At 42.1% G+C, this 1134993-nt stretch overlaps 5 protein-coding genes and 2 long non-coding RNA genes across 13 annotated transcripts in view; 3 read left to right on the top strand and 4 right to left on the bottom strand.

Moving 5' to 3' along the window:
• The first annotated feature begins 55917 nt into the window (after window positions 1-55917).
• On the top strand, window positions 55918-63804 carry ZBTB14 (zinc finger and BTB domain containing 14). Of its 4 annotated transcripts, XM_043508048.1 has the most exons (4): window positions 55982-56034; window positions 56153-56155; window positions 59091-59176; window positions 59747-63804. In XM_043508048.1, exons 3-4 carry the CDS (start codon window positions 59174-59176, stop codon window positions 61085-61087), a joined length of 1344 nt encoding a protein of 447 aa, XP_043363983.1. In that variant the 5' UTR covers window positions 55982-56034; window positions 56153-56155; window positions 59091-59173; the 3' UTR covers window positions 61088-63804. The 4 variants fall into 4 exon arrangements, with proteins under 4 accessions (XP_038248962.1, XP_043363983.1, XP_043363984.1 ...); XM_038393034.2 differs by lacking the exon at window positions 56153-56155 and having other exon boundaries at window positions 55918-56034; window positions 59094-59176; XM_043508049.1 differs by lacking the exons at window positions 55982-56034; window positions 56153-56155 and adding an exon at window positions 56520-56659 and having other exon boundaries at window positions 59094-59176.
• Window positions 63805-73795: 9991 nt separating this feature from the next.
• Window positions 73796-104034, top strand: AKAIN1 (A-kinase anchor inhibitor 1). Its single transcript, XM_038391305.2, has 3 exons — window positions 73796-73845; window positions 93629-93889; window positions 101547-104034. Exons 2-3 carry the CDS (start codon window positions 93856-93858, stop codon window positions 101735-101737), a joined length of 225 nt encoding a protein of 74 aa, XP_038247233.1. The 5' UTR covers window positions 73796-73845; window positions 93629-93855; the 3' UTR covers window positions 101738-104034.
• Window positions 104035-166737: 62703 nt separating this feature from the next.
• On the bottom strand, window positions 166738-172919 carry LOC119851975. The gene is made up of 3 exons (XR_005291482.2): window positions 172364-172919; window positions 168325-168455; window positions 166738-167163 (listed from the first exon to the last, which is right to left on the bottom strand). It is a non-coding gene; the product is annotated as an uncharacterized LOC119851975 (long non-coding RNA).
• A 192126-nt stretch (window positions 172920-365045) lies between these two features.
• On the top strand, window positions 365046-1005777 carry DLGAP1 (DLG associated protein 1). Of its 2 annotated transcripts, XM_038393157.2 has the most exons (13): window positions 365046-365305; window positions 480666-480814; window positions 584521-584630; window positions 780285-781310; window positions 800497-800711; window positions 844885-845062; window positions 847698-847938; window positions 962291-962664; window positions 975226-975317; window positions 986278-986699; window positions 995727-995818; window positions 998718-998870; window positions 1001874-1005766. In XM_038393157.2, the coding sequence occupies exons 4-13, from the start codon at window positions 780357-780359 to the stop codon at window positions 1002081-1002083; spliced, it is 2931 nt and encodes a 976-aa protein (XP_038249085.1). In that variant the 5' UTR covers window positions 365046-365305; window positions 480666-480814; window positions 584521-584630; window positions 780285-780356; the 3' UTR covers window positions 1002084-1005766. The 2 variants fall into 2 exon arrangements, with proteins under 2 accessions (XP_038249085.1, XP_038249086.1); XM_038393158.2 differs by lacking the exon at window positions 480666-480814 and having other exon boundaries at window positions 1001874-1005777.
• A 30299-nt stretch (window positions 1005778-1036076) lies between these two features.
• Window positions 1036077-1048492, bottom strand: TGIF1 (TGFB induced factor homeobox 1). Its single transcript, XM_038388177.2, has 3 exons — window positions 1046461-1048492; window positions 1038707-1038933; window positions 1036077-1037117 (listed from the first exon to the last, which is right to left on the bottom strand). Exons 1-3 carry the CDS (start codon window positions 1046474-1046476, stop codon window positions 1036554-1036556), a joined length of 807 nt encoding a protein of 268 aa, XP_038244105.1. The 5' UTR covers window positions 1046477-1048492; the 3' UTR covers window positions 1036077-1036553.
• A 71726-nt stretch (window positions 1048493-1120218) lies between these two features.
• Window positions 1120219-1123826, bottom strand: LOC122458719. The gene is made up of 2 exons (XR_006278905.1): window positions 1123719-1123826; window positions 1120219-1120475 (listed from the first exon to the last, which is right to left on the bottom strand). It is a non-coding gene; the product is annotated as an uncharacterized LOC122458719 (long non-coding RNA).
• A 1976-nt stretch (window positions 1123827-1125802) lies between these two features.
• The window catches only part of LOC119851519 (myosin regulatory light chain 12B-like), a 10745-nt gene continuing 1554 nt past the window's right edge, over window positions 1125803-1134993 (bottom strand). For 2 of the 3 annotated variants that reach the window (XM_038391475.2, XM_043508046.1), the window contains exons 2-4: window positions 1131431-1131629; window positions 1131103-1131264; window positions 1125803-1127094 (exon numbers count right to left, since the gene is read on the bottom strand). In XM_038391475.2, the coding sequence (XP_038247403.1) occupies window positions 1126922-1127094; window positions 1131103-1131264; window positions 1131431-1131614 (519 nt within the window). In that variant the 5' untranslated portion in view covers window positions 1131615-1131629 and the 3' untranslated portion in view covers window positions 1125803-1126921. Of the gene's footprint in view, window positions 1127095-1131102; window positions 1131265-1131430; window positions 1131630-1131746; window positions 1131780-1134993 lie in introns of those variants that run through there. The other variant, XM_043508045.1, reaches the window with a different exon arrangement.

Here is a 1134993-nt window from a genome sequence, read left to right as displayed (position 1 = left end):
ATATTACTTAAGGTGCAGTAGACATAGATCTGGTAAGTGCCAAAGGGACATACAAGTGCCCACAGTCACACAATAGCCAGTGCCACCCGCAGTATGACGCAGTGGTCACCCATCACACAATAGCCCTTCTGGCCCCCTGGGCTTACCATCAGGCCTAGGGTACCCCTTTGAGGGCTTCTAGGTCAGTGGCCTCTGGACATCACCCTTCCCAGTCACCAATGGATAGACCTGCCCCTCAGGTTATAGATGCAACTCTCTCCAGACCACCCCCTCATACTACAGAGGAATCAGCGGAACCAGTTTCAGAACCACCCATAGCCCAGGGCACATCCGAGCGGGTCGGACCAATGGAAAAGTCCAGTGCAACCCAGGAACAACCCAGGCAGCTAGAGGGCCATGAGGACCCTGTACCCCCACTTGCTTCATCATCCTTGCCTGATGAGGTGGTGGCTGGAGTGTCAGCTTCAGGTCCTCCACCCATTGACCACAGGGCACACAGGACCTGCTCTGACACATTGCCCATAACATGGCCTACAGGCGGAGGATTCAATGGTGGACATTCTTGCCCCAGAGGGCTCTTCCAGAGTGGCGTTACCTATAATAAAAACTATTCAAAATAGTAAGACCCTGTGGCAGACTCCAGACTCCATTCTGCCCGCCAGGGGAATGGAAAGGAAGTACTTTGTCCCCTCCAAGGGATATGAGTTTTTATTCTCCCACCCACACCCTTGCCCCCAATGGGTCTCGGCCGTGAATGAAAAGGCACGCCGGGGCAACAGTTGCTGGCACCCAAGGCTAAGGAGGCCAAACGTTTGGACCCCTTTGGCAGGAAAGTATGTACTGCGGGGGGCCTACAGCTGAGGATAGCCAACCAGCAGGCTATCCTCAGCAGGTATAACTTTAACTCTTGGGACTCTATGTCCAACCAAAGCATTGCTCCCCCCAGAATCAAGAGCGGAGTTCTCAGCTCTGGTCAAGGAGGGGGAAGGCAGTGGCCAGGACATCCCGACAGGCCTCCCATGACTCATCAGACTTGGCCGCACATACCATCTCCTCTGGGGTGATCATTAGGAGAATCGCATGGCTCCAAGCTTCCAGTCTTCCCCGTAAGTTCAACAGACCCTGCAGGGCCTTCCCTTCGAGGGCGCAGGGCTGTTTTCGGACCAGACAGAATTGAAGCTCCATAACCTCAAAGACTTGAGGGCAATGATGAAATCTCTGGGGATGCACTCGCCTGCTACCCAGAGAAAGCCCTTCAAGCCTCAACCCCAGCAGCAGCAGAGGCAATATCAGCCTTGCCAAGGCAGGACACACATCGCCGTAGGGGCAGGAACCTTCTAACCCACCGGGCCCAACTAAGCCGTCGTCAGGATCCAGACAAGGGTTTTGAAGGGTCGCCCAAAGACGGCGTACCCACCACTATCCTGGATCCTTCCCCCAGCTTTCTGAACCATGTATCCCACTTATACCATGTGTGGTCCCATATAACATCAGACTGCTGGGTTCTTCGCATGGTAGAAGTGGGATATTCTCTCCAATTGTGCCTCTTCCCTCCCACCCCCCTTCCCAGTCCCTCTTCAGGGACTCTTTTCGTGAGCAACTCCTTATCCAGGAGGTGCAATCACTCCTCACCAGGGGCAGTGGAGGAGGTTCCTTAGGAGCTATGGGGCAAGGGTTTCTACTCCCGATACTTTCTTGTCCCCATCTTAGACCGGCGAAGACTATCAGTTCATGGTAAAGTTGAAGTTCCGCATGGTCTTCCTGAGCACGATTATCCCTTCCCTAGATCTGGGGGACTGGTATGCCGCCCTTGACATGAAAGACATGTACTTTCATATAGCCATTTGGCCAGCCCACAGACATTTCCTGAGGTTTGTTACCGACCATAAACACTATAAGTTCACAGTGCTCCCATTCGGTTTATTGACGGCCCCCCGGGTGTTCACCAAAGGCATGTCAGTGGTTGCGGCCTTTCTCCGCAAGAGGCAGGTACAGATGTATCCCTGTCTCGATGACTGGCTGCTGCGGGGGCAGTCCAGGGAGCAGGCAGAGTCCCAGGCCTGGTTAGTCAGAGATATCTTCCAGAGAGTAGGACAACTCCTCAACATGGACAAGTCGACGCTGTCACCGACCCAACAAATAGAATTCACTGGGACGGTGCTTTACTTGGTGCAGGCAAGAGCCATACTACCAGAATCCAGATTTCAAGCACTGACAGGCATCATTAAGACTCTCAGGCAATACCCTACCACAACCACAAGGATATGCCTCAGTCTCCTTGGACACATGGCGGCATGCACCTATGTGGTCAGCCGTGCCAGGCTGAGGCATAGACCACTCCAGGCATGGCTTGCCTCAGCTTATCACCCAGGTCGAGACAATTTGGACTTGGTAGTAACAGTGCCGAGGTGAGTCTTAGATGCCTTATGCTGGTGGCTTGACCCTCGCCTGGTCCGTGAAGGAGTCCCATTTAGCACCCCTCAACCGTCCTTGACCTTCATCACGGACGTGTCAGACTTGTGTTGGGGGGCCGACCTAGGAGACCTACAGACACAGGTCCAGTGATCACAGTCTGAGATCCCCACTCATATGAATATAAAGGATCTCAGAGCGGTGAGACTAGCCTGCCAGATCTTCCAGAGCAGAATACAAGGTCAATGCGTGGTGGTGCTGACCGACAACACCACAGCCATGTTTTACATAAACAAGCAGGGCGGAGCCCGCTCCTCCCCTCTCTATCGGGAAGCTCTCTAACTGTGGGATTTTTGTATAGTCCACTCCATTCACCTGGTGGCGTCCTATCTCTCCAGAGTATGGAACGAGCTTTCAGACTACCTCGTCAGGTCGTTTCGCAACCACAACTGGTCCATCCGTCCAGATGTTGGAATCCCTGTTGAGGTTACAGGGACAAACCATCCCGATGAGTCGAAAGAATAGTAAATATGGCAGGCGACCAGCTTGGCTTAATGGTGAAATCCTAGCGGATCTTAAACATAAAAAAGAAGCTTACAAGAAGTGGAAGGTTGGACATATGACCAGGGAAGAGTATAAAAATATTGCTCGGGCATGTAGGAAAGATATCAGGAGGGCCAAATCGCACCTGGAGCTGCAGCTAGCAAGAGATGTCAAGAGTAACAAGAAGGGTTTCTTCAGGTATGTTGGCAACAAGAAGAAAGCCAAGGAAAGTGTGGGCCCCTTACTGAATGAGGGAGGCAAGCTAGTGACAGAGGATGTGGAAAAAGCTAATGTACTCAATGCTTTTTTTGCCTCTGTTTTCACTAACAAGGTCAGCTCCCAGACTGCTGTGCTGGGCAACACAAAACGGGGAAGAGATGGCCAGCCCTCTGTAGAGATAGAGGTGGTTAGGGACTATTTAGAAAAGCTGGACGTGCACAAGTCCATGGGGCCGGACGAATTGCATCCGAGAGTGCTGAAGGAATTGGCGGCTGTGATTGCAGAGCCCTTGGCCATTATCTTTGAAAACTCGTGGCGAACGGGGGAAGTCCCGGATGACTGGAAAAAGGCTAATGTAGTGCCCATCTTTAAAAAAGGGAAGAAGGAGGATCCTGGGAACTACAGGCCAGTCAGCCTCACCTCAGTCCCTGGAAAAATCATGGAGCAGGTCCTCAAAGAATCAATCCTGAAGCACTTAGAGGAGAGGAAAGTGATCAGGAACAGTCAGCATGGATTCACCAAGGGAAGGTCATGCCTGACTAATCTAATCGCCTTTTATGATGAGATTACTGGTTCTGTGGATGAAGGGAAAGCAGTGGATGTATTGTTTCTTGACTTTAGCAAAGCTTTTGACACGGTCTCCCACAGCATTCTTGTCAGCAAGTTAAGGAAGTATGGGCTGGATGAATGCACTATAAGGTGGGTAGAAAGCTGGCTAGATTGTCGGGCTCAACGGGTAGTGATCAATGGCTCCATGTCTAGTTGGCAGCCAGTGTCAAGTGGAGTGCCCCAGGGGTCGGTCCTGGGGCCCGTTTTGTTCAATATCTTCATAAATGATCTGGAGGATGGTGTGGATTGCACTCTCAGCAAATTTGCGGATGATACTAAACTGGGAGGAGTGGTAGATACGCTGGAGGGGAGGGATAGGATACAGAAGGACCTAGACAAATTGGAGGATTGGGCCAAAAGAAATCTAATGAGGTTCAATAAGGATAAATGCAGGGTCCTGCACTTAGGATGGAAGAATCCAATGCACCGCTACAGACTAGGGACCGAATGGCTCGGCAGCAGTTCTGCGGAAAAGGACCTAGGGGTGACAGTGGACGAGAAGCTGGATATGAGTCAGCAGTGTGCCCTTGTTGCCAAGAAGGCCAATGGCATTTTGGGTTGTATAAGTAGGGGCATAGCGAGCAGATCGAGGGACGTGATCGTTCCCCTCTATTCGACACTGGTGAGGCCTCATCTGGAGTACTGTGTCCAGTTTTGGGCCCCACACTACAGGAAGGATGTGGATAAATTGGAAAGAGTACAACGAAGGGCAACAAAAATGATTAGGGGTCTAGAGCACATGACTTATGAGGAGAGGCTGAGGGAGCTGGGATTGTTTAGTCTGCAGAAGAGAAGAATGAGGGGGGATTTGATAGCTGCTTTCAACTACCTGAAAGGGGGTTTCAAAGAGGATGGCTCTAGACTGTTCTCAATGGTAGCAGATGACAGAACGAGGAGTAATGGTCTCAAGTTGCAATGGGGAGGTTTAGATTGGATATTAGGAAAAACTTTTTCACTAAGAGGGTGGTGAAACACTGGAATGCGTTACCTAGGGAGGTGGTAGAATCTCCTTCCTTAGAGGTTTTTAAGGTCAGGCTTGACAAAGCCCTGGCTGGGATGATTTAACTGGGACTTGGTCCTGCTTTTGAGCAGGGGGTTGGACTAGATGACCTTCTGGGGTCCCTTCCAACCCTGATATTCTATGATTCTATGATTCTATGTCATGCATTCCATCTTCCAAAGGTGGGGGTTTCCCTGGATAGACCTATTTGCCATCACGAGCAACAGGAAGTGTCCAACATTTTGCTCTTTCCAAAAACACAGTCCGGGCTCTATCTCGGACATGTTCATGCTACCCTGGGGAGACAGTCTAATGTATGTCTTCCTGCAGATACCATTCATCCACAAGGTGATGACTAATCTAATTGCCTTCTATGATGAGATAACTGGCTCTGTGGATGGGGGGAAAGCAGAGGACGTGTTATCATAGAATATCAGGGTTGGAAGGGACCCCAGAAGGTCATCTAGTCCAACCCCCTGCTCAAAAGCAGGACCAAGTCCCAGTTAAATCATCCTAGCCAGGGCTTTGTCAAGCCTGTCCTTAAAAACCTCTAAGGAAGGAGATTCTACCACCTCCCTAGGTAACGCATTCCAGTGTTTCACCACCCTCTTAGTGAAAAAGTTTTTCCTAATATCCAATCTAAACCTCCCCCATTGCAACTTGAGACCATTACTCCTCGTTCTGTCATCTGCTACCATTGAGAACAGTCTAGAGCCATCCTCTTTGAAACCCCCTTTCAGGTAGTTGAAAGCAGCTATCAAATCCCCCCTCATTCTTCTCTTCTGCAGACTAAACAATCCCAGCTCCCTCAGCCTCTCCTCATAAGTCATGTGCTCTAGACCCCTAATCATTTTTGTTGCCCTTCGCTGTACTCTTTCCAATTTATCCACATCCTTCCTGTAGTGTGGGGCCCAAAACTGGACACAGTACTCCAGATGAGGCCTCACCAGTGTCGAATAGAGGGGAACGATCACGTCCCTCGATCTGCTCGCTATGCCCCTACTTATACATCCCAAAATGCCATTGGCCTTCTTGGCAACAAGGGCACACTGCTGACTCATATCCAGCTTCTCGTCCACTGTCACCCTAGGTCCTTTTCCGCAGAACTGCTGCCGAGCCATTCGGTCCCTAGTCTGTAGCGGTGCATTGGATTCTTCCATCCTAAGTGCAGGACCCTGCACTTATCCTTATTGAACCTCATTAGATTTCTTTTGGCCCAATCCTCCAATTTGTCTAGGTCCTTCTGTATCCTATCCCTCCCCTCCAGCGTATCTACCACTCCTCCCAGTTTAGTATCATCCGCAAATTTGCTGAGAGTGCAATCCACACCATCCTCCAGATCATTTATGAAGATATTGAACAAAACGGGCCCCAGGACCGACCCCTGGGGCACTCCACTTGACACCGGCTGCCAACTAGACATGGAGCCATTGATCACTACCCGTTGAGCCCGACAATCTAGCCAGCTTTCTACCCACCTTATAGTGCATTCATCCAGCCCATACTTCCTTAACTTGCTGACAAGAATGCTGTGGGAGACCGTGTCAAAAGCTTTGCTAAAGTCAAGAAACAATACATCCACTGCTTTCCCTTCATCCACAGAACCAGTAATCTCATCATAAAAGGCGATTAGATTAGTCAGGCATGACCTTCCCTTGGTGAATCCATGCTGACTGTTCCTGATCACTTTCCTCTCCTCTAAGTGCTTCAGGATTGATTCTTTGAGGACCTGCTCCATGATTTTTCCAGGGACTGAGGTGAGGCTGACTGGCCTGTAGTTCCCAGGATCCTCCTTCTTCCCTTTTTTAAAGATGGGCACTACATTAGCCTTTTTCCAGTCATCCGGGACTTCCCCCGTTCGCCACGAGTTTTCAAAGATAATGGCCAAGGGCTCTGCAATCACAGCCGCCAATTCCTTCAGCACTCTCGGATGCAATTCGTCCGGCCCCATGGACTTGTGCACATCCAGCTTTTCTAAATAGTCCCTAACCACCTCTATCTCTACAGAGGGCTGGCCATCTCTTCCCCATTTTGTGATGCCCAGCACAGCAGTCTGGGAGCTGACCTTGTTAGTGAAAACAGAGGCAAAAAAAGCATTGAGTACATTAGCTTTTTCCACATCCTCTGTCACTAGCTTGCCTCCCTCATTCAGTAAGGGGCCCACACTTTCCTTGGCTTTCTTCTTGTTGCCAACATACCTGAAGAAACCCTTCTTGTTACTCTTGACATCTCTTGCTAGCTGCAGCTCCAGGTGCGATTTGGCCCTCCTGATATCTTTCCTACATGCCCGAGCAATATTTTTATACTCTTCATATGTCATATGTCCAACCTTCCACTTCTTGTAAGCTTCTTTTTTATGTTTAAGATCCGCTAGGATTTCACCATTAAGCCAAGCTGGTCGCCTGCCATATTTACTATTCTTTCGACTCATCGGGATGGTTTGTCCCTGTAACCTCAACAGGGATTCCTTGAAATACAGCCAGCTCTCCTGGACTCCCTTCCTTTTCATGTTAGTCCCCCAGGGGATCCTGGCCATCTGTTCCCTGAGGGAGTCAAAGTCTGCTTTCCTGTTATTATTATCCTGTGTTATTCCTTGACTTTAGCAAAGCTTTTGACACAGTCTTTCACAGTATTCTTGCCAGCAAGTTAAGGAAGTATGAGCTGGATGAATGGACTATAAGGTGGATAGAAAGCTGGCTAGATCGTCTGGCTCAACTGGTAGTGATCAATGTCTAGTTGGTAGCTGGTATCAAGCGGAGTGTCCCAAGGGTCAGTCCTGGGGCCAGTTTTGTTCAATATCTTCTTTAATGATCTGAAGGATGGCTGGGAGAGTAGGGATAGGATACAGAGGGACCTAGACAAAGTAGAGGATTGGGCCAAAAGAAATCTGATGAGGTTCAACAAGGACAAATGCAGAGTCCTGCACTTAGGACAGAAGAATCCCATGCCCTGCTACAGACTAGGGACCAAATGGCTAGGCAGCAGTTCTGCAGAAAAGGACCTAGGGGTTACAGTGGACGAGAAGCTGGATATGAGTCAACAGTGTGCCCTTGTTGCCAAGAAGGCTAACAGCATTTTGGGTTGTATAAGTAGGGCATTGCCAGCAGATCGAGGGAATGATTGTTTCCCTCTTTTCAACATTGGTGAGGACTCATCTGGAGTACTGTATCCACTTTTGGGCCCCACACTAGAGAAGGATGTGAAAAAATTGGAAAGCGTCCAGCAGAGGGCAAAAAAAAATGATTAGGGGACTGGAACACATGACTTATGAGGAGAGGCTGAAGGAAGTGGGATTGTTTAGTCTGCAGAAGAGAAGACTGAGGAGGGATTTGATAGCTGCTTTTAACTACCTGAAAGGGGGTTCCAAAGAGGATGGATCTAGATGACGGAACAAGGAGCAATGGTCTCAAGTTGCAGTGGGGGAGGTTTAGGTTGGATGTTAGGAAAAACTTTTTATCTAGGAGGGTATTAAAGCACTGGAATGCGTTTCCTAGGGAAGTGGTGGAATTTCCTTCCTTTGAGGTTTTTAAGGTTAGGCTTGACAAAGCACTGACTGGGATGATTTAGTTGGCGATTGGTCCTGCTTTGAGCAGGGTGTTGGACTAGATGACCTCCTGAGGTCCCTTCCAACCCTGATATTCAATGAGGATTCTCAGGTGCTGCTCAAGATCCACAGAGTCAAGGCAGAGGTAATTCTGCTAGCCTCTTCGTGGCCGCACCAACATTGGTACACCACGCTTCTGGAGCTGTCCGTGGGCACCCTGATCACACTGCTGCTCTACCCTGATCTGATCACACAGGACCACAGTCAACTCCTTCACCCAGACCTCCAGTCCCTCTATCTCATGGCTTGGAAGCTTCATGGTTAAACCCAGTGGAGCTCCAATGCACGGAATCAGTGAGAGAGGTGCTGCTTGGTAGCAGAAACCTTCCACCGGGGCCACTTACCTTGCTAAGTGGAAAGGGTTCTCATGCTGGTGTGAGCAGAGTCGTGTACCTCCACTTCAGGTATTTATACCATCCATCCTGGAGTATTTATTGCATCTGAAGCAGCAAGGTTTGGCTGGATTATTCATCAAAGTACACGTCGCAGCCATCTTGACGTTCCATCCAGGGGAGTTGGAGCACTCGGTATGCACCAACCCTGTGGTGGGCTGTTTCCTGAAAGGTATGGAAAGTCTGTATCCACAGTCCTGGCCGCCAGTATCTGCTTGGGATCTCAGTCTGGTCCTCTCTAGGCTAATGGGGGCCCCATTTGAGCCACTGGCTACACGCTCCCTTCTGTATCTCTCATGGAAGGTGATATTTCTGGTTGCCATCACATCAGCTAGAAGGATGTCAGATTTAAAAGCATTAACCTCTGACCCCACTCCCCCCCACACACATACACAGTCTTCCATAAGGACAACGTACAACTCAAGTCACACCCAGCCTTCCTGCCCAACGTGGTATCCTAATTCCACATTGGCCAAGACATTTTTCTACCAGTCTTCTATTCCAAGTCAAATGCTAATGCACAGGAGCAGAGGCTTCACTCACCAGATGTCCAGAGAGCACTAGCATTCTACATTGAGTGCATGAAGCCTTTCAGAAAGTCAAAAGAAGTGTAGCGGTGGCAGACCTGATGAGGGGGCTTCCAGTCTCCTCACAACGCATTTCTTCCTGGATCATGGACTGCATCCATACTTGATCTCGGCAAGGTCCCAGCCCCGGCTATTACAGCCCACTCAACATGAGCTCAAGTCTTGTCCACCACTTTCCTGGCCCAGGTGCCCATCCAGGAGATTGGCAGAGCAGCAATCTGGTCTTCGGTGCACATGTTTACCACCCACTATGCCATCACCCAGCATGCTAGAGAGGACGCAGCTTTCGGCAGGGTAGTTCTCTAATCAGTAATTCCTTAACTCTGACCCCACCTCCAGGGAAGAGCTTGGGAATCACCTGATTGGAATCGACACGAACAAGCACTCGAAGAAGAAAAGACAGTCACCTTCTTGTAACTGTTGTTCTTTGAGATGTGTTGTTCACATCCATTCCAATACCCACCCTACTTCCCTTCTGTCAGAGTAGCCAGCAAGAAGGAACTGAAGGGGGAGTTGCATCAGCGAGTTCATATATTGAACGCCATGAGGGTGCCACTCCAGGGGGCTCCCTAGCCGACCCGACAGGAGCTGCTAAGGGAAAAAGTTTCTGATAACCATGCACACGGCACACGCACACCTGATTGGAATAGACATGAACACCACATCTCGAAGAACAACAGTTACAAGAAGGTGAATAACAGTTTTTTGTGGCTGGCTTGCTCAAGGTTCCTTCCAGTAACCCAGTGGTGGTTGATTAGATGATGATTAGATGATTAGACTTCCACATCTAGGAATATGTAGCTTTATTGGACAGCTAGAAAGACCATTACCACCTATGCATCTTGTAGTTCCATCTCAAAGTAGAGATTTAAGGGGAGGTAAGCAATAGGTGTGACGCTGCTTAGTCTTGCCGAACAGCCACAAAATACTGTATTCATTATCTTGAAGACTAAATAGTACCTTTTATTGGAAGTAATAGTAGCCACTTAGTAAATTTTGTTAAATATTCTTGTGCTTCTTCATATCTGATTAGTTTCCCTTTCCTTGCTCGTATTTGAGTGCAGTCATGCTTCTCAGACTGTTAGCTCCAGGATTGAAAAATACTAGTTTGAAAGAAGACTGATCTGCTTATATGTAATCCACAGTACCCCCTCTCCTTTCATCTCATGTTCCAGAGTTCAGATCTCACCATTATAGTCTGATGGCCTCATTCTAGTCTGTAACATAATCACCATTCCACATAATTAGGATTAATGGCTATACTGGAGAGAGAACCTTAAAGGAAAGTAATGAAGATGCCAGCAATAATATTAGCCTCATTACTATTTTACTTTTATCCTTAAAAGGCTCTATCAGGTCTGTTTTCTCCAGTACAATAGCTTAGCCAACAGCCACTTTATGTTCAGAGATGTCCTGCCTCTCAAGATGTACCAGGATTTTTTTTTTATTTTCTTTTAAGAAATCACTCTGCTATTTAGCAGGAAATGTTACAGAGATACACGAGCTCCTCCATTCACTTACACAAACATACCCTAACAGTGGTGCCAGCCTCAGTACTATTCTGCTTTGCAAAATTCTGTCTGGATTCTAGAACATTTTACTGGTTCTAAGAAGAAAAGGAGTACTTGTGGCACCTTGGAGACTAACATGCTAAAATAAATTTAAGCTTTCGTGAGCTGCAGCTCACTTCATCAGTAATGCATCCGATGAAGTGAGCTGTAGCTCACGAAAGCTTATGCTCAAATAAATGTTAGTCTCTAAGGTGCACAAATACTCCTTGTCTTTTTGTGAATATAGACTAAAATGGCTGCCACTCTGAAACTGGTTCTAAGGTTGCTTAAGAATCACAAATTATTCTGTACTTTTCAAAATGGATGGATTAAAATTTACCTTGTATTCTAAGCCAGTCTTTATTATTATTATTAAGCACTGACAGAGTGTTTTTTTTCCTGGATAAGGCCCAGTCTTATTTCTCAGGGTGGTGATAATCCCAAAGATAAAGCTTAGATAAAACGTATATCCAAGGGATGGATATACAGAGTATCCAAATTCTTCCTGTAGAATGGGGTCAAGGGAAGTGACTTGATACTGAAGGGAAGAAAAAATGTGAAGGTACAAAATCAAAATATTCATGAGTCTACAAAACCTCTTCCAGTAGGAGGAGTCAGGCCAAACGCTATGCTCATCCTTGGCACAAGGAGTGGAAATAGCACAAGTAGTTCATCTTAGCTAAGTGCCCTTCTCACAGGGACTTCTAAGGCAGTAGGGGCATAGGCATTTATTCCATTGATCTAGACCACAACCTGCACATAATTCACACAAGTGAACATCTTGCTACACAGCAGGAGGGGGTGTTGTTAATCTACCCACTAGTACCTTGCACTTCCTGGTTTCCTAGCTACTGATGAAACACATACATGTGCACGATGGTCATAGCTCTAATGATGGTCAAAGCCCGTCAGTGATACTAACTTGCAGCGCAGTACTGAGATTGACTGTGGTGCAGCCTCTGGCAAAGCAGTGCTTCCTTTATGTCAACCTTGGAATAGACATTAGACAAACACTTGTCATAATAACATCTGCTACATATGAAAAACGTAAATGGTTAATGCTAAGCACATCCCTCCGGCATTACTGTTACAAGGCAGTTGTAATGTGCTGATGTACAGTGTTTTTAGTATTCTCCTGTATAAGTGTATACCTGACATAGGAGGACTGGGGGGGAGGGGAGGACAGAAGCACTCTCCTTCCATTTCATAAATTAATCTGGACTTTGCATGTGCCTCCGTGCTAGGAACATGCATTCATGGAAAGGTTGCTTGAATCCCTTTGTGGGGAAATAAGAGGGGAGGAGTAACTTTCATTTGAAACCATTGTCAAGTTGCCAATACATAAAATTTTCAGAATTTATGCCTGTCCTAAAGATTTGGTAACTTGTAGTTCCAATCAGACTTCTGAGCAAACCTAGGAGCTTATTTTTGGAGGATTACCCTTACAAAATTGCTGCAATTTGCATGAAGTCATGTTGCTTCATATTTTGCTAATAACCAACTACATACATGTCTGCAAAGACATGTCTGATTAGTCATGATTTCATGATGCTTCCCCTTAATGGACAAATAAGTTGCCCTTTCTTCATGCCAGAATTATCCTTGGCAATTTCTTAACCATACATGAAGACAATATGCAATGACTACTATGTAATAAGCTACCTACTAGTGTAATGGAATAAATTAATTACATCAATTAATTGACACCTACTTGTTCTGAAGTCCTACAGCCTGTGTCACATGCATTAGAGATCAATCCCTTCAGAAACAAAAGCTAGTTAGTGCCCAAATGATGGTAGCAAACCCCAGGGAAGTTGGCTCCTTGCTCAAATTGCATAGAATTACATACTCAATTTTGACGAGGAAGACAAGTCAGTCATTGAGGGCTGACACTGTCCTCTCTGGTATGGAATGGGCTTTTCATCATTGTGGATAGCTGACTACTACACTAACTACATCTAACACTACAGAGTAAGAGAAACCAGCTAGTGCCTCAGCAGGACAAAGTTCACAGCTCCATTGAGTTGGAAAAGATCTCACTCTCTTGAAACATCAGGTAATGTTATCAGCTTGTTACACTCAACTTGATTAATGACAATGTGTCTCATGGGATACACAATTTGGGGGGGAAATTATCTCAGCAGCCTTTACAATAGCAGCCATCATCTGTATCTCTGGGCATCCAAAGCAGAAACTGCGCTCCAGAACCAGTCCTCAGATGACCTCAGCCCAGTACCTTTGAGAAGCTAAGGTTGGAAGTCTACCAGATGACAGACAGCAGAAGATGCTGCAGAGTCTACAGAGCTACTTTGAGAGTAGAAGTGAGAGCCTACACCTGGTAGAGAAATACAGAGAAGACTTTATTTGAAGCATAACATCTCTTCAGGTGGGCTGGAGAGCTATTTGCTAGTCTGAAGAAGCCATTGATACCCAGAAAGGCTAGCACAAGTTAGACCATCTGCAGGCTGGGTACATGAAAGCCATTGAAGGGAAGGCTCATAAGCAGGCTCATGTGGGACAGGATAGAGAGGAAGAGGGCACTGAAACCCAAGGAGGTAGAATGGGAGTTTGCAAAAATGTGGAAGGAAACCTTAACAGAGCTGCCACTGGGGAGCTTACCCCAGCTCCAAATCCACAAAGATGTCCACTACCAGCCATATAGGGGACTTGGAGAACAGACGCAGTCTGGTCAAGTCAATGCTTCATACAGCCTAGGGCTAGCTGAGCTACAAAAGAAAACCCTTTCACACGAAGGAGGAGTATCTGGACCTGGCACGGTACAATATGGTCATAGAGTTTCTAATGCAGGAATGTTGGTGTGAAGTGAGTTTGCTATGTCTCTAGAGGAATAGGTAACTTGGGCTGAAGGTCCACTTATGTGGGGATTACTGCAGGGAATTGCTGCAGATAATCAGTGAGAGGCTCCAGCAGGAGAATCATGGGAAACTTCACACCAGTGCTTCCTTCCAAGTCTACCTGAAGCTTCACAATCCAGAGGAGGTGGCCAGCGCCTTCCAAAAGATGCATGAAGACTTTTGCAAGAACAAAAGTCCTTGGCATCACCTGGAGGAGCTGAGACCTCAGTATTACTCCACCTTCAGGGACATTTACTACAAGAAGGATGCCTGCCAGAAGAGGGCCTTTGATTTCTGCAACCAATGTCCGCAACCTACCCTGTGGGACTGTATGACAAGACTCAGGATAGAAAAACCTGGATGATTTTTTTTTCTGCTGCAGAGAGTGCATCAAGTACAGCAGCCAGAGTGTCATCAAATTCACCATGCAGAAGAAGCTGCTGGAGGAGATGGACTTCAATGTCTGTGTGAAATACATTGACAACAATGAAGAGTTTGTCAAGGTCTGGATCCAAACGTGTCTGATAGATTGCTACAGAGAGACCTGGATCTTTGGGGAATCTGGAGAGAGGGATTATAGCCATAATAATGAAGAGCACAAAGATACCTTCACAGTTTTGAGTTCTGGGACACATTGTCCAAAAAGCTGGTCATGTCCAAGTCCAAAACCTCTTCAGAAATATGGCTGGCATCAGGCAGTTCTCAGCCGCCATCCAGACCTTCCTCCCCCAGGCATAAGAAGGAGCTGAGTGTGGAGATGATCTTCACACAGCTCCAGTTCAAGTTCCAGGATGAGCTCTTCGAACGAGTGTTGGGTTGTAGGAAGCAGTATCCATTCTAATTGACCCCTGTGAAGCCAGAAGCAGGAACCACAAGGAACGAGGGGCTGTCATCTTCAAAAAGGTTATTGTCCTCCTTTCTGAAGATGACAACCCCCTGTTCCTTGTCAAAGCTATCTGCAGCAACCGTATCATCCTCATTCAAGGGAAGAGTTCTCGGCCCCTCAACGTTGTGCAAAGTGGCTGTTCAACTACGTAGCCAGCCAGTAAGCCTTCCTGGGTTCTATCACTCTATCACAGAGTGGTGAAAGTACATCTTCATTATCCAAAACAGACTCTCTCATTCCTATCACTCATCATGTTTTGCAATAGGAAATATTATAAGCTGTTTCTGCCAGAGTTGACTGGCACCGGTACAGTGTAAGTAAACACAGAGGTACTTTCTCTTCCACTATCTCTTGCCATGACAGAACATTAAGGTGCTGATCATTTTCTGTCATGTTGAAACCATATCATAAATAGCACAGTACCACTTCAGTGCACTACATTTATTTATTCATCTGCCATAGTTAATGCATTGGATACCACACCCATTGATATCATTTAGTTCATATCACACAAACACACAATTACCAACCACACACAGCAGCCACATGTCATTGATTATGATGTGCAGTCTGTAAGCTCTTTGGACCAGAGGTGATCTTTTTGTTCTGTGTTTGGAGAGAACCTAGCACAGTGGTGCCCTGATTCATGTCCATAGCCCCAGGTTCTACCACCACACAATTGACTATCTTAGGAACTTACACAGCTGCTATTACAAGAGTATCTGAGTGCCTCAGAATCTTTAATGTATTTATCCTCACAAAACCTCTGTGAGGTAAGGAAATGCTATTATCCCCATTTTACAGAAGGGGATCAGAGACAGAGAGAGACTTAACTGACTTGCCTAAGGGCACTCAAAAATCTGTGCAGAACAGGAAGTTGAACTGGAAACAGGTCTGCAAAGTCTGAGATTAGCACCTCTCTATAATAAGTAATAGTTAATGCACAAATTGCCATGCTATCCCATTTGGCAATTTGTATACTACTCCTGTTTTTATAACCTGGCTTATCACAAACAATTCTTAAAGCATCCACTGACTGCAAAGTGACTTAACACTGGGCTTTGGGTTCTAAGGTAAGAGAAATCATTAGCTGAAAATTAAAATAAAATAGAATTCAGATTGAAGAATCCTGCATCAATCTGGTATGGGCAGGAGCATAGGATCACATTTGCCAGAAAGAAAAATCCTATGTATCATAACATTCTATGTAGCTTGCTTATTCACCATTACCACCTCATTCACAAGGTTCTGTCACGCTCAGCCTGGCATACACATCATACTGTCTACAAATAGATGCAGAGTGTTCAGGAGAATTTAGACAGATTATAACTAAACATGGTCACTGTGCTATTGAAAAAAATACCATCTTGTGTTTCCTAAGATAAAGGATGCATCTGCTGCACATAGGTCTGATGCACAACTAGTTATCTTAATTTTTACAAGCAGCTCTGTAAGGATGAAATTCACTTCTCAGCAGAAGGCCAGCACAAGACTAGCTCTGCATGTCTTAAATCATATACAAGCCCTCAAAGTAGCTGTCAAGGTTTCTTCCCCACTCTGAACTCTAGGGTACAGATGTGGGGACCTGCATGAAAGACCCCCTAAGCTTATTCTTACCATCTTAGGTTAAAAACTTCCTCAAGGTACAAACTTTGCCTTGTCCTTGAACCCTATGCTGCCACCACCAAGCGTGTTAAACAAAGAACAGAGAAAGAGCCCACTCGGAGATGTCTTCCCCCAAAATATCCCCCCAAGCCCTACACCCCCTTTCCTGGGGAAGGCTAGATAAAAATCCTCACCAATTTGTACAGGTGAACACAGACCCAAACCCTTGGATCTTAAGAACAATCAGGTTCTTAAAAGAAGAATTTTAATTAAAGAAAAGGTAAACGACTCACCTCTGTAAAATCAGGATGGTAAATACCTTACAGGGTAATCAGATTCAAAACATAGAGAATCCCTCTAGGCAAAACCTTAAGTCACAAAAAGACACAAAAACAGGAATCTACATTCCATTCAGCACAGCCTATTTTACCAGCCATTAAACAAAAGGAAATCTAACACATTTCTAGCTAGATTACTTATTAACCTTTTACAGGAGTTCTGAGCTGCATTCCTGATCTGTTCCCAGCAAAAGCATCACACAGACAGACCGACCCTGTGTTCCCTCCCCCTCCAGCTTTGAAAGTGTCTTGTCTCCTCATTAGTCATTTTGGTCAGGTGCCAGCAAGGTTATCTTAGCTTCTTAACCCTTTACAGGTGAAAGAGTTTTGCCTCTGGCCAGGAGGGATTTTATAGCGCTGTATACAGAAAGGTGGTTACCCTTCCCTTTATATTTATGACAATAGCTATTAAGTATTTCTTGGGGCTACTGGTGGCCTGCAGCATGGAGGTGAACTTCAACCCCTTGGCCTGATTCAATCCCAGTACTAGAATCAGCACAAGGACTGAAAGGAGGTTGCTTGCATTTCCTTTCTGCTGTTGCTGTGGCCAAGGCACAAGCTAGGGCTGTCATGGGGCTGTTCTATCTTAATTTTCTTGGTGCCATAAATTTATGGTGTATGCCCATGGGGAATTGTAAACTATGACCACACTCTGTCTTGTCCCACTGCCTCCTCTGCACCCCCAGCTTTGCTTCAAAATATCCCCTGCTCTGGGGTTTTTGTGCTGGCTGCCCCAACGTAGGTGCCAACTTTTCATGGCGCTGGTGGGTGTTCGTGCCACTTCCCCCAAAGTCCCTGCCCAACAGCTGTTTCGCGGCAACAAGCCCTGGAAGGGAGGGGGGGAAAAGCAGGCATGAGGTACGCTTGCGGCAAAGGTGAGCTGGGGCAGGGAGCTGCCAGTGGGTGCAGAGCACCCACCAATTTTTCCCCGTGCATGCTCCAACCCTATGTGCCCCAAGTCTAAGTGGCTGAAGTGCACAACCCCTTTCTCACCTATTAGTCGCCCTATCCCTGCAGAGCACACAGCACAGGCTCGTTGCATAGAGCTCCCATCAGAGACATAAAGGGAAGCCTAATTAATTAGCATGAATAGTTATAATGATGTTATGCAGACTGCACATACACCCAAAACCTTCTAGCCCTGGAAATTTTTCCCACTGATATATGTCTTGGTTACTGGGCGGACTGCACTCTGGGTTGTGCCATCCACCTATAGCACCGAGTACATTGGGGAAATGAGCTGTAACCTAAAGAAGCATCTTTTATCACTGGTATGGCTGCAGGTGTACATAGAAAAATGATAAAACCAGCAATATTGATAACTAATACATTGATAAGGGCTGCCAGGCAATGTAAAATTAATGACTGAGGCCAGCTACCCCAGCTATTACATGCTGAAATGTTACAGCTACTAGAACTGCCATAGTACTGCTTGATCGTTGCTCAGGGTAAGTGCAAAATGCCAGTAATAGAAAACTTGTCTAGGTAAACTCTCCTAATAGTCTCATATTTAGTCATGTTTAGAGTCCTGTTCTGGGGCTTTCCAAGGCAGCCCTCTACTTCCAAGTCTCTCTTTCAAAGTGTGCTATTCAAAGTGTAGCCATAGATACAAATTGTATGCATATTTATAGCCTCCATCACTAGTGACTTTCTGTACTACCATTGAATTGCTGCTTGGCACTTGCACAGCTATTAATAATGCAATGCATTTCAGCATTATTGAAAACACTGCATTGGTGGGTAGGTGGCAGTTTTGCTGGCTAACTGAGCTCCTTATTTAATGGTGTCACTGTTGCAGGGTGAGCTGTGCTTTAGACCCCTTCTTGTCCCTTTTGCGGGCACTCTTCAGGTAGCAGGCCTGGTTTTCTTCATCTCTCAAGGGTGGAACCAAGCAGTTCAAGGGTCTCTAGGCTGTTTTCCAACCATGTTAATACAACAGACAACTGGTTTTTGGCACTCGTAAACCGTTTCACTCCAAGGAACTGTGACAAGATCATTAAAGTGACTGAATGACAGCATCTTCTGAATAAAGCATTATTTATTTGTTTACCCAAAGATACATAGCAATTCGAGACAAGGGTTAAAACTATAAAGGTCTCTATTACTAGGTCATACCTACACTATATTCATGCCTTGCCAGCGTTGGCTAAATTCTACTGAGCCCAGCCCTCCATACACCTGGGCTGGGAGTGATAGAGAATGCCCTGCAGCATCCTCTTGCTCTCTTTGTCAAAGACTTCTCCCTAGCTGCTGCTGAATAGATGCACCCTTTGTCCTTAGGCCAGGATCTTTAGATGATCACAAAGGTCCCTTACAGCCTTGGAATCTATGAAATTTTATAATGTATCCCCTAAGTTTGTGGAGATGAAACCATGCTATCCTGGATGGAGCCAGACAGGGACATTCCCAATTAATTGTACCCCATTGTTTCCTTAAGGACCCTGGGTATTCTCTCTAGCTATATTTTATTTTATTATTCATAGTTTCGTTTCCTGTTTGTGCCCACATCCCCAACCCAACATCCCCCTCTGATTCAATTCCTTATAGTCAAGCAGGATAACAACAAGCAGATAAACTGAAGTGCATTTGCTTTTCATACAAAATACAGATAACACCTTCATTCTGCACAATGTACAACTAACAATATAAAACAAATAGTGGCAATAAATAAAAAAATGGCAATAAATGAATGCTAAACTAGCTACACTTTGCTGATACCTACAAGTCACTAAGTGTATGAGTCTATGGATTAAACCTTAATGTGGTGTAAAATTCATGTTTGAGGGACATTAAGAAGTAGGAAAGACTATTTCTACATTTCCTGTCTTTCATTTTGTCAAAGCAAACAAATCTAACAAGCAACATTAGTGGTTAGTAGTTTGACATAAAGTCTTGCATCACAGCAGCTACACCAATCCACAATTGTTGCTCTCACATGGCCTGCCAATCAAGACTTAATAAGTAATTAATTTTTATTTCACCCACAAATAAATAGGGATGTGAATCCCCCTTTGTTGGGAACAACAATGTACAGCCACACTTGCTTCTACATCCAATGAAGTGAGCTGTAGCTCACGAAAGCTTATGCTCAATTAAATTTGTTAGTCTCTCAGGTGCCACAAGTACTCCTTTTCTTTTTGTAATCACAGCATATTTCTTATGACTAAAACATATTTAAGTGCATTCAATTCCAGCAGCAGCTGTTGCCTTTGCAGCAAAAATCCTCTGGTCATGGCTCTGAAAAAACAGATTTCAGTCAGTGAGACTGATTTGAGAGTTAAATGGTGTATAGATCATAGCAGAGAAGCCCACCATGTGGACACAACTGCTCTACAAGCCATGGACCCGATATATCATTGCCTTATGCAGTATGTAGTCAAACCTGTGCCAAATAAGTGGAAAAACTCAACCATTTTGATTTGGTATCAGTTCACATCCTCTTTACACAGCTGTAAATAACTACACAAGGGACAAGACACTAGAGAACTGAAGAAAACATGGTGAGTTTTAGCTACTTGGGATAGCAGTGCTGAGAAACGCATGTGTGATGGAATGCATTTACCCTTGCTAACTTACAGGTGTACAGTGGAGGTAGAACTGGAGGAAAATAAAGCCCCTGCCTCAATTAGAGGGGTAAGATTAAAAAGACTTCTCATAGAAAAGGTATGATTTAGTTTGGAGAAAGATGGTTCCACTGATGAGCTGGAACTGAAGGGCCCAAATCAGTACCATCAAAAGGAAAAAGTTTTGGACCAAAAAAAAGCCATAAGATACAGTTAAGGGAGGGGTCCTCACTTAGGGATCAAAGTAAATGCAGTAAAGATCTGATTGTTATGGTTTATTTGGCCTGGAAGGAGCCAAGGATTTTATTTTGACTTTTGAATAAAACTTTTTGGGAAGCAGTAAAATTGGTTAGTAAACAACATAATAGGAACATAACTTGAAAATCCTGACAGACAAGACAAAACAGAAGTCTATTTTGGAAGCATTTTGGCCCCAAAATGCCCAGTTTAACCTCTTAAATATATTTCTAGTAAGTCACTTTAATTATTACATATGTTGTTTTGGATTGTCATCGTTTCAGGCATCTGATAACAGTGATGTGTACACACTTTTGTAACAACTATTCCATTAGTTACAACTTGGAAAAGTCTGCTTTGCTCTTACAACCTGTGGTCTCCAAAGTCCTCTTAAAATTGCTCAATTTATGGCATTCTTTGAGAATGATCTTGTGTCACCAATATAGATTATGGGACCAATATTTTTAATGACAGGCTGATTTTTTTCTGCCCAAGACCTGGAAGAAAGCCCAAAGTAAATTATTAGAATTACAATATTATAGCTGCCTCATAAATAAAGTATAGACACCAAACATAAACAAAGCAAGTGCAACCATAAAACAGCAGATGTTTTGGGATGAGGGGTTGTTTCCAGCATGTGACGGTAATTCATATGGCAAATATGCACGTGCTTTGAACTGCAGTGCCTTTTTTTCCCCCTACAGGAGAAACAAAAAAAAACAAACTGTCCAGCAAGTCCTGGGATCAGGTTCAGGAAAATCAGGAACATTTATTGTAATAGATGTTGTACATCATGTGTGCTATGTCAATATCCTGTGGAAATAACTATGCTGGAAACATGTCAGCAAATGTGCAGGAGAGGAGAGAAACTAATACACAATTAACTGAAACACATGATGCTGTTCCAGAATTCCTGGCACACCCCAGCAGAGTGTTGCTAACACTCACTGCAACCCAAACCTACAAGTGAAGCAGGGACTGCCTGACCCAAGCTGGAAAGGATGATGGGCCAAATGTATTTGTTGAGGCATTGGAGGTTCTATGATAAACAGCATCATTATTATTTATTTGTATTACTATAGTGCTTAGGAGCCCTGGCCCATGACCAATTGTGCTAAGTGCTGCTAAACACAGAACAAAAAGATGGTTCCTGCCCCAAAGAATTTATAATCTAAGTATGAAATGAGACAACAGGTGGACACAGACAGCAAGACCAGGGCATACAAGAAAACAATGAGACAATATTAAATAGCATGACAGACAGTGGTACTAGCACACTAGCAGCCTAACTGCTGTCAAGGCATCCCAGAAAAGAGGACTTTTTATAGGCATCACAGAAAAGAGGAGTTTTCAGGAGGGTTTGAAGGATGATAATGAGGTAGCTTTGCAGACATTTACAAGGAGCTCCTTCTAAATGTGACGGGCTGCCTGGATAAAAGCATGAAGGTGTTTGAAAATTTAACAAATGGGCACTGGAGGCTGGCACAATGGTCCGCTCAGAAGCGGTGGGTGACATCTTGATAATGAATGAGAGATGATGGGGATATGCTGTGAAGGGCCTTGAAAGTGAAGACAAGTAGTTTATGTTTGATGTGATAGAGAAGGGGAGCTAGTGAGGGGATGCAGAGTACGGATCACATGGTCACAGTGACAGGCTAGAAAGATAATGTTTGCAGCAGCACTCAGCAAGACTGCATTTGTCAAGGCCAGAGAGAAGGATGTTGCAGTAATTGAGACATGACCTGATGAGCGCCTGGATGAGAGTTTTAGCTGTGTGGCTGCATAAGAGAGGCCATATCTAAGAGATGTTATGCAGAAAATATCTGCAAGATTTAGACATAGTCTGGATATAAGCACCTAGAGACAAATCTGAGTCAAAGATGAAACTCAGGTTATGGGCCTGCATAACTCCAGGATGCTGTTCTCCACAATGATCAAGAAAGGAGGTAGTAGGGAATACTTTAGGAGGAGGGAGAGATTAAGAGCCCTCTTTTAGCTATGTTGATCTTGAGCCAACAATTAGATGTCCACAAGGAGATGTCAGGGAAAGAGGCTGAGATTTTTGGTTCCAACAAAAGACAGATCTGGAGTAGAGGGTAGATCTGTAAATTGCCAACACAGAAATGGTAGTTGAATATGTGTTTATGGATGAGATTACTCAGAAATAAGGAAGAGAAGGGAACCAGGAAAACAGCCCTGTGGAACCCATTGCAGAAAGTTGGAGGGCGCATGAGGATCCTTCAAAGGACACTTTGAAGAAGTGATGAGAGGTCGGAGGAAAACCAGAAGAGGTTGAGAAGAAATATACCCACTCTGTGAAATTGAAGCAAAATCTCAAAATGCAGTATTAGAAAGGATGGCAGGCTAACAAAGTCTGCTTAACCAAAATGATTTTTAAACAAAACAAATTACAAATAATAATAAATCCTTGAACAAATTTACAGAGGTGGAGCTCTGAATCCTCATCTGTGCTACCGGCTTGAAACACTGTTAAAATGAAGAAACAGCTACCAGATCATCCACAGGTGAGAATGTCCAAGAAAATGGGAGTAAACTCTACATTATGGTAGCTGCAGAAATAAAGAACTTCCCAAGGGATTTGATGGAAAAGATACAGCTGCTGTCATCATTGGACACATACAGTAGGAAACACACCAAGCAAAAAGGGAGAACAAAAAATGCCAAGACTCAATCGGGGTGACTGAGAAATTGTAAAAGAAATAAACAGTGTGCTTGATTCTCATTTGTGCTTGGGTCCCGTAGCACCACTCTGGAAGTGTAATAGGGCCTTAAAGTGGGCATGAATTACACTTATGAGCACTTTAAGGCCTCCCTACTCCATCAGCGTAAATGAGAACAGGCCTGATGTTTCTATATGCTAACCGTAGCCGACCATTGCTAATTACAATGTATAATAGGGGTACAATGTGTGTTTGTGGTTCTTCAATTCTGTAATTTTTCATAAAACCATTGTTAAATAATTCAGCATCTGCTATGAGTGTCCAAGAAAAAGCAGAAAGCCTACTAGGAGTGGAAGATAGGAGAGATTAGCAAGGAAAGCTACCTTATTGAGGTCAGAACATATAGGGATAAAGTGTGAGAGGCCAAAAGCCATGTAGAGTTGGACCTTGTAAAGGAAATTAAAACCAATAGTAAAAGGTTCTATAGCTATATAAATAAGAAGAAAACAAAGAAGGAAGAAGTGGGACCGCTAAACACTGAGGATGGAGTGGGGGTTAAGGATAATCTAGGCATGGCCCATTATCTAAACCAGGGGTCGGCAACCTTTCAGAAGTGGTGTGCCGAGTCTTCATTTATTCACTTTAAGGTTTTGCGTGCCAGTAATACATTTTAATGGTTTTTAGAAGGTGTCTCTCTATAAGCCTATATATTATATAACTAAACTATTGCCGTATGTAAAGTAAACAAAGTTTTCAAAATGTTTAAGAAGCTTCATTTAAAATTAAATTAAAATGCTGATCTTACCCTGCCGGCCGGCTCAGCCCGCTGCCAGCCTGGGGTTCTGTTCACCTAGGCCAGCAGCGGGCTGAGTGGGGCCTGTGGCCAAGACCCTGGCTGGCAAGGGGCCAGCAGCCAGAACCCCAGACTGGCAGCGGGCTGAGCGGGGCTGGCAGCCGGGACCCCAGACCAGCAGTAGGCTGAGTGGCTCAGCCCGCTGCCACTCAACCTGCTGCCGGTCTAGGGTTCCGTCCACCAGCTCCTGCCACCAGGTTCTGGCTGCTGGCCCCACTCAGCCCACTGCTGGTCTGGGATCCCGGCCCTGTCCACATAGAGTGAGTACCTACCTTCTCCCTGGTTCTAGCCCATTCTCTTCTTCTCTCTCTCTGCACTGAGCTGAGGGTGGGAGTGCACTGAGCACAGGGCTGGGGGTGAAGGAGCAGGCTGGGGGTTGGGGTGCAGGGTCTGGCCAGGAGCTAGAGGAGGGAGGGGGATCAGGGTTGGGCAGGAGGTTTGGGTGTGGAGTGCTTACCTGGGCAGCTCCCATTTGGTGCGAGGGGTGCAGGTGGGAATGTGGGAGGGTGCAGGACCTCCTGTTTGGTGCTTAGGGTGGGGGTGGGAATGTGGGGGGTGCAGGAGTCAGGGCATAGGGTGTGGGGGGCTGGGTATGTGTGGGGGTTACTGAATCAGAGCTGGGGTTGTGGGGCATACAGGTGTCAGGGTAGGAGGCACGGGGGTTCAGGGGTCAGGGCAGAGATTCATAGATACTAAGGTCAGAAGGGACCACTCTGATCATCTAGTCCGACCTCCTGCACAGCGCAGGCCACAGAATGTCACCCACCACTCCTATGAAAAACCTCACCCATGTCTGAGCTATTGAAGTCCTCAAATCATGGTTCAAAACTTCAAGGAGCAGAGAAGCCTCCCTCCAGTCAACCATGCCCCATGCTACAGAGGAAGGCAAAAAAACCTCCAGGGCCTCTCCAATCTGCCCTGGAGGAAAACTCCCTCCCGACCCCAAACATGGCAATCAGCCAAACCCTGAGCACATGGGCAAGATTCACCAGCCAGATACCCAGGAAAGAATTTTCTATAGTAAATCAGATCCCATCCATCTAATATCCCATCTCAGGGGATTTGGCCTATTTACCCTGAATATTTAAAGATCAATTACTTACCAAAATCCCATTATCCCATCTCCTCCATAAACTTATCGAGTAGAATCTTAAAACCAGATAGATCTTTTGCCCCCACTGCTTCCCTTGGAAGGCTATTCCAAAACTTCACTCCTCTGATGGTTAGAAACCTTCGTCTGATTTCAAGTCTAAACTTCCTGGTGGCCAGGTTATACCCATTTGTTCTTGTGTCCACATTGGTGCTGAGCTGAAATAATTCCTCTCCCTCTCCTATATTTATCCCTCTGATATATTTATAGAGAGCAATCATATCTCCCCTCAACCTTCTTTTAGTTAGGCTAAACAAGCCAAGCTCCTGAAGTCTCCTTTCATAAGACAAGTTTTCCATTCCTTGGATCATCCTAGTAGCCCTTCTCTGTACCTGCTCCAGTTTGAATTCATCCTTTTTAAACATGGGAGACCAGAACTGCACACAGTATTCTAGGTGAGGTCTCACCAGTGCCTTGTATAACGGTACTAAAACCTCCTTATCCCTACTGGAAATGCCTCTCCTGATGCATCCCAAAACCGCATTAGCTTTTTTCACAGCCATATCACATTGGCAGCTCATAGTCATCCTATGATCAACCAATACTCCGAGGTCCTTCTCCTCTTCCGTTACTTCTAATTGATGCATCCCCAACTTATAACTAAAATTCCTGTTATTAATCCCTAAATGCATAACCTTACACTTCTCACTATTAAATTTCATCCTATTACTATTACTCCAGTTTACAAGGTCATCCAGATCCTCCTGTATAATATCCCGATCCTTCTCCGAATTGGCAATACCTCCCAGCTTTGTATCATCTGCAAACTTTATTAGCACACTCCCACTTTTTGTGCCAAGGTCAGTAATAAAAAGATTAAATAAGATTGGTCCCAAAACCGATCCCTGAGGAACTCCACTGGTAACCTCCCTCCAACCTGACAGTTCGCCTTTCAGTAGGACCCATTGCAGTCTCCCCTTTAACCAATTCCTTATCCACCTTTTGATGTTCATATTGATCCCCATCTTCTCCAATTTAACTAATAATTCCCCATGTGGCACGGTATCAAATGCCTTACTGAAATCTAGGTAAATTAGATCCACTGCATTTCCTTTATCTAAAAAAATCTGTTACCTTTTCAAAAAAGGAGATTAGGTTGGTTTGGCACGATCTACCTTTTGTAAAACCATGTTGTATTTTGTCACATTTACCATTGACTTCAATGTCCTTAACTAATTTCTCCTTCAAAATTTTTTCCAGGACCTTGCATACTACAGATGTCAAACTGGCCTGTAGTTACCCGGATCACTTTTTTTTCCTTTCTTAAAAATAGGAACTATATTAGCAATTCTCCAACCATTCGGTACTATTCCTGAGTTAACAGATTCATTAAATATTTTTGCTAATGGGCTTGCAATTTCAGGTGCCAATTCCTTTAATATTCTTGGATGAAGATTTTCTGGGCCCCCCCGATTTAGTCCCATTAAGCTGTTTCAGTTTCGCTTCTACCTCTGATATGGTAATATCTACCTCTATATCCTCCTTCCCATTTGTCATGCTACCATTATCCCCAAGATCCTCTTTAGCCTTATTAAAGACTGAGGCAAAGTATTTGTTTAGATATTGGGCCATGCCTAGATTATCTTTAACCTCCGCTCCATCCTCCGTGTTAAGCGGCCCCACTTCTTCCTTCTTAGTTTTCTTCTTATTTATATGGCTATAGAACCTTTTACTATTGGTTTTAATTCCCTTTGCAAGGTCCAACTCTACTCGACTTTTAGCCTCTCTGACTTTATCCCTACATCTTCTGACCTCAATTAGGTAGCTTTCCTTGCTGATCCCTCCCATCTTCCACTCCCTGTATGCTTTCTGCTTCTTCATAATCACCTCTAAGATGCTTGCTCATCCAGCTTGGTCTACAACTCCTTCCTATGAATTTTTTCCCTTTTCTTGGGATACAGGCTTCCGATAGCTTCTGCAGTTTTGATTTAAAGTAATCCCAGGCCTCAACTACCTTTAGATCCATAAGTTCTTCAGTCCAATCCACTTCCCTAACTAATTTCCTTAATTTTTGAAAGTCAGCCCTTTTGAAATCAAAAACCCTAGTTGCAGATTTATTTTTGTTAATCCTTCCATTTAGTTTGAACTGAATTAGCTCATGATCACTTGAGCCAAGATTGTCCCCTACAACCATTTCTTCTATGAGGTCCTCGCTACTCACCAAAATTAAATCTAAAATGACATCCCCTCTAGCCGGTTCAGCAACTACTTGATGAAGGAATCCATCAGCTATCGCATCTAGGAAAATCTGAGCCCTATTATTATTACTAGCACTGGTCCTCCAGTCTATATCTGGGAAGTTAAAGTCTCCCATGATCATGCAGTTTCCATTAGTATTTACTTGATTAAAGACATTAAAAAGGGCTCTATCCATATCCAAATTAGATCCCGGAGGTCTATAGCACACCCCAAGCACTATCGTAGGAGAGGCTTTACTAGTTATCTTCCCCAATGTAATTTTTGCCCAGACAGACTCTGTCTTATCCATTGCATCGCTTCTTATTTCTTTACATTCTACCTCATCATTGATATACAATGCTACTCCACCACCTTTACCTTTGTTTCTGTCTTTCCTAAACAGCACATACCCTTCAATACCTGTAGTCCAGTCATGACTACTATTCCACCATGTTTCTGTTATCCCTATAATATCTGGTTTCACTTCCTGCACCAGTAGCTCTAGTTCCTCCATTTTGTTACCTAGACTCCTCGCATTGGTGTACAAACATCTTAATTTTTGCTGTTTGGCCTCGCTCACATTTTGTACCCTATTAGACACAGTCATTCTACAGCCAGTATAACTTATTAGACTAGTATCCACACCGCCCTCGCTCCTTATATACATTCTCCTACCCATGGCTGTATCCTTTCTTACTTCATCTTCTTCCCTCTCAATGCTAAAATCTGGCATGGAGATTTTCTGGACATCTCCCATCCATCTCCCCCCAGTTCCTAGTTTAAAGCTCTCTTTATCAGTTGTGCCAGCCTCGATCCTAGAAGTCTATTTCCTTCCCTACTCAGATGAAGTCCATCCCGAGAGAACTGACCTCTGTCCTTGAATGCCTCCCAGTGGCCATACATCCCACAGCCCTCCTTATAGCACCACTGCCTAAGCCATCTGTTGACAGTCATAATCTTGTCACACCTTTGTTGCCCTTCTCTAGGAAGAGGAAGGATCCCGCTAAAGATCACCTGAGCCTCAATTTCCTTAAGCGTCTTCCCCAGCCTAGCATAGTCTCCCTTGATACTTTCCAGCGAGAATCTAGCTGTATCATTTGTTCCCACATGAAGGATAATTAGGGGATTCTTTCCCGCTCCCTTGAGGATCCTTTTCAACCTCAGGTCTACATCCCGTATCTTAGCACCCGGAAGACAGCACACCCTTCTATTCTCAGGATCAGCTCTAGTTACAGGCCTGTCTATTCTTCTCAATAAAGAGTCCCCGATCACATAGACCTGCCTTTTCCTGGTGACGGTGCTCTTCTCCAGTCTCTCCCCGTTCCCTCTGGTTGCAAGTTCTTTCCATTCCTATTTTCCCTTTCAATTCTCTTCAACCCATCCTGTATCCTCCTGGGGCTCATATTTGGTGTAGTCTCCCTTGACTCTTCCCCTTTTTCTATAGGGCTAGCCTCTCTTCTCTTCTTCCTTATCCTTCCACCTTCAACAAGTACCTGCTGAGCCCCTTCTTCATTTTCCAACTCTGCAAACCTGTTCCTAAGCTCTATTTCTCCTGCACTAGCCCGTCTTTTTCTCTGCCTGGTTCTTTGAGTCACATGTTTCCACTGACCACTTTCCTCATCCAGTCTCCCCTCAAAATTCCCCAGCCCTGCTTCCATCTGCGAGTCTGAGCTTTTCCCTTCAGATACCTCACATCTTTGCTCCATCATCTGCTCAAACCCCTTCCTAAACTCAACCAGACTTTCCACCTGCATCTCTAAACCTTGGATCCTTTCCTCCATCAGCTCTATCAGACAGCATTTCATGCAGACAAAACTCTTACCGGTTCCCCCCTCCAGGATCATGTACATACCACAGCTTCCACATCCAGTCATCCTCAATGTGTCTTTCACTGCAGGAGTCACTCCCACAGCTTCCTCTGTATCTGTCATCTCCTTCCCACCTAAATCCTGTTAATCTGGGAAACACAAGCCACACCAAAAAGACCACCCCCCCCAGCAAAAGCAAACCCCAAACAAGCACCACAATCCAAACTCCCCTGTTTAGAGCTCTGTTTGCTAGCTCCTGTGCTGCTGCAGCTGTCTATGCTGCTGCCTGACTGGCTGGCTACCTTTATAGGGCCCCTTGTCAGAAGCCCCACCCCCTAGGCAGGGCTCAGCTGCTCTCTCAGCACAAAGCCCCACCCCCTAATCAGGCTCAGCTGCTCTCCCAGCACAAAACCCCTACACACACACAAATACAAATACAAATACTAAAAATACAAAACCAAGTACAACTACCTTCTCCTCCAACAGAACTCCCACTCAAACTCCCCTGTTTAGAGCTCTGTTTGCTAGCTCCTGTGCCGCTGCAGCTGTCTGTGAGAGGGCTGGCTGTGTGTGCATGGGGTGCAGGGATCAGGGCAGGGGGCTGGAGTTTGGGGGGGATGTAAGGTGCAGGGATCAAGGCAGAAGTTTGGGGTGTGTGGGGAGTGCAGGGATCAGGGCAGATGGCTGGGTGTGTGGGGGGGATGTAAGGTGCAGGGATCAAGGCAGAAGTTTGGGGTGTGTGGGGAGTGCAGGGATCAGGGCAGATGGCTGTGTGTGTGTGAGGGTTCTGTTCACCTAGGCCGGCAGCGGGCTGAGCGGGGCCTGTGGCCAAGACCCTGGCTGGCAAGGGGCCAGCAGCCAGAACCCCAGACTGGCAGCGGGCTGAGCGGTGCCGGCAGCCAATACCCCAGACTGTCAGTGGGCAGGGTTCAGGGCAGGGGGCTGGGGTGTGATGGGGGGATGTAACGGTCAGGGCAGAGGGCTGGGGGTGTGGGCTGGGGTTGTGGGGGTGCTCCCAGCCCAGAGCGGCTCACAACAGGGGGCAGGAGGGGATATGCCCTGATTCCACCTCCCTTCCCCAAGGCCTCGTCCCCACCTCTTCTCCGCCTCCTCCCTGGAGCAGTGAGTGCGCTGCGGCTTGGCTTCTCTAGCTCCCTCGCAAGGGCCATCAGCTGATCGGCGGCAGGGAGGGAGAGGAGGAGGGGCAGGAACCCAGCACGCTGGGGGAAGAGGCGGGGGAGGGGAAAGAAGAGCGGGCCGGGGCGGGCAAGATTTTTAATGACACACTGCTGCCTGCCGGGGTCCCAGCCTGGGTTCGGGGCTGAGCGGGGCCAGCGGGTGGGACCCGGCAGGCAACAGCATGCCATTAAAAATCGGCTCGCGTGCTGTCTTTGGCACGCATGCCATAGGTTGCTGACCCCTGATCTAAACAAATACTTTGCCTCAGTCTTTAATGAGACTAATGAGGAGTTTAGGGATAATGGTAGGATGACAAATGGGAAGGAGGATATGGAGGTATATATTACCACATCTGAGGTAGAAGCCAAACTTGAACAGCTTAATGGGACTAAATCAGGGGGCTCAGATAATCTTCATCCAAGAATATTAAAGGAACTGGCACATGAAATTGCAAGCCCATTAGCAAAAATATTTAATGAATCTGTGAACTCAGGGGTTGTACCGTATGATTGGAGAATTGCTAACATATTTCCTATTTTTAAGAAAGGAAAAAAAATGATCCGGGTAAATTACAGGCGTGTTAGTTTGACACCTGTAGTATGCAAGGTCTTGGAAAAAATTTTGAAGGAGAAATTAGTTAAGGACATTGAGGTCAATGGTAATTGTGACAAAATACAACATGTTTTTACAACATGCTGTCATACCAACCTGATCTCCTTCTTTGAGAAGGTAACAAATTTTTTAGACAAAGGAAATGCAATAGATCTAATTTACCTTGATTTCAGTAAGGTATTTGATATGGTTCCACATGGGGAATTATTAGCTAAACTGGAAAAGATGGGGATCAATAGGAAAATTGAAAGGTGGATAAGGAACTGGTTAAAGGGGAGACTACAATGGGTCACACTGAAAGGTGAACTGTCAGGCTGGAGGAGTTCCTCAGGGATTGGTTTTGGGACCAATCTTATTTAATCTTTTTATTACTGACCTTGGCACAAAAAGCGGGAATGTGCTAATAAAGTTTGCAGATGACACAAAGCTGGAAGGTATTGCCAATACAGAGAAGGACTGGGATATCATACAGGAAGATCTGGATGACCTTGTAAACTGGAGTAATAGTAATAGGATGAAATTTAATAGTGAAAAGTGCAAGGTCATGCATTTAGGGATTAATAACAAGAATTTTTGTTATAAACTGGCTGACTTAGAACAACGCTTCCTCGGGTCTCGTCCCCTAGCGCCCCTCCTGTACTTGTGCTACACTGATGACATCTTCATCATACGGACCCACGGGAAGGAGGTCCTTGAAGAATTCCACCTGGATTTCAACAACTTCCACCCCATCATCAACCTCAGCCTGGACCAGTCCACACAAGAGATCCACTTCCTGAACACTACATGCAAATAAGTAATGGTCACTTAAACACCACCCTATACTGGAAACCTACTGACTGCTATACTTACCTACATGCCTCCAGCTTCCATCCAGGACACATCACACAATCCATTGTCTTCAGCCAAGCCCTAAAATATAACCGAATTTGCTCCAATCCCTCAGACAGAGACAAACACCTACAAGATCTTTATCAAGCATTCTTAAAACTACAATACCCACATTTCAGAACACCTGTTTGAAATATGATCTGGTGATCTGTTTATAAAGCTGCTCTTTTACGTTCTAAGTTTCATGACTATGCCATGAAAAATTTTAATGTACAACTATCTATTTGAAAAATTGGAATAAATTGTACACCAGTAACCAGTGCAAAGGGAGTACCGTTCATGATATTGCTACGGTGGGTGAATTTGTGCATATTGTAAACTATTTTTTCTAAAACTCCATTTAAATTTTAAAATTATAATTATCTGTATCTCTGACATTAACAAAGCAAATAATAAATTGATGGGGCCAGATTCTCAGCTCATGGAAGCCAGTGTAGCTACCTTGGGATCTAGCCAATGTTATTTTTAGATGCTTTCAGGTAGCCCACATTAATGTATAATAGCTGCACATATTTGATATAGAAATTATATCATAAGCATCACTCTCAGATCATCACTGTATCAAATTTCCTTAATGTTAGGATATTTAATGTTGTATTCCTGGGGGGAGGGATAGCTCAGTGGTTTGAGCATTGGCCTGCTAAACCCAGGATTGTGAGTTCAATTCTTCAGGGGGCCATTTAGGGATCTGGGGCAAAACTTGGGGATTGGTCCTGCTTTGAGCAGGGGGTTGGACTAGATGACCTCTTGAGGTCTCCTCCAACCCTGATATTCTATGAAGCCAACTTCTTTAGTATATCCAACCACATGTAACAGCCTTTAATACAATGCACTACAGTAGAACCTCAGAGTTACGGACACCTGGGGAATGGAGGTTGTCCGTAAACTCTGAAATGTTTGTAACTCTGAACAAAACACAGTTTGGGCTCCAGATCCAGCAGCTGACACTCCAGGCCAGATTTCAGCAGCAGCTGAGCTCCCTACTCAGTGCCCGCATGAGTTTGCAAGCTTATCCCCGGCCTGGGGTGGGTGGGTGGATGTGTGTGAGTGAAAACAGTGTGTCCCTCTCCCAGAAGAGGGAGGGTAAAAAAGAGCAAGAGGGGATGGGTGAAAGTGGTGCAGACTTCAGCGTTGCTCCTCCTCTGCTGACAATGGCTCCGGCTCCCTTGGGCTGACAGCCCCAGTGTCTTCCTCTAAGTGGCTGCCCTGCACGTGGAGGTGGGGACAGGCAAATGAGATGTGCCTACCTTTAAGATGCAATACTGGCACAGTACAAAGAGGAGTACTTGTGACATCTTAGAGACCAATACATTTATTTGGTATTAAGCTTTCGTGGGCTACACAGCTACCACTCTGAAACCAGGCACAGTACAGTATTTGCTTTTTTTTCTCTCTCTCTGTGTCTCTGTTACTGCCTGATTGGTTACTTCCAGTTTCACATGGTGTCCGATTGACCAGTCAGTCCACAACGCTGGTGTTCATATCTTTGAAGTTCTACTGTACTAAAAACAAGCAAGCGTTGGCTATCTTGATACAAGCTTGTGCTCCACATAAGATAAAAATTAAATGGCCTTGCTTGATGAAATATATGATAGATTTGCAAGGAAATACTTTTGATAGTGAAATGATAGCAACATAAATTCACTAGACACCAGTTTCTTTATAAACTGAGACGTTTACAGCTGATGAGATTAATAATGCTGCTACCTCATCCTTAATTCTCACAATTTTTTGTCCATTAGAGACTTACTGGAAACAGGCTGTTTAGACACTCCATCATGTGACCTAAATTGCTGTTTTCAGAATATGTTAGCACTATTCCTCAGGCATCAATGAGCAGAAAATTAAATAGCTAGCAGAAACATCAACAACAAGCTGTTGAATATATTTGAGACAAAAAATCTTAGCGTTGTGGGCTGTTTTAATATGCTTTTATTTTATCAGTTATGGCAGTCTGCAGTTACATGTGCATTACATAGAACTTCTAAACTTTGGTTGATTTTATGACCAAAGAGGTTCCTTCCTGACATAGATAGCAAATTTAATGTATATTTCAGTAAGGCTGATGACCAAAAATGTACCCTGAGCCATCCCTTAGGTATGGCAAATTGAGGTGACCACTCTGGGCCCCGTGCTGTGGGGGCCCCCCGTGTTTCAGTGTGCATGTGTCATGTGGGGAGCTAGGCCAGCCCAGGGTGGGTGGGTTAGAGGTGCCTGGGGGGGCCCGGCTGGCCCAGGAGGGTTAACGAAAGGCCTGGTTCTGGCAGCAGGGTTCAGCGGGAAGCACATGTTGTATTTTTTTTTTTTGCTTGCCTGCCACCACATCAGTCACCAGCATCCTAGTGCCACTGGAACACGCCCGCGCCAGGCTGATCCCATCCATTGCCCTTCCATCCTGGAACCCTCCCTTTTCCGGGACCCCTCAGCACAGGGGGCCCCCTTGCACAGGTGCCACCCTGTGACTCTCCATCTTTCCTTGCCCCCCAGCACTGGTATCCCCTCCCCACACCAGATTTCACCTGTTAGGGGGGTCCATACAGGCTGATTTGTCCCGGATTATGCACCCCCCTGAATGTACCCCTTCCTGATTATGACACAAGGCTGAGGAAGGGTCATGAAGTTCTCAAAAGTACAGTACTAGGTATCCATAGTAATCTGTGCATTTGTAAAAAGAGATGGTGGTCTACAACATATTTATGGATATTGCAGTGTTTGTATGGTAAGGATGAAAGGCCTCCATAAAGGGAACGAAATATGAGCAATGGCACCTTCTCTTTTACAGACTGGTTATTTCTTTATTTTTTGGGTTTTTTTATGCAATTTCACATTCTGTAGCTGCCAATATTTGAATGATGCTTGCTTTGTCTTTTGGCACAATATACCTAATGAATGAACTTTCTACAAGTTAAAATGATTAACTGTAGGTGTTCTCCATATCTGCACTTGCTCTGGACACCCGAGACATTCATAGGTTGATTTAATACACATCAGCAGTACGTTCTGTACACAAAACATTTTTTACTCAAATATGTGGTGAGTCGTGATCATACTGCAATGGCAGTGCTGCATGCATATGATTTCTTTACACACCTGGAATTTCTACACCAGATTGATGTGGACATCAATAGTAATAAGACATTGTTGGTTTAGGGACGGATGAAACTTGAACAGGAAATGCTTATGTGGAGGTAGAAAGTCATCCAAATTCCACTGTAATGAATGGGAGACTTTCCATTGACTTCAATGGGATTTATGTCAGTCCCGTAATCCATACACATATTTAGCAAGACTGGAAGAGCTTCTTTTCAAACATGGAATTAGTTGGCACATCGTAGCTTGAACCACTGTACAGATATTGTGAAAAATTGTGCCCCCTTGGCATATGACTCCTTATAATATGTACAACATACATATAGTCAGGGAGAAAGTGCTATGGATACTCAATCCTGAGCAGTACATATCTATTTGTCTTCAGATGCAAGGCTCTCAGTAGTCTGGAGAAGTAGCTATGTTTTAGGGCTTGTCTACACTTACTGGGGGATTGATGAGCAGTGATAGATGCATTGGTGGTCGATTTAGTGGGTCTAGTGAAGACCCGCTAAATCGACCGCAGATCGCTCTCCCATCAACTCCTGTACTCCACTGGATTCAGAAGAGTAGAGGGAGTCGACAGGAGAGCATCTCCTGTTGATATCATGTAGTGTGGACCACACGGTAAGTAGATCTAAGCTATATTGATTTGAGTTATGCTATTCACGTAACTCGTATTGCATAACTTAGATTGAATTTTCCCACTAGTGTAGACAAGACCTTAATCTGTGTCACAATCATACTTGTACTTGGGTTGTAGAATTACTCAAAGGTTTTCCAAAATGGAGTTTTCGGGGGTAGATGTTTTCTTCTTCCCAAAGTTCCTCAGAATCTAGCTCGGCATCAGTGTCAAAATAATAATTATAGGAGAATTGTGGAGAAAAGAACACCTGGAATACTGTATGCAGTTCTGGTCTCCCATGTTTAAAAAGGATGAATTCAAACTGGAACAGGTACAGAGAAGGGCTACTAGGATGATCCGAGGAATGGAAAACCTGTCTTATGAAAGGAGACTTCAGGAGCTTGGCTTGTTTAGCCTAACTAAAAGAAGGTTGAGGGGAGATATGATTGCTCTCTATAAATATATCAGATGAATAAATATCAGAGAGGGAGAGGAATTATTTAAACTCAGTACCAATGTGGACACAAAAACAAATGGATATAAACTGGTCATTGGGAAGTTTAGACTTGAAATTAGACGAAGGTTTCTAACCATCAGAGGAGTGAATTTTTGGAATAGCCTTCCAAGGGAAGCAGTGGGGGCAAAAGACCTATCTGGCTTTAAGATTAAACTCAATAAGTTTATGGAGGAGATGGTATGATGGGATAACATGATTTTGGCAATTAATTGATCTTTAAAAATTCATGGTAAATAGGCCCAATGCCTGTGATGGGATGTTAGATGGGGTGGGATCTGAGTTACTACAGAGAATTCTTTCCTGGGTAGCTGGCTGGTGAATCTTGCTCATATGCTCAGGGTTTAGCTGATCACCATATTGGGGTCGGGAAGGAATTTTCCTCCAGAGCAGATTGGAAGAGGCCCTGGAGGTTTTTCGCCTTCCTCTGTAGCATGGGGCACGGGTCACTTGCTGGAGGATTCTCTGCTCCTTGAAGTCTTTAAACAACGATTTGAGGACTTCAATAGCTCTGACATAGGTGAGAGGTTTATTGCAGGAGTGGGTGGGTGAGATTCTGTGGCCTGCGTTGTGCAGGAGGTCGGACTGGATGATCATGGTGGTCCCTTCTGACCTTAATATCTATGAATCTATGAACACAAGGGGCAATGCTGAGTCATAGCTTCCAAGGGATTGAACAATAAATGTGGTTCAGTTGTAAGCCACTAATAGTTGTGATAATACAACTTCTGCAGCCTTATAAATGGCATTTGTCTGTATAATTGTCACAGGTGATTGATGCAATGTTCTACAACCCTACCTGATTTTGAAGTATTTAGTTACAGCAAGCAAAGAATCTGGAAGATACAATTAGCAGAGACTGTAGCTATATCAATAATGGCTTTGGCTGAAAAGCTAGTGGGTGTTCAGGGCCAAAGTATCCATTAGGAAAAGCAGACTGTGAGTAATGTGGAGATGATAAGAGAGCTTGATGGTTATTCAGTCTATTCTTACTTATAATGACTGAGTAATGTTAACTTGCTCCACACAGGTTGGAAGTCATGACTGTTGGAAATGTTCCATTTTGTTTGAGTACATTCTGTAGTTTTGAAAAGACTCAGTGGTCAGTGAAGAATAGTCACAAAGTGTAACCAGAGCCAAGCAAGCACACATGATGCATAGCTATTTCAGTGGCTACTTATTTACACAACTTTCAAATAGTAAATTTTATATTCACTGTAATATGTGATTTCACTGGTAGTCAAACACAGTATCTGTGCCCACATTCTTACTGTGGATTTCCACCCACATATTCAACTGATCTAGCCTACTGCACATGTATGTGTCAAAGAAAGTGAATGTTGCACAGTTCTTTCATTGTTAGCCCTGTTAAAAATACATATTGGTAATTACAGCATGGCACATTTTTTCAGCTTCTTTTTTGACTACTGTTCAATGAGCTAGTAGTTAAGCATCCCAAGCTGTTTTTTAAACACAAAATACAACTGTGTCACTTTTTATTAGGAAAGGTATCTACCAGCAGCCAGCACTGTTAATGGGGTGGCAAGAGGGAAGGGGGTGTACAGCAGCATTACCTTACGATTGTTTTCCAACATTAATTTTATAATGCAAGCACTTCAGATGTCAAGTGTTTATGAATATCTTGCAGCAGCATGTGGTATTCAGCAATACTATGCCCCACTTGCTATGGGAGACTATTTAATGGTTGAACTCCTTGATGTGCATAGAGGGGCTGTGAAGCTATTTCTGTTGGTATGTGTGACTTTATCCTTAATAGTAGGTTTTCTACATAACTCACCATGTTTTATCTTAATGGTAGTAAGTGAAGATATATACCTAAAATTGTTCGAAACCATCTAGACTGCTGTACAATTCTATAAAGGATCCAGTTCAGTTCTACCTCTGCTCTAATGTACCATTTTTCTCAACTAAACACAGTGTTTGAGACATTTTCAAGCCTCACTAGCAATATCATAACCAGGCTGGTGGGCTTAGGGTGCATCCAGACACTGAGGTTGACCTGAGCAGCAGAACCATCCAAGTCACTTGTGCTCAAAAGGAGAGCCAGATATATTCTGCAGCTGTAATTCCCTCCTCAATAAAAGTATTGAACGCCAGCTCATAGATATATTAGTCCTCTTATTTCCCTAGGCACTTTATCTTTCTCTCTTGGGATCCAGGGGGTCATGAGTGAACCTCATGGTTGTAGAAAAGGCAATGCTGTAGCTCTCAGGTCTTTGGGCACTGGACTCCAACTGGTTGCATGTGAGAAAAGAGAAAGTATGTCTTGGGTGTCGTTCTGGTGAGGGTAGATACATAAAAGCCTGCCAATGCTTGCCTGAAATACTCTACCTTGTTAGCAGGTGATGATCCTGTAGGGAAATGGATTGCTGGTTCACTGAGACACTTCATAACGCCTCACATATCTAAGGGAGTCAGGAGCTGTTCTCCAAGAAGAAAGTAGGATCGACAGTATGTGCAGATTTTAGAGTAGCAGCCGTGTTAGCCTGTATCTGCAAAAAGAAAAGGAGTACTTGTGGCATCTTAGAGACTAACAAATTTATCTGAGCATAAGTGAGCTACAGCTCACTTCATCGGATGCATTCAGTGGAAAATACGGTGGGGAGATTTATATACACAGAGAACATGAAACAATGGGTGTTATCATACACACTGTAAGGAGAGTGATCATTTAAGATGAGCTATTACCAGCAGGAAAGGGGGGGGATCTTTTGCAGTGATAATCAAGGTGGACCATTTCCAGCAGTTGACAAGAATGTCTGAGTAACAGTGGGGACCGGGGGAAGGAGGGGAATAAACATGGGGAAATAGTTTTACTTTGTGTAATGACCCATCCACTCCCAGTCTTTATTCAAGCCTAAATTAATTGTATCCAGTTTGCAAATTAATTCCAATTCAGCAGTCTCTCATTGGAGTCTGGTTTTGAAGTTTTTTTGTTAAAGAATTGCCACTTTTAGGTCTGTAATTGAGTGACCATGTTCTCTGTGTATATAAATCTCCCCACTGTATTTTCCACTGAATGCATCCGATGAAGTGAGCTGTAGCTCATGAAAGCTTATGCTCAAATAAATTTGTTAGTCTCTAAGATGCCACAAGTACTCCTTTTCAGTATGTGCAGAGCAGTACTGAGGTTGGACCTCTAGGAGCAGCTGAGACTAGGGAAGGTTTGAACTGAATGCTGTCATCTAAGGTTGACATTTTAAAAGAAGGGTTAAGGGAGTTTGGGCACTTAATTCCCTTAAAATCTTTTAAAAATCCCAGCCTAATTGTTTTTTTCTTTGTTAATGAAGCCAATCCCCTGGAAGGAGGTGGCTTTTTACTCTATGCAGTGTATGAACTTTGTTTTAGAGCAGATTGGAAAAGGCACCTTCCCACAGACTCTTCAATGTAAGTATTATTATGTCCTTTAACAGTTTGGGAAACAGGGGCAAAGAGATATTGAAGTAGTGTGTTCAAGATCACATGGTAAGGGAGATGCAGAGCCTGCTTCAAAACCCAGATACCTCAAAGGAATATCCTAACAATTTGACTATGCTTTCAAATACCATGCTGGTACCTACCAGATGTTGTTGTTATTGTACATGCTTATGGTCTGAGTACATTTAGGGGATTGACCAGAGCTAAAAAATAAGGAAGTGGCAATCTCAGAATCAGAAACATACATACAGAGAATATGACTATTGAACGCTCAGTCTGCTTAGCTTGGTCTTTACCTACAGTTACTCTTTCTGTGGAACTCAGTTTCAGTCTTATACTATTTTCTCTGGGTGTTCTTGAGCAGATGACAATCATTTCAAACAACAGTATATCTGGTTGTGTTTCCGTACGGGTTTTGCTGTGTTCACATAATCAAATATTTGGGCCTTGAGGCCCCAAATGAGATCAAGATCCCACAGTGCTAGGCACTGTACAAACATATAGCCAGAGTCAGTCTCTTAGCTTAGTCAGTCCCAGAGCTTAGACCCTAAACTGGCAAAATAGACAAACAGTAGAAGGAGCAATAGAGGCAGAAAGAGGTGAAGTGTCCCCAGTCGCACAGCAACCCAATGGCAGAGCTGGCAACAGCTCACTGGTCTTCTGAATCTTAGTCCATTGCCCAATCCTCTGGAGCACAAAGGGATCTACCTTCATATTACTGTCTGGTGGTCTTGCATTTCATTATTTTAAATTTATGTAAGGTAGGCGCTGATTTTGTGCCTTTATATAAGTCTAAAGAAATACAATATGGATAAGCTTTCTGAGCTGATACTTCCAAAAATAACTCATATTTCATTATTCTGACATCAGACTGATGACATGATTTTTCAGTCTTCAGAAAAACCTGATATTTCCTGATTATTATAAAAAAGAAAAGTTAGTATATAATGCACTTATATTTAAGGAAGAACCATACAGCTACCAACCAATGAACCTGATGTCTCTTCTGGGCAAAGTATTTGAGCATAGTAAAGGAGTAAAGCACATATGAATATCTGGAACGGACCTTAGGTCTCATAACCAGCTAATGTAAATTTCTTTGGTCATGCCAAGTATATCTAATAGCGTTCTTCCGCATAGTCATGGAGGTCTGGACTCTACAACCTTTATTCACATTGAGTAGTACTAAATAATGGGAGTAGCCTCATTGAAGTCAATAGGATTATTCACATGATTCAGTACTGTTCTTGCAGAATCTCGCCCTGAGTTAGTAGGGACGAAGAAGGCAGTATGTTCGATTTCAGCAAGTTGTCTAATGCTTCATAATTTTTAATGCATAATCAAATCAGACTATGATATGTAATTGTTCTTCACCTTACAAGAAATAGGGCTCAGGTAGTTAATTAGCACTAATTGTTTTTGATTTATCACTTGACAGAGAGAACAAGGATAGTGGTTCATGCATTAAGTCATCCCCCTCTTCTGCAGGGCCTGATCTAATTCCTACTGAAGTCAATGGAAGTTTTTTCCATTGACTTCAATGGGGGCTGGATCAGGCCCCATGTGCGAAGGCTGCTGTGGAATGTTGGAGGGCTGAGTGGGGGGGGGTAATGAAAATAGACAAATCCACTTAAATTTTGTTTACATGTAATTCTAATCTCTCTCTCTTTCTCTCAGACTCTATTGCAATGTTGTAATGTCTGAAATGTAGAAGATGCAGGAGAATGTTTATACCCAAAACAAAACAAAAAAAATTATTTATAATGTCATTTTCCCCCAAAATGACCTAAATTTGCGGTCTAAATAAACTTGTAGGCACTTGAAAATTATTTGTATATATGTCTATAGTCTTAGAGAGGAGTATCTTTAAAAATAATTTAAAAAGTTAAATATAATTCTCTTCACTCCATGAATTCATCTCTAAAAATATACAGTTAGTTGTCCAATAATTGTTAATGTAGTTGATATGTCAGTTTCCCCATAGCGCAAGTTAGAAATTAAGGTCCCAGGGCTGCTTCTCTTGTAATCAATGGCAAAACTCCCACTGACTTCAAGGGGAGCAGGATCTGGTCCTAAATGCAAATATCACCCAGTTATCCCTGCATTGAGTCCAATAACTTGTGTTTGACTAACCTACGTCTTCCAGAAAGGCATCCAGGTCATTATCTGAAGAATTTTAGAGATACAGAATCTACCACTTCCCTTCATAGTTTGCTCCGATGTTTAATCACTCACACTGTTAAAATTAATGCTTTATTTCTAATTTGAATTTGTCTGGCTTCAGCTTTTAGCCATTGGATCTTGTTATGCCTTTCTCTGCTAGACTACGGAGTCTTTTAGTACCCCATATTTTCTACCTGTGAAGGTGTTTAAAAACCTTTCAATCTTCTTTGTGATAAGCTAAACAGATTGAGCTCTTTAAGTCTCTCATGGTAAGTCCCCAACCTTTTAAACATTTTTGTGGCTCTTTTCTGAACCCTGTCCAGGTTTTCAACATCCTTTTTAAAACATGGGAACCAGAACTGTATGCAATATAGCAGTATCAGCCTCAACAATACCATATGTAGGGATAAAATCACCTCCCTACTCCTTCTCACTATTCCCCTGTTTATACATCCAATAATAGTATTAGCCCCTTTTGCCACAGCATCACACTTGGAACTCATATTGAGCTGTTTGTCCACTATGACCCCATAATCCATTATCAGTCTCGCTACTTTCCAGGATATAGTTCTCCATTCTGTAGATATGGCCTACATTTATTATTCCTAGATATAGAACTTTGCATCTGGTCGTATTAAAATGCAGTTTGTTTGAATAGACCCAGCTTATCCTACAATCTAAATTGCTCTGTATGACTGCCCTGTCCTCACCATTATTTATTTCTCTACCAACACATTTTATCAGCAGTGATTTTATATTCCCTTCTAGATCATTGATGAAAATGTTGAATAGTGTCAGGCCTAGTACTGATCCCTGCAGAACCTCACTAGAAACCCCCATTCAAAGATGATTCCCAATTGACCACAACCTTCTGAGATCTATCAGTTAGCCAGTTATTAATGACTTTAGTGGGTGCTTTACTGATATTGGACAGAATTATTTTTAATCAGAATGGTTCATGATACTAAATCAAAAATCTAAGCCTATTACATTTATGCAGTTATCTTTATCAGCGGTAACCTCATCAAAGAATGAAATCAGACTTGTTTGACAACATCTATTTTCCATTAAGACATGTTGACTGGCTTTAATTATATTCCTATCTTTTAATTCTTTATCAGATGAATTCCATATAAGATTTTCCATTAATTTTCCTGGGATTGATGTTTGGCTAACTGGCCTACAGTTCCTCAGATCACCCCACTTGCCCATTATGAATATTGACACAACATTAGCATGCTTTCAATCTTCTGTAATTTCCCTGGTATTCCAAGATTTATTAAAAATTAACGTTAGTGGGCCACTAACTCCTGATCCAACTCTTTTAGGACTTTTGAGTTCAAATTATTTATGTCTGCTGATTTTAAAATGTTTATCTCTAGTAGATGTTGCTCAACATACTCATTGGTTACTAATGGACTGGAAGGTATTTCATCATCCTCATATGATATGAGTACATCATCCTGCTTCTTTCCAAATACAGAACAGAAGTATTTATTTAATATGTCTGCCTTTTCTGTAGCATTATTAAAATTTTTACCATCTCCATCTAGTAACAGACCTATACTTGTGGTAGGATATTTTTTGTTCATTTGAAAAAAAAAACTTCTTATTTTCCTTAGTCCTACCAGTCATTGATTTTTTCATGATGTTTTTAGCTTTCCTCATCAATTTTCTACACTTCATAACTTCCAATCTATATCAATAGCTATTTCCCATTTTTTCCATTTGTGATATATTGTTGGGTTTTTTAAATTCTAATTGCTGCCTCCAGTTCACCACTGAATTAGGGTGAGCTTTTAGATTAAAAGTTGTCCTCTTTCTTGATTGTGGAATCATGACTTTTTGGCCATCTAACAAATTCTTCTTAAAGAACTTCCAATTTTTATTAATTTTTTTTCTGTCTAAATTTTTCCTGACAATCAATTTTCCTCCGCTTTGGGAAATTAAATCTTTTGAATCACTAATTATGTATATTACCAGTTGGGACTGTCCTCTGGTTGCCAACACTAAATGTAAATAGGTCACAATCACTGGTCCTTAGGCAACCAGCAAGTTCCAGTTCAGTAATTAATTCATTTCCATCCATCATAATTCAGGTACAAAGTAATTACCACGTCTTGTGTGCAATAGCTTTTTGTGTTGCAAAATTCTCTCTATATTTTTAGAATGTCTGATAATGTTTTGCTACTGGCTGCGTGAGTCCTCCAGCATATATCTCCTAAACTGAAGTCCCCCAGAATAATAGAAGTTTTCTTTCCATACATTACAGACAGATGCTTAAGGAGTGACTCATCCTGTTCTCTGATTTAATTCAGTGGTCTGTAACAGACACCCACTTTATTAGTTAGCACATTGAACTATATCTATTTAAAATTCTGTGGTTCTGAGTTATCAATAACTCTAAAACAGGAAACAGTGTCTTTAAAGTAGTGTGCCACCATCCCACCTCTTAACCAATTCCATCCTCAGTACTGGGTTTACAATGGCTGCAATGCTGCCTTGGTGCCGGGCCCACACTCAGTAGGGGCCCCACCCCACTTGATCTCTTCCGCCTGAGGCCCTGCCCGCCACTTGCTCCTCTCTGCCCCCTCCCTCCCATTGCTCACTCCTCTCTGTCCCTCCCACCTGCCCACCACTCGCTCCTCTCTATCCCCTCCCCCATGCCTGCACGCTGGCCACTGGCTCCTCTCCCCCCCCAGCTACTCCCCCATAAGCAGTGGGCGGAGCCCCAAGGGGAGAGGCTGAGCAGGGGTGGGGCTTCAGGCAGAGCAGGGGTGGTGCCTCGGGGCAGAGCCTGGGCAAAGTGGAGCCACAGTCCAGGCGCTGGGGCTCACAAAAGGTTAATCTGGCCTTGTCTATCCTTCCTAAACAGGTGATAACCAGTGATTTTAACATTGCTGATGGGCTATGGAACTTTTTGCCTATAGTTAGAATCTAGCCCAGTTCATTAAGGGCTGAAAGTTTTTTTATCTGTGACATTATCTGATTAAACTATGACCATGTAGATCATTGTTGCTACCACTGTTATATAATTGTAACAAATCTTGTACAAAATGTGCCATGTAAGATGTCTATGGAAAGGTTATGAATTGCTGAATATAATTATGCTATTTATATGCATGTATCATTTTTGTATTTGAAGTTATGAGTATTGGCTCTATACCTGAATTTCAAATGTTTGCTCTTGAGGTAACACCCACAATGTATTTAGCCTGCACATCTTGAAGGAACTATTCAAATTAAATGGCTCATCAAGGAACACTTAACTCACAATGGACCATGGGAGATACCTATCTACAGGTAACAGACTTTCCTGCTATGACTAAGGGCTAGTCTACACTGGCAATGCTAAAGCACTGCCACGGCATCACTTTAACGTGGCTTGTGTGGTCACAGCAGAGCGCTGGGAGAGAGCTCTCTCAGCACTCTAAAAAACCCACCTCCACGAGGGGCGTAGCTACCAGCTCCGGGGGCGCAGCTCCCAGCGCTGGTATACTGTCTACACTGGGGCTTTAAGGCGCTGAAACTTGCTGCACTCGGGGGTTTTTCACATCCCGAGTGAGAAAGTTGCAACGCTGTAAATTGCCAGTGTAAACAAGCCCTAAGCGAAATTATGCATGGACATGTGACTTACCCATGTGACTCCAAACTCCATCTTATACCTGTAATTTTGCAAAGTGAGAACAATGGCATTCCCTTCACTTGAGATGAGCTATAAAAGGTGCTGTAAACATCTCCATTTTGCCTCTTTCCTGCTCAAACCTCTAGACAATGGACTTATACTAATAGGAGCATTCTAACCAATGGACTGAGGGCCTTCCAATGATTTGGAAGCAACCAGAGACTTAACAAGCCAGCAGTTTATTCCATCACTGCTAGAAGCCTGAACCAAGAACTTTACAATTACTGTATGTATTTGATTCCTTTAGCCAATTTAACTCTCACCTTTCTTTCTTTTTATAAATAAACTTTTAGATTTTAGATACTAAAGGACTGGCAACAGCATGATTATTGGGTAATATCTGAGCTATATATTGACCTGGGTGTGTGGCTGGTCCTTTGGGATCAGAAGAACCTTTTGTTTGATTAAATTGGTTTTAAATAACCACTCATCATTAAGTTCCGTGCTTTTGGTGGAGATACAAGGACTGGAATGCCTAAGGAAACTGCTGTTCTGACTTCTTGTTAGCCAGTGTGGTGAAACAGAAGTTTACTTTTGTTGCTGGTTTGGTATATCTTATGGGAGAATAACCACCAGTTTTGGGGTGTGTCTGCCCTATTTCTCAGCAGTTTATCCTGAATTTGTTGTTCTCAGTTCTGACCCACTGAGGCACAGTTACACCATCTAATGGATGTTTGGTGCCCGCTATATGAAAGGAGTTTGGTCGATCTCAATTCCAGCTCTGACATCATAAAATTACCACCACACTTTGCATGGACTGTCAGACTCAGCAGTGAGACTTAAAAATAGCATTGTCATGAATTACTCCTATTACCCCGGAAGGAAGTTCCCCATCAGAGCAGGACTGTGTCCCACTGGCATGGCAGGGTGTATGGGAAGCATGCCTTTCATGAGCACTAAATCATGCTTTTTTCCCCCAAGCTGAAGTTCATAGTTATTTGTAAATAGGCAAACTCGTTCATTAAACATTCATCAATGTCACACATAGAGCTGCACAAAACTTGGCAGCTATGTGAAGTGCTCCATCTGTCTTTAACATATGCTTCTCCAAACACTCTCCTCAACTAGTTGGAGAAACCTCCTTAAATATATTGACATTAGGAAAAAAATCTCCAGAGGAATTCCTGTAATCTCTGTAAATTCATGCCGCTCTCTGAACTGCTGTCGACTTTATATTGATGAGGAAGTGAAGCGGGGGAAGGGAGAAAAGTGATTTCCTACTTTATTCTACTTTTTGTTTATTTGTTTGGAATCATTGTCATGTACAAACAGTGGCTGAAACTAATGCTTTCTAAATATGGAAATTTAAATGTATATACAAAGTTGCTATTGTTAGGCACTTGGTTTCAGATTTTCTTTAGCCAGTGGTTCCCTGGTTATTAAACCATATACCAGGGGTGGTGAACCTGAGCCTGAGAAGGAGCCAGACTTTACCAATGTACATTGCCAAAGAGCCACAGTAACACGTCAGCAATCCCCCATCAGCTTCCCCAGCCCCTGCTCCCAGCGCCTCCCACCACTGCCAATCAGTGCCTCCTCCTCCCTCCCCGCACCTCCCAATCAGCTGTTTTGTGGAGTGGATGAGGCTCTAGGAGGGATGGGGGAGGAGCGAGGGCCCAACAGGCTCAGGGAAGGGGGTGGGAAGGGGTGGAGTGGGGCGGGGCCTGTGGCAGAGTCAGGGGTTGAGCAGTGAGCACCCCCCAGGACATTGGAAAGTTGGTGCCTGTAGCTCCAGCCCCAGAGTCGGTGCCTATACAAGGAGCCGCATATTAACTTCTGAAGAGCCGCATGTGGCTCTGAAGCCACAGGTTGGCCACACCTGCTATATACCTTCAGAGAGCGGAAATCATGCTTTGCATCAGTTGTTGCAGGAAACAACTGTAGCACCCAAAAGTATGCTAGGTGCTTCATAGAACAAATAAAAAAGACACAGAGCCTTATTCTGTGCGGACTTTTGTAGCACACCTTAACCCGGTATGGTTCTTGATTCCTCACTAATTTTTGGTTTCAGAGTAGCAACCGTGTTAGTCTGTATTCGCACAAAAAAAAAGGAGTACTTGTGGCACCTTAGAGACTAACAAATTTATTTGAGCATAATCACTTCGATGAAGTGAGCTGTAACTCACGAAAGCTTATGCTCAAATAAATTTGTTAGTCTCTAAGGTGCCACAAGTACTCCTTTTCTTTTCAGTAATTTTTGAGGTTCAAGAGTCTGCTATTGGATCTTGATTCCTAGCTAAGGGCCCTTGTCCTTTAGTGTAAACCATGTGGATTCAAGTGTTTAGATTCAGTGGTCTTGGGTTCAGTACCTGCAGGTGACTCCACCAGGGGTATTGACATCCTTACACCTTGGTTAGCCATTTATACCTGTGCGTATGAAACTATCCAATAAGAATTAAAGCACTTTGTATTTGCCTGCACAGGTGTAAATGAGAGTATACTGTTCCTGCCATAAAGACCTTACAGTTTAATTTCCGACATGGGCTACTGTGCAGTTAACAAAGAATTGGGAAAAGAGGATGAGGGCTGTAGCAATATAATAACATGATTTCTCAGTCATGGAATGTGCTCACTTTGGAAGCAATATCTTCTGCATGAATGTCACAGACCAGAAGCTGCTTTCACTTGTTTTTTAAACAAAATAATTAGCATATGGTAAATGGCACTTGTTTACATTTTGGCATGTTCAGTTAGATTCAGTCCATGGGAAAAACATTGTGCAATGTCAAAAGTGCACACATTTGGTAACTAAAAATAAGTATTTCACACATTGACATTGCAAGATTCCTCATTATGGTTTGCTAGCCACAAATCTACCTTGAAGCAGAACTAAACTGGCTCACCCTCCTTACTCCTACCCCTAACACATATAATATCCAAGAAATCTGCCCTAAACCTAATCAAACTACTCGATTAAGAAGGCATCAAGTAAATGTTTGACCAAGGAGTAATTAAACTCTTCCATTAACTATGTACTGAAAAATCTGTCTTGAAACTGAATTGCAAATGGACTAAAACTTGACAACTGGTATCATAGGATATATGGTATGTGTGCTGTGTAAATCAAAAATATATCTGACCCTGTGCATCAAGGATATATCTGACCCTGTGTTCATAGTGATAAACCAGCCATAAAAAAGGGCCAGCCTCTTTATACAGTGCGTTCACTTCATGATTTGCACAACCTGCAAATACAAAAGGGAACTCAGCATAGAAATAATAATTCTTAATACTTTATATTTTCAGAGTGTTAAAAAATATTAACTAATTTATCAAATGCAAAAGTACCCCTCCAATAAAGCAATCGGAACTGCTCAAGAGTCAAGAAATACCAAAGTTAAGGCTGAATGTGTAATCTGTAATGTGTATGTTGTAATATCCTCTTTAGTTTAGGACAGAGTCCCAGCATGTGGAGCACCAAACCTCACTTTTATCCTGGGAATTGCTGCTCCTACTCATTGCCATCCCTTCCTCTCTTCCCATGGGTGATGCTATATAGTGCTGCTTCCTACAGTCTCTATGACAACAGGCAGGGAGCACATTGCTTAGCATGGAGTGAAGGAAGAGCATGAGGGAATGTGCAGCTGGAATGGGCAAGGAGGCAATGGGGAGCCCAGAACCGGGGTGCAGGGAAACAGCACTGAAACAGTGAAGAAAGAGCAGAGGGATGCCAACTCTGGAGGTGGGGAGACACAGAAGAGAGAAGATCACTGGGGAAAGAGGTATTTAGGATTGAAAGGGAGGCAAGGACTGGATGTAGACAAAGAGAACTGAGAGTGAAAAAGCAAGAAAGAAGGAGACAAACAATGGGTGTGCAAGAGAAGAGTAAAAATGGAAAGCAAACCCAAAATCAACGAGTTTAAGAAAAACCCCAGAACAGGGCAAAGAACAAACAGAGAAAAAAGACACAAGAATATGCAAACAACAGCTAGATATGGCAACTTTGCTAGGAAATGTTCCAAAGGGGTGAGCTGGTAATCAAAAATGAACTGCTGGAAATGGAACCAATGGGAACCATTAAGAATACAGAATACAATATAATATATACTATCCCACAATCTTAGATACATGTACAACCTTGTGTATCTGTGGCACAAAGAGTACATGAACCTCTGCTAAGAAAACTACTTAAAGTAAAAACTACTTAAGCAATGTTAGTGCAGTATAGCAATTTAGGACTAGAGTGAACAAGGTCTCTGGGACAAAGAATTTTGGCTACACTGTAGACACAGTAGGGTACACGGTCCTTTAATAATGCACAGCTTAAGGATCCTCCAATCCTGTTGAATTTTGGGAATCCACAGAAGCATTTTCACTCTGCTCTGCTCTTAAGCCTCCCCCTTCTTCCTGGTAGAACAGCTCAACCAAGGGCTGTGCCCATATTGCAGCCCAGCCTTCCCAGTGTGTCCTCACGCTATCCTCTTCTCTGAGGATTCTAGAAACTACAGAGGAGAGCTAATGCTGCAAGAAACATCATTAACTCCCACGCAGATTTCAACTGGGAAGTCTGCCAGGTTGCTAGGGGAGCATGCTACACAAAGCATCTGCTCCCTGACTCCATCCCCCTCTGCCCTAGTAAATTCACTTTCCTCCCATGGTGGTCCAAATGCAGTTTGCCAAGGGAGAGCATGCTGAACAAGTTCTGCTACCCCCGCCCCCTTAATTAACTTTGGGCCCCTTGTGTTTATTTTCTTATTCTTTTGCTTATTCATCACAATAGAGAAAAGCATCTGATCCAAGAAAACTGCTGTAAATGCAAAAACCTACAGTATGTTTCTGCAACACTAAACATGCACATTTAAATGCACACAGGTCAGACTATGAAAAGATTAAGATTTGCATAATTAAATTAACTTACAGTGACATTGTTATAGTACACTTTTATTAGGTTGACTATTAAATTTTTTTTAACATAGAGTGGGCTAAATTCTGCCCTCAGATATGCAGCTGCAACTTCTATTAATTTTTAATAGGATATGCAAGTACAATTTACATTAATTTCTATGGGAGTTGTGTGCGCATACAGAATGAGTCACTATATGCTCCTATTACTGTTTCACTCCTCTGCTCTATTACATATGAGGAAACACACACATACACAAAGGTACAGAGAAAACAACCAAATTGTTAACATTTTATATATGTAAAACAGGCTCTTTTACTTAGGTTTAAAATAATTAACAATTGCTTTAAAATTTAGTGCTTTTATTTTATTATTTATTATAGCAAGGTAGACTTCTCTGACCTTGTGAACAAATTCAGATTATTAGGTCCTGTAGGTGTAGATATGTTTTTAACTGGATTAACTGTTCATGTCCATTTGGGTAGGAGATTTATGAGTACAGATTGGGTGATGTCTCAGAGGCTTTGTGGATTCATGTCTTATTTCAGTTTGTGGTATGTAGTCTGAATTTCCAAGTACATTTTTTCAGAGGTAACGGTACTACTATCCATTGCAGAGTGCTATTGGTATACACTGCCTAAACACTTCTCTTCCTGTTGGTTGGGACCTACTGTTTCCTTGACAGTTGGAATCACTTCTAAAAATTCTGAGGGGCCTGATTCTTCTCTCACACTGGTGTAAATTATGAGTGAGTCCTTTGAAATCAATGGAATTATGTCAGCGTAAATCAGGAGTGAATGAAAATCAGACCCTGAAAGTCCACTAGAAGGGAGTTGATCCTTTGGATGGAGAGTTTCTACAGATTTAGGTTTCCTGTCACATAGGCCTTATGCCCTTGTACATACAGGTCAGATACTTCCATGGTGATTGACACCAGTTGGGTCAGAAATTTCATTGCCATGACACTGATTTACACCAATTGAGGATTTTGTCTGGTATCTTAATCTAGTCCTGGTCACCAGAAATAAATCTTACTATGTACAGTTGAAAAGCCTCCTTAAGCCAAAAAACTAAGCCAGTCATTCATTAAACTTGGGATAGAACGTCTTCTCAAATCCCTTCACCAATATCTTTTGAAGGATGGAGATCTTTACATGGTGATATTGATAAGCTATCATCATTTCCAAGGTTTAATGATTTCCATTATTCAATATTATAAATATAAGTAAGATCAATGCCCAGTGTTGCATCCTTAGTGGGGTGAGTGCAGATACTGCTGACAAAGAACCTTCAATGACCATCAAGGTGTTGTGGTCAGTAACTAAGGTACATTTTCAGCTATATAGTTATGAAATTTTCATACACCAAAAATTATGGACAGTGACTTTTTCTCTATACATGATCCTTCTAGTTCGAGTCAAAGCCAAGTAGTCTCTGCTTGTTATCTTCCTCATAAGCGATACCACAATGCCTTTTCCATATGCATTGCAAGCTACATTAAGATTGTGTATCTTAATGCACAAATACATTTCTATTGAATAGCTGCTGTTTTCACTTATTAAAAGTAGTACTATTTGATCATCCCCAAAATTTGTAGGAATATTTTATACATTAGGGTTTCTGCAAAAACATTTGGTTTTGCTGTGCCACACTACATTTGCCCTATTTGTTGGCCATCTCTACAGCTTAATCATATTTCACAAGTTAACTGGAAATTAAAATCCTTGAGTCCTAAGCTCACAATTTGCAAATCATTAAACACCGAATACAGTCGGACACTTTTTCTTCCAGTTTCAACAGGGAAATAAGTAAGCCTCCCACCAACAATTTAAGCTAAGCTGTTTATTAATTCCCATGTAATTTGTTTCATTACATGGTGCTGCTAAATTTAAGTAACCAAAAACCTTAGGTCCTGTTACTCGTAGGCACATACTTGTTTTTATTCAGCCACACCACTAACAATCACACAGTGCTCTAGCATCACCAGATACAAATCAGCAAGTCTACCCCTCCTTGTTTGCTCTGTCATGGGGTTGGGAGTGCATTCCAGACCAGTAAGAGCTTGTGTCACATACTCTGTAACCCTGAGTAGCTCACGCTGCAGAGAGCTACAGTAGCAAAGCATTGGTTTCAGAGTAGCAGCCGTGTTAGTCTGTATTCGCAAAAAGAAAAGGAGTACTTGTGGCACCTTAGAGACTAACAAATTTATTTGAGCATAAGTTTTCGTGAGCTACAGCTCACTTCATCGGATGCAGTCGGCGGAAAATACAGTGGGGAGATTTATATACACACACAGAGAACATGAAACAGTGGGTTCTATCATACACATTGAAAGGAGAGTGATCACTTAAGATGAGCCATCACCAGCAGCGGGGGGGGGGGGGGGGGGGAAGAGGAGGAAAACCTTTAATAGTGACAAGCAAGGTGGGCCATTTCCAGCAGTTAACAAGAACGCCTGAGAAACGGGGGGGGGGGGAGAAATAACATGGGGAAATAGTTTTACTTTGTGTAATGACTCATCCACTCCCAGTCTCTATTCAAGCCTAAGTTAATTGTATCCAGTTTGCAAATTAATTCCAATTCAGCAATCTCTCACTGGAGTGAGAGAATGATATTAATCATTAGTGTGACATTAGTTTTCAGAAAAGACCTCACTCTATACACTTTTATAATACAGCAATATTATACAGAATCAGTTGATTCTATTGCTTATCACTTGAGGTTCAGCACCCCGTCTTTATAGACCGGTAAACCTTTGAAATGTAGTCTTTGGAAAGTAAAACCCAGATCAAGATCTCTCTCCTGCTGGGTGTAGATGCCAGTTTGTCTCACCCCCTACTTGTTAGCTTTGCTTACCTACTATGTAAAAATGGACCTTGATTGTCTTTGCCTGATGAGCTGATCAGAGAAGCAAACACATTCCTTTGTCTAGGGCAGACCTGTTCACTAACTTCCTGACATGTCTGGTTTAAATACACTTTAATCATTTTTCAGCAGAAATCCATAACTTTTAATACACACCACGTACATATATCCTGCGAGGATATTAATGAACAATGAATTATTAGTTTTCAAATGATACCTCATAACAAATATTTTGTACAGATTATTACAACAGTGTGTATGGATAGGGTATGAATATGAGGTGCTCAGGGTCACACCCACAACATTGCCAACTTTTGTATCACATTGTACAGTCAGAATTTTGTGTATAAGAAAACATTAAGCTTAAGATTTTATATTAACAATGAACCATACTTTATTTTTCATTCCTCAAACACACAAATGGTACATCTACCCAGCAAAAAGCCCAACAAAAACTACAGGAAGTAGTCCCAGAGCCTGTGTCAACTAACATGGACTTGTGCTGTAGGGTAAAACTAACAGTGCAGACATTTGGGCTTGGGGTGGAGCCTGGCTCAGAGATTCGGTGAGGAAGGGGTCTCCAAGGACCAGCTCTGTCTGGAATGTTTACCCTGCTATTTTTAGCCACTAGTAGTGTGAACCTGAGTCAGCTGACACAGCCTCTGTGGGGTTGTTTTTTCTTCTTCTTTTTGCTGTGTAGATGTACCCACAGTTTCTGCAAACTATTCTGCGTAGTATGCATGTATTTCCTGTATTAAGTAGTACTACAAGAGTTACTGCTAGAGGGACATTCAAACATGGAGTACACATTCAACACCCCTATAACACAAAGGTGGAGAAAAAACAAATTGCAACACCTGCTGTGTCACTGAGTGGTGCAATTGTTTTTCTCCAATGAGAAGTTCTTTAAAGGACTCAAATTATTTGTATTGCAGTAGCAGTATCCAGGAGCCCGCAATGGACAGGTCCCCATTATTCTATCCACTTTACAAACCCATCAAAGCTTGCTCCTGCAGTAAAGCATTTAAAATATAAATATAAAACAAAACAACAGGTGGATATAGCAGCTGGAAGGAGCACTAAGAAACAGTGAGACAATATGGGTCAGCAAAATAAGCAGGGGTTTCAGCATACCAACTGCTTATCTGTTGTCAAGGTTGTTCTAGGTATGATAGCAAATAAGTTTTAAGGGGAAATTTGAAGAAAGAAAATGAGATGTCTTTGTAGATGTTTAGGAGATGCTCCCTTCATGCATGAGGAAACTCAGAATTTGTGTTTTCCAGAAAATCAGCTCATAACAGTATTATTTTAATGTCATCAAAGTACTACTTCTTGGCTATAATCCACCCATATTACTGTCAAATCTTAAGGTTGGCAACCTTCAATATCCAATGGCACAATGAGTTATTTCTATTGTATCTGCAAGTGATGGACAAGTGTAACAGATCTTTCCTTTAACAGTTAAAATCTGTGGCTCCCGTAGAAAGAAAATTAACAGAAATATATATATCATTACATAAAAATATCATGGAGGAGTGAGACACCAGGATAAGGGCCAGCAATTATGAAGGTTGTGAATCAAGTCACTTTCTCCCACAGTTTTGAGCTGATTTTTCTAATAAGTTTTTATTGCAATATTCCCTGGCATTCTTTGTCAAAAACGGTTCCTGAGTCAGTGGATACGTAGCCATCAAGATTCTGCATTAATCTTTTCCAAATCAATTTCTGCATTTTGTGCTATTCGAAAAGCTTTAGACATTATTTTGTAACTTTTTAAATTTGTATTTACCTGCAAATTATTTCACTGAACACCTTGCCATCTGGCTGGCCGTTTAAGAATTCATTTTTCATTTGGAAATAGAAGAGAACACAAGATTGATCATGAAATAAATGTTTTCCCCTGCTGTTTACTGGACATAATAGTCTTGCAAAAACTGAAACCCTAGCAGAGGTGCTGGCACTAGGAGTACTGGCTTGAAGTGGTTTCCATCATCTACAGGGGTTTACAGTTTGGCTCAATGGCTCTCAGCACCGCCGCTATACAAATTGTTCCAGCGCCCCACACGTGTGAAGCAATTGGAAGCGATGTTCTCCGGGGTGATGCGATTCCTTGGCCAAGCCCCTTCCTCTGCTGTGGCTGAGAGATGGGTGACAGGGCAGCTGTTGTACTGAGACAAATATATCCACAGGGCCACCGCTCATGCGCCTCTTCTGTGCCAGGCAGGTGGCAGGCGGGCGCTGGTCCAGTTTTGCCCTTGTCGCTGCTGCACGGCAAAGGGGCACTTTGCTCGTGATCAGCCTCCCCGGCGAGTTCTGTGACGGCTCCGCAGGTTGCCTTCACCCCCCCCCCCGCCCCCGCCCCGGGGCTGCTCCCCCGCTGCCGTCAGGCCCCGCCGCTCCGCCGTCCCCCCCACGCACACCGCTGTTACAGCAGCTGCGGGCCCCGCTACACCTGCCCCCGCCGGACGACGCACGCGACGCTCAACCGCCTCCGCCAGCCGGGCCCGCGGCATCACCTCAGCCCGGCGCTGCGGATAGGGGCGCGGGGCGGCCCCGCGGCAACCGTCGCCCCGCATCCCCAGCAGCTAGAGCAGGGCGCCGGGGCCCCTCCCCGGCTGGGCCTGGACCAGGGCACCCCGCCCGGGTCGCTGCCGCGCTGCGGGACGGCTGCGCGAGGCGGGCGCTAAGCTCGCGCACGCAAGGGCGGCTGGGCGGGTTCCCGAGAAAGCGGCTCCTTCCTTTTGGCGCCCGCTTCGGGATGACGTCAGCGCCGCGCGGCCGCGCGGCGCGCGAGCGCCCCCCCTCGCCTCCCGCAGCGCGGCCCGCGGGGGGGAAGGGGGACCCGCCCGCGCGAATGAGCGAGTCCCCCTGCCCCCACTCGGCAGGCGCGCCCTGCCCGCACCGCGCATGCACGTACCCCCGGCGCGCGCGCGCACTGGGTGCTCGTGCAGGAGACGGCGGCGACGGCCAGAGAGACGCGCGCAGACCCCCCCCCCCCAGCCCCCCGATCCCACCAGCAGCAGCATCCCCGCGAACTGCGGCACTGAGCGCGGCGGCAGCAGGTAAGCGCGGCTCCCCCGCATGCACACGGCGGGGCCGCTGCGCGCGCTCTCGCCGCTGAGGCTGCTGCTCGTCAGCCCGGCCGGGGACACGGAGCCACCTCAGACGCGCCCGCCGCAGCAGCCGACGCGCGCCGCTGCCTCCCCCTCCGTCCTTCCTGACGCGCGCGAGGAGGAGACGCCGCCGCCGCCGCCGCCCGCCGCCGCCGCGCGCCAGCCCCGAGCCCCCACTGCAACAAAGGGGAGCGGGGCCGCCGCCTGCGCGCCCCGGCCCGGCCCCGCGGGGCAGTAGCCGCCGCTCTGCGGGCGGGCGCTGCGCGGGCACCGTGTAGGGGGATCCCGCCTCCGCCTGTCCCCGGCGCCGCCCAGAGAGGCGGCGCGGACGGGCCCGGGCTGGCGCTGCGAGGCTCGCTCTGGAGAAGGAGCCGGGCTCCGGCCCCGAACAACCCGCAGCGAGGAGCAGAGCCCGGCCGCGCCCGCCTGGCGCCGCGCACCGCCATGGCCCGCGCGCTTGGACTCGTGCCGCGGCCCCGGGGACGCTCGCACAGCTGGCTACGGGTGCACGCACGGGGCCAGGGACACCCAGGCCCGTGGGCGCACGCCTGGCTCGCGTGTTCGCCGCAATTAGGTGCGCGCCGCTGCCTAAACCCAGGTGATTTGAGGAGCAAGAAACACCACGTGGCTTCGTGCAGCTTTGTTGTTGTTTCACGTTAGGCTCCGTGGCCGGGACGCCTTAGCGCTGGGTGCTGTGTGTACACCACAGAACAAAAACACGGGGAACTGTTTAAAAAGGAAAAACAAAACATTATTTTCCTTGGGCTGTTTTAAAAAAAAAGTGACCCTTCTTTCAGTGGAATTTTACACAGTTGCCTTACACTGCACACTAGCTCTATAGTAGGCAGCACAGTGCATGCTGTAAGATTACAAGGATTGAAAGAAGCTAGCAAATTTTCTATTTTCAGTTTTTATACACCTGTGCATTTATACAGATTAAATTTTCCAAGGCCAAAAGGGACCATTTTGATTATTTAGTTTGATCTCCAGTATAACATAGGCTAGAGGACTTCCCCCAAAATAATTCTTAGAGTGTGAAATTCTGTAGCTTCAACTTCCAGCCACTGGCTCAGGTGATACCTTTCTCTGCTAGATTGAAAAGCCCCCTCAGTATTTGTTCCCTGGGTAGGTACTTAGAGATTTGATAATGTGTTACCGTATACACTATTTCAGTTTCCCCATAACAATCTGTTAGGTTGAAAAGATGCTTATCAATGGGACAACAGAAAAACTCTTAAATTTTAAATCAATGTTTTGTTTATACAAAAAAGCAAAAGGACATGCTATTGATCATTAATAGTCACTCTTTACTATTTGTAAAAAAGTTAGTCCCTAGTCCCATCGTTTTTAAATTTGTTCTTGTTTTCTTTTATACATTGAAATCGTTCTGCACACCTCTCATACCTGATTATTTTAGAATATCATTAATTGGGGGGGAATCCTGATCCATAAAAGGACTTAGGCGCCTGAGGCCAACATTGAGGTGCCACTGAGAGCCTCAGAAATGCCACTTAGCTGCCACCTAACTCTCTGTATGTGCCTAAGCTCCCTAGGCATCTAAATATATATTGTTCAAGTCCCATGCGTGCCTAAGTTTCTGCCAGTGAGCATGCCTCAGTCTAGGCTCTCAGGAGTCCATCTCATGCCTAAGCCTGCAGGTCCCAATCCAGTAGGAGTAGATGTTGTCAAAGCATGCTTAACCCTACACAAAACTGCCAGAGGAGGTGGAGGTGATGCCACTGTCTCCATTATAATTTTAGTCCAGACGTTTGGCACCTAACTCCTCATGAATCCTCAGGCAAACAGTATGGTGTTTGTTTTTTAATACGATTAAATGTAAATGTATACATTTAGAAACAAAGAATGTAGGTCATACTTTCAGGATGGGGGACTTTATCCTGGGAAACAGTGACTGAAAAAGATTTGGGGATCATGGTGGATAATGAGATGAACATGAGCTCCCAGTGTGATGCTGTGGCCAAAAGGAGGGCTATTGCGATCCTTGGATGCACAAATGGGAACCCTGAGTAGGAATAGATAGGTTATTTTACCTCTGTATTTGACACTGGTGCGACTGCTGCTGGTGTCCACAATTCAAGAAGGATGTTGATAAATTGGAAAGGGTTTACTGAAGAGCCACGAGAATTATTAAAGAAATAGAAAACTTGCTTTCTAATGATAGGAGCTTAATCTATTCAATTTAACAAAGAGAAAGTTAAGGGGTGACTTGATTACAGTCTGTAAACCAGAGGTGCTGGAGTGGGTGCCAGCATTCCCTGGCTTGAAGTGGTTTCCATCATATACAGGGTTTAAAGTTTTGTTCAGAGGCTTTCAGCACCCCCACTATAAAAGTTATTCCAATGCTACTGTATGTAAGAACCTACATTGAGGACAAGTATATAATAAATCTATTCAATCTAGCAGAAAAGGGTACAACACAATCCAATGGCTGGAAGTTGAAGCTAGACAAATTAAGACTGGAAATAAAGTGTAAATTTTTGACAGTGAGGGTAATTAACCATAAAAGCAATGTACCAAGGGTTGTGGTGGATTCTCCATCACTGGTAATTTTTAAATCAAGATTAGATGTTTTCCTAAAAGATACACTCTAGGAATTATTTTGGGGACATTCTATGGCCTGTGTTATACTTGAGGTCAGACTAGATGATCACAATGATTCCTTCTGGCTTTGGAATCTTTGAATTGTATGGGGAGCCTAGTCCCCTAACTTGGGGCTGTGGATTCCATTGTGCCTTTAGCACACAATTCTGCAGCTGTGATGTATTTGTACAGCTATTTCCTAATCACCTATACAATTCATAGATCAAAAACTTCATTTCATTTGCATTTTACTTTAACAAAACAAGTTGTATAGTTTTTAACTGCTTGAAAATGTGAGAATAGCTGAGTAACTTTTAATATTGCTGAAAATGTTATTTAATTTGAGAAACAAATTAAGACAGTGTATAATTCTCTGTTCTTACCTTCCCCAATGTTCTTTCTTTCAGTTTCAAAGTGCGCATAATAAGGATTAGTCTTCTGTCAAAAGTTAAGTGATCGATTATTAAGAAAATTTCCTGCATTGTTCATGGTACGGCTTAACCTTTTATATTTTGTATTTAGTTTGGGTTACAGTGGTAAATGGTTATTTTATGTACGTTTCTAGACAACATTATGTAATGTTTTAAATGTGTAAATACTTATTGACATTTCTTTTTGTTATAAGAAATACTAGTGTTGCAACAGTTTCAGGAATTTACTTCACAAAGTTTCTAAGTAAGTCAAATTGAAATGCAAATTTTAATATGCTAGTTAGAATTACAAAAGCAGATTTAATATAAATAGGTGGGTAAATTTATATTTCTTTCAAAATAAAATTGGTCATTGAAAAAATAGCATTTTTTTCTTCAAAGTATGTACATGGTACTAGGTGAAAAACCTTTGCATATGTAATAGTTTTAAATGAGACTTAACATTAATCTTTTTTACAGTCTGGAGGACATGTTCTGATCAAATTAAGCTAAAGTTTTCATTTGATAATTCTGATTTTTTGATTTTGTAGATGACACTTAGAATCATGTCTTATGAGTTAGTGTTTTAGAGTAACTTGTAAAAAGTCAAGACTTTTTTTTTCTCTCTCTCTCTCTCTCTCTCTCTCCAGGAGTTTTTCATCAGTATGTCTGAAAGCATTAAATATAATGATGATGATCACAAAACTGTGTTTCTGAAAACATTAAATGAACAACGTCTGGAAGGAGAATTTTGTGACATAGCTATTGTGGTAGAAGATGTGAAATTCAGAGCGCACCGGTGTGTGCTTGCTGCATGCAGTACCTACTTCAAAAAGCTTTTCAAGAAATTGGAGGTTGATAGCTCATCAGTAATAGAGATAGATTTCCTTCGTTCTGATATATTTGAAGAGGTTCTAAATTATATGTATACTGCAAAGATTTCAGTTAAGAAGGAAGATGTAAATTTGATGATGTCATCAGGTCAGATTCTTGGTATTAGGTTTTTGGATAAACTCTGTTCTCAGAAACGTGATGTATCTAGTCCCGAAGAAAACGCCCAATCCAAGAGTAAGTATTGTCTGAAAATAAATCGTTCTATTGGAGAATCTAATGATAACCAAGATGATGAGGTTGAGGAAATTGGAGATCATGATGATACCCCATCAGATGTAACAGTAGAAGGAACTCCTCCAAGTCAGGAAGATGGTAAATCCCCTACTAATACACTAAGAGTTCAAGAAGCAATTCTAAAAGAGTTGGGGAGTGAAGAGGTTCGAAAAGTAAACTGCTATGGTCAAGAAGTGGAGCCCATGGAAACAACCGAATCAAAAGACTTAGGCTCTCAAACCCCTCAAGCTCTAACATTTAATGATGGCATAAGTGAAGTGAAAGATGAACAGACACCAGGATGGACAGCAGCTACGGACATGAAGTTTGAGTATTTGCTTTATGGTCACAGGGAACAGATTGCATGTCAAGCATGTGGTAAGACATTTACTGATGAAGCACGATTGAGAAAACATGAAAAGCTTCATACTGCTGATAGACCATTTGTTTGTGAAATGTGCACTAAAGGGTTTACCACACAGGCTCACTTGAAAGAGCACCTGAAAATCCATACAGGTTACAAGCCTTATAGCTGTGAGGTGTGCGGAAAGTCTTTTATTCGAGCTCCAGATCTGAAAAAGCATGAAAGAGTCCATAGTAATGAAAGGCCATTTGCATGCCATATGTGTGATAAAGCTTTCAAGCACAAGTCCCATCTAAAAGATCATGAAAGAAGACACCGAGGGGAAAAACCTTTTGTCTGCAGCTCTTGCACTAAAGCATTTGCTAAAGCATCTGATTTAAAAAGGCATGAGAACAATATGCACAGTGAAAGGAAACAAATTACTACAGCCAATGCCATCCAGAGTGAAACAGAACAGTTACAGGCAGCAGCCATGGCAGCTGAAGCAGAGCAGCAACTTGAAACTATAGCTTGTAGTTAAAAACAAAAGCAGAAAACTTTATCCAGAAGGTAACTTAAGAAATTAAATTGAACAAAAATTAAATGTTGAAACATGTTTAGACTGATCATTATCTTTTCAGATAAAATATTTTTAGAGGGATTGAACACTGCATAGGAGCGTATAGCAGTGCTTGGTTAGGTATTTTAAAATACTTCAAAGATATGTATTAGAGTATAAAAATAATTTTGTTATTAGCACTAACATGTTTTAATTTCAGAAAATGACTGAGTCCTTTTTAAACAAAATGAGAAATCTCTATTTGATGTTTTAGTACAACCTCTGCATACTTGTCCTTTGTACACCTTAGTACCAATGAGGTAAATTATGTCTAACAAAACTGAAATTTGTAGAAAAAGTTATAAGTGTGGGAACAAATTTTTTTTTTTTTTTAAGATTTTTGGGTGTAGTTTCGTAAGGACCATATAGTACATCTAGAACCCATAAAAATTCATCTGCTGGAATCCTGACATTTTTATTTCCTCGTTTTTTCTCATTCACTGTACTTATTAGCTATTAGTGCAGCAGGTTGGCTATTTTGAGTAGTTGGTCAAGTGGAGTTATCCTGGTTTTTGTCCACCCCCTTAAATTCCTGTCTTTAATCTAGCTGGTGAGTTGATGCATACAATACTTGCTCTTCTAAAGGTTAGACTTTTCGTATTCATAATAGCCTCGATGTGTCCCCTGGATCAACAAATGGAGAGGACACAGCACTCATCTACCCTCTCTGTGTAGAAAGGAGTAGTATCCATGTACCCTTCAGAGGCTTTTTCATGCACTGTATGGGGGTTGGAATGGAGGTGGGAGGGGGGACAAGTGGGCAGAATGTGTAGAGAGATATATTGTTCCAAATCTGGCCCCATGAAAATTAATCAAAGATAATACATTCTGAGGCTGTATTGTCTTTGTCATGTAGCTTCCCCCTCACTCTCCCCAGAACAGCTGAGGCAAAGGGATGCATAGGTGCAGACTCCATGGGTGCTCTGGGGCTGGAGCACCCACAGGAAAAAAAGGGTGAGTGCTGAGCACACATCAGCAGCCCCCTGCCAGAGGGCCCCACCGATCAGTGCCTCCCCTTTCCTCCTAGCGCCTGCTGCAGATCAGCTGTTTCACAGCATCAGGAAGTGTTGGGGATAAGCGGGGAGGAGCAAAGGTGCAGTGCTCTTTGTGGAGGGGGAAGAACTGGGCGGGGAAGAGACAGGGTGGGAAGAAGCAGGACGGGGGTGGGGCATTGGAGTGAGGGGTGAGGTGGTGGCAGGGCCTGGGCAGAGCCAGGGGTCGAGCACTCCCCAGCAGATTAGAAACTTGGCACCTCTATGAAGGGATGTTTCTAGAAATACACCTCAGTGGAACTAGCTGTGTTGTTAAGGGGAGGGATTTGGTACCAGGCGCCCTGCAGATCGCTGCCTGCAACTTTAAGGGTAGGTTCCATGGCGTTTTAGGGGGCACCTCCCAATAGGATTGTGTGTAGAAAGATCTCCACAGGGGAATCTGTGTGAAAATGTTTATCCTCTGAGAAATCGCCCATGGGAAGGGATTATCTTGGCCAGCGTTTCCAACTATCATTGCCTAAGAATCTGTGAAATTATTTTTGAAATCATTCAGGCAAAGTTTTATTTTGCTTTGTTTGTTTTAGTTTGGGGTGGGAGGGGTGGGAAGGGGTTGTTAATTGTTCCTTAATTTACCACAACCTCAACAAAACGTTTAAAATACTACAGACTGAGCTGTCTCCTGTATATGGAAATAGGGAGTTACAACTTCACAATATTAATTGTTAAAATGATCCTAAGGAACATGAACACTTCTTTATTTTAAGTGTAAATAATATAATTATTATCAATGTTATATTTCAACTATAAATGGGCAAAAATGCACTCTTTTGCACATCAGGTTGGAATAAATTGGTCACTTAAGAGACCCATGACATATAAAAGTTGTCAGACAAGTATTTATAAATTATAGTGTGGTAAATCACCTCTTGCATTTCTAAATAGAAATTGAAAATAACATTTTTGTAACTGATCATTTTTGTTACAACTTCATTGTGTATCTTTCATGTAATCAACAGTTTTCGCAATTATATTAAAATACCAACAATAGTTTGAACATTGTTCTGTAAATAAAACATGAATTGAATATTTTAGAATATGTAAATTTTGGACTTTGTCCGATATATTTTTTTAAATGTTTCTTTGTTTTACATTTAGCACTTTTAGTTTGTAAACCAACTATCCATTTTATATTTTTGCAACGTCAAATAATAAGTACTCATTTCATTTTATAGCTTCCCACAAAGGAAGGAACTAAATTAGTAGCGTAAAAGTATTTTGCGGTTTGTTGTATATAAGCATAGATAAAGGTGATAGATTCAGAATTTGAGCTGCACCTTTCTTCCCTGGTGCTTGCAAAGTTTTAATCTTGTTTGTTTTTTTAAAACACAGTTCACCACATATTAAATGCCGTAAAATAATTAACTAATGCATACACCATTAAGGAATGATGAACAGATTTGTTTCAAGTTTTCAAAAATTTAATAGCTATAATGAGATAAAAATGTTTTAAACTTTATTTTCAGTCTTTTTTAAAAATAGCTGCAATATTTCCCCCCGTATATTCTTTGTTTTGGTATAATTTCAAAATATGATAAGGTATTGCAGTGGAAAAAACAACAATAAACATACCATAATAATTACAATTTACATAGGACAAAACCTTTTTGTTCCCAATGATTTGCACAGCTGCATAAATACATAATTTGGGGTTCAATCCTGCAGTCCCTTAGTCACAGCAGTACATCCGTTGAAAGCAATGGGACTACTGCTAGGACTGCAGAATTGAGTACTAGGCTTTCTGCTAAATTTTAGTTACCTACACTCCACAATTTCTAGAATCACTATTTATTCCAGAGAGTAATAGTGATGAGGTTCTTCAGGGAAGCTAGTATTTAGAAACAGATTTTGCCTTAAGAGCTTTGCTGGATTGTGATCTCAGTGCACAAATTCACTACACTTTTCTTTAAACAAGTAATTTACCCATGCTTGATTTTCTTTAGGATGTTGGGAGATAAAAGTGCAATCTCTTACCACAACAAAAAACCTGTGCATGTTCTTCAAACTTGATAACTTGGCAAAATCAAAGCAAAGATATTACCTCACCCACCTTGTCTCTGTAATATCCTGGGGACCAACACGGCTACAACAACACTATGTACTAGAACACTGAGGCATTTATCTTCCCTGAGGACTATTTTCTCTGCCAAATGTCAGCTTTCTGTCCCCAACAGTTTCTGTTCTATACCTGTTCAAATACATAGTAGGGTGGTTCTTTTTCTTCGGAATTGTATACGTTCTCCTCTCTTTTCTAAAAAACACCTGAACAACTTCTGCTCACTTTCCAAAATATCTCAATCTCAGACAATGACTAGGCTTGGAAAATTTCTGCCCAAAAGTGAAAATTCTAGAAGGAGTCTTAGAATGGAAATGTATAGGTGATGTTAGCTATAAGATGTAGTTAATAGTCCAAATAAATTAAAAGTTTGTATACTTACTCATTTCCAAAGACAGCTGGCACTGTGTCAGATTCACAGAGTGAATTCTGGTTCCACTGAAATAAAAGACTTTTGCCATTGACTTCAGTGGGACCAGGATTTCAGTCAATATATGCAACAAGTTGTACAAAAAAACGGTATAATGTACAAAAAATAGGACTGTCAAGCGATTGACAAAATGTATTGCGATTAATCATGTGATTACAAAAATTAATCGTGATTAATTGTACAATTATGCTGTTAATAATAGAATACCATTTATTTAAATATTGTGGGTGTTTTTACATTTTCAAATATACTGATTACAATTACAACACAGAATACAAAATGTACAGTGCTCACTTTATATTTATTTTTGATTACAAATATTTGCACTGTAAAAAATGAAATTGTATTTTTCAATTCACCCATTATAAGTACTGTAGTGCAATCTCTTTATCATGAAAGTTGAAGTTACAAATGTTGAATTATGTACAAAAAAACCTGCATTCAAAAATAAAATACCGTAAAACTTCAGAGCCTACAAGTCCACTCAGTCCTACTTCTTGGTCAGCCAATCGCTCAGACAAACAAGTTTGTTTACCTTTGCAGGACATAATGCTGCCCCCTTCTTGTTTACAATGTCACCTGAAAGTGAGAACTGGCATTCACATGGCACTGTCGTAGCTGGCGTTGCAAGATATTTACGTGCCAGATGCACTGAAGATTCATATGTCCCTTCATGCTTCACCCACCATTCCAGAGGACTTGCGTCCATGCTGATGACGGGTTCTGCTCGATAATGATTCAAAACAGTGCGGATCGACACGTTCATTTTCATCATCTGAGTCAGATGCCACCAACAAAAAATTGATTTTCTTTTTTAATGGTTCGGGTTCTGTAGTTTCCACATTGGAGTGTTGCTCTTTTAAGACATCTGAAAGTATGCTCCACACCTCATCCCTCTCAGATTTTGGAAGGCACTTCAGATTCTTAAACCTTGGTTTGAGTGCTTTGTCTATCCTTAGAAATCTCATATTTTGTTACCTTCTTTGTGTTTTGTCAAATCTGCAGTGAGAGTGTTCTTAAAATGAACAATGTGCTGGGTCATCATCAGAGACTGCTACCTCTAGACAGGACAAGTTGTATTGAAAAACTGGTTAGCTGGTTGTGGGTAACCTTAGGGGATGCTTAATGCTGAGGAGCTATAGTTTACCACAATCAGTTGACATGTTTTTACTACCTGTAAACCAGTGGTTTTCAAACTGCGGGTCGAGACCCAGTACTGGGTAACGGAATGTAAGGCACTGGGTTGTGGCGGCACTGGTCAGCACCGCCAGCCGGGCTGTTAAAAGGCCCATCGCGGGTGCTGCCCAACTAAGGCAGGCTAGTCCCTAGCTCTTCTGACACCGTGCTGCGCCCCGGAAGCAGCCAGCTGCAAGTCCGACTCCTAGGTGGGGGAGCAATGGGGCTCTGCCCACTGCCCCCACCCTGACTACTGGCTTCCCGGCCAATGGGAGTGCAGGAGGGGGCGGTGTCTGCGGGTGAGAGCTGTGAGGAGCTGCTTGTGTGCCTCTACCTAGGAGCCAGACCTGATGCTGACTGTTTCCGGGGCGCAGGACGGTCCGCAGTGACAGGAGAGGCAGGAAGCCTGCCTTAGCACCCCTGCTGCGCCGCTGATGGGGAGCTGCCCAATATAATCCCATGCCTCAATCCCCTGCCCCAGCCCTGAGCCCCCCAAACCTGGAGCCCCTTACTGCACTCTGAACCCCTCATCCCTGGCCCCACCCCAGAGCCTAAACCCCAAACCCAGAACTCTGTCCCCCTCCCGTATCCCAAACCCTGCTCCAGTCCAGAGCCCCCTCCCACACCCTAAACTCCTCATTCCTGACCCCACCCTGCAGCCCTCACCCTTGCATCCCAACCCTCTGCCCCAGCCCTGAGCCCCTCCCAAACCCCTCTGCCCCAGCTCTCTTGGGTTGCGGGCATCAAGAATTTTCTTCAACTGGGTTGCTAGAAAAAAAGTTTGAAAATCACTGCTGTAAACTATATCCTAAATCTAAATGCTAAATTTAATCTAATCTGTATTTTAAATCTACATCCAGTCTATATTTGTGTATTTCGACTGCATCATAGAAACATATGACTGTTTCCCATCAACAACTTCTGGTCTGGGCAGTACAGGACCTTTGGGTCCCAAAAGATGTTCCTTATGATTCTCCCTTTTCCAGTTTCTCTTATGAAACAGCTAATCTCTGGCCCTGGGACCCAGAGGAATATTTTACTTGTGCTCTGGGGAGCGGAGGCTGGGGAAACTGGATCCAATTAATAGGTGCAAATATAATGCAGCAGACTTGTTGGGTGAGTGCTGCTGTAGCACTTAAAGTGCACCAGGTGGAAATGGATCACAGACCTGGGAAATAAAATTTCTAAGCAGTGAGCTGGATCACTGAGTGGTGCACAACTTTAGTATCATATAGGGGAGACCTTCTCTGATTGGCTGCTTTCCCCACTTGCCTACCCCCTGGGGAAGAGAGGTCAATAAGGGTTTCTGCAGAGCTCTCCCCTCACCCTCCCTTCTTACAGGAGGGAGTGGGGGGTAAGAAGATAAAGAGCCCAATGCTCAGTATAACTCCACTCCTTCCCTGTCTCTTGCAACACCCAGCCTGAGAAGGGAGAGAGGGGACTCCTCTGCAGCCCGCAGGCCTGGGGGAGAGGACTGAAGAACCCCAGGAGGAGCAGAGGTGAGGCTAGGGAGAAGGGCAGAACTGACAAGGTGGAAGAATTGGGGGTTGGGGAGTATAATTAATTGCTGGGCAGGAGGAAGGGCAGATGTGGGGGTGATGATAGACACCCACTCTCTCTCACTCACACACACACTCTTTTTTCAGACCACTGGAAACAGCTCTTCAGACTAGTGGGTCTCAAAATCTAGGTGTTCTGTTTCATTTGTTTTCTGTTATGAACCTTGTCTTTTGGATAAGTAGCCTAAAAGGACTGAGGACACCCTTGAAGAGAGTTTTCCAGGAGCAGTCTCTTACAAATTCCATTTTGATCCTTTTCCATCTGTCATGGAATAGTATTGTCCACTGTGTTGCATTTCTTCTTTTCTTGCTGTTAAATGGCCTGGATTCTGTAGTCTTCTTTCAAGGGGAATCCAACTGAAGCCAAAGGGGTGTCTTGTTTACTGTTTTTATAGCCAAAAAGAAAAGTTACAACTCAATATGTACCTCATTATATTTATATGACCATTCTTTATAGGGTGGGGGAATTTTGTGTTTAGATGGGTACAAATGGCTATCATTGGCAGGATGTGTGTCTTGGATCCAAAGACAATCAAGAGACCTCATTAATGCCAATGGATGTGTCAAGTGCTCCTTTATAGGCTCAACAGAAGGAACAATTAAGACTCTTTATGTAGTAAAAATAACTATAGACACATGGCTCATTGCCAGGGCAGAGCTAAATCAGAAGAGGTTCCCCTGTTTGCAAACCAAGAGCTAAGATATTGGTTACAGGTTGTGCGTTAGAAGGAGCAAGCCAGAAGAGAGAGTTGCGAGTGTGACCCTGAAAGGAAGCAAAGAGACCCAACTTCTTAGACAAAGAACTCACTGCAGTGACACATTTGGGGATTTCTGAGCAAGGAAACTAACTGCTGTTATTCATTTTCCATGGTGTTCATGGAAACAGGACTTTGTGTTTTTTGTTTTTTTGTTTTTGTTTTTTTTTGCAAATAAACAAGGTTACATCAAGAATGTACCTAGTTCTCTGAAAACAGCTGCTCAAGGTGCAGTAGCAGTCAAAAAAGCTAACATTGTTAGGAACCATAAGGACAGGAATAGATAATAAGACAGAAAATAGCATATTGCCAGTTTATAAAACCATGCTACAGCACATCTTGAATACTGCATGCAGTTCTGGTCTCCCCATCTCAAAAAAGATATACTAGAGTTGGAAAAAATACAGAGAAGGGCAACAAAAATGGTTAGGGGTGTGGAACAACTTCCATATGAGGAGAGATTAAAAAGACTGGGATTGTTCAGCTCAGAAAAGAGACAGCTAAAGAGGGATAAGATAGAATCATGTCTATAAAATCATGACTGGTGTGGAGAAAATGACTAAAAAAGCGTTACTTACCCTTTCACATAACACAAGAACTAGGGATCACCCAATGAAATTAATAGGCAGTAAGTTTAAAACAAATATAAGGAAGTACTTATTCCCACAATGCTCAGTCAACCCGTGGAACTGGTTGCCTGGGGATGTAGTGAAGACAAAGAGTAAAACTGGATTTAAAAAAAGAATTAGATAAGTTCATGGAAAATAGGTCAATCAAAGGTTCTTAGCCAAGATGGTCAGGGACATAACCCTATACTCTGGGTGACCCTAAACTTCTGACTGCCAGAAGTTGAGCCTGATGACAGGGAATGGGTCACTCAATAAACTGCCCTGTTCTATTCATTCCCGCTGAAGCATCTGATACCAGCCACTGTTGGAAGATAGGATACTGGACTAGATGGACTCTTGGTCTCACCAGTATGGCCATTCTTCTGTTATTTTCTTTTCAAGTTGTTTCTAGATTTCATTTTCTCCTTTGTTCTTTCCCCCCATCTCTGTATATTTCAGTGCTTATTGTTAATTACTGAGGCATTAATCTAGGCCAGTACTAAAATGACTACTTATACCAATTGTTACTTACTGCTTTTCACATTCATGTAAATCACTTTAACAACAAGTTGTTAATTGATCCAATCTTTCAAACCTACACTGAGTTCCAATGACATCTTCACAACAGCCTCCTTTTAGTTTCACATGCTATGAACTATGTGTTGATTGGTTAGGACTTTCATTCTGTCAGTCATTCACTAAATTCCAAAAAGAGGGTGAAGTGTATTATAACAATAATACCCAGCACTATAAAGTATCTAAAATAGTTCAACCAATTTACTGATTAGATAGCAATCTGATTATGCTTTGGGTTTTTGGTGGGTTGGGGTAAAAAGGGGAATTTGCTTACACAAGACAATGTCTACCAGTCTGCTTCATTCTCAGGGTTGGGATGGAAGCTTTTATAAAATAATTTAAAATATCTGGTCTACCTTTCTGATTCCATAAAATGTTTTCATTTGCTGTTTGACTGATTCCATAAACCTCTTACATATGGTTTGCTGTGCTTGGTATCACACAAGCAACTCAGGAGGGCACTTAATAATACAGAAGGAGAAAGGAATGGAAACTCTTTAAAAAGCAGAAGTATGTTTGAACATCTTTGCTAGATCATGCTAACTGGAATTTAGAGATAGTAGCAATTCAGATGCAACAATACGAAAGTTTCTGGAGGGACTGATAGGAAAGAGTTTTATCATTCCCAAAAGCTGGGAATCAAAATTTCAAATGGAAAAAATAACATTTAAAGAGCTATCAAGCATGACTTCATTTTATCTTGAGGTTCTTAATCTAAAATAGTTTTCTTGATCAAAACTGTATTAATAATAAACTTGTGTCTATTTGTGCTGGGGGGGATCATATTTTTATTGTTAAGCTTATGAATTTGTATGATCAAATAATGGCATTTATCAGGGTTAAAATGAAGGGATTAGAAGTAAAACCATAGCATTACAATGTACAGACAAGAAGATTAAATAACAGGAGATCTAATGAAATATTTATGTGATTTAAAGGGACACTATCAACTTAATTTTTTTTTTACTGACTCATTTTACAAAAATACAGTTCCTGATGGAGCACCCTTTAAATAGGTTAAAACTTTTAAAACAATCTTTTAAAATATTTGATAAGGGATTTTCAGCTCTTTTATTGATGCTTATACGGGTCTCTTCAGCTAGGGAGAACCTGACTGATATACAAGGGAAACACTGAAACTGACTAAACAAAAATTCACTAATTTATTAGTCAGTTTTAGTAATCTTAGGTGTTGTAACAGTAGCAGGTACAAAAATTTCACACAGATATATGATTTCTTCCCCTATATCCCCCTTCCCCCCCCCATTGATAGTACCCTTTAAATGAGCAAATACAAATTTCTTGCTACATAACAGTGTATCTGGCATAATATGTGGTCCTAAAATGTTAAGGTCCTTTTTCAGTAACCTGACTATGCATGGTATTTTTTTTTACTGACTTGCAGTTGAATGAGCGATCAATCATTATTACTGTATTTTCTCTGGATAAGCGTGTGCTGTATTAATTATAATTCTTGCCTACTGTGTCTATCAGCAGCTGAAAAGCTGCCTACATGGAAGGAAAATCTTCTCTCCATTAATACTTCAGTTCTTGAGTATGCCCATTCAGTACAGAACTAGGCCCTTTGCAATTATTTCAGTAAGTACTTATTGATTCCACTTCTCTTATGCTGTGTCCTGAATTGTATTCCATCTCATTTTTTAAAAATATATTCAAGGCTGTGACACAATCTTTTATTTAAATTTTTTTCCATTAGATAGAAAAAAACCCATAAGATGCCTTTTATATTTATCTTAGTCTAGAAAGCATTGATTTGTATTGGCATTAAATAAGAGCCAGAAATGCTAAGATTCTGAAATAAAATGTCCACTGTGCCTTACTTATTGGATAATTTGAGTTTAAATATAGAATTCCAATAATCAAATAAATGATTAAACAACTTCATATATAAACAGTGGATAGCAATCATCTGCCCTTCAACAACAACAACAACAACAACAACAACAACAAAACCCTTCAGTTTCTTAACAAATCCAACACATCTACCCAGAGTTACAATGGGGAACTATGGAAGTTCATGTCACAAGATAATACACAATTTTTTGAAAATCTTTTTTGGAAACAGACTTCATTAAGCAAGAGATATTTGTCTTCCCTCCCTCCCCCCACCTCTCGCTCTCCTCGCAGGAACCCATTATCTTATGACACACCAGTAATCCCATCAATAGTCTAGTTAATAGCAATGGAAATGAATAGGTTTTATTTTAGAATAAGCAGATTTTGAATTCATTTCTTTCTGCTGAGGTCAAATCTCCACTAAATACTTGAAACTGAAAGAAAAAGTCCACATAAGTGTACATCATAAACTAAAGCAGTTTCGCCAATTTTCCTAGGCTATCCTAAAACTGTGCCTTAGCCTTGACCTAGACCACTGAACTTCTTAGAAATGATTGCATGCTTAATCAATCCCTGACCTTCCTACTGAGACTACCAATACAGGTGCTAACTTGTGCTAATATCATGCTTTCTATGTATGACAAAGCCACTTTAGGTCCAGGTCCACAAAGAAATTTAGGCATTATGACACTGAGCATCTAGCGTCTCCTGACTAATGGATTTCTTTGGGTCCAGACACCTAGAGTGAGGCAGCAGTGCCCATGCCCAGAGACACCTATGTTTCTGCCTACAGAACTTCTATTGCTGAATGCTTAGGTGCTGAGTGAGTTTAGGTGCCTATATGGTTAGGCACCAGCCAAGTGGGAGTTTTGTGGATCAGCGTGCTTAACCCTGATACTTAGGCACTTAAGTACCTTTGTGGATCCAGGCCCTATCTACTAGGAATTGGACTAAGACTAACTTATTTCACATAGGCCTCCATAACAATTTTCAGAACTGGGGTGAATTTGAACTGATGGAAGGTTGGTTATGCTGGTTATGCTGAAGGTGAAGAGGTTGTGGACAAAGAGAGAGAGAGCTCAGCTATGGAGAGATCAAATGGGACAGGGTTTAGAGAAGACTGTGTCAAGTGAGTGGCTCTTTGGGAGTGGTAATCCAGAGCTGAAGTGCAGGCAAAGATGTGAGATCAAGGAGTCAGATGGCTAATGGGATGAACAGGATAGCCATAGGGAAACTGAAGTTGCTGAGGATGAGGACAGCCAGGAGGCAAAATATGAGAAGATGGTGGATGAAAAGGAGCCTGGAGGGCAGTAATGATAGCTCTATAAACAGGAAAAATGTAGTTTCCTGAAAAAGAGCAGTAAGAAGTAGTGGGAGGTATCACTAAAAGATCAGTAAAAGAGTGTGGTGATTCCACATTTGAGTTAATTTACTATTAGGTGTGAATGACCTCTTTTTTTAAAAAGTGTATGTTAAGAACTAGAAGTTGATTTGATTTCCATAACTCACAGGCAGAGTCCTGAATTTCACTTTTGAGAAAGGAGGGGGGCGGGTTAGAGAGAAAGCTGGCTGAGTAGAAAAGGAAGAAGTTGAAGGTGGGGTTGTAGGAGCCTGTGTGAATTATGAAGACTAAGTGCAAAAATGTATTGCACAATGCAGAAATGCACTTTTGCCACCTGCTTTCTACTTGGCTTAATTTGTATTGCTTGAACAGCCTGCATGGGAACATGCCAAGCAGGGCCAGGTGTCCCTGTACAAGCGGCTCCCCTACATTTGTGTTCGATCTCTGTCTGCCCAGGGTTGTTCTAAATCCCACTGTGGAGATGAAGAAATGGCTCTGCCAGAAACCTGGGTGCAAAATTGTATCCCTCACAACAACCACAGAGATTGGGGTTCAGAAAAGTTAGTGAACTGCTTTCTCCTCCACCACCGTGTCTCCTTCTACCCTTTATTTTCTCTCTGGGGCATCAGCAACCTCTTCTTTATTTCCCCCATCCTCTTTCCACCGTTCACATTTCTTCTCTCCTTATTCGCCTGGCCTAAACGCCTCAGCGCCTGGGTAGACGGCGGCCAGCCCAGGAGATCAACTTGTGAAGTCTTTCAAATCTTAACCCTGGGGAACTAAACCCACGAAGCCTGAGCCCATTAGCCAGGGTTGCAGACGACGGTTGAAAGGCAAACCCCTAAAGGTCAGGCAGCTTCCAGCGGGGCCGCTGACAGGAGTTAATGAGGAGCAATTAGCTTGACCCCCGCTGGGAAGCGCTGCTAGTCCCTCGCCCGCCTTCCCCTGCCTCCCGCTGCGGCGCCAGGCTGAGGGGGTGCTGGCGCTGGCTCCTCGCGCAGGACCGGCGCGTGCAGCAGGCGAAGGACCGAGGAGTGCGCCGAGTCCCGGTCCCCCTCCTCCCCTTGCCGCCGGAGCGGTGCATTGTGGAGGGAGCCCGCGTCCCGCCGCCGCTGAGGAAGCCTCCTGCCAGCGGGAAGCGCCGAGGCTGGGAGCTGTCCAAGGTGCCGGGGGCCCTGCGACACCCCCGCCGGCTCCTGCGCTCCGGCCCTCTCGCCTCCTCCCGCCCTGCCCGCGGCGCCCGGCCGGACACGAGCATGGTGTTTGCTCCAGGTAAGGCGCTGCCCTTCGGCTGGCGAGTGAGGGGGTGCGGGCGGGCCGGGCCCCGCTCTCCTGGGGAGGGGGCTGAGCATCCGCTCGCTACTCACCTGGGAGCGCCACACGCCCGCCGGCGGCTCCCCGCGCCCGGCCCCTGCAGACCCGGGGAGGGTCCCAGGGCGCGCCTGGCTCCGCGGAGGCTGCGGTCCCCTTGGGCAAGCGCCGGGCGGAGCCCCCGGCCCTCCGCCCCCCTGGAGCCGCTCTCGGGGCCAGCGGGCACCCCCCGCGCAGGCTCCGGCCGCCGCGGCGGCCGGGCTAAGTTTGGCGGGGGCCCGGGATGCTCTGCGGGCGGTGGGGCTCGGGCTCGGGCTCAGGCTCTGAGTGCCGCTGAGTGCGCCTGGCTGCAGCTGCTTGTGTGGCAGCGCCACAGACCAGCCTCCAGCCCGGGGGCTGAGGGAGGGAGGCTGGAAAGGCTCGGGGGAGGGGGAAGAGAAGAAAATCCCCCGTCTTGCTAGCGGGGGCGGTGGAGGAGGAGGAGGGGAGGCTGCCTAGGGCCCAACTTGGATAAGTTAGAAACAAAAGGTCACCTAGGTGGCTGCTGTCAGGAGACAGCTCCTTGCGGGCAGGCCAGGGAGCCGCTGTACCAGAGAGCGGGCACAGCATGGGGCCCAAGTGCGGGGGCAGCCTACCTCTCCTCTTCAAAAGGCAAGTTCCAGAGGCTTTCCCTCGGGGCCAGGCGTCTAAGTCACTCCGGTCCTTTTGAAAACGTTGCTTGCCGACTAAAGAGATCTCGAGTATCCGAATGGGAGAGTGCCCTCGGGCCCCTCCTGCGAGCCTCACTCAAACCAACTCCACTGGGCGTCTTGTAGGATCCGGCCCTAGAGGCTTAAGATGCAGAATCACTGCTGAAACGATCATCCCCGGAGTTGCATTGGACTCCGTGTATTTTGGTGGGGTGGGGAGAGACTGAAGAAAATCAGGCTGGTGTGGGTCAAGTAACTCGTATAAAATGGCATTTGTCAGGGGGAGCTTATTGCTTTTCACTTCTTCCCTAAAACTTAGGGTACTAGTATACTGGTCCTGACCAGTGTAGCAGAAGTGAGATAAGAGGGATGTAATTTGAGAGGGTTTAATTTTTAAAGTTTTCATGTTCCTAGTCTCAAGTTTCTTTTGCTTTGGGAGTCTATATCCTGTCAGTTAAAGGGATATGAGTCTGAAATGCTGGAAGGCTATAATACCCTCAAAAAGCCTCTTTGGGTTGAACCGGTCAGCCTGACAACTGAAAGACACAGCATTTTGAGAAATTATCTGTTTTCAAAATATTAGTCCTGTATTTCAAGTTGCCCAATTGCTTGCTAATTAGATACAGCCCCTCCTCCCCCACCACTGTTTTGGATTGGAAAGAAAACCAAGGAAACAAGTTGTTTGTCTTAACTGAACCAGACTCTCTTTATTGTAGCATCCCTTCACACTCCTTTTATCTGACAGCCCAGATGTCTCTCACCATTAAACATAGCATTGTAAAAAAGCACCATGGGACTGGAGTACTGCAGCAAGAGATAAAATAATGAAAACAATTCCCCCCGCAAAGGATGGCAATAAACTGACAACAAATCTTCCATTGATATCTTGTGCTACACAGAACTTTCTTTTCACATGCCTAATCCATAAATAGGAAATTGTTTTATGCAACAATTCTGTTTCAAACAGTCAATAAGAAAAGTCAATAATTCCCTTGCTCATGTTCCCTTACGACAATTGGTACCATATCATAGATAAGGTAACGAATAGGGATATCTAGGAGGTTAGAAATCAATCATGGGAGTTTGACATTATCCTAAAATGAGAAAGGAAAAAGCTTGAGTGGACTGCATTTTTAATCAGTTTTCTTATTACAAATCAGTCTGAGTATTATTTCTACTTTAGATACAAAAAGTATACAATTCTATAAGAAGATTGGGGAAATATTTTGTCAACCTTTACCTTTCTTATAGTAGCTGTGCTACAAAACACTTTCCACGTTTGCTTTGGAATAAGAGTTTCATTCTGTCTTAAATTTTCTGCTCTTATCTTATTATGTATGAGCTGGTACTCTGTTTCATTTATGTGCTTTTCACAGCACATAAAGATGGTTTGTATAACTGGAAATGGTTATACAGTTATTTCCTTAAGTTTAATGTCTACAATGATAAACATCTAGTAGCCATTGGTTCCAGAAAATAATAGGATTTAGGATAATGCATCTTATTTAGCTGTAGCCCGCTATAGCTTCATTTTGTTTATATTCAAAAAAATCTATCAACTCCTGAAATAATGATGAATAAGTTACTCCACAGCACAAACTTGTACTAGATTATAAATTGTGAAATAGAAGTCAATCTTCTGACTTAAATAGAACTTTTAAAAGGCTACCCAACTGACTCTTGACAAAGAGATATTTTTCTTTAAATTCCTGCTACCTATATCTATTACCTTAAATTCTCACATCCACTGCTACCAATATACAGGTACCTATAAATCATTGGACCTGATGAACCAAAGCCAGAAAATGATGGGCATCTTTCAGTGTTCAAAAGAAAATGGGCCTAGTTCTTCACTGACTTCCACCATGTGTCTCGTTTATACCTGGGCAAAATGGGCATAAGATGCTATCACTTTGATGTGATCATGTTTTACACCCACTTTTAATTCACAGAAGATAGGTATAAATGACTATACAAGGTGCCAGGGAGTGGAGAAGCTAATCCAAAGAGCAGAGGTTTTTTTGTTTGTTTGTTTTACTATGGTTCACTGCATTGGTTGATTTGCTAATCACTTAGACGCTATGGGCTAGGCTCTTTGCCAGTGTACAGGGACTGTAAAGCCATTTCATACAGGTACCTAGAGATCCTACATTGTAGGAGACATCCTTTGGTGGTGTAGCTCCTCTATGCCATTCTCTTTACAGTGGAAGGTGTATGGTCCATGAAAAGGTGGCATGGACAAAGGACCCTTGTGTTCTGGCTAACCCCAGTTGTTACTGCTTTAACTCATGCCAATGAGTGAATTAGCCTTTTGTTGGCCCAAATTAGAAGGCTGTAAAAGAGGTGTGAAATCCTTCCCCACCCCAAGTCATGGCTGTAGTACAATACAGCCAGGACCAAACCGTGGGGTCTATGTCTTGAAGTTTTGTCTGCTTGCTGAATTCAGCAAAAGTACTTCAGGCAGCCTACAGAGTGGACTAGTTTTCTCTCCCCTCCCCCCACCCCTTCTTTGTGTCATTGGGTGGATGGGAGACTGCAATGGACCAGGGTCAGGTCAAAAGAAAATGAACGCTGCACTGCCCAAACTGCAGTCTGTCTTAAAAATGAATTCCAGATATAAAAAAAAAAATCTTGCAAAACTATATGCCATATAAAACCAATTATTATAAATAATTCCACTACCTACCACTTTGTTTTCATAGTGTATTGAATACCAAATTATTAAAGCATTCAATAGTTGGCACAAACTAGGAAAAGATGATTCCATAAAGTGACAATACAATGTTATTAACTAGCTGTTACAAACTCTTGTCCATCATCAACCTAAGATATTCATATATAAACATTAATTTTATATAGGCCTATTTCAAAATAAAGGTAACATTTAATTACATCTCTTACAAATGTTTCTAACACATTCTATAACAATTTAAAAAATACATTATAGTACCACTAAGAATTACTTTCCAATATTGTATTTTCAGTAATTTATCATAATTTATTTTTCAAGTTGTAGCCGTTCATGCTTATTTTCAACCCAAATGTGAATTTTTTCCCCCCATGTGGAAATATTGAATCACAACCAGTCATTTTGATTTGTCTGGGCATGAGCAAAAAGAAAGTGTCTTTCATACTTTAAGGCAATTGTCTAACATTGTTTTGCACTCAGATCTATTTTGTTTTGATCCTTCAAACTGTGTATGTGTATATTCCTGCATAAGGAATGCTTTTGTTTTCAGAAGTGAGTCTGAAAATGTTAAATATACAAAAATGTGTTTATTTTGCTAATGATCTAATGTTGGGATAATTGTAAATTTGCATAAAACTTATTGCATCTTTATTAGTTGTCAAGAATGGTACTTTCCTAGAGTTTAAAGCAAGAAGGAACCATTAGATCATCTAGTCTAACCTCCTGTAATCCCAGGTCATTAAATTTTACCCAGTTACCCTTGTATTGAGCCCAATAATTTATGTGAGTAAACCAGAAATTGTGTTTGGCTAAAGCATGTATTCCAGAAAGGCATCCAATCTTGATCTGAAGACCTCAAGAGATAGAAAATCCACCACTCCTCTTGGTAGCTTGTTCCAGTGGTTAATCATCCTCACCGTTAAAAAGAATTGTGCCTGATTTCTAATTTGAATTTATTTGGCCTCGGCTTCCAGCCATTGGTTCTTGTTACACCTTTCTCTGCTAGATTATAGCCCTTTTATACCTAGTATTTTCTACCTGTAAAGGTGCTTACAGTCATGAAAGAGGGAAGGAAAGGTTGAGTTTAGTTAAACCTGGCAGTATTTCTATATGAAGATCATTGAGCAAGCACATTTCTATAACTTCTGACTAGCTTGGACTTTTACTTCACGGTATTCACTGCTCAACACCATTTTGCTGCAACAATAATTCTGTCACTAGCACAGCTGTTCGTAAAATGTTTAAAGCTATTAGTATTGCTAACTTGCATGCTGACACTGCAGATTGTGAATGCATCCTGTACCAAAGGAATTTTAGAAGTCACATTAAAATGGAATGGTGTCCCTAGCCTCTGTTTTTCAGAGGGTGGAGATAGATGGCCGCAGAGAGATCACTTGATCATTACCTGTTAGGTTCACTTCCTCTGGGGCACCTGACATTGGCCACTGTCGGCAGACAGGATACTGCGCTGGATGGACCTTTGGTCTGACCGAGTATGGCCATTCTTATGTTCTAAAATGCAATGGAAGAGATAGCAGCTGCATACTTAAACAGATGTTTTTACTGGTCTGAATAGTCATAATCCTGTCTAATTTAAAAGCTGCAGAGGTTGGGGTCTGGTGTGTAGTCTGATGTGACTACATGATACTACATGGTGTTTTTTGCTTGTTACTTATGATTGCAGTGGCTGCTCTCAATCCTAAACTCTGTCTCCAGTTAACTGCCCAAGCCCTTAGGGGAGTAAGAAACAAAGAGAGAATTACATACCTGTAATTTTGCTTCTCTGAAGATACCCTATTGTAAGATTCTCAGTCCTAGGTCTTAGTTCCTTATCATGACACAGCTAGAACTGCCCTACCTCCAAAGGAAGTTTGACCCTTGAAAATAGCAGTAGCAGGGTAGGGCATGGACTAGGTGCCTAGTGGTTATCATACAAAATCCTTTATGGCTGTAAATGTTGCCCTCCAGTATTCTAGTCAGTTCTTACAAAGGTAAAAAGAGAAGCCAATTCACGAAGATCAATGTAAGATTTAAAAGCATGCCCAGTGTAGGATTATTGCTCCTTAGCTCAGGATTGAAGAACTCATTATATAGCAGGTTTCAGAGTAGCAGCCGTGTTAGTCTGTTTTGGCAAAAAAGAAAAGGAGTACTTGTGGCAGCCTAGAAACTAACAAATTTATTTGAGCATAAGCTTTCATGAGCTACAGCTCAATAGCAACATTTCTACTCGTCATAAGATAAGGTTTTGCAAACCCTACAAGCTTGGCACAGTATGATATAAAGGTTGCAATGAGTTTGGTGTGGCTGAGTGGTTAAGCTATGGGTGAATTATGCAGGCAATCCCAAACAAGTACCTGAAATATACAACAAAATCAAGAAGATTAAGGGGTGGTCAGAATTAGTTCAAGTATTAATTTGAGATCTGAATTTAATTTGTCAAGAAAAAAAATCTTAAACGTGTTAATATAGTGAGAGTTGAAATGCAATTTATTTTCTTAAATTATCCTGATCATACATTAAGAAAAATTCAGATAAATAGTTGAAAGCACCTTTCACTTCCAGGTAAATGGGCTGAATCCAAAGTAGGTCATTAGCGACCATCAGAAATAATGGAAATTAGGTTTCTATGCAGTGGTCATGTTAAATGAGATGGTCTTAGTGTTGTTTTGGTGGGGTTTTTTGTTCCAGACATATCCACTACTGGCCATGGGAATAATCTGCATCTACTAAGCAGAGAAGTAAAGCAGTGAATGGGAAAAAGAGAATGAGTTACTCTTACCTCTACAGTTTTTCCCTCCAGGGCAGAATGGGAATTGTTCTTCTAGAGAAAATTAATGGGAAATAAATTCACCTAAATGTACTATCAACTATAGTGAAAGCTGGATTTATTCATATAATCTTGTTAACCTGGGCTCCCTTGTATTAAGGGTACAAATAAGGAGTTAAATAAAAATTATTTTCAAATTAAAAATTAATCTATATATTGACTGGCTGAAATAAATTGCCTCAAAGTGGCCAGTCTATGATCAGGATACATACTCTGTGATAAATTAAGTGGGGGATAGCTCCCTTTTATGGACACCCAGTTAGCTATAAAATCCCTGTTAGTAGCTATTCTCTACTTGCTTTACCTGTAAACGGTTTTAAAAAAAAAAGCCCATAGGTAAAAAGATGGGAGTGGGCACCTGACCAAAAGAGATAATAGGAGGGCTAGAACTTTTTAAAATTGGTAAAAAAAAACCTTCCCCTTTGTCGGCTGTTGTTGTTCTCCAGAGAGAGGAGATGCAGAGGAGGAACAGGACTGAGCTATGCTGTAGGAAGCTTTAAGCCAAGTATGAAAAACCATCAGATTATACCTAGAGACTACTTATTTGAAACCCACAAATATGTAAGTAGATCAGGGAATGTCTAGAAAGATGTGATTAGGTTTATCTTTTTTTTTTCTTATTGGCTTGTGGACTCCTCTGTGCTAACCCCCAAATGCTTTTGTTATGCTTGTGACCTTTAAGCTGAACCTCAAGAGAGCTATCTTGATGCTTCATTTTTGTAATGGTTTTTAAGACCTAGCAAAAAGCCTAAGTTCCAGATGTATTTTTTTCTTTTTGTTTTTAATAAAATTCACTTTTTTTAAGAACGGGATTGGATTTTTGTGTCCTAAGAGGTTTGTGCACATGTTGTTTTATTAGCTGGTGGCAACAGCTAATTTCCTTTGTTTTCTTTCTCAGCTCTTCCCCTGGGTGGGGGGTGAAATGGCTTGAGGGTACTCCACAGGAAGGAATTCCTAAGTGTGCCTTCCCGGGTTCCAAAAAGGGGGGTTTTGCACTCGGGTGGTGGCAGCATCTACCCATTCAAGGTCAGAGAAAAGCTGTAACCTTGGGAGTTTAATACAAGCCAGTATTAATTTTTAGAATCTTTGCGGGCCCCCACCTTCTGCACTTGAAGTGCCAAAGTGAGGAATCAGCCTTGACACACACTCTCTAGTAGTCTGTACATTTGTACAGAATAGCATGCAATACATTTTAAAAGATTGTCATTGAAGCAGTAGCTGTGTCAGTGCTGGCAGAAATGAATAGTTTGACCTTAACAGTACACTGCTTCAGGTTTCTTCAGTCTATGAAGTCCAGGCAGGTGAGCTCTGTATTGCTCTCATTCAGCCTCATTAATCTCTGAAGTAGCATTATCAGAAGATTCTTTCTACCTCTGTTTATAAGAGATCTTGGAATCTTCTGCCAGAAGGAATAAGATGAGCCCATATTTCTTTCTTAGGGATGCACAAATGTGTGAGGCAGAAAGTGACGCACCGTATGCTACTTACAATGGTGCTCTTTGTGACATGCATCTTTTACATAGTAATACAGCAAACTCTAGCTTGCTTTTCTAATTAGAGCAGCTGCTGAAAACATGAAATGGTCACTATTGATTATTGCATCCATTCATAACTTGTCAGTGTGAAGGGGGTGCACATCTGTTAGCCCAAAAAAAGCCTTCCTGGTTATGATTTCCTCCTCCAATCCCCTGCAGACTGAGGTTTCCTGCCTTTGTCTGGAGAGTGACAAGTAGGACCTAAAGGAGTTCACGGAAAGGAAGCAGGTCAGCTGCACCCAATTTCTGATAGCACTTGTAAAGAGGAAAGTCTCCTAAGAGGGGAGCTGCTGTTGTTCAGAGAACTACTCTTCACTGATTGAAGGAGTACTCCACATGTACATAATCTTGTTTGCTTTATTGTCAGTTGTGACCTTGCTTGTAAATAATCAGTCTGAATTCCCGAGAGACCTCATGAAGAGGCTTAATTTTCTGCTGGCTTTCTAAAATAACCAGGCCTCTTTCCCAAAAGTGTGCAGTGGTTTGTTATTTTTTTCCTTGTGTTCCAAAAAGGGTCATCTCCTTTTACTGGTTAGAGTGAGAAAAGGGAAGAACTCTCCTGTAGTCAGGATTCAACTGTGCAATTTTCAATATTAGACTATGTATATATCATCTGAAAGTGACCCAGCTTGAAAGACCCCTAAAGGGAATAATGGATAATAAATCAGATGCGAATTTACGTTGTTATACAATAAGGAAAAATGACCTCAGGTAAATCCACACTAGGAAAAATGTGTTTTTAGCATGTGTTAGTTAACAAGTGGTAACTAACACAAAGTAAAATGAGACAATTTGTAGTTTTAATGTGTGTTAGTGGGTCAGAGTAAATGTTAGTAAGGCGCCTAAGGGTCCAGCTTGCAGTGTGGGCAGCTAAGAAAAAAAAAGTCTTAACTTTTAGACTGAGCACATCTCGTACACAAATTGACAGACACACATGCCATTTTCAGAGTAGAACTGCCCCTTAACGATTAGGGATATTGAGCAGTTATATAAAATTCAAAGAGCATTTCCATTCACACTTAGAAAAAGCTCATGTTTGTGTTCACTAAGCAAGCAAGATAACCATCGGGGTTGTAGGCCAGTCAAGAATATTTTCACATTAATTCACCCATCTCTCTGTATTCAAATGAGAAACAATGCTGTTTGCAACAATCATGTTGGTAATTTGGATGCCAGGTATCTTTAACTGCATATATAGTTTGTAAGAGATTGGGGAGTGGGAACTAGGAGATCTTAGTTCTATTCCTGTTCTGTCACTGGCTTTGGTTAAGTCACTTAACCTCACTGATTCTTTTTCCATCTAAAGAAAGATAGGATAATTCCTACCCCACACAGATGTTGTTATAAATCTTAATTAGTGTTTGTAAAGTTCTTTGAGATCTTCAGATGCAAATCACTATAAAAGCACAAAGCATTACCTCAAATGGCAAAATCTAATATTATCCACTATGCTCTCTTTGTTGGACACCTTCCATTCATTTATAATTTAAATTTACAATGGTGCATATAAGACCTGATCCAATCACAGTGAAGTCAGCAGTCTCTTTATTTCAGTAGGAATTGGATTGGGCCCACAATTGGGTTTTCCACTCTAGAGAAGCTGTATACCCTGCTAAGGTCTTCCCTTCAGCAGATTCCTGAACTTGCTGCAGAGATTGTGCTCTTTAAGAGAGAGGTTCACCTGCAGTTAATTTATCCATTAAAGGAAATAATTGTAAAAATGGAAATTAAATTAATCCCTTTAGCTTTGGAAAAACTGGGCTCAGATGTTCTGTAAGAATCAGCTTTTTTGTTTGCTGAACTCTGGCTACAAAAAACCTTTGTTTAGACTAGCCTTCAAATTTAATTCCATAAAGCTTTCTCTTGCAGCTGAGTCTGCTTACCAGATTTGTGTATCAGTCATATTCTGAAGTCGCAACAAAATATTTTATCCTGATGTATTATCTCCAATAAACTGTATAGCTCAAATATGAATAGTAGTCTGGGTACTGCAACATTTCTAATGGCTAAAATTGCTTAAAGTAAAGAACTAAAACTGCATCCAGCCCCTGCACGTGAAGAATAAATATAGCTCCTTGCAGAACATCTTTATTATAGATGATTAATTTGAATAGTCCATAATGACAGAGTTCTGAATCTTTATTTTTGGTAAATTGTATAGTTGGCCTATTTAGAACTTGAATGTTCTTCTAGAATGTATTAAATTGAGAAACTTAATTTGCTTCTAGTTAATCTTATTGAAATAGTTATGGGAACAAGTTTAAGAATAGCAACAAAAATATACTGGTTTAAAAAAATTGTTTGAACTTGTGAATCCCTAATGCAAGTTTGATGCTTCATTTATAGTGAGAATATTTCAAACATAACAAGAAAATTCACAGAAGTCTTTTTAAAAATATAATGTTGATACAACTAACATATTCACTGAAATTCCTGGGGATTTTTTCCTCTGCTTCTTGTAAAGTAGCAAAAAAACCACCAAACAGAAGTCATGAAAGCTCTGCTTTATGAGATTCTTGCTTGGATGCTATAGCTAGATACTTCTTAAAGATGTGAATGATGAATTAAGCATTAAATCAGAGCTTATGGGACAGTTTATACTCATCTCCCTGTTCTTTCAGAATTGGATCACACCGAGTAACAATCTATCAGCCCTTGACTGTTGCTGGTAAAGTGATCTGTCCTAGCTCAGTGCTGGCTCCAGGGACTGGAGGTTGTGCTAGGAGCTATGCTGGGTTCATAGATTATTATACAGCCAGAAAGGAGCACTGGTCTAGTCTGATCTCCTGTATAATACAAGCCATAGGACTTCCATAAATTACATTTGTTTGAACTAGAGCATATCTTTTAAAAAAAGATGACTGAGCCCTATATGTTCTAGTAAGAGTGAATTCTAAAATATCCCCTAAAACTAAGTTAGGAAAATATGGAATTACTCCTGAGGGCATTCTGTGCCAAAAAATAAAAAATTCTGCACCCAAAAAATTAAAATTCTGCACACAATATTTTAAAATTCTGCAAATTGTATTTGTCAAATAAATGTGGAGACTCCAGTATGGTATTGGGGAGCACAGGCCACTGGCTGCACTGAGGTGGGAGATCACTGTGCAGCTTCCCACCCCCCCAGGACACAGACTCAGTGGTGAGGCTGCACCAAACCCTAACACAGTGCAAGGACCCATGCCAGGTACAAGATGCAAGTGTGGAGGGGCTTAGTGTGAGGGGATCCAGGTGTGGGTTGAGAAGGTTCTGTGTGGGACAATCTGGGTCCAGGCAGCTCAGTGGGGGATCTGGGTGCAGAGGGGATCTGGATGCACAGGGGCTTTTGGGATTTCTGGGTGCAATGGTAATTGGTAAGAGGATCCCAGTGAAGGTGGTTTGGGCTCAGCAGGAGGGGTCTAGGTGTGGGGGGGACAGAGTTTGGCAGGGGGGTCTGGATGGCTCGTTGGGGTGGTCCAGGTGCAGGGGGAGTGGGGCTCGTTATGGGGGGGTTCTGGGTGCAGGGGGTGTGTGGCCTGGTGGGAGGGTCTGAAGGGTTCGGGAGGCACGGGGTTGGGCGGGATGTGGGAGCAGCTCCCTGTACAGGGATCCCTTCCCCTGCAGCTGAGGAGCAATGGGTGAAGGAAGCAGGGGCAGGGGGAGGAGTTTGCAGAGCTTCCTGTAGCCAGGGGAGAAATCTGGGGATGGGTCTGACCCAGCCCTGGATGCCGTGCAAGGGAAAAGGAAGTCCCGTCCTCCTCAGCCTAGCCCGGACTAGCAGCTGAGCCCAGCACAGGGTAGCCCACCAGCCGGGTCTTCCCCAGCTCCACCTCCTGCCCCCACAGTGATTTACCTCTCTGCTGGCTACCCTGGGCGAAATGTACTGCTGGGGAGGATCGCATGTCCGCTCTTGTGACTTCCCTTTGCTTCCCCAACAGAAAGTCATTTTTCTGCTGGGAAGCAAAGAAATTTGAGGAGGACATTGTGACAGGTTGCCCGCCCCCCCTTCCAGGGTGCCACCTGATGTACTGGGGTACCACTGAGCCTGCCTGTTGCAGCAGCCTGGGCTCCCTCACCCTGTCCTGCCAAGCCAGGCCCTCAAGCCTCCTCTAGCACACATACAGGTAGGGACATACCCAACTGCAGAAAGACAGACACAGACACTGAAATCAGTATTGCATGGGAAGGGTTTCATCTAAGGAATTGCCCAGGACTCAAGGGCACTCCCCCTCTGGAGAGTAAACCCAAAATTGTATTGTCTTGCACTGCATTGACAACTGTACAGCATAAGCTAATTGAAATTTGCCCTCTTCTTCACTGTGGACAGAGATAATCATAGCTTTTTGACCCCCAGTTATGAATTATGTAAACTGGGTTAAAAACAAAAACAAGATTATTAAGTAAGTAAGAGGTAGATTTAAATGATTATAAGGGATAGCCAACAGATCAAAGCAGATTACCTTAGTAAATAAACAAAAACCACAAATTGAGCTTAATACACTAGATAGGTGGGATATAAATTAGCAAATTCTCACCCTAAGTGATAAACTGGCTGGCTGACTCTTAAGGCACAAGTTGCCTTAGCTTTCCCAGGTTTTCATACACAGGCTAATGATCCTTCTAGCATGGGACCATCACTTCCCACAGTTCAGTCCTTGCCCCTCGGGTGTTTCCAGGTGTGTTGTTGCAGGGAGAGTGAGGTCCCCCCAACGATGTATTGTCCCCCTTTTATATCTTCTTCCCACTTGCTGGAAAGCTCTTTTGCTGTGATCTTGGTCAAACAGTTCCCCTTGTGTAGTGCTATCTCTGGCAGGTTTCTATTGTAAAGAGTTCCTGAGGTAATCCTTGTGTTTGTGTACATTTCCTCAATAAGCCATTAACAATGTTTGGCCTTTTTACACTTGCACCTAAAAGGCTGCTTGTGGGTGCTTTCAACCTCACATGTTTCAGTAACACATACATAGCCAAACTTAATAACTTCACAAACAATCCAATGAGATATTAATGTCTAGCAGATCTAGACTTTTAGAATACCACCTCACAAAACATACTCTGTACAAAGCATATTCTAATTACATGACAGTGGTGAATATTGGGGTGTCAGAGTGTCACGGACATAAATTCTGCACATGCGCAGTGGAGCAGAATTCCCCCAGGAGTATATGGAACCAATGAATGAATCTTATTCATTCACAGCTTAGAGACTGAAATACACATAAGAATCTGATTGTGCAACTGTTTTTAGGCATTTTTAATTCCCTTCTCTTTCTGCTGTAGAAGCAGCTGGGTATTGCCCTCAGACTTTCCATGCTAGTCAGTCATGCCTCCATATAACTCCAGAATAAAGAATAAGAGGCAATATTAGACACACCTAACTCTAATACAATGAAAGAGAAATTTCAGTCTCTTAAACATATACTTTTGTTAAGGTTACAACTTAATCCTATAATGTACACCCAGGGTTTATTGTCACACATCTAGATTCAGATGTGTCCAAAGCAGGCCCCTACTCCAGCAAACAGTTCAACTGGAACTATTCATGCATAAAGTTAAGCATTTGCATAACTGTTTTCAGGGTTGGGGTCCTGGTAACTGCCTCATTCCATCTTACTATACAACAACAGGTTTCAGAGTAGCAGCCGTGTTAGTCTGTATTCACAAAAAGAAAAGGAGTACTTGTGGCACCTTAGAGACTAACAAATTTATTTGAGCATAAGCTTTCGTGAGCTACAGCTCACTTCATCGAATGCATCTGATGAAGTGAGCTGTAGCTCATGAAAGCTTATGCTCAAATAAATTTGTTAGTCTCCAAGGTGCCACAAGTACTCCTTTTCTTTATACAACAACGTGACCAATTAGCTCCCTGATCTTGGACATCAAGCAGCCTCACCCTTTAAATCTCTCCTTGAAATCCTCCTTATTTTGGTTGGGCTTCCAGTGCTGAAACTCTTCAACCAGTTTATAAAAATAATTAGAAAATAAGCTTTTCATCAACTTATATTAAATTGTATGTTAAAAACAAATCATGCTACACACATTACATATGCAAAATATGTAACCATAGAAGAATCATCAGATGGAAGAAGATCTCACTCTCCCAACTCCTACTGCCAACCTAAGCATAAGGAACTGACCTCAGCTTCCCACTTTGTGGTACACTATAATGCCACATACCACCCACCCTAATTATTATTTGTATTATTATAGTGCTCAGAAACCCTGTCCCTGGGTGCCATTGCTGCTGCCCCCCATCTCCAAGCATGCACTGCCACTCCCAGTCAAGGAGGTTTATTCTTTATAACAAAGGTTAAACAAACAGAACACAGTCTTAAGTCAAGAAATTTTTCAAAAAGAATGTGATTTTTAGTTTTAAATATGGGTAACTTGAAAGCTGTTTACACAAAAAAGAACCTTGAATAAAGAACAGTTTCTAGTGTATATTTCTGCTAAATGAAATTACACGCATTGCTACTATGAAGCAAAACCTAAACTTTTACCTCCAATTTCCTTTCTTCTTTGAATGCTTGGGATTTATGCAACCTGCTATATGTGCTCAGCCATTCTCCTCACATGCATACGTGTCCATGCATAATATGTGTTATTAAAGATGAAACTCCTGGCTCCACTTATTACAGCTGCTTTTAGGGATCCTCAATGCTAGTGAGCAGTCACAACTTTGTCAGTGAAAAGGAAAAAGTGCCATTCATTTCATGAGTCTTCAGTGAAGCTGTGACGTTGCACTCCATATGATGTAACTGGAATATGCTTTATGCAAAAGGTCTCTTGTAAGGTATCATTACAAAGGTTATAACCTACTGAATATGTTCATCCTATTTGTATGAATGTATCATTCTTGTATCTGAAACTAGAAATATGAAATATAATTCTGAGGTCCTATTGTAATTATACAAAGTGTGGACCATTAATGGTGGTTTAGAATCTTGATGGCGCCCATTGACTAGGACAATTGACTGTAAATGGCTCTGTTTACCTGCAAGCCTGCCTGTGTACCTGTAGGCCAGCCCCTGGGTAATGAAAAATGAAAGATGGATTCCATGTCACCTGACACTGGAATCCATCTTAAACCTGGTGCTTTTCCATTTAGAAGGAGGGGTGAAGACCCGGACAGACAAAGGATTCCTGCCTTGTGCAAAAGCTATAAAAGGGATAGAACAGGACAAGGAGGGTCCCGTTCATGAGAAAGTCCCTGCTTTTTACTTAAGATGCCGGCTGGGAATTAACAAGAACTCTACCAGGGAGAGGATTGGGCCCAGACTAGGAAAGAATCTAGTCTGTGAAAGAAGCTTATTGGAACATCCTACTTGTTATATTTAATAAAATCACTTTTGTTTATTAGTAAATCCAGAGTAAGTGATTAATACCTGGGTGTGCAAACAGCTGCTCATATCTCTCTATCAGTGTTATAGAGGGCGGACAATTTACCAGTTTACCCTGTATAAGCTTTATACAGGGTAAAACGGACTTATTTGGGGTTTGGATCCCATTGTGAGCTGGATGTCTGGGTGCTGGAGATAGGTGACCTGCTGAGCAGTTTTTGGTTAAAGTCTGCAGCTTTGGGGGTGTGGTCCAGAACTGGTTCTGTGATGCATCAGGATAGCGTGTCTGGCTCAACAAGGCAGGGTTCTGGAGTCCCAAGCTGTCAGGGAAAATGGGCTCAGAGGTAATCTCAGTACATCAGGTGACAGTCCCAAGGGGGTCTCTGTGACTGAATCTGTCACAGCAGCCCTTTGCTGTAGGAAGATATGATGGGGTGCATAAACACCACATTGCTTGGCAGTGAGGAGTGATGTCTACTCAATTTTTCCTAGTCTAAGTTCCCTCACGATCACTCCTCATTTATCATCTTGCCACTGCTCTCCTTCAATTCACCAGAAATGCTGCTTGTTTCCTGCTAAATACCTGATTCAGCTGCCACTTAAACCAATTTTATACCTTTGAAACTTCATTGATCTTAATGGAGCTATTTCTAATTTATCCCTGTGTAATAGCAGGCTCGTGTCTTTAGCGTGTTAACTTCACAATAATATCTCACAACTTTGTGCATGGATATGTGGAGAGAAGCGAGTGATTCAGAGACTTACTGTAGCATGAATCTCTGTTGCAAACTCACTTCCTGGGGCATTCACACATTATTAAAGCTGGTCTGTAGCAAGCTGAAGGCTGCAAGTCTGAATGAAGGCCTGCATTATAGGGGGTGAGAGTGGGATTTGATTTCAAGGTCATGCAAGAAGACTCATGATGTTTGTGAGGGGGTGGAGCAAGTGCAGGGGTGTGTGTGTGTGCATGTGTGTGTGAAGGTGACTATATGCACACTGGGTTGACACCTTTCTGCAAATCTTAATCTGTTCTTGTAGTCCTAGTTTATAACTCAGTTTCCCTGAAAGCATTTCCTATACTCCCGTACTTTAAAGCCAGGAAACACCACAGAGCATGTGAGATCTTCCACACAAGAGGTTCTTGATTTTAAGTAACAATAATTCCACTGATTTATGAAAAAAAACCTTGACATCTATTTATAATACTATATTTTCCCAAAATTATTAATCATTTTTCTTTCATGGAGAGCAGCTTTGATCCCAGCCAAGAGTACTTAAAAAGCTTAGCTGCTGATGTACAGTGCCAGTTTTCCGTGAAACTGGAACTTGAAGTTTGAGCCTGGTGACTCTTTGGGTACATTTGCACTGCAGCTGGAAACATGCTTTGCAGCTTGTGTAGCAAGACGGGCTAGGTCTGCTTGAGTTAGTGTGCTAAAAATAGCAGTGCAGCAGGGATAGAACAGCTGGCAGTTTGGCCAGCTGTCTGACTACAAATCCATCCAGACCCCCTGCGTCTGTACTCGGGTGGCTAGCCTGAGCCACACTACTCAAAAAGAGCAAGCATATATCTGTCTACTTCAGATGGGAAGCACAGTCCCAGCAGCAGTGTAGATGTATCATTACAGTTTGAGGTTTTGGAAACCTCTCAAATTATTTTGGGGGGGTGGGGTACAAAACTACTGAATGTGCAAACCATTTTCCATGTATTGTGTCAGCCGGAGTAGCAGTTAAATGCAGTATCAGGAATTGAACAACTAGCTAAAAGCGGTGCTGTTTATTAGTGATAATATAACCACTCCCTGCTCTGCAAGCACTAAGTTGTTTTTTTTACTTAATAGTCAGATAACTTAGAAATTTCTATTATATAGATAGAGGAACTATAGTGATGGATGCCAGTATAAAAACCTAGATTAAAATGTATGGATGCCAAATCATTCCTTCCTACTCTTTGATACCCAGAACAGGATCTTAGTCATTAAACAAGGCTAGTTTCTGGACACAATACTGTTACCTTACTACAGACCCTCTGCTGAAACATGCATTATAGTTAGAGTTTTTTGGAAGTGGACCTACTGCAAAACAAAACTCCTGAGCACCAGCCACAGCCTTTTAATGTCCTCAAAGCACCCTGCCTGGTGCCATGGACCAAGCCCTTCTGAGCGCCACTATGGGAATGGAGGTCCCCCCCACACACACATGTACGTGGCAGGGGATAGAATTTTCCCTTTGTAAAATAATTAGGTCAAACATTCTTGCAAATACTCATACAGCAATATTGTGTGGGGTTTTAGTAAATTGGTTACTGTTACACATTTCCAAATGTCATAAGCTGATCCATTATATAATGTCAGCAAAATAAATCAGTGATTTGCTGGACACTCTCAAAACACTAAACAACAAATTAATCGTGTTGCATTATGCATGCTGCAGTCCAGAGTTCTGCAAAAATTCTATCACCACAGGCAAAAAAAAAAGTGACATTTTCATGGATTTGGGAAACATACTACACTTAATTGTTTGCCCATTTTTCATGGCGGTGGGGAGAACAAACTTCACAGGAAGAAAATTTATTCACATGTGGCTATTCAGTGTGAAAAATGTCTGTGAAGCTCTGTGGACAAGACGCCTGCTGCATCATCTTCAGAAATAAATTCATGTTTAGATTTATATAATATAACCTAAATGCAAAAAATCAGAAAGAACTTGTGAAATAAACACAGAAGTACCTCTAGATAAAGGGGGGGAAAGGAACAACATTCAACAGCATCATGCATGGTACAGTATGTTTTTATTAAGAATAAAAATTGATTTGGTGTATGAAGTGAAGTTTTTGGACACACATCAAGCTTCTAGAAATTTATATGAGACTGCATAAACCCTACTTTAATACATTTTGCTTTGTTTTCAATCTTATATTTATCCATTCTTCTTGATAAAATATCACTTTTAGGACACTAGCTGAAGTTGGCTGATCTCTGACTGCCTTACAAGAGGACAAATTGGCTCTGTGATACATTTAGTTCTTGTATAATAGAGAAATATTGTGTAGTTTATTGTTAAATGACATTGAACTACATCCAGAAAACACTTACTGTTTCAAATGCTTTGGAATGGAAGAAACTGAATAGAAGGGAGCGGATAGTGCCAAGAATTCAAGTGGTTCCATTGTGTCAATGTTTTCATCTAAAATCTGGCTTTCTAGGAGTTTGATTTAGCTTCTTTAACATGGGACCAAATTTTGTCAGCTCAGATACTAAGTGTAAATTCTTTCAAAATTTTAAACCACATTCCTATTTTATATTTTGGGCAAAATCTATCTTAAGGTATGGTAATTTAAACATAAAATTACATTAAGTTAATCATTACATTTTAAAATGACCTTGCTAAAACTAAATAACATCTCTCCTTACAAAGTAGTGGAGCTCACAAATTCCCTTTCTCATACGGCTAGGAGTTTGAGTGGTGTTGTGCTTTTGATTTGGACATATAACACCAAGACTTTGTATTGCTTTCCACCAGGTGAGAACAACATAACCCTGTCAAAGAATCTTAAATTTTATCTTGAAAGATTTGTAAAGTAAAGACTTGGAATTTCTCACAGCTCAGAATGCACGGGCTTCACTCAGAGCTTAATCTTCAGTGGACTCTGATTTACCCCAGTTCTTATGTAAAGAGCTCCTCTCATGTGGCTTCAGAACAGAGAGCAAATTACATATCCTGATACCTAGGCACAACAGGGCCAATTAAGAATGAAATGAGCTCACTCATTATGCAGAGTAAGGCTACGTTTTAGTCACGGGTATTTTTAGTAAAGGTCACGGGCAGTAAACAAAAATTCATAGACCTGTCCATGACTTGTACTATATAAACCTGACTAAATCTTGGGGAGGAGGGTTGCCCGGAGGAGGTGTGTGCTGCAGGTGCTGGATGGGGGGGCTAGGACCCCCACTGGTGCTGGGGCGGAGGGAGCAGGCAGTGCCACACGGCCTGGGACCCGTGCTGGTGCTTGTGGGGTGGGTGTTGGTGGGGCTGCCAGGCTCCCTACCCAGCTCCGTGCCTCCCCGGAAGTGGTGACATTCCTAAGCGGAGATATGGCCATGCAGCTCTGTGCGCTGCTTCCTCCCTGAGCGCTGGCTCCACAGCTTCCATTGGTCGGGAACTGTGGCCAATGGGGAGGTGTGGGGGCAGTGCCTGCAGGCAGAGGCAGTGTGCAAGGCTCCCTGGCTGCACATTCCCCTAGGAGCTGAGGGATCTTGCTGCTTCTGGGGAAGCCCCCTGAGAAGAGCTGCCCAGAGCCCTCACCCCCTCCTGCACCCTAGCCCCCAGCGCTCCATCCAAACTCCTGCTGCTGCTGGGGGGGAGGGGCAGTGGCCACTGCAGAATTCACGGAGGTCACGGAATCTGTGACTTCCGTGGCAAACTCGCAGCCTTGTGAGCACGCTCAAACAGATTTTCAAAGGCATTTATGTGCCTAAAGATGCAGATAGGTGGCTAGTTGGATTTTCAAAATCACTTAGGGCCCCAGTCCTCAAAAGGTATTTAGGAACCTAACTCCCATTGAAATCAAGTATCTGGGCCCAAGCATCTATCTCTTGCATTTTGAAAACCCCATTAGGTGCCTATCTGCATTCCTACATGTCTAAAAATATCTGGCCCTGTGTCCTTAACTCTGAAATTTCTTTTCTTAGATCAAGACAAATCCTTAACACGATACAATGTTTTTCCTGTTGAATGATTATTCCTGACTGTAGCCCACCCACATTTACTTCACTGCAAACTTTTGGCCAGCTTCTCTGCTCATGTAAATCCTTGTAGTTCCATTGACTTCAGTGGAGCTGCACCAAGTTTACACCAGTTGAGGATCCTGACCTTCTGTTGCTACATCACTCCAATTCTTCTCTTGATTGTAACATTGATGAAACAAGAATCAATAAGACAACTTTTCTTGAGTAAGTAATATGCACCTCTAGTTGTTTTTTCAGTAATCTGGGTAGTTCAAGTGGTATTCCACTCAGATGTGTTCACACCTAGTGCACTGACAGCCAGAGACTTTTTCCCCACCGCAGTAACCATTGGGGCAGTGTGCACATCCTGCTCCTCTCCATGGACCTTCCCAAGGCCACATAAGGGCAGGGTCCTCAGTCAACAGCTGCCACTCTCCGGCCACCCAGCTCTGCAGGCAGCTGTGCAGAAATAAGTGTGGCATGGTCTGGTATTCCCACCCTTACTTCTGCGCTGCTGCTGGTGGGGTGCTGCCTTCAGAGCTGGGTGCCCGGCCAACAGCCGCCACTCTCCGGCCACCCAGCTCCCAAGTCAGTGCAGAAGTAAGGGTCGCAATACTGTGATCTAAGTTCCTGTAAGCTGCAGAGCTGGGGGAAGTATGGCCCGAACGCAGCCATGGCCAGACCTGCCGTGGCCGGGGTGCTCCTCCCCCATCCCCAACTCAGCCATGGACCTGCTGTGGCCAGGGTGCCCCGCCCCGGCCTGATCCTGCCACAGCCTATCCCATGGCCCCAGCCCCGGAGCTGCCACAGCAGGAAGAGGTGCCTCTTCCCTCCAGTCCAGGTGCTGTTGTGGGGGGAAAGAGCTGGAGGGAGTCCTCTCTCCCCACTGTAGCCCCAGAGCACCCTCCTGCACCCCAAACCCCTCATCCCTGGGCCCACCTCAGAGCCCGCACTTCCAGCTGGAGCCCTCACCCTTGCACCCCCAACCCTCTGTCCCAGCCCTGAGCCCTTCATCCCCAGCCCCATCCCAGAACCTGCATCCCCAACTGGAGCCTTCATCCCCCCCCCGCTCCCAACCCTCTGCCCCAGCCCTGAGCCCCCTCCCACACTCCAAACCCCTCAGCCCCACCACCGCCACATGAGTTTTGTTGTGTACACCAATATGGAGGTGATATGTGACACATCACCTCCATATTGGTGCACATAACAAAATTCATTCTGCACATATGTGGGAAAAATTAGAGGGAACACTGACCATGACTGTCCCCCTAAAATAACCTTGTGACCCCCTCTTGCAACTCCCTTTTGACACAGGACCCCCAGTTTGAGAAATGCTGGTCTCCCCCCATGAAATCTGTATAGTATGGCATAAAAGCACAGAAAAGACCAGATTTCACAGTGGGAGACCAGATTTCACAGGTCCATGACACATTTTTCATAGCTGTGAATTTGGTAGGCACCTAACTATGAGGCCTGCCTCAGCACCAGGGCCATCTTCAGATCATTTGGCCAGCCATCCTCTACCTCTGCAGTAATTCTGGACAGACCCCTAGACTCTGATTCTCCCCTGAGAAGGGAAAGGAGTGGTTCACCTTCTCCTGGGGTTCCGAATAAGAGGACCCATAAAATAGATCAGAGTCAGCAGACCGTGAAGAGAGATTCATCATCCTCTTCATCTATAACAGACACTAAGTGACATCAAGACCCAGATACCCAGGGTAGAGCTGGGCCATCAACTTGTGTCTGCCCGGTAGTGAAGCGGGAGGATCCTGGTACTATGCTGTTGACTCCAGAACCATCCAAGAGACAGTTGTTGAGTTCGGTACCTAGGAACACTGTGGCAGTGCCATCCCTTTCAGGACCTTTTATCCTGCAATCCTTTATGGCAGGAGCAGATCTGCTATGTCTCTCTGTGCCTGCATCTCTGTTTATACAAGTCAACCCTACATTGGTACCCACCGTGATTCTATGTCCATCACATCCTTTGATTTCAGGACCTAGTTTATAAATGCTTATGGCCCAAATACTGATCAAGAAACAGGCACCGTCCATGGTCTTTATGCCTGTGGGACTGGTACAATTGCACCCTCTGTCCTCAGTGCCTGCTATACTTCTGACCTTATTATGCATTTGCTTACTTGTTTGGTACCTCATTGCTTTTTGGAGTGGGGGCTGGCTACATCAGGCTCATCAGTACCAGCAGTATGCTCCTTTCTGGTCCTGGACCCATTCAGATAGCCATCTCAGGACACCCTTCCAGTAACAACTCAGGTTCCACCACAGTTACTGATGGTACCTCCCTTTCATTGGTCAGTATACAAATTGGGATATCCAGTGGTCACACCAGGGTCGGCTCCACCAATGCCCTGAGGACTCATCAAATTTTGAGTCAGAGTCCAGCTTTCGTTCATCTCAATCTCAATGAAAGGGTCAGGCAAAGCATCCAAGCATCAGGTAGGGGACAAAAATTGGTACTGACAGCACAGCCACTCTTATAGCAAGGGCAGACCATCCTGGCCCAATATGTACTGGCCTACTGTACCATAGCTCTTCCCACAAGGTCCTTCAGGGGACTGATGGGGTGAATCTCTCTCCCTCAGGTCAGGACCTCAGCACTTGTCCAAGGATAGATTCCCCCTCCTGTCCAGTTGTGAGGCAGACCAGCCTCCAGAGCCACCTTTGATGCAGATACAGGAGGATACCCATCCTCCTGAACAGCTTCTTGTGGGAGAGCCCTTGCCAGATGATCAATCTTTGCCTCAAGAGGCAACAATGACCCCCGCAATTCTGGCTTTGCCCTCTCTGAATGACTCAGTGGTACTGATTTCCTCCTCTCCAGTCCCAGAGGATTTAAAATTCTACCAAGACTTACTTAAGAGAATGGCTACTGCCCTGGGCTGAACCTGAACTGGTATAGGAAAATACCCACAAGTTATTGGACATCCTCCAAGCATCTACACTGGAAAAGATAGTTCTCCTGATTAATGATGCCCTTCTGCAGCTGGAGAAAACCTTGTGACTCACATCAGCATCTCTAACTCTGACAGCAACGTCCCTTCTCAGGGGTTCTAGTGTTTTTACTCCCAAATTCCTTAGTTGTCACAGTTGTTAATGAGATATCACTGCAGGGGAATTAGCAATTGACCCCTCTCCCCAAATAAAGCATCTATGAGACTAGATGCATTAGGAGGAGAGATTTATACTACTGCCTCACTCCAGATGAGGATAGTAAACCAGCAAGCCCTTCTTAATTAGGAGGTGATGTCAAAGTTCCCAGACAAATTGCTGGACAATACAAGGAAGAGTTCAGGGCCTTCTTAATAATGGCAAAGACTTCACTCTAGTCTCCTCTAGACATTGCAGATGCTTCCTCCAGGTTTGTGGCCTCTGCAATTATAACAAGAAAGGTTATGTAAATTCTGGATAGTGCTGGACATTCAGCAGTCTGTTGAGGACTTATGTTTTGACTGTCAATATTTGTTTTCAGACAACACAAATGAGGTATTGCACTCTTTTAAGACTCATACATTCTGAGGGTGGGAGGCGGAGTATGTCCTATACCTAGCCACCAAGAAATGCCAATATAAGCTTCCTCAATAATATTCTCAATAATATCAGAGGCAACCCTTTTATCCCCCAAGGCAATAGGACTCTCCTAGGAAGAGACAGAATTCTCAGAAGAGGAGAACATCCGTTCCAGTCTAACCAATCGTATTGCCCTCAACCTGCTGTAGGGAAACAACTTTTTTCACGAATTCTTCAAGACCAGAAATGCAACCACTAGTTAACTACCCATCCCTTCCTCCCGCACCCCCCCCAATTTGGGACAGATTTTCCTCACTTTCTCACTTGGAAGACAATAATCTTGGACACGTGGATCTAAGTACAGTGGGACTGGGATATTTGATCCAGTTCTTATTTGTCCCCCTTTCCCCGTCCCCTTGCAGGGACCAATCTCACAAGTCTGTGCTCCTTCAAGAAGTTCAGTCTCCACTCATCCTAAGGGCTAAAGAGACAGTTCCCCTGTAGTTTCAAGGACAGGGCTTCTATTTCCATTATTTCCTTATCCCCAAGTTCAAGGGAGGACTGAGACCTATTTTGGACTGTAAGGTTCTCAACAAATTCATCAAGCAACTCAGATACCACGTGATTACCCTAGCTTTTATACTCCCCTCCCTAGATATCAACAATTGGTTTGCTGCTTTTGATCTTTTAAATACATATTTTCCCAGTGGTGGTATTGCCCAATCACTGGAGATTCCTCAGCTTTCTGGTGAGGGTTGGGGGGAACCGCCATTGCCAGGCCATGGTAATTCCATTTGGCCTGTCTTCGGTTTCTCATGTATTCACCAAATATTCAGTGGTAATGGTGGTTTTCTTAAGGAAGAACAATATCCACATCTTCCCTTAACTGGATGATTGGCTGGTACAAGGTGCTTCACAGGATCAGGCTTTGGGCCACATCAGGTTAATCATCTGCTTTTTCAGTCATCTGGGACTCCTTCTGAACAAGGAAAAAGTCACTATTTATTCCAGCTCAGAAGCTCAAGTTCATTGGGGCCCTACTCAGTTCTGTGAATTTGACTTCTTTTCTTCCTCACAGGTTTTAAATGACTCACAAATTGTGCAAGTTCTTCAGATCTCTTCTGTCCACCACAGCTCGGACTTGCCTGAGATTTCTGGGACACATAGCCTCATGGTTGAACTCTGTCTATCACCCAGTCACAACCTGAACAGGTTGGTGTCATAGGCTGGGATGTAAGTGGTCAGACCAGTGGTGGTCAGGCCTAATGGTCACTGTAGGAGTCAGGAGCCAGGAATCAGAGGTGTGGGTCAGAGCCAGAGGTCAAACCAAGGGTCAGAGCTGGCGTCAGGAATCAAGCCAAGGGTCAGAGCCAAAGTCAGTAGCAGGGGTGAGGCAGAGAAGTAGGGATCTGGAATAAGGCAGGAACCAGGAATAGGACAGAGAGGCAGAAATCAGGAACAAGGTAGGGCTCAGGAGTGAAATGAGAGTCCACCATAGCAGTCATCCATGGATTTACCTAGTTGCTCAGACTACTTTCTGTGCTGCCTTCTGGCTTAAATAGCTCCCGTCTGTGGTAATATGTTCCCTGGAGTGGTGAATGACCCCAGACAATGCATGTGTAGTTATTCCCTTTTCTCACCCAACCTTGGGTGTGACAACTGTAATCAGTGCCTCTCTAATAGGCTGGGGTTCTCACAAACTCAAGTGCTTTGGTTGGAGGAAGAGTCCAATCTGCGTATCAGTGTCCTTGAGCTCTGGGTGATTCGCAGAGCTTCTTGAGTCTGCCTTTCTCATATCAGGGGGCTTGATGGTCTGAATTTGGACCAACAATACCTTTGCATTGTACTATCTGAACAACAGGGGATGGGGCTTGCTCCACTCAGCTCTATCAAGAAGCAATGAGCTTTTGGGAGTTTTGCATCACAGAGGACATCACTCCTGTAGTGGCACATTTACCTGGCACTCAGAAGCAGTTGGCTGATTTCCTTCACAGGAGATTCTCCCACAGTCACAAGTGATCTCTCAAGAACAGCATGCTGAAGTCCATCTTCTGAACATGTCGTGTTCCCTTAGTCAATCTGTTCACTACAAAAGACAATAGGAAGAATCATCCATTTTGTTCTCAAGTGGGCCATAGTTCAGACTTTCTCACCAATGCCTTCTTGTTGGAGTGGAGACTGGATCTAATGTATGCTTTCCCCTGATCCTCCAGTCATTCACAAACAAACAAGTTCAAGTCAAGTTAATCCTTATAGACTTGGCATGGCTCAGGCCGTGCTGGTTCTCAGACTTCGGTCTCTCAGTTTACTTTCCTCAGCCTCTGCCTCTCCTCCAGGATCTACTGCCACAGCAGTACGGTCACAAACTGCATCCAGACCTCAAGAGCCTTCTCCTCATTGCACGGCTTGTGAGTGGCTAGACAAAGAGGAGAAGTCATGTTCCTTGGCAGTTCAAGAGGTTCTGCTTAACAGTAGAAAGCGGTCAACAAGGACAACTTACATGGCTAAGGAGAAAAGGTCTTCCGTATGGCCCTCTGATTATGAGCTACAACCTTCGGAGGCAAGGATCCAGAACATTCTAGAGTACCATTTTAATTTGAAATCCTCAGCCCTTTACATGAGTTCCCTAGAGAGTTCACCTTGCAGCAATCTCAGCTATCTATCCCCCAGTCCCAGGGGCTTGGTATTCTCCAAGTTCCAGGGACTATATTTCACAAGGGAGTGATGTGCCTTTTTCCACCTCTTAAGGATGTGGTGCTGACCTGGACCTTAACTTTGCGTTGGCAGCTCTTAGGAGCCTGCTGTTTGAGCATTTGCTTACTTTTGGCCCACGACAGAAGACCATCTTCCTCATAGCCATTACATCAGCCAAGCAAGTGTCTGAACTGCAAGCTTTGATAATGGGCTGTGCTTACACAATATTTTTCAAGGACAAGATAGTCCTGAGGCCACATCCAAGTTTTTAACCAAAGTAGTGTCCGTTTTTGATTTAAATCAGAGATTATAACTTCTGGTTTTCTTTCCTAAGCCACGTTCTAATAAGGATGAGGATTTTCCACATATCTTAGATGTTAGGTGAGTGTTTGCCTTCTAGCTGGACAGGACTAAAACTTTCAGACAATCACCTTGTCTTTTTGTGTCCTATCCAAATTGTATGAAAGGGCAAGCAGTCTCAATGCAGACGATTTCAAGATAGATCACCTCCTGGATCACAACAGCATATTGGATAGCTGACACTCCTCTTCCAAGACTCTCAGCCCATTCCACAGGGGCTCCACCTTCATCAGTTGCTTTCCTGAAGGATGTTCCTATATTGGACATTTGTAGGACTACCATGTGGTCCTCACTATATACATTCATGCATCACTATGCCATCATAACTGCATCCAGACCAGATGAAAATTTTGGCAAATTAATATTATAGTCATTGTTTAACAAGATCTAAGCGTATACTGGGGGAGAGTCACCTAAGTGGAATGAATATCTGCAAACATTTGAAGAAAAAATAATTACTTGCCTGTTCTGTAACTGTTGTTCTTTTAGATGTGGGTGCAGATGTGTATTCCATGATCCACTCTCCACCCCCTGTTCCCTGGAATCTTTGTCTATATCTCTATCTCTATATCCAAAGGAACTGAGGTGGGGGGATTAGGGTAGCACCACCCTTACACAGCCTCGGAAGGACCACGAGGAGACCCAGGGTGTATACACTGTCCCGACAGTGACAGGTACTGCTGCAGGGAAAAAAAGTCTCCAACTCTTGGGGAACTAGGCACAAATGCACCAAAGTGGAATACACATCTGTGCCCTCACGAGCAACACTTATAAGGTAAGTAACTTTTTATGCAAATATATTTGCAGGTGTAGTTTGTTAAAGATTAATCAGTTTACACCTTAAAATAATTTAATTTCTGAAGCCAATGGAAATGTTGACACTGATGTCAGCGGGAGTTGGGTTTGGTGGGGGTTCTTTTTATTAAAGGTAAATAAACTGTTAGAAGCATAGTCTTTCTTTATATAGCAGTAAAGGAAAAGGTGTCAGACATGCTAAGTCTAAATCCTCATCCAAGTGCATAGCCCAAGTAAATTGTTGCCCAAGAGGGTTGGTGGAATGCTCCTCCGCTCTCAACCTACCAAGTGAACATGTGGCCATTCCACATTTAAGTAGCACTTCTATCTGACGCACACCCCCTCCTCCATTCAGGTGGTGGATCTATGCAGGAACAAGCCATCCCTCTTCATTCTTGCTGAAGGCTGTGTTGACTCTGATAATGTTGTAGATAGATCCACCTTTCTTGATCACCTCCTGTTATAGCAGGTGTCTTAAATTCCTTTTTTTCAAACTTTTTTTTTGTAGGTGAGAAATCTGGAAATGAAGAAGAAGAAGTTGCATTACAGAATGCCAGCAAACAGATTGTGCAAACTGCCATCCTGCAGGCAGTTCAGCAAGTCTCTCAGGAAAGCCAACAACAGGAGAAGAAAGTAAACAGCAGTGTGCGTCTGCAGTTAGAGAGAGGGGAATTAACGAAGAAGCATGAAAAGAAGTAAAAGAGTGAACTATTTGTTTCGATCCTCCAGTTGGCAGTATCTCCAGCTTTCCTCTTAGTATCACCTGTGTTGCCAGTGCAATGTTACTACTGTAAAGCAAACCAAAGTATAATCAGCACCTAGACATAGAGTAAAGCTGCAAAAGTCCTCAATTGAGAAATATTAAGTGCATTAGGTGACTAACTTAGTATTTATGCAGTGCCTCTTAAACATAACAAACAAAAATACTGTAGCTATAAAATAGTTTCAAGCACAATCTCTTCTTAAGGGATGGTTTTATATGCAAAAGCTTATTGTTAGTGCACTTTTGTATGAATCTTATGTGCATCATCTGTGTCTGTTCAATTGGCAGATATCTCCACTGAGTTACAGATTTCACTAGGGGTTGTCTATGTCAACTAAACAACTGTAGAGTGTAGGAGATGTGTTTTCAGGCTCCTTGAAATACAAGTTTGTGTTTTATTTTGATAGAATGTGGGCTGTGCAAAATAGCAGCTGTAAAATGGATTTGGAAAATTTCATGCACAAATCTCTTTTCAATCTTTTTACAAAGTACATTATCTATGACTATATAGTTCACTCCTTATGCTGCAGATGATGCAAATGTCCGGCACATTTCTAATCTTTTGCACAAAAATTATTTGTGAGCCTCAAAGATTCTTTTAATTTTGCCAATAATAAAATAAAAGAACCCACGGTATTATACAGCTGCTTAATTCTTCCTCCAGTTTTGCAAATTCATGTATGCTTAGATTTATAATAACTAATAGAATTAAAATAGCTAAAATATGTAAAGCTTTTGAATTTATGAAAATTCAGGAAATTGAAAATACACTGAGAATAAATTTTGTGATTGAAGACATTTGTTTCCCAATTGCTGGGTCTAAAATGACTTCAGCTATTTGCAATTTTAATATAGATTCACATTATATACATGTACACTGAAGTAACACTTTAAAAATGCCCTTAAATGCTAATACCAAATTGGTATAGAAGTGCATGAAGTCTACATGAAAGCCAAATTAATTCAACGTGACTTTTTCACTTTATGTTCAGCTGTTGAATTGTAGGTTGCATTCCGATTCCAGTGGAGTGAAGATGAATTTTACACCAGGCAAGAAATGGTCTTGCCTTTGCCTCAAATTAATTTCTATAATACTGGCCACAATGAGCACAAGCTGTAGCACATCTATAAATATTTCACTTGGGGAAAGCAGATGCAGCATCAGGAATCTGTGAAGAGGGAGAAAAACTTTCCTAAATGCATTTGCTACTCAATGAGACATTTCTCAGAGTATTCTTTTGGTTTATAGATTACCTGGCTATTACTTGGTGCACCCTATTGCTAGTACTAAACTACTGCCAGTGCTAAACTTCAAGGTTCTTTCTCATGGGCTGAGGTTTAACTCCGTAATAACCACCCATCCTCTAATGTTCTGCTTTGTTCTATTGACTTCTATTGATTGATGCTAATTTAAACCAGATAATGATCTGGCCCAGTCCAAATCCAAATAATCCAGTTTTTCTTAACCCTTAAATGATGGAAAGCTGAACTGAACTGCAATGAAACATCCTCAGCTTACTCACATAGTTTTTAGTTTTTATTTAGTGAATTTCACTAATCAAAAACAGAGAAAAACTAAGAGAAGGAAGAAGCTGTTGTGTTGTTGTTTTTTATGGTCAGATGACAGATGGCTGATGGGAGGCTTCAACCTTGAGCTGAGAGATGGCTCCTATCTAAACAACCAGCATATCGCTAGTTTCTCTGGAAAAGTAGATCAAGAGCAAGGTCCAATTCTGAGTTTGGCGGGCAGGAAAGGGCAATTTAGAACATGATGTTAGTTTGGAGTGACTCCATAGTTGGAGGCTGAGGATGCTTTTCAGCCACTGAAATTCTCACTTGGAGTGCAAAGGAAAGGAGATGCCCATCATTCCTTTAAGGATATTTTTTCTGTTCACAGAAAATATCCCAGGTTATCCTTTTCCTTCCGAAAGTTGCTGCTAAATTCTCTTTTTCGACAATCTTTAGACAAACAATCTTGGCTTATATACATAAAAACCTTCAGTGCAGTTTCAAAACCCCTTTGAAATTCTGGTTCTCAAAACTAAAGTGCAGTGTGTGTGTGTCATGTTCCTCCTTAGCTTAGTAGCAATATGGCCTCTCAGAATTCTAGATCACTTTTCATTATGTTCAGTGCCTTAGCTATTCTTAGGTTTCAGAGTAGCAGCCGTGTTAGTCTGTATTCGCAAAAAGAAAAGGAGTACTTGTGGCACCTTAAAGACTAACAAATTTATTTGAGCATAAGGTTTCGTGAGCTACAGCTCACGCATCTGATGAAGTGAGCTGTAGCTCACGAAAGCTTATGCTCAAATAAATTTGTTAGTCTCTAAGGTACCACACGTACTCCTTTTCCTTTAGCTATTCTTAACACTCTTTTCCACAGGTAAGTCATGTCCACCAATTCCATTGTTAAGACAGAAATCTGAGTTCTGGGGAAAAGGGGAAATAATTCATTCTTTGATCTAGCTGCTTAATTTTCAGATTGAAACTATTCAAGCCTAGGTCACATTAGATTAACACTACAGATGGGGGCATGGAGGAAGCATTGAAAACAATAGTTATCTAAATAGTATAGTTTCTCTCAGAAGTACAGGTGGGGTCTCATATCTGTCATATGTATCTGTAATACATATTGTACACTTAGGTCTCTTCTGTTGACAATGGGAGTTCCCATACATGGGTTGCACTCAGAATATGTAGCTATGATCTGCCCTGTGTGTAAGTGAGCAGCAGTGTAGCTCACAGAAGAAAATTTTACCCTATCATAATGTATATTCAGTATGGTAAAGAAGCATAATCTGCTTCTTGGTATTTGGTAGGAAGATTATGTTTTTGAACAAAAATAACTGACTAGAAATTATTTCAGATAAATGGAGGCCTGTTACCAATACTCAAAAATGGTGGGTGGTGCATATCGCTAATGGGTGGGTGAATATCAGCAGCTGCAGCAGAAAAGCTATCTTCACTAGACGCTCTCTCATAGTGCACAGATAGCAGATCCTGGGAGAAGATGAATGCAGTGTTCAACCCAAATGCTCGTCTTTTAACAGAGTTTGAGACAATCAAAATATTTAAAGTAAGATATAGAATAATTTCTCACCCACTTGCAGAAGAAATAAGAGGAGATATGAATAGATATACATATTCATGCTCAGCCAAAAACAAAAATGCTAAGTAAGGACTGGTTCTTCTGTGACTATCTCCAGCCATGCTTATTGACATCCTTCTTGCTAGGTTAACTTCTGTAACTTATTTCCAGGTAACTGAGCTGCACTATATTTGTGATCAAACATTTCCTCTAAAGATTTGGGAAAAATAGAAACAAAGTGTTGTGTCTAATTGCCTGTGCAATGTATGTCCATACTTTTCATCTATAATTTGGAAACACACTTGTTTTAATTTTAGTGCATATGCATTTATTTATGACTTAAATTAACATGTCACTAGAGTTCAAACATCTTGTATATCTGTTTGTAATATCACAAAAAGTGCATGCACCATTTTAATTATAGTTACAGTTCACCCATTGTGGTCTAACTGATTTTCTACTATCATTACAGCACCTGAGGAATGGAAATTGTCAATAAGAATAAACATACAAAGCAGTTAAGAGAGCCTCTTACTGAAGGAACTTAATTGAAATATATAGGTTGTCCTTTTTATATGTGACATGAAATACAAATGCTATTAAGTTGCTAGGTTTATATTAACAGAAGAAGGGGAAAAAATCTTTGATTCACTAGATAGTCTCTCATACTGTACAAATAGGAGATGATGGGGGAAGATGAATGCAGCATTCAACCCAAACACAATAAGAATAAAGCTTGTCTGTGCAGGAGAGAGAACCTTCTCTGGGGCTGGTCCAAGCCTATGGAATGAAATCACCCAAAAAATAACTATCACAAACTTCACTGCTTTTGACTTCCAGTGCAAGTTGCATTTCTTTCACCTAGTCTTATCAAAGTACATAGCAACAGATATATCTATTGAAAAACAACAACAAAACCTTACCAAAACAAGGCGCTTTACTGCACGTGCTTCTTTAGCTGGGTGTGGGGGAGGAGGCGGGAACAAACAACAAATGTTAAGTCACTGTGACTGGGGTCCCAGGGAGCCACGCTGAAGTCACTCAGTTAAGGTGAACTGCAAAGAATAGGGCAATCCCCAGAGCTGGTGAATAGTCCAATACTTAGATTTACCAAACCAGCACAAAACAGCTTCTATAATACCTTACTGGTAACCCAGAAGTCAGCAACACAATTCCCTTAAAGCAACCCAGTCTTAGGCCTCCACTGGACACCCAAGTCAAATATGAGAATGATTAATGAAAATCTTATTCATCATATAAGAAAGTTCTATAAATCCCAAAGGATTAGACACATTACCTTCCAGGTTAATGAATATTCCAGATTTTACCAATATACATGTTTACAACCAATTGTTATTAACTAAAAACTAAGATTTATTAAAAAAGAAAAGAGATAGAATATTGGTTAAGAGATCAATATACATAGAGACATGAGTACAGTTCTGAGATCAGATTCATAGTAGAGATGGTGAGCTTTGTAGTTGAAAAGAGTTCTCTCAGAATTAGTCCATAGACTATATTCCAATGTTCATATTCAGGGTGATCCAGACAGGACTCTGGAGATCTCAGCCTTATGGCTTAAGCTTCCCCTGCATGAAGCATCAAGCAGATCTGACATAACAGGATCAGGACCCAAGGGGTTTTTATACAGTTCCAGGCCTTCTCTCAACAGCTCGGAGTTCTTAGGCGAACAATAGGCAATCATGGACACTTTGAGGTAGACCTATTTCCTAAGCATCACTGGTACTTAGCTACACAGATTAACATAAGGCAATTTATCCATTGGGCAGTTTATCGCAAACTTTAAAGAGACAGATAAACAATGACATTATTTCACCCAAGATTCATCTAAATGTTAATATTCCCTTTTGATCTCTGAATCAATAGCTATAGTGACAGACAGGAACTGTCTGTTTACATGGCTAACATATAACAAGATACAAGTAAACACATATAATTAGTATCATTAATTCTCTAACAATACAGGTTTGCACTTCAGAGTTCTAGCCTATCTAACATGGACTGGCCCTAATTACCATTCGTATACTTTTCTAATGTGTCCCTCAAGGTTGACTCTGGGTCATTTATCCTGCAGGATGCTTAACCCTTTCTGGCCATGCATCACACTTTGTATAAGTTTCATTGCAATTATATAACTGTGATAGAAACAATGATTTGCATGGTCATATTTTAATCAGATAATGTTATAGTCACGTTGGTTAATGTGTAAGCAAAAGCCTAATGGGAAGAAATTGTCTCAAGTAAAATTATACTCCATTTTGCTTAGTTTCTTTATACTCCATTTTGCTAGCTACTTGAATAGTAAGAAGAAATTGTTCTGAGTTTATTCTTTACTGATTGTGTTAATAAGTGTTCTTAAAAGGATAGATGTTTTATGGCTGTAATTGCCTTATTTACTGTTTGGTGTGAGTAAAAAATGAACTGACAAAGGACAGCTGGGCCAGATGGTCAAGAAGGGAGTGGAGGAGTCGAGAGGCGCCATCTTTCACCCGGATGGCAGATTGATGACCCTAAAGCAAAGGCACACAGCCCAAGGACAAGATAAAGAGTGGAGCTAGAGGGACGAAATAAGAAACAGCTGCAGATAACTCCCAGTAACAATCCAAATAATGCTAACTGGAGCAATCTTGAACAGCTCCGATGTAACACAGCAAGGTCCAGAGACTTGTATGGGAACTTATTACTATAAAAAAAAAGGTGCAGTGTCACGGGACTTTGGGTTCATTCTGGAAGACGATGTGATACTACAGTGATGAGTGTGGTATAAAAACCTATATAGAATAGCTCTGCTAAAGGCATATCTTTAAGGAGACTGACCTAGTTGATTTGGAACCATTGGGGATAAAAAAGCTATTTGAAAGGATATGGGACAGACCACATTCCATTGGTTACCCACTCGGTACCCATGACGGGAAACCCCTTGGCCTTTGCACAGCCTCATGATCTCAATGGGGCCCTACAAGACTGCAGGGGTCCACATGTGCACAACAGCTTGCAAGATCCTGTACTTAGTGGGTTCAGGAGTGAGCCTATGGTAATATATTCTTCCTCACAGTAGTATGGGATTATCAAAAGCAGAGGTTTTACTCTTGTTGTACTCATTAATCAGGTAGAGGTTCTATTTTGCTTACTTAAAAAAATGTAAGGACATTATTCTCCTAGATCCTGCTTATTTTAGAATATTTCTCCCAGTGATTTATTTATTGGGGTTTGTGTATGGACCTGCTAGTCTTAAGACTTAAGAAACAGTAATTCACTTATTTTTGCTTATTTTACTGACTAGTACTTCAGTAGAATATGCTATGATGTTGTGGGGATTTTTTTCCCCCATTCATCAAGTGTTTATTCAAGTGTAGCAACAGCAATAAATAATATTATAGAGGAAAGGAAGCATTTTTCAACTGTCTTTAGCAGGTCATCTCTTAAAATACACTACACACTTCAGGACTTTCTAACTCTTTGTGTTTGTTTTGTAACTATAGCTAAGTTTAGAAATATAATGAGAACATGTCCTGTTTACATACCGAAAGAGAGACATTTAAATTTTGTGTGAACATTAACCTAAAAAGCCTCTGTCAGACAGTGATGGATGCTCAAAGAGGAGATAGATCTAGTCCCACCTGTGACTAATCAGTGCAGTGGTGCTAGGGAGAAAGTGATAGCTTGAAGAGCAGCTGGTTCTCATAAAAGCCAGAAAGAACTCAGCTGAAAAGCTGTAAGAAGCAGATAGGCTTCTCTAGTATGTCTAGGGAAAATAAACTGTTAGGTGATTCCAAGGCATTTGGTTTGGGGGATAAGAGCCATAGGGGCATAGAGTTAGGAGAGAGGTACCTGGAATAGCAACCAGAGCCTGGATGATGGTGTATTAAGGATGCATTCACTGAATTACAGTGTAGTCCCAGAACGAGGGGAAGTATTTTGTGAGTCTAGGCTCACTGGAGTGAGAACACAACCTGGATGTTGGTTATGGTTATGGGGAAGCCTACCTGAATGGCAACACAGCTCCAGGAAGGAGCCCTGGAATCAAGGGGAAAATGTTTGTGAGCTCAGGACTTTGAGGGGATATAGTGAAAAGATTTCCCAGAGAGGCCAGGGACTGGCAGAGTGACCTGGATTGGAGGGCACTGGGGACAGCTGGAATCTGAAGCCATGGAATAAGGATGAGTTGGAGCCCAAAAAAGGAAGGGCTTGGGGGCGAAGGGGCAGAAGGTATTCTTTAAGAGCTTAATAAACTATCCCCCCAAGAGTGTGAAATGGCATAATACTCTGGTTGATGAATGAATTATTGGAAGAAGCAGGAGGGAATTGAGTGCAAGGGGATCTACCATGACAGATGTACTTTGTGGCTAAAGCGTCATGGTCCGCGTCCCTGAGAAACAGTCTGTTTTTCCAACTGTCATAACAGCAGTTGAGATCACCTGATGTAATTGAACTAATACTGACTAGACTTAAAAAATGGGGGGCTGGTGGCAGGATTTTGTTAGTTGCAGGACTTTAGCTCTGAAATGCCATTCCCACACCCATTCACAAAAGTCTGACACTCAGTCCCATAGGTTTTTGCCTGAAAGGTGATTATATAGATTGGGTTTCGCTCAGTGGTGGATGAGAGGCTTCTAGCACTGAAGCTGAGTGAGCGAATGTAGCTTATCTGGTAGTATTGTTCAATAGCCCCAGACTACCTGATGGGAGGTTTTTTTTATTATATTTTAAAAATCAGGAGTGTTTTAAAGTCCAGTTTGGATATGTTCAGCTCAGATCTATGGGCCTATGCTACTACCTAAACAAAGGTTTCAGAGTAGCAGCCGTGTTAGTCTGTATTCGCAAAAAGAAAAGGAGTACTTGTGGCACCTTAGAGACTAACAAATTTATTAGAGCATAAGCTTTCATGAGCTACAGCTCACTTAGGGAGAAATCAGGAATGGAATTGTCTGTCATTTACAGATCTGTAGGTATTACAATATTGAAACATAAAAAGATAGCTTCTGCTGTCTCACATTTTCTCTGAAATAGACATGGGAATTTATTTTTCTTATTGCATGTCCCTGTCACCTCCCACTTTTGCCAAAAACCCTTTAATTAAAAATATATATTTAGGGTAAAGCAGGTATGTCATAACCAATATAAATTCTCTGTGAGGAATCATTCACTTCTTACGTGAAGAGAAATTGCTGTAACTGAGGCTTGGAAGTACAGAAAGGGCTCTTGTGAAGAGGCAGTTGAAGAAATAAGGCAGGATTGCAAAAAACCCTGGTATAATCTAGCAATAGGCCACAGAAAGCCAAATGGCCTCAAGCAGCATAATAGGAACACTGAAAAGTCCTGATTAATTAAACACACTACCATCAACAGGAAATAAAAAAGCCATGGGTTGACTCTTAGAATCCTTATTCAGGCCAAACTTTCATCAAAGTCTCCAAGAGTTTTGAGAGAATAAGGACTGTACGTTCTGATTCAATACTTCTTTAAACAGAGCTTCACATTTCAGGACCAAGTCAAGCTTTTATTCATAGAGAAGATCTTTGAAAACAATTATCCAATTAATATTAATGTATTTTTCTAGAAAATGTGCATAATTTTTTTTGAGGCACAAAGATCATGAAAATACAATAAACTAGGGCATTCTAAAATTGTTATTCATTCATTAATAGTCCCAGGTCCAAATTGTGCTCTTGCTTCCATAAGGTTCAGGGAAGGAAAAAGAATAATTGGTGCAACCTCATTCAAAGGAACAGAAGTCTGAGTGGAGAGTGTCTTCTACATCCTACCTCCTTTTCCAGATAGTGCATGCAGACTCTCCATTATCACTCTAAAGTGAGACACTACATGTGAATGATATCGGGGCATGGATGAAGCTAGCTAGCTGAGACTCAATCCAGAGAAGACTGAGGTGATGTAAACTGGTTTGGAGAAAAGGCTGAAAGAAATGGCAGAGAACATCACAATCTATCATTGATAAGGTTTGCTCTACATATGTGGGGGAGGTGGAAAATCTTGGAGGCTAGTCGGACTGTAAGAGCAGGCAGCAGCTATGGCAACATCCATTTTTTTCTATTTGTACACAGCCAGAAGGTTGCATTAGTTTCTTTTGGATACAGACTTTGCGACTATTATGCACGTCTTTGTCACCTCTGGAGTATACTGCTGCAGTGTACTCAATGGGACTACATCTCAAGGGGCTATCTGAAATTGAAGCAGTTGCAGAATTAAGAGGTTTGTTTGTTATACAATACCTCTTGCTGGGAGCACATGACACCAGTGCTGCGCTAACTGCCCATTAAGTAGCTGGTAGACTTTAAAGGATTGGTTTTGGCCTTTAGAGCCCTAAATGGCCTAGGGACTACTGTCTGAAAGACTACAACTTTCCAGACCATAATGCCCCAGATGATATCAGTGAGGGTGCCTGTATTAGCAAGTATGAGTAAGCATACAAATCAGATTTCTGTTTGATTGCACATAGCTGCCTGCCAGTGAACTGTGCTGTACAATAACCCACTCTCATCACTATCTGATGAGGTGAAAGGACCATACTGCTGAAAGTGCCCTTCACAGTGTAATTATCTAGTAAAGAAGGTTGGGTAGGCTATATAATGTAATGAATCAATTGCTTCATTCCTTTATAGCTCTAAGAAGAGTGATATTACTATCTAAAGCCAATCCAGCACAGAAAAGGACCTAAACACTCTGTATGTCCGTGCCTTGGTTGTGGATCTTGGTATATAAAGTCTGCTGAGCCAGCTTTCCCACAGAACCCTTAGAATCAGCTCCTCACTTATCATGGTTGCTTTCCAGATTATCCTCTGTGCAAATTTCCCCTGTCTGCCATTCCCCCAGCATCAATATGAACATTAACAGAGAGTTGTAATTAATGTACACTAGGCTCTTAACACAGCCTTTCCTGCACACCCACTGTGAGAGTCATGTATAAAACTATGACTAGGGAAAGAGTCTCTCAGTAGTAATTCCAGTGACTCTCAGGGAGTGGAGGTTCCTTCATATGCTATGAGTGTAATCCTGGCCTCCTTGAAGTCATACCAGTGACTTTTGGGGAGCCAGGATTTCACTTAATGACTATATCCATTATCTGGCCAGCAACTCTAGCTCTATTGATCTGTTAAGGATTGGGTTAATATCAGGGCCGACTCCAGGCACCAGCGTTCCAAGCAGGTGCCTGGGGTGGCAATCTTTAAGGGGAGGCACTCTGTGTATCGTTAGGGCAGCATGAGTTTTTTTGCCGCGGTGGCAATTCGGCGTCAGCTTGTATCTTCACAGTCCCATGGCGGCAATTCAATTGCAGCCCCCTTCTTCGGCTGACCACAGCGGCAATTCAGTGGCAGCTTCCTTCTTCAGGCAAAAAAGAAAAGGAGTACTTGAGGCAGCTTAGAGACTAACAAATTTATTTGAGCATAAGCTTTTGTGAGCTGCAGCTCACTTCATCGGATGCATTCGGTGGAAAATACAGTGGGGGGATTTATATACACACACAGAGAACATGAAACAATGGGTTTTATCATACACACTGTAAGGAGAGTGATCACTTAAGATGAGCTATTACCAGCAGGAAGGAGGGGGTGAAGGAGGAAAACCTTTTGTGGTGATAATCAAGGTGGGCCATTTCCAGCAGTTAACAAGAACGTCTGAGCAACAGTGGGGGGTGCGGTGGGGGGAGAAATAACATGGGGAAATAGTTTTACTTTATGTAAAGACTCATCCACTCCCAGTCTCTATTCAAGTTAATTGTATCCAGTTTGCAAATTAATTCCAATTCAGCAGTCTCTCGCTGGAGTCTGTTTTTGAAGTTGAAGGATAGCCACTCTCAGGTCTGTAATCGTGTGACCGGAGAGATTGAAGTGTTCTCTGACTGGTTTTTGAATGTTATAATTCTTGATGTCTGATTTGTGTCCATTTATTCTTTTACGTAGAGACTGTCCAGTTTGACCAATGTACATGGCAGAGGGGCATTGCTGGCACATGATGGCATATATCACATTGGTAGATGCGCAGGTGAACGAGCCTCTGATAGTGTGGCTGATGTGATTAGGCGCTATGATGGTGTCCCCTGAATAGATATGTGGACAGAGTTGCAGGCTTTGTTGCAAGGATAGGTTCCTGGGTTAGTGGTTCTGTTGTGTGGTGTGTGGTTGCTGGTGAGCATTTGCTTCAGGTTGGGGGGCTGTCTGTAAACCAGGACTGGCCTGTCTCCCAAGATCTGTGAGAGTGATGGGTCATCCTTCAGGATAGGTTGTAGATCCTTGATGATGCGTTGGAGAGGTTTTAGTTAGGGGCTGAAGGTGATGGCTAGTGGCATTCTATTATTTTCTGTGTTGGGCCTGTCCTGTAGTAGGTGACTTCTGGGTACTCTTCTGGCTCTGTCAATCTGTTTCTTCACTTCAGCAGGTGGGTATTGTAGTTGTAAGAATGCATGATAGAGATCTTGTAGGTGTTTGTCTCTGTCTGAGGAGTTGGAGCAAATGCGGTTATATCGTAGAGCTTGGCTGTAGACAATGGATCATGTGGTGTGATCTTCCTCAGCTCTCGTCCCCTAATGCCCCTACTCTACTTGCGCTACATTGATGACATCTTCATCATCTGGACCCATGGAAAAGGAGCCCTTGAGGAATTCCACCGTGATTTCAACAATTTCCATCCCACCATCAACCTCAGCCTGGACCAGTCCATACAAGAGATCCACTTCCTGGACACTACGGTGCTAATAAGCGATGGTCACATAAACACCACCCTATATCGGAAACCTACTGACCGCTATTCCTACCTACATGCCTCTAGCTTTCATCCAGATCACACCACACAATCCATTGTCTACAGCCAAGCTCTACAATATAATCACATTTGCTCCAATCCCTCAGACAGAGACAAACACCTACAAGATCTCTATCATGCATTCTTACAACTACAATACAGATTACTTGACACGGGACAGTGATCACCTGCGGGGTGGGTGGTGGACTGTGAGGCTGACCAGATAAATCACATGGCAGAGGGGACTGGCCATAATAAAGGACCGGGTCTTCTCTTAGCTGGCACATCAACCAGAACAGAAGTCAAGACTGACCAAGAGAAGGAAGAATGGGGTCCAGGAGAGAGAATTTGGGACCCTGAAAGCACTCCTGGAAACCCAAATAACTCTTAAGAGTGGTGAGGACTCAGATGGAGGGAATTCAGTACAAATGTATGTTATTTTGTCTAGATTTATGTATCTCGTGTGATTGTCTATGACTAAGGCTAAGATTTTGTCATGGTTATTTTTAGTAAACGAAATGGATAGGTCATGAGGAATAAACAAAAATTCACAGAAGCCGCAACCTGTCTGTGACTTTTGCTGCTGCAACTCCAGGGTTTCCCCCACCACTATGGTGGCAGGGAGCTGTGGGGTTCCCCCTCTGCCCACAGCAGCTGGAAGCTGCAGGGTGACTATATTTCCCATGTGAGGCTGTTGTGTGTCACTGGAACCCTGAGGAAGGCCCTCTCCGGAGTCTGTCATCTGTGGCTGGAACCTTGAAGAGGGGGCCCCCCTGAGGATGCTGTCGCCTGTCCCTGCTGTGACCTGTCACTGGAACCCTGCCGGGCCCCGCTGGCTGCAAGTTTCAGTCCCGCAGTCCCTGGAGCTGAAACAGAAAATGTCATAGAGGTCTCTGGAAGTCATGGATTCCGTGACCTCCATGACATAAATGTAGCCTTACCTATGTGAAAAGTGTGTTTGGTTTAGAAGTTGCTCTGCAAAGTCTGTGCATTACTTGTATCAACTGGTCCTGAAGGGTTAAAAACTCGAGTACCTGTGAGGGTGGAGCCCTCAGGTAGGTGTGTTTGAAGGACTGGCTTTTCTTGGGGGATTAGTGCTGGTCCTGTGCCCTACGGCACCTGGGCTGCTGCAATTCATTTCCTAGAAATGGCATCAGACAGAGAGAGCATGCCTAAAAGGCCAGAGTCAGCCATTGCAGATGGAACCTACCCAGACTCAGAGGAGCTTAAAAGCACCTGGATTCACAGCATAGGTCCAAACACAGCTACCTGGTGAGTATCCATAAGGGGAGCTGTGATAAATGAAAGGGGAGGAGGGGTAGATCCCTTTTATAGGCACCCAGCCAGTTAGCTATAAAATCCCTGTTAGTAGCTGTTCTTCTACTTGCTTTACCTGTAAAGGGTTAAAAAAGAGTCCACAGGTAAAGGAAGGGAGTGGGCACCAAAAGAGCCAGTGGGAAGGCTAGAACTTTTTAAAATTGTGGGGGAAAAACTTTCCCTTTGTGTCTGTTGTTGTTCTCCAGGGAAGAGGGGAACAGGGCAGCAGTTATGCTGTGAGAAGCTGAAGGCCAGCTTTGGAAATCATTAGAATCATACCTAGAAATTGCTTATTTGGCAACTCAGATATGTAAGTAGATCAGAAATGTCTAGAAAGATGCAATTAGGTTTATTTCTTTTATTCTGTAAGGCTTGTGGACTCTTCTGTGCTAACCCCAAATGCTTTTGTTTTGTTTGTAACCTTTAAGCTGGACCTCAAAAAGGTTATTCTTGATGTTTAATTTTTGTAAGTGGGATTTTTAAATCTAGTAAAAGCCTAAAATCCAGATGTATTTTTTTTCTTCTTTGTTTTTAATAAATTTACCCTTTAAGAACAAGGTTTGGAGTGTCTTAAGAAGTTTGTGCACATGTTTTTTTTAATTATCTGGTGGCAACAGCTGATTTCTTTGTTTTCCTTTCTCAGCTCTTCCCCGGATGGGGGAGTTGAGGGGTGTGTGTGTGAAAGGGCTTGAGGGTACCCCACAGGAAGGAATTCACAAGTGCGCCTTCTTGTGTTCCAAGGGGTTTGCATTTGGGGTTGAGGTGTGGCAGCATTACCCAACCAAGGTCAGAGAAAAAACTGTAACCTTGGGAGTTTAATACTGGCCACTCCAGGCTTGTGTTAATTTTTAGAATCCATGCAGGCACCTACCTTCTGCACTCAAAGTACCAGAGTGGAGAATCAACCTTGACAGGAGCTCAGCGAGGACTGTGAACACCTTGCTTGCAGAAAGTTTTGGTTTGTGGATCAGACTAAGTTGCTCATTCAGTATTGCCTGGTCATTTATATTAAACCCCGAGGTATGTAAGGACAGTCAATTTTTTTTGTGAACACGCTGCAGTAGATAAAATCTGCTGTCTTTGAAGGGTAGTCGACCATATATGACATAACTGACTACGATGGGATATACCAACCACACACGGGATCTGAGAGAGTTAAAAGGCAATATTGGGCCTAGGAAGCCCTGCCCTTCCAGAACTGCCAAGCATGCTCTGACTGGAGGAGTGGGTTAAAAGCTTTTGACACTGTTTCCCACAGTATTCTTGCCAGCAAGTTAAAGAAATATGGGCTGGATGAATGGACTATAAGGTGGATAGAAAGCTGGCTGGATCATCAGGCTCAGCGGGTAGTGATCAATGGCTCCATGTCTAGTTGGCAGCCAGTATCAAGCGGAGTGCCCCAAGGGTCAGTCCTGGGACCGGTTTTGTTCAATATCTTCATTTAATGATCTGGAGGATGGTGTGGACTGCACCCTCAGCAAGTTTGCAGATGACACTAAACTGGAAGGAGAGGTAGATACGCTGGAGGGTAGGGATAGGCTACAGAGGGACCAAGACAAAGGACTGGGCCAAAAGAAATCTGATGAGGTTCAACAAGGACAAGTGCAGAGTCTTGCACTTAGGAGGGAAGAATCCCATGCACCGCTACAGACTAGGGACCGAATGGCTAGGCAGCAGTTCTGCAGAAAAGGACCTAGGGGTTACAGTGGTGAGAAGCTGGATATGAGTCAACAGTGTGCCCTTGTTGCCAAGAAGGCCAATGGCATTTTGGGCTGTATAAGTAGGAGCATTGCCAACAGATCTAGGGACGTGATCATTCGCCTCTATTTGACATTGGTGAGGTTTTGTCTGGAGTACTGTGTCCAGTTTTGGGCCCTACACTACAAGAAGGATGTGGAAAAAATTGGAACGTGTCCAGCGGAGGGCAACAAAAATGATTAGGGGACTGGAACACATAACTTATGAGGAGAGGCTGAGGGAACTGGGATCGTTTATTCTGCAGAAGAGAAGACTGAGGGGGAATTTGATAGCTGCTTTCAACTACATGAAAGGGGGTTCCAAAGAGGATGGATCTAGACTGTTCTCAGTGGTACCAGATGACAGAACAAGAAGTAATGGTCTCAAGTTGCAGCGGGGGAGGTTTAGGTTGGATATTAGGAAAAAACTTTTTCACTAGGAGGGTGGTGAAACTCTAGAATGCGTTACCTAGGGAGGTGGTGGAATCTCCTTCCTTAGAAGTTTTCATGGTCAGGCTTGACAAAGCCCTGGCTGGGATGATTTAGTTGGGGATTGGTCCTGCTTTGAGCAAGGGGTTGGATTAGATGACCTCCTGAGGTCCCTTCCAACCCTGATATTCTATAAAAAGGAGTTCAGTAGACCAGGCAAAGGGTGGTGGACTAGCTGCAGTAGAGAAAAAGTGTTCTCCAAGAAGCCAGACAGAAGGCTGAGCCTGAGAGGAGACCACTAGCTATGGCAACTTCCATTTTTTTCTGTTCGTACACAGCCAGAAGATTGCATTAGTTTTTTTTTTTTATGCAGACTTTGCAACTGTTATGCATGTCTTTGTCACCTCTGGATTATATTGCTGCAGTGTTTTCATCCTTTGAGAGCCAGTTGGTCCTGCAGGACCCTGCTCCTTTTGACTCTTTTTTTATGTGATTGATGGTTTGGACTATAGGGGCCATGCCCCACACTGAAGGGACAAATAGGTAGGAAGTAGCATCAGGCAGCAAACTTCGACCCTAACCCTAGTCAAGGCTTAGATGTGGTTGGAGAGCTGAAGATTCCTAGTTTAGGGAGAAGAACAGGCACCTGTACTAGCCTGACAGAGAGGCAAGGGACCAGAAGTCATATATGCTATCCACTATGTCTGCTAGACCACCCAGCCCTCTGAGCACTCTATCACACTGACTCACAAATCCCAAGATGCTTTGTGATTCAGTAACAGATATCACTTGCCATTGTGGACATACATGGTAGAATGTCAAGACTGTTTCCACAATCTGTAACGGTTCATGGTATAAAGGTCTTATAGAATGTTCTCCTTGGAGGTAGGTGTTATACCTACCTGTTCTGCTGATGGGGCTTTTGCTGGTAGGGCTATTAAAAAATAAAGGCAGCTTTTCTTGTTTTGTGGTTAGAGGAAAACCATTATGCTATGCAGAAATGAAGAATACCAAATTTTGATTGAAATTGCTAGAGAATTGTGGGAGGCAGAATGTATTTGATCTGAGTTTGGTACATTAGTAGGTCTAGTAATTGTTTTAGAAAAGCAAACATTTATTTGAGAACTGTAAAACTGAGTCTGTTTTGTTAACACATACTAAAAAACCTTGATTCACAAGAAGTGCACTTCAGAACTAAATGTCCTACTTACAGTCTTGCTATCTGTCATCCACAATGACCGTAAAAGCTCATCCAAGCAGCTTTTGATTTCACATTCATCTTCATGAATACCTTCCAGAAACAATACAATGCTATGTAGCTGTCACTTTCTATCAAAGGGACTAAAGGGTTATAATAAATTGTCTCTTTTTGGAGGCAAGTTGTACCTGTCCTTTTGCAAAAGGACAGTCTGTTCAGCCATCCATGATGCAGTAGCCTGTATCAATCTAGACATACCAAAAAAGCCACAGGCATTGGCTGATGTTTAGATATCTGACACGTTTAGGTTTTAAGTGTATTAGAAGTATCTGATGTCGCTGTTGGAAAGGCAACTGGCTGAGTACTGTCTCCAGTCCACTTCCCTTATGAAACACACACTATGTCCATTTTTATTCCAGAAGATTTAATTAAATTGATTAATATTTCAAATGTGTTTTTTCCACATGAAGAAGATCTTAGTCTAATATAGGACCTAGACAAAGTTAACGAATGAAATCCTAACCCCACTGAAGTCACTGGCAAAATTTCCAATAACTTAAGTGGGGCCTGGATTTCACCCAATAAAACTTTTATAACTGACTTCAATGAAAGCACAAATAACCCCTTAACCTAATAAAGCTGCTGCCTGCACACAATGCAAATCCTACTCTATATCTTGGCTGCAGAGGTATGCAGCAACACAGAAAGAGCTCAGATAAATCTATGGGGGGCACATATGGACCTTGCTAAATTTATGTGGCATGACTAAGGTCAATAGTGAATGTTGTGTGCTTTTAAGATTTTAAATCAGTATTTTAATCCCCAATTTCAAACAACCTATGACATTTATCTGTACTGAATATTTCTTAACATCCTTATCCAGAAGTGACTCATTTGATACTCCAGAACTGTGTTGCTCTCTTTTGCTGAAGTAGAACAGAACCTTTAAAATAAATTGATTTTAAAAAGAGTATTTTTCCTATGCCCCCTAATAAGAAAATGTACTGTAACTCCAGTGTAAATGGAATAAAACTATTACAAAGAGATTCCCTGCTGCAACCACAGCCACCCAGGTTTCAATCAATTTCTAGGTATGGTGTAATATTTTGTTACAAAATATATGCCACTGATTATTTTTGTGCCAGGAAATTCATATACTCAGAATTACAGACAAGGGATGAATACGAATAACTAAATGGTCCAGAGCCAGTCTCCCTGTCTGTCCAGGTGTGTTGAGCACAGCACCTTCTCTATAGTATAATGTTTAATCTAGTTTTCTAAGTTCCAAACAAAGCAGTGGAGTTTCAACCACTACCCTTGGGAGACTAATCAGAGCCAAACATAGCTCACTGTCAAGAAGGTTTTTTTCATATATATTTGGGGCAATAAGGCCTCCTGTACAATAGATGCCTGGGGTCTGAATGCTAGGGCCTGGCATGGGATTTATGGAGGAAGCGTGAATGACTAGAGAGGCATGTAGGAGCCCAGTACACAAGCAAGACAAAGCCATGCAGTTGAAGATGCAGGCTTGCAGAGAGAAGATATAGCCGATCCCAACTGGGAATGCAACCAGGGATCCAAATGATCCCTTCTTTAACCTCCCTTAAAAGGACTCACTGGGGTTCCACACACATCTAATGTCCACTGGCAAACTGAAAGGAGCAATGGCTGATTTGTGTGGATTGCTCAAAAGATATAATTTTAATTAAACAAACAAACATGGTGTATTCACTTTTATTGTATTAATTTAATTCCTTTATTTACTGAAGACGAGTCTGTGATGATGCTGGTAAACCAAGTGCCAGCTCTGGACAAGGCCATAGGCTTTAGCTAAGAACTGACAAACTCATAGCTGGAACCAAACCAGCTCACCTGTATGTTAGTTTTGTTCAAATAGGTATTAGTCTTACAGAATGTATTTATTGTTGAGATTCTATGAAATGCTTGTAAGTTGCTGCATGCATTAATCTCACTTGCAGTGTCTATATTTCATGCTATAAGGAAATATGTAGTATAGTTGTGCCAGTCCCAGTATATTACAGAGGCAAGATAGATGAGGTAAGATCTTTTATTGGACCAACTTCTGCTGGTGAGAGACACAAGTTTTTGAGCCAAACAGAGGAAGAGCTCTGTGTCACTCAAAAATTTGTCTCTCATCAACAGAAGTTGGTCCATTAAAAGATCTTACCTCCCCTACCTTGTCATTCTAACAATGAAATATATAAGTTTTGCTTTGTAACTTTGAAAAATGTTTGCTCTGAACTTGTGAACCCAAGCACAGGAATCTCCCACCCCTGCATCCAAGAGGATTATCAAAAATTAAGTTGGCCAAACAAAAACTTTAACTGCCCCAGACACCCATGGAGAAATACGTGCAGAAGGCCTCATTCCATTGGTTTGAATGCTGAAAGTGGTAAATAAAAATAGTTGACATGAAGATTTTTCATCTCTTTGCTGTTTGAACTCTTATAGGGCCAATGACATCAAACTAAGGCAGAGAGGCCCAGGGGTTACCCCTAGACTGCCTGGAAGACATTTTGAATTGACCAATTATCAAATCGCTGTCATCTTTAGGACTCACAGATGGTAACTCATTTGTGTGTATGTGTTTGCTTGCTTTAATCTGCAAATAACTCTCATTTATTTTTCCCAGTTATCAAACTTTTAGATAGTTTATTGGACTGGCTAAAGGCATTGTCTTTGGTGTAAGGTCTAGGTTACCAATTGATCTGGGGTAAGTGACTGGTCTCTTGGGACTGGAAGCAACCTGAATATTTTGTGATTTTTGGTGTAAGTGACCAGTTATCACTAAGTGCAACTTACCTGGTTGGTAAGATAGACTGGAGAGTCTGAGTGGACTGTCTGACTCCCAAAAGACTGTTACAGTGATGTAGGAGTTCACATTTGTTACTAGGTTGGTGAAATCTAATTATAGAACATACCACCAGTTTGGGGTGTCTGCCCTGCTTTTGACATTCTGCCCTGAGGTTGGCACTCATGGTTATGAACCACTCCAGATAGCATGACAGAGTCCACAGTCTATAAGGAGAGTTTGAACTGCTACTGATCATTTATTTGTGAAACGGTAGAACCTAAAGGACCCTACTGAGATTGGGGCCCTATTGTGCTAGGCAAAGTTGTAAAAAATGTTCCTGCCAAGATCTCACAACCTAAACAGATGAGACAGGTGGGTAAGAGGGGAGAACAGAGGTGAAGTGAGTTGTACAAGGTCACACAACGGGCAGATAGCAGAGCCAGAGATGGAACAACCTGACTCGCACACCAGTGTCCTGGTGACTATGAGACCACGGCTGCTGCTCAACTATATAGATAATGGAGAAAATACATGAAAGTACATCCAGTTATTGAGCCAAACTTAGTGGAAGAATGAATATTGCTGGGGGAAAACTTGATTAGATTGAGCATTCTATCAACTGGTATTCAGCCCCCAAAAACTTGGAAAGGAACAGAGATTAGTGGATGGTGTGCTACAGATTGCTACTGCTATAGAAAGAAGTTTACTGGAAAAGCTCTTATGCAAGTGTAGTAAACTACCCATGCTTGAAATAAAGTTTCTGAATTAAATTCTCATTAGGTTATGGAGGACTGAACGCTTTTCACACGCAGTGTAGTGTAAAAAAAGTAGATGAAAATGCTAATTAAATGCCTGGTTTATGCAAAACATTTGGTATTCAATGGCAAACATTACACTGATCAGAGTTAAGATTGTTTGGTGATGTCAACCCCTTGCTGAATGCTGACCTGAGTAAACTCAAACTTCTGAAACCAGGTAACGCTCTCTGCCCTCTTTCAGCAATGATCCAATGCACCCTATTAACACACCATTCTTCTGTATCAACCCCACAGTTGCTGAAATGTGGCAAGCTCTTCATCTCTTTTTTCTACCCACAGGATTCCATCTACACTATTACAGGACACAGACACACACAAAGGTTGCCCATTCCACCCTGACTCTGTTCCCCCTTGCGCATGGCAGTAGCCAATGGGAATTATCTGCATACAATCCAGGTGCAGTGAATGTATTAGGTGTACCTACACTAAATGATGAAAGGCAAATGGTGCTTTGTAATGGTGGTTTTGACATAAAACATATGTGGATTACTTTGAGGTGAATAAACAGAGTTGTGGATTACGATATGAGGGAGATCTATGTTTTGTACCCTCTCGTGTGAGCAAAGGGAAAAGCTGCATGTACCCCTTTAGGACCAGTGTGCATCATGTCAGTGCAGAACTGTGTGAGTTATGTCAGAAGTAGGGAACAGGGCTATTATTAATTATTAGCAGTGAGATGGAACATGATATGAAGGGATTCTAAGGCTTAACAATGGTTAAGTGAATGTGTAGATTGAGATGTTTTTTAAGGGAGTTTTAAAGGCTGTGAAGTAGTTTCTAAGTTGTACACATGTACTATTCTTTCTGGAGCTGGCTCAGGTATGAAAGTGTATGCTGGAATCTGGAACCTCCTGAATCATATAGTGCCCAAGGGACAATTGAGTATGTGCATATTGAGGCATTGCTCAAAGAGGGCAGAGGGGAAGGTGATATGGGCAAACTTTTTTTTTTTCCTTTTTGTCCTTTAATAGTGTTAGATGGAGTCCCTGTAGTGAGAGTGAAATGGGTTTAAAGGAATCATGGAAACATAGGGCTAAAAGGGACCTCAAGAAATCATTACGATCCATCCACTTGCGCTGGGGCAGGACCAGTCAACCAAGACTATTCCTGACAGGTGTTGTTTAACCTGATATTAAAAACCTTCAGTGATGGGATCCACAACCTCCCTTAGAAGCCTATCCCAGAGCTTAATTACCCTTTATAGTTAGAAAGTTTTGCCTAATATCTAATCTAACTCTCCCTTGCTGCAGATTAAGTCCATTACTACTTGCCTCCAGTGGACATGGAAACGATCACAGTCCTCTTTATAGCAGCCATTCACGTATGTGAAGACTGTTATCAGGTCTGCCCTCATCCTTCTTGTCTCAAGATTAAAAATGCTTGGTTTTTTTAGGTCAGGTTATCATTTGTTTGGTCTCCTCTGAACTCAATCCAGCTTGTCCACATCTTTCTTAAAGTGTCCAGAACTGGACACATTACTCCAGCAGAAGCCTCACCAGTGCTGAGTAGAGCAGGACAACTAGCTCCCCGCTTACATATGACACTTCTATTAATACACCCCAGAATGATGATAGCCTTTTCACAACTGCACCACATTGTTGACTCATATTCAATCTGTGATCCACTAGAACTTCCCTTTTCTACACCTAGCCAGTTCTTCCCCATTTTGTAGTTCTGCATTTGGTTTTTTCCTTCTTACACGTATTACTTTGCATTTGTCTTTAATGAATTTCACCCCAAGTCTCCAATTTGTCATGGTCGTTTGAATTCTAGTCCTGCCCTTCAAAGTGCTTGCAGCCCCTCCCAGCTTCGCGTTAACTGCAAATTTTGTAAGCATCCCCTCGCTCTGTTATCCAAGTTATTAATGAGGATATTGAATAGGACTGGACTTAGGACTGACTCCTGTGGGACCCCACTAGATATATCCTGCCAGTTTGACAGCGAACCATTGATAACTTCTCTTCACTTTGAGTATGGTCTTTCAACAACTTGTGGACCCACTTTAGAACAATTTCATCTGGAGCAAGACTTTCTTAAATGAGACCAACCAGGGGGTTTTCTTGGGGGCCACAGCCTCGTGGCCAGTGATGGGGGGGGAGGGCAAACAGCCTCCTCTCCCCCTCCCTGTTTCTCCTGGATGTGCCACTTGTGTTGGTTGCTAGGGGTTGGCAGCAGGGGTTGTGTTGCGTCCCTGCCCCCCTGTGGAGACACCTGGGCACAATGCTGGAGAGCAGGCAGCTGGTGGGTTCCCCACCTTCCAGAGGGTGGTGGTGCTCGGGCTTCAGCCCGGGGTGGCAGGGTGGCAGGCTCCGCCATGGGGCTTCAGGCTTTGGGCTCTGTCCATGGGCCCTGGCCGTGGAGCTTTAGGACTCTGACCTCTGTCCTCTGGCCACAGGGCTCCATCCTCCCAGCCATCAGGCTTCATGCTATGGCCCCAGGACTTCAGCTCCTCCTGGGTCCCTGTCCCCTGGGCTTCGGGATCCAGCTCTGCTCCCGACTGCCTCCCCATCCTTCATGTCCCTGGCCCCTTGCGCCTATCCAGTCACCTCCCCACCCAGTGCTTAATTTGTCACCCGGGCTTACTGGGGCTGAGTAAGCTCTGCTGTGAAAAGTGATACCTGTATTTTGTTATATCACTTTTCACAGCAGACTTAGTACCTAGCTGGGAAGCTGTGAAAAATATAAACAAACATACAAATATCACTTTTCACAGCAGCAGACTTACTAGCTTAGCAATAAATAAAATTTAAATGATTTTGATGTGCATAGGTGCATATTTATTGTTGTTTTCCTAAAGCTAATTAAATATTTTAGGAAAAAGTATTCAGAGTGGCCATCAGCAAGAGTTGGTGATTGTACTCTGAGACCACCAAAAATTTGTCGTAAGACCCCTGATCTAGACCATATATTCCTAGTTTTCTTATGAGAATATCATGTGGGACTGTGCCAAAAGCCTGACTGAAATCAAGATTATAGTGTGTCTACTGCTTCCCCCCATCCACCTGGGCCAATATCCCTGGGAAAGAAAGAATTAGGTTGGTTTGGCATGATTTGTTCTTGACAAATCCATGCTGGCTATGCCTTATAACCCTATTATCCTCTAGGTGCTTACAAATTGATTATTAATAATTTGTTCCACTAAGTTAGGTTGACTGGTCTATTGTTCCAGGTCCTCTTTGTTCCTCTTTTTAAAGATAGGTCTATGTTTGCTCTTCTCCAGCCCTGTGGAACCTCACCCATCCTCCATGAGTCCTTGAAGATAAGTGCCAACATAAATGGTTACATATATTAAATAGACATCAATATCCCAAACAAACCTTGTGGAATTAAGTTAAACCTTTACTGAATTAAATTAAACATTATTGAATTAGGGATAGCTCTTGGAGTTCATTATATTACCAATGCAAATGTTTATGTACTATTGTGAGACCTGTATGGAATTTCTTTAGTAGAAAGACTAGAATTAATGCCATCTCTGGAAGGTATGAGGAAGGTTCAAAGGTCTTTTTGGAACAATATGGGTACAGTGTATTTACTTAGGAAATACCTTGAAGTGAGGGAAATGCAAATTCTCTCCTTCTGAATCCCATCTGTTGAAGATATGCCCTGGGGAGAGAGACCCTTTGAATATTGACTGCCTGCTGTTTGGAAACTCCCTTTCAAAGACCCCTGAACCAGGGGCGCTGTAACAATTTTTATAGTGGGGGTGCTGAGAGGCCTTGCACCAAACGTAAACTGTATATGATGGAAACCATTTCAAGCCAGGGTGTGCAGCAGCATCCCTAGTTCCAGCACCTATGCTCTGATGATATAAAAAGAGAGAAACTGAACATGTTTATGAGTGTGATTGTTCTGAGTTGAATGTCTAATGACTTGTAACCACAATGAGGCCCCCAGGGTGGGGTATTAAAAGACTGCCCTTGCCAGAGCCCGTCTGACAGTTGGGATTGAATTCTGGTAACTTATTAGCATGCATGTAGGTTCTGTTTATTGTTTTTAATATGTTTTTCTGTAATGTTTTTACCTTAAGAAGAAAATAGGCTTACTAAAAAGAGCTGTGTGGTAGCTTATACCTTAGCAACGACACTGTTATCCTTGTCTGAAGAGACAGCAAACATGTGTCCTAGGGGAAACCTGTCTGAGCTGGGAATGACACAATGAAGGCAGGGAACTGTCCAGCCTGGGAATATCCAGGTCAGAAGGGAGAGATGCACAGCTCCACCCAAGAGAGGTAATAGCTAAGGAGCTGAAAGACAAGAGTGTGTGCCCTTGCTGAACTACTGAGGGAATACAGGTGCCATCGCCCTGAACTGTAACATATACGCAGCCAAAATTGAAACTAAAACTAGTCTCTCTGAGTCACACAGTGTCTCCACAGAGGAGATCAGCGCCCCTGTCTCATTATTGGCCCAGAAAACTGCTTGACCAATTATCCTATGCAGAAGCCTCCTTATTGGTGCCAGCAGAAGTTTCTAGATCATTCTGTCCCCAGTCCTGACTCCAAGCATGCTGGAAATGGTGTTAGAGGGGGTCTGGTAGCCATTACAGTTGTAGTACTTTGTAAGTCCTCGTCTGGCACTCCACAAGCTAGCAGGTCCAAGTGGTGGTTTACCACTTTGGTTAGTATTTGTTAGCATGGATGTATCAGCTGGGGTATTCCTGTGGTAATTGTTCAATGGTACAAACTTGCATTAGAATTTCAAATCCCAAGACTTTTGGGGCTCCAGGAGTAGTCATTAGTTTCTGTATTAAGATATGTTACTTGGTAGAGATGTAGAAAAATCAATATGGTGCAGGGTTATGGTTATCCCTTTAGGTGTAAATGATTAGTAAGGAGAGTAAATTCCAGTTTTAATTATGGGATGAAAATAATCAACAGCTAAAGCCATTTTGAGGACCTGCAACTACCAATTTTTTATTTGGATGATTGTCAACACCATGCCTCTTATAATTTTACTCACTGGTAGTGTGGTCTCCAATATAAAAATATTTGCTTTATAAGGGAGGGAGTAGTCATGCTTCCCATTGGCTAGTGCTTATTCTCTATTCCGTCTCTTTTCATGTGATAATTTATCTCAATTTCACCTTCATCTGCTTGATGAAGTTAGCTGAGCTCTTTTCAGTATCAAATTACGCAGAGCACATAGACTGATGATTTGGAGCCCTAAGCTCTCCTTCTCTTTAATAAAGATTTATTTCATGTTGCCCATTGAAGCTAGTGAATTACTTTCCATTTGGAAAATTTTGCTAAGGTTTTTCCCTGGCAAAAAAAGGGAAGCAAATCAATCTAAGCCACTGAAAAAAAATTCTTATTTGGCTGTAGCATGTAACATTTAAAGAAATTTGATTGCAGTCAGGTTTCAGATTATTATAATTTTAACACTGCTGCAGTTTGGTTTATTTAGAGCTTGATGGTTCCTCTGATTCTGCCCTTTTGAAAGCTGAAAAATGATTCTCCCGAGTTTAAACATCTTGCTAGGATCTTTATGGATCCAGGCAAGATTTTAAATGGAAGTTAGGCTTTGATGTTGTGAATCATCTTCATATGGTCATACTAATGGAAAACTTGATTTCAGTGTTGTTAGCAATATTGCACTGCAGTTGGTTATGGGCTGCAGTACTGTTCAAGTATCCACAGAAAATGACCATTGCAACCAATATCCTGATATAGACATCTTTTTCCACCCTCAGACCACTGTTGTTCATTTATATGAATAACATTGTCTGGGAGGTAGGTTGTGGCAAAGTAATGTTCCTCCATGGAGACAGACCCCTCCGCGAAGCCTCATTGACTTGTCCTTTAGGGGTCTCTCTCTCTCTCTTCTCCCCGCACTCACCTCCCACCCTTTCATGGACTTAGTTCCAGGAATCTGACCCCTGTTTTTTCAGTTTTGAGGAAATTTGTTCACATCTTTCTAGTTCAAAAGTAATAATGAATCTCGTTCCCACTCCTAGCACTTACAATCACAAGCCACCCCACAGAAACAGCTTTTGCTCATGACAGGGAATAGTGTTGCATGCCATTATGGATGTGAAATAGCAGAGCTATGTGGGCAAGAATTTCTCAGCAGAATCTGCATTATGTCCGCCTCCATCCAGTGCCATTACTTTGTACCATAAGTGCCATACAAAATTCATCCAATTTTATTTTAGAAAAAAGTTTATCTTTGCAAGGCTTGGACCTGATTCTCCATTTCCTTGACTTATAAAGGTTTTCTGGACATTCTGATTTGGCTGTGTTTTATGCACACATTGCACAGATGTAAATGACTGCACTGATGCAATGCAGTGGAGAACCAGACCCCGTGTCTGTATCCATGTATGTTGAACTTAGTGTGAACTTCATTTTTGCCAAGATGCATATAATCTCCAGTCTGCCTCTAACAAAACCCAGTCTGGATTAACAAAACCCACTCAGACAGATAGTATTTTATGTTATTATCTATCTATCTGTAGTGGGGTCGTATTGGAAACCCGGAAGTGCTGCTGAAGGCCCGTCCCCCAGCCTAGCGGAAGGGACCACTGGACCCAGGGACCAACTGATTACGGGGGACAACTAATGAAAAACAGGGATCAGAGTGAGGGTCAAAGGTTCAAAATGATGAGACTGGATGAGGACACTGAGCAGAGAACCCTGGACAGCGCCCACTGCTCCTCAAAGCTGTCGAGGGAGCCAGCGGACACTGCCCAGTGGAACTCTGCCCGGATACGTGACACTAGGGAGGAACTGAAATAGGCCCCCGCAGTCGCAGAGCACCCCCTCATCCAACATCCTCCTCCTGGTATTATAGATGGAAACTTTGGCCAGAGCCAGGAGGAGGTTGACGAGGGGTCTCATGACTTCGTGGGGCCACGGATAGGGTGTGCGAAGAGGAACAAGTGTGGGGAGAAGTGCAGCCAGAACCTCAATAAGAGGTTCTGGAGGGGCCGGAATAGGGGCTGCAACCTGGCGCATTCAAAATAGGCGTGCGCCAGTTCTCCCTCACGCCGCAAAAGGGGCAGGCCTCAGGTGTAGGGGTGACTGCACCAGGTGCACGCCCGTGAGCTCACGGCTCCATGAAGGAGCCACCAACTAATGTCCCCGGTGGGCTGTGGGACCAAGGTGGAATAAAGGCTGGCCCACCGGGGTGCCTCACCCTCTCTAGGTGGAAGATAGTCCCGCCATTTGGTGTCAGGGTGGGACACGAGGGTGAGGAAATGCAATGTATGGAGCACGAGCATGTACACATGGTTTCTGGGCGCGATTCGAAACCAGAACCAGCTGCAGGGGAGGCAGCCGGCTCGGAGTGTGGGGAGCGGGGAGGCTGGGGGGGCTCGTGGACAGGGGCCTGAGAAGAATGTCCGGAGGGCCAAGGGTGAGGGGTAGCGGGGAACCGCCCGCTCGCACAGCTTGGCCACAGGAAAGCGAGAGAATCGGGTGACAAAGGCGGCCTTCACCTCCTGGAGTACGCGCCTAGGGGTCGGAAGGGTGATACACTGCTGATACACTGCAGTCTGCCCTGGGAGTGGGGCTAAGCATGACTGCAGTAGCCAAGACTGAGGTGAGGTGGGGGTAGTGGGTGGGGTCCCCGGGGAGGGGAGACCCTCAGGATTGTTGGGGTTTACTCCAGGTGGCAGCACCCCATTGGGAGGAGGCACTGGGTCCTAGGAGGGACTGGGGCCGGTGGTAAGACGATCACCAGACAGCAGAGGGCGCTCCAGAGGCTTACGAGCTAATTCCCAAGGACAACCAGCAGGAGGTGCTGCCGGGTGAGTCCGGCTCTATTACAAGGGGTGGAGAATGCGGCATGTGTGGTCTCCCCCTGAGACAAGGAGCCAGGGCAAGGACAGTGGGATGATTGCCTAGAGATAGTGGAGTGACACGGGATGATGGATCCCGGGTACATGGGGGTCTACTATGCAGAGGTCCCATGGGCCATCCCTGGATGGGACCCAAAGGCAGCACCCCGACAAAAGGGAGCCAAAGAGCTGCAGGGGTTCTGGAGACCCATCAGGGACTGTGGGAGGTGCTATTGGGCCCTCCAAGGACAGATGCTCCAGCTAGCGAAGGAGCAGCGAGCCTAATGTGATTACTTCGGTGGGAGTTCGGGAGGAACCGCAGCGAGCCGGAGGAGAAGCTCGGGGCCAGGGGCCAGGAGGCCCACGGTGGGAACACTGGAAGTGTTATACCTGCTGAGGCAGAGACATTTAAAAGCGGGACTGTCCCTACTAGGCCAGGTGCATCACCAGGGGGAGAGACAGGCAAGCCCTGAGGACAGTTTGCCAGGTGAGAAAGCCCGGGCAGCTTCCCACGTTGTTAGGCCTGGGGGGCGGAAGGGCCACAGGAGGTAGACGTGCCTAGTCTGACATGGAGGGTCCAGGATAGCCCCAGAAAGGGGACAGGACAGTAAGGGACTGCGGAAGACTTTGTTACGGCCTAAGCAAGGAACTTCCGCTTTCTCGAGCCGAGAGGTTACTGTGGGACATAGATAGCTGCTTCGTTATTGTGGGATACAGAGAGTTCTTGAAGGACACAGCTGCTTTGGCCTGGCCCTTCACCATGTAGTGGAGAAGTACCTTTGAGAAGTGCCTAATTCTATATTCATAGCTGTTTTTGTGCAGTGCTTATTAACACTGACTGTCTGCCCCTCCATTGGACTCCGTCCCAGGCAAAGCTCCGGTGTGCTGGGTTCCCCGCCTCCATGACTGCAACGCTTGGAGTCCCCGTTGCGGGTGGGTCACTAACCTTCAGTAAAGCCAATAACTCACAGCTATGTGTAAGCCTCGTTTTTCTCAGAGTACTCCTGCCAGGCCTGTGGTGCTTCGAGCACCTTGGCTCAGAACATTTGTCGCAGCGAGCAGGGTACTCTGAGAATCGAGTGCCGTTTTGGCCGAAGGTAGGGGAAGTGGGGAAGCCGTCGCTGTCCCTACAGCGCATACCAGGATGGCCCTCGACGGCGCGCTGGGGGCCGGTAGCGTGGATTATGGCTGTGTGGGCTGCCCTGGCGGATTGGCCGGAGTTTCAACAGGCTGCAGGGGTTACGCCCGTGCAGCTGGTAGAGGGGTTACAATGGTTACAAGCGAACCGGCGCTCTGGGACAGAGCGCGGGTGATGGGGGAGCTAGGATGGCTCCTCCTGGCCGCCGTCCAGGCCCAGGACGAGGAGGTGCTCCGCTTACAGCGAGCACTGGAAGGGAAGACTCAGGAATACATGGCGCAGGCGGAGGCCCATGCCGTGGCTCAAGAAGTTGTCACCTCCCAGGCGGAGCGCACCCAGGAGCTGACACGACCTGCAAAGTGTTGGTTGCCCAGGTAGCAAATAAAAGGTGCCTCTGGATAACCATTGCCCAGGTGCGCGTGGTGACCACTGCCCCCTCCTGGGACCCCGAGACTTGGGATGGGAACATTTGGGACTCCTTATCCTCGGACGAGGGGGAGGAGGAGTCCCCTGCCGTGGCTCTGGCGCGCCCGGTCCAGGAGTTGCAGGTGCAAGGAGGTGCCCTACAACCAGAAGTTGTCCGCACGTTTAAAACATGTGAGTTGCAGGAAATTGTGAAGACGTTCCAACAGGAGCCCGGGGAGAGCATCCTGCAGTGGGTCGTGAGGGTCTGGGACAATACAGGTAACACGGTTTTGTTGCTTTCTTATGAATTTCAACAGTTGGGGGTCCTATCGCAAGACTCTCAGGTATGTGCACAATTGGCAAACCTGCTGCATCCGCAGGCCAGGGGACAAGAAATCGAAAGCCCCTCTTTGTACTGCTGGCTGGCGGTTGCAGTGGGGGGCGGCCTACCCCTTGGTGGGGGAGTTGGAGGCACAGGCGTGCCCCTGGAAGACCGTTCTGAAAGGGGTGCAAGCCCTCCATCAATTTGGAATGGCCTGGGCTGTCTCCACGGGCAGGGAGATGGGGCCAGACAATGTACCGGTGACAAAATCGATTAAAGCCACAGTGTTACGCCTGGCCCCTGATGAGTTAAAACCTTCCCCCCTCACAGTCATCATGGCAGAGAATGGGCGCATGGGAGATTTGGCAGCCACCCTTATACAATTGGAGGCTGCCTTGGTGGGTGCAAGGCCAAGAGCCATATGGGCTGCGAAGGGGCAGCAAGGTGGGGGACAAGAGAAAGGGGAGTTGTGGGTGCCCCGGAAGACCTTGTGACTAGATCTCTTGCAGGCTGGTGTCTCTCACGAGGGAATCAATGGAAAGCCAACGGCAGATTTATATAAGCGGTAGATGCAGCTGTCCCCTACCAAATGTAGTGCCGGAGGAAAAGGGTGTGGATCGAACCAGCCAGTGGAGCCCTCTGCTCTGCCAGCTGAGTGGAAACTGTCATGCCCATATTGAGGGCGTGGCAGGTCCTCTGTTCCATGTGTTGCCGCAGCCACACACGAGAGGGAGGCGGGGGACCGACGCCCCTATGTACCCCTAGCAATTTGCTGGCGGGGGGAGGAGTCCAATACACATTGGCGTTGATAGATACGGACAGCTAGGTATTATACAAGGGTCTCCGGATCTGGATAACTGCGTGGGAGGCAAAGGGTTGGGAACTCGCAGGCCGGCCCCTGTGGTGAACAGCGCTCTGGCAGCAACTCCTGCGCTATGCCTGACGAGCCCCTCTAGCCATGCAACATGTAGACACCCACACAAAGGCTAAAACCTCCGAGGCCCACCGGAATGCAGCAGCCGATGCAATGGGAGCAAGGGGAGGCCCTGTTTAATCTGTTCCCTTTACCTCCTGTAGGTCTAGAAACCAGCGCCCCGAGCGAGACCGAGTGGCACGTATTGGCTAACGTATGGTGGACAGTACTGCAGCGGGAATCGCAGGCCGCCATAGTCCTCACCACTGTGGAAGGATGGGCATACATACTCCCGGAAGGGGAAGACTATCCCCGCATGGTCTTGCTCTCCTGTTCGTTGTGGCGCTCTTTATGAGAATCACCGCTGCAAAAGCTACCACCTCCTCCGTGAATACTGGTTGGTGTTGGCCCAAAGCGCTGTTAATGCGACATCGTTTTGCTTACCGCGTACGTATGCCGTGGGTGCCGTGATGGAGACCTGTTTCATCGGCATCTGCACAGACCTGACCCTCGTCCAGCACTATTCCTTACTGAAGACAATTGATAAGACTATTACATATACAGATTTGTATATTGTATGCTTTGGGTCCCGCCCAATACAATGTAGACGCGTCTATGTATTCATTCCGTCTTCTTGGCTTGTATTTTTTTGCTGCCTTTGCGGCCGTGGCCTAGTGTCCCAGTGCTGTGTGCGGTTTCCCCTCTGCACTGTATCCTCATGGTCCTTGACATCGCTCAAGAAAGCGAGGGGAGGAGTGTAAGGGACCGCGGAGGACTTTGTTACGGCCTAGACAGGGAACTGTCGCTTTCTCGAGCCGAGAGGTTACTGTGGGACATAGATAGCTGCTTCGTTATTGTGGGATAGAAAGAGTTCTTGAAGGACACAGCTGCTTTGTTATTGCAGGATATAGATAGTTCTTGAAGGACACAGCTGCTTTGCTTGGCCCTTCACCAGGTAGTGGAAAGCCCCCTTTGAGAAGTACCTAATTTTATATTCATGAGCTGTTTTGTATAGTGCTTACTAATACTGACTGTCTGCCCCTCCATTGGACTCCGTCCCGGCAGAGCTCCAGTGTGCTGGGTTCCCCGCCTTCATGACTGCAACACTTGGAGTCCCCGTTGCGGGTGGGTCACTAACCTTCAATAAAGCCAATAACTCACAGCTGTGTGTAAGCCTCGTTTTCTCAGAGTACTCCTGCCAGGCCTGTGGTGCTTTGAGCACCTTGGCCCAGAACAAGACACCATGTGGATCATGAGATGCCCCAGGCAGCAAGGAGATAGGGAGCCTGCTTTGGCTGCCAGGAGAGGAGCCGCCTAAAGAAGGACCCAATGCAGAGGGAGATGCCTGCAAGCCCGGGCGGGACAAAAGTGGCGGCGACACCCGGGGCAGAGGGAACCCCACAAGGAGCCAGACCCAGACCGTCACCGGGCCGGTCGTCCACCAGAAGACCCAGACGGACTGGGCCCAGCAGGAGGCCAGGACCCAGGTGGGGGCGGAGAAGGTGCTGTGGGAACCAAGACCCTAAGGGTAGAGGGCCTGGGGGACCCAGACTTGCAGGCTGAGCTAGAGGCTGCAGAGTAGAAACCGCAGACAGGCGAAGGCCCAAACCTTGGAGATGGCCCATAGCTGGGAGGCCTCAGAGGCAAGATGGGCAGCCCTGGAGGGGGCCCGAAGATACGAGTTCCCCTTCCCCCAAGCAGTGGGATCTTGGGGGGGGGGGATGTAGCGGGGTGGTTACCCACTCCTGCCCTGGGAGAGAGCCAGGGCTGAGGGCAAGAAAAGTTAGGCTGATTGGGGAAATGGCCACAGCTGGACCATGCCCCAATCAGGCTGCAGCTGGGCCTATAAAGGGGCTGCTAGGGAAGGGCCTGGCTGCAGAGATCTGAGGGAGTACCTAGATTGGGGCTGGGCTGGGGGAAGGCCAGGGGAGCGCTGGCCTGGAAACCCCCAGGCTGCAAGGCCTAGATTAGGGCCTATTAGGTACTGGGGTTGCAAAGGGGCAGCTCACGGGTAGCCAGAGGCAGTAGGTCCAAACCCCTATGCCTGTGATGAGTGGCTGATGCACTGCCGTCTGCCCCGGGGAGCAGGGCTAAGCAATGACTGGCAGTAGCCAAGACTGAGGCAAGTTGGGGGTAGTAGGTGGGGGTTCCCTGGGGAGGGGAGATGAGACCCTCAGGGATTGTTGGGGTTTACTGCCAGGGACAGCACCCCAGTGAGAGGAGGCATCGGGTCCTGGGAGGGACTGGGGCTGGCGGTAAGGCAGATCATCAGACGGCAGAGGGCGCTCCAGAGGCTGACGAGCTAATTCTCAAGGACAACCAGCAGGAGGTGCCACCGGATGACTCTGGCTCTATTACACTATCTATTGCTCCCTGATAGGCCCACTCACTGAGCTTGTACAGACAGCAGAAGGCAGCAGCAGATCTCAAGAGGCTGGTGGGGGATTTGGTTGCTGCTCAGGATTATTATTATAACCAGTTTATTGCATCAAATGGTGAGTTTTGGCAGGAAGAGAGAATTACACCCTGATTCTGCAGCTGCCTTTGTGCAGATATTCGCATAGTTCAGTGGGGCACCACATAGGTGCAGAGGTCTGCAGTTGCAGGACTGGGCCTTTATTTGGGCAGGACAAATTGTCCCTGTATGTTTTAACCATCCCTGAGAAATCAATGAGCTGCTTAGGGACCACATGGGAGTTCACTGGGGGATAGAGAGACAGTGGGAGGGAGGGAGTACCTCAAACTTCCCTAGCTCACAGGAGAGAGACAATGAGGGAAGAATCCTGGAGGCCCAACTGATAGACAGCATGGAGAAGATCCTGCAAACCTCCCATCTCCTAATAGAGAATTTGCTAGACCCTCCGGAATATGCCAGAGGGGGAAACAAGCCTGCTACTCCTTCCTGAACAGGCTGGGAATTGCAGGTCATTTAACTTGACAGAAGACAAAAGAACATATGGGGATGGGGACTTTTGAAGAAGAGGCGATCACCTGGAGAGGGGACTCCATTGGTTCTGGCCGTTTAGTTGAATGCCTAACAGCCTTGAATTGTTCATATCAAAAGAATCTAAAATTCCACATGTGATCCCCTCCCACACTGGTCAGCCCTCAAAGTCTCAACTTCTTTTCAGAATCATTTCAGGAATTTAAAATGTTGACAACTATATGAATATTATATTATCTATAGGTTCTGTCTGTAAGCCTGCACATGGTTTCAATGCATAGTTAAGAGAAGATCCCACTTGTTAACATTAGATTTATTTTGACACTATTAAAATGATGATAAATGAGATTAGGGTCATAGATGACTAATATCAACTCTTTTCACTAAGATACACTCTAATTTCAGACAAAGATTAGAGCATATGGGTCAAACTAAAAATATTTTATAGTTTTACGTAAAAAAGAAGTGAACAAAATAAAATACTTCCTCAATATGGAAAAAATGCTAGTACATAGCATCCTAATCCCACTTCTTCTCTTAATTAATCATGATTTAATGTAAATTGAAGCTGCCAGCAGGAATAGTCCAGCAGCTACTCTGGTCAACCTTGCTTTAGGGTCCATAATCAGTAAGAGTTTGCATGTTTTAGGCATACAAAATCAAAGCAGAAGGGTCCTAATACATGCATTTAACATTTGCAATATCAATACATGTTGTCAGACATCACCAGTGTGGTGCTCCACTCTAGCCAATGTTAATGACAGTCAGCTGCGTGCATATGTTGCCTCAGTGTGCTGCCCCGGCTCTGCAAATCGCTGATACAGCAGACCCTGAGAGAACCTCCAATGACTGCAGACTCCAATAAGGTATGAAGGCACCCGGCCAGGTTTATTGTCAAACAAAGCACAGTAATAGTTTCCCACAGACACTATCGGTTATACTACCAATATGTGCCCCCGACAATGGACGCAGCTCAGTCAGTGGCGGGACTCTACACTGCCCCATAGGCTGGACAAATACTCCCACGCAGGGATGTGTTCTTATACACCGGTACAAACAAGTTACACATCAAGGTACAACCCCCCTGCGTGTTGGGGTGGTGCTTCTCTCCTGGTATACGTTAGTTCAAAGAAACAAGTCTCTCCATCATATTATCCTTTTGACCCTGTCTTTTAGGATGGGTCAGCCTGTTCCTCATCTCTGTGGAATGTATTCATACTGGAATGTTCTGGTGCCATCCTGGCACTTATTTATCCTATTAGTACTTGATACCCTTTAGATATGTATAAACATCCAGTTAGCCTTCTTCTTGCCAACTTTTATGAGCAGGGCCTGCATCTGGCTCACAGCTTAACTTTGCTTTATGTTAGCAAAGTCTTGACCATTACTTTTCCTCAGGCCTCATACCGGGCCTCTGATACCAAGGGTTTATGTTTCAGGGCCTCATCTTACTACAATACATATTTGAATAATGGGAGGGAGGAAGGGGATTGAGGGAGCTCCATTTTCATTTGATACAGTTACCAATTTTTAAGGTGAAAAATATTTAACACATTTGGAATATATGTGCATATGTTCAACAGTTTATAATAACTTTTATCAAATACTGCATTTTGGAATCACTATAAATGATTACTAATGTTCTGTCTCATTCAAACTACAGCACACTGTCCAAATATGAGAGATACAGACACTGCTTGTCATAGCTGTTTTCATCCGCAAATGTTAACGCTGATTTTGTTAGATCATTGCAACACGCCACATCTTCTGGGGATGCACAGAATATGGAACATGGTAGTTTGGCACTGTTAGAGCTACATCTCATAGATTTATAACATGCATCACTCTCACAAGACCACTTGATTAACTTCAAAGCACCTGCAGGCGCAAGCATATCACTGGTTGGTACAGTTTTTTGGAAACGGACTTGGCACTGTCGTCACACTTCTATCAATGCTGAAATGGATCAAAGGGTGGTGCGACTGGATCCAAATCACTTTTCCACATGTATGCCTGAAGACATGCTCGCTGTACGTTTTCTATAAATGCTTCAATTGTTAGTGATAAGGAGTTGAGCTTTGATGTTGACAGGGTACCTTTGCCAATTTTCACTGCCATGATTCTGCCATGCTGCTGACACAGTAGCACAATATGATTATCTGTAGCATAGTCATTGACTAGGCAACCAAATTCATGACATCAGGCACTGCTGCCTTGATCTCACTCAGCAGAGCAGGAGTATCCAGCCCACAAAATCTTCAATGCAGTGTTTTTGCAGAGGTTAAAATAGGAAGTTACTGTATCACAGCCTGAGAGTACATGGACGCCTAATAATCCTGGTACAAAGTTCTGGTGTTTTTCTGCAGTTGCACAAATGTCTATTACAGTTCTCTTGCACTGTGAATTCTCTAATCACTAAAGATGTTTAGGCCCTATTCAAGGTAATGGTGCATTGGTAAGACAAGTATGTCAGTGTCAAATGATGATACTGCTATTCCCACCTGTTTCTCTTGTTCAACCATCATTTGTTGAACAAGGATATTGTCAGCTTCCTTATTCAAGGTGGCCATATTTTCTCTGTTGATCCACACCCTCTGGTTGATTTCAAGGGGTTTTGTCTCTGCCTGTGATGATAGCTTGTGTTTTAGTATGTCATTGGTGAAACTTCTTGTCTTGAATAAGTTCTGGACAAATGATGTCAGTCAACAGTTTCTTGTTTTCAGTAACCATCAAGACTGTTCTGTCGAGGTAGCTGGATATTTGTACTCATCGGATGCTTGCTTCTGTAGCTCTTCTGGCTCTTGTGACGGTTTGTGCTGAAGTCTTTGTACATGTCAAAGACAAGGCATACACTACCTGCTGCTAGCTTGTGTTCAATGTAGATTCTGAAATTGACCACAAGCCCTTGACAATACCACTTGCTAGTGTACTACCTGAAGAACCGCAGAACAGTCAATGACTGCAGGTGATGTCTTCTGACGTATATCCAGTTTGACACCTCTGTAGCTGTATCCTTAGGGAAGACTTAGCCTTGGCAAGCCTCATGTCACCAGAATCAGTTTACATTGCAGGAGTTGACTCATGATGATCTTCTTGATATCAACCTCTCATTAACATCCTTGGAGGTTTATCAATCACTCTTGAATAGATAAGGTTAGTTAGATAAGAACTATGCTAGACCAACTTATATATGCTTTTTTGTCACTGCCAGTGTCTCCAATATCTGTGGTACTGTGCCATAGAACCCTGGGGGCCAGCTGTGATCAAATTCTTACTTTTGATCATTTTCAATTGTATGGGTGTCAGTCTACCACTGACAATGTTTACTCTTCTCTATGGGTGGTTTAGTGGGGTCTAAAGACCTATGCACTGCTCTAGCTTATTAGTGTCTTTTCTGGCCATTGCATCTGCAGCAATCCTTGAATTCAGACATGACACAAGAGAGCCACGAAGAATAAATGGTGTGTGGTGTGTTTGGTTTATAATCTATTAATGTCTATAATTGTCCAATATTTGAAAATTAATTTTCATAAGTTAGTATGTAAGAATTTAAGTGACCATGCTCTGAGACTACAAGAAGAATGTCTTGGGTATGGCTCGGGGGTGGAAGGGAAAAGATGAACTAGCAAGGTATACTACTGATACAGATATATATATATACACCTCCTAACTAATTATGTTCCATAACAAAATATTAGTGTGAAATTTTCATTGAAAAGTAACTGGAATTCAGTGTAAGTGGCTTCACTGTCTCCAGACTTTCATGAATCAGGAGGCGGTGGTAATTGTTCATATTTCAAAATGCTCAACAGTGACAAGGTGCCATTTGGCAGTTTCCTTGAATGTAGGGACTTGAAATTCAGAAACCACAAAACAAATTGTATGGATACTGCCAAAAAACATGCATTTGACTACTGGACAAGAAGAGCTCTCTAAGGAAATGTGGCTTAGGAAGGATATTGCTCATTGGGATGGGCAGAGCAGATGCTAGGGGCCCCTCACACTCCTGGATCCATACACCCTGTCCTATTTTTCACTTAAGATTACTGCAGGATAGCTCCAGAGAAAGTTAGGTCCCAGGGGAGGACTCCTTTGAGCCTGATTTACTTAAGATGTCTGCAATGCATTCCTAAGAGAGGGGCACATAAGGAGTGGGCAGGCTCTAAAAAGGGAGCTGCTAGAAGGAACGGTTTCCATTTTCCCAGAGGTGGTGCTAGCCCATAGGGGGCCTTAAACAGGATTATTTTTGCCTCCTTCCCCCTCCCTCCAACACGCATAACAGAAAGTAAATAGGGGGCCCTCTTGACCTGCTCAGGACCCCTAAGCAATTGCTTAGTCCTGCTTATGCCTAGTGCTGGCTTTGCATTTTCCCCAGGAAGCTTGTGGAGTCTGTTTGGATAGCCCTCCATGGTATGTTGCCTGTTTGTAGCTGTTCAAACAAAAGCAGAATATCTAACCAAAAAACACTGCACAGAAAGTTTAAATCTGACTTCCTTTTTTCTGGTGACATTAAAAAATAATGAATGAGGCTTCTGAGAAAGCATGCTTCTCTTGTTGTTGCAAAAGTGGGAGTTCTGTTGGAGGAGAAGGAAGGTGTACTTGGTTTTGTATTTTAGTAGTTGTGTTTTGTATAGGGGCTTTGTGCTGGGAGAGCAGCTGAGCCCTGCTTAGGGGGTGGAGCTTTGTGCTGGAGAGCAGCTGAGCCCTGCTTAGGGGTGGGGCTTCTGACTAGAGGTCCTATAAAGGTAGCCAGCCAGTCAAGCAGTGGCATAGACAGCTGCAGTGGCACAGGAGCTAACAAACAGAGCTGTAAACAGGGGAGTTTGAAAGGGGAGTTTGTATTGTGGTGCTTGTTTGGGGTTTGCTTTTGCTGGTGGGGGGGTGGTCTTTTTGGTGTGGCTTGTGTTTCCCAGATTAACAGGATTTAGGTGGGAAGGCGATGACAGATACAGAGGCAGCTGTGGGAGTGACTCCTGTAGTGAAAGACACATTGAGGATGACTGGATGTGGAAGCTGTGGTATGTACATGATCCTGGAGGGGGGACCTGGTAAGAGTTTTTTCTGCATGAAATGCCGTCTGATAGAGCTGATGGAGGAAAAGATCCGAGGTTTGAGATGCAGGTGGAAAGTCTCGTTGAGTTTAGGAAGGGGTTTGAGCAGATGATGGAGCAAAGATGTGAGGTATCTGAAGGGAAAAGCTCAGACTCACGAATGGAAGCAGGGCTGGGGAATTTGAGGGGAGACTGGGTGAGGAAAGTGGTCAGTGGAAACATGTGACTAAAAGAACCAGGCAGAGGAAAAGACAGGTTAGTGAAGGAGAAATAGAGCTTAGGAATAGGTTTGCAGAGTTGGAAAATGAAGAAGGGGCTCAGCAGGTACTTGTTGAAGGTGGAAGGGTAAGGAAGAAGAGAAGAGAGGCTAGTCCTATAGGAAAAAGCGGAAGAGTCAAGGGAGACTACACCAAATATGAGCCCCAGGAGGATACAAGATGGGTTGAAGAAGATTATAAGTGAAAATAGGAATGGAAAGAACTTGCAGCCAGAGGGAACGGGGAGAGACTGGAGAAGAGCACCGTCACCAGGAAAAGGCAGGTCTATGTGATCGGGGACTCTTTATTGAGAAGAATAGACAGGCCTGTAACTAGAGCTGATCCAGAGAATAGAAGGGTTTGCTGTCTTCTGGGTGCTAAGATACAGGATGTAGACCTGAGGTTGAAAAGGATCCTAAAGGGAGCAGGAAAGAATCCCCTAATTATCCTTCATATGGGAACAAATGATGCGGCTAGATTCTCACTGTAAAGTATTAAGGGACACTATGCTAGGCTGGGGAAGACGCTTAAGGAAATTGAGGCTCAGGTGATCTTTAGCGGGATCCTTCCTGTTCCTAGAGAAGGGCAACAAAGGTGTGACAAGATTATGACTGTCAACAGATGGCTTAGGCAGTGGTGCTATAAGGAGGGCTTTGGGATGTATGGCCACTGGGAGGCATTCACGGACAGAGGACAGTTCTCTCGGGATGGACTTCATCTGAGTAGGGAAGGAAATAGACTTCGAGGATGGAGGCTGGCACAACTGATAAAGAGAGCTTTAAACTAGGAATTAGGGGGAGATGGATGGGAGATGTCCAGGAAATCTCCACGCCAGATTTTAGCATTGAGAGGGAAGAAGACGAAGTAAGAAAGTATACAGCTGTTGGTAGGAGAATGTATATAAGGAGCGAGGGCAGTGTGGATACTAGTCTAATAGGTTACTCTGCTGTAGAGTGACTGTGCCTAATAGGGTACAAAATGTGAGCGAGGCCAAAGAGCAAAAATTAAGATGTTTATACACCAATGCAAGGAGCCTAGGTAACAAATGGAGGAACTAGAGCTACTGGTGCAGAAGTGAAACCAGATATTATAGGGATAACAGAAGCATGGTGGAATAGTAGTCATGACTGGACTACAGGTATTGAAGGGTATGTGCTCTTTAGGAAAGACAGAAACAAAGGTAAAGGTGGTGGAGTAGCATTGTACATCAATGATGAGGTAGAATGTAAAGAAATAAGAAGCGATGCAATGGATAAGACAGAGTCCGTCTGGGCAAAATTACATTGGGGAAGATAACTAGTAAGCCTCTCCTACGATAGTGCTTGGGGTGTGCTATAGACCTCCGGGATCTAATTTGGATATGGATAGAGCCCTTTTTAATGTTTTAGTAAAGTAAATACTAATGGAAACTGCGTGATCATGGGAGACTTTAACTTCCCAGATATAGACTGGAGGACCAGTGCTAGTAATAATAATAGGGCTCAGCTTTTCTTAGATGCGATAGCTGATGGATTCCTTCATCAAGTAGTTGCTGAACCGACTAGAGGGATGCCATTTTAGATTTAATTTTGGTGAGTAGCGAGGACCTCATAGAAGAAATGGTTGTAGGGGACAATCTTGGCTCAAGTGATCATGAGCTAATTCAGTTCTGACTAAATGGAAGGATTAACAAAAATAAATCTGCAACTAGGGTTTTTGATTTCAAAAGGGCTGACTTTCAAAAATTAAGGAAATTAATTAGGGAAGTGGATTGGACTGAAGAACTTCTGGATCTAAAGGTAGAGGAGGCCTGGGATTACTTTAAATCAAAACTGCAGAAGCTATCGGAAGCCTGTATCCCAAGAAAGGGGAAAAAAATTCATAGGAAGGAGTTGTAGACCAAGCTGGATGAGCAAGCCTCTTAGAGAGGTGATTAAGAAGAAGCAGAAAGCATACAGGGAGTGGAAGATGGGAGGGATCAGCAAGGAAAGCTACCTATTGAGGTCAGAACATGTAGGGATAAAGTGAGACAGGCTAAAAGTCGAGTAGAGTTGGACCTTGCAAAGGGAATTAAAAACCAATAGTAAAAGGTTCTGTAGCCATATAAATAAGAAGAAAACTAAGAAAGAAGTGGGACCGCTTAACACTGAGGATGGAGTGGAGGTTAAGATAATCTAGGCATGGCCCAATATCTAAACAAATACTTTGCCTCAGTCTTTAATAAGGCTAAGAGGATCTTAGGGATAATGGTAGCATGACAAATGGGAATGAGGATATGGAGGTAGATATTACCATATCTGAGGTAGAAGCGAAACTGAAACAGCTTAATGGGACTAAATCAGGGGGCCCAGATAATCTTCATCCAAGAATATTAAAGGAATTGGCACCTGAAAATTGCAAGCCCATTAGCAAGAATTTTTAATGAATCTGTAAACTCAGGAGTAGTACCGAATGATTGGAGAATTGCTAATATAGTTCCTATTTTAAGAAAGGAGAAAAAAAAATGATCCGGGTAACTACAGGCCAGTTTGACATCTGTAGTATGCAAGGTCCTGGAAAAAATTTTGAAGGAGAAATTTGTTAAGGACATTGAAGTCAACGATAAATGGACAAAATACAACATGGTTTTACAAAAGGTAGATCGTGCCAAACCAACCTGATCTCCTTTTTTGAAAAAGTAACAGATTTTTTAGATAAAGGAAATGCAGTGGATCTAATTTACCTAGATTTCAGTAAGGCATTTGATACCGTGCCACATGGGGAATTATTAGTTAATTTGGAGAAGATGGGGATCAATATGAACATCAAAAGGTGGATAAGGAATTGGTTAAAGGGGAGACTGCAACGGGTCCTACTGAAAGGCGAACTGTCCAGGTTGGAGGGAGGTTACCATAGGAGTTCCTCAGGGATCGGTTTGGGACCAATCTTTTTATTACTGACCTTGGCACAAAAAGTGGGAGTGTGCTAATAAAGTTTGCAGATGATACAAAGCTGGGAGGGATTGCCAATTCGGAGAAGGATCGGGATATATACAGGAGGATCTGGATGACCTTGTAAACTGGAGTAATAGTAATAAGATGAAAATTTAATAGTGAGAAGTGTAAGGTTATGCATTTAGGGATTAATAACAAGAATTTTAGTTATAAGTTGGGGACGCATCAATTAGAAGTAACGGAAGAGGAGAAGGACCTTGGAGTATTGGTTGATCATAGGATGACTATGAGCTGCCAATGTGATATGGCTGTGAAAAAAAGCTAATGCGGTTTTGGGATGCATCAGGAGAGGCATTTCCAGTAGGGATAAGGAGGTTTTAGTACCGTTATACAAGGCACTGGTGAGACCTCACCTAGAATACTGTGTGCAGTTCTGGTCTCCCATGTTTAAAAAGGATGAATTCAAACTGGAGCAGGTACAGAGAAGGGCTACTAGGATGATCCAGGGAATGGAAAACTTGTCTTATGAAAGGAGACTTCAGGAGCTTGGCTTGTTTAGCCTAACCAGAAGAAGGTTGAGGGGAGATATGATTGCTCTCTATAAATATATCAGAGGGATAAATACAGGAGAGGGAGAGGAATTATTTAAGCTCAGCACCAATGTGGACACAAGAAGAAATGGGTATAAACTGGCCACCAGGAAGTTTAGACTTGAAATTAGACGAAGGTTTCTAACCATCAGAGGAGTGAAGTTTTGGAATAACCTTCCAAGGGAAGCAGTGGGGGCAAAAGATCTATCTGGTTTTAAGATTCTACTTGATAAGTTTATGGAGGAGATGGTATGATGGATAATGGGATTTTGGTAAGTAATTGATCTTTAAATATTCATGGTAAATAGGCCAAATCCCCTGAGATGGGATATTAGATGGATGGGATCTGAGTTACCCAGGAAAGAATTTTCTGAAGTATCTGGCTGGTGAATCTTGCCCATATGATCAGGGTTTAGCTGATTGCCATATTTGGGGTCGGGAAGGAATTTTCCTCCAGGGCAGATTGGAGAGGCCCTGTAGGTTTTTCGCCTTCCTCTGTAGCATGGGGCATGGTTGACTTGAGGGAGGCTTCTCTGCTCCTTGAAGTCTTTGAACCATGATTTAAGGACTTCAATAGCTCAGACATAGGTGAGGTTTTTCATAGGAGTGGTTGGGTGAGATTCTGTGGCCTGTGCTGTGCAGGAGGTCGGACTAGATGATCAGAATGGTCCCTTCTGACCTTAGTATCTATGAATCTAAAAGAGGCACTGGTGGTGGCAGGGTTGGGCTCCAGACATATGATCTCAGCCAGCTTTGTAAGAAGATCTGACTGCATATGCAAGGGGCCAAATTGTAGCTGTTAATTTCAGTCCTCTGCTGGAAAATCGCTAGTGCTACAGGCTGCAGAAGGGCAAAGGTAGTGGGGACTTGGTACTGAGCTGCTTGCTGAAGAAGAAAGGAGATCTTGTCCAAGGCATCAAAAATTAGGGAGTGGTGAAGTAGGAGGGATCAGAAATATGCAGAATAGGAGAGACAGTAGGGGTAATATTTTTAAAAAGACAAGGTACTTGAACTCAAATTAAATGTTGCTCTGGTATATTTACAATTTAATCAGATCTGAGCGTGCAGACTTTTTGATAGCCATAATCATAATATAGAAAAAATGCTCTTCTAATATTACTTGTCTGTTAGAGTACTGTATTTGTCAGTGATGTTGCAGGATCTGGAGCTTGGGAAGAGAGGTCACCCATGAAAGGGAACCTCTTAACTCCTACTCTGCTTTCGGAAAAAGTTAAAGACCTATAATATGCTCCCCATATGTGGGATTTGAACTTGCCTTCACCTAGCTGTCACGCATGTTTTGCAGTACAACTTTTGGATTTTGAGATCCTAAAAAATTTAACTCGTAAAACAGGTGTTCTAAAAAAGCCACTTTGGGTAGCTTCATCTTGCATATGGTCTATAACACAGCGGGTGATGCTGGGTTTCACACATTTGGCAGCATTACAAGACAGTCTTCATATGAGCAAAAACTGTTCCAAAAAACTCATCAGTGTGTTAGACCTGAACAAGCTGCTTCTCAAAATCGAGAATGCAGTGCTGCTTAAGTCTTTATTTTTTTTCTTCATTGAATGCACATTTACTTTGGACACAGTAATGAAAATGCCACTCAATCTATTTTCAAGTTCCTTCATTGTATACCTACTAAGCCAGTATAGTGATACTGTAGGTCTTGTTCCAAACTCATGCCTTAAAAAACAAATTGCTTTTTAAGTCATAACTGTCAGACAAGCAAGGCTTGGATAGTGAACTGTCCACTCTGTGATATAGCAGATAGGCAGGCTATCAAGGTAAAATCCATTTCTTTTTTACATCCTGTAGTGAGGCAGATTGGCCTCCCTCTAATACAGAGGGGTTAATTCCCACTGTTGGGTGCAACCAACCACACCCTTCCCCCTCCCAGGAAGTGCAGGGTTGGGGCAGGAAGTATAAGAATGGGGCTCTGCAGTTCATTTGCAGCCAGACCAGGGAAGGAGGCAAATGTTTCACCCAGGAAGCTGAGCCCTCAGCAGAGCCTGCAACTGGCCGTGGGGAGAAAAGGCAACCCAGGGCCCTGGGAAATGGAAGATTCCAGGAAGAGATTGGAGGAAGGGCCACCTGACCGTGAGACTGAGAGCTGGGTCCCAGAGGCAATGGAACAGTGCCAGAAAGGAGCCAGTAGGAAGTAGCCCAGGGAAACAAGACTTTTGTCCAGTAGTGCTGCTAGGACGTGAGGCATTGACTGCACATTTCTCCACTGACCAAGAGGCAGGATCACCCGCCCTACTGGGGCTCTGGACTGGGACCTAGTGGAGCAGGATGAGCCTGGGTCCTCCTATACCTTAACCTCAACCCCAGACATGCGGCTGACAGCATGCTAACCCTTAGGCCAGAAAGCCAGCAACATAGACTGTTTAACTGCTCTGTCCACACCAGAGGGCCAGAGCCCTAGTCTGTTGCTGTTGCCCCAGCTGGGAGGTGGAGGGCTACAGACTGTTGAAGTGCTTCTCCCATGCCCAGAGGGCTGGAGCCCTGGACTCTGCTGTGCACCCCAGCCAGGAAGCCAAGGCTACCAGCTGATTGGTGCTGTGTTGAATTCTCCTTTTGGAAACTTGAACTAATACTGGGTGATGTTGTAGCCATAAGGTGGACTACCCAAACAGCTGAGGGACATATTGACTCCCCGACACCACCGTCCCTGACCTCAAGAGGGAGGATGGATTTGATACATTTTATTTAGTAGTTTTCAATCTGGTAATGTGTATAACAGAAGTTTAACAATTCTATACTTGCAGATATCAACAGGGAAGGCTCTTAGCACTGATTCAGACTTCCTGACAACACTTAGGCAGAGTCAGGGTGGCCAAGCAGTGATCAGCATCGTGGGGGCAATACTGGCATTGGAAAGGTAACCCTGACAACACAGGTTGTCGGTGCCGCAGTCAGGAAGGGTTGGGGCTCAGGGTGATGTGGTCATATGTAGTGACATAATGCAAGGCATGACACTGGAGTCAAATTAGGGACATGAAGTACTGAACATCTCTCCTGATTAGAATCATAAATTCCAAGCTGGGGACACGATAGTGCTGGTAACAATAAGTACAACAGACAACCCAACCCACATTGGGTTGTTAGGAGCATTTTGCCTGGGAAGCTGCTTGGAAAAACTAGACACACATGGTGAATTCTTTTCCACTCTGTTATCTGCTATTTCATTTGACCTTATCAAAACAGTTTTCTTGTGTATTGAATATCTTGCAATCTAAAAGGGTCATGTTGACTAGTTTTTGAGGTAGCCTCCTGTCCCTACTCGTGGCTGACAGTGCTTCCGACAATAGCTGCTGCAGCAAAATCTTGAAGATTAGGGATTGAGAATGCATAGTGTACACTACACAGGAAAAAAAAAGTAGCTGCCAATAATCCAGTCATTAAAAAGTTCATTTAATACATTTTTTACAATTATAATAAATTAAAAACACATGAGGTACTAGATGTCTCAGTCTGGTACAGATTTATTTGTCATAATTCATATTTATCTAGGGTGAAAATCCTGGCAGGAGGGAGTTTATAGTGAGGAGAATGTATACAGTGTCCTTTATTAGCAGACAGTGGGTTGGTTTCAAGGTCAACAGTAGTTTTACTTCCTGTCTACCTCCAAAGGGCTTACCAATTCAAATTTTCACACCAAGTTAGCATGACAGAATATTTGAGTAATGCCCCCACAGCAGACACCTAGATGTGAACAGACCCCGACCTCTGGAGGATTATAATATCTTAATCCAGCTCCAATTTTCTCAGCCCCTGGTTCTGTAATTGGTGAAATTCAAAAACCCTGACCCCCACACTTCAGAACTTTTGGGGTGGGAAATGTAAAATCAGGTCTGGATTTTGCATCTTTGGCCCTCTTTCTAATCTATCAGAGCCTGGTCTATGAAAAGCAAGCTGTTGTCTTGGCTTAGTGTAGATGTCCATACTGCAAATGGCACTAATTAAACTCCCTTCTTTGCAGTTTCAGCTGACAAGTGCTAATGCAAATTCTATCTGTCCGCCTCTTCCAAAAATAGAAGCAAACCACAGGTTTTACTCTCCTATCAGACAGATATATAATCACTGGCAGAGAAATTATTTGACTCTAACAGAGTGAATACATGATGCAAGACTTGCCAACAAGTGAGAAGAAAAGACCAGCCCCGTGTCTCCTTCTTGCTATCACTGCTGTAGTTTGATACCCTCTACCTTTGCCAATGTGTGGTATTAGCCCTTTGAGTGATAGCTTGCTGTCTATGATGAAATAACTAGCTTTTCTACTCGGGTGTCTGAAACCACCTCTCATTCAGATACAAATGGGGAATGCCAGGTTGAAAGATTGTTTTAAATGAGGCACAGCAATAGGGAGCAATTCCAAACAACAAAAGAGGTGGATTTATTTAAAATATAAACAAAAACCAAGATGTGTGCCTAATATCTCTCCTACTGTTGTATATCTTTCTTCTAGTCTAGTCTAAGACTACAACTGCTGGGCCTGTCTCTCTCTTGTGTATATATCACTTAAAGTGTTAGATGCTCTGTAAACAATAACAGCCAATGGGATCAGATTTTCAGAAATGTTCAATGCCCAGTGGCATCTATTCGCAACAGAATTTAGTGTAGCGGTTTCTTCTTATCACTGTAAAAAAGAATTAAAAATAATAAATCTCTGCACCATTTGATGTACAGAGAACATGCTCACATGTTCTCTCAAAAATGCTCCTGTCAGGTGTGTTTCATATAAAATTTCAGCAGAATGAGAATTATGCTCCATTACCTTAAAAAAAATTGGCCCATTGAAGAAAGAATGGGTTCTGCTATCTTTGAATTCTGCATTTGATGACAGACTATTACCATACTCCGTTGCTGAGACTCGGACATGCTGCTGTTCCTCTGCAGAGAAAAATGGTTTAATTAAACTTCATTTTAACAATCTAGAATGAACATCGTATTGACAGTGGATCAATGTTGCCAGTCACATTTGGTAACAAGAAATGGGTTGATCATAGATAAGCAGAAATCCTGAGGATTTAAAACAACTTTGAGAGAACAAGGAAGTGTATTAAAGTCTCACATAGAGACCTAGGGACAAAGTCAGTAGAGAATACTGAATCAAATATTTATTAGACAATTCAGCATCAACACAGTCTTTCTATTCCTTAGTATTGCATATATTTATCTTAGAATATTTCAAATCAACATTTTTCCTTTGGTCATATATTGATCACAGACTCTTAGTGCAGAATGGGATGTCTTTATTTTTAACATGTTTTATAGATGAAGTGCGTTTAAATCTCTTAATATTGAATGTTTCCCAAATGGAACATGAAAACTCTGGGATAGATTTAACACAAAAAGCCATTGCAGCAAGGGACTGATGTTGGCTTTGGCCTAACATTTTTTTAATTATGGTAGTTTGTCTCTCTACTGAACGTGATTGATGACTCATTTTGGAGATCAGATCAAAATGTTTCAGTCTTTTCTTCAAAGGAAATCTGAGTAGTCAGCTTGCTAGAAAGGGGGGGGTAGGGGGAACCCATTAATGTTAAGAGCCAAAGGGACTCTTCTGTAATCAATGTAGATGTGCCCCTGCCAATATCAAGAAAGAAAATTACAGCCCATTTGGAATCAACCAAACCACTAAGAGTCCATTCTACACAGGGACCAGAAAGAAGCTGGCATTTCTAGCAGACATACGTCCATCTATGTGACCAAAGAGACATCTGATCTGAGGAACCCACATTGTTCAACTAGAACATGTATTGAGTCTACACCAGAGTTGATGCAAGTCAGTCAGTGAGACCGTATCAGAGAAGTGACAGTGGAACTAGAGTCTATGGCAAGACCAGAGCACAGTGAGCTGTGCCAAACCACAGTGCAGTGTCATGCAGCGTCTAGACCCCCATGCTGGCCTGACAAACAAAGGCTATGCAGCAACCACCAGTCTGTGCTGATTGGCAGGGAGTATAAAAGAGCTGAGAAATGGAGGGACAGGGTCACAACTGCCAGAGGAGCAAGCAGGCTTCAGAAGGAAAGTCCTGCCAGCAAGCTGGTGATAAGACACCCCAGGGAAGGGATGACTGGACCTACAAGCTAGAGAAGCATACAGACCCAAGGGAGGTAGGAGGCAGTCAGGGCAAAGTAGGAGTTGTTGTTGAGGCTTGATTCAGCCTGCCTGGTTTAAGGACCTTGAATTGGAACCCAGTGAATTGCGTGGACCCAAGTTCCCCTAACCGATCCCTCGGCAGAGACCTAAGAACCAAGTGGTTTCCAGACCCCTTGAGGACTGCACTGCTTATACATTTATCTTGCCTAATTTTAATTCTATGCTCATTAACTTACTACTCAGGAGTTAGCACGGTTTGTCACTTCAAATGTTTCTATTAAATAAGGCTGCATCTTCCCACTCTACTTGGTTCTGTTCAGATGTCTGTAGTTCTATGCCTTACATTCAAGGAAATACTTATTTCTTTCATACTCATTATCTCCTAATATTGTTGGTGATTTCCTTAATTCCAGTTAGGGCTCTTCAGGTCATGGCACTTACAAAAGGAGTATTTTTGGAGCTTGTAACTAGCCTTTTATAATTTTTTTTTCAAAATCTAACCTGAGATACCTTAAAGCAACCTGATTTTTCACAAAGCATTAAGCCTGGTCTGTTGAAAATCAAGCCCCTCTAGGGCATCTCCAGTAGAGTACCCATAATCACTAGCCACTTTTGAAAATCTTGGCCTAAATTTACACCACCCAAAAAAAAAAAACCCACAAACCCCTAAACAAACAGGGCAAGAGATACTAATGAAAAATAAATGCAGCCTATACACCAGCCTTGTTTCTTGTGAAAATTCTTCCATCCTTATTGTGCAGCACTGGCTGTCCTTTGGCTGCACAGTCTTCAGCCTAAACAGAATCACCACGGAAAAACCATAGTGAAGGTTTCAAACAGGGATGCTTAAAGGTGGGTGCCTAATAAAAGTAAGATTGTTTGCAGAGAAGGTGAATATCTTCAGCTCCTTTGGAAGTCCAAGGAAGCTGTGAAAATCAGGTCAGCTTTAGGTATCTGACTTTGAAAGTTGGGCTCATAGATTTAAATTATAAAGGTGTTGCGGGGAGTCATGTTCTTGCAATCAGACTTGACTAACCTGTATAAACCCTGAAACTATATCAAGGGGTTTCCAAATATCTTGAATTCATCAAGGTTCCTTTTACCTTAATATACTTATTAACCTGAACCTCTTTTATTATAATTCATTAAAAGAAGATTCATGAAGTGGGGGAGGTGCTTTTGAAACATTTGATTCATACTTAAGATGGGAGATCTGAGGCAGTCATATATGAAGGAAAAACTATATATATCATTACACAAAAGATCAAGGCAAAGTGCAAGGGCCATATTGTATGAACAACATAAATGTGAATGCAGTTTGTGTACCGTAAATCCTTGCAGGGTTTGGGTGGAAGGTATGCTTCAGATAGGAAATGGGAGAACAGTTCAAGTCACAATGCATCTGCATGTTGCTTAGTGTTGGGGAAAATAGCCTGTATAAAACAGTCCATTGTTGAGTAGGACAGCATGACTGAACTGCCTTTTGTGAGGCCCCTAAGCCAGGCTGCCAAGTAAGTTGGTCTGATATCCCATTTTAAGGTAATACTGGTGAATGACTTCATTCCAGTTAAAGATTACATTGGAAAAAAGTTGAGCAGTTATAGTAGCTTCATGAAATAGGATCAGATAACTTGATGCGTCACAGGACTCCCCATTCACCTGCATTCCCTCAGTTGACTAGCAATTCTCAAAACCCTTCCTATAATCTTCCAGCCAACAGTTTACCCTTTAGCACCCTCAAGTGGTTAGCACACAGAAAACCTTTGTAAAATCCTCAGAAGAGAACTATATTGGGGTCTTCTGTTTTGACCCACATAAAATTAAGGTCATCCTGGCAATACTTATTCATAGTAAAAAAGGGAGCAGCATCAATAACATTTCTCAATGGAGCATCCATAAATAGCTTCAAATGATTCTTTGTCCACCTGTTGTCCTATACGATAAACTGAACCCTATCTGGAAACAAATTATAGTTTTTTCTTCGTAGTAGATTAAATACTATTAATGCAACAGATAACTGTTTGTTGCACTGTGGAACCTGAATCGTCAAGGGTTATCTTTGGTAAAATGCTAGTCTGTGGAACAACTTTGCTTTTCAGCCTATGCTAAGAGAGAGGTGATGGGGAAGAAGAGGGAATAGAGGGTTCAACCTAAAAAACAATAAGGTTGTCATTTAAGTTACTTAGAATAATTGGAAAGGGCACGGGTAGGGAGGTGGAAGGAAAGAAGGAATAGTCATTCAGGCCTGATGTGGAGGCAAATGTTGCACCTTAAAACATTGGAGACATTTTAGAGTAGTTAATGAGTAAATAAATATTCCCCCATAATGCAGCCAAGGGGACCTTTGGTTATTCACTTTTAAGTGCTATGACAGACCAGGTTAAAGCTGTTGCCTTTGTCCTAAGTAGTATTCAAATGAATATGTCCACTGGAAGCAACTTTCCATCAAATTTTTCAGGACAGCTATGCCACTAAGCAGTAGTGATGGTGTTTAGCCATAACAGGCAGACTTTGAGGCAAGGGAAATGTGGTAAGGAAGTTACATTCGAGTCAAGTGATTTGCCCCAACTTATATAGAAAGAGACTATGGTAGAGATAATAAGTTAAACCCATGTCCTCTGAATAGCAGTCCAATGAGTCACGTGAAAAACAATCCTTCCACTTTCCTTTGTTTTTCCTCTATAATGGAATCACCCGATTATTTTTTTCCCAGCCAGAAGGAGAAAAAGAGACGTCAGACCTCAGTTCCCTCTAAGCTGTGTGGGCCACATGATTGTGCAGCAGCCTATTAACACCGGGCAGGCACTCAGTGCTATCAGCAGGAAAAGAGGCGTCTCCCTCAGCCCAGACCTGCCCCAGCAGGGAGAGCTGCTTCTCCCCGCTGGCCCCAGCCCGCCCAGCCCAGACCTGCCATAGCCAGGGAAGAGCGCCCCTCCCCTAGCCCCAACCCAGCCCCGGCCTGGACCTGCCATGGCCGGAGAGAGGCACCTCTGCCCACTAGCCCAGGTGCTGCTGTGGGGAGAGAGCTTGGGGGAGTTTTTCCCCCGTGTTAGCCCCAGGGCAGCCTGAATCGCAAACCTCTAATCCCTGGCCCACTCCAAGCCCACACCACAGCCGGAGTCCTCACCCCACACACCCTAACCCTCTGCCTCAGCCCTGAGCCCCTTCCTGCACGCCAAACCTCTCAGCCCCTGCCACATGCATTTTATTTGGCACCAATATGGTGTGGTCACCTCACCTCCATATTGGTGCACATAACAAAATTCATTCTGCACATGCATGGGAAAAATTAGAGGGAACACTGCTTCAGAATAGCTTTGACCAAATCTAGCTGTGGCTAAATTTCCTAGCAAAGTGATATGGGTGGGGGGTCTGCTCTCAGTATTTAATTGCCAGTCAGGTCTATACATGTGACACACAAATAAGATCTTAATACCTTAAAATGTTGTTTTGTTTGTACGGTTTTTTTGTTTTATTTAATGAAAACAGCGTATTTCTCTCTTGGTCCAAACATTTTAAAGAAATGATTGGTTGGTAAAGTGCATAATAGCTTTAGATTACGATTCCCAGTGAAATCACTGGGCATGTTCGTATTCACTTCAATAGGAGCAGGAGTGAGTCCTGGGATAAAAATTCCTTTCAAATTTTATGATTGTCTGCCAATTACAGAAATGCCAAGGCTATTACATTATACTTAGAACAAGTATCAAATGTAAATCTTTGTTGATATATTAGTGCCAGGCTGGTGTGCATGTATAATTTTCATTATCTTTATGGGAGCTATATGGGTATTAACAGAGATAAATTGCTTACTTAACATATAATGTGGGCAATACATTTTTATTTAAATTATTAAATTATTTGGAATATGGGCCTTAATGCAAAGATTTAACTTTTTTTAAAACCAGGTGATGTGCACAGTTTTAGACATGAGAAGGGCTCTGAAAGAGTCAGCTGTGGAAAAGAATGAGGATGTTATTTATTGTATGACAAACTATGCTCACAGTCCCCAATGCGGTTCACTATCTCCATTGTGCCAAGTGCAGTGCAAACACAGAGTCTTGGCTGCTCTGTGGGTTTTTGTTTTTTTTTTGTTTTTTCCGATGACCAGCCTGAAAAGGCTTACTGTTGTGTTTGGGAGATGTAGAAAGGACTGAAGTTTTCAGCATATCTCTGGGAAATAGCTGCTTAAGACTTCATTAAATATGATATTGGGCCCATCCCTGGAAACTATTTTGACCTCAAATCTCCTGACTTCAATGGGAAATTGAGGGAGACCAACACATCCTAGATACCGGAAACTGCTGAGTACTGTTAGGCCTTGGCAAAGGGCCACTAATGTAAGCAGGAGTTTTGTAGGTAGAGCTGGCAAACATTTCAGCCTTAAGTTTTTTTTTTTCCCCCACACAAAAAAATAGATTTGGGTTGACCAAACACTTCGCAATTCATGTTGAATTTACTAAATTGTTTCAGTCGGGGGGAGGGACCAAAAACCAAAAATGTTTTGTTTTGAAAGTGTCATTAAAACAACTTTTTGGTTTTGAAATATATTTCAGTTTTGTTTTATACAATAAATACAAAGCTTTTTGGGTTGAATATATCTTTATTTTTTCCATTCACAGCAAAATTTTCATTTTGGTTAACCCAAAACCAATTTCTTGTGGAGGTAGGGCCAGCATACCGAACAATCAGTTATTCACATAGCTCTAGTTTGTAGGACTCAGTTCCTAGTATGGCACATGGAAATTGTCACAACTGGCAATTCCCCTAGCTCATTGGCAGAATTCTTTAATTCTCAGAGTATATGAAAAGCAGAGTGATTTTGTGCTGTGATTACAAGAGGCACCATATAAAGCTTGCAGCCTAGAGGGAAGATGGTGGGGGCTTTAAATTCTTTTTTACATAGAGCAGCTGGGGAAAAATAAGTATAGTTTGTGGAGGGGGGGAATAAAAGCACATTTTAATTTGGGTTCAAAGTTTTCATGAAATGTTTCTATGTGTTTTGACAAAATTCATTTAGGTGGGGGTAGGGAACTGCTTTCTCTTTCTCTCATTTTTAAAAGTAGAATGAGTTCCCCCCACCCCCAAATGAAATGAAAAATGCAACCATTTTTGTATCAAGAAGGAAAAAATCTTCATCCAGAATAAGAACAGAAAATTTGGGTAAAAAAAACCTGTCTCCCTCTTCCCTCCACCAACTTTGAGATGGAAAAATATTTGACCAGCTTCCCCTTTGTGCCCTCCCGATTCTGGGCTGCTCTCAAGGCTGAGACAATTCAAGTGTAACTTAAGGAGCCCAAACTAAACTTCCTGTGGTGGCAGCCCTGCCCAGAATCACCAGAGTGGCATCTGCAATGGCCCACTTCTGGCATACAGTGGGGCTTGCAGAATGGGACCCATAAAACTGTTAAGTGTCCTACTCTTATTCTGTTCCAGAGGATTTCTCTCCCAGTTTCACAGCCACTTTAGCTGTGGCCACAGAAAAGGAAGAATCCCTCCAGAGCTAGGTAAAAAACCTCTGTATTCTGCAAATATCCATTCACATAGAACCTGTACATGTTCTGCACATTTTGATTTCTGTGAATACTCTAGCAATGTACAGCAGGAATGTTTGGAAAAAGTGAATTTTGTATTTAACGATGCTTTAAACATAAATGATTTGCGTTATAAAACATGTCAAGCTTCTCACCTCCACTGAGGAAACAAATGCTGGCGTGTCATGTGAAGAACTGCCTATTAATACAGCATGAATTTGAATATACAATGCTTACAATGTATAGACACACTTGTGGAAATGTGCAAAATTTCCAATAACAAAGCTAAGAATCATAAGATGCTCATGGGTGGCCTATGAATAAAAATAGAGGCCAAATCATCTGAATAAACTATTCACTATGAATTATTTAGTCATCTATAATTTAAAAATGGAATGTAATGTACACTATTTAACAAATTGTTTACACTAATTAGAAAAGTCTTTTTTCTGTGACTCGTATGCGTTTAAAGTTTATTTTATATAAAGAACATTGGGAGGTAGACTATATAACATAAAAACAGAACAATTGTGCCACCTAATGCCCATCAACAGAAATGTCATCTGATTTTTCTTTTCCAAGGATCCTACGCATCTTACAGCTATTACATAAAATATCGCATCACTATATTTAATGCTATCACTCAATGCAAGATTATTGCCTGTCGTTGTGATTACAGTAAATGACCAACGTTAACAGCAAGCTCTTCGTTATAATCAGTTGCATTTTTATTTTTAATAGAAAATTACAAATAAGAACAGTTTTACAGTAGCAGTGGTTATGGTGACCATAAGAGGAGGACAAAAGCAAAACACAAATGAACAAGACAGAGCTCTGTATCTCATTCAGCGTCCAGGAGTTATCACACCATTTGTTTACTGTAGTAAAAGACATTTTGAGACCATAAAAGTTTAGACTATAATATCCTACTAATAAACTTTAGTTATCTAGTCTCATCAAGTAGCCTACTCTTTTTAAGAATTAGGCCCTTAGTTTTTGAAAATCTTTCAACGTTCTTTCTAGGCTTGATGTCCTGGGTGGGTGATTCAGTTTTACTGATCGTTGGATCAGTGTGAAAGTGCCCCATTAGGAGTAAAGGATTATTTGTTTTGCTATTTGTGCTTTTCGTACACCACACTCTTCTGGGTAGTTAATATTCACAATGGGTGGGAAGCTTGGAACTGTGTGCCAGGTGTCTGCCCCCTGTCCCAGAATTGCTTCCTGGAATGTATGCACTTATTTATAGTGCAAAAATATATCAAATAAAGTTATCTAGTTCACTTGTACTTTTTCAGTGTATTTGTTGATCTTCATGGCAACTTCTGCATTTCTGAAAGAGTAAGTGTAGTCTAGGAAGCATCTTAAACATTCCAGTGCAGTTAGCCATTATGTATCTCCTTTTAGTATTAAATAGCTGTACTACAGTAGTATCTGACTCCAAAATGAGAGCCAGACACCCCATCGCGCTAGGCGCTGTGCAGACACAGTACGAGAGAGTACCTGCCTGAAGAATTTAGTCTAAATAGACAAAGACACAGGGTGGAAGATTATCTTAATATTACAGATAAGGAACAGAGGCTGCAGAGATCAAGTGACTTGCCCAAGGTCAAAAAAAGAAGTCTGTGGCAGAGCTGGAATTGAGCTCAGTTTGTCTCCTGAGTCCCAATCCAGTGCATTAACCCAAAAACAGTCTCCTTTCGTTTGCCTTCTATTTATGTTAATTCCAGTTGCTCAGGTGGTTTTGTCCCATTTTAGTTCTAGCAATCTATTTAATAGTCTATTGCTTCTCAATTGTTCCACAATCTTCTATTAAGTTTCTGCGTGTTGCCTAAAACTGTTCTCCATAAGTTGTTCAAATATTTGAATATTTGTGTAGTATAACCAGAGGGTAGAACCATTCACGTGGGATTTCTCTGCACATCAAGAACCGAGTTCTTGGTGGTAGAAGAAAATCCCTTTTCTGTTGTATCTTATACTATGTGTTCAGGAGTAAGGGTAATTAATTCATATTCTAAAATGTAAACAGTACAATCCAATAATGTATACTAAATGTCTTTTTTCCTCAGAAATTGCATCACCATTGTTTTGTGACCATTTTTGATTCAACACTGCATGGTTGGGTTGAAGATACCAGAATACTAAATATGTATGTTTCATTCTGAATAACTTCTATTTCTGTCTTTTCTCTTCATACAAGGTGTTCATTCTTGTACTTCAAGAAGGCAGTGCAGATGTGCTGTCTGAATATAGGGATTCTTCTCCATTAGGAAACTTTAGATAAAGCTGAGTAGTAGTTCTAACCTTCTTTCTCCAAATAGCTAGACAAAACAAGCCCCTTTGGTATTGAAACTTCCCATGCCGGGTATAAGTATGAGGTAAACTAGGGGAAAAATAGTTCCATTGTAACATATGAGGGATGAAAATAAACCTCTCGACTATTCTGTTTGCATGTTTAGGTCAAATATTTGGGAAGAGCCGTTCATGTGCCACATCTTCCATCTCATTCTTGCCCTCCATTTCAGTCAAGCTCCTTTCACATCTAGAATGCCTGATATCACTGCCTGAGGACAAATAACTCTACAAAGCAGCTGAAGTGTTAGATTCAGAAATATCACACATACCATAATCTACATCTGGATTCTCCTATGCAATTACAGGGTTAAGGTACTGATGTAAACAGAACACTAAGCCATCAGCCTAGCACTAATGAGTTTAATTATGCATAAAATGACAACATTCTTTAAGCTCTCTTGCAGTTTGCATATTTCTGTGATTATATAAATTACATAAGTAGGGAAAATCTCATCTACCCATCCATGTTTGACATGCCTAACATTCTGTACTGTACTATACTGATTAGAATGGTATTTGAGAAAACAAGCTATTCTGACAATCTATTTTCCATTTATCATGGTTAAGGTTAAATTTTTGTCAGGGACAGGTCACAGGAAATAAACAAATTCATGGAAGCCCATGACCTGTCCCTGACTTTCACTAAATATCCCTGACAAAAGGGGTAGGTGGGTTGGAGCTCCAGGGGCTGGGTTGCTGCAGGGTCCCTTAGCCCTCAGGCAGCTGGTAGCTGCAGGGCCCCCCAGCCATTAGCTACGACTGCAACTGGGCAGGGCTGCCAGCTGCCTGCTGCGGCTGGGCAGATGTGGGGTTTGCAGCCCTGGTCCAGCAGCTCTCACTCCAGCAGCCTGTCAGCAACACACCACCCACACTGACTTCCACCACCCTACTACTTGCAGGGTGACCCCAACCAACTCCCAGGCCTGAACTTTTCCCCAAAATGTGTGTGCTGCACTGTCCAGCCCTCTCCTGGACAGATTCGATGTTATAGGTCCATTGCCGCTGTAAGGTGTCAATATCCAACAGCCTTTAAATGGAGTTACCAAACAGCTCAGTTTAAAAATTTGATTAAAATATAAAACTAAAAAGAGGGATTTTAAGTGAGTCCAAGTATAACATATTAAAGTCTCAAATATTACAAGAGAAAAGAGAAAATGCCTGGTGGGAGAAATTTAAATTAGACTTGGTTCAAGGTAAAATCCTTACCACAGGTTCCCAGCAACATGGCTGACCAAATTTTCAGGTCAGGAATTCTCCCAAAGTCAAAGAGCTGGTTCCTTTGTCGTCTTGGGTAAAAGAGAGAACCTGGGGTATTTTTTTGCTGCTCACTTTTTCAGTCCAGTCAGCCTTTGAAATGTATTTTCCTGAGGGTTACCCCTGGATAAAGTTCCTTCCTCCTGTGAGGATGGAGACATGGAGTCTCCTCGTGGAAGAGGTTCCATGTTGTGGATTTGCATTTTAGCAAGCAACCTGTTCCTGACCCCCTTCATTGCCAAAGAATGGCCACTTGACTGGGGTGATTAACACCTGGCTAAGACAGCACCTTGTCCTTTGTCTAAGGCTATCGCTACACCGGCCTATTATAGCCCTGCAAGTTTCTCACTCAGCGGTGTGGAAAAAACACCACCCTGACCGCAGCAAGTTACAGTGCTGTAAAGCACCAGTGTAAACAGTGCCCCAGCACTCTAAGCTAATCCCCTCATGGAGGTGGAGTACCAGGAGCACTGGGAGAGCTGTCCCAACACTGGCACGTGACCACACTCACACTTCAAAGCAGATGTGGGGTCTGCAGCCCTGTCCAGCAGCACGTCGAAGTTTTGAGTGTAGCCATGCCCTTTGTGAAACTGATTTGTCCTTGCTGTCTCAAGGACCCTGTTTACTACTTATATGTAAATTAAGGTAAAACACACACTTCTCTTAAAAAAAAAAAAGAAAAGGAGTACTTGTGGCACCTTAGAAACTAACAAATTTATTTTTAGCCTCTAAGGTGCCACAAGTACTCCTTTTCTTTTTGCGAATACAGACTAACACGGCTGCTACTCTGAAACCTCTCATTACACATTTCTTTGTTTAAGACAGACCTATTTAACAACTTCAGCCTAGTCAGGGCTATGTGGGTTTGAACACATGCTAACATTATACAGGGGCAATTAATAACTTTACATATAGTGTTGGTACATACATTTCACCATGATATTACTGACCAGTAAGTAATTAGTTTTCAAATGATACCTCACATGGCATAATTTGTACAAAGTATTACAATAGTGTTTAGGGCATTATTACAGGGTGCATTTGATCACAGGAATTAACAAACAGCTGGATTGAGTAAAGAGGAGGATAGTAATGGGTTAAAAAATAAAGAGGTTCCAATTAGAGTTCTAGCAGGATAAGTAAAAATATCAGTTAAAAGGATGTGGGGTTAGTGTGTATGAAAATATACTTAAAACTACCTCATCTAGAAAGTCTGTTCTAATCATCTGCACCTGTGATAGTACAAGCCAAGGTATAAAGAAGTGTTTAACAACTGAGGGTGGGGGAAATGCAGGACTTGCATCAGATCAGACTGACATGGATCTGATGATGATCAAAACAATCTGTCTGTACCCCAGGACTGTGTAATTGAACTTTACACTATCCTGGTCTATCGGCTTTATTTACACTTTATGCTCATGTATAGCAGATTGTGCTTTTCACCCAACAGGTCTGTGGAAGAAAACATACCTGTGAGGTGAAGATACGGCCCTATGTCTGCAGAATAAGAAAATGTTTGATTAGGGACGAGTCAGTCACTACAAATGCTGATACATACTGTCTCTCAAAACAAATCTGAACTAAGCCTTTGAGGGTCACAGGAACTTGGTTTGCTTTCCTTCCACCTCATTTACTTGCTCATTTGCACTTGCAGGTGCAAGGTTGTGCTGAAAGCAACACTGCACCAATCACATGAGAGAGGCTGTTCTGGGGGGGGGTTGACAAGAATGTGGATTGTGGGGAAAATGTATTTCTATAAATAAGAGGTAAAGGACATGAAAATCCCACTATTGAAAAATAGTTATTTACAAGATTGCATCATGTGTTGGCTGCTACAGGAGATTTTTAGGTGACAGATTTCACAATGCAGTGTGCCACCTTTTAGCCAGGAAACAGCCAGGAATTCCTTAGGTTGTGGTTAGAGCAAAAGCCAGTCCCAGTTATATAAATGGACATCCTGCAGATGCAGGGCCCAACAGGCATTAAAGCTCAAAAATAAATTATTGAGGCAAACATAGCCAGGAAAAGTAATTTAGCACACAGCTCCAAATGCCCTGTTGAATGCTTATTAATGGTCAGATTGTGACTGGCTGTAACAAAGTGCATATCGGGGGGGCTCATTGCTTCTACTGCCTATGTAAGGGCCTGTAAAAATAGCAATCTATACACTCAGGGCAACAAAGGGCTGCTCCTTCTGTGCACTTCTTAGGAAACAGCACCCCAAGAGGCGAAGGATAGAGCACAGCCTGTTAAACTCTGATTCAGAATATCAGGTGGTTTGGAAAGGGGTTGTCTGCCTCAGGCAAAATACCTCCCTAAGCTCTGGGCCAAGGGCCAGCAAATAAGGCCATAAGAGAGGAGCCAGAGTGCATCATACAGTGTACATGTAAATTCAGTGATCACAAAATGCCCCTCTGCTCTGTGTTTGGGCCAGCTTGTCAGATTTCCGTGCCACCTGCTATAGACCAGTGAAACGGCTTTTGGCTTTCACAGAGCTGCAGTGATTTACAGCAACTGAGGATCTGACCCATTGTAAACAATGGAGTTCTGTAGGGTTACAGATCCACTGGAAGAAAAGCCTAAGTGATTTATGTAAAGACCTGAACTCCCTCAATAGAACAACAGCTACATAAAGCACAATCACCCTTTTTATATGTAACACAGGTATCTGCATTCTATAGTCACACCTTCTCAGCCACGCTCCTTCCTTGCTGCTACTGCTGCCTCTCCATACTACTTCTCCATCCTCTTCCTAACCCTTACTCTGTTCACCTTCATAATGTTGCTCATTATTTCTTTGACTCTTTCCAAATCCTATCCCACCCTGGCCCCCCCTTCTGTTACACACCCCATACCTTTTCCATGTCAAGTCTAGCAAGTCTCAAAACCAGGCCTGTAGAGCTGCCAGGCAGCAAACAGCACCATATTGCCATCCAGCAGCAGCTGTAACCAACTCACACTCCACTATCCATGACTCACTGCTCAAAGGGTCCAACAGACAGCAGTCTCATGGCTCCTGGTTGCCTCCCCCCCTACATAAACCTAAGGGGCATTCCAGGAAGTGTCCAGGCAACAGTGTGGATTTAGGGAGCTGTCATGACTGTCTGCTCTTGCACGCCTGGCTTTGACCCATGCTTGATGGGGATCTTGCCTCCTGACCTGGGTCCTGGAGTTAGACTCTGGTACTGACCCCAGCCTGGAACTTGACTGTGAGCTTCTCCGCTATTTTTCTCAGGATTTGACCCTGCTCTGACCCTTGTTCCTGACTGCTTTGTCTGAATCCTAGTGCTGTGTCTCTCCCACCTTTCTTTCCCCATCTCACTGTTACACTGGCTCACTGTGACTGCTGTTACTCCAACCCCATCTTTTCCAGCAGAGTAGCCATCATCTACCACTCCCAACTTTCTGCCCAAGGGTTTAGTCTTGTAAAACAGGCTTAGCACTGTCAGGAACTGAGGATTCTTTTGCAAAGTTAAAACATTGCAATACAGCAGTTGCTATGTCCCTCTTTGTCTCTGTATAGAGAGTAGTCCCGATAGTTCCACTCACTCCCCCATTTTTTTTCATGTGGAGAAGATGGGAAAGGAGAGAAGGAGAAGGAAAAGTGAAGAGTGAGGAAGGGATTTTTTTTTTTGCTTGGTTGGTTGTGGCTTCTTTTTTTAACCATCTGGTTATAATTTAGCCATATTAATGTTTGTTAGGAAGTTGACTTCTTTGAAAACAAGGGAATAGCGAATTCAGATTTTCTGTCACATTTGTACAGCAAACTCTGTACCTGCAACTGAGTTCACAAGTACATCATGTAAGTACAGTGAGAACTGCAATATTTAGTTGGGAGAAAGATGGACTGTCCAGGAGAAAGATGGGTGTAGCTGTAACGAACCCTTTTCCTAGCACTCCCCAGGCCATGAACTGTGGAGGGGTGACCTACTTTATGAGCATTAGGACTCAGGTTGTACCCTGCTGTCCTGTGTCATGGACTTTTGAAACAAATTTAAATCCCAAGGACAAGCCAGCCCTGGGGGCCAAAGAAACTGAAGATGGCAGAGCATACACAGGATCAGAATCAACCGATCCTATTGCAGGGACCATCTGGCACTGATGTCTGCAGTGTTTTTTTACACCTGACTGGACAGTGTCTGCCTGGTGCTGTTTCCTCCAAGCTCCTCTTACCCCCCTGCCATCTTTTCACCTGCTCTCTGTACACCCCTCCTGCTTCCTTCCCTCTTCTCTCTCCCCCCTCCCATGATCTCTCTCTTCTTTTGTCTTTTTGCTTAGCTAACCTCCTAACTAAACCCCATACCAAAATTTTTAAAAAATCCTTGACCTACCATGACATTTGCTGGCCCCCACTCTGTTCAGTCCCCCTCTGTGTTCTACCCTTTGTCTGATCTATCTCAATTGTAAAGCTTTGAGGCAAGGACTGTACTACTTTCAATGGTGCCTAGCACAATGGGGCTCTTCTGAATCTGTTTCTAGGCACTCCTGTAATAAAAAGAATGATGCTATTTTATTTATTTTCTAATTCATCACCATTTCTTCTCCTTAGTAATAGTGTGGTTAATCAAGGTGCAGTCTGCAGTAAAATATACACAAGTACTCCTTGATTATGCTTTTAAATTACCTAAATACATGCTTTGAATTTCTCCTAATCTGTAAGAAGAGCTTGTATCAAACTTGAGGAGTTTCTCCTTCCTCCAGTTTAAGTATTTATGAAGTTAATTTAATAAGGAAAATCACAAAGGAAGCTTCCACCTAAATGTTTGCTATTTGTGTTCTGGAAACATGTAATTAGCACACTTGGCATGTAAGTGTAGAGTACTGATGTCCTTTTATTACAGGATGCAATATATGGGTGAAATTCCCATTGAAGCCAATGGTGGCTGCTGATGTATATTAGAGGGCAAAAATTCTGGTATGTCAGTATTTTCATATTGTGCTCCTAGAAAGACATTGAAACACACTGTTGTAGTTTTAATCATATACAATTATTTAATTATTTGATACCATTAGCCACATATTAAGTTGAACCATCAGAATGAAAATAGTAGATAGGATTTATATTGATTTTTTCCAAGCTGAAAAATCAGCCCAATATAAAAAATGAAAGTACAAATTTTCTCTGTCTGGTTGAAAACATTCTCTATCTTACCCTCCCAAAGAATAAGCATTTTCTATTTTGTCTTCCAAAAATCACCTCCTATATTTTAAAGGGTTTTTGGTGTCTGCTGTTAATTTGCTTTGGAATTTGGGATGTTTAGTCACCCAAACATTGTTTCATTTTAAGAAAAAGTTGATGCCTTGCATCTTTCAGATAGAGCAGTCTTCTCAAATGTTAACATCCATGAACTTGTTAGTTCAAACTGTCTCCTCCAATACACCTGTGAAATCAGTGGGATTGAAAAGGAATGTAACTGAGGGGAAAAAAATCTGGCTATTGCGGCATGCTACAGGCTTTGGAAGATCATATGATGTCTCACTATTAATATATGTTTGGGAACAACATTGCTCCTATTATGTATTGTATGGATGATTCTTCTCTGATTTGCATACAACTCCCATTGATTTTCACAGGAATTGTGTGCAAACATGTCAGGGCATAATCTTGCACAGGCTTTCTAGTTTTTATTTTTATTGCTAGGGTCCTTTCTGTGACAATGTCCTCTTTGTCTCTTGCTGTTCGTTCAGCACCAGACATTCTAATCCACTTTAAACACCAGTGTCTCCACGTTACAATCAGTGACATCAGAAACAGGATTCTGACTTCAGACATGGAATAAGCAGCAAGAGCAGATGAAGCCCTAGATGTTGAAATGCTTTCTTTATGTAAATATTTTTACAGTAAAAACGAGGGAAAAATACTTCCAATGACACAGAAACAGAACTGCCCCTGAATAGGATGATGATCTGTCATTGTTCTGGAGATCCTCTACCTTGGAGAGTGTAAAGTCCTGTTTAATAAACAATGGTACAAATATGACTTTTGGAGCTCATGGGTGCAGTGAAGGATCACAAAATCTTTCAGAGAAGGATTGGGATTAGGCTGTGGGCCAAATTCTGAGAGGAATTTTAGTGAGTAATTTATGCCTTCTTCTGGACTCAACATTTACATTACATATGAGGAAGAGTAAAGGGAGTTTGAGTGTAATTTAAATCTATTCTCCTCTGGAACTTGTCTGTGAAGTCTGTTTGCTTAATTCATAGGCCAGAGAGCAGGATGCAGTGAGAAAAGCAGTTAAACCAAGAGTGTAAATGACAGTAGGCTACCCAGACCTTGCAGCTTCACAGCATGTAAATTACAGATTTTTTTTTTTATACACAGTGAATTGGTGTAAGCAAGTCAAACTTGCCAATTCATTCTTTGGCCCTGTGAATGCAAGGAGGGAAAAAGATTTTCCTCCCTTCCCCTCATCCCAAAGCTGTCCAGGACCTCAATGTGTGGATGAAGCTTCTAAATTTAGTAGCAAAAACCAATACATGCATTGTGAACATTTGTGACAACAAAAGATGAATATAATATGGGCACAACCTCTGCTCTGCAAGTTATTAATTCACATTTCCTCAGAGGGAAGATGCAGCTTTTGGCCAAACGTAAGTTAGTTGGAGCCCCACGTACATATGAGGCAAGAAGTTAGCCCTTTTCACTTTTTTAAAAGTGACTTGCTAGTTCTGAATAAATTCCAAGTGAAAACGAGTCAGTTGTGATTTATACTTTGTGGGCTTTGCTCAAAAGGCAATTATTTAAATTATACTGACCTGAAATGGTCTTTTTTTTGTTTTTACTTCTATCACTTAATGATGTACTTTATTCTTAATGGATTTCTCAGTTGCTTTAGTCATTTGACTTATCTCAGCAAATCAGTAATATACAAATGTGCTGGCCAGATTCAAAGTCCATTGAATTCAGTAACTTCACTGGGCTTTCAATCTGGCCTGTAATGCACAAGAGATAGTTGAATATGTATTACTTAATTTTGAATCCACTTGAACACTGTGCAAAACTATGGAATACTATTGCTATTACATGTCTAATTGTTAAGGGCCCTGTTCTGATTCTGCCACCCTTACTCAGGGAATAGTAATTTACTCTGTGGGTATTTTCACTGAAATCAGTAAGCTCTCATTGAATAGTAAGGTACCTCTCAACATTGCAGTAGCAATGATTGCAGAATTGGATCCTAAATTATTCTACATAATTTTTATTAAGCCATTTTGAAATATAACATTTAACAAAACAAAGGATTGAAGTAATAAGGTAACTTGGCACATAAATACATTGTAATTTTACCTTTACCTCAAAATGCTTCGGTGTGGTTTGTAGAATTTGCTCTCTCTGTTCTTACAGGGGCTAGAAGGACTTTCATTAGCCCCAAAATGTTGAAATTAATGATGGTGGCTAGAAGGACTTGGAAGAATTTGTAGACTTGGACATAATGGGTCAGATCCTCAGCTGGTATAAATTTGGCATAACTCCATTTACAGTACCTAAGGATCTGGTGCAATGGCATCAAGGTTTATGGGTTTCCAACAGAGACTGTTACATTTGTCCATGTCATGCATATGTTGAGGCTTATCTTAAACGTACGTCTTGAAGTCCCCATTTCTTAAACATTGTGCCATTATCTGCAATATGACAGCGAGGGGAGAGATTAACTGGGATTATAAAAAGTATATCTGAGAATCGAATAGGAGAAAATAAGGGGAAAGAAAATGGAGATTGGAGGGGTTACAGTAGCCAGATATCCATGTATGTGGTCTTTTCATTCTATTATAGCCATAAGAATTAGAATAGTGCAGATAGCCAGCAGAGAAGGTTGGGTAGGGCTTTAGAAAATAAGGCACAATTTAAAATAATTGTAATGAAGTGTGCTTAAATAGTACGGACTGGATTGTGATATTCTTGCTCACACTGAGTAGCACTTTCTTCCACAAGCAGCCTGACTGAAGTGTATGGGACTATTTGTAGCGATTAGATTCTACTCCACATGAATAAAGGTATGAGAGCCTGATCCTAAATGGATCAGATCAAAAATCTTGAGGTTTTTATTAAAGTGTAATTACATTTTACAAATTTTGGGTTATTTTAATAACTGCTTCTTTGGTCCTTGGAAGAGAGAAAATGAATGTCACGCCTGACAGGACAGACACCAGTGTGAGGAAGGAGAGATCACTTAGCTTAGTCAATTATTATGAAAACTGGAGGAGCAGGCAGATGACGAGAAATTAAACAAATACCATGTAATTCTCACGATGCTGGCTAATGCTCCATGGCATGCCTTTCACTAACATTGTTAGAAACTATAACTGAAGCAGGGCTGGAATTATTTTCAGGCAACATTAGTACCACTGCATGGTGGAAGAATGCTATTCTAAAATGGTTGGCTCTGATCTTATACACAGCTCAGTATTTGTGAAGACATAGAATTTTAACAAGCTTAAGTTCTATATTGATTTTCCTTTTTAAAATCACATTTTCTTTCCATCTAATATTTGTATTCCAGTTGACAAATTTTTTCTATATTACTTCCCTTGAGGACACGCTGAAATTACAGGTTTCAATATATGCTTTTGGTGACTTATTTTTACAACATTATGCTTCCTTCTATTCTAAGGGATTTATTCTCCCATTAATGCACATGAGATTGATGTAGGCAATTATACAAATTGATAGAATAAATCCTACATTTTTCAATTCATTAAGCACAGTAGAATGCCCACCTCCCATCTTATCATACCTCCCAGGCAGATGTATATACATAAAAAATTAAAAATTAATGTGCATACCTTCCTCCTTTGTTCTGCCATATCTTTTGGATCTAGCGACGACAAACTTCTTTTGGGGAGGCAGTGCTGATTGAAATTATAGGTGGGCACTGGTAGCATCACCGATAGTTAAGGTTGCATGACATTTTCCACTGCAAGCAAATGAAAACAGGTTCTTACAGCTTTGCCCAACTTTAAATGTTCTCACTGAAATTTTCCATGCCAGATGAGTGCTTCAGGCTGAATTATTTTGGAAACCTTCAGCTAAAATTGGTTCAGCCACTTCCAAGAAAAAGTGGAGTGAAACATGCATTTTGTCCACATTAAAACAACTGACAACTTTAAGTTCTAGTGTTTCTATGCTTTGGAGCAAGAACTTAAAATTTGGCAAGGGGGCAGCCTTTGTGCCAGGGATGTGCCTTTTGCCACCCCAATGAAAATTTAGTCCAAATTTGGTCAAGTTATAAGCCTTTGAAAAATTTTACACAAGGTCAGTAGACTTGTAAGAGTTTGGCCGCTCTGGAGATTCTATCTATGCTGGGCATACTCTGTTCCCTCACAGCTCCTCCCTACCAATCAAACTGTGCATGCAGTAGCCTCCCAGAGTGACTGAGCATTCTTCAGCCCAGGGGTGCATGGACTGAGCGCAAGTTTTCCTGCAATTGCTCATCACAGCTGCCAGGGTGATGGAGGACAGAAACTGAAAGCAGGTGATTCTCTCTCCTGTGCTGCTGCTACCTAGTCAACATGGAGAGGGTGGAAATGGCCTGAATTGAATACAGAGGGTCTGAAGGGGAAGCAAAAAAAAGACTGGCCATGGTGGGAGGAAGCAGAGGAAGCCTAATCTGATGACAGTTTGTGAACAAAAACCGGTGAAAAAAAATAGATGGCACTGTCACAGCCAAAGTCAACATTGGGCTGAAGAGACTTGTTGAACACATGCTGAGTACCCTGAAAGCCTATTTCTGTAGCCTTGAACAAAATGCAGGGAAATAGCTGTTTTATTGCTGACGCTGTTGACATTTGGAAGGAACTGAGCGAGATCTTAAAAAGAAATATGCAACGACAGAGTTAAATTACAAGCATTAAAAATGAATGGGACAAGCACTAGCTCCAGCTCATTTTCTTGAGAATATTCTCAGTACTTGGTACCAGGATCAAACCTTAACTGCTGAAGAAGAGTTGGCTATGACTTGGACATCCAGCAATCATCCCTCTGTAACGCCAACTATAGTAAACTTCAGAGCTAAGGGTGAGCCATTCAAGAAATATGTTTGCTTATGTTTAAAGAAAGTCAACCAGTGAACTGGTGAAAGTCATTTAAGCACTTGGATTCAGAGACCTGTTTGAAGTGGTGATTTCCACTTTTAACAGCAGTAGTTTCTTCTACCTATGTAGAAAGAAATTTCTTCCTTTGGACTAATTCATTCCAAATTGAGAAATTGTTTGGGACCTGAAAAAGCAGGAAAGCTTGTTTTCATTTCTGTTTGTTCATAATCTGGAAAAGAAAGGTGAAGACAACTGAGTTAGCTGCAGAAGACAATATTTTAATTTTTTCATGTTGACCTGGCTGACTAATTTTTGTTTTTGTTTTTTTTTAAAAATCTCATTTAACATTTTTAGTTAAACAAAATCAAACCTAAATTCAAAAATTCTATATGCTTGTTTTGTTAAATTATTATGTTTGCTGTTGAAGAAAAAATCCAGAATTGATAACGTTATTTCAGTTAAATAAAACAACGCTCATCCTAATACAGCATGGCTAGAAAAATTTCTCCAAATATTAACCTATTGAACTAACTTGTTCCCCTCCCAATGACTTCAAAAATATCTGCTTCAATTACCTTTGGTAAATGAAATTATCATTTTCTGATATAGCTGTAAAACTAATCAGAAGTTTTCAAAATAAATCACTTTAAAAATGGATAGTGTGTACCTTCTAAAAAATGAAACCTATATCTATCAGTTATGAAGAATATGTATTAAGGTTATAACAACCAACAAGAATGCACTTTTATGTAAAATCCATGATTAGTCTTCCTAACTTGTGATTTAAATCAAATTCACTCTGAAAATCCATAGCATATTTTCAACCTGGTCAGTATTTGTTTAACACTCATGCATCTGTTTTTATTAATAGACGGTCATGAAGATGACCTGTAGAAAGCATCCTGTATTAGCAGGAGAATGCACTACAGTACATTTTCTACTGCTTTATCTACTCTGGGCCTTTTTTAATCATTGGCTCAAATTCTTTGCTGGTGTAAATTGGTTCTGCTCCAATGATGGACCTCATAGTCAATTTACACCAGTTGAGAATTTGGCCATTTAGCTTAAAGTTAGCCCTGCTTAAAACTGGTTTAACAGACTGGAGAATCAGACTCGTTCCACAATTTATTGTTGCTGCCATTTTTTGTTCCTGTACTTCATTCTATTACATATCATGCACAACACTAAAATACTAAACACTACATAACACTAAAATATACTAAAATATACACTTTATAGATCTAGAAAAGTTTGTTTCAACACAATCATCCCAGTGCTATCAGCTTGTAAATATCTCTAGCTCTTTTTGTCAAATATTTTAAATGAGTATTTTCCAAAAGTGTTATACATTCCTCCAGGCTCAGATCCCATGATAAAGGTTCCATTCACTAATTTTATCATCAAAACAATGTTATGATTGATTATAAAAAAGTCTAGGCTTTGTATTTTACATTTTAAGATACATTTATATAGCCTTGTAAAATTTACATAGTGAGCAATTTCTGATCTCTCAACTGATTCCACTATTCTCTGACTCAATATACAGCTCAAATATCCAGTAGACTCAATTGTCACATAGATCTGGACACTGACCCTTTTGAAGATTTGTTACGCTTATGTCAAAGGAGTCAAACAAATGATATACAAATGTTTTCCTTATGAACGACTATCACTGAAAAGCAAATAGAGCCAGCCATCGTGTTGGCATTTGCCAGTCATGGAGCAGGCACTGGATTGATAGCGATTTTTTAAGCTACAGTAAATCAGCTTAGCAGATGCAAGTCTCTTCAGCCAATGTAATATCACTTTTTTCTCAGAAACAGTTAAACCAGTTTCTAATAGCTGAGAATTCAGTACATTGCCTTAAATACTGCTACTCTAGCTACTGGGACAACAGTAGAGGTATTCAGTTCTATTGCTGATAATGACCGATATCCTATGGGGGGGAAATTAATTAAATGCATCCTTTTTTAAAAAAGTCTATATAGAATTTTAAAAAGTGCTTTGACTCTAAAGAAGAAATTGTCTAAGCATCATTACACAAAAGAGGTACACATTTATTAGTCATTTTATGCATTCATACCTTCAACTCAACCGAGGTGTGTATAGTCAGTGGATGACTGACAAATGCTCAGCCATGAAGATCAATTTTTAATTTACAATATGTAATTGCTTTCTGGAAGTTTAGCATAGGGTCAAAAATTCCAATTCTGTGTTGAATTCCATAAAAGTGAATTAAAAGACTTTACCTGCCAAGACCTGAATTCAAGCTTCTAGGCCAAATTCCAATCTCACATAAACAGTGGGATTTAATGATCAAATGAGAGCAAAAATTAGCACAGATTGTGAATCTCCAGCAATGGTATACACTTTGTGCAGGGAGCTGCCTTCCTTGGACTGCTTTGGCAGTTAGAGAGATTATGAACAGAGAAGGAAAATCTTTCTAATGAGCAGTGCGGTTTCAAAATAAACACTATACTATGAACAGGAACCATGTACAGATAACAAAACTTTCTATCACTCTGTGTTGCTGTAGCCTGTGACTACCATTTCCTGGGCTTCTTTGTTGCTGCCCCACAGCAAGTGTTGCCAACCTCAAAGCTTGAGGTTTTTGCCAATCTGCAAAAAAAATACCCTCAAAATTGCAGAGATTGGCAATATTGCTCCTTCCACACCTCCCCGCCAGCAGTAACCTTCTTCCCCTGCTGCCCCTCAGAGAAGCAATATGCTATTCCCCCACTTCCCCAACAGTAATACTCTCCCTGACTCAGAAAGCAAGAGGTTCATTCACCACTGCAGCACCTCCTGCTGGCTGTCCTGGAGATTAGCTCTGCTAGCCAGGGCACCTTCTTCTGGACCCATGTCACTCAAAGGACTGTTCAGGAAGCAGCCCTCCAGCTGTCTCTCACTCTGTGCTCCCCTCTTCTGGGGGAATGTACTGCAGTCCAATAGTCCAGCCAGTTCCCTTAGCAGCAAAGTGCGGGTCAGGGGAGGAGACCCAAGCTCATCCACTACTCTGGGTCTTGGCCCAGGGACACTGTAGATGGCTGCCACTTGCTGCTTCTCCTCCAATGCCTCTGTAGATCTCCCTGGGCCACTTCCGCATGGCCCCAGCACCCTCTTTGCCCTTGCCTCAGGGCCTCAGCCTGCAAATCCCTACAGACTGCCAAGAGTTGCATTTAGCTCCCCGCATCTCTGCCTATAGCACTGAACTATCTAGGGTGCTTATCACCTTCAGCCTGCAAGGCAGCCAGTCCACCTCCCTCCTCAAGCTTCAGAGAGTGACTGAAGTTGCTCTGTGCTGCAGCTCTTCTTATATGGGCCAGCCCGGCCCTGATTGGCTGCTCCTCACAGCCCCTCTCTGATTGACTGCCTCCTGCACAGCCTCCCAAGGGCTCTGTTAAGCCCTTAGAGCCCCGTGTGAGGCAGATGCCCTGTCAGCTCCCGCCCCCTCCCGAAGTTAGGTTAGGCTACTGCTGCCTCCTATTCATCCCCATACATGTGGCTGCAGCATCTGCATCCCCCTGCCACCCTCTCTCCGTTGCCTGCCTGGCTCTTTGTTTCCAGCCACGGGCCAGACAAGAGAGAGTGCCTGATATCACAGAACAGGAGAGTCCAATGAGGTTGGGGGCTTCGGCCTGTTCAGCCTATTGCCCTCACTCACCATTGCTGTGCTGCCCAGGGGGCAGGGAGGGCACAGAGTGGGGGCAGCAATAGTTCAGGGAGGAATGGGCAAAAAGTGCTGCCGGCAACAGATGCTGGGAGCTGCTACATCAGCACATTCCTGGAGGTGCCACAGCAGCAGCCACCTCTCATGCATGTGGGTCGCTTGCAGATTTATACCCTGCCCAGCTGCGTATGCCTCTTGGTGGCTGCTCATTCTGAAAGTGAATCAGTGAGACAGGCAGTGTCTGAATTGCCCAGATTTCATCACAAGTCATAATGCATAGCTGAAAAAGCCATGTGTCACAGATTGAAGATTTTTTTTTTGTCTGAGTCCTTTCAGAAATAGCTCAATTGGTGAAAATCACCAATGCTGGCAAGAGTACACCGGGACATGTTTCAGAAAACAAAGACAGCATCCAAAATGTATAGGAAGTGTGGCAGCTCTATACCTTGTGAAGGCCTTATTCTGTTACACAGTTTCTCTTTTTTAGAATTTCCTGACTGAACTGAAGTACTATTAAATTAAACCATTGCACTAGTACAACTACAATAACTGACTTAACTCTTCACGTTACTTAAACACAACCCTAACATGTCTCGCTCACTCTCCGAGGGTGTTTCAGCACACAGGTCCCACCTCCACCTGACCCCTTCCTACTCCTGCCCCGCCTCTTCCCACCCAGTTCCGCCCCCTCCCCCAAGTGTGCCTGGCACTGCTCCTCCCTCTCAGTGCCTCCTGCATGCCACGAAACAGCTGGTCACGGTGAGCGGGGGGGCGCTGGAAGGGAGGGGGAGGAGTTGAGTGGCAGGGCCACCAGCGGAAGGGAGGCACTGCGGGGAGAGGGGGAAGCACACACTATGTTTTTCCTGTGGGTGCTCCAGCCCTGGAGCACTCACGGAGTCAGCGCCTATGTTTCAGCAATTTTCCCGATTTGCAGGATTGCAGACTCCCTTTAGGCAAATCCTTGTCTGTAACAGTCTGTTCGGCCTCATAGTCAATAACAGGGTCAGTTCGTGAACTGCCTTTTCACTTGTCTCAGCCAAGTTGTCAGGTACCTTGAGCAGATGCTTCCAATTCCTTTGTACAGTTTTGCCTTCATCTGTGATCACGAAGTATGATCACCAGCTGGCCACTACAACAAGTGCAGATCGTGGACTGCTGATAACACCAATAGAGATGTCCATTCCACCCCCATCAACTCCTGTCCCACTCTTCCTCTGCATCTCTAGTCCATGATGAGACATTTATAGCTCAAAGATGTATCTTTATCTTTAGATAGGGTTTTTTTCCTCAAAAAGCATTTTATCAAAAAAAATCTGATTTAAATTAAAAAATCTGATTTTTTTTTATCCACCCTGATGGATTTCCTCCCTAATCCTCTGCCATTGACTCCCTGCTGCTGTACTAGAGAAGGGGGAAGAGACCAGCCTTTAGTGATTCACCATTCCTCCCTCTATCTCTTGAGACTGCCACTGCTCCAAAGAGAAGATGAACATAAAGGCCTGATTCTGTGAATTGCTGAACACCTTGTGGAAAGTGCTGACCACCCTCCTCTCCCACTGCAGCAGTGATAGTAAGGGTGCTTAGCACCTCACAAGATTTGGCTCTAAGAGCATAGAGAGCTGCACTCCCCTCCAACATTACCTGTGCTACCTAGTTGCCAAATAGCTGCCATCCAGACCCCTGATCCAGCTGCTGCTGTTATGAGAGAACAGAAAGGTGGAGGGAGTCAAGCCGTAAGCATTCCAGTAACGTGCCTTTTTGTTTGTTTGTTCTGGCATTATTTATTATTATTCTTAAATCTAGTAAAATATTCTTTCTCTTCTGATGACTCCAGAAAACCAAGAAAAATCACTATGGATATTTTTCAAGCAAAGAAAAGGCCACATGTGGAAAATATATTTATCAGAAATGTTTCTGATTGAAACCCTCTTTAATGAAGGAACGTAGGGCATTTTACTGGCTTCTGTGTTAAAGAAGTTGCTGTGATTCAGACTACGAGTTTCTAAAGAAACAATTCTTTCCTCTATCAAGTCTGAGGAAGTCCCATTAGGGGGTTCTAGTTAAAGCACTGGTCTGCTCAGACCACAACTCAGACATGATACAATCTTCAGTAAACTGGCTAGGTGTTCAAGATAATCTACAATAAACCATAGCTCTTATCTCAGAAAACAAATGAGTTTTCAAAAAACAACCTTTCTTTTTATACACACAAACTAATTTCCAGTTTCTAGGTAGATTGGCTTGAGAAGGAAACTTGAGAGTTTTGAAAATATTCAGAGGAACCTTACATTTTGTTAATTTTCCTCTTATTAGGCCAGAGGAGTCCATTTTGGATATTAAGTCCTATTTATGGTAAATTATTAAACTGTACAGCAAAATAGTTCCCACTGTTTATGTAGGATTTAATTTCTTCTTTCCACATAAGAACTTTTCTGAGTAGCAAATCAGGATAAACTTTCTGTTATGAAGCATGGCAAAGATCTTGAATGAAATACAGCTCCATAGAAGTCAATGAAAAAATTTTGATTGATTTAAACAGAGCCAGGATGTCACTCCTAGATTTGGTGGATGATGTTTCTATTTTTAGTTCTGAGTGTTCAACAAAATCTACCTTGGAATATGTAGTGCAATTCAGGTATCAGTTGCAAATAGCCATTTATTACTATATTTGCAGTGTTGCCAACTCATAGTTTTATGACAAGTGATATTTGGTGTTTTCATTAAAGCCATGATCCTGATTATGTGAGAATCTTAGCTTTCATTTAAAATGCTATGCTATGAATATCATTTCTGGAGATGAGTTTTGCCTGTTTTTCTGTCACTGGAATACCTATAAAGAGGTCACAGTTTTCTCTAACATGTCAACTTTTTAAAAATTATTTCACAAAGATTTTTAATTATCTCTGTGAATTCCAGATTGCTTCCTGAACTTGATAACTTTGCTCCTGACTTGGTCACTAGACCTGGCTACCTCCATTCCAACCATTAAGACAGCCTCTCACTGTGACCATTTGGAAAGGTTGCCCATGGCCTGGTTATTACTGTATTAATATTAAAAGGAGTACTTGTGGCACCTTAGAGACTAACAAATTTATTAGAGCATAAGCTTTCGTGAGCTACAGCTCACTTCATCGGATGCATTTGGTGGAAAAAACAGAGGAGAGATTTATATACACACACACAGAGAACATGAAACAATGGGTTTATCATACACACTGTAAGGAGAGTGATCACTTAAGATAAGCCATCACCAACAGCAGGGGGGGGAAGGAGGAAAACCTTTCATGGTGACAAGCAGGTAGGCTAATTCCAGCAGTTAACAAGAATATCAGAGGAACAGTGGGGGGTGGGGTGGGAGGGAGAAATACCATGGGGAAATAGGTTTCAGAGTAGCAGCCGTGTTAGTCTGTATTCTCAAAAAGAAAAGGAGTACTTGTGGCACCTTAGAGACTAACAAATTTATTAGAGCATAAGCTTTCGTGAGCTACAGCTCACTTCATCGGATGCATCCGATGAAGTGAGCTGTAGCTCACGAAAGCTTATGCTCTAATAAATTTGTTAGTCTCTAAGGTGCCACAAGTACTCCTTTTCTTCATGGGGAAATAGTTTTACTTTGTGTAATGACTCATCCATTCCCAGTCTCTATTCAAGCCTAAGTTAATTGTATCCAGTTTGCAAATTAATTCCAATTCAGCAGTCTCTCGTTGGAGTCTGTTTTTGAAGCTTTTTTGTTGAAGTATAGCCACTCTTAGGTCTGTGATCGAGTGACCAGAGAGATTGAAGTGTTCTCCAACTGGTTTTTGAATGTTATAATTCTTGACGTCTGATTTGTGTCCATTCATTCTTTTACGTAGAGACTGTCCAGTTTGGCCAATGTACATGGCAGAGGGGCATTGCTGGCACATGATGGCATATATCACATTGGTAGATGCGCAGGTGAACGAGCCTCTGATAGTGTGGCTGATGTGATTAGGCCCTATGATAGTATCCCCTGAATAGATGTGTGGACAGAGTTGGCAACGGGCTTTGTTGCAAGGATAGGTTCCTGGGTTAGTGGTTCTGTTGTGTGGTGTGTGGTTGCTGGTGAGTATTTGCTTCAGATTGGGGGGCTGTCTGTAAGCAAGGACTGGTCTGTCTCCCAAGATCTGAGAGAGCGATGGCTCGTCCTTCAGGATAGGTTGTAGATCCTTGATGATGCGTTGGAGGGGTTTTAGTTGGGGGCTGAAGGTGATGGCTAGTGGCGTTCTGTTGTTTTCTTTGTTGGGCCTGTCCTGTAGTAGGTGACTTCTGGGTACTCTTCTGGCTCTGTCAATCTGTTTCTTCACTTCAGCAGGTGGGTACTGTAGTTGTAGGAATGCATGATAGAGATCTTGTAGGTGTTTGTCTCTGTCTGAGGGGTTGGAGCAAATGCGGTTATATCGTAGCGCTTGGCTGTAGACAATGTAGCTACTAGGCAGCTCTCCAACACCACTTTCTACAAGCCATTACCCTCTGATCCCACTGAGAGTTACCAAAAGAAACTACAGCATTTGCTCAAGAAACTCCCTGAAAAAGCACAAGAACAAATCCGCACAGACACATCCCTGGAGCCAGGACCTGGGGTATTCTATCTGCTACCCAAGATCCATAAACCTGGAAATCCTGGACGCCCCATCATCTCAGGCATTGGCACCCTGACAGCAGGATTGTCTGGCTATGTAGACTCCCTCCTCAGGCCCTTCGTTACCAGCACTCCCAGCTATCTTCGAGACACCACCGATTTCCTGAGGAAACTACAGTCCATTGGTGATCTTCCTAAAAACACCATCCTAGCCACTATGGATGTAGAAGCCCTCTACACCAACATTCCACACAAAGATGGACTACAAGCCGTCAGGAACAGTATCCCCGATACTGTCACGGCTAACCTGGTGGCAGAACTTTGTGACTTTGTCCTGACCCATAACTATTTCACATTTGGTGACAATGTATACCTTCAAATCAGCGGCACTGCGATGGGTACCCGCATGGCCCCACAGTATGCCAACATTTTTATGGCTGACTTAGAACAACGCTTCCTCAGCTCTCGTTCCCTAATGCCCCTACTCTACTTGCGCTACATTGATGACATCTTCATCATCTGGACCCATGGAAAAGAAGCTCTTGAGGAATTCCACCATGATTTCAACAATTTCCATCCCACCATCAACCTCAGCCTGGACCAGTCCACACAAGAGATCCACTTCCTGGACACTACGGTGCTAATAAGCGATGGTCACATAAACACCACCCTATATCGGAAACCTACTGACCGCTATTCCTACCTACATGCCTCTAGCTTTCATCCAGATCATACCACTCGATCCATTGTCTACAGCCAAGCGCTACGATATAACCGCATTTGCTCCAACCCCTCAGACAGAGACAAACACCTACAAGATCTCTATCATGCATTCCTACAACTACAGTACCCACCTGCTGAAGTGAAGAAACAGATTGACAGAGCCAGAAGAGTACCCAGAAGTCACCTACTACAGGACAGGCCCAACAAAGAAAACAACAGAACGCCACTAGCCATCACCTTCAGCCCCCAACTAAAACCCCTCCAACGCATCATCAAGGATCTACAACCTATCCTGAAGGACGAGCCATCGCTCTCTCAGATCTTGGGAGACAGACCAGTCCTTGCTTACAGACAGCCCCCCAATCTGAAGCAAATACTCACCAGCAACCACACACCACACAACAGAACCACTAACCCAGGAACCTATCCTTGCAACAAAGCCCGTTGCCAACTCTGTCCACACATCTATTCAGGGGATACTATCATAGGGCCTAATCAAATCAGCCACACTATCAGAGGCTCATTCACCTGCGCATCTACCAATGTGATATATGCCATCATGTGCCAGCAATGCCCCTCTGCCATGTACATTGGCCAAACTGGACAGTCTCTACGTAAAAGAATGAATGGACACAAATCAGACGTCAAGAATTATAACATTCAAAAACCAGTTGGAGAACACTTCAATCTCTCTGGTCACTCGATCACAGACCTAAGAGTGGCTATACTTCAACAAAAAAGCTTCAAAAACAGACTCCAACGAGAGACTGCTGAATTGGAATTAATTTGAAAACTGGATACAATTAACTTAGGCTTGAATAGAGACTGGGAATGGATGAGTCATTACACAAAGTAAAACTATTTCCCCATGGTATTTCTCCCTCCCACCCCACCCCCCACTGTTCCTCTGCTATTCTTGTTAACTGCTGGAATTAGCCTACCTGCTTGTCACCATGAAAGGTTTTCTTCCTTCCCCCCCCTGCTGTTGGTGATGGCTTATCTTAAGTGATCACTCTCCTTACAGTGTGTATGATAAACCCATTGTTTCATGTTCTCTGTGTGTGTGTATATAAATCTCTCCTCTGTTTTTTCCACCAAATGCATCCGATGAAGTGAGCTGTAGCTCACGAAAGCTTATGCTCTAATAAATTTGTTAGTCTCTAAGGTGCCACAAGTACTCCTTTTCTTTTTGCGAATACAGACTAACACGGCTGCTACTCTGAAACCTGTATTAATATTGAAGCCATTAACCTCTATCAGGTGTACTGTATATAATGCATCCAGTATCTCCCCTGACTTGAGAAAGCAACAGTAAACTGTCAAAATGTTAAGAGGCAGATCTCTCTCTTTTGGAAAACAGACCAAACTGCTTGGGATCCTCCCTGGAAGAAAAAAATTGAGACTGGTGTGACGGGATCCCTGGGCTACAAACTGAAACTGGGGAACTGCTGTGCCCCCTTATATCTCTCCAGCCTGGGCTGTCTCTCACAGTTCTTTGCTAGTGACAAGCAGCAAATCGCTCCAGGTGCTGTTATCATTCAGTACAACAGCATGTGAAGTCCCACAACCAGACAGACTGCATGAATGCTCTCTGAGCCAGTCATGAATCACCAGCCAGAAAGATACCAGCCAATTCCATCCCCAGTTTCCCAGCCTTGCATCCCAGAACTGTACCGTCTTGCCTTGGTATGGTGTCTGCACGGAAAAAAGGTGCGGAACAATTGTTCTCTATTGCTCTGATGGAGGGAGGGGCAACTGATGACATGGCTTACAGGAAATTAAAATCAACAAAGGGGGTGGCTTTACATCAGAAGTTTATTACCCAGTCCACTCCTCCCTTGTTATGGGAGGACATACAAAAACCATTGTAATCTGAGCTGAGATTTCCCAAGCACTTCAATCAAAACACACTGTTTTAGGTAAAATATAAACAGCTTTAACAATAAAAAGATATATTATAAGTGATAGGCACAAAAGGTCAGAAATAGTTACCAAAGAAAATAAAAGATAAGTGCACAGTCTAAGGGTATGTCTACACTATGAAATTAGGTCAAATTTATAGAAGTCAGTTTTTTAGAAATTGTTTTTATATAGTTGATTGTGTGTGTCCCCACACAAAATCCTCTAAGTGCATTAACTCGGCGGAGTGCTTCCACAGTACCGAGGCTAGCATCGACTTCTGGAGCATTGCACTGTGGGTAGCTATCCCACAGTTCCTGCAGTCTCCGCCGCCCATTGGAATTCTGGGTTGAGATCCCAATGCCTAATGGGGCAAAAACATCGTCGCGGGTGGTTCTGAATACATGTCCTCAGGCCCTCCCTCCCTTCCTTCATGAAAACAACAGCAGACAATCGTTTCATGCCTTTTTTCCTGAGTTACCTATGCAGATGCCATACAACGGCAAGCATAGAGCCCACTCAGCTCACTGTCACCGTAAGTCTCCTGGGTGCTGGCAGACGTAGTACTGCATTGCTACACAGCAGCAGCAACCCATTGCCTTTTGGCAGCAGACGGTACAATAGGCCTGATAACCATCGTCATCATGTCCGAGGTGCTCTTGGCTGCCTCGGTAAGGTCGGTCAGGAGCGCCTGGGCAGACATGGGTGCAGGGACTAAAATAGGAGTGACTCGACCAGGTCATTCTCTTTAGTCCTGCCACCAGTCCTATTGCACCATCTTCTGGCGAGTGGCCAGGAGATGAGGATGGCTAGCAGTCCTATTGCACCGCCTGCTGCCAGCCAAAGATGTAAAAGATAGATGGAATGGATCAAAACAAGAAATAGACCAGATTTGTTTTGTATTCATTTGCTCCCCCCTTCCTCCCTCCATGAAATCAACAGCCAACAGTCATTTCAGTGGGGTCTGTCAGGGGCACCTTGAAAAGTTTAATGGAGATTCAGTCCTGCCTGGAATACTGGGGGGAGGGATAGCTCAGTGGGTTGAGCATGGGCCTGCTAAACCCAGGGTTTTGAGTTCAATCCTTGAGGGGGCCATTCTGTGTGACAGTTGTTCTTGTTTCTCTTTGATGTAAAGCCACCCCCTTTGTTGATTTTAATTCCATGTAAGCCATGTCGTCAGTCGCCCCTCCCTCCATCAGAGCAATAGCAGACAATCATTCCGCACCTTTATTCCGTGCAGACACGGCAAGCATGGAGCCCGCTCAGATCACTTTGGCAATTAGGAGCACATTAAACACCACACACATTATCCAGCAATATATGCAGCACCAGAACCTGCCAAAGTGAAACTGGGCGAGTAGACGACATTAGCGCGGTGACAAGAGTGATGAGGACATGGACACAGACTTCTCTCAAAGCACAGGCCCTGGCAATGTGGGCATCATGGTGCTAATGGGGCCAGTTAATGCCGTGGAACGCCGATTCTGGGCCTGGGAAACAAGCACAGACTGGTGGGACCTCATAGTGTTGTAGGTTTGGAACAATTCCCAGTGGCCGTGAAACTTTCGCATGTGTAAGGGCACTTTCATGGAACTTTGTGACTTGCTTTCCCCTGCCCTGAAGCGCTAGAATACCAAGATGAGAGCAGCCCTCACAGTTGAGAAGCGAGTGGCAATAGCCCTGTGGAAGCTTGCAACGCCGAACAGGTATCGGTCAGTCGGGAATCAATTTGGAGTGGGCAAATCTACTGTGGGGGCTGCTGTGATACAAGTAGCCAATGCAATCAAAGATCTGCTGATATCAAGGGTAGTGACTCTGGGAAATGTGCAAGTCATAGTGGATGGCTTTGCAATGGGATTCCCTAACTGTGGTGGGGCTAAAGATGGAACCCATATCCCTATCTTGGCACCAGAGCACCAAGCCAGTAAGGACATAAACCGCAAGGGGTACTTTTCAATAGTGCTGCAAGCACTGGTGGATCACAAGGGACGTTTCACCAACATCAACGTGGGATGGTCGGGAAAGGTACATGATGCTCGCATCTTCAGGAACTCTGATCTGTTTCAAAAGCTGCAGGAAGGGTCTTTCTTTCCACACCAGAAAATAACCATTGGGGATGTTGAAGTGCTTATGGTTATCCTTGGGGACCCAGCCTACCCCTTAATGCCATGGCTCATTAAGCCATACACAGGCAGCCATATACAGTAGTCAGGAGCTGTTTAACTACAGGCTGAGCAAGTGCAGAATGGTGGTAGAATGTGCATTTGGATGTTTAAAAGTGCGCTGGTGCAGTTTACTGACTCGCTTAGACCTCAGCAAAACCAATATTCCCATTGTTATTACTGCTTGCTGTGCACTCCACAATATCTGTGAAAGTAAGGGGGAGACGTTTATGGTGGGGTGGGAGGTTGAGACAAATCGCCTGGCCACTGGTTATGCACATCCAGACACCAGGGCGTTTAGAAGAGCACAGGAGGGCTCAATGTGCATCAGGAAGCTTTAAAAAACAGTTTCATGACTGGCCAGGCTACGGTGTGAAAGTTCTGTTTGTTTCTCCTTGATGAAACCCCCCGCGCCCCTTGGTTCACTCTACTTCCCTGTAAACAAACCACCCTCCCCTCCTCCCTTTGATCACCGCTTGCAGAGGCAATAAAGGCATTGTTGCTTCACATTCATGCATTCTTTATTAATTCAATCACACAAATAGGGGAATAACTGCCAACGTAGCCAGGGAGGGGTGGTGGAGGAGAGAAGCACCGGGAGGGGTGGTGGAGGAGGGAAGGAGAAGGCCACACAGCACTTTAAAACTTATTGAATGCCAGCCTTCTGTTGCTTGGGCAATCCTCTGGGGTGGAGTTGCTGGGTGGCTGGAGGCCCCCACACCGCATTCTTGGGCGTTTGGGTGAGGAGGCTATGGAACCTGGGAGGAGGGCGCTTGGTTACACAGGGGCTGTAGCAGCTGTCTGTGCTCCTGCCTTTCCTGTAGCTCAACCATACACTGGAGCATATTAGTTTGATCCTTCAGCAGCCTCATCATTGAATCCTGCCTCCTCTCATCATGCTGCCACCACCTATCAGCTTCAGCCCTCTCTTCAGCCCGCCACCTCTCCTCCCGGTTATTTTGTGCTTTCCTGCACTCCGACATTGTCTGCCTCCAAGCATTCATCTGTGCTCTGTCAGTGTGGGAGGACAGCATGAGGTCAGAGAATATTTCATTATGAATGTGTTTTTTTCACCTTCTAATTTTTGCTAGCCTCTGGGAAGGAGAAGATCCTGTGATTCTTGAAACACATACAGCTGGTGGAGAAAAAAAAAGGAACAATGGTATTTAAAAAGACACATTTTATAGAAGAATGGGTACACTCTTTCATGGTAAACCTTGCTGTTAACATTACACGTAGCACACGTGCTTTCGTTCCAAGGTCACATTTTGCCTCCCCCCACCGCGTGGCTAACCCCTCCCCATGGCTAACAGCAGGGAACATTTCTGTTCAGCCATAGGCAAACAGCCCAGCAGGAACGGGCATCTCTGAATGTCCCCTTAAGAAAAGCACCCTATTTCAACCAGGTGACCATGAATGATATCACTCTCCTGAGGATAACACAGCGAGATAAAGAACGGATGTTGTTTGAACGCCAGCAAACATATGCTGCAATGCTTTGTTCTGCAATGATTCCTGACTATGTGCTACTGGCCTGGTGTGCTAAAGTGTCCTACCACGGTGGATGGAAAAAGGCTGCCCTCCCCAGAAACCTTTTGATAAGGCTTTGGGAGTACATCCAGGAGAGCTTTATGGAGATGTCCCTGGAGGATTTCCGCTCCATCCCCAGACACGTTAACAGACTTTTCCAGTAGCTGTACTGGCCGCGAATGCCAGGGCAAATTAATCATTAAACATGCTTGCTTTTAAACCATGTATACTATTTAAGAAGGTACACTCACTAGAGGTACCTTCTCTGCCTGACGGGTCCGGGAGGCAGCCTTGGGTGGGTTCAGGGGTACTGGCTCCAGGTCCAGGGTGAGAAACCATTCTTTGTTGTCAGAAAAACCGGTTTCTCTGCTTGCTTGCTGTAAGGTATCTACAACATCATCATCATCATCTTCCTTGTCCCCAAAACTTGCTTCCGTGTTGCCTCCCTCTCCATTGAAGGAGTCAAAGCACATGGTTGGGGTAGTGGTGGCTGAATCCCCTAAAATGGCATGCAGCTCATCATAGAAGTGGCATGTTTGGGGCTCTGACCCAGAGCGGCCGTTTGCCTCTCTGGTTTTCTGGTAGGCTTGCCTCAGCTCCTTAAGTTTCATGCGGCACTGCTTCAGGTCCCTGTTATGGCTTCTGTCCTTCATGCCCTGGGAGATTTTCACAAATGTTTTGGCATTTCAAAAACTGGAATGGAGTTCTGAAAGCACGGATTCCTCTCCCCATACAACGATCAGATCTCATACCTCCAGTTCGGTCCATGCTGGAGCTCTTTTGCGATTCTGGGACTCCATCATGGTCACCTCTGCTGATGAGTTCTGTATGGTCACCTCTGCTGATGAACTCTGCACTCACCTGCAGCTTGCCATGCTGGCCAAACAGGAAATGAGATTCAAAAGTTCGCGGGCCTTTTCCTGTCTACCTGGCCAGTGCATCTGAGTTGAGAGTGCTGTCCAGAGCGGTCACAATGGAGCACTCTGGGATAGCTCCCGGAGGCCAATACTGTCGAATTGCGTCCACACTACCCCACATTCGACCCGGCAAGGCCAATTTAAGTGCTAATCCCCTTGTTGAGGGTGGAGTAAAAAAAACTATTTTAAGAGCCCTTTCAGTTGAAAAAAAGGGCTTCGTTGTGTGGACAGGTGCAGGGTTAAATCAATTTAATGCTGCTAAATTCGACCTCAACTCCTATTGTAGACCAGGACTTAATCTTAAACCTTAACACACTAGGCAGTATTTGGACCAAGCAATTTTCTGGATGTTACTGATCTTAACACACAGGCTTCCCTTTTTAAGCCTGGGACCAGTCTCCTCAGTTGAACTCTGTCTTCCCAGCATTCTTGTTGCTTCTAGCATAGGTGGGGGAGGAGAAAGGCAAAGACATAATGCCACTGTCCCTTATTATATACCCTCAGCCAATGTGCTTGGAAAATACTAGCCCAGACATGTCCTGGTGGGCGTTGCTGAGGCACAGAGTTGAGCAATCCCAGGAGTGTGGTCTTGGGCAACTGAGTTATAGAGTTGAGCAGTCCCCATTATGTGGTGCTTGTGCAACCATCATTGAATTGTTTATCACTTGTTTACAACTCCCTTACTGATTAATGGTCACTTAACACACTCCTGGGAATGGATCACTGCCTTTGTACTAGAGACTCTCAAACTTACAATATATATCACTAATAACCATAGAGTAAAATCTCATAACTTCATACACACTAACAATACATATTTGGACAGCACAATGGGCTTCAGCAGATCATGACCTTTCATATGATAGCTTACATGTCATGCTGTGTATGAAATATAGCATAATTATATGACAGGTGGTTCCAGAGTGCTGTTTTAAGGTACAGCATGCTGGTCTGCCAGAGAAGGATATCACAAATGAACAACAGTATCAAAAGAATGCAGTTGATCAGTTTTTGTCCCTCCGAAGGACAGATGAAGAACTGGTTGCTTTAAGCCTCAGAGATAGGTTTCTGATGGCATGACAAATGCCATTTCCAAATCCCAAGGTCCACAGCAAGGTTTGACATTTTCCATTCATGTTCTAATCTTTGACCTACTACTTCCAATTTACTGAGTTCATTGTTTAGCCAGAGTGCTCTAATGGAGGTTAGGCTGAAATGACTGCACAACGGTGTCACTATGGCAATGACAGCAGAAAAAGAAGAATTAAAACAATTTACCAGGTTGTGAACACCCAGCAGATCACACTGCTACAATTCAGAACTCATTTAAAGGAGTAAATGATATTACCTGCTCCAGAGGCAGCACATGTGGCGGGCAATTCTCACCTTTCGAGGATGGATAAAGATCAATAAAATCATTGTATGATGTGACCGTAGTATCACATTAAGAGTAATCTTGTTGATAAAGATTAAATTTAAACTTTATCTAATTTTGGCCCTAAAATTTAACAAATTACTAAATTAGAAGCCAAAGATAACTTTAAAGTCATCCAGTATCAAAACTTCAATAGCCAGAATTCTCAAATAGAAATCATTTCTGTTTTATGGGGGAAGGAAAATTTGTATCATTTAAAAATGAAGGACAAGCAGAAAATACTAGGATAATGCCATACTGTAAGGAAAGACAAATTAAAGAAAGTAACCAGTTCCCTCCCTCTGTGCTCCTTTTTAAAAAGAATGGGAACTATAGATTTCTCACAGGAACAACATACTCTAAAAATTGCCTGACCTGGCTATTCTTACTATAAGTTCTCTTAAAGTCAAGAACAATATTTAACCAGGGGTTCATGTAACTTCTGCCACCAAAATCCTATGCACAGGGCATCAGTGGTAAAAAGTTTTACCACTGGAGGCTGGAAAATAGCCAGAACTCCCCATCTATCCCTTAGGAGGCTGAGAGTCAGCAAAAATATGGTGGAGGATAGCGAAGGTAAGTGACCGGTTTCAGAGTAGCAGCCGTGTTAGTCTGTATTTGCAAAAAGAAAAGGAGTACTTGTGGCACCTTAGAAACTAACAAATTTATTTGAGCATAAGCTTTCGTGAGCTACAACTCACTTCATCGGAAGCATTTGGTGGAAAATACAGTGGGGAGATTTATATACACACACAGAGAACATGAAACAATGGGTTTTATCATACACACTGTAAGGAGAATGATCACTTAAGATGAGCCATCACCAGCAGCAGGGGGGGGGGAAAGGAGGAAAACCTTTCATGGTGACAAGCAAGGTAGGCTATTTTCAGCAGTTAACAAGAACATCTGAGAAACAGTGGGGGGTGGGGTGGGGGGGAGAAATAACAACATGGGGAAATAGTTTTACTTTGTGTAATGACTCATCCATTCCCAGTCTCTATTCAAGCCTAAGTTAATTGTATCCAATTTGCAAATTAATTCCAATTCAGCAGTCTCTCATTGGAGTCTGTTTTTGAAATTTTTTTGTTGAAGGATAGCCACCCTCAGGTCTGTAATCGAAGGTAAGTGGTAAGCCAATGCGTCCCCTCAGCAGCGCTGAGCCATGACTGTCTCTCCTGCGAGTGCCCTGCCCGTAATGTAAAGTTACACTGCACTGCCACTGATCTCCTACTTCCCTGGGTTAAGCCATGCTGGGGTGCAGAATGCCAGGCAGACACAGAAAGGTGTAAAATATAGGTTCAGTGAATCTGTCCAACATCATCATATTCAGGTTCTTATCTTGTGCCCATAACTATGGTATCTGAGTAGCATCCAGTGGTCCATTAAGTGACATGTCTTTCACTTGTGGCTCTTTCAATCTTTATTTTCTTCCCCAACCCAGGAGGAAAAATTACATGTGGATTTTTAAAACAAATTATTATTATTATTTATTATTATTTTTGTGCAGTGTGTGTTATTGACGGTAAGGTCTTGCACTTGAAATGGTAACTGATAAGGTTTGTGGTGATCTGTTTAATCTTGATAAATGTTTCACTTTTTGAAATGTTTTAATGTTGAACAGAGCCATATAAATAGAGCAGCACAGGGCAGGCTGGCCCTTCAAGGGAGTTGGGCTCAGCCCCCAGGGCATTGAGGCTTCCTACTTGAAGTCTGCTGTGGTTGGACTGGAGGGTGATATTTGCAGGAAATTGAGAGAGAAGAAGACACACATACACAGACTTCTAGAGGAGTAGGAAGGCACTTGTGCAGTAAAGTAATATGGATGTTAGAAAGTGCTCTTAGGCAGTCTGTAGTGGGAAGAAACTGAGTGAGTGAAAGGCAAACATGCAGAAAGCCCTGAAAGGAAATGTGAAAAAGGCCTATAGACAGGCTGGGTTAGGAAGTGGTCCAGAGAGATGAAGCAAGTTGGACCTTTGTTTTCTACAGGACTGGAACCAGAGTAAAGGAAAGGTTATAGGCCCACCAAGGCTGGTGGTGTGAAAATCTGACATGGAGGGTGGCAGATCTGGTGAGCTTGGAGTTGGGCTGCAAGATTGTCTTTCATTGGACTTTTATCTGCAGAAAGGGTGGGCTTTGGTGAGTGATTCAGCAACACTGGGACCTGGAGGAATATTGTGGTAAGACAGCAAATTGACCGGAGTAGGGAAACTGAGGCAGGTGTCTGCCTGGATGCCAAAAGAGCTAAGGTGATTGTGACACAAAGACTTCTATGAAGTTTGTTGTGTATATATAATTGCTTTTTGCATTATTTAATGCAAGAGAAATCTCTTAAACTGATCCAACTTTTGAAAAATGCTTCCCATTAATTTTACAGAAACATTTTGCTTATAGAGATTGTAATCTGAATCCTGATACTAAGACTAATAATTTGTCATAGTTATGCAAGGAGTTTTGCAAGAGGCAAAAAGTCCCTATAATGAAAAAAATACACTCTGAAATAAAACTAGAATAGAAAGAGATAATGGTAATGAAAGAGACTTCTACCCCCATCCAGGCCTAAGTGCAAAATCTGGCCCTTAGCATGTGACTTCTCTAACTAAATAAGAGAATAAAAAATAAAATGTAAAAAAATAGGCCAACAGTTGTGCAAGAAGCACAGTTTCCCTGCCGTATGTATTTGTTAGCAGCAAAAAGCATGCTGCTGAGAGACATGAATAGCATGTTACATTCTTAAAGAATAGTGTGCAGCAGGTAATGTGTGGTGGGGGGTTTTGAGTTCTATCATGTAGAACTATGCTACAGGAGGACGTGGATGGCTTACAACATGTTATTTACTTATTTAAGTGCTTGAGAGAACTTGATAAGAGACAGGTTTCAGAGTAGCAGCCCTGTTAGTCTGTATTTGCAAAAAGAAAAGGAGTATTTGTGGCACCTTAGAGACTAACAAATTTATTTGAGCATAAGCTTTCATGAGCTACAGCTCACTTCATCGGATGCATTCAGTGGAAAATACAGTGGGGAGATTGATATACATAGAGAACATGAAACAATGGGTGTTACCAGACACACTGTAAAGAGAGTGATCACTTAAGGTGAGCTATTACCAGGAGGAGAGTGGGGGAGAGGGGAGGGGAACCTTTTGTAGTGATAATCAACCTTAAAAACTTTGTTTTCATGATCTGCCCTGGTTTCTGGGGGCTTTTCTTAAAATTTTAGGTGGCAACAAAAGCATCTGAAAAACTGATTGTTCAGTTGGGCTCTGTAGCCTTCATTGATTATGGTATTGAATAACACTGATAACCCCTTTCAAACTCTAGTATTAGACAAAAGTCCAATCTCCATAACTGCTCCAGTATTTAAAACATCACGTGAGCCAGCATCATTGTTGGAGACTTGCAGCGCATGTGAGAAACAATGATCAGATTTAATCAGGTGTACCTTTACTAAAAGTCTTATCCCCTAGAAAATCCCCCTTAAAACTGCCACGTAAATTGCAATGGTGAGAAAAAAACGGTGTCCAGTATCAGTATTTCTAATTCTTTCATATTCAAACATATACCCACATGGAATATTGAAGAAGGGTGGAGGTGACCAGCTCCTGCTGAGGGTCAGGAAATGATGAACTCCAAGAAGCAGGCAAGCTCCAGTCATCTGCCAGGTCCTATTTATAATAGGTTATGCGTACACCCACCAAAGCTCATTAAGGTAAGGGTGGGGTAAGCACCTAACATCCATCTTTGGGACTGTCACCCCAATACTATCTGGGCTTTTCACCTGATAAGCCACTTGTATAGTTCTTCTTTTAAAGTCTGTCTCCCTATCACCATCGTAACATGCAGTTAAGGAGGTCTTTAACATTTGCCCTTGCTACCGATGACAGCCCCCACACAGGAGGAGGCAGGGTTCGAGCAGGGGGCAGGCAGAGCTCCAGCGAGCAGTGACGCCAGCCCTGTGTGAGGAAGGAGGCTCCAGTGAGCAGCCACACAAGCCCCGCGTGGGGGGGGGGTCAAGCTAGGCCCACATGGTGTTCCATTTTTCCCTTCTGGGAATATGGTCACCGTGGTTATTAGTCTCTTATATCCAGCTCTTATAATAGATTGATTTATTTTTCCTTTTTACAGCCTCCTACCAACCACACAGTAGTTTGTGCTATTATTCCTGATCTAATGTATGTTTTTAAAAGTAGGAGGGAGGGGAATTATTATAGACTTATAGACACAAAGGATGGATCCTGGTCCCATTGATTTCAATGAGAATTTTGGCACCGATTTCAGTGAATATTTATAGAGTAACAGACACTTAATCTACTTCTCCACTGCTTTCTAACAACCTTTTAATTCTTTTAAATATAATGTAAGCTCTCACAGAAGATGGTCCCTGCTCTTTTCCTTTCAAACACATTTCTTCTAAACTCCCTTAATGTCTCTCACTCTCCACTGAGCCGCCTCTTGCCTCTTCCTGTCTCCCACTCAAGAATGAAAGTTCAATCAGGATCAAATTCATTAGAATTGTACTTGGGCTGGTGCTTAGTGGTGACCCACAGTGGACAGCTAAAATGTGTCACACAGTGGCAGAAACGAGTGCCATGAAATGAACGATTTCTTTTCACAGAAATCAAACCTGACTGGAGTAAATGCATAAACTGAAGTTCTGCTGTTTAAGGGGGGAACCCTCTAATCCAGTGTTTCTCAAACTGGAATCCCAACCCAAAAGGGGGTTGCATGGCGATTGTGGGGAGATCATGAGATTAAAAAAAATATTGCCGGAGTGAGGAGGAGCTGGAGGGGTATAGCAGCAATGGCTTGCCAGCTGCCCTGCTCTGAAGGCAGTGCCCCCAACAGCAGCACGGAAGTAAGGTTGGCAATACCATGAGTATGTTTCTGTGAGTATGTACAGTAACTTGCTATCACTTTTCTTGTGGGGGGGGGAGAAGGTATCATAACAGCCTGAACTATTTTCGCAGCAAAACAGAGTTTGAGAACCCCTGATCTAATGTGTTTAAAGGGGAAGCATAAGGAAAATAAACAGAAAAGTCTACTGAGAAGAGGCCTGACTTTTAGACATGTTAATCCCTTGCAACTTCTGTTGACTTTATTTGGAGTCGTGGATGTTCAGCACTTGATAATTAGCCAGCTGTCATTTTAATTGATTTCCAAACAGAGAAAGAAGGTGGCACAGGAAGGAAAAGTAACATTTTAACTCTGTTCGTTGTTTGGCAGTGTATATAGAATTAAAACGACTCTAGATTGTTTGTTTGTTTTTTATGTAGCTCTGTCATTTGTTTTATCAGATTTTAGTATTCAATACAAATAACCATTGATTTCTTGTTCAGAAGGGAGCACAATGCACACTTTTGTGCAGACTCTTTTTTTTATTTAATGCAACCCAGGATGTTTTTAAAGCCTGAAATCCATTTGCTCCAGTGTATCTCTACGGACCTTGATTCCCCATTAATATGAGAGAGGAGAACATTTTAAAGCTTTTTGCTGCCATCCTATTATTTCCTTTTGTTTTCACTTTTTGAAAAGTCCTTTTGTCTTCACCAAAGAGCTGCACTGCCTAACTGATTCATGCCAATGTCCACAGTGAATACTTAGGTTTCAAATTAAAGGAGTTCAGAACAGACTTACCAGCACATACATACATCAATAGTCTTGCTACCTGCAATGAACTGAAAGAAAAAAAAATTAAAATTGTTCTTACTAGTGTGACAACGCTCTGTCCTTGCCTCCATGGGTCCCGCGTTTCCTGGTGGATTTCACTAGCCTCAGAGGCTCACTGTGACCCTCCACGCAACCCTTCTTTCTCTAGAGACAAGGTCACAGTCTACTGAGCCATTTTCACCATAAGCCAGCAAGAGAGGTGAGGAGAAGTTATCCTTCCTTGCACAGTCTCTGTTGTCTCCCTGTCTCAGTGATTAATCAGGGGGCAAAGGTGCGGGGGAGCGGGGAGCCTGGGCCCACTGTCTACTCTGGGCTCCAGCCCAGGGACCCTAATAGTATCAGCTATGGTAGCTGACCTTTTAGAAATATGACGTACAATTTCCTGGGCTACTTCCCCCACAGCAGCCCTCACTTCCTCAAGCTCCACTTCACCTTTACCTCAGGGCCTCCTTCCTTGTGCCTGATATGGTGAGTACAACTCAGTCTCTCCAACAGCACAACTTCTTCCCTCAGCTCCTGACACACACACCCACCTGACTGACTGGGAGGCTTTTAACTAGTTTCAGCCAGCCCCTGATTGGCTTCAGGTGTCCCAATCAACCTAGCCTTCTCCCTGCCTTCTGGAAAGTTCTTAATTGGCCCCAGGTGTCTTAATTGACCTGGAGCAGCTTCTATTTCACTTAACCTGGTACCAGGGATTTGTTTAGCCTGGAGCTAATATATCTATCTCCCACTACTTTTTCTATAGGCTCCTTCACGGAGCCGTGAGCACGGGCGTGTACTTGGCGCGGTTCACCACAATCCCAGACACCTGCCCCTTTTGCGGCGTGAGGGATACCCTGGCACATGTCTACCTGGAGTGTGCCAGGCTGCAGCCCCTATTCCGGCTCCTCACCAATATCTTATTACGTTTTTGGTTGCACTTCTCCCCTCACCTTCTCATTTATGCACTCCCTATCCGTGGCCCCACAAAGTCCCGGGATCTCCTGGTCAACCTCCTCCTGGCCCTAGCTAAAATGGCCATCTACAAAACCAGAGTGAGGAGGTTGGCCGATGGAGTCTCCTGTGACTGTGGGGCCTATTTCCGATCCTCGGTCCGTTCACGTATCCGGGCAGAGTTCCTCTGGGCGGCGTCCTCTGACTCCCTTGACGCCTTTGAGGAGCAGTGGGCTCTGTCCGGGGTTCTCTGCTCGGTGTCCCCGTCCGGTTCCCTTCTTTTGACCCTTTGACCGCACTCCTGTCCCTGTTCTTTTATTAGTTGTCCCCCGGAATTTTTTGGGTATCTAGGTCCTGTGGATCCCCCTTTTAGGCTGGGGGGGACCCTTTAGCAGTGGACGGGCTTCGCCCGCCCACTTCCCGGATCCCAATAAGACTACTTTTTCTATAGGCTCCTTCACGGAGCCGTGAGCACGGGCGTGTACTTGGCGCGGTTCACCACAATCCCAGACACCTGCCCCTTTTGCGGCGTGAGGGATACCCTGGCACATGTCTACTTGGAGTGTGCCAGGCTGCAGCCCCTATTCCGGCTCCTCACCAATATCTTATTACGTTTTTGGTTGCACTTCTCCCCTCACCTTCTCATTTATGCACTCCCTATCCGTGGCCCCACAAAGTCCCGGGATCTCCTGGTCAACCTCCTCCTGGCCTTAGCTAAAATGGCCATCTACAAAACCAGAGTGAGGAGGTTGGCCGATGGAGTCTCCTGTGACTGTAGGGCCTATTTCCGATCCTCGGTCCGTTCACGTATCCGGGCAGAGTTCCTCTGGGCGGCGTCCTCTGACTCCCTTGACGCCTTTGAGGAGAAGTGGGCTCTGTCCGGGGTTCTCTGCTCGGTGTCCCCGTCCGGTTCCCTTCTTTTGACCCTTTGACCGCACTCCTGTCCCTGTTATTTTATTAGTTGTCCCCCGGAATTTTTTGGGTATCTAGGTCCTGTGGATCCCCCTTTTAGGCTGGGGGGGATCCTTTAGCAGTGGACGGGCTTCGCCCGCCCACTTCCCGGATCCCAATAAGACTACTTTTCTATAGCCATCTGGCCTTGCCCCGTCACATATCCCCCACCTCTGCTCAACACCATAGAGTTGGGCAACTTGGGATGCCAGGCAGTATGCTAGTGACAGACCATCAGCGTTGCCATGGTGGCATCCAGCCCTGTGCCATATGCGGAACTGGAATGGTTGGAGGGATAAGAACCACCTAGTGACCCTTGCATTCTTTTCCTTATTCCACTGCATCCACTGGAGGGGTGCATGGTCCGTCACAAGAGTAAATCGCCGACCTAAGAGGTAATAACGCAGTGTCTCCATAGCCCGTTTGACAGCAAGGCATTCTCTCTCGACTACTGCATATTTCTGTTCTCTTGGGAGCAGCTTTCTGCTTAGGTGGAGGATTGGGTGTTCCTCTTCTCCCACCATTTGTGACAGAACTGCTCCCAAACCCACCTTGGAAGCGTCTGTTTGTAAAACAAATTCCCTGTTAAAGTCTGGGGCTATGAGTACGGGGTCATTACAGAGGGCCATCTGAAGGTCTGTAAATGCCCCCTCTGCTGCGTCGGTCCATTTTACCATGTCTGGACCTCAGACCTTCTCCAGGTCCGTTTAGGGGACTTGCCCTAGTGGCGAAGTGGAGAATAAACCGTCGATAGTAGCCTACCATGCCTCGGAACGCACGGACCTGCTTCTTTCGAGTCAGCCGGGGCCAATTTTGAATTTCCTCTAGCTTATTCATTTGGGGCTTCACTATGCCCCTTCCCACAATATATCCCAGGTACCTAGCCTCTGCTAGCCCTATGGCGTATTTAGCGGGATTAGCAGTGAGGCCAGCCCAGCTTAAGGTGCGCAGTACTGCCTCAATTTTCTCCAAGTGGGTTCCCCAGTCTGGCGTATGGATGATGACATCATTTAGGTATGCAGCTTCATAACTAGTATGGGGGCACAGCAGCTTATCCATGAGGCGCTGGAATGTGGCTGGGGCCTCATGTAGCCCAAAAGGGAGGACGGTGTACTGGAATAGCCCATCCGGGGTGGAGAATGCTGTCTTTTCTTTAGCTTCTTGGTCAGAGGACTCTACCAGTACCCTTTTGTCAGATCCAGTGTAGTCAAGAATCGGGCACTACCCAGTCGGTCAACCGGTTCGTCGATGCGTGGTATGGGGTATGCATCAAACTGGGATATTTCATTCAGTCGGCGAAAATCATTACAGAATCTCATGGTACCGTCAGCTTTAGGCACTAGAACAATTGGACTGGACCACTGACTGTAAGATTCTTCAATAACCCCTAATTCTAACATTTTCTTTACTTCGGCCTTGATTTCCTCTCTTTTGGCTGCTGGGATTTGGTAGGGTCTCAATGTTACCTTGGCTCCGGGGATCATGCAGATATGGTGGTAGGTCTCAGTCGTCTGCCCTGGTTTTGTAGAGAACACATCTCTGTTGCAATTAATCATGTCGTCTGCCTTGATCTTTTGGATCGGCATCAAGTCGGATGATATCCTCACTTGCTCATGTAAGTTATCCTCCTGGGGAAGGGTCTCCTGCATGACTAAGCATGTCTCTCGATCGTGCCAAGGTTTTAGAAGATTGATGTGGTAAATTTGCTCCGATTTCTGGCAGCCTGGCTGCCGCACCTTATAGTTCACCTCTCCCACAGCTTCGATTATTTTGTAGGGTCCCTGCCACTGGGCCAACAGTTTACTTTGTGCTGTGGGCACCAGTACCATCACCCGATCCCCTGGTTGGAACCGTTGAAGCTTCGCTTGGTGGTTATAATGGGTTTGTTGGGTCTCCTGTGCTCTCTCCAAGTGTTCCCGTACAATGGGCGTAACTTGGGCTATCCGATCTCTCATCTGCAGTACATGCTCAACTATGTTCCTTCTGGGATTTGGCTCCTCTTCCCAGGCTTCTCTGGCTATATGCAACATGCCCCAAGGGTGGCGCCCATATAGTAGTTCGAATGGAGAGAAACCCATTGAGGCTTGCGGAACCTCCCAGATGGCGAACATGAGGTAAGGCAATAGGGTGTCCCAGTCTTTCCCAGCCTGGCTCACCACTTTCCTGATCATGGCCTTGAGGGTCCTATTGAACTTTTCCACAAGGCCATCTGTTTGCGGGTGGTATACAGAGGTCCGTAGGGCTTGTACATGGAGCAGTGAACAGAGATCTTTCATCAACTTGGACATGAAAGGTGTCCCTTGATCAGTCAATATCTCCTTGGGTAGCCCAAGCCGGGCAAAGATCTGTACTAGCTCCTTAGCTATTGTCTTGGAAGCTGTGTTGCGCAGGGGAACAGCTTCCAGGTACCGGGTTGCATAGTCCAGTACAACAAGCACATGTTGGTGGACCCGAGCTGTCTTCTCTAGGGGCCCTACCAGATCCATGGCTATCCGTTCAAAAGGAACCTCTATTATTGGAAGAGGTATCAAAGGAGCCTGCAAGTGCGGGCGAGGGCTATGTAACTGACACTCTGGACAAGATGTGCAGTATCGCCGGACATCTTCATGTACTCCTGGCCAGAAGAACCTCCGCAGGATCCGTGCCTGAGTTTTCTTTCTAGGTGTCCTCCAAACAGGTGACCGTGGGCAAGACTCAATATGGCTTTTTGACGTTTTTGTGGCACCAGAAGTTGTTGTATCTCTTGCTCCTGCATTTGCACCACGCAGTACAGGAGATCTTTCTTCACTATAAAGTAAGGTCCGGGACCCCGGACCTTCCCATCCACGGGTATCCCATCAATCTCGGCCACCTCTTTCCTGGAGTTATCATATCTGGGGTCCTCTGCCTGGTCCCACCCAAAAGTCTCTCTCCTGGGACTAACCTGCCCAAGCTTCCAGGGGCCGGCTTCTGCTTCTTCCAACAGCTCGCCGCTGTCATGGCTTGGGGCAGCTTCTGGCTCACCTTCTGTGGTGGAAGTTTCTCTGTTGGCTGCTCGCGTCCATCTGCCTACTAGGGAGGTCTTCTGGCCCTGGGTCAGGATCCGGGTTCCCAAGGCTTTGGCGGCCTTCCTCTCCTTTTTTGTCTTCCGGGTCTTTCGGGGGGCTGAGAACAGATCCTGAGAAATCTCAGCGGACATCGGGGGTTGACATTTTCCCAGTGACAAGTCGCTGTCCTCAATGTCCCCACCTCCCTCCAGCCTCTCCGGGGGGGAGTAAATTATCAAGCCCTGGATAGTCCTTCCCAATGACTACAGGATATGGGAGTTTAGGAACTACGCCCACGGTCACCTCAATGGGGTTTCCCTGAACCTCTATCTCCACTGGGATGGTGGGGTAATGGCTCATGGCCCCATGCACACACGTCACTGCTTCACGTTTGGCTTGTAGCAGCTGACTGTTTTTTACCAGCTTACCCGATATGAGGGTGATAGCACTCCCAGAATCCACAAGCGCTGTAGTCTCTGCTCCATTTATCCTCACTGGCCTGGTATAATTATGTAGGGTTAATGCAACCCCCGCGAGGTGGATAAGGGAGCATGGGACCTCCCAATCCCCCAAGTTACATTGCTTAGGCTCCTTGGTGCTGGGACACTGTGCTGCTATGTGTCCCCACTCTCCACATGCATAACATCTATAATTGCTTTTAATCACTCCCTCATCCCGGGGGTTAGGGGGTTTAGTCCTGGGGCTCCCCCCACTCAGGCCAATCCCTTCCTTCTGGGATCCCCACTGGTTTTTCACCCCCCACTTCTTTCACCTAGGACTCCCCAGGGGTTTGGCTGCCCAAACTTCCAGGGTTGGGGTCAGGTACTTGCTTCAAAAGGGGCCTTCCTTGGGTAGTCGGGTCAGTCCCCTGGCTGTCATCTGTCTTTCTACCAGTGTTATCAACTCGTCGTACGTGGACGGATCATTCTGGCCTACCCATTTGTGGAGATCTGGTGGCAGTCCCCACATGTAATGGTCTATGACCAGGGTTTCCAAAATCTCCTCCGGCCTGCACACCTCGGGCTGTAACCACTTCCATGCGAGGTGTACGAGGTCGAATAGCTGGGACCTCGGGGGTTTGTTCTCCTGGTATTTCTACTCATGGAACCTCTGGGCCCTTACTGCTGCCATTACCCCTGCTCGTGCTAGGATCTCTGCATTCAGATGGGTATAGTCAGTGGCATCTGTGGCAGGCAAATCAAAGTAGGCCTTCTGGGCCTCTCCACACAAAAAAGAGGCGAGGATGCTGGGCCACTGCTCCTGGGGCTACGCCTCACACTAAGCAGTCCTTTCGAATGAGAGGAGATATGCCTCTACGTCATCTCAACGGCCCCCTCCCCCGTTCTCTGCTACCTGTTCTTTGGCAGACAACCAGTGGCCCTCAGAATTTGTGTCCCGTCAGACCTCCGGGCCTGGATGGTGAGGATCTTCAGCTGGTCCACCACCTCTCTCAAGAGAGCACGATCTTGGGTCGCCTGGCTCATCAATAATTGATTGGTTTCCTGCTGTAGCCGCATAGACTCCAGTTGTGCCATTGTCTGAACTGTTGTGCCATTGCCCGGGTGGCCTCCTGCTGGGCTGCCATGGCTTGTACGAGAGCTCTTATCACCTTCTCCATTGTGGTACAAAGCAAACAAACAAAAACAAAAACAAAAAAAATCCAAATCCCCAGTGCACTTTTTTTTTTTTTTTACAAAAACCTTTCTTCTGCCACGCTGTGAACAAAATCCCACTTTTGACACCAGTTGTGACAAAGCTCTGTCCTTGCCTCCGTTGGTCCCGCGTTTTCTGGTGGATTTTGCTAGCCTCAGAGGCTCACTGTGACCCTCCACGTAACCCTTCTTTCTCTAGAGACAAGGGTCACAGTCTACTGAGCCATTTTCATCATAAGCCAGCGAGGGAGGTGAGGAGAAGTTATCCTTCCTTGCACAGTCTCTGTTGTCTCCCTGTCTCAGTGATTAATCAGGGGGCAAAGGTGCGGGGGGGGAACCAAGGCCCACCCTCTACTCCGGGCTCTAGCCCAGGGACCCTAATAGTATCAGCTATGGTAGCTGACTTTTAGAAACGTGACATGTACAATTCCGTGGGCTACTTCCCCCACAGCAGCCCTCACTTCCTCAAGCTCCACTTCACCCTTACCTCAGGGCCTCCTTCCTTGTGCCTGATATGGTGTGTACTACTCAGCCTCTCCAACCGCACAACTTCTTCCCACAGCTCCTGACATACATTCCCACCTGACTGACTGGGAGGCTTTTAATTAGTTTCAGCCAGCCCCTGATTGGCTTCAGGTGTCCCAATCAAGCTAGCCTTCTCCCTGCCTTCTGGAAAGTTCTTAATTGGCCTCAGGTGTCTTAATTGACCTGGAGCAGCTGCCATTTCACTTACCTTAGTACCAGAGATTTGTTTAGCCTGGAGCTAATCTATCTCTCCCACTACTCTTCCATAGCCTTCTAGCTTGGAGGGAGGTGGGAAGCTGCTACTCCTGCTGCTAGGCCCTAAGCTCTCCCTGCTGCTCCAGCTGCTCCCCTGGCTAGGCCAGATACCCCCCCCATTCTTTGCTACCTGGTTGCTGGACCCCCCAGTCTCGGGTGCTGCTACTCCTCCAACTGCAGCCCCGGGGGGGGGGGGAGGCTGCTAGCCCACTCCCCAGAGAGGAGTGAGGGACTCCAGCCACTGCTATTGTGGACACGACCACCACCACCACCTGAGAGGAGTCTTTTCTGCCTGTCTGGACCACCACCTGGAGTTCCTGGAGCTGCTGCTGCTGCGGAGTCTGCTGCTTGGAGCTGCTGAAGCTCCAAGGAGGAGGAGAAAAAGGGGACCATCTACCAGTGGGGGAGCACCTAGAGACTCTGCAGACCACTGTGGAGGGGGCCTAAAGACTGAGTAACTTTTAAACTGTGCTCTTGTAGTGGGGGTCTTGAGTGTGTTTCCAGGGACACAGGGGGTGTGGCGTGGAGCTGCCCCCCGATCCATCTGTGTGTCCCCGCCAACGTCCACCACTACTACCACCACCGCTGCCCCCTCCACCACCCCCACTGGCTGTATACCATCTGCCTCAGCTCCTGCCTCTGGACTCAGCTGCTTGTTTGGCTTGCCACGCCCTGATTCCACCCGAGGGCCAGAAACAGTAACCAGCCCAAATTGACTTGTGCAAGCGTACGTGGGCACACGTGCCCGCCCCCCGGACTGCCTACCTTACAGCTTTGCCCTTGCAACCTGCCCCATTTGCCACTTGCAGCTTTTCCCCCCTTATGCCCTGGCCCATGCTTACTAGCTTCAGTTTGTTTGCCTGCCCCACCCATTTCCCTCTACAGCCTTTGTTTGTTTGCCCTGCCCCAGCCTCTGAAGCTATCCCCTTGGTTTCCCTGCCCTAACTCCAGCCCACTTAGCCCCTTGCTCCGTGTGCCCATGCCCCCTCCCATGTGCTTGTGCCACTCCCCATATTAGTTTCAGCCCTCTTCACTGCACCCCCAATGTTGTTGTATCCCCCCCTCCCCTAGGGCAGCTAGTGGAGCCGGAATTCCACCCTGTGTCGGCGACTGACCCCAGCCCCTGATTGCCCCCCGTCCAGCCCACCCCTTTTGGCGCCCTCCTCCCCTGCCTACATCCTAGCGGGGAGGAGTGGTTGACCTGCTTCCGCTTTCCCCTCCTTCTTCTGGTATCTCCCCTTCCCTCCCTGCTCACGATGCTGGGGAACGAGACGGGTGGGAGCCCCCCAGCAGCCCCAGCTACCCCTCCCCTGCCTGCCCCTCCGTCACCCCCCCAAGCCTCTACCTCTGCTGCCGAACCATCTGCCACTGCCCCCACTGGGGCCCCAGCAGCGACGGGCATCAGGGTGACCTCCACTGCTGCCACGTCTATCACCCCCTCAGATTCTGGGAGAGCCCCCCCAGCCGGCGGGAAGGGCCAGGGTAAGAAGAAGGGGAAGGCCCCCCTAAAAAGACCAGGCCCTCCATGTCAGGGGCTGCCCCCAATGCCCCGGCCCCACCACCAGCTGGGGCATCCCTCCCCGCTGTTCCCTCCACCTGTTCTGCGGGTGTCCCTCCCCTGGCCCCCAGGGCGTACCCCCAGGTGGCGGCAGCCCCTCTGCCTGCTGCTATGTCATCTCTCCCGCCCACCGCCTCTGCTACCATCTATAGCGGCCAGGGCCCCTTCCCACCATGATCAGGAAGCACGGCGTCCATTGCCTCCTGGTGCCTGCCTTGCCCCACGTGGAGACCTATGTGCGGGCGTTGGCGAGGATGGTGGGGCCTACGGCCATTGTGGGCGCCTCCAAAATGGATGGCAAGGTTGTCTTTTTCTTAGCATCGGAGGCCGCTGCCCAGGAGGTGGTGGAGAAGGGCCTGGCAGTAGGGGGCGTGTTTGTCCCCTTAGAGCTGCTAGAGGACCTGGGCCTCTTCCTGGTCCTAACCTCCGTCCCTCCCTTTCTTCCCAATGCCGCCCTGTTACCTGCCCTCTCTACCCTGGGGAAACCCATCTCTGTCATCAGCCCTCTCCCACTGGGCTGCAAAGACCCGCCCTGCCTTGACGCCATCTGAAACCTCAGCATGCCCTGAGGCGACCAGCGCATCAGGTGCCGAGGGGGGAGAATTCCGGGGTGGCTGAAAATCATTTTCCGTCCGTATATGAGGAGATCGAGGCCCTGGGTCTGACCCCGGTCACCCAGGGGGAGGACAACCCTATGCCAGCGGGCCTTGATCTGGACAACTTCACTCCAGCCCCCCTTTCCCCATGCTCCCTCCCCCTAACCGTTGCTTCCGCTCCCACCTCCGAGGAACCCCTGGACTCCTCCATCAACCCAGCTGCAGATGGCACCCCACTGAGAGCTGCCAAGCCTTTTGATGTGACGGCCAGTGCCACGCGCCCGGACCTGAGCCACCAGGGGCACCCCTCCAGGGTGAGGAGCATTCGACCTCCTTCCCGGGAGAGGGTCCTACAGACGAGAGTCCACCTCCTAATGCCGTGACTGCCAAATCCACCATAGAGCCTGCGCCCGGCATCACTGAGAGCCCTCTCCCCGCCCAGAATCTCACCTCTAATCTTGCCCCTGCCCCTATCCCTATCCCGTCTAATCCCGAGATGTTATTGCCGCCCCTGCGGCTGTCTCCTTCCCTTTTCTAATAGATGACCCCCAGGGAGCGGCCTTTGTGTTTACCCATCCCGACTCACCAGGGGCTGCTATCTTCCCTCCACCGCCCCCTATCGCCCCAGCGTTTGAGGGGGCCTAGTGGCATCAACCCATCAGGAGCTCCGTCGGGAGTCCTCACCCTGTCTGCCCGTCTTGGTGGGCCACGGGGCTGTACCAAGGGCCCCTTCGGAGAGTAACCAGAAGACCGTAAACCCACCCCCCCATGCGCTGCGAGAGGAGTTGCGGGAGTTTTTAGAAGATGTCCGTGGCTCCCACAACAAAGCACAACTTGCTCTCCAGCGATGGGGGGATTTTAATCAAATCCTCCGGGCTGCAAGGGCCCTCTTGGGGGAGGGTAAAAGGACCGGGAGGCAGGGCGCCGCTGGCTACCAGCGGGTCTGCCTCTTCCGTGACTCCTTACTCACCTATGGGGTAGGTCATGGACTGCTGCGTGGCCCGTCGGGAGCTGCGAGCGTCCATGCCAGCGAGGATCCCCCCCAGCCCTCCTCATGGCACCTCTTACCATCGCAACATTGAACACCCGTAGCTGTAGGATGGGTCTCTGCAGGTCCCAGGTGCTCTCCTTCCTTTGGGATGTGGGGTAATCTGTGGTTTTCCTGCAAGAGACCCATTCGGATCCAACCGCTGAAGACAGCTGGCGGCTGGATTTGGGGGACAGGGTCTACTTTAGCCATCTCACAGTTCGTACGGCTGGAGTGGTGACCCTGTTCTCCCCCGACCTATGGACCAAGGTGCTGGGGGTCGCTGAGGCTGTGCCGAGCCGCCTGCTGCACCTCCGGGTTCACATGGAGGGGCTTGTAGTCAACCTCGTTAACATCTATGCCCCTGCAGCGAGCCCGGAGCGGCTGCAATTCTATCAGCAGGCATCCGCCTTCCTTGGCATCTTGGATCCTCATGAGTGCCTGTTCCTGGGAGGGGACTTTAACATCACCCTCGAGGAGCGGGACTGCTCGGGGACCGAGCAGAGCCCGGTCGCCACCGCCATCCTCCAGGAGATAGTCAAACACCTGGCGTGACCACCACCCGGATGACACTTCTACGTTCACCTTTGTCCGGGTGGAGGCCCATTGGTCGAGCCACTCCCGGTTGGACCACATTTACTTATCACGCTTCCATCTTTCACGAGCCCACTCCTCCAGCATCCAGCCGGCCCCATTTTCTGACCATCATTTAGCCACCGTGACAGCCTCCCTCTGCGCGGAGAGGCCGGGGCCGGCCTATTGGCATTTCAACAACAGCTTGCTGGAGGACGCGGGCTTCGTGGCGTCCTTCCGGGAGTTCTGGCTGGCCTGGCGAGGGCAACGGCGTGCCTTTCCCTCGGCGCGGCGGTGGTGGGACCTAGGGAAGGTGCGCGCCCGGCTCTTCTGCCATGACTACACCCGGGGCGCCAGCCGACGGAGGGATGCGGCAATAGAATAGATGGAACAGGAGGTCTTAGAGCTGGAGAGGTGTCTGGCCGCCAGCCCCAAGGATCTGCCCTTCTGCGGATCGTGCTTGGAGAAGCGGGAGGAGCTCCAGGCCCATCGAGCCCGGGGTGCCTTTGTTCGATCCCGCATCCATCTCCTTCAGGAGATGGATCGCAGCTCCCGCTTCTTCTACGCCCTTGAGAAAAAGAGGGGGGCCAAGAAACATGTCATCTGCCTTCTGGCAGAAGATGGCACCCACCTCATGGATCCGGTGGAGATGTGCGGGAGGGCGAGAGCCTTCTACGCAAGCCTTTTCTCCCCGGTCCCGGTAGATCCTAACACTTGCAGAGTGCTCTGGGACAGACTCCCAACAGTCAGCGTGGGTGACCGAGACCGGCTAGAGCTGCCTCTCACTCTGGCCGAGTTCTCGGAAGCCCTCCATCGCATGCCCACCAATAAATCTCCAGGCATGGACGGGCTGACCGTGGAGTTCTACCGCGTGTTCTGGGACATCCTCGGCCCAGACCTAGTCACCGTCTGGGCCGAGTCTTTGCAGAGCGGAGTCCTTCCTCTTTCGTGCAGGTGAGCCGTGCTCGTCTTATTGCCAAAAAAGGGGGACCTCCGCGATTTACGAAATTGGCATCCCGTCTCGCTCCTCAGCACAGACCACAAAGTCGTGGCAAAAGCAATCTCGCTGCGGCTCGGGTCCGTGCTGGTGGATGTGGTCCACCCAGACCCAGACCTACACCATCCCGAGCCGCAGCATCTTCGACAACCTATATCTTGTCCGGGACCTTTTGGAACTCGGGTGTAGGGATGGTCTGTCATTTGCCCTCCTGTCCTTAGATCAGGAGAAGGCGTTCGACAGGGTGGATCACGGGTATCTCCTGAGTACTCTGCAAGCGTTTGGCTTCGGACCCCAGTTTGTGGGTTTTCTCCAGGCACTGTACACCTCTGCAGAGTGTCTGGTCAGGTTCAACTGGACCCTGACCAAACTGGTCAGCTTCGGGCGAGGAGTACAGCAGGGGTGCCCCCTATCGGGCCAGCTGTACGCTCTGGCGATAGAGTCCTTCCTCTGTCTCCTCCGAAGGAGGTTGACAGGGTTGGTGCTGCGGGAGCCGGAGCTGCGACTGGTCCTGTCGGCGTATGCTGATGACGTGCTCCTCATGGTCCAGGACCCGGGCGACTTGGCGCGGGTGGAGGCTTGCCAGGCCATCTATTCGGCAGCCTCCTCCGTGTGGGTCAACTGGGTCAAGAGCTCTGGCTTGGTGATAGGGGACTGGTGTCAGGCGAGCTCCCTCCCACCCACGCTTCAGTCATCCATCCAGTGGAGCACGGTTCCGCTGCTCTATCTGGGCTTTTACCTTTCTGCCATACATCCCTCTCCACCAGAGAACTGGCAGAATTTAGAGGGAGGGGTGACAGAGCGGCTCCAGAAATGGACAGAACTACTCCGGTGCCTCTCCCTTCGAGGGAGAGCGCTGGTGCTTAATCAACTAGTCCTGTCCATGCTCTGGTACCCGCTCAACACCCTGTCCTGACCCCGGGTTTCCTGGCCAACCTCCGGACATCGATTCTGGAGTTCTTTTGGTCAGGACTGCACTGGGTCCCTGCAGGGGTTCTCCACCTACCCCTGGAGGAGGGAGGGCAGGGCCTGAAATGTCCGCTTACTCAGGTCCATGTCTTCCGCCTCCAGGCCCTGCAGCGGCTCCTTTATGGTGCACGTAGTCCAGCATGGAGCATACTGGCGCACGCCTTTCTGCACCACTTCTGAGGGCTCCGATGCGACCAGCAGCTCCTTTATCTCCATCCAAGAGGTCTTCCACGAGACCTCTCCGGGCTGCCGGTCTTCTACCAGGACCTCCTCCGGACCTGGAAACTCTTTTCAATGACCAGGTCCGTGGTGGCCACCGAGGGGGCAGATCTCCTCGCGGTGTCCCTGCTACACAACCCCCAGCTCCGTGTGCAGGTGGCGGAGTCCCGCTCGGTGCACCAAAGGTTGGTCCTGGCAGAAGTTACAAGAGTCGGAGATCTCCTGGACTATGACCGGGGAGACTGGCTGGATCCCCTGACGCTCGCTCAGCGCATGGGGCTCTCCAGACCTTGTACTCCCCGGCGCATATTTCAGGAGGTGAAGGCCGCTTTGCCACCCGCTGCTCGGGTTTATCTCGACCGGGTCCTGCACGAGGGCACGCCCCGCCCACCCCCTACCCCAGCCCGCCGCACCTTTTAATTGGACCCCTGTCCTGTGGACCCAACTGACCCCCTCACCCCTTCACTGTAAGCCGGCTACATGAGATGCAGCCGGTCTGCTTTCAAACCACGCCAAGAAAACATCTACACATGCTCGTGCTCCACACCCTTCACGCCCTCACCCTCATGTCCCGCCCCGATACAAAATGGCGGGACCTCCTGCCACCTTTGGAGAGTGAGGAGCACCAGTGGGCCAGCCTATATTCCACCTTAGTCCCGAGGCCCGCCGGGGATGTCAGTTGGCGGCTCCTTCACGGAGCCATCAGCACGGGCGTGTACTTGGCACGGTTCACCTCAATCCCAGACACCTGTCCTTTCTGCGGCGTGAGGGAAACCCTGGCACACATATACCTGGAGTGTGCCAGGCTGCAGCCCCTATTCCGGCTCCTCACTAATATTTTATTACACTTTTGGTTGCACTTTTCCCCTCACCTTATTATCTATGCACTCCCTATCCGTGACCCCACAAAGTCACGGGATCTCCTGGTCAGCCTCCTCCTGGCCCTTGCTAAAATGGCCATCTATAAAACCAGAGTGAGGAGGTTGGCCGATGGAGTCTCCTGTGACTGTGGGGCCTATTTCTGATCCTCGGTCCGTTCACGTATCTGGGCAGAGTTCCTCTGGGCGGCCTCCTCTGACTCCCTTGACGCTTTTGAGGAGCAGTGGGTGCTGTCCGGGGTTCTCTGCTCGGTGTCCCTGTCCGGTTCCCTTCGTTTGACCCTTTGACCGCACTCCTGTCCCTGTTATTTCATTAGTTGTCCCCTGGAATTATTTGGAATCTAGGTCCTGTGGATCCCCCTTCTAGGCTGGGGGGATTCTTTAGCAGTGGACGGGCTTCGCCCGCCCACTTCCCGGATCCCAGTAAGACTACTCTTCCATAGCCATCTGGCCTTGCCCCATCACACTAGCTAAATTACTTAGAGAAAACCCATGTTTGTAGTTAGATCCATCCTGGAATAAAAAACTAAACAGAAAATGATCTAAAGTAACCTGAACATAATTTGAAATCAATCAAATATTTTAATTCCCTTTCATTTGTTTACAATTAGATAGGCCTAAACTGCAGAATTTCAATCCAGATCTCGATTTCCAAACCGCTCTTCCCACCCAAAGTTAGATCCAGGGTTTTGGTTTTCCTCCATTTTTAGAAAGGGAGGGTCAGAGAGGTCAACCACAAAATTTTGATCTAGATTGAAAATACCACCAACTTTGTAAGAGGGTTACATACAGAGGTTTTGTTGTAGGACAGTCTCACTTTCAAATATAAGGGAGTGGCAGTAGTACCACATGCAGTAAGGCAAAATGTAATGGCTTTAGCACATATGTGTTACTTAACAGAAATGAAGGTAAATTCTTTCCTTTCAGATATCAACTGGTTTATTTGACAATCTGTAATTATAATCCAGATTTGCCCATAGGATTTGATATTGTCATATTGCAAGCATCATTGCTATAGTGGGGGGTGGGGCAGGGGGGAGAAGGGGTTTCAGATAACACAACTCTTCTGCTAAGAGTTCATAGTGTACAGAAGCTTTAACTACATTATGAAGAGGTAACTGGTAGAATAGTTTTCTAGTTTGTGCCTGTGCAGAACGAAAGTATTGAAACTCACTTTTCAAAACTCTTGTCAATTTCATCAGTTTTTCCTTAGTTTTACCACTATTATCACTTATGCAATTGGGCTCCCTGCTGACTTGCGAAAGTCTTGCTAAGTCTGAGCATCTCATACTTCCTTTCTTAGGCACTTCTGAAAACCATACCCACAATCTAAGGGTATGTCTATACAACAGCTGGCAAGTGTGATTCCCAGTTTGGGTAGACGTCCGTGTGCTAGCTCTGCTTAAGCTAGTGCCTTAAAAATAGTAGTGTGGCCACAGTGGCACAGATGGTGGCTTGAGCTAGCAACCCAAGTACAATCCTGCCTGACCTTCTGGGTACATACCTGGGTAGCTAGCCCAAGCTGCTGGCCGGGCCACCATAGCCACACTGCTGGGTTTTTTTAGGAACTATCTCAGGCAAAGCTAGTAAATGTATGTCTACCCAAGCTGGGAATCACACCTTCCAGCTCAAGACTGATGGACCCTAAATCGAAGCTTCAGACGTCACTTAGGCACTAGGTCTTTCCATTATGATGTTCCTCTTCTCTCAAAGTGCTGGGGGAACCTAGAACCTTGGCCACCCTAGCATGGAAAGTATATCAAAGCCTACTTCTCTTTCCTGTCAGTAATGATAAACTCTGCAACACCATTTTTATGCCAGTGTAATTCCATACAAATTCGTGGGAGTATCCCAGTATAAATAGATGTAAAAGAATGGAGAATCTGGTTCACTATATAAACATTATGTAAAAAGAATGTTAAGGCTGCAGAGTTAAGCACTAAAAAGATAAGAAATGAGGCTTCTAACTTGGCCAAGTTTGGGCGTATTTTCACAAAAGGGCGTCCCTGACACTAGGAAGACCCTATTGCTAAATTTTCCCTGCTGTATTGCAAGTCCCTGCTCCAAACCATGTAGATGCTTGAGCTTCTCAACAAAACAGTTTTAACATGGGCAAAACAACATATATTTTATTCTTGGAAATGAACTGAAACACTTTAGGTGAAACTTCCTACAAATAAACTCAGCCTCAGACAGACACCCAGCATGGGACTTTCATAGGGTTCTCCCCCAGCCAAATAAGAACAGAGTAAACGTTTCTGAATTTGGCCCTCTTTTTTGTTTTTTTTTGTCCTCTCTCTTTATCCTGACCCTCTAAGTGCTTCATCCAATACTATGTTTGCTACCTTACTTCTGTCTGCTTTTTCTGTATCTGTTACACTCCTTCCTTTTCTAGTTGCCTCTTTTCTTTTCCTCTGTTTCTCAGATATGCACTCTTAGGACTACATTCTGCTCCCAAAGGCACATATAATGGTCCCAGACGACACTGGAAATATTGTAACAGCTTATTCCAGTATCTTCTAACTGAAAACAGAGAGAATAGAAGCTATTGCAATATTTTCAACAGAAAACGTATCAGTAATAAGGGCCTGATGTAAAACTCATGGAAATCAGTGGAGGGAGTGGAGATTCCATATTGGGCTCTTTCAGTGGATTTTGTAAAATCTGGTACATTCGCCGATATGTAACAGACTATACACACATACATAAAACACAGAGTGGCCTGATCCTTTAGCCCTTATTCATACAACTTCATTCCTAATGTGAATGCTCCCCTGGCTTCAAATGACTCCTCCATGAGTGGGGTTTGCAGGATCCAGCTCCAAAAGATATATGTGCAAATAAATGAGTTTTGTCAGTGAAAAGACTCCTGTATCCCTTGCATACATATACACAACTTTGGAAGTGAAAGACTTTGCTTAAAATTTTATAAGTAGAGAGCAGTCTTTATTTCCTGGTTACTAAATATATAACCCTGAATGTCAAGATGCCAGTCAGAAACATCTAATGCAGTAGCATCTGATTTACAGTGAAGAATTGTTACCTTCTAGTTACATTAAGGTAAACTGCAATTAATTAACTGTAACGGCCGTGCACTCAAACAAATATTTGCACCATAAAAAAAAGGGCAATCTACAAGTCAAAGCATGAGGGAGCATACGCATGTTTAGCATGTCTGGCACATAAACACTTTGCAGCACAGTCTACAACAATGTCAAGTGAATACCTGTTCTCACTTTCCGATAACACTGTAAATAAGAAGGGGGCAGCATTATTTTCCATAAATGTAAACAAACTTGTTTGTTTTTTAGCGATTGGCTGAACAAGAAGTAGGACTGTGTGGACTTGTAGGCTCAAGTTTTACATTCTTTTGGTTTTGGGTGCAGTTATGTGGAAAAAAAATTCTACATTTGTAAGTTGCCCTTGCACGATAAAGAGATTGCACTACAGTACTTGTATGAGGTGAATTGAAAAATACTATTTTTTTCTTTTTTACAGTGCAAATATTTATAATAAAAATAATATAAAGTGAGCACTGTACACTTTATAATCTGTTGTAATTGAAATCAACATATTTGAAAATGCAGAAAAATATCCAAAAATATTTATAATTTAAATTGATATTCTCTTATTAACAGTGTGATTAAAACTGTGACTAATCGTGACTATTTTTTAATCTAGTTAATTTGTTGTGTGTTATGCTTGAGTTAACTGATTAATTGACAGCCCTAGTTTCAAACCTTATTATTTAGGTTTTGAAGTCAAACACTTGAACGTTAGGACATGTAAAATTTAAGGTTGTCCATATAATCTTAATTCCATCCTGTGATGGGGTGGAGTCCCCACAGTAGCCCTGCAAGAGCTGAATTAAGACAGGTGGGCCCAATCGGCTAATTAGGCTGCAAGCAGGGGAGATTTAGGCTGGAGATAGCTAATTAAGGACAGGCTCACCTGTGCAGAAACAGGCAGAGCCTGTACAAAGCCACGTAGCTGGGTTGGTTGTAGAGAGGGGGGCTGCTTATAGGAAAGGTTGCAGGGAAGTAGGCTGCAGTCAGTCCCTGAGTAGCGGGAGTTGGAGGCTGGCTAAACCCAGAGCTGGGGGGGGCAGATGTATAGGAAGAAGCCCAGGGAAACAAAACAACAACAGGTAGGACTGTGGCTGCTTGTTATAAGGTGCCTGGGTTAGAACCCAGTGTAGAGGGCAGGCCTGAGTTCCCCTATCCAGCCATTGGGGAGTGGCAAGGGTGTTGGAGGTGCTATCCAGACAGCAGGTCTGGACTTTGAATTCCCCAGAAGGGGAATACTTTAGTGACCTGGCTGGAGGACTATGCCACAGAGAGGAAGCTGCAGACCCAGGAGTGAGTGGGGTAGCAGAGTGAGACAGGAGAAGACAATATTGGAGGGAGAGTGAAAACTGGCAGAACTAGTCCCCAGGATTGCCAGCAGGTGGCACTGCTCACAGTGAGTGGATCCTATGACAATTCCTTTTGTGCTTATGTATTCTGAAACTGTTTTAATTATAAAAAGAAAAGGAGTACTTGTGGCACCTTAGAGACTAACAAATTTATTAGAGCATAAGCTTTCGTGAGCTACAGCTCACTTCATCGGATGCATGTTTTAATTATATGATTGCATGCTATATTTTTTCCATGGATCCCTTCTTCATTCAATGCACAGGATGAACATACAAAGGGGCAAATTTAAGGTTGCACTGGCAATATTATACCTGGAATTTCCTAAACTTTGAATATTTGAACTTGCAACCTACATAGCATTGCTTTAACCTACTTTTAAAAAGAATCAGAATGGCTGGATGATAGTACAGCACAAGCTAATGTGAGTCTTCCACAAGGGTGTGGCGCTGATTTGGGGGAAAAAAATAAAAGAATCAAATCTAGAAAGGCCTTTTCCTGTCACTCATGTACATGAAGTGTTGGCTCTCGGCTTCGGAGAGTGAAATCAAATCATGGGTGGTTGAAAAGTCTTAATCTTTCGCTTCATTCATGTTTTTGAAAAACGTAAATAGATCTACTAGGTTTTTATTGATGCTTGCTAAAAATAGCAGTGAAGCTGTGGCAGCACAGTGGTGGCATGTGTAGCTACCTGAGTACATACCAGGGTTCCCAGTGGGCTTGTTCTCAGGTGGGTAACCTGTGCTGCTGTGACTTAACTGCTGTTTTTAGCTCCAACAAAGCTAGCTAAGGTATGTCTCCATATGCTGCACTCTGACTTCCCAGTTGCCAGGTAGATGTCACCTTGGGAGGCATGTTCTTGCCTGTGTTCTAGGGGTGGTGGTAGTTAAAGATGTGACTTATTGCAGCCTCTTAAAAAAAGAGGCACTGAGGGAGGGGACCTTCTTTGAGGGCACTAGTAGAGCTAAGTTGAGCGCTGCACTACAGTGCTCTTACCAACCAAACCCTTGATCCTGCAGACCCTTATGCACAGCTGTAGGCCAATGAGTTGTCTGCCTCACTGAAGTCAGTGGGGCTTGTGCTCCTGTGTCACAGAGGTGCTTTGGAAAATCCCACACTTAAAGATGGTCTTAGAAACCTACTTTTGGCGAGAAGTTTCAAAACCAGTAGTGACTACTGTCACTTTGCATCAGTGGTTGTAGGCGAGGGGCCAAGGGAGCTCAATAACAGGTGTAGATAACAGCAGACTCGGACTAGCATATTTGCAGACTTTGATTTGATTATCTTTGTTTTGGAGAGGAAGGCAGAATTTAAAAAAAAAATTAAAAGCATCCCTCCACCCCCAGGACTTTGTGCCACGTTTTAGGCAAGAGGTAGTAGCATGGTGTACTTGTGGGTTATTTAACATTGAAGTTATAAAACACTTGAGGGTTTATAATAGGATTGTCTCCTTCCTTCCAACAGAAGTACTGCTTCCAACTGGTGCTCTAAAGATTTAAAAACAATGAATTGGTCCCAGAATATAATTTTAGGATTGATGTTAGATTCTCTGGGCACGTAGATCTAGACTATACACCCCAATCTACCAAAGAGTATATATTTGCATAGTTTCTGCATTAATTTTTAATTGGGTGCTAGTCAACACTGCAAATCGAATGGCAGTTGTTCAGCAGCCCTGTGATTGTGCTGTCCACCCTAATTAATGAACAGCTTCCTCCTTGAGTAGATTAAAGGAGGTAGTCCCATTACCCAAAGCTATTTCAGTCACAGTTATAGTGCACCTCATCAGAGAAGTGTAAAGTGAGGCAGCATTTCAATTAGCTATTATACAGTATCTGCTTTTTAGTTTCTCAGCAATTTTTTAAAATGACTCTCAAGTCTCCTGACCGCTCTCCCCATCATCCCAATGGACACAACAGAGAACGTCTCTCTCAAATGTCATTTCACCATTAAAAGCAAAACTAAATGTGATCAGTCTCACTGTTACCACAGAAAACTCTGAAGTGAAATTCAGTGCTATCCTGCTTAATGTACAGAAGAGGGGCCTCTGAGCTTGACTTTCCATCTAGCATCACCTGCACAAAGTGGGTGTAAATGCTACTACCTGATTAAAATGGTAGCTTCAATCATAGAATCATAGAATCATAGAATATCAGGGTTGGAAGGGACCCCAGAAGGTCATCTAGTCCAACCCCCTGCTCAAAGCAGGACCAAGTCCCAGTTAAATCATCCTAGCCAGGGCTTTGTCAAGCCTGACCTTAAAAACCTCTAAGGAAGGAGATTCTACCACCTCCCTAGGTAACGCATTCCAGTGTTTCACCACCCTCTTAGTGAAAAAGTTTTTCCTAATATCCAATCTAAACCTAATCACATTACACTGGTGTAAATGACTATACAAGGGGCAAGGCCATAGCAAATTGAGCCTCTTGTTTGTTCAGTTGCATATCGCTTTGGCACATGAAAGCCTGACAAAGATGGCGAACAGGTTATCACCCTCTGTGGTTCTAGGGCCTGATCCTATGAATGGGTAAGAGCCTTCCACATGGACCTGAGTACCCTCACCTGACATGAATTTTGTCTTAAGCATGGCATTAAGTCCCAGTAGTAGTTTAATTTAATACATGTTTAGCTTAAGCAGCAGCTTAAGTGGTTTGCTGAACTGTTTTCTAAACCAGTGGCTCTCAATCTTTCCAGACAACTGTACCCCTTTCAGGAGTCTGATTTGTCTTGCATACCCCTAAGTTTCACCTCATTTAAAATCTACTTGCTTACAAAATCAGACATAAATACAAGTGTCACAGTATGTTCCTGAAAAATTGCTTACTTTCTCATTTTAACATATAATTATAGGATAAATGTATTGGAATATAAATATTGTACTTACATTTCAGTGTATAGTATATAGAGCAGTATAAACAGTCATTGTATGAAATTTTAGTTTGTACTGATTTCACTAGGGCTTTTTATGTAGCCTGTTGTAAAACTAAGCAAATATCTAGATGTGTTGATATACCTCCTTGAAGACTACTGCATACTCCCAGGGAACACATACCCCTGGCTGAGAACTACTGATCTCTGATTTCTCTGTGTTTAGATTTTTCCAAAGCCTGCTTCTGTAAAAGAAATTTAACTCCCATTTCAGCAAGTTGCTTCCAGCTGCAGCTTGCCACTGACAGAATCATACTTATCAGAATGCATATGGCTCTGTATGTCCCCTACCCTATGGTTATAAGCCCAGGTCTGTCTTAAAAAGAAGCCATTTCGGTTCAGGTCATTCAATAATCTTAAAGAATATACTCAACACACAAAAAGGACTTGTAGTGCTTGTGGACCTGAAAAGGAAAAGGGCTTAAGGACTCAAGGGTGGGGGAGAGTGGATCTAGTGGAACAAATGCCAGAATTGTATTCTGTTCTATTCTATTAAAGTTCTTCTCCTCTACCTTATCCATCACCATAAGATCTGTACCCGTTGCCAACTTGGCAATAGGTATACTTATGCAAAGGTGTGACTTCTTCATGGGGAAACTGCAAACAGACTTTAGTTCTTGGTTTTTGGATGGGAAGCAGTTTGAGGATGGGGAGAAATTGATAGCTGATATGGCACTTCCTCCACAGTCAACCAATTATGAAGGTAAAGTAGATAGTTAAGTAGTCCTATCAAAAGTCAGAACCTCTGTCTGTTAGCAAAGTTTAGATGTACCTGAGGAAGAAATATATTGTGGATCTCCAAATCACATTTCACTTTTTGTAGAAGTTGGAGTGTTAACTTGATGTTTTGGACACATTCAAATGGCACAGTTTCATTCTGCCTATAGCATTAATTGTGTACAATACTCCTTTTTCTGCTCTGCAACATTGAGTGGTGTGGCTGTTAGGCAGCTGCCACATTAATCTTCGTGGTGGCTGAATTTCTGTGATGGGTAAAGTGAGTACATTCACTATAGATTAATGACTTCCAAACTTGCTTTGGTTAAAGCACCACTTTTTTTTTTTTAATGCCTTGGCTTTCATTAACACCTACCGTCTCCATTCCTCTGACTTTTCCTTTTTTTCTCAGACCCTGGCATGGGTGCATGTATTGCACAGAGTCCATCTAAAATACCCACCTTTCATGAGATTCAGAATTTTAAATAGGGATGGTCAGAGCCCATAGTTTCCTTTCCATGGGAAATACTAAATGGAAAAAAAATTCTTTCCACATCAGAACAAACCTCATTTAGAAATATCCCATCAAACAGGAATTCTGAAAGGTAAATTTTGAAGTAAAAAGAAAATGTCATGTTGATATTTTCAAAATCCAATTTATGAGGCTCTGTCGGCCGCCTGGAGATCTGACAGTCCTGCATCCAGACTCCCAGCTGTAGACTGGGGAGGCTAGAAGCCCTGAGAATCCTGCTTCTAGCTGTTGTTTCCAGGGCTGCCAGGCTATTGGCTCAGGAGCAACCTACCAGGTGGGCTACCAGGCAGGAAGGAGACCTAGTAGGAAACCAGGCAGGTTTCCCTAGGCGATCTGCTTAGCTTTCATTGGAAGATGATTCATTGAAAGTGACATGCTCCCACAGAACATTCTGACTTAATCAAATTGGCATTTTCCAACAAAAAAATGTTCCATTAGAAAATTTTCTGATTAGCTGAGTTTAAACAGACCCAGCAGATTCTGATGTGTTCCTTCCCACAGAGTGTAGAATGTCAATACATACATTTCACACAGATTTTAATGACCAGTTTGTCACCAGCTTTTTTCTAATACTTTACAAGACACTTTCTGGTTAAGTACTATGAAAATGATGTTAGGCCTGACAAACTCACTAAACCTGCTAAGAGTTACTGACACAGAGTAGTGAACTGCTGATGGGCCTCTGTCACAAAGGAAATTCTATCCAAGTTGGCTCACTTATCTCAAATAGAAAATCCTGTTTGGGGGAGGGGGTGTCTCAAACTGTGGGTCAAGACCCTAAAGTGTGTCACAACCCCTTTTTAATGTGGGTCACCAAGGCTGGCTTAGACTTGCTGGGGCCCAGGGCCAAAGCCCAAACCCAAAGCCTGAGGGCTTCTGCCCTGGACGGCAGGGCTCAGGTTACAGGCCACCTGCCTGGGGCTGAAGCCCTTGGGCTTTGGCTTTGGGCTTCCCCATCTCCCCCCTCCTGAGGTTGTGTAGTAATTTTTGTTGTTAGAAGAGGGTTGCAGTGCAATAAAGTTTGAGAACTCCTGCTGTACTTAACAGGGATTTATGTGCTACACATTTGCCTTTTTTATACTAGCAAACACTGTTTATAGTTGGAAGAAATGTCTTCCACAGCACTCTGAACAGCAATCATTTGGGGTTCACAAGAAAATGATCAAACTGAACTAGGAACCGTATAAATAGATTCTAAAGTGAATTCTAATGCTCACTGAAGCATTTCAATTTCTGTCATCACTTATAGGTTAAGCAAAACATAAAGTAATTCTACAAATTGTATTCACTACTTCTAATCAGTTCATTTTATGGTTGAAAGGCCTATCTAAGGATGTAAAGCATAAAAATTCAAAAGTATGAAACAAGCAAGAAATCTCCTCACCAATTTCTTATTTTATCCTTAGAAGGTAGCTTATGTAAATTACAACTAATGGAGATTAGGTATACTCAGTGTGTTTGAGAACTACTGATTGAGATTAACTTTGTTACACTCTCTAGAATGTTGTTTAATTTATAAAGTAAGTTTTCCTGAATGAATATATGGAGATTAGGTTCAAAGAGAAGATTATTTTTTACTTGGGTTCTGAGGGCTGTAGAAGACGATATGGTATCTGTCCCAAGGCATGTAAATCTAATTACACAGTAATGTAAAAATACACTGGGAGACCTAATCTGAGTGTTTGTCTTTAGTTTTAGACTGAAAAGCGGCTTCCTATCATAGTTGTTGGATCAGGATTCATGCTGATTCAAATTTGACCTATGAACTTGAGACTTAATAAATAAGGGGATATTACCTTTCCGGAGATTATACAATTCAACATTATTTCCTATAATCTAGGGAAAACTCTGGCTATCTGTATAGTCTGCTCAACAGACATCTTCATTTTCATATGTGTTTAGTTTTTACTATTGTATAATTTTCCTATCAGCCAAATAGGGAGAGGCACCCAGGTCCCCTTACAGTTCAATGGAGTTGAATGCCCCGAGTCTCCTTTGACAATCCCAGATTTAAAACATTATCACCTGGCTTTTAACTAGTCCTTCCACATTTTATGGAGGATGTGAAGAGTTGCCTAAGGGGTGTCTCTGCCTAGAGCTCAAGAAAGATAATCTATCTCTTGTTTCCCACAAGCTGAGGCTCTTTCATTTTCCCCCTTACCCACAGGCCCAATCCAGCTGCCATCTATAAGAATTGTTCCAAAAGTGGAAGGATTCTTACTGACTTCCAACAGGGTTGGATTGGACACCAAATAAGGATAATATAAACTTTCCTTTTTAAAAACAACGAATGATGATTGGTCTCTGAATCAGCCATAACTTCATTAGTGAATATCATTCAAGTGCTGTTTACACCCTTTTCCACAGCCCTACTGATCTTAAAGAAGTCTGAACTGAACACAGTTACCTCCAGACCACAGTGGACACCTCACTTAACTCAATAATTTTCCACTCATTAGAGTGAAATGAGTGCAAGACATTTCATGGATTCCTGGAACTTTCTTACATCTGCAGTCAATAGAGAGTTCTCTATCCCCTTGTAATTTCACATATCTTGGCACTTACTCTAAAGAAAGCAATATAAAATCTATTACTCAAGGAATAAGGATTTTGATACTTTCTAGGGGACAATATAAAATATGACCTGACATAAAATAATGAAAAGATTACATTAAACTCTACATTTTTTTACATCTGTAATAGTTACAATATTGATCTTCATTTAACAAGCCATCCATATATAACTTAAGTTACTAACATAAGCTCTATTTTTAACTTCATTTCACTGTTGGTATGTTTATGGAAACATCTTTGGATTTCTTTATTTAAAAAAAAACAAACTACAGCTTTTGCATTTTTCTAGGAAACACTTCTTTTAGGTTTCTGCAAAATTACTCAGTTAAGGTGAATACTTTCCCATAGTCTCCATTGGGCACATCTTTATTTGCCTGTTTGCAACCATGCACCGGTGTGGAGAGCAGGTTACAGGAAAATATAGTATATTTAATTACAGCATTAAGATTTAGGATTAACATGACTGATTAGTTTTAGTGAACATAGCTACGCTACCTGGACATGTACACAGCAGTGACTAAAACTCCTGAATCCTGTCTCAGCATGTACTGTGTCCAGTTTAAAACCTGTGAACTACTTGAGTGTTGTCCCTCTTTCTGTTCTGCAGGCCCAGCTTGTAATTTGGAAGGATCTGTTGTGGCAGAGGCCTTGGATCAAAGTTGTCCAAAGTAACAAAGGTCCAACTCGGAATGTTTATTTTATATAAAATTATTTAGGAAAAGACGCAAAAGGGAAGTGGACCAAATTAGTTCAAACAGAAAGATCTACTGATACTGTCCAAAGAGTCTGTTGCTCATGTCTGGTAAACAGGAGGAGAATGGGACCAGAAATTAATGGGCCAAAATTGGAGTGGTGGAAGTTAGGGTTAATTGGTGGTCAAACTAATGAGGGATTATTCCACCTATTATCCCCCTTTTGGGGCCTTCAAAAAAGGCTTCAGATGGGGATCAAAATGGCTGGGAGAGGGGTGGACTGAAAGGAGAGAACCTCATGGCTGCTACTGTTTCCTGGGATCCCAGGATCCACCATGACACTGGTGGTTTCATCATCCTGATCCTGAGAGAGATCTCTTGACCAGGCAAGGGATCCTGATGATATCGCCACATCCACCAGCTTTGGCTAAATCCTGAACGCCAGCTGGAATGTGGGACTTTGATTCCTGCTGTCACTTCCTTCCTTGGGCATTCTCTTTCTCCACCCCCACCTTATTTCTTCTTTCTCCAAGCAGCAAGGTTGCAAGTAAAAATCGGCACCAGGGATAGACACTGCACTTGCTATCTTTGCTGTTATTGTCCCTCATTTTGTCTCCAAGGAAGCAGTTAAAACTTCAGCTCCAGTCCCAGATCACTTTCTACTAATTTATTTTCACTTCCCTAAAAAGTACAATTACTACCATTTTTAATACCATCTAAATGACTGTCAAACAGGGAGATTCCTTACAAAAACTCTACAGGGAATAAGATATTGTTAAAATAAAAGCCTTATTTAATACTTCACATTATAAATGTTTCAACTGTTTTTCCTTTTTCTATATCTTTAATAAAAGCTTATTTAAAAATTAATGGTTATTGCCATAGGACTGAACAGGCAAAGGTCTCTGTATTTGAAACCCTGAACCACATTTAACTCAAAGTGCTGAACAGGAACACAATGTTAACACCTGGAACACTCTGGGCCACTTCTTGCATTGAATGTAATGGTATAGGAAGATCTGTTGTGTTAAAAGATAATGCTTTGCAGAGGAAATGCCTAATGTTCCACTGAAATGAACTAGACATTATTTGCATGGGGATATTTTAAATGGAAGTATAGGAGTGCCCTTATTTTGATCAGTTTACAATGAGGACCAATCTGTGTTTTCAGGGTTTGTATAATCATTTGTGGATCTCGCTGCCATAGCTGGATGCTGAGCACATGCAGCTATGGGCAGAATTTTGTTTTTCTTTGAACTGCCATTCTCTGAGAGCTGCTACTATTTTGGATCTTTAAAACTCCTTCTGTCCTGCAGGGGATTTGATACAAATGAAATTCAGTGAGTTACTGACTTAAGGAAAATACAGTAACTCCTCACTTAAAGTCGTTCCATTAATGTTGTTTCGTTGAGTTGCTGATCAATTAGGGAACATGCTCTTTTAAAGTTGCGCAATGCTCCCTTATAATGTTTGGCAGCTGCCTGCTTTGTCCACTGCTTGCAAGAAGAGCAGCCTGTTGCAGCTAGCTGGCGGGGGCTTGGAACCAGGGTGGACCGGCAGCCCCTCATCAGGTCTGCACTCCCCTAAGCTCCCTGTGCAGCAGCTGCTCAGCAGGCTACCAATTGCCGCGGTTCAGCTGTTCCTCCCCCATGTGCTGCTCCTGCCCCCTGCCTTGGAACTACTCCCAGGAGCCTCCTGCTTGCTGTGCAGGGGAAGGGGGGAAGAGGTGGACTAATGTCAGGATGTCCCCCTCCCCCTTACTCCTGCCCCCCGTTTACCCCTTCTCCATATAGAGCAGGGGGGAGACACAACAGGGCTCAGGACGGAGAGAGCTGGCTGCAGCTGCTCTCTCAGCTTCCTGATCTTTTTAAAGGCAATATACTTAGAATGTGGTGTTGTGCATTGCCCCTTTAAGTATGCCATCTCTTCCCACCCCCCCCCCAGGGTGTGTGTCTCTGTCTCTGTCTGCCATGTTGTCTCCCTTCTGTCCATTCGTGCTGCCTTGTGGAGTGTGAGGCTACATTAACAACAATGTGTTAGTCCTTGAGGGCTCAGCAGAATGCTAGTTCATCATTTAGCAGTAAGGCATTCGCTGGGAAATATCCCACCCTCTAACTTCACCACCTCAACCAAGCTTCACAATCATCATTGCTGTGTACAGTATTGAATTGTTTAAAACTTATACTGTGTGCGTGTGTGCATATGTGTGTGTTTTGTCTGGTGGGGGGGGGGAAATTCCCTGGAACCTAACCCCACATTTACATTAATTCTTATAGGAAAATTGGATTTGCTTAACATTGTTTCACTTAGTCACATTTTTCAGGAACATAGCTACAACATTAAGCGAGGAGTTACTGTACACTTTTTTCCTGTAAGATGGTGCAATTTGAGGGCTTGAGGACTGTAACTGTAGGAGAAACTCAGAATACAAGTGACATGGCCTGAATGGAACTGGGGGGACTCTTATAAATGAATGGAGGTTTGATTTATTGAAGACCTCTTTCCTGCCATGCTTTGAAATGCAGAGATGACTGCTTGGAGATACCCTATCTTCTCCTTTATGCAGGCCTACATCAGACATGCCAGACCTGTAGGGGAGGAACACAGAAATTGGGCTTGTTTTTTGGCTTGTAGCTTGTTGCTGCTTTTTTTATTGGCTCCTGGCAAGGGGGGGAGAGTCAGGGGTGCACAGCAGGCCCACCACAGACCCCGGGAATGCAGTCTGGGAATCTAAAGTCACATAGAGTGTTGGGGTTCTTAGGGAATGGCTTGTTTTGGCCTTGTTTTGAAATGGGATTAGCTTGGGGGTTTTGTTTGTTTGTTTGCTTATTTACCACTTGAAAGGTGGCAACTGTGGCTTACATCCTGTTTTCTTTCCCTGTGTGAAGGAAATGGTGTGTGTTGATTGGGAAGAAACCCCAACAGTGAGCAAGTTAGTCCATAATTAACCATCTTGAGATTTATGAATGTTCCTATGAATTAGAGAGAGGATGCTGGAGTAGATGGACCAGTGGTCCAATACAAAATGGTAATTCTCATGTGCCTGCTCTTCCTTCTTATTAGCAACTTCATCAATGCTGGTCACCTATAAAGTCCCATTTCACTACCACTAAAGACTGGAAATGAGGTGTACATTTTTAACAATGAGAATAATCAAACAATCATTACCAAAAGTCATGGTGGAGTCTCCAGCTCTGGTGGCTTTTAAATCAAGATATGTTCAAGTTCAAAGAGGAATTTTTTTTTCAGGAATGTTCTATGGTGAGTATCATGCAAGAGTTCAGACTAGATCATAGAGGTCACTTATGGTATTAGAATCAATGAATCAGAATAAAAAATTAATGAGAGCAACAATTCATCCTTCTGAATATGCTTGGACAGTAAAAGTAGTGTACTGGTACAAAACTCAGCAGGCGGTCTTATGAAGTCAAAAAATGACCTGTGACATAAGGCTCACATAGCTGCAGTCAAGTTCTTAGTGACTTTTCAAACTGAAAACCGAAGAATATATTCCTATTTATCTTAGTGCTATAGAAAGGAAATCCATGGCCTGTGTGTATGTGGTGGTCCAGTCTTTCATGACAACCCAACATCTTTTTTTTTTTTTCTTCTTGACCATGCACTGCTATTGATGTGCACACTACTCTCAGCTGACCTCTGAGGCTGGTCTAGTACTTAGTCATTTCACTGGGAGAGCAGGAAACCAGCTCTGAGATATCAATGGGACATCTGTGTGGACTGAAGACACTATTTGATCCTCTTCTAGATAAGAATTTATGATTATATTGAATCAGGACAGGTAGCAAAGAGTGATGTATGGTATGAAATGCAAAAGACCTATCCAGCAGACACAAACTGGCACTGCAATTTGTGTGGTGCTGCACCATTTGTCAATAGTGTGTGCTTAGTCAGAAACAGTGAGCCAAGCCTACTACACCCAGAAGTCTCATGAAAGACACACAAGTCCTTTTTAATGCCTGTCACAGTAAAGCTTTTAAACCACATAAAGCTCTTCTGAAAAAGTTAACAGGTTCTCAAGTAGGAAGTAGCAGAATGTTCCTCACAGGGGAGATCCTATATGACGAGTGATTAGAGAAACTGAACTGACTCCTAGAAGAGCTGGAGAGGCAGGAGTAGTGGGGGTTTTTTTGTTTGTTTGTTTGTTTTTGTTTTTTGTGTTTTTTTTTAAGTTGTGGAAACTGTTACAAAAGTTCCTTCTTACCATTCTCCATCTAAGTACTGATATGGCTCCCATCCTGGTAGGATCTGAGCATCTCACAATCTCCCAACAATTTTATCCTTGCATCTCTCCTCTGAGGTGGGAAAGCACTACTATCTGTCTTGCAGAAAGGAAACTAAGGTGCATAAAAATTGTTACCTGCCCTAGCTCACATGGAGTCTGGGGCAGAGCTGGGAACTGGATCCAGTTCTCCAGAGCCCCAATCCACTGTTAATCGCAGGGCCGCCTCCTACTCCAAGAATGATTTGGACAAGTGTACTTGGTTTCTCTGGCTGTCTGCAGCACAGAAGTGGTACTTAAACTACTATACCCCAAGTTAGACTGAGACCCATGTACAGACTTACCCAGTTTCCATAACCATTTAGGCCCATCTCTAACTAGCTTTGAGTCATTAATGCTAGCCTGTGCTCAGGAAGACTAAACAAACCTGAACAAATTATCTCACAATAGGGGAAATTCTAGGTCTTATAATTCATGGATGTAGCAAATGAGCACTTCATATTTACAATGGAGCTACAGTTGAACAGTGACTAAAATCTGAAATATGAAGCAGAAAGAATAAGCTTCATTAATCAGTTTTGACCTCGACAGGCAGTTAACTTCAGTGTTAAAGTGACTGAGAAGCACCTATATTTCATGCCTGTATACCACAGAAATAACCAATTAGACACAATGTGCAAAGGTTAATTATAGAAATGATGATGGCTGAGTATGAAAGGCTGAACAGAATAACAGCTGGTATAATGGAATTCTTTACTCCTGAGATCTTGCTGATAGCTGTATCTTTCTTTTGACAAACACATACATATTTTTTCAGTATTACATAATAAATTGTTTCAGGGCAGGACCTAATCAAGTGTTCCCTAGTAAACACGGTGTGTGGTATTTACACAAATTAGGTTCCACAACTTATTAAACTGGGGCTGGGTTTCTTTTATTGCCTCTGAATAATTTTTTCTTTCCAATTTCCTAAAGGAATAAATGATCTGTGAATTTTAAAATGGAATAAAAGACCTATTACAACCATATCTGCCACCAGCCTATCAGAGGGAAGTTAGTAAACCACTCAATTAGAACTGAGCTGTAGCAATCTTGCAGCGGGAATGCCATTATGTTGTATTTATAAAGCACTCTTCATCCTGGGATTCCAAAGCACATTGTATAAACTGAATTGCTATGTAATCACTGAAGTACAGTACTTCAGAAGTGCTACATGTATGGGGATTGCCATTGTGTGCTGTCACCTTATTAATGATTTAAAAGTTCTTGGAAGATGTAAAATGTTAATTCCCAGCACTCACTTAGCTGGGTGCTGGGCATGACCTGCTATAATTAAAGTCGCATAACAGTTTTTATTCAAACTCCCTATTTTTCAGTCAGTCGTAATGCTCTCATATTTTTTCATCTTTTGGACCAATGTTTTCCAACAGCATGGCCTCAGACTGAAGGCAATTTTCCCCCAAAAAAGTTTGAAGATAAACTATTCAACCACTTTTGACTGAGAAGAGAACAAAAAGGGAATACTTTTCCCATCTTTTTTGAAGACACCCCACCACACACACAACTGATGTTTTGAAACCAGAATTTTGGCATAGCAATGACTTTGGGGAACTGTACATGAGCTTGTTCTGAAAGAAACTGGCTTTGATTTCTCAGTTATGAGTATCTGGAAAAATTGCACTTTGAGCCAGTGTGCTAGACTGTCCCCACTGCACTCATTAAATGCTCGTGTGAGGGAAAGCTGCACTGCCTGTGCACTCAGATTCACAGTAAATTAGCTTTACCATCAAATGGCTTGTCACCTATTGCTGAATTCAGTAGGGAGAACTGAGGAAGAGAAGATGTTGTTGGGCAGACCTTGTAATTTGTACAGGACTTGAGGAACTTGGATGCAGCAGTGATCGGAGTTAAGCATTTACAGAGCAACAGGACAGACAAGGGCTCCTAAAGCATCCTTGATTATGCCCAAAGAAGCCCTTCCTATCCGCCTAATACCAGCTTTATCATGTATTTTACTATTTGACACAGTAAATGATGTAATTAAGCTCTATCAGATTGCACATGCAACCTCAGAGTTTGTTTCCTGAATTTCTAATGTTTAAGTGTGCAATATTGATCTGTTAATGTTTTTATTGGTGTAGTGTTTTTTGGTCATATGTCCAGTACAGCTATGCAAATCAAATTGGGTGGAACACTGTCGGAGATGCTATCAGAAATTACACGAGTACATTCTACTGCCTTTCACTGAGTGATAAGTCAGCATTTACCATGCAAGTGTGAAATTAAATATGCTCTAAAAAAATGAAGTACACACTCACTGCAGGTCAGCAACAAAATATTACTGGTATTATATGTAGTTAATTAGAGAGACAGACTTAAAAATGACAGTGTGGCATCTTAAGTACATTTTTTTAAAAGGATCATTTATTTAATGCTATGGATTGTGGGACTGGCTCAATAGAGCACCAGTTGGGAGAGGGTGTTCTCAACCTAAGAAGACCTGAAAAGTTACTGTTTGGGCTGCAGGGGAGAGTGGCCACCCAGATCCCTCTGAAAACAATGAGAAGGAACAGAATGGGCTCCCCTATTCCTGGAATGGAGCAGTTATTGTAGTCCTTGACAAAATCTGAAGTTCAGGAGTCCCAGAAGCTGACTGGAAGGGGTGGCTACAGAGAGATGGGTCAAAGTTGCTTGTGTAGACCTAAGTTTATGAACATTCCTGGAGCTAAGTCATCTTTGCCAATTGCATAAGAACCAGAACTCGCCCAAATTTAGTCCTGTGATAACCAGGCACAGAGCTCTCCTGTGCACCCACCTTTGGTAAAATCTGGAGCCAGACCTTCTGGAGTGGAACTCTGAATTTGTTGAATTCATCCTTCTAAATGCCATTGAGTAGGGTTACAGTTTAGAGCTATCTGCACCTCTGACCCCTTTTCAGGCCTTTGAGTGCACCTCTTCCCCCACTACCACTAGTAGAAGACCTCATGCTTGACCTACCTGGGGTAGAATCCCATGACTACCCTATTCTTAAAGGGGGGTGCGACAGTTCCAATAGAACTACAACAGGTCCTACTGGTCTCAATACATGTGATTCTTCCCTTAGGGAGCCACAAAGCAGCAGTGAATGCAGTGACCCAGAACAGCCTTCCTAAAACAAAGATTTGCCTTCCTCCTACTGTTAAGAACAAAGCATAAGAGGCTTTTTAAGCACACAGTCTAGACACAAACAGGTCTTGCCTAAAGTCTTAGGCAGACCTATTTTACTCTAAGCTTCTCTCTTGAAGTCCCCTGTCCTTCAGGGACTGCCTTCTTAAATCCAGCTCAAGGTCTTTGTTCCCCGCTGTGTTTCCCTGAGCCTGGTTAACCTAGTCTGGGCAGCACAGCAGGGGTCAGTGGTGGACTTCATCCGATGAAGTGAGCTGTAGCCCACGAAAGCTTATGCTCAAATAAATTTGTTAGCCTCTAACGTGCCACAAGTACTCCTTTTCTTTTTTTTGCGAATACAGACTAACATGGCTGCTACTCTGAAACCTGTTCAAAGTAGATAGTTCTGCTTTATCCCTGAAGTGTTTGCCAGGAGCTGGTTTTCATGTGGAGCAATTATCTCGCCTTCCTGCTTATGTGTAGTCAACCCCCTGCTTGAAATAACTCCCTACAACAGTTGGCTGAATAGATAGCATTCCTAAATTATTACAGAGACTCCAAATCTGTCATAAGTATCATAACATTTGTGTTTTATTGGGGAAGAGCCAGGCTGGAAAACATAAATATGAACCTGACAAGAACCGAAAGAAGGAAAATGACCAGGAGCAGGGGAAAAAAACCAAAAGCTGAAAGCAGTCTACACTATAAACGTACAGCAGTATAACTACATCTCTCGGGGTGTGAAATCCACACCCCTCTGTGATGTAATTATACTGAGCCTAACCCTACTGTGTAAACAGGGCTCTGTCAATGGGCGGGCTTCTCCCCCCTCCATAGCCACCACCTCTCGGGAGGTAGAGTACCAACATGGATGAGAGATGCTCTCCTGTCAGCACAGGTAGCATCTATACTGAAGCCTTACAGATGCACAGCAGCACCAGTGCCGCTTCAGTGTTAAATGTAGACCTGCTCTGAGTTTCCTTTCTACCATTACCCCCTGCTCTGTCCTATCCCCTCAGTTCCCTCCCCATACACAAGCACGCCCATGTCCATCTACAGCCAAAAAGATTACACGCTGTAAAAGTGGAAAAGCAAACAGCAGAGCTAGATGGTTCAGCTATAGCAGAAGCTAAAGATGAAGCTGTGAAACTGCAGTAACTTGTGAGAGGCAGAAACTAGCACCGCAGATCATCCTACTTCAGTCACAAGAGTCTCATTTCAGAAAAGTCTGCTGTGTAAATGACTGGAGTAAAAGAAGTAGGGAATGAAACCCCATTAAGATACGCATCAATGCTGGGCTGTCCCTTTTTCTTCTATGAATCTGCTGTGTAAATGACTGGAGTAAAAGAAGTAGGGAATTAAACCCCATTAAGATACCTTACATTAGCAGTTTCTGCTGGAGGATGCACTCCACATTTAGTAATCTGCTTTATGCCTCCTGACTGTCTCAGCCCTTCTTTTTAACTTGCCGTATTGATGTATTGGATAATACTGGAACTCCATGGGGCAGTGCTGATGCTGCATCAGTGGAAAGATGCTTAAAATATAACTCGAGTGCTGAGTCAACAGTGATTCACTTATGGCTCCAGTGGTGTGGTTTCAGTTTTTGGGGATATGGAGCGTGTCAGACCATAGTTTTGATCCACTGGTCACAGAAAAGATGTTTCCTAACTTAGATACAGGGCGCCTAGGTGCTACTATGATAAGAGCATTAGAAATGCATAGGTATTTCAGATAGTTGGACTGAAACTTCAGTCCATGCAAGGGCATTATAAGAGAACATTTGAGTGGGGGAAGGGGGGTGTTTTAAGGGACACTTGCTTATTGCAATTCCCCCTGCTCCGTTATAAGAGAAGCCTATTTAACATGACAAAAGGCCATCTTTTCCTGGGATTTTTGTGCAATTGACTGGTGGTAACACTTCAGTCAGTAGGCCAGATTCAGCTCTGATCAAAGCAGGCTTGATTCCACCTGAAGTCAGGGGAGTTATACCCAAGAGGAGTAAGGGAGAAGACCCAGCTTTGCAAGAGACCCATTACTGTAAGTCAACTAGTCAGTCTGTCAGGGCTGAATAGTTCATAATGAAGAACAAAACTAAAACTTTTGAGTAAAAGACCCAGTATTTTAGAAAAAAATCAGCATTTTAGGGCTTGTCTGGGTCATTAAAGTCAATGGAGAACAGGATCTGACCCTTAATCACACTAAGATTTTGGTTAAATACCCTCCACCCCAAGTTTCTTACAAATCCACACAATCCTATCTACCTCACTTGTCTGTTTTATTTTCTTTCCATTTCTACATAACATCTATCAGGGTCATAGCTAAGTGCTGCACAAAATTAAAGAATGCAATTGCTTAGGAGGGACACTAGGTAAGACCGAAATAATAATAACTTAAACCCTGCAGCCCTAGAGTAGTCATCCCTCGTGTGTAGAAGATCTTTGCAGATAGATCATTAAAGTGTGAAGTCAATGAGGTTGCACAGGTGTAACAGAGCAGAAGATGGCCCAATGTGGCTTCAGTTCACAGCTCCATAGTGACAATTATATATACTTTAAAAAGTTATGCAACAGTGTGCTTGAGAAATGATGCATACTATTCATCTACCTATCTCAGGTTAACAACCTGATATAATGGACCCTAACCACAGCTTTATGTTTAAGCACCAAGATATCACAAGCAATGCTTAGTACCACAGATTCTGAATAAAAATGTTTTTTCCAAAATGAGGGCAACAATAATATTAACCTGCAGAATTAGCTCTTTTCTCTGAATATAAATGGATACAAAAGTGGGTATGCTCACAACTCCTCCCTGAAACTTCCAGCATAAGCATGTATGCTGAATGCATTTGGACAAATATTTCAACCTTCAAATGCTAATCCACCAACTACTCATTTGTGCTTCTGTTTTTTATAAGCATTGTAGCCATTTGACATTTATTTGTTATGTTTCACCAGCCACCCTTCCCAATGGTGACAATTGCTTATACATAATCATATACTTTCAATTCCACCATAATGAGCCTACTTTCATAGTATGGCATATCCTCAAAACTCTATTTCAATTGACTACCAAAGGACTGTTTGGCTTTATCTCTGCCTTATCTTCCTCTAAAAGAAAAGGAGTACTTGTGGCACCTTAGAGACTAACAAATTTATTAGAGCATAAGCTTTCGTGAGCTACAGCTCATACAGACTAACACGGCTGCTACTCTGAAACTTATCTTCCTCTAGTAATTTTCCAGTCCACATAAGTGGAGATGGGCTATGATTGGGGCTTGCCAAACATAGTTGTTTTTGGTTTTGTAGGCACGTACTCCACTTGTTTGTGGGCTGTGTTTTTTGTTTGTGGGTATTTGAAGTTGACTTACTACTGAGGGAAATTTTTTTTTAAAAAACAAACAAACAAACAAACACAACCCTCTACTTTTCAAGTTCCCCTTGTCATTCATGAGTACCTGAAGCTAAATACTTATGATCTAGTGTTACAAGGGGAATAAACTAAAAATATACACACCCCAGGTTCAGCATGGCAGATCTAGATACTATATAAGAGCATTCAGTAAAACAATGTCCAGCATCCCCTGGTATTTTCAACATTCATATTAGAGAATACAGTAAACCAATGCCAATTCTTGACCACATGTGCACAGACGCATTCACAAAACTAGCGTCCATCATTAGCAAACTTAAACCGAGGTTCACGCAGCAAATCAGTCTATTAACAAAAATCCAACTTAGTAGTAGCAAATGTACCTTGGAGCATGGGATCAACCAGCCCCCACCTATGCACTTTTGCTTTGTGAATCCGAAATACTATGTTTCAGTGTGATGCTCCAGACTGGGTGGCTTCTGCATAGCAAAATGCATATGTATGGAGTAGTTCATTTTGTGCTCTTGTGTGCATTTTTGTTGAAGTTGCTTTCCTGCCTGCTGTTCTGTGCCCTTTTATTAGGACATAGGGGGAGACCGCCTGGACATAGTCAAAATACATGAGTTCAAAAGTACACTGGCTCCCGTGTGTGAGCCTAGGAGTGGAAATGTACTGGTGTTCATGTTTTCTTTAATTGGATCCAAATCCTACAAACCCATTTCTGGCTTTTTAGTTTGTAAAGTCTAGTTCCTGATTATATCCTCCAAAATGTACGTTAGGATTCATTGTATTGCGTAGAATCCTTTTTAATAGGGAAGAAATCAAGTTTGCATGCTTTAAAAGTGTATCCGCTGATGATTAGCCAAGTAAAGGAAGTTTCTTAGCAACACTTTCTTCTGTGGTATGAATTATGCAAATTGTTTAGTCAGTAGATTGGCTAATGATACCCTGACTTGCCCCATCTATATAACAAAATGTATGAAATGGTACATTTGAAATTCCCTGTAGAAGATTATAAATAATCCATGTAATTCAGAATAAATGAATATGGGGAAGGCGGGAGAAAGTGTTATACTAATAAAAATGATACCAACAGGATCTTGTAAGAGGGACAAGGCAAATTGCCACGTTTATTGTAAATGCAACAAAATATTCTTATATGCAATTTCTATATAGATCCATTCTAACACACACAGACATTCACACACAGATTCTACATAAAGGTTGTTATAGTTACGAGCCTAGATGTTGCTCGTGCCAAGTCACTGGCCAGGTGGCCTGGATACTAGAGTGGAGCCGAGTCGTCAGATGCGCATCTGATGCTCCTGGAGGGTGGTCGTAGAACCATACTCAAAGAACACAGTCCCTGGACCCAATTTTTATAGGTCTCTGGTTCAATACAAATCTATGGAAGTTGCTTCATCATGCTGAATTTACAATTGAGATGACCATCAATCAACTCAATCAGCAGGTGGTTCATCCATGACGGCTCCATGATGGCTAGGTGTTATCTTCTTGTTCTTCCTTGATGCGTTTTGGGTGGATTCCGGTTCGCCCTCCGGGGATCATCTGGTTATCTCCACTTTGCATATTCTTCGGCCCATCGATATCAAGGTTGAAATTCTTAAGATTAGGCTGGCACCATTTACTAACCAATTATTTCCCTGCTTCAGGCTCTCAATTCCATGCACTCATCATTCATTCTTTTACTTAACAACACAATCTATGACTCTTGATTCATTTAACAAGTTTTATCCCACTATCTATTTTTCCCTCTTTGGATACCAAGATTTACATAGGCATGACAAGGGGCCCCCATGGGGGAAGAGAATCACCGTGTTTTAAAGAACAGCATTGTTTCCTCAAAGTTCTTATCACTTTCCAGCACAGACTCTTTATCCTGTACCGGCCTGAAATAATTAGCACTTTGGCCTTGCATTTGTTACAGAGTGAAATTCAACAGCATGGAACTGATGTTCATACCTTTTTACAATACCTATATACTCTTTTGTCTATCTATCTATTTCTACTACTAATTAGAATTCTATCATACTTTGAGGGTGACCCAACAAAAGGAATGAGAAGGCCAAAGAAATCCAATGTAGGATGGAAGATTTTGTTTGAGCTGCTGCCAACCACAGCTGAACAGAAAAACCATGGGACTTCTTCCTTCCATGTATGTATTTGTTCCTCCTCTCTCTCTTTCCCTTTTAGGGTTGATTGTGTACTAGAAGGGAGGTGCCATATTTTTCAGTGTGTGAAATATTCATATTCATAGGAGGAAAATAAATGCTTATGCAAGAACAGTGCATACACTGCATGCTTCACCTATGCCCAAGTGACAAGTGTGTTATTGCATAACTGTCATCTGCTAACTGATTTTTCAAAAAGATGTGGTTACCACAGCAACTGCTCTATAGTTGTTGTTTACAGTATGCCACCATTTGAATATTGTACTGAGAAGATTCTTTTTGCACCAAAGGTTAATTTACATACTTTGTTCCACTTAAACTGTGGTTTTCAGAACTCACCAAAAAATAAACTGACCCTCAAATCTGACAGAAGATTTGCAGAAGAGAAGCAATTTGTACACTTCAGTTGAATTCTGTCCAGGTCAGGGTGTTCAGAGATTAACATTCAAAAACCAGTCGGAGAACACTTAAATCACTCTGGTCACTCGATTACAGACCTGAGAGTGGCTATCCTTCAACAAAAAAACTTCAAAAACAGACTCCAACGAGAGACTGCTGAATTGGAATTAATTTGCAAACTAGATACAATTAACTTAGGCTTGAATAGAGACTGGGAATGGATGAGTCATTGCACAAAGTAAAACTATTTCCCCATGTTATTTCTCGCCCCCACCTCACCTCCCACTGTTTCTCAGATGTTCTTGTTAACTGCTGGAAATGGCCTACCTTGCTCGTCACCATGAAAGGTTTCCTCCTCCCTCCCCCCCGCTGCTGGTGATGGCTCATCTTAAGTGATCACTCTCCTTACAGTGTGTATGATAAAACCCATTGTTTCATGTTCTCTGTGTGTGTGTGTGTGTGTGTGTGTGTATAAATCTCCCCATTGTATTTTCCACAAATGCATCTGATGAAGAGAGCTGTAGCTCACGAAAGCTTATGCTCAAATAAATTTGTTAGTCTCTAAGATGCCACAAGTACTCCTTTTTCTTTTTGCAAATACAGACTAACACGGCTGCTACTCTGAAACCTTTCAATTTAATGTCTTGACTTAAAGGTTCTGCAGTTGTACTGGAAAACCAGTACAAAAACCAGCTACTCCATAGCTGTAACTAACTGAAGAACTGTAGCTGGTAGAGACCAATACAGCTAGCGCACTCCAGTATTTTGCTTCCAGATGCAGGAGCAGGCTGATCAGATCAACAGTATACAGGATTCAAAGGAAAACTGTACTACCATGAGCAAGCTGGTCTGCTCCAGATGAACTGCAAAGGATAGTCTCATTACAGCATTCTCTGCCTTTTCTTTTTTTAACATTCTCACAAGAAAGCATTGCATCACTGCTGATGAATCTATATCAACCTTCTACCTGTCGGGGGGTGGTATGAACATGTTTTCATTAATGAATGTCTGCCTACGTTATGTACTGTCTGCCTACGTTATGTACTTATATAGCCCTGTCATTGTGGTATCTTGATATCTAGCTATGTTGGAGTAGTAAGTCCCTGTAATATAGGTAAAAGGTCAGGCTTGACAAAGGCCTGGCTGGGATGATTTAGTTGGGGATTGGTCCTGCTTTGAGAAGGGGGTTGGACTAGATGACCTCCTGAGGTCCCTTCCAACCCTGATATTCTATGATTCTAAAAGTAATTAATGGTGGTTGCCCATTTTTCTTCAAACAAACGAGAATCTTGCATGCTGCGTGTCCTGACCTACTTCACTGTCAAGCTTTCCTTAATTAAACAGAGTCTCGGCTTCTGGTTTGGTCCCACAGATTCTACTGACTTTGTCCAGAGCATTTATTTGCTGAGAAGCAATGTAGCATATTCTGTTAGTTTTAGAAAGTTGCATTTTGCATGAAGACCTAAGATACCTAGAAGCAGTGAAATTATGGACTAGATTCTTCTCCATTGAGCCTTAGCAGAACTTGTGGGGGGAGGCAGGGACTGAGGAAAATAATCAAGAAGCCAGTTCTGAGTCTCCTGTCCTGCACTGGTCAGACCAGCTCAGACCAGTGGAAATTAGAGCTGCTAAGGAGTATACTAATGCAAGCTAAGCGGATTGAAGCAAACTACTGCATTATGCTCCATCAAAAAGGGCTAAACCAGTTTGAGTGGTTTAAAATCAATTTGTCTGTCTACACTACAAGCACTCCACTATAGACACTTACTACAAAGATGGAAGGAGAATTTCCACCCTTTCAAGAGGTATAGCTAGAACAACAAAAATTCTTCCATTGCCCTAGCAGTGTCTATAGCTGATCTTAAAACAGCTTAGCTGCATCTTTCAGGGGTATGGATTGGTTGGCTGGTGGTGGTTCTGTTTTGCGCAGAATTAGCCACCAGTACTAAACATCTAGGAAGTACTCAAGTACAGCACCAATGTAATATTGTTACTATAGCATACATCTCCCATGCTTACTTGTCTCATTACTGGTTTAGATTTCACATAAAATACTAATAATATGACAAGCTGCAGAGAAACCAGAGAACTTTTATATAACTCATATCTGCCAAGATATAAGAATCCAGGGAGAAATAACACTAATTTTGTGTGTCATAAAGTTTAATAAATTCTGGCAGCTTTTCCAAGTCTGCTTTGAAAACCCTTAAGTCTTAAAGATAATAGTGATGAAATGGATGGAGAAAATTCCCACAAATTTAAGGGACGGGAGAAAGCAATTGGCATTTTTCATTCTATAAATGCACACTGCCATGTACGAATATTACAAGATATTTATGTAATATTAATGCTTATGCAGCAGTTACTTACCATGAGCTCAAGGCAGATAATATAAGATAAAGCCATGCTTATATACCATAGATGGAAAATAGGTGGGCTTTTTTGTCTTACTCCAAATCAATAGCTTCTTAAATATATTTCCCAGTGCAGTAGGACAGTCTCTAGGAATGAGGTAAAAAGACAAGAGGAGAAAAAAATAAGTTACAAGCAAAATTAAATGAATGAGCATTTTGTTTTATTTTTTATTGCTCTGCCCTAGCTTCTGGCTTGTGCAGCTGACGTGTAGTATGTATAACCCTCATAACGCCTGTTGTCTTCAATGGAGTTGTGCTGGATTTAAACTGGTGCAAGTGAGATCAGCATATGTCTGACTGATTTTGCTGGCATTATGGGATCCTTTCTTTGCACAAGAGTAGATCGGCTTCTCCAATGTATTCAATATAAATAGGCTCAGGTCTTTTTTTCACTTATTCTTTTAAAATGATGCTCTCAATTAGTTCAAGCCCAGTATTTTGCTTTAAGAAAAAGACATTACAAAATCTGAAGTAAATGGGGAAATATTTTCAGTATTTGTATTTATTTTTATTCTCTTTATTTTTAAAAAGAGCTGTCTCTACAGATTTTTGTAGTAAGTGGTCCCTGGCTACATTAACAGCCCACATACAACACCATTGTGCTAGGTATGGAAAACCAGAAGTTGAGTAGAAACAAAAATGAAACTGATCTATTGTCACTGACATTTGTGGAGAAAAATAAATGAATTCAATAAATTTGTGCAAAATAACTTATGTAAATTTAAGCAGCGTGTGTGTGTATATATAAGACTTGTCCTGGTCTCCGGGGTTGGATAAGTTTTCACACAAGGCTCTTAAAATAGTGTTGAGAGTTTTATATGGGATCTCTGCTCGAAGGAGAAATTTACACATTTTTGAAACACTCCACTGAGCAAAAACTTGTATCTTTATTATATGAAAAAGTAAGCCATAAAGTATTCTACATGTTCTTCTGATTTAAAAATCATCTTTTGATCAAAATAACTTTTTTATTGGAGTGGAGACTACCACCATTTTTCTCCACCAAAAAGACTAAATTTTGTAAATTCAAAATAATACCTTGGACTGTCTCTAGTGTAGTGCTTCAATATAGGTGTTTCTCTGTGTAAATGTTTTAGACTGGGAAAATACAGACATGGTGTTTAGATTTGTTGCTAGTTCACTTGACCTTGATGCATGGGGACTATGGTTTTTCCTGAACCTCTTTAATGTCCTAATTCTGCCAACAGTAGATGGTTTTTCTTCAAGCATTAATGTACTTTAAGCTAAATCTCACTCATCAGGGTCCTGTGAAAATGTTTGAAACTGTTAAATTTGATTAACATTGCATAACTTCTTTTTCAGGTTGTCTGAAATGAATGTACAATATGATGAGCCAAAGTCTGCCTTTACATAGGTACATACATTTATATTGCTAGGTACAGAGTGAATCTGAGGGCAGAATCTAGACCAAAGATTGTAGAAACTACTTTTTTAGTAGTTCATTTTTAGTAGTTCATAAATAAAATTGTTAGGCCCAGATTCAGCAAGATATTTAAGCCTGTGCATAATTTGCAGACCCATAGCAGTCTATGGGCTTACTCACATGCTTAAATTTATGAACATGCTTAAGTAACTTGATGAATTGGGGCCTTCATTAGTAGTCGAGGTGCAACTAATGTTAGCAATACCTGGAAAAGCAAGCTGTGTGTTTGTGTTTTTTACATCCTAAAGCTAGATGCATTATTGTGCTTTTTATAATTATAAATTCTTCTTATAGGGAGATACTTGGGGCTCTCTGATTGTACTAGCCTTTTATTCTTAGATTTAATCTAGGTGTCAGTTTTAGATTTTGCCACAGCTGGTCTGTTTTCTTCCCGCTATCTTGTATCAGTTGAGGATCTGGTCTGATTTAGTATCTTATTAATTAAGCTCTGTTGAAGTCAATGTTACTCTAGCTGTGGATCTGGTTTATCCTATGCACTTCAAAATACCTGCCAGATGTTTGACACACAGTGTGTGGCAAGTCAATCTTTTTGTGCTGCAATTTATCCCTCTACAAAATGTCTATAATAACACTTACCTGCCTCAAGGCATGTTGAATGAATTTTAATTCATTTTGTTAAGAATTTTAAAGAATCTCTGATGAAAAATACTGTGTAGTACACATGCACTTCATACTTCTGCAAGGTCCTGGGCCCCAGGCTCCAGCAGTGAAACAGCCTTTCAACCCAACCCCCATGAGCCCGGGTCAGCATGCACAGTCTAGCCACAGATTTTTCTTGTCTGTGTAGACATAGAGTTGAAAAACAGTAAGTGCACAAATGCTGCAATACCAAGTGTCCAGTGGAGGCTGTGGTGAGTCAATCCTTGCAATCCTGGATTTGCTTTTCTGCCTTCATTCAGTTTGGGGGTCAGTGAGGAAATTCTGATATGTGCTTTCAAACTGTGAGCAGTCTCATATCCTCAGTCTTGGTGCATCATGTGTACTTATGTCTTCAACATACCTGATAGACAATGTGTGGCCTGAAGAAGAGCTCTGTGTAACTCTAACACTTGTCTCTTTCACTGAGAGAATTGGTCTAATAAAAGATCTATTATCTCATCTATCTTATCTGTCTAATATCCTGGGACTAGCACAGCTACACCACCACTGCATTCAGCATACCCGGTAGATGTTTGACACAAATCAAAGTTCTTGATTTTTTTGTTGTTGATTATTTATCCAACACAGAGAAATTGGGTCATATTCATATCTGGCTTAACTGCCTTGAAATCAGTGGAGCTACACCAGGAATAAATATCTCCTATACTATTTTTATACACGCTTCTTCATTTGCTATTTTACACTTCAGGGGAGTTGCTTAATTTTCCTCCTCAGGGTTGTTTTGCCAAAATGCTTGCTTGCAGCCCATGCTTGCTGCTTGGCAACAGAATGTGTCAGGTTAGCATGTCTTTGATGTGTCAATTATTCCTTTCCCAGCTGCTACAAAAACATCTGTTAACCCACCAAACATAGTGAAACTATTGGGTAACTATCTTTCTTTCTTGCTGCTGAAGATTGTGCTAATGCACCTGCAATTTTCCAACTCCTAAAGAGTCTCTCTGGATTTGGCAGCACAGCAAGGTTAAAGGCAAAGTACTTTAGGTGGGCACGGAAACTACATTTTTCTCAAAGATGCTGAACCATTGCTTTTGTTGTTTTTTTTATTATGCAATGAGCATTATAAAAACAAGAAATAAGTGTAGTTTATATGATACCCAGTCAATACAATACATTGGATTTCATGTACTATTAAATATAATACTTTGGGAAGGGATAAAGGAAAACACCACTCTCAGATAAATAGGAGGTAAAATACTCTTAGTGATATCTGGAAGCTACAGAGGCTACCATTATGTTTGACTGCTGTGTAGGGCAAAGAGGCTTCTTGCGCACCCTGGCTGTGGCCAAGGTCATCTCTGACAGCATGACTCCAGTGTATCCAGAACTAATGGGAAGGCATGGGGCAAAATATGGAGGTAGGTCCCATGGCTAATTCTGGGGTAGGTGTGTGGCCAGTCCTTATGCACTGATGGAGTGAGCTGGGAAACTGTGCGAGGATTGTGACCCAAGGACCTCTTAATGCCAACTGGCAGAGTGTACATGGGGTGCAAAAGGGTTACAGGGATCCACGGGTCTGATATTTATACTCCAGTTCACCAAAGAGCGCCGTTTAAAGTTTCTACTGAAACCATGTGTGTCACTGGTCATCAGAATTTCTGTAAAATGTGTCTGCAGATACTATGTAAGGAGAGCGGTGTGGGTGTAAGTGTGTATAATCTGTTTTTAAGGCCTTGTAGTTAAAGGCAAGTCACCCAGAGGTAGCATGCCTTGAGATGGATTTCACCAGACAGGAGGTGGGAGACATTTATCTACCTAGCTGACCATTGTGCATCTTACAATCATATGCCCCATGCCCCCCAGTAGTGGGGGGGACGTAAAGTGAGGGAAGCTGCTTTCTTCAGCATTACTGAGTATGCTTCGTACAAGCTAAGCAGCAGACCCGGAGGGGCACATGACCCTACATGTCCCCCTCCCACATGTTGCCTATGCTTACAATAAGTAATGAGTCATGCTAATTAAGAGATTGCAGGGAATTCAGAAGGAAAAATTAACAGAGAAGGTAAACAACTGGGAGGAGAGGACCCTCTTTTACAGGTAAAGACAGAAGAGCGGATCTAATATATGAGTGGCACAAAGTTGCCCTGGCATCCTTCATCATAGGGAGACAAGCTACTAGTGGGCTTGGGTTCATGAGAAGAAGGTTTCAGACTTTGGGGTATGCGGTATCTTATTAGACAATAAGGCACCTTGTGAGCTGAGTTTAGGCTCTAGAATGCATGGGTTTTTTTATATGTAACCATTTGTTTCCAATATTTGTTTGCTATCATTTGAATCTGTTCTTCAATAAATGAACATACACTTGCTTTCACTATAAACATATCCAAGTGTTCATTAACCAGAGCTGTGGTCTATGGTGTAACTAGTAAGCTGTGGAGTACTGTTCCTCTAGGAGCAGAGGATCTGGGAATCCTATGAGCCTCCAGTGGGCGAGGGGCTGGACACTACAGGGAGACACTAGGAGGTTGGAATGTGCCTATCTCTAACCTGTGTGAGGGACTGCAGAGTCCACATGGGCTGAGAGGGGAGTCCCTGTGTTGCCTGTGGCTGGGACCGTCAGGGAGCTGATCCCTGAGTGTTACCCAGAGTTCTGATGAACCTAGCTATCTCCCATGAAACATCACAGGGTTTCTCACTTAGATTGCCTACCTCCGGGTGCCCTTGGTTCACCATTCCCTTGACTCTCCTTCTATTTCAGTTCTGATCAGCTGCTCCCACTGGCACTGAATTGTACCAAATGCTATAGTGTTTTTACGATGCATGTTAGAAATTTCTATCCTAAAAACAGAATGAGACCATGAATCTTGCTCATAAGTGAGCTGTGTTGAATTGAACCAAGGTCTAATATAGGTGAAATTTCTTATGTAATGGCGTATCTCTTTAAAGCTGCCATCTGGCCATAACTTAAAGATCCCACCATCAGGGATTAGTACGTGAACGGAGGTAGAGTGGGAAGCAGGCTGCTGGATCTCTGCTAATAAAATAACATTGGATCTGTTTCTGTGTGTGAATTGATTTTCCCCACTCCCTTCAACAAACTGTTTTTAATCGAAGAAGTTTCCTTCTGTCATTCACACTTCCTCTGAGTCACTGCATTGCAAGATATTTAAAAATTAAAAGGCTCCACCATACTGTACACCATAATGTGAGCATTTGCAGTTTAGTTAGACATTTCAATTCCAACATTAAACCTAACGATCAAGAAGATGAGGGAAATGATCTTAGATAAAATAAAATGCAGCGACTCTACCCATCACTGGAAAAACACAGGGACAAATTCTGCCCATGGGATTTGTGCATATTTTGCCATTGGCTCAACAGGAGGGAAGATCTATTCATCTCAAACATCCATCAGTGCCTTCTTGGTTAAGATATTTTGAAGGTGCTTTAGAAAATGCTTCCTATGTCCCTGATGGATGTGTATGTACCCAAGATTTCCAAAACTAAGAGACCTTATTTAAAATGAAGCTGCATGTGGCCAATGTACTGAATCATGGGAAGGGAACCCCTGTGCTATCAAAACTAATCACTCTACAACCACACACCTGAGAGAGCTAAGTGTCATAGTTTCTCTCAGGTGCTTATAGTCAGCACTCTGTTATTAGGATGCATTCAACTTGAGAAACCTGGGTAATGGACTGGGGGAGGTAACAGTACTTTCTGTGCATGGGAAAACTTTGCATAACCCAATTTTAGGAAAGATTATTTGGTTCCTTTTGAACTTTGTTTTGTGAGAGTTGTGACTTAGGCCCAGATCCTCAAAGGTAATTAGGTGTCTAAATACTTTTGAGGATCTGGACCTTAGTGTTGATCATACAGATGCTGTATGCCCTGGGAGGGTGTGACAGAGTGCTGAGAGCCAGAAGCTGACCCAGCACTCTGGTCACTTCAAACTAAATAGTTTCCCCAGAGAAGCCCTGAATGAGGGGTGGAAGACTTAATTGGTCTGATTAGGTAATGAGCTAAGGGGCTAATTATCCCATTGGCTGAGAAGGTAGATAAGGCACTGGAAGGATGCACAAAAGGAGTGAGGGACTAGCAGAACTCTGTGGAAGCGAGAGCTTTGGTGAATGATAGTACAGCCTCTTCCTGGTGAAAGGACTGAGCATTGAAGGACACTGTAGGTAGAAGTGTTGCATGGGGATTTTGATGATGATTTCTGTTTTTTTTGTTTTTGTTTTCCCCCTGTTATTTCTATAAAAGTCCACAGCACAAAATGTCTTCTCCAGCCTTTTTTTATTTCTGTGTGGCTAGATAAACTATATTTCTGTGATACTACCTATTTGAGGCCAGTGGGGAGCTGCAGGTGTCTCTGGTTGGGCAGCCATCAACTGAAACACACACGTTCTTGGAAAACTTTTGCTGAACTTTATGAAAGTAGACTAAATATGTAACTGCATCCTAGAGCTTTTAGTAGAGCTCTCAAGCACTATTCCACTTTGGTTACCTGGGGGAATTAGAGTTTTCAAATAGCAGCCTTGTCTGGAAGCTCTTTCTAACAACATGACCATAATGAGATCAATAAGTGCTTGACCTAACTTTGTGTTTCTGAGCATGGGTGCTGTTGTCAGTAAAGTCCATTGTAATGGCAAACATTGCCCTGTCACCTATTGGTTAACAATATGCACAACTTTTTTGTTGGATTTAATATTCCTTTGCAAACTGCACAGTGAATCCCCTTTTGTAGGGGAAATTTCTATGTGGTGTCTGTTTGTTACTGTATTGTTGGTCTGCTCATCTTGTAGATGTTTTGCCAATGAGTATTTGCCTATCACCTTGCATTCCAGCAGCATTCTCCTGAGCTCCTTGAGCTATTATACATTGAGCAATGTGAGTCTTGCACTCAAGCCAATGGCAGGTCTGTCTTTTGCATGTGTCACCTAGAACCTTCCCTGAAGCTGATCAGCTATCAGTGGGCATAACATTATTGACTGGTGAAAATTGGGAGGGACCTAGCCCCCCCCACCTTGTCTCTCCCTCCCCGCAGGAGCCTAGTGTGGCCACAGTGCCCCCAGCCCCGGTATGCCTGGCAGGCAGTACAGCACTGGCACCAGCCGCCTCAAGACCCAGCGGGAGGCAGGTTGGCCAGCCAGCCCCCGGTAGCCTGGGCCAGGACAGAGCACTGGGAACTTCAGGAGCGGGCCTGGCCTGGGGGTGGAGCATGGGCAGGGCCATGCTAGGCTGTTTGGGAAGGCACAGCCTCCCCCTGCTTATGATACCTGCCACTCATGTGGGGGGAGGAACAAAAGGGGCACATGAGAGATGTGCAACTCCTGCCAAATGGTTAGCAGAGCCAGTAGCTTCACCAATGTCAGTCAGTCAAGCTCAAAAAAATGATTGAGGGCAGCCCCCTTCTCTCCCAGTCCCAGAAAATAAGAAATGGGAATGCGGGCACAAGAAACCCCTGCTGGGGGTTGTGGGGGCAATATGAGGAGAAGAATGCATGAGGCATACAGTTCCTGAAAGAGGTAAAGAAAGAATGGTGGGGGGAGCCCACAGAGCCCTTGGTATATGGAGAAAATGAGGGACAATCCCAAGGCATGAGAGAGGGGTGAGGGAGTTGCAGGGAGTCCCTGAACCATAGAGAGATGGGAGGGTGGAGCACAAGGAGCTTGTTGTGAGCAACTTGAGAGCTCCTGTTGTGTGTAATGTGCTTGGCCTACAGCCAGAAGTGAAACATGGGAGGCGGGCATGCAGTTTCACGGGGCCCCTTGATTTGCTGCTTGGCTTATACTGAGCATGCTCAGTAACACTCCTGAAGCCAGATGTCCTCACTCAGCCCTCCCATATCTCCAGGTATGAGTTGTCTCTACCTACAGAAGCAGCTGGAGGCCCTGATTGCAATCAGGGCCCATTATGCTTGGTACTCCACAAAGTGGGCAAGAGTCCCTGAAGAACTAACAATTAAAGCAGACAACAGGCAAAAGGGGAAACAGTCAATTAGAGACTATTTTCACTGTTCCTCCTATGTTGAGTCCTATCCACACCCACAACCCCTTCATGGGAGTGTGGAGATGCTTTTAACATGAGTTGGCTGGCCCATCAGGAAGTATTGGTTACAGCTTGAGGTAGCAACTGACAAGTTGTGCTAACACAATCCCTCTGAGCAATAAAACAATTATTCTATGCAGCTCAAGAGTTATTTTGCAGTATGACTGCTAGGTGAACTTTGAGAGGAGCTAACTCTGAAATAATTTGCCAGACATCACACACAAGCTCAGAGGTAGAGCCAGGAATAGAACCCACATGTCCTGACTCCCAGTCTAGTGTCCTACCTGGTATATGCTGCATTTAGTTCATTGGATCTAGCTGAATTGGTCAGTTTTTCTAGAACACATTTTCTTCATGTAAGATACTATCACTGATTCTGGGAGAATTTGTATTGCAGGGTTAGTGAGTTTTCACTATTTTACCGTGCTCTGTAAAGTCAGACAACTCTTCCTCCTCTTAAATGCTTGAAAGCCCAGTCACTTCAAAGAGCTTATACACATAATTGACATGCTGTGACTTTCATAAATCTGTAAATTCTGCTATGTTTGTTTCTGACTCCTCCTGGAACTCTCAAAGCTTTGGCTTTGCTTTTGGCATAATGTGGTGGTTTTTGTTTTACACCATTAGCATCCTTTTCACTAAAATTCCACACAAACTTGCTTGATTTCTTTTGATTTTTGGTCTATTTCTGAGAAGTTGTCAAATTTATCAGAATTTCTGTCAAAAGACGGTATCCATAGAGGGCATCAGTTTCATTTTGTTCTGACATGCATCAGTGTATGCAGGAAGAAAACAGTTGTTACTCTATTTCACTTCCATCTGCTCATTATGACTCCAAATGGAAGATTTCCTCTGTATAAAAGAAGTCATTCCCTCCAAAAGAGGCTGTAGTGCAAAGAAACAGAGATTAATGCAAATGACACAGCACATTCTGTTACAGGCTACAACTCTAGTTTAATTTAGACGTGAATGTTAGAAAACAGTCCTCCAGCAAACCCTTCAAACTACCAAGTTTTTCATAAAGGGAGGCAAAAACTCTTATATCCAAAATAGTTACAGATTCTCAGATTTTTTTTGTTCAACTTTCTTGCATTGGGAACCTAAGATGACACTGTCTGTTGTTGACACCATATGAGTTGCTCTGGTGAAGATTATTAGAGGATGGTCAGAATTCTTCATAGAGGGTTGGTCTGAGTGTGAGCATCTGCTACTGCAAGGATTTACTAACTACAGGATAGTTTGGGGTGTTTGTCACTGGGACCCTTTGAGGTAGGATAGCAGTGTGTGGGGCTAACTCTCCTCTTCCCCCCCCCCCAAAAGAAATCACATCTTAGCATAACTAAAGCTGTTGGAAACACGATATCAACTGTCTGAGGTGGCTGTGGGCACATTGTGGTGTAGGTCAGTGCTACTCAAAGTGGTGGTCTGCGGACCAGGGCTGGTCCATGAGCCATCGGCTGCTGGTTTGCGCGCACATTGGGGGGGGGAAATTGCCGGTCCCCCACATCAAATAGCTTGAGATGTGTAGGTAACTGTGAAGGGTAAGAGAACTAGGGAATTCCTATCAAATCATTCTTTTAGTGTTCCTTTTCCTCCCATCTCTTCCCCCCCACCACCTCCTGCCCTACGGAAGGGCTTTTCTCTCCCTCTGTTACTCAGGCCATCTTTTCCCCTTGCAGAAGATGCACTGCCATTACCAAACCTTCTCTTTCGGTTGTGTAGTTGTATTAATAGAGGGGACCCTGTGGTAACAAATACTACCCTGAATGCCATTAACACCTGCACAGATTCTTAATAAATCTGAGGCATCAGCAAGGAACAATTCCTTAGAGCACTGACTTAAGCTAGTCCCTTTGCTACTCCCCTCTAGTCCTACCTGCAAAGTACTGTAGATCCCCAAACATTTGTGGAGCTTTCAGAGCCCTAGAAAGGTGGCTAGTGTGGCTAGTGTCCCAGAAAGGTGGCTAGGTTGTCAGACCAGTGCATCTCAGTGCTCTCTACCCTGAATGTATATTGCTGACTTTTTTTTCACATCCTTTCACCTGCAAAGCAAGTGCTTTGTTCCCTTACCACTAACCCAAGTGTACATGGTTCAAAATGAGGGTATAAGTTGTAACTAATTTTTAGAAACTTCTGTACATCACCCAAAAATAGCTCTTCCATCCATGGTACATCTTAGAATGGCAATATCTCTGGATAGAGAAGCTATAGCAGAGAAGCTAGAGTTATGTATTGCTCTGTAAACGGAGAAAAGGTTTATCAAATGTTACAACTTAACTGGGTTTTTTTAAACTACAATTTGAGATTGTCTGTTGCCAGCAACATCTTGGTTCTCTTTCATTTATCCTATTTAAAAAAGGTAGAGTGGAACTTTTAAAAAAGTTCTCAACTTCCATATACTGTGTTTTTTCTCTTCTGTAAAATCGTCTAATGGAGAGAGGGAAGGAAAAGGAAAGTCTCTCAAATGGCATCCAATGTTCTTGTTTGGGGAGTGGAAGGGAGAGCTTTTAGAGACAGGCTCCTATTTTTGTGACACCTGTTTTGACAAATGCATAAAAGGCAAAGAGAAAAGAACATAAGAGGAAAACAGAGCTGCATTTTTCTGGGTTACTGGAAGACAGCAGGAATAGTACACAACCCTATCAGCAACTTCTGGAATCTGGCTACAAAAACTGACTGACTTGCTCCTGCTGAGTTGCTCTGACTTTTGTGTCTCACCAGGTTGAGGAAGGCAAGACACTTTTTATCAGGGTCAGGTGTCTAAAGCATAGTCTTCAATCCACCAAACTGATCACAGGAAAATGCTAAAGTTAAACTTGTCCTGCAGTAACTCACAATATTGGCCATTTATTAGACTGGGCCAGAGAGAGGAGAGGAATGAAAATGAGAAAGTACTGAGTAAGAGAGTAGGAAGCTTAGTTTCATATTGCAAGAGGCTCAGAACAGTGGAAATAGCAACTCTTCTCATCGTCGGGCCTGCTCAGAACAGATCCAATCCACTGTCCTCCAGGAACAGGAAATATCATGATAGTAAATGCTGGTTCTTAGTATGGGATGGTAATGAGTGGTGCTGAAAATGGCAAATATAGTGGTGTTGCCCCTGAAATTGCCAAGTCTTTCCAGAAGGATGTGCAAAAGTGGTGGCAACCATAAACAAAGGGTAGCATCAAAGTAAGCTTCTGCTAGTACTTTACTGTTGATTAACAGCCTCACATTTCAGGCCTTTCATGTTGGTGATCACTTACACAAGGAATCATACTAACATGAATGGTGCTACTCAGGAGGAAGTGCCTGAACCACGTGTAAAGTCTCCATAAGCTGGCTCCGTTTGAACAGGAACTTGGCTTGTTACCATAATCACTTTTTTCTAATGAGAATATAGCAGTCTTGAAAACTCCTAATAAGGAATTCTTCTAGTCCAGACAAACACATTTCATTCCATTTCTCTGACCACCTACTGTTTCAGCCATTTTACATAAGGTCATTTGAAACCTCTGAATATTCCATCTACTTCAGCTCACATTTTTTAACACCTAGCCTAACACAAGTGTTCACCGGAAAACGAAACGTCCCATTCGTAATGTTCTCAAGTGCCTAGTCCTAATGTTTTGCAGGATGTCTCACACTGAACCTGTCACTGTGTAGGACTGAGAGCTGGCTCTCCAGCAGCTCAGATTTGTGCATTGCTGGGGAAGGGAATTCTGCTGTGTGTGTGTTTTTTGTTTGATGGAGGCAGGGGAAGAAAAACAACTGTCTATAACCACACAAAAGGCAGCTTTTGAAGCTGCTTGGGGAGTTGGTGTGTTAAAAGTAGCCTCAGTAGAGACAAGTTAGGGTTTAGGACACAGTTAGGGACGATGGCGGGAGGATAGAAGGTACATGGCTAATGCAACTTGTCACATGACTTTGCAATATCAACGCCACATATGTGGGATTTGTGTATGTAGGTTCCCCCCTTGGAGCAGGAAGAGGCTATTGCTTGTAGGAAAAAATATCATGTCTTAACTAGTAGGGTAATAATCCATTGTGTCTCTTTTTGTGTTTTTTAATTTCCTCAAACAGTGAATTCGTAAGTAAGATAGCACTAAAATATCAGGGGCTGGCTGTTGATGAATCTAGCCAACTGTTATCACCATAGCAACAATACATTCTGGATCCACACTGGAGATGTCTGACTCTTCTTGGATGTTAGAATATGATTAATTTTTAAAACAATTTATAGCAGATTAGGTACATTTCTCTTCTTGCATATGAAGGAAAGATTTCTTTAAATCCTGTTGCAAAAAAAAGAGTGGATGTACTGTATATTGCAGTATAGTATGTATACCTTGGCTTAATTCCTAGATGGTCATATGTGAATTGCAACAAGACTATAAAATCTATCAAGATCAGGAAAACTGTACAGAAAAAATATTAATGCCAGACATGAGTTATTGCTTTCACAGGAAGAAATTATAACCCTAATCCAAAGATCACTAAAGTCAATGGGACTCTTTTTCTGTTGTCTTCAATAGTATTTGCATCAGGTCCTAAAGCTGAAACTATAAAACTGTTTTTACCACTGCTGTAAAATAGAATAAATATCTTGTTAAATTTCACAATGTGCACAGTGTTTGGTACATCTGTGGTCCTCTCCAACAATTGAAAAATGAAAACAAGCCAAAGTCTTAAATGACCTCTGGTTTTCCATTGAGGAAATTGTCCAAAAATCTGTGTGGAAAATGTTTGGACTAGATCAGCTTGGGGCAATTCAGCATTCCTGTTTATCAGCTGCTCTTGTTTGACACTATGTTCCCATCTATGAAAACGGCCAAACTGAATTTTTTTTCTTACTGTATTTTAGTAGCAGGCTAAATTACCAGGATTAAAAATTTCTTTTTTATACATTGTAAATCCAGGCCTTAAATTGCATGCTGTTTGTCACTCTTAATCTGTTGCTTTTGTCTTGCAGAAAACACCATTTTGCAAGATGACTTTCTTAAAAAAATTGGAGTTGGAACCCTTTATAGCAGTTGGGTGCACTTGTATTGTATACATGCACTGTGGCCACAGGAATAATGTCCCCTCTTTCCCTTCTAAACAGAATTGGCACTTAAAATTTCCCAGGGGAGTTTATGAAGAAAGAGAATAACTTTGATTAAGGCACAAGACTGCTTTTGTGACCTAACTGCATGCAATTTGTCCAAGCTTTTCAAAGTGGTTACTAATTTTTTGAGTGCACAACTCTGATACCTTGGACCTGATTTTCAGGGTTCTGTAACTTGTATTGATTGTTACAGTGCTCTATGCTTCTGAAAACTAGGCAAATCTTGAGATGCCTAGGGCCCCTAAAGCCCCTAGTCAGTCTTGAAAATGTTGGTCTTAATCTTTCCCTCACTTCCTTGTTAATAAGGTAGGTAGCTATTATCCTTATCTAATCAGAAGAAGTGACCACAATAACTGATGTTCTGATGGAAACATTATTTTGGTTTTCATATTGAAACATTAACAGACAGATATCTCTGCAGAGAGGAAAGAGAACCTACTAATCTATTATACACCTTTTTCACAACTGACTCGGGGTTTACAATGACTGGCTAATTAATCACGCGTCCTAAATTGTAGAGTATGAAATAGCACTCTGATATCACTTCTTTGTAAGCTGTTTTTTTCCTTTTTTGGAGTCGCTGACAGCAAGAGGGGATATCTGGCTAGACAGATTCAATCCTGGTGCAAGTGAGCACGACTCTGCTATAGTCAGTAGAGTTATGGCAAAGCTGTCTTTCACCAACTCCTGCTAATGCACCTGCATAGTCAGTGTGTGTGTGTGGTGGGGGGGGAAGGTTACATGTAAAATATATTAGAGATGTTATACCCAGGCAGTTCACTTCACTTCCTGCCATGTTTTAGTGTGATTAAACAGGCAAGTTGTTGAATGTCATACCACTGCCTAATGTTTCTACTGACTCCACACTTGTTCTAGAGCTTTCCATGTGTAAATCTTTTAGATAACATTTAGAGAATGGTGAATCTGGAGATGGGATTTTCAGAGGGTGGGAGAAAGAGGAGGGGATATAATCCTTGACTACAACACATTCATTATTTGAACCTATTCAATGAAAAATGGCAAACTTAATATACCTTTTTTTTAATGTGATCAGCTGTACTGATTACCCTCGAAAAAATTGTTGTCTCCTTCCATGAATGGATTAGAAGTGGCTCCTCCTGCAGGAGGCTCACTCTCATGGGACAGTGAGGAGGGGCAGCCATGGACTATGAGAGGCTATCCAGGGAGGTGTGAGTACAGCCTGGGGAGGAGTGGGCAGGGTGGGGGGGAACTGCATCACAGAAAAGGAAGTGTCCCCAACCTTCAATGATTTTGGCCCCTATTGCAGGCAATCTTGCAATGATGCAAAAAGCGCTTGCTGCCCCATAATTTTGGGAAAGCTAACTCACATAGTTTGAGGAGCGCCCTTGCACATGACGACCTGTTTCCCCGATGAAGATGCACTAAACTGCAAGCCTTCAAATCATGAGGTCTAATCCAAGCTCTTCTGCTGACTTATTAATATTTCTGTGCACTTCACAAACCTCATTATGAGCCAAGGTTTCATACTGCAATTTTCTTGGGGTACACCCATCACTCACTTGTCTCAGATAAGATAAGGAAGAGCTCACAGAAGGCACTTCAAACAGGGCTGTTAATATCACAGAGCCAACACTCATTTACTTTGTTACAATCTTTCAGAAGAAACATTACAAATCAGATCCTTCTGTAACCCATTGTGATAATGTGGATGTCTATTAGCAAGAAAAAAAGAGCAGTGAGTCTGAGCCTGGGACTACAGCCTCAATTTCACACTACTGCACTAAAAACAGCACTGTAGACGTTTCCCCTTCAGGCTCTGAAACCTGCCCCCGTCACTGTATTTCAGAACCCAAGCTCAGCCTGAGCGGGAACAGCTACACCACTATTTTTAATGCAGTGCCACTATTTTTAATGACAGGTTTCAGAGTAGCAGCCGTGTTAGTCTGTATCCGCAAAAAGAAAAGGAGTACTTGTGGCACCTTAGAGACTAACAAATTTATTTGAGCATAAGCTTTCATGAGCTACAGCTCACTTCATCAGATGCATCCGATGAAGTGAGCTGTAGCTCGCAAAAGCTTATGCTCAAATAAATTTGTTAGTCTCTGAGGTGCCACAAGTACTCCTTACTATTTTTAATGTAGACCTGGGCTCTGAGACTTGCTGATACAGATGGGTGTCTTTGGTTTGGGATTGTTTTGGCTACATAGCTGTACCTAGCGTGGCTCTGTCACCTTTTACTAGTGCACATAGAGAGGTTTGTGACTCTGTTGCTGCATCCAAGCTAAGAGACCTGCTTCCGTAGTTCAGTGCTTTTACATCCAATTCAGTCCTCATAGCTGACCCAAACATGGGAATTGTTTCATTTGGCAACGTCTGTAACCACTAGACCACAATCTGCTCCCAGAACCAGTAAGAGAAACCAACAATTCTGATGCCCAGTGTCCCACTGCCATCTCACAATACTTAACCCACTGACGATGTGTTTTGTGTGAGCTGGCTTGCACCGAGAAGAACAGCATGTCCTGCTCTCTCCCAAATCAGTTATTGCAAGAGCTCTAGTAGAAGAGGTCTGCTATGAATCTGAAGGTGTGGATGGAACACATGTAAGTTCCCTAGTGTAATTGTTGGGATGTTTTATATGGCAAAACATTGCATTTGGCAACAACAACAAAAGTTGTCAATATATGTGTTTTACTGATAGTCATTGGAGGTAGCACAATCTGATGCTGAATCCTTGTGGGTTTTGCTGTGCAATGTTGGCAGTCTGCTTCTTTTTAAAACAAATAACCAACTAAAAGGAGAATTTAATAAAATTTATGTAGGATGTGTGGAAAGGTTAGAAAATATCTTTGAAAATGGAGTATAGTTTATAAATGGAAAGAAATGTGTCTATTGCTTATAATTCCTGAGGACATTCTGCACCAAAATATTTAAAAATTCTGCACGCTATTTTAAAAATTTAAAAACAGAGGTGGGAGGGTCTGAGTATGAGGGAGTCTGGATGCATGGGAGTTGGGAGGATGGGGGAGTAGCTCCCTGTACAGTGATCCTTCCCCCTGTAGCTGAGCAGTGATGGGTGCAGGAAGCCTGCGGGGTGGAGAGGGAGTTTGCAGAGCTTCCTACAGCCAGGGAGAAGTCTGGGGGTGACCCCAGGGGTGACTTGCATAGGAAGAGGAAGTCCTGTCCTTTCCAGCCCAGCCAGGACTAGCAGCTGAGCCCAGTGCAGGGTAGGAGCTGCCAGCCAGGTCTTTTTCCCATCCCCCCTCATGCCCCATATTGATTTACCTCTCTGCCAGCTGCCCTGGGTACCTAAAACATACTGCTTGAGAGGGTTGCATGACTACTCTTGTGGCTTCCCTTTACTTCCCTGTCAAAGTTATTTTTCTGTGGGGAAGCAAAGAAATCTGCAGGGGACATAAATTCTGCACATTCGCAGTGGCACAGAATTCCCCCTGGAATCTTAGACTAGCCCCCCTCATATTTCCACTCTTTCAAAATCTTCAGACTATATTATGTAGTCTTGGCAGGGAAGGATTAATCATCAACTGTTAATACTATTAAACAGATCGAGAAGAAATTAGATCCTTTTAGGTATGCCTTCATGCCATCCAACATCTTGTAGTCAACTGTAATGCAAGACAACAAATTGGGTTGTAGGTAGAATCACTTGTCCAAACAGATCCAGCTGATGCACGTCACATTTGGTTGAACATAACTAATCTTAGCTTCCTGAACATCCCTAAATAAATCTCGATTGTCAGACAATAGTTCTTGTTGTTTGGTGCCTATAGTGTTAACAGCCTTTGGTGTTCTATGCACTACACAGATACATGAAGTCGTGTTCAGCATCCACAAAGAATTTATAATCTAAATAGACAATTAGGAGAAGGGGATAAAACCTACATTGATCCAGGTGGGAATTGTCACAGTGCTGTTGCATGTTTTTTCACTTTTTGGGAAAGTGCCTCAGCCACCCCTCCAATTTACCCTCTGTCCCTAATCTGCCCATTCCCCATTGTTAACTCATGTTAACAATACTCTTTCTCCACCTCTTGATTTCATGCTCCAGTAGTCTTTTTGCTCCCAATCCAGATATAGAGATGTTAGCCCAGGACATGAGTAGGTTTATTGCCCTCATATTTTCTAGACAATATTTTTCATTACCGCTACCAAGTGAAAGCTACCTAATCCTGTTACACTAATATGTGAACCATAGGAACACTCTGATGCATTACGGTACAGTGGAATATCTTAAAGGCAAGGCCTGTGAATCTTTCCTGAATCTCCAGAAGACTTTAATCATGTAGGCCAAGAATAAGTATTACTGGGTAAAAAGAAAAGGAGTACTTGTGGCACCTTAGAGACTAACAAATTTATTAGAGCATAAGCTTTCGTGAGCTACAGCTCACTTCATCGGATGCTGTAGCTCACGAAAGCTTATGCTCTAATAAATTTGTTAGTCTCTAAGGTGCCACAAGTACTCCTTTTCTTTTTGCGAATACAGACTAACACGGCTGCTACTCTGAAACCTGTATTACTGGGTAGTAGGTAATATCCTTTTTGTAGTGCTTTTTTTCAATCTGAAGCATTCTACATGTGGACAAAGATTCTGACTTTTTTTTAAATAAACCTTTAATAGTGTATGTATGTGTAGGCTTAGTTTCAAGAATGTGACAATAATGCTCTTGTTCAATTCTGAATTTAGATTTCAAATGCTATGTGTTGGTCACTAAACACATACTTTGGATTAAATGAGCCCTAGCAAACTGGTTCAAGACATTAGCGGTGCATGCATTAGTGCTGATGGAGCCTCAAAAGGCCTAATGGTTTGTCTTTTGGATAGATATTTGGATTAGAAAAAATGAAACCTCTTTGGTTGGAAAAATATTGTCAGAATAGACATTTTTTTGATTGGGCCTGGTTCCCTGCAGCCTTACACCTGAACAGTCACTTTAAACTCATGGAAAGTGGATCTGAAATGCTCTAAGGACAGAATAGGAGTTTATACTTTTGGAAAAGTTTGGTTATTTTATCTGAACCGGTTACCATTATTCCCTGTACTGACTGAAGTCCCATGCTACAAGATGTCTTAATGTTTGTTTAAAGAGAGAAGCTGCTGTTCGTTGTATGCTCTCTCGCAGTTCTTTTCATAGTCTTCAGAAGAGAAGATTTAAGTCAGACTTATTTTGGTATAACTACAGAAAAGGCACTTACTCCAGCGCTTGTCACCATAACTAAAACAGCAACCACCCACCTAACATAATTAAGCAGTCGACAAGTACATAATAAAACATCCCCACTTAGGTCAAATCAATAGACCTTTAGAGTATTTGTCCAAATGGGAGAAATCCCAAAGGCCAAACACTCATGAGGAGAGTCCTGGAAGCACCCATGTCCCCTTATATTTTTTTTTAAAAGGGGGGTGGGGGGACTCCTCCTGCTGGAGTGCCTCTGTTGATCACCACAGTAACAGTCTCCCACAAAGGGCAAAGGAGTCTCTCTTCCTAGTTTTTCTGTGGAACAACGTTCTTAGAAATGCTGCGGCTGATGTTATGTTATTCTTCACTGTACTGGCTTTCTCCAAAGCTCGCAAGTTCTTTCGGGCTGATTAGAGCCTAACTCTGTGGTCGTTGCTGAAACGCCTCTGCCTGCAGCAGGCGCAGTTTTATCCAGGAGAATCCAAGGTGGTCTCTCTCCAATGTGCTTGTTGTTAGTGGTTTGACTGAGTCTAGCCCTTTCTCCATTTTTAGATATCCTCTGACATTCCCCAGCTCGTTCAAGAGCTGTTGGACACAGCAGGCACCTGTGTCTTGCTGGGGCAATTTCCTCTTCAAAGGGCTATTCCTTTGCTGTAGCTATTCAATTCTGTGAAGAGAGCAGAAGCCATAGGCACTGTTGAGGTTTCATTATGTAGGTGGCCAAATGTGAATCCTTCCCACACTGACCAATGTCCCTTAGGGCATGAATGAGGCTGTGCCATCCCTGTCTATCATGCTGCTTGCTGGCATGGCTACCTGGTTATTTCTATAACTAACTTGCTTGTTAATACTGGTTGTTGGCCTATCTCTCAGCCCCCAGTCTGGAGGGCCAGTGGACAGCTCTGCATCTGCATCCTACCTGATTAGAATGCCCCTACAAGGAGTTAAAACTGCAACCAGCATAGCTCTCAAGGTTGTTGGAACACACAAGCCTTCCTACTGAATCAAAGATTAGTCACCAGGAACGAGGTGACCATAATTAGAAACCATTATAAGAGAGCAACTGGAGTTGCTGAAGATTCTCTCTACCCTCTCGGTCCTCATAATTTAGAACAATTATATAGGAACAAGGATTTTTAAAAATCTAATCTAATCTTTAAATCTATTTAAATCTTACTGTGTTGCAGAGTTGCATCAGTTAAAAAGGCTCCTATTCCCTACATAGAACCAAGCAGCCATGGCAACAATCTTTGTGAGGAGGTAGCTTTGTCAGTAATGGCAAGTCTCAACTAAAAAATTTAAATCGACCTAAGTTACATCAACATACAGCCACCACAGTAATGGAGGAGGAATCTGGAGGAGGAATCCACAGGAATCTGTTTTACACGTCCACACTAAACTCACCGTGTTGGCAGTATGCATCCTCACCAGGAGCGCTTGAACCGCTTTAACTTCCAGTGTAGGGCATTGTGGGACTGTTTTTGAAAGGCAGCAACAGTCAATGACAGCAATGCAGTGTCTACATGGACACTGCATCAACCTAACTACATCAATTGAAGCACTACACCTTTCGCAGAATTAGAATTAAGTCGGTGTAGTGGGCAAATTATGTCAGTGGGAACATCATTGTAGTGTAGACACTTAGAGTTAAATTGACATAAGCGGACCTCACTCTGTAGTGTAGACCGGGCCTTAGTAAGTCCAAAACAGCATTTTATTTATTTATGTTGCTGACTCGTACTGTCCTAGAAGTGCCACAGAACAATAGAGAATCTCTCAAGGGAGGGTCCAGACTTAAAACAGCCTGAGGAATTAACTAAAATGAGACTCCTGCCCTCAGACAAAAGACATCCCCTCAGACAAAAGCAGCCACAACTGGAGCTGTTTTTGAGCTTTTTTTTCCCCCAAAATTCCTGGGAAGTAGTGAATGACTACAGAGGGAAGAACACCTGTGTGGTGAGGGGCACTGTCTCTTTTTATTTTTCCTCCTGTTCTTTGAGGAATTTTAACTTCAAGACCTTTCTCCTTAGCGTCCTGTATTTCCTCATCCACTCTTTCCCTGCCCTAAAGTGATTAAAAAATAGCTGGAATGAGAATACAGAAGAAAAATATTTCATAATAGTGTGTTCTGCTTGCTGAAGAATCTGTATAATCCTGGCATTAACATCCATTGGGAAATATGATATCGCTTGAAACTTCACACCAACCACATCAGTTGTCATTCACAGCCATTTCATAACTGTCCTAAGATTAACACTGACAGATTTACCAGGCTGGCTAGTCTCTGCTACAGCTAGTTCAGACTGCATAGCATACTTGATGTATAATATCTTTACGGCCCTTCATGTTTTGTTTCTGTGATTTAATTTTAGGGGGGAATTTATCAGTGTTTATTACTACAACAAAAACTGCTGAAAATTGGTGCAAAAAACTATTACTAATTTTTCCTGTTAAACATTGGGGTTTATTTTGGTGTGTGAAAGGACGGGGGGAAAATATTCAGTAGATTAATGCTTTGATGAACAGAATTCAATGTGGCTTGCTGCAGAGCTGCAACAGAACTCAAAACAATATGTCACCTCTGAGTTTATGAAAACAATATATTTAATACCCAAATAAAACTTTTCATTTGAATAAACAAATATTGTTATAGACTTATAACTATTAGCCTATAAATATTTACATTTAATAATTGGGGCCCAATATTTTAAAATATTTATAAACACTCAGTCTTATGTGAAGTCCTTCAGTGTAATTTCCAAAAATCCTTCATAGCATAGGCTCACAGCAATCTTTTAAAGGAGTCTTTTCGAAGGCCCGTTCTCTGTTAACAGCTTGAAATGTGTGCATGGTGGGAGGAAGATTCATCAGTACATTCAGATGTACGTGCACTACAGACCTTGTGTCCATGCCTATTTGCTGTGTGTATCTTAAACTAATAGATAGCCTTACTTCAACAGATAGCTTTGCATATATGCACATGACTAATGTATCCTCATAATACATGTATCTCATGCAATGTATTATATTTTCCTAATACATTATTTTTTAATATATTTGAATGATAGAAAAGTAGAGGGGGAATCGGGGTGGGGGGAAGGGAGGAAGGAATAATACTACTTGTAAAACCTGGGATTTTTTTAAAGTAAATCCATTTTAAACTGAAAATGAAGGGGCTTAAATATCTCTTATATAGCAGTTGCTTCCTATTCTAAATATTGGGGGTGGGGGGAATACTGCAGTGTCCCAATACCAAGGCTTGGTAAATGTTGGTGTTTTAATGGCCACTGTACTTTCTATTTTTGTCTTCAGCAGGTTTTTTTAATTGTATCTGTACTGATATTTTTTAAAAATTGGAGCAAAAAGCAGTGTGATGCAATGCATAGCAACATTGGTGCACTAATTATAATTTTGCCATGAGGAATTGTCAAAATCATAAACTGCCAATCTGTCTGGTTGTGAGCAGCATTCTATATCATAGACATCTGGCAGAATCAGCAGAGGATGATTGGCTTGCCAGACTACTGGCAGTGTGCAGGAACAAAAAAATTCACTAAGTTTGGGAAAACTAGTTGTACTCTGCAGCTGAAATGGTGTCCCCCACCCCCCTCATCACCACCTCATGAAGTGTCAATTGGCACTAGGCAAATGAATCTGACTGCCACCCCCACAGTGGCTGTTACAAATACTCTTGCTGCTCTCAAACTTCTCCACCACTCTTTACAGAGACTTGGAGTATTACTGTATTTGTCTAATAATGCTTGGCACCTTTTTGTAATATACAAGGGCCAAAGAGCTTTGCTGCAAGACCAATGTATGTGGCACTGCCCTAGGAGAAGAGTGAGGAGCTGTTGCATGTGGCCCATTGCATTGTCTTTTTTGCATTATTTCTATGGAATATCAAATTAACCATTACAAAAATCATCAACCAGTTTAAATTGCTAAACCGCTTCTAATTGACTTTAGTAGATAAGGTCTTTGGGGGCAAGGATCATTTTGTTTAGGCCCTGTCTACACTGGCAAGCTTCTGCACAGCAAAGCTTCTGATTTCTGCGCTGTAACTTCCAAGGTGTACACACTGCCAAGCCACTTAGGGCGCAGAAACTGTGCAGTTGTAGTGCTCTTAAAAAGAAAAAAAAACACCCACCCCAAAGAGAGGCATAGAGCTTTCTGCGCCCGGGCTACAGCACTGCAGTGCTAGTGTAGACACCCTGGCCATTGCACCACTGCAATTGGCCTTCGGGAGGTGTCCCACAATCCTGTTTTGCCCCTCTGGTCATCAGTTTGAACTCTTCTGCCCTGCCCTCAGGTGACCAACTGGCATCCCCACCCCATACATTCCTTTGCAAATTTGAAAGTCCCCTTCCTGTTTGCTCGGTGATGCATGCAGTGGTCTCAGCACATCTTTCCAGGTGGCCATGCCTGTTCCATGCACCAGGCGATCCCCTGCTTGGAGCAATGCGGAGCTGCTGGAACTCATCAGCATTTGGGGAGAGGAGGCTGTCCAGTCCCCATTGTGCTCCAGCCGTGGAAATTATGATATCTATGGACAGATTTCACGATCCATGACGGAAAGGGGCCATGACTGGGACACATTGCAGTGTAGGCTCAAAATGAAGGAGCTGTGGAATGCCTACCACAAGGTGCGGGATTTTGGAGAAGGGGCGGAATGGGGGTGGGGTGATGGCAGTGCAGGGGCAGGAAGAGGCAGGGCCAGGGGCGGGTGGAGTCAAGCACCCACCGGGCAGAGGGAAAGTCAGCGCCTATGAGCGCAACGGTCGACTTTCCACTTTAAACTGGTTAGCGACTGATTGGTAGCAGTCTGGAGTAGCCAGCTTCCACAGTGCAATCACCACGCACTTCTCCAGTGACAGGGCAGCTCTCATTCTCATGTACTTGCACCACAGGGCTGGGGCAAGCTCATCACAGTCCCATGAATGTGGCTTTCCTCATGCAAAAGTTCTGCAGTCACTGCTCGTCATCCCAGACGTGCATCACTATGTGATCCCATTACTCACTGCTTATTTCCCAAGCCCAAAAGCAGTGTTCCACTGTGGTCAGCACCTCTGTGAATGCCACAAGCAATCTCGTGTCAAATCTCGCCATGCGTGGTAGGTACATGTCACACTCCTGTTGCCTTAGTAGTTTAGGGAATAACTCCACTGCCACTTGTGATGTGTTGGTCAGAGCGAGCAGCATATTGGTCAGCAGTTTGGGATCCATTCCTAAAGCCCAAAATAGGCAAGGTGCGCAGTAAACAAACTGTTGAAAGATGGCGCCAAATGCGGATGGAAGCACTGGGATTGCTGGGATGTGAAGCAATACATCACGGGGCGTTGGGACTGGACCCCGGATGCCCCGTGACCCTCTCCGCCTTCCCACAAGTATTAACAGCAAAAGAGAAAGAGGTGCTCTGTGGGATAGCTGCCCAGAGTGCACCGCTCCAAATACTGCTGCAAGTGCCGCAAGTGTGAACATGCTATTGCGCAGGTAGCTGTCAGTGTGAACACACAACAGCGGTTTTCCTTCTGCACTCTCTGAGCAGTGCTGTAACTTTGCCAGGGTCGACGTGCCCTTATTCTGTATAGCTCCTATCCTATGTTGCCCTCATCCTGTTTAAGGGCTCGTCTACACTGGCAGCACTTTAACATGGCTTGTGTGGTCATGGCAGAGCACTGGGAGAGCGCTCTTCCAGCGCTTTCAAAAAAACCCACCTCCATGAGGGGCGTAGCACAGCTCCCAGCGCTGGTGCACTGTCTATACTGGCACGTTACAGCTCTGAAATTTGCAGCGCTCGGGGGTGTTTTTCACACCCGAGTGAGAAAGTGGTAGCACTGTAAAGTGCCAGTGTGTAGATAAGCCCTGAGCCACACTGGTGCTATTAATTAATTTTATTGGATTAATGCAATTTGCTAGTTGAAATGAATCCTTTAGTGCCCTCAAAGCTGTTCCCATTGCCATATGCTAAGTGTTGCACAACTCTGCATCGAGTGGGTTAAACTTTGTTTTTCCTCACAACTAAAAGTGGATGAGTTGCAGACAGCTGCAGCGGCACAGGAGAGCAAACAGAGCTCTAAACAGGGGAGTTTGAGTGGGAGTTCTGTTGGAGGAGAAGGTAGTTGTACTTGGTTTTGTATTTTTAGTATTTGTGTGTGTGTAGGGGCTTTGTGCTGGGAGAGCAGCTGAGCCCTGATTAGGGGGTGGGGCTTTGTGCTGGGAGAGCAGCTGAGCCCTGATTAGGGGGTGGGGCTTCTGACTAGAGGTCCTATAAAGGTAGCCAGCCAGCCAGTCAGGCAGTGGCAAGACAGCTGCAGTGGCACAGGAGGTAGCAAACAGAGCTGTAAACAGGGGAGTTTGAAAGGGGAGTTTGTATTGTGGTGCTTGTTTAGGGTTTGCTTTTGCTGGGGGGGGTGGTCTTTTTGGTGTGACTTCTGTTTCCCAGATTAACAGGATTTAGGTGGGAAAGCGATGACAGATACAGAGGCAGCTGTGGGAGTGACTCCTGTAGTGGAAGACACATTGAGGATGACTGGATGTGGAAGCTGTGGTATGTACATGATCCTGGAGGGGGGAACCGGTAAGAGTTTTTTCTGCATGAAATGCTGTCTGATAGAGCTGATGGAGGAAAAGATGCAGGTGGAAAGTCTCGTTGAGTTTAGGAAGGGGTTTGAGCAGATGATGGAGCAAAGATGTGAGGTATCTGAAGGGAAAAGCTCAGACTCATAGATGGAAGCAGGGCTGGGGAATTTTGAGGGGAGACTGGGTGAGGAAAGTGGTCAGTGGAAACATGTGACTAAAGGAACCAGGCAGAGGAAAAGAAGGGCTAGTGAAGGAGAAATAGAGCTTAGGAATAGGTTTGCAGAGTTGGAAAATGAAGAAGGGGCTCAGCAGGCACTTGTTGAAGGTGGAAGGGTAAGGAAGAAGAGAAGAGAGGCTAGTCCTATAGGAAAAGGGGAAGAGTCAAGGGAGACTACACCAAATATGAGCCCCAGAAGGATACAGGATGGGTTGAAGAAGATTATAAGGGAAAATAGGAATGGAAAGAACTTGCAGCCAGAGGGAACGGGGAGAGACTGGAGAATAGCACTGTCACCAGGAAAAGGCAGGTCTATGTGATCGGGGACTCTTTATTGAGAAGAATAGACAGGCCTGTAACTAGAGCTGATCCTGAGAATAGAAGGGTGTGCTGTCTTCTGGGTGCTAAGATACGGGATGTAGACCTGAGGTTGAAAAGGATCCTAAAGGGAGTGGGAAAGAATCCCCTAATTATCCTTCATGTGGGAGCAAATGATACAGCTAGATTCTCACTGGAAAATATTAAGGGAGACTATGCTAGGCTGGGGAAGACTCTTAAGGAAATTGAGGCTCAGGTGATGTCTAGCGGGATCCTTCCTGTTCCTAGAGAAGGGCAACAAAGGTGTGACAAGATTATGACTGTCAACAGATGGCTTAGGCAGTGGTGCTATAAGGAGGGCTTTGGGATGTATGGCCACTGGGAGGCATTCACGGACAGAGGTCAGTTCTCTCGGGATGGACTTCATCTGAGTAGGGAAGGAAATAGACTTCTAGGATGGAGGCTGGCACAACTGATAAAGAGAGCTTTAAACTAGGAATTAGGGGGAGATGGATGGGAGATGTCCAGGAAATCTCCACGCCAGATTTTAGCACTGAGAGGGAAGAAGATGAAGTAAGAAAGGATACAGCCATGGGTAGGAGAATGTATATAAGGAGCGAGGGCGGTGTGGATACTAGTCTAATAGGTTATACTGGCTGTAGAATGACTGTGCCTAATAGGGTACAAAATGTGAGCAAGGCCAAAGAGCAAAAATTAAGATGTTCATACACCAATGCGAGGAGCCTAGGTAACAAAATGGAGGAACTAGAGCTACTGGTGCAGGAAGTGAAACCAGATATTCTAGGGATAACAGAAACATGGTGAAATAGGAGTCATGACTGGACTACAGGTATTGAAGGGTATGTGCTGTTTAGGAAAGACAGAAACAAAGGTAAAGGGGGTGGAGTAGCATTGTATATCAACGATGAGTTAGAATGTAAAGAAATAAGAAGCGATGCAATGGATAAGACAGAGTCCGTGTGGGCAAAAATTACATTGGGGAAGAAAACTAGTAAAGCCTCTCCTACGAAAGTGCTTGGGGTGTGCTATAGACCTCCGGGATCTAATTTGGATATGGATAGAGCCCTTTTTAATGTCTTTAATAAAATAAATACTAATGGAAACTGCGTGATCATGGGAGACTTTAACTTCCCAGATATAGACTGGAGGACCAGTGCTAGTAATAATAATAGGGCTCAGATTTTCGTAGATGCGATAGCTGATGGATTCCTTCATCAAGTAGTTGCTGAACCGACTAGAGGGGATGCCATTTTAGATTTAATTTTGGTGAGTAGCGAGGACCTCATAGAAGAAATGGTTGTAGGGGACAATCTTGGCTCAAGTGATCATGAGCTAATTCAGTTCAAACTAAATGGAAGGATTAACAAAAATAAATCTGCAACTAGGGTTTTTGATTTCAAAAGGGCTGACTTTCAAAAATTAAGGAAATTAGTTAGGGAAGTGGATTGGACTGAAGAACTTATGGATCTAAAGGTAGAGGAGGCCTGGGATTACTTTAAATCAAAGCTGCAGAAGCTATCAGAAGCCTGTATCCCAAGAAAAGGGAAAAAATTCATAGGAAGGAGTTGTAGACCAAGCTGGATGAGCAAGCATCTTAGAGAGGTGATTAAGAAGAAGCAGAAAGCATACAGGGAGTGGAAGATGGGAGGGATCAGCAAGGAAAGCTACCTAATTGAGGTCAGAACATGTAGGGATAAAGTGAGACAGGCTAAAAGTCGAGTAGAGTTGGACCTTGCAAAGGGAATTAAAACCAATAGTAAAGGGTTCTATAGCCATATAAATAAGAAGAAAACTAAGAAGGAAGAAGTGGGGCCGCTTAACACTGAGGATGGAGTGGAGGTTAAAGATAATCTAGGCATGGCCCAATATCTAAACAAATACTTTGCCTCAGTCTTTAATAAGGCTAAAGAGGATCTTAGGGATAATGGTAGCATGACAAATGGGAATGAGGATATAGAGGTAGATATTACCATATCTGAGGTAGAAGCGAAACTGAAATGGCTTAATGGGACTAAATCGGGGGGCCCAGATAATCTTCATCCAAGAATATTAAAGGAATTGGCACCTGAAATTGCAAGCCCATTAGCAAGAATTTTTAATGAATCTGTAAACTCAGGAATAGTACCGAACGATTGGAGAATTGCTAATATAGTTTCTATTTTTAAGAAAGGAGAAAAAAAAGTGATCCAGGTAACTACAGGCCAGTTAGTTTGACATCTGTAGTATGCAAGGTCCTGGAAAAGATTTTGAAGGAGAAATTAGTTAAGGACATTGAAATCAATGGTAAATGGGACAAAATACAACATGGTTTTACAAAAGGTAGATCATGCCAAACCAACCTAATCTCCTTTTTTGAAAAGGTAACAGATTTTTTAGATAAAGGAAATGCAGTGGATCTAATTTACCTAGATTTCAGTAAGGCATTTGATACCGTGCCACATGGGGAATTATTAGTTAAATTGGAGAAGATGGGGATCAATATGAACATCAAAAGGTGGATAAGGAATTGGTTAAAGGGGAGACTGCAACGGGTCCTACTGAAAGGCGAACTGTCAGGTTGGAGGGAGGTTACCAGTGGAGTTCCTCAGGGATCGGTTTTGGGACCAATCTTTTTATTACTGACCTTGGCACAAAAAGTGGGAGTGTGCTAATAAAGTTTGCAGATGATACAAAGCTGGGAGGGATTGCCAATTCGGAGAAGGATCGGGATATTATACAGGAGGATCTGGATGACCTTGTAAACTGGAGTAATAGTAATAGGATGAAATTTAATAGTGAGAAGTGTAAGGTTATGCATTTAGGGATTAATAACAAGAATTTTAGCTATAAGTTGGGGACGCATCAATTAGAAGTAACGGAAGAGGAGAAGGACCTTGGAGTATTGATTGATCATAGGATGACTATGAGCTGCCAATGTGATATGGCTGTGAAAAAAGCTAATGCGGTTTTGGGATGCATCAGGAGAGGCATTTCCAGTAGGGATAAGGAGGTTTTAGTACCGTTATACAAGGCACTGGTGAGACCTCACCTAGAATACTGTGTGCAGTTCTGGTCTCCCATGTTTAAAAAGGATGAATTCAAACTGGAGCAGGTACAGAGAAGGGCTACTAGGATGATCCAGGGAATGGAAAACTTGTCTTATGAAAGGAGACTTCAGGAGCTTGGCTTGTTTAGCCTAACTAAAAGAAGGTTGAGGGGAGATATGATTGCTCTCTATAAATATATCAGAGGGATAAATACAGGAGAGGGAGAGGAATTATTTAAGCTCAGCACCAATGTGGACACAAGAACAAATGGGTATAACCTGGCCACCAGGAAGTTTAGACTTGAAATCAGACTAAGGTTTTTAACCATCAGAGGAGTGACGTTTTGGAACAACCTTCCAAGGGAAGCAGTGGGGGCAAAAGATCTATCTGGTTTTAAGATTCTACTTGATAAGTTTATGGAGGAGATGGTATGATGGGATAATGGGATTTTGGTAAGTAATTGATCTTTAAATATTCAGGGTAAATAGGCCAAATCCCCTGAGATGGGATATTAGATGGATGGGATCTGAGTTACCCAGGAAAGAATTTTCTGTAGTATCTGGCTGGTGAATCTTGCCCATATGCTCAGGGTTTAGCTGATTGCCATATTTGGGGTCGGGAAGGAATTTTCCTCCAGGGCAGATTGGAGAGGCCCTGGAGGTTTTTCGCCTTCCTTTGTAGCATGGGGCGTGGTTGACTTGAGGGAGGCTTCTCTGCTCCTTGAAGTCTTTAAACCATGATTTAAAGACTTCAATAGCTCAGACATGGGTGAGGTTTTTCATAGGAGTGGGTGGGTGAGATTCTGTGGACTGCGCTGTGCAGGAAGTCAGACTAGATTAGAATGGTCCCTTCTGACCTTAGTATCTATGGATCTTATGAAGTTTACTCACCTGAACATCTATGCTAGCAATAAGTCAATTTTGTTCTTTCCTGGAGAGGTGCCGAGGCAACAATATCTACTGCTATCAATGCTTAGTTGTGAGTAGATGTAAAGACCTTTTCTCTTAAAAATTTATTTTGCAGATAATTAACACTCGATCAGTGTGTGTGTAAGTAATATAGAATATGTTATGCTAGAGATGTGTTTTCATAGCCCTGGTCTACAATATGAGTTTAGGTCGAATTTAGTAGCGTTAGATTGATTTAACCCTGCACCCATCCACACGAAGAAGCCATTTTTGTCTACTTAAAGGGCTCTTAAAATAGATTTCTGTACTCCTCCCCGACGAGGGGATTAGCGCTGAAATCTAAATCACCGGGTAGAATTTGGAGTAGTGTGGACGCAATTTGACGGTATAGGCCTCCGGGAGCTATCCCAGGGTGCTCCATTGTGACTGCCCCTGACAGCACTTTCAACTCAGATGCACTAGCCAGGTACACAGGAAAAGCACTGGGAACTTCTGAATTTCATTTCCTGTTTGGCAAGCTGATCAGCAGAGGTGACCATGCCAAGCTCATCAGCACAGGTAACCATGCAGTCCCAGAATCACAAAAGAGTTCCAGCATGGACCGAACAGGAGGTACTGGATCTGATTGCTGCATGGGGAGATGAATCCATGCTATCAGAACTCCATTCCAAAAGACAAAATGCTAAAATATTTGAGAAAATCTCCAAGGGCATGATGGACAGCAGGATGCAATGCTAAGGCTACTGGAGGAGCAAACTGATATGCACAGGCATCTGGTGGAGCTGCAGAAAAGGCAACAGGAGCACAGACCGCCGCTGCAGCCCTGCCCGCCCTCCTATCCAAGTTCCATAGCCTCCTCACCCAGATGCCCAAGAACACGGTGGCGGGGGGAGGGCTCCAGGCACCCAACCACTCCACCCCAGAGGACTGCCCTCATCCCCCACCCCTCCCAGGCTACCTTGGCAGTTATCCCCCTATTTGTGCGATAAATTTAATAAAGAATCTTTAATTTTGAAACAACGACTTTATTGTCTTTGCAAGCAGTGATCAAAACGGGGGAGGGCAGTTGGCTTACAGGGAAGCAGAGTAACCAGGTGGGCAGATTTTCATCAAGGAGAAACAAACTGAACTGTCACACCATAGCCTGGCCAATCATGAAACTGGTTTTCAAAGCTTCTTTGAAGCAGAGTGCACCCTGCTGTGCTCTTCTACACGCAGCCAGACACCAGGGCAATTAATTAGCAGCCAGGCAATTTGCCTCAACTGCTCATCCCACCATAAACATCTCCCCCTTACACTCACAGATATTGTGGAGCAAGCAGTAATAACAATGGGAATATTGTTTTCACTGAAGTCTACCCGAGTCAGTAAACTGCACCAGCGTGTTTTTAAATGTCCAAATGCACATTCTACCACCATTCTGCACTTGCTCAGCCTACAGTTGAACATCTCCTTACTACTGTCCAGGGTGCCTGTGTATGGCTTCATGAGCCATGGCATTAAGGGGTTGGCTGGGTCCCCAAGGATAACTATAGGTATTTCAACATCCCCAACAGTTATTTTCTGGTCTGGGAAGAAAGTTCCTTCCCGCAGCTGTTCAAACAGAGCAGAGTTCCTGAAGATGTGAGCATCATATACCTTTCCTGGCCTCCCACGTTGATGTCAGTGAAACGTCCCTTGTGATCCACCAGTGCTTGCAGCACCATCGAGAAGTACCCCTTGCGGTTTATGTACTTGCTGCCAAGGTGGTCCAGTGCCAAGATAGGGATATGCATTCCATCTATCATCCCACCACCGTTAGGGAGCCCCATTTCAGCAAAGCCATCCACAATGACCTGCACATTTCCCAGAGTCACTACCCTTGATAGCAGCAGCTCAGTGATTGTGTTGGCTACTTGGATCACAGCAGCCCCCACAGTAGATTTGCCCACTCCAAATTGATTCCCAACTGACCGGTAGCTGACTGGCGTTGCAAGCTTCCACAGGGCTATTGCCACTCGCTTCTCAACTGTGAGGGCTGCTCTCATCTTGGTATTCTTGCGCTTCAGAGCAGGAGAAAGCAAGTCACAAAGTTCCATGAAAGTGCCCTTATGCATTTGAAAGTTTTCAGCCACTGGGAATCATCCCAGACCCGCAACACTATGCGGTTCCACTAGTCTGTGCTTGTTTCACAGGCCCAGAATTGGCATTCCATGGCATGAGCCTGCCCCATTGCCACCAAGATGTCCAAATTACCGGGGCCTATACTTTGAGAGAAGTCTGTGTCCATGTCCCCATCACTCTAGTCACCACGCTGCCGTCGCCTCCTCGCCTGCTTTTGCAGGTTCTGCACATACTGCAGGATAATGGATGAGGTGTTTACAGTGCTCACAACAGCAGCAGTGAGCTGAGCAGGCTTCATGCTTGCCGGGGTATGGTGTCTGCAGGAGAGCAGAGTTGCAGCAAAAGCGGTGGCTGGCTATGGATGCTACGAGAATAGATATTTATAGAGAATGACGAGGGGACCTGTGAGGTGGATTCATGGCACCAGGAGAGCAGAGTTGCGGTGGATGAGGACAACATGGAGAAATTTGCTATTGAGACTGAGCTCACTTACAAGAGCAGGAGAGCAGAGTTGCAGCGGATGACGACGGTTAGCAGTCATACTGCACCATCTACTGACAGCAGCACCCAGGACACAATCGCAGTGGTGATGCTGAGCTGAACGGGCTCCATGCTTGCTGTGCTATGGTGTCTGCGCAGAAAAAAAGGGGCGAAACGATTGTCTGCCGTTGCTTTCACAGAGGGAGAGGCAACTGATGACGTACCCAAAACCACCCGCGCCAATGTTTTTGCCCCATCAGGCATTGGGAGCTTAACCCAGAGTTCCAATGGCCGGTGGAGACTGCGGGAACTGTGGGATAGCTACCCTCAGTGCACCTCTCTGTAAGTCTCTGCTAGCCACGGTAGTGAGGACGCACTCCGCCGACTTAATGCGCTTAGTGTGGACATACGCAATTGACTATATAAAATCAATTTCTTAAAATCAACCTAATTTCATAGTGTAGACATACCCTTAGGCTATGGCTACCCTAGAGCGCTTACAGCAGCTCAGTTGCACCAATGCAACTGTGCCACTGTAAGCTCTCTAGTGTAGTGGCTCTAAGCCGGGGCGGGCAAAGTTAGTGGCCAGAGAGCTACATCGGATTTCCAAAATTGTATGGAGGGCCGGTTAGGGGAGACTGTGCCTCTCTAAACAGCCAGGCATGGCCCAGCCCCCGACCCCATCCGCCTTCCCCCCCGGGCTCCTGCCCCATCTACCACCTCCTGCTCCCTGTCCCCTGACCATCCCTGGACCTCCCACCCCTGACTGCCCCTGCTGCCCCATCCAACCCCCCACTCCTTCCTGACTGCCCTCCCGGGACCCCTGCCCTCATTCAACCCCCCATTTCCCGCCCTATGACTGCCCTGACCCCTATCCACACTTGAACTCCCCTGCCCTCTATCCAACCCCTCCCCCGCTCCCAACCCCTTATTGCACTGCCTGGAGCACCGGTGGCTGGCGGTGCTACAGCCGCGCCGCGCAGTCAGTTCAAAGCAATTGTTGCACAAAGTATCACGCCCAATAAAAATGGTCGTATTGCCTCTTCTGTAATGTTACCAATTATATGCGATTAATTTCTTTAACATTCCAAAGCCCATCTAGATGATGATGCTAATGCTAGGGCATGCTATAAATGTGGTGGGGAGAGGCGGGGAGCAGAGTTAGTGGTGGGTTTTGCTGTATTTTCTATTTTTTCTGGCATTGGGTGGCATAAAGAAATGCAATGAGACTTTGTGTCAGTCTGGTAATCTTCAGTGCAATGCCAGAGAATGCTTTGCCTGCAGTTGAGCACTGTGAATAGCAGGTAGAACAGGGTTGGCTTTAGACTACAGACAGACTAGGCTGTAAAGCAAGGCAGAAAAAAATGGAGGGTGTAGATATTCCACTTTGCTGAGAGCTCGGATTATTTTGTAACCTGAATAAAAGGAGATAAAACATCCTGATGATTTTCTGCTGCTTTTACCTGCTGTAATAGAACAGATTTTTTTAAGGGCTTGTCTACTGCTAAAATGCTACAGCAGAACAGCTGCGCCACTGTACCACTTCAATGTAGCCGCTACTTGTGCTGATGGGAAGGATTGTCCCATTGGTATAGGCAGTCTACGTCCCTGAGAGGCAGTAGCTGGGTGGATGGAAGAATTCTTCCATCAGCCTACTACTGCGTACGCGGGTGCTTAGGTTGGCTTAACTGTGCTGCTCAGGGGTGTTCATTTTTCACACCCTTGACTGACATTGTTAACCCAACCTAATTTTCTAGTGTAGATCAGCCTGAAGTATAAGACAATGGAGAGAGAAGCTCTTTGTGGTGCAGGACTGATTCCACTGTTGCCCTATCTGGGTTGCAGCAGTGGGGAAAGGGAAGCTTTGCAGGGCCAGGGAGAATCTTCATAAGAACTTCACCAGAGTGAGATTCTGAGAAGAGCTGCTGGAGCTGAATTGGTACATTCTGAATGAGTGGATTTTTTTTAACTGTGTTAGTAGTAGTGGTCTGGTCCCTTATAATAAGCCTCCTTCCCCCATACCAGGTAAATGGATTGCAGACTTTCTGCCACTGCAGCTTGATCCTCGTGGATACCTGCCAGGAGTTACGCTGAACTTGGCCCTTTGTCTGTGATCTCTCTTTAAAGCAGCATACTGAAAAGTGCATTATAGAGAGAGAGAGAGAGCTGAATTTAATTTGGAAATTCGAGTAAACATTGCCTTCCTGGAATGAAGTATTGCTTGGCATATCAAGTTCCAGCCTGAATAGAATTGTTATCCTGGAATGGTACAATGCTGTTAGCAAATTCTAGATGGGTGTAAGCTATTATTTATAATGAAAAACATTGTATATTCATTCCTTCTCTCTCTCTCTCTCTCTATTTTGGTTTCTGTCTAGTTAGAGGAAGCTTTAAAAGTACCAAATTTGTTGCATTGATCAAACTGGCTTAAAAGCTAGTGACTGTGCATTTTGATAGTCTCGTAAGCTCACTTTTTTCTAGTCCTTTATTCTTTTAACTTCCTCTCTGATATTTTCAATCAGATTTGTTTTCTGACATTATTCTTGCTCAGATTTGAGAGTCAGATGTATGGGTAGAAATGTTTCAAGAGAACACATTGAGCACATATTGTATATTTGCCTTTAAAGTAATACACTTAATTCTAAGTAAGCTATTTTCCTTACATTCTTTGTATGTTTAAAGATTAATGCTATTAACTTGCCTTCACAGGACCTCTGACTAAGAATTCAGAGTTATTTCAGTCAGGAACTAACTTTTTGCATCTTACTGCTACACAATCACAAAAGTTTCCCAGGGAGAAAAAAATCTCCTAAATGCCTTTCCCATTTAGTGTAGGGGGAAAAACTCTTACGGCCTAGTGCATATTGACAAGGAGGATGTGAAGGAGACTTTAAGCATGCAACTTCAGAGTCCGTCAATCTAGAAATTAAGCTAACCACTAAAATAGTCTAACTGCCATCAGGGAGGTTAGGGATTCTCATGATCCCGATACCCCAAGGGGAGAATAGGCATTGAATCTCAAAGAATGAGTCAAATCAAGTGATTATATACAATGTTATTGGGCTGTTAAAATATGTTGAAGTTTTAATATTGCTCTAAACTTAATCATTGAGACGTATCCAGGCTATGGTTAAGAATTTGTATAGTGGAGAATTGCGCTCTCAAACTTCAGCATTCCCTCACAGCAGGACAGTGAGTGATCAGCCAGGCAGAGGCACTTCCCACACCCAGTGTTTACACAAAACCAGACTCAAGTTCCATTGTACAACCCAGGAAAAGATATATGATGGGACATGAGAGTTAATGGAAAGACATTAAGGGCAGGTCTACCCTACGGGGCTAAGTCGACCCAAGTTATGCAACTCCAGGTACGTGAATGTGGCTGTAGTCGATGTACCTTAGGTCAACGTATTGCGGTGTCTACACCGCGCTGGGTCGATGGGCGAAACTCTCCTGTCGACTTACCTTATGCATCTTGTTCCGGTGGAGTACCGGAGTCAACAGGAGAGCAATCGGCAGTCAATTTAGTGAGTTTTCACTAGACCCACTAAATTGATCCCCTGTGGATCTATCACCACGCATGGATCCCCCAGTAAGTGGAGACAAGCCCTAAGACAACTGGGAATTTTCACCATTCTGAATAACCATGAGTCACCATGCCAGGAAAGGGGAGACAAAGTCTTTTAAAAGGAAGGCTGGAAATTGAAATTTTCATCCAGAAACTGAGGGACAGCACAGCCTCTAAGCAGGAACCTGGATTCCTCCCTCCACACTGGATTCCCCCCTACAGTTTGGGGGTACAATGGTCAACTGTTCAGTGGCAATAGGTAACTTGTATTAGAAAAGGGATTTTTTCTAACATAGAAGTGTCAAGACTGAATATTTACTGTATAACTTGTAGGTTTGCTCTCCTCACTATTTCATCTCTGAATCTGTGGTTTTTCTATTAAATAAACCTCTGTTTTTACCCCAAACTGGTTTCTGTTGTGTGGAGAGTGTGTGCATCAAAGTAACCTGAGGTCTAGAGAGCTGGTTTCACACCTTCAAGGGTGAAGAACCAGAAAAAGAGAAAAGTCAGAGTGCCTGGTAATTCAGAACTCCGAAAACAGATTTGGGGACACTCAGGACTGAAAGGGCTGTTGGTATCACACTGCCAGGAGTAACTAGGCTGCTGAGGCTTTGTGCCTGTGGACAGGCTACCGGTGTCAGGCATCTGAGCCATAGCAGCACAGTATAAGATGCCTGAAGGCTACAGGGCAGGCAGTGAAAGCCTCTTACTGGTCTAGGTGATCCTCAAAACATCAGAGGTGTCTGTATGGAATTATTTTGGTTAGCTGACACTAGAGAGGATTGTGAGAGACTTCAGAGGAGTTTAACAAAACTAGTTGACTGGGCAACACAATGTAGATGAAAGTCAATGTAGACTAATGCAAGGAAGGCACATTTGAAGGCACAATTGGAACAGCTCAGACACCTTGACAGGTTTTAAGTTAACAGGGAGAAGCGGGGGGGGGGGGGGAAATTAGGCATTGTTGAGGACAACAATGAGAACATCTCAATGTGCAAAAGCTATATGGATTTTTAGACTGTATTATGAACTGCGTGAAACCTTGTTATGGATTAAGTTAAAACTGATGTGTGAGCACACCCTTTGCTTGAGAGAGTTGTTGGCCTGTGTATAGTAACACTGACACACAAACTGAACATTTTTGTACAATATCTCCTTAATAGGTCTTAACCCTAAATTATCTGGACCTGTTTCCAGTATAGGACATTTTAATCTTTTTATTTACAAAACTCTACCATATAGTTGGTGGCGGGGGGGTTAGTTTTTTTTTTTACTTCTTTAGTAAGCAGAACTTTTGGACAGAATTCTAATGGTTGGAGGTTTTGTAATGTTTTTCAATGGCTGCTTCACCATTCAAAGTAGCTTTAATTAATAATCTGTTAAAAGAAAACAATTTGGATGGTATTTTTGAACAGGATTTTGGTGTTTGGGCTTTACTGTTATTTACTGGTTTTGTTTGGATTTTTCCTTGATTCTGGGTTGGTTTTTGCTTTCAAAGCACACAACTATCTGAAAAAGAGAACACAACATATTGACTTCTTTTTTCGAGCCCTTATAGGATTTTAATTAAGTAGCATGGCTTGTTTACTTTTTTACTGTATACATTGCATGTTGCATGGGAATGCACACTTTTGTATGTTTTACTGTTTATTTGCTATACAATATTATCTATATGAATTTAATTTATATAATACCTTTTTCAGCTATTGCTTTGTTACTGAAAAAGAGATCCAGGTATTTCCCACTATCCTGGTTTTGGTAACCCTTTTACTTCCTATTTTTATTTACTAATTTGTGTTTAATGTTTAAATTAATTTAAAAAGTTAAACTTTGTAAAAGCATTGAGACATCCAAAAGGTTAACTAACAAAGTTAAGACTGTATGCAGTATTGTGTAGCCATGCCAGTCCCAAAGTATTAGAGAGAAAAGGTGGGTGAGGTAATATTTTTTATTGGACCTGTGATGTTGCACCCCATAATGCTTGATGATAATATGCTTATGAATGTAAATGTGACATAACTGGAATATGTTTTATGCTACATATGCCATGTAATATCTCTGGAAAGGTTATGATCTACTGAATATATTCATCCTACTTGTATGCATGTATCATTTTTGTATTCAAAGTTATGAATATTGGCTATGCCCTCGTTTAATTTTAAGTAGCCCCAGACTATTCTCAGTAAGTGCCCAATCAAGAAACACTTAAGCCAACGATGAACTTGGAGATGCCAGTCCACATCTGAACTTTCCCAGGAATGTGGCCTGGCTGGTAAAGAACTTGGTCATTCATGGACATGTGACTTGCCCAGGTGACTCCAAAACTCCATCTTGGAGCTGATTTCTGGATAGGAGAGAGGAAGGCACCAGCCACGAGAGAGTCTATTTAAGCCCCTGGGAACCCCTCCATTTTGTCTTCAGCTGGCTCAAGAGAGAGCCTCTCTACCCCCAAAGGTTACCTGAAAGAGACTGGAACGAAGGACAGTAACCACAGGGGTAGGAGTGATTGCTGGACCCAGACTAGAAGGAGGCTAGTCTGTAAAAGATGCTTACTGGAACATCTCTGCAGGTGAGATTTCATCTGTAATCACTTTCTTACTGTATCAGGTATAGACTTACGTGTTTTATTTTATTTTGTTTGGTAATTTACTTTGTTCTGTCTGTTACTACTTGGAACCACTTAAATCCTACTTTTTGTATTTAATAAAATTATTTTTTACTTATTCATTAACCCAGAGTATGTATTAATACCTGTGGGGCAAACAGCTGTGCATATCTCTCTATCAGTGTTATAGAGGGTGAACAATTTATGAATTTATCCTGTATAAGCTTTACAAAATGGATTTATTTGGGGTTTGGACCCCATTGGGAGTTGGGCATCTGAGTGTTAGACAGGAACACTACTTAAGCCATTTTCAGTTAAGCCTGCAGCGGTTGGATGTTAAAAGGGGGCTGTGTTTGCAGCAGGCAAGTGTGTCTGGCTCAAACCAGGCAGGGCACTGAAGTCCTAAGCTGGCAGGGAAAACAGACTCAGAGGTAGTCAAAGAACATCAGGTGGCCAAGGTGGTTTCTGTGATCCAGCCTGTCACAGGACCAATTTTTGTTGGTGAGAGACAAGCTTTCAAGCTTACTCAGAGCTGCTCTTCATGTCTATGTTCAAAAGCTTGTCTCTCTCAAAAACAGAAATTGGTGCAATAAAAGATATTACCTCACTCACCTTGTCTCTCTAAACTTAATATAAGATTGCTAAGAGATGTTAGCAGCGGCCCAAGGTGTGTGTGTGTGTCAGCTTTGCAACACTGATTGAAAGATTTGGGTAGATTTTTAGTGGAATCTTTTAAAGGCCAATTCATTTTACTCAGACATTTCTTTGTAAATAGGTGTTTTCTTAAATTCTGTGGTCCTTTGCTATGTTGTAAACAGTTTATAATGAGGGACCAAATAAACATTTTAAACTTGCTCGGCTTAGCCTTGCCAGCAAAGCCCATGAACCACCTTCTTTCCTAAAATGGTTTTACCTCCTGAAGTTTTCCTTTTGTAGATTGTAAGTTATGAATAAGTAACACATTTAAGTTGCCTACATTTCTAGATTGCAAACTCTCTTTTTATATTTAAGCCTTTGAATAAGGTCTTCAGAGGTGAGAACTTTTTGGCCTGGGCTCTGATAATTGCTGTATTCTAGCAACATATTATACTGCCTTTTTTGCTCCCTTATTTTTCTTCTGTATCTCAGCTGTCTGAGATTTTCGTAAGCTCACTGTTGTACTTAACTGTTTCTGACAGGCAGTTTCAACTGCTGTTTCATTTATTTTTTGCTTTAACTTAGCACTAAAATTTATTACCTTCCTTTTCTGTGCCCAGGTTACATCCCTGCTTGTACATTTGGAAGCAGTTAAACCATATAGGGATTTCTATTTCCTTTAATGATTTTAACTAAATTGTCCATAGTCAAACAATTTAAATCAGATTGTCTCTGTGCATGCAGCAGCCAGCACAATTGATTTATGGATACATTCATTGGTAAGGTCCCAGTTTCCTTTCAGAATGGCTGTAAAAACTTCTTGGGGGGGCAGAGGAAAGCATGCCACTTGACCTCTTATTTGCATAATTTGTTCAATTACTCAGGATTTTCACCAAGCATGATTGTACCAAGTTACACTTCAGTAACTGGGTTTCATTATCAAACCAAGCATTCACTTCTTAAATGGTGAAAGTGTTAAACATTTCCACAACCTCCAACTGCTTAATTCCCTCTGAACTCTGAAGTGTTCCTTTGTGCAAAAGGAAAAGGAGTACTTGTGGCACCTTAGAGACTAACAAATTTATTAGAGCATAAGCTTTCGTGAGCTACAGCTCACTTCATCGGATGCAAAAGCTCCTTTTAACTTCTAATTCTGTTTCCTTAAATCACTTATCTCCCAAAATAACACATTTTCTCCGCCAAGTTTTTTTGGTAGCTCTTAGTTTATGATTTTTTTTCACTTATTTCTTAACTTAGTACACTGTGCCAGCAAAGCTGTACTCACTAAATACAGTCCTTGAAGGATGGCCACTTTTTTTCTTTAGATTTATGCAAATAGATAACGGACACTGTTTTGGGTTTTTTTCCCTGACCTTTCAGGATTCTTTTCCATTTAGTTTGTTTCATATTCTACAACTTTGACTTATTCTTTATGCTTTTTGCATTCATCCCCCAAAGTGGCACATTTCATTTGTAAAGTTTTAGTCACCAGACATAATCCTCATGAAACTGATGCCTTGATTTGGGCTTTCTTTGCCAGAGGATTAATAATAATAATAATTAATAAAAAACTAGATACTAAATTTTCCATGGCTGTCAGTGGGTCTCATCTATAAAAAATTTCAGTGGCATTTAACAGACCTCTACTGTACTCTGCCAAGCATTCCTTTACACAGGTATTTAAAATGCCTCTCTAATTTTGTAACAAATTTTGTTTCAAAAATGCCTGAGACAGTACCTTTTATATCTCTTTGCTCTTCCATATCACTCTTTTTTTCTTTTTCAATATTTCCCACATAACTGGCTAACTCTCCTACTTCTCTACACAGAGGTCCTGTTCCCAGGATTAGTCCTGCAATCAGAAGTGCTGGAGTTTATATAAGGGGGGTGCTGAGCCATTGAACGAAACTGTAAACCCTGAATATGATGCAAAACACTTCATGCCAGGGGATGCAGCAGCACCCCAGCACGCATAGTTCCAGCACCTATGCCTGCAATAACTGGATTTTGGTTTGGGGTTTTTTTATTATCTTTTTTGCATTTTGTTTAAATCCAGCACTATTCACTGGAGTTCCTTTTTCACCCAGTCCCAAGGTCACCCGAATACCTCTCTTGGGAATCCAAAACCCTTAAATTTAACCTACTTCTCCAGTGCCCTGGAAACCACCTCAGAGTTAAGCCTTCCTAATGCCACTGCTACCTTGCTAGACTGCGAATCTTGACAGATTCTAAGAGCAATATTCTAAAATTCATGTGCCAACTTTGATTTTTCTTTAGGAATATTGACAGAGAAAATACCATCAATTAAATAGAGGGAAGATGAAAGGTTTTAGTATGCAGGTAAAATAATCTAGGCATGACTCACTCTTTCCCCTTTCCCTGAACAAGGGGACTGAGTGTGACCAAAGGAAAATAAGGTCACAAGCCATTTGGTCAAAGTGTTCCTGATACATAGCCCCCAACATAAATTGCTGATAACATTTTCAGATTCTTATTCACTACCTCTTCACCAAAAAATTATATGCATGGGAATTTCAGAGCAATAAGGGGGAAATATTTGTGGTGGCAAGCAATGTGGGGGTTGGAAGACTGTCGATGGAGGAAGCAATGAAGGGAGTGTGGGGACCGGAAGGCCGTAGTGTCGGGCTTCTATCTATAACCATTTTTATTTAAAATGAATTTAGTAATTTTTTATTAAATTACCATGGGTTCAGCTCTTGTTACTACAATTTCCAGCTCCACAGAAGGAAAATTACCTCTGTTGCCTTTCTCAAATGTGGAGACACATTTGAGAAAACACACAAGTCCAAAGATAATGCCCACAGACAATTCGTAGTCATGCATTACTGAACCATTCCCAGTGGCTATTACCAGCTACAGAGTTCAGTTGCCTTATGGGGGTGACAAGTACCTTAATTTTTGTATTTCCTGGTTTTCAGAGGCTTGAGCACAGCTGAACTCATTGTTCTGGAAAGGCACAGTGAACCACTGAACAACCTTAACTTTGTGTTAAGTTTGGGGCAGATAAGAATTGATCTATGGAATTTACTGCCACAAGATATTGAGACAAAGACCTTACTTAGCTGGATTTAAGGAATTATTAGATGTTTATGAAATTTTGTCCTATGGTGATGCTAAACATAGGTCTTATTTACCACCTGAATCCTCAAAAATAATGCTGGCTCCTGGGCAATATTGAATTTCACTTTTCTATGAATAATAGTAACTGCTGTTACACTAGCTAGTATAAAAACTTAATAAAATATATTTGTCCTCATGATTCAGGCTATATACCAATCACTAACTGCCTTAGACCAGGAAGAGCGGCCGAAATCCACAAAAGCTATTTAGGCTCCTAACATCCATTGATTTCAATGGAAGTGAGGAGATTAAAAACCTGCATACACCTGGGCCAAATGTCCTATTCCCCATCTCCCTCCTCCCTTGCATTTTGTTGCATATTTGTCCACTTCAGGATTCTGTCCTGGTCCTGGTCCTGGTCCCGTCACAGACGAGATACGTTACTTGTGTGCGCCAGCCTGGCCAGTTATACAGCCAATAGTACGTTGGTTTTTTTTAATTATAGAGTAAATTCCTGAACGAGGATCTACTTTCAATAAAACAAACACTGTTTAGAGACAGACACGCTAATCAGAGAGTGATCTGTTCTCCTTCTAGTATGAATAGACTATAGAACTCTTGTTAGTGAAAATGAGAGTGAATAGACCCCACAGAGAATAACAAATTTAATCCCCTCTCACTTCATAAATTTGATTAACAAAGGGTTGGTTTTTGTGGAGGGTATTAAAAAGTCCTGCTTTCAAATTACTGTTCAAATCAAAACCTAGATAAATTTTTCAAGAGTTTCAGGGGGAATCTATTTCCTAAAGTTTTTGAAAGCGAGGGCAGAACTGAATTTAGTTTCTCCACTAGATGGTCCCAAACTCCCCTGATCCCTGGACCAAAGTGTACTAAACTGACCCCTGAAAAATCCTTAGAAATAGCCATTTTTAAAAGATAAAATATATCTACTATTTCTCTTCTACATTTTTAGTCACCAGCATTATGTAAAAGGAAATTTTAGCTGTTAAATCTTAGCATTGTTTTGGGGAGATTTTTTTAATGCAAAAGATGGAGCTGATGACTTATAGTCTATAAATCCAGACTGAAGCACAAAAACTCCCTGAAAGCAGTTTTGACCCCTATTGGTCTTGACTCAGCCTCTCATGCTTCTGGGGTAAATGAAATGAGCTTCAGTGAAGATTGTGCCTTTCTCAGGGGACTTGAAACAAAAAATTCTTGTTTGCTTTCTGCAGACAGAAAAGATCCAATGACCGCTATCAAAAAGTTTGGGGTATGTCCTGGTTCTCTTTGCCAAGCTCCTCCTGTTGTCTTCCCTAAAAATCCTACCACAGAGGATTACAACCATCTGACTGACATAGTAATGACTGTGTTTTAGCTCCGCAATTTTTTTTAGCTTTTTTCTGTTTGTGAATTGTCCTAAACACTCTGATTGTTATGAATATTAAAAATTACTCATATTTTGTGAACATATTTTAATCTCATGAATTGTTCATGCACTATTCATTTTGGCCCTACCTTCAGCTATTTGTTGTTTGTTCATGATAGAGGATTATTGCTCAGGTCACATGGTATAATTTTTGGTCCTGATTGGAAAACTGAAATATTTATAAATAGTCAGAGGGAAACTGGAGACTTCAAGATGTCTACAAGCACTTTGGTGGAAATCTTAACTTGAATGCATTTGTGAAACCTTGTTTTCCTCAAAGATTCCTGTGAACAAAAGCAAATCATTCATATAAATGTGATTTAAAAGGACCATAAATACCATCACAGAAGATTTCAGTTATTACTTGAACAAATATTTAAATGCTTTTGTAGATTTTTGCCACAATCCATTATTTCATGAACTCTCTAACCCTCTATATTAAGTATTATGTGTTTAAAGAATCTGTCTTTTTTAAATGACTGGGGTTTTTTTCATTTTAAAATGAGAGATAGTCAAAAACACTTTACTAAGTACTGTGTAAATGTCTTACCAAATTATATGAATGCATGTTGAGTAATATCTTTATTGCAGTATAGCAGAGGTTCTCAAACTTTGGTCCATGGACCACTAGTGGTCCGAGAGTGCCATTCAGGTGGTCTGCGGATAGTTCCCTCTAAGGTGAGCACCTGGGCGGCCATACATGAGAGAATGAAGGGCCACCCACCTAATTAGTGGAGCCGTGCAGGTGTGGCTCCACTAATTAGGTACCTGGACCCTAGAGAAGACGCACATGTAAGGTGAGGTGGTGTCCTTGGGGGGAATAGAGGGAGAGGTGGGAGGGGACAGTGGGATGAGAAGAGAGGGTGGGGGAGAATTTGGGACATGTAGGACTGTGGCGGCCAGAGAAAGAGGCGACCTTCCCCAGCTCCAGGGCTGTAGCTGCCAGGGAGAGACAGCCCTCCTTCCCAGCCTCAGCTCTGTGGCTGCTGTGATGGGGGAGAGACACCCCCCCTCCTTCCCAGCCCCAGCTCAGGGGCTGTCGCAGCAAGGGAGAGAAGGCACATCCATCGCATTAGAAAGGTAAGACTACTGATATTAAAATATGAGTTGTGTGCTTTTATTTGTAGAACAAAAAAAGTTGAGTATTTTTTTTATATAGCGCTTTATCCACAGTGCTTTACAAACAACATTTGGAAAGAACATTAAGTGGTCTGCCGAGACTCTCAGCAATTTTCAAGTGGTCCATGAAAAAAAGTTTGAGAACCACTGCAGTATGGGATACACGTAAATAGTTAGCATGTGTAAATAATGTGAGGATTCTTTTAAAACATTGCATGTCAGCAGAATCAACTAGTAGTGAAGTGACTAAAAGGTATGAGTGAAAACAGTTGCCAAAAAAGTGTTCTTAACAATGGTCTCTATAAACATAGCCTGTCTGTTATCATGAAGTCCAGTCCTATGGCACATGTGATTATCAAGCCTTTGTGTAAATTTACAATATAATCCTCTTTCGTACAGTAACATGTGGATTCTTTATAAGAGCTTAGATAGTAATTAGCTGAGGATTTTGGATTTATTGACTGCATACAATTAGAGCAGGGGGAGGGAAACTCTTGGGCAATTTTCTGTCCCATACTTTAGATCTAGTTTTCTCTAGCACATAGTAGCTCTAAATGTAATTCCATCAGGTTCTGATACTCAAATTGACTCTGTCAGTGATTCCTCTAATTCATCCTCTGCTTTTTAAGCATTAGTCCTATTATGGCTGTTGATTCTACTTACTATTAAGTTAGTGTCTAATGATGTGTCCACTGAGAATATTTCCTGTGTTTGTGTATGGTAGGTGAGACAGAGGGGAGGGGATGATGCTCTGTGAAAACATGGTAAATAATCTGTGATTTTTTTTTATTATCTTAGTCTCACTTCTTATAGAGACCTTACTATGGCAGTTAAAACCTTCTCCCATTTTGCATTTAGTTATCACCTCTAATCCCCTTCTGATTAGTGGAGATGAATTCACTGAGTGAGCATTAACATGTACTACTGTATTAGCTCTTACTGCTTGTAAGATTTCCACATGCTTACCTGTTTAACTGACAGTGATAAGATTCTGCATCACCCCACTGGCCTCTTAATACAATGTGATTCATTTTTAAAAAATTATTACCAGTGTTTGAAATGCCCTACACACTCCTCATTGGCATCAGTGATCTCTTCTAAAAGCTTTACATTACTTTGTTCTACTTAAAGATTAATGCTATGTACTCTATTGTACTGTATTTTACTCTATCCACTGCACACAGCATCTGTGTAAGTTCTTGGGTGATGATTATTTCACTCAGAAATAGCCTTCAATAGCAGACAGATTTTTGTGGGGAGGGTCTCCCTGGGGATGCATTACAAAGTGTAAGATGAGATGGAGTTCCAAGACAGCTGATATCTATGCCATTTACAATGATCCCGATTCCTGCTTTGCTAAAAAGATAAAATTTGCTGGCAACATTAGAAGCTTGGGCTCTTTCCCTTTGCCCTTTTAATCAGTTTCAACTTATTCCTGCCTGTAGTGCAGCAAGAAAAAAGCCTTTTGGTTGGGGCTGGCCTTTTGGTGGAAATGAGGTTAATGTTTGAAATCTCCCATCAGGTTTTTTTCTTTCTTTGAACTGTAGCAGGGTAAGAAAAAAAAATCATATGAGACAAAGTCAACATAACATTTGAAAAAATAGAAGCAAAAAGCATGGGATTTTCATTGTCCTGTCCCACAGCCTGCCATTTTGGATCAATGGGTTAAAAACATTAGATTGAATGGAAGTCAGGGAAGAGAGAGAAGGAACAGAATGTGATGGGGAGATTGGGGTCAAGTAAAGAACGTGATCTCAGGAAAAACTGAGATTTTTGGTGGAAATCTGTGGGTTTAGGTAACCTAGGGAGGTTTATGAGGAAACATTTTGGCAGCTAAGGTAAATAAGGTGTTAATTATATTGGGTGTTAGTCAATACTAGAACATATTGCTAATATGTGTGGATGTACTAATACCAAGGTTCCATCCTTCAATCTGATCCATGGGACTCAAGCTGGTCACGTTTTTATAGAAGTCAATGGGGCTGTACACAGGTACAGGGGTCACTTATGTGGATCAGGCTGCAGAGGATCTAATGGAGAAGATACCGAGCTGATAGGTGATTTGGATAGATGAAGTATTGCTGTTGAGCAGGAACAACGAAACTTCTACCGGTACATTGCTACTCTTTCTAGCTGACAGTATGCAGCAAGTATGACAAGGTTTGCATAGTATGACAAAATGAAGGAAGCTTGTTAGTATCTAAGACTGTCTTTGTTTGCTCGTTTTAAATTGGATGGGGTCATCTCTTTGATTCTCAAACCACCAATTTATCTAACACAGAGATTTCTTGGCATGCTTTTTCAGTCACTCAACTGAAACACAGGGTAGCTTTTGGTGGGGTAAGGAAGATGCTGTCATAAAACAGCTGTAGAGACCCAGAGGTCAGCAAGAAGTAGGCTCCGGCAGGAAGTTTCTTTATTGAAGACTTTTTGAATAAAAGGACAAATTCAGGCAATGATGCACAATCAAATGTGTCACATCCTTTTATAGATCTTACAAAACGAGCACAATAAATAGTTTTGCAAAGTTTTGAATTTGTTTTCATTTGAAATGATCAAAAGAAGACTCACTATTTAGTTTTGGGGGGGAACTGTGGGAGGCTTATATTTTTAATTTTATTTTATCACATTGTTGAAATTATCATTTACATTTTATTTACCAAAACCTGTTTTTGGTTTTAAAAAATCAATTTTTTTTATAAAAATTGAAGGAAGGTTTTTAAAAGCTTAGGGTTTGCAAAAAATGAAAATTATGATGTAGACAACTTTTCAGTTTTTAAAAGGCCCCTTTTCCCTCCAACAATTTGTTCATTTTTTTCAACTTCTTCAAATAAAGTGGAATGGCTCTACTCCCAGTTTACTTCTCGGTATCCTTCACTTAAGGCCCTGATCCTGCAAAGACTTAAATTTGTGTAGTTTTATGTGTGTGACTAATCTTATTGACTCCAGCTCATATATAAATTTGTACACACGCTTAAATCAGTTTGGTGCCAATTTCAATCTTTCTCTATATCAGACCCCACAATTCCTCCAAAGAATTAAGAGAACTGAAGTGATTTTTCACTACTTCCTTGTACCGAAATCCTGCAACCACTACTGCACTTACTTAACTTCACTCAAATGAGTACTAATTCCATTAAGGCAATTAGACTATTTATTTAAAGTTAAGCATGTGTTGAAGTGTTTGCAGGATTGGGGCCTTAGAGGGCTATGGACTCTCACTCCACATGGCGATATATCAAAGAAACTGCTATCTAAAATATCTCAAGATGTTTGCCTAATTCATATCAATGAATATCTGAATGGTGTATTCCCTGGGGGCTGTCATTTTAATTATTCCAAGAGAAATCACAGTCTGATTACTCTTATCAAGATAAAAAGATCAAAGATGCTAGGAATAGTGGGAGATTCCACAGCTTTCTAGATTAGACATGTAAGTATGGTATGCATATGCATTCTCTCACTTTCGCTCACCTGAAAAGAACTGTTCAAATCTCCTGTTATTCCTGTGGCAACAGCACAAGGTCTCAAGTTACCCTAGAAGTGGGATTTGAATGGTGCATCGGTCTTTGGTCATTTGCAGAGGGTCCCATGTCTCTAGCTGCAGCTCCTCATGTTCATATGCTCATGCTGACAATACAGTTGATTTCTGCTTGATATGCAAGGCATTGTAAAACAATAGTTATTAACAAATTAGGATCAGCAAACACTTGTATGCATGAGTAATTTTGAAAAGAACTACTCTCATGCATAAATTTACTTACCTACATAAGTATGTGGTAACTGTGGTATGTAACCTGTCACTTAAATCAGCCTCTGCTAGATGACTGGAGGAGAGCTAGAGTAACACCAATTTTTAAAAAAGGCTCCAGAGCCGATCCTGGCAATTACAGGCCAGTAGGCCTGTAACTAACTAACTTCAATACCAAGTAATTTGGATGAAACTATAGTAAAGAATAGATTTACTAGACACATAGATGAACACGATATATTGGCGAACAGCCAGCACAGCTTTTGTAAAGGGAAAGCATGCCTCGCCAGTCCATTAGATCTCTTTGAGGGGATCAACAAACGTGTGGACAAGGGTGATAGAGTTGATATGGTGCACTTGGACTTTCAGAAAGCCTTTGATAAGGTTCCACACCAAAGAGTCTTAAGCAAAGTAAGCAGTCAAAGTATAAGAAGGAAGGTCCTCTCATGGATAGTAACAGGTTAAAAGATAAAACAAAGGGTAGGGTTAAATAGTCAGTTTTCACAGTTGAGAGCAGTAAATAGAAGGGTACTCCAAAGTGCTGTTCAACATATTCAGAAGTGATCTGAAAAAGGAAATGCATAGTGAAGTGGCAGAGTTTGCAGATGATACAAAATTGCTCAAGATATTTAAGTCCAAAGCTGAATGCAAAGAGTTACAAAAGGATCGCACAAAACTAGGTGACAGGGCAACAAAATGGCAGATGAAATTCAATGTTGGTAAGTACAGTGGAAACACTGGAAAATATAATCCTAACTATCCATAAAAATGATTGGATTTAAAGTAGCTGTTTTCATTCAAGAAGGAGAATCTTGGAATTACTGTGGATAGTTCCCTGAAAACATCTGCTCAATGTGCATCAGCTGTCAAAAAAAGCTAACAATGTTAGGAACCATTAAGAAGAGGATAGATAATAAGACAAAAAATATAATAATGTCACTATATAAAGCCATGATACACCCACACCTTGAATACTGCGTACACTTCTAGTCGCCCCATCTCAAAAAAGGAGATTTCAGAACTGGAAAAAGTACAAAGAAGAGCAATAAAAATGACTATGGGTATGGAACAACTTCCGTATGAAACTAAATTAAAAAGAGTGGTACTGCTCATCTTAGAAAAGAGAGGACTAAGGGGAGCTATGAAAGAGGTCTATAAAATCATGAATGGCATTGAGAAAGTGAATAAGGAAGTGTTATTTACCTCTGCACATAACACAAGAGTCCGGACTCACCCAATTAAATGAATAGGTAGAATATATATAAAATAAACATAAGAAAGTAATACTTCATACAATGCACAGTCAACGTGAAGAACTCATTGGGAGAAGATGCTGTGAAGACCAAAATATAAGGGGGTTCAAAAGAGAATTGGGTAAAGCTATGTTTTACTCACTAGTATTTTTAGTAAAAGTCATGGACAGGTCACCGGCAGTAAACAAAAATTCACAGCCCGTGACCTGTCTATGACTTTTACTATATACCCCGACTAAAACTTTGTGGGGGGGGGCTTGGGAAGGTGGCCTGGGGGGGCATGGCTGGGGGGGTATGCCGCGGGTGCCGGAGAGTGTGGGTTTGGGGGGGCTGGGACAGGCTCCCTACCCAGCTCTTGGGAAGTGGCGACCCCAGCTCCTACTGCCACGTGCTGCCTCCGCTCCACCCCAAGCCCCAGTTCTGCAGCTCCCATTGGCTGAGAACCACAGCCAATGGGAGCTGTGGGGGCAGTGCTTGCGGGTGGAGGCAGCATTTGGAGCTAGGAGCTGAGGGAGGGGAGTTGCTATCACAGGGAGTCCCTCCTGCATCTCAACCCCCGGCCCTGAACCTCCCCTGCCCAAACTCCTGCTAGTGGGAGGTAGGGGGCCCAAGACTGCCCCAGCAATAGCCAGGGGCACCGTCTGGCCCAGGGGCTGCCCAAGCTGCTCAAGTGGCCCCTGGGCCAGGTATACTGGCCACTGCAGAAGTCAGGGCGGTCACAGAATCAGTTACTTCCATGACCTACACAGAGCATTATTCATGGAGGATAAGTTCATTTATGGCTATTAGGCAAGATGTTCAGAGATGCAACCCATGCTCTCACCATCCCTAAACTTCTGACTGCCAGAAGATGGGACTGGATGACAGAGGATGGATTACTTGATAATTGCCCTGTTCATTCCCTCTGAAGCATCTAGCACTGGCCCCTGTCAGAAGACAGGATACTGTGCTAGATGGATCATTAGTCTGATCTGCATGGACATTCTTGTGTTCTTATCCTTTATTTAAGTGCTGATACATTACTTCTCATTTCCAGTACTCTGTATATTACAGCAACTTAACACAAACATTTATCCAACATATAACAAGCCTGATTCACTACTGCATTACTCCAACTTTGTGCCAGTGAAACTTAAATTGGGATAATGCAGGCCCAATATAACTACAGTGACCCCAACTATTGTTGTTTTTTTTCCTCATGAAGCTCGTGATTGTTTTTCATTAAATTGCAAGCTCCTGGAGTCAGCTTTCAGAGATCGGAATCTCAGCTTTCAATTCTTTTTAGAAAAGTAAGCTTTTAGCCCTATTTGTTTCAGATAAAAGTTTGAAGACATAAAGTGAGTGCACCCTAAAGGCTCAAAAACCAGAAAGCAAATAAATATAACCACAATTTTATTATTTTTTTTAATTTCATGATTGTGAGGGGCCTTATTTGAGTATTTTGAATACTTGATGTTGGCATAAATTTTCATTTGAACATCTTAACTGTTACTGTTCTGATTTTTCTTTAATTATTTCTTGTTATCTCATCATACTCTTACATGGTATTATGAAAATTAGCAAGGCTTATTTTTAATTTTTCTAGGAATAAGAGTCACTGATGTTATAAAATTGGTGATGCTTTGTAAAAATAACTATAACACGTAATTTTGGTCACAAATATTTGAGAAAAAAATTTAAATAAAATTGCATCACACTGCAGGCAGGAAGTCTAGCTACTGCAGAATCCTTGGGAGGGAATGATCAATAATGGCTAATTAACTTTGGAGTGAATGTGGGTGGAATAATTATTGTGTGGGAGGAATAATTATTGTAAAACATTGATGGGAGAGCAGATAGGGTTGACAGCTGAGCTCTGAAGATAGGATGGTGGAATAATTGCCTTGTGATAAGGAAATATGAATAAGCCTGGTATCCTGTGGACATTGTCTCTTAAAAAGACTATGATCCACCCATACTTTATTGTTGAGATAAGGGAAGCTTGATACTGAAGTTCCAGTGGTTCTCTTCCGCTCTTCCCCCCATCCCCAGCCCAGGAATCAATAATGAGGTGAAATTTCTTGAGAAGTGGTTTTGTTTTATGCAATATTAATTTCAACTTTTAATTAGGAAATACATTATCTTTATGCTTGTTTTTAATCTCCTCCCCCACTCCAAAATACCTCTGCAAGTATTTCCCATGTACTTAATACCTTTTGTGTTTGTGAAGAGAATTTGTGGGTTGCCTAAAATAACTTAAATCTGACTGAGACAAATGAAGTGTAACCACAAAGTGGCAGCTGCCAACTTGCAATTAAATCCTGGCTCTGACCAGCCATTCTACCCAATTTCAGATTGAAAATGAAAACTGGCTTCTTGCCTCTAGTTCCTTGTAAATGGCTCTGAATAGCAGAGGATATCAGTGGTTTCCACAGCCTGCTATAGTGGGACGGGAGCAGATGACTATGTATGTGCTCTCTCCAGAGAACACCATGAAGAGCTGGTGATGCAACAGAGCGTGATGTACATGTAGCATGTGATTGATGCCAAGCCTCAGTGCAGTACGCTACAGTGGAAAAGCAGTACACCATCTCCAATATTCGCAGGACAGATGTCACAAGGTTCACTCCCATGTGGCCGCAGCAGTACTAGCAAAACTCACCTCAATTTCCCCTTGCTGTCCCCACATGTCAACTGAGTTGCCCATCTTCCACACAATAGACCAAAAGGATGGTTCGATCCCCCTCCAGGGAAAAGAATGATGTCCTTTTCCAATTCAAGTCCATTTTCTGGGTATAATTTATTAGTACATTTCCAAGCCTCAGCAGATCCCTACAAGTAAATCAAATCACCACCCCGCAAAAGTAGAACAGCTAGAAAGGCAGTAGTGTTTCATCCCCACCCCAAGGACACTATCTTCAGGTCCCCCACCTGAGAATCTATAACCAGTCCACTTCCCATTTCCTCTATCCTTATTCCAGCACCCATTCTCCAGACCATCTACCTGGGATGGAACCAACCCCATTCTGTAATTCCTGTGATTCTATTTCAGGCCTCTATTCTACAGCACTGGCCATTCTTCATATTACTTATTACTGTTCCACCAAATCCTCAAGTCAGGGCTTCTACAATAGGGCTCTCCACAGCATTCCGCTCCTCTGACACCATCACTGGTGAGTCCCACCACTGATGAGCTCCTCTAGACACTCTCTCTTGTTTTGGGGGGGCCTCCACATGAGACTTTTACCCAGCAGCATTTCCCACCTCTGGCCAGTCCTGTACTACCAACTCTCTTCAATTATTTCTCTATATCAGGTCTTCACTACTTTTCACTCTCTTTCCATCCATGCAGGTGTCATCATTGCCCCTCATCCCTGAGAATTCCAGTTAGTATTGCCACTACTTCCCATTACTCTTTAGCGAGGCCCTTTGCCCTTTATCAGGAGGCACCTAACTAGTCACAGATGAAAGGGACCTTTTAAAGAGGCCAAACACCCTGGATGGGATCCACAAAGGTACTTAAGTGCATAAGTCTGGGGTTTAAGAACCTAAGTCCCAGTTTGAGGCTCCACTGTGATTCACAAAACTCCTGCCAAAGCCATAGGTGCCTAAATTCACTTGGTGCCTAAGTTTTCAGGATAGATGTTCTTTTGGTGTCTAAGTTTCTGCTTCTGGGCACGCATGCTGCTGCCTGCCTCCGTCCACACAAATATACAGAGGTCAAACAAGGATTTTTTTAATCCCTTCAGAATCGTTTTAATTTTTGTAAATGAGTGAGATCAAATCTATCTGCAATGGCAGTAGGAGAAAATACATTTATAGTAGTTGGAAACAAACTCCCTTCAGCAGCTATGCAAGTAAAGTGAAATCAAATGACTGTAACAGGCATGATCTAACCAGAAGAAATACTGTAGGCAAAAGAAACCTCAAAGATTTCTCCCCACCCTCGCAGATCAGGAAATGCCCCCAAAAGCTTTTTTTTTTCTCAACAAAACTTTTCCTGACAGCATTGATCAGATAGAGGACCATCTGCTTGTTGGTATGTATTGTGACAGGGTCAGGCCAGATGGCTACAGGAGAGTGATCCTATTGGGATCCAGGAAGTACTAAAGGGTCCCATCCCCCCCCCCCAGCCTAGGGGGGGGATCCACAGGACCTGGAAGTCAAGTGATTTCAGGGGACAACTAATAAAATAACAGGAACAGGAGTGCGGTCAAAGGGTCAAACAAAGGGTACCTGATGGGGACATCTAGCAGAGAACCCCGGACAGCGCCCACTGCTCCTTGAAGGTGTCAAGGGAGTCAGCGGATGCTGCCCAGAGGAACTCTGCCCGGAGGCATGAACAGACGGAGGATCGGAAATAGGCCCCACAGGAGACTCCATTGGCCAACCTCCTCACCCTGCTTTTATAGATGGCCACTTTAGCCAGGGCCAGGAGGAGGCTGACCAGGAGGTCCCGTGACTTGGTGGGGCCATGGACAGGGAGTGCACAGATAAGAAGGTGAGGGGAAAAGTGCAACCAAAATCTTAACAAAATATTCATGAGGAGCCGGAATAGGGGCTGCAGCCTGGCGCACTCTAGGTAGACGTGCGCCAGGGTTTCCCTCACGCCACAAAAGGGACAGGTGTCCGGGATTGGGGTGAACCGCGCCAAGTACATGCCTGTGCTCACAGCCCCATGAAGGAGCCGCCAACTGGTATCCACGGCGGGTCTCGGGACCAAGGTGGAATAGAGGCTGGTCCACCGGGGCTCCTCACCCTCTAGGGGTGGCAGGAGGTTCCGCCACTTTGTGTCAGGGCGGGACGCGAGGGTGAGGATGTGAAGTGTGTGGAGCACAAGCGTGTATAGATGTTTCCTTGGCGCAGTCTGGAAACGGACCGGCTGCAGCTCGTTTAGCCGGCTCACAGTGAAGGGGCGGGGGGGGGGGTCGGGTCACAGAGCAGAGGCCCGATGAAAAGGTCCAGAGGGCCTGGCATGGAGGGTGGGCGGGGCACGCCCTCCCTTAGGACCCGGTCGAGATAAACCCAAGCAGCAGGCGGCAAAGCGGCCCTCACCTCCTGAAGTACGCACCAGGGAGCTACAGGAGAGTGATAGAAGGTAAATATATTAGACCCAGATTAAGCAGGTCCCTTTTCCCTGAGTAAGATAATGGGCTGGTCCAGAACAATCAGGAAGTTGCTGAAACCAATTAAGGCAGAGAGGCTAATTAGGACACCTGGAGCCAATTAAGAAGCTACTAGAATCAATTAGGACAGGCAGGCTAATCAGGGTACCTAGTTTAACAAGGACCTCACTTCAGTTAGTAAGGAGCATGTGAGGAGCTGGGAGCAAGAGGCGTAAGAAGCTGAGGGTGAGCAGGCATACTGCTGGAGGACTGCGAAGTACAAGCGTTACCAGACATCAGCAGGAAGGTCCTGAGGGGAGGATAAAGAAGGTGTTGGGAGGAGGCTATGGGGAAGTAGCCCAGGGAGTTGTAGCTGTCGCACAGCTGTTCCAAGAAACACTGTAGACAGCTGCAATCCACAGGGCCCTGGGCTGGAACCCGGAGTTCCCCCCATCCCCCTCAACTCCCTATTTGAGACAAGAGGAGGTGACTTGGACTGTGGGTCCAACCAGAGGGGAAGGTCCCTGGCCTATCCCCCGACCCACTAGGTGGGTCAGCAGAGACTGCAGGGATTGTTCTCCTCCTTTTCCCCATGCTGGCCAGTGATGCGGTTAGCTGAGTGAACGGCAGGTTTGAGCCAGTAGCAAAAGTGGCCAAACTGAGGGCTGCCGTGAATCTCTGAGGCGAGCAAATCCGCCAATAAGCACAGGACCCACCAAGGCAGAGGAGGAACTTTGTCACAGTATGTAATAGTAATGAGTGTTATGCATTGAAGAGGTACTAGGCCTCACATATTAACTTTTTCCCATCCCCTCAGAAATGCACAGTGAGCTTAGAAAACCAGGGTCTTGTTGTAACAATAGCTTTTTCTTAAACCCAGCATCTTAGTCAATAAGATGGAGAGATTTCAAAACTGTAGGGCTGCAGTCTCATATTAATATGTAGAGATTTATACTTGTCTCTCCCATTAGGACCCTATCCTGTAAATCCTTATGCATGTTCTAATTAAAATTTTGTATCCAGGAAATAACAAAGCCAATTACGATCACCCAAGTGTCAAACACTGTTATCAGTGTACAAGCACTATCCAGCTGATGCATTTATCTATTGCACTACTGGGATGTGGTGAATTACCACCTTGGCCGCTTTATTTATGTTCTCCCCTTTGTCCATCTGTTTTTAGGCCCTACTGAGAATACACTGCATTTATTGATTAGATCGAGTTACTAGATATCTTACCAGTTTATTAAACATAAATAAATCAACACAAACAGAGAGGTTTGTACTTTACCAATCTGGAGAACAGGCTTGCAGCAGTTAAATCTTCACTCTTTTCCAAACTGAGCTCAGTTCTGCTCATATTTATATTTCCCTTGTTCACAACAGATAGAAGATTCCACTGTATTACTACAGACCTTGCATATTACTTCTTATCCAGCACAAAGCCATTTGTACCATTTATCCCAAGCATCCATTCCCACAGTACTTAGCACACTGCTCATATTTGGCAATACTCAACAGAACATACATCTTGTTTCTGACTGATTCTACACATACAGAAGAAACAGATGTTACAATTGTTTAAATCCTAGTAAATTTCCACAAGAAACTTAGCATGAATACAAAGCATTATGGGAGTACAGTTCACAGTTCTACAAGTTAGCATGACTTTAAACCATTCTGGAAATATATGATATTGGCTAACAGCCCCAATTCTGCAACATGTAAACCATGTGTGATGGGGTGTACAAACCCCACACTGGGCAAAAAGGGATTAATAACAATCTGTGGGCTCAATCAGCCCCACCCAGCTACATCTGCAGTAGGTGTCAAACCTGAAGTAAGGAGCTAAAAGGGTTGAAGCTGGGTCAGTAGGGAGAAGTAGAGCAGATCTTTGGCTCTTGCTCAGTGAGAGAAGCCTGGCTAGAGCTTGGTAGCTCAGTTGGATTCTGCTAGACGGAGACTCCCTGAGAGAAGGTAGGTCTGAACAAGGACTATTGTTTAAGTTCCTTTCTAGTGTCTTGCCTGTTGGCCATGGGAAGGGTGGCTGCCTGGCAAATCCTTCCTGAGGGAATGTTGGCCTGTAGCAAGGAGCCCATGGTAGTTGTGGTGGAAAGCTGGGAGAAACTGAGTTCACTCAGGTTTCTTTGCTCTGGTGGAGAGGGCATCAAGGTCAGGGAGTGATCAGCGAAAATAGTAGAGAAAATGCTACTGCAGCAGAACCAAATGAGTGGCAGAAAGCACTAGATAGCTGATGCAGTGGACCTAGAGAGCCTCACAGGTACACCGTGAGCCCTGGAAGAGCTGTGGGAAAGGCCTAAAGACAGGCCAAGGTAGGAAGTGGCCCAGGGAGGAAGCATGGGGTCAGAGTAGAGCAGCAGTTCTCAAACTGTGGCTTGGGACCCCAAAGTGGGTCACAACCCCATTTTAATGGGGTCACCAGGGCTGGTGTTAGACTTTCTGGGGCCCAAGGCCAAAGGCCAATCCCCATTGCCCAGGTATGAAGCTGAAGCTCATGCCCCACTGCACAGAATGAAAGCCGAAGAACTTCAGCCCAAAGTGACAAGGCTCAGGCTACATTCCCCCACCCCAGGGCTGAAGCGCTTTGGATTTAGCCCACCCTGCCCAGAACGGGTTTTCAAAGTTGTATCACGCAGTAGCAGCTGTCTACTCAGCATAAACTTTTGGGATTGTTCTACCTGCCTCTCTCTCTATCCAACTCACTGACTCTTTGGCTATATATATATAATATGCATTTAAAAGCACTCAACATACTCTTTCCACTGACAAAAATCATTGAGCTCTTAACCACGTGAGACCTGATTATTCAGTAATCGAAGTGTGTACTGATGTGAGCATATAAATTCTGATTCACGTGGGTATGGTTAGATGGATGCCTATCTGTGTGTGCATGCACAATAAATGCAAATATGTATCAATTAGTGTATGTGAAAAAGTCTTCATTTGCCTAGTGCAATGCACAGAAAATCAAGCCCCTTATCTGGGAAGCAGTGTGGTCTAGCGGAAGATGTGAATGCAAGAAAGGAGGTCTAGTTACTCTTCTCCACTCTGCTCCTGGCTTACTTGGATTTACCTCACATGTTTAAGTTTCCCATCTTTGTATACTGCTTTGAGAACTGTAGATGAAAAGCCAAATAAATGCAGATAATTATGACTAGAGATGACTATTATTAAGTCAGTGGTTCTTAACCACGGGTATATGTATTTCTGAGGGTATGCAGCGGCCTTCCAGGGGATATGTCAACTTATCTAGATATTTGCCTAGTTTTACAACAAGCTACATGAAAAGTACTAGCAAAGTCAGTACAAACTAAAATTTCATACAATGACTCCTTTATACTGCTCTATATACTACATCAGTGTTTCTCAACCTGGGGACTGCGATTTATTTTATAATTGTATGGTAAAAATGAGAAAGTAAGCAATTTTTCAGTAATAGTGGGCTGTGACACTTTGTTTTTATGTCTGATTTTGTAAGTAAGTAGTTTTTAAATGAGATGAAACTTGGGGTATGCAAGACAAATCAGCCTCCTGAAAGGGATACAATAGACTGGAAAGGTTGAGAACCACTGACTTAAGGTAAAATGTTAAAAGCACTTGTATCAAATAGAAAAGGAGAAATTATGCAAATCATGGTGACTGTCTTAAATATTACACATATGCAGAAGAAAATAGTGTTTAAAATGTGAGAGTGACTGACAGTGGCTGCAAGGCATGAATTCACAACACTTTTTTTTCCCTCTGTAAACAAAGCCCTTCTGTTCCATGATGTCCATTGCTTTGTACAGGGGATTACTAAGCCTTTTGTGAGTAATAAGCCACTTTTGTACAGTAACACATGTGGATTCTTCCTAAGAGCTTACATTGTAATTAGTGAGGCTTTTAGATTCATTGACTGGACACAATTGTAGCATGGAGAGAGAAACCCTGGCTGTCTTCTTTTTTTTTTTCCCTGACCTTTACCTTAGATTGTCCCATTATAAAGCATCAGCTACATTAAACATCAAGAAGAAATGTGGTTTAGTGAGTAGAGCCTGGACTGGGACTCAGGAAACCTAGAATCTATTCAGGACTCTGTCACTGGCCTGCTGGGTGACCTTGGGCAAGTCACAGCACCTTTCTGTGCCCCAATTTCCCAATCTGTAAAATGTGGACAATGATATATTAAGCATCATTAAAATTACCACTGACACCACATTCTATCTGGTGGGGTATTTGGGAGATTTCTCAAGGGAATTCTACAAATCCTGTTTTTTATAAAAGATAAATACAGTGTAGTATTTCTAATGCCGCCCACTATTTCTCCAGGACAGTGCCACATGGATCTAAAGCCAGAAAAGATTGATTAGCTCTCTAGGTTCTTCATAAATCAGCATACACTTGTCTGGTACCACTCTTCCCTTATGGCTGTTTTAAATTGGTCTTCAATTCACTTTGTTCTTCACTCTGCTCCATTTTAAAAAACAAAACAAAACTCCTTCCATTTGGCATTATTATCTCTAGGTCTCAGCAGAGTCTGCTGATCTATGATGCTGAGTCCAGCCAATGTTTTACCTCTCCGAATTTTTCAGGTTTCCACATGTCCTTAACTGTGATAAGATTTCTCACTGTTATTGATTCCTTGGTCCCTATGTTATTTCTCTTGGAATCTTTGAGGTAGTGAAACTCTGCTTGTGGTTCCTATTATTCTTCAACTGCATCTAGGAGGAGTAAGGTAATGGAATAAAGGTACAATGAACATTTCTATAGGAAAAATCTGGTAAATGTCTAACTCTGATTAACCTTGTTCAGGTGAAGGCAACTTTCTTGAACTGTTAATGATTCATTAACAGAGTGATATTGCTCAGGGGGAGCAGGGCTAGTACACACATGACTCATGAGTTTATCTTAAAAGAGGGCACCTGGACCTTAGAGGTGAGAGAAACCTGGTGAATCAGAACTGCTTGGTTCAGTGAGGAAAAGCCAGATGAGAGCTACCTGGGAGTCCAGAGACTGTAGGAAGACTTGGGGAAAGCTACAGAGAGCAAAAAGGTGGAAAGAGGGAGGCATTGTCAGGAAGGCAGTGGAGGGGCTGGCTTGCTGATCTTCCTGAGCCAGAGAGCTGTGGCCAGAGAAGGCTAGAAAGGGTTGAAAGCTCAGAGCAGCAGAGGGAGATGTGGTCAGAGAGGGCTGAAATCTGGAAGTGAGGAGTGGTGAGATATGGCGGAGCAATACGCGTGTGGTGAGAGATGCCGAGAGCCTGAGTGTGGTCAGAGACATCAGGACTGTCTGGTGGTGGATTGTTGGAGTATGTTTACATAGCAAAAAAAAAAAAAAAAAAAAAACCCATCATGGTAGCAAGTTTCAGCACGTAGGTCAACTGACTCAGGCTGGTACTGTGAGCTAAAAATAACAGTGTAGATACTGGGGCTCGGGCTAGAGCCTGGGCTCTGAAAGCTGGAGAAGGGGAGGACCTCAGAGCCTTACCTCTGGTCTAAGCCCAAACATCTACACTGCTATTTTTAGCCCCATTCGCACAAGCCTGGGTCAGTTGACCTGGGCTCTGAGACTTGCCGCTGCATGCTTTTTTGCTATGTACCTGTACCCTTGAGGACTTGGTTATAATTTACTACATATGGCTTTGGGGGAGAAAAGTAATCCGAACACTGAGGTGCCCTGCAATCTGTCCTTGTGGCAGCGAGCTTAGTTAGAAAGGGCCAAGATCGTGTCACTTAGGCAGAGCTGTGCACTAGAGATAGATCGACTCATGCAGTATTTAAGGAGGCAACTGTAGCGCCCCGTCTCCACCTGGTTACCGTCTTTAATGCCAATCCACTTACAGGTTTTGATGGACACGTCTGGGTTCTTTTGGATCCTGCTGCCCACTCAGCGGGGTGTATCTTTTTTCTTTTTTTTCCTATGAAATTATTTGGTGGTGCCTCCACCCTCCTCGCTCCTTCCTGGCAGGGTCACCAGGGAAGCTTGGGAGGAAAATTTTAACTACAGAGTAATCCCCCTTACTTGCCAGATAGTTGGAGACTTCCAAGAAATAACACAAACACAATAATTATATTAAACAGGAGACAAATACAATATAACAGGGTAAAACACCATTTTTAGGGTCACCAGTGCCCCCACTGCAAATACCCGTGACTTGATATAGCAAATGTAAAATTAGTGTCCTTTTGGTATGTATACTTTGCTGGGGCCCTTGATGACCTATAACCACAAAATTCTTCTCTGCAGTGGTTTAGCAGCGTGGCTGACTGGGTTCAGTACAGCCCAAAGGACTCACAAGTGGGAGAAGGTGGTAAATCCATCCACAGGTGTAATATGCTGCAGGTTATAAAATCCTCAAACCCTTACTCCCTGGCTTGAGGACACAGCTCAGGGAGTAGGGGGTCCCCAGAACAAATTCCCTGACTAACTAAACGAAGGTGCACTCACAAACTCCATGAATGATCCTCAGGTTCGAAGACGACTTTGGATTCCTCAGTCACTGCAGAGGGGCTGCTCTCTGCTGGCAGGGATCCTCCTCAGGCAGGAATCAGGCTGCGTCGGTCCCAGGATTTCCCCTCACCGCAAAGGGATGCAGGGCTCAAGGTGTAGGTCGCACACAACTACACTAACATCCAAACGGTAGCCTCCTAGCCCAGCCTCCAGTCACACACTCAGCAGGCAGCTTCCCTGAACTAGCAGACAGAGCAGAGCTGACCATGTGGTGACTGGTCTCCCCTAGGGAGCTGGAGGGCAAACTCAGCCTGGCTAGGAAGTTTCCCAGCAAACTCTACAAATTGGGAATCATCAATGGGGAAGGAAAAAACCCAGCTGAGGGATCGGCTGTCAGGTCCCTAGAGGCCTGTTCTCAGGGGGAACCGTGCATGCAGGCCTAGGACTCACCAGCTCCCCACACAGCCAGTCCTGCCCTTTTCCTAGCTGGCTCCAGACTGACTACAAAACCGCTTCTCCCTGGGAGGGCTTCTCACTCCCTATTGGTTGCTGGGTGGACTCCAAATCTGCCTTGGCTCCCCCTCCCTACCAGGGACAGTGCACCTCTCCCGAGCTGCCAGCAGACAGTGTCCCAGGAATCTATGAAATCTCCTTGGGGGTTACACAAGGATCTGTCTTCTTTACGGGAGAGTGGGGAGGCGGAACAGTCCTTCCACTTTCCCGAGAACAGGGAGTGTGATTGTGCTAGGCCCTTCTTGCATGGGGGACTGAAGAAGGTTCCTTGCATACTCTCCCCAATCAGGCTGGTCCTAGTTTGTCCCAAAAATACTACATATTTCATTATATTTCCTCTGAAGCTTTAAGACTGATAATGGATCTGTCAATGGTGCTTTTAAAAATTACTATTTAAGATGTAAAAAGAAAAGGAGTCCTTGTGGCACCTTAGAGACTAACAAATTTATTAGAGCATAAGCTTTCGTGAGCTACAGCTCACTTCATCAGATGCATTTAAGATGTGGCTTTTCTTCCCCTTCAGAAATAATGCTGGGGGAGAACAACTTAGCTTTGTGTGTGGTTTGTTTGGGTTTTTTTGTTTTTTGTTTTTTAAAGAAATGTTACTTTAGCACCCTCGTGGCCAATATGGAGTCTGCTCTGCAGGCAGCTCTGGCCAAGAGAAGGCACGCACAGGAATGCAGCAGGAAAAATTCCTTCCACCCCAGGGGCACCTGTTCTAAACCCCCCAGAGTGAACACACCCACCCACAGGAAAATACAATGGATATAACAAAGCAAGATATTTATTTACAGAGGGATGAGAGAAGAAAAAGAACAAGGAGAAATGTAGGGGGAGCAGTAGAACCGGGTTGTATCCAAACCAAGGTCCCATGGGCCCCGTGGTAGCACAGTCTGAAAGAGCAGAACACTGAGCAATGTGTCTGCACACAGAGTTCAGGAGTCCTGAGCAAAGTTCCGGTCCAGTGCTGAGTCTTGGGTGTTCCTGGTCATCTTCAGTGCCAGTGAACTTTCCCCAACAGCCCCTCCGGTGCCCCCTTCTGCCGCTCTCTGCAAAGCCACACAGAGCGACCACCTCCCCACTTAACTAACTAGCAGCCTCCCTCCTTATTCCCAGTGCAGAGTCCCAAACCACAGTACTCCGAGCCCCATGCAGCTCTGGTCAGCAGAGATACTGGGTCCAGCTCTGGCCTGTCCTTCTCGGGCAATTCCTCCCTGGCACAGTGCTCCTTGTGCCTCCCATCCTGGGTGTCCCCGATCGGCCGCCCTCTGCTTCCCAGACTTCAGGCAGGTTCTCTCTCCCTCACTTTGTCCAGGGCCTCCCAGCTGCAGCCCTTCCCTCCAGAGCTCCAGAGCCACACCCCCAAGTTTCCCTCCTTTCTCTCACTGCTCCCTCTCCCCAATAGGAAAAAGATTTAAAGGGGCCATGCTCTCTAAACCCCAAGGGTTTACAGAAAGGGGAAAAAAAAGTAGCATTCCGGTGGCATTTCCAAACTTCAGGGAACAATAATGAATGTAACCCGATGTATAGAAAACTACCCTTCATATTTTTTAACCTTTAAGGTGGGGATTCATAGATTCATAGATACTAAGGTCAGAAGGGACCATTCTGATCATCTAGTCTGACCTCCTGCACAGCGCAGGCCACAGAATCTCACCCACCCACTCCTACGAAAAACCTCACCTATGTAGGCTGTACCTTGGCAAATAACCAGAGACTGGTTAAACTACTGCCATTACTGGTGTATTTAATATTCAATACGGTATGCAGCTGATAAAATTGGAGGCAGAGATTAAAGAATAAAGGCACCAATTGTGCAGATTCGGAAGTATGTCCTTAAACTTCCAAATCTGAATAATCCCAATGAAATCAATGTGACTACTCGTGTCAGTAAAGTTTTGCATAAGTGTTTGCAGACTCAAGGCCCAAAATACTTATAATCCAATCTCTAATGAAGTAATGGAAAATGAATTTCCTGTCTGAGGGCTCGTCTCCACTTACCAGGAGATTGATGCATGGTGATTGATCCACCGGGGGTCAATCTAGTGAAGACCCGCTAAATCGACCGCCAATTGCTCTCAGTCGACTCCAGTACTCCACTGGAACAAGAAGCATAAGGTAAATCAATGGGAGATTTTTCTCCCGTTGACCCAATGCGATGTAGACACCGCAATAAGTCGACCTAAGGTACGTCGACTCCAGCTATGTTATTCATGGAGTTGCGTAACTTAGGTCGACTTAGCCCTGTAGTGTAGACCTGTCCTGAGAATTTGAAAGGGAATTCTTTAATGAGATGAACTCTAAGTCCTTGTCTAGTAGGATATTTTAAATCAGGTCAGTGTTAGAGACCCTCTGTGTGCTTGCAACACAGTTGATCCAAAGTGTAATTATTTATAAAACTAAAGCAGGCTAAATGCAAATGTGTACAAAACTCCAAACTTTGAATTATTCACCATGAGCACATAGACAACTTCCTGTAGGAGAGGGTAAACATTTTGCTGTCTGAAGGATCAGTTCACTCAGTTAATACAAGCTTTTAGTGACATCTGAAGGAAAATAAATCTGGTGACAAGCCTGAAGACATTTCTCTAGCTTCAAACTGCAAGAAATGAGACACATCTATTTACAAAAGGGATTGTTGAAGAAACAGATGAACTAATGCTTAGTCTTCAGTATCTCTCAGCTTTGAAGTATAGTGAAGAATGGAATATCCCTGAAGCTAATCGGATCTCTTCATGAACACTGGTGACATACTGAATCCTTTAAGAAAAGGAACGGCAGTCATTAGGCTCTTCAAAATAGTATAGCTGTTAGGTGAGTGTCCTAACACTATCTGAAATATTAAAAAGTACACTTTCAACCTGCTGTCCTGATTAGCTTCTGAAGTGTACCTTTTGTCAAAGAAGGTAGCCTTCTAGGACTCTTCCATTGGGTCCACATGTACATAGCCTAGGAGGAATCTTGAAATGTGAAATTAATTCCTTTCTAATAGGCATGCTATAAGATCTCTGTATATATTAAGCAGAAGTCTGATGAGGAAGGCTGTAGTTTCTTTGCTGGGAACTTTGAGTTCTCTCTTAGTGTATTATACATCTTATGTGGGGCGTATTTTTGGTCTTACTAATGTGCATGTGCCTAGAGAAACTATAAACTACAAGAAATGTTTTTAAACTTTTTTTTTTTACGACCTTCACTTCAAATCAATGTATCTGTCTGTTTGCAGTACAGTAGCCATGTTGGTCCCAGGAGAGTAGAGAGAGAAGGTGGGTGAAGACTTCTGTTGGTGAAAGAGACAAGCTTTTGAGCATACACAGGTCTGAATTGAAAAGCTCTGTGTCAGCTCCAAAGCTTGTCTCTTTCACCAATGGAAGCTGGTCCAATAAAAACTTGGGGAGACCAGATGGATGAGCTAATGTCTGTTGGAGACCCAGTAAAAATTGAGCTAATGCTACGATTGTGTGAGACACTGAAACTTAAATCTAAAATGAGTGAAAGACCTTGTAGCAATGAATTACAGTTGAGGGATATGCAGGCCATAGCTGAGAGATCCTCTATATAATATGTAGATATATTTTATTTAAAAATAGATTTTTTTTGTGTGACTCGGATACTTCAGATGTCTTTTTGATATGCATTAACTTTGAAAAATTCCTTTGATATAAACTAGAACTCTTTTCTATGCATCATCAGCATGACTTATTTGCATGTTGTATTGTAAGATGTGAGGAAGGGGAAGATGACTGTTCTTTGACAAGCTGGAGCATTCTTTAAGTGTCTGTCTACAAACAACATCTGCACTGCAGTAGAATGAAAAACTGGTAAATTTTCCATAAGAAATGGGATCACCTTTCTCTCTCCTCCTGCAACTTGACTCCAATCCTCTGCATAAGAGAACTAGGTAAATTACCAATCTTTAAAACAAGTGTTGCCCTTGCACAAAAAGAACTTGAAGCATTTGCTCTATTCTTCTTCACTAAGAGCAACTGCCAACTCTACCTACTAAAAAGATTGGGGAGCTATATTTTTTAAAATCAGATTCTCTGATACCAAAGGCCAAGGAAACAGGGTGTGTGTGTGTGTGTGTGTGTGTGTGTGTGTGTGTGTGTGTGTGTGCGCGTACACACACACACACACACACACATATATAAATACATTCCTGTGCTCCCCTCAGGTGGCTGTCCACTTCTCCCCTCTCCCCTGGGAAATAGTGCAGGTGGACAGCTCTCTCCTAAAATGGAAGCTCTGTTTGGAGGTGCAGTGAACAGGGATCTACCATCCCCTCCCTTTGTAGCCAGCATCAGCCAGCTTTAGATCCCTTGCAGGGGTTATGGGTATCTGACACTACTGTGTTCCTATTTCTTGTTGGAGAGCGAGTAATAATTTCTACCAGTGAGAGACTTAAAGCCTGGGTTGCACTGCCTGGAAGTAAACTGGTCGCCTCATCTTAAGGAGTTAACCCATTTCGTATTAATTTAATGATGGAGCCTCTGAGACATCTGAACATCTGCTTTGGCAGATTCCATGTGTAGGTCAACTTGTTCGAGGGGGCTCAGAGTCACCGTCTCTGTTTAAAGCTGGAAGCTTTCACTGACAGGGAAATTACACATCTTTATGCCAACACATTAAGAAAAATCTACTTGCTTATTTAAGAAAGCCTTTCAGCAGAGGTAGAAGAAACCCAAACAAATAAAGCTTTTACTACAGAGGATTCAGCTTTTCAGTCAGTACCAAGCATTGCTGCACCTGCATGTGAATGATTTGCTGTTTTACATATCTGACTGATTACTTTTCATGCCACCTTGGTTGCTCAGTGAACAAACTGACAATTGATCTATGGTTTGGTGTATTAGAAGTCACACACTTTCTCCTTCAGTAGGATTTAGTACTCACGTTTCAGACGTGAACGTGATTAATAAAATAATTGTAGCAAACTGACCTGCTGTCCACACAGCACCACCAGATGTTCTACCATTGAGCTCTACCATCTTGTTTACCTTCTATCCAAATTGTGTGTTTTAAAAACAGAAGAAATTACTTTGCTTACCATCTTGGTGCAGAGAGGACAAAGTGCATGCACCTCTGACCCTTCCTCCCTCCTTGATAGGCCCTGAGATCAAAGATCCTCGGGTTTGGAAGTGAAGGCACTTCTACCATGGTACTGCAAAAACTGAAAAGTAAATGGAAGTGTGCAAAATTGCTGTAGCTAGACCTATTTTGTTACGAAAGCAAAACTCTTGTAGGTTCCCAGACCTCAAAGAAGATTCTGCTGAGCAGTCCTCAAACAGGCTCTGGGATTCTACCTTTTGTTATGCAGTCCTCCGCTGGAGGAGTGTCACAGTGGCTTTGTCCTTCAGAGTGACAACCAGCTGGCCTCTGAATTTTCCCTCCACCCTTGAAGATTCAAGAGCAGTGGTTCTCAACCCTCAGCCCCTAGGCCTCTTGCAGCCCAATCAGCACAGAGCTGAGGCCCATGTGCCATCTTCAGGGGCCATACAGGTAGTGTGTGTGTGTGTGTGTGTGTGTGTGTGTGTGTGTATACACATTATATATTGTGTGTGGATTCAGCGCACACAACCCAGAGAGAAATGCATATGTGGGCCACAATGGTAAGTAGGTTCAAGAGTGACTAGGTGAACTGGCCCATTGCTTTTACCCTCATTTCCCATGTTGCTTTTATATGGATTCTAACCTTCTATTTCCAAGAGGCAAGCAAGATGTGCCTGCTCCATTGCTTCTGTTCCTTGCTGGAATGCCATTTGGAGTCATGTATTTTAGCCTCAGAAAGGAGTGAGAATAAAGCATGATGGCAGCTTGGAGACTGCCTCCAGCTGTGTTTGTACTTTCAAACATAACGTATAAGACTTTTTTCCTCTCCCTTAGTCAGTAGCTTTAACAGAGAACAGATCCAGATCATGACCAGCTAGGAAGAAGCTTTTTATTAAAAGGCCATGAGAGGTGGGGTTTTCCAGTTGTGTTAAAAGTTATAAATATTTGTCTGAGCATGGATTTGGGTGGAATCAAATTCTGCAATTCCTTGAGCTGTATGCCCACAGGAGGTGCATTAAGATATCTTTTTTTTTTTCTTTTTGAAAATTTGATAGGTCCCAGACTGTGGATGTTTATCCATTTCTCTGCTCATGACATACTCCCTTCTTTGTCATTCTCCCACTCTAGAGATAAGCTCATCTAGTGCAAGGTTTTTCTTGGCCAGCTGATTGCCAATGGGGCCATTCCTCTGTTACTATAACATAGGGATGAGTCCCTGGATTTCAGATTATTTTACTGCAACGATAAGAAACCAAATGGGCTCCTCTCTCTTTGGGAATGTGCTCCCAGAGATCTGAGAAACATCTCTTCTCCTTCTCTTATTGGTGGTCTTCTGATATTGACTGGCCACTCTGAAGCATGGCATAACTTCTTCGTGATGCAAAATGTCACCTTGGAGGACCAAATCCCAAAGGTAGTTCGTCTACTGCCAATCTGTGTCTGCAACACTTGGATTCACTCTGCAAAATTATGCTGTAGCCTGTTTGGGCAGGCTTGGATTTCTGCTCGAACTGTTTACTTAACAATAGTCAAAATGCTATCGCTACCAGAGTTTAAAGGGATGCTGGGCAGAACAGAATTTTGATATATCAAAGTTATTTCACTGAACACTCTTGATGAGAATAAGTCACTTGTTCATTGAGATGCAAAATCAAGGTCTGTAATCTCTCTGCCTGGCCAATCATGTTTGAATGACAATACAAAGACAAATGCTATTTATAAAGATGACTAGAAAGAGTTAGCAGGCTGATTGAATAGCACAGATTTCAAAGGTGTAGATTAATCTCTGAATTACACAGCTCAGAAGAAATGCCCTTCAGTTAATGAAGTTGAATGTAATGTATTAGTAGTAGGATATATATGTATATTAGGCCCGATATGATTTCTTTTTTTCTTCCCCCACTGCCTGGAACCTTGTGGATTCATTAACACTTATGAAAGATGTTAAAATGCTGCTGAATTGGGTGTAAAGCATCATTCCACTTTCCACAGAGGTAAATAACTCCACAAGGGGCAAGGCATATGGAAATTCCCCACACAGAAATGTTAAATGACAATAATGCAACCCTAAATACCCTGAAATGAAATTGCCTCCACCAACTGGAGTGCAGGGATGCTGAATTGACCCACAGTTCTGTAGTTAGTTCTCCGTTACAGAAGCCTGTGCTCTGAGGCCATGTCTACACTATAGTACCATTTAAGTTTTGCCAATATACGTCACTCAGGATTGGGGAAAAACACACTCCTGAGAGCCATAAATTTCCCCGGCATAAGTGGCAGTGTGCATAGCACTATGTCAGCGGGAGAACTTCTCCCGCTGACATTGCTACCGCCGCTTGTGGAGGTGGTTTTATTATGTCGATGGGAGATGTAATAAATCCCTTTTGGTGACTGAAGTCTCTCTCTCCCACTTCATCTTGATGTTACTGATTCCATACAGGAAGATACACAATGCTTGCTATACAGGATAATTTACCAACAAGAGTACCAGAGACAATAAACAGGCTAGTTCTGCCAGGAAGGACTCATTAAACAGCTGTTTAAATTGCCAGACGACTTCACACAAGTCTGACAGGTTTGGGAGCACATCTATCATTCATAGGGACAGGATTCAGTCATAAAGCACAACCAGCAAAGTGAGAATGACATGTCCTGACAGTAGAAATGTCATGTCTTCTTTATAATTTGACCGTATTACTCTGAGTGATGATTCAATCACAATCTTTTTTTTTTTTTTCAGTTTGAAATATGACTCATCAAAACTAAGGATCAATATCAGTGATGTACTTTCTTTCAGGCTTGTATTTCCTAAGGGGGTGAGACAATAAGATCTCATGCTAGGCAATGGCTAGAATTTTTATGAGAGGGAACCTGTAATTATTAAAGCTGAAGATGTCAGAGTGCCCTGTGTCTGCTATAGCTGAGCATTTCAAGTTAAAATGGGGCATTTTTTTTTATCCACCCCATACCCCTGAACCTGAGGAGGAACATTGTATCCAATCACCAATCCTGTGCTCCTTTTTCCTCAAGCGGAGTATTTTGCTTCTATGTGGCCAGTTCGAAACCAGCTCAGATCTATAGTGATCAAAAGCTAACACCATCTGATACTGGTCAGCAGTCTGTGACACGAGTTAATAGAAGAACTGGGCGTAGAGTAGTGAACAAGTGCTCTTATCTTGATACAAAAGTGTTTGTCCTCAAAAGCATGTTCAAGGATTGAATGGATATGAGGACTGAATTACCTTTGGTATAGTTCTATTTAAATGTGGGGACACATCATTTTCTGCTGTGAAAAGGTTTACATTGCTAACTGTTCTGTGGATGGAAAAGTATGATCTTGAGAGCTAAGTCAGTAGCATCAGTGTGCTACCCACCCATGTTTGATCACATTTTTCTGGTTGTCTGGATATTCGTGATGCAGAGCATCACGAGGCACATCTTGGGTAGAAGGTGTTGGAGGCACTTGTTGCTGAATAGCACTCACTGGAACAATAGTGGTATCAAGCTGTCTGGCCAGACTTTGGTTATTCAGGAATGTTTGAACCAGAACTTGACATTCCTTCACCTTCCCCCTCCCCCAAAAAGACATTTGGGGATAATTCATCTACAGTCCAGTAGCAGTGAGCCCTAGTTCTTAGTACCTGGGGAACATTATCATTCCCCTCCCCTCCTCCTCAGGCCATCTTGTATACTGTGCATCTGTCAGGGGTAAAATTATCATGATAGACATTGAAGGCAGCAGCCTAGGAAATGTGGTCCTAGGATGACTGCTATCACCTGACAGGAGCAGTCAGTCTCCTATAACAGCTGTTAGGGAATTCTCCTTGATTCTGATCCTGAAACCAGTGGGAGTTACAATAAAATCCTAGCATTTGACCCCCAGTTCATGCATACAGCTCTTGGGAATTGAGGAATTATCAGACAGAGATTTAATCACTATGTAATGGGCTAGACTAGGCCCAGAGGTCCCTTGCTCGGGCTTCAGGGTCCTGTCACACCCATCCCCGGAAATGTGTAGTGGAGTGGCCCTCCAAATGGGCCAGAGTGATTGCAGGGATGCAGCCCATCAGAGAGACTTCAGGGAAGCAGCCAATGAGGGCCCAGCAGATTCATATAAAAGGGTCTGCAGGGACAGACAAAATGAGTTCAGTCTGCTTGCAGGGACTGAGGAAGCAAGAGGTGCTCCTGGCTGGCTGTAGGGGCTAAGGCAGGTAGTTGCTGGCAGGGACTAGGGAAATGAGGGAATAGCTTCTGGTGGGCTGCCATGACTCAATTCAGACAGGCTACAGTGAAGTGTCCCAGGGAAAAGCAGTTAGTTAAAGGGATGTGGCTGCTACTTAGAGGGTTCCTGGGCTGGGACCCAGAGTAGTGGCAGGCCTGGGTTCTCCCTCCCCGCACCCCAACAGTCATTGGGGAAGTGGCAGTGACCTGAGACAAAGGAGTTTAGACAGACCCAGGGAAAGGACTGTATGTGGACTTGTTCCCAAGAAGGGGGCTGAACTGAGATGGCCCAGCTGGAGAGCTGGGATTAGAGGTCAAAAGGGCAGGCAAAGAGTCTCCAGGGAGGAAGCCCTGGGGGGGTGCTGCTCCATCCCAGAGCAAGAACCTTTGCACATTAGATGGCCAACTAGGTTACTGAGATTGGTCCTTCATCTGACCAACTGGGCCTGAGCTCAGGGAAAGCTACAGAGACATTGCCAACGGAGGAGTACCATGATGGGCCCTGTTGGACTGTGAAGCGACTGAGCCCGGAGCGGGCTACAGGACATAGGCCTAGTTGAACAGTGTGCCCCAGAAGGGGTTTGTTTTGTTTAGTTTTTACACATGGACAGAGTCTGACTCAACTGGAGGGCTGAGTCACCAAAGACTGCCTGACAAGTGCAGCGGCTGATGGGGCACGATGAGCTGAGAAAACTACAGGCATGCACATTGTTAACCAGGGGCCGCTCGTGAGGGATGGGTTCCACCCTATTACACATGACTTCTACCACTGCAGGGTATAGTGGGGCATCTTTCAAAGAGGGCAGAGTTAAAATGACATGGATGTTGTTGTTTACCTTAACTCGGCCCTCTTTGAAAGATGTCCATAACATTCATACTCACTCTGCCTTTTCATTATAAAGGACAGTCACTATCTGCACTTGCCTTACACTCAAACAAGGAGCCTACAGCCCTGACAAAATACTATGCTTGTGTAAGCAGAGTCAGGATGAGCTCTACCCCGACATCTAGTGAGGAGTCATGGTGGGTTGTGGAAAAGAACTTCAGGGGCTGATCTCATTAGCATAGGCACATCCACCCTGCCTAGAGGTCACTTTGGCTGCTGTAGGAGCCCCAGTTTCTCTGTTATTGGGGCAGGAATAAACTGTTGTTATCCTGATTATGTGAATCAAGGACAGTGGAACTATACTCAGCCTTTTGTTATGATAGAGGGACTCACCATCAACTAAGCAGCACTTGCTAGGCAAGGGTCATGAGTTCCAAAACCCAGTGAGGGGAGAGAGGCTGGGGATAGGTATTAATACTTGGTGGTATGGTTCCCCTGGTGAGGGCCTTACATGCTAATTGCACTTCCTCCTCTTTCCACTGTGGAATATCAGAGCTAATTTTGATTATATTAGGAGTCTGGTTACAGGCTGTTGAGCTGAATTCACTTTGGGCTAATGGTGCACCAGCACTGAGGTTCCCTTACTACAGGCAGAAATCACAAAAGAGCAGAGTGGCTGGTGGAGCAGAGCCGTTTGTGGGATGGCTGGCAGAGCAGAGCATTGCAGTTTACAGGACGGCGAGCAGAGCAGAGTGGCTGGTGGAGCAGAGCAGTTTGTCGGATGCCTGGAGCAGCTCATGGGGGTGGCTGGCAGAGTGGAACCCCATGGAGAGGTAGGGCAATCAGCTTTGGACCACGTAAGGTGCCCCTTAACCACTTCCCCCCCCATCGCCACCCAGGTTGAGAGGTAAAACTCTGCAGATAAACTTTCTAACTCTGGGGCTGCCCTGACCAGGGAGAGAGACTTTGGGTCGTTGGACTTTTGGGACTTTGGGTGATTTTGGGTTGCTGGACTCAAGAACTAAAGGGAAATGACATGCCCCAATTTGCTTGGGGTGGGTTTTTTTTTTTTTTTTGCTCATGGGTTATGAATCCTGCTGGTGGTGTTTCCCCAACATAATGCTACATTGTTTCCCTCTGTTATTAAAAGGCTTTCTGCTACACTCAGACTATGTGCTTATGAGAGGGGAAGTATTGCCTCTTGGAGGCGCCCAGCAGGGATGGTATATATTTGTCCCAGGTCACTGGGTGGGGGCTCGAGCCGGTTTAGCATTGTGTTATTGGAATGGAACCCCTAGATACTGAACCCGGCCCTTGTTGCTGCCAACTCTGATTGGCAGAAGGGTTACACTTGTACAATTTAACAACCACTTCATACCCTCTTACAATCCCCTTACACAGGATACCACCTAAACCCTGTACTTCCTCTACCCATGATTGGATCCTGACTGCTCTCATGTCCCCCCTCACTATTGACAATACCCATGGCACGAGGAGCCCTAAACAGTTATGTACTGAAATGATGCAGGCTGGAACCTCAAGGTACAAATACCTCTTTCGAGAACACGCATAGGGGATCAGACCCAGATCTCCAATGCGACTCCAACTTGTTCCTCCACCATTCAATACAGCAGCACCTAACACAGTGATTGCAGCTGGAGTGCATGTGACTAACTCCCAATGGTTAGAGCCAGCTCCCGGCAGGCAAAGTTAATATTGCACGGGCATCTACCTTAACTCTGTAGTTCCTCATTGTCAGAAGTATGAGTGTTGCTGAACTTGATGTTCTGGAAGGCCACAAGCTGTTACTGAGCAATCTTAACTCTGTGTTAAAGGTTTTGCCATTTAACTTCCTAGATTTTTTTTTTAAAAGAGAAATGTTTGTTGGTAGCGCTAATGCTCATTTAGACAAGTGTCCTCACCTAGGTTTGCAGCTGATGGGCAGCTGCGGTAGGTGGTTAATCCAAAAAAAAAATCTACTTTTTTTTTTTAGCGCTTTTTATCAGATCTTAAACTCTATAGCATCCATATTTTACAGATGGGGAAAATGAGACACAGAAGTGAAGTGACTTGCCCAAGGTCACCTAGCAGACTGGCAGCCAAGCTAGCAATAGTCCGAGTCTAGCGGGTATGTGATTCCTCAGTGTTCTTCCCCACCCCCTGCTCTCTTGCACACTTTATTATAGTGGAATGGGGATAATGGTTGTGCTTTGAAACATTTGCAATGCATAGCTGTTAACAGGATTGGTGGGAGAAATGTTATCCATGGTCTATGCCCCACAACCTTGGCAGTTGTATTACATAGTTGTTACAGTAACTTTAAGCATAATAGAGAAGACTGGTGTGTGTCTCCTTCTTTACCTTCTGCCCCACCTTTTCCTGCAACATGTAGCCCACCTAGGGTGACCATATTTCCCAAAGGGAAAATGGGACACTGAGTGGGGCTCACCCGCGTCCTCCCCCCCCACACCCCGTGCGGGGCTGGCCTGAATCGCCCATCTGAGCTCTGCCTCCCCCTTGCAGGGGGCTGGCATCACCACTTGCCCCCTCACACATTCTTCTGCGTCAACTGATCAAGTTGGCAAGAGCAAATGGGACAAATGCTCACTTTTGCCAAAAAAGTTGAGATGGCTGGGACAGAGCTTAAAAAAGGGCTGTCCTGGCCAAAACAGGACATAGGTCACCCTAACCCCACCCCGCCTTCAACTTTTCCAGCTCCCCTCTTCTTCCTGTCCCCTTAAGCTGGTGGTTGGCACTGTAGAAGACCCTAACTTGTAGGAAACTGCTCCTTTGCCGTCTCCTGCCCTGTGCTGCTGCATCCATGTCACAGATGGGACTACTGGAAGACTGCATGCTATCTTTGTTACATAGCCTGAGCTGTGCACCGAACTGGGTCCCTCGTCCACCACCCACCCTTAGCTGGATTCCTGCCCCTGCCTCAGCTAGGCTGCCCACGCAGTCCACCCCTCCTTCAAACCAGCCCCTTCCCCACACACTCTGGCCAGCCCCCCTTCTTCCCCACATGGGTGACATCTTAAATATTCACATTTCTGGATTTCAGATGTTTAAATTCAGATGGTTACCTTCAATACCTCCCGTCCCCAAACGCAAATCCCAGCTCACATGGAGACAGGCTCAGACACCCTATGAAAGGCAAGCTGCTTCAGAACCTAGCGGGTCAGAGATCAGAGAATCATAGAATTTCAGGGTTGGAAGGGACCTCAGGAGGTCATCTAGTCCACCCCCCTGCTCAAAGCAGGACCAATCCCCAACTAAATCATCCCAGCCAGGCCTCTGTCAAGCCTGACCTTGAAAACTTCAAAAGAAGGAGATTCCACCACCTCCCTAGGTAACCCATTCCAGTGCTTCACCACCCTCCTAGTGAAAAAGTTTTTCCTAATATCCAACCTAAACCTCCCCCACTGCAACTTGAAACCATTACTCCTTGTTCTGTCATCTGGTACCACTGAGAACAGTCTAGATCCATCCTCTTTGGAACCCCCTTTCAGGGAGTTGAAAGCAGCTATCAAATCCCCCCTCATTCTTCTCACTCACAGACTAAACAATCCCAGTTCCGTCAGCCTCTTCTCATAAGTCATGTGCTCCAGCTCCCTAATGATTTTTGTTGCCCTCCGCTGGACGCTTTCCAATTTTTCCACATCCTTCTTGTAGTGTGGGGCCAAAACTGGACACAGTACTCCAGATGAGGCCTCACCAATGTCGAATCGAGGGGAATGATCACATCCCTCGATCTGCTGGCAATGCCCCTACTTATGCAGCCCAAAATGCTGTTAGCCTTCTTGGCAACAAGGGTACACTGTTGACTCATATACAGCTTCTCGTCCACTGTAACCCCTAGGTCCTTTTCTGCAGAATTGCTGCCTAGCCATTCGGTCCCTAGTCTGTAGCAGTGCATGGGATTCTTCCGTCCTAAGTGTAGGACTCTGCACTTGTCCTTGTTGAACCTCATCAGATTTCTTTTGGCCCAGTCCTTTGTCTGGGTCCCTCTGTAGCCTATCCCTACCCTCCAGTGTATCTACCAGTCCTCCCAGTTTAGTGTCATCTGCAAACTTGCTGAGGGTGCAATCCACGCCATCCTCCAGATCATTAATGAAGTTATTGAACAAATGGGGCAGTCAGAAACCCTTACGTGGGTAGAGGCCCTCCAGCTCCTGGCCCACGCATGGGAGGCAAGGCATGGGGCTCTGACACTTGCCAAGGGTAGTAATCCCAGCTCACAAAGAGGTGTAGGGAGAGGGGCTCAGACCTTCAGATAGGCAAGCTCCCTCCAGAAATTAGCTCACATGAAGGGCAGTCAGACCTCTGTAGATGGGGGAGCCTCTGTACTCTGGCTCCCACAGGGGAGGAATGTGGCCTTGACAGGTCCACCTGCCCCTATTTTTTCCCCCCAGTCCCTTTGTCGCTCACCTCCATATCCCCCTTTCCAGAGTCTCACCACTCTCCCCTTATTCTCATCTACTCTTCCACTTCTAATCACCCTCCGCTCCTAGCAAGCATTTGCTGTGTAGCTTCATTCCAAAAAAATAGTTTCAGCCCCTTTGAATATTCTGCTGCACTTGGGTTGCATTTCCCCAAAATTCATTCTGCATTAAACTGAAATCCACTTTACAAATATCAAAATGTCCCACAAACCAGAAATTCCACATTACGGCCAGCATTAATCCTAACATGCTGGGAGCTGTTTTGATTGCAGCTGCACGTTAAATAGATCTTAACTGAGATGACGTGCAGGTCCCTTTTCTGATTTGATACACTTAATTTAGAACCTAGCAAGATGTTGGAGTGACATCCACCCACCCACAGACACACACCTGACCCTGAAAAGCTAAGGGACCACTTTAAAAGCCACTGGGGGAGGCTGATCCACTATCGCTGAGATCTCACTGCACCCTAGGAGTCCTGCTGATGGTGACTGTAGGAGAAATATTCTCAATCAGGGCATTTTCCAGCTACTCTGTCCTGCTCTCTCCCAAGCCATCACCACCCAATGTTTGAGCTCTGCTAGCTTCCACTTGAATCACTAAAACAGGGAGACTATTCCGATGGAAGATGGCTACAATCCTACCCCTCTGTCTCTCACATGCACTCAACTTTCTGATCCCGGGGGTCTTTCTGAGGGTCTGCCATGATTAGGGTGACCAGATGACTTGATTTTATAGGGACAGTCCCAATATTTGGGGCTTTTTCTTATATAGGCTCCTATTACCTCCCACCCCCTGTCCCGATTTTTCACACTTGCTATCTGGTCACCCTAGCTATGATAGAAGCAGGCATAGTATCTGAATGAACTTACTCCTGTGTGGTTATGCTGTTGAATTAAAATTCTTGTGCTGCAAAGGACATCTGTTCTTAAGGGTTCCATCGCTAAGAACTCACCTCTTTGGGGGGGGAGAGAAGGAGATATAGTGAGAAACAGAGCCCTGATTCATCCCTAAGTTTTAAGGTGTGGAGTGTATTTTGTTCTCTAACCATTAAACTAGTTCATGCTGTGCTGCCAGGTAAATGCTTTTCCTTATGACTCAGTTTGCACCTGATGAAACTCATGTGGCTTTTTCAAGAGGTTTGGGCAAAAAATTGATTATTACAAAATTGGCTGTGTCACTTGCAAAGTGGAATATTCTACCATCTTAAACATTCAGTTTTGGCATTAGTGTAGCCATAAAAGATTGAAAAGTAAAGGCTGTCTCAGCATGTGTGTCCAGATCACGGCAGGCAAAAAAGCAGATCTCTTGTTTTAGTAGCACCCCCTAGGACAGAGCAAATAAAATAAACCAGACTCATTTAAAAACTTTCTTACTTAAGATAGCATTTCTTCTAGCCAAAAACTGTCTGGATCAGCAGAGCTATTTGAGTAACTTTAAAAATAAGCAGCTTAGTACTACCTGTTTTGACAAGGTTTATACATTTTGTTGCAACCAGTACAGACTTCTGGGGTGGGAGGATAGCCACCACCAAGCTGCCATGGACTCGGTTTCTTCTTTTTTTAAAGGGGAAAATACACTGTGCATACAGGTGCACCCAATTTCCAACTGGTTTTATGGGGCATTGGTTATACAAGAGCCCTCATTACAAGGCCTACTAAAAAAAATTACTATCACCTTTGTTCTAGCTTGTGATGGCTGTGACTACCTTGACAGACTTAACAGATACTAAGTGGTGTTTAAGCAGGTGACATTCTTCCCTCAGAGTTCATACTGAATTAATGTTCCAGCAAAGTGGAGCAAGTCAGAGCCCTAAATTTGCAAGTGGAGGAATTTCTCTGCCTGTAAATCTGTACCTGGCCTGTACTGTACATATGCAAGTTGGGGGGTATCAAACACTTCCATAATGCCATTTCCATAACTCTGCTTCTCTTCTATAACTTACCAGACCTCAGACTCTTCTCCAGTCTAGGGAATGTATGAAGAGAAATGTCACAGTGAACATGGGGAAAGGAAAGAGCATCCACTCTCCCAAATCCTGTGGGACCTCTGCTTGCTCAGCAGTTAATAATAAGCAATGAGGAAGCTCTTTGCACTCTGGGGGTTTCTTCACTTGAAAGGGGGCAGGGCAAAGGACATCTGCTAGCAGGGGAATGCCCTGTTGATGTGGCTAGGAGCTATGCTGATAGTGATACTCCTGGAGGAATTCTGCACCACAGCACATGCACAGAATTCATGTACCCTGCAGATTTCTTTGCTTCCTCTGCAGAAAATATGGGGTAAGCAAAGGGAAGCTGCAAGAGCAATCATGCGCCTCTCCTCAGCAGTGCAGGCATGTTGTTTTGGGTGCCTGGAGCATCCAGCAGAGAGACAAATCACTGTGGGGGGTGGGGGCAAAGCTGGGGATGCCACAGGCAGTGGCTCCTAACCTGTGCCGGGCTTCGCTGCTAGTACTGACTGGACTGTGGGTGGGGGCCAATGGGAACTTCATCTTTCCCTTCAAGGAGCAGCCAAGGCCAGGTCAGACCCATCCCCATGCCCAGAAACCTCCCTGGCTGCAGAAAGCTCTACAGTGTGCCTCCCCCACTTCCTGCCCCCACCACTCCTCAGCCACAGAAGCAGGGGTCACTGTACAGGGAGCTGCTTTCCCATCTGCCCAACCCCCATGCATCCAGACACCCCTGATAAGTCTCACCCTCCACTAAGTCCCCTCACACCTGAACCCCCACTCCACTGAACCACACCCCCTGTATCCAGACTCCCACCCCTGCACACAGACCAGCCCCCACTGAGCTCCCTGCACTTGACCCTCCACCCCAATGAATTCTACCCCACCCTACATCTGGATCACCCTTATGAGCTCCCACCCCACTCTACTGAGCTCCAACCAGCTGCACCCAGACCACTGCTAATCTCCCCACACCTAAAAAACTCCTGCCAGGTCCCAACCACCTTCACCTGGACCCCCCTGCAGAGAAACCCACCAATAAGCCCCTGTGCATCCAGATCCCCCGGACTCTCATCCAGATTGCCCCACACAGAACTCTCTCATGACACAACAAGCCCCTTCACATTGGGATCCTGCCAGGCTGAGCCTGCTTGCCCTACACCTGGATCAGGGGTCAGGGCTAGGCACAAGTGCAAAACACCGTCACTTTTGCTTAGTATCTTGGTGTACCTGGCATGGAGGGGCAGGGCCCTGTGGTGTTTCTGGGCAGGCCTGGCCCTTGCACTGTGTCAGGGTTGAATGCCGTCTCACCACCATGTCCATGTCTGGGGACGGGGCGGGGGAGGGCTGCAGGATGATCTCCCACCTTCATGCAGCCAGTGGCCTGTGCTCCTCACTGCTATGCTGGAGCCTCCACATTTATTTATTAACAAATAAAGTGTGCAGAATTTTTTTTTGGGTGCAGAATTCCCTCAGGAGCATAGTGATCCAGGGTAGAGCAGCAAGGGCCTAAAAGCACAGACATAGAGCACAAGACAACTAAGGGAATGTCTACTTGGCAAATAAAAACCTGTGGCTGGCCCATACCAGCTGGCTCAGACTGCGGGATTGTTTCATTGCTGTGTAGACTTCTGGGCTTGGGCTGGAGCCTCATTTTAGGATCCTGTGGGATGGGAGGGTCCCAGAGATCAGGCTCCAGCCCAAGTCTGGAGCGCTACACGGCAATGAAACAGCTCTTCAGCCTGAGTCTCACGAGGCCAAGTCAGCTGACTTGGGCCAGCTGCAGGTTTTTCTTTGCTGTGTAGACATACCCTAAGCCTCCAGCAATCTCCCTAAGGTTTCTATAGGTCTTTGGGCTATTACAGGGTTGAAGGCCAGATTTACTGCATGTAGGAGAACCTCGGAGACCCCTGAACACAACAGAAGAATGTGGAAGAAACTTCTGTCTCTTTAGACCACCAGAGTACTGCACAAACACTTGAGTTACGCACACAAGGAACAGTTACTCATTAATTTTCCCCTTTGGGGAGGGGGTGTTTTATAGATGGTGTTAGCAGTTCTGCCTATTACTGTTGAGGATGTCTGATGATTCCCCTTATAAAACCCTTTTTTCAGTTGCTGATAACTTTGACAAACTTTAACTATTTGGTCTGAAATCTTTCATACAAGATGTCTGCCTCAGGGTGGATTTTTTTTTGGGGGGGGGGGGGGAGCAGGCAGTGGCATGCAGAGGGCCTAAGCTCCAAGAAATGGTTCAGCGGTTTCCAAGAACAAGATTAGGGAAAAAGACACAGTTTTGTCAATTGTTAAAAATTCTTACAACTTTTTGCTGAGAAGCTCTAGTGCCTCCTTGCTTTGGAGCAAAGGCCTGAAATTTGGTGTTAGGAGAGAGGGAGTCACCTTGGTATGAGTGAGGTGCCTTTTTCTGTTCCTGTCAAAAACCACTCAAAGGTCAAAAGCATTTGAAAACGATCTCAGTTCACACATGCTCAATATTATTATTGCCAATTCATTAGAATTTGACAGTTAAACTCTCTGATTCCATATACACTGAGCATGCTTCTATTTAAGGATGCAGGGCTGAGCAGGGCTTTCCTGGCAAATGTTGCTTTGTGCTGCTATGGCACCAGGCACCAGAAATGAGGCAGGAAAAAGTGTGGGGGGGGAATTGTATGTCTTAATGCATCCAGATAAAGGGACTGAAATAAAGTTGTTTGTGTAACATTAATTTGGGCATTTCCTAACTTCTGAGTGGCTGACTTTGCAACCTTAATGTTCTTTTCATGTAGTTCTTTTAATGTAAAGTGTATATAATGTATAATTAGTATTGTGGGAAAGTTAAGTAGAAGTGAAATTTAATATTTTGTTCACTTTCTGATACTTCATGGAAGCAAGGTCTCCAGTGAGCTCTTTTGCTCTCATGAGTTTTCCCACTGGTTCACAGTACAATCTATCCAGTGGAGTATGACTGTCCTATGAGAGCTTGCCCTTCAAGGCAGCTGGCATCAATCCTTTGAAAATTAGGACAGACTTTCAACTTAGAGGAGGTTTTGAAACAATTTGATAAAGTAAACAGTAATAAGTCACCAGGACCAGAGGGTATTCACCCAAGAGTTCTGAAGGAACTCAAATGTGAAATTGCAGAACTACTAACTGTAGTTTGTAAACTATCATTTAAATCAGATTCTGTACCAAATGACTGGAGGATAGCTAATCTGACACCAATTTTTAAAAAGGGCTACAGAGATGATCTGGCAATTACAGGCGGGTAGGCCTGACTTCATTACTGGGCAAACTGGTTGAAACTATAGTAACAAATAAAATTATCAGACACAAAGATGAACATAACTTGTTGGGGAAATGTCAAAATGGTTTTCATAAAGGTAAATCATGCCTCACCGATCTTTTAGAATGCTTTGAGGGGGACAACAAGCATGTGGACCAAGGGGATCCAGCGGATATAGTGTACTTAGATTTTCAGAAAGCCTTTGACAAGGTCCCTCACCAAAGGCTCTTAAGCAAAGTAAGCTGTCATGGGATAAGAGGGAAGGTCCTCTTATGGATTAGTAACTGGTTAAAAGATAGGAAACAAAGGGTAGGAATAAATTGTCAGTTTTCACAGTGGAGAGCAGTAAACAGTGGGGTCCCCCAGGATCTGTAATGGGACCAGTGCTGTTCAACATATTCATAAATGATCTGGAAAAAAGGGTAAAAGGAAAAAAAAGGGTAAATACTGAGGTGGCAAAATTTGCAGAAGATACAAAACTACTCAAGATAGTTAAGTCCTAAGCAGACTGCTAAGAGCTACAAAAGGATCTCACAAAACTGGGTGATTAGGCAACAAAAGGACAGATAAAATTCAGTGTTCATAAATGCAAAGTAATGCACTTTGGAAAACGGAATCCCAACTATACATATAAAATGACAGGGTCTAAATTAGCTGTTACTACTCAAGAAAGAGATCTTGGAGTCATTGTGGATAGTTCTCTGAAAACATCCACTTAATGTACAGCAGCAGTCAAAAAAGCAAACAGAATGTTAGGAATCTTTTAAGAAAGGGATAGATAATAAGACAGAAAATATCATATTGCCTCTATATAAATCCATGGCACTCCCACATCTTGAATACTGCATGCAGATCTGGTCACCCCATCTCAAAAAAGATGTATTGGGATTGGAAAAGGTTCAGAAAAGGGCAACAAAAATTATTAGGGGAACGGCTTCTGTATGAGCAGAGATTAATAAAACGGGGACTTTTCAGCTTGGAAAAAAGATGACTAAGGGGGGACATGATTGAGGTTTATAAATCATGACTGGTGTGGAGAATGTAAAAACAGGGAAGTGTTATTTACTCTCTCTCATACACAAGAACTAGAGGTCACCAAATGAAATTAATAGGCTGCAGGTTTAAAACAAACAAAAGGAAGTATTTTTTCACACAATGTACAGTCAACATGTGGAACTCCTTGCCAGAGGATGTTGTGAAGGCCAAGACTATAACAGGGTTCAAAAAGAACTAGATAAGTTTAAGGAGGATAGGTCCATCGATGGCCAAGATGGGCAGGGATGGTGTCCCTAGCCTCTGTTTGCCAGAAGCTGGGAATGGGCGACAAGAGATGGATCACATGACGATTATCTGTTCTGTTCATTGAGTCTGGGGCACCTGGCATTGGCCACTGTCGGAAGACCGGATACTGGGCTAGATGGACTTTTGGTCTGACCCAGTATGGTGATTCTTATGTTCTGACTTGATAGGCAATAAGAAGCCAGGGAACTGAGAGCTGTTATCCTAGTTGCTACTCTGTAAGTCAGTGGGAGAGCTCTCTCGATGTGAATGGCTTCATTCTTTGGTATAATGCATTGCAATGACCAAGCCTGGAAGAAATAAACACATGAGTCTCCTTGTGTCTTTTTATTCTTGCTTTTCTGTCAGGGACTCAAATTTGACTCAAGTCTATAGAATATAGTTGCTTTCAGCACTCTAAAACCTAAGAATCTGATCTCCACATACCTCAAGAAATTCATTAATCTCCATACCAGCTCCAGGAATTCCCTTTAAATCCTTGACAATGGATCCAGTAAATCTTTATTATGCAGCCAACTTCTCCTCAAAGTAGATTGTGAGTGTCCTCCTCACTGGGGATTATATTACCTGCCACGTTTCAACATTCAGTTTTGGGTTGTGTTTGGGGGAAAGTGTAACGTTTATAAATTGGGACGGGGGGAGTGTGGGATGGGATTACACTAGCAGGATACTCCAGAATATTGAAAGGTAGCAACAAAGAAGCACTAGCAATTCTAAAATAGCAACCATATTCAGAACCTTTCCTAATATTACTTACAACAGCTTCCCTTTTCCTCCCTTTTCTGAAGTTTTCAATCTGATTCTGCTCTCATATGCTGGTGAAGGTCAGTGGTGTAACATGGATAAGTGGAATAGTAATCAACCCATTTGTGTACATATAAGGCAAAATGATTTCCCATTTTTTGTGGTAAAACAAGTCAAATTGATGTATTTACGTAACTTAGCAAAATTTATCCTATTTTGCAAGGACACAATTCTAATTTTAAAAGATTTTAGTCTGGGCCACTTCAAATTTGAGACCAGCAGGCAAACTATAAATTAGGTATCAAGGGTCCAGTCTCTACTCCACTTGTTTGCTTTCAAACTGGCAGATGCAGCACACTGAGGCTATGTCTATGTTACCGTGGTAAATTGACCTAAATTACACTACTCCAGCTATGTGAATAACTTACTGTGGTGTCTACACCATGCTGGGTCGACGGAAGAGGCTCTCCCATCAACTTACCTTCTCACATCCTGGTGGAGTACCAGAGTCAACTAGAGAGTGCTCTGCCATTGATATCAGGAGTATTCACTAGACCAGCTAAATCAACGCCGTGTGCATTGATTGCAGCAACGTCGAGATAGTGTAGACATAGCCTGAGCCCTGGAGGAAGAACTGGGAAGGAATTTCCTCATATTGCTCCTTAGGGTGTCCTCTGCCTGACTCAGGAATAGCACTAATAGTCTAGGAAAATGTTATCCCTGGTTGAATACCCTAGCACTAATTTAAAATTATGTTAAATCAGACCTGAAATGCGCTTCTAGTTTTAGGGGGTTTGCCCTTCAGAGTTTTAACATTCAATTATATGTTGCCTAGAAGAACTTGTAAAATTTTACAATCCTGCTTCTGGTCTGTATACAAATAAGAGTTGGGTTGAGCATGGGAAGGATTGAGCCAAGTGAATTGTGGACTATAAGGTGGGTAGAAAGCTAGATAGATCATCTGGCTCAATGGGTAGTGATCAATGTCTCCATGTCTAGTTGGTAGCCGATAACAAGCGGAGTGCCCCAAGGGTCGGTCTTGGGGCCGGTTTTGTTCAATATCTTCATTAATGATCTGGAGGATGGAGTGGATTGCACCCTCAGCAAGTTTGCAGATGCTAAACTGGAAGGCGTGGTAGATATGCTGGAGGGTAGGGATAGGATACAGAGGGACCTAGACAAATTAGAGGATTGGGCCAAAAGAAATCTGATGAGGTTCAACAAGGACAAGTACAGAGTCCTGCATTTAGGATGGAAGAATCCCATGCATGCTGCAGACTAGGGACCAAGTGGCTAGGCAGCAGTCTGCAGAAAAGGACCTAAGGGTTACAGTGGACAAGAAGCTGAATATGAGTCAACAGTGTGCCCTTGTTGCCAAGAAAGCTAACGGCATTTTTGGCTGTATAAGTAGGAGCATTGCCAGCAGATGGAGGGATGTGATCATTCCCCTCAATTCCACATTGGTGAGGCCTCATCTGGAGTACTGTGTCCAGTTTTGGGCCCCACACTACAAGAAGAATGTGGAAAAATTGGAAAGAGTCCAGCGGAGGGCAACAAAAATTATTAGGGGGCTGGAGCACATGATTTATAAGGAGAGGCTGATGGAACTGGGATTATTTAGTCTGCAGAAGAGAAGAATGAGGAGGGAGTTGATAGCTGCTTTTAACTATCTGAAAGGGGGCTCCAAAGAGGATGGATCTAGGCTGTTCTCAGTAGTAGCAGATGACAGAACAAGGAGTAGTGGTCTCAAGTTGCAGTGGGGGAGGTTTAGGTTGGATATTAGGAAAATCTTTTTCACTAGGAGGGTGGTAAAGTCCTGGAATGGGTTACCTAAGGAGGTGGTGGAATCTCCTTCCTTAGAGGTTTTTAAGGTCAGGCTTGACAGAGGCCTGGCTGGGATGATTTAGTTGGGGGTTGGTCCTGCTTTGAGCAGAGGGTTGGACTATATGAACTCCTGAGGTCCCTTCCAACCCTAATATTCTATGATTCTATGAATTGCAAAGACTTTTCAAAAGATTTGATTGTTTGGAGCCCTAATCCAAAAAGTGGTCAAAGAGCATGAGGCACATCTTCAAATCATGAGACTTCTACATGAGTAAATAACTGTTGACTCTTTATTTGCCTTCTGTTGTTGCTTCTTTATCCTTTAGGATGCTCTCAAGGTTTTCATATTTTCTCACTTTTCTCTGCGCCATAAGGCCTAGAAACATACTGTAAAGAATAAATAAAAGCTGAGATTCTCACGTAATCATTTTAGAAATCTGGGTCTTATTTAATAAATAAATAAAGTACTGTGAGGCTTGCAATAAAATTCTGAGTTGACAACAGTGCATCAGTAACTATGTAGGTTGAGATTAACAAAATTCTGCTTAAGTAGGTAATTGATATTCTTGAGGTTCCGAATAAGTTTCATAACAGGTAGCATTCACACACTAGATTTATTTACACATCCTGTGTTTCACAGTTATGCTCCACATCTGCATAGCTCTTCCACATGAGCAAAAGAGAGCTCACTTCTCTGCTTGTGTGATTATCACCAGTAATGATGAGACAATTACTGGAAGAGGCTGTTTAAAATAACACCTGTTTATTGACCTGTACATAATAGCCCAGGGACAAATACTGCTCCCTCTTTAGTGCAGAGAGCTTCATACTCAGTGGAAGGGGCAGTTTCATTGTGCAAGAGGCTAGGATTTAGGAGAGATGGGTAAAGGTGCATGACAAGGGATGGGATGGAATAGTTGATCTGTGGAGCTGTGGCTCCACCAACACTAAGATTGCAGTAATGGCCAGGCTGCCTGCATTTCTAGCATACAGGCACAATGGCTGAAATAGCAGTTCCTCATCCTGGGCAGGGGCACAAAAGGATCCCTCCCTCTGGGCTTCACAGAGATCACAAGCACACAGCCTTGTGCTTGACAGAAAATAGATAGAAATGCATACCTCTTGTAGACTTGCACCTCCATTTTTAGTCTGACACCTTTGCCCCCACTGGTATTGCAGTCATTACATTTAAGATTTCTATCGTATATGCTGAATCTAACCTATTCTTTCACCAGACCTTGTTCAAAGTCTTAGTGTAAGGTAACTTTAAAGTTTAGATGTCCAATGGAAAACTCTGCCCCTTAAGAAACAGCCTTTAAAATAGTAATGGATGCTATTTTTCCTTTTTAAAAAAGGAATTGTTAGCATATTATCTAATAGTGTCTAATTGGATTTAACTGTCAATCAGTTATAACGCTTTAATTTAAGCTAATAACACTCTTTAAAATAACGCAGAAGTAATAAACATATTTGGTGTTAATAGATTTCAAATAAGTTTACACTGTGCTTGTATAAATGTTTATGCTTTGGGAGGACTTAAATGTAAAGCAGATTGAAGATGAACTTACTAATGAGAATCTTTGAAGACACCATTTGCTTGGGGGAGAATGCTTACATGCTAATATATTCTGATTAATATTCATATAGTTATCACTCACTTGGTTTTACAGTTAATGCTTGGATTAGAAGTAGGAAATGGTAAACCATGAACTGATTGGAAGTCAAAACTAAGTTCTTGTACCTGTAGAGATCTCAGTTGTGTATCTGTGTTCACCCATTTAATGCTTCATATAGATATACAGTATTTTCCAGAAAAGACTGAATTACCTTAAATTATAGAATTCCAAACTGAATTAGGTTCACGGTCAAATTAACAAGAACAGTACAAAGCTGACATGTTTAATTTATAATTTCTGACATAGCTGACTGAATTTGTGTGTGTGTGTGTGTGTGTGTGTAACCTGTTTTGATCATTTGTTTCCACTTCCTGGGTTAAAATGACCAAATGTGTTGGAGATATCACTTTATTTTGGCTTAGTTTCCTGTGATAGTAAATTTATCAAATCCTAATGTATGTTGGCCATGCAAACATATTGGCATAAAGAGGACAGATGTGTTGCTGTAATAAAAATAAAGGGAAGGGTAACCACCTTCTCTATACAGTGCTATAAAATCACTCCTGGCCAGAGGCAAGACCCTTTCACCTGTAAAGGATTAAGTAGCTAAAATAACCCCCCTCTGAACTCTAGGATACAGACGTGGGGACCTGCATGAAAGACCCCCTAAGCTTATTCTTACCAGCTTAGGTTAAAAACTTCCCCAAGGTACAAACTTTGCCTTGTTCTTGAACCCTATGCTGCCACCACCAAGCGTCTAACAAATATAACAGGGAAAAAGCCCACTTGTAAATGTCTTTCCCTCCCAAATCCCCCCCAAGTCTACACCCCCTTTCCTGGGGAAGGCTTGATAAAAATCCTCACCAATTTGCATAGGTGAACACAGACCCAAACCCTTGGATCTTAAGAACAAAGAAAAAGCAATCAGGTTCTTAAAAGAAGAATTTTAATTCAAGAAAAGGAAAAAGAATCACCTCTGTAAAATCAGGATGGTAAATACCTTGCACTGCTGACTTTTTTCAAAAGGATTAAACAACGTTAATTCAAAGACAAAGAATGCAAGAGCCTACAGAAACTAGGATTTAAGAAGTCTAAAGATAGAGTAGTGTTCAAGAACTGAATGTAATGTAAGTGACATCACAGGATTCTAAACATCAACAAAATAGTAGATTCCAGTGAATCCTCAAACAAGAAATTTATTGTACAGAGATGTATAGATAAGAAAATGAGAAACTTTAATATAATCTTGCTGTTCATGTTTACCAGCTGATTATCAAGGCAAATGAAGTGATCTGTGTGTATCGTCTAAATACTGTATCATTATGTGAGGTGCACTGAGATATTTTGGAGAGGAAGATACTATAGAAATACAAGATAACCTTCTGGATGATCAAAAACTATTAACTAGCAATGCTAGGAACATGATAACCATCTTCTCGAGTAAGCAGTGGAGTGATGCATACCCCACGTGTCGAATGGTGCATGAATATTGGGACTGTACTTGCAATATCTAGTTTGCCAAGGATTTAAAAGAAAACACTGTACCACCAATGTATAACAGGGTAGTTGAACCCTTAAATGAAATTGGGACTAGCTCTCCTTTTCTGGACCTAGTTTAGTGTAATGAGAGGGAGGGACTGTCCCTGGGAGCGATAAATGGGAGACAGTCCATAGGCAAGAGGATTCAGAACCCAGAGTCCCGTTAGGGAGAGAGTCCAGAGTCCTGAGAGGGGAGAGATCAAAAAAGAGGAGCTGGGCTGAGAGAGTTAGGGAGGGCGGTGCCCCTGAAGGAGGGAGAAGTGGGAGTTCCCAAGGGAGCAGTGGTGCCAAATCAAGTGATGAAAGCAGAAGGCAGTTGGGGTGAGGAATGTCACCTATGAACTGCCATGTCCAGAGGGCTGGAGAGAGCTGAAGGCTGAGAGCAGCAGAGGGAGATGCTTGATGTCTCGAGCTAGACCACTGAGGCCAGAGGGCCAAAGAGGGCTCAGCGCTGAGGAATGATGGAGTGAGCTCACTGATGTCTCCAGGCACTATTTGGAGCCAGACCTGGAAAGGAAATAGGGTGGAGAAGTACCCTAAAGAGGCTTGGGTGAGGTGTGATCAGATGGTGGAGCCCTGCTTGAGAGCTAGGGTATGGTGCAGTACTTGCTGTTTTGATGAATGGTGGGACTTGAAGGATTGAACGTACTGTTCAGACTGTACTTGGGAATGCTGGATTATGGTTGTGAGACCATTTGTAATAAACTAACACCCATAAAAAGCTATTGATACTCTGAAAGTATGCAGAGTATTACTGAGGTCTCCAAAAGAAAGGGGAAACTCAGGCAAGAGCACCAGTCATGTGACAGCCTGAATGAGGTGGGTGCCCAAGGTGGAGCTGCCTTTTCACAAGATGTTTAATGACTAAAGATCTTGTAAGACTGAGGGAGTGGAGTGGCTAGATTGGGCTTCAGCAGGCCAGAGAGGCTGTATGGGTGGTCGGCCAATCAGAAAAGGCCTGCTAGGGAGCCAATCAGAGGCTGAGTAAGAGGCAGCCAATCAGGACCAGGTTCAGCCCTATATAAAGGCTGCCCAGGAAGGGAGCAGGCAATCTTTCCCAGGCCTTTAAAGGGTGAAGGTCTGTTCCCTGTGTGAGGGGACTAGCATCAGGGACAGTGCAGTGTGGGGAACAGAAGGAATCTTCAGCCTGGTATCTGCCAGACTGTAGGCCCTGAGGGAAGGGCTGGGCCGGTACAAAGGGGCCGAAGGGGAAGCAACCCAGGGAGAGAGGCAGACAAGGGGAGAGAAGGAGGGCAGGAAGGCTGCTGCCAAAGGGTCCCTGGGTTGGGATCCAGAGTAGAGGGCGGGCCTGAGTCCCCCCTTTCCCTCTTGCACATACACCTAGCCTTTGGATGTGGCGATAGTGGACTGCACCAGACCCCTGGCACAAGGGGTTAGACTTTGGAGTGTGGTTGGCTACTGTGGCTGGGTGAAGTGAAAGACTGCTGACAACCCTCCCTCCCAGAAGGGGGTGAGCGAGGACTAAGAGGCACTGCTGGAGGGCAGTATCTTGAAGAGGACGCCGCAAGAAGGGAGCAACACAGGTCCAAGCGCCAAGAGAGGGTGAGAGATGGATGGGACACCACCAGTGGAGGGTGCTCCACACTGGACTGAGCTAATTCCCTAATGAGTCAGCAGGAGGCGCTGCAGTGGGAGTCCCAACCCTGTCACACTGACTGTATAAAATGGACTTTAAAAAAAATCCTGCCTTTCTCTTATTTCCCAATTTGTCACAAATGCATACTTGTGCCATTACTGACATCCAGTCTCTTGGTGGTGGCAACATTCAGCTAGCAAAATGAGAAGCTATTATTCAAGTTGTTTTAAAAATTTGTGCCCATAAAATCAAAAATTTGGGTTAAAGCCTGGCTTTAGAGCCAGGTCCTCAAATGATTGTTAAATGGCATTTATTGTACGTGCTTGTGAATTATTTGAAAAAAATAAAAGCATATTGGTCACACACAATAGTCCTAGTATCCTTAAATGTAGCATATGGTGGCCAGTAATCTAGTTTAAAATAGCAGGGCTATTTATGTGGGTTTCTCCAAGATGGATACCAAATCTACAGAGTGAATTATTTTTTAGTAGTTTCTAAGGCTATGGATACTGTTTCATACCTACAAGACTAGATAAAATTCAACATGCATTAATATGACTTCAGAAATAACTACATGCCACTAATTTGGCTAAAAGTAGTTGGGTTGCATTATTCAAACAAAACAAAGTTGTGTTGAAGTAGCAACATTATGGTAGGACTTTAAAGAATCAAATTCTCAGTTTCCTTTTTCACTGTGTTAATTACAATGACTCCTGACATCTGTTGAAATGAACTAATTAAGTGTTTAAACACCTTTACTTCTGTATGTCAATATTAAGGTCTTGCCCTTGCATTTGCTATTTATCTAATGCATTTTTTCTAGTATTCCCTTTTCTACTTCTCAAATTACAAATGACGGTGCTTTTTCCCCCCCAGCCTTGGCGATGTTACTATCAATTATCTGCACCAGCTTAGCAAAATATGTTAGCAACAATTAAATCTTGTTTATTTTGCAATTAAAATTCTCAGCCAGGCATGCATCATTCGCCAGCAGGTTGGCATTTGGTGTTGGTCATAACTTGGCCTGCTACCTATTTCTTCTTATTATTTTACTCACTATTTTACTGTTTTTCTCCAAGTGTTCAGCTGCATATAGATCACTTAAAAATACCAAAACTGGTTGACATATGGCTAGGTTTTTTTCCAGGTTATCCAATGAGACAGATGTTAGCCTCTTCCATTCCATGTATTTGGGGAAGGGAAGAGTGTTTTCATTATGTATCCATGAACTCGCAGGGTCAGGGTTTTGGACAGATCTCAAATATCTTCATAGCATGGGCTACAACACACTAGTTTCATGGACCCCTTTTTTCCCCCATTCACAATTGCATATAATCTCTGCAGCAACTACAGCAGTTGCTTACATGGGGAAGGTAACATTAGAGAAGAATTTCTGTACTGAAGTCTTTAACCCTTCCACCTGTCCTCTCAACCCAATCCCCTGTTGGCTACTAACCTTCTGCACTCCCAATCCTCCTCCTTTTTTCTCTTCAGTTCTGTTCTATTACAAATATAAAACATGCTCCAGTATCACCTTTCCCCCACGCTCCATTTTTATTGTTAACATACTGCCATCTCCCTATGTTTAGAATTGCTTTTGACTGCTTTCTCTTGTTCAACACCTACACATTGTGTTCAAGTCTTGCCACATCTTCCTCAATGACACTTCTAAAATTGACCCCTTCTTTCTGGCTTTCTCTCTCATACAGGCTCTCAAAACCATATTGAGTATTGTAATTGCCTCCCTTCCTGTGCAAGGGGAAATATACTCACCAAATGGGGAGAGGAAAGGAAGCGCAGTACCCTAGTAAGGGATGTCTATTCCTTCTGCTACTTTGATATGCTTGATTTTGCTGATTTCTCTCCCATTCTCCTTTAATTTGGTTCCTTTCTTTTACCAGTACTGGGTCATTCCACTATGTGGGCATTATTAATCAATCAGATGAGAGATCAGGAAGTCAGAGCTGTATCTGGGAGTCTTCCTCTGGTTTACCTACTGGTATACCTGGGAACTAAATTCTAAAGTCAATATGTAAATTACTGAAGTCTTCTATTACAACTGGATTTTTTTACACCTCATAACTGCTGATTATCTTCAAAAGATAAGCCTCATTTAGCTACACTGATATCAAGTATATTTTCCTATTTCTGTACTGCATTGGTACCTTGCTTGTTCTGTTCTGATGGCTCCCTCCCCTCTTCCTTGGGACAGGTACTGTATTATGTTGCTTTAGTTAACTGTTTTGAATTAGGATCCTGATATGGAGAAATCCCATTCCACCATTTTTCTTTATCTTCCTGCACATCAGATGCATACCAACAGTTTCTGCCATTTATTTGAGTCTTGTGCCAGACTGTTCAGGCCTCTGAGTATCATGTTGATGGATCTGGCTTCTTTCTCTATTGTTCTGAGTAATGTTTCTCTAAGTCACCTTCTTTCTCTCTCCAGGTGGAGTCCATATCATCATTTGACATGGAAATCATGCTAATGGCATCCTTAAAGCATGTCCTAAATATGGCAATCGTCATCTTACCATGTGGGATACTTGAGGTTGGTTTGTTGTACTTAGAATTTCTGATGCTCCAAAAAACCCTCTAATGGATGCTGAAGATTTTCTGTAGGCATTTATTCTTTCCATCTACTCAGAAAATATTGATTCTGACTCCATAAGAAGCGGATATCTACTAACATGGGGCCAAGTCCTAAAGTCAAAGGTCAATGTCCTCCTACACTTATGCAGGCCAAAAACTGTGCTCTAACTATGGGCAGACTAGGCACCTGCCTAGGGCAGCAGATTTCTGTAGACTTGCCCCCCATTCCCTCTATGGGTGGTGGCAGCAGATGAAGTGGAGGGGCTGCCTGGGGAGGGGAGCAGCCCCCAGTCGGGACTCTGAGAAGCAGGAAGCAGTCCCTGACTAGGCTACCACAGAGGTGCTCCCACCATTCTCCCCAGTTGCTCCCTGCCTCCAGTCCAGGTAAGATTGCAACCCTGGCTGTGGCTTTGGGCTGTTCTTGGTGGCACAGTGAGCACTATTGGGGCTTTGGCCACAGCCACAAGTGCAATGACTTTCCTGGCTCCTTGTCAGCATCCAGCCTGCACCTGCTGTTTCTCATCCAGCCCCTTTGGGTACCTCTGCTGCCCAGGCAGCCCTCGCTTCCACTGCTCTGGACTCACACTGCAGTTGCTGCTTCAACTCCACTGAGCCTGGGCTATGAAGGCACTGCCAGGTAATGAGCCTGACAGCAAGGAACTCATCCAGAAAGGTGCCAGGCAGACTGGGATGGGTTGGGGGGACAGAGTGCAGGGACTGAGGTGTGGGGTTGGGGAGGCACTTTCTGTCCCCTTGTGGGGGGGAATCAGTGCCCCCTGCTTGGATGGCTTAGCATGGGGTGGTGGGAGGATCTATGTTGTCGACTGGGTCCTACAGGCTGGGAGCTGCCCCCTGCTGGTGTCCAGGTCCTGTTGCGATGGAGTTGAGTTCCCTTTCAAGTCCTGGGTAACTGGTGCCAACCCACACAGAAAGGGCCACTAGGAGGAGCTGCCCAAGCTGCGGGGGCAGGGAGAGGAGGCATTTTCTATGCAGAGAGTGGGTTTGGGCCACTTGTAGGGCTTCAGGGAGAGGTCAGAGGGATTTTCTGCCTGGCCTGGCCTACTTCAGCTTGCTTTGGTGTCACACTGTTCCCATCCCACAGGGTCTGTTACTGGGGCCCAGTGGTCTCTGCAGCCCCATCAGTCTCTGACACAGCTGCATGAGTTTTGGGGGTGGTAGCAGAGTGGGAGGGTCTACCATAAAATTCAAAGGAGGTAGGATGCAGGGGAGGGAAAATGAAGTTTTGAAGTATGGGGCAGCAGGTGGTCTTAAGCAGCCTGTGATGCAGGTAGAACTCTCTGGGTTGAGGGGCACAGATGTGGGGGGAAGCTTCTGAAGAAGTTCTGAGTGTGCTTTCCCTGCTTGGGAGGCAACAGAATTTTCCTCAGGCTTACCAAGCATTTAGAATTTCTAATTATTGGGAGAGAGCTGATGTTTTACATGGCATGTTTTGCTAGAGAGGTGATGGACTTCCAGTTAGAAGTTTGCATGAGAATTAATGGAAGTAATAGTGCTCCAAGCAGCTGTAACTCCCTCCCCATCCTGGCTTCCTGCAGTTGGCTCTCTTCTATTTAGAGTACCTAGTATATAGTGGGGACTACCAGAAATAAATTATAAGAACTACAGGATTTGACCCACAATGAAGATACTCCTGTTTTTTCAGTGTGAAATTCTGGCTGTGATAGTCTGTACACAGGATGCTTTCTCTTTCTTTATTGTATTATACAGTGATTTTACAGCTGGCTGTAATATCATTTATTTTAAAGATGTCTGGTTACTGTATCTCATTCCTTTATTATGCAATCCAGTAACACTTTAATGTAGAAAAAATCTTGTTAGAATACTTAATGAAAATGTTTTATGTACCATAATTGTATTGCCATTGAGAGCTCTTTACTCTCACTAGAGAGCTTATTTCAATACAAATGTCATCTTTTTCCCCTTTGAATGTTCCATTCATCACTTAAGTTTGCAGTAGTTAAGTGCCCACACTTCTCAAAACACTAGTTCTAAAGTCTGATTTCACAATCAAATATGACCAAACTTTGCACAGTGAAGGCCTCAGCTAAGCTGATTTGATTGTCCAGTCATGACACCAAGTCTTATCCATAGCTCTACATAAGCAGAATAAAAGATGACATGTACATACATGACAAGTACTATAACAAATAAGTACCAGGGTTAGATTGCTGTTTTGATTAGGGTAATTCCACTTTGAACCTCAAAGCTACTTTGTAAATTGACTACAATTCTCTTCCTGCCCTGACATACGATACCAGTATATTAGATAGTATGGGAGAATCTCAGATGAATCCAATCAAGTCAAAAAATGGACAAAACAAACTTCTAGTCTTTTGTTACTGATATAACATGCTAAAATATTTATTTATGCTGCTTCATATCTCATCTTTTCAAAAGAATTTTTCTTCAGAAAACTCAGTCTCTATTTTCACTCTTGTGCAAAGGCTTGTATTGCACCTAATGGTGGAATTAGAGGGATGTACCAGGAAGGAAGAATGGCATCAAAAATGAGGCATTCTGGTTAAAAATATGCATTATGCACACAGCAAGAGAATTGCTATAGTGACTAGGAGAGGGGTCATTTAAATAGGATTTGAGCTGGATGCATGCTGTAATAAATATTGGACAATGTCAAGTGTGCAAGGGAAAACATTTGAGTACATGCAATAATTTGAAAGTAATTTTAATTAGGCTGTAATTTGTATTCAAAGCTAAGATTCCACTCACATGATTGTAATCTCTACCCTACAATAAGTCTTGAGACGCTGTGGGGGGAGACAGGGTGGTATCTCAGAGCCCAGGCTCCGGCTTCAGCCCCAGTCCAAGCCCAAATCTCTATATTGCAACTTCACAGCCCTTCGGCCTGAGCCCCACACGCTTGAGTCAACTGACCCAGCCTCTGAGACACTCTGCTGCAGGTTTATCACAGAGTAGATATGCCCGAAGGACCTAAAACAGCTCCCATTTGAAGTATGCGGAATTTACACCATTGATTTCATTAAGAGCAGGTTGAGTGCCAAAAGAAATCCCAAATGGCACTACAGAAGATTTACAAATAATCTCCAAAAATCTACAGTAGACATCCACAAATTATGTGGTTTGGAATTTAAAGACATTAAGCACCATACTGAAGTATGGCAAACATGCTTTCATTTTACAATGGACAATCCTGTTCTAATATGGGTGAATCTTAGCAGCTTATATTCAAACTGAGCAAATTAGAAACTAGAATCATTGGGCAAGATCCAAACTTTAGAGGTGCCTGAAATCTGAGATATGGGAGTTCTATACAATATTTAGATTTTGAGAATTTTTAATAGACACACTCATGAACCCTGGGGTATTAGGAAATCTAGATTTTTACAACTTGAGCCCATTTCTTCTAGTAAGAGCTGTCACAGTTTCAGGTTCAACTGCACCTTTGACCCTCCCCTGGTCTTTCTGGAGGGCACCATCTTAAGGCTTCAAGTGTCCAGCAGTCACCTCTCTGGCATCTAATCGGGGATCCAAAACTGAACCAATTAACTGGTTTCAAATGAAAACAGTGACTGGAAGAAAGGTACCTGTTGGAAAATTGGACCTCTGGAATTTGAGCAAGAAGTCTGGGTAGCTGAAATAGTGGATTAATTAATATTTGGTTTGGATTTTATTATGGCTAATAACAGTGTAATCAATGTCAGGAAAGATGTCTTACAAATTCAGCTTCTGGAAATTTTCTTTAAAGATATGGCCCAGGTGAGAAAAATGGTTTGTAGGCAATTGGTTTTCCATGAACAAATTGTCCTGCCCCCAAGCAAGGGAGTGGTTGAAATCTATTTTGAAACTGAGGGTACTGCGGGGGGGGGAGGGGATATCTTAGCTGCTAAAGCTCTTATGGATCTAAAACAACCTATTCACTTGTTGAATGCTGCTGACAAGCAGCAAATAGTAAAAAAGGAAACCTGCAGTTTCAAAATGGATTTGGTGAATACTAGTATAGAGGAAAACTACAAGGGGAAAGGAGTGAAGTGAACTCCTTGAGTTTCTATTACACTTGTTCTAATGCAGTGTTGTACACTTAAAGGAAGAAAAGCAGAACACTCCAAGACTTTCTGGTTGGGAAGCAGGAGTTGTTCTCCTGATGCAGCAAATACACAGGTTATATTGCACTAATCTGGGAGAGGTTTGATAGTGGGGGAAACTAACTCATTAAATAGCCACCTCAGTAGATGCTAGAAGGAAGAAGCATTTATAGGCTATTAAGGAAATGTATCTGAAAGGCATAACTGAGCCTCCAGCTAGTTTTTGGGACTCACCCATAGTTCTGGTTAAGAAAAAGATGGCACCACCAGATTCTGTGGACTACAGAAAATTAAGTGAAGTTGCAAAGGATTCTTATCCGTTACCATGGATGGAAGATACATAATATGGGTAACAGGTTCATCCTGTTTTTTCACAGTGGACCTTAAAAGTGGGTATTGTCTTTTGGATCCTATGACAGGCTGGACTAGGCCCAGAGCCCTTCTGCTGGAGGCCTCAGGGTCCTGCCACACCCATCCCAGGAAAGGAAACATAGAGCTAGATCTTCCAAGTGACCTAGAAGGATTGTGCAGGAAAGCAGCCAATCAAGAGTAGGGTGGAAGGGGCTAGCCAATTAGAGGGTTGCAGGATAGCATAAAAGAAGCTACAGCAGAGCCGCAGATTAGAGTTCAGGTTTCTGCCCAGAGGAATGCAGAAAGTGCTCCTGGCTGAAGGGAAATGCAGCACCATGGACAGCTCACTGCTGTCAAAGACATGGGGAGCAAGGAATGGCTCCCAGCTGGCTGCTGGGCCTGAACATAAGAGTCCCCAGGTAAGGGTGAAGCATCAGTGAAGGCTGGGGCTGTGGGGAAGTGGCCCAGAGAACTAAAAGCAGTTTTGTTAAAGGGACACAGTAGCACATTCCTAGGCTCCCTGGGCTGAGGAAGGAATTTCCACTCATAGAAACTTAAGGCTATACAGCTCTACTCCCCAGACACTTTCAGATTTGCAGTTTTATAGGGCTCTGCTCCTATTACAGAAGGTTCATTTGTGGGTTGGCTAATATTGCAAAACCACTGCATAGGCTAGATGAGAAAGGGAAACCATTTCAGTGGTCAGCAGAGCATGATATAGCATTTTCACAGTTGAAAAGGGTTCTTATAACTGCTCCTGTCTTGGCCTATGCATATTTCAAAACCAATTTCACACTGGATATAGATGCTAGTGCTTATGGTTTGGTGGCAGTATTGACTCAAGAACACAGAGTTGAGAGAGTGGTAGCTTATTACAGCAAAAGTCTATGTTTTCCTGAGAGAAATCATGGACCCACCCAAAAGGGGCTCCTAGCAGTGGTTAAATCTAGATAACATTTTCATCACTATTTGTATAGGAGGAAATTTATGGTCAGTCCAGGCCATGCTTCCCTGAAATGTCTCTCTAGATTCAGGAATCCTGAGGAGCAATTTGCCTGGAAAAGTACAATTCTGGAAAAACTACAATGTTATGATGTCACAATTACACACTTGTGGTCATAAACATGGTAATGCTAATGCCTTGCTCAGATGGCCTGGTTGGGAGGCCAATTTCAAATACTGCCCTAAGCAGGAGAGCAAGGAATTAATTTCTCAAGGAATGGATGTGCTGCTTTTCCTTAAATTTGCTGAAGTTCCCATGTTCCTAATTCATCCCTGGAACAATGAGGGTAGGATTGCAGGAACAGGCTCCCACACAACTAAAACCTTCTTGAAAGAGAGGATCCTGATGTCAGGCTAGTGTGTGTGATTGGAAAATAAACAGGCAAACCCAGTCACCTTGGAATGTAGTGTCCCTTCACAATATCCCAGTAAAAGCTTTTTGACACAGGGGGAAAGCTTGGTGTTTAAAAATGAAATATGGTATAGCAGATGGGAGACACCGGCAGGTGATTGGTACAGGTACCAGATGCCTGTACCTGATGCATTAAAAAAGAAGGTTCAGAGGTTGTCATGATCTTAAAACTGCTGGACGTTTTCGGGTTGCAAAGCCCTTAGTTAAGCTAAAAGAGAAGTCCTACTGGGTAAAATACAGGCAGGATGTAGAAAATCGGTGCAGGAAATGTGGAGCTTGCATTGCAAAGAAGGCTCACCCTAAAACTGACAGCCCCTTTGCAGCAGTATCTCACCGGTGGAACATTTTGCCATTAACTTTCTTGGGCCCTTGTTGGTCTCAAGCAAGGGTAGCTATGGACTACTTCACAAAACAGCCTGAGGCTTAATCAGTAAGAAATCAAGAGGCTTAATGGTAGCAGGGGTCCTTGCAAATGAATTCATCACCAGATTTGGGGTCCTGGATGAGCTACATACATAAAAAGGAGACATTTTTAATCTAAAGTGTTGTAATATGCTTGTGAGGTTCTAGAGATGCACAAAACTCAGCACTTCTGCACCTCTACGATCTGATGGGATGGTGGAAAGGTTCAACAGGACTTTGGTGCTATCCTACAAAGGTAGCCAGCTGAATCCCCAAAGGGAGTGGGAGCAGCATATCCCATTTCTTTTGATGGTTTATAGGACCGCATTCAAGGAGTACGAAGTGTACCCCCAGCACTCCTAATTTTGGGGCATGAGTTAAGGACCTCAGTGATCTTCTTGTATGGATTTCCTAAAGAGGAACAAAGGATTTTGACCCATGTGAATTATACAAAACTGAAAAAGTTCACACCTTTGAGGATCGCCTCTGATAAAATAAAGACTCGAGAAAGAAGGGTAGAAGCACTAAGATGGACCCTATACAGTACTGACACAAATAAACCTGGGTAAAGTTATGTCACAGGATTAAGCCCAAAATCACCCATAATCATCCATCTAAGGAGATATCGGGGACAGCATTTCATCATAGCTTCCCCCCCGAAACTGAGAATGTAGCTGTGAAAGTTTGACAGTGAATTCTATGTTTTAACTGAATGGGTGGGGACTGTCACCACCACAGAAACAACAGACACAGCTCAGGAGCACACTGAAAGGAAATCCAGAGAGATAAAAAGCCCCAAAGAGATGTAGGTGGAAATAAAATTATGTTGGCTGGTGCTATGAAACTATCTTGACAGACACTGTATATATCTAGATTGCTATATTTGTATCACCTATTTATTATATTATTGTTTTTCTTTCAGTTTGGGATTGGTTATTAGATGTCATCATTTTAGCCTCATTGGAATGATGAGCAAAGCTGAGTTGGTGTTACAAACTGGGTGAAACGTTGTTATAAATTGAGTGAAAACCTCATTGAGATTAATAGGTGTGAACGTACCCTTTAATTAAAATAAGTGGAAGGATAAATTGATCACAGTCCTTTTGTCTTGGGGAGGAGGGGTTATGTGAACTTGCCCAGGAGTTTTGAACTGTGTGAGCAGAGGGGCTTTTGCTGAATGTTTTGGGTAAGAGAGTATATTATGTGTGTCTGGGAAGGCTGAACACAACATCAGATAGTGGCAGAGAATTTGGAGAAATCCAAACAGAAGCCTCTAAGCATGATGTGACCCCAGAAGAAGAGAAGGAGAATGCTTTTGGGCATGGTCTGGCTAACAAAGCTTTGGGCTGTAAGCTAAGAAACTTCTCGTTTTGCCTTTAGTTCCTTCTGCTTTCACAGAACATTATTTTTAAACAAACAAGATTCCATAAAAAAATTTCCAGACTCCCATCATCAATTTCTACTCCAGACTGGAACATTAACAGGACCTATAACTTTTGCCTAGCCGTTCAGGTCAAAATATTAACTCTCCAAAATTTAACAAGACTATATAGCCTTTTTTTTTCCAGCTACATCACATTACTGACTCATTCAATTTGTGATCCACTATAGGACCCAGATCCTTTTCAGCAGCACTACTGCCTGTCCAGTTATTCCCCACTTTGTATTTGTGCATTTGACTTTTCCTTAAGTTCAGTATTTTGCACTTCTCTTTAGTGAATTTCATCTGGTTGATTTCAGACCAACTCTCCAATTTGTCAAGGTCCTTTTGAATTCTAATCCTATTCTTCAAAGTGCTTGCAACTTCTTCCAGTGTGGTTTTCAAGATCATCTAACCTCGGGGAAACTTCAGCCATATTTTTCATGGACTGGGCCTTCCCAGACTTGGCATTGGCTTCACTGCCTTCCACCTCCCCATGGACAGCTCTGGGCTCATAACATTTTTGCTAATTTAATTCTTCCCAGCAGAACAGAGGGGATGGAGTGAGTGGTCCAGTTGGGTGTTACCTGTATCACTTGGCCATCACAATAGATTTGTAAAGATTGCGTTTGTGATAAGTCTCATTGAAATAAATTGTGAATTAATGTTATATTAATATAAAAATCCTGAATAATTTCAAATATTACTTATGAAGACAACTTTTCAATTGAAACCTCTTTTAAATTTAATCTGTGTATGGAGGTTGGCAAAAAACATAAAAATCAGGTACCTATAAACCCAAAAAATCAGGTAAATTTATTTTTTTTTAATTTTTGCTAATCTACAGTCTTAACTAATTTAAACCTTTCTTAAAGTTTAAGGTTTCATCTGAGCTGAAAACTTGTCTTTCAGAGTTACAGGTCTTTGAAACAACCAATCTATTAAGTCTTGATTTATTTTTCCATCATAAACCTTAAACCCGGTAGTTAACATAACATCATAAGAGAGGTAGGAGTGATCCTGGGAACCACACAGAGCTGTTTCTCTCCTTTTTCTACTTGCTTTAAGTAAATACATTAGATATAAGGACAGGCTCTCACAATTTTTCTGTTCTTCCCCTTATATAGTATTGCTCTTCACTAATAGCTGTGGTAGCATTCATTGTTAAGAAGTAAGTACCACAAAAACCCTTGCCAAAGATAGAAGATGCTTTAATTTTGTGTCTGGATAGCAGGATCCAAAGTTCAATGATAATTGTTATGGATATGAACTGCTGACATGGTGAGTGTCTAAAACTTGCATAGTAATAATGATCATCCAACTTAAATTTGCTCCTAAACATGGTGACTCACCTGGTTCCTGTATGAAGTCCTAAAATCAGGCTTGCCACTGGGATTTCCATGGCAGTTGGATGGAGGCAAGTAAGGGAAATGCACTCTCTCCTCCCATATAGTGGCAATGGATTTGATCTACAGTTGCTGTGGTACTGTGAATCCACCCATGCCTTTCCTCTTCTCACTCTCTCTCATCTGCCTCCAAAATCTGCCTTTGTATTGAGTCAGATGAAGTTGCACTCTGGCACCTGAAAGGACAAAGCATCCTTGCTGTCTCCCACAACACAGCAGAAGTGTGTTCATTTCTCTGTATGCAGATCTATCTCTAGCTATGGAATGACGATGGTGACATAGGAAAGTATTGCTGTTACATTTACATTATGAATTCTGTCAGTGATGCCTGATTGTGACATTGACTTTTAAATTTGGACTGATGAGAAACCTTGTCATTCTTGGATTATTACAAGAAAGACCCCTGACTCTGCAAACAGGTCATCATTTTAAAATGTATTTTTACTAACTGTGTTTATAGGCCGTAACTACTCAAAATAATGGATGTCCCAGCCACAAAAATTGGTAAATTCTCTTTCTTGAACTTTGGCATCATCAACTATGTAGGTGCCTGGAAGAAATAAGGACATGGAGCAGAAGACAACTGGTTCAAACAGCTCCCAAGGAAGGCAGAGATGGTGCTGGTAGGAAAGAGGGTGGGAATGCACTTTGAAGAACTAGCAGGAACTATATCCTCTTACTCCTGCTAGGAGCATGACTGCCAAAGTGGTGTGCGATCTGAGTTCTGTTACACTAATCACTACTTCTAGTGATCCAAATGCCAATGATGATCAAAGATGCACTTTTCCCCATCTTTATTTTGCCAGAAGATTTCCTCCTAGAGGTGGAGCTAGCCCGACTTATTCTTACTTAACCTTCTTCAGACTAGACTGCTTCAATGCACTGTACCTGTAGCTGACTATAAAGGCTACATGGAAACTTCATTTGGTTCACCATGCAGTGGCCTACCTCCTAGTTAGGACAGACTGACTGAGAGCACATCACACTAATGTCCTATCAAAATCAGCTTCCTCTTCCAGATGCTAATTCTTTTAACACATTTATGTTCATGGTACACAAACAGAAGTTAGATTTAAAAGCATAAAATATCTTTGCTGGGAGATTCTGATGTGTGATAGGGCCTTCAGTGGCTGGGCAGTTTGGCAGCTAGATCATTGGTTAGGGGCTGGAGGGGGGAACCTGCCCTCCTTTCCCTCAGGTCCTGGATCAGAGTCCTGGGCCACTCACAGCCCAAGACAGGGGAGATGGATCTTGCTCCCAGCTTTGAGGGGTGGGGGCACTCAGGGCCTGTTGTCTGAGCTGCTCCATATGTAAATCTTTTAGTTTGGGGTGTGGCACTACTCATCCAGTTTCCCCACAGTTGGGGCTTAGTGGTAGATTCCCCTTGGCAGGGGAAGACTTACTTGCTTCCAGTGGCTGCGTTGGCAGGCAGATACACAAAGAGCTCCTGCCTCTTTGCCAATCTGCCCCTGACTGAGCGAGGCTCCCTTCTTTTCTCCCCCTTTAGGCCTGGCATCGCCTGCAGGTATAACAGGGTGGGGCTAACTGAACCCACAGGTTTTCTTTAACCCCTGCTGTGCCTGGCAGCTGTCTCTCTGCTCCTACGCACGATGTAACACTACTTTATTTCTTAAAATTCAGAATGATAACCCAAGAACACAAAACCAGACAAACCAGACACCTAAAACAGAGGCACAACTTACCTCATCTTACACTAGGCTGGCTTCTTGCAGAGCTGACTCTGATCACATGCTCTCCTATAGAGCCCTTTAGGTTGCAAAAAGAACTAGGAAACCCCTTGTACTTTACATGATAGCTTGTAATTTTTAACAGTTTCAATACATCAGAACCTTCTCCTATCCACAATCCACATTGACAGCTACAATCAGCTTCAGTGCTGCAGCTGAGAGTCTTGATGGTGCAAACTTGAAATCCCTGGGCAGGGTAGCAGTTCCAAAGGTGGGGATTCCCTATCTTCCAGTGGAGCTGGACTCCTTTCAGTAACTCCTGTTTTTATAGATTGAATTTATTTTACACTTTCTGTTTTCAGTATGCTGTATATTTTCATCTTTGGGTTGTTAACTCTGAAACTTAGTTAGATGACTGGAGTAGTTCATACCTCTCAGTTATTGTTACAAATTGTATGCAAATGCCTGAAGATATCTTGGTCTCAGTTTGCACTTTCCAAGTTTTGCTCACAACTGAGGGCTAGAAACACACGTGTGTTATTTAAATGGACATTGAAATATACTGGAAAACAATTCTGTGCCTGCAGTGAATTTTGCAGTGGCAAATCCATGACATACAAGGAGACTTGTCTGTCATTCCTAAGATTCAGTTTCATTCTCTTTGTAAAATGCTTTTTTTTCATACACAAACTTTTATTTTCTGCCATTGTTGGGACTTTTTTTTTCTATTAGGCACTGTTAAATATTTTGGTGACAAATTGAAATAACCTCATATTTGGCTGCAGTGGAAAATACACACTGGGTAGAGCAAATTGTACATTTCCACTCTTCTGCAAAGAAGTATTGGCCAAATTTATTTCAGTTTGTTCCAGTTTAGCACAAATGCTAATGATATTTTTAATGGTATCTTGTGTATTATAAATACTAAGTTTGGGGAGTCTTGCAAGATATCAAGAGTTGAGATACATCTGCAAAGCCATAAAGCTCATTCGCTTCTGATGTCTTATAAATAACAGAGGAAATTAGTTTTAGGCAATTTCATACCTATTTTGCAGTTCTTCAGAGAAGCAGAGTATACCACTATCCTATGGATATTTACATTTTATGTGTTTCCTCTTTATGTATTGCAAACATACATCTCCTATGTTTCTTGGGTAGTAAGATCCCAATAAACTACCTAAATCATACTTTAATTCTTTTAAATCATATGATAATTCTTTCTCATCTCCTCATTCACCTACTCTATTTACTATAGTACATGAACAGATTGCTGTGACATGTATTATTGCTTGAATAGCAAAACTGGAAAATTCTGCTTTCTGGTAAACAAAAAGTCAAATATTCTAACTATAAGGTGGCAGTAAGGCTATTTTTTAATACATAAACACAAATCATACTTAATATACTGTCACAGCCTCTCTGTCAGCAGTTTAAAGAGTGCCATTTACGTACATCATTGAACAAACTCCTGGTCACTTTATTCTCACAGGTTTCAGAGTAGCAGCCATGTTAGTCTGTATCCGCAAAAAGAAAAGGAGGACTTGTGGCACCTTAGAGACTAACAAATTTATTTGAGCATAACCTTTCATGAGCTACAGCATTCAATACATCTAATGAAGTGAGCTGTAGCTCACGAAAGCTTATGCTCAAATAAATTTGTTAGTCTCTAAAGTGACACAAGTCCTCCTTTTCTTTTTATTCTCACAGGTCACTAGGACCACCACTGACACTTGGTGATTAGTGGAACAAAGAGCAACAGAAGGACCAGGCGATATTATAAAGTTAGCAAATCATAAGACATCCACACGCATACCCATATCAAAGTTTATCGAATTTCTATGAAGGGTCATCGACGTCATCAACCATCTCAATCACAGGAACTGAAAAATAACACATTCTATTCTGTCTTTGCATGGAACTGTACTCACTGTTTGTGTGTCTTCTTAATTTCAGTTGCTTTACATAATTTTTGTCTAGAGTTTTGCATAATAATGTATACATGTATATGTATAATGTATAATAATACATGTACAGCATTTGCATTTAATTAGATTATTAATGTATGTATGCTAATGATACACAACTCTACATCTCCATTTCTGATTCACGTGTGTAGCGGAATGAATGATTCAGTGTTTGAGATTGGAGGTCGATGGAAGTTATCTGGATTTAGCTTCAGCCAGCTAAGATTGAAATAACACCAATAATTGGAGCAAGCAATTGAAAGAACTTCTGCAGATTATTATAAGTCCCCTGACTGAGGGAGGTAACCCACCATTTGTTAAAATAGCTACATAATTAGGTGTATGTTAAGAGCTCAGAATCCTGCTTTGTAAACAATAGCCAGGGATTGGTAGTTTGAGTTTTGGTATTCTTGCTTTAGCTTTCTTCCAGTGAAATTTGGTGATTCATACAATTGCCCCCTTTTCACCATCTGTAGGGTCTAGCCCTGCAAACTTATACACCTGTAACACCAGTTGAAGTCAGTGGAAGTTATATGAACACAGAAATGAAGGGTTTAATACTTCAGTGGCTTGAAACTTCTGGACTAGAGAGTAGGTTTTCTGCTTTTTTTTCTCTCTCAGTGCATGGCAATGTCACTCAAAAACTTTGATGACCTAAGTGACTTATTGCAGCTTGTTGAAGTAGATTTTTGGTTGGGGGGTTTTGTTTTTTGGTTCTCTTAATGAGTTTTTGGAGATAATTTTTAAAATTCCTTAACAAATTTCTGTAAATTGTTATCAACAATTTTACCACTAAAAACAGGGATGAAAATAAGTGATTTTCACAGTGGAGATTATCTTGAGACAGAATAGCAGAGACAGTAATGAAAAGCATGGATATCTGGAATTCTATCACCAAAAGGGGTGGAAATGACAACTGTCGCAGGAATAACTTGATGCAGAGACTCCAAAGAGTGTACAAAGCATGGCTGAGTTTTCAAAATTGAGCGTTTGTATTGTTACCTCCTTGGAACCCCCATCATGGACCAGGCCCTCATTGTACTAGGCACTGTACAAACACAGAACAAAAATGACATTGTATCTTCTAAATGCAAAATGTGTAAGTGTGTTTATGTAATGAAATAAAATGTCTTGGTCACTGTTTTCATCTGGCTGCTTATTCTTTACCTGGAACTGTATCAGTCCTGAGACAAACAGTGACTGTTTGTGTGGTGTCAAAGATTAAGGCTGTCATTTCAGGGTGGGAACATGTCGGACCTAAGGGACTCCCATGCAAAACTCCTTTTCTTTCATACATATTCTTAACAAAGAGAAAATAAAGGCAAGAAATACTAAGTAGAAAAGTTGATGTAGAAAAATTAATATCAGGGGGTAGCCTTGTTAGTCTGTATCAACAAAAACAATAAGAAGTCCGGTGGCACCTTAAAGACTAACAGATTTATTTGAGCATAAGCTTTTGTGGGTAAAAACCTCACTTCTTCAGATGCATGGAGTGAAAGTTAACTCCCAGGTAACTTCCTTCTCTTCATGTGTCAGTATATTTATGTCTGCATCTGTAACTTTTACTCCATGCATCTGAAGAAGTGAGGTTTTTACCCATGAAAGCTTATGCTCTAATAAATCTGTTAGTCTTTAAGGTGCCACCGGACTCCTAAAAATTAATGTATCTTTCATAATTCTCAGTGATGTGCCTGGTGAATTGTGTGTGAATAAAGGGGGACTTACATTTGAACATGGTAACATTAAAATAACCTGAAGAGGGTGTTGGATATCTAAGTGGACTGAGACTAAGACCCCAATCATGTAAATATTTAAGCCCGTAAATATCTTTACTCTCATGACTTCCACTAAACTGAGGCTGAACTTGTGAGATTACAAAGTTACTTGTGCTTGGAGCCCAAAACACCTACTGAAGTCAATGGGAGTTGAAAGCTCCAGTTTGGCTGTTACGCTTTCAGGTGGAGGATTTGATTCTGCTAGTTACTCCTGTATTTACAGCTATATGAAAGTGGAATTTGGCTGAAAGGCTCCAAATAGAGATAAAATTCTCTCAAAGCTAGGAAATGCCAGAATTAAGGTTACTAGTGCCACCTTAATGTGGCCCCCTTGCACATATGCATTACTGTACAATCTTTAATTACATGATCACTAGGGATCCTAGATAGCCATTTGCCATGGAAAAATGTGGAATTTGTGGGGGGGGGGGGGTATTTTTTTTATTTTTTTATTTTTTTTTTTTTTTTTTTACAGAGAATCTTTAGTTTTTACATTTTCTGAAAAAATAAAAACATTAGGGTTGTTGATTAATCACAATTAGCTCACGTGCTTAACTAAAAAAAATTAATCACGATATATCACACTGTTAAACAATAGAATACCAATTGAAATGTATTAAATATTTTGGATGTTTTTCTACATTTTCAAATATATCTATTTTAATTACAACACAGAATACAAAGTGTACAATGCTCACTTTATAATTTTATTAGAAATATTTGCATTGTAAAAAACAAAAGAAATAGTATTTTTTAATTCACCTCATACAAGTACTGTAGTGCAATTTCTTTTTCATGAGAGTGCAACTTACAAATGTAGGGAGGGGGTTTGTTACATAACTGCACTCAAAAACAAAACAGTATAAAACTTTAGAGCAAGTCCACTCAGTCCTACTTTTTCTTGTTCAGCCAATCACTAAGAGAAATAAGTTTGTTTACATTTACACTTCTTAATTACAATGTCATCTGAAAGTGAGAACAGGCATTCCCATGGCACGGTTGTAGCTGGCATCGCAATATATTTATGTGCCAGATGCGCTAAAGATTCATATGCCTCTTCATGCTTCGGACATCGTTCCAGAGGACATGCTTCCATGCTGATGACGCTTGTTAAAAAAATAATGCATTAATTAAATTTGTGACAGAACTCCTGGGGGGAGAATTGTATGTCTTCTGCTCTGTTTTACCTGTATTCTGCCATATAGTTCATGTTATAGTAGTCTCGGGTGATGACTCAGCACGTTGTTCATTTTAAGAACACTTTCATTGCAAATTTGACAAAATGCTGTAGCTATCTTTAGAAATTTCACATTGGTATCTTTTTTGCACTCGACCCAAGATTTAAGAATCTGAAGTGCCTTCCAAAGTCTGAGAGGGATGAGGTGTGGAGCATGCTTTCAGAAGTCTTAAAAAAGCAACACTCTTATGCAGAAACTACAGAACCCAAATCACCAAAAAAGAAAATCAACCTTCTGCTGGTGGCATCTGACTCATGATGATGAAAATGAACGTGCATCAGTCTACATTGTTTTGGATGGTTATCAAGCAGAACCAGTCATCAGCATGGACGCATGTCCCCTGGAATCGTGGTTGAAGCATTAAGAGACATATGAATCTTTAGTGAATCTGGCATGTAAATATCTTGCGACACTATTTACAACAGTGCCATGCAAATGACTGTTCTCACTTTCAGGTGACATTGTAAACAAGAAGCAGGCAGCATTATCTCCTGCAAATGTAAACTAACTTGTTTGTCTGAGCGATTAGCTGAACAAGAAGTAGGACTGATTGGACTTATAGGCTCTAAAGTTTTACATTGTTTTATTTTTGAATGCATAATTTTTGTGTTTTGTACATAATTCTACATTTGTAAGTTCAGCTTTCATGATAAAGAGATTGTGCTATAATACTTGTATTATGTGAATTGAAAAATACCATTTATCTTATTTTTACAGTGCAAATATTTGTAATCAAAAATAAAGTGAGCATTGTACACTTTGTATTTTGTGTTGTCATTCAAATCAATATTTGAAAATGTAGAAACCGTCCAAAAATATTTAAGTAAATGGTATTCTATTATTGTTTAACAGTGCCATTAATCGCAATTTTTTTAATCGCTTGACAGCCCTAAAAAACATATAAACTAAATTTTACTGAAAGTGACAGTGTCACTTTTTCAATGTGTGTAACTTTTTTGATGGGGCAAGGCCAGATGGCTATAGTAAAGTAGTAAGGAACAGGTATGTTAGCCCCAAGCTAAACAAATCCATGGTACCATGGTAACCAAATGACAGTTGCTCCAGGTTAATCAAGGCACCTGGGGCCAATTAAGATCCTTCTAGAAAGCAGTGGAGATAGCTAGGTTGATTAGGACACCTGAAGCCAATCAAGGGCTGGCTGGAACTAGTTAAAAGCCTCCCAGTTAGTCAGTGAGGCATGCATGTCAGGAAATGTAGGAGGAAGCCACGCTATTGGAGGAACTAAGCAGTACAAATCCATATCAGGTGCAAGGAAGGAGGCCCTGAGGTAATGGTGAAGGAGATATTGAGTGGGGGCTGCTGTGGGGAAGTGGCCCAGGGAATTGTACACATCCTATTTCCAAAAAATCAGCTACCATAGCTGCTACTAGTAGGGTCCCTGGGCTGGAGCCCGGAATAGAGGGCAGGTCCAGGCTCCCTCCTCCCTTCCCTGATTAATCACTGAGACTGGGAGACAACAGAGTCTGTGCGAGGGAGGGTTGCCTCTGCTCACCTCCCTTGCTGGCTTATGATGAAAATGGCTCAGTAAACTGCGACCATTGCCTCTAGAGAAAGAAGAGCTAAGTGGAGGGTAACAGTGAGCCTCTAAGGCTAGCAAAATCCTCCAGGAAACATGGGACCCACAGAGACAAGGACAGAGCTTTGTCACACTTTCCACTCTTGTGGTTGATTTTTTTGAATGCCTTTTAAATTTACAGCTAAACATACTCCAGTAAACTGCTTCCAACATGTAATGGTTCCTCAATGGAGCATAGGGGTTTGTCTTTTACATGCACATCAAATTTCACTTCAGCCTCCAGAAGTGAGTGAGTAAAGTTATGAAAAGATGCCAAAAACTTTAAAAATCACCCCGAAAGACTGTCACAAGTTTGGCAAGGACAAATTTCACGTTGATGCTAATGTTCCGTACTGGACACAGCAAGACTGTAGATCACATTCGAAGGCAGACAAGTGTAGAACACAGGGAAAGCGCTAAACAAACTGAATGAAAAGAAATGAAAACAAGAGGCTGAAACAGCAGGGCCATCGACAACAGTAAAGAAATAATGCACTGTGACTGGATCATTCCAGTCAACTGCCAAACAACTGCATGAACCTGTCATTTCAGATTTTGTTCGAATGTGTGTAAAAGCAGAAATTCCTCTGCATAAAATGCATTATCTATTGTCAGATTTTTTTTTTCAGCAAGCACTTAAAGGGAGTTGGTGTAATTCCCAAGTCAGATCAATTGTATTCCCATTACTTACCAACTCTTTTTGAAGAGGAAAAACAGCACCTTCTTCTGAAAGGAAACTCCAGTGCCATGATTGCTGATGAAACAACTGACTTGCAAAATAGACCAGTTTTCAGCATTTTATGTCAGGTCCTCAAGATAGATCCTCCTAAGCATGCTGACACTACTGCACCACAGCTTGTAAAGAGAGTGTACCTTGGAAAAGTTAATCATGCCACCATTTCACAAGCCTTGATTTCCTGCCTGGTGGAATTCAGCATCCCACTTGATCGAATATTAGCATTTGTAACAGACAGTGCGAGCTACATGGCAAAGGCTTGGAATGATGTGCTTTGCAACCTGTGGTCAAACTGTGCCCACATTTATTGCCAGGCACATATAGTTGCTCCGGCAGGAAATACTTGGCGAGATAACTCTAAGCAAGCGGATCGCTTTCTTGCTTTGATGAAGTCACTTTTAGTAAAAGCTCCAGCTCATTGTGCATGGTTCTTGAGATACCTGAATAAACAGCGTGTTGATTTGCCAGTGCTTCTACCCGAATCAATTGTTACTAGGTAGAATACATGGTTCAATCGTGTAATGATTGTGGCACTGGTAAGCATCAAACATGCATAAAATTGTAACTATATCAATAACACATTGTGTTCAACTGATATCTATCTATATATTGTGACTAGGGAAACTAAAGTTCAGCATTTCATTTTAATTGCAGAAAAATGCTGGGGTTTTTTAATTAGAGAATTTTGGGTTTTTTTATCATGGAAACTTACCTTTTTTTCCACAGGATCCCCATCTTATTGTGCTGAGGTTCTGGCATAATTACATGACTGCAGGAGCTGAGGTTTTAAGAAGAACACCAAATATCATGAGACTTAATTTAAATAGAATGATTACAACACTCACTCAAACACATCTACCCCTCTACTGATAGTGTTTCTTAGTAGCAGGGGGAACAAGAGAATGACATGGCCAGGGCTGGGAGGAGTTAGAGCAATTGATCCATGCAACATGTTTCTCTTGAAATCTATTAGAATTGAAGATGCATTAAGAGTAAATTACTGCTACTTTCTGACCTGTGAACAACAATCTCTGAGGGACTAAACATGAGCATCCAGGAGAAGGAGCTGTAGGGGTTGATCCTATCCCATTGAGAGCAAGCCACTCACATTGATAAGGGCTGGCTTTGAGATAAAACAGAAATCTGCAATCCCTGCTAATCCCAGTTTCTATAAATATTTAACAGAAAATTCCCCATCCCAAATTTTCATCCCTACAGGTCTCCCCTTGCAGCAAGAATGATACTTCAGAGGAGCAACCATCTGAGACATGGATCTCTTCTCACCGCCTCTGCTTTTTTTTTTTAACCTAAAAAGGGAGAGATTTGGCCATATATACCACTCCCTGTTTACTTTACACTTTGATTAATGTGATATCTATAAGACCATGTGTGGATGTTAATTCTGATTAACTTTAATTGCACTGCTTGCACACCCTTAATTTTGTAAACTAATTGACCTTGTTCTTTATTATTCCTTTTCTAAAGGGTAACTGTCCAAGATTGTGGTGTGTAGTAGCTCTTTTCAGAGCCATGGCTGCTGTACTGTTTTCAATAAAACTGACTGGTTGAGCCTTTCTTTCCCCACCAACACTGCCTCTAGTTAATCTAAGGAAGTTCTCAGAGCCAAAAGTGTGGCAGATTTACACAATTGAACTTTTAATGTTTTGATTTAAATTAGAAGTTGAAAAGGCCATTCTCAAGCACGCTAAGCATAACAATCTTATGGGCAACACATAGCCTGTGTTCTAGTCATGAAGACAATAGAAAGTGAACACAAAGAACAAAGGAAGAAATATTAGCACACTTTTCTGGACCCTTGTTATGTCTCTTAGTGGAGATAGGAATCTTATGGTCAAGTGTGTTAATAAGAATTCTATATTATGAGGTCCAGGATGATAAGAATGTCTGACCATCATCCAATGACAGTAGGAGATCATCCATCAGTGTCACTAAAGCTCTTTCCATCCTGTGTCCTGGCTTGAATACAGATTATCCAAGGCCTAGGATTGGCTTTAGCTAGATCAGCTTGTTGTTGGCCTTTGGCTAGCTTCTCTGTGATCCTTCTGAGGAATTTAAGGTTTGATATTGGGAGGTAATTGGCTAGATCCAATGTATCCAGGGTAAGTTTTGTCAGTGTTTGGTTGGATTAGTGTGTTTTCAAGGAGATAAGATTCATCCCTGAATGACCTATTGGCTACTTCAGTCACAGGATGACCAATTGCTCCAGACTTTCACCCATCAGTAGGGGTACTGGTAGGGGTCAGAATTGCAGGTGCTGGGATGAGACTCCTTCAGGTATTTATAGTACCTCTTCCAAACTGAATGGACTAATCTCAGGGAATGATGGTGGGCTGTTTGGCTGGTGTAGTCTGTTCCCTTCTCAGAACAAAGTAAGATGATAACTACAGGAAGAAAAGCAAACTGCTACATGTTCTGGGATGGAGTAACATCAAATCTCCTTTTCACACAATCGCAGATTATAAATTATTACCACCTTCTAAGGCTTCCTCCTTTATTTTAGGGTTATGGATTTATCATATAAATATTCATGCAAATCAATACAAAGTCTCTCTCTTTTTGAATAGACCTATTAAGCTATTTAACTTACCACTTTGGCAGTGCAGGAATGTAGTCTCAATTGCTTTGTCCAAACAAATTTTTAATAATGAAGATATGAGGCTTTTACTACTTCCCTCTGGAGTCTTCCACAGACTAATATCAAACATATATAGGCTAAATCTCAAGAAAAATGTTGCAACAGTCTGTTTCATCCCTCCCTCTCACACACACACTCTCTCTGTCTCTCTCTCTCCCCCCTAGAACCACATTGCACTGCAGTTATGGTCAGAAAACTTGCTATTTGATTTTAAAAGCACCACTTTCTTATTTGATGGTTTTTTTCTCTTTGTGTATATGTTAAATCACATCTGCTTTTCTGAAACACATCAGTTTTCTGAAAAATATTAAGTTTTTACTATTTATACTCGTGTTAGCCCTACAGAACCAATGCAGCAAAAATGAATTTGATCTGTTTCTGGCGCAGACAACAGAATTATTAACCAAATTCTAATGGCAAAATCTTAATTATTAGTAATGTTCCCTGAGCCAGAAAGAATACAACATAACCTTCAGACTCCAGTTTGAATTGCAAGGATGGGAGTTTTTAAAGCCATCTTTCAACTTGCTATCTGAAAAATATGTGGTGAGACAAACATGGGACCTTACTGTGCAATTCTTAGTGACTTTTGAGAGTTTAACTACACTTTAAATGATTTGTCTCCTTCACTGTTTACATGCTTGTAATTGGTTATCCTATTCCCCCTTGATTGTTTGTTGAAGCTTTATATATATATATATATACTTTACTTTTCTCACAAATCCAACCCTCCCTAGCCCATGAAACTATTCCTCTGTATGTGCAGCCTAAAACTGCATTTGCTTTTTTGCTTCTATTTTCCCTCCATGGTAGTCAGTTAAGTCACTTTATGGACCCTTTGTCACTGAAGTATTGTGAAAGAGTGGTAATGTTGCAGAGAATCTGGCTGCTGGGCATATGGCATCATAGAATTACGGACTAACCTACATTGCAGTATTTTTCATATGTGGGCAGTTTCACCTGGTAACACTGGCCAAACTCTTTTTCTTTCCCCTCAGTGTTGTCTAATAAGCTACATACTAATTTTCTATCTGATGCCCCCAAAGATGGCTGTGGTGAAGTGATTTATGTTAATTTGTTCCCCTTTACTGAATGCCTTTTTATATTAAAATAGATTTTAAATGTGTTTTTAAAAGACTAAAGACTATACACACCTGCTTGTATCACTGAAATGTTTTAATATGTATTATGGTTTTGGGTTAAAACCAAATCTTTTGTGATTCTCTGTTATACCAGGAATGGCATTTGGAATAGTGATTCATATGAAAATGCTGTCAATCTATTTTGTTTCAGAGTAGCAGCCGTGTTAGTCTGTATTCGCAAAAAGAAAAGGAGTACTTGTGGCACCTTAGAGACTAACAAATTTATTAGAGCATAAGCTTTCGTGAGCTACAGCTCACTTCATCGGATGCATTTTATTTTTATTTATTTAAATTTTTATTTATTTATTTTGTGTCTGCCTTCTGAAAATTGAATAAAGTATACTGAGGACTTTTTTCATGTATCCGCAGTTTTCCAAGGCTGTACAAACTATGAAAGGTCATGGAAACTGGAAACTAGTTGCCTGATACTGGGGGAAATCGGTTTGCTGCTGCTTGCAAAACACATGCACTCTGAATATCAGATTGTTGTCAAGAAATTTAGAGGGAAGAAGCTCGTATAACCAAGGTCCTTATTTTCCTTCTTACAGGAGGTATAAAAGTTGTGTGTTCCTAACATCTTACAAATCCACCCCAGCTGTTTGGAATCAATAGTGACAGCATAATATCTGAAGTACACTATATGGCTGCTACCAAGGGGAGAGGAGGCTATCAGAATCCGAGTAATGTCTGTGGCTCTGCAGACAGGGGAACTGCTATGGGCAAATAGCAGCTGCTAATTTGCTGCTGGTAAGACAAATATATTGAATCAATTGTCCCCTCTGCCTCCATGTGTTGAAAAAATGAATACCTGCAGATACCTCCCCTGGGGGCTACAGCAAAGTCAGCTGCCTTTTTGGCCTCACACACCTTATCTCCATGTTTTCCATGGGAGTATGATCCATGTGTCAGAAGGGAGAGGGTATAAAGGGGTGAATATGTAATTTCCTCTCCTCAGGTAACCAGCAAGATAGTCACTGAAAAAAGAATAGACTGTATTAACTTTACGTGGCATGTTTCTCTGTGTTAGGGGGCTGCTAAGGGCAAAGGAAGCCCTGTCAACTTGATTCCATAGTGGAAGGGAGAGAGCCACTGGAGGATTAGGGAGCAGGGTGGAGATCAGAGGTTCCTGAATGGATGTTCTTGGCCTCTGGTGGATCACGAAGATCTGGAAATATTTGGAAGTTGGAACACTTTGTCCTTACACTGCGTGGAGCTAAAATAAACTAGAGGTGGTTGAAAATTTTCAAATCTCAAAGTTTTTCAACAAAACAGTGGGACATATTTTTCAAAAATTTATATGAAAAATTCATCCTCTTATTTCCAACTAGCTCTAGGAACAATCTTTTGGAACTCCACGAGGGGGTCCTTCGTGGAGTCTTTTGTCCCTATCCCCTATATATTTTTTACTGTTTGTAGGAAAAATCTAGACCTTAATTGTTGCTACCGAATTAATCCTGCACTATTTATATTGTTTTTTAATAACATACTTTACACTCTCTCTTTCTCTCTGCAGCATTAAGGAAGTATAAAATAAGCAATAGTTCATATTTTTAATAAGCAAGAGGTTGGGGGAGGGGCAGTCAACTTGCATAGCTCATTAAGCGATAGATTTTTGAAAGTGATGTGCAAGAATTCTCCATCTCACTCCAGCTAACATCAACAGGAGTATCATAGTCCCTAGGTGTCACTTAAAGTTTTTTACCCATAGACTTTTTTTAAAAGGTTTTTTTGTTTGTTTGTTAAGAGAAAGAAAGGACTTCTGTGGGAGGGCAGTAAGGGCAGAATTTGGCTCATGGAATTTAGATGCCTAGTAAGTTTAGGAGGGATCTAAGAAATGCTCACTTCTTAAATTCCTAACATGACTATTTATTATTTAACATTTACAATCTAAGTATTAGAGACTCCATTCAGTACCAGGGCCTTGTTGTCCTAGGAGGTGCTATATAAACATATATGAAGACATGCTTACACTCTAAAGTATTTAGTATATTTTCTTTTGCCCAGTTTCAAGTTTGCTTTATCGTAGAAGTACTAAATTGCTGTATGTTCTCATACATTTTTCTTTAATAGCTCAAATAAATTGTTCCTGTGCCTCTTTTGGTTTAACTACAGGTTCTGTAAGGAAGACTAGCCTTAATTTTAGTGTTATTTTATTGAGGCATTTTATTTTTTTGTGAATGCTCACATAAATTAGGGCTGAAAAAGTAATGTTTTTATTTCCAAATTGCCTGATCATGCTGCCATTAAAATTGATTTCAAAACTCTCATTGACTTCCATAGGAACAGGAAGAGATCTGAAATGTTATCTTATGTCAGTTACCAGTCTTTATTGCACCTTGAGGTAATCCCTTTCCCATGCTTGACTGACAACTTTACTGATGTAAGTCTTAATTATCGATTGGATTTGTAATTTAATTGTATTACAAGTTCCTGTTAAAAGCTTTCCTCAAAACTATCCTAAATGTGAGAGATCACCATGTCTTCCTGCTGAGAAGCAGAGAGCAATTGGCCATGTTATAAAAATGTATTTTAATTTTGGATATGCGGCATCTTGATTGATTGGAAGCAATGTTCTTAGGCAAGTGCTTGCCACTTGACTTATCAGGAATCATCTGTCCAGGCAGCAAGGACAAAGACTCACAGAAAGGTTCTTTCTTTTAACACTGGAGAAGGAACTTCAACAGAATAAAGACAACAGTTGTATCTCTACAGTATGTCTCTCTCTGCTTCATTGCAAAGCAGATATCTACTCCCCTCTTGCCTGACTCCCTGCTATTGGTTTAAAGATAAGGCAGACTTCACATTTTTGCCCACTCTCCTTCTCTTTTCTATATAAACAATCGTTAACAGGAATTAATATACAATCTGGATTAGGCATTGGTTCCACCACTTTTTCAAATCTAGTTACCTTCTGGACCTTAAGGAGAGTTTTGTCTGGTTGATTCATTTGGATAATCATCACGAAGTTGTCAACTCCTATTGAATAATTTTAGGACGCCTCACAACACAGTTATCTCCTTTCCGTAAGGTTGTAGCATGAGCACCTTTGCTATGAGGTTCACTCAATAATTCAACTGATTTAGAACAGCTGAAAAGGACAATCTTGTGGTTATGGCACTGGCATGGGCCACTGAAAATCTGAGTTCAATTCCTAGCTCTTCCACAAACATCTTTTGTGAGAACTATCTCCCATTCTTCTGTTTGACTTGTCTGTTTAGATTGTAAACTATTTAGGGCAAGGACTGCCTCTTATTATATTTGTAACAGCAACTAGCACAATGATGGCCCAGTCTCATTCAAGGGTCTCTAAATGTTGCTTTAATACAAGTAATAATGAAAATGCTATCTTTTTCTTCTGTATCTCAATTGTATAGTATCTCTGGTGCAGCTATGTCCACTGACAATGGGGACACTTAGGACAAATATTTATTTCTAAGGTTTGCAAAATTGTTCTGATCTGTCAGGGGAGATTTTGACAGCCCAGCTAAATGCCGAGGCCACTGCCGGTACTGGAATATTGATTATTATGCTTATTGCCAAAAGCAGCTGTAAAGCCTTTGTAGCAACCTTATTATAACGAGGCAGGCCAGGAGGGGAGGGAGAGTGACCATGAGAATAGAGCATGATCCTGCACCATCTTGCTTCTTTCAAGCTGCTCAAGTATGTGGTTTTGGAAAGACTGGAAGTCTATCTATTTTTGACTTCTGGTATGTGTGTGTTGGGGCCCAGGAGACTGTAGACTCTGCAAAACACATCGGTATAACTAACTGCTTGAAACTTCTTGCTTAACAAATTGCTTGCTCAGCGGTTATTGGTGATTGACAAGCTATGTGACATTTTGAGCATAAAAAGGGAAAGAGGTCCGAGTGATTTGTATTTGACCTTCTGGACATCTCTTGGAATCCCCAGCAACAGGCAGAGGGCTGGCCACCTGAACCTTGTCGTTTGACCACTCGAGACCTCTCCAGATTGTGGTTAACTATAGATTTGGAGAGCTCTAACCTTTTGCATATCTATGTGTGCTGGAGCTCAAATACAACAGTAATTTTGGATAAAAGCACTTTGGGTTTGTGCCAATCTTTAATCAGACCGATGGGTTGTGTCCCTATTGATTTATTTCCTGAAACTGCCTCGCAAAGGGTAACATTACCAAGAGCTTTGGGTTGAGAGAACCCTGGATAACATGTCAACCCTATAAGCAGCTGAACTGGGTCTCTGTAACTTGCTGGCTGTGTCTTGTTCCCCAATAGTTGCTGGTCTACATACAGGAGAAGTACAAGTACTACAACTGTTACCTGTTAAGAGTACTACTTAGCAATAATGGCAGAGGGCAGTGTTTTTTTGAAGATCCCCACTGATGCCCAACAGCAGTGATGGCTCTAACCTAGCTCTGACTACTCCGTCATTTGCATGAGTTGTTCTAGAGTTAGATCAGACACTAACTGTAATTGAAAAAACTCGTACAGATACAGACAGACATCATCTTCCTCTCCAAACGCAAACAGATGGACATCATACCGAAAGGACTGAAGGTAAAAAATCCATTACAATTGACATACCACACAGACTATGCTGACAGCTTGTGCCACACACTCTCAAAGAAACTGCGGAACCACCTGATCAACATCCTCTACAGCAAACAGGGAAAGATTAAGAATGAGCTCTCAAAACTGGATACTCTCATAAAGAACCAACCTTCCACACAAACTTCCTCGTGGCTGGACTTTACAAAAACTAGACAAGCCATTTACAACACACACTTAGCTTCTCTACAAAAGAAAAAGGACACTAAGCTATCTAAACTACTACATGCCACAAGGGGCCACAACAATGGTTCCCATAACCCACCCAGCAATATTGTTAATCTATCCAACTATACTCTTAGCCCAGCAGAAGAATCTGTCCTATCTCAGGGCCTCTCCTTTTGCCCCTCCACCTCCACAACCATGATACAGTTCTGTGGTGACCTAGAATCCTATTTTCGACATCTCCGACTCAAGGAATATTTCCAACACACCTCTGACCAACATATTAACGCACAGAGACCTTCCTACCAACACTACAAAAAGAAGGATTCTGGGTGGACTCCTCATGAAGGTCGAAACAGCAGCCTGGACTTCTACATAGAGTGCTTCCACCGACGTGCATGAGCTGAAATTGTGGAAAAGCAGCATCGCTTACCCCATAACTTCAGCCATGCAGAACACAGTGCCATCCACAGCCTCAGAAACAACTCTGACATTATAATCAAAAAAGGCTGACAAAGGAGGTGCTGTCATCATCATGAATAGGTCGGAGTATGAACAAGAGGCTACTAGGCAGCTCTCCAACACCACTTTCTACAAGCCATTACCCTCTGATCCCACTGAGAGTTACCAAAAGAAACTACAGCATTTGCTCAAGAAACTCCCTGAAAAAGCACAAGAACAAATCCGCACAGACACACCCCTAGAACCCCGATCTGGGGTATTCTATCTGCTACCCAAGATCCATAATCCACAAGACCTGGAAATCCTGGACGCCCCATCATCTCAGGCATTGGCACCCTGACAGCAGGATTGTCTGGCTATGTAGACTCCCTCCTCAGGCCCTACGTTACCAGCACTCCCAGCTATCTTCGAGACACCACTGACTTCCTGAGGAAACTACAGTCCATTGGTGATCTTCCTAAAAACACCATCCTAGCCACTATGGATGTAGAAGCCCTCTACATCAACATTCCACACAAAGATGGACTACAAGCCGTCAGGAACAGTATCCCCGATAATGTCACGGATAACCTGGTGGCTGAACTTTGTGACTTTGTCCTCACCCATAACTATTTCACATTTGGGGACAATGTATACCTTCAAATCAGCGGCACTGCGATGGGTACCCGCATGGCCCCACAGTATGCCAACATTTTTATGGCTGACTTAGAACAACGCTTCCTCAGCTCTCGTCCCCTAATGCCCGTACTCTACTTGCGCTACATTGATGACATCATCATCATCTGGACCCATGGAAAAGAAGCCCTTGAGGAATTCCACCAGGATTTCAACAATTTCCATCCCACCATCAACCTCAGCATGGACCAGTCCACACAAGAGATCCACTTCCTGGACACTACGGTGCTAATAAGCAATGGTCACATAAACACCACCCTATATCGGAAACCTACTGACCGCTATTCCTACCTACATGCCTCTAGCTTTCATCCAGATCATACCACACGATCCATTGTCTACAGCCAAGCTCTACGATATAATCGCATTTGCTCCAACTCCTCAGACAGAGACAAACACCTACAAGATCTCTATCATGCATTCCTACAACTACAATGCCCACCTGCTGAAGTGAAGAAACAGATTGACAGAGCCAGAAGAGTACCAGAAGTCACCTACTACAGGACAGGCCCAACAAAGAAAATAACAGAACGCCACTAGCCATCACCTTCAGTCCCCAACTAAAACCTCTGCAACGCATCATCAAGGATCTACAACCTATCCTGAAGGACGACCCATCACTCTCACAGATCTTGCTTACAGACAGCCCCCCAATCTGAAGCAAATACTCACCAGCAACCACACATCACACAACAGAACCACTAACCCAGGAACCTATCCTTGCAACAAAGCCCGTTGCCAACTCTGTCCACATATCTATTCAGGGGATACCATCATAGGGCCTAATCACATCAGCCACACTATCAGAGGCTCGTTCACCTGCGCATCTACCAATGTGATATATGCCATCATGTGCCAGCAATGCCCCTCTGCTATGTACATTGGTCAAACTGGACAGTCTGTACGTAAAAGAATGAATGGACACAAATCAGACGTCAAGAATTATAACATTCAAAAACCAGTTGGAGAACACTTCAATCTCTCTGGTCACTCGATTACAGACCTAAGAGTGGCTATCCTTCAACAAAAAAGCTTCAAAAACAGACTCCAACAAGAGACTGCTGAATTGGAATTAATTTGCAAACTGGATACAATTAACTTAGCTTGAATAGAGACTGGGAATGGATGAGTCATTACACAAAGTAAAACTATTTCCCCATGTTATTTCTCCTCCCCACCCCACCCCCCACTGTTCCTCAGATATTCTTGTTAACTGCTGGAAATAGCCTACCTTGCTTGTCACCATGAAAGGTTTTCCTCCTTTCCCCCCCCTGCTGCTGGTGATGGCTTATCTTAAGTGATCACTCTCCTTACAGTGTGTATGATAAAACCCATTGTTTCATGTTCTCTGTGTGTGTATATAAATCTCCCCTGTTTTTTCCACCAAATGCATCCGATAAAGTGAGCTGTAGCTCACGAAAGCTTATGCTCTAATAAATTTTAGTCTCTAAGGTGCCACAAGTACTCCTTTTCTTTTTGTAATCTTTCTGAAAGCTCCCTGTTTAAAACTCCAACTACTAGGCAATCTTTTGTGTTCTTTCTTACTGATTCCCATGTGATGCTGCTCTGTTTGCTTGTATGAGTCCTAGTAAAACTTCCATGCTTTCTCCTGGCCTCTGCACCCTTTGGTAAAAGCCTATCTGTTCTTGTGTAGCATTCTGGCTTTGGAATTAAATTATGCAGTTATTTGCTCCTTTCTCAGTAAAGGTAAATGATTTATACAACTTGAACTTCATTCCCCACTGCATACATCTATGAGATGACTTATACTTCATCACTCTCTCGGTTAAGTTTTGTTGTGGTTCAGACTCAGTAAAGGACTCTTTTTCCACTCGGACCATTCCCTAGGTTTATCAGTGTGAAAGTCTCATAGAAGGCTGAATTTCAGCATTTTCTTTTCCTCCTTATTTATGCTTATTTTAAATTGCTCTACTTCTGACACCATTGTCACGTGATACTGGTAAAGATTCATGAAGAGTTGCTAACTTTGTATACTGAACAAGGAACTTTTATTAGAATAAGGAAAATAGTGTCATTCATAAAGCTGCTCTGGCTATGTCTTGCTCTTTCTGTGCTTCGCTGTGGAGATTCTGCCTAGAACTCTCCCTAACCCACTTCTGCCAGGCTTCCTGTTACAGATCTCTGGCACTCAATAAGATATGTCTCTAGTAGTAAATTAAAATTGGGGAAGGGAGTTATAAATAGAGAATGCTTTTGAGATTTCTGCTACTACTCCTTGTCCAAGTAAGTTTGTGAGCAACACACATAAAACTGCAAGTCTGCAACTGGATAACTCTTTAATAAACTAAAGGAAAAATAGATTGACCAAAGCAATTAATAAAGTCAGAGGCCAGTATAACAATGGAAAATGGCAGAGATCGGTTACCCTTCCGTATCCTGCCATTTAATTTCTTTAGTATATTGTTTTAGATATTTGTTTCAGTTCACAGGCAGATTTCAATATAGGAAATACTGAAAAATTCATAGATATGGCATTTTTCCCCTCCGTGATTTACGTCTGACTAATAATCCAATCTCATCTCCCAGTCAGAGTTTCCTGGCCCTTCAAATCGTTGATAATACTTTTGCATTTTCTGTGCTCAAGTATTTCCTGGAGATTTGAGGATGGAAACAAGCCCTCGCCAGAGTGATAGATTCATTGGACTTGAACGTTCGTTTTATAGCCTACAGGGTCATAAGAATGACAAAATATTCTTTGACAAAATACTTAATTCTATTTGTGAATCAGAAAAGGAAGAAATGAGACAAGTGTGAGTAATCAAGTGCAGAACAAGGCTAAGCTTTTTCTAATGTGTCTGTATTTGGCAGTTGTGCTGAACTGGCATTGTATTTGAATTACTCTACACCATATTTCAGCAATTCTTCTTCCTTACACAGTGGGGGATAAGGAGGCAATGTATTACAGGTTTCAGAGTAGCAACCATGTTAGTCTGTATTCACAAAAAAGAAAAGGAGTACTTGTGGCACCTTAGAGACTAACAAATTTATTTGAGCATAAGCTTTCGCGAGCTACAGCTCACTTCATCGGATGCATCTGATGAAGTGAGCTGTAGCTCGCGAAAGCTTATGCTCAAATAAATTTGTTAGTCTCTAAGGTGCCACAAGTACTCCTTTTCTTTTTTTTTAATGTATTACAGTGTGTTTGTCAGATAACCAGGCACCATGACGTGATCCAGTCTGAGAAGAGCAATATATGTAACTTTCTATGATGTGATCTGCTATAGAAGCTCCATGTGATGCAGTAAGAAGCAACAAGTAGCCTTATGATAGGCACAACTCTGTATTATGAGTCCTTTAGATTGCTAATTATAGGCAGAACTGGTAGTGCTGCCTGTAGCCCAACACTTCCTTTTATCAGACATTTTTTCCAGGAGTTTATGGCTCTTATAACTGTCAAACTTTAACCATTTGGGCAAAAATTTCCTATTCCAGATGTCCTCGTTACGCTGTATTTTTTTAAAGTGACAGCTAAAATGATTCGGCCATTTCTAACAACCCAATTAGGGAGAAGAAAAGTTCTTTTGCCCATTTTTAAAAAGAAAAATAAATAGACAGCCAGTTACATAAGAAGCTGTAGCACCACTATGCCTTGGACCAAAGGCTTGAAATTTGGCAGGAGGCGCGTCACACTGATGTCAGGGATATGCCTTATTGCTCTTCCCTGGAAAATTTGCCTAAATTTGGCCACCTTATTTAAAATAAAAAATCTCAACACATGCTCAGTAGAGACTTATTAGAGTTTGGTAGCTAAATTATCTGAAGATTGTTTGTCTATGCTGGGCATGCTCGATCCCTTCACATGTCCTATCTATAATCAGATTGTGCATGGACCATCCTGCCGAGCAACTGAGCATGCTTCAGCCCAGGAAGGCAGGAGCTGAGCTGAGCAGGACTTTTCCTGAAATTGTTCCTTCTGGCAGCCAGCGATTGTACTGGTGCCAGGAAGACAGGAACTGAGAGCAGGTGACTGTCTCTCCTGTGCTCTCAGTGCTTCTGTTGCTGGCATTCAAGTAGCAGGGAGGAGAAGGAAGAAAGAGTCTGGACAAAATGCAGAAGGGTGAGAAATGTGGTTGGGGGAAGGATCTGAAAGGAGGTGGGGAGTTGGATAGCAGCAGAGACGGAGGGTCTTCAGGCACACACCCAACATGGAAAGTATCAACCCAAAAGGTTAAAATTTGGCAAAGTTATAAACAACTGAAAACAGGGCCTTATACTAGGAAAGGTTGAGTGACCTTAATAGGCAGCCCTACCATTTCTACCTATAACTAATTATGCCAAAGAATTGGTAACAGACAGCTGTAAAATGTGCATCAGACATATATAGTCTAAACTAACTTTAAACAAAATTCCTCCTTTCACTGAATTTTAATAATTGTGCATTGTAGATGGGTTTAACAGTAAAAATCCAATCTCTCTGGAGCAGAAACAAGGCTGATTCAGAGGAACAAGATCTAGTTTTTGAAAGCAAGACGGGTATACAAAGAATTCATGCCAGTGGAGTAATACTGGTGCCAGGGAGTGAATTTAGAAACATCTTTAGTTGAAATTAATGGAAGAGATGTGTTTTGGGGCTTGTTTGGACAAACAGACTGTGGCAAACTGGGGCGTGAATTTACCTTGCATTAGGCTGCCTCACTCTAACTATTTGTGTGCACCTTACAGATCGCCTTAACGGTTCATTAGACCGCTTTGAGGTAGGCCCGTTTAAAAGAGGACTAGATAAGAGCACTGTAATGAACTTCTAACATATGTAACGAGTGTGCACATGAACAGTTAGATTGTGGAAGGCTAATGGGGGGGTATATTTACACCCCAGCTTGCCGTGGTCCAAGTGTTGGTGTAAACAAGCTCTAAATCTTCTCGATGGCTTTGAAAATGTCAAGTATTCCTTAATAAAAGTCTTTGTGCAAACAGCCTTCTTAAAAGTATACTCATCCACTTGTTAGGAGCCATTACAGAAAGTAAGATTTACGAACAGCCAGTTGAATTCATATTGCAAAGAAAAACAAACTTGTTACTACAGATACAGGCTAGCCCTAACTTCATGGTTGTAACCTGGGTTGAAGTCAGCTACACAAGAGAATCTTTAATAGCTATAGCAGTATTAAGGCTTATTATGACATATCATTAAACAGTTCTAACTTTCTACCCAGTAGAAGGCAATGGTAAACAAAAACTGATTGTGTATTACGAAGTCTTGGTGCCTGCAGCTTGAATTGGTAAATGCTAGCATTTGGAAGGGCAGCATATGAGCATTATTGCAATCATTTTAATTTGCCTGTACTGAAAACCTGTATTAGGATCTTTCTGTGCATCAGTCATGAGAGAGAACACTGCTTCCTAGAAGTAAGAGGGTGAGGTAAATTATAAAAAAAAATAGTCAAAATTGCAATTTAAAAATTGGGATTATTTAAAGAGATTAATAATTAAAATATCTCACCTACTCAGGCTCTTGTCAAGTCTGAGTCACCTTCCCATTTTCACTGTTCTTGAGCTATACATGATCTTCAGCATTCTGTCTTCTCCTTTTGCTCCTGACACCTATATTCTTCCCCTTGGGGTCTACTGCCAGTGCTGTTTCCATGCCTTCTTGAAATTCCCTCTTCACCCCAGTGAAGTATCTGAGCTCTCCTCTTTCACATTCCTCCTCACGATAAACTTCTTTCAAGATAAGTATTACTCTGCCATTAAGCCGGGCGCTATTGTTTAATTTAAAAAACAATCACACATGCACAAAAAAACCTGCATGGTTATGAGATGAATGTACCTCTTGGAGGAACAGAAAGCTCAAGCTTTCCTCCAGCCTAGCCCAGGAAACTGTATCAGGAAACTCCTGTTCCCACACCAAAATCCAGGAAGCAAGGAGGAACTGAAAAATTGACCATTTTGCTGACAGATATGGACTATATTATTTACAAAAAACAGTGTAGTTCGGAGGTGCTGATAAGAAAAGACCATCACACAAGAATGGATGTTTTCTCCTTTCAGATCTCTCTAATCTTCAAAGTAAAGTGGAGCTACCTCTTTTCCTGGACCCTTCATAAACTCAGCCTCTGCTGCCACATCATTCATGTCTTAAGGTGTTACGTGTTCCCTTTTACTAGTGTCCAATTCCATAGACTAGGCAAAATGTTAACCCTTAACCTAGTTAACCCTTCTACTATATTTTTTTCAGGCTGACACAGGTAACTGCTAAACCATGAGTTACAACTTCATAGACCTATTTCTGGCAGGAGAAATCTTTACATAACTACATATGGAGGATTACATAAATTCTAGTATGAGGTCTTCACACTTTTTTCCTCAAAGTTTCAACAACAGAATATGACAGGTTTAAAGCCAGCATTAAAATACAGTTCATTATGACAGGTCAAATAATTCTTACTAAGACACAGACCAATCAATTGAATACTGAAAGTACTAAACTGCTCTCTGTATAAGCAGAAAATAAAACAACAGATCCTTTACTATTTTTTAACCTATTTATCCAAATTAGCTCAGATCAGATTCAACATCTGGTTTTCAGTTAAAGGAGACTTGAAAGAGTTTTTATAACTTTTTGTGTGTGTGTATGTGTGCTCAGCTCTATGCTGTATAAAGGCCTGAAAGGATGTGGATTTTTGTTTTGCTTTAATTCTGTTTTGTTTATTACCTAAGCAATATAAGGAATGTCATGTCTAGTCTTCCCTGGTTTTGCTAGAGGTCTCAAAGACATTTTATTCTGATCGCTAAACCTTAATTGAAGGGCTGAATCTCATCAAAACTTCCTTATTTAAAGGAAAAGGAGTACTTGTGGCACCTTACAGACTAACAAATTTATTTGAGCATAAGCTTTCGTGAGCTACAGCTCACTTCATCGGATGCATTTGGTGGAAAATACAGTGCTGAGATTTATATATACACACAGAGAACATGAAACAATGAGTTTTATCATACACACTGTAAGGAGAGTGATCACTTAAGATGAGCCATCACCAGCAGTGGGTGGGGGGAGGAGGAAAACCTTTCATGGTGACAAGCAAGGTAGGCTATTTCCAGCAGTTAACAAGAACATCTGAGGAACAGTGGGGGGTGGGGTGGGGGGAGAAATAACATGGGGAAATAGTTTTACTTTGTGTAATGACTCATCCATTCCCAGTCTCTATTCAAGCCTAAGTTAATTGTATCCAGTTTGCAAATTAATTCCAGTTCAGCAGTCTCTCGTTGGAGTCTGTTTTTGAAGTTTTTTTGTTGAAGGATAGCCACCCTCAAGTCTGTAATCGAGTGACCGGAGAGATTGAAGTGTTCTCCGACTGGTTTTTGAATGTTATAATTCTTGACGTCTGATTTGTGTCCATTTATTCTTTTACATAGAGACTGTCCAGTTTGACCAATGTACATGGCAGAGGGGCATTGCTGGCACATGATGGCATATATCACATTGGTAGATGCGCAGGTGAACGAGCCTCTGATAGTGTGGCTGATGTAATTAGGCCCTTTGATGGTGTCCCCTGAATAGATATGTGGACAGAGTTGGCAACGGGCTTTGTTGCAAGGATAGGTTCCTGGGTTAGTGGTTCTGTTGTGTGGTGTGTGGTTGCTGGTGAGTATTTGCTTCAGGTTGGGGGGCTGTCTGTAAGCAAGGACTGGCTTGTCTCCCAAGATCTGTGAGAGTGATGGGTCGTCCTTCAGGATAGGTTGTAGATCCTTGATGATGCGTTGGAGAGGTTTTAGTTGGGGGCTGAAGGTGATGGCTAGTGGCGTTCTGTTATTTTCTTTGTTGGGCCTGTCCTGTAGTAGGTGACTTCTGGGTACTCTTCTGACTCTGTCAATCTGTTTCTTCACTTCAGCAGGTGGGTATTATAGTTGTAAGAATGCATGATAGAGATCTTGTAGGTGTTTGTCTCTGTCTGAGGAGTTGGAGCAAATGCGATTATATCGTAGAGCTTGGCTGTAGACAATGGATCGTGTGGTATGATCTGGATGAAAGCTAGAGGCATGTAGGTAGGAATAGCGGTCAGTAGGTTTCCGATATAGGGTGGTGTTTATGTGACCATCGTGTATTAGCACAGTAGTGTCCAGGAAGTGGATCTCTTGTGTGGACTGGTCGAGGCTGAGGTTGATGGTGGGATAGAAATTGTTGAAATCCTGGTGGAATTCCTCAAGGGCTTCTTTTCCATGGGTCCAGATGATGAAGATGTCATCAATGTAGCGCAAGTAGAGTAGGGGCATTAGGGGACGAGAGCTGAGGAAGCGTTGTTCTAAGTCAGCCATAAAAATTTTGGCATACTGTGGGGCCATGCGGGTACCCATCGCAGTGCCGCTGATTTGAAGGTATACATTGTCCCCAAATGTGAAATAGTTATGGGTGAGTACAAAGTATTTAAAGGATGACACAAGTGTTAAAAACAAACATAAGTTTTAAACAGTCTGATTAAAAACTCCTTTCATGTTCTTGGCTTTTGTGACATTACTATTCCACTAATTCACCAGTCATCTAGTTTTCTAGCCTAAATGTGACCTTATTTTCTAATACTAAAAACCAAAAGGAAACAAAAAAAGAAATTTAAAAAAAAATCAGGCCACCTATGCACATCATAAAGAAGCAAAACAAACAACAACCACAAACACAATTTTTCTCCTTTGCATGTTATTTTGTCTTTTTTTAACATAAACCCAGTTTTACAGCTGAATCACTACAAGTGTTACTGGTACAACTTTCTCATAGGGTGATACTCTGCCTTGTGTGAAAGGCCAGAGCCATTGCCCTTTCTACTACATAAGGCCGGTTATGAGGCTGCTCGAAGCCAACAAAGCAGATTTCATGTGAGCATGTAGGTCACTCACAGAAACATAGTGGAGTGCATGTTGCCCAGCACTAGAGTTAGCCGGAAACAGTTTATTCATCAGATCTAGCTTTCTTCTTTTTCTCCCCCTGCCCGCCGCCCAAGAATTGTCTGTGAATAGATCTCAATTTACATTAATGTATTCATTGATTGAATGCACTGTCTTTGATCTTATACATTTCCCAAGAACTCTTTGTAGCAAGTATTGCTTTAAGTACAGCATTTAAAATTTGTGTTTATTCGATTGGACATATAATTGCCACGTTTCTGTTCTCTGATTTGGATTAGCATAACCCTAAATCCAGTTTCCACTTTGAATACTGGCAAAAATAAATTCAAAACATTATTTTCTGTGAATATTTTGCAGTGCTCACTCTAAATTTTGGTGTGAACACAAAAAAGAGATGGAATGCAGTCAGGGCAAATTTGTTTAAAAATTCTAACAAATGTTCATTCATAACTTTTTGCGGTATTTACAGATCATTACCCAGCACTCTCCTGTCTGTGCTTTCTTGTAAAGCCATCCTGGCCAGCGTCAACCCTACTGGGATGGTACAGGAATGATTATACCTCCCTACCCCTGTTCTTTGTGGGCCCTGTTGTCACTTATCCATGAGCGAAGAACCCTTTTCCATATCTCTTTGCACAAAGACCTCCAGAATTTACAGCCAGCCATTATTACCATTGTTTATTATTTTGATATAATAATCATAGGTCTGGAAGGGACCTCCAGAAGTCATCTAGTAGTCCAGTCCCTTGCACTCATGGCAGGACTAAATAATCTAGACCATTCCTGACAGGTGTTTGCCTAACCTGTTCTTAAAAATTTCCACTGACGGAGATTCCACAACTTCCCTCGACAATTTATTCCCTAGACAATTCCTGAAAGGAAGTTTTTCCTAATGTCCAACCTAAACTACCCTTGCTGCAATTTAAGCCCATTGCTTCTTGTTCTATCCTCAGAGGTTAATGAGATCAGTTGCCTCTAATGCATATAATGCTGGGTGAAATTTTTCAGACAAAATTTTTTTTACTGAAAAAAGCAGATTTGGGGCCACGAAAACATTTTGCAAATTCATGTCAAATTTTCCTAATTGTTTTTGCTGGGAAAATCTAAATGTTTTGTTTTGATGCTTTCAAAACAAAACATTTCAACTTTTCAATATTAATTTTTTGATTCAAAATGACTTTTCATTTAGCGTGTTGTTTGATTTTTTTAAAAGGTAACCCCCTCCTCAAAAATAAAAAATGTTTCATTCAACCCAAACTTGTGTGTGTGTGTTGTTTCTTTTTTGGTTCACTGAAAAATTCAAAAAAATTCATGGCGGTTTGACCTGAAATGATTTTTTCCTGGTTTGGCCAGGGACCTAAAAACCAGTTATTTGCACAGCTCTAGTCTTGAGTCCCCAATCAGAATTCAGCTCCTCACTAGTCTAGGTGTAGTATAAACATGTAATAATACGAGTCCCACCCCTGCCTATGCCCTGTCTACATTGGCCAGGGCAAGGATGTTAGCACCTTCCTCGCAAGTGCCAGCCTTAACCGTGCTTTTTGCTGTAGTCTGGCCGTTGTCGAGAAGGCCTAATGGAAGCAGTACAGACTGCTCCTAAACTGCTGTGGGCTAATCCCTGCTGCCCAAGGAAGCTGGCATTACATTTCTGGCAAGCCCCACGTGTAAACCACTTTCCCCTGTTCCTCCAGTCTCCCCCCTAGTGCCTCTGCCCCCGGCCCCTCCAGCTCAGCAGCTGTCAGTGATTTCTTTAGTCCCTGGGTGTACAGGTGGAGGGTCTTTCCTTTGCATGCTCTCTCAGGAAGCGGGGCGCCCCGGGCGGGTTTCTTTCCCGCTGCCCTGAAGGGTCAAGGGGGAGGCGGGCTCGCCTGGGCACCCGGCGGCCAGCTCCGGGGGGCGGCGGGGCAGCGCGCAAGCCGCATGCGGGTGCAGGGGCCAGCCCCAGCGAGGGCTGCAGCGACCGCGGCGGTGGGTGGGCGAGGGAGCGCGGGAGCGCGGGGCTCCTCCCCCTCCTCCAGCAGCCCTAACGTGCGCACACGGGTCTGCGAGCGGCCAGTCTCCCTTCCCGGGCGCAGCCAGAGCCGCGCGCTGCAGGGCTCCGGAGCAGCCGCCCGCGCCTGGCCGGGAGGGCTGCGCGCTGCCACGCGGGGCAAAGGCGCCCCGCACACGGCTGCTGCGGGAAGCCTGGCCACAAACAGGGGATTAGCTGCAGCTGCCTCCCTCTTCTCCCCCGTTCCCGGCTCGGCCGCCGGCGCTGGACGGCCGGAGCGCGGGCACACCAAGGTAAAGACGCGCGTCGGTGTTGTTTGCTGGCCGTGTAAACGGGCGGGGCACGCGGGGCGCTGCGTTCTGCCCCTGGCAAGCGGGCGGGCCCCCTCCCCCCCCCGCCTGGCCTCGGGGGCGGCTGCTCCCGGGGGCTGTGGGACTCCCTTCCCGGGGAGAGGTGTCGCCCTCCCCGCCCCCCCCCCCCCGGCTCTGCGTGTGTGTGTGGCGCTTAGCAAACGCGGGCCCCGCTGCAGGCGAGGTCTTGCCGTGACCGCCAAGGAGGCGAGCATCACGGGTGGGGGGCTGGAGAGTGGCGAGGGAAGGCGCCTGAGTCGCGCCCCCTCCCCCCCATTTGCTGCATCGTAGGGCTGGGGAGTTTGTGGCTGGCCCCGCGTTGTGGCTTGCCGCGGGTGTCTGCGCGGGAAGCAGGGAGCCCTCCCTCGCCCGCTGCCCTCCTGACTCCCCCGCTCGCTCGCCCGCCGGGTGTCTCTCTCTCTGGTATTCTAGCAGATTTCCAGTCCCGATCCGCTTGGACTCATTCCTAGTTCACAACACCGTGGGGATGATAACTATGCTAAGGATCGCTGCCCCCCCCCCCCCCCCCCGTGCACCTAGCACAGAGACGCGCACACACACAGGATGGCAGCACAGCAGAGGCTACTAAAAACAGGTCCCTGGCTCGCTGTGTGGGCTTGACAGCTCCTTCGGCTTGCATCCTCCCTCCGCCCGCCACTAGAAAAAGAAGTAGGGTGAGAATTGTGTGCTCTCCCAGCAAAGCCCCGGGTTGGCTATTCCCTGGCACCGAGGGAAGACCCTGTTTTCTGTAGCTCAGGGCGAGCAAATTGAGTAAAGCGGGCTAGGTTTAAAGTCAAACAATGCCCGCTCCGCAGGGCTGGGGAGGGGGATAAGAGATGACACTTTCATTTTCTGGGAGTGCAGCTGCTGGAGAGGCTTTCGAGGCAGAGAGGGGGAAGACATGAAGACTGCATTCGGGAGTCTGCGCTGCTGTATTTAGGAAGTGGAAATCTCTCTCTCTGCGAGAGAGGATGACTGAACAGCCTGGGAAGGATGAATTGGTCATAGTTCCTTGTCAGTTTAAGCTAATGCGTTTGGTTTAGCTGATGCTAAAAGAGGTTCAGCACTGAAATGTCTGGAGGACCCTCGCTAATGAACCCAATGACTAGTTAAGGAACAGCAAACCTGGTCTGTGTGTTTTGTATGAAGGGAATGAGTGGGGAGGTTAAGGCTTTTAGATGAACTAGAAGCTCATTGTCCCAACCCTTTTCACAGTAGAGAGGTGTTTCGCTGTGGCATTTTTTCCTCAAAACATCTAACACAAATAAGCAGCTAAATGTAAACAACATATTGTACAATTCCATAAATGTTAACTGGGCAGCTTCGGAAAAGTCAGGATTGTTTGTCGCCCCCCTCCAGGGGGTAAAATGGCCAGTATTCAGTCTGGGCTAGGACCTGAGGACCACAAGGCATTTGAAGTTGCTGTTAGGGACAGCTGGGAAAATATATGACACTGAGAAGTCTCATTTATGCTATTTGATTAGGAATTTTGGTTCTTTAACTTGGGTTGGGTTTAGGGAAGGCATTTTTACTGCCGAAGATGCTACTCAGTGTTCATAATGGGGATTTTCGTTTGATTTGCATTTTTGAGCAGGAATGGTATACAGAAAGTAAAGGGTGTAAACATGGCCTCCCAGACAATCACCAGGAGATTTTTTTTCTTGTGTCTTGATTGGTAGTATAGGTGGGGATTAAAGGCATTTCAAAAGCAAATTTGGAGAACATATAAATCTTGCATGTTTGTCTTTTTAAAAATTATTTTCTAGATTTCTAAGAGGCAGAGTGGGAGAAATGGAACATATCTTGTTTTGGAGCATTACTCTCACCTACTGTGAACAGATTCAAATATATATAAATCCCCCAGTGTCTTGAGGAAAAATATCACATTTAGCAAGGGCTATTATGTAATTGTATTTTATTTTTGTAATCTAGATAAAGATAAGAGCCAGAAAATATTGTACTGTGTTTATTTTTAAACAAGATTGATGTGCTTATTTAGTCTGGGGGGGGGGGAATGCTGAGAAATTAATATTTATCAGGAACTGCTTTGATTCTATATGTGATTGATTTTTGGATAATATTGTTTTATTCATATTTTTATATTTACTAGAAGCATAGAAATACATTTTTATCTAAAAAGATATTACTATCAGCAATATTTATTGAAAAAAGTAGCTGACATATGATAAAGACCAGAAAACACTGAGAATAGTTGTCTAACATTCTGATAATCACATCTATGCCCTTGATATTAATTTAGAAGTAGATCATCATAGATGACAGATGCTCTCCCTGTTGCATTGCATAATTATTAAACATATACTATTATTAATAAGCATATACTATTTTATATAGTGGTCAATTTTAAAAAGGCAACATTAGCCTGCAAAGGTCTTTGAGATATAGTAGCACACTTCAGAAGTTTCTGCAGATTTGATAGATGTTACCTGTTCCACCCTGTTAAGTACAGGGGTTATCCTGAAACAATTGGGAGTATCTGATACCACTGTTAACTGTTGTTGAATACTCAGTGTTTAATGACAACCACTGTATTCTTTATTTATTTCTTCCTTCACTGTTTTATAATTGTTTTCCTGTTATACTTCCAAATTATTGAAATCAGATGTCAGCTAATGAAAACAAACATCATCACAAATGCTGTATTTGCTAAGAGAGGTAATTAGGTAACTTCAAAAATAAAGTAACAGTGTTTTGCTTTATATATTTTTCTGAATTAAAGGCATTTTTTTCTCAACTAAACTGGCATTTTGATACTACATTTTGTAAATAGTGGCTTAATCAGAGACTGTTCTAGTCTATTTAGTGTTGGATGGCACTTAATCAGAAAAATATAAAATGTGTGTGAGAGATTTTGTGATGTTGCCTTTCCTATAATGATATTGTAGCTGAGGGCAACTGAATTAGTCAAGTTAGCATCTGGGAAATACAAGATGTGTGCATATAGTTAATAAAATAATATATTAGAACTCAATTCCTTAACAAATAACTTTTGAAAATACCATCCACGCAATTTCACACTGTGATTTTCATGCTGTGGTCTCAGAGTGTAAAACTTGATTCCAGATATTCTAACTGCAACAGACGGGCACAATGCCAACAAATCTGTGGTGTCCTTTTAAGAAGATGGAGCTTAAGGCACTTAATCATGAGATATTGTATTCTATCCTTAATCTCTGTAACCAAAATTAATTTTTACAGCTTCTATGGTTTATCTTTGAAGATTTAAGAAGGCTGTTTTTGTCAGGAATATATAATTCATATTGTGTGCCTCTGTTAATTCCCCTATTCAGGTTCCTTTGCTGGACTTTGTGCAGAGGTCCAGAATTTGGATCTCCATGGGAACTAGAAGAATGGAATCCTTTCCCTTATCTCAGGACAAGAATACAAGCATATCCATTCTGTAGCTTCTAACAGCAGTCACTGGCACCATCCTCTTCTATATGGGATTGTTGTTTAGTGACTCTGCATAGTTAGGCCTTTGCTGCTCCCTAATGCTTCCTCTGTGCTATCTCAAATACAGCTGTGGTCATGCAGGAGGTGCACAATATCCTTGCATGGTCTCTCCGAAGCTTGCAACATGCGCAGCAGTGCTGCAGTTGTTGCCCCATGTTTTTGTTCCTTCCATCCCTATAGAGTTGACCTTCATGAATACAGCTTTTTGCTCTTTGGAGAAAGCACTTTTTTTCTGTCAGGCAGTTGGTTTGAAGACCTGCCACATGCTGGCCCGAACTATGTCTAAGAACTCACAGAATTTATTTATTTCATTTCTTTTTATTCCACTTCTGGAGGAATGATGGACCTTTCTTCTTTGTTATGTAGGACTTTCTTGGATAAAGGTTCTTATGGTGTTATGACATGGCTTTGGATAATTTGAAAACATAGGCTAGGGGCAGTGATTTTCTTTTTGTGTTGCTATTTGATGTCCATTTTCTATTTGGGTAAAGATGTGTACTGGTAAAATTGGATAATTTGAAAACATCTGCTAGAGCAACCAGCCTTAATACAAATACTAGTGTCACTTGGGGATCGGTAATTAGAAGGAAGATACTAATTCCAAGTCTAGCTCCTCAAACTACTCTTACTTTGTGGCAAGTTGTTCAGGTCTATACGCTCTCTGGAATAATTCAGGATGCTTTGGAATCATGGAATGTATTTCTGCACCAGGAACCCTTCACTTCCACCATGTTTCCATGGGAGCTACCTCGTTATCCCTTCTTCTTTTTTAGGAAACTGTTCTCGCTATCACATCAATACCAGCTCAAGAAGCCATCACTATATGCAAAACCAGATACCTTTGGAACATGATCTACTAAAGAGAATTGACTTTGCATCCCTTTTCACTGTTTTCTAGTATGTTGACAGTTGCATTTTATTTCTTTTAGGCTGAGGGAACAGTATTTGATCAGTGAGAAGCGATTTTCAAAGGGTTCTCTATAGCAGTGGGCTCCAAACTTTTTGGCTCACGCACCCCCCAGGGAAAAGACTGGAAGACCTGCTGCCACAGACACGCCACCGGAGGGGAACACCAGCCGTGGACGTGCAGAGCTGCCGCCGAAGAAAAAAAAAACTGCAGAGTACTGTCCGGCTGCACTCCTTGTGCCGCGCACCCCCTGGGGTGCACGCATCCCAGTTTGGAGACCACTGCTCTGTAGGATGTCAGTTACCCTTCCCATATCAGAAACTATCATTCCAATTCCACACCATGGTGTTTTTTCCTATATTGTAAGAATTTCAGACCAGCACGCTGTCTCGCAATTCCTTCCTTTCCAACCTCAAACCTACATAAAAAGATTCTTATCCTTTCTGATTTCCCATGCACAAGAAAACTGGCGATCTGAGAACTGTGTGGGACCTCTGAATAAGTGTGTGAAGAAGAGTAAGCTACTAGATGCCAGTAGGTTGTCTTCCTTCAGGCTTTGATTCAGTTGTTACATTTTATCTCTGGAACTCAAAGTTGTGTATTGCCAGTTTGCATTTGATTGTCCCTCAGATTATGCTCAATGTTGTTCGGTCCAATAAAACTCCATTCTGTGCAGGACCTGGATGAGGAGAAGAATGTGTTCCATCTTGTGCTTCCCAGGACTACTGGGGGCTACTTTGATGCACAGCACCAGTTAGACCAACACCACGGTTGCTCTAACTTGTGTTGGTTTGTAACAGCTCCCAGCAAACACTTCTGTTGTCCCTGTGGGGTGGCATAGAGTGATGTAGAGCCTATGTTGGCTCTTACTTCAGCTAAGATTCCTCAGGCTATTATTCAGCAGCCTGGTCTGAGAGCCTGCTTGAACACACTCTCTCTCTTCCAGGCTCAATCTTAACTCCTAGCTAGAGCGCACATGCAGAAAGTAACAGCAGCAGATAACTGCTTTTAATGAGAATGCTCCAGGTTCTAAAGTGGGCTTGTAAAATGGCATGCCTGTGTTTAATAAATAAATAAACATCCCATAATAGAGAGTGGGGGTTTCTATGGCAGCTGCCCTAAAAGAAACTTCTATAGCCAATTCTTTGCTGGTATTCTGCCGCTGTACTGGGAGATGATCGTTTCATAGGCTGAGCATGTAAATATCTCTCTGATTGGGATACTTTTTCTTACTATAATCTCAGTTTATGCAATGTTCATTACACTTGGAGGTTTAACATGTTGAGAACTGCTTTGTCTGATGTTCTCACCTTGTCTTACACATAGTAAAAGTGTTGAGAAATGAAAAAGAAACCTTGGTTTCCATTAGTTCATAATAGACTCAACTGTACTTTTTACCCACCACCTTAGTAAGGGGTTAGTGTGGAGATGCACTGCTCCAGCAGGAGCACTGGGGGAGGCATCATGTCTCAGAGAAACACAATGCCTCATGGAACTCCCCAGTACTCAGGGAGGTCATGCCTGGTGCTATGACTTCTTCAAGGGCATTGAGCATTCTCCCATGCCAATGGTACATCTCTGTGGTATACGGTGGGACAAGAGCCATGGCCCAGCTACTTCCTCTCCTTTTGCTGTTGGCCTAAGGGATGCTAGAAGTTTGAGGGGTCACTCAGGCTCCAATCGTGTCTAACGACTTCACAAGAAGGCTGAAAGAGGCTTCTTGTTCTTCCCAGGCCACACCCACTCGCTGCTTATGCACCTGTAGAGTAGCCGGGCATAATTTAGCCCAGTATTTGCTATTGTGCTTGATATTCCTCCTGTTAACTGTATTGCTGCCATACCTCTTTGTTTTAATCTTTTCTGCCACAGGACAATTCTGTAAAACTCAAGAAGACTGAATTCCTGTAGGTTCTTACAAAATGGGGTTGTGTTGTAGCAAGTCATCTACCCAACTGTTTGCCTCATCTCAGAGAGAGCAGGTCTCTTCCTCATGGAGTAAAAGCTTATTTGATGAAGAGAGGAACTTAAACAAATGTTCTTGAACATATTTGGCAAATATCATTTTTTCTCCCAGTGATGAGGTGTATTACATGGCTGAGAAGCAAATTAGAATAAACAGGGAAAAACTCACACAAAGGATAAATAGTGCAGGTAGGACTTATTTTTATGAGTTCTTAGGTGGTAGCCACACTGGCTGCATCAATAAAATATTACAACCATTGTGATGTCAAAACAAATTAATTTTATCCAGATCCAAACAGGCTAATTGTATAGGTCTGTTAGCTGGAAAACATTAGTATGATGTTATAGATAGTATAATTCAATACATAGCATACAATATTAAGCCATTTTCTATGGGAAAAATCATCCTGAATAGTTAGACATTTGTTTCTAGCATTAATAATTTTAATAAATGTATGCACTGTATGTTTGTTTATATATATACTGACTCAATTAGCATTGACAAAAAGAAAAGGAGTACTTGTGGCACCTTAGAGATTAACAAATTTATTTGAGCATAAACTTCCGTGAGCTACAGATCACTTCATCGGACGCATTCAGTGGAAAATACAGTTACTCCCCACTGTATTTTCCACTGAATGCATCCGATGAAGTGATCTGTAGCTCACGGAAGCTTATGCTCAAATAAATTTGTTAGTCTCTAACGTGCCACAAGTACTTTTTTTTTTTTTTGCAGATACAGACTAACACAGCTGCTACTCTGAAACCTAGCATTGACAGTTATTAGCTCAGTAATTGTGTATCCAAAAATATACTGTATAGATAATTGTTGGTTTTTCACAGATTATAGGGAAATGCTTAAATTTATTTGAGAAACAATCATTCTTAGTGAGAAAAGGCATTATTTTTATTGATGCACTTATTTATGATAATATTTGGTAAAGAGATTAGATACCTGCTGCACTAAATAAACTCAAAATTGCACTATGGAGCCTTTGTTTCATGCCCTCCGAATTTTTTTTTGCTGATAGAAGATTAATCTAAAAGTATTTATAGTAGAGGTACTGATGTTGAAGTTAGTAGAGGCTAATGTGTGGTGAACAAACCAGCTGGCTGTTCACTTATCCAAGAGAGCAGTATTTGTAAATCTACCTGCTAAGATGCTATGAACTCATTTGTTTTATTGGTTCTTAGATTTTCATTTTTAAAACTATAGTCTAAACCACATAGATATGACACAGACACAATCACTTGAAAAATGAGAGGGTTTTTGTTTTTTTCCCCCCAAGAAATTCTGCAGAGATGTCATAAGGCCCATATCCGTTTAATTACAGTACTTAATGTTTAATTGCAGATGAATAATAGTTAGTTTCTAATAGGTTAGTAACATAAGGCAAGATAGTACATGGTAATTAACATTTTCCTCTTAAAATCTGTAAATGTGTATGGTAATTGTGATACCAATAAAGCTCTCTTACCATAAATCAACACCAATGCTCTAATAGATTTCTGGGCTGCAGAATGTTCATGATGCTATTTTACTTCTCTGTAACTGAGGATGGTGTATGTTTGCCATCTGGGAATTTGTACACTGTTTTATAATGGGAGATGTATGGCAAAATTATGTGTGAACAAGGGTATTTGTGCATGAAAAAGAGTATTTTTCTATTCTTTTGTCGTCTCGTCTATTGCTAGTTAAGTGTTTCAGTCATCCAGTCAATAGACAGAAACAATATTGCATGGCTTATGTGACCAATTATACACCACAAATAAATAATGAATGGACTAAGTGAACAGTACATTTACAACCCACAGACAGTTCATTAGCGTAAAGTATTTGGCAGCTATTTGCAAGTTACAGGGGCAGTTTGCAAACAGAAAAAAAGGGATAAATGTAATCAGGTAACTTCTTTGCAACCAGTAATTTGTCCAGTTCTATAAAATATTATTATTAACAATAATTACATCGGTAAATGGGGGATCTAGACAAGTATGAATATCCTTATGAAGACAAGCCTGGCCCCCCAAATTCATGTAAACAAAGACCCATTCATGTGAATGTTCAAAAATCACAAATAATAAAGGGTAGAAACATGGACATGTTCTGCAATACAGTATTTGACTACCTTTAGTTACAAAGCACCAATAGTATGCTAAGTACATATAAAACGAATGCAGCATATTTTGAATTAATGTACATACTTTACCTTTTGCTTAAATAAGAAATGGAGAGTTCCTACAAAAACACTTCAGTGCGTACCCTGGGCTTGATCCGGCACTCACTTTAATGGAGACCTGTTTGATCAGGGAATACAAGACGAGCTCCTTGACCAATCAAAAGCGGATGAGTTTGTTATATGAACAGCAGGTAGGTTTGGGGATGTTCCATTACTCAAATGCTGTACAGACACCTTAATTGATTATGCTTAGCCTACTGCTTACCTGCTATTTTTTTTGCTCTACTTTTGGAGATGAACATATATAGTAAGGGATTTGATCATACCATCTTTTTAGAAGTCCAGTCTTCTCTACAGAGTGTGGAAAAAGTGAGCAAGTGAAAAAGTGAACATGCACTGAATCAATAATACTCCTCTTATTCTAGGCCTAGATTGCCCTTGGGAAAACCTGTCTGTAGCAGAGGACCTTAGGAGGAGAAGGAGGACTCAGCATCATGTTTCAGTTTCTTCTGAACTCTTCAGTCACTGGGACAAGGTTTACAGCCTTTGGAAGTTGGTGCAGGGACTTGGCTCTCTGCCTCCATACCCACTCCCCTGGCAGATTTTGTATTTCTGTGGACACTGCAGGTTGGCTTATGCCATCCACCTTGCTCAGTATTTAAGCTTTTGAACTTTAGTGTGGCCAGAAGAGAGTTGGACCTTTCGTATTAGGTTGGAGAACAGTTGAATTTATGAAGGAAGTCTTTCCTCTAAAACTTAGTAAAGATCAGATATGCAACAGTCTATCACCTGGGGACCATGTATATATGTAAATCGGAGCTGCAAAAAATCTCAAACTACTGAAGTTTGTTATTTGTGTATAGTGAGCTCATGTTAAACTGTTTTTGAAGAGCAGTGTATAATACAGTATGTTGTTATTATTTAGGACTAAATCATGCAAGTCTTTCACACACAACTACACGTGGAGAATACTGGGAGAAGGTTTGCAGGGTCAGGCTCTTATTCTGTAAAACACAACATAGTTCAGAAAGACTTCTTATTGTTGTAAGACATAACAAATGGAGGATTCAGGATTGTGAACAGGTCCAATAGGACTGTGTGTTTTTACAGAACAATTGTGACCCATTGGGAGCTCTGCTGCTCCATTTTAATCTTCTTTGCTTCCCTTACCGTAGTAGAGGAGAATATAGGACTTTTATAAGTGGTTCAGAGATCGATTTAGACATGCTGGCCCACTCAGGATATTTCATGTCAACTTCCTTCCCAACTATAATCTATTCAAAACTGATTATTATGTTGGTCCCAGGACTGTTTGAATAGACTAGCATTGCATTATCCCAGTTGTGTTGTATGAATTGGTCTTTTACAATGAAAGACAGATAAATCTATTTACATTGCATTAGCATTGGGCTGAAGCTTTACATACAAACAGTTGGCCTTGTTTACTGCTCCTCTCTCCCACTCACAATGGTTGCTGGCCCTAAGTCAGCAACATGGATGCAAACCTGGAGTATATACTGAGACTGAGGTTTTCTTCCTTTAAGTTTTGCATTTTTGTCTAGGCAGGATTGATCTTTTAGGATCTAGTCTTACTCAGCCAAGCAGGGAGGGGGTAAGATCCCTTAACCTCCATGCCTTCTTAGTCTACCTGCAGTTTAGTTCTGCCCCTGGTCTCTAGAAACTCCACACAGTGTGGAGAGAGCCTGGGAGTAGCTGGGCAAATGTAAGGGGGAAGTAAGTGGAATCCTTTCAGGAGGAATTTTGGCTGTGAATTTCTTCCTGGGGCTGCTTCTGTGGCAGGACACTTACTCTGGGCTAAACTTGAAAGCCCAATCCAGCCCTTAGTGAGCAAGCCCTTCATACTACCCTTGAAAACACACTTATAGTGTTGAGAATTAACACTCTGTGTTAGTCGAATTCCACTGGCCATGTAATATCACCATGGATACAGTCACAGTGGAATGGGAAAGTTTACCACTATAATAACCACAGCAGATTGATAATGGCAGAGCAAATAGTATTTTGAAAGAATTTTATATAAGCAGATGTGTGCCATACACAAACTGTAAATAATCACTTCATTATTTAGTGTGCTGTGATATATGAATGACTTTTTAAAAATTCAGACTACAGTACAGCTGTACTGTGAAGCCTAATATGATAAAGGTTTTCCTACCACCAGTAGAGTCCAATAATTTATTACTACAATTTAGATTCATAGATGTGGTTCATTCTGTCTAACCAGATACAAACAAATTGTTTTTTATTTGTGTAGTAAGTTATTATTCAAAGCCATAGCTGAATACATTTTTTCATATGATACAGGAATATTTAAAGGACCACTGAATTATTTATTATATTATTATTATTATTATATTTGAAACAAGTAACTTTTTGACCAAACAATTTTTGAAATGATTAGTAGCCTGTGTTTTAGTTTGAGTAATCAAGAGGCCCGTTCCTATGCCTAGTGAAATTAATTGTACATCTCCCATTGACATCACTTGGAGCAGGACTGGGCCCTGTGTTAGATACTGAAACATACAATGTTTGTAACCCAGGTAGTCATTTTCTGGTTTGTTCATCCTTGTTAAGTATTGTTTTAAGCTTAACTGCCTGCTGTGTGTTTTGCAGAAGACAAATTATAGCAAAGCCACAGTATAGTGAACAAAAATTTAAAATGAATTAATCAGTGTGTGGACTGCACACATTGAAATCCGTGAAAAATGGATACATAAAGAAAAAAATCACATTTTGGTGTCTGAATTTTCAGATTAGTCATGGATTATTGCCCACAAACAATTTTACAGAACCTTAATGAATAATACTTCCTGTCTGATAGGTTCCATTATTATCTTTACAATATTCTGCTAGTCACACTGAGTAAATTCATTGGATTTTCACAGGGATAAATTTGAATAAATGCTGTAATCTGTCAGCATACTTACTTAAATTTAGTACACATAGTTGCAAGGGTTGTTTTTCTACCCACTGTAAAAATCGTAAGGAAAAATGCTGAAAACATAGGATTAATTTGGCTGTATTTAGAGTTGGGTAAATACTCTTTTGGGGAAAAAAAAGACAAAATTAATCATGACTTAGTCATTTAACTATTTTTACTAGTTCTGTTTGTATTTAATAAAAAAATATGAAATCATAACAAATACTAAGGAAATAGTTCTGCCAAAGAACATTTTTTAGCCTTTTCATAATGTCAAAATAGGCCTGATCCTGTTTTCCTTGGGCACTCATTATCCATTGATTTCAGGTAAATTCCTACCTAGTGCTGCAAGGAAGCACAAATTACATTTTAATTATCCTATGTCTCAGGAGACATTAAGCACCAAAGGCCAGGTTCTTCTCCAGCATATCATCAATAAGTAAATGGAGTTATACCAGGGATGAATGTGACCCAATGCCAAATTCAAGTAGGTGTGAAACTAAGTACTTGGAGCCAAGTACATTATGTTGGTTGTTCTGGAATTCTAATTTTTGGAATATGATATGTACACATACTTAATTCTCTGATCTCATCCAATACTTTTCTGAAGAAAAGTGACAGTTTGACAGGGGTATTGCATCACTGGCTAAAGAAATGGGAACAAATTCACCTGTGATATAAATCTGTTAGATTATGTCAGGAAAGAATTTGTTCTTTCATAGAATCCTAGAATATCAGGGTTGGAGGGGACCTCAGGAGGTCATCTAGTCCAACCCCCTTCTCAAAGCAGGACCAATGCCCACTTTCGTGACTTAATATTCTATAAGTGCCACATTAGGCATCACAGTAGACTGAGGTTAAGATAAACAAGCATGAAAAGTGCAAAGGAAAAGGCTTATCTTCTATGCAGTAATATTATAATTTGACAAATCCATATGTATGAAGCTGAATACAGTAGCAAATAACTGAAAAATTTTTTCTGCTTATAGCTTTAAAGAAATGTTCACTATTCAGCTTAACTATATTGTCAGGCTAATGAATTTGAAGCAAAACTGTACTTTGTAAAAAGAAAAGAATTTATATATAAATTATGATTTAAACCACAGAAGAAAGCTACACCAAACTGAAACAGTCTAAATAATTTTTAAAAAGAAAAGGAGTACTTGTGGCACCTTAGAGACTAACAAATTTATTAGAGCATAAGCTTTCGTGAGCTACAGCTCACTTCATCGGATGAAGTGAGCTGTAGCTCACGAAAGCTTATGCTCTAATAAATTTGTTAGTCTCTAAGGTGCCACAAGTACTCCTTTTCTTTTTGCGAATACAGACTAACACGGCTGCTACTCTGAAACCTGTAAATAATTTGTGTTTTTGTTTAGCTTAACTGTAAATAATCACTTTGTTCAAGTGACCTTTGTCAAATCAAGTAATAAAAATGTACAGCAAAGCACGAAAGTAACAAATCAGTCTCTTCGAGCTTTAAAATATTTAGGCCTGTATTTATGATGACAGTTTAGAAGTGAATTTCCCGTTTCACAGATGGTAAATTAAATAGTTAATTTCTGCAAGTTCAGACCACTTATGTTAGTTAAATAAAAAAGGTTTTGTTACAAATACTTAATATAATACTTCATTAATGTGAAAATGGTAAATTTATAAACAAATTACAGTGCTAAACAAACTGTAACAAATACCATTCTTTTCCACATAATTGTCTGATACATGAAATTAGTAAGGGGTTAGAGGGAAAGCATGCTCATATTTCTAAAAATCTATCATTAATTACAAAATTTAGTTTATCAAGAACCTGAATTGCAATCCATTTATATTAACTTCAGTAAGGTATTCTCTAAGGTCAGACTGTGTTAGAATTGTTGAGATACCATCATAATTTATATACAAAGTAAAATCCTCCTGGCCATGTTGAAGACAATGGCAAAACCCCCATTGATGTAAATGGGGCCAGGATTTTACCCATTGTGTCTCATTGAGTTGCCCCCAAAAAAGTTTGTCACGAATCCTGACTGTAAAATGTACGTCTAAAATATTTATCAATATAGAAATAACTTGTGGTTTTGTATAAATGGAATAATCCATAGGACCTTGATCTGCTGTCCGTTTAAGTTAACAGACTACCATTGACTCCAATAAGCACTGCATCAGGCCCTCTGTACGTATTTTTTTAAAATGTCATCAGTGATTCATGTGTCACTACATAACATATTTGTGAGAATTTTAGTGTTAGAACTAAAACAATGTATTACTGAACAGCATAAACATCTATGATTGTGATCATGTGGCTAGAAGTAACATAAAAAGCAAGAACATGCTGAAAAAAATAGCAAATGCGCCTCCAAATAGAATGTAATGATCAAAAATGGAGTTTATTGACACAATAAACACAGAAATACAAAGTGATAACACTGATATGCTAATAAATTAATCAAATGCAAATTCTGAACATACACAGACAAAAACAGCTAATTAAAAACAATATATAAAATACAAAGCAGACGTTTATTGATAAAGCCTTCTAAGCTCTATTAGGAAGCAGCAGGATTAATAGATTCCAACAAATCAGCCTGTCAGTAATTGGGGAAGTGCTACTATATATACTAGGCCCCAGACTCCTCCTTTTTTTCTCAGGTGGTAGGGTTAGCCTATTAAAGTAGCTGATTTTCATTGCTGGTATGTCATTTCTCAGGATGCCTTGCATGCTCAGAACAGTGTCAAGTACAGGCAGACTTATAAAAATAAAAAAGAAACCATCTCTTTTTTTTTTTTCCAAAATAGGTTCAATGATGTATTATTTCTGTGCAAGGGAATAAAAGTCATGCAAGGTAGCATTTCACTGTAGCCTTTCTGACTACAGTGGGATTTATGCATGTGCTTAAGTGCTTTCCTGTACAGGGATGGACTTAAGCACATGTTGATAGCTGTGTTTTTGTTCTGTTGTGCCCAGAACAGCAAGTGTCCCTTATTATGTGTGTGATGGGTTGGATCACAGAACACCCCTTGGAAACTGGCAACTGATGTTCTGAGACTACTTCTAACCCATTTTCTCTGCCAGCTTGGTACTCCAGTACCTTGCCTGTTTGAGCCAGACACTCTTTCTGGCTGCAAACACAGACCCAGGTCTGAACAACGTCCTACAAACTGCAGGTTTAACTGAAAATAGCTTAGGAAGTGTTCCTGTCTCCCAACTCCCAGATGCCCAGTTCCCAATGGAGTCCAAACCTCAAATAAATCTTTTTTTACCCTGTATAAAGCTTATACAGGGTAAACTCATAAATTGTTCACCCTCTGTAACTCTGAGAGAGAGAGATGCACAGCTGTTTGACCCCTCCCCGGTATTAATACATACTCTGGGTTAATTAATAAGTAAAAAGTGATTTTATTAAATACAAAAACTAGGATTTAAATGATTCCAAGTAATAGCAGACAGAACAAAGTGAATTACCAAGAAAAATAAAATAAAACATGCAAGCCTATGCCTAATACAGTAAGAAAGTGATTGCAGATGAAATCTCACCCTCAGAGATTCTCCAGTAAGCTTCTTTTACAGACTAGCAATCACTCCCACCCCTGTGGTTACTGTCCTTCATTCCAGTCTCTTTCAGGTAATCTTTGGGGATGGAGAGGCTCTCTCTTGAGACAGCTGAAGACAAAATGGGGGAGTTTAAGCGGTTTAAATAGACCTTCTCTTGTGGGTGGACTCTCCTCCCTCCCCATGTGTAGAATCCCCAACTACAAGATGGAGTTTTGGAGTCACATGTCCGTACATGACTCAGAATTTACAGGTAGCAGCCATGGTTCACATGCTACTTTGAATGTCCTCAAGTAGACTTCTTATGTGGATTGGAGGTTTCCAAGATCCATTGTCAGTTAAGTGTTTATTGATTGGGCAATTAACTTGCAAATTCCTTTCTAAAGAAGCTGAACAAATGCTTTACTAAGGCTACTTAAAATGAAACAAGTGCACAGCCAATATTCATAACTTCAAATACAAAAATGGTACATGCATACAAATAGGATGAATATATAGATCATAACCTTTACAGAGATATGTTACACGGCATATGTAGCATAAAACATTTTTCAGTTATGTCATATATACATTCATAAGCATATTTCCATAAAGCATTATGGGGTGCAGTGTCACAATGTGTTTATATGAGTAGACCAATGGAAGCCCAAACTCACATGGGACCACAAGGTGCTACTGTAATAGAAATAACAATAATGAATATGCAGAATGGGCAGAGTGTGCAGACTTAACTTTCCTTTTACTTGACTGTTGAGTGCTTAACTGATCAACTTTAATACTCTCTTAATGTAGGTTTTTTGTATGAAATGCTATTTTGGATAATGAGGCTCACATATTACTCTTTGTGCGCTGAGAACCAGCTATTCAAAAGTGCTCAGGGCACACAACTAGGGCCAGATTTTCAAAAGAGCTGCTCAGCCAGCAGCTTACTGTGTTCTCAATGGAAACTGCTGAGTGCAGAGCACTTCTGAAAATCGGCCTCTAAACATCATTCATTTTTCTTCCTCATTTATTATTTCTAATACAGTAGCACCTTGCTGTCACCCCTTTTCCTTTGTATTTGTCTAGTACTTGTGAGCCCCTCAATACTTCTCTTACCTTCACTTGCACATATTGTGAGTCTATCAATAAAGTCCATTGTGTCCCTTCAGTGTTGGCTTTCGAGTGGCTTTTCTCTGTCTAATCTCTGGTGGAGTTCTAGTGATCTTTCTCTTGAGACCGAGTTTGCACCATTGTGTAACCAGGACATTCACCTATCCGACTTACTGGCATGTGTACTAGCATTTTAAAAGGCACAAATATTAACGGAAAACAAACAAATTGACCCATAATCCACAACCCTCCTGACAGTCATGACATCACCTACTCATTAACAATATTGTTCTCAACCTGAACTTCAGAGGCTAAATCTTTAAAGCTCTGTATCTGAGTTGAGCTTACCATATACATATGGACAATCTGGTACTTGTGCAAAATGTATATTTTTCATGTTGAAATATTGTGCATCTCTGCACCAATTTTTGGAATCCAGTTTAGGCTTAGCTTTGGAAAATATAGGCAAAGCAACAGAAAACATGAGAGAGAGAGAGAGAGAGAGTGCAATTACATAGTATCCCAGTCCTAAAACTACAAGGTGAAATTACAGTAACATCTTAGGACTGAAGAGAAAATGACTTGTGCTTGATTTTTAGGAATTAAGAAATGTTTTTAGAGTAGTGGGACCATTGGGGTGTGTACTACCAGTACTCTGTGCTTCCTTCCTGTGCATGCAGCTTAGTCCTGTGATCCTGAAGCATCTGGTGCTGTTTTATATAGCTGAGGTGTCAGCCTTCTAATGTGACTCTGGGATCTACTATTGAAGGTGTGATGGATCTGCTATGCAGGGGACTACAGTGCCCATCAGCACTCTTCCTAGTGCACTTCCCTTTCCCCTGATGAGGTAAGGGAAAAGTCCTGAGCCAGGAAGTGCCAGGCTCCCTTGGGGTGAGGTGGATGCACAGCAAAGTGGGAGCTGCAGGAGAAGATGAAGCATGAGCCATGTGGCAAATGGAGCTGAGGAGAAGCCCTAAGAACGGTACAGAGCTGCAAGTGCAACAGGCTGTGACTGCAGGTCTGCGTGGGACATATGGGAGAGCAGCAGTGACTGCAGGGAACCAGTGTGGAGGGGCCCTGATGAGGGATACTAACTGGGCCTGGCTTGGAAACCTGCAAGCACCTATTCACTCAAGTAGAGACTGCATTTGAGAGGACAGCTTAGGCACTAGGCCTGACTCTCCATTTTACTGCTCCAAGTACCTAAGCAAGAACTGCTATGGCTCACTTTGAACTGTATCTGTTTAAGCCTCCATACCTAGGTATTTGTAGCCTTTCCCTTTCCTGCCAGGTCCATTAAAATTCCTTTTCCCTTAGCCATGTGCCTGAGTGGTTACTGGGACTAGCAAGGCCTAGCTCCTGGAGCACCTATAGTGCTTGCCTCTGACTTGCAATACACCTTGCATGCTACTGGAACCCTGGGGGTTTGGTGTCCTGGGCAGTCCCAGTAATTACAGTGCTGAAAATCTTGACACAAGGCCCAATAGGCAGCAGAAGAGGGGATTGTGTGCTGGGAGGTGCAGCACAGAAGAATCTCGGAGGGAAGGCAGGGACTGCTCTTCAGAGCTACTGACTATGATCTCGGGGAAAGGATTCTATTCCCCATGGAACATCAGAGCCAAAACCCCATTTCCCTGGGTTTATCATGTTTCTCAATAACTGAAGATCAGAAATGTATTGTAATGGTTGTGGTCATGTATGCTTAGGTGGACCATATATTAAAGGCAAGCAAAGATTGCAAAGGTAAGCATTATAGTGCAGATGCAACCCTTTTCTGTATAAGCACTATGACACGGCATGGGCAAGCTTAGTTCTGGTATCACCTGGCTTTTCAATCCTACCTTCTTTTAGTGTTTAGGTGTGTTATTGTAAAGTGCTAAATTTTTAAATAATGAACTTAACTCCTCCTCCATCTGAAGTTCCATATTGTAGAATCACATTGATTCTCACATGGGTCAAGAGCAGCATTGGGACTGCTACAGCACAGAGTTCCAACGAGCTACTGGAGAAAGAGGTAGCAGTAGTAGGCTGATATCCTTTATGTGGCCCAGCCACCAGCAAGAGTTAGGATGCCCACTTTGCCAACTAGTTTCACAGATACTTGCTGATTGCAGAGGAATATGGAAATTCAGGAATCCTGAGTTCTATTCCAGGTTCTGGAAGGGAATGTTATTTAGAGGTTACAAAAAGAAAAGGAGTACTTGTGGCACCTTAGAGACTAACAAATTTATTAGAGCATAAGCTTTCGTGAGCTACAGCTCACTTCATCCTGCTTTGTCACCCCCAGCCTGAATACATCTGTTTTTGTCCCAAACCAGTCTGCCCTTCTGCCCACCTTTGCTCCTATCCCCTCAGTCTGCCTGTGCCTTCTCTCTCTTTCTATTCTGCTTCGGTGCCCCCCTGTTCCTCCATAGCCTTTTTCTGTCCCTTGGAAGCGCCTCATCCCTCTGCAATTCATTCAGGATTTCAGTCCTCCTCCTTTTTCATGCTACCTGGGCCACTAGCACCCCGAACCCCTCCTGAACCCCTACCCCAGCCCAGTGAAAGTGAGTGAGGGTTGGGGAGAGTGAGTGATGGAGTGGGGGGGATGGAGTGAGTGGGGTGTGGCTTTGGGGAAGAGGTGGGGACTTGGGGAAGGGGTGGGGTAGATCCTGGGTTGCCCTTAAATTCTAAAAGTGATCTTGGGCATAAAAAGGTTGGAGACCACTGGCATATACAGAGCTGTTTTTAAAGTGTCACTGTGAGCCGCACTAGTTCAAGTGTGTGGACCTGGTCTGGGAGTCTTGCTCCCTGAGGGGTTGTAGATGGGCCTTAAGGGAGCTACTGTTTGGAACCCTGACAACGATAATTAGGAAGGTCTTGGGATGTGATCAGGTGGACTTGCGATGCGTTGAGAAGGGCTAATATGATTAATGTGATTTGGGGATCCACACCCACACTGTATAACGTGAAGTACTGAACACTTTCATGATCTGTTCCAATAAATAGCCCCATCAAAGGAGAAACAAATTAACTGCAACATGTGGTTCTGTGGTACCAAAAGAGGGGAAACACAGGAGATGTCCAGATGCAAAGTTAGGGTAAACTGATTCTCCAAGGACAGCATGATAAACATTCAGTAGGGGCACGTCCTTGTTTAGGAATAGGAAGTAGTGTAAATGTTGCTAAATATGCACTCTGTGTTATGAGCTTGTGATGTGATTCCTAGCAAGTGTAGATGAACCCATGCTAGCTCTCATTTGAGCGAACATGCTAAAAATAGTGTAGCTGGGATAGCATGGGCGGTGGTGGCATGTGTTAGCAGTCCTGAGTCATGGGATTCAGCTGAGTTTTTACTCAGGGTGGCTAGCATGGTACTGCCCCCCTTCGGTGGCTGCACTATTTTTAGTGTGCTAGCTCAAATCAGAACTAGCATGAGTATGTGTATGCAATCTGGGAATCACACCCCCTAGCTCATAGTGTAGACCTAGCCATATAGGCATCCAGATGTGATGGTCTGCAGTAGTGCCTATATTGTTGAGGGGCAATCTAGCATGTCTATTTTTATGTATAATCCTCTTCCAAAGCTTCCAAACTCTGGGGATATATCAGTTATGAATAGACCCAGAGCTGTTAAAATCTGTTCAGATGCTGTAGCTTCCAAACTTCTTGTCTGTGAAATTCGAAGGAAACAATCCAATTAAAAACTGAAGTGTGTTGTCCTTGAAAATAACCAGAAATACTGTAATTCAAAGTTTGAAATATTTCCTTTTTTGGTAAGCCCATTTACAGTTCAAGTTACCCGTATCACCTTTTTAAACTTAGATGCACTGTAACTTGCTAAGACTCGCGCTACAAGTGCTACAACAGTAAAGCTGTTGCACTGTAGCTATGCTGAGGTAGTGTAGGCACTTTAGAGCGACAGAAGAGGTTTTTCCATCACTAGTAAATCTGTCCACTGGAGAGAAGGTAGATAGTTGATGGAAGAATTCCATAGCAATTGGGCTTATGTCGACTTTACTACGTCTCTTGGGTGTAGTTTTTTTCACACCTGCTGAGTGACATAGCTAGGTCCACCTAAATTTTAGGTGTAGACCAGGCCTTAGTCAGAATTTTACTGGCCTCGTTTAAAAGATTAAAAGGTGCTGCTTATAAAATCTTTTAAATGAAGTACTTGCTATGTTTGTCTATGTATGTGTGTTTAACCCTCTCCCCCTTTTATTCGTGTTCAACCAAAAGCCTTATTGCTCTAATTGCAGCTGCTGTTTCTACTTGCTCTGAGTTGGTATGGAAACGTTCACAGATAAGATGGCAGTAGAGGCTTGACTGACTTCAAACAAGTAGTTGCTATTTCAACACACTAAAGGGAGTGCAGGAAATTGTTATCCATGGTCATAGCTGTTTTGAAGGTGGTGTAAAATTTTTCATTAAGGGCAGATGTTCCTGCATGTGCACACTTCTCCCTTGGTTAGAAGTTGGAAGCTCCTGACCAATTACTAATGAGGTCTCTCTGGATAAAAAACTGGCAGCCATTTTGAGCACCAGTCAGATCCAGCCCAGCAGGGAGAAGATAGAGCTCCCAGGGGTAACCCAGACTAAACCTGTGGGTTGGATCTCAGTACAGTTTCCTACAATTTTATGGAAATCAGTGGCATGGAGAATGTGGAAACACCATGAAGGAGACATTGTAGGCTGGCAGCCAAATATCTTTGAGCTGTATCTTATTGACCCAAGGACAATGTATGAGTCTAATAGCTACAGCAATTTTAGGGGTGTTTAATTTGCAATTGTGCATGTGCTCAATATGTGGATGCCATAGTAATTGGTTATGTGGTAAAACTAAATGATTTTGTGTAATTATCAACATAATACCAAGGGTGAGCCTACATGAAAACAAAAGTCCCAATCTCTACTCATTTTGTGCGGTTTAAATATATATATTTTAGGGTTTAGGTGCTGTTATATTCATCTTAAAGGAAAATAATTCATCTCCAGTTAGTGGTAGTCTAGCTAGGGAATGTTATAACTTGTGCTGAAATGGTTTCTTTTGGAGTGTTCGGTAAGAGAAGAAAAACATGAGACTTAAATGTGTTTGTGTGTTTGTAACTGTCTGGTAAAGACTGGTAGTGGATTCATTTAAAAACAAAAAGTCAGTCCTAATATCATGTTCACCTTCTAGCATTTAGAGGATTCCTATAGGAAAAACATTTTATACAACTGTAAAATAGAACTGTGGTATTTCATATACTGTGGTGTAGTCATCATCAAACATATACAGTCTACTGAGGACTGCTGCACCAACCAGAGTAACCACAGTTGATAAAATTGTAAAATGAAGTTCCCAAGACTGACACAATGCTGCTAATCCATAAATCTCAGGGGCGGCCTCACAGGTGAAGCCAGAGAGGTTAAGGTGTGCACCCTTCACATGTCGATGGAGATCACAGTGTGCTGATGTGTTTTTGTCCATCCTGACAACATGGCTGAAGGGTATGCAAAGCCGCTTTTAACGCAGTGAGTGATTGGAGGAAGGACAGATCTCTGTAAGATTATGGCATATCACACACAGTTGAACCACTTTATGAACATAAGAACATAAGAAAGGCCATGCTGGGTCAGACCAAAGGTCCATCTAGCCCAGGATCCTGTTTTCCGACACTGGCCAATGCTGGGTGCCCCAGAGGGAATGAATAGAACAGGTAATCATCAAGTGATCACCTATTCCCAGTTTCTGGAAAACAGAGGCTAGAGACAAGATCCCTGCCTATCCTGGCTAATAGCCATTGATGAACCTATCCTCCATAAATTTATCTAGTCAAGGATTTGTTATGCTCAGGATTTGGTGCTGACAGTGCATATGGAATGCCTCTAGCTATTCCAAGTCTGGTTGTAAGAGGGTCCAGCTTTCTGACTCATATAGCAGTACGCAGGTTTGACAGATCCTGAACTTTGTCTCAGTGCAGACATTTTTGTGCCCAAAAGTGAGACATTGACTTCATGCAGGAGACGGTTGGACCTACTTGTTAGAGTGCATCCTGTTTACAGCGACTGTTTGAATTGTGATTGCAGCATAAGCTGATGAACTTGTCAACGCTCTTCACAGCGCTTGACCCCCATCCTGCACCAGGGTTCTGGACCAGGGTCTTCTGCCATGAATTGTTCAATCCCATAAAGCAGGCAAAATTTGGAAACATCTGTAATGGTAGTTACTGCAGACTGTATACTTTTTTTAATGGCGACCTGTCATAAAGGGAAGGTAAACACCTTTAAATCCCTCCTGGCCAGAGGAAAACCCCTTTCATCTTTAAATGGTTAAGAAGCTAAGACAACCTCGCTGGCACCTGACCAAAATGACCAATGAGGAGACAAGATACTTTCAAAGGTGGTGGTGGGGGAAACAAAGGGTTCTCTCTGTCTGTGTGTTGTTTTTACCAGGACCAGAGTAGGAATGCAGGTCAGATCTCCTGTAAAGGTTTAATAAGCAATCTAGTTAGATATGCGGTAGAGTCCGTTTTGTTTAAACGGCTGATAAAATAAGTTTTGCTGGATGGAATGTGTACACCTGTTTTTGTGTCTTTTTGTAACTTAAGGTTTAGCCTAGAGGGGTTCTCTATGATTTGAATCTGATTACCCTGTAAGGTATTTACCATCCTGATTTTACAGAGGTGATTCTTTTACTTTTTCTTCAATTAAAATTCTTCTTTTAAGAACCTGATTGCTTTTTCCTTGTTCTTAAGATCCAAGGGTTTGGGTCTGTGTTCACCTGTGCAAATTGGTGAGGATTTTTATCAAGCCTTCCCCAGGAAAGGAGGTGTAAGGCTTTGGGGGGGGGTGGGATTTTTGGGGGAAAGACGTTTCCAAGTGGGCTCTTTTGCTGTTATATTTGTTAGACGCTTGGTGGTGGCAGCAATAAAGTCCAGAGACAAAAGGTAAAATAGTTTGTACTTTGGGGAAGTTTTAACCTAAGCTGGTAAAAATAAGCTTAGGGGTTTTTTTGTGCAGATCCCCACATCTGTACCCTAGAGTTCAGAGTGGGGAAGGAACCTTGACACGACCTCTTCCAGTATTATTCCTGTATACAAGATACCATAGTTTTACAATGTATGCCTCTTATGTCTTTTGACACCCCAGAAAATATTAATGTTACTCAAAAAGGGTTTGAAGTAGCCCTTTTTATTTAGACTAAACTGTGCTTTCATTTTCCCTAATGCAATGAATGGTATTGGCATTTCAGCCCAGTAGCAGAGAACCTGTTTGTTCAGTAGTTGAACTATATGCTCCAAAGAGAACTAGTTGCTGTGTGATTAATTACAACTTTGTAATGTTTCATTTATTTAAGTACCTCACTGCTGCTGGTTGTTTCCCAGGGAACATAGAGGTTACCTGTTGGTTCAAGTCTATTTTTAGTAACTACATGTGACTAACTTATTTTTGTGGCAGAGGCAAATTAGATATATTTGTTTTCCTAACTGTTGAAATGTTATGTTAATAAGATTGCATTTTAGAGGCATTATTTGGTTATGAACAGAGTTAGTGGATTAAGCTACACTCTTACTGAGAATAAATGCATTTTATGCTTCAACAATTAATGACATTTGACAGAAGCGAACATGAATTTCAAAATAGACCAAAATTAAGTATCTCTAGAATCATTTCAGTGGTTGCTTTGTGGCATTGATATTATTCCATAATTATATCTTTTGGGACGACTACAAGTAAGTCAGCATTATCCAGTTGACATAGACACAGGAAACTTTTTGAATATTTAATACTCTTTGAGTTCACACAGTAGTTCTGAGATGTATCCATGATCTTAAATGTCTGCAAAAAAGATGTGGTGAAAAATTTTGCAAATTGAACAAATGCTTAGAAATCATGTTCTCCTTGTGAATGATTTTTTTGGACCAATACAGGGCTAAATTTGATTGGGAAACTGTCTAAATAGACCTGTATAAACTATTTATAGTAAGCTAGTTGTATACAGATGGGGTGGTAAATGATAGTGGAATACTTAAAAGATTGGGTGGGGATCCTGATTTGTCTAGCATCTGAGTTGGGGCCACGCACAGTGACAAACTGATCTTGTTTGACTCCTTGAGGTCTTGAGCTGCTTAAATGTGGCAGGAAGGATAATTGCTAGAGATTATATTCTGTTTTACTGAGTGGCCGAATCAGGAAGGATCATTGTTGCAATACATAATGCAGGAAGGATTAAAATGATAGACTATATTAACAAGCATATATACCCTTACTACTATAGTAAACACACACTTTCTCCTACACATTTACATGAGGAAAATACGTATGACTATACAATTTCATAGCTAAATGTACTTGGAATTAATTATATATATGCTTTCTTCTGTTTAGATCACCTGAACTTTATACTTTACTATGAGTCTGACACAGCAATAATGTAAATTTCTGTAGGTCACAGCAGACAATACAAAAATACATGAAAAGATAGTCAGAAAATTCTGCCTACATTGTGGGCCATTGTAGTCAGAATCCATAGGCCATTTAGAACATACCTGAAGTGGCACCTACAAATTCACTTGTCTCCACCCTCACTTTACAAATGAACAAACTTTACACATGAACAAAAATGCTTTCTTGCCAGACCGGAAGGAATTAACTAGAATGCTGTTCTTGGTCCTTCTAATTTTGTAATGCTTCATATTCTTAAAATATTCATTTGTACTCACCAATGTGACCTATCCTTAAGAGTCTTATCATTCAGACTTCACACAACTTCAGTTCTAGGAACATGTTAACTCTGGTGACACAGAAGCTAATAGAATTTGTGTGGGAGAAAGGGAATACGTTCTAAGTAAAATAAAATTTTAATTAAACAGTGAAGTTTCTGTTTTGGGATCTCTGAATATTGGTGCTCTACTTTATCTTAAAAAGAAAAGAAAAGGAGAAAAAAAAGTGATTGGGGCATATGATCTGGGAGCCAGCAGTCATAGTTCCACTTCTGTTGATGACTCCCTTTGTGTTCCTGGGTATGTCACTTCGCTTGTCCTCTTTGCTTCAGTCTTTCCCCCTGTATAATAGGAATAATTATACTTTCCTATTCTGATATGTAGGTTGTGAATATCAATAGCTAAGCTATTGGAGTCTGTAAACATTTAATCTGTTTAGGTTTACAAAGAGAAGGTTAAGGGATGACTTGATCACAGTTTATAGGTACCTACCTGGGGAACAAATATTTGATGAAGGGCTTTTCAATTTAGCAGGCAAAGGTATAATATGATTCAATGGCTTGAAGTTGATGAAGGACAAATTTAAAATGAAAATAAGGCCACAAAATTAACAGTGAGGGTAATTAACCATTGGAACAATTTACCAAGGGTTGTGGCGGATTCTGCATGACTAGCAATTTTAAATCAAGTATGGATGTTTTTCTAAAAGATATCCTCTAAATTCAAACAGGAATTAACTCCAGGGACATTGTATAGGCTGTGTTATTCAGGGGGTCAGATCATGGTGGTCCTTTTAGACCTTACAATCTAGGAATCTGTCATTTTGAAGAGAGAGTGGTAAATATTAAAATGGCGCTGTATTTGTGAATATTTTGTTACAGTGAACTGTAGTAAGCAGCAGTTTGCTATTCTTGTTTAGCAGCTTTTGTAATCTGTGGAGAGCCTTTCTTGTGTGGAAACATTGCCACTGGTGGTGGCTATTGCTTTGACAGTTCTTTCCTTCTAGATTACTTGGAAACGACACCGCTTAAGGGATGTAGTCTCCCCCTTATTCATATGGTTAACTTAGATAAAGGTAAAAAGAGTGTCTCATATACATCAAGGGGAAGACAGTAGTTAACGCTAGAATGTCATTTGTTTTAATAAGGAAAAGTTAAAGGGTATTTGGATTTGGTAGCACACTACACAGAACCATAGGATCTGGGAAGCAGGTATATTCTGAATGCTGTAAAGCAGTATTATTTAACAAGTCATTGTAATAGGATTAGCAGAGTTGGGAGTTCAGGTATAGTAATTTTGTATAAGATTGCAGAACATTTTAGGAGGTGTTGAAATGTATTTATATAAAGTTGTATTCCTGCCAAGTTTTGCATATGAATAACTACTTTAATAGTCTGTTTTACAGTTAAATCTTAAAGAACGCATCAGCTGTTAGAAATATAGGGACAAAATATATATCTAACTGAATTTTCCTATTGCCCTTGTTAACCCTCTTCAGTAGTGCTCGTTAACTGCACTGACTACTTCACCTGTTAATCACTCTCTTGTTATCTTGTTGATGAATTTGGACAGCAGATACTTATGACTCTAGAGTTTGATCTTTATGCCAAGGCCAAGGTGTTTTTGCAAATGTTGGGTGGCTTACTGACTTTTTGTTTTTGGAATGATCCTTTGTGGCCTTCCAGTGAATGTGACTGTCTTATCATGATTTATGACTAGAAACGTGACTCTTTATTCCCACTGTGGCATAATGCGAAAGATGGAGATAATGAATGGATGCAGTTAGGGGAAGGATGGGGTTCTGAAAGAAAGTATAAGGACCTGGTTGGTTTGCATGGAGGGAGAAAGAAGGAAAGACATGGAGAAGGAGGAAAGAGGAGATCGAGATTTTCAGTGCTTGCATGAATGGAACCTTCTCAATATCTTGGGCTTTGCCCTCTGTGCTATGTGTAGTAATTTGGGGAAGAACCACGTATGGCAATGTACCACCTTCACTGTGGCAAGGTGGGGTAAAATCCTAGGCCCCTTGAAGTCAGTAAGTTTTTTCCAATTAATTTTTTGATATTAACAGGTCCATTCTTTGATCAATTTTATGAAACTTGTTTTAGAGTTTAGATAATTTACCGATTATCTTAGTAAACACAAAAGTTGGCTTATGGCAGTCCCTGAAGCTGTATTTGAGACCTGCTACCAGCCACTTTCTCCGACTTTGTGGTATTGATCATGTATTGCGATTTATTCTTTTCTACTCCTCTTCTTCCTCTTTTATCTTGTCAGCTGGTAGTATCAGTTAGTCTTTCATTATCTTAGGTTTAAGTCCAAACTTCTGTGTTTTTACATTTAGATGTATAACCTGTTAATAGTTGTAATAGCAAAACTCTGTGATATTATGCTTTTCTCCTTTTTTGTCCTAGGTATTTTCCTTATTTGAATATCTTAAATTGGAATTTAACTTTGAAGGGGTTGCTCCCTTCCTTAGCGTTTTAAAAAAAAAAGTTTTTCTTTTTTCCTTCTCCCTGTAGAATCTGACTTAAGTTAAGTGAAAATAGCAATAAAGAATTTAACCATCATGTGTCAACAGCTATTATAAATTAGGACTGGTTCCCAAGCCCTAAACTATATAGAATATTTGTACAGTAAAAGTATAATTCCAGTAGGCATTCAGAAATTTAGCTTTAATTAGCTAATCAAGAGGATTTCTCTGTTTTGGTGTATGTGTAGATTAATTTCCAATTGAATTTATTTAATCCAACCTCTATTAGTCAAAGTTTATGATTACTAAGGGACAGATACTGCAGTTCTTAGGGAAAATGCACTTTCATTTGAATGGGAGTTTTGATTGGATTAAATACTATGGGATTTGCCCCTAAATGCCATTGAATCTATAAATGTTGCAAGTTGAAATAAATATTTCCAACTTTCCTTTTAAAGAGGGACTGCTACTGTAGAATAAATATGTATATCAATTAACCCCTTTTCAAAAGAAGGCACTTCTGTTGGAAAAATAATATTAATTCACTTATTAAATCCAATTTCAATTAAACCTTGTAGCCATCGCTCCAACATAACACTGGAAAGTCTGAGACAGGCAATATAGAATCTAGAAACATGCACAATAGCAGAGAACTTATCTGTACTTTTAGAAAGATTTTGTTGTGGTTTGTGCTTAAGTGATCTTAGTAAGAATAAGGGTATGTCTACGCTGGCAGTTACATCGCTGCTCAGACAGCGCTGAAGGGAAACTGCTGTTGTGTGTTCACTCTATCAGCTGTCTGCACACAATAGCATGTTCAGACTTGTGGCGCTTGCATCCGTATTCAGAGTGGTGCATTCTGGGCAGCTATCCCACAGGGCATCTCTTCCTCTTCGGCTGCTAAGAGTTGTGGGAAGGCAGAGGGGGGTTGTGGGGCATCCTGGATCCTGTCCCATGCATTGCTTCGCACCCCAGCAATCCCTGTGCTTCAGTCCACGTTTGGCACCATCTTTCAACAGTTTCTGTACTGTGTGCTCTGCCTCTTCAGTCTGCAGGAATGGATCCCGCACTATTGACCAATATGCTGCTTGCTCTCACTAACATGTCACTAGTGGCAGTGGAGTTATTCCTTAAACTACAAAGGCAAGAGGAGTTCGACATTGATCTCACCACGCATAGTAGCTATGACACAAGATTGCTCGTGGCATTCACGGAGGTGCTGACCACAGTGAAATGCTGCTTTTGGACTTGGGAAACAAGCACCGAGTGGTGGGATCACATCGTCATGCATGTCTGGGATGATGAGCAGTGGCTGCAGAACTTTCGGATGAGGAAAGTTTCACATTCATGGGACTGTGTAATGAGCTCACCCCAGCCCTGCAGCGTCAAGGACACGAGATTGAGAGATGCCCTGTCATTAGAGGTGCGTGTGGTGATTGCACTGTGGAAGCTGGCTACTCCAGACTGCTACCGATCGGTCACTAACCAGTTCAGAGTGGGAAAGTTGACCATTGGACTTGTGTTGACGTAATTGTGCATGGCCATTAATTGCATCTTGCTTTGAAAGACTGTGACTCTGGGCAACATGCATGACATTGTGGATGGCTTTGCACAAATGGGCTTCCCTAACTGCGGAGGTGCGATAGGTAGCACAGACATTCCAATTCTGACACCAGACCACCTAGCCGCAGAGAACATTAATGCAGGCTGGTCCGGACTCATGATGCACGCATCTTTTGGAGCACTGGCTTGATCAGGAAGCTGAAAGCAGGGACTTCCTTCATGGACCAGAAGATCACTGTAGGGGAAGTTGAAATGTGATCCTGGGAGACCCTGCCTACCCCTTAATGCCGTGGCTTATGAAGCCATACATGAGGAACCTTGACAGCAGCAAGGAGTGGTTCAACAACAGGCTGAGAAAGTGCAGAGTGACTGTTAAGTGTGCTTTTGGCCATTTAAAGGCCCACTAGCGCTGCCTATATTGGAAGCTGGACTTGGCCAATGACAATATTCCTATGCTTATAGCCGCGTGCTGTACGCTCCATAATATTTGTGAAGGGAAGGGTGAAAGCTTCACTCAGGGCTGGACCATTGAGACTCAGTGCCTGGAGGCTGAATTGGAACAACCAGAGACCAGGGCTATTAGAGGGGTGCAGAGTGGGGCCATAAGGATCAGGGATGTCTTGAGGCAGCAATTGGAAGTTGAAAGCCACTAATATTTGTTGCTACGCTCGGGATTGCAGTGCTTGTAATGCTAGGAGGTGATTATGATTGTTGCAGATGGTGCACTGTGAAGGTTTAAGAAAATTGCCTGTTGGTTTGCAGGGCTCTGTTTGCTTTCAATTAATGGAATAAAGGTGGCTTTCAAACCAAAACAATTATTTTATTAGAAAAACATCAACCAGAAGAGAGAGACAAACAAAAAAACCCATCAGCACTGTGGGAGAAGGTACTGTTCTTCAGCAGGGCTAAACTGAAGAGGGATGGGTGTTGAGTGCAGTGGGTATTGGGAGTCTGCAGGGCTGGACTGTGATGGGGGAGGAGTGCAACAAGTACAGCCTTGAACCAGGAGGTTGATAAGAGTGTGTTGGCGCTGTCTGGGGGGGTGCATGGGAAAGAATTTTGTGACGGCAGCTGCAGGGGAGGGCGTGCGCAGAGCTGCTCGGTTTGCAGTGCTAATATCACCTGGAGTGTGTCTGCTTGGCGCTCCATGTTTAAGAGCTGCTCTGTGAGTTCATCCTGGCGCACTGCATTCTCCTTTTGGTCCCTCTTCTTGTTGTCCCTCCGCTCCTTCAGTTCTTGCTTTTCAGCGGCAGAGTGCATCATGACATCGTGCAGAAAGTCCTCTTTAGTTTTTTGTGGCTGCTTTCTGACTTTGCGCAGCCATTCAGCCGGCGATAACAAAGAGGGAGGCTGGGTTCCCAAGGTCATATCTGTGAAGCTAAAATGGAACATTTTACAGAAGCAGTATTGTTTGCACCACACAGACCACTGATTCAGTGATTTAAAACACAGCCCACTATTCACACACCTGTCACTAACTGGCTGACCCCAGGCAAGAACCATGAGCCACAAGACCCGCAAAATGTTGAGTAACCACAGGGGAAATCAGTGTTCCAGGACCATACTGTACACTGGGCACGTGGCTTTTGGGGAGAGCACTGTGGCCGGGGGTGGGGGGCTTATAATCATTACTGTCCCCGCATTTTCCACAGGCTGTGGTCATTATGGAAGATATCTCGCTGCTGAGGGTGAACAGGAAATCAAGGGAGAGTCTTCTCCAAGACTGCGGCTCGCCTGTGTGCAGCTATGTCCTCCCCACCCCCATTGACAGCAGAGTGGCGCGGGAAAGTTACCCTTAATGAGACAAGAAACAAAGCAGCTCTGCCAAAAAAACCTGCGGCAGTGGATTTCCTAGTATCTCCATGAGAGTTTCGTGGAGATCTCTGTGGCAGATTCCCAGGAAGGGAGGGAGTCAATCAACAGCCTGTTCTGCCGCTCAGACTAGGCATGTGGTGATACATGCATCGTACAGAGACGAGCCTGCTTTCTGCAGCCCTCCTGCCGCCAATAACTAACTACAGCGATTCCCAAAATCAAAGACACTTACCAGGGGCCTCCTCTCCTGATTGTGCTTCGCCAAGATCCTACTGCTGTGACTGGCTAGCCTCCTCCAGGGTAGAGGAGAGGTCCTGGCTGCATGCATCTCTGACCTCCAAGTCATCCTCTGCCTCTGGGTCCCACTCTCCCTCCATGTTCTTGTCCAAAATTTCCTCCTCTTGGCTTGGTTCACTTTTGACTGGCACGCGAGACACCAAAGTATCCACACTGGCCTTCACAGTGGAGGTGGGGTCACCGCCAAGAACTGCATCCACCATTTTGTAGAACCGGCAGCTCGTGGGCTTAGCACTAGAGTAGCAGTTTGCCTACCCTGTGGTAGGCATTCCGCAGCTCCTTCACTTTGACCCTGGACTGCAGGGTGTCCCGGTCATGGCCCCTTTCTGTCATGCACCGTGAAATCTATCCATAGGTATCATAATTCCTATGACTGGAGTGCAGCTGGGACTGGACAGCCTCCTCTCCCCAAATGCTGATGAGGTCCAGCAGATCAGCATTGCTCCAAGCGTGGGATTGCCTGGTGCATGGAGCAGGCATGGCCACCTGGAAAGATGCGCTGAGACCACTGCATGCATCACCAAGCAAACAGGAAGGAGACTTTCAAAATTCCAAAGGAGTGTGTGGGGTGGGGCTCAAAGTTGGTCACCTGAGGGCAGGGCAGTAGAGTTCAAACCAATGACCAGAGAGGTGAGAACAGGCATTGTGGGACACCTCCTGGAGGCCAATCGCAGCGCTGTAATTGACCAGGGTGTTTACACTGGCACTGCAGTGTTGTAGCCCCAGCTCAGAAAGCTATATGCCTCTCGTTGGAGTGGTTTCTTTTTTTTTCAGCGTTTCAGCTGCGCAGTTTCTGCACACTAAGTGGCTTGGCAATGCGTACACCTCGGGAGTTACAACGCAGAAAGCTGCTTTACTGCACAGAAACTTGCCAGTGTAGACAAGGCCTAATGTTCATGGAACTGGAGTATACTACCAATAACAACTTTTATAGGGACTATCAGTTCTTTAGCGCTTAAGATGATGCAATAGCCAGTTTCTTCACGTAGTCTAAAGCCGCAAACGTCCTCAATTTTTATTTAGCAAGCACCTGTTTCAACAGATCAGAGTAAATTATGCAAGAGTAGATTGAAAGCAGTCACATTAAAGCTCCACTCCAGCAAAACACATGTGGAGAATGTGTGTGATCTGATGGTTTGAGGCATAAATATGTAGTTCTTTACCCACTTAAAGGAAAGCTGATGTAATGTAGTATATCACTACATCTATAGTCAAAGCTATAATCTCTGGGCCAGATAAACTGTGGTTGTACTAGCAGTAAGTCCACCATGAACAGGATGTAGCAAGTCCCTGCTTCATTCGCGGTTCTGGAACTGGCCAGTACTGATCTCAAAGTGGGTTGGCCTATCTGGTTGGGGGCAGGGCCAAGTTCTCTGAGAAATGCATTATTAATTACTATTTTCCTGGAGAGCCTCCACCAGCACTTAGTTTCCCTCTTCCCAGCATTTATCCCACCTGTCAGAAAAATAAAGGGAAAGCTAACCACCTTTAAATCCCTCCTGGCCAGAGGAAAAACCCTTTCACCTGTAAACGGTTAAGAAGCTAAAGATAACCTCTCTGGCATCTGACCAAAATGACCAATGAAGAGTCTTTTGTGATCTGGAGTTTTCTCTACCTAAAGGCAGGGTAGTTAACCTTTTGCAGGGAAATTCACAAGTCTTCACAGATCTGAAGAGGTGAGTTGTTTTTTACCTAAGAGCAACTAGAGGGGTTTTCTGTCTATTTGCCTGGAGACAAAGGTGTTAGTGTTTTTTTTTTTTTAAGGATTTTTCTGTAGGCTGACAATCACTATCAGAGAACATAGGTATTCAGTTACAGCACAACATATATATATATATATTTTTTACAAACCAAGTTTTTTTTTGTTTTTGTTGTTTTCTTTCTAACTCTTGGGTGTAAAGTTAGTTAAAAACAGAGAGGCTAACATGACAGAAACCAAGGCATAACACAAATTGGAGTTAACCAGACTGGAGGCAGCGAAAGAGGCAGAAAAAGCCCTAGAGGCTGCCCACAGGAGAGCTATGGAGGCAAAGGACAAAGAAATGGAAGGAAAGGACAAAGAAATGGAGGTAGCGAAAGAGGCAGAAAAAGCCATAGAGGCTGCCCACAGGAGAGCTATGGAGGCAAGGGGAAAAAAAGAGGAAGCATGCACTGGAGATGGAGAAGGTAAGGGCTGAGCGGAATCTATTGGATAACCCTAACGATCCTTCCCCAACAATCCACAAATGGGAGTGACTATGTCCACAGTATGATGAATCCAGTGATATTGCTGAATATTTTCTCACCTTTGAGAGACTGTGAACTCTCCATAAAATTCCTGAAGGTCACAAGATGACCACATTGGTCGCAAAATTGACTGGAAGAGCTCTGGACATATTCAATAAGATGCCTATTGATGAGGCTTTTGACTATAATAAGTTCAAGGATTTGGTTTTAAAACAATTTCAAATTGCATCTGAAACGTACAGAGTAAAATTTCAAACCCTTAAGAGAGGACCTGGACTAAGTAATGTGGCTTAGCTAAACCAGATGAAGGATCTGTTAGATAAATGGGTCCAAGGAAGGGGTGTCACTAGCTTTGACAAAATGTGTGATTTGATAGCTCAAGAGCAATTCCTGAATATGTCCAAGGAGGAAATAAAACAGTGTTTATGGGATAAGGAAATGGACTCAGCAGAAGTCTTGCTTCTTATGCTGATCGATACGAGTAGTCCTAGACCGCCAGAGAGGTGAGGCAAGCCTGGAACAAAATGGGTGGAGGGAGGAGAGAGGAACAACCCTGGTTGCAGTTGGAGCGGATACCAGAAGGGACACCCTCAGAACCCCCCCTACTACCGGGGGAAGCCTGAAGCCAAACTACACACCAAGGAATACCCCAGACACCTTATCGTCCTGCTACACCGTTCTCCAGCACCCCACCTTGCCCCAGTGACCCGTCAGCTGGATGATGTTTTAAATGTAATGAGCCAGGGCATGTGAAGGCCAACTTCCCCAAGAACCCCAACAGATTACAGTTCATTGCACCGGAATCACACCAGAGGTCCTCAGGCCCAGATACCTCCCAGATACCCTTGGCGCTTGGCGCTGAGGGAAACTGTGAGGGTGGGCGGGAGGAAGGTCACCGCATGGAGGGATACTGGAGTGCAAGTGTCAGCTATCCATGCTTTCTTAGTGGACCCCAATTTAATCGACCCAGAGATCCAAGTGACAGTTCAACACTTCAAGTCCAACTCTTTCAATTTGCCTACAGCCAAGTTGCTTGCCAGTACAAGGGCTGGTCAGGAACATGGATTTTTGCAGTCTATGATGATGATCCCCTCCCCATGCTGTTGGGGGAAGACTTGGCCAATCATGTGAAACTAGCCAAGAGGGTGGGAATGGTCACCCGCAGCCAGGCTAAGCAAGCCATCATGCCTAGCTCTATTCCAGAAATTTCTACCAGGACCCAGACAGAGGTGATGGAACCGGACCCCATGCCAGCGTCTGTAACAGCAGTAGTGGATCCAGTCCCAGAGACCCAGACAGAGCCAGTCCCAGAACTGGAACTGGTGGAACAACCAGCATCAGACCCATTGCCAACACTGAATCCAATACTTGCAACTTCAACACCCAAGGGCCCCACCGAACCGGAACCAGCAGCAGCTGATAACCTTACGCAAGAGGCTCAGCCGGAGCCTGAAACCAAACATAGTACACCTGCGGAGAGTGGTTCACAGTCAATGGAAACAGCCCCATCTCCTACATTGCTTCCAGAGGGACCAAGCCTAGGTCTACATTCCAATGAGGAACTGATGTCTCCAGCATCAAGGGAGCAGTTCCAGACTGAACAGGAAGCAGATGAATGCCTCCAGAAAGCTTGGACAGTGGCACGAAGCAACCCACCGCCTCTCAGCTCTTCTAATCGATCCAGGTTTGTTGTAGAAAGAGGACTCTTATACAAGGAAACTCTTTCTGGTGGACACCAGGAAGACTGGCATCCTCAGAGACAGTTGGTAATTCCAACTAAGTACAGGGTAAAGTTCTTGAGCTTAGCCCACAATCATCCTAGTGGCCGTGCTGGGGTGAACAGGACCAAAGACCGTTTGGGGAGGTCATTCTACTGGGAGGGAATGGGCAATGATGTTTCTACCTATGTCCGGTCTTGTGAGGTATGCCAAAGAGTGGGAAAACCCCAAAACCAGGTCAAAGCCCCTCTCCAGCCACTCCCCATCATTGAAGTTCCATTTCAGCGAGTAGCTGTGGATATTCTGGGTTCTTTTCCAAAAAAGACACCTAGAGGAAAGCAGTACACACTGACATTCATGGATTTTGCCACCCGATGGCTGGAAGCAGTTAGCCCTAGTGTTGCTTAGAGCTAAAGTGTGTGCCAGGCACTAGCAGACATTTTTGTCAGGATAGGTTGGCCCTCCGACATTCTCGCAGATGCAGGAACTAATTTCCTGGCAGGAACTATGGAAAGTCTTTGGGAAGCTCATGGGGTGAATCACTTGGTTGCCACCCCTTACCATCATCAAACAAATGGCCTGGTGGAGAAATTTAATGGGAGTTTGGGGGCCATGATATGTAAATTCGTAAATGAGCACTCCAATGATTGAGACCTAGTGTTGCAGCAGTTGCTCTTTGCCTACACAACTGTACCACATCCCGGTTTAGGGTTTTCACCATTTAAACTTCTATATGGCCGTGAGGTTAAGGGGCCATTACAGTTGGTGAAGCAGCAATGGGAGGGGTTTACACCTTCCCCAGAAACTAACATTCTGGACTTTGTAACCAACTTACAAAACACCCTCCAAGCCTCTTTAGCCCTTGTTAAAGAAAACCTACAGGATGCTCAAAAAGAGCAAAAAGCCTGGTATGATAAACATGCCAGAGAGCGTTCCTTCAAAGTAGGGGACCAGGTCATGGCCTTGAAGGGGCTCCAGGCCCATAAAATGGAAGCATCGTGGGAAGGGCCATTCACGGTCCAGGAGCGCCTGGGAGCTGTTAATTATCTCATAGCATTCCTCACCTCCAACTGAAAGCCTAAGGTGTACCATATTAATTCTCTAAAGCCCTTTTATTCCAGAGAATTAAAGGTTTGTCAGTTTACAGCCCAGGGAGGAGATGACGCTGAGTGGCCTGAATGTGTCTGCTACAAAGGGAAAAGTGCTGGTGGCGTGGAAGAGGTGAATCTCTCTATGACCCTTGGGCGTATGCAGCAACATCAGATCAAGGAGCTGTGCACTAGCTACACGCCGACGTTCTCAGCCACCCCAGGACTGACTGAATGGGCATACCACTCCATTGACACAGGTAATGTTCACTCAATTAAAGTCCAACCTTATCGGGTGTCTCCTCAAGCTAAAACTGCTATAGAACGGGAAATCCAGGATATGCTACAGATGGGTGTAATCCACCCCTCTGGCAGTGCATGGACATCTCCAGTGGTTCTAGTTCCCAAACCAGATGGGGAGATAGGTTTTTGCGTGGACTACCATAAGCTAAATGCTGTAACTCGCTCAGACAACTATTCAGTGCCACACACAGATGAACTATTAGAGAAACTGGGATGGTCCCAGTTCATCTCTACCTTGGATTTAACCAAGGGGTACTGGCAGGTACTGCTAGATGAATAGTTCAGCCTTCACCACACATGTCGAGCTGTATGAATTTAATGTACTCCCTTTCGGGCTGCAGAATGCACCCACCACCTTCCAAAGACTTGTAGATGGTCTCCTAGCGGGATTAGGAGAATTTGCAGTCGCCTACCTTGACGGTGTGCCCATATTTTCAGATTCCTGGGCAGAACACCTGGAACATCTACAAAAAGTCTTCGAGCGCATAAGGGAAGCAGGACTAACTGTTAAGGCGTCAAATAGGCCTAAACAGAGTGACTTACCTTGGACACCAGGTAGGTCAAGGAACTATCAACCCCCTACAGGCCAAAGTGGATGCTATCCAAAAGTGGCCTGTCCCAAAGTCAAAGAAACAGGTCCAATCCTTCTTAGGCTTGGCCAGATATTACAGGCGATTTGTACTGCAATGCAGCCAAATGGCCACCCCAGTGACAGACCTAACCAAAAAGAAACAGCCAAATGCCGTTCAGTGGACCGAAGAGTGTCAGAAGGCCTTTAACTAGCTTAAAGTGGCACTCATGTCTGACCCTGTGCTAAGGGCCCCAGACTTTGACAAACCATTCCTAGTAGTCACAGATGCGTCCGAGCATGGCGTGGGAGCAGTTTTAATGCAGGAAGGACCGGATCAAGAATTCCACCCTGTAATGTTTGTCAGCAAGAAGCTGTCTGAGAGGGAAAGCCACTGGTCAATCAGTGAAAAAGAATGTTATGCCATTGTCTACGCTCTGGAGAAGCTACGCCCATATGTTTGGGGACGGCATTTCCACCTGCAAACTGACCATGCTGTGCTACAGTGGCTTCGTACCGCCACGGGAAATAACAAAAAAATTATTTGGTGGAGTTTAGCTCTCCAAGATTTTGGTTTTGACATCCAACACATCTCAGGAGCTTCTAACAAAGTGGCTGATGCACTCTCCCGTGAAAATTTCCCAGAATCAACTGGTTAAAATCGTCCTTGAGATGTGGAAAATATTGTTAGTCTTTATATACTTGGTAGCATATTTAGAGGGGCATGTGTCTTTTATTAACTCTGTTTTCTCCTAGAGCTCCAGGAAGAAATCACAGCCAGCATTTTACCCTATCTGTGATTTGGGGGTCATGTCATAAAAACAAAGGGAAGGCTAACCACCTTTAAATCCCACTTGGCCAGAGGAAAAACCCTTTCACCTGTAAAGGGTTAAGAACCTAAAGATAACCTTGCTGGCACCAGAACAAAATGACCAATGAAGAGACAAGATACTTTCAAAGCTGGAGGGGGGCAGACAAAGGGTTCTCTCTCTCTCTCTGTGTGTGTGTGTGTTGGCTTTTGCTGGGACCAGAGGAGGAATGCAGATCAGAACTCCTGTAAAGAGTTAATAAGCATTCTAGTTAGATATGCATTAGATTCTGTTTTGTTTAAATGGCTGATAAAATAAGTTGTGCTGAATGGAATGTATATTCCTGTTTTTGTATCTTTTTGTAACTTAAGGTTTTGCCTAGAGGGATTCTCTATGTTTCGAATCTGATTACCCTGTAAGGTATTTACCATCCTGATTTTTACAGAGGTGATTCTTCTACTTTTTCTTCAATTAAAATTCTTCTTTTAAGAACCTGATTGCTTTTTCCTTGTTCTTAAGATCCAAGGGTTTGTGTCTGTGTTCACCTATGCAAATTGGTGAGGACTTTTATCAAGCCTTCCCCAGGAAAGCGGGTATAGGGCTAGGGTGGATTTTTGGGGGAAAGATGTTTCCAAGTGGGCTCTTTCCCTGTTATATTTGTTAGATGCTTGGTGGTGGCAGCAATAAAGTACAGGGACAAAAGGTAAAATAGTTTGTACTTTGGGGAAGTTTTAACCTAAGTTGGTAAAAATAAGCTTAGGGGGTTTTTCATGCAGGTCCCCACATTTGTACCCTAGAGTTCAGAGTGGGGAAGGAACCTTGACACCACCCATGATGCAACTACCCCAGCGAAGAGTGCAATCTTCATTTCCGTCTCCCCACCTGCACCCATTGAGGTTCTAAGGCCAGAAGGAACTGCAGTGATGATTCAGTCTGACCACTTGTATAACAAAAGCCATAGGTGTTCCCAAAATAACTCCTGCTTGAGTTAGAGCATATAATTTTAAGGGCAAAAAATCTAATTTTTATTTTTAAATTGCCAGTCATGGAGAATGTGCCAGAATCCTTGGTAACTTATTCCAATGGTTAATTACACTCATTGTTAAAAATTTGTGCCTTATTGCTAATGTGAATATGCCTAGCTTCAACTTCCAGCCATTGAATAGTGGTATACCTTTACTAGATTGAAGATCCCATTGTGAAATATTTGTTTCCTATGTAGGTTCTTATAGGGTGTAACAAAATCACCCTTTAACCTTCTCTTTGTTAAGCTAAATAGACTGATGTACTGGACTCTATCCCTTTAAGGCATGTTTACTATAAGGTGAATCTGGTCCACTAGGCTGAAATATAAAGAAGGGTAAACTTTTTTAAAATATAACTACGTTAGTAGATACCATAATACAATAAAAAGAACAGTTTACAAACTGGCAAGAAGCTGCTCTCTTTTAAAGTCCTTGTTTTGTCATGAATTCAGACCATGAGCCATGTATCTCTTTTTTTTCTCAGGTAATGTAATCAGGCTGGACCACTGAAAAGTCATCTTGAATCATAACAATAGAACCTTATAGCACACCATAAATATTCTCTTTCCTGTGTCTCTGCTGAGTGACTCTGTGAGGTGTTGAGTCAGGGCTATCCTTACCCATACGCAAAGTACGCAGATGTGTAGGGCACCAGGAAATCTGAGCCACCAAATTTCTTGGTGCCCTGCGCAGCTGCGTGCTGCTCTTGCCCCTGCTCCAGCTCTTCCCGCCCCTGCTCTGCCCTGGCCCCACCCCCACTCCCCTGAGCTCTGCAGTATGGCCAGTCCTGCACTCACTGGTGACGGGAAATGCAGCGACCCGGCCCAAGCTGCGCTGCTGGTGAGTGCTGGGGGGTAGTTCCTCCCTGCCCCCCTTTGAGTGCCCTTCACTCTTGCTGGATCAGCCTCTAATTACAGAAGTGTGATGGGGTGTTTGTAATGCATATGTACTGTGTGTGTGTGTGTGTGTGTTTTCTAATACATGTAATATAATCTTCAGTGCGCTTCAGTAAGGTTTGCAGTCGTTTTGCATGTCCAAATCGCAATTAAATCAATAAGAGTAGGAACTGGTCTGGTGAATGCAATCTTATGTAAACCTGAGTCGAAGGCTATGTCTACACTACAGCTTATGTCGGCATAATTTATGTTGCTCAGGGGTGTGAATAAAGCATCCCCCTGAGTGACGTAAATTACACCGATGTCAGAGCTGTGTTAGTGGGAGAGCTTCTTCTACTGACACAGCTACTGCCACTTGCGTAGGTGGTTTTAGGATGCCAACAGGAGAGCTCTCTCCCATCAGCATAGAGTGTCTTCACCAGATATGCTGCAGTGGCACAACTGCAGTGCTGTATGTGTAGAACCGCCTGAAGTCTTTGGAGTGAGATTTTTTCAAGGTTGCCTGTTAAAATTAATGGCAATTGGGTATCCAGATTCCTTTAGAGAGTTTTGAAAATCACATCCTTTAATGTCTTGAAGATATTAAGAACAACTTTGGTAGTAAACAAGGTACAAACCATTAGGTGCAATATTACTTTGTTATTATATGCAGTACTGATTGTCAAATGGAACCTAATATGAACAATAGGGGATAGCAAATGTAGAAGACTTTATTTTCATATGAAATCTAATGATTTTGCACATGCACAAAATTATTTGAAGTTGAGCAGCTGCTGAGTAACTACAATTCCCACTGATTTTCTATTTCCCCATTTTATTAAATCTGAAAATTCTAAATTACAATTTAAACTAAAAAAAAAGCACTAATATACTGTATATTTTGTTTTAAATCTTCCTGCTTTTAAATTTGCCATATTTGCATTGTAGTTTAAATAATTTTAATCTTACAGAAAATAATTACTTCTAAATCAGATCTATCTTTGAATATTCTTCCCTAGGTAATATTTCCTCATATTTCATCTCCCCTGCTCCCAGCTATGTGAATCTCTCTATAATTCCAAGGCATATACCATTTTGAGTGAGACACTAAATAGCTGCAAGTTTAGTCTTAATTATGTGGATCATGTGTGGTGTGTTTTTTTTTTTTTTTAAAGGCAGTGTTAACAAAACACAATAGGAGAGACAGACACTGCTTATTTCCTCATTGCCAAAGGGGGATGTTCTGCAAGCACTGAGAGCTGGGAAATAGCATATGACCAAAGCAAGGGGCCTGTTCTGCAACAGGATGGGTGCCCTCATTTCCCATGGAGATCAGTGAGGACTGAGAATTTTCAGAGCCACCAGGGCCCGGCATCTCACAGGACCAGGCCTGAAATGAACATGTGGACCAAAGAAACCAATAGGGCTGGAACCTTCATGAAGAAAGGTCAAACATTTATGCTAACATGTAGTCTGGGTCAAAGTCATTCCTAGTGTAATTCCAAGAGTTTCATCAGGGATAAATTTGACCATTGTTTCTGTGCAAGGGTTTAAATTTTATCCAAGCTGGATTGCCCATAAAGGAGAGTTTAATCATAGCATCAGGGAACTTCTGAGTAGCTCGCTTTGCTTCTCTCTTGAAATACTATTCCTGTTCTAGAGGAATATCTAACAAATGTGGTCAGCAAAGTCCAGGGCAATTGTTCCTCCTTCCCAGTCCTGACCAAAAGAGTAGGCAGTTGGTACTCTGATAGCAGAGACGTTGCTTCTTTAGAATGGCAAGATTCCTTGGGTGAGACTCACTCCTTCATACTGAGCTCCAGTTTTCAACCTGTAAAAGTAGCCTGCTCTCTAAAAATTCTGTTAAAGATGAATTGCAAAGAGGGGAACATCCCCCCCCCCCCACACCCAACCTACCCAAACAACAAAAAGCTTTATCTTTGATTACCTCTTTTGTCTAAAGAAAAGGAGTACTTGTGGCACCTTAGAGACTAACAAATTTATTAGAGCATAAGCTTATGCTCTAATAAATTTGTTACTCTAAGGTGCCACAAGTACTCCTTTTCTTTTTGCGAATACAGACTAACACGGCTGCTACTCTGAAACCTCTTTTGTCTAAAAAGTGCCTCAAAGGTGCGCTGTCTCTCTCTCTGATCTCTTAAAAAGCATGGACTATTTAGCAAATATCTGTGGCTTCCTTCTGTACACACAAATCTACCTTTATGATGCCCCCTCATGCATGGACACAGCATTGCAGCAGACTTAGTCTCTTGTATCTCCCTTGCTGGACACCTCCTTGGCCCCCTGATGGCCAGTCCCAGCCAGCATCCTGACTCCCTTTCTGGGTCTTCTGTGGCTCTGCCCTCCAGCCAACTCATGTAATGGTTCACTCCCCTTCCAGTGTAGCTAAAGGTCCAACTTAACGTTGTTTGTCAGTGTCCAGACTTATAGTTCTTGTGTCCTTCTCAGGCTTGACTGAAATCTTCTGTTTCCTGGCTCCTGCAGATTGTCTTGAACTGCTTCTTCCTCAGCAGGATTCCCCCACTGCTTCCCTTCAGCAGGGACTCCAGCAGTTTGCCTCTGAGGCTCTCCTTGCAGGCCTTATCTCAGGACTTTCCTGCACATGAGCCTGTCTTTCTCCCTGTGGGTGACTCAGCCTGACTTCCTCAGGCTTTTTCCAGAGGGGACACTTACTTGTGCCTCTCTTCGGGTCTTCCCCCTCTGCTGAGTTCCCAGCTGTATTTAAGTAGTGCTCTCCTTGCTTATTAACCACAGCTGGGGGTCAGTCTTTCTAATTATGCCCCGATACACTGAGCTGTGGTCATTAGGTTGCCAACACATCAATTAGCCTGAGGGCTAGCTGCTAAGTCCTCAAAAGGCCAGTCCACCTGGGACATATTGTCAGTGTAATTAATTATTTCTAGAATCTAAATGTTGTCACTTTTGCTTACCCATCATTTAATGTTGGAGAGGTATCTACATCAAAATCTTGGCTCCAAGTGTGGCTACTGTCATCTTGGATAACAAACCAGGTATTGAACCAGGGATCTACAAAGCTAAAGCATAAGGCTACAGATTGAGTAAGAGAGCCAGGTTTTGTAGCTCAACACTATGAATTGGTATAGAGGAGGAATGTAATGGTTCAGTGGGTTATACGGTACAAGTACCTCCAGTCTTTAGAAAAGAGAGGATCAAGATCTGAACTTTGGAAATAACTCCTGTTCCTATAATAGGCTGGACCAAACCCTTGGACCAAACCTCTGAACATACTCAAACTATTCATTCATTTGGATCTAGATCTAAACTTCGCATTTAGAACCCATCTTTCTCCAATAAAGTGATTATCTCAGAATATTTTTGTATGCCTTGGGTTCAGTTTCCCCTTTTGTCTGCCTGCAGACACTTTAACCTCTGTTCATGATCATGGAAATTACTGGTATATATCACCATCTCTTTTATTTAGAAGAGACCCACTTCTTTCTTCTTTATGATGCCGCACAGATATTATAAAGGGCAAATCTTACCCCAGCATCCATAGAAGGCTCCACATATAGCAGAATTCACAGCTAAATGGATCTGCCTGTTCTCCTCCTCCTGGGAAGGGACTCATAGCATTGCAGAGTCTACTCTTAAATGTCTTTATAGTTTATTGTAGAATACAAGCAGCATATCCGTCTTTACCATGAAGTTATAGCTACTATGTTAATGTATTATGAAAATGTAAAGTAATTTCAATGAATAACTGAACATGAATTTAATTCAGAAACCCTTGGGGCTATATTCTCATTTCATTGAAAGGAGGTTTATCCTTAATGAGAGTCTTAGGTATAACTCTCGGTGCACTGAGATGAGAATGTGCCCAGCACATGAAAGCTATGAACAATCTATTTAAAGCTTTTACAGGCAAAAGAGCAGGAATTAAAAAGTAACTAGTTAATCCTTATTTATATAAGAAAATTTAGCTCAAATTTGAGTCTTGGAGGAAACTTCAAAGGACTGTGCGTCACCTCTATTCTTTGCCATCTGATCAAATTGGACCTGAAGGCAAATGGTCTAATCTTTCCTGCTATATAAGTCTTGCAAAACATGCTTTATAAAATATAAATTGACTTTAAAAAAACTTGTTTGTAAAGAAAATTGTTTCAAGTTGCATTTTTCGCTAACTGAAATTAGTCTTGATTATGAAATATGAATGTTCCAAATTCTTTCCTATATAATAAATACAAGATATTAATGATTTTGCTTTGTTTCAGTGAAACTTAGTGAGTTTGTCTTCTCAAATAAACTTTATATTTCAGACTCACAGTAAGATTTTTTTTATGTGCCCTAGTTTGCTCTATTAAAAAGATACATATTAATATGTATATTCTTTGTGAAAGAATTACATCACTAGGTACAAAGCCCTCATCCTCTCAGTAGGTAGGCCATGGGCAGGGGCGGTATTGGCTTCCCACATCTGCCTCATCCCTGATCTGAATGGGCTTTTGGGAAGATTCCCATGTCCCCTCAAAGCCTTGGTATCCCTGTTGAGACTGACAAGATGGGTGTCAATTGATGTGGTGATTTTGTGATCTCAGCAATATCCATTGGAAACTACGCTGAGACTAGCATCTTGTATTATTGTATTGGCCAATAAACAGACTTTGGATAATTAAAAAAATTCAGTTATGGCAGAACAGGGTAGATTTGCTAGTTATCTGGCAGTAAAAGCTCTTTATAATAGTGAGCAATCCACCTAACTATCTAGTACGTCCACCTTCTGCTTCTCTTGTTGCTTTTATATCACTTTTCCAGCTGAATTTCCATGTATAAATTTAAACTTTTTTTCTGAATGTTGTCTGGGGTTAAAATGAACCATGTTCATGGGGTCCATTTCTTATATTCTTATATTAGGATATTGCTTTTTCAAGTTGTTCTAATCACATTTTTTTCATGCAGTCAATGTGCTAGAATTCTTTAGAACACCATATGGTGGGGGAACAGTGGAAAGAGACTTGACCAGAAAAAAAACAGCCAACCAAACTTTTGCAAAATATTGTGGGATTGAGTTTTCACACATTAATTTTTGTCCTTGATGTTTTAGTCACAGTTAAATGTGTCCTCCAAAGATGAGGGAGAAAGTCTCTCACTCTGCAAGCTTCCTAGCTTGTTTAGAGGAGAGAAGGTTTCATTCTGTGCTGCGGTTTAGCTTGTATTTCTTTTAGCAGTCTGTATCACCTAGTTTAAACCTAAATGTAGAGCTGGTCAAACATTTTCAGACTGAATGTTTTTCTACATTCAGTCTGAATGTAGCTACAGCTGCATTAAAATTGAAATGTTCTATGGGAACATTTTGATTTTGACAATTTTGTTTTGGGGAAACAAAAGGCATTTTGTTATGGTTTGTTTTTTGTTTGAAAATCACTGTTACAAATGTGATAAACATAAAATAAGAAATAAATTGTCTAACTCAAAACTTAAATGATTATTGATCCAAAATGATTTTTAAAATGTTTTTAATGGGAAATCTCAATTTCAGCTTTTTGTTACAATTTGGAATGAATTATTTTTAAATGTCAGAATTTCCCATTGAATGGAAATTGCAGTTCCTGACCAGTTCTACTTGAATGTTTTTTATTTTGATGTAAAAGTATACATTTTAGCTGGTTTTGATGTAGAGGGTCATAGCCTACATTGCAGTCAATTTTGTGACTATACGATTTGTCCTAAGTGAGTGCTATGTGTGCAGCCCTCTCCCTCTCAGTACCTGGCACAGCTTTGCCCTCCCGTGATGCAGGAAACTGGTGAAAGTGAGTAAGGGAGCACTTTACAGCTGTTTCTCCCTTCCAACCTGCAAAAGTTGGTTTGCGACTTTGCTGTAAATTCTAGTTCCTCTTCCTCAGACATTTTTCTATAATTTTACAGTTTATTTCTTAACCTTTCCTTTTAATCACAGCAGTTTATAATGCTGTAATAGAAGTACAGTTGTCTTATCTTTACTTAGTGAACAAATGTGTTTTTCACACTAATGGTGTTATTTCCCCATTCTGTAAAGGAGCAGTTTTATTGTTGCTTCAGAGTCCAGACGTTTTCCACTACAGAGAATAATACAGCTTCTGCAATTTATACTCAGTACTGTTAAGATTCATATAAAATTCTTTTACAGTAATTAGTAAAGTTGCTTGTTACCAAAAAATGTAAGTTTTAATATGCTATTTTATTTAAATTATGTGTTTTAAATAAAACTATTATCTGACCTATTACCTGTGCTTTATACTGTTTTGGTAATGTGATGTCAGAGTTTACTGCCAAGAAGAATTAAAATCTGAAATGATTATGTCTAAATGATTATTCCTAAACTTGTCACCTTTTGAAACTAGGGCCCAAACCAAAGCCAGTGGGATTCTTTCGTTTACTTTGTGGGCTTTGTATCAGACTCTAGCTCCCCTTCCATTTAAATGAATAAATAAACCAAAATAGAAATTACTATACCCTCTTAAAAACATCATTAAGAAGGCAACAGATCTAAATCAACTTGGTCAAAATGATTCTTATTTCCCATATACGGTGCAAGTCCAAAGGAACTCAGAAAGGATTCTGATACATGAAATTAATGGGGTTATTCTGGATTGGCATAGTAGCAGCTGAGATCAGAATCTAGCCCTTTGATTATCAGTTTAATCAAAATTATAATCTATAGTGGAGGAAAGATTCAGCACAGAGGAAGAAAACATTTGAACTCAGCTCTATGTGTTCATGTACCAAGAAGCCGTGTTCTGCAGCAGAAGAATAGCCAGAATGAGATAGTAGGAGAGACTGTATTTATAAAACAGGAGTATGTGCCAAAAATAACTATTGGCAATACTGGAAAAAAATATTTTAGAATGTTATATAAGAGAGCTGGCTTATCAGCTGGTTATTGCCTGTGTCCATGTGTTTAAAATAACTGCATTATATTCAGTGGGTTTATTTAGACTTCAGGTTGAAGAAAAGAGCTATTTCATGCCTTCCTATGGCTGTATGCAGTTTAAAGTTTTAGGTTTATACTGAGTTCACTTCAGAAGATATGATGTACAACTAATACCACCTTTTTCAATTATCCTTTGTATATTGTGCTATATGTGGGCATATTATATAAGTTTTCTGTCATTAATTACAAACACATTTCAGCTGTATCGACAGGCTACATGAAATATATGCTCTTAAAATATAGACAGTTAAGTAAATAAAACTTGTTTAAAATGTTAATAGTTTATTAATAATAGCAGAATGTGTAATAATGTGTCCAAAGAATTGGAAAGATGTAAAATGTGGAATCTAGAACTATGATGGAATAGTAGGGTTTTAAAACACCAAGCAGAGATATCTTCCTTGTAATTAGAGAACTGAATGTGAAAGTGTAAGCTCTCATAAAGAAGTAATGGGCAACAATGGCCTGGGTTTTCAAAATGAAAGAGGAAGGCTTTTAATTGAATTCTGCTGCTCTAATCACCTGGTCATTATAAACTCCATCTTCGCCCTATACCCTAGACATTCATACACATGGACACCACCTGATGGCATGACAAAGAATCAAACTGAGTATGTAATGCAATGCTGGGTATTGAGCATCTGATGGGTGAAGACTTTCCCAAGGGCAGACTGCAGGTCAGACCATCAACCATTTGCCTCAAACATAAAATTAAAACTTAAAAAAAGATAAGTTTGGCAGGTCCACTGCATTTGGGTATATCCAGAATCAGCAAAAACTATGATTTCTGTCCAGAATGGGGTTAGGCATTGTCACAGGTGAAAGAGGACAACAACCCAAATGAATTTTGGAATAAACAAAAACTATTATGCTTGAAGCTGCCAGAGCACACATTCCAAAAAATCCACATCGGACTGCGTCATGGCTGCTTGAGAAGATGTTTGAACTGGAGAAATGATGAGAGAGAGTGAAAAAGAATGACATGGTGACTGAAGAATGAAGGAGACAGTACAAGGAACTGAGCAGTCAGATCTGAAGACAGTATAGATGAGACAAAAGTGAATACATAAGGGTAAAATGCCTGGGACTTGAAAACCGCAAAGAGAAATGATACAAAAGATATGTTCACAGTGGTTAGACTTACCAAAAAGTTTTCAATGGGACCAAGTACACTGTCACGTGCAGTTCACATCAATGATGAAACCAATGCCAGAATTCAGTGCAAGATTTGGCAGATTATGTGTAAATGTGTGGGAGCATAGAGGCATTAGTCAACAAACAAACTGAAGGTCTTCAAAGCCAACGTGTTGCCAATTCTGAAGTATGCATGAGAAATCTGCATAGGGTACAGATATCAAACTATGAGGCTGAATCACCTTCACATGGACTATCTGAGGAAACTGATGAGGGTAAGATGGCAAGACAAGGTTCCAGATACTGAGGTTCTCGTATGGGGAGGCATTCCACGCATCCATACTGTGTTGATGAAATCACAGATGAGATGGGCAGGCCATGTCACCAGAATGTCAGATAAGCGACTGCCAAAGAACATTTTTATGGTGAGTTAAAGGAGGGAAAGCAAATTACTTGGCAAAGTCTCTTCCATACTGGAGCTACAGTCTATGAGCAGAGGAGAACTGCTGAGACAAAGCAGAAGTACCAGCAACATAAATCTCGCAATAGCAGCATGTCCGCTGTTAATCAAATAACCAAGAGAGGCATCTCGTGTTCAGTGTACCAAATAGAGTTCAAAGCTCAAATTGGCCTGACAAGCCACTAAACCAACCAGTGATACCATGGTCGTCTTTGAATGTGAAGGACGAACAACGTAATCCCAGATAACTGAATTCATTTATTGCCTCTACAAACTTGGCCATTAATCGTGATTCCACTTGCATCCTGTTTTTTGTTAATCATGGTGAATATAAAATGCATGTACATTGACATATTCAGGAATAGTCCATATTTTTCCATATGCTTAATGTTTTTTTCAGATTCCAACAGACCAACTTTTGTTGCATTCCATCATTGATTGCAGCAAAAGAGTGTCATGTCATCGGGTTAGTTAAGAAGTGTCCACCTATGGAAATCCCATTCCTTTTACTTCATCAAAACCTTCCAAGGCTTGTCTCATAATAAATTCTACATACATGTTGAAAAGGCTTCGGGACAGAATATACCCTTGTCTCACACCCTGCTTAGTATAAGACCATTTGCCAATCTGTATGCCTCAGAGCCACTCACAATATAGGATGACAGAATGAATCTGAAGCCGGAGGTATGAATCCTGAGATTGGAAGTGGTTTGTGCTATGAAAATGAAGCCTGGGAAGGCACAGGGTTACCTAACATATGTGTAGAACTGTTAAAAACGATTGATTGTGGTATTGATTTCATGTGGAAAATTTGCAATGATGCATGGATGACTAGAAATTGGCCAAATGACTGTACAAAGGGAATCATTGTACCCTTATGAAAGAAGGGGGACATAACTGAGTGTAGTAACTATCATATCAGCTCCTTGATATGGCAGGTGAGCCAAATTCTGCTCTGTATAATCCAGGATTCTGATTAAGTGAATGGTAGAAGCAAAATTACCACCACAACAAGCTGGTTTCAGAGAGGGATGAGGCTCACATATCAAATTGTGAACATCTGTCACATCATTGAAAAATGCAGGGAGTACAATCACCTGTTGATTGTTTCCATTGACTACTCAGAAGCATTCAGTATCATCTGACATGACGGTCTTTGAAGGATACTGGCAGATAATGGAGATTCCAAAACATCTCATTGTCTGTCGTTGGCAGTACAGATTTGCAATGAGGTCAAAGGTGCACACAGCAGCAGGCAGTAGCAAATGGTCTTATACTAAGCAGGGTGTGAGACAAGGGTATATTCTGTCCCAAAGCCTTTTCAACATATATGTAGAATTTATTATGAGACAAGCCTTGGAAGGTATTGATGAAATAAAAGGAATGGGATTTCCATTGGTGGACACTTCTTAACTGACCTGATGACATGACATTCTTTTGCTGCAATCAATGATGGAATGCAACAAAAGTTGGTCTGTTGGAATCTGAAAAAAACATTAAGCATATGGAAAAATATGGACTATTCCTGAATATGTCAATGTACATGCATTTTATATTCACCATGATTAACAAAAAACAGGATGCAAGTGGAATCATGATTAATGGCCAAGTTTGTAGAGGCAATAAATGAATTCAGCTATCTGGGATTACGTTGTTCGTCCTTCACATTCAAAGACGACCATGGTATCACTGGTTGGTTTAGTGGCTTGTCAGGCCAATTTGAGCTTTGAACTCTATTTGGTACACTGAACACGAGATGCCTTTCTTGGTTATTTGATTAACAGCGGACATGCTGCTATTGCGAGATTTATGTTGCTGGTGCTTCTGCTTTGTCTCAGCAGTTCTCCTCTGCTCATAGGCTGTAGCTCCAGTATGGAAGAGACTTTGCCAAGTAATTTGCTTTCCCTTCTTTAACTCACCATAAAAAATGTTCTTTGGCAGTCGCTTATCTGACATTCTGGTGACATGGCCTGCCCATCTCATCTGTGATTTCATCAACAGAGTGTGGAATGCCTCCCCATATGAGAACCTCAGTATCTGGAACCTTGTCTTGCCATCTTACCCTCATCAGTTTCCTCAGATAGTCCATGTGAAGGTGATTCAGCCTCATAGTTTGATATCTGTACCCCATACAGATTTCTCATGCATACTTCAGAATTGGCAACACGTTGGCTTTGAAGACCTTCAGTTTGTTTGTTGACTAATGCCTTTATGCTCCCACACATTTACACATAATCTGCCAAGGGCCATACTTGCACTGACAATTCTGGCATTGGTTTCATCATTGATGTGAACTGCACGTGACAGTGTACTGCCGAGGTAGGTGAACTTGTCCCCTGCCTAGAGGGTTTGGCCATTCACTGTGAATAGTAGGCTCTATGTAAGGCAGGCTCTTTGTAGTTGGCTCTTTCCTGGTGCAGGCTGGTACATGACTTCTGTCTTCTTGATGCTAATTGTGAGACCAAAGTTGTCACAAGCTGAAGAGAAATAGTTCATATGCTGCTGCATGTCAGACTCAGATTTGGCATTCAGGGGACAGTCATCAGCAAACAGAAGATCATGAACATTCACTTCCTGTACCTTCGTCTTCACCTGTAGTCTCCTCAAATTGAAGAGCTTTCTATCAGTCTGGTATCTAATGCCAATCCCAGTGTCTCAGTCACGAAAGACTGAGGATGGTAGAGAACATCCAACTGAAGAGGGTTGGGGCCAACACAGAGCCCTGCTTGACTCCATTGGTGACTGGGAATGGTTCAGATGACTCTCTTGTCCACAAAGCAAGCAAGCATGCCATCAAGGAATTGCCGAATCATTGCGATTAATTTCTCCAGGCAACCAAATTTTGCCATGATCTTCCAAAGGCCCTACCGACTGACAGCAGCAAATGCTTTTGTCAGGTCAATGAAAGTCATATACTGGTTGGAGTTCTGTTCCTGGCATTTCTCCTGAAGTTGATGAGCTGCAGACACCATATCTATAGTCCCATGTCTTCTCCTGAAGCCACACTGACTCTCAGGCAGGAGCCCTTGTTCAATGTGTAGCACAAGACAATTCAGCAGAATTCTGGTGAGAATTTTGCCTGCTGTTGACAACAGGGAAATACCCCAATAGTTGTTGCAGGATTGTCTGTTGCCTTTCCACTTGTACAAGTAGATGATGGATACATCCTTGTACTCCTGGGATATAGTTCCCTGAGTCCACATTGACTGGAAAAATTCGGTCGGTTTCAGAGCTATGTGCAAGCCTCTGGCTTGTAGACTTCTGCTAGTATAGTATCTGCTGCAGGTGTTTTACCATTTGACAGCTTTCACAGTTTGTCAGTGTTGGAGAATGTGCAAAAGATATATGGATATCGTTCTGGAATAGTCGATCAATTGCCTCCTCACAAATAGATGTTTGTTGATTTGAGGATGTTGTTAAAATGCTCTGTCCATCTTTTGCAGTATCTTTTCTTTATCAGTGAGCAGTGTGGTGCTATCAGCACTCAGTATTGGAGATGTTCCTGATGACTGTGGCCTGTGTATTGTCCTCAGAACATCAAAGAAGTTCTTCATGTAATTTATGCCTGTGTAGGATTGAATCGCATCTGCCTTGTTTCTCAGCCATGAGTTTTGCATCTCTCAAATTTACATTGGACAGTCCTCTTGATGATGTTGAAAGCTGCCTCCTTAAATGTTGAAGTGCTGTCTCCTAATCAGGCCTTATGAAGCTGATGCTTCTCATTCAGTAGTCTCCCTTTGTCAGTATTGTTTTTATCAAACCACTTTTGATGTTTCGGTGTGATGGAATCAAGGGCATTAGATGCAACCAACTACACAGTCTCTAAAGGATGCCCAATTTTCCTCAATGTTAGAGTTCGCTTAAATTGTTACAAGTTGGTTGCGTGGTTCTTCAACAAAAGCCTGTTTTACATTCACCTGTTTCAATTTGGAGACATTAAGCTTTTTGGTTGCTTTTTAACCTTGTGTCGCCTACTACGATGTATACATATATTCAGCTTGGAAATTATAAGCTGTGATAAATCCAGCATTCTGTACTTCTCATGGCCTTTTGTCACTCTAACATCCTGTCTGTCTCTTCTGATGATGACGTAGTCAATGAGATGCCAGTGCTTGGAGTGCAGATTCATCCAAGACGTCTTGTTATGGTTTGACAGGCGGAAGACTGTGTTGGTGATGTGGTTGTGTTTGGCGCATTTCCCAAGGCCATTTTTTCCAATGATGCCTGGCAATCTGCGCCAACTCTATCATTGAAGTCACCAAGGATGATGAGTTTGTCTGTCTGCCTTCAGCACTTATGTGATAAGGGACCCCAAGTCTTCGTAAAATTTGTCCTTGATTACATCTGGGTTGGTCGTGGCGGGTGCCATGATATAGGATGATATAATTGATAGTTTCACATCTTTTCCTGGACAGTGGGCATCTCATTAGCATGAATCTATCATTTACATCCTTTGGGAAATTTGTAAGCTTGCCAGCTACCTGTGTTTTGATGGCAAACTCAGCACCAGCTTCATGTTGCTTTTCTTTACTACCGCCACTCCAGAAGAAGGTATAGCCAGCTCCTTTTTTCAGTGAGTTGTCCTTCTTCAGCTAGGCAAGTTTCATTCAGGGCCACGATCTGGCTTTTGCATCTGGCCAGTTCTCAAAGAACTCTAGTTGGTATTCTCTGGGCTTTTACATATCCAAGAAAGGAGGTTGTTCCAAAGAAACTGGAAGATCATAAATGGCTTGTTCAGCCATGGCCTTCCTCTCAAAAGTTTGAAAAAAAACCATGGCATCTTGAAATGTACAAAGGTTTAATTGTCTCAATAACAAAATATAGATATGAATCATGGGAAATTAATGCTGCTGAGCAGAAGAAAACTGAAGCCTTTAAGGTGTGGTTCTGTTGAAGTCTTTTCTAGATCCTGGACATAAGAGGAGAATATGTATACTAGAAGTGCTACTGGACAGAAGCAGATCTTGTTGTCAGAAATCAACGAACTTTTATCTACTTTTGGTCACATCAGGCATGGAGATGGAAATAACCTTGAGAAAGTTATCATGGAAGGATTGGTAGCAGGTTATCGTAGTAGGGGACCAGTAAGGTGATGGATAGATGGTTTGTGACAGATCACTGGGAGCCAGCTGCTGAGTGTTCGAAGTTACAGATGGATCAAGAAGGCTTCCAAAAATTCTTCTATGATGTCACCAGTATTCAGACATGTATAAATGAGTTTTGTTTACTTACATTTAGTTAATAGCTGAATAGGCACCTTTTAACCTGAAAATTCCATCTCAGGCAAAGGGAAGCTAAATATATTGTATTTCACAAATGCAGGTGAATAACTTTTTTATAAAGTATTTTCCATCTCCTTAGGTGGTAAAACTATTGACTTCAATGGGAGAAGAGTTAGATCAGCACTTGTGAAAATTCCATCTAGGTTATATTAAGGAAACTATTGCTATATCAAATACTCTTTACTACAAGTATTCCATGAACTGTTTAAGAACAAATTAATAGTAGCTTTTCCACTTGGATCAGATTATCATAGCATGTAATTTTTATAATGTTTTTCTTCCTTACTGACTTGGGCTCTGATCATTCAAAGCATTTAAGAATTTTAACTAGTAGGGTGTTAAGTAGTTCCTTTGGTTACAAACCATTGGGACTACTCACATGCTTAAGTTAAGCATGTGCTTAAATTCGCAGAATGCTAAGGGCCTCATTAACAAGATTGGGCTTCCTGTGCCTTTTTAGGAGATGGAGGCCGTTGATGTACGAGCAGCATCAAAGAGAACTTGGGTTCTGCAAGTTTTTCCTTCCTACTTCCCAGGTGAAGTGAAATGGCTGTGGTTCTGCAGTGGGCGAGAGGAGCGGCAAGAATATCTGGTGCCACCATAGGGGTTGTACGTGGCACTGTGCAATATAGAATGTTGCCCTGAAAGGGCTCCAGGTGAGCTGTTGTATAGGGCATCAGCGATATTGTTGGCATATCTGCTCATAGGTTTTCATCAGCTACTGCAGTACAAAGCATTAGGGCTGTGGAAAGATCTAATGGAAATTTCCTTCATCCTTGCCCCAGGCAGGTTCCTAGCATCTTATCCAGCCCCTCAGTCTGGATGCTGGGAAGATGATTTTTGTGTATGTGTGTGTGTATATTTGCATTAGCCTTGTATAAAGAATTATTTATTACCTTGGGACCCAGTCTTAAGCCAGAATGTGGGGGAATTCCCATTGACTTTAGTGGGATTCTGTAGAGAGCACTCGTAGGATCATGGAACTTATCAGAGTTACCATACCTGAAATTTTGTTCTATGCTGTCAGCCAATACCGACATTTCATTTCTGCTCAAGGAAGGTTTTCTCTCTTTGAATCCTCGCTTCATATCACTTTGTGTTTTAACCCCCGGATAAGTCAGACATGAAGGAAGGGGGAGGGGAAGAATTTGTTTTTTTAAATGCTTTCTTTTGTGCTCTCAAATTCAGAAAACACTGAAGGCTGATCCAAAATCACTGAAGCAGAGCTTAAAACACTCTCTTAAAATAGTTTGCATGGTTCAATTATTGGACATGTAGAGGGCCAGTTTACACATGGGCCAAAGATCAGAATTTGTAGGTGAGAGCAAGTGGATGGATTTCCCATTCTATTCTGAAAAGAATCGATGTGCTATATTTACGAATACCCCCTTTCTGGGGTTTCAGTTTTATTAACTCAAATACCCACAGCAAAACTGTAAACCTTCGGCTATGCTTTCTCCCTAAACATAGCTATTCCTAGGTTTTCCCTGCAGAGTACTTCCTGACCTTGTCAGTTTTCTCTCAAAGAGCCATTCACTTCTTATTTCCAGGACAGTTTTAATGAGCCATATCTGCAAACTGTGGGGTCATAACAGTTTTATGCATACCTGCCAGTGGGGTGAATGAGCAGAAAAGGCCAGCTACTATGTTACGTTACATCGGGTATAACAAAGTGCACAGGATGGGATTCTGAAATTGAGTGGAATACGTACAAAGTTCAAACACACTATTTTAATCCATAGATTTAACCAGATGCAACGGTTATAACATCATCTTGTAATTTATTCTTGCTTCAGGTGTTGTTGCAGTCAAAGAGCAGAACATAATGCAAGACCTCTGTGACCAGGGTTCCATGGGGGGCCATACTGAGAAAGCTCAATTAGGGCAATCTGCAAAGAGTGGGGCAGACGATCCCCCCCCAAACTGGTGGTTATTTCTAATAGTTAGATCAGCGGTTCTCAAACTGTGGGTCAGGATTCCAAAGTGGGTTGCAGCCCAGTTTTAATGGGGTCATCAGGGCTAGCTTAGACTTGCTGGGGCCCGGGGCCCAAGCCCCACCACCCAGGGCCAAAGCCTGAGGGCTTTAGTCCTCGGTGGTGGGGCTCAGGTTACAGGCCCTTGCCTGGGTCTGAAGCCCTTGGGTTTTGGCTTTGGCTGCCCTACCCGGGGCAGTGGGTCTCGGGCAGGCTCAGGCTTCAGTAGCCCTCCTGCGGTCGTGTAGTATTTTTAGTTGTCAGAAGGGGGTCGTGGTGCAATGAGGTTTGAGAACCTCTGACTCTAGATTCACCAAGCCAGCAACAAAACAGTTTCTACAATACCTTAGTGGTTACCCAGAAGCCAAAACACAGTTCCCTTTAAGCAACCCAAGTTTTGGGCTCCCACCCAGAGAGCCGAGTCAGATACGACGAGGATTACTGAAAATCTTGTTCATCATATAAAAAGTTCCACCAATTTCAAAGGATTGGACACATTGCCCACCAAATCAATGAATATTTCAGATCTTACCAAAATACATGCTTACAGTCAATTTTTATAAACTAAACTAAGATTTATTAAAAAGGGGGGGAAGAGAGATTGGTTAAAAGATCATTATATATACAGATCTGAATAAAATTCTTAGGTCAGCTTCATAGTAGAGATAGCGAGCTTTAGAGTTACAAAGAGTTCTTTCGGAATTAGTTCCATAGGTCATACTCGAATGTCCCCTGAGAGCCACGCTGTCCATGCAGAACTGTACCCAAATGACATAATTAAGCCCTAAGTAAGAATCTCTGGAGTTCACCCAATGTGAATAGTTCAGTCAATGTCAAAAGAAAACCATTGCTCACATCTGCCTACCTGAAATACTTTGAGAGTGCCCATTACTGTAATAGCTAAGCCTTAATGAGTACCTTGTAGTCACATGACTAGATCCTCTGTAACCCATAGAAAGAGGGGAAAATGCCACCTGGTATCAGGGCTAGGCACTGTACAGTCGCATTCAGAGAGTCCTTGCACTAAAGAATTAACAGTCTAAATAGATGACAGAAAAAGAGTATGAGAAAGTAAGCTTTATTATTCTGGTCTTAGAGAGATCATTATAAAAATAAGTGGTTTTCCCTCATCTGGAATAATGTGTGCAATCCTGATTTCCCCATTTCAAAAGAGTATATTACAGATTTAGGGGATAAGATAAGGCCATTGAAGATGTTTAGGCCCATAGAAAATGCTCATATGATGAGTGATTGATTGAAAAGATTGGCATTTGTTTACCCTAGAAATAAGACACAAGATGAGTCATGTTAAAAATATACAAAATAATGTACAGTATAAAGAAAAGAGATTGGAAGTTTCTATTCTGTTCTGATCCAGGATGACCATCCTTGTGTTTCTCTGGGGGCACTGAGTGATGAAATGATTTGCCCAAGATGAGAGCATGTCATTGGCACTTTTGAGAACTGAACCTAATTCTGTGGAATACAGTCCATTACATTAACCACAAGCCCATTCTTCCTTTCAGATGCAGAGCATATGATGCCATTGATCATTTGGAAAACACTGCTAACATACACTAATAACATGGCTTTCCATGAACAGCTGGAGCCTGCCTTCGGTTACTGGCTCACGAAAAAGAACCACATTTGAGTTGACACAACACTTAATGCTTCTGTAATTATGCTGTGGAAGTTTTTCTAATGCATCTGTAACGCTTTTCTTCTGGAGGTTTAGTTACAGACTGTGTTACACATGTTCAGTGTTAAAATTAGTTTTCACTCAATGGTTTTCAAGTTGGTCTCTTATAAGTTGGGTCAGTGAAGAGAATACAGGTACACTTAACTAATACAACTTTCAGGGCTTCCTGCAGTGAGTGTATCTCCATTATGAGGTCTTTTCTATCCTGCTTTCATGGGGTCAAAACTGAAGAGGATTCGTGCAGGGAAATTGGCAGGCATTTTGGAGCATGCCACTTAAGATATGTCCACGCTACAAATATACACCTGTGACTGGGCTGCGGTGCAGGGCTTGGACTTGCAGGGCTTGGGCTACGGGGACTGTTTCATTGTGCTGGAGATGTTCAGACTCGGGCTGGAGGCCAGGCTCTGGGACCCGCACCCTCGTGCAGTCAAACAGCCCCGGCACCCGCTCAAGCCTGAATGTCTATGCTGCAATTAAATAGCCCCATAGCTAGAGTCAGCTGACATGGGCCAGCTGCGGGTGTTTAATTGCAGTGTAGACATCCTCTTAGAGAGCATTGAGCAACAGTGTGGGACGTATTTAGTTAAACTGATCTCTTTGATTTAAATTCATACCATGTGATTTTTTTTCTATCATATGGAGATGCTTCATCAGAATGGTGTCCAACCTCTTTTCATTCTTGACAGTGAGTGGCTGTGTTTCAGTCCCTTATGTCAGAATACTGATCACCAAAGTGTAATATATGTCCCCTTGTCTTTCTGCTTATCAGGGTCTCCAGTTTGCAAAAGATGTTTTTGTTGAGACACCCCATTTATTGTGAGACTACCAATAGGATTTGATAATGTTTGATGAAATATTTTGGAAAAGTAGGTAAGAAAATAATAAACCATAACGTGTGCTTTGAACTTTATTTAAAATAAAAAAATACTTGAAGTTATATGACTTTTATAATGTCTTATGTAGCCACAATGACTGACTAATATTGGAATTGTTCTGGATATTTACTAATCAGCCTTCTTTAGAAGGCAGCTCTGATACAGAATGACACAGTGACAAAAGATTGGCTGCCAGTGATATCAAAATGATTAGAAAACTCATAACAATTTAGTTCTATAAATGTTTAATCAATGCATATTTAGTGACATTAATGGAAGTTGCACAAAGGCATTGAAGAAAAAATGTATCCTTTAGCTTTTAGATGCTAATGGTGCCTGTATTCAAAGAAAAGCTTCTTAATGGTAGGGAAATCAATAATGGCTAAATGTGAAAGATTGATGGTTGGAGTTGCTAGGGCAAAAAGTAGAGTACACAGTACAAAGCAGATAATGTTTAGTATGCAAATTTATGGCATCAGGTTGGTATGAAAAATCTTGTGACATTTAGTGGCTGCTGTAACTTCTGAATCACTTCAGCCTACTGAATTACTTTTTACATATTGTGACAGTGATGCAGAGCTATACTAGTCCACAGTGAAAAGATCTCTACTGTGTGTGTGTATATATGTGATTAGTATATGCCCACATAGTATATACTTCTCTATTTATTGTACCATTTAAAAAAATCAGTTTCTTCTATATTCTTAAAAATACTTGATCTTTTCCATGAATGTGGGGGTTTTTAATAGTAGTGACATGGCTCAAGAGTGAACATAAGTGTTTATACATACAATTCTGCTAATGGGTCCCAGTCAAAAATAGGCCCCAATCAAAACACACTCATACTTAATGTATCTCAGAGGGGCTATTCATGTATTTAAAGTTAAACATGTGCTTAAGGGCTTTCCTGAATCAGTGCCTGATTGTAGATCTTTAAGAGCAAATTTTAAAAAATGAACAAGATTCTTAAAGATAATACAGAAATGTATTCATTGAAATGCAGGGCTGGAGGAGACCTTGAGAGGTCATTTAGTCTGAGGTATAGCTAGACCATCACTGACCAGGTGTTTGTCTAACCCGTTTTTAAAACATTCTGTGATGGATGTTCCACAACCTCTCTTGGAAGCCTATTCCAGTGCTTAACTATCCTTAGAGTTAGATTATTTTCCTTAATATCTAACAAGTCTCTCTTGTTGCAGATTAAGTGCTTTGCTTTTCGTCTTACCTTCAGTGGATGTGGAGAACAATTGTCACCATCCTCTTCAGAACAGCCCTTAATGTATTTGAAGACCAGCAGTTCCCCCCTCAGTCATCTTTTCGCAAAACTAAACATGCCCAGTTCATTCAAACTTTCATCAAAGGTCTTCTGAACCTTTTATTATTTTTGTTGCTCTCCTCTGGACTCTCTGCAGTTTGTACACATCTTTCTTAAAGTGTGGTATTCAGAACTGGACACAGTACTCCAGCTGAGGACTCACCAGTGCCAAGGAGAGCAGGAAAATTACCTCCTATGTCTTGGCACACAACATTCCTGTTAATACACTCCAGAATATTAGCCTTTTTTGCAACTGCATCAAATTGGTGAGTCATTCAATTTGTGATCCACTGTAACCCCTCTATCCTTTTCAGCAGTATGACCACCTAGCCAGTTATTCTCTACTTGTTGTTGTGCATTTGATTTTTCCTTTCTAAGTGTAGTGGTTTGCACTTCTCTTTACTCTACTCTATATTTTGTTAATTTCAGACCAATTCTCTCCTTTGTCAAGGTTGTTTTGAATTCTAACCCTGTCCTCCAAATTTCTTGGGACCTCCTCCTGCCCCCCCACCTTGGTGTCATCTGCAAATTTTATAAGCACTCCATTATCCAAATCATTAATGAAAATATTGAATAGTACCAGATTGAGGCTACACCCCTGCAGGACATCACTAGATACTTCCTCACCATTTAATAGCAACTGTTGATAACTATTCTTTGAGTACAGTCTTTCAACCAGTTTTGCACCCATCTTATAGTAATTTCATCTAGAGCATATTTCCATAATTAGTTTGAGAATGTCATGTGGGATTGTGTCAAACGCCTTACAAGATTAAGATATAGCACATCTATATCTTATATTCACTAGGCCAGTAATCCTGTCAAAGAACGAAATTAGGTTGGTTTGGGATGTTTTTGTTTTGGCATATTTGACAAATCCATGTTGGCTATTACTTATTAATACTATTATTCTCTAGGTGCTTATAAATTGATTGTTTAACAACTTGTTCCAGTATCTTTCCAATTATAAAAGCTAAGCTGACTGGTCTATAATTCCCTGGTTCCTCTTTGTTACCCCTTTTAAAGATAAAAGTATTGTTTGCCTTTGTCCAGTCCTCTCTCCTCTGGGACATTACCCAATCATGAGTTCTCAAAGATAATTGCTAACAGTTTTGAGACAGCTTCAGCTATTTCCTCAGGTGAATTTCATCAGGTCTTCTTGACTTGACTATGTCTAAGTTATCTAAATATTCTTTAACCTGTTCTTTCCCTGTTTGGTTTGCATTCCACCCTCCCTCCCCCCGTTACTAATATTAATTGTGTAAAGTATCTAGTCACAATTTACCTTTTCAGTTAAGACTGAAGCAAAATAAGCACCTCAGCCTTCTTGATGTCATCCCTTATTAGCTCTCTTCCCTGCTAAGTAGAGGGACCTACAGTTACCTTTCTTTCTCTTGCTGCTAATGTATTTATAGAAGCTCGCACTCCTCTCCCACTTTCTGCCTGCAGAGGAAAAAAATCAAGATTCCTAATAGTTTAATGGAAAGAGGTAAAAAGTATTGGAATAAGGAGGTGTTGGTTTTGGAATCCACACTTGCCAACTGTGTGTGTGTGTGTGTGTGTGTGTGTGTGTGTGTGTGTAAAAGTACGAGTGATCTTGAAGTCAGTGTAAACTGAAACAGACAAATTTAAGAACAAAACTGGAAGACATCACAATGAAACTTTACAGCTATCTTTGAAATTGGGATTACAGATTTGGAGAAGTGTTGTTGCACTAAACTCACCTGAACAGGCAAGGTTGATCAAAATTAATATTGTTGCCTAAAAGAAATTTTTAAAGGATGTGAGAAAAAACACCCACATATATTATGTAAACAACTGTGTAACAGAGTTAAATTAACAGTTTTCTTCATTTTCAAACTGTATCTATAAACAGTACAAAAGGAGTGCTAAGGTTTTCCTGAATTAGCATAAACAGTTTTGGAAAAAATCTGTGGTTGCCAAGAGATTTACACTAAGGCACTGAAAAAGCAAGTGTTCTGCATCTAGTTAAAGATGTGATCTCAGAGCCTAAAGGTGTGAGATGCTGAGACACCACCCCCCATTAAAGATGCTGAGACCCCATTTAATCCCAATTAAAATTCTTTAGCATCTCTATAGGATCAACCCCATCGAAAAAGCTTCATTTTAGATAATTTTTTAAAAACAAAAATGCACTTGCCATTGTCCTAGGCATATATACAATGAAATCATTAACAATTATTAAATACATCATGAATTCTTCTTTACTCCATTGTGTGTATAGAAATATCAAAATTCATTTCCTTTTAACCTATGCTCTCCTGAGAAGCCTTGTATCCTGTTTTAAAGTCAGCAAGCTCAAGCTGTGTCACACCAAAGGAGGAAGCAAGTCCCATTGCTGACTGCCCCCCACTGAAAATTATCTGTCAGCAGCCACCTCCTTTTTAAACCAATATATTGCCATCTTGAGTGCGTCAGCTGATCTCAACTGTGGGCATATTCTATATAATCAGCAAGTTTAGCCCCAAACTGGAAACATTTTTTTGCTTTGGTTTTTTAAGCTTGAATTGCACTTGGAAATGAAATGAAGGCCAGTGTAGATATTGGAATTCAAATTGGAAAACTTCTCTCAGAGTGTTGACAAAAAATGAGTGGAGAAGGGGAAGCTACATTCTCTCTCCCCTCTTCCCCTCCTCCCCCCCCATTTTTCAACCACCTCCAAACACAGGTGTTACTACTTTTCTACAAGATGTGCGTTTAATGAAATGGGCTGCCTCCTTCTGCACTAGGTGTAGCTTTTAAATGGTCAGAGCCCAAGCTCTGGGACCGTCCCACCTTGCAGGGTGCTGCAGCCTGAGCCTGAACGTCTACACCACAGTTAAACAGCCCCTTAGCCTGAGTCCCATGAGCCTGAGTCAGTTGGCATGGGCCAGCCAAGGGTGTTTAACTGCAATGTAGACATACCCACATACATTGCAGTAATCTAGGTTCAAAGTCTGAATAGATGGATAACTGCTGTGACGTTCAGCTCTGAATTAAATTTGAAAAGCACAGATGGAGAAACAGTTGCTGTTCCTCTTTGCTGATACCTGGCCATCCAGAAGCAACTGCTATCTCCAGAACGTACAGGCTGTAGATGTATGTCACAAACACTGGGCATATCTCCCAATCATAGAAACTGAAACAAACTCTGCCAAATCCTCTCTTAGCTTTGCCAGGTTACGGGCCTTTGTCCATCGTTTTATCCAGACTGAGTTTCACCCAGTTAGTTGTTATCCAGTCCCAATCTGTGAGGACTGCAGAAAGACTCTCTGAATAATTGTAATCATGTGCTTGCCATTTATGACCTAACTTGGAAATCCTTTCTGGATTTATATTGCAAATAAGTGCATATGGTTCTTCTCCCACTTGTTTTAGTCATGTGTCCATATGTTGTGTGGTGAGATTGAATGATTAACTTTTGTTTTTCTTTTTGAAGGGCAGTTGTTTTTCATCCTTTTTTTATTATGACATATAACTGTACCTTTCTTGAATTAACACCTTCTGTAACATCTTTAACTTAACAAAATTTATGGTAGTGAGCCTTTTTATGAAGCAGTACCAGACTGGGATTCACATTGGGAGCCCATTGGTGGAGACTATAGACTGACTGCTCAAAGAGACTGGGACTGGTATGAGGAGCCCAGAGGGGTTGACACTGGGACTGGCTAGGTGAGAAGACTGAGATTGGAACTGAGATGAGAATCTGGGGAAGGGGGAAGAGACTGGGACAATGATGGGGGGGCATGGAGAAGGAAGAGACAGGAGTAAGATGAGGACAGTGGCAGAAGGTCTATGGCCACTGGGGATGAATTAGGGTTGTGTAGTGAAGGAGAACATTGTCTGTAGGATCACTGCTTCATCTGTTGCAGAAATTGGAAGGTTGTATTGAAGAAGACAAGAAAATGCAGGCAGAGAAATGAGGGTCTTACTGCTAAGGCATACACTGGAGACTTGGATTCTATCCCTGGATCTGCCACAGAATTCCTGTATGATGCTGGGCAAGTCACTTAAATCAAATTTTTCACTAATTGTGTGTTCCTCATTTTCTGGATTCCCAACTTGATACTGTGAGGTCTGATTATGCAGAAGTATTGAGTGCTCACAGCTGCAGTTGAAGTTATTGCCTACAGGCAACCTTAATTCTGGTGTTTCCTAACTTTTCAGTGCTTGACTTTGCAACCTGAACATTTTTAACATTGTTTTTGTAGTGTGTAATATTGTGACAGAATGCTGCAAGCTAGTAGCTGACCTAGTACTCTGATCACTTCAGTATTTTATCTCCACCAGGAAAGGTCTGATGGAGGATGAATACTTAATTGCCTAAGCAGAGTGGGGGGTTGATGAGCTAAGGAGTTAATTATCCCACCAGCTGGGAAGGCTAGTTAAAAAGCACAGGAAGTACAAAGTGGGAGAAGGTTAGGGGAAGCTAGGTCTTTCTTTCGCCTCTCAATTGAAGAACATAGTGTCATTACATAGGATTGTGACAGTGGTGGAGGTATTGTAAAATAAAACTTGCAGAGATATAAATAGATCATGAGGCACCTAAAGACTGTGAGGGACCCCAGGGTGGGAAAGAAAACTGCCTTTTTACAAATATCTAAGTTAGTGACAAACAAAAGTGTTTACTGTGATTTATGTGGTGTTCTCAGAGTCAGCACAACTACGAAGTATGTGAAATCTATGAAACACTGAAGGAATCTTTTCTGTGTTTGTGCAAATCCATTGAAGGCATATGGTCCACGTGTGTATTGAGAGCATAATGCACTCTGCAAACCTCATTGCAGGTAATGATGCACAAGAAAGAGAGAACCTAGCTTGACTTTTAGACCCAAGATTGAGTTTACAGGACTGGCAGTTAGAGGAAACATCTTTTTTTTTCTTAAAAATTGAATGTGTTTGACATATCAAAGATGGTGAGGCAATAATCATGGATCCACAGACTGCCATCTTTACAGAGCTACATTTCAAACCAGAACTGCACTTTGAGATGGCCAAATGGCATAAAAACTGATTCTGGGCTGTGAACTGCTTTCAGGTGTAAGGGCAGGGTAACCAATTAAACTTTTTAATTAACTGCCATACTAGCATCAGTTTCCCTGGCTTTACTTTAGAAAAGATGAAGTTTAAATGCTTTTTATTCTCTACATTATGTAATGTAAACTCTAACTCTTAAACAGTATTTTGTTTTTGCGGCTATAATTGGATTTGACTGTTCATGCTGCAAAAGAGGTGCTGTCTGAATGTTATAAAAGACAAGAAAATATTTATACCCAGCAGAGTATAGGAAAATGGGGAGTGTTAACAGTTTTAGAAATACACTGTCCTAGGAGGTAAGCGAATCTAGGAGTGATTTGTGGTCTTTTTCTATAGAAATAGTTCAGAGGGTAAAAAGATGTCTCCACTGGCGTAAACTAAAGCACTTAACAGCTCCAGGGCATGTGGTCATCCATAGGTACAACAATTTAGTTGGGAGTGGTTGTATTCTGTCATACTTTTTAGTCTTACCTTTAGTTAAAACTTGAATAGCAGTATATGAGACATTCGCATTTAGACAGTGCTGTGGATTTATCTCTTAATATTTACCCTCCATGTATTCATATTATATTAATGGTTTGTATTTTTGCTGGAAAATAGATCTTAATTAAAAAGCAAAACAAACAAACCCCCCACATTGGTAAGTCCGATAGTTCATGTTCATGGAAAGCATGTACAGTATATGGGAGGAAATCATTTTACCTACTGTATGTTATGAAGGTGATTAGTATAACCAAAAGTAATGCAGGGAGAGGCACTTGGTTGAAAGATGGCTGCACTGCCGTGATGCCTAGGAGTGTGGATGCATTTTTGTTTCTGTATGTGGCTGGATGGGAAATTATTTTTTTTTTTAAAGCATTGGTCACATGGTTTTAAAAATTATTCCCAAACTGAAGTACATGCCACCCTTAACGCCAAATAATTGTTCTTGTTGCATATATTGTACCGTGCACATATAGATGTCTTTTCACCCATACAAAGCCAGATTGTAAAGCAGTTATGTAGTAGCTCAGTGGCCATGAATGCACCCTCTAAATCTGCAACACACCCATGTGGGTGTTTTGGACAGGGGAACCGCATAGACTATAGAGATGCTCATGAGTCAGCTCTTACAGGCAAGCCAGAAACACCTGCTGTGTTGCCCTGGTGAGAGAGACAATGGAACATTCTCCTCTATGCCTGTGTGTGATCTTTTGGCATAGCATCATCTTGCCCTTCTCTGCCCCACCCATGCAATATGGTCATGTACACCCAAACAAGGGGGATGAGGAAGCACTTGTCCCTTAAATGGGGTGTGTTTTGTGGGGAGGGTTTCAGTGTTGTCATCAAGTGTAAAAATTAAAATCAGGCCCCCCAAAACATGAGCGCTTTTTTTTAAATAGCTTTTGGCGTCTTTTTATTTCTTTCTTCAGAGAGTCACATTTTCAGGCTTTTTCTCCAAATCATGAAGGCTAGACCCTATATTTTATTTTAATGAAGAGTGCGATTCTCATGTAATCACATGAATTCAGGTTCAAGGAATTTTAAGGAAAGCACAAAATATTGTGAAATTCACAATAAAATTGCATCTGTGTGGCAACTCTTTCCTATATGTTTCCTCTTGTGATTGCATGTGCTTTTTTCTTATGCTCATGTGAAATAATGATTGGTGAGACATGTAGGACCAAATAATGTATCCTTTGAAGTCCATTTTAAGTACACTATGTTGTCACTAGGTTATTTGATTTGATCTTTTTAAATTGATGGACCTACTTGTTTTTTTCTTTAGTGTACTTTCAAAAGATTGTCATGGGGCCCCAGAGCACTGAATGGATTCTGTTCATTTTAGAGTAGAAAAATCCAAAGAAACTCATTAAGTTGACATTTTAAAAGTGTCTCCCTAAATTGCACCTGTATAAACATGTGAGAAATGGCTAATTGTGCGTGCAAATCAGCATTCAGATATGCAAAAACAGATTAGTAAATTCAGTTTAGGCAGCAAATTTCAAAAAATTAATCTTAACGTTGACTTTTTGCTATTCAGAGTTGAAAATCAGTCATGGCCCTTTGAAGTAACCTGGGCTGGGAAATAGTGTTTTTGTTGTATGTGGGTTTTTTGGGGAGGAGGAGTGGGTGAATGAGATGGTGGTCGGGAATTCAGCCTGAGAGAGCAGTTCATTAAAGAGCCTGCCAATGCATTCAAAGAAAATTGGATGCAAGAAGCTGACTCTGTCTGTAGGTGCTACTGTTATCCCAGAACTGAAAAAGGATGAATTTAATACCGGTAGAGAACACACATTCTAGGTATTGACAATTGCTCCAGGTGGATGCTATTTATCCATAGGGATGAGTTGAGGAACAGATTGGATCTGTAGAATTGTCCATGGGTTTGTAAATTAGTTTGTCCTTTTTGTGTAAGTTTTTTAAGAATTTGCATATTCGTGGGAAAAGTATGTACAGTGACAGCACAGATACTGTTGGATCATGGGGGTTCTTACATAAGGCAAGCACTTCCACTCTGCATATGTTTGCAGTTGTATATAAATAGATGTACCAGTTAATGCAGAAAAATAAAGAAGTCCAGCTTTTGCTTGTATATCACATGGGGCTTCTCTTCACTGGACTTTATCTCTAATGGGTAGTCAACCAGTTAGAGATAACTGGAGGTACTTACGTGTATGTAAAGGCTGTGTGGACATTCCCCACATGTTTAATCCAGGCTACAAACATTGGTTCTTTATCCTAACCTGATTGCCAATTAACTCAAGATACTTAATTTAGGAATCAACTCAAGGTAAAAAAAAAAAAAAAAAGTATATTGAAAACGTACCATTAGTATTAGCTGCCAGTCATAACAACTCTCTGGCAATAACTCCCAAGAACATTCTTGTTAGTTTGACTTGATCAATTTTTGTCCTACAGTACATATCTGATTAAAAACCTAGTTAATCTTAACTCTAGTTTACATAGACCTATCACCAAACCTTAAAAAAAAATCCAATAACAAAAAACCCCACTAATTTTTTTCAAATAATTGTAATTTACAGTGCTTTAAAACAAAGAAAACATTGGAAATTATAGAATAATAAAGTTAAGGCCACCCAAGCAACCTTAACTTTGCCCCTGCACACATTCAGAGTCATGTATGTGCTCTCATATTCACTCAGTTGTTTGGATGGACTCATAGACTTTAAGGCCAGAAGGGACCATCATGATAATCTAATCAGAACTCCTGTACATGGCAGGCCACAGACCTCACCCACCCATTCCATATCCTCTGGATTAGTTACTGAAGTCCTCAAGTCTTGATTTAAAGACTTCAAATGACAGAGAATTCACCATATACTCTAATTCAAATCAGCAAGTAACCTGTGCCCCAGGCTGCAGAGAGCGGTGAAAACCTCTCCTGGTCTCTGCCAATCTGGTATGGGGGAAATTTTCTTCCCAACCCCAAATATGGCAGTCAAACCCTGTGCATGTGGGTGAGACATTCCCCGCCAGACACCTGGGAAAGAATTCTCTGTAGTAGCTCAGAGCCCTTCCCCTCTAGTATCCCATTTCTGTCCACTGGAGATATTTTCTAATAGCAGTCATAGATGGGCCATAGCCGTTGTAGGCAACCTCATCATCCCATCCTCTCCACAAACTTGCCACGCTCTGTCTTGAAGCAAGTTTGCCCCTACTACTCCCCTTAGAGGTTGTTCCAAAACTTCACTCCTCTGATGGTTAGAAACTTTCATCTAATTTCAAGCCTGAACTTATTGATGGCCAGTTTATATCCATTTGTTCTTGTGCTAACCTTGGCCTGTAAAATAAGTAACTTCTCTCTCTCTCTCTCGCTCCCCCCCCTTTTGTTTATCCTTCTGCTGTATTTTGAGAGAACAATCATATCTGCCCTATCCTTTGTTTTGTTATGCTAAATGATCCACGCTCCTTAAATCTCCTTTTCATAAGGTTGGTTCCCCTTCTTCCGATCATCCTAGTAGCCCTTCTCTACACTTGTTCGAGTTGGAATTCATCCTTCTTAAACATGCAAGACAAGAACTGCACACAGTATTCCAGATGAGGTCTCACCTGTGCCTTGTATGATGGTAGTAATACTTCACTGTCTCTACAGGAAATACCTCACTTGTTGTATTCTAGGACTGCATTTGCCTTTTTCACAGTAGCATCACATTGGCGGCTTGTAGGCAGCTTGTGATGAACCAGTAGTCTCAGGTCTTTATTTGCCTTTGTCACTTCAAGCTGGTACATTCTCAACCTATATTAAAATGTTTTTGTTGTCAGTCTCTAAAGGCATAATTTTTCACTATTAAATTTCATCCCATTTCTATTACTCCAGTTTTCAAGGTCTTGCATATCATCTTGTATTATATTCCAGTCTTCCTCTGTATTGACACTATTTCCCAGCTTTGTGTCATCTGCAGATTTTATTAGTGCACACCCACTTTTATGCCAAGGTCATTTAATGAAAATGTTTACACAGTCACTTGCTCACATAGGTTTTCACAAACTCTCTGTTTCACTGTTGTTTACATTGATTCTTCCACTTGCAGAATCACTCTTGTGCACATGCATGCTCACAAGTGTACTCCCATTCGTAGTCTTGTGTGCTAGCACATGTGCATACCCAATTGGTCTCATGCATAGTATCTGTCAGCCTTCTCTACACATCCACATTCACAATTGCCCACCAGCCACACAGACATTCATTCTCCCTTTTTCTGTTATCCCCTGCACAGGCTGACAATGGGGAAGTCAATTTATTTCCTGACCTTGCCTTTTATATGGACGGGTCCTTGAAAGTCTCCCACAACAAGCAGGATTTCCTTGTACTAAGGGAAAGCATCAACTCTCCAATGAGTGGGCATATTCCTTTTACTGAGGAGGAAAACTTGCCTACATTTAGTATGATCTTGCACCAACACTCTTTAGCAATTCTAAACATTTGGAGTAGGAAGGTGGCATTTTCCTATGTCCCTACTTGAGCTTTGTGGAAAGTACTCACTCAAGGCTCTTTCATAGCCCTTCATTCTCAGGGCAGGTCCTGACCCTGCTGACTAAGAAAAGGGCAGCAGTTCTTCCCTCTGAAGTACTCTGTGATGTGGACTTTAAAGCTAAAGTCAGATCACTGTGTGAGAAATAAGTAGAAGTGTCTAAGGCTAAACATGGTGTGTTCATGGTGGTTACTTACAGGTTCAGGATTCCACAATTATGAAGGTACTATAGCTCACAAAGAAAAAACTCTTCAACTTAAAATGATCACAGCTAGAGAGTAAAATATGCTCTTGGTGTACAAGTGATATACATTTTCATAGTCACCTTTCCTTCTAAGATCAGGCATGTCTGATTACAGTCAGATACAGTTTCTCCACTTGTATGTCTTACGTTTGAAGTATCTTAAAGACTGAAAAATTATCCATTTGTTATCCTCATCTTTGTTACCAAAAATAAGACTGGGTGAAACAAATAAAACACCAACAATGTCGGTATAGAAGGCATAATAAAAGCAGTAATGAACAATAACACTTCCTCAGCATGTTCATTTAGGATCTCAAAGCAATTTATCGAGTAAGTCTCTCAATGTGATGTCAAGGATATAAGTTACAATACAAAAGAAATTGTTTAACTACCATAAGGATGCACGTTGTGGAAGTGAAGCTATTTTCTGGGTACCCCACTTTAAAGATAGAAATGATGAAGGCAAGTATCTCTGTCAAAGGAAATGAAGACTTGTGTTAAACTACAGATTTAGTATTTCCTCAAAAATATGCTGTCTGTCTCAGTGATCATGATAGTTATAGATGTGATTTCCAATGCCACATGAATTTGTATAAATCTTTATACTAGTAAATCACGGGACCCCTCCCCACAAGTTGGTCAAATTTTATTTTGTGCTCTGTGGAGCACAGCTAGTGAGATAATGAAGATGGGTGACCCTTTACACAGTATGAATTGCTAGCCGCTAGAACCCGATAGCAGTGATTTAATCTGCAGCAAACAAGCTAACAATTGGTCAGTAGAATGGACTATGTAATTCCTTCTTAATAATCCTTCCTGTGGAACTTTCATCACTGTCAACCAGAACCTATATAGGTAAAAGCACTGAGTATCTGCTGAGCCTGACTGAGCTAAATATAGCTTTTTTTTTTTAAGATTGATATGACTTCTTAATGCTCTTCATAGATCTTTTCTTTAACATTAAACAGGTGTAAGGGTTCATCAGAAATAGGGTGATTGTATTTCCCTATGCTGAATATGGGATATAAAATTACTCATATTCAAGCAAGTTCAACAGCAATCAATCAGACCTATGTAGTACAAACGTTTAAATTAACATAAAGTTGACTGAGCCCCTGTTAAAAAGAAATACTGCATAATTGGATTCTTTTTATTTACCTTCTTATCTTTTTATCTTTAAGGCTTTAGGGCTCACATGGGGAGGGGTGACACCCATGGGAAGAAGTCACACACACACACACTCTCTCTCTCCGTATACCTCTTTCACACGGGGTGTGACCGACTGACCCTCCTCTCCCTGCCTGCCACTCCCTGCCCTCCATGTCTGGTTGGACCCCTGGGACAGACCCTCCTCTCCTGGTACCATGTCTTCCTGAGGCAACTTCTTGGGAGGGGGCAGGCAGGTTCACATGCACCCCCCAGCTTTCTGTCAGGGTTCACACTGAGGTGTGGCCAGCAGCAGCCTTTCGGCACCGTGCAGGAGGGAAGGGGCGGCAGCTGCTTCCAGCCGCAGGGGAGGAGGAGGGTGCGAAGGGACAACCTGGCCCATGTCTTTGCAGAGCTCATCTCTTCTCTCCTCCCTCCCCCATGTCTGGAAGCAGCTTATCCCTCCTACCTGCACAGTATCAAAAGTCAACTAACACCTTCAGGCTGCTGCTGGCCACTGATATAACCCATCTGCCTCCTGGCTACAGCGCGGGCAGGAAGGGGTTAAGCCCTAAGAATGCATTGTGCATCGGGGCCCAGGGAGCCTGACTGCAGGGCCTTCAGTGAACCCCACCAGAGAAGAGGCCAGGCAGGGGAGGTTGCCTACGGGACGGGACGGAGCAGCCCCGTGCTCCCTGGAGGCAGGACCTAGGGGAGGGAGTGGGGACGGGGTGAAGAGGGTGCTAAGCTCCTGTGCGGGAGGCTGCTGTGCAGTCTGCAGGTTCGAGGTGTGAACAGGCTGGAAATTGCTTCCTCCCTGACACACCAGAGCTTAGCTGAGGGGTGAAGAGGCTTTCCGGTGCCAGTGCTCTGTGTGGCTTTGGCACACGCAGGGCTCGGTTCCTCCTGGTCAGTGCCCCGGGCTGGAGGGTCTTGGGCTTTCCCAGGGCACCATCCCTGCCAAAGGCAGTGGGGGAAGGAAGGAGCCTGCCGGCCAGGCTGTTGGTGAGCTGAGTGCTCCTACCAGGGTTCTCTGCACAGTGCTCAGAGAAGAATGTGCTCCACCGGGGGGGAGATATGGAGGAGCAGCTGGGCTGTGGGGGGAGGGAGGGGTGCGAAGAGGCAAAGCAGGGAGAGGACAGCGAGAAGGGGAGCGTGTAAAGGGTCTATGGGTGGGCAGCAGAAGCAACATGTAACCGGCTGCTGTCTGGTGCCGCCTGTCTGCACTCGCTGGCCATTGCAGATCACAGCACACAGCCAGTGCCGGCTGGAGACAGGACAGGGGATGGGGCCCAGCTGGCCCAGAGGCGGCATACAGCAGGGGCTGTGCTCACGGACCAGCAAAGGGAGTGGCCAGCCACACGTGCTGCATCTTTGCCCCACCACCAGTCTTGCTCACCTACCCCCATCATCAGCTACTGGAACCCGACTCACTCCTGGTGGGCAGAGAGCTAGTGAGCTGGGATCTGTCCAGCAGCAGGATATGCCAGTACTGATTGCAGGGTGGGGGAAGAGAAAATATGGGGCAAGTTGCCTGTTTTTAAGAAAAAGTCAGGACACCTGCATGAGGACTTAAATACCGGACTGTCTCTTTAAAAATAGGACGTCTGGATACCCTAATCAGAAATGACCAGGACTTGCAAGTGGTCAGTGAAATTTCTATATGTAGTATTGTTACCCCTTTAGACACAAACAGTTAGCCAGCATTTGGGGTCTTGTTTCCATTAGGAGGAGAAATTGGTGGAGTTAGGTATTTCTTTGATGCAGCTCTGTAATTACAAAGAATGTACATAAAGTCCTGTTTCCCTGAACACCAGAGGAATAAAAGGAAGCGGTTTGTTTGCTCAGTATTTCAACCCTCCTTTTCCACCTGACATTATATCCCAAAAGCGCTCTCAGCTTTCTCAGTGGGTCATGTGCTTTATCTAGGCTGGCTGTCTTGTTTCTGGCTACCTATACTCACACACATATGCAGCTCCACCAAAAGCAATACCTAGCTTTCTTCGTTTGTATTCAGGCCTTAGTGAAACGCCACCCTTCTGCATTTGTATTCAAGCCCCAGTGAAACGCCACCATCCACATTGCTCAGTTCTGTTGCATTAATTTTGATGAAAGAAATGGCCCAGAAAATCAAACCTGTTGATCTGATCCTGTCAATGTACCAACATTAACAATTTAAAACAAGGCTTGAGATTCCAAATACAGAAGCCTCAGCTGGCTTAGTACCAATCAGAATCCTTTTAAATCTTTTATTAGAAATACAGAAAAGAAGGAAAAACTATTAAAGCACTTGAAATGTACCGAATCAAGGCTTCCATTTTAACATCCCATGTTCCCCTTTTGTTTAGCTCTAAAGGTTGTAGAAAGGAAAAAACCCTCAATCTAGCTCTTGTTGCTGCTGTTGTCAAAGTACAGTCCTCTTTTGCTAGAAGACAAAACAAGATATGCACACACTAGAGGGGAGAGAAATGAATGGCAATGGTAGAAAACGAAGCTTATGTCTTTGGTGCTGATTCTCTCGCTTCCAACCTCATTGTTAAAGAAACCAAGGCACAAACACAGGGTCTTATAAGCCATTCTGAGACCTGCCAAATTCGTCCCAGCATTGAGCTATTTAGGTTATTGCTTTAGCTACCTCTTTGGTCACAGGATTAAAGCAGTGTTGCAAAAGTTGCTCTGTTGGCTGACTAAGCCAGACTCTTATGAAACAGAAGGCAAAAGGAGAGAGACAGGAAAGAGAAGAAGAAATAAGGTGGGGAAGGAAAGGGACGCGTGGGGGTGGGAGAGTGGGGGCTGAAAGCAGGAGCCAAGTCTTAAATACATAGTGGTGTTCGGAATTTAGACATAGCCAGTGGAGATGGTGATGTTATCTGGATCCCTCTCTGGCCTGGTCTGGTCAGGATATTTCTTATGATGACACAGGCCTGACAGTGTAACAATTGATCCTAGGGTGGCAGTGATGATGGAGAAGCTTGCTCCAGCTGAGCAACACCTCTCCTAGTTCGCTGTGGTTGTCGGACAGCCTGATTTTCCTTCTAAAGGCATTTCTTTTAAGGATTCCCAAAAGGAGTGATGAGCAGAATAGCTTATCCCCTCATTATTTTGTTGACCAGTTAGGCTGAATGTCCAACACACCATTTTTTGCCCGTTCATTTCCAGTCCTGTGCTTCTCTTGTTTATCAGATATGATCTTAACATTCTCCTTGTGTTATATCTGTAGGTCTTTCTGCTTGGATTAATTGTTCATTTTTTCCCATCAATGTCAATTGTTGTTGGTCACTGACATTTTTTTTAACTGTTTCAGTTCTCATAGATGAGCTCATAATTAAGTAAATTTGTAGTCCCAATTATTACAACAACTCCTAGCTGACCTTGCATGTTTAGGGAACAGGCTCCCTATTTCTGCTATGTTACTACAAAAGGCGCTTGGGTAGCTGTTACCCCCACCAGGTTTCACCCAATCCCCAGTATAACAGTATTTTATCAGTTAGATTCACACTGTGAATTTGTTTACTGCTGACCTGTAGCCTGATCCTGCTCTTACTGAAGTCAATGACAGAAGTCCCCTTGGCTTGAATGGTGCTGGATCAGGAATGTTGGGCACTTGTGGATCCAAGATGTTGCTGAAGAGGGTTGTCCTAGGTACTCCCCATAAATCTGTTGTCAAAAGTGGTATGAGTCTCACCTACGTTAACTAATCTTCCAGTTTTCTTTCCAAAACCTCATGTTCACACCAAGAAACTAGGCTTCTTACTCTAGATGTTCAAAGGGCTTTGAATTTATACATGGCCGGAACTTAAGTCATTTAGGACTTCTCCAGAACTTTTTGTAGTCTTTGGAAATCCATGCAAAGGAAATGCCATTTCCATGCAGTGATTCCCAAAGGGAATTCGATGATGTATTAAAGTTTTTGGAGCTCAGACTAGGACTAGAGGCCTCAGTGGCATGCCTTCCTAAAGCTTCTGTCATAGGACTGTGCAGGGCTGCATCTGCATTTCTGTTCACAGATTTAGAGCTTGTCTATTCTTAAAATGCTACAGCTGCACCCCAGGAGGGCTTCAGAGTAGATACTACCTATGTTGGCGGGAGGGGTTCTCCTGTTGGTATAAGTAATCGTCCCCGATAGGCGGTAGCCAGGTTGACAGAAGGATTCTTCTGTCAACCTACAGCTGTCTATATGGGAACTTAGGTGGTCTTAACAATGCCATTCGGGGTGTGTGTATTTTTTGCATCCCTGAGCTACATTAAACTGACCTAATTTTCTAGTGTAGATCCAGAATCGAGCGCTCTCACTTAGCATCTAGATCTGACACTCATTTTGGGAAGACAGTTCTACAATCTTTCTTTAACTAGTACGCCTCACCTCACATTCCTTGAAGGTTGTACTGCTCACTAGATTTCCAAAAGGAAGAAAGGTTACTTACCAGTAACAGTAGTTGACTGTTGCATCTGTGTAGTCACAATACCTGACTACCTTCTCCTCTGTCCTGGAATTCTGCCCTCTTAGGCCTCTGGATGGGGATGGGTGAGGACCTCTTATATTTTATTATATAGCCTTGATTCCACACATTCAGTATAATGGGCACCGAACTGGTGTGTTTCCTGATCAGTAGCAAGCTGCCTTGCAGTACAGTCAAAACTTTTCCAACTGTCATTTATTTATTTTTCTGTTTAATTTCTGTTTCTGTGATAGAAAAGGAGGATTTAAAATCTGCATCTTCAATTTTAATTGCTCCTTGTACTTGATTAAAACTCTTTGGAATCTTTGCTTCAATGAAACTGAAAACGAATCTAGACAGCTTGACTGTAAAAATACGGGCCCAAATCCTCATCTGATGTAAACTGGCAGAGCTTCATGCATGTAGCCCATAGTACAGTGTTTCCCTTAATTAAGTTAGCACAAAAATCTGAGATACATAATTGTGAATAACAGTAGAGCAAGGCACTACAGTAAATGTGATACCACAAATGCTATGTGCAATCTTTTGAATACTCATCAGGGAGCTTTGGTACATATATGAGAACAAGTTGTGTATATTCCTTCCTTTTTTTCTTACTGGCTGAAAAATAGGGTTACGTGTCATATCTCACAACGTATTGCAAATGTTAATCACAGCAGAGCAGACAGGTAATATTTCATTTGGCTTTACTGCAATCAAAAAGCATTAATTTCTTTTCATTGCACCGCTTGCTCTGGAAGAACTGAGCTGTGTATAGCTGATTTCAATTCTTACCGACAGAAGTACAAAAGAAACACATGAATAAAACATTATTATAAATATGCTAACATCAAAGCAACCTTCTTAGAATATTATTTTACGTTTGGCTGCGTAAAATAAGGCTATTTTCTTTGTTTTAAAACTTGAGCATTATTTAAAGTACAACAGTACATTTCAGAACTTGCTGTGCTCTCATATGAGGTACCAAATTCTGGATTACAGTTGAGAGAGCTTGTTTCCTTTTAACATTAAAAAATATGCAGTAATACAGACTGAAATCCACAATGATTTGTTCACGAATTCAGATGTACATAGGTTGCATGTCCCTTATTTTCACAAAAAGAGATTGTGTGACTCCCCAAACCTGCAGAATAGCTCCAGTATACAGGTGCACATAGCCTGGGCGAGTGTTTTGAATCAGGGTGAACTAAGAGGCAGCATGGTCTAGTGCAGGTGTTCTCAACCTTTTTCTTTCTGAGGTTCCCGTCCCCCCCAACATGCTATAAAAACTCCAGGGCCCAGTGGGGTGAGGGTTGGAGGAGGGTGAACTCGGAGCTCTTGGCTCCGGTGACTGAGACCCAGAAAAGCATAGAGGACTTGCCGTTTGATGGTAGTCTCCAAAACTGATGAAACATTACCGTGTTTCAAAGACTCCCAGGCCACCTTACACTCACTGGGGATTTATACCCAGGCTGTAGAGACAGAATTTTGGAAACCATCAGCAGCAACAGTCTTGTCCTCGTGATATTTCTGTCAGCCCTCCTACCCTTTGAGACAGCAAGGGGCATAAATCACAAAGGAGGAAACCATCTCAGTCTGCTTTTAGTGAGATGGCCTGTCCTCTTCCTTCTGTGGCTAGACAGCCTAACTGGTGGTTCGAAAGCAGCCCTCGGTTGTTGATGTCTTATCTACACTCCAGCTATTTGTGGACAAGCTGTCTTGCTTCTACAGTGCTTGGGAGACAACAGCTATGGACAGATGGGTCCTAAGCTCTGTGGGATCAGGTTACATCATTCAGTTCTTATCCATTCCTCCCTTCCCATCCTGTTCCCACTACCCTGTCCCTCTTCAGGGACCCTCCTCAGCAGGTACAAACCTTATATTGCCAAGGAAAGGGCTATGAGGGGATGGCAGCGAGTGCCCCTCCGTGGGTACTGCTAGGTAAAATTCTCCAACTTTGGTGCACTGGGCATGCACAGACACGAGGGGAATACATTTCTGCACCCACATCTTGAAGAAGAATAGTTACAATATAGGTAAGTAACAGTCTTCCAGTATTTTTCAAGTCAGTTTCACTTCAAAACCAGTTCAGGACGTGGCAGTTTTTCACAGTATTCTTCTGTGTTACTCTGCTTTTTCCTGTATAAACCCATGGATATCTCCTGCTACCATTTAGCCATTAATTTGGAAGGCCATGTGAATACTGATGTTGATGCATTTTGCTTTGACTAGTAACCAATATTTAACAAAACCTTAGTGTACCCAGGATGAAATGTTAAGTTCCAAGTTACAACTGACCTCTGTTTTAAAATGTCTTACTTTTCAAATTTATAGCTACATTTGTAAATGTTGGGCGATTTTTAAAAAAGGTTGTAACATTGCTTAATCATAGGAATCTGCTATCTAATACATTTATACTTTGGATGGGTTGGAGTGGGAAAGCTTGCACAGCTGCTACCCATGCTGTACCTGTTGTCTGGATAAACAGAGAAATTCATTATCCAGTGCTGTCAATATAGCACTGCTAAACACTAAAATTCTGAAGGGAAAAAATGGCCATTAGATTTACATCAAAATTGTATACATTTATTTACTAGCTGTTCTAACTTATACAGGTCAGGTTTATTGCTACATATAGCTGTAGAATTTTCACTTGGGGCATGATTCTCATTTGCATTGAGGCCCATTTATATTGCTGTGGTAATAAAGGGGCCTTGATGTGGTTGTAAATTAGTTACACCAGCTCTGAGTAGTGTAAAGGGGCCTTGAGCATTTGTTTTATGAAATGGTCATATTGCAAATGGACACCATCTTTTTGGTAAACATTCTTTTATTTTGTTGCTGTCGTACTACTCTTGTGCTATTCCTCTCCTAGCACACACATCCCATTACAATTTTGTTTTTTTCTTGTGCTGTTATGCTGGTCAAAATGATAAGAGTTCTTTTAATGTTGTGTAGCTGTAAAACATTACCCAGTACTACCTGAGATTGCTTAAGAACTTTTGGTGGCTTTTCTATTGCGCAACTTTTACATGAGGAGAAATACTGCTAGTAACAATGAAGTGCTAAAGCTGTTGACATTTACTATCATTTCAGCTATGAATTGCATGGAAAGTGTTCCACATAGATAAAAAGTTTCCTTGTGGCTAGTTCTGTATTTCTATAAACTTCTTTGAAAATGTGTTTGGTAATAAGTTATTCTAACCACAGTAAAATGTCAGAAATATGCCTCCTTCTGACATTTATATTGTGGTTAAAGTTTGGTATAATATTAGGATTTTGGAAACATGTTAGTATATCTCTTTCATTAGGTTGGTTGGACTCTCAACTTTGCACCATGCCACAGTGACATTTTCTATGTACACATACACCAGCAAATGATTACTTCACATCTTGCTCAGTAAATATGTCTAAATGTCAGTAATACATATTTTAATATGCAGTGAGATATCTGGGGGGAAAGAAATTTCTAAAATACAAGGAATGTTGTAGAGTTTACATATCTTTGCATGAAAAGGATCACTTAAAAGTTCAGCCCATCTCCAGGCTCCTGTGGGTTGCACACTCTTACCTTTACAATGTCTCTATCTCTCATTATCTCGGGGAGAGGAGGGGTTTCTTCCCGCTTCATGAAAGGGTGGTTGGTAGGAGAGTGTGGGCCCTCCCTGAGGTTGCCTCCCTGGGTCACCAGTTATTTTCCCATTCTAGGGCATGGTCATAATCTCAAACAATCCAAGTGAATCCTTAAGGACAAGCTGGTCCCTCCTCTGGGACCAGGGATAGCTGCTGCTTGTAGACCCATGCTTTCCTGCAGCAAAGGGCCCTTGCTATATTCTTATTCAGGAGTTTTCGGGATAGCTCCATCTTTCTATCCTGTATGCTATTTTCCCCTCTTACTGAGCTCATAGGCGCCGACTTCTGCTGGCGCTGGTGGGTGCTCTACTCCCTTTACCCCCAGCCCTTCCCCGACTCTGCCCTGCCACACCCCCTCCGGCTCCACCCCCATTCTAATCCCTTCCCCAAAGTCCCCACCCCAACTCCGCCCCCTCCCTGCCCCTATTCCAACCTCTTCCCCGCCTCCTCCCCTGAGCGCGCCGCATTCATGCCCTCTCCCTCCCAGAGTTTGTTACACCACAAAACAGCTGTTTTGCGCCGGCAAGCACTGGGAGGAGAAGCAGGGATGCGGCGCTCTCAGGGGAGGAGGTGGAGGCGGGGTGGGATGGGGCGGGGAGGGGAGCTTGGCTACCGGTGGGTGCAGAGCACCCACTGATTTTTCCACATGGGTGCTCCAGCCTTCCAGCCCAGTTGGGCCCAGAACTGTCTCATAATCCCTTCTATACTAGTGTGTGTGTGTGTGTGTGTGTGTGTGTGTGTGTGTGAGGGGGTTTGTATAATCCATCACAAAGACCAAAAGGGATTATAAGAGAAAATGAAGTGAAAGATGGAGACAGCTGTATTCTTGTCTCTTTGGGTCGCAAGAGATTCATATAAGGAATGCCTTATTCAGAACACAATATCAACAAGGTAGGGTACTCATACTTGTATTTCACAGATATTTAAATGTCTTCCTCACCCCCCATCCCCCTAAATTAGAACATTCATCAATAGCAGTGCAGTAGCACTGCATAGCCCAAAAGGAAAAACAACAATGATGCCAACAGTGCTACAAAGTACATAAAGAAAGAGACACAAATAGACTTTTGCCACTAGAGCTGGTTGAAGTTTTTTCCATTTGGAAAATCCTTCCTTAGGAAGGACGGGCAGGGAAAAAAGGGAGGAGGTGTTGCCTTATATATTGAAAATGTATAACTTGGACTAAGGTTGAGATGGAAATAGGAGACAGACTTGTTGAAAGTCTCTTGGTAAGGATAAAGGGGTAAAAAACAAGGGTGAATTCATGGTAGGGGTCTACTACCTAACTAGGAAGAAGAGGTGGATGAGACTTTTTTTAAAACAACTAACAAAATCATCCAAAGCACAGGACTTGGTGGTGATGGGGGGCTGCAACTACTGAAACATCTGTTGGGAAAATAACATAGCCGGGCACAGATTATCTAAAAAGTTCTTGTAATGTATTGGAGACTTTTTTATTTCAGAAGGTGGAGAAAGCTACTAGGGGAGAGGCTGTTCTAGATTTGATTTTGATAAATAGTAAGGAACTGGTTGAGAATTTGAAAGTGGAAGGCAGCTTAGGTGAAAGTGATCATGAAATGATAGAGTTTGTGATTCTAAGGAATGGTACGAGGAAGAACAGCAAAATAAAGACCATGGATTTCAAGAAGGCAGACTTTAGCAAACTCAGGGAGTTGGTAGGTAAGATCCCATGGGAAGCAAGTCTAAGGGAAAAACAATTGAAAACAGTTGGCAGTTTTTTTCAGAGACACATTATTAAGGGCACAAGAGCAAACTATCCCATTGCGTAGGAAAGAGAGGAAGTATGGCAAGAGACCCCCCTCACCCCTACTTAATCAGGAGATCTTCAATGATCTAAAAATCAGAAGAGAGTCCTATAAAAAGTGGAAACTAGGTCAAATCACTAGAGGTGATCCTGACAATTACAGACCGGTAAGTCTAACATCAGTACCGGGCAAATTAGTTGAAACAATAGTAAAGAATAAAATTGTCAGGCACATAGAAGAACATAAATTGTTGCGCAAAAGTCAACATGGCTTCTGTAAAGGGAGATTGTTTTACTAATCTATTAGAGTTCTTTGAGACGGTCAACAAACTTGTTGACAAGGGGGATCCAGTGGACACAGTGTACTTAGATTTCCAGAAAGCCTTTGACAAGGTCCCCAAAGGCTCATGCATAAATTAAGTTATCATGAGATAAGAGGGAAGATCCTTTCATGGATTGAGAACTGGTTAAAAGACAGGGAACAAAGGGTAGGAATAAACGGTAAATTTTCAGAATGGAGAGGGGTAACTAGTGGTGTTCCCGAAGGGTCAGTCCGAGGACCAATCCTATTCAACTTATTCATATGTGATCTGGAGAAAGGGGTAAACAGTGAGGTGGCAAAGTTTGCAGATGATACTAAACTGCTCAAGATAAGACCAAAGCAGACTGAAGAACTTCAAAAAGATCTCACAAAACCAAGTGATTGGGCAACAAAATGGCAAATGAAATGTAATATGGATAAATGTGAGTAATGCACATTGGAAAAAATATATGATGGGGGCTAATTTAGCTACAAATAATCAGGAGAAAGATCTTGGAGTCGTCATGGATAGTTCTCTGAAGATGTCCATGCAGTGTGAAGTGGCAGTTAAAAAAAGCAAACGGGATGTTAGGAATCATTAAAAAGGGATAGAGAATAAGACGGAGAGTATCTTATTGCCCATATATAAACCATGGTATGCCCACATCTTGAATACTGCGTACAGATGTGGTCCTCTCATCTCAGAAAAGGGCAACTAAAATGATTAGGGGTTTGGAACAGGTCCCATATGAGGAGAGATTAAAGAGGCTAGGACTTTTCAGCTTGGAAAAGAGATTAAGGGGCGATATGATAGAGGTATATAAAATCATGAGTGGTGTGGAGAAAGTGAATATGGAAAAAATATTTACTTGTTCCCATAATATAAAAACTAGGGGCGACCAAATGAAATTAATGGGTAGCAGGTTTAAAACAAATAAAAGGAAGTTCTTCTTCACTCAGTGCACAGTCAACCTGTGGAACTTCTTGCCAAAGGAGGTTGTGAAGCTAGGACTATAACAAGGTTTAAAAGAGAACTGGATAAATTCCTGGAGGTTAAGTCCATTAATGGCTATTAGGCAGGATGGGTAAGGAATTGTGTCCCTATCCTCTGTTTGTCAGAGGGTCGAGATGGATGGCAGGAAAGAGGTCACTTGATCGTTACCTGATAGATGCCCCAGTGGGAGTGAACCTGGCATTGGCCACTGTCAGTAGACAGGATACTGGGCTGGATGGACCTTTGGTCTGACCCAGTATGGCCATTCTTATGTTCTAAATTACAAAGGATGAATATAAAAAAATAACAAAAGTATATAGGGAGAAAATTCGAATGGCCAAGGCACAAAACAAGATCAAACTAGCTAAGCACATGAAAGAAAGAAAGAAAGAAAGAAAACAGTCTACAAACACATTAGAAGCAAGAGGAAGACAAGGACAGAGTAGGCCCATTACTCAATGCGGGGGGTAGGGGGAAGGGGAAATAACAGAAAATGTGGAAACGGCAGATGTGCTTAATGACTTCTTTGTTTCGGTTTTCACCAAGAAGGTTTTTAGTGACTGGACATCTAACAGAGTGAATGCCAGTGAAAATGAGGTAGGATCAGAGGCTAAAATAGGAAAGACCAAGTTAAAAGTTATTTAGCAAGTTAGATGTCTTCAGGTCACCAGGAGGATAGCATTAAAATTCAAAATGATCTGGAGAAATGGTCTGAAGTAAATAGGATGAAATTTAGTAAGGACAAATACAAAGTACTCCATTAGGAAGGAACAATCAGTTGCTCACGTACAAAATGGGAAATGACTGCGTAGGAAGGAGTACTGTGGAAAGGGATCTGGGGGTCATAGTGGACCACAAGCTAAATATGAGTGAACAGTATGCACCATTGCAAAAAAAGCGAACGTCATTCTGGAATGTATTAGCGGGAGTGTTGTAAGCAAGACACGAGAAGTAATTCTTCCGCTGTACTCTGCACTGATTAGGCCTCAACTGGAGTATTGTGTCCAGTTCTGGGCGCTCCATTTAAGGAAAGATATGGACAAATTGGAGAAAGTCCAGAGAAAAGCAACGAAAATGATTAAAGGTCTAGAAAACATGACCTATGAGGGAAGATTGAAAAAATTGAGTTTGTTTAGTCTGGAAAAGGGAAGATTGAGAGGGGACATAACAGTTTTCAAGTACATAAAAGGTTGTTATAAGGAGGAGGGAGAAAAATTATTCTTCTTAACCTCTGAGGATAGGACAAGAATCAATGGGATTATATTGCAGCAAGAGAGGTTTAGGTTGGACATTAGGAAAAACTTCCTAACACTCAGGGTGGTTAAGCACTGGAATAAATTGCCTAGGGAGTTTGTGGAATCTCCATCATTGGAGATTTTTAAGAGTAGGTTAGACAAACACTTGTCAGGAATGGTCTAGATAATACTTAGACCTGCCATGAGTGCAGGGGACTAGATGACCCGTTGAGGTCCCTTCCAGTTCTTTGAATCTATGATTTGACAAAATGAAAAATTCCATGGGAACATATTCATTTAACACTGCAAATTTAGACATTCCATGGGAACATATTCATTTAACACTGCAGGGTCTCAAACATGCAGCCCAGAGGGTTATTTTCTGTACCCGCCAGCTCCCCACAACCCCCCAGCGTTTACCTAGAGTGGCTCAGGCCCAGCCTGCCTGCCCTGCCCCTGCGCCGCTCCGGGAAGCAGCCGGGACCTGGAGGAGGACGGGCACAGAGTTCTGTGTGTTGCCCTGGTCGCACCTCCAGGTACCTCCCCCGAAGCTCCCATTGGCCGCTGTTCCCCATTCCCAGCCAGTTTCAGGGAAGGGATTGGAATGGGGGAAGGGGTAGGTAGCGGTGGGGCCTCATGGAAGGGGTGGAGTGGGGGCAGGGCCGGGGTAGCGGGGGCGGGGGGTCACTGATGCGGCCCTCGGGCCAATGTACTAGTCCTCATGTGGCCCTCTTGTTCATTTGAGTTTGAGACCCCCTGGTCTAAAACAAAGAATTTCAATAAGGTCAAAGTGTTTAATTTCGGTAAAGTCAAAACACTATAATGTAATAAATTTCAATATAAAAAAAGTCAAGTCAATAAAGTCAAAATGAAATGTATCAACCTAATTGAAACCATCTATCCACACTGGCTTCATTGGGAGGTGAGTACACAGCACTATTAAAAGTCAAGACAATGCTAGGCTTATTTAAAAACAAAACAAATAAACCCACAGAACAAATCTGTACTAGTCCTCAAGATTAAAATATATATCAGCAATTGATCACATTCTGGTATCTTAACTATCCATGACACATACATGCCAACTTGAAGCAGTTTTATTGACCTTTTGTTCACTTAGACAAATATAGTTAGCCAGGGATAATACTAAAGCAGGTTTTAGTGATATAATCTTGTTTATTCAGATAATTTAATTTTAACATTGTCATAGTTATGGTATCTCAAACAAAATCCAGCTATTACAATGTCACAATAAGACTACTTCTTCCTTGTTCCTAATATTGAAGTATAGCCTTCTAAAAATTTTAAAAGCTTTTTTAAATAGATACGGATACTAAAATGATGAGCATGGTCAAAAACCTTACTGGAATAGAATACAATAATGATACCTTTTGGTAACAAGTCACCAATAGTGAATTAACTCAAGACAAATACACAAAGTATTCTAACTAAAGAATTCCTTTCTAATGCCTACAGGGCTTACTAATAAATGTAGACCCATTGACTTAAACTACACTCCACGGTATTTGCAGAACTTGCCTTTAACTCAGGAAACTGGCCTGGTTTTTGTTTCGGCTCTGAAGGCTTATAATTCAGATAAACTGTCACGATTAATTATATGAAAAATCAGTGGGAAAAGGTCAAAAAGCACAAATAAATATAATGAAAACTTTTCTGAGTTTTGACCAAAAAAATGTTCAAATTCAGTTTTCAACCAAAAAATCCTGGACATTTTCTATGATTTTTTTTTCCGGATTTTGAACTGGCTACAGAGCTGGGAAAAACTTTTGAGTAATTGAAAAACTGTGAAAAACTGTTGACATTTTCAAAATTAAAAAACAAAACAAAAAAACAGTTAAACTTCCAAAAAACCCCTATGATTTTGTATGTATATAAGTAAAACTGGTGCTAGTTACAAATACATAGTAAAAATGCCAGTAGTCATTCGTGTCTTGAAAATATATTTTCTTTTGCAATAAAAGCTGTTTTAAGTCTTTTGATAATATTTAAAGAGTTAAAAGCCATTTCAAACTGCTATCCCAATGCTTGATGGCTCAGCTCTGCAGGAAGGTGGGTGAATCTCAGAGACACTTCAGTCTCCTCTTCAACTCTGCTTCCCTCCATCAGCCTCTGCAAAAGCAGCAATATTGTGCAGTTGACCCATAAACCAGCAATATCATCTCAAACGGTCCCTCACATGCTCTTGGAACCTAACACCACTCCCTTTCTTCCATATCCCACCAAGGAATCTGTGACAAACTACTAGTCTTAACTGTGACTGGTGACGGTTTATTAGGGCTTTTCTACGCAGTGCATTAATTACACCCAGTGAGGTGTAAATTCTAGTCCACACCAGCGTGCTGTGCACTAACTGATTCATGTGGACCCTGCTGCTGCACAATAAACATTTCCTAGTGCGCGTTAACATAGTCCTGTTTCAAACAGTACTACTAACGCCTTCTAGGATAGTTTTAGTGCATGCCAACAGGGTCCACATGAACCAGTTAGTGCAAGAGATTCTAGTGATCACTAGAATTTAAACACCACTGGGGCAGACTAATACACTGTAGTCTGGTCTACACTGTGGGGGGATCGATCTAAGTTACGCAACTACAGCTACGTGAATAATGTAGCTGAAGTTGATGTACTTAGATTGACTTACTGTGGTGTCTTCACCATGGTGAGTCAACTGCTACCACTCTCCCGTCGACTCTGCCTGCGCCTCTCACCGAGCTGGAGTACAGGAGGTGACAGGAGAGCACGTGGGGGTCGATTTATTGCATCTAGACTAGACGCAATAAATCGACCCCCGCTGGATCGATCGCTGCCTGCTGATCTGGCGGGTAGTGAAGACCTACCCTGTGTAGACAAGCCCTTGGCCTCCACCATGACACAGGCTGCAGACTGGCAGCTCTCAAGACTTTCCTCAGTGAAACATTCAAATATGTTAATATCACACCAACTTGCAGAAGTCTCAAATATTCAAAAGTCATAGATATTTAAAAAAACAAACATGAATTCACAGAATCCGCAACAGCTGTGACAATTGTATCCTTACTCATAATAAATTGTGACAACAGAAGGACTTCGGTGAGAGTCCAGAAAAAGTAAATGTTACTTTTCTGTAATTGATGCAAATTCTTATTGAAAACTGTTCAGTCTCACTACCCTTTGCATGCACGTCACTCCAACAAAGGGTTATTTTTTTAACCCACTCAAACAAGGATTCATAGGACAAATGCCATATCCTCCGGGTGCATAGGGCTTGAGACAGAAAATATCAGATGGAAAAGACCTAACAGGTCGTCTTGTTTAAACCCTATCAATTATAGTTCATTCCCTACAGTCTATTCAAAAGCCCTTTTTTGCTTTATGGACTCCTCCCCCATAATCAATAAGTTTTTTAAATAATCTTACACTTTTTTTCTATTATAAACAATTTAAAGGGTTAATAGCAAAACTTACATATTACTATGCAACTGTATGTCAGATGTTTACCGGCATATTTCTAGTTCTCCTTTCTAATCTTTAAAATGTATGGTATGATGATTTAGTAATGCATACAATCCGATAAGCATTTTCCAGGATCTTTCCACATACTACTTCAGAGAGTCCCATCACCAGCACTCCTAACAGATGTATAGTCGTGGCCAGTGCAAAGTGGAGTTGCACTACAATACTCTGCCTACGTAATTATACATGCACCTTGAGGAAGCAGAATATCTGCCTTAGAGATGCAAGAGATAAATGATGCCCACAGTTTTCAAATTCCCAGGAAGAAATAAAATTCTATCTACTGGCTAAAGCTATTTATTATTATTTTAATTCTTTTTTCTATTCTTCCCTTATGTTTGAAAAATTTGCCTGTATACTTTTTTTATATTTTCATCGGTTATTGAGCCGCAGATTTACCTCACATGCCCAGCACTGAGTGTCTGAGTACATGGTGAAACAGAGGGCATCCTGGATAACATCTTAGCTTGCTAGCACTATCCAATCTGACCTAAAAATCTGACGGACATTCAGGGAGAGACTGGGATCTTCACTCCGTCTCCTTTGGTCCACTTAGTGGACTGGAACTACTGAATCAGTGAAGTAACATTAGTCTTCACCAAGGGTGCCCAGAATAAACCACCTGAAGGCTACCCTTTTGAGTTTCCATGGATGTCATGAGTTTCCATGGATGTTGAGGTATTAAGTGTTGAGAGCATCTTTAATTGTTTGAGTGAGGGGGCAAAAATGGAACTACATAATCGACTTTGATTGTATTTACAAGAGGGAAGTGGGGAACACTGAAAAAGCAATATGAATTTCACATTCACCAGATCATCCATTCTCTGCCTGCATTTACCTCCTGCTCATTTTTCACTCCTTTTCTGAATTGTGTAAGAGAAGCGGGGTGTAGTGTGGAGGTGTCTGAGAGAAGAGAAAGGAAGTGAGATAGAATGACAACTAAGTCTCCTGAAAAGAATTGGGGAATATCCTATATAATTCCATTAAAACCCACTGCCTATTTCAGGATGTAAGTAGTTTTATTGAAGCCATTCTATATTAGGTTGCTATTCTAAATGCGATCTTAGATGACTGAAATAGGTAATGTTCTTATTAAATTGGCACATTCCTTTTTGGCCGAATAGTGATGTCACTCTCTTCCAGTACTAAAGAAAGAAAGTTTTTTTTGCTAAAGAAAAGGAAGTAGGCAGGAATAAATATGGAGGTGAAAGGGAAGATAATCACATTCATTATTGTCTCCAAACAACTTTGATTGTGTCTGTTTTATTCAGGATCATATTTCCCCTCTGCTGCCAGCCATAGTTAGAATTAAGCTACAGTAAATATCAGCCATATCTGGCTAGTAAAGGTGGGAGAGAGGGAGCAGAAGCTGTGAGGCATTCTGTCTCTCTCCTCTGAGATGGCAGATGCCCCTGCATACTAACACAGTATGTTTGGGGTTCTCTGGGTTTTCGTGGGGGAAAGTGGCCAGCTGGAGAGGGGATGAGCCCAAGATGAGCTGCCAATATTTTTAACAACGGACTCACAATTTTTTTCCTTCTTAGTCTATAATAAAGCTTGGCAAAGTGAAAGATTGGAAATCTATTCATTTACTTTTTCATTTAAAAAAAACCCAGAAAAACACATTCTTATCATATCCAAAGGAGTTAACAATTATGGGGCACCATGACTTACTACTCAAAGTGATATTAAGCAGTGCACTGTAGGAAACGTTCATACTTTGTTCCTGAAAAATGAGTATATGAATATTAGAGCACTGTTGAGCCCATGTAACTTGACATGAGAGTTAAGACTTTATTTTCTGATGAGTCTGGGTTTATCCTCTTCCAGAACATTTTTTTAAACAAATGCCTGTCATTTGGTGCAATCTGGCCCAATATGCTTAAAAAATATTTCCAACAGGAATTAATAAATACTCTGAGCAGCTTCTTTCAAGGCTTCTGCCTCTCTTTGGGAAGTATAATGTGCACCTGCAGTTGGACCACCGAAGGCAGCATAGTTCCTAAAGTGGCTGCCAGTGGCAAGGGACCAAGGGACAGTGTGATGGTGCTGACTCTATCCCCAGAAGCCTCAAGATCTACAAATTGCCCTTTGGACCTTGGAGCATCTGCATGGTCAGAGGGTCCAGCCCCTAATCTGTCTGCATTGCTACAAACCATTTCCCTGGAGTGAATGATCTGTTGAAAACTTTCAGAGCTTTCAGTGCAACTTTCTTCTCCTGGAAGCGATGAAAAGACCTTTAGGTACAAACCCGGGGAAAGAACTGGGAGGAGGATCGGAGGAGGGGGAATAAGGACAGGAGTTGGGCAGACAGGATATTGGGGGAGTGGACGGGCAGGAGCTGGGCATAGGAACAGAAGAGGACAGGGAGAAGAGGCTGGAAGGGACAAGGACAGAAAGATCTATAATCCACAGCGAACAGTCCCCTACAGAACCTAGAATTTGAACCCGTTATTCATGAGTGTCAACATTCCTTTGCTCTTTACCACTTTACCAGTGGTTCATGTTCGCAAAGAAATAGGCCTATGCATTTTATAATCGTACATTTGATTTTTAACTACATCCTGTTTATTTGAAATACACTTAATAAATATTTCAAATACCTCTGTTGACTTGCTAACTTGTTTTTAATTAAATGCTTGTTAAATTGATTGACTTAATTGAATTGAGTGTTAACATCCTGATGAGAACTGGGTTATTTTGAATCTAGTTAGCCTTCAAATGAAGGTTTTATTTTGTTTTTCTGTAGCATAATTGCAAGTGAGATTACATTATTATGTGCATAATATGTGATGTCTCATCTCATGCAGGGTAAGGAAATGATCTGAGCTATTTACAGTACGAACATAAAGTACATGGGTTTTAAGATAAGGTATAAATTTTACTATTTAGCACCTAAAAAGCACTGTTGCTCAGATGGAAACATTATTTATAAAGTGTAGAAAGGGCCCCAGGCGGGACAGGGCTCCATTCAGCTAGGTGCTGTATAAGGCCTTGAAGAGAATAGTCTGATTCAACCTCTGACTGTTTTGATATTTTTAGAAGGAAGCTTAAGGTTTTTAGGTTGCTTACAAGCTGAATTTGTCATGTTACGAATAAAAATGCATCCCCTTGAGAATTACTTTATTATTTTGCTGCCATCAGGCTTGTAAATAATACACAGTGCAAAGATAATTGAAAGCCTCAGTGACTAATGTATATAGGTCTCAAATGCAGAATCCTTCCCATCAAGGCTTCTATTGTTTTTCAAGGATACTACTCATTGGGAATGCTTCAGAGGAGTTTTTTTTTTGTTTTTCCTTCAGTCAGAGGTAAGCTGTTATTTCATTTAAATAGTGGCATGGGATACAGTACTGTTGGTTTTTAATGAGTGCAATAATGACTTGAGGCACATCAGGTATGTAGAAGGAATAACAATGAAGAATATAATTATGCCTTAATTGACAGCATCTCCATAATAGGAAGCATCCTAAGAGCTGCCATTGTGGGTCAGACCATGGTCCATCTTGTCCAGTATCCTGTCTGACAGTGGCCCATACCAGAGCTTCAGAGAGAGCATATGAAATGGCAGTTATGGAGTGATCCTCCCCTGTCTTCCACTGCCTGACTTCTGGTAGTCAGAGATTCAGGGTTTCCCTGAGCATAGGGCTACATCCCTGACCATCCTGGCTAATAGCCATTGATGAACCATGAACGTATCTAGTTCTTTTTTGAGCTTTTTAGGTCATCACAACATCCCATGGCAATGAGTTCCATAGGTTAGGTGCGTGTTGTGTGGAAAAGTTACTTCCTCTTGTTTATATTAAACATGCTACCTGTTAATTTCATCGGGTAACTCTAGTCACTTTTTCCACACCATTAATGATTTTATAGATCTCTGTCATGTTTCCCCTTATATGTCTCTTCTAAGTTGAACAGCCCTTTTTCTTTCACAGCAAGGTGACAATCCCCCCTACACACACTTTAATTCACTGCTATTTTCACCCCTCTTTTCTAATGAAGTTTTCATTGTGGGCTGACATTAAGTGTTAAGAAATCATTCAAAGGCAGATTATTCAAAGACACATGAGATGCTACTTTGAGGTGCTGATTAGCTCATAAAATGACTAACTCCATAAATGACAGTCTGTCTAAGGGATTTAATAAAACGTCACAACTAATAATTTCATAAGAGTTTAAAAACCCACATTTTTTTGGTTGATGTGGTACATTTCTAAAAATCTGGCCTAGACTGTCAGCAATGAATCATTGGTCTCCTCCCATATCTTATTTGTTCCATTTTTATTACTGGGATTTGCAAAATATACTGAAAACAAAGATTTTTTTTTAAAGGGAATGCCAAGAGTTCTGTGTCTTATACTGTGCATCTTATCAAAATAAAACTAACACTGATCCAAGTGACAAGTAATTCATAACGAAAGAGGAGAAATTCAGAATTATAAATGAGCCTGCAGTAATAGTAGAGTGCACTGGAACATATACAATGAAAAAAGCATGTAATTAGAATAGTTTTCTTGTGAAGTATCTAAGGGGGATAGGCAATTGTCTTAAAGATATTGTAGGCCCACTTACACCAGTGCAATTCCGTTGAGTTCGGTGGACTTACACCCATCTATACTTGTGTAAATGAAAGCAGGATCAGGGCCCAGGTAATTAGGCAGAGATGAGGGAAGATTGAAACCTGAAGTATCTCAATATAGTGAGCGTTAGATCCATTTTCTTGAATATGAACTCATCCTTTCAATTTTGGGTCTAGTGAAGATCCAGATCCAATAAGTGTGTCCTTTCTGGACCCTGTTTAGATGTAGCCTGAGATGGCAGAAATCTCAAAACCCAGTTGTGAGAGTTTGGTGCCCTTGAATTCAAACCCAAAATTTAGCTCTATTCAGCCTTAGATCTGAAGTCTTAAACTTGCCCTACATCTAATCTTGATCTGAATGATGCTACTTATGCTCATCTTTGATTTCTAGCTACTCCTTGCCAACAAACTTGTTTTTGCCTAATTTCAATATCATAAGTTTTGAATGGCTGGTTTGAAGCCAGCCATTGTCACAATCTATAAAATTATCTCCGTATCCTCCTTAAAATTCCCCTTTAAAACTTACCTCTGCTGTGATGCCTACAGAATACTGCCATCGGGTAAAGATTATGGCGGCGGCAAGATGTGATTACTGCTCCTGATTAGTTTATTATAGCTATGAATTGTACACAGAGCTAATCACTGCTAAAACAATTTACTATTAACTCATCCTTTCTCTACATCTTCCTCCAATTGCTTTTTTTCCTCTTTCAACCTGTTTTCTTTTTTGGATTATAACCTCTTGTGAAAAGGAAAAGTCACTTGCAGAATGTTTATACAGTGCTTAGCACATTGGAACCCTGACCTGGTGTAGGCTTGTAGATTAGGGGTGGGCAAACTATGGCCCACAGGTCACATCCGAACCATGGGCCACATCTGGCTCACCAGCCGATTTAATCTGGCCCTCAAGCTCCCGCTGAGGAGCGGGGTTAGGGGCTGCTCCGTGCGCACGTGCTGCGGGTCTGCGTAGCTCCTGGAAACAGTGGCATATCCCCCCCCCATCTTCTAGGCGTAGGGGCAGTGAGGGGGCCCTGCACTTGCTTGAGGTAAGTGCCTCCCAGAGCCTGCACCCCTGAGCCTCTCCCATGCCCCAACCCCCTGCCCCAGCCCTGCTCCTGCTCCCGACCTCCGAACCCCACAGTCCCAGCTTGAAGCACCCTCCTGTACCCCAAACCCCTCATTCCCAGCCCCATCCCAGAGCCCTCCCCCCTCCCACCCCACCCCCATGCCCCAATCCCTTGTTCCAGCTCAGAGCCCCCTCCCACATGCCAAACCCCTTGGTCCCAGCTTAGAGCACTCTCCTACACCCCAAACCCCTCATCCTCAGCCCCACCCCAGAGCCTGCACCCCAGTCAGAGTCCAAGCCCCAGCCCCAGCCGGGAGCCCCCTCCTGCATCCTAAACTCCTAATTTTTGGCCCCACCCCAGAGCCTGAACCCCCAGCCAGAGCCCTCACCCCCTCCTGCACCCCAACCCCAATTTTGTGAGCATCATTGCCCTCCATAAAATTTCCATATCCAGATGTGGCCCTCTGGCCAAAAAGTTTACCCACCCCTGTTCTAGGTGCAACTACTGTATAAAATATAGTGACTAAAAATTATTACCATTTGACTGCTGTTCAGTGACCTTTGTGAATTGCATTTGCAGAACATCACAATATCACGACCACAAGCATAATTGGTATGCTTGGTAGCATTTTTAGGAGAGGTGAGAGTTGAAAGTGTAGGGCCCTACCAAATTCATGGCTGTGAAAAACATGTCATGGACTGTGAAATCGAACTTTTGTGTACTTTTACCCTGTCCTTCAGAGCTGAGTGGCCGGAGAGTGGCGGCTGCTGTCTGGGCATCTAACTCTGAAGGCTAAACCCCCCCGCCCATCCACCAGCAGCAACGCAGAAGTAAGGGTGGCGATACCGTGACCCTGCTAAATAGTTTTGCCAGCCCCTTTTGGGTTGATACCCCCCCACACAGTTTGAGAAATGCTGAGTCTTAAGGGCTTTACATGTTTATATTTTGTTTTTTTTTAAATGCGTACTCCTGGGTGATACAACACTGACATTTAAGATGTTTAAAATGCTATGACTGTGAAATTTACAAAAATGGACCATGAATGTGGTAGGGCTCTATGAATTTACATGGAGATTGAATTGCCCTGTCCAGAGGAAATCCTCCTAGGTTAGGGACGAGGCACAGGATGTGGGTGATTTAGGAAAGCTTATACTGCCATTTTCTGTGCTGTAATGGTCAGCGATCCCTCGAGGTCGAGGATGATCTCTTTCACAGGTTTTATTTTTCATGGGTCCTTTGACTGAAGAGTCCCATTCTTGAGCCACAGGCTCGTTGGCAGACATTGCAAGTGGTGTTGGAAGACAGGGTTGGGCCGCAATTGCTGCATGACTATTATCTTTCATTTCTTTTCTGGCGTTTTTCTGTGACCAGGGCAAGGCGATTTTCCTCAAAAGTGGACGTTTCCCTCTCTGATAAGTCTTCGCCAGTTATCCCTATCCTGGGCTGCTGTCTCCCGGTGTGCTATAATCATTGTGCAGATAAATAGAGGACACTTGTCTCCATGGCAGTCAATCCAGTACTGTAAATAAGTACTAATTTAATTTAAAAAATTAAAAAACCCAACTACAGTATTTAATAAAGCCTGCTTTCTTGTTATTATGCATGCTAGATTATAGCAATTATGGTGGGATGCAAAGTCATTTGCTGAAAAACAAAAAATAAATGAAATACTAACAAAATATTAAAGTTAATTTGTAAATATCTTATACCATTCATATCTCAGCTGAACATGTATGACTTTCAAGTGTCCCAATAAAGAGAGAGATTATTTTAATTCCTCTGTAGTTGCCAATAAATTAAAGTATTATACCGGTCAGTCTGCCCTTGGTCTTTCTAAAGGGCTCTTATTTAAGTTTTCTTGATGCTTAATAATTTGGTTCTACTTGGCTGAAGCTCTGAAGAGGTGAAATTTATTTTCTCTGGAAAAATATATGAACGTTTCCCTAGCTTGAGGCCTTGATATATTTCTTAACTGGAGCAGTATACTGTACATATACTGTAAGGGATCAATTCAGTATTGGTAGGGAGATGGATTGATAATTGTTGGGTTGTGGATAGATAATGAACCATAAGCAAAATTGTCAGTAAAGGCATTAATTAAAATATATAGGTGGCCCTCAAGATTATAGATAGCATTCTAAAAAGTCAACAACAATTTATATTGAAACAGAAAAATGAAGTTTCAAGATTTGACAAGTCACTTAAACTGATTCTGATTTTTTAAAAAAAGAAAAGGAGTACTTGTGGTACCTTAGAGACTAACAAATTTATTTGAGCACAAGCTTTCGTGAGCTCAAATAAATTTGTTAGTCTCTAAGGTGCCACAAGTACTCCTTTTCTTTTTGCGAATACAGACTAACACAGCTGCTACTCTGAAATCTGATTTTTAAAAGTGCATCAAGTCTAACGTTTATAGATCTTGAATAAAATCCTGCCCCCATAGAAGCCAGTTGGAGTTTTACCATTGACTTAAATGGGATCAAAACTTCACCCTTGATTCTTTCTCTGAGATGTGCACTCCACTGTTCTGAACTGAATCTTTCTTTAAACCCCTCAGTTAGAATCATAGAATCATAGAATATCAGGGTTGGAAGGGACCCCAGAAGGTCATCTAGTCCAACCCCCTGCTCAAAGCAGGACCAAGTCCCAGTTAAATCATCCTAGCCAGGGCTTTGTCAAGCCTGACCTTAAAAACCTCTAAGGAAGGAGATTCTACCACCTCCCTAGGTAACGCATTCCAGTGTTTCACCACCCTCTTAGTGAAAAAGTTTTTCCTAATATCCAATCTAAACCTCCCCCATTGCAACTTGAGACCATTACTCCTCGTTCTGTCATCTGCTACCATTGAGAACAGTCTAGAGCCATCCTCTTTGAAACCCCCTTTCAGGTAGTTGAAAGCAGCTATCAAATCCCCCCTCATTCTTCTCTTCTGCAGACTAAACAATCCCAGCTCCCTCAGCCTCTCCTCGTAAGTCATGTGCTCTAGACCCCTAATCATTTTTGTTGCCCTTCGCTGTACTCTTTCCAATTTATCCACATCCTTCTTGTAGTGTGGGGCCCAAAACTGGACACAGTACTCCAGATGAGGCCTCACCAGTGTCGAATAGAGGGGAACGATCACGTCCCTCGATCTGCTCGCTATGCCCCTACTTATACATCCCAAAATGCCATTGGCCTTCTTGGCAACAAGGGCACACTGCTGACTCATATCCAGCTTCTCGTCCACTGTCACCCCTAGGTCCTTTTCCGCAGAACTGCTGCCGAGCCATTCGGTCCCTAGTCTGTAGCGGTGCATTGGATTCTTCCATCCTAAGTGCAGGACCCTGCACTTATCCTTATTGAACCTCATTAGATTTCTTTTGGCCCAATCTTCCAATTTGTCTAGGTCCTTCTGTATCCTATCCCTCCCCTCCAGAGTATCTACCACTCCTCCCAGTTTAGTATCATCCGCAAATTTGCTGAGAGTGCAATCCACACCATCCTCCAGATCATTTATGAAGATATTGAACAAAACGGGCCCCAGGACCGACCCCTGGGGCACTCCACTTGACACCGGCTGCCAACTAGACATGGAGCCATTGATCACTACCCGTTGAGCCCGACAATCTAGCCAGCTTTCTACCCACCTTTATAGTGCATTCATCCAGCCCATACTTCCTTAACTTGCTGACAAGAATGCTGTGGGAGACCGTGTCAAAAGCTTTGCTAAAGTCAAGAAACAATACATCCACTGCTTTCCCTTCATCCACAGAACCAGTAATCTCATCATAAAAGGCGATTAGATTAGTCAGGCATGACCTTCCCTTGGTGAATCCATGCTGACTGTTCCTGATCACTTTCCTCTCCTCTAAGTGCTTCAGGATTGATTCTTTGAGGACCTGCTCCATGATTTTTCCAGGGACTGAGGTGAGGCTGACCGGCCTGTAGTTCCCAGGATCCTCCTTCTTCCCTTTTTTAAAGATGGGCACTACATTAGCCTTTTTCCAGTCATCCGGGACTTCCCCCGTTCGCCACGAGTTTTCAAAGATAATGGCCAAGGGCTCTGCAATCACAGCCGCCAATTCCCTCAGCACTCTCGGATGCAATTCGTCCGGCCCCATGGACTTGTGCACGTCCAGCTTTTCTAAATAGTCCCTAACCACCTCTATCTCTACAGAGGGCTGGCCATCTCTTCCCCATTTTGTGATGCCCAGCACAGCAGTCTGGGAGCTGACCTTGTTAGTGAAAACAGAGGCAAAAAAAGCATTGAGTACATTAGCTTTTTCCACATCCTCTGTCACTAGCTTGCCTCCCTCATTCAGTAAGGGGCCCACACTTTCCTTGGCTTTCTTCTTGTTGCCAACATACCTGAAGAAACCCTTCTTGTTACTCTTGACATCTCTTGCTAGCTGCAGCTCCAGGTGCGATTTGGCCCTCCTGATATCTTTCCTACATGCCCGAGCAATATTTTTATACTCTTCCCTGGTCATATGTCCAACCTTCCACTTCTTGTAAGCTTCTTTTTTATGTTTAAGATCCGCTAAGATTTCACCATTAAGCCAAGCTGGTCGCCTGCCATATTTACTATTCTTTCGACTCATCGGGATGGTTTGTCCCTGTAACCTCAACAGGGATTCCTTGAAATACAGCCAGCTCTCCTGGACTCCCTTCCCTTTCATGTTAGTCCCCCAGGGGATCCTGGCCATCTGTTCCCTGAGGGAGTCAAAGTCTGCTTTCCTGAAGTCCAGGGTCCGTATCCTGCTGCTTACCTTTCTTCCCTGCGTCAGGATCCTGAACTCAACCAACTCATGGTCACTGCCTCCCAGATTCCCATCCACTTTTGCTTCCCCCACTAATTCTACCCGGTTTGTGAGCAGCAGGTCAAGAAAAGCGCTCCCCCTAGTTGGCTCCCCTAGCACTTGCACCAGGAAATTGTCCCCTACGCTTTCCAAAAACTTCCTGGATTGTCTATGCACCGCTGTATTGCTCTCCCAGCAGATATCAGGAAAATTAAAGTCACCCATGAGAATCAGGGCATGCGATCTAGTAGCTTCCGTGAGTTGCCGGAAGAAAGCCTCATCCACCTCATCCCCCTGGTCCGGTGGTCTATAGCAGACTCCCACCATGACATCACTCTTGTTGCACACACTTCTAAACTTAATCCAGAGACACTCAGGTTTTTCCACAGTTTCGTACCGGAGCTCTGAGCAGTCATACTGCTCCCTTACATATAGTGCTACTCCCCCACCTTTTCTGCCCTGCCTGTCCTTCCTGAACAGTTTATAACCATCCATGACTGTACTCCAGTCATGTGAGTTATCCCACCAAGTCTCTGTTATTCCAATCACGTCATAATTCCTTGACATCACCAGGACCTCCAGTTCTCCCTGCTTGTTTCCAAGGCTTTGTGCATTTGTATATAAATGTTACACCCATACATCACCCTCTATTCACAATAAAGGGAGGAATATAAATGACTCTTCCTCGCTTTGCTCCAATCCTCCATATCTGCATAGTGCAGGAAGAGATCAAGCATGCTATTTAAGTGCAGAAACCGTCACCAATATAAATAGATACAGCAAGGCCTTTTTGCTCAAGAGTTTAGCACAAGTTTATTGTACTCTGACATAATAGCAAAGCCACATGATAATAGTCTTTAAAATCAGTGTAATATATATATTTCATTTTCTAGCGTGTTCATTATCTTAGTATCTGAGCACAAGGTTTGAGCCTCTTTCTGGACTCTAACATCAAGAGTAAATAAACCCTTGTGCACCATTTTTTAACAGCCAGTGTTGTCTGATTAAGGGGAGGGTTCAGAGGTTGTGAGACCAGGAGGGACAGTTTTATGATAATTTAGTCTGACGTCCTGTATAACATACATCAAAGACTTTCACATAGTAATTTCTGCGTCAAGCCTGATTGAAGCTAGAATATATTTTTAGACATCTAATTTTGATTTAAAGACTTCAAGTGATAGCAAATCCACTACTTTCCTTAGTAAGTTTTAGTGGTTAATTTACTCTCACTCTTAAAAGTGTGTACCTTATCTCTAGCTTCAGCTTCCAGACATTGGCTCTTATTATGTCCTTGTCTGCTAGATTAAAGAGCTCTCTACTGTCGGAAATCTTCTCCCCATGTAGGTACTTACAGACTTATCAAATTGCTTATTAACCTTCTCTTTGGTAATCTAAATAAGACTTCGCTTCTTAATTGTTTCACTGTAAGGCAAGTTATCCAGACTGCAAATCATTCTTAGTTTTTTCCTGAACTCTTCCAGTTTCTCAGTGTTCCTGTGTTGTTTTGAAGTGTGAACCCCAGAACTACTTCAGTTATTGTCTTACCAGTGTTATATATAGAGATAGTATCACACCCTGCTCCTCCTTAATATCGCCCTGCTTATGCATCCAAGAATTGTATTTAATGTTCTTAGCAACAGCATCACCCTGGGAACTCTATGTTCAGTTGGGTTATCCACCGTAACCCCTACATCATTTTCAAATTTCTTTCCAGGATACATTCCCCCATCCTGTAAGTATGACCTACATTCTTTGATGCCAAATGTATGACCTAGAAGGTTGTTCAAATGAGCCCCGCTTACTAAGCAATCCAGATCTAGCTGTTCACCATCCCTCTTTCTTTCAATCCTTTTGTCAATTTTAATGCACAAAAATATATAACAAAATAAGATGCAAGAAGCACTTAAAAAACAAAACCAAACCCCACAGCTTACTTTCTTCCTTTTAAGTCAGAGGTTTAGGGGGAAAACTGACACAGAACTACTTTGGATCCTAAAATGGCCCAGCTGGGTCTTGGGTGGTATACTTGCAAAGATAATGAAACAAGAAGTTTGGAGAGCTGTTAGCCAGTGGAAATAAAATAATAGTATAATAAAACTCCATTACTTCACAGAATTCACACTAGGGCTGATAATTCATCCTCATATTTAATTCTTTTTAGATCCTCCAGAGAGAGAAAAGAGGGAGGTAGCTGTCTCTTTATTGCAATACCCCATAATATCATAAAATGGGGAACATGAAGTTTCTCCCTTTTGTCTTCGGAAGTTCCCCTTCTCAGAAGAAAAAAACACTTGAATATACTTAAAGATCTACAATAAGTGTGTGCCTTCAAAGACTTCTGTGGCAATTGATATAGCTATACAAATTTCTCTTCCCAGAAGCCCTGACTTACAGGCAACCCAAGTCCTACAATGACCATTCAGGGCTGAGTTCTGTAGTTTATTTTTTTTTAAGTGAATGGTTGCATATTGTTGTAAATGAGCTCTTTTTGTTTAAATCAATGTGGAATGTAACAGTGGGATGACATTGCACTGAAATAAGCACAGACTTCCAGGACCTTCACCATTTTCTGTGGGCATGTACTGTACATTTGTCCGTAATACTGTTATTTCTCTCCTTATCTATGCATATTAAAAAGAAATGAAAGGCCAAAGTCCGATGAGGAGACAAGTATCACACAAGTAGGGAGGGTTACTCCCCAATAAAAGAATTTACAACTCACAGTACTTACAAATTGGTGTACATGTAATGCACAGTTTAGTACTATATATATTTTTCCATTCAGCTATTTATTTTTTTGGTGAGAAAGAAGAAATAATGTTTGGCACTTCAGTCCATATTTGTTTTTTTAAAAATGCACATGCGCATGTGTGTGCGTGCATACACACACACACACACACCTATCAGTCTTAAAATAGGTTGGGTCTGAAATTTGGCTTTCTCTGGATACTAGAGCAAATCAGTTACACAGCTGGGACAGTGTCAGAAACTGCAGCCCCTGAGCAATAGGAAGCTGCACCCACTGAGACACTTTAATCTAGGTCATTCATGAACATGCCTGCTTTACCTCTGGTGTGTGGTAGTAGAAAGCCAATATAATAGAAATAATAGTCTTTGGAATTATTACTTCCATTAGGTTATTTTTATTCAAGCAGTCTATTGCATAGTCTAAACTGGATTTAGAGGAGTTTAAAAGTTCCAAAAAGAAAACCAAGATAGAGAAGCTTTATTTTATTTATTTCAGCTTAAAATAATACATATTAGCTATGCTAGGCTTTAGGCAAGGTGTCTAGGTGCCACAAATTAATAATACTGCCACATAAAAGATTGAAGGAGCCGCTGCTCCAAAACCAAATGAGGAAAATACCAGTAAGTCTAAATAAATACCCCTTCATACCATGAGCACTCACCTTTATCATGTCCTTCCCTGGGTAAGTAGATAGATCTTGTGGAGTTCCCAGAAGGCCAGATCTGGGATGCTTTTCTTGTGCACTTGTCAGTGAGGCTAAGATTTTTGTCATGGGTATTTTTAGTAAAAGTCATGGACAGGACTCAGGCAACAAACAATAAATCACAGAAGCCCCAGCCCTGCCGCCTGGGGCTGACAGCTGGAGCCCCAAGCCATGCGCAGGGCTGAAGCCGAAGCTGTCACAGAGACCTGTTAAAATCACTGACTCCACGACCTCTGTGACCAAATTGTATCCTTAGTCATAAGTCTGCATTTATGTCATTGACTTCTGAAACTAAAGAAATGTGTAAAAAGTTTGCGACCCATAGAAAGATTTCATGTTCACTAACTAGCAATCATAGAACAGTAACAAGAAGCAAAGCCAATTAATGCTTATCTCTGCAGTCTCACTGCTATAGTATAACAGGTTGCCAGATTTAATTTATCTTAAATTTTTCAAACGCATGCTGCTGCCTTATCCAAATAGTCTAGTAGAGCCTTCTATTGGCTTATTTTACAAGAGCATCTCACCTTTCCATGGAGGGTATGAGAACAAGGCAGCCAAAAATTACTGTTTGAAATAAGTTTTTAAAATATTAACATAATAGGTTTATTACTTCCTAATGTAGCAGCGGTAGCTCCTCCATAGTTGATTCAAGCTAGCTTCTCATTTAAAATCCCAGCTTCAGTACCCACCTTGGTCCCTACAATACCTTAATGTGATATCTCATCCCAGGACACAGTTTTTATGGAAAGTTTGGAAAAAACAGGCGTTTAAAAGTTTTTTTTAAAATGGTCCCATTACTGACTTTCTGAACATTTCACTAACTTTTTTTGGATGATCATACCTTCAGAATGTCTTGGCCTATAAACTCCAAATTTCATGTTCTTATTTGGACTTGAAGAATAAAAGTGCTCTTTAATGTTTCTGTTACTCTCCTATCACCATATTCCCGAAACAGACAAAGTTTTTGTAAATGTGCCCATTCTCCATATAAAAAAAACAAGACAGAGGAGGAGCTGGTGGCTCTCCCCTAAAGTATGGGTGACCATCTAGTTTGGTATTAGAAGCCAACAAAGTAGCAATGTTCCGGAGAAAGCGGAACATAGTGACAGGACTATTTTCTTTTCAAAATCTTTATTTGCCATTAGAATGGCAGCATGGTCCAATTGATAGGGCACTGGCCAGGAACCCAAGAGAATCTAAATTCTATTTTTGGCTTTGCCATTGGCCTACTCTTTGACCTTGGGCAAGTCACTTCATGTCTGTCTGTTTCTCAGTCCATCTTTTGTTTGTCTTATCTCTTTAGATTGCTCAAGCTTTTGGGGTCAAAGCCTGCTCCTCACCGTGTGTTTCTACAGAACATATCACAATGGGGCATACTGTATTTTGGGGCCTCTAGTACTGCTATGATACAAACAAATTAAGAAAATATATAAAAGCAACAGTATACATTTGATAACACATTGTCTCTACAGAACAAAGGGAAAGTTTTGGATAAATCCATTTTACTACAATAGAACTTTGAGGATTTATCCCAACTTCAGATGTGGCCCACTGTGTCTATAACTAATCTTTTGTATCTCTGTGCTTATACCCATCTGGTTAAATGGCATTCTACTCCTTCACACTCTTTATGTTCCTTCTCCAAGGACAGATGCCAAGTGATCCTGCAGAAAGTTTCTCCACTGTGACAGCATTGCCACACTGGTGACATATTTCCCTTTACACCTGCTGGGACTTGTGTGTCAAAAAACCCCAACAACCTGCACAGGTGCAGGAACTAGGGTATGCTGGGGGTGCTGCTGCACCTTTTGGCTTGAAGTGGTTTCCATCATATACAGGGTTTACAGTTTCATTCAATGGCTCTCAGCACCCTGACTATAAAAATTGTTCCTGCATCCCTGACAATGGTGAAATAAAAAACAGTGTTCATCGATGCTTATGGCTGCCAAAAAGATAGGCTGTACTGCAGCTGAAGGTTGGGAAACCATTTGAACTACATGGGGGTTAAAACCTAAGTAAAGTGAGTGTATAACCTGCAGGCACTCAGAGAGAGGGCAAGTCTCATGCAGGCAACAGGGACATGTTACAAAGGAGTGAATTTGATGAAAGATAACTGCAAAGTAAATATTTATAAAATGACAATATGGGAATCGTTCTGCCTGTGCATTAAACACTCCATTCACAGTCCCCGTAAGTATGGCATAGTCAGCTAAATTATTAATAGAGTATATTACTGAGTGTTTATATGGGGCTTTGCATTTTTAAGGAATTGTACAAATATTAACTAAGTCTTATTAATACTGGTGGTCTATATTGCTGCTCTTCTCACTGCCCTCCCTCCCCCCAGCCCTTGGAATACCCTCCTTCAACAATACAAGGGACTGGTTAGGGGGAGAGGAAAACTCTGCAAGAAATCCCTTATGTTGTTATGTGTACCTAGGTACCCAACTAAGATCTGGGCTACATTGAGCTAAATGTGATACATCCACAAAAGGTTTGTCTACACTGTGTTTTTGTCCACACTGGATGGGTGTGAATTTTAGTGCGTGCTAAAGTGCTGCTCACCAACTGGCCTGCGTGGACCCTATTGGCACACACTAAAAGTTCCTTAGTGCATGTAATGTTGTCCTGTTTCAAACTAGGGAACAGTTTGTGTGTGCCAGCAAGGTCCACACTAGAGTGGACTAAAATTCACTTCCTGGTGCTGTGGACTAAAATACTGTGCAGACAAGCCTGAGTAAGAAATAATCCCTGTCCCAAAGAATGTACAGTGTAGATACACAAGGCTGACAAAGGATTATTATCCCCTATTAAATAAGGGGAACCAAGACACAGAGAGATTATGTGATTCGCCCAAGGTCACCCAGGAAGCTTCTGGCAGAACTGAGATATGTATCCAGATCTTCTGCATGCCAATCCAATGCGTTAGCCATAAGACCATCCATCCTTCCTGAAAACGAACCATTGGCCAAATTCTGTAGATCCGCCAGGAGGCCAGAGCCATCCCTGTGTCTGTATGTTTCTGTCACCCTATGCAGCTTCCTGGCTGTTGCTCCTAACAGACTCTCTGGCTGCAGTGCAACCTGTGACCCTCCTTAATTGGGAGGTCCCTAGTGTGGAGCTGGAGATTGGAAAGGGTAATGCAGGGCTAGTGGGAGCTGATGGGTAGATCATGAAAGTTTGATGTGGCCTATTTATTCATGTTATTTGTACTAGGCAAAATCCACTTTATTTGAAAGACAGGGTTAAAATGTTTTCTCACCTGTTTATTTTTTCCCTTCTCATCCCTTTTGTTCCTCATCATTTAGTTTGCATGTGTTGACTCCTTTTGTCAGTGTGCTGGCTGTAAAACTGAAACTATATATTTATGGTTGGCACTACAAATAGGCAGGGTGGATGAAAAAGAATGAGAAATTTGAAATCCATTATGCTGGAACCCAGCTTTTCCTTTTCCTTTGGAATTTTTGAAAGGTCAATAAATACAAAGTGTAAGGAACATTTTAACAGTTTCAGGTCTTTGAGCACTAATCAAGTTGGGTGTTATTGTGGAACTGTCAGAGCATATAATTTTTTTAATATATGGTTTCCAGAGGAACATTTTGATGGTGCATACCATGGAACAGTAAATTGATCTCATGGCACTTTATAAGCAATGGATGTAAGTATAACTTTTTTTGAGAACCTGTGAGTGCTCCATGTTGTATATATGTGCGTATGCACCTTTATGCGTTCAGTTGGAGATTTTTCTTCAGTATTATCTGTGGGTCCATGCCTGCATGCTATACATCCTCATACTCTGGATCGAGGGTGTACAGGGAGAGGCAGACCCGCTGCCATTCCAGTTCCTTCTCAGATGCCTGTGCCTAGAGGTGGAGTGTGGTGTCCCCTACTTACCTGATATCTTTACCTTCTTTGTTCTGTATGCTACTTAAATATCTTATTTTTAGTTTTAGTTTTTCACCTCAGCACTGGTTTTCAGTTTCCTTCTGCCGTTGAGGGACACCAACCCTCCATTCTTTTTTGGCCATGGCTAGGACCTCCAGCCCTGGGCCTTTTTTCTTCAGCTGGAATTTATTCCAGGCCACATCCATACACTCAAAACTCTGGGCTTCAAACCTTGCCAGGCCTTCCACAGGTCTTTCCCCCTCAGCAAAGAGTGCTCCAGCTGCCTATGCTGCCTTGAAGGGTCTCATATCTCCTTTAAACGCAAGATCTGTGTTGGATTTTAAAAGCTGGTCTCTCAGGCTGAGGGTAGATGGATTGAAGCTTTTTCTCATCAAATGAGACCACAGGGGCTGATTTTCTCCTCCCCTTCAGTCCCATACATCAGTATGTCTCTCAGAGTGTGCTGGTGGCCTCTTTTACCTTTGCTCCCTGGAGCTGAAGTCAGAGGTCTCTGGGATCACCCCAAAAATTGGGGTCTAAGGAGACCTCATGCCCAGCTCTAGGTACCTGCTTCTTCTAGCACCCACCGTTTAGTAGTGTCAAAGAGATCCTCCACCCAAGGAAAAGTCACTAGGCTAGCAGCCACATTCAACACTATCCTCAATACCCCTAGAGGCCTCTGGATGCAGGGATTCAAAGAAGCCACTGTCCTTGACTTTGGCACTGTCTGTGGGCCATGGCCCTAGGGAGAACGCAGACCGCTCATCCCTACCATCTGGTACTGCTTGACCTGCTTCAACTGGAGAAGTACTGCCCCAGATCACCAATACCAACTTCATTCCTCTCCCATGAGGACCTCCGGGGTGACCCCGGAGAACCCCTCTCCTGAGAGTTGCAGTTGAGGAAACCTTTCTTGGTATCTGCACACCCAGTGGCTCCAACTTACCCATCGGCACTGCCCCATTAGGCATTTTGGAACCCTTGGGTCCCTTGGGTGACCAGTTTTACAGGGTGCCATAAATGGACCCACAAAATCTCTTCCCCGGGAAGCCCCCTGTACTAAAGAGGATTTCAAGGAGCAGCAGTGTCTAAGAACTGAGGAGGAAACACCTCCTTCCAACAAATCTTCATCATCTCCTGACTTTACAGATCTGGAGCAGACCTGGAGGAGGTGCAGGAACCCTAGCATTCCCTGTTGGAAAGCATCCATACTATATCACAGCTACTGCTGCCTGTTAATGATGCACTTTTGTCACCTGCCTGTAACATCTGGCAAACCCCTGCAACAGTTCCACCTATGTGCAAGACAGCTGACAAAAAATACTATGTTCCAGCAAAGAGTTCTGAGTAGCTGTTCTTGCATCCCACCTCCTCGTTGGTAGATATGGGCAATGGAGGACCAGCCAGCACCAGCAGAGACTATTCTGCACAACAAAGAACGTAAGTTCCTCGGCTGCAATCACTGCTCCTCAGTGACATTACGATATTCAGAGTCGTAAATTATCATGCCCTGCTAGCAAAATATGATCACACCAGTTACTCAAAGTTCTCTCCATTTATTGATTATTTACTGCAGGACCAGAGGGACTAATTTAAGGCCCTCATTTCTGAAGATCAGACCATTGCACATTTACAAGTGTCCCTTTATGCAGTTGACACAGCAGGTTGCTCTGCGGTCACCGACGTTATGTGGCAAGCTTTATGGCTGCAGTTTTCCTCAAAGTGTAGCTAACCACAGAAGACATACCCTTTGCAGGGCCTGAGCTCTTCAGCAACATGAAGGACAAGTCCCTGCATTCTCTCATGGACTCCTGGGTGGCTCTGGTATTTAAGTTCCTGCAACCAAGAGGAAAGTTAGTACATTTCAGGTGGACCTATGATCTCACCTGGCTCACTTTTATATTTTATCCCCTTTGAACCTATGGGAAGTTGCTCTCTCTTCTCTGCTTACCCTTTTAAGACAGTGTTCCTCCTACCCATTACCTCAACCAGATAAATAAGCGACCTGGGAATGCTTATTGCTGACCCATCTTTACACAGTGTTTTACCGTGACAAGGTGACTCTCAGTTCTCAACTTTGCTTCCTGCGGAAAGTCACTTTGGATTTTCACATCAATCAGCATATTCAACTACTGGTCTTTTAACACAAATCTCACTCCTTCCACCAGGGACGAGGCTAGACTACATGCTCTATATGTGAGAAAGGCCCTCACTTTCTGTCTCGACAGGACCTGATCTTTCAGATTTTCACTTAAACTCTTCATCTCTATTGCTCATGCGAGACAGAGACATCTGTGTGAACATTGTCCAGCCTGGCATGCTTTGAAATGACCCAAGTAACACCTTCCATCTAGGGTGGCAGCCATTCTATAAGAACTCAATCTCAGTAGCCCTGCTCAAGAATGTACCCATTGCTGATATTTGTAAAGCTGCTACCTGGTCATCTGTTTATATATTCACTCAGCACTATGTCTTCATCTGTGCTTCCAGATCCAACGCAGCCTTTGGTGAGGCCGTTCTCCATACTGTTATGGATTCATCTCCATAACGCCCTCCTCCATATTGAAATACTGCTCCGGAGCCACACAAAGTGGAGATCCATAGGGACATGTAATCGAAGAAGGATAGGCTTTTCTCCTGTAAAGTAATTGGAGTTCTTTTGAGATGTTATGTCCCTATGCGTGCTCTTCCACCTGCCTTCCTTTCTGCTCTGCTTCAGAGTCTTTGCCTTTGGACTTCAGAGTTAAGAAGGAACTGGGGTACCAGCAGGTTTGTCCTTCCCTGTTTACTATCAGTCTGGAGTGCGAAGATTATTTAGGGCACAAGTGCAGACCCGTGGACACTGCTGAAGAAAAATTTCAGATTGAAGATGTGCATACTCAAACAATATGGAACATAACATCTGAAAGAACTCCAGTACCTGCACAGGTAAATAACCTCTCCTTATCTCCATTGTATAGAAGGGGAAACCGAGGCAGAGAATAGTGAAGAGACTTGCTCAAGGTCATACAGAAGGTCAGTGGCAAAGCTAGAGGTCTCCTGACTCCAAGGCCAGTGCTCTATCCTCTGAACCACTCCTCCCTCCCTGTTCTGTGGGGTAATATTTTATCATTTTTATTTTTACTGTAATATATGGTGGTGGTAATTTATTCAACAGATCATAACATAAGTAATCGAAACAGATTTTAAATATATATATTTATGTACAGTAACTGAACTATTATGATCACAAGCAAATAATATTCTCTGTTAACAAAGATTTCTCGGTCCTTAGTCCTCCACTTCAGCGCCATTATTTAACAGAAAAAGAGAGAGAAGTGAACCTAAAAATATTTTAATTACAACTTGATGGTTCTGACACAAACCAGTGAAAGCTAGGAGATTCAAAGATAAGGCTTATACACTAGGGGTATGTCTACACTGCAGTTAGACACCCATGGCTGGTTTAGCCAGCTGACTTGGGCTCGTGGGGCTTGGGCTGCATGCAGGGCTGTTTAATTGCAGTTTTGACTTTCCGGAAGCTAGAAGTCTATACTGCAGTTAAACAGCCCTGTAGGCTGAGCCCCATGACCCCAAGTCAGCTGGCATGACCAGCCTCGGGTGTCTAATTGCAGTGTAGACATACCTTTGCTTTCATTAACATTTGTGGGTTTTTTCCTCTCTTTCTTCCCACTGGTCAAAGTTAAAAGATGCATTGTTAATCTTCAGTATTCTTGGTTTTTCCAGTTTAGTTCCATGTGTTATGATTTAAACATTTTATAGGACTTTAAGCAATAATAAAACACTTATTTCATAAGTGTGGGAATGTTGATGAATGGTTGGGGACTAGTTGCTATGACTCCCTGGTTCTCTTCCTGGTTCTGTTATGACTCGCTGTCTGATCTTGGTCAAGTCAGTTAAACACTCTAGGTGAAATCCTGGCCTCACTCAAGTTGACAAGTAAATTCCTATTGACTTCGTTGGGGCCAGCATTTCACCCTTGGTGGCTCAATTTATTTGCCCATAAAATGAGGTTCACGATACCTACCTCATATAGGTTTTGTGAGGCTTATTTAGGATTTGTAAAGAGTTTTGAAATCCATGGACGAAAGGTGCTAAATAAATGAAAACTATTTGCTTTTCCTTTGAAATGATTAACTATTGTCTCTTTGCTATATGATAGTTATTCGTAGCTGATATAACCAGCAACCAAAGCCATGATTATGACATGATTAAACAGTATATACATGTGCATGTAGTTTTCCTCAATGGGTGTGAAATCCAATTAATATTTTAGCTAGAACAAAGCTTTCCTTCAGTTCTAATGCAGGGATTATAACCTGTATTGTTGCCTTTAGTGTTCACACAGGCATTAAGCTTTGTTGAGTTAGCAAAGGTAGAGGCATTAAAAAGTAATCTGATGTCTGCGAAAATACACTGGTCTTTTTGGCAGGTATATTGGACAACCTGTGAGCTGTTTGCGTCAGAAACGCCCATTCACTGATGTAATTCATAGCTGACTGAGGAGGATAAGAAATCATGCCTTAGAGAATGACTACACATGCCTGCAGTGTGAGTGGCAGTAGCAAGCAGTAGTGATTCATTCTCTTGACGCTGAAATTGCCAGCATCCAGAGAGAAACTATTAGTTTTGAGCAAGAAATATTTTATCCAACAGAGAATGTACGCATTATAAACTATTGATCAGGACATCTGTCCTGAAAGTGTTTTTAGTTTGCAGATTTAGTGGAGAGGGAATCTCAAATTAGTCTATGAAGTGACTGCAAGCGGTAGATTGAACTGCAGATTTTTAGGAACTCCTCAAATTGCACCTGAGGAAGTTTCAGTCTGTAAATGCTAATGAAACGTTTCCTATTTGTGTGGCTTAATGTTTTCTTGGAATGACATCTCTCCAGTACAGATATAAAACAGCCAGTTTAATTTGCTACGTTTTTTCTACAGAAATAGCTCCTGAGGCTGTTACTTTGCTAAATCTCATCCATTAAGCAGGGTCCAGCCTAGTTGTTAGTTAGATGAGAGACCTCAAAGGAAAACACAGATGCTGCAGGTAATTGTGTTGGTGATTCAGCTGGTAGTATTCTTTCCTCTGAATAACTACTGAACCATTCCCAAACTAGGTGTTAGGGACATTACAGCTATTATCTGGATGAGCCATAAAGTTGATTTCCTGTTCACTTATGGTCATTACATAATAATTCAAATGATAGGAGGCCCCTTACTTCCTGGCTCAGTTCAAATTCCATATATCTAAATTTCTCCTAAATACTCTTTACTATTGGTTCTGAACTATGGTGTGTGGTATTGCTGCGTGTTGTTAAACTGCTGCTGCCTCCACCTTATAGGAGGGCTGCATTTCAATGGCAGGTGACATGAGCCTTGAATAGATTTTTGTCAATCAATTTGTGACATTTTCAGGTGGGTTGGAATTGTGTGCTTACATAAGTCTTGTCGCTGTCGTTACTTTTTCTGAATTACGTTTTGACACTGAGTCACAATTGCAAATGAAATGCTGCCTCAGGCCTGATATGGTCATGAGCTCTGGAATGGTGTACCCCCACTTAATGGGGTTAATGGGGTTCCATGCAGGCTCAGGGGTCTGCTCAGATGGAGTTTATTGCAGGTTTGGGACCTTGATTGCTAGGAGGGGAGAGAGAGAGAGAGAGAGAGAGTCCCAAAAGTTCCTCGCAAAGTAGCCATAAACAGTGGCATCTGTGCTGCACAGAATGGAATGCACTGGAAACAGCTCTTTAAATTGGTATGATGAGCTATGAGAATATAGGCAAAAAAGAACTGTAGAAATACAGAAACACATTTTTAAAGTGTGGATATTATGAACGAGCTTTTAAACACTACAGAAACGTAACCATAAAACTCACAACTATAATTGCTGCTGTGCTATTGCAGGTTATGATATATTATACTGTGTCCGTTGCAGTTCTTAAAAATAGATATATACAGTAGGGGGCTGATTTGCTACTGCCTTGTGTCTTGTGTAGTTACACTTGGGCAAAGAGGTGTAAGATGTTACCAATCTGATTTGGTAGCATTTTGCACCAACTCTACACAAGAATGCATGTGTATATATGCATGTCCAAGGAAAGAATCGGTCTCAAATCTATGCATAAACTGATACCATGGCACAAATATTTTCATCATATTCATTAATGTTGAAAATAAAAATCTGTGTGTGGTAGCTGCTCACCTCTCCTCTGTTTACTCTTGTTAAAACATTTGCAGAAAAGCTTCAAAGTTTTTGAGTTTACCACTCTGTGAGTCATAAACTAACAAATTATTTACAGCCAAGCTGTTACAAATATGCTCAGATTAGGCTTTCTTTCTGCTCTTTATGGATTGTTTTGTGATTAGATAATCTGTTTAATCACAAAATTAACCCAGCCTCCCATTGACTTTTGACTTCGTTCCTATGGATGTGTGTTTTGGTTTTAGTATTATTATGGAGATTCATATCTTCATAGTGACTGATTTAGCAAGAGAAATACAATCAAGAAGTGAAAAATAACTACAGCTGTATGGTATTCAGTTCAAATAGATTGCTTTTCTATGATGTATGTAAAATAGAACTTGAATCTGTAGCTATGTTTTTACTGGAAAATTCATAACACATTTTCTGCAAGAATAGAATTAAAAGATAAATGCTGTATAACCCAAAGTTGAATTTTCACTTGTCTCAGACTGGGGTGCTTGCTTTGTGTGGTCAGAATTTTTCTGACAAAGTCCTTAAATTCTCCCAAACATCTGAATATAACTGATTCAGAAATAGCTGTGTGATTTAAGGAAATGTGTGCGTGCTGCCCAGACAGTACATACTATGTGCAGTTGTACAATTATTTCTGCATCCTTCCTTTAATGGAGATTCCATCTATGATCATGGTGTAGTGCTTGCTGCATCTGCCACTGATTGCAGGAAAGCCACATATGTCATTTAAATAATTAGATCAGACCTGTTGTTCCATTTAGGCAGAACCTGGAGCTATGCACTGTGCAGAGTCCTCCCTTCCCAGAAAGAATTAAGTGTCAGGAAATTTCTCCTGGTGCTAACTGGTATGCAGAGGACACACATTCACTGCCACAGTTCTTCAGGTGTAGCATACTCCCTCAGCACAACTGGCCAGCTCAGCTGGGTGAATTGTGAAAAAGGCATTGACGTGACCAAACCCTTCCCTTTGGGCTTTTTGGTCCCCAGAAGATGCATGGAGGGAACAATCTTTATACTCCAGGGAGGTCAGGAGGCCCAACTGCTATACAGAGAGACAAGAAAAAGGAACTCCTGACCCCTCTAGCCCCAATTGTACATTCACAGAGAAGACTTACGCAGTCTGGCCCATCAGTATTCTCTACATGTGGCCCAGTCTGTTGGATGAAACTGGAGTGCTCCCTCAAGATGTTTTTATGTTGAATGAAATCTCATCGGGGACTGCTTTTAAAGATAAAGGGTGAAATCCTGCCTCATTGGAATGGATGGGAATTTTTCTATTGACTTCAGTGGGGCCAGGATTTCACTGAGCTCTTTATGTCCATAGAAAAGTCCTGTATCTCATGAATTCCTTTTATGGGTCTGTTGTTCATGATTTATGGTACTGTAGCTTATGTTAAGAACAAAACTCCAAAGTGAAATTCAACTTTATTTGCTGAAGTTTTACACTCAGCAGTAGCATTTTTGCTGATCAAGTTCACTTTGCTGATGTGCTTCCAGGTAGTTTCACAACTGGAAATGTGCAGCAAGCTGAAATACTTGTGATTGACTGAAATTTCCTGTTAACTCCTGTCAAGGTTCCTTCCCCACTCTGAACCCTAGGGTACAGATGTGGGGACCTGCATGAAAACCTCCTAAGCTTACTTTTACCAGCTTAGGTTAAAACTTCCCCAAGGTACAAACTATTTTACCTTTTGCCCTGGGACTTTATCGCTGCCACCACCAAATGTCTAACCGGTATATTACTGGGAAAGAGTCCGTTTGGAAATGTCTTTCCCCCCAAAAATCCTCCCAACCCTTACACCCCCTTTCCTGGGGAAGGCTTGATAAAAATCCTCACCAATTTGCATAGGTGACCACAGACCCAAACCCTTGGATCTTAAGAACAATGAAAAAGCAATCAGGTTCTTAGAAGAAGAATTTTAATAGAAGAAAAAGTAAAAAGAATCACCTCTGTAAAATCAGGATGGTAAATACCTTACAGGGTAATCAGATTCAAAACACAGAGAATCCCTCTAGGCAAAACTTTAAGTTACAAAAAGACACAAAAATAGGAATATACATTCCATTCAGCACAACTTATTTTCTCAGCCATTTAAAGAAATCAGAATCTAACGCATATCTAGCTAGATTACTTACGAAGTTCTAAGACTCCATTCCTGTTCTATCCCCGGCAAAAGCATCACACAGACAGAGAGAGACCCTTTGTTTTTCCCTCCCTCCAGCTTTGAAAGTATCTTGTCTCCTTATTGGTAATTGTGGTCAGGTGCCAGCGAGGTTATCCTAGCTTCTTAACCCTTACAGGTGAAAGGGTTTTTCCTCTGGCCAGGAGGGATTTTTAAAGGTGTTTACCCTTCCCTTTCAGAGTAGCAACCATGTTAGTCTGTATTTGCAAAAAGAAAAGGAGTACTTGTGGCACCTTAGAGACTAACAAATTTATTTGAGCATAAGCTTTCATGAGCTACAGCTCACTTCATCAATTTCATTTTTGGGTTGTTTATTCAGAAAACTTTTAAAAATGCACTTTTGCAAATAGTGCAATGCTGCCATGTTTGCTATTAAAACAAAAAATGAAAAAACCTCCACCTTTTCCTCTGGTGTAAATGGAAATGGGACACTTGATCATTTGATTGGAAGAAATTCACGTGTGTGAAAACTGTGCAACTCCCTTTTATTTTTATGGGATGAGCAAAAGTGTATGGAGATGGAGAGGACAGGTGTATCTATGAAGCAATAGAAAGTTTAGGAATAATGCCTTTCATTGAAAGTGAATGTGGTGAATTTTTATTTTCTTTTTTTGAAGAAGACAGGAGAGTAGCTGTAAGAGACACCTTTACCAGAAATGTCAGGTTTTTTACATAGATACATTGTGTATTTGGATTATCAATCAGAGAAGGTGGTTATGAGGGTAAAACTAAACAGCCCAGAATGTAGTAGGGAGAGGTTCTCAAACTGTGGTTTGTGGAGTACTTGGTGGTGGTTTACAGAGAGGTGGCTGGTCATATGGTCCTGATTCTTCTTTCAAGCCACTAAGTCATATAAAAGACAGATAAATACACATTTACTACTTTCCTGATATTATTTTTCCATGTAAGCAACTATTGTAGTTGCCTTAAGGACATTATATGTGGGAAAGGAGGTGATTTGTGGCCCTATCTTTGGTTCATGCTATGAAATATTTGAGAACTCTTGTAGTATGGATGAAAATGTCATGAGTTCTGCCTGGACTAGTTCAAAGTTTAGAGATTCTGAAGCAAGGGCTCTCTTTGGCTACAATCTTTTTGGCGCAGGGAGATGGGTGAGGAAATCGTATTGCACGAGCCTTCTCTCTCACACGCTGATATGAATTGTTAGTTTCTTTGTGCCTCTTGATATTGGGTCTGTTTTCATTAACTTTCCTTTCATATTTACATTGTTTCTATTTATGTCCTCTTATCTAAGTTGGACGAAGAACAGGAAACTGCCATGGATTATCCATGCCATTAGGAAGAATTTTAAATGCAATAATTATTCTTCTTTTATCAAAGCCCATTACTTTGAGTTGCTGGATGCTGCAGCTAAAAATTTATCCAAATCGCTCTTTGTTTCTTCCATTCCTGCAGTGATTATTAGCAATTTTAAAAAATCTGACAGGAAACCTAAATATCTATATTATATGGTTGTTTAAAATGTGTTGAATATGCCATCAGCAAAGGAAGAAATATCCCAACTAATGAATGAAGTGTGAAAGAAAGAAATTTATTCACTGCAGTCAGCTGCTGTCAGTGTGGAATATGTAACACAGATTGAGCAATGAATAGATTGGAGAAAAGGGGAATGATTTTTGGAAGGGGAGGGAGGGAGGGGTGGCTGTTCTTTAGAAGACAGAATTATTACAGACAGACTATCCCTTTTTATGTGCAGCTTTAGTTAATCAAATGCTTTGCAGCATCTGACAACTTGGGTGGTCAATGATGGATAGCTGACTCGTTTCACTGTAAAAAGAAAAGGAGTACTTGTGGCACCTTAGAGACTAACAAATTTATTTGAGCATGGTGCCATGACTCGAGTCACGGCACCATGCTAAATAAATCTGTTAGTCTCTAAGGTGCCACAAGTACTCCTTTTCTTTTTGCAAATACAGACTAACACGGCTGCTACTCTGAAACCTATTGTTTCACTGTGGTTTTCCTACCCTACCTGCTGTCTGCTTTGCTGTGTATTGAACTCAGTTTATGGATTTTCTTGGCAATACCATATGATTTTGGCGGTATTCAGTAGTGTCTAACAGTAATGTGCTACCTCGCTCTTCCTAGTTTTTCAGGAGACTTTGTACAAAGTTATTAGTTGCAGTTCTAGAGTTGTGCACCTGCTAATCTCTTCCTTTTCAATGAAAGACATTATTCCTAATCTTTCTATTGCTTCATAGATACACCTGTCCTCTCCATCTCCACATCATTCACTAAGAATCCTACCACGTTTTTTATTATTTGTAAGGGTAACAAATAAGGGCTTTGTTAGTGAAATGGTTAGATACCATATGATGTGTATAATATAAACACCTAGATACAGTCAAATAGATTCTTAATGTCAGCCGGGAATGAAAGTGTACGATTAAGTGCATCATTCAACTTTCACAAGTGTCTCCTGCTTTGCAAGTTAATTAGAAAGTCTTAATTACTTTTCAAGAAATATTCTTCTGTAACGAGGAATTATATATATCTCAAGGGCTTCTTTTCACAGTTTCAAATAAGATTTTATTAATCTAAAATCTGTAGCTCTTCAGTTGACTTATATTTGTTTGTCTTTTTTCTTTTATTCCTTTGGCAGACAAAGTTCCTAGGAAATCGCAAGAGTCATATTGTTCAGGATTTCAAAGAGCTGTCATTTATCTTTGTGGATACAAGTAACTGACAGTGGTGCCCCAACCATCAGTTCAAGCTTCTTGAAAAAAGGCTTCTGTACAAACGGCATGAAAGGTAATCCAATCGCAGCAGGGCCCCCCCGATGTACATCAGCTCTGCTTAACATTTTTCTCCCCCATCCTTCTTCCTCATTCAGACCTCCTAATTCTCACTCTGAGGAGTAGTTAATCAGACTGGCTAATTCCAGGATTCTAACTAAAAAAGGATAGTTTCTGCTCTCTGATATTTTTCTAGGTAGAAAACAGCTCTTGAAGACAAATCGTAGATGCCTCATATTTGTGCTCCTTGCAATGGAAGGCTGTTGGCTTTAGTCTGTTTTTCAAGAGGTATAGAGTAGTAAGCAAACAGAGAGTGGTGAGCAGTGGTTGGAGATGTACTCTTCTGAATCTCTGTCTGCTATGGAACCATCATACTTTGACTTGACCAGTCCTAAGGCATCTGAACAGTTTCACAGAGATCCAAGTCTTTGACAAAGGAGCCATTACAGAAGCTGTTGCTTTGACAAAGATCTTCTGAAATGAAATGTGAATGCCCAGGATTAGAAAAACCCATTGCCTTGCATTGAGTTAATCCCCACCTTTCAGATGCCAGGAATGTTATTGGAGCCCTATAATAAAAAAGAATCTTGCACCCCCCCCCCAAACTTTGCATTGCCAGGTCAATGAACAGAAGTAGTCAACATAAACCACGTTTTCTGGTGGCTACCCACAACATGTAAGAATTCAGTTATAATGAATAATGCTAACAATATTTTGATAATGAGCAAAAAAGTCTTACCCTCTGACAGACTTCCAAATTCTCACAATATACAATTTTTAAAATTCCAACAGTTTTTATTTTTACGCTAGTAGAACCCAAGTAGTTATGAGACTCTGAATGTGATCTTCTTTTAAGGCTAATTTTAATTTATTAGAATTTGGAAACTAATTAAGAGATTTGCTTGAAAATAGTTCAGTTTCTTTAAAAAACAATCAAGCTTTACTCAGGGTTTCTGCACCAGATTTACACTTTTTTCCCCATAGGAAACAAAGAGGTTGAATATCTGCTTTAAATGCAAAATGGAGCCTAACATTCAGTAGTGTTGCTCCTGATGCAATATTACCCTTAAAGAACTCTGAGTAGATCTACCTCTGAAAGATATTTTAAAAAAATCCAGAAGAGGTGGAATATGACAGATTTCAGAATGTTTTATACAACTTTCAACAAGAGGCAATTTATAGCAACCTTAGCTTTATGTAACTTCTAACTCTGATTTTTAGTGGCATAATTTAGAGAAGCTGTAGTGCTTTCACTATAATTTTAAGGAATATGTAATCAGTCTATCTAATCTATTTTAAGCATTTATAAGGAAGACATCACGATAGTTTCTAGGTGCTAATTCTGAATACAACTGACAGCTTGCCATATACTTGTATTATACAGAATACCAAAAAGGAAAATGTGTGTGTTTGTTTTTAAAGACAGTCTGCTTACTGCAATCCCGGGTTCCAGAATTGTGCCATTAGCAAAGCCTATATTAAGGAATCTGCATTCATTGTGAATCTCACTCTTTGGTCTGGGGGAAACTCAATTTGTCCTCGAAAAGTGATGCTTTTGGTTTCTGGAGGCCAGGTACTTATTGTCGTAGTCATACAATACTCAGGAGTGTCAAAAACATCAAGCAAGGGTGATTTCATATCATCTTAGCTGAAAAGTGATCTGCATGCATGGATCCAATTGCAGTGGCCTGGATTTGGAACATAATGAACAATATGAAATTTTCAAATGAAGAATAAAATATACCTAGGAGAAACCTGCAGTATGGCCTAGTACCTTTTGTATGCATATAGCTGGAAGTAGTTGAACAATCTTGAATAATTTATTCATTGAATTTTCTGATATTATTCAAATAAATTATTCAGATATTTTGCTCATTATTTGCTCGGCTTATAGAGATGGGTGAATAATTCATGAACATTTTCATTGAATGGTTTAATCAGGGAATCTTCTTAATAAATGTTTTCATTATTCGTTCTGTTCTACCTATAGCAGCATCTGCCCAAACCCTGCTCTTAGACATGCAATAAATATACACTACTTCGCAAGTGTAGGAATTTTGTTATATGTTGTATGGTAGGGTACACTAGCTGTCTGAGTCTTAGGAGAGGCAGGAGATAGGTGGCAGTTAGAAAGCTGAGGGGCTTACCTCAGGCCAGTGAGGTAAGGGCTAACAGCTGGAACATGAAATATCTGAACCCTGTGGGCCTTTCAGGAGGCCAGTTGGAGCATATAAGAGGAAGTGCAAGCTAAGAGCATTGGACTAGGAGTGGTTAAAAGAACAGCAGCTGGTCTGCGTCTCCAGGAGTCAACACTCCTAGTGTCAATGGAAACCTGTTTTGTTTAGGGTGCATATATTTTCAGCCTGTTTTCTCCCCCATAACATGACCGAAAGTGTGAATAGTTGTGACCTATGGTAATGAATAGAGCTGAGTGGACACATCATAGCAAATTGTATACTTGAGAGTTCAGCGTCTCTTTCTGCTTGTCACTTATTTGAATGTATTTGTTCAGATTTTACTGAACAGATTATTTTGGGCCAGATGGTGCACTGGTCCTACTCTTCCTCACAAAGGAACAGGAAGAAGTAGGCACTTCACCCTCAGGGCCCCCCTCCTTGCACAGTTTGCATAAGGCTTCCTAGATTGCTGCTCTTTGGAGCATTGAGGCTGTGCCAGAGATGTGCCTCTCTCCTGCCAGGAGCAAGTTGCCAGGAGGACCAGTGAGTAGTTGCCATATAAACATACCAATAGTAACATTCCATTTACTGGTGTGTAATTGTCTGCCATCACGGCAGCCTTGGACACAATGCAGTTGTGAGTGTACAGTACATCCTCATTGTACATCCTCAAAAAGTACATCCTCAAAAGTTGCAGTCAGACTCTTTTTGATTCATGTAACTGCTTCTTGGCCATGGTGAGAAGTTTTGAGAAAACCTTCTCCCTTTTGTGTTAATAAGCAGTGCCCTGCATAATATTCATTAGCTGCCTTCACTAATGTAGTATTGCTAGACTCAGTCAGTAAAAAATTAAGAGTCGGCCCCTCCCCCTATAATAAATTTGGATTAAAAACGATGCGATTTTTTTAAAAAAAAATCTGAATCCAATTCATTTGCCTCTTGGATTTTGACCCTTCAGGATTCACGTGCTCCAGCTTTTCTCCACAACCATGAGGGCTAGAAACATTTTCATTTTTTTTAAATGTAAGCTGAGATACTCCCCTAATGACATGATTTTAGATGGTAGAGATTTCAGAAAATGTCATAAGACTAATGGTGAAATTGCAAGACTTGGGAACACTGCTTCTGATCAGCGCATAGTAAGGTGTAATGGTAGCAAAGGAAGGAAATACGTCAGTTTCACCAGGCATGTTTAGGCCTAAACACAAGGGCTAGTAATCAAATTAGTACCAGAATAAAATTGTCTTAACCACCAAGACCTTCATCTAGTCACAGGCCAGAATATTCTGCTGCAGAGCAATGTTAGATGTTTTTGTTCTTTTTGAAAAGGGTGGGGGAGGCCTACCTTTTGAGTTCAGAAGATGTATATGTTGTGCAGTCGGAGAGAGCTGTCAGTTTGCTATTATCTGGAGCAGAAGGGTCATCTGAGGATGAAAGGGATACATAAGGATGCTGCCACATTACTCAAAATAATTTTCATCATGGGGAGTATTTAAAGGAAAGTATCACTAGTATTCGGCAGGAAAGAACGGCACAGTATTTTGAGCGAACACCGATGTCCAAGGACAAAGTGTGCATGCCATTCAGGAACAGAGTAGAAAGGATCGTTTAATGGTCAGTGCAGTGGACTGGGAACTTGAGAGTTCTGAATTTCATTTCCAGCTCTGTCACAGACTTCCTGTGTGACCTCAGACACATATAAAATGTATTCTGATTGACTCTCTCTCTCTCTCTCTCTCTCTCTCTGATTAAGAATAGTTTATTCTTATGGATTAGTCTCCCATAAAGAAACTATTATTTCGGTGCTAAAACATTATTTATGGCCCTTTTTTGTTTTATATTTTAAAAAAACAATTAAACAAGACCTTGGTGAATCTAGACAAGTAGGAAATTCCCAGGGTGTATGGGGGGGGGAAGTGCAAACAGCCAAGTGTGATTATTAAAGTATGGTAGTTAATAGATTTTTAAATAGTGTAAATTAAAATACAGGAGAGAGACAATGATATACAAAGAGTGAGCAGATAAGATTGCCTATTTACCACGTTCCAACAAATAAACACTTCCTTGACTCCTTTAGTGTGTTTTCTGTTGTTTCATTTCTCTTATTTAATATATGTTGACATCTGGTGTGAAAAATTTCTGATTTTTCTCAGCTTTGAAAAAAACTGTATGGAAAGAAGTTGTCTTTTAATCTTGCATTTTGACTACATAATATCTTTATTGTAAGTCTCCCTGTATGAAGTTGTATATATTTAAAAATGGGGAAAATGTTCATTTTATGTGTAACAAGTGTAGGCCAGTACCTGCCAAGTCTGACAGTGGATAGTATAAAAAGGTAGCATGCTAATACCTTAATACCAAAGTGATGTTACATGTCTGAATAACAAAATTAAAATGAGAAGCTCATTTTGTGAATTAAAGATAATTTAGGAAAGATTTATATCCTGTTGTTACAGCCATTAGAATATCAATATTATTGGCTTGGTCAGCCAGCCTTAAAATGAGGATTTTAATTTCTGTTCCTCTTTGCTGTAGGGTTGTTAGTTTTATTTGTACCTTTTTTAGTTGCAGAGCAGAACTTTTTCATATGACAAACAAATTAGCGCAAGTGATGCCAACCGTTGGTTGTAAGTGGAGTGACAAAGTTTGCAAACTTTACCAGCAATTTTAAAGGAGTTATTAAAGCAAGATATTTCTTGGAATGATTTTGTTTCCTATCTGACTGATGTGTAGCCTGTGGCTTTTCTTGAGAATGTGATAGATATCAATAGTACCTTTCCTGTGAAATAAATAAGGAGGATTTATTTTAAAATTTCACTGATAAAAAACTGTGCAGACAGGTGCTCTTTCCTTGTTTCAAGAAGATATTCAGTGTTTACTTTCAAGCTGCAACAGTTTAACTGGGAAATGTGAAACTGATCTCCTATTCTACTTAGCGCTTAGAGGAGGAAGTCCCTCACTCCAAAGAGTATCAATTTGTTGGATGTTGATTCTTTTTAAAGAAGCAGCTTTTTTTTAATGTCCTTGTGACAGGCCTCAGTTGGACCACACTAGTCAAGTTATTCAGGATTTCTGGTAATTGTTCTTTGAGGGCTTGCGTATCTCTGTAGAGGTGTGTGAACAAAAAACATATCCACGCGATGGCACTGTAGAGGTGTATGAACAAAAAGCGTATCACCCACATGATTTACTGAGTGGTACTTTTTTTAGTTGCTTGATGCTTACATTTTTTATTCTCTTCCTTTATTTTTTATTTTATTTCAAACTTTAGTTCTTAGTAGTATTTTCCAGCCAGGAGGGTCATTGTGCCCCACCCAGTAGTGGGGGACCCTGACCACGGTCCCCAGATTTCAAATTTACTCAGGCTGCAGAGAGACTGTGCCAGTCAGTGGCCCTCAGTTGCACTGTCTCAAGTGCTTGTGTGAAGGTTGTGTAAGATCAGTTTGTCCATTAGCCTAGTTGTCATGGAATCAAGACCAGGAGAAGGAAGTTGAGGGAGGAGCATCTCTGTTACATCTTGGTTGAGGCTGCCCTTAGGCTGGAGTTGGAACCCCATTGGTCATCCATGGCAGGTTCTTTGATTCCTTCTCGAAGTGCTTCCCCCAGCTTTTCTGCAGATAGGAGATGTGGGAGATCCCTGTCATTGGGACTGTCTTCTTTGAGGCCCAAGACTTCAGAACAGTCCTGGCCCCAGAAACACATGAAGAAGGTGGCATTGGGCTCTTCAGAGTCCAGAATGCAAGACTCCTCTACAGAAGATTGTTCAGGTACTGATGGTAGCGCGAGCCCTTTGGCTTGCTGCTCCCTGGTACTAGCTCATACAGAGAGACCTGAGACATCAGTACATCAGTCCTCCGAAGGACTGGCAAGACTGGCTACCTCTTCAGCCGCAGTGGAGCAGTTGTCCCAAATCACTGCGGTACAGCCACCCATATCTGTACTGACTGTGCCAGAGGTTTTTGCTGTGCCCATGGACTTGTTATGCCTGTTGTACCACCTTCACTATTGCTTCAGGTTGAAGACTCTCGGCAGCAGAGATACTGAGATCATCTGCACAGGAACACTCTATTCTGGGGTCATCAGCTTTGGGCTTGGTACCACCTCCTTCCATTTCTTCTGGTCCAGAACCAGTTCCTCCACACTGCATGTGACTGGCGGCTAGGAAGCTGCCCATACTTTCCCTAGTGCCACATCCCTGTTGCAGATCTAGATCTCAGTCACAGAGGTCCCCTTCCGGTACCACACCACCATAGATCTCAGAATACTCTGTGTCTTCATCAGACTCTGAGGTAGGCTGTCGAGTATCTCAATACCAGGAGTCTACAGTTTCCTCCCAATCCACTGCCCACACTTATCAGCATGGGTTTGAGAAGAGCTTAACCAGGGATTGAGATGCTTGGGCCAGATATGTCTGGGGCCCCGGTACTGTTCCAGCCCCATCAGTGGCCCTATTGGTTGCCCTCTAGGATGCCTCCAGCATCCAGCTCTATATTGCCAATAGCTCATATGAGTAGCTCCCTTCTGGGGATCTACTATCTCCTACTAGTACCAAGAGTCTGTGATGGTTGATACCGATCAGCCTTCAGAACCTCAAGCTCAGGATTTACCTGCTCTGCTCTGGAGTTGCAACCTGCCCTGGTACCACAAGAACAGCCTTGAGAGCTAACTTCTTTGCCTCCCCCTTATGCATCCTCCTCATCATGCATCTCTGACTTTTCAGGCATTTCAGAAGCTCTTTAGGAGAATGGCAGCTTTTCTGGGCATTCAAGTGGGGCTAGTGATGGAGAATACCCACAAGCTGACTGACACTCTTCATCCTGTTGTGGTAGGAATGGTAGCCCTGCCTACCAATGAGGCCCTTATGCAGCCAGCCAAAACACTGTGGCAAAGTCCTTCCTCCATTCCACCTATGGCCAGATGAATGGAACATAAATACCAGCTTCTGTCCCAAGGGTTTGAGCAGTTTTATTTACATCCCACACCTGGCTTATTAGTAGCGGCCATGGTGAATGAGAGGAGTTGGCAGGGCTACCTCCAAACTAAAGATCCCCAAAGCTCAAACATTTGGTAGAAAAAATATTCTGCAGTAAGATTACAACTCCGGATCACCAACTATAATAATCTGTTGTCTCAAGGTCTGACCTCTCTAACTGGGAGGCAATGTCCCATTACAAGCAACCTGCTAGAGGGTTCCGGAGAACAATTGTAATCACTCATCACCCAGGGCTGCCTCATGTCTCAATCAGCTCTGCAGGCTTTTTTGGATGCAACATATTCCACAGCCAGGTTTGTGGACTGCCCACGAGGGCAAGTTACACATAAATGTATTTGAGTTGCATGCAATATTCTAGGCATGTTGGCAGTTCCTGCTTTACATTCAGAGCAAAACTGTCCAATTATTCGCTGACAACATCACAGCATTGTCTTATGTGAACAAGCAAGAGGGTACCAGGTCAGACAGTCTCCGTCAGGAGGCAGTCAAGTTGCAGAATTTGTGCATTCAGAGGTCAGTCACTCTCAAGTTATCTCACTTGCTGGGGTTCAAAATGGCCTGGTGGACTGTCTGAGCAGATCCTTCAATTTAAGCATATACATGGGGGTTTTCTATTATTGGTGGATCTGTTTGCAGCTGGGCAGTACAGGAAATGTTCCTGGATCTGTTCCAGGGCTGCTCACAACCTTGGACCAATATTAGATGCTTTTTTATTGCCATGGGACTAAGATCTGATATATGTATACTCAACAGTACCCCTCATTCCCAGGGTCATCCTCAAGCTCAAACAAGACCATGGCAGAATGATCCTTTATAGCTCCAGCCTGGCCAAGACAGACTTGGTATTCAGTTCTGTAAAAAGTATCCACTCAATCCCTTGTTGTTACCAGTAACCAGAGACTTCATGACACAGAGCTAGGGTCCTGTGCTGCACCTGAATCCTCAAGTGCTGTATCTCACATTATGATTGATCAGTGGTTGAATGCAGAGGTACATTGTGTTCAGTAGCAGTCGAAAATGCTCTCCTTAATAGCAGAAAACCTTCCACAAGAGCTACTTACCTGAGTAAGTGGAAGCATTTCTCTATCTGGGCAACTTCCCATAATATGTCCTTGGCTCAGATTAAGAGTCAAACAATCTTGGGCTATCTGTTGCACCTTGAGGAATCAGATCTAGCCATCAGCTCTATTCGGGTGCATCTCAGTGTTTCACCCTATAGATGGGTAGACTGTGTTCATTAACCCTATTATGACCAGATTCTTGAAAGTTCTAGATAGATATCCAACTTCTTCTTGGGATTTGAATTTAGTGTTGTATATTCTTATGGATCTTCCTCTTGAGGTCCCAGCACCATGCTTGCTCCTACATCTGTCAGTGAAGATAGCTTTCTGAGTTGCCATCGCGTACTCTCCTAGGAGAGTAGAGAACTGAATGCATTGTTCACTGATAACCATATACAGTTTTCTTCAAGGACAAGTTTCAGCTTAGACCACACCCTAAATTTCTCTTATAAAGAGACTTCAACCTGAATCAGTCCGTATATCTGAGTTTCTTCCCAGATCTTTATTTCTTATGCCAAACATTAGAGAGACAAACCAGTCATGACTCAGAGATTCTTGAAATGGATCAACACCTCCATCACAATATGTTAGACTGTCAAAGGGGTAATGCCTCCTGGCAAATTCACAGCATGCTCAAGTAGAGCACATTCAGCCTCTGCAGTGTTTGTGGCACACAATGCCCTGATTATGGGCAGCAACATGGTCTTCTCTTCCAACATTCACTAGAAGTTATGCACTATCTGCTGCACTGCAGGAAGAGGCAAATGTAGGTAATGTGGTTCTACAACCCCTCCTCCAGTGAGGACTGACCACTGGGGATAACAGCTTGAGAGTCACAACTAAATGAATTTGTCTGGTCTAATTGCAGTGGTATCCAGGGAGATAAGAGGTTTGAGCTATAGTTCTATAGTGTAAGTTAAAACGGAGAGAAGGTTTGCAATGTGATACATCACATTTGGAAATCAGAATATGTAAGCCTTGAGTCAGTGGTCAGCTTGTATCATGCAGCCTGTGACAGAATGCAGGTAAGCAAACAGGTAAGTTTGCACTCTCACATCTGAGTGATCAGTTCCCCTTGAGAATGCTGATTATTGTTTATTGATTATTATATCATTATTAATGCTGTCATTAGATAATCAGGCTGGCCTACTGGATGGCCTAAAAAAGCCAATTACCCCATCAATCCATGGGTGATAAAGAGGCAGGAAGGAAGTGCCAGGAAGAGAGGGAGGGGAGACCAGGGCTAGTTGAGTTCAGAAACACAGAGGCCTCAAGGGAGGGAGACCTCACTTCCCCTCAAGAGTGCTGTACATAGACTGTTGTACGGGGATTGTTGTAGAAATGGCAGAAGGAACTTAAAATAAAAGAATAAAGTGAAAGCACAACCACTGCAGTCCTTGCAGTTTCTGTGGGGAGAAGGCGGGAGAGGAGCTACGCCCTGTGGCACAACTATTTTTGTGTGTGTATTTAACATGTACTGGTAATATTTAATATTATCATTGTTTAAATAGCATTCAGAGTAACAATAGCATTCAGAGCATGTATTAACAGTCCCATGAAAGGTGTAAAGATAATGTAATTGGGTTAGAGATCACCTAAGGTATGTCTACGCTGCAAGATAAGGTGTGATTGTAACACGGGTAGTCATACATGTACAAGCTTTAATTTAGCTAGCCTGGGTAACAATAGTAGTGTAGATGTGGCAGCATGGCTAACAAACTGAGTAACAGGCTCCTTAGTAGCTTATATTCTGGTGGCTATACCATGGTGAAGTACATGCTGCCATATCAACATTACTGTTATCCGTACTAGCTAAATTAAAGCTTCCATGTGTCTACAATCATAACTTCACTTGAGACATACCCTCAGGGGCTTTCAGAGGGTTATGGAGTCTCCATTTCTGGGGCACTGGATTAAAGCGACACAATGTTGGTAATAAAGCGAGACAATGTTGGTATCATGTGCAGGTATCCTGAATAAAATGAGTTGATGGTTTGACTCCATTAGTTGTTGGACAGTTATTCACATCAGAAAATATGTCTATCACAATTGGCTCCTTTCCCAGCACAGTGGGCAGGCATTGAACACTCATAAAAATTAGCCTACCTTCTTGTTTGGAGCTGGTCAAGTTTGAGGTACATTGGTGGGATGTTTTATGAAAGTTTGCACTGTTGCTGCCCCTGGTATACCTGTCTGAGGGAAAATAGAGAGTGTCAGTCTCTAGGATTGCCAGTCTGCCAGTCTCTAGGATTGTCTTTTAAATCAAAGAGTGGTGGTAAGTAAATATCACTTTACTAATTTTTACCCTAAAGTGCTAAGCACTCCACAGGACCAGCTTTCAGAAGGCATCCTGAAATAAGAACAATTTCAGTTTAAGATCTTTGGGGTTGCCATTTTTACGATGATCTTGTTCAGGCCTCCCCTCCCCCCATCCCCTCACTCGATACCCTTGACAGGGAAATCTGCAATCTCTGATACACCAGTCTAGATCAATTGGGTCCTAAGCTTGTATCATATAAATCACAGGAAGAGATACGAATAGAACTACACTGAAGATTATTACACCGTGGACTCTTGTTTCTTCTTTGATGTAACGACCAGTTCTCATCCTCCCTCTCTCAGAGCTGATCGCAAAGCATGACCCTGCCACATTGTTACTTAAGCAAAGCTTTTTTCAAAAACAAGTTAAAAAGAAACCAAGAAAAAGACTGAATAAGTATTTTGAAGTGTCAGGACGTTAGTTAGTATTTACTTCTTTTTGCTTTGTACAAATGTTAAGGTGGGAAGATACCAGTTTTCCAGAACCTTTTTTTTTTGGGGGGGGGGGTCAAATCACAATTTGTGTGGACAAAACAGTCTGGATAAAGAAAACTGACTTAGTTTCAGCAGAATGAATAAAGGGGTAACATATAAACAATGATACTGAAATAGGTCCTTCTGGTCTTACTCATATTATCAAAATAATTATTTTTTGTAATAGTAGTATTTTTAATTGCTGTGCTCAACATAAGCCATTTAAAGGGAATTAAATTGTAAGGTGCATTGGCTATATTTATCTCATCTATAATTACGTTACTGAGATTGCTTTGTAATCTGTTGTCACCACTAAACATAGCAAAACAAAATAAACATCTGGTGAAGCGTTAAGCACTGAGATCATATAGCCCATTATGTATTAGTAAATTATAAGTAATGGAAAAAAACCTCCAATCATTGGTCCTACTATAGGATTACCTCAGTGAAAGGCATTTTTAAACTAATGAAGATCTAATCTGTGCAGTTCTTCTTTGTACAGCACCTTTCTTGTAATTAATAATTAAATCACCCCCATTTACTCCCTCTGTATTAAAGAAAAACACAATGTAGCAAAGTAGTTGGAAATTGAAGATGGAGGGGATATAATGAGATAACACTAATTGAAAAGCATATTAACAACTCTATTTGTACTTCAGTTCAGCACAGTGATACAATAGCCTCTTGAGCAATTTTTTTTTTTACTCCTTTATTCCAAACAGATACTCTTCCAGCCTGACCTTTGAAAGCAGCCCAGATTCTCTACAAATGAATTCTATCAGAGCTATTCAGATAGTGTAAATTCACAAACAATTAAATGAATTTGAAACTTGGTTGTGATTTAGCCCATTTATAACACTTGATGGCGTGAAAGCCAATTTCATTTCCATGCAGAATTTTGAGGGCACCCCAAACTGGGAAGAAAATCATTTGAAGCTATGGGGTGCAGCAGCATCCCTAGTTCCAGCACCTATTCATGTGAGTAGACCCATTGACTTTAATGTTGTTGTTGTTTATGGTGGTTTTGAATTACAGCTGCTTCTGTATGCCCCATTCAGAGACTGAAGCCCCCCTTCTGCCGTACAAGCACAGAGCCGGAGATGTTCCCTGCACTTAAGAATTTACATTATAAATAGACAAGTTAGACAATATTTTTACTTCTGTGTTTGGCACTGGTGCAACCTCTGCTGGCATATTGTGTCTAGTTATGGTCTCCACAATCACAATCCACAGGGAGGATGTTGATGTATTGGAGCGGGTTCAGAGAAGAGCCATGAGAATGATTTTTTAACAATTAGAAAACATGCTTCATAGTGATAGATAGAAGGAGTTTAGTCTATTTAGCTTAACAAGGAGAAGGTTAAAGGGTGGCTGGATCAAAATCTAAAAGGACAGAGAAGGAATATTTGGTAATGAGCACTTCACTTCAGCAGACAAAGATATAACAAGATTTGATGGCTGGAAGTTGAAGCATGATAAATTCAGACTGAAAATAAAGTGTAAATTTTTAACAGTGAGGGGTAATGAATCGTTAGAACTATTTATTAAGGGTTGTGGTGGATTCTCAATCACTGGCAGTTTTTAAATCAAGATGGATACTTTTTTTAATAATATGCTCTAATTCAAAAGGAATTATTTTGTGGAAATTATTTGGCCTGTTACACAGGAGGTCAAACTAGATGATCACAGAGGTCCCTTAAGACCTTGCAATCTAGGAATCTGTTAATCTATGAATCTATAATAAATAGATGGCATACAAACAAAATGTTAAGTACAAAACTTGGTGCTATGTTTTTTTGTTTAATTCCCCTAAACTATTCCTTTATCCCCTTTACTCTGTGTATGAGTGTTCCAGTGCTGATCCATAAAGTCCTTTCTTCAGTCTGCCCACATCTATCTTACTTAAGCACTTTGCAGGACTGGGTCCGTTGTGCCTACTTCAGTCCCATGCTAGCCTTTGAGCAAGTGTTCCCTATTGTCAGCATTCATTGAGAATTCTTTGACATTTGAAAATTACTCTATGGATAGGCACAATGGGAATGTACCTTTACCTGTGCTGGTTCTCTGTTAGGAAGAAAGTTAAAATTATATGATGTCTATTTTATATTCATGTCTTTATTGGATTTGCTATTACCCTTCATAACTGGACTCTTCCAGTAGCTTGCTGACTGAGATCTTTGAAAAGACCACAATGAAGCAAGCTTTAATTTTAGAGCTCAAATCCTTTCTATGAATTTGATGAAAATGTTCAATATCTCATAAAGAATTTCTTTCTAGTTAGAATTTTTGCAGTTATTATAGCTGTCCAACTTTCTCAACTTGATCTTTGTAAATTCTGTTTCAGAAATGATTCCTGAGCTACCAACTATATTTTTGCAAAAACTTCTATGGTTGACTCCATTCCAATAACTGTAAAATATTGTAGAAGAAAAGGAGAGTGGTTATCACATAATCCAGACATTTTCAGATTCTGTGACGCTGTTATTGCAAAAATGGTTATAGAGAGAGCTGGTAATTACAAAACTAATTTATACTGAAAATAAAATAACCATTTTACAATAATGTGAAGATTCTTGAGTGGAAATAGGCAAAACCCTGGATTCAAATACCTACAAACGTTAGGATCTTTGATCTTAACTTTAACTTTGCAGATTAAAGACCATCTTTATTTCTGAGTGACTAAAACCAACAAAAGCAAGGAAATTCAGCTTGCTGACTCTTCGTCCTTAATACTGCAATGGGTTTGGAAAAGTTGTGTTTTTTTCCTTATATCTATAGAACAGTGCAATTACTTAACTTCTGCTTTCTTCTTTATGGCATATGAGAATATATGCTATTTTCTTGTTGTCATAAGCTTTTTTGATCCTGTATATCCTTGGCACAGTTCTTGTTAGATGCCTGATGTTTGGGTATATTGTAGGATTTTGCATAAACTGTTACTATTTGCTTTTATTTTCTCAACAGCAACATCATGGTGGCATGGTATTTAAAACTCAAAGGACATGCCTCCCATTGGTAGTTAATTGTAAAGGAAATTATTTTAGCTGTGCACTTGTGTGTTGTGTTGAAAAACACCAAATTTGAAGGTGTATTAAGGATAGCTCTGATGTTACATCCAAAGGAACGTGTGTAACAAGGATACCCGAGGCTCCTGAGAACATTTTTGATACGCAATAAACACAATGTGTAATGTGCATGTTTATGTCAAATCCATACTATGGAGATATTAATATGTGGGACTTAGTTCCAGCTTTGTAGTAGTGTAAAGGAAGTTATTTCAAGATCCATTGTTTAGTATTTAAGCACATGTTTAAGTCAATGGACTTAAAATTAGGTGTATGCTTTGGTGAATTGGGGCCTTAATGCATATGGTCATATCTTTGTAAAATGTCTTACAGAGGGTGGGTAGCGGGGGTTGGTTTTTTTTCAGGAACTTAGGTGAATTCCAATAAAAAAAACCATTAAGTGGAATTGATCACCTTAAGTGGACAAGAACTGTGTTGCAAATAATTTAAAAACTATTAGTTGTAAATTGGATATTTCAATTTTTTTATAGTATACATAGTCAAGTAAGGGATAACTGTCTGAAATGGCTTAAATGTTAAATATCAGCTTTTTTCCCTTTTGTTAAAATATGACACAAACTACTTACAAAAGAGGAAAACCATATATCTTAATGGTGCTAAAAATTAATAAAAATCAGATCCTGTGTTGACAAGTATGTACACCAAGTTTCAGTAAAAATGAATTCAAATAGCTTCCTGTGTGTTTTAGACTAGATGACTGAGGATGTTCCATGCAACCATGTCAGCTGTGATTTTGTGATATATACTAGAAATGCTGATAGAGCCTTAGGTGTACCAGACCACTCCTGACTGTGACTAGAATTAAGTAATAACGCATGACAGAGAGGGCAATTCTAGGCAATTTTAGTTTGTTTGAGGTGGTTTTACAAGACAGAATACAAGAGTCTAATTCTGCCAGCCTTAGGGCATGGCTACACTTGCAGATGTAGAGCGCTTTGAGTTCAACCAGCCTTCGAAGAGCGCAGTAGGGAAAAGCGCTGCAGTCTGTCCACACTGACAGCTACAAGCACACTGGCGTGGCCACATTAGCAGCTCTTGCAATGGCCACAGAGAGCAGTGCATTGTGGTAGTTATCCCAGCATGTAAGTGGCTGCAACGTGCTTTTCAAATGGGTGTGGGGGGGTGGAGTGTGAGAGGGAGCGTGTTGTGTGTGTGTGGGGGGAGAGAGAGTGGGTTTTTGGGGGGCTGAGAGCATGTCAGAATGCTGTCTTGTAAGTTCAGACAGCAGCGGACCGCCCCCTCCGCCCCAGCTTCCCTCTCTCTCTCTCTCTCTCTCTCTCACACACACACTCACACACACACTCACACACACACACACACACACACACACACACACACTAATGGTTGCTTTGACTCAGAGCAGATAAGCATGCCAGCTGTCACAAACGGAGCTTTCAAAGGGCATATCCGCATTCCTACAGCGAGTTCAAAACAATGAGAAGAGTGGCCACTTGATTTAAGGGGATTATGGGACTTTTCTGGAGGCTGATCAGAGTGAAGTAATGCAACACCTCGTTCACACTGATGCCTGGGCATTTCAGCCAAGGTGCAACAAGCGTTAATCTTCTCGCCGAGGTGGAGTACCGGGAGCGCTCTAGCTGTGGAGTCAGAGCACTCTCCATGCCTTGCCAGTGTGGATGGGTAGTGAGCTAGGATGCCCAGGGCTGTTTTAATGCACTCTGACTAGCAAGTGTAGCCAAGCCCTTAGTAGTTCAATCAATCAATGTGGGACTATTTACATAATAAAGCACGGTTATTCACTGTGAATAACCTGACAGAATTGGGTCCCAGGTGATTTGAAACTTGAGAATTACTTGACCACCTGAGAATTTTTGTTCTATTAGTATTACAAAGTGGAACTAACACATAATAATAAAATGAAAAGAGATCTCTGCATTTATTAAGTTTTAAAGTATGATATTATTGACAGCCAGCCAGAAATCTCTGCTGCTATATAATGTAATAGTCATTCTTTCTGGCACCAAATCCTTTTGCATTTTAAAGTAATTAGTCACAGGTAAGGTTGCTAGATTAAGTATACCAAAATGTGGGGCTGTGTGCTGATATTCTCCAAAGGGAGAGATCCCCCTAAGGAATTTTTCAGTCCTTCCTGATAACTTGTCAGCATTGAAAATGGAAGTTGCAACCCTGATTCCTCAAAAAAATAATGACTGTAGAATGAATGTTTCCACTGCATCGCCTGCAGCATCTTCTGCATTGCTTGTTCTAAGTAGGAAAGCAGTGAGCATGAAGAATGTGAAATACCACATCAAAAATCTGGAGTTCCTCTACAAATTCTGGATTTTTTTTACCACCTTCTTCAGACACGTGCTTATGTACTAGTAAAATTCAGCTAAAAAAATTCTACCATTGATTTGTTGTTTGATTTTTCTCTTTTGTTGTGCACAGACATACGTTCTGTATAATATTTATGTCAGGACATCTCTGTCCTTTGGAACTATACTGCATATAAAATCTATTCTGGTATTTTCACATTTTGAATGATGCATGATCTTCTACAGCAACTAACTTTATTGGCTGATTTTTATTCACTTTACTATAAACCTTTAAAATATTCTTAGCAAAAAACACAAATAATTTTTAATCAAATTATCTCAGAGATAGATAATCTTTCAAAGAGAGGGCTAGAAAGAAAGTTAAACTTGAAATCCTCAAATCCACTATGATAGTGTGAAAACGTTATGGAAAGGTCTTATTTATCATGTCTAACAAATTACGATCTATTACAAGCTTTTAGTGATGCTGTCTGATGCCTCAGCTGAGCCTGCTTTATAGCAGTAGTATTTCTTTGCTTTTTATTGTGCATTCACAGAACTAGCGAGTAATGATAAAATCCTTACATTTACTGAAGTGCTTTGGCCAAAAAGACTCGCAAAGCATGTTATAACCATATGCATGCAGCACATATCTAGGTTGGAGGGTGGGCAACCAATCAACAAACAGCATAGTGAACAACAATGGAAGGAGGGGAAATTTTTCCCAAGGACACCAGGAAAAAATCCAGTTCTTAAAATGGGATTGTGGTATTTTTAATGTTCATGGATCAGATGTATTTCAGTTGCTAAGGTCTTATATGAATCTGAGTCTGTTGGGGTAGAGTTATCCCTTTAAAAATCATTGAATGATGAACATTTATTAGTTGTTGTATTTTGCCAGACACCTATTGACTGCCTGTGCAGTTGTCAGCCTTGTAAAGAAGTTACTTTCTCAATCTAGAGATTGGCAAAATCCTCCCATCTGGTCCATGGAAGAGATCTGGGATAAGTAGGGGAAAAGGGTTTCAGAAAAGAAAAGCCTTCCTATTAAAAGGTGTACAAAACACAGTCCAACCTCATCTGTACAAACACATGAGTTTTTTTATTAAAGTATTTTTTTACCATGACTAGGGGACCTCTTCGTTGTTGTTTGTCTACATGGCACAGAATGCATGTCCTGGTTCTAGATAAATATGTCGATATGGGGCCAAATCTTCAAGACCAGCCATTTTTTCACCCGCTGTAGTTTGCGGGGAGTGCATAAAGGGTTATGCCAGCAGAGGTGCAAACAGGGGAGTGTCAGTTCCCTGAGGACTGCTAAACACTAGTCTAATTCCAAATTAAATTTTAGAGGAGCCTTGGCCTGGTCTAAATTGATAGCCCCAGAGGGGCCATTCTGTCACATGGGAACAGACATCTATCATGATTCCCCAGTGATGGAGACATAAGAGGTGGCATAGGGCTACTTCAGCAGCCCTATGCCATATAATGATTTCCCCCAGGATATGAGAATTCCTGAATATCATATTAGGATGACTTTCAAGTTGTCTGTGCTGCTAGATCAGCACTGAGGAGTCTCAACAGTCCTGGGAATCTGGCCCATATCATTTCTCATGTGAAAGAGAATGAATGGAGTTGTACAATATCTTTACCATCAGTGTTTCTCACACAGATACAAACCGTCCTAAACTCCTGAGAAAATATTGCATGAGAAGTAACAGGTCCTGGAATTTGCTAGTAGAGTAATCAAGCTATTCAGAAACATTAATGATGCATGGTGGCTAGGTGTTTCCCTGTTGAGTGTACCTCTGATCTGGGCCATGCATCATTTACATACTCTACAGTATTGCTTAGATTGTTCTTACAAGAAAAAAGAAGAATAAAAATAGTGTAGTTTTTATTAGTACAAATAATATATGCAGATCTAGACTTATGCAAACCTGAAGGTTCACAAGAGAAAAGAGGAAATTGTTTTGACAGCAAATTCTGAGCATAACTGTAGTGAAAAGTAGCTCACTTCATGGTGCATGATTTTGAAGTATTGAGTGTGAGGACTCCATCAGAGTTTCATCAGTGGTTGAATGTGGCGCTAGGTGCTCGTTCATAGGCAATCACAGTGCAGCAAGCAAAGGTCTGAAGTCATATCACTGCAAATCTAACAAATTGATTCTTGCAGCATTTAATAGATAACGCCTTTGAAACAAAATTCAATGTTAGGAAATAATTTTTATTACAGCAAATGTAGCATATGCTCTGTACACTGAGATTGTCACAAACACCCCAGGGGAATGCTTTTACATTTCTCTAGGGAATGGCTATATTATCTTGGCTAGCAATATAAAGCATAGCTGATTGTTTCCATAAAGAAAAGCTCTCTAGTGCTGTTTTTCAGATGAGAATTTCATTTCCCACATTTCTGAAGCATTTTTGTCCCTTAATGATAATGGAGGCAGGATTGTACCTCAGCTTCCAATTTGCAACTTCTATGTATATACAAAGCATTTGCCCTTCTGCTTCAGCTGAGTGCATCTCTGGACACTAATGCTTCAAGAGAGTCATCTTTTATGGTTGACTATATTGCCTTATATAATCTATATTACTAGGTTTTGGTTCTCTCACAGCTATTGTACTTATCTTGAGTTATTTTCACTTCAAAAGAGATATTCCATCTTCATCTTTCTTTCCAGCCTTTCTGACTTAATGATTGCAACATGATTACAATATATACCTCATTGAACATGGTTTTGTTGAATGTTTCCAAGCAGAAGTTGATCATGGCTTTTTCCCCCCTCAGCAATATTTTCTTTTATAATCTGCATGCCGTGTGTAAGCGGGGGAATAGCCCCGCTATTGTGGGGAACTTTCCTGGCTTCTGCACTACCCCAGTGAAGTTGGCTAGCGAAAGGATCTGAGTCTTCGCTCCCACTTCCTTTACCCTGCCATTGAGGACTCCCCTTCCCCTTCTGTCTGGCAGAATCCTCGTAACCCCTACAAGGCTGGGCCCAGGATTCCTGAGGGGCTCGACCCCCAACCCTGCTGTGGTCACCTAGGAGAGGGGCTAGGGCGTCCCCACTCCGGGGTACTCTCTCTGCACTTGGCACTTCTCTGACCCACTGACCATTAAATACAAGTTAAAGCAAATGCAAGTTATTTAATCAACAATTAATTTAAAAAGAATAAGGAAAAATGGGAAAGGTTAAAGGAAATACATCAACCCGCTCTGTGGCAGGGAACATCACAAACAGTGTCTCTGGGACGTCAGGGCAGTTCACAGTCTGTTCCTTGTAAGTCCCAGGCCTTCTTCTCAGGCCCTGGCTGTGCTGTAGGGATGCTGTGGGTTGGACACTTGCTCTGGTGGTAGCCAGATGCTCTCAGGCTCTAAGTGGTAGGACCCTTCTTCCCAGCATCGCCCCCACCCTGTTGGGGTTATGATCCAAGCCTGGCCGGCAGAGCCTCTTGGCTGAGGCGTCTCCCTGTGCTGGGCCCACTGCCCAGGGTCCCCCTCGCTCTCCCCAGCTGCTCACCGCACCCTGCTCCACCACTCTGTCTCTGCGCTGCTGCTGCTGCTCTGCCTCCAGCTCCCTGGGCTGCTTCTTTGGCCCCCTGCCTCTGGTTGCTACAACTCTGCTCCCAGGACAGGTCTGCTCTGCAGGCTGCTTCTGTGACTCTGCTCCCAGCACTGATCTGCTTCCTGGGCTGCTTTTCTGGCCCCTCTGGCTCTGATTGCTGCCGCTCTGCTCCCAGGGCAAGTCTGCTCTCTCTGGGCTGTGCCTCTGGCTTTGTGGCTGCAGCTCTGCTCCCAGGACAGGGTCTGTTCTCTCTGGGCTGCCTTTCTGGTCCCTCTGGATCTGGCACAGCTCTGCTCCCCAGCTCAGCTTGGGCTCCTGCTTTCTCCTTAGCTCAGCCCCATTCTGTCTGACCCAGGCAAATCCAGCTCACACGGAGGATGGGACCTCCCTGATTAGCCTGCCCGCCCTGTCATTCAGGCTGACCTGGAGCATTGGCCTCTCCCCGTTGTTCCTGGGAACTATCAGTCTCAGGGTCCTGGTTTCCCATAGACCCTTCACCTTTTAGTACTGGGAGCTAGCAACTAAAACACCCCCACTGAATGTTAGTAAGGGGGCAACAGACCCCTTACACATGTATTGCTAGACAGTTGTCTTTCAGATCTTTACATTAGTCTTTGAAACCCAACAATAAGGGCTCATTTAGAGAAAATCTCACCCTCAGTATTTAGTTGTTATTTTTCCATCAGTGAAGAATGCTTTGTTTCTCTTTTTGCTTTTTTCCCCCCATTTTTTAAGTTTTATTCATTAGTCATAAAAAAAGAGGGACAGAGGCTGAAGGGAGAAAGAAGCATGCCCTAAGGTATACTTTGGCAGAGTACAGATATTTATAGAATGACAGAATTACTTTCAGTGCTAAGATTTATCAGTAATCTGAAAGTAAGAATAGCTTCATGTAGGCCTCAACTGGGGAGGATCAGTGCATGTACTTTATATTTAAAGCAGGTGGTGATCTTCATGCAATGTCTAGTATCTGAGCCAAGGGAGGATTTTTACAGCTCAAGTCAAAGGAAATAAATCTCATGTCTGAGGAGAACTAGTTTATAATCATATTTATTGTAAGTTTTTGCAACCGTTTGGTAGTAAGTCTATCAATTTACTACCATAGATAATTTTCACTTGTTTCTATGGTCCCGCTAAATGGAGTCCTAAATGAAATGGACAGCGCTGTGATACCGCACAGTGGGATACGAGGAAGGTGTCTTTTTTAATTCTTTTCATACTGACAATGCCTAGTTTGTGACTCCATGCAAATAATGAGGAAAATTAGTATAAACATCATTTTTCATAGTGAAATTCAGCTTGTGAATGTCATTAGAATGCCATGAGCCATTCTCCTCCTGAAAAAAGAAAAGGAGTACTTGTGGCACCTTAGAGACTAACAAATATATTTGAGCATAAGCTTTCGTGAGCTACAGGTCACTTCATCCCAGTGTAGCTCACGAAAGCTTATGCTCAAATAAATTTGTTAGTCTCTAAGGTGCCACAAGTACTCCTTTTCTTTTTGCGAATACAGATTAGCACGGCTGTTACTCTGAAACCTCTCATTATGCAAGGCACTGAATTTAGCCATATAGAGTGGAAATCTCTTCCTGAAGACTCAGTCAGCTCACTGTTTACTTCTTTTCAGAATTGTATGTTTTGTTTTTTATGAGATCTTGAAAATACAGGGGCATCTACATTCCTGATACAAATTCTTTGCATGTAAGACAGATAAGGTGTTTGTAATTAGGGAAGAGGTTGTTTGGATAAAAAGCATGTACTTTAAATAACCCAGTTTCATTATCAGCAATACTAATAACACTAGAAATGGTTAGAGTGGAAAGTATAAAAAGCAAATTTATTTTCCAGTTTTTTTGCAGTTCTTGCACTGATCTATGGCAATGAGAATATACTGATTGGTTGCACTTTCTGGTGGATATGGGTTTTTGACACTTTTGGGAATATTTTCTTTTTTAAAAAAACATATTTTAAAAAAAGTATCTGAAAATATTTGTAGTAGGTTTTTAATTCTTACCTCTGTTAAGATAACTGAAATGTTGTACCTGAACAATGTGACAGTTTTCAGAGTAGCAGCCGTGTTAGTCTGTATTCGCAAAAAGAAAAGGAGTACCGGTGGCACCTTAGAGACTAACAAATTTATTAGAGCATAAGCTTTCGTGAGCTACAGCTCACTTCATCGGATGCATTTGGTGGAAAAAACAGAGGAGAGATTTATATACACACACACAGAGAACATGAAACAATGGGTTTATCAAACACACTGTAAGGAGAGTGATCACTTAAGATAAGCCATCACCAGCAGCAGGGGGGGGAAAGGAGGAAAACCTTTCATGGTGACAAGCAAGGTAGGCTAATTCCAGCAGTTAACAAGAATATCAGAGGAACAGTGGGGGGTGGGGTGGGAGGGAGAAATACCAGGGGGAAATAGTTTTACTTTGTGTAATGACTCATCCATTCCCAGTCTCTATTCAAGCCTAAGTTAATTGTATCCAGTTTGCAAATTAATTCCAATTCAGCAGTCTCTCATTGGAGTCTGTTTTTGAAGCTTTTTTGTTGAAGTATAGCCACTCTTAGGTCTGTGATCGAGTGATGAGAGAGGTTGAAGTGTTCTCCAACTGGTTTTTGAATGTTATAATTCTTGACGTCTGATTTGTGTCCATTTATTCTTTTACATAGAGACTGTCCAGTTTGACCAATGTACATGGCAGAGGGGCATTGCTGGCACATGATGGCATGTATCACATTGGTAGATGCGCAGGTGAACGAGCCTCTGATAGTGTGGCTGATGTGATTAGGCCCTATGATGGTATCCCCTGAATAGATATGTGGACAGAGTTGGCAACGGGCTTTGTTGCAAGGATAGGTTCCTGGGTTAGTGGTTCTGTTGTGTGGTGTGTGGTTGCTGGTGAGTATTTGCTTCAGATTGGGGGGCTGTCTGTAACCTTCAAATCAGCGGCACTGCGATGGGTACCCGCATGGCCCCACAGTATGCCAACATTTTTATGGCTGACTTAGAACAACGCTTCCTCAGCTCTCGTCCCCTAATGCCCCTAGTCTACTTGCGCTACATTGATGACATCTTCATCATCTGGACCCATGGAAAAGAAGCTCTTGAGGAATTCCACCATGATTTCAACAATTTCCATCCCACCATCAACCTCAGCCTGGACCAATCCACACAAGAGATCCACTTCCTGGACACTACGGTGCTAATAAGCGATGGTCACATAACCACCACCCTATATCGGAAACCTACTGACCGCTATTCCTACCTACATGCCTCTAGCTTTCATCCAGATCATACCACTCGATCCATTGTCTACAGCCAAGCACTATGATATAACCGCATTTGCTCCAACCCCTCAGACAGAGACAAACACCTACAAGATCTCTATCATGCATTCCTACAACTACAATACCCACCTGCTGAAGTGAAGAAACAGATTGACAGAGCCAGAAGAGTACCCAGAAGTCACCTACTACATGACAGGCCCAACAAAGAAAACAACAGAACGCCACTAGCCATTACCTTCAGCCCCCAACTAAAACCTCTCCAACGCATCATCAAGGATCTACAACCTATCCTGAAGGACGACCCATCACTTTCACAGATCTTGGGAGACAGACCAGTCCTTGCTTACAGACAGCCCCCCAATCTGAAGCAAATACTCACCAGCAACCACACACCACACAACAGAACCACTAACCCAGGAACCTATCCTTGCAACAAAGCCCGTTGCCAACTCTGTCCACATATCTATTCAGGGGACACCATCATAGGGCCTAATCACATCAGCCACACTATCAGAGGCTCGTTCACCTGCGCATCTACCAATGTGATATATGCCATCATGTGCCAGCAATGCCCCTCTGCCATGTACATTGGCCAAACTGGACAGTCTCTACGTAAAAGAATGAATGGACATAAATCAGACGTCAAGAATTATAACATTCAAAAACCAGTTGGAGAACACTTCAACCTCTCTGGTCACTCGATCACAGATCTTAGAGTGGCTATACTTCAACAAAAAAGCTTCAAAAACAGACTCCAACGAGAGACTGCTGAATTGGAATTAATTTGCAAACTGGATACAATTAATTTAGGCTTGAATAGAGACTGGGAATGGATGAGTCATTACACAAAGTAAAACTATTTCCCCCTGGTATTTCTCCCTCCCACCCCACCCCCCACTGTTCCTCTGATATTCTTGTTAACTGCTGGAATTAGCCTACCTTGCTTGTCACCATGAAAGGTTTTCCTCCTTTCCCCCCCCTGCTGCTGGTGATGGCTTATCTTAAGTGATTACTCTCCTTACAGTGTGTATGATAAACCCATTGTTTCATGTTCTCTGTGTGTGTGTATATAAATCTCTCCTCTGTTTTTTCCACCAAATGCATCCGATGAAGTGAGCTGTAGCTCACGAAAGCTTAATGTGACAGTGTCCCTTTAAACTGCAAAAGTCTTTGACTGAATAAAGTAAAGGAGTAAATATTTTAGAAAGATGCACAGCCCAAGTGCATGTAAACATGAAGTTATGCATCCATTTGCTGTGAATTAACTTACTGTTTTCCTTCAGATGATGCTTAAGAACGGGTAATTCGCGCACAAAGACAAAACAGAGTTTGTGTGAGGACCACTGTGGGAGTTTGTAGGAGGGAAACCTCCCACAGCTTGGGGTATGGCCAAGTATCAGCGCAACCAGGATGCAGCTGCTCAGTTTGTATGAAGCGAATCCACTCTTTTTGCAGATCTCTTGGCCCCATCCTACCACTCCCCATGCCTGACCCTTTCCTCACATGCTGACACTTAGAGACCTACAGCAGAGCTCAGCTCTGTAGAGCACAGGAAGATGTGGAGTCTCTTGTCCGGCCTCTCTACTCCCTCTCTTTCCTCATGGGTCTGAATCATAGTGTCTCTGGTGTATTTTGGGGCTTCCACAGCTTTGAGGTCCCTGGTGGACTTTGCAGAGCTAGTTGGATTATTTTATAGCAAAGAAATTAGCTGGATGTAGCCCTTTATGATCATGAATGATATGCTAACTGATGCAGATGTATTTGTTGATCACAAGTGTTCACCAAATAGTTTGAACAAGCATTTTTCGACTGTGGAGTTTTCATTAGCTGTTCAGTTCAGCTTTTCATTATTTATTGTTCATGGCATGTGATTGTCCGCCTACATCATGTGGTATTATTTCTACTTCCTTATATGGATTCCTGAAAGATTTTTAAACTGATGAATAATGGTGATTAGAAAATGTAAAAGAGTGAATACTCATGTTCATGCATAAATGCCCTTGTGGTCACAGCAATACTAGTATTGAAACAGGGTGAAATTCATCCCCATACCGAGGACCAGCACGAGACCTACCCTCTGCTTAGCCTCTTAAATGGGATTAACTGTTACATAGGCTTCCTTCTGGTTGTCTGTGCAGAGCTGAATTAATCCATTAAAAAAAAAGTTATTCCCCAAGCAAACATGATAACAAAACCCCACACTTGTGGCTATTAACAAATAAAAAGGGCACAAACATGGGAAACCAGGTCAGCCATGTGGAATATGCACACATTTTTGCAAACTCTGTTGTAGTTATTTGACAGTGTTTCTAAATTAGTACAAAATAAGTAGGTCAGCTACAAGATAAGTCTTTTCCCCCTCTGCTTTCTCCCCCAATCCAGTTGCACTTGCAATGCAGGGGTGAAAGTTGTACATATTTTCCTACAAATAAAATTTACAGAGTATTTAATTGAAATATATTTAGAAATGGTGTTTTCCTTGTTGCTTTATATGTTCTCTCTGGGACAAAGTGTTCCTTAGTTAAGAATCAATCACAAAATCCTACAACCTAGAGTAGGAAAAATACACAAAGCAAAGCTTATTTAAAAAAAAAAGGTGGGGGGCTAACTTGTAACCTTGACTGCACAATTATAAAGCGGTGTGTGAAGGGACATTTATAATTTCCTTAAACTATTACACAGGCTACCCTGATCTTAAATCTAGGCATGCAAGCATAAGAGGTGCTGTGTACACACTTACCTACTTACCTTTGTAGAGGGCTGGGAAGGGAGAGGAATGGAGTTGTCCTGACTCTATTCATGAGTATGTCAGAGGAGCTGAACCAGCAAGACTCAGTAGTTTTCTGCTGCTATTAGGCCAGCAGCAAATTACTGTCTCCCAGAAGTAAGGGGGAACAGGAAATGAATTGTAGCCTGCTTCTGGACTATGTTCTTGGGATACAATCTTAAGCAATCAATGGGGGGAAACTGTAACATATGTACTCATAGCCAACAAGTACAGTTGTAATGGGACTATGATGATGAGAAATATATGTGCTGTTATTAATAAAATTCTTATCCATGTCTGATTCAAAAACAGATGCTTAATCAGATGGTACAGTTTAGAGCCTCACATCTTATGTAAAATACACAGTTAGATTCCAAGTACCTATGGAAAGGCTGCCAAATCTGCCTGTATAAATCTAGCCAAATCTGTCTTGGTAACTCCAAACAATCTTGCATGTTTTCAGCGGGCACTGGAAAAAGTGACAGAAGAAGGTGTTTTCACTCTACTAATAGAGTGTGATAGTGTGCAGGAGTGATCCTGCATTGTGCATTGACTGATCCTTCCTGAACTAAGGGGCTGGCCTCACCTCAAGTTTCCTCCCCTCCCCTTTACACACGTGCTCAAGAGAAGGAATATAATAGGGCTATGCTGATTTGCACCAGCTGAAGATCTGTTTAGAGAGTGGAAAGTGTCAGTGGAAGGCAGGATTCTACACCTCAGGGTCACAGAACTGAGCTGAACCTCATCAGGGGAATTTCTGGTCACTCTTTTTCTTTTGGGTAACTTGTTTTGATTTCTTGTTATAAATATGATCCCTTGAGGAAAAAGCCTTGCTAACTGCACGTACGTTGTGTTTGTGCCGAGTCATCCCACCAGGTAATAGGAAGAATGCAGGCAAAAGGTTAGTTTTTCTAACTCTTTCAGAGGAGTGAGTATTTCAGAAGGTGTGTAGGTATGACAAACTGAAATGAGTAACTCTAGGGAATGAAGAGAAAATAAGTTTTCATGTTTCAAGTAATACTCTTACAAATTTGTTACTGCTAAAGCTCTTTTTGATTACAAAGATATGTACATACATTGTTTATTTGAATAACCATTAAGAAGGAAATGGTTGTTTATATTGTGCATATGAGAGCACCTGTCTCCAGGTAAGGATGTTGATTATAATATGATTTTGAGCACAAAAACATGCCCCTGAGTTGTTTGTAAATTGGAGAAATATGTGCACATGCTTAGATGCATGATCAAAGCTTTTAATTCTGCACTGCTTAAAATGTCTCATATTTACCAGGTTAGGTATGTACATACTAAGGGCCAAATTCTGTCTTTGGATGCAGCTGCTATTGAATGCAATAGGAGTCTGTTGTGTGTTTGATTGGGCAACAGCTGTACCTGAAAGGCTATTAGAATGCTATCAAACTAGAATGCACTGCGATAATGCAGATACCTTGAATGTACAAGCAGTACCACAAAAAAAAATCAATCTTATTGCTAGACATTTTCAATTATTTAAAGTTACTGCACCTGGACAGTACCCTATCTGAAAACAGAACATGGTGGTTCTAATTCCTCCTGTTTTCCTTTTGAAATTACTGTTGTGCACACAGAGTATATAAGCATTTATACCCAAAGCATCCTGTTGGAAAGTAAGAAAGATTCGTTTCCTACTTTTTGCTCCAAGCAACCAAAGTAAATAAGACATTTGTTGTAAGGCTAGGACTCTCTGTTTAGTTTCATCTTAGAGCAAAAACTTGTGGTCCTGAAAATAAGGGATTTTCATGGGAGCATTAACAAAAACTTAAGTGTAGAGGTATGAAGGTCAATAATATTCCCTCTGGCCATAAAAATGAAATCTCTTTGTGGGGAGGGGGATTATATAATATGCTCCTAGTTCAGAAATGACATGTTTAACAGTTCCATCTGTGGTGATGCTTTAGGGCAACCTCTAAGTCTTAATGCTGAACTCTAATTAGTGTGGACAGGATCACAGTGCTGGCTTTTTGAGGGAACACGAGATAACATGCAGACAACATAAATTACTAGTGAAGTAACATGACTGGTTTTGACACTGTGATCAATTCATTTATAAAAATACATCTGTCCACTATTCTATTTTGTAATAATTTGGCAAAAGCTACCAAAACATTTTGCATCCTGATGCTGTCGGGAACCAGACTTCCAGATAAGTATAGAAGTAGCTATGTAGCTGGAGGGTTTATGGTAATTCTGTAAGCAGTAAAGTGTTTCTGCAAGGGAGAGATAAACAGCTAGTAATCCTCATAATTCCCCACTGATAGCCTATCCAACTCTGCTATAAATTAGAAAATCTAGAGATTAGGAAAGCTAGGCTGGGTGTAGCTCACAGCATTAGTCACAGATTTAGGACAGCAGTGTGCTGAAGTACTATGTCCATGGAGCTGGTATTTTACTCCAGGTTAAATTAGTACATAATGTAGTTTGGCATATATATAGAGGGAGACTGATTTTTGTTTAACTTTTACAGAGAGAGTGTCTTTTTCAAAACTATTATCTCATAAATTCTTTAAAACTAAAAGATCAACTACAGTATATAGATAACAGTACATTAAGTTTGTTATGAAAATGTGCTGTTCTGAAATTCTTTCATTCCTCTAAATTAAGAATTTTTCTTCTATTTTTGTTTACATTTGTTTTATATGCATTTAGGCCGAAATTGATTCCAGAGCTAGTGAATGTTTTTGTTTGCATGGGACGGACAAGGTGGGTGAGGTAATATCTTTTATTGGAACAACTTCTGTTGGTGAGAAAGACATGTTACTTTGTGCTTTCAGAATCTATATTTGTTTATGCAAATTGGGCTATTAGACATGCAGTCACTTGATTTTTCACATGCAAATTTCCATTTCAGCATGCAAAATTTTCATGGGCTCCTCAATGGCTAGAAGCAAATGGTTGAAACAAATGTTCTTCTATTAGTGCAGAAGTTGCTTTAAAATGGTAGCAATCATTTCATAAATAACATCGCCGACTCACTTTATTCAGATCCATAATGAGGAAATAATGAATCATTCCTGACAGCGGAATAAAGAAATAATTTACTCAGCAGAAAAGTCTGATACCCATATGTTTGGATGATGATAATTCAAAGGCAACCAGGTTAGATGACCAACTTGTGATAAACAGAATGAATATACTTTAAAAGACCATTTCATTTTCTAAAGTTGGTTAACTTTTTTATGTTGCTTTGTTACATATCACATTTGTACCATGATGTTTTATATTCCAAACCCAATATAAAATGTTTTAATATATAGTTCTAAAATTGGGTATCTTATAGTAGGTCGGAGTCTAGAATTTTATATCAGATTCTTCTGTCAAACATTCAAATCTCTTAAAATCTGGAATTCATGTTCAGGGGTTATTTTAAAGCTTTTACAGTAGCTGTAACCTGGAAACTTTATTTTTCTATGCACTTTATTTAAATCTTTGAACGTGTATGCGTGACTGCAGCCTGAACATTTTAAATAGCATCAAATTCAATGAACTATTGCTTAAATGGTGAGCGTGTGTATATATAGCACCAAAAACCTAATTTAATGGGTTTTTATGTACTGTAACTACGTGTGAGGTCTAAGATACAGTGAAGATATTTCCACCATGTTATCTATGGCTGCATTTCTTGTTTTTGTTTTCAAGCTTCCTCTATACATTTTCCAAGTTTAGAAGTTGGCTGTGGTGAAGGTGCTAACTGTGCCTGAAAGGACAGGCAGACAGTTAACTGTCAGACGAACTTTTTAACAATTACAGTATTTTATGAAAGTCTCAATCCAACGTACGTGTGGGGGGGGGGCGGATCCGATGAAGTGAGCTGTAGCTCACGAAAGCTTATGCTCAAATAAATTTGTTAGTCTCTAAGGTGCCACAAGTACTCCTTTTCTTTTTGCGAATACAGACTAACACGGCTGCTACTCTGAAACCAGTGATCCACAGGTGGCTCTCTAGGGAAATATCTCAGCACCTGAGACAACATCAGCTGATCTCCCCTCTCACTGCCCTCTCCCAACAAAATGGAGCATGGAGGGAATAAAAGGAAGATAGGAGCTGAAGATTTCTCAAGAAAAAAAGCTGTAAGCTCTGCATCCTAGTAAACCTTGGCAAAGAGTCCTGTGGCAACTTATAGATTAACAGACATATTGGAACATAAGCTTTCGTGGGTGAATACCCACTGCGTCATCAGTCTTAGTCTGGATCTGAAAAGCAGCAAACACGGCTACCCCTCTGATACTAATAAACCTTGTGCATTCTATGCAGTATGGCATATGGGATGAAATTTGCCGGCTTTTCCTGGTGTCCTTAGTTTCATGTTAGGGAAAATTGTCTCTCTTTAATGACCAGATGCTTCTTGATTAGTATGAGGAAAGTGCTTTCCGGTAAGAAAATACCTAGTGAGCTCCTTGTGTGCTTTGAGATCAGGGAGAGGAATCTTGGATTAGCATAAATCTATCCCTAAATATTGGAGTAACTATTGGGCAAACACCATGTTTCTAAAACTTAGCTATGAAATCCTTCCCACACCAAATTCCTCATCATTAGATCAGCGTTTGAAAAAGAGCATAATCAGGTAGAGGTCTAGAGCCCCCACGATGTATACCTGTTACAAGAATATGAAACTGATCATAAATCACTTAAAAGCACATCTGGAAAAAACTCCACTCTTGTCTTTTACCACCTAGAATCCCATGTCTGACACTGAGGTTGCATAGCTAGATGGTGGCTAGATTCTCCAGTGCAGTGCTGCTGCATAGTGACATAAAATATAAGTAGCCTTGAGAGGTGTTAGGAACCATGTCACAGGAAAAGTGGGTATATAAATATACATCTGAAATAAAGTATAATTGATTAAATGACTGTGAAAAATATTTAGAAATATGTTGGCCGTACATATGTAAAATTATTTCCAATTGTCATAGAGTAGTTACAGTTTCTAAAAAGAGGGATACATGGATAGATAGATTTACTCCTAACGGGATGACTATGCTGATCAGATTTTGCAATTTGAGCATGCTAATGCTATGTTAATGGCTATGATGCTGAGCATGCTCAGTAGGAACATAAGACTGAACGTATATGGAGTCAGGAGCTCATCACTCAGTAAAAGTATTGTGAATTCGATTCTGACTAACCTGCTTGTTGAGGACTTGCTAACACTTCGGTATATCTGATGATGATGTTTCTCTTATGGGGAAACTATTAGATTAAAAATCGTGGGCCAAAGTCTGCTATTAATCTGTTTGTTTTTTCAATGACATGTTAAGTTACTAAACTAGAAAGAATTTTAAAAATCTAAAACTTTTCAGAGTAATACTTTTTTTAACGTTTTGCACTTTGTTCACCTTGGATGATGATGATTATTTCTATGAAAATAGAGCCATGTTCACATTCATGTTATAATACCCTACCAGGAAATTGCAATGTTTGGATTACAAACACAGTCCCGTTCTTGTTGAACAAGCACAAATTTTTTCCAAAAGTGATTTGGTCTGAATATGGCTTACTATTAGACCCCTAAAATTAATATTTGTCCTAATGAAGGGCAGGGCTAACTTTCATCAAGTTAGCTTTTTTTTTTTCTTCTTCTTTGTTTTCTCGTAACAGTTTGCCATGTTGGAATTATACTATAGTAATGGATTCCTGAATTAAAGTTATTAACAGATGCCAGCGAAATGAACTTGCCTGACTGAGCAAGATAATGCAGCAGATTAAAGCTATAACAGATTTTTTTATTGTTTGTATAGTATATGTTTTGTCATCTTATACACTGCCATATATGACATGATATATACATAGATGAACACCATTTGTTAGAGAAGAGCAACATGACTTTTGTAAAATGAAATTTTGCCTCACCAATTTATTAGAATTCTTTGAGGGGTTAACAAAAATGTGGACAAGTGTGATCCAATGGATATAGTTCTCTTGGATTTTCAGAACACCTTTGACAAGGTCCATCACCATAGGCTTGTGATGGATTGGACCCCGTGGGAAGCCACCTGATGTGCTGAGATATCACTGAGTTTACTTGTTCTGCCAGCATGGGCCCCCTTTAACCTGTCTTGCTGAGCCAGGCTCTTAAAACCTCTTCTAACGCACACGCATACAGGCAGGGCCACACCCAGATGCAGGTCAGCTCTGGGAAGACTCCGCTTAAGGGACTTGCTCCAGCACTCAGATGTCCACCTCCCTTGGAGTACAGACTCAAAGATATATTATGAAATTCGCCCCCTCCCTCAGTGTGGAGAGAGATGTGCACACTTCTTCCTCCCCCCGCCCCCCCCCAGTTAGAAATGACAGAAACTGGGTTTAATAATAAACACAACTAATTTTATTAACTATAAAAGGCACATTTCAAGTGGTAAAAGGGGTAACAAACCGAACAAAGCAGATTACTAAGCAAATGAAATCAAAGACACAAACTAAGCTAGTTTCACAAAAGAAACTGGTTACAAATAGTATTTGTCACCTAGATGTTGTTGCAGTTTCTGTGGTTCAGCGTTCGTTATATTCCTTTTCAGACTGGACCCCTTTCTCAGTCTGGACTCCCCCCTTGCCTTCCTTTTTGCAGTCTTTCTTTTTGGGCAGACAGGCCAAGGAGGGGAGGAGTCCTGTTTGCCTTCCTCCCCACTCTTAAATAGGATTTGCATAAGGCAGGAATCCTTTATTTCCCAAACTTGACCCCCCCTTCCCTTACAGTGGAAAGTTACAAGAAGTCCCTGGTAATGTTTTAGTATCAGGCGACAAGACCACCTGACTCTGTAGCATCCATAAGTCAGGGCTTGTCTACACTGGAACTTTAGAGTGCTGCAACCACCCTGAACTCTGTAACTTTCAGCACTGTAAAGTGCCAGCGTAGATTGTGCGCCAGGGTGGGGAGCCACGCCCCTTTTGGAGGTGGGTTTTTTTTTAGAGTGCTGCTATGCTGTGACTACACAAGCCACATTGACGTTGCCAGTGAAGACTAGCCCTAAGTGGCAGTATGGAGCGTTCATAGGAAGGCCAAGCTTTTCATAGTCCATTGTCCTTGCTGATGGGCCATCTGCCCTGTCTGGCTTTTCCATTGTTGTAGCTGAAGTGTTAGCAGTGGGCATCACCCAAAGTAGCATAGTTGAAATACAGATACATAGGGCTTGGCTACACTTGAGAGTTACAGCACAATAAAGGAGCCCTGGGCACATGGGCAAGGCATGTAGAGCGCTCTGACTCTGCGGCTACAGCGCTGCTGGTACTCCACCTCGGCGAGTGGAATAACATTTGTGCCCCTGCTGGAGTGCTGCGGCGCCAGTGTGAACGAGGTGTTGCATTACTGCGCTCCGATCAGCCTCTGGAAACGTCCCATAATCCCCTTAAGTCAAGTGGCCACTCTTGTCATTGTTTTTGAATCGCTGCAGGAATGCGGCTATGCCCTTTGAAAGCTCCGTTTATGACAGCTGGCTGCTAATCTGCTCCGAGACAAAGCAACCATTAGTGTGGAATGCTGTGTGGGCAAGAGAGAGGCGGAGGGGAAGAGGGGTCTGCTGCTGTCTGAACTTACAAGACAGAATGCTGACATGCTCTCGGCCCCCCACAAACCCCCTCTTTCTCCCACACCTACACACAACGCAATCCCTGTCACACTCCACCCCACCTCTCCCATTTGAAAAGCATGTTACAGTCATTTGCATGCTGGGATAGCTGCCCACAATGCACTGCGCCCAATGCTGCTGCAAGTGCCACAAATGTGGCCACGCCAGTGTGCTTGAAGCTGTCAATGTGGACAGACTGCAGCGCTTTCCCTGCTGTGCTCTCCGAAGGCTGGTTTAACTCAAAGCGCTCTACATCTGCAAGTGTAGCCATGCCTATCGTCAATATTCCTAATTTCAGATACAGAAATGATACAGGCATACAAATTGGATAATCACATTCAATAAATGTCTATAAAATCTTGACTGGTGTGGAGAAAATGAATATAGAAGTGTTATTTACTCCTTCACATAATACAAGAACCAGGGGTTATCCAATTAAATTAATAGGCAACAGGTTTAAAACAAATAAAAAGAAGCACTTCTTCCAGACAACACACAATCAGTTTCTGGAACTCATTGCCAGGGGATGTTATGAAGGCCAAAACTATAATGGGGTTCAAAAAAGAATGAGATAGGTTCGTGGAGAATAGGTCCATCAGGATGGTCAGGGATGCAACACCATGCTCTGGGTGTCCCTAGCCTCTGAATGCCAGAAGCTGGGAGTGGACAACAGGGGATGGATGATTCAATGAGTGCCTGTTCTGTTCATTGCCTCTGAAGCATTTGGCATTGGCTGCTGTCAGAAGAAAGGATACCGGGCTAGTTGGACCATTGATCTGACCCAGTATGACCGTTCTTATGACATATTTCAGTGATTGACGCATGTGTTGCTTACTGCCACTTCAAAAGGGAGCTCTCTGCTTCTGTAGTTCCACCATCGGGGGAGAAGTAGAAAATACTGTAAGACCAAAGAGTCTAGAGATGGCTGCCAGACAGGCAGATCTCTGCATATGCTGCTTTTTTCAAGCCTGAGTCCTTTTTCTGACCTTCAAAGACTTTGTGTGAGCTTCTGCATGAATGAGGTTGGATCTGGTGTTCATTTATATGTGTATGGAGGTGGGTTTGAATTGTATTTGTCTTCTGGGACTATTGCCATTATCTGTTTATGTCACTATCCTGGTCATCTCAGAATTTTCCTTATTTATGCAATGTAGCTTAGACATGTTAAGAAGACATGCTGCTAACGACAATCAAGCCCTGGCTGCCCTTGAAGTGTTACATTATGTCATTGCAAAAAAAGAGAAGAAACTCTCCCTTTCTTCCCATAATTCTAATGTTTCGGCTATATTCTTTTTCCTTTAGGGTTGAAAAAGTCGCACAGTTATGTCTTATTTTTCAGACATTTAAATTTCTTACAAATGCAGCAGCTGTAAGTTATAGGTGATCAACTTTAATGGGTATGAGGAAAAGGGAAATATAGAATGTGGCTTCAAATGAACAAATAGATGTATCAGAAGAAAAGAGTGTCTTGAATATATGCATGTAGTTCAGTGATGTTCTGGCTACATGGTCATTGTAGTCTACATTTTAAAGAGGATTTTATTTTTTAGACTTCTTAAGTAGGTAAATAACTGCAATTGATATCTTGGAGAACTTTCTCAGGGCGGAATCCTACCCAGGTTTCTATGTATGTGGTTCCCACTGAAATAAAAAAGAGTTGCACCCAGAATTTGATCCTTAAGTTGCTGGCCTTGATTTAGTCAGTGTCATAGCAAATAATATTGGGACTTCAGGCATGAAAATGTGAATGCTTAATGTTGGAGACAAACATTGTTCAGTTGGTTGGGCCTGAAATCTGAGCTACAAGTTTTTCTCCTTATAACTGTTTGCAGGAGGAAAAGAACAAAAATCCTAAGTCTAGCAGCCCTGTAATAACAAGATAGGGCGGGCTTGTGCTGGAATAAAAGATGATAAAAGACATATTTAGGGATAAATCATGGCTCTTCAGTCACAGTCTTCTAACAGAGGGGTGCAGAGATGGAGGTACTCTGGCTGAATCAAGTACCGTGCTTCTGGGAGTGCAGACCAGTGACACCACTGCTGTACTTGCTACACCCTCTCAGAATGTGTCCTCCCACATATGCCATTCCAGTTCTGCTGGCTGATGTGAAAGATGGGAAGAGAGGACAGAATCCTGCCCTTTCTTCTTTGGGGAATCTAAGGTCACTTTTGGCACTTGACTCATAAATTCTTTACTCTCCTGGGGCACCAGGACCACGATCGTGCTTGGCTTGTTACACGGGAGTTCAAGAAATTGAGACAGATTCTGGTACTTCTTCCTATGCATCCATATATGGGTAGTTAATTAGTGAATTATGTTTTTTAATTATTATTATTATTATTTATTATTAATTGTGAAAAATTTTCACCTCTAGATCTGCGAAAAGGTACAGTAGCTGATTACTATTCCTGGTCTCAGTCTCTTGATCAGCAGGCTGTCAAGTGCTGGCAGTGCTAGAAAATAAACCCATTAGAACCTTTGCATAAATAAGTGCCTTATATAACTGAACAATGATATCTTCTGCCAATAATGGAGAAATCTTGAGGAACTCAAAAAGAGGCAATCCCTCCCAATTTCTCTATATCAGAAGGGTGTGGCTGTGACATTATTGTAGGGTTCTGAAGTTGGGAATGTAAAGTGAGAAAAATCTATAAATGGAACCTAAAAATGAAGCCTGGAGAAAATAATTCTGAATACAGTCATTTTAACTGAGTAGTCTGATTTTTCCCATATAAAAGGCAGAAAACATTTTGTGAAAAATGTCAGGAAATGTTTTTGTGGGAAAATGTCTTGTCAGAAAATAATGCTACAAAATATTATGTTTTACTGGTGCTGACTACCTTTGAGAGATTTGGATGGTAAATCTAGCACTGGAGGGTGTTTTAACAATAATACTGAATATTGCTCTAGTTTTATTGGCTTTTGATTTTTACAACATTTTATATTTTAGGGGGGAGATGGACCTTTCTTCTTAGTAGACCAGTTCTGAGCACTTTCCTTTAAAAATCTATTTATTTTCCTAGTGATTGCACTCAAAATTCCCAGTCTTTTCTCTCCTGTCCCTATCATAGAATCATAGAATATCAGGGTTGGAAGGGACCTCAGGAGGTCATCTAGTCCAACCCCCTCCTCAAAGCAGGACCAATCCCCAATTTTTGGTCCAGATCCCTAAATGGCCCCCTCAAGGATTGAACTCACAACTCTGGGTTTAGCAGGCTTGAACTACTGAGCTATCCGTCTCCCCCCCCCCCCCCCCGTTACTCTGTTTTGGTGACCTTTCCTCCACGGAGGGTGGATGGCTGTGCATCCCTTTAGAGCCTGACAGTGAAATTCCTTCAGTCATCCATAAGTGACTGCTGGAGTGTGATGAAACACCCACACTCCACTCAGAGAGTGAATGTGTTGCCTCCTTAGTATTCTGAGACCATGCCAGTCTGAGGATGAGGAACTGAAGTAGGAAGCTATATTAGATCTCCCACTCTGCAATGTGATGTTGGAGATCTCTACTAAGTACAAAACACATGTATTTATTTGTTAAAATATCTCCAGTTCTAATTTTTTTCCTGCCTTACTTTAGCAATATATGGATATTTTATTATCTTTTTAGTATTAAGATGAGACTTAATTATTTGTACAAAATGTATTGACCATATATTTATTAGCACATTATGAAGCATCATCATAAATAATTAATTCTAAGCTATACAGTGGGCAGACTGGAAAAAATAGGTGATGGTATTCACCAGAGTAACTATAATTCAAGTTCTGCCCACTTGTGGTGCCTCAGTAAGATGCTATTCATAAGATAGTGAAGATCTTCAGAAAATAATATCTCACTTTTTGGTAAGCTTGGATCAGGATAAGAAACTTTCTCACTACTTTCTTCACCCCCTGTGTTAGGGGCCAGACACAGTCATGGTCCTTGTGCTCAGGAAGTGTAAGGGAATTTGAGATAAGTGCTCAAAGTGACATTAGTGAGCAAACATTTCTCCCTGTTATAGCCTTCCGAGTCAACAGACCCTTGAAATGAACAGGAGCAGTTTGCACAATTCTGAGAGTTGCTGTTTCAGGCTCTCCGCAAACGCGGGCAGATATGAAAGCGATATAAACTGATTTGGTTTTTGAAGATTCTGTTCACAATCATATGAACTAGACTTATTTTAGAGAGACAGAACTTATTTTGTATTTGATAAAAGTTAAGATTCTGGAGCACAAGATAGAAAATTACCACTTTGCTGAACGTCTGAGAGCAAGTGCAATCCATCTGCTTTAAATTATCCACTGAAAAACCCAAATAAGCAGAGTACATTTTGTGAGGCTTTATACTTGCTTTTAATTGTCTATTCTCTAAGCATCCATTCTTGCAAAATATATGCCTCCGCGTGCTGAACTTACACAACTCTCATTAACTTCCTTGGGAATTGAGGATCCTCACACATCTCATGACTTAATCCCATATACATTACATTTGCAATGAGTCTCCCAACTGAGAGAGGTTCTCCATAACTATAGATTTTGAGACAACCTTTCCCTAATTATTCTGTAAGAACAAATAGATTATTTATTACCAAAGGTCACTGAGTCACTTGCTTAAATTGATTTTGCACTGAGGACCCTCCTTTCTGCAAAAGCTATTGCACTAGACTGGTTCCCTACTATTAAATGATCATATATATTCAGCCATGAAAATATAGTGAGTTAATTGTAGCAGCTCGTTTCTTTGGAGAGTGTTTTGGGGCCTAATCCTGCTCCCACTGAAGGATATCATTGATATTAGAGGGAACAGTAGCATGTGCTTTATATAAACATTGTTTAAATCTGAGAGAAAAACCACAAGTTCCTTGGGGGGAAAAAAAGGTAAGAATACTAAATCTGCTTAACATAAATTAATTTTTTTTAAAATATATAAACATCTATAACTGTTACGATTGCAATATTAACTGTGTACAAACTGAAACTGAAAAGGTTTAATTTATATTTATTTTCGTCTGAAAAATACGGCAAATTGTATCGCTATTAAAGAAATGTAAATGAATTCAACATCTTCTGAATATGTATGCCTCATATGAATTACTCAGCCTTCTGTAAGTGAAAGAATTGTGTCATCAGTTTGGCCAGATGACAAGGCATATGGCAGACTCTTTTATGATGCCTTTGATCTGTAATAGCTGTATGTGTAGCTGTACCATTTACTGAGTGAGGATAGAACAGTAGAGCAGCAAATGTTGCTAAATGGAGCAAACTGCTTTTATCGAGGACAAAAAAAACCCCAAAGAGCAACATTTCAGAAAGAGGAAGGAAAAAGAAAAGCAATGCAATCACCCAAGGGAATTGATATAGAAGCAGTAATCTCAAGCATCCAGGCATGTTGCCAAGAGCTCCAGTACGTTGGGTTAATCAAAACTTCCAAGCTTCCTGCCAATCTGTGGTGCTGCTTTTTGGACAGCTCTGTGTGTCAGAGGGGAAAAAGAGCCTCAAATGGTAGTATATGTGCATAGGGTAAATGTATATTTTAATTGTCTGTTAATTTGCATTCTTACCCTGCAGATTTTTCTTTTTTGTTCCTCTAAAGAGATTTCCCCAGTATTAGATTTTTAATGGAAACAGGATAAATTCAAATACTCTCAGACAATAAATGCACTTTCTTTATGAATTATAGTTAATAATATCCTAATGGTAACATACTATACATTTGATGCTTCCTAGAAATAAAGAAAAGAAATAGTGCTGGGAAATTTCAATATGTGCATATATAATATGGCACATACACTTTAATTTTGATAAAAAGAAAAGGAGTACTTGTGTCACCTTAGAGACTAACAAATTTATTTGAGCATAAGTTTTTGTGAGCTACAGCTCACTTCATTGGATGCATGCAGTGGAAAATACAGTGGGACTAATGTTTGTATGTATTATATATTATTACTTCAGATATTTATATAGATAATTTTACTGGGTATTTTCATTTTAGTTATTAAATTAACTATTTTAAGTAAATAAAAATAAATGTTATAAATTCCCTGTTTATTTAGGTAGTTGTTGGATTAAAGTATTTTTGTTAAATATTATCAGACCTCGGTGATGTTACATTTTTAAATTGACTTTGATGAGCCTTGTGTCTAGAAAATCTACCATAGGAACAGTCTTATATTTGTAGAGGGACAAATTATGATTTTAAGACCATTAGTCAGGCATGAGATGGATTTTTCCCTCTACCTCATGAGCAGAAAAGAGCAGGAATCAGATGGATGCAAAAGGAAAAAGTGTTCTGTAGTTTGATTTTTCTCCCCACCTGTCCTATGGTAACCACCAGAACTGCCCCAGGGGGAACGGGCTGCACAAGGTGGGGAGGCAGTCTAGGGGTATGTCTACACTACGATATTAGGTCGATTTTATAGAAGTCGATTTTTAGAAATCGATTTGTATACAGTTGATTGTGTATGTCCCCACTAAGCGCATTAAGTCGGCGGAGTGCGTCCTCACTACCGTGGCTAGCATTGACTCACAGAGCAGTGCACTGTGGGAAGCTATCTCACAGTTCCTGCAGTCTCCGCTGCCCATTGGAATTCTGGGTTAAGCTCCCAATGCCTGATGAGGCAAAAACATTGTTGCAGGTGGTTTTGGGTACATGTCGTCAGTCTCCCCTCCTTCTCTCCATGAAAGCAACTGCAGACAATCATTTCATGCCTTTTTTCCTGGGTTACCCGTGCAGACACCATAGCAGGGCAAGCATGGAGCCTGCTCAGCTCACTGCTGATGTTGTGAGCATTGTAAACACCTCGTGCATTATACTGCAGTATGTGCAAAACTTGGCTAAGAGACGGGAGGACGATTGTGAGGAGGACATGGACACAGACGTTCCTGAAAGCATGGGATGTGGCAATTGGGATATCATCGTGGCTGTGGGGCTGGTTGATTATAGTGGAACGCCAATTTTGGGCCCGGCAAACAAGCACAGACTGGTGGGACCACATAGTCTTGCACGTATGGGATGATTCCCAGTGGCTGTGAAAGTTTTGCATGTGTAAGGCCACTTTCCCGGAACTCTGTGATTTCATAGAATATCAGGGTTGGAAGGGTCCTCAGGAGGTTATCTAGTCCAACTCCCCTGCTCGAAGCAGGACCAGTCCCCAACTAAATCATCCCAGCCAGGCCTTTGTCAAGCCTCAAAGGAAGGAGATTCCACCACCTCCTTAGATAACGTATTCCAGTGCTTCACCACCCTCCTAGTGAAAAAGTTTTTCCTAATATCCAACCTAAACCTCCCCCACTGCAACTTGAGACCATTACTCCTTGTTCTGTCATATGCTACCACTGAGAACAGTCTAGATCCATCCTCTTTGGCACCCTCTTCCAGGTAGTTGAAAGCGGATATCAAATCCCCCCTCATTCTTCTCTTCTGCAGACTAAACAATCCCAGATCCGTCAGCCTCTTCTCATAAGTCATGTGCTCCAGTCCCCTAATCCAGTCCCCTTTTGTTGCCCTCCGCTGGATGCTTTCCAATTTTTCCACATCCTTGAAGTGTGAGGCCCAAAACTGGACACAGTACTCCAGATGAGGCCTCACCAATGTCGAATCGAGGGGAATGATCACATCCCTCGATCTGCTGGCAATGCCCCTACTTATGCAGCCCAAAATGCTGTTAGCCTTCTTGGCAACAAGGGTACACTGTTGACTCATATCCAGCTTCTCGTCCACTGTAACCCCCAGGTCCTTTTCTGCAGAACTGCTGCTTAGCCATTCGGTCCCTAGTCTGTAGCGGTGCATGGGATTCTTCCGTCCTAAGTGCAGGACTCTCTGCACTTGTTCTTGTTGAACCTCATCAGATTTCTTTTGGCCTAATTCTCTAATTTGTCTAGGTCCCTCTGTATCCTATACCTACCCTCCAGCGTGTCTACCTCTCCTCCCAGTTTAGTGTCATCTGCAAACTTGCTGAGGGTGCAGTCCACGCCATTCTCCAGATCATTAATGAAGATATTGAACAAAACCAGCCCCAGGACTGACCCTTGGGGCACTCTGCTTGATACTGGCTGCCAACTAGACATGGAGCCATTGATCACTACCCATTGAGCCCAATGATCTAGCCAGCTTTCTATCCACCTTCATCTAGTCCATTCATCCAGCCCATACTTCTTTAACTTGCTGGTAAGAATACTGTGGGAGACCATATCAAAAGCTTTGCTAAAGTCAAGGAATAACACATCCACTGCTTTCCCCTCATCCACAGAGCCAGTTATCTCGTCATAGAAGGCAATTAGATTAGTCAGGCATGACTTGCCCTTGGTGAATCCATGCTGACTGTTCCTGATCCCTTTCCTCTCCTCTAAGTGTTTCAGAATTGATTCCTTGAGGACCTGCTCCATGATTTTTCCAGGGACTGAGGTGAGGCTGATTGGCCTCTAGTTCCCCGGATCCTCCTCCTTCCCTTTTTTAAAGATGGGCACTACATTTAGCCTTTTTCCAGTCATCCGGGACCTCCCCCGATCGCCATGAGTTTTCAAAGATAATGGCCAATGGCTCTGCAGTCACATCCGTCAACTCCTTTTAGCACTCTCAGATGCAGCGCTTCCAGCCCCAGGGACTTGCGCTGGTCCAGCTTTTCTAAATAGTCCTGAACCACTTCTTTCTACACAGAGGTCTGGTCACCTCCTCCCCATGCTGTGCTGCCCATTGCAGTAGTCTGGGAGCTGACCTTGTTCATGAAGACAGAGCCAAAAAAAGCATTGAGTACATTAGCTTTTTCCACATCCTCTGTCACTAGGTTGCCTCCCTCATTCAGTAAGGGGCCCACGCTTTCCTTGGCTTTCTTCTTGTTGCTAACATACCTGAAGAAACCCTTCTTGTTACTCTGAACATCTCTTGCTAGCTGCAACTCCAAGTGTGATTTGGCCTTCCTGATTTCACTCCTGCATGCCTGAGCAATATTTTTATACTCCTCCCTGGTCATTTGTCCAGTCTTCCACTTCTTGTAAGCTTCTTTTTTGTGTTTAAGATAAGCAAGGATTTGACTGTTAAGCCAAGCTGGTTGTCTGTCATATTTACTATTCTTTCTACACATCGGGATGGTTTGTTCCTCAATAAGGATTCTTTAAAATACAGCCAGCTCTCCTGGACTCCTTTCCCCCTCTTGTTATTCTCCCAGGGAATCCTGCCCATCAGGAGTTCCCTGAGGGAGTCAAAGTCTGCTTTTTTGAAGTCCAGGGTCCATATTCTGCTGCTCTCTTTTCTTCCTTATGTCCAGATCCTGAACTCGACCATCTCATGGTCACGGCCTCCCAGGTTCCCATCCACTTTTGCTTCCCCTACTAATTCTTCCTGGTTTGTGAGCAGCAGGTCAAGAAGAGCTCTGCCCCTAGTTGGTTCCTCCAGCACTTGCACCAGGAAATTGTCCCGTACACTTTCCAAAAACTTCTTGAATTGTCTGTGCACTGCTGTATTGCTCTCCCAGCAGATATCAGGGTGATTTGAAGTCTCCATCGAGAACCAGGGCCTGCAATCTAGTAACTTCTGTTAGTTGACGGAAGAAAGCCTCATCCCCCTGGTCTGGTGGTCTATAGCAGACTCCCACCATGACATCACCCTTGTTGCTCTCACTTCTAAACTTAATCCTGAGACTCTAAGGTTTTTCTGCAGTTTCATACTGGAGCTTTGAGCAGTCATACTGCTCTCTTTCATATAGTGCAACTCCCTCACCTTTGCTGCCCTGCTTGTCCTTCCTGAACAGTTTATATCCATCCATGATTCCAGTCATGTGAGTTATCCCACCAAGTCTCTGTTATTCCAATCACATCATAATTCCTTGACTGTGCCAGGACTTCCAGTTCTGCCTGCTTGTTTCCCAGGCTTCTTGCATTTTGTGTATAGGCACTTAAGATAACTCGCTGATTGTCCCGCTTTCTCAGTATGAGGTAGGAGCCCTCCCTTCTTGTGCTCTCCTGCTCATGCTTCCTCCCGGTATCCCACTTCCCCACTTACCTGCTCAAGGCTCACCTGGAACAAAGCACTCCCAATTCACATTTTTCAAACAGTCAAGCATACGGTCAAACTGACAAACTCTCCCCTCAACATATTTGCTTTCTCCCACCCTGAAGCACAGGAATACCAAGATGAGAGCTGCCCTGACAGTTGAGAAGTGAGTGTCGATAGCCCTGTGGAAGTTTGCAATGCCTGACTGCTACTGGTCTGTCGGGAATCAATTTGGAGTGGGTAAATCTACTGTGGGGACTGCTATGATTCAAGTAGTCTATACAATCACTGAGCTGCTGCTGTCAAGGGTAGTGACTCTGGGAAATGTGCATGCTTAGTGGATGGCTTTGCTGCAATGGGGCAATAGACGGAATGCGTGTCCCTATCTTGGCACTGGACCACCATGCCAACCAGTACGTAAACCTCAAGGGTTACTTCTCAATGGTGTTGCAAGCACTGGTGGATCACAAGGGACGTTTCACCGACATCAACGTGGGATGGCCAGGAAAGGTGAATGACGCTCGCATCTTTAGGAACTCCGGGCTGTTTGAGCACCTGCAAGAAGGGACTTACTTCCCAGACCAGAACGTTACTGTTGGGGATGTTGAAATGCCAATAGTTATCATTGGAGACCCAGCCTACCCCTTGTTCCTGTGGCTCATGAAGCCGTACACAGGCAGCCTGTACAGTAGTAGGGAGCTGTTCAGCTATAGACTGAGCAAGTACAGAATGGTGGTAGAAAATACCTTTGGAAGTTTAAAAGCTCGCTGGCGCTGTTTGCTGACTAGGTTAGACCTCAGCGCAACCAATATTCCCATTGTTATTACTGCTTGCTTTGTGCTCCATAATATCTGTGACAGTAAAGGGGAGACGTTTATGGTGGGGTGGGAGGTTGAGGCAAATTGCTTGGCTGCCGATTTTGAGCAGCCAGATACCAGGGTGATTAGAAGAGCACAGGTAGGCATGCTGAGCATCAGAGAAGCTTTGAAAACTCGTTTCATGACTGCGCAGGCTATGGTGTGACAGGGGTGTGTGTGTGTGTTTCTCCTTGATGCAAATCCACCCCCTTTGTTGATTTTAATTTCCTGTAAACCAACCACCCTCCCCCCGCCCATTCAATCACAGCTTTCCAAGGAAATAGTCACTATTGTTTTGAAACCATGCATTCTTTCTTTCTTTCTTTCTTAATTTAAAAAAAAGGGAGATAACTGATAAGGTAGCCAGGGTGGGGTGCAGGAGGAGGGAAGGACAAGGGCACATTGCTTATTGTGGCCACACTACAAATCAAAACTGTTTGAATGACAGCCTTCTGTTGCTTGGGCAATCCTCTGGAGTGGAGTGGTTGAGTGCCCGGAGCCGCCTTCCCCCCACCCCCCGTGTTCTTGGGCATCTGGGTGAGGAGGATATGGAACTTGGGGAGGAGCAGGTGGTTGTACAGTGGATGCAGTGGCGGTCTGTGCTCTTGTTGGCTTTCCTGCAGCTCCACCAGATGCCAGAGCAGTCCGTTTTCTCCCCATTAGCCTCAGCATTGCATCCTATCTCTTCTCATTGCACTCACTTAATGCTTTCTTGGACTCTGCCACTGAATGCCTCCATGCATTCAGCTGTGCCCTATCAGTGCAGGAGGACTGCATGAGCTTGGAAAACATGTCATCGCGAGTGCTTTTTTTTTTCTGCCTTCTAATCTGCGATAACCTCGGGACAGAGATGATGGGGGAGCATAGAAACATTTGCAGCTGCAGGGGGATAAAAAGGGAGAGTAAAATTTAAGGTGATACATTTCTAAGAACAAAAGGGAGACTCTTTCACACTGAATCAAGCAGTTCACAGCAAACAGCACATGTACTTTAGTCACAAGGTCTCATTTTGCCTTTTAGATTGAGTGCCTGCTGGTATGGTGACACATCACACACGGCTGGGCAACAGAATTCGGTTTCCAGGCAGCCGTGGTAAGCCAAAGGGTACATGGGGTTGGCTTCTAATGCCTTCATAACATGTGGGAATGTTTCAAACTGCAGCGTCCTCCTTTCCCATAAGAAGCAATGCCGGTTGGGTTTGCCATTTAAAAAGAGGGGCTGCGGTTTTCGGGTCGATGTGTAGCACACGCCTCCTCCTACCCCTCCGCGTGGAGATTTGGGATGATCCCTTCACCCCTTCCCCTGCCGCATGGCTATGGGATGATCCATTTTAACCAAGTGCAAACAGCCCAGCATGAACGGGGTCCTTTTACTGTTCCCTTACAAAAATTCCCCTATTTCAACCAGGTGACGATGAATATCACCACTCTCCTAAGGCTAAGACAGAAAGATAAAGACCGAATGTTGCTTGAATGCGACCAAAACCTAGGACCATTTGCTGCCATGCTTTGTGCTGCAATGATTCCAGACTACTTGCTACTGGCTTGGCATGGTAAAGTGTCCTACCGTGTAGGACGATATAAGGCAGCCCTCACCAGAAACCTTTTGCAAAGACTTTGAGTACCTCCAGAAGAGCTCCATGGAGATGTCTCTGGAGTATTCCCGCACCATCCCCAGACACATTAACAGACTTTTCCAGTAGCTGTACTGGCCGCGAATGCATCCAAAGTCTTCAAGGCAAATCAAACATTACAGTACAGGGTTTAAAAGCAATAATGTTTAGTTACAAATGTGCACGCACCAGAGGTGCCTTCTCACCTTCAGGGTCAGGGATTCCGCCTTGGGAGAATATTGGCTCCAGGGTGATGAAAAGGTCCTGGCTACCAGGGAGAATGGATTAACAACTTGCCTGCTGCACATTCTCCTCCTCCTCCTCTTCCTCCTCTGTGTTGCGTGAGACTCCCCCCTTGCAGGTGTCCACGGACAGTGGTGGGGTAGCCGTAGGGTCCCCCCCAGAATGCCATGCGGATGATCATAGAAGCGGCATGTATGGGGCTCTGACCCAGAGCGACTGTTTGCCTCCTTTGTCTTTTGGTAGGCTTGCCTGAATTCCTTGACTTTTCACATGGCACTGCTGTGTGTCCCTGTTGTAGCCTCTGTCCATCATGCCCTGTGCGATTTTGGAACATATATATTAGCATTTCTCTTTTTTTGATCAGAGTTCTGCCTGTACAGATTCTTCTCCCCATACAGCAGTCAGATCCAGTGTCTCCCATTCACTCCATGCTAGAGCTCATTTGCGATTCTGGGGAGATTGCATGAGTTCTGCATGTGCTGCTGAGTTCGTCATGCTGACCAAACAGGAAATTAAATTCAAAAGTTCCCGGGGCTTTTCCTGTGTACCTGGCTAGTGCATTGGAGTTGAAAGTGCTGTCCAAAGCGGTCACATTGAAGCACTCTGGGATAGCTCCCGGAGGCCAATAACATCGATTTGTGTCCGCACTGCCCCAAATTCGACCCACCAAGGTCAATTTTAGCACTACTTCCCTCGCCAGGAAGGAGTACAGAAGTCGATTTTAAGACCCCTTCAGGTCGACGGAACAGATAAGATCGACCTAACATGGCTAAATTCGACCTGACCCTGTAGTGTAGACCAGGGCTAGGAGTTAGAAGGAATGGAGTGTGGCCTCCACCACTTCTCTCAAGCCCCACTGCAGTCTCCACACAAAAAACAATCATGGGGTCAATGTTAGCTTACATGGTATGGTACACTTTAAAGTGAAATCCCCCCGTCTCCCCAAGGAGACTGGACAGGTGCACGTAGTGAAGGCTCGGAACCATACTGCCATAGAAACTGGGGGGCTACACAGCGATATTGATTTTTCATTTGCATAGCCCTGGCCCTACGTGAATCTTGGGAGAGGTATGCATTTATGGGGTTGAAACTCTGGTCATTTCTATGGCTTGGTAATTGGTCCTTTCCCAGTACCCCCGTGACAGGCTGTATAAACACTGCAACAGTGGCAAAGGGATTAAAGGCTGGCCCACTCCTTTGGCCCTATCAATTATGTTGGGGTCGAATAAGGTTTTAAAAGCAGGAAGTTGCTGGGTGGCTCTGGGAGAGAATAGACAGTAGTGCTACAGCTCCCACGAGGAACTCCTGTAGAACTTCAGAACTTCCTACCCTCAGGAAGGTCATTCACTGATTCCCTGCACCTACAAGGAGGCAGCTAGCCCCAGTGTAATGGCTGGGCAGGATAGGTTCGGCAAAGCCCCAGGGTGAGCCGTTATGCATTCTGTGCTGCCACCCTTACCCAGGGATAGGGAATGGGGGACTCTAGTGAATGGACTTGAGTGGGGAGCCTGGAATCCCCATCTCCATCAAATGCAGACAGTTTGGCTTAATTTACTATAGAGAAGACTCACATTTTTGTGAGGAGGAACACCCTATGGATTTAGCAAATGCCCGGGCATCAGAAGGCTCCTGTCATTGACCCAGGAGAGTGACACTTCCCCTTCCACATCTACCCCTCCTGCAACAGGAGATTTTGAAGGAAATCCTTGAGTCTAAACTACTAGAGTTCCCACTGCTCATTGGTTTGACGAACATATTTTTAATGGTGGCAAAATATACCCAGAGAACTAGATGTGGAACTAGGACTTCATATTTTCCAGAATATAACTTTAGTTTAACTTTATTTTAAATTTACCCCCTGAAGTTTCCCACTCACTATGATTTCAAATATAGCAGTGAGCAATCGGCCTGGTGATATGACAACTTTGGGGCATTATTGTAGCTCAGTTTCCATCTCTCTTACACTCTTTTTTTCTTGTAAAGAAGGCCAGAAAACAGCTGCGCTGTGGAGCAAATTTAGCCAAAACTGGATTCTGATTTTTTTTATTCAGTACAGACCATGAATTATAACCTTAATCTCAAAATTTACAATCAGCCACATGGTAAACTAAATTATAATCATATTGATGGTACTGGCAGTCCATTTGCACAAAAGTAGATAATTTATTTGCTTTTCTCAAATATTTTGGCCTTTTGAAAGTGACATCTAGAATAAGATTCTTTGCACACCAATTATGTTTCAATTGTCTGTATTACATAAGATGGTTTGTTTAAAAAGTCACAGACCGCCATTTCCTAGTATACAGAGAGACAGTTTTCAAAAGAACATGAAAAAGACGGAGACACTTTAAGTCAGTTAGATATTTTACGTATTACAGGTCGGATTGGTACATTATATGTAGGGTGACCAGACAGCAAATGTGAAAAATCGGGACAGGGTGTGGGGTGTAATAGGAGCCTATATAAGAGAGAGACCCCAAAATCAGGACTGTCCCTATAAAATCAGGACATGTGTTCACCCTAATTATATGCTATTACTACATGAAAAAAACCTTTATATGTACACATTTTATGGAGAGAGAAGAGTCAGCTGCAAAGCTGTACCATTTTAGTGATGACTTGCTAGACATTCAAATATTTAACTTTTATTAAAATAACAGAAAACTGTTCTAAAATGTCATTGCCATAAGAGGAGTTTTGCCTTTACATCGGAGGTGTTGATGTTTTGATAAATACTGTGAACTTGAAATGTAATTTCAGTTGCTTATTGCTTCTTTTCATAGACAGAGATTAGTAATTTGTTTGTTAATTTTACACAATCACAATACAGTCACTTAACATAAATCTCACCTTGGCAATCAAATTGTGTCAGTTTTCTTATTGCAGGTGGCCAGGCTGCTTTCCATCACACTGCAGCTGATTTGATGTTAACAAGAAGGCCCTAAAATTGGGGCACCCGGGATAAGCTGGGATCCACAGGACTGAAGCTGTGTAGGAGGCACTTTCCTTTAAAATCACAAATGATTAGTTTTTATAACCGTCCCTGCTGTAGCATCATGACTCATCAAATCCAAAAGGCAGCTTTACAATTACTATACTGCATTTAGAGGGGGAGTGCCTAGGGAGTGCAAGGATCATCACTCTGGATCACTCATTCCCCTCCAATAATGTTCTTGGTTCTGCTATGGGAAAGTTTAAAAAAAAAAAAAATACTGCCAGTCTGATCCTCAAGTCATAGTAGGGCCAAATTCGGCTCTGAGATACAAGCACAATCGTCACTGTCTCATGAAGTACAGTTGGGATTTATAATACTGTACACATCTTTCCAGCCTTTCTACTGACAAGAAAAAGGGTCTCTTCCATGAACTGCATTTAATATATCTCTGCTAATTTGCACATTCAGCCCACGTGCTGCTACATCTGCATAAGACCAGGCTTGTTTTCTTTTTTAATCAGACACTCCATTTAAACCCTACATGCATAAAAAAATCTGTGTCAAAATTAACACTCCCATAAGCATTTTTCCCCATGAATCAGGCTCAAGTCCCATTTAAAGGAAGCTCCTTCACATATTATATAAACTGACAAGCTTCCTTCCCACTGTACAGCTGGCAATAGTAGATGATTCATCCAAAGAAGCCACATTTCCCCCCAGTTCAAATAAAATGTCAGTCCCTGCTCCATAAGTGTCGTGAGTATTTACTGGTTTCTGGGGTAGTAAGGAACCATCAGCGATTTTTAATATAATATAAAGGGATTACCTTTTTATTGGGTCTCAACTAGAGGAAGCTGAGAAAAATGTCAGCTGTTTAATTATTAACACTGAGTCTAAATCAATAACAAAATAATTTTTTCAGTCGTTTCCTATTTTTCCCTTTCTGCTGTATCTGGCAACCTCTCATACCGTCCCTTTATGTTTTGTATCTATATTTTAATTCATTCATTCCCAGGAGATTAGAGAATGGGTACAAGGGAAGTCTATTCAGTCGCAACAATGGTTAACAGGTGGTTAACAGGTTTCCTGTCTTGCCTGTTCTGGGTTATATTACACTCTTGAGAGAGGCTGTAGAAATTCTGAGTTTCCTCAGCCTTACCGAGTAGTCTGAGGAAAGTCCAAAGAAACCCTGCTGTTAGACTTTGATATTTTACTCTCTCAAACTCCTGGTCTTTCTTTTCTAAAAGAACTTGGTACTGGCAATTCTTGCATAACAATGGCAATGCCCTACATCAACAGGCAAGGAGGAGCCTGATCATCCCACTCTGCCAAGAAGCCATGAGTCTGTGGTTGTGGAGTGTTTTGCACCAGTCACCCTGGAGCTCTGTCTCCTAGGTCTTCAGAAAACCCTGGTTGACTAGCTCAGCAGAGACATCTTCAAGAGCCATGAGTGGTCACACAAACCCTTGGTCCTTCAAGGCAGTCTTTCACAGATGGGGTTACCTGATGATAGACCTGTGTGTGACGTTTATACAATTCAGGTTTCAGAGTAGCAGCTGTGTTAGTCTGTATTCGCAAAAAGAAAAGGAGTACTTGTGGCACCTTAGAGACTAACAAATTTATTTGAGCATAAACTTTTGTGAGCTACAGCTCACTTTATTGGATGCATTCAGTGGAAATGCTGTAGCTCATGAAAGCTTATGGTCAAATAAATTTGTTAGTCTCTAAGGTGCCACAAGTACTCCTTTTTTATTTACACAATTACAAATGCCAAAGGTGGTGCTCCAGAGGAGATGAGAACCAGGATCCCTCACCAATGCTTTCCTCATGGAATCCAGACCTCCTGTATGGGCTTCCATAGATACCCAGGATCTCCTGGGGAAACTCAGTTAGGACTCCAGGACTAACAAATTTATTTGAGCATAAGCTTTCGTGAGCTACAGCTCACTTCATCGAATGCATCCGATGAAGTGAGCTGTAGCTCACGAAAGCTTATGCTCAAATAAATTTGTTAGTCTCTAAGGTGCCACAAGTACTCCTTTTCTTTTTGCGAATACAGACTAACACGGCTGCTACTCTGACCCCAGGACTATAATCCTGATAGCCTCAGCTTAGTGTGGCCTAGGAATCTCTTGGTACCAACCGGCAGAGGGTATAGGGGTGCATAGCGTTACAGGGATCCCCTGGATCTGGTCTCTACATAATAGTTTGTCAAAGAAGGGCAGCCTCTACTGAAAGCTTGTCTCACACAGATCACATAGTCATTGCAAAATGGATGTGCATAAGGAGTTGATTGTATATATTGAAAATTATTGTCTTAAAGTCTGTGAGTTGGGGCTGATCACCAGAGGGTGATAAACAAGTTTCTTTCAGACAGGAGATGCCTATTTGTAAATTGATTATTGTATATTTCACAATGAACACCTATTTTTCAGTCTGAGCAGAATATTAATCAAGTGATTGCAAAGTCTCCAGGAGAGGTTCTACACAGGAAAAAACAAGCAGCAGGGGTTATCCTGTTTACAAGTGAAGACAATAGATGGTTTAAACTATATATCTAGGAGTGCAGAGGTACACTTGGGTATCCTTCATCTAGGGGAGAAGCTGCCAGCTGGCTTGCCTTATGAATGGATGATCACAGCCAGTCTGGCAGTTTAAACCTGGGAGAAAAACTTTAGGTGAAACCCCTTAGACGGGAGAACGAGTTTAGTTAAGTTTAGGCTCTAGAAAGTGTGTTATTTTATTTTATATGTAACCATTTGTTGCCACTAATTCTACTTGCTTCTTCTTGAATGTCTGTCCTTTGTTAAATAATCTTGTACTTGATTTCTCTATACAAATCTAAGTGCTGTGTGTTAAGTGGCGTGGGGATCCTGAGGTGTAACTGATAAGGTGGAGCGTACTGTTTCTTTGGAATTTGTGGATCTGTGAGTGTCCAGTGGAGCAGAGGCTAGACAGTCCAGAGGGACGCTTGTCGAAAGGTATGGGTGTGACTATTGCTTACCTGCAGAGGGACAGTGGAGCCTGAGAGGGCAGTTCTTGTAGTGCCTGTGGCTGGGAGAGTCAGGGAGCTGACCCATGAGAGGCACAGACAAGGCGTCCTCACTCTAAGGCAGATGACAACAAGGTGCCTTGCAACCCTGGGTACCCCAGGCAAGCATCACATTGGGCAAGACTGTTTTGGTACTCAGATATGATGGGACTGTCAATCTGCAGCTAGAAGAAAAGGAGTACTTGTGGCACCTTAGAGACTAACAAATTTATTAGAGCATAAGCTTTCGTGAGCTACAGCTCACTTCATCGGATGCATTTGGTGGAAAAAACAGAGGAGAAAAAAACAGCTCCTCTGTTTTTTCCACCAAATGCATCCGATGAAGTGAGCTGTAGCTCACGAAAGCTTATGCTCTAATAAATTTGTTAGTCTCTAAGGTGCCACAAGTACTCCTTTTCTTTTTGCGAATACAGACTAACACGGCTGCTACTCTGAAATCTGCAGCTGTTACTGAGCCTGCCTGACTTGCTGTCTAACAAGAGGGGCTAGGGCTTACCTACTTCTGCAGGAGTTGCTGCATCAAGGAGAGCCTGGATGCTGGTTGGCTGATACCCACTAAGAGGAGTAACTCAGCATATGTTCTGGACGTCGCCTTCCAGAGCAGGAAACTGAAACCTAAATGGAGGCGATTTTCCATTTGGTCTGAACAGTAGCATGTTCCTACAGGGGTTGCTTCTGGCTGTTCAGGACTATTGCTCTCACTGAAACAATTGTGGCTATCACTCAGCCTTATTAAGGGCTGTCTGGCCACCATATTGGCTCACCATCCCTCAGTACAGGGCCACTCAATATTTTCTTTCCCTTCTATGACAGGATTCCTTAAGGGACCACCCATACCTTTCGACTAACCAGAGAACCCCCTCCTCGTTGTCCTTTTACTTGGATAGGACCTGTCTGAGGCGGTTTATGGCAGTCATAGAATGGACAAGGGGTCAGCCAGTATCCTCACAAAGACTGTACAAGTGGTTTCAGAATGGTATTTACCTGCCATATTCTTGTGAAGAAAGATCTACCTGAATGTATTAGAGCTCATTAGACTAGAACTCAAATCATTTCTGTCACCTCTTTCAACTGACCTCCCTGAACTCCCTGAGAGAGATTTGTAGGGAAGCAACATGGAGTTTGATTTATACATTCCCCACTCACTATGTGTTGCTGCAGGCCTTTAAATCAGATGCAAGCTTTGATAGAGCAGTCCAGTCAGTATTACAGTAGGACTTTTTACCCATCTCCAAGAAAGGATACTGCCTACAAGTCACTAAGAGTGGAATCTGTGTGGACAGTCACTCAAAGAAGAAAATACGATTACTTACCTTACTGTACCTGTAGTTATTTGATTCCACAACCCGCTCTCGATCCCTGCTAATAGGAGTCATGAGACATGGGATTCCTATGGGTGGAGGAACTGAGCTGCAGTTGATGATTCTCCACCATCTCAGCTGTGCAAATCACAAAGGCTCCCAGGGCGCAGTTTGATCTCACGTGCATGGAGTGCATGCACACCCAGAGAGGAATCTGTGTGGACTACACATCTTTGAAAAACTAGTGCAGTGGTTCTCAAACTGGGGGTCAGGACCCCTCAGGGGGTTTCGAGGCTATTACTTGGGGGCTTTTGAGCTGTTAGCCTCCACCCGAAACCCCACTTTGCCTCCAGAATTTATAATGGTGTTCAGTATTTTAAAAAGTGTTTTTAATTTATAAGGGGGGGGCTGCACTCAAAGGCTTGCTATGTGAAAGGGGTCACCAGTACAAAAATTTGAGAACCACTGAACTAGAGTTAGTGTAGGATAGGTATTTTATAAGGTCTTTTTTTAAAACCTACTTTTTCCCTCTTAAAATGATAGATTCGTCCTAGATATTAATGATGTATTCATGAAAGAACCCAAATTGATGAAGCAGGTTCAAGAACCAGATCTGTGAACTTTGGAAAAAATCAGGTAAAAATGACTTTAAAACAACTGATGTAATGATATCCGGTAATCCAGAAAGAAAATTCCTTATTCTGTTTTACAGTATGAGGTTGGTGTACTTAGATGCATAGTAAGGTAAATGACTGTACAAAACCACAACATATATGCTCTGATTTACCAATATATGGGGAAAACCCAACCATTTTTGGCATGTTCAGTAAATGATGCTTTCACCTTCTGTCTGCAAATAGCTCGTAAAGGATATATGATTGAATAATGAACCAGACCAATTCATTCAATAATAGTGTGTTATGCACAATTGCTAGTAGAATTATATTTCATAACCCAAGACATTACATTTGAATTACCACAAGTATTTAAGGAAAGAAATTATTTTCGTATCATGAAATATTTACCAGTTTGAGACTCAACCAGTTATCATTTGGATCTGCTCCGTATCCTAGAATTGATCAAATTAATGCAAATTATTCTATCTCACAGTTGCAAGTTCAAATCTTACGGGAACTTGCTTTCTGTAGAAAGTATCTCTAAATTTTTGCTGTTAAATAGACTTCTTGTCTAAAAGTTATGGTATGATTTTTGCAGCATATGTGAAGAATGATTTTATACGTTGATTTCTAAGATGCTTGCAAATATCAACAGTAGTGTGTGTCATACCTTTAGGTACACTTGCTCCCTTCCTCTGTGGGCTCTGGGAATGTCTAGAAATTTGTATATGTATGGATCAGTTTGTTCCCAGATGATCTGGTCTCTTGAATCTCATAAGGACATAGCATCTGTTAATCCAAATCCAGGTATCTTTGTAACTGGTGAATCCAGTCATTTTATTTATATTTTGTTAAATATTAGTTACTCTAATTTTTCAAAGTCATGGAGTTCAGTCATTTAAAGCAGGCATAGTAGAACTTGATTTGCCAATGCAAATTTTCTTAGTGGATTTTATTTGCCTGTCTGGATTCTGAGTTTCTACACTGCATCCATTTTTTTACAAGGTGTGGAACTAATTAGGCATGAACTTGCCCCAAGTATGAAGATTCTTGTGTGTCTAAGTACTTGTGCTGAGGCTTGAAAATAGAGTTGAGTGTGGTATACATACATGTTTCTTTCTGGTATGCAATATTGTGAATAGTTAGCTCATCATGTACTCTGGCCAAACTGTAGTACATGTCATCTCTTCCGTAGAGCCCACAATAAGTAATTCAATATTTTTATAGATTCAAAATTATTGATTAGGCTATATATTAAAATAACTAACTGCCAGACCCACCAAGATGTGCGCCTGTCTATACCCTGTTGCCACATGATCTTGCTGCTGTAGACCATGTCTATCTGTACCCTTTCCCCACCTACTGTTTGTCACCATTGTTTGTTGTGTCAGGAGTGTAATTTAGACTGTAAGCTCTTTGAATACTCTCTTGTTTTTTTGTTATTTTCTCTGAAGTGCATGCTACCTTTTTGGATGCTGTAAAATAATGAATAATAGCAACTATTTGCAGTGGGAGAATCAATTTGTTGGCATAGGCAGGCTGTGTGGAGGATATATTTTTGCATTCAGTGCTATGGAAACAATCTCTTCTTGTCCACTTCTTTCTAACAGATGGTGCTTCTTTGTTAATTAATAAAATGTAAAGTGATCCACTTATGGCCCCAGTCCTGCAGACAATTCACATACAGTATGTATATATTTAAACATGCAAGTAGTGCCATTGAAATCAATAGAACTATTCATGTGCTTAAAGTTAAATCATACACTGAAATGTGTTCAGGACTGGCACCTACCTTGAGATTGTTCTGTTTAAAATATACACAAATGTGGTTAGGCAAGTCCTCATGCAGAAGGTGAGACACAGATACTTATTTTGATGTTCTGTGTGGTGATATGCAAGCTGCATATTCTTTTGCCATACAGAGAAGTTGCTTGCACATAAAGATCAGTCTCCATAACTCACCTGGGGAAGACTTGGAAATTAATGACAGGTTTCAGAGTAGCAGCCGTGTTAGTCTGTATCAGCAAAAAACCCAGGAGTACTTGTGGCACCTTAGAGATGAACAAATTTATTTGAGCATAAGCTTTCGTGGGCTGGCTGTAGCCCACGAAAGCTTATGCTCAAATAAATTCGTTCGTCTCTAAGGTGCCACAAGTACTCCTGGGGTTTTTTTTTTTTGGAATTTAATGTCCTTTAAAATATGTGCTCCTTAAACTTTAATATTCACATTGTGTCTTCCTGCCAAGCAATTTTTTAGAAAAGTATTATGGCCAAAGATGATGATATAGTGGAGGTCAAGGCTCCTGAGCATGTTGATTATTCTTTCTAACTAATTGCCTCTTACCATTGCAGCAAATTGTATAAATCCTGATCATTGCATGCAACTAGTCTTCAACTGATTTAAATTACTAGGAATTGGCAAAGTTGTCATCATCATCAGGGTCAGTTCTTATCTTTGAAATATATGGAAAGCTCTTTGCAAAATTATTTTTTACTCACTAATTTCAAAGCTCATATCCTTTCAGCCAATTTGGTAAGTAAACCTACCATCTCACTGTGTGAAGGCTGGTTCTAAGTATGTTAGTTTGAGTTCCCAGTCTGCCCTGGTGGTCTGAGGCATACCTTTCCATTTATTTTCCCCTCTGTGCTTGATATATGTAATATACTATTTAACATCAGTTATTTTAGTAAATATTTTCCACATTTCTTGTAGCCTACATTAGCTTTTCATTCTGCTGTTTTAAAATTTTTGTACCCTATATTAAGAGAGACTGCAAATCAAACATCTATATTTAGACACCTAACAAGAGGTCTGATTTTTTTTTTGAGAGGTGCTGTTTACACAAAACTCCTTTTGACATCATTAGGAGCTGCAAAGGCAAGCATCTCAGAAAACTTTTTTTTATGTACGTAAATAAAGATATATATTCCTAACTTTATGTACCCTTGTTTGAAAATTTTGATCCTTAGGTATGTTTTTTCAACATGCTATAGCAGTGGTCCAGAAACTGTGGGAGCAACCTCCTAGAGGGGTGCAGAGGAACATTTGGGAGGGTATGTGGTGGGGCCCAGGCCAGCCCCTATGGGGGTGGGGAGGGAGAACCACGCAGCTCCACTCTGCCCCCAGCTGCAGCTCTAGCCCCAGCTCTGCCTCTAGCCCCAGCTCCTCCCCCATTCCGAGTTCTGCCTCAAGCTCCGCCTTCAGACCAAGCTCCTCTGTTGACAAAGCCTTAGCTGTGCAGAAATGGAGGGTGTGTGGACAGATTCCATTACTGGTAATAAGGGGGTGTGTGAGTGACACCGGAAAAGTTTGGGTACTACTGTGCTATAGTTATTACTCTGTCCAACAGAAAGCCATATATATTTTAGGTTACGTTTACGAAGTCAATCACTCAAAAGTTAGGAAATGCCCTAATTAAGTTTGCCAATGTAACCCTAATATGCCCCCTTGTATGTATGCATTATGATACCCGTTGTCTCATTCAGTGCATCTCCTCACCTCTGCCCTACTTTCCCCAGCATCCAAGTCAATCTGGTTGCTCCTTCTCCTCCATGGGCACCTGTTGTGGGACCATTGAGCGCGCAGGAGAGACAGCCTCATGCTCTCTGTTTTGTGTCACAACTCCACAGCAGCCCTTGGCAACTAGGAGGAGCAATTTCAGGGATTTTCCCTGCAGCCCTGCACTGGATCATGCCCAGTGCCGAAAGACTTTTTGGAGGATTTAGCTGCCAAACACTAACAGACAGAGCACAGGAAAACTGATTATTTTTTGGAGGGCTAACTTATGGTGGATTTTGTTAGGAATGGCAAAAGGCACATCTCTGATGCCAGGAGAGTTTGCCCACCAAATTTCAAGACCCTGCTTTAAAGGATGGAGGCACTAGAGGTTCTTAATGAAACATTTATAAGAATTGTTTAACATGGGTAAAACAATGAATTTTTCTCTTACCTCATTCTCAGAAATAGCTGGATCATTTTAGCCCCTGCCTTGAGTAGGATCAGATGCCTTACATTTGAGTTTGAGTATTTGAGTTTTTCACAAACATGAGGTTTCACAGCACCCCATGTAAAGTGAGTGGAGGTATTATCCGCATTTTACACATAGCAAACTGAGGCACAGATATGTCAAAAGTGTCCTGTAAATTTTGTGTGCCCAACTTTAGATATCTAGGGCCTTATTTTTATATAGTGTGCTTAGTTTTGTATAATACTTTTTATATTTGAAGCACAGCTACCATTGACTTCAGTTGCAGCTCTGAGTGCTTAGTGAATGCTACTGGCCATTTTCTCATTCTCCTCGATTTTGCTTAGAATTCTTTACAGGTTTCTCAGGTGGCATGCTTGATTCTTTGTCCTCAGTGAGATGAACAAAGTAAATCCCATCAGGGAATGGAATTTATTTTTTCCAAGTCTTGTAAAGTGCACTTGCTGTAGACATAGAATAGATCCTAGTAGAACCCTAGAACATATCAGATGCTTATCGCTCAGCAACTGAATGGGAAAATTAGATGTTTTCATGTGAAGTATCTACATTTCCTCTCCATAAGTTCCCACCCATTTTCATAGCAGTAAAGAGGTTTTTACTACATTCCATGTTGCATAGAAGAGGGGAGCATATAGGTCGCCCTTCAGACAGCGCTATCTGGTAAGTTAATAGACTACACAGGCTTGAACAGGAACAGCCACAGGCATCATTTCTGTTTTCCACAAGTGTGTCTGATGGACTGAGAAGCAGAACCAGTTTCTGGGTATCTCTTGGCACGTATACTTTCTTGAGAAGTATCTCTTTATGGGACCACTGCCTCTGAGCTAACCATTCTTCCTTTTCCCTGTGCATTAGTGGTGGTGGGGGTGACGTGGCTTTTCCTGTCTCATGTCTCTGCCAACCGTATTTCTTGATGTCTCCCTACCATGTCTAGATCCAGAATAAGGGAATTCCTGGCTCCTGACCCTTTGTGGCAAGTCTGCTTGTACTTATTATTCTAGGCTTTCTTTTAACTTCCTTTTCATTCATTATCTCATGTGTAAAGAGAATACAGTGACACGTTTTGTCTCTGGGGTCCAAAGGGCAAGATAAAGTATATTGTATGGTTGTGCAGCATGTGCATTATGCCATTTTATTTGTCACTTCTTTCATGTAATTTTATATTGGTTTTATAATGTGTTTGTCTCTTGGCTGTTTGGTTCTTTCACTCTCTCTTTGTTTGTAAATGCAGGATTAAAATCACCCAGAGCCTATTGTGGGAATGATTGGCATAGGGCCTCTTGTAAAACATCCATTGGAAATTTAAATAAAATATTTTCCCTGCTTATTAAAAAACAAAAATTGGAAAGTGTCCTAAGGTGAATGTTTCTCTTCTTTGGGAAGTCACAGTAAGAATCTAGGGGGCAGGGAGGATAAATACACACTGATGTTTCCTCTCTGGTGGCTTCTGTTCAGCCTTGCAAGTGGGATACAATTTGGTAGTGTCCCCCTAATGGATGGTTGTTCACAATACTATAGGCATTAGTGTCAGTTTCTGTATGGAGAGGGCTTGGATTGGAAGACTTTGACATTTCTAAAACTGTGGTTTTATTATCAGAACCCTAACATGGAATGCCTTTGTATTATGTTTCATACTTGTATTTCTTAGAGTTCTGTTAAAATATTGGTATTTCGTATATGTTGATGTTCTGTATTCAGAAAGGCATGTGTCACATCTCTACTTTTTTTAAAAATTCCTTTTAATGTTGATAGTTGGCCTTTAGGAATCTTCAGAGGTCATAGGTAGTATTTTGTATAAGTTTGCTTGTGACAGAACAGCTGCCCTGAGTAATATGGAACAATTCAGATGTCCGTAAATCCACACAACAGCAAGACTTTTTTTTTTTTGGACAAGCGTGTAACAATTAATGGTTTCTTCCTGATTTTGTGATCGCTTGAGGTTCTGTTGTATCTTTTAGTTTTTCCCATAATAGTTATTGTTTAGGATGTTGAATTCAAAAAATAGACTTATTTGAATTTCTAGGTCATTTATTATCTCTGGGTATTTGGTATAGCTGAGTGCACACTGTACAGAATCACATTGGATAAAGGAGAAATTGTTTTGAGGTATTATTTTTACCACCAGTGTTGTACACGCTGTGAGACTACTTAATATTCTCTCTTTTCAAATTTAAACTGTATAATCATAGCTGCTATATCATAGCCATAGGGACAGATTTTAAAGTAGCTCAGTTTTTTGCTACAGGATTGCAGCCCTATCTTGTCTACAAGTTAAAAATGAACACAATTTCCTCTCAAATAACTAGCAATAGTAAAGATATTGGTAATTAAAGCCAGTGTTCCATTTCCCCTAAACTCAAAGAAAATAAAATTTTAATCAACCGGATTAAAAATTAGAGCTACGAAAACGCTGGTTGCTTTGTGTTAGCTTATATGTTACCTTTGGAGAAAGGTAAGTAAGGTATGTTTGTGGGAATGAAAAATTCTAAACACTAAAACAATTCTCATTGAAACATAAGGGCCTAATCCTGCTTCCACTGGATTCAGTGATAAGACTGCTGGATCCTCAGCTGATGTAAATCAATATAGCTTCATTGGCTTCAGTATGCTTATGCCTGTTTACATTTATTTATTTATTTATTTATTTATTTATTTATTTGTATTATATTAGTGCCTAAATTATGTTTAATATTCTAGCAGAAACAAAGCATGCTGTAATAGATTCCCCAAATTTCTGAGTTTTAATATATTTCCAAGTTTCACAGTAGCAGCCGTGTTAGTCTGTATTCGCAAAAAGAAAAGGAGTACTTCATCGAATCCGATGTAGCTCAGGAAAGCTTATGCTCAAATAAATTTATTAGTCTCTAAGGTGCCACAAGTACTCCTTTGTACTTTTGCAAATATATTTCCAGCTTCCTTTCTTTTAAAAAAAACACACCCAACTTTTTTTTAATATTTCACTACAAAGCTGCAGTATCATTATGACAGCAGCAAAACTACTTCTCAAAATTGTGCTACTGACATCCAAACTGTCAAACATTACACTTCAGAATGCTCTCAAAAAATCAAAGACTTACAATGAACGTAAAATTAAGACAGAGTAAGGAAGTGAGATATCTGTGGGTTTGTATTTGATTTCTAATGCAAAATTACTCCTATTTGGGGGAAATAAATCTCTGGCAAAAAATTATTTCTCTCTCTCTCTCTCAGTACTATTGGGCATTTGTTTGGAAATGTTTATTAACATTCAGACACAAAAGAGTAACAATAGCTCCCCACAGTGAGGAACACACATGAAAATGCAGCAGAAAAAAGGATGTTCCCTCAGTTAATTGCGTGATTAGGAGCTCAGTAGGGACACGTTTTATGCTGGAACCTGTGGACACTTAGGGACCTAACTTTACTAATGTGAGTTGTCCTACTGAAAAAAAAACTCAACTCATATGAGAAAAAGTCACTCATATGCATAAGTATTTGCAGGATTGAGCTTTTGATTGCATAACTTTTTTAGCTGTTGTATACTAAAACATTAAACTTTCCATTTACATCTCAGGAGCACTTTATTCCAATTAGTTTAATATGGTCTGTCTTGTGAGTTTTACTAAAATAGTTTCAGAAACCAAATTTAAAAGCTTGTATGACTGATTTTTTGAAATATGGAGTGTCATGGCTATTAAATGGTGAATGACAAGCTGCTATTTTAGCTGGTGTCAAATGGAAATTGAAATTAAATTTAGCAGGGCTTCTTAGGTATTACCACACTAAAGAGCTCTCCATCAGCAGTAAGTATACAGAAAGTGTCATGCCCAATTAAAACAAAAGCTGAGCTCTAACTGTACAAATTGCTGTCTTTAGCATGCTCTCGATGAAGCATTTCAATTCCTTGTCAGGTTAACTGGCTGCTACTCGCCTAGTAGCACAGTTATATTAAGGCTCGTTTGGAGTTACTGTCATGGTTCCATGTTTTAGTACCATTTCTGTTCCTTACAGAACCTGGCTCCATATCCATTGTGCTAGAAAGCATTATTTGAAGTGGATGACCTTTTTGTAACAAACCCCAAAATCACATGAAACTTGGCTGTTTTCTAGTTTCATTACAGACTTAAAACTTGGCCCACTTTCACTAAGGTTTGTGACTTGGATCAAATTTTGAGCAATCCATCTCTATCCATGAGTTAATGGAGTAGTCTCCTGCTTTAGGAACATCATGAAATAGAAACATTTTTTAACTGGGTATTTAAAAATCTGGTAAAATTGATGCTTTAAATTGTTTCTGGAAGTGTATCTTACAGGGCCAGCAATAATAGAAAATCAAAAATGTGTCTTAATACAGATTAAAAAATCCTTCTTATTTTCTGTAGCAAACTAGGAGCATTATACCATTTGATTATTTGCTATATTATGTCTTCCTTGTCTGATGCTCCCAAATGGGGTGCACTTGTTTTCTTTAATAATGCCCAGAGGGTCTTCCTTTGGGCATCTATCACTGTGGATCAGTGCAATGGAGAACCTATATATGTGTTTTTATTACAGTGGTAAGCATTACATTGGCAACATTTTTCCTAATTACCATATAATACACCATATAGGTACATTTCCCAGACCCAAAGAAGAGTTCTGTGTAAAATCTTGTCTCTAGAAAAATATATTAACTCGCCTACCTTGCCTCTCTAAGATAGTGGTATCTGAAATACAGAGTCACAGAATATCAGAGTTGGAAGGGACCTCAGGAGATCATCTAGTCCAACCCCCTGCTCAAAGCAGGATCAATCTCCAATTTTTGCCCCAGATCCCTAAATGGCCCCCTCAAGGATTGAACTCGCAACCTTGGGTTTAGCAGGCCAATGTTCAAACCACTGAGCTACTTTATAATGTTCAAAGTACAAAGGAAATTACTATGTTTCCTGAGTGACAACTGTGAGGTAATTGTACATAGATGTCAGCTAAGATTTTCAAAAGTGATAAGGGACTTTGAGTGACTCACATTGGCCATCCTGAAACCAAGTTACCTTTTAAAGGTTGAGGTATTCAGAGGATGGCTGAAAGTCCACGCCTCCTTAAAGTACATCAGGTTGGGCATCCTAGACACTTTTTTGAAAATCTTGGCTGTTGACTATCTATAATGGCTACTAGCAAGTGAAATTTTTAGAATTTGGATGAAGGAGATCTTGTGGGTTTTTTTTTAAGAAGCTGTGTAGCACTTCTAGATACTTTCTTTGTCACTTTAAGCAATAGAATGTGCTAGTTGCTTAGTGGCTGTTAAAACTGATTGATAGAGGCGGTTTGGCAAAGTACAGTTTCCCAAAAGCAGTTACTTCTGGTTTAAGAGCAAATCATCCTCTTTACTGTGACAATTTAGAGGCTGCTGAAAATGTGAGTGAAGGGAGTCCTCTTGGCACCAGTATTCAGAGTATTTACATTTTCTTTTCTTTTTCTTAAGAGAATTAAGTAAACCGTTTTGGTCTCCCTTTCTCAGGTGAGCTCAGTTCCAGCACTTGAATAGTGTCAGAAAAGAAAATCAAACTAACAGATTCACTAAAGCAGAAAAGTCTCATTAGTGAAGTGAGCTATGATGCCTGCTCTGGAATGGCATTTGATCACTCAGCTGTAGTGATTCAGTCATTCCACACAGCTAATTTAGTGTGTTTCTCAACTCACGTCACGGGAGATTCTGTAAGGGCCAAGGGTTTGAATTTGAATCCAGGGAACCAGTCGGCGGAGAGGGAAATGGTTAGTGAAAATGCAGATGATCTGGCTAGCAGCGGGGAGGAGCTGCTAGGCTCAGGCTACCCGCTTGCCTGAAACCAGACCCCTGGTGCTGGCTGGACAGAGAAAGCGGGGCCTCACGCTGGCTCTGATGCAGTGAGGAAAGCAGCGAGCTCGCTGCCTACTCCCCTGGGACAGCAAGGGCAGCGCTGAGCACAGTGGGAGCTGAGGCCCCAGCTGAGTGGGGGGAGACACAGGCAGGGCAGGGTATCTGTTGGGAGTGGCAAGGTGCTTGGTAAGGAAAGTTTGGATGAGCCTAGGCAGCCTTGTGAGCTGATGGCTTTGTCTAGTCAGCAGGATGGGAAGGCGAGGAGAGTGGAAGATGAGTGTCCCTGTACCTTACCTGTTAGCTGAGTGGAGGATTGGGACAGTGAAGGAAATGTGCTTGTGTCTATCAGGGGTATTGACTTGCCTATGGAAGGAGCTACCCTGATCTCCAAGTAGTTTCTGTAAACAGCCCTGTGTGCTGGGACAAGGGGAATGAGATCCCAAGCTGTGTGTCTGTTAAAGGAGAAAGTGTGTCCAGCTCTTCTTTGTCTGTGGAGCAGACAGAAGGGGCCTTTCAGCCTGTGATGGTTGAGAATAGTGCAGTTGTCTCAAGAGTTGGTTCTGGATTCAGCTAAAGCCCAGGAAGCAAATGGTCCTACGTTTGTGTCTGCTATGGCATTGTAAGTAGGTCGCATCCAGTTAGTGTCTATGTAAAATTCCAGAGACCAGACAATTCTGGTGCTTGTATTTTGCCTGTTGCTAGTGTGTTGTTGGGAAAGGGTGTAGCAACTCTGTCTAATCAGGGTGAGATCCTAGCCAGGGCACAAGGAGAGCAGAGAGGTGATTTGATTGTGTTACCTACTGAGGGTGTGGAAACCTGTAGCAAGAAGGAAAAGATTCCCGAACTTGTGTGTGGCAAAGGAAAAGAGAATGCTTCTAACCTTTTATCTAGGGAGTCTGTCAGTTTGCCTGAAAGGGGATTGTGTAGGAATCCGCCTGATGGGCCAGAGGTAATTCTGGATGTAAGTGAGACCCAGAAAGAGTCTGTTGTTGCTCAGGAAAGTGTTCCTCTTGAGCAAGCCCTAGGTAAAGAGGGTAAGGGCAGAATTCAAAGAATTTCTGTGAAGGGTGAACTGTTGCATAGAAAAGCCCCTAGGGAAAGGAATCCTCATGGAGTCTTTGCAAGCAGTTTACTGCAACTGAAGGGTGTGAAAGTGATTTAATCAAGAAAGTTTCAGTTCCTAACAGCCAGAAATTTTCTGTTGTGAATGGAGCCACTGACTTGCCTGTTGAAAGATCCAGTGTGGATAGCTTTGAGATTATGTGACGGTTCTGGCCCTTGTTTGCCTCTGTAGGCAGACTGAGATAATCTGTGTTCCTGTGTGCAAGAAGGAAGATACTGGATCATAATCAAAGTTATTAGGCACTAATATGTTTTGTTTTTACAGTCCTAGATGTAATAGTAATAGGGAACCAGTTATCAGCTACAGTTGTAAAATTGAGAGGCTTGTTAAAAATACAAAGAAATTGAGGTTGGACTCTTAGTTACATCAAGACAATTCAGGTATGCGTGAAAATCCTTGATAGCTCAGATTGGGTTCGGATTCTACTTTTTACTAGACTATCAATGTCACCAATATTTATATATTCCCACACTTCAGAGAGAAACAAGAACAATTTCCTCTAATCCATGCTCAAGAGTTTATGAATTCTTTAGTCCAATTGTTGTCTGCTGTGCGATATCATTGATTGCAAATAGATTTCATAGAGAAATCATCCAAGTCAATTTAGGATTCCTTGATCTGCTTTTGGAGAGCCAGTTCAATTGAATTACTCTCTAGTTTACTAATATGCTACTGTGATGAATATATATACTTAATGGTAAATAGTTAAGGGATAAAATATCATTCTCTTGGTGGAGAATTGAAGGTCATTTATACAATGCACAATAGAAACAAACACTAGTATAAGAGATGAAGTGGTAGAATATGGCTTTCTTTCCATACTGAAAGGTAGGAAAAGGAATGACCGCTGTCCAGTACTGCCTGCTTCTTGACTCTGAGCAGATCTCCTCATGTTGTTTTTCCTCCACTCCTCATAGTCTCTTGCATCTGTGTCTCATATGCATTTCATGCCTTTTTCCATATTGCCATTCACACTTCACTCTTCCCAAACCTGTTTGCCAGCAATCTCCCTCCTCACCACATTCAGATCCCTCCTAAAAATGCCCTTTTCTCTTCCACTTCCTCTGTTATCCGTGAAAAGCTAGAGGGGGCATAGGTAAGTAACCAAAAATAAGTGCCTGATGCATACATGCTCTCCTGACTAATTTTATGACCTGACTACTGCTGCCTTTGCCCACCCTCTTCTCTTTCTCACAGTCTTTTTTATCAGGTTACAACTCACTAGATGTGTCACAATGAAGTTAGAGTACCTGTTCTTCAGTCCATGGACCACGCTTCCTTCCTATTTTTGAGGCATGTAGCACATCTTGCAGTGCCTGAGCTATAAGTCCTATTATGTTCTATTTTTTTCATTTGAGTTGAGAGAGGCTAGTCCAAGATGAGGTCATTGTTAATATTCTTTCCTAGTCCTTTTAAAAAAAAAAACACCCCCGCCCCAATTTTATTTAATAGTTTTCAATAGACGCTGGATTTCTGTATTAAGACAACATTATTACTGGGATTTGAGGAAGGGTTATTGCTCTTAGTAAAAGAGCTTGGTTTCCAGCTGGTGAATCATGTTTGCCTATTGAATGAATTCAGATTATGGTAAGGCGTACCTTCTGCATATCCATGCGTCTTCTCAAAGGGGTAAATACTATATTGAGAAGAAAGAAAACACTTTTCTTGATCCCATATTATGCTGTGACTTCAATGGAAGTTATTGACACTCAGCACTTTCAAAAATCAGGCTGTTGCTTAGTTACCCAATATGGACATGGGAACCTAACTTTAGGCACCTGATTTTGAAAATGTTGGCTACTTGTGGGTGTGGATAGTAGTGAGCATAACTAACAGTACCAGAAAGTTGCACAGAGCCACTGAACCTGAAATGCCTAAACCCAAAGAGAAAATCATCTGACATAGAAACAAAACTGAATGTAAAACCTCCGCTGTCTTCCTCTGACATTGAGATGTCAGACATTCTGACATCTCCTGCAACTAAATCCCCAAAAGAACCATTAAAATGCATTATTGAATAAATTAACAGAAAATTTCAAAGCATACATGTTACAGTTGCCGCCATGGATGGAGAATTGGATTCTGTGAGGCAAAACGTAATAACATTGGGTAGATGTGGTCAACAACACAATCTTTAAAGCAGACAATGACTATTTTTTAAAAAAGGGGATTAGAAAATGGATTTTTTTAAATCTCAAACTGTTAGTCCACTTACAAAGGAGAATAAAATCCTTAGCCACAAAGTAGAACCCAACACAGACTAAAAACATTAGATTACTTGGGTTTTTAGATAGTGAAGATGATTTGAAATTGTTTACGGAGCTGCTGGTTTCTGAATTATTAGATTTAAATCTAACAAGACCCTATTCAACTTGAAAAGCTTATCCTGTCACAACAGCAGTACCAATAATAGGACCAATTTTGAGTTAATGGATAGAAAAACAATTATTTTTTAAAGTTGCTGAGCTATAAGGTAAAGGTAAAAAGAAAAGGAGTACTTGAGACTAACAAATTTATTTGAGCATAAGCTTTCGTGAGCTATAGCTCACTTCATCGGATGCATTTGGTGGAAAATACAGTGGGGAGATTTATATACACACACACAGAGAACATGAAACAGTGGGTTTTATCATGCACACTGTAAGGAGAGTGATCACTTAAGATGAGCCATCACCAGCAGCGGGGGGGGGGGGGGAGGGGAGAGGAAAACCTTTCATGGTGACAAGCAAGGTAGGCTATTTCCAGCAGTTAACAAGAACATCTGAGGAACAGTGGGGGGTGGGGTGGGGGGGAGAAATAACATGGGGAAATAGTTTTACTTTGTATAATGACTCATCCGCTCCCAGTCTCTGTTCAAGCCTAACTTAATTGTATCCAGTTTGCAAATTAATTCCAATTCAGCAGTCTCTCGTTGGAGTCTGTTTTTGAAGCTTTTTTGTTGAAGGATAGCCACCCTCAGGTCTTACTTTAGAATCTTACTGAGACCTAGACAAATTAAAGAAATGCTCTATAAAAATACACAGTGGATTTTGCTTTTTTCAGACTTGAGTCCAAGCCCTCAGACAAAAAGAAGATTGCTCACACTAATTTAAAAGGTTTTTAATGAGGAGCAAGTTGAAACTGCACTTTTTTTCCCCCTCCCATGCAAAACACTGGAAAACTCAAATTAACCTTCAGTGACGAGGGCTGGGTCAGATTGCAGCATGTATGAAGGGTGCCTGTGAACCACTATGCACTGCTGAAAGGATCTCTGTCAGCTCTACCTAGGCCAGCATGGAAACTGGGCTGCTATGAAACTGGGCTGTGGTGGAGCCATATCCACACTGATGTGGATCCAATGTTCTCACTTCTTGACGAACACTAGTCTAGTGTTCCATGCTGATCTGGAAGCTGTATATTATCTCTGGTCTTTTACAAAGTTTCATAACAGTTCCACTTGTTTGTCCTAAAATGAGATTTGTCAACATGACCCTCCATAAAGCACTTTTGTACCCTGAAACATAAATATGTAACAATGCAGTATCATAACAGCTCTGCTCTTTTGAGAATTTGGGTTCATGCTTACTCTAAGGACAAAAATTAATTCTTGCTGCTTTTTACTCCTATTAGTACTAAAAGCCTACACCATGTGGAGAGAGTGAGCTGGATTCTATTCCTTCACATACAGATGTGTACTGAGGTCTTCTCAGCTACATTTAAGCAAACTCACTGAATGCAACTGGGTTGCATAGGTGTGGCTGAGTGAACAGTTTGGCCTGCGGGGCTGGTGACGGACCAGATGAAGAGTCCAACTTGATCTGAATTTCTATGGCCGGTTTGCAGGGCTGGTGGCTGAGGGGAAAACCCATGCTTTTTTACTTCTAACCTTAGCGAATTTGAAATGGAAATCCTTATGTGACAATAAATGTTGAACTTCACTATGCTGCTTCTAGTGCCACTTTTCAGATTAGAGCTGCACTTAATGGCAATACATTGTTGGCTCTCCAAGAGGTATCTGCAAAATGTGAAACCATTTTCTTATCATAGCAACAAATTTATGGATAACAAAAGGGGGTATGCAAGTTTAATGAAATAAAGCATAAGAGGTGAATTTGGACAGAATGGACTGTAGACATTACTGTATATGAAATAATTTAAATAAATTCTCTTATGTCAAATAACTCCTACTGTAAGTAAAATACATGAAAACCATATAATAGACCCAACAAGAAACACATTCATTGTACCATTAATGAAATGTTGCAGTTTTATAATAGGATAAAATTATATATTAATTCTTTGTTTCAGCCAAGCAGACACTAACATAGTCAAATCAGTTCATCCCTGTGCTTTTATTGAGGTACAGATCTTCTGTTTGGTGGAAGTTTTTTTTTCTTTTTTTCCCAACCAGTAATTATCTGCAAATAAAAGACAAACATCTAGCAAGCTAATTGGCTCACACAGAGTTCATTGCTATCAGTTTAAATTAAATAAGCTTTAGAGAGCGTTAGAATTGACACACATTTCTGAGGCTGATTTTTAGTTAGAAAATAGTTTCCCACGGAAGGCCTGCCCAAGATGTTAAACACGGAAGAATGCACTCCTCATAACACCACTAACGTCTGCCTTTTCCTCTCTTGTCGAATCTGAGCATACCCTGTGAATTTGCTCAAAACTGTGGTGGGTTTGCAGAAATTTTTTTCTCTATCAGTGCTAGCTTATAGTCATTGCTGAAAAATGACAGTGCTGTAGATCAGTGTACACCTATGAAGTTGTTTCAAAATTAGTGAGGATTGAAGAAACGGCTTGATGTGCTTGCAGTGTGCTGCTGATAGGTAGCTTTTATCTGTATTATCCAGTGCAGAAGATACAGGTATCTGTCTTAGTGTCTGAGCAAAACTGAGGCATAAACGATAGCAAGTTTGAGCTGAGGCTCAGTCCAGTCAAGATTGAGGAGCTGATGGGAAATTGGGGAAAGCATGCTCCATCACCTAGAGCTGGAGGAATCTTTGTTCTTTCTGGAAACTTACCACTGCTTTGGTGTTTCAAAGTCCAAATTCTCTGGCAAAGGTAAGCAACTGTTTAATATCACTGATAACAATTTTAATTAATTTTGACTTAAACAACATAATTCTGTTTAGTTTTATATCTTCAGCATCCATTGTTGGCAATGGAATTCAAGTAGGCTCAGCTTTGTATCCTAAAAACCATTAGAAACTTGGTGATGTCCCTTTTACTCCAAACTGAGAAGTTATCAGGATAAGACCTTATTCCATCTCATTTATAAGACTGTCTAGTACCAAATTCCATAGAAAATTGCTATCCAGAAAAGTTTTGAGGTTAACTAATAGTCTGATTAAAGGAATATGTAAACATTATCTTAAAAGTTGTTTCATGAATGGCTCTTATATTTTCTTCTCATGTCTGTCGTTGCATAGCCAGGCCCCTGAACGATGATGTAGAGAGAAGTGAATTGTTGGTACACCTCTACCCCTATATAACCCGGTCCTCGGGAGCCAAAAAAATCTTACTGTGTTATAGGTGAAACTGTGTTATATTGTTTGACCTTGAACATTTCCGTTAAGTCACTTCCTGCTCCGGACTGACCCCTCAGAACCCCTGACTCATCCAACCCCCCTGCTCCTTGTCCCCTGACTACCCCCTTCAGAGACCCCCCCGCCCCAACCACCTCTTCCAAAACCCCACCCGTTATCTAAGCCCCCCTGCTCCTTGTCCCCTGACCGCCCCCTCCAGAGACCCCCCCCATCCCTAATCACCCCCAGGACTCCATCCAACCCCCCGTCCCCTGACAGTCCCCCTGGACTCCCACGCCCTATCCAACACCCCCATCCCCTGACCGCCCTGCCCCCAGAACCACCGAACCATCCAACCCCCCCATCCCCTGACCACCCCCCGAAAACCCTCTGCCCCTTATCCAACCTCTTGGCCTCGGCCCGGCACCCTTAACATGCAGCAGCATGTCAGAGCCAGACATGCTGACGCACTGATCTGCTGGAATGTGCAGTCCCACCCCCCAGAGTGCTGCTTTACCGAATTCGTGTTATATTGGGTCACGTTGTATCGAGTTGCATTATATCGGGGTAGAGGTGTATCTGTGTGGGATTTTTTTTTTTTAGTATTTTTTTTCTTTTGATACTTCCATCGTCCCTTGTTTTTCACATATCCTTAACTGCAGAATTGTCTGTGAACCATAAACTTAAGATAATTGTATCAACAACAATAAGAGCTTTTTTGAAAAAGTCTTTCATTCTACCTATCCGATGTGTTCTACCAGTGATATACATGCAGGAAACTCTTTATTACTGAAATGTATCCAAGTCTTCAATGGAAGACAGCTGTCAAGGAACCTATCAGCATTTCACAATAGTAGGAAGAGGGGTAAACCTCCAATCATATGCAGTCTTTTCAATCAGTTTGCCATGAAGTGGAACCCGAGGTCCATGTACATTTGTGCAGTTCCGATGCATTTGTATATGTTTTCCATGACTGAATGTAGTTTTGCCACTTAGAAATGTAAACGGCTCATGCAAGTACCAGATTTGCAAGCACAGTCACAGCAGTTGTATTCAAAAATGCATTTGGAGCTTGAACTACATATCATGAAAATCAACATATAGGAGTCTGTTTTTAGGAGCTGCCCAGAAGACCAACCTGTAAACTAGATGTTATTCATCTTAGCTTGGAAGGAAAGATGATGAGCTGAGTTAAACTTGTTGGGATTTGAACTTGTAGTTAAAGAGAATCTAGGTGTTTCAGATCTGTTATAAGATTACTAAACCATCTTTTGACATTTATAAATTAGGAGTCATTGCTTTGGCAGGTTAAGTTTGGGGTTTGTTTTTTTTTTAAGTCTTTTTAGAAAATGTGATACCAATGGAATGGAAGCACATTAGCTTGGGGTTTTCAAAGGCATTTCAGGGAACTAGACCCAATTTTGTCATTGCTGTGATAAAGACCATAGAAGAGAGATTATCTCTAATTGCTTCTTGTTTTTAGCTGACAATTTAAATAGTAATCTTATTTTGATATGGCTGGAGGTTTTATATTTATTACAAAAGAGCTACGCTAAGTGTTAAGGTTACAAAGTCAAGCACTCCAGTTAGTAAATGCCAGAATTAAGGTTTCCCAGCAACCTTAAGTTGGCCCCTTTGAGCATATGCATTGTGATAGGATGAGTTCATGTAATTAAAAATGCTGTCTTTTTCCACAGGACCTCTGCCTCATTTGTGCACAGGATGAACAGTTCTCAAGGAACGAATGTGAAGTTATTTAGTGACTAAGACTACTGTCTTTAGGACCCAGGCTTCATTTGTTGCACAAATTGAAAGATGTGTAGTGACTAAGCCAGGGGAATGCAGGATGACAAAAATGGTTGGGCAGTTAAGGCAGTTGAATGTTGTCTGGGGAAGTGGAATCCATCCCTGCCTCTGCCCTGGAGTTTCCTGTGTAATGCTGGGCAAGTCACTTCAACCAAACTTTTCAAGTTGTCTTCTGTGTTCCTCATTTTCTGGGTGCCTGATTTAAGACATCTGGAGCCTGATTTGCAGAAAAGCTGAATGTTCATAACTGCAACTGCAGTCAGTGGGAGCTGTGCTTTGAACATATAAAGTGCTATAAACATACTAAGTAAAAGGACCTCAGGATTTCAAGATGGTGACCCAAAATTAGTGGACAGTTTTGACAATTACGGATTTAATTTTTCTGTGCCTCAGTGTCCCATCTGTAAAATGGGGGTAATAATCTGTAAATGGGGTTCTGGGGTTCAGAGGTTCTGGGGTTCTTCACAGGGATGGTGTGAAGATATATTAATATTTGTTGTGCATTCTCATACTACAATGACAAGCACCCTAAAAGACTGAGGAAATTCATAATTCTGCATTAAGTCCATGGTTTGGATGGTGTGCAGTAAATAAGGCCTAGAGGCACATGTTGAATGATGAGGATAAAAAAAAATTGAATAACTACCTATTCAGAGAACACCATCCATCTTGTGCAATCAATGAGGAGGCGTCGTGTGGAAAAACAGTATATGATCATGCATACTTTTAAAACTTAAAAAGCAGTGAAGTGTGGAGCAGTTGAAACAGTGGAATTGTATTCTTTAAAAAAAAGTGAATGTTAGTATTTAAGAAAGGTGACTGGCAAACAGTACTGGACACTAAAATATCTGGAGAGGACACTATTAAGCATGAGAAGGTATGTCAGTCTTCATGTCTATTTAGAGCTGAGAGTGTTGACAATTTGTAGTGGTGTCATCACAAAAACTCTCACCATCTCAACAGCTATCGGATGGTCAGAACGAACCTAAGCTGAATTTGAGCCACTAAGCAAGAGGTAAAAGGTAAATGCTTCTCATTGTTTGACTGCACAGGAAAAGCTATAGATTTGCTTCAAGGTAATTTCCAGTATTCATTATTTTTGTTTTTTGTTTTTTTAAAGTAACTTTAGTTTAACAAAAGCAGTGTATTTGCTGCATACATTTTGTACACATTAATAGGGTGGCAGATTGTAAGCCCCTGTGTTACTCTTCTGTTGGGTAACCCTAGGCTCAGATGGAAAAACCCTGTATTAAGTTTCAGGGCAATTACTGCAGAGTTAGGCTGGCAGGAAGAATATACCATAAAAATGGTGAGAGGATCTGTTTGGGTCAAGGAGGAAATTCTAGAAACAGTCCAGCTTGCTGTGGAAGCTTATGTTGAGGTTTATGCTGGTTTTTTTTTTTGGAGGGGATTATAATAAATCCAAATCCCAGGAAGGGGGAGAGATATTAAGGCAATTAGCGGTGCAGATCGATGTCTATTGAAATTTTCAAAGGCATCCAGGCAGATTCTCCCATTGACTTCAAGGGGAGTTAAATGGAATTTAGGTCCCTACCTGCTTAGGCTCTTTTGAAAGTTCCCCATGGTGCCTAAATACCAGGGCTGTAAATTAAAAAAAATCAATCATGATTAATCACGTGATTAAACAACAATAGAATACCATTTATTTTAAATATTTTTGGGTGTTTACTACATTTTCAAATATATTAATTTCAATTACAACACAGAATACAAAGTATACAGTGCTCACTTTATATTTATTTTTGATTACAAATATTTGCACTGTAAAAAAACAAAAAAAAATGTATTTTTCAATTCACCTCATTCAAATATTGTAGACCAATCTCTTTATCATGAAAGTTGAACTTACAAACATAGACTTGTGTACAAAAAAAAACTGAATTCAAAAATAAAACAATGTAAAACTTTAGAGCCTACAAGTCCACTCGTTCCTACTTCTTGGTCGGCCAAACACTCAGACAAACAAGGTTGGTTACAATTTGCAGGAGATAATTGTGACACTCTGTACCTCGGGGGAATACCCTACACCCCTATGTTCATCTTTATAACATGATTGTGTGGTATCCAATGCAAAGTTCGTCATGTTGAGTGTCTTTGGAAGGCTCATGATGCACTGAGCATGGTTGTTATAGTGATGTTGTAGTAAGGTTATAGATTATAATTTCATGTATGTAGTTATGAGGCTGAAAATGTATCCTCATGGCTTAAAGCAAGCCCATGCAAAAACTCTGCAAGAATAGAGAAGCAGTTCATATGATGTCGGAGCATGGATGGGACAAACCAAGCCCAGCCTCACAGGAACAATGGACACTGGCTTAGGCAGCAACAAAAGAATCTGTTAGCGTCTCGAGGGAGTCACCCCCTTCCTTTGGGCAGTTTGAAACCGTGATGAGGTAATGCTCACCTGACTCTGAAGGGGGGGGGGAACAAAGTCAAGAGGAAAGAAAGGACATGATAAAAGGGAGAGACATTTTGCCATGCTCTCTCTCTTCCACCTACATATACAGACACCACCACCACTACCAAGCGACTGAAGTGCTGATCAAAGGAGAGAGCCTATCTGAAAAGTAATCAGCCAGCCTGTGGTGAGAAGCATCTAAGTTTGTAAGGACATTGAAAGCGTTAAGATCAGCTTAGAATGCATTTTACTTTTATTTCATTTGATCAAATCTGACTTCTTAAGACCATAAGAATGGCCATACTGGGTCAGACCAAAGGTCCATCCAGCCCAGTATCCTGTCTACTGACAGTGGCAAATGCCAGGTGCCCCAGAGGGAGTGAACCTAACAGGAAATGATCTAGTGATCTCTCTCCTGCCATCCATCTCCATCCTCTGACAAACAGAGACTAGGGACACCATTCCTTACCCATCCTGGCTAATAACCATTAATGGACTTAACCTCCAGGAATTTATCCAGTTCTCTTTTAAACCCTGTTATAGTCCTAGCCTTCACAACCTCCTCAGGCAAGGAGTCCGACAGGTCAACTGTGCGCTGAGTGAAGAAGAATTTCCTTTTATTTGTTTTAAACGTGCTACCCATTAATTTCATTTGGTGGCCCCTAGTTCTTATATTATGGGAACAAGTAAATAACTTTTCCTTATTCACTTTCTTCACACCACTCATGATTTTATATACCTCTGTCATATCCCCCTTTAGTCTCCTCTTTTCCAAGCTGAAAAGTCCTAGCCTCTTTAATCTCTCCTCATATGGGATCCGTTCCAAACCCCTAATCATTTTAATTGCTCTTTTCTGAACCTTTTCTAATGCCAGTATATCTTTTTTGAGATGAGGGGACCACATCTGTAGGCGGTATTCAAGATGTGGACGTACCATGGATTTATATAAGGGCAATAAGATATTCTCCATCTTATTCTCTATCCCTTTTTAAATGATTCCTAATGTCCCATTTGCTTTTTTGACTGCCGTTGCACACTTTGTGGACGTCTTCAGAGAACTATCCACTATGACTGCAAGATCTTTCTCCTGATTAGTTGTAGCTAAATTAGCCCCCCATCATATTGTATGTATAGTTGGGGTTATTTTTTCCAATGTGCATTACTTTACATTTATCCAGATTCAATTTCATTTGCCATTTTGTTGCCCAATCACTTAGTTTTGTGAGATCTTTTTGAAGTTCTTCAGTCTGCTTTGGTCTTAACTATCTTGAGAAGTTTAGTATCATCTGCAAACTTTGCCACCTCACAGTTTACCCCTTTCTCCAGATCATTTATGAATAAATTGAATAGGATTGGTCCAAGGACTGACCCTTGGGGAACACCACTATTACCCCTCTCCATTCTGAAAATTTACTATTTATTTCTCCCCTTTGTTCCCTGTCTTTTAACCAGTTCGCATTCTGTGAAGGGATCTTCCCTCTTATCCCAGGACAATTTAATTTATGTAAGAACCCTTGGGGATGGTCCTTGTCAAAGGCTTTCTGGAAATCTAAGTACACTATGTCCAATGGATCCTCCTTGTCCACATGTTTGTTGACCCCCTCAAAGAACTCGAATAGATTAGTAAGACATGATCTCCCTTTACAGAAACCATGTTGACTTTTGCGCAACAATTATGTTATGCTTTGTCTTATAATCACTTAAAATCTATCTTTATAGCTAATAAATTTGTTTGTTTGTTCTACCTGAAGCAGTGCGTTTGGTTTGAAGTGTGTCAGAGGTTCCCGTTGGGATAACAAGCCTGGTACATATCAATTTCTTTGTTAAATTGACAAACTCGTATAAGCTTGCAGCGTCCAGTGGGCATAACTGGACACTGCAAGATGGTGGTTCCTAGGGTTGTTTCTGGGACCGGAGATATTGGCTAGTGTCATTTGCTTGCAATTAGCTGGGAGCAACTTACATGCCAGAGGCGGTGCGAGAACAGCCCAGGAGTGTGGGTTCTCACAGCGGAGCAGGGTAAGGCTGGTTCCCAGAGCCAAGGATTGGAGAGGCCTAGCAGATCAACGGTCCAGGTAACACCAGAGGGGAACGTCACAATAATGCTGCGTGCTTCTTGCTTACAATGTCACCTGAAAGTGAGAACAGGCATTTGTATGGCACTGTTGTAGCTGGCTTTGCAAGATATTTACATGCCAGATGTGCTAAAGATTCATATCCCTTCATGCTTCAACTACCATTGTAGAGGACATGCTTCCATGCTGATGATGGATTCTGCTTGATAATGATCCAAAGCAATGCGGAATGATGCACGTTCATTTTCATCATCTGAGTCAGATGCCACCAGCAGAAGGTTGATTTTCTTTTTTTGGTGGTTTGGGTTCTGTAGTTTCCACATCAGTGTGTCCCCCTCGGATTTGGGACGGCACTTCAGATTCTTAAACCTTGGGTAGAGTGCTGTAGCTATTTTTAGAAATCTCACATTGGTACCTTTGTGTTTTGTCAAAAATGCTGTGAAAATGTTCTTAAAACGAACACGTGTTGGGTCATCATCTGAGACTGCTATAACATGAAATGTACGCAGAATTTAGGCAAAAGAGAGCAGGAGACATACAATTCTTCCCCCAAGGAGTACAGTCACAAATTTAATTGAGGCATTATTTTTACTAATCAGCATAATCAGCATGGAAGAATGTTCTCTGGAATGAATGTTTAGTATATCTGGCATGTAAATACCTTGCAACGCTGGCTACAAAAGTGCCATGCAAACGCCTGTTCTCACTTTCAGGTTACATTATAAATAAGAAGCAGGCAGCAGTATTGCCCATCAATGTAAACAAACTTGTTTGTCTTAGCGATTGGCAGAATAAGAAGTAGGACTGAGTGGACTTGTAGGCTCTAAAGTTTTACACTGTTTTGTTTTTTGAGAGCAGTTATGTAACCAAAAAAATCTACATTTGTATGTTACACTTTCACGATAAATAGATTGCACTTCAGTACTTATATGAGGTGAATTGAAAAATACTATTTCTTTTGTTTATCATTTTTACAGTGTACATATTGTAATTATTGTAATAAAAAATATCAAGTGAGCACTGTACACTTTGTATTCTGTGTTGTAATTGAAATCACTATTGAAAATGTAGAAAAACATCCCAACATATTTAATACATTTCAAATGGTATTCTATTGTCATAAGTGCGATTAATTTTTTTGAATTAATCACGTGAGTTAACTGTGATTAATTGACAGTCCTACTAAATACCTTTGAAAATCTGCCCGTACCGGCCTGTGTGCTGTGTTGTAACTAGATAGGGATTCAGCCTCTCCACTTGCCTTAAATTGTGGATTTATTGTGGAGATCTATGCCAACTTTCTTTCAGTAGGAATGATGAAACTGAGGTGCATCAGAACATTGGCTCTCAGTTATAGATAGATATATTAAAATGTTGAGGAAATACAATATCTGCCTAAATATTAAAAACTAATCAATGCTTACTTTAGACCAAGGCATAGAGTGCCTAAGAAGTACAGTGTCCAATGATCTTGAAAAATAGATTCCACAATATTGATCTGGATCTAATGGAATGCTGCAACTTTTAGTGACTTTGTTACATGAAATGTATTTTAATGAGAAACACTCTCTCTCCTTAACCAGTAGCAAACGTATCCAATTCAGTCCTTCTCATTAGTTCTTTGGCCATAACACACCAAACTGGGACTCTCAACTAGCCCCCACAGCATTCAAGACTGACCTCTTCCAACCCATCTCTATTTCAAGCAAAAGTATTGCACTCCAATGAGAGAGCACCTCACTCTAAAATTAAAGCCCATCCTTCCCCTCTGTTTCCAAAAACATACTTTGTATCCTGGCCATGTTCCCTGTTACATCTGTATCCTGAATTAGGATACAGTCTTTAGTCATGTTCATGTGCCACTATCACAGTAGACTCCTGCCCCTCTAAAGCTGTTGTTATTGTTTACTACTTATATTCTGGTGGTGCTTAGGAACCCCAAATCAAGGCACTGAATAGACAGGTAATAAAAAAAAAAGACAGCTCTTCTCACAGATTGCTTACAGTTGGCATGTCAGACAGGTGTAAGAAAAAACAAAAAGGCATATCTGCCATACCTGACAAAAATAAGAGCTTTGAGCATGTCATTGTTATATCCACAAACCAGCAAGTTCAGAAGCAGTCACAGAATACTTGGAGAAAGGGACTAAATAAATAAAATATCTAGCTGCATTTGCCTGTTGGCAACAAGAAGAGAAACTACCCATCCTGACCCTTAAATGTGTGGTTATCTGAAGCTCAGAGTAAGTGAGTCGCTGCACCATTAAACTATATGATGGGTTTGCAAATGCTGTTTGGGAAAACAAAAACTAATCAAGAAAGAGAGAGAGAGCAACAGAGCTCTCAATCACTCTCGGGAACAAGAATGAATTTCCTACTGCGGTGAGAGGATACAAACCCCACTCAGCTTCAAAGGGTCTGTCAAATCCTGGAGGAGCCAGTTCTGTTTCTTATCCCAGTGAGCCTTTCTAAAGCACTACCCTCCATCAAGAAAAGGGGGTAAGCATATGCATAGTTGGAACCTGGCTTTTCTGATTTTGGAGGCATTATGAATGCAAGCACATCACTGACTCAAAAAATGAGAATATCTTTCTTTGGCATATAAACAAGCGCATGCTTTGTGGAGTACAAATGGTGGCAATTGAGAAAAATGTACTGTGTGCAGACTCTTTGCAAAACATAAGAAATACGTTGGAAGTGATTCAGAGGAAGTGTGAATTCTGCAATTCAGATTTAAATAAGGAGAACCAGTGTACCATCTGGTGGTGAAAAAAGTACAACTTGGTACTCTTCTGCATTGGAAGATCAGGTGAAGGCTACTTTATGAACATTGTAGAATACGCTTTTTTTTAAAAAAAAAAAAGTTGATTCTTTACGTGATTGGTATTCAGAGTCTCTGCTGTATTTGATAATCTATGTTCTAGTTTAGTTGTATATTGTTTAACTTTGTCAAAATGGTTGCATATTATAAATAAGCATAAAGTTCTGATGATAGCATGGACAAGGGTGCAACAGAAGCTCCTTTTATACCTTTCTTTGCACATCAAAAATAAATCCTTAAATGCAGTTTAACTTCTATCAATGTACCACAAAGATGCTGTACTTGCTAGATGTGAAGTTGCATGCCGTATGACATAAGCTGTTTGGCCATGAATTGTCCTATCAATATCATCCTCATTATATTTTTAATCATACCTCCAGCTTTTGAGTGCTACGTTAGCACTATAGATAATGAGAACAGCCACAGTTACATAAGATAGGACTTTTTGAAAGGAGATATAAATACCCTCATGCTCCAGGGCATAAGCCAACAATTCTCTAACTGATTTGTTTAGGAGGAAAATCCACTATGGGCTTTCCTGTGCCACCTTCTGAACTTTGACACTGATCACGGTAAGAGATGTGATGTTGGGGTGGATGGACCACTGATCTGGTCTGTTATGGCAATTCCTATGGAACATCTCGTTTTAGAATGATTCTTCTGGTCCTTGATCCAGGTCCCAGTGCACAAGGAAATGGCCAGTATTACATATAAGATGCAAAGTTTTTATTATAGAGAGTTGAAGTATTTGGAAAGAATGTAGACTATTGCAATCAGGGTTGATAAATTACTGTAATTTGAGTTAGTGTCATTAGCAGGCAGCACTTTTTGAGGGTGTGATACATGGAAGATACTGTAGTACTAAACTAGTTTAGAGAGTATTGTGGTTAGGCTTTGTAAGATGGCAATAAATAAGTTGTTATAAACTGTGTCCTCATATATTTATATTAAAGGTTTTCTTAGCATATTTGCAGCCCAGCAGAAATGTTTTTTTCTGGTAGAACACTTGTTTATGCTAGTGAACTCCAATTTATTGAGGCTTGACTAGATACTCCATTTCCTATTTGGATACTTAATGCTTTCATAGTTACTGAAATAGGGATGTAATCAAAAGTTTAGAAAGTTAGTTAATGCTACTGCTAATGTGGTACAAAAAAAATTAAAGTTCAGGAGAGACTATACAATAAAAAACTTATATTTAATTGTTCTTTGAGTAATATATATGCTTAGCACTATTTGTAAAATAACATCTTCACTGTAATAATGTTGGATACTGTGAGGACTCTTTCTGAGGGTTACAAGAGGAGAAAAATCTGTTTGCGGAAGTGTCTGAGAGATCAAGAAAAGACTGAAATCTGCACTATTTACTTTTAAATACAAAATAAGCTAGTCTTGTCACACACAAATAAAACCCAGAATTAGAGAAGTTTTTCACCTAGTGCAAGAGGTACTTATTATAGAGTCTTTTATAGTAAGTGTACGACTCTTACATTCAAACTTTGTTCACTGAGACAAGATTTACAAAATTATAGTTTGAAATTATAGGTGCATATGTCAGCTTACATTATAGCCCCCTTTTCTAAATAAAATAACTTGATAATTGTTAGTGATTTTTTTTGTTGGTAGAATACCCATAGGAGCTAATTTCTGTGCACAGATGGTCCGCAGAACTTAAGCTGAAAAAAATGCAAGCTGCTTTTTTAATTATAGAAAGGCACAAAATGGCATTTGATTCAAGTAACAGCTTTTTTTGTGACACAAATCCTCATCTGAATCATTTTATAACTCATTTCTGGTGAGATGTCATTATACCAAATTTTAGTCTAAATCAAATGGCTGCAGTATAGGTGGTCCTATTATTAATGTCAATTGTAATGTCATAACAATCCTACTGTGTCTTATATAAAGCTTGTAATAAGCAGGACATGTCACTACGAATTTGGTTCCAAATGTGACAGGCAGGTTGATTCCCTGCTTCAATACCTTAAGCCAATCAGAGAAATTTATTTGATAGGAAGATATTTTAAAAAAATTATTTGAATTCCTACAGATTCTTTGGCCAAAACACTATATATCTTTTGTGGTTATCCTGCAAAAAACAAATTTTATGCACATTCAAACAAACTCCTGCCTAATCATTTCTCTCTTCTCACACTAGCATTATTTTAGAAGAACAAGTTTCTTGGTTTTTTTTTCCAGAATACTTCAATTATTCACAAGACTGCTATAGAATGTGTTTGTTTTTAATTACTGAACTAATTAATTCAAATCAACAGCATTGGGTCAGAAATATGATGCCAAATTACTGTGGTGTGCTATTCAAACTAGAAATTGTGGAAAAGGGAGTTTCTTACTCTTCACTCAGCATTCTGGTGAGTCTTTTTGAAATATTCAGGTGGGGAAAAACTCACCCATTATCTACTGGATCAAAGTAACCTGTATCCATTGAAATGATTCATCCTACAATACGCTTTCTTTGCAAATATAAAATTGCAGGCTACCTTTTATGGCTGCACAATTTCAACACTGGTGCATGACTGCAATGGGGTGGAGAAGCTCACTGTGGAGCATAGTTAGGAGGAAAATATACAACTCCATGTTCATATTTCTGTCAGACATGAGAGCCAGCTCTTTTTAATATCTGAGCAATCATGCTGTGTAAGCAGTCTTATATGGTCATAAATAAAATGTATTTAATTCAGGCAGTGTATTGCATATGTAATATTAACATATGTACTTTGCTAATATAACAGGAAGTTACTTGGGATGCTGCAGCACTGTCAGTATTGTGTAATGTCAGCGTTTTATATTCACTAATCTGAATAATTTCTTATATGAAGCTGCCTACTACAGCAGAACTAGCAAATAGATGCCAATGATCAAATTGACCAGCATAGTGAGAACATGTATAGAATGAGCATATTAAGACATCTGAGTCTACACTATGTAGAGCTAGTGCCAGAGGCATTAATTGCATATTTTCCCAGTACATTATTAATCTTTTCCTCAGCATTTGATGAGAACCCCCCCCCTGGAATTATCCATCTCTAAAAACATGGTTGAGCAAGCACACTTTTAAATAGCATGCTTTCAGAGAACCACTGTGGCCAAGATGAGAGCCTGATAGGATGGTAGTGAATCTCCAGAACAACATTCCAGTTAGGCAAGGATTTTCTTGTAGGGAAATGAAACTTCTTGCATGTGTTACAAGTGAGGGAATAAGAGAAGCCCCTTCACCCATTAAGAAAGTTTGTTGAAGAGGAGTTGTTCGTAGTGAGATTGGATACCACTGTCAATGTCTTTTTTTTTTAAATGCCTAAAGAACAGCAAGAGGCAGGAGCTGTCTTAAGAAAGAGGTGGTGATGTTACTGAAAGCCGGAAGGAAAAAAATTGTTCTCAAAACCTGTTGTTTGCCATGGAAAAGATATTGCCAGGTAGATTTGTCAAATCTCTGGCTGACACATCTAGGGGATTGAGGATTATGCTAGGCAAACTCATTTAAAAAATCAAATGAATATTAAGATTCTTTTTGCTCTATTCAGCTCTAATGATGATGATACTTTAACTCTGCAGAAGTCTGCCTTTCAGGATGGGCATCCAGTAGAGTATCTAGCCTGCTCTGTGTACACAGCAGCATAAAGTAATTTCTAATATAGTGTTGTACACTTGGCTGCATTTACTTGGTTTTTCTAAAGCCTCTCTGCAGATCATTTTCATATTTCGGAGAGCAAGAGAAAAAGAAACATTTAAAAAAAACCCTCCCTATGAATATTTTACAGTTTACCCCATATATATTTCAAAACTTGTTCAGTATTAACTATTGTGGAAATAATTTTGATATAAGAATATATATGTTCTGTCTTATGATTATGGAGAAATTGATTTGACTTGTCATGTCCTCTTCCTTAAACTTTTGCACTTTTATGTTCTTAGGAGGTTTTTACTTTTTACCTATGAAATTAAACTACAATATTTCAGAAGGGTTAAGTTCTACTTGCAAAACATTTCTATCTTTTTGTATCTTACCATAATGAATTTGTGACATTTGTTGTAAATTATTTAGGATATTTTCTTTCTCATCTGTATTCTTCAAGTGTTTCCATAGTCCTCAAAGAAACTTTTACTTTTAAAGCAATGCATCTTTATCTGTTTTCTGCATTCTCCATGCTTCATATACCTTGTCCATTTCTCCCACCTTTTTTTTATACCATCAATGAACAATCTGTTCAGCTGGCTTCATCCATTTATGCATGATCTTAGACTTGGTAAAAGTGATAAATACCCTGTCGTCCCTTTACTACTCAGCTCCTAAGTCATTGTGACAGCAGTAACCAATGTTCCAGTTAGAATGGGTTCATCAGCTCATCAGAAAGTGCCTACAAAAGCACCTTCCCAGCTCCAAGCTCACTGTCTTAAATATTGTTATATCACATCACCTAATTCATGAGTCCAAGACTGTGTCCAGCAAAGCTCGTAATAAAATATAGAACTACCCTGTCTCCGTGGATTGTGGAATTATTACTCCTAGTTTGCAATCCAGTGGCACTGTCACTTTTCTCAGCTATTTCGCTTCATTTCTTCCATATGTTCTCCTCAGGAACTTTTTTTACATATCATTCATTCACATCATCTTCTGTCTCTTACAGTGAAATCTATTTCATGCAGTGTCTTCCTCTCATTTGCTAACAGTGACTGTTTCCTAGTCCTTTTTTTCCCCCCTGAAGCTAGTTCCTCAACTAATATAAGCCAGTTTCTTCACCAATATTTATATTTATAGTTTTTTATTATTCACTCACCAATTGCAACTGCACTTAAATGTTACCTAAATAATACTATTAAGTTGCACTTGTACTGCTTTACATTTTCTAAGCACTGCGCAAACTAACTAATCAAGCAGTTAATAAACTAATTAATCAAGCAGCAACAGCAAGCAATTATACTGCATCTTGAAAAATTGGTACAATAGGAACCTCTTGCACACTGGTACACTATAAAGTCTAATCAAGAATAGCATGTATAGACGAGATACCTAATTAGGAGATTTAGTCCGTTTTCTTAAATGAGGCTTCTTAATAGAATTGTATATATAATTAAAATAACCTGATTACATAATGAGAGGGGATTTTCAGAAGCTGTCGTGATTGGCCTGACTCTGCTTCCATTGAAATCAGTGGCAAAATTCCCATTGTCTTCAATGGGATCAGAGATAGGCAAACCTAAAATCCTGTGCTTAAGATTCAAGAAGCAGTGCCATCTTGAACTCAGGATGCCTCTTGCTTATGCGTAAGGGCTAACGAGAAAACTGTGGACTGACCTCCCACCATGACGTGGGTAGAATGCCTGCTCTTTGTGGAATAAAGGGCTGCCAAAATGCCTGCTGATGCCGTGTTTCACAGCTAGCAAAATTTAGTTATTTAAAAAATGAACCCATCTGCTGTTTCACTTTTCAAAAAGTTTGAATCAGGTTTTTCAGTTTATAACTAATAAAGCATAAACCTAATTCTTTTGAGTTTTAGTGATATAACTTAATCTTTTGTCATTTGGAGATGTACAGTGAGATTCTGTTTCCTCCGATATATACAATAGGATGATGATAACTGTCAGTATATTATTTGCAAACAGCTGTCTTGAGAAGACTGTCATAAACCTGAGAAATCTAGGTAACATTTGTCTGGGTCTTTCATCCTCAGCCTGATTAAGGTGACTCAATCTTGTTAGCTTCTCCAGAGGATGAAAAACATAATGTATTCTACTAGTAAAGGTATATTGTAATCCTACAGTATATAAAAAAAAATCCTTACTGCCCCTTGTCTCACTAGGACAGTTGAGAATGGTGGGGTTAAGGTGATGCCCCATTCCAGGGAGTGAACCTGAGTAACTGAGGAGCCATGTCCTTTTCCATCAGAAGCCTGCTTTTTGGAATTTCTCATCTTTGTCCTTTTGCTACTGTAGATCCCGATCATCTTTCAGACAAGGCTTTAAGACATTCATTTATTTATTCATTTTATTTTTGTTCTTCATTTTAATGTGCTTGTTTGCAGGTCACCCGGTCCCATTCTGAATAGCAATTAAGATTTGTTGCTGGAGTGATGTAACTTTTTGTTTTTAATTTAAAATAGCTAGAAAACATCCAAAAATCTTCATTTTCATCTTAATGTCTAGGGATTTTTCTGGGGACTTCTTTGTCCTCCACAAAAAGGCACCTATTTTCTAACTATAAAACTGTTAGTCCTTAAAGTAGTAGTATGCTTTTTTTTTCTTGCTCTAGAGGTTCCGTGTGACAAGCTATCAGAATTGTCCTTGCAATGGATTTTAATGGGTAACGGTAAAGGAGCATCAAAAAGAAGAGATTATGATAAGCTTCAAATACCTCATTGAAATACTGTATTTGCACAAAACAAACTAACAAAAACCCCCAAGGCTTGAAATCTTTCTAGCAATTTTTCTTTCCCAATAATCTAATTCTTTTTTTGATTTAAATTATCTTGACAGTCATTGCTGTGTTTTTCTTTAAATTCATTTGCTGTGAGGTCAAGTCATCACACAAAAATTCTTTTTTGTGCCTATAATCTTCAAATACATTTATCAATTGCTATAAGTTATAATGTTAAAGAATCCAAAATGCTATACACATTTTCATTTGGGCATTGAATTTTCTCCAATATTTTCTACCAGCCAATGTTCCATGCTTGAAGAGTTCTTCAAAGACTTAACGAAGCTCCTGTTAGCAATCTTTTTTTCTCTTGACATAATGTTGTATCCAGAATATCGTGCAGCATTTTTCAGGTTTGATTTGGGGTACCTTAACTGAATGAAGAGTGAGTGTATTTTATATGTATGGTCTATGGAGATTATCCATCAGTTTAGAGTAAAATGTCAGCTCTGTCCATATGCAGTTCCAACTGCAGGCGTGTTCAGAGAGCAACATTTGAGTTTGTTCCACAGAAGAGGTTATAATATGGAAACACAAGCACCTGACAAGCGAAGTGCAAGAAGACTTTCAACAGGGAATAATAAAGAAAACTAAACAAGAAACGACTTTGCCTAGTTACAGTCAAATTATAAATATGCTCCTATGTGCTGTGGAATATAGTCTGATATATTATTACATGAATTACTTATTAAAGAGTGTCTTGACAGGATAACTAGAATATCCACTAGCTGACTGTATACTTCTATTGCACAGGTAGAATGTTATTGCATTTGCTCTTCTTCACCTCTCTAGTGTGTTTTTCAACCAACTGTGAAATCAAAAATTCTTCCCTGCCAACAGCTGGATGCAGTTTGTTAGTTTGTATGTTATCTAAAACAAGTGCTATTTCAGCTATAATTGAAAGCAGACTTTCAAAGTTTTAGTGTACATTTCAGTGAAAGTACATTTCACAGTACAATGAAAGTACATTTCAGTGATTACACAACTCCACCACCTTAAGTAAAGGCAAGGATTCTAGTCCATCGCAGGAGATAACATGGGTTCTATTTTCTATTGTCTGTTGGCCTCATCTCCCTACTTACTGAAACACAGTCATGATACTGATGTGAAAAGTGGTCATTGCTGGCCAACACGGGTAAGAAAATCTGTCCTATAAATAAATTTAGCAAGTAAAGTTAAAGTATCCTAAAAGAAATGTATCCCTCTTCCATATAATGTAATCTTGTATCTAAGTTTCTATTTTACTTTAATAAGAAAAAAAGAAAAGGAGTACTTGTGGCACCTTAGAGACTTTAAGGAGTACTTGTGGCACCTTAGAGACTAAAGTCTCTAAGGTGCCACAAGTACTCCTTTTCTTTTTGCGAATACAGACTAACACGGCTGCTGCTCTGAAACCTTTAATAAGATAGAAAGTTAATTATACCTCATTTCCTAAAGGAACACTAGCAACCCTCTTAACTGTTTTTTTTTAAATGACCAGATTTTGAATCTTTTTCAAAGCATACAACTGAGATTCACAATTCCAAAGAAAGTAATTAAAAGTTAAAATGCGCAAAGAGTAATTCAAAACAAATGTTAAAATAAATCCAGCCACAGTGTTCGTCTACATATACATTCTGCTACAACATTTAAATGTAATTCAACTGTATTTAAAATTATAAGAGAACAGTAAAGTATTGTCATAGATTTTTAACACCAGATAGGGCAACTATGATCATCTAAAAGAAAAGGAGTACTTGTGGCACCTTAGAGACTAACAAATTTATTAGAGCATAAGCTTTCGTGAGCTACAGCTCACTTCATCGGATGCATCGGATCATCTAGTCTCACATCCTACTTAACTCAGACAATAGAATTTCAACCAGTAATTCCTGCGGTGGAGGGAATTGTTCTTCTGTGCCAGACAGATAAATAATATCAAGCCCAGTCACTTGTGATTGAACTGTAGCACATCTAATCTCAATTTAAAGACTCTAAGTGATGATGAACTTGCCACTTCACTTGGTAAGCTATTTGAATGGTTACTTATCCTTACTGTTAAAAAGTTAAAACTTATTTTAGGGTTCAGTTTTTCTAATCTAGCTTCCAGCAGTTGGTTCTTGTTATGCTTTTGGGTGTTAAATTAAAAAGCCCAGTAGCGTCAGATACCTGTGTAAGCACTTGCAAACCACGATCAAGTTACCTCTCAGCTTTCTCACTGATAAACTGGTGATGAAATAGACCTTACAGTTGTAGCTGCATTGTAACTTTGTATGATATTCATGCAACTTATTTGGAGTACATTTTCAAGGTATTTGGTACTTACTTAATGACCTGTAAAAGTATGCCTTGCCCCAGGATCTGAAGAGCCTGGGGCTAATCCAGCTCTGATTACAGGATGAGTCATATCTGGGTTAAAGACAGGTTTCAGAGTAGCAGCCATGTTAGTCTGTATTCGCAAAAAGAAAAGGAGTACTTGTGGCACCTTAGAGACTAACAAATTTATTTGAGCATAAGCTTTCGTGAGCTACAGCTCACTTCATCGGATGCATCCGATGAAGTGAGCTGTAGCTCACGAAAGCTTATGCTCTAATAAATTTGTTAGTCTCTAAGATGCCACAAGTACTCCTTTTCTATCTGGGTTAAATGAAGTGATCCCAGGATAAAAAGAGCAGGAAGTTACAGTAAAGGGGGGAAGTCAGGGAAACTGCAGATCTCTGTAGACACGCCAGGGAGCAAGAAGGCTTCTGTAGAGTATGTTACTCTGTCTGGAATGGTTCGTGAGAATGAGTGACGACCTCAAAGCAGAATTTCAAAAATCAGGGCAGACACCCCAAACTGGTGATATGTTCTATAATTAGATTTCACCAACCCAGTAACCAGTGTGAACTCCTAAAGCACTAAAACAGTCTTACCCTGGAGTCACAGGCAGTCCCCTTGAGAATTCCAGTCTATCTTGCCAGCCAGGCAAGCTGGACTTAGTGATAGTAGTTGTTATACATCAAAGATCACAAAAGATTCAGGTCATTTCCAGTACCAAGAGACCCAGGTCACTTTGTACCTGAGATCTCACACCAAAGACAACCCCTGTAGCCAATTCTATAGCAAACTAGCTACGGATTTATTAACTAGAAAAAATAAATGAGTTTTTTACAGGTTATAGCAGGCAGCATAAATACATAAATGAGTTACAGTGTGTAGTTCCAAAAGGTGATAGAGTGGCGGTAATCTATCAGCACTAAATGTCTTTTAGGGCTAATGCAGGTTGACCCTGAGGATCTCTGCTTCTTTTTCCTAGCTCCAGCCCTGTGAGAGTCCAGAGAGCAGAGAGAAAAAAATATTCATGTCAGCTGTCTTTATTTCCTTCTTCCAGAATTCAAGATGGTGGGACAAACTTTTTTGCATGTAGCACCTTCAGGGGTCTGAGAGGCCATCAACCAAGTCTTTGTATTGTCATGTTCCCAATGGCCTATTTAGTTTTGATAGTCCTCCTTGATGGGCAGGGGAACCAATCCTCCTGCCTGGGTTCACAAGCTCAGAGCAAGCATTTTACAGTTATAAAGCAAAACTTCCATATTACCTTATAGCATGGGATACAGACATACAAGTAAGATTAATGCATGCAGCAATTCTAGTTTCCAGCTATGAATTTTTCAGTGCTCTGCTTTTGCCTACAGCATTGGCAGGAACTGGCACTTGGTCTACCAGTGCTGCAGGGAAAACTGCTGAAAGAGCGGGAGAGAAATCTCCAGGAAGACACTGGGAGACACTGTAAAGGGCAGCTGGGATGAAGGCTGTGAGTTCGTTTGTTGATTTTATTTTATTTTAGGGTAAGCTGGAAAGACATTGAACTGCTTGGGGCCTACAGGGCCAGTATGTATAAGAGGCCCAAATAAATGGGATCTCTTGTGGGGATTTTTTTGAACCACCTTCAAACTGTGAGTTCTTAAAGGGCCCTGAAGAGGCAGAAACAGAGGCTGAGTGGTGCAGACTGACTGCTGTCCATGAGGGGGTCCTTGGGAGCTGGCTGCATGGTATTACAGATCCTTAATGCAAACTGAAGGCACTGTATTACTAAGGGTAAGGCTTTTATTTTGTTATGATGATAGATGTGTTAATAGTTTTAATTTTACTTTCAGCATGTTGAGGTATAGGGGAGTGTCTGTATTTAATTCATTAAACTATGTCTGTCACTGTCATTTTTTAAAAATGAGGACAGAGCCATGAGTTGACATTAGCGCTCATGAGAACTCACTGCAACTAAGTACAGTTTCTAGACACTAACAACAAAAATAAAAAAAACAACAAAAAAACCCCAGAAATAATTTAGGGCCAGTTACACAATTGATGTAAATTAGATTATTGTTGCTCTGTTGAAATTAAATTGTCCTATAGCATCTAGAGATAACTATTTGATCCCAGACTACTTCTCATTGAAAATAAAGGTTAAAGCAAAAGTTCACATTTTATTGTAGCTTAATATGAAATAATCAGATATCAGTGAGTAGGGCCAGGTCTTTCTGTGGTGGACACACTGGCATAGCCTTTAAAAATGGTAAAAAATTGAGACTTCAGGTAAAAACCCCTTTGAGATAAATGGTGTGTTATTTGGCTGAGGGGGAAACGAGACTGATTACAGATGAGATAGAAACATTTAAAATGAATGCTTGGATTCTGGAGAGTATACTAACATTTGTGAAAAGCAGAAAACTCTTGAATTCACAGTTTTTTCTGCTTCCTCTGCTTTTTATTATCCCCTTACATTAATGTGTAGGAAAAGAGAGAGGGGGATGAAAACAGAGTGTGTGTGTGTGTGTGTGTGTGTGTGTGTGTGTGTGTGTTTTATATATATATATATACAATAACTCATGAGATGAAGTAGTCCAAGGCTGAAGGGTACAGAAGAGAGAGTAAAATGGTGGTTTAAAGTCTGCATGGGCATAAGATTAGGTGACCTCAACAGTCAATATAGAGGCAGAGCTACTACATTATATGGTATTCCAGACGAGTGCCAATAATACTCTAAGGCCTGGGCTACACTGGGGGAGAGTGGAGGTTCGATCAAGATATGCATCGAAGTATCTTAGTTCGACTTACCTGGCCATCCTTACATCGGCGAGTCGACCGCGGCGGCTCCCCCATCGACTCCGCTTACTCCTCCTGCCGAGGTGGAGTACAGGTGTCGATTTGGGGATCAATTTATTGTGTCTAGATGAGACACGATAAATCGATCCCCGATAGATCGATCATTACCCGCTGATCCAGCGGGTAGTGAAGACGTACCCTAACCATACCATTATGTATCCTGTACATCTTACATAAATCACAGGAAATTATTGAAACTTTCTAAAACATTTCCAAACACATTTTCTAGTGGGAATATTTTTGTATCTCTACGCCACGATGTCATCATACATGTCTCCCTGTATAGGCCTCTGAGGGTGAGGGCAGGGACATTAACTACTAAGCACTAAAAAGAACGTACTCTTCATAAAAATGTGACAACTTTAAAGTCTGATAGTTTGGAACATTTCCTTTTCTAATGATATAAGGATGGGTCATGAGATATTAGATCATAAATCTGTCACTAGTCCAGGGCTGAAAATTGCCTGACCTGGGCCTGAGGCTAGAGTAATTTGGAGGACAAATTCTACATTGGGAGAGGTATTTTTTTACCCCAGGTAGGTTAATTTTTTTTTTTAACTAACGGAGGTTTGAAATGTTCCAGCATGATGAGTTTGTAGGCAGAGGATAGGCCAAATGAACAAAGGTATATGATAGATAACATTTGTAACACGAGCTCTGCAATATGTTACTTGACTCTGCAATTATCAGATTGATATCACCACTACACCTGCAGTGTGAATATTTTATAGCTTGCCTAATAAATATTTTAAAGTAATAATTATATTTAAAATATTTGATTTTTTTTCCTATTCTTTTGCTTTATATTTAAGAAAACTCTCATATATGATTTACATGGAATATACATTTCTTGAGACTAATTGTTTGTTTATTCTTTTGTACAGTAATGACTATTGCTATCAGCACTGTTGCCACTGGAGATAATTTTGAATATATGCCAGATCACTATATCCTAAGTCAACAGAGCACTTAAACTTTTGGTTGACATTTTTCTATGGTAAATGAAAATGTAATTTCAGAAAATGTAATTTCATTTGTTTGGTGAGCTCACTCTTCTTCATCTATATTCAGAGGGTTTCACATCACTAGGAATACTTATGTTCACCAGGTAATGTTAAGCATAATGAGAGAATGACATCACACTGTTAAGATGGTTATATTTGAGATATAAATGTTGTATAGGACCTCTCCTTTCTTAGTTTCTCACAAATTCCTCTTGGGTTACAAGCTTTCTCTTCTCCTCCATAATCTCCATTAGGCTTCTCATGGCCTCCCTCCAGATTAATGGTGATTTTTTTTTCTTCAAATCTTTTATGTGAGCCCGTCTGAGGTTTCTGACTTATGGCTTCCCATCTCACATCCTTCTGTCTTTAATGAGCCTTAGTGAGGAAAAATGGCTGTATTCTTATGTAAGGTGTGGTAGAATCTACAGTGAGCTGCATTCAGCTGAAGTACTTCTCTGTTATGGTCCCAGTGTGGAGATAATGGAGCAAGTGGAGCTTTGAAGAGTCTGTAATTATTTGTTACTGCATATCTACAGATATGACCATTGTAACCTGCTCATGTGGTACATCAGGGCTAACATTCGTAACCTTTAGAGTCTCCAATAATACTATTTTTAGCATAATTATATAAATGATAATGTGTTTCAGAGGCCAGTTACTCCACAATATAGGAAATGGCCTACCTTGCTTGTCACCATGAAAGGTTTTCCTCCTTTCCCCCCCCCCCCGCTGCTGGTGATGGCTCATCTTAAGTGATCACTCTCCTTACAGTGTGTATGATAAAACCCATTGTTTCATGTTCTCTGTGTGTGTATATCAATCTCCCCTCTGTATTTTCCACCAAATGCATCCGATGAAGTGAGCTGTAGCTCACGAAAGCTTATGCTTAAATAAATTTGTTAGTCTCTAAGGTGCCACAAGTACTCCTTTTCTTTTTGCGAATACAGACTAACACGGCTGCTACTCTGAAATAAGAATCTATTGGTGCAACATTCTCATATGAATTGGACACCTGAGGATGGAGCAATCTCATTTGAAAATGTTTTAATAAATATTGAGACTTCAACTTGATTCTTTCCATTGCATAAAAGAGTGAACTAGAAGGGGCGAAGTTCTGCAGCTAATCAGCAGAGATCATCAGTTGTTATGCAGAACTTCCCATTGGTTTTAATTGAATATTTCGTAGGGAAATTCCACTTACAGGCTGATAGCTGAATAAAGGCCTATGTTTGGTTTTTTCCATTATGGTATGTATAGACTAACCACTCAGTTTCATAAGCAATTAATACTTAAGGTCAGATTGAGAAAGTACAGTTGAAATGGAACAGTGAGAATAAAGTGTCTGTCATTCACATGCTGCTATAATGTAATAAATACATATTTTAATTGTGAATAAATGAAATCAGATTTAGTCTATCTGTGTAAACGGATACCAGTCTATATCATCACTAGAATATATTGTTAGCAATTGACATGAGCTGTCAGTATGATTTTTAAACACTTCTCATTTCTTGCAGAGTGCACAGCTGAAGTCTTCAGTGATTCAAAGATTTAAAATGCCTCTTCATTTTTGTGCTAGACACTGATATCAGTACATTTTCTGAAGATATTAATAATTTCTGCTTTAGGTACAGGAAGAAGTGGATTGTCTATAATGATTGTATTTTTAGTATTTGTATTTGTATTTGTGTGTGTGTAGGGGTTTTGTGCTGGGAGAGCAGCTGAGCCTGATTAGGGGGTGGGGCTTTGTGCTGAGAGAGCAGCTGAGCCCTGCCTAGGGGGTGGGGCTTCTGACAAGGGGCCCTATAAAGGTAGCCAGCCAGTCAGGCAGCGGCACAGACAGCTGCAGCAGCACAGGAGCTAGCAAACAGAGCTCTAAACAGGGGAGTTTGGATTGTGGTGCTTGTTTGGGGTTTGCTTTTGCTGGGGGGTGGTCTTTTTGGTGTGGCTTGTGTTTCCCAGATTAACAGGATTTAGGTGGGAAGGAGATGACAGATACAGAGGAAGCTGTGGGAGTGACTCCTGCAGTGAAAGACACATTGAGGATGACTGGATGTGAAAGCTGTGGTATGTACATGATCCTGGAGGGGGGAACCGGTAAGAGTTTTGTCTGCATGAAATGCCGTCTGATAGAGCTGATGGAGGAAAAGATCCGAGGTTTGGAGATGCAGGTGGAAAGTCTGGTTGAGTTTAGGAAGGGGTTTGAGCAGATGATGGAGCAAAGATATGAGGTATCTGAAGGGAAAAGCTCAGACTCGCAGATGGAAGCAGGGCTGGGGAATTTTGAGGGGAGACTGGATGAGGAAAGTGGTCAGTGGAAACATGTGACTCAAAGAACCAGGCAGAGAAAAAGACAGGCTAGTGCAGGAGAAATAGAGCTTAGGAACAGGTTTGCAGAGTTGGAAAATGAAGAAGGGGCTCAGCAGGTAGTCGCTGAAGGTGGAAGGGTAAGGAAGAAGAGAAGAGAGGCTAGCCCTATAGAAAAAGGGGAAGAGTCAAGGGAGACTACACCAAATATGAGCCCCAGGAGGATACAAGATGGGTTGAAGAAGATTGTAAGGGAAAATAGGAATGGAAAGAACTTGCAGCCAGAGGGAACAGGGGAGAGACTGGAGAATAGCACTGTCACCAGGAAAAGGCAGGTCTATGTGATCGGGGACTCTTTATTGAGAAGAATAGACAGGCCTGTAACTAGAGCTGATCCTGAGAATAGAAGGGTGTGCTGTCTTCCGGGTGCTAAGATACGGGATGTAGACCTGAGGTTGAAAAGGATCCTCAAGGGAGCGGGAAAGAATCCCCTAATTATCCTTCATGTGGGAACAAATGATACAGCCAGATTCTCGCTGGAAAGTATCAAGGGAGACTATGCTAGGCTGGGGAAGACACTTAAGGAAATTGAGGCTCAGGTGATCTTTAGCGGGATCCTTCCTGTTCCTAGAGAAGGGCAACAAAGGTGTGACAAGATTATGACTGTCAACAGATGGCTTAGGCAGTGGTGCTATAAGGAGGGCTTTGGGATGTATGGCCACTGGGAGGCATTCACGGACAGAGGTCAGTTCTCTCGGGATGGACTTCATCTGAGTAGGGAAGGAAATAGACTTCTAGGATCGAGGCTGGCACAACTGATAAAGAGAGCTTTAAACTAGGAATTGGGGGAAGATGGATGGGAGATGTCCAGAAAATCTCCACGCCAGATTTTAGCATTGAGAGGGAAGAAGATGAAGTAAGAAAGGATACAGCCATGGGTAGGAGAATGTATATAAGGAGCGAGGGCGGTGTGGATACTAGTCTAATAAGTTATACTGGCTGTAGAATGACTGTGCCTAATAGGGTACAAAATGTGAGCGAGGCCAAACAGCAAAAATTAAGATGTTTGTACACCAATGCGAGGAGTCTAGGTAACAAAATGAAGGAACTAGAGCTACTGGTGCAGGAAGTGAAACCAGATATTCTAGGGATAACAGAAACATGGTGGAATAGTAGTCATGACTGGACTACAGGTATTGAAGGGTATGTGCTCTTTAGGAAAGACAGAAACAAAGGTAAAGGGGGTGGAGTAGCATTGTATATCAACGATGAGTTAGAATGTAAAGAAATAAGAAGCGATGCAATGGATAAGACAGAGTCTGTCTGGGCAAAAATTACATTGGGGAAGAAAACTAGTAAAGCCTCTCCTACGATAGTGCTTGGGGTGTGCTATAGACCTCCGGGATCTAATTTGGATATGGATAGAGCCCTTTTTAATGTCTTTAATAAAGTAAATACTAATGGAAACTGCGTGATCATGGGAGACTTTAACTTCCCAGATATAGACTGGAGGACCAGTGCTAGTAATAATAATAGGGCTCAGATTTTCCTAGATGCGATAGCTGATGGATTCCTTCATCAAGTAGTTGCTGAACCGACTAGAGGGGATGCCATTTTAGATTTAATTTTGGTGAGTAGCGAGGACCTCATAGAAGAAATGGTTGTAGGGGACAATCTTGGCTCAAGTGATCATGAGCTAATTCAGTTCAAACTAAATGGAAGGATTAACAAAAATAAATCTGCAACTAGGGTTTTTGATTTCAAAAGGGCTGACTTTCAAAAATTAAGGCAATTAGTTAGGGAAGTGGATTGGACTGAAGAACTTATGGATCTAAAGGTAGTTGAGGCCTGGGATTACTTTAAATCAAAACTGCAGAAGCTATCGGAAGCCTGTATCCCAAGAAAGGGGAAAAAATTCATAGGAAGGAGTTGTAGACCAAGCTGGATGAGCAAGCATCTTAGAGAGGTGATTATGAAGAAGCAGAAAGCATACAGGGAGTGGAAGATGGGAGGGATCAGCAAGGAAAGCTACCTAATTGAGGTCAGAAGATGTAGGGATAAAGTCAGAGAGGCTAAAAGTCGAGTAGAGTTGGACCTTGCAAAGGGAATTAAAACCAATAGTAAAAGGTTCTATAGCCATATAAATAAGAAGAAAACTAAGAAGGAAGAAGTGGGGCCGCTTAACATGGAGGATGGAGTGGAGGTTAAAGATAATCTAGGCATGGCCCAATATCTAAACAAATACTTTGCCTCAGTCTTTAATAAGGCTAAAGAGGATCTTGGGGATAATGGTAGCATGACAAATGGGAAGGAGGATATAGAGGTAGATACTACCATATCAGAGGTAGAAGCGAAACTGAAACAGCTTAATGGGACTAAATCGGGGGGCCCAGATAATCTTCATCCAATAATATTAAAGGAATTGGCACCTGAAATTGAAGCCCATTAGCAAGAATTTTTAATGAATCTGTAAACTCAGGAATAGTACCGAATGATTGGAGAATTGCTAATATAGTTCCTATTTTTAAGAAAGGAAAAAAAAGTGATCCAGGTAACTACAGGCCAGTTAGTTTGACATCTGTAGTATGCAAGGTCCTGGAAAAAATTTTGAAGGAGAAATTAGTTAAGGACATTGAAGTCAATGGTAAATGGGACAAAATACAACATGGTTTTACAAAAGGTAGATCGTGCCAAACCAACCTAATCTCCTTTTTTGAAAAGGTAACAGATTTTTTAGATAAAGGAAATGCAGTGGATCTAATTTACCTAGATTTCAGTAAGGCATTTGATACCGTGCCACATGGGGAATTATTAGTTAAATTGGAGAAGATGGGGATCGATATGAACATCAGAAGGTGGATAAGGAATTGGTTAAAGGGGAGACTGCAACGGGTCCTACTGAAAGGCGAACTGTCAGGTTGGAGGGAGGTTACCAGTGGAGTTCCTCAGGGATCGGTTTTGGGACCAATCTTATTTAATCTTTTTGTTACTGACCTTGGCACAAAAAGTGGGAGTGTGTTAATAAAGTTTGCAGATGATACAAAGCTGGGAGGTATTGCCAATTCGGAGAAGGATCGGGATATTATACAGGAGGATCTGGATGACCTTGTAAACTGGAGTAATAGTAATAGGATGAAATTTAATAGTGAGAAGTGTAAGGTTATGCATTTAGGGATTAATAACAAGAATTTTAGTTATAAATTGGGGATGCATCAATTAGAAGTAACGGAAGAGGAGAAGGACCTTGGAGTATTGGTTGATCATAGGATGACTATGAGCTGCCAATGTGATATGGCTGTGAAAAAAGCTAATGCGGTTTTGGGATGCATCAGGAGAGGCATTTCCAGTAGGGATAAGGAGGTTTTAGTACCGTTATACAAGGCACTGGTGAGACCTCACCTAGAATACTGTGTGCAGTTCTGGTCTCCCATGTTTAAAAAGGATGAATTCAAACTGGAGCAGGTACAGAGAAGGGCTACTAGGATGATCCGAGGAATGGAAAACTTGTCTTATGAAAGGAGACTTAAGGAGCTTGGCTTGTTTAGCCTAACTAAAAGAAGGTTGAGGGGAGATATGATTGCTCTCTATAAATATATCAGAGGGATAAATATAGGAGAGGGAGAGGAATTATTTAAGCTCAGCACCAATGTGGACACAAGAACAAATGGGTATAAACTGGCTACCAGGAAGTTTAGACTTGAAATCAGACGAAGGTTTTTAACCATCAGAGGAGTGAAGTTTTGGAATAACCTTCCAAGGGAAGCAGTGGGGGCAAAAGATCTATCTGGTTTTAAGATTCTACTTGATAAGTTTATGGAGGAGATGGTATGATGGGATAATGGGATTTTGGTAAGTAATTGATCTTTAAATATTCAGGGTAAATAGGCCAAATCCCCTGAGATGGGATATTAGATGGATGGGATCTGATTTACTATAGAAAATTCTTTCCTGGGTATCTGGCTGGTGAATCTTGCCCATGTGCTCAGGGTTTGGCTGATTGCCATGTTTGGGGTCGGGAGGGAGTTTTCCTCCAGGGCAGATTGGAGAGGCCCTGGAGGTTTTTTTGCCTTCCTCTGTAGCATGGGGCATGGTTGACTGGAGGGAGGCTTCTCTGCTCCTTGAAGTTTTGAACCATGATTTGAGGACTTCAATAGCTCAGACATGGGTGAGGTTTTTCATAGGAGTGGTGGGTGACATTCTGTGGCCTGCGCTGTGCAGGAGGTCGGACTAGATGATCAGAGTGGTCCCTTCTGACCTTAGTATCTATGAATCTATGAATCTATTGTCTGTCTGTTGACTTCCTAAAATAGCATAATTAAAAACCATGCTTTGTATAGCACTTTAATCTGCATTCATTTTTTATCCTTTATTGTTAAATAGCTTTAGGGTATCTTCTTTTCAGTTTAGATTAAAATATAGTCTCGTGTGTGTGTGTGTGTGTGTGTGTGTGTGTGTGTGTGTGTGTGTGTGTGTGTGTGTAATTGGTGGCAAATACAATGAGGCTGAATGTTGCAATGTGACAGAAGATACTTACAGCTCGGTATTGGTAATGCAGTTCCCCAGTTGTCATGAGAAAAATAATCAGTATGTTTTGACTTAGAGCAAAATCTATGTGCATTATTATTACCATACGTCAGTGATTGAGCTGTAGAAAATAAAGTATTGCATTAATATTTGCTGTGCGTGGATTAGTTGAATTGGTTGACTTGGTAGAAGGCTTAAGTAGAAACGTGGGCTTTCATTTTATTTAATTATATTTGTAATTTATTGTGGCTCAGCATGATTTCTAATTGTCAGAGGGAGACGATTAATTTTACAGATAAGTGGAGTGGGAGGAAACAGTATGTATTGCGGCGGTAGGAGGAAGGTTGTTTGTTTCTGTGTTTTTGTGTTTAGGGTATTTCTGTTACTGCCAAAGTAGGGTGGTGGTTGATGATGATGATTTTAAAAAATTTTCATTTACCAATAGTTACCACACAATAGTTCTTGTATCTAAGGTTACTGTAGTTTTCTCTGTATTTAAGATAGCAAATATCTGACTGACTTATCTGGTACCTAAGGGTTAGCAAATGTTGACTTTAATGGCTGGCCTTTCTGAACATATGTGGATATCTGCTGTGTGCAATGCAATGACTTTAATGGCTTATTAAAATTGTGTGAGGCCCCTCTGATTACATATTTGGTTTTGCTGTGGTTGATGTCATGCTTTTCCATACACAAAGAACAACCATGTACATTCACAATGAATTATTTTTATTTTATATTAAGAAAAAAAACAAAATAACCGTGGACAAAGGCGCTTGTCTCTAACTGAAATGTTAGTGTCACCTTTATACAATGCCCTGTCAACTCAAAATGGCAGAAAACAACAGACTGAGAAAATAAGCTACACAGTCAATTGTCTAACGCAGTTCAGGGCCCTGAACTCTGAACTGGATTTTTTCACTGAAACTTATATTAATGCTTATGGGAGCACTGTGAACTGAAGACTGTTATTAATCCACATAATAGGTACAGCTGAAGTGAGGGTATTTATCTTCGTTGTGCTTCCCTTCAGATCAAAACTACAGGAGCCACAGATAGAGGTGATAGGAAGTGGCCACTTGTCACCTAAGAACTGGTTTTTAATAATCTGCTTTCTGTAAATAGGCTATCAAACAATTGTCAATGGGTGTGAAAGATTTTGGTCCCCAGCATGTGCTGAAATTGAGCCAATGACTCATTTGTTGTAAGATGTCTGCCTTTTATATAGGGGTTAGATAAAGTTTTGACTTTTACATTAGCTGAGTTTTGAGTGAATCTGTTATGAAAAAAGGTACATACAGTCTGTGAAGCAGTTTCATGTTTAGGTTTTTGCAGTGAAGAGCAATTCATAAATATACAGTGAAGTATTAATCCTGTTGTTTCACTAAAGCACTGTGATCTGACATTGATCAAACCATAAATCTCTAGTGTTCCAGTTAAGGATGCAAGTCAGTCATTCAAAGGAGCATAAATAACTTTTAAAGGCTTTAGTTTTAGGAACATTTGTCTTATAACCATTATATCACAAATGTACCCTACCGTCTGTTCAATCAGAATTCCAATTCATCTGGCTAACAGAATGAAGAGTTGGTGTGGCAGCAGTTTAACTACTGCAATGAGATCTATTCTGGCCATACAGTAATGGTAGACCTCTGATAAAATTTTCAGGTAAAAGTTGTGCAAGTGTGTGAGAGAGAGAGAGAAGGGCAGAGAGTGAATGTATGTTGTGAGCAGAAAAATAACTGGATGAAAAATTGAAAATAATATTTTAAAGGCCCAAACCAATGTAGGCTATTGACTTCAATAGTATCTGCAAGTCCTGTGCATGCTGGGGGAGAAAATCCAGCCCATAGCTGAGCATGCAAAAAAATTAGGCACAGAAAATTAGAGATCACCTCTAAAAAGTGGGTTGCATGTATTTACAATACAGTTACTTTTTTCAGGAAATTCTTCTGATAGCTGATGGAAAAACACTAAGCAAAATTTAATTTGTGTATTGGGCTTTTTCAGTGGTTTAGCACTCAGTGCTTTACACAGCCATGTGGGTGACATCTCTTCTGTTCCTGGCTCCAACTTCTTGTATCCTAGCAAGGTGGTGGTGTTTGCAGAGGTAACTCATTCAGCCTGTAAGGTTCTGCTGGCCAGCAGCAATTCCTTTTTAAGCCTCAATTCAGGAAGGTACTGAAGCACTTGAGTTTTAATGGGACAATTCACATACTTAAAATTAGGCACTTGCTTAAATGCCTTGCTGATTTGGGGCCTTAAAGAACAACTTTGACAGCTTCCAAAGGGAATCCTTTGTATCTGGGGAAATGCAGAGCCTTACGGCTGTGGTTAGGAAAAAACACCGGAAAAACATGGAACCAAAACAAAGTCCCGTTGAGGCTTATTTTCAGAGGTATTGTTGAACTCAACAGAAAGTGCAGATACTCGGCACATCTGAAAATTAAAGCCTCTGGTGTATATCTTTCGATGAATTTCAGCTTTGATTTAATTTTAAAGTGAATATAGTACAGGTAGATTATTTTAAAAAATTATGATTTTAAAAAAAAGACTTGCAGCAATATTACATTCCAGTAAGGAAATATAAAAAATTATGGTAAAGTTAGTATTGTCAATATTAATGTCTTTTCCTTAAAGAGAGACCCTCAATTTGAAATCTACTAAATTTCAAAATATGAGTTAAAAGTGGTATCTAGCACTACATTTCACATATGTCTTCCTGCCAATTGTTGTGGTTTTAGAATCACTATTTATTTTATTTTTTTTAAATTCCTCTCCCATGAAAGACCCACACAAATACAGTAAAACTGGCTAACAAATTGACCACACAATGTTGTACACAAAGTCCTGTCAATTGCGCTGTTAATGAGATGACTTTTTATCCTTGCTTCTGTAGGGTTCACAGTCCCTGAATCAGTGTTGAAACTCACCCCTTACTGGAATTTATTACTAATGCAAAAAACAATAATCTAACACAAACTGCAGCCTCCTTGAGTATGGTCATTCCTACACTTCCCCTCCAAGGCCTTCTCTGTCCTTATCTTCCCAGTTTTCTCCTCAGATATTCCTTCTTCCATATCTTGTGTGTAATGTTAAGAAGCTGTACCTGCTATAATGTGCTATTCAAGGGACTTTAATAGTGAATGTTTTCCTAGACTATATACTCTAGTACAAACAGGAATAAATTCAGCAAAGTTCGGTGGCCTGTGTAATGTAGGGGGTCAGACTAGATGATCACAATGGTCCCTTCGGACCTTGGAATCTCTGAATCTGTGACACCATCAAGATTAAAAAATAATGCTTTGTCACAGTTAGTGTAAAGATGCTTCCTCTGTAATATGGTAACAAACTGTTAAACAGAGAGTTCTGATGATTATATTACTGTGTAATGTTTCTGTAAACAAAACTCACTATTGTAATGATTACTGTTTTGTTTCTGATATTTATCAGGCAAGGATTTGTAAATCATTAAAACTTCCGAAACAAATAGTTTAAAAACACCCCACAGGTTTTGCTCTGAAATGTTTTACTTGCTATTGTTACAAGTAATACCTGAGGTTAGTAAAACTAAAAGAAATTTAAAACATACCATTTCATTCTCATTCTTTCAGTTTACTTACTCTGTGGATAAACAGGTTGGCAGGGCTCTCTTCTTGATCAGCCCTGTTAGCAGAGGCTAGAACCTGGGAAAAAGGTTTTTGAAGTTAGTCTAAATCACCATTGTGTATCGTCCACATGAATAACTACAATAGAATGTGAATGAACAAACCTGTACTTGATGAGATGTATAATAAATTTGGAGTGATGAGATGATTCATCTCACTTGCTTAACAATGAGAAGACATTTATTTACTTTATTCTCAACACATAGTTTTGATTCCAATAGAGGGGAAAGATAATCTATATCATTTTAAAATGTTGACAATAATGGAACTTTTCATACAGAGAGAGAGGCTGGCTTGAAAAGAAATATTTTTCAGTTACCTTAAGCAATTTTTAAATGCACCTTTTATATATAATTAATATGTATATGATTTGCTGTCAGGATTTCAACAGTTACTTGTTGGATGTTGGTGGGGGAAGTGCCTCAGGTTGAGCTACCTTCTGCTGGTTGAGTTATTTGACATCATTTCACCACCTTGTCCGTCATCCTTTTACAGCTGGCTTGTGAGAAAAAGGCTATAGGAGAAGGGGGTTGGGAGCTTGGTAGAAGAAGAAGTGAGAGGAAAGAAAATTAAGTATGTCAAGTGTGGCAGAACTATCAAAGTCAAACATACATACATAGATTGGCTTGGTAAGGGAACAAACTGTGTGCTTGTATGTTGTTTGAAAAAAAGTCAGTTGTACAGTACCAGGAATGTGGCTTTATAAATGCTTCAGTTTTCTATTATTTTTTTTTCCTTGCACACAGAAAAATGTAGAATGTGGCACCAAGTAGCTTTGGTATCAAAATCTCTCATCACTGTGATTACTTTTAATGGCTGAAAAAGTAGTTGCTTTTGACACTGTTGTTAAATTTTATCTTGTTTCAGGCTAGTTGTTTACCTATTGCATTTTTATTATATTTCAGGACAGTCAAGCAGCACATATCGCAAGTGACATCTGCATTAAAGACTGTGCAAAATTCTCCTCCCTCTTTAAGCCTTAAAACAAACCAAAATGGAAAACTGATTAAAGGAGGTGAGCCATTTTTTCTTAGTCTGATTTTTTTTTCCAGTCTGCCTCTGCATTTGTTCTTTCAGATGTTTCTCTATGGCGCTGAACATTTTGGGTAAGCAACCTTAAAAATATATTGACCCCAAAGTGGTCAAAATATATTGACCCTCCTTAATGCAGACAGCTGCAGCGGCACAGGAGCTAGCAAACAGAGCTCTAAACAGGGGAGTTTGCAAGGGGAGTTTGGATTGTGGTGCTTGTTTGGGGTTTGCTTTTGCTGGGGGGTTGTGGTCTTTTTGGTGTGGCTTGTGTTTCCCAGATTAACAGGATTTAGGTGGGAAGGCGATGACAGATACAGAGGCAGCTGTGGGAGTGACTCCTCTAGTGAAAGACACATTGAGGATGACTGGATGTGGAAGCTGTGGTATGTACATGATCCTGGAGGGGGGAACCGGTAAGAGTTTTTTCTGCATGAAATGCCATCTGATAGAGCTGATGGAGGAAAAGATCTGAGGTTTGGAGATGCAGGTGAAAAGTCTGGTTGAGTTTAGGAAGGGGTTTGAGCAGATGATGGAGCAAAGATATGAGGTATCTGAAGGGAAAAGCTCAGACTCACAGATGGAAGCAGGGCTGGGGAATTTTGAGGAGAGACTGGATGAGGAAAGTGGTCAGTGGAAACATGTGACTCAGAGAACCAGGCAGAGAAAAAGACGGGCTAGTGAAGGAGAAATAGAGCTTAGGAACAGGTTTGCAGAGTTGGAAAATGAAGAAGGGGCTCAGCAGGTAGTCGCTGAAGGTGGAAGGGTAAGGAAGAAGAGAAGAGAGGCTAGCCCTATAGAAAAAGGGGAAGAGTCAAGGGAGACTACACCAAATATGAGCCCCAGGAGGATACAAGATGGGTTGAAGAAGATTGTAAGGGAAAATAGGAATGGAAAGAACTTGCAGCCAGAGGGAACAGGGGAGAGACTGGAGAATAGCACTGTCACCAGGAAAAGGCAGGTCTATGTGATCGGGGACTCTTTATTGAGAAGAATAGACAGGCCTGTAACTAGAGCTGATCCTGAGAATAGAAGGGTGTGCTGTCTTCCGGGTGCTAAGATACGGGATGTAGACCTGAGGTTGAAAAGGATCCTCAAGGGAGCGGGAAAGAATCCCCTAATTATCCTTCATGTGGGAACAAATGATACAGCCAGATTCTCGCTGGAAAGTATCAAGGGAGACTATGCTAGGCTGGGGAAGACACTTAAGGAAATTGAGGCTCAGGTGATCTTTAGCGGGATCCTTCCTGTTCCTAGAGAAGGGCAACAAAGGTGTGACAAGATTATGACTGTCAACAGATGGCTTAGGCAGTGGTGCTATAAGGAGGGCTTTGGGATGTATGGCCACTGGGAGGCATTCACGGACAGAGGTCAGTTCTCTCGGGATGGACTTCATCTGAGTAGGGAAGGAAATAGACTTCTAGGATCGAGGCTGGCACAACTGATAAAGAGAGCTTTAAACTAGGAATTGGGGGGAGATGGATGGGAGATGTCCAGAAAATCTCCACGCCAGATTTTAGCATTGAGAGGGAAGAAGATGAAGTAAGAAAGGATACAGCCGTGGGTAGGAGAATGTATATAAGGAGCGAGGGTGGTGTGGATACTAGTCTAATAGGTTATACTGGCTGTAGAATGACTGTGCCTAATAGGGTACAAAATGTGAGCGAGGCCAAACAGCAAAAATTAAGATGTTTGTACACCAATGCGAGGAGTCTAGGTAACAAAATGGAGGAACTAGAGCTACTGGTGCAGGAAGTGAAACCAGATATTCTAGGGATAACAGAAACATGGTGGAATAGTAGTCATGACTGGACTACAGGTATTGAAGGGTATGTGTTCTTTAGGAAAGACAGAAACAAAGGTAAAGGGGGTGGAGTAGCATTGTATATCAATGATGAGGTAGAATGTAAAGAAATAAGAAGCGATGCAATGGATAAGACAGAGTCTGTCTGGGCAAAAATTACATTGGGGAAGAAAACTAGTAAAGCCTCTCCTACGATAGTGCTTGGGGTGTGCTATAGACCTCCGGGATCTAATTTGGATATGGATAAAGCCCTTTTTAATGTCTTTAATAAAGTAAATACTAATGGAAACTGCATGATCATGGGAGACTTTAACTTCCCAGATATAGACTGGAGGACCAGTGCTAGTAATAATAATAGGGCTCAGATTTTCCTAGATGCGATAGCTGATGGATTCCTTCATCAAGTAGTTGCTGAACCGACTAGAGGGGATGCCATTTTAGATTTAATTTTGGTGAGTAGCGAGGACCTCATAGAAGAAATGGTTGTAGGGGACAATCTTGGCTCAAGTGATCATGAGCTAATTCAGTTCAAACTAAATGGAAGGATTAACAAAAATAAATCTGCAACTAGGGTTTTTGATTTCAAAAGGGCTGACTTTCAAAAATTAAGGAAATTAGTTAGGGAAGTGGATTGGACTGAAGAACTTCTGGATCTAAAGGTAGAGGAGGCCTGGGATTACTTTAAATCAAAACTGCAGAAGCTATCGGAAGCCTGTATCCCAAGAAAGGGGAAAAAATTCATAGGCAGGAGTTGTAGACCAAGCTGGATGAGCAAGCATCTTAGAGAGGTGATTATGAAGAAGCAGAAAGCATACAGGGAGTGGAAGATGGGAGGGATCAGCAAGGAAAGCTACCTAATTGAGGTCAGAACATGTAGGGATCAAGTGAGACAGGCTAAAAGTCGAGTAGAGTTGGACCTTGCAAAGGGAATTAAAACTAATAGTAAAAGGTTCTATAGCCATATAAATAAGAAGAAAACTAAAAAGGAAGAAGTGGGGCCGCTTAACACTGAGGATGGAGTGGAGGTTAAAGATAATCTAGGCATGGCCCAATATCTAAACAAATACTTTGCCTCAGTCTTTAATAAGGCTAAAGAGGATCTTGGGGATAATGGTAGCATGACAAATGGGAAGGAGGATATAGAGGTAGATATTACCATATCAGAGGTAGAAGCGAAACTGAAACAGCTTAATGGGACTAAATCGGGGGGCCCAGATAATCATCATCCAAGAATATTAAAGGAATTGGCACCTGAAATTGCAAGCCCATTAGCAAGAATTTTTAATGAATCTGAAAATTCAGGAATAGTACCGAATGATTGGAGAATTGCTAATATAGTTCCTATTTTTAAGAAAGGAAAAAAAAGTGATCCAGGTAACTACAGGCCAGTTAGTTTGACATCTGTAGTATGCAAGGTCCTGGAAAAAATTTTGAAGGAGAAATTAGTTAAGGACATTGAAATCAATGGTAAATGGGACAAAATACAACATGGTTTTACAAAAGGTAGATCGTGCCAAACCAACCTAATCTCCTTTTTTGAAAAAGTAACAGATTTTTTAGATAAAGGAAATGCAGTGGATCCAATTTACCTAGATTTCAGTAAGGCATTTGATACCGTGCCACATGAGGAATTATTAGTTAAATTGGAGAAGATGGGGATCAATATGAACATCAAAAGGTGGATAAGGAATTGGTTAAAGGGGAGACTGCAACGGGTCCTACTGAAAGGCGAACTGTCAGGTTGGAGGGAGGTTACCAGTGGAGTTCCTCAGGGATCGGTTTTGGGACCAATCTTATTTAATCTTTTTATTACTGACCTTGGCACAAAAAGTGGGAGTGTGCTAATAAAGTTTGCAAATGATACAAAGCTGAGAGGTATTGCCAATTCGGAGAAGGATCGGGATATTATACAGGAGGATCTGGATGACCTTGTAAACTGGAGTAATAGTAATAGGATGAAATTTAATAGTGAGAAGTGTAAGGTTATGCATTTAGGGATTAATAACAAGAATTTTAGCTATAAGTTGGGGACGCATCAATTAGAAGTAACGGAAGAGGAGAAGGACCTTGGAGTATTGGTTGATCATAGGATGACTATGAGCTGCCAATGTGATATGGCTGTGAAAAAAGCTAATGCGGTTTTGGGATGCATCAGGAGAGGCATTTCCAGTAGGGATAAGGAGGTTTTAGTACCGTTATACAAGGCACTGGTGAGACCTCACCTAGAATACTGTGTGCAGTTCTGGTCTCCCATGTTTAAAAAGGATGAATTCAAACTGGAGCAGGTACAGAGAAGGGCTACTAGGATGATCCGAGGAATGGAAAACTTCTCTTATGAAAGGAGACTTAAGGAGCTTGGCTTGTTTAGCCTAACTAAAAGAAGGTTGAGGGGAGATATGATTGCTCTCTATAAATATATCAGAGGGATAAATACAGGAGAGGGAGAGGAATTATTTAAGCTCAGCACCAATGTGGACACAAGAACAAATGGGTATAAACTGGCCACCAGGAAGTTTAGACTTGAAATCAGACGAAGGTTTTTAACCATCAGAGGAGTGAAGTTTTGGAATAGCCTTCCAAGGGAAGCAGTGGGGGCAAAAGATCTATCTGGCTTTAAGATTCTACTCGATAAGTTTATGGAGGAGATGGTATGATGGGATAATGGGATTTTGGTAAGTAATTGATCTTTAAATATTCAGGGTAAATAGGCCAAATCCCCTGAGATGAGATATTAGATGGATGGGATCTGAGTTACTATAAAAAATTCTTTCCTGGGTATCTGGCTGGTGAATCTTGCCCATATGCTCAGGGTTTAGCTGATTGCCATATTTGGGGTCGGGAAGGAATTTTCCTCCAGGGCAGACTGGAGAGGCCCTGGAGGTTTTTCGCCTTCCTCTGTAGCATGGGGCATGGTTGACTTGAGGGAGGCTTCTCTGCTCCTTGAAGTCTTTGAACCATGATTTAAGGACTTCAATAGCTCAGACATGGGTGAGGTTTTTCATAGGAGTGGGTGGGTGAGATTCTGTGGCCTGCGCTGTGCAGGAAGTCGGACTAGATGGTCAGAATGGTCCCTTCTGACCTTAGTATCTATGAATCTATGAATATATAATGAAAATGTATATAAATCTGGTGACTTGGTACCTTTCATTTGGAAAAGCGTCTGTACTTGGTGCCTGTATCTGTAGACATTAACGCTTGCAGGTTTTAAATAGCATTAACATGGTTAGTCTTCTGTGAACATTATTCCATCTCAGTAAACTATTTTCATGGGACTTGCATGAACAGAAAAATGTAATATATAAATGTAACTGTTGGGTAAAGCCCCAAAGGACTGCACGTACTGTAACTGTAGAGCCAAATTAGAGAGCATGAGAGAGAGGATTGGTTTGGCCTGGAGGAGTGGGGCAGGGAGGGGGGAGAGGGAGATCAGAACAGAAAAGGAGCAGAGAAAAAGCATGCGGGAAGGGCTGCAGCATCTTGGAAGGAGCATTGGAATGGCTTAGAGGAGCTTTGAGAGTGAAAGAACTGCTCTCTCCACAGCTTCCTTACGGTGAAAGCTGCAGAAAAACAGGACCTTATGGATCTCATACACACATATTGAAGATAAATAAGCCTCTAGCAACTCTACCGTATTGAGGGCAATTGGTATAATGGTGAAATGTGGCCCAGTTTGATTTACATCAACATATTTTTTCTCTTATTTGTAAAACTTTTATCCTAACCTTAAAAACACTGGCATTTGCACTCCTGCAAAAAAAATTAGTATTTAATTTAGCGGAAATGAAAGAATGACTTTAGAATGCATACTACTCATTATGCAAACCTAGATACATCCTATCTAGACATAAAAAAGAGAGAGAAATTGTATTTCCCAATGTTAATTTAATGGAGCCAATAGAAAATTAAATGGTATAGAATGTGGCCTTTACCATTAGCACACAACTGGCCTGACAAGCCACATAATAGGAGAAGGAAACTTTGTGGGGGTTTTAAAGAAAGGTTTCCTTTCAAAACATTAGTCATGCTGTTATAAAACTGTAGTTATTTTGTAAAATAACTCTCGGCACTTGCTTTTAGTGCACCTCTGAAAAATCAAGGACATTTAAGTTTGTAGCATATTGTAGCTGTAACCAATAGAACATCAAAATTAGAGATATACCATGCTTATATTGCACCTGCTAGATTTCCCTGAGTTAGCTGAGCTTGATTTATAAACCTAGTGTTTTGCAATGTCTGGAACATTTTTATACAGTGATTTTCTTCTCTCTTTTGGTTATTAGGTTTAATATACTCTCTGTTGATTGCAAAAGTAACTGCTTATCAATAGGTATGTTAATGTGTATTTTTAAGAGTTACCAGTAATATGTTCCTTTTTAAATAAAGATAGTTTCTGCAATGGCAAATACATTGCATTTTAGTGTATTTGGTGGAAATAAAGTATCAGTGCTGTTGGCAATATTTCTGAAACTGCCAGACCATGTCCTTGATTGATTGTCCTATGTGCATATATTAAAGGAAGTATTGACTGCTGGTTAGGAGTTGGAACCAGGATGTCGCTGTCCTTTTCCTGGCTGTGCCATTGACTTTTGTCGGTTCAACTTTTTATGCCTCTGTTTTACCCTTCTGTAAAACAGCTATAATACTTACTTGAAAGGATGTTCAGAGTTAATGCTTGTAAACGGCTTTGACTCTCCCCAGTAAAAGCTGCTATATAAAAGAGCAATATGTTGTTCAATAATACATTTATTAATTGCTTATATTTTTGGCATCAGCTGTAGTACAAATTGAAATCTCTTCCTGTGTGTGTGCACATTATATTCAACGAAGCCTATGTTATAGATAGCATTGCCTCAGACTGCTATAAGACCTATTTTCAGTTGCTTATAACTTTATCAAACTTCAACCATTTGTGCTGAAATTTTCCATTCCTGGTGCCTGCTTGAAGTGTGGGGTTTTTTGTTTTTGTTTTGTTTTTTGTTTTGCAAAACTGCAGCCATTTCTCACAATGAGGCTAAAGAAAATATATTTTGCCCAAGTTTTTAAAAAAAAAATATTCTTACAACCGTTCTATTGAGAAGCTATAGCACTCCATTCTTTGGAGCAATGACTTGAAATGTGGTGTTTGGGGGGGCGTGAGTTGGTGTTACAGATGTGCCTTTTGCTCTTCCTGTGAAAGTCCGCCCATATTTGGCCAACTTGAGTCTCTTGAATCTCATTTTTCACATGCTCAGTAGACACTTAATAGAATTTGGTGGCTAGATTCTGTATGCACTGGGCATGCTCCAGTTCTCTCATAACTGGACTGAGCATCTGCACGGAGTAACAGAGCATCCTTCAGCCCCAGGTATAGGTGCTGGAACTACGGGTGCTAAGGGTGCTGCCGCACCCCCTGGCTTGAAGTGGTTTCCATCATAATATAGGGTTTCCAGTTTTGTTCAGTGGCTCTCAAAACCCCCACTATACAAATTGTTCCAGCGCTCCTGACCCCTGGCATCAGGTGCCGCACAGGATTTTCCCTGCAATTGCACCTTCTGACAGCTAAGAGCTGTCATGACACCAAGTATACTAATGGGTAGCAGGGAGACTGTCTCCTGTGTTATCAGTTTTCCCTTTTCTGGCACTGAGTAGGGAAAGGAGGAAGCCTGGCTGGAACACAGAGGGGTGAGGAGCCAGCCCTGGGGGACTGGTGAGGGAGAAGATTATGACAAGCATATATAAATCTCCCCACTGTATTTTCCACTGAATGCATCCAATGAAGTGAGCTGTAGCTCACGAAAGCTTATGCTCAAATAAATTTGTGAGTCTCTAAGGTGCCACAAGTACTCCTTTTCTTTTTACAATAAAATAGTGTATCAGATTGTTAGAGAAGGAATTGAAAGATAATGTAAGGAAGTAACACATGGAACTCTAACAGAAGATAATAATTCTCATTAAAATAGCATTAGTGTAACCAAAACATTATGGGGATGCCATTGATTAATTGCACAACACACAGTGTGTGGTCTTGGTCTCTGACTGGGACTCTGAGGTGCTATGGTAATGAAAACAATAAGTAATAATCTAATGCACAGGGCTTAAATCAACTTGTGAAATGACAGAGGGTCATGACTGAACTAATATGATCCTATCACAAATTAGTCATTTGTAAAAAGGCTCACATTTTTCAAAGGCTTATAAAAGCCTACTAGTGTATGGGTGCTTTGGATAGGAGTTCGTTTCCTGGGCTAAAACAAACATCTTGATGTGACGAATGTGGGAATTTTGGTAATATTTTTATGATTCTTATATGCACTTCAGTTTCCTTCTGTGCTTTGTACTGCTATGCACACTGAGAGTAAAGGAAAGGGACCAGGTGTTTGACTCACATAGCCACCTGGTGGACACTAGAATAATTAAGTTAATAGAGCCTACACATGTAAATGGAGGATCTGGAAGAGACAATGGAAACTCCAGTGGCTGGGACATTTACACCTAAGGACCAACAGCCAAGTGGAAAAGGATCCCCTTCGCATACACCTCTGCAGGGGTTCAGAGCAAAGGCCCCGAGCTGGAGAACAAAGGGGGAAGGTGTCAGATGTCTGGGTTAAGAGCAGGGTACACAGTCACAGAAGGAACTCTCTTGAACTGGAAGACAGAAGGGGAGCAAGGCGTGGCAGAACCCAGTCTTCCACCTCCAGAAACAATATCATAAGCCTGCTTCTCTCATGCCAACCTACTGACTTCACTATTCTGTGTCACAGGTGACTAATAAGTGGTTACCTTGTTTTTAAAAGGCTGTGTGGTGTCACTGCAGATACTTCCTCAGAGCATTACACCCTGGTAGTATAGGAACAAGTCTTCTGCAGGAGTCTGGCTTGGCTGGACTTGCTGCAGGAAGTGGCAGAGAGAAACAAGGATTGTTGGCACCCAAAGACCCAGTTTCAGAGCTGTGCAGGCTGCGGGCCACCTGCCCTGTGGAGCTGTGTGGATCCTTGGGCTCAAGTTCACCAAAGGGATACTCTTAGGAGACCGGTGACAGGCCATGGCATAGACCAGACCCTGTGAATCTGTGACACTTGAGAAAAGCACTACAACTTGAGACCTTGTGTAGTGAAAAGCAAGGAGAGAGATCTTTTAACTCACTAATGAGGAAAGAAGTGATATGCTTCCTTTATGTTTGAAAAATGGGACTTAAACAATTAATTCACCCTTTTTTTTGCCACTTTTGCATAAACAAATATAATTAGAGGGGAATATAAATAAATTTGAAACAGGAAAAGCCTCATGGCAGAAGAGAAGAAGGTTTTTGGGAAATTGACTATTAGGTATGTGGAGGGAGCTGAGTCATTCTGACCCCCAATTTCTCTGTGTGAGGATGGGTATCACTGTAATTTCTTCCTCTCGCTGTTAGAGCCAATATTGGACATCTGATATAGTTTGATCATGCTACAGTCTTTGTCTTTCTAATCGATTGGGCCTGTGGAAAAAGGGCAAAAGACCTTGAGGACAAATAATCACCAGTTAAAAGATGTGAGGTCTTTAGATGGCATAGAAAAGGAAACCTAGGTTATTTTACTAATGATGGCTAAGGTGGAGGTTGTAGCTTATACTATAATGAGGGGCAAACTCATAAGTAGAGCCTCAGCTTTAATTCACAGAAGAAGTGTAGATGTCTAGATGAAATAAAGATAGTGGAAGAACAATGGAAAGAAACATGTTTTAAAGAAATCTTGAAAAAGCTCAGAGCTCTCAGGGGCTAACTGAACATGATACTTTTTGGAAAAAATGCGTAGATTTTATTATGGCTTGAGCAACATTTCTATGAACAGAGAAACAAATCCCATGAGTTCCTAGCATACAAGCTTAGAATGCGGAGGAGGGGAAAGACAAATATTTTGACCATTAGAAGAAACAGGGAATTTGAAATAAAAGTAGTACTTGAATTGTTTCAAAAATTCTATTCTCAGTTCTACACATGTGAAAATACAGCCTCAAAACAAAAATCAGGGAATAAATCTTTAAAGCAAAAATGCCCAGACACACAAACAATATAAAGGACGAGACCTAATAAGATTGAGGATATTCAAAAGGTGATTAAGGGTCTTTCTGAAGGCATGAATCCCTGTCCCCAACTCTGCATGTTAAGAAGTGCTGCAGTCTTCTGGCTAGTCATAGTTGGAAGAGGAGACCACTTTTTACAGCTGTCACTCTGTGTCCAGAAGCAATCTTAGAAGACACTCTTAAAGGAAGATTCCTTTGATGGAGGGTGAGATGATAGTTGGAGAGCCTAAGTTAAAGTAACCCAACTACCAAACTCATGCCTCTTGTTCAAAATCCTACTTGAGTTTCCTCAGGAAAATGACAGGACTACATAAGTGAGTATGGATATTCTTAAACGGATGGCTTGATTGTTAAATGTATGTATCTGTCTGTTTTCCCCTTACTTTATTTGAAAAGTATGTAAATAAATTCTAGGTAGATATGTGTGTGTATGAATGTTTTGTGTAAGTAGTGCCAAGAGACCCCCAACTTAGTTTTGAGAATCTACTGTGGTAGGCATTGTGCAAACACAGTCTCTGACCTGAAGAGCTTACAATTTAAATAGACAAGGCTGAGTGTGAAGAAAGTAGGAGATATCTATATTATTTTTGTAATAAATATGTGTACCTCTGTCTTTTTGATTAACATCAGATATGTTCTACATGGGTACAAAGAGTAAACACAGTCCTGGGCAGTTGGTTCTCTGCAGGTAGGCAAATAAGCATTGGCAATTGAGATAGTAGTAGCAATGGGCAATATAGTGAATCCATGGCTGGAAATCTACCTCCGACCCCCCCAGTGAGATGCATAAACCAAATCAGCTAGGTTCAAGGATCCTAGGACAATGGAACTTAGAAATGAATTAAAAAGTCAGCTGGTGAACTCAGAGGGATAGATGCTGGCTGACTGGTCAGACAGACAGAGGCAGCTGCTGCGGGGGTAGAGGCTGCCTTGCTCAGCTCCAGTGTTGTAGCAGCAGGAGACAAGTGGGACTTATCTAAACATTACCTTACCTAGCAAGGGATGCCCACAGAGAGACGGAGTGAGGAGTCAAAGGTACAGCTCACTCTGGCATCGTAACACTGGGAAAGGAAATGGACACAGAGGTAAAGTGAGACTACTCAGGTGAGTAATCTCACACTGATGGGAATACAGGTTATGATGTATTCTGTTGGAATAAGATTATTATTATTAATAATGATGAAAGCATTAACTCCAGCGTATATTTGATTCAAGTAGACCTCTTTAATTCAGTCTTAACAAGTATCCAAACTGCTGTATAAATAATGAAAAGAGAAATCTGTGCCATTGCTGAAGAGCAGATGTCAGGCCTAGTATAAACGGAAACGTACTTCAAAGGTGTTAGGTTGTATAAAGTTATGTTGGCATGGAGGTGCTAATTTGGTTATTTGTGGATTTATTAAAAAAAAGGCCACCACACCTTTCTCCCATCTGTTTATTTTCTTAATCCATATCTGCAAGGTTGTTCTATCTCTGGGGTACCATTATATCAACTCAAATTATCTTTTAATTTCATTCCTATCTCCTTCAATTTGTTGTTACTTTCTTCTACATATTCTGGCCAAGGTTTTCAAAAATGGATTCTGGTGGGGGCTTGTCTACACTTACTGGGGGATCGACAAGTGGCGATTGGTGCATCGGCTTTCAATTTAGTGAGTCTAGTGAAGACCCACTAAATTGACCGCAGATTGCTCTCACGTCGACTCCTGTACTCCACCAGATTAAGAAGAGTAGGGGAAGTCGACAGAAGACCGTCTCCCGTCAACATCGCATAGTGTGGACCCCGTGGTAAGTAGATCTAAGCTATGTTGATATGAATTACGCTATTCAGGTAACTCAAATTATGGAGCTTAGATCGAATTTCCCCTGTAGTGTAGACAAGGCCTGAGTACCTCTATTTTGGATGTCCAAATGGATACACTCTAAAGGAGCCTAATTGAAAAGGATGGGTGTTCATTATTTAATTTAAAAACAAGGCCCTTAAGAGGGTATACAGAATCACAAGTCACTTGGCCACTTGGTGTGTTTCTAAGATCCAAAGGGAAAAAGAAGTCAAGGAAAAGGACTTGACTTACAGTGGTGTGCAGCAAAATATATTTTGTCTTCTGTAATTATAAAATTTGCAGCAATCATGTTTTCCTCTCAGATCACATATTAAGCAAGAATTTGTCTGAGGCCTTTATTGAAGCTTAAGTGCGGTGGAAATTTCTTCTTAATATCTTCATCCTTTTATATTTTTTTAAAGAGGGAGAAAACATTTAAATATTTTAAATTTAGCAGTTAGAATAATTTGCACCCAAAAGTTTTCAAAAGAATGAGCTAAGAAACTTTCAGGAACATTGATGTTAGATTTTAATAAATCTTGGGAAACTGGAAATTCCAGTGAACTGGAAGAAACTATAAAGTAACTGGTGATAAAATTTTGGAAATGACACAAAGATTGTTAGTGGTAAATACTGATGAGGTTGGGTTGTTTTTACAGAACTGTTTGGATGACTTCATAAAGTGGATGCTGCAAGAGTGATACTTCCAGTTACAGGATTATACATTTAGGAATTTTTTAAAAATGAAGACCATTTTACAAGATGAGGAAAATTTTTTCCTGTAAAAGTAACTCTCAAAATATTGTAGGGGTCAGGCTGAATCACCAGCTGAATATGATCTCCTAGACTGATGCTGTAGCTTGGTCCAATAGGTCCAGTGTGATCATTGGACATGTGAATATTACTTCTGTGTCTAGCATTGGTAAAACCACTACTGGACTATTGTGTCCAGTTTTGGTGTCATTGCTTTTAAAAAAGAGGTACAAGAATGATTAGGGATCGGAAAGTACATCTTGTAACAAGAGACTGAAGGAGCTAAATCTATTCATTTATTAAATTGCGAGTTAAGTGGCTTCATAACAGGTAACCTCACAGGGAAAAGATAATGATTATTATACGGCGTTTTGAATGTAGCAGACAAAGGCACAACAAGCTCCAATGGCTAGAAGTAGTATCTACAAAATTCAAATGAGAAATAAGATGTACATTTTTATGTTATGGTAAATAACCATGGGAACCAATTTATTAGGGGATATGATGGATTTTTTTATCCCTTGAAGGCTTTCAATCAAGATTAGGGCTAGGATTTTCAGAGATTCCAAGGCCAGAAGGGCTGTGATCTTCTAGTTTGACCTTCTGTATAACACAGGCCACAGATCTTTTGATCTTCTAGTTTGACCTTCTGTAGAACACAGGCCACAGATCTTTCCCCAAATAATTCCTAGAGCAGATCTCTTAGAAAAACAGCCAGTCATGATTTTTAAAATTGTCAATGATGGAGAATCTACTGCAACCCTTGTTAAATTGTTCCAGTGGTTAATTACCCTCACCGTTACAAAATTATTCCTTATTTCCAGTCTGAATTTGTCTAGATTCAACTTCCAGCCACTGAATCGTGTTATATCTTTCTCTGCTAGATTGAAGAGACCATTCTTAAATATTGTTTCCTCATGTAGATAGCCGTAGACTGTGATCCAGCCATCCCCGAACCTAGCTTTATCATTAAGCTAAATAGATATAAGGTATGTTTTCTCATCCTTTAATTATTCTTGTGGCTCTTCTTTGAACACTTTCCAGTTTATCTCAATGTATGGAGACCAGAACTGGACACAGCATTCCACACCAATGCCAAATAGAGAGGTAAAACAACCTCTCTATGCCTACTAGAGATTCACTTGTTTGTGCATCCCAAGATAACATGCTGTGGCCAAGAGTACTAATCACGTTGGAAGCTCATGTTCAGCTGATATCAAATCTTTTCCAGAGCCACTGCTTCCCAGGATAGATTCCTCCATCGTTCAGATATGGCCTACGTTCTTTGTTCCTAGATGTAAACATTCACATTTAAATATATTAAAACACAAACTGTTTGCTTGTGCCCAGTTTATCAAGAGATGTAACTTGCTCTGTACTAGTGACTTGTCCTCTTTATTTACCACTCCCTCAATCTGTCTATTTACCAGTGATGATTTTGTTGTCTTCCAAGTCATTGATAAAAATATTGAATAGCATAGACCAAGAACCGGTCCTTGGGGGACTATGCTAGAAACACACCTACTCTGTGATGTTAGTCATCCATGTTAATCTGGTTTGTGAAAGACATCACTCTATTTCAGTTGGAATTAAATTGAATTAGTGGCAGTGTGGACATATATGTATGATCAGCCAAGACTAGCACAAATAGCTGTCCCACTACTAACATACTCTCCATCTGCGACTCCATTTTGTTTACTTTTCTGGATTCTGGATGTCCTGGGGTCAGAATGTCTAGAAGTGCCTATTTTGTTAAATAGTTCTGATAGTCCCACATAGGTCCTGTTGCAAGCTATTTTTGGTGTGTAGATCATTTCTCAGACATGCAACTCAGTAAAGGTGGCCAGAGAAAATGAAGTAGAGGTCATACTCTGAATTTCGTGCATGGGAAGGCCTCTTGAATCAGGTTTAGATTTGGCAATGGTGAAGCTTCTGATTTTTGTAAGAGCTGTGGAACTCTGAATTTTCACAAATAGCCTGTCTATAAATGTAGAGGAAAATATGAAATGTATAATAAAACAGTCTATTGCCTTATCCTGAGAGAATTCTTCAGCACAAACTCAGGAACTGGCTATACGTTAACAATATGGAAACAGAACCGAAAATAGGATAATCTGCTATACACATTATATATTTTCAGATTCTGTGTCTTGCCATTCCTATATAATTCTAAAATGGTGTTTATATATACACACAAACGTGCTTTTGTGAGCCCAGTGTTTTAAATTCAAAATATAAATAAATTGTACATTTTATACATCTGATTCCCTGTTTGATCTATTGTGGATATATTGGAACCTGGTTATACAAGACATCTGTTTGACAACTAAGATCTAATTATAGATTGTTGCGGTAATATCAGTGCTATAGAGGCTATTTGTCATCTTCAAGAACCATACATCATTATCAGAATGAAAATTATACTGATGAGATTGCTGCAGTTCTCATTGTGATTGTGTAGATGTTCTGCATGGACCATTGAGTCCAACAAGGAGTTGAAGCAATATATATATTAGAGACAAATTGCTACTGACAACTACTGTATATTCTTTGGAAGGTTTATAAAAGTTGGAGCTACGAGCAAGCACTGAAAGGATGTTTAGGCCATATGATGCAACTATGACTCTGCAAAACAAATAATTTAGTTAAAGTGATTTTAAAAAGTTATGACTAGGGCAGTCAATTAATCGCAGTTAACTCACGTAATTAACTCAAAAAAATTAATCACGATTAATCACAGTTTTAATCGCACGGTTAAATAAAAGAATACCAATTGAAATTTATTAAATACGTTGGATGTTTTTCAACATTTTCATATATATTGTATTCTGTATTGTAACTGTAATCAGTCTATATTTTTTATTATAAATATTTGCACTCTAAAAATGATAAACAAAAGAAATAGTATTTTTCAGTTCACCTCATACAAGTACTGCGGTGCAATCTTTGTCATGAAAGTGCAACTTACAAATGTATTTTTTTTGTTTCATAACTGCACTCAAAAACAAAAGAATGTAAAACTTCAGAGCCTACAAGTCCACTCAGACCTACTTCTTTTTGTTTGTCTTAGTATTTGGCTGAACAAGTTTGTTTATATTTACAGGAGATAATGCTGCCCTCTTCTTATTTACAATGTCACCAGAAAGTGAGAATAGGCATTTGCATGGCACTTTTGTAGCCGGCATTGCAAGGTATATACGTGCCAGATATGCTAAGCATTCCTATGCCCCTTCATGCTTCAGTCACCATTACAGAGGACATGGTTTCTATGCTGATGACGCTTGTTAAAAAAAAATTTTGTTAATTAAATTTGTGAATGAACTCTTTGGAGAAGAATTGTATGTCTTGTCCTCTGTTTTACCTGTATTCTGCCATATATTTCATGTTATAGCTATCTCAGATGATGACTCAGCAAATGTTCATTTTAACAACACTTTCACTGCAGATTTGACAAAACGCAAAGAAGATACCAATGTGAGATTTCTAAAGATAGCTACGGCATTTGACCCAAGATTTAAGAATCTGAAGTGCCTTCCAAAATCTGAGAGGGATGAGGTGTGGAGCATGCTTTCAGAAGTCTTAAAAGAACAACACTCTGATGCAGAAAATACACACTACCAAAAAAGAAAATACGCTTTCTGCTGGTGGCATCTGACTCAGATATAATGAATGTGCATCGGTCTGCACTGCTTTGGAGTGTTATCGAGTGGAACCCATCATCAGCATGGACGCATGTCCCCTGGAATGGTAGTTTAAGTATGAAGGGGCATATGAATCTTTAGCGCACTTAACAGATAAATATCTTGTGACATCAGCTGTAACAATGCCATGAGAACACCTGTTCTCACTTTCAGATGACGTTGTAAACAAGAAGTGGGCAGCATTATCTCCTGCAAGTGTAAACAAACGTGTTTGTCTGAGCGATTAGCTGAACAAGATGTAGGACTGAGTGGACTTGCAGACTCTAAAATTTTACATTGTTTTATTTTTGAATGTAGGTTTTTTTTACGTAATTCTGCATTTGTATGTTCAACTTTCATGATAAAGGGATTGCACTACAGTATTTATATTAGGTAAATTGAAAAATATTATTTCTTTTGTTTTTTTATAGTGCAAATACTTGTAATAAAAACCAACCCCCTGCCCTGAGCCCCCTCCTGCACCCAAACTCCCTCCCACGGCCTGTGCCCTACGCCCCAGCCTTGAGCCCTATCCCGCACCCAAACTCCCTCCCTCTTATTTCTCCCAACATGCCAGATAACAAAGCTTTTACTGTATATGCAACTGGTAAATTGTGCAGTATGAAATGAGGCAACCCATCCTTCCTAAAGGTACAAATTTGTACTGATTATGTCAAAACATATTTTCTTTAATACGGTATGAAGTTGCCCTCAAGCAGAATAATCCCAGGGCAGGACTGAAGACAATCTGCAAACATGACATCAGGAGGGAAATTACACCATTGGGTTGGAGTGTTCCTTTAAATAACATATGTAGAGCTACTTTGGGTTTAAGCTCAAGAGCAATCAAGAGAGTGCACAGATACCACACCTCCTGGAAGCTGTTTAAGATGCATCTTATTATATGATATGTAAGCTGGATACCATACCATACAATACCAGAACAGGCACCTTTTACCCTGGGGCTATTGAACTGCCCTAGGGTCATTTGTTTTTGGAGGAAAGTTGCAAGAAGAATCAGTCCTGCAGCAAAATTTCTAATATAACTTTGCGTCAGTAATGTTTGGTGACACCAGTCAGTCAGATTTCATAAGAAATCATGAATAGAGCTAGTTTCTTAGTGCCACAATGACTCCAAGAAGTTCATGCTTTGGGAGAAGTATGATAGACCCAGATATAACAGATATATCTGCAGTGCAGTTTTCAAAATTGCCAAGTTTGGGAGAACACCATTTTTAAGGTTGGACAGACTAATACATTGGGACTACTTGCATGATGAATTTGGGCCATACTGAGATCTGTGACTTGAATGCATGAGATAACAGAAAATCATTAATGATCAAGTATCCTGATACCCCGGGCACAGCCAGAATTTATTTATCTAGTGTTGACTATCTGCTGTTTCCTTGAATAAACTTGATGGTTTAGATAGAAGGTTTTCATTCTGAATTACTAAACTCTCTCTCCTGTAGTGAAGTTCACATAAAACCCAAAGTTGTGTGTGTTGTGGTATGTCCTGTCAAGTAAATGGTTAGGAGCCAACATGTAAGGAGAATCAAAGATAGCTGTATTAATATACAAAACTTGTATATGAAGTCAGTGTGGTACACATTAACTTGGCTTTAAATGTATATTTTTGTCAACCTATATTTTATTTGCTTTTTGTTTTTTAATTTTTTTTGCATTTAAACAAAAACTGACATTTTTAAAATTGTTTTCTTTTCCTCTTTATAATGTGTTTCTACCATGGGAATAAAAATGGGAAAAATATCTGGCATGAAGTCAGACTTTCTGGTTTCAGTTAAAATTAACTAATCCTGCTGATTTGTGTTTTACATCAAACAGTGGAGCAAATTCTGGATGGCATAATGTAGTTATTACTACTTTCCTGAATCAGAGCTGTCCTGTCCGTTCCAAGTATCATATAGTGATCAGGTACAAAATTTTGTGATATTGTGATACTTTGTAATACAGCAGATACCTTCTCAGAGATACTTCTTGGCTAGAGCTAGATAGATGGAATCCTGTTCATTACACTTACCAACAGTTTATGCTCTTTAGGTAGTCTTATGATATGTCTAAACACAAGCTTTATTCCGCCATACATTCTTGAATTGATTTAAATTTCAGTGTTCGCTCTCTATGGAAATGTGCAATAGTTTCTAACTTTGAAGTGGAAGCATCTAGTTTTCTGAAATATCTGCAGTGTTGATCAAATTTTGACCTCTGCAAAACATTTTTTGACATTCTAAAGTATTTTATATTCATTATTTTCAAGGAAGGTTAATAGTTAGTAGACTTATTTATAGAAATAAAGTCTCAAAAACAAAAAAAGCTGTACCAGGTATGAGTACCATTTTGTACTCATCCAAGGAAATATAACTGATGGCATATTTGATTAACTTAGGTTATTTATATATCAAACATTGGCTTTAAAAAAAATCTAGATTAAACTAATGTGAATTGCCTTCTTGTACTCAGTTGTTTTCTCCTGCTGTCTTAATGATTGTTTGGAGTCTGACCATTATAAAACTGGGATTTTCAAATCCCAGCCTAAATAATACTTTCATAGACAAAGATGTCTCTATTTTCATCCAGTGCAGACATTTTTCTTACACATAGACTTTTTGCATTGAAATTATTTATCTCATTTATAGAGGTGGCGTGGGCACTCTACATCTTGATGAAATGAAGAAGGAACAACTGAATCGAAAGTATTTACTCTGTTAATTGACTTTTATATGGCTCATTGTCACAGTTCACAGGAACTGCAGCTGTATTCACCCTCCATGGTCCAACAGGGGCTCCCGGCTTCTCAGCTGTCACCTCTCTTGGGCAGAGACCTGCATTTCTCTCCCTCCTGACCAGGTTTTTCCAGTCTGCACAGTTCCCTGCCTACATTGTGAGTTACCCAGCAAGTAAGACTGCCTAAGCAGTCCTGTTTTGCTTTCTTCTCAGAGCAGATATAAGCAGCGTAATTGTCAACAGTTATAAATTATCACTCACCCCTTTCTTAGCAAGCACGTTTATTCTTAAGGTACAAAGTATTATAGAAAAAACATTAAAAACAATAAAAGAACTTACATGCATGCTAATAAGCTCACTAGACATCACCCCAACTGCAACCAAGGGTCTGGCAGGTGATCAGTCCTTCAACCCCTACCAAGGGGTTTTTCTGTGGGTACAAGTTCATTAATAGCTATTATCTCAGAACAAGCACACCCAGAATTTTGAGGTCTCCTGTTATGCAATTTGGGCCTCTGATCTTGGGACCTGGAAACAGGTAATCAGCATGCAGTCACCCTCTCCTTAGGGCATAGCTTCAGAGGGCTGGGCTTTTGCATAACTGGAGGCAAAGGGTAAATGAATGTGGGTGTGTTGGTGTGGGAGGGACAATTTGCATTTGCCTCCTGCTACATATTTCTCAGGAAATCCACTTCACCCATATTGTCCCAAAAGTTCATTCTTGTCTGCCACGTTGTTCAGTATAGTCCTTGGATCATCCAGACCCACAATAATACACAACTTTTTTGCATTAAATGCAATAGACTCCAAAGATACTTAAATTAAATCCAATAAGATTTCCCATAGATATTACAGGAGCTTGGCATATATGTCAACACTCATCATCATAGTATCTGAGCTCCTCACATACATTAATTAATTGATTCTTTCCACCCTGTGAGGCAGCAAAGAAGTGAGCTGGAGAGGGTATACCAAAGAGAAAGCCCCTCTTCATTGGGAGGCATGTGGGTATCTCAAGGAAGGACAATGTTTTTTGAGATGATGTGGTCTCCTGCCCAAATGTGAAGAAGTGTCTCTTTCTTAGGTGGGAGGAGGGCAGGCTTGGAATTTGAAATGGAATGGGAAAACAGTCAGTAGCTCTTTGTTGGAAAAATGGAATGTAGTAGACTTCCACCGCTCCCCAGGATCCTGTCAGTTCCAGGTATTTAGGGAGACCCACCTTCCATAAATATCTCTGCTGTCGCTGAGTTTGGTGGCATATGTGCATCTTCTTTTGTGCTGGGGAACTTGCTGCTGCTGATGATTTTCAGTAAGACTTGAGATGCCACATTCAATATGAGTTAAATAATCCTGAAGATGAGGCATGTCCGTTAACTATGTTGCTGAGCGCAATTAGCTTTCACCCACCAGCAGCACCAAAAATGGCAAATAGTTTATGCAGGCACTGACAATTATAATTTTATCCTAAATATTAATTGATGAACTCCTGCTGAAGGTACCAGAAATTAAGGGCTGGCAGCAGGGTGTTTTTAGTGAGGAGGTTAGATGGCTCTGGAGCTAGTGTCCAGAGACTCTTAGGACAAAATGCATGTCAGTTAGCTATCAGCATGTTCAGTGTGTGAAGTGGCTTAGGAAGGCAGTGTGGCCTTGTGTCATAAATATAAAGGGAAGGGTAAACACCTTTAAGATCCCTCCTGGCCAGAGGAAAAACCCTTTCACCTGTAAAGGGTTAAGAAGCTAGGATAACCTCGCTGGCACCTGACCACAATGACCAATGAGGAGACAAGATACTTTCAAAGCTGGAGGGGGGGAGAAACAAAGGGTCTGCATCTGTCTGTGTGTTGCTTTTGCCAGGGACAGAACAGGAATGCAGTCTTAGAACTTAGTAAGTAATCTAGCTAGATATGGGTTAGATTCTGTTTGTTTAAATGGCTGAGAAAATAAGCTGTGTTGAATGGAATGGATATTCCTGTCTGTGTGTTTTTGTAACTTAAGGTTTTGCCTAGAGGGATTCTCTATGTTTTGAATCGAATTACCCTGTAAGGTATTTACCATCCTGATTTTACAGAGGTGATTCTTTTTACCTTTTCTTATATTAAAATTCTTCTTGTAAGAAATTGAATGCTTGTTTCATTGTTCAAGATCCAAGGGTTTGGGTCTGTGATCACCTATGTAAATTGATGAGGATTTTTATCAAGCCTTCCCCAGGCAGGGGGTGCAAGGTTTTGATGAGGATTTTTGGGGGAAAGATGTTTCCAAACAACGCTTTCTCAAAAATAAACCTGGTGAGATGTTTGGTGGTGGCAGTGGAAGTCCAAGGGCAAAAGGTAAAATAGTTTGTACCTTGGGGAAGTTTTAACCTCAGCTGGTAAAAGTAAGCTTAGGAGGTTTTCATGCAGGTCCCCACATCTGTCCCCTAGAGTTCAGAGTAGGGAAGGAACTTTGACACCCTGTAATTAGAGTATTGAACTGAGACCTGGGTTCTATTCCTGGCTGGGCAACTGGTCTGCTGGGTGAACTGCAAATCACTTCTCCTATCTGTGTCTGCTTCCCCATCTCTAAAATGGCCATGGTAATAATGACCTCCTTTGTAAAGCAGTTTGAGATCTACTCCATGAGAAGCAGCACCATATAAGGACTAGATGGTATTATTTATTAGAGAAGGCATCAAAGTGGTTGGTGAAAGTTACTGCCTATAGCATAGTATAATTTTTGTTTAAATTATATAAATAAAATACACCCACAGGCATAATAAATCGCTCTACAAATACATACTTTTCTTTCTTTGCAGCAAATAGTTCTTTGCTGTTCCTGGAAAAAAATGGTGATTTTGCATAAAAGATAATGAATAATTTTCTGTGAAGCTAATTAGTTGATTGCTATAAATTGCATTAGTGCTTTAATGTAAATTTAGCCATTTACTATCCACTCACGATTTCATTTGACAGGGTCATAGATGTTGATGAGTAAACACTTTATATTTTGCCTCCCATTCTCAAAAGTTGTTTAAAGCACAAAGTGGCAGACCTCAGGCAGCTAAATGTTTTAAAGTGTGCTGTTTTAGTGGAGAGGCTGTTTGAGTAACAGAGGAAGAAAGGGAGGCTCGGATTAGTTGGTAGACTGTAAATAATTTTAGTTGCATGTAGTTGTCCATAATAAGGTGGCATCTTACCATTTTATCTGCCTTGATATACACTAATTAACAAATTTAGTGACATACAAGGTTGTCGAAAAGTGTTATTCCCAGCAAGGGAAATTTACCTTGAATTCCCTTCAGTTGCTGCAACGCCATACTCTGCAGGCCTGTCACACACACTAGATGACCTTGTGTATATTTAGTCACTTTAGAAAGGAAAGTGAATCTGGATTGCTTTTCACAATCTTCCACTATGCACATAAAGTTACAGTAACAGAGTATGAATGCATGTTTTTAGCGAGGAAACAGTGGTCTTCAATGTACAGTACCAAAATCCAGGAGATTGAATCCAAGATTGAATCCAGGAGGCTTCTCTTCAGCTGCTTGGAATTTTTTTAAAGTTTCTGTTTTCTCTGGGAGTTTTAAACCATAGTGTTCCCCCTTCCGCCCCATTTCTGAGGGGGGGAAAAAACCCAATGTGAGTCACATAGTTTTATTTGATAGATATTCAATTATTCACTGTTTCTTACCTTGAAAATCCATAACATCTTTACCAATTCTCTTTTATTCCTTTGCGAACCTCTCATTCAAAAGTAAATTAACATAGGTTAAGTAACAAGCGCTGCTGCTACACTGCTGTAGGGTAGATGCTTCCTACATTGATGGAAGGGATTTTTCTGTCAATGTAGCTAATCCACCTCTCTGGGAGTCGTAGGTAGGTCAATGGAAGAATTCTTTTGTCAATTTAGCTACTCGGAACGTAAAATGTTTCATAGCACTGAGTGACATCACTAGGTCAATCTAATTTCTAAGTATAGACCAGGCCTTAAATATTAACAATTACCTCTCCGTGCAGGAGAGGGCTATCTTGAACTGCTTGTGGCTAGCTATAAATGCTCTCTTTTACAGGCCACTGCGGAGATGCCACAGCTCACAATCTCACCCCAGCAGTGTGATGATTCTGCCCTCAGGAAAAGAACTAATGGGATTGGTATGGTTTTTTTTAGGATAACCAGTCATAAAATGACAGTGAGGCAGATCATGTAGGAGACATACGAGTTGGGTATCTAGGAGTTCAGAGTAGTTGCCGTTGCTGTAATCATTACAGAATTCAAGGCTCCTCATTACACTGGGAAACAGTTTGACTGACAGAAAATGCAATTTTACACTTTAAAGCATGGGAAAGTTTTTGTAAATTGTTGTAAAGACACTTCTGTGCGTTTAAAAAAAATTAGAAAGTGTATTGATTTTTCATTTTCTTTGAAGAATTTACCTTCTAAGTCTGCCAATCTTTGCTTTTCCTGTGCTTTAGAGTGATGAACTGCTTCCTCTTTCCTCACCTAGATCATGAAAAATGTTAAAGAAATTTTTGGCATGATTTAAAACTATTTTCTTTACTCTTCTTAGTTACATATTATGATCTTTCAGTTAATGGCAGAGTGAACTGTTTCATAATTTTTCTTCATAATTCACTGATTCAATATTCTCTCATAATTTGTTGTGATTAATTTGTGGGCAGCAGATTGTTTTCATTTTTTAATTGCAAATATTACAATCAAATATTCATTTTGTTTTTGTTCTATAAATTATGTAACAGTGTAAAAATCAAACAACATATCTGACTAACAGTCAAGATAGGGTTAAACTGTTTTATAGTCTTATTCTGGCTCTGTGCATGAGAATGAATTTCACCCAGTTTGCACTGAGTTGTTTCATGTTTTGCTAGTATTCAGTTAAGCAAAACTCAAGCAATTTGAATTATCCATGGAAAGTGAACATGAGAGGTGTTAGCATGATCAGAGCAGTTCACTTTTAGATTTGGAAAAAAAATCATTAACATATCCATTGTTCACTCAATTGTATTTCTAATACAGTATACTGGAATTTTCTAGTACTGACTCTTATGTTTTTGTTATCTACTGCCTTCTCAGACCAAAGAGCTTGCTTAAGGCTACTATTTGTGCAGCAGTGTAAAAATAAAAACCTAACTAATAAATATCTTATCAGCTACAGATATTATAGTGACTTGATTAAAAACAGGAAGAACAGCCCATAATTTGTTTCTAAAAATTACCTTAGTGGGCCATCACAGCAGTTGTGTATTCTCTAACTGCAGATGTACTGTAATTCTTTTGACAAGTCAGCCAGTAATAATTTTTACATGGTTTAAGTCAATGGGACTGTAGAAGGGTTCAGCCGGAGCTCGTCCCTCTTCAGGGCGGAGGGGAACCACACCGCCTTGCTACGTCCATCTGATTCTGTTGGGGAACTAGTCTGGCTGCAGGGTCTCGCCCCGTGGCAGCAGTAGAGGCAAAACAAGGACTACGCACACCTGGTTGGTGGGCAGTAGCGAGCCCCATGCTCCGATCCTTGGACAGGGACAGAGCAAACTGTTAAGTAATAAGCCGAGGCCCGGGGCTAGGGCGGGCGGCAAAGAGTCCATGGCTCAGGCCCTCAGGCAGGGGCTGAGCAAACAGTTAAGTTCAACAAATCCAGGTCCTGGCTCTGAAGGGCCTGGGAGAGGGGGAGACTGCCACCGACACATTGGGTGACAGGGGGACGCAGGCCCACCCACTCCACTGCATCCCAGCCCGGGGCCCTAGTAGCAGTAGAAGGCCTGCTGCTTTGTCAGTGGGGATCCTGGCCACAACACACTGACATTGGCTCTGGGTGTGCTACAGCCAGACTAGGGTCAGCTGCCCCCACACTACTTCCTACCTCCCCCTCTAGTCTAGAGGTATCTGCGTCGGGACGGTGTCCTCCAAGGAATCAAGTACCATGGGCTTCTCAGGGTACCTGGTGAGTGGTAGGCTTGGCAGCTTCTCTGGGTAACTTGCCACGGGCAGGCTTAACAGCTTCTCCGGGGTCTGGTTGGCATCAGGCCTCAGCTGGTCTGGCCAGTCCTCAGGTTGGTCGCCAGTAGCAGGAGTCTCCCAACCGGGAGCTAGGCCACAGGTGTTTGGCTTCTCCGACGGGCTGGAGCCCTAGTGAGCTCTGGGGCGGGGCTTTTGTACTTCCTGTCCTGTGCCTTGACCTCTGGGGGTGGGCGCAGGCTCCTTTGGCTCTGCCCACTTTGGTGTCCAGAGGGGCTTGTCCCTCTCCAGGGCGACAGGGAACCACACCCCCTCACTACAGGGACATATACCTTTTTCTTTCTTAGGTGTCTGCATTTCTTCCCGTCCCACGCACCCCCAACACAGATTGGTCATAAAAACACCCTAATTCTGGCAGGAAGGGCAAGAGAGAACTTGATTTATGGGCAAATAAGGTGCTGCTTAAATCACTGCGTCTGTTAACCTCCAGATCTTTCTCTCCTTTCCATCTTTGATAATGTCCTGGGGTAGATGCCAAGTGCCACACTTAGACAACATACCTCACTCCACCTTATACCTTTCATAAGCACTAAATTAATGTAACAGGTTTTTTAATTTAATTTTAAAAGATGCAAATGTAAATAAAGTTGTAGGTAACTACTATGAAAGTGCTGTGCCTGATCCAAACACAGCCTTTTCATATTGACTTTCTGTCAAGTGAAGGATTAAACTCATGACCTTTATTGTTTGGCTGTTCCATTTACCATGAGGATAAGAATCCATTTCTAACTGTTTTACCCAATCACTTACACTATTTGATGGCCTGTAACAATTTAATTGGGCAGCTTGATAATATTTACTGGCAGGGTAAAGCTTTTTGACAGTTGTGAAGAAAATGCCAGCTAAACCACTGGTCTTGTTTTGTCAGCATTCTTCAGAAGTAATGAATCCTTTAAAGCTCTCTTGATGACAAAGTGCATTTTAATTGTCAGTGGTTACTTTACAGACTTGGTAAACATGCATTCTCTCTCTATTGTATGTTTTTGAGGGAAACGTTCAATCAAATCGTAGGCTGTAATTCATTGCACCCCTTTCTTCATCCCCTCCCCCAATTCAGGCAGCTGTAAAACAGTTCATTGTCAAGGACTTTTACTTTGCTTTTAATGATTTTTTTCACACGGTTTCAAGGGACCATTAAAATTCAGAGTCACCAAATCATACAGATCAAGAATGTTTTAGCATGTGTCATGCAAGTTAATAAGCAAGAAAATTTATACAACCAAGAGATACCTTGTTTCATAAGCAAGTAATCTGAGAGCATTTTCAAAGCGACATTGTCCTACTTCATAGTAGATCTTTCATTGTGATGGGTTGTGAAATATTCTATTAAATTGTAAGCAGAGTCAGGATGAGCTCCACCCTGACATCTGGTGGAGAGGTGTGGCAAGTTGTGGAAAAGAACTTCAGGGGCTGATCTGATTTGCATAGGCACACCCACCCCGTCTAGAATGAGCCCATAACTACCCAAATGGTCACTTTGGCTGCTGTGGGATCCCCAGTGTCTTTGTTATTGGGGCAGGAAGAATAAATTGTTATTATCCTGATTATGGGAATCAAGGACAGTGGAACTGTACGTGGCCTTTTGTTATGATGGAGGGACTTGCCATCAACTAAGTAGCACTTGCTAGGCAAGGGACATGGGTTCCAAAACTCTGTGAATTGAGAGAGAGGCTGGAGACAGGTATTAGTACCTGGTGGTGTGGGCCCCTTTGTGAGGGTATGAAACATCAATTGCATCTCTGTCTCTCTCTCCAATGTGAAACATCAGAGCCAATTTTGGGTCTATTAGGAGTCTAGCTACAGGTGCTGAGCTGAATTCACTTTGGCCTTATGATGCACCAGCCCTGAGGCTCCCACTACTACAAGCTGAAATCACTAAAGCTAAAATTACTAAGAGCTGAAATCACTGTGTTAAGTACTGGGGAGCGTGAAGATCTATTGTAGAGCGAAGCAGTTTGTGGGATGGCTGGAGTGGCTTGTGGGATGGATTGGAGTGAAGCCCTATGAACTGCGGGGCAGTCAGCTTCAGATTATGTAAGGTCCTTACCTCTTCCTCCCCCTCCCCCGACACACAAATTTTCACCCAGACTGGGGAGTAACACTCTGCAGATGAACTTTTGAACTCTGGGGCTGGACTTTTGGGTTGTAGGATTTTTTGGACTTTGGGTGATTTTTGGGTTGCTGGACTCAAGAGACGTTTGGGTTGTTGGACTCAAGAACCCGAGGGAAAGGACATGGCCCAATTTGCTGGGGTGGGTCTTTGCTCATGGTTTGGTTGATGAATCCTAGTTGTGGTGTTTCCCCAATTTAATGCTGATGTCGTTTACCTCATGTTATTAAAGATTCTCTGCTACACCGAGACTCTGTGCTTGCGAGAGGGGAAGTATTGCCTCTTTGAGGTGCCCAGGGATGTGTGTAAGATTTTCCCAGGTCACTGGGTGGGGGCTCGAGCCAGTTTTGCATTTGCTTTGATGAGAGGGAACCCCTATGTACTGAACCCGGCCCTGGCTGTTATCAACTCGGCCTGGCAGAAGTGTTACAAAGTAATAATTTTTTAGGTAAGAATTAAATGAATGATGATGTTACATCACAGCTAGATTATTTCAAGTTAGTGCCTGTAGGGAAGAATAATGCAGAACATGCACACTCAATGGGAATAGAACTGGGGGAACAATGTACCCCACCGCCATCTGGGCCAGTAGGGGAAAGCGAATCGCTGGCCTGGTCCATAAATTACCCCCAGCTTTTTTCTCCTCGCCTTGTTAGGCACTCAGCTGAGTTGTGGATGGGGGATCCTATGCTGATTGGTAGGATGGATTGGTATACTGTAAGCCTATTGGCTCACACACACGCAAGGGTGGGGGGAGAGTGTTCATAAGCCTTCACCCTGCCTACGATGCCATTCTGCACCTGAAAGCAACAGCACCCATTCCCCCTGTCTTGGGGTTAGAGTAGCTCTGGGTTTTTGAGCCTTGCTGCGGTCATACTGCGAATTGTCTTTTTGTGGCTGGGAAAGAATTTTTCCATCACTGCCAGATTAGCCTCAGGGAGTCCTTCAGCATCCTTTCAGCAGCCAAGGTATGTTGAAAACTGTGCTTAAAATTATAAGCTACCACTTTACGTTCTAGGGGTTTTCCTGGTCCTATTTACAGGCCAGGGGGCTCAGTAGGGAAGCATTCATTCTGGGTCTTTCCTCAGTCAGTGTGCAAAGAGCCTGCCCTAGTGCAAGATGGGAATGAGTTATGTCTCTCTACCTTAGGGAGCAGCCTGCTCTCCCTCTCTCATTCTTGTGTGGTAAGGTTCTGGATTTTAAGAAATAAAGTCATGTTACAGTGCAACATTCTAGAACAAGGGTGGGCAAACTACGGCCCATGGGCCACGTCAGGCCCACCAACTGATTTAATCCGGCCTTCGAGCATCCACTGGGGAGCAGGGTCAGGGGCCACTCCATGCACACACATTCCGCAGCTCTGCGTGGTTCCCGAAAGCAGCAGCATTTCCCCTCTCCAGCTCCTAGGCATGGGGGCAGCCAGGGGGCTCCACATGCTGCATCTGCCCCAAGTGCCGCCCCTGCAGCTCGCATTGGCCGGGAACTGTGGCCAGTGGGAGCTGCAAGGGCAGTGCCTGCTGGTGGGGCAGCGCGCAGAGCCGTGGTCTTAACATAATTTAACATCAGAATTCTCCTCTAAATGGCCCTGTGCAAGATGTTGTATTCTAATAGAAACATTTTTGAGGCAATTTTTCTTTGTTCCAGGGCACATGTTTGTAGTATCCAGCTGGGTATGGACTGTATGGTGGTTCTCTATGGCAATGATATGGTCTCTGGGTATTGTTTTTAATAAACAAGTTACCTTGCTTTTATTTTTGTTTTCTAAACTTATTCTGATTTTTATTATAAAACTCCATTGGACCCAGTATAACTTGCAGAGTTAGGCAGTGCCAATTAGGTAAAACAGGCTCTTTAACTGTATTTTCACGTGGCTCAGTGAACAGGAAGTTCAAGACAATTGTATTTAGTTTAGGAAGGTATTGGTAGCAGGAGTGTGACTACAAAAAAATAGTCTTGTCAACTGAACACTGTTCACTTGAGTCCCCCATTCTTGGGTTCCTTAATATCCATTCCCCTTTCCTCTTATGATTTGAAAGTCGCCATTTTGCTTGTGTGGGTCAGTCAATCTGGAATGACCTCTCACTCCTACTGCAGCATTGACTCAGTTATCTTTTTAGTTCTCCTCTTGCATTCCTTCTCACTTTAGCATGTCACTGGTACTGACTGTATATCTTTTTGATACTTTGTGTAAGGAGGCAATATGAAAAAATTGATTATATTGACATTTTTATAAATATCCTTAAAAAAACTTGAAAAACTTGAAAAATCATTGAAAAACTTGCATGGTAAAATATAAATTAACTAGTGAGTATAATAAAGAGAAACTATTATGCTCCTATCAAAAAACCCACATTAAGATAAAGATTGTGTGTATTTTAAGGGTAGGTGCCATAAACTTCAATCTAGAATCATGGTGTCTGTACCTGCACTTGTAATGTCAGTAGTAATACTAGAGTTAAACTCTTACTGAAACATAAACCTATTGGACACATTTCTACATTCTATATCCTGACAACCCATTCATTGAAAAATCAGCAACAGCACAGAAATGTTGTTGTTCATTTTACTGTCATGGGATTCCTTTGTAAGGGCTAGATTATGACATTCTTACTCTTGGTAAAAGTATCTTGCTCTACAAGAAAACCCATTGAAGTCAATGGGACCATTTGTGGAGTAGGGTGCTACTCCCAATGAGTAAAGGTATCAGAATCTGGCCCAAAATGAAGAGAGGATTCCAGTAGAATACTTCAGTTTATGCTCCTCCATATCTCTTCACTTGTCTCATATAGTTTACTCAAACCTGCCTCTCCTGGCTGTTTGATCTGGAGTTTGGGTTCTAAAGTTCTGTTCCTGATACTTTGCTACTTGACTCTGTAACACAAGGCTGGAAATCTTGTGAGAGTAGGTTTTCTAATGAGAATTTTTTTACTTCTGTTTCTGGCTGGAAATACACAAATACAAGCTTTCTAGAGATATTTTGATGTATACGGCCCTGCCCAAAACCAAGATGTACAAAATAAAAAAATATCATTTAAGAATGATCATTTAAGAATTCAAAAGAAGGTTTGTTACAAGTTCTTTTCTAAAAAATAGATAAAGGTTCTGACCTTCTCTGAGTTGGTTAGCCTATCAGATGTTTTGAACTCAACCCCCAGGATGAAATCTTACATTTCCCAAAGTGGGTGAAAAGTTAGAGAGAGGGCATTGTAACCTCTAAACCTGTAAAATTTCTGTTGAAAGAGCAGAACAGAGTAAAAAAAGATGCAAACTGATGTGATTTGACCTAAAAGAACTGTTGCCTAGGGGTAAAGGAAGTGTCTATATATGAATGATCAGAAATGTGTTTTGACTGGATAAGTTTGATGGAACAAGGTTGCCACTCCTTTTTGATATTTCTTTTTTGAAGAGCATTTGTCAGCTTACACTGCTCCAGTGTGACTGGAAAGTGTAAAAAGAATCCTTAACAGCTTTTGCCATCATGGTTATGACCATGACCACATGCTGGGACACAGAGATTTGCCACTGGGCCTTATTCTTGATTTGCAAATTATTCTAACCAGACCCAGTGAGGAGAGGGAACCAGATAATATCAACATATTCACAGTTCTGTTCTGAGCAGTTCCTGAGGTGTGAACCTAAGGATCCTGTTTGTAGCCACATTTTATTCCTCTTCTCTTTTGTTGTCTATACAATAAGAATCTGGATTAGCCAACCAAGGCAAACTTAAATTTGTATTGCTGTGACCAGTTTGGCAAGTGAAAAACAATTCCTGATTATAATGAAAATGTTGATCTCCCACAGACTAGCAAGATGACAATACAAAATGTATTAGCCAAATGTTTTTCATGGTGGCAAAATAAAGCTAATTGGGTCGTGTGTTGTGCTTCAAATTTTCCAGTAACTCAGCTACAATCCAAAGGTAACAGCTGCATTTTCCTGACTTTTGCAATATTTACTTCACTTCTCCATTGTTTGTCTTTTCTTAAGACTTGAGCAAAACAACCTGAGGACCACCTAATATTGACTTTTTTTCCCCAAACAAGATCATTAGCCACCATTTGAGAGACCGTCGAGCACAGGTTTTCCCTTTTGAAAGATTCTATAGAGTAGAGAGAAGAACTGAAGGAGATATTAAAAATGAAAAATTACTTGATACTTTGAATGTTGGTGTTTTTAACTCTTTCATTGGATGATTATGATGTGTTTGGGGTGGTACAATGAGCCCTTCTAATAGAAGTCCAAATTCAAATTATTGTTCATGTTCTGGCAAATAAATACTGTTGCCCCTTGGTCTGAGCAATTTAGCCAATATTTATGGCTTTGCAGGATAGTTTCCCTTAACAGGAGAAACTGATTATAAGAGCCAGGTATTTCTGGTACGCTATTCTTTATGTACAAAGAATGTACCTAATGTCCTGTTTCCCTGCATACACTAGGACCAAACAACAGGAGGTAGTTTACTTGCTTATAATTTCCAAGCCTGCCTTTCTAGTTAGACCTGTGCCCCAAGGAGCTCTGTCTCTGCTCCCTACCACGGCCATGCTAGTTTGGCTTTCTCTGGCCTTCTGTCTCTGACACACATAGCTCCAACCAATCAATGCTGCAGCCCCAGTGTTTGCAATCAGTCCCCAGGGAAGCCCTTGCATGCATGGCTTAGCATCTGCTGATCAGCCTGTGCCTTGACTTCCATTACCTTTGGCTAGCTGACTCCATAAAGGAGCTTAATTGCCTCTTCCCTTTAGCCTGAATGAAGGGCGGCTAGCATGCCCAACAGCTTTAACAATGCCTGTGATTGCCTATAAATCAGAGAGACACTTGATGGCAGCCATTAATACCTTCCAGCATAACAGTGCCAAACAGATAGAATTAAAAATGATATCTTGCAAACCCAAAGCTCATCCCTACTTATAATTATGCCCAGTTGTTTAAAAGACTCTAAGAGACTATTTGTTAGTCTCTAAGGTGCCACAAGTACTCCTTTTCTTTTTGTTTAAAAGGCTGTATGCTATTATAAAAGTTGGGAAAGTGTTTTTATTAGATTAGAAATGCCAAGGAAATATGATTTCATACTAGTGATTCCTATGGTGGACTCTGATAGTTTGAGGTTAACTACTTGAAGTTTATTGAAGTCTCAGCTATGTAAATAAGTTTCATTAATTGTTCCTCTCTGTCATTAGCTTAGGTTAGTATTTGCTCTTGTTTCAGTTCTTGCAGTGTTATATCCTTATATTTTCTATTCCTTGCTGTATTGATACCTAAATGAGGCCATTTCTTAGGCCTGGGCTACACTGGGGGTGGGGAGAATTCAAACTAAGATATGCAACTTCCGCTACGCTATTCACCTGGCTGTTCTCATGGTGGCGAGTCGATCGCGGCGGCTCCCCCGTTGACTCTGCTTACTCCTCCTGCCGAGGTGGAGTACAGGCGTCAATTCGGGGATTGATTTGTTGCGTCTAGATGAGACACAATAAATCGATCCCCGATAGATCGATCACTACCCGCAGAACCGGTGGGTAGTGAAGATGTACCCTTAATCTCTTCTTTGCTAAAGAAATGCAGACCTGCATTTTCCATCAAAGCTTTCAGAAAAGCAGAGATTTTTGTGTTTCTGTGTGAGCCTGGTTGACCTCACTGCAACACTCCTCTCTATATTCCTCTTTTTATAATGTGACTAGAACACTGAAATCCAAATATTGCTTGCCTACTGCCTTCTGCTGCCCATATAATCCAAAAAAAAATCTATTCTGATAATGAAATTATTGTTTCCTCCTTATAATGGAGTTTTGAGTATTTCATTTTTTTGAGAAAGATGTTTAGTGATATATGAGCAAGGTGAAAAGAGAACAAAATAACCCTGTTAAATTGCATGAAAATAAAAATGTTTGTGTGTGTGTGGGTGGGAGGGGGGGAGGATTTTATTTTTATATATATATATATATATATATAAATTTTATTTCTATATATATAGATATATATATAGATATATATATAAACTGTCAGATTTTTGTAAAGCAACTCTTGGGAAATGTTGAAGTTATCCAAAGGAAGTGCTTCAATGCAGGGATCAGAGATGACTCTCTTTCTCCTCATTACAAATGGAGATTAAGTATGCATTCTGAGGTGCTAGCAAGAAATTTCATATAAACTTGAGCTATTGTCTTGTTGTATCAACCAGGCAAGTACTAACAAGCTTCAACAGGGCTTTATTTTCAAAGTGGAAATCTCTTTACCAAGCTGCTGTTGCACCCACTGTAGCTTTTTCCCAGCCTCTCAACTCTTCCCATCTCCTTCCTGTTTCTTGTCCTTTCAGACTCCCAACAGCCAGTGCTCCCAATTCTAATAATTACAAGCAACATCTAAACACCACATTCCCTCCTCTCTTAAGAAACTCTCCCAATTAAAATAAACATTATTGTTCTAACCACAGGAACAAATATGAAACAAGACATTATACTGTTGGCAGAAATATACACTGAAAACACTGTAGATACGACATCACATAGTCTCTAGTCCACACAGGTGGTCGTCTGGGTCTGACAGGCCGTCTCTCAAGCCCCGGTTCCAGTGCAATGACTTCTTGTGTTGGTAATACGGTGAAGTCATCCAATGCAGACTGGGTGTTGGCATAATCTCCTCTTGGTACATAGGCAGGTGCAAGATAAGTAGCATTCCATACCGCCCATCAGAAAGTCAATAGGTTTAAAAAGAAAAGGAGTACTTGTGGCACCTTAGAGACTAACAAATTTATTTGAGCATAAGCTTTCGTGAGCTACAGCTCACTTCATCGGATGCATTCGGTGGAAAATACAGTGGGGAGATTTATATACACACACACACGCAGAGAACATGAAATAATGGGTTTTATCATACACACTGTAAGGAAAAAGAAAAGGAGTACCGGTGGCACCTTAGAGACTAACAAATTTATTAGAGCATAAGCTCTCGTGAGCTACAGCTCACTTCAGCGGATGAATCCGCTGAAGTGAGCTGTAGCTCACGAAAGCTTATGCTCTAATAAATTTGTTAGTCTCTAAGGTGCCACCGGTACTCCTTTTCCTTTTTGCGAATACAGACTAACACGGCTGCTACTCTGAAAACTGTAAGGAAAGTGATCACTTAAGATGAGCCATCACCAGCAAGGGGGGGGAGGAGGAAAACCTTTCATGGTGACAATCAAGGTGGGCCATTTCCAGCAGTTAACAAGAACGTCTGAGGAACAGTGGGGGGTGGGGTGGGGGGGAGAAATAACATGGGGAAATGGTTTTACTTTGTGTAATGACTCATCCACTCCCAGTCTCTATTCAAGCCTAAGTTATTTGTATCCAGTTTGCAAATTAATTCCAATTCAGCAGTCTCTCGTTGGAGTCTGTTTTTGAAGTTTTTTTGTTGAAGGATAGCCACTCTCAGGTCTGTAATCGAGTGAGCAGAGAGATTGAAGTGTTCTCCGACTGGTTTTCTTCTCTGTGATTTTTAAGAGGACCTGTGAATTTATGGTCCCCTTTGCGTAAAATTCCAGGTTTTCATATTCTAACTAAGGAACCACACTTAAACTTTGGTTTCTTAGCACCCCGTCGCTTGTCTGTGAAACCCTTAGACTTCGCTTGGTTCTGTTCGACTGTTTTTTTCTCACATCATCCTCGTTTGGGGCCTCAGGTCGTGCCTTTAACAATCCAGCAATGTTCAGTTTAGTATTCATCTGTTTCCCATGCAGTAACTCTGCGGGTGATCTTTGTGTTGTGGCATGTCGTGTTGCCCGGTATGCTTGCAAGAAATCAGTAGTGAAGGGTATCCACAATCGCCCTTCCAGTTTAGCCGTTTGCAAACTCTTTTTAACTTCTGTTAAACCGTTCAATTTCCCCATTGGCTTGAGAGTAATATAGGGATGACCTTCTGTGTAAAATGTTCCTCTCTGCTAGAAAAGTTTGAAATTCCAGGGAAGTAAATTGACTACCATTATCTGAAACCAGTTCTTTGGGGTTACCTTCCCTGCTAAAAACTGAAGAGAGGAACTTAATTACTGTAGCAGAAGAGATTTGCGATGTAAATGCTACCTCAGGTCATTTACTGAAATAGTCTATTAAGGTGATGGCATAATGACAGTCAGTTGGAGCATTATCAAAGGGTCCTACAATGTCAATCGCTACTTTTTCCCATGCAGATTCAGGAAGAGGAACAGGCTGTAATGGAGGGGTACATGTCACTGCTGTCTAATCATGCATTTGGCAAGTGACACAGGATTTTATAAGTGCTTCAGTTTGAAAGTCCATCCCTGGCCACCAATACAGATTCTGTAGTTGTTGTTGTTTGGTTCGGACAATTCCTTGATGAGTATAGTGTGCCAGGTGTATGAGTTTGACTGTAATTCTTCTGGCACAAGGAGCCGGTGTGTACCTCGTAGCACACAGCCATCAAACAAAGATAGTTCATCCTGAACTCTAAAAAAAAAAAAAAAAAAAAAAAAAAAGGGGGGGGGGCAGCAAAACTGGGTCAAGGTTTTTAGGGTGACTGATCCATCTCTTTGTCAGAAATTCTCATAGTTTTTGTTGAATTGGACACGCTGAACTAGCAGCTTGAAATTGTTTTCTTGTAACTGCAGTAAGAGTGCTTGTAATAAGCGCAACTACTACATCCTCCAGTGGACCATCTGGTGAAGGCAAAGGCAGGCGAGAAAGGCAATCAGCTACCACATTTTGGTTTCCAGGCTTATATTCCAGTTCATAATTGAAAGAGAGTAGTCTTGCAGACCATCTAGCAATATGATATCCTGCTCTTCCCAGTCCTTTCGTGGTGAGCAATGTCATCAAAGGGCTGTGGTCTGTGCGCAACTTGAATGTGTGGCCCCACAGGTAAGTTCTCCATTTTTCAGTAGCCCAGACACAAGGAAGTGCTTCTTTTTCTACTGTAGAATATGTTCTCTCAGCATTACTTGGTGTCTTTGAAGCAAATGCAACAGTCCTCTCTGTGTTGTCCTCTTGAAGGTGTGTGAAGACAGCCCCAAGTCCATAATTAGAAGCGTCAGTAGTTACAAATTGTGGGCAATGCAGGAGTGAATAGTGTAAGTACTGGACTATGTACACTAAACTCTTTCACTGTTTCGAAACTAGCTTTGTGCATCCATTGTCCACACTAAGGTTGAACTTCCCCATAGTAATTTCTGTAATGGTTCAATGACCAATAATTGGGAATGAATTTTGCATACCAGGAGGTAAGACCCAAGAAGGAACGTAAGGTTTGCAAATCTATTGGAGGAGGAGCATTTGAAATTGCCAGGATATGATCTGTATCAGATTTTAATCCAGCCTGGGAAATTGTATGCCCCAGAAAGGAGAGTTCAGTTTGTCTAAATTTTCATTTGGACCTATTGAACTGGAGGCCTGCTGTGCTGATGCAGTTTAGTACTCTGCACGTTATTGTCATGCTCCTCAGAAGTATTTCCAAACACAATAATATCATCCAGATAGCACTGAACTCCATGTTGATTCTTCAGAATCAATGACATCATTTTTTGAAAGGCACTTGGGGCAGATGCAAGACCATATGGAACATGTTTAAAATGAAATAGTCCCTCATGTGTAATAAATGCTGTGAGGTCTCTGCTATCTTCATGCAACATAACCTGGTGGTATGCGCTCTGCAAATCAAGAATAGAAAACATCTTTGCTCCACGGAGTTCTGCAAATACTTCTTCTGTGTGAGGAAGAGAATGGCTGTCAATTACAATAGCTTTATTTGGCTCCCTTAAGTCTACACAAAGGCAAATGCCTCCATCCTTCTTCTGCATCACTACTGTAGGTGAAAGCCATTCTGAGGAGTTGATCTCTTCAATAATATCCTCTTGAACAAGTTTTCTAAGTTTCTCTGAAACAGCTTCCCTGACTGAAAATGGTAAGCACCGTAACTTCTGTCGTACAGACATCACATTATTCCTCATTTTAACTTTATGCAGAAACCCATAAGCACAGCCGAGTTTCTCCTCAACTTGGTGTTGGGTCGCAGCTGAAACTGGTGTGGGTACCGCAAGAGTGCTTTGCTGAGGAAGATCAATTCGTCCATTAACTACCCTGAAATTTAAAGCAGCCAATAAATCTCTGCCAAGGATAGGAGTGCCTTTGTGGACAATGTAGAACTCTGCAGTTACACAGCAATCACCCAAATTAACTATCTTTAAAGTAATGCAAATAGATGGAATCAAGTAGTATAGATACTGCTGTCCAACATTCTCTGAATAGAGTGTGGTTTGCCTGAGGGTATGGCGGAAATGTTTACAGTGCACTTTCTGTTCTGGAATATGTGCAGTATTGATTTTGTCCACGCTCAGCACAGTAACATCTGGTATTGTAACTGCATGCACCTGTTGATTGAACTGGCTACTGAGACATACTTTAGCAAAATGTCCAATCTTTTTGCAATGATTGCACTGAGCTACTTTTGCTGGACATCCTGTGTAGCTTACAAAGTGTTGTGGGGATCCACAGCGAAAACATGCTTTTACTGTATTTTGAATTTGCTGATTTGGTGGTTTTTCATTAGTTTTCCTCTTGCAATTGTGTGTCTGCAGTGGTAGTGAACTTTTCTGCAAAGGAGTCACAGCCTGGACTGTGTCTCCTGTATCCATGCTCATTATTTTGGCTTCAGCTGTAGCTGACTCAATCTGAGTAGCAATGGTTATTGCTTTTTGTAGTGAAAGTTGTGGTTCTAGAAGTAAGAGTTCTCTTACATGAAACATGGTGGTTTTCTCAATGAGCTAGTCTCTAATCATCTCATCTTCCATATTCCCAAAGTCACAAGTTACAATCAGACTCCTCAGGGAAGCAATATACTGCATTATAGTTTCCCCTGGTTTCTGCTCACGCTGGCGAAATCTTTAGCTGTTAGCTACTATATTCACTTTTGCTACAAAAAAGTTCTTTAATGCAGTGAGTGCAGTCTCATATTTATTGTCTGCAAGGGGAAAAGTGTAAAATATAAGCTGCCCTTCTGCTCCAAGGCAGTGGATTAGCAGAGCACGCTTTCTTGCTTCAGAAATCTCTCTGTAGCACTGATTGCAAGCAGATAAGTCTCAAACATATGGATCCAGGTAGTAAAAGCAATTGGAGGCTCATGTGGGCTTTGCAGAAAGGGTGCCACTGTGTTCAGAGGCAGAAGATCCCATCCTCATTGCCAAAATGTTGTATCAACCACGCAAGGTACTAACAAGCTTCAACAGGACTTTATTTTCAAAGTGGAAACCTCTTTACCAAGCTGCTGCTGCATCCTCTGTAGCTTTCTCCCAGCCTCTCAACTCCTCCCCCTCCTTCCTGTTTCTTGTCCTTTCAGACTCCCAACAGCCAGTGCTCCCAATTCTAATAATTACAAGCAACATCTAAACACCACATGTATATCACCCCTTAATCTTTGTAGAATTTGTAAACCACTTCTAGACAGACATCACAGTGCAGTTTGTTGTAATTAAAAAGTTATTCTATTTTTCACTGTGATTTAAAGGCTTTTTTAATATTTAGTAGTAGTCTAAATATAAATTGGCAGTCTAATTCCAGTAGGTGAGGCAAAGTTAATGGTTTGTACTGTGATGGAGAGGAGAAGAAAAGCCTTATAATGCAGCATGAGATGATGTAACTGTGCTGTGCTGATGTAAATAGGGAAGTGCGTAGTCTTCAATGGAGATAAAGCTATTAATTAGCATATAACTGAATTGCATGTTGTTAAAGATAATCACTGCTATCGGTTAAATAATCAAACCCCAAATTTGAAAGCCCCTCACCACCTCTTCCTTTTTAGGAGACCTACGTCTGTGCAATAAATAATTAGTTTCTTGATTTTTAAAAAAGCTGACATGTAAAAAATCTCTAACTAGTATATGTAGTTTATTTTTTCTTCAGAGGAAGCTCCAAGTTTTCCATTTACTCATTTAGTCTTCCACTGCATTATAATCACAGGGCAAAGTGTGCATCAGTAATTTTGTATAGAATACAGAGAAGGAACAAATAAATGACTGAAGTCACAGAGAATTTCATTTGCAAGTAGGTGTTTCCTACTTTGTACAACTTTGAATTAGGAGACTGCAAATTTCTTGAATGGATTGTAATAAATAGATTTCCATACTGAGTTTTATAAATGTGTCCATAGAAGTTGATATTTGCTTCATGGTTTGAAATGATAAGGGTCTTAAAAGAATTCACTACTGACTCTATATATAATGGCTTCAGAGATACTAGTTTCAATGCACATTTCAAAAAGCCAGAAAATCAGGACTGATCTTGTTAGATTATTTTCTAGTAAATGTATAGCCTTATCTGAAAGCACTACCTTCTAATATTCAGTACAATGAAATAGGACAGTTGTTCTCAACCAGGGGTACATATACCCTTGGGGGTACATGAACTCCTGGGGGTATGCAGAGGGCTTCCAGGGGGTACATCAACTCGTCTAGATATTTGTCTAGTTTTACAACAGGCTACATAAAAAGCACTAGAGAAGTCAGTATAAATTAAAATTTAATACAAACAATTACTTGTTTATACAGCTCTATATACTATACACTGAAATGTAAGTACAATATTTATTTAGTTTATAATTATATAGTAAAAATGAGAAAGCAATTTTTCAGTAATAGTGTGTTGTGACACTTCTGTATTTTTATATCTGATTTCATAAGCAAGTAGCTTTTAAGTGAGGTGAAACTTGGGGGCACACAAGACAAATCAGACTCCTGAAAGGGGTACAGTAGTCTGGAAAGGTTGAGAGCCACTGAAATAGGCTTTAAAATGAAGAAATGGTCTCAGAACTTTGACTTATGAAAGACTTAAAAAAAATTAGCTAAGCAAGGAAGTACAAGCTGCTGGTATTTTTAGAGGTTAAAAACAGAGTTTGGATTTGTTTGTTGGCTCACTTCACATTCCTGGTAAACAAGAACATAAGCTCTTTAACTAGATGCTATAAAGCATTTTTAATGGAAGAATACTATTAATAACATGAATGAGAGTGCTAATTAAAAAAGTATGGATGAAGTGCAATTTACTAGAGAAAAGATTATAAGGAGTTATCATGGGAAAGTCTAATACCATATTCAGTAACCAGTCTAGATTCATAACACTGGGCTTGCTTTTCAGGGTCTACTTTTACCAATGTCACAGCAATGTCTCGAACAGGCAAGCTGTTTTCTTGTTATGTTACTTGCATGTATTTCTGAAATAAAACAAGAATTGTATGTTCAGTTTCAGAATAATTATAGGATATATATAATATCTGTCTAATGAAAAATTATATTTTTGAGAAAAAATATTTAGTAGAGATGAGCCAAACTGAAAATTTGGATCTGGATTTTTAATAGTGGTCAAAATTTAGGTGAATCCAGTGTTTTGGTTGGGCCTATTGTGAAGAATTAGGTCATTTGTAAAACATGGGTCAGGGTTTGGTTTTTGAGGTATTTGTTTTGGTCCATCTCTTGTACTGATATTACAATTTGATATTCTGGTTGCTAGGATAAACTATGTTTACAATTCCACATTTATGACTGAATTTCTTGGCTACATTAGCTGGTTATCCAGTCTAAAAGAGTCAGTAAAGCTCAAGGTATCTCTGTTCCTGAGCAAAATGACATCAATAGTAAATGATTATTATGGCCAGATTTTCAAGATCTCAGCACCTAGCGGCTGCCCTATGACCCTTTTTGACAGTCAGCCTGTCACGGCTTACCTGAACTGTTCTTAAGTCCACCTTTCTGGCTCTCAGTGCTATGCTTTTTAGGTCTCTTTTTGTGCCTGTCACACCACAAAAGAGTGTGTGCTGATGTCTCTGTTGAGGCAGATATTACCACACATCTTTCATGCCCTGTCATATATTTTCCAGTCATTCACTATTGTACTTGCTGCTTTGGATAAACATTTAAATTCTCATTTTTTTTTGGTCTTCACCGTTCACATTCTTATTCCCAGATAAACTTACTCACTCTCAGGCTGCTTTGCCCTTTGTTCTAGCCTAGGAACCATACTGCTGCATGTTGATTTTCCTGGCTGGAGGTCTCAGCCAGAAGCCTGCTCAGAGAGTTCCTTGCATTAGTGTTAAAGGCATAGGGCTTATATAATTTTTATAATTGTATCTGGGTGAAATTCAGGGCTAATTGGCATCAAAGTGGTTTCGTGCTGACCCTCTGCAGAAGGGTGAATTTTACCCTTTTGGCATTAATTCAGCTCTATATCAAACATGAATTATTGACAGATTAATGCTGTTTTAGCACAGTAGGCAAGGGGAGAAAATAATATCTCCAGGTGAGTTTTGAAAGTGGAGAGTCAGTGAAGCAGAGAGATGAGAGGAGGTTATTTTGAAATGATAAGGTGAGGGGGAAGAAGGCTCTGGCACAGAATGGTGGGGGTTGTGTGAATGGACAGAGAGTAGGATAACAGTGGGCAGCTAGAAGGAGCAAGGAGGAAAGTAGAGATGGGATTGCATCAAAATTCCTGATCCAAACATGCCTAACCTTTGGGGTGTTCATATCCACAATACAGGGACTAGACCCATACGTTCAGTTTTGGATCTAACCAGCTGTAAGTGTTTGAAAGTGGAAATTAGACCCAGGCCCTGTTCACCCCAAGTGAAGTTTGTCTCTCCTTGCTGTCACCTTGGTGTGTCAGGATCCACAGAACTCCATTATTGTTCTTCTATGGTCTGTTAGGTCGGGCTGTTGTGCCAACCTTCCAGGGAGTGGCAGCCAATTTGAAGTAGTTTCTAGAGTCATGTTATTACATAAGAATCTCAGCTTTCATTTTTTTAACTAGGAGATCACACATTTTGTTGCTTCTGCAGGTTGAACTCACTGTACACACGAGGGGCTCCTTGCAGTTCTCTGTTCTCCCCCACACACCCTTTCCATTCCCCTCTATTTTCAGGGAACCTCGCTGCAACCTCCTCAATCTCTGCTTCATGCCAGCAGCTCTGTGTCCCCTCTCCCTCTCCTCCCCATCTCAGAGACTCCCATTCTCTATGAGGGCCACCCAAACTCCTGCCATGAGAGGCGCTCTGTGTGCCCCTCATTCCGGAGGCTCTATTCCTCTCCATTTCTCCTCTCCCCATGCCTCCCCCATTCCTCTCTTCCCTCCACTATTCTTATTCTCTTCCTTTCTTTCTCTTTCAGGATGTTAACATTATAAAACTGTATTGGGAGGATGGGTAGAGCTAAAATGGAGGAGTATTGTTATCCTGAGATGTGTTAGTGGCTGCCATCAATCAGTTCTTTGACTTATAGACAATTGCAGAGTTAGTTCAAAAGTTATTTTATATAAAAACCAAGAAATGACAGCAAGTTGAGTGTAAGGCCTCACAAGCTTGGCCAAAGACCTTCATGGTTGTGAATAAATGCTTGAAAACAAAACCCCCTACAGATTCAAAATCCAGGTGGCAAATAAAAAGCCCCCCCCCCCCAGTTTATTATTTTTGAAAGTCTTGTGATGTTTTAAGTCAATATCATGGTTTTTGGGACCTGACGTGACTTCTAAATGCTGTAAGTTGACATTACTGTTTGTTACACATGAAAACATGCATGCATGTACAAACTGTGAAAATCTGTACCCTGTGGTCACCCTGTGACGGGTTTCCTGCAGTGCAACCTGGAACATGGGTAGTGCAGAGCTCTCTGTCCCTCCAACCTGAGCTCCCTCTCATACTGTCATGTTGTTGCTAAGCCACAAACCTCTGTCAGGTGTACTTACATAGACATCCACAGGTAGGGACACACCCAGCTGAGTTGCATGAATGCTTCTCCCAGACACTCATGAATTAACAATAGAGGCTTCGGCCAATTCCCCCAGCTCCCCAGCCTAGGACCACAGGTCTGTTCAGTCCTGCCCTGGTCAGAAGCCTGACCAGCGTAAGTTTATAACCCAGTCTGCCCCTCCCTCAATGTGGAGAGGACATATCCCAGTTTTTGTTCCTGAGCAGATTTCCCAAGCACTCAACCAAAATGTACTGTTTTAATCAGGTTTATTAACCACAGAAAGATAGATTTTAAGTGATTTATAGTGGTAGTCTTAAAGGATACAGATGGTTACCAAAGAAAATAAAAGTAAGCGCACAATCTAAGTTCTATAAGCAGGATTTGAATCAAGCAGTGTCTCACCCTGATAGATAGTGCAAACAGGTCACAGATCTTCAATACACAGGCTGGAACTCTCCTTCAACCTGGGACCACCTCCCTAGTTCAGTCTTTGTCCTCCAGACATGTTTCCAGGTGTTGAGTTGTGGAGGGAGTGAGGCCAAGTGATGATGTCACTTCTCTTTTATAGCTTCTTCCAGCTTGCTGGAAAGAGCCTTTTTATAATGTGGTTCAAGCACTCACCATTGTCTATGTGCTAGCTCTGAGAAGTCTCCATTGTATACAGTTCCTGGAATAGTCCTTAGGAGTGTGGATTCCCTTTAATGGGCCGTTGGTGTGTCTGGCTCCTCCATTGTTGTACCTGAAGGGCTGGTTGTGGGTGTTCCCAACCCCACAATATATTTCAGTAACTCACACATAGCAAAAATTCGTAACTTCACATACAATGATAGCATATACAATCCAACAGGTTATAGAGGTTCAGCAGACCAAGACATTGAAAATGATACTTCACAGGACATACTTTGTACGAAACATATCATAATTATATGATCATAGTGAATATGGGGGTTCCAAGGTGCTGCTTTGAGGCACAACATGCCACACATTCTTTTTACAAAACTATAATGGATTTTGTACAAAGTATGCCTTGTGAGGTATCATTTGAAAATTCATAACTAATCATTATTGTCCTGGGATAAAATATGTGTGGCAACATTGTATGTTAAGTTATAAGGTTCTACAGTATGACATTGTTGAGACATGGTCCAAGTTTAGAAAAGTGGGGACAGACCAATTTCTCAGACACAAAAGGCAAACTGACGTCACAGCCAGGTGTCAACAAAATAGAATGGACTATCGCCTGGTTAAGCGGCCATCCTTTGGTAGGAAGAAGGATGAGAGTGAGAAATTTACATCTTGGGAAACAGAGTTGCTGTTGCTTGAACCCCAGCTGGAAATGATTCTCAAAGAAGAGAAATGCTATAAGAAAGGAGAACAGAGGACACAAATCATCTCTCTCCCCTCATCTCTACTCGTGACATCAACAACATCTGAAAGACAAAGAAAGCATCACGGAACTGGGAGAGGGGTACTACCTGAAATATCCAACCAGACTACTGTGAGCATGTGGTGAGAAAACCCTTTTTGCTTTGAATTCTCTTAGTTTGATAAATGAGGTGCTAGTTTGCATTTTACCTTTTATTTTTTGTAACCAATTCTGACTTTTGTGTCTTTTACTTGTAATTGCTTTAAATGTGTCTGCAGTTAATAAACTTGTTTTATTGTTTTATCTAAACCAGTATGTGTTTGGATTGAACTGTTTGGAACCTCCATTTGAGATAACAGGATTTGTGCATATGATTTTCTGTTAATGAAATGGTGGACTTTCTATGAGCTTGTATTGTCCAGAAGGGGACTGGGTAGTACAAGACTCACATTTCTAGGGACAAGTCTGGGACTGGGAATTGCTGATGTCACTCTGCAATATAATTCAGGAGTGGCTGGCTGGCTATGAGCACTCCTATAACTCAGCTGGGAATAATTTACACGCTAGAAGCTGTGTGTGAGAAGGCCAGGAGTGGTTGTTCTCACAGCAAAGCAGTATTAAAGGCATCCCAGGTTTGAGAATTGAGAGGACACAGCTGTCAATCAGTCCAGATTGTATCTTGGGGAACATCACACAAACATACCCCAGTGGGACAGAACTTTCAGCTTCTTGTGGCTAGCACTGCCTTTTGAAACTGCAAGTCCTAGAAACCCTTGGGCAGTTACTAGGAAACATTTGCCTTCCATTGTGTTATAACAGCTTTCAATTTGTCAGTGTTTTGGGGGGGTTTTTAGGTGTGTGATCTGAATGCATAGAACCCTATGCTATGAGTACCTAACTAAACTATTAGATTTGTGAGCAACTACATAATTTGTGTGTTAATTGCTTCTGAATATTAGTACTGTTAGAAAAAGTAAATTCCAGCTTGATTTATTAGACTACAGTAAAAGTGAATGTGTCAGTGTCGTTAGCATGATATGAGGAAGATTTCAGATGTATGTATTCGGGGCTAATGATAGACCAACCTTATAATCTTATATTTTAGACCCTGAAATAAGGTTTTTTGACACATTTTGTGCTGTTGTGATTCAAACATAAATGCTATGCGAACCGGAAATAATGCAAAGTTACTTTTCAAAACATCTAATAGAAATATATAATTCTGCATCGTGTTTGACATGTGCTGCTGCAGAATTCATTAAAGTCTTATTTAATATGATTATTAATTCTTATATTCCAGATTATTAGAGTTGGGTCTTGATGTTGTTTTTCTAGCCTAATGATGCTAGAAATAACAAGTTTACTTAGTTGCTTTGTTAAATGAGGATCTTGTAACTCATTATTTAATAGTTGGACCTTGGCAACAGTATATCTGTGAATGAAAGGCCAGAACCAAAGCTGATGTCAGGTACAAAAAGTGAGGAACATGGTTAGTATGAGCTGACATTTAAAATGGGGGATCGGTTTAATATGATTTGTTAGAAATACCTGAGAAGTATTAGCCAATTTCTCCTCCACTTACACCAATTTATTTAGGATTTGAGTGGGGAGAGAGGGAGAAAGTTACCAGTAGAGACTTGAAAGCTTGAAACAAACATTCATAATTAAAATGTTGGAAGAAGATTTTCAGATACTGAGTGCTTCCATATGTTATTGAAATAAGTCATCTTACCAAAACTCATGAGAAGTGATTGCATGCTATGTGTGGGTGTATTTGTTTAAAATATCTAGGAAAAAGGCATTTAACGTAAGGTGGTTGGTGCTGCTGTGCACATATAAAGTGGCAGTTGGTTTGGTCATGCAACAGTCAACAAAAATAGCAGGATAAAGAGAAACTTTAGGAGCTAGCAAACAGAGCTCTAAACAGGGGATTTTGAGTGGGAGTTCTGTTGGAGGAGAAGGTAGTTGTACTTGGTTTTGTATTCTTAGTATTTGTGTGTGTGTAGGGGCTTTGTGCTGGGAGAGCAGCAGAGCCCTGATTAGGGGGTGGGGCTTTGTGCTGGGAGAGCATCTGAGCCCTGCTTAGGGGGTGGGGCTTCTGACTAGAGGTCCTGGCTCTGGTTGATCACTATTAATGCCCGGTAGTTTGAAGTGGGAGTCAGCTTCTCCTTTAACGTTAAAATTAATAAAGTTGCAGCCTAGCTCTTTAAAACCATTCACGTGTCTACGTCGTCATTCTCTTGCATGTCCTGATCAAGTGATATATGGAATATAGAGCAAACATTCCATTTAAATATTCTGATATGACTCAAAAAGAAAAGGAGTACCCGTGGCACCTTAGAGACTAACAAATTTATTAGAGCATAAGCTTTCGTGAGCTACAGCTCACTTCATCGGATGCTCTAATAAATTTGTTAGTCTCTAAGGTGCCACGGGTACTCCTTTTCTTTTTGCGAATACAGACTAACACGGCTGCTACTCTGAAATCTGATATGACTGAATGTTATGAAGGAAATTTCCAAAAGTACATAAGGGATTTTAGGCAACTTGTGTGCTGAGACCACAGCCTATTATGCTGATCTCATTGTTATAGTCTCATTGTTTCTTTGTACTTCCCTCTCGATTTGTCTGCATCCCCACTATTGTCTTAGATTGTAAGCTCTTTGGGGCAGGGTTTGTTGTTTTGTTCTGTATTTGTACAGCGCCTAGCACAATTAAGTCCTAGTCCATGATTGGGGCTCCAAAGGTGTTATGAAAGTACAAATAAATACTAGTGATAATATTGAACATCAGTAGTATTTGTTCATCAATCTCCGTAAGGAACTGTTAAAAATCCCTCCCTCTCTCTAAGTATAAGATTAAATTGGTTTATTTATATATTCAAAATTAGAACTATCATTGTAGTGGTCAGTAAAAGGAAAAAAAGGAAGATTTCCTTTTGCTCACCACTGCATTTTCATCATTTTTAGTGCTGGGAAATCCTCTGTTAATCCTTTTATTAGGTATTATAGCACCTTAGATCATGAAGTATAGTTGGATCAGCAAAGGCTATATTGTGGCATCATTTCAGCATGATGTCATCTGATTTTGATAATACTGTAGCTGTTGCAGTGAGTTTAGTTTGTTGCAACAAATGGTTTCCAGTTAGTATTTTGAGATCTTAATTTGGAAATGCTACAGGAATTCATCCAAACTCTGATATTATTTCTGATTTATAGTAGAGTACTTGCTCGTGGGCGGTTGTCATTTGCTGACAGATCTTACAATTGCATAACATCAGTGTACGTGTAAAAGCATCTCTCAATTAGCACGCTTAAACATTTGGCAGTTACATTGTCAAGGGAAGTGATTTGTAGGAAATGGTCATCATGTTCCTTTACATAAAGAACCTTTTGTTCTCATTCATAATAGATTGTCTTGCATTATATCATGTTCTGTGCCATAATATGTAAGTACATTTCTGTCTCGAGTCTAACTGCACACTGTTCTGGTATTACAATAATTACCATTGAACAGTAAACATTTACCAGCAGTAATCATGTTACCGTGTTACTTCAGCATTTGCTTACACATAGAATGTGGACTCTTCAGTACCACAATGTGGTAATTTTTGGTGCATTTCACTCCACACCTGAAGGTGAAATTCATATTATGAAGATATAAAGTTCTTTGGTGAAAGTTGCTATCAAATCCATCTTGAATTTGTACTACTACTGTACAAGACAGAAGATAGCTACATACAGTGTTCCATTTTCTGAGATCTGAGTCTTTTGTGCATCTTTCATGGTAGAAATACAGATTTCTGTGCTTGAAGTCATTGAATAAACTAAACTGCCTTTTTGGGATTGACACAGGTGGAAAATATTGTGTAAAGGAAGTCTGAAGTAGTGTCAGGGAGATGGAAGACTTTGTGCATCCCCTGAAAATACTTAATTTGCTAAAACATCTAACCTTTTTAATGAATTTTGTACTTTTTATACTTTTGCTAGATTCATTTTTAAAGCTATGGAGACTGAAGTCTCTTATTTAGCCACAGAACAGGTGTAACAGTGTAGGTTTCCTCAGACTGTCTTACAATTGTACATCAGCCATGGTCTGGAAGGAACACCTTTTGAGGTGATGGAAGGTAATCCTTGGTTTTTCTGCTGTTGATACCAACAAATTTGTCAGGGTCTTTTTGTGTGTGATGTGTTTACGTCTGCTGTGATCTGGAAAGAGACCATTGACTTATTGTACCTATGGCAAAGACTTTTGGTCACCATATATTACCAGTTCCTGGAAAAATGCAGTCTCCTTATGCAATGTCTCATCTGTGAGGGAACGGATAAATCTCAGAATGTAGTTTCCTTTGTTTGCTGAACTGATTCTAGAACAACAGGAAAGTGGCAATGTTCATTTTGCGTGCAGGTTCATGAAATTTAGCTGTGAATATCTGAGGTGTAGGGAACCTGGGCCAACTTTGACTGGGCCTGTTGCTGACTCTTCCTCACACAGGCCTTTCACATGTCCTGTTTACAAAGAGGACATCTACTTGTTATCACCAATTGATTGTGCAAGAAAATGTTCATCTTAGACTGGATTCTTCAACTATGACCTTAGATCGAGATATCAAATTATTGGTCCATGTTGAGCTATAGCCAACATGCTGGAATCGCTAATGGGACAAGGATGGTCACCAAGATAGAGCAAGGGGACACTGAACCCCACAAAAGATTTTAATCAGGCAGAAAGAAGTGGGGACTCTTTTCCACCAACAATGACACCCGAAGTTCTCTTCCCTGAACCAGTAAGCTAGAGAAGGAGAATTGAAGGACCACCTGCTAAACCAAATCTAGAGTCTACAAGTAAGAGAAAGAAAAGATCAATCACCTCTGTGCACGTGAAATGAGCTCAAGTTACTTACAATACCAGAATTAGTTCTCAACTACCACATGAGTTAGAGACTCTAGAAAGACAATAACATGAGGTGTTTGTATAGAATCCATGGACATCTGAACTCTACAACATTTCATTAGAAAGAGAGAGAGTGTGTGTTTTTGAGAGTCACTAACCATTTTCCCAGGCAGATACTGAAAATCCAAGTCTGTTGTTTAATTAGTAAGAAAATATTTTGGGTTAAAAGCTTGTTATTCCAAAAAGTGCAAAATTCCTGATTTTTAAGAATCACTTCTGCATCTCCATATAAGAGTGCCAGAAAGATACAGACATTGTATTAATTTGAGAAGGAGAATAAGCTAAGTAAAACCTATGTTGGACTGTATTTATATTCCAAGAAACTTAAGTGGAACACCAAAGTGGAAAACTATAAAGCCAGGTTTCTCAACCCATGGGTCAGGATTGAAAATTGGGTCACCAGAATGTTTCAGAGAGTCACGTGGCAGCTCCTGTTCCACAGGACTGGCTGGGCTCACCTCCCTGCTCCAGGCACTGCAACCTCTGGGATCCCAGTGTCACTCAGGTTTGGCCCAGCTGTCATGATGACAGGAGTCCAGGTAGGCCAAATTTGATGAGTGCCACTGCAACCCCATGAGCCAGGTCACAACTCCACTCTTACAAATTTGGTCCAATCAGAGGCAGTGCCAAACCTGAATGGCGCTGCAACCCCAGAGGTTGCAATGCCTGAAGCAGAGAGCCAAACCCAGCCGGTCCCATAGCTGCAGGAGCCGCCACTCTGGAGTGATTGCCAAGCAGGACCTCCACTGCCCCCAGGCAGGGTATCCATCCCCAGACTATGTACTGGGTTGTGACAGTCCATTTACAAATGGGCCCTGAGCCCAAAAATGTTGAGAACCACTGCTATAAAGAAATAATTCCAGGAGTTGTCTTCCTTGAAACAGAGCTGAGAGTCAGAATCTGCTTTTTTAGCAGACTCTGAGCCCAACTGATTAGTTTAAAAGAAAAGCTTTCTTCTTTAACTTTCCTGTTGAAGTGTTTCTTGTGTTAACCTTATAAATTGAGGTAATTACTCATTGTAGTAATTTAGTGAGCCAGATAAATTGAACCATTAATCTATTGATTGAATTTCAATTGTAACCTTAATTTGATCATGACATTCTGCTATATTTGATTAGAGAAATTAGAAGTAAATTACTTAGTGACATATTTGCTTAGCTTCATATTTGTTTGCTTTTTCTTTTAATGAATCCATGAAAGCATACTAGACTGGTTCTTCTCTCAAAACTTTAATATGGGGAAAAAATCTACTGAGAGGTAAAAGTATTACATTGAGTAGCTTCTGGACCTGTATTTTGAGTATTTGATTACAATTCTATTACCAAAGCAGAGGGGAAAGTTGAAAACAGGAGCTGGTATTAATGTTTCTGACTCAAGCAACATTTAGCCCCGTATTTTGAAATATGGCCATCTCAGTTCTGTCTGCAATATGTGTCTGCTCAGCTGCTATGTTTGCAGCAACCACATTTGCAGATGTGGACAGATACTTGTGTATGCAGATTGGGTAATTGTATGTGTAATGAGTACTTAGGCATGTATTTGCACAATTTATATATGTAATATACCTGCAGTTTAGAAGTATAACTTAGGCCCTGACATTTGAAAACGTTCCCTTTATGTCTGTTATACTAAAAATAAAATACATTTTGTAAAAGGTATAATAATTTGATGATAGTGGGTTGCCCTTAAACCTTATGATACAATAATCCCAACAATAATATCAATATTATTAAAAGTGGTAAATCAGTTTTATATATGATGGAGGGTAGGCAGTTTTTTTCCAGAAATGATTTTACTTTAACTGTCCTAAAATCTCAGTATAGTGTCTTCTTTCAGTATAACTATTTAAATATTTCAGTATTTGCAGATACAATAGGATGTATGTGCAATTGTGCTTGCAGGATCAAAAGTTTATTAAAGTACATAGAGAAGTCAAAGTGATTAGAAAAGAAATTAATAAGTACACTAATTAATAATTATTATTCTTGCTTGTTCTAAGTAATATTCTAATCATCTTTTAGTAGTGGCCACTTCCTCTGGCTGTCACCTCGAACAGTTCCTGAGGTAGAAGGCACTTTGAGTTAACACTGAAGGTCTCACTTCACCTAGAGGTAGTGCTGATTGTTTTGTGACTGTCACTTCCAACATGGACCACTCTTGTAACTGTATATGCCTCTGTGGGTCTTGTTCCTGCTTGCACCGTAATATGACAATTTCTAGAATTTTCCTAAAAGGTTCTGTACCAGGGAGGCACAAATCCAAGTTGGGATTCCAACCTGCAGTGGGTGACTTACCCTTGACTTCCCACTCCTGCCAGGTCTTGTACTCTACTTTAGCTCAGGAAGTAACAATATGCAGCAGATGGGAAGCTTTAGGATCCATGCCAAAAAGCTGGCCCCCTTGCAGCAGGGAGGAGTGAAGTTGTCTGCTCTGTATTGGGTAGTGACTCTGTTAATGGCCATAGCAACGGGAATTACTAGAGGTCTTTGGGTGGTGTATTTGGGCAGGGATCTCATTTTGAAGAGTGGAAGGAGGAGTAAGCTGTATAGGAAAAGTGGAGTGGCTGCTGGGTTGGAAATGTGTTGGAAGCTATCCAACAAGCTGTTCTCACCCCTCATTACAATATATTGTGAATGAGTAACTCATCTTCAGGATCCCAAAGGTAGGTGCAGTACAACTGCCCAAACTGTGTTTAGCAATGATTAATAAATAGGAAATGACTTTTATTCCTCTGCCTTCCAAGAGCAGGCTAAAATTGACCACATGATTTTCTGATAGCCTTTTTAATGTTTCATTCAGTCCATCCCAATCTTCTGTAATGTTTGTGGCTTGACTTTCTGAATTGCTCTCCCTCTCACCTACTTATTAGGTAGTCCCATAAACACTAGAACAAAAAAATGGGTCTTTTTCATCTTGATAGGAGAACTTGAAGCTTTTGCATGTTTTGGAAGTTCCTTGTAGCATTTGTCATAGTGAATGTATAGGGACCAGAAACCATCCCTTTTGGGGGCTTGCCACCTCCTGCTCTTTGACTTCTCTACCCAGGAGACACATAAGTGCGGGATTTTGTACATGCAGTGGAGTGAGTCATGTTGATAACAGTATAAAAGTACAAACAGGGCAAATCTAAGATTAGTAAACAGAACTTAAAGAAAGGATTTGGGTAATTTTTTGGCTGCTTTATGAAAAAGAGAAATTGTAATATATTGTTCAAGAGACTGCTGGTTATTTGCGTATAGATGAGTGGGAGTTTGGTGAACAGGGGGATGTAGGTTTCACTTCATCTTTTTTGTCTGAATATTGCTTTTTATTGTCCAAGCTTAATGATATTTGCTTATCAAATTTTGATGAATCACAAACTTTTAAAATCCTTTTGTTAGTATATTATGAGCCCATTTTCAGGATTAATTCTGAACCTCGGAGGTCCTTTGACCACTGACGTTCAAATGGAACACAGGTGAAGGATCATTGGAGACATGTTATTTCAGCTGCTATCAGCAAAGTAAAACACTATGCACAATGTGCCCTGATGTAGTAGACTATCATGTATGAGGGTAGTGAAAAGGGAAACAAGGACTAAAGAAGAAATGTAGGAGTAGAACATGGACGAATAGAAAGGGAGGATAAAACAAGTTTTTAAAGGAAGGTACGCTGAAAAGTGGGAGGAAGAGCAACCAGGGAGGGCAGAGAGAGGTAGGATAGCAGTTTCTAAAAACTGTGTAGGGGGAAGAAGGAATGAGTTTCTGAGAGGAACAGAATTCTGTGACCAACAACATTGTATTTTAATGTTTCATATTTTAGGGCCTAAATGGCCCTTTACATTTAATTTTAAGAATTAATGCTGCACATTTAACCAGCAGTTCAAATGAGAAGCAAGTGAACAATCTGATGTATCAAACTGTATGGAAGTCTTAATTATTTTTGGCAGTATTGCTTTAATCAGTTTTGCGGTTTGCAGTGTGCCAAGCACTTGGTCTATAGCTAATGCTTAGGGAGATTCACATTTGACATATGCAGCTAAGCTGCCAATTTTCAGCAAAGGAGCCTGACAGGCCATGTTTCCAGTGCTAATTTATATTTGGCATCTCATTTAAACCCAGGAAAGGTTGATAAAATACAAATAATGCCAGTGCAACAAGATTCTGAAAAGGAGATGCTGTTGACCTTCTTTCCATGGAATTATTGAATAAATGTATGTAGTATAAGAGAACTACAGAGTTAATGAAAAATAACTTGGAAAAGCCAGAACTGATCTGAGAAATCTCTACAGTCCCTATAGAAAAACATAGTATTTTGGTGGAAGTGAGGCCTCAATAGACCATCATTCAAAGAAACTATTGTACCTCAGCCATTAAATGTGTTTCAATATACTTTACAATCTTATTTTACTGAATTTGTGTGAGGCGTTTAAAATGACTAGGTCTGTGCAGACACAGTCCAGGAAGGTATTTTTAAATAGCTTTTCAGTGAGAGATTGGACTTGCTGATCTTAAAATGTACTTGTTGTTGTATTGGAACAAGAGTACTTATAAAACACAGTGGGCCAGGATCTCAGCTGGTGTAAATTGGTGTTAATCCTTTGGATCTTACTCAGTATGTGAAGCTTGGGGCTTTATTCTGGTGGACAAAATCTAATATAGCGACGTGCACACAAAGTAGTAGATGAACAATATCCCCTCCTGCTGCAGTCCTATAGATTTGGCAAACTTACAGTCTCACTATTTTGGCCTCCACAGAGGAAAACAGGGGCAGGAAATAGTGCACACTAATGTAAACAGTAGTGTAACCACTTTCAATCAGAATACTCAGGTATGCTAATTTAAATATAATTTCTGTGAATACTCGTAAATCAACTTTGAAATTTTGCTGTCTCCAAGTATTCATGACAGTAAAACTGGATAGCTCTTATTGTTTGAAGAAAGTTCATACAGCAAAGGTACAAATATCTTCAAATAAAATGCTTTAAGTTTCAGAGAATATTCATAGAAAATATTTTGCGGTATTAAATTCAAACTAAAAATTTTAAAATTACCCTCCCCCTCCCAATATTTAACAATATAAAAGTGTCATTTTGGAACTAAAGGTGGATGACTGTTGCTCTGTTCAACCCCCCCAGATGCTTTGGGGTATTTCTTTGTACAGCTGTCATGCCATATTTTACAAAACTAGTAACTCTGATGTTTTGGCAGTCCCATGGGGCCACAAAATGCAAAGTCTTCAGGAGCCTCAGCTAGTGTAAATAGATGTATCTTCAATGAAGTTGATGGAACAAGTGCTGGACCACAGTGGGTATATGAGATGGTATCAAGGTACGATTTTGGCAGGACTCTCCATAATAGTACAACCATTAAGAAGGCCATGGAATCTGGGAACAAGTGCAGAATTCCCCTCCCATTGTGAATCCCACCAGTGGTCTCTTCAGCTTGCATGGAAAGCTTGGGAGGGAATAGATAGATAGATAGACTACAGTTGCATTGGTTTTTATTCTAATGTGGGAAAAAGAGAGCTAAGTTCACTAGTACCCTCAGTGTGGGCCACAAGAAAAAATTTATCTTCACTATATTCAACTGTTTAATAGCTACAGCAATATTTGATAGTTCCTCATTCTAAATAAAGAATCTTGCAAATACTGTGAATACCATAAACAGTAAAACCTTCTGTTGTAGTTTAAAAGCAGTGAGAATGAACATTTTCATTTGTTCTAAAAACTGATGAAGACATCATTTGTAAAAGTACTACTTTGCCCCTTTTACTTGAGTCCTCCTTGTGCTTACTGGAAGGTCATGATCCAACCAATGGACCAAATTTGATGATGAAACCTGGACACATGCCACCTGAGGCATGTTATGCATACACTAAGAAGACTGCAAATGAAAACTACCAGGCATCATAATACATGTACGTTTTCCAAGCAGCTAATTCTTAGCAATTATCCCGAGCAGCCTCTATGGCCTTGCTCCTATTTCAATTTAAATAAATGACAAAGTCAGTACTGCCAACTCCAAGTGTTCAAAAAGATGTCAGTCTCCCAAAAGATCATGATTTTGACTAAAAAAGTAAAAATATATAGGATTCTTTGTTTGCCTTCTTGGCTTTTGGGGTGCACTTGGTTCACATTTTCACGTGTTTCTATGCAATAATTATGACGAGAGAAACTTACTTCATGTGTAATGTAAGAAGATTTTTACCTATTCACATGCTTCTCAGAGATGGGGCTCAAAGAAAATTCTGATATTTCAGATGAAACCATGAGCCTTGATAACACTGCAAAGTTCTCAGTGGTTTCAGTGAGAGTAGTCAGGGCCATTGTTTTTCCCCGAAGAGAAAAGAAAAGAAATAAGGTCTTACATAAAATCTTAATATTTTTGGTAAACTAGAAGTACCGTAAAATATAATGACACCACTAATGCAACCTCGGTTCCTCTGAAGAACTTCCATTACTCTTGTCAAAGGTCACAGGTCTTTTTAATCTTTAGACAAGCTGAACATGTTGTTGTTTTACAGCTAACTTAATTTGTCCAAAGATGTTGTGAACCTTCTGGCTTGACTCATGAAGTGATGATACGATACCCAATATTGGTAAGTTTTGAGAATGGTTTTCTTTTGGAAGGTAAAGTTGATTAGGGCTCGTTTACACAGTGCTTTAGTATGTACCAGAGGGGTGTAAATTTTAGTCTGCACAAGTGTGTCATGCACTAACTGGCTTGTGTGACTCTGCTGGTGTGTACTCAAAGTACCCTAGTGTATGTTAATGTCCCATTTCAAACTTTTGTTTCAAATAGAACTATGTTTATGCACACTAGGGAACTTTTAGCATGCACCAGCAGCGACAATGCAAGCTAATTACTGCACAGCATACTGGTGCAGACTAAAATTTACACCCTGGTTGTATGGACTAAAGCACTGTTTAGACAACCCCTTACTCTCCCTATATAAGGCAATTTTTTTGTCAAGCTCTTGAGAGAAAAATGCCGTTTTAAAAAGTTCACAGACCGCAAATCAATCAAGAAAAGCTCAGCAGACTCATATTAGTATATTCACAGTCCCATCCTCTCTTATTAAAACCAGTGGCATACTAGAAGACCAGTAAATCTTTTCATTAATCCAGCAAAAGCTGCTGAAACCTACAGAAGAATGACTCTCTTATTCAGCTGTGAAGGGAACCAAAAGTCTAACCACAGGAACTACTTAATGTACAAAATTACTCCTCTCCAACACGTATGTATACAACAGGTGTGGATATCTCTAGAGCTGGGTGTGCTTCTGTCAAACAGAGATAGAGATTTGTGTGTGATTTTATATGTTGCCAAATAACCAAATGAACTTTTCAGGTATCAGAAGAAAATATTTTTGATTACAAGGATTATTGCAAAAATTAGACCTTTGGTTCCAAAGTCAGACCTGAGGGTCTGAAAAATAGAGCTGCTGACCCTTAAAATTACAGGAAATAGTCTGGTTTTCATTCTTTTAGAAAAGTTTTCTCCAATCCCCTTTGAAGATATTAGTCTAGTGATATGATCTGTTTCCTTCCCTGTCAGGCACCATAATGACACTCCTTGGGAACTTTTTTAGCATTGGACTAGATTGTCATATAGCTTACACAAGGGTGGCTCCCTTTAATTCAGTGGAGTTGCTCCTAATTCATGCTGGTGTAAATGAGAGGAGAATTAGGGCCATTTTCCTGATGAAACCCTTAAGAATACACAAAATCTAAGGGGTGGGGGGAATCAGGAGGTTTCTCCATAACTGATAAGATTTTATCACTTTGATGTATTTAAAAATACCCAAAGAAACTGACAGGTCAAAGTCCAGTTCAGATTTTTCTGTGCTTCTAGATTCTGATATTAAACATCATTGCTGACTGTTAAAGGACAGAATCCACATCTATTAATGCTTCTTAACTAATATCTAATGAGATTCACTTACATTTAATATTATAGTTTATGCTTTTATATAAAACTATAATTGAAATACTGTGACAATAAAACATATAGTTTTGTCTAGATAGACTATTGGTTGAGACATTCTAGTGGAAAACAAAACTGATTAAGACATTATTTCTACAGCTCTTCCAGTACCGTGAAGGATTGATGCAAATACCTTAAAGTCCAATTCTTCTCTGAAAAGTGACTGTAAAAATAGCATTGTGGGGCTCCATGTTTATTATCCCTCATAACAGTTAATATTTAGGTAAATCAGATGTATTCAAGTCAGTAAGGGCCTGACAGAATTCACCCTGGTGTAGTTAAGAAACTAGCTGAAGTACTCTTGGAACCATTAGTGATTATTAAGGTTGCGTGTCTGTCACAGAGGTCACGGAAGTCATGGATTCCGTGACTTTCTGTGATTTTTGCGTCGCTACCCACCCTCTCCCGGCACTTGCAAGGGTCCTGGGCTGCTGCCCACCTCCCCCCAGCACCAGTGGGGGTCCAGGACCACCACCCCAAGACATCCCCGGCCTCCTAGCCCAAGTTTTTGTTAGGGGTATATAGTACAAGTCATGGACAGGTCATGGGCCATGAATTTTTGTTTACTGCCCATGTCCTGTCCATGACTTTTACTAAAAATACCCATGACTAAAATGTAGCCTTAGTGATTATCTTCAAGAACTCATGGAGGACGCGTGCGGTCCCAGAGGACTGGTGAAGGGCTAACATAGTGCTTATCTTTATAAGGGGGAGCGAAGAGGACCCAGGGTTTATAGACCAGTTAACCTAACTTCAGTACTTAGAAAGATACTGGAACAAATGACTAAGCAATCAGTTTGTAAACATCTAGAGGATAATATGTGGTATGTAATAGCCAACATGGATTTGTCAAGAACAGACCATGCCAAACCAACCTAATTTCCTTCTTTGACAGGATTTCTGGCCTATTGGATATGGGGAAAGCAGTAGGAGTGATGTATATCCTGATTTTAGTAATGATTTTCAGACAGTATCACATGACATTCTCATAACCAAACTAAGGAGATGTGGTCTAGATGAAATTATTAGAAGATGGTTGCAAAATGGTTTGGAAAAAAAAACATACTCAAAAAGAAGTTATCAATTGTTTGCTGTCAAATTGGGTGGATATATCTAGTGGGGTCCCTCTGTGGTCTGTCCTGGGTCTAGTACTATTCAATATTTTCATTAATTACTTGGATAATGGAGTGGAATGGATGCTTATAAGATTTGCAAATGACACCAAGTTGGAAGGGGTTTCAAACACTTTGGAGGACAGGATTAGAATTCAAAAAGACCTTGACAAATTGGAGAATTGGTCTGAAATCAACAAGGTGAAATTCAGTGAAGATAAGTGCAAAGTACTTCCCTTAGGAAGAAAAAAATCAAATGCACAACTACAAATGGGAATAGCTGGCTAGGTAGTAGTACTTTTATGTAAAAGGATCTGGGGGTTATAGAGGATCATAAATTGAATGTGAGCCACCAATGTTCTGCATTTGCAAAAAAAGACCAATGTCAATCTGGGGTGTATTAACAGCAGTGTTGTATGTAAGACACAGGAAGTAATTGTCCTTCTCTACTCATCACTGGTGAGGCCTCAACTGGAGTCCTGTGTCCAGTTCTGGGTTCAATAATTTAAGAAAGATGTGGACAAATTGGAGGGAGTTCAGAGGAGAGCAACAATAATGATTAAAGATTGGAAAAGCTGACCCATGAGGAAAGATTGAAAGAATTAGGCATGTTTAGTCTTGAGAAAAGAAAACAGAGTGAGGACCTGATGACAGCTTCCTATATCTTAGGGGCCATTATAAAGAGCAGGACCGGCTCTAGGCACTAGCAAAGCAAGCACGTGCTTGGGACGGCACAATTCCAGGGGCAGCATTCTGGCCACTTTTTTTTTTTTGGCTTGCGCAGTTGCGCTCTCGGAGCTTGGGGTGGCAAAAAACCTAGAGCTGGCCCTGATAAAGAGGACAGTGATCAATTGTTCTCCACATCCAATAAGTGTAGGACAAGACGTAATCTGCTTAATCTGCAGATTAGTTAAGAGTAGTTAAGCACTAGAATAGGCTTCCAAAGAAGGTTGTGGAGTCCCTGTCACTGGAAGTTCTAAGAACAGACTAAGAAACACCTGTCAGGGATGGTCTAGCACAGTGGTGGCAACCTGCGGCTCATGGGTCTCACGTGGTCCATCAGAGCAAGCTGCTTGCGGGATGCTAGACCATATGTCTTCATTTGCACGGCTGCTTGCAGGTCCCAGGCCGCAGTTCGTCATTCCCGGCCAATGGGAGCTGTGGGCGGCCATGCAAATGTAAACAAATGGTCTGGTGGCCCGCCAGTGGCTTGCCCTGGTGGGCCACATTTAGCCCACAAGCCCCAGGTTGCCCATCACTGGTCTAGCAGGTATACTTGGTCCTGCCTCAGCATAGGAGGTGAACTAAATGACCTCTTGGGGTCCCTTTGAGCTCTACATTTCTGTGATATAATTTCTGTATCAAATAAATTAAAAGTAAAAATTGCCAGTGCTTCAAACTTGACCTATGTTGTGAGAGTCAAACTGGGTTCTTTTCTTCTCATTCGTTAGCACAAGCAACAAAGGTGCTGATAGACAAATTATGTCCTCACTTTCATTAGTGCAACTCCATTATCAGATTATGCCTTTAGTGATACCAATGCAGTACCATTGCCTTTAGTTAGTTTTTACCGGTGTAAGTGACTGGAATTTAGTAACCAGTAGCGTGGAGCTTTCCTTGTGCTCAGGCACAATGCAGGAGTCAGAAAAGGCTCCCTGCGCCATCTTGTACCTCTACCTCTACCACACCTGTGAGGCTCTGCTCACAAAGGCCTAAGGACTTGCTATGGATTTTGGAGCTAAATATTCAAACAGTTTCTTAAAGATTACTTTAAAAAGGCCAAGATTAGATACACATTATATTATAATCCCACTACCCTTTGGTGAGATACCAGGTACTTCTGAAGTTTTAAATTGCTGAGTGAGATGCATTTTCCTTAAATCCTTGATTGCTTAAAAAGATAAGAAAAATAAGATAAGAAAAATGTCCATAGTCAATATTGGATCTACTTATTTTTACAGTAAAACCATACAAATGTTTTCATATTTTTCTTTAGCATATAGAATCCTAGAATATAAAGATTGGAAGGGACCTCAGGAGGTCATCTAGTCCAACCCCCTGCACAAAGCAGGACTAATGCCCAACTAAATTATCCCAGCCAGGGCTTTGTCAAGCCTGACCTTAAAAACTTCTAAGGAAGGAGATTCCACCACCTTCCTAGGTAACGCATTCCAGTCTTTCATCACCCTCCTAGTGAAAAAGGCTTTCCTAATATTCAACCTAAACCTTCCCCACTGCAACTTGAGACCATTACTCCTCGTTCTGTCATCTGCTACCACTGAGAACAGTCTAGATCCATCCTCTTTGGAACCCCCTTTCAGGTAGTTGAAACCAGCTATCAAGTACCCCCTCAGGCTTCTCTTCCGCAGACTAAACAATCCCAGTTCCCTCAGCCTCTCCTCATAAGTCTGTGTTCCAGCCCCTAATCATTTTTGTTGCCCTCCACTGGACATTTTCCAATTTTTCCACATCCTTCTTGTAGTGGGGGGCCCAAAACTGGACACAGTACTCCATATGAGGCCTCACCAATGTCGAATAGAGGGGAACGATCATGTCCCTCGATCTGCTGGCAGTGCCCCTACTTATACAGCCCAAAATGCCATTGGCCTTCTTGGCAACATATGTTGACTCGTATCCAGCTTCTCGTCCACTGTAATTCCTAGGTCCTTTTCTGCAGAACTGCTGTCTAGCCATTTGGTCCCTAGTCTGTAGTGGTGCATGGGATTCTTCCATATTAAGAGCAGGACTCTGCACCTGTCCTTGTTGAACCTCATCAGATTTATTTTGTCTCTAATTTGTCTAGGGCCCTCTGTATCCTATCCCTACTCTCCAGCGTATCTACCTCTCCTCCCAGTTTAGTGTCATCTGCAAACTTGCTGAGGGTGCAATCCACACCATCCTCCAGATCATTTATGAAGATATTGAACAAAATCGGCCTGAGGACCGACCCTTAGGGCACTCCACTTGATACCAGCTGCCAACTAGACATGGAGCCATTGATCACTACCCGTTGAGCCCGACAATCTAGTCAACTTTCTATCCATCTTATAGTCCATTCATCCAGCCCATACTACTTTAACTTGCTGGCAAGAATACTGTGGGAGACCATGTTAAAAGCTTTGCTAAAGTCAAGGAACAACACGTCCACTGCTTTCCCTTCATCCACAAAGCCAGTTATCTCATCATAGAAGGCAATTAGATTAGTCAGGCATGACTTGCCCTGGTGAATCCATGCTGACTGTTCCTGATCCCTTTCCGCTCCTCTAAGTGCTTCAGAATTGATTCCTTGAGGACCTGCTCCATGATTTTTCCAGGGACTGAGGTGAGGCTGACTGGCCTGTAGTTCCCCGGATCCTCCTCCTTCCCTTTTTTAAAGATGGGCACTACATTAGCCTTTTTCCATTTGGCCGGGACTTCCCCCGATCGCCATGAGTTTTCAAAGATAATGGCCAATGGCTCTGCAATCATGTCCGCCAACTCCTTTAGCATTCTCGGATGCAGCGCATCCGGCCCCATGGACTTGTGCTCGTCCAGCTTTTCTAAATAGTCCCGAACCACTTCTTTCTCTACAGAGGGCTGGTCACCTCCTCCCCATGCTGTGCTGCCCATTTCAGTAGTTTGGGAGCTGATCTTGTTTGTGAAAACAGAGGCAAAAAAAAGGATTGAGTACATTAGCTTTTTCCACATCCTCTGTCACTAGGTTGCCTCCCTCATTCAGTAAGGGGCCCACACTTTCTTTGGCTTTCTTCTTGTTGCTAACGTACCTGAAGAAACCCTTCTTGTTACTCTGAACATCTCTTGCTATCTGCAACTCCAACTGTGATATGGCCTTCCTGATTTCACTCCTGCATGCCTGAGCAATATTTTTATACTCTTCCCTAGTCATTTGTCCAATCTTCCACTTCTTGTAAGCTTCTTTTTTGTGTTTAAGATCAGCAAGGATTTGACTGTTAAGCCAAGCTGGTCGCCTGCCATATTTACAATTCTTTCTACACATTGGGATGGTTTGTTCCTGTAACCTCAATAAGGATTCTTTAAAATACAGCCAGCTCTCCTGGACTCCTTTCCCCCTCATGTTATTCTCCCAGGGGATCCTGCCCATCAGTTCCCTGAGGGAGTCAAAGTCTGCTTTTCTGAAGTCCAGGGTCCGTATTCTGCTGCTCTCCTTTCTTCCCTGTGTCAGGATCCTGAACTCGACCATCTCATAGTCACTGCCTCCCAGGTTCCCATCTACTTTTGCTTCCCCTACTAATTCTTCCTGGTTTGTGAGCAGCAGGTCGAGAAGAGCTCTGCCCCTACTTGGTTCCTCCAGCACTTGCACCAGAAAATAGTCCCCTATGCTTTCCAAAAAATTGCCTGGATTCTCTGTGGACCGCTGTATTGCTCTCCCAGCAGATATCAGGGTGACTGAAGTCTCCCATGAGAACCAGGGCCTGAGAGCTAGTAACTTCCGTGAGTTGCCGGAAGAAAGCCTTGTCCACCTCATCCCCCTCGTCCGGTGGTCTATAGCAGACTCCCACCACGACATCACCCTTGTTGCTCACACTTCTAAACTTAATCCAGAGACTCTCAGGTTTTTCTGCAGTTTCATACTTGAGCTCTGAGCAGTCATACTGCTCCCTTACATACAACGCAACTCCCCCACCTTTTCTGCCCTGCCTGTCCTTCCTGAACAGTTTATATCCATCCATAACAGTACTCCAGTCATGTGAGTTATCCCACCAAGTCTCTGTTGTTCCAATCACATCATAATTCCTTGACTGTGCCAGGACTTCCAGTTCTCCCTGCTTTTTTCCCAGGCTGCTTCCATTTGTGTATAGGCACTTGAGATAATTGTCATCCCTCTTTCTCAGTGTGAAACAGGAGCCCTCCCCTCTCACGCACTCCTGCTCGTGCTTCTTCCCAGTACCCATTTCCCCACTTACCTCAGGGCTTTGGTCTCCTTCCCCCAGTGAACCTAGTTTAAAGCCCTCCTCACTAGGTTAGCCAGCCTGCTTGCGAAGATGCTCTTCCTTCTCTTCATTAGGTGGAGCCCGTCTCTGCCTAGCACTCCTCCTTCTTGGAACAATGTCCTATGGTCAAAGAATCCAAAGCCTTCTCTCCGACACCACCCGCGTAGCTATTCGTTCATTTCCACGATTCAACGGTCTCTACCCAGGCCTTTTCCTTCCATGGGGAGGATGGACGAGAACACCACTTGTACCTCAGATTCCTTTATCCTTCTTCCCAGAGCCACGTAGTCTGCAGTGATCCACTCAAGGTCATTCTTGGCAATATCATTGGTGCCCACATGGAGAAGCAGGAAGGGGTAGCAATCCGAGGGCTTGATGAATCTCGGCAGTCTCTCTGTCACATCATGAATCCTAACTCCTGGTAAGCAGCAGACTTCTCGGTTTTCCCCATCAGGGCGGCAGATAGATGACTCAGCCCCCCGAGGAGAGAGTCCCCGACCACCACCACCCACCTCCTTCTCTTGGGAGCGGTGGTCGTGGAACCCCCAACCCTAGGACAGTGCATCTCATGCCTTCCAATCGGCGGAGTCTCCTTCTGTTCCCTTCTCTCAGATGTATCATCTAGTCCACTCTCTACATTAGTACCTGTGGAGAGAACATGAAAATGGTTACTTACCTGTATCTGCGTTGCTGGTACATGGATGCTCCCCTTTCTTCTTCTGGAGGTCACATGCTGCCAAATTTCTTCACCGTCCTCCTGTCCCCGCAGTGTGGCATGCTCTGAATCTTCAGAACGTTGTGTCTGTAGAAGCATATCCTGACGTCTGTCCAGGAAATCTTCAGTTTCTCTTATGTAACGCAGGGTCGATACCTGTTGCTCCAAACCTTGAAACTTCTCTTCCAATATGGAGACCAGCTTGCACTTTGTACAGTCAAAGTCGCTTCTGTCCTGTGGAAGAAAGACAAACATGGCACATCCAGTGCAGGTCACAATAGCTGAACACTCCCCATCTATATTACCTTCCTTCTACGAGCTTCCTCAGGAGTTGTAGTAACTACTCAGAGAAGCCGGCAAGATGCAAGCTTCAGTGGGTTCTCCCCGGCAGATTCCAGGCAAACTCCCTCTGTTAGCATCTCTGCTGTTCGCTGCTCAGGTGGTTCGCAACTGACTGGCTTTTTATAACAGTCAGGCCCACTCAAGGCTCACCAACACAGCCTCCTTAATGCAGCCCTTAGCGTACCTCCTGTCAGGCAGATCCCAGGTAAACTCCCTCTGTTAGCCTCTCTGCTGTTCGCTGCTCAGCTGGTCCTTTAAAATCATTGTAGAAAAGGTAAAATAAAACAATTTGAACAGAAAACTGAATTTCTTTGCAGCTGCACAGAGTAAATGTACATGATGTTACTGGATATAACCTGGGCCTCCAGACTTCTCCATTTAGTTCTTTTCAGTGTTGCCAGCTCTTGTGATTTTATCACAAATAACACAGTAGTGGCCCCTGATGCTGGCAGTCTTGTGATGTTATGAAAAGTTCCAGCCATCAGGCAATACTAGGGAAGTGGGGAGAGAGAGAGCTCTCTGCAATGTGAATCAGGCTGATCAGGGACTTGAAGTTGGAACTTCCTTATTCCTGGTGAGTGCCTTAACCACTGGTTTATAGAGTCAGTCACTCGCTTTCTCTCTCTCTCTCTTGTTGGAGCTGTTCCACTTTGTATAAATAAATATTCATTGGGCCCAAGAAAGACTGACTTTGTCTATGAGGTAGCAGTTAGGGCATTCAACTGGGGTGTATGAGACCAGATTCAAGTCAAGCGCTACCTGATTCAAAGCAGGGACTTGAACCTCTGTCTCCAGCATCCCAGGTGAGTGAGCAAAGAACTAGGCTATTAACTATTCTGGAGAGGATCTCATCCTATGTTTTTCACAAAGAAATTCAAAAAGTCTAGCTTTCATTCCCATGCAGCATGAAAACAAATGCTGAAACATCAAAATTAACATGCTTAGGCACTTTTCAAACCCATGTATTGTTGAAAAGACAATAAAACCCTGGGTTAATCTGTATTTGGCTACTTCAGTGCTGTTATCACCTGTATTATGAAAACATTGAAGAGCTTGTTCACACAATATTGTTTCATTATGTTAGCCTGTAATATGGAGATGTTCTGATGTTAATACAGATAAGCACATTAAAAACAATTAGGAAAAAAGTGAAAGTGTCTGCACAATAACAATGATGTTCAGACATTCTCCTGGGTTCAGGGTTCTGCTATTAAATGATTAATTGAAATTACAGTCAGTAGCACAAATTCTGTGCTGCATTATACACCCATTGACTTAGCTGGTGTTGCATGGAGTGTAGGTTGGTGTGGAACTTGACCCAAGGTCTAAATTGTGGGTGGGGGGGGGAATCAAACACACACACAGGCAAAAAGGGGTATATTCTATATAGACAGATACAAGAAGATCCTAACATTTTTTCCCTTAGATTGGTTTAACCTAGTACACTGCCACATTTTGCAACAGATACTGCATTTCTTCACCATTCTTCACGTTCCTATTGCTATTGCTACAAAGTCCTGCCTTCCATATGTACCTGTATGTGTGATGGGAAAAGCGAATGGTGCATTGGATATCTGACCTGATGTTGCATTATTTACTTCAAAAGCCTCTGTTTAGTTACTTTACTTCCAGGGAGGAAGAAAAAAGTACATGTTGCACTTCTAAGACTGGATCCACTTTGCCATTACTATTCAGCCTCAGCACAGAACTACATCAGCAGCATGTTTTCAAAGATGCTTTGTTGTTAGCTAGCATAACCAGGCTGCAGAAAATACATGTCGACATTAAGGTAAACAACCCTTCATTCTACCTAAGCACAGCTGTCAGCAGAGGATGTTTAAAGGACTCTGCCTTGGAATGCAGGGCTTGTGTATTTGGCGAGTTGTCACAAAGGTAAGTCTGCTTTCCAAAACAATAGATTCTTCCTTGAATTTCGGCTGCAAACATTTTTCTGCTGTGAATATAATTGGCTGCAACCCTAGGTTGTTTGGATTTGAGTTCCATTACAGATATTAGGTCTAATCCAAACAAGATGGGTCCTGAAACTACAGAATCATGTATTGCACTGTTGGCATTTCTTAGCTTTGTTCGTGACAGTGACGTGATGGAGGGTTTTATGTTCAATATTCGGAATGTAAACAAAAATTGTTGGAAAGCTTTTTAAATCTTGGATAGCATTTATATGGGGGTTTTGTGAAATGGATTCAGCAAAAATAAAGGGCCATGCAATGAAACTAAATAAAACCTGAGTCTTTGCCACTAATAACTAACATTGAAATGAAGCTAACTTTCCAATGTGTTCTGAAAGCCTCTACTAAGAGGTGTGGGAGAGACCCAAGTGAGAATTAGCTGTTCCATGTGTTGTGCAGGACAGTATATTTGATACCTTAGAAAAGGTGCATGTGGAAAAGCAGTTGGTACCCAGGGATATCATGAGATTGTTCCTCATTTACTCAGCATTTTTCTTTTGCATATTTATTTAATTGCTTCATAAAAAAGAAGGAAACCTGAAGAACATAATATAAGGAAATGTCATTTTTAATATACACTTTTCTTAAACTTGGTTCTCCACATTGATTTATTTTTTATTTATTTTATTCTTTTGAAAATATATTACATTTTGTTTGTAAAATACTGGTGACTTTAGGAGCATGATTGTCCAGGTTTCCATTGTGCACGGAAAATCAGAGAAATCATCCTAGTCTTGGCCTCAACAAAGTCCATTTATGGTAATAGTGGTTAGGAGCTTAGAATGAGCTTCATTTCTACAAGTTTTAGCCATGGTGTTTAGGGCACTAATGTTTCTTTCCTTCAGTTGTCCCATTTAAAGCCTTTTGCATTGGGCTACTTGTGACATGTTGGCTTTGCTGCCTTCTGCTATCCCAGAACACAAGCAGATTCAGAAAGATGGAGGAGGTTTAGCTCATTTTCTAATACCTTAGCCTTAAACCTCATCCAGTTTCAGGATTGCTTGCCCTAATGCCTGGCCTGCTTGTAGGTTTCAGTTGTTGATAGTTGGACCATTCTGCTGCTAAGGCCTAAAGCTCTGCTGAGTTTCTAATGTTTTCCTTGGTAAAGGAAAACTCAGGCTATTACATGGGTCAGGTGTTAAGGCCTTTGTGGAAATAGGATTTCCTCTTTGTTTCAGGCTGAGCCCCATAAAATAGCCAGTCAGTGACTTCCTATCTCTAGCCTTGAGGTTGGAAGCCATTGGCAACTTTTTTTGGGAATAACATCTCTGCTTTATTTTTGGCTTTATAAATCCTGGCTGAAGCCCTTAAGATGGGTGTGAGATGAAGAAAGTGATGGTGCTCAATTCATCTGGAACCCGCTAGTATAGGTGACTCACAGCTGATGATGCTACATGTGCTAGCTTTTCATTTTCATTGTCTCTTAAAAAATCTAAAGTGAGTTTATAATACTGTGTGTGTTCATCATAACAAGTTCTCATTTCATACAAAGAACCGTAAGTGATAAAAATAGTGGACCTGCATCTTGCATACCGGTTTTACACTGGTATAACAAACGCCGTGGGCTCGCGTGGCATTACTTCTTGTTTACCAGTGTGATCCAAATCAAGCAAACAAACCTGTAGAAGCCTCTTGTTTAAAAACATGTTGCTCATTTCCTGTCATTACATGCATTAACAAACAGATAGTATTACAAGCTTGAGAGGAAGGTTGGTCTTGTGGCTAAAGCACTGTACCTGGACTCTGCTGCAGATTTCCTGTGTGACTTGGGCAAGTCTTTTCACATCTCTGTGCCTTAATTCCAGGGGTAAAAGTAACTTAAAGGACTTACCAGTATGTCGGAGTCTTGAGCAGGGGAGGGCCTCAACTGGAAGGGGCATGGCCTCAATCGGGAGAGGTGGGGCCTTTGGAGCCGTGGGCTCTTTAAATTCAGATTTAAAGGGCCCTGGGCTCTGGCTACCGTAGTGGTGGTTGGGAGCCCTGGGTCCTTTAAATCACTGCTGGAGCTACCAGCTGCAGAGGCAGCTGAGAGCCCCGGGGCCATTTAAAGGGCCCAGGGCTCCGGGTGCAGCTACTGCAGTGGAGCCCCGGGCCCTTTAAATCACCACCTGGGCCCTGCTTCTGGAACCCTGGGGTAGCAGCGGTGGGGCTCCAGTGGTGATTTAAAGGGCCAGGGGCTCCCAGCTGCTGCTACTACAGCGGAGCCCTGGGCCCTTTAAATCACTGCTGGAGCCCCAGGGATCCCGGCCACTTCAGCTACATGGTGGCTCCGGCAGCGGGGCTCTGGCGGCAACTTAAAGGGCCCAGGGCTCCAGCCGCTGCTGGGAGCCCCAAGCCCTTTAAATTGCTGCCTGGGGAAGCCAGTCTGGTCTGGTGTACTTGTCGCTATGCTGTACCGGGGTATACCAGCTTACTTTCACCTCTGCTTAGTTCCCTTTCTGTAAATGGTAATAGACTTCCTTTCTCCTCCCCTTTGTTTGTCTTGTCAAGCTGTTTGCCATGTCTTCTTAAATTATACACTCTTCGTGGCAGAGACTGTCTGTCTCTACTATGTACAGTCACAGCACCTCGCACAGTGTGGCACGCATCTTGGTTGGGATCTCTAGGTGCTAATGTAATACAGATAATTAATAATAATTCCAAGGAAAGCTGATTAACAGTGGAGGAAAGGAGCTTTAGGCTCTCACTATGATACTTGAATCCTGTAGGATTCAAACTCCCCTAACCCTATAATCAATGGCAGGGTGTGTAGTAATTATGGGCAATAATTGATACTAGGTGCTATTTGGAACAGTAAATCAATGATGTTTAGGTGGGAAATGGTTTTATGACCATTGCTATTAAAGAATCATGCTTTTACTTAATACAAAATGATTTGGTTCAGGAGAAAATGTTCTACAAAGGGTAATTTTTCATCATTCAAAGAGAATGTAAAGTTTACTGAACTATATTGTACATTTTGGCCAGTCATTGAAAGTATTAGATTTTTTGATTCTTTTGAGAGGGTAGCAGATTTAGGCAGAGGAAAATGTTTAGAAAGTTAATAGGTCTGGTTTGTTTGAGTAGTAATTAATTAGCCATGGCTTTATGTGCAATCTGTTGTCGGACTGGAGAAACTACAAAAGGAACACTCTCTATGCCAGCTTGACAAAGATACTTTTTTAAGCATGATGTTAAGAAAGGATATTTTTATCAGTCTTGCAATGTTGTCATGACACTTTTCCAGCCACATACAAAATCTTTTTGCAGACATTTATTATGATGCTTGATGAAAATTACTTCCCTTTATGCTTCAGCCTACTCCATTGTAAAATGGGCCTAATAATGGTTACCTATTTCACAGGGGTTTTGCGGCTAAATTGATCAATATCGATGAAGCACTTTAACATCTTTGGATCGAAGATGCTAAAGTTATCCCCTTAATTCTTGCCAGTAGCATTACCAATAAGATCTTGAAGTCATAGCTCAAATCCAAGGTTACAAAATGCTAATCATCTCTGTCAGCCATTGGTTTAGATTTCATTTGCTATTAATTTACAATGGTAAACTAAGTAGAATTTGTTAATTTCTTACCTTGAATAATAGCACTCATAGATAATGGTTTATTTGTTCAAACAGTTTTATCTATGTAAAATAGGCATTTTTAATATTCTTTGGTAACTAATGTATACCCTGGTTCATTACAACCCCAGCTCAGCAAAGTCTTTGAACATCTACTTTATTTTAAGCATGTGTTCCAGCCTCTTTATGCCAAGTAAAAGCGAGAAGACACTTAAAAGGCCCTAAAATCACCATTTCAACCATTGGCGGATTCCTCAGTTGTAGGATCTGAGGAAGACAGCCAGAAAAGCCTGCCCTCTGATGACCCCCTCACAAGTCCTGGCCGAGGGGCTGGAGGTTGGATAGGTATTATGGAGGCAGGGCCACAGCATTGTTGCTCACAGAGCAGCCCAGGGAGGCTGCTTTAACTTAGACTGGCCCTCATGGCTGTCTCATACTGGGGGCCACTCCAGGCCTTCACCTATCCAGAATCAAGAGGATGAAAAGGTGGCTTAAAGACACCTTAGTGCCCTGCCCCACTTCTTCCCTGGGCTACAAGTTCTGTTCTGCTACTCTTATTAGCACAGACTCTCACCCTTGCTATTTTCAAATGTACATAACGAGAGAGGAGACACTGCAGACAATTTCTGTCCTAGCACATCATAATGTGCTTTGCCTTGATAAATGAGACTGTGTTTCTTTAATACTGTATGGTGCAAGTTCTCTTTTTACCTATCTTTTGTTTGATCATGTCTGTTTCTATAAAGGTACTTACACTGACATACTATGTTCCTTGCAGCATACTTTGTGTGTGGCCTCCTTCATGCAGCAATATCTCACTGAGCTAATGAGAGAATTTTTTTTCTGGAAGACTTTTTCTGGAAGAAATATATTTCATGGCAATATAGCTGTTTAATTACAGAAAGAACAGTTTCATTTCATTGTGTTAGGGAAATTTCTGAAAAAATGGAAATGCTGTCAAAAATGTCTGTTTGTGGGGACCTTAACAACTAAAGGTATCATTTAGTAAACAACCTGTAGGCCATAAATAGGTATGTGATATATTTCCCTACCATAAAAGAATTTCAAATTAATTCAGAATTGCTGGAGGAAGTCATTCATTATTTGCTCTGTAACAAATTTCTAAGTAGTTTTTCTCTTAGGGGCAAATCCAGCCATTCCTTCTATGGACATTGTTCCACTGAGTCATGGGAGTGTCCGGATTTGGGTCTCCATTCAGAGTTGTTTTTTCCAACTCCATGGTGGGCTCATTCTACATCAGAGAATGAGTTAAAGTGGTGGATGGGAAGGGTTGGTGGATCTGCAACTATTCAGATCCTACTGCCATTCTGTGACCTACTGAGGAGAAGATTCTATTTTTCCCACTATCCATAAGCCTGATACCAAACCCACTCATATGAAGAATAAGGCTTTGCCCTTTGGTAAATAAATGGGACAAAATCAAATCTTTAGCCATAGCCAATAGCACCTAGTGAGTCAGTGGTATGATGGCAATATGAAAGCTGTAAGCTTGTGAGAATATCCTGTAGCTGCAAGTTCAGTAGAATTGTATGTAGGACCTGCTCTAAGGGTTAAAGCCTAGATGGCAATAATGTAGTGTGGGATGACTTATTTCTTCATATGTGATCAGATGTAAGCATCCCTGGGAGATAATCAGGTCTTGCATTGTACAGATTACAAAAACTATCCATTTTTGTTAATATCCCTGTACTACAGTGTACACTCGGACATGTGTTTCAGCCTTGTAGGACAAATTTGTTTGCATTTTTAATTCAGAGGAATCTCATTGTCTTTATCCCCAAGACTCAGAAGCTAAAACACATAGCAGAGTCTTGTTAGACCTGTAATTTTAACAGGCATTATTTTTACTGTTCTTTCAAAGGAGATTGAATTGAATGGAAGAGATTTTGTTGGAGAAGCCCATCCATGCAGCTAAAATAAAATGGGAATGACCCTATATTTTGTCACCATATATTTTTCAGTCTAGACCTTGGCAGGAGACTAACTTTGTTATATGAGAGTAGCTTATTAAATGTAAATATCTTCAGCCTTCTCTGTCTATGCAAGAGCAGCATATCAGAAAGCAGTTAATGAACAGAGATACAACTTAATTAGACAAAAGGAGACAAGAATGACATTGGGAATGTCATTGAAATGTCAATATGTTCTTGTGAGTGGTTAGTAGGAAGCCAGTATATTTCAAAGCCTAGAAACCCTGACATGAGGGGAGCTGCAAGCTGTTGGTTCAGACTAGTTCAAATTATAAGGCCTGCAGAGAATTGAGTGGTCATATTAAAGCTTCTATTTGTTATTGGAGGATGGTGTGTTAGATTCATACTCTTCAGAAACCATTCTCTGTAATCATAGAATCATAGAAATGTATGGCTGGAAGAGATCTCAAAAGGTCATCTTATCCACCTCCTGTGCTAAGGCAGGGCCAAGTATATCTACTAGATAGGGTGATCAGGCATCCCAGTTTTATAGGGACACTCCTGATATTTGGGGCTTTGTCTTATATAGGCACCTATTGCTCCCCGTCCCGAATTTTCACACTTACTCTCTGGTTACCCTACTAAACCATCCCTGACAGGCATTTATCTAACCTTTCTTAAAAACCACCAATGACAGAGAATCCACAATCTCCATTGGAAGCATATTTCAGATCTTAACTACCCCTACAGTTAGAAAGCTTTTCCTAATATTTAATCCTAAATCTCCCTTCCTGCAGATTAAGTTAACTACTTCTTTTCCTATTTTCAGTTGACATGGAGAACAATTGATCACTGTTTTCTTTATAATAGCCCTTAACATATTTGAAAAATTATCATGTGCCCCTTAAGTCTTCTCTTCTCAAGACTAAACATGCCCAGTTTTTTAACCGTTCCTCGTAGGTCAGGTTTTCTAAAACTTTCAGCATTTTTGTTGCTCTCCTTTGGACTCTTGGCAATTTCTCCACATCTTTCTTAAAGAGTGTAGCCCAGAACTGGACACAGGACTCCAGCTGAGGCCTCACTAGGGCCAAATAGAGTGGGACATTTACCTTCCACCCTTCCAGCCTGTCCTACATACAATACTCTTGTTAAGTATCCCAGAATATTTGCCTTTTTTTGCAGCAGTATCATACTGTTAACACTTACTTATTCAATTTGTGATCCACTATAACCCCAAGATCCTTTTCTGCAGTACTATCACCTAGCCAATTATTCCCTAATCTTTATTTGTGCATTTAACCTTTTTCTTCCTAAGTGTAGTACTTTGTCTTTATTGAATTTTATGTTGTTAATTTCAGATCAATTCTCCAATTTGTCAAGATCCTTTAGAATTCCAATCCTGTCCTCTAAAGTACTCTAGCAACATTGCCCAGCTTGGTGTCATCTACAAAATTTATAAGCATCCAAGTCTTCAGTGAAAATTATTGAATACCTGAAGTACTAAACCCAAAACAGACACCTGCGGGACCCCACTAGATATATCCCCCCCACTCTGATGGTATACCATTGATAACTACTATTTGAGTATTGTCTTTAAATCAGTTTTGTACCTATCTCCTAGGAATTTCATCTTAACCACATTTCCCTAGTTTGCATATAAGAATATCACACGGGGCTGTGTCAAAATCTATATACATCACATTTACTGCTTTCTCCTTATCTGCTGGGCCAGAAACCCTGTTACAAAGGTTGAATCTGATGGCATGGGAGTTCCCATTAGATTTAGATATTGTCCCCCCCCCCACCACCAAATAAATATTTTTTTCAAGATATGAAGAGTAATCTTGTCAGTTCTTGGCATGCCTGAATAAATGTGATTTACAGATCACAGCTAAGATGTCTAATAGTACAATTGCAGGGAACTTCTCAGGTTCTAAATAAAGCTGTCCTTTCTGATAGCAACTGGTTATTGAAAAATACTGGGGCATTTTTCTGAAGGCAATCAGTCTTTTATTTTTCTTTGTTTTATCATTGTTTTGCTTGAGGACACTTTTTTATATTAAGTGCTATGTATCAGAAGAATAGATAACTATATAGTGTGTCTCAGTAAAAGAGAATAAAATTGAAAACACAACTGTGAGCTGCATAATAGGATAGTGTTTTTTAAAAAAACTACAGTACATGTGATTTGTATTTTCTGGACTCAGCTCCATCTTTATGATACAAAGTTTGGAAAATTCTTATGTGGCTTTTCCAAATATATTTGTGTAAAGTGTGATTCTTCTCTGAAAAATGGTCCTCTCAAAAAGACAATGTGAGGTTCCATTATGTATTGTTCCTTGCTGACCTCCAGTTTACAAGAGGACTTTTAGAAATGTTAGACCTGCAAACTCTACCTGGGTTCTGGAAGTCAAGTTGGGTTCTTTTTTTCTTGTGCTTCATCATTTTCTTCAGATTTATGCCTTTAATCACACCAGGGCAAGTCCACTGAGTCAGATTCTCCATTCCTTCTTTCCTACACTAAGGCCAGGGAAGAAGAGGGGAAAAGGTAGCTTTATGCCATTTTTTTTTACCTGTCTCTGGCCCCCTGTGCCAGCTTGTAACAGCTCTTTATCAGCTGTGATGCTGGCATAGAACAGCCAGAGTGCCAAGTACTCCAGCCGCATACCCTCCTTTCCCCCAGCCTACCCCAAAATAGCCCTTTCACCAGGGACCAGACATAGAGCTATTTAGGTGGATATACACTGAGTATTCTGTAAGTGCTATTTACATTCCCATTGAACTAATGGAATGATTTTCACCAATTATAAATGTTCCTTGCCAAGGTGCTTGAACACTGCACAGTTAAAAGTCAACACTGTGACAGAACCTCAAGGTCTGTTTGGTCAACTTTGTGATCACATTGGTATTCACATGCATTTCCATGGCACTATTGTAGAGGAAGAGCACAGCCACTTTTGTGCCTTTGAGCTTGTACCCAGTTAGTCTTGAAGTAACTTAGTAGCAGAAATCCCATTCACTTTCAATGGAATGTGTGTACTAAAGGCTTGTCTACACTTACTTTGCTGCAGTGATTATAACACTTAGTGAAGACACTGCCTACGCTGATGGGAGTTTAACTGTGTCGCTCAGGGGTGTGGAAAATCCCCAGTTATATTGACCTAAGTTTGGTATAGGCAAAGCCTTTAGGCAGGGCAAAGTCTCTTAAACAGGCCCTTTGGAAAATCCCAGTTCCCTCTCTATCTTTCACTAGAGCCCAATTCATTTTAGATTGGACCAAAGTAATACTTAAAGGCAGTTCTCACATAGAAAGATAGAAAATAAAAGTTAGTTTAAAATGTGTATGTCTTCATATGGGGTTTAAGGCAAAATCCTGAGAATGGGCTATAGAACATGAATTATACAAGATGGTAGAGGAAATCAGATTGTTATCAAAGAGTTTTCTTGGCGTTGCCCATCAACCTATTCATAAGTGATCTGGAGAAAGGGTGAGGTGGCAAAGTTTGCAGATGATACTAAACTGCTCAAGATAGTTGAGACCAAAGAGACTGTGAAGAACTTCAAAAAGATCTCACAAAACTAAGTGATTGGGCAACAAAATGGCAAATGAAATTGAATCTGGATAAATGTAAAGTAATACACATTGGAAAAAATAACCCCAACTATACATACAATATGATGGGGGCTAATTTAGCTACAACTAATCAGGAGAAAGATCTTGGAGTCTTCGTGGATATTTCTCTAAAGACATCCACACAATTTGCAGCAGCAGTCAAAAAAGCAAATGGGATGTTAAGAATCATTTAAAAAGGGATAGAGAATAAGACGGAGAATATCTTATTGCTGTTATATAAATCCATGGTACATCCACATCTTGAATACCGCGTACAGATGTGGTCTCCTCATCTCAAAAAGATATACTGGCATTAGAAAAGGTTCAGAAAAGGGCAACTAAAATGATTAGGGGTTTGGAATGGGTCCCATATGAGGAGAGATTAAAGGGGCTAGGACTTTTCAGCTTGGAAAAGAGGAGACTAAGGGGGGATATGATAGAGGTATATAAAATCATGAGTAGTGTGGAGAAAGTGAATAAGGAAAAGTTATTTATTTGTTCCCATAATATAAGAACTAGGGGCCACCAAATGAAATTAATGGGTAGCAGGTTTAAAACAAATAAAAGGAAGTTCTTCATTCAGCGCACAGTCAGCCTGTGGAACTCCTTGCCTGAGGAGGTTGTGAAGGCTAGGACTATAACTGGGTTTAAAAAAGAACTGGATAAATTCCTGGAGGTTAAGCCCATTAATAGTTATTAGCCAGGATGGGTAAGGAATGGTGTCCCTAGTCTCTGTTTGTCAGAGGATGGAGATGGATGGCAGGAGAGAGATCACTAGATCATTTCCTGTTAGGTTCACTCCCTCTGGGGCACCTGGCATTTGCCACTGTCAGTAGACAGGATACTGGGCTGGATGGACCTTTGGTCTGACCCAGTATGGCCATTCTTATGTTCTAAGTTTCTGATTAAACATCCTCCTCTTTTGTAGCTCGAAATAAACCTAATTATGAACATTTGTTATAAAAATGTATTGACATTTGATGAACAATACAGTATTTTGTTTCCCCTATCTGCATTGATGTCATTGTGTGTTTCCAAGGAAGCTTGTCAAAAGGCTTTTCTTTACATAGACCACAGGGAACTTCCACACTTGAAATAAAGCAAACAAGATCTTTGCATATTTTCTAATTAACCCTCCTTTTATCTTCCTAATAAGTGCATCAGCACCTTTCTAGTAGCAGAACTTAATTAGCACCTCACTGTGTTTTACCCCAGGTGGTTTAGTCTTGTATGTAATAGCACACTCCTGAATGACAAATTAATACTGAATACCACATTAGAAATGATCTATAACTGTGTTTTTCGATCTTTTTTTCAGTTGTGGACCCTTAAAAAATTACAAATGGAGGTGCGGATCCCTTTGGAAATCTTAGATATATCTGTGGACTCCCAGGGAGCTGCAGACCACAGGTAGAAAACCAGTCATCTATAAAACTGCATCAAATAAAATTAATATTGTACAAATTGGTCACATTTATTACACTAATCAAAAGCCATTAAAATTACAAGAAAGATAATACATACTCAGAAAAGAAGTTTGAAACGCTATCCCAGCATCACTTTAAAAAGACAGGAGGATCATAAACAAGGAGCACTAATGATAACACCAAGAAAATTCTGACAATGTAAGAGGAGAAACTCTCAATTTCTTTTCTTGATGATTAACTTCTTCAGTACCTGGAAAGATAATGGAGCAAATAATTAAGCAATCAATTTACAAACACCTAGAAGATTATAAGATAAGTAACAGCATGGATTTGTTCTTAACAAAGTAAAGTAAAAGTAAAAACCAAACCAAACTAATAGCTTCTTTGACAGGGTAACAAGCCTTGTGTATAGGGGGGAAGTGGTAGATGTAGTATATTTTGACTTTTTAGTTAGGCTTTTAATATTGTCTTGCATGACCTTCTCATAAACAAACTAGGAAAATAGAACCAAGATGGAACTATGATAAGGTGAGTGGAATACTGGTTAGAAAACTGTTCCCAGAGAGTAGTTATCAGTGGTTCACAGTCAAGCTAGAAGGGTCCCACAGGGATCAGTTCTGGTTTTGTTCAATATCTTCAACAATGATTTAGATAGTGGCATAGAGAGTACACTTATAAAGTTTGTGGACGATACCAAGCTAGGAGTGGTTGCTTTGGAGAATAAGACTAAAATTCAAAATTGGAGAAATGGTCTGAAGTAATTAGAATAAAATTCAATAAGGACAAATGCAAAGTAGTCCAATTAGGAAGGAACAATCAGTTGCACGCATACAAAATGGGAAATTACTAGGAAGGGGTACTGCAAAAAGGGAGATCTGGGGTTCATAGTGGATAACAAGCTAAATATGAGTCAACATTGTAACACTGTTGCAAAAAAAGCAAATGTCATTCTGGGATATATTAATAGAAGTGTGGTAAGCAAGACATGAGAAGTAATTCTTCTGCTCTACTCAGCACTGATTAGGTCTCAACTGGAGTATTGTGTCCAGTTCTGGGGGCCACATTTCAGGAAAGATGTGGACATATTGGAGAAAGTCCAGAGACGAGCAACAAAAATGATTAAAGGTCTAGAAAACATGACCTATGAAGTATGTGACGGGGTAAGGCCAGATGGCTATAGAGAAGTAGTGGGAGATGGATTTGTTTAGCCTGGAGCTAATATATCTCTGGTACCAGGATAAGTGAAATGGCAGCTGATCCAAGTCAATTAAGACACCTGGGGCCAATTAAGAACTTTCCAGAAGGCAGGGAGAACACTAGATTGATTGGGACACCTGAAGCCAATCAGGGGCTGGCTGAAACTAGTTAAAAACCTCCCAGTTAGTCAGGTGGGTGTGCATGTCAGGAGCTGTGGGAGGAAGTTGTGCTGTTGGAGAAACTGAGTAGTACACACCATATCAGGGACAAGGAAGGAGGCCCTGAGGTAAAGGTGAAGTGGAGCTTGAGGAAGTGAGGGCTGCTGTGGAGGAAGTGGCCCAGGGAATTGTACATATCATGTTTCTAAAAGGTCAGCTACCATAGCTGATACAATTAGGGTCCCTGGGCTGGAGCCCGGGCTCCTCCCCACCCCCTCTTTGTCCCCTGATTAATCACTGAGACAGGGAGACAACAGAGACTGCAAGGAAGGATAACTTCTCCTCACCTCCCTTGTGGCTTATGATGAAAATGGCTCAGTAGACTGTGACCCTTGTCTCTAGAGAAAGAAGGATTACGTGGAGGGTCACAGTGAGCCTCTGAGGCTAGCGAAATCTGCCAGGAAACGCGGGACCCATGGAGGCAAGAACAGAGCTTTGTCACAGGGAAGATTAGAAAAAAAAATGGGTTTGTTTAGTTTAGAGAAGAGAAGACCGAGGGGGGACATAAGTTTTCAAGTACATAAATGATTGTTACAAGGAGGAGGGAGAAAGAAATTCTCTTTAACCTCTGAGGATAGGACAAAAAGCAATGGGCTTAAATTGCAGCAAGGGCGGTTTAGGTTGGACATTAGGAAAAACTTCCTAACCGTCAGGGTTGTTAAGCACTGGAATAAATTGCCTAGGGAGGTTGTGGAATCTCCATCATTGGAGATTTTTAGAGCAGGTTAGACAAACACCTGTCAGGGATGGTCTAGATAACACTGTCTTGCCTTGAGTGCAGGGGACCGGACTAGAAGACCTCTCAAGGTCCCTTTCAGTCCTAAGATTCTGTGACAGGCAAATCTTAAGCACACTGTAGAAAGTCTGACGTAAGAAAATAATGTTGCTTTTGCCTATAAAGGAAAGAAAAAACAAACAAGTACAGTCAAGCAATATTGTAAGAATAAAGATGGTGAGCATACAGAATGTGCCCTTGTCTCCGATGCATCAGTCATTCTTCAAATTCTTTAATCATGGAGGACAATTCATTTCATTTTGTAGGATTACATTCCAAAGTACTTCAGTTGCTAGTCCCTATAGCCTCTGATAATTACCAGGATTTTATATTTTACTCTTTTATCCAAACAGTTTTCAGAATCTGATGATTTTAATAATCAACACATACCTGAATAGTGAGATTAAACTATGAATAACCCTCTGATGGAAAGCATTAAAGTAATTGTTGCTTTCAACATGATTTGTAGATGAGGTTTGAGGAAGCTAATTTCATGTGCTTGATACTTTCCCTTGAAATATTAACTAGTCATACCCACATATACAACTATATGGGACGTTTCTGTTTATCTGCCTATGCCAATTCAAGTGATGTGTGGTGTTTATGAAACTGTCTAATGTGATGAGGCCATAACATACCACTTATAGAAAAGTGAAGGTAGCTACTGGAGATTTTATAATGTGCACCTCTCACTTCTTTTTCCTCAAAAAGAAAAGGAGTACTTGTGGCACCTTAGAGACTAACAAATTTATTTGAGCATAAGCTTTCGTGAGCTACAGCTCACTTCATCGGATGCATTCAGTCTGAATTATGCTCAAATTTGTTAGTCTCTAAGGTGCCACAAGTACTCCTTTCCTTTTTGCTAATACAGGCTAACACGGCTGCTACTCTGAAACCCTCTTTTTCCTCAGTTTCTTCCTATTTTATTCCATTTTCCAGAGTTGCTCCCCAGAGTATCTCAATTTGTTTCTCTTAGAGTGAAATGACTTTTTTATTGAGATAAATAAGAATGCAGCCAGTTGACTTTCCAAGAATGTCGTTTGAGTTATTTTCTTGCCATGCTGTTGCAACTCAAGCAAAATCAGCATGAGCCTAAAAGCAAGAAAAAAATGTCTTTAAAGAATATGATTCCAGTCTATGTAAATTGGAACTGAATTGTTTTGTTCTTTCAGTACCCTACTTACGCTGCACAAAGGTCCAGAGCCTTAATCTCTTGCTTTGTATCACTCTAGCAGCATAAAACAGGTTTAACTGTCTGGTTGGGGTTTTCTTTAGCATTGGGGAATCCCCAAGTGGAATAGAGCCACCAAAGTCACATGTAGGTCGCTCCCTCTCCTCATCCCAGCTCTCATACAGGATGCATGTTGGGGGAGGGCACCAAAGCCACAGTGCTGTTGCAATCCTTGGTTTATGTCATATTCTTATTGGGATCATGACTATCTGGTGCAATTTAGAGCTCCTGGCCTGCCTCATGGAGTGGGAGCAGAAGCAGGGAGTAAAGGTCTAAAGTCATCTTTGCTTTCCCTCATCTCAGTTGTACCAAGACCATTGATTTATACAGAAAGCTATAATCTGTACTGAGCAACAGAAGATTCAGAACATTGCAACTGCAGTCTTTCATTTGGCATATCTGTATGTTAGGATATGGAAAAAATTCCCCATGTTGGACTGACAGGATGTTCCTACCCCAATATATAGTATTCCTAATAATGGATATATGTCTCTAAAGATATTCTATACTGGGACAAATGCTGTGCTAGATTATACGCAGATCTGACAGCACTCACATTCAAACCACTTGGAATAAAATTTGAACAATTTAAAATATAAAATACTGGTAGTGTGAGGTACAAAGCGTGCGACACATCACCAACAACTGCCCTATCTATGCTAACAGGATCCACCTACCTAGTCTAGAAGCATTAGGATCAGGTATAGCAACTGGGAGATGAAAGCCGGGGAGGAAAGTACTGCCTCATATTGCCCTAACCTCAGATGTCTTTTCCAGTTGTGTACATTTGGGGATGGAATGAGGCCTAGCCACAGGTGAGCTGCAAACTCTTGGCCAGGCTGGAGGTCTGGGATTCACAAGGAGAGAGGTTCAGCATAGCTTGCTCACACTTAATCTTTATACGAGTTGTGGAGAAAGACTGAGGAGCAAGCAAGAACTCTCTCTGCTTCCCAGTGGGGTCCTCCCAACCCTAGGAAACACCTGTGACTGAAGCCCTGCATCCTTTTAAGATTGATGGTAGGCTGCCATAAGTAGGAAATGATACATGAACTGAAAAATCTTCCTGTGCTAAGTGCACAGCTTCTGCTTTGCAATCAGAGAGTTTATTTGTGCCTATGTTAATCTTAGGCACAGAACTCTCCAAGCACTGGAGGGGGAAAAACAAGATTTATAGGATAATTTTCCTTTCCTCTTGTCATGAACCCTTCCCCTACTCCCAATTAGGCAGCTGTCTCCAGAGAAGGTCCGATCCAAAACCCACTGAATTCAGTGGAAAGACCATTGATAATGAAAATAATAGATGCTATACAAATTGACTAGAAAGAGAATTGTAATAAATCTCAAATGGCTTTTTAATGATTATTTCCAAGCTCTGAGTAATTTTGTTTTTGTTTTGAAATTGTTAAAAGTATGTGAATACTGTCAGTATGGAATACTGTAATTTTGTAAGAGTTGGGCTTGGGCAGGTGCGTTTTGGTTTTGGCAAAACCCTCAGTTGTTTTACTTTGCCTTTCCAGTGACAACTAAAACTACTCATGCTTTTGCTTCAGAATTTGTGATCTCTGATAATATCTGTTTTATGTTTTCCAAATTTCCCTTGATCATTTGCCACATTATCACACTAAACTGATCTCTTTTCCCCTTTTGATAATTTCTGTTCTGCTCCTAGGACAATGAGATTAATTAAGTGTATCAACCCTTTCTCTTGTGCCACTTCTACCTCTTTCCCCATTCCTTATCCACCCTTGTCTCTATTTCTCTTGTCCTGCTACTATTAGTCCTTTCCCCATCACCTCCTCTTCCCCAATGTTGCCCCTTCCCTCATATTTACTCCTTTGTGTTTTAATTTCATTCTACTCTGGTATTTCTGTGTATCCCACCCTGGTTTCATCCCTTCTCTGCCCATGATGTCTTGATCTTCCACCTTCATGTTCATTCCTTCCATCTTTTGTTTCCTGGGTCCTGGGAAATAGGTTGTTGGGAACTACAGGTGATGTTCTTAACCTCCTACCTGAGGCACTGGAAGGGGCACCTCTGGGAGGAGCAGATTTCTCTTTATCCCCTTTGAGTAAGTCACTGAGAAGGAGTTACGCAGAGTAAAGGTAACTTTTCATCTTCCTCTGAGGTACTGGCATGTAGGGCCTGAGGACTAAGCCATTGGCGTCTTATTTTGCTAGGCCTGAGCAAGACCCAACTTTCACTGTGTCTATCACTCTTGGTTCTTAGAAGAAAAGTGATAGTATCAAGCATATTTAATCTATCATGCAGATTTACTTCAATATCTGAATCTTTTCTGGAAAACCTTTTCTAAATTTGGGTATAAGGAGAAAGAACCAAGAACAGTGTTATGAGTCCAGATTTGGAGTTTCCATTTTGAAAAAACACAACTCTAATTTTTTTTTGCTGGTGGCGAGTTAGCATCCAGGGATATGTGTGATCCCACATAGAAGATGGCCTTCCATTTCTGGATTAAAAAGCCCCAGATCCAAGCCTTTTTAACAGATTTATTTTCTTTCTTTCTTTCTTTCTTTCTACTCATGGCTATTCCGAGGAAGGGAAACTCCCTCCTTTTTCAGTTTTCCAAGACTGGGGTGTTCTTTTCAGATTCAATGTCTTTTCATTAACTTTAATGATCCACCATTGTCTCTGCATTGCTAGACAACGGATGGGTATTTGAATTTAAGTTTTGGGAGACAACTGGCTTGGAAGATCCTCCCTGCTGTGATGTGTACTTAAAATTGTAGCTTGCTAAATGTTTTTAGTTTACAATGTTGTGTTTTGAGGAAAGTTATTAAAAGTGCTGAAATGAATTGGAAAACCATCAGCTGCATATTATTAAGAGCTTGATTCAACTATGTGAACAGTTATGAAAGCTAATTCCAGCTGGGATCAGTTTTCAGAGAACTCCACCTACACACTCTTACCAGGACACTGAATGATAACTTATTCAACCAATAAAACAGAAAAGAAAAACATTATAGCAGAGCATACTGTCATTTGCTAATTAGACTTCTGCAGGCAGGAGGTGTTAACTATGGAGGGCTAATTAGCCATTTCATGTGTTAAATACATCACAAAAATAACTTTAACTCATGAGTTTTAGCTCACTTTAAAATGCTTCTTTTTTTTTAAAGCAATTTTAAAATGTTTTTCTGCACAGTGCTTCTGATGGATCCATTGGTCATTTGACAGCACATATACACCATGAAACTTTATTCCCAATCAAATATTCCCCTTAAAACCTATGAAATAAAAAAAATTACATATTGAAATGTTTGGAGGAGAACCAGCAAGGGCAATAATAATAAAGAAGAAGAAGAAATAACATGAAATAATAGCACTTTGGGTTGGGTAAGCATTATTATCTCAATATTAAAGATGAGGAAACTGAGGCAAGACAAGGGACTTGCTCAAAGTCATACAGTGAGTCAGTAGCAGAGCTAGGAATGAATCACTGTTTCTCAAATTCCAATTCAGTGTTCTATCCATGGACCGTGCTGCCAGATAATGTAAGAGAGGGTGTTTTACCATTATCTGTCGGGCTGCCACCAAAATAGGTGAAGTCTGTGAAGGAACAAGATGGAAGCAAGATAAGCAGGATAAAGTTAACCTTACATAAATTTAACTTTATTATTTAGAATGGAAAGGATATTTGATCATTCAAAAACCCAATACAGGCTCTGAGTTATCCTTCTAATCTATTCTTGTCTGTATCTTTCCACCTTGATGGGACCGACCATCACCTCTCTCCATTCCCCCTCCACTAACAAGATGGTTACCTTAATCCGATGTACTGAAACCCTGTGTATTATTATGTTTTGTGTTTTTTACTTTACTCTTTATTAGGGGTGTGGAAGTTAAAAAAACGAAGAAAAAGAAATGAGCCTTGGTAATGTGTTAGATAAAATTCTGTTACTGCTCCCTTCCCTACATTTGAGGGCCACTCTGATTTTGAAAATGATTTAGGCCTTGTCTACGCATGAAAGTTATATTGGTTTAACTAACATGAAATCAGTAAAATCTCTGACCTACAATGTTTCACATAAGAATAAAAGATTTATACAGAGGTTTAGGTACTGTAGTGTTAGGAGCATTAAAAATGCATATGTAGTAGATACCCATTAGGAAACTCTCTCAAAGTAGAGTGATAAGGGTAAGCATAGTGTCTTTGCGCTTAAGAGACAGAGGAGGGCACACAAATGCAATGAACCATTAATAAAAGTGAAAAAAGACCCCTAATGGAGGGAAATTAACAGAATAGAACAGCACAAATCTAAAAACAAATGGGAGTACAATTTAATATCATAGCCTTATATACTGAGGGACTGAATAATCCAATCAAAATGTTAAACCTCTTGGCAAAACAGCATTGGTCCATAGGTATGCTCTGAGAAACACAGTTACAATAAAAGAGCAGGAAAAACTCCAAACCCTCCCACACTGAATCCAAAGTAAGTATTTTCAAGTAAGTAAGCCATTCTCATGCCCAAACATATCTTCCTCCCTCTCTCCCCCCACGTCCTAGTAGATGACTCAGACAGTAGAATGTTAGTATAAGGAGAAATTAAGAAGACAGCTCTGCCTCCTAAATATTTTATTTCTTTTTGATTTATAAAAATGCCTAGGTACAAATAACAGTGCTTTAAAATACATACATAATATACAACCTGAAATAGTGTTCCCGTTAGAATATGTTAACCCATCAGCTCTTATGTAATGCTCCAATTTTTTTTTATGTATAGAATTTAATTATTACAGAGTTCCATCGAGAGCTCCACAAAAGCACTGGGTTTTATTCACCACCCCAGTACTCAAGTTTTACATCAGCATCACTCATTTGAAATCAATGAAGTGCCCCGACATAAAACTGGAATAATAGTGTAGTGATTCCGGACTATTATATCCATTTCTATATTTGTACATCAAGAAGCAAAAATTTTGCTCCTGTTACTTTTTCATTCTCTTTAAGATGCGCTTGGTGTCCCCTCTGAAAAGATTTGAGTAAGATTTTCTTTAATTCCATATTTTTTCAGAAAAATAGTGCGAGTTGGTTCATGGAGAGGGGGATCAGCAGCTGTTTGCCTTTCATGTCCAGAAGTATCCAAATCACCTGTGAAGTAGTTTGCACATGCTGCATCTGTTGGATTGTTTACTGAGCAAGTATTGTTACAAAACTGACTTTTGGATTATAAGGTTAAGCATCTTCTGACTGAACACTGGACATAATTTGATTTTAGTATGCTGTGTGAGGAACTGTTTGTAGACAGTAACTCCTGTATGTTATGAAGAGGGGTTTGAAAACTATGTTGAAAATGTTCTTCTTTGTCACACCTTTTTAAAGTCATTTCCTCTTTTGTACTACTTTTGTACAATTGCAGTGATGTTCTAGATTAGAACGGTAATACATTAGAATGGCAAAATAGAACATTCCCATACTGCCAAGCGATTTTTCGTGTCTTGGTCTGGATGACTCTCAATTAGAATTATTTATCTCAAAGTTAATATATTTCCAAATTCAGCTGTTGACAGCATTCTTTTTTTTTATTCTGATCCAGACAACTATTGGTGATATCTATGCTTGTGAAAACCATAAGTCAGCACCACTTTTCCACACGAGAATTATTCATCCATCCGTTTGTGTGGGTGATGATGCACACAATAAAAGTAAGCTAGAATACCTCACCTTCAGCAAAGCTCTTTCAGTAGATTCTGTCAAGCTTCTAGTTTCTATAAATTCATCATAAGCACTATATATTGTTTTTCAAAGATGTGGTGAACATTTTGCGGGGGATGTGGGGAGATCTTTTTAAGGAAACTTGCCTTGGGTAAGCAGACCTGCTATATAAATTAAAAGCCATGCTGTTTCCCTGCTTTCTTCCGCCACTCTTAATTGTCTGCTCTGCTCAGCACTGCTTTGATGCAGCATTATCAAAACCCACACAATCACAGTCAAAAGAGCAAAAGGTACACAGAGTCCATGCTTTGTGCAACTCTAACGGTGCATGTGTTTTTCCATATGTTGTATTCATGAAACCAGCATGCATCTTATATTTAGTCCTGAGCAGCTTAGTGTCAGAAAGATGTCAAGAAGTTGGATGGAATTCAGAGAAGAGCAACAAAAGTGATTAAATGGATCTAGTCATTGAGAGAACTAAATATAACTATGAGAGGGCTAATGAGATAAAGGATGATCTTGTAGTCAAGGAAACCTTAGTTTCATTCATTGCTCTACAATTGATTTCCTGTGTGACCTTGGGCAAGTCACTTAATCTCTTTTTTCTTCAGTCCTCTGAGTATGAAATGAGGATAGTAATACTTCCATGCCTCACCATGTGGTTGTAAAGATAAATGAATTAATGTTTGTGGGGCACTCTGCTACTACCATGATGAGGTCTATATAATCAGCAGATAGATAGAACTAGAGTGGTTTATGATAACTGACTGACAGTATTTGAAGGATATAAATCCTAGGGAGTTAGAATACTTGTTTGGGATACACAGGGATATTAAGAGGGGATGAAAATAAGCAAAGAAAATATAGGTTGAATATCGGGTAAATGTTCCTGATATTTGGAAATTATTTTGGGTCTACAATAATCTCCAAACTCATACTGTCCACATCAATTATAAGAACTGAATTTGGCAAAATACTCAAGAATATTCTTTTTAGGGAACAATACTGCTTTGTCAGAGGAATGAGTAAGTGATATAGCACATTTTTTCTCTCTCATGTCACTTGGACCAAATTTAAAAGCCTGTTACTCAGATTTTGACAAAAAAAATCCTTTCATTCTCTTTATAAATGTGCTTATCTTTTTTATCAGAGAGATTAGCAGTCTTGCATAGAGTTCTCTCATTAAGAGGCACTATTTAAAACTACTATTCTGTTGTCTGAGGAATTCCCCTAGACCAGTGGTTCCCAAATGTGTTCTGCCGTTTGTGCAGGGAAAGCCCCTGGCGGGCCGGGCTGGTTTGTTTACCTGCCCCGTCCGCTGGTTCAGCCGATCACGGCTCCCAGTGGCCGTGGTTCACTGCTCCAAGCCAATGGGAGCTGCTGGAAGCGGCGCGGGCCGAGGGACGTACTGGCCACCGCTTCCAGCAGCTCCTATTGGCCTGGAGCAGCGAACCGCGGCCACTGGGAGCTGCGATTGGCCGAACCTACGAAAGTGGCAGGTAAACAAACCGGTCCAGCCCGCCAGGGGCTTTCCCTGCACAAGCAGCGGAACACGTTTGGGAACCACTGCCCTAGACATTTCTTGGAAAGAGTGAAATGAGCATACAAGATTTAAATAGTACACGCTACCTGAATTTTCTTTTTGTGTGGAAGGGAAATTGCCAAAGTAGTGGTTCTGGCTAAATGCAATTCATTTCACTTAATTTTAAGTTTCCATTCCAGGGAAGAATGAAACCAGAAATGCAGCTGTGGTGACCGTTTGATCATCTTTTAATATCGAGAGAGGATGCAGCTACAGTAAGCATCGTAGGTAAACAAAAATATTGCAGTTCCTTCAAAAAAAGTATTTAACTAGAGCCATGAGCATTGAGATGGAATGACATTTCATCAAAATGAATATTTCAAGGAGAACAGTGTTCCTGATGGTTTGTTTAATCATTAGAAATAAAGTTTTTATAAGCTCCCTAGAATGTGTGCAAGAATGAGACCAAACAATACTGCCTAATTAAAAACATGGGCAGATACCAATTGTAGAATAAAAAAATTCCTGAATGCATGAATGATTCATTTGAAAATGCTGATAGGAAGCCACATAGATTATACTGTTTATAAATAGTAGGACTAAGCACAAGTATTTGCTCATTCAAATAAATATAATTGAAGGACATTTTAGGGAGGGTTATGCTGTGTTAGGCCCTGATTCAGCAACACACCAAAGAATTTAAACACATACTTAACTTTTAGGTATGTGAGTAGCCTCATTGAATGCAGTAGGTTTAATTTAACAAATCATAAAACATGAAACATAATATCTGATAAATAAAGAGAATTTATAAAGGGATTCTACTTGAAGGATGAAATTAAATGATAGGGCAATTATAGTCAGGCCTGATATCCCATGCCAATGATTTCTATTAGGTTTTTCCTTTCTATCCTAACTAAATTTGCCGTACAGACTATCCATACCAGTGTTTTAACTTTTTGAATAGAATTTTCCCTCTTTAAGGTGCTTCACAACTGTTAACTAGTTGATCCTCCTAAAACCACTTGAAGTGTTAGTATCTCAGTTTTAAAGAAGGCAAAAATAAGAGAATCAATAGAGGTTAAGGCCAAATTCTCAAAAGTATCCACTCTCAGTTCCCACAGGAGGCTCTGGGTGTCATAAATTGCGAACCAAAAATTGAGGCACATAACATTAGTGGACACTTTTGAAAATGTTGGCTTAAGTGAGTTGCCCAAAGACAAGAAAACTCATTGACAGACCTGAAAGCCGCAAGTGGTCAATGGGGGTCACAAGTAGAACTAAGGAGTTCCAGACTCTTCTTAGTCTTGTGCTAATCTGTTTCCCTCTGCTGCCTTCTCTCTCTTGAAGAGATTTTTCTTGTCTGCTGAAAGTGTTAATCCTAAGACCTTGTCCAGAGAGGATTTGTGATGAAGGACTTTCCCTCTTCTTCTCTCCCATCGCACCGGTGATTTTATTTATTTATATCAGACTCGCCCCATCTCATTTACAACATGATTTCTTCAAAAGCTCCTTCTGATTGACCTATTTAAGTGTCTGCTGATGAAAGCTGACAATCTGATCTTTTTAATCATTTAATGTCACATCACATATCTATAATTAAGGGAGATATGAAACCCTTATGAATGACTCATGTTTTTTCCTGATATGACTCGCAAGCTTGCTTGTTACTGTATGTGCTGCGTTCTCTGGCAAACTGTTCCCTTGCTCTCTTCTCGATTGACAGGTCTGATGGTGACCTAAATTTATCCTAGAACTTCCTCTTTCCCTCTCCTCCCTTCACTTTACTGTTGTTCTTCCAGATTCTTGGGAACAGGTTCATAAATCATATTGTGTGTTTCTGTGTACTTGCAATGGATTTTTCACTTTCATTCTTTAAATCCTGTGGAAAATCCACGCACTGAAAACTACAGCAATGAATTTTAATAAAGTAGCTGCCAATACTTTGAATGTACTAGGTGATACACTATTATTTGCTTTCACCTGGGATTAAGTTTGCAAAATGTGATGTTCTGAATAATCTAACATACATTTTTTGCATTCAGTCATTTTTTGCATTTCTCCTCACTCCCAATAAAACCCCAAACCCCGAAACAAGAAAGGACAATTTAAACGTGTGCTTCTGGCCATATTCCAGAGTTTCTAAAGAGAAGGCTATATTTCTAGTCAGTGTGGTGTCTGTCATTGTTAAAATTATTTCTAATTTAGATTGCAGTGGTGCCTAAAGCTCTCAACAAGGCCAGGCTCCCATTGTAGTTCATACTGTATGAACGTACAATAAATGACAGTCCATGCCCCAAAGAGCTTACAATCTAAAATACAAGACATAACAGGTGGTTGAAACAATCAATCAGGGAGGAAAGAGTTACAAATATTACAGCATGGGTTCACATGAATTAGCTGTGTGAATAGCTAATTCATAGCCAATCAGTAATAGTGATCACAAAATTACAGCTCAACTTCTGTCATGATTTTACATTGTAGCCATTGTTTTCAGATAGCCCTAGAAATTGCTGTTCATGAACACTGCTCAGAGATTTGGAGTGGTTTTCTTTAGCTATCTAGCATCTCGAGTAATGTTAGAGTGTAAAATTTAAGGCTACTTCACCTATTTCAGTAGAGTCAAAAATAGTACACAGTTGCCAACTTTCACGAGGTAAATAAGCATCTCAACTTTCACAAGGCAAAAATCAAGCTAATCACATTTCAAAACAAGGCCAAAAAAAGCCAATCCCTAAGAACCCCAACACTTTATGTGACTAGATCCCCGCGGCGTGCAGTCTGGGATTGTGATGGACCCACTGTGCACCCTGACTCTCTCCCCCCTTTCCCCCTGTTTGCCATCCCTTGTTCCTGCTTGCTGGGAGCTGATCAAAAAAAAGAAGCATCAAAGCTACAAGCCAAAAACTAGCCAACAAGCAACTCACAAGCCAATTAAGCCAAAAACAAGCTCCATTTCTGCATTTTTTCTGCGGGTTTGTCAGTATGGTGACATTAAATTTCAAATCTTACTGAGTCTTCTGTATTTGGCTTTTTTTCTAAATAATCTTCTTTGCTGCGACAAAGCTCCTGTGAATCATTCCTGAATCTCTGCCTTGTGTCTTTTGTGAAACACGTTTGGTCAATGCAGTTTTAGCACTAAAAGAAAAGAACACTGGGAGATCAGCCCTTGAACACTTTTCATTCCAAGCGGTTATCCCCAATATAATTATTTTAAGAGGTCATTCTGGGTTTCAGATGTCACAGTGATGGTAGATATTAGATATGAGCCTATGAATGCACCACCTATATCAATAGGTGGTGGTGGAGAGAAAAGAATCTGCTCCCAGGCATGGGTGTTTGTGTGAGATCTTTGTTCTCGTGGGCTGAACAAGATTTTTCTTCTACTTGTGCCTCTCTTTTTTTTAAGCATCTGCCTGATATTTGGCAGGTATATGCATTTAGCACAAAATCTATGCAGAAATATTAAAGCTAGGAATTGAATAGAAATTTACTTTGAAGAACTTTACTCAAATACTGATCATTTTCAGATATTTTCAGTTCACATTTGTGCCTCATTAATAATAGCATATTGATATTGATTTTCATAGAGAGCAAGTAATGTGTGTACAGTTGTGACAGCCTCAGGGCTAACATGGCTGTCTATGAAGTCTTAAAATTACAGCCTTTTTATACTCATTCTGAATCCTGCCAATCTGAGGAAGAATTATTAGGGTTTAAATAGGTCATGAGGACAATTTGACAAGGCACAGCCAAATGTGGCATTTGAAAGGTACTAGATATTTCTGCTCTGACACAGGGGTGTTTTTGTTTTTGTTTTGTTTTTTTCATTTATAAGACTCAGTGACGAGCTGTTTCTATTGTTCATTGGTTTGGGACTCCTAAACTTCATAAATAACAAGTGTTGAACTATTTAGGATGGAATAAGATAGGGGAGAGGGAATTGTAAAGAAGAATATGGTGGCACTAACACAGGGAAAATTTAGGCTGAATATCAAAAGAATCTTCTTGATATTGAAATTTATTAGACTATGGAATAATCTGCTGTAAGAAATGGCTGAAGTCCCCTTGTTTCTCATCAAACACTAGACTGGACAACATACTATAAAATGTACAGTAGGTCAAAACCTGCACCAGCAGATAGATTGACTAAATGACCACCACTAATTGGCCTTTTTCATCTTCTATGTCTTTACTCATATAGCATTTGGGAACAAGCAAAAACAACCATTACATGCAAAGATAAAAAAGTAATGCAAAAAAGATGATGTTGATACAGGGTAACATTTTTCTAAATCTACTAAATTATTTAGAATCCAAAATCCCCTTTTCAAGTGCTCTAACCACAGGATTATTGAGTCAGTATCTGTCTTTCTCTTTGGCCCAATGACTATTTAAATGACTTCAATATTTAGGAGCTGAGTCTTTATTAAAATAAAATCGTAAATTCCATTTTAAAAAGTGATTTAGGTATTAGGAAACTGAAACACAAATGTAATGATGAAATTTAAAGAAAAAGTCTACAACTTTATGAACTTTTAACTTTATTTTTGTAATTTATTGCACATTCAGGTTTGATTTTCAGATTGAAAGTCCGTGTGCATTTCTGTGGCTTTGTACACACAGAACACTATATAGTCATCTGTAAATCAGGTCAGATAAGCAAACAACTATGTGCAGACTTTTGACTGAAATTCAGGCCCTCAGTAAAATGTACTGCATGACTGTCTTAATCTTACCTATAGCATTGCAACATTATATTATAGTATCTTCTCTGTTTTATATCCCAATCTGGGACTAAAAATAAACCTTCATTTCACACCTGCAAGGATTTATTTTCAAATCTCTTGACTGATTTATTTGTTTTGGGCTGCATGTCTCTCTAAAAAGAAAAGGAGTACTTGTGGCACCTTAGAGACTAACAAATTTATTAGAGCATAAGCTTTCGTGAGCTACAGCTCACTTCATCGGATGCATTTGGTGGAAAAATTTGGTTTTTTCCACCAAATGCATCCGATGAAGTGAGCTGTAGCTCACGAAAGCTTATGCTCTAATAAATTTGTTAGTCTCTAAGGTGCCACAAGTACTCCTTTTCTTTTTGCGAATACAGACTAACACGGCTGCTACTCTGAAACCTGTGATTATGCATGTCTCTCTAAGTAACTTGTACACAAGTTCAAAGTGACTTAGATTCAGTTTGGGACTCCTTTCCTGAAGATAAAGAGGACAGATCTAGTTATCTTTGTTTCCTTTCTACAGAATCACCTTGGATCGCAGTTTCTGGTGTCCCACTTTCCTTCCAGCTGCTGCTCCCACTCTCTTCTTCCTCCAAAGGGAGTGAGACCATCCCAACTCTATAGCCACACTCATAGCCTCCTCCACATACAAAATGGGCCTGATCCAAAGCCCATTTAAGTATTTTCATTATCTTCAGTGAGCTCTGAATCCGGCACAATGTGGGTGTCAGAACATCTGCTTCCCAATAAGCCAATGGTCTCATAATGCTGGCTTGCCTCATCTTGGGTGCTGGGCCTGTATCTCTAAGATTCCATTCCAGTTCTTTTGCCGTCTGCAGTCCAGTCTCCTGACAGGAACTACCCAGCCTGAGGGAAGTGTCAGGAACCGACAGCAAGGGGATAAGGTGGTTCATCTTGTGTTTATCGTTTGTCCAGTCAGAGGATTATGAGGAGTATATATGATGTGGGAATCTATCCTTGCAAGAGTCCTAGCCTGCTTTGCTTCCCATTGGCCAGAAAATCTCCCTCCTTCTCAGTACTATACCCGCTATTTTGCATGGTTGTGACAGGACTTTAAAGCCATCCTAAGAATTAATCAGATTGACTTTTGGGGTTGAAAAATAAACATGATCACTTTCAGTCACTTTTGATACTTTACTACACCCTGTTCCTGGGGGAATTCTGTGCCACTGCGCACGTGCAGAATTCATGTCCTCTGCAGATTATTTTTTTCTCCACAGAAAATACATTCTGCTGGAGAGGCGCTGCAGTTGCACCTTTTGACCACTAGGTGCTGCTGTGTGCCATAACACAGAGCAGCTGGCTCACTGGCAATAGCAGCCATTAGCCAGCTCTGTTCCTCATAGCGTCCTGCCCACTGGTCCAAGTTAGGAGATATGGGATATGGATTGGGGATAGACGGAGTGGGCACACGAGCTGCTGGGGGATCACAAAGATGGGGTTCAGAAGGGATAGTGTGGGGGACAGACTGGGATAAGGGCTGAATAGGAATGGGGATACAGTGCCACATGGAGATGGTGAGCAGGGAGTGACTCAGTGGAGGTGCAGGGACACGGGGGGAAGGGGGGTGCAGGGACATTTGGGTACAGGGCAGATGTGCCTGATTGAATCTGAGAGACTAGGGGCCAGCTAGGGTCTACATGGGGGAGGCTTCCCAACTCCCTAACAATGCCCCCTCTCCAAAAAAAACAAAACAAACTTGTTCCATACTTCTCCCACCCACACCCAACAATCCTCCAGATTTATTCCCAAATTCCTTCCCTCTTCATCAGCTTCTCTGTTACCCCTGGCTCCTCCCAAGCCTTTGCACTGCTTCTGAGGGGTGCAGGAAATACATTTCTGTATTGTAGTTTAAATGAATTATTACTCAGAGTTCTGTATTAATGTGGCTGGTAAGGAATCTATTTGTCAAAAAACATTTCCTGAATTTTTTTTGTTGTCTGTATTGCTACAGACATATTTGCTGACAGGTATTTTGAAATAAATTACCAAAATAATTGAAACTGACATGATTAGACTGTATGTTATTTTGACAAATAAAATTTGGAGAATTTTGTAGAATTTTTAATTCTTTCTTGCAGAATTTTTAGGTTTTTGGTGTGGAATCCCACAGGAGTAACACCCCCCCCGCCAGCCATCATGTCTTGAGGGAATCCTCTCTCTATCCCCCTCTCATTTTCTTTTCTAGTACCTTCTCTCTCTCTCTCTCTCTCTCTCTCTCTTCTTTAGCCCAAATCAATCCCTTCTTCATAATCAAATAAAACTCAAGTACTTAATCCTTACCTGATACCACTGAAGACTCTCCCCAGGTATTCCTTGTACCAGGTCTGCTCTTGACGTGCTTGTCTAATTAGCACTCTGCATGTGCTATAGCTAGAACGGGAAGTGGAAAGCTGATTAGACACGCACTTGACTTTAGGAGAAGACCTGACATAGGAAGAGTCAGCTTTTCACACAGAGGCTCTTGCAACAGGCCCGTGGTAAGGAAGGGGAATTTGGGTATTTAAAAGGTGGAGTACAAATTTCCCTTATAAAATCATGAGGCTTGCGGTTGAATTAGGGGTATTGTCAAGAATGAGAGACGTATCAGGTGAATGATGCAGTTTATTTTTTAAATGAATAGATGGCACCTGCAGGTTTTAATAACAAATTGTGTCCTGTGAATTCTTTGTTCATACTGCACCTGAATTATTGTACTAAATACTGTTTCAGTTTATGGTGTCTTGTTTCGTGATGAGACAAAATTCATTGTAGTATATTATCAATTTTTGTAAACTGAAGAATGAAAAGACTTGTGTGACGGGGCAAGGCCAGATGGCTATAGAAAAGTAGTCTTATTGGGATCCGGGAAGTGGGCAGGCGAATCCTGTCCACTGCTAAAGGATCCCCCCCAGCCTAAAAGGGGGATCCACAGGACCTAGATACCCAAAAAATTCTTGGGGACAATTAATAAAATAAGAGGGACAGGAGTGCGGTCAAAGGGTCAAACGAAGGGAACTGGACAGGGACACCAAGGAGAGAACCCCGGACAGCGCCCACTGCTCCTCAAAGGCATCAAGGGAGTCAGAAGACGCCGCCCAGAGGAACTCTGCCCGGATACGTGAACGGACCGAGGATAGAAAATAGGCCCCACAGTCACAGGAGACTCCATCGGCCACCTCCTCACTCTGGTTTTGTAGATAGCCATTTTAGCTAGGGCCAGGAGGAGGTTGACCAGGAGATCCCGTGACTTTGTGGGGCCATGGATAGGGAGTGCATAAATGAGAAGGTGAGGGGAGAAGTGCAACCAAAACAGTAATAAAACATTGGTGAGGAGTCAGAATAGAGGCTGCAGCCTGGCACACTCCAGGTATACATGTGCCAAGGTATCCCTCACACGGCAAAAGGGGCAGGTGTCTGGGATTGAAGTGAACCGCGCCAAGTACACGCCTGTGCTCACGGCTCCGTGAAGGAGCCGCCAACTGACATCCCCGGCGGGCCTTGGGACTAAGTTGGAATATAGGCTGGCCCACAGGGGCTTCTCACCCTCCAAAGGTCCCGCCATTTTGTATCGGGGAGGGACACGAGGGTGCGGGCGTGAAGGGTGTGGAGTACGAGCGTGTAGAGATGTTTTCTTGGCGTGGTTTGAAAGCAGACCGGCTGCATCTTGTGCAGCCGGCTTCCAGTGAAGGGGTGAAGGGGTCGGTTGGGTCCACGGGGCAGGGGTCCAATTAAAAGGTCCGGCAGGCCTGGGGTAACAGGTGGGTGGGGCTTGCCCTCGTGCAGGACCCGGTCGAGATAAACCTGAGCAGCGGGCGGCAAAGCGGCCTTCACCTCCTGAAGTATGCGCCAGGGAGTACAAGGTCTGGATAGCCCCATGCGCTGAGCGAGCGTCAGGGGATCCAGCCAGTCTCCCCAGTCATAGTCCAGGAGGTCTCCGACTCTTGTGACCTCTGCCAGGATCAACCTCTGGCGCACCGAGCGGGACTCCGCCACCTGCACACGGAGCTGGGGGTTGTGTAGCAGGGGCTCCGCGAGGAAATCTGCCCCCTCGGTGGCCGCCACGGACCTGGTCATTGTAAAGAGTTTCCAGGTCCGGAGGAGATCCTGGTAGAAGACCGGCAGCCCGGAGAGGTCTCGCGGAAGACCTCTCGGATGGAGATAAAATAGCTGCCGGTCGTATCGGAGCCCTCGGAAGCGGCACAAGAAGGCATGCGCCAGTATGCTCCACGCAGGACTACCTGCACCATAAAGGAGCTTCTGCTGGGTCTGGAGGCAGAAGACATGGACCTGAGTGAGCAGACATTTTAGGCTCTGCCCTCCCTCCTCCAGATGAAGAACTCCTGCAGGGACCCAGTGCAGTCCTGACCAAAAGAACTCCAGAATCGATGTCCGGAGGTTGGCCAGGAAACCCGGGGCCGGGACCGGGGTGTTGAGCCGGTACCAGAGCATGGACAGGACTAGTTGATTAAGCACCAGCGCTCTCCCTCGAAGGGAGAGGCACCGGAGTAGTCCTGTCCATTTCCGGAGCCGCTTTATCACCCCGCCCTCTAAATTCTGCCAGTTCTCCAGCGGAGAGGGATGCATGGCAGAAAGGTAAACGCCCAGATAGAGCAGCGGACCATGCTCCACCGGATAGCCTGAAGCACGGGTGGGAGGGAGCTCGCCTGCCGCCAGTCCCCTACCACCAAGCCAGAGCTCTTGACCCAGTTGATCTGCGCGGAGGAGGCTGCCAAATAGATGGCCTGGCAAGCCTCCATCCGTGCCAAGTCGCCCAGGTCCTGGACCACGAAGAGCACGTCATCAGCGTACGCCAACAGGACCAGCTGCAGCTCCGGTTCCCGCAGCACCAACCCTGTCAACCTCTTTCGGAGGAGACAGAGGAAGGGCTCAATCGCCACAGCATACAGCTGGCCTGAAAGGGGGCACCCGTGCCGTATTCCTCACCCGAAGCTGACCGGTTCGGTCAGGGTCCAGTTGAGCTTGACCAAACACTCTGCGGAGGCGTACAGCACCCGGAGAAAACTCACAAACCTGAGTCTGAAGCCAAACACTTGCAGAGTGCTCAGGAGATACCCATGATCCACCCTGTCGAACGCCTTTTCCTGATCTAAGGACAGGAGGGCGAACGACAGACCATCCCTACACCCAAGTTCCAATAGGTCCCGGACCAGATATAGGTTGTCGAAGATGCTGCGGCCCGGGATGGCGTAGGTCTGGTCTGGGTGGACCACGTCAGCCAACACGGACCCTAGCCGCAGTGAGATGGCTTTTGCCACGACTTTGTAGTCCATGCTGAGGAGCTAGATGGGACGCCAATTTCGTAAATCGCGGAGGTCCCCCTTCTTCGGCAATAAGGCGAGCACGGCTCGCCTGCACGAAAGAGGGAGGACCCCGCTCTGCAAAGACTCAGTCCAGACGGTGACTAGGTCTGGGCCGAGGACGTCCCAGAACACACGGTAGAACTCCACGGTCAGCCCGTCCATGCCCGGAGATTTATTGGTGAGCATGCGACGGAGGGCTTCCGAGAACTCAGCCAGAGTGAGAGGCAGCTCTAGCTGGTCTCGGTCACCTGCGCTGACCATCGGGAGCTCCTCTCACAGCACTCTGCAAGCATTACGATCTGTCGGATCCAGGGAGAAAAGGTTTACCTAGAAGGCTCTCGCCCTCCCGCACATCTCCACCGGATCCATGAGGGGGGTACCATCTTCTGCCAGTAGGCAGATGACATGTTTTTTAGCCCCCCTCTTTTTCTCCAGGGCATAGAAGAAGCGGGAGCCGCGATCCATCTCCCGAAGGAGACGGATGCGGGATCGAACAAAGGCTCCCTGGGCCCGATGGTCTTCGAGGGTCCAGAGCTCCTCCCGCTTCTCCCAGCACACTCCGCAGAGGGGTGGATCCTCGGGGCTGGCGGCCAGACGCCTCTCCAGCTCTAAGACCTCCCGTTCCAACTGCTCTATCGCCGCATCCCTCCGTCAGCTGGCGCCCCGGGTGTAGTCACGGCAGAGGAGCCGGGCGCGCACCTTCCCTAGGTCCCACCACTGCCGCGCCGAGGGAAAGGCACGCCGCTGCCCTCGCCAGGCCAGCCAGAACTCCCGGAAGGATGCCACGAAGCCCACATCCTCCAGCAAGCTGTTGTTAAAATGCCAAAAGGCCGGCCCCGGCCTCTCCGCCCAGAGGGAGGCTGTCACAGTGGCTATTTGATGGTCAGAAAAAGGGGCCGACCGGATGCTGGAGGAGTGGGCTCGTGAAAGATGAAAGCGTGATAAATAAATGCGGTCCAACTGGGAGTGGCGCGACCGATGGGCCTCCACCCGGACAAAGGTGAACGTGGAAGTGTCATCCGGGTGGTGGTCGCGCCAGACTTTCACCAGGGAGTGGTGTTGGACTATCTCCTGGAGGACGGCGACGGCGGCCGGGCTCTGCTCGGTCCCCGAGCGGTCCCACTCCTTGAGGGTGATGTTAAAGTCCCCTCCCAGGACCAGGCACTCCTGAGGATCCAAGGTGCCGAGGAAGGCGGATGCCTGCTGATAGAATAGGCTCCTTGCTAGGGCATAGATGTTGACGAGGTTGACTACGAGCCCCTCCATGCGGACCCAGAGGTGCAGCAGGTGACCCGGCACAGCCTCGGCGACCCCCAGCACGTCGGGCCGTAGGTCGGGGGAGAACAGGGTCGCCACTCCAGCCGTACGAACTGTGAGGTGGCTAAAGTAGACCCTGTCCGCCCAGTCCAGACGCCAGCTGTCTTCGGCGGTCGGATCCGTATGGATCTCCTGCAGGAAAACCACAGAGTACCTCCCCTCCCGAAGGAAGGAGAGCACCTGGGACCTGCGGAGACCCATCCTACAGCCGCGGATGTTCAATGTTGTGATGGTAAAGGGTGCCATGAAGAGGGCTGGGGGGGATCCTCGCCGGCAGGGACGCTCGCAGCTCCCGACGGGCCGTGCAGCAGTCCGTGACCCACCCCGTAGGTGAGTAAGGAGTCATGGAAGAGGCGGACCCGCTGGTAGACCATGGCGCCCTGTCTCCCGGTCCTTTTACCCTCCCCCATGAGGGCCCTTGCGGCCCGGAGGATTTGATTAAAGTCCCCCCATCGCTGGAGGGCAAGCTGTACTTTGTTGCGGGAGCCACGGACGTCTTCTAGAAACTCCCGCAACTCCTCTCGCAGCGCATGGGGGGCTGGGGTTATGGTCTGGTTACTCCCCGACGGGGCCCTTGCTACAGCCCCGTGGCCCAGCGAGACGGGCAGACAAGGTGCGGACCCCCGACGGGGCTCCTGATGGGTTGACCTGAATGCTGGGGCGATAGGGGGCAGCAGAGGGAGGATAGCAGCCCCTGGTGGGTCGGGACGGGTAAACACAAAGGCCGCTCCCTGGGAGTCATCTGTTGGAAAGGGGAAGGAGACAGCCCCAGGGACGGCAATAACATCTCGGGAGGTGGACGGGATAAGGGCAGGGACAGGGGTAGAGGTGAGAGTCTGGGTGGGGAGAGGGCTCTCAGTGATGCCGGGCGCAGAGTCTGGTGGATTTGGCAGCCACGGTATCAGGAGGTGGACTATCTTCTGTAGGGCCCTCTCCCGGGAAGGAGATTGAATGCTCCTCACCAGCGAGGGGTGCCCCTGGTGGCTTAGGTTCCAGCCGCGTGGCAGTGGCCATCGCCTCAACAGGCTCGGCGGCTCTCAGCGGGGTGCCCTCTGCAGCCGGTTTGATGGAGGAGTCCAGGGGCTCCTTGGAGGTGGGAGCGGAAGCAACAGTTAGGGGGAGGGAACATGGGGAAAGGGGGGCTGGAGTGAAGTCGCCCAGATCGAGGCCCTGGGACGATCCTACGCTAGCAGGCCTCGATCTCTTCATATATAGACGGGAAATTGTTTTCCGCTACCTCGGGATGCTCCCCACTGGCACCTGACACGACGATTGCTTCGGGGCACATTGGGGTTTCAGATGGTGCCTCGGGCGTTTTGGAGGGGAGGGACTCCCGTGGAGGGGAGATACTGCCTTCCAATGCTTCCACGTCTTCCCCAGCCGGCTCTGGTGAATGGAACACACCCATGGGTAGAGCGGAAGGCTCGGCATCAGTGCCCCCCTTCCTGGTCTTCCGGGGGGCCTCCGCATCAGATGAAAGGAGCGGAGCTCGAGCCTTCTGTTTGACCCGCTTCCCCTGGACTAGGGCCCAGCCCTCCATGGCATCATCCGGGGGCTGGCTAGCAGGGGTTGTGTCAGGGGGCAGAGACGATGGCTCAGGGACTCGAGGGGGGAATGGTGGGGCAGCACAAGGGAGGGAAGATTCCCCTTGGGGGGGGGCCTCTCCCATGCCCGGCGTTGTCCCTGCCGCACCCTCCTCCACCAGCCCCACCAGATTGCAAGCAGCGGGGGTGGGGCTCTCCCGCTCGTCTGGGCATAGTTGGGGAGGTGCCCCTTGGGCCTACGCGGGAGCAATGGTGGACTGGGAAGGAGGAGGGGTGGTTTCGGGCGCCGGGCAGCCAGGGGCGCCGGCGATGACAGGGCCGGTGCCCTGCCGGGGCTCGGGGGTCCTGGATGTCCCTCCTTGCCGGGCCAAGGGGCAGTCCCTCCGGACGTGCCCCATAGCCCGGCAGAGGCAACACCGGCCCTCCCCCGTGGAATAATGCACCCGGTAATGGGCTCCCTGGTAGGGGACTAGGAAGGACCCCTCCAGCGTCCCTCTGTCACGCGCCACTGGCGGAAGTTGAAGCTGCACTTGCTAGCGAAACAAGAGGACATGACGGAGGGTGGGGTCTTTGCAGCCCAACGGAAGAGGGCTGATGACAGAGATGGGCTTTCCCAAAGTAGAAAGGGCGGGTAACAGGGCGGCGTTGGGGAGGGAGGGAAGTCAGGACCAGGCGGACGCCCAGGTTCTCTAGTGGCTCTAAGGGGACAAAGACCCCCCCCTACTGCCAGGCCCTTCTGCACCACCTCCTGGGTGGCGGCCTCCAATGTTAAGAAGAAGACGACCTTGCCATACATTTTGGAGGCTGCCACAATGGCTGTGGGCCCCACCACCCTCGCCAACGCCCGCATATAGGTCTCCACATGGGGTGAGGCGGGCACCAGGAGGCAACGGACGCCGTGCTTCCTGGTCATGGTGGGAAAGGGCCCCGGCCGCTATAGATGGTAGCGGAGGCGGTGGGCAGGAGAGATGGCATAGCGGCAGGCGGGAGGGCTGCCGCCACCTCGGCGTACGCCCTGGGGGCCGGGGGAGGGACACCCGCAGAGCTGGTGGAGGGAACAGCGGGGAGGGACGCCCCAGCCAGCGGTGGGGCCGGTACATTGGGGGCAGCCCCTGCCATGGAGGGCCTGGTCTTCTTAGCAGGGCCCTTCCCCTTCTTCTTCCCCTGGCCCTTCCCGTTGGCTGGGGGGGCTCCCCCCGAATCTGAGGGGGTGAGAGACATGGCAGCAGTGGAGGTCACCCCGGTGCCCGTCGCTGCTGGTGCCCTGGGTGGCAGATGGTTCGGCAGTGGAGATAGAAACTTGGGGTGACGGAGGGGTAGGCGGGGAAGGGGGAGATCAGGCTGTTGGAGGGGTCCCACCCGTCTCATCCCCCGCCATCATGAGCAAGGAGGGAAGGTGGGACACCAGAAGGAGGAGGGGAAAGCGGAAGCAGGTCAACCACTCCTCCCCGCTAGGCTGCAGGCAGGGGAGGAGGGCGCCAAAAGGGGTGGGCTGGACGGGGGGCAATCGGGTTGGGGTCAGTCACCGACACAAGGTGGAATTACGGCTCCTCTTGGTGCACTAGGGGAGGGGGGCTACTGCTTCTTCTGGCCCACAGGGTGGAAATAGGGCGTGGCAAGCCAAGCAAGCAGCTGAGTCCAAAGGCAGGAGCTGAGGCAGATGGTATACAGCCAGTGGGGGTGGTGGAGGGGGCAGCGGTGGTGGTAGTAGTGGTGGGGGTTGGGGGGGGACACACAGATGGATTGGGGGGCAGCTCCACGCCACACCCCCTGTGGCCCTGGCAACACAGTCAAGACCCCCACCACAAGAGCACAGTTTGAAAATTACTCAGTCTTAGGCCCCCTCCACAGTGGTCTGCAAAGTGTCTAGGTGCTCCCCCGCTGGTAGGTGGTCCTCTTCTTCTCCTCCTCCTTCTCGGGCTTCAACAGCTCCAGCCAGCAGACCCCACAGCAGCAGCAGCTCCAGGAACTCCAGGTGGTGATCCAGACAGGCAGAAAGGACCCCACTCAGGTGGTGGTGATGGTGGTGGTGTCCACAACAGCAGTGGCTGGGGTCCCTCACTCCTCTCTGGGGAGTGGGCTAGCAGCCCCCCCACTCCGGGGCTGCAGTTGGAGCAGTAGTAGCACCCAAGAGTGGGGGGTCCAGCAGCCAAGTAGCAGAGAATGGGGGGTGTCTGGCCCAGCCAGGGGAGCAGCTGGAGCTGCAGGGAGAGCTTAGGGCCCAGCAGCAGGAGTAGCAGCTTCCCACCTCCCTCCAAGCTAGAAGGCTATGGAAGAGCAGTGGGAGAGAGAGATAGATTAGCTCCAGGCTAAACAAATCCCTGGTACCAGGATCAGTGAAATGGCCGCTGCTCCAGGTCAATTAAGACAGCTGGGGCCAATTAAGAACTTTCCAGAAGGCAGGGAGAAGGCTAGGTTGATTGGGACAGCTGAAGCCAATCGGGCTGGCTGAAACTAGTTAAAAGCCTCCCAGTCAGTCAGGTGGGAGTGTATGTCAGGAGCTGTGGGAAGAAGTTGTGCGGTTGGAGAGGCTGAGTAGTACACACCATATCAGGCACAAGGAAGGAGGCCCTGAGGTAAGGGTAAAGTGGAGCTTGAGGAAGTGAGGGCTGCTGTGGAGGAAGTAGCCCAAGGATTGTACATGTCATGTTTCTAAAAGGTCAGCTACCATAGCTGATACTATTAGGGTCCCTGGGCTGGAGCCCGGAATAGAGGGGGGGCTCCCCTCCCCCCCACCTTTGCCCCCTGTTTAATCACTGAGACTGAAAGACAACAGAGACTGCAAGGAAGGATAACTTCTCCTCACCTCCCTTGTGGCTTATGATGAAAATGGCTCAGTAGACTGTGACCCTTGTCTCTAGAGAAAGAAGGGTTACGTGGAGGGTCACAGTGAGCTTTTGAGGCTAGCGAAGTCTGCCAGGAAACGCGGGACCCATGGAGGCAAGGACAGAGCTTTGTCACACTGTATTACAAACCGGGTTCCTTAAAATGATTAATTCTGAGTGGCAGTGCAGACTGGATCAAGAAGTCTCTTGCCTATCCATTCCTGTTATTTCCTTTCATGAAACAGAAGCTTTGAGCAGTCATGCACATCTCATTAAGGGGTGGAAAAGCCAGTATGACCTTGATTTTTATTTTTTTCAGAGATGCCCAGAACCCACAATTCAAATTGAAGTCAGTGAGAGCTGTGAAACTCAGCTCCTCTGAAAATCAAGCTCCAAAAATGAAAAACATTCTGATTAATTTAATCTTGTGCTGCCTTTTGGCCAGATTTCAATGTATTGTGGAAGTGGGTATGTAGATAGACCACTGAATTTATGAACCATCAGTAAAGCAGAAATGTTAATTGTTTGTAACTCCAAGACTCAACGATTGAAGCACTGATAAAGAAAGCAAATGAAAAAAACTACTGCTAGAGGTTCAGCTCATAGGAAAAAAGATGGCTCTGGGCTGCTGGTGATTTACGGAAGAAAGTGGAGGAATATCAGTGACTATTCTAAAATAATGTAGAATATTTCCTAACAACTGTTCTAATCGTCGCATATAAAACATCATTACAAATATAAATGATTACCAGAATATTGTATCTTTGCAAAACCAGGTACAAAAAAGTGGCTGACCTGATAATCTATTTCTTTATTGAAGACTGGTTTAAAAAAAAAGTTAAAATATTGCAAATGCTGTTGACAAGTTCACTTTTAAAGCCCTTTACTTTGGTTTATCCCCATTGGACAGTGATTTATTGTATGAATAACTTTCAGTGGAAACTGCTATCTTAGTAATATTGTAGACCCAATAAATTGTGAATGGCTTAAATACACCTCCCAGTTTATGGAACAAAAAATGTGCATTAGGATTAGAAAAAGGATTAGAAACCTAATTAAATCAGATCAGAATGCTTCCAACTGTGATATCTCTCTCTCATCTCTGTCAATACTGTAATTTGTTTATCAACTGAAATGTAGAAGTAGTGATAAGTGATAAAGATTCTGAGAAGACAACAGGGGAATATATTTTTCTATGTTAATTCAGTCTGCTTGATTTTTATTGAAAAACCCAGAACTCCAGTAATTTAAGCAGAGGACTTAGTCAGGCCTCCAGGGTTCTATCCCAGCACTACCACTGATTCATATTGGTCCATATTTACAGGGATATTTAGATGCCTAAAGATGCAGATAGGCATCTAGTGGAATTTATGAAAGCATCTAAGGAAGTTAGGTGCCTAAGTACCATTTAAATCAGTCTTTCTGCATCTTTAGGTGCTTAAATATCATTGTCGCCTGTTGTGACTTTGTAAGAGGAGTGTAAGGGAGTGAGGTGCCCAAAGGTGCCTTCCTTTGACAATTGCAGCCTAAAACTCTCAACTTTCAATTTGCTAATCAGAAAACTCGTTTTCTTGCAATCCTGGAGCCTTAAACTTCCATCTGTCATTCAGGAATTCAGTGTTGTTAAATGGAAATCATCCCATGAAATAGGGGAGTAAAAATCTCCAATTCTATATTCTCTATTTGAAAGAGATGTTATGGAATTCAACATTTTTAAACTGTTGTGAAATCCTTCAATGAAAAGTATCCTGTAAATGTAAATTATTATTAACCTTGCCTGTTCTATATCGTGATAGAAATTAAACTACCATGTGGTACTTTTCATAGAAGTGAGAGCGGTTTTTTTCCAGCAGAAGTAGTAGCTAGTAATGTAATTTACACGTCCAGAGAAGGGTAATGTCAGCAATATAATCCTCATTTGGGAAAGCTCTGAGGCTCTGGATAGGATAGTGATTATAATGAGTAAGATGGTCCATCAGTAATAATGGAAAGTTTATAAGTTTAAATAGCTCTGTCAAATTTAGAGGTAGCGGAAACTCTCTATTTAATGGCTCTGATAGTGTGTGAAATAGAAATTGCATATTACAGTTTTACTGTGTATAATTGAAAGACAGAAGAGCAGACTAGAAATACACCAAGATATCTAACAGGAATTCTGAGAGGTGAGGTCGAAATCCATTTGTTTAGGTACACAAAGAAGGATTTGTCTGCTATAGATGTGGAGCAGCACTGTAATAATTTAGAATACTATATATTGACTAGGTATGTAGGATGTTTACTGTTGGTTTAGTTTAATAGTGTGCTGTAAGGAAAAAGCAGGTAGGAAGGAAACAGTGGCTCCAGATAAGTCACTTCTTGGTGTACACTTAGAGTTGCTGTAAGAGACAGTGCCTGACTATTAGCTGTGAAGATATTACCTCCAAGCTCCAGCTGTCTTACCACACTGCCTTGGTCCAAAAGGCCAAAAGCTCAGGAACTGACAAGAATAAAGGCATTCTGGTTGGGGTAAAAGGACTCCCACTCCCTCTCTCTCCCCAGAGATTGGGAAGCTGTTCAGGCTGACACAGGCACCCACTGGAGTGTTAGAAGAAGCTCAGCCTGCTTAGGCTACCGTTAAAGGACGGTATAACCCTTTGGGTAAGATAGATATGCTTGATGTTTTAAAATATTTTTTCTCTTTGTTCCTACTGTTGAAATTAATCTATATTTTTGTCACACTCCCCAGGATACACAGGGTTGTGTGTCACCTCACTATTATCTGTTCTTAGCATGAAACAGCCTTGGCTGACCCTACTATGGATCAGCTCCCTGAATCCAGCAACCTCTCCAACACAAGCTCTACCTTCCAGACCTCCTCCAGACCTTGGTGTCTCTATAAAGGTAGCAATAGACATACACCAACCGCCAAGGTCTCAGGGTGTTCCCTGCAGTGTTCAGCCCCTTTATCTGCTGAACACTCAAAGAATTACGAGGTCTGTTGTCCCCAAATGGACAGTATACACGCCAGCTTCTAAGATTCAATTCAGGACCAGCACTTTGCTTAACACCACAGCACTGAGATATATTTATAGTGAAAAGAAGAATAAGTTTATCATCCAAGACTAGAGATTCAGGAGATAGTGAGTAAGGGTTGGAAACAAATGCTTACATATAAAACAAAATCATAATATGCTTTCTAGAGACTAAACTTAACTAACAGGTGAACCTCCCATCAAAAGAAACTTCTCACCCAAAGTCCTTTTCAGCATTTTCAACCAACGTTGTCTAGAACCCTGTTTTCATGAAAGTAAATGCATTGTCCATTTACTTCCTAGATGCAGGATGACAGGTTGTCATCTTTGCTTTCCAGAAATACCCCTGAAGTTCACTGCTTTTACTCGTAGACAGGATAATCTCTTGTGGCATGTTTTTTCCTGTGTGCCCCTTTCCCCTTGATTCCATATCTTTAACATTTGCCTTTGTATGCAAATGAGTATCCATTGTGTTAGACTACAATGCTTAGTCTACATCCCCACAAAGAGATAGGTGAATAAACATCTGTTGTCTGACAGAAAACGTGTTTTTCACCTCTGCTGGTGAGTAGTACCTTGATTAGGACTCGCAGAACATATTTTCAGCGTATATATACATAACTCCCTATGTAGTATCTGTACATACATTTCACAATGATAATTATAACCAGTGTGACACCAGCTTTCATTTGGGACTTTGCATGACAATAGGTGCTGGAACTAGGGTTGCAGGGGGGGTTCTGTAGCACCCCCTGGCTTGAAGTGGTTTCCATCATATATGCGGTTTACAGTTTGATTCAATGGCTCTGAGCACCCCTACTATACAAATTGTTCCAGCACCTCTTCACATAACATTCATTGGTGACACAAAATATTCATACCAGAATCTGGATATTCCTGTAACTCTCTTGCCAGTTTGCATTAAAAAGTTATTGGATCACCACTCTGGTTTAAAGAAGACTGCTTGGTCACTGTGTTAACCACTGGTCACAGACTCATGGAAGGAAGGACTACAGATGCCCAAACTCAGCTAGTCATGCTGGGTAAGCCCGTTTGATACACAGGGTTCTGTAGTGCAAGGCTTGTCCTAAAGGTGTGTTTTCACTTGGAACTGGGGGTGTGATTCCCAGCTCACACTCAAGCTTCCTCTAGCTAGCATGCTAAAAATAGTAGTGTAGCCACAATAGCATGGGCAGTGGGAGGGGCTAGCAACCACAAGTACAAACCCATCTGGAACCCATGGGTAAGTATTCAGGCAGCTAGCCCCTCTCGCCGTTGCCCATGCTGCTTTGGCTGCACTACTATTTTTAGCTTGCTAGCTCGATGAGAACTAGTGTGAGTATGTCTCCTCAAATGGGGAATCATAACCCTAGCTTGTAATGTAGGCATCCCGTTAAAGTAGGGGAACTGCAGAATCCTACCCCAGGAGAAGTAAAGGCATGAGGCCTGACACTGGGTGGATGCACTCAGAGAGATCAAAAAGGGGGCAGAGGTGCAGCTAACCCTGTAAGCATGCAAATGTCATCCTCATAAAGTATTATCCACTTTTATGCCAGAGATTTCATGACAATGCCTAGCAAAAGGTTCAATATAGTGTAAGTAGGGGAGAAAGAAGAGAAAGCCAGCAGGCATATCTGATGCCACTTAGCGGGGGAATGGATCAGTGATTTTGTTGTTTTAAATGTATCCTCTAATAATGGCTACCAGTTAACTTTAGCTTGAAACTCAAGTCTATATCATATATTTTTATTATATTGAACAAAATTCCCATTCAAATCTACTGAAGGCGTTCTTTTTTTCTTCAAGAAAAGCACATGTAGTTGGTCCTGACACCAGATTTCATGAGCAATATAAATCATTATCCTTACATAAAAAGGCCATCCACTTTTCAAATAAACCTAACTGGATCTATCTTTCCTAACAACTTTTTAATCTAACTGTTCATGTGACAATAATGAAATAATTGTTATCAGAACAAAGGACAACAGCGGCTATGTCTACACAGCAAAGAAAAGCCCACAGCTGGCCCGAACCCGCCCACTTGGCGTTATGGGACTTGGACTGCAGGGCTGTTCCATTGCTGTGTAGACTTCTGGGCTCGGGCTGCCACCCAAGCTCTAGCACCCTGCACAGTGAGAGATTTCCAGAGGTTGGGCTCCAGCCAAAGTCCAGAAGTCTACACAGCAATGAAACAATCACTCAGCCCAAGCCTTGCAAGTCTGAGTCTGCTGGCATGGGCCATCCCTGAGTTTTTCTTTGCTGTGTAGACATAGCCGGTGTTATCCTTAAAGTTGTATCAGTGTGCATATTTAACCAAAAACAGTATCACCTGCATGAGCCAGTTTTATTTGTCATGTTCAGTCTCACCACCTACTTGAAATATGAATCACTGTGTGTCTTTCAGCCTGTAACTTCAGGATTGTTTGTAATAGCCACTGGGAACTGGGTCAGTTTACTGACCTCTACCGTTTACTACTAATGGCAAGTCTGCTCCATTTCACGTGTGCAGAAAAGCTCCTATACTTCATTCTACTGCCTGTTGCGGGATGTTCATTTAACTGTATGATTTAAAATGAAGAACATTTGGCTAATTAGCAGGCAGCTGTTCACTTAGGTGAATAACTCATACAGAGATATTTATGGTGCATAACTATTTTTCAAGCCTGTAGAAACTTAAAAAGAAAAATGAAGACAGAAAGGGAGATGTTTTTGCTACTGTGCATGAAAAATGTTGAAGACTGAACCCTGTTCTTATTTAACAGCTATTCTTTCAAAACTGAATGATAAGTAGGTAAATCTGAATCTTAACAAGAATTTCTTAAAGAATAATAGTGTAATGTAGCACTGAAAAAGAAATTACTCCATTTTGGATATACTTTATTTCATATAGAATGACTGATTTGCAACCAGTTACAGCATGAGGTGGCATAAAATGTACTGTAGTTGGGACCAATTAGCTGAGGACCAAAGGAGTCCTCTTTAATCTTTTTTCTTCTTATGAGATGCTATATAAATATGGTTCAAATGCAAAAAGAATAAATAGAGAAAAACATTTTAATATGCCTTCTACATTGCATAGATTCCATTTCGAAATACCATTATTGCAAGATTTCAGAAGTACCGTATTCATATAATTGTAAGAGCCAATCCTCAGCTGGTGTCCATCAACTATACTGATTGATATCAGCTAGGATTTGGACTTTGAGTCTGTTATGGATGATATAGACAGTAGTGTTTGGAATTGTAAATTTATGGGATTCTTTCACTGAATCTGTGTTTCGCCATGTTTTGGTGCATTTCTTTTGGTTATTTGTTAGCTAACTGAGCACTGCAAGGCATCTTCTAGATTTTTTTTAACCCACTCTGCTGTCCCCAGCTGTGAAACAGACAAAATGTGTGTCTCCTGCTCTCAGTTACTGCTCATCAGTTGTTTTCTCTCTCTCTCTCTTTCTCTCTCTCTTTCTCTTGTCTAGATTAGCACAAACTCTTCTGAGTGTTAGATTGGTGGCCCGTACCTGGGAGACATAGACTATAAAAATAATGGGGAAATATATTCAGATCAAAGGAGAAAATAGAAGAGGAATATTTTTGTTGCTTTTGTTCTCTCTGTCTCTTTCTCTTCAATTCTTTCTCTTCATATATTTGAAATTGTGTAGTGCAACACTGCCTGCTGCTTTAAGATTTGTAGGACCTTTAGAGCCACTCTGTGCATAGTAGCACTCTAGAGGATTAAGCAGTTGAGCAGTTCTCTCTAAGCCCTGATCTACACTAGGAATTGAGGTCAAATTTAGCAGTGTTAAATCGATTTAACCCTGCACCTGTCCACACGACGAAGCCCTTTTTTTCGACTTAAAGGGCTCTTAAAATCGATTTCCTTACTCCACCCCTGACAAGGGGATTAGCGCTGAAATCGGCCTTGCTGGGTCGAATTTGGGGTACTGTGGAGGCAATTCGATGGTATTGGCCTCCAGGAGCTATTCCAAAGTGCTCTATTGTGACCGCTCTGGACAGCACTCTCAACTCAGATGCACTGGCCAGGTAGACAGGAAAAGGCCTGCGAACTTTTGAATTTCAGTGTCCTGTTTGGCCAGCTTGGCAAGCTGCAAGTGCGTGCAGAGCTCATCAGCAGAGGTGACTATGATGGAGTCCCAGAATCGCAAAAGAGCTCCAGCATGGACCGAACGGGAGGTACGGGATCTGATCGCTGCATGGGGAGAGGAATCCGTGCTATCAGAACTCCATTCCAGTTTTCGAAGTACCAAAACATTTGTGAAAATCTCCCAGGGCATAAAGGACAGAGGCCATAACAGGGACCCGAAGCAGTGCCACGTGAAACTTAAGGAGCTGAGGCAAGCCTACCAGAAAACCAGAGAGGCAAACGGCCACTCCAGGTCAGAGCCCCAAACATGCCGCTTCTATGTTGAGTTGCATGCCATTTTAGGGAGTTCAGCCACCACTACCCCATCTCTGGTGTTTGACTCCTTCAATGGAGATGGAGACAACACAGAATCAGGTTTTGGGGACGATGATGATGATGATGAAGTTGTAGATAGCTCACAGCAAGGAAGCGGAGAGACCGGTTTTCCCGACAGCCAGGAACTGTTTCTCACCCTGGACCTGGAGCCAGTAGCCCCTGAACCCACCCAAGGCTGCCTCCCGGACCTGCCAGGTGGAGAAGGGGCCTCTGGTGAGTGTACCTTTTAAAATAGTATACATGGTTTAAAAGCAATCATGTTTAATGATTAATTTGCCCTGGCATTTGCGGCTCTCCTGGATGTACTCCCAAAGCCTTTGCAAAAGGTTGCTGGGGAGGACAGCCTTATTTTGTGCACCATGGTAGGACACTTTACCACACCAGGCCAGTAGCGCGTACTCGGGAATCATTGTAGAACAAAGCATTGCAGTGTATGTTTGCTGGCATTCAAACAACATCTGTTCTTTATCTGTCTGTGTTATCCTCAGGAGATTTTCCACTGAATGCATCTGATGAAGTGAGCTGTAGCTCACGAAAGCTTATGCTCAAATAAATTTGTTAGTCTCTAAGGTGCCACAAGTACTTCTTTCCTCAAGAGAGTGATATCATTCATGGTCACCTGGTTGAAATAGGCTGCTTTTCTTAAGGGGACATTCAGAGGTGCCCGTTCCTGCTTTGCTGTTTGCCTGTGGCTGAACAGAAGTGTTCCCCGCTGTTAGCCGGGGGGAAGGAGGAGGGGCTAGCCACGTGGTGGGGGGAGGCAAACTGCGACCTTGGAACGAAAGCACATGTGCTATGTATTAATGTTAACAGCAAGGTTTACCATGAAAGAGTGTACCCATTGTTCTATAAAATGTGTCTTTTTAAATACCGCTGTCCCTTTTTTTTTTTCTCCACCAGCTGCATGTGTTTCAAGGATCACAGGATCTTCTCCTTCACAGAGGCTAGTGAAGATTAGAAGGTGAAAAAAAACGCACTTGTGATGAAATGTTCTCTGAGCTCATGCTGTCCTCCCACACTGACAGAGCACAGACGAATGCATGGAGGCAGATAATGTCAGAGTGCAGGCAAGCACAAAATGACCGGGAGGAGAGGTGGCGGGCTGAGGAGAGGGCTGAAGCTGAAAGGTGGCAGCAGCGTGATGAGAGGAGTAAGGATTCAATGCTGAGGCTGCTGGAGGATCAAACTAAGATGCTCCAGTGTTTGGTTGAGCTGCAGGAAAGGCAACTGGAGCACAGACCGCTGCTACAGCCCCTGTGTAACCAACCGCCCTCCTCCTAAAGTTCCATAGCCGCCTCACCCAGATGCCCAAGAACACAGTGGGAGGGCCTCTGGCTACCCAGCCACTCCACCCCAGAGGATTGCCCAAGCAACAGCAGTCTGGCATTCAATAAGTTTTAAAGTGCTGTGTGGCCTTGTCCTTTCCTCCTCCACCACCCCTCCCGGTGCTTCTCTCCTCCACCACCCCTCCCTGGCTACCTTGGCAGTTATCCCCCTATTTGTGTGATGAATTAATGAAGAATGCATGAATGTGAAGCATCAGTGACTATATTGCCTCTGCAAGCGGTGAACGAAGTGAGGTGGGGAGGGTGGTTAGCTTACAGGGAAGTAGAGTGAACCAAGAGGGGTGGGGGGGGGTTTCATCAAAGAGAAACAAACAGAATTTTCTCACCGTAGCCTGGCCAGTCATGAAACTGGTTTTCAAAGCTTCTCTAATGGGCACCGCGCCCTCCTGTGCTCTTCTAACTGCCCTGGTGTCTGGCTGCGCATAACCAGTGGCCAGGCAATTTGCCTCAACCTCCCACCCCGCCATAAACATCTCACCCTTATTCTCACGGATATTGTGGAGAGCACAGTAAGCAGTAATAACAGTGGGAATATTGGTTTCACTGAGGTCTAACTGAGTCAGTAATCTGCACCAGCGCGCTTTTAAACGTCCAAATGCACATTCTACCACCCTTCTGCACTTGCTCAGCCTGTAATTGAACAGCTCCTGACTACTCTCCAGGCTGCCTATGTATGGCTTCATGAACCATGGCATTAAGGGGTAGGCTGGGACCCCAAGGATAACTATAGGCATTTCAACATCCCCAACGGTTATTTTCTGGTTTGTGAAGAAAGTACCTTCCTGCAGCTTTTGAAACAGACCAGAGTTCCTGAAGATGCGAGCATCATGTACCTTTCCCGGCCATCCCACGTTGATGTTGGTGAAACGTCCCTTGTGATCCACCAGTGCTTGCAGCACTATTGAAAAGTACCCCTTGCGATTTATGTACTCGCTGGCTTGGTGCTCCGGTGCCAAGATAGGTATATAGGTTCCATCTATGGCCCCACCACAGTTAGGGAACCCCATTGCAGCAAAGCCATCCGTTATGACCTGCACATTTCCCAGGGTCACTACCCATGATATCAGCAGATCTTCGGTTGCATTGGCTACTTGCATCACAGCAGCCCCCACAGTAGATTTGCCCACTCCAAATTGATTCCCAACTGAATGGTAGCTGTCTGGTGTTGCAAGCTTCCACAGGGCTATTGCTACTCTCTTCTGAACTGTGAGGGCTGCTCTCATCTTGGTATTCTAGCGCTTCAGGGCAGGGGAAAGCAAGTCACAAAGTTCCATGAAAGTGCCCTTATGCGTGCGAAAGTTTCGCAGCCACTGGGAATCATCCCAGACCTGCAACACTATGCGGTCCCACCAGTCTATGCTTGTTTCCTGGGCCCAGAATCATCATTCCACCACATGAACCTGCTCCATTATCACCATGATGCCTGCATTGCCAGGGCTTGTGCTTTAAGAGAAGTCTGTGTCCATGTCCTCATCACTCTCGTCACTGCGCTGAAGTCGCCTACTCATTTGGTTTCGCTTTTCTAGTTTCTGGTGCTGCATATACTGCTGGATAACGCACATGGTGTTTAATGTGCTCCTAATTGCCAAAGTGATCTGAGCCGGCTCCATGCCTGCCGTGGTATGGCGTCTTCACAGAAAAAAGGTGCGGAACGATTGTCTGCCGTTGCTCTGATGGAGGGAGAGGCGACTGACGACATGGCTTACAGGGAATTAAAATCAACAAAGGGGGTGGCTTTACATCAAGGAGAAACCAAAACAACTGTCACACAGCATGGCCCCCTCAAGGATTAAACTCAAAACCCTGGGTTTAGCAGGCCAATGCTCAACCCACTAAGCTATCCCTCCCTCTCGTATTTCAGGCCAGACTTCCAGGGAGGGGGGAGCAAATGAATACAAAAGAAATCTGGTCTATTTTTTGTTTTGATCCACTCCATCTATCTTTTACATCTTTGGCTGGCAGCAGACGGTACAGAAGGACTGCAAGCCATCCACATCTCCTGGCTGCTCACCATAAGATGGTACAATAGGACTTCCTGCAGGACTAAAGAGAATGACCTGGTCGAGTCGCTCCTAATTTAGTCCCTGCACCCATATCTGCCCAGGCGCTCCTGACCGACCTTACCGAGGCGGCCAGGAGCACCTCGGACATGATGAGGATGGTTTTCAGGCCTATTGTACCGTCTGCCACCACAAGACAATGGGTTGCTGCTGCTGTGTAGCAATGCAGTACCGCGTCTGCCAGCACCCAGGAGAGAGATGGTAACAGTGAGCTGAGCGGGCTCCATGCTTCCCTTGTTATGGCATCTGCACAGGTAACTCAGGAAAAAAGGGGCAAAACGATTGTCTGCTGTTGCTTTCACAGAGGGAGGGAGGACCTGATGACATGTATCCAGAACCACCCGCGACAATGTGTTTTGCCCCATCAGGCATTGGGATCTCAACCCAGAATTCCAATGGGCAGCGGAGACTGCGGGAACTATGGGATAGCTACCCACAGTGCAACACTCTGGAAGTCGACACTAACCTTAGTACTGTGGAAGCACTCCGCCAAGTTAATGCATTTAATGCACTTAGAGCATTTTTTGAGGGGGGACACACAATCAACTATATAAAAATGATTTCTAAAAAGCCGACTTTTATAAATTCGACCTAATTTCGTAGTGTAGACATACTCTAATTCTACACTCATCATATTCAAGAATCCTGGTTTCAACTTGCTTTTAGAATATTTCTAAAAGCTGTTGTTTAAAATATGTAACCTTTAAATGCATCAAGCGCTACAGCAGCTGTTTCCAGTAAGTGGCTGAAAGGACCCAGGTTTCTCTTTCATGTAAATAAGATAACTTTATGTTCAGAAGAAATTACATGAATACAGTCTATCACTGCCTCCTATTTTTCTACTTCATCGGTGTAGAGAGCAGATAAGGGCTTTTCTGTTAAATAATCAGAACACAATTTAAAGTCTTAAAAATATCCTTGAATGGAAGGAGAGCAGATATATAACACAGTTACTGTTATTAGATAATTTTCAGATGCTTAAACAGAAATACTGAGGTGAATTGGTGTCTTGTCACTAATAGAAAAACTATGCACAGATGGAGATGACAAGACCTAGTACAGTTTATAAGGTTATTCATAAAGAATGACTTAGGGATAGATTTTCAGCTGGGCTGAGAATCACTCAGTACAGCAGAGGATGGGACCCATCAGTGGTCTGTAACCCGCTCCCGATTCTCTGCCTGATCTTGGAATCACTGTAGATTAAAAACTGTGGTGCTGTGGTAAATTGTGCCAGCTGTAAATGCTTTCCAATGGACTATCTGGGGCTGGCAAGGGGACAGCACACTCCAGCCACACCTCTGTAGGCCCCTATTCCAGTGGCCATTACATGGTCATGTACAAACCAGCTGTAGATTCACAGAGAGTGCCCTCAGACCAGGAGATTGCCTCCTATAGAGGTGTGTACATTTTCCATTCTTTTACACTGCCTGAACTAAATGAGAGAGAAGTGGGGCTGTGAATTTGGCCCTCTATTATTATTATTTTTTAAATACTTATAGGCTGAGCAAAGAGAATAGAAAATCAAGTTCAGTGAAATACACACACACACGCACACACTGTTAAAACTACTACTTGAATTTAACTGGAATTGTCAGGTGAAATGTCAGTTCTTTTCAGCATAAATTGCTCTCCTCATTCATATACTACAATAGATTATAACTTCCGAAGAGGTGAACTGAACACGTATGCATTGCAAATCCATGTGCTTTAAAGGAAAAATAAATAAATAGACCAGGAGTGGGGAAAGTGAGAGAAAAGTACTGTAGTCCTAGGATAAGTGTTATGCTTTGTTCTATTTTGAACATATTCCTGCTCCTATTGGAGTCAATGGGAATTTTGACTGACTGAAATGGGAACAGAAGCAGGCTCTTTATCTATTTTTTTTAAATCTGTTCACACTTTACTGTAGCTCTGTATGCTGTGCAGTTCTCTGAATCATGAGTAAATTACACTTAAGATTGCTACATCATGAGAAGCTTGTCCTGTTACTTAAACCCAGAAGATCATCCTTAAAACACCCTTCTGCATGTATTTTATATTTATTTGCTGCAATGCTCTGGGAGAAAAATGTTACAATATGCATTTAAAAATAGAGATAACAGACTGGTTTGGGAAAATGGGCACATCCGCAAACATGGAGCAATATAGAGGTTTGTTACTACTTGATTGCCTAGGGCTATACACAGTCTATCTACCCACTGACCTAATTCTCTATTATTTGGTTTGAGTCCCCATTTTACAGATCCAATTACTGTATCACGCCATGTCATACTTAGTTACCCTGGGCCTATAGGCAAATTACCCTGATAATCAAAATAAATGGGAAAAAGGCCACCAGAGGCTGAAAAAATATTGGTGGAAAGTCTGTACTGTATTTAGGATAGAAAATATATATTCTATATCAGTAAGATTTCACCAGCATAAAAAAATGGATAACCGAGCTAAAGGACAATTGCAGCTACTTGTAAAATAAAAAATTGAATTTGCCTAGCATACAGTAGCTGTCCATCTCCAGCTAATATTAGTTGATTTAGAGAATTACTCCAGGTGAAACAGTATTCTATTCACAGAATCACAGAATATCAGGGTTGGAAGGGACCTCAGGAGATCATCTAGTCCAACCCCCTGCTCAAAGCAGGACCAATCCCCAATTTTTGCCCCAAATCCCTAAATGGCCCCCTCAAGGATTGAACTCACAACCCTGGGTTTAGCAAGCCAATGCTCAAACCACTGAGCTATCCCTCCCCCCCAATTTTGAGTATTGAGTATTCAAATTGGAAGGTCCAGGAATAAAATATTTTAATTACAATATGTTTAGGTGAGTTGCTGGATCTAATTTAATCTTTTCTTTCCTTAATACTTCATGTAGACTCCATCATCCTCTGGAGCATGCCAGCAGTAGAGGATTTCCTTTGGCACAGTATAGCCCATCTCATCAATTTGTAAAGAGAACAAAACTCTCTGTACTAGGAAAAAAAGAGGAAGTTGGCAGACAGACAATTTAAGTAAAATTACTCTGTAACTATATTTCACCCAGATAGCAAACAGTAACAAGATACTTAAAGTATCCAAGTTACAAAGCAACTGAAAGTTCTCCACACCCTCTATGGGATATTACACCAGCAAACTACTAAGCAGAATAAATAGGGAAAGTAAAATTCTTCTTCTGATCTGCAATGAAAATAATTAATTTTAGAAAGATGTGTCCTGCTCTTGTTGTAATGTCAAAGGAATTAAGAGCAGGCAAAGAGCACAATTACAGCACAGGAGTTCTAAGGAAGTTAAAAAGAATTTTGAATACCATATTTGCATTGCATATTAGCCTCCTAAAGTGTTATCTCAATAAAGATGGAGAGTGAATAAACCTCTACATAGACAGAGTTAGCTTTTTATTATTTATTTTTGTATACATCATCTCTTTGAGGTCTCTGAATATGTGTGTGTAATAGATATACTGTGTTAATATAATTTTCAGAAATGTGAGTTTACTAATTCTGAGAAATGTCCTTGAGCCTTGAAATTATCCATCAATCAGGCCAGCATGGGCAATGGCAGTACAAATTACCCACAATGCCTTGCTGACATGCCTTAAAGGTGCCAAGAAATTTGTCAGCTGAGGTCATGGCTTTCTGATGTGAACATCTCTGCTGTAACTGTACTGAAGACCAATATGCTCATTTTACATCGGCCACAAGATGGTCACCAGAGGTTAACAACTTTGTCACTACAAAATTTGGCAGAATTTGAAATGGTAAAGAGGTGAGTGGTTCTATAACACATTGCTTTTTCCGTAAACATCTCCTCTGTTTTCCTGTGATGTCAATAAAATGTAAGTATTTTTGTTTTCTGCTATCTGTTTAATTGGGGTCATACAAGCTAAAACTCAATTGTTAGGAATACTGTAATTGAATATTGCTCAACTAAACATTGCTAATCTAAAAAGAGAATATATTACTAGGTGACCAATGCCTTACATGGGTAAAACACTGACTGAAACAACACCAGTCTCCCAATAATTCTATAAAATGTGTGTAGCTAAACCTATCTTTCAGGTGGATGAAAGGGTCTGACTTGTGATACTGCTGGAAAAGTGTATTGTGGACTGCAAACCTATCCCAATTGTGAACTGTAGTACTCAGCCTTAAAATCTTTCCAATGTTGACTTAAATGACTAGGTAGCATTCCTTCATAATTGACAGTATTTTTATATTGAGGTGATATTAATTAGTTATCTGAGTCATTGAAATGTTTTTTAACAATGACCACTCTGTATCCTTCAGAAGTACCTGCTGATTCTTATCAGACACATTAATAAATGTTGCCAACTTCCTGGCATGTACTGACTATTATTAGTGGAAATGTTTAAATCTCTAAGATTTAATATTGAATAAGGTTTTAATAATCCAAAAGCATAATCTTCTATTAATAATTTCTGACAATGGGTATTAGTAATCCTTTTCTTAGAGGTTCAGAGGATAAATCATCCAGAAGAGAGAGAATATTATTTTTCCATCTTAGTTAATTATGTTAAATTGACCTGCCTGTTTTTCTGTGGGAATTCATTCAATGAGCTAGAGTGCTTGGGTTGGTTCCTCTCAGTTCACTTTGCATTATTAATGAAAATAGATTGGATTTGGGAAAGAGGGCATCTTGAACTATGGAGACCCAGTATATCCTCAGTTGGTGCCTGATAAAATTTATGTAATTTTTTTTCATCATGTAAAACTTGTATCTTAAGGAAAATTCTCCTTCTGGTTCATTATTTTAGCCTTCTGTAGGAGGCATGAGATGATTACTCTTCAACTTCGCAACTGATGTTATTGCTGCTATTTTTGTTAGAAATCAAATTCACACTTACTCACACAAAATCAAAGAGGAAGATAAATTTAAGAGGAAAAACAAGGATATGTTTGAGATAAAGAAAAATCAGTGGCTTCTGGTTTCATAGATGGTATAAAATATAATTTAGTGCACTTTGTCAAGGTGGATTTGAATCCAGACAAATAATGTATAATCAGATGTAACCCAGGGATCTAGATATGTGGAACATAAGATTAGAAAACGGCAAACCTGGTTGACTGAGAAAGAAAAGAATGAAAATTATTTGACCAATTAGTGGGGAAATGAGGTGTAAAAACCTGTTTTAAAAGTAAACCTGGGGCTCTGAAAATGTAAATTACCTAAATGCATTTAAATTAAAATCAAGAAATGATATTTGCAAGTTGCATGGTTTGATCACAAAAGTCTTAGCTTCTATTACTTTAATCATACAGTTGTGATGAGAATAAGAGGGTGGTGTGTGTGGGGAGGTGTCTAACAAACTTGGTTCTCATAGTTAAAACTTAAAAACAAGTTAAACTCCCAGATCTGAATCGTTCCTACGTAAAATGGGAGATGGGCTCTGGGTTTCTTATCCAAGGGACATGTGGTGCCCCTGAAGAGTTTGAGGGAAGGGGATTGGTAAAATATTTATTTTAAGAAATATCAGATCTGGGCCCATGATTTTCCATTATCCTCCCCCACAATCTCATTATTTTCATTGCTATTGCAGGCTTCTAGACCTTTGGTTCCAAAACCCACAAGCCTCTGTCACTTGAGTTAGAGGACAATCTCTGTTAATTGTAGGTTTCAGAGTAGCAGCCGTGTTAGTCTGTATTCGCAAAAAGAAAAGGAGTACTTGTGGCACCTTAGAGACTAACAAATTTATTAGAGCGTAAGCTTTCGTGAGCTACAGCTCACTTCATCAGATGCATTGTAGTTATTAAGGCTTATTATTAATAAGCCTTATTACCAAGTAACTAACTTTATTAAACTTATTCTTAATATTATAAAACACTGTAAGACAAGCAGTAGAGAGCAACATAGTCACAAACATTGGTGCAGGTCTGACATTTTAAGCAATAAAGGTAGGCTTGGAAGGATTATTTCTGGTGCAAGTGCTGGAGGAACCAAGTAGGGGCAGAGCTCTTCTTGACCTGCGGCTCTCAAACCAAGAAGAATTACTAGGGGAAGCAAAATGAATGTGAACCTGGGAGGAGGCAGTGACGATGAAATGGTCGAGTTCAGGATCCTGACTCAAGGAAGAAAGGAGAGCAGCAGAATACTGACCCTGGACTTCAGAAAAGCAGACTTTGACTCCCTCAGGGAACTGATGAGCAGGATCCCCTGGGAGAATAACATGAGGGGGAAAGGAGTCCAGGAGAGCTGGCTGTATTTTAAAGAATCCTTATTGAGGTTACAGGAACAAACCATCCCAATGTGTAGAAAGAATTGTAAATATGGCAGGTGACAAGCTTGGCTTAACAGTGAAATCCTTGCTGATCTTAAACACAAAAAAGAAGCTTACAAGAAGTGGAAGATTGGACAAATGACTAGGGAGGAGTATAAAAATATTGCTCAGGCATGCAGGAGTGAAATCAGGAAGGCCAAATCACAGTTGGAGTTGCAGATAGCAAGAGATGTTCAGAGTAACAAGAAGGGTTTCTTCAGGTACGTTAGCAACAAGAAGAAAGCCAAAGAAAGTGTGGGCCCCTTACTGAATGAGGGAGGCAACCTAGTGACAGAAGATGTGGAAGAAGCTAATGTACTCAATGCTTTTTTTGCCTCTGTCTTCATGAGCAAGGTCAGTTCCCAGACTGCTGCACTGGGCAGCACAGCATAGGGAGGAGGTGACCAGCCCTCTGTAAAGAAAGAAGTGGTTCGGGACTATTTAGAGAAGCTGGACGAGCACAAGTCCATGGGGCCGGATGCGCTGCATCCAAGGGTGCTAAAGGAGTTGGCGGATGTGATTGCAGAACCATTGGCCATTATCTTTGAAAACTCATGGTGATCGGGGGAGATCCCGGAAGACTGGAAAAAGGCTAATGTAGTGCCCATCTTTAAAAAAGGGGAGGAGGATCTGGTGAACTACAGGCCAGTCAGCCTCACCTCAGTCCCTGGAAAAATCATGGAGCAGGTCCTCCAGGAATCAATTCTGAAGCATTTAGAGGAGCGGAAAGGGATCAGGAACAGTCAGCATGGATTTACCAAAGGCACGTCATGCCTGACTAATCTAATTGCCTTCTATGACGAGATAACTGGCTCTGTAGATAAGGGGAAAGCAGTGGATGTGTTATTCCTTGACTTCAGCCAAACTTTTGATACGGTCTCTCACAGCATTCTTGCCAGCAAGTTAAAGTAGTATGGGCTGGATGAATGGACTATAAGGTGGATAGTTAGCTGGCTAGATCATCGGGTTCAATGGGTAGTGAGTGATCAATGGCTCCATGTCTAGTTGGCAGCCAGTATCAAGCGGCATGCCCCAAGTGTCGCTGGGGCCGGTTTTGTTCAATATCTTCATTAATCATCTGGAGGATGGCATGGATTGCACCCTCAGCAAGTTTGCAGATGACACTAAACTGCGAGGAGTGGTAGATATGCTGGAGGGTAGGGATAGGATACAGAGGGACTGGACAGATTAGAGGATGAGCCAAAAGAAATCTGAGGTTCAACAAGGACAAGTGCAGAGTCCTTCACTTAGGACGGAAGAATCCCATGCACCGCTACAGACTAGGGACCGAGCAGCTAAGCAGCAGTTCTGCAGAAAAGAACTAAAGGTTACAGTGGACGAAAAGCTGGATATGAGTCAACAGTGTGCCCTTCTTGCCAAAAAGGCTAACAGCATTTTGGGCTGTATAAGTAGGGGCATTGCCAACAGATCAAGGGATGTGATCATTCATCTGTATTCGACATTGGTGAGGTCTCATCTGGAATACAGTGTCCAGTTTTGGGCCTCGCGTCACAAGAAGGATGTGGAAAAATTGGAAAGAATCCAGCAGAGGGCAACAAAAATGATTAGGGGTCTGGAGCACATGACTTATGAGGAGAGGCTGAGGGAACTGGGATTGTTTAGTCTTCAGAAGAGAAGAATGAGCGAGGATTTGATAGCTGCTTTCAACCACCCGAAGGGGGGTTCCAAAGAGGATGGATCTAGACTGTTCTTAGTGGTAGCAGATGACAGAACAAGGAGTAATGGTCTCAAGTTGCAGTGGGGGAGGTTTAGATTGGATTTTAGGAAAACCTTTTTCACTAGGAGGGTGGTGAAGCACTGGAATGTGTTACTTAGGGAGGTGGTGGAATCTCCTTCCTTAGAGGTTTTCAAGGTCAGGCTTGACCAAGCCCTGGCTGGGATGATTTAGATGGGGATTGGTCCTGCTTTGAACAGGGGATTGGACTAGATGACCTCCTGAGGTCCCTTCCAACCCTGAGATTCTATGATTCTATGATTAGATTTTTAAAGATAAATATTGATTTCACAAACATGCAAAAAATATTCCCATCAATAATAGTTGACATTTACAGACAGGCAAATTAAGAAAAATGCTACTTGAGAATGTATTTGAGTTTGATTTAAGGATATTTACTTTGCATATTTTGTATGGGATGTTGACAACTTGAGTTTTAATAGTTATAAAGCTTTAATGACAAGGCACTTTGAGATTCTAAAAGTTAAATAATTATTGTCTGACACCTCCTCCCATTGTCTGACCACCCACTCATATTTTCCCACAACTGCAAAAATTTAAATAAATAAAAATAGAAAAAAGGCCCCAAAATTTTACACAATTGAAAATTAGCATCAATATCGGTTGAAATTATAAAAAATAATAACTGGATTTGCCAAACCTATATAAAGGTACATATATACAGTGCATTATGTCAGCTTTAAATGTGTTACCCATTCTAATGAACTGAATATCTTTTTGAATAAATGTAATCTATATGAGACAGTCTCAAAACAGTACAAAACACTTTTAGGAAGAGGTATTAAATCTCTTCCAAAACTCTGCATAGATGGAAAACAACAGATTTAGGTGACCCGTGGAGGAAATTTTGCAAAACACTTAAAGCTTTGCTAATGCAGCCTATATTTAGACTGCATAATTTATCGTTAATAAAAAGAATTTCTAAGAATCCATTTCAACAATGCTAATTACCTATATAGAATCCTACTGAATGTAGATCAGAGAGTTAAATTTAGCCTGGGTTTACATCAACAACAGGGCTTTGGCAGCAGAAAAGGATCTAAAGGAAGGTTATTGCAGTAGAAAGCAGCTACAGTTTCCCATCTCTGAGAGAGAGGTTATAGATATCCAGCAGTTGCCCTGAAATTGCTGTGTTGGCCAGGAAGAGTGGGATGGCCAAGGTATACATTGAATCAACTCATCCTTTCAATAACCTTATTTAGTGGGGTTACTTTAGAGATTTGACAGCAACTTAAAACTGCTCTCTGCTAGGATCAATCCCATTGAGTGAGCAGGTGTATGGAGGTGCAACGGCTCTTCCCTGCATCTGCTGGAATGAAACTGACCTACAGATTTTTTTATAATTATTTTTATTTGACATGATCTTCAAGGTACTGACTAAAGTTCTGCAAAATGATTTTTAAAAAAATCTATAAAGCATATAATTCACCTTAACTGACATTATTCTAAAGCCAAATCTGTGTCAATAATTTCCTTTAATGAATGTCCTTAAACACAATGTTCTGAGTTGTTAAAGTGGTGCAGAGGGATTTAGCTGTCTGATCCCCAGCAGTTGAACAATAATTGAATGGCTATATTTCTCTCCCTCTTCCCTATTCCTCTCCACTGTATCTCCCATTCCGAAGATGGAAAAATTACACCCATAGGTTTCCATTACGCCGTTTCATTGCAACATCACTTGATGCAGGAAAACCTGGTGACTTGATGGACTAGGAATATTGAACATATTCTTCATGCTAAGTAAACTTTTACCAGTGACATTAACATCAGAAAGTGGAACATAGTATTTGCCGTGATGCATCAGACAGTTGTCCATAAAGTATGAGAAGCTAGTTCTAAAAGCATCCATTATCTGATATCTCAGATGGGGGATTATAAAAAGGCCACAGTACACCAGGTGGTCAGTTTACATCTCAAAGCCCAAGTTTTAATTTGGTTGTAATATTCTGCCCTTTTTAAAAAATGTAGCCACAGTATTTAACTTAGCCTGCTGAAATGGTTATTTCTACAGATTGTCTCATTTTCTTTTCTTTATTCTAAGTTTTGCTGCCATTGAATTATTGATCAGTTTTCATTAGAGATGGGCCCACATCATCAAAATTTGATTTGGACTTCAAATACACAAATCTCAGGGGTTTAAATCTGTAGTATTCTTCTGCTCAATAAAAATGGGGCCAGCAGCAAGGATTGGATCCAAATCAAGGTTTAGATTCCAACACGCTCTTATGCCCTCACAGCACGTATGTCATATTCACTGTACTTTTCTGAGTGTGTAACACTCAAGTTATTTTACTCTTTCCAAGCTGAATATTCCCAGTTTTTGCAATCTCTTGTTGAATAAGCCTCAGCCTTACCATGTCTTTAGACTTCTTCCTTGGACACCCTTAGGACTGAAACTGCCGGTCTTGGAAGAAGTTAAAAAGGGGTTATACTAATTGTCAGCAATGTGTAATGCCTCCCTCCGTATTGTGAAATTCCTTCTCCCCGTGGTGAGTTGCATAGAAGAATGATTTTAATGAAAGTTAGATTTTAGAACTGCAGTAATTCTTGATTCAAGGGCATGTGGTGAGAAGTGAGGTTTGAAACAATCCTGAACAGTAATGGTTAAGAGTGCAAAATGAGGTCTTCAGAGATTCCATAACTTGCAACTGTGGATAAGTTACTTATTTTATTAAGGGGTGCTAAGGCAGGGGAGGATTTTGATGACAAGCTGACCTTTCTGCTGGAAAGGCCAGATTCCCATGAGCCAGGCTGTGCAGCAGAGAAGGTCATAAGTATTTTCAGCTAGATGGGGCCCTTAGGACATGTATACACATCTCATTCTTTGTTAGTCAGATTCTATGAATATGTGTTGTTATCCACAAACACCATTTCAAGAAGAAAAATACATATTTTTAACTGAGAAAGAATACAAAACTTATTTATAAGTATTTTATGTAAAATAACATCCAACAACAGACAAGTAAGTAGCCCTTGCTGACTAAATTCACAACTCTAAAAATAACCAATAAACAGATGCATTTGGGGAACTTTACTAAGGCCTAACTGTTATATAGACACATTATTTTATCATGTGTAAATTCAGGTGCTTCAGAGTTTTGTAAGTGGCATGTGTCTTAATGTTTCTGTGTTTATAATTGTTTGCTGAAGCTTTACAAGCAATGCTTCTAAAGGCAGCAGGGGAAACGTACCGGGATTGAACCAGGGAAGTCCAGAGTAGAAAGTATCAGTCTTTACAGTTTGGGATGAAGAACCAGGCTTTGTGGCTGTGGGCTATAATTGCCACATGATGGAGGGACAGGTAAAACACACTGATCATAGTTTACACATATACCCACTAGTGCACTTGAAATAGAGTTTTGTGGATGCACATTTTCCACACCTAGCCGTTTTTGCAGACCTTTGAAAACACCTTTGTTATTACCAACAAGAGAAGTCCTGTTAAGGTGTAATGACCACTGACTTAAGGCCATAGCATGTGACTGACTTTCCTTTGTGTTGCATATGTTATCTGAGAAGGATGACATTCCTATTCATTTCAGAATTTAGATGGTGGCAGTATTATCCCACCAGTGATTTTTTTTTCTTAACTGAATTTTGAAATGTCATCTTTGCCGTCTGAGAAAGAAATACTTAAGGACCTGACCCAGTGCCCACTGAAGTCAGTTGAAAAGCTCAACATTGGATTAAATTGACTTCACAAAAGCATAGATATGATCTCAGTCAATGTTGAGTTAGATACAAGAAGAAACATTTGAGCTTTTAATACCCTGTTTAAGAACTAAAATGGCAAGATTTCTTTTATTGTTACACTGATTAAATTAATAATTTCAAAGATGCACCATTGTTTCATATGTACATTCATATGTACATTTGCATAAGGTCAATACTAGTGTCTGCAGTGGACTTCTAATATGATGGGGGAGGAGGGGAGCAGTTAGAAAACTGTGTTTCAGCCTTGTAAATGTCCCCCGGTTCCATTTCATGCCTTAAGATTCCACACAAGTCCTGGTGGGTAAAAAGTACTTGAAAATGAAGGTTGCTTCTTGACAAGTTGCCCAGTTACCAATTTTCAGTCAATTTCTTATTAGAAAGTAAAGAAAATAAAGCAACCTGTCCATTCATGCAGTTTAATACCAAGCTCATCTCTAAATGCCATTAGGTGGCAACTGGATCTTTATTTCTGACTCCTATCTTTACACTCTGGATTTTCTGAAATGTGCATTTGGGATTTCCTTTTTCCTTCTCGTATTTGTATATTTATGTATTTATGGACAGGTGGCTTACACAGTCTGGCTGTTTTGTGTTCATCATAGTAACTGAATTGTTTGATAGAAAATTTTCTTTTGAAGTATTGAAATTCTCTTTTCAAGAAGCATTCTCTAAACATTTTTGCAAATTTCACATCACTTAATTGTGCAAATGGGTGGTCAATTTAAAAAATGTCTTTTGGATGCACTTGTTATTAAAAATGCCTTAGTGATTTTTGCCAGAGTAAGAGTATTAGCCCTGGTAACCTAGCCAAATTCAAATTGTGTGATTGTTTTCTGCCTACCTAAATTCTCTTGTTAGAAATACTCATTCTGATGAGATATTCTTTGTTTTCTAGAACTGTTGCATATTATCACTTTCAAAAAAACAAACATTAGAATAGGAAGCCAAATATTACGAACCCTCAAAAATGTTCCTTTTACATTTTCATTGAATCTTAAGGTCTTTTCTTATTTTTCTGAACCAGTTAATCCATCTCCATAATATATATTTAGCATCCCAATACTGGTGCAATAGTTGCTATTGGGATGGGTTAATGCTTTCATTCCAATTCCCTATTCCAGTGCCTCTTAACTTTAACTTAGTTTAAACAATGACTGTGGAGACTTAGTTTTCTTATGCTTCATCTGATCCCAGAAATTATGTTTAAAGATGTTTTATAACTGGTCATTTTTAGATATCCAATTTTTTATTGAGTATTATTTGTCATCTTGGTGCTATGTAAATCCTAGCAAGTTTATAAGTAAGTTGGGCAGAACTCAATTTTTATCATTTTGGTGGATAATATTCATTATTTTTTTGCATTTTTTCTGATTTTTAGCATTTTTAATGTTTATAGGTGTGCAAAATTATGTGTTTAAATCCTCTGTTTTCTATTTTTATTTATTTTCAATGTTCACAGTTATGGAAATTACGAGAGGGGAGTCTGACAGTTATTAAATGATAGATGTTGATATTCAAAAAGTTAAAGGTTAGTAACCATTAAAACACAAATTGTCAACATCACATGTCAAACTATGCAAACTAAATATCCTTAGTTTGATTTAAGTTTTCAAGCAGTGTTTTTCTTTCTTTGTCCATCTGTCAGTTTTGATTATTATTGTTGGAAATAATTTGTCAGTTTGTGTGGGTGTGGCGAAATCGACACTCACTGATAAAAATCTAATCCTCCTAAGCCTATTTATATATTGTTTTAAGCCACAGCCAATAATAAGGCAAGTTGTAGAAAAACACATCCCCTGCAAGAGCTTCTACAGTAATTTTGCCTGACTGCCAGTGTTACAGAAGTGCAGCTGCTTCCACTCCTCTCTTGCTCCTCCTCTATATTGATACCAAAGGGTAGGAAAGCGCCCATCTCCATCATCCTTAGTGGGCTGGACACAAACTGACTGACTGAGAGGAAGACATGATCCATGTCCCAAGGACCATGCATCTAAATTAAATATTAACTTGATAGAACGTATTTGAGGAGCTCTCTTTACAATTGAATAACTAAAAAAACACAAATGTACAAATGTTTGTTTTAAAATTTCTAATTTCACACACTTGCATGCTTCAGAGAAGACAACTGGGATTTGTTTGAACAAAGGTAATATAAATCTGTGTCTTTGCACAAAATGATACACCTAATGATACACCTGGAAGTTCATGCACAGAATGAAAGTAGGTTGACTCTTAGTTTCCAAATGAAATATATAGTTGATAGGAAATGTATCATTTTCATCATCTTCATAGAGTCCTGCAGCAATTCAGGGCTGTGCTTTAGCTCTGATTTCCCTGGCTTCAATATAACACTTTATTACAAGTTTTTAACTATTCAGTAATCCAGAGAATGCATTTTTGTATGATTGTAAAATGATTTAAGTGGCATTAAAAGGTATCACTTGAACTCACTTTTCTCACCGCGGTGGACAATATTTTTTTAAGAAAAGGGTAATTTATTATGCAGATACATATTAATTTTATTTAACACTTTTTAGTTGGTAAGATGTTTATCATCTTGAACATGTTTTCATGTAAATTAAATCTCTTCCACCTGGAAAAGAAAATTGCATATTTGAAATAAGCAATGTTGATTTTTTTCCTAACGGTAATTTTTATGTCTTGCATATTAATGGGTGTCTGTATATAACCACTTCCAAGATTGCTTTGAGCCAGGTTTAATAATTTGTATACCACCAAGCTTAAACACTTGGCTGAATTCTGCCCCCACTGTAGTCAATGGCAAAATTCCCACTACCTTCAGTAGGGCCAGAATTTGTCCTTTATGTGGGCCAGAAGGTAGGACTCATTAGGAATAGAAAATAAAAGGTTGTCCCATTATATCTACCCTCTCCAGAAATTCAGACTGCTCTGACCTTTTACATACTAAGGTACCTATGGAGTTAAGACCTGATCCAAAATCTTTCAAAGTCAGTTGGTCTTAATGAATGGAAACTGTTACATTTAATATAAGAAAACTATGGTATCAGTATTCTATAACATTGGGGGGTGTGTGTGTAACTTTAAGACCCGGGTTTTTGCAAGTATGAAGAATGTCTTAAGCTTCCATGAATATGGGGTGCATGTTTTTATTGACTTTATAAGAGAAGCTTTTGAGACTTATATATTGCTTATATAGAGTATTTTAATTATTTAGAGTACTCCTCTATTAGTAAAAAGAAAAGGAGTACTTGTGGCACTTTAGAGACTAACAAATTTATTAGAGCATAAGCTTTCGTGAGCTACAGCTCGATGAAGTGAGCTGTAGCTCACGAAAGCTTATGCTCTAATAAATTTGTTAGTCTCTAAGGTGCCACAAGTACTCCTTTTCTTTTTGTGAATACAGACTAACACGGCTGCTACTCTGAAACCTGTCCTCTATTAGTGTTTTCCACTGTCTCTTAAGAACTGTAAAAATAAAAAGGCAGTATTATTAAATACTGATGACGGGAACTGGAAATAGAACAACCCTTTTAATTATTCATTTAAGTACATTTCATTTCAAATTAAAATGAGGCACCCAGTCTCCATTATGTTGTAATAATGTCATCTCTTGAAGTCAGTCTGTGAGTTTGGTTGGAGGGGGAATTGGAAATGAGGGGTGAGAAATCTGTGCAGTGGAGGTGTGACCTCAGTGGTAGCAGACTGGATCAGACAGTTTTGGAATTGGTGAGATTGTCCAGCTCTGAGTTGTCTGCAGGGTAAAAGCTCCTTTCAGCACAGTTTTCTTATATCCTGCAGGTCAGTTTAGCTGGAAGCTTATCATGCTTAGGAAGCATTAGCTGCTAGGGTATGAAACTGTTATACAAGTCTGTCTGCCCGCTGTCCTTACTATTCTTGAACTGACCAAGACACTCCTGCTTGATGACAGTTTCTTTATCATAGTTGTTTCCACAAACCCAGTATCTACATCCAGTGTTTTTAAACACAGTATCTACAATAGACTATGGTATTTGCAAATAAGCATATTTTGTGTGTGCTCCTTATTAGAATACTAGGACTATAAATAGCCAGAGCCATTGTAAGAATATCTGTTATGCACTTTGAGAATTAACAAAAGTTCAAGTGTTGATATACAAAGGTACAGCTCGTGTGTACTTATACTGATCTGCCACTTGCTTTCATGCAAACTACTTGGCCCCATTGTGTTCCCAAGTTAGAGAGGAGAAACAAAACAATGGAGTGGTTGATTAGACACCTAGGAAATGAGAGCAGGATTCTCCTCCACTCATTCTTTTGGGTATTTAACTTTAAGACCCACAGGAGCAGAAGCAGAATTGGATCAGTTACGATGTGCATTGGATACAGCTATTATAAAGGTCCAGATGGGGAGAGGAATTTTTTTGCCCCTTAAGGGAGCCTTGGCCCATTGACTTTCCATGCTCCCACCCCTGGCTTCTGTTATAGAAGTAACACAACATACTTTAACACAAACATATAGAATTCCAATCGTTAAAATCTCTGTACACTGCAGGGTCAGTGTAAGGCTGCACTTACGTGACCACCCCCCGAGGTGTAGTATCTGAGGAAGGCACAGTGCCTTCAGTCATCCAGCTTTGCTGGCTGATGCAGAGAAGGGGCAGGGCCATCGTCTTTACCCATTTATTTCCTACCCACTCTGGGAAGTCTAGTGCCAGATACCTCCAGTCCTTGAGCACCAGGGGCCTTGATCCAAAGTCCACTGACGTCAGTGGAAAGACTCCCATTGACTTCAGTGGGCTTTGGATCAGACCCTAGGAGCACAAGGACTAGGATTGGGTTTAACCTGTTTGGCAGGTGGGAAGACTTCTTGCTCTAAAACTCCCGCAATCCATCCCTCCCACCCCCCACTGGAAAAAGTCTATTCTGTTCTATTTAGATTCATCTTCCATACCCATCATCATTGTATGTGAGCACCTAACCTGTTACTCTGTGCACAGTTTTACAACTTCTGGCTTTGTTGTTAGGCTGAAAAGAATAGAGCAATTAATTAAAAAAAGAGAATTAAATAGTCAAAAGGATGTGCTTGTGCTGCAGGATTAAATGTGATCATAAACTGTGCCTGAAAATCCATTCTGAGATTAAAAGTGGGTTGTGCAGTGAAATGAGATCACAGAAGGACTAGGGTGTGGAGAAGAGCTGGATGTTGATTTTGCAGTGCAGTAACACGTTCAACTTTTCCCCAGCTGTGATTTGTCAGCTGATTGCACATCCAAACATAGCTGATGGATTTTCATGTAAATTTAATTATGATTTAGTTAAAAGCAGTATGTTTGTGGTACTCTGTGTTCCATTTCATACATTGCTAATTGCTGAGGATGAGATTCAGTTGTTGAAATGCTTGTTATGAAAATTTTTGAAAAATGTTTTCATTAGCTGTACCTTTTAAAAAGTGGTGAAAAGGTAACAAAAATGTTCATGAAAAAAGTCTGCTTTCCTTGGAAATTTTTGATCTTTTGACAAAAAATGAACATTCAAAAACTGAAAAGGTTTTGATTTTCAGCTGAAATATTTTAGCCCAAACCCAAAATATTTCAGTTCACTTATGCTGCCATGAAGGCCTCATGGGAATTGTAGTTTGGGTGCCTCATGTCCCAGTTCTTCACTGTGGGACAGGTTCCCCAGCCAAACTACATATTCCATAATGTACCAAAGCCAGGGACTCCCATGATGCATCATCTTCCCTCACCAAGAGGTAATACCCTAGTGCATCATGGGAGATAGAGCCCAACTTATAGAGGAGAATGGAAGCATGAAGAACCAAAAGTACAACTCCCATGAGGCCCTGTGGTGGCGCTTCCAATTCAAGGCATTTTGATATATGGCCAAAATGTTCGGGGTTTTTTGCCAAAAAAAATTTCAATAGAAAATTTTGACTTTTTTTTCTTTTCCTTTTTGACATTTTCTGTAGGAGAAAATAAATTTTCCAACCAGCTGTAGTTTCAGAGTAGTGGCAATGTTACAGTAAATGTTTTGAATAAAACCTTTATTCATTCAGGGAATTCTTCAAATATTCTAAAATATTGGGAGTTTTGCCATTGACTTCATTGGGCCAGGATTTCATCTGTTGTTTCTGGAGTGAGTAATCTTACCTGTTAGTCTGAACAGAATACTGTCAATTAGGAGTTTGAAAAACTTTGACAGTGCAGATACACACTAAGCATGGAATTCAACAAATGTGAACATATTGGGCCAGATCCTCAGCACATATAAATCGGAACAGCTCTACTGAAGTCTGTGAAGCTGCTGTCAGAATCCTGGGCAAAGATAGGCAGGACTAGTGGCAGGAGCTTGGGAATTCCAGAACTGAAACTGGAGATCAAATCCAGTATCAAGTTCAGGAGTCAAACTGCAGGTCAAGCCAGAATCAGAGTCAGGAGTTGAGCCAAGGGTCAGAGGCAGGAATCAGGCCGAGGGTCAGTACCAGGTGTCAGGGTCCGTGTTAGAGTTCCAGGGGTGAATCAGAAGTCAGAATCCAAGTCAGAGTGGAGGTCAGTACCAGGAGTTCAGGAACAGAGAAATAGTGCAGTCCTGGCAGCTAGCTAGGAGCCACATCATTGCCTGGACACTTCCTGGTAAGCCCCATGGATTTATATAGGGCCAAGGAGCTAATCAGGGATCACTAAGACCACTGTCAGTCTGGTCACTTTAGGTGGAACTTCCTGTGGCATTGAACCTCTGCAAATTGTGAGTCACGAGTGACCAGCTTATAGCTGCTGCTGGGTGGCAATATGAGGATGTTGGTTTCCTGGTAGCTCTGCAGGCCCAGGTTCTAGTTTCACTGATCCTCACAGCTATGCATATATAATACTACTGAGGATCTGTCCTATTGTTTTCTCCACATTTTTTACTAAAAAAAACAAGCTGCTTGATCATGTGTGCAGGGGACCATTCAGACTGGTGCAGCGTCCCCATATGACTGACTGGATAAGAAAGAAAGTTGAGTGAGGTATGGAAAGCTTATTTCTACTCTACCTTGATTGATCCTGTGTTTATTTTCTAGGCCAAAGGTAAAGCAATCTTACACTGTGTGCAAAAATGCTCAGGCAGGTATATATTGTTGGTTACACTCAAACCGAGAGTCTAGCAGTTTTCCCTGAAGTTTTGTTCTATCTGAATAGCTCGTTTTGTGAGAAATGAGTTATCTCTGAATAAATGAAAATACAGTTCAGCCTCAATTTTTCCCAAATGCCATTTTATTAAAGGCAGTGGTTGTATTAAATCTGAATTCCTAACAGTGCTAGATTCTGAAATGGTCTTCCTTTGAGTCAATTCAAACTGAACTGAAGGCAGTATGTACTAAAAATATACTGGAGGGCCAGTCCAGCACTGGCAAGGGAATGAACAATGTGAAAAGTTGTGTGATGTTCAGCATCTTTGCTTCATAGGGGAGCATGGGCATATATTCTTTAGTTTCAGTCTGGATGGGCTCACCGTTGTTGCAGGTTTCACTTGTAGTTTCAAATCTGTGCAAACCGAGAAAAATCAAAGCAAAATTTGGACAAAACGAGCCAAGATCACTTAACAGGAATAGTATTTGAAAGGGTGCAGTTCAGGAGTTGGGAGATAGTTGTTTATACACCTGGTCTTCTAATAGGTTGCCTCCTGGATTGAGCTATCCACAGTTATCTAAGGCACAGATAACCATGGCACGGGTATCTTATCAGGTGCACTGTAAACTTAAACCCTAAAGGCTTGAAAAACAGAAGGCAAATAAAAAGCACACAAAATGTGTTGATTTTTAAAATCTCATCATTTCTTCGGGAGGGACCTGAGCCATGCTGTTTGAACATCTGAGGCAGGTAATACTGCAGTTCTTCTGAGATTGCTTTGCACTCTCATTGCTGGCAATGAGCCAGCATACTCTAACACTACAAAAATTACAGTGTGAAGAAGAGGCAAGGATCATTCCTCACAAAATATTCCTAATCCTTCTCGGGGGTTACCCTTAAGTAGCTTTCTAACTGGAAGGTATTCTGACAACAGTTTTCATATGAAAACAAAAGAGACTTCCTAGCTTTTAGAATCATAGAATATCAGGGTTGGAATGGACCTCAGGAGGTCATCTAGTCCAACCCCCTGCTCCAAGAAGGACAACCCCCAACTAAATCATCCCAGCCAGGGCTTTGTTAAGCCGGGCCTTAAAATCTCTAAGGAAAGAGATTCCACCACCTCCCTAGGTAACCCGTTCCAGTGCTTCACCACCTTCCTAATGAAAAAGTTTTTCCTAATATCCAACCTAAACGTCACCCATTGCAACTTGAGACCATTATTCCTTGTTCTGTCATCTAGTACCGCTGAGAACAGTCTAGATCCATTCTTTTTGGAACCCCCTTTCAGGTAGCTGAAAGCAGCTATCAAATCCCCCCTCATTCTTCTCTTCTGCAAACTAAATAATCCCAGTTCCCTCAACCTCTCCTCATAAGTCATGTGCTCCAGGCCCCTAATCATTTTTGTTGCCCTCCGCTGGACTCTTTCCAATTTTTCCACATCTTTAATGTGGGGCCCAAAACTGGACACAGTACTCCAGATGAGGCCTCACCAATGTCGAATAGAGGGGAATGATCACGTCCCTCAATCTGCTGGCAATGCTCCTATTTATACAGCCCAAAATGCCGTTAGCCTTCTTGGCAACAAGGGTACACAGTTGACTCAATCCAGCTTCTCATCCACTGTAACCCCAGGTCCTTTTCTGTAGAACTGCTGCCTAGCCGCTCAGTTTCTAGTCTGTAGCAGTGCATGGAATTCTTCCATCCTAAGTGAAGGACTCTGCACTTGTCCTTGTTGAACCTTCTCAGATTTCTTTTGGCCCAATCCTCTAATCTGTCTAGTCCCTCTGTATCCTATCCCTACCCTTCAGCGTAGCTACCACTCCTCCCACTTTAGTGTCATCTACAAACTTGCTGAGGGTGCAATCCATGCCATCCTCCAGATGATTAATGAAGATATTGAACAAAACCAGCCCCAGGACCGACCCTTGGGGCACTCCGCTTGATACTGGCTGCCAGATAGACATGGAGCCATTGATCACTACCCATTGAGCCTGATGATCTAGCCAGCTTTCTATCCACCTTACAGTCCATTCATCCAGCCCATACTACTTTAACTTGCTGGAAAGAATTCTGTGAGAGACCGTATCAAAAGCTTTGCTAAAGTCAAGGAATAACACTGCTTTTCCCTCAACCATAGAGCCAGTTATCTTGTCAGAGAAGGCAATTAGGTTAGTCAGGCATGACTTGCCCTTGGTGAATCCATGCTGACTGTTCCTGATCACTTTCCTCTCCTCTAAATGCTTCAAAATTGATTGCTTGAGAACTACTCCATGATTTTTTCAGAGACTGAGGTGAGCCTGTAGTTTCCCCAATCCTCCTCCTTCCCTTTTTTTAAAGATGAGCACTACATTAGCCTTTTTCCAGTCTCTGGGACCTCCCCCAATCACCATGAGTTTTCAAAGATAATGGCCAATGACTCTGCAATCACATCCACCAACTCTTTTAGCACCCTTGGATGCAGCGCATCCGGCCCCATGGATTTGTGCTCGTCCAGCTTTTCTAAATAGTCTTGAACCACTTCTTTCTCCACAGAGGGCTGGTCACCTCCTCCCCATACTGTGCTGACCAGTACAGTAGTCTGGGAGTTGACCTTGTTCGTGAAGACAGAGGCAAAAAAAGCATTGAGTACATTAGCTTTTCACCACGTCCTCTGTCACTAGGTCCCCCATTCTGTAAGGGGCCCACACTTTCCTTGACCACCTTCTTGTTGCTAACATACCCATAGAAACCCTTCTTGTTGTTCTTAACATCTCTTGCTATCTTCAACTCCAATTGTGATTTGGCCCTCCTGATTTCATTCCTGCATGCCAGAGCAATATTTTTATACTCCTCGCTGGTCATTTGTCCAGTCTTGTTTAAGATCAGCAAGGATTTCACTGTTAAGCCAAGCTGGTCGCCTGCCATATTTACTATTCTTTCTCCATATCGGGATGGCCTTCCTGATTTCACTCCTGAATGCCTGAGCAATATTTTTATATTCCTCCCTAGTCATTTGTCCAATCTTCCACTTCTTGTAAGCTTCTTTTTTGTGTTTAAGATCAGCAAGGATTTCACTGTTAAGCCAAGCTGGTCACCTGCCATATTTACAATTCTTTCTACACATTGGGATGGTTTGTCCTGTAACCTCAATAAGAATTCTTTAAAATACAGCCAGCGCTCCTGGACTCCTTTCCCCCTCATGTTATTCTCCCAGGGGATCCTGCCCATCAATTTCCTGAGGAAGTCAGTCTGCTTTTCTGAAGTCCAGGGTCCATATTCTGTTGCTCTCTTTTCTTTCTTGTGTCAGGATTCTGTTTGGGGCCTGTTTTAGTCCTGAAAAAGGTAGGAAATCTGAATTATTTTACGGTTTTGCCCTCTCAGATGTCTGATTTTTTGCATTCAAGAATATAGAAGCTGTTTTTTTAAAAAAAATGAGGCTAGAGAACACTAGAGTAAACTGAAAGCAAAAATGGCATTTACTGTGTATGAAGTCCGTCTGTCACATAGCAAAGTCCTGAACCTAAGCTGGGCACAGTAAGCTTCGTGGAGGAATCTTTGCCTGACCCCAAAAGGATCACTAACTACAGTGGTTTAATTTAGAATAGAAGTACCAAGAAATGAAATACAGTGTCTGGATTGCAATAAAGTTTTGCCTGTTACTGTGTTAAACTACCATGTAACTTGAAATTTCAAGTGTACAGAGGCTTCCTGTCTATTGCAACTTTAAGAGAAAGTGACTATGTCCTATGCTAAACACTAGAGGTTTATTTTTTCCTGTCTGTCCTTTGATATAGTGTGAGTAACACTTTAAAATGTGTCAAAAGTTGTTTTACGTCAGGAGTGGGCACTGACCGAGAAATCCAGTGATCATAGCAACTTTATAAATTTAAACAGAATAGCACGTTCTTTTCATATGAAATTCTACCTCCATTCCACTTCTTAGCATGGGTTTTCTTCATTTTGGTGTGCTTTAAAGCACTTAATGTTTCTCCTTTGGGAAAAGCATAATCTATTATTTATCTGTAGCCTCAAGCGGCTTCTTTACATGTTTCTTTCTAATGCAGCCTGCATTGTTTCAGCAGGAGAGCAAGTTTTATAAAACATAAGGGTGTTTGTTCATTAAGATGTTGTGAAAATGACATTTGTCTTTTTGTACGGGTTTACTACAGATTGTTATTTTTCTAGCACTTTATTCTCATTTTACTTTGCATATAGTAAAACCAGTATACAGTGATTTAAGAGTGCAAATTTGGAAATGCTTTCATTAGAGTGCTTGTTTCCCTCCCTCATACTTGTAAAATGAGACAACCACATCTTACATGACTTGTAATGAATTGGGAAGGCCCTGGCAATGATGAGCACATGGAAAAGAGTTTTAGCTGCACTATAAGCTTGTCACATCATAGCCTGGAAATAACATTTTGTAGGAAGGTTTTCTTTCTGTTTTCACAAAGGCCTCAAACAAAAAACATGCCAGTACTGCAGTATATCTGTTGCATTAGGCCAGGGGAGGCGAACCTGAGAAGGAGCCAGAATTTACCGATGTACATTGCCAAAGAGCCACAGTGATACGTCAGCAGCCCCCCCATCAACTCCCCTGCTCCCAGCGCCTCCCATCCACCAGCATCCCCGTCGATCAGTGTGTCCCCTTGCCCCCCCCCACCTCCTGATCAGTTGTTTCGTGGAGTACAGGAGACTCTGGGGGGGGGGGAAGGGGAGGAGCGAGGGCATGGCAGGCTCAGGAGAGAGGGCAGGAAGGGGTGGAGTGGGGCAGGGCCTGTGGCAGAGCCTGGGGTTGAGCAGTGAGCACACCCTGGCCCACTGGAAAGTTAGCGCCTGTAGCTCCAGCCCCGGAGTTGGTGTCTATACAAGGAACCGCATATTAACTTCTGAAGAGCCGCATGTGGCTCCAGAGCCACAGGTTGGCCACCCCTGTATTAGGCAATGTTTGTATGAAACATCCCCCACCCTGTGTGCAGGTGTTGGTCCTGCTGGGAAAAAAAGGTGTTGATTCTATTGACTCAGGCTTGATCTACACTACAGAGTTAGGTCAATCTAAGGCAGCTTAAGTTGACCTACTTATTTCAGTGTACACACAATAGCCTTCCCCTCACCGAAGTCAGAGCCCCACTACACTGACCTCCTAACTCCATCTCCACAAGAGGCGTAAGGCTTATGTCGGTGTAGTTAGGGCAACGCCATGTCCATATAGACACTGCATTACTTACTTTGGCTGTATCTGGGTGGCATAATGAGCGTAATGTTGGCTGTAATTATTGTTAATTTCATGGCTCCGTGCTAGGCTCCACCAACAGAAGGAGGATAGTGTTGTAAGTTGACCTAATATAGGTCGACTTATCTTTCTACTGTAGACATGCCCTCAGTGTGGGAGGAGGCTTATTATGCCACCCAGATACAAAGGAAAGTGGGGATGGCTGACTAGATAAAGAAGATCTAAACTGTGAGCTGAGCAGTTAAGAGGTAGGAACACTAAGAACAGTAATCCTGAAGAAAAGGCAAAGTAGACTTGGCAGGCAACTAGCTATTTTTTTTTATTTCTAAAAATGGGTAATATAATTATAATAATATAAAATATACTGTACATCATATATAATAATATACACACATCAATTATTTTAAATGCTAAAAGAATCTCTGAAATAGTTCCCCCCCCAATGCATTGCATACACCATGGATGATGGCTTGGTGTAGTATAAAAGATTTTGTAAGGAACTGAGTACATATATTTGGGAAAAGAGGAGATTAAGGGGGGACATGATAGCGGTTTTCAAATACTTGAAATGTTGCTATTAAAAAAAATGGAGAAAAGTTGTTCTCTCTTGCTACATAGAGCAGAACAAGAGGTAATGGGTTCAAACTACTGCATAGCAGATTTAGATTAAATCTCGGCAAAAACCTCCTAACTGTAAGAACAGTAGGACAATGGAACAGACTGCCTCAGGATGTTGTGGAAGTGCCTTCACTCGAGGTTTTCAAAAGGAGGCTGGGTAACTACCTGCCTTGGATGGTTTTGACACAACAAATCCTGCATCTTGGCAGGGGGCTAGACTCTATGACCCTTGCAGTCTTTTCTAACCCTATGGTTCCATGATTCTATTATTTGGTCCCTGGTTGTGTGGAGTGAGCTTAGATAATTCACTCATGGTTTTGCTGCTCATGAGCAAGTATAATGCAAACTTTTCAAAGTTTATTAATAAAGCCACATCACAGTCTCATGCATTCCTTGTCTCACTCACACATATAGACAGACACAAACATACACTGCATTTTATATCTGAGAAATTATTGTGGCTATACACCCCTCCCCCACGCATCTACACAAAATATCTAAAAATGAAAGTCCATTTTGCCATTACTAATTTAGTTCCTATTGCACTGATAACATGCTTTAAAATGTTACATTGTCAGAAATGTGTATCAGTTCAGTAAGAAAAATAAAATTTTGAATGAACTAAATGAGAAATTATTGTGACCTTTTAAAAAATATATCCTTAAAACTATGAAAATGTTTATATCATTTTGCTCTGAGCTATTTAGAGAATAATGCTTTCTTTGTTTTACAGATATGATGGTATGCTTTTCTTTAAAATGTGCAACAGTGTTAAGTCAACTATGAGTCAACTATAGTTAAGTCAACTATAAGCCAGCTAAATCAACTATCTGTAATGCATCTTTGTATTTTAATAATATTTTAATTGAGGATATGTTTTCAATGCCAGTGAAATGTTTGTCTTTCTGGCAGCTTCTAGCTCAATATATGGATTCATCATGTGGACAAAGTATCATTTAGTTAAAGTGCACTTTAGTGCCAGAACCAAGAATTATTTCCCATCAGCTTCCATTCTAATTGGGTTTTAGTGTTATAAAACAATATGCAATCCAATTAAATTATTCTGTAACAAGTGTTAGAAGGGTGCTGCTTAAAGACCTACAGTAAATGTAGGCAGATGTTCAGTGATTAAGGATCTCAGCTTTCATCCAGTCAAATATTTTGATGTTTTTGTGTGTGCACATACCCGCTGGAAATGCAGAACTACAGTCTCAGAGAGATCCATCAGTAAGAGAATATATTATGATAGTGACATTGGGCAGGATAAAGTAAGTTTGTAAACGTAGATGACTAAAGTCCTTGCTGCTAATCATGGGGATTTTGTCTGTTCTTTTTTCCCCCCGCTCGTTCTTCAAAGAACCCTCAGAGAATTTGGCAGATTCAGAACCTTGGACAGAAAGGAGAGAGGGAGGCTGTAATAAACAGTGTCCGCAAAAGAAAGATGCTCAGAATCAACTCACAGCTCTGCTAAAATAGTAGGCAGAGGATTCAGCCTTAATAAGACGAGGGATTCTATGAGCGCTAAAGGATTTGTGAGCAGTGGATGGTGTGCAGTAATTGCCACAAATTGATAAGCAATGTTCAGCTCTGTTGTTTGGTTGGTTGAGAGATTTAGAGTGCATATCATTCATTCCAAAGTATTGTCGCTCTTTAGATATTGAAACTGACTGTTCAAAAGAGGCTTTCAAAATTATTAATTTTCCAGTTAAGGGGGAAATTTCCCAGCAACTCTCTATTAGTTGGTGAAGGCCCACTGCTGCTTTTCAGTAAATTATTTGGCAAGGAATAAAAATTAAAAGTTAAATACTGCATTAGGTTTTCAAGCAGATCTTGATTGGGTTATTTTCAGAATTGATGCTTAATTTTGGTGACTTTTGGCGTTCACGATAGGTGAGACATAATGACTGTCATGCATTTTAAATCTGTGTAAATAAGTATGTGTTTATGTGTAAATAAGTAACATTTCAAGAGCAGCTAAGTGACTTAGGCACATAAGTCCCATTGATTTTTCACTGGGTTTTAGGCTCCTGTGTCACTTAGGTGCTTCTGAAAACATTACCCCCCCCATTACCTATATTACAGATATAGCACCGATTCCCATTTGCCTTTTAACTTGCTAATATTTCCGCTATATGTATTGTTATAGCAGGCGTCACCATGAGATGGTGCTACACAGAGTCTTCCAAAGTCTTTTTCTTTGCATGTGAGCAATTGTACAGTCTTGTGTTGTGGCTAGTTTTGTTATGTAAGGTGCTGGGTGGAGGAAGCTTTGGCTTGGCAGAGGGGAGACAACATTTGATTATGCTTTCATTAATCATTTTTAAAGTTTTGGCATGATTGTGCCTTGTCCTGCATGCCCATGCAGGGAATAAGGGGTGGTAAGGTGCCTCCTTACTCTCCAGCAGCTCTGTAGATATTGTATTGCGGGTAACAGTGTAAGGAAATAAGCAGTCTCTGCAGAGCTGCTGCTTCCCCTCCCATGCTGATGAATGGGAAGAGAGTAGGTGGGAGTGGGGACAGGTGGAGCCTTAGGCTGTCTCTGGGGCCACTTCCCACCACCAAGGGAAGGAGGAACTAGGAGACCGATTGACTGTGAGTCCCAGGCTGTTCCTGATGCAGCACAACAATACCACAATCCAGCCCTTTATTTAAAATAGAATTTATCCTGATGTAAAGCTAGAAATGGGCCTGAGCTGCAAAGTTGGGAAATGAAGATGAGCGTTCCCCAAAATTGCAGAGGTATTTGGACCTGAGATTTTGATTGGGGCCCATCTCGAGTAGAAATACTAAAAGCTTAAAGGAAACTGGAAAATCTTAGATTTTATAGCTGCTTTTAGAAACTGATGCTCTCTAGATATGCCCACAGGCTTTGAAATGGATACACCTGTACTAATAATTCTTCATTCTTAACATAAATAACATTCTCACACCAATCAGTATTTATACAATGAAATGCTTTACATCCCTGCCTTGCAGATCCAGTCCTGGGAGGTGCTACGCCCCATTACGTGGCAAACTGAAGTTGTTGTGGGTAAAGGTGCTCACTACTCCCAATCACATCAGTGTGAGAGTTGCAGGAGCTCAGTAATGCCAGGATCAGGGCTTTAGCTGAAATCTGAAGGTTAATACATACACACACTAAAGAGAGTGAAAGGTAGGTTTCAGAGAATGACTTTCATAAAAATAATTTTCTGCTGAAACTCAAATTCAAATGCTACAGGCAGATTAAGAGCACAGGAGTTACAAAGTTTTTGGGATCTACAGCCATGCAATGCACATTTGTTGTTGTAGTTGAATTTAATATTGTGCTCGAGGAATGTTGGTGGCTACTAATAAACATGTCTTTGATCTATAGGCAAACACAGACATCCATGAAACTGATAGGCACACTAGCCACCTTTCATTGAGGTCAAATCAAAGAAGCATTTGAGCTTATTTATGGAGCAAGGTAACTGAAACAATAGAGAAACCACTGCCCAAGGCACAGAGTCACATGAGAAGGCGGGAGCGAGAACTCACTCAGGGACAATAAGAGTGGTTTCCTTGGGACTGATGGGAAAAGCAGGGGCTGCAGCATTTACTAGTAGGGCTGTGTGTGTCAGAAGTGAAAGCGAGCAGATAGTGTGAGTTGGCCCTGGGAGGAAGCCAAGAGATAGCTTCTTTTGGGTAGAGTGATGGTTCATAGAATATCAGAGTTGGAAGGGACCTCAGGAGATCATATAATCCAACCCCCTGCTCAAAGCAGGACCAATCCCCTGGTTGGAGGCATGGAAACTGTGAGCAAGCAAACGGCCTGCTGTTGTTTTTCCCTGGAGTAAAACAGGATTCCGGGTACATTGTTTGTAAATAAACAGGATTGCACCACAGAAATATCTGACTCTATCATCAGTGTCTCTTCCTAACAGAAATAAACCAGCAAGGCCCTGAATATTGCCTAACCACTCTGGCAACAATATGCAGCAGTTCTAAAGTCTATAAGGCTTGATTCTCATTTATACTAAGGCACTATTCTGGTCTGACAATATGCAGGGGGCCTTAAAATAGATATACTGCCAGAGGGGTATAAAGGGACCTTAGCATAAATGAGTATCACACCCTATAGTGCTACAATATTAAGTTACAGTGAATTATAAAACAGAAAACAGTACTTTTACTGATTTATTGCTATTAGCTAATTGCAATCTGACTGAGTCCTAACCTGTGTTAGGTTTGATACCTTCAGGACTCATTAGCTTATCATATTCTAAATGATTTTACATTCCCAATTCTACCATTATGGGCATTTAGTCTCCTGAGTGATCTAACTGCCTAAAAATCTATTCAGCAAAAGCACCTTGCAGAGTGCCTGTATGTTGTGAGTCACAAGCCTGTAACCGCTCTAGGGACCTAAACGCTCCTTCTGAGTGAAAAACTTGCTGGAATGGATCCTCTGAGAAGAAAACTCCATGAGTGCCTCCCAATTGTTTGTGTGTGCGATGGAAAGATATGTCCCTTTAGAACAACCAAGGAGTTCTGCTCTAAGAAACTAAGAATCCCTTTCTGAGGACCATTTACACCAGCTCTGTGGCCAACTGTCCTTTCTCTGGCACTCAGCCAGGGCTTTCTCTACCAGCTACTGTGCCTGTCCAGGAAGTCAGGTGGGTAATATGCAGTGCAAAAATGTGAAAGCTAACACAGCCATAGACTGCTGGATTGTGTGTGTGTGTGTGTGTGTGTGTATTCTGCACAGCACTGGATGGAAAATTCCCTTCTGGACTTGCCCATGCTTCCTCTGGTGCCCCAGCCTGCCCCCTTCTCAAACCACAGATCCCTGACCAAAGAGTGTTTACTGTCATGTAAATAGCTAACACTCCTCCTTGAGCAAAGAATGAGATTCACATGTGGGTGGTCCCCTCTATGCATCTCAGGGGAACGATCAGTTCCAAAAAGTGTGCCTTTATTCATGTATAATTTGATTTCTCGAAACATAGTTCTGCTTTTAGGAAAAGGAGTTTAATCTGATAACTAGCCTAGAAAACTCACTGGCCATTCAGATTCCTTGTTTTATCCTTCCAGTTTAAAAAGGAAATTTAGATTAATGTATTTTAGGGATATATATCAGATTGGTGCAGTTAGCCAATAAGCCTTCGGTACTGCCATCAAGTCACCACCAGAGCTCCCCTAATCAAAAATCCAGCTTCAGACCCGCATGAGTACAGCTGGGTGGATAATCCATACCAGAGAATCTATCAGACAAATCTCGCCTTTCTTCGTGAATTCTCCAAGGACAGTTTTGTGAATTTCTGAAACATATACTTTGTTCAACAAATAATTTCTGTAGCTAACTCTTTGTCTTTAGATTATTTGTGAATAGTTTGTTGTGTGTATCTGATCAAAAAACCATGCCAGTTCACGCTTCCTTTAGATTTGAGTTTCAACTGATTTAATGGCTCATCCTGGGATAGAGTGATTAAGAAGGGAAATCTGATATCTTTTCTTGAACCAATGCAAACATTAACTTATGGACTGAATCTGTGTGCATAAGGGAGGAGAAGCAGTTTCTTCAGGTCAAGAGCACAATCAACAGCCATTTTAACCAACTTGTATAAATACAGTGGTTTCAAGCATTTTTTCAAAATGTTTACAATAAACTAATGAAAAATGCATGAAACAGATTTGCATAAGTAAAGGCTGAAAGCATCATAAAGAAAGTTTTGTGCCCAAACATTCAAGATTAGAATTATCACTCCAATAAAGAACTCCCAGACTGCAATACAGAGACAACCATTACGAGAGAGCAACAGAAACAGAGAGGAGTTTATATCTCTTTCCATTCCAAGTTCAGGTGACTTAAAACCAACAAATCATATGTTGTTTTTTTCTATCAGTTACCATCTGTGTTTTGGATTTTAAGTGAATTTGTTTCCCGGAACAAAAGAAAACAAAACATTTTTTGCCCAAATATGAGTAGACAGATGGTCTTCAAAAAAGATATTTTTCCCATTGTGATTTGCACCACCATTTAGTCTAATTATCTGTATCATCTCACTCTTCACATTGTGATTTTTTTCCAGAGGAAAGCAAATAACAGCATTTATCTTCAAGAAAAAAGAACTAAGTTGGAAATGATACAAAAAGCAGCACTGGCCGTTGGCACTTGGTACACTTACAAAAACTCGTTGGCAACAAAATAAAAGACATAAAGAGACACTTAAAATCTAGTCAATTTGGAAAAAAAACTAACTCAATTTTTAGATTCTACTCCTGTCTCTGATCCCACTGCCAATTCATATTAGGTTTTTGTGAACATTTGTGCGAGCAATCTGATAAGAATTACACTCACTCAGTCAGGGAAAAGAATGATGATGAGGATGAAGTTGCTTTTGTTTTTTCCTACTCAGAAATAAGATATGCAACTCAGCTTTCAAACAGCAAAGCAAAAAATAAACTACCTTCCTGAAAAATGTTGTCAAATGCTTTCATGTTGTGAATAGATTCAAGACAATCACAATCTGTCTGTGGACATTCCAAGAATAAAAAAAAAGGTGAAATTATTCATATAAATGGTTTGTTATAAATTACACATCTGTCTCTAATAACTAAGCATGTACTTTGATATCAAACATTGTACAAGTCCAATAGAAATATAGTGTCTGGCTCAAGAAGTTTACATGTGAAAGATAGACAATCTATGCTGGGAGATCCTGAGAAATGTTAAAAGGTTTTGTTTTTCTTTTTAATTCAGATGGTCTTGTTTGGTGGGGTTTTTTTTTTAAATTATGATGGCCCATATGGGGTGGTGGTTGTTGTAGAAGGAGTGGATTCTCAGGATGGGTAACAAGGAAGAAAGTAGGATGCGTCCGGAGCACTGAGCTAAGAAAGTTTGTTGGGGGAGTGGCACTATATGTGAAAGAAAGCATAGAGTCAAATACAGTAAAAATCTTAAATGAATCAGAATTTACCATAGAATCTCTATGGATTGATATTCCATGCTTAAATAATAAGAATATGGCCATGGGAATATACTACTGACCACCTGCACAGGATGGTGCATTGACTGTGAAATACTCAGAGAGAGAAAAGAGGCTAAAAAACAGAAAACCCAGTAATAATGAGGTATTTCAACTATCTTCATATTGACTGGCTATATGTCACATCAGGATGGGATGCAGAGAGGAAATTTCTAGACACCATTAATGGCTACTTCTTGGAGCAACTAGTCCTGGAATCCACAAAGGGAGAAGCAGTTCTTGATTTAGTCCTAGGTAGAGCACAGGATCTTGTCCAAGAGGTGAATACAGCTAAACTGCTAGGTAAGAGTGATCATAATATAATTAAATTTATGAACCCTTGACGTGGGGGAAATACCAAAGGAGACCACCAAAGTAGCATTTAACTTCAAAAGAGGAATGACACAAAAATGAGGACGCTAGTTAAATGGAAGTTAAAAGAAACAGTGGCAATGGAGAAATGCCTGCAAGCTGCATGGAAACTCTTTGAAAACACCATAATAGAGACTCAAACTAAATGTATACTCTCAAATAAAAACAAAAATGAAACCATAAGAGGACCAGAAAAATGCCACAATGGCTAAACAGAGTAAAAGAGGTGATTAGAGAAAAAAATTGGAAGTCAAACTTACTGAAGAAAATAGAAAGGAAAAAAAGCTCTGGCAAGTCAAGTGTAAAAGTATAATTTAGGGAGGCCAAAAAAGAATTTGTAGAGTAACTAGCAAAAGACCCAAAAAACTAAGCAAAATTTAGAAGCAGGAAGCCTGCCAAACAATCAGTGTGGCCACTTGACAATCGAGGTATGAAAGGAACATTTAAGAAAGACAAGGCTGTATCAGAGAAGATAAAAGAATTCTTTTCATCTGTCTTCACTGCAAAGGATGTGAGGAAGACTCCCACTCCTGAGCCATTCTTTTTAGGTGACAGAGCTAAGGAACTGTCTCAGACTGAGGTATCCATAAAGGTGTTTTGGAGCAGATTGATAAATTAAACAGTAATAAGTCACCAAAACCGGATGGTATTCACCCAAGAGTTCTGAAAGAAAACAAATACAAAATTGCGGAACTACTAATTATGGTATGTAAATCACTTAAATCAATCTCTGTACCAGATAACTGGAGGATGGATAATGTGATGCCAGTTTTTAAAAAAGGCCTATTGGCCAGTGATTGCTCGGCTCATCTTTGGAGCCTAACTTCAGTACCAGGCAAATTGGTTGAAACTATAGTAAAGACCAGAATGATCTGACACATAAATGAACATGATTTGTTGGAGAAGAATCAACATGGCTTTTGTAAAGTGAAATCATGCCTCACCAATCTATTAAAATTCTTTGAGGGTATCAACAAGCATATGGAAAGGGTAATCCAGTGGATATAGTGTAGTTGGACTTTCAGAAAGCCTTTGACAATATCCCACACCAAAGGCTCTAAAGCAAGGTAAGCAGCCATGGGATAAGAGGGAAGGTCCACTCATGGGTCAATAATTGGTTAAAAGATAGGAAACAAAGGGTAGGAATAAATGCTCAGTTTTCACAGTGTAGAGAAGTAAATAGCAGGGTCCCCAAGAGATCTGTATTGGGACCAGCGCTGTTCAACATATTGATAAATGATCTTGGAAAAAAAGTAAACAGTGAAGAGGCAAAGTTCACAGATAATACAAAGTTACTCAAGATTGTTAAGTCCAAAGCAGACTTCAAAGAGTCACAAAGGGATCTCACAAAACTGAGTGACCCCGCAACAAAATGGTAGATGAAATTCATTGTTGATCATTGCAAAGTAATGCACGTAGGAACATAATCCCAACTATGCATATCAAAGGGTGGGGGTCTAAATTAGTTGTTTCCACTCAAGAAAGAGATCTTGGAATCATTATGATTAGTTGTCTGAAAACATCCGCTCAATGTGCAGCTGCAGTCAAAAAAGCTAACAATGTTAGGATCCGTTAGGAAAGGGATAGATAGTAAGACAGGAAATATAATGCCATTATATAAATCTATGGTATACCCACACCTTAAATACTGCATGCAGTTCTTATCACCCTATCTCAGAAAAGATACATTAGAAATGGAAAATGTACAGACAAAGGCAAACAAAAATGGTTAGGGGTCTGGAACAGCTTCAATATGAGGAGAGATTAAAAAGACTGGGACTGTTCATCTTGGAAAAGAGACTAAGGGGGGATATGATAGAGATCTGTAAAATCATGACTAGTGTGGAGAAAGTGCCTAAGGGGACACCCAATGACATTAATAGGCATCAATGTAAAACAAACAGAAGTATTTCTTCACACAATGCACAGTCAGCCCATGGAACTCGTTGCCAGGGGATGTTGTGAAGGCCAAAACTATAACTGGGTTCAAAAAAGAATTAGATACATTCATGGAAGATAGGTTCATCAATGGCTGTTGGCCAAGATGTCCAGGGATGCAAATTCATGCTCTGGGTGTCCCTAAGCCTCTGACTGCCAGATGCTGGGTCTGGATGACAGGGATGGATCTCTTGATAATTGTCCTGTTCTGTTCATATCCTTTGATGTGTCTGGCATTGGCCACTGTCAGAAGACAGGATACTGGTCTAGATGAACCTTTGCTCTGACCTAGTATGGCCATTCTTGATTTCTTATAAATTAAGGAAGAAAACATTGCACAGCAATTCTGGTCACAGTACAGTCAGTCTCAGTAGTGCACTAGTGGACATCTGCTTTAGTCCATATGCTTTGCAAAATATCAATTATCTATTGCAAAGAACATAGGAAGGGGTAATATATGAGAGAGATGCTTCCATTATGGGCTTGATATTGAGTCCTTATAGTACTTAACTAAAAATAATAATAATTAATTGCAAAGAATCCAAATTTCCTTTGATTATGGATTATGAACAGGGATTTGAATTTAATTAAGTAGAGGCCAAATTACTAGCCCAGTTCAAACCAGCCCTTCACATTTGCAGGTACAGATAATGGTGGATGCAAAATTGCACCCCAAATCACTTATTTGTGACTGCAGTATGCAGCTGCAAAAATGGGTATGAATAGCAGAGAATCTCAGCCTAAGCACAGCTGTCCTGTCAACAGACCGATTAGTAGTTTTATATTTCTCAGATACATTTTATTTAGCTGATGTTACAAAAAAAAATGTTGACTAATGATTTCATTAGTTTTTCATCTCCATCAAATTTGGCAAGCTTCAGAATATGTGGAATAGATGATATTTCTGGAGATGAAAGGTGCTGAAGCAAGTATCTGAAGAAAGAAGATAGTGAACTAAATAAACAGGAGGAGGTAGTGAAAATGATGGGAGAGATGTCCGAGTCAGTGCATGCACTTCCATTCTGTGATTCAGTTTCATATTGGTGGTGTTTTTGTTTGTTTGTTTCTTTCCTTAAATGTGTTGGGAAACTATGCTAGATTGCCTGTAAGTTTGATCCACGCATCTTGTGGCTAGTAAAAGAACAGCTGGGAAGTTTGAGGCTAATTATTAAAGAGATTGAGTAAATACTTCTCTTGGTGAATGCAAGATGCCAGCTGCCTGTAAGCAAATAGTGGAAAGGCCCGTAATCCAAGAAACCATTCTGGGGTATTGATAACTTGAAGGAAATGTGTCCTAGTGGACTGGGACTCAGGAGACTGGGATTCTAGTCCCATCTCACCCACTGGCCTACTGAGTGATGTTGGGCAAGTCAAGTCACCACTCTGTGCCATTTCCCCATTTTTGTTATCTATGTGTGATGATTTATTCCTAATAATGGACACAAGTAAAATGCCTCTACTGGATTTGTCAGATTGCTGATACTGTTGACCATATAGTTTTGTTTATACACTTTGAAGTCTTGAGGGAGTGGATGGAAAAAGCACTCAGAAGATTTGTTCCTGCCATTGAGAGGTTCTTGAGGATAGTAATGAGCACTTCTGCTCCTTTCCTCAGCTCTGGCAAGAATTTTTACAGGTTTCCATGTCTCAGCCCTCCTGTTTACTATGTACTATTCAGTGTGTATTCACAACCACTAAAGGAGACGTTGGTTTGCAGCATCATGCATGGCTAGCACTCAGGTCTACATCTCCTTTTCACTGAGCATAGTTACTGTAGTTTCTATGCTTTTCAAGTGTTGACAGAGATGGGGAAGTAGATGAGAGCATACTGACCACATAAGATGGAGGCGCAATGCTCAAAGGCAAGGGAAAGCATGGATAAAGATATGGGCAAGGCTATTACTGTGCTTTCTCTTGGGGTACATTCCTAGTGCAGTTGTCCATTTTGGATCTATCACTGCTCCTAGATTTTCACATGACAGCTGTTCTATATAGTAGCTTTTTCTGTTAATAGTCAGCCAGGAAGCAGAGATCTTTCCTTCTTGAAGTAAGTCAGTTACAAAGGTTCCAATTTTGTTACCTCCAGCCTTTATTATTGCAATGCTCTCCATTGAGGCTACACTTGAAAAGGATTTGAATGATTAATTTACACAAAATGCAGCAGTTCATTTCTTGAGAGGGATGAGCCACAATCTCCACTTAACTCAAGTACTCTATGATCTGCACTCCTTATTAGAGCTGTGCCAATCACTGATTTTTTTGGTTTACTGGCAGAACCAAGAAATTTGAAAAAAAAATCATTTGAGGTCAGATGAAATGCTTCATTTGATCCAAGATGAAACGTTTTATTTCAGGAATTTTTAACTTTTTTTTTTAAGAAAAGTAAACAAAATATGAGACCAGAGGGCTAGATTCACAAGGGGACTCAGGTGCCATTCACAGAATGGAGGTGGTGCCACCCCCTTTATGCCAGATAGCCTGGTAGCTAGAGCACTCATCCAGGACGTAGGAGACCCAGGTTCAAATCCACACTTCGGAGCAGAGACGTGAACCCAGGTGTTTTCCCCCTCTTAACTGAGTGCCCTGATCACAAGGTGCTTGGGTAGTCTGTGCTTGGGCTTTCTCAGCCTCTCCTGTTGAAGCTGTTCCGCTTTGTATAAATTAAATATTCACTGGCGCAGGGACTGTAACGTGGGTGTCCCCTCCCAGATGAGTGCCCTAAGGTGTCCACCAGGGATCTATACTGGGCCCAGTCCTATTTAACATATTCATAAACAATCTGGAAAAAGAGATAAACAGTGAGGTGGCAAAATTTGCAGATGATTCAAAATTACTCAAGATAGTTAAGTCCCAGGCAGACTTCAAAAAGCTATAAAAGGATCTCTCAAAACTGGGTGACTGGGTAACAAAATGGCAGATGAAATGTAATGTTGATAAATGAAAAGTAGTGCACACTGGAAAACATAATCCTAACTATGCATATACAATGATGGGGTCTAAATTAGCTGTTACCACTCAAGAAAGATATCTTGGAGTCATAGTGGATAGTTCTCTGAAATTATCCACTCAATGTGCAGCGGCAGTCAAAAAAGTGAACAGAATGTTGGGAATCATCAAGAAAGGGATAGATAAGACCAAAAATATCATATTGCCTCTATATAAATCCATGGTATGGCCACATCTTGAATACTGCGTGCAGATGTGGTCGTCCCATCTCAAAAAAGATGTATTGGAATTGGAAAAGGTTCAGAAAAGGGCAACAAAAATTATTAGGGGTATAGAACGGCTTCTGTATGAGAAGAGATTAATAAGAATGGGAGTTTTCAGTTTGGAAAAGAGACAACAAGGGGGGATATGATAGGGGTCTATAAAATCATGAGTGGTATAGAGAAAGTAAATAAAGGAAGTGTTATTTACTCCTTCTCAAAATAGAAAAACAAGGGGCCACCAAATGAAATTAATAGGTAACAAGTTTAAAAAAAACATAAGAAAGCATTTTTTTTCACGCAACACACTGTCAACCTCTGGAACTCCTTGCCAGAGGGTGTTGTGAAGGCCAATACTATAACGGGGTTCAAAAGGGAGCTAGATGGATTCTTGGAAGATAGGTCCATCAATGGTTATTAGCCAGGATGGGCAGGAATCATGACCCTAGTCTCTGTTAGTCAGAAGCTGGCATTGGGTGACAGGGCATGGATCACTTGATAACTTGTCTGTTAATTCCCTTTGGGGCACCTGCCATTGGCCACTGCCAGAGGACAGGATACTGGGCTTGATGGACCTTTGGTCTGACCCAGTATGGCTGTCCTTATGTTCTTCTTAAGTAACAAACTTTCCATTCTTTTAAACTCTTTTGAAACTTGGTTACAATATTTCCAACTCTCAGCTGGGTCTTTATTCACTGTTTGCTCCAAATTCAGTAAGGCATGCTATTTTATATTTTTTCTTTCAGTGTCTAGCTGTGACTATTTATTTATCAGCAGTAATAGAGAGTACTACTTCATTTACCCCTGTGCATTTCTGTAATGAGCGTTGCAAAAATCTCATCTATGTCCTTAAAAACCTTTTGTTCTGCTTGTATATTCCCCGGTTTCATGAGGCAGGAGGTGTGTGTTTATGTCAAATTATTAGATCAGTTTACCTCCAGCAAAATGTGATCATTTTGGTTATAAGAAATCAAGTGGAACCCATTGTGCTGGAGGGGAGGCAGCTTTGTGCTTGTGAAAGAAAACAAGGTCAGGAATCAGAATACAGCACCACTTGTCATGTGCTCAGTTTTTACAATAGTATTGTCATAGTCAAGGTCATACATCCTGACGATAGGCAAAAAGTATTTTAGCACCTCACCTTTCCAAAGTACAGTAATCACAGTATTGGGCTCAATACACACACTTCACTTATATTTTAGTTATTTCATTTACCCTCCCGTCACTAACTGTTAATGCACACACTGAAAATATTTACAGAATTGTAAGGGCTGGGTAGCTTCCTGGAAGCTGTTATACAGTAGCATGCTTATCGTTCCTACTCCTGTCAAGATGGAATTTCCTGTGAGGACTGATGGAAATATTTTTAATGGAGCTTTTCATTCATTTTTCCTCTTTTTTTATATTGCTTCAAAACTGGAGGTAGTGGGGGTTTATTTAAAATATACTTTCATTTCATTATAATACAGTTTTAATTAGTCATCTTGTAATTAATTTTTATGTGCATGCATACCCTCTTTATGTAGCATTCTATAAGCCTGCAAGTGTATAGTATGTATGAGATAGATAAATCAAACATACATAAAGAATGTGTGTTAGAAGAACATTATTAATGTTGCTAAGTCAAGCACTCATAAGTTAGGAAATGCCAGTATTAAGTTTGCCTATACAAGGTTGCCTATGAAAATAAAATAACTCACCTTTTAACTCTGGCAGTTTGAGTTTACTATCAGATAGACTGTAACTCAAGTGACTAACCCGAGTTAAAAGTAAGTTGCCATGTCATCACTGCTATTTTAACCCAAGTTAGCTAACGCAGGTTAGCCAACCCAGTTTAAGAACACATTTTATGTGCAGTGTAGGCATTCTCAGGAAGTCTCTACTGAGCATATGTGAACTGTGATTTTTCCTAAGGCTTTTAACTTGCCCAAGTTTGAGGGGATTTTCACACTATGGTGGCTAGAAATCTGGGCTCTTCAGAGGAGCAAAGCCAATATGACATTCAAGAAGAAGCCATTTTTGCAGTAAAGGCTTTGTTGTCTCGTTTAATAATGTAATGTAATACTCCCAATTGCATTACAAATAAAAATTCATTTTTATTACAGATTCAGAAAATTTTCAATATTTAAGCTCCAGCTTTAGGAAGCACACCCATAAACAGAGGGCTTCATTCTCTTCTCCCTTACACCAGTATAATGGACTAGTCCAAAATCCTTTCCATAGACTTCAGTGGATTTTGGATCAGGTCCTAAATTAGGAATAATTCCACTTAATTTAATGGAGTTACATTGGTGCAAAACTGGAGAAAGTGAGAGCAGAACTGGACCCAGTGGTTCCTATACCATTATAGAGCTCACCTGGAACATACTGAGAATACTCTCAAAAGGTCAACCAACCTCTCATTAAAAAGAAAATTTCCCTCAAATCATGATTTGACTCATGGGAAGATGTGTTGAATTAGGGTACTTTCAAATTCATTCATTCATTCTCAGTCAAAAGTTAAGTACTAAATCAAGAGCGGGGGGTAGGGGATGTATATGTGTGAGAAAGGAATTCAGAGAATGGACAGTGTGAGAAAATCTGGTAAATTATTTATTGCCTGTCTCACATCCTAAGCCACAGTCTCATCATACTTGGGCAGTCCTTTGCATGCCCCCTATTGGTGAAGGGAGAGGGCACTGTAGAGATTATTCTGGAAACAGGGTAGGAACTAATAGAAAACAGAACAGGGTGCTATTAGAAGAGAATCCTTGTTTTAAAAAGGAATGCTCGTCATTGTGCTATACTGAGGGCCATACCTCAACTACAGCCATCAATTGCCAGCCACTATTTTAGCTGCACCAGTGCAATACCCAGCATAGAGAGGCAAAACTACTATTGCACTAGTGGACTTTTACCCCAGTTTCAAGTACAGATAAGATCAATTGGTTCAAATAGCAGCTTTGCCTGTTGGTGCTACAGATTTGTACCAAGGGCTGTATTTGGGGCAAAGCCCCAGTGTAGACAATGCCAAGCTGTCAATCATCTACTCGAAGTAACTTTAAATTTGAGCATAGGGATTAATCCAAAACCCACTGAAGTTGATTGAAAACTGAGACTACTAAAGAACAGCTGAATTTACATTTTGTCCTGATTTAGCTCTATTCCGTCATTAGTCCTCGCACAGTCCTCAACTTGCATGCTGTCAGGCAGGTAAGCATTTCCCATATTCCTGAACAAAGACATAATTTATCACTGAGAAAATAATGTATTTGATTAAATTGTTTTTTCTTCTCACAGAATATCCCTGAACAGTTATTAGAATGTATTCAGAAAAAATATTTTCAATATTTTATTCTATTGAATGACTGTGAATGTTGGATTTTTGAACTATGTTGCTTAGTGGTGATTAGCTAGATATGTCACCTGGCATCGTTTTGTTTCCTGATTGGACAAGAAGGGAAAAGTACTTCCCACCCAAATAATTGTGTATGCCAATTTAAAATTCAGTTTCTATGAATACTTACACATGCAATTTTAAAATTTGCTTTCAATAAGTTTGCCAGTAAAATTTGATAGCTTTCTTTGACCATATGAGCAAACAGAAAAGGTATAGAAAATGTAAGCCAGTGAATTTATTTAAAAATGAAAACCAAATATTTGCAGAAAATGTTTTGCATTATTCAACCAATATCAATTTAATGTTTAGATATATTAGATACAGTATTTAACAGAATTAAAATCAATTGAAATAATATTGGATGACGTAAAAAAGGAAACTTTTTTAATAAGATTTGTTAAAAATATTCTGAAAAGAAATGGGTACAGGAGATGCTTCCATTCGGGGAAACAGTCTTTGCAGTATGGGGTTGTCTACCCTGGGAAATTACAGTATGCTACAACACAACTCTGAGATGACATGATGACTAACCTAACGTTAAACGCTCAAGACCCAATTCTTATTTATATCACAGTTCAGGGGAACTGCACCTGTATTTCCCCTTAGTGGTCCAGCATGGGCAAACCACTCTTAGGCCTGGTCTACACTATGAGTTTATGTCGAATTTAGCAGCGTTAAATTGAATTAACCCTGCACCCATCCACACAACAAAGCCATTTTTTTGACATAAAGGGCTCTTAAAATCAATATCTGTACTCCTCCCTGACGAGGAGATTAGCACTGAAATTTACATTGCCAATGGGTTAGTGTGGATGCAATTTGACGGTATCGGCCTCCGGGAGCTATCCCACAGTGCACCATTGTGACCATTCTGGACAGCACTCTGAACTCGGATGCACTGGCCAGGTGTACAGGAAAAGCCCTGGGAACTTTTGAATCTCATTTCCTGTTTGGCCAGGCAAGCTCATCAGCACAGGTGACCATGCAGTCCCAGAATCGAAAAAGAGCTCCAGCATGGACTGAAGGGGAGGTACTGGATCTGATCGCTGTATGGGGAGAGGAATCCGTGCTATCAGAACTATGTTCCAAAAGACAAAATGTCAAAACATTTCAAAAAATCTCCTAGGCCATGAGGGACAGAGGCTACAGCAGGGGCGCAACACAGTGCCTCGTGAAACTTAAGGAGCTCAGACAAGCATACCAGTAAACCAAAGAATCAAATGGATGCTCTGGGACAGAGCCCCAGACATGCTGCTTCTACACTGAACTGCATGCAATTCTGGGGGGGGCCTGCCACCACTACCCCATCCTTGTCCATGGATTCCGTGATGAGGTACTCTCTGCCATGCCTGAGGATTTTATGGACAGGGAAAATGAGGACAAGCTTGAGGAGAGCATGCAGCACACCAATCTCCCCAACAGCCAGTATCTTTTTATCAGCCTGACTGAAATACCCTCCCAACCCAACGAAGCTGGAGAAGGGACTTCTGGTGAGTGTACCTTTTTAAATATAATACATGTTTTAAAAGCAAACATTTTTAATGATTAATTTTCCCTGAGGACTTGGGATGCATTCGTGGCCAGTACAGCTACTGGAAAAGTCTGTTAACTTGTCTGGGGATGGAGTGGAAATCCTCCAGGGACAGCTCCATGAAGCTCTCCTGGAGGTACTCTAAAAGCCTTTGCAGAAGGTTTCTGGGGAGAGCAGCCTTATTTCGTCCTCCATGGTAGAACACTTTACCACCCCATGCTAGTAGCAAGTAACCTGGTATCATTGCATGGCAAAGCCTGGCAATGTATGGTCCCGGTGTTTGCTGGCATTCAAGTAACATCCATTCTTTATCTCTCTGTGTTATCCTCGGGAGAGTGATATCATTCATAGTAACCTGGCTGAAATATGGGAATTTAATTAAGGGGACATTAAGAGGTGGCCGTTCCTACTGGGCTGTTTGCCTGTGGCTGAAAAGAAATCCTTCCCGCGGTTAGCCACACAGTGGGGGTAAGGGGGGCATTGGCACTGAGCTGTTCGCATGTGGCTAGCAGGGATCTTCCCACAGTTAGCCACGTGGTGGGAGAAGGGGTAAAGAGATCATTCCAGAGAATTGGATGGGGCGGGGGGGTTGTTTGGTTTCTGCTGCTGCATGTTAACACGAAAACCGCAGCACTAAATGGCCAACTCAACGGGCTTTGCTTGGTATGGGAAAGGAGGGCGCTGCTGTTATGAAGGTTACAGAAGCCGAAAGACTATGGCTTACCATGGGCATCTGCAAGCTGAATTCTGTTGCCCGGCACTGCGTGTGTGATCTCTAACACCAAAGCCACAGACACTCAATATAAGATGCAAAATGAGACCTTGTACCAAAATCACATGTGCTATGTAATGTGAATAGTGTTGTTCACCGTGAAAGAGTATAGCCATTGTTCTGTAAAATGTATCTTTTTAAATACGTCACTCCCTTTTTTTCCTCCAGCAGCTGCAAATGTTTCAAGCCTCCCTCCTCCATCCCAAAGGCTATCTCAGATAAGGCGGTGAAAAAAACGCATGCGCAATGAAATGTTCTCTGAGCTCATGCAGTCGTTCGGCACTGACAGCTCAGCAGAATGTGTGGAGGGACACAGTAACGCAGTACAGGAAAGCGGCCAATGAATGTGAGGACAGGAGGGACGATTGAGATGAGAGGTGGCGGTAGGAAGATCAGAGGAGGCAGGATGCAGCGCTGGGGCTACTGCGGGATCAAACGGACATGCTCCGGCATCTGGTGGAGGTTCAGGAACGGCAGCAGGATCACAGACTGCTGCTGCAGCCCCTGTTTAACTGCCCTCTCTCCTCCCCAAGTTTCATAGCCTCCCCACCCAGATGCCCAAGAACGTGGGGAGGAAGGCTCTGGGCACCCAACACTCTACCCCAGTGGACAGCCCAAGCAACAGAAGGCTGGCATTCAACAAGTTTTGAAATGGCCTTTTCCTTCCCTCCTCCCACACCCCACCTGGGCTACCTTGTGAGTTATCTCCCTACTTTTATAATCAATTAATAAATAATACATGGTTTTTAAACGATAGTGACTTTATTTCCTTTGCAAGCAAGCTGTGATCGAAGGGGGGAGGGCAAGTGGCGTACAGGGAATTAGAGTCAACCAAGGGGGCGGGTTTTCATCAAGGAGAAACAAACAGAAGTGTTACACGGTACCCTGGCTAGTCATGAAACTGGTTTTCAAAGCTTCTGTGATGCACAGCGCTTCCTGCTGTGCTCTTCTAATCGCCATGGTGTCTGGCTGCGCGTAATCAACAGCCAGGCAATTTATCTCAACCTCCCACCCCATCATAAACGTCTCTCCCTTACTCTCACAGAGATTGGGGAGCACACAGCAAGGAGCAATAACAATAGGAATATTGGTTTCTCTGAGGTCTGAGCGAGTCGGTAAACTGCGCCAGCACACTCCAAATGCACACTCTACCACCATTCTGCACTTGCTCAGCCTATAGTTGAACAGCTCCTTACTACTGACCAGGGTGCCTGTGTATGGCTTCATGAGCCAGGGCATTAAGGGGTAGGCTGGGTCCCCAAGGATGACTATAGGCATTTCAACATCTACAACAGTTATTTTCTGCTCTGGGAAGTAAATCCCTTCCAGCAGCCGTTTAAACAGACCAGAGTTCTTGAAGACGCGAGTGTCATGAACCTTTCCCGACCATCCCACGTTGATGTTGGTGAAACGTCCCTTGTGATCCACCAGTGCTTGCAGCACCATTGAAAAGTACTCCTTGCGGTTTATGTACTCACTGGCTTGGTGCTCCGGTACCAAGATAGGGATATGGGTTCTGTCATAAAAATAAAGGGAAGGGTAAACACCTTTAAAATCCCTCCTGGCCAGAGGAAAAACCCTTTCACCTGTAAAGGGTTAAGAAGCTAGGATAACCTCGCTGGCTCCTGACCACAATGACCAATAAGGAGACAAGATACTTTCAAAGCTGGAGGGAGGGAAAAACAAAGGGTCTCTGTCTTTCTGTGTAATGCTTTTGCCGGGGACAGAACAGGAATGGAATCTTAGAATTTAGTAAGTAATCTAGCTAGATATGCGTTAGATTATGATTTCTTTAAAAGGCTGAGGAAATAAGCTGTGCTAAATAAAATGGATATTCCTGTCTTTGTGTCTTTTTGTAACTTAAGGTTTTGCCTAGAGGGATTCTCTATGTTTTGAATCTAATTACCCTGTAAGGTATTTACCATCCTGATTTTACAGAGGTGATTCTTTTTACCTTTTTTTATATTAAAATTCTTTTTGTAAGAAATTGAATGCTTTTTTCATTGTTCTTAAGATCCAAGAGTTTGGGTCTGTGGTCACCTATGCAAATTGGTGAGGATTTTTATCAAGCCTTCCCCAGGCAGGGGGGTGCAAGGTTTTGGTGAGGATTTTGGGGGGAAAGACATTTCCAAATAACGCTTTCTCAAAAATAAACCTGGTGAGATGTTTGGTGGTGGCAGTGGAAGTCCAAGGGCAAAAGGTAAAATAGTTTGTACCTTGGGGAAGTTTAACCTAAGCTGGTAAAAGTAAGCCTAGGAGGTTTTCATGCAGGTCCCCACATATGTACCCTAGGGTTCAGAGTGGGGAAGGAACCTTGACAGGTTCCGTTAGGGAATCCCATTGCAGCAAAGCCATCCACTATGACCTGCACATTTCCCAGAGTCACTACCCTTGATATCAGCAGATCTTTGATTGCGTTTGCTACTTGTATCACAGCAGCCCCCACAGTAGATTTGCCCACTCCAAATTGATTCCCGACTGACCGGTAGCTGTCTGGTGTTGCAAGCTTCCACGGGGCTATTGCCACTCATTTCTCAACTGTGAGGGCTGCTCTCATCTTGGTATTCTAGCGCTTCAGTGCAGGGGAAAGCAAGTCACAAAGTTCCATGACAGTGCCCTTATGCATGCGAAAGTTTCACAGCCACTGGGAATCATTCCAGATCTGTAACACTATGCGGTCCCACCAGTCTGTGCTTGTTTCCCTGGCCCAGAATCTGCGTTCCATGGCATGGGCCTGCCCCATTATCACCATGATTTCCAAATCGCCGGGGACTGCAGTTTTAGAGAAATCTGTGTCCATGTCCTCATCACTCTCGTCACTGCACTGCTGTCGCCTCCTTGCCTGATTTTTCAGGTTCTGGTTCTGCATAAACTGCACCATAATGTGCGAGGTGTTTACAATGATCATAACTGCTGTGGTGAGCTGAATGGGCTCCATGCCTGCCGTGCTATGGTGTCTGCTCGGGCAATTCAGGGAAAAGGGCACGAAATGATTGTCTGCCGTTGCTTTCACAGAGGGAGGGTTGACTGACGACATTTACCCATAACCACCTGCAACAAATTTTTGGCTCCATCAGGCATTGGGAGCTCAGCCCAGAATTCCAATGGGCAGCGGGGACTGCAGGAACTGTGGGATATCTACCCCCAGTGCACCACTCGGAATGTCGATGCTTGCCACGGTACTGTGGACGCACACCGCTGAAATTAATGTGCTTAGTGTGTATGCATGCACTCGACTTTATACAATCTGTTCCAAAAAATCGACTTCTGTAAAATCGGAATAATTTCATAGTGTAGACATACCCTTAGGTTTCCCGCTCCCTAGCTGTTGCCTCTCTTGAGTGGAGGCCTGGATCTCTCTCCCTTCTGATGGGTATTTCCAGGCTGTACTGTTCCCTGCCTTTACTGTATATTTCCCAACAAAGACAGTCTGCCTAAGCAGACCTGCTTGCTTTCTCTTCAGAGGCTGAGAAGAGTGATTGCTACAGATATGCTACCACTATTTTATTCTTAAGGTAAAAGCATTACAGAGAAAACATACTAAAAACAGTAAAAGAACCTTCATTCATGCTAATAAGCTTGCCAGAGTTCACCTCAACCCTAACACAGATTCTGGCAGGAGCCAACCCTGCCTGGTGAGTCCTGTGATTACCAGTTCATCTTAACTTCAGCTCAGAACAAGCACACTCATGAAAAAGTTTAGTCCACCCTTTTATACAGATGAGAGGTCTTTGATCTGGAGTTTCCAGAAGCAGGTAGGTAATATACAATGGGTCTCTCTCCCCCAGGCATATCTTTAAAAGATTGGCTTCAGAGGGGAGAATTTGCATTTCCTTCACCTCAAATTATTTCCTAAGGAAATTCACTTCACACATATCATTTCAAAAAGATCTTTGGACTTCCTCATCCCTTCCAGAGATTGTATTAATCTTTTTTCCTGCTTACGAAGTTCCATACAATCTCCCAATAATACTTAAACATTTGTATTTATAATACAATGAACTCCAAAGATGCTAAGCTCAATTAAGTAGAGTTTAATTTAATTCAATAAGGTTTGCCCAGGATGGAACAATTTACACTAAAGTCCTTTTTGCACCACTTTGACTATGTGAAGAAACTATGTGAAGAAACCTTAAAGAAACCTGAAGGTGTAATTTGTGTCCTCTCTAAGGCCTGTTTATACTGCCAGAGCAGTATAAAAGTACCTTAGTGTAAATGAGAATAAGGTCCTCCAAGTAAATGAGAACTGTCCATAAGAAGAATTTTTCAGAATTCATGTTATGAGCATGTAAAAGGTTACAATAAACTCTTGTTATAATATTTACCAAACAAACATGACTGTCCTGACTACTCTTTCATTTATAGAATATAATCATATTGGCATAACAGACTTGGAATACATGAACCAGATTTTCAAAACTGATGTCTGATTTGTACCCATAAAAATTGCATGTATGTATTTTGCAAAATTTATGCTTAAAGATTTCTATGCACACAGAATGGGTAATAGTGCATATATGCACCTGTTTGTGCAAGCCATTACTAATGGGGTTTTACAAGCAACGGTGCATGTGCAAATTTTGAAAGCGCAGTTTGGGTTCCCATATTTGAAATTTTGGCCTCACATAATTATTTACCTGGTCTATAGATGATACAAGGAATGTTTCCTGATACATGTTTTATTTTACTTAACAGCATTACTTAGATTGTATGAAATTATTCATGTTCCGTTTTTAGTTAAATTTAAACCTAGTAAATGCATTAATCTAAGGTGCAGGAGATCCATTTAATAATTGTAGGTGAATCTCTCTCTATATATTCTTTTAATGAAAACTTATGGCAAGTGTTTAAGTGTTGGCCTATTGAAACTCAATGAATGGTTTTCCACTTTAACCGAACACAATACATTTCTAGTTTCAAAGGAACATATGAAACATATATAAAATCACTTAGATAAGTCAGATATGAAGAATAGTGAGAAACTTACTATATTTAGTAAAAAGAAAAGGAGTACTTGTGGCACCTTAGAGACTAACAAATTTATTAGAGCATAAGCTTTCGTGAGCTACAGCTCACTTCAGCGGATACCTCTCAACACACGGCTGCTACTCTGAAAACTATATTTAGTGGAACCAATGAAGAGAAGACAGAGGGTGAGCAGTGCTCCTTTATTAAAAATAGATATGCCATAGATGATCAGAGATAAAGAGTAATGCTGACTCAAGAGCATTTCTTTATATTTATTGAAAAGGTACCTAATTTAAGATAGGAAAGAACATATTTGGCTCATAGTGTTTTCACTGGTTTCAGAGTAGCAGCCGTGTTAGTCTGTATTCGCAAAAAGAAAAGGAGTACTTGTGGCACCTTAGAGATTAACAAATTTATTCGAGCATAAGCTTTCGTGAGCTACAGCTCACTTAGTGCTGCTCACTTAAGCATCACTCAGGAAAATAAGTAATGCATCTATGTTGTAACTGGCAAGATTCTGTTTTTCAAGACACCTCCACCTGATTATTAATATTTAAAGAGTTCTTAATCAAATCCTCCTTGCGCACTGTATGTCAGTCAGTGTAAAGGAAACTGAATTAAAATGCTGAAAAATGGAATACAGAGGCTAAAAATGTATTCCCAAACACTTCCGTATTTAGTTGCAAGGCTGTTATGAACATTTTGGCCCCAATCCTACAAACATTTAAGCATATGCATTACTATTCTGATGTGAGTAGTTCCATTAGCTTCTATGAGACTACTTGTGTGTGTAAAGTTATTCATGTGTAAGTATTTGTAGGATTGGAGCATAGTAGAGGAATATATGGCTTTATGCTAACAACGAGTAATGAATTGAACTTGTACCATTTTATATTTTTCTACTTCTTATTTGTAAATTTCATTAATATCATAACTGCACAATTGCCACCAAAATATCAAATGGATTGTCAGCTAGCAACTGTTCCTAGAAATCCTAAAAATGTTATGGATCAGACACTAGATTACAGGGTCAGATGCATAGGAAGGAAATTTTTCTATATTAATTTTTTTGTTTAAAAACAATCTTCCCCTAAACAAATATAGGAAACTGTACCAAATGGTCATTTTGTGATGTGGATAATGTAATTGAAGAACAAGTTGGGATTTATTTCTTGAGAGGTGAAAGACTAGGCCATTTATCCACTATGCCATCCCCCTTCATGAAGCAGGTAGGTAATACATGGTTCTTATACAGACCTGGGAATAATATTTTGCCAAAGAAATTGAACTTCGAAGCGTGCTGGTAACAATTCCACAATGTTTTATTTTTCCCTTCCAAGATGTGCATATGCAGCTTCCTGTTAAGGGTTCTGGTAATGTCTTTCCTTTACTAAGGAGTACTCCAACTGCCTATACAGATAATTGAAAGTGCTGTGTACACATATTACTACATCACAGCCTGCATTAATTGTGGTAAAAATAAAACTCTCTGCAATGTTGGCTCTACACAGGGTCTGTGCAGCACTGTCAGTATTATTCATTCTACAGAAGGCAAGGATTTCCTGTTTCACACATCATTTCATAATCTCAGATGTGCAATCAAATGTCACATGCACAGCACTTCTCACGGGGAAGCACTGAAGAAACACTCTTATGCACTAGATAGCAATCTGTAGTGGAGGACAGCAGTTTTTACTAGAGCTTGCCACAGTGCAAGATCCTTCTTACTTGAGTCCAGTAAGCCAATCGCAATGGAGATATTTTTCCACTGACACAGATCCAGATTGTATTTGCATGAACCATGCTTCCCCACTGTAGGTTGATGGCATAAAGCCTAAACTATCCATATGCTCATGTGTGCTCTGGAATTGCAGAGGCATGGTGACAAATTGGCAATTGCTACTGTTCCTGTGGGCATCACTGAGATATTACCGTTTCCTTCATCTTTTATATCACGTGATATTCTGGGAAGTTGTGCACATTCTGTTTCTTTATGCTGCACAGGGAGCTGAACTCTAAGAAGTTAAGAAATATAGCCCATGTCCCTTGAGATGTAATTGACCTGTACATGAAACAGTGGGTCAATACTGCTATTTTAATAGTAAGAAAAGGTTTTCTAGATTTTTAACAGTGCCATACAATGCTCCTGAGCACCAGTATGAGTTTCCAGGTTCACTATTATATTGCAGAGGCAGCCAATACTACTGGCCATGTAGCTATTACTATTTGACTCCCCACCCCTTTACAGGAGTCCTTAGTATACTTTCTTTCCTCTCCTCTTCCTCCTTGGGTATTCCTAAAATTCATAATGCTGTCGTAGATCTCCTGGGATATATTTTTAGGGGCAAATCATGTTCACAGCACCAAGGAGCAGAGCTACATGCTGAAGATCTCTGAAGGAAAGAAATCCTTCCTCAGGTCACAAAGAAAGAGGTAAGCGTTTCTCTGGCTACTGCTTCAGCCTTAATTCTAGAGTCTCTTTTCAGCCTCTTTACAGTCACTCAGTAGCAAGTAATTCCACACAGCTACCAATCCCCTAGTCTTGCTTCTGCATGGGCATCAGTGTAACTCACAATGGAATGTCTTTGCCTAACTAGTGCATGGGTGTTGGAAGCAATTGGTGTTACCAGATGTGACCATTACTTTGGGGTATGCTCATTTATTAGGGTTACTCTTCTGGGGTTGGGGGGATCTGTAATTCTATTAATGTACTGCTTATGTCACTTGTGTGTTCATATGGAGCTTTACTCCTTCCTTCTGCAAGTTCCCTCCCAATGGAGCTATCCTGCAGGACCTAGGTTCCCCAGGACTGGGTTCCTCCAGCCCTAGAACCAGATGCACTCACTCACTCACTCTAACAGAGCAAGTCTGAGCGGATCAGGTCAATCGGCACTCTCAAGCTGACCCCCTTATATGTCCCTGTACTCAATGGGCTGGATCAAACAGCACGTTCAAGCTGTCACCCTTATATGCTCCTGGTCTCAATAGGCTGGGCCAAGAAGCTCTTTCAGCTGCCAGCCTTATACGCCACAGGTTTAACACATCCCTATCCCCACTTTCACATCACAATTGTACTGTAGTAACCCACTTGATGAGCAAACCCCACAGTATTTTGGGCACTGCAGAGATCTTTAGCTTAGGTAAAAGAAGTATTGCTGCAGAGTAAATGGGGGAAGCTAAAAACACAAAAGAGTAAAGTTCAGAGAGAGAGAAAGAGAGAAGCAACCAGCTTAACCATAAAAGTTATTTATTGAATAATAGTGATAACTACACAAGGAGACCTAAACCAATATAACAGTTACATTATTAACAGTTAATACCTGAGGTAGAAAAGAAAACAGAGAGAGAGAAGAGAGAGAGGGATCTCACCCACTCCATGGAGCTTGAACTGGTTGGGGTTCCCAGGTGATGGTGGTAGCTCAGGGTCCTAAGTGCTGGACACAGGCAGAGCCCCCAGCACGATCAGTCAGGAGAAGATGAAATCGTAGTGGAACTGATACAGAGTTTGGGTCCATGCATCAGAACCCTTACTTGAACATAGGTAGGGGTTTTTGTAGAGAAACGACAATGGTTCAAGGGAGAAAACTAGATTTGTTTATGGGTAAACTGATGACTCAAGGGTTTTCTTTAGGCTAGACAGTAGAAGCTGATCGCTCTTGGCTATGGGTGGTGTTTTCTTCCAAGGAGCTCACAATGCAACTAGGCTGCTTCAGTATTTTGGATATCAATCAAAGGACTCATTACTAGAATTGGTCTGATAACTGCTGAGCTGCCTGTGTGCAGGTGTAGGTTCGTTAACATCTGGAGCAGAGATTCCCCCATGATGCAGTGTTTCACTGCTTTTCTGGTCCCAGAGTTCAGTGTGGTTCTCTGTTTTCCATTCTGTATGCTAATGGAGATGTCTTAATTTTGTCACCCTTGTCGGGAAGGGGTCTAGGTTTGTCTCCCAATACCCTTCATTGCTCTCTTCAAGCCTTTTTTCTGATTGGTTTTGGTTCACGCAGAGACTGGTGGGAGGTGAGGTGTCTTTCATGAGCCAGACAGGCTAGATACTGCACCGGGTTCCCCAAAAACACAGAGCTGACTGGTATCATTGGGGGATCCAGGGCTCACCTAGAAAGCTTGAAACACATTTAAAGTTCCCACTTTCAAAAATAATAGCCAAAAACATCTATTTGTTGTTGTATTATGATTCTGTGGCTTTATAATTTATACCAATTATGACCAATAAAAAATATACAGTTGAGCTTTTCAAATCGGTGCAGGGGGACTTAACCACCCATCTTTCCATTACAGATAATGGGACGTGTGGCTAAAGCCACTGCACTGCTTTGAAAAATCTTACCCTATGTGAAAAACATATATTAATCACCATTTAATGTGCTTTCGAAAATACATTGGGTGCTTTTGAAAATCTCCCCCTGAACTGTTGGCAGATTTTAATATTTAGCACACTGCCATGTCTGAGATACCACAGCTATTTCCAGTTCTTAGCAGAGGGAAATAACAGCAGTATCTCAGATACTGTGTACAGTGGTGTCTTTACTATTGGTAAACACTGTCTTCATAATGGGAATTTTTTTTGGGGGGGAGGGTTCTTCATATCTGTCTGTAAAGTACCTACTGCTCTTTCAGCAGTATGTAAATATTTAATAATAATACAGAATAATTCATAATTTAATAGCGTTTAAATCCAGAAAGGACCATTAGATCATTTAGTCCAGCCTCCTGTATCTGCCAGGTCATTATTTTTCATCCAGATACCCCTGTATTAACCCCAAACATTTTAGTTAGTCTAAAGCATTTTAATCCTCAGGACACTAAACTGTGTGCCACAGGGAGAGAACAGGAAAGACGGATGTACTTCCTACTGCTCACAGTGTGACAGATTTCTGTTACCAATTTTCCTGAAGCATCAGGTGATCAATCTGAGGCCACAGGATCATTAAGGGAGGAGATGACGTAGCACACCAAGTATCTACATTTTAAAGCTTTATTGATAAAATAATAAAATAACGGCAGATAGTGACGGATGCTTCCCACGTCACTCAGAGGAAGGAAGAAAGCGTTCGTGCCCCAAGTCCTAACCCACTTTCATACTCACACATGCTCTACCCGAGGCTGGCCAAGCCTGGGTGTAACGTAAGCAGAAGAGGGGGAAGGGTGGATGGGAGTTCTGTCCTGGGCCCAGGTCGTCCGAGGATCTGCTGTGATCTCCAAGTTGCTCCAGCTCTCAGGAGGGTTATAAGTCCGGGGCTCCTGCAGGGGTGCTTCGTTCAGGGACCTCTGCTCCTGGTGTCCTCTGTGCCAGTCCAAAACCGGCTTTCAATGGTGTCTTCAGCTTCCTCAAAACACTCCGGATCCAGGGACACAAGGCTCGGCTCCCGCTCTTGCCATCTCGCTGGTGTTTTCAATCTCTGCAGTCCTAGACCTTGTTTTCTTCTTTGCTGGCCTCGCTGCCTTGCAGGTCTGTGCAATTGGGTTTTTCTTTCTCATGGCTGCTCGGGCACATTCATGCCCCCATCTTTCTCAGCTGTCAGCCAAGTCTTGGCTGTGAGTAGCAGCCTTGGGCTGGGGCCAGCATCTTATAGTTGGACTGAGCTTGCTAGCTACAGTGTTGAGTTAACCCGTTCTCTGCTCTCTTTCTCCTTCCCCCTTTGGCCTCTTGCAGCCTGCAAAAGAATCTTCCATTCCACACTCACTCACACCTTTGACCCTTCCCAAAATATCCTGCAATTCTTGCAACAGCATTAGCAATATACAATGCTGATCTGCCTTCCCCAGGGGACCCCTTGAGGGAGGGGGCCATAGGGGTGTGACAACAGCCCCTACAATGGCAGGGAATGGATTAGATGAGATATGCCCAGATGATTTTAGCAGTTGAATCATGCCAGAGGAAGGGGAAAAACCACCAATATACCAGCCAGTGTGACCTGAGGAAAAATTCCTTCCCAAACCCAAATCTGTTGATCAGTGTGTCCCTGAGCATGTGAGTAAGACGCTCCAGCCAGGCATCTAAAAAGAGGATTAATAATAAATGGTATTAAAAAGCTATAATTTTCTTGTTGATATAGGTAATAATAATACTTTGCAATCTGCAGCATATTTCATCCCATTTTTTGTGCCTAATTCATCCTCATACCTGTTTACATTCAAATGCTGTTGAATTTTGCATTATTCAAAAATAAATAGGCAAATTGACAGTCAGATTTTAATGGCTGAGATTATCATTTGAGACTAAAGATTGTGCCAAATATATTCATGGTATGATCATATGATAATTTCTATCTCTTTTAAAAAAAAAAAAGCCTAGCGCATTCTAATTCAGTAACAGAGAACTAGGTTTTAGTTATTCATCCCTTTGGCAGCTCAAAATACAGTAGGATTCAGTAAGGACTGTGGAAAGGTTGATTATTTTAAATCCTGTTGAATATTTTATATTAGAGCTATCAGTAAGCTTACTGGACAGCAGAGTCAGAGTAGTCTTGCTAGCCTGGATGATTTGTCCAGACAGATTCTGAGAAAATCATACATTGAGGAGTTTAGTTAGTTCTGAAAACTAGCCTGTCACCAAAAATTTAAGAGAGAAAATCTTCAATGAATAATTTGTAAGGAAAGTCAGGTAATTGTCCTAATTCTGCCAGTTGTTCTAACTAGTCATGAGAAGGGGCTTAAAATAGAGATCTAATATCAAATTTATTTCTGATGTTTCCATTGAAGTCACTGGAGTTATGTCATGGATGGCCCATAGTCTCTTTATTGTAATAATACTGTTCAGTGCATATTTATTTTGACTGCATGGGAAATGAATCTCCATTTTGGCTGTTAGTACAATTTTAAAAATTGTTTTTAGATAGTGGTCCAGATCCTGCTCTCTGATATGCATGTATGTACCACCCAGGAGGGGAATAGTCTTTTTTTGTCCAGAGATGCCAAACTGTAAAAAGCAGGAAATATATCACTGTGTTTTGCTTCAGAGTAGCAGCCGTGTTAGTCTGTATTCGCAAAAAGAAAAGGAGGACTTGTGACACGTTAGAGACTAACAAATTTATTTGAGCATAAGCTTTCGTGAGCTACAGCTCACTTCATCCGATGTGAGCTACAGCTCACTTCATCAGCACTCTAAGGTGCTACAAGTCCTCCTTTTCTTTTTGTGTTTTGCTTACATTTAAAAACCTTTGGGCAGAGGCCAAACTTGATACATTTGAGCTCCAAAATGAAGATTTCAGAGGTATGAGAGTGTGAAAATATCATTTATAACAAACATGAAAATGACCTCTTCATGGAAACTGTTTTGTAATCTTTATACAATGGACACTACCTATACTTGCTATAATAGCTAAGCATTCATTTAAGTTAGTTGGAGTCTTTTCATTGACTTCACTGGGTTTTAGATCAGGCCCTTAAACATCTTATTAAAGGAAATCAAATTTCAAAGCTTCTTAATACAGTACATTCTAGTCTGTGATGTTTTCGTATTTACAAAATAAATACACCGAAAGAAAATGTAAGGACTTGGGGACAGCTGATATTCCCACAGTGCCATTGGGAGACCATGCAGAGGCACAGCCAGGAAGCCTAAAAAGAGTGGTTTCAGAGTAGCAGCTGTGTTAGTCTGTATCCACAAAAAGAAAAGGAGGACTTGTGGCACCTTAGAGACTAACATATTTATGTAAATGCATCTGATGAAGTGAACTGTAGCTCACGAAAGCTTATGCTCAAATAAATTTGTTAGCCTCTAAGGTGCCACAAGTCTTCCTTTTCTTTTTCTAAAAAGAGTAGGCACTGCAGGAAGTACCACCCAAGAGGCCCAAGTGACAGAACCCTGTGACACTCTGCCAAACACCCTTTTTAACCTCGGGTTTCTCTAGGAAGTTGTCTGGGTAACCACACAGACTTCAGCCTGGCTGCCAAGCCAGACTTTGCTGGATCTCTTGCTTTCTGGTCTCCAGCTCCAGCCTGCCTCTGATCCTGATGCCTGCCTCTCAGTTCTAGCCTGGTACTGCCTCTGATCTCTGTCTCCAACCCCAGCCTGACTCCGACCCTGATTTTTGCTTACGGAACCTGACTCTTGAGCTTCCTATGGTTGCCAACCCTCTCGGTTTTACTGGCAGTCTCCTGGAATCAGGCTCTATCTCCCAGAGGCTACTGAAAGTCCGGCAGCACAGCGAGGCTAAGGCAGGCTCCCTGCCTGCTCGGGCTCTGCACCACTCCCAGAACCATCCAGCACATCCCTGTGGCTCCGGGGGGCGGGGGTCTCCATGCACTGCCCCGTCCCAAGTGCCGACTCCGCAGTTCCCATTGGCCAGGAACTGCAGCCAATAGGAGCTGCAGGGGCAGTGCACAGAGACCACCTTGCCCCCCCCCATGAGCCACTACCAGAGGGATGTGCCGGTCGCTTTCAGGAGCTGCCCAAGGTAAGTGCTGCCCGGCCTGAGCCCGCACCCTTCAACCCCTGCCACACCCAAACCCCTGCCCCAGCCCAGAGCCTGCACCTCACATGCAAACTTCCTCCCAGAGCCTGAACCATCTCCTGCACCCTAACCACCTGCCCCAGCCTGGTGAAAGAGAGAAGGGAGAGCAAGTGAGGGAGGGGAGATGGAGTGAGCGGGGCCTCAGAGAAGGGGTGGGACGGGGTGTGGCCATAAGGCAGGGGGCGGAGGAAGGGTGTATGGATTTGTGCGATTAGACAGTTGGCAACCCTTCTTTCAACTCCTGCTCAGTGACTGTGGTCTCTGGTGGGCAGACCTCAGCCCAGCTGTGACTTCTAAGCCAGACCGCCTACGCCCTGATCCCTTACAGAAAGAGACATAGATATAATCTGTTCATAATTGTCATAATACAGCAGAAATTCTCCTTCCAATTTATTATTTCATCTAACGACACACTCAGCAATGCCACATGTTACCAAGCCAGGTCAAGATTAGCAGTCACTAAATACATTTCTGGTTTAAGATAACTTATTGTTTGTTCCTTTAGACTAATTGATATCAGCATCCAGTCCTCCTGTCATTGATGTATTGATGTAAAGACTTGTCATAAGGCAGAATACAAAAACATTACAGATAATAACACAAGTCTATTTATTGTCATAACATAAAATAATACTTAACGTGTCTTTTTTATTATCAGGTATCTCGTTGGTAATCTTCAAAGACTTTTTGGTAATAGTCTGAGATCACCCTCATCACTATTATGTTAAGACTATACAAGCCTCTTTTAGACCACAGTGTAATGGAATTAAACCAACATTAAGGGTCTCAAAAGAATTTTCTTTTGTCTACTTATTCTGGCAGAAATCAGTAATCCTTTTCTTTTGATAACAGCTCTTTCCCAGATTCTGTCCCAAACCTTCTGCCCACATGCCCTTGACCTATCAGTCACTTTTCAGCTGGGAGAGGAGATGAATGATTTTTTTTGAAAGCTATTATGAACACGACTGTGTAATCATCCGGCAATGAATGCAGCCTAAAAAAATCCTTTAATCTCCTTTCTTCCTTAGGGAGACTGGAGTCACCCCTTCTTATCATTGTACATCTCCACTAATATAAAAAATACCAGGATAAACTGATGCTACTTATGTGTTCTGATTTAAGGCAACATTTTCAATAGCTTATATGATGCATGTGAGTTTGTGTATTTTAAATTTCCCTATGCACAGTGCTTTACAGAACTCTCTAATGGATATTGTGAGGTAAAATAATAGGCCTTTGCCCCACCCTACCTCTCAACTATATTTCTCTCTGAATCTGTATTCTGAACCCGAAGCATAAAGGAAGGATGAGATCTGATAAAAGATATACAAGTGAGATGCTTAGTACAGTCAAACTGAGCAAGAAATATAGGAACTCTGAGTGCAGTGGCCGAATTCTCTTCTGCTATTATTGCTTCATCTCCATTGAAGTCAATGGAATTGTGTCAGTTTACACCAGTAGAGATTTTGTTCCAGTGGAATTGTGTCAGTTTATACCACTAGAGATTTTGTTCCATTATGTCTTTCCTTCATTTCTTTCTATGGCTATTTTTATATTCACCTAATTCAGACTAGCAAGGGGCGGGAGGGGTGGTTTAATCATGAGTAGAAATAAATTCTGGCTTACTTTCATTGTTTCTGAGAATGGCAGTCATTTAAACTCAGCTCCCTAAATAGATATCATATGAATAATGTAACCAGAATTCTTCCTGGGAGACTGTGATGATTCTGGGGGCACCCAGGACTCTGAGTTACTTTGTTACTCCCTGCCTCTAGCATGAGGGAGTCTTGCCTTTGCTTGGCTAGGTGTCTGCTCCCTAACCACCAGCCACTCAACAACTCTTCTCTGGGCTATGCCAGCCCTTACTTCACCTTGCAACCCAGTCCCCGAGTCTCTTTGAATCGTTCCTCTGTGATATCTAGCCACTGACACTGGCTACTCACAGAAATCCCAGGGGAATGATTCAAAGAGACTCGGGGACTGTGTGATCCATTTGATTAGTTTTACCTTGTATCGCCACTCCTGTGAAATCACAGAGCGCTTATGACTGTTTGTAATAAAACAAAACAATAAAGTTTTAACCTAGAAACAAGAGAGTGGTGGACAAAAATGGTTATGACACAAAACAAAATCAAGTTGTGAACCTGGGTCTGCACTTCTTAGCAGTTAATTTTTCTATCTAATAAAGTAGGTTCCCTTCCCCTCCCAAAGTTCAGTCTGCTGCAGTGCTGTCTGACTTCACAGGAAGCAGGGTTCAATTCTTAATGAGAACATCTTGCTCCTCAAGATGTCTTCAAGAGGTTTTGATTGTTTGCAGTTGTCTCTGATGGTTTTCCATTGAAAGTCTTGGAATTGAGCAAAGCTAAACAACTGAGCTTTGCATTACATCACCAGCTATCTGAATGGGTCAATACAACTTCCTTCTATCTGAATGGGTCATCACTGAAACATCATGTCCCCTAGTGACTACTTTCTACTCCAAGACCATAAAGCATACTTTCAGTATAAATACATTATCCCTTAAATATTACCCATACATGTATCTCACAATGATTATGAATCTTGATAAGTTATGAGCTTTCTGTAGATATTTTACATGTTACTCTTTATGGATAAATATCCTATACAACACATTTGGTGTAGTGAGTTTGTCAGGTTTGGAGTGAGCGTTGTTTGCAAAGAATAGGGGACTCTTTGCCTAGGAACTTCTTTGTCACATAGACAAATGAGGTGAAACAAACGGAAACTGATCCATTTACTTATATTCTTGTTGTAGTTTTTACCTTAACTTAAAGAACATTCTCTTTTTAAAATGTGTAAAATTTTAAGTGAATTTAATGCTCTTAAAGTGTCAGATTGACACTTACAGAAACAGGTGCCCTCCATTTATCCACTGAACAGATAACTACTAAATCCAGACTCTAAAACAACAAATTTGCCCAGGTCCCTTCTGTAGGCCTTTGGTTGTTTGGGTTTTTGATGCAAGGTGGGGCTCAGCTACAGTGTCTTAAAATAATATGTTTTGATGCTGCTATAGTTCAGATTTCATAACTCTAGTGCATACAATACTTTGCTAGGACATACCTGCATTGCTGTTTTAATTATGGGTTGGCCAAATCTCTAGAATGTTAGGTTTGATGATGATTTCTAAGTCTGTTTTTATTGTGAACTTCCCAAGCAAAAGAAATGTAGTCTGAAATAGCATTTAACACAGCTTTGAATCTTTCATTGCATGCTGTTCTCCATATCATACAAACTATATGTCAATAAGCACTGATGCTGTAGTCATGAATGAAAGTTAAAAGTAGCTTTCCAGGACACTGGTTGTAATTGAGAGTTACAATGGGAAAAATCTAGAACAATGTCACTGGTTTCAGAAGGATTACTCTAGATTTACATATTCTATTTGAGATCAGAATGTCGGCCATCATGTGATGCTATGCTAAGAATATTGCTTTCGGTTAACACTCAATCTCAAATATATGAACATTTCTTAGCCTATTTTCAGAACTGATAACAGTTGTGTTATCAGTTCAGAACTGATAACAGTTCAGCCTAATCTATGTATAGGTTCATTTCAAAACCTGACCATACTGCACAATATAGCCATAACCTTAATTTGTCCATTGTGGATTTTTAGAGATTATTCGTATTGTTATCAATAGAGGATAATGTGCTAATGTAGCTATTTGCTTGAACCTGCATTTTTGAACAGAATTTGGCCTATGCAGTTGACACTTTAATCACTTTTCTTGGATTTCAGGTGTTCCAATTCCATGTTTCTTTAGGAAGAAAAAAACTGATTTTATGAACTTTTAAAGAACAACAAATTGTAAATGTTTCCAAATTATCTTGGCTGATTGAGGAGACATGGGTGATTTAGGGATGCTTAATGGGAGAGGACAGAGCCATTACAGTTTGGCACCGGTTCAAAATCTGATCCAGATGGTAGTGACCGTAATATTTTTGAAATGAGTTTTCTTTAATTATTTTTTGATTTATTGTGTTGTGGTAGCGCTCAAGCCTCATTCAGGTGTGGGAACCCCTGCAGAGACGCATGAGAAGACGTGATCCCTGCTTTGCAGAGTTCACAATCGGAGCTCACTCTAGTTCTTAATGGACAGTTCACCACATCAGAAGTACTATCCATCTGTGCTTATTTTGATACAACTCCTGGTAGAAGTTATGCTTTTAAATCCCCACTTCAATAATGGGAGAATAGCCAACAGCTGTAAATTACAGAGTTTTGTAAATGGTGTTTATGTATATAAATAGACGAGTTAATGCTTTAATTGTTTGGGGAAGTGATATATCTTTGTATGATTGTCATACTGTTTCATTGTGCTCGCTTTTAAAACTGACAGGATTTCTGGTGGCACATTTGTATATTTTATATTTGCGATACCCCTGATTGATACATACAAAATTGATTTAAGGTCTGGGTGAAATAAGATCTTACAGGAGTGATTTGAAGTCTAGATAACCTGTTTTATAAGAGAGACTAAGAAGCTCAGTCCATTTAGCTAATGAAGGGAATCTTAAGAGATGACTTTATCGTAGTCTAGAAGTGCCTACTTGGGGAGAAGATTTCTGATGACAGAGGAAACAAAAGCATAATGAGATCAAATAGCTAGAAGCTGAAACTAGATAAAATAAGACAGAAAATAAGATACAGCTATTTAAAAGTTAGGATAATTAACCATTAGAACATCTTTCCAAGGGATGTGGTACAGTCTCCATTGTTTGAAGTCTGTAAATCAAAAGTGGATGTCTTTCTAAAAGATCAAGGAGTTTAGTGGCACCTTAAAGACTAACAGATTTATTTGGGCATAAGCTTTCGTGGGTAAAAAAAACCCCACTTCTTGCATCTGAAGAAGTGGGTTTTTTACCCACGAAAGCTTATGCCCAAATAAATCTGTTAGTCTTTAAGGTGCCACCGGACTCCTTGTTGTTTTTGTGGATATAGACTAACCCGATACTTTCTAAAAGATGTGATGTAGGTCAACCAGGAGATATGGACCATAAGTGTGGACCTGATGCAGGAATTAAAGGACAAATTTCTATGGTTTGTGTTATGTAGGAGGTCAACTAGATGGTGCTTATGGTCCTTCTATGCCTAAAAATTGATTATTCTGGTATTCAATTGAGTTATATGCCCAATGTTTTGAATGGAAAGGCAGGATTTCTGCTGAATAGCAAAAGACATAATAATCAAAGTGAAGATATTGTTTGACAACGTCTGTGTATATTTTAAGTTGGGTTTTTCCCTGCTCAGTAGTTTCTGTGAAATGCATAATTTGAGGGATTAATACAAAACAGTGGTAAGAACTTCATTTCCTTTACCCCCAAAATAAAATGTGATGGAGACAGGGAAAGATGGATAGAAAAAATTTACCATGGTGTTTTTGTGTGCAAACTAATTTGAATTCTATAGTTTTCTCATTTTGAAGGTTTTAGTACTTCTTAACAAGCATAGTTCCTCTGAAGCATTTTGAATGCTTTGCAACTGCTTAGTACAGATATTGTTAGAACTGCAAACAATTTTTAAGATCACAGTATAAATTTAGCTTGTATCATTTAAAACATTCAGGTCAAGCCATTTTGCAGTAGGACCTACAAATAAGAACATAAGAATGACCATGCTGGGCCACCTAGCACAGTAACCTGTCTTCCAACAATGGCCTGTACCAGATGCTTCAGAGGGAATTAACAGAATAGGGCAATTATTGATTGATCAACCACCTGTTGATCAAGTTTCTGAAAGTTGGAGATTTGGGGACACCTGGAGCATAGGGTTGCATCTCTGACCATTTTGGCTAATTAATCATTGATGATTAATCCTCCATGAATTTATCTAACTCTTTTTTTGAATCGATATGGATATGGACTGGCCATCAACAAATTTAGGCTCAAAATTAGGTGAAGGTTTCTAACCATCAGAAGAGTGAAGTTCTGGAACAACCTTCCAAGGGGAACAGTGGGGAGCAAAAATCCTAACTGGCTTCAAGACTGAGCTTGATAAATTTATAGAGGCCATGGTATGATGAGATTGCCTACAATGGCATGTTGCCCATTGATGACTGCCAGTAGCAAAATCCCCAACAGCTGGAGACAGGACACTAGATGGGGAGGGCTTTGAGTTACTACAGAGAATTCTTTCCTAGGCATCTGCCTGGCAGGTCTTGCCCACATGCTCAGAGTCTAACTGATCACCATATTTGGGGTTGGGAAGGAATTTTTTCCCAGGTCTGATAGACAGAGACCCTGGGGAATTTTTGCCTTCCTTTGAGCATGGGGCAGGGGTCGCTTGTAGGTTTAAACTAGTATAAATGATGGATACTCTGTAGTTTGAAGTCTTTAAACAATGACTTGAGGACTCACTCCAGTGACTCAGTCAGAGGTTAGGGGTCTACTTCAGGAGTGGGTGATGTTCTGTGGCCTGCAATGTGCAGGAGGTCACACTAGATGATCATGACGGTCCCTTCTGAACTTAAAGTCTCTGAGTCTATAAATTCCCTGTTTGCCTGAGAATGCTTCCAAGCAGGAAAGCTCAAGTGAATTGGAAATATTCTTGAATATATTTTGTTTCTACTTGTAACTATTAATAACTATAATTTCTTATTATGTTTGGTGCTAGCAGTACGTTAGGCACTCTCCAGAGAGAAAGAAAAACAAGGAACACACTCTGGTGCCTTTGTGCCCATTCTCCAGCTGCCTCACGGACTGTGCAGCCACATTGTCTGGCTATACCAGGAAGAGGACAGGAGACCCTGGATATAGTTTAATTAGACAGCAACTTTATTATTAGCTCTCTGGGAGTACCCAGCAGATAGAACTGTACAGTGCAGATAACTCCATGATCATTTCAGTATCTACTCGGGGGGAGGGGGAGCCTTTCATACTCCCCCCCCCCCCCATTTCCATCCTAGTGCCCAGCCAATGGTGCTGGGATCATACCATCTTCCCGCAAATTAGGGTTAAGGGGCTATAAAGGGGGAGTTGGCTCCCTGTCGTGCAAATCATAGGAGCCCTTCACAAACCCTCACCCCCATGTTTCCGCTCCTGTAACAAACATATCCTTTAAATCCTTTACCAAACCATTCATTTGATCACTGTATCCTTTCCCAATGGAGTACCTGCACTGGACATCTGCCGCTCACTTATGTAATGAGTTGCGACATCATAGCCTAACTCTCATTCCCGGCTCACCCTAACTAAGCCCTCCCCCAAACCTGCTGAGGGGCAGGCGAAATAACCCTACTCTGACTTGGCCAGTCTGGCAGTGACGGAAAAAATTCCTTCCCAGCCCCTGAGAAGGAGTGGTTAGCACAGTGCCCACAGCAGATCCTGACCAAACCTGGTCTTTCGCTACTTGTGAGGTTGCGGGGTGCTCTGCCTGGTCTGGGGAACAAGGGTTATCTCCTGCCGGGCTCACCGTTTATCAGCTTCTCTTGTGGTCCCTGAGCGTTGTCATGCTGACCCACTCTGCATCTGCAGCAATGTCCATGCCTCTTTATCCCCCGCCTTAAAGCCTCCTGGCAAATGTGACAAGTCCATACACACACACACCCTGCTTAAGGTACAGTGCAGTCATTGTTCCTGTCCTGTAGAGCTAAATAGACAACATACAGTAATGGGGCTGGAGATGTGACAAAGTCAGGCATCCTTCAGTAATAACATGCCTGTTTACCTTTTGATATTATTTCACCTCTGCTGTTTGTGATGCATTTCTAGAGAGAACATATGCAGTGACTGAGACTACATGGCTTGAATTCCATTTGCCGTGAACAAGAAGTACATCTAATAATCCTCCATCGGGGGCTCCGTCTTTTTTCTTTCGAGAACCAAAGCTTCAGAATTAACCATCTGTGACCTCACTAATTTGATGAAAAATCCATGGTCCCAGACCATGCAAATAAAGATCAGTCAATCAATTACACACTGAACTCTAGAGCTGGCCAGTTCAATCCAGGATATCAGAGCATTTATTCATTATTTCTTTTGAGCTAAACAATGTTAGTCAAGTTCCTACATCCCTATTTGTACAAAACTGAGTGAATAACTTGTAGCAAATAACTGATCCAATGGATTTTGCCTCCTCATTTGCTAATTGTCCACAAGCAATTTCTGAATTTCTCATACTTGTTAAAAATCTTTAATTATTAATTGAATAGTTTCTGTGAGTAATTTTTAGCTGTGTTATTTGCAAGTCGTTCATTGCAAGTATTGAAAATCCAATGGTGGAGCTAGGTTAGTTTTGATTTGACCCATGGAATACACAGCATTCTTTTTTTGCTACTTAACTAGATGAGATAACTCTTAAAATCAGATTCTTTTTGTAACTACAGAAGTTCAAAACTTGCTTTTCATTAATATTCTATGCTGCTGTCTTAAAATTAACGGTTTACATACACATTCAGGTCACTGAACCAAGTCACTGAAATATTCATGAAAAATGAACACAAAAAGGCCATGAACATAGCTGAAGCAAATTACATTTTTTGTTTGGACAAATATTAGTGGAAATACTTTGAGGTATTCAACCAAATCTTCAATTTTCACAGTCAGGCTGATAGCCAAAAGAGAATCCAAAACTGTGATTGTAGAGGGAACCTCTTTTAAAAGCCTTTAAACTGTATTTATTATATATATAAAGTGCTTCCATAGTTAATGTGGAGTTGAATTGATCTTTACATATGAATATAGATTAACTTCCTTAAAACTTACAGCACTTATGGTTTGAGCACGAATGCATTTTCTAAGAATTTATAAGTAAATCAATTAATTAGTTAAAGTTAAAATTAATTTTAAAATGGTCCCTAACTGTGCATTTTCATACCTTAACATGTTTGGATTTTTTTTGAATTTATAATGCTACTTTTGGTGATAATTATAACATCCCTGTTTTATTTTACCCTTATATTTGATATTTACTCAATTTTAGTGCATTTTGCTGCAGGGTTTTTGTTTGTTTTTGGTTTAATTTGGGAATTATTTAGATGTATTAAACTTGTAAATTATGCAACAAACCAATCAAGCAATACAGTGTCAACAAAAACTAATATGGTAAGTTTTGGCAGTTCGGTAAAGTGAATTAGAAATCCTTTCATGAATTATAGGAGAGCTGTAAGTTTCTTTTTGTTAATTGTCTGTTTAAACAACATGATAAATTTACCAGTACTAATACCTTTCTTTAAAGGTATTTGCTCAGATAATCCTTTTATGTGGGTCAACTGAATCTCAAGAGTCCACCATAGTAACATTTTTTTAATAAAAGGGTGTCTGGAAATTAGCTCAGGAAAAATCCAAGCTCCTTCTGATTTTGCGATTTAGATGAAAGTGAGATGAACTGAGCATTAATTATTTTGGCTCCTGTTGCTTCTAGAATGAGGAGCTTGTAGAAGTTGATTTTGAAGAGCATTCTAAAAAGTATTTCCAGTTTTGAGCTAAGCAAAGATATTTTGTTTCTATCTTATCAACTGTTTTTGCCACTGTCCGAGATGGTATATATAAGGTAGTTCAAAAAGTTCCTTAGGGTAGTTCCTGCAGCAGTTGGTAGGCCCTTAATATAAGTGAAACTTTCTCACATCTGTACTTCTTGCCTGGTTTCTTGGTGTCCCATTGAAAAGATGTGGTCTGGGCAGATAACTGGTAGGAATCAGAGCTCTAAGAGGAATCATCAAGATCCCCCCTAATTTCTCCAAAGCATTCACAACACTGTCACTGAGCCCTACCTTACAAATAATTTTTTCCCCCAAGAACTAAAAACCCATCAGCACCACATCATTGTCTATGAAGAACAATTTCATGGATAGATTTCTGATCCAAGGATAGAACTTCTTCCACAGCACCCTCATGCCTTGCTAGCCTTTAGGGAGCAGGGGAGCCTGGACCATGACAGTGCAAGGTAACCACACTGGCAAAATTCTGAATATGTTCAAGGCTGCATAATACCTAGCCTGACTGTGAAATGGGTTCCCCTAATAATATTTTCAGGGGTATTTTTATGGTTCCTTACAATTGGTTGTCCAGTGACACTCTGGTGGACTTATGGTGGCAGCATATGGAATTCCCAGCTACTAAGGCCATCTTAGTCTCATCTTTCTTGTCATGTCACTAAGCCCTTCCAAGTTCTTACATGGCCCTGGCTGTTCCATTAGATACTCAATTATATTTTATTTGGAATGTGGGGGGTAGGCAACAAACCTTCAGGAAAAGCCTCATCAGAATTGAGGTTGTTGGTATTATTCCACCACAAGTTCCAGCAGCTGACAACCTGGTCCAGGACAAGAGGTAAATGGAAAGCTTACAGAATGTGATATTGACATCCTTTATGGAATATAATGTTGCTTGGACTTAGAAGTATACCATGTAAAAAGTAAAGAGTCACTGGCAGGGGGTAATAGTGAAAGGAAACAAAGAATCCTATAAAAAGAAAAGGAGTACTTGTGGCACCTTAGAGACTAACAAATTTGTTAGTCTCTAAGGTGCCACAAGTACTCCTTTTCTTTTTGCGAATACAGACTAACACGGCTGCTACTCTGAAAAGAATCCTATATGTCTGTTTAAGTAGATCAAGACCTACAAGCACTCCATGCTGAAAGCAAGAGCGATGGAAGGTGCCTCATAAAACTATATTTTATTGTGTTCAAGACAGCCTGGTGCTCTCAGCTGAGGGGGAGAAAAAAATGAAGAAGCATTTTATTTAAAACAATGTTCAGTTTGATATTTAAATAATAAGAAATATGAATCTGAAAACGAGCCATTTTAGTAAACGAATTTCTGAATTTAATATATCACTATTTGAAAGCATATAAAGTCACATACACACAGACTCCCATCACCATAAAAACTTAGACATAATGGTATGTGTTGTGCATGGGGTAGACCCCTGCACATGGGACTAAGAAAAGCCAGGCACCTGACGTGAATCTGAATGCTGTGATTTCAGGATAGCGTACAATAATCCTCTTAGAACCGTACAAACAATTGTCTGGCTATACTGAAAGAAGAACAGGAGACATCTGGTACAGTTTTAATCAAGCTGCAACTTTATTATTAGATGTCTGGAACTACCCAGCAGATAAAAATATACAGTGCAAGTAACTCCATGTTCATTCAATAACTACCCAGGGGCGCTTTGCCAGCTCCCCTTTTTTTCCCATCCAGGTGCCCCAGTCAACCCATTGCTGGGACCTTACCATCCACCACCCCACTCATACAAGGGTTAAGGAAGGGAATCAGAAGGGGGGTTGGCTCCCTGCCACACCATTCATGGGAGCCCAAACTCCTCCCCCCGTTCCATTCCTTTAACCAATACCTCCTTTTAAAATTCTTTAACACATGCTGCCTCTCCTGTTCCATGGAAAAATGGCTTCTCATGCCTGGGCTTGCTTCTTTTCAACCCCTCACCCTTCCAGTCCTAGGCGATGAGTCTGCAACGCTATGCTGTATCCACACCGTTTTTCAGCAGCCTCTGATCTCTTCCCCTCCGTTTCCCTCCCCCACCCCAGCACTGTTCCCTTTCTCTCAGCAAGCCAGACAGTGCTTAAAGGTGGAGTGAGGTCAGTATCTGAGGTCAGAATTTCTTGCTGCAAAAATTGAATGCTACAGAGTTTCACAAAGCTAAGACTATTAAACTAGCTATCAGAAAGTGGATTAGTAATCTGCAGATGCAATTGTGGATAATGTTGGTGGAAGTCCCATGTAGGCTTTGATCAGCAGTGTTCATTATTCTGTTGTAAAATTATTACTGATTACCACAATGGCCTTTGATCAGTGTAGTAGTGTCTGGATGACTCAGATCAAATCCTGCTTTTATAATATAAATTAAAGGTGACCTTTTTTAAAAAAAAATGACTAGGATTTGACAACATTAAAATACCTGACTGTGGCAAATTGCCAGCACCACTTTGATGGGTCTTGTGCTTTCTCTTCCTGTGGGGGGATCAGGGCACCATTTCTCGCCCCTGAACTGGGGTATTAACTACCCCACTAGTGTTCTAGAGGAGAGTGGAGAGGGAGGGACCAGGGCCCCGCCTTCTACTCCGGGTCCCAGCCCAGGGGCCCTAGAGATAACGGTAAACCTCTTGAACTAGCGATTCCTTCCCCTGGGCTACTTCCCTCTCCTACCCTTCAGTTTGTGGGGCTTCCTGCCCTCCCTCTGCACAAACCAGGTGTCCCTTTACCTAGGGTCTTGGCATTCTTAGCCCACCACAGCACTTCTCCAAACTCTCCTCTGCTTCCATCCAAACTGCTCTCTGCTCCAACATCAATCCACTCTACTTGAACTCCTCCAAACTGCTCTCTGCTCAACACCAATCCACTCTGCTTCAACTCCTTTTCTTGTCTGATTGAAGCAGGGGGTTTTATCAGGTGACTGGCTTCAGGTGCTTTAATTGGCTTCAGGTGCTTTAATTAATCTACAGCAAACTTTCTTTCCTCTACAGGAATAAGGCTCCCTTCTAACACTCTCCTGCTGCCCTTTAGCCATGCTGTATCACATTGACTTTTACAAGAATAGTATTGTACATTACATGTATTGTATGTAGGTTTTATCTGCTGAGCATTGCGTTCTGATTTAAAACACAAGCCTTCAAAAGTTAAGTGAATAATGTATACAAAATGAATCATTTCATATCTCTGCATGTAAGTTCTTAATGTAACACTTCTTGTGGCAGTACTTCCATGTTCACAAGACCTTCAGTGTTGTTGGGATATCCTGGGTATATTTTCTGGTACTTGCCTCTACTGAGAATTCAAGACAGGTTCCTTCTTTGTGTGATCCTGAGCAGTTCCAATCATTTGAATGCTCTGAGACCAGCACGCAATGATCCAGATTCTCCTTTCCCTTTTTGAAGTCTAGCTGTGAAATAATAGAGGATCACTGTGCCACTACAATAAGTGAACGATCTTTAAAATTCCCATCCAAAACAGGTACTCTGCCTATCCTTAGGTTTGAAGTGAGGTAAATGACACAAACCAGCCAAGTGGTATATAACCATATAGTTCCAAATTATGGTATTTTGCTTTTCTTCTCCTCAAATATCCCTCTTGAGCTTTCATGTAACACTGTTAACAGAATGCTAAGGTAGCATTCAAAAGTCAGAAAATAGAATTAGAGCTTCATATGCAACTTTAAACTGATCTTCTTATACATATACTTTACAATATAGTCTTCAAATGTATGTTCACATAGTGTTTCCCAAATAGTAAAATTTAATATATTTTCCTACATACACTATACTCATCCTTCTGTGTGTGTGTGTGTACATACACATTTCTAGTAATTTAAGAATTTGATTATGTAACCATAGTAAAAGATTCATAACAAGACAAGCCCTCCAATTATAATATAATAATGTGTGTAACATAATATATTGCTCATCTAGACATTTTAATGTATCAAAAGCAGCTGGGTCATTTTCCTCCTGAAAGGCAAGAATAGAAAATGGCAATTATGAATCTGTGATGGACCTACAGTACCACAAATTCTACATACAATTGCACCCTACCCTGAGAGACAGATTCTGTACTTAAATACCACAGAAAATGCATGACTACAAGCAGTCTAATTATATAGTATATCGTTATTTATCATAATGGACCTGAGTTAGAAACATAAAGGATCAATTGTGTGTGTGTGTGTGTGTGTGTGTGTGTGTGAATGAGGTAAATGGGAGTGAAAATTATCACTGTATGCCATTTTTATATGCAGTTCCCAGATTTGTGCATGCAATCCAAATAATTGCACATCTAACATGATTAAAATTTCAGTCCCAATATGTCAAAATGTCGCAGACATGTACACTGTTGCAGCTTTTGCAGACTTTGTAATGGTATTTGAATGTGACTCACAGATTAATTATGTGTTAGAAGGTTCTTGCAGTGACTACAATCTTAGTGACACACTCAGAGAATTAATTTATTATTAGCCATAGAGACAAAAAACTACCAGAGGCAGATAACATAAGCTTGGACTTCAATACTGTCTCACCATAAACACCCATTTTAGTGAAAATCTGGTTCCTATGTGGATATAATATTTAGAACCCCCAAAGTGTATGCTTAGCTGTTTCCATTAGGTGTATCTAATGCAGTGGGTCATTTGCGATCACATTCTAGGGTATATAAGTATTGGGCACCCTTCACCACAGTCACTTGTGAACTTAAAAATGTTGGGGTGTGATAACGCAGACAGGAAAAGTAGACAATAACAAAAAAAAGTGTTTTTGTTATAATCCATTCATTCTAATCACATCATCCTGTTGTTTCTCTCTGTTGTGAGTTTTCCTTCACTACTATGCCAATTTCAATACACTCCTCAAAGATCAACCAGAGTGTGATTGTCTTCTTCAAGATACTCCCATTTATTGATCTATCTGTTTGGAACAAGCAGAACCTTTCTCTTGAGGATTCCCTTCTGCTGTTCAAAGCTGTCATTATAATTTAAACGTTATTTGTCTGGTCTGACTACTTGGCATGGCACCAAAATCTATGCATTCTTTTGAGACTTTTACCCTAAACACATTTCACCACAGGACATATGCCAAAAAGGATTAGGAAAACTTAATGTGGCATCTTATTTTCCTTTTGTTGGACTCTGGATACTTTTAACAAACTACATGGGCACATTTTTACATACATATCCTTGTATTTATTTATATATAATATAATACAATTAATTTATATTATTGTGATGTAACACTGACATTATTAAAGCCAATAGAAAGGCCAGTCCTGAACAACTGGTTGTAAAATATCGAGACCGTGGGTGGGTGAGATTCTGTGGTCTGCATTGTGCAGGAGGTCAGACTACATGATCATAATGGTCCCTTCTGACCTTAATGTCTATGAGACCTGGGAGATCAGTGTTCTATATTATGTCTGAGGAGTCTATGGCAGTTTGATTCTCAGTCCAAATGTATTTTTCCTGTGTTTGTAAGGGGTTAGAACTCTTGAGGCAGCATTTTCAATCCCTGGTATTCTCTGTTAACAGCTATTCTTTTTGCTGACACACATTAAGTATATGGATGAAATCCTCAGGATTTAGTATGAGGATAAGGAGAATTTCCTTCATTTGTCCAGGATGGATACAATAGGATCAAATGCAAGAACTTATAGATGACAACATTAAAAAGCATATGGGCAGGGGGGATGCGGGGGGAAATGTGTTCATATGTTCCAAATAGCCACACATAATACCTTCTGGAAAGACGATCCTGTTTTTAGACACAGAGATCCCAATTCAGGACAGCATCCCTATACAGGAAGGGTGCGTAAGTGCTTTCCTGAATCAGAGCCATAGTTTTAGTCTGACCCTGTCTGAAAATGAGATTTTTAAAATCAGGCTGTGACTCACTGAATGATATTTCAAAAGAATTATGTTCACTGCACAAAGAAAATGCAACCTCCAGAGCAGTCTGGCCCTCATTTTCTCAACAGATATGTACTGCAGGGATTACGTAATGTGGCTTAGGTGACTTTTACCCTTAAATAGGAAATCATACGTTTCATACAAAGTAATTATTGGGTCTTAATATTGTATATTGCTAATACAGTTTTCATGTTCACTTGTTGCTCATAAAATTCTCAATTCCTTGGAGTTTTTCTGTATTTAAAATATGCAATATATAAATACAAATATAATTATGTGGTGATTCCTTCAAATGCCCTCTGTAAGTATCAGTTGTACTTCTATATATTATGGAGTTTGTCTCACTATGAATCTTACTGTTGCATAATCAAATTCTGAATTTACTAGAAAAAAATCAGTATTTACTTCATATAATATATTGTCCACATGAAAGAAACATCTAACTTATAATGCAGTATTTTGTAAGACACTAACTATAACAGCAGCAGAGAGTCCTGTGGCACCTTATAGACTAACAGACATATTGGAGCATAAGCTTTCGTGGGTGAATACCCACTTCATTGGATGCACGTCTGTTAGTCTATAAGGTGCCACAGGACACTCTGCCGCTTTTACTGATCCAGAGTAACACGGCTACCCCTCTGATACTAACTATAACCTATTTCTGAATACATCAGAATACACAAATGTTAACTCTACATTCTATATTTACTGCTCTACTCTGCTGTATTACCTACTCTCTATAAATAAGGCTATGATTTAGTCATGGGTATTTTTAGTAAAAGCCCTGGACAGGTCATGGGCAATAAACAAAAATTCATGGCCCTTAACCTGTCCATGACTTTTACTACAAATACCCCTGACTAAATTTTAGGTGCTCTATGGGGGCCCAGGCGCTGCTGCTGCTAAGGGTGAGACTCTGGGGGCCCTGTGGTTAGCTCTGGCCCCCCCGAGCAGGGTTGGGTCCAGCTAGGGTGACCAGAGTCCCAATTTTATAGGGACAGTCCCGATATTTGGGGCTTTTTCTTACATAGGGTCCTATTAACCCCAACCCCCGTCCCGATTTTTCACACTTGCTATCTGGTCACCCTAGGTCCAGCAGCAGCCAGTGTGGCTCACCCCAGGGCCACCCCAGCTGCTTGGTTAGCCCTAGGGTTGTCTGCATCGACTGATGCAGATGTCATAGAGATCCCAGAAAGTCATGGAATCCACGATCTCTGTGACAGACTCGCAGCCTTATCTATAAATTTTATTTGCACATGATTATAGCTAAAGAATGTTGCTACCTAATAGTTTCTTCATGTGTTTTTATGAAACACAGGTAACGTAGTTGTGTGATTTTTCTCAGATAAAGTTGGAGAGGCTATGCTACATATCCCTAAATCTTTTTAAAAGGGAGAGGTTTCCACAGATATATAAAACAGGAAACAGGTCTCTGGAAAGCACTGCACATTAATAAACACAGAATATAGATGATTTGTATATCAGTTAATACAAATAAACACCATAATAGAGTGTATGTGCATAAAATACTTGAAAGCTTGTAAAACTTGTATATTCAGGTTCTGATGTTTTGTATGCCACTTTGATTCCAAACCATGCTAGTGGCATACGAATAATTTAGGGCACAATGTTCCATCACATTAAATCATTCCAACATATAACTGATATATGTACTGTGTACTGTAATATGTGTGGTCCTACCGTGTCAGAAATAAGTATGAATGGGTTTTTATTCCTTTTGCTCACTTAAAATAACAGTGGCAAACATAATACTAAAAAGAAAAGGAGGACTTGTGGCACCTTAGAGACTAACTAACAAATAACCACTATAAAGAAGGTATCAGGGAGGAAAAGAAACACCTAAAACAGTGCTGAAGATCTCACAATGGCAGGAGAACCAGAAGAGGGCAGAGCCAAGGAAAAACAGGCTGCCATGGAGAAGGGAGTGATCAGCAGTATCTAAAGATATGGATACAGATAGAGTAAAAGCCAAAAATTTATTCTATATAATGTAAAGTAGAGTAGAATTTTTTTTATTCTTAACCCTTAGGCTGCTATTATATTAAATTAAAGAGGTCCTTACATTGCACTGACTGTTGTGAAAATGATAATGCTGAAAATACCTACCCAGAAAAGAGCACCATTCTTTTATCATATATCGAATATCTAATTACAAAGATATGTCCCATTGTACTTTAATTATTCTGCTACTATAGGAGGATCATACAAAAACAGAAAAGTATCAGGCTAAGTTGGTGCGCTAATGTATATTACATTGAATAAAGCATACTGTTCATATATTTTCCCTATATTACAAAGGTTTATAGTGCTTCTACTACATATTTAAAGGACTATCCTTATGAACAGTAAAAAGCACATTTGTTTTCATTACTATATAAACTCTATTCAGAAAATACTTGAAACACTGACAAACAATATTAAACAACTGCATCCCCTCATCCCATTTGGAAAATGATTTTCTGTCCTGTCGTAGGTGACTTCTGGGTACTCTTCTGGCTCTGTCAATCTGTCGTCATCATGAATAAGTCGGAATATGAACAAGAGGTTGCTAGGCAACTCTCCAACAGCACTTTCTACAAGCCATTACCCTCTGATCCCACTGAAGGTTACCAAAAGAAACTACAGCATTTGCTCAAGAAACTCCCTGAAAAAGCACAAGAACAAATCCGCACAGACACACCCCTGGAACCCCAACCTGGGGTATTCTATCTGCTACCCAAGATCCATAAACCTGGAAATCCTGGACGCCCCATCATCAGGCATTGGCACCCTGACAGTAGGATTGTCTGGGTACACAGAAGTCACCTGCTATAGGACAGCCCAACAAAGAAAATAACCAAACGCCACAGCCATCGCCTTCAGCCCCCAACTAAAACCTCTCCAACGCATCATCAAGGATCTACAACCTATCCTGAAGGACGACCCATCATTCTCACAGATCTTGGGAGACAGGCCAGTCCTTGCTTACAGACAGCCCCCCAACCTGAACCAAATACTCACCAGCAACCACACACCGCACAACAGAATCACTAACCCAGGAACCTATCCTTGCAACCTTGTTGCCAACTGTGTCCACTTATCTATTCAGGGGACACTATCATAGGGCCTAATCACATCAGCCACACTATCAGAGGCTCCTTCACCTGCGCATCTACCAATGTGATGTATGCCATCATGTGCCAGCAATGCTCCTCTGCCATGTACATTGGTCAAACTGGACAGTCTCTACGTAAAAGAATAAATGGACACAAATCAGACATCAAGAATTATAATATTCAAAAACCAATTGGAGAACACTTCAATCTCTCTGGTCACTCGATAACAGACCTAAAACTGGCAATACTTCAACAAAAAAATTTCAAAAACAGACTCGAACGAGAGACTGCTGAATTGGAATTAATTTTCAAACTGGATACAATTAACTTAGGCTTGAATAGAGACTGGGAGTGGATGGGTCATTACACAAAGTAAAACTATTTCCCCATGTTTCCCCCCCACTGTTCTCAGACGTTCTTGTCAACTGCTGGAAATGGCCCACCTTGATTATCACTACAAAAGGTTCCCCCCCACCCCCGATCTCCTGCTGGTAATAGCTCACCTTAAGTGATCACTCTGGTTACAGTGTGTATGGTAACACCCATTGTTTCATGTTCTCTGTGTATATAAATCTCCCCACTGTATTTTCATTTCCAATGAAGTGAGTTGTAGCTCACGAAAGCTTATGCTCAAATACAGTTGTTAGTCTCTACGGTGCCGCAAGTACTCCTTTTCTTTTTGCAAATACAGACTAACACAGCTGCTACTCTGAAACCAAACATAATACTGATTCTGAATAAGATTAGACTTCTCCAGCCTTACAAGATAATGTTTTATTTCTCTATTATGTCATCCCTCACTATGCTATCGAGTGGTCTTTTGTTCTTCTAGTTACAGAGCTGTGATTTCCATTGTTTATAAATCTGTAAGATCTTCAGAAAGGATCCTTTATTATTTTTATGATTGAATAAACAGTCTTGGTTTGGCAAAGATATAACAATACAGCACAAACTCAATTTTCCTCATCTCAGCTACTCGTGATATGATCAGATTCTCCATTGGCTATTAATGAACTGAAAAATTCCTTGATAGGTTTAACCAATTCTATTATGTAAAATCATATTAAATCATTTTCCAAATGGGATGAGGGGATGCAGTTGTTTAATATTGTTTGTCAGTGTTTCAAGTATTTTCTGAATGGAGTTTATATAGTAATGAAAATAAATGTGCTTTTTACTGTTCATAAGGATAGTCCTTTAAATATGTAGTAGAAGCACTATAAACCTCTGTAATATAGGGAAAATATATGACCAGTATGCTTTATTCAATGTAATGTACATTAGCGCACCAACTTAGCCTGATACTTTTCTGTTTTTGTATGATCCTCATATAGTAGCAGAATAATTAAAGTACAATGGGACATATCTTTGTAATTAGATATTTGATATATGATAAAAGAATGGTGCTCTTTTCTGGGTAGGTATTTTCAGCATTATCATTTTCACAACAGTCAGTGCAATGTAAGGACCTCTGTAATTTAATATAATAGCAGCCTAAGGGTTAAGAATAAAAAAAATTCTACTCTACTTTACATTATATAGAATACATTTTTGGCCTTTACTCAAACCACATCTTCTATCTCTTTGAAGCCTCCATCTTGCACACCGCATCTAGTTTAAACTTTTCATCTTTGCCTTCTAGTTCCCACTCAGCTCTGCTGCAGCCTACAAATCAGACCTTTCCTCTTATGGGGCTCTTGCTCCTTCCCACAACCACTCCACTCCACCAGTGATACCAGTCTGTATATACCATTCATTTCCTTCCCTCACTCTCATCTCCATGACTTCTTCCGTGCTGCCTTATGCATGGAATGGCCTCTTATCAAGTCTTCAAACTCTTACACTACAACCACCCCTTCTCAGTCAAATTTCTCCTCTGCAAAATTGCTTCTTTCACAATACCCACAAGTTGGGAATTCATAATAACATGAATAATTAAAAAATAAAAGTTGCTCACTCACCATTCTGAATTTTTCTACTTCACCCCATCTCCTTTAGGTTTATGTTTTAGATTGTAAGATCTTTGGGAGTGGAAATGTTGTGATCATTTTCTTGTGTGGTGAACTTGTATTTTGTTAGCGCTAAAATAATTATTATTATTATGTAATCTTAAGGCTCACAATATGATAATGAAGGGATTTTTGTCAACATTATTGCATGGTTGAAGCCCCCATTTGACAAGCTTTATAGTGTGAACCTATATTCATAGATAGAGGATCCTGGGAACTACAGGCCGGTCAGCCTCACCTCAGTCCCTGGAAAAATCATGGAGCAGGTCCTCAAAGAATCAATCCTGAAGCACTTAGAGGAGAGGAAAGTGATCAGGAACAGTCAGCATGGATTCACCAAGGGAAGGTCATGCCTGACTAATCTAATCGCCTTTTATGGTGAGATTACTGGTTCTGTGGATGAAGGGAAAGCAGTGGATGTATTGTTTCTTGACTTTAGCAAAGCTTTTGACACGGTCTCCCACAGCATTCTTGTCAGCAAGTTAAGGAAGTATGGGCTGGATGAATGCACTATAAGGTGGGTAGAAAGCTGGCTAGATTGTCGGGCTCAACGGGTAGTGATCAATGGCTCCATGTCTAGTTGGCAGCCGGTGTCAAGTGGAGTGCCCCAGGGGTCGGTCCTGGGGCCCGTTTTGTTCAATATCTTCATAAATGATCTGGAAGATGGTGTGGATTGCACTCTCAGCAAATTTGCGGATGATACTAAACTGGGAGGAGTGGTAGATACGCTGGAGGGGAGGGATAGGATACAGAAGGACCTAGACAAATTGGAGGATTGGGCCAAAAGAAATCTAATGAGGTTCAATAAGGATAAGTGCAGGGTCCTGCACTTAGGATGGAAGAATCCAATGCACCGCTACAGACTAGGGACCGAATGGCTCGGCAGCAGTTCTGCGGAAAAGGACCTAGGGGTGACAGTGGACGAGAAGCTGGATATGAGTCAGCAGTGTGCCCTTGTTGCCAAGAAGGCCAATGGCATTTTGGGATGTATAAGTAGGGGCATAGCGAGCAGATCGAGGGACGTGATCGTTCCCCTCTATTCGACACTGGTGAGGCCTCATCTGGAGTACTGTGTCCAGTTTTGGGCCCCACACTACAGGAAGGATGTGGATAAATTGGAAAGAGTACAACGAAGGGCAACGAAAATGATTAGGGGTCTAGAGCACATGACTTATGAGGAGAGGCTGAGGGAGCTGGGATTGTTTAGTCTGCAGAAGAGAAGAATGAGGGGGGATTTGATAGCTGCTTTCAACTACCTGAAAGGGGGTTTCAAAGAGGATGGCTCTAGACTGTTCTCAATGGTAGCAGATGACAGAACGAGGAGTAATGGTCTCAAGTTGCAATGGGGGAGGTTTAGATTGGATATTAGGAAAAACTTTTTCACTAAGAGGGTGGTGAAACACTGGAATGCGTTACCTAGGGAGGTGGTAGAATCTCCTTCCTTAGAGGTTTTTAAGGTCAGGCTTGACAAAGCCCTGGCTGGGATGATTTAACTGGGACTTGGTCCTGCTTTGAGCAGGGGGTTGGACTAGATGACCTTCTGGGGTCCCTTCCAACCCTGATATTCTATGATTCTATGATTCTATATTAAAGAATGGGGGAGACTTATTTGGTCATCAGGTCCATTTTGCAGAACTGTTCTTGACAGTATATTCTTTGTCAAATTGCATTTTAAATGACTCAAGTAATGGTGCTACTACCATTTCCCTTGGGAATCATGGCTGTTCCACAGCCTAATAGATCATATTTGTAAAAGAGTTGTTAAAACTGTAAAGTGTTCTTTAGAATTGCCGCATACTTTAAGTACTGTGTAGTTGACAAGACCTGAGCTCTGAACATAGTCTCTTTTAGTGCTTTTAAAAGTACTTTAGGTCATGTCTCTATTTGAGTAAACCAAAGCTCATCTTGTTTGAATATTTCAAATGCCATTTGTGATATTTTGAAAACTTTTTAGCATTCAAGGTCTCCGGACAATGAACATTTTCTGCATTGCACAGAGGTGGTATAGAAGAGTGAAATGTAGCACATCCACATCAGATCTGTAGCATATTGAGAAACATTTCTTGCTTGCTAGAGATTCAGAGGAAAATATAAAATATGTTCTGGTTAATGCAAAACCGGCTTTGCTAAATCAAGACCAATTTAATGCTATTTCAGAAAGTCTCTTTGTGGTTGATTTTCCGGTAGATGTTATGTCTACATCTCATTAAAACATAAACACTTACCTGATGAAAATACCTTTATAGTTGCCACTCTAGTTGCTACACAAATCTTTCCACATTCCCAAGAAAGACTCAGACTGAAATAGTGTTCCAAGAGATACAATGCATTATCAGCCCCAACGGAAACAATAGTGAAGGTGGAAAAATTCCAGTTTACTTATGTTAAAAGAAACTGCAAAGAGACTGCACAACAAGAATGCCCCAAAAAAGCCCAATGCTGCTCCATCACCCTTCTATGCACCAGCTCCTAAACATTGCTAGGGATTATTTTGCAATATTAGCAATTCATACATTAGCGGTGTAGATGTTGCAGCAACATTACTCCAACTGGTCCTTTGGACTGCTAAATTTGCCACTGTTGAGATATGAACTTGGGACATGTAGATTGAAAGGTTGTAGTTATTGAATCACTTGAGCTAAAGAATATATCTGGTTGCTAGTGGTAGTACTGTAACCTTTGAAAGTCACTCTGAGGCCAAATGTTTCCAATTCACTCAAGTAATATAGTCTTTTATATTTAAAAAAGCCATGTAAAAGATTTGGTTGTACAAATCCCATTGACTTTAGAGGGAGAGGTGATACTCAAACACTTTAGTTCTTTGAAAATGTATGAGAATAAGTCTGAATAGCAAAATACTAGTCCGCTCTAAGTCTAATGATGAAAATACCTTTATAGTTGCCACTCTAGTTGCTACACAAATCTTTCCACATTCCCAAGAAAGACTCAGACTGAAATAGTGTTCCAAGAGATACAATGCATTATCAGCCCCAACGGAAACAATAGTGAAGGTGGAAAAGTTCCAGTTTACTTATGTTAAAGAAACTGCAAAGAGACTGCACAACAAGAATGCCCCAAAAAAGCCCAATGCTGCTCCATCACCCTTCTATGCACCAGCTCCTAGACATTGCTAGGAATTATTTTGCAACATTAGCAATTCATACATTAGCGGTGTAGATGTTGCAGCAACATTACTCCAACTGGTCCTTTGGACGGCTAAATTTGCCACTGTTGAGATATGAACTGGGGACATGTAGATTGAAAGGTTGTAGTTATTGAATCACTTGAGCTAAAGAATATATCTGGTTGCTAGTGGTAGTACTGTAACCTTTGAAAGTCACTCTGAGGCCAAATGTTTCCAATTCACTCAAGTAATATAGTCTTTTACATTTAAAAAAGCCATGTAAAAGATTTGGTTGTACAAATCCCATTGACTTTAGAGGGAGAGGTGTTACTCAAACACTTTAGTTCTTTGAAAATTTATGAGAATAAGTCTGAATAGCAAAATACTAGTCCGCTCTAAGTCTAAAATATTTCTGGTAAAGAGTAGGAGTAAGTCAATAGGTATGTAATGGTCCCAAAGGTGTGTACTGTAAAACTATTACAGTTGGCGTATGTTTTCATGGAGTCAGCAACCTTTATTATTATTTTATTATTGATTTGATATTGTGCTTATGTACTGGGGATGGGGGAAGGGATGGAGTGCTCAGACAATATACTGTATAAATCTATGACAGTCGCCTTCTTCCTGCACCTCAGCTTTACTCCTTGCTCAAGCACAGGCCAGGGTTCTGTCTTTTCTGGACTTTTCAAAAAGCATTACACAGAATTAAACCTCAGGGCTATTGTATGTAAACTCCATATAAATGAATGTTAATACTTCCCAGTCGATTTCAAAGAGCGCATACCATACTCTTACTAAAAACAAACATTTAATGCGTGCAAAAACACCTTGTAAATAGTATTTGGAGTACTATGAATAACTTTTAAACAACATACGGTGGTTTATGTAAATTTATGGTGTTCTCATACAGACTTTCCTCTTGGTCCTGTGTCAATTAACTGCTGGGTCTGCTGGGCTGTTTTGAACTTTTGTTTGTAACCTTCCCCCTCCCACAGACCACTTGCTCTCTGATTGAGTCAGCTCTCAGAGGATGACTAGGTTATCACCTGCCAGGCCAGTTGCCCACAATGAAAACATCAGATAGAGCCTTAGAACAGCTACTGACCATATCTGGTAACTACCACACCATTTCTGGAAGTTTCTGGGTCTTTCTAACTGTGTTACCCTGACCTTTTCTCTGCACTTGTGCAAAGACACAGACTATCCAACTCAGATGCATGTCTCCCACACTGCTTCTCTCCCCTGAAGAAATAAAGTCTCATGCTGAAATATAAATCATCTGATTTATTCTTAGTGTAGTATAAGAAAGAAAAGATGCTTACAATCTTGAGTAGAGAAAAGACATGAATTGAATGGAAAGTACACTTGGAACCCGATCCAATATCCAGTGAAGTCAGTGGAGAGACTCCCATTGACCTCTCTGTGCTTTGCATTGGACCATAAGTAACCCAGAAAATGTTCTGAAAGAGCATGATTTTGTTTAATGAATTCAGGCCTGATCCTGCAAATATGCATGTGAGTAATTTGGGACACATTGAATATACATATAAGGATTTGCACACATGTGTAAGTGTTTGTAGGATTGGGGCCTTAGAGGCTAGATTACAGCATTTTTACTGCAGTTAGTTAGCAATGGTGGGTTTTACAGAAGAAAATCTTCCCTTGTCTAGTTTTCACTTGATTTTCCAGGGAAACAAGTTCACTTTTCATAATTTGTAAAGCTATCCTTTCTGTGATGATGTAAGGCCATGCATAAGGAGTGACCAATTGTCTAAAAAAGGGGTGTGAGAACGGATTTTGTGTGTAAGATTTCTGATATTAAAGGCAATTTATATGAAAAATATGCATGTTAATTACTGGAGTGGCTTAAATATCTCACATCTTCTGTTGTTTTCCATTCTTCTAGGCCTTTCTCTGAGATCAGTCTGTAACATAACTATACATATTAGATGACTTTGGGACACTCTTTAAATCAATAATGAAAGGATTATCCAGCAACCGCAGTCATCATCATGGGATTACCTGTGACCCTCCATGTGACAATCTGCCACATCACCCAGACAGGCAACCATATTTGTTAAATCCAGTGGACCCTCACCCTGCCGATCACCCTTATTATACTCAGAGGAACTCTTTTCAGGCAGAATGCATGGTACCTTATAATGATCAAATTGCCAGCAGCACATTTCCTCGGCGACATTACAGTTCCCACCATGAACATAAAGACGAATGTGCTCTTGTTCCCCATGGAACAGCTAACAAAACTAATCGCATTCCTGCCAATCTTTTGGACCAGTTTGAAAGGCAGTTGCCTCTTAATCGAGATGGCTACCATACCTTACAATACAAACGAACTGCCGTGGAACATCGCAATGACAGTCCAGGGAGGATCCGCCACTTAGTTCACTCTGTTCAAAAGCTCTTCACAAAGTCTCATTCTCTTGAAGGACCATCAAAGGGAAGTGTGAATGGTGGCAAAGCAAGCCCAGAGGAAACACAGACTATGAGGTATGGGAAGCGTAGCAAGAGTAAAGAAAGGAGGTTAGAAGGCAAGTCCAGATCCAATGCACCAGGATGGTGGAGTTCAGATGACAACTTGGACAATGATGTTTGCATTTATCATGGTCCCAGTGGGGTTATGACTATGGGAAGGTGCCCCGATCGTTCCACTTCTCAGTACTTTATGGAAGCCTATAATACTGTAAGTCAACATACTGTGAAGTCATCCAAAAGCAATAATGATGTCAAATGCTCTACTTGTGCAAACCTGCCCTTGAATTTGGATCCCCAGTTAATGAAGAAAAGCTCTTGGTCCTCTACATTGACAGTGAGCAGAGCCCACGAGGTTTACCAGAAAGCTTCAGTTAATATGGATCAGACACTAGTGAAGTCAGAGACATGTCAACAGGAGCGGTCTTGTCAATACCTTCAGGTATAGTATGTAGCATTGACTGCAGTTTACTGAATTGTTGTTTTTGCAGATTTTTTTTACTCTGATATTTCAGAGGTCATCGTCTATCACGTTTTGAGAGGTCATTGGATGTAGAAAAGAGAGATGGTAATCCAGATAAAATTTAAAATAAATTTGCATTTTAATGCTAAAAGTCAGTGTTTCAAATGAACTTTTCCAGTGGGCAACAGGCTGATTTTTTTTTCCATGTGGGAAGAATGAGAGCTTTTGGGGGGTTGGTTTCAAAAGGCAGTCATAGCAGGGAAATAGGGAATTGGAGGTTGCTTTGCTTGTATTTAGCATTACAATGTCACTCAACAGGATGTTATCAGCAGAGGTGCTGGAACAGTTTTTCTGGTGTGGGTGCTGAGAGCCATTGAACCAAACCATAAACCCTGTATATAAAGGAAACCACTTCAAGCCTGGGGATGCTGCAGCACCCCCCACACCATTAGTTCCAGCACTGATGGTTACCAGTATACGCATTCTTTTGTTTCTGTAATTTTAGGGTTTGCCTTCATTAGTTCTTATTTTATTATGAAAATTAGAGACCCTTTGGAAACTTTGAGATGTCTTAATCTTTTATATACCAGTAAAAAAACCTGCTAGCTGAAAAGATGAAATAGTTATTGTAAAGTGTCCAGATTTGTATCTCTGGCTATTTCTCTTTCTTATGGCATTGATTCAAAAATATAAAATTGAAAGGGTGTAATGATTGCTTGTTCTGATTATACACTTTAAGAGTACATCACCTACTCCCTCACAAGCTGTTTGCAGTTAATAAGGCGTCACTATTTTTCACCAGTATTGTATCTTTAAATGTCAAGAATCAGATGTCTGCTTTTGGAGCTATCATACTGCCGGTGAATGTGTGGATCAGAAAATACTAAAACTGTTTCATTCTTAGTTGAGCTGTGGATAGCTTTTATGCATTTTAAACGAAGCAGTTATGGCACAGCTAAGTGTATGTGTAAAATGGAATAACGTTACACAGAGAAGAGAGAAGACCATGAGGAAAAAAGAGGTTTGAGAAGAGAACTTTGTTTTGCTTTAAAATAATGGAACTCTTGCATGGTTATATGTATACAGCAGCCAGTTTTTCTAATGTGGTTACCTTTATGGGACAATCGGTTTGCACGTTTTGTTGCTCAAGTCATTACTCAGATAAAGGATTCACATGTCCTATTAAGGCACCTACATTTTAAAATTGAGCTCTATAGGTTAAATAGCATATAAAATCATTTAGAATACTAAGCTTTGAAACTCGCAGTTTACAATATAAAAAAAGGATGTGTATATTTTCCATTAATTTATAGCAACATGGGGGAAGGGGAAATGGAGAAAGTATGTGTGCTCAGGGTGTGTGTATAAATGTGCATATGGAGTGGGGAGGCACTTTAGGGATGGTTTACAACATTTTAAAGGTTTGATACAGTAGTTTTCTTCAATCTGAGTTTTGGGAGCTAGAAGAAATTTTAATTTTGGAGTTGAATGTCTTGGTTATTTTGGATTTGAAGTTTTTTGTTGTTGATGTGTTTGTTTACTCATTCAGTTTCAAGGCAGGTATTGATAGAATAGCCGACAATTCAGTGTGTAACCAGATGGATAGAAAAAGAGTAAAATGCTGATGCCAACATCAGCTTCAAATAAGCACTTCCATAGGGACTTTTAGATAATATTTAATTGACAGGAATAGGCTTATAAGAGGAATTAGAGGACACTATCTGTATCTTCATGGAAATATGTCCAGCAATCCTTTAGTGCAGGAATTAGAATGACTGAACGTTCTCTTATACATATGCCATGCTATTTATGTCCAGATGTTGTTTTTGGTTTGTTTTTCATTATTATATACTTGCTTTAAAAAAAACAGTAAAATGTAAGTGTTTGGAAGTTGCTAAAAAGCAGAGGAAAATCTTAATCAAGCCCTAATTTACATTGCTAGCATTATAAGACATCAGTCAGGTAATAATTGCTAGTGTAAGGGGCAGTCTGAGACAACTGAAACTTACTCTTATCTATTGACAATTTTAAAAAATAGCAAGTGTATATGTTAGTAAAAAAAATGGTGCATATTTAACTGTTTCACATTCCCTTTCCCTTCATATATCACTTGTCACCTGAGACTATAAGCCCTTTAAGGCATGTACAATATTTGCTTTGTATTTGTTCTGCTCCTAGAACATTGGAGCCTGTAAACTCTACTGCAATATAAATATTATAAATAAAAATAATCAGTATCCTTCTGTCAACAAGATGTAGATACGTTTCAACTGTTTTTTATGTTTCCTGTTGAAACATAGGTAGGCTGGTTTCCTGTGTTAGGACAATTTGAAATGTACTAATTGAGATAAAACTACTTAATTACAAAGCCATGATAGAGTTGGACAACTCTGATAATGACTTTGACTAATGTGCTATTTCTTTGCTTCTTTTTTTAATGTGTTAACCAGATTACTAGATGCTCGTCCCAACTCACTTGTAATTTAAGTTGCTATTGATGACCCAGCAAGTGGACTACATGATCCTCGGATGAGCCTGGTGTTTTATTTATGTAAACTGTCCTTGTGATACAAGTGTCTGAATACAATGGATAAGTGACTTTTTTGTTCTACTGAATATTCAATATGATTTTTTTCTGTGACGCTGCAGGCTTCTGTGGCATAGGTCAGAAGTGAAATAGTTATCTCAGCCCTTCCCCCCACCCCATTTACATGCCTGCCTGTTTTTATGGACTCTATTACTGTAGTATCGCAACACCTCATTATTTAGACATAGAAATAACAAGCAATAACAATCTCACTCTGCAGAAGAAATAACTTAAGTTTGATCATTTTAACATAGTCCTCAATTGGCATTTGTCCATATTAGAGATGGCTTAATCTCTGAAGGTTTGGAGTGTGGATTCAGAGCAAACCTAAGGTTGCTATCCAAACCTATGGATGTTCCTCAAGGACCCATTCTTTCCTCTTAACGCAATCTTTCCTCTCTCCAATAGGCTCCGATAGCTGTAGGAAAGCTAAGTGTCTAAGGAGGAAGTGGCTAGTAGGACCCCCTCCCAATTCTATTTTCTATACAAGTAGCTGTGAGTTCCCCTGTGCTATTTTAGGGGGATGGCTGATAGACTACCTTTCCTCTCACCTGCTTTTCTGAGATGGCGGTGAATTGCCTACTGCCTCTGCTGCTTCCTATGGGATGGTGTTTCGGGGTAGACCTGCTCCGATAAAGTCCCAAGTGAAATATTATAGGGGGCTCCATCCCACCATTTCTACAGTAGTGAAAGGCAGAAGCTCACTGTTAGGTTCTGCTACACCTGCTCCTTTAAATCTCACAGTATTCTTAGGCTGATATTTCTGTGCTTCTGCAGGATAACTGTGGATGGAGACCATGCACAGGCGCTTGTATTAATGTGGACTTTGGGAGAGAATAGATTATTCTTTTATGTGGGCATAGGGTAAATTAGAACTATCCCATCTCTTCTCTGGGATGTAGATGTATGTTGGTGAGAGGGAAGGGAATGGGGTACAGTCTGTATTGAACTTTTCCTTACCACAAGAAAATATTCTGATTTGATTCAGCTCTAGGAATGGTCCAAGCAGCGGAGGGCAGGAGATAAGGAACATTCTTATTTTATCCATGATAGTTCCCCATGCCTTGACAGTGAGATGTTAGGTAGTGGAACAGTTTCCCAAGGCTTATGGTAGGCAGTCCTTTGGAATATTCTAAGTTAGACATATCACTAGAATTTGTAATGTAGGAAGCAATACTTCCCTGGCCAAGAAACGGTCTAAATGCATAGATATTTTACAATTCTTAATTTTATGGCTCTATGGTAGTTCATGCTCCAGCACTACCACACTACGCAGTTAGTCTCTAATGATGTATTTACTGCTGAATAGTCTCCACAATTGTTTTCCTAATCTTTGCTTATCTGTAAAGAGAGAAAAAAATGCACAGATTATTTTTCATATTTTCCCCCATTTTTTTTATTTGTCAGTCATGTGTTTTTTCATGACACACTGTAATCATTTGTATCAAGACACACAGGATAGGGAAAGCAAGCTATTTATTTCCTGGCTTTAATTGGCATTCACTAAGCTCTTCAAAGCAAAAACTATCTTTTTCTTATGTGTTTGTACAGTGCGTAGAACATTGAGGGCCTTGGCTGGGGGTCCCTAGGCACTACCACAGTATAAATAATAATTTTATATTCTTGGCACAGGACAGAAAAAGTAGAACTTTGCTGCTGGTAGCTACAGTTCAAGGAAGACTCAGCAGTAGAATAGTGGCAGGGTGGGTTGTGAAAGTGAGGTTTCAAGTAGATGAGGAAGCCTATGCAGGTATCACCATACCATACTTTGTCCAGCAGCCCATGAACAAGCAACATGGGGGGAAAAAATCTATACAACTTTAAACCAAAAGGCTTGAGTATTATATGCATATTTTCTAGTTCATTGTAGTTTGGATCTGGTAAAGAAGGGCCTGATTTGTCCCAGAGCCTGTCTTATTTTCCCTTATGGCTTAGACCCTGGTGGACACCATCAACAATGTCCATAATCTACTCCAGTGTAAAGAAAGTCTTCTGCTTCAGTAAATCTTGCTTTCTTATCTTAGGACCAGGCACCTTCTTTGTAAGACGATTCAGTGAGTATCCCATAGCTTCTCTGGCCCCATTGTCTGGGTATACCGCAAGAAGGACAGGAGACTTGCTATGGGTTTTAATCAGGCCGCAACTTTATTATATAGATGTCTGGGATTACCCAGCAGATAAAGTGTACAGTGCAGGCAGATCTATGCTTATTCAAATCAGTTGTCCGGGACTTCCACCCCCCCCCCTTTGTTTCCATCCAGGTCCCCCAGCCGACCCATGGCTTGGACCTTACCATCCACCAGCCTTGTAAGAAGGTTAAGGAGAGCTAGGAGAACAGGGCGGGTTGGCTCCCTGCCATACCAATCAGAGGAGTCCCCGAACCCCCTCTCCTATTCTGTTCCTTTATCCACGACCTCCTTTTAAGTCCTTTACCAGGCCATTTATCTGGTCACTGGCTGCCCTCCCTATGGAGTACCTGCCCTGAACATCCGCCCAATATTACACAATAAGTTGCGACCTATGGCCTGCCGCCTTTTCTATTCACCAAAAAAGGTCCATCCACACACCCGCTGTGGGGAAGGTGAAAAAACCACACTCCACTGAAGCCAATTCTGGTGGTCTGGGAAAAATTCCTTCCCAGCCTCCCTTTAAATGGGGCGACTAGTGTCATGCCCACAGCAGGTCCTAACCCAGCCTGCCATTCGCCTCCACTAGGGGAAGGAGGGTGGGTGCTGGCTTCCTTGCTGCTTGGACATAGAGACTTGCCCCATCTAGGTTTTGTACATTTATGCACATTCCTGGTGTGGAGGGCAGCGGGGACATTGCTTCAAAGCTGACCACCGAGCACCTTTTGCAGCAGTTTTTGCCTTCTTCCTCTTCTCCTCCCACACCAAAACCACAAAGCAGAGCTGCCATTCTTTAGGATAAGGCCAGACAAATTCTGCCTCCCTTTAGTTGTGATGCAGTCATTTCTTCATAAGGCTAAATGGACTTTATTGCTTAACTTCCTGGTGCTATTCTGTATAGTGAGCTATCATATTATTTGATCATTTAGTCTATTAAATCACTTGGTAAATTGTTTATTCTTCTGTGATAGTAATTTGTTTAAAATCTGTTTTGCTGGGTTTATCTGTGCACATTCATCTGAATTTGCAATCATTCTCTACTTGTTTTTCTTGTGAACTTTGTTTGCATTTCTGTCACAGTGAAGTGATTACTAAATTAATCTACTCAATGTGTCCTTGTCTTGCATACATATGTAGGGAAGGTGCTATCAGTTCTCCACTGCAGTCTACATATCTAGGACTTGATTCTCCACTCCTTTCTTCCACTCAATGGTAAATCTGTCCTTTACAGCTGCAATTTTCTTCTCACTCTGCAAAACAGCTAAAGTTGAAGCCTCCTATTATCATTTTATCCTGATCTCTACTTCATACTTCTTAATAAAGCTGATGAAATAATTGAAAAGAAAAATATACAAATATACTTGCAAATAAAACACCAAATATAATAATGGGATTATATTATTCTCAAGTATTTGGACCATTTCCAGATATTCATGAAAAAGTTTGTGAATCCCAAAAGTTTCTTGAACTGTAGCATAACTGGTTATTTATCTCACATTTCATACGTGAAAACATAATTCACCCAAAAGTAGTTTTTCAACCATGAAAATTGTTCATCCAACCTGTTGGTGAATGCTTATGAATAATGAGTAGGTCTGTAAAAATTGGGATGGGTTTGTAAACGATTCACAAATGGGAGCTACATTTGCAATATATTCATAATGAATAATTCAACCAGATCTACTTCTTAGGCATACATATTTTCCTGTGAAAATAACTGGTAAATGTAGCAGAACATTTCTAGGTAATCCTGTCTTCCCCTTGCAACCTCTTTTTAAATTTACCCTACAATAACTTTCCATCACCTTAGTTATTACAATTCATGAGAATGACATCACTGTATATTTCACTTTAACAACCATCATTTTCTCATACAATTAGTTAAAGACTGGTCTTTGGCATAGCTGTCCCATCTTAGTTGCTCAGTACCCCACTGATGGAGGTCCTGTAAATACCTAGCTAGATCTTCTAAGACAATGTCCGCTCTTTAATGATTATGACTGCAATTTTATCTGCCATTGTACTTGAGATTGTTGTTTCCCATCTACTGTTCCATTACTTCTCAGTGTTGGTGACTGTACACAAATACACAATACATTGTTCTAGTTTGACTTGCAGTACCACTGTCAAAATTGCTTGAACATCCTTTCATTCCAACGACATGTTTATCACTCTGTATAAAATTCTGTCACTTGGATCTATGCCTCCTCTCAACTGTGTGATGCTAGTATATATTATAAAGGGGCCATTAAATACAGCAGTTTGAGTTATCCCATCATAAATTACCTTAGAAGCTGTGAGATGTGTTTGTGGAAACTGTATCTAAGACATTAAAGTTGATGCCTGGTAACAACTCCAACTCCAGAGAAAAAACAGGACCACATCTAGTCTATATCTCAGAACCCTGAATCTGATACCTTCCTGTCACCATGAACACTGGGGATGTTCTAATCTGAATTTTGTGGATTGGGTCTTTCTATAATGGGCCCAAACCAAACCCTGTTCTGGACAACCCCATCCTCGGGGACAGTTTGGATCCAGATCTAAATCTGGTCTGAACTCTACAATATTGGCCCATTTCTAATGGAGACATGTACAGTAGTTTGGAGATAAATGTTGAAAGTGAAGCTTCTCTTTTTCAAGGTGAGGAGTAAGGAATATTTCTGCTATTTTAAATTAAGCTTCTTATTCCCAGATTGAAGTAGAGATCAAAAAGTACCACAACTGCATTACCCGAGTGCAGGCAGACTGGTTTAAGCTAGGAACAGTTTGACTCAGTCTTGTTGGTCTTGGCTGTTAGGAACTTAATAACAGTTTCTCCCCATGTAAAGATGCATGCAGATATTTCAGTCAGATGAACTGATTTTAAAATAGAACCTGATTGCTAAAATCCCACAAGTTGAAACAAATGTTGGCAAGGATATTGCAGATATTTGATTTTCTCTAAATGGAAATAACCTATACATCTGCTTTTCTGAAAACTGCTGAAGGTTATTTTTAAATTCAGTAAAACATATAGTGTTAATTATATCTTAAGTCCTCCTTTTTTGCACACTTTACTGACTCCTAAAAATGCACATGGAAAGGATGCTGTGATATTCATTTTTATTGTTCTAAGAATTCAGTATTCATGATTGCCAAGAATAGACCTAGAAAGTGGAAGAGGGCAATTGAATTTTCTCTGACGTACAAAATAGCCATAATAACTGCTAAGAGAACCAAATTGCATGGGTTTGAAAATCTGCACTGAGCAATCATTAAGTATTGTTCTTAGTTGTGTGATTTCATTTCATTAAGTATTTGCATACTAATAGAAAGCTAAAGTTTCGAGTCTACTGTTGAGTGACGGCCAGCCACTCCCCTCTAGCTTTTGTGTTTACTTCCAGTCACCCACATTGCATTGGCAAAGCACAGGGAGAAGCTTAATGCTCTCAGCTGCAGTAAACCAAATCAAAATTGAGATGAATAATGAATTTAATTTGCCAAAAAGACAGTCTGTTTGATATTTCCTCTAATAAGGTAAGTTAACAAACATTCTAGGCAACAGAAAGGAAAATATATTTTTTTATTGTTTAAAGCCTTAATAAAATCCATATTTTTATCCTCACATGCTGGAGTTTATTTCAAATTTCATTCAATGTGTGAATTAGAGATGAATAATCTAGCACTTGAGTGCCACTATATACCTGTCTTTTGTTTATTTGGGACCCAGAAATATACATAAGAAAAATCCTGCTTTTTGCACAAAAAGAATACGAAAAGAAATTTACCAGTCACCGCAAGCTTGCCAATGATAAATTTAGTCTCTTTCAGAGCAAAGTAAATTTAGATAAAGCTCAGAGCATGTAAATGGCACAGTAAATGCAACTGAAACCAATGAAGGGATTAGCTATTGACTGTATGTGTTTTGTATGGTCTATTTATGTACAGTAAATCTAATAGCTGATGTTTGAGCAGAAAGAAAGAAACAATAGTCAATATTATTTTTCATACTTGTAAGGAACATTATATTTCTATGTGATTACTTATAATGGAAGTGGTGTGTTTCATTAGCTGACCCAGTTCTGAGGCCTCTGTTAGGTGCTATTTTTCTTTCTTACATTTATTTTCTATTTCATCAGACTTTTTTGTTTAATTAAAGCACATTCTTCATTATTAGTTCTGTAAAGAATGAAAAATCACTATGAAAGATCGCACTTTAAATTTATTAAAGCCCACTTGCAAAATAAAATGCCTCTAGTCTCCATATTATTTTGTTTAACAGCTTGATAATAAAAATGAGATTTTAATTAAAGAGGGGACGTTCTTTGGATTTGGCTTTTATTTTCCACTGTTCTCTCTCTATTTCTATCTCTGTCCCTCCTTCTCCCCCTCTCTTCTGGAAGTAAAAATATTCTGTATGATGCAGGCTGGTTTAATTTAGTTAGGCTGTAGTATAATATTCCTAATGCTGGAAAAAATTATACTGTTGAGGCAATTGGATATAACAGTATGCTTAAACATTAAAGAAAAGTGAAGGTGCTGACTTTCTCAGATATATAGATCTTATTCCCCTGCATCTTCAAAGACAACAGCCACTATCTACACATACTTGCGTGCAGCATAGTATTTCACTTTGCAAGATACATGCTGGCCATCAAAAGTTGCAAGAGCTAAGCAAACCTCCCAATCAGAAAATATGATCTGAAAACTCACATAGCCACCTTTCCTCAACATTTCCCCAGTACTTTTGGATGCACAGCACTGTAATATGTGACACTGTATCTGAGAATGTAATACTAAGACCCTTGGAAATATTAATGTTTGTTTTATTTTTGGTTATATATAGTCAATTTTATTTTTAGTTCTCTAAGTACTCAATATATCTATTTTTTCCCCAGAATCTGAAACATTTTTCTCTGACAGCAGATGATATCAGTCTACTAAGCCACAGAAGCTTTTTGCTTTAAGAGCCTAGAGGCAATAAGTAAAAAACAAAACCCAGCATTGATTTGAAATACTTTTCGTAAATTACTGTTTATATTAAAAAGATGTGTAGAAGTGGCAATACAAGAAATACATATAATGTTGTTGAGTTTTTAAAATAAGGATCTGATATGTAGTAGAAATTTTGATTAGTAGGACAGAGCACTGGGACTCAGCTGGACACCTGGGTTCTATTTCCACTCTGCCACAAACTCATTTTTTAAGACTGTGCTTATATTGCTTTTACCAAAATTGCCAGATTTGGATGCCTAAAGTTAACATGTAAATATATACTAAATCAGCCATAATGGGGACTCTCTAAATGAGCTCTGAAAATTAGGTCACTTGCTTTAGAACTTAGGTATCTGAATCAACACAGTACTTAACTTTATATGAAGTATGAAAATATTGGCCTACATGCTCTGTGCCTCAATTTACCCATCAGCAAAGGGGGAATAATAATAATGTCTAGCATGTAAGGGGATTGTGTGGTTTAATTTATTAATGTTTGTGAAGCACTTTGAGATCCTTTCATATAAGGTGTTATAGAGACATAGCTAATAATAAATTAAATGTCAACTACTTTATAAGCATTTTTTCCCCTTGCAAATGCTCTGATTCATGACTGTAATACAGTTTTACCCTGACAGGTTTCAGAGTGGAAGTCGTGTTAGTCTGTATCAGCAAAAACAACAAGGAGTCCTTGTGGCACCTTAAACACTAAAAAATTTATTTGGGCATAAGCCCAAATCACTTTTGTAGTGCTAATGAGACCAATGCAATCAAGGTGGCCCATTTCAAACAGTTGACAAGAACATGTGAGTATCAGCAGAGGGAAATTACTTTTTGAAGTGACCCATCCACTCGGAGTCTTTATTCAGGCCTAATTTGATGGCGTCCAGTTTGCAAATTAATTCCAGTTTTGCAGTTTCTTGTTGGAGTCTGTTTTTGAAGTTTTTTGGTGAAGAATTGCCACTTTTAAGTCTGTTATTGAGTCTCCAGGGAGATTGAAGTGTTCTCCTATTGGTTTTTGGATGTTATAATTCTTGATGTCTGATTTGTGTCCATTTATTCTTTTGTGTAGAGACTGTCCAGTTTGGCCAATGTACATGGCAGAGGGGCATTGCTGGCACATGATGGCATATATCATTTTGGTAGATGTGCAGGTGAATGAGCCCCTGATGGTGTGGCTGATGTGGTTAGGTCCTATGATGGTGTCCCTTGAATAGATGTGCGGATAAAGTTGGCAACAGGATTTGTTGCAGGGACTGGTTCTTGGGTTACTGTTTTTGTTGTGTGGTGTGTAGTTGCTGGTGAGTACTAGCTTCAGGTTGGGGGCTGTCTGTAAGCGAAGACTGGCCCATCTCCCAAGGTCTGTGAGAGTGAGGGATCGTCCTTCAGGATAGGTTGTAGATCCTTGATGATGCGCTGGAGAGGTTTTAGTTGGGGGCTGTAGGTGATGACTAGTGGCGTTCTGTTACTTTCTTTGTTGGGCCTGTCCTGTAGTAGGTGTAGTTTGTTACAATCTGTTTCGTCACTTCACCAGGTCAGTATTGTAGTTTTAAGAACACTTGATAGAGATCCTATAGGTGTTTGTCTCTCTCTGAGGGATTGGAGCAAATGTGGTTGTATCTTTGTGTCACTACAAAAAGTAATTTCCCTCTGCTGATGCTCAAACCTTCCTGTCAGCTGTTTGAAATGGGCCACCTTGGCTACCTAATGGCCTCATTAGCACTACAAAAGTGTTTTTTCCCTCCCCTGGTATTCACCCCTTCTTGTCAACTGTTGAGAAAAGGCCACTTCCATTTTAATTGAATTGGCTCGTTGGCACTGACCCCCTACTTGGTAAGGCAACTCCCATCTTTTCATGTGCTGTGTATTTAATACCTACCTACTGTATTTTCCACTCCATGCATCTGATGAAGTGGATTTTGGCCCATGAAAGCTTATGCCCAAAAAAATTTATTAGTCTCTATGGTGCCACAAGGACTCCTCGTTAGTTTTACCCTGGTGTAACATGATTAAAATCAATAGAGTTACTCCATCATAAAACTGGAGTAAGGAGGTAGTGAATCAGGTCCTGCATAATATATTATTATAATATTCTCTTAGAAAATTGATACCTGCAAAGCAAAAATGAAAATTGGCTTAAACGGATTTCTGCAAGCAAGCTAAGCAAACTATATAGCATTCAGCACAGAAAAAAAAAGTTGTAACTAGTACCACCTCTTTTTAATGAATGGTTATTTTTGTGAAATTGTCTTTGTACTTCATTAAAAAGAAAAGGAGTACTTGTGGCACCTTAGAGACTAACAAATTTATTAGAGCACAAGCTTTCGTGAGCTACAGCTCACTTCATCGGATGCATTTGGTGGAAAAAACAGAGGAGAGATTTATATACACACACAGAGAGAACATGAAACAATGGCTTTATCATACACACTGTAAGGAGAGTGATCACTTAAGATAAGCCATCACCAGCAGCAGGGCGGGGAAAGGAGGAAAACCTTTCATGGTGACAAGCAAGGTAGGCTAATTCCAGCAGTTAACAAGAATATCAGAGGAACAGTGGGGGTTGGGGGGGGGAGAAATACCATGGGGAAATAGTTTTACTTTGTGTAATGACTCATCCATTCCCAGTCTCTATTCAAGCTTAAGTATTCCTACCTACATGCCTCTAGCTTTCATCCAGATCATACCACTCGATCCATTGTCTACAGCCAAGCGCTACGATATAACCGCATTTACTCCAACCCCTCAGACAGAGACAAACACCTACAAGATCTCTATCATGCATTCCTACAACTACAATACCCACCTGCTGAAGTGAAGAAACAGATTGACAGAGCCAGAAGAGTACCCAGAAGTCACCTACTACAGGACAGGCCCAACAAAGAAAACAGAACGCCACTAGCCATCACCTTCAGCCCCCAACTAAAACCTCTCCAACGCATCATCAAGGATCTACAACCTATCCTGAAGGACAACCCATCACTCTCACAGATCTTGGGAGACAGGCCAGTCCTTGCTTACAAACAGCCCCCCAATCTGAAGCAAATACTCACCAGCAACCACACACCACACAACAGAACCACTAACCCAGGAACCTATCCTTGCAACAAAGCCCGTTGCCAACTCTGTCCACATATCTATTCAGGGGATAACATCATAGGGCCTAATCACATCAGCCACACTATCAGAGGCTCCTTCACCTGCGCATCTACCAATGTGATATATGCCATCATGTGCCAGCAATGCCCCTCTGCCATGTACATTGGCCAAACTGGACAGTCTCTACGTAAAAGAATGAATGGGCACAAATCAGACGTCAAGAATTATAACATTCAAAAACCAGTTGGAGAACACTTCAATCTCTCTGGTCACTCGATCACAGATCTAAGAGTGGCTATCCTTCAACAAAAAAGCTTCAAAAAACAGACTCCAACGAGAGACTGCTGAATTGGAATTAATTTGCAAACTGGATACAATTAACTTAGGCTTGAATAGAGACTGGGAATGGATGAGTCATTACACAAAGTAAAACTATTTCCCCATGGTATTTCTCCCCCCCCACCCCACCCCCCACTGTTCCTCTGATATTCTTGTTAACTGCTGGAATTAGCCTACCTTGCTTGTCACCATGAAAGGTTTTCCTCCTTTCCCCGCCCTGCTGCTGGTGATGGCTTATCTTAAGTGATCACTCTCCTTACAGTGTGTATGATAAAGCCATTGTTTCATGTTCTCTGTGTGTGTGTATATAAATCTCTCCTCTGTTTTTTCCACCAAATGCATCCGATGAAGTGAGCTGTAGCTCACGAAAGCTTATGCTCTAATAAATTTGTTAGTCTCTAAGGTGCCACAAGTACTCCTTTTCTTTTTGCGAATACAGACTAACACGGCTGCTACTCTGAAACCTTTGTACTTCATTGTTCACTGAAGCTTGAACAGTATGTATCATAACCTGACTTCACGAATGCCACGAATTGAAATTAGACTTCTCTTTGTGGTACTGCATTCTGAATTATCACATAACTCTGTGTTTAGCTCAGTTTTTTTCCCTTACCATATTGTCAGGGGTGCTGGAACAATTTGTGTAGTGGGGATGATGAGAGCCGTTGAACCAAACCACAAACCCTGTATATGAGGGAAAACACTTCAAGCCAGGGAGTGCTGCAGCACCCCCAGCACCCCTAGTTCCAGCACCTATGTATATTATCATTTTCTTTGTCAAATATGGACTTTCCCTATCAATAGTACTAGAAATTTTCTACCTCCATATTTTCACACCAGCAAGTTCCCCCCATTCTGGAATTGTTCAGACAGCACCAACCAGTTGTCTTTGTGATGCCTGCTGAATTCTGTCTGTACCTTCACATCTCAGTAGTTCTGCAACAGCAAAGCGGATGTTAACAAGATTGTTTGTTGTTTTTCACTAAATGAGCCTGTGTCACTGAGTTAGGAGAGCCTAGACTTCTGAATGATGATCTGATGCATTACGTTCACATGCACACACACAGCTAAATTTTCAAAGCTGGACAGGATCTGCATTTGTGCATATGTAAGTATGAGCTTATGTGGCAAACCCATTTCAACCAGTTTCGGAAACTTGCTCAATAATATCTAAACCACTTGCTCAATAATATCTAAACAAAAGGCACTGTATGCATTAAGACATTGAATTTCTTAAGTTGTGTTGTTAGAGTTATGGTTCCCACAACAAATATGTCTCATCTATATTACAGCTAAATACTAAAACATTACATCCAACAATACATACAGTATTGCAAAAACTACAGGCACTCCACTTGGCTGAGATATGAGTGATGTGTATTAACTTTGAATTCGCGGACTTTTGATCAATTAAAAGTCTCAGCCTTAATGTTGCATTAACATAAGTTTTTAATTTAATGCAGTATAATTTGTTTTTAATTCATTTAGTATAACAAGGTAAACATAGATACTAAAATCAAACATAATGAATGGAAATTAAAAAGAAGAGTTTTATGAGGTAAATGTTCCCTCAGAGCATTCAGATGTCCTGTACATAATAAGACTTTAAATAATCTTTATCCTAAGGGTGACTAGAAATCTATTTTTCTTGAGCTTTTCTTATTGTTGTAAAGTTCTTGTGAGGTGTCCCAACTTTTCATTCACGATGTCAGCAATCCCTGATTTTACTAATCTTGTGTCAACTTCTTTATGAACAATTTGGAAACTCAATTCTTTATTCCCAACACAGGAGGTAGCAGGAGGGGGTGATTTTGCATGCTCCTAGGTGTATTTGAGAAATGCTGAGGTTATGGACTGCATGCATTTTATTTTATTTACCCTAGAAATGGTGCAAGAATCTAAGCAGAAAAGGAGATTTGTATGTGTGTGTGTGTGTGTGGGTGTGTCACAAGTGTACTGGTGAAAAAGTGTAAAATATTTCCTATTTCTATAGCCTGTGGATCCAAAGTCAAAGCCAATATCAAAAGATATGTACATATACAAATGTACACATACAAGAAGTGGTCATGAACTGGAACTCCAAATTTGGATTAGGTGTATCATGTTCAGAGCATCAGCTCTAAATCAGTCCCTGGGGTGTTAATATGAAACCAAAGCTGGATTTGGGCCTAATTTACGGTTCTTGTTTGGTTTCTTAACTCCTGATCTCCAGGTGACCCACCTTCCCTTTAGCTGGTACTTCCTGCTGAAAGTAGCTTCCTCTCAAGTCCACCACCAGTTACTCAGAAGGAGAGGAGTGGAAGAGAGATTTATTTAAATGTGTGTGGGGTTTTTCATATGTCAATGTAAATATCCGTGGGATTGTTTAATAGGTGAACTAGGTCCAACCCAAAATATGTCTCTTCTCTGAAGAGCTTAAATTCCTGAGGCCTTAATAGGTACAATAGAGGGCAACACAATACAAAACAAACTCAGTGTGCTGTGTGGTCATTTGAACTGTAAAGCTTCACAGAACTAGAGTTTTCAGTACAGTAACTGGGAATTATTTCAAGGATATAGATGGGTGTAAAAGAAGGCATGAAGAAAGAAGCATGCAAAGGAGTAAGGAGCAGTCAGGAAAGATGCTTGAGTGGTAAAAAGAAATTATGGGAGAGATATAGGCAAGAGTAGACTTATGGGGTGAAATCCTGACTCCATTGAAAGCTCCATTGACTTCTGTAGGGCCACGATTTGCACCCATGGGGTACTTTGGAAGAGAAACAGAAGCTTAATACAGAAGAGGAGGAGGAGCCAGTGCAAAAATTCCAGTAAGGTGATGACACAATAATAGTAGCAGAGAAGGATGATGAACTGGAGGAAGAAGAGATGAGAAAGGAGGAAGTCAAAAGGAAAAAAGCTGCAATAGTCAGCATAAAGTTACCGAAGAAAGAAATATTGTCATGGCAGTAGGGAGGGAAGAAGGAATGAATTTTGGAAATGTTGTGAAGAAAGGATTCAGGATTTGATGAGGTCCTGGATGTGACAGGAAAAAAAAAAGGAACCAAAAACTGCACCAATTTGCAACTAGCTTGCGTGGCTAATTATAATCATTTGGGATCTGTGGAATACTTTTTTCTTCGTTTGGTGCAGTGTTTTGTTGAGTTACGTTTTATAGCAACATTGCCAGAGTTTGTGTGCCATAAATCTTGACCTGCATTGGCTGCAGTTACATTTGAAAGGGCTTATCTGCCTTCAGGACTTGTCATGTTCCTGGTTGTGGGAAGTCAGTAACTGAATGTTAATTTAAATTTAATAAACAACTAGGTAAATGTTTGACTTTTCATTATGACAAGGTTAAACGAACTGTTGCATGAGTGCTATAAGAGGAAACGGTATATAAAAACAGGTTTTAGAGTAGCAGCCGTGTTAGTCTGTATTCGCAAAAAGAAAAGGAGTACTTGTGGCACCTTAGAGACTAACAAATTTATTTGAGCATAAGCTTTCGTGAGCTACAGCTCACTTCATCGGATGCATTTGGTGGAAAATACAGAGGGGAGATTGATATACACACACAGAGAACATGAAACAATGGGTTTTATCATACACACTGTAAGGAGAGTGATCACTTAAGATGAGCCATCACCAGCAGCAGGGCGGGAGGGAGGAAAACCTTTCATGGTGACAAGCAAGGTAGGCTATTTCCAGCAGTTAACAAGAATATCTGAGGAACAGTGGGGGGTGGGGTGGGGGGGAGAAATAACATGGGGAAATAGTTTTACTTTGTGTAATGACTCATCCGCTCCCAGTCTCTATTCAAGCCTAAGTTAATTGTATCTAGTTTGCAAATTAAAATTCCAATTCCGCAGTCTCTCGTTGGAGTCTGTTTTTGAAATTTTTTTGTTGAAGAATAGCCACCCTCAGGTCTGTAATCGAGTGACCAGAGAGACTGAAGTGTTCTCCAATTGGTTTTTGAATGTTATAATTCTTGACGTCTGATTTGTGTCCATTTATTCTTTTACGTAGAGACTGTCCAGTTTGACCAATGTACATGGCAGAGGGGCATTGCTGGCACATGATGGCATATATCACATTGGTAGATGCGCAGGTGAAGGAGCCTCTGATAGTGTGGCTGATGTGATTAGGCCCTATGATGGTGTCCCCTGAATAGATATGTGGGCAGAGTTGGCAACGGGCTTTCTTGCAAGGATAGGTTCCTGGGTTAGTGGTTCTGTTGTGTGGTGTGTGGTTGCTGGTGAGTATTTGCTTCAGATTGGGGGGCTGTCTGTAAGCAAGGACTGGCCTGTCTCCCAAGATCTGTGAGAGTGACGGGTCGTCCTTCAGGATGGGTTGTAGATCCTTGATGACGTGTTGGAGAGGTTTTAGTTGGGGGCTGAAGGTGATGGCTAGTGGCGTTCTGTTGTTTTCTTTGTTGGGCCTGTCCTGTAGTAGGTGACTTCTGGGTATTCTTCTGGCTCTGGGAATGGATGAGTCATTACACAAAGTAAAACTATTTCCCCATGTTATTTCTCCCCCCCACCCCACCCCCCACTGTTCCTCAGATGTTCTTGTTAACTGCTGGAAATAGCCTACCTTGCTTGTCACCGTGAAAGGTTTTCCTCCCTCCCCCCCTGCTACTGGTGATGGCTCATCTTGAGTGATCGCTCTCCTTACAGTGTGTATGATAAAACCCATTGTTTCATGTTCTCTGTGTGTGTATATCAATCTCCCCTCTGTATTTTCCACCAAATGCATCCGATGAAGTGAGCTGTAGATCACGAAAGCTTATGCTCAAATAAATTTGTTAGTCTCTAAGGTGCCACAAGTACTCCTTTTCTTTTTAGTATATAAGAAGCAATGCACACTCAGTAAGCTGCACTGAAAGTTGTGTGTTGTGGGATCACATTTAACAATTTATATAGCACCAATTTTCCACACGAAAAGGGACTATTAGGGGGACACTACTATTCAAATGTTGTAGGTCAAATTTTGACCCCTAAAATTTGACCGTGTCCATTTAGTATAACATATAATGATCATTGTCTGAGCCATATAAATTGCCTTTATATGTTGATCTCAGTAAAGGGAAGGAGAAAAGAATAGGTGGGAAAACTAAAGATTACAGATACTTTATTTCTTTAAAATGTTGCCTACTTGCTTTTTTGACTTTGGAGAGTCTACTCAGATTACACCACTCTGGGAAACCTGGGGTGCTTCAGTAAAAGAACTGACTGCAGGACCCCTCCTGCAGTAACCCTGTTCCACTTCACATCTGCTCTCGTTCCTGCTGCTGCTATTATTTAGGCACGTGTTTTCTCAACTTCCCCAAGCCAAGATGATGTCCAGTAACCCCAGGACAACAGGAATAGGAGGCAAGGCATGGACAAGGCCGCTGTTCTCATGGAATTTCCAAAATTGTCTGAAAACACATTCTCATTGTGATGGTTTTCTATAAACAAGGGGAAAATATAATGTTTGGATAATTTTTATTTTAGATTCAAGGAAATAACAAGGAGAAAGAACAAATATAAAGTCACCATAAGAAAGAGAGAGAGAGGTGGATAGGTGTTTTTGAACACACAGCCATTTTGAAATTCTGAAACTCAGAGGGAGCATCCCTGCAGACAGACTATTGGGTTCACTTTACTATAAAAGGTGCAGTACATAGAAAACAGCCTTAGAGTCACATAGCTATATATGCTGCTTCATTACATTTAACATGCATCTAAACTGGAAATGGAAAGTAAGGCCTTCTGGTGTGGAATATATCCTGAACCAAAACCCTAGGGTTGGGTTCAGATCAGAACGCATATATATCGTGTTTGAAGAGATTCTGATTCAAGAATCTAGATTTGTCCCCTCTGTACCATGCAAAGGGCTTACCCTTTTCTTTCCTGCAAATATGTTAACTGTACTGGAGCCACTGGGCTTTACTTAGAAAACCAAAATCAGAGTCATATATCCTTTCAATGAAAGCTCAGCTGCAATTTACTGTTTTCTAATCTTACTGTTGCTACAGAAGAAGGTATATTGAATATGTGAATTGTGTTTATTACTCTAGGTTCCCCAAGATGAATGGACCGGGTATGCTCCGCGAGGCAAAGATGACGAGATTCCATGCCGGCGGATGCGCAGTGGCAGTTACATTAAAGCCATGGGGGACGATGATAGTGGGGACTCAGACACCAGCCCAAAGCCATCGCCAAAGATTGCAGCACGAAGGGAGAGCTATCTCAAGGCCACCCAACCCTCACTTACGGAACTCACCACCCTCAAGTAAGACATTGTCGGAATGAACCACTGATCCTCAGAGAAAGGCATTTCTGTTCCTCTCTCTTTTCTCTACTTTCTGGCCCCAAATAAGAAAAGCGCTTAAGCATGTGTTAAAGTCCCAATTAAGTCCTCATAAATGATTTCCTGAATGGGGTGAATTTTAATACATGCTTAAGTACTTTCCTGAACTGGGGCGCTAATGTTCAGGATTCAAACCAACAAAGCACCTAAAATCACTAATTTCCATGAGACTGCTCACATGCTCAAAATTACATACATTCTTTAAACACTTTGTTGAATTAGAACCTTAAGTGCCATATTCCACAAGCCTTACTCAACTGTGCCTGTATTTATGCAAGGGTGAGTAAAATTTAACATGAGCGAGGCATGTGAAATTAGCCCTAAATCAGTCTTTGTAAATCCTCAAAGAGGGTTTTGACATTAAGGCCTGAAGAGCGAGCATCAGAAAATAGAGAAGTCCATATCTTCAACCTCCCCATCCAAAATTACATTATTATTTAATTGAGAACTATGACCAAAAAATTAAGACTGAGAATTGCTTTAAAAAGACTTTATTAAAAAAAATTACAAAGTGACACAGAGAATCTAAAATCATCATTTTTTAGTATTTGTAGCTCTTTTCACAAAGGCTAAAGTCCCTAAGGAGTTTCAGATAATGTAGAAGCAAAGTGTCAATATACTGGAGGAGGTAGTAGCCTGTGGATAGAGCTTTGGAGATATGTTAAGTTGCTTGGAATGTTTTTTTGAGTTAAAAGTAGCACTCAAAATAGATTGTGTTTTTAAGACCAAAGAAAACATTCAGTGTATAATTTAAAAAACTCGAACAGTATAACATATATTTAATCTACATTTGTGCTGGATCAGAACACAAAACAACAATGAAAGAACAAGAGCCCATTGCTTCTGCCACTGAATCGGTGGCAAAACTTCAACTGATTTACATCACAGCAGGATTTGACCCAAACTAACTAAAAATCAAATAGTTTTATCTAACTAGAGCTGGCTAATGTTTCGAACATTCATTCTGAAGATTCTTTGTGAGAATGTCATAATATTTTGTAAAATATTTTACCAGCTGGGACCCAAAGTAAAAATTCATAATAATGCAAATTAACTATTTGAAAAATGTTGTTATTGTGGAAATTGAGGGAACATGTTACTGAGTACTATGCAGTGCACTATGAAAGAGGGGGAAAGGAACAGTACCCAAGCAACAACTCAGACAGGAGAGTGAGCCAACGCATCTAATAAGGAGACTGAAAACATGTGTACACGTCATAATTTTGGGAGGCATTGAGATACCAAGGTGACAATCGCTTAGCAGAATATGATTGACCATGTTAAATTAGGTTAGATTGTGTTAAATGTGTCCAGTTGAAGGGAGTAACTGTGAACTGGTGGCAGTAGCCAGAAAACTCTAGTGTAACTTTTCCCTAGATTTACATTAGGTGAAAAGAGTTTCTAATGAATTGTTATTTCCAGGGAAGTAGGAATATCTGTCAGATTCTAATTCAGAATTTATGGCTCCCAACATTGCTAATAGCAGTGGAGCAGAACTGTTGTTAGCAATACTGGGAAATCATTAAATGTTTTCCGAGTGTAGGCAGGGCAATTCAGCAGCATCCAGGATCAGTGTTTGTCATTCCTGTCCTTTGGCTTCTTCTCTCCTGGAACTCTAGATAGTGTTCATAGTCTGTGGCCTTGTGTTCAAGTTTCAGAAGCCCTAGTTTGCAGAATCTGTTACTGAACTTTTTTTTCCCCTTGTGACAGCAAAGCCATGTTCTGGCCTGGGGCCCAATGGCCTAATCTAAATGGATTCCAGTTACTCTCTTGCGTCTTAATTTTATTGGTCTCAATATTACAAAATGCTGAGCACTCTGGCCCTGATCCAGTAAAGCATTTAAGCACCATACTTAATAAGCATACGAATAGTCCCACTGAAGTCAGTCATGCCACCAAAATGATAGACATGGAAGAACAGTTGGGAGCAAAGAGAGAACAAACTACATATTAGAAAAAACAGAAATCTATTACTCCTCTCCCCACTCCCTCCCCCCATTCCCCAGTAAATGGATGGCAAAGCTACAAATAGAAGCTAGTTTGTTAACTGTCATTTTTGTTCTGTGGGTTCATCCGAGAGGCCATGAATCAACTAAGCATAGATTTCACTGGTGTTTTTGGCTTGCTGGTAACACCAAGATTGATCAACTTCTGTGCGTCTGTATCTTGTCAGAGTATTACAGTGCCATTGTGATATTGTCCAGGTAACTACATTTTTAATTGAATTAACTGAGCACTAGATTGTACGTAGCTGTCATATACCAATGCAGAGGAGTAGGGGTGAAGAAGTAAGGATCTTGAGTCCAAGCCCTGTTCAGAAAGTGGCTGCTACTCCCACGCATAAAGTGACTGGAACCAGGGAAAAAAGGGGCAGGGAGTAGGCAGGCTCTGCCCCAATATGCCAGCTCACACAGCTGGACAGACTGGGGAAAGTAACCTGCACCCTCTTCACGGCCGCAGTAAATTACACTCCTTTTGGGATAAGAAGTGTGCCCTGTGAGAAATTTTGACACTCAGAGTCACAAATCCACCCTGATTATACCTGGTGCCACTCCTGGAGTTAGTTATGAATAAGACTACGTTTATGCCATAGACGTCATAGAAGTCAGGGAATCCATGGCTTCCAGGCCTCTCGCGCTGACAGCCAGTGGGGCCCTGGCAGGTTTCCGGCGACAGCAGCGACAAGTGACCGGGGGCCCCTGCAAAGTTCCAGTGATGGGTAACAGCCTCGCGTGGTGGCAGAGGGATGCCTCAGTTGAGGAGCTGGGGTGTCCCAATTTCTCTTTGGGAAATTTGATCACCCTGCAGCTCCCAGTTGCCACAGGCGGAGAGGGAACACCACAGCTCCCAGCCACCATGGTGGTGGGGGAAACCATGGAGCTGAAGCAGCAGAAGTCACAGACAGGTCACAACTTCCCTGAATTTTTGTTTATTGCCCATGACCTGTCCATGACTTTTACTAAGAAAACCATGACAAAATCTTAGCCAGAGGTATGAATATTTACAGCCAAAATCTCCGTAATCTCTACATGCAGTTTATGCCGTATCTCTTACTCAGGGCTTCAATGGACTTCAATACCACCAACCCCAAGTGTGCAAGAAAAACTCATCTCATGGGCTTTAATACATGTTGGGATTTTTACAATTTGGCTTTGGAGATGTTAAAAATAATAAAATATAGGTTCATTTTAGTTGCCTTCTGGTCTTGCAGCTTTTAGGGTTCACATTTTCAAACACTTTTCTCTGCAGCCAAGAGAGCTAGAAACCTCTTTTTAAAAATGAAAGCTGAGATCAATCAGGATCTAGGGCTCTGAGAAAAACTCCAAATGTCATGAGAGTCACAGGAAACTTGTAGAGCTGGCAGCACTGATGCATGTATAGTAAAGTGAATCTAGATTGGTGAATTGACATAAATCTGTAAAAGAAATGCTGTTCCATAAAAGAGAATGGTGTACTTAGAGTCTTACTTGCCTGAGATTTAAACTAACAATTGTTTCTCCCTGTTCTCTGCAGAACTTCACAGCTTTAATAGTGAATCATTACTCACTGAACCAAAAAAAAACCCTAAAATTAGTAAAAGATGCCTAGAGCTACAGCTTTTAATTTTTTTAACTTATGTCTCCTCTGTTGTCTGTGATTAGTGACAAAAGTATCCTTCTGAATTTCCCTCATTAATTTCCCCTCATTCCTTGTCCTCCTGTCCTCCACTTGTCTCGGACACCTCATCTGAGATAGTGGTCATTGCTTATTATTAACAATGTCATATTCTTGACTGTAGTAATGAATAGACAGGAGGACAAATTCAGACCCTCTGGCACAAGGAGATGCTAATTGTGCCTTTCCATACCAGCCTGATCCACTCTGACCCAGGGGAAGCCAGGTGTTGTTTCCATTACTGTCGTTCCCTGGTGTCCCTGGGGAGGGCAACTTTAATTTCTGTAGGGAGTTTCATAGGCTCAATGATGACTGCTCAAAGCTATAGTAAATCAGCACATCCCGCCGCAGCTCTTGCCACATCCTCTCTTAGGCCAAAATTTTCCACTTATGGGGGCAGTACCTGCTTAGTACCTGTCAGAGAGTGGACCTAAACACCTTGCACCACCACAAACCGCACACTCAGGTGGATTTTATGCTGAGACACTATCAGGATTGGTGCTGACTTCTTCTGATGGAGCCCTTTGAATATATCGGACTAAAGTCCATTGTTAGTTCCAGGAACACTAAAACTCACAATACAAATGCTCTTTGGTGGGAGGTTAAAATATTCCACATCAAGTATGCTCCCTCCTGGACATAGGAGAGGCAAGATTAGTAAAAATGCATAGAATTAATTAAAAAATAAAAACACAAGTTCTCCGCACCACTTAAAAAGGGTTTTAGTGAAATCTAAGGTGCGAAGCAGCAGAAATGTATGTGGTAGCCAGAGATTTTAAAAAAGGGGAGGGCAGGAGCTTTGTTTTCATTATGGCCTCAGTTTAGAAAAGTACTTAAATCTATGCTTAACTTTAAGTAAGTTCTTCTTAAGTCCTTTTCTATTCAGGAAAGCATTTAAGCACATGCTTAATTTTAAGCACCTTTAAGTCCCATTGATGTCATAAACTTATGGGCTTTGATGAAGCAGTGCCTAAGTCACTAACATGGAAAAAATGGAAGAATTATTTTTCCATATTATCTATTTTTCAATATGAAATCATGTTAAATAGAATCATTTTCTGACAGTCCAGATTGACATTTTGTGTGAGATCATGCCCACACCGTTCCCAGGGTCTTAATGCGTGAAATGTACTTATACAATAGTTTTTTAAATGTGAATTTTTGTGAAAAGGATCCAAGTAATTTCTGGGAACTCAAGTATGTTCCAGAAAACAAGCCCCAACCAGCCCAGTCAGTGGCAGTGCAAGTTTCTTCTCACTGCTCTATTAATATGACTCAACCTTGACCTAAAGGAGACCATCTCAGCGTGGTTGAGAATAGTTTATTTTCTGTGTGTGTTCATTCCTCGGCTTCCCTGATCAGTGCGGCGGTGAGGTTCTCTGGCCTGCAGTGTGCAGGAGGTCAGACTAGATGATCACGATGGTCCCTTCTGACCTTTAAAGTCTATGAGTTTGAGTGTTCCAACCCTACAGTTTTGATGGAAATAAGACATATTTTTTAATGCTGAGAGTAATTAACCATTAGAACAACTTACTAAGAGTCATGATGGATTCTCCATCACTGACTATTTTTAAATCAAGATTGGATGTTTTTCTAAAGGATCTGCTCTGGGAATTATTTTGGAGGAAGTTCTATGGCCTGTGCTTTACAGGAGATAAAGACTAAGTGATCACTATGATCCCTTCTGGACTTGGAATATATGAATTTATAGTTTCAGTTTTGTGAACATGTTTGCTGGGGACTGCACTAAAGCCCCTAAATCATTTCACGTAGGCTACCTAGCAGTGGTGTGATACATAACAAATTGTTTCTTTTGGTCACTGTTGACTCAGGCTAAATCTGTACACAAATAAAAGACTTTATGGGAATGATCGAAAATCCATTCAAGTCAATGGAGACTCTCTTATTGACTTCAGTGGGCTTTGGATCAGACCCTAAATTCCATTACCAATACCCTACAGCTGAGTTCCTCTCCCCTCCCCAACCTTGTCTTTTCTAACAGTGAAGAAGAGAATATGGTGGATGTGAAAGGAGTTTTTATAAAGAGACAGCAGTGGTAATGTTTCAGGGACTTTTTGCATTCCCATCTGCTTGTCTCATCTCTCCCCCCACCACCCCATGTATGAACTCCTGTGTGACATCTAGTTGGTCTTAACTTTATCTTTGGGAGCAAAATGGGTCTGGTAACTTAAAACCATCTCCTCTTCTGCTTTCATTGTTTTTTCATTATGTGGGATTTTTTTCTCTCCAAATGCGCTTGCCTAACACAGCCCACACACTCCCTCCCACCTACCTACCATTGCTCATGCTCCTTCTCTTCCAAGAAAAGAAATGCTTTTCATTATCTGTGTTTCTTTTTCTATAAGTAACAAGCTTTTAAAAGCACAACTGTCTCATATCTCCTTTATGTCATATGAAATTTATTTTCTGTTTTCTGCTGATTTTTGTTGTTATACTATACAATCTCCCTCCTACAATCTTCCTCTCATGCTATGGTTCCCATGTGGTTACAGAACATGTTTCAAATGCTATGGGTAAAATTCTGAATAAAGCACAGCTTGCTGTAATCTCGAAATCTACACCTCCTCTGCTGCACTCCCATTATCCTACCAGGAAGGAAGAAGCTTTTTCTTTTTGTTGCTGGCAATATCCCCTGGGATTTTAATAATTAACAAACTCGTAAAATCTGGCCCTACAGAAAAGGTGACATTTTTCTGCCTATTACTGAAAAGAGGTAAATAGTTTGACTATCTTTTGTTGTTGAACAGATAGAAACAGGATTTATTAATCTGACTTTTAAAGAATGTGCATAAAACAGGTGACTGATGTTCCTGGTGCATCTGTCCTGAACCAGCACCTTTCCCTTTATTATGTGCAGTCATCTTTAAATTATTTTAATTATGGTAAGAAAACTAGTATAAAAGTATAAGGTATAAGGCAATCTTTATCCCCATCCATGTCTATCTGATCCAATGTGTAGGTAAAATATTCAGCGAAAGGTGCATAAGTTCTCTTGATACCTGGAATCAAAGGAAGTTTTCTCTCTGCCTCCCTCCTATGCACACTATTCCCCTTCTTCCCTTCTGACAGACTGGCAATATCATGTAATTTACTAAACATACCTTATGAAATTAAGATAAGCTTTATTGTGTTACTTTAAACCTTATTGACTTAGGGTTAATGCCTTTGGAGTACAATTACAAATGCAACTGTTTGTGTTGTTGTGACACTGTACGTACCCTCTCTAGCAGGGACGGAGGCGTGGGGGATGCGTATGTACTTCCTCCATTAGACACCTCCTTAGGAAGATATGCATATTCTAGTTCAAACCGGATTCTTCTGGGACCAACAGACAAAGAAGATTTTTGGATAAAAGTCTGGGGTTTAACGTGCCTCAGGGCCTTCTTCCTGTTCCAGCAAACAGACAGGACCCCTGGTTCATGGCCCCAGTCCTGTGGGGAAGAATGGAGGGACTTGGCTTATTGGAGTCTCATAAGACTGTGTGCTTGTTGTGAGCTGAAGCTGTGATGAACTTGTGTAACCACAAGGATGCTCCCAGAGTGGGGTATTAAAAGACTGCACTTGCCAGAGCTCATGTGAGAGTTGGGATGAATTCTGGTAAATGTATTAGCTAAGGCTGTCCATTAATCACAGTTAACTCACACGATTAACTCAAAAAAATTAATCACGATTAATCGCACTGCTCAACAATAGAATACCAATTGAAATATATTAAATATTTTTGATTTTCTGTATTTTCAAATATATTGATTTCAGTTACAACACAGAATATAATATGTACTGTGCTCACTTTATATTATTTTTATTACAAATATTTGCATTATAAAAATTATAAACAAAAGAAGCAGTATTTTTCAATTCACCTCATACAAGTACTGTAGTGCAATCTCTTTATCATGAAAATGCAACTTACAAATGTAGTTTTCTTGTTACATAACTGCACTCAAACACAAAACAATGTAAAACTTGACAGCGTACAAGTTCACTTAGTCCTACTTCTTGTTCAGCCAATTGCTAAGAGAAACAAGTTTGTTTACATTTATGGGAGATAATGCTGCCCCCTTCTTAATTACAGTGTTACCTGAAAGTGAGAACAGGCATTCACATGGCACTGTTGTAGCTGGCGTCGCCAGGTATTTATGTGCCAGATGCACTAAAGATTCATATGCCTCTTCATGCTTTGGCCATTGTTCCAGAGGACATGCTTCCATGCTGATGAAGCTTGTTAAAAAAATAATGCGTTAATTAAATTTGTGACTGAACTCCTTGGGGGAGAATTGTATGTCTCCTGCTCTGTTTTACTTGCATTCTGCCATATATTTCATGTTATAGCAGTCTCAGATGATTACCCAGCACATGTTGTTCGTTTTAAGAACACTTTCACTGCAAATTTGACAAAATGCAAAGATACCAATGTGAAATTTCTAAAGATAGCTACAGCACTCAACCCAAAATTTAAGAATCTGAAGTGTCTTCCAAAATCTGAGAGGAGTGAGATGTGGGGCATGCTTTCAGAGGTCTTAAAAGAGCAACACTCTGATGTGGAAAATACAGAGCCCTAACCACCAAAAAAGAAAATCAACCTTCTGCTGGTGGCATCTGACTCAGATTATGAAATGAACATGCATCAGTCCACACTGCTTTGGATCGTTACTGAGCAGAACCCATCATCGGCATGGACACACATCCTGTGGAATGGTGGTTGAAGCATCAAGGGATATATGAATCTTTAGCGCATCTGGCATGTAAATATCTTGCGATGCGGGCTCCAACATTGTCATGTAAATGTCTGTTCTCACTTTCAGGTGACATTGTAAACAAGAAGCGGGCAGCATTATCTACTGCAAATGATAAAGAGATTGCAATACAGTACTTGTATTAGGTGAATTGAAAAATACTATTTCTTTTGTTTTTTACAGTGCAAATATTTGTAATCAAAAATAAATATAAAGTGATCACCGCACACTTTGTATTCTGTGTTGTAACTGAAATCAATATATTTGAAAATGTAGAAAACATCCAAAAATATTTAAATAAATGGTATTCTATTATTGTTGAACAGCACAATTAATTGCGATAAAAAATTTTAATTACCTGACAATATGTTAGCATGTCTGTAGATTTTTATAGTTTTTAATTTGTTTTCTCTGTAATGCTTTGTACCTTAAGAATAAAGTAGGCTTGCTTAGAAAGAGTTGTCTGGTAATTTACAGCTATGGCAATTACACAGTTATCCATCTCTGAAGAAAAAGCAAGCAGATGTCCTAGGGCAACATCTCTGTGCTAGGAATGACTCAGTGAAGGAAAGAGAGACGAGCTTATACAGAATTCTTCTTCTACAGCAGGGGTAGGCAACCTATGGCACGCGTGCCAAAGGTGGCACGCAAGCTGATTTTCAGTGGCACTCACACTGCCCAGGTCCTGGCCACCGATCCAGAGGGCTCTGCATTTTAATTTAATTTTAAATGAAGCTTCTTAAACATTTTAAAAACCTTATTTACTTTACATACAACAATAGTTTAGTTATATATTATAGACTTATAGAAACGGACCTTCTAAAAACATTAAAATGTATTACTGGCACACGAAACCTTAATTTAGAGTGAATAAATGAAGACTCGGCACACCACTTCTGAAAGGTTGCTGACCCCTGTTCTATAGCAACACTATATGCAACAGTAGAGGAAAGGCAGCTGTCCAGCCTGGAAATAGCCTGGTCAGAAGGGACAGAGACACATCTCCACCCAAGACAGGCAACAGCTCGGGAGCTGGAAGCTGAGTGGCTACCTGTGCTGGATCACTGAGGGGATATACAGGTGCAGTGGCCCTGAACTGTGACAGCTCCAGCATACAAACTCCTTGTTTAAAACAGGGGTTCTGATTGTGCTTGCCAGGTTCAACATCCTTACTGGTTTGGGGGCACAGGGTTACTGAAGCTTCTGGGATTTTAGAATATGTTTTTAAAATATCACGATCAATGTGGATACATTTCTAGCCATTTACTCTACATTTTGGATTATATCTGGTCAAAGCATTGTTGATTTGATCTCATGTTTGATCATATACATGTTGTGGAAGAAAGTCCAACTCGATCACCAATGCATTTACTTCACCAGTCCTATAAAGGAGAACTTACAAAGAGATGAGTATGAGGAAATTCATACTCACAAATCCATATTTTTTTTCAATATACCATTTTATGAATAAGTTAGTTTTATGCTTCCCAGTTGTATATACAGTATTACTGATCTGTACCCTACACAATTAGTCACATCAGTAATGATGAGAAAGTAAAACACAGGAGAAGTAGCATATGTCTGGGGAAAGCATTAGGAAGGATTTATAATTTACAGAATTCTGTTATGTAACTTATTTCATCAATGCGTCTCTTCCTGTGGCCTCCCACTTACCAATATAAATAGAACTTTATAAATAAGATGAGCCAACACTCCCTTCTACTAATCATAGGCTGGAAGCAATACATTAAAATTTATATACTGAGAAATACTTATTACATGCTTATATTGTGTGTGTGTGCATGTGCGCTTATATAGTTAGTGTGTGTGTGTGTGTGTGTTTTAGGATATAATCTCAAAACAAAATGAGATGAGACTGAGAATCTCTGTGTCCTGTCTTCTGAGAACCTATACAGCTGCGTCAAACAATAATGATAAATTGATACAGAAAGATAGAGAGATCATACCCCCAGTAATGCCAGTGGCAACAGTAGACTTGTAGCAGAGATTAGCCTGGTCTTTTGCCCCCTGATGTCCCAAGCCCACTGTTTCAGTGTACAGTGAGCTACAGTGAATATTCATTGACAGAATATTCATTATAATATTGCAATAATAATATGAACCCCAAAAAATAATGGGGGCACTCCCATGCACCTCCACAAAATGTAACATTTATGGGGTTTTTTTAAATGGGCAGCTGATTACAAATCATGGAATTAAGTCTCCCAACACCTATTCAAAGGTTGCTCTTGGCTCTGTCCCTGGAGAAACAGACTGCAAGAGTCAGATCAAACCTTGCAGGGGTCTCACATACAATATAGCACACAGGCTGCTAGTGGCCTGTGTTGCGGGAAAGGGCCAGACACTGGAGGAAACCCTGTTTCCTTTAGAAGCTCGTTCCTGGCTGGTTCTTCCCATGGTTATTACTCTCCTACCACCTGGACTCCCTGAAGGCAAGCTTTGTATTGCAATATGTTGACATTTGCATCAGAACCCAGATTGGGTTCAGATTTGGGGTACATTAAACTTTACAGATAGAAAGCAAACCCTTTGGGATAATCCACCACCTTTATTATAAAATATAAACATATTATTTATTATTAGGCTGAAAAAAGCCACCGGAGATAAAAGGGTGGAGAGATACCACGATCACTGGTACGTGGAGCAATAACATCAGAACATCTTACATAATCTACACAGGTCTCAGAGAGTTTGCTCTGGAGTTAATTTGTGGAGGGAGGAGTTGGGATGGCAGGTGCACACACGCTCAGCCCGCACACCTGGGAGGAAGTGTGCTGCATTTGCATGATAAGGACCATCACTGTAATGCAACAGCAACAGGATTATTTCTATATTAGCACATGAAACATATTTTGACATTTGGGATGCTACCCAATGAAAGGAGGGAAAAAGAGTGCCAAAAAGATGATTGCATTGAAAATGTAGTAAGAGTCATTGTTGTGTGAGCTTTCATATCTGGGATTCTGTTTTGGTATTATGCTCAATATTTCAGGAGAAAGGAGTACAAATAAGATAATGAAATTCATGATTTTTGCATTGTTCTCTGTTTTTCCTAAACTGATGTGGGAGGAAGGAAGGCCTGGCATTTAAACAGTAGCAGTGGGATGGAGAGGAAGGAAAAGAAAGATGTGGGAAGACACAGTAGAACCAAATGGAAATAAGTAAAAGAGAAATGGAAGAGGGTAAACAGAAAATAAAAAACATCAGGAGAAGGTTAACTAAATAAGGAAGGGACAGGGAAGAAAAAGAAAGAACAATACATTTTGCAGAATTTGTCAGACCTACTGTAAAATGGAAGGGGAAATTTGTACAGCTTGGAAAACACCTTCCTGCAAGTGCCCTGGGTGGTAGAGTGAGGTTCTGCCACCTTGTTGGCTGTAGTACAGAGGAAGAGAGTTTAATGGGATTTGTTTACCTCTATCCCTCAGACACTTTTGAAAATATCTCCTAAAACGTTTCAGGTCTAATGCAAACAAGCGGTTTCAAAAATGGAGAGTGAAATACTGGCCCCATTGAAGTTAATGACAAATATCTAATTGCCTTCAGTAGCCAGGATTTCAGCCAGGAGTGAGGAGAGGCAGAATGCAGGGAGCAAAGGTCTTCATCTTCACTCTGGATGTTTCTCTCAACACCAACAGGGCAGCCTGTTCATTTTGCTTTCTTGTTGGCTGATTTTCAGTTAGGGCTCGGGACAAGTGGAATCTTTCACTAAGTAGTTAGTATTAGTAAGATTTAATACTAGGCTTCAGTTTCGACAAGTCTTTAGTAAATGTGAGAGAGAGAAATATTTTGTTCTCGTTTTCCTTGGGTTTTTTTGGGCCTCACAAGAAAGAGAATGCAGCCTCCCCAGGAAGGCCAGATTCCAAATTTAAGGAACAAAGTTGGTTTGCAATAACCTTCCCAGCCCCAGTCACAGTAATCCATTTACTGTCCTTATTACTTTGTCACTCATCGCAACGCCCTCTTCTCTCTGTAAGGTAGAGCTCATCCTGTTTCAAGCATTTTCTCTATTCAGACCCAGGAGCCTAGAGAGAGCTCAGTTAGGGTTAATAGATAAGAACATAAGAACGGCCATACTGGGTCAGATCAATGGTCCATCTAGCCCAGTATCCTGTCTTCTGACAGTGACTGGTGCCAGATGCTTCGGAGGGAATGAACAGAACAGCGCAGTTATTGAGGGATCCATCCCCTGTCATCCAGTCCCAGCTCCTGGCAAATTTATAAGTGAAAAGAAAATGGAAGACAAGACACCTTAAGTGAAAAAAGCACTAGGTGCTGAAAGCAGTTGTGGAGCAGTGGTTTCTTGATGGCAGCTCTCATTAGTTTTGTATATGGGATACGATATATTTAAGGATTAGAGAATATTGATTTATTGTGGGAACTTAGAATGAGACAGCCTTTGCAATAGGAGATCAACTATTGTAACTTCCCACTGGCAGCAGAACGCAATTATTCTAGATGTAAAGCATGTTTGGTCATTTAATCCTTGCTTTTACTAACAGGAATGTAAGGAACACTGCTCCTCTCTTGCAGGCTCTGTCTTAATGGGCACTGATGGGTTGGGTTTTTTCTTACAATGAGATAGCTGGAAAGTCCTACTGGAGACAAGGCACTTGTAGTGTTTACTGTAAGGTAGCTGGGTGAGGTCAGCACTATATCCTTCCCTACCCATGGCCTTGTTTACCCCTCAGGTTTTTACAGTGGGATAGCTAACACGTGTTAGTTATCCCATAGTAAAAAAAATCCTTTTTTGAGAGTGAAGATGTAGCCCTAAACTCTCCTTTGTTCAGCCATTATTGTTGCTTCAATGCAAATACACTCAGAGTTAAGTTTCTCCCTCATTAACTTAAGACTTATGGTTGGGGTTTGTTTTATTTTTTGCTTACAAGTTTGGCAATATTATGATTGATGCCTCACCCCAGATTTTATTCATTCATGTTTCACTCAGGAGAGTAACTGCAGTTAAGTGGCACAAGAGTATGATGAGTTGCATGTTAAGGAATTTGCCTCTTTTTTTTTCAGTGTTGTGAATGAATTTTTTAATGTTTGTGAAAGATATAGACTGACATCCTTGGAAACTGAAGTCCTTTGTTTATCTTTAGAAGAGGTACAGCATAGGCAACCTTCCCCTACAATGCTCTACCACGGTGGCTCAGTCCCGACCTGGGAGAACCACGTTATGGATATGTCTGCACTAGAGCTGGAAGGTGAAAATTCTTGCTTGGAGACATAATTGTACTAGCGTGCATTCAAAATAGAAGTGTAGCTATGGTTACACGATAGCAGGAGAGGTGAGGTCCTACATAGAATCATAGAATATCAGGGTTGGAAGGGACCATAGGAGGTCATCTAGTCCAACCCCCTGCTCAAAGCAGGACCAGTCCCCAACTAAATCATCCCAGCCAGGGCTTTGTCAAGTTTGACCTTAAAAACTTCTAAGGAAGGATATTCCACCACCTCCCTAGGTAACGCATTCCAGTGTTTCACCAGCCTCCTAGTGAAAAAGTTTTTCCTAATATCCAACCTAAACCTCCCCCACTGCAACTTGAGACCATTATTCCTCATTCTGTCATCCGGTACTACTGAGAACAGTCTAGATCCATCCTCTTTGGATCCCCCCTTTCAGGTCATTGAAAGCAGCTATCAAATCCCCCCCCCCCCGTTCTTCTCTTCCGCAGACTAAACAATCCCAGTTCCCTCAGCCTCTCCTCATAAGTCATGTGTTCCAGTCCCCTAATCATTTTTGTTGCCCTCCGCTGGATGCTTTCCAATTTTTCCACATCCTTCTTATGGTGTGGGACCCAAAACTGGATATAGTACTCCAGATGAGGCCTCACCAATGTCGAATAGAGGGGAACGATCACGTCCCTCGATCTGCTGGCAATGCCCCTACTTATACATCCCAAAATGCCATTGGCCTTCTTGGCAACAATGGCACACTGTTGGCTTATATCCAGCTTCTCGACCACTGTAACCCATAGGTCCTTTTCTGCAGAACTGCTGCCTAGCCATTCGGTCCCTAGTCTGTAACGGTGCATGGGATTCTTCCCTCCTAAGTGCAGGACTCTGCACTTGTTGAGGACTTGTTGAACCTCATCAGATTTCTTTTGGCCCAATCCTCTAATTTGTCTAGGGCCCTCTGTATCCTATCCCTACCCTCCAGCGTATCTACCTCTCCTCCCAGTTTAGTGTCATCTGCAAACTTGCTGAGGGTGCAGTCCACACCATCTTCCAGATCATTTATGAAGATATTGAACAAAACCAGCCCCAGGACCGACCCTTGGGGCACTCCACTTGATACCGGCTGCCAACTAGACAGGGAGCCATTGATCACTATCTGTTGAACCCGACAATCTAGTCAACTTTCTATCCACCTTATAGTCCATTCATCCAGCCCATACTACTTTAACTTGCTGGCAAGAATACTATGGGAGACCGTGTCAAAAGCTTTGCTAAAGTCAAGGAACAACACATCCACTGCTTTCCCCTCATCCACAGAGCCAGTTATCTCATCATAGAAGGCAATTAGATTAGTCAGGCATGACTTGCCCTTGGTGAATCCAGGCTGACTGTTCCTGATCACTTTCCTCTCCTCTAAGTGCTTCCGAATTAATTCTTTGAGGACCTGCTCCATGATTTTTCCAGGGTCGGAGGTGAGGCTGACTGGCCTGTAGTTCCCAGGATCCTCCTCCTTCCCTTTTTTAAAGATGGGTACTACATTAGCCTTTTTCCAGTCATCCGGGACTTCCCCCGATCACCATGAGTTTTCAAAGGTAATGGCCAATGGTTCTGCAATCACATCCGCCGTCTCCTTTAGCACTCTCGGATGCAGTGCATTTGGCCCCATGGATTTGTGCTCGTCCAGCTTTTCTAAATAGTCCTGAACCACTTCTTTCTCCACATAGGGCTGGTCACCTCTTCCCCATGCTGTGCTGCCCAGTGCAGTAGTCTGGGAGCTGACCTTGTTCGTGAAGACAGAGACAAAAAAAGGATTGAGTACATTAGCTTTTTCCACATCCTCTGACACTATGTTGCCTCCCTCATTCAGTAAGGGGCCCACACTTTCCTTGACTTTCTTCTTGTTGCTAACATACCTGAAGAGACCCTTCTTGTTACTCTTAACATCTCTTGCTAGCTGCAACTCCAGGTGTGATTTGGCCTTCCTGATTTCACTCCTGCATGCCCGAGCAATATTGTTATACTCTTCCCTGGTCATTTGTCATACATACTTGGAGCAGCTAGCCCTTCCCCACCTTGCACTTGCTACCTTGGCTACACTTCTATTTGTTAGCATGCTAGCTCAGTGAGAGCTAGTTTGTGTTTGTGTCCTCAACACCTTCCAGCTCCAATGTAGATGTACCCTCAGGCTGTGTCTACACTGTGAGCGATGCGTGAGATTCCCAGCTTGTGAACACATACTGGAACAAGCTTGCTGAGACCTAGTGTGAGCATAAATAGTAGCATAGCAACAGTAGCACAGGCGGCAGTGGCACAGCTTAGCTGTGCAGAACACATACCCAGGGGATTCAGATGGGTTTGTTCTCAGCCCGGCTAAGCTGAGCTGCTGCTGCCCATGCTACACTGCTGAGCATATGTATTTGAGCTGGGTATCACACCTCTAGCTCGTAGTGTAGACAGAGGAGCAGAGGCGGGGTTAGTTCAGTCTCCATGTCCATTCACTTTCTGTATCTCAGCCTCTTGCTGAATCTGCCAAAAGGTTCTGATGCCACTAGCGGTGGTGTTTTGTGAACTGGAAATGTGATCATTAAGGACTGGAGTGATGTCACCAAATATCCATTCAATTTCTTTTGGTCATTTTACGCGTTATCGGGATTTGAACCAATAGGAGATTCCTGGTCAGTTGGTTAAAGTGACTTCTTGATTTCAGTAACTAATATCACTATCTATGTCAGCATTAGTGTTAGATGAATACTGTAAAATAATTCCCATCAATATCAAGCAGAATTTTCAGTGAATTCATTTCCCCATTTCCATTTGCATTTGCTTTCTGTGAACACTCCAACCATCATGACTTACTGACACGAATCATAAATCTCTTGCAAATAACCCATGAGCAGAAAAAGAGGTTAAAACATTTGAATAAATTATTTGTGATACTATTCATTCAACTGTAGAGCAGCAGCAAGAGCTACCTCTTTTGGAGGAAATGTTTTCTCTTAACAATGTCACTTAATTGACATTTATTCATTGCTTAATCAGACGATTCCCAGCTGCCCAGAGGATACATTTGGAATAAGCCTGAATCCAAACACCCTCAAGCTTTGGGAATGTTCAGATCCCAGTTCAAACTTTGCAGTCCACATCTCTAGGATAAATGCTGAGGAAAGACTAGCTTGAATATCTAATAGCAGCTGTAATCAATACCAGCACCTGTAATCAGTCAGAAGTCAGAACACCAGGTAATCTTCCCATAACAACATTATGGCTTCGTCATGTATATGAATGAGCTTTACTCATAAATATAAGCTGTCAGCACTGAAGTGGACCTTCCTTACCCATCTCATCTCCCTTTCCCTTCCCAGATGCTAGCCCTTCCCAATTTGCTTTCTCTCGTTTTCATTGGAGCACGAAGGACTGCTTAATTTGTGCTACGCCATTGAACTCCTACAAAGTAGTGATTCTTTGCAGAGGTGATTCTTTGAGAGCAATTTAAATGAACAAACTTTGCAGCAGAGATGATTGAAAATTAAAATATAACTGTTGGGGGGAAAAATCAACATTTCAAAGTTGCTTTTCTTTGAAAGAGTTCAGAACAGGCCCATTTTTATTTTTTTCAAAAATGTTCCCAAATTTAATATTTTAAAAGTTTTATGTAATTGTTATTGAAATGGTTATTGACTCTTTTTTTTAATTTGGGTGGCGAAAGCTATTTTGCTGGTGTTTTGACCAAGTCTGGCTTGCTTTGTAGAAATGCATGGACTGCTATTACTTTCTGTTGTATTTCCTGTTTAAGTAGAAGAGTGCAGAGAACCTGTGATTCTTTGGTTTTTATGTAAAAATTACCTCTTCCTCCATACAAAAAACAGTATTTTGTGATGCCTTCGCTTTTTCTTTTGGGATTTGAGACTACTGTATATAAATTCTGTTCTTCACTTCCTTCTTAGTCACAGTTCAGAGGAGTTCTAGAAGTTATTTAGGAGGAATAATTTAGCTGTATATTAGGAAGCAGCATGGCTGTTTGCTGTCTTTTTATCATCAGACTGTTCTTGCTGGTTTATATGACCAGCAACTAATGTTGTCAGCATACCTTTATTTTTTTCCCTAGTCATAACAATTAAGACCCTGATCTTGTAAGTACTTACACACATGATTCACTTTACTCAATCGGAGTTCTTTAAATTGAGTATGTGGAAAAGTGTTTGCAATATCTGGTATTTAGTGGATTAAGTATGGTAAGTAGAGAGTAACAGAGTAGGGGATTCTTACACACTCTCAATTTATTACTGGTATTTATTTACTAACTTCATAGCAAATTATACTACCCCCTCTTTAAAGCACTTACCAGGAGGGACATGACTGTCTCTGTATCTTAGGGGTAGAACTGTGGGACATAGTTTCAGAAACTCCATTGTGATTAATTGGACAAAACCAAGTTTTACATCTATATCAAGCATTCAGGTCTTCCAGATTTGTGTCTCTTTCTGGACCTGATCTATTTTTTGTTGAAAACTGTATCCATTTGTTCTAAGCTCCTCCACCCAAGTCTATATTCCAGTATCACAGGCTATTGATTGTGTCCAGCACCAAGTTCCATACTTGCAGTTTTTGTAAAATCCTCATTCAGTACTATCACCGAAGAGCTGATAGTGCTTAGTAGTCTGCTCTCTTAGTCATCTCTTTCAAAATTAAAATGCCCATTATCTGAATGCGTACAAGTGGTACATGCCACAGAGGAAGAGGAGGGAATAATTTTTCAGGGATCACAACTGGCCTAAGGACTGTTGGCACTGATGCATTTTGATAAAGCAGTTCTTCAATCCTGTCCTGTGAAATTAGTCCCTAGGTTCTACATGGTCATGGAGACTGCTCCTCTGTTGTTGAATAATAAGTGCAGGTATTCAGCCTGCATTTAGACGTGCACAATTCCTTCATATACCTTAAGTGGAATCCCTATACCAGCATTTGGAAACCTACTCTAGTATGCTGCTAGTCACACCACATTTACATCTCAATGCGTGGTGATATATTCTCTGGTTTAGTTTGCTAAAGGGATTCACCCAATCAAATTAATAGGCAGCAGGTTTAAAATAAACAAAAGAAGGTACTTCTTTACACAATGCACAGACAACCTGTGGAACTCATTGCCTGGGGATGTTGTGAAGTCCAAAAATATAACTGGGTTCAAAAAGAATTAGATAGGTTCATGGAGGATAGATCCATAAATGGCTATTAGCCAAGATGGTCAGGGATGCAACCCCATGCTCTGGGTGTCCCTACTTCTGTGAATGCCAGATGCTGGGACTGGATGATGAGTGATGGATCACTCAATAACTGCACTGTTTTGTTCATTCCCTCTGAAACAACTGACTTTGACCACTGTTGAAAGACAGGATACTGGCTAGATGAGCTGTTGGTCTGAGCAAGTATGGCCTTTCTTATGTTCTTATTAGTACAACTGATGTAATAAACCTGTCATGTAGAAAATTCATAGGACTAAAAAGAGAAGTGCACTTGCACAAAATTCCATGTAGAATCCTTATTGTCCAGTATAATGAGATGAGCAAACAGGCAACAATAACTTGGTTAATTATTCATGGTAATTTTCGGTTCTGAGCAGCTAGAAGTACATAGAATGTGAACGTTAGTTCACCATGAAACTCTGGAACATTTATATTACAACTGCAAAAGTAGATATAAAATAATATATAGTTGGTTTTGTTGGGTTTTTTTTTTAATACTGTGTTCCTACAAGATGAACATGTCTCATACTCTGTGAACTCTTCGGTATCTTTTGCTTGAAGGATGTGTCTACACTGGAACTGGAGGTAGACATACCTTAACTAGCTCTGATGATGCTAGCCCACTAAAAATAATACTGTGGCCACGGATGAGTCAGCTGCCCCAAGTATGTACCTGGGGTCTCACACAGGATTTTTCTTGTGATGGCTGACCCATCTTGCCACCCACGCAGCAGCAACTACACTGGTATTTTTTGCATGCTAGTTCAATCAGATCTAGCACAGGTATGTCACCCAAACTGGAAATAACACCTCAAGCTCCTGTGTAAACATACCCAAAGACTGTTCGCAAAAAGAAAAGGAGTACTTGTGGCACCTTAGAGACTAACAAATTTATTAGAGCATAAGCTTTCGTGAGCTACAGCTCACTTCATCCGATGAAGTGAGCTGTAGCTCACGAAAGCTTATGCTCTAATAAATTTGTTAGTCTCTAAGGTGCCACAAGTACTCCTTTTCTTTTTGCGAATACAGACTAACACGGCTGCTACTCTGAAACCAAAGACTGTTGACTCTCACAGTCTTAGGTGAAAGAGACATGAATATGAGAAGTTCTGCTGCCCTTTGACTGATGATGCAAGAAGATACGTTGATGCACATTCATTTATATCATATATTTTTGCGTAGTTGTTTTATATAGGAAACTGAAATAGTATTCAAAGTATTTTTAAATAATCTCTATGAATGAGGGAGCAGAACGAGAGATCCTGGCACACAAGAGGAACAAACATTGAATAATATGAAAAAGAATAGCTTCAAATATTGCTCTTTATCCCAGGTAGATAAGAGAGTGCAAAGTTCATTTGATCAGATTTGACTTTTTATGATCTGCCTCTTCTCCCTAATCAATATATAAATAATTCTCTTTTTTAGGGGACCTATTTGACTTTTCTCAAAATGTGCTTGCTTTCTAATTAAATGGATGCTACAAAGTCATGGAACCATTGTGTCTGATCGTTAACATGATCATTGGTTGTTGTGTCTATTCATGTAAGAAAAGATGCTTATTGAAGATACCACAACAGTCACTGGCTTATTTAAGAAATTTCTGTTGTCACATCTTCTAAGTTTAACAGTAATTTCCAGCTACTATGCAGAAAGATTATGATACCTGATAAGACTATACTTCTGCTGCCCAAAGCCTGGCCTGTGGCAAGACCACAGAGTCTAGCCAGCCCGAATTGACTTTGTCATTTCTGAGTGCCAGCAGCTGCATCTAAACACACAAATCCTTTTCTTTTCTTTTAATGAAGCAGGAGTGGCAACCAGGGTTTGTTTGTTTTTTGTTTTTGGTTTTTTATCTGTGCATGTCTGCAATGTGACAGTGATGTATTATGCTGAAAGCAGGTTCAGGAGCTTTCAGGGTGAACTCATAAATCTCTCCCATTTCATATCCAACAACTGGTGTTGCAGATCTGCATGCTTCAAAGGAAATATTGAAAAACTCCCCAAAGACACTCATTTTTCTGCAGGCTCATCACCAAAAATGTTTTACTCTGGTCCCAGGGATTTATGGTTTTGTCATACAAGTATAGGGATAATGCAATCAGTAAATTAGACAGAAGCCTGTCAAAATTCTCTCGTTATAATAATACTCAGTATTATTCATCATTCCATTCACTGTCTGCCTGACAATATTTGAGACGTGTAATCAGCTGCGAAATGACATTAAGGATCTGACTGCATCTGGCTTGTGTTTGGTTTTTTTTAACTTAAGAATTGCTGTATTGCTTTTTTATCACATTTACTGAAATAATTTATTTCTGGACTGAGATTTGCTTTGCCATGTTTTAGTCAAGAATATACTTGTATTAAGACCTGCAAACAGGTGTAAGTAATGCACAAAGACTATAAACGCCCAGGGTAAAATTCTGGCACCATTGATTTCAGTGGAGCCAAGATTTCATCTGATAAATGGTGCTGCTATAATAACATGGATTTTGGTCAAAAAAAAATCTGTATTTACGGTGATGTTTATTCAAAATTTAAATCTGTACCTGTTTGAATTTCAAGGGAAGGGATGGTAACTCAGCTTCTAAAACTGAAGGAGTATTATTTTCTTGTGGGAATGCAGCTATAATGGCCATTCTTACGAGATTTCGGTCCAAAGTGTTGGAAATCGCTTAGTGTTTTGGCACTGTCTACTCGGAGCTCTAGATCTGATTTAACCTCAAACCTGAACCTCCACTAAGACTGATCCAGATCCAGAGCCGCTTTGACTCATCTACAGTCAACTCTAGACTCTAGAGTCAAATAGAACTCAGGGACATAGGCTCCGTACTTTGGAAAGAGTCAGATACTTCTTGCTCAGATTTTGTTGAAATTCTGCGGAGGCAGATTATTCCATCACAGCTGTTCAGTCCTTTGCTATTGAATAGAACATAATTTCTCACATAGCAAATAACTCTGTCTTTTTCTCTGTTACATACGTTCCGTCTTGTGTGAAGTAGGGCAAGGGTTAATTGCCATTTACTTTCTCTAAACAGTGGCATTTGAATTGAAGGGGTACGCATTATACCATATTATAGTAAAACATTAAAGCCTTAATTTGACACTTTGAGCTAACTCCTTTTGTGGTCTCTCTGTGCCATTGTGATGGTGTAAAATCAGTGAAAAGTGTTTCAAGCATGCAGCATGAGATTTCTCAGCATCTGGTCTTCTACTCTTGTTCTTTCTTTTATTAAAAATGAATATTTTTATTATCTTATGAAGGAAAAGAGAATATAACTGAAAAACATTCTGAAATGTTGCAAAACAGCCCAGGAATATATATAATATACATAGTGTGTGTGTGTATATATATATATATAAACTAACATCCAACACAAACAAAATACAAGAAAGCAGGTTACAAATCCCATCAATTTCCTTACTCAGCCATGCACATACTCCCAAGAAACGTGTCCATAGCTCCCACAATTTTTGAAGTCAGTTATTTATTTGGAAAGAGCTTTACCAAGTTTCAGTCCTGCCATATTGATTTTTTAATCCAGTTTTAAACTTAGGCCAAGATCCATGCCTCCAGCCAAAGAACACAGTACAGTGCTCAGGAGTGGCTGAAAAGGTGGCCTTTTTGTTTGCCTGATTTAGTACATGTTGTATCCCAGGGGGCCCTGCCCAAAGTTGTACCAACTGCCATCAGTCCCATGCAGCTGATATAGCAGCTAGGGATCAGCAAAGCATAGGAAGGTCCTGGCCATTCCCTGAGCTGGCACCAAGGAGGTGGGTGGGGGGTTTTGGAAGCACTGGGCCTGCTATCAGTGAAGGCTCAATCTCCAGGAGGATAATTCTCCCATGGCCAGCTACACTGGGTTTAGGTCCACAATCCTCCAGCAGTGCAGCACAAGGATCTGGGCTTCCATCTCTTAGGAGTCATACAAGCCTATAATAGAAAAGCCTCATGTTCCCAAATTTTAAGCACTTGAGTCATCCCATTGAACTCCAGGAAGAATCATATACTTAAAATTAAGCATATGCATCTTTGCAGGATCAAGCCTCACTTTTCTAACTTCTCCCAAAGCCCATCTACATTCCTAGCTTCCCTTTTCTGAATTTTTTACTAATTCTCCACTATTTTTTCACGAACACAGTGCCAGGATTTGTGCTTGGAAAACCCCTGGTATTGTGGTCTCACCATCCCTATACATATTCACACATCCCAGTTATCAGTTTTGTTTTCTATTTTATTTACTTTTGTTTAAATAAATGTGTTGTTGTGCAAATGATGAATGAATAGCATTTGGGTAGAGTCAAGCATGATTCCCAAAGGTGGTGTTTAAGATTTTCTTAATTCCTTTCTTTACTGAATCAAGATATTGTGCTGATTATCTGTTTTGGGGTGTTTTGTGGTAGGTCCTATCTTCAGGGTTATTAAGGTATAATGTGAACAACACCAAATCTAATATTGGTCTCTGTGGACCTCTGCTTCCCACCTCCCTCTGTGAGCTGTACCCATTTATGAATATCCTGGTCTTGAGCAGTTGTTTATCCTATTATCCACTAGCAGTTACATCCTTATTAACCTTATATACTACTCTGAATGTTGTATTGTGTCAAATACCTGCTTGAAGTCCAAAGTATGTGGCTTTATTCCTGTTAACTCTCATTGTCTCTTCCTCAATCAGATTTGTGTAGCAGATTTATCCTTTATATATCCATGGTGACTTCCTTTTTCCAGTATGTGCTTGTCCATGTGTTCTCCTTTTCCATAATAAAAACAACTCTTCATTTTCTTGTCCGTATTGAAGTTAGGTGTATGTCTGTTGTCTTCAAGCTGCTCTTTCTCCTGTACTCAAATCACTAGGTCCATAGGATAATACAGATAATTCTTTAATTTATGCTATTTCATATAAAGGCAACAGCCTAAGTCACTGTTTAAAAAAAAGTCAATTCAACATTTATATAAAAGAACAAAAATAAATCTTTTCCATAACATACTAGTTAACTAATTTGTTCCTAGTCTCTTGAGAATTTTTTATCTATTTATACATTTCGAGGTTAGATGTTATTTAAATGAGTTGTACTTTATACCTATGATTTACAAAGGAGGATCAATCATTTCTACAAGTATTCTATCTTTAAAGAAATAGGAACAAACATAATTTCCATGTAAAATACTATTTAAAGCATCCATTTCAGAACTTTTTGGAACTTACTGACAGTGCATTTGAAAAAAATGTTTTAAATTATCAATATAAATAATATAGCTTAATTTTTTTCTGTAGAAGGTCCTTTAAGGAAATTACATATACTATCCAGAGGTGCTTCTGCGATTTTGTGTTGTATTGAAACCAGATTAGGAAGACTGGCCTCCTTCCAGTTTGGATATGAGGATTTGAGGGCAAACCCTCTGCCTCCTTCCCCCCCCCCCACAAAAAGATGAGGGTAGAAATCAGATTTGACGTTCCATTTGGACCTGTCCCTGATAATATAATCCAAACAATTTTTTTAAACAATCGCATACGCAATATATACCTCTATATGGAATATAAATAAAAAATTCAAATGTACTCTCAAGAGAAAAACACTTGGATATTGCACTTTTGTATATATGGTTTTATTTGGATTTTAATTGTATAACAGCTATGTTGTCACACCTATGCACATTTCCATGCCAGTATATGCAGTCCACCACAACCAATGTTATATAGATATCTTCCAGTTCTAATTCATTTGAATTAATAATGATAAAGAAAAACTAGTGTCAAGCTGTGGATCCTATCCTGTTCCTATTAAAGTCCTTGGGAACTTCAGAGCAAGCAGGATCTCGACCCTCTGTCCTTAATCTACAAGATATTGCTTATTAGTTGCATCATCTATGGTATTTAAAATGGCAAGTTGGTTTTCTGGGTGGGGGAGGGTATCAACAAAGCAAATTTGAATTTTAAAATGTCAACTCTCCCTCCCCCACCATACAAATACAGTTGCTTTAAGCAGAGGACAACATCTACTGTGAATAAACCAAACTGCTTGTAAAAACAGCATCTTGCTGCTATTCTTCTAGGCTCTTTTCAGCATAGACAAATCTAACAGCTTCTTCTTCCATAAAATGATACACTAAGGTTAATTATAGTACAGAAGCACCACAAGGTATGATTTGGCTTCTCAGCATCTGTCACATTCAAATAGAACATGATGGGTGCACCTGGAATGAGAATATTTGGATCACAACATTAAAGTAGGGAAGGGAAAGGACAGTCTAGTGATTAAAGCAAAGAACTGGGAGTCAGGAGATGGTTCTATTCTCAGTGCTACCATAAGCTTCATGGGTGCCCTTGGGTATGTAATTAAACCTGTCAGTTCCTCTGTCTCCCAGCAGTAAAATGGGGATAGTGCTTACCTGCTTCACATTGGGGATGTTAGGAGAATCGATTAATTAATGGTAGTACTGCAATCTGAGAACCATGTATTGAGGAGACTACAGAAGTACAACCCGTTGTTGTTGTTAGTTATGTACTATACTCTTAGCCCAGGATTTTTATTCCTAAAGGAATACTTGCAATTATATTCCTTTATGTTGACCAAGATGTAAGAAAACTCCTCTGTATATTTCACATGCAGCTGATGCATGATTTTAGGAAGAGTGAAATCCTCCACATGCACCTCTCTTGGATGTGGAGTGGTTAGGGTTGAAGAATCACCAGGGGGTAGGGCCCTTCAAATGAAGTAGGCAGAGGATCCAGGGGCCAAAAGAGGCCAGTTCCTGTATTTGTTAGTCATCTTCCGACATCATGCTGCCATCGGCTGCCTTCCCATCCACTGTACATACTCCCTCCCTCCATGATGTCCAATAGCCACAGAAGGGAGGATCAGCACTGCTTGGAGTGGCAGTGTCTTATGCTGCATTCTACAAGCATGTCTCCCACTCCTTGTCTCCTTCTGCCCACACCCAACACTAACATATGTCACAGAGAGCCCACAGATGGATCCATGGTGGGGGAGAGAAGATATGATCAGTAGACACTGTTCCCTTCAGTGCAATTCCCCTATCCCATTAGCTACAGATTTTCTTTGAAGTTATTCTCCTCCATACTGCAGCAGATGGGTTACAGGGACTTATTTTATAGCAGGAAAAGTAAAGCCTCTATAGGTAGCACAAGATGTTTAAAAATATTTTGCCAAGACCCTGCCTCCTGGCATGTATATGGCAGAGGGGCGTGAACGCACACACTGTAACACAAAGGGTCACAGTTTGGATGGTAAGAGAGTTGCCATGTTATCCTGTATGAATTGTGTTCTCATGGGAAATTAATGTTGCTCTTAGCAGAAGTAATTTTCAAAGGAGACTCTGTCAGAAAATCCACAGGTTTCCAAACTGTGGCTTTTACCCTTTTTGAAAGGTAGAATGCAGCTGCCATGACAAGGTGCCAGTAGTAAACTATCAATGAGTTGACCATGCTGATGGGGAAAGGGCACCCAAAATAGCTTGTGGAAGGAAAGGTGTTTTGTGCAGCTGCCCTAGGATCCCCAGGGAATTTGTAGCACGCTATCAGGCTCAGCCAAGTGCCCTTACCCTCCTTGACACAGTCACTCTTTATTACTGTTATTAGCCCGTTTCCTCAGCCAAATGCCCGTTGACCCTAAACCTGCTCTCATTGAAGTCAGCGGGGGCAGAATTGGTCCCATTCATTTCAGCGACAATTGTGTGAGTCATGATTGAATAATAACTGGGAATGGTATTTTGCCATCCATTTTAAAACTGATTTCTCCAAAACTGTTAAGAACTCAGGATTTGATCCATTATCGATAATTGAAACTGTGTATCTGATTCCTCATGTAGGTCAGTGTCGCCCCTGTATTATGTATTTGGATTTTATAGCTGCAGATACTGCATAAAACTAAAAAGTTATTTTTATCATCCAGTTATGGTATATTTTCAAGTGCTGAGTAGGTGTTACACAAGGGTGATTAGTGAAGAAGTGTACATGAAAAATCCTGCCTATATGTATCCAGATTGCCATACCTACAAATGGACATTTAGCATTCCTATCTCTATGCAGACAAATGATAGGAAATGTAGATATTGTCATCATAAGTGTATTATTACATTGGGCTCTATCCATTTTCCACTTCCATAGAGCTTCACTGCTCAGCCATGTGCAGATTACCATGTTATCAGGTCTGCTAGCTTCTGGAGAAGAAAGTCTATTCCTTTTTTCATCAGCAACATTTCCTTGATTAACCAGAACGAATAGAATAAATATAAAATAACTGAAGTGTAGTTTTCATGAAGAGTACATAAAAATCTTTTAACTCTGCGGCTATTTAACACTGTACTGTAAATGCTACTGCTGCACATGGGCTTCGTGTGCGATCATCAGCATTGCCAGCCCTAGATGTTCAGGAGTCATGCTTCAAAATACCAAAATTTGCATAAAAGTCAGAATATATTTTTAAATAACTTTGGAGATTTTGTTGTTTGCCTTCTGCTTTTAGAGCCCTTAGGGTACATCTGTACAAGGGTTTTTTTACAACCATAAGGGCTAGAAACTTTTTCTTTAAATGAAAGTTGAGAATCTAATGCCTCCAGGAGCTGGGTCTTTAAGAAAAACATAAGCTAAGACAAGACTCACTACAAAATTGCAAGAGTTGGTAACAATGGATTATTTCTCCCTCTGATGGCTGACTAGTCCTGATGAGCATAATACCAGCTACTTATTGACATCTAACAGAGTTACTACTTTAACTTAGTTGCTGAGGGGTTATGCTTTTGATGCTAAAGTTCTCTGGTTCAGGGCCTGCTTGGGAACCCATATTGTTTATGTATATGGCCGTGTCTTCATTACACTGTTTTTATCTTTATCAGGCTACCTGTGCGAACGTGCTGCTGGATTTTGGTATTAATTTAATTTAACTATATTACAAACTCAATAGGCTTCTAATATTAGAGGTGCCGAGAAGAGCACTTTATCAGTCTGCTTCTATTACATTTGTGAGATTCTGCACTATACTATACTTTGGCTAATTTAATATATGACATAATTAAATACAAGGAGTCTGTATACAAGGTACAGCATGTTGTGCAGATGATTTTAAACTTAATATGTGGTGGGATTTGGGCTGGGTGGATTGTCTAGAAGCCCCCAGCTATAAACACCTTCTGGAACTCCATGGGTAAATTAGTAGTGGAAGGAGCTCCTTGAGCCCTTTCCCACTTCATCACATCCACTTAGCATAGGGCAGCATTGACCCTTAGGTGGCATAAAAGGGATCAAACTCATCCCTTCAGTGCTGGGACAGGAGAGATTAGATGTGCTGTAGAGTGGCATGCTTGGCCCTATACAAGAGGGAGAACCTAATTTTGTTTTGTAATAACCTCCTGCTGGTTACGAGCAGAATTAATGGGTTCAAGAAGGAGGTACATATAGTCCTCTTTGGCCTGTACCATAGTGGGCATGCCACAGGGCCTTAAGGCAAAATGCTCAGGGTTTGGAACTGAGCTTGGAAGAGCCATTTGCCACATAAACACGAGGAAGTCTCCGGATTCAGATGTCATCAGACATGTATTCAGTCTGTGGTTCATGCCAATGGGAAATGGATTAATACATTGTCATGACTGTTATTTTTCTACGCAAGAAAATAAAAACGTAAGTGGTAAGTGATGGCAAACATTTGATAAAGACAAAAGCAGCCAACTAAGGAAAAGAAAAGGTCAACTATACAAAGATGTGATATCTATCTATAAGTTAGATGAGAATAAAGCATTTACAGTCCTCAGTTAAAGAAAACATAGGGTAAAACTGTAAGCCCTCTGTAAGATTCAGAAATCCACATGTGAGCTCAGAAGCTTTGGGAAGCAATGTAGACTTTATTGTAATTTGTTTAAAGTGTGTAATTTCAGTGTTTCCTGACTTCTCTCTAGGGCTGTGTAACTTTTGATTTATTGATTGGTTCACTGGGCAAATTGAAAACATTAAAAAATTGTTTCCAAAACAAAATTTCAGTTTTCTCGGGGAAAAAACCCCAATGTCCTCCCCCCAAAAATAACCTACCATAATTCATTTGGGGTCAGTTAAAAGGTTTTATTTTCTGGTATTTAGGAAATGCCATTCAGAAAACTGTAAGAGGAGGTAGGGGAGCCCAGGTCCTCCTTTTACCATATAGACCAGTGGTTTGAGTCCCTGCTCCAATTAATAGTTAATATTCAGAGCACTGATCTGCATGTGGGAGACCCAAGTTCCAGTCCATGTTCTGAATCATGCAGAGTGGGGACTTGAACCTGCTTCTGCCACAAACCAGGTGAGTGCTCTATCCACAGGGCATTAAAATAAAGGCGGGGGGGGAGGGAAATCCTGGCCACCTTCCCCTCCTCAAGTACTGCCTAAGTGAATCTTGCTGGAAAAGAAATTTGTCAAAAAATATTCAGTGAATTTATGTCAAATTCACAAATATTTTCAGTCAACCCAAACCTGCATACCTGTCCAAAAAAATTTTCCCAGCTCTACCTACCATAACTTTTCTAAAACACCACATCTTTATTCAGCTGACCTTTCCAAGGAAGATAATCCAAACATCAACAAAAATACTGAACAAAACAGTTCCATAATTCAGCACTTCTGTAGTTAGTGTTTTTAATCTAAGAGAGCGATTAATTTTTCCTAAGGCAGCTTTTGACCATGGTTTGACCCTGGTACTGAATATTGAGAATATTTGCAAGAAAATGAGCTGGAGCTAGTGCTTGTCCCATTCGTTTTTTTAATGCTTGTAATTTAACTCTGTCATTGCATATTTCTCTTTTTAAGATCTCACTCAGTTCCTTCCAAATGTCAACAGCGTCAGCAATAAAACAGCTATTTCCCTGCATTTTGCTCAAGGCTACAGAAATAGGCTTCAGGGTACTCAGCATGTGTTCAACATGTCTCTTCAGCCCAATGTTGAGAACTTTGGCTGTGACAGTGCCATCTATTTTTTCACGGTTTTGTTCACAAACTGTCATCAGATTAGGCCAGTTCTTGATACAGTGCTCAAATCAGTTCACTACTGAGTTCCATCGCACGTCTTGTCGGAGAGTTTGCCTGGTTCCTCCACTTTTTTCACAGCAGCTGCTGCAAAGTGGTTGTTATGGAAGTGTTTTGCAGTTTCAACAACACTGAAGTCTTTGGCTAGGAGGTGCATCAAATGAGCACTGCAACCGTAAGTTATTAGCTTGGAACTCTCATCACTCTTTTAAATTTTTTCTCATCTTAGATACATTTGCAGCATTGTCTGTGACCAAGCTGCGTACTAGACATTTGAATTTTTTTTCACAGTTTGTTATAGCTTTTACTGCTGCTATTGTAAGTGTTCTGCTGTGTGTTCATTTCCTGATGTATCGATTGATTCTGTAAGGAAGATGTTCCCTTCTTCTTTTGTCACACAAGCACTTACAACACGATCATTGTGGACTTTGCTCCACCTATCAAGACTCAGGTTAACAATTTCACCCTCTAGAATTTTTGCACACTGCTATTTCTCTTTCATACGCTTTATCCAGCAATTTGCTTGCAACATCTACTCTGTTGGGTGGACTGTATCCTGGTCTTAATGACTGAACCATGTTAATGAAGGGTGGGTTCTCGATCATATGGAAAGGAGAGTTGTTTGCATAAACAAATGGGACAATTTTTTTACCAATTGTCTCTTTTTGTAATCTGCTGGTTCTTATCACAAACTTATCTATGGCTGTTTCTGGATGATGGAGATATTTTTTTCTTTTTGCTACCGGTGATATACTGTGGTTATGTGACGTCCATGATGTGACTGAAACACTGTCATTGACAGGTAACTATGAAACTATGGAAAATGATGGTGATCTTGAAGGTGAATAGTCTTCAGAATCCTGTATGTTGAGGATAGATTCTCCGAAACAAAATAAGTCAATGCAGTTATTTAATTATTATTACCATACTCATTTAGTATTACTCACTGCATTCACTGACACTTAGAACTACTTTAAAGGTGAAATTGTAAAAGGAAGATCTGCCTATTTCAGCTATTTATTTTTTATCACAACTGTATCTAAAATGATAGTACCATTGTGTAACAACTATATTTTTTGCTCAAACATGAGAATTCAAGAATAATCCAGAAGGAAGACAGGCAGTCCTTAAGAAAGAAGTATAAAATTAAAAAGTGTTGTTTCATGATGTTGTTTCATTTAGGCAACCAGGCCTTGCATTTCTTTGTGGCACTTTTTGCATTTTTCATGCATGCCTGTCTTATCCACAGGTAGAGGAACTTCATTAAACTATTCCCAAACTGGGTCTCTTTTATGGCCTTCTACCATTATAGGTTTTCCATTCTAGTGAGAGAATGGTATGGTAGATCTCAAATCAATGAAGGCTACACTCAGAAAGACCTCAAGACTTCTAGAATATGCTGCTCAAACAGTTTCACTTTTGTTTCTACTGCTTGTCCCTCCCTTCTCACATTTATCTCCAGACTTCTTCTCCTTGTCCAGATCTATTCCGCCCCCAACAATCTTCTGTTCATTGAACTTTTTGAAACTTAGCACTTTTAGAGAGAGGTAAGGGATTGACTCTGTGTACACAAATTTGCAGAGGGACAAGAGGGTTGAGGTCTGTTATTTCTCACCTCTTTTTATTTGTTTGTTTGTTTATTTATGTATTTATTTTTAAAAAAATTGCTGTTAACAAGCATGTTATCTCTGGAGACGTAAATCCACGGTTTGAGAACTGCAAAACTAAGCATCTCTGATGGTATCTTCTAGACCTGAGCATTGAGTCCCATTGGGTAGATAGAAAGATTAACCTATATAATCTATACAGAGCCCCTGGAACCCCATAAAATTGGGTCCTTAATCCATGAACCATTGGAACTCATTTACAAAACTTTTCTTAAACATTATATGAATATAGTCTCATACTACAGAATTAGAATTTATCATCCCTATTCCATGATGAGATATCTTTGAGCTGTAATGTATCTTAATTAAAACTATCTTTAGGTAGGTTTTTTCCCTCAAAAAGCATTTTATCAAAAAAAATCTCATTTAAATAAAAAAAATCCAATTTTTTTTTAATTTTTTTAATCGATTTTTATCCACCCTGCTTGGAATTTCCTCTGACTTTTCATTTTAAATAGGCAATGTGTAGACTATGGCAAAGCACTTAATCACATTCAATGTTTAATCGCATAATTAATTTTAAGCATGATGCCTAAGTCCCACTGAAGGTTAGGCAAGTATGACTGAATGCCTTTCCTGAATTCCTTTATTGGGAGCTGAGGATGCTCATCCCCTCATACCAGATGCTCACCACTTTGCAGGATCCCAGTCTTGAAGGGTTTTTACATTCATTTTTAGCCCTGTACTACTTGAGTCTCTAGCAGCCCAATGACATTTTCCCTGGTTCTTAAAAATTCACCCCTTTATTCCTAAACTCAAATGAATGTTTCAGTCTGTTTCACTTTCACAAGATTACAAACCATGTACTTTAAGTGATTGCAAGAGAGAGTGCTTAAGTCTATAACTGGCATTGGCAGTTTTAGGCAAGCTTGCAAACTATTTTTTTTGCTGTACTCCATCTCACTCAAAAATGTAACCAATTTCTGTCTGCCATGAATGACTATGCACAGGGCTGGCCTGAAGACAGCCTATAGCACAGATTTTTTTTTAAATAAAAATGTTTTGTTTGAGTGCAATTCTGAGTCTTTTTGAGCATGTTCAGATTTTGAAGAAGAGTTTGCAAAGTGAAAAGAAGCTCTACACTCTACCTTAGGCTGTTTAACAGTTTAACATTGCCTTCACAGGTACCTATTGAATTATCCAGGCAACACTAGATTTCACACGGATCTGAAATAACAGGTTACCACTCTCTTGAATCCTCACTATATCTGATAAGTCCCCGATAGCTTCCATAAAGCAAAGCTGTAAAGAGAAGAGGGCAGGAAATTGTGAAACACACACAGACAACTGGGCTGTCTGGAATTATCTGAATTTCTTTCAATAGAGAAAAAGCTGAAAGAAAAGCAATGGATCTGCTACTCGAACAATAGCTCTGGTTAGGGAGATTCTTTGGGTGGCACAGAGGGGAAACCTCTGTGCTCCATGGATATTGCCTTTATAACCACCTAGGTCACTTGAAAAGAAAAGTGGAAGCTTCCCCCCCGCCCCCTGGAATTGGCTGGAATTGGTCAGGTCCCTCCAGCAATTCCCTTGCTAAATAGGAGGGGAGCTGTGGAAGCCCCCCCCCACTCACTCCCCACTGCCAAAATTGACTGGAATTGGTAAGGTCCCAGCAGTGGATCTGCTGGCGGGACATAAATTTTGCACCCGCACTGCACATTTTATCCGCCGGGTTAGTCCCAGACATCTGTCTAATAATAAAGTTGCAGCCTGATTAAACCCATATCTAATGTCTCCTGTCATTCTTTCAGCATAGCCAGACAAATGACCAGAGCAAACGTGAAATCTTCTTAGAGGGTTACAGGCTATGCTAGTGGATCCCCTGTAGTATGTACTGAGAGGAAAGTTTTAATACATCTCAAGAAGTGAAGTTGGGCACCTTCAGGCATGTCTGTGGTACGAGTGCTACAGCGGCAGCCCTGCATCTGTGCCACTGAATCACTGTAGTGTAGACACTGGCTACAGCAAAGGAATTGGTTTTCCATCACTGCAAGTAAATCCACCCCCTTGAGAGGCAGTAGCTACGACAACAGAATAAGTCTTCCATCAACCTTAGCATTGTCCACACCAGGGTTAGTTTGGCTTAACCATGTCTCCTGGCGTGAATTTTTCACTCCCCTGAGTGATGTTGCTAGGTCAACCAAAGTTTTAGTTGCAGACCAGGCCTTACCAATCTTGTTATATCTTGCCAGACTGAGTGTAACTAAATAGGATGGGTTTCTTTTCTGGGAGGAATGAAAAATACTGCAATATTCTATAGTAATGCCCTAAACACCACCATAATAATATTACTGGAAATTGCAGAGTACTGCATTGCGGTATTTCTTTTATCAGCTCTCAGACTGTATGTAAAAGACACAGCATCGTAACACCACTTTTGACAAGATTACAGGGGTTAATTCCAGGATCTGGGCAAGATTTTGGTTAAGAAAATGATATCATGCCTATCTAGATTTTCCCCTGTAGATTCAATTCAATATCGTATTCTGCTTCATTTGTCCATAACTGTTGGGTAGCTTTGCTGTGCACTGTTAAACACTGCTGCATTTCATCCTAATGGCAACTGCATTCCAGCAGTGAGTGAAAGCATCCCTAAATATCTGGCCTATTCTTTTGTTTGTATATGGTGTTTTGGGATCCTTTGGGATGAAAAGCACTATGTACATATATGGCTTCATTGTATAAAAAGAGCTAAGACATTAATAGATGAAGCACAGAGTGATATCAAAATTGAAGACTGAAGATGCTATTGATTTTGGACCATGGTCCTTGCAGCACAACCTCAGAAACAAAGACCATCGTGAGACCATCTAGGATCACAGTTAGTTGTAGAAGAATGGTTTCTAGATTGATTCTGAGCTGACTGGCAGTGACTTCCTGACTTCCAGCCAGTCACAGGTAGCTTTAAAGAAATGGTGCTTTTGAAAAATGTTTATAAATATAAATTGATCAAGGTCCTCTCATCCTTTATCTATCAAACAAATAAGGGCTCTCTGGCAGGACACCATGTGCTTATACAGAAAAACAGCACATTTTGCCAGCTGGAGATAGTCACATCAGAAAGCTGTGTGGCATTTAACTGAGCTGAGTTTGGATTAATTTTTTAAGTGATATCTTGTTCAATCATATTAGAGTCTATAATATCAGGCAGAGAGACAAATATGAGTGAAAAAACACTGAAGTCACTGCCCCGTCTCACCCTGTCTCTGTCTGGCATCTGATCCACCTCAAAAGGATGTGTAAGGTATTATTAATAAAATAATGCATACCCCACATGATTAATGGGGATGAATGCCAATTGGTGTGTGTCGTTAGGATGATTTATAATCCGATTAATAGAGTCAGAATCAAAAGGGAAATAGCTGCCACTTTTGTACTATTGCTGTTGAATTTCTGCTCAGCAAGTAAGATATTCTGGTTATGTGCAAATTTTTGTGTTTCTTTCTCATGGCTGGCTCCATAGCAACCGTACTGTGACATGTACTGAGATTTTATCTTCAAAGTGTGAAACCCTTAGCAAGACAATATATTATTTTAAAAAATATGGGAAAGGAGGTTTTTCAAAATGTGGCAAACTTCTAGTGAGAACAAATGCATAGAGTAGTTGATATTCTCTCCTTGCCAATTTCTGTAACATGACAGCCTTGTACAATGTGCAGTGAAAAGTTAACATAACATAATGCAAGTGCAACAGTGACAAAATTACCCATCTGATGACCCATGTCATGAGTGGGGAATAAGATGAATACACTTGAATGGCTTTGTTCTGTGCATGTTCTTCATTGGTGTCCTTCTGCTTTTACTTAGCATCAGACAGCCTCTGTCCCACCCTATCCCAAACCAAGACAACAACATAATATCAAAGTACACAACAACTTAACAGGTTTCAGAGTAGCAGCCGTGTTAGTCTGTGTTCGCAAAAAGAAAAGGAGTACTTATGGCACCTTAGAGACTAACAAATTTATTTGAGCATAAGCTTTCGTGAGCTACAGCTCACTTCATCGGATGCATTCAGTGGAAAAACTTAACACTAAGATAAAGATACTGCACCACCTATTGGTAGAGGTGCTGTCTGCACTGATCATACAATCATCTAATACAGCACAAGTACAATTTTTTCCAATCTCTCAAAAATAAAAGGAAATATTCCTACCATCAGATTTTCCCTGTTCTTGTAAATAGAAAAATCCTCTTTGTCCATCTTATCTTTTCCATCTCAGAGTCAATTTGAAGATATAGTGGCTTTTCCTGTAAAACATTCAGAAGCACTCCATTCAGACACAATCCTGCTAACATAGTTTTACCCCATAAGTGTATTTGAATAAAAGTCAGGGGTCAACTCAGGTAGACCAATATGCACAGAGCACTAGTCAGAAAGTGGTGTGCAAAGAGGGCTAAAAGTTTTCCTTTGCACTGTTCTGATCCTCAGTTATCTTATGGTTTAGACACTGGATTAGAATTCTCTTGTTGCCTTTGTCACAGGCTTCCTGTGTGACATTAGGAAAATCATTTAGGGCTAGATTCTCCAACACTTACTCATATTGAGCAGTACCTTATTCTGTGAGTAGTCCCATTGAAATGGATAAGGTAAATGAATGGGGCACATTGTGGGCTATGTGAGTAAGGGTAGCAGCACCAGGTCCAACATCTTCTTTGCCTCAGTTCTACATCTGGAGCTAATAATACTCCCCTGTCTCACAGCGGTTTTGGTAAGGATCAATTCACTACTGTTTGTATGGTGCTTAGATAAAAGTTGTCCTCTTTGTGCTGTGTTAAAGCTGCCTGAAGACTTCTCTAAATTACACCATCATGTAATGGCCACGATGGATCAAAACACAGATCAAGATAAGCTTAAGGATACCCCAACCATACCTTTATCTTTCCATTCTACTAGTCTCAGGGGGTCTGGTGTACAAGCCCTGGTCTAGTGTAAGTAAGCTCTTTACCTCTCCCTTCAGGGCCACTCTTGTACTTGAGTGATCATCCCTGAGTAATGCAGACAGGCATTGCAATGCAAAGAGGATGCAACACACCTGAGGAGCTGGTTCCAGGATCTTTGAGATCATCTTCTCGTGCTGCTAATCATTGTATGCACTGAAGTCAGTGGGGCTAGCTAAGCCATTTCACTTCAGCTGTAGATCATGCCCATAGTCAATCCTTTGTGAATCATAGTTGGTTGAAGTCTCTGATAATAAACTAAGGAAGTGAAAACTTGAATCTATGCTATATTGGCAGACTTATTCCTAAACAGAATGTTTTTCAAAGTTTTCTGTGGCGTTTCAGCTACTCTTTAAAGACTATTATATAGTTATTGAGGTATATGATGATGATAATGATTTATTACACATTTATAAAGTGCCAATCCCGAACATGTATGGAGCTGTTAAATAACTCTTTTGGTATATAGGGATGCATTCAACAACAATTTAGTTACCTGTATTTACTCCTTGCCTGAATTTTAAACCTTAGTTATTTATTCCACCATTTTTAAACATAATGAAACCTGTGAATATGGTCATCATGAGCAACAGTCACCTCCTCTAGTGGCTGCCAAAATCTCAGTCCCTGCGTGACTCCCCATCTGTCATGTAAACCAGTGATGTGATAAGTAGCCACCTGTGAAACACATTTCTAAACACCTGCTGAACTGATCAGTTGTATAGTTAAGGACCAACTATCTGACCAAAATAAGTCAGAAAAAGAACCTATTTGCTTCAACCACCCACATCCAGAAACAATAAGAAGCATATACCATGGCAGAGAAATTAGGTGATTTTGTATAGAACTGGGAAAATACTGCAAAAAATTGTGCAAACAAATGCTCAGATTTTCACATGGATTCATGCCTCTTTTGTATTTGCTTTCTATGAACATTCAAGCAATCAAAGTTTAGTGGTGCCTAGTGCACATGATCATGTCTCCATCTGATGGCAGGTCCCTCTGACTAGAACACCTTGCACTTATAGCCATGGGGAGATCTCCTTTAGCTCAAGCGGATGAGGTCTTTGTTTTTGGTACTGAATGTCCCAAGTTTGTTCCCTGTTGATGACTAAGGTATCTGTATGGCTCGTTACCGTGGACCAGACATTTGCAGAAAGCAAATTTCAAAGATGCATGCATGAGTATTTACAAAAAACAATTTTTAATTTGTTTATACTTGTGCACTGAGTTTTGTGATTTGTTATATTCAGTGTTTGCATGCTCATCCAATCAGTGAACAGAAACAACACCAGGTGACTTATTTGATTAATCTGTAAATAATCAACACAGTTTGAATTTTTTATAACAAATGTTGAATATGGGCAGCAAACTGCTTACAATCAATCCATAAAATAAATCAAAAAATGAATTAATTTGATTAACAAATATATCTGAGGACCTTCTGATCTGCTTGCAGCTCTACAGAAAGCAGTAAAATAGTTTGTACTCATCTGATAAATTTTTTGTGATGAATTATTCATTTAACTTGGATTTTATGCATATTCTCAGTGCTCCAAGTAAATGACATACAAGGAGTTACTTTCAAGAGATCTACTGATCAGGTTTTGGTAAATTGTTATTAAAAGGCTCTGCCAGCCACAAATAGAGGTGATAGCTAGATCAGTCATTTTATTTTTAGTGTTCAGTGTGTGTGTGTGTGTGTGTGTGGTGTTTGTGTTTGAGCATCCTAAATGAAGGAGAGTATCCTAAATGAAATGTAGGAGAGTATCCTAAATGAAATTCCAGATTCCATTTGGAAATCTGGAATTATTGCCCCAAGAATAATTTAAACATTTTTTATATCTAGTCCATCCAATTACTGACTCACTGATTGAAGAAGGCAAATGAATGACCAGTCTTCAAGTGGTGACAGAATTCTGTAATAATAATTAATAATAAACAGTTCAAATTCATTTTTATTAGATCATCCAGAGAACATGGCATTCCAATTGTGACCCTTACTAATAGGTTTTACAGTATTGTCATAATTACATCTGGGGTCTAACCATTAAACTTATATATAAACTTAAACTTAAATAACTAGTATTACATGTTTGAGTGCACAATATCTGTAATTGCTTGCAGAAATTAAACACAGAAGGGCACACAGGTTCTCTTTAAATCATCCTCGTGTATGTATTTCTTATGATTAATTTTATGGTTTCTGTCTCCCATTCTCATTCATTCATACACAGACATACACAGACAGTAGTGAGGTTTCCATTTCAAAATGGAAAACTGACTTGTTCAACATTGTGACCAAGCCATCTTTGTAAGGAACTGAGGGCATCCCCTCAGGGAAAAAAAATCATGTTTGATGTAGAAGAGCTGGTTCCTTTCAACATTTACTGCACTCTGTGCTTTTTTAAAAAAAAATCTCTAAAGCTGTTTGTTTAAGTGGAAGGACCATGATGGAGACCACTTTGATGTGTAGCTGCCATCCTCTTTATATGGTGATACAGCCAATGGAGATCATACTGTGCCATCTTTATCTACATAGAAAGTTGCTCAGATGGAGAATTTCATATAGGGACTTGTAGCTTTGAATGGCTGAGGCTGCAATTTCTTCAATTTGGGACAAAAGAATTTGTGGCCCTGCTGTGCCTAGTAAGGTTCCAGTGTTGTCAGCCACCAGTAATATAAAATTACTCCCTATGAGACAAACCCTAAGAGGAACTGAGCACCTACAACTCCCACTGATTTCAGTATGAACAGTGGATGCTCAGCAGCTCTGTGCTTGATGAAACAGTCAACTGTATGGCTTTCCAGTAGGCCTTTTCTTCTGGATTCACCATCCCCCTTATTGTTGGTCGTCGTAATGAGATTCCTTCAGTACATTATGTTTGAAACAGCCATTTCTTTGATGGTACTCACCACGTCGTCGTCACTGCTCTTCTGATAATGGAATGTGTATCCTTCAGCACTTTACTCTTAATCAAACAGTAGTCCATTATCTAATTGCTTTAAAAATAACACCCATTGTACTACTTGCTGTGGTTCCATAAAGCTCACCTCTGCTGTTGTCATTACAGCATGAAGTTTTATCTGTCAATAAATATAGTGCAGATTATGATGTGTGACTGGTTTGTCCTTGGTTTACAAAAAAAAAAAAACAACAAAAAAAACACCCAAAAAGCTTACCAAACAAAATGGGAAGTCAGTTTGAGTAAATAAGAACATAATAATCGTCATACTGGGTCAAATCAATGGCCCATTTAACCTGTATCCTGTCTTCCAACAGTGTCCACTACCAGGTTCTTCAGAGAGAATGAACGGAACAGGCAATCATCAAGTGATCCATCCCCTGTTGTCCACTCCCAGCTTCTGGCAAACAGAGGCTAGGGACACTCAGAGCACAGAATTACATCCCAGACCATCTTGGCTAATAGCCATTGATGAACCTATCCCCATGAACCCATTTAGTTCTTTTTTGAACCCTGTTATAGTTTTGGTCTTCACAACATTCCCTGTGTGTTGTGTGAAGAGGTGCTTCCTTTTGTTTGTTTTAAACCTGCTGCCTATTAATTTCATTGGGTGACCCATAGTTCTTGTGCTCTGTGAAGGAGGGAATAACATTTCCGTATTCACTTTCTCCACAGAGGTCAAGATTTTATAGACCTCTATCATATCCCTTCTTAGTTGTCTCTTTTCCAAGGCAAAAAGGCCCAGTCTTTTTAATCTCTCCTCATACAGAAGCTGTTCCATACTCCCTAATATTGCCACTTCCAATATATCTTTTTTTGAGATGGGGCGACCAGGTTTTCACGCAATATTCAAGATGAGGGAGTACCATGGATTTATATAGAAGCAATATAATATTTTTCTGTCTTATTATCTATCTCTTTACTAATGTTTCCTAACATTCCATTAGCTTCTTTGACTTCCGCTGCATATTGAGCAGATGTTTTCAGACAACTATCCACAATGACTCCAAGCTCTCTTTCTTGAGTGGTAACAGCTAATTTAGACCCCATCATTTTATATGTATATTTGGGATTCTGTTTTCCAATGTGCATTACTTGGCATTTATCAACATTGAATTTCATCTGCCATTTTGTTGCCCAGTCACCTAGTTTTCTGAGATCCCTTTGTAATTCTTCACAGTCTGCTTTGGACTTAACTATGTTGATTAATTTTGTATCATCTGCAAATTTTTTCACTTCATTGTTTACCCCTTTTTCCAGATTATTTATGAAATGTTGAATAAGACTGGTCCCAGTACAGATCCCTGGAGACACCACTATTTACCTCTCTTCATTCTGAAAACTGACCATTTATTCCTACCATTTGTTTTCTACCTTTTAAATAGTTACTGATCCATGAGAAGACTTTCTCTCTTATCCCATAACTGACTACTTTGCTTAAGAACCTTTGGTGTGGGACCTTGTCAAATGCTTCCTGAAAGCCTAAGTACACTATATCCACTATCTCAGCGTTTCTCAAACTGAGGTCCGCAAGCCCCACTGATGAACTTCTCCCCTCCCTCCCAGCACCTCCTGCACACTGGGGAACTTGTTCCCTGAAGTGCAGGAGGCACCGGGGGGTGGAGGAGGGATGGGGGTGCTTAGGAGAGGGGGTGGAAAGAGGTGGAGAAGGGAAGGGCAGGGGTGGAGCAGGGGCAGGAAGATTTGGGGTGGGGGTGGGGCCTTGGGAAAGAGGTGGAGTGGGGGAGGGCTTGGGACTGAGCAGGGGGTTTGAGGGTCAGCAGCAAAATTTTAAATCAAAATGTGGGTGCTCGGGTTACTAAAGTTTGAGAACTGCTGCACTAGATTACCCTTGTCCACATGCTTCTTCACACACTCAAAGAATTCTAATAGATTGGTGAGGCATGATTTCCCTTAATAAAAGCCATGTTGACTCTTCCCCAACAAATCATGTTCATCTATGTGTCTGATAATTCCGTTCTTTACTGTAATTTCAACCAATTTGTCTGATACAGTAGTTAGGCTTACTGGCCTGTAATTGCCGGGATATGGAAGCTTTTTAAAAAATTGGCGTCACATTAGCTATTCTCCACTCATCTGGTACAGAAGCTGATTTAAATGATAGGTTACATACCACAGTTAGTAGTTCTGCAGTTTCATATTTTAGTTCCTTCAGAAGTGTTGGGTGAATACCCTATGGTCCTGGTGACTTATTACTGTATAATTTATCAATTTGCTCCAAAACCTCCTCTTATGACACTTCAGTCTGCGACAGTCCTCAGATTTGTCACCTAAAAATAATGGCTCAAGTGTGGCAACTTACCTCATATCCTCTGAACTGAAGACTATTGCAAATAATTAATTTACCTTCTCCACAGTGGCTTTATCTTCCTCAAGTGCTTCTTTAGCACCTCGATTGTCCAGTGGCCCCACTGATTGTTTAGAAAGCTTCCTGCTTCTGGTGTACTTAAGAAAAAATGCTGTTCGTTTATGAGCCTTTGGCTAAGTGCTCTTCAAATGCTTTTTTGGCCTTATATTGATATAATAGGCATCACGTTAACTTTTTGGAATGATAATCAATGGGACATAATAATACCAGGGTACAAAATATATACCAATGACAGAATAGGTTGTGCTGGTGGGGGAGTGGCACTGTATGTGAAAGAAAGCATAGTCAAATATAATAAAAATCTTAAATGACCCAAATTGTACCTTTGGCCTGTAATTATACCTTTTCACTTGACTTGCCAGAGTTCCTTTCTGTTTTCCTCAGTAGGATTCTTTGTTTCTAAAGGATGCCTTTTTGCCTCTAACCACTTCATTACTTTGTTGTTTAGCAATGGTGGCACTTTTTTGGTCCTCTTACTATATATTTATAATTTTGGGTATACTTTTAATTTGAGCTTCTATTGTGATGTTTTTAAAAAGTGTCCATGCATCTTGCAGGCATTTCACTTTTGAGACTGTACCTTTTAATTTCTCTTTAACTAGCTTCCTATTTTTGTGTAATTCCCCTTTCAGAAGTTAAATGATAGTGTGGTGGGCTTCTTTGGGTGTCTTTTCCCCACCCCCACTCCCCGAGGGATGTTAAATTTAATTTTCTAATGGGTAAGGCTAAGATTATGTCATGGGGGTGGTGGAAGTCACAGAATCCGTGACTTCCAGCAAGCTCCATGACATTGGGGGCCCTGCAGCTGACCAGCCACTGCCAACAGCAGGGGCCCCGCAGCAGCTCAGCCTCCACGGGCAGCAGGGGGCACGCCCACAGCTGCCTTGCAGCTGTGGGTGGCAGGACCCCCTGCAACTGACCACCTGGCACCGTAGTTGGTGACCCTGAGCTGCCCAGCCATCACGCTGGCAGGGGTCTCCCCTGCAGCAGCTCATCCGCCGCAAGCAGCCAGGGCCCCACCGCAGCTCCCATTCACCAGCGGTGGCGGCAGAGGGACCCTGGAGCTGTTCAGTGACCATGGGCAGGGACCCCCTGCAGCTCACAGACGACGAAGCTGCTCAGCGACTGGGGGTAAGGGCTCCCCACAGTTCCCCAGCCTCCACCACTAGCAGGCCCCACCCTGCAGCTCCCCTACTGCTGCGAGCAGCGGGGACACACTCCCCACACAGATCCCAGCCCTGCAGGGCAGTGAGGGGTCCCCCCAGCTCCAGTCCTGCAGGGCGGCACTGGGGCAATGGGGGGGCCATGATGGGGGGCCAGGGTGCTGTACCCTCCTCCCTCCCTATTTTGTTAGGGATATTTTTAATAAAAGTCAGGGGCAGGTAACTTCTTCCATGATTTTTTGTTTTTTGTCCGTGACCTGTCCCTGACTTTTACTAAAAATATCCATGACAAAATCGTAGCCTTAGTTATGGTCACTATTATCAAGTGTTTCAGCTCTTGGACTAGAGCCTGTGCTCCACTTAGGACTAAATCAAGAATTGCCTTTGCTCTTTTGGGTTCCAGGACTAGCTGCTCCAAGAAGCAGTCATTTATGGTGTCAAGAAACTTTATCACTGCATCCCATCCTGAGGTGATATGTATCCAGTTAATATGGGAATAGTTGAAAACCCCCATTACAGTTGAGTTTTCTGTTTTTATAGCCTCTCTAATTTCCCTGAGCATTTCCCATCACCATCCTGGTCAGGGGTCAGTAGTATATTCCTATTGTTATACTGTATTCTTATTATTCAGGCATGGAATTTCTGTCCCTAGAGATTCTATAGTACAGTTTGGTTCATTTAAGATTTTTATTATATTTGACTGTATGCTTTCTTTCACATATAGTGCCACTTCCCCGCCAGCATGACCTGTTCTCTCCTTCCAATATATTTTGTACCCTGGTATTACTGTGTCCCATTGATTATTATCATTCCACCAAGTTTGTGATGCCTATTATATCAATATTCTTATTTAATACCAGGCATCAAGTTCACCCATTTTAATAGTTAGACTTCTAGCATGTGTATACAAGCACTTCTAAAATTTGTACTTATAAACGAACTGGAATTGGCCAATTTGCTGTACTGTAATGAATTTATAAATACCTCAGGGCTACATAATTTCTGGTTTGAGTCTTACTTTCCTGTAGAACAATTTACTGTCATTCCCAGTCACAGTTAAGCTATTTGGATTTGATGAAATGTTTCTTTCCCACTGTTTCCTTCAAGGATATCCAGCGAACACTCTCCAAAACTTCAAATCCGGAGCCACAGTTACTTGAGGGCAGTGAGTGAAGTCTCAATCAACAGGAGTTTGGACAGTCTGGACCCTGCAAGTCTGTTAACTTCTCCTAAATTTCGTTCCCGGAATGAGAGCTACATGAGAGCCATGAGCACGATTAGTCAGGTGGGTGGCAAGCATGCACAGCTAAGAACAAGATCAAAATCAATCCCCAGCCAATTCAGCTGTATGTGCAATGTGTAGAACCAGAAACCCTTTTTAGTTGTGCAGTGAAGTCAGACATGTAACAAATTACATATTTTCAGAAGCATTTAAATTTTAAAAGGACTTATGGGGATGTTTTTCATGTACATTTTTGTGAAGGAATAAGATTTGAAAATGTCATAGTCTATATTTTGAAAATTGTTTGGTGATTTTGGTTGCACAACATGAAATGTCTTAAAGGGGCCTGATTTTTAGTGGACAGGTGCTCAGCACTCCCTCTAAGAAGTTTTAGGTTTAGCATACAAAATAACGAGTCACTTCTAAAAATGTAGGACTTGGAGTCCTAGTGAAAATGAGTTTTCCTTTAAGGAGTGAGGACCATAAAATGTTTGAGGTAGGAAAAGAATAAGGGTTACTGGTATTTTATATTCCACAATTGTTGTTTTGATATTAATCCAATATTTTGAAAAGGTTTATTACTCGTTTTACACATTATTTTTAATTCTGATAGAGCTTTGACTTTGCGATGTACACGGTACATATGTGTTTGGTTCACATATTAATTATGAAGATGTGCATTATTTTCCTGAAAAATCATAACACCCTCTTCTGTGCCAGCTACAGTCTGTCAGTTGAATATTGTGTACTTTGGGACATTTTAAATTGTGAATGTTGATACTAGAATATCCTGCTCCTGTATAAAATATGCATATGGAGTCATCATGCTGTCACATCTGTCTAGCTGCCATGCATGCAAAATAGGATGCAGGTCAGGGATGTGTTGAGTGCCCTCAACTTTGCTTAAAAACTGTGGGAGCGAAGGATACTCAGTACTTCACAAAGTTGGGCCCTAAAATGGTGCTCAAATAGAAGGTAATTTTCTTTGGGAAAACTTGAATGAATATGCACATTAAAACATCATAGTCAGATATGTTATTCTGCAAGGGTATTCTCCCATGTTGGGTATTTTTTGCCAACTAGTGAAGGGCACTGCTTTTCATTTGGTGTTGTATGCTCTAAATCACTGGTAATAACTCATGCTGTAGATAACGCTGTCACAATTTTGAACCTCCAATTTATGCCTGCAAAAGTAAAGGCCAATTTAACTGGATAGTACATTTTCAGTGAAGATTTCCTTTTTGGACTTAAATCAATTTTCATTTTAAATAAAATAAAATAATAATAATAAAAAATAATAAATAAATAAAATAATGCTGTCTCTGTGTTCATGTAATATAAATATCAAGGCAATCTAAAAGTGTCACTGGTTGGACTTAAGAAATTCTGGCCCCATTAATTCACTAGTTTTTGCCACTGACTTCAGTCTGGCCAGGATTTCACCCATGGACTTTTATGCAGGATAAATGGGCTAGAGGAGTGACTTCGGTCCAAGATGAAGTCTACACTGCTCAGGCAGGGATTGCTGAATTTGGACATTCGAAGGAGTCATCTGCTTATTATACGCAGTAGGGGTCTATAGCACTAGCACAAAGTATAAGCAGGTGCTGTAGAAACTGAATTCTGAAGGAAACCAGCAGAAACAAGCAAACCGAAATTGTAAGAGTGGGATAAAACTATTTGACTCCAGTTTAGACCGATTGATTTGTGAGACGGTTGAAGCTATCTATGCTCTGAAGAGTGTAGGCTTTCTTGCCAATAAAAATAGGAAGTGTAAAAGAAATCCTAGAAGTGAGCTCTGGGAGACACCTGTCTGATAATCTAGTTTATCCCCTGCCAATGTAGGATTGTTCTTTATAACATAATATCCAGTGGTTTTTAAAGCAATCAATCTCTTTCCACTATTTCCCGTAGCAAGTTATTCCACAGTCTAAAAGATTTAACTTTTTAGAAATATGGCCTGAATCTCAGCCTATTTTTTCTTATAATTCATCCCAGTATAACATCTTTCATACCTTCCTAGACCATCCACCTCTTCCCTTCATCTCTGTGCCTTTGGAATGCCTGAGAAATAGTGAAATTATGGTATACATGATTGTTTCAGATGTGCATTTTTCCTGTAGTGATTATTATAATTTTAATACCAATCTCAAGGCTCAATCCTGAGTTTAGAAATGTGGGTGCCCATTGCCATATAAGCACAGGCAAATGGTTGCAGCATTTGTAAGATACACAGCAAGGCCATGTAGTTTTGACTGTCATTCAAGCTAGGAGAGTCTGGCTCTTTGTTTCTCTCTGGGAGCTGGTTCTCAAAAAGGGTTAAATAGTCTGTTATAGCTGCCAGCCAAGGGAGTTAGTCCTTTCATTCAAACTGGAGAGGCTCAGACTCTTAATCCTAGATGTCCCAGATTTAATCCCTGCTGTTGATCCAAATTGGGTTAGTTACATGAGATTGGGACTGAGCCCTCATTGTCCACAGATCTGTTTTCTTCACTCTGAATATGCACATCTTATATTTTACTTAGAGAATTGTTACTGCGATAAAAAAAAAGATTTAAGATGTAAATCATTTACTGTTCAAAGGGAACTTTTAATGGAAATTTTAAGTATTGTTCCATCTTTGTTTGTAAATGTTATTATAGGATAGATTGATCTAATGGGATATAATTACAGGAAACTACCTGTTCTTGGCCTGTAGGTGAGTGAGATGGAAGTAAATGGTCAGTTTGAATCGGTCTGTGAGTCAGTGTTCAGCGAACTAGAGTCTCAGGCCGTCGAGGCCCTGGATCTGCCAGTGCCAGGCTGCTTCCGCATGAGGAGCCACAGCTATGTGAGAGCAATTGAGAAGGGCTGTTCCCAAGATGATGAATGCGTGTCGCTGAGGTCCTCGTCTCCCCCACGCACAGCCACCACAGTGAGGACCATCCAGAGCAGTACTGGTGAGTAACAAAGAGGGAATTCAGGAGCGGGCAAAAGAAAGGCACCACTTGACACAATATATATTACACTAAGGGTCAAATCCTTGCTCCAAATCCTTGCTAGGCATGAAATGCACTGGAGATGCTATGTTTCTTCTGCATATGTAGATCAGACTGGGAAACTGGCATATCCCCACATATCATAGAACCATGCTCTTCCAGGGAGCAGGAGAGTCAATAGTGTAAGGAGAGACATGCAGATCCACTGACCCAAAAACACAGGGAGAACAAAGAGGTCATATCTGCTACTCTTTCTGTTCCCAGGAATTCAGCTACAGCTAGGCTGTGCAGGAGCAACATATTCTGGCCCTTGTTGAAATGGATCTTTATTGGCCCATAGCTGGGCAGATGGTTACTGGTACCAGTGAAAATTCAGATTCAATTTGCTCAATGCACAGCAGTTTATTGGAGAAAGAATTACACAGTCAATAAAAGGTTATATAGTATGTCTCCCTAATAAAAAAAGAAAAGGAGTACTTGTGGCACCTGAGAGACTAACACATTTATTCGAGCATAAGCTTTCATGAGCTACATCCAATGAAGTGAGCTGTAGCTCACGAAAGCTTAAGCTCAAATAAATGTGTTAGTCTCTCAGGTGCCACAAGTACTCCTTTTCTTTTTGTGAATACAGACTAACACGGCTGCTACTCTGAAACCTACCTAATAAGCCTCTGTTCCCCAAGCATAAACCCCCTATGTTGTATGTGACTATGTTGGGCTTACACAGTATCCTGATTGGCAAACAAAGCAGCTATAACTACCAGTCCTAGATGGAGACTTCTTTTTCTTCTCTTCTCTTTTTTTCTCTCAAATGTCCCGCAAAGCAGGGTCTTGGTTACCCCGAGGCCCTCTGGTTCAAAAGTCCTACAAAATTCCCTCAAAGTAGGGTGTTAGCTACCCTGAGACCCTCTGTCTTACAGCATCACAGAACTCTTCAGATATTAATTGGGGAACTAAGAATTGTACATATGATATTCTTAACATTTATACTCTCAGCTCTCAAAGGAGTCACATGTCCTCAAAATATGCCCTGTGGACATTTCATTACTTGTTTTTTCCTAATTAATATTTTAAAAGGAACTGCAAAACAGAGACCAAAGAGCAGTTGATATTTACCCTCTCATCAGTTGTTCACTTGAGCTCTTAGTGTGGTGCCATCCAAAAGGATCATTTTGACCCTGGTCAGCCTGTGCCAAGCTCATTGATTGCGTGTTTTTGCATTTTCTTTACTTGGTGAGCGGGCCATCAGCTGATATGTTCCAAAGTTCCATGTTGAAACACACACACAGATAGAGCCTCTGATCACTCTCAGTAAATTTCCATACCGAGTGTCTGATGCTAAGAGAACCCTGCTCCCAGAATCCTCTAGCAAATTCAGACATATCAAGCCATACCAAAATCATGTTCATCACATTCACTCATATCAATCACAATAATTCCTAATAATTTAACACCAGCCCTCACCTGTTGTAAATCAATGCACTCAGTGGAACTATGCTGAATTATACAAGCTGAGGATTTGGCCCTCTACTTGCAGATGAGTTGAGAGGATCCTCTTGCATAACAAAACCTGCATAAAGTCATCCTCCTTGTGGTGGTGTGAGCATATTTTAAAAATTGGAGGGGACGAGAGGTGGTAATGAATTACTCCTTCAGCCACTTTGCTTAAACAGGATAGCAAAAAGTGGGGGAGGGGCATGTCCGTCTCACTTTCCTGCCCTTCCTCCTAACGGGGTTCAGGCTTTGTAACAGAAACCAGAAGATAAGAGGGTGATGATTTTTTCAAATCTTTTAAATTATTTATGGTTGCTTAAAAAAAAAAGAAAAAAGAGAAAGAAAGAAAAAAAGAAACTCTTGCTGTTTGATGTGCAAAGATAACCATGACTGTATCCATTCTATTGCCTCATGCAAGCACCACTCAGTTCTACATTCAAGTTGCTAGAAGCCATATTCCACCTACCATTTTTCCCATGTTCTGTTAATTCTATAGTCTTTCCTAATTTTTTCCCTTTTGTATGTGTTATCTCTCTCTTGCAGTTGCTTGAGTTCCTTGTCTCTGATCCCTTTCCCTCTACAAGGCCACTTTTTCAACGGGTTTTCATCGTCAAAAGGCTTTTTCGGTCCTTTTATCAAAAATATGCTGCTTAATTTATACCATTTAAAATATCAAGTGTAAGCATTATTGGATATATGTTGGCAACGCATCATAAACTTCAAAACATCTTGAACAATTGTGATAGTACAGGTTTCAGAGTAGCAGCCGTGTTAGTCTGTATTCGCAAAAAGAAAAGGAGTACTTGTGGCACCTTAGAGACTAACAAATTTATTAGAGCATAAGCTTTTGTGAGCTACAGCTCACTTCATCGGATGCATTTGGTGGAAATGCATTTCCACCAAATGCATCCGATGAAGTGAGCTGTAGCTCACGAAAGCTTATGCTCTAATAAATTTGTTAGTCTCTAAGGTGCCACAAGTACTCCTTTTCTTTTTGTGATTGTACAGTTCTCTTCTAAACCAATGACTAGTAAGAAACAACTTCCAAACTACAGTGTTATGAATGTGAAAGCTCATTTTTCTGTGTGCACGATTTATCCATCTAATTTGCACCCAGTCGCAGCTGAGGGATTTACATAAAATGTGTGTTGTTTCATCATACAGTAATAGTTCATTTCCAGTACATTGGGAGGTTTGCAGCTGCAGTACGTAGGTGCCATTATTAGCCTGTAATGGATGCCTGGAAGTGAGAGAGATCTTTTCAATAAATTGATTTTTTCTTAAGAATGAGAAAAGCTATGTTAAAATGTTTCCTGTTTTAAAATAATTCTAAGTATCAACCCACATAAGAAGAATATCCATTCTGTTTGTACTTGAAAGGAAGTTTTGGTGGTTTAGAAAAAATTTGGGTGGGGTAGGGTATGAGTAAGAGAATGAAAGATGATTGTAGATGATCCCAGAGGACTGAGGAGAGAATGTGGGTTGGACAATATGGCCCTAAAACTATAATCTAAAGAAACAGATCTTTAGTCATTTGCTACTCCTTTCCAGGTACCTCTTTAAAGTCCAGAGAGGGGAGCACCTGCAGCCCTATACTGGACATTGCAGAAGGATTTAAAAGACTGCTGCATGTTTCCATTCTTTCTCCTGTATTTTAGGAATTCTGGGTTATTCTGCTTTTTATTTTGTCTTTCCAGGATCTTCAAGGTCACATTTTGTCCTTTATTACCACTTTAACCATACCTTTTATGGGGTTCACAACCTCAACTGGTAGTTTAATTCCATCCTAGGGCATCCATGTAATCTCCTTTGCCCTTGCCTCAGGCTGATTCACAGATAGGCAGTAATGCAATAGTCAGCCTAGCTAGAAAAAAGAAGATCCTTTTTGACCCATGCAGTTAGCCAGAAATTCAGGGGTTTTGCAGGTTCTTCCAGTTAGGAGGAGAAATTGATGATGGAGTTAGGTAATTTTGATGCAAACTTATGTACATTCTTTGTAAATAAACAAGTCCTGTTTCTGTGAACACAGGAGGAACTGAACAACAGGAGAGAGGTTTTCTTGCTCACAGCTCCAAACCCTTTCAGCCTGCACTCGGCTCAAAAAGTGCTCTTTCTCTAGGCTTTTCTCAGGGCCACATTCCTAGTTTTTATTCAAGCTGTGTCAGGTGTTTCCTTGATGCCTTCTCTCTAAACTTCTCTGTACCTTTATCTTCGCTTTCACAGATATAGTCTTTCACAAAATAATAGACACCAAAACCCCTCTTCCCACATGTGCCTTGCATGTATCTTTGTTTTGGGCGGTGATGTGGCTGGGGTTGGGGTGGAGACCCCTATTGGCTCAGCTATCTGGTTCTATAAAGGAATTTAACCATTTCTTACCACCATCTTACATGATGGATGGTGGTAATTCCCACCCCGTAACAACAGATAGTAGGTCTGTTAGATGATTACAGAAGGAGGGGAAAGGAGTCTCGGGTACATCTCCCTCAAGGTGGTGTAACAGATATATTTGCTGCAGACATCAGACACAGTTACAATAAAATCTACATGCACTTAATAGTCCAGGACTGGAAACCTGTTCCACCTACTCCAGAAATACTGGCCTCTATTAATTCACACTTTTACTGTCAGTAATAGGCAGCTAATGAGGAAAATAGGAAGGAGCAAAACCTCTGGCAAATAAATTGTAAAAGTATCATAAGGCAGGCCAAGAAAGAATTTGAGAAGCAACTTGCTAAAGAGGTAAAAACTAACTGTATTTTTAAGTACATCAGAAGCAGGAAACCTGCCTAAAAGGCAGTGGGGCCACTAGATGACAAAGCTCTCAAGGAAGACAAGGCCATTGCAAAGAAGCTGACCAAATTCTTTGCATCAGTCTTCACTGCAGAGGATGTTAGGGAGATACTCACATCAGAGCTATTTTGGGGCGACAAATCTGAGATACTATCCCAAACTGAAGTGTCAATAGAGGAGGTTTTGGAACATATTGATAAGTTAAACAGTAATGAGTCACCAGGACCAGATGATATTCACTCAAGAATGCTGAAGGAACTCAAAAATGAAATTGCAGAACTACTACTTTAGTATGTAACCTATTTGATGAAATCAGCCTCCTTACCAGATAACTAGAAGGTAGCTAATGGACTACGGATTTTAAAAAGTTTTCCAGAGTGAATCCTGGCATTTACAGGATGGTGAGTGTTACCTTCGTGCTGGGGAAATTGATTGAAACTATAGTAAAGATCAGAATTATCAGACATATAGGTAAACATAATTTGTTGGAGGAAGACTCAACACAGTTTTTGTAAAGGGAAATCATGCCTCTCCAATCTATTAGAATTCTTTGAGGGAGTCCACAAGCACATGGATAAGGGTACTCAGTTGATATAGTGTCCATGGATTTTCAGAAAGCCTTTGACAAGGTCCCTCACCAAAGGCTCTTAAGAAAGACATGTAGCCATGGGATAAAAAGGAAGGTCCCCTCCTGGATCAGTAACTAGTTGAAAGGTAGGACACAAAGGGTAGTAGTAAATGGTAAGTTTTCACAATGGAGAGAGGTGAACAGTGAGATCCCCCAAGGATCTGTACTGGAGCCTGTGCTGTTCAACTTATTCGTAAGTGATCTGGAAAAGGGAGTGAACAGTGAAGTGGCAAAGTTTGCAGACAATAAAAAGTTATTCAAGATAGTTAAGTCCAAAACATACTGCAAAGAATACAGAGGGATCTCACAAAACTGGATGACTGGACAACAAAATGCCAGATGAAATTCAACGTTAAGTGCCAAGTAATGCACATTGGAAAAAACAATCACAACTATACATATACATGATGAGTTCTAAATTAGCTTGTTACCACCCAAGAAAGAGATCTTGGAGTCACCATCACCATGGATAGTTCTCTGAAAACTTCCAATCATTGCACAGCAGCGGTCAAAAAGGCTAACAGTATGCTAGGAACTATTAGGAATGGGATATAAAATAAGGCAGAAAATATCATAATGCTACTATATAAATCCATGGTGTGCCCATGCCTAGAATACTATGTGCAGTTCTGGTCACCCCATCTTAAAAAGGATATAATGGAACTGGAAAAGGTTCAGAGAAGGGCAATAAAAATGATTAGGAGTATGGAACAGCTTCCATATGAAGAGAGATTAAAAAGACTAGGACTTTTCAGCTTGGAAAAGAGATGACTAAGTGAGGATATGATAGAAGTCTATAAAATCATGAGTGGTATAGAAAAAGTGAATAGAGAAGTGTTATTTACCCTTTCACCCAATACAAAAACCAGGGATCACCAGATGAAATTAATAGGCAGCAGGTTTAATACAAACAAGAAGTACTTTTTCACACAGTGCACAACTACCTTGTTGGAACTCATTGGTATGGGATATTGTGATGTCCAAAAGTATATCTGAGTTCAAGAAAAAACAGGATAAGTTTATGGAGGATAGGTCCATCAGTGGCTAAGATAGTCAGGGACACTGTACTTGGGGCATCTCTAAATCTCTGACTACCAGAAGCCAGGAGTGGAAGACAGGGCTGGATCACTCAGTAATTATCCTGTTCTGTACACTCCCCGGAAGTTCTTGTATGGGTCACTGAAGGAGAAAGGATACCAGCAAGAAGGACCATGGTCTGACCCAGTATGGCAGCTCTTATGTTCTTATCCTCTAAGTGGGCCTGCCACTCGCTCACTCATAGACACACACCATGATTGTACATTGCAGCAAAGACTTTCTTAACTGCTTGTGACCTGGGGATATACCAAATTAAGTTACATGAGGTAGTAGGACCAAGAAAAGGAAAAAGAAAAAGGAGAGTTCCTATCCAGTCACTTGCTACAAACTCCTCTTCTTAGAGACCCAAAATAAACAGATTTACTATAGACTGAGTATAGATATCCATGGCCTCAGTTATCACAGGTTTTACTTGTAGTCAGTTTCCTGAGGAGAGCCTTCCTTTTAACTTGGTACAGAATTTTATCTGATCACCTCTCTCTCACTTAATGGGTGATGACAGCACATTCTTACATCGTCTGGCTACACCTAAAACTTAAGTCAACCTTGCTACGTTGTTCAGGGATGTGACAAAATCACAGACATAATTAAGTCCTGGTGTAGACACTGCTAGGTCAACAGAAGAATTCTTCCATCGACCTAGTAACTGCTTCTGGGGTGGATTTAAATCAACATTGCTGTAGTAAGTGTCTACGCTACTGCAGTGTAGCTGCAGCGCTTACAGCTGTGGCACTGTAGCACTTGTAGTGTAGACATACCCCAGAGGACTCAGTCCCTTATAAATGCATTCTCCACTGACATCTGGCCGTGACAATATTATCAAAAACATTTGGTCCCTGTGCTGGTCAGCATTGGTCATCAAAGTCTATAGTGGACAGGAGAGCTGCTATTGGTCGGGAGCGGGGTTCTTCCTTCTTCTTTTTTTTTCTTTCAGTGAAACCAAATGAATCTGAAATAATCAGAGAACTGATAGGATATAACAACTCTTTCAGGACCGCTCAAATGTGACCTCCATGGGGTTTCATGTAAAATTAAGCTCCCTAACTCTTCATTTCATTCAGATTCAACTAGATAATTATAATATGTTTAAACATCATAGGCTCCATTCTGCAAGTATTTAGCTCTCACTATAGAGGCATAGTTACAGCCTAACCAGAGCTGACGTCTTTTTTCAATCTATCTTAAAATTCAGTCTCAACTTCCATGAAGGCCTTATTTAGCTACTTTTTATCCAGCTCTTTACTGGCTCTGCCTCACTCTTAGCATGTTCTCCAGCTGTGACTCCTCACTAACTGAAAATCAAACTAAAAATCCTAAGAATTAAAATGTTCCTAAATTACTCAAGTATCTGTTTCTTTATGGACAGATTTGCCCTTGGACAAAAAGCTCTGAGAAGTCTAACAGAACTTTGAAATAGCTGGTGCTCAGTCAGTTCCAACTTTCTCCCCCGGGTACACGTGCATTTTATTTCTAAATACTGCCTGCCACAAGTTCTTTGTTTATTTCATTTGCAGTTTTTTTTCCCGTTAGATATTTGTACATAAAACACCTAGCCTGTCTTGGCCAGATATCCAGAGGAGGAAGTAAAAGCAGCCTATTTAGTTGAAGAATCTAAATTAGCATGTACTGAGTAAAGGATTTTTTAAATTTTAAAATCATAATTAAGTTCACTTTCCAAAACAAAAACCTCACAAAACAAAAAAGCCTTGTATCGCAGCCAAAGCTGTGCGACAACTGATGTACTGTGTAGCCAGCAGATTACAAAGGGACCAACAACTTGATTTTATTTTATTTTTTTGGTTGGTTGGTTGTTTTTGTTTTGGTTTTGTTTTAAACTGAGATTTTTGAAATCTCAAAAACCGTCACGGGACAGGAAAACCATTTTCTACCTAGCTCTATTATTGTGTGGCTTTCCTGTTTGCTCTTCCCGCAGTCCCTTACTAGCTTAGATCAGTACATTCATTCAGAAAATTCTAATAACCCATCATAGTTATAAGTAGCTTTACTTCACTAACTAGGATATTTACAATATTCATACTATTACACACTATTATATCACACTCTATTATATGTCAGCAACCATAGATTAATGCGTAGCAGCTTTTCGTCTGTCATAATGTTTATGTGATACTCAATTTTATTTTATTTTATTAAATATACATTTAAAAGCATATTTGGGATCCTTACTTTAAAGTAATATCTAGCTTTGTTAGCCTGGCAAAGTGCTCCTTATGTGCTCTCTTCATAGCTACATGATATAAAATACGGATTAATAAAGCAAAATCTAAGAAGAATGTTTTGTTTGTTTGATTAATTGTTTGTTAGCTTTCCAGTCAAGATACAATAATAGTGTGACTTTTGCTTCCTAAATGTCTTCTTCATGCGCTGTGCATGGGGCAGTCTCCATTGCTATATCAAGTAAGTAAGATCATGTTCTTGATTTTTCATTTTAAAAGCAAGGATAAAATACTGTTTTATGTGGAAAGCCTGTTTCAGCTGCAGTTTAACTGTCTTCTAAGAATTCACAAAAATTTTGCCAGACTTCAGTGAGCTAAGTTTTCTATTTCATCATGTAGTATTCCGTCCATCTGATCGCTAATTTAAGGTATCAGTTTTCTTTTTATTTAACTGTTTTTTTAACTTTTAATCCCATTTTCCTTGTTCCCAACTCAGTTTGTTTCTATATCAGCCAGTATATCCATATACCTGAAAAATACAGTACTGTTGGTGATTCTTTTCTCAACCTCTTATGACTATCATGTAAGATACCTTTTTCTTTTTACCTATTTCACTTACTCTTTCCCTCTTTAGCTTCTTGAGGTCAGCCTGCTCTTAGCGAATTCTTTGTTTCCAAGCTTAGAAGAGCTTTCTGTCTATAATATCTTTTGCCAAATCATCTTGGGGGGAAAGTGTATTATTCAGCTATATGCTCTATGGGTATGTCTACACTGCAAAATTAGGTCGAATTTATAGAAGTCGGTTTTTTAGAAATCATTTTTATATAGTCGATTGTATGTGTCCCCACACAAAATGCTCTAAGTGCATTAAGTGCATTAACTCGGCAGAGTGCTTCCACAGTACCGAGGCTAGTGTCAACTTCCAGAGTTTTGCACTGTGGATAGCTATCCCACAGTCTCCGCTGACCATTGGAATTCTGGGTTGAGATCCCAATGCCTAATGGGGCAAAAAACATTGTCGCAGGTGATTCTGGGTACATGTCATCAGGTCCTCCCTCCCTTCCTCCTTCCTTCTGTGAAAGCAACAGCAGACAATCATTTCACGCCTTTTTTCCTGAGTTACCTGTGCAGATGCCATACCACTGCAAGCATGGAGCCCGCTCAGCTCACTGTCACCGTATGTCTCCTGGGTGCTGGCAGATGCGATACTGTGTTGCTACACAGCAGCAGCAACCCATTGCCTTGTGGCAGCAGACGGTACAATAGGCCTGAAAAACATGCTCCTCATGTCTGAGGTGCTCCTGGCCACCTCATTAAGGTTAGTCAGGAGCGCCTGGGCAGATATGGGTGCAGGGACTAAATTAGGAGTGACTCGACCAGGTCATTCTCTTTAGTCCTGCAGGCAGTCCTATTGTACCATCTCATGGTGAGCAGCCAGGAGATGTGGATGGCTTGCAGTCCTTCTGCACCGTCTGCTGCCAGCCAAAGATGTAAAAGATAGATGGAGTGGATCAAATCAAGAAATAGACCAGATTTGTTTTGTATTCATTTGCTCCCTCCTTCCCTCCCTCCATGAAGTCCTGCCTGAAATACCAGAGGGAGGGATAGCTTAGTGGGTTGAGCATTGGCCTGCTAAACCCAGCATTTTGAGTTCAATCCTTGAGGGGGCCATTCTGTGTGACAGTTGTTTTTGTTTCTCTTTGATGTAAAGCCACCCCCTTTGTTGATTTTAATTCCCTGTAAGACAACCCTTTAAGCCATGTCATCAGTCGCCCTTCCCTCCGTCAGAGCAATGGAAGACGATTGTACCGCGACTTTTTTCTGTGCAGACGCCATACCACGGCAAGCATGGAGCCGGCTCAGATCACTTTGGCAGTTAGGAACACATTAAACACCACGCACATTATCCAGCAGTATATGCAGCACCAGAACCTAGCAAAGCGAAACTAGGCGAGTAGGCGACATCAGCGCAGTGACGAGAGTGATGAGGACATGGACACAGACTTCTCTCAAAGCCCGGGCTCTGGCAAAGCGGGCATCATGGTGCTAATGGGGCAGGTTCATGCAGTGGAATGCCAATTCTGGGCCCGCGAAACAAGCACAGACTGGTGGGACCGCATAGTGTTGCAGGTTTGGAACGATTCCCAGTGGCTGCAAAACTTTCGCATGCATAAGGGCACTTTCATGGAACTTTGTGACTTGCTTTCCCCTGCCCTGAAGCACATGAGTACCAAGATGAGAGCAGCCCTCACAGTTGAGAAGCGAGTGGCCATAGCCCTGTGGAAGCTTACAATGCCAGACAGCTACCAGCCAGTTGGGTATCAATTTGGAGTGGGCAAATCTACTGTGGGAGCTGTTGTGATGCAAGTAGCCAACGCCATCAAAGATCTGCTGATATCAAGGGTAGTGACCCTGGGAAATGTGCAAGTCATAGTGGATGGCTTTGCTGCAATGGGATTCCCTAACTGTGGTGGGGCGATAGACCCATATTCGTATCTTGGCACGGAGCACCAAGCTGGCGAGTACATAAACCGCAAGGGGTACTTTTCAATAGTGCTGCAAGCACTGGTGGATCACAAGGGACATTCCACCAACATCAACGTGGGATGGCCGGGAAAGGTACATGACGTGCGCAACTTCAGGAACTCTGGTCTGTTTCAAAAGCTGCAGGAAGGGACTTTATTCCCAGACCAGAAAATAACCGTTGGGGATGTTGAAATGCCTATAGTTATCCTTGGGGACCCAGCCTACCCCTTAATGTCATGGCTCATGAAGCCATACACTGGCAGCCTAGACAGTAGTCAGGAGCTGTTCAACTTCAGGCTAAGCAAATGCAGAATGGTGGTAGAATGTGTATTTGGATGTTTAAAAGCACGCGGGCGCAGTTTACTGACTCGGTTAGACCTCAGCGAAACCAATATTCCCACTGTTATTACTGCTTGCTGTGCACTCCACAATATCTGTGAGAGTAAGGGGAAAACGTTTATGGCGGGGTGGGAAGTTGAGGCAAATTGCCGGGCCAATGGTTACGCACAGCCAGATACCAGGGCGGTTAGAAGAGCACAGAAGGGTGCGGTGCGCATCAGAGAAACTTTGAAAACCAGTTTCATGACTGGCCAGGCTACGGTGTGAAATTCTGTTTGTTTCTCCTTGATGAAACGCCCTGCCCCTTGTTTCACTCTACTTCCTTGTAAGCTAACCACCCTCCCCTCCTCCCTTCGATTACCGCTTGCAGAGGCAATAAAGGCATTGTTGCTTCACATTCATGCATTCTTTATTAATTCGTCACACAAATAGGGGGATAACTACAAGGTAACCCGGGAGGGGTGGTGGAGGAGAGAAACACCAGGAGGAGTGGTGGAGGAGGGAAGGACAGGGCCACACAGCACTTTAAAAGTTTAAAACTTTAAAACTTATTGAATGCCAGCCTTCTGTTGCTTGGGAAATCCTCTGGGTTGGAGTAGCTGGGTGGCCGGAGGCCCCCCACCGCGTTCTTGGGCGTCTTGGTGAGGAGGCAATGGAACTTGGGGAGGAGGATGGTTGGTTACACAGGGGCTGTATTGGCAGTCTGTGCTCCAGCTGCCTTTCCTGCAGCTCAACCATACCCTGGAGCATCTTAGTTTGATCCTCCAGCAGCCTCAGCATTGAATCCTGCTTCCTCTCATCACACTGCCGCCACCTTTCAGCTTCAGCCCTCTCTTCAGCCCGCCACTTACTCGCCTCAGCCCGCCACCTCTCCTCCCGGTCATTTTGTTCTTTCCTGAACTCTGACATTGTCTGCCTCCACGCATTCAATGTGGGAGGACAGCATGAGCTCAGAGAACATTTCATCACAAGTGCGGTTTTTTTCGCCTTCTAATCTTCACTAGCCTCTGGGAAGGAGAAGATCCTGTGATCCTTGAAACACATGCAGCTGATGGAGAAAAAAAAAGGGACAGTGGTATTTAAAAAGACACATTTTATAGAACAATGGGTATACTCTTTCAAGGTAAACATTGCTGTTAACATTACATACATAACACGTGCTTTCGTTCCAAGGTCGCATTTTGCCTCCCCCACCACATGGCTAGCCCTTCACCCCTCCCCACTCCCCATAGCTAACAGCAGGGAACATTTCTGTTGAGCCACAGGCAAACAGCCCAGCAGGAAAGGGCACCTCTGAATGTCCCCTTAAGAAAAGCACCCTATTTCAACTAGGTGACCATGAATGATATCACTCTCCTGAGGATAACACAGAGAGATAAAGAACGGATGTAGTTTGAATGCCAGCAAACATACACGCAATGCTTTGTTCTACAATGATTCCCGAGTACGTGCTACTGGCCTGGTGTGGTAAAGTGTCCTACCATGGTGGATGGAATAAGGCTGCCCTCCCCAGAAACCTTTTGCAAAGGCTTTGGGAGTACATCCAGGAGAGCCGCAAATGCCAGGGTAAATTAATCATTAAACATGCTTGCTTTTAAACCATGTATACTATTTTAAAAGGTACACTCACCAGAGGTCCCTTCTCCACCTGGTGGGTCCAGGAGGCAGCCTTGGGTGGGTTCAGGGGGTACTGGTTCCAGGTCCAGGGTGAGAAACAGTTCCTGGCTGTCGGGAAAACCGGTTTCTCTGCTTGCTTTCTGTGAGCTATCTACAACTTCATCATCTTCCTCATCCCCAAAACCTGATTCCATGTTGCCTCCATCTCCATTGAAGGAGTCAAACAGCACGGCTGGGGTAAATGGCATGCAGCTCATCATAGAAGCGGTATGTTTGGGGCTCTGACCCAGAGCGGCCGTTTGCCTCTCTGGTTTTCTGGTAGGTTTGCCTCGGCTCCTTAAGTTTCACGCGGCATTGCTTCAGGTCCTTGTTATGGCCTCTGTTCTTCATGCCCTGGGAGATTTGGACAAATGTTTTGGCATTTTGAAAACCAGAACGTAGTTCTGATAGCACGGATTCCTCTCCCCATACAGCGATCAGATCCCGTACCTCCCGTTGGGTCCATGATGGAGCTCTTTTGCGATTCTGGGACTCCATCATGGTCACCTCTGCTGATGAGCTCTGCACTCACCTGCAGCTTGCCACACTGGCCAAACAGGAAATTGAAATTCAAAATTTTGCGGGCCTTTTCCTGTCTACCTGTTCAGTGAATCTGAGTTGAGAGTACTGTCCAGAGCGGTCAAAATGGAGCACTCTGGGATAGCTCCCGGAGGCCAATACCATTGAATTGCGTCCACAATACCCCAAATTTGACCCAGTAAGGCCGATTTCAGCGCTAATCCCCTTGTCGGGGGTGGAATAAGGAAATAGATTTTAAGAGCCCTTTAAGTCAAAAAAAGGGCTTCGTCGTGTGGACGGGTGCAGGGTTAAATCAATTTAATGCTGCTAAATTCGACCTCAACTCCTAGTGTAGACCAGGGCTATGTGTAAGAATTGTTGAAAGTGTCTCTCAGTTTGATGAAGCTAACTATAGAATAATCAGCTCCTCTGCAGTGCTCAGCCCCTCTCACTGTAGCATGCACAAAACCTTAGCAAGTTTGCTGCTATCTAGACCGTACTCAGCACAAGCCTGGCAGTTGGCTGAGAATGTTGCTCTTGAGTTTGAAACATTGAGATGGTTGTGGAATAAAACAAGATTACGTTTTTTTCTCAAAAACCAGATATTTAAGTGTTACCAAGTAGAAGGAATTTAGAAATTGTTAAACAAAGTAAAAATATGCTCCTAGGACTCAAACCTGCCTTAATAAACTCAAGCCTTTTGTTCAAAGTAGTTTTCTCACCACAGTTGTTCTTCCAGCATGGCTGGCCAGTTCTTAGCCAGGATCCAGCACAGAGCTCAGAGCTCGCTTTCTTTGTCTCATCCAGTGAAAGATGCCCAAATGGCTTTCTCATTCTGCTTATATCCTCAAAGTTTATCCTTGTTTTCAAAGTCAGGAAGCCCTCCTGGGGGCTCCGCTTGCCGTGTCCACCAGGGAGCTGATGTCATATTAATTTTTGCAGTCTCCTCCTGTCACCGTGGTAGTTAAGCGGCCATCTCCCCCACTCTCTGGTTTGATGGCCTTGTTTACCTTTTATGTATATGTACTTCTTTTGTTTCTCTTTGCTCAATTTACATTGGAGACACATTCAAGAGGCAGGACCACATTTCTTCATTTAAGGCGGGGTGAGTTAAGCTCTACCTGCAAACACATTTTAAGAACATATTTCCAGCACATATTTAGAATTTTTCATATATCACCCTTATACACACACAGCACAATAATAATGATGACCAGCACTTACCCGTTCTCATATGACACCTTACATGACACCTTTTAGATACAGATTATAACAACAGTGAGCTGGGATGCACTGAGCTGGTCAGGCCAACTGAGACTCATTGCTACATAGCAGGGAGCCCCTTGCCTTCTGGAATTGGGATGCTTATGTGAAATTTATATGCATCATTGTGTGTTCAAAGGTGCCAAACCCATTTTGCGCAGATTCAGGAATCAAATTTGTTGTGATATAGGCTTTTTCATCAGAACAGGAGTGTATGAGTTCACATGTGCCAAAATTTGCCCAGTGTGATTATTTATTACAGCTGCACCCAGATCCCCAGTGAGACTGAGATCCCATTGCGCTGAGTGTTGAGCAAAAACACCGTGAGAGACAGTCTGTGACCTAACAGTTTTACAGTCTGAGGCCTCAAACACTTATGCATGTTATTAACTTTACTCATATGAGTAGTCTCACTGACCTCAGTAGCACTAATCAAATGATTGAAGTTAAATATATGCATAGTGTTTTACTGGCTCAGGGCCTAAATTGAGACAAAATGCAACAAGCTGATATAAGAAACAAGTAGAGGGAGTGGAGGAGGTGTGATGAGTGTAACAGTGTCTGAAAGGTGGTTCCGTCACCTGGCCATGGGCACATGTTGCAGCCTTGAGAGTTAGTTATGGGTTATTTTTTTAAGGATATCAATAAATTCGAAATTTTAATGATGTCAGTGGTCCTCTGGGTAAATATTGTTTCAAATCAATAACTGGAGACTGGCGTCAACATATTTTCAACTAACTTCTTTGGTTGCCTGAGCTATGAGTGGGTCTAGGCATCAGTTCTGATACAAGAAGAGAATTCTGATCTCAAGGAAACAAATTTTCTCTGCTAATCTGGGCTACAATCATGAGAGGCAGGTATCATAGGTAGGGGGAGGCTGTGCCTCCCCAAACAGCCTAGTGTGACCCCGCCCATGCTCCACCCCCAGGCCAGGCCCCCTCCTGCAGTTCCCAGCGCTCTGCCCTGGCTGGCCTATCTCTTGAAGGGACTCAGGGCGACTGGTGCTGGGGCCATGCTGCCCGCCCAGCACTCAGACCGTGCTGCCCAGCGCATCAGAGCTGGGGGCACTGCAGCCGTGCCACCCGGTACTCTGGGTTGGCCGTCCGGTATGCCGGGGCTGGGGCCAGGGGCCACGGTGAGGGTGCTCTGGGTGGAGGGGAGCAGAAAAGGAGGGGGAGCAGAAGGGGAGGGGTGAGGCCTTGGGCATAAGGGAAGGGGCCGGGAGCTAGCCTTCCCCAACAGCCGGGTCACTGGCTGCCCATGGCTAAAATTGTTGTGTGACCCAAAATATAAAATAAAAATGAGACAGTTTCCACCTTACTAGATGAATTATGAAAGGACTATATAGCCCTTGTCAAGAAGACTGTATGCAAATTAATCCTCAGTTCCAATGAAACAAGAGAATTCTGATTCATATTTTGCTCTGTAGAGATGCCACTTACAACTGAGCAGAAAATCTTTCAAATTTTACCTTATATGGAACTCTTACTAAGCTTCTAATTATTTTTGTTGACCTTCTCTATTTCTGCTGCATCCTTTTTGAGATGCGAGTGACCAAACTGTCTTCAAGATGAAGATATACTGCAGATTTGTATAGTGGCATTACATTTTCAGTATTATTCTCTGTCCCCTTTTTAATACGGTGTAACATCTTGTTCACTTTTTAAATATAGCTGTGCATTTAGCAGATGATTTCACTGAGCCATCTACAAGGGCTTCTAGGTCTTGTTCCTGAGTGGTTACAGTTAATTTAGAATCCATCAACGTGTAACAATAATTCATGTTGTTCCTTCCATTGTGCATTACCAGGTGACTTTCTGCACTCATTTTCAACTGCCAATGTGTTACCCAATCACTTAGTTTTAAATCCTTCTGAAGTTTCACATAATCCTCTTTACTAACCTGAATAATTTTATAACATCCACAGATAATAATTTTAGCACATTGAGATACTATTGGACTTTGCAATCACTCACAAACAGGTTTCTTTGGTTTTTTTGAAACAACTGAGTCATTTTGTTTTTAATCAAAACATTTGTAAGAATTTTTAATAAGTGGATTTAAGTGCACAGCTCCTGCAGGGTCTCTCTACTACAGAACAACTCCTTTGGAGTCATTACACTTCATCATGTCAATAATCCCATTTCAAAGCTCCCATATTGGATATTTATTTACATGATCCAATACATATTATATATTTTCAAACCTCCTAAATATGTATTTATGCAACAGTTCATAACAGTAATTGGCTTTTGGAAGCAGCTGTGGACTATCGGCACATACATTATTAATCAGTTCTCAAAGCAAATATTCTATTGTTTTTTATAAAACCATTAAGGAGAAACCCAAAGGAAATGAAGCAGCAACAATAAACATACATTTAATAAGTGATAAGGACATGACATATACATCCAAATGTAATTTACCTTCTTATGCCTTGGTATTGCAGTACGTCTGCACTCATCTCATTTCAGTGCTCCTCACTGATTTCAGATGCTTGCAATAACAAGGCACAATAGGACTTAAAAATACAGGGATGTAAAAAAGTCTAATTTTGTTATTTGTAAAGAGAGAAAATTTAGTTGTCTTATTAGAGTCTGGTATCTGCTTGATCAAAGACATAACAGGCAGGTGCTGGTATTTGATCCTAATGCTCCTCCAACCATTGTTCTCCCTAGAGCTCGTCTAGATGGAGTAAATGGATATTCTGGTCTTCAGAAATTACTTTCCCGTACTTGAATTTGGCTTTGGACAGCTGGGAATGCCCTAAAATTGCATTCTTCTTAAAATTTAGTAAACTGTCTAATAAGAATAATTCCTAGTCACTCCGATCAAGGTTGGATTTGAGCTACACTATCAAAGGAGAAAGACAAATAAATAATCCTGCAGATCCCTCTAGTAGGACAAATCTAGACTTCCAATTTTTGTCCTGAAGCTTTTCATCAATACAGCCAAGGGAGCAGTGAAACCCAACTTAATAATCGCATTCTTTTTGTCGTAATGATTCTCCAATAAACTGCCTGTTTATTTAAAATAAAACTTAGCTTGGAAAGTTTGAGAGAAGAGTCAAAGATTCTTGCAATATTATAACAAAATAGATGATGATTATGATACACTTCCTTTAAAGTTAGGACTTTTTGGATTTAAAAGTCGTAGCTTTCTTCTTGGCTTCCTTCAATTAAGTTAGCACAATGTGTTACCTGGTTACTTTGTAAACTGCCAGATAAAATGAACTAACTATGTCAAAAACAGTATCATTGATACTATGTTATTGTAGAAGTGCTTTCAGCAGGTCAGAAATTAACAAATTGTGCATAAAACTGAGGTAGCCCAGGCATTATAAAAATAATCTGGCTGTCCCAAAATGCTTTTGGAAAATCTCACTCCCTGGACCCAGTGTAGTGTATGAAAAATAATTTACACCTGTCACGTTGATATCACACTTTTAAAGAGGTGTTACCTCACTCAGCTCTATGAATTCTTACTTGGCATTTTACCTGCAAGTCAAAGATATCTAAAGTTTAGTACTGTGAAAAATGGTTCTAAGAATAAAATGTGTAATACTACATTGCACTTCACTTTCTGTATGGGTATTCTGTTTTAACACGCTCTCTTCAATAAGGCTACTGCACCTTGGTACTCACCTTTGTTAAATTCCCATTCACATTATTCTCACTGTGGATCTGACCTAACTCCCATTAAAGTCAATGGGTGTCTTACTATTTACTTCAATGAGAAGTGGATTAAACCCAATAATACAATCTTTTTGCAATGCTCAACATGCTTGTTTCCTTGGGGTGTTGTTATAAGGAGGGTGCAGCATAATCACCATTCCCCATACGCCGAGAGTTGAGTTTCCCTTAAAATGTTAATGCACAACTCATTTTATTCTCCATGGAAAAGACAAATTAATCACAGTATTAAGGGCAAGAAGTTAGCTATTAAGCTTCCACTGTCAACCTTACCACCGTGCTTCTTAGTTTTGCTCCACGTTTCACTGAGGCCTCATTTACACGGGAGAATTGTATCATGTTAGAACATGTGTTAATGACGGTTAATTTATTATAAACAAACTTTTGTGTTTATCATGTCATCTGGTCATGGAGATAATGTTAAAAAGGACTGTCTTTGTCTACACTGAGTGTTTAACATCATGTTAATTAACACCTGTTCTAATACAATGTAATTTCTCAATCTAGACAAGGCCTGAAATCCCCCTTGTAACTCTACCTATCCTCACAACTCTCATGCCTTCCAGCCTTCAGGTACAGGCTACTAGACTCCCTTTAGCCTCCCCTCCATTTTTCCAGTACTGGGATGGGACTATATCCTTTCCTTGTGGAGGATCTGTGAAAGTTAGGAGGAATGCAAAGACTAGCAGTGTGTCCTGTAAGCATGGGTGAGACTGTTGGATGACAATTTTAGGAGATGCTGAGCTCACATAATGAAAGTTCATGTGTCTATAAAGGAATAGGAGTTTATACAGTTCTAGGTTTTAATATTCTAACCAAGAATTATTCATAGTATTCCAAGGAACATGTCCTCCTCGAGGTGCAACTGGTTTGATGGTGTAAAAATAAGCTATTTTTGAGTTATCAGACGACCAAGAAAGGTTGGACTCATTTTATAATACAGAAATGTGCTCCATCCCACAAAAATAGCTTGCTCCAAAAATGTAGTTCTCAGTTATGCCTGATCCTACAGGGAGGAATGGGTGAACAATGTTTTAATCTTACTTACTCCCCCTTAACTCCAGCACACCCTTTCACAGCTGTGCAGAGCAGAGCTGGATGAAATGTTTTGGACAAATAGTTTATTCAGTGAAAAATGCCGTTTCAGTTTAACCAATGCTATTTGCAAATTTTACATGAATTTGTAGAATAGTTTTGGACAAAAAAAATTATCTAAATTCATAAGGGGACTTAGGAGTCATTCCCAAAATCAGAGGAGGTGGTGGCAGCAGCAGCAGTAGCCTTATACCCAATAGCCAATGGTTAGGCGTTCACCTGGGATGGGAGTGACTTGGGTCTCTCACCTGCTACAGAGTGGAGATTTGTACCTAGGTCTTCTACATCCCATGTGAAGTGCCCTTAGCACTGGCTTACGGGATATGAAGGGACACCTCCACCACCTCCCCTGTCATTCTAGTCCTTCATTTCCTTTGCTTTTATTTTTTTTTTTAATATAAATACCTAGAAACAAAATATTTTGTCTGACCCAAAACAAAAATGTTGTAAACTTTTTTGATTTGTTGGAAATTCTGAAGAGTTTTGGTTTCGGTTCAGGAAGAAAGGACTTTTTCTTTTCCATTTTTCAGCACTGTCCGTGAACCAAATTCATCCAGCTCTAGTGACAGTGACATATGAGGGCGTGACATACGAAGGCGTCTCTTTCCCCGTCCAAGATCCCCATGGGCCGTGTCTAGAGTAGGCAAAGAAGATGCACTTAAAAATGTGTTAGCTAATACGTTGTAACTAACACATGTTTAAAATGATCCCTTCCTAGTGAGTAGATACACACAAGGTGCTTGGTAGGCATAAAAAATAATGCCTTCTTCAAAGGTCTCCTCATCGCTTTAATAAGACAGACTCAAATAATGAATGAAAAATATTAAATATGACAGATAGCAATGGGTGAGGAGCAGTAAACTTAAATGGATTTGGAAATTTGTGGGGACTGCAGCAGCAAAGCAATTAAATTGCATTATATAAGGTGCAGAGTTATTTACTGTCTCTCCCCCTTTCCCTTCCCCCCCACGTCCCATCACACTTGCTCTTTCTCTGGTAAGTTTACTACATTTTTAGTGTAAAATTGCAACCCAGTGCACTCTATCATGCTGTAAAAGTGAGCTATATTTTTCTTTTAGAATTTATATGGCAAGTTTTGCTGTTTTATGGCCTAATAGCATGAGGTGCTGTGTATCCTCAACTGCCAGCACCACAGGATTGGTCCATAATTTCCATATGCCTGATATCACAGAAGCATCTCATTCATCTCCTTTGCTGCAGAGGGTTTTACAATGAGAAGAGACTAGGTCAGGGGAATAAATGTGTGGGAAGCCAGCTTACAATGTCTTTTGAAAAATATAAACCTAGCTTTTGTGGTTCTTGTTCTGATGAAAGCTTCAATCTCAGAGGCAAGCTTTTACCTGTCTCCCTGTGAGAAAAGCTCCCTAAGCAGTGATTTAAAAAAAGATTCCTATCACTCTCAATCTCTCAGAGTCTTTAAAAACCTTCTTTTTTCCATTGTTCTCTTCCCTCTGGAAAATAGGAGTGATGTAAAGCATGATTTGTTAATCATAATTTCTGGACAATCTCTTCAAATGGAATTGTTTGTTACTAGATAACAAATCTTGGGGAATGTATACCTTGTATTGCTTACTTGTCTCGGAAAGCAATCATGCCACAACATACACACAGCAAGGGCCACTGACTTTTGACCAATGGCTACATCATCCCCTTTGCTTACATGAATAAAGGAGACCCAAAATCTGTCAGATCCCAACTGGGGGGACAAAAATTGTGGGAAGGGTAGATTGATGGGGTATAATATGAAAAGACTCCAAGCTTGTAAAACTAAACTGGCTCTTTATTAAGAGAACTATTTCCAGACATGCTGTAACTGCAACTAGCATTCCTAGCCATTTGCACACACAGACTGACCTTCTGGTGTCTCTTGCAAACCCTTCCCTCCTTCAACCTGTGCTCCTTCCTCCAAATCCCCTGCAGATTGCTACATCTTTCCTTGTAATAACTTTTGTTGTGTAACTTTTTGTTGTGTATTTTGTACAAGTTTGCTGATTTGTTGGGGCCAGAGGTACTAGTATATAGTCCACTGTAGGAACACAGCCTTTAGTACCATCCCATTGCATCATATTAGGCCTCATATTTTGTAATTGTACTCCAATCCATTCAAAATGACAAACTGGAAAAATGGTCTGAAGTAAATAGGATTAAATTCAATAAGGACAAATGCAAAGTACTCCACACAGGAAGGAACAATCAGTTGCACGCATACAAAATGGGAAATTACTCCCTAGGAAGGAGTACTGCAGAAAGGATCTGGGGGTCATAGTGGATCACAAGCTAAATATGAGTGTAACACTGTTGCCAAAAAAAGCAAACGTTACTCTGGAATGTATTAGCAGGAGAGTTGTAAGCAAGACACACGAGGTAATTCTTCTGCTTTACTAAATGCTGATTAGACCTAACTGGAGTATTGTGTCCAGTTCTGGGTGCCACATTTCAGGAAAGATGTGGACAAGTTGGAGAAAGTCCAGAGAAGAGCAACAAAAAATATTAAAGGCTTAGAAAGCATGACCTATGAGGAAGATTGAAAAGATTGGGTTTGTTTAGTCTGGAGAAGAGAAGACAGTGAGGGCACATGATAACAGTTTTCAAGTATATAAAAGGTTGTTACATGGAGGAGGGTGAAAAATTGATCTCCTTAACCTCTAAGGATAGGACATGAAGCAATGGGCTTAAATTGCAGCAAGGGCGGTTTAGGTTGGACATTAGGAAAAATTTCCTGTCAGGTTAGTTAAGCACTCGAATAAATTGCCCAGGGAGGTTGTGGAATCATGTCATTGGAGATTTTTTTAACAGCAGGTTAGACAAACACCCGTCAGAAATGGGTCTAGATAATACTCGGCTGGGATTACTATTAGACCCCCTTTTAATGAAATCCATGAGTGCCTCTCGAGGTCCCTTCCAATTCTATGGTTCTATGATAATCCATCAAGTATGATGATTTTCAAACCAGTCTCCCATTTCTTGTTTGTTATTATTGTTGGTGGGGGATGTGCTTCCACCCTGTTGCCATCTTCTTTCTGTTGAGTGGTGCCCTGTTGGTCCTCTGTCTTGCTTATAAACCTCGTTTATGGCTCTCCTATGTCAAGCTAGGTGATGGCTGAAGCTCCTTCTATGTCCTCCTGGTCCTGGCTTTCTGTCACTCCTCAGCAGTTGTCTTTGGTTTTGTCTCCACTGCTCTCCTGAGTGTGTAACTACCACCTATGATTTGTGTCCCAGTGTAGCTTGGACAGTTGCCTTTTGCCATTGCATTTTGCAGCTATTTGATGATTGAATCCAGACCTTCTGACCTGTGCATAGTGGCCTCAGATCCAGAGCTCCTTTGTTGTAGCAGGCTATCCCCCCTGCTTAGCTTAACTGCTTCTGTGTACTGTCTGTAGGTTCTCCGCTAGGCTTCAGTATACTATTCGTCATGAGAAGCAGAGTCTTGGTGCTCCAGCCCATCGATCTTTGTGCTGGGTTACTATTTAGTTCCTGGGAGGGTGTATTGCAATGGTTCAACAGTGCCAGGCAGAGATCCTTTCCTGTCTGTTTTGCCTTTGCCAGCAGTCTCTTGGCTGTCTTTTGTGCTGACTCTGCCTTCCCTTGCTTTGTGGATACCTAAAGAAATACCTCTTGTGCTTAAATTCCCATTTGGCACTGAATTGTTTGTATCTTGCAAAATGCACCTTCATTTTTTTTATCACAGTTCTTGCCTGAGTATCCTCCAGGCAGTCTGCCCTCCCACAAAAAATTGGAGTAGTAATTTAGTGTGATGATGTAATTCCTGTCATTAAAAATGACCAAACCTACACTTTTACCAAGGCTGGGATTTCATGTGGCTATTGACTCTTGTGTTGTCAATCCTTATACGCTTTGCACACCTCACCTCTCAGTTTGGCATTCATGCTTGACCAATAGTTACACTCCCTGGCTCATCTCAGGCATGCCTCTATTCCCAGGTATGAAGCATGTGTCCATCTCATGAAGTTAGCTTTTAAATCGGCTAAGATTACTATTAGACCCCCTTTTAATGAAATCCAGTTTTGCACACACAGCTCATCTCTCACATAGGAGTAAAGAGTAACTTCCGTTGGCTAACCCTGGAGTATGAACTGTTTTACCACCTGCAGCACCCCATCCTGTTCAATGCTATGTTGGATTGCCTGGAGCATCCCATCAAAGACACGAAGATATTGTAGCACGTTGATAGACTCGATTTCCTGTTCCACCGAACTATCTGTGTTTTACTTTGTAAGGTATATCCTGCTCATTGTATCTGCCACCAAGAATGACTTTCCTGGGCAGTACCTTGTCTTCACCTCGTAGTGCTGGAGTGCTCAATAACATGAATTGTGTTTTCTTGGGTACACTCAGCAGTGACTTCTTCATGATGTTTTCTAATGGCTTGTAATCAAAATGCACATCCACCTTGTGCCCACAGGTTAGGGTGACCAGATGTCCCGATTTTATAGGGACAGTCCCAATATTTGGGTTTTTTCTCTTATATAGGTGCCTATTACTCCCCATCCCCTATCCTGATTTTTCACCCTTGCTATCTGGTCACCCAACCACAGGTGCACTGATGGAATCATTCCATTCCAAGAGCACAGCCAGTAGCTCCTTTTCTGTCTGAGCATATCCCCCATAGCTATGTAACATAAGTATCTATTCCCTCTTCTGCTTCTTGGTTTCAAGTTTGTAACAGTGTGCTCAGAGGGCTGGGCGGCCCAGTGATAGGCATGCCTGACTTCTGGCCCCTTTCTTCCCAATCAGAGGTGCCAGAGTCCTTAAGGAAGGATGGTGTGGTTCCCAGGCCCTTCGTTTCCACTAGATCCCAGCCCAGGGCCCTGTGTGAAGCAACACCAACAGGGTCCTCCCAACAGAAAGTCTAAATCCACTGGGCTGGGCTACTTTCTATCTCAGTCTTTTCAGTTTGGCACATGGTCTCTATATTCTAAACAATCTGTAGTGGCTCAACTCAAGTGAACCTTTTGTGGCAGTCTCAGGGCCCTCTGGGCAGGGTGGCTGTAAGATTGGTGGGGGAAATGTCTCTATAGTTAACTCACATTGTTCACTTACAGCTGGGTGCTCCTCGGTGCTTCTTCCCTGGTGGCTATCCTGGCTTTCAGGCTCCTAGTGTTGCTCCACTCATGTAGGGAAGCAACTTGCTCCTGCCTCTTTGCCAGTCAGCCCTGAACTGGGACACATTCCCTCCTTTTGTTCTCCCCTCAGGCCTGTCATTGACTGCAAGTATAGCTGGGCCCATAGGCTCTCTTTAATCCTTTCTGTGCTGGTGTGAGGTTTCTCAGCTTCATCACAAAGTTAAAAAATAAACAGTATCTCTCTATAGCCTGATTCTGTCTGTGGTCACAATGCTCACCAACCCCTTTACCAGTTGTTCCAGTGTTTCAGGTATTATTCCTGGCAACTGTCACTCACTTCTCATCCTTTTTACCTATGAGATAGTAAAAAAGCTCTATCTTCATTTTCTCCTCTTTATCCTCCATGGTTAGCTCTTTGTACAGACTCATTCTTTCTCCCAAGGTTTTTTGTCTGGAAACCCAGCACTCCCAGTGGACTGAGTCCTCCATGCTGTTTGTTTGTTCTAGTCTAGATTCTGCCTTGTTTTCCTGTTGTTCACACTGTGTTCCTTGCCGTCCTCTCCAGAACCTAGCAGCCATGGAAAGGGAGCAAGGATGACACATCCAGTGTGTATTCTGGCCAATATCTTCTGCAGAACCACAACAAAGGATTAAAGCTTCTTCTTCCAGGCCATAATCTGGCCCTGTATAGGTAATAATAACTAACAATCTCTGTGGATGTATCAGAACATACAGTGTGTCTCTAAGACTATACAAATGCAACCATTCTGGCTATTTGGCATGAATCACTAAAGGGATTAATCATGAGAACAGTATTAGACATCCACTACTTTTCCTGGGCTTCCAGAATGTCTGTCACTATTTCAAAAATATGCACCAAAAGCTTTCCTCTTTCTTTCTTTAATTGCTTGGCAATGTGATAATTATTTCAATTGGCCCTGAGGCCTTGACTACTTTGTCAGTTTCTGATGTTGTACCACTCTGGCATCATCTGGCATAGTTTTTACAACTAATTTTTCCTCCTGAAAAATGTGTTATTGTCATTGGAGCTTGACCTTGTGTTTCTTTAGGAGAAAAAGAAACCAAGGAAAATTATTAATTCAGGCTGTCAGTGATATCTAGCTCATTTGTATTGTTGTGGACAACATTTTACATGTAAACTAAAATTGGGGCATATTTACTTGTTGGCAATTGAGCAAAAATACATGGGTGGGATGAGGCAGACCTTTTCACTGGGGCAGTTGCAGCTGAAAAATAAACATTTTGCAAAACTTGCATTTGCGCAAAGCCTCCCCCAAACTATTAATAAGTCACAAAATGACAGGTTTTCATAGGAAAAGTTTAGAATTTGTGAAATTAGATTAGGAAAATCTTTAGCCTGACAAAAGCTGTTTAATGTCAGTGCATTTATTTTATGAAACAAAAACCAATAATGTTTCATACATTGCAGGTGAGTAAGTCATCTGCCACTCAGTTCTCCTTTATTCATTTCAACTGCTCCACTGAGTCCTGTCTGATTATTTACTTCATATATGTCTATCTAACGAGCCAGGTCCCCCTTTTTTAAAATGGGAACTGACAACATTATGACAAAGTCGATCTGGTTCTGAGTCCACAAATCAGGCAATGTCCAAGTCCATTGCCTTGACGGTTTATGCTTGAACAAGGTATTCGTTAATACTAAGTTGTTTTCAGTTGTCAATTGCATGAGTTTCAATCCTCTGCTGTTTGCCTTGCCTTGCCATTCCCAAACACAGCTGCACCATTCTGGGTAACTCTGGGGACCAATATGTGCATTCCAGTTACCTTGTACAATTAAGATGTATGGAACTGAACAGCTGCTAACTTATAGATTCATAGATACTAAGGTCAGAAGGGACCATTTTGATCATCTAGTCCGACCTCCTGCACAGCGCAGGCCACAGAACGTCACCCACCCACTCCTATGAAAAACCTCACCCAAGTCTGAGCTATTGAAGTCCTTAAATCATGGTTCAAAACTTCAAGGAGCAGAGAAGCCTCCCTCCAGTCAACCATGCCCCATGCTACAGAGAAAGGCAAAAAAACCTCCAGGGCCTCTCCAATCTGCCCTGGAGGAAAATTCCTTCCCGACCCCAAATATGGCAATCAGCTAAACCCTGAGCACATGGGCAAGATTCACCAGCCAGATACCCAGGAAAGAATTTTCTATAGTAAATCAGATCCCATCCATCTAATATCCCATCTCAGGGGATTTGGCCTATTTACCCTGAATATTTAAAGATCAATTACTTACCAAAATCCCATTATCCCATCATACCATCTCCTCCATAAACTTATCGAGTAGAATCTTAAAACCAGATAGATCTTTTGCCCCCACTGCTTCCCTTGGAAGGCTATTCCAAAACTTCACTCCTCTGATGGTTAAAAACCTTCGTCTGATTTCAAGTCTAAACTTCCTGGTGACCAGTTTATACCCATTTGTTCTTGTGTCCACATTGGTGCTGAGCTGAAATAATTCCTCTCCCTCTCCTATATTTATCCCTCTGATATATTTATAGAGAGCAATCATATCTCCCCTCAACCTTCTTTTAGTTAGGCTAAACAAGCCAAGCTCCTTAAGTCTCCTTTCATAAGACAAGTTTTCCATTCCTCGGATCATCCTAGTAGCCCTTCTCTGTACCTGCTCCAGTTTGAATTCATCCTTTTTAAACATGGGAGACCAGAACTGCACACAGTATTCTAGGTGAGGTCTCACCAGTGCCTTGTATAACGGTACTAAAACCTCCTTATCCCTACTGGAAATGCCTCTCCTGATGCATCCCAAAACCACATTAGCTTTTTTCACAGCCATATCACATTGGCAGCTCATAGTCATCCTATGATCAACCAATACTCCAAGGTCCTTCTCCTCTTCCGTTACTTCTAATTGATGCGTCCCCAACTTATAGCTAAAATTCTTGTTATTAATCCCTAAATGCATAACCTTACACTTCTCACTATTAAATTTCATCCTATTACTATTACTCCAGTTTACAAGGTCATCCAGATCCTCCTGTATAATATCCCGATCCTTCTCCGAATTGGCAATACCTCCCAGCTTTGTATCATCTGCAAACTTTATTAGCAAACTCCCACTTTTTGTGCCAAGGTCAGTAATAAAAAGATTAAATAAGATTGGTCCCAAAACCGATCCCCGAGGAACTCCACTGGTAACCTCCCTCCAACCTGACAGTTCGCCTTTCAGTAGGACCCATTGCAGTCTCCCCTTTAACCAATTTCTTATCCACCTTTTGATGTTCATATTGATCCCCATCTTCTCCAATTTAACTAATAATTCCCCATGTGGCACGGTATCAAATGCCTTACTGAAATCTAGGTAAATTAGATCCACTGCATTTCCTTTATCTAAAAAATCTGTTACTTTTTCAAAAAAGGAGATTAGGTTGGTTTGGCACGATCTACCTTTTGTAAAACCATGTTGTATTTTGTCCCATTTACCATTGACTTCAATGTCCTTAACTAATTTCTCTTTCAAAATTTTTTCCAGGACCTTGCATACTACAGATGTCAAACTAACTGGCCTGTAGTTACCCGGATCACTTTTTTTTCCTTTCTTAAAAATAGGAACTATATTAGCAATTCTCCAATCATTCGGTACTATTCCTGAGTTTACAGATTCATTAAAAATTCTTGCTAATGGGCTTGCAATTTCAGGTGCCAATTCCTTAAATATTGTTGGATGAAGATTATCTGGGCCCCCTGATTTAGTCCCATTAAGCCGTTTCAGTTTCGCTTCTACCTCAGATATGGTAATATCTACCTCCATATCCTCATTCCCATTTGTCATGCTACCATTATCCCCAAGATCCTCTTTAGCCTTATTAAAGACTGAGGCAAAGTATTTGTTTAGATATTGGGCCATGCCTAGATTATCTTTAACCTCCACTCCATCCTCAGTGTTAAGCGGCCCCACTTCTTCCTTCTTAGTTTTCTTCTTATTTATATGGCTATAGAACCTTTTACTATTGGTTTTAATTCCCTTTGCAAGGTCCAACTCTACTCGACTTTTAGCCTGTCTCACTTGATCCCTACATGTTCTGACCTCAATTAGGTAGCTTTCCTTGCTGATCCCTCCCATCTTCCACTCCCTGTATGCTTTCTGCTTCTTCTTAATCACCTCTCTAAGATGCTTGCTCATCCAGCTTGGTCTACAACTCCTGCCTATGAATTTTTTCCCCTTTCTTGGGATACAGGCTTCCGATAGCTTTTGCAGTTTTGATTTAAAGTAATCCCAGGCCTCCTCTACCTTTAGATCCATAAGTTCTTCAGTCCAATCCACTTCCCTAACTAATTTCCTTAATTTTTGAAAGTCAGCCCTTTTGAAATCAAAAACCCTAGTTGCAGATTTATTTTTGTTAATCCTTCCATTTAGTTTGAACTGAATTAGCTCATGATCACTTGAGCCAAGATTGTCCCCTACAACCATTTCTTCTATGAGGTCCTCGCTACTCACCAAAATTAAATCTAAAATGGCATCCCCTCTAGTCGGTTCAGCAACTACTTGATGAAGGAATCCATCAGCTATCGCATCTAGGAAAATCTGAGCCCTATTATTATTACTAGCACTGGTCCTCCAGTCTATATCTGGGAAGTTAAAGTCTCCCATGATCACGCAGTTTCCATTAGTATTTACTTGATTAAAGACTTAAAAAGGGCTCTATCCATATCCAAATTAGATCCCGGAGGTCTATAGCACACCCCAAGCACTATCGTAGGAGAGGCTTTACTAGTTATCTTCCCCAATGTAATTTTTGCCCAGACGGACTCTGTCTTATCCATTGCATCGCTTCTTATTTCTTTACATTCTAACTCATCATTGATATACAATGCTACTCCACCCCCTTTACCTTTGTTTCTGTCTTTCCTAAACAGCACATACCCTTCAATACCTGTAGTCCAGTCATGACTACTATTCCACCATGTTTCTGTTATCCCTATAATATCTGGTTTCACTTCCTGCACCAGTAGCTCTAGTTCCTCCATTTTGTTACCTAGACTCCTCGCATTGGTGTACAAACACCTTAATTTTTGCTGTTTGGACTCGCTCACATTTTGTACCCTATTAGGCACAGTCATTCTACAGCCAGTATAACCTATTAGACTAGTATCCACACCGCCCTCGCTCCTTATATACATTCTCCTACCCATGGCTGTATCCTTTCTTACTTCATCTTCTTCCCTCTCAGTGCTAAAATCTGGCATGGAGATTTTCTGGACATCTCCCATCCATCTCCCCCCAATTCCTAGTTTAAAGCTCTCTTTATCAGTTGTGCCAGCCTCGATCCTCGAAGTCTATTTCCTTCCCTACTCAGATGAAGTCCATCCCGAGAGAACTGACCTCTGTCCGTGAATGCCTCCCAGTGGCCATACATCCCAAAGCCCTCCTTATAGCACCACTGCCTAAGCCATCTGTTGACAGTCATAATCTTGTCAGACCTTTGTTGCCCTTCTCTAGGAACAGGAAGGATCCCGCTAAAGATCACCTGAGCCTCAATTTCCTTAAGTGTCTTCCCCAGCCTAGCATAGTCTCCCTTGATACTTTCCAGCGAGAATCTGGCTGTATCATTTGTTCCCACATGAAGGATAATTAGGGGATTCTTTCCCGCTCCCTTTAGGATCCTTTTCAACCTCAGGTCTACATCCCGTATCTTAGCACCCGGAAGACAGCACACCCTTCTATTCTCAGGATCAGCTCTAGTTACAGGCCTGTCTATTCTTCTCAATAAAGAGTCCCCGATCACATAGACCTGCCTTTTCCTGGTGACAGTGCTATTCTCCAGTCTCTCCCCTGTTCCCTCTGGCTGCAAGTTCTTTCCATTCCTATTTTCCCTTACAATCCTCTTCAACCCATCCTGTATCCTCCTGGGGCTCATATTTGGTGTAATCTCCCTTGACTCTTCCCCTTTTTCTATAGGACTAGCCTCTCTTCTCTTCTTCCTTACCCTTCCACCTTCAACAAGTACCTGCTGAGCCCCTTCTTCATTTTCCAACTCTGCAAACCTGTTCCTAAGCTCTATTTCTCCTTCACTAGCCCGTCTTTTTCTCTGCCTGGTTCTTTGAATCACATGTTTCCAGTGGCCACTTTCCTCATCCAGTCTCTCCTCAAAATTCCCCAGCCCTGCTTCCATCTGTGAGTCTGAGCTTTTCCCTTCAGATACCTCATATCTTTGCTCCATCATCTGCTCAAACCCCTTCCTAAACTCAACCAGACTTTCCACCTGCATCTCCAAACCTCGGATCTTTTCCTCCATCAGCTCTATCAGATGACATTTTATGCAGAAAAAACTCCTACCGGTTCCCCCCTCCAGGATCATGTACATACCACAGCTTCCACATCCAGTCATCCTCAATGTGTCTTTCACTACAGGAGTCACTCCCACAGCTGCCTCTGTATCTGTCATCTCCTTCCCACCTAAATCCTGTTAATCTGGGAAACACAAGCCACACCCAAAAGACCACCCACCCCCCAGCAAAAGCAAACCCCAAACAAGTACCATAATACAAACTCCCCTTTCTAACTCCCACTCAAACTCCCCTGTTTAGAGCTCTGTTTGCTAACTCCTGTGCCGCTGGCTGGCTACCTTTATAGGGCCCCTAGTCAGAAGCCCCACCCTCTAAGCAGGGCTCAGCTGCTCTCTCAGCACAAAGCCCCACCCCCTAATCAGGCTCAGCTGCTCTCCCAGCACAAAACCCCTACACACACACACACACACAAATACTAAAAATACAAAACCAAGTACAACTACCTTCTCCTCCAACAGAACTCCCACTCAAACTCCCCTGTTTAGAGCTCTGTTTGCTAGCTCCTGTGCCGCTGCAGCTGTCTTATTAATAACTTCTTATTGACATTACCATAGAATTTTTCAGCCTCAGTCACGAGTCACTGGAAAACCAGTTACATTACAGGAATGAGCTGCCAATCCGATGATCATCAGCCCCAGTTTGTTGGCCATCACGTAGGGGCTGATCTGCTTCCTGATCAGCAGCACAACTGCATGCTGCCTTTTTTCTGCCGCCCCCACTTCAGATTAGCATGTTTCTTTCTGCAGTAATCATCATTCCATTCCCAGTGCATCTGGAGTCTTACAAACCTATCAAACTCCACTTATAGGACAAGAGCTCATTTTGTATTAGTTGGGGGTAACCTGCCTTCAAGGTACAAACATTCCATCTGCCAGTGGAGAACATTTGCTTAGCCAGTTTAATTTGCTTGAAATCCAGTTGCCCCTTCTCAAATGCATCACTGGAATTATCCAGTGCAAACATGTCAGTTCCCCCACAATATTGTACCTAATGTATTGTCTCTGCTGAAGTGTCACCATGGCATTGTAAGCGATTATGGACAGTAATTATGGTGGTGTCCATCTCCTCTCAAGTATCCGCTGCTGTTGACTTCCTCCACTTTGAGGAGCGTGGTACCCCGGTTTGAACTTGGAGTTTTCCTTCTTCTAGGCAGCTGCCTGTCACGGTTGAAGATCCCCACCTAGCCTGAACAGTTTGGTTTCTTTTAAAAGGCACCAGATACTTGCCTTTAAAAGAAAGCTTGGCTGACGGGGGTGGTGGTTTTGCTGGCCATTTGAGGCATTTAATAGAAGTTGGACGCTTGTTCCCAGCCTCACCATGGCCATTACAGCCCTTGTTAAAGGTCTCTAATCTTGCTTACATGTGAATTTTGCTGCTTTGTTGTACAGCAAGCTTCTCAGAATTGCATCATTAATCATATTTTATTTCTATGAAAAAGGAGCTAGACATGCAGCAGAGCTCAGGGTAGGGAAATGTACCTTTAAGAAGAATACAGAACATACACATTTAAAATGTCATACAGCAGACAAAATTCCCATTGGATAACCCAGAAACCGCTCTGCTAGGGTCACGGTCCCACCACTCAAAACTGTGTGGTCATAGGGTGGTAGTGGAGAGAGAGTAGGGGAGGTGACAGGTTATTCAGCCAAACAAGGGAGGAGAGGTCGCTACTTCTAATGTCACTTTTCTACAAACTGGTCCTTATTTTGCATAGCATAGGTCAAACATACAGATTGTGCGTGTTTTCCTTTCATTTCATGAGACACACAGAATTCAATCATAAAATAATAGGTTATACCTCACCCTTAGTATAATTATACCAAGTTTAGTGGAGAGACAATTTTCCTTTATAACCATTTTCTCTTTATCTAATCATACGTAGCAGGAGGCTTCATAAGTAATTTGTCTGGCTCCATTCCACTTTATGATTTGCCTTTCACTGAAATCCGTTTTTGAACAAGGTGTTATAAATATAGTATAATTAAATATGTGGCATTCTTTCAACTAAAATTGGTAGATTAGAAAATGTGAGTATTAGGTAGATGGAATTGGGAAAATAGAAGCTGTGTTACATTTCAAATTCATATCCTGTGTGGCCAAGGATGGGAGTGCTTTTGTATGTGCATACAGAAGTGCTAAGGTGGATTTGTCTCATCTCTTTTGATTTCCTGAAGGGAATTTCATTATATGTCAAAACTCATCACAAGGATCGAGTTCAACACAGAGGTGCACATCTGTTAACTCTATTTAAACTAAATAAAACTGCCTAATCTTTAATGTATGGATTGATTCATAGTCAGGGCCACCTATGAATTATGTACAGCACTGATGGTCTGAAAAGTCCTGGGTTAACTCCCCCTTTTCTGTTGTGCACACATTCTGAGTGAAATACAAAAATATCCCTGCTAAGTACAAAAGGCAGCAGTGTCTCTCATAGGTAGAATGGATTTGTCGTTGAAATAAAGGGAACCCAGATAATCCTTCCGAAATAGCAAAAGGGAATGCTATTGCATCATGTCTTCTGAAATCTGTGAGGATATCTGTGAAATCAAAACAAAATCGGGCAAGCACCGCTCATCTTAGCACCCTCTTCTTAGCGTATGCGCAACGTGCCTCAGGTGGCATGTGACCAGAATACACAAATTTGGTCCCCTGGTTGGATCATTAACTTCCCCGGCCCGGGCCAGGTACTGACAGGGAGTGTGACATGAACACTGATCCATGCCTCCCAATGTAATATGAGTATTTTAGAGACTGCGATGCACAGTTGTACAAGAAGTTTGGGCTTGCCACAGCCAAGATATAATTCAGAACTTCACAGGTAACAGTAAATGTTGACGTTAGATCATTCCAGTGTATAGAGTTGGTCTAGAATTAAAATGATAAAATATTTTAACAGATGCATTCCTACTTCCAGTTCTGAGAAAGAATATGCATTGTACAGGTAGAAGAATTTACTGTTATGCAACGATTATTTTGTTGTTTTGTTAATGTGTTTCTATCCTATTAACTTTTAGCCAGTCTATCATTTTTGTTTCTTCTTGACAAGAATTGTAAGGGTTTGCATTTGAAGTTGTCCTCTGGTTTTTTACATCCTTTGAGCCAAAGTATTTCATTTGCATCTCCCTTTAAATTAGTGTAGAGATTAGGTCCAAGCCAAAAAGTTCAGATCTGACTCCTAAATTCTCAAAGTATAAGTCATTTGTGGTTTTGGTAAAGGCTTATTACTAATGTAAAGGGGGGGAAATTAACTATCTTAGAGGCAACTGCAAAATCCATAACTATAGGGGTCCTACAACAATAAACAAAATCCCATAGTGTTGCCCACTCTTCTGAAACTAGTGTCCCACAGCCGATATTGGGGTCCTCTTTCTGCCAAGTGGTCAGATTCTATGGTTTTGTAGGTTGGCTTCCCAGTGAATGAGAAATTAGTGATGCAGAGTCTATGTATAGTCTGAAAATATGTCTACACTACGAGTTAAGGGTGTAATTCCCCTGCTATTGTATACATACTTGTGCTAACTGTTATCAAGCTAGTGTGAGTATAAATAGCAGTGAGTGGCAGCAGAACCATGCTGAGTATACACCCACTGGTTTCAGATGGGTTCATACTTAGCATTGCTCAGACACGTCTCCAGTGCTGCTACCTGTGCTACAGTGGCTATTCTGCTCTTTATACACCTGCTAGTTCGATGAGAGCTGGCACAAGTATGTCTCCACCAGTAGGGGAATCAGACCCCTAGCTTGTAGAGTAGATGTAACCTAAGCATAACTCATATTTACACACATACACCGATCCTGGAAGAGAGCAGTCACAAAGCATGCGGGCACTCCCCTCTACCAGAAATCACAGCCCATGTACCAGGGCATAGTTCCCAGGAAGTTACTCTGTCCCAAGAATTGTTCTCCAGATTTTTTGCTGTCTGCCCCAGCTTCTCTCAAAGGAGTAGTGTATATTGACTGTCACAGCCCTTTAAACTAGGATTATATGTTTTTCTGAGATAGTGGATCTTTCTATTCTATCCTATATTAGGCTCCTATACCATGTTCATCACTAAGGTATCCGAGTGCCAGTAAGAGTTAAACAGTGTGACTAAAGTCTGTCATGTGGTGTGTGTTCTCTCAACCTCTCCCCAGGGGAAGAAGTGTGCAATGGAGTGTATTGTTTTGCTAGGGCTGTTTGGTTTACTATTGCTGGGGTTTTTTTGTTTGTTTGTTTTGTTTTTACCTTCTCTAACACAAATACATAGGTATGTTAAGATCAAAGAAATGAGCAGTGCACTTGGAGATAAAGGTGATGAGGCTTGTGATTGTCCTTAGTTCTTGAGTAAGTTCATTCCACTATCTCGGATTGTCCCCCAGAAAGTTCTTTCTCCCACAAAGGTGAGCTTTACCCTTATTGTACAGCTTTCCATTGTGCCAAAGGAGCAGAGTTATCGACCATGGTTTTCATCTTTGAGGGGATACACTCATCTGGCCACTGACTAGGTATTCTAATGAGTCGACATTCTGTTGATCAGGATCTCCACTGTAATTCTCTTATGGCATAATTTGATTGTATTTGATGTTTTAGTTGCCCAGCTTTTAATCTGAGTGGCATTTGTTTGGATGAATTCATTTTCATAGTTTAAATCCAAAAATTAATTATATTTGTAAGTGTTTTTACAAAACTTAATGTTAAAAAAGTATCTTCATGAAAGCATGCAGAAACCTAATTGAAATTGGTGACTGACAGTGTGTAAATAAGTAGTAAGTGTCCTTTTACATATATATATATTAGTATAAACAGGATATTGATAAAGTTCATGTTAAATACAATGTTTTACATTTTGCAGCTGCTGATTAATATAAGGAGTAACAAGTTTCATCTAACTATAATGCTTTAACGGAGGAGATTTTCAGGACTACACTGTTAAGTGGTTGCTTCTCCGTTTGTCACTTTTTTCTCTTCTACATTTCTCATTATGTGTTCTTCAAGCTGTCATTGATCTGTTTATAATGTTTTAAAGGTGAACTTGTCCACGATTTTGAGACAGAACTCTCACTAATTTCTGCCACTCTGAGACTATCAATTGCACACAGTAGTAGTATTAAATCAGCTTCTCTTCCTTTTTAGAGCTACACACAGACCAAGACTGCTAAGTGAAAAGTACAGTATTTTCCAGGTGACCTGCATGAAAGTATGTAGCGAGCAGATTTTGATTATGTAGATTTTAATAGAGTTGATTGGTTATGACAGGATTTACAGAATTATTGAAGAATTTCTCTTTCCTAAGCAACATGAGTATTTTATTCTCTCGGTGTTTCCCGAACAATCTCATATGCCATCTCATATTTTGTTCTGGGGAGTTATTAGAGGGCAAAATAAACTAATCTAGTACAACTATATTTTAATCTCATTTAGGAAACAAATTTATTCAAGAATTAAAATTGAAGCATCAATTTGAAATGTGTTGTACTACCTATTTACAGAATAATATGAAATATTACAATATACTTTATAAATTAGAATTGGCACTAAATCCAGTAGATCGCAGAGGCCATGCTGTTATTTCCATATTATAGGATCAGATGCTGTTAATATTTATTTTATATTCAAATCAGGGGGGAAAAGGAAGATAAATAGAATCTTTGGAAAATACTGACTTTCAAAGGCTGTGGCAACCCAAAGAAATAATTAAGGAGAGGAATATCTTTCACCTAAAGCAAAGAGGTCACCAAAAAGCAGTCAAGGAAACAAAAACAATAGATGTTTCTTTAGGTGAGTTAAAGAAGACAAAAAAGATGTTGGAATTCTTCACACAATAACTTGTGCATCAAGAAATAAAGTTGGTTTTCTTTTATTAACCTCTTTGCTGCAGGAAAATACACCTATACATAAGACAGTTTTTAATTAATAGTTTTTTAATCAGCGATGATTCTATGTGCATTATAGGTGGAGCTGGTAGCACTACCAGTTACTAAGGTTGCCTGGCACTTCCCATTCTATGACCCTGTTTTCAGTTGCTTGTAACTTTGCCAAAGTTCAAATTTCCGGTTCAAATTTTCCCTGTCAGGTATCTGCCTCAGGCCATTTTTTTAAAATTTCAGCCCAAATGGTTCAGCCATTTGGAGCAGGGACTTGACATTTGATGAAGTGGAAGTCTTTGTGTAAAGGATACATCTTTTGATGTCCCCATGAAAATCCCCTCAAATTTGGTGAACTTTTAAGCCTGTGAATACAGTTCACACATGCTCAGTAGAAACTTGCTAAGTTCCCCAAAGATTCTGTCTGCACTGGTCATGCTCCCATCTGGCTCTGAACAGGAATTTCCCTTCAATTGTTGGTGCAGGCTGGAGCCAGATCTGGGCACCGGAACTGAAAGCAGGGAGTCTGCCTCTCCTATGTTCTTGATGTCCCTTCTGCTAACACCCAGGCACTGAGAAGTAGTAGGCTGCCTGATTCTAATGCAGATGGGACAAAAACAGTACTTGAGGTGTTTATAGGAATAGATTGGGACAAGGACCTGGGGATGGGGAAATGGGGACTGGAGGGTTTCAGGGAAGAAAGGTAAACTGGGCCTGCGGTGGAGGGAGACTGGGACTGGCTTGAGCCAGGGGACATAGGAAACCGGAGTTGGTTAGGCAAGAAGACCAGGACTGGAAGCCAATGGGAGAGGGAGACTGGGATGGGCTGGGAAAGGAGACTGAGACTGGCAATCTGTGAGATGGAAGTCCAGAGAAAGAGGAGACACATCTGACAAGGAACCAGGGTGCAGGAGAGACTTTTATTGAATGAGGAGCAAAGTGACTAGGACAAGGAACCAACGAGTAGGCCACAATGATTGGAGAAGGGTGCTGGGAGGAAGACTGGGACGGAAAGCCCCTGGGGATGGAAAGCAGGAAAGGAGACGAGAGACAGATGGATGGACAAAAAGAGATGGGACTGCTGAGGCATAACTGGGACTGGGACAAGAAGCCTGAGGAGAGGAGACTGGAACTGGCTAGATGAGGAGAATGGGACTGGAATGAGGAGTGAGGGGTGGGGAGGAGACGGGACTGGGACAAGGAGAGGTTGGAGAGGACAGGGCAGAAAGGATCAAGCGTGGGGGGAATGATCAGAGGAGTCTGGGCCCATTAGAGCACATTCACCTCCAATGCCTGCAATGGAACCCAGAATTTCTGAGTCTCACCATGCCTCTGTTGTAAGCAAATATCTGTGAGACACACTGGCAAAGGTGTGTCTCATCCCCCTTTAATACTGGTCTTTATAGAGGATGAAAACTACTATTGCTATCAGTTACTCTGTTAGCTCAAGTGGCAGAGGTCTGCACAGTGGATCTAAAGGTTTCAATTCTGCTGACCCATATGGGTGCCAAGTGGTGGAATTTCTGTTGGGGTTTTTTTCAGTTTGCTTTTTAAAAAACCAGAAAATGACACACAAAAAACTGCAGTAAGAGAACGTTATTAAGTTTGCATAGTCAAACATTCCAAAGTTAGGAAACATCAGCATTCAGGTTGCCAGGGCAACCTTATTCTGCCCCCCTTGTATATATATGCATTATGATTCAGTCTTTAGTTACATAATCACACACTATTTTTCCCACAGAACCCTTGTCTCGTTCAGCGTGCCAGGATGGAACTTCTGTGGGAATTAATCAAGGTGTGTAGTGAAGAAGGCTGTTGTCTGTAGGACCCTTGCTTCATATGTTGTGGAAGTTGGAAGATGTGTAGTGAATGAGGCAGGGGATTGCAGGAAGAGAAAGCAAGGTCTCATGGTGAAAGCAGCTGAATGCTGTCCTGGGAGAGTTGGATTCTATCTAGAGCTGCAAAAAAATTTCAGCTGAAACTTTTTTTTGACAAATAAAGCAAATTCAATAACACTGAAATCTTTCATGAATCTGTGTTGTTTTGCTGAATTGTTTGTCTCAAAAAATTGGAAAAAGTTGAAAACATTTTCTAAATGAAATATTTTGATTTTGGGGTTGAAACAATGTGTCATTTTGGAATTTCCTTCAAATTTATATTGAAAATGTAATGCAAATGCAAAAATGTTTTTAAAAACACTAAAGAACAGCATTTCAAGTCAAACAACCCGTTTTGTTCAACCAAAAGTAATTTCTTCTCTTTTCTTTATTTTTAATTTGCCACAAATTCAGAAAAAAAATCTTTTTCAGTTCTCCTGCACCAACTTTTTTTTTCAACAGCTTGCAAACCAAAAAATTCATTATTTTCACAGAACTAATTCTATCCTCTGCAACAGAGTTCCTGGGTGAACCAAACATCTTTTAGGTTGTCACTAATTGTGTGTGCCTCATTTTATAAGTGCCTGATTTGAGACTCTTTATTCTGATTTGCTGAAAAGCTCAGCACTCAGAGCTGCAACTGACATCAGTGGGTGCTGTATTTGGAACATATAAACTGCTAATATAATGCTAAATATTCAGATCCTAGGTATTTCAAATTGGGTTCCCAAAATTAGTGGTATTTTTTACCTTAGTGTCTCTGTGCCTCCGTTATTCATCTGTAAAATGGGGGGAAATATCACCCATTACTTCCCAGGGGTTTGTGAAAATAAATTAATGTTTATATAAATAAACATTGTATAAATAATATAACTCATATTATAATGATGAGCAACCATAGAAAAGTCACTAACGAAGTTAATAATTTTATTTGAATATTGTGCAGTAAATAAAGCTGTAGTGACACATTGAATAGTGAAAACAAAATATTGAATAGCTGCTGATTAAGTGAGAATCATAGGGTTAGAAGGGACCACAAGGGTCATCTAGTCTTACTCCCCAGAATTGTCCATCCTGTGCCTTGAATGAGGCAGGGGTCCTGTAGAAAAAATAGTACTCCTTTTCTTTTTGCAGATACAGACTAACATGACTGCTACTCTGAAACCTAGTTAAAGACTTTATCATAATGCATATGCACAAGGGGGTAGATTAAGTTGTAAGGTTGGGAGTTTCCTAAATTCTTAGTACTTGATTTTGCGACATTAATAATGTTCTTTTAATAGTTTTTAATTTATATTATATAAATAGATATAGATAACAAATAAATAAATATGGTGTATGGGGAGGGGAGGGATAATGTCCAAATATATATTATATATGTGTATGTGTGATACTTAACTTTCAGACCTTTGACCGTTACTTTGCAAATTCAGTTTAGGTTTCAGCCTAATGCTATGTCTGCACTAGCACTTTTGTCAGCAAAACTTTTGTTGGTCAGGGGTGTAAAAAAACATTTCCCAACCAACATAGGTTTCACCAACAAAAGTGCCGGTGTGAACAGCGCTTCGTCACCGGAAGACGCTCTCCCGCCAACGTAGCTCAACTGCCACTCGTTAGTGGTAGTTTAATTATGCTAACAGGAGAGCTCTCTCCAGTCAGCATAGAGCAGCTAAACAGAAGACCTTACAGCAGCATAACTTTGTGGGGTCTGTAGTGTAGACATAGCCTAAGTGTGTGTATTTTTCCATCTAGAAGTTCCTGTAAATCTTATTCTAATAGGTCAGTCTGCTAATGAGCAATATTCTATTTATTACTAGTCTTTTTAGCAGTCCCACAGTATTCCTATGCAAAGAGAGATCAGCACCACTAGGGGTCCTCTGTTACCAATTCTGCTCTTACAAATTATTTCACCCAGCTTTTGAACACTTTCAGAGCACGCAGCTTGGGCAATAACGTCAGACGTAAAATATTTTTGTAAAACCAGCTATGCAATATGTAAGGGCCTACAGTGTCTTTCAAAAGCAATTGATCATAACATAAGGCTGCAAATAAACAGAAAACATAGCTAGCTATTAAAGATATATTGGCAAATGAAAGTGAAAGGTGCTGGAGCAACTTAGCACTGATGGTTTTCAGAGGGGTAGCCGTGTTAGTCTGTATCAGCAAAAACAACGAGGAGTCCTTGTGGCACCTTAGAGACTAACAAATTTATTTGGGCATAAGCTTTTGGTTTTAGCCCACAACAGCTTATGCCCAAATAAATTTGTAAGCCTCTAAAGTGCCACAAGGACTCCTCGTTGTTATAGCACTGATGGATGCACTGGTGCTTTGCCTTTGGCATATAACCATTTGTCTCACATAGATGCATTAAAATGTACTGTAAACAAGTATAAAAAACAGAAGTTGAAGAAAAGGTGATTACGTTGAGGTAAATGGTTAAGCAGAATATGCTTATTTTAATATTCCAGACATCTAAGCAACTTCAAACAGTTGCCATTTTAGAAATGAATGTCTCCCAAAAGTGTTTTCTCCTTCTCCCCGAAATGTGGAAAAATTCTTCCTTCTCCCTTCAAAATACTATCCCTGCCGGAGGCCCATGGCAGCTAGTGACAGCTTAACAATGTGGTTTTCTCGATAAAGAAACAATGTGGTTTTCTCGGTTTCTCGGTGCTTCAACTTTGACTTTTTTGGGGGGGAAGTAGACAGTACCAACGTTTATAATGGCGTCAGTGGCACCTGGAGCTGGGTCCATGTTCAGAAGGGGCCCCGGCCTGCTCTGCTTGCACTGCAGCCCAAGAGCCTGCCAGCCCACTGGCTGGCCCCGCCCACCACTTGCTCCTCTCGGCCAGCCCACCGGTCAGCCAAGGGCTCCTCTCCGCCCCCTGGCTCCACCCACCAGCTCCTCTCTGCCCCCTGGCTGGACCCCAGTGCACCTCCAGCTCTGGACAGTTTCTGCTTCCCACCACCTGTGTTGCCCCGCCTGTCTCCCCAGAGCTGAGCCACCTGGGACTGGTGGAGAAGCCTGGCCAGTCTTGGCCCGTTCGGCGGAGCAGGCCCTGGCCTGGCTGATCACACCATTCCAGAGGGACCGGAGTGATTTCCCGCCCGGGGATCAGTCCTGGCTGTGGTGCCAGCTCAGCCTAGCAGGCACAGTCGCATCCCAGCAGGGCCAGTGAGTGTGGCCAGGAGGCAGGGTATGGGGGAGTGGGTCTCTGGGGGTGGGATTCCTGGGTTGTGGCGGGGCAAGGAAGATTTGTGTGTGTTGGGGTGCGGGGTCGTTGTGGTGGGGCTGTGGGCAGGAGGCGCTGGGCTGGGCGCTGAGCATTTGTGGAGGGGCTCCAGCCATAGGGAATTGGGGGTTAGGGTTGCAGAGGCGCCCACTTTCTGATTTCCCCACTCTGTGCTAGACCCCACCCCCACTCCACCACTTCCCCCTTCCTCCCCCCCGCTCTTCCTCTTCCCGCCCCTGCTCCTTCCCCTCCCCCCCAGCACCTCCTGCCACCCACTGAACACTGATCAGTGAGAGGTGCTGGGGGAGAGGGGGAGGAGTTGATCAGCGGCGCCACCAGTGGGTGCTGAGCACATACTATGTTTTTTCTGCGGGTGCTCCAGCCCTGGAGCCCCCACAGAGTCAGCACATTGGACAGGGGAGCTGGGTGGCATGGCATGGACCCACTGCCAAGGGGAAGGGGCATGCTGACTGGGAGGGCCACTGCATTTGGCAACTGCCAGTTTGTAAATAGTGCCTCGCACTGGGCTGGGAAGAGTGCCTCGCACTGGGTTGGGCTGAGCATTACCCCTGGCCAGCCTCTCGCTCTGGGGACTGACCTCCCTGTGCCATGCTCCATTGCCCACAAATATAGTTGGCACCAGGCCCACAAAAGGTTAATCCAGCCCTGGAAGTAGGGGAGAATTCTGTTAATTTTCACAAAGTAGCATCACAGACAGCTGCAGCGGCACAGGAGCTAGCAAACAGAGCTCTAAACAGGGAAGTTTGAGTGGGAGTTTGAAAGGGGAGTTTGTATTGTGGTGCTTGTTTGGGGTTTGCTTTTGCTGGGGGGTGGGTGGTCTTTTTGGTGTGGCTTGTGTTTCCCAGATTAACAGGATTTAGGTGGGAAGGCGATGACAGATACAGAGGCAGCTGTGGGAGTGACTCCTGTAGTGAAAGACACATTGAGGATGACTGGATGTGGAAGCTGTGGTATGTACATGATCCTGGAGGGAGGAACCGGTAAGAGTTTTTTCTGCATGAAATGTCGTCTGATAGAGCTGATGGAGGAAAAGATCCGAGGTTTGGAGCTGCAGGTGGAAAGTCTGGTTGAGTTTAGGAAGGGGTTTGAGCAGATGATGGAGCAAAGATATGAGGTATCTGAAGGGAAAAGCTCAGACTCACAGATGGAAGCAGGGCTGGGGAATTTTGAGGAGAGACTGGATGAGGAAAGTGGCCACTGGAAACATGTGACTCAAAGAACCAGGCAGAGAAAAAGACGGGCTAGTGAAGGAGAAATAGAGCTTAGGAACAGGTTTGCAGAGTTGGAAAATGAAGAAGGGGCTCAGCAGGTACTTGTTGAAGGTGGAAGGGTAAGGAAGAAGAGAAGAGAGGCTAGTCCTATAGAAAAAGGGGAAGAGTCAAGGGAGACTACACCAAATATGAGCCCCAGGAGGATACAGGATGGGTTGAAGAGGATTGTAAGGGAAAATAGGAATGGAAAGAACTTGCAGCCAGAGGGAACAGGGGAGAGACTGGAGAATAGCACTGTCACCAGGAAAAGGCAGGTCTATGTGATCGGGGACTCTTTATTGAGAAGAATAGACAGGCCTGTAACTGTAACTAGAGCTGATCCTGAGAATAGAAGGGTGTGCTGTCTTCCGGGTGCTAAGATACGGGATGTAGACCTGAGGTTGAAAAGGATCCTAAAGGGAGCGGGAAAGAATCCTCTAATTATCCTTCATGTGGGAACAAATGATACAGCCAGATTCTCGCTGGAAAGTATCAAGGGAGACTATGCTAGGCTGGGGAAGACACTTAAGGAAATTGAGGCTCAGGTGATCTTTAGCGGGATCCTTCCTGTTCCTAGAGAAGGACAACAAAGGTCTGACAAGATTATGACTGTCAACAGATGGCTTAGGCAGTGGTGCTATAAGGAGGGCTTTGGGATGTATGGCCACTGGGAGGCATTCACGGACAGAGGTCAGTTCTCTCGGGATGGACTTCATCTGAGTAGGGAAGGAAATAGACTTCTAGGATGGAGGCTGGCACAACTGATAAAGAGAGCTTTAAACTAGGAATTGGGGGGAGATGGATGGGAGATGTCCAGAAAATCTCCATGCCAGATTTTAGCACTGAGAGGGAAGAAGATGAAGTAAGAAAGGATACAGCCGTGGGTAGGAGAATGTATATAAGGAGCGAGGGCAGTGTGGATACTAGTCTAATAGGTTATACTGGCTGTAGAATGACTGTGCCTAATAGGGTACAAAATGTGAGCGAGTCCAAACAGCAAAAATTAAGGTGTTTGTACACCAATGCGAGGAGTCTAGGTAACAAAATGGAGGAACTAGAGCTACTGGTGCAGGAAGTGAAACCAGATATTATAGGGATAACAGAAACATGGTGGAATAGTAGTCATGACTGGACTACAGGTATTGAAGGGTATGTGCTGTTTAGGAAAGACAGAAACAAAGGTAAAGGGGGTGGAATAACATTGTATATCAATGATGAGGTAGAATGTAAAGAAATAAGAAGCGATGCAATGGATAAGACAGAGTCCGTCTGGGCAAAAATTACATTGGGGAAGAAAACTAGTAAAGCCTCTCCTACGATAGTGCTTGGGGTGTGCTATAGACCTCCGGGATCTAATTTGGATATGGATAGAGCCCTTTTTAATGTCTTTAATCAAGTAAATACTAATGGAAACTGCGTGATCATGGGAGACTTTAACTTCCCAGATATAGACTGGAGGACCAGTGCTAGTAATAATAATAGGGCTCAGATTTTCCTAGATGCGATAGCTGATAGATTCCTTCATCAAGTAGTTGCTGAACCGACTAGAGGGGATGCCATTTTAGATTTAATTTTGGTGAGTAGCGAGGACCTCATAGAAGAAATGGTTGTAGGGGACAATCTTGGCTCAAGTGATCATGAGCTAATTCAGTTCAAACTAAATGGAAGGATTAACAAAAATAAATCTGCAACTAGGGTTTTTGATTTCAAAAGGGCTGACTTTCAAAAATTAAGGAAATTAGTTAGGGAAGTGGATTGGACTGAAGAACTTCTGGATCTAAAGGTAGAGGAGGCCTGGGATTACTTTAAATCAAAACTGCAGAAGCTATCGGAAGCCTGTATCCCAAGAAAGGGGAAAAAATTCATAGGCAGGAGTTGTAGACCAAGCTGGATGAGCAAGCATCTTAGAGAGGTGATTATGAAGAAGCAGAAAGCATACAGGGAGTGGAAGATGGGAGGGATCAGCAAGGAAAGCTACCTAATTGAGGTCAGAAGATGTAGGGATCAAGTGAGACAGGCTAAAAGTCGAGTAGAGTTGGACCTTGCAAAGGGAATTAAAACCAATAGTAAAAGGTTCTATAGCCATATAAATAAGAAGAAAACTAAGAAGGAAGAAGTGGGGCCGCTTAACACTGAGGATGGAGCGGAGGTTAAAGATAATCTAGGCATGGCCCAATATCTAAACAAATACTTTGCCTCAGTCTTTAATAAGGCTAAAGAGGATCTTGGGGATAATGGTAGCATGACAAATGGGAATGAGGATATGGAGGTAGATATTACCATATCTGAGGTAGAAGAAAAACTGAAACGGCTTAATGGGACTAAATCAGGGGGCCCAGATAATCTTCATCCAACAATATTTAAGGAATTGGCACCTGAAATTGCAAGCCCATTAGCAAGAATTTTTAATGAATCTGTAAACTCAGGAATAGTACCGAATGATTGGAGAATTGCTAATATAGTTCCTATTTTTAAGAAAGGAAAAAAAAGTGATCCGGGTAACTACAGGCCAGTTAGTTTGACATCTGTAGTATGCAAGGTCCTGAAAAAAATTTTGAAGGATAAATTAGTTAAGGACATTGAAGTCAATGGTAAATGGGACAAAATACAACATGGTTTTACAAAAGGTAGATCGTGCCAAACCAACCTGATCTCCTTTTTTGAAAAAGTAACAGATTTTTTAGATAAAGGAAATGCAGTGGATCTAATTTACCTAGATTTCAGTAAGGCATTTGATACCGTGCCACATGGGGAATTATTAGTTAAATTGGAGAAGATGGGGATCAATATGAACATCAAAAGGTGGATAAGGAATTGGTTAAAGGGGAGACTGCAACGGGTCCTACTGAAAGGCGAACTGTCAGGTTGGAGGGAGGTTACCAGTGGAGTTCCTCAGGGATCGGTTTTGGGACCAATCTTATTTAATCTTTTTATTACTGACCTTGGCACAAAAAGTGGGAGTGTGCTAATAAAGTTTGCAGATGATACAAAGCTCGGAGAAGGATCGGGATATTATACAGGAGGATCTGGATGACCTTGTAAACTGGAGTAATAGTAATAAGATGAAATTTAATAGTGAGAAGTGTAAGGTTATGCATTTAGGGATTAATAACAAGAATTTTAGTTATAAGTTGGGGACGCATCAATTAGAAGTAACGGAAGAGGAGAAGGACCTTGGAGTATTGGTTGATCATAGGATGACTATGAGCTGCCAATGTGATATGGCTGTGAAAAAAGCTAATGCGGTTTTGGGATGCATCAGGAGAGGCATTTCCAGTAGGGATAAGGAGGTTTGAGTACAAGGCACTGGTGAGACCTCACCTAGAATACTGTGTGCAGTTCTGGTCTCCCATGTTTAAAAAGGATGAATTCAAACTGGAGCAGGTACAGAGAAGGGCTACTAGGATGATCCGAGGAATGGAAAACTTGTCTTATGAAAGGAGACTTAAGGAGCTTGGCTTGTTTAGCCTAACTAAAAGAAGGTTGAGGGGAGATATGATTGCTCTCTATAAATATATCAGAGGGATAAATATAGGAGAGGGAGAGGAATTATTTCAGCTCAGCACCAATGTGGACACAAGAACAAATGGGTATAAACTGGCCACCAGGAAGTTTAGACTTGAAATCAGACGAAGGTTTTTAACCATCAGAGGAGTGAAGTTTTGGAATAGCCTTCCAAGGGAAGCAGTGGGGGCAAAAGATCTATCTGGTTTTAAGATTCTACTCGATAAGTTTATGGAGGAGATGGTATGATGGGATAATGGGATTTTGGTAAGTAATTGATCTTTAAATATTCAGGGTAAATAGGCCAAATCCCCTGAGATGGGATATTAGATGGATGGGATCTGATTTACTATAGAAAATTCTTTCCTGGGTATCTGGCTGGTGAATCTTGCCCATGTGCTCAGGGTTTGGCTGATTGCCATGTTTGGGGTCGGGAGGGAGTTTTCCTCCAGGGCAGATTGGAGAGGCCCTGGAGGTTGTTTTTTTTTTTTTTTTTTTTTTGCCTTCCTCTGTAGCATGGGGCATGGTTGACTGAAGGGAGGCTTCTCTGCTCCTTGAAGTTTTGAACCATGATTTGAGGACTTCAATAGCTCAGACATGGGTGAGGTTTTTCATAGGAGTGGTGGGTGACATTCTGTGGCCTGCGCTGTGCAGGAGGTCGGACTAGATGATCAGAATGGTCCCTTCTGACCTTAGTATCTATGAATCTATGTTCATTCTATCAGCAGCTATCTGGTTAACATGACCTCTCAACAGGAAGTTTTATTGAGATTTGGAACAATAAAGTTAAAGACCCAGATCCTCCTGTTGGGTATAGCATTGCAATCCCAATTTGGCAAGTGAGCAAAGTCCTGAAAAATGCAGTGTAAAGAAGAAATAATAACCAAATAAGTAGTGTCAGTGATGCGAAAAGGGGACTGGATTTAACAAAGGGGTGTAAATTAGCAATACAGAGATACTGATTTACACCAGCTGAGGATCTGGCCTAGAATTTATAAGGCTTTTAATTTTATTGTTGTTTGTTGTTGTACTGACCTGTTGGTGAAACAGTAACAAGAAAATTGTGAATACTGTATGCCCTTCCCAGGTCTAAAGCATTGATTTGTGCTTTGATTACTTTTAATATATTCAGAAGACTTATTTGCCTGCACTTATTATACAATTTATCGTTTTGTTTGCTATGATTTTTTGTGTAGGGTTAATTTTTTCCATTTAAAAAAATAAATGACTAACAGTTTTCTTTCCAGTATCACTGACTTTTTAAAAATACATGTTCAGCTACAAAGTTCTTTATTAATTCTGTCTTCCTCTTTTTTATTCATAGACCCACTCTTTGGGGTTACACTGTACCTAGATCAATAAAGAGCTGAGTATATGATTGATTTAAATGTGAACAGTTTCTGCATAAACCATCTTAGACTGGACCTCTGAATGGAATGTCAACAAATATCAGTGAATGCAATATGGCACTTCCTGAAACGTTCCAGTTTCCAAGATAAAACAAACACATTTTTCCCTAATCACACTTTATTATTTTTGCTGGATTCAGTGTTTGAAGTTGTAAATTTGTTACATTTCTGTACATGACTATGATTTTATCCAGAATTTTTAAAATTAATAACTCGTAATGATAAGACTCAACGTTTACCTAGCACTTTTCATCTCTAAGGTACTTTACAAACAAATTAATCCTTGAAAGAATTCTGTGAACTAGCTAAATGAGTATTATTAGTCCCTTTTCACAGATGAGGAAGCTGTAACAGAAAGGGAATCAGAGCTTTAATTTGAACATCCTGGCTCACAGTGTAATGTTGATACCACTAGGTTTCTCATTTGAATATAGTAAAATACCTCTTCCTCATTTTAGTGACCTATATGCAGCATGTTTACTTTGGCTTCTGTTCTAATCGCTTTCCATTCCATCTCCTTACTATATTTCAGAAGTCAGATGTGTTATGAAACAATAATAATAATAATAGCTCTTATATAATGCTTTCCCTCAATAGATCGCAAAGCACATTACAAAGATAAGTTTCATTATCCCTATTTTACAGATGGGGAGGGAATCTGTGGCAAAGTGTGTTACAATACAAAATTTGTCCTTTTTTTTTTTTTAAGATATACTACATCAAATGTTTGGTAACATATTTATTTTGTTAATTATTAATATTTAGCAAGCAGCCAGGGTTTTTACTCTTTGCCCCAATAAGGCCAGAACTGGAAAGGAAGGATGTTATGATTTGGTTCGAGGTGTGCTGGCCTTCTGGCTTTCAATAATTTTGATCATGAAATTGAAACTGATTCATTTTAAGTTTTTTAGTAGCTACAAAGATATATTTGCTGCTGAATTTTAGAATCTAGAAATGTTAACTGCATACAAAGAGTCAAGATATTTAATGTCACAACATTTAAAGTCTTCCTGTTTGGGGTATTTTTGAGGGGGGGAAGTTGGAGGGGCTATATTTGTATGGCATTCACACAAGTAATATAAGCATTAACAGTTTCTCTATTTCTTGTTCTTGCTCGTTTTGTACATACAACTATATGTGTGTATGCCTGTGTGTATGTCTCTGTGCACACATACTCATATTGCGCAGGCACAGCTTAGATGCCTGTATTTGATAAGTTACCCTTATTTGTTACTTGACTTGTCTTTTTTGCCAAATGAACGTTTGCACTCATGAGAAAATTCAGATGACTTAATTAGTTGAAATATAGGAAATAAATGTTGGAATAGCTGTAAGGAAACTAATATATGCCAAGTTTACTTGCAGTGCAGTGGATTTCTTAATGAGCAAGAGTGTCTTTCTCCTAGGGCCATTAATTTTGCTGATTATTGTGAACATTGGAATGGCATAAGAGGGCCAATTTTTATATTCCTCTCCCCTTGCAAGAGATAATATGGGCTAATTTCCACATGCAAGGCAGGAGTATATGGTTGTGAGTGTTTATCAGTGCTGTACATCACTGCTGTTATGCTCAGGTTTCAGTCTTTAGCATAGGAGTCTGTGTATGACCAGCATACTATTCACTGTTATGATTAGAGACAGACTTGCCCTGTGCAGTAGGTCCAAATTCTCTTGAACCTTAGGCAAAGTTCAGATCTGGATCTTTGCAGTTGGGCTTGTCTCTAGAATAGCCTGAACCAAAACACATCCCCCAAACTCCTTCAGATTTGAGGACGTTCACGTTCAACTTTGTCCAGCTGTCATTATGTTATAAATCTATATAATATATTATGATATAAATCTATATAATATAAATATCTTTTGTACTTATTTCCTGAATTTTAAGGCCTGAACCTTTCATAAACAAATCATCAAGGTAGGAACGCTGAATGTGAGGAGTATGTATGAAGGGAAGCTTGGCATAGTGACCAAAGAATTGGAAAGATGTAAGATGCACACTCAATATGGCAGCATGTGGAGTGCATACACTGCACTCCTCCTTAGCATGAGTATAAATAAATAAAGATAAGACCTTTGGCAGGTCTACTGCATCTGGACTCGTACAAAATCAATGAAAACTATATGACTTCTATACAGAACAGTTAGGGTCATTGTCACAGGTGAAAGAGGAGACCAACCCAAACAAACTTTGGAATAAAATAAAAACTGTTATGATCAAAAGCACACATTGAGAAAATATCAATAAATATCCGTATTGGACCGCACCATGGCTGTTAATGAAGAAAAAAGATGTAAAAAATGATGCAGAGTAAAAGCATCTTAGAGCTGAAGATCACAGGAGTGAATACAAGGAATTGAGGAACCAGATTCAAAGGCAGACTAGATGAGACAAGAGTGAACACACCAGGCAAAATGCGAGGAACTTGAGAATTATAAAGAGAGTAATAACACACAAGTATATTCACAGTTGTCAGACTTCTTACCACAGAGCTTTCCCATGACCAAGCATTATAAAAGATCATGATATCAAACGTAAGTGGAGAGATTACTCTGCCAATCTGTATGCCTCTTTAGAGCTGTTTCAATACAGCATGACAGAAAAAAGAGTACAGAGCCATCAATTCTGTGAGAGGAATGGTGCATACTGTTATGAAAATGAAGAGAAATGCCTGAGAAAGCACCAGGGATAGATAATATATGAGCAGAATTGCTAAAAGTGATTATTGACCACAATATTGATCTCGTGGAAAATTTGCAACAACATATGGATGACTAGAAATTGGCTTGACGACTGGATGAAGGGAAGCTTTCTGCCCTTACCAAAGAAAGGATGTATAACAAAATACAGTAACTATCATACTGTTTCCATGATACTGCAATCAAATAAAGTGCCTCTGTATATAATTCAGGATCTCATGAAGTGAATGATAGAGGCAAAACTCCAACCACAACAAACTAGTTTCAGAGAGGGATGAGGCACACTTGATCAAATTGTGAATATCTGTCATATCATTGAAAAATGCAGAGAGTACAATCAGCCATTGATCATGGGTTCCACTGACTATTCCAAAGTATTCAATACCATGCAATGCAATATGACCATCTCTGCAGAAGATTGGCAAACATGGGGATTCCAAAACATCTTATTGGACTTATTTCAAGTCTGTGCTGTTGACCACAGATCATGGTGAGAACAGAAGCAGGCAGCAACATATGGTTTTCCATTGGGCAGAGTATTAAACAAGGGTGCATTCTGCCTCCAAGTCTGCCTTTGAGATGTGGTGCTGCTGAAGACATTTGCGAATATCATGGATGGAAAAGAATGCTTAAGTCAGAAATATTATTGGAGAGAAGTGGACTCTGCCCTCAGAAATCAACAAGCGAAAACTTACGTACTTTGATTGCATCAGGTGTAGAGATGGAAATAACCTGGAGAAACTATCATAGAAGGAATGGTAGCAGGTCATTGTAGCAGGGGACGACCAGCGAGAGATGGATAGGTGGTGTGCAACAGATCACTAGGAAGTCAACTGTTGAGTGTGTGAAGTTAGCCATGGATTGAGAAGGCTTCTGAAAATTCTGCTATGATGTCACCAGTTCTCAATTATAAATAAATGGACTTGACGACGACTACCATTACTAATTTCATTCATATTATAGTTTCATGTGTCTTCAAAAGACAGCTTTAAGCCTCCTTGTCACAAAATCAAACAATCCACATTATGATGCATAAGTAGGGATGAGCAAATCAAACAATTTGCCAGATACCTGTGCCATTTAACACAACAATATTTGTTCATCCACCCTGGAAACTGCTGGCATGAGCCAGCAGCAGACCCAAAGTTTCTAGATGATTCTTTCACCCTGTCTGGTTTACTGGGCCAGAGGGAGAAGAGAGAGCATTGATGCAGACCCAGTGGGACAAAAAGGAGACAACAGGATTGTTATGCAGCCTCTACTTTCCTAAGCAGACCACTGTCGTTTAACAGCCAACTTTTGGTGAGGTGCACTCAGAGTTTTTACATGAGAAGTATTGCAACATCTGCAAATCTGAAATATAATAATGAAACCTAGAGAAGTCTCAAACTTTTTAATGTCTGCTAACAAGTGGCCAGTAGTTAACATGAGGCACTCTCTATCCCTCCCCTATTCCAGTGGTCCAAGAAAGGAGAGAGGAATGTTGGGTTTTTTTGTCATTCTGAAGAACTTTTTTCTTCCTAATCTTTCCTCCCTAATTCTCCTTTTCGTACCATGCACCTTCTAAAGTGTCATGTTTCAGTGCTTCCTTTGTCCCAGTCTCGACTCTATAGCCATCTCCAGCCACCAGGCCTAGAGCCTGACACCAATTCTCTCAGAAACGTAATGTCCCAGTTTTGACAGGTCAAAAAGTGATGTTATATTCTTAGCAACAGAAAACTGCTAAATTGATCTAGTTCCAGCCAAGTATCAAATCCAGCACAGTTTCATTCATTTTAAAAATTCTAATTATAATGGTCAAGTAAGGAAAAAAGTGTGTTCCCTAGCAGCCAGTAGCTAGCAGCCAGAAAACTGCATATGAAAAATTTATGATGAAAGAGCTTGAAAGAGCATATGTGATTTTAGGAGGATTACCATATACAAATATTATTATTTGAGAGACAAAGAGAATCACAGATTACAGGTCATTTAAGTAGAGTAATTTTACATACAGAGGTATACTGTACACACTGTACTAGGCTCTTGGCAGTTGAAGCCTCTGCAGTTGGGTTATTTGTAAAATAGAGAACTGTGCCAGACAGCTAGAATTTAGTAGAAGCTTTTAGAACAGAAAGCATTTTAACTGTTGTTTCTGTGTTTTTAGCTTTATACATCAGCATTGAAGCAAGCAAACTGCAAGCTATTTGCATTTGGAGGTGCATCAACAACAAAAAATAATCTTACAGATTCCTGGCCTCTGGTGTGTTAAAAAAAAACAAAATCCAGAAATTTAGGTCAAATGTTAAAAGCCTTTCCATTGGTGGATGAAGAATATCCAAAGGAAAAAAATAATTGCATTGCTCTTGATTTGGGGACGCATCAATTAGAAGTAACGGAAGAGGAGAAGGACCTTGGAGTATTGGTTGATCATAGGATGACTATGAGCTGCCAATGTGATATGGCTGTGAAAAAAGCTAATGCGGTTTTGGGATGCATCAGGAGAGGCATTTCCAGTAGGGATAAGGAGGTTTGAGTACCGTTATACAAGGCACTGGTGAGACCTCACCTAGAATACTGTGTGCAGTTCTGGTCTCCCATGTTTAAAAAGGATGAATTCAAACTGGAGCAGGTACAGAGAAGGGCTACTAGGATGATCCGAGGAATGGAAAACTTGTCTTATGAAAGGAGACTTAAGGAGCTTGGCTTGTTTAGCCTAACTAAAAGAAGGTTGAGGGGAGATATGATTGCTCTCTATAAATATATCAGAGGGATAAATATAGGAGAGGGAGAGGAATTATTTCAGCTCAGCACCAATGTGGACACAAGAACAAATGGGTATAAACTGGCCACCAGGAAGTTTAGACTTGAAATCAGACGAAGGTTTTTAACCATCAGAGGAGTGAAGTTTTGGAATAACCTTCCAAGGGAAGCAGTGGGGGCAAAAGATCTATCTGGTTTTAAGATTCTACTCGATAAGTTTATGGAGGAGATGGTATGATGGGATAATGGGATTTTGGTAAGTAATTGATCTTTAAATATTCAGGGTAAATATGCCAAATCCCCTGAGATGGGATATTAGATGGATGGGATCTGATTTACTATAGAAAATTCTTTCCTGGGTATCTGGCTGGTGAATCTTGCCCATGTGCTCAGGGTTTGGCTGATTGCCATGTTTGGGGTCGGGAGGGAGTTTTCCTCCAGGGCAGATTGGAGAGGCCCTGGAGGTTGTTTTTTTTTTTTTTTTTTGCCTTCCTCTGTAGCATGGGGCATGGTTGACTGGAGGGAGGCTTCTCTGCTCCTTGAAGTTTTGAACCATGATTTGAGGACTTCAATAGCTCAGACATGGGTGAGGTTTTTCATAGGAGTGGTGGGTGACATTCTGTGGCCTGCGCTGTGCAGGAGGTCGGACTAGATGATCAGAGTGGTCCCTTCTGACCTTAGTATCTATGAATCTTTCTAGAAACAGTCATTATTGGTCTGCCCAACAAATGGCCTCTCCTGTTTTTTGACATGGTTAGATAACAAACATCTGAATTTCTCTTAATTTTTCAGGTAAATTGTTTCCCGACTGATCCTTGCAACTACTTGAAAAATTAGATTACAACAAAATTGCTAATTTACCTTTTCAATAACACAAAATAAATGGGTGTCAGTGCAAACTGGGGCAATGAGTATTTCAGAGACCAGGATTCTCATACGTTTCATTTTGCTACCTGGGCCCACAGATACAACTTAAAAATATAACTTGTAGACCAAATTCTAGGCCAGGAAGCTGTGATAATGTCCCTAGGAGTGTTATGAAGTTGAATGATAGTTCATTGACTCCCTGAACTGTTGTCCAGTTATTTGACATATCCCTGTGCGTCCCCCTGGAAATGGGAGTATAGAGTTAAGTTCTAGAGGTGCATCAAACAAAGAGTGATACCACATTTTAAACAACATTAATCTATTACCCTCTTTTCTTACTAACGACATGCTTCACCAGTTTTGAAATCATCAGGAAATGTAGAGCTCTTATTTTCAAAAACCTAGTACAATACTCATTTGTCTTTTGAATGATTTAACGCAGAACCGCTGGGAGGCCTCTTGAAAAGTTTCCATCACTTAGGGTACATCTACACAGCATCTGGGAGGTATAATTCCCAGCTCAGGTAGATATACATGTGCTAGCTCTGTTTGAGCTGGCACCTAAAAACAACAGTGTAACCATGCCACCATGGGTGACAGCTCAGGCTAGGAGCCTGAGTATAAACCCCCCTTAACCCTATGTGTACATACTTGGATAGCTAGCTCAAGCTGCCACCCACGTAGCCAGAGACACACCACTATTTTTAGGCATTAGCTCAAGCAGATTAATTCCCAAACTGGGAATTAAACCTCCCAGCTGCTCTGCAAATGTATCCATAGAGCCAAAAACACGGTTAATAATCTGGATCTGAATTCTCAAAGAGTTCAAGGAAGTTAATTTCTTGTATTTGGAATGACCCTCAGCCATAAAGTTAAAAAGGGGGACAACAGTTCCAGGGGTCTGGATCCAATCTGTCCTGGTTCCAAAATTCTTATTCAACGTTTGAGGAGGATCACATCCAATATTCTTTTCAGAATAGCAGCCGTGTTAGTCTGTATTCACAAAAAGAAAAGGAGTACTTGTGGCACCTTAGAGACTAACAAATTTATTTGAGCATAAGCTTTCGTGAGTTACAGCTCACTTCATCGGATGCATTTCGAATGCATCTGATGAAGTGAGCTGTAGCTCACGAAAGCTTATGCTCAAATAAATTTGTTAGTCTCTAAGGTGCCATCCAATATTCTGATTCAGGCTCATCCCATCTCTGATAATAACCTAAGCTTTATATAGAGCTGGTTGGAATTTTTTGTGCAAAAAAGTGTTTTAGTCAACAAAGGTTTTGATGTGAAAATGAAACTTTTTTTTCTGTTTTTCAGGAAATTATCTGCAGCATTTTGTTGAAATTGTTTTCAGAATTATTATTTATTCAGTTTTTAGTAAACAAATGCAGTGTTTGCTAAATTTCAATAAAAATTTTCTGGAAAATTGATCCATTTCATGTCCTGTGAAATTGAAACAACTCTGAGATTTCAGAAATTTTAATTAACTAGTTTCCCCGTTTTTCAACTAAGTCTAGCTTCATAGCTAAAGGTGTTTAAGTATTAGTAAACAGTGCATGTAATACTAAAGATCATAATATGGTGGTGAAAGCAGGGATATTCAAGTGGAAAAAAAGGTCTTTAGTTTTTTAAATTGCTTGTTTAAAGTGACTCGCTACAGAACACCAGATTAATTTCAAGAGTGTGATCCTCATCCTTAAGAGCCTGATCCTGCTCCACTGAAATCTTTGAAAGCTTTGCCATTAAATTTAATGGTATTGGATCAAGATATTCCTTGACAGTTACACACCTTGAGAACATGAAGCCATAGATGCTGGAACTGGGGGTGCTGCCAACCCCCCCTTTCCCTCCCCCCTAGTTTGAAGTGGTTTCCATCATATACAGTAAAAACAACGAGGAGTCTTGTGGCACCTTAAAGACTAACAAATTTATTCAAGCATGAGCTTTCGTGGGCTATGACCCACTTTCATAGCCCACGAAAGTTTATGCTCTAATAAATTTGTTAGACTGTAAGGTGCCACAAGACTCCTCGTTGTTTTTGCTGAAACAGACTAACATGGCTACCCCTCTGAAACTTGTCATCATATACAGTGTTTACGGTTTGGTTTAATGGCTCCTAGCACCCCCACTATAAAAATTGTTCCAGCACCCCTGCATGAAGCTGTCAACATCAAGGGTCAGATTCATGAATCTGAGGAAGAGCTTTCTCAGTTATTGGCTCAAAATTCTGTAACTCCCTTCTGGACCACAGACCACACCAGCTTTATATAAAAGGGAAGACTCACTTGTGTAGCCTAGCTTTCTCTCAACAATAGTTAAGAAAAGTAGACAGGGAGGAAAACAAGAGCGCATGTGCACACCCTGAAAGAAGGGAGTGTGCAGAAGAATTTCCAGTAACCTCTTAGGAAGGAGGTAAAAATATAGTCCCCATGTCTGGTGTTATTTTGTTATGGGTGGAGGTTGGATACTACAGAGACAGGTGCCCAATACTAATGCAAATATATATATTGTGAAAGTCTACAAGGTGCTGGCCTTCTGACAATGTAGTGGGTTCTGTTTATACTTGGCACTTGGATCATTCATACAATGAAATCATCATAGCAAAAGTAAATAGTTGTATTTTTGTTTGCATCCAGAAACATTACTATTAGCTGAACAGTTGTATAATTAAATAAATCCAGACAGCGGATTAATGATTCATTGGCAAGGAGAACTGTTCAGAATGGTAGGAGCACAGTTTTTCCATGAAAATTTGGCAGTTGACTTTTCAATTTAGAATGATGTTCACCTGAATATGATTGTATTTGGGATGGGTGTCTACCTGATATATGCACAAGTCGTCTTTTCCGTGTTCAGTGAAGGGTCCAATATACAGTCAGAAGGTGTAGTGTTCATTTTTATAATACATAAATTATCTGTCAGCATTTTCCGTTGCTATGGATGAAGAAGTAACAATATCAGGCAAACACCAGAGGGAGTTGTAGTTCTACTGACGAATTATAAAAGGAAAGAGTTAGGGTCTGATTTGAACTCTGTCTCTGCCTGAAGAAAAAGATCTGTGAGGAAGGAGCTCTGCTTTCACTATTTGTCATTCACATTCTTTTGATTGCTCTGTGGAGATTAACAGCGGTTACGTTCTGCATAATTTTTCAGTTTGAGGGGGAGAGTAGGGCTGTAATGTACTGTTTGTTTTATATGACGATACTATGGCTCTAAGGTATTTTTGCAATATTAGAATAATGACACTTTAGCAATCAGAGTCAGATAAATAGGAAATAAGAAACAGCCTTTCTTGCTTGTTTATTTAAATAAGACTGTTGTTGAACTATTCTAATGCATCCTCCCTCTATACATGATGATGCTGTCCAGTCCCCCAGGCATTGAGGTGCAAGTCTTATACCTGGCTGTAATCAGTGAACACGGTAGACTGAGGCCTTAATATTTTCCCAGTTCTTTCATTCTAGACACATATTATTGTCCCTTACACTCTCTTCTCACCCCACTCACCCACACAAATCTTTTCCCTTTACATTGCCACAGATATAGACCCAGGTCATCTTCTTACTATCCACATGTGAGCACTTTCCTTGCTGGTGAAGGAGTTCTGCCTCTGTGGCACTGTTCCACAAATGAGCCAGATCCTCTCCTACACCAAGATGAACTTGGCCTGAGAGGCGTGGAACTGTAAGCTAAGGCTCCCTAACTCTCTGGGTCTGGTGATTACTAAAGTGCACTGTGCTTCAGCTTGCTACAGACATGCCTCTTTCCACTCCCAATCTCACCCCTTAGGCTGAGACCAACATAGGGGCTGGCTATGTTGTCTCTGTGCCAGCTTAAAGCCAGCCTCCCTCATGCTAAGGGAGATGTCCAGATCCAGGAAAAGTGAGCCATTGTGCTCTTTGTATATTTATTGGTGCTATCTATATGATTTTCCACTAGTGGTTAAGCAGATATCAAAGCATCAAGAAAATCCAAAGATGAATCTGTGCATTTATTAGAAGGACGTTTCAATGTACAAACAGATTCAACTCCACAGTCATTTGCACAACACCAGTTCTGAAGGAGGGCTTCTGATAGTTCCATTTGAACTTCCAAGACAATAATAATATAAATGTAGGTTTCAGAGTAGCAGCCGTGTTAGTCTGTATTCGCAAAAAGAAAAGGAGTACTTGTGGCACCTTAGAGACTGACAAATTTATTTGAGCATAAGCTTTCGTGAGCTACAGCTCACTTCATCGGATGCATTTGGTGGAAAATACAGAGGGGAGATTGATATACACACACAGAGAACATGAAACAATGGGTTTATCATACACACTGTAAGGAGAGTGATCACCATCATAGGGCCTAATCACATCAGCCACGCTATCAGAGACTCTTTCACCTGCCCATCTACCAATGTGATATATGCCAGCCATCATGTGCCAGCAATGCCACTCTGCCATGTACATTGGTCAAACTGGACAGTCTCTACGTAAAAGAATAAATGGACACAAATCAGAAGTCAAGAATTATAACATTAAAAAACCAATTGGAGAACACTACAATCTCTCTGGTCACTCGATTACAGACCTGAGGGTGGCTATTCTTCAACAAAAAAATTTCAAAAACAGACTCCAACAAGAGACTGCGGAATTGGAATTAATTTGCAAACTGGATACAATTAACTTAGGCTTGAATAGAGACTGGGAATGGATGAGTCATTACACAAAGTAAAACTATTTCCCCATGTTATTTCTCCCCCCCACCCCACCCCCCACTGTTCCTCAGATGTTCTTGTTAACTGCTGGAAATAGCCTACCTTGCTTGTCACCATGAAAGGTTTTCCTCCCTCCCCCCCTGCTGCTGGGGATGGCTCATCTTAAGTGATCACTCTCCTTACAGTGTGTATGATAAAACCCATTGTTTCATGTTCTCTGTGTGTGTATATCAATCTCCCCTCTGTTTTTTCCACCAAATGCATCCGATGAAGTGAGCTGTAGCTCACGAAAGCTTATGCTCAAATAAATTTGTTAGTCTCTAAGGTGCCACAAGTACTCCTTTTCTTTTTGCGAATATAAATGTAGACTCTCTCTGACCTCACCCACTTGAAATTGCTGCTTTTTTACTCTGGCTGTTAGGTTCTATTATTTACAAGGTACTTAGCATTCCATAGCCATAGAATTGAGTTTCACCTGTACAAAGTAAAAACGGAAAGCAACTCATTACAGAAACAATCTGCCTTTTCAAAAGGGAGGACCTCAAAGTGCAGCTCTAGTCTGAAATGGGGATTTTGTAAAAGTGGTATTATGGGGTTTCATATTTAGGGTCTCTCAATGGCTTTAATAACAAATTTACTCCTTTACAAGTAACAAGATAATGTTCCTAAGAGCCAACCTGGAGTCTGAAAGTCAAGCTGTTTTCTTTCTGGCTGACATGTCACCACTTCAAAAAAATATTCTGCACTTGGTTAACAATTCCGTTGGCATTGAGTGGTATACAATAGAACCTAGCGCTCGCACTCTTTCAACTGTGTTAGCTCTATGGGGCTAATTAGCAATAAAAAGTAGTCAAATCATAGTTTTGTGACTAATGGAGCAGAGAAGATACACTAATACACTGAGGAAGGAAATCTAGTGAGGAAGAAGGTAACATTTTTCTAGTTGATCTTCAGAAAAAAAAAACTTTTTTATAATCTATGGGAACATCCTCAGATGTCAATTTAATTGTTGACCTCAGACAGTCAGATCCATGCACAAAATATCCATACCATAAATCTTTCTTTCAATACATAAAAAATCAGAGAGATCTAGGACCAGATTCTCATCTCCGTTACACCAATCTAAATACAAAGTAGGGGCCAGATTTACAAGATACTAAAGATGCAGACAGATGCTGAATGGAATATATAAAAACGTCAAAACTGGTTAGGTGCTTAAGTCCCTGCTTAGGTGTTTTTGAAAACCCCACTAGGCACCTGTCTGCATCTTTAGGTGCTCAAGTACCTTTGTAAATCTGGCCCTAAATCCATTAATTAAAACCAATTGAGTTATTCCTGATTTACATAGATATAATTGAGATCAGAATTAAAAGATTGGCCCTAGTCTTCCATCACTATGCAGGGGACCTACTTGTAATTTTCGTAAGCTTTAATAGAGATCGTTTTCATCACTATCTTGTAGGTTAAGAGTTACCTATGTGAATTGCTTACATAATCAGTGGGAGCATAGACCCTAAAAGTATTTTAAAAGTATACAAATAAGGTTATGTATCCTGCAGGTGGGAGTGCTACCATGTTGTTTGACAATACTGACGGTGGAAGGAAACTGTGTAAATCAAGTTTTATACTGAATGCTGCTGGTGTCCTGGAAGAATATGATGTGGCAGGATGTGAAATGCATGCATCTGAGACAGAGTAGGCTTGCTGTCGATCATATGTTTAGAAATGTTGAATTAATCTGTCAAACAGGATGCCAATGGATATAAGCCATGCTGGCACTGACCATTTTTCAGTGCCGGCACTTTTAACTGTTGGAATAATATTTGTACAAACCCATATAATTACCAACATTTCAAAAATAGGATACTGCACTTAGCAAAGCCAGGAATGGGTTACGCTTTGAAGTCGCTGTTGTACATTCTCTCATCGTGCAAAGCACCGTATAGTCACATGACAATAAACACTAAACACAACACCTGGGGTCATTGGCCAGCAATCTTCCTCCCTGTTTCATGGTCTTCACACAGCCTTGAGAAGCCATACCAAATCTCATTCAGTCAGCCACATCATTGATCCACCCTCACAGCAGGCACCCCTGGCACTTGGCAACCAGCCCCTGCAAAACTTGCTTTGGCAATCTTCTTATGCTCATCCAACCCACCTTTCCCACAAACTCAAGTTTTCTTTGTCTGATCATGTTGATGATATCCAGTTTCACTCCAGTTATGCTGTAAATTTGGGCAAGTACCTCTTTGTTAGTCACATGTGAGGTACAGCTAATCCACAGCAATCACCTGTAGCATTTCAATTTGCAGGCAGAAAGCCTTGAATGTCCAGTTTCCTTAGCCCTGGTCTACACTAGGCGTTGAGGTCGAATTTAGCAGCATTAAATCGATGTAACCCTGTACCCGTCAACGTGACGAAGCCCTTTTTTTCGACTTAAAGGGCTCTTAAAATCTATTTCCTTACTCCGCCCCTGACAAGGGGATTAGCGCTGAAATCGGTTTTGCTGTGTTGAATTTGGGGTACTGTGGATGCAATTAGATGGTATTGGCCTCCGGGAGCTATCCCAGAGTGCTCCATTGTGACCGCTCTGGACAGCACTCTCAACTCAGATGCACTGAACAGGTAGACAGAAAAAGGCCCGAGAACTTTTGAATTTCAATTTCCTGTTTGGCCAGTGTGGCAAGCTGCAGGTGACTATGCAGAGCTCATCAGCAGAGGTGACCATGATGGAGTCCCAAAATCGCAAAAGAGCTCCAGCATGGACCGAATGGGAGGTACGGGATCAGATCGCTGTATGGGGAGAGGAATCCGTGCTATCAGAACTACGTTCCAGTTTTCAAAATGCCAAAACATTTGTGAAAATCTCCCAGGGCATGAAGGACAGAGGCCATAACAGGCACCCGAAGCAGTGCCACGTGAAACTTAAGGAGCTGAGGCAAGCCTACCAGAAAACCAGAGAGGCAAACGGCCGCTCCAGGTCAGAGCCCCAAACATGCCGCTTCTATGATGAGCTGCATGCCATTTTAGGGGGTTCAGCCACCACTATCCCAGCCGTGTTCTTTGACTCCTTCAATGGAGATGGAGGCAACACGGAAGCAGGTTTTGGGGATGAGGAAGACGATGATGAGGAGGCTGTAGATAGCTCACAGCAAACAAGAGGAGAAACTGGTTTTCCCGACAGCCAGGAACTGTTTCTCACCCTGGACCTGGAGCCAGTACCCCCCAAACCCACCCAAGACTGCCTCCTGGACCCACCAGGCGGAGAAGGGACCTCTGGTGAGTGTACCTTTTAAAATACTATACAAGGTTTAAAAGCCAGCATGTTTAATAATTAATTTGCCCTGGCATTCGTGGCTCTCCTGGATATATTCCCAAAGCCTTTGCAAAAGGTTTCTGGGGAGGGCAGCCTTATTCCATCCACCATGGTAGGACACTTTACCACTCCAGGCCAGTAGCACGTACTCGGGAATCATTGTAGAACAAAGCATTGCAGTGTATGTTTGCTGGCGTTCAAACAACATCCGTTCTTTATCTCTCTGTGTTATCCTTCATGGAGAGTGATATCATTCATGGTCACCTGGTTGAAATAGGATGATTTTCTTAAGGGGACATTCAAAGGTGCCCGTTCCTGCTGGGCTGTTTGCCTGTGGCTGAACAGAAATGTTCCCTGCTGTTAGCCACGCAGTGGGGGGAGGCAAAATGCAACCTTGTAACGAAAGCACGTGTGCTATGTATGTAATGTTAACAGCAAGGTTTACCATAAAAGAATGTACCCATTGTTCTATAAAATGTGTCTTTTCAAATACTACTGTCCATTTTTTTTTCTCCACCAGCTGCATGTGTTTCAAGGATCACAGGATCTTCTCCTTCCCAGAGGCTAGCGAAGATTAGAAGGCGAAAAAAACGCACTCGCGACGAAATGTTCTCTGAGCTCATGCTGTCCTCCCACAATGACAGAGCACAGACGAATGCATGGAGGCAGACAATGTCAGTGCAGGAAAGCACAAAATGACCGGAAGGAGAGGTGGCGGGCTGAAGAGAGTAAGTGGCGGGCTGAAGAAAGGGCTGAAGCTGAAAGGTGGTGGCAGTGTGATGAGAGGAGTAAGGATTCAATGCTGAGGCTGCTGGAGGATCAAACTAATACGCTCCAGCGTATGGTTGAGCTGCAGCAAAGGCAGCAGGAGCACAGACTGCCACTACAGCCCCTGTGTAACCAACCGCCCTCCTCCCCAAGTTCCATAGCCTCCTCACCCAGACGCCCAAGAACGCGATGGGGGGACCTCCGGCCACCCAGCCACTCCACCGCATTCAATAAGTTTTAAACTTTTAAAGTGCTGTGTGGCCTTGTCCTTCCCTCCTCCACCACTCCTCCTGGGCTACCTTTGTAATTATCCCCCTATTTGTGTGATGAATTAATAAAGAATGCATGAATGTGAAGCAACAATGACGTTATTGCCTCTGCAAGCGGTGATCAAAGGGAGGTGGGGAGGGAGGTTAGCTTACAGGGAAGTAGAGTGAACCAAGGAGCGGGGGATTTCATCAAGGAGAAACAAACAGAACTTTCACACCGTAGCCTGGCCAGTCACGAAACTGGTTTTCAAAGCTTCTCTGATGTGCACCGTGCCCTCCTGTGCTCTTCTAACTGCCCTGGTGTCTGGCTGTGCGTAACCAGCAGCCAGGCAATTTGCCTCAACCTCCCACCCTGCCATAAACGTCTCCCCCTTACTCTCACAGATATTGTGGAGCGCACAGCAAATGGTAATAACAGTGGGAATATTGGTTTTGCTGAGATCTAACCGAGTCAGTAAACTGCGCGCTTTTAAACGTCCAAATGCACATTCTACCACCCTTCTGCACTTGCTCAGCCTGTAGTTGAACAGCTCCTGACTACTCACCAGGCTGCCTATGTATGGCTTCATGAACGATGGCATTAAGGGGTAGGCTGGGTCCCCAAAGATAACTATAGGCATTTCAACATCCCCATGGTTATTTTCTGGTTTGTGAAGAAAGTCCCTTCCTGCAGCTTTTGAAACAGACCAGAGTTCCTGAAGATGCGAGCGTCATGTACCTTTCCCGGCCATCCCACGTTGATGTTGGTGAAACGTCCCTTGTGATCCACCAGTGCTTGCAGCACTATTGAAAAGTACCCCTTGCGATTTATGTACTCTCTGGCTTGGTGCTCCAGCGCCAAGATAGGGATATGGGTTCTGTCTATGGCCCCACCACAGTTAGGGAATCCCATTGCAGCAAAGCCATCTACTATGACCTGCACATTTCCCAGGGTCCCCTACCCTTGATATCAGCAGATCTTTGATTGCATTGGCTACTTACATCACAGCAGCCCCCACAGTAGATTTGCCTACTCCAAATTGATTCTCGACTGACAGGTAGCTGTCTGGCGTTGCAAGCTTCCACAGGGCTATTGCCACTCGCTTCTCAACTGTGAGGGCTGCTCTCATCTTGGTATTCTTGCACCTCAGGGCAGGGGAAAGCAAGTCACAAAGTTCCATGAAAGTGCCATTATGCATGCAAAAGTTTCGCAGCCACTGGGAATCGTCCCAGACCTGCAACACTATGCGGTCCCACCAGTCTGTGCTTGTTTCCCGAGCCCAGAATTGGCGTTCCACCGCATGAACCTGCCCCATTAGCACCATAATGCCCACATTGGCAGAGCCCGTGCTTTGAGAGAAGTCTGTGTCCATGTCCTCATCACTCTCGTCAGCACGCTGATGTCACCTACTCGCCTAGTTTCGCTTTGCTAGGTTCTGGTGCTGCATATACTGCTGGATAATGCATGTGGTGTTTAATGTGCTCCTAATTGCCAAAGTGATCTGAGCTCCATGCTTGCCGTGGTATGGCGTCTGCACAGAAAAAAGGCGCGGAACGATTGTCTGCTGTTGCCCTGACGGAGGGAGGGGCGACTGACAACATGGCTTACATGGTTGCCTTACAGGGAATTAAAATCAACAAAGGGGGTGGCTTTGTGAGAAATTGAATGGCCGCCTCAAGGATAGAACTCAAAACCTCAAGGATAGAACTCAAAACTGGGTTTAGCAGGCCATCGATTTCACAGAGGGAGGGAGGAGAAAATGAATACAAAACAAATCTGGTCTATTTCTTGTTTTGAGCCACTTCATCTATCTTTATACATCATGCTGGCAGCAGACTGTGCAGTACGACTGCTATCCATTGTCACCTCCTGGGTGCTCAGCAGAAGATGATGCAGTATGATTACTGGCCATCGTCTTCTGCTGGCTGCAAATTAAAAGACAGTGCACTGCCGGTAGGACTCAATCGCCATGAGACGAAACAAGGGAAATGACCTGGCTGAGTCACTTCCATTTTTGCCCAAGCGCCCGGTTAAAAGAGCACCCAGGACTACGTCGACGACGGCTACCAGTCATACTGCACTTTCTGCTGCCAAAAGGCAATAAACTCCTGCCGTGTAGCAATGCAGTACCATGTCCGCCAGCACCCAGGAGACATACGCTGACAGTTAGCTGAGCGGGCTCCATGCTTGCCGTGGTATGGCGTCTGCACTGGTAACTCAAGAAAAAAGGTGCAAAACGATTGTTTGCCCTTGCTTTTACGAAGGGAGAGAGGGAACGGGGGTCTGACGATATGTACCCAGGACCAGCCGCGACAATGTTTTAGCCCCATCAGGCACTGGGATTTCTACCCAGAATTCAAATGGGCGGTGGAGACTGCGGGAACTGTGGGATAGCTATCCACAGTGCAAAGCTCCGGAAGTCGACTGTTGCCTCGGTACTGTGGACACAGTCCGCTGACTACATTCTCTTAGAGCATTTGTGTGGGTCACACACACTCGACTGTATAAAAACACTTTCTACAAAACCGACTTCTATAAATTCGACCTAATTTCGTAGTATAGACATACCCTTAGAGTCCATGGCTTGCATGCATATACTAAGATGCTGAAGACATGAGACTACAGTAAATTTATTTCACACTTCATGGTAATTCCTCCTCCAGAAGTGACTGAATGTCACCAAAGCAGCAGTCACAAGTCAAATTCTGACAGGTTTCAGAGTAGCAGCCGTGTTAATCTGTATCCGCAAAAAGAAAAGGAGTACTTGTGGCACCTTAGAGACTCACAAATTTATTTGAGCATAAGCTTTCGTGAGCTACAGCTCACTTCATCGGATGCATTTGGTGGAAAATACAGTGGGGAGATTTATATACACAGAGAACATGAAACAATGGTGTTACCATACACACGGTAACAAGAGTGATCAGATAAGGTGAGCTATTACCAGCAGGAGAGCAAGGGGGAAAAAACCTTTTGTAGTGATAATCAAGGCGGGCTATTTCCAGCAGTTAACAAGAATGTGTGAGGTACAGTATGTGGGAGGAGGGAATAAACATGGGGAAATAGTTTTACTTTGTGTAATGACACATCCGCTCCCAGTTTTTATTCAAGCCTAAGTTAATTGTATCTAGTTTGCAAATTAATTCCAATTTAGCAGTCTCTCGTTGGAGTCTGGTTTTGAAGTTTTTTTGTTGAAGAATTGCCACTTTTAGGTCTGTAATCAAGTGACCAAAGAGATTGAAGTGTTCTCCGAAGGGTTTTTGAAAGTTATAATTCTTGAAGTCTGATTTGTGTCCATTTATTCTTTTACATAGAGACTGTCCAGTTTGGCCAATGTACACGGTAGTGGGGCATTGCTGGCACATGATGGCATATATCACATTGGTATATGAGCAAGTGATGTGGCTGATGTGATTAGGCTCAATGATGGTGTCCCCTGAATAGATATGTGGACAGAGTTGGCAACGGGCTTTGTTGCAAGGATAGGTTCCTGGGTTAGTGGTTTTGTTGGGTGGTTGCTGGTGAGTATTTGCTTCAGGTTTGGGAGGCTGTCTGTAAGCAAGGACTGGCCTGTCTCCCAAGATCTGTAAGAGTGATGGGTCGTCCTTCAGGATAGGTTGTAGTTTGATGATGTGTTGGAGGGGTTTTAGTTGGGAGCTGAAGGTGATGGCTAGTGGCGTTCTGTTATTTTCTTTGTTGGACCTGTCCTGTAGTAGGTAACTTCTGGGTACTCTTCTGGCTCTGTCAATCTGTTTCTTCACTTCAGCAGGTGGGTATTGTAGTTGTAAGAATGCTTGATAGAGATCTTGTAGGTGTTTGCCTCTGTCTGAGGGGTTGGAGCAAATGCGGTTGTATCGTAGAGCTTGGCTGTAGACAATGGATCGTGTGGTGTGGTCTGGATGAAAGGTATGTAGGTAGACATAGTGGTCAGTAGGTTTCTGGTATAGGGCGGTGTTTATGTGACCATCGCTTATTAGCACTGTAGTGTCCAGGAAGTGGATCTCTTGTGTGGACTGGTCCAGGATGAGGTTGATGGTGGAAATTGTTGAAATCATGGTGGAATTTCTCAAGAGCTTCTTTTCCATGGGTCCAGATGATGAAGATGTCATCAGTGTAGCGCAAGTAGAGTAGGGGCATTAGCGGATGAGAGCTGAGGAAGCGTTGTTCTAAGTCAGCCATAAAAATGTTGGCATACTGTGGGGCCATGCAGGTACCCATAGCAGAGCCACCGATTTGAAGGTATACATTGTCCCCAAATGTGCTTTTTCAGGGAGTTATGGGTTAGGACAAAATCACAAAGTTCAGCCACCATCAGGGATACTATTCCTGATGGCTTGTAGTCCATCTTTGTGTGAAATGTTGGTGTAGAGGGCTTCTACATCCATAGTGGCTAGAATGCTGTTTTCAGGAAGATCACCGATGGATTTTAGTTTCCTCAGGAAGTCAGTGGTGTCTCGAAGATAGCTGGGACCGTAGGGCCTGAGGAGGGAGTCTACATAGCCAGACAATCCTGCTGTCAGGGTGCCAATGCCTGAGATGATGGGGCGTCCAGGATTTCCAGGTTTATGGATCTTGGCAGCAGATAGAATACCCCTGGTCGGATTTGTTCTTGTGCTTTTTCAGGGAGTTTCTTGAGCAAATGCTGTAGTTTCTTTTGGTAACCCTCAGTGGAATCAGAGGGTAATGTCTTGTAGAAAGTGGTGTTGGAGAGTCTCCTAGTAGCCTCTTGTTCATATTCTGACCTATTCATGATGATGACAGCACCTCCTTTGTCAGCCTTTTTGATTATGATGTCAGAGTTGTTTCTGAGGCTGTAGATGGCATTGTATTCTGCACGGCTGAGGTTATGGGGCAAGTGATGCTGCTTTTCCAAATTTCAGGCCATGCATGTCTGTTGTTTCGACCTTCAGGAGGAGTCCATCTAAAATCCTTCTTTTTGTAGTCTTGGTAGGAAGGTCTCTGTGGGTTAGTATGTTGTTCAGAGATGTGTTGGAAATATTCTTTGAGTCGGAGACATCGAAAATAGGATTCTAAGTCACCACAGAACTGTATCACGTTCATGGGGGTCAAGGGGCAGAAGGAGAGGCCCCGAGATAGGACAGATTCTTCTGCTGGGCTAAGAGTATAGTTGGATAGATTAACAATATTGTTAGGTGGGTTAAGGGGACCACTGTTGTGGCTCCTTGTGGCATGTAGTAGTTTAGATAGTTTAGTATCCTTTTTTTTTTTTTTGTAGAGAAGCAAAGTGTGTGTTGTAAATGACTTCTCTAGTTTTTGTAAAGTCCAGCCACGAGGAGGTTTGTGTGGAAGGTTGTTTTTTTATGAGAGTATCCAGTTTTGAGAGCTCATTCTTAATCTTTCCCTGTTTGCTGTAGAGGATGTTGATCAGGTGGTACCGCAGTTTCTTTGAGAGTGTGTGGCACAAGCTGTCAGCATAGTCTGTGTGGTAAAAGAATAAATGGTCACAAATCAGACGTCAAGAATTATAACATTCAAAAACCAGTCGGAGAACACTTCAGTCTCTTTGGTCACTCGATTACAGACCTAAAAGTGGCAATTCTTCAACAAAAAAACTTCAAAACCAGACTCCAACGAGAGACTGCTGAATTGGAATTAATTTGCAAACTGGATACAATTAACTTAGGCTTGAATAAAAACTGGGAGCGGATGTGTCATTACACAAAGTAAAACTATTTCCCCATGTTTATTCCCCCCCCCCACACACACACACACATACTGTTCCTCACACGTTCTTGTCAACTGCTGGAAATGGCCCATCTTATCACTACAAAAGGTTCCCACCCCTGACCCCCACTCTCCTGCTGGTAATAGCTCACCTTACCTGATCACTCTTGTTACATGGTAACAATGGTATGGTAACACCCATTGTTTCATGTTCTCTGTGTATATAAATCTCTCCACTGTATTTTCCACTGCATGCATCCAATGAAGTGAGCTGTAGCTCACGAAAGCTTATGCTCAAATAAATTTGTTAGTCTCTAAGGTGCCACAAGTACTTTTCTTTAAGTCAAATTCTATGTCAGATCGCAAAGTGATGTCTCACATCCCTTGTAGTCATACCACCCAGGTATTTGAAGTGCCTTATGCATTCCAGTGCCTCCTCAGATTTGGGTTGAAATATCTTCTCCTTTTCAACAGACTTAGGTGTCATCATTGTCTAAGGTGCTGTAGTATTACAATAAAGCCTCAGGATCTTTTGCCATGCAGTATGTCTGGGCGGTCTGTAAAATGAGGACCTTCTAAATTTAAATTGCCCTTCCTCTCTACCATTCCTTCAGAGGCTTCCACTGTGAAAAGAAACCTCATGTCTGAGGAGAAAAAAGAAAAGAAAAAAAGATTAGCTCATCTTTTGGAGCGTATAGTTTGTAAAATGATACTATTTAATATATGTCTAAAATCTGTGTATATGTGCCTATGTTGAAAATCACCTGACAGAATGAAGAGGGCCACTTTCATTAAGGCAAATTTCATATCATGAGATGTCACCCAGTCGCTTCCACAAATCCTTAACATAGTTCAGACTGTAGAAAGACCAGGAGTTAGACAAGAAGCCCAGGTCTGGGGGCAATAATCCTAGCAACAAAATAAAACCAGATTTTCAAAAGTGAACTCCCAACCTGGGCACACAAGTCAGAGTTTGCATGAGTGTGCTATGTGACTCCTTTTTCTTGTTAATGTCTAAAGTCTTTGCACCAGGTAGTTTGGGCACTTAATTTGTGTGTGTGTTTACTTTTCAAAATTTAGTTCTTATAAATGTCCTATTTATGCGTCTCCTGCCTGCGATACCAGCCTGTTGAACGGTTGGTTAAAACCCCAGTTTTACAAACTCTGAGTCAGGCTACATCTATATTTGGAGCTGGGGGTACGATTCTCACATAGCCACGCTCACGCTAATTCTCACCAAACTAGCGTGCTAAAAAGAGTAATGTAGCTGCAGTCGCAGATGCAGGGGCAAGCAGCAGCAGAGGCTAGCTATCCCAAGTGCAAACCTGCCTGGCCCCGTGGATACATGGATAACCCGTGCAACTGCTACCATGGACACACTACTGTTTTTAGTGCACTAGCTCCGTGAGAGTTAGGGTGAGTATGTCTGTGCAAGCTGAGAATCAAACCCCTAGATCCAAGTGAAGACACAGCCTCAGATTCAGACACACTTACTGGAATAGTACCTTACTCTACAAATAGTCCTGTTGAAGTAAGAGTGGAAGAATCTTACTGCCTGATTTTCCAAAACTCAAAAAGCCTTCATATCTCCAGATTGATGGTAGATTAGGGCATGTGTCCCAAAGTTTTTGAAAGCACGGATTTACCAACATTTAGTTTACCTGTATTACTACTGTGCCTGGCCAATTAGGTTTAGTCAACAAGTATCTTTTATCAATGATTGGCAGATAAATTATCATTATCCCCATCATCAGATCTTATTTGTTTCATTTATACAGCACCTTTCCCTTGACAAAGCTACATTGGAATCGACTCTGGATTTGCTGTCTCTTTTCTGCTTGAGGCAGGCAGATTCTTTCAGAGGCTGCTAACTGAGAGCATTTTCAGGGTAGCTGAGAACATCCCCAGAGAGTGTTACGCTTTCTCTGCCATGACCAACCTAATCTGTCACACTTTGAGACCTGAATCAGCACTGAGTCCTTGCAGGGCCCCAAAATGTGTCCAATATACTTTGCAACATTTAAAGAAACTGAGGTCTAACCAACAAATCTATATGAATCTAATTTACCTTTTCACACCAGGGACCTGATCATAGGGGTTCATTTCTCTTTCTGTCTCTGATGTGGACTAGTTTAAAGAACAAAGTGCAAACAGTACATAAGTTAATAAGTCTGAGAACTCTTTTGCATTAAAGCAACAGGACAATGCAGTAAGAATGTGCATTTCACCTCATCTTTGTTTTTTGTACCCTTAAAAACAACAGCACAAAACACCCACTCTTAATTTAGTCCATGATTCATATTAAAGCCTACCCTAGACCAAGCCTGTACTAAACCATTTTGATATGTTGTAAGCAGAGGATTATTTTAGAGGTGAAAATACGCCAAGCCTGAAGCTTTTTGTATACACAGATGTATAATTTGGGGCTAGCAGTTCTCTGCCTGACCTCAGAGACATGATGAAACACAGCAGCAGCAGCAGCTGAACTGATCAAGCAATTTGAGCTAATAACCATGGCATGTCCTGTGATGTGGTTTGCCTACAAACCTATTTGTTTCTTTTGAAAATCCAAAATACCAGAATAACATCAACTGTATCTTCCTTTTAAAAGTCTAGGCAAGATAGTGAGACTGTTTCATTTCTTAAAATGGTCGCAGATGTTTGTGTGAAGGCTACAAAATGTAGCCTTTTGAAATGTGCAGGTGTGGGAGATGAGGTAGGTGTCCTATACAAACATGAGCATATCTCTTACTCATTACAGCAGACCACGTTTCTGAGTGGTCAGCATAAATTATATGTTCAAAAATAAGTGAAAAATATGCTAATAGCAATGTTTTTGAGTGTTTTTTATTTCTGATTATATACATTTACCTTCTTTTGTCTGATGCCAGCCACAGCCTGAACCTACAGAACTATCACTAGTCAAAAGTAGGGACTCAGAAGACAGGCTGGTGGTTTTCATTACAGCCACATTGCTCACGAAAGCTTATGCTCAAATAAATTTGTTAGTCTCTAAGTGCCTCAAGTACTCCTTTTCTTTTTGCGAATACAGACTACTACTACTCTGCTACTCTGAAACATTGCTAAAACAGACATGCATCTCTGGTTCAGGATTCCCATCTCAGCGAGCCTCACCTCTACATTCTGGGAACGTATTGTGCTTACTAAGGCCAAGTTATGCCATTTACGATCTTCCCTAAGTAGGGGACCTTCTGTTAGTGTGAGGAAAGCATCCCTGTTCCGGACAGCAATTAACCACATGATTAAGTACTATGCTGAATTGGCATGGACTTAACACATGCTTAAGTGCTTTATCAAATCAGGGCCTGAGTCTCTCATACACCATGCACTCTGTAAAACCCCTATGAAGGTTGTGTGTTCATTTTTATTACAAATTATTTTTAAAAACTGTCATTTCTTCTTTGATATTTTGTCCAGCTGATATGCCAACAAGGTTCTGGGATTTCTGAGTTACTATATGTAGGCCAACCTACATACACTAGCATTGTACCCAGAAAAGAAGAAGAATTAATAAGCTAAGTCTTCGAGTGAAAAGGGTTTAATTGTTGTATTTTCCCTGTTACTCTGCAGAGATATCTCTATATTCGTGTTAAGTTCATATAAACCCTGCTGACAGTTTTACAGCTCTCATGTTTATTACAGATAGCAAATTAAAACTGAAGTTTCAAGCATTTGTGCAACACAAAACCTTATCTCTTTTATTTCTTATAAAATAAAAGTGTCAACTACTTCTTTTTCAGAGCTGTTTCTTTTTAACAGTCTTTCTGTGTCTTGTAATATGCACAGTTAGAAGCTGGAAACTATCTTTCACTATCCATTTTATCCTTTTCCATTTGGCAAACACTTTATTTTGTAGTATTTCTGGTCCTGCAAATGTCTCCCTTTTGTTTATGTTTCTGTCTTTGCATCAACCAGTGGGGTTAACAGTAATGTGAATAATCCAGGAACAAAAGAGCAATGAGGGGAGAACACAGATGGCATTTTGGTCTGATCATACTGTTATCCATTTTGACCCGAGTGGCTAGTCAAAGTTCAGGGTCTTGAGAGTGTTCCAGTTAGAAGTAGAAATTGATGATGGAGTCTGGATTTTGTTTTGTTTTAAATGCAGTTTTGTTTATTTTCAAGGAATGTACAAAGTCCTGTTTCCTTAAACACAGAAGAAACTTAACAGGGGACAGTGTCCCTGCTCATAGCCCTCAAAGCACTCTTTTCAGCCAGCACCCTAAAAGCTCACTTTCTAGGCTTTTTCCAGCAGTGAGTTGGCAGCTGCTTGTTCATTGTGTCTCTCTCATCTCTCCTTCATCTTGTCTCTCTCACACTCACATCCCATACCGTGGGTAGTCACCTGATGGACCATGGGCCAAATATGGACTGCCAGACACTTTTAAATGGATTGCAAAATCTTTTTTTTATTTATTATTATCATTATTGTTATTGAGGTGTGAAAAATGTTTCTCTGGAGTCTGGACCTTGATTCTACCTTGGCCAAGAAATTTGGATCTTGACAAAAAATAGACTACCCCTGCCCCATACCGCACACATCACTGTAGTTAGACAATACCCAGTGGAACCCTCCATCCACATTATGCTAATTTCTGGGCTGGCTCACATACACTTTGTCTTAGGTGGGGGCTTGTGATTCACGTATTTTAAATGAAGGGTCATGGTTAAGCTTGTAACAGTATCAAAATAATAGTAAATTCATTGTTCATTGATGGTGAGGAAGAAGATTTATATGTTTATATACGCATATATATGTATACAGCCTGTAAAATACATGTTTAATTACTTAGGTACTCAAATATCATGGTAATGAGCAAAGAAACTCATTAGATTTGACCAAAATGGTCATTGTCAGCATGGATAGACTCCAAATATGAGCTTCTCTAAATATATAGGATTTCCTTGCAAGTAGGTCCACACCAGGAAGTGTCACAAGTGTTAAAAAATTCAGAGCATTTCATGTTTAAAATTGTGCAGTAAACACTTTGGGCCAGATACTGCCTTCAGATGCATTTACACAGATTCAATTGAATCAATGGGAGTTGGGTGCATGTATCAGAAGGTAGAATTTGGCCTTGTGATTTCAAAACTATTGGTGCTCCTGTTTTGTGGCGTGGGCTCCTTGTTAGTACTTATGGTGTCAGTGAGAACTGGTACTCGTTGTCTTATTGAAAACAGAAGCTTTTAAAGCACAAGGCTGGTAACAGAAATTATGCTGTAGTGTGGGGGAGAAATTCCACTCTTTTGTCTGATTTTTCTACAGATTTTTACTGGCCACTGAGTATGTTTACGAGTATTTATTAGATGTTCAGTTCCATCAATTAATAGCTGTATTTTTGAAGGCTCTCCTCATGTCATACATTTTAATGCCAGATATTATTGTAAAAGTAAATAATAAATAGGAAACAAAAAAGCAAACCCTCTAGAGAATCTGCCCAAAGAAAGGCAGCAATACAGGGCATTACCTGTAAGAATGTCCCCAAATTCCATTGAAGTCAATGTGGCACATCCTCAGATGGTATACATTGGTATAGCTCCATTGACTTCCTTTGATGATTTATGCCAGCTGAGAAACTGTCCCAGTGAAAGATTCCTATTGACTTCAATGGGTTTTAGATTGGGCCTTAAAGCTGTGAAAGTAGCATGCCCAGAGGAATGGTAATTGAGTCCCCCTGTGCAGGGCTACCCCTCCGAATAAGGAAAAGATGTTGGACATGAGGAACATTTTCCCAGGCACCTCTTGAGAGAACCTGCCGCTACTCTCAGAGTAACTTTCATAGGGAGAGGCCAAGATCTCTTTGAGTGAGAGAGTGGGAAGATACTATGCCTGAAGAGAAGATCTGGATCGACTTCAGAGAAACATCCAAACTTCTGGAGCCAACGTATAAATTATATCCTATTCTTCAGCAGTCTCAGCATACATCGTAACCATCAACGTCCATGTAACCATGTGAAATAACTCAAATACTTCTTAGGAAGAATGAATCTAACACCTTTCCAACATTTAAACCTCTCAGTCTCACAAAATAGACCCTGCTTCTGGGCTGTGATATAGGGCCAGCTCCCATTGGTTGCTCTAGTAAACCCAGGTAGATCCTCCCTACCAGGAATGCCCACAGTGCAGGTGTGGCATAAGCTCCGTTACCCCCCACATAGCCCCCAGCGTAGAAGTATATTGATGGGTGGCAGGGGTTCTCTTCTTCAGCTATTTTGGACTGAAAGACAGCCTCATAGGGAGCCAGGGGAACACCATAAATTAGAACAACTCGTGGGGTTGATTTATGCTGCAGCCACACTGGCCCACCAGACGTGTCCAAAATTTGGGAGACACAAAGGCACTTGCCTTCCCCATTCTTGCGCTGTGCGTCTGTGCAATGCTGCTAAGGAAATGCAGTACAGAATCGGGCCCATAGTCTCACTTTATGTATCTAAAATTGCTGAGAGTTCTCTTGAAACAGCCCATAATGTATAAGGTTAAAGTAACCTCTTGATTACATGGTTTTATGTAAAAAGAAAAGGAGTACTTGTGGCACCTTAGAGACTAACAAATTTATTAGAGCATAAGCTTTCATCGGATCCGATGAAGTGAGCTGTAGCTCACGAAAGCTTATGCTCTAATAAATTTGTTAGTCTCTAAGGTGCCACAAGTACTCCTTTTCTTTTTGCGAATACAGACTAACACGGCTGCTACTCTGAAACCTGTCATGGTTTTATGTATAGGCCTGGAAGTAACAGCCTATTCAAAACACCCATAACAACAGTTAAGATTTACCTGAAAAAGCAGCTTCCCTTTACCATGCCGAGGTACTTATCCAACAACAGTGCTGCAGTTGTGGATTTGGTTTAATTCACTGGTATGTCTGAGGGTTGTGGGTTTTTTTGTTTTTTGTTTTTTTGGCTCCCCAAAATGAAATTCAGAGCACTTTATGATAATTTTTCCTATGAATGAGAAAATGATTTCAGGTTCTTTGGGGGGGTTTATAGCACATGATTTCTGCTGCGATGGCAGAAACAGAAGAAAAATTTCAGTGAAGTCCCAGTCCAAGGTACGTCGCTTGTTTTTTGACCAGGCGGTTAGACAGGAACTGGTGAGGAAGTGTACTGCCACTGGTGGAGAAAGGATATAGCTCCTGGCTGCAAGCCCAGGCCTGTTCAGTAGATCAAAGACTCTTCCCTTGGCCCTCATTGCAGCTGGAAAAGCAGCTGGTTTGTAGCCTGTCAGCATGCCTAGCTCCTTTCCTTCCCTGCCCGGCTCCCAGCAGCTAAAGGGTTCACTTCCCTGCCCTTCCCCCCGCCCCAGTATTGTGTTTGTACCTTTCTTCCCTCAGTGCCCTCCCTAACTAGGTCCTTAGCAGTGGAGGATATTTTTACTTAATACTACAGTGTCCCAAGATCATCTGTGCAGCAATACTGAATGCCTCACCCCTCACTCATCACAGTACTACCCCAGCCCCTGCCTCCTGTTAAGGGGGCAGGGGCACCGGAACAAGAGGGGGAGGGAGCCATGACCCCACCACTTTTTACCAGCCATAAGGGCGAGTGACGGGGGGAGGAGGTGGAGAGAGCGAGCGGGGACTCAGCGGGGAAGGGGCAACACGGGATGAGGCCATGGTTCAGGCTCCCAATACGCTCCCACTTTTAGGAAGCTTCTCGCCACTCCTGACAGGAGACGGGCTAAAAGAATAAAACATGGTTATAGAACTACATTTTCATTTGAGTTTTGTTTTGTTTTATAACCAACTAGGGACTTGCTCCAAAGGAGGATTCCATGCTGGAAAGGTACTTTCATGACAAACCAGCAATGTTACCGTAAAAGAAATTAGAGTAAATTAAGACAATGGACTAAGAGATTATTAACACCAGTTATAGATATTGCTGTTCTTTATCGCAGTGTGTCTCTGATGAGGTGCAGTTGTACATGGTGTTTTTGCATGTCTATGTTAATTGTTCTTCTCCATCTGTGGTCCTTTGTGGGCTCTCATCTCTCTCTTTATTATTTATTATTTGTACTGCGGTAGCACCTAGGAGCTCCAGTTATGGACCAGGACTCCATTGTAGTACACATTGTGCAAACACAGAACAAAAACACAGTCTCCTAAGAGCATACAATAGCTTTCTTTTTTCTTCCCAACTGTCTTTTCTCTGTGCCTCTCTCTCCTCTTCCCAGCCCAAGTCTCTGCAGTTAATATAGTTTTGCATTTACAATGCATGAAATCATTTATTATCATAAATTAATATAAAAGCAGCAACACATCAGTCTTAGGTGTTTTGTTTTCAAGAAAAATGTAATTTGTTTTAAAATATTGTACCAACAATGATTGTTTCAGCAACTTTAAAATTAAAAAAAATCTCCTATGCTATGTACATCTGTATTTGTGTAGATCTGAATCAAAAGCATCTAAGAATGTGATTATAGTGAGTGCTGTCTAGAGTTCCCAACCATGCTTTTAAATAGACGTTAGAATTCAGGCATATTAATCATTACACGAAGCTTTGAATGGGCTTCAAAGTGTGAGGGGCTGAGTTGGTCTGAGAAGCCAACTCTAATCTTCTTGCTCTTATTACTGTCCTGGTAAATCATTTCTTGGGACAGCTTGTTACAAAACTCCCTTAAAGACCTATAAAATGTATTTAGCACAAAATATGGTTCTCCTAGCAATAATATTACAGTCTGTGCTTACGCTTCTCAATACCTAAGTAATAGTTGCGAGCGTCAGGATGTTACAGGGTGCTAGGGAATGGAGTGAGGGTACATAGTGGTTTCTTCCCTGAAAATTTCTGTAAGAGTGAATTGTTTGTAACTTTAAGGCCCCTCATTTCTCATTTGACCTCACAAATGAGTGCTTTTGTTTGTATGTTTTCTTGTTTTGATAGGTTTCAGAGTAGCAGCCGTGTTAGTCTGTATTCGCAAAAAGAAAAGGAGTACTTATTCATAGATTCATAGACACTAAGGTCAGAAGGGACCATTCTGATCATCTAGTCCGATCTCCTGCACAACACAGGCCACAGAATCTCACCCACCCACTCCTATGAAAAACCTCACCTATGTCTGAGCTATTGAAGTCCTCAAATCGTGGTTTAAAGACTTCAAGGAGCAGAGAATGACCCGTGTCCCATGCTACAGAGGAAGGCGAAAAACCTCCAGGGCCTCTCCAATCTGCCCTGGAGGAAAATTCCTTCCCGACCCCAAATATGGCAATCAGCTAAACCCTGAGCATATGGGCAAGATTCACCAGCCAGATACTACAGAAAATTCTTTCCTGGGTAACTCAGATCCCATCCATCTAATATCCCATCTCAGGGGATTAGTCCTATTTACCCTGAATATTTAAAGATCAATTACTTACCAAAATCACATTATCCCATTATACCATCTCTTCCATAAACTTATCGAGTTTAACCTTAAAGCCAGATAGATCTTTTGCCCCCACTGCTTCCCTTGGAAGGCTATTCCAAAACTTCACTCCTCTGATGTTTAGAAACCTTCGTCTAATATCAAGTCTAAATTTCGTGTAGCTCACGAAAGCTTACGCTCAAATAAATTTGTTAGTCTCTAAGGTGCCACAAGTACTCCTTTTTTTGTTTTGATAGTCAATGCAAAATCCCATATAGGAGCTGCAAGACATAGGAAAATGCTACTTTTTAACTGTTTTAGAACTAATGACTTTGAGAGAAAATAATGTTTTTATTTTGTCCTTCAAACTTTTTATTTGATTTTTGCTGAGTTTGGAGTAGATGTGGGGTTTAAAAGGTCTAGATTTTAAAATACTGTCTACAGGGGTTTTGTTCCTATCTGAAGATAACTATAAGCAACTCCCAGCAAAGTCAAAAGGAGCTACACATACTTTTTGAAAGTCTGAATTTGGCCCTATTTTTTTAGAATGTGAGCTTTTTCCCTACACTGTACAGAACCAGTTGTACATGGCACACAGTAGTATTGTTAGCCCAACTCTTCAAATACCGTGTATCCAGCATCCAAAAATTTAAGAGTTATTTAAAAATCAAGAAATTAAAAAACAGTACATTCAGGGTTCTGCATATTTGCCATCTGGTTTGTAAGCTTTTAGGATCACATTTAGGGTAATATTTTTCTCTGCAACCATGAGGGCTAAAAACCTTACCTTTATTTTTTTTATTTTTTATTTTTTGTAAGAAAGCTGAGGTTCTCACATATTAACAAAACTCCAGAAGGTCAGGTTTTAATAAAGATAGCAAATATTACCATGGAAACATAGAATCATAGAAGATTAGGGATGGAAGAGACCTCAGGAGGTCATCTAGTCCAACTCCCTGCTAAAAGCAGGACCAACCCCAACAAAATCATCCCAGACAGGGCTTTGTCAAGCCTGGCCTTAAAAACCTCTAAGGATGGAGATTCCACCACCTCCCTAGGTAACCCATTCCAGGGCTTCACCACCCTCCGAGTGAAATCATTTTTCCTAATATCCAACCCAAACCTCCCCCACTGCAACTTGAGACCATTGCTCATTGTTCTGTCATCTGCCACCACTGAGAACAGCCAACCTCCATCCTCTTTGGAACCCCGCTTCAGGTAGTTGAAGTCTGCTATCAAATCCCCCCTCACTCTTCTCTTCTGCAGACCAAGTAAGCCCAGTTCCCTCAGTCTCTCCTCGTAAGTCATGTGCTCCAGCCTCCTAATCATTTTCATTGCCCTCCGCTGGACTCTCTCCAACTTGTCCACATCCTTTCTGTAGTAGGGGGCCAAAAACTACGCAGTACTCCAGAGGTGGCCTCACCAGTGCTGAATAGAGGGGAATAATCACTTCCCTCGATCTGCTGGCAGTGCTCCTACTAATGCACCCCAATATGCCGTTAGCCTTCTTGACAACCAGGGCACACTTCTGATTCATATCCAGCTTCTCGTCCACTGTAATCCCCCAGTGTACAGTCCACTGTAGTCCTTTTCCACAGAACTGCCACTTATCCAGTCGGTCCCCAGCCTGTAGCAGTGCATGGGATTTTTCCGTCCTAAGTGCAGGACTCTGCACTTCTCCTTGTTGAACCTCATCAGATTTCTTTTGGCTCAATCCTCCAATTTGTCTAGGTCCCTCTGGACCCTATCCCTACCCTCCAGCATATCTACTTCTCCCCCCCCCCCCCCCGCAGCTCAGTGTCATCTGCGACCCTGCTGAGGCTGCAATCCCTTTCATCATCCAGATAATTAATGAAGACGATATTGAACAAAATTGACCCCAGGATCAATCTCATGGAGCACTCCGCTTGATACCGGCTGCCAACTAGATATCGAGCTGTTGATCACTACCTGTTGAGCCTGACGATCTAGCCAGCTTTCTATCCACTTTATAGTCCTTTCATCCAATCCATAATTTTTTAACTTGCTGGCAAGAATACTGTGGGAGACTGTAGCAAAAGCTTTGCTAAAGTCAAGGTATATCACATCCACTGCTTTCCCCATATCCACAGAGCCAGTTATCTCATCATAGAAGGCAATCAGGTTGTTCAGGCATGACTTGCCCTAGATGAATCCATGCTGGCTGTTCCTGATCACCTTCCTCTCCTCCCAGGGCTTCAAAATGGATTCCTTGAGGATCTGCTCCATGATTTTTCCAGGGACTGAGGTGAGGCTGTAGTTCCCCGGATTCTTCTTATTCCCTTTTTTAAAATGGGCCGTATATTTGCCTTTTTCCAATCATCCGGGACCTCCCCCGATCGCCACAAGTTTTCAAAGATAATGGCCAATGACTCTGCAATCACATCAGCCAATTCCCTCAACACCCTCGGATGCATTAGATCCAGACCCATGGACTTGTGCATGTCCAGCTTTTCTAAATAGTCCTTAACCTGTTCTTTCAACAGTGAGGGCTGCTCACCTCCTCCCCGTACTGTGCTGCGCAGTGCAGCAGTCTGGGAGCTGACCTTTTCTGTGAAGACCGAGGCAAAAAAAGCAGTGAGTACTTCAGCTTTTTCCACGTCATCTGTCAGGAGGTTGCCTCTCCCATTAGTAAGGAATTAGGAACATTAGGAAGCATGGATGAATTCTACTATGTTTCCTGTAATGTCATGTCTATTTATAGTAATTTGATCTAGTATGTAGTCCAATGGAACAGTACACACTGAGGAGAAGGGTCACAACAAGCTTTGTGTAGGTGGTGTGTAACTTTGTCATGAAGCAAGTTTCATATTGAAACAGACAGGTCCTGGCAAAAGTTTAGATAAAGGCAAAAGTATACACAGAGAAATCAAAATATACATTTAGAGGGCATATGCCTTTTATTTGAACATATCATCAACAGCTGGATTATGTGAAACACCGTATCTAGTGTATATAATTTAGTGATTTTTTTTCCTGCACTTCCAGACAGCAGCAACAAATGAGATTATGGTAGAAAATTGACATCACATCACATTGACACATAGCTGGGCAAATATTGCAAAAAGTATTTGCAAATGTTTATTTAAATATAAACCTTATAAACGTGACAGCTGCACAGTAAAGGTTGAATTTTTTCACTTCAAGCAGGGATTCAACATCTTTGAAAAATGAATGAAACATACAGCATATCCTCCCGACATTACAGCACATTCCGTTTAGAACAAATTTTCAGGTAATTTACAAGTAAATCTGTTAATTAGTTTAGGAGTTAAAATTAATTTTAAAATGGGTCCCTTAAGAAATTCAGCACTTGGTCACCGACCATTTTTGTTGTCCTGAGTTATCTTAACAGAGTAATATGAATGCTGCAGACTTCCCATATAGTTTAAACCCACTGAAATATTATTCATAGGCTACATTTGAAGGGTCTTTTTAGGTTTAACGTTAATTTTCTCATGTTCTTAGTATTGCCAACTCCCCAAAACTTCAAAATTCATACGTCTGCCTCCCCTCCCCTCCCCTCCCCTCTCTCTCTCTCTCTCTCTCTCTCACACACACACACACACACACACACACACACACACACACACACACACAGAAAAACAGTATTTTTGTCTGTCTTTTAATATTTGAATTCCCCCTGCCCATCCCCATTGCAGGAGCTCTTGCTGGAAGATCCAACTGAAATCCAATTATAAAGATTTGTATATAATGTTGCCTTTTGGTGTGGTGCTTCTGGCTTCCCACCAAACCCCAAAATACTAATTAATTCATTCTGCTCACATCTGTCTTCCCCCAGCAATTAATTATGCACCCTCCAGCAACTTTGCCTCCCCTCTCCCACAATTCTCACATCAACCCCAGGTCTGCCCCTTGCCCCCAACACACCTGTGCTCCTCCTGCAGCTCCAGGGGTTCTTCTCCCCCGCCCCCTTTGCAGGCCTGGAATTGCAGTAATGAAGAGGGGAGACCCATTTTTCACAGTAGGGTATGGGTGAGGAGGGGAAAAGAACCATTCTGAGATGTGGAGCTCTTTCTTCTCCCTCCTTTGCCTTGCCCTCTCATGAAAGTCGTATTGGCTGCTCCCTCCTCTATCCCAAAACTGGCAGAGCTCTGTCTGCCTCTGCAGCAGCTCTGATTGGCTGCTCTTCCCCAGGAGGTGGGGAAGGGAGGAAGGTGGCCAGTCAGAGGGTTATTTCCATGATTGGGAGAGTGGCTTCAGCAGGGCTTGAAATCACATTGTGGAGAGTTGGTGATGCAGAATCCTTCCGCAAACGTTGACGCATAACCTTCAACTACAGAGGATGCCATGAAGAGCTGCCATTTTCAGAAAGAGCTTCCATCCCAATGCTCTCAATAGGCCAGGAGTCTCAGGTGGCCCTTTTAAGAAAGGTACCTATCTCCCATTATTCTCAATGGGACTGACTGGTGAGCTCTGACAGCATGTGAGCTCAACAAGTGAGGGCAGCTTGGCTTCACTGTCACTGGGAGGCGGTGGCCAAGTCCCCTTGAGAACCTTGGGAGACAGCAGTTACTTTGAATGACAGCAATTCTTCGTGAGTTGCTTGGAAGACTTCATGCACCAGCCACTGCTGACAGATAAACTATCACTTTTCAAAAACAATGGTGAAAAATGACCATTCATCCTAAAAATATTTTTATTAACTACTCACCACACAAGATCTACTCAACAGGAAGGAAAGATATGTGAGTGCGTGCAAGTGGAATATGATGGAGGGAGAAACTGGTGTATACACAGAGGAATGTAAGGAGATGCAAGGGGCACAGAGTGAGGGTGGGAGGCAGGCAAGAACAAAATCTAATGTGTCTTTAAAATCTGTTCAATCTAATCTGGGTCCACAAGCATTAAAATGCCATCATGACAAGAACATGGCTATTGCATGGTGTCACTGCAGGGCAGAGGTTAGGTTATTTGGTGCCCACCAGTGCATTTCATTCCTTAACACATTTGGATTTATTTTAGGTTTTAGCGTTAACTTTGAATTTCCTGAGTTTTATAATGCTTGGTTTGGGGAAAATTACAGTGTGTTTTACCCTAAATCACTGATATGCCCTCTCAGCCTTAACTCTTCCTTAACGTAGGTTTTATCTGGGAATTAATAAAAAGTATGAATTTGTTTGACAATATTTCTGACCTGTCATGAATTTTCCACAAATGTTTGTTTAAGTATAAGCTGGTTCTCAAAAAGCCAAAATGTCTCACAACAACCTGAGGGGAATGTGTGTTCATGCTAGGGTTGTTCTTGCAGCCATTTTGAAGCCTCTGATCTTTCTCCCCTTCGTAGAAGAAAGTTTGTCATCCAAAGAAGAAGCTGAAACAGTGCCATGTAATAAAGAGGACCAGTCACACACCACAAATACTCAATACTCCAAGATATAACTAAAGTGAATTGTTTGAGAACAACCTCTAATCTGAAATAGCTCCACACAAAGTGTACATGGAATGATTCTGAATAACAAACAAATACACAAATATCCAAGTATTTTTACTCATAATTTGTAAAAAAAATAAATAAATAAATAAAAAAAAAATAACAAATTATTTGTTTACGAAAAGTTTTCCCAGCTATACACTTAATGTAGTTTTACTGCCATGCACAGCCTTCCAAGTTCCAACAAATGTTGTTGCTCATCGTTTTTCCGTGCTTTTAAAAGGAAACTGTAGAACCTCAAAAGTGCTGTAGTGCACACATTCATTAAATCCTTAAAATGTGTGGCCTTATATTGTATATTTAAAGTGCTGGTTCTTATGATTATCTTTACAGAGGGCATATGGCTAAAAGACTCTGAATCTTATATAGATATAATGCTGTATTTGAACTCATTTAGATTCATAGTTTGTATTAACAAGTTGTCCTACACAGTCCAAATTTTTAACAGCTTCTGGGACTTGTTCACTCCCTGAAATATCAAACAGTTTATATCCTCCATCTGAAATACTCTTTTGTTTTTCAACTAGTGATAACTAGTAGCTGGTATTGCTCACTTCTGAAACATATTAAAGGTAGGGAATATAGTGAACCAGAGGAAAATGCATTAGGTGGTGGTGTGGGGCAGAATGCTTTGCATTTTGTTCTATGTATCCTTTGCAACCTGGGACTGTTCATTATTATTTTTCAGTGTATTGAGAGGGAAGTGTATTTAGGCAGCTATTTGAACAAATGTCTCCGAGGAGAAATGGTAATAAAATAATGATCTCACCATAGCAATGAAGAGGTGACTTATGTGCTAACATATTGAATTTTTTATGAGAAAGCTTCAGTTATTGCCATTTTCATGACATTCATGACTTCTAGGGAATGTGGTTTATTAGAGGATACTGGTGAAAACCAGACATAAACTGCAGCACCCAATAGTACAACTTCTCAAGGGCCTGCAGAAACAGTGATGTCTTGCTCTACAAGCTGTCTGTTATTTGATTCAAAAATGTGATTCAAAGTCTTACTACATCTACAATCCAGGGGCTACAGCACTGCAGCTATGCTGCCACAGCACCATAGTGCAGATGCTTCCGACCTAGACAGAAGGGGATTTTCCACCAATGTAGGTAATCCACCTTTGTAGCAAGGTTGCCAGAAGAATTCTGCGATTGACCTAGCTGCATCTACACTGAGTTAGCTTAAGTCCAATGCTCAGTGGAGTGAATTTTTCACACCCCTGAACAACAATAGCTAGTTTTAAATTTTAAGCATAGCTCTAAATTTTAAGTGTAGACCGGGGCTTTGAAACATAAGATGGGACAGAAATGAGACACTGGCAGACCGAAGGGGCAAGCAGTCCCTTCACTGACCCATCTGACTCCCCCAAGGACTCTAGCACATTTTCCCCTCCGAACAGCCTGGTGACACTCTGGAAACCAGATAGCATAGTAACACATTCACCTGTTTAGATTGTAAGCCCTTCCAGCAGGGAACTCTCTTTTTGATGTTTGTACAGTACTCAGCACAATAGAGCCCAGTTCCTGATTGGGACTTCAGGCACTATCATAGTACAAATATTTACTTCTGTTAATAATAATAAAACACATAGTTACACACCACTTCCCGTCACCAAAATACCCCATTCCATTTCCCAGTTATGTTTCCCCAGAGTAGCCCCTTCCACTCCATGGTAAACCTTGCTTAAATCAGCTTCTCTGGACATCAATAATAATCATCCCAATTTCCAAACCCTCCTATGCTCTACTATAACCTCCACACACACACACCTTTCACTGATGTAACTTTAAGAAAGAAGTCAGTTTATAGGGGGCAAATGTTTGGTCATTTTAAGTACAGGACCTACAATTTTGGTTTTGTTGTTTGTAGGTTACATGTTGATTATTTACTAAATGTGGAGCTGGTACATTGAGTTATTTCTTCACTCAAGTTTTGTGGTTCTTCAGGCATGTTGCCTTGTTTGATTGAAACTTATATTTTTAGTTATCCTCTGTAAAGATGCCCAGATGCTTTGGGGCATGTGTTCCTACAATAAATAGTATTATTATCATAATGAACTATTATTCCCATTGGAGGACATAAATACTGTAGACCAAGTTTAAGTGCATAGCCACTTTCTCATTAGAGTCTTTATATTACCATGTGGCACAGATTTAAGTCCATGAACTGACCACTGTCTTTATGCTAAAAAAAATAATGAGAGTCCACTACATTATACACGCTGGGCCTGATTCTGATCTTCTATGCTTAATTTACACTGGTGTAATTCCACTGATTTCAGTTGATTTATTCCTAGTGTACATGAGATCAAAGCCAGGCCTACTGCTCTTGATTCATTTTACTGAAAGAGCAGTAGGAGGCCTGATTTTGATCACATGTACATGAGGAATAAATCAGCGGAATTACACCAATGCAAATTAAGTATAAGGAGATCAGAATCAAGATGAGTTTAATAGTATTAATGTACTAGCACACTAGTACTAGTATTAGTGTACTAAACGAAATGCACAACTGCTAGGAGAAATTACTTGGCAGAAGTTGAAGCACCAGACATACAGAAATGTTTGCTCTGAAATTCCAGAGACTTAACCATCCCTTTGGTTTTCTGGAATGCTTTGATTTAGTCATGTGGGGTGGAAATACTCTGTAACATCAAAAGGGCACTTGGAATAATACCTCTGTGCAGTTACAGGATATGTGAAATGAATTAAGTGTCAGTGAACTTCAGCGTGACAGCAAATTTATATATAATGTATATATAATATTAAAGACAGGAAAAGTTTGGTTATCTCCAAATGTGGAAGTATTTATAGTCAAAATATCTTTATATAGCACCTTTCCTCCAAAGCATTTTATAAAATATATAATCTCTAGGTGCATAATATAGAATATAGGCTATACTGGAGAATCTATTACAGGCACACATCAGAGTAGTTTCACTCCCTCTTCCTGGGTGCAATGGCAAACCAGGCAGTTATAGTTTTCTGAGTGCAAAGTTTACATGCAAAAAAGACTTGTTCTTAGTACAGCCAAATTAAAGTACTGGTATTATTAATTTTAAAAATAAATAATGCAAGACTTCTTTGCAGGTTCAATTTCGACTCCCAAAACTTGCATATACAAAATGAATGGTACACAAATTTGAGGGTACTATTTTTGTATATTTAACTGTCTGCCCACCATGACTCATAAAGTAGTCCTGTTATCTGACTCTGATTTACTAACACTGGTGACAGCTATTTCAGTTTGCTTTCCACTATGAGGCTGACACTGTTGTTTCTAGGATGATGACTAAGAATAAAAATCACAGAAAAAGTGCACTGCTTAGAAGCTTTAAAGTTGAGTGCTACAAAGGTAGAATATAAACTGAGTAATCCCCAGAAATATGTGCTAAATATCCCAACTCCCGACTAACTAGGCTGCAGAGGGTATTCAGTGAGTATTTCCTTCTTGCAAAAATGGCATAGGCACCTAACTCCAAGAGAGAGTTTGCAGCTGAGAATCTCGAGCAGACAGAGGGAGGCACCTCCAGGCAGCCCAAATTTGGGTACCGAACTCCCTCCGAAGATTGATAGGTCACACGTGCCTAAATTTCTTTGTGAATCTAGCCCTAAATCTCTATGGGACCCAATCTCCCCTTGATACATGCACATTAATGCTAGTACTTATATTTTCTCTCATTTCTACAGTACTTTTCATCCTGAAGGATCCCAAAACTCTGTAAAAATTTAGTAAACGAATAAACTCCAGAGAGGAACAATCTGACTCCACACTGCAATGCAGTCATTTATATTACAAAATAGAAATTTGCAATAACTGAGCCCAGTGTCCGCTGAAATTATAATATTGGTGGTAGTGGTGATTTGCAGAAGGACAGAAAGATGACTTCTGGCCAATATTTTCAAAAGTGTGTAGGGATTTGGGATCACCCATCTGTTGGGTGCTCAACTTGACACACATTAAATGGGCCTGCCTTTGCCCCTTTAAGAGGTCTCCAGTCCGGCACCCTAAAACTGAGGTACCCCATTATTAGCCGCTTCTGAAAATCTTGGCATTTGGGCTTTGACACTTGGGGTGGACTAAAAAAGTGTGAAATGGGAATTAAAGAGAGGGGGAAGTTGCAGTAGTCATTAGGCTTGGAAAAAAGGTCAAGCAAAGCTTGGGGAAAAAGGTCGTAGCTGGAAAAAAAAAGGTAAGTTGTAAAGAAAGAATACTGGGATTTGGTACATGCTAGATCTATTGGTACATGCTAGATCTACATGAAGGAGAGCCTGGGTGACTGAGATAATAGTGTCTTTGTCAACATCAGTGGCCATAGCAGGAGGGGGAGAAAGAATCTAGGAGGAAAGAGTAGGAGATCAATTTTAGCTATATTAAATGTCAGAAAGCAGTGGAGATCCAGGAAGAAACGGAAAGAAATGAAGTGATGCAAGCCAGGACAGAGAGGGAGAAGTCAGGACAGGAGAGGTGCATTTGAAAGTCATTGGTGTAAAGGCGATAGCAGCAGTCATGGGAGAGGATGTAGTGCATATGATCTCTAAGAACAGACAGACTGTGACACTGAGTTATGAGGGTTTAGTTTCTGTTGTAGCCCAAATATGGTCTTTTTGTTTGCTTAAAACCTTGTTAGAGTGGGGAAACCAGAGTCCTGGCAATAACAATCAGGAGAAAAGGGGTGTGGGTGTGTAATATTTTTGTAGCTGGAGCCTACTGACAGATTTTGACAGTTTGCAGACACATACTATCTAACAGACTACAAGGAAATATTTCTTTAACCACAATTTTTTCTAAACATCTCTGGATGTAATTTACAGAAAGTGTTATTAATTAAATAATAGTCTTTTACAAATTATTTTCAATGTAGTAGGGTGTAGACTGTCAAATAATAAACACTCCTGTGTCATGAAACATGTCAAAAACAAATCTACAGCTTCCTTTGTACCTCTCTGTTAGTCTTTTTAACATTTCTTTATTGAGTAGAGTATACAAGGAGTGGCTTAGAGATTACAGCTGCATGTAGCAGGAAATAAATTTTACAAACATAAGCCACAAACTGCAAAGGCTCTTTGTGGATATAAGACTCTCCCAGTTCAGAGTCCCATTGACTTTAGTGGAACTCTGCACAAGCAAATCCTTACTTCTGCCTAAAGCCGTTGGCAGGACCAAAGCAATGTGCGGAATAGTCTATTTGATATCATTATATCTAGACAAGAATTAAAATGCTTTTGAAAGTCAAACCCGCTTTTCCCTGATAACACATTTCTGAACTCTATTTATAAACCATTGAGGCCTTTTCTGATTTGTGTTGCTGTACGAGACATAAAATTGCACAAGAAAAAACAGAAAATTCTCTATATAATTTAGTCCAAAATAATATTAATCTCATAACTCATCATATGACCAGATTCACCTATATCAGGGGTTCTCAAACTGGAGGTTGGGACTCCTCAGGGGGTCAGGAGGCTATTACATGGGGGGGAGGGGTCGCGAACTGTCAGCCTCCACCCTGAACCCCGCTTTGCCTCCAGCATTTATAATGGTATTAAATATAAAAAAGTGTTTTTAATTTATAAAGCAGTGTCACACTCAGAGGCTTGCTATGTGAAAGGGGTCACCTGTACAAAAGTTTGAGAACCACTGATCTACATGCTCTGTCTGCTTTGTGTTGCTCCAGCAACATAAGCAGCTGTAAACCCAGTTTAACCTACCAGTTTAGGTGGGGTTGTGGCTACGTTACAGCAGTAGGTGCATACGAGTGATCTGGTCCTTAACTTTTTAAAAGTTAATATAATAGATTATTAATAGAACCGCTCTTTTCATCATGTATTTATAACACAAAAACTAGAGGTGGACTTCAACCAAAACCTCAGATCCAAACTCCCTTAAATGTTGGCAGTGTTTCAAATTAAAAGCTGTTATGTTTTTCTATATGCAAAGAGCAGATATTTTACCCTTAGTGAAAATGATCTTTTTTAGATTTTAGAAAAAGACTAAACTAAAACTTCCAAGACTTGTGTGTCTCCCCTTTAACTTTCTGCACCAAAGTGAACACAAAATGACCGCTTGTCTCTCTGCAGACACCAGAGTTCTTAGCGAATTAAAGGTCATCAAGCACCCATAAACCATAGAACTGAGGTCTGAATCTGAATGCCAATTCTGCAAATGACAGCCCTCTTTAAAGTGAGCCAAAATAAAATCCCAGTCTAAGCACACTCTAACTTTGGAATTTTAAAATTGGAGTTTTAGTGATCTCTAAGAAAAACCAACCAAGTTGCAAAGGATTTCCTTCAGGGATATTTTTCCTTGTGTTTGACAGATGAATAGTCTGAAAGGCAAAGAAAATTCTCTTCAAGTAACTGAATCTACCTCATACTTAGATCAGACATTCCACCACTTTGGCACCCTGTGGAAATGGTAATCATGCCACTGAATTAGTATTCAGTACTGGAAAGCTTGTAGTCCACCACTCAAGGGGGAGTCAGGGAATGTGGACGATGGTCAAGAACACTGTAATTGTGGAGTTGGGATAGAATAAGCAGTGAGGTAATGTGTATCTTGAGCTGAACTTTTTTTGTCACAGTAGGCAGGTGTAACTGAGATGCAGCTTTTGTTTGTGTTGTCGCACCCAGGCCAGTAAAACACAGGGAAGGGTCACCCATCTGGTGGTGGTAACTAAAATTCCCTTTTCCAAACGCATCAAAGATCTTATCATTTCTCAGACCCCAGTCACTTCCTCTCCTCCTACCCCCCCCGAAAAAAAATAATGCAACACATTTTCATTTATCTTAAAACTGAAAGAGACTGTATATTCATTAAAAAGAAAAGGAGTACTTGTGGCACCTTAGAGACTAACAAATTTATTAGAGCATAAGCTTTCGTGAGCTACAGCTCACTTCATCGGATGCATCCGATGAAGTGAGCTGTAGCTCACGAAAGCTTATGCTCTAATAAATTTGTTAGTCTCTAAGGTGCCACAAGTACTCCTTTTCTTTTTGCGAATACAGACTAACACGGCTGCTACTCTGAAACCTGTATATTCATTGGCATGTTACTAGCTTACATCAGCTGCAACCAGATGGATTTTCTGTATGGAGAAGCAGAAACATTGCTGCAGCTGTTATTTTCATATCATTTTTAATTAAGACATTTCATGTATCTTTTCATAATGTGGTTTTGGTGCGTTTCTTTCCAGATTAATAAAATATTATATTAGTGCCTTTCTTCCTGAATAACTTTGAAAACTATATACAGTACCAGACATACAAAAAGCAGCCACTCTGGGTTAGAAGGTTACAGCCAGAGAATTGTGTCAATTTTGGACATGGACAACATCAGGAAAAACCTCTATTCTTACAAAGCTACCAAGGGCTATTTAATACCTACCCAGAGTAGACAGGATGTTGGGGTTTTTATAAGGTTTCATTCAAAGGGACCCATAGACAGTAAGACAACCCTGCTGGGATTTGATCCTCTGACCACAGAATTGCTAGGTATTCTAGGCCTCATGCGTTACATCAGTAAACCATGCCTCTGCTGTTGTCTTCTCTTCCATGTTGTCTTAAATACTTCAAAACAAAGTTAAACTTCCTACAAATTTTCCCATTTGTATTTAGCAATGTTTTTCCTTGTCTGAAATTAAAACTGGTACTGACAACTATCTCTTCCTTTTTGTGTTGGTCTTAGTTAATTGCTGTTTTGTGCAATAGCAGGATTATGGCAGAACTGCTGAGTGATTAAGATGCATTAGTTAAACTTGTGCTCCCTCTTGCCCTCTGTGACAGACAAGCTGTCTGGATCTCCAGAAAATAAAACATCAGGAGCCAGATTTTAAAGAAATAAGGGGCAAATCAAATTGGCCAATCAGCTAGAGTAACACACACGCATTTCTATGTGACAGGAGAAAATTGTCTTATTTTTCAAAGATTTAATGATTTTTGAAGACCTCTCCTTATGCCCATTCTGGGAGGATGTGAAATGTCAGGAACTTGCAGGGAGAGGCAGTTGTATTCTTCTGGTTTTTGCCTGGAAGGCAGGTCTCACTAGCTCGAATCTATGGTACAGAAGGGTTCATGTGTTTAAGAGGGGAAGGGTGGAACTAGGGGCAGAAATACAGATGGGCCTTGGTGGTAGAAACCCAAAGGACAAAGTCATGCTCAGGAGAAAACATACACTGCAGTTTCAGTTTAGGGAAAAGACAAAACTCAGGAAGAAGTTCATTTTGACTACTGGGGGGTGGCGCGTGCATGCACATATGCACACAAGCACTCGTGTTGAAAGAGTGATCTGTATACTCTGCCTGTTCACTGTACATATACTTGCAGTGCCCCACCAAGCCTGCGGTCATATATACTGTATATTATATAGTGAGTTTTTCCTACTATATTTGAAAGAGTGATATTGCACGAGAACTACCCAAACTGTTGTGATTAGAAAATCATATTTACACAGTAACAATCATCACTCAGTTCTGTCTCCGCATAATCTGCAGAAATAGTTGCACAGACAGGCATGTGTCTTAATTATGCACTGATTTGAACATGTCATGCAGGCCTAATATCCCCCATGGCAGGCTGTGCATTCACATGGGTTTTCAATTCTCAGTTGATGTGAGTAAATGGCATACAACATTTTGAAAAGCTAGGTTCTATGTAAAGATTATTTTAAAAATTAGCAGCAGATTTATATATATAAAAAAAAACCAAGATGATACTGGGCCTGATTCTCCTAAGTGATACCACTGTAATTCCATTGACCTCAGTGGATTTTATTCCTGCTTTATACTGGCATACATGAGGAAAATTAAGCCCTTGGAATCTGCAGACCATTCCACAGCAGATTATAGCGTACAAAAATATTTGACTATAACAACAACATATATATACAGAAATGTAGTGCCTTCCATCCTGAAAATGTAAAACATTTTACAGACATGGGCCTCTTCTGAAGTCCTCAGGGATCATCCATTTACCACTAGCATTTGTTAAAGGATACCCTCTTTCAGGATATTTCATATGATTTTTAAAATAACATTTTTCATTGTGGTTTATATAAAAAAAGATTTTAAACCCTTGGAAGCTCATTTCTGCCATCTTTGTGTATGCACACTGATTTATCACTGCGAAGTAGCTCATGAGTATTGGACTGCTAACATTTATTTATTCTTTTAAGAGTCAAATACTCACTGAATATATTTTTAAAAGCACATATAAAGAAATAGCTGTGCTTTGCACAGAAGTAAAATAAAGGTTATAGCGCTCAGCCCTTCCAACTTCAGTGTCTATTTTTAAATAAAGTAAAGAAACTTTTCTTCTTCAAGTGATTGCATATGTCCTTTACACTAGGTGTGTGCGAATCTCATACTCCAATACTGGAGAGTTTTCTTTAGCTGTACTCATAGGGGCAGCCACACCTGTTCCCAGGTGCCTCTGATGCTCTGAACAGAGAGTATAAAGGCTAGAGAAGTAGTTCTCAACCTGCAGCCCATCAGTGCACGTGTGTGGCCCATATGACATCCTCAGGGCCATATAGATAGAATCATAGAAATTTAGGGTTGGAAGAGATCTCAGGAGGTCATCTAGTCCAACCCCCTGTTCAAAGCAGGACCAACACCAACTAAATCATCCCAGCCAGGGTTTTGTCAAGCCAGGCCTTAAAAACCAATAAGGATGGAGATTCCACCACCTCCCTAGGTAACCCATTCCAGTGCTTCACCACCCTCCTAGTGAAATAGTGTGTCCTAATATCCAACCTAGACCTCCCACACTAGAAACTTGAGAGCCTTGCTCCTTGTTCTGTCTGTGACGGGTTCAGTCACAGAGACCTCCTTGGGACTGTCACCTGACGTGTTGGAATTACCTCTGAGCCCATTTTCCCTGCCAGCTTGGGACTCCAGAACCCTGCCTTGTTGAGCCAGACATGCTAGCCTTCTGCAACACAGACCAAGGTCTGGCCCATGCCCCCAAAGCTGCAAACTTTAACTAACAACTGCTCAGCAGGTTACTTGCTTCCAGCACCCAGACACCCAGCTCCCAATGGAATCCAACCTCCAAATAAATCTGTTTTACTCTGTATAAAGCTTATACAGGGTAAACTCATAAATTGTCCACCCTCTATAATACTGATAGAGAGATATGCAAAGCTGTTTGCTCCCCCAGGTATTAATCACTTACTCTGGGTTCAGTAATAAACAAAAGTGATTTTATTAAGTATAAATAGTAGGATTTAAGTGGTTTCAAGTAATAACAGACAGAACAAAGTAAGTCACTAAGCAAAATAAAGCAAAAACATGCAAGTCTAAGCCTAATACATTAAGAAACTGATTATAGGTAATATCTCACCCTCAGAGATGTTCCAATAAGCTTCTTTTACAGATTAGACTCCTTCCTAGTCTGGGCCCGATCCGTTCCCCTAGTACAGTCCTTGTTAGTTCCAGCAGACATCATAGGTATTAAGCAGGCGCTTTCTCATGACTGGCCACCCCATTTGTTCTGTTCCAACCCCTTTTATAGCTTTGACACAAGGTGGGAATCTTGTCTCTCTTAGTCCCTACCCCTCCTTCAAAATGGAAAAGTACCAGATTTAAGGTGGATTTCATTATCAGGTGACACAGTCACATGTCCCTGTGAGACTGCATTCTTCATTACCCACAGGCTTGCCCACATATACATAGGAAGGCTTGCAGATGAATAAACCAGTTACAACCAATTGTGCTAGTCAATGGGAGCCCTCAAGATTCCAAACCACCATTAATGGCCCACACTTTGCATAATTACAATAGGGCCTCAGAGTTATACTTGATATTTCTAGCTTCAGATACAAGAATGATACATGCATACAAATAGGATGAACACACTCAGTATTATAAGCTTTGTAATGAAACCTTACAAGAGACCTTTTGCATAAAGCATATTCCAGTTACATTTTATTCACATTCATAAGCATATTTTCATAAAGCATATGGAGTGCAATGTCTCACTGTCATCTGCCACCACTGAAAACAACTGAGCTACATCCTTTTTGGAATCCCCCTTCACTCTTCTCTTCTGCAGACTAAACAAGCCCAGTTCCCTCAGCCTCTCCTTCATAAGTCATGTGCCCCAGCCCCCTGATCATTTTCGTTGCCACTCTCTCCAATTTGTCCACATCCTTTCTGTAGTAGGGGGCCAAAAACTGGAAGCAATACTCCAGATGTGACCTCACCAGTGCTGAATAGAGGGGAATAATCACTTCCCTCAATCTGCTGGCAATGCTCCTACTAATGCAGCCCAATATGCCATTATCCTTCTTCACAACAAGGGCACACTGCTGACTCATATCCAGCTTCTCATCCACTGTAATCCCCAGGCACTTTTCTGCAGAACTGCTGCTTAGCCAGTCGATCCCCAGCCTGTAGCGGTGCATGGGATTCTTCCTTCCTAAATCCAGGACTCTGCACTTCTCCTTGTTGAACCTCATCAGATTTCTTTTGGCCCTATCCTCCAATTTGTATAGGTCACTATGGACCCTGTCCCTACCCTCCAGCGTATCTACCTCTCCCCACCAGCTTAGTGTCATTTGTGAGCTTGCTGAGGGTGTAATTTATCCCATCATCTAGATTATTAATAAAGATGTTGAACAAAACCGGCCCCAGGACCGACCTCTGGGACACTCCGCTTGATACCAGCTGCCAACTAGATATCGAGCTGTTGATCACTACCCATTGAGCACAACAATCAGGTCAGCTTTCTAGCCACCTTATAGTCCATTTATCCAATCCATACTTTTTTAACTTGCTGGCAAGAGTACTGTGGGAGACTGTATCAAAAACTTTGCTAAATTCAAGATATATCACATCCACTGCTTTCCCCATATCCACAGAGCCAGTTATCTCATCATAGAGGGCATTCAGGTTGACTGTTCCTGATCACCTTCCTCTCCTCCACATGCTTCAAAATGGTTTCCTTAAGGACCTGCTCCATGATTTTTCCAGGGACTATATTATTATATACAGTATATATAGATAGATAGTATATATATATTATATAGATGTGGCCAACATAACACACAGAGACCACCCCATCCTCCCTTCAGTTCCTTTTTACCATCCCTGGTCAGTGGCGGCCATGTGCTGTCAGTTGTTCCTCTGTGAACATGCAGTTAGTAATTTTGGCTAGGTTTCAGAGTAGCAGCCATATTAGTCTGTATCCGCAAAAAAGAAAAGGAGTACTTGTGAAAGCTTACGCTCAAATAAATTTGTTAGTCTCTAAGGTGCCACAAGTACTCCTTTTGATTTTGGCTAGTTAGTAGTACTCATTTTGGGTCCTCAAACTCCCTTTTCTTTCTTTCTTTCTTTATTTCTTTCTTTTTTCCTTTTTTCTTTCTTTCACTGTTGGTCAATCAGTAGATTCTGGGCAGCATAGGTCCACTGGCTTCAAAGCTTGCTCTGCATGTCACAAGCCAGTGTCAGTGAGTGACCCTCACTCTCGCTGTCTGAAATGCTTGGAGGAGGATCACATCAGGGACAGGTGTCCAGTTTGCCAAGGCTTCAAGTCAACACCTAAGAAGCTAAGAGAAAAACGCTTCAGGTATATTCTGATGGAAGCCATGCTTTCCCTGGCATTGGTCAGTTAGAAAGGAGTTTCTCCCCATCCAGGAGTGCTCTCCCAGCCTTCGTCAAGGCACTCCTCAGAAAGACATAAGCACTCAGAGCCCTCTCAACCTCTGAAGCCAAAGAAAGGGATGGCTTCCACTTCAGAACTGAAGGTAGAGTGCCTGTCATCTCACTGCCCCACAGTACCACTTCCTATTGGCTTAATCACAGCAGAACCATTGAATCCAGTTACCAAGAACTGTCAAGGCCACCTGCTTCTTTAGAGCAGGCATTAAACCATCATTCTTGATCACAGTGGGGCAAAGGCCTGTCTTGGTACTGACCACCCTGGAGGCCTATGCATCTGCAAAAGATCTCTTGAGCCTCTTGGCTGAGTTATTCAGATTGATAACATCTAATTCAGTGACAACTAGGTTCTTAAAAGCTGTAGATAGACTTTTCACACCTTCTCTAGGGACCCTACTCCACAATCAGATTTGAACTTAACTATTAGCCTCCTGCTCATGGTTACAATTTTCAGTGAAGGGGGCCTTTTTCGTAGCCACCATGTCCATGAAGAGAGTAGGAGAGCTGCATGCCTAGTAATGAATCTTCAAACACTCTTTTCTTCAAGGGCAAGGAACAGCTTAGGCCACATCCTAAATTTCTTTCAAAGGTAGTATCTGACTTTAATCTCAGCCACTCTATTTACAGGTTTGCTTTCCAAAGCAAAAGTCTCAGACTCTGCATGTTTGCTAAGCCCAGACATTTTATCTAGACAGAGCAAAGCCCCTTCATGTATCTTCCCATCTGTTCATCTCCTACCCATAAGAAATGAGGGGGCATCCTGTGACGGCACAACGGCGGCACAAATGGATCACCAGCTGTATCACCATGTGTTACAATGCCAAGGATGTTGCTCCTCCAGAAAAATTGTCAACAAGAGCTCACTCAGCATCCATGATGTTTATGAGTAAGATCCTGATGGTAGACATTTGCAGAGCATCAATGTAGTCCACAGTCCATACTGTTGCTAGACTTTATGCACTTACTCACACATCAAGGGAAGATGCTAATGTAGGGAAAACAGTTCTCCCGTTCCTCTTCCAGTGAGACTCCCAGCCCCACTTTCACTGGAAACTGCTTGTGAATCACCTAATTTAATGGACATATGCAGTCACTCAAAAAAGAAAGAACACTTATCTTTCTTAACTGTTGTTCTTTGAGATATGTTGCATACATCCATTACACGACCCACGCTACTTCCCCCAAAGCACTGGAGTCTTTCATTTAAGGATCCAGTATGAAAGAACTGAGAAGGGATGGGGGACTCCATACCCTTTATACCCTTATCTTGGAGCACAAGGAGCAGCAGGGTGCAGGCATGCCACCCATCTGATACCATTAGGCAAAACTTCCTGGCATCAGTGCATGAAACATACATACACATCTAGTGTCATGGACACGTGCATCACATTTGGAAAAACAATGGTTACAAACAGGGTCAGCTAAGTTCAAACTCTATAAAACGAGAGGGGGAAAGGTTTTGTCCTACAATGCTTTTCTATTTTAGCCTGGCTCTGTAGTTCAGGGTTTTTTTAAAAAAAAAAAATAGGAAGGAAATTTTTAAAACAATCTTGTCCTTTTGTGATGATGTTTTTGATGAACAGGTCAAATCAGCAGGTTCCCAATCTCAGAGAAAGCAGCTGCAATGGCCTAGTTGGTTGCTAATATACCACACATTCTTATCATGTATAGAAAAGTCAACTAAATGGGATAAAGTGGGATATAGTAAGAAAAAATGCTCGTCTAAAAATATTTGCTTCTGTTATATTAGTAAATTTCACTTCTCAAATGAAATGAATTTCACTCCTGAAATTCACTATATTAATTAAACACCAATGTTGTACACACAAAGATTCCATTACTGTGACAAACTACCTTTGAATTGTATGGCCATCTAATTGTTTTATGTTGGGGGGTTTTAATAATTCTGTTCCCTGATAATTCTAGGATGGGGCTGATTTCATCTACACCGTTCCTGTGTTCCAAAAGCCTGCCTGACCCAAATTTTGGCCAAACCATCTTGAATCATTGCTCTTATCAGATCTCAAAAGCTAAACAAAGTTAAGCTGGTTAGCACTTTGATGGGAGATCTCTACAAAACAAAGGTAGCAGCAGGAAGTTGGGTTGGTGATTCACTAAGTTGCACTCTTCCCTCTGCATCAATTAAGCATGTCTGCACTTGGAAATTTACTGAAATAGCTATAGAATAAGTGGCTGTATGAACACTTATTCCAGAATAAGAGTTCCTTTTCCAGTTTAGTTTATCCATTTTGAAAGTGATAATTATTCTGGAATAACTATTTAAGTACATTTCCAACTGAAGACAAGCCCTAATGAACCAGTGCCTCAGTGTGGTGCCCAAGCGAGGCTGCATTTGAGCAGTGGGTGACACTAATGTGATTTTTAGATATATGTGGTGTGTATATCCTTTCAGATCCTTTATGATAAAAGGTGCATTCCCAAAACATTAATGCCAACAAAAATTCAAGTCACACAAATGTTTGCAAATGGCAAACAACAAAAGGTGTGAGCATGGTCAAATAGAACAGCTTTTCAAATCTGAATCAATGGTGGCTGGCACTGTTTTGCAGTATTCTACTAGCTCTCTCAATATTCTGACTGTAACCTCTGTTTTATAATTTCTGTAGAAAAGTAAAAAGAAATGCTGAATTATGTGATTAGTTATGGCTAACTGATTTGGACACAGGATCCAGACTTGAAGGTAGAGGATTCTTTCTCTTTTACATCCCATGTGTTCTACCTTCCTCAGCCAGCATCAAAGGTTGTCTTCTGGGGCAGCACTGGCCAGTGAAGTCCCAGAATATGAAATATTGACTGCAGAAGAGACACCAGACCTAGAGAAAGAATACATTTGTGTTGGTAGTGGGATCTGTTAGGGGTGGGATTCAGGAAGAGGAAGCAAAGAGCCAGTGCTGAAAATTGTGGGGAGAGAAAGGAAAAATGGGAGAAAGAAAAGGTGTTTTATTTAAAAAACTGATTCAGTCTTCCTCTCACCTTAGTTTGAGGTTTACGAGAATGTGTTACAAGCATTTATGGGATTCTGTGAAGTGGGATAAATTTTGCAGGAGTTTGCAAAGATTTTTATGTGCGTTTGTGATCTCCAAAAGTGTTTCTATAGGTTAAAAATGGTCTAAATAGTTCAAATCGTCAACGTCCAATGTATTTTTATTTGGGGTGAGGGGGTGTATCTTTTAACTGATGGCCCAGCCTTAACTTTCAATTATGCAATCACAAAAATGTATCTTTAGGTTCCTATATTAATGTAAATTTCAGAAATCCTAAAACAATTGTGTTGGGTAAGGGTGAATGAGGGTTAGTGTTCATCCAGGCTGAATTCCTAAATCTTTGCTTTAGATAAATTGCAGTTGAATCTTTTGGGCCAAACTGGGTTGGGGCGGGGGGGAATGAAGAGAGAGAAATATATAATCAAATCAGCAACAGTCTCTCTACTATAATGGTGCTACTTTGTAATGCTGGGAGCTCTGGTAAGTATACCTTGGGTTTTGCCACTGGAATGACATAAGATACATTCAAACTTCGGGGCAGCATGATCATCATCTTGACAAAATTTAAAATTCCTTTGTTGTGAAATTGACATTATTTTAAAAAAATTATGAAGGTAAATAAAGTGTAGCTGGCAGCCCATTATCACAGGCAGCTGATGCTGAGTATATAGCCTGCATAGAAGTTACAAGATTTTATGTCTGAAGTCTCTTACATGCAGTGGATTTCAATTTCCTCAGGGACCCCAGTCCCCCACTCCCCCCCATTGCATAACCCATTTTACATGCATTTCTTCAGGGATATTGTTGGGGTTGGGGGGGGAAGCAAAATGTCTTTCACTCAGCTCTTGTTGAGGCTGGTTTTACCCTTTCTCTTTTCGGGTATCCCAGGATCCCAATCCTTTCTTGTCTAAATCTTTTACTTTCTGAAACAACAGGGAGTGGCTACTGCCCTTGTGTTAGCCCAGGATTCCAGACAATAGGTGATTTCTGAGCTGCGAGTTATTGAAATGGTCTTATCTGTTTCCTGGGGTGATAGTAAATGAGATGTCAATATAACCTCTTTTGTGCTGATGACATTCAATCTGATGACTAGGAATTTTTCATGCTGGGCTAGTATTTTAAACTGATTTGTTGGCATATTAACTAGGACTCTTACCAAATTTGTTGTATGTAAAAATAAAATGAGATCACTCACAGTGACTTCAACTATCCTACTTAATGAGGTGGTAACTAATTAATGTACATTTAGAATGTGAAGATTATTGCCACCTTTTTTAGATATTCAAATGCATAAATTTTCAGTTGCTTGTTCTTGTCTCTGTGGAATAAACATATCACACAAAGTGGTCCAAGCAGAGCATGTCAGAAAGACAATTCTATTTTCCCAGTTCTGGACAATGTTAATTTTCCTCAATTTTGATAAGTTTGCTATTTTTCTCAAAACCAAACCAATGAAAACAGATATATTTTCTTATCTTATGCTTCTTTTCCAGATTTCCTCCTCTTTGTAAATGACTATATTTAACTGCGATCTGACCAACTACTTCCTTGGCTGATAAAGGAACTGTCCCAGACAGGTTTCAGAGTAGCAGCCGTGTTAGTCTGTATTCGCAAAAAGAAAAGGAGTACTTGTGTCACCTTAGAGACTAACAAATTTACTAGAGCATAAGCTTTCGTGAGTTACAGCTCATTTCATCAGATGCATTCCGATGAAGTGAGCTGTAACTCACGAAAGCTTATGCTCTAATAAATTTGTTAGTCTCTAAGGTGCCACAAGTACTCCTTTTCTTTTTGTCCCAGACAGGTGACTGAGGATGGCAAACTGTGCTTTTAACTGATTCATTGATAAGTTTATCGGTAACTGCAAAGAGACTGAACCTTTGACCTGTGTCAGATTTCTCCCAGTCTCTAGTGCCAATGTCTGGTTCCTCCCTCCTCCCACCAAAAACCACATAGTTCACTTCCAATTTGTCGTCTTCTCTTTCTTTTCCCTGCTGCAGGCAGACTTCACATTTCATTTTCTCCTGGGAAAAATGAAAATATAAAATGCTTGTTTTAGACATTCCTGATCACTGTATGGAACACCCCAAAAATACAGACGTACTAAACAAACATGAAACAAGTCAATACTTTTCTATTTGAATGAACATTATTTACACACTACACATGTGATAGTTGCTTTCCAAAATGCTGCTCGCTATATTTTCTTTTTATTATCATTCCTATTAATTCTAAGAAAAATAAACAGAGCATATTTACTTGACCCAACTCATACTAAACTTGCAATAAAATACATAGAAATGGATCCTCAGTTACTATAAATTGGTTTCAATGTAACTATTTTAATTTGCACCAGCTGATGACCTATCTGAACTACTGCTATCAACTGTTTTCTTCTTAATTTATTTTAGCATTATTTTCTTGTCTTTGGCATTTGAGAATTTTCTTCCAGAATACTTCTGATTAGAAAATGGTAGTCCTTCCTCATCCTAACATCTAAGTAACTCTTTTTTAAATGATGACAAACCTATTAATAAATTCTTCCATATGAAGCAGTATAAAATAAAATTCCCAAACCAAACAGAAATGGAGATCCTCACACATGCTACTCAACTCACTGAGGGCTTGATCCTGCAAGGTGCTAAGCACTGTAGCTCTGATCCAGCAAAGCACTTAAGCATGTGACTAGACCCATTCGCTTCAAGAGGAATACTCATATGCTTAAAGTTAAGCAGGTGCTTAAGTGCTTTGCTGGATCAGGGCCAAAGTGCTCAGCACTGTGAAGAAGCCCTAGGAAAACTCTCTTTCAACATAATCAAGTAGTTTGCTAAAGAATAATATAGGCGGCTACTTAAATATTAAACTTCATCTTACATACTTTATGCTAAATAACTTGTTTATTAAGTTTATCTAAAAAAAATCAACAACAACGAGGAGTCCTTGTGGCACTTACAGGCTAAATTTATTTGGGCATAAGCTTTTGTGGGCTAAACCCCACTTTATCAGATGCATGGAGTACGCAGGTATAAATACACAGCACATGAAAAGATGGGAGTTGCCTTACCAAGTGGGGGGTCAGTGCTAACGAGGCCAATTCAATCATGGTAGATGTGATCCATTCCCAGCAGTTGTCAAGAAGGTGTGAGTATCAACAGAGGGAAAATTAATTTTTTTGTGACCTAGCTACTCCCAGTCTTTATTCGGGCCTAATTTGATGGTGTCAAGTTTGCAAATTAATTCCAGTTCTGCAGTTTCTCACTGAAGTCTGTTTTTGAAGTTTTTTTGTTGAAGAATGGCCACTTTTAAGTCTGTTATTGAGTGTCCAGGGAGATTGAAGTGTTCTCCTATTGGTTTTTGAATGTTATAATTCTTGATGTCTGATTTGTGTCCATTTATTCGTTTGTGTAGAGACTGTCCAGTTTGTCCAATGTACATGGCAGAGAGGCATTGCTGGCACATGATGGCCTATATCTGAACAAGCTCAATGCTGACAAACATACAGTGCTTATGGAACAATACACACTCCTAAGTTCACTACATGTATCTAATATAAATATATCTATCACATGTAAAACTTCTCTAAGATGAGGTCTAGTCTGAAAAGCAAATTTGTAAAAATGGCCTCATTTTTATTGTGTTTCAGAGATTTCTGGATCAAAGATGTTTAATTTACAGGTAAAAAAATATGCCAGTTCTGCAAACTCAGCCTGGGATCTAAAAGTGAAGCTGGGTTCTTTCCATTTCATGCATTGTCATCAGTAATAAAAGTTCATTTACACCTGTACAGACTTCAGTGGGGTAGCACTGGTATAATTTTATTAGAATTTAGGGCTTATCAACACACAAAAGTTGTACCAATGTAGCTAAGTCTGTTTTGAAATCAATAAACTGAGTTCAGTTGGGGTAAATTTCTTGTGTGGACACTTTTATTTCAGCCCTATTTTGATTTAGTTTAATTTTTAATAGCCTAATCCAGAATAAAATTATCCATGCAAGAGGTTGGTTTGGACCAATTTAACCTAATTGGTTTCTAAACCAGTTTACTTAAATTGGTGCTCAAACAATGGATAGACCATCCCCTTGAAAACAATTCTGTTCATGATGCACACAATAAAATAGAATCATGCTCATTCCATCATAATTGAATTGGCTTTGCAGGGCTAATGGGAGTAAAAAACGGAAAAAATTTGTGTTTTGTTGCTAACGTCAGCAGTAATTACTCTGAATTCACAAATGGAGCTGTTCTGTTGAGGAGGGGAAGGAGCAGTTGTTACATTTGCATTCAGTGAAGAATCATGCTTTAAAGCAGTGGTTACCAACCAGTAGATCACAATTGACTGGTCGATCCTGGAGCCTCTAACAGTCAATCACAATCTCTGGCCGCTAAAAGTCCCACAGCGCAGCAGGGCTAAGGCAGGCTCCCTATCTGCCCTGGCCCAATGCTGCTCCCGGAAGCTGCTGGCACGTCCCTGCAGCTGCATGGCCCCTGGGTGGGGGGGTGCAGGGTGTCTCCACATGCTGTTCCTGTCTGCAGCCACTGTCCCCACAGCTCCCATTGGCCGGAATGGGGAATTGCGGCCAATGGGAGCTGTGGGTTAGTCCTTGAGCCACACTGCCCACTCCCCAGGGGCCGCAGTGACCAGTTGGCCGCTTCCAGGAGTGATGCAGGGCCAGGGCAGACAGGGAGCCTGCCTTAGCCCCACTGCGCTGCTGCCTGGGAGCCGCCTGAGGTAAGTGCTGCCCAGAGGGAGTCTGCACCCCTCTCACACCCCAACCACCTGCCCCAACCCTGAGTCCCCTCCCGGAGCCAGCACCCCAAACACCCTCCTGCATCCCGAACTCCCTCCTGCTCCCTAACCCCCTGCCCCAGCCCAGAGCCCCCTCCTGCACCCAAACTCCCTCCCAGAGCTTGCACCCCTCATTCTCTCCTGCACCCCAAACTCCTGCCCCAGGCTCAGCCCGGAGCCACCTCCCACACTCCGAACTGCTCAACCCCAGCCCAGAGCCTGTACCCCAAACCACTGCCCCAGCCCAGTGAAAGTGAATGAGGGTGGGGGAGAGCGAGCGATGGTGGGAGGGGGCTGGAGGGAGCGGGGTGGGGCCTCAGGGAAGGGGCGGGATAGATTCTGGATAGCGCTTAAATTCAAAAAGTGATTTTGTGTGTAAAAAAGTTGGAGACCACTGCTTTAAATTGTCAATAGTCCAGTTAAAGATGGTTGCTGTGAAGTGGTTAAAGCAGTCCATGCTTGCAGTGAAGTAGTTAAAACAAAGATAGACAGATATGTTTATATCCAACCTGATTATCTGTGAGTAATTTGATCATATGGTGTCTAATTGGCTAAATCAAGTAATCTAGTACTGAAAGACACATGAATTCCTGTGATTGTATGCAGACATTACCTATAGATTTTTCAGCGGTTCTCAAAAGTTTGTACCATTGACTGACCCCTTTCACACTGCAAGCCTCTGAGTACAACATCCCCCCCCTTCTAAATTAAAACACATTTTATAAAAACACTATTATAAATGCTGGAAGTGAAGCGGGGTTTGGGGGTGGAGACTGACAGCTCGCAAGCCCCACGTAATAACTTCACGACTCCCTGAGGGGTCATGACCGCCAGTTTGAGAACCCCATTCTAGTCTGAACTCCTGTATAAATAACATAGGCCATAGAATAGTATAGCATCGAGGCCAATTACTGCTGGTAGAGCTAGCTATTTCTAAAATGACTAGCTGAAATTGCAGCTTTGATGGTTTCATCAGCATTCATCAGGTAGAGAGAAGATAACAGAAGAGCAGCAAGAACAAAAATTTGCTCCTTAGTTGAACTGTGAAGGAGGTCGTGACCTGCAGTGCTTTCTTTTATTAGACGTTTAGTAAACGATGAGCCTGATTCTGAGCTCACTTACAGGTCTATTATCCAGTTTCACTGAACTTAGTTCCGATGTACATTGGTTATCCGTATGTTGACTGTGGCCCCTTATACATTTTAAGTATTCTTTCCAGTTGTGTGTAAATGGGGGCATGGGTGAAAATGGCTAATGCCATAATCTTTTCTTTCACATATTGAATAAAAATGTTTAAAATGGCACCTAAGTTGCACCTGCAAAATATATAAACGTATACAATAAAGTAACTGCACTTAGAATCCGCATTGGCATGCTCAGAATGGGTACTGTGACATAGAAACAGGTGCTTGTGTGTGCTAGATTTCAAAAGTGCTCAGCAACCACAGTTGGGGGTCAGATTTTTGACAGGGTTCTGCTCCCATTTAGGCATCTAAATAAGGTTTAATGTCAAGTGCTCAGCACGCAAATATCTCCCATTGTAACACACACGGCCAGATTTTCATAAAAGTGTAGCACTCAATGTGCCAGCTCACCATCAGGGCCCAGTTTTCAAAAGAGCTCAGCTCTTATTTAGGCGTCAGCATAAGCGACCAGATTTTCAAAACCAGTTTGGGTGCTGAGCGGTTTTGAAAATCTGGCCCTAATTGTGGGTGCTGAACACTTGAAAAAAAGTCCAGCCACCTCCAGGATGCAGAAAAAGCAGCTGCCGGCCACCCCCACCAACAAAAAGAGTCCTAGTGTCAACTATGGCTAATTTCCCCCCTGAAGAGTCCCTGTCTCCCCTCCTGTTTCTTATCCCTGCCTGCTGGTGAGCATCGGATCCATCCTGCTTCCCAGCTCCCAGTGCCTGAGGAGCCACAACAGTTTCAGTAGGTTGAGGACCTGGCCCAGAGAGGGAGACCCAGGTGCTGTCCATGTTCCTACCATGTGACATGCATAGCAATCACAAGCCTGCTGTGTAGACGCAAAGCTTACAGGGAACGCTGGTCCCAAGTGAGGGGAAAAAAGGGTCATTAAAGCTTTACACCAGAAAGTGGCAAAGCAGTACAAAAACTGGTAATCTTATCCAAAGCTGAGTTATTCTGAAAGTGGGCCCGTGGTATATGCATATGCGGGTTTTTGACACTCAAATACCTGTTTGTGCATACTTTGAAAATTTAGCCCATTTCAATTTATTGACAATATTACCTGATAGAAAGTGCTGGGAACTCTTTGGTGTTTATGTGCATTGTAGTAAATCATAACATAAATAGAATACCAGTGTCCAATAAAGGGTTTTGCTGGAGACATGCAGCTCCTAGAAGATGTACAGGAAAAGGACCTGATCTCTTTAAAAAGGAGGTTATTACATTCATCAACTGCAGTGTTATTAACTGCCATTTTTAATATAGTTTCTTCTCTTCACTCTAAAAGCTTTTTTATCGAAAAAATTTATGGTATTCAAAAAAGTTTTTCAATTTCTTACTGTAATATTTGTGACCACGTTTAAGTTCTGTAGCATAATGTACTTTTCAAGGACTCTTTTTCATCTAATATTTCATATATTGCTCTTGTCTTCTTCAATTAAAGCAATGGAGTTTGAGGAGGAATTTAAGTTCAGAAAGAATTAAGAAAGCTCACTGGACTAAGCTATAGCTCAAATGGCGTTTCGCTGATTAGCTCAGTTTAACACTGTAAAGTTGAAAAGAGAGGGTAAATAATTTACAGACTGACTAAACAGGATAGTAATGCTGGATTCCACATACACAACCCCCTGTTGCAGCCTTGTGTAATGATTTCATACTTTATGTCAACTAACAGAAGTAATAGTCTTCTGTTTTTTCTTCCCTTCCCAACACACCCTGATTTCACTGAGCATAGAAGTTTGTTTTTTATTGTGTATAACCTGCCACAGTGGTTTTAAACCAGTTTCCTTTCGAGAGAATCTGTCTGGAAGAGTGCCACATTATTGTTTTATAGTGGTTCTGTGGTTCTGCTGTTCTCGCCTTCTTTTTTCCAGGTGGTTTACCAGTAGCCAAAGGTTAATGAGAAGTCATCAGCCTGAGTGAATTCCCATTCAGTTGTCCATTGATGTATGTACGTTACTGGCTGATTTGATGTTATCCATAGAGTCCTTGTGTAAAGTAGAAACTCTCTCTCTCTCTCTCTAAATAGTTTAATATTCCTTAGACAATTACTGGCTGACACAGGTCAAAGCAGAGGCGAGTGCCATTCATCTGCTTTGTTTCTTCACTAGACAGTACGTTAATGCAAATGCACTCATTTTCATTCACTGAGATGAATTCTGGATTTGACCATGCACAGTATACAGATCTATTTTTTCTATGTCCTTCAGATAAGAGAAAATCAAAGTCGTAACTACTTGAAATCCTTAAAGATTACATTGCATTTTTTTCATGAGTAAGGTGTTATACTCTGTTCTAGCTGAGTTGTAATTTAGATAAAAAGAAAAGGAGTACTTGTGGCACCTTAGAAACTAACAAATTTATTTGACAGGTTTCAGAGTAGCAGCCGTGTTAGTCTGTATTCGCAAAAAGAAAAGGAGTACTTGTGGCACCTTAGAGACTAACAAATTTATTTGAGCATAAGCTTTTGTGAGCATCCGATGAAGTGAGCTTCACGAAAGCTTATGCTCAAATAAATTTGTTAGTCTCTAAAGTGCCACAAGTACTCCTTTTCTTTTTGCGAAATTTATTTGAGCATAAGCTTTCGTGAGCTACAGCTCACTTCATTGGATGCATCCGATGAAGTGAGCTGTAGCTGGAATGCATTCGATGAAGTGAGTTGTAGCTCACGAAAGCTTATGGTCAAATAAATTTGTTAGTCTCTAAGGTGCCACAAGTACTCCTTTTCTTTTTGCGAATACAGACTAACATGGCTGCTACTCTGAAACCTGTAATTTACATAATTACATTTAGGTTTCAGAGTAGCAGCCATGTTAGTCTGAATTCGCAAAAGGAAAAGGAGTACTTGGGGCACCTTAGAGACTAACAAATTTTTTGAGCATAAGCTTTCGTGAGCTACAGCTCACTTCATCGGATGCATTCGGAATGCTCAAATAAATTTGTTAGTCTCTAAGGTGCCACAAGTACTCCTTTTCTTTTTGCAATAATTACATTTAGTCTACATAAAACTTCCCCTCCAGTTTCAATTGTGTATGCATTTCTTTACTTCCCCTACAGCTGTTGTGTAATGTCTGCTGTGTACTGTTAACCTTCTGCTCTGTTTCAGCACAAGGGGCTAAATTTCAGTAATAAGTGAATGACATGTGCATATAATTCCTTATATGTAATTATTAGATGGTAGCAATATCCATGTAATAAATTGCACATAGACTCCTTTTGTGGCCTCACCTGCACTCCGCACACTAATTTATCTCTGCGGGGACAGTGATTACATTTGTGAACATCACAGCAGCTTCAAACAGCTAAGGGGGGAAAAGAAAAAAACATGTCAGAGAAATATTTTCATCTTTTCTGTTCAGTACAGTTTGAGTTGCAGGGTAGCCATATTCAGACCTATAGTTGTGACAAGTTTCTGGTCTCTTTTCTTGCTTCACTGCAGGGCTAGAAATTGCTGCTCTATGGCACCAGCTTTTCATTAGGAGAAGCAGCACTTGCTTTTAAGCTTTGAAGAGATACTGGACCTTAATACTGTGACTTATTATGTATACTACAGCTCTTTTAGATAATCTGTACAACTTTCTGTAGTTTGCTAATTTCCAGTTGTGTCTGTTTCCAAATCCTGTAGAGGGTTAGTCATGATAAGTAAGGCACTAGGCTTTACAATGCATGGATATAGAAAAAATGTGACATACCCAGAATACATGATGGCTTTACTGGCTCTCATTTGGGATGTTACCCATAACTAACACTGATGTGCTCACAGTCAGTTTAGAATGTCTTATGGAAGGCTTTATTTCAGTTTTGTTTTTAATTATAAAGCTTTGCTGCCTTAACAGCCATCTGCCATCCAGAAATAAGGAAGTTTTTTTATTAAGAAAGCATAAACATTGAATGTGTACTAACAAAAGTATATAAAATATGTGCCCAAACCAAAATTCCAGTTCCTGGAACTCCCCCAGACTTGGATGGAACAGGGTAGAGTGTGGGTAGGAAGGAAGGATGTTGACATCTTAGCTGTAATCCACATTTCATGTCTGGGTCCTATCTCTGTAATAGGCCAAATCAAAACCCTAAGCCCGAACACCCTGGAATTTGGGGAGTTTTCAAATCTGAATTATGACTCTCAGGCTGGTTTCTTAGTTTGTAAGATCTTTACCAATGGGTCCCTGTCTACCCACATGCTGTACAACATCTGGATGGGATATATGGGCACTACATTATACAGTACAGATATTTAACAATAGTTAAATGAGAAAAGTGGCCACCATCTATAGGTTATGTGGCCAAGTAACTATGTTTACCTTCTAGTTTAATAATTTGTGTTATGTAAGTACTGATTAACCCTTTTACTGCACCCTGTAAATTGTGGACTTAATTGCTTTCCCTTTGTGTGAGACAGTGACTATTAGTTACTTAACTTTAAATCTGCATTCACTTATTCTTCCTTTTGCTAACCCTGCTTATGTGAAATTGTCACATTAGACAGGGAATTGCATGGCTTACATATCTTCTCATCTGCACTGTCCAAAATACTGTCTGAAACTGATCCCATTGCACAGCTTGATCTGTCTGCCTGCGGGTTTTGTAAAGCACCCGTCACTGGTTTATACAACAAGCTTGTGATTGCATGCTTGTGTTTGTTCCCTAGCACTCATCTCCCTAGCGAGCTTGTTTAAACAACAGAAGTGCTCTTACAATGAAAAGTTTGAAATCAAGTCTTGATATTAAGCAAACCTGGGGTTTTTTTTAAACCATTGGACTTCCTTCTGGCCGGGGCGGTTGACACTCCTTGTTGCAAATTCCTATCCTGTGAGTTAGCACTTTGGAAACATTAGCTAGTAAAAGAAACACTCTCACTTTTTTTCTACCATCAAAATATCACAAGTAGTCATGCCACAAAAATAGGAAAAGAGAAAAAATAATGATTAGGACATTTGTCGTTAGTCCATTAATACAAATGGGAACGATGGGCCTGATCCAAACCTCACTGAAATCGGTAGGAATCTTTGCACTGACTTCACTGGTTGGATCAAGTCCTAAGTATGCCCCGGAAGGAAAGAATAGACTCTTTTGCAGACTCTGGGCCCTATACGATAATATGACAGCTTTGTATCTAGAAAAACATAGTAATGTTCTGGGTTTGGGTGAAGGATTTCCTGTCTTTGTCACTCATCCACCAGTGTGCAACCTTCTCTCTCAAAGCCCACCTTCCTAGTGGTCTTTTCTGGCAGAGAAGAGCAGGGTGGGATTCTCTTTGGCCCCCACTGACAAAGCTCCTGGCATAGCCAGGAGATCAACGTGATGCTCTCCCACACTGACTGACCACTCAGTCCCAATTGGGCTAGGCAGAGTGTCAGGTTTTTTAGTATTTTTAAACACCTTTTTAATATTCAAATGTGGTAGCAAACATAAAAGCCAAATGCCTTTTTAGACCCTACCGGTTGCCATATCACAAGTTGCCAGGTTCTTGAAAGTGATTGGGAAGAACAATGAGGAACAAAGTCCATTTGCTTGTTATGTTGCAGACTTTTGAAGGGCTCAGTCACCTCTGACATTTAGAGAGCAGCTGCTACAGATTGCAGGTTTTGCATTGTTTTGTTGTAGTTTCAGCAAAGGAGTGGCAGCAGCTTACATCATTTCCAGTAATGAAGTGCCTGGGGCTTTTTTATGACTTGCACTCTGCCTGGATTTGCTCAGTATGTGCCATGTGACTCCAGGAAAATAAGGCTATGTATTGACTTGTTAAAACAACTTTGTCTTTTTCTTCTTCTGTTTCTTTTTACAATTTCAGCATATGACTTCTCGATTCTTTGCTCCTCTCGAGAACAGTGCTGTGTTTAACTAGATGCATGCATGTTTCCTCACAGTGTGAACTGTTTTCCCCATTGGATACATTGAGCAGTGGAATAAAATACTACTAAACCAGATGCTTACGTGCTATCAGGAAGTGTCCAGACTGCTGGTAGATACCACCATATAGCAGATATTGTTTATTGGCTTCTTTTTTTAGGGTGAGGTGACCAGTGATGAGGCAGCTTGTGTTATTAATGTTTCCCTTCTATTTTGGAGGATCTTTCCCCATTTGAGACCTCTCCTCATGGTTTTTCATGGTTTCTCCATCTGTTAAATAGGAAAAATTACATGTACCTTGCTGGGGTATTATGAGAATTAATTATTTAATGGGCCAAATTCACTCCCTCTGATACAGGAAGTGCAAATTGCTGTGCCTCCAGGGGGAATCATCCAAAGTACTGCCACTAACACTCCAAGAAAAAAGAAAAGGAGGACTTATGGCACCTTAGAGACTAACAAATTTATTTGAGCATAAGCTTTCGAGAGCTCAAATAAATTTGTTAGTCTGTAAGTGCCACAAGTCCTCCTTTTCTTTTTGCGGATACAGACTAACACGGCTGCTATTCTGAAACCTAACACTCCAAGGACGTTCTCCAGGCCATTAAGCAGCTCAGTCACTTCTGGTGCAGATGTGTTTCATCAGCACACAAACCACATTCTCTATTATTCTTTTTAAGTCCATCCGCATGTGCTTCATCAACAGCTGTTAACTCTCCTGAACATCAGTAGGTTTTGCATCATAAATGCCATGCTGCTTTTGGCTGCTCCAGAACTGGTCAAGAGTTATATAATATTCAGTCCTGTTCAGAAATTGTTACCTTTTCTTTAGCATCACCAACTTGTCCTTTCATGGGCTGTTTAAACCAGACCTTAGTTCCCATAGGAAACTACTAACTGCACTGTTTTTAAAATATTAAGAGTTTGTTTTTATCCATTCCCCCCACACTATGTCCATCCCACAAAGAATTTGTAGTTTCTGGTGGATGCATCACAAATCAGGGCTTGTCTTGACTATGGGGGTCAGTCGACCTAAGTTATGTTACTTCAGCTATGTGAATAAGCTACACTCTAGCTGGAGTCGACGTAGCTTAGGTTGATTTATCCCAGTGTCTTCACTGCGCTGCTTCGATGGGAGACGCTCTCTGGTCAACTTCCCTTACTCTTCTCGGAGAGCTGAATGGTGTTGACCAGAGAATGTTCTGCCGTTGATTTCGTGGGTCTTCACTAGCTCCACTAGATCGATCCCTGCTTCATCGACTGCAGCAGCGTTGAACTCCCTGTAGTGAAGACCAGCCCCAATCACATTTTGCTTTATTACAGTTTCAAAACCCTAACTACTACAGTGAGCTTTTCTTTTTCCGTCCTTGTTTCACATGCCTGATGAATCCACTGATGGAGAATTTTATATTTGTAGACACATTACCAGAAATACTGGAATTCTTTAAAAAAAAAAAATCCATGTGTGATTTCATGACCTGGTGATGCCTTTTATGCCACAGCAAAGAAAATGCATTCATACAGCCATCAAAAAGATATCAGTTGTGTGGATCTGGGTTAACCAAATTAATGCCATAATGGCTTCTGGCTCAACAAGCATATAGTGCAAACAGGCAGCAGAACAGTTGTAGTACAGTTACCTTTTATGTCAGTGGCACAGATATCTACCAATTAAGAGGGTCTGATAAGTCATTTCTTGTCTTGTGATTGTTGTGAATAATAATGTGTACGAACATGTTTGCATCTGAACTATGCACAGATTAGTACCTGTATTTATTTTCTTTAAAATAAAATATTGCTTCATTGGGTTTTGGTTCCTAATAATCTTTTTTCTCATTTTAGAGCATTCCAGGATTTCACTAACACCGAGCAGCCAAATGGCCATTGAGGATAGATTTTTATTTATTTCTTTAATTTTGTATGCACAGGCCAAAATTCTCAAACCTGGGGGAACCTAAAGTTAGGCTTCCAAATTCATATTCAGGCACCTGAATACAAGTGGTCTGACCTTCTGAAAAGCAGGGCACCACAATCCCAATGAACGATGGTCTTTTTTTATAGGCCCTAATACAGCAAACACTGATAGAACTACTCATAGTGTGTAAAATTAAAGAGTGCACAAACCTTTGCAAAATTGGGGCCATCATTAGCACAGGAGAAATCTGTGATAACAGTTGGCAATATGTTCTTTTTTTTTAAGTGGCTTCTACAGTGATTTTTCATGTTTAATAAATATTTCAAAGAGACCTTAGGACCCATGGCAAAGAATGAGACATCTATTGTATTCAGATGCATAGACGTAGGTTTACATATAATTAGTGGTAACAGACTTTAACTTAGATGCTCTTTGATTTTCTTAGGCCAAGTCTATACTACGGGGACTGTAGTGGCATTGCTATGGCCCCATATTTATGCTGACATAACCCCATACAATGGATGCAGCCTACAGCGATGGAAAGACTGTAAAAACACCACCTCCCTGATAAATGGTAGCTGTGCTGACCTAAATCTTAAATGCAGACCAGGCCTCAAATGCAGTAGCTGCAGCTCCCATCTTCACTGTCCAAAGACCTGTGTTTAAAAATTCTGCCTAAACATGGGTCTAACGTTGTATACTGATACCACTGTGATAAGTACAGTAAAAATACCTAGAGAGAGAGAAAACCTGGCTGCAGTAAAACATTGCATATGATACAGTTTAGCCAGAGTGAGTGTCTGGAGGCCGATCTCTGTTAATCTTGTTTAAAAACCATGACATGTGGAGGGAAGCCCCATTGCTTGACTCATTTAAAAACTGGACTGACACAAATTAATAGAAAAATCCAGTGAAGGAAATAATAAACTGGCAGAGGAGGGACGAGATGTCTGTCTTTTCCACCCCCTGTATTGATAATCATGTGATTCACATCTGAATGAGTAGAACTATTAAGTAGGGTCTTGCAGCTCTCTAAATGGAGCCTACTGCAGCTTGTTGACGTACAGGACCCTCCTCACCTTCACCCCACCCATACAAATTGACCTTTGCATGGTTGGAATCCAGTCTTTTCCTACTCAAATGTGAAAACTGAAATGTAAGTCAGAGTCTTTCTTCCTCTTTCCAGTGTCATCCTGCATTACCACGTATAAGAAGACACCACCTCCTGTTCCACCAAGAACCACCACAAAACCTTTTATTTCTATCACAGCCCAGAGCAGCACAGAGTCTGCCCAAGATGCATACATGGATGGGCAGGGACAAAGGGGAGATATCATCAGTCAGTCTGGACTTAGTAACTCTACAGAAAGCTTGGACAGTATGAAGGCCCTAACTGCTGCGATTGAGGCTGCTAATGCACAGATCCATGGCCCTGCAAGTCAACATATAGGCAACAATACTGCAACTGTCACCACAACCACCACCATTGCCACTGTTGCTGTAGAAGACAGAAAGAAGGATCACTTCAAGAAAAACAGATGTTTATCCATTGGAATACAGGTAAAGTATAGGTTTTTGAGTAGCAGATAAGTGTCTGTTTTTGTTTGTGTGGGTTTCTACATTACTTATGGAATGGTCCATTTTTTTCTCTTTTGAATCCCTTTTTTGTTAGTTACTCATTTCTGTCAGGTGACTGTAGAGATTTCAGTAGTATTTAATTATTCTCTGTGTTGCTGGTGATATTTTCCTAATTAATCTTAAATATATCAAATATAAGAATTTGTTGAGTCTTTTTGCTACTTATTATTCAGCTCTGCTAAACTGCACACGTGCACAAACCGATGAATCATATCATATGAAATCATTGAAAGAGAATCTGTAAAACAATGATTTAAACTATGCTATCACCAGAAAAATATTTCCAGGCAGTTTAGCTGAATTGTCACTGCTTATTCATGCATTTGGAAACAACTGTTAGTCATTTGAATGAGGCAGCATTGTTCTACTTAGCTGTTATCTCAGCCACAAGAGCACAGGATAAGATCCCTCTGCTTAGCCCTTGTTTAAAATAAATTAAACTTCGTTACCTCTACTGAAATGAAACAAGAAAACTAATCCAGCCACACTCAACTGAGGCTTAGGGAAAAGGGAAATTTAAATAAGCTATATATTTCCATTTTAGATTTGATCTAACTTTTTTTATTAATCTCTCTCATGCATTCCTTAAATAATTACTGTAGAAGTATGACGTACTCATAATTACTTACTATCTACTTGCTCATTCATGCTGTTAGAACAAGACAGTCTGGGTTGGAGTCAACTAAGACTCAACTCTGTTTTTGCAGGGAAAATGAATCTCAAGCAAATAGGGCAGTGTCCTCAAACTGACCAACCCTCCTCCCCCAGGAAAAAGTGGTTAGTCTTTTCCCAAAGAAGAAGTTTGCACATGAATGGTCTCACACAAATTTCCACTATGTTGGTCTTATTAGGTTTATCTAATTACTATGGGTTAGGCTGAGACTTTAGGCTGCATGTGGTGTGGAATTGGAAGCAGCCCCGGATCGAATTGTGACTGAAGCCGTGTCTACACTTCTGGTGATACAGTGGCACACGTATACGGTGGCACACATTCAGCATTGAAGCTATGCCACTGTAGTGCCATAGTGTATACGCGTCCTACAGTGACAGAAGAGGTTTTTCTATTGATCATAGAAATCGTAGAATCATAGAACTGGAAAGGACCTCAAGAGGACATCTACTCCAGTCACCTGTACTCAAGGCAGGACTAAATATTATCTAGACCATCCCTGACAGATGTTTGTCCAATCTGCTCTTAAAAATCCCCAATGATGGAGATTCCACCACCTCCCTAGGCAATTTATTCCAGTGCTTAACCATTCTGACAGTTAGGAAGTTTTTCCTAATGTCCAACCTAAACTCCCTTGCTGCAATTTAAGCCCATTGCTTCTTGTCCTATCCTCAGAGCTTAAGAAGAACAATTTTTCTCCCTCCTCCTTGTAACAACCTTTTATGTATTTGAAGACTGTTATCATGTCCCCCCTCAGTCTTCTCTTCTCCAGACTAAACAAACCCAATTTTTTCAATTTTCCCTCATAGGTCATGTTTTCTAGACCTTTAATCATTTTTGTTGCTCTTCTCTGGACTTTCTCCAATTTGTCCACATCTTTTCTGAAATGTGACACCCAGAATATGAACAATACTCCAGTTGAGGCCTAATCATCGTGGAGTAGAGCAAAAGAATTACATCTTGTGTCTTGCTTACAGTACTCCTGATAATACATCCCAGAATGATGTTTGCTTTTTTTGCAACAGTGTTACACTGTTGACTCAGATTTAACTTGTGATCCACTATGACCCTCAGATCCCTTTCCGCAATACTCCTTCCAAGGCAGTCATTTCCCATTTTCATGTGTGCAACTGATTGCTCCTTCCTAAGTGGAGTACTTGGCATTTGTCCTTATTGAATTTCATCCTATGTACTTCAGACAATTTCTCAAGTTTGTCCAGATCATTTTGAATTTTAATCCTATCTCCAAAGCACTTGCAACCCCTCCCAGCTTGGTATTATCCTCAAACTTTATAAGTATATTCTCTATGCCATTATCTAAATCATTGACGAAGATATTGAACAGAACCAGACCCAGAACAATCCCTGCGGGACCTCACTCGTTATGCCCTTCCAACACGACTGTGAACCACTGATAACTACTCTCTGGGAACAATTTGCCAACCAGTTATGCACCCACCTTATAGTAGCTCCATCTAGGTTGTATTTCCCTAGTTTGTTTATGAGAGGGTCAGACAAGACAGTATCAAAAGACTTACAAAAGTCAAGATATACCACATCTACTGCTTCCCCCCATCCACAAGGCTTGTTACCCTGTCAAAGAAACTATCAAGTTGGTTTGACACGATTTGTTCTTGACAAATCCATGCCGACTGTTATTTATCACCTTATTATCTTCTAGATGTTTGCAAATTGATTTCTTAATTATTTGCTCCATCATCTTTCCGGGTACAGATGTTAAGCTGATTGGTCTGTAATTTCCCGGGTTGTCCTTATTTCCCTCTTTATAGATGGCACTATATTTGCCCTTTTCCAGTCTTCTGGAATGTCTTCCATGACTTTTCAAAGATAATTGCTAATGGTTCAGATATCTCCTCAGTCATCTCCTTGAGTATTCTAGGATGCATTTCATCAGGCCCTTGTGATTTGAAGATCTTTAACTTGTCTAAGTAATTTTTGACTTGTTCTTTCCCTATTTTAGACTCTGATCCTACCTCATTTTCATTGACATTCACTTCTTGGTAAAAACTGAAACAAAGAAGTCTTTAAGCACCTCTGCCATTTCTACATTTTCTGTTATTGTCTTTCCCCCCTCATTGAGTAATGGGCTTACTCTGTCCTTGGTCTTCCTCTTGCTTCTAATGTGTATGTAGAATGTTTTCTTGTTTCCTTTTATGTCCAAAGCTAGTTTGATCTCATTTTGTGCCTTGGCTTTTCTAATTTTGTCCCTACATACTTGTGTTATTTATTTATATTCATCCTTTTTCATTTGACCGAGTTTCCACTTTTTGTCGTACTCTTTTTTGAGTTTTAGATCATTGAAAATCTCCAGGATGGTCTCTTGCCATACTTCCTAGCATATCTTTTCTATGCAGTGGGGTAGTTTGCTCTTAATGCCCTTAATAATGTCTCTTTGAAAATATGCTAACTGTCTTAAATTGTTTGTCCCATTAGACTTGCTTCCCATGGGATTTTACCTACGAAGTCCCTGAGTTTGCTAAAGTCTGCCTTCCTGAAATCCATTGTCTTTATTGTGCTGTTCTCCCTCTTACCATTCCTTAGAATCATGAACTCTACCATTTCATGATCACTCATCCAAGTTGCCTTGATGTAGGTAAACTGCCTTCCCTAGCCATGTCTATATTGGGGTGCTCAGTGTGAGGAACCAGGGTGTAAGCGATCAGTCTTAGAGGTCAGAGCAGGAGTCAGAGCCCAGGAAATGGAACCAAGGGTCAGAACCAGAGCAGATGCCAGAACAAAGGATCAAACTAGAGTCAGAAATAGAGTCAGAGGCCAAATGCCCAAGCCATGCGTCAAAGCTGAGTCAGAACTGGGGTACTTGGAGTCAGGGAAGGCAGGAGCAGAGCTGGATCCGACACAGGAGAAAGGCAGGGACAGGGCTGGAATAAAGAGAGGAAACAGGGACTAGGAACAAGACGTGGAAGCAGGCAAGAACAAGGCAGGGTCTATTTTAGCAGCAGGTCTGGGATTTGCCTTGTTGTACAAACAGCTTCCTGGAACTCCTCCCTCCATGCTCAAATAGTGCATATGGACCAATCAGCAGTCATAGGGTTGCTGCCAATTGGGTCCGCCATGGGCAGTACTTGCAGTGGTGCCTCATCTCCCAAGGTTTACAGCATATTGCTCATGGCTCTGCCATGGCTGCCAGGTGGCAGCATGGAAGCATCAGTCTCCCAGAGCCCTGCACACTCAGGCTTTAGCTCACCAGATCTTTACATCATTCCCTCTTCAGGTCCCCTGGTCATTGATGCTAGGCCAGGCTTATCTGGATGTTTCCTGTGAAAATTCTCAACCTGTTCAGGAGTGTAGCAAGCTCCCAGGACCGTTCTTTGGGATCATAACTGTCCCATTCTATGAGGTACTGCAGCCTGCCTAATTTCAATCTGGAATCCAATATGGCATGGAATTTACATTCTTCATGGTCTTGAACCAGAACTGGCAGGACTGTGGCTGCATCTGGTTGGGGAATGAGTTTTCAATGTATGGCTTTAGGAGGGAAATATGAAAGACAGGGTGCAGGTTGAGAGACCTAGGTAAGTGGAGCTTGTAAATAACAGGATTGATTTTCTGACAAATTTGATAAGGTCTGAGGAATTGATGGTCTAGTTTGTGAGATGGCCTGTTTGTGTAGAGATGTTTGACAGATAGACAAATCTTTTGGCCTACTGGATAGGTTGGTGCTTCCTGTCTTTGGTGGTTTGTGTGCCATTTTAGGCCTCCTTAGCATCCTCAAGGTGGCCCTTTACATCTTTCTGACAGTGGTGAATCTGCCAACCAAGTCTGCCCCTGCCAGCTTCAGGGAGGCTGTCAGTAGCACGAGGTAGAATTGGAGGTGGAAACCATTGGCACAGTTTAGGGAAACTGCATCTGTATGTCCTCCCAGGGGTTCAGCAAGAGTACCCACTCTTGGCTTTCAGATCCCCATCTGTTGCCACTCTTGGATAGAGACAGTGTCTCTCTTCTGACCCAGGTATATCCAGGCTGGATAGTTACCTTGTCTTCACTGTATAATTCCCTGCAAAGACAGGCTGCCCAAAGATACCTGTGTGCTTTCTCTCGAGAGATGAATAACAGTGCAGTTGTTACAGCTGTAAGTTACCCCGCAGCTCTTTCTAGGCAAGCCTACTTTATTCTTAAGGTACAAAGCATTACAGAGAAAACATATTAAAAAAATAAAGGACCTAAACCCATTCCAATAAACTTACCAGAGACCATTCCAACTCTCACATGGTCTCTGGCAAGTGCACTCTTTTAATACCCCACCCTTGTGGAATTCCTTGTGTTTAAAAGTTCATCATAACTTCAGCTCAGAACAGGCACACTCATAACATGTTCAGTTTCCTTTTTTGTACAGTTCAGGGGTCTTTGAACTGGAGTTTCCAGAAGCAGTTAGTTTACAAAGGGTCTCTCTCCCCAGGCCATATCTTAGCAAAGTTTTGCTCCACAGGGAGAGAATTTGCATTCCTTTCATCTCAAGATATTTCTTAAGGAAAATCCCATATTCACCCATATTGTTCCAAAACGACCTTTGAACTTCCAGAAATTGCATTAATCTTGTCTTCGTTCTAATGAAGTTCCATACAATCTTACAATAGTACATAAACATTTGCATTTGTAATACCGTGAACTCCAAAGATATTAACCCTAGTTCAGTAAGTTTTAACTTCATTCAGTAAAGTTTAACTTAATTCTATAAAGTTCAGGATTTTACAGGATATTGTCAGTCCATCACACCTGTAATTGCAAAAAAAGGGGCTTTGCCCAGTGGAGACATGGTCGGTGTTGTATGCAAATTCATAGAGGCAGGAGGTGGACCAGTCCTCTTGGTGATAGTTAACTAAACATCATAGATATTGCTCTAATACTTGATTCACCTTCTCTGTCTGGCCAGCCATCTGGGGATGATATGTAGAGGAGTGGACATTTAGTAACCGGAGGGCCTTGCACCTTCAGCACAAGATGAACCGTGGTCCTTGATCTGATTTTATGCAATCAGGAAATCCATGGAGGTGAATGATATGCACTACTAGGAACTGAGCGGTCATCTTGGCTGAGGGCAAGTGGTCACAGGGGCAAAATGTGCCATCTTGGTCCATTGATACTGCCATGTAGCTGTTGGATTCAGGGGGTTCTACAATGATGTCCATGGTGACACCAGCTCAGGGCCTGGATTGGGTTTCTGATGTCACAGGGGTGCCAAGCAGCTTAGTGTGTGGTACCTTAGTATGGGTACACAGGTCACAAGAGTGAATATAAGCTCCAATGTCAGCCCACATTCAGGGCCACCAAAATAAGCAGGAGGCTGGACAGTGGGTTTTGAGGCACTCAAAATGGCCTGCTAGGGGGGTTATTGTGATACAGTTACAGGACCTCCAACTGCAGAATGTATATGCAACCATCAACATAAATTATTCTGTCCTGCATGAAATGTTGCCTCTTGGTCCTGATTCTTGATCAGTCTGAGGAATCCATTCTAAAGCCTTCTGGGGAGAGGATGTACCCCAAAAACTCCAGAAGTTTGGTCAAAAGTATATTCTCTAATTTTGCATACAGGCCATGCTGTTGTAGTCTCTCCAGGACAGACCTAACGTGGCATTTGTGTTTCTCATGGTTTTCTGAAAAGTTAAGCATATCGTTGAGGTAGACTACTACATATTGGTCCAGAATTTCTCTGAACACATTATTAACAAAAAGAAAGGGAGTATTTGCAGCACCTTAGAGACTAACAAATTTATTTGAGCATAAGCTACAGCTCACTTCATCGGACACATTGGATGCATCAAAGCTTATGCTCAAATAAATTTGTTAGTCTCTAAGGTGGCACAAGTACTCCCTTTCTTTTTGTGGATACAGACTAACATGGCTGCTACTCTGAAACCTGTCATTATTAACAAAGTGTTGAAAGGTTGCAGATGCATTAGTTAGTCTGAATGGCACCAAGTATACCAAGTATTCAAAGTGCCATAACGAGTCCAGAAGGTGGTCTTCCATTTGTATCCATCTGGATATGCACTAGGTCCAGTGTGGTGAATAATCCACATAGATTGCTCATGATCCAATACATTTGAGATTATCTGGGAATATCGGTTTTGGTTCAACACACAGTAATTAACACATTGCATAAATTCAGTCATAACGGACCTTCACCCTGGGCTTCTAGTCAATGGGGCAGTTATATTCCCAGTACAGAGGTAGTGTGTCTACATTTCTTTTTTGAAAAATGTCATCATATTATTGGTATTTATCAGGAATGTGTGAGGCCGAAGCTGGGGTGGTCCCCACTTGCCAGCTGCCGCAATCTGGGATTCATTCAAGGGAGGGATTGATGCTGCCTGGGATGGGCTCCCAGATCCAACAATTCATTGCTGCCAATGCATAGGCAGATCTGTTGGCAATGCTCAGAAAATAAGCTGAATTTCTGTTCCTGACAGAGACTGTGGGGGTTGTGCCATGCCAACCAGGTGACCCCCCCAAGGATTAGTGAGGCAGTGTGGGGAACAAATCACATTGAACTGCATCTCCTCTCAGTGGCCCTTGATTACAGCATGCAGGGGCACGGTCTCCTGAGTCATCGGCCCCAATGATAAGAAGGTTCCAGCTGTAGTTTCCATGAAATCGGTGTAAGCTTCTGCTGGATGGGGATTCACAGGGCCTGGAGAGTCTTCGATCCACACTGTTGTCAGTTGTCATCACTATCAATGAGCACAGATTGTGGTGGGATCCACATGGCCTTGCCCGGAATGTGTAGCTGGATCTGCACTTGAAGATGCAGCAAGGACCCAAGTGAGCCTGGGATGGAGTCCCATCAGGAACTGGGGGATCATTCCAAAGTATAGTTTCACATTTGTACCTATGCCTGGTCCCTGACAGGGCCTGGGCACATTCATTTCCCAGTTATCTCCTGGTTGGCATCTGCAATGGGTACAAAGCATGTGTAGGCCCTGGCTTGCTGCAGTAGAAACATAGGTTGTTGCACCAGTGTCGTTCCTTTTCCTTGGCAGTTAAGTGCCAGTGTGTCAAGGCCAACCTGCGTGGGTCCAGGGAGTGGAGCCCAGGGATAACGTCTCAGGACATGGTCAAGGTGATGGCATAACTCCCCTCTTTTCTTCTCTCAACTCGCACAATCGATTGTCAACAGAGAAGGATAGGTTGATAAAGGCATCCAGGTTTGCAGGAGTTTGCATGTGGGCTAGCTTGTCCTTAACCTCCTTGCTGAGTCCTAATCAAAATTGGTGCAGCTGGACTACCTCGTTCCACTTGGTGTCCACTGTAAACTGTCAAAAGTGTTCAGCATACGAGGTAGCCGGCCCCTGTCCTTGTCAGAGCTTCATCAGGGTGGCTTCAGTTGGCCACCTGTGATGGGAGATCACCAAAAATCACAGAAAAAACCCAAAGGAAGTTCCAGTCCAGCATTGTTGGACTATTTCACTTGAACAAGGGAGAGACCCAGTCCAGTGCCTCACCAGTCAACAAACTGGATTACCAGTCCGATCTTGGCCTGCTTGGTGGGGATGACACATAAAAAGTAGATGGCACCCATTAAGGAATCCCTTGAATTTTTGGTGGTTTCTATCAAGGCGTTTGAGTCAAGACACCCCAGGCCCCTGTTTGAGTGGTTGAGCCACCATTCATGCTTGGAGTATAACATTCTTTTCTTGCAAGCGGTCCACTAATTTGCAGAGGGCTTGGTTTTCTGCCAAAAGTTGCATCACTTGAGCCCACAGAGCATGAACCTCGGACTGGAGACAGACGACCTGCTCCTGTGGATCTGGTGCCCTGTGTGGTGTGCTAGGCAGCAGGAGGCCCATCCCTTCCATCTTACTACTGGGCATCGTCTGATCAGAGGCAGTCTGTGCAATCTATTACAAACTGGGTTATGGGCAGTCAGGCCTAGTGGTCAGAGCAGGAGTCAGGGACTGAGAAACAATCAAGGATTGGAACCAGACTCAGAGACCAAATTCAAACCCGAGTCAGAACCAGGAATTGGAACCAGATTGCCTGGACTGAAGGAAGGCAAGAGCAGAGCTGGGTTCAAGGCAGGAGCAAGGCTGGGACAGTCTGGAACAAGGAGAGGAAACAGGAACCAGAAGAAGATGGCAGTGAAGCAGGAACAAGGCAGGGTCTGTCCCAGCAGCAGGTCAGGGATTGGCCTTGTTGCACACACAGCTGCCTGGGACTCCCTCCGTGCTTAAATAGTAGCGCCTGAACCAATCAGCATCACAGGGGGTGCTTCCATTCAGGTTTTCTTGAAACTTTTCCTGGCACATCCTGTGGTGCCTCGTCTCCCAGGATTTACAGTGCAGTGATCTTGGCTGTGCTGTGGCTGCCAGGTGGTGGCATGGAAGTGTCAGTCACCTGGAACCCTGGACACCTAGGTTCTAGCCCACTGGGTCCGTATGCTCAGGGGTGTGGAGAGTGAGGACATGTCTACCCTTACTGGTAGAGCAGCACAGCTGCAATCGATGCAGTGAGTGTCAATTTAGTGGATCTGGTGGAGACATGCTAAATCTATGGGAGAACACTCTCCCATCCATTTGTGTACTCCACCTCCCCAAGAAGCATAAGGGAAGTCGACAGGAGATCTTCTCCCATCGACACAGCGCAGTGTAGCCACTGTAGTAAGTGGATCTAACTACGTCAACTTCGGTTACATTATTCATGTAACTGAAGTTGCATAAGTTAGATCAATTTATCGCGGAGGTATAGACCAGCCCTAAATTTCTGCAGCCCTTGAAAGGATGCAGCTTATTGCTTTCCTTGTACCCTTAGTTCCTCCCTACCCACTTGCTTGCAGGAGGAAGTATTTGGATATCTGGGCCTGTGCTCAGCACTAGACTTGAAACCAAGATCCAGATAGGCTGAGCAAGCTGGGGAGCCCTTAATTCTTCTTACTTTCCTACTCAGTCATATAAGGTGTAACGATGCTGGTTCTGGCAGGACCCAACTGAGAGTGCCAATTTACGACAAATTTCTTCAAGCAGGGCAGTTACAGCCCAAGGCTGGGGTTTTTCCACCTTTAAGGCAAACCAAACCAGCCAAACAAAGCAGACTTTGGTCTTGCCCCACTAGTTAACCACAAGTCACACAAGCAATTCCCTTAGACACTTCAGTTTCCCAGTATCACCACTGGTGCCACTTGTTATGGGGACAAATGGTTATGAAAACCAATACCCCAGTAAAAGCAAAAAGATTTTCTTGATCCCAAAGGACCAATCCCCAGATCCAGGTCAATATACAAATCAGATCTTACCCACAACTCATGCTGTTGCCAATTCTTTAGAATTTAAAATCTAAAGGTTTGTTTATAAAAGGAAAAAGATATAGATGAGAGCAAGAGTTGGTTAAATGGAATCAATTACATACAGTAATGGTAAAGTTTTTGGTTCAAGCTAGTAGCAGTGATAGAATAAACTGCAGGTTCAAATCAAGTCTCTGGAGTACATCCACAAACTGGGATGGATCTTTCAGTCCTTGGTTCAAAACTTCAGTATAGTGAAGTCCCTCCAGAGGTATGGAGCAGGATTGAAGACAAGATGGAGATGAGGCATCAGCCTTTTATATTCTTTTCCAGGTGTAAGGACACCTCTTTGTTCTTACTGTGGAAAATTACAGCAAAATGGAGTTTGGAGTCACATGGGCAAGTCCCTGCATACTTTGCTGAGTCACAAGGGGTATCTGCCTTCTCTCAATGGGTCAATTGTATAGCTGATGGTCCTTAATGGGCCATCAAGCAGGCTAGGCACAGCTGACACCAACTTGTCTGGGGTGTTACCCAGAAGCATAGCATAAATTAGAAATACAGACAGTATAGAGCCAATATTTATAACTTTAACTACAAAAATAATACACACATATAGACAGCATAATCATTACCAGCAAACCTTAACCTTGTCTTATTTGACCCCCTTTATAGAAGATTTGGTGCCACTACAGGACCTTGGTTGCAACAATGATCTATAAAGTCCCAGAGTATGTCAATAACATCACATAAGGCAATGGCACAATCTAGCCCTGTGTCCCTCATTTCAGTGAACAACTTTACTGCTGACAAAGAACATCCTACAGGGGAAAAAAATACAAAGCTAGAAATAAAATTCTTGGAATAAAAAAAAAATCTGTGGATTACATTGGAGGAAATCTGAATTAACAACAGTATTGTAACCTTTAATCTAAAAAGGACGTCTAGGGGTCTCTCAATCCATTCTTAAAATAACTGTTGCTGTAAGTAAAATACATTTGAACTTAATACTGTATTGCAGTAGCCATTAAGGGGGAGATTTTCAAAGGCACAACTGGCAGTTGTTGTTTGTGCCTTTGAAATTTTCCCCTAAAATGTTGACCTATACTGATTGCAAGTATTATATTCCTTATACAAAGTGTGAAAAGCATATTGGAAATACTGTTGAAATGTTACTTGTAAACCATAACAGTGAATTTGTCTGTCTCAAGCAACAGTGTTGAGATGCTTCCTTAAATGTTTTGCGAGATACTGCACCTTAAACTTTTCAAGATCCAGGTCAACTACTCACCCAAATCTCAAATAATAGTAACTTTAGAGGGAAATTCAACCATTGTCAGAAAGAAGGAAATGTTTTTGTGGCAGGTCTCTTTAATTTTGTTGTTGTTGTTCTTGCTGTTGTTAACTAGACCTTTGAAGCAGAGCTATGAAATGTCAGCAGTCCTGGTGTAGACAGTAGAATATTTATTACGTATATTTGTGCACAATGAGCAGTCCCGTACATCATGAGTAATCCCACTGATTACAGTGGCACTAATTCCAGAGGAAGATTCTTCTCAACATGAGAAGACACACAGAGTAAGATGAAAAGGAGTACTTGTGGCACCTTAGAGACCAACAAATTTATTTGAGCATAAACTTTCGTGAGCTAGATGTTCGTTGTCCAATCCCATAAGAGTTTACAATCCTGCTGGGTCAATGGAAAATCTCCTGTGATTGAATTTTAACTCAATTTAACAGGTTTCAGAGTAGCACTCATCTTAGTCAGTATTCGCAAAAAAGAAAAGGAGTACTTGTGGCACCTTAGAGACTAACAAATTTATTTGAGCATAAGCTTTCGTGAGCTACAGCTCACTGTAGCTCACGAAAGCTTATGCTCAAATAAATTTGTTAGTCTCTAAGGTGCCACAAGTACTCCTTTTCTTTTTAACTTCAATTTACTTTGTAAAGTAAGCCTAGCTAAACTAGAAAAGTCATATGAAGTCATACTGAATATCTGCATGCATGAATATGGAGAGCAACAAAATAACACCATCAATAAAGAGCAATTGATAGTTCTTTGACTACTCTGCATATTCCCGTTTCTGGGTAATGCACTGACTGGTGCAGCGTCATCTCAAAGAACTTGGGTTACAAGTAAGTAACCTTAATTGTCTTTTAAATTTTGTATCCATAATAGTCAGTTCCAGAACCCTAACATTTAAATAAAGCAAATTCCTTTAAAAATTTAATTTTAACATCACTTCACATTCATGTTAATTAGAGTGTGTTGTAGAATAATCAGCATCTGTAATACACTGGATAAACTTCATCTGCATTTTAAGAGTCCATCATTGACTTCATAAAAAAAATTAGCACAAAGTACTATTATTTGAATAACATTATAAATGTTCATAGCATTTGGCACACAAACTATCTGAGCAGATGAATGTAGTTATGGTACCAGCCATGTGTATATGTCCTTGGTAATTAAGACAATAATAAGTAAAGTGATTCAGCTGCCTTACTATCTTTCTTAAAAATACCTTCTATTTATATCTGGTTATTTCTTCAGGTTGATGACGCTGAAGAATCCACCAAACCAGGTGAAAATAAAGCAACCAGTAAGTTCCAATCCATAGGTGTTCAAGTAGAGGAGGAGAAGTGGTGAGTAAACATTCATTTGATCTTCTGAATGCACATGTACAATATTTTCTTTCATGCCTTAATAAAAATATCTCAAAGCAAAATCACACCAGTGAGACCAAATATCCAAGAGCCTGGCATGCAAACAGCATCCTTTTGAGTTTTTATGACATTTAGTATTTTAAAAAGTAGATATGAATAAAGGTACCTGAAGGTAAAGCATGTACATGTTTCTACAATTCATTATGTTCCTGTTTTACAATTACATTAAAAGTGATGCATGTTCATTAAGAATGTCATATTTTAAAAGGTATAAAAACATTTTCAAAATCTTTTCTAAAAGAATAAACAAACAAAATCTCACTTAAAAATAATATGAATCTTGCCATAGGAGACCATTTCTGTTGATATTATCTCTCTTAATAAAACACTGTAGTCTGAAATCATAGGTGAATGGCAGCTGAGCAGAGATGTGTGGTCGTGGTCTGAACACAGGACTGGGAATCAGGCTGGCCTGTGTTCAAATGTTGGACTTGAGACTGATCTCCGGAGGGATTTTGACAAGTCAATTAATTTGTCTGCCTCCGTTTCCCTATCTGTAAAAGATGGATAGTAATATTTTCTTGCCTATACTGTGAGGATTAATTATAAAGTAATATCTAAATATTTAAAAATAATACTGTGTTATTGCTCTGTTGACCAATACAGTGACAATATGTATTGCTAGTATTGAAGCTGGTAATCTAGAATTAAATGCACCATCTTGACATTTGTGGGTACATGAGTACAAGCAAGAAGCTGGCTTCTTGTACATTTCATCCCCCTACTTGTTCACAAGAGGACAACAGATAGGTAATATGCAGTGTTGTTGTAGCCATGTCAATCTCAGGATATTAGAGAGATAAGGTGGTGAGAAAGACAGAAGTTGGTCCAGTGAAAGATATTATCTCACCTGCCTTGTCTCTCTAACAAATAGGTTAAGCAGGGGATGGAGCTGAAGTGCATGAGTGCCTGCAATCATGATAAAATTCACCTCCTGGATTGGCTGTTGTTGGTTGCTGTGCTGGAAAGTTGAGTATGATTCAGTGTTGTGTCTCGCTGATTTTTCAGGAATGGTAGGAGAGTTAAATGAAAAACATTATATACTTCAGAGATACATAAAATTTTGAAAAAAGAAAAGGAGTACTTGTGGCACCTAGTCTCTAAGGTGCCACAAGTACTCCTTTTCTTTTTGCGAATACAGACTAACACGGCTGCTACTCTGAAACCTATAAAATTTTGAGTAATTATCCTTCATTGAGATTTTTTTTAACCCATTGTTTTGCGACACCTAAAGTAAAACATCAGTTTATAAAACCTGAATCTCTTCTAGAGTTATTTATTAAATTAGTGCTTGAAATAAAAATAAAGAAACCCACCTCTGGCATTTATGCTTTTTTTTTTCCTGCCTGGAGTGCACTTCATCTCTGCCAAATTGCCAAAGTGACTTTTACCTTGTACATTTAAACTATGGCCAACCAAACACGTAGGGCAAATCCTGATCCCTGCACAAACCTAACTCAATGGGTTTCATATGAGGGTTGGGTGAGGGGCAGAATTTTCTCCTTCCTCTCAGGACATGGAGGTGCTCTACTGCGGTGGCTGTAATTGTGGAGGTGCTCTACTGCCATGGCTGCAGAGGTGGACACAGTCCCTGTGATCCCCTTTCAGTGGGGAGTTTTGGGTGGTTCCGTGGACCACTCTGCCCAAAAGCCACTGGGCAGTAACATAAAGAGCACTGTGAAGCACTGCTTCATTCCAGGCAGTGGGAGAAGAGTCCCCCTGTGCAGACTCTCCATGATGGGGATCCCCCTCCCCCCAGCAAATATGAACCACTTCCAGCTGGGGCCTGGCACTTTCCTACAGTCTGCAGGATTTGGCCCATTGACAGTAGTAAAGAGTGGGTCAGAAAAGTATTTAGCACTAATTTTCTATATTTGACTGTTGCGCATTTGCTAAGATGATAACCAAATCACCTACGTTATTGTTAAATAGACCAGAATGACATTATCTTCTACCTGAGCATTTCTGTTGTGGTTCTAAAAGGTTAAGGGGACTTCAGGGAGGAAATGTGAACTGTAGTGACCTTTGACAGGTTTCAGAGTAGCAGCCGTGTAAGTCTGTATTCGCAAAAAGAAAAGGAGTACTTGTGGCACCTTAGAGACTAACAAATTTATTAGAGCATAAGCTTTCGTGAGCTACAGCTCAATTCATCGGATGCATTCGATGAAGTGAGCTGTAGCTCATGAAAGCTTATGCTCTAATAAATTTGTTAGTCTCTAAGGTGCCACAAGTACTCCTTTTCTTTTTGTAGTGACCTTGTTATGCTGTTGCTAAGCAAGCTCCTCATTAACTGTTAAAACATCTCTTTCTGGAAGACATTCCTTTACATACGCATCCTCAGCCTCCACCCCCCCCCCCCCACTGCTTTTCTAGTGTTAAGTAAATTAGCGCATTTAAATAGGTGATGACAGCCACCCTACTCCTCCCCAAGCACAAAAGAAATAAGTGTCCAAAATAAGCCAACCACTAATAGTAAATATCTTACTTAAGCAGTATTCTTTCTATTGCTGTTTTTATTGTTCTAGAGAGCAAAATCAAGAGATAGGATTTGCCTGTCAAGGTCTATACTGAGATAGCATTATTTCTGCATTACCTAAGGACAGCTGTGTTTTGGGATTCCTTGCTGATAAAGTTGAAGCTGCTGCTGTTTTGAGCAAAATGGCAAATAGTAATCCATCATGTACTTCCAGAAATGAACTGACTGATAAAAGACAGCAACCTAATAGTCAGAAAATGAGTGCACTCAAGACACAAAGGGCTTATCATCACAATTTGGATTCCTATGCCTTTTGTTAACACAGGGAAGGACTTTTAATGAATATCTCTTAAAGTAATAGACTTGTAAATGGAGTGCATTCTTCCTAAGCCCAAACCACAACATCTGCAGAAACACAGAGAACTCATTTCAGATGGATACATGACAAAGAAATAAACCTGTTAAAGAAATCACCTTCCAGGGCACTGAAAGAAAAAATACAGTAGAAGACTGACTCTAAAAGGATAGATATATTAATCAAATCATTAATCAACGTACGTTGTGAAGCAACAAAATTGCACCAGCCAAATCAACATATGTCATGAAGCAACAAAATTGGCTTTCCTCTACATCAAGAGCCCTCCCCTATGGCATTGTACAAGGTCCATAATTTCTCAACCCTCTCTTTCATTCTATCTACTTTGTTCCCCTTGGTCATCTTACTGCGTGCTACCCTCAATCTTCACCACCATTCCATGCTGATGAAACTCATCTCTACATGTCTTTCTATTTCCTTAATGACTCCTTCTTCACCTTCTGTGTCTGGACCAAGTAAACAGGAGGGTTTGTCTCAGTTTCTCCATCTCAATGGCTCAAAAAACACAAGTGCTTCTTTTACACAAGGGGAACATCCTCAACACACAGCTCTATCTCTTCCATCTTCCTCCTCTTGTAGTGTCTACACTATAGTGTCACAGCTGCAGCACCATAGTGCAGATGCTTCCTACATCAACTGAAGGGGTTTTTCTCCTTGATGTAATAAATCCATCTCTCCAAGAGACAATCTTCCGTTGACGTAGCTGCATCTACACCAGGAGTTTGGTTGACCTAACTATTCAATTGACCTAACTGCTACTAGCATGAAATTTTTCATAGCCATGAGTGACGTAGGTTGTTCTAATTTTTAAGTGTAAAACAGGCCTCAGACTTCCATTCGCCTCCACTGTACATGACCTTTAATGCATCTTTGACTCATAGCTCTCTTCCTACACTTCCTGTGTTTATAAATTTCCTCATCATTATCTCTGCAACATTGTCCATATTCAAAAATGACTTGGGTCCAAATCTGTTATGCTTTTTATTCAACCCTGTGTCCTCTTTCCCCTTTATTATCATAATTCTTTCATACTGGATCCCAAGCCCCAGCTCTGCAATATCGCTCAAATATAGATGCCTTGTCCACCTTTTCACATGTCCAAAGATCATGTGTAACCTTATGAACTGGTTGCAGTTACTCACCTACCCCTCACCCTTTCCCATCCATCATTGCTAACTACATCCCCCCAATCCTCAGATGACCCACTCATTTAAGGGAAAAATTCGAAACTGCTGTCTTCATTTTTATAGGCTGGATCAGGTTCATGGAGATTTATTTTGTGGTCCTTCATTTTCTCTACTCCTCTCCTGATCTTTCCGTTAACCTGTGACTCAATCTTCACCTGAAGGAACCATTTCTAAGGCCTTGTCTACACTAGATACTTGAATTGTTTTGTGCTTCAACTACTTGTATCAAACCAATTGAAGCACTAGCTATTCAGTGCACCCACACTAGCCATTCTGAATTGGTTTAAGCGTAGTTCCACATCCTCACAAGTACTGTTCTAGACTGATTCAACTGCAGTGCCCTCACCTGTCCCACTGCTCAGTGGTAATTCCCTGTCTCTGCGACCCTCACATTGTCCCCTCTAGCCCGATCTAGGCCTCCATGGTATCCCCTCCCTATCTCCCCCATCTTTATCCCTATGGTATGCCATTACCATACCTCTCATTCACATTCTAAGTTGATAACTATAATTGGTTCGCTGGATGTAAACCTGTCATAAATGGTTTATTAGAAAGATGCATGCAGCCAGTGAAATAACCATAGTTCGTCGACCAAGAATACTGTCCTGGGGCAAAACAGGGGTGTTAAACACCCACATAAGTGCCTTCTCACCTTTCCAGGCCAGGGAAAAGTGCCCTCTTCCCCTGGATACACTTCTGCTCTGTCTAGTACATTAGATTTTATCTACTATGTACACTGAGACTCTTTCACATTAAGGAATAGTATCTCAGTTTTGGTTTTGGGGGTTTTAACCTACTAAAATAGAACAATAACATATTTTAAAGAGGCTAAATTACAGAGCAAAATGTTTTTAGCAGAATGTGAAAAATCGACCAAGACTTCTACAATCGCTTTAAATGCTATGAGAAGAAAAGAAAGAGAGTCCTCTTTTTACTCTGGCTTTTGAGAGTTTGTGGAGCACAATACTTCCTATGCTGTCTTTTTCACTTAGTATCTAATTTAGCTTAGATGCTCTTGCATTAACATTAAAACAAACTTACATGGGTTCCTGCTTGTGTCGCTTTAACCCAAAAATTAATCTGCCAGCAAATTATTGGGATTTTATTGTTTTATTTTTGTAGTCTGTTGTTCCTCTGTTGCAAGTCAAACTTCTCAAATCTTAGATCTTTAGGTGAGGAATTTCCATCTGTACTTCAGCTAAGGTGCTAGGATTCATATTGACTTGGTTCTGATCTGAAGCATTGTCTGTCAGTGGAAAACATTTCATTGAACAATTCTAAAAGATCATAATAACATAGAACAACAATAGAGGAGTAGAAGAAAGATAGTTACAAACAAAAGATTCCATAACCTGATAGCCCCGTTAGTCTATTACCTATATATGACATGAATCTTGAAGATATATGGTTCAGGATCCTGCCATTACAAGACACAATGTCAATGATATTGAATCTGCTAGCCTTTTCCACAATTTGTTTTGTTTAATTAGCATCACCATAACCTTGGCAGACAAGCACAATACAAGAAACAACAGAACCGATAGGTACGTAACGAAGCCAGTTGAAATTATTAGAAGTGCCTTTGTGAGTTGCCATCTGTAAGATGCTTTGGAACCTCTTGCAGTAGAAATGTAAACATGTTTCTCAAAAGGAATACAAAGAAGCAGCAGAGAGATGAATACTAACGAGTGACCCTGCTGTTACTGTTCAGAACAGACACTGTATTGTGCCCCAGACTGGTTTATCCAGTCTGCGGTTTCATGGTTTTCTGCACTTAGGCCAGATATCTGTTGTTGTTCTCCAAAGTCATAATTATTACACCTTATGCCTGCAGGGCACAAACGAGCATGAAAGCACTGAATCTAAAAGCAGGGGAAGAGGCAAGTCCATGAGTTCATGTTTTTAGATCCTTACTCTAACAGTCAGCAATTTACGAAAGCTTTTTTTTCCAGACTTAACTAGTTGCGAATGCTCTGTATGCGTAAAGACATTGTCAACTTTGCACGTTAGCTGTAGAAACTCTCCTGCATTATTGTTGTTGTTGTTATATTATTATTTATTTGTATTACTGTAGTGCAGTCATGTATGCAGCATGGAATTTTAATTGACATAAGCAGAGAGGTTCTGGATACAGATAGTAGTTTGTAAGAATAGAACATCTTAGAAATGGTGGAGGACAGACGTTACTTTCAGGAATAAACAAATATTAGCTGAGGCAGTTTGTATAGTATGCTCTGGCTACAAAGGCAGTGCCTTCCATCTACAGCCTTTTTCATTGCAATTAATTTGTATTTCTTTGGGACAGGTCTATGCTAAGAAGTTAGGTCAACCCAGCTACATCGCTTAGGGGTGTGAAAAATCCACACCCTTGAGCGACATAGTTAAGCTCACCTAACTCCTGGTGTAGACAGCACTAGGGTGGATGACAGAAGCGCTAGTGATGGACCAATTCTTCCATCGACCTAGTTAATGCCTCTCAGGAAGATGGATTAACTATGGCAAAGAGGGAGAACCCCTCCCATTGCTGTAGTGAGTGTCTACACTGAAGTGGTGCAGCTGCAGCTGTACAGCTGTGGCTGTTTAAGCATAGACATAACCTTTGAGTTATTTAATTCTAACCTGATGCTGTATTCTGTTGACAAGTCATTTTTCTTCTGAAGGCAGATACCTTTACTCAGTCCAGTGCCAAGAATAGTCTGTTAGGCAAGCATATAGCATTGTTTTTCTTAAATAAAAACAAAGGCAAGCAAAACTAGGCCATTCTCTTTTATATATTGAGTGGAGTCTGTGTTTGGTGGCACCAGCTCGTTTTGAAAACATGAAGCATGTACTCCTGAAAGTTTTAAAATGTGATGCCTTCTGGTAAGCAGAGCTTGATGTTTTCACACGTGGGATTTGTTGTATATTGGAAAGCCAGACTGTTAACTGCAGTTCAAAAGTCATTCAGTTCGCACAGATGCTAAGGAAAAGGCATATCAGCATCTAACTCGAGCTTGGTCTATACTACCAACTTACGTCAATATAACTACGTCGATCAGCATAGATATACCAACCTTTACCCCTGGTGTAGACAGTGCTATGTCAACGGGAGGGCTTCACCTGTTGACATAGCTATGGCCTCTTGGGGAGGGGGAGTACCTACGCTGATGGGAGAAGTTCTCCTGTTGGCATAGTAGCATCTTCACTAAGCACTATAGTGGCACAGCGGCACCCATGCAGCGCTATAAGTATAGACAAGCCCTAAGACACACAAACGACCTCCTGAGGGGCCTGGAGAAGATATGCTGTCCATATTAAAGGAATTGCTTTCCCCTATGATTGCTGTCCCAGGATATTAATTATAATTAGAAGAGGAATGCTTTTTTAAAAAAAATTTCTTGCTATCTGTGGATCCTGACTGAACAAAGGGGACTCTGTGTGTGTGTCTGTGTGTGTGTGTGTATGTGTTTTTATATGTTGGTGGCTACTCCAGGAAGAGGGGACTAATAAGAAATATAAAGTGAGAAAATGTGAAGAAAGAGTTTTGCTTATTAAAGAATAAATAAATACCTAAAACTGAAGAGATCTGTCTACATCATATTTTGTAGTTTGTCAGTGCAAATGGAGCCTATCATGTAAAACTTTAATTGGATAACTGACTTTTGCACCGCCTAACAACCTTTTTCAAAACAAGTGCACAAAAGCAGCTGCTTCATTAAAAACATTATGTTGTATGATGTAAAAAAAGTCTCTATAATGATAATAAGCTTGACAGATGCAGATATGACATATCTGTTTTACTGAGAACACAACAGGTATCATTAACAATTTCCTGCAGAACGCTGTGTCTGTTTTAGTATTGAGGAGCCCCTCCCAACTCCCATTTTGCCTTGTTGTGCCTCTCTCAAAGCTTCATATCAATAGCCATTCTTCTTCTGCTCCAGTAGGATTAAAGAGGATTCTCTTCAAAGTCTGTCAGTGAGGCTCCTTGCCTGGATGGTCACTATTAAATGATGCAAGATTCTCCCTCACCATCCTCCCATCCATCACTCCACCAGGGATTAAATACACTTGACCAGATTTTGCTCTCAGTTACATATGGTAAATCTGGACTCACTCTTCAGTGGAGTAATAAGAAGAGAATGTAAATGAGAACAAATGAAAATGAGGTCTGAATCTAGCCTAGTGCCTCTGCTGTATTCCCACCCCTAGAAGGCTAGGCATGAAAATAGAGCCATGGTCTTTGAAGGGTAGGGTTCAAAGTTGGCTAGCTGACAGTAGCTTGGAAAGCAGATACTTTCTTTGAAAGGGAGTGAGGAGCAGGAGGCAATTGCCATCTTGTATTCCAGAATCTATGTTTACATTAAACACAATTAAGGGCTGGATTCCCCAGTACACTATTGCTGCTTTGTACTTCTCCCACAATAGAGCAGCTGTACACCTGACTTAACTTTGGCTAATTAAGGGGGGCAGGGCTCTATGGTTACTTTGCATCACTGGAGCTGTGGAAAAGGATTTATGGCTGCAGAGATTATTGTCAAATTGTGAACCAAGTGTAAACTAACGCAGATTCAGACAGACACTATTGCAAACAGCCTGAATTAGCAATGTGGAGAGGTATGAACTGTCTCTACTCATTGCAGGTAGATGTTCACTCTGAAGCCTAATTATATTAATTTAAATGTTATCCTTTTTACTTATTTCATCATTCTACCTCTCTCTCTTCTCCTCTCTAAAGAGGTAGGCTAGACAGCTGCCCCGGTTACTTTCTTCCTCTGTGCTCCCACACAGGTCTCCAGACCTCACCCACTCACAACATTCACTTGACCCCTATATTTCTCTCCATTTCTCTTCACAATCTACAACCCCTCATATTCACCATCTCTGCCATGCCACATTCTCCTGCAACACACTCAGTTGCCTCCTGCAATCCTTCAGTCTGCCTCCTGCTCCTTACACTCCTCTTTTCCCCCTTCAGTTTGCCTCTTCCCCCCCCACATTATCCTGTACCCTCTCTGTCTGCCTCCTGCCTCTCACACTCTCCTGCTGCATCCCCTTCCAAGGTATGTCTACACTGCATGCTTCTTTTGGGAGTGCGGCGCATACATATGCGCAGGCCCCCCTACCATGGGTATAAATAGCAGTGTACCCAGTGAGGCATGGCTTAGGCAAGTAAAGACATGCCTGAGAAGGCTGTGGGTATGTACTCGAGTTCATACCCTAACAGCTCTCTGCTCGCCCAAGCAGTGCCTCCCTCTCTACACTGTTATTTTTCAGCTGCGTAGTATCCCACTGCCTCCCTCCTGCTGGAGTCTTTCCCCGCCACAGGAAAAAACTCTGGCAAAGGGGCAGGATGGGAAGGCTCACCAGCTTTCTCTGATGCCCTTCCCTGCATCAGGGAAAGACTCTGGCAGCAGTAAAAGTTCTAGCAGTGGGGTTTCCCCACTTCCTTCCCCTGCCAGACCCTTTTCATCCCCGCAGTGAAAGGCTCTCACAGCAGAGAGCTGCTGAAGCCTTTCTCCACTACCTCCAGGCTGCTAAAGTCTTTCACTGACCCATGTAGCTACACACTGCAGTGTGAACACAGCCTGTTTTTCACTGCAGCGTGTAGCTACATGTACCATATGTCATCAAAAGTAGTAGGTTGTAGCCTCAGTCTGCCTCCTGCCCTGGCCTTTCACTGATTTCCCATAGTTTCCTGTACTATTTCCTCAACACACTCCCCGTTCCTCCTCCCCCAACAGTCCCATTCCTGGTATCTCCATATTCTCCCATCTCTCTTACATGCTGACTAAATGGCTGCTTTCTTCCCTCAGAGGAACCTGGCTTCAGCCCTATTAGAAACAATAGGAGACGAAGGCCATATTTGCTGAGGGAAGCTTCATTGTCATCTACAAATGTTAGGACATGGTGACCATCTTGCAGAGGGTAGCCTGTGGCTTTAGTCTGGCTGACAGTAATGGGAGATGGTGGACGTTATGGATATGGGCAGAAGATTGTGATATTGAGGGAGGAAATTAGAAAATCCCAGAATCCCTTAAAAAAACAATATTGTGAGACTTGCAATACAATTATGAGAGTTGGCAATAATGACTTTTTGTGAAGAAGTAAATTAACCTATTCATGATTGAGATACATTAGAAATTAACATATAGAATATTTATGCTGAAAAGACTTTTCCTTACCTGCTCCTTCGTAAAAGTGCTTTATGTTATTAAGTTGATGGTCATAGCTTATTGGCAATCTCAGCAAAGAGGCAAGGACTGAATGTACATGGACACTGAACTACCCTGGCATCTACAGATGATAATATTGACCAGTGAAGCATGGTTTCTCACTTCTCTGGCTGTGCCTGCTTAGTGCATAGAGAACTTCAGGTCAAGATTTTCAGAAGTGACTAATAATTTTGGCGGCCTCAGTTTTTGGGTGTCCACTTGAGACATCTTAAAGGAAGTCTTAGTCAGAGAATGGAAGTTGAACACTTCCTGAAAATCAGGTTCCTTTAAAGTGTCTAGTCTAATTGGACACCCAAAGTCAATAGTTATCTCTGAAAATCTTGGCCTAGTCTCCAGGCCTGTCAATCCAAAAACCATCACAAACACTAACTTCAAATTATAATTTGGGGGAGGGGGTGAAATGTTTGTTTTAAGAAAAGAAATCTATGCTGATAAATATTATGAAAAAGAGAAATCGGTCTTTCTATTTAAAATCTATAGCAGGGACTGCCATTCCCTCTGTCCTTGCAAGGAGAGGCAGAATCTTAGAATATCATCTTTTATTGTATTTCCAGTTTATCATTGGGAATGTTTATCTAGGAAAATATCTTTAACACTAAGCATTTTGTTTTTACATTCTTTGAAGCTTCCGCAGGTTTACACGATCTAATAGTGTAACAGCAGCTGTGCAAGCAGACCTGGACTTCCATGAGAATTTTGAAATATCAGTGGACCCTCAGGAGGATAGTACATTCACTGGGCAAATATCAAGACAATATTCCCGAGATGCAAGCACCTCCACTGTTAGCATACAGGGGTCAGGAAACCATTATCATGCATGTGCAGTAGATGACGACTTTGATACAGATTTTGATCCTTCAATTTTACCCCCTCCGGATCCCTGGATTGATTCTATAACTGAAGATACTCTGGAGGCTGTTCAAAGGTCAGTTTGTCACAGAGATGGGCACTGGTTTCTGAAGCTTCTTCAGGCAGAAAGAGATCGTATGGAGGGGTGGTGCCAACAGATGGAGAGAGAAGAACAAGAAAGCAACTTACCTGAAGATAGTAAGTAACTGAATATAATAATATCACTGCTAGAAATAGTCATTTCAGACCTGATCCAAAGCCTGTTGAAGTCAGCAGGAGTCTTTCCATTGAATCCTATGAGGTTTGAAAAGGCCATTTGCCATTTATCTGTACAATAATCATATGATAGGCCTGGTTAGCAGCAGCGCCCGGTACCTGCAACTCCATTTGAAGTTGGGACAGCTCTGGAAGTCAGGCCATAATAGTTTCCTTGGATACTGTGTTCCTAAGAGATCGTGGATGGAAATTAAGCTGTCTTGTGTACATTTGTATAGATGACAAATATGGGCCTTATTTAGATAAACATCCATAGTGTATGGATTGGCATATGAAATAATTTTTCTGGGCTATTCTATATGTGATGCTGTGAAGAGTCACGGCTAAATGCTCCTCTTTATATGATAAACTTTAGATTAAATGGGAGTTGCACAGCTAATTTCCTGCCACTGAGCTGGTCCTCTGGATATTGCAGGCTCCCCATATTCTGTGACCCTCACTAGGTATATCTATATGTATAAAATTAGAGGCCACATTCTATATATATATATATATATATATATATATATATATAGAATGTGGCCTCTAATTTTGCACATGCAAATATTACACAACATTGTGAGTTCAAGGCACACAACACATAGATTTGGCACACTCATACTGCAACCTATTTATTTTTCCCAAGTCTCATTCCCAGAAATGGCTCAACTATTGTTACTGAAACTATTCAACCCAATGTAGAAACCAACCATGGAGAATTTCAGACCAAATGGTTATAATTTGGCAAGGTAGTAAACAACTGAAAATGGGTTTATAAAAAAGTGTTACCAAAACCTTAACGATAGGATATAACTACCCATTCCACCGATCCAAAAAACTGGAGCCCATACCACAACTTCCAACGGCAGATCCAAACTTCCCAAATTTGAGGTATGTTTGGATTCAGGATTTTGGTTGGGTTTCATCTTTAATGTCTATTATCAGTGTTTATTTGCACAGGACACATGCCAGAATGGAACAATTACCCCTTGTAGGTATGCAGATGATAAAATCCATGAACTGGGCTATGGGGGTTATATTGAAAAGTGTGTGCACACATACATATATGGGAAAAATGAATATCAGTCCAATCACAAAATATACTTGCCTGCTTGTTACCATAAAGACTGATGATAATGGAAAAACCTAATGATATTTTAGTTGCCCATCAAAACAATTACTCATGTAGGGCAAGTGGGGAAATAGAATTTATTAAGGCTAATTTATACACAGCTTTTAATGAGAACTTTGTTGATGTATTTCATTGTCTTTTTAGTTATAACATCTTAAAACTTTTAGCAATCAGTGGAAAAATTCTAATTTGGGGCGAGTAAGGTAGGAGTTATGTAGGCTCTACTATTGCCTCCATGTAAAATTACATTTTACATATCCTGCAGATTATTTATCTACCTCTTTATTAACTGGCACTTCCTGGTTTTGGTGGAGGTTACAGGGGGTAAAGGGGTCAACCTTGTTTAACAATCATTAGTGAGTTACTGGCTTCTTTGTGATGTCATCTACGATTCTTGAATGTGACAGCTGCTTCCTGAGGACATTGTGTTTGACATTCCACTGCAGGACAGAGTTTCCTATTCTACCTGAAGCCAAACAAAAGCATATGGTGAGGGCCACAATAGCCGGCTCACTCGTGCTGAGAACAAAAGCTTGTTGCTGGAAACTCAGAAGCAAATCATGTTTTTTTCATACACACACACAAACACACACACAAACCTGCAGAGAAGGAGGGGATTTGTAATTGATAAAATGTAAGCAGAACAAGGAATGCATCTCTTTTTAAACCTTCAACTCGGACAGTCTGCAGTGTGTTTTTGGCCTGATAACAAAATAATGAAAATCTGCAGTGAGCGAGGTTTCTTCAATGCCATGGCAGCTGACAGAATGCTTGTTCCCTCAGCACTTGAAGTAAAATGATACAAGCTTCTCTCAGACAATGCAGCCCTTGTGTGAAACAGCTGTCTCTGGGAGACGGCTCGCTGCTATTTGACAGTAGCTTGTATGTTTCATAGATACGTTTGGTGTTATCTAACTGGGAATGAATCTACCAGATGGGACTGAATGTTTCTAGCTAGGAATGCAGTCTACTGCTGTGTATAAAAACACAGGTTAGGGTTTCAGTCATTCAAGGGAGAAATACCAGTATACATAAATATGTCTTTGCCCCACTTTCTTGTCATAAAATATTTATTGTATGAAATTTGCTGGTTTTATCTGAAGACATTTCCTCACAAAACTGTAGCATATGTAGTAGGCAGATTAATATCACTTTATCGTTTTTGTATACTCACTCTTTCAGTCAGGACACCAGATACTCCTTCACCATATTTTACTATTTTGTGAATTCAGCGATGATTCTAGAGCTTTCTCTTTATGAAAGGAAAGAGTTGGAAGTAAGCATGCAAACCTAAGCATGTATTAAGGACCTGATTCAAAGCCTACTGAAGTCAATGGGATTCTTTCCATTTATTTTAATTGACTTTGTATCAGGCCTTTAACTGACCCTACCACACAACAAACTCGGACAAACCTTACATCAATGGGCCAGATTCTCCTCTCATACTGGTATTAATCAATAGAAATATGATCTCAAGGCATATTTGCAGCTGGTTGTGGATACAAAGAAAAGCATTCCTACAATCCTTGGGCCATTTACTGAATTCAAGCAGAGTTTCAAAAATTAATTTGATTTCATTAATATTAAGAAACATCTCCATTCATCTTTGTGAAGTAGTGTAGCTTATTGACTCATAAACTTTCAGATGACTGTCCAAAGCAAACAGTGGGTCTGATGTGTAATACTGTTGTAATGGAGAGATGAGTCAGACCCAACAAATGAAAGACTAAGAAAGAAAACAAAGGAATTTAACAAAATTTGTGCCCATCATCAATCTTACCACTTAGCATGTATATTGTACCCCTTTGGGATTGTTTAGACATAAAAATTGACCTCAAATCTGTAGTAACCCTGTATTCAAATCTAGGGTTTCTGGTAAGCAAAGGCAACAAACTGTGACAAATTAATGTGGGGCTTGCAAAGTTTTAGTAATTTGTTTTAAACAAAGCATGAAATTGGAAGCTCAGGAACAAAAAGGAGGAAAGTTTGGGGAGAGATAGGAGTGACTCTTCTTTCTGCAAGTGATTATGCATGAGAAAATAAAACTAAACATTGATTTCTCTTTGTCCCTCAGATGTATTCCTGTAGTCCTAATTATGAGCAAATAAAATAATCAGTTATTCCTACAGCTCCCTGGCTCTTCTCTGTACTCTGCTTTTCTATAACTCTTCTCCCCGACTAGTTCCCTTTACACCAGCTCATTTCCCAAAGCCTCAGAAGAGCCAGGTCCCAGATGTTATCCTTGCCAGTGTACAAAGATTTAAAGAAAAGGAGTACTTGTGGCACCTTAGAGACTAACAAACATATTTGAGCATAAGCTTTCGTGAGCTACAGCTATAAATTTGTTAGTCTCTAAGGTGCCACAAGTACTCCTTTTCTTTTTGCGAATACAGACTAACATGGCTGCTACTCTGAAACCAAAGATTTAAAGAAAAGAGAAATATCCATGGGCTACAAAATACTACAACTAGAAAACTTGTCAATCACACACAAAAAACAGGTTTCAGAGTAGCAGCCATGTTAGTCTGTATTCGCAAAAAGAAAAGGAGTACTTGTGGCACCTTAGAGACTAACAAATTTATTTGAGCATAAGCTTTCGTGAGCTACAGCTCACTTCATCGGATGCATTCGGTGGATGCATCTGATGAAGTGAGCTGTAGCTCACGAAAGCTTATGCTCAAATAAATTTGTTAAAAAAAAACAGGTAAATCAAAGGACCGAAGGCCTGATTCTGGAATGCTTATTCATATTGAGTGGCACTTACTCATCCAGATAGTGCCATTAATCTTCAATGAGATCACTCAGAATAATAAATGCTACTCAGTGTAAGGTTGTAGAATCAGTCCTTAACTTGTTTCATTCCATTTCTTTTCTCCTTAATAGCTGACTAAAGACACAAGTGTTAGCATTAACTTTGAATTTCCTGGCTTTTGTCATGCTCTGAGTTATTTAAATGCAAGTCTGTTGACACAAATAGGCTAAATATTGGTCCATCCTGGCTGAGAAATGGATTGTACCATCTCTATGGCAGGGTTCTTTCATATGCACAGTGCACAACTAACATCTGCAACACAAACCTCAGTCTTGGTCCATTTTATTTTCTGCCACTGTTCCCTCCCCTTATTCCTGATGCTCAGCCTTGCAGTCAGCCAGTCTCCTCTGTTATCCAGCTTGTTCCCCCTGACTAACTGTCAGGTGTTAGAGAGAAAGTAATATATTTTATTTGGGCCAACTTCTGTTGGTGCAAGAGGCAAGCTTTCCTCTCTCACCAACAGAAGTTGGCCCAGTAAAAGATGTTACCTGACCCACCTTGTTTCTCTAATATCCTGGGACCAACAGGACTACAACAACACTGTAAACATCAGGTGTTCATACTTCATGTGGCATTTTATAACCACAGTCCCAAAGTGGTTTCTTTGTTAGACCCTGAGGTCCATCATAATCAGAGTGCAAAGAGTTTGGCTGGTGTTTAGAGGTCAAATAATATTTTTGAAAACCCCTCATCATATTATGACTTTTCACATCACCTCAATTTTACTTCTTTATCACTTTTTTCTGTTTCTTGTTACCCTTTGATACATATGCAGGCAAACTCCTTTCAAGATGTACCAAACTCCACTTTTTGTCTTATTGGGCAGGGGGAAGGGGGTTGCATTTTCACTCCTTTACCCCTGCATTTATTTATGTATCATCCAAAATGTGTACTTGGCACCATTAGAAGTGATGGTCCTTTATCCAAAGAGTTTATAATCTGTGTGGCTATAAATAATACCTAGCTATTTTCATCAGTAGATCTCAAAGTGCTTTACAAAGGAGGTCAGCATCATTATTCACATTTTACAGAGAGAGAAATTGAGGCACAGAGGGGTGAAGTGACTTGCCCAAGGACACCCAGCAGCCAATGGCCAAGATGGAAATAAAACTCAGGTCTCCAGAATCCCTACCCAGTGCTCAATGTACTAGACCACTTTGAAAATATACCAGATTAAGAGCATGTCTGGGAAATTGACCAGTTTAGCTATTCCAAATTAAATATTTCACTATAGCTATTGCACATAACTCCCCCATATGGACACTTTATTCTGGAATAGAAGTATATGGTTGCTATGGTCTATTATGACTGCATCTTGATGGATTTAATGAACAGGAGGGATTGTTTGTTTGCTTGCTTTGTAAATTTTGTTTGTAGCATTATGAATTAAAGTAGTCAATTTTAATGGTTTTATATATACTACCTTCCTCCTGAACTGACCTCCCCATGCTGCTTAAGATTCCATCAGTTGTTTTCTGATATATTGTCACTTCCTCTTATTCACTTAGTATTTGTCCCCAAACTTGTGTTCAAGAATGGAGCCACTCAGGATTTTAGCCAGATAAGCGCATCAGTGTGTTTTTATTTCTTTTACCACAGTACACCTTAACCCTTCCATTCCTAGCACTAGAGATTTTGACTGAGTCAGAGAAGTAGGCACGCTGCCTTGAAAACTAAAAGCAACTAATAATTTTATTAAGATAATGTTAAAGTAAAAAGAAAACGGTACAGAGTTTAGGCATAGAAGTTTCTGGTTATCAGGGAATAAGGTAGAGATTGTCAAGGGGTGTGAAGTTCAGTTTAGGAGCGGATGGCGTAAGGAATACATAATCTGCAATCTCCCCGACTGGGGGTAAAAGTTTAACAGGTCAAAGTACAGACATTGAGATATGGGGGTATGTTGTCCATATAATGGCTATGTTCAGGTGTGGAGTATAATGAGCGGGTATGATGATGAGGATGGATCTACCCTCATTTGGTGAGATTTAACGTTCAGTGAGTTTATGGTTCCAGTTCATATGGTCCAATGAAAAAAAAGAAAAGAAGTCTCTCAGTCCCTTTCCCATGGTTGCTGCACGATGTTGTACCGGCTCACCTGTACCTTCTGGTACTGTCAGTGGCCGGTGATGTGTTCAATGTAGATGTCCCTGGACCATCAGATTGTGTCCGAGACCATGAGGCGCCACATGAGCCATGCGTACCGTCGACCTATCCCGCAGGTCCGCAGCACACGCTCGTTGCAGGGGTCCCAAGTACCCAGGGCTCCAATAATGCAGTATTTAGCTATTGAGGAGACTTTTTGCCTTCTGGGGAGATTCCTTTCAGTCTTTCACCTGCTTTGTTTGAAGTCTTTTTTTTAAACTTCTGTGACAGGGTTGATCTTGTTGACTGGTAACATGTTAATGGACTGCTTGTTTTTGAGGGGTAGGAAAATCAGTGATACTTGACCAGATACAGCAGGAGCTACAGCAGAAGTGGTGACAATGGAGAACATCAGCATGCATCTCACAATCAGCTGGGGTGAAGGTTTTAAACAACTAGCCAATCCTTTCCCCCCAGTTCTATCTAATGATATTTTAGAATATTAAACTTATTAAGTAGTCTTTAAAAACAAAAAGAAAGGGATTCATGTCCATCGCCATCCCCCACCAAAAAGTGTATTTTAAATTCACTTATAAACAGACTTTTAACATTACCTCCATGCAATCAATGTATATTTTGTATAAAGTTCTATCTTAACTTTTTACTGAAAAGTTGAGGGACCATTTTCCCCCTCTCAACTCTTAGTCTGTGTTGTGAAGCATCAGATGGCCAAGCTCCAGATGAGGCAGCTGTTCTGAAATACACAGTGGGAAGAGTTTTCATAACAATGGGAACCACATGAAAGCTCTCAAAGTAGCTCCTCCCCACCATTGAAAGTTCCTTTCAGTTGAGTGGTTTGCACACTGGGTTGCATAAATGACTAGACACTGCAAGGGGTGCATTTTCAGCACACTGCGCAGGGAATTAGACACGCAACCTTTACTAACAATAATGACAGTTGTAAATAGAATTCCCGGTGCAACGTGCTGAAAATATTCCACTTAGTGAATCTTCCAGTTCAGAGCTATTTCCTGGCAGTGCTGAGCTCTGGGAGCAAAGTGAAAGGCTTAGACTGTGCTTGTGTATGCATGGCATTCTTTTCTGTAGGGCTCTGAAAGAAGAATCATAAAAGGCTCTCCTCCACCCCCAACAATTTTACCCTTCTTCCTTTTACAGTGCATACTATGTCCATCTTTACTTCCACTCGGCTAAGTTGTTGTGCTACATTAATCAGCCCTAAAAGGATAAAACATGGAGCTGTGATTGTATACCTGGCTTCAGCTAAGCCTACTTCAGTTCATAACTTAGTTTTGTCCCTACTTGCTTGGTGTCTCTGTGTTTGTGAATACCCAGAAGAGTCTTTCAGTTTTAAATGATTTTGTGGCAGTGCCTCTGGTAGCCACCTATAAAGTCTGGCCTGTGGGTGGGCTGAGTTCTTTACTGTGGATTTTACAACCCCAAAGTGTTGAAGGCATTTTCCCCCTTTGAGCTCTCCTCAACACTGTGTTTGAATTTATAGGGGTTTAGCATGGTCCATAGACAGGGCATTGGCTTGGGAGTCAGGAGACTGGGATCTATTCTGGGTTCTGCCACAGACCTGCCAGGTGACCTCACCTCTCTGTGCCTCGGTTCTCCCTACTTCACATTGTTTGTCTTGTCTGTTAAGACTATAAGCTCTTCAGGGACTGCCTCTATGTGCTTGAACACTGCCTAGCACAATGGGTCCCTGTCTTAGTTGCGGCCTCTGGGCGCTACAATAATTATTTTTAATAATAATGGTTCAGATCAAAGCAGAACAAATGTCTTTCATTAGTAAAGTGGTAAATACCAATTTAAGTCCATCCAGACTGTTGTAAAACCATATACTCTGGGCCAGGGTCTACTCTAACTCATTGCACCACTCTTATGGTACAAAGAGACCATAAAGCTGACTTAACTGACCAGTGTGTGGGAATTGCCAAGAGGTGCAAAGCTGCCATAGTGACCCTTTGCTGCCTTCCTCCGGTGTAGTGGATGCAGCTGGGGGGAAACATGACATGGAGCACTATTATGCTCTGGTGAGTGTTGGCTACTGAAATGGCCAGTTAGGCCCATAGGTGGCTGGGGACAACTGAGAGCAGCCCTGAAGCTGCTCAAAGTTGCAGTGGTGACTGAAAAAGCCTCTGGATGGCCCTAGGATCAGGGTGGGGGTTATAAATGTGACATAGAGCCACTGTTTCCTCCTCCTGGAACCAGCACCAACCAGCAGTCAACCAGACCCAAGAACTGGGCCCTCTCTTTCTGAGGGAAACAGCAGAGGCTTTGGTAAAAGCTGTGTTTCCCCAATATGGCACATGATTAGTTCCACATTTATAACACTTTCTGAAAGCTCTTTACTGTTCTGCATGTGAGGTCAGGTCTACATTAGAAACTTTGGCAGGTATAACAGTGTCAGAAAGGGGTGATTTTTCACAACATTTCTATATCAGCAAAAGCTACCATGTAGATGTGCTTATACCAGCATAGAAGTGTGCTTGCATGGTTTATTAATTCAAACAAAAAACTCACCAGATAACACAAGCCAAAGCTATTCCCCTCACCAACACAGGCTTCATTCTACACCTCTCTGCTCCAGAGACAGTCAGAAGCCTGTCACAGGCCTCTGTCCTGCAGCTCCCCACAACTGAGTGCTCTCAGCCAGTGATAAGTATCATCTGGCTCCTTCCCAACTGGGTCTGATAATCAAGTAGGTCTGGCTGATCACCAGCCCCCCCGTCCTTTAAAAGGGCAGATCATCCTGTTTCAACAATGTTTTCATTTGGGGATCCTGTATAAACTATACCAGCAAAAGAGGTAAAATGAAAGATGTTTACTCCATAACTTCCTCATTGGTATATCTGGTTCAATCACTACAGAAAGGCACCAGTGTCTAACTGGTGCTGACTTATGTTTGCTTTCCTGTCAGTTCTAGGGAAAATTCGAACTGCAGTGGGCAGTGCCCAGCTTCTCATGGCCCAGAAATTTTACCAGTTCAGAGAACTGTGTGAAGAAAACCTGGTATGTAATGTTTAATATAGATATGATTGTGCTTCCGTTATTGCTAAGGAATTTACTCTGTGAGTCACTATGCCTTAAATTGTCTAAAGCTTTTTCTAGATTAGAATATCTCTAATTTATTCCAATAAAGGGCTTGATTCCTCCAACCAATGTAAATCCATTTAATTTAATCGAGTTTCACCAGTGTAAAAACAGTGGAAGATCTCTGTGAGGCCCATAATAATTTAAAAAGAGAGAAACTCAAAATGCTTAGAATGAAATTCAATAGGAGCTTTGCCAATAACTTCTACAGAGGCGGGATTTCACACTTGGAATTTGAATTCTTTTCAAATAAGCACCCAAAGGTTTGGAAGCTTTTCAAAACTGAGTGAACCTCTTGAGTTTTCAAAATTGGACTGGAAATCTTGTGGGATGACACATTCTCATGAGATTTCCAGTGCTGCTTGCTTTCAGTTGGACAGATGTACCGTAAATCAATATCTATTGTGGAATTTTGGCCCATCTGCCTCCAAACCAAGGCAGTGTAGCATTTTGCAAAAATGAAAATTAATGAATAATTGAAGCTAATCAAACTCTTCCAAATCTCCAAAAAGGCAAAAGAAAGTTCTTACTTTCTCAGAATCAGTTTGCCTATCCCTAATAATGCACAATACATTGTATACCACATACCTAAAATTATGCTAATACTTTGCATTTATCAAAGATTTCAAACCATGTTTTAAACTAATTCATAGATTTTAAGGCCAGAAGGGACCACTGTTGTCATCTAGTGTGACCTTCCAGTATAACACAGGCCATAGAACTTCCCTAAATTAATTCCTGTTTCAGCTATAGCATATGTTTTAGAAAAATGGCCAATCTTGATTTAAAAATTTCTAGTGAAGGAGAATCCACCATGACCCTTAATAAGTGGTTCCAGTAGCTAATTACCCTCACTATTAAACATTTTCATCTTATTTTTAGTCTGAATTTATTTAGTTTCAACTTCAACTTGTTATACCTTTGTCTGCTAAACAGAAGAGCCCTCGGTTATCAAATATTTAATGATTCACCATTGCAGAGTAGATAAGCACAATTACCCCCAATTTACTCATGAGGAATCTGAAGCACAGAAAGGTTCAGGACAGAGCAGAGATTGGAACGCAGAACTCATTGCTTTCCTTCCTCTGCACTAACCATCCTGTTACTAAGCTATCTTCTTAAAACATCCTATCAAGCTGAGATAAGACTGCCAGGGCTCCAAATTACAGATAAACTGATTTTGGTTTTCATTGTTACAAAAACACTTTTTGAACTATGCCAAGTTGACATTATGGGATAGTGTGTATTTTAATGTGACATTTTCTTTCAGCACCTGACCCAGTTCTCATCCAAGTCATTAGGAGTTTCTCAAAGAGAGCTGGATCAGGGCCTTAAAGAGAAAAATATAACTGTAAAAACTCCATATTGAACTTTACTTTGGAATCAGAGGCTCAATCCTGTGGCAAAGTACTGAGGGCCTTCAGCTCTCGCTGAAGGCAAAGAGAGATGAAGCAGCACCTCAGAGGATCAGGGCCTAAATTAGAAATCTGCCTAAATTGCAAGATGCAATGGAAATCAGTTCTGCATGAGTTAGTCCTTCTCTTTTTACCATGAAGAATGAAAAAGTATTTTGTTCCCGTATCTGTGTATGTAAAAGTTACTATTTCAGTTTGCCTACCTAATAATGTCAATGGTCAAGAATTAAGAATCCTGTTATAACCTGTATCCTTTCTATGCAGAAAAGTGACTTCTTTGTTTTCCACAGTCACAGTGCTTTGGTGGGATAGGCATCAAACTTCTCTCATAGTGGGATAGGCATCACGAAAAAAATACAGTGGTAGAAATTTCTTAAGGGAAACATTTCACAACCAGCACCTGCTTTATTTTTTGCTGGAAAAAGATATGTTAACACAATGTGAGATAAAACCATAATCTCAACTGAGCCAGCTATCATATAGAATTGTTGGGTGTCAGGACAGGTCTGATTTGAAGAGGCGCTGAGCACCCATAGAGCCCATTACCTCAAGTGAAGTTGTGGATGTTCAGCACTTCTGAAAAATCAAGCTGTAAACCAGTGTATTCAACAGTCTATTTGATGTAAATCATTTAAAGAGATCCTTTAGACAGACTTCACCACAGCAGTGTGTAGCATTTGACTGGAAGATCAAAATCTGACGAGCCAGTGGCACAAGTAAAGTTTTAATGGTCAGATTCTGGTTCAACATATAACTCTCCCCAAAAGAGTGCCCTGCAAAAGTAGGGTTAATGTGCATCCATATTCTCTTTCCCCATATATTTCCCACTGCAAAGATTATTTTTGCCAGGAATATAAATAATCTGTCCAGGATACATTTATTTAAAATGTAGTATTTTCATAGTTCTTAATATCATTGAAGCACTGTACAAATGTGAATTAATGCCCTGTTGAGTCAATAGATGCACATGTAGAAATGTGGGATGAAATCCTGACACCAGTGAAGTCAACAGGAGTCTTGCCATTGATTTCAGTGCAGCCAGGATTTTACCCAGGGTAGACCCCTTGGCTGTGCCAAAGAGTGCCACTCTCCTGCTTCTGTTACAGAAGGACGGAAAAGCAACCTTTCCCTGTGTTTTGATGGGTAGCCAGAATTGAGGCCACTGACTTCAGGGGAAAGCACAGGTTTTCTGGAGCACACCTGTCAGAATTTAGCTCTAAATCTTTAAAAGTAAAAATACTAGTAAAAAGTGTTCTTTCTCATTTCTATTAATTTCTTCTAAGTATCTCATTGATCAATTGAATCTAAGTAAACTGCTTTACTGTGAGGTGCATAGCCATTTGCATAAATGCTTTATATTAAAAGATACTAAAGCCAAAATATTTTTTTCTTCTGTTGTACAGAATCCTAATGCACATCCAAGGCCAACCTCCCAGGATTTAGCAGGGTTTTGGGATATGCTCCAGTTGTCCATAGAAAATATTAGTATGAAATTTGATGAACTTCATCAGTTAAAGGCCAATAATTGGAAACAGATGGATCCTCATGACAAGAAGGTAGAACAATGTAGATTTTGTATGCTTCATTTAAAACCCTGCACAAATACTGGACAAATTAAATAGTCCTCTGCGTACAGATGTTAAAAATGTGCAATGAAGCTCATATCAGATTCATTTCACTGTAACAACAATGTTTACATAACAGTCATCTGGGATATTATCTGTAATATGTTTCAGGCATATTTTAACACCAAATCTGTCTTTGTGAATTGGATAATGGGAATGTAGTACTTTGTTAAACTTTACATTTAATCATACTAGTTGATCAGTTGTTGGAAGGAACTGCCATATATATTGATTCTTAAATTTAAATAAATCACATGTATGGTGCATATTATTGCATATAGCAAGAATTCAGTTTACTTGCACACTCTAGGCTTTGTTACTGAGAAAACTAGGGAAGTAGTGTAATCATCACTGACTTTGGTAACCAGATCATAAGTACAGTGATAAACCAACTGCCGTCATACAGAGCTAAAACCAAACTTCCTACAAGTTGCATGGTAATCTTTCCATGCCATTTTTTTTTGTTTGCTTTCTTTTGTTTTTTAAATGGAAATTCTTGTAATTCGGTTCATTTTGTTGGTAATGTTATTTTTCCAAGATAGCCCAAAAATCATTTGTAGCACTGGTAATTATTTTTAACAGAGTTTTCCGTTGTTGCCATAAAGAGACTACCAGGTTTCCAAGTGTGAACCATGTTCCTTTTTTCGTTCTGGTTTGGCACATATCCTTATTTTTAATCCTCACCATCAGGACAGCTGATCAGCTGGTCAAACAGCACCTTGGGTGAGCCACAATACAGTTCTCCAAACTATTGTTATCATAATTGTTTATTTTATAGAACCCATAAGTGAGTAGGAAACTTCACAGAAATGTGAACCCATAAATGAGTTAGACTCAGAAATGGGCATTGGCTGATGACTGTGACACATAGTTAGGGATATAACATACACTAAAAAGGCAAGCGAGCAAGGAGTGCACCATTTGCAGACCAAGTATTATACCCTTTTTCAAGTAATATACATGTCTGGGTAACCCAAACTGATGTCTGGATTAAATGCCCTAAAAATAGCTCTGATCCATCTTGTTGCGGACAAGCAAAGTGGCATTTTCTTTTGGACAAATAATAACACAAATGTCCACAAATCTTCCAGCAGATTTCCACAGAACACAAGTTTCCACAGAACTTCCAAATACAGTTCTGTTAGCATCCTGTTCCCACCAAACAAGACTAAAAAATCATGCCCTTTGTTTCTAAATTAGGAATGCCAAATTCCAGGTTAATCCCAAACCATCAGAGGAATACCATTAGTGTTTTATTTGGGGGTGGCCCTTGTTTGTTTTCAGAGGCTATGATACAGAAGTCAGGTAATTACTTTTTAATAAGTCTTTCTTGAGAAGGAGCTGTAAAACTGCAACACACATGTGCGCACATGCTAATGTACGATTTTTCATTAGCTTCTAATGCAAAAGCAAGTGTCCAGTCTTCAGCATGAAGAAAAGAGAGTTTTACTAAAAATGTCCCTTTCATTTTCCTTGAAAACATTTCAAGGAAATCCCACCAAAAGGAAGACTATAAAGGGTTAAAAGAAGTTAAGCAGTAATGAAGAAAGGATCGTATGTATTTACAATCTGCAATAGGAAGGTAGAGGTTATGCACTTTAAAGAATTACACTGACTCTGTTCCTGTTTCCTTTTTACCGTGATTTTAAATTAAACTGTTCATCTCCTTATTTAAAAGGAAAAAAAGAATGAAAACTTTCTGTGGAATTGATATTTGCATTTGCCTCTGTCTCCCCCCCCCCTTGGGCCCTTGTTAAACAGCATAGATTAATCTTTAGATGTAGAGGAAAAAGCAAACTGTGAATAATAAGTGCAACTAGGCAGCTTTATATTTCAAGTAATGAAGGCTGTCGTGATCAACATGAGAGCAAACTAAAGGCTAGAATAGAATCTTTGTAGTAATAAAATCCCTACTCTCAGAAACCATGTTCACAGTTGGATGGGGATGTAATTTAAAAGACCATCTAAATTGACATGACAAAAACTTTATAGCTGCCTGAAATTCAGAACTGAATACACACTTTTTCTAAAGCCATCCTTATTGATATAAAAATATATAAATTTCCTCTTTGTTCACCATGTATCTTTGGCTGCTCAAGTGACAATTAGTGTATGTTCTCTCAGCGATTTTTTTTAAAATCCCTACCCGTTTTTCAGTGTGTAGGTTATTGTAATTCTTCACGCTCATTCAGCATGGTGCTAAATTTAAATAATTTTTATAGTGAGAATGAAAAGTGTGGATTATTTGAGCTATTACCAAGATCAGCCACCACTAAGCACATGTTTTTTATTCTAACTGTATAGCCAACTCCAAGCTGCTAGTTTACATTACATTTACTGTGTGATATATATCCATTGAATATCAGTGTTGTAAGGCCATCTAGTGCTATGTATGTATTGTGTGTAAGGGACAAGGTCATTTGTGCTTTTCACTTCTGTAACACAGATTGCTACTATAGTAAATTAATTTTATTGACAAACCCAAAGAGTTTGATAGGAGTTGGGTTTTTTTTAATTCCGTAGTAGAATTTATACATTAGGTTTATGAAACTGTATTAGCTTAAATAGTGCTACAAAGTTCTGTTTAAGATGCTCTCCTTTCTAATCCCTGGCACCAGGACGAGGAGTCTGGATTCCCCAATGGGAACCGCATTAATTGGTTAGCTGTGGGAGCTTCGGCCCTTTCAGCGCCAGGCGTTTAATACACACCGTACCTGTGGAGAACTAGCACTGCTATCAATGCTATCCTTTGCTTTAAGCTTACATTTTTTTATGAACCCTTGAATACAAAAGCCAGTTCAATGAAGAAAAAAATGCAGATAAGAACTAACAAACCTTAGGTAAAATGTGTGTTCTAACTACTGACCTATCCTAGTTTTTTCCAAGTTTTCCCTGAGAAGCTGTATAATGTCATTAACCTTCTGCTTTGATCAGGAGAGAAGGGTCCCTCCTCCAGTGCCAAAGAAGCCAGCGAAAGGTCAGGTGCCACTCTTACGGGAACGTTCTCTGGAAAGCTCACAGCGTCAAGAGGCCCGGAAACGGCTGATGGCTGCCAAACGAGCCGCATCTGTCCGCCAGAATTCAGCCACTGAGAGCGCTGAAAGCATTGAGATTTACATCCCCGAAGCCCAGACAAGGCTATGAAGGGATCCCACCAGGAGGACTCTCACTGGCAAGACAGGTCTCTTGTATAATCTGCTCCTCTAGGTCCCTATTCAGAGCCACCATCAAGTATTTGTATTCCCCTCTTTCTTTCTTTCTTTCTTTCTTTCTTTCTTTCTTTCTTTCTTTCTTTCTTTCTTTTCATAATCCCAATGATCCCAATGAAGTCCACTTTTGTGGTGTAGTTGTCGATCATCCAAGAGATGTCCTCTAATAACCGTTGCTTTCTAAAGGTTTGCCCGTCATTATAATGCTTTGTCACATGTATTGATTCTCCCACCTTGCCTCATGTAAGAGAGTACAATCCTTCTTTCTGTTTAAGAAATAAATACAGAACTCATGCACACACAGATACACACACACATGTATAGTAAATACACCATTTAACTCATTCATGATCTTTAAAGTTAGTCTGTTACCTGGTGTACAGCAATATAAAACTATAGAGTATTTTGGAAATTCAGTAATGCAGGGTGATCCTTTGGGACTCTGCCGTCTTCCTCATTAAAGATTAAAGGAGCTATGGCTCAGATTCCCTTCTTTTTATTACTATTATTTTTAAGCAGATGGCGCACTTTATTCTAAACCTCAGAATTATATCTCACCTGAATTTAAGACGTCACAAAGGGCGAGGTAGGGGGAGAGATATCTGTGTTGTGGTGAAAAGGAGGGAGAAGTAAATTGTGCAGGTGAGATGATGAGGGACAGAAAAGATCCTGTGAAAAGATACCTACACACTCTCACAGCTGCACAAACTGCCTAATTTGTATTTCATCAATCACTACTTAAATAGTTTGATCAGCAGAAGATTGTAAATTCAATCTTCCAGGGAAATCATCTATTTTGAAAGGCAATAAAAAGGCAAAAGGAAAGGAGATAAGAAGAAATGATGGTTGAAGATAATATAAAAAGGGACTTTTTTGTCAAAGTATTAAGAATTTTTAAAACTACTGTATTGTCAATTCCTATCGTATTGTATTGTATGAATTATATTGGTTTTAAAAAAAAAGAAAAAACAGCTTGGTTTTGTTAATGTCTTAATCTTGGTGAAAGGATCAGATTTCATACCCATCCACCCCTGTTACTGAAATACTGTAAATGGAATCCATGATGTTTTTCAAAGCAAGACTTTGTTTTGTTTTATACACAGCTGGTTGTAAGCTTCAGCTCAGACTGCTTCCATCAGATGGTTCATAGCTGGGAGTAAGTTTCTCCTTTAGTCTCTTTTTAATAATATAAAATACCCCATTTTTCAAAAATGAGGATTTTTCAGACACAATGGGACCATAATAAGCCTATATTTGTACACTACACTAGCTTTTGAAATCATGAACAATATGCATTCCCTAGTCTTCAGCAATTTACTTGATACTTAGGGTAAAATCTTGCCCTTGCTGCTTGGAGTTGCACTGATGGAGGAAGGTGTTGGCTGTGCATTAGTGACACTAGCCATTGTGCCAGCACAGGATAAGGATGTCTTGGGTATGTCGCTGAAAATGAGCAGCTGGCACATGCTGCAGAAGGCAACATTGGTGCTAGTTGACCGGGCCCACCTGGCTATGCCCCCTAGTCAGCAGACCATGCCCTTTAGGGACCCTTTTGTGTCTTCTGGCATAGTAACCATTCCCCATTGTTAGTGCTCTCTTGAGCTCTAGGTTAGAATCCTGCCCTGCTCAGGGTGGTTCTTATCATCTCTTCTCCACTTGGACATCCATATAGCAGGGTGTGACCCTTACAAGAAAGGAAGATCTTTTCTCTCAGCCTGGAAATAGTATAGTGACAGAGTCCACTGAGTGGTGGCTAATGTGTACTTTGCATCCAACCAAAGTTGGCTATAAATGCCCTCCTTATTTAAACAGCGTGAACATTCCACCTGTGAAAATTCCAGTGCATGGTAGCCTTAACTGTGTAGCTCCCATCTTAAAACATTTGAAATTCCCACCAGAAAGTTAAGCGCTTTCTAAAAATATGCATCTAAGATCATGCCAGACAGCTTCTTTTAATATAACATAGCCAGGTGCTAATTTAATGTCATTCAAGAAATTAGGAGAGGTAATAGGTTTTGGCACCAAATAGTTTCATGAAAACATTGTAAAGCCACTAGAGAATTTGCTACCTCTCAAAGCCATTGATATCTGAACTATGTCTTTATAAACAGGGCACAAATATTTACTGCTGTGGTTTACAAGATAAGGGCTAATAATTTAATATTTAAAAGACTTTTAACTACAGTGATCAGAAGTGAGCTGTAGCTCACGAAAGCTTATGCTCTAATAAATTTGTTAGTCTCTAAGGTGCCACAAGTACTCCTTTTCTTTTTGCAGAAATCCAGTGTAACCCCATTGAGTGTTTCATGTTAAGGGAGCTTCGAAAGGTTGGCCCTATAAGCATTTGAATACCAGTGTATTTTCTAGTTTTGAAAAGAACCCACTTCATTTAACTTTTAGCAGCAATGAAAAATCACAGTGTTTGCAGTATATAGTGCCAACTGCCACTTTTGGTCATATAGTCATGTTAAGTATTAAAAATTATTTGGAACTCATTTGTACTAAGATGTACAAAGCAGCATTCAGATGAAGATGCATGTTCATAACTACGTTTCAGTTGATTTGAAGTTTTCTGAAAGAAGAGTTAAGACTTAGATTGAGAAGTGGCTACAGACATTTATACAAAGATTATGCCATAGTGAGTTCCAAAAAATAGAAAATGGAAGACTTTTTAGTCTTGTAGATTATGAATTGTATTTGTCTATCATATGATATTTTTGGTATGTATTTTAAATTGATTCTTAGTTGAATGCCTGCTGGTTCCTAACACCTGTGGACAGGCCATTATAACATTTGCCTAGCTTTACAGAAAAATTTGAAGTGTACACCCAATTTAGAAATTGGTAAATACAGGACAGAAACTATTTCTGCCCCCTACAATGCCACTACTTGACTTATTACATATCACCACAGACATCTGTTACATCATTTATTTTAGTGTAAGTTGTAATTATTTATTTTTTATTCTTATCTGTTCAAATATAAACTAAAAATTACTATATTCCGTTTAACTTGGGATAAAATTGTTGCTTTTTTTTCCCTTGGGGGAAAATTTAAAAGAAAAAAAGGTTGTTTTTGTCTCCTGCATTAAAAGTTTTAAAAAAAGTATTTATTATATTTTTCGCAGATGTTTCCATAAAATTCTCATGATCTTTTTGTAAAGAATGATGAAGAAATGGAGTAAGATTTTTAATATTTGAAAAGTTAAATAGAAATAACTTATTTGTAATATATTTCAGTTTATTTATTGGTTTATTTATTGGTTTATTTATTTATTCCCTTAATGTTCTGATGTGCACTATCACTTTAATTTAAATTTTATCTTTGTGAATTTATTGTTTCTTTTTTTAAAAAATGTTTAAATGCATATTTTAAATAATAACTGGAATGTGAATCACTGGCTTACCTGCATTCCCAAATGTGATTTTAAAAGTGTTTTTGGTTTGGAAAAAAAGGAACAAAATTGAAAGCCTTTAGAAGGAGGGTTAGAGAGCATTTTTATGGCTTTATGAATTGGGTTTTCATAGGATTATCTATCTAGTTTGTGTGTGGAGAGAAAAATGTAAATAGACAAACGTTTCCCATAATGTAAAAAAAGAGCAAATTAATAAAATAATTAATGCACTGTTTGTAAGAGCTGTGGGTTTTCAATGCAAATTCACAATCCCATAATTGTAAAAATGATTCATTTGATGTGGTCAAGTATAAAAGCATAACCACCAGAAAGCTACCGTTAAGTATTCAGAGGTTTAGATTCTGATCTTCCGAAAACTTTGCATGAGTAACTTCACTCACATGAAGAGTCCCATTGAACTCACTGGAAATATTCATATGAATAAAGTTTCTCACATATGTAAGTGTTACAAGGATCAAGGCCTGGCTCCTTAGAAATATTTTCAAAGGCAAAGCTGCATGGGGTTAAGCCCCACAAAGACAACAGAAGTTCTGCAGTTGACTTCAGTGAAGTGAGGACAAGCCCTATGTTTGTTTATTTTTCACCACACTGGGTCCCTTCATGCTGTAATTACCTTCACTTGTGGCTAAAACGTGGTGAGACAAATTGGCATAAGGAAGTACAGCTGAATTCCTTTCAGTGGAATTCTGTCCACCTACACCAGAATGAACTTTGTTCAGTATATGGGACAAAGACATTCTGTAATTCTTAAAGCAATGCCCATCTGAATTCTAAGCCTGTCATCTCTATTTCATAACAATACAAATGAATGCCAAAATTATAAAATAAATCAGGCTGTGGAGTCAGTATATTGAGGATAATTATTTTAATTTCATGCCTGTACTCCACAATGTACCATACCTTATGCTAGTTAAGCCAATTACATTTGAATTTGTCACCCTCACATGATATAACCACACTAACCTCTTATGTTCTATAAGAGACAGAGTCTAAGCACAGGAAGACTACAGTGGAGGCTTGTGTCAGTGATGTGATAGATGGAGACCCATTGTTAAAGCTTTACCACCCACCAGATGGAGAGAATTTCCCTTTCTTTGACAGAATTCAGTCCTCTCTGGATACAATTAAGCTGTCTCTACTAGAGGTGATATCCCGGAGGTTCATTAAAAATCCTTCTGAAGACTTTTTTTGCATTCAGAATGGACCAGAATACACCAAATAACATATATTTTCAAACTATTTTCCAGAGAGAGAATGTACAGATCCCTTGTGCAAAGTCTTTACCTCCACCCGACCCTCATGATTAATCAAGGTCAACACTATCTGTGCTAGCAATACACTTGGTCTATTTTTCAAGATCAAATTATGATTACTTCCTACAAGTGTGATTTAATATCAGGTTATTTGCCACACATTGTTAGTTTGTGTTTGGAGCAGTCAGACTTTTCACTCAGAAAAAAGTGACATGCAATCAAGACGAATTCCTGTGATTCTTGTGTTTTATGAGTAATTGGGCATTGTGGCACACTATAAATCGGAACAACATTGGGTGAAAACTGGCACCTGTAGCTTCCTTGTATATTGTAACTAAACTTGGTGGTGTTCAATCAACACAATGCAGCCTCCTGTTCTTCCTCTTCAAGGTATTTGAAAGAAAAGTGACAAGGTAACAACCCCTGGAAAAGAGCAAATTCCTTTAACTGGCACACCAAGTCATGAGTTAATGCAGCTGTTCAGCTAGTCAATAAAAACGGACCTTTACTAGGAAAATCTTTGCTTCACATGCTACACAAATAGAGCTAGGCTCACCAGCATGTCATGAAAAAGTTGTGTTACAAAAAACTAACATTTCCCCAAGTACCAGTACCCACATTGGAAAGACTTAGTGTGTGTGCGTGCGCGCTGCATCAAGTTAAAAAAAATCTGTCCTTCCATGCACACCATGCACCTGCAGGTGACACAAACGAATTCTCTCTCTCTCTCTCTCTCTCAGATGCTTTTGTGGGTACAGAGGTGGCTTCACAGATCCCTTCTGTGTTCTTGCTCGGATATTGTGTATAGCAAAAAGGTAGATGCTATTATTTTATTCCACAGGATTTGTTTGGATTTCAGCTACTAATCATGATGTGATTGGCATGTTCAGTGAACAGTCGGACTTTCCCACGCATAGGACTGATCTTCATTCAACAGCCTCTCACTAGTGCAAATTAATATAGCAGGTCTTGTATTTCTCTGTGAGACACATGTACAGTCTGCACAAAGACAAAGAAACAAGGAAAGGAACGGGGCTTCCTGGTAATTGTATTTTTCATAGGTCTCTTCATTGATCCAGTAACAATATAATCATAGAAATTAGAGACAGAAAAGCTTTATTAGGTCATTGTGTTAATCCCTCTGCCAATGCAAGATTGTTATCTATTGTGCTGCTGTGTCAGGTAAATCCTGACTTCAGTGAGTGAGCTCCACCGAGCAAAACCAGGTGGGAAAATTGAGCTGTGGCACTGACATAAACTGCTCTGTGTGACTCATAGTGAGGCCTCCATCTTCTCACCCAGGAGGGAACAATCCCCATGACTGGGTGCCTTTTTTATCCAAACAGAAAGGAAGCAATTATGGGCTTTGCCGGCTCCATTGAGAGAGAAATATCTGAGAGTTTTAGAGCCTCTCGAGGATTCAAACAATACGGCCTCTCAGAGCTTCTCATGGGGGCTGCCATTCTGTGGAAGGCACATTTAAGAACTGTCAAATGTTCACGTAAAGGAATGGGCCTTGAGCGGAAGAAAAAGGATCAGGCCAGAATGTGAAGAATAGGCTGAGTGTATCATATGTAAAACCACACAGAGTAAGAAAAGTCACTTGGGTAAAATCTCTGCTGAAGTAAAAACCCATTCTAGGGCTCATAACAGTATAACAAAGGAGACTGAATGGTAAATACTTAATAAGGAGGAACTGTCTTCACATACTATAGCTTGCTATACAATAACTTATTTTTACTAGGGAAGTATTAACTTGACCAGTTCCTTCTCTCATTGAATTCTGGAGAGAGACCTGGAGGGGGGGTCCTATATCAATATTTTGGCTTTGAACTAATGTGCCCTCCTTTTTTACAATTTTATTGTTACTGGGGCTCAGGCTGCCTGAGGTAACTGCATGAGAATGTGACCATTCTTGGACTACTGAAGCTCTTGAAATACAGCTGAAACCATTCTTTTTTTATTTTATAAAACCTATGCAAACAAATGAAATAAAGCCCAGTGCATGGTGGAAGGTTTAGACCAGGGATCGGCAGCCTTTGGCACATGACCCATTAGGGAAATCTGCTAGCGGGCTGGGATGGTTTGTTTACCTCAGCGTCCGCAGGTTCAGCCGATAGCAGCTCCCACTGGCTGCAGTTCGCTGTTCCAGGCCAATGGGGGCTGCGGGAAGCAGCGGCCAGCACATCCCTCAGCCCGCGCCACTTCCCGCAGCCTCCATCAGTCTGGAACAGTGAACCACGGCCAGTGGGCGCTGCGATCGGCTGAACCTGCGGACACTGCAGTTAAACTGTCCCAGCTCGCCAGCAGATTTCCTTGAGGGGCTACGTGCCAAAAGTTGCCAATTCCTGATTTAGACCATTCATAAAGTTCTTGTCTATTACCATTTTCATTCGATTTTTTTTTTTAATGATCTTCACTGTAACCGAGTACACAAGAGTTCCTGGGATATCTTAGGCAGAAAAGTTTTCCACCTTTTAGAAAACAATATTGAGTAATTTGTTAGTCTATAGACAATAATGGCAAGTGATTGCCCAGCTTTTCATGTATCCTAGACTTACAGTAGTTGATATGCCCGAGGATGGGATGCCTAATCCCACTATTGAGTAATTGACATTGAACGGGGAAACTGGTACCAGTGATGGACCATAAATTATATACTGAAGGGGTATGGTGCAACAAGGCCCGGTCGCATGGCTAGCACCAGGAGAGAAATGGGCACCTGACATTGCAGGAAGTGATGCCATTGGTATGAGCAGCTGAAGGTGAGAGCTTGCAATGACAGATTTGGGAAGGGAGCAGCATAGTGATAGGGGAAAGAGAGAGACACTGGAAGGCAGAGAATGAATAACAATAGTACTATTAAGTTTGGCACTGGAGAATTGCATCAATTTCATTTGTGACCCAAATGCTTGCCACCACTGCCCTATAACCTCAACTGAAGGCAGGTAGCCCTTAAGCTCCTTGAGCCTTGTACCCAGGGATGGAATATTCTGTTTCACCCATTTCCCAAGAACTTGTTTCTTTGCCATCAAAAATAGTTTCTAAACATGCTACTCTGCTGAAGAAATTTCAACTTTCCAAAACATCAATGTCATTGTAATGCTTGTAGTATTGTTGGTTGATTGATAATGTGCTTTATGCAAGCCTCAAAGTGCCTCAGAAGTGCTGAGCACCCAAAAATCCTCCTCTCTTGGTACCATCTAGTTCTGATGAGTTTATTCCTATCAATAGCATCTGAAATGCAGTCACCCCTTTATGAGTGTGATAAGAAGAATATGACCAGACCAGGGTCTTAACATAATCAAAACTTTGTTTCATCATACTGATGCATTATTGCACCAGAACATTATTTTCAACAATAGTGAATTAAAATTCCACAGTATTCCATTCAAGCAAACGCAGAATTAAAAACAAACTTGTAAACAGTGTATGTGGAAAGTATTTATATTACGGTAGTGCTATGTGGTTAGGGCACTAAATTAGGACACAGGTGACCATGAGGCTAAGTTTATTAAAGCAGGGGCACACGTAAAAAAAGAAAACCCACAAAATCAGGTATAGTATGTGCCTATGATTTCTATGAGCCAAAAACCAGAATCTCTGACTCAGGAGACTCTCCACTTTTGACAGATCTCCTACTGCTCTTTACTGGAAAGAACAAACCTTTTAATTACTTCCCACCTCAGTGCCCCATGTATCATATTGGGATAGTAATAGCTCTCTACCGCACAGGTAACGATATATCTATTAGAGACTGTGAAGTGCTTTAAGATCTACTGATACAAAAAAGTGCTATTATAAGAGCTGCATATTATTATTTGAAGTTCCAATAATTATTCCTCTTTAACGTATTACTAGTCTAGCACTAACAGTGTGCTAGACACTTATAGAGAGGTATAAAGACAAAGTTCTATGCATGAACATATTTACAATCTAAATAAAATGTTACCATTTAGATAGACAATCTTGAGCTAGTCCTTTGGCAGAGACTGTGGGCAAACAAAAATATCTTACGTCAAGAGAAGCACTAATGACCAAAATGATTTTGCTATTCCAGAACAAGAATAGTATGTGACATTGTGCAATTTAAGGAAGCTAAACTCAGCTGTTCCTCCATTAATGGAGGGTCTAATTCCTAAACAGCCCTACTAGTGAGGCAGGCTTAGTTAGTAGCTGCTGAAAAAGCTAAAAGTGGGACTCAGGTGAGTTAATGTTTTTAGAGATAGTATATATGCAGGCAGTATAGGTACAGGCAATATAGGAACCCGAGGAGACATTTATGGCCCGCAGCCAAGGAGGTGAGTGTAAGCAGAATCTGAGAGCCCCCACTGAAGGTGTGAGTGTTTGTAAAGGGAATGACAATTTTTACAGCTGTGAGTGTCTGTGGTTATGTACATGTTGGCTCCTCTCCAGCTGGGCAGAAAACATTTGCAGTGATATCTGGGTGCTGCATTGCCCATCTGAACACTGCCATATATCAGCTAAACACAACGGTTGCAAGGTTGCAAAAGACTTGTTTTCCCAAGTGTATGCCTAAGATTTATATACTGTCACCTACGCTGTTTACTGGTTTTGAAAAGCTGTGTAATTCGAGCTGAAGGAGTAGTAAGATGATTACAACATCCCTGCATTCAGCAATGTTTGGTGGTTTGCTGTATCTTTGTTCTTGATCTCTGGGAGCTCAGGTTTGCTTAAAAAGCGCGCAGGGGGGAAGGGGGGTTTAAAAGGGTGAGTTTTCCACATGGAGGTGAGCTAAGTTTATTAAAGCAGGGGCACACGTAAAAAAAGAAAGCCCACAAAATCAGGTATAGTATGTGCCTATGATTTCTATGAGCCAAAAACCAGAATCTCTGACTCAGGAGACTCTCCACTTTTGACAGATCTCCTACTGCTCTTTACTGGAAAGAACAAACCTTTTAATTACTGCTGTTTCTACAGCATACCAGACACTTTTATGTACCACCATAAGTAGTTCTGGCTGCATTGTGCAAACACGGCTGTGCCCTTTCCACACACAGTAATATGACGATTTGTATTCCCTATTTGCAAAAGTGCTGCTGAGGACATGAAGCAGCAACTACAGACAATTTCCCAAGGTCTGGTTAATGTTTCAGCCCCTAACCATCACGGCACGTACTTTGATCTTACACACAGCATATTATTGGTTATAGGTTTGTTTCCACCACTTCCCTTTAGGGAAACCAGAGACGAGGGATCTCATTCAAAAGTGCTGATCTCTGCCAGCTTTGTCCTTCATGGATAACCAAAAACATTGCAATGTTGTCAAACACAGACATATCTTTGATTTCTATATACACACTTTGGTATCTTTACACAGGAGAGACGAGTGAGTCACAGCTGAAAATTTGGAATATAGTTTCATTGTCATCATATGACAATGCAAAGGTCTTGTTTCTTTTGTAGTGAAAAGCTCTATCCCAGACTTGTTTTAGTTATTATGTTTTTAATTACTGTGGGATAGCACAGTTGGTAGTAATGTACATCAGACATAGATTAATGATTAACAGGGAAATAAAAAAATCCAGAAGAACGAAGAAAAGCCTGTACTCCATTTAGTGGCTGCTTGTATGTATAATGAATGGTATCTGCATAGTCCAAGCAGGTAACAAATAATTAGCTAATGAAGGATCCATAGGACCAACCAACAACGTGTCCCTCAGGCACAAAAGGGCTGGGAAGAGACATTATGACTAAATGAGTAAGAATGTATTCTGGTTAGCATTAGTCGTCTAACAAGATTCATAGGGTGGTTAAAATGCAAATTTTAAAAAATGAACAGTCCTGTGTCATGCACATGGGTTTGTACATCAATTAACTTATTTTTCCCCCCAGTTTTAGTGCTAATTGGAGCTGTGCTTGAGATGGAGAGTAACTACAGTTTTGACTACAGCAGTGGTCACATTGACCATCATAACCCCAACCCTGTCCGCCACATTTTTAACAGCCTTACTTTTAAAACCCTGGGGAAGGCGAAATCTCATAACTCTCAAAGCTCTCTGAGCTGGTCTGTGCTGCTAGGATTTTGTTGCTGAGCTGCTGCTCTCTTTCAATCTTCCATGCAGCCTTGGCAGCTCTCAAGGTTCTCAGTGAAATTGTTTCGTCTGTTACCATCACATCCTCCCACCCAACTGCAAAAATCCCCAAATGTCAAAAGTCATGGGGATTTAAACACAAACATGAAACCAGCAGTGCCTGTGACTCCCAGGACAAAAATGCAGCCAAAGGGCCAAAATGCGCAAACCTTACTCTGGGAGCAATCCCACTGCAGTCAATTGAATTACTCCTGGCGGTGCTCACCAACTTGAGTAATGGTTGCACAATTGGACTGTGAATCATTATGGTCATCAGCATTAAGAAAAATAACAGAAACAATGGGAACTCAGTCACAATATTATTATCTTTGCTATAATGTGAAAATCCAAACCATTTAGCTGCAAGCTATTAGTATATGGTTTCAAGAATTGATATTACCTATGTACTTTTGTACTAGAGGATTTTTGTCACTTTTGATATGTATACATTTGCTTAAATGTATAGTAATTCAGATCAGTAGTATGGTAATGAGACTCTATATGATCAAGGTCAGGTTATGATGGTAGCATAATAGCTCCTTTTTTACATGTAAGTTTTTTTCATGTAACTTCGAAGTGTTGCCTGACTTTGACATTTCTTAAGGATGTAAATTTAAATGAGTGGTACAGTTGACTAAGCAGTTTTTCTTGGGTAGATTAATTAATTTGTTTACATTTTAATTTTTTAATAAAGCTGCCTAAAAATGCACCTCCCCATCGCACACACACATTGTACTGTTATTCCTTTTGGCCTGGGCAGTTAGCCAATCTTGCTAGTTGCTACCACTAGAGGGTGAAATTGATGACGGAGTCAGGTATCTTTGATGCAGTCCTGTTTACAAAGACTGTGAAGTCCTGTTTCCCTGAACGGAGGAATCCAACAAACAGGAGCTAGTTTTTTTACTCAGAGTTCCAATGCCCTTACAGCCAGCACTCAGCTCAAAAAGGCTATCTCTAGGCTTTTCTCAGGGACACACACTCAGTGCTTGTTCATGCTGTGTTTGGCTTTCTGGTCCTTCACGGTGGCTATTTCTGGGATATTTTGTCTGCATCTCTCGCACATGCACACGCGCGCGCACGCGTGCACACACACACACACATCCCTCTACTGAAAAAACTATCCAGCCAATCCCCTCTCCCATAGAGTTCAGATTCTTGAGCAGTCTCACGTATGCCCTTTTTTTGTGTGGTGACATGCCTAACTTCAGAGTGGAGGTCACTATTGCTTCAAAAAGGAGCTTACGTATTTCTTACAGCTATCTTAAATGAAGGGCGGCAGTTACACCCATCAGCTTCAATGACATTTTTCCCAACCCATAACAGCTTTTATTGATGCAGCAATTATTGGCTGTAGTTAAAGGACTGAAACCCACAAGGTAAGTTCCCCAGCTTAATTTTTATCACTAAGTACACCTGTTAAAATATTTATTTTCCACGTGGATTAGATACAACAGGGCCTTCCCTAGCAGTTGCAAAAACTAAGCAATGCACCAAAGACTAAATTTCTGCTGGTGCTCTGGTTTGGAAATGACCATGTTTGATTCCCAGGCTGCACCTATGCTAGGGGGCTATGCCAGAAAAGTTCAAGGATAGACTTAGGCCTGGTCTACTCTTAAAAGGTAGGTTAAAAAATTCACAGCCCTGAGCACCATAGTTAAGCTGACCTAACCTCCAATGTAGACATGGCTAAAAAAGATGGAAGACTTCTTCCATTGTCAAAGCTACCACCTCTGAGGGAGGTGGATTACCCCTACATTTACAGAAAAAACCCTTCCATTGCTGTAGGAAAAGTCTGCACTACAGCACCATACCTGTAGCTGTACCACTGTAGCGACCAATACCATAGTGTAGGCAGGCCACTCATCTGGTATTAAACTGCTTTTCAAGGGTTTACTGAGACAGAATTGGACAGGGTTTCGTCCAATATTGGACAGGGGAGACCATTTTGAAGCGTGTGCTTCCAGTTGCTCAGCAGGCATCCCCAGAGTCATCCAATCACAGCAGGCAATAATCTTGACTTGGCACAGAAGCTGGCCAAGGAGGATACTTGAGGTTTGCAAAGAAGAAGGCATCTGGCCCAAAGCGACCTTTTTCAAAAAGCTGGGTGGAGAAGGAACACTGACCAATGGAAATAGGAAGGGGGCAGTGCTTTGGGGGAGCCTGGCCAATGGGTGTAAGGCATGGCAGAACTGAGGAGTAGGCCTAATAAGCTGTTTTGGGGGCAGTACCTGATAGCAGCACTGGCCAATGGGCAACAGGTGTGCAGCGTAGGGGAACCATTGGCTGGAGGCGGAAGATGACATAGCTCAGGAATACAGATGAGGGTAAGGGGATGGTCTCTTAAAAATGGCATCACCCATGTGGCATGACCTCAAACATACTGTGTGTGTGAGGTCATACTGGTGTGGGGGCGGTCCCACGTTGTTCCCAGAAATACTGGAATGTCTGGTATTCTGGGAATGTCCATGAGTAGCATGGACATTACCTCAGGCCAGGTCTATGTTACTTGAAATTGGGCCAGCTTGTAAGCTTAGGAAGGACTAATGACCCACCAGAGTTTGGCAGCACATTTACTATACTGATAGCTAAGCTCAAAAGAAGCGGGGGTAGAGGGGGTGTCACACTCACACTCGCATATTCACGCTCCCAGGACAGGCACGGCACTGGAGATGTCAGGATTCTTCAAGGTAAGTGTCCCACAGTGCAGCAATGGACGGTGTGATGAAGGTAAGTCTTCCCGAGGCACGATGAAATGCAACGTGGCGAACAACTGGCCAGGCAGTCAGGGCGAAGGGCCTTCACAGGAGGTACAATCTTGTGAGTGCACTCCTGAGCATATGGCCCCTTCCCCTTTTAAGGACCTTCTCCTCATGGCAGCATCTGGTTGGCCACACTCCACCTCGAACAGTGTCTATGCAGCATCCATGCACTGGGAGTGTGATTGCTGCCTAATCAGAGTGCCAAACACCTTGTCTACCTGACGGTTCTTCGGATCTTCCAGCTGCTCAAGTAGCCTATTCGTCCCGCAAGCATTCCAGGAGGGACGAGATCAGGGAAAGTCACTTCACAGGTATTCAAAGAGGGAGAGGAGACAAAAAATGGGGGGGAGGTGTAACAGACCTTTTGAACCTACAGGTTATACAGAGCATACAGATTACAGTTGCTCCTACAACACTCTACACTAACAAGTTAGATCGACCAAGCTATATCACTCAGGGATGTGAAAAATCCACTCCCTTGTGGTTTACACAGCACTAGTTTGACAGAAGAATTCCTCTGTCCATCTACATTAATCTTCTTCTTAGTGTATGCACAAAGTGCCTCAGGTGGCACATGACCAGGGTTCATCACTAAATTTTGTCCCCTCATTGGATCACTAGCTTCCCCAGCCTGGGCCAAGTGCTGACGGGGAATGCGACATGAACACTAACTACAGTGCCAGGAAAACCCCTCCTGTTGCTGTAGAGTGTATCTACATTGAAGCACTACAGTGCTGCTTCTGTAGCTGTCATAGGTGCTGACTCTGTGGTTGCTCTGGAGCTCACGCATCCACCAAAACAAAATAGAAAAGGAGTACTTGTGGCACCTCAGAGACTAACAAATTTATTTGAGTATAAGCTTTCGTGAGCTACAGCTGAACGATGAAGTGAGCTGTAGCTCACAAAACTTATGCTCAAATAAATTTGTTAGTTTCTGAGGTGCCACAAGTACTCCTTTTCTTTTTGTGAATACAGACTAACACGGCTGCTACTCTGAAACCTGTCAAAACAAAATAGTGGGTGCTCAGCAACACCTGCAGGGCTGGATTAAACTTTTGTAGGCCCTGCCACCCGGACTGTGGCCCCGCCCCACTCGGCCTCTTCCCCTGAGGCCCTCCCCCATTTGGCCTCTCCCCCCCAAGGTCCCAACTGCCGCTTGCCCAGGAGCAGAGAGGCGCACCCACCGGATAAAAACAAAAGTCAGCACCTGCGGTAGCGGTTTATGTGTAGTCTCATTTCCCAGGCCAGCTGGAAGGGCTACAGAAGTAATTAGTCCCCAGGTGAAGAGAGTGCCTCCAACTGCTCTACAGCAACCCCACTGCCCATTTAAGAAGCAGTGCTAATGCGCTTTGAAAGGAAGCTCTTACAGTCTTTGTCAGCTCAATGAGCATGGTGGGGTATAGTGCTGGGAATAAAAGGAGATTCTCAAGGGAAGTGAGAGAGATGCTGAGCTCTGTTCTTCAGGAATTTAAGCAAGAATAGTCTGAGTTACCCTTATGTTGTTTTGTGCCCCAAGAAAATCTCTCATGGAATCACTAAGGAAGCCTGACAAACGCCAATTGAAAATCCCATGTTACCAGAGCCATCTTTTTGTCCCTGTAGAGAATCTTAGTTTTCATTTAAATAAATGAAGAAATTTCTAGCCCTTTTCATGCTAAAGCTAGCTTTGAAAATTGATGCAAAGTGATTGCAAAGACTAAAAGGAATATGCAGCAAGATGGGTCAAAATGCCCCTCCTCCCCACTTCCATAGATGCTATTTATTTAAATTAGTGAGTTACTGGTTGTGGAGCAGCCAAAAGAAGCATCTCTCTAACCCTTCCCTTCGGCCGGCTCTGTGCACCCATGGTATGATAACCGGAAAGAGGGAACTATTACAAAAGGGGGTGGCAGCACAGCTCTGGGCCGACTTTGCTTGTTAACATTTGCAGCCTTCTCTAAGGGCAGTGACTCTGGCAGCTGCTGCAAGAGGAACTCTCTTCTCGTCTTCCCTCACCAGAGCCTCTGGACACATGCACTGATGTAAACACGCCCAGGAATGAGAACAAACCAAGGGACGGATTTCAAGTGGCAGGCCGCGACTGTACCAAACTTAACACAGGGAGGGGGCTACCTGCCCTGTCACCCATGCCTATTAGGCATTTTAAGTGGTTCCAGTGTGGGGATTCCAGGGCTTCTACCATAAAACCCATAATTTGAGGTAGACTCACCTCAGCCTACTCTTAGGATTCAGCTCACTCTTTTGAGTCCTGCCACCCCATGCGGGGGACAGAGGGTACTAAAAGCAGGGCCTGCAAAGGCCACAAGATCTTGCCCTATCCCGTGAGTATAAGGCCCACCACTTATATCCCAGGGCTTTTACTTCTGGGAGTCTTTCCTTTGAACTGCATCGCAAACCAGCCACAAGGTGCAATGAGCTAACATCCTTACCAAATACTATCACGAATTATTAATCCTGTTCCTATTTAACTTCACTGCATCTCCAGGACACTGCAAGGAAAGCAAAAAAACTCCCCTGGCCACTACCAATTTGGGCTATAAGAAGAAAAATTCCTTCTGAACCCAAAAACAGGAGACTGGTCAGACCTGCAGCCTCTGCAAAACACAACTCCAACTAAGGCTACCAGCACAGGATAGGACAGCTGGGACTGCGCAAAAAGAGGCTCCCTGAGCCAGGCTAGGGTTTAAATTAAAGAAAGGACCTGGCAAGGAGTCAATCAGCTCCTTTCCTCCTCAAGCTAGCCAATGAGTGTCTAGAGACCCCAAAGGGGAGGGGCACTCCTGCATGCCCTCAGTATACTGTTCTCCTCCCCCTGTTTAACTGGGGCTGTCCCAGTCACCACCAGTCCCACTCTTCAAGTTTCCCATTTGTTGAGGTGAGTGGGTAGCATTGTCCACACCAGCCACTGCCACTCCAGTAGCACATGCAGTACATGGAGCAAGATCCTGTTGCATTGAGTAGGAAGTCCTGTATCTATTGCAGCTACAGCAGCTGGAGTCTGCATGCTCACCCAACCTCAGTCCAGAGTCCAAAGAGCCCTGGTCCCCCTCTCCAGGGGAGGGGAGAAGCTGGGCCTTCCTCTCCCACCCCCCAGCTCAGGGAGATCTTCAGAAGTCAAAGGAGACCTACCACTTAAATAACCAAAGGGGACTTATTCCCTGACTGACCATCCACGTCACCACCAAAGCAGATGCACTCCCTGTCTAACCCCAAGGCCAGACATTGCATGATGGTTCATCTACTGCCACTGTAGTTGCTGCTCTTCTGAGGAACTGCTAGGAGTAGCAGCTCTCTAAGGAGGAGCTACTCATGAAGGGGAAGTACGATGGGTCAAGAGGGACTGGGCTGAAGGAGGTAGTGAAAGGATTGCTAGATCGGTCAGTAGGAAGAGGGTGGCGATTGGGATGGAATAAATGGACATTTCTGATAGTGGTGAAGTATTTTACCCATCAAATGTTGCATGTATAACTATGGAACTTTTTGAGAGAGCCCTTTGTTAAAATTAGACAGCACATCGCTCAAAACACCTCAGCTGAATAAAAACTGGCTGTACTTAAAATGAACCATGAATTACAGCAGCACCTACCTGCTGACATCAGTAGCGTTAACCTGAACTAACCTTTGAGTCAGGCTTGGCGCTGGTATTTCTATTGCATACCTTATTTGGGGGAGTTAATATCTGGCTGTTGCAAATCACAACAGAGTAAAAATTTGGCATGCAGTTCAGCAGTCCAGATGAAGAATTTTTTTAATTGAAACTAAAGATGCCACAAACCAGCTTTTAAACAGTTGACTGATCAAAATAAATGTTGGCAGTTTTTGAGTGCATTTTTACCAGTCCTTGCACCTCTTAATGCATTCGCTTTTAAACTGTGCCTTGTTGTCGCACTAAAGCAGAAATTAGAAAGCCACACTTGTTACATGTTTAAGAACAGCACATTGGTGTCCCTGTATAATCTCCTTTCATACCATACGGTTACTAGGTTGTTTATGTTTGCTTCCTAGCAAAGTAGGGATTGGCTGTTTTTTGTTAGTGAGAACACAAAGATTAGATGACTTTCAAAACAACACAAATATAGTCAAAATAACCGCTAAACTAGTTAATTAGACTACATGTAATATTATGTAAGCACTCTAAAATAACACAGAAGAGAGACACAATAGGGGGAAGTATTCAACCACATGATGATATTAGACATACAAAAGGAAAAATCAAGAGCTGCTTAACACAAGGTCAGACAATCAGAACACTGTGGGCTAGAAAGGGAAGTGAAATAACCAGGACTGGCAAAATAGCTGAATGCTTACTCAATGAAATAACACAACAATTACCATCTTGACAGTGAATGTGTGTCTAGTATCCACAATTTCAAAACCAGCCAAACGAATTTACAAAGCAAGCGGGAATGTGTCAAATATAACAAATTTTTCCTAGCCTAGAAATAGACGGAATTCAACCATGAGCTTTAATTATAATACTAAATATATCACGGTTGAAAAAAATCCAGTAGTTCTTGGAAATTACCATAAAGATTTCTCTTCCCTCCCACAGCTTTCAGACTGTTGAAGTCCTGTACCCAAAGCATTAAAGGTTCAGTCACCAAACAAACCAGGAACCAGTTTTGCATCTGTAACTTACAACAGAATGATGCTACAAATGAGGTTAAGAGCAAAGGGGTGACCAAATTTTATGGTCCATAAGTCACATGAATCAAAGACTAATCAGATGGTGAGGGTTCATCCTCTAGTACTGCTCTCCTCACTTTGTGGGTGATCATGCTTCCAAGAATATATATACACAGAGAGAGAGAGAGAGAGAGAGATAAAAGCATCAGGATCCAATATGGGCCATCCGGGACTCTGCGGCCAACCCTTTGCAGATAGGAAGATCCACTTGTGGGAGAGAGGTGGGGGCAAGTTTAACCACTCACCTGCCACCCATCTGTAATTCCAGGATTGTAACTACTTCAGGGAAGTGAGCACAGCTTCATATTTTTTATTAGGATATGTACTGTGGTAGCACATATAGAGATTGTTGACCCTCCTTTGTAGTAGTTGTGTGAAATACCCAGAACAAGGGGTGCTAATGTAATACAAATATTAAATAATAATATTAACAATGTTATTGTAATCCCTGGGGTTTCTGTGATTCAAGTACGCAGGGCCATTAAACACCTTCTGCTAAGAAGGGTTGTGACTCTGGACAATGTGCAGGAGATACTGGATCATTTTACTACAGAGGGATAACTGCAGTGGAGCAATAGATGGCAGGCATATCCTATCTTGGCACCATACCACATTGCCAAAGAATACGTAAACAGAAAGGGATTCTTTTCTCTGGTGTTGCAAGCGCTGGTGGATCACTGGGGGCATTTTACCAACATCAATATGGGAAGGTGCATGACACGTGCATCTTTAAGAACACAGACCTATTCAGAAAACTACAAGCAGGGACTTTCTTTCCAGATCACAAAATCAAGTTGAAATGCCAGTAGCGATACTGCAAGTCCCACCCTACCCCTTACTCCCAGGGCTCATGAAGCCGAACAACAGACAGCTGGATAGCAGCAAGGAGAAGTTCAACAATAGGCTGAGAAAGTGCAGAATGGTGGTTGAATGTGCCTTTGGCTGTTTGAAGGGTCGCTGGCGCAGTTTGCTCACTAGGTTATACCTCAGTGACAAAAAAGAAAAGGAGTACTTGTGGCACCTTAGAGACTAACAAATTTATTTGAGCATAAGCTTTCGTGAGCTATAGCTCACTTCATCGGATGCATTCGTGGAAAATTCAGTGGGGAGATTTATATACACACACAGAGAACATGAAACAATGGGTTTTATCACACATGAATGAAATAACAGACTGGACTTCTACATAGAGTGCTTCCGCCGACGTCCACGGGCTGAAATTGTGGAAAAGCAGCATCACTTGCCCCATAACCTCAGCAGTGCAGAACACAATGCCATCCACAGCCTCAGAAACAACTCTGACATCATAATCAAAAAGGCTGACAAAGGATGTGCTGTCGTCATCATGAATAGGTCAGAATATGAACAAGAGGCTACTAGGCAGCTCTCCAACACCACTTTCTACAAGCCATTACCCTCTGATCCCACTGAGGGTTACCAAAAGAAACTACAGCATTTGCTCAAGAAACTCCCTGAAAAAGCACAAGAACAAATCCGCACAGACACACCCCTGGAACCCCGACCTGGGGTATTCTATCTGCTACCCAAGATCCATAAATCTGGAAATCCTGGATGCCCCATCATCTCAGGCATTGGCACCCTGATAGCAGGATTGTCTGGCTATGTAGACTCCCTCCTCAGGCCCCACGCTGCCAGCACTCCCAGCTATCTTCGAGACCACTGACTTCCTGAGGAAACTACAATCCATCAGTGATCTTCCTAAAAACACCATCCTAGCCACTATGGATGTAGAAGCCCTCTACACCAACATTCCACACAAAGATGGACTACAAGCCATCAGGAACAGTATCCCCGATAATGTCACGGATAACGTGGTGGCTGAACTTTGTGACTTTGTCCTCACCCATAACTATTTCACATTTGGGGACAATATACACCTTCAAATCAGCGGCATTGCGATGGGTACCCACATGGCCCCAGAGTACGCCAACATTTTTATGGCTGACTTAGAACAACGCTTCCTCAGCTCTCGTCCCCTAATGCCCCTACTCTACTTGCGCTACATTGATGACATCTTCATCATCTGGACCCATGGAAAAGAAGCTCTTGAGGAATTCCACCATGATTTCAACAATTTCCACCATCAACCTCATCCTGGACCAGTCCACACAAGAGATCCACTTCCTGGACACTACAGTGCTAATAAGCGATGGTCACATAAACACCGCCCTATACTAGAAACCTACTGACCACTATGCCTACCTACATACCTTTCATCCAGACCACACCACACGATCCATTGTCTACAGCCAAGCTCTACGATACAACCGCATTTGCTCCAACCCCTCAGACAGAGACAAACACCTACAAGATCTCTATCAAGCATTCTTACAACTACAATACCCACCTGCTGAAGTGAAGAAACAGATTGACAGAGCCAGAAGAGTACCCAGAAGTTACCTACTACAGGACAGGTCCAACAAAGAAAATAACAGAATGCCACTAGCCATCACCTTCAGCTCCCAACTAAAACCCCTCCAACACATCATCAAGAATCTACAACCTATCCTGAAGGACGACCCATCACTCTCACAGATCTTGGGAGACAGGCCAGTCCTTGCTTACAGATAGCCTCCCAAACCTGAAGCAAATACTCACCAGCAACCACACACCACACAAAACAACTAACCCAGGAACCTATCCTTGCAACAAAGCCCGTTGCCAACTCTGTCCACATATCTATTCAGGGGATACCATCATAGGGCCTAATCACATCAGCCACACTATCAGAGGCTCGTTCACCTGCGCATCTACCAATGTGATATATACCATCATGTGCCAGCAATGCCCCTCTGCCATGTACATTGGTCAAACTGGACAGTCTCTACGTAAAAGAATAAATGGACACAAATCAGATGTCAAGAATTATAACATTCAAAAACCAGTCGGTGAACACTTCAATCTCTCCGGTCACAAGATTACATACATGAGAGTCGCTATCCTTCAACAAAAAAACTTCAAAAACAGACTCCAATGAGAGACTGGTGAATTGGAATTAATTTGCAAACTGGATACAATTAACTTAGGCTTGAATAGAGACTGGGAGTGGATGGGTTATTACATAACGTAAAACTATTTCTCCATGTTATTTCTCCCCCACCCCACCCCTACTGTTCCTCAGACGTTCTTGTTAACTGCTGGAAATGGCCCACCTTGATTATCACCACAAAAGGTTTTCCTCCTTTCCCCCCTTCCTTCCTGCTGGTAATAGCTCATCTTAAGTGATCACTCTCCTTACAGTGTGTATGATAGAACCCACTGTTTCAAGTTCTCTGTGTGTGTATATAAATCTCCCCACTATATTTTCCACCAAATGCATCCGATGAAGTGAGCTGTAGCTCACGAAAGCTTATGTTCAAATAAATTTGTTAGTCTCTAAGGTGCCACAAGTACTCCGTTTCTTTTTTGCGAATACAGACTAACACAGCTGCTAGTCTGAAACCTCAGTGACAAAAATAGCCCCAGGTTTATAGCTGCCTGTTGTGTGCTTCACAATTGCTGTGAAGCAAAGGGAGAGAAGTTTCCAGAGAGGTAGGGCATAGAGGTGGATAGGCTGTCTGCTGATTTTGAGCAGCCATATACCAGGACTATAAGACAAGCTCAGTGTGGAGCAATGCATTTCAGGGAGGCTTTTAAAAGTCCATTTTAGTAATGACCCACAGTAATGTGCTGTTTTTCTGTATTGTGCCTTCCCATAGACTACTGTGAGTGCTTTGTTTCTTTCTTGTCACATCCCTCCCTCCCCTTGAAATTGAATATTCACCAGAGGTTCCTTCCTGGCATCACACTCGGCCATGCTGCAGTGCTGCGACTGGCTGGCCTGCTCCGGGGCAACTCCTGGCTCTCCAGGACAATGGATCCCCTGCTCACCTGTCTCCCATTCTCCTCCTCCTGTGCTGGCCAGGAATTCTGACTCCTCAGAGATATCCACACTGCTCTGGGGAGAGGGGAGGGAGTCACCTCTGAGAATTGCATCCAGCTCCTTGTAAAAGTGGTATGTCTGCGGTGCTGCATCAGAGTGACTGTTTGCCTCCTTTGCCTTCTGCAGCGTCTTAATTTTCACATGGCACAGCTGTGTTCCCCTGGTGTCGCGCTTCTCCTCCAGTCCCCACGCTATCTGCACATAGATTTGTACACTTCTATGGCTGGATCGGAGCTGTGCATGCATAGCCTCTTCTCCCCACAGACCCAGAAGCTCCACCACCTCCTGTGTACTCCAGGCAGGGGTGCGTGGAGAAGGCATGATCAGCTGGAAAAAAACAGGAAATGGAAATTCAAGAGTCCCTTAACAGGGAAGGGGCTGTTTCCTGTGTACCTGGCTGCTGGGCAGCAGAGTTGAGAAGAGTGACCAGAGCGCTCACAGTGGAGCATTGCAGGACACCTCCTGGAGGCCAGTTAAGTCAATATAAGCGTTGCAGTGTCTACACTGCCACTACTGCAACCTAACTATGTTGAATTAAGTGCTACGCCTCTCTTGGAGGTGGAGTAATTAAGTTGACGGAGCAGGCAAGTTGCATCGGCAGAAGGGACTTGATAGTACAGACACACACATTATTAGATCAACGTAAGGCAGCTTATGTCACCCTAACTGAGTAGTTTAGACCAAGCCTGAGTTGCTTACATGTGATATATGGCCAGATTCAGACCATGTTCGTACTGGACTCCACTGGCATAAACCCAAGGACAAGACCCCTTCCTCCCCCCTCCACTGATGTAAAGCCTTTGGGCAAATGCTGGGAGGTTGCAGTGGCCAAAAGCAGCATCAGCATCCTTGGGAAAGGACCAGCCAAGGGTCAGAGGCAGCCCCAAATGGATATGGGGGCATGGCCAGAACAGCCAGTGATGCCCTAATTCAACCCATCCACTCAGAAACCAATCACCACGGTTCTTCTGTGGAATCACTGAGAGAAACTTTACACATGTGAGTAGTCCCCTGTTCCCCAAGATAAGCATGTGTGCCAGTATTTGCAGGATCTGGGTCTGATTAGGGAGTGGGGCTTTGTGCTTGGAGAGCAGCTGAGCCCTGCTTAGAGGGTGGGGCTTCTGACTAGAGGTCCTATAAAGGTAGCCAGCCAGTCAGGCAGTGGCACAGACAGCTGCAGCAGCACAGGAGCTAGCAAACAGAGCTGTAAACAGGGGAGTTTGAGTGGGAGTTTGAAAGGGGAGTTTGTATTGTGGTGCTTGTTTGGGGTTTGCTTTTGCTGGGGGGGTGGTCTTTTTGGTGTGACTTCTGTTTCCCAGATTAACAGGACTTAGGTGGGAAGGCGATGACAGATACGGAGGCAGCTGTGGGAGTGACTCCTGTAGTGAAAGACACATTGAGGATGACTGGATGTGGAAGCTGTGGTATGTACATGATCCTGGAGGGGGGACCTGGTAAGAGTTTTTTCTGCATGAAATGCCGTCTGATAGAGCTGATGGAGGAAAAGATCCGAGGTTTGGAGATGCAGGTGGAAAGTCTCGTTGAGTTTAGGAAGGGGTTTGAGCAGATGATGGAGCAAAGATGTGAGGTATCTGAAGGGAAAAGCTCAGACTCACAGATGGAAGCAGGGCTGGGGAATTTTGAGGGGAGACTGGGTGAGGAAAGTGGTCAGTGGAAACATGTGACTAAAGGAACCAGGCAGAGGAAAAGAAGGGCTAGTGAAGGAGAAATAGAGCTTAGGAACAGGTTTGCAGAGTTGGAAAATGAAGAAGGGGCTCAGCAGGTACTTGTTGAAGGTGGAAGGGTAAGGAAGAAGAGAAGAGAGGCTAGTCCTATAGGAAAAGCGGAAGAGTCAAGGGAGACTACACCAAATATGAGCCCCAGGAGGTTACAGGATGGGTTGAAGACGATTATAAGGGAAAATAGGAATGGAAAGAACTTGCAGCCAGAGGGAACAGGGGAGAGACTGGAGAATAGCACTGTCACCAGGAAAAGGCAGGTCTATGTGATAGGGGACTCTTTATTGAGAAGAATAGACAGGCCTGTAACTAGAGCTGATCCAGAGAATAGAAGGGTGTGCTGTCTTCTGGGTGCTAAGATACGGGATGTAGACCTGAGGTTGAAAAGGATCCTAAAGGGAGCGGGAAAGAATCCCCTAATTATCCTTCATGTGGGAACAAATGATACAGCTAGATTCTCGCTGGAAAGTATTAAGGGAGACTATGCTAGGCTGGGGAAGACGCTTCAGGAAATTGAGGCTCAGGTGATCTTTAGTGGGATCCTTCCTGTTCCTAGAGAAGGGCAACAAAGGTGTGACAAGATTATGTCTGTCAACAGATGGCTTAGGCAGTGGTGCTATAAGGAGGGCTTTGGGATGTATGGCCACTGGGAGGCATTCACGGACAGAGGACAGTTCTCTCGGGATGGACTTCATCTGAATAGGGAAGAAAATAGACTTCTAGGATCGAGGCTGGCACAACTGATAAAGAGAGCTTTAAACTAGGAATTAGGGGGAGATGGTTGGGAGATGTCCAGGTAATCTCCACGCCAGATTTTAGCATTGAGAGGGAAGAAGACGAAGTAAGAAAGGATACAGCCATGGATAGGAGAATGTATATAAGGAGCGAGAGCGGTGTGGATACTAGTCTAATAGGTTATACTGGATGTAGAATGACTGTGCCTAATAGGGTACAAAATGTGAGCAAGGCCAAACAGCAAAAATTAAGATGTTTGTACACCAGTGCGAGGAGCCTAGGTAACAAAATGGAGGAACTAGAGCTACTGGTGCAGGAAGTGAAACCAGATATTCTAGGGATAACAGAAACATGGTGGAATAGTAGTCATGACTGGACTACAGGTATTGAAGGGTATGTGCTCTTTAGGAAAGACAGAAACAAAGGTAAAGGGGGTGGAGTAGCATTGTATATCAATGATGAGGTAGAATGTAAAGAAATAAGAAGCGATGCAATGGATAAGACAGAGTCCGTCTGGGCAAAAATTACATTGGGGAAGATAACTAGTAAAGCCTCTCCTACGATAGTGCTTGGGGTGTGCTATAGACCTCCGGGATCTAATTTGGATATGGATAGAGCTCTTTTTAATGTTTTTAATAAAGTAAATACTAATGGAAACTGTGTGATCATGGGAGACTTTAACTTCCCAGATATAGACTGGAGGACCAGTGCTAGTAATAATAATAGGGCTCAGCTTTTCCTAGATGTGATAGCTGATGGATTCCTTCATCAAGTAGTTGCTAAACCGACTAGAGGGGATGCCATTTTAGATTTAATTTTGGTGAGTAGCGAGGACCTCATAGAAGAAATGGTTGTAGGGGACAATCTTGGCTCAAGTGATCATGAGCTAATTCAGTTCAAACTAAATGGAAGGATTAACAAAAATAAATCTGCAACTAGAGTTTTTGATTTCAAAAGGGCTGACTTTCAAAAATTAAGGAAATTAGTTAGGGAAGTGGATTGGACTGAAGAACTTATGGATCTAAAGGTAGAGGAGGCCTGGGATTACTTTAAATCAAAGCTGCAGAAGCTATCGGAAGCCTGTATCCCAAGAAAGGGGAAAAAATTCATAGGAAGGAGTTGTAGACCAAGCTGGATGAGCAAGCATCTTAGAGAGGTGATTAAGAAGAAGGAGAAAGCATACCGGGAGTGGAAGATGGGAGAGATCAGCAAGGAAAGCTACCTAATTGAGGTCAGAACATGTTGGGATAAAGTGAGAGAGGCTAAAAGTCGAGTAGAGTTGGACCTTGCAAAGGGAATTAAAACCAATAGTAAAAGGTTCTATAGCCATATAAATAAGAAGAAAACTAAGAAAGAAGAAGTGGGGCCTCTAAACACTGAGGATGGAGTGGAGGTTAAAGATAATCTAGGCATGGCCCAATCTCTAAACAAATACTTTGCCTCATTCTTTAATAATTCTAAAGAGGATCTTAGGGATAATGGTAGCATGACAAATGGGAATGACGATATGGAGGTAGATATTACCATATCTGAGATAGAAGCGAAACTCAAACAGCTTAATGGGACTAAATCGGGGGGCCCAGATAATCTTCATCCAAGAATATTAAAGGAATTGGCACCTGAAATTGCAAGCCCATTAGCAAGAATTTTTAATGAATCTGTAAACTCAGGAGTAGTACCGAATGATTGGAGAATTGCTAATATAGTTCCTATTTTTAAGAAAGAAAAAAAAAGTGATCCGGGTAACTACAGGCCAATTAGTTTGACATCTGTAGTATGCAAGGTCCTGGAAAAAATTTTGAAGGAGAAATTAGTTAAGGACATTGAAGTCAACGGTAAATGGGACAAAATACAACATGGTTTTACAAAAGGTAGATCGTGCCAAACCAACCTAATCTCCTTTTTTGAAAAGGTAACAGATTTTTTAGATAAAGGAAATGCAGTGGATCTGATTTACCTAGATTTCAGTAAGGCATTTGATACCGTGCCACATGGGGAATTATTAGTTAAATTGGAGAAGATGGGGATCAATATGAACATCAAAAGGTGGATAAGGAATTGGTTAAAGGGGAGACTGCAACGGGTCCTACTGAAAGGCGAACTGTCAGGTTGGAGGGAAGTTACCAGTGGAGTTCCTCAGGGATCGGTTTTGGGACCAATCTTATTTAATCTTTTTATTACTGACCTTGGCACAAAAAGTGGGAGTGTGCTAATAAAGTTTGCAGATGATACAAAGCTGGGAGGGATTGCCAATTCGGAGAAGGATCGGGATATTATACAGGAGGATCTGGATGACCTTGTAAACTGGAGTAATAGTAATAGGATGAAATTTAATAGTGAGAAGTGTAAGGTTATGCATTTAGGGATTAATAACAAGAATTTTAGTTATAAATTGGGGACGCATCAATTAGAAGTAACGGAAGAGGAGAAGGACCTTGGAGTATTGGTTGATCATCGGATGACTATGAGCTGCCAATGTGATATGGCTGTGAAAAAAGCTAATGCGGTTTTGGAATGCATCAGGAGAGGCATTTCCAGTAGGGATAAGGAGGTTTTAGTACCATTATACAAGGCACTGGTGAGACCTCACCTAGAATACTGTGTGCAGTTCTGGTCTCCCATGTTTAAAAAGGATGAATTCAAACTGGAGCAGGTACAGAGAAGGGCTACTAGGATGATCCGAGGAATGGAAAACTTGTCTTATGAAAGGAGACTTAAGGAGCTTGGCTTGTTTAGCCTAACTAAAAGAAGGTTGAGGGGAGATATGATTGCTCTCTATAAATATATCAGAGGGATAAATACAGGAGAGGGAGAGGAATTATTTAAGCTCAGCACCAATGTGGACACAAGAACAAATGGGTATAAACTGGCCACCAGGAAGTTTAGACTTGAAATCAGACGAAGGTTTCTAACCATCAGAGGAGTGAAGTTTTGGAATAGCCTTCCAAGGGAAGCAGTGGGGGTAAAAGATCTATCTGGTTTTAAGATTCTACTCGATAAGTTTATGGAGGAGATGGTATGATGGGATAATGGGATTTTGGTAAGTAATTGATCTTTAAATATTCAGGGTAAATAGGACTAATCCCCTGAGATGGGATATTAGATGGATGGGATCTGAGTTACCCAGGAAAGAATTTTCTGTAGTATCTGGCTGGTGAATCTTGCCCATATGCTCAGGGTTTAGCTGATCGCCATATTTGGGGTCGGGAAGGAATTTTCCTCCAAGGCAGATTGGAGAGGCCCTGGAGGTTTTTCTCCTTCCTCTGTAGCATGGGGCATGGGTGACCTGAGGGAGGCTTCTCTGCTCCTTGAAGTCCTTAAACCATGATCTGAGGACTTCAATAGCTCAGACATAGGTGAGGTTTTTTGTAGGAGTGGGTAGGTGAGATTCTGTGGCCTGCGCTGTGCAGGAGGTCGGACTACATGATCAGAATGGTCCCTTCTGACCTTAGTATCTATGAATCTAGAGTTATTTCTTTCTGGGTGGAAACACTGAAGAAGGGAGGCAGCAACTCTGCCCACTCTCCAAGCATGGGAATAGCTGGTGAGACAAGTCTGATTTACACAGTAAATCTGATCCATACTCTGTGAGCCTTTTAATCAAGGCTCACCATGGCAGGCTGCTGTATACGTATAACCTAACTGTAGAGCTGTGCAACCCTGCACTTCTATGTCCCAGGAGTTCATACAAACTCCCGCCTCAGTTTATATCCTCATTGGTTTGCAACCCAATGCTGAAAACTCTCATGAGTGGCTGGTAAATCTTGCAATATTTTCTGTGGGGGCAGAGGGTTCCCTTAAGCCCTAGTTCTTTGTGTCATGTGATTGCAACAATCTCAGCTTCCTTCTAAAGAACAAAGCAAGCCTTTAGTTCTTATGGGTGTGGAGAAAAGCTTGAACATGTGGTCCAGCTACACCCTAAAGGCTCAGAAAACAGAAGGCAAATGAAAAAGGCAGAATCCATTTAAAAAAAAAATGTAATGATTCTTAAGCCAATCTCATGACTTGAGGGGGGGAAAGGAGGGAATTGGCTCCTGACTTTTGAATGCTTGAGATGGCAAAAGTGCAACCCTGCCAATGAATTCCAAATTTCAAAGTGTAAGTCAAGCGAAATGGCTGATTGACATCTACTTTCAAATTAAAACACCATGAAATACTGAATTTCATGTGAATCTGGTACAAACCTTTGTGAGCCTTTGGATACAACTGGTCTGAGTTTTGAGTTTGTAACATAACCAGCAGTATTTTGTTAATACTGGAAGTCAATATGTTGCACAACTGTGAGGAAATCCCAGTCATGACATGGAACAGATTATTCAAGTGGACAGTGGAGACTATACAGCACGCATGAATGTAATTATTATGTCAAGAATAGGGCCAGGATTAATTGACATTGCACTAGACTGTGAATAATCTAACCTCTTTCATTTTAATCTAAATACTGGAGCTACAGGCAAAGATCCAGCTAAACCAGTGAAACAGGATGAAGACATAAGAACGTGCAAACTCAGTAAACAGACTTAAAACAAGTAACATTCTGCACCAGGAACATTTTCTGTGTTTGTGGACTTTACATCTGGCAACAAGGAGAAAAGATTAACAAATGTAATACACACTGGATTTAAACAGTCATTAGCATGGAGAAAAAATTGAAATGGATCTTAAAAGAATTGCACGCTAATATCGAAATATATTTATAGCATTTGCAGAAAACCAGCACAGAATGCTGAAACATGCAGACCAAGAATCTGAACAATACAAACTTTTGAGTTATACAACTTGCTGTTAACTGTAAATGACAAACACAATAGGTATAACTAATACTCAGTACATTCATCATACACATACAACCTAGGTTGTACATCCCCACATCATTTGGTTACAGACTTTGGGTATTCTTTCCCTCTCTTCAGGCCATACATATTCCTGTTATGCTCCCCACTGGTGCTTCCTCCAGATCCCAAGTTCTGCTTCCTTTCTCCTTCAAAGCTCTTCCCATTCAGTATGATACCAACTCCATCCTTACTTCTCACTCTCCCAGTTCAATTCATGCTCTGCTGGTGCACAGTCAGCACTCCAGAAGCTGAGTCAGTGCCACCCAGGAGCTTGTAAACAAGCTGCTGTGACTTCAAGTGAGTTAGACCAGTCTCTAGCTCTACCCCTCCTTGAGGCTTGTCAGAAGGGCAGGATGGTGAAAGTGGGATGAGAATGGCCCCTAGCACCAACAAGAGACTGCAGTGCTGGCAGTGAGACTATTCCCTTCAGCACACGAAGTTGGCTGCTATGCTTTCAAGCTCCCAGGCCTCTGCAGTGAACTAAACTTAAGAATACAGCAGCAGCTGTGATACCACCAGCCCCACTCTGAAGATTCCTGAGTCGAGTTTCATCATTTCTGCATAGTAGACAGAGATTGTATCTATTGTCACTCAAGCTATAGATATTCAGCAACATAGTTTTCTTGGCTTTTGATCAATGTGTGAATTAGCTGTTTTTATTGGCATAGGTCTGTCATGCCTCTCTGGTCACTTACTCTGTTCCAGCAGAGGATACGTTATTGCTCTCTATTCAAATGTGGTAAACAACTGTGTCATGTCCTCTCCTCCTCGACTTGGGTTCTGCGAGTGGTGCTAAATGTCAATCTGGTTGTGCCTCTTGAATTTAGGTAGAGGTCAGTACTTGACAGTTTTGTTTTAATTAGCCTTGGCACCAGTTATCCCAGCAGCAAAAACTGTCAGAGCTGCGTCTGTCATCTCATTGTTTCTTTTCTTTTTCTTTTAATGTTTTTTAAACATCGTTTCCCTAAATAAAATTTGCTTTTGTTCTCTCAAGGCTGAGTGGCTGGCAGACTTCTCCCAGCCTCAATCATTAGCTACATGGCCTCATGTTGAGTTTTGAGCTCTAGCTCCATCAGATACCCTAAATTTATCGCCACGGTTTTGTTCTGAAGTTATCTTAGTCCCTTTGCTGGCTAGTACCGCAGTGACTGCATCGCCACTGTTCCAATCTGTTGAGAAGTCTTCCCAGAGCTTACCAGGACTAATTTACAGCAAACAGTAAATAAAACGCTCTTTTGAGATTATTTTGGTAGACACTTCGACATGAGTCACATTTTTTACCTCCAAATTAAATAAACTCCTCAGGGCAGGAAGAGTCCTTACTCTATGGTTAAGTAGCACCCAGCACAAAGGGCTTCTACTCCTGAGTAGGGCGTCTAGCTGCTGTTTTAATACAAATAATAAAGTTTGGCCCCAAATAAAATAGGTTGTAAATTCAAGAAGTCCCCAGAATGGTACCTGTACCATTCAGTAGAGATTATTAGCCTGATCCCATGACATATGGGTAAATGAAAATCAGGCCTACAGCTCACTGTTCTTATTTCACAGCTAAGACTATTTTAGCTATGAGCAACGCAGCTTTCTCCCTCATCCTGCTGCACCTTCATGCTGGTTGCTATTCTAGTGGAACTGCAGAAGTCAGCAAGTTAATCTCTTAATATTTTTCAATCTGCCGAGTAAACTTCCCATTTAAAAGGGTAAGGAATGAAAAAAAGATCTCAGAAAAGAATGCCTTTTTATGGCCTTGTTTCCTCCCATTTTTTACCCCTCCTCCAACTCATAACACCCTAGCAGCAGCCAGCAGTAATCTGTAACACAGGGGAAAGCTATGTAAATGGGCGCTTGTTTACACACTTCAGAAAACATTTAGCTTAATTTTTGCTTAAGGTCAGTTTCTCCTTAACCCAATGCCTGGGGCGTGGGAGTCAGGATAGTTAGCAGCAAACTCCATCTCCCTCTTGTATGTTACATAAAACTTCAGAGCAAAGATCATCAAAGTACTGTAGCACCATTTCAGACAGTACCCATACCACAGGAGAATGTAAAACAATTCCTCCCTTATGGATTTGGAGGTCCTGGTGGCTGAACATGAGGTAATGCAATTCTAGGATGCATAAAGAGGATAAAAAGGAATGTCAAGTAGGAGTAGAGAGGATATTTTCTTCAATATTTGGCACTAGTGCAACCACTACTATAATACTGGTTTCAGAGTAGCAGCAGTGTTAGTCTGTATCCGCAAAAAGAAAAGGAGGACTTGTGGCACCTTAGAGACTAACAAATTTATTTGAGCATAAGCTTTCATGAGCTACAGCTCACTTCATCAGATGCATTCAGTGGAATACTCTAATACTGTGTCCAGTTCTGGTGCCCACAATTCAATAAGGATGTTGCTAAATTGGAGAGGGTTCAGAAAAAGCCAAGAGAATGGTTAAAGGATTAGACTACATGCCTTATAGAGATAGATTGAGCTCTTTGAGTCTATATATCTTAATAAAGAGAAGGTCAAGGAGTGACTTGATTACAGTCTGTAAGTACCTACACAGGGAACAAATATATAATAATGAACTCATTGATCCTAGCAGAGAAATGGTGGGGTGTTGATGCTAGACAAATTTAGACTGGAAATAAAGGTGTACTTTTTTTAAAGAGAGAGGATAATTAACTATTGGAACAATTTACCAAGCATCATGGTGGATTCTCCATCACTGCCTATTTTTAAATCAAGATTGGATGTTTTTCCAAAAGATGTGTCCTAGAAATTATTTCAGGGAAGTTCTATGACCTATGTTATACGGGAGGTCAGACTACATGATCACTCCTCTGGCCTTACAATCTATGACCAGATTTTTCCTTCTGAGAGTCAACCTCACACTTATGAAGAAGTATCCTTATGATACATATTTACAGGTAGTTATAAAACTGGAATTAAACATTTTGTATAGGTATTCCAATAAAAACAGCATAAAGGAGATAGAACTGTGTCTAGACAGGCTGGGAAACAACAACAGTGTAGAAAGTTTCTGAACCTGAAAATGCTGTTCTGTGAAAACAAGGTACATTCTCCCTAGTGCCTACAGCTATGTCTGCCTATGCTCAAAATAAGTTACAAGTTTTACCTATATACAAAATACTTCTATTTTCCTTAAAACATAGTATTTTCTAAACATACAACATATGAGATGAACTTGGAGTGTCATATTTTCAACCAAAAGAGTCGCCTGACCATTGAATTTGTTTTTAAAAAGTACAGCACATGTACCCCCTAACATGGAAGTGAATGGAGACAAGCGATGGGCAGAATAAATAAAGTTAAAGCAGGAATGAAGTTTAAATCTTTTAAGAGTTCCAGACTTCCAGCCAAAGAATACTCAGGAGGATATAGACATGTCTATTATCTCCAAAGGATTGAAGTCTACTGCAATGCACCAAAAAAACCAAACAAACAAAAAAAAAAACCCACAATGTTTTTACTTATATAAAGCTGTCCTCAATGACCCTTCCCTTGACATACCCCCAAAACACTGTAGAATTATTAGGGAAACTGATTTTTCAGAGGAAGCGGGGGTTGATTTTGTAGCTGAAGGACTGGAGTTGGGTAGCGACATTCAAATAGATTGAAATCCAAGCTGCAGCTCTTAGGGTAAATTTGTTTTAGAAATGGGTAAGTGATTTAGAAGCTTAAATCCCATTTTCAGAAGTGACTTCAGACACATTTTCAAAGATATTTAGGCACCTTGTGTGATTTTACAAAAGATCCTAAGTTCCTCACTCACTTAAGAGCTTTCGTAAATTCCACTAAGTATCTAGGCAGAAAGGTGCCTCAACACGAGCCCACGGACTTGGATTTTTTGAAAATTTTATCCCTCATATCCCACTTCCGGGGCTGAGAAAATTGCAAGTCAGATTTCAACTTATTGTGATGTCTATCCCACTCCAGTCCACCAGAAAAAACAGGCAAATCAACCCCCTGACATTACTGGTGTAAGAAAAGAAGCAGGAAAAAAATTCTGAGGCCCTCTCCGTACATCACAAAATACCAATGAAGAGCACAAAGGCAACTGATCTACTCTTTTCAGTTCACCTTCAAGAGAATGTTCTCCCTTGAGCTGTCAATGTACATCAATTCAGCAATATTAAAGGAATGAGGTTGGGATTTTTAAGGGATTTCTAAGGCAGAGAGAGGTTCCCAAATCTCACTGAAAGTCAATGGGAGTTGCGCACATAACTCCCTTTGGCTCCTTTGAAAAGCTCAGCCCAAGAGAACACTGTCAGGTAGCTCTGGTCCACCTCATCCCTGTAAACATCCTTTTTACAACAACTTTGTAATTTGCTAGTGCAGGTCTCTGATCAACACAGAGAGAAGACATCCTTTTCAAGCTCATGCTGGCTTCTTTCTATTTTGGTTATATTTGGAGCACAACTTAGTGTCCCCTGTGAAGCTCCTGTTCAACAAAATACACTGTATGCATCCATTTTTAAAGAAAATATTTTATTACATCGTGGAAAAAAAGCATAATCATCCAGATTCATATTGTTTAAAAAAACTGAACATTTGTTTTAGACAGCATGTCGGTATATTCTGTTCCACACAGGAATGATAAGAAGTCTACATCATTACTAGATATTGCACAGTCTGAAAGAAACGAAAACAAAAATCACATGATCTTGGGAACCATCTCACATTATGAAAAACCTACTAAGAAACATAAAAACAAACAAACAAACAAACAAAAACACCCTTTGTTTCTACAGTAGCTTTAAGTTTATAATTCTTGGAATGACCATATTTCACTGAAGACCACCTCAGTGACAGGAAGCTTCATTTCAGCAATCCCTTGTGCAAATAAGATTAATAATAATAAAAAACGCAGTTAGTCTTTTGATATCACATGGGCAGCAATAACCACATATTTGTTAAATTCCTGCCTGAAAAAAAAAGGGGGGATTAGGCCATAAGTTTTGCCTGCAACTCCATCTCTGCTGCCCTTTTCAATGCAACATCCACCAGAAGCTGAAATCCACTAAAATCTTGGTTGAGGTCTGGTGGGGTAGGAGGAGGAGTGTTGAAAAGGCCACTTTGTGCATTTGTACTAGGTCCCAGCTTAGAAGCATCCTCGTGGTATGCAAGAGAGTTGTCTGTTAATCTGCTAGCTGATGTCTGCTGCAAGTCGGTGGTTGGGCCTACACCAGCTGGCTGGCACAAAAGGAAAGGGGCATCTTTCAATGCAGTTACAGTGGTATGGCAAATCACTGAAGGTCGAGCCAAAACAGATGCTGGGGAAGAAGGTTTAGAAGAGACAGCCTTGTTTAGTCCTGTGGTACCAGAAAGAAATGAATTCTCTTCTAACAGTGGAATGTAGTTTTTTGTGCCTGTGGAAGACTCCACTGGGTTGCCTTCAGAAATCTTGGTCCCTCTTCGTGAGATGGTGAATTGATTTGGATCCTTGCCATCCTTCCTCAGCATGTCAGGTAAAAGCCTGCGGCGTGCATTGATAAACCAGTTGCAGACCTGGGAACATAATGATATTTTAATTTCTACCTTCATTCACTTCTGCACTACATGCCAGTAGAGTCTTTCAGTTAGATTAATGAATCCCTTCAAGCAGTTTCCTTAACTCTACAACAAAAGAGACTGATAGACAAGTTCTGACACATCTAGTAAAAACCTCTCTCTTCTTTCTTCTTCTACCCCCTACTCCTCTCTCCCTTGCAAAAAAAAAAAAAAAAGACTGCTAGTGAAAAGTTTAGCTTTTAACTCTGAACATATATTAACCTATTACCTATTGTTCTCTGCATTTAGGTTAATTAACAACAGGAAAACTTTTTCTCTATTAAAAGAGCCACTCCTCCCACAAACAGTTACTGATTTTTCCTGCTCAACTGACTGTGTCAACAGACATAACATGAATTACCTCATTGAAATGCATCCTTGTTTAAATATCAAACCAGTTTCCTGGGCAATAACAGATGAGTTAATGTCCTTTTTTTTTTTTAAGTACTTCTATATAAAGTAGTTTTTCCTCACAGTGTTATATTAAAGAAATTTTTACTTAACTAATTGCAACATTTATATCAAAATACTGCTCTATAAAAGATAAAAAAAATAAAATTTACCACTAATAATACTTTGCAATCCTACCTGACCTTCCATCCAAAGATATTAAAATGCACAAACATTCATGCACTAAGGGCTTGTCTACACTATCACTTTTGTTGGTATAACTTATGTCACTCAGGGCTGTGAAAAAACACCCCCGAGTGACGTAAGTTACACCAACAGAAACACCGGTGTGGACAGCGCTCTCTTGACAGGAGACAGGCTACATTAACGATTTTACAGTGGTGCAACTGCATCAGTACAGTTGTGCCACTGTAAACTTGCTAATGTAGACAAGCCCTAAAGTCTCTCAGCTTTCCTATGAGGTTATACCCATATTACAATGGAGGAAAGAGACGCACAGAAAGGCTAAGTGAAATGCCCAGAGTGACATATGTTTCAGTGGCAGAATAGAACCCAAATTTCCTAACTCACCATTCCCAAATAAGGGCTTCATCCTAATATTCATGCATATGAATAGCTTTACCCATGTGAATTGTCCCACTGACTTTATGAGTCATGAAGACTCATATAAATAAAAATTACATATACTCAAGTGTAGGATTAGGCCCAAAGTCACCATTTTAATAGTGTAAAGAAAATTATACTGCTAATACATGTGCTTATCACCCTGATCACTTTGCTTATATGCAAAGTGTCTTTTAGACCCTAATCCTACAAAGACTAATGCACATGCTTAACTTTATGCACTGTCTGTAGACCCACTGAAGTCACTTTAGTCACAATGTGCAAAATTAAGCATGTGCATAAGACAATACAGTATCAGGGACATCACCTGTAAGCTTGTGTTCATACACTACCTAGAACAACAGGGTCCTAATCCTTGTCAATGCCTTTGGGTGCTACCACAACACAAACAGTAACATATAAAGAAAATGACATCTGTAATATGAACACTTTTTAGAGAGACTAGAGAGTGGGTAACTTCAGAAGTGAAAACAAAGGCTCATTTTTATTTTAATTGGAGCTTTTAAAAATACCTGTAGTGTAGAAAGGTGTGTTTGTCGGGACAATAGTGCTTTTTCTTGCTCTGATGGATAGGCATTGTATCGGTGCTCATACAGCCAGTCCCGAAGAATCTGCACTGACTCCTTGGGCAGGTTACCACGTCTCCTCCGTTTGCCTGAGGCAGTGGAAGAGGAAAGATCCAGTGGGACATCCATGGTGTCATCATCCTCCGTCTCACTACCAGATATTGCAGCTACACCTACAGTAATAAAAAGGTAAGACTAGTCACTTCAATACACTTCTTATTTGCAGCATTTTTCACTTCAACACTTCTCTCTCTCTCTCTCTCTCTCTCTCTCTCTCTCTCTTATGAAGCATTAACAAGTGGACAATTCCTTGCCAGTTCAGATGTTGTGTGCCTTTATTGTGAGTCAAATCAGGCCTCATGTTTAGAGGATGTATACTGTAACAAAAGTAGCACCAACTACCTATTCCTAGGGGACACTTCTCCACACAACCTCATTTATTGGTTCCCTTAGCAACCTTTTATTTGGTCATATGCAGTAAGTAACTTCCATCTGATGCCAATATCATGCCAAATGTTAGTCAGCAAAGGGTGCTACTGGGGTATGCCTCCAACAATCTTTTTTCTTCAAGGCTGTTTCATGGCTAGGCAAAAAGCCAATAGAAAAGAATTTCAAAACATACACCCAACCTAAACCTTGGCTGTATTGAATTACAATTTAACATGCTGGTGCGTCTCCTTCTGATTAAGGATAGCTTTATAGGTTTAAAATGTTAACAATGCTTTCCAGAATTATTAATAAAAATGAATGGCACAGGAAAAGAACAGAAAGCAAGTTATGGCTGGTTCTTCTGAAGTGACACAAAATTCACTCACTGAGGAAAAAGTGTACAGCAAGGTAACAGTAAGTGCCTAAATAGTGTCACACGATAGTATAGAGTTGCTATCATTTATTTTTCTGGAGAACATGCCACACTTCAACTTTGCCCTAATTACCTATGCTTTGAACCTTATAGTTTTCCCTCACACTTCAAGTAGTGTACTTATTCAGATTTTGACATACGTTTACTGCAAGGACTCTAGATTTACAGTTTTATTGCACATTTTTCTCCCATAGAGAAGGAATTTATTTCAATATCTCATTTAGTCTCTGTCTTCTATAATTAATTCAGTAAACCATATTACTAATAATTTGGAACTACAATATGTGAACAATCCAATACTTCATATTCTGTGGCTGAACAACAGGCTGCAATTCTGCTCTTTTAGTCAAGTGTACAGTGTGACTGAGGAAACAAAACAAATAGCATTGAAATCCACAAAGGAAACTTTGCTTTGGCTTTAAGTACTTTAATCCAACCAGAAATTTTAGGAATCTTACAAACCATATATAAATCTAAATCACAGATACCATTAGATTCAGTTAGCACAGTTCAGAAGTTTTTTTGATTCACAGTAGGTTTGCTTTCAAAAGCATTTTCTAGAAATGGCAAAAGGAAAATGAGGCCCTAAATCACTTAAGTTAGTTTGAACATCCATTTCATTTAAAAAAGAAAAGAAACTTTCACTTTTATAATAGCAAGCAAAGTTAAACACCAGGCACAAAGGCTTCATATGGGCAGCTGTCCAAATTTCAAAACTAATACTTAAACTAGAAAAAAAAATCAGTTCTATTAAAATGGAAGCTATGCCTGTGAAAAAATACAACTATGAAACTCTACATTTATGTTCATATTTAAAGATTTAATGGGAATTGATGTCAGACCCAAAAGAAAGAACACTAATTGTGAGTTTTTGCATAGGAGTTTCACAGATACCTATGAAATGCAAAAATGCGGTGTGACAGAGTTGAGCATTTGAAGTTTTTCCTTATCTCTAGTCATGAGCAAATCACAGTATTCCTGAATTTGTCATTTGCAATTATTCAGATTTATCCAGAGAATTTTTTTGTTAATACTCTGTGAATATTCACAATTCAGTCTGTGGTGGTTACTTAAGTAACTTGTGGGGTAATGTTTCTGTTTCCTGGCTGGATGATTTATGTAACTAACCAACATTCTGAACATTACAATTGAATATACAATTTGCCCTATGATGCTTAGTTACATAAGTTATCCAGTCAGGGAACAAAAACAATGACAGGCAATTTAAATAACCAACTCACGGTAAATTCTGAATTGTATATTTGATTTAGTTCTCAGTGCATGTATATGGTATTTTCAAGGGGTGGAAATCTATCATATATCATCTAATAGCTTCACATTAAAATATTACTTTGCTTGAAAAGTAAGTTATAATGGCTCGACACAGCAGTTCACTAACTGTAAAGTAGACATATGACTAGCTAAAACTAGTTTACAGAATTCAGAGAAAGGTATAGCACAATTCCATGACTTGAATGTTGAAGTTACACAAATTCAGACTGGAAATAAGGCATTTTAAAATGTTTAACAGTGAGAATATTAACCATTGGTGCAATTTACCAAGGGTTGTGGTGGATTTTCCATCCCCTGACAATTTTTCAATCAAGATTGGATGCTTTTCTAAAAGATCTGCTCTAGGAATTATTTTGGGGAAGTTTTATGGCCTGTGCTATACAGAAGGTATGAATAGATAATCATAATAGTCTCTTTTGGCCTTGGAATCTATGAATTTACCTAATGTTCCAAACATTGCTGTCTTTGCTTGTGGCAGATTAAAAATGTTGCTGCACTGATTTTTTTAAGAGGATAATAAAACATTAGACTACAGAGCCACTTATCAAAACAAGAGACCTTGGGAGACAGGAAAAGACAATAGTGAAAAGCAGAAATGACGGAGCTGAGGGCACAGCTATGGTGCAAAGTAGGAACCAAGGAGTTGCAGTCGGTGTGCCTACTCACAAGAGTAAATTTACATTCATAAGTGCAGTTATATAAAAATCATTTGAGATTAAACTCTCAAGGTTAAGTAAACATTCCATGCAAAGCTTCTTTTAAGACCGGAGCTCTGCTTTGATAACAAAGATTTAGGTTTGGAACCGTTGTTCTTTACCTGCTGCTAAAATTTGACGAAGATTTACCCAAAAAACCAACCACCAAAAATATTTGTTGCAAATGCAATCTTTCTGAGATCACATTTCTTTTTTTAAAAAAGAAATAAAATAAAGTTGCCCTTCAAACAACTGTAAGTTTCCTAACTGTAAGGCAGTAATGAAAAAAGATATGAAACAACACTGAAGTCTGCCCTTTGAGCTGCTTCCTTAGTGTGCCGTGTTCCCTCAATTTTATGACACAAAACAGGTTTTGGTTAAACAGGAACAAACGGCATTGCAGCTTCTCATTGAAATGAGCTCATTTAAATAAAAGAGCCCCAGATCTCTGAACCTTTAACAAACATCTCCAACGGCATGTGCAGAAGCTGCAGCAACAGGAAGTTAAGGCTGTAGATCTCATACAACATCAGCTGATACTCTACAGAAGCAGAAGCCCACGTTGTTGCTGTCAAACCTCTGTTTTCATTAGAACATTCACACTGATTGCAACTCAGCTTTGTTTTTCCTTCTTGTTAGTAATCAGACTATATGCTTTTGGTTTCCTCTTTAGCAGGGCACAGTTGAAAGGCTTCCCATCTAAGCTCCATGTCTGGACCATTTACTGTTATTTACACCCCAGAATAAGAGCTTGTCTACATGCAGAATACCTCCATTTTATTTTTAAGTTGTGAATTTTAAACTGATTCTGTTATACTGGTATAAAAGGCTTTGTGGACACTTATTTCTGTTTAAATCAGGCTTTTACAAGTTAACTTCAGTTGATTATATGTTTAAACTAAAATAAGCCCCTCTTAAACTGATGCAAGAATGTCTACAGAGTGTTTTGCACTACTTAAACTGAACTGGTGCACTGTATGTAAACAGGGCCTAAGAAGTGACCCTGGCTCTAATTCTATAAGCTTTACTCAGATAAGCAATCCTTATTCATACAAAAATAGTTTCACTGATTTCAGTGAGGACTATTCCTAAAGGTTGTAGGATCAGCAGGCCCCCTCTCTTTTATATAATGTGAATTGATTTACCTGCACCCAGCTTCTAGTCTTGCAGCATATAGAGAATTTAACATACTGTGTTGCATCACATCACAGGCCAAAGAGTTCCTAGGTCCCTTTCTTGTTCACTGCTAGGGAGATCATGCCTTGAACATTGCATAAAATTCTGAGCACCTCAATATCTGGATGATACTAAATAACAGGAAAGAATTCAGTTAAAGCTTCCTGGTTTAAAGGCCTGGGGGCATAAATCTGATGAGGAAAAAAAATTATGTGCATACTTTTTCAAAATGATAACTAAAGTTGATATGGAAAAAACTATCAGTACTTATAAGGTATGAACACCAAGAAGGAGAAAGACTTGTTTGGGATGAACTGGGGCCTTAACTAGGAGAAATGGAATGAAGTTAAAAAAATTAAAATTTAGGCTGAATAGCAGTAAAAATATCCTCTTGTATTATGGCAGAGCTTCACAAGAGAACTGGTAGAAACCAATTGTTTGAATCACTTGAAACTGAACAAGTATACTACAAGGCACAGTCTCCTTTTGGAGAAGGAATAGATTAAATCAGCTCATGGATAATCTAGCTCAATTTTTATGTTTCTGTGAATTTCTTTGGTTGGGTTTTACATGTATATATCTAGATATTATTTCCAATCTAAAAAGCCCCCAATCTTCCTGTAATTGACTTCACTAGGACTACACATGCATAATCTTCAACAGGGCTATATCTTTGCAGGACTGGAGACTACAATAGCTAACTAGCAAGCGTAGCCTATAGGGCTAGCCTGCCTGCTAATATATTTTTTCTTATGGGTTTGATTATTTGTTTTATAATAGGATTATAAATTTGTATTAAGAGTATTTCTGGCTGTAATGCAAGGAACCTACAGGCCACATCCTGTATGCTGAGCTAATACAAGTTAGCATACATATGCTTGAGACTGTTAGCCTAGATAAGTGATGATGAGCTAAAACAAAATATATGCATGTATGTTTGTGACCTTTAATACAGATGGTTAAAAGCAAGCTAGTATCGGTAGGGGCTACCTAACTTCATATAGTCTTTAGACTTAACAGGTAAACCACAAAGAACATGGAAATAACTGGCTAGGCCAGATATAACAGATAGTATGAATATGTCATTAATATGTACAAACATACCAGCCTATAGAGTAAGTGTACCCTGATATTTTTTATTATTTAAGAAATAAACTTTTGCCATCCACGGAAGAGGTTTCAGGGATTTAACTTAAGATATATACCAATTTGGAAAGGAACTTTAGTTAAAAGTTTGTGAATTTTTTTTTTAAATCAGGTTAAATAATATTGATAATTAACCAGATCAGACACAGGAGCTATGGGGATGTGTAAGGGAATTTTACATAGCAGAAAATTAGAAAAGTTTTCCTTTTTCTTTAAATGTGATTTTACAAGTGGAAGAACCAGTTTTCTTTCCTCTGAGTTGCTTGAGCTTTACTGGTTTCACAGAGTAGGCAAACTTGGCTGTAACTATAGAAAACAAATTTTAATTTTTTTTTAGACTACAAGAAAGAAATCTGAAATCAGGTCATGCTCTGCAATTTGAGTATCAAAGTACAGGCCAAAAAAGCAAACGGCAAGCCCAACCTTCAATTAAAAAAAACTCTACAAAAAATCATTGTCCTAACTTCTTTGAAAAGTTTCCATGGTTCTGTGAGTTTCTTCTCACGTCCTAATTTCTGCCACATAAACTCTAAACCAATGGTATTCTGTCTCAAAGGTTTGCCTTCCAACATGCCTGCCTTTCATTGTGTCAGTGCAGAACTCCCAAATCACAAGGCAGATTACACACTGAGAGAAATACACAGGCAGACATGGTAACCTCGTCAGCATTTTTCACACATATTTAGTTTGGAGGGAGATGACAATAAGAGTTGGAAGTGTGTGAAGTTGGTATTTAGACAATCAGTAGCTGCCCTCCGGGAGAGGAATCTGAACAATGGAAGCAGCAGCAGACAGGAAGCCAACTCATCACCACTACTGTGCAAACAGGGAGCACAGGAATGTTCTAAAAATAACTAGTCTAAATAATTCAGTAAAACCATATACCTCCAGTAACCGTAACAATCTGAACAAATCTACAAAAATGGGAAAATCTAGAGTCAAGGCTGTAACTGTCTCTAGGTACAGAGGGCTGGGCTTGGTATGCAACACGTGTTGTTATCTCAAATCACTCCAGTTAGGAGAACACTGAAATATTTGGCAGGGAGGGTGGGTTATATAAATACAAAGTTTCGGTTTGAACTCTGAATTCTTTGCTTTTTTGAGAGTGTAAACAGGACCCGCACTGACTGTTGTCTAAACTTTGCCTTTGCGGCTGAATTTCCTTTGTGTGTTTTGTTTTAAATCAGTATAGTCCAAGATTACTTATGAGAACTACAAACTATATTAGAGCACATCTTAAATTATACACCAAGAATTGAGAAGGTGCTTAATAGGTGTATATAAACACATACTCTGATGGCTCCAAGAACATTAACAATCAAGTAGATTTCTGTACTCTTGAACCACAAGAGCCTGTAGTAGGAAAAACACCACGGCTCTAGAGTAGTAAACATGCGCAGTGCTCCGTTTTAAACTCAGTATCTTGGATATTTTAAAGGTCTTTAAATAGAAAAAAATCATTAATCTACATGACTGATTAGCCACTTAAAAATGGGAAGAGGGGGAACTGACGAGGAAACAAACATCCGAAATGTTTTTTTTTAACAGCAGCCACGTTTTTAAAATGAAAAGGAGTACTTGTGGCACCTTGGAGACCAACAAATTTTTAAAATGTTTTCCAATTCTTCGCAGCCACGTTTTAGTTTTCAAAATACACAGAGGACTACAGATAGAAATATTGACAATCCCTTGATTATAAAATCTGTCCAAGTGGTAATTACGTAAGTAACACCAATGAAAAGTTTTTCAAACGTCTTTTTTGCTGCTTCCCCACCACGTGGTGGGTAAGTTTTTAAATCACTTTACTTTTAGTCTTTTCTAAAAAAGAAAAAGAAAGAAAGAAAGGAAAGTCTTTGATCAAAAGGCTGGAGATAAATTTGCAGATCGATTAAAAAAACCCTCACTTTAAATTCTCCTATAGCCCCCCGCTTTTGTCCCCTTTCCCCACGCTAACTCGCAAACAAAGAGCTCCTGCCACCCCATTGTTCAGACTGCATTGCTCAGAGAGTTGTATTTGGGTTGGGATTTGTTTTTTAAAGTTGTGAAAACAATTCCAGTCCCGTCCTTGGGGACCAGACTGGAGAAATGAGAGTGAGGACGAAAGAGGGAAGAAAAAGGCTGTTAAAAAAAAAGCGAAAATAAAACTTTGTTGGGGACAAAGCAGGCAGTTGACCAGGTTTTTGACAGGGAGCCAAGCAGCATGGAAAGAAAACAGAGTCCAAACATCCCCTCGTGTTTTGTCTGGAAACATTATCAACTGCCATTTCAGACATGAGCTCAACAAAGAGGAAAGGGACCAGCTCAGAAAGAAAAAAAAAAAGGGGGGGGGGGGAGAGAGTGAGAGAAGAAAACCGGTTCCACTTTATTTAATAAGCCAACTCAAACTGCAATGAAGTTTAAACCACACGCCTGTTATTTCCAAATGGCGAAAGCAACATGCTTTCCACTTTCCCATCCAGGTTTCCCAACAGCACGCCGAGGAATCAGATCACTCTGTCTCTCTCACACTCGCACGCACCCCTCCCTACCTTTTTTACTTTTCATCGTGGTCTCGAGCAGCGGGCCGCACCAGCTGGCAAGGCTTGCTACACAACGGGCACCGCACGCACAAATCAAGCTGCCTTTTCTCGCGTGCGGAGCAATCCCCGCTTTGCAACTTGGAAGGCGGGCAGAGGGCTCCCTTCCCAGCCGTGGCTGCTAACCAGGGCGCTTCAATGGGCTATGTGTTGTGTCACCGCCAGCTGACAGCTTCCTTCTGCCTGGGATGTTTGGTCCGGATTTAGTGCTTTCCCTCCTCTTCTTTCTTTGTTCTCCCCCCCCCCCCCCCCCCGGTGCTGGGCCCCAGCTTGTCAACGTGAGAAAAGGCACCAGGGGGAAAGGTACCCTCCCCGCCCACCTTTCAGCGATGAGTAAGTGAGAGAGTAACTGAGAGCAATAGCCGCTTTGCCTCCTCCTCTCTGGCTGCGGAGACGGTTGTCAGCGGAGGGGAGGGAGAGAGGGAGTCTCTCTCTCTCACACACACACACACACACACACCAGAGCGTGTGATGTGACAGTGCAGGGCAGAGCCTCTGCGCCTCCTGGTTCCTGCCTTTCTTCCCAGCCAGGCGTTTGATCATTAAACTGGGAAGGGAGAGGGGGAGGAGAGATTTTGACAGCTGCCCCTGACTTAGCCTCCTCCTGTTGCTGCCGGATGAGCCACCCACTCCTTAGGGCGAAGAGAATGGAGAAGAAAGAAAAGCAGTGTAGAGCAAGAAAAGAGCGCTTAAAAGATTAGCCTAGCACTGAACCAGCCCTGCTCTTCCTCCCCACCCCCACGGACTAGTTTCAGACCAAAAAAGAGGGGGGGGGGGAAAAACCCCTCCCCCGAGAGGCTCTTTTGCTCCTTCTTCTGCTCGGGGGTCGTTATGGCTGGAGCCGCCTTGATGCTGATGGGCCTGCAGGGCAGTTTCGAAATTGCGGGCCCGCCGGAGCCCGAGACACACTGTCATTCTCACATGCTTTCCAACTTCTCAATCACGGGGCGCGCCGCAGCGTGGCGTGCTCTGCTTCAGCGCGCTGCAGTTCGCTCGACCCAGCCAGCCCCCAGCGGCGGCTGCCTTTACTGGAAGCGGGGCGACGCGGCTTTAGGAGCTCGTCCGGTAAATAATCCAGACCCTTGGCCCACAGGCATTTGGTGGCCTGGGGGTCGTTCCTCCCTCTCCTTCCCCCCCCAATCCAGCCCTACTGTTTTTTGAGGCGCAAACACAACACAAAAAGTCCCCCCTTCGTTCGGGTTGGTCAGGTCCACCCGTGTGAAAGAAGCTTCTCTCCCTGCTGGGGTTATTTTAAACCGGTTTTTAAAGGTGGGTTTTTGTTTTGTTTTCACTTTTTTGGGAGGGGGGGGGCGGGCTTTGCTGTGCGTTTCAACGAGACACGCTCGCTCGTGGCTTTTTAAAAAACAGCTCGACTCATGCCTCTGGAGTAATCACGTGGTTCAGCAACAGTTTATTTTGCTCGGAGTCTGACTCTGAGATGAGGCATGCTGGAATTGGAGCTAGCTGGTCCTGCAGGGCTCGATCCATTCCCCCACCGGGAACGGGGAAAGCAAACACCAAAGGTCTTGCCATTGACTGAAATGGGAGCTAGCTCCAGCTGGTCAAATAGCAAAGGCTGCTTTCCCGGAGGCCCTTTGTGCTCTTCCTTCAGGGTTCCAAAATTGGATTTTGTTTGATCAGGACAAATAAAAGTATTCACATAACACGTGTGAGACGAGGAATTCAGGAGGCTCTTCTCTGCTTGAATTTGAGCAGGGAAAGCAAGCAAGCCCCTGTCCACTCACTCTCAACACCGTGTAACAGTGTTTGAATTAAGGAAGGAGAGTTCCTCATGGTTTAGGTTGTAAAAGTAAATCTGGTTTTAAATTTCACAAAGAAACGGACCAGGAACCGTGGCTTTACTTTGGGTCCAGCAGCCTATAGTGCATATCTATATCTATATGCACAAAAGCCCATTCGGATCTGACGCAGAAAGGGAAGCAATAGTATTTTCTTAAATGCCCTCAAACACCTTGTAGCTGGTTTTCGATAGAGTAATTACCCTGCTATCGCTGAAGATAAAACAGCTGTGTCGTTCTGAATGAGGGCCATATGCGGAATGGGGAGGGTGGCTTTGGAGCAGTTTAAGTTAACAAGGCACTAGTGTTTGCTGCTGCCTTCTTAGTGGTTCTCTTTTATGTAACTTAGGGCAGTTTGGCACAGGGATTGGTAGCTCATATCCGGTGTGTCTGTATGAAAGCGATTGAGCAAGGAGTGAGTGGGGAAGGGCCTAGGGACAGCTAGACATCCTGACTCATAGAGGCTTAGGCCAGTGTGGTGAGAGTAGAGGAGGAGACAAGCCGCGCGGACTAGAGCATAGGTTCGGGAGGGAATGCTGTGCAGCTCCGTTGAAAGCAACAACAGAGCGGGTTACCTTTTGCAAAACCGAAATCAGAAAAGGAGCACTTGTGGCACCTTAGAGACTAACGCATTTATTTGAGCATAAGCTTTTGTGAGCTACAGCTCACTTCATCAGATGTATGTAGTGAGCTGTAGCTCACAAAAGCTTATGTTCAAATAAATGTGTTAGTCTCTAAGGTGCCACAAGTGCTTCTTTTCTTTTTCTGGATACAGACTAACACAGCTGCTACTCAAAACTTTCCTGGTGTTACTAGATGGGTTGGGCAGCTCCAGCTGGGGGTGGGGGGAGGGAATGTAGCTCCTTTTCCAACCAGCTGTGTAGATTTTTAAGCTTTTTTTTGTCACAGGGAGTGGGTGGGTGGCTTAAAAAAATACTAATTGACTAATTCTGTGGTTCAGGTGAGGGAGGTATAAGCGTGTAGCTAAAGTTCAAGATGCTTTATAAGTGTTCATGCCTTAGTTAGTTATCCCTCTCTAAGAGCTTGAAAGAAAGAGAACCAGTCAAGGGTTGGTATTTTTAACTTTGAAATGAAATAACAGGGCTTCTGAGGCACTGGAGATGACTCATGGGATTTTTTTTTTGTTTGATGTTTTTCTGCTCCCAGCTGTGAGATTTGAGTTTACAACTGGGGTTTTGCACATCTTTTGCCACGTAATCCTAAAATATAATTAATGGGGTTTGCAGAGGTCTTCTGGGTCATCAACTCCTCTAGATATTTGTCTAGTTTTACAACAGGCTACATAAAAAGCACTAACAAAGTCAACTAAAATTTAATACAGACAATGATTTATTTATATTGCTCTATATGCTATATATATTGAAATGTAAGTACAATATTTATATTCCAATAGATTTATTTTTATAATTGTAGTAAAAATGAGAAAGTAAGCATTTTTTTCAGTAATAGTGTGCTGTGACACTCTTGTATTTTTATGTCGGATTTTTGTAAGCAAGTAGTATTTGAGTGAGGTGAAACTTGAGATATGCAAGACAAATTAGACTCCTCAAAGGGGTGTGGTAATTTGGAAAGGTTGAGAGCCCCTGCTTTAGAATATGTTCTAAAGCCAGGCCAGTTCTCACTCACTAGTTTCTTATTGGCTTTGCAATTACTAACATGTTAATAGTTTAAATCTTAATTTGTACATTTTGAGTATTTGAAAAACAAGTAGAGCTATTTGGTGAGGATAAATTAGGATTGTGTACCTATCATGGTTACTGCGATGCCCCTGTCTCCTTTGTTGTAGAAGTTACAGGATTGTATACTATTAGTATTACCAGGACAGGGGCTCTCAGCTACCCAACTAAAGGCCTACTCCCTCAGCTAAGCACAGATTACCAGTGATTTCTAGGGACAACAAATGAGGAAAACACAGCCAGGAGTGGCGGTCAGGGTAAAAATCAGATAAGAGGAGACACCGAGCAGAGAATTACTGATGGTGCCTAGTGTTGCTCAGAAGCATTTAAGGAGTTAGTGGACACTGTCCAGGAAAAACTTAGCTGGGAGCAGGGTTGCAAACTTTCTGATTTCAGAAAACCAAACACCTTTGCCCTGCCCTGCCCTTTCTCTGAGGCCCCACCTGCACTCACTCCATCCCCTCCCTCTGTCACTTGCTGACTCCCACCCTCACTCATTTTCACCAGGCTGGGTGTGGGAGGAGGCTCAAGGCGGAAGCTGGGGGTTGGGAGTGAGGTGGGATAGGGAATGAGGGGTTTGGGGTGAAGGAGGGGGCTCTGGGATGGAGGGTGTGGCTAAGGAGTTCAGAATCTGGGAGAGGGCTCTGGGCTGGGGTGAGGGGGAGGTGTGGAGGGCTGGGGCAGGGGGGCTGAGGGCTCTGGCTAGAGGTGTGGGCTCTGGGGCTGAGGGGTTTGGAGAGTGGGAAGGGGTGCAAGGTGCGGGCTCTGGGATGGAGTTTGGGTGCAGGAGGGGGTTCTGAGCTGGGGCGGGGTTGGGGTGTGTATGCAGGGGTTATGGCTCTGGCTGGGGAAGCAGGCTCTGGTGTGTGGGGCTGGGGATGAGGGGTTTGGGGTGCAACAGGGGGCTCCAAGTTGGGGATGAGGGGTTCACAGTGCAGAAAGGGGTGTGGGCTCTGGAAGGGTGTTTGGGTGTGGGAAGGAGCTCAGTGCTGGGGCAGGTGGTTGGGGCACGGGAGTGGGTGCAGGCTGCATGTGGCTCTTGCCTCAAGTGGCTCCCAGAAGCGGCCAGTATGTCCCTGCAGGTTCCTAGGTGGAGGCACAGCCAGGAATCTCTGTGCGCTGCCCCTGGCCGCTCCCTGGCTGCCCCTGAGCCTAGGGGGCACAGGGACATGCTGTCCGCTTCTGGGAGCCATGTGGAGCCAGGGCAGGCAGGCAGGGAGCCTGCCGTTGCCCTGCTGCACCACTGACTGGACTTTTAGCGATGCAGACTGGAGCAGCCAGGGTCCCTTTTCAACCCATATTCTGGTCGAAAACCGGATGCCTGACAACCCTAGCTGGGAGGCATAACTGAACAGGGGAACGGAAATAAGATTCACAGTCACAGAGTTTCACTCCCCCTCATCTAGCTTGCTCCTCCTGGTATAATGGATGGCTGTGCTGGCCATCAGGAAACAGTTAGTTTAGATCCCATCATTTTGTATGTATAGTTGGGATTCTTTTCCAATATGCATTACTTTGCATTTATCAGCATTGAATTTCACCTGCTATTATATTGCCCAGTCACCCACTTTAGTGAGATTTCTTTATAATGCTTCACAGTCTGCTTTGGGCTTAACTAACTTGAGTTATTTTGTATTGTCTGCAAATTTTGCCAGCTCACTGTTTACCCCTTTTTCCAGATCATATTCATATGTTGAACAGCATGGGTTCTAATACAGATAACTGTGGGACACCACTATTTACCTCTCTCCATTCTGAGAACTGACTGACTATTCCTACCCTTTGCTTCCTGTCTTTTAACCAGTTACTGATCCAGGAGAGGATCTTCCCTCTTATCCTATGACTGCTTTCTTTGCTTAAGAACCTTTCATGAGGGACCTTGTCAAAGACATTCTGAAAGTCCAAGTACACTACATCTACTCGATTACTCTTGTCCACTCTTGTTCCTTTTACAAAAGCCATGTTGACTCTTCCCTGACAAATTATGTTCATCTATGTGTCTGACAATTCTGTTCTTTACTATAGTTTCAACCAATTTGCCTAGTACTGAAATTCGCCTTACTGGCCTGTAATTGTCAGGATCCCATCTGGAACCTTTTTTTAAAAAATTGGTGTCACATTCACTATCCTGTAGTCATCTGGTACAAAAGTTGATTTAAATGATAGATTACATACCACGGTATAGTTTTGCAATTTCGTATTTGAGTTTGAACCTTGCGTGGATAGCATCTGGTCCTGGTGACGCATTACTGTTTAATTTGTTTGTTCCAAAATCTCCTCTATTGACACTTCAATCTGGGAAAGTTCCTCAGATTTGTCACCTAAAAAGAATGGCTCAGGTGTGGGAATCTCCTTGCATCCCCTGCATTGAAGACTGATGCAAAGAATTCATTTAGCTTCTCCGCCGTGGCCTTACCTTCCTTGAGTGCCCCTTCAGCATTTCAATAATCCAGTGGCCCCACTGATTGGCACGCTCCCTGTTTCTGATGTACTGAAAAAATTTTACTGCAAGGTGTATGAGTAGTTTAAAATTTTTCCTCTGGGTTCTGCTTTGCATTTTTCGACACTGAATTTTATTTTCCGAGTGTTCAGCTATCTTGTTTGGGTCTCTCTAAAGTTCCTCACAGTCCTCTCGTTCTGACTAATCCTAAATAATTTTTCCTCATCTGTGAATTACTACTTGCCCCTCTTCCAGGTCATTAATGTATTAAGTAACAGAAGACCTAGTAAGGAATCTTTGATGAAAATTAACCTTTTAATGAAATCCTCCTTTTTGCTTTCTGGGTTTTAGCCAGTTCTTGGTCTATGAAAATACTTTGCCTCCCACCCACCATGACTATTTAGCTTCTTTATTAGCCTCTTGTGTGGGATCTTGTCAAAGGCTTTTTGGAAATCTAAATAATTTAATCAACCAGTTATGAACATAGTATTTATTTACATAAAGATTTACATAAACCTCCCACATAGATGCCATGGGGGAGGTTTAAGAAATGCAATTTCTCCACTAAAATCTTGTCAGATTTGTGTGAAATTTAAAAATGTTGAGTGAATTGTAGGTCTAATCTCATTTAGGATAGTTAACTGTACTAGATAGTGTTCATTTTCAGGAATTAGAAATAAATAAAATGTGATCAGGGATACCTCAGGAAATACGGAACCTATCGTCTCTGTCTGTATTAGTGACAATTTTTGTCCACTACTGACAAGTCTCTCAGCTGTTTTGTGTTGTGTGTGTAACTTGGTGGTGGTTTTAAATCCATTTTATATTGTAATGAAACACAGGTGTCTATATCAACACCACCATAATAACTGGAATCCTTGTTGACACTTTTTCAGCATAGCTCAAGAATTTGTAGGCAAGCCACAAACACCACAATCTGGTTGATTTAGTGTACCCTCTCTATTTACATCCACACACACATATTAAACATCATTTGAAAGCTTATGTCTACTTTAAAAAAAGAAAAGGAGTACTTGTGGCACCTTAGAGATGAACAAATTTATTTGAGCATAAGCTTTCATGAGCTACAGCTCACTTCATCGGATGCATTTGGTGGAAAATACAGTGGAGAGATTTATATACAAACCTATTTTCCACCGAATGCATATGATGAAGTGAGCTGTAGCTCACAAAAGCTTATGCTCAAATAAATTTCTTAGTCTCTAAGGTGCCACACGTACTCCTTTTCTTTTTTGCGAATACAGACTAACACAGCTGCTACTCTGAAACCTGTCTACTTTAAGAGGAGGCATGATGTGGTGCTGTCAAGTGGTGGTGTTACCACAGAAATGAGGGTAGACAATGACATAGAATATAGAACTGGAAGGTCTCGTCCAGTCCCCTGCACTCAAGGCAGGACGAAGTATTATCTAGACCATCCCTGACAGGTATTTGTCCAACCTGCTCTTAAAAATCCCCAATGATGGTGTCAAGGTTCCTTCCCCACTCTGAACTCTAGGGTACAGATGTGGGGACCTGCATGAAAAACCGCCTAAACTTATTTTTACCAGCTTAGGTTAAAACTTCCCCAAGGTACAAACTATTTTACCTTTTGCCCTTGGACTTTATTGCTGCCACCACCAAGCATCTAACAAATATATAACAGGCAAAGAGCCCGCTTGGAAACGTCTTTCCTCCCAAATCCTACACCCCCTTTCCTGGGGAAGGCTTGATAAAAATCCTCACCAATTTGCATAGGTGAACACAGACCCAAACCCTTGGATCTTAAGAACAATGAAAAAACAATCAGGTTCTTAAAAGAAAAATTTTAATTGAAAAGAAAAAGTAAAAGAATCATCTCTGTAAAATCAGGATGGTAAATACCTTACAGGGTAATCAGATTCAAAACACAGAGAATCCCTCTAGGCAAAACTTTAAGTTACAAAAAGACACAAAAACAGGAATATACATTCCATTCATCACAACTTATTTTATAAGCCATTTAAACAAAACAGAATCTAATGCATATCTAACTAGATTGCTTATTAGCCCTTTACAGGAGTTCTGACCTGCATTCCTGCTCTGGTCCGGGCAAAAGCAACACACAGACCGAGAGAACCTTTGTTTCTCCCCCCCCTCCAGCTTTGAAAGTATCTTGTCTCCTCATTGGTCATTTTGGTCAGGTGCCAGCGAGGTTATTCTAGCTTCTTAATCCTTTACAGGTGAAAAGGTTTTTCCTCTGGCCAGGAGGGATTTAAAGGTGTTTACCCTTCCCTTTATATTTATGACAGATGGAGATTCCACAACCTCCCTAGGCAATTTATTCCAGTGCTTAACAATTCTGACAGTTAGGAAATTTTTCCTAATGTCCAACCTAAATCACCCTTGCTGCAATTTAAGCCCATTGCTTTCTTGTCCTATCCTCAGAGGTTAAGAAGAACACTTTTTCTTCCTCCTCTTTGTAACAACCTTTTATGTACTTGAAAACTGTTGTTTCCCCTCAGTCCTTTCTTCTCCAGATGAAACAATCCAATTTCTTCATGTTTTCTGGACCTTTAATCACTTTTGTAGTTCTTCTCTGGCCTTTTTCCAATTTGTCCACATCTTTCCTGAAATGTGGTGCCCAGAAACTGGGCACAATATTGCAGTGGAGGCCTAATCAGCATGAGGTAGAATGGAAGAATTATTTCTCGAGTCTTGCTTACAGTACTCCTGCTAGTACATCCCAGAATGATGTTTGCTTTTTTTGCAACAGTGTTACTGACTCATATTTAGCTTGTGATCCACTATGATCCCCAGAACCCTTTCCGCAGTATGCCTTCCTACGCAATCATTTCCCATTTTGTATGTGTGCAACTGATTTGTTCCTTCCTAAGTGGAGTACAGTACTTTGCATTTGTCCTTAGTGAATTTCATCCTATTTACTTCAGACCTTTTATCCAATTTGTCCAGATCATTTTGAATTTTAATCCTATCCTTCAAAGCACTTGCAACCCCTCCCCCCCCTTGGTATTGTCCGCAAACTTTATGAGTGTACTCTCTATGCCATTATCTAAATAATTGATGAAGACATTGAACAGAAATGGACCCAGAACCGATCCCTGCAGGATCCCTACTTGTTATGCCCTTCCAGCATGACTGTGAGCCATTGATAACTACTTTCTGGAAACTATTTTCCAACAAGTTATTCACCCTCCTTATAGTAGCTCCATCTAGGTTGTATTTCCCTAGTTTGTTTATGAGAAGGTCATGCGAGACAGTATCAAAAGCTTTACTAAAGTCCAGATATACTACATCTACCACTTCCCCCCCATCCACAAGGCTTGTTGCCCTGTCAAAGAAAGCTATCAGGTTGGTTTGACACGCTTTGTTCTTGACAATTCCATTCTGACTGTTACTTAACACCTCATTATCTTCTAGGTGTTTGAAAATTGATTTCTTAATTATATGTTCCATTATCTTTCCAGGTACAGAAGTTAAGCTCACTGGTCTGTAATTTCTTGGGTTGTCCTTATTTCCCTTTTTATGGATGGGCAATATATTTGCACTTTTCCAGTCTTCTGGAATGTCTCCCGTCTTCCATTACTTTTCAAAGATAATTGCTAATGTCTCAGGTATCTCTTCAGTCAGCTCCTTTAGTATTCTAGGATGCATTTCATCAGGCCCTGGTGATTTGAAGACCTCTAACTTGTCTATGTACTTTTTGACTTGTTCTTTCCCTATTATAGACTCTGATTCTACCTCATTTTCACTTGCATTCACTATGTTAGACGTCCAATCACCACCAACCTTCTTGGTGAAAACCGAAACAAAGAAGTCATTAAGCACCTCTGCCATTTCCACATCTTTTGTTATTGTCTTTCTCCCCTCATTGAGTAATGGGTTTATTCTGTCCTTGGTCTTCCTCTTACTTCTAATGTATTTGTAGAGTGTTTTCTTGTTACCCTTTATATCCCTAGCTAGTTTGATGTTTGATCTTGTTTTGTGTCTTGGCCTTTCTAATTTTGTCCCTATATACTTGTGTTATTTGTTTATGTTAATCCTTTGTAATTTGACTGAGATTCCACTTTTTGTAGGACTCTTTTTTTGAGTTTTAGATCATTGAAGATCTCCTGGTTAAGCCGGGGTGGTCTCTTGCCATACTTCCTATCTTTCCATAGCATGTTAAAATGACCACTTGCATTCATTTCTGCAAGTTTAATTACTATATCTATTATTTCAAGACATAAAATGGTATTTCTTTTGTGACCTCAAAGTATCACAACAACAATCAAAAAGGCTTCTTAAAAAAAACTCTAATAATTTGTACAGGTATCATTAAAATGTAATAGCACCGCTGACATTTCTAGTCAACATCATTATCATCATTTTTGTTGATCTCTGAGTGTGTGGGTTGCCACAGTCTTCATTGCCTTGGCATGTACGTAGTTCTGTGCAGAGAACATTGTTCTGCATACACACACAGTTGATTTTCTCAAGTACTTTTTCATGATGAGTCTGTTCTGGATGTGTTCTACATTTTTTTTTTTCCTTTCTCCCAAATGCTGTTCACTGCATAAGAGACTCTGATTGTCCAGGGGGAGTGAGTGACTTCATAGAATCTCAAGAGGTCATCTAGTCCAGTCCCCTGCACTCATGGCAGGACTAAGTACTATCTAGACCAGTAGTTTTCAAACTTTTATACTGGTGACCCCTTTCACATAGCAAGCCTCTGAGTGTGACACCGCCCCGAAATACATTTTAAAAAGTGTTAATTTATAACACCATTATAAATGCTGGAGGCAAAGTGGAGTTTGGGTTGGAGGCTGACAGCTTGCGACCCCCCCATGTAATAACCTCATGACCCCCTGAGGGGTCATGACCCCCTGAGGGGTCCTGACCCCCCAGTTTGAGAACCCCGATCTAGACCATCCCTGACTGATGTTTGATTAACCTGCTCTTAATCCCCAATGACAGAGATTCCACAGCCTTCCTAGGCAATTTATTCCAGTGTATAACCACCCTGACAGGTAGGAAGTTTTTCCTAACGTCCAACCTAAACTTCCCTTGCTGCAGTTTAAGCCCATTGCTTCTTGTCCTATTCTCCAAGGTTAGAAAACAATTTTACCTCCTCCTCCTTGTAACAACCTTTTATGTACTTGAAAATGTTATCATGTCCTCTCTGTCTACTCTTCTCAACTAAACAAGCCCAATTTTTCAATCTTCCCTCAGAGGTCATGAATTTGAGGTCTGGTTGTGACGCATGACCAGAAAGGTTAAGCATCCTGAAGGATTAATGACTCAAATTCAACCCTTACACACACACACACATTATCTCCCCATATGTCTGTATTTCCATATATATTGGTAAAGGTCAACAATGTAATCAAATTGTCCCTGTCTATGCTGTATTCTGTTTAATTCATAGATCAAAAGGATATCTTAACATTTAAATGAACTGCAAACATAAGATATGCTGTATTCATTTCTCTTTGAAACGTATAGCAAATCATCTGCGAATGGTAGAAAAACAGGCAATTGCCTTATGTTAATCTGTGTGAATAATTACCAGCAATGCTTAGGAAATGGGGCCACTTCAAAGTCCTCATGAGTGCCTATTGTTTGCCAAACGACTCCGAGCTGTCAAAGAAGGCCTGAAACTGTATAAACAATGGCTTGGGTCCTGATTCTGTCAGGTGCAGTGCCAAATCTGCATGAGGTTTCATGCAGGGGAAACCCAAGTCATAAGGACTGAGATCCCAATTCTGACTGGACCGCCCTGAATATAGACATTGGACTATAATCTATGGACTCTGAAAGAACTCTTTGCATCTACAAAGCTCACCATCTCTGCTATCACAAAAAGAAAAGGAGTACTTGTGGCACCTTAGAGACTAACAAATTTATTAAAGCATAAGCTTTCGTGAGCTACAGCTCTCTTCATCTCTGCTATGAATCTGAATCTCAAGATTGTATTTATGTCTGTATGTATACTGATCTTTACCAATGTTCTCTTTTCTTTTTTAATAAATTTTAGTTTAGTTAATAAGAATTGGCTGTAAACGTGTATTTGGGTAAGATCTGGAATATTCATTAACCTGGGAGGTAATGTGTCTGATCCTTTTTTCAGAGTAGCAGCTGTGTTAGTCTGTATTCGCCAAAAAAAAAAAAAAAAAGGAGTACTTGTGGCACCTTTTCTTTTTGCGAATACAGACTAACACAGCTGCTACTCTGAAACCTGTCATTATGCAAGGCACTGAATTTAGCCGTATAGAGTGGAAATCTAAAATTTGTTAGTCTCTAAGGTGCCACAAGTACACCTTTTTTTTTTGTCTGATCCTTTGGGATTGGTAGAACCTTTTTTATATAATGAATAAGATTTTCAGTAATCCTCATCATATTTGACTGGCGTGCCTAGATGGAGGTCTGAGGCTGGGTTACTTTAAGGGAACTATATTGTTGGCTTCTGGGTAACCAGTGAGATATTATAGAAGCTGTTTTGTGCGGGCTTGGTAAATCTAATTATTGGAATATCTACCAGCTTTGGGAATTGTCTGCCCCATTCTTTGCAGTTCACCCTAATTGAGTGACCTTAGTTGGCTCCTCTGGGACTCTGGTCACATCATGTTTTCTAGGCCTTTAATAATTTTTCAAAAAGAAAAGGAGTACTTGTGGCACCTTAGAGACTAACAAATTTATTAGAGCATAAGCTTTCGTGAGCTACAGCTCACTTCATCGGATGCATTTTTGTTGCTCTTCTCTGGACATTCTCCAGTTTGTCCACATCTTTACTGAAATGTGGTGCCCAGAAATGGACACAATGCTCAAGTTGAGGCCTAATCAGTGCGGAGTGGATTTGGAAGAAAGACACAAGAAGTAATTTTTACAACATTCCTGCTAATACATCCCAGAATTATGTTTGTGGGTTTTTTTTATTTTGTTTTGTTTGTTTTTTAACTTTCCCATACTTCAGTGATCTTTTTTGTGATCCTGGACTATGTGCAGGTTGTTCTTGCTACTTGCTACTATGTGCAGGTTGTTCTTGCTACCACTCTAGCTACTGAATGGAAGGTATTCTTTCCATCAGTGGTCTATATGTTGTCTACATTATCCTTTCTTTCATGGATGAGATTTCCACCAGCATGAAGTGGTAAAATTCTGTCTGGAATGAACACACTAATGAACACACTTTCTATTCCAGTTTTTGCAGCATTAGTGTTGAACCGCCTCAGCTCATTGTAATTGATGCAGAATCCATGAAAGTGTAGTATGTCAGTTAAGTGTGGGACCCAAACTTTTGGTTTAGCTATGCAGCAAGACTTATGTACAATAGTGTGATAACTTTGGAACTGTTAAATACTGTTCACTCTGAGGCATCGTCTTTGAATGTCTTCTGAAGGATGACACTCATTGCTGGGTGAATTGTATGCCTCTTTATCTGTCAACCAAAGGACAAACTCCTGCATAGGTACCAACTTTTCCCGGCGCCAGTGGGTGCTCGATGCCCCCCCGGCCCCGCCCCAACTCCACCCATGCCCTGCCCCCATTCCAACCCTTTCCCCAAAGTCCCCATCCCAATTCCGCCCCCTCCCTGTCCCTATTGGACCGCTTCCCCAAATCCCCGGCCCCACCTCTTCCCAAGCGTGCCACGTTCCCCCTCCTGTTTCGCGGCTGGGAGCTAGGGGGAGAAGTGGGGAAGGTGCGCTCAGGGGAAGAGGCAGAGCGGAGGTGGAGATGAGCTGTGGGGGGTGGGACAAGGAGCTGCTGGTGGGTTCAGAGCAGCCACCAATTTTTCCCCGTGGGTGCTCCAGCCCCAGAGCACCCACGGAGTCGATGCCTATGAACTCCTGCACACAAAAGACCTCTGTAAACCACAATTGCCTGGCTTTTGATGATGATCTGATGCTTTCATTTTGGCTATTTCAGAGTGAAGAATTGAAGTGGCATTATACAAAACAACTTGTTCATTTGAAAGCTGTTCATCAAGCTCACTCACCAGAAGGAGATCCACAAAACATTTAGATGACTTAAATTCCTGCCTCAGATTATTAGCAGTTTGGATAACATCAGCTGATGTTGTTGTGCAGCATAGAATAATGGTAGACTTGCCTTATCCATGCTGTGCATGGAATGAAATTTCAGAACTACAGTATTTTTCTAATCTTGCATGTAATTTGCTATTGGCATAGCTTGCCATTTCTACTTCTTAGGGTAGTAGGGTTTTAGAACTTGTAGCAGCTTGGACAGGAGAAGAACCTATTTTATATACAAGATCTTTCTCTCTCTCTCTCTCTCTCTCTCTCTCTTCAATCAGCTGATAAAATGCAATATCATAAGGTGATTACATTGCTGCAGTGTAATAGGTGGCTTTGCTTTAAGATTTGATTTAGTCAAGTAGAAAGAAAGGCATGTTGAGTGATTAAACTGCATCCTTAGCAATCAAGTCTTCCACAGATATTCTGTGCAATGTGTGATCATCTCCTCTTTTGAAGTGCCCCTCCCTTAGATTGGTTGCTCTCCAGTGTTACTGTTGTATGAAGTTTCTTGTTGTGCGTGTGCGTGTTTGTTTGTTTGTTTGTTTTCCCCTCAAGCAAACAATGCAACAGGACCAATTGCTGGAGGGCATGCTTGCTCTGGTGGATATAGAAACAGGTGAACATGATAGACTCCGAATCTGATCAGAGAGTATTTTCTTTCCTTGGTTCAATACAACTCTGACAAGTGCCAAATTTGACATGCTTGAGTACTTCTGAAAGCACCCTCTGTGATAGAGTATTGGTGGCACATCTTCTGAACTAGAAAACTTATCTCATAGCTGCCAAAATAACTCATCTCTCCTGGCTTCTGCTGCAAGCATCACAGAATTCTGTCCAGTACTGGTGTCTTTTGACAGTTTGAATTCTTTTAATTTCCTGACAAATAACATTTTTCAAAGTTTCTGGAGAGTCTTCCTCTTTTGATATAAGCTCGAAGGGGCTTGTTTCCTCTGTGGAATATCTGTGGAAGACTTGATTGCTAAGGATGCAGTTTAATCACTCAACATGCCTTTCTTCCTACTTGACTAAATCAAATCTTAAAATTTAACTAAATCAAATCTGTGTCTTCGTATGCTGTAATTCCCTGTGGAGTAAAATACCCAAAGTATATCTTTAGCATTACTGACAGGTTTCAGAGTAGCAGCCATGTTAGTCTATATCCGCAAAAAGAAAAGGCGTACTTGGTAAAAAGGTGCTAAAAGTACTCCTTTTCTGTTAGCATTACCGTGATCCTTTGTTCCTCAAAGTAGCACCTTGGAACCCCCATATTCACCACTGTCATAAAATTATATGTTTTATGCAAAGTATGCCTCCAGGTATCATTTTAAAAGTCTTGATCTGCTGAACATTAATATCCTGTTGGATGGGTGTGCTATCATTATATGAAGTTATGAAGCATTGCTATAAGTGTAACTGGAAGTATGTTGAGCTGTCCATAGCCAACTTTTCAATTGCAACAAAGGACCAGCCAGACATTCTGATGCGAGAGTAGAGTCTCTTTAATGGGCCAGCAGCCATCCCAGAGACTTCTCGGAGCACCTAAGCAATGGAGATGGCTTGACCAATGGGGACTGCCTGATCTCCATGTCACAGCAAAGATCTTTCCAGGAAGAAAATATAAAAGAGGGGAATTGACATCACTTGGCCCCTTCTCTTCTCTCTCCCCACTCCCATCAACACCTGGAAGAACATCTGGAGGACAGGTTCCAGAGTAGCAGCCATGTTAGTCTGTATTCACAAAAAAGAAAAGGAGTACTTGTGGCACCTTAGAGACCTAACAAATTTGTTAGTTTCTAAGGTGCCACAAGTACTCCTTTTCTTTTTTATCTGGAGGACACAGACTTTGAACTGGAGAAGGGTGATCCCAGGCTGGATCTGAAATCTGCTTATACCATCTGTCAGAGTGAGGCATTGCTTGATTCAAATCCTGTTTCGTTTGTAGAACTTACACTGCAAATTTATTTGTATTTCTTATGTAACCAACTTTGATCTCTATGCTTGCTGCATAAAACCAGATCTACACTGTGGTATGACTGGTTTTAAAATAGCTTGAGCTGAACCAGTATTCAAATTGATTAGAAAATTTCCCTAGTAGAGATAGACCATTTGTGCTTCAAACATAAATACTGAACAGTAATACAGAGAAGTATAGAGCTCCCATATTTATCATAATGACTTCTCTCCAAAACCTAACTGCAATGGGGTTTATTCCCCACACTGGCCCTGAGAGGGTAAATTAGGCCAAATTAACTGCCTAGGCTCCAGTTGGAGGCTTGGCTAGGCAAGAACAAGAGGGGCCTGTATAAAGCAGAGAGCAAAAGGCGGCTGCAGAAAGATAGGTTGTAGTCACTCCCTGGGAGGAGGAAGGTGTGTTGGGACTATAGAGGGTAGTCCACAGTTGCTCCCTGGGAGGAAGTAATTGAGAGGCTGGCAAACCCAAAGAGCAGCCAGGAAGATAGAAGAAGGCTAAGCAGCAAGAAATAGTGCAGGCCTTGGCTGCTAACCAGAGGACCCCTGAGCTGGAGCCTGGAATAGAGGGAGGGCCCAGGTTCCCCTATCGGTCTCTGGTGATATGGCAAGTACCTGGCAGAGGAAAGCGGACTGCCTAGGGCAACTTGGTCTGGGAAGGGGGAACCATGTTGTGACCTGCCTGGTGGGATGAGTCATGAAAAGGAGGCTGCAGTTCCTGGAATGAGAGGGGGGTCACAGGATGAGAGGACAGTGTGGGAGTGGCAGCCAGAGGAAGGTGCAATGCCTGGCCAGAGCTAATTCTCAAGGATGGCCAGCAAGGGGCACCACCATGGTGAGTGCACCTTGTGACACTGATTAGGAGTATTTAAATGCAGACATCCTTAAAGGCTCCCTGGCACTTCTCATAATGGGGAAAATAAAGCTAATGCCTGTATTGGGTGTACTTTGTGTGTCCTAACGTTTCACTTATTTGAAAAGAAATTACATGGGCTTTGTCTTCACTGCTAAGAAAGGTGTGTGTTTTACTACAGGAGAACTAACATTAGTTAGTTGTCCTGCTGTCAGTCTTTGTGGGGACAAAGCCCTGTACTCTTGATTGTAGTGTGGTTAGGCAAAGTCAACACTATACTCCTGCCCTTACTTATTTACCTAATGGTAAAAACTACACTGCCTTGTCTCCACTAGGATTTTACAGCCGGATAGCAACACTGTATTAGTTAACCTATAGTTAAAACTGCCACCTTTTTGGCAGTGAAGACAAAGCCACAGAAGTGAAGCTGCAAGTTTTTATTTATTTATTCATATTAGATAGTCATATCTAGCATGCATAAGCACTGCTCACAGATCCTTTGGATTATTCAAATTATGAATGTCCTTAAAATGGTGTTTGTTGTATCAATCAAAAAATGTTGGACTTCCAGGTGTGGTTTTAGAGATTTTGTGGGTTTTATCTAGAATTTGGGGTAGCAGCACTAGTAGTTCATTTTAAAACGTAGGGCCTAAATCTGATCGCAGATAAGGATTACATACAAGACAGTGCATTCATTGCCTGGTAATGAATCAGTGTGTTATTTAATATGTTACCAAACAGGAATTTCAAAGTACATTTGCTGTTTAAAAGGGGTATACTTCTCACTCTTGCTACAAAGCAGAATAGACAATTTTAGAATAGTTCTAAACTGGAAAGGTTAACATTCTGACACATGTAATTTGTACTGAACAAGGATGTTAAAGTGTTCAAAAGATGCTAGGTGATGTAAGAGTCCTAATGAAGATAGTTAACATACTACTAAGGTGAGAAGCTTGTTTTCTTCTGTGTTTTATTAATGTTATCTTAACATGCTATGAAACAGCATAGGATGAATCTTACCTTACAGTAAAACTATGTGGGGGTGTACACTGAAGAATAGGCTTAATAGCAAAATATACAATACACTGACCAAAAAAGAGTTGGGTTTTTTTGTGGTAAATCCTACCACTCTAGGGAAAGAGTAACTAATACATAGAGTGCATGTGTATTGTCGCTTTCATTGCAACAATGTGTTGGTACAGCTACCACCATAGACTGTTGATCAGTGTGCTTTATATTTACAAATGAATACCTGAATTTAAAACTACACTTGTTCATAGGAAGAATTACTTTTGTTGGTCTTTGCAGGGTATTTTGAGATGTCCACATAGGAGGAATAGGTGGGAAATGTATGCTTTCTGGCTAGTGTGTTGAGACATAGAAAACATAATTGTAAATCACCATAAGCATATTAGTGATAATAGTGATTTGTTAGGCCCTAATCCTGCAAAGACTTAAACACATGCTTAATTTTATACGCTGTGAGTAATTCTGCTGAACACAATGGCACTACTCAGTGTATAAAATTAAGCATGTATATAAGACTTTGGCAATCTTTACCAACCCCCAGATCTTTATTCATGGGAGTAGGACTCAGAAGGACTATTTACATGATTGAGGGTGATTAATCAATGAATAAGGATTGCAGAAGGTGCTTAGATGGTGAGCATCCTAGAAGTTCTTGGATAAACAGAGAAGATCATATCCTTAAGTTGCATGTACAGAAATTTATAACTTGTGTGTATATGTATGTGCGTGTGTGTGTGTGTGTGTATATATATATATATATATATGACAATGTTATAACTTTGTAATATAAAACAGACTCTTGAGGATAGTTTCATCACTGTTCATTGCTGTCTTATTATAATAATTAATACATAGCCAAGAAAATTTTCAGAGGATATTATTTTGAATGCATGTATAGATAACACCATTGACTTTTTACAAAATTTAAATAAAAATGGAATGGTCAAAAGTAATGAACTTCATGTAGTACATGTATTGCACTGACCTCTGCTGGAGAACTATGGACCTCTATATCAGTTGCCTATGGGAGGGTTTATGCTAGGAAAATGAACCAGGCTGATTTCAGAATTGAGGTGCTAGTGAAAATGAGTTAAGTGCTGGTCTAGAGTAGACAAAACTGGTTTATTACTATTTCATATTGTATGATAACCCTATTAGGAATGTATGTTACAGTTTACAAGGCGAAAAAACGATGCAGACAGGCAGGGCCAGATTAACTTTTTGTGGGCCTGGCCCCAAACATATTTGTGGGCCCCCCTGCGGAATGATTGTAAAAGGGGCTGGGGGCAAAAGCACAGTGGGGCAGGAGCTAGGATTGGTCCCTGGTGCAAGGGGGTAAACTGCAAGCACAGCAGGGCTGGGGAGGAGGTAAACAAGATCCCCCTGCCCCTGCCCATATAGAGCAGGTACTTACCTGGTCCTAGCCCATTCTCTTCATCTCTCTCTGCATTGAGCTGCCCCTCCTCCCGCAGGAGCAGGACAGGTTCTCTTCCAGCCCTCTGGGGTGAGTGTTGGGAGTGGGAGGAGCACAGGCTAATGTGGTTACTCCTATAACGGACTTTTAGTTTCCAGTCAGCACAGCTAATCGGACACCCAGGTCCCATTTTCCACTGGAGTTTCCAGTCTAAAACTAGATACCTGGCAAGAGGGTTGCCAGAAAAGCCTGAAGTGGAGGGGCAAGCAATCATTTTTAAAAGTGAGAGGGCTAAACCTTAAGCGGGAGGGGAGGGGGGAGAAGCAAGTGATGGGTGGGCTAGAGAGTGGAGAGGAGCTAGTGGGCAGGGTCATGCCTACTGTCCTGCCCAGGTAGGTTGGAGATTGGGGATCAGCTGACACAGTATCCCCAGCCAAGATGATGTGACAGCCAGTGGTGATTTTAGAGTTAGTGGGGCCCCCAGGACCGGTGCTCAGCTTCATTTTTGGGGCCCCTCCTTGGGACACAGCCAAGAAAAAGAACATTCTCTCTTATTTCCCCCTGCCACTGTTTTTCATTCTTTTTTTTTCTTCATCCTCCTCCTATAAGTAATAGCAAGTAAATGAAATAAGTGAGATACCGTGATTGTTCTTGTAGTCTAACTTATTTTTCCACAGACTGCTTGAAAATCACGGAGGGTCTTGACGGACACTTAATGATCTTTCCAAATATTGTAAAAAAATGTTGGGGGGGAGGTGGGTACGGGGTCTGGCCAGGAGCTAGGATGCTGGAGGGCTCAGGACTGGGGCAAGAGGTTGGGTTGTGGAGTGCTTACCTGGGGCAGCTCCTGTTTAGTGCAAGCGGTGCAGGTGGGAATGGGTGGGGTGCAGGATTTGGTGCTCAGGAGGATGGGGCTGGGGAGTGGGGGGGTGTGCAGGAGTCAGGAGAAGAGGTGTGGGAGGTGCAGGAATCAGGGCAGGGGCTGGGGAGGGGTGAGGGGGTGCATAGGTCAGGGTGGGCAGAGGCCTAGGGGCTGGGCTGGGGTCATGGGGTGCTCATGGCGGGGGCTGAGGGGGTATGCCCCAATTCCATTCCCTTCCCCAAGGGTCCCGCCCCCGAGCGGCGAGCGTGCTGAGGTTCCGCTCTTCCCCCTCCCTCCTGCCGGCAAACGCTGATCAGCGGCAGGGAGAGGGGAGTGGGTTGGAACGCAGCATGCTGGGGGAAGACGCAGGGGAGGAGGAGCGTGCTGCCGCAGAGCCTCCCCTGCTGCAGCAGGAGCTCCAGGAGCCAGCAGCATTGAGCTTCAGCAGTCTGCTTCCAGACCGCGCCAAGGAAACATCTATACATGCTCGTGCTGTACACCCTTCACGTCCTCACCTCGCATCCCATCCCGATACAAAATGGCGGGACCTCCTGCCACCTCTGGAGGGTGAGGAGCCCCAGTGGGCCAGCCAATACTCCACCTTGGTCCCGAGGCCACTGGGGATATCGGTGGCTCCTTCATGGAGCTGTGAGCACAGGCATGTACTTGGCGCGGTTTACCCCATCCCAGACACCCGCAGGTCCTTTTTTGCGGCGTGAGGGAAACCCCTGGCACACATTATACTTGGAGTGTGCCAGGTTTGCAGCCCCTATTCGGCTCCTCACGAATATTTTGTTCGTTTTTGGTTGCACTTTCCCCTCACCTTCTTATTTATGCACTCCCTATCCATGGCCCCACAAAGTCATGGGACCACTCCTGGTCAACCTCCCTCCTGGCCCTGGCTAAAATGGCCATCCTATAAAACCAGAGTGAGGAGGTTGGCCAATGGAGTCTCCTGTGACTGTGGGGCCTATTTCTGATCTTCGGTCCATTCATGTATCTGGGCAGAGTTCCTCTGGGCAGCGTCCACTGATTCCCTTGATGCCATTGAGGAGCAGTGGGGCACTGTCCAGGGTTCTCTGCTCGTGTTCCCCGTCTGGTTCCCTTTGTCTGACCCTTTGACCACACTCCTGTCCCTGTTATTTCATTAGTTGTCCCCCGTATTTATTTGGTTTCCAGGTCCTGTGGATCCCCCTCTTAAGTTCGGGGGGAATGCTTTAGCAGTGGATGAGCAAAGCAAAGCCTTCCCACTTCCCGGATCCCAGTAGGATCAAGCTTCTGCCCTGACAGGAGAGAGCGGGGCGGGTGGGCAGAGAAGAGCAGGCCGGGACCCCTTTGGACCGTGGGCCTGGTGCCGTGGCGCCATGGTAAATCCAGTACTGCAGACAGGTCTAGTTATTTGGCCACAGTGTTAGAAGTGGTATTAGAATCCTGGGTGAAATCCTGGCCCAGTTAAAGTTAATGGCAAAACTGCCATTGACTTTGGTCAGTGGGGCAAGATTTCAAGACTTCTAGTCCTGTGCTCATACAAATAGTTTGCCCTTCTTGTTAAATTAGTCTCTCTAGTCTGGATGGATCTCATCAGCAGATTGATAAAATGTAACTGTTTGGCAGGATAGAAAAAAGATATAAAAGATGACTGATATATTAGAGAGGAAAATTCTGAGCTGTGCTGGGGAAGAGAAAGAGAGGATGTCCAAGAATACATGGGGATGGAATACTATACTTCATTTTCAGCCTGTCGGCTCATCTACAATTTACAAACTGCAGACATAGGACCCAATTACCAGAATTATCCCTTGATGTCCTGGAAAAAACATGGTTCTGTCTTGCAGTGCAGATGAGACATAACCTAGTCTTGTGCAGTTCTGCAACGTTGCTAGAATACTGTCATGTCACTGCAAATAGAACACTTTTTTTTTAATCCATGTCAGGAGACAACCATCTTGTAACTTGATTGCCCCAAAGCAGGTATTTTTATAGAGTTGATGGACCATGTGTACACAAGCCTCAATTGTGCTGCTTTGCTGTTAAGATATATTTGTGTAAAGATTAACTGTAGGAATTATACAGCTGTAATGCAGATGAAGGTAATTTATTAACACTATGTCTTGTGTTGACTCATTTTCCTTCCCAAAAGAAATAAGCTTTTTTTTTTTGGCAGTGAAATAACAGGCTTTTGATTTCTGTACAACACCGTTAGGAACTCTACCTCAACTTGTTTTGATCCTACCCTTGTCAAAATGTGGGAGAACTTGTTTGAAGAAATTGATAATGTCTGTATTCACTTTTAAATTATAACAGACCAGGAGTTTACAAACAAAGATGATAGACAACGGATGACAAGCCATTTATTTCAGCCTCCCATTTCTAATGATGTCATCTTTGGTGATAGAGAACTGCTTTGGTAAAGAGGCTCTATTCATACAAAGATCAAAGAGTATATTGTTTGTTTAATATATTTCATAATTATTTATTTCTAGCATCTAAGGGAGAGGGTTATTTATAACCCCTTGCTGCCAGCAGTTTGGGAGTTCCCAAAGCTATATGCTATTGCATTTTTGTTTTAGTGCTCGGCATGCAGGAAATTTTCCCCAAGAGTGCCAAGGAGGTAGTAAGAACTATTGGCATGCTTTTAAAGTAAATAAGAAGTTAATGTTTGCAAGCTGATTAGGACAATCCAGCTGTCTCCTGCTGTTTCACAAAAAAACAAGGGGGTCTTTAGGCATCTTTATGTGATTCTACCAAGTTGTGGTTTCCAGATATTTAATGTTTGGGACTTAACAGAGCAGCTACCCATCTCTGATCTCCAAACTCTCAAAGCCACATTATTCTCCATCAAGTACTTTTGAGTGTATTTTAAGAGGTTTTTTAATAGATTATGATCTAGTGCCATAGTTTGAAAAGAGTACAGTTAAACCTCAGAATTACAAACACTTTGGAAATGTAGGTTGTTCATAACTCTGAAATGTTCATAAGTCTGATCAAAACATTATGTGCTTTCAAAAGTTTACAGCTGAACATTGACTTTGAAACTTTACTATGCAAAGAAAAATGCTGTTTTTCACCATCGTAATTTAAATGAAACAAGCACAGAAATAGTTTCCTTATATTTGTCAAATCTTTTTAAAACTTTCCCTTTATTTTTTTAGTCAGTTTGTTAACACATATTGTACTATACAGTATTTTCTTTTTTTTTTTTTGGTGTCTGCTGCTGATTGTGTACTTCCGTTCCAAATAAGGTGTGTGGTTGACTGGTCAGTTGGAACTCTGAGGTTCTACTGGTTGTCCAACCACAAGAGTATGATATATCCTCGGACAGATTACACATTGGTATCTGGGATTCAGGTCAGATCACTTAATCTTAGGCTTTTATTTGGTATTTACATATTACTTGCAATAGTCATGTTGCCAGCAATTTTCAGAATAAAGCCTCAAACATTTGAATGTGCAAAAAGAAAAGGAGTACTTGTGGCACTTAGAGACTAACAATTTATTTGAGCATAAGCTTTCGTGAGCTACAGCTCACTTCATCAGAGTGCATTCAGTCTGAATTATGCTCAAATAAATTTGTTAGTCTCTAGGGAAGGAAATAGACTTCTAGGATCGAGGCTGGCACAACTGATAAAGAGAGCTTTAAACTAGGAATGGGGGGAGATGGATGGGAGATGTCCAGAAAATCTCCACGCCAGATTTAGCATTGAGAGGGAAGAAGATGAAGTAAGAATGGATACAGCCGTGGGTAGGAGAATGTATATAAGGAGTGAGGGCAGTGTGGATACTAGTCTAATAGGTTATACTGGATGTAGAATGACTGTGCCTAAAAGGGTACAAAATGTGAGCGAGGCCAAACAGCAAAAATTAAGATGTTTATACACCAATGCGAGGAGTCTAGGTAACAAATGGAGGAACTAGAGCTACTGGTGCAGGAAGTGAAACCAGATATTCTAGGGATAACAGAAACATGGTGGAATAGTAGTCATGACTGGACTACAGGTATTGAAGGGTATGTGCTCTTTAGGAAAGACAGAAACAAAGGTAAAGGGGGTGGAGTAGCATTGTATATCAATGATGAGGTAGAATGTAAAGAAATAAGAAGCGATGCAATGGATAAGACAGAGTCTGTCTGGGCAAAAATTACATTGGGGAAGAAAACTAGTAAGCCTCTCCTACGATAGTGCTTGGGGTGTGCTATAGACATCCGGGATCTAATTTGGATATGGATAAAGCCCTTTTTAATGTCTTTAATAAGTAAATACTAATGGAAACTGCATGATCATGGGAGACTTAACTTCCCAGATATAGACTGGAGGACCAGTGCTAGTAATAATAATAGGGCTCAGATTTTCCTAGATGCGATAGCTGATGGATTCCTTCATCAAGTAGTTGCTGAACCGACTAGAGGGGATGCCATTTTAGATTTAATTTTGGTGAGTAGCGAGGACCTCATAGAAGAAATGGTTGTAGGGGACAATCTTGGCTCAAGTAATCATGAGCTAATTCAGTTCAAACTAAATGGAAGGATTAACAAAAATAAATCTGCAACTAGGGTTTTTGATTTCAAAAGGGCTGACTTTCAAAAATTAAGGAAATTAGATAGGGAAGTGGATTGGACTGAAGAACTTCTGGATCTAAAGGTAGAAGGAGGCCTGGGATTACTTTAAATCAAACTGCAGAAGCTATCGGAAGCCTGTATCCCAAGAAAGGGGAAAAAATTCATAGGCAGGAGTTGTAGACCAAGCTGGATGAGCAAGCATCTTAGAGAGGTGATTAAGAAGAAGCAGAAAGCATATAGGGAGTGGAAGATGGGAGGGATCAGCAAGGAAAGCTACCTAATTGAGGTCAGAACATGTAGGGATAAAGTCAGAGAGGCTAAAAGTCGAGTAGAGTTGGACCTTGCAAAGGGAATTAAAACCAATAGTAAAGGTTCTATAGCCATATAAATAAGAAGAAAACTGAAAAGGAAGAAGTGGGGCCGCTTAACACTGAGGATGGAGTGGAGGTTAAAGATAATGTAGGCATGGCCCAATATCTAAACAAATACTTTGCCTCAGTCTTTAATAAGGCTAAAGAGGATCTTGGGGATAATGGTAGCATGACAAATGGGAAGGAGGATATAGGGGTAGATATTACCATATCAGAGGTAGAAGCGAAACTGAAACAGCTTAATGGGACTAAATCGGGGGGCCCAGATAATCTTCATCCAAGAATATTAAAGGAATTGGCACCTGAAATTGCAAGCCCATTAGCAAGAATTTTTAATGAATCGTAAACTCAGGAATAGTACCGAATGATTGGAGAATTGCTAATATAGTTCCTATTTTTAGAAAGGAAAAAAAAAGTGATCACGGTAACTACAGGCCAGTTAGTTTGACATCTGTAGTATGCAAGGTCCTGGAAAAATTTTGAAGGAGAATTAGTTTAAGGACATTGAAGTCAATGGTAATCGGGACAAAATACAACATGGTTTTACAAAAGGTAGATCGTGCCAACCAACCTAATCTCCTTTTTTGAAAAGTAACAGCTTTTTTAGATAAAGAAATGCAGTGGATCTAATTTACCTAGATTTCAGTAAGGCATTTGATACCGTGCCACATGGGGAATTATTAGTTTAAATTGGAGAAGATGGGGATCATATGAACATCAAAAGGTGATAAGGAATTGGTTAAAGGGGAGACTGCAACGGGTCCTACTGAAGGCGAACTGTCAGGTTTGGAGGGAGGTTACCAGTGGAGTTCCTCAGGGATCGGTTTTGGGACCAATCTTATTTAATCTTTTTATTACTGACCTTGGCACAAAAAGTGGGAGTGTGCTAATAAAGTTTGCAGATGATACCAAAGCTGGGAGGTATTGCCAATTCGGAGAAGGATCGGGATATTATACAGGAGGATCTGGGATTGACCTTGTAAACTGGAGTAATAGTAATAGGATGAAATTTAATAGTGAGAAGTGTAAGGTTATGCATTTAGGGATTAATAACAAGAATTTTAGCTATAAGTTGGGGACGCATCAATTAGAAGTAACAGAAGAGGAGAAGGACCTTGGAGTATTGGTTGATCATAGGATGACTATGAGCTGCCAATGTGATATGGCTGTGAAAAAAGCTAATGCGGTTTTGGGATGCATCAGGAGAGGCATTTCCAGTAGGGATAAGGAGGTTTTAGTACCGTTATACAAGGCACTGGTGAGACCTCACCTAGAATACTGTGTGCAGTTCTGGTCTCCCATGTTTAAAAAGGATGAATTCAAACTGGAGCAGGTACAGAGAAGGGCTACTAGGATGATCCGAGGAATGGAAACTGTCTTATGAAAGGAGACTTAAGGAGCTTGGCTTGTTTAGCCTAACTAAATGAAGGTTGAGGGGAGATATGATTGCTCTCTATAAATATATCAGAGGGATAAATACAGGAGAGGGAGAGGAATTATTTAAGCTCAGCACCAATGTGGACACAAGAACCAATGGGTATAAACTGGCCACCAGGAAGTTTAGACTTGAAATCAGACGAAGGTTTTTAACCATCAGAGGAGTGAAGTTTTGGAATAGCCTTCCAAGGGAAGCAGTGGGGGCAAAGATCTCTCTGGCTTTAAGATTCTACTCGATAAGTTTTGGAGGAGATGGTATGATGGGATAATGGGATTTTGGTAAGTAATTGATCTTTAAATATTCAGGGTAAATAGGACTAATGCCCTGAGATGGGATATTGGAGGGATCTGAGTTACTATAGCAAATTCTTTCCTGGGTATCTGGCTGGTGAATCTTGCCCATATGCCAGGGTTTAGCTGATTGCCATATTTGGGGTCGGGATGGAATTTTCCTCCAGGGCAGATTGGAGAGGCCCTGGAGGTTTTTCGCCTTCCTCTGTAGCATGGGCATGGTGACTTGAGGGAGGCTTCTCTGCTCCTTGAAGTCTTTGAACCATGATTTAAGGACTTCAATAGCTCAGACATGGGTGAGGTTTTTCATAGGAGTGGGTGGGTGAGATTCTGTGGCCTGCGCTGTGCAGGAGGTCGGACTAGATGATCAGAATGGTCCCTTCTGACCTTAGTATCTATGAATCTATGAATCTAGGTGCGAATACAGACTATCACGGCTGCTACTCTGAAATTTGAATGTGTGTAACATGTGAAGTATGGTCAACTGGTTAGGAGACTAGTAATTCTGTTCCTGCCACTAATTCACCTTGGACAAGTCCCTGTATCTTCATACCTGTTTCCCTGATGAAAAGTCATGTCCACACCAATAATGGGGAAAACATTTTCCTGTGAAATGTTTTCCCACCAATGTGCTTAAACATACCAGGACCAATTTTAGGTATGAAAATAGTTCATTCTGCAAGTCATTTCAGTCCCTGGTCTCTCTGCTGCCTCTCTACAACCTAGGCATTGGATGCATAACCACTATTGGAACAGCATCACCTGGGAAAATATAGAGGAAGCTGTAGTGTGCAAAAGACTCAGGTTTTTCACCCGTGTGTCATCTCGCCATGCTCTGAGCAAGACAGGGGGGATAGACGTGCCTAATGCCATGGCAAAAATGGTTTAAAACTGTTCAATAGCTTCCATCACTGTTACCATTGATGGAACTGCACTAGTGGTGAATTACCTCTGAATTTTTGCCAACCCCAACTATACATATTAAATGATGGGGTCTAAATTAGCTGTTATAACTCAAGAAAGAGATCTTGGAGGCATTGTGGATAGTTCTCTGAAAACATCCACTCAATGTGCAGCAGCAGTCAAAAAAATGAACAGAATGGCCCACCTTGTTTATCACCATAAAAGGTTTTCCTCCTTCCTCCCCCCCCCACCTTCCTGCTGGTAATAGCTCATCTTAAGTGATCACTCTCCTTACAGTGTGTATGATAAAACCCATTGTTTCATGTTCTCTGTGTGTGTATATAAATCTCCCCACTGTATTTTCCACCGAATGCATCCAATGAAGTGAACTGTAGCTCACGAAAGCTTATGCTCAAATAAATTTGTTAGTCTCTAAGGTGCCACAAGTACTCCTTTTCTTTTTAAAATATCAACTTGCTTATCATGCAGTTGGGAAGTCTGGTCCATCCTAAGCATGTGCCATTTCCCCACTGCTGAAATTCCAGGGCTAAGTGATCACAGAAATATTTTTAATTTTCCTTTTTCTCTTCACTTGGCTTTCATTGGCTTTGAAGTGCAGTTCAGGTCAGAACACACATACACTCTTTAAAGCATCTGAAGTGGTTACCTCAGCTTCTGCTTTTGATCCTGAACGCTTGCACTTTTGTTCTAAAGCAACTGTAATTCAGCTCTTGAAAGCCAATCGCCAGGATTATTAGAGGCAATGGGGGATTAATTTTTAATGAAAATGTGGACCTGCCTATATACAGTTTCTTCCAAGACATTGCTAGGATATATTTTGGACAGAAAAGATCTTGATTTTTCTCTGCAACTGTCATTGATAAATCTGAACTACAGCCAGGAAGACAGAGGCCCCTGCAAGCCTACCCAGTCACTGAGAGCAATTAGCACTTTTTCATTTGTGGTTGTCCCAGGTAAAATCTGTACCATTGACATATCCTCCCCAGCTAAAAAGGATTCTAGTCTACATTATTGTTTCTCTGTCCCTTGTGGCAGTGTTACACCAGTGCAACAAATGGGAGTCAAATGCAACTAAATCTCAGAATAGTAAAAATTTGCACTCACTTTGCAATTGTGTAAACTGCACAAGGGGCAGGGAAACAAAATCTATCCATCGGTTGACTAGGTTTTCATCACAATCTCTCTCACATTTTGAATTCCTTTTAGCTTTTTAACCTCCATTTTGTATTAGGACCTGAATTTAGTCTTATGTACTAAACACATCTAACCTTGCCTAAGGCAGGCTTACTGTAATACATGCCAGACAGGTGCCCTGCCCAGGAAAGAGGCTAGGACTGTCACTGAGAAATCATCACAGAATAGTCTAGGGCCATCGGCTTTGATTGTATCACAACTGCTGGCCTAACCCCATGGAACAATATCTGCACCTGCTCAATCTGAGCACATTGAAACAAAAGAGAACCTATATTTAAGGGTTTTTTTCTCTGAGCAGGGGACCGTTCACTGCTACTTATAACCAGGACTAGCTAGTGAGAGAGAGAGCAGGAGGGACTCCGCAGAGATTGAAACACTGATAAATCTTGGACTCTCAGAAGGGGTAAGATCAGGGGTGCCTCAGGACTTTTGTTATTCAAAGATCTGTAGCTCCCTGGTGCTTTTTAAGAGTAAAGAGACTGTGGTTAAGTAATTCCTTTGCTTAGCCTGTGTTCCTTGCTTTCCTCCCATGTTATTTCTGAAGGGATTAAACTAGAAGCCCAGCATGACCACAGGCTAAGTGGGATTCTGAGGGAGCACGTGTAAGTGACTAGGGGGGTTGAGAGGCCTGAGGCACTGGTTCCAGAGTCTGGCATGCTGCACTGCTGAATCCCACATTGCAAGAAAGGGTTCAGACAATATGTCTGAAGCTGGGAGCATGTAAGGTGACCAGAAGTCCCAATTTTATTTATCAGGACTGTCCTGATATTTGGAGCTTTTTCTTATATAGTCACCAATTACCCCCCCACCCCCCCCAATTTTTCATACTTGCTATCTGGTCACCCTAGGAGCGTGTATCACAGACCCAGAGCTAGAAACAGTGATCTGGCTCTGCCCAGATCCAGTCTGCTTGGAAGCGTGTTGGACCCTGCAGTTGAGTCCACCTGCAACTGATTGGTGAGCATAGAGGGGTAGTGGGATAGGCTGTAACAGAGATTGGTAGTGTTTCATATAGATGGTCATTCTCTGGACTTGCCTGATTTCCTCAGGAAGATTGTTCCATAGCTAGAGCTCCTTGACTGAGAATCTGGCCGTTGGTTTAACAAAAAGTGAATATAGTTTTATTTTGAAGAATAATCTTGAAACCTTTTGATCCTTGACTCATATTACTAATCCTGATTGGACCCTAGGTTTGTCATCTTCTTAATATTCTTTTATCCTTTGAGTAGCTCTGGTCTGGTGGATTTATCAATGGGCTGGGAATCAAGAGGTTCTGTTTCTGGCCGTGCTTACTGCATGACATTGGGCAAGTCACTATCCCCATTTCACAGACCGGAAAACAGGCACAGAGGCAAACATGAGCTGTAGCTCACGAAAGCTTATGCTCAAATAAATTTGTTAGTCTCTAAGGTGCCACAAGTACTCCTTTTCTTTATGGTTAAAGTTAAGTATCTAAATTCATATTTACTTTCCCACAAACTTTCTGTGGAATAGAGCTTAGTGAGACAGGACACATTTGTATCTTGTATTTTTCTGTTGTGGACATAGTGGGCCTGATTCTGATTGCACACCATTTTTAAACTTGATTGACTTCAATTATTATTCCCAATTAACACCCACAAATGAGGGGAGAATCAGGGTCCTTTAGGTACACGCTATCCCATAACTCTGGTGATGCTGCCGCGCTGATGGTCTCCTCGCATCTCCTTTTCTCTGATGTTTGTGGCTACACCCATCAGTGACAGGGCTGAGACACTTCAGGAGCTTAATTACAGTGAAGCTCTGCCAATATCTCCCAGTAGGATAGTGGATAAGATGCAACAGTCCTCCTGGCTTGTTCAGAATCCCTCCTCGTCCTCTGCTCCAAAGAGCAATCACTGTAATTAATCTATTGCTTTCAAAGGCACATACCAACCTTTAAGAATCAGTGCTACCATCCTTAGGACATGGAGAACCCCAGGCAGGTGGAGGATCTGTGGCTGTCTGCAGCTGCCCGGGCTCCCCGAGCCTCTCTTACTCTGACCGGGCTCCAGCTTCTGGCCTGGCCAGGGGGCAGGCCGTGGGAGGAAGTGGAGGGGCAGGGGGCCGGGCCTGTGGTGAAAAGTGACAGGCCAGGCCCGTTCACTTTCAAAAGGCCATGGCGCCTTGGCCGCCCCCATTCTGACCCCCCAGTTGCCAGAACTGTGCAGCTCCCTTATACAGAGCCTTGGTTGGACTGGTAGGGAAATGAGGTCTTCTGTAAGGATCAATCTTTACTGATACCACTGTGCTAAGCATGGCTTTCTGGGTGGCTTCCTGTCTTCCTAACAGAAGGCAGGGGAGATGCCACTACAATGATCTGCCCCCCAAAGATTGCTGCTTCAGGGGTGGCTCCCACACAGAATCCTCTGGGTGGTGGCAGTGAGAGCTCCTATCCCACAGATATCTGCTGGGGTGGCCGGAGTGCTACCGTAGTTTCCGGTGCAAACTTAATTCAGCCACCTTTAATTCCATGATCACGTGCTATTTTTCCCACATGACCACTGTTGCATTCAGTGCACAGGCTGGACCTGCCCTGGCGATGTGTAGTAAAGGAGGCTGTTGTCTGTAGGACCCATACCTCATTTGTTGTAGAAGTCGGATGGTGTGTAGTGAATGAGGCAGGGGATTGTAGGAAGAGAAAGGAAAGTCTCATGGTTAATGCACTTGAATGCCACCCTGGAGAATTAGATTCTATTCCTGTCTATGCCACAGAGTTCCTGTGCAATGCTAGGCAAAAAGAAAAGGAGTACTTGTGGCACCTTAGAGACTAACAAATTTATTAGAGCATAAGCTTCGTGAGCTACAGCTCACTTCATCGGAGTGAGCTGTAGCTCACGAAAGCTTATGCTCTAATAAATTTGTTAGTCTCTAAGGTGCCACAAGTACTCCTTTTCTTTTTGCGAATACAGACTAACACGGCTGCTACTCTGAAACCAATGCTAGGCAAGTAACTTAAAGCAAAATACTCACAGGTAGTCGTTAATTGTATGTTCCTCATTTTTGTGGGTGCATAGTGAGATGGGATGTGATTAGCAGAAGAATTTAGCAATCACAGCTACAACTGAAGTTGATAGGAGCTGTGCTTTGGATGTATTAAGAGCTCTAAAAATGCTAAATATTTTGAAAAATGAGGCCCTAGACATCTCAAGTTGGGCACCCATAATTAAGGTTGCGAGTCTGTCACAGAGGTCACAGATTCCATGACTTTCCGGGACCTCCGTGACTTCTGCAACTGGCAGGTACAACTGTCCCCCAGGCTGCCAGAACAGCTTGGGTAGCCCTGGGGCCAGCTGCACTGGCCCCCCACAACAGCGGTGGCCCTGACCCACCCTCCCGCCCCAGCAGTGGCGGCCCTGGGCTGTTCCCCCACCCATCACCAGCAGGCACCCCAGCGGCCCCCCTTCAGAGCAGCAGCTGCGCCCCTGGAGTCCCCCAGAACATCCAAGATTTAGTCAGGGGTATATAGTACAAGTCATGGACAGATCACGGGCCTGTGAATTTTGTCTTTTGCCTGTGATCTGTCCACAGGGGTGAAAGTAAGTTAGAGGACTTACCGGTACGCTGGAGTCCTGAGCAGGGGGTGTGGCCTTAAGTGGAAGAGGCAGGGCCTTAAATCCCCGGGCCCTTTAAATCAAGATTTAAAGGGCCAGGGCTCCAGTTGCAGTAATGGCGCCCAGGCCCTTTAAATCAGCCCTGAGCTACCAGCTGCAGAGGCGGCTGGGAGCCCCGGGGTTCGGGGCGATTTAAAGGGCCCAGGACTCCAGCTGCCGCTGCCACAGCAGAGCCCCAGGCCCTTTAAATCACTGAGGAGCCCTGGGGGCTCCTGGCTGCCACCGCTACCCGGGGCTCCGGGCTCTGGCAGAGCTTTAAAGGGCCTGGAGCTCTACTGTGGTAGCGGCTGCTGGAGCCCCAAGCCCTTTAAATCCCCACCTGAGCCCTGCTGCCCAAGCCCTCGGGTAGCGGTGGCTGGGCTCCATCGGGGATTTAAAGGGCCCCGGGGCTCCAGCCGCTGCTACCGCCCCGGCCCTTTAAATCCACTCCAGAGCCCCACTGCTGCTACCCCAGGGCTCAGGCAGCAGGGCTCCGGCAAGGATTTAAAGGCCCGGGGTGATAGTGGCAGTTGGAGCTCTGGGGCCCTTTAAATCTCCGCCGCAGCCCTGCCACCGCTACCCCGGGGCTTTAAATTGCCATCTGGGAAAGCCAGTCCTGGTACGGCACACCGGCTCTTACCGGTACACCGTACCGGGGTGTACCGGCTTACTTTCACCTCTGCCTGTCCATGACCTTTACTACAATTATCCATGATTAAATCTTAGCCTTACCCCTAATTAGTGGATACCTTTGACAATGCTGGTCTTAATCTCTCTCTGCCTCAATTCTCCCATTGTAATTAAAAGGTAATAATATCACCTATTCTCCTGGGAGGTTGTGAAAATAAATTAATGTTTGTGAAGCACCAAGTACCATGGAAATGTTAATGGGAAAATGAACACATTTGCATTCAGTGCAGGGTTTGGATGGTGTGTGTTAAGTAAGACCTGGGGCTACGCACTGAATGTGGAGGATAAAAAAGAAATACGGAATAACTACTAATTCACTGAAAGGGGCAGGACTCCTGTATTAAAAATAGGATATAAACATGAAATTAAAGACTGTATCATAATGCATATGCACAAAAGGACTGAATTAATGCTGCATGAATAACCCAAATTTTGGCATTTCCTAACTTTGGAGTGCTTGACTTTGCAGCCTCAATAGTCTTTTAACTTCAATATAATGTTGCAGTTGTATACTTTTAAAAAATGACCAGAAACCGGCCTCTTCCGCTATTTCACATTCTCACTGTGGTCATGAGACCACAATATGTTTACATTCTACTTGCTAGGTACAGTCCCCATATGTTCACCATTATGAGGCATTCCACTTCAAGGAGTTCAATTGCCAAGGCAACAGAGCTGGTACAGTCATATCTACCCTGTTTACTCTCTGTACAGAATGCACATACCACTATCAGTATCTTAATTCTCCTCGGTCTGAGATCTAGCATCCATAAATCAGATCTCAACCCTGACCCCATCCACTGACCAAATAATAACCATAAGCCACAGAGTATCTCAATCTCCTAATGAATTCAGCAGGCTCTGACTTTAGCTAGATTGACAAAATATTGAAACTTAGTTGTGATAGTTCTGAATGCGAGAAATCCATGTTGTGGACTCTGCACCATATGACACAATAAAGGGACAAGGCAGAGTTAGGAGATTTCCAAACCTTCATATTTAAAAAAAAAAAACTTTAAACTTAGACTTTCCTGGCTTTCATGCATTTTATTTTATAATAATGGATTTTCTTCAAGTAATCCATCTCTAGAACTTTATCTTAACTTTTTTGGGGTGTGGTAGGTGGCAGGGAGGGAGCTGGGATCCAGTTTTGGGTTTGTCTTTACACATCAGGGACATCTAGGGAGATACATCTCTTGCCTCCATGCTATTGTACTTGTACTTTTGTACAGTACTATTGTACTTTTTTAGGTCTCAGTCAGGATACTCAGCTGTGTGGCCAAGACATCTACAAGTGAGTGGTTTTACTCTCTAGTTCTCCCACTCTGAATCTCTCTTGAAAATAGGGCTGTTCTTTAGATTTACAATATTATTTAGAATGATTGCACAAACAGGATAGATAAAGACTGACTGTAGTTTCTAGTATAACTGGGATTTTTCAAATCCTTCATAAAGTCCCAGCTATTACACTACTCCTTCTATAGTTAGGACACATTTTTTTTAAACTAAAAACTTTAATCTTGCCAGTCATTCAGATTCAATAAAAATAAGTCACTAGTGTGATGGGGCAAGGCCAGTCCACTGCTAAAGGATCCCCCCCAGCCTAGAAGGGGATCCACAGGACCTACATTCCAATTAATTTCAGAGGACAACTAATGAAATAACAAGGAAAGGAGTGTGGTCAAAGGGTCAAATGAAGGGAACCGGACGGGGACACCGAGCAGAAAACCCCGGACAGCGTCCACTCCTCCTCAAAGGCATCAAGGGAGTCAGAGGATGACGCCCAGAAGAACTCTGCCCAGATACATGAACAGACCGAGGATCGGAAATAGGCCCCACAGTCACAGGAGACTCCATCGGCCAACCTCCTCACTCTGGTTTTATAGATGGCCATTTTAGCTAAGGCCAGGAGGAGGTTGACCAGGAGATCCCATGATTTTGTGGGGCCACGGATAGGGAGTGCATAGATAAGAAAGTGAGGGGAAAAGTGCAACCAAAAACATAATAAATTATTGGTGAGGAGCCGGAGTAGGGGCTGCAGCCTGGCACACTCCAGGTATATATGTGCCAAGGTTTCCCTCATGCCACAAAAGGGGAAGGTGTCTGGGATTGAGGTGAACTGTGCCAAGTACACGCCCGTGCTAACAGCTCCATGAAGGAGCCGCCTCTGACATCCCCGGGGGGCTTTGGGACTAAGGTGGAATATGGCTGGCCCGCCGGGGCTCCTCACCCTCCAGAGGTAGCAGGAGGTCCCGCCATTTTGTATCGGGGCGGGACACGAGGGTGAGGGCGTGAAGGGTGTGGAGCACGAGCGTGTATAGATGTTTTCTTGGCGCGGTTTGAAAGCAGACTGGCTGCATCTCGTGTGCCGGCTTACAGTGAAAGGGTGATGGGGTCGGTTGGATCCAAGGGCTGGGGTCCATTTAAAAAGTACGGTGGGCCTGGGGTAGGGGATGGGCGGGTCGTGCCCTCGTGCAGGACCCGGTTGAGATAAACCTGAGCAGCGGGCTGCAAAGCAGCCTTCACCTCCTGAAGTATACGCCAGGGAGTACAAGGCCTGGAAAGCCGCATGCGCTGAGCGAGCGTTAGGGGATCCAGCCAGTCTCCCCGGTCATAGTCCAGGATGTCTCCGACTCTTGTGACCTCTGCCAGGACCAACCACTGGCACACCGAGCGGGACTCCGCCACCTGCACACGGAGCTGGGGGTTGTGTAGGAGGGCCTCCGCGAGGAGACCTGCTCCCTCGGTGGCCACCATGGACCTGGTCGTTGAAAAGAGTTTCCAGGTCTGGAGGAGGTCCTGGTAGAAGACCGGCAGCCCGGAGGGGTCTCGCGGAAGACCTCTTGGATGGAGATAAAGGAGCTGCTGGTCGTATCAGAGCCCTCGGAACGAGCGCACGAAGGCGTGCGCCGGTATGCTCCATGCCGGACTACCTGCACCATAAAGGAGCCTCTGCAGGGTCTGGAGGCGGAAGACAAGGACCTGAATAAGCGGACATTTCAGGGCCTGCCCTCCCTCCTCCAGGGGTAGATGGAGAACCCAGCAGGGACCCAGTGCAGTCCTGACCAAAAGAACTCCAGAATCGATGTCTGGAGGTTGGCCAGGAAAGCTGGGGCTGGGACCAGGGTGTTGAGCCGGTACCAGAGCATGGACAGGAATAGTTGATTAAGCACCAGCACTCTCCCTCGAAGGGAGAAGCACCGGAGTAGTCCTGTCCATTTCTGGAGCCGCTCTGTCACCCTACCCTCTAAATTCTGCCAGTTCTCCGGCAGAGAGGGATGTGTGGCAGAAAGGTAAACGCCCAGATAGAGCAGCGGACCCGTGCTCCACCGGATAGCCTGAAGCGTGGGTGGGAGGGAGCTCGCCTACCACCAGTCCCCTACCACCAAGCCAGAGCTCTTGATCCAGTTGACCCGCACGGAGGAGGCTGCCTAATAGATGGCCTGGCAAGCTTCCACCTGCGCCAAGTCACCCAAGTCCTGGACCAGGAGGAGCACGTCATCAGCGTATGCCGACAGGACCAGCCGCAGCTCTGGCTCCCGCAGCACCAACCCTGTCAACCTCCTTCGGAGGAGACAGAGGAAGGGCTCGATCGCCAGAGCGTACAGCTGGCCCGATAGGGGGCACCCCGCCGTACTCCTCGCCCGAAGCTGACCGGTTCGGTCAGGGTCCAGTTGAGCCTGACCAGACACTCTGCGGAGGCGTACAGCGTCTGGAGAAAACCCACAAACTGGGGTCCGAAGCCAAACGCTTGCAGAGCGCCCAGGAGATACCCGTGATCCACCCTGTCTAACGCCTTCTCCAGCTGTATAGAACAGGAGGGCGAACGACAGACCATCCCTACACCCGAGTTCCAAAAGGTCCCGGACCAGATATAGGTTGTCGAAGATGCTGCAGCCCAGGACGGTGTAGCACGGTGCAGTAACGTCCGCCAGCATGGACCCTATCCGCAGCAAGATGGCTTTTGCCATGACTTTGTAGTCTGTGCTGAGGAGCAAGACGGGACGCCAATTTCGTAAATCGCGGAGGTCCCCCTTCTTCGGCAATAAGACGAGCACGGCTCGCCTGCACGAAACAGGGAGGACCCCGCTCTACAAAGACTCAGTCCAGACGGTGACTAGGTCTGGGTCGAGGACGTCCCAGAACACGCAGTAGAACTCCACGTCAGCCCGTCCATGCCCGGTGATTTATTGGTGGGCATGCGACGGAGGGCTTCCGAGAACTCGGCCAGAGTGAGAGGTAGCTCTAGCCGGTCTTGGTCGCCTGAGCTGACTGTCGGGAGCTCCTCCCAGAGCACTCTGCAAGCGTTAGGATGGCTCGGATCGGGGAGAAATGCTTGCATAGAAGGCTCTCGCCCTCCCGTACACCTCCACCAGAACTGTGAGGGGGGTGCCATCCTCTGCCAGAAGGCAGATGACATGTTTCTTAGTCCCCCTCTTTTTCTGCAGGGCGTAGAAGAAGCGGGAGCCGTGTTCCATCTCTCGAAGGAGACGGATGCGGGATCGAAAAAAGGCACCCCGGGCCCGATGGTCCTCGAGGGTCCGGAGCTCCTCCCGCTTCTCCTGGCACGCTCCGCAGAGGGGCGGATCCTCAGGGCTGGCGGCCAGACGCCTCTCCAGCTTTAAGACCTCCTGTTCTAACTGCTCTATCGCCGCATCCCTCCGTTGGCTGGCGCCCCGGGTGTAGTCACGGCAGAAGAGCCGGGCGCGCATTTTCCGTAGGTCCCACCAGCGCCGCACTAACGGAAAAGCACGCCGCTGCCTTCGCCAGGCCAGCCAGAACTCCCGGAAGGACGCCACGAAGCCCGCGTCCTCCAGCAAATTGTTGTTAAAATGCCAATAGGCCGGCCCCGGCCTCTCCGCGCAGAGGGAGGCTGTCACGGTGGCTAAATGATGGTCAGAAAATGGGGCCGGCCGGATGCTGGAGGAGTGGGCTCGTGAAAGATGAAAGCGTGATAAATAAATGCGGTCCAACCGGGAGTGGCGCGACCGATGGGCCTCCACACGGACAAAGGTGAACGTGGAAGTGTCATTCGGGTGGTGGTTGCGCCAGACTTCCACCAGGGAGTGGTATTCGACTATCTTCTTGAGGGCGGCGGTGGCGGTCGGGCTCTGCTTGGTTCCCGAGCGGTCTCGCTCCTCAAGGGTGATGTTAAAGTCCCTTCCCAGGACCAGGCATTCATGAGGATCCAAGGTGCCAAGGAAGGCGGACGCCTGCTGATAGAATTGCAGCCGCTCCGGGCTTGCTGCCGGGGCATAGATGTTAACGAGATTGACTATGAGCCCTTCTATGCGGACGCGGAGGTGCAACAGGCGTCCCGGCACAGTCTCGGCGACCCCCAGCACCTCGGGCCGTAGGTCGGGGGAGAACAGGGTCGCCACTCCAGCCGTGCGAACTTTGAGATGGCTAAAGTAGACCCTATCCCCCCAATCCATCCACCAGCTGTCTTCAACGGTCGGATCCGTATGGGTCTCCTGCAGGAAAACCACAGAGTACCCCCCGTCCCGAAGTAAGGAGAGCATCTGGGAGCTGCGGAGACCCATCCTAGAGCCGCAGGTGTTCAATGTTGCGATGGTAGGGGGTGCCATGAGGAGGGCTGGGGGGGGATCCTCGCCGGCAGGGACGCTCGTGGCTCTCGACGGGCCGCACAGCAATCCGTGACCTACCCCATAGGTGAGTAAGGAGTCACGGAAGAGGTGGACCCGCTGATAGGCCGCGGCGCCCTGTCTCCCGGTCCTTTTACCCTCCCCCATGAGTGCCCTTGCGGCCCGGAGGATTTGATTAAAGTCCCCCCATCGCTGGAGAACAAGCTGTACTTTGTTGTAGGAGCCACGGACATCTAAAAACTCCCGCAACTCTTCTCACAGCGCATGGTGGGGTGGGGTTACAGTCTCCTGGTTATTCCCTAATGGGGCCCTTGGTACAGCCCTGTGGCCAGCCGATACGGGCAGACAGGGTGCGGACCCCTGACGGGGTTCCTGATGGATTGGTGCCTCGAACGCTGGGGCGTTAGGGGGCGGCGGAGGGAGGATAGCAGCCCCTGGTGGGTCGGGACGGGTAAACACAAAGGCCGCTCCCTGGGGGTCATATATTGGCTAAGGGAAGGAGACAGCCCCAGGGGTGGCAATAACATCTCGGGATGTGGACGGGATAGGGGCAAGGGCAGGGTTAGACGCGAGATTCTGGGCGGGGAGAGGGCTCTCAGTGATGCTGGGCGCAGGCTCTGTGGTGGATTTGGCAGCCATGGCATCAGGAGGTGGACTGTCTTCTGTAGGGCCCCCTCCCGGGAAGTAGGTCGAATGCTCCTCACCAACGAGGAGTGCCCCTGGTGGCTCGGGTCCCGGCTGCGTGGCACTGGCCGTCACCTCAACAGGCACGGCGGCCCTCAGCTGGGTGCCATCTGCAGCCGGGTTGATGGAGGAGTCCAGGGGCTCCTCGGAGGTGGGAGCGGAAGCAACGTTTAGGGGGAGGGAACATGGGGAAAGGGGGGCTGGAGTGAAGTCACCCAGATTGAGGCCCACTGGCATAGGGTCATCCTCCCCCTGGGTGACTGGGGTCAGACCCAGGGCCTCAATCTCCTCATATATGGATGGGAAATCATTTTCCGCCACCCCGGGATTCTCCCTGCTGGCACCTGATGCGACGGTTGCCTCGGGACACACTGAGGTTTCAGATGGTGCCTTGGGGGCCTTGGAGGAGAGGGACTCCCATGGAGAGGAGATACTGCCTTCCAGTGCTACCACGTCTTCCCCAGCCGGCACCGGTGGATAGAACACACCCGTGGGTAGAGCAGAAGGCTCGGCATCGGTGCCCCCCTTCCTGGTCTTCCGGGGGGCCTCTGCATCAGATAGAAGGAGCGGAGCTCGAGCCTTCCGCTTGCCCTGCTTCCCCTGGACTAGGGCCCAGCGCTCCATGGCATCATCCAGGGGCTGGTTAGCAGGGGTCATGTCAGGGGGCAGAGGTGATGGCTCAGGGACTCGAGGGGATAATGGTGGGGCAGCACAAGGGAGGGAAGATTTCCCTTGGGCTGGCCCTCTCCCATGCCCGGCGGTATCCCTGCCGCACCCTCCTCCACAGGCCCCGCCAGATTGCAAGCAGCAGGGGCGGGGCTCTCCTGCTCATCTGGGCATAGTTGGGGAGGTGCCCCTTGGGCCCGAGCGGGAGCAATGATGGCCTGAGAAGGAGGAGGGGTGGTTTCAGGTGCTGGGCAGCTGGGGCGCCGGCAATGACGGGGCCGGTACCCTGCCAGGGCTCGGGGGTCCCGGATGCCCCTCCTTGCTGGGCTAAGGGGCAGTCCCTCCGGACGTGCCCCATCGCCCAGCAGAGGTAGCACCGTCCGGACGTGCCCCATTGCCCAGCAGAGGTACCACCGGGCGTCCGCCGTGGAGTAATGCACCCGGTAATGGGCCCCGTAGTAGGGGAGTAGGAAGGACCCCTCCAGCACCTCTCCGTCACGCGCTGCCGGCAGCAGTTGAAGCTGCACTTGCCGGCAGAACGAGAGGACGTGACGGAGGGCGGGGTCTTTGCAGCCCAATGGGAGAGGGCTGATGACAGAGATGGGCTTCCCAAGGTAGAAAGGGTGGGTAACAGGGCGGCATTGGGGAGAATGGGAGGGACGGAGGTCAGGACCAGGCGGACGCCTCGGTCCTCTAGCGGCTCTAAGGGGACAAAGACACCCCCTACTGCCAGGCCCTTCTCCACCGCCTCCTGGGCAGCGGCCTCCGATGCTAAGAAGAAGACAACCTTGCCGTACATTTTGGAGGCCGCCACAATGGCCATGGGCCCCACCACCCTCACCAACACCCACACACAGGTCTCCACGTGGGGCGAGGCGGGCACCAGGAGGCAACGGACGCCGTGCTTCCTGGTCATGGTGGGAAAGGGACCCCGGCCGCTATAGATGGTAGCGGAGGCGGTGGGCGGGAGAGATGACGTAGTGACAGGCAAGGGGGCTGCTGACACATGGGCGTACGCCCTGGGGGAGGGACACCCGTAGGGCTGGTGGAGGGAACAGCAGGGAGGGATGCCCCAGCCGGTGGTGGGGCTGGGGACTGGGCGCAGCCCCTGCCATGGAGGGCCTGGTCTTTTTAGCAGGGCCCTTTCTCTTCTTCTTCCCCTGGCCCTTCCCGCCGGCTGGTGGGGCTTCCCCCAAATCTGAGGGGTTGAGAGATGTGGCAGCGGTGGAGGTCGCTGCTGGTGCCCCAGCGGGGGCGGTGGAAGATGGTTCGGGAGCAAAGGTAGAAGCTTGGGGGGGTGACAGAGGGGCAGGCGGGGGAGGGGTTGCTGGGGGGGCCCCACCTGTGTCGTCCCCCAGCATTGTGAGCAGGGAGGGAAGGGGAGATACCAGAAGAAGGAGGGGAAAGGGGAAGCAGGTCGACCACTCCTCCCCGCTAGGCTGCAGGCAGGAGAGGAGGGCACCAAAAGGGGTGGGCTGGACGGGGGGCAATCAGGGGTTAGGGGACAGTTGCTGACACAGGGTGGAATTCTGGCTCCTCTTGGTGCACTGGGGGAGGGGGGATACAATAACATTGGGGGTGCAGTGAAGAGGGTTAAAACTAAAATGGGGAGTTGCACAAGCGCATGGGAGGGGGCATGGGCACATGGAGCAAGGGGCTAAGCAGGCTGGAGGTAGAACAGGGAAACCAAGGGGCTAGCCTCAGAGGCTGGGGCAGGGCAAACAAACAAAGGCTGCTGGAGGAAATGGGCGGGGGAGGCAAACAAACTGAAGGTAAGTAGGGGCTGGGGCATACGGGGGGCAAAAACTGCAAAGGGCAAATGGGGCAGGTTGCAAGGGCAAAGCTGTGGGGTAGGCAGTCCGGGGTGGGGGCACGTGTGCCCACGTGCGTTTGCACAATGTCTGTTTAGGCTGGCTACTGCTTCTGGCCCAAAGAGTGGAAATAGGGCGTGGCAAGCCAAGCAAGCAGCTGAGTCCAAAGGCAGGAGCTGAGGCAGATGGTATACAGCCAGTGGGGGTGGTGGGGGTTGGGGGGGGACACAGATGAATCGGGGGGCAGCTCCACGCCACACCCCCTGTGTCCCTACAAGCACAGTCAAGACTCCCACCACAAGAGCACAGTTTGAAAATTACACAGTCTTAAGGCCCCCTCCACGGTAGTCTGCAAAGTCTCTAGGTGCTCCCCCACTGGTAGATGGTCCTCTTCTTCTCCTCCTCAGGGCTTCCGCAGCTCCAGACAGCAGACTCCACAGCAGCAGCTCCAGGAACTCCAGGTGGTGGTCCAGGCAGGCAGAAAGGACTCCTCTCAGGTGGTGGTGGTGTCCACAAAAGCAGTAGCTGGGGTCCCTCACTCCTCCTCTCTGGGGAGCGGGCTAGCAGCCCCCTCCCCCCCCGGGGCTGCAGTTGGAGCAGTAGCAGCACCCGAGAGTGGGGGGTCCAGGAACCAGGTAGCAGAGAACGGGGGGGGAGGGGGTGTCTGGCCCAGCCAAGGGGAGCAGCTGGAGCATCAGGGAGAGCTTAGGGCCTAGCAGCAAGTGTAGCAGCTTCCCACCTCCCTCCAAGCTAGAAGGCTATGGAAGAGCACTGGGAGGGACAGAGAGATTCGCTTCAGGCTAAACAAATCCCTGGTACCAGGATAAGTGACATGGCAGCTGTTCCAGGTTGATTAAGACACCTGGGGCCAATTAAGAACTTTCCAGAAGACAGGGAGAAGGCTATGTTGATTGGGACACCTGAAGCCAATCAGGGGCTGGCTGAAACTAATTAAAAGCCTCCCAGTCAGGTGGGTGTGCATGTCTGGAGCTGTGGGAAGAAGTTGTGCGGTTGTAGAGGCTGAGTAGTACACATTATATCAGGCACAAGGAAGGAGGCCCTGAGGTAAGGGTGAAGTGAGGGCTGCTGTGGGGGAAGTAGCCCAGGGAATTGTACATGTCATGTTTCTAAAAGGTCAGCTACCATAGCTAATACTATTAGGGTCCCTGGGCTGGAGCCCAGAGTAGAGGGTGGGTCCGGGCTCCCCCACACACATTTGCCCCCTGATTAATCACTGAGACTGGGAGACAACAGAGACTGTGCAAGGAAGGATAACTTCTCATCTCCCTCGCTGGCTAATGATGAAAATGGCTCAGTAGACTGTGACTCTTGTCTCTAGAGAAAGAATGGTTACGTGGAGGGTCACAGTGAGCCTCTGAGGCTAGCGAAATCCACCAGGAAACGCAGGACCCACGGAGGCAAGGACAGAGCTTTGTCACAACAGCGTGGCGGAAAAGAAAGAGGTTTAAAAAAAAAAAAGTGCACTGAGGGTTTGGATTTTTTTTGTTTTTGTTTGTTTGCTTTATACCACAATGGAGGAGGTGGTAAGAGCTCTGGTACAAGCCACAGCAGCCAAGCAGGAGGCCACCCGGGTTCAGGCAATGGCACAACAGGAGTCTATACAGCTACAGCAGGAAACCAATCAATTATTGATGAGCCAGGCAACCCAAGATCTTGCTCTCTTGAGAGAGGTAGTGGACCAGCTGAAGATCCTCACCACCCAGGCCCGGGGGTCCGACAGGACGCGAACCCTGAGGGCCACTGGTTGTCTGCCAAAGATGACGTCTAGAGATGATGTAGAGGCATATCTCCTCTCATTTGAAAGGACTGCTCAGCGTGAGGTGTGGCCCCAGGAGCAGTGGGCCAGCATCCTCGCCCCTTTTTTGTGTGGAGAGGCCCAGAAGGCCTACTTTGACTTGTCTGCCACAGATGCTACTGACTATACCCATCTGAATGCAGAGATCCTAGCACGAGCAGGGGTAATGGCAGCGGTAAGGGCCCAGAGGTTCCATGAGTGGAAATACCAGGAAAACAAACCCATGAGGTCTCAGCTATTCGACCTCATACACCTCGCACGGAAGTGGTTACAGCCCGAGGTGTGCAGGCCGGAGGAGATTTTGGAAACCCTGGTCATAGACCATTACATGCGGGGACTGCTGCCAGATCTCCGCAAACGGATAGGCCAGAACGATCCATCCACGTACGACAAGATGATAACATTGGTAGAAAGACGGATGACAGCCAGGGGACTTACCCCACTACCCAAGAAAGGCCCCTTTTGAAGCAAGCACCCGACCCCAATCCTGGAAGGTTGGGCAGCCAAACTCCTGGGGAGTCCTAGGTGGAAGAAAGGGGGGTCCAAAAACCAGCAGGGATCCCAGAAGGAAGAGATTGGCCTGAGGTGGGGGAGCCCCAGGACTAAACCCCCGGGATAGGGGAGTGATTAAAAGCAATTATAGATGTTATGCATGTGGGGAATGGGGACATATAGCAGAACAGTGTCCCAGCACCGAGGAGCCTATGCAATGTAACTTGGGGGATTGGGAGGTCCCATGCTCCCTTATCCACCTCGCGGGGGTGCATTAGCCCTGCATAATTACACCAGGCCAGTGAGGATAAATGGAGCAGAGACTACAGTGCTTGTGGATTCTGGGAGTGCTATCACCCTCATATCGGGTAATCTGGTAAAAAATAGTCAGCTGCTACAAGACAAACACATAGCAGTGACGTGCGTGCATGAGGCCATGAGCCATTACCACACCATCCCAGTGGAGATAGAGGTTCAGGGAAACCCCATTGAGGTGACCATGGGCATAGTTCCTAAACTCCCATATCCTGTAGTCATTGGGAGGACTATCCAAGGTTTGATAATTTACTCCCCCCCTGGAGAGGCTGGAGGGAGGTGGGGACCCTGAGGACAGTGACTCGTCACCGGGGAAATGTCAACCCCCGATGTTCTCGGAGATTTCTCAGGATCTGTTCTCAGCCCCCCGAAAGACCCGGAAGACAAAAAAGGAGAGGAAGGCCATGAAGGCCTTGGGAACCCGGATCCTGACCCAGGGCCAGAAGACCTCCCTAGTAGGCAGATGGATGCGAGCAGCCAACAGAGAAACTTCCACCACAGAAGGTGAGCCAGAAGCTGCCCCCAGCCATGACGGCGGCGAGCCGTTGGAAGAAGCAGAAGCCGGCCCCTGGGAGCTTGGGCAGGTTAGTCCTGGGAGAGAGACTTTTAGGCGGGATCAGGCGGAGGACCCCAGATATGATAATGCCAGGAAAGAGGTGGCCGAGATTGATGGGATACCCATGGATGGGAAGGTCCGGGGTCCCGGACCTTACTTTATAGTGAAGAAAGATCTCCTGTACCGCGTGGTGCAAATGCAGGAGCAAGAGATACAACAACTTCTGGTGAAAAAGTCAAAAAGCCATATTGAGTCTCGCCCACAGTCACCTGTTTGGAGGACACCTGGGGTAGAGAAAACTCAGGCATGGATCCTGCGGAGGTTCTTTGGCCAGGAGTACATGAAGATGTCCGGCGATACTGCACATCTTGTCCAGAGTGTCAGTTACATAGCCCTCGCCCGCACTTGCAGGCTCCTTTGATACCTCTTCCAATAATAGAGGTTCCTTTTGAACGGATAGCCATGGATCTGGTAGGGCCCCTAGAGAAGACAGCTCGGGGCCACCAACATGTGCTTGTTGTAGTGGACTATGCAACCCGGTACCCGGAAGCTGTTCCCCTGCGCAACACAGCTTCCAAGACAATAGCTAAGGAACTAGTACAGATGTTTGCCCAGGTTGGGCTACCCAAGGAGATACTGACTGATCAAGGAACACCTTTCATGTCCAAGTTGATGAAAGATCTCTGTTCATTGCTCCATGTACAAGCCCTACGGATCTCTGTATACCACCCGCAAACAGATGGCCTTGTGGAAAGGTTCAATAGGTCCCTCAAGGCCATGATCAGGAAAGTGATGAGCTGGGATGGGAAAGATTGGGATATCCTATTGCCTTACCTCATGTTCACCATCTGGGAGGTTCCGCAAACCTCCACGGGTTTCTCCCCATTCGAACTACTATATGGACGCCACCCTCAGGGCATATTGGATATAGCCAGAGAAGCCTGGGAAGAGGAGCCAAATCCCGGAAAGAACATAGTTGAGCATGTACTGCAGATGAGAGATCGGATAGCCCAAGTTATCCCCATTATACGGGAACACTTGGAGAGAGCACAGGAGACCCAACGAACCCATTATAACCACCAAGCAAAGCTTCAATGGTTCCAACCAGGGGATCGGGTGATGGTATTGGTGCCCACAGCAGAAAATAAACTGTTGGCCCAGTGGCAGGGACCCTACAAAATAATCAAAACCATGGGAGAGGTGAACTATAAGGTGTGGCAGCCAGGCCGCTGGAAATCAGAGAAAATTTACCACATCAATCTTCTAAAACCTTGGCACGATCGAGAGACAGACATGTTTAGTCATGCAGGAGACCCTTCCCCAGGAGAATAACTTATACGAGCAAGTGAGGATATCATCTGACTTGACACCAATCCAAAAGATCGAGGCAGCCGACATGATTAATCGCAACAGAGATGTGTTTTCTACAAAACCAGGGCGGATGACTGAGACCTATCACCATATCCGCATGATCCCCGGAGCCAAGGTAACATTGAGACCCTACTGAATCCCAGCAGCCAAAAGAGAGGAAATCAAGGCCGAAGTAAAGAAAATGTTAGAATTAGAGGTTATTGAAGAATCTTACAGTCTGTAGTCCAGTCCAATTGTTCTAGTGCCTAAACCTGACAGTACCATGAGATTCTGTAATGACTTTCGCTGACTGACTGAAATATCCCAGTTTGATGCATACCCCATACCACGCATCAACGAATTGGTTAACCGACTGGGTAGTGCCCGATTCTTGACTACACTGGATCTGACAAAAGGGTACTGGCAGATTCCTCTGACTAAAGAAGCTAAAGAAAAGAAAGCATTCTCCACCCCAGATGGGCTATTCCAGTACACGTCCTCCCTTTTGGGCTACATGGGGCCCCAGCCACAATCCAGAGCCTCATGGATAAACTGCTGCGCCCCCATACTAGTTATGCAGCTGCATACCTAGATGATGTCATCATCCATATGCCAGACTGGGGAACCCACTTGGAGAAAGTTGAGGCAGTACTGCGCACCTTAAGGCGGGCTGGCCTCACTGCTAATCCCGCTAAATACATCATAGGGCTAGCAGAGGCTAGGTACCTGGGATATATTGTGGGAAGGGGCATAGTGAAGGCCCAAATGAATAAGCTAGAGGAAATTCAAAACTGGCCCTGGCCGACCCAAAAGAAGCAGGTCCGTGTGTTCCTAGGTGTGGTAGCCTACTACTAAAGTTTATTCCCCACTTCGCCACTAGGCAAGTCCCCTAACGGACCTGGTGAAGGCCCGAGGTCAAGACATGGTAAAGTGGACCGACGCAGCAGAGAGGGCATTTACAGACCTTCGGACAGCCCTCTGTAATGACCCCGTACTCATAATCCCCAAATTAACAGGGAATTTGTTTTACAAACAGACGTTTCCGAGGTGGGTTTGGGAGCAGTTCTATCGCACATGGTGGGAGAAGAGGAACACCCAATCTTCTACCTAAGCAGAAAGCTTCTCCCAAGAGAACAGAAATATGCAGTAATCGAGAGAGAATGCCTTGCTGTCAAATGGACTATGGAGACACTGCGTTATTATCTCTTAGGCCAGCAATTTACTCTTGTGACGGACCATGCACCCCTCCAGTGGATGCAGTGGAATAAGGAAAAGAATGCAAAGGTCACCAGGTGGCCCTTATCCCTCCAACCATTCCAGTTCCGCATACAGCACAGGGCTGGATTCCACCATGGCAACGCTGATGGTCTGTCACTAGCATACTGCATGGCGTCCCAAGTTCCCCAACTCCATGGTGTTGAGCAGAGGGAGGGGGATGTGTGATGGGGAAAGGCCAGATGGCTATGGAAGAGTAGTCTTACTGGGATCCGGGAAGTGGGCGGGCGAAGCCCGTCCACCGCTAAAGGATCCCCCCCCAACCTAAAAGGGGGATCCACAGGACCTAGATACCCAAAAAATTCCAGGGGACAACTAATAAAATAACAGGGACAGAAGTACAGTCAAAGGGTCAAAAGAAGGGAACCGGATGGGGACACCGAGCAGAGAACCCTGGATAGCGCCCACTGCTCCTCAAAGGAGTCAAGGGAGTCAAAGGACGCCACCCAGAGGAACTCTGCCCGGATACGTGAACGGACCGAGGATAGAAAATAGGCCCCACAGTCACAGGAGACTCCCATCGGCCAACATCCTCACTCTGGTTTTGTAGATGGCCATTTTAGCTAGGGCCAGGAGGAGGCTGACCAAGAGATCCCGTGACTTTGTGGGGCCACGGATAGGTAGTGCATAAATGAGAAGGTAAAGGGAGAAGTGCAACCAAAAACTTAATAAAATATTGGTGAGGAGTCAGAATGGGACTGCAGCCTGGCACACTCCACATATACATGTGCCAGGGTATCCCTCATGCTGCAAAAGGGGCAGGTGTCTGGGATTGAAGTGAACCGCGCCAAGTACACGCCCGTGCTCACGGCTCCGTGAAGGAGCCGCCAACTGACATCCCTGGTGGACCTTGGGACTAAGGTGGAATATAGGCTGGCCCACCGGGGCTCCTCACCCTCCAAAGGTGGCAGGAGGTCCCGCCATTTTGTATCGGGGCGGGATACGAGGGTGCGGGCGTGAAGGGTGTGGAGCACGAGCGTGTAGAGATGTTTTCTTGGCGCGGTTTGGAAGCAGACCGGCTGCATCTCATGCAGCCGGCTTCTAGTGAAGGGGTGAAGGGGTCGGTTGGGTCCAAGGGGCAGGGGTCTAATTAAAAGGTCCGGCGGGCCTGAGGTAACGGGTGGGCAGGGCGTGCCCTCGTGCAGGACCCGGTCGAGATGAACCCGAGCAGTGGGCGGCAAAGCGGCCTTCACCTCCTGAAGTATGCGCCGGGGAGTACAAGGTCCGGAAAGCCCCATGTGCTGAGCGAGCGTCAGGGGATCCAGCCAGTCTCCCCGGTCATAGTCCAGGATGTCTCCGACTCTTGTGACCTCTGCCAGGATCAACCTCTGGCGCACCGAGCGGGACTCCGCCACCTCCACACGGAGCTGGGGGTTGTGTAGCAGGGGCTCTGCGAGGAGATCTGCCCCCTCGGTGGCCGCCATGGAGCTGGTCGTTGTAAGAGTTTCCAAGTCCGGAGGAGGTCCTGGTAGAAGACCGGCAGCCCGGAGAGATCTTGAGGAAGACCTCTCGAATGGAGATAAAGGAGCTGCTGGCCGTATCGGAGCCCTCGGAAGCGGCGCAGGAAGGCATGCACCAATATGCTCCACGCCAGACTATCTGCACCATAAAGGAGCCTCTGCAGGGTCTGGAGGCGGAAGACATGGACATGAGTGAGCAGACATTTTAGGCCCTGCCCTCCCTCCTCCAGAGGTAGATGAAGAACCCCAGCAAGGACCCAGTGCAGTCCTGACCAAAAGAACTCCAGAATCGATGTCCGGAGGTTGGCCAGGAAAGCCGGGGCCGGGGCCAGGGTGTTGAGCCGGTACCAGAGCATGGACAGGACTAGTTGATTAAGCACTAACGCTCTCCCTCGAAGGGAGAGGCACCGGAGTCGTCCTGTCCATTTCCGGAGCCACTCTATCACCCCGCCCTCTAAATTCTGCCAGTTCTCCGGCAGAGAGGGATGCGTGGCAGAAAGGTAAACGCCCAGATAGAGCAGCGGACCCGTGCTCCACCGGATGGCCTGAAGCGCGGGTGGGAGGGAGCTCACCTGCCGCCAGTCCCCTACCACCAAGCCAGAGCTCTTGACTCAGTTGACCCCCGTGGAGGAGGCTGCCGAATAAATGGCCTGGCAAGCCTCCACCCGCACCAAGTCGCCCGGGTCCTGGACCACGAGGAGCACGTCATCAGCGTACGCCGACAGGACCAGCCGTAGCTCCGACTACCGCAGCACCAACCCTGTCAACCTCTTTCGGAGGAGACAGAGGAAGGTCTTGATTGCCAGAGTGTACAGCTGGCCCGAGAGGGGGCACCCCTGCCGTACTCCTCGCCCAAAGCTGACCGGTTCGGTCAAGGTCCAGTTGAGCTTAACCAAACACTCTGCGGAGGCGTACAGCACCTGGAGAAAACTCACAAACCTGGGTCCGAAGCCAAACGCTTGCAGAGTGCTCAGGAGATACCCATGATCCACCCTGTCGAATGCCTTCTCCTGATCTAAGGAGAGGAGGGCGAACGAGAGACCATCCCTACACCCAAGTTCCAATAGGTCCCGGACCAGATATAGGTTGTCAAAGATGCTGCAGCCCGGGACGGTGTAGGTCTGGTCTGGGTGGACCATGTCCGCCAGCACGGATCCTAGCCGCAGGGAGATGGCTTTTGCCACGATTTTGTAGTCCGTGCTGAGGAGCGAGACGAGACGCCAATTTCGTAAATCGCGGAGGTCCCCCTTCTTCGGCAATAAGGCGAGCACGGCTCGCCTGCACGAAAGAGGGAGGACCCCGCTCTGCAAAGACTAGGCCCAGATGGTGACTAGGTCTGGGCCCAGGACGTCCCAGAACACGCGGTAGAACTCCACGGTCAGCCCGTCCATGCCCGGAGATTTATTGGTGGGCATGCGACGGAGGGCTTCCGAGAACTCGGCCAGAGTGAGAGGCAGCTCTAGCCGGTCTCGGTCGCCCACGCTGACCGTCGGGAGCTCCTTCCAAAGCACTCTGCAAGTGTTAGGATCGGTCGGATCCGGGGAGAAAAGGCTTGCGTAGAAGGCTCTCGCCCTCCTGCACATCTCCACCGGATCCGTGAGGGGGGTGCCATCTTCTGCCAGTAGGCAGATGACATGTTTTTTAGCCCCCCCTCTTTTTCTCCAGGGCGTAGAAGAAGCGGGAGCCATGATCCATCTCCCGAAGGAGACGGATGCAGGATCGGATAAAGGCACCCCGTGCCCAATGGTCCTCGAGGGTCCAGAGCTCCTCCCGCTTCTCCCGGCACGCTCCGCAGAGGGGTGGATCTTCGGAGCTGGCGGCCAGACGCCTCTCCAGCTCTAAGACCTCCTGTTCCAACTGCTCTATCACCTCATCCCTCCGTCGGCTGGCGCCCCGGGTGTAGTCACGGCAGAAGAGCCGGGCGCGCACCTTCCCTAGGTCTCACCACCGCCGTGCCGAGGGAAAGGCACGCCGCTGCCCTCCCCAGGCCAGCCAGAACTCCCGGAAGGACGCCACGAAGCCCACATCCTCCAGCAAGCTGTTGTTAAAATGCCAATAGGCCGGCCCCGGCCTCTCCGCGCAGAGGGAGGCTGTCACGGTGGCTATATGATGGTCAGAAAATGGGGCCGGCCGGATGCTGGAGTAGTGGGCTCGTTAAAGATGAAAGCGTGATAAATAAATGCGGTCCAACCGGGTGTGGCGTGACCGATGGGCCTCCACCCGGACAAAGCTGAACGTGGAAGTGTCATCCGGGTGGTGGTCGCGCCAGACGTCCACCAGGGAGTGGTTTTCGACTATCTCCTGGAGGACGGCGATGGCGGCCGGGCTCTGCTCGGTCCCCGAGCGGTCCTGCTCCTCAAGGGTGATGTTAAAGTCCCCTCCCAGGACCAGGAACTCCTGAGGATCCAAGGTGCCGAGGAAGGCGGACACCTGCTGATAGAATTGCAGCCACTCCGGGCTCGCTGCTGGAGCATAGATGTTGATGAGGTTGACTACGAGCCCCTCCATGCTGACCCGGAGGTGCAGCAGGTGGCCCGGCACAGCCTCGGCGACCCCCAGCACGTCGGGCCGTAGGTCGGGGGAGAACAGGGTCGCCACTCCAGCCGTACGAACTGTGAGGTGGCTGAAATAGACCCTGTCCCCCCAATCCAGCCGCCAGCTGTCTTCGGCGGTCGGATCCGTATGGATCTCCTGCAGGAAAACCACAGAGTACCTCCCCTCCCGAAGGAAGGAGAGCACCTGGGACCCTACATCCTACAGCCACGGGTGTTCAATGTTGCGATGGTAAAGGGTGCCATGAGGAGGGCTGGGGGGGATCCTCGCCAACAGGGACGCTCCGGCTCCCGGCGGGCCGCGCAGCAGTCCGTGACCCACCCCGTAGGTTAGTAAGGAGTCACGGAAGAGGCGGACCCGATGGTAGGCCGCGACGCCCTGCCTCCCGGTCCTTTTACCCTCCCCCATGAGGGTCCTTGCGGCCCGGAGGATTTCATTAAAGTCCCCCCATCGCTGGAGGGCAAGCTATACTTTGTTGCGGGAGCCACGGACGTCTTCTAGTAACTCCCACAACTCCTCTCGCAGTGCATGCGGGGCTGAGGTTATAGTCTGGTTACTCCCCGATGGGGCCCTTGGTACAGCCCCGTGGCCCACTGAGACGGGCAGACAGGGTGCAGACCCCCGACGGGGCCTCTGATGGATTGACCTGAATGCTGGGGCAATAGGGGGCGGCGGAGGGAGGATAGCAGCCCCGGGTAGGTCGGGACGGGTAAACACAAAGACCGCTCCCTGGGGGTCATCTGTTGGCAAGGGGAAGGAGACAGCCCCAGGGGCGGCAATAACATCTCAGGATGTGGACGGGATAGGGACAGGGGCAGGGGCAGGGGCAAGGTTAGAGGTGAGATTTTGGGTGGGGAGAGGGCTCTCAGTGATGCCGGGCGCAGGCTCTATGGTGGATTTGGCAACCAAGGCTTCATGGGGTGGACTCTCTTCTATAAGGCCCTCTCCCGGGAAGGAGGTCGAATGCTCCTCAACAACGACGGTTGCCCCTGGTGGCTCAGGTTCCAGCCACGTGGCACTGGCCATCGCCTCAACTGGCTCGGCGGCTCTCAGCGGGGTGCCCTCTGCAGCCGGGTTGATGGAGGAGTCCAGGGGCTCCTCGGAGGTGGGAGCAGAAGCAACGGTTAGAGGGAGGGAACATGGGGAAAGGGGGGCTGGAGTGAAGTCGCCCAGATCGAGGCCCGCTGGCATAGGATCGTCCTCCCCCTGGGTGACCGGGGTCAGACCCAGGGCCTCAATCTCCTCGTATATTGATGGGAGATCAGTTTCTGCCACCCCGGGATTCTCCCCGCTGCCACCTGACGCGACTGTTGCCTCGGGGTACACTGAGGTTTCAGATGGAGCCTCGGGGGCCTTGGAGGAGAGGGACTCCCGTGGAGGGGAGATACTGCCGTCCAGTGCTGCCACATCTTCCCCAGCCGGCACCGGTGGATGGAACACACCGTGGGTAAAGCGGAAGGCTCGGCATCAGTGCCCCCTTTCCTGGTCTTCTGGGGGGGCCTCCGCATCAGATGGGAGGAGCGGAGCTCGAGCCTTCCGCTTGCCCCGCTTCCCCTGGACTAGGGCCCAGCCCTCCATGGCATCATCCAGGGGCTGGCTAGCAGGGGTTGTGTCAGGGGGAGACGCGATGGCTCAGGGACTCGAGGGGGTAACGCTGGAGCAGCACAAGGGAGGGAAGATTCCCCTTGGGGCTGGCCCTCTCCCATGCCCGGCAGTGTCCCTGCCACACCCTCCGCCATAGGCCCCGCCAGATTCCAAGCAGCGGGGGCGGGGCTCTCCCACTCGTCTGGGTATAGTTGGGGAGGTGCCCCTTGGGCCCGAGCGGGAGCAATGGTGGACTGGGAAGGAGGAGGGGTGGTTTCGGGCGCCGGGCAGCCAGGGGCGCCAGCGATAATGTGGCCGGTGCCCTGCCGGGGCACGGGGGTCCCGGATGCCCCTCCTTCCCGGGCCAGGACTAGTCCCTCCGGACGTGCCCCATCACCCGGCAGAGGTAGCACCGGGCGTCTCCCGTGGAATGATGCACCCGGTAACGGGCCCCCTGGTAGGGGACTAGGAAGGACCCCTGCAGCGCCTCTCCGTCACGCGCTGCCGGCGGCAGTTGAAGCTGCACTTGCCGGCGGAACGAGAGGACGTGAGGGCGGGAGGGGTCTTTGCAGCCCAACGGGAGAGGGCTGATGACAGAGATGGGCTTCCCGAAGGTAGAAAGGGCGGGTAGCAGGGCGGCATTGGGGAGAAAGGGAGGGACGGAGGTCAGGACCAGGCGGACGCCTAGGTCCTCTAGCGGCTCTAGGGGGACAAAAACGCCCCCTACTGCCAGGCCCTTCTCCACCGCCTCCTGGGCGGTGGCCACCGATGTTAAGAAGAAGACGACCTTGCCATACATTTTGGAGGCTGCCACAATGACCGTGGGCTCCACCACCCTCGCCAGCGCCCACACTTAGGTCTCCACGTGGGGCGAGGCGTGCACCAGGAGGGAACGGACGCCGTGCTTCCTGGTCATGGTGGGAAAGGGGCCCCGGCTGCTATAGATGGTAGCGGAGGCGGTGGGCTGGAGAAATGACGTAGCGGCAGGCTGGGGGGCTGACGCCACCTGGGCGTATGCTCTGGGGGCCAGGGGAGGGACATCTGCAGAGCTGGTGGACGGAACAGCGGGGAGGGGCGCCCCAGCTGGAGATGGGGCCGGGGCATTGGGGGCAGCCCCTGCCATGGAGGGCCTGGTCTTTTTAGCGGGGCCCTTCCCCTTCTTCTTCCCCTGGCCCTTCCCGCTGGCTGGGGGAACTCCTCCCGAATCTGAGGGGGTGATAGACGTGGCAGTAGTGGAGGTCACCCTGGTGCCCGTCGCTGCTGGTGCCCCAGCGGGGGTGGTGGCAGATGGTTCGGCAGCGGAGGTAGAAGCTTGGGGGGTGACGGAGGGGTAGGTGGGGGAGGGGGAGCTCAGGCTGCTGGAGGGGTCTCACCCGTCTCATCCCCCGCCATCATGAGCAAGGAGGAAAGGGGGGACACCAAAAGGAGGAGGGGAGAGGGGAAGCAGGTCGACCACTCCTCCCCGCTAGACTGCAGGCAGGGGAGGAGGGCGCCAAAAAGGGTGGGCTGGCCAGGGGGCAATCAGGGGTTAGGGGTCAGTCACCGACGCAAGGTGGAATTCCGGCTCCTCTTGGTGCACTAGGGGAGGGGGGGATACAACAACATTCGGGGTGCAGTGAAGAGGGTTGTAACTAAAATGGGGAATTGCACAAGCGCATGGGAAAGGGGCATGGGGACACGGAGCGAGGGGCTAAGCGGTCTGTAGTTAGGGCAGGGAAACCAAGGGGCTAGCTTCAGAGGCTGGGGCGGGGCAAACAAACAAAGGCTGCAGAGGGAAATTGGCGGGGCAGGCAAACAAACTGAAGCTAGTAACGGGGGCTGGGGCAAAAGAGGAGGAAAAGGAAGTGGCAAATGGGGCAGGTAGTAAAGGGCAAAGCTGGGGGGTAGGCAGTCCGGGGGGGGCACATGTGCCCATGTGCACTTGCACAAGTCTTTTTTAGCTGGCTGCTGCTTCTGGCCCAAAGGGTGGAAATAGGGCGTGGCAAGCCAAGCAAGCAGCTGAGTCCAGAGGCAAGAGCTGAGGCAGATGGTATACAGCCAGTGGGGTGGGGAGGTGGAGGGGGCAGTGGTGGTGGGGGTTGGGGAGACACACAGATGGATTGGGGGGCAGCTCCACACCACACCCCCTGTGTCCCTGGAAACACAGTCAAGACCCCCACCATAAGAGCACAGTTAGAAAATTACTCAGGCTTAGGCCCCCTCCACGGTGGTCTGCAAAGTCTCTAGGTGCTCCCCCACTGGTAGATGATCCTCTTCTTCTCCTCCTCAGGGCTTCAGCAGCTCCAGGCAACAGACTCCACAGCAGCAGCAGCTCCAGGAACTCCAGGTGGTGGTCCAGGCAGGTAGAAAGGACCCCTCTCAGGTGGTGGTGCTGGTGGTATCCACAACAGCATTGGCTGGGGTCCCTCACTCCTCCTCTCTGGGGAGTGAGCTAGCAGCCCCCCCCCGCCTCGGGGCTGCAGTTGAAGCAGTAGCAGCACCCGAGAGTGGGGGGTCCAGCAACCAGGTAGCAGAGAACAGGAGCGGGGTATCTGGCCCAGCCAGGGGAGCAGCTGGAGCAGCAGGGAGAGCTTAGGGCCTAGTAGCAGCAGGAGTAGCAGCTTCCCAGCTCCCTCCAAGCTAGAAGGCTATGGAGAGCACTGGTAGGGAGAGAGAGATTCGCTCCAGGCTAAACAAATCCCTAGTATCAGGATAAGTGAAATGGCAGCTGCTCCAGGTCAATTAAGACACCTGGAGCTATTTAAGAACTTTCCAGAAGGCAGGGAGAAGGCTAGGTTGATTGGGACACCTGAAGCCAATCAGGGGCTGGCTGAAACTAGTTAAAAGCCTCCCAGTCAGTCAGGTGGGTGTGTGTGTCAGGAGCTGTGGGAAGAAGTTGTGCGGTTGGAGAGGCTGAGTAGTACACACTATATCAGGCACAAGGAAGGAAGCCCTGAGGTAAGGGTGAAGTGAGGTCTGCTGTGGGGGAAGTAGCCCAGGGAATTGTACATGTCATGTTTCTAAAAGGTCAGCTATCATAGCTGATACTATTAGGGTCCCTGGGCTGGAGCCTGGAGTAGAGGGTGGACCTGGGCTTCCCCCCCCCCCATCTTTGCCCCCTGATTAATCACTGAGGCTGGGAGACAACAGAGACTGTGCAAGGAAGGATAACTTCTCCTCACCTCCCTCACTGGCTTTTGATGAAAATGGCTCAGTAGACTGTGACTCTTGTCTCTAGAGAAAGAATGGTTACGTGGAGGGTCACAGTGAGCCTCTGAGGCTAGCAAAATCTGCCAGGAAATGTGGGACCCACGGAGGCAAGGACAGAGCTTTGTCACACTAGGTAGGACAAGCTCCTGCTATTTAGCTATCAAAGGAATGGACTAGCCAATGGAGAATGCAATTTGGCTCAGCAGAAGGGGAGTAGTCAGCGGGTTAGCGAGGGAGGGATGAAGCAGACATGTCTCTTGCTTACGATGGGAGGCCAGCCCATTGGGAAGGGAAGCTGTGTGAGTGAACTGGCTTTTCAGAGAGAGAGTCTGATTGTCAGCAGATAAATTGAGTGACTCAGCAGTTACATGCCCATATTGCCTGACTCTTGGCTGAAATCCTAAACAAGGTCAATTAGCCATTTATACTGTGGGTTCCATTTCAAAATTCATCTGAGAAGTGGCTGTTGTGCCATAACTTTGATTATTACAGTAAATTGTCTGAAGGCTTGTGGTTAGGGTTGCCAACTTTCTAATTACACAAAACCGAACACCTTTGCCCCACCCCTTCCATCACCCCCTTTGCCCCCCCTCACTCCATCCCTGCCTTTCTTTGTAGCTCGCTCTCCCCCACCCTCCCTCATTTTCACCAGGCTGGGGCAGGGGATTGGGGAGTAGGAGGGGGCGAGGGCTTTGGCTGGGAGTACGGGCGCTGGGTTGCGGCAAGGGCAGAGGGTTTGGGGTGCAGGATGGGTTTCCAAGCTGGGGCAGAGGCTTGGAGCAGGTGGGGTGGGGGCAGACTTCGGGAGGGAGTTTTGGTATGGGAGGGGGATCAGGGCTGGGGTGTGCGGTCTGGGAGGGAGTTTAGGTGTGGAAGGGGGCTCATGGCTGGGGTTTGGGGTGTGGGAGTTGGTGAGGGGTGCAAGCTCCAGGTGACACTCATCTCTGAGGGCTCCCCGCAGGTGGTGACACGTCCCTCGGTTCCTAGGTGGAAGTGCAGCCAGGTGGCTCCATGCACTGTCTTCACCCACAGGTGCCGACCCCTCAGCGCCCATTGGCTATGGTTTCTGGCCAGTGGGAGCTGCGGAGCTGGCACTCGGGGCCAGAGCAGCACACGGAGCTCCCACAGCCGCACATCCCTAGGAGCTGAGGGACATGTTGCTGCTTGTGGGGAGCCTCACAGAGCCAGGTAGGGAGCTTGCCAGCCCTGCCCCAACCGGACTTTTAACATTCTGGTCAGTGAACTGCCAGAGTCCCAGGGTTGAAAACCTGTCATCTGGCAACCCTACTTGTGATCTGTGTTACTCTGGTTGTGATTAAAGGAGGCCACAAAAGAAAGGGGTAGGAGTTGGCTCAAAGTGTCATAGTCACATCAAGGCCAATCCCCTTAGGCACCATTATTATTTTTTAAAAGACACTAGTCACACTAGTCTCTTTAAAGGTACTGTAAATTGCTGAACAGGGACAAAAGGGTTAGAAACATATCCCAGAGACACCATTTTAGAATTAAAAAAAGCACGTATGAGTGAAACAAGAAATACAAAGTGGTCCCTGAAGCATCTAGAAGGATCCTGTCTCCTTCACGGGGAAAATAAAGTTGGATAACATGTTTGTTTTTTGGTGTTGACACTCATTCATAAAAAGCAGCACCTATCCTTTTTCTCTAGGTGCTCCTTGACCTATTTTTAAAATATATTTATATAGTCCAACCCAGTGACTGCCCTTCAGCCAATAATTCTCATACAGCTCACATCATCTTAACCACACGGGTCTCTGCTCCCCCTGCTGTAATGTTCAGTAGGAATGTCTGTAGATGTGAAATCGTCTTGACATCTCAGCTATGCTAGATGGGCGTGTCTGTTTTTTTTGGCCAGCAATGTTGCTTTCTGTTGTTGGAGTCAATAGAAGAGATGGGGAGAATGAGAGCAGGAAATCAGTGCTAAATATGCTCAGCACAATAACGGCATGCTATTACACTCTGGTTTTGCCCTCTCACTGAGCAGAGACTGGTCTGTTGTGAATCAACCCTACCTTTGGACCCCACATGCTACTGAGCTCCCCCACCACTACCCAGATCTGGGCAGTGACTAGTTCACTGTCACTAATTCTGGACATCTCAGGCATCCCCCCCAGATGCAGACCCGGTGTCTGACGGCCTTCTGGGCAGTGGGACTTTGCAGCCTGGCTGCCTTAGACCCTGGACACAGTGCCTCATCCCTCCTGAGCCCCCAGTTGTTTAGCCGTGTTCCCCCACAGAGTCCACCTGGCTACTAGTTAAACCCTTTAGGGGCAATGTGGCAGGCAAGCAAGGAAAACAGGCTTAGCAAAGAAATTTCTTAACCACGCGCACTTTACTTTTCAAAGCACACTAGAGATACAGATCTTTGAAAAATAACAAAATCCTGAATGCAATCCCCTGGAGTCTGAGCTCATTCTTTCTGTGACTTGGACTTGGTCAGCATCCTTAGGTCTGCCTTTTTGGCCTGATCTGCTTGCATGTGGTGGTGGTTAGTCACTTAATTTTGCATTTAAATTTCTATTATCCTTTTTAAAGAAACAGGTAAGAAGTTCCTTTTCCCCCCCAAGGCCTCATTCCTGAATCAGGATCTGCTAGTGATAACTTTGTTTGGACTCTGCCTGAACAACATGTTCCATGTTAGCAGATCCTGACTCAGAATCAGGGGCCTTAAATATTAATTGTGCAACTGATTCCACTTCCACAGCTTTATCAGAGTTGAAAGCACTATGTACTTGTATGAAATCCCACATAGCACAGAAGAACCAGGTAACTGTCAAACCACGCAACTGTATGTCTGGAATCCTGAACCGAAACCCCAGATTTGAAACCTCTGATCTGAACTCCAGATCTAGATCCAAACTTAATGGTCTGGATCCTAGCCTGTGGTCACAGAGTGGTTGATGTAACTCCACGGGGGGGAGGGGATGTGTCATAAATATAAAGGGAAAGGTAAACACCTTTAAATCCCTCCTGGCCAGAGGAAAAAACCCTTTCACTTGTAAAGGCTTAAGAAGCTAAAAACAACCTCGCTGGCACCTGACCAAAATGACCAATGAGGAGACAAGATACTTTCAAAGCTGGGGGGGGAAACAAAGGGTTCTCTCTGTCTGTGTGTTTTTTGCCAGGACCAGAGCAGGAATGCAGGTCAGAACTCCTGTAAAGGGTTAATAATCTAGTTAGATATGCATTAGATTCTGTTTTGTTTAAATGGCTTATAAAATAAGTTGTGCTGAGTGGAATGTATATTCCTGTTTTTGTGTCTTTTTGTAACTTAAGGTTTTGCCTAGAGGGATTCTCTATGATTTGAATCTGATTACCCTGTAAGGTATTTACCAACCTTATTTTACAGAGATGATTCTTTTACTTTTTCTTCAATTAAAATTCTTCTTTTAAGAACCTGATTGCTTTTTCCTTGTTCTTAAGATCCAAGGGTTTGAGTCTGTGTTCACCTATGCAAATTGGTGAGGATTTTTATCAAGCCTTCCCCAGAAAAGGGGGTGTAGGGCTTAGGGGGATTTTTGGGGGGAAAGACGTTTCCAAGTGGGCTCTTTCCCTGTTATATTTGTTAGATGCTTGGAGGTGGCAGCAATAAAATCCAGGGACAAAAGGTAAAATAGTTTGTACCTTGGGGAAGTTTTAACCTAAGCTGGTAAAAATAAGCTTAGGGGGTTTTTCATGCAGGTCCCCACATGTATACCCTGGAGTTCAGAGTGGGGAATGAACCTTGACATGGTGGCAGAGCAGTGGGATTAACTTGAAATCATTTTGAGATCAATTTGAGATTTTTTTTGAACCAGAAGCATAGATTTTTAAAAAAGGACATTTTTTTTTCCTTTGGGCTGCTGGAAAGCAGATTTTTAAGCTGAAAGCAGTTAGAGGTTTTTTTTGTCTCTGCTTGGGGGCCAGAGCAGAAACAAAAGGGAATTGTCTTTTGTGAGCTGGAGTTTTCTCTACATAAAGGCCGGGTAGTTAACCTCCTGCAGGGAAATTCACAAGTCTTCACAGACCTGAAGACGTGAGTTGGTTTTTTACCTTAGAGCAACTAGAGGGGTTGTCTGTCTATTTGCCTGGAGACAAAGATGTTAGGGTTTTTTTTTTTTTTTTTTAAGGATTCTTCTGTAGGCTGACAGCCAGAGAACATAGGTTAGCCGGTTACAGCACAAGGTATATATATATATATATATATATATATATATATATATATATATATATATATATTTTGACAAGCCAAGTTTTTGTTTTTTTTTGTTTTGTTGTTTTCTTTCTAACTCTCGGTTATAAAGTTAGTTAAAAACAGAGAGGTTAACATGACAGAAACCAAGGCACAAGACAAACTGGAGTTAACCAGACTGGTGGCAGTGAAAGAGGCAGAAAAAGCCCTAGATGCTGCCCACAGGAGAGCTATGGAGGTAAGGGAAAAAGAACTGGAGGAGAAGGAAAGAGAGGAAGCATCCACTGGAGATGGAGAAGGTAAGGGCTGAGTGGAATCTACTGGATAACCCTAACCATCCTTCCCCAACAATCCACAAATGGGAGCGACTATGTCCACAGTATGATGAATCCAGTGATATTGCTGAATATTTTCTCACCTTTGAGAGACTGTGCACTCTCCATAAAATTCCTGAACCTCACAAGATGACCACATTGGTCACAAAATTAACTGGAAGACCTCTGGACATATTCAATAAGAAGCCTATTGATGAGGCTTCTGTTGATAATAAGCTCAAGGATTTGATTTTAAAGCAATTTCAAATTACATCTGAAACGTACAGGGTAAAATTTTGAACCCTTCAGAGAGGGCCTGGACTAAGTAATGTGGCTTATCTAAACCAGATGAAGGATCTGTTAGATAAATGGGTCCAAGGAAGGGGTGTCACTAGCTTTGACAGAATGTGTGATTTGATAGCTCAGGAGCAATTCCTGAATATATCCAAGGAGGAAATAAAAGTGTTTATGGGATAAGGAAATGGACTCAGCAGAAAGTCTTGCTTCTTATGCTGATTGATACAAGCAGTCCCAGACCGCCAGAGAGGCGGGGCAAGCTGGAACAAAATGGGTGGAGGGAGGAGAGAGGAACAATCCTGGTCACAGTTGGAGTGGATACCAGAAGGGACACCCTCAGACCACACCCTACTACCGGAGGCAGCCCAAGGCCCCAACTACACACCAAGGAATACTCCAGACACCTTATTGTCCCTGCCGCACCATTCTCCCGCAACCCACTTCACCCCAGTGACCCGTCAGCTGGACGATGTTTTAAATGTAATGAGCTGGGGCATGTGAAGGCCAACTGCCCCAAGAACCCCAACAGGTTACAGTTCATTGCACTGGAATCACACCAGAGGTCCTCAGGCCCAGATACCTCCCAGATACCCTTGGAGCAGAGGGAAACTGTGAGTGTGAGCGGGAAGAAGGTCACCGTGTGGAGGGACACCGGAGCACAAGTGTTGGCTATCCTGCTTCCTTAGTGAACCTCAATTTAATCGACCCAGAGATCTAAGTGACAATTCAACCCTGAAGTCCAACTCTTTCAATTTGCCTACAGCCAAGTTGCCTGTCCAGTACAAGGGCTGGTCAGGAACGTGGACTTTTGCAGTCTGTGATGATGATCCGATCCCCATGCTGTTGGGGGAAGACTTGGCCAATCATGTGAAACTAGCCAAGAGGGTGGGAATGGTCACCAGTAGCAAGGCTAAGCAAGCCGTCACGCCTAGCTCTGTTCGGGAAACTTCTACCAGGACCCAGTCAGAGATGATGGAACTGGACCCCATGCCAACGTCTGCAACAGCAGTAGTGGATCCAGTCCCAGAGACCCAGCCCCAGAACCGGCAGAACAACCAACACCAGACCCATTGCCAGCACTGAATCCAGTACTGGCAGGTACCACTAGATGAATCCACCAAGGAAAGGTCAGCCTTCACCACCCATGTCGGGCTGTATGAATTTAATGTACTCCCTTTCGGGCTGCGGAATGCACCCACCACCTTCCAAAGACTTGTAGATGGTCTCCTAGTGGGATTAGGAGAATATGCAGTCGCCTACCTTGACGGTGTAGCCATATTTTCGGATTCCTGGGTAGAACACCTGGAACATCTACAAAAAGTCTTCGAGCGCATAAGGGAGGCAGGACTAACTGTTAAGGCTAAGAAGTGTCAAAGAGGCCTAAACAGAGTGACTTACCTTGGACACCAGGTAGGTCAAGGAACTATCAACCCCCTATAGGCCAAAGTGGATGCTAGCCAAAAGTGGCCTGTCCCAAAGTCAAAGAAACAGGTCCAATCCTTCTTAGGCTTGGCCAGATATTACAGGCAATTTGTACCACAACACAGCCAAATCGCCACCCCACTGACAAGACAAAAAGAAACAGCCAAATGCTGTTCAGTGGACTGAAGAGTGTCAGAAGGCCTTTAACCAGCTTAAAGCAACACTCATGTCTGACCCTGTGCTAAGGGTTCCAGACTTTGATAAACCATTCCTAGTAACCACAGATGCGTCCGAGCATGGCATGGGAGCAGTTTTAATGCAGGAAGGACCGGATCAAGAATTCCACCTTGTAATGTTTGTCAGCAAGAAGCTGTCGGAGAGGGAAAGCAACTGGCCAGTCAGTGAAAAAGAATGTTACGTCATTGTCTATGCTCTGGAAAAACTACGCCCATATGTTTGGGGATGGCGTTTCCATCTGCAATCTGACCATGCTGCACTACAGTGGCTTCATACCACATGGAAAATAACAAAAAACTTATTCGGTGGAGTTTAGATCTCCAAGATTTTGATTTAGACATCCAACACATCTCAGGAACTTCTAACAAAGTGGCTGATGCACTTTCCCATGAAAGTTTCCCAGAATCAACTGGTTAAAATCATCCTTGAGATGTGAAAAATATAGTTAGTCTTTATATACTTGGTAGCATATTTAGAGGTACATGTGTCTTATTAACTCTGTTTTCTCCTAGAGCTCCAGGAAGAAATCACAGCCAGCGTTTCACCCTATCTGTGATTTTGGGGTGTGTGTGTCATAAATATAAAGGGAAGGGTAAACACCTTTAAATCCCTCCTGGCCAGAGGAAAAAACTCTTTCACCTGTAAAGGGTTAAGAAGCTAAGACAACCTCGCTGGCACCTGACTAAAATGACCAATGAGGAGACAAGATACTTTCAAAGCTGAAACGGGGGGAAACAAAGTGTTCTCTCTGTCTGTGTGTCTTTTGCCAGGACCAGAGCAGGAATGCAGGTCAGAACTCCTGTAATAAGCAATCTAGTTAGATATGCGTTAGATTCTGTTTTGTTTAAATGGCTGATAAAATAAGTTGTGCTGAATGGAATGTGTATTCCTGTTTTTGTGTCTTTTTGTAACTTAAGGTTTTGCCTAGAGGGATTCTCTATGATTTACAAAAAGAAAAGGAGTACTTGTGGCACCTTAGAGACTAACAAATTTATTTGAGCATAAGCTTTCGTGAGCTACAGCTCACTCAGATACTGACTGTATACCATAAAGTAGCCTCACTAAGGCAGATGGAATAAAAGAATCAAAACAACTAATTTAGAACTGATCTTGGGGCATACCGTCAAAGACAAAGCAGATATTGGGGGGAACTAAGAGTAGAGGAACAAACTTTACCCATACAATTTGGTTCCCGGTGCTATTCAGACAGATATGGAGGAGTAGTATATACAACTACAATATAGAAGGATATGACATGTTTTTCAGAGGGAGACAGAAAAACACAATGGGGAAGAAGATGTGCTATATCAAGTCAGCCTGGGTCACAACTGTGACTCTAGTTTCACACCACTAAAAAGTCCATTCCTTTGTATACTTTCTTGGCATTATTCACCACATGGAGTTACACTGATGTAGAACTGAGGTAACAGTTAGTCGACCCAGAACACATACATATGCATGCAGATGGAGACAACTGATAAATGCTGAAAATGGTTCAAGATAACTATAAGTTTCTTAATAACACATTGTTCAAAGTATAGATCTCAGGAAAAAACAAGTCAAAGGCAACAACATAGTGGTCAAAAATGTATTTTGTTACAGCTCACGAAAGCTTATGCTCAAATAAATTTGTTATTCTCTAAGGTGCCACAAGTATTCCTTTTTCTTTTTGTGAATACAGACTAACACGGCTGCTACTCTGAAACCTGTCTCTATGATTTGAATCTGATTACCCTGTAAGGTATTTACCATCCTTATTTTACAGAGATGATTCTTTTACTTTTTCTTCAATTAAAATTCTTCTTTTAAGAACCTGATTGCTTTTTCGTTGTTCTTAAGGTCCAAAAGTTTGGGTCTTTGTTCACCTATGCAAATTGGTGAGAATTTTTATCAAGCCTTCCCCAGGAAAGGGGGTGTAAGGTTTGGGGAAGATTTTTGGGGGAAAGACGTTTCCAAGTGGGCTCTTTCCCTGTTATATTTGTTAGACGCTTGGTGGTGGCAACAATAAAGTCCAGGGACAAAAGGTAAAATAGTTTGTACCTTGGGGAAGTTTTAACTTAAGCTGGTAAAAATAAGCTTAGGGGGTTTTTCATGCAGGTCCATCCGTACCCTAGAGTTCAGAGTGGGGAAGGAACCTTGACAGGGTGCACAAAAATTGGCTTTCAGTCAACTATGCACTCCCCCAATCCAGAGACACGGGGAGAATCTGTCCACATAGCTCTCTAATGAGCAGAACCAAAATTTTGTATCTGAACACTTTTGAATTTGGAGTAATTTTCAAATTCCACATCTGAGTTTTTTCTAGGGTGACCAGACCAGATGTCCCAATTTTATAGGGACAATCCTGATATTGAGGGCTTTTTCTTATATAGGTGCCTATTTACCATCCCCTATCCCGATTTTTCACACTTGCAATCTGGTCACCCTAGTTTTTCCACATTTTGGGGTGTTCAGTTGAGGCCCCTTTAAGAGGGAGAGGTTCAAGTTATGAAGCTGGATCTGAACCCAGATCCAGAGTTTGGATCCACTTTTTTGTTCAGTCCTCTCTCTAGTTTACAGCAGTCCATAATCAGGTAGGTAAATATCATTCTACACTTAGCACAAACTTTGTCCTATGTGGCCACAAAAGTTCCTAGCTAAAAAAATAAAATACTTAAAATCTGTAAGAAGAGTTTTTAGGTAAAAGGGAAAAAGATTTCTCTTTTGGGCAAATGCCAAACACAGAATGCTTCTGCCTAAAAGCAGGAGTTATAAGAGATGTCTGTAACTAACCTTAACTATACAGCATTCACTACCCATGAATTTTGTCACAGAACGGACTGTAGTAATAGGACTGTAGCATAATTATATGCAAAAATAACTTTTCCCATCTCAGTTCCTGCGCCTCACTTCCCTTTCATCAGTTTAATCTTTAAGGTTCCTTTTATGACATTATATATGGCAATCTGTGGCTAAAGGTATGGCTGTAATGACAAAAGAAAAAGATATTGGCTCAATAGTGTGAATAAAAGGGAGTAAGTGATTGATGAAGTTTCTTTTCAGACATGTGTCTTAATATTCAAGTGAGAAGTTTTAGAAAAGAGAGGAGGCTTAGGAGATGAATGGACTAATACTGAAATGTCATTTTATTCTTTGTGTAAGCGGACAAGGTTATTTTAAATTTTAGGGAGTTTAAATACAGAAACTATTTCACTGCTACTGCTCCATTCAGGCAAACTTTCAAATTGTAATATCTGATCAAAACCACATTAATCATCAAGCCTGTCCTTCCACTGTTCTCTCCAAAGATATTTCTGTGTAAATCAACGATTCTCCTTTCTACTCAGAGATGGTGTGCCATTTACTAGCTATCGCTACCTAGGCCATGGAGTCAGGAACTGCTGAATTCTAATCGCAGCTCCTCATGGAATCATTCTGCAGCTTTCTGTCTTGTTTCCCCATGTGAACAATGTGGATAATACCTACCTACCTATTTACCTCTGATGGATGTTGTCAGCATTAATTTGTTAGAGCCTGTCCTTAAACCCTTATATTGAGTAGCACTAAGACTATGTCTACACTATAAAATTAAGTCAATTTATGTTACACCAACAGACAGCCACTGCTGTTGCATGTCCACACTGTGCTCCTTGTGTCAGCAGAGTGCATCCACAGTAGCAGCTCTTGCATTGACAGAGAGAGCAGTGCACGGTGGGTAGCTATCCCACTGTGCAGCTGGCCACATGGTGTTTTGGGAAGGGTTTGCAGTGCCTCATGGGAGCAGGTTCAGCATCACGATTCTCAATTCCATCACTCCATGGGCATCCTACTTGGTTTCCAGCTGCTTTTCAACTGCCCTGGTAGCCTGCAAGCTAGCCATTTGTGTCAGAAAGCATGGATCCTGCACTGCTCTTCAGTCTTGTGCTGTGCATTATGAACACAAGGCTGTAAGAGGCACCCAACGGGGGGTGGGAGGGAATGACTATTCATCACCATCCTGACCCCAGCTTCCTCTTCGTGGAAGTGGCATGTCTGCAGCTTCACACCAGAGGTGACTATTTGCCTCCCTTGCCTTTTGCTATGCCTGCTGCAGCTCTGATTTTTACACAGCACAGCTGCATTTCTCTATGTGGTCCTTCTCCTCCATGCCCTGACCAAGTTCCTGCAGCTGGAGCGGAGCTGTGCCTGCACAGCCTCCTCTTCCCACCGACCCAGTAGATCCGCCACTTCCTGTGGACTCCATGCAGGAGCCAGCATGCTCAGCTGGGCAGCTGCTAAGTCAGGAGTGGGTAAACTACGGCCCGGGGGACACATCCGGCCCTTCAGATGTTTTAATCCAGCCCTCAAGCTCCAGCCGGGGAGCAGGGTCAGGGGCTTGCCCCGCTCTGCATATGCTGTGACTCTGCGCAGCTCCCAGAAGCAGTGGCATATCCCCCCTCCGGCTCCTACATGTAGGGGCAGCTAGGGGGCTTCACACACTGCCCCTGCCCCAAACGCTGCCTCCACAGCTCCCATTGGCTGGGAACCTTGGACAACGAGAGCTGCAGGGGCAGCACCTGTGGATGGGACACTATGTAGTGCCGCCTGGCCATGCCTCTGCATAGGAGACAGAGGGGGGACATGCTGCTGGTTCCAGGAGCTGCTTGAGGTAAGCGCCATCTGGAGCCTGCACCCCAACCCTCTCTCTCCTTCTACCCTCTGAACCCCTTGGTCCCAGCCTGGAGCACCCTCCACTACAGGTGTGTTAGCAACAAGAAGAAGGTCAGGGTAAGTCTGGGACCCATACTGAATGGGGGAGGCAACATAGCGACAGATGATGTGGAAAAAGCTGAAGTACTCACTGCTTTTTTTGCCTCAGTCTTCATAGACAAGGTCAGCTCCCAGACTGCTGTACTGGGCAACACAGTATGGGGAGGAGGTGAGCAGCCCTCAGTGGTGAAATAACCTGTTAAGGACTATTTAGAAAAGCTGGACATGCACAAGTCCATGGGCCCAGATCTAATGCATCCAAAGGTGCTGAGGGAGTTGGCTGATGTGATTGCAGAGCCATTGGCCATTTTCTTTGAAAATTCGTGGCGATCGTGGAGGTCCCAGATGATGGGAAAAAGGCAAATATACTGCCCATATTTTAAAAAGGGAAGAAAGAGAACCTGGGGAACTACAGACTTGTCAGCTTCACTTCAGTCCCCAGCAAAATCATGGAGCAGGTTCTCAAGGAATCCCTTTTGAAGCACTTGGAGGAGAGGAAGGTGAGCAGGAACAGTCAACATGGATTCACCGAGGGCAAGTCATGCTTGACCAACCTAATTGCCTTCTATGATGAGATAACTGGCTTTGTGGATATGGGGAAAGTGGTGGATGTGATTTTGCCGTTAGCAAAGCTTTTCATACAGTCTCCCACAGTATTCTTGCCAGCAAGTTAAAGTAGTATGATTTGGATGAATGGACTATAAGGTGGATAGAAAGCTGGTTAGATTGTCGGGCTCAACGGGTAGTGATCAATGTCTCGCTGGCAGCTGGTATCAAGCGAAGTGCCCCAGGGGTCAGTCCTGGGGCCGGTTTTGTTCATCATCTTTATTAATGATCTGGATGATGGGATGAATTGCACCCTCAGGAAATTCGCAGATGACACTAAGCTGCGGGGGGTTGAGGGGAGTGGGAAGGAAGGAAGACACGCTGGAGGGTAGGGATAGGGTCAGGGTCCAGAGTGACCTAGACAAATTGGAAGATTGGGCCAAAAGAAATCTGATGAGGTTCAACAAGGACAAGTGCAGAGTCCTGCACATAGGAAGGAAGAATCCCATGAACCGTAACAGGCTGGGGACTGACTGGCTAAGCAGCAGTTCTGCAGAAAAGGACCTGGGGATTACAGTGGACAAGAAGCTGGATATAAGGCAGCAGTGTGCCCTTGTTGTCAAAAAGGCCAATGGCATATTGGGCTGTATTACTAGGAGCATTGCCAGCAGATCGAGGGAAGTGATTATTCCCCTCTATTTGGCACTGGTGAGGCCACACCTGCAGTATTGTGTCCAGTTTTGGTCCCCCCACTACAGAAGGGATGTGAACCAATTGGAGAACCCTGCCCACTTCTCAGTTATATGTGAGCATTCTCTCACCACTCAGAAAATTACCATCTATCTCACTGTCCTCTCAAAAACTTTGATCCCATTAGACACCCTAGCCTGATTTGCTCTCTTGATCAGCTGTAGCCTAATTTCTGTTGTTCATTGATTTCAGAAGTTGCTGACAATCTTTGTTCCCTTTTCAATACCATTACTACTGTAATATAAATAATAATAAACTCTTTTCTCCCTCCCAGCCTTTACCTTTAGGCACATGCAAAGAATTTGCTTCCTTATTCTAAATTTCCCCACCTGTTCAAACACCTCATCCTATTGTGTCCCGCCAGTTTCTATTACTACTTCCCCTCCCTCTGACCCGTATCAGAACTTCCTTATACTAGCCGGGACCTTGGATCCCCGCCCCCAATTTCCCTCTCTGCATGCTCTCTTTACATGTGGTCTGGTCTTCCCATCATCATCATCATCATCTATCATTATTTTTCCTTATCTAGCTGTTTAACAGTTGCTTCTTTACAATCCCTTCTACTGAATAGTCTTTTGAGGTTGACATTCTAAGAACTTACCGCTGCATCTCAACGCTGTCCCTTTCACAGCAAAGGGATTGAGAAAGTATCCTCGTTTTGTTCCTCCAGTGACTTTTCATAACAATACAGGTATATTCCAAACTGATTTCAACCCTTAGCAATCTGGCTGTAGCCCAGAAACCATGCTCCCTGATGTTGCTAACAACTTCCTTTCTACTGATTAGTTTCCTCTCTCTCTACATTCTGTTTGACCTCAATATAGCCTTCAACACTGAGCACCACTCCATCCTTCTAAATCACCTCCATAGTAATACAGCATTCCCCTATTACTTCCCATGGTAGTTCTGCCTCTATCTATCTGCCCTGCAATGATTTCTCCTTTCAACCCTGGCCATACCTTTATGGCATCCCAAAAGGTTCACTTTGCTCTTTTCTACGTACCTTCTTCCTCATCACCATATCTCAACTTTAGGTCTTAATTGCTGCTCTAAAGATGGGCATGCTCAGTTGTACATATTTTGACTTATTACTTTGGAGGCACAGACAACATTAAGACCAGGATTGGGAGTTGAGAATTGGCAATCTTGGACCATCCTAAAGACATGCACGACTGTGATGGGGATGGGGAGTTACAAGTGGGAAGGCTTGGTGCATTGCACACAGCACTAAACTTGGACTGGAGAACCAAGATCAGGCAGGCTCAAAGCATGGCACAGAAACACAGCCTTGAGAATGGGAAGGGGAGCTGAGAATAGATGTTTTCAGTGCTATACATCGACCACAAGGGCGGGGAGCTACAAATGGGCTTTGCAAATGGCAACGATACGGTACAGAAACTGAGCTGGAGATATGGGTATGGGAATGGTGCACAGCCCACACATAGGCGCTAAGACTGTTGTGAAGCTGCACCAGTTCCTCTTCCTCCTTCAGTGGCTGCATTTTGTGCAGGGCCCAATCACGCTAACTGGATTGGGCATCACAAGCAGGATAGGTGAGGGAATGTTTGAGGGACTAGTTTGAAGATCCCAATGGGGCTTAGGTATGAGCCAAGTGCTGAGTGGGTTAGTGGTGTCAGGACTTAAGTAGCTTTGCGCACACCCACCAACAGAAATTTTGGGGACTTCAGCAATGGAGGGTTAGGGGGCAGCTGAGCAGTGGTTTTGACTAAATTTTGAATTTAGGCACCTAAATCCTTTTGTGGATCTAGCCTTAAGATTCTAGAGAACAAGATGGCATCCTCAAAAGGTACCAGGTTTCTGACCCAGCATGACCTGGCCCAATTCAGTCCACGAGGAGATGGTAGTTGCAGGATGTGAGGAGTGCCCAGGAAGCCCCAAAAGCTGTTCTTCAGTCATGGCCCCTGCATTACTTCAACTACTTTCTCAAAATCAACGAAATTCACGAACAAAACCACGGAGGTGGATGGCACACAGTACTACCTTCATCTCCTCATACCCTTCTAGAACACGGGACTTCAAAACCATGAACTCTAGAAAAGCAGAAAATGCAGAGCCAGCACAACACAACTTAACTCTTCCCTCATGGGTATGGCAATGGGAGCTGGGGAAATAACAGATTGTGACAGGGAGTGCATACCCCACACAAAGCAGGAAAGGGTTAATCCCACACTATGGGCAGAGGAAGTCCCACCCCTCAGATTGTGCTGGGCATGCTCCAACTGCTATGCTAGCATAAAGGAAAGCAGCCCAACCCTAAGGAGGAAGGATGCTTAGTGAAAGCTCCAGCCCAAGAGCCGTTACAGCCCTTGCCTGTGGGAGCCAGAGATCATGAGACCCAGACCGGAGACCTGTTGCCTACAGTTGACCAGCTAGAATCCAAGTCCCAGGGAGTTACCTGTACTGAGGAGCCCGGAGACCTTGATGTCATAGGGACTGCTGCCTCAGGAAGCCGGGTAGAAAGTGACTCAGAGAACTGGAGTAAGTGGTACCATCTACCTGTAAGGTCAGTATGTTGCAGTTGAATTCCTTGCTGACTCAGTGGTGGACCACTCTGCCCCTTTGGTGATGGCCCCCAGATCTGGCTGCTAGGCCATGCCACCCGGTGCTTGAGGGCCGCCCTATGGACTGGGGCTGCTAGGCCATGCTGTCCTGTGCTTGAGGTCCACCCTATTTTCTCAGGCCATTGGGCTGCATTGTTGTGAGGCCCAGGACAATCTGGTAGACTGTAACCGCTGTCAGTGCATCTCTGATCCATGCCATAGGGGTATGGGGTGTGCATACACTGCCACACAGGTCCTTACCTGCCCCTAACAAAACTTAACATTCTTTGTGCCCAGCATAACTCCGTATCATGCTTTTTCATACCCATCCATGCGTCATTACAGTCTTCTGTGCAGCAGTTACCTGTGGAATACTTGCAGCTGGTTGCCAAAGATCATGCTGCCACCTCACTAGGCTCACATTTGCAAATCAGAAGACTTGGATCCAGGCTGGGAGACTACCAGGAAGTGGGAACATAAATCTGTACTACAGGATTATGCTTGCATAGCTACACTGCTGTAGTCTCCATAGTATAGGCCTGGTCTACGCCTAAAAGTTAAGACTGCCATAGCTATGGCACTTAAGGACATTAAAAATTCACACCCCTGAACACCACAGTTTAGCTGACCTAATCCCAGGTGTAGATGCAGCTAGCATGAGGGAAGAATTCTTCCTTCCCCACGTGGCAGGTTGAGGGGATTATTTACTCTGAAGGAAAAACCCCTTCTATTGATGTAGGAAGTGTCTATCCTAGAGACCAGTGGTTCTCAACCTATTTATCATTGTGAGCTGCATAGGCAGCTCACAATGCGTTACATGGGCTGCAGATTGAGAACCGCAGTTCTCCCCTTCCCTTCCCCCCCCCCCGAAACCTCCTACAATCCCCTATGCCCAGCGGCCCTTGCCCAAAGACTCCCCCACAGAGCAGGGCCAGGAGCAGAGCCCTGGGCATGAGGCTGGGCAGCTGGGAGCCTGGTACCTGCCACGCCACCTGGCCAGGAGCAGAGCACCCAATGTGAGCTGGTAGCCAGGACCCGAAGCATAGGGCCAGGAGTGGAGCCCTACCTAAAACCTGGGGGTGCTGCAACACCCCTGCAAGCCCCTGGTTCCCAGCACCACCACTGTCACTGCCCAGAGACCCACTCTCCTGTCCCCTGCAACACTCACCAGCCCCCTGCTGGCAGGACTGCTCCTGCAGACTCAGCCAGCTATGCCTTCTGCCAGACCAGAGCAGAAGTGCCAAATTTTGAATTTTTTTTAGCATAGAGCTGGGCCACAGCTGTGTGCTAATTGGGCCACACGCAGGCTGCAGGTTGAGAACCGCTCTCTAGACACTACAGCAGTACAGCTTTACTGACATAGCTATACTGTTGTAGCACCTGTAGTATAGGCACAGCCATAGCCGCAGGCTTAGTATGGGATAAGAGTATCCACCCACAGATTTAGTGAGGAATAGCAATTAAGAACATATGGACTTTCACACCCCAGCTTATTTAGAATAGTTTTCCTGTGTACAAAAGCCCTAACTCATTCTAACACCAGGATTGGAAACAGCATCGTGACAGATTTGAGAGAGAGAGACTGGCTAAGCTTTTCAAATACAGATATCTTATTACTTCCTTTGAGGTATTGCATCTTTTTTCTGTTACGGCACTGTCTAAAAGCCCCATTGTCTTCCTCTGTGTTTGTAGCATCTAGCACAATCACTGCCCCCAGCATCTTACAGTCTGGAACTTTGAAAGTAGAGCTGAACGTGTGAACTGTGAGTGCTGCCACTGCCTTTGCTGTCAACCCACCTTGATTCAAGGTAATAACAGGGGCTATGTGCAAACTATTCCTCATATAAAAACTACTAAAGCAAATTATCCTCAATCTATCTCCTCTCTTTTCCAATAAAGAAATAACCCACTTCAGGAGTTCAAACCACTCTTGACTAAAGAATCCAGGATAATACGTCTTTCTTTGCTTTTAATGTTTATCTCACGCTGCTATTATATGGCTAGAGTAACTCTGCACGCTATGATACTACATAAAAGACTGCCCTGTGTAAAGTACTGTAAAGGGCCTCCATGTAATTAAAAAATGTCTCCTGGTTTCTCGGTGACTACATACAAAATGCTGGAGCAGAAAAGCAATGAAAACAGCAAGACGGCAGAAGTATTGTTCAGAGAACTTTGTAATCTTAATCAATTTAATTTTCTATACTGAAAGTTAATTACTTAAATAAGTGACAGACCAATTTGTCTTCAGTGAAATAAGTGAGTATGCATCAAGAAGCACCGATATTGCAAATACCTTCATACCTATTGGTTTATTTTCCAGCAGGTAAAATATATGCAGTATGTTTAAATTTTTTCCATAAGATTTCTCTTTGGTTCTACTTAAGTTCTGGTATCACCCTCATCCCCATAGTATCTGGGAAGGAGAACGTGAAAAAAGTCTGAGAATTATTTAAGTATGCAGATAACTATAATAGCCTTCTTGCGTCAGCTGTATGTAAGAGAATCACAGAGTACAAATCTCAAGTGCCACACAGAGAGAGAGAGATGGGCAAACTGTGTAGGAATGTCAATAAATACACTATTGACTAAAGGCTGGAACTCAGCCAGCTGACCATTTATTTTTTGGATAATAGATACTGTCTAGAATGGTGAAGGCAGGAATGAGAAGGAATTATACTGGCACTGTAAAGATAAATATGGGAAATGAACACAGATTACTAAAGTGCCCCTTTGAGAGTAGTCCTTAAGCAGACCCCACTGACTTTGGAAGAAATGTGCCTGAATAAGCATTGCAGGATGGGGCTTTTAAGCTGGTTTCGGCAGAAGGAAAAAAAAATTAAAACCCCAATCATTACCCTTAATTTTGATAATGATGTGATCTCTCACATGCCTTGAACTTTTCTAGTAGGTAAACTTAATGCTTTTAAAGTCATGCATAGATGACAATATTCTTGCTTAGGGTGAGTGTGAATTAAATGAAGTAAGGTGGGAGGAGAGGGGGGTGTCCTACCCAGTCATGCAAATTCAGCATGGAATTTCCTTTCCAGACATCATCATGGGGTGAGCCTAACTTCCCCCTCCAGCCTGCTGGCTCTCACCACAGTATGCAGACAAGGCCACCCTCACGCTGGCCTGGGAGCTGCCAAAAGCCTGCTGCAACCTGGGGTGTGATACAGAAGGGGTCAGGCCAGGGCCCACCCTAAAAATCACAGCAATAAAAGTCTCACTATCTGTGACTCAAATACTATGACAAACCTAAAATAGCTTTAATTACATTTAATCAAGAAATAGGAACTGCCATCCTGTTTTATACCCATTGTTCCTCTAGTCCAGTAGGCTGTCTCAGACAGGGAACATCATCAGATGCTCTAAAGGAAGATGCAAGAAATCCCACAGTAGGCAGCTATGAGATCATGTATTCCCACCTGGTATAGGTCTTGTCCTTGCTAGTCGAAGCATTCTAGAGATATGGTTAATCTCCAAGATTTAAAATACGAGAGTAGATAGATAAGGAAAGTTTTTCACAGGCATTTAGGCCCCTAAACCTGCACATGAGCACCTAGTGAGATTCTTCAAAAGTATTGAGCTTAGATCTTTTTAAAAAATCCCATTATGCACCCTAAACACCTTTCAGAAATTTGACCCTTAGCACACGTAACAAATACACACACTGCATAACAGCATACAGTAAACTGTGTCATTAAACGCTTTATACTCCCCTAAAGACTAAACTTGGAGCGAACTTTCAGTGCATGCCAAGAAATCCTGATTAGTTTTTCTGTATATGATCTCTGCCCCAAGGAATTTCCAAATCTTTCTCTGTGTTTTCCAGCACCAAGTAAGGTAATGACTATATTGTACAGCTAAGTTAGTACTAAGAATGGTAGTGCCACCTAGTGATAGTGTTAAATGTTGTTCAAAGTCAAAAATAATACTTGTTTTAAATGAAAATGAGGGTGCTAGAACATTCAAACTGTAGAGGGTATGTAGTGAGTGTGAACTTTCTGTAATGAATCAGATGGTAAGATTTAGACGATTCCCCACCACCATTAAAATAGCCAAATTTCATAGATTTTTTTTTAAATGAAAGAATTAACCTAGACTTCTTATCCTTTCCATTTTCTAGAGTCTTCCTCCTGTGTATTAGTACATGTCTCATTCACTACTACTTTCAGCCTTTTTCTATTACTTCACTCCTCCCCCCCCCCCTTTCTTTTGAGACATTTTATGTTGCAGATTTTTTCTACATCTCCCCTCCTGCCTGGGGACAGCAGAAGCAGCTCTCCTGCATTACTTCCAAATGCAGGGAATAAGAATAACCGCAAAATGACCATGCAGCTATCACACTCCAAAAGAAGGGAAGAGCTCTGGGACATTTCACTGGCTATTGAAATTACATTTAAGAGCCACTGAGGAACTTTTCATCCTGCAAGAATGCACTCAAAACAGCATTTCCTAATACAAACAAAACATTCAACATTATTTTTCCATGGGCTTATCTATTGTTCATATAATGGGATTAATAAATGAAACTGTCAATAAAAATGTTGGCTGATTTTGATGCTATGATGATGCTACAGATGACTTCTCCTAGGAAATCACTAATTGTGGTATGAATTTCAAGCATGTGAGATTAATAAATATTTTGGTTTAATTTTTTCTTTACACTAGGAATGAAACAACTCCCCAGGTCTAGGTCATGATCATGTTGCCTAGACATCTTTAAAATCACAAGTCCCCACTGTGATTTTTGAAACATTATCCTTCTGTTGCAGCTCTGCTGGTGCTATGAATTACCATGAGTGAGAGGGAGTGTTAGTTTAGTGTGCCCACCACTATCTTTTCCACTGCACTGTCTAACCGTAGTCTAATTGAACTAGACAACATGCTAGTAAAAAAAACAAACAAACAAACCACCACCACCACAGCAGCCAGTCTACATCAGTGGCCATACTTATGAAACTTATACACAGGCTAGAATCAGGCGGGGGAATATGTCAAAAACCCTCAAAGATAAGACCTTCAGTTACAGCATTTTCCACCATAGTAAGTTCACAACATTCTAGCATCAGCAGGGTAGCCGTGTTAGTCTGTATTCACAAAAACAATGAGGAAGCCGGAGGCACTTTAAAGTCTAACAGATTTATTTGAGCATAAGCTTTCATGGGTAAAAAAACCCCCCACTTCTTCAAATGCATCTGCATTTTACCCACAAAAGCTTATGCCCAAATAAATCTGTTAGTATTTAAGGTGCCACTGGACTCTTAGTTAACATTCTAGCACTATGCCTTTTTTGGCAAACACTGGACAGCAGTTGCACTATAATCTGGTCAACTTTCAAACCATTAGAAAGCTTAAGAGATGCTTCCTATATGAAACATCAACAGAATCAATAACTGTAAAACAAGTAGAAATTTCTTAAGACTACTCATTGTAGGCAGCTTCTCTACTACTCCCTCTCAATATACTAATGTATCAAATGCAAAAGAAACCAAGACAACACATCCTAGGATGAATGCTTTATAGGATTCAGCCCCTTTACATTTACTGTTTTTGCTAATACCAAGCTCAAAATAAATTCATTTGCATTATAAAGTTCTTATTTTCACTGAGCTTTGGAACCTAAGACAGTTCAGTTACAATGCCACAAACTTACCTCTAAACAAAACTAGTTACATTTCCAGCTTATGGATCTTTTCCCAAAATTCGGTTCACAACAGCAACCTTTCTAGAACCAGCAAAACAGTCTCAGTCAATGTCAATTCATAGATACTAAGGTCAGAAGGGACCATTCTGATGATCTAGTCCGACCTCCTGCACAACGCAGGCCACAGAATCTCACCCACCCACTCCTATGAGAAGCCTCACCTATGTCTGAGCTATTGAAGTCCTCAGATCATGGTTTAAGGACTTCAAGGAGCAGAGAAGCCTCCCTCAAGTGACCCGTGACCCGTGCTACGGAGGAAGGCGAAAAACCTCCAGGGCCTCTTTCAATCTGCCCTGGAAGAAAATTCGTTCCCGACCCCAAATATGGCGATCAGCTAAACCCTGAGCATATGGGCAAGATTCACCAGCCAGATACTATAGAAAATTCTTTCCTGGGTAACTCAGATCCCATCCATCTAATATCCCATCTCAGGGGATTAGGCCTATTTACCCTGAATATTTAAAGATCAATTAATTACCAAAATCCCATTATCCCATCATACCATCTCCTCCATAAACTTATCGAGTAGAATCTTAAAACCAGATAGATCTTTTACCCCCACTGCTTCCCTTGGAAGGCTATTCCAAAACTGCACTCCTCTGATGGTTAAAAACCTTCGTCTGATTTCAAGTCTAAACTTCCTGGTGGCCAGTTTATACCCATTTGTTCTTGTGTCCACATTGGTGCTGAGCTGAAATAATTTTTCTCCCTCTCCTGTATTTTATCCCTCTGATATATTTATAGAGAGCAATCATATCTCCCCTCAACCTTCTTTTAGTTAAGCTAAACAAGCCAAGCTCCTTAAATCTCCTTTCATAAGACAAGTTTTCCATTCCTCGGATCATCCTAGTAGCCCTTCTCTGTACCTGCTCCAGTTTGAATTCATCCTTTTTAAACATGGGAGACCAGAACTGCACACAGTAATCCAGGTGAGGTCTCACCAGTGCCTTGTATAATGGTACTAAAATCTCCTTATCCCTATTGGAAATACCTCTCCTGATGCATCCCAAAACCGCATTAGCTTTTTTCACAGCCATATCACATTGGCGGCTCATAGTCATCCTATGATCAACCAATACTCCAAGGTCCTTCTCCTCTTCTGAGTGTAACCTCACTTCCAGAGGTATAACCAATAACTGTAAAACAAGTGGAAATTTGGTAAATAAAGCAGGGCGTCCATTCTCATAGGTATCCTAGACTGTAAAGTTGAACCTCAAGAAATCTGGAAGAGATGGCTGGGGGATATTTTGTTGAATCTGCTATTACTGTTATATATATTACAACAAAAGGGCATACAATCTAAATAAGACTTGTGTACATATTGCAAAATTCATACCTGGACTTTCCCTCCCTCCTCAAAAGTTGAGGAGTGTTCAGTTCAGTAGTTTGGTCCAGCCAGAAAGGGCAGCACTATCCATCCTAGATTCAGATATTGAATTTCCCCCACTCACTAATCCCCCACATTTGGAACGATCCAGTTGCAAGGTTTCATATAAGGTTTCTAATTTTAAGGTACAAAGCTCATGAGCAAAAGTTATATTATAGTAGCTTCCAAGCAAACATATTAAAGAGCACTTTGTTTGTCCTAACATAGTAACAGTGGAATGCTACAATCCAACCTTCTACACAAAGGCCAGGCTGTACCAACAAACTGCAACCAACAAGAGCTAAATCCCAAGGCAACACAGTCTAATACACAAGTTGTGGCCTCTAAGTGTGCAGAATAATGGATAAAATGATTATATATACACCCTACACTGTGGCACAAGAACAAACATACATTAGCGCCATTAGACCAATTATTTCATTAAGTTGCATTGGATAAAGAATAGTTATAAATACCCCACTTTTTTTTTTTTTTTTTAAATAAAGAAAAGGATTAAAGAATCAAGTTTACTGGAACTGTGTACTGAAATTTTAGGAACTTTTAACAGAATCTTTGTGGGTAGAAAATTTACCTCTTAAACTGTTAAAATGTACAGAAGGCCTAGGATCAAATACAAAGCTATGAATAAATCCAACCCCATGTCATATTTTTTCCATAATTGTACCTTTTATTTATTTATTTATTTTAAAAGTTTCCTACCCTGCAAGTGGGCAGAAGCTCTCTTTCCAAAATAAACAACTTTCATTCTGAAAGCAAAATGTATATGTTCCCAGTTGCCCCAAAGAGGCAGAAATAACATTGTAAAAACAGAGAGAGAGAGAAACATTAGGTTAAGTTCACACTTTCTGTCCAGCCCCAAAGCCAAAACACTTAATTTTGAAAGAGGATGGCAAGAGGAGAAAACATTTTTCATCAATTAAAAAGAAACCTAGTACCACCACAGGTCTGAGATTTGCCAGAAGGCTCACTCCTGCAGATGTTGTAAGGAGCATGAAACCGGTGTTCTGGTCATGTCTAGCCAAAATCTTGCATTTACAGAATATTTTCCCTTTGAAAAAGCCTAGCATATTCCACAAAAAGCTAAGCTACCAGAATATTAAATGCTGTACAGTTAACACTGGGCACAACTCTAGGATTTTTTCATAAGACTAGAACCATTCCTTTGCTCTGTACCAGAGTTTTAAATAAAGGAGGTTCCTCACCATGTTACACAAAATGTAATGTCACTGCCCAACTTCAGTGCAAGAACGGTAACATTTAAATGAAGACTTGTAGGTTACAGTTGTAAAAGTTGTAAACCCACTGCTTAGCATTTTAATTCTGAAGTAAAATGTCAAAAGTTGATCTAACCATCAAATTGGGAAAAGGCTTCCACCTATTGTTAGAAAGGCCTCTTTACAAGAACAGGTTTAATGAGGTATTTTATTTATATAACAATCTTTATTTCAAAATGATATTATAAAAATGTAAAAATCCAGAAATAGGTCTTTTTCCCTTGGCCTTCACATTCACTGATCTTTATCCCCAAATACTTTTAACTACAGTAAAATCCTCCATTTCCAGTTTGATTACAGAGGTGCAAGTGTGCCATAATGGCCTGAAATTCATAAATTCATGGAGAAAGGCAAAAGCTGTGAAGCTAAAATGCATGCAACAGGTTCTACCAGCAAACCCCCCCCCCCCCAAAAAAAACAAAAAAAAAACAACCCTGAGAAATAAACATGAGTGAAAACAAGAAGTTATCTGCAGGTGTCTGCAGTTTTGTTCAATCATCTTTGTCTTTTGCTCCGTGTTTAAGGATGCGTGTGAATTCCATGTAATTGAAATTGCCCTTTTTGTCAATTGGTGCCTCTCTGTATAGCTCATCTACTTCTTCATCTGTAAACCTGTCTCCCATTGTTGTCAGCAACTCTCTCAGGTAATCTTCTTGAATGACCCCTAGAATGCAATATACACAAGGAATCAGGTTAGAGAATTTTTTACTTCTTCATATGCAAAGATGTGTCAACAATAGGATAAACAGTCACGCCAATAGCAATAGATATGTATCTGCCTATTATAGCATAGAATAAATGAGTGTACTTGCACCAAGAGACCAGAATGGCTCTTCATGACATTATTAAAACTTTCATAAACTAATCTTCTCAAATTCCAGAGAGGCAGTTGTTTTGACACAATTTACAAGGATTCATGAAAAAAGAGGGACTGTTTTACAGAAATATAGTACACGGAAGTACAGGCACTTGAAACAGATTTTAAAAATGGAAGAACAAAGACGTTGCTAACTGAGGCAGGAATAAATAAGGACACTGCTGCTCTATTGTGCAATTTGCATTTTTTTAAGGGATTGTATTCTTCTTAACTTTACCTTACAGTGGATGCACAAATACACCTACTAGTTTTGTCTGCTGACTAAATAGTAGCAATTTGCCTTTTTCATTGCTGTCAAGTTCTGTTGCTAGAGGGAGTTTCATTTGGATACTGAAAATGTGACACATGTCCAGGAGGAGGCTTATAACTGAGGAGACCTGCAGACAGCCTGAGCAAGTTAAATCAGGAGGCAGGAAAGCTTGCTATGAGGAGTTGGAGGAAGGTGGGACAACTGAAGCTACTTATTTTATGATAAACAGAGATTAGCAGAAGAACACAAAAAAATTAACAACACAGGGTTAAAATAAGAAGTTAAGATGTCTTGGATACTGAAAAGCAAGTTAAATTAATTTAACATCAATAAATATTACTAGAGCCATTGGTTGACAAATAATCCCAGAGAAGTTTAGAAAGTACAAAGAAGTGGAGCGTGGGGAAAAAGTGGCAGTGGCAGCTGAGTTCAAAGGATGGGCCACATCCTGATGTCAATATAAGAAACCTACATTGCCTCAAATGCACAGTAGTTGCCCCATTAAAGGAAAAAGTATAAGTTATTGAGCTCTAGCTGGAGACGAACCACTCATAAGCAAACTAGCTGACAGACTGCTACAATAAGGACTATTAGACTATGCAAGACAGGTGTACACCACAAATGGACACCACAACGATTAAGGACCAGCATGTCAAAAAACAGGTTCTGCAGAGATTGATGCTTTCGAAAGGGACTAGATAACCTCAGTGAAGATTGGAGGACAGAAAGCCAGACAAGCAGAGTGGACCAAAAGACAACCAGTGAGTGACGGACAAGCCTTTGTATGGTGTCTCAACGTTAAAGAGGTTAAACCAATATTCTACATTAAGAGCAGTAGGAGAGAACCTTTCAATTATCCACATCCATATTAACAGGGCCAGAGGCTCTCAGGATGGGATCATAGCATTTCACAGACCTGAATCAACAACTGAAGGAGATGACTACACAGATTAGCATCCCAGAACTAGTAGAATATTTAGAAATAAATGAGTGACAGGAGATGGTGTAGGGATTATTTGTCATAAGAGTGCAGGACTTTTTGGTGGTGAAATTCATCTGCAAGGATCTGAATTCTTCCATCTGAACAGTTCTTTACTGGATTAAAGCCCTGAACAGCGCCACCAAACTAGGAAAAGTTTACGAAGGTAACAAGATTCAATTAGATACTGACTGGTTTCAGAGTAGCAGCCGTGTTAGTCTGTATTCGCAAAAAGAAAAGGAGTACTTGTGGCACCTTAGAGACTAACAAATTTATTTGAGCATAAGCTTTCGTGAGCTACAGCTCACTCAGATACTGACTGTATACCATAAAGTAGCCTCACTAAGGCAGATGGAATAAAAGAATCAAAACAACTAATTTAGAACTGATCTTGGGGCATACCGTCAAAGACAAAGCAGATATTGGGGGGAACTAAGAGTAGAGGAACAAACTTTACCCATACAATTTGGTTCCCGGTGCTATTCAGACAGATATGGAGGAGTAGTATATACAACTACAATATAGAAGGATATGACATGTTTTTCAGAGGGAGACAGAAAAACACAATGGGGAAGAAGATGTGCTATATCAAGTCAGCCTGGGTCACAACTGTGACTCTAGTTTCACACCACTAAAAAGTCCATTCCTTTGTATACTTTCTTGGCATTATTCACCACATGGAGTTACACTGATGTAGAACTGAGGTAACAGTTAGTCGACCCAGAACACATACATATGCATGCAGATGGAGACAACTGATAAATGCTGAAAATGGTTCAAGATAACTATAAGTTTCTTAATAACACATTGTTCAAAGTATAGATCTCAGGAAAAAACAAGTCAAAGGCAACAACATAGTGGTCAAAAATGTATGAAGGAATATTATAAAGAACATTTTTATTTCTTAGTCAATGAAGACAAAATAGGCACAACTTTCAGCGGGAAAGGTATGTTAAATGTCAAGAAAAATGAAGTATACAATTAGGCAATGGAGCAAGATGCTAAAGGAGACTGTGGAATCAATTCAAGATGAGACTAAAACTGATCAGGGACACTTTACAGATAATGATTGTTACTAGCTGGGAGGGGGCTGAACCAGAGGCACCTTTCAAGCCAATTGATAATAAATAAATAAAGATAGAAAACATGACATTAACAATACTTCTGAGTAAACATTTTCTTTATGTCCTTAATGATATGCTCTCTTTTTTGACATACATACTAAACTGTAAGCATAGTGAATCAGAAAGACTACCTGTGGAGAGAAAATAATTCATCTAGTAACAGACTTCCTCTTTTAGAAGAGGATTGAGATTTCCCTAGGGAGGGATGAAGTCAATTAACGTCTGAAAAGACTTTAGCAAAGAAGGGCTGTTTATCTAGGCTCCAGCAGGAAGGGGATATCCCTTGAAAAGGCAAAAGATGCTAAAAATAAAGTTTCAAAATAGCTGTTTGAAATGGGACATACACTTTGAAAGGCTCAGACTGCACATCCACAGATGAGATTAAAAATGCTACAGCAGACAATTGTGAGATAAGGTAATGTGTAATGACATCGGTGGTATGAAACTGATGTAATTTCAAAACATGCTAATGAAGGCTTGACCCCAGTTTCCAAAGGGCTTAAAGGACTATATTTGCTGAGTATAGTGAGTGCTGTTGAATTCACCCCTTTCTGTTGGATTGTCCTCCAGAATCTCAACTTTCATTAAAAAAAGAAGTTTCTAGACTTGCAGTTTCAAAGATAACTTTGAAACATGAAGAGACTGCAAACCAATACAATGGCATCTGCCTGAGTCAGCAGAAATCTTGAAAAAGTAGCTGAGAGGTGTGACCACCTCATTTCTCTCAACCTGGGTCCCATGGATTTGTGATTCTGCAACAACAGAAATGACCTTTTTCCAAGACACCAGAAAATTCACAGTTGGGGTGATGTAGTCAGAGTGACAAACCAGGAAAAGTGGCATTTTGTGTGGACTTAAGGAGGGGACAATGTGGTTGGCACCAAGACTAGAGAAGAGATTACAGTAGTTAAGATGCAACAGGAGGGCCTGAACAAGAGCCTTGGATACTGCGTGGATGTATGGGTCTGGAGAGCGGGCCAAGTCAATTACCTTCAAACTAAAGGCCTCCCACCTCAGTTACATTTTAAAAGCCACAGAAATTGACCTTTGCCCACCCAGCCTGCTACTTTGGTGAATTCCTCCTCCTCAGGCAGTTATATCTCATACTCCATTTTGGGGAGTTTGCATATTGCCTAGTTACATGTTCTTCCTTGAAGTCCCATTGTAGGAGACAAATACTGGTATGCAAACACTCATACAGAAACAGACAAGAGGACAATCTTCATCTTCACCCTAACTTTGATACATCAGTTTCTTATCACTTGATAGGACATGAAAGTTAGGACACCTGTCCCTGTCTCATACCACATTTTATCAAGATACCAAAATGAGCCTTTTAGCCAAACATATCCTCACCTATGTATCAAATTTAGACTATACTGTTAGGCTTGAACAACAGTGGAAAAACCAAAAATCCCAAGAGAGGTGTTTCATCCACTTACCTGTTGCCTCTTCATCAAAACAAGCAAAAGCATTTCTGATTACATCTTCTGGATCTGTGCCATTTAGTTTTTCTCCAAACATTGTAAGGAACATAGTGAAGTTAATGGGGCCTGGAGCCTCATTCATCATGGCATCTAGGTATGCATCAGTGGGATCCTTACCTACAAGTAAATAAGTCACTTCTTAAAATTAAAGAGCTCTTTAGAAGTTAGTCATCTTTCACAACACAGTTCTCACATATTGAAGTTTTAACAAATTCATACTACTGGACTTATTTGAGACAATGGTTTACAAGAAAGTAACAATTTTGTAACTGGAGAACATTACCAAGGGAAGCGAGCATATCATGCAGGTCTTCTTTGTCAATGAAGCCGTCTCTGTTCTGATCAATCATGTTGAAGGCCTCTTTGAATTCTTGAATCTGTGACTGATCGAACATTGCAAACACATTGGAGGTTGCGCGCTGAGGGCGCTTCTTGGCAGTCTTTGTCTTTGCCCTTTTGCTAGACATGTTGATTATTGGATTCTGGGGGGAGGGGGAAGTAAATACATTGACTAAAATATGAACTTAGAACTTATTAACAGCTGTAATGATGATTTACAGCTAAAGTTTATAGCTAGCAGATTAAAAAAAATTGTTTACCATTCCCCTACTCCTCATCACCAGAACCGTTTTTCTTCATCAGGAATGAGGGGAGAGAAAGAAGAGAAAAATACAAGAAAACAAACAGCCAGACTTTGAACCAAAAAAAGTCATTAAAAGACTTCAGTTTGAAAATGAAAAAAATACCATGCTTGCTTTATGAGAGGAGTCAACATTTTGGGGGTTTTTTTGGTTTAAGTTGTACAGTCTGGAAATGATAGGTGCTAAGAAGTTTAAGCAGTTCCCCAATGCCATATAATCATTCACAAGTCACTATCACCTGAATATGTTTACAACACAAACCCAACCATAACTGTTCTCTTGTTTTGTTCTGAAATAAAAATATGCTGTAGAATGTGTCCTAGCCAAGTTTATTAAATGTACAATGGCAATACTGAAGACATACATTTCCAAGGTGCATCAGTTATAATGGAGCTCAATGGCTACTAATATGATGGCAGATTGGTGGAATAGAATAATATTTTTACAAATTGAATAATTGGTTTGATGTTAAAACACAACCCTGTTTTAGAGTAAGTAGAGTTTGTAAACTCTGAAAACTTAGGTTAAAGTTAAAGCTGGATGAGCATGGTAAATAAAGGTGGAGTGAGATCAGAGGTGAAAGCAAGCCAGTACTCCCCTGAACAGCTAACTGGCAAGCAGCAGAGGCAAGTTATATGGGCTCATGGCTCCACCAATGTTCGGGGCCGGGTCTCCCCACCTGGTCCCCCCTCACGTCTCCCCCCACCCCGAGTGCTCCCTGGCCCCCCCCCCCTTGCTGCCCCCGCACACTTCCCTGGGTGCCAGAGCAGAGCCTGCCTGTCTCTCCCCTGCAGCTCCATGCTGCCTCCAGGCATACACTGCCACCGCAGGGTCCTAGTGCCCCACATTCCCTAGTGGCAGGGCAGGCTGCCCTTCCCCCTCAGACTCTTTCATTTTCTGGTGGGACCAGTACAGCCGCCCCCACTGCCTGCAGTCACCACACCTGCCCCAGGATGGGCAAGGGGCAGCCTCATCCCCCACTCCTAGTGAGGCTACAGTGAGGGGCAGCAGTAGGGGACGAGGTGCACATGTGATGGCAGCCCCCCCACCACAGGGGAGGCGAGGGAGATTCCTGGACCTGAGAGGGGCCCTAGGAACACCCTGCAGTGACAGTGATGGGGATGAGTATGCTGCAGGAGGGGAGGGGGGGCCCTACCCCAGGGCTCGCCGCTGCCGGTGTGGAGAGGGCTGGGGGGAGTCCTTCTCTCTGGCTCCAGTCCCGGGGCAGCCTACCTGCACCCCAAGCTCCAGAACCCTCATCCCCCCACACCCTAACCCTCTACCTCAGCCCTAAGCCCCTTTCCACACCCCAAACCACTCATCCCCAGCCTCACCCCACAGCTCCCATCCCCAAACTCCGTCCCAGAGCCTGCACCCCTATCCCCTGCCCCAGCCCAGGGCCTTCACCCCGACCTCCTCCCCGACCCAAACTCCCTCCCAGAGCCTTGGGCAGGTAGGAGGTGGAGTTTGGGGGGGGGGGGGGGAGAGAAGAAGGTGGTTCTGGGCACCACCAAAATTTCTACAAACCTACCACCCCTGCCTGCAAGAGCCAGTGCACCATACCAGGGCAGACTGGCTTCCCCAGGCAGCAATTTAAAGGGTCTGGGGCTCCCAGCCCTGGGGTAGCGGCTGCGGGGCTTGGGTGGCGATTTAAAGGGCCCAGGGCTCCTACCGCTGCTATCACCCCGGGCCCTTTAAATCACCACTGTAGTTCCGCTGCTGCTACCCCAGAGCTCTGGGGATGATTTAAAGGGCTCAGCGTGGTAGAGGCAGCGGTAGCCCCAGGCCCTTTAAATAACCCTCAGAGCCTCCCAGAGTCTTGGGGTAGTGGCGGTGAAGCTCCAGCGGCCGCTACCACCCTGGGCCCTTTAAATAGCTGCCAGAGCCCTGCCACCACTACCCCAGGGCTCCAGCAACAGGGCTCCGGGGATGATTTAAAGAGCTCTGGAGGGCAACAGCAGCCTGAGCCCCAGGCCCTGCTGCTGGACCCCCAGGGCTCCATCGACAATTTAAAGAATCCGGGGCTCTGCTGCCGTAGCGGCAGCTAGAGCTCCAGGCCCTTTAAATCACCCCCAAGCCCCAGGACTCCCAGCCACCTCTGCAGCTGGGAGCTCGGGGGTGATTTAAAGGGCCGGGGCTCCCAGCTGCTGCTACCACAGCCCTAGCCCCAGGCCTTTAAATCCTGATTTAAAGGGCCTTGGGATTTAAAGGCCCCTGCCTCTTCCAGTTGAGGCCCCGCCCCCTCCTCAGGAATCCAAGTACCGGCAAGTCCTTTAAGTTACTTTCATCCCTAGATGAGATTAAGGATAAATAAGGAATTGGCTGGATACAATAATTGAAGTTTTTTTTGAAGTTGCAGTATTATTAAAAAGCACATTTTTGGGAGGGAGGAGTGTAAACTGAATTCCACTGAAACGCTTTCAAGCTATTTTTGTTTAGAATTTTTTCTTCCATGCATGGCCTTAAGTAAGATGCGTTCCAAAGTTTAACTGGGGTGCTATATGGATCTGCAAAAAGGAAGCTCTGCTCCAACAGACTCTGAGGCCCATCAAAGTGAGGGCTTATCTACAGTGGCTCTTTACTGTGCTGCAACTTTCTCGCTCTGGAGTGTGAAAAGACACCCCCCTGAGCGCAGCAAGTTTCAACACTGTAAATAGTGCACCAGCTGTTTGACAATTTCCCATTGTCTAATTAGGGGCTATTCCTAAAATGAAAGATAGCACAAAAAGGCACAAGGGAAAGCAGTTAAAAATAGTAAATATCTGCGTACACATCCATTTCTTCTTCCCCATCATGTAACGTTGGCTTGGATTTTCACATGGCTCTATAAAACCCAGTGGCTCTCAAGATAGCTAGGTCCATGTGCTTGCACAGTCTGAATGAGGAGTGGGTCTGTGGTCTGCATTTTACTCACTATCTGAGACTAGGTGGAGCAAACAGAGCACTGATCAGTAGTCTGCCTCTTAAAACGCTCAGCAACTGAACTCCACAGTTCCACAGCAAATAGTAATTTGTGGTGTAATGAATACATTACTCAAGTTTAAAACCAGTCAGATCCTAAAAAAACAACATTCAGTTTGGTCGCTGTATTACATCAATAAAGTGGCACACTCAACCCTATAATAAAAAGGACAGTTCCATTTCAGAAGCAGGTCAAAGTATGCCAATGTCCCACTAATGCCAAAGAACATAAGAGCCATGTACG

This window comes from Dermochelys coriacea, chromosome 2 (assembly GCF_009764565.3).
Source record: "Dermochelys coriacea isolate rDerCor1 chromosome 2, rDerCor1.pri.v4, whole genome shotgun sequence".
Taxonomy (NCBI): Eukaryota; Metazoa; Chordata; order Testudines; family Dermochelyidae; genus Dermochelys; species Dermochelys coriacea.
The sequence above is the reverse complement of the archived record's forward strand: the minus strand, read 5'-3'. Positions and strand labels throughout refer to the sequence as shown.

Bases quoted from the DNA above. Each gene is read 5' to 3' on its own strand.
- AKAIN1 (XM_038391305.2), top strand. From the start codon at position 93,856: ATGAAACAAGAATCAATAAGACAACTTTTCTTGA. The intron at 93,890-101,546 runs GTAAGTAATATG...TTTTTTTTGTAG, and splicing joins AATAAGACAACTTTTCTTGA to GTGAGAAATCTGGAAATGAA.
- DLGAP1 (XM_038393158.2), top strand. From the start codon at position 780,357: ATGAAAGGATTATCCAGCAACCGCAGTCATCATCATGGGATTACCTGT. The intron at 986,700-995,726 runs GTAAGTAACTGA...CTTTCCTGTCAG, and splicing joins AAGCAACTTACCTGAAGATA to TTCTAGGGAAAATTCGAACT. The intron at 998,871-1,001,873 runs GTAGAACAATGT...TGCTTTGATCAG, and splicing joins TGGATCCTCATGACAAGAAG to GAGAGAAGGGTCCCTCCTCC.
- TGIF1 (XM_038388177.2), bottom strand. The intron at 1,037,118-1,038,706 runs GTATTTTTAAAA...TTATGTTCCCAG, and splicing joins CACACCTTTCTACACTACAG to GTCTGCAACTGGTTTATCAA.